Below are 1,040,837 nucleotides of genomic sequence, written 5' to 3'. Positions count from 1 at the left end.
AAAGGCGCCTAAGAAGGAATATAATTGTGAGGATACTACCTTTTCTAGTATCTTGGACAGAAAAGGGAGATATTTTTAATAAATAACTGCCACATACAACGAACTTTGGTTGTAGGTCATATCCGGTTACAGCATTAATTTCTTGTAGCTGCTAATAACCTCTGACAAAACCCTCCATCACAAGAACCTGAAACCCAATACCATAAACCGCACAGTGGCCCCCAAATTAGTGACTGTTGCTGACATTAAACGAATGTCATTGGTTTTACTAAGTATCGAACTTCTTTTTCTGAGTCACCTAGCAAAGTGCCTGTATGCACCTCGTGCACACTAACTAGAAATTTACTGTTGTTGTCTTTAAAGCAGAAATTATTCTTAATAGTAAGTATCTTTTATTTGATTATAATTATTTTTTCCTATTTTTTATAGTGAGTGGCTTAAGTCTGTGTGGGATTGCTGGTAAATCTTACTTCCAAGGCAGATAAGGTCTATTATTTAGTTGGTCCAGCAGTTAAAACGCCATGAGTAATTGGTCACAACCAAGGTCAGCTGGAGCTTCATAAATGGCCCCAATCATGTGTGACAAATGCCTTATTATTTATTTCAAACTCTTGGTATTCTGGGGGGGTCGGTTAAACGTGCAATCTAAATATCCAGCTTGGCCGTGTTAAAGCTGGTGTACCTGGTATCCTTTTAGTACCTGTCGCCTACTTTTGAGCAGTCTCCTTTATTTGACATCGAAAACCCCAATGTGATTACCTCTCTAAAAAAATAACCACACTGCTCCTTTTTTAATGATGCGGTATCAATTATGAACATTTTCCATATGTGGAATAGCAATTAGAAAGAAGGGTTTATTAGCAATGGAGATTGTTGGATCCATTTACTTTACTGCACATGAAATCATCAACCCTGGGGTAAAAGCCTGACATATGAAATAATACTCATAGGGGGGGGGACAACTCTAAATGTTTATATATTAATAGAGATATGAATATATATTATATATATATATATAGTCTCTGAATATTTTAAAGAAAACCTAAAACAAAAGGTTTGCATATGTGTTATGTTTTGTGAGGTTTTTCCATCTTTTGTATCATATTTGATACCTCAGGCTTTAAATGAACTCATTAGTGTGAGAATATGAGGCTCAGTGACTTGAAAGGAAAAGCATTTAAATCTTATTCTTTCCTCCAAACTGAGCCAAAATATGCAAATTGGTTGCAGGTCCTGTATAAAAAATGAAATTCGGACATCATTTTGTATTTTGGGCGATATTATTATAACTTTGTAGCAAACTACTTACATAAATGTCATTGGATGTTCTGCCTCTTCTTACCCCAATGATATGGGCATTAGTTAAGGAAGTGATATGTTAAATGCTTATTTTAATGGTCAAAGCTCTGTAAGTTTTAATTTGTGGACCATTTTAGAAATTGGTACTAGAAAAGGTTGTTTTTCTTTACTAAACAAGTATAGGAAAAAGAGTTAGAAGGTCGAAGTCCCTCATTAATTTCTCACCATGTGATTAAAACACACGAGAACCAATTGGGCATTTTTACATTGTTAACGTTGTGGAATCTTGAAAAATATTAAATATAGATGTCCACTTTTGCTGCTGAAACGGACCTGGCCACTCCATTCACTTACAAATAGGCTTATTAATAAGTGTACAACTTTACCCCATGAATTACTCCTTGGATAATCAAATTCATAGCATATAGATGTAGTCATATGTTATTAAAACAGAATGGGATATGGACGCTTTTTTTTAACTTTTCCAAACCTGATTCCATAGACAATTCAAGTGAGTGATTATTAAACCTACTCTAGGTATCTCCATAAAGGTCTCTCATCACATTATCAACTATCGCAAAATCAAACACACTTATAATTAAAGTAATCAGTCGATATGTTGTAAACAGTAATGTTCTCTTCGGCGCAGCCTTCTTTCCGACTGACGCACAGATACTCTGCTGATATGCAGGGAAGTCGCCACTGATGGACAACTTGTCCCTGGTAAGTTTACGCCACGTCGCAGACCTTTTAGCCCAACAACACTTTGGAGCGGAACTTCTAAAAAGTAGTTTTTCATCAGCCATTGGTCAAGAACACAGATAATGGTGCTATCGTGTCGGTATTGCATCTTTTAGGCTGATTTTATGCTAAGCGGAGATGTTTCAAAAATCGTTCATTAGAAGTTCATACTGAGTATCTAATGAAGCTGTGTGTGATTATTTCAATGTCGAGCCGTGCCATGTATCTACAACAAAGAGCTGCCTGTGACTATCGCCCATCCCGCATTAAGGTTTTTTCCGCCACCTGCCCTTTACATTATCGGCTGCAACCCAACCATTCCCTCCAAGTGTGATTTCCCCTACACCTCTGCAGGATTTCTCTCTATCGTACATTTTGTTGACAGAAGGTGGTAAACCGTCTTCCGTACAAAGTTTAGTTTGCTGGTAGGAAGCTCCACCCTTTGATACCTCTGAGAGGGATGATTAGGATATGATGATCTGTTGCCCGGATCATTGTTTGACATAGTGTTCAGAACGACAACTGAAATTGCCTAATGTTCAGTTCAATGTCAGTGTTTTATCAGACACCTAGCGTTCGGCAGGTATTGAGTCCTGGTATTGATTTTGGATGGCAGAAAAATTGCTTTTACAATACATGGACAGGGCCTATCTTTCAGTGCAGAAAAATCCTATTGGCCCTCTCTATTCTTATTTCAGAAAGGTAGCCTACTGTTCAGTTTTGTGTCAGTAAAATAGATTCATTTATCTTTTAAAAGAAATTAAGCATGTTTATTCCAGCACAATGCCTCAGATGTGATCAAAACTAAGAGTAAAACATTTACGTGTGTGACGATTATTTATATGTCACATGAATGCTGTTCTTTTACACTTTCCATTTATCAAAGAAGCCTAAAATAAAAATTAATCATATAGAAAGCTATCACTTTCCACAGAAATATTCCGCATCACATCTATTTTTCAAGTGGTGATTAATAATAAGAATCATTTAATACTGTTTTGTTTCTTGATCAACCAAGATCAGAATATTAGATTGCTTTAATTGATCAACGGGGGTCATTTGACGCTGCGGACAATGCTTACAATTCAAGTTCTTCACAAACTTAATCATATAAAACAATTTTAAGATGTAATATAAATTTTTCACATCTATTACTGGTTTTTTAAAACTGTATGTTTTGGTCTAATAAATGCAGTCTATGTTTTTTCAAAATAAATAAAAAATCCCATATGTTTGAACAGTTGTATATCCTTTTGCACTTCTTTTAAGAAAATGATTTGAGGTTTAATAATTTTTCTGAAAGCCATGTCCGTTTTAATATTTCATGTTACCATGCTGAACTGTTTTGTTATTTCGTTGGTGCTGTACTTCATGTTGACTGTAAACCTTGGCTTGTTAAACAAGCAGTTGGACGTTCCTCTGTCGTTTTTTTGCTTATAGTGCAAACTCCAAACTCATAACCTCAAAAATTGTGGTCCACAAATCAGATACCCACAAGTGGAAAAGGTTTTTATTTTATTTTTATTTTTTTACTTGCCACCGCTGCATGAACCACTTCACATTTTTGTGTAAAAGCTGATGTTCATGAAACGTTCATCAGCATGATTTGAGAATATTTCCTTTCGTAGTAATACTTGCTGTAGTGAGTCCCTCCTGTTAACTTTTCCCCACATCTTCCTCAGAAGAGAGTCTTGTCTATGGGAACACAGCACATTTGTTACCCATATATTGCAACGCATTCATTCTCATTCTCTCTCTCGCTCTCTCCACAGCACGAACTTTTATATCAGGGCCTACCACATGCTGAGCGACTTCCCGGCTGTAAGTGCAAGTTGACCAACCTGTACACTATTAATTCATACACAGCCTGACTGTTGACCACTTTCAGATTTCTGTAACCTGAGAGGGCCTGTGAGTTAAGTGTACTGATTCAGGCCGCTGTAGAAAATAGTGGAGAGTATCACCTCTCACCAGTGAAACTTAAGTCTTTGTTGACTGACTGACTGTGTAAAACGCTAGCTCATGAATAGGTCAGATGTGAGTACAAATAAAAAATCCCCGTGTTGCACAATATCTGCTAACTGGAAGTATGAGGCAACTGATGGGATTTGCTTTAGTTATTGTTGTGGCTTGTACATTATGAGTCAAAAATTTTTGGCCCACACATTCTCATTCTGTTTACATTTGCCTTTTTCCCACCAATTTAGAGTAAAAGTAAACTATGAAAGAACACAGATAAAGTACACTAAAAAAAAGTGGGTCTGTAAGATTTTTGTAAAAATGTTTTTGAAAGGTGTCTCCTATGCTCACCAGGAGACTTAAAGTAACCGTAGTTCGATTCATTTAGGTGTTTTAAAATGTAACTTAATTCCTACGATGGCAGTGCTGCATTTTTGAGTGCTTTGTAAATGGTATTTGAATGAGCTCCATCTCTCAACTGTCTGCAAACGTGTTTTGTCCTGGCCATCCACTTCAAGTATTTAAATAGCACCATTTAGATTAAAAGATTGCAAAGATCACAAGAAAAGTGTATCCAAACCATTTTATATAAATAACATAATACATGGATTACCCCACCAGGCCCTTTATTTTTATGATTTCAACTATGACTGTAATTGTCTGTTACATAAAAATATACATTTACATTTAATTTAGTATATTTAATTTTTTGCTAACATTTCCATCATTGTTTTTTATCTTCAGATTACAGACCAGGAGACTGAGGCTCGCTATAGCAAACTCTGTGAAACAGCTTCTTGATGATCCCAAAGATGTCGTCACCATGTTAGCTGAAGGATTCAGGGAATGTCGTAAACCACATAATGGTCAAAATTTCAAAAAACCCTAGTGTTTTGTTCCACCATCAGCGAAGAATCATATTACTGTAGCCTCTTTCTGGATGGTCCAATGTTTATACTGTTCATTTTGGTCGTAATCGGTGGATCGGGTCCTTGTTGTTTTTTTTGTTTTACATTCTGTTTTGTTCAGGATGAGACTCTGGTTCGTAATTTCTTGGACACAACATTTGACGTCTCGTCTGGGCATTCCGCATGCTGGCCACACCACCACATTGCCCTGCATGAGGAGATGTACGTCTCTTGCTTAATATCTTACCACCACCCGCCGTTTCTTACGGATCTTAAAAATGTTTGCATGTAAACAAATTCATATGTGCTATGAACAATATAGGAATCCATATTAGGAAACTCTCCAGTTTTCCTCTTTAAAATACCCATAAGCACGTGGACATTACAGCAGTAAAATCAAAAATTAAAGTTTATAAGTTATTAAGTAAGTAATAAATATCTCTACCAGTTAGTACGTTTCTTCTCTGATGTAGCATGACTCCTTACAGTCGTATTACCCAGCACTAGTATGGATGCGTTTATTTTTTTTTTCTCTGTACTATTTCAGCCCTGACTTTGTAGGCATATCTGTCGCCGGCTGTCCCCCTAAAAAGATCATCGAGAAGTGGGTTGATTTTTGCTCGGTGAGTATCCTGGTCCTTTTAACTTCCTTCTTTTGCCATCTGCCTTGCATCCTGTCATCTGTTTGCATATGTGGATTGCTTAAACTCGGGGACTATTTTAAGAGGTTATTGAAAAGCCTTTTATTCGGTTATCAGCTCCAGTAAAAGCTCCCTTTCCCCAGGGACAGCAGCTTGTGTGTGTGTATATGTGTGCGCTGTTTGTCCCAAAAAGAGGGTCCAAGCCCATTTTCTCATTTGTGATTTACCAAGATGAGTGTTTAAAGGTCACTGTTGAAACTACTGTCTACTAACTTTACTGGTGTGGGAGCAAAACAAGTATTAACTTCTTCTACGGAGTTTTAATATGTGTCCACATTCCACGAGCCCTTGATTTGCAGTGAATGATGGACATGTAAACATTTTTCTTAAACTGTTTTGCTACTGTTATGAATTTATAGTGTGCCATCATTTCAAGCTACTATTCTAAAGTAGAAAATTTAGGAAAAATATCGTTAGAAGTAGTTTTATTGTAAAGAAACACTTAAGATTTAATAAATTAGTTATATATTTTCTGCATGATACCCATGATGCAGCAACTGGGCCAGAAGGGGAGAAAAAAAATTATATATGCACACATGTATTATATTTTTGACATTCAGTCTTGATAATCATCAGAGATTTTTTTTTTTTATAACATTCGCTAATATGATCAGTGTTATGTCGCCCATGCATGTTGTAAATTCCTGCCTAGAAAACACGATGAACAACGGAGAAGTCAGCAAACAGCTCTCTTTTGTTTTATTTTGTTTAAGAGAAATCATTGCCTGAACTGAGGTTCATAGCAACTGCATTATTTAGTCAGAAGAGCACAGTAGTTAAAAGTTTTTTTTTTATTCTTTCATGTTTTCTTCTTTAGTCCCTTAGTGATTTACTTTCAGTTTGTCTCTGTTTTCAGCTGGTTGAGAGGCTTTTGGTGAATGGCCGAGATATTCCTCCTGTTTTTATTTTTGTGTTGAAAAGAATCAGGTCACAATGTGAACAGTATTCCGTCACAGTCTTCATGCCTGGACCCTTGAGGAACATGCAGTTTGCTAAAGCTTCTACTACCCCTGCGCCATCACTCTTATCTTACTTCACTTTTTTTCCAAATCATCACTCATTTCGTCCATCCTGCAGATGGACAGAGTATCTCTGTATTCTCATTCTGATCTAACATTAGTACTTCTCCTCATCTATACTAAGCTGACTTTCAAGCTAAAAGTCTGGTCCAGTGTTGAAGCATATTCTGCCCAATAATAGTTTGTTTTGGTTTTAAGTGGCTTTAATGTTAAAATAATTATCTGTATTCCGTTATGGATTAGTTGCTACAGTCCTAAAAATGTTCTGTGTGGTCTTATGTAAGAATAGAGGCCCGGCTTGCTCTGCTCCTGCTCATCTCATGACAATTAATATGCTGCATCAGCAGAGCTGCCCTGTTCCTCTTCACAGATCAAAAGCGTTCCCCTCAAAAACCAGACAGAGGCCACATTTTTTGCTGGCTCTGATGAGATGTTTCTCATTAATTAGTGTCAAATTAGATTAAAACTGCTTTAAACTTAATGAAATGCCTCAAGACAGCAATCCATTTACCAGTACTTTGCATACCCTGGTGAGGCAGAACCATTAGCACGTGACTTCTTTTTCTCTGTATGCAAATTTTGCAATTTGTTATTTTTATGTATAAAGAAATTGTTTGAATACAATTCATTTTATTTTCTCTTGATCCTAAAAACATTTTAATCTTAATGAGGCTTATGGTTAAATATGTGAAATTTGGAAATAAATTGTGCCAGATTTATTTACAAGACTGACATTTTAATTAAGACATTTTTATTTCTTATTTCTTTGAATGATAGTAAAGCATAATAAGTCTGTCCAGACTTTGAATGGTAAATGTGAATGTCTTTCTTGATCCCCCTTGTTCCCTGCAGACGACTCTCCTGTTGAGCATCAGTATGGGAATTCTCCACGGGTTCGCATAAATGGCCATGTGGCGGCCCGCTTTCCCTTCATTCCACTGCCTCTGGACTACATCCTGCCTGAGCTGCTGAAGAACGCCATGAGGTAACGTTCCTGTCACATATATGTCAATGAGATACACACTCGGCACACCTCCGGTTCTACTATGCTATCTTAACTATCTAATCCTGGTGTGACAGTCAGATTTTGCTGTCAAAACAACAGTTGCTTTTTATTTTGGACTGTCGCGAACCATTACCACTATAATACAGCGATATCTGTTGCTGCATGAACTATGTCCAAAATATGTGTAAGCAATGTTGTCTGTCTGTCAGTGTATGAAGGGGTTACTGTAGTGTGACCTTGTGTTAACACTATATCCTTTGGTGAAACGCCCAGGAAATTAAGTCGTTTAAATTTCAGACACTTATGCAAGAAGCCTGGAATGTTTATGGCAAGCGTGGGTCATTGTGACCCCACCGAGGTCATGAAACGCCAAAAGTGTTTCAGCTGCAAAGAGGCACAATATAGTGCAGGACATTATAGTGAGATAAACAGCAATAAGGAATGCAAAAAAGCTGGTTATTTTTTCTGTTTACTGGTGTTAAGTAAGTTTACCTCCTGAACTTAGTTTCATTTAGCTTTGTTTAGCTCACTGTTTGTTGATATTTTTTTTTTTACCTGTTGGATGATAAAATCAATGCAGGTATCGCATACACTTGATTTTGACCGATAGCAACTACATAAGTGCCCAAACAAGCACCAAGAATGTGTTAGCAACCATATATCAATGCATTCACCCATTTAACAACATTATACCTCTGTAGCATTGAGCTTTACTGTACACATGTGCAGACACCACTCTTTTTAAAAACCTAAAATCTAGTTCTAGAAATGTACTATAATGAGGACACACCTATGACGTCTTGTAAAACTGTGTCCATAAGAAAGCTGAAATTCCTGTTATGGGACCTGTCCTACTGTAGTGCCCCCTCTCTCTGATATTTGCAGTCTTAGCAATGTTCGAACAAGGTTGCCCCACACTGACTGGCCTGCCAAGTTCAGACCAAGTTCAGTGGTAAAATACCGGTTTTTTCTATGATGGTGGCAAACTATCCAAACAATCTACAGATGATGACCTCTCAAAAGAATGCAGTGCACTGAAAACCAACCTGAAACCAACATTTTTACCATATGTATCTTCATACCTGTATGGTATAATGGATGAGTCCTAGAGATCTATAGTTATTCTGAGGTAGAAACCTAAAGTTACAATCAGCCACCATTGGTTTGTTCTTTTTTTTTCTTTCTTTATTTTTAAGAACAGGAATGTTCTGGATTCAGTGCAAGTTTAGCTCTATCAACAGCATCTGAGGATTGACGCCTTTGGCAAAAAAATAATTCTGTAAAAATATTGTTTACATTTAACACTCTTACAATAACAGTGTTTAGGGGAAAATATTGCATTGGGAATAAAAATTTCAATACATGTAGTTTGAAAGTATAGCCAGAAGATTTAAACTTCATGAGTGGTAACATGAGACTTGAAATTGTTTACTAACCCTGTCTGGTGCAAGATATCATGACCACATAAGACCGCTTAACTCTTACACCTTCACGCAATACGCACAACGGTGAAACAGAAATGTTTACATGGAATGATTACAGTTAGACGCTCTTCAGCTATTGTAGAATGACCTCCATGAACATTGGATTTTTTTTTTTTTTTTTGTATGGAAGAGTATTATTCTTTTACAATAAATGTGAGTAGCGCTGCTTTTAAAGGGTTACTCCACCCCAAAATGAAAATTTTGTCATTAATCACTTACCCCCATGTCATTCCAAACCCGTAAAAGCTTTTGTCCGTCTTTGGAACACAATTTAAGATATTTTGGATGCAAAACCGAGAGGGCCTCTGACTGTCCCATAGACTGCCAAGTAAATACAGTGTCAGGTCCAGAAAAGGTATGAAAGTCGTCGTCAGAATACTCCATCTGCCATCAGACATGCAATCTGGGTTATATGAAGCGACGGGAACTTTCATACCTTGACACTGTTATTTACTTGGCAGTCTATTGGACAGTCACAGGCCTCCTGGTTTTCATCCAAAATAACTTAAATTGTTGTGTTCCGAAGACGAACGAAGCTTTTACAGGTTTGGAACGACACGGGGGGTAAGTGATTATGACAAAATTTTCATTTTGGGGTGGAGTTATCCCTTTAAAAAGCCTTGGCTCAAATGCCTCCAAAAGACCTGTACTGTGCTTTACAAATTGAGAGACATGTTTCTTATCTTGTTCTCATTGCTTTCTTTACATTTGGATCAGATTCCTGTTCGCCAGTCCCCAGTCACTTGAGAACGGTAATGTTCTCAGTTGGTTTACAACAGTACAGTTCCTGCTACTGAGAGTCACCCAAGACACAGACTGTGAACTTTTTGATTTATGGGTTGATTTTACGAGGTCCTTATATTTTTTCGAATCTGTTGCCTGTTACGGGTATACATTACTGGGTAACACATTTGCATAATCCCCACCTGCCCGCAAAATATGAACAGAGTCTGGACCTGCCCACATACCACACTTCCGCTAGTGTGTTTACATCAGGTTTAAGAAGATGCTGTGGTCAAGGATACCACAGCGAAATACAATTCGAACCTTTTGTTGTGTGCTATCGGAGTCATTTTACCAAGGACTGGCTGCTTCTCTCAAATCTTGGCTTTTTATCTTCGTTGTGCTTCTAATCTTCTTATGTTGGACTAACAAGCTCTCTGAACCACGAGGCCTGTAAGTAGTACGATTGATACATTTTCATTGAGTGCTGCTCAAAAAAACGTTTTTTGTGATAAATGTGATGTAATTAGCCTGTATACCTAGTGCAGCTTTATTTTCCAGGTGAAGCACAATATTATTGTTTTATAATATTTCGTTACTTATTCTATATTTACTAGTTTCCTAAGAATGTGTAGATTATGGCTTCCGTAGACTGATGTTGTTCTAATGACTTCGTTTCATAATAATGTAGAGTAGCACACAGACTTTATAATCATAGTGAAATTGCTGTTTATTGTGCTGCACCGGCAGTTATAGGGTTAATGCGGGAGAGACGAGCGTTCATAATACTGGTGCTGGTTGTCGCCTGATACACAGCTGTTCTGCGATTCTGATTAAAAGTTTTATAGACAGAGCGTCTTTTGTCTGTCGTTCGTTCTTCAAACATTACAGTAGACATATTTTGTTTACAAACTGTATTGTTTCATCAGTTAGTCACAGTTAGGCACTCGGCTACTTTACGTTAGCTGTTGGGCACAATTTTGCTTGTATAGAGTGTTTTTTGTATTTTATGTCTTAATAAGAAACGAATTGGAGTACTATATTGTTTTTATGTAAGGTGCTTTGTCAATGGTAGCGCTGGCTAACTGGCTCTGTGACTCCTCTCTGTGTCAATCACAGCAGGCTTGGCCAGCTGACCAATCAGAGCAGAGTAGGTTTGAGGAAGGGAGGGGTTTGCTCCGAACTTGCTTGGAACGAATCATTTCCTAATCATTGGCAAATGACTCTAATATTAAATGTATATTCTTAGACAAATTACAATGATTTCTGACCCTTAGATGCATTTAAACCTTTGTAGGGCACTCCAACACAATATATAGTACACTTTAAAATACCATATGACCTGCTCTTTAATATGATCTACATATTACTCTTTGAATAAATAGACTGAGATGTACTGGGATCTATACAGTAGAAGAGTATTTGTTGCAGATGATGAATTAAGCAACAAATTCAGGATCACATTTTTTAACATAAATCCAAGCGCTCGATGAGAAATCATCAAGTTTTAGGCCAGATTTGCCAAACGGGCAAATTAGTGTGAGATCACAATCCCATAAAAGCACAGATGGAAGTGGAAAGCTGGTATTTTAGTGACCTTGCACAAATTAATTTCAAATTCATTTAAATACTCTCCTCCCATGAATTTTGTGTCTGAAAGAGAAACTCCTACAAGTGCGAATGCAAAGGGGTAAATAAAGAAGTACTTTTTTAATGGCAAAAGAGGGTTTCACTGTTAGTAAATCTGGCCCTAAGTGTTCAAATAAGAGTTTTTTGCCTTTTTTGTCTGTGTCATTAGGTGCATATTAGCAGAAGACATGTGTCCTATAACCATAAAGGAAATGAAATTTTCTGCACAGGAACTGGAGATGTTTCCTGTGTATTGAATAAATCCCTGTCACATGCATTTTCCTGCTCAAAAAACTTTTGATCATATTTTATGTTTCTCAGTCAAAGGAGAAAGGAAGCTTTCACAGTTATTTCAGGCCTTTAATGAGTTTTTCTTTATCGTGCTTATGTTTATGATCAGCTTTTGTTCATATGAATTTTCTTTTTGTGCAGGGCCACCATGGAGAGTCACTTGGACACTCCTTACAATGTGCCTGATGTTGTGGTCACAATCGCCAACAATGACACAGACTTTGTCATAAGGTGAGTCTAAAAGCCAATGCTAATGCCATAATGCTATTGAACCACATCACGCATGCATGATAATACAGTTAATGTATGAAAAATGCATACACATGAGTTCTAAATAACATTTGAGTTGCCAACTGACCAGTCACATTGAAACATATTCAAAATCAGATTTGAATTGGATTTCGACTACATACAAATGCATGCAAATGCAATACAGATTTTTAAAAAACCGATTCATGTGGGAGTAGGTTATGTTGTTTGGAGGACAAAAATTAAAGAGCGCTGAGACAGCTCTCTTGTCCGAAAGTGTTTGATTACTTCCTGTCTGAATGAATACATGGACACTTAGGGGTTTTAGGTGCGTTTGGTCCACTGTAACTCAGCAGAATGGAATTGATGCTTTTTCCTGGAAACAGTGAAGATATTTGAGCTCTTCTTTGCACAGAGACCTCATCATGCAGAGTGCAGTCTTTAAAAACAGGTCCATTATCTCACTGTGCTCACTCAGCAGTCGGGTTAAAACCTCTTTCCACACTGAGCATATTTACTCATGGGCAATGTTTATTTAACCATAAACACATGGAAAGCATGAACCTCCGTGTCTGTTTTTAGTTTGGTGGATGTCTGAAATGAGGATGCAAGTCCTCTCTGTTTCTGGGTTTTTTGGTCCAGTTGTAATTCATGCTCCACTTGATGTTTACACAGTTTTTTAGGAGGTTAAAGGCTTATGAACATGATCATTGACCTTACAATTTCAACAGGAAACAATGTTATGTTGTTGTATTTATATGTCTATGCAAAAACATTGTGTAAGTACAGTACCGTTCAAGTTGCAAGTAAAATTTTATTTTTTAAAGATATTTTTATTAGTGCTGTGACTGTCTAGGGCTGTGCAATATTGAAAGAAATGTGATCCCGCGATAACTGGTTAAAAATGCGATATTCGATATGCGATAAAGATATTGTTTAAACTGTGAAAAATCTACGGGTTTAAATTATATGTTTAAAATATTTAAAAAAGGAAAATTATATATCTAGTTTGTTTCACATTCTTTCTTGGAAAGAAAGAATCACTACAACTTCTGAAAGTGACCAGCAGTGTTATATCAGTACATAAAAAGTAATTTATTTATTTTTTTTTTATTTTTTTGTAATATATGTTGAAATTGTATTTTAAAATATTTAAGAATGAAAATGACCAGCAGTGTTTTTTTGTTTTATATAGTATTTAAGTACTTCTTCATGTACCGCATGAAAAACTAAAGTCTGAGAAAGTTCAAACATGATTAAAGGGAAGTGAACAGTCAGTAAAAAAAGAAAGAAAAAGGGGGAAAAAAGAACAAATACACAATTTACAAGCATAGATAAAATAAACAGTAGTATTCAGGTCCAGAAATTTAATTAAGTGTAAAATAACACTGCATTGTGTTCCCTGTATGAATTTAATCTTTGTTATAGCTGTTTTGTTGTTTGATTAACATTAGTGACACATTCAGTAGCACGTATTTATAGGCTGCTGTCCCTTTAAGATTGACTGCATGGATCCAGCATAATACACATCCGATTTCTTTCTCAGCTGTTTACATTAATTTTAAACATAACTGACTGTGTTTACTAGACTGATCGTCAAGATGGGTACTATTGACATAATTCTATGTGTCTGTTCAAATATTAGGAGATGCGAAAGACAAATCAACATGGTGTTTGCGCACCATCTGAAATGTGTCTCTTTGTGTGTGTGTGTGTGTGTGTGTGTGTGTGTGTGTGTGCGTGTATGTGCTTTGCACGTGTGGCATGCAGTGTCATAGTTATGTTGTCAGTTAAGTCATGAAGTTACCAAAATGGCGATTAAAGCTGCCTTAAATCTGCGCATGCATGTAAGTATTTATTATATATGAGTCACATTTAAGAACAATTCTCTGGTTTTCAAAACTGTCTTGGAGCAGCCCAGCATGGTCTCACTCATCAAACACACCCAATTTATCTTGTGAGTTCATTAGCAGAGACTTTAAGAGCTGAAGTGAGTCAGAAAAGATAAAGGGTTGTGGAGAAAAATACGATGCGTGTCAGATCTGCGTCATGTTCAGCTCTTAAAGCAGCCAATATAACCTAATAACCCAGCTGCTGTGATGTCTGTTCATTCCAAGAACATAAGAGAAATCAATAACTCTTGTAGCTTTAGGGATACATCTTTATTTAATTTAGAATTTAGTGTTTGATAAGTAAGACATTTGTTATCATGATTTATGTGAATTAGAAGTAAATTAGAAGTTGTTATATTTTTTTATGTCTAATAAATGTTCAAATTAATAGCTCTCAATTACACTGTAATGTTGAATGGCTACACGGGCTCGCAAAATTGTAAAATCCCCGGTAGCCCTTCGGACAGGCATTCTTCAAGTTTTGGTAGCCCAAAATGAATTTAACTAGCCCAAATAAAAAAGACATCGGCTGAACTTTACTGTGGTTGAATCAGCATGATCGCCAGAAACTAGTAGCATATCGGGATGTAACGATTCAATAAACTTACGATGCGATAAAATTCACAATACAGATTACACCATCACAATGTGTTCTTTACACAAATTTATTTATTTATATATATATCTATATATATATATCCATATATATATATAGGATATATATACTATATATATATATATATATATATATATATATATTTATTTTATTTTTTTTACAAAATGAGATTTAAGACAAATTACAAACGCAAAAGCTGTCCTTTTTATTATTTCTCAGACAACAATGCTGCATATTTCTTTGTGAAATTGAAATGTTAAATAATAAAACTAACTTGAAATTTTAAAACAAATCCCAAATCAATAAATTATACAACTAAAGAAATCTCTTCATATCAACAAAGGCTTTGTCCTGTGCTCTATTTAAAATCAGAGGCATTTTGAATTACTATTCAAAAAAGATCCTAAATACATGTTATTTGGATTGTATAATTTAAAACTTGAAGCAAAAACAGAATGGTCTGATTTTTTGCTTTGTAAATGAGACGTGGTGGCAGTTGGGTGGCACTAATGGAACAGCAGGTATTTAAAGGCTGCTGCCGCTTTAAGACTGAATGCACAGATCCAATATAATAATGCACAGGAGATTTCTTTCTCCACTGTATATGTTCACTTAAGACATAACCGATTGTGTTTATGAGAATACTTGCAGAGACACATATTTTAAGATAATTTTTGTGTGTATTTGTACATCCATTCAGAAGCAAGGATACGTGAAAGAGGAATCAACTTCTGTGTACGCGTGTTGTCTGAAGTGCTGCTCCCTGTGCGCGCAAGTGCAAGCTCCGAATACGCGTGAATGGTTTAAAAACGCTTGAATGTTTAAATCGGCAAGACCTTTAAACAAGTGCAAATGATCAACTACGATCCGTTTCACACCCTTACAAGTGAGTGAACAACGAGAATCAATTTAGGAATTTTACATCACTATTCAAGATAGAGCAGGGCGGTGATATATTTTGGAGCCCAACTGGAAAACACAGGGGGGGAAGCGGGGGGTCGTGATGGTTGTTTTGCGAGCCCTGCTACAGACACATGGTAAAATATTTAGGAAAAATCTATTTTCATAGAGACTTCATAGAGACTTCAGTAATATTGGTGTCAGTGATACTCTCCTTCAGTCATAAAAATATATAAAAATATACTTTCTTTATGTTGTTTCTACATTAATTTAATGATTGAATGTGAAAATATTGCAATATAAAAGTGTATTTAAAAACTTTAATGTTAGATGGCATTAATTCACAATTTCAGAAAAAAGTGTGATTTAATTAATTTTTTTAATTGATTGACAGCACTAACTTTTATTCACACATACTCATTAAATTGATCAGCTTACCCGTAATCCGTAATCTTGTAATCGTAAACATTAAAAGTGTCTTTACTACTACTTCAAAAAATTTTGCTGTTCGTTCCTTTCGCCATTTCTATTCATCAAAGAATCCTGCAAAAAAAGTATCATGGTTTCCACAAAAATATAAGACTGTTTGTAACATTCATAAAATTAGAAGAAAAAAAATTGAGCAACAAATCCTAATATTACAATGATTTCTGAAGTATCATGTTGACACTGAAGACTGGAGTAATGCAGCTGAAAATTCTCTGAATTATTATCACAGGAATGATTTTTAAAATTAAAATACTAAACACTTAAATTATAACAGTATTCATTATATTGCTGTTTTTACTATTTTATTTTTGTTAACAAATAAATGCAGGCTTGTCAAAAAGGTACACTTAAAAAAAAAACATTAAATCTTTGACGTCAAACTTTTGAATAGTAGTGTACAGTGGGTATAGAAAAATCACCCCCTTTAAAATAATCACATTTTGTTGCTTTGCTGCGAATAAATTGTTTTATCCAGCTCTATTTACTCAGTGCACTTATAACATCTAAGTGAATGAAAGATATTTATTAAAAAAAAAACAAAAAAAAACAGTATAACCGAGTCAGAAAAAGGTTCACCCCCCCTTCAAAAGCAGCGGTCACACTAGACTTTGAGCATGCAAAATTTCTTCATATGCTGCAGTTGTCGTAATATATACGTCACACTCTACAGCGACTTTTTAAAAACTTAATTTAACACATAACAAATAATAATACATAAAATGTATAAACATACAATCTACTACATTTTCCTGCGGTTTTAAATTAATGTTCTTTTAATTCAGCTATGAGGTCATGCTGTGACGTGTCAGAGCCATCTGGTGTTGGTCACACGGTGTCACATGATGCGAATTCAAAGGTCCATAGTTTCACCGAGCTTGAACGTTGGAATGCAGTGAAATGCGAAACTTTTCGCACAAGTGTTTTCAGTCTGATGCATTCTCATGCGTATGAATGGAAGTCAATGGAATGAAAAGTGCAGTGTGACCTCCCCTTAAAAATGACTTGTAAACGCCATCAGGTGTTGCTAATCACCTTTGCAATGGCACACAAAGCCTTTTGACTCTCAACTGTGATCACTGTGGTCTTTTGATGAGCTCAGGCATGAAAAAGAGCTTTTCTGGAGCATTTTCAGTCCTTGGTAGTGCAACTGAAGCAAACAATAATCTATGGGTGGCACTGTCAAAAGATCTCAGAAATAAAGTTGTGGACAGGCACAAGTCAGGAGATGGATACAAAAAAAAAGTAAAGGTTTTATTGTGTACTAGCAGCACAATGAAGCCTGTAATTAAAAAGTGGAAGGTATTTGGTACAACACAGACCTTAACCACACTGAATGGGCCCTGAAATGCTCAATCACAGATTATTTCAAGCTGATTTTAATACACATTTTGGAGGGGGGTGAGTTTAACTCCCTAATGAAATTCACCTCCACTTGGCCACGTGACTTCAGGCAGATTTTCAAACTGGTTGAGAATCAGATGATAGTTTTCATAGAAATAGTTTTGAGGGAGCCAAAGCATACAAATGATTTTTGCAAATAATGTATATGCATTGCACAAATAAATGAAAATGATTTTGCCTAAAACAGCAGGGTGGTGTTCGTATCATTTTGCAGGATCTCAGAACCGTGGCGGAGGCATTCCTCACACCATTCTGGACCGGGTGATGGATTACCAACTTCATCAGACAGCTGAACAGAGCACACAGTATCCCCGCATGAGCAACCTTTTCGACAACATTACCAACAGCCGGCCCCCAGTCCGGACCCATGCACGGGTAAGAAGAGCTGGAGCTGCAGAAAAAAAGAGCACAAGCTCAAATTAAAAGCTGCTTCAAACGATTGGTGCAAAGGTTGTGTTTTTATGTAAATTATTGATGCCACTTGTTTTCTCCTCCAGCTTTGGCTTTGGTCTGCCTACGTCCCGAGCGTACGCTGAATACTTGGGAGGTTCCTTGGCCATCCAGTCGATGCAAGGCATCGGCACAGACGTCTACCTGCGTGTTCGGCACATTGATGGCAAAGGAGAGAGCTTCAGAGTTTGATGTCGTGGTCTATTCATAGAGCTTGTGGTTAGTCCCCCATGTTGAAGATTTTAAGGCTCGAAGAGGAATCAAAGCCAGAATGTTAAACATTTGTCCTTTCACTCATATTACCTGTCACTGCATCAGTATCGCTGCGTTTTCTGCAGATTATGGGGGTCATGCTTGGATTCGCATTGCGTTGTGTTTGTGTAGTGCACTGTGATTTCTGTCAGTGTCAGAAATCTGACAGTGTGTTACTGTCCATCGTCACCTGTGGGACGAGTCCTTACACTCCAGACGCTTTCATCAGAAGATGCTCTCCAGACAGCCATATCCTGCTTTTCTTCAGAAATGGTGAGTGAATTGTTTGAACTCTTTGGAGATGCAGTGTTCACTCCAACGGTGAATGCAGAAATTTTATGTGATCTGTGAAGAGGTTTTGTTGCGAAAAAGACTCGATCAGAAGATGTTGCCAGTCTTGCTTCACACCTGTACTGATTTTTTCACATTAACTATATGAGCTTAAGAGTTTGTTGTAGATTTTCCTGCTTGAAATGGGTTGCTAAAAAAAGGCTCTTGGGGTTATAGCACAGTGTAAAATATTAATGCTAGTTTTGTTTTTCTCTCCAGCAAAAACAGTGTTTATAGAGGTGTTCATATTTAAATGGATGTTTTTACACTCTGCCCACCTACACATTTGGTCTCTTGATCGATTTTGTTCAGTTCATTTTCTAAAAGGATGTCAACATGGTTTGAGACCAAGAGAGACCATGAGATTTGTTTACCTGAATTTGAAATTTTTCCCCAAATGACAAAAAGTTCTATGGAAATACTAATTCAACTGCCGGAGGTGGAGGTCACAATACATAGTACATGTAATCTGTAACGTTTTTGTCTTGTAAGGTTGTGACTGTGGTTTCTTTTCTCTCCTTTTGAAATGACTTCCAAGAAAAGGAGCCTCCTTGTGTTTTCTGCTCATTATCTGTTTCTCGAGAGCTGCAGATTTGTTGCCCCCTACTGGTGGAAGCGTGAGTATTGACTTTAAACAATACGGACACACTGATGAGTTAGTGTTATGAATGGTGTACAGTAGGGTTTGGATCATTTAGAATGACTAACACGCACAATTTAACATTTTCCTTTGTTTATATAAAAGGCCAAATTGTGGCATGACGCACCCAAGTTTTTTTTTTTTTTTTTTATTGAGTTTGCATTGCATAGATGTCAAATACGCATAGCTTTCTGGACATTATTAAATTTTTGATGAGAACATTTGTGTTTTTTTTTTCTTGATTTCCTTCCTTTCTATGTTTGTTGGATTTATTTAATATGCGGTTCATATTGGGACATTTTGACTTTTTTTTTTTTAGCAGTAGTAGCTATAATAGCAGTTAGGTGGCAGATATTTATACTTAAGTACTGTAGTACATTATAAAAACAGTATGCAATGACAATTTGAGTGTAAATTGTCATATTTTATTAATATGATTAAATGGATTGCCGCCTTATAGGGACAATGTAGCCCTCCCTGCCACCAATCGCTAACCATACCCAATAACACTGAATTATTAATGAGCCGTCTTATTTCCACTTTTAAAATATTTCCTTTATTTTCATTGAAAATAAATGCCTTTACGATGTGATGGGGAAACGAGATTCGAACTTGAATTTTGTTTGCATGAATGAAATATAATTTATGTTTTGTTATTTTTATATGATCTTACAGCAACATTATTATTATTATTATTATTATTATTATTATTATTATTATTATTATTTAATATCTTTGAAACAATCTGTAGTACATAATAGAATCAAGTCCGATCAAGTCAAATGACGTCACCTTTATCTCTATAGCACTTTATACAGTACAGATTAATTGCATACTGCAATAAAATAGGAGCTGTGTGGTAGCATGCCATTCCAAGCACAGCTTCTGTACTGATTTCAGTGTATATTTAGCAGATTCTGGCAAATATAGTAGGTCATCCAGGTATTCCATGCATACAGAAAGTTTGCATACTATGCAACAGTATACATGAGGGATCTCCAGCCCTGCTCCTGGAGAGCTTCCGTGCTGCAGTCTGTAGGTCTGCACTTTCTGTATGCATGGAATACCAGGATGACCACTGGATACTGCAGAAATAGTAAGAGTATGGCATTTCCAAAATGACATCTGCGAACAGCAAAAGGAGGTGTAAGGGGGCCGGCCCACTATTAAACTGGCCAATCAGAGGACGCTTTCTGCCTGTCAATCATTTTGCGTTCTGGGGTGATTGACATTTCCTTTGAGGAAAAAACCCGACTTAGTTTGAAGAGAGGGCATAAAATGGGAGGAAAAATGCTTTCACTAAAATGAGGTTCATTTAAAAACATAAATTGCGACGTAAACAACACTTTTAGCTGGACTAGAACAGGCACGCCCAGATCACGTGATGCAAACAGAGCCCACGTGACAGCTACAGAAGCCCGATTAAAAGCTGCGAGCCGGTTCTTTCGAATGATTTTGTTCAAAGAACCGGTTCAAACAACTGATTCAGTGATTATTTTATCTCAGCACGTAATTGCGTCCTCACATGGTCAACGACATACTTGCGTGGCATATTAAATTGCTCTAAACGTTGAAATAAAGTAATGTACGTGAACACATTGCCGTTTATTCAGCTTCAGCTCATAACGTAAATACAAATTATATTGAGGCTCTTAGAGGACTTTAAGTAAAATTCATTTACATCGATATTTCTTAAAACCGTTTTATATGGGTTGGTAAAACTCCGTTCTATCATCGGCATATTTCCAGTAGATTTTATTTGTAACATTTCTGGTGAACCTGGTTTGTTCAACCGATACATTGTGAAGATCCGACTCAAAAGAACGATTCGCTGAGGCATCGGACATCACCAGAGCGGAAAAGACTAGAGCTGTCAACGTCCATTTCTCCCCCAGATCCACTTTCTGTCGGCTGTCATGTGGATGTGAATACAGAAAGTGACCGGCAGCAAAGGTGAGTGGGATGCGCGCGCAAAGAGGACTTCAGGACAGTTCATGTGTGATCGGCGATGCTTTCTTATTGTGTGCTACAGTAGCTGCTGGTGGTTAGGAAGGGAAATTGTGTGTGTGCTGAAAAACACATCTGTGGCCTGGCGTTCATTGTGCTCCGAAGTGCAAGTTACTAAGCCGACATTGTTTAGACGCGTATGTTTAGACAGTACTCCGTTCACTAACAACCCTTTTTCCCCCACGCAGTTTTATTTTGGTCCCAGGCGGATGATGTTTTGCGTCTGACGTGGCGCTCATTTAAAGAACCGACACGCCGCAGCTACTTTCATCTTTAAAACTAACCACACGCTGTATTGTATGTTGTAGAAATATGGAAAGCATATGAAATGTGTTGTGGCGCCGCTATATGATCTGACTTGAGAAGCAAATATTATGGAAATATGATTGGTAGAGTTAAATATATACATATAGACCGTGTATTGTGAATGCGTACAGCACCATAGAGCCCAAGACAAGTAGAACACTATTTTCTATTATCTGTAACATACCATGTATCTTCGTTAATTCTCAGCATTTATTAATTCTAATTGTTAGTTGTAATTTCTAATTACTTAACATATTAATTTTCTATTCAACCAGAGATGTGTGATGAACACCAGTCCTAAAGCAGGGCAAGGCCAATCAGGTACGTTTCAGATTTATTAAGTAATTTCTACCATTTTATATCTCACACAGATCTTCTGTAGCAGATAGTAATACCACACCATGCTATGTACCAGGTTCTTCAAAGAATACCATGGAATTATCATGATATACATATCCAAAAAAAAACATCAAAACATGACTCTATCTGGTCTCTTTTTGGTAATTATTGTGAAATGTAAGATTACTTATTTTTACATCCCAATTTTATATTTCAATGCAGACATAAACTATTTTCTGTGAATGTGTGACACTTACAATTCATTATCCGCTCTATATACAAAGTGCACTCCGATGCTGTATGTTTATCATTAGGATAATAAATGAACATAAAATGATAACAAATACCATTTTGCAATGTCAAGCAGCATAACACCGTTTTCATACAGCTAAAATAACTAGAAGTGACTGACACTGAAAGGCTGCACCGCACTTATGTTAAAGAACAAAGTTAATATTTTATGCATTGTTAACAAACACAGTTACTATGAGCAGTGAGCTCAATGTGCCGATGGGGTCCCCCACGCCCGGGGGCTCAGACCGGCTGCAGGATGGTGGCGGGATGGACTACAGGGACTGGGTTCGCCGCAGCTATCTGGAGCTGGTCACTTCTAACCACCACTCGGTCCAGGCTCTCTCATGGAGGAAACTCTACCTCAGCAGGGCCAAGCTCAAAGCCTCCAGCCGGACCTCAGCCCTGCTGTCTGGCTTTGCCATGGTGAGTGTATTACATTCTGTGATAAGAGTGAGCTGTTAAATGTATGTGACTCTTGGCCACACGTTTTTGTGGATTATATTTCAGTGAATGAATCGGGAAACTATATGTCAAACAAAGGTTGTGGGTTGATGAAATTCATAGAAGCATCAGATGGTTTGGAGATAAGATTACCTTCAATCATTGTCCGGTGCAGCTTTGTATTACTAACCACTTTTGGCCGAGATAACAGCGAACGCCAACTTGACCGGATGTATTTTTCACATTCATGTTCTCCGTAGGGATTTCAAACATTCTTCAGTAAAGGGTTATGAAAGCAACCCACTCTGAGATGAATTGTGACATAAACTTTGATTTGCAGAAAACAAAAGACTGTGGCTAGTTGAATTATAATAATCCTATCTCTTTTATTACAGGACTTAAAAGAATCAGTATAAGTGATTTATGGTTATATACTGAAGTATAAAACAATTTATTTTTAGTTTATCCCATAACGGGAGTGTAGGCCGACTGCATTGTTTGCAGTGATTCGTGGGAGTGGGCTGTTGACCTCAGTTGACCTCAGTTTCCATTGTAACAACAACTCTTATTGGTGGATTTTTATTCAGGGTTAGGGGTAGTGTAGTAGTTTTTATTGGGAATTGTGCATATAAACACTTAATTTTTTTAAAATGACACTGACTTTTTAAAAATGTTTTTGAAGTCTCTCAAGTTCATTAAAGGTGCTGTATGTAAGTTTTTTTACTCTACTAAAGCATAAAAATACCATAATATGTTTGTAGATATTTAAGAAACATGCTAAGTTAACACACTTGTTTATCTGAAAAACAATGCTACAGTCAGTTATTCTCCTTTGAAAATGTGTGTTCCTGGCCGAATGTCAATCTTTGGTTTGTTTTGGTTTGTGAAACCCGCCCACTGCCAGTTTAACTAATTGTATTTCTGCACCCCTGGTTGCCAGATGGTGGAAAACACAGCGCATTTCATTCATCTCAATTGCCCTCCTTCCTGTTTGTGTCATCAATCTGGCAACCTGCATGTGTCAAGTCTGAGGAGGAGGGGCCGGGTAAAAAAAACCCTCTCCAATATTTTGAATTTGGACTGCAATACCTAGTTTAACCACTACGTACTGCACCTTTAAGTCTGCATTTATTTAATTAGTTATAGTGAAAGTAATATTGTGAAATAAAATGTACATTATTCAAAGCTGAATTTTCAGCATCATTACTCCAGTCTTCAGTGTCACATGATCCTTCAGAAATCATTATAATATGCTGATTGACTCAAAAAGCATTTCTTATTATTATCAACATTGAAAACTGTTGTGCTGCTTTATATATATAGTTTAAAAGAACATCTTTTTTTATTATTTATTTATTTGAAAATAGAAACCTTTTGTAACAGTATAATTTTTTTACTTTCACTTTTGATCAGTTTAATCCATCCTTGCTGAATAATTTTTTTTAAAAATGTTAGTATTTAACATTTTGAACAACTTCAGAGCTCAAGGTAGATCTACCTTTTCACTTTGTCATATATATATATATATATATATATATATATGGACATATATATATATTATATATATATCTTTGTTATATATATATATTTCTCTGTGGACAATATGAATGGGAGTTTTACTTCAGGAACCCCACTGTTAGCCCATTTGGTTGACATGAAATATTACCAGACCATTTTATTTTTTTTTATAATGTGGCTGTGAGCAGGTGGCCATGGTGGAGGTGCAGCTGGAGATGCAGTATAACTACCCACGGGTCCTGCTCATTGCCTTCAGCGTATGTACTACAGTGCTGGTGGCCGTCCACCTGTTCGCCCTCCTCATCAGCACCTGCATCCTGCCCAATGTGGAAGCCGTAAGCAACATCCACAATCTCAACTCCGTCTCCGAGTCTCCCCACGAGAGGATGCACGTCTATATTGAGCTGGCCTGGGGCTTTTCCACCGCTCTGGGGATCCTTTTGTTCCTGGCAGAAGTGGTGCTCCTCTGCTGGATTAAGTTCTTGCCGGTTGATTCTGGGGCACAATCCTCGTCAGCCCTGGCACCCCTCAAGCAGAACTGCAGCTCGTCTACGGTTCAGCCAGGCCACAGCGGCTGGGAGGCAGCCTTGGCCTCCACCATCATCATGGTGCCGGTCGGATTGATCTTTGTGGTGTTCACCATTCACTTCTACCGCTCGCTAGTGCGACACAAAACAGAGCGGCACCATCAGGAGATCGAGGAACTGCACAAAATCAAGGTGCAGCTGGACGGCCATGAGCGAGGCCTGCAGGCGGTGTGAGATCCAGGGATGCTCTTCGTTGTCTCTTTAAGCTTTCAAGCACATTAAAACTCCTTCTTGAGTCTTTTGGACTTATATTCTGTTTTATTCTGAGAGGAAATGCCTTGTAACCTGGTGGAAGGATTACTAGTGTAAAAATTGAGGAGGCTTTACAGCCAAAAAGGCGCACGTTTACAAAATTTCAAACGCAAGGGCTATTTATTTTGTATTTTGGATCTTTAATATCATTTGCCTGTTTCTCTTCCTTTTGCGGTGCCATCCTGGATGGATAAGTGTGCCACAGATAATGAGAACCAAATGAGTTGGTCTTGAATCCATCATGAATCAGAGTCACTGCCAGAGTATCCTTAACTGCAATTTCCAGCTCTTATAATATACATGTCTGTTTGAGCTTCAGTTTATAGTGATAGTTCACCCAAAAATTGAATATCATATCATTTACTCACCTTCATGTTGTTCCAGACCTGCAAGACTTTGCTTCTTCAGCACAAAAGAAGATATTTTGAATTGCTTTTGACCATACAAAACAGCAATGGACTTTGTTGATTTTCACTGTATGGGCAAAATAACACTTAGTCACTGTTTAGCAAAAGTGAGAAAGTGATAAATGCGATGCACCCCATTTAGTTTGTCTGTGCTTAATAGTGAATCTATAATACTGTAATCTCTCAGCCTGCAGAACTGTCGTCCCAAAAAAGCATTCATTTTAAAGCTGTTCCAGTCGTATCGCTCATACTAGGCCTATATGTAGTGCAGTATTTTCAGCTTGGGTGTGAAATCTAGACGCTTTAGCCAGACTCACTGCGCTTGTATTTCATTGAAGGTTTTGCATGTGTAATTTAATGCACTGTCACTTGTCAAGCACAAATGTGGAGTTTTTATCCATTTTTCAGACAAGGCCTATTGAATGTTATACCTGTGGGCTACTATAAGTTTACATTGTCCTGTCAACAAAGTCAATGATGATTTGCTCCAACAAGTTGATTTTAATGGGCACAGTTTGTTATAAAAATACTTGAGAAAGACGAAATGCTTTGCTGATCTGAAATTGTTTAATGTGAACTGAGTTCATGTCGTCATGCTCATAATACCGTCTGGTATTTATGTAACAAGTCAATTTGAGGAAAACATTCCAGGGGGAAAAGAAGTCAGACCAATTTCTGCCTTCCTTAAAAAAACTAAACTGACAAAAGTGCACTTGTAGAATAGGTCAAGGAAATGATCTGTCCGGTTTGTTTTTAGAATATGCAGAAAGATTTCATCTGCTGTAGGTCTTTCAAAATGTAGAGTAATAGTTTGATGCTTCATTTCATGCCTTAAGCATTAATTTAATTCAATAGTAAGTTCATGAGTCAACTCTGTAATAAAGCATAGTGAAGCACCAGTGTGAACGCACGAACACAAACACACTTGACCAAAATTGTGTACTCTGCTTATTTTTTTCAATTGTGTGTGGGAAATTATTTTAGTATCATTTTTGATACTTCTGTTGCATTGTGCCACATTGTAAATACATAGACGCATATCTAGTGTGAAACGTTTGTCCAGAACATGTAGCCGACTATTATCAAAACATTCTGTTGAGCATGTCCTTTCACACTCTGTACTTGTATGTTAATTTATGTCAAATAAACACAACCTATTTTGTTTACTTCAAAACTTTACCATTTCTGTGTCCAATGAAAATTTGACATGCCTCGTGAACTGTTGCTTTCCTTGTGACTTTCATATTGTCTTTTTACAGTGAAGGAAGTTCTCAATCAGCAGATGACCTAAGAGGGTGAAAATGCCTTTCGAGTTATATAACTCAAATATAATTTCCATTACGATATCTTATTAAAATTGCTAAGTATTTATACATCGATGTAGTATTTTGTTGTACTGTCCTTAATGTTTAACTAAAAAAAATCTTAGAACTTTAGTTCAGTAAAAAAAATACTGTATTACAGTACTAAAAATGTAAATTATAATAACCATTTGATAAATGTGCTTAATTCCATTAATGTTACAGTTGTACAGAAATGGGATTCATTTTCTTTTCATGCAAAATATAATGCCTTTTATTTTAGTCTTGGGGTGAAATGTGACTGGACAAGTTTCTGTGAGATTCACATATTAGTGCATAAGACTGATCCTGGTCAGTATCTTGTTCCCGGGAAGCATGTGAATGGTCAGGTTTCACAGCTGTGACTGGCAGGCACACATGAACTGAGGCTGCAGTTGATGAGAACATGCTGACATGCTGGCTGAGAACGGCATTGTAAATTAGATTAAAGCAATATGTGTCTAGTTATAATAATGCATAAAACACTAAATGCCTAATATACCTTTAAAAAAAAGGTTTAAAAAAAAACATGCATCACAACTTTTAATAGTGAAAGGTGTTATTCTATAAATATATGTATTTGGAATAGCATATTTCTGCATTACATAGCATGTATATTGTGCATTGTTTACAAATTTTCTACATGCAACACCCAGATAACCTATACTTTTTGCAAAATTTTTCCCACAGAGACGTTCTTTTAGCTTCTCCAAAGTGACGAATGCGCTGGTATATCTACCACACAATCTTTTTTTTTTGACTCATTTAATTAATTCAGGTGAGCTGTTGCGCCACAGGCTAATGATGATGAAGTGTGAACAGGTGTGCAGAAGAGGGCTCTAGACAAACTATAAGGCTGAAATGCAAAAGCAGTTTCTTTGTTACCTAATCAGTAAAGACTTGACAAACAGTGGTTTTGCATGTAGATACTACTAAAAACCAGTTTCAGGCAGGTTTTCAGGATGCCTGGAGTGTTAGAACAAATTCAGATGCACATTATACATAATTGAGCAAGTATATATGGATTTGTGGCTATTTTTTGGTTAAGAAACCAGCATGTGTTTGAGGGAAGGATTTATAAAGTTAGGATTTGTAAATAAATCAAGCAAAGGCTACTTCAGTCTTTGGAAACTAACCAGATGATGACATCTTTGTCAACTGGATGTAGTGAAAAGATTGATTTGAGATCCTGCTACCACATTCAGGTTTTGGTTAAAGTGTTTTTCAGTTATTCAAACTTTAGTAAAGGTTTAATGGTAAGTGATTCTGCTTAATTGTTGAAAATAACCATGCAAAGATTCCTGCAGTGATAATGAGTGAAAGAACATGACTGACTTGGTATTGCTGCCCTTTGGCATCATTGACCAAGTTCTGATTGAACAAGTTTAATCTTCTCTCTGAGCTGCAAGCATCTTATGTTTGATAGTTTGAGCAGAGACCCAGTTTGCATTACAGCTAGTACACAGGAACCACAGATCGTTTACAACTCTGAACTTGAATGTCCTGAATTTGTCTTCAAGGGGTCATATGATACCTATTCAAGTTTTCCTTTCTCTTTGGAGTGTTACAAGCTGTTTGTGAATCGTTAAGATCCATAAAGTTGTAAAGACTTAAGTCTCAAACCCAAAGAAATATTCTTTATAAAAGTTAAGACTCGTCCACACCCTCCTAAAACGCCCCCACATGTCTACGTCACGATGTGGGAAGATCTGCATAATACCGCCTAAATGTTCACGCAAAGAAAGACGACGTATTTTCGATTCTCGCTGTTGCTGTTGGCGCCATGTTGTGGCGACGCTGTTTTGTTGTGAAAGAGAAGCTACTTTGTTTGGCCTTCCAAAAGAGGACACAACTAGAAATCAGTGGTTAAGTTGAATTTACAACAATGTTCCAGAACAGTTCAACCCAAATATTCAGATGTGTGCAGCACATTTTATGGAGGACTGTTTTCTGATCCTGGGAGAGAAGACTACAATGCCAGCTGTTCTGACTCACAGTCTGTAAGTACGTTTACATATTTACAGGATTTGCCAATGATGATTCATAGGAGAGTTTTGAGTTGTGATCGGAGAAACGACAAACAACAAGCTCTACTCTACACTAATGCAGGCATGGTTTTGTTAATGCAATGCGTAAAAACACAGTATAAGTCATTAAAATCAGTAATTATGTCCCCACTGGATGCAACAAATAGCTCGTTTGTAATGGGTTTTATTGTTTTTCTTTTATCGCGCTGGTGTCTTGACACGCATCACAGTATGTTAAGGGGCGTAACAATTCCGTCACACGCTTGAGGTATTCGGCCAATCACAAAGCACTGGATAGCTGGCCAATCAGAGCACACCTCGCTTTTCAGAGCGATGAGCTTTGTAAAAATTGACACGTTTCATAGAGGAGAAACAATAATGTACAGTATGTGGAAAATAGTTTTTTGAACCTTAAACCGCATAAACACTTTATTGCACCAAATACACAAAATAATGTACTTTTTAGCAACATCATATGACCCCTTTAACTGGTGGCACATTCTATAATAAATGTATTTCAGTAAGTTTTTCAGGGAGTAGTAACATGGTCTCATGGGTCTGGGGAAATTCCTTGACCCTATTTTTAGACTGAGAATATCAATCTACCACTCTTGTAGACTCAACACCGAGTGCTTAATGTCTGCACATTTTTTGTAGCACAAGAGCCCAAAAATTCCAGAGGTCTTTAAAAAAAAAAAAAAAAAAAAAAATTTCTCATAGAGAAAACAAGACTGACCAACCATGAGTTCTGAAGTTACACAGGCTTGATTTGTGCTTCAGAACAACATGTGATTGATCTTGGAGCTCACTTTAATTTGGTTCAGCTCACTGATCACTGTTGTGCTCTACTGAATGTGCTTGACCTCATACCTGCATGGGATCTTCAAATCCAATTTTCTACTTAATTCAAATATACCTGAACCAGCTATTTGAGCTTTTGGGGTTCCCTTGAATGCACTTATGAGAGAGCACTACGGTGATGATGTATTTTTGTAGGCCAACCCAGAAGTTAGCATTATTCTGGTTCCCTTGACAAAAACTCAATAGGGTTTTTTCCATTGTCTTATGGTTTATTGCAGAAAAGCAGCTCTCTGGCCAATATAAGTTTATGATGCTTATATTCGCAACTGAACACTTTAATTTTGAAGCCTAAATAGTCACTAGAGGTAAAAAGCTTAATGTCATCATCACAATAACTAATGTTGCATTCACGCCATGTTTTAATTACTGTCATTTCGAGATGACAACGTGATGCTCTACTTGGAGCTGTTCACACCCTTGGACCCAGAACTATTACACTATTAATGCCTAAACATAGTGCCTAATGAATCTGAAGTGGTCCGGTGGTACAAGTTCTAGCTCTCAGCTTCCCAGTTCACAAGTTGCAATTTTGAGTTCTACGAGGACATGAACACTTTACAATTTGCTATCTCGTAATCATGGAAATTATAAGGCGTGAACGCACCATAAGCTTCAAACAACTCTTTCAGTCTTTATTTGATGTAGATTTTCCTTGGGAGTTTGAGTTAGACAAGTGTGCGATTATAACCACAATGGGACTGTGAAAGCAGACTATTGAGTAGATGTTTATCTATTTGGTGTGATGATATTCATTTAGGTGCTTGTTAGCAACAGTATTTTTCCAAGACAAGTAAAATGACTTGATATGATATTACTAATGTTTATGTCGTAGAAGAAAAAGTGAAAATATCCTGAGTTTGTGTTAACCACAGACCTTATTTTAGACAGTTAAACCTATTAAAAGATGAGCTGGTCAGAGGCCCCTTGGCATTCGTGTTGGTCAGTCTGTGTTTTAGTCAGCTGTAAATAACTGTAAGCTGCAACAGATGGCAGACACTGTAAATTTGAGGATAAGCTCTGACTTTTGCTATATATGAAATGTTCTGCTAAGATTAATGGCTCTATTTGAATGGAACTGCGTGAAATTATTTGGATCAGCTGTCATCAGTACTATGCTCTTCTATAACTGTCTCAGTTTAATAAACAAATGGTTTGAATTATGGTAATATAATCTTATGATTAAAAGGATATTAAAAAAATAGCAAAATACACTTGAATTAAAGTCAGCATGACATGAAAATCCACTACTTTGTGAATGCATGTTAGATTTAAAAAAAAAAAATCTTTGACTTGTTTAATCAGAATATCATAAGTAGACCTTCTGACAGGATAAATTATATTTCTGAAGATAAATGACTTTATGACCATTAAAGAAAATGTAAGGAATGAACTGAAGGGAATATATCAATTTTTTTCTAAATGTAAGGGAGCACACAACGTGTTGTATTAGCAACACTTTAAAGTTTAAAAGTACAAGTTTCAACAGATCTCTATTACTTTTTAATTCACTTTACAAAAAAATGAACTGAAACTGAACAAACTGAGTTTGATTAAAATATAAAATGGGATCAGAAAAATCATATTTCATACCCTGCTGACATATTTGTTCTTGCTTTAAGCACAAAACTCACTTGTGATCAATTTCTGAGAAATCCATTCTTCATCTGAAGTGAATGTATCTTGATTTAACATGTACTGGAGAACAAGAAAAATATGTATTTTATTTTTGCAGCACATGCACCATTTAATGCCACGACTTTATGGATTTAAGTCTTTCTGCATCAACTTGTTCTCACTGTTCTGGTGAGAATGACAGATTTCTCTAGTGACTCTTAAATAATAGTCGGCAATGATGATATCTGTACAAATTTAATATTTACACATTTCATAAATTAATAGTCCATTATAACCATATCACAAAAATTTATTTTATTAACTTATAAAAGCCTTTTAGCCTTCCTTAGAATAACAATTAACACTAAACCGTTGTTCACCTGAACAATGTGCAATAATTATGTGAAACCAGACAGAATTAATAATGCATCTTGGAAACCAAATTAAACAGATTTGACCTGTCTATCCATCAGGTGTGTATATTTTAATGAGGTGCTGCAGTCCTGAAGGGTAGCCAGTGAGGGGACACCTGTGATTGGCTTTAACGTACACATATATACACTTATAACAAAACACAAAGCCTGAAGTGGCGAGCGCAGTGTCATTCGTGCGCACTTTCCTGCAGAGCGGGCAGACTTTGATGTGTGTGTGTGAAGTCTCCGGGCTGTGCAGGTGGAGAGGGGGTGGAGGGGTTGGAAGGGAGGTCAAGGATTTAATGGTGCTCTGGTTCTCGGATGAATACCACCACTCCAGGAACTGCAGGAAAAACACTCCAATCGAGAGGCTGGTTGAAAGAGACACAGCCACACCACCAACTGCCGTAGAGACCAGACGCTGAAATTTCTCTCCAAAGCTGAAAACACAGAGATTTTTGCTTTACTTGAACATCTTTATATTTTGGTAAACCTCAAGAAAATAATTTAGTATAGACTCTAAATAACCCACCTTTGACTGGGGCTCAGTGCCGGGCCTGATGGCTTGAGATCTAGGCTGTGTATGTCATTATCCGTGAGATATGAGAGTTTAACCCCTGCCAGCCACAGAAGTGGAGAATGTGTCCGTGTTTTGCCGAAAACATACAAAAGCTGTTGGCAAAAGACCCAGCCGTCCCAGGCCATGCACACAAAGGGGTACGCAGCCAAAAAAGCCCTGTACAACTTCTGCATGATGGACTACGACAAGCGGATGGAGAAATCGTCCTCGTCTCTCAGTCGAGCCAGGACTTTTTCCAGTTTGGTGTGTAGGTAAGGAAGGAGGGCCAGTAGAAACAAAGAGCGCCAGTGCTGTCTCCGCCGGAGTCCCAGATGAGCTGCACGTGTGCTGTCTTCTCCTACACGCTTCAGACCGTAGAAATTCTCAGAAAATGAGACGCTGGTGCGAGAAAGGAAATAATGATGCAATAACACGTCCAGGATAGCATAAATCTCATCAAACCTCTGCCAAAGAAATCCATAGCGAGCGGGGTTAGACGTAGCAAGGATCTGTGGACAAAGGCAGGAGTATTCAATGCCAGTAAATACGGTAAAGTGTATTTATTTATTTTTTTTATAACTTTTTAAAATATAAAACAATAGAATTATGTTTTGCATGCTAGGGGGTCCATGAAAAGTTTAGAGAAAAATTACAAATTATTAAAAACAAAAAAATAAGATTAAGATAAGTAAATTATATAAAATATAAATATAAACTAAATATTGTCCTAATTATTTTTTTAGACATATCTATAATATTAATTTTTCCCTAAATAAAATGTCTTTATACAAGAAACGCTACAGAGGTCTTTTACGCTTTATCATGTAGATCTGTCACATGATGTTGATCATATTTGTGATCTGTGGCATAAAAAGTTTGAAAATCCAAGGTCTATGCTTACAAATTTGTGTTTTTTAATACAGTTTTGAGTAAACAGCCTTCAGGCAGTCCAATTCAGCCTGGTTTATTCTTCACACTGGTGATGAAAGGTCAAGTTGAACTCACTATATTGTGAAAATGTGCAGCAAATACAGTGGGTCCTAAGTTATTCCATGCAAATGAGCGGAATTCGGCCACAGAGCACCTGCTCACAGATAGTGCACAGTAGTATATACACTGCTAGCATTGTATTTCGCACACAGCGCTCCACTTCATTACAGCACGACAAAGATAGATGTTTAGAGGCAAGATTAATCTTTTACCATAATGTCATTTAGTGTGCATTGGTAGCAAATGCAGTAAATGTGTAAGCATACCTTCACAGCATGCAGTAATGTTGGTTTAACAGCACTCATCAAAGAGTCCTGAGCTAAAACCTCGAATATAAACGGTCTGTCTTCAGCTGGAGCCGCGGATGTTAAATGAGCTCCTCGCTCTGCCATTACACTGGGATCGATACAGATGTGAGCAAGCAAGGCGAGCTTGACAGTTCAGACATCAACAAAGCGTTCTATAAAAAATGATGAGAGTTTTTGTTATGAGTTTTTTTTATTATTATTTTTTTATTTTTTTTTTAAAAGGGGATTTTTTTGGAGAATTTCACTGCGCAAAAAAAAAAAAAAAAAAAAAACTAAGCAAGATTTAAGGGTATCAATTTAGTTTACTCAGACATTCTCTGCTGATACCCTTAAATTTACTGGCGTTATTCTTCTGTGTGCTCATTGGCAACAAAATACTGCCATCTACTGTTATGTGCATTTCATGCATTTTTATTTTCAAAGATAAAAGTATAGTACAGTTAATAATGTTACTGGGAAATACTAAATGCACAAGAAAATATACATTTATATATGACTAAAGCTATGATGTATATACACACACACACACACACACACACACACACACACACATATATATATATATATATATATATATATATATATATATATATATATATATATATATACTGTATATCTGACTTGTGTTCACATTTTTTTTTTTTTATATTTCAGTCCATAAACTGTTACTGTGGTTATTAATGTGATTATGTGGTTCATCTTTTTATTTTATATTAGATGAGATAATAAATCCAATTAAAAAGGTTTTGATTTTTGAGCATTTTAATTAAATGTTTATGATTTAAAAAAAAATTATATCTTGTTTTAACAGCACATGCCTGCATATGTAATTGTGTAAATTGTATTCACTTGCATACAGTATATTTCCTCTCAAAATTTGAAATAGTGAATGGAATTATCTTGAATTCATACAAAATGTTCTTTGAAATGCTTACATCCATATATAATGTTTTAGTAATGTAAAAATATTTGTGCATGATTCAAAGAATGGTTTAGTCTCATGTTCACATGGTTGAATTTGACAAAAATGACATCATTGCTTGATTGCAATGGTACAAATGCACACTGACTAAATGCCATTTCATGAGGAGGCATGACAGAAAGTTGTGGAAATAAGTTATCATACACGCATGTATTTATACACTCCTAAAAGACGTAATAAACTATGGACATATTTACACATTTTGAGTTTAGATTTGGTGTTTCTGCCATAGAAGTGAGATTGATAGACCTATACAGTGCACTAATGTGAAACTTAAGTATAAAACTTCTTTGGGGACTTTTCCATCTTTGAGGGTATATGAAGCTCACACTTGAAACTGGTGTGCATGAAGATGAACATGGTTCACTGTGACACTGTGAATGATGTTGATCCTCATCCTTACACAAACTGTGGCTGGTTAGGACAGTTTTATACAGAAGAGAGCTTAAATCTATTGCATAGTTTTGTGTTGTGTAGAGAAGCGAATTTATTAAAACTCTTCTCACTTGTTGGGCAGTGTTTACAGCTTCTCTTCAGTATGAAAGTGACGTGACATACAGCCAAGCATGGTGACCCATACTCAGAATTCGCTCTGCATTTAACCCATGCATTTGCACACACACCAGTGAAACACAAAGTGCACCGTGAACACACACCGGAGCATTTATGCTGCGGCGCCGCCTGGGGAGCAGTTGGAGGTTCGGTGCCTTGCTCAAGGGCACCTCAGTTGTGGTATTGCCGGCCCAAGACTCAAACCCACAACCTTAGGGTCAAACTCTCTAACCACTAGGCCACGACTTCCCCTGTATGGATCCTCTCATGTGTTTTCATGTTTCCTAACAGAGAGAATCTCTTGTCACAGTGCGAACACTTGTAAGGTTTCTCCCCAGTGTGAACTATCTGGTGCTGTTTCAGTTCAGAATTTGTAAAAAAGGACTTCAAAGCACACAGAAGACTTTACAGAGCACTCAAAAAAAGGACACTCAAAGCACACAGAATACTTTACAGAGCTGTCTTTTCTGGTGCAGTTTAAAAACACTCAGCAGACTAAATCTCTTTTCTTCAAACTCTTTTGACGTCAAAACTCTTCCCACCTTGACCACATGTGTATGACATCTCTCCAGTGTGGATTATCATGTGTCTCAGAGCGCTGTCTTTTCGTGGGAAACTCTTCACACACTTATCACATGTGTATAGTGTCTTTTGTGTGCAAAACTCTTGTCACACTGATCACGTGTGCAGTTTATCATCAGCGTGGATCGCCGCCTGCAGCCTAATGGCTTTTTTGTTTTTCTGCTTGTCTCTAGTATGAATTCTTGTGTGAAGAGAGCCGGTGACAGACTTTTTTTGAAATGTCTCTAATTCCTTTCTACATTACTTTTAGTATAAGAATGTGGAAATGTTAAACCGAACAATGTTTTGAAGGCACAAAAAAAAAAAAAGAAAAATGTGAGGTTGCAGACAGATAAAAAAAACTTGACTTCTCCACTTTGTGATTTATAGAATACAGATTTTTATATACAGATATATATATTTTTTTTAACAATTTTATTGATTTTTTAACTGAGAAATGTGGCAATTTATCCACATTTTTTATTGAATGAGAGTTTAAAAAAGGAAGAAGAAAGAAAAACAAAATTTGATGTTTTTATTTTTTGTTATTTCCTCATTCAAACAGATACAAGTTGGTCTTGCATGACTGAAATAGCTTTATGCAAACAACTCGCACTGATGTACCTCAACACATTCATGAAATGCAAATGTTTTATTTAAAGTAATTTTTGGATTTCTGTTCATATGTGTGGAGTACAAAGGCAACAGCAACTTCAAGTCTTTAATGCTGAATTCATTGCTCTACCACCACCAGAAACGGCAGCAGTGCTGGACAAATGACACAAAAATTATAACTTACTGGAGTGGACACACTATCTGAATAAAAACAGGGTCGCTTCAACAAAATACTTGTGCCTGGTCTGAATGACTTTATAGGAATACACTGGTTCATTTCGTGTTTGTGTGAAAGGAGCTTTTTTTTTTTTTTACATCATCTTAAGGCCAATTTGGAAGTTTCCTGAGGCTTCCATTTGAGAACCACTGCCCTATAGTGATTCTCCATGGTTAGAGAATACACACACACACAAAGAGTACTAGCAGAGAGACGAGACTCTAATCTTCAGTGTCTTTACTATCAAATAATTATCTTGCATCGAAGTATCAAAGACTGCATTTATCAAGATAGTTCACTGAGGATGACGCTGCACCCACACCATTACATGTAGCTGGCCAGGATGAAGCTGCAACAGCAGATGACGGTCCACAGATGAAAGACGCAGGGCCAAATGACAACACTGCACAACAGCTGGAATGCCACCTTTGTAGCTGTAGGGTTGCTGAAACTGACCGCTTGTTAGAGGAGAACCGGAGACTTGCTGAAAAGAACATGGAAGTGGATTGTTTTTTATTTTATGGTTTGTGGTGTGGGTGCTGGTATTGACTTCTGTGTTTTGTGCTTCTGATGGGCGTGCTGACACCGCTTCTTCCCTGCCTGCAACAGACTGGCCGAAAACTCTCCCCTTTTCAACACTGATGCACCTCAGACTGAATTTGCCAATTCAGCACATTGCACACCTCTTTTCTGTGGATCGAGAAACCTCTGGTGCACTGGCCAGACAGACACTGCTTGCAGTTATTGTGGATTGCTTTGAAATTCGCATTGAAAGAGCATCAAATCTCAAAACTAGAGCACAGACATTTTTGCTGCTACAAACACCATCACACCCTGAAGTATCTCACTGGCATTACGCCACCAGGATCTGCATCTTTCATTTCCAAAGGGTGGGGAGGTTGTGTCAGTGACAAGCATGTGACCGAGAATAGCGGCTTTCTTTATCAACTATTGCCTGGGGACCTAGTGCTGGCAGACCGTGGGTTTGACATCAGAGGCAGTGTTGGACTCATGTGTGCAAAAGTGAAAATACCTGCTTTCACAAGAGGATGCAGTCAGCTGGATGCAAAAGATGTGGAGGAAACACGCCGGATAGCTCACCTCAGGGTTCATGTGGAGAGGGTGATTGGATGTGTACGCACAAAGTACACCATACTGAATGGAATAGTTCCACTCAGCATGGCACTCCCATGTAGAGGTGAAGACATGACGGTCCTGGACAAGATTGTGACTGTATGCTGTGCCTTACTGACTAATATGTGCCCCAGCATTGTTATAAAACCATAAACTAAGAAATGAATGTTGTCAAATCGATTGCTCTCAAGGAATGTAATCCAACATAAAAGTTTCTGTGTAGATATGTTCATGTATTGTGTGTATTTATATGTATATAAAATACTCACACATACATGTATGTATGTGTGTGTGTGTATATCTATCTATTTATCTATATATATAAATATACACACACACACACACACACTATATATATATATATATATATATATATATATATATATATATATATATATATATATACACACACACACACACACACATATATATATATATATGATGTCTTTCATACTTTTCTGGACCTTGACAGTGTAACGTTAATTTACTTGCCAGTCAATGGGACAGTCACAAGCCTCCCGGTTTTCATCCAAAATATATTGCATTGTGTTCCGAAGAAGAACAAAGCTTTTACAGGTTTGGAACGACATGGGGGTAAGTGATTAATGACAAAATTTTCATTTTGGGGTGGAGTATCCCTTTAACAGACAAAAACTATAAAACTATATAAAACCCGCTTACTAAAAAATGGTGCATGCATGACTGCAGCCACATACACAGTCCGGTGTATTGTACTGAACAATAACAAAGATTATTTTCTGGTCAATAGCATCCTTTGGGAAAATTTTATATTCACAAATCTAGGTTCTTGAAAGTTAAACCAGCCTTTTATGCATTTCATAATGAGTTTGTTTTGTATTCCAGAGCCCTTAAAATTATGAAAAAGAAAAATGCAATATTTTTGTTTTCTATTATTATGGATTATAATCTTTGGTTCCATCTCTCTGTTCTTTCTCTTTTTGTTGTATTTAATGCACCTATTCTGTAAATTGTAATGTGAAGATGTTTTGATATGGCCAAGTTGTTTGTACATCAATGGTTGTTCAATAAAAAAAGTAAAAAAAAAAAACAGTCCGGTGTAACCTCGGTGTGGCTCCGATCTCACGCGTTCTCCTCGTTTATTGGTTCCGCGCTACATTTTGTTTTTCCGGGTTCGCTCCATCTTCACGCGCCGACCGAAAGCAGAGGCAGCAACCGCATCTTCCTTCTGCTCCATCTACTCTCTCAAGTCCTCCAGTACCGAAAACTTTGGTATATCGCGTCGATTCTCACATCCCTTGTGCGTATCTGGTTTATTAGTGTGTATGTGTTTTCATCAATAGTTTGCATTATGATTCAGACAGGACAGGATGTGTGTATTTCAGTCGATAACTAAAGAATTAAGAATTAAGGTTTTCACTAGCCTAGCATAGCTGGATCATTTTTGGGTCACGCCCAATTAATATATATTATCAGTCATTAAATTTGTGAAGTACACCTTCAAATATTAAATGTGACGCATGTTTTTAGTTTTATGTAACGCAAGGCTGTGTTACTGTGTTGTCGTTTGTTCGTGAAGCAAATGGTCTTCATAACTGTCCCTCATGATTTCCTCTGCAAACTGGGAATTACAGACATATTGTGATTTCTTTAAAATTGCCAGTTGGCGATCAATGATATTTTGAGATTATTTTGCTGATTTTATGCATTGTTAAAATGTTGATATGTAAATATGCTTTATGTTTACTTTAAATCATGTTCTCCTCTTCAGATCTGAGAAACTGTCAGAATGACTGACTCCAAGTATTTTACCACCAACAAAAAAGGCAAGTTAAGAACTTAAATTAGTTAATTTAGTCTACGGGATGGTAATATGATTTAAGGAGAAATTATCTAAAATCCCTGAACAATGTACTCACATTTCCTGCATGCTATTTTAGACCACATATGTTCAGTTCTGGTATTTCATTCTAAGATTATGAATCATGCCAGTTAATGTGGCCTAAATTTGGGTCTGATTCTGATATAATAAAACACTTTCATAACGAATCAAGAAAATTACAACTGAACTCAGCTGCCAGTGATCATCATGCATTTTGATGTATTTGAAAACCGCTTTACTTTTTTGATAACTTCACGGGAAAAACCCAAGAGCAAATAAAAATAATTTATAATAAAACTTTACTTGAAGTTTCACTTTAATAAGAAATAATTATGGAGTTAGCAGTGTCTTCAGATCTATTTATATACTTTCGCATTAAAATGAAGCGAGAACACACATTATTAATAAGGTATTGTCTCTATTCCGGAATATTGTGAGTCTTGCATCGATTCAGTCGTCCTCTTATTTTGTAGTTTGAGTTTAAACCATCAGCATCAGACAACAGAGGCTTTATGTTTGGTGACACAATTTGTGAATCAGGCTGGTTTTTGTAGTCCTTTTGAGAAGAGCGCCGCACATGAGAAACAGATTCTCTAATGACATTTAATGGATTTATAGACTTAATACATTTCTCATGATATGATCAAACATATCTGTTTGCTTGTGTTAAAAAAATAAATTAGTAAAATTTTGGACAGATTCACCTAACCACCCACATGTAAAAGCTCATTGGATCTGCACAAATCACAAGAGCTAAAATGCATGCTTTGGCTTTAAAATGTGAAATTCTGCAAAAGACACTGACTTTGAAGCTCTATCAATTGTGTTCCAGCAATAATCGTGGAATGGAACTATAAAATGTAAAAATATTTAATTTCATACCAGTCGCCCTGAAACAACTCAAATGATACCAGACATGATCACTTGCATTCATGTAGAACATTATATTATGCTATTGACCATCCTGAGTAAAATAATTGTGAATAGAACTCGTATCAGCATCAGCCTCTGAAAACCTCAGATCAGATGAGCACTAACCATATTGCCCTGTGTTTCAGGTGAAATCTTTGAGCTGAAGGCCGAGCTGAACAATGAGAAGAAGGAGAAGAAAAAAGAGGCAGTGAAGAAAGTCATTGCAGCCATGACAGTGGGCAAGGATGTCAGGTTCTTTGACTCGCTTATCACCATTACACGATCAAATATGCACTCTCACTTCCCATACTGTATAAAAGATGATTTGACTCTGAGGGTTATGCTAATACCTTTTTACCTGCTGCTTTAGTTCCTTGTTTCCAGATGTGGTAAACTGCATGCAGACTGACAACCTGGAGCTGAAGAAACTGGTTTACCTGTACCTCATGAACTATGCCAAGAGTCAACCTGACATGGCCATCATGGCCGTTAACAGCTTTGTCAAGGTAGGAATTGCTGTTAAAGTTTGGTTCAAATTTGGACTCCAGTGTACTCTACTTCTATCAGGAGGTCTGAAGTTGCTCTTTTTTTTTTTTTTTTTTTTTTTAGGACTGTGAGGATCCAAACCCTCTGATCCGAGCTCTGGCTGTGCGTACAATGGGCTGTATCCGTGTGGACAAGATCACTGAGTACCTGTGCGAGCCTCTGCGAAAGTGTCTGAAGGATGAAGACCCCTATGTGAGGAAGACCGCAGCAGTGTGTGTGGCCAAACTACATGACATCAACGCCCAGATGGTGGAGGACCAGGGCTTCCTGGATTCTCTCAGGGACCTGATTGCTGACTCCAACCCCATGGTTGGATACTTTTGATCTAATTGTCCTGAATGCATACTTCCCCATTCGTAATACTTTACTAACATCTGATTTTCTCGTAGGTTGTGGCTAATGCAGTTGCTGCTCTGTCTGAGATCAGTGAGTCTCATCCCAACAGCAACCTTCTGGACCTGAATCCTCAGAACATCAATAAGCTCCTGACGGCCCTCAACGAATGCACTGAGTGGGGCCAGATCTTCATCCTGGACTGTCTCTCCAACTACAACCCCAAAGACGAGCGTGAGGCCCAGAGGTGAGGGGGGATAATAATCCTCGTAGTCACTGTGTTTCTTTGTCTCCACAGGTGTATGGAGATTATGGGAAGCGAATTAATTTTAATTAAAAATTTTTGTATCTTATGTTGTATCAGCAAGATTTCTCCACCAGTTTTACACCCTTTAGCCAAGGGTAAATTTATTTATATAGCACATTTTTCATACCTAGTTAAAATTAAAAATAGGCACAATTTGGAGAAGAAAAAAAATCTAATTGTGATTTTTCTAATAAAATTTGCATTATATATTTCATATTTAGTTACAATTTAAAATAGAAAAAAGGTATAATGACTATGAAGTAATAATATTTATTATTATTATTATTATTGTTATTTAAAAAATATAAAAATGACTAAATAAAAACAAAAATAATAAATCACTAAAATTTTACCGCAAAATGAAAAAAGTGTTCAAATATTATAATAATAATAATAACAATTTATTTTACTGTACAGGTGTAAACTTACAATACTAATATTTATGCCTGTCTTAATTTCATTTTCAAACATTAAACCATTAAAGTTTTGTTTTAATTGAAAACTAGGTTCAAACTACTTTTTTTTTTTTTTTTATCCAATACACAAGCTTAGTTAAAGACTGCATAGACAAACAGATATTTTTAGACCTTTTTTAGTTTAGATGTGAATGTGGCAACCAACATCTAAAATTTTTGGAAAACTGTGGTCTCTTTAACGGTCTGGAGCAGTTTTGTAGATTACAGGCTTTCTTTTTCTCCTGCTACTATGAATTTGCATTACAAAAAACCTGAAGTGGATTAGAGGCTTTAAAAAGCCTGTGTTGTCAGCGTTGACAGGCATGTCAGAACAATTTTCTAGACAGTAAATGTCAAGAAGCTGATTCCTGTACTTGTGATTGTCAAAGAAGATTAGTTACATAGACCAGGCATATGATAACATTACTGTTTTGTTTAGTTTTTTTTTAATTAGTGCTACTTCAGAGTGAGTGTATGTTACCATTAATTCCTCAAAGGCTTATTTTAAGATGATATTTCATTAGAGCTGAGATTTTATTCACATCTTGATTAAGAGATAAACAGATTTGTTGGGGGATAAGCCTGATTCTATTCATAGAATTAATATGTAATTTATATAGCAGCATGAATAATAGTTCAATACAGACCATACAAAGTGCTTATGAGTTGCTGCATAGATTATAACAGGAAATTCATGGAAAGATCAAACAATAGAAATTGTTTTTTGATGCAAGGTTTGATTTAATCAGACCAAGGTTTTTGAATAAAACACATTGTTTCTTTCTCTGAATGTTTCCCCTTAGAGAAAATGATATTTTTGTGATACTCACGTCAATATTGTTAGTATGGCTGAAATCACGTGGTTAAATTTGCTATAAGAACTAGCTATAAGAATTAAGTATATAGTTTTTTTCTCAAAATCAAAAATTTTCTCAAATGAAAGTAACATTATGAAAAAAATAAAATAGGATCCAGGACAGAGCCTTGAGGTACTTCACGCTTTATATTCCATTCCATTCCCTCTTTCTGTCTCTTTTAGTATCTGTGAGCGTGTTACCCCACGTCTCTCTCATGCTAACTCGGCTGTGGTGCTGTCAGCGGTGAAGGTACTGATGAAGTTTCTGGAGCTCCTGCCCAAAGACTCTGATTACTACAACACTCTTCTGAAGAAGCTCTCTCCTCCCCTCGTCACGCTGTTGTCTGGGGAACCTGAGGTTCAATATGTGGCCTTGAGGAACATCAACCTTATTGTGCAGAAACGGTTAGACTGCTGTCCTTATTTTTCAATCCTTTTAGTTGTTTTCTGTGGCACTAATTTAAGAGTTGTGCTAATCTCTCAGTGTCTTTACACATGAGCACATTCTGTATTGTCACTAGATGGCAATATTGTCCAGCTGCCTGTTTGCTTAGCAATTCTAAATGTTTTGATCAAATGCTGATCTCTTTCTCTACCTGCAGGCCTGAGATTTTGAAGCAAGAGATCAAAGTGTTCTTTGTCAAGTACAATGATCCCATCTACGTTAAACTGGAGAAACTGGACATCATGATCCGCTTGGCCTCTCATGCCAACATTGCCCAGGTATTTCAAACGATGTTTGACTCTTAGCTTTAAAGTAGTGTTGTCAAACGATTAATAGCATCCAAAATAAAAGTTTTTGTTTATATAATATATGTGTGTACTATATTTATTATGTATATATAAATACTCATAAACATACATGTATATATATTATGTGTGTAATATATTTATTATTTGTATATAAATACTCATAAATATATATATATATATAATATATATATATAATATATATATAAAAATTCTTAAATATATACACGCATGTGTGTGTATTTATATATCCATAATTAATATAGTACACACACATATTATGTAAACAAAGACTTTTATTTGGGATGTAAACAGAAACTTTTATATTGACAGCACTACTTTAAAAATGATGTGAGCAGGATATTCAACAAGAAAGCAGTGTATCACATGATTATTATCATGCTTTTGTTTTGAAGTAAACAAAGCAAGTTTGGGGATTTAAGTTCTGTAGGTGCAGAAGAAATCACACATCATTTATCTTGTCATTAGTAGGCAGAAGCAGCCAGCTAATCCAGGAGTTAAAACGTTAAAAAAAAAATAGAGCTATTTATCTAACTCTAATTAAAGCTGCTATAATAACATTATCTTCAATGATTTTCACTGTCTTCATGTAAATATAGCGATCACAGTCTCTCTATGATAGATCGTTTCTGTCCTAAATTTCCTGTGATCCTAGCAAAAAAATGTAGCTAGGACATTGGCAGCAGTAATCTGAGATTTAGATTTCATTAACAGGAAAATGTAGCAACTCTTTATTTCAAATGAAAAATTAAATGTTCAGCTGAATGTTACATAACAATGCAACATTAATTATTGTACAAATGAGCTGCTATTTTGGTATTGGTACTGGTATTTTTTGTATGAGTATGCTTTTTTATATTGCACATTGCATTGCAAAGATAACAAATTAAGCTTCGGTAAAGCTGCACTGTCAGTTTCTCCTTCTAATTACATATTGCTCAGAACTGTGCTTAAAAGGAATATGGTCCCTTACACTTTCCCTTCAGTAATGGTTTGTCATTGTGTTTAGCAAAAAACACATGCTTAAGCCCACACAAACATGTCCATTTGTTAGATGTTATCATCAGACTCTTCCTGAACTTTTCCCCCAAGCTAATAACGCTGTGAGAGACAGTTATCCATTCCCTGTCCTTTCTCTTGTGAAGGTCATTCAGCCTTTCTTTTCTGAAGTATGGTTCATGTCTATAGAAATCCACCTAAAATGAATTGATTTCTGTAGGTACTGGCCGAACTGAAAGAGTATGCTACTGAAGTGGATGTAGACTTTGTTCGGAAAGCCGTTCGAGCCATCGGCCGTTGTGCCATCAAAGTGGAGGTGTGTTATTCAGCCCTATATATCTGTTTGTATGTCACGTCATTCCATAGAGGAATGTCTGAAAATATCTTCTATAAGCAACCTTATTGCTTTTTTCATTGTGTACCATGGTTCAAGTGCTGTCATTGTAATGTATAGCTGTGACTGAGTTTTCTCTTATATCTGTGTGTACAGCAATCAGCTGAGCGCTGTGTTAGCACCCTGCTGGACCTCATTCAGACTAAAGTCAATTACGTCGTGCAGGAGGCCATTGTGGTCATCAGGGACATCTTCCGCAAATACCCCAACAAGTCAGTCCATAGCTCTCATCTGAAATTTGTTTTCACTGAGCTTGTCACAATGTTTTCTGGGATTGCATTTTCTGTAAAGTATACATGCTGTGCTGCCTAAAATGTGGTATCTTAGCATTATTAAGTAACCCACTTTTTGGAGCAGCCTTCATGTGAGGAGCCCACCTGTGTTCACAGCACACTAGGTTTTGGAACTGAGTATTTATTAATTTGTAAAGAAAAATGTTAAAAAAGTCCATGTGGAATGAAAGAACGGCTAAAACACCTCTCTGTTGTCTGTGCAGGTATGAGAGCATAATTGCTACTCTGTGTGAAAACCTGGACTCTCTGGATGAGCCAGACGCTCGAGCTGCCATGATCTGGATCGTCGGCGAATATGCCGAGCGTATCGACAATGCTGATGAGCTCCTGGAGAGTTTCCTTGAGGGCTTCCACGATGAAAGCACTCAGGTTTGATATTGTTGTTTGGTTTGGTGTCCACGATGAAAGCACTCAGGTTTGATATTGTTGTTTGGTTTGGTGGTTTTTTATTGTTGTTTGGTTTGGTGGTTTTTTTGGGGGGCATGTGGTTGGGTTTTGGATTGATTGTTCCTTTCAGGTCCAGTTGACTCTGCTGACAGCCATAGTGAAGCTGTTCCTGAAGAAGCCCTCAGAGACTCAGGAGCTGGTTCAGCAAGTGCTCAGTCTGGCCACTCAGGTGAGATGGAGAGGCCTTTGTTTGTTTGTTTGGCCTTTAGTCACCCTGCTCATCAAAAATACAGTTAACAAGTGCATATGCACTGCATATCAGTCAGATAAAGATTTTTTTTTTTATATATATTTGAAATGAAAGACAATTGCAAACTTATGCTCATTGCATACAATGTTGTTTTTCTATCAGCATGATGGATAATAGTGTCAAATCTCAAAAGGAGCTCAGCGTCTGACTGTCAGTGTTACATTTCCTCTCTATTCACACTGTTGTTGTTTTTTTCTTCATCTCCTCAGGACTCTGATAACCCCGACCTGCGTGATCGTGGCTACATATACTGGCGCCTGCTGTCCACCGACCCTGTGACCGCTAAAGAGGTTGTACTGTCTGAGAAGCCTTTGATTTCAGAGGAAACCGATCTGATCGAGCCCACCCTGTTGGACGAGCTCATCTGCCACATCGGCTCACTGGCTTCCGTCTACCACAAACCCCCCAGTGCCTTTGTGGAAGGAAGCCACGGCATTCACCGCAAACATCTGCCCATCCAGCATGGCAGGTACTGAGACGGCTAAACCTTTCGAACATTTCATTGGCTAAAAATGGCTCATGTTTCATCTCGATGCGAGATTCTGTGTTTTTCAAAAAAGGATGTCTGAATCAGTCTCAGTCCCGTAATACAATGGGGGACTCATTGAAAGTAGTGCCTAACAGAACCAACGTTGTCCTCTCTCCACTAGAGCAATGAAAAATCCTTTGTTCACTTAGTGTTGCCCATCTCAGTGTGTATTATCATTCTTTTGTAGTATCGACACCGGGGAGAGTCCAGTCAGTGCCGGCCCGGCTGCTTCTATCGATCAACCCCAAGTCATTCCATCTCAGGGTGACCTTCTGGGAGACCTTCTTAATCTGGACCTCGGTCCCCCCGTCAATGTGCCACAGGGGTCTTCCATGCAGATAGGCGCTGTGGATCTCCTCGGAGGTGGTCTGGACAGTTTGGTGCGTGTTCTTGTCTTATAATTGTCTATAATTGACCAGTGTTGTTTTTTTAAGCTCACTAGTTTCTCTGCAGCTTGAGTTCAGCCTGGATAGTGTGTTCACTGGTGCAGGTGTGGTTTAGGGGCTTTAGGGTACTCCACTAAGCGTGAGATGATTGCAGCAGTGTATTTCACATTTGGGCGATAACCACACTCGTTACCATGGCCACCACGTCTCACAAGCTTCTGCCTGATGACAGTGAACAGCGAAGTGAAGAATCGCACGGTGAAACATCAGCAAGGTCAGCGCTTCTTAACTGGAAGGGAATATGATTGCATAAGCGCTATGACTTTCAATCAAACGCTTATCATTTATCGACACTGTGCTGAATGCTGCTCAGTACTACAGATCCAAACTTGAAATATAAGGCAGTTTTAGGTGTGCTTATAATAGAAAACAGGATTTTTTTTTGCCCTTTTGGTAAGAGTTTGATTATACTATGTAGATATACAGTGAGCCCAAAAGTGTCATTCTGACATGCCTGTCCTTTTCAATGCAAATATCTATCAGTATAATAATTATCAGTATATAATAATTTGAACAAAAAAATCAACATGAATTTCAGAACATTTTAGCATTTGGTTTGTCCCTCTTTTGTTTTATGATTCAAAACGCATCTTGAGTTTCAATGAAAGCGAGAACAATCTGACCATCTGTACATTTAATTATTTGCCTAGTGACACAAAATTGCAGAATCAGAAGAATTTCTTAATTTTATAATGTTTATTATCAAGTGTTAGGCCCTGATCAGACAGAACGCCGGTTGACTTTCTTTAATTTAAGCAGTCTGCTGCATTTTTTATGTTGCTAGGCAACCACCGAATCAAGGATTATAGCAGGGGTTGTTTTAAATTTTTTGTTTTGTTTTTAGTTAAATTTTATTTTAGCAGAAACTTTAGATGAAGCTTTAGGTTAAGCTGTGGGGTTATCCGCGACAGTCTTCTATATTTTTAGTCTCCAGACGTTCCAAGCAACTGTAAACTTCCGTCACCACAACAGACGGCCCGCCTCGCCATTCATTCGATTGGACAGTGGAAAAAAAACTTGAATGACTTTGGGTGCTTTTCTGCTCAGAGTTGATTTTTTTTTTTTTTTTTTCAACTTCAGGCACTCAGAGCGCTCCTACAAAAATGAGAGGCGCAGCAGGTGGCTAAAACACGACCAGGGTGCATAAACAGTGTGCAAAACACTCACTGTCAATAAGAAAACAATTAAAAAGGCGCCTCTCACTGCAGAATAAAAAATAATTATAATATTTACAATAACTTTTCATTTTAAGGTGTAGTTAGATGTACTATAGTACTTCAAGTTAATAATAAATTATGTATCATTACAAGGATCCAAACATAACCCCATAGTAAGTATGTAGTATATGTACTTATTTGTGTAATTACAATGTAACATCACAACCTTAAAGGGATAGTTCACCCAAAAATTCTGTCATCATTTACTCACCCTCATGTTGTTCCATACCGGTATTATTTGCTTTCTTATGTTGAACATTAAAGAAGATATTTTGAAGATTGCTGGTAATCAAACAGTTGGTGGTTCCCATTAGAAATACTATGGAAGTCAATGGGAACCACCAACTGTTTGATTAAGTAAATGTAAATTAATTTTAATTTTTGGGTGAACTATCCCTTTAAGATAAAGTGTTAACATACTGTATTCACACATTATTTACAAGGAATAGCTGAACCCAGTGTCATAATTTACTCACCCTTTTGTCACCTTCTTCAGTGGAACTCAAGTGAAGATATTTTACTGAATGTCCAAGCTGCTCTTTTCCATATACTGAAAAATTTGGTATAACCTGTGATTACCCTAACACATTGAATTAAATGTGTAATTCTAAAGTAGAAAGGCTAAAATGGTAGTTTCTAGTTACACATACTCCAATAATCTTTATTTACAACTTTGAAAAATTATTTTTACAGTACCATGACAGTTAATGATGGCTGTTGAGCTTAAAAAAATTATATGCAAAAAGACAGACGCGCTGTTATTTTTGCTCCCAAAGAATTTTAATTTAATGAATTGCAACATTTCAACCCCAATCAGTCTTTGTCAGGCTTTGAATTGAGAGCTTTAAAAATGAACTGTCTTACCTTTGTAGAGCTAAATACCTTCTTTTGTGCTCCACAAAAGAAAATTTAACTGTCTGGAATGACATGAGGGTGAATCAATGATGATAGAACTTTAATTTTTGGTGATCTGCCCCTTTAATGAATATTAAATATTACTATATAAATATTGCGTGTACATGCCAGGATCTTCACATCCAGAAGCAATTTGTTAATTTTTTTCCTGGAGCCACAAAAGGGCTATTTTCTCCTCCTTGTGAATAATTGGATTTGTCAAGCAGGCATCTTGCAGGCATCTCCAGCATGGCACATGTAAAGCATTTATATCTCCTCAGTGCAATCTTCTCCCAAATTGGAGGAGTTACTGTGTCAGAGCTTTGCACAGGTGCCCAATACAAACCCAGGATAGAGACACAATGCCACTTGCTGTGAGAAGATGCTGTTCTAGCTCAAGACGTTTTGAACAGGACTGTGAGGTTTTAAAATCCCGTCTCTAGGCTAGTGATATTCTCATAATATAATAATAATAATATAATAATAATTGCTCAGTGATACTCCTCCTCCACCAAATGACAAAACACGGGTTGAGAGACTTGAGATGTGCTACAACCAGCAGTTAAATCGGTATTCAGAGTTGAAGTGCTGGTTTTTTTGTTCTTGTGATGATGTGATGTTATGTAATGAGATTTTAAGATTTTTGTATTTTTTTAATTTTTGTTATATTGTTAGTTTATTTTTTATTGTTCTTTTTATATTTTAAAATGTAATTTATTCCTTTTCATGCAAGGCTGAATTTTCAGCATCATTACTCCAGTCGTCAGTGTCACATGATTCTTCAGAAATCATTCTGATGTGTTGATTTGGTGCTCAAGAAACATTTCTTTATATTATTAATGTTAAAAACAGTTGTGCTGTTGGATATTCCTGCGGAAACGGTGATGCATTTTTTAAAGGTTTCTATTATGAATAGAAAATTCAAATGAACAGCAATTATTAGAAATAGTAATCATTTATAACTTTTGATCAGTTTGTATTTTATTTTTTTTTGTTGTAATGTCAATGTAAATGTAACTCAAACTTTTAAATGGTTGTGTATTATTATTATTATTATTTTATAGAACTTGTTTCTGTTTTTCCTGTGCTTTAATTGGCATGCTTTAGCTCTTTGACAGTTTGCTAAAGAGTGAATCTGCACTGTACAGGAGATGTTGTGTTTTTAAATTCATTCCCCATAAAGCATCAGCACTACAGCCATTCAGACAGACGTCCTTGGCTATTGTGTCATATTTATGAGTTTTTTTTCTACTGCAAATTGAAGTTAGTGTTGACAAAGCTTGTAAAACCTGTCAAGAGATGCGTTCTGCTCCTGTGTTCTGTTCCTTCTAGTTCTTCACAAGAACTGGTTTTATGCAAACTGCTCTTAAAATATTAGATGAACCGGAGAGCTAATTATTCAGAGCTACTTTGAGGCCGATCATTCAGGTAGTCACTCAGGCAACTCATGACAAAATTGAGGCCGATCATTCAGGTAGTCACTCAGGCAACTCATGACAAAAAAAAATAATTAAAATGTAGTTTTGAATGTGGTTTTGTGAGTGTCTTGTTTATATCCATTTTTTTATTTATAATTTTTGTGTTGACAGTATTCAGAGCTGAGGAATGTTAAACATTGAACAGTGAGTCGTGAGTGTTTCGAAGAGATGAACGCTGCAGACTCAGCACCTGAAGGGATGCATTTTTAAACTTGTAGCAGGTCTATGTATATAAGTCTGTGTCTAATCTGAATAACATTATGACTTCTTCTTCTCCACTGAGATTTGGTTAAGAATATTTGCATTTGACACAACCATCCATTTCTCCCAAACCCTAAACGTTGCTTGTTGCACTTTACAGCTCCGTTTGAGATTTGTGTGCTGCTGAGTGTGAAGCTGTAGGGCTGTTTAATCTTGATCATTTCCTCACTGAGAAAATCAAGGTGACTGTGCGGCTAAAGGTCAAGAGGAATGTGGACTGAGAGAAAGAATTTACGTGGCTTAAGTCATCATAAATTCAGAGAACCTATTTATTTTCTAAATGCACATTAATAGTATTACTATGCATGATGCATCGGTCAACTTTATTCCAAACAAAAAGAAATATTTGTCTTTCATCAGACATTTTTCCTTCATTGCTGATATCACCAAAACTCTTCTCCTGTTATATAAAATATTTACACAGTCCAGTTAATATCAATAGATAAAAAAATCTTGTCCTGCTTTTGTAATATTTGTGACCCTGGACCACAAAACCAGTCTTAAGTCAATGGGGAATATTTTTAGCAATAGACAAAAAAAAAAAAAATTGTTTGGGTCAAAATTATCGATTTTTATTTTATGCCAAAAAAAAAAAAAAAAAAATGCATGGGATCATGTTCCATGAAGATATTTTGTAAAATTTCCTACCTTAAATACATGAAAACCTAATTTTTGATTTGTAATATGCTTGGCTAAGAGCTTCATTTAGACAACTTTAAAGGCAATTTTCGCAATATTTCCTTAAATACATTGCTAACTCAAATTCCAGATTTTCAAATCGTTGTATCTCAGCCAAAATATGTCCTATCATAACAAAACATACATCATGGACATCATGCTGGACTCTCAGCTTGCGGGTGATGTATAAATCTCAATTTAAAAAAAACTGACACTTAAGACTGGTTTTGTGGTCCAGGGTCACATTTTTCTTATTCTTTTTTTTATTTTTATTTTACAGTAAAATAGCTCTTATAGCAATATTTCTCTCAGGTTATGGACGTAATGACATTTTTCTGTCGTATTGTTCAGAAAGTCTTTAACGAATTATTTAAATTTTTCTTTTCTTTTCAGTATTTTTGTTTTTTTCTTCAGTAGTTTTTGTATTTTAGATATTGTTTTTATTTAACAGATCTGGTTTTCATTAAATTCCACAACTTTTGCTAACACGCACAAGCTGAATTGTTGCTTTCAGCCTATGAAATCACTGCTCGGTTTCAGTCCTAACCGTCATGGGGAGTCAGCAACAATAACTGCCTGTAATGCAGGAGCACTGCAAATCTCTTCCTTCCTGCAGGGACGCCTCTGTCATCAGCTTCACTCATCTCAATCTTAGTCCACAGCTGAATAAATGGCAGCAGGTGTCTCATAGATTGCATTTGCAGGTTGATTTTAGCAATGGCAAAACAAAAAAGTACAGAATAGCAGGTTTTAAAAGTTGTTTGTGACATCATTCCCTTTGTAAACAGGAAAAATCTGTTAATAATGGATCCTTGACGTGTCTCTCTGTCTCTCTCATGTTGTTTGTTGGCCTGGATATGGGTCTTCTGTTCTCTGTTGTAGCTCGGGGGAGATCTGGGAGGAGGTGTCGGGGGCAGTCCTGCAGTAAGTGAGCTCCTCTCTCTCTCCGCTCGTATCCTTCTGTCTGCACTAAGCATGTCGTGTGCTATTAATGATTCTTAATACCCTGTATAGTGTAGACACTTTTTTGTTTTTTTGTTTTGCTGCATTCTGCTTTGAGGTGATATGATGTTCCTGATATGATGAACTTCTCTGAAGACTTCTGTTTAACAACCTACTTTGTCATTTGTCTTTAAAGTGCTGGTGATTTTGTTTTTGGTGCCTAAATTCCTTGTTTTCCCTTTGTCTCTTTTGCTCATCAAGGCTGCATTTATTTGATCAAAAACAAAATATTAATATAATTTAATATATTTAAAAATTTAAAAATTATTCCTTTGATCTGGCAGAGCTGACTTTTTACCAGCCATCACTCCAGTCTTTACAAATTACATTTTAAAATATATTAAAATAGAAAACAGTTCCATCAGATTAAAATATTCATTTATTAATTATTTTACAATATAATATTTTGACTATTTTTGATCAAATAAATGCAGCCTTGTTGAACATAAACACTGCAAAATCTTAATTATTCCTAACTTTTGATTAATGGTCGACCGATATATCGCCAAGCCTGAGATATCGGCCGATATTTGCCATTTTTTTTTTGTATCTTTTTTTGAAGTTTAAGCTTTTTCTGTTTGTTTTTGTGTTTGACTTTGATGTGTTCGACTTGTGGCCTTTATTTCGACATCAATGTATACAGAAAATATTATAACGATTGCTTTATATTATTAGTAATAGAAAGGCAACCATAATACTTTCTCGTTTGCTGTCAGCATTAAGCAAATACGCATTTATATAATTTAAAACAAATCTTTGAATGACTAATGAACGTTTTTGTGATGAACCTTTATTTTCACAAACCTTGCAAACTTGGTCGAATCCAGCTGTGAGATCTTGTGAAGTGTGCATTTTTATCCAGCATGATCCTGTGTGATGGTCGGTCCGTGTTAATTGAATGCTTTAAACTTTTAAGTTGTGATTTCAAATTATGATGCGCTTTATGCATTTACAGCACACTGCCATATTCATGTCATTTTCACTGTGTTGTGTTTTCATATTATGATTGGTTTTATGGATTTATTTGAAGATTATATATTCTTTGATTTATGTATAATTTATCTTGAATTTTGAGATAAAGTTTGGTTAATGTTGTTTATTTCGTTTTTTTTCAGTGTTTACTTCCTTTTTAATTATATTTTTATTAAATATTTTTTTATTTGTGGTATAATTATGTTTATTTTGCACATTTATTTTTTTTTAATTTGTTGTAATGTTTTTTAAATTTTTTTATATTTATTTATTAAAAAAAATTATTATATGGTATATGTGTCACTGCTTTCCAAGATATCGGCATCGGCTGTCAAAAAACAAATATCGGTCGACCACTACTTTTGATCGGTTGTGGGGTTTGTCCCAGATATTAAAATTCAATTTATTCTCCTCATTTCCTGCCTACATGAAGAATGCCTGTTGCTTAAAAGGATACACAAATGCTTCCTAGAGTAGTTTCAGCTCTTTTGATGCTTTGAAGTCTTAAGGTCTCTATGTCTTTGTTTGTTTCTGTTTTTGTTTAACTTAGTTGGGTCATAGGTTCATAACGTCTTTGGTGCGTATCATATTTGTGCTGTTTTCTGCAGCTGCTTCTATGAGCTGTTTGATTTATGACCTGTTTTGTCCATTGCTACAGGAGGATATGTGGCACCTAAAACTGTGAGTAGTGTACTTACCACTTAACTTTAAACCATAACCCCTCACCCATTTCTGATCTACTATAGCATAATGAAGAGCCTTTCAAGAAAGGACGTTCAGTCTGTTCTCATTGTCCAGCATAAGCATTAACTTCATGTGCTACATAAATACAGGCCTGCAGAACGGCTGCTGAGAAAAGTGTCTGGGGTATTTTTTTTTATGAGATCTATTTTAGAGAGAGTGTAGTGTGGGAGATATCAATTTTTGTTTTTTGTTATATATTTTGTGGTTTTATAATTCCCCTGGTGCTCTGGGTGCCTCATGCTACTTATATATGTGTTCATTTGTCTCTTTTTATCTGATTTTGTTTCTTTTTGGAAGCCAGCTCAGTTCTTGTAAGCAGTGTCTGGGTGAGTGAGTGTAAGCCAATGTCAGACTCCTCCATTAAAGTGCCCTTCAATTTAGAATGACTGTAGTTATCCTCTTAGAGAAGATCATAGCCTTAATTTATGAAGTAGACAAAGTGTAAAACAGAGGTGGTACAGTGGGGACTAATTTCTTTGGTTTGTGAAGGTATGGCTGCCAGCCGTCAAGGCAAAAGGACTGGAGATATCTGGAACCTTCTCTCGGCGTCAAGGGCACATGTACATGGACATGACCTTCACCAATAAAGCCCTGCAGCACATGACTGACTTTGCCATCCAGTTCAACAAGAACAGGTCTGTGTTTGCATTTCTGATATTCATTCTGATAATAGTTGATGATAATTATTGTTATTGTTATTGTTGTTGTTTTATATTAAATAATACCAGTATATTTGGTTATGTAACTGAATTTAATATTATACTTTGTTTAATAAATTCTTTAAAAAGGTTTATTTCTTAATAGATGTTTAAATGAATGAATTATTGAATATATTTTGATGACATTTAAAATACACTACCATTAAAAAAAATTCGAGGTCAGTAGGTTTTAAAAGAAATTAAAAATGTTATTCAGCAAAGATGCATCAAATGATGAGCAAAAGTGACATTAATAATGTTACGAAAGATTTACATTTTTAGATAAATTCCTAAAAAAAATCCTGAAAAAATATATATAAATATTAAGCAGCACAACTGTTTTCGACGTTGATCATAATAAGAAATGTTTCTTGAGCTCCAAGTTAGCACAATCAAATGTTTTCTAAAAGAGATCATGTTTGCCGTAACAGGAATAAATAGTTTTAATAAGAATTCAAATAGAAAACAGTTTTGTGATGTTTCACAATATTACAGAATTTTTTTATATTTTTTAATGTATTTTGCATAATTTGTGTATTTAAGGGTTTTTATATATTTATATCTATATATATAAACTTCTGAAGGTAATTTTCCACAAAGATTTAATTTTTTTTTATGTTATTAAATAATCTAGGTATCTAATTAGGGTTAGATTATTATTTTTACAAAGTTATTTAATCCTTGAATTACAGGTTACAGTAATAGCCAGAAACTGAAATTTTTGCTCTCGCTCACTAAGTGTTAATCTGCCTTGCCTGTAACGGATACATAAAGTAGAGCACTGAGAGACTGTGTATATATGCTGTGTTGTTGTCTCTAGTTTTGGAGTGATCCCCACCACACCTCTCCCCGTTCACACTCCACTGATGCCCAGCCAGAGCATCGACATCTCCCTCCCTCTCAACACCATCGGCCCTGTGATGAAAATGGACCCACTCAACAACCTACAGGTGCAATGCATTATTGCCTTTCACTGTGTGTTTGCATTCCCCCATACACACCCACACACGCCCGTGGTCCTCCTGAGCTTTGCATTAATCATCCCACAGGAAATAGCACATCACAAATATGCCGTTAATGTTTAAATTACATCTCGGTGTATCCAAACCTCCGAGCTCTACGTTAGTCTCTGATTGAGTCAGTTGTCCCCACGTGCTTCGTTAGATACTGAGATCATTTAGGTAAACAGCAGCTGCAAAACATTCAATAAAACACTCCAGATAATGAGTACTTGTCCACGGCATCTAGTCTACTAATGCAGATCATCAATCAGATACAAGTGTCATTATGAATCATCATCGTGTTATATGATTTATATCAATATGTTTCTGCCTCATTAGTTTTAAACCAGTGTGTCGGTTCATCTTTGGATGGATGTCCAACAGTGTTTGCTCCGAATGTTCCTTCCTTTAGTATTCATTTACACCACGATGTCCCAACATATTTCCTCCTCCACCTCTATTTTCTACCCGTGACATCCTGCTGGGTTGCTGTCTTTGCTTCGTGCGCACCCTGTTTAAGGATCCTTTTCTGTGACTCTTCTCCTCTCCTCTTCACTGTTGTCAGTGTAAGCATCTGGGTATTCACTATTAAACAGAGCTGCCCGCTGAGTCTTTATGACTTGTGTTAATGAGTCCAGGCTTCTCATGAGCAGAAGAGTCATCACAGTAAACAGCAGCTGAATGGCCAGGAGACACTGTGATCTGTCCATGTCCAAGTTAATTAAACAGCTGTATTAAATATTGTCCTGTCATCTCAAACTCATATGAGTTTCTTTCTTCTGTGGAACACAAAAGACACATTTTGAAGAGTGTACCAGCCGTGCATAAAATTTAATGTCAACATGAAATAAAAAGTTAAACCTGTTTTGTAAATGCATGTTATAGACCATTCTGAATGATTCATCCAAGTATGTGTTAATTTATTTTACCTTGTATTATTTAAAGGAATAGTTCACCCAAAAATTAAGATTTACTGAAAATGTACTCACCCTTGAGGTGAGTTTTGTCATCGGAACAGATTTGGAGAAATTTAGCATTACATTAATTGCTGAGCAGTGAATGGGTGCCGTCAGAATGAGAGAGTGAATAGATGGTTGATAAAATCATAATGATGATCAAGTGGTTTATTCCTGTGAGTGAAAAAGTCCATCCCCTGTTGTCTTCTCACATTTAAATCCACCAACATATTTGTTTAGGTCTGTGTTATTATGGATTATGGACTCGTTTTTGAAGAAATGGTTTAAAGTTAGAACGGTTTAATGATGGATTTGTTTCCTGCAAAAACATTTCGATTTTCACTTCACAAGACATTAATCGATGGACTGGAGTCCATTACTTGTGGATTATTGTGATGTTTTATGATTTTTCTGACGCCACCCATTCACTGCAGAGGATCCATTGGTGAGCAAGTGATGTAAATATCTCCAAATCAGTTTTGATGGATGAACAAACTTATCTACATCTTCAATGGCCTCAGAGTGAGGTCATTTTTGGGTGATCTATTTTTAAAACCATTCCACATTTTCTCCTAAATTAGTCAGAAAATACAAAAAATTCTGCCGATTGTGCTTCTATGAATAATAAAAAATAAAATGATCTTCCTTTCCTACAAAGAAGACACTGGGTGTCTAAAAATAGAGGTCAGTTATGCCATAATTTATTCATTGGATTTCTATGGCTCGCTTTGCAGTCTAATAATATTTACATGGTGTAAAATATGAAAGAACTCATCAGCGGGTTGCAACCATTGATTTCTACTACCCATCTTTTCTGCTCTTGTGCATTTTCTTCTTCTCCTTTTCTGTCCCTTTCTGTGTAACTGAAAACTCTTATTCCATTTGGTGAATAAGGACAGCAGCAAAATGCAGTCAGGCTGCAGAGGTGTTTTATACCCTTATACAGTCAAGTGTATTTTAAAGTCTGACCACTCAACCTTTCTCACCCCAGGTGGCTGTGAAAAACAATATCGATGTCTTCTACTTCAGCACGCTGATCCCTCTCAACGTCTTCTTCGTGGAGGACGGCAAAATGGGTACAAGCACTCTGCGCACACATTTGCAATCTAAAAACAGCACACTGTTTCACACTGAGGTTTTGATTGAGCTTAGGTTTTATAAAAGAGTGGATTGTTGGGATGTAGCTAGGACTGAGCACACTTTAGACACTGATTGGCCAGTCCCACTTGATCACCTTTAAACCTTTCTTCAACAGAGCGTCAGGTGTTCTTGGCCACATGGAAGGACATTCCAAATGAGAATGAGCTGCAATACCAGATCAAAGAATGCCACTTAAACGCAGGTGAGTTCATCTAGTCCTCAACATGCATTGACTCATTAGAGTAGAGGGGTTTTGAGATGTATGAATCAAAGGCTGATAGCATAAAGTTTTCAAATAGCAGGGTAACTGGAAAGGCCTTTTGAGCTGTTTGGCAGTGTGCTCATACCTCTTTGTAGCTTGGGCTCTGTCCATATCCAGACTGGCACCTGATGCAGCGTGTTACAACCTTCTACAATGCATCTGGGTGAAAGACACTCCGTTTTTTTTCTTTTCATTGCCCGTATACTAAAGCCAGTTTATTTTCCCTGTCTTTCGGAAATAAAATGATTCTATTTAAATGTACAAATGTACAATGTTAAAATTGATTGCTATACATTTTATTAGTTTAATATTTAATTAACTTTGTGATATCAAATGCAGCATTAACATGTTTACTGGTGTATAAATCCTGTTTATTTTTTTATTTGTATTTTTTTGGTACTTTTCTCATTAAACAATTATTCTATACTAAATTATACAGTGCATCGTAAAATATCAAAAAAGATCAGTTTTGGATATATGTTTTTTAAAGAAGTAGATGCTTTAATTTGAGAAAGCTGTGTTACTTTTTTTTGTTTTTTTAACATTAATAATGCTACAAAATATTTATATTTGTATTCCAGTGCTGTTCCTTTAGACTTTCTATTCATCAAGGAATCCTGAAAGAATGCAACACAGTTTCCCAAGATACATTAAGCAGCACAACTGTTTTAGCAATGATAATAATAAGAAATGTTTCTTGGGGTGCAAACAAGCATATTAGGATGATTTGTGAAGGATGATGTGTCACTGAAGACTGAGGTACTGACTGCTAAATGTGCAGCTTAGCCATCACAGGAATAACAATACATTTTAAATAAAATATATACATAAAAAATATTTCTTAAGTTGTTATAATATATTACAGTACTACAGTTTTTACCGTAACAAATAAATGCAGCCTTGGTGAGCTGGGAATGGGTCAGAAATTCTATTCAGTATAACACATGGCGGTGTAATACATGCTAATCTTTCTATTAAGGTTTTTTTTTTTTTTTTTACACTCCTTGTATTAAAACTCATAGCACAGCCTCACCGTAGTCCCAGACAGTGTTGAACAAGCATATATTCTTGATTTATGACTGCGACTTCATGATGCTTTGATATTAAGCCAACAGTTGAATTATTTGCTTCTAGCTTTATTACACAACATCCACTGCACAGTTTGAGATTTAAAGAAACAGAAAAGGTCTGTTGACTACAAAGGAAGGAAGAAAGAGTTCCCACCATTCTGTTATTATTCATGCTTAATTATTTAGTCTGGTGGCAATGTAAAAAGTTGTGGAACGTGGTGAGCTGTGCACAGACTCTGACAGAGCTGGTTTATTTCAAGGCTTATCAACTCGCTATTTGTATTCATCAACCTGAAGCCAATTTGAGCATACAGCAGCAGACACGGGGGAAGGAGGAGCGCCAAACCCAGGGACCAGCACAGAGAGCCTGTTTCACTCTCTGGAATTACCATTCAGACACCCAGAGGTGCCTCAATCACCAGACGTCAGACGATCTCACTTCCCCTGCTTTCATCTGCTCTCATTTTATTTAGCAAGGCACACAGATACACGATATTATCCAGCCGAATAAAGCAGTTGTGGTCTGTTCGCCACATGTAGTACACACAAAAACAGCAGTAGTTTGGCAAATCCAGGCTTTGATTTTTTTATTTTTTTTTTAATGCCTTGTTTTGGGAGGAGAAGCCATGCAGTTCTGTTTATTAGCATGTAGAGAATAATCGTCTGCCATTGTGAGATGCAGATTGGCTCTAGCTTGCCATGACTTGAATAACAATGTGAACCTAATGGAGTGTACAAATAAGGGCAAGCTATAACCGAAAGTGTTTTCCCACACCGTGTCCATTGCTGGTTTTTGTAAATGACTGAATGTTTTCTCATAGAATTGAATTAGTGGGAAGTTGGTTCGCATTGTGTTGTTGTTGAGACTGGTCGATTTGTTCTTTATCAGGATGCAGCTGCAGTTCTCGAGTCCAGGAGGAAGGGATGCGCTCGTGTCCGTGGATCAACAGATTGCTAATTATGAATAATTTCAGCACTTAATTTAGCAGAAAATAAACATCACTAATTAGTTTTCAGCGTTAATGTTTTACAACTATTTACAAACCTAATTGATATGCTGCAGAATTGCTGCCTGTACATGAACATTACAGAGATCAAGAATATTTGAAATACAGGTTCTCATCTTTGGTCTGGACAGGACATTCTGAGGCTTTAGAATTATGGATGCATTTATTTTGAAGTTTTAGCTTATACTGATATTACTGTGTGTGTGTGTGTGTACTGGTATATATGGTTTATGAGGACACAAATGATCTGTTACGCATACAATACGCTCAGTGTTTAGTTGTGCTTACTGAGACTAAGTTTCAGTATATCTGTTTTTCATATTTCGGTTGAGGGTTTGTTGAAATCCATAATAAACATTAGCGTGTAACTCGCTATGGACGTGAATGATACCTGTTAGACGTGCAGTTGTCACCTGGAAGTTGATAAAACAGGTGAGAATGTCTTATAATTGACCGAGATATCATAGAGATGCAGGAGGACTCTTCAACAGCCACCTAGCAACTGCATAACAATGTGCTAACAGTCATACTTCAGCAATCGCATAGCAATGCCTTGGCAGCCACCCACAAAACCCTAGCATGTTTTGTATTTTCTTTGGAAGATACTGATTTTAATATTGCATTGTTGTGACTTTTTTTGCTTTTTTTTTTGAAGTTTTGTTTTGCTCTGTGTGTGTGCTCTGTATTGTGAGGACAGACTGAAAGGATTGACAGCAGTAGTGTGAACTGGCGTGAGTCACAGCACGATCCACATGTTGCTAACACCAGCTGTCATCACCTGATTCTGTGGCTTATATAACTTCCTTCCTCGGACCTTTCTCTCTCTATGTATAAATGTTTTCCATCTTCTTTGTCCATTAACCTTATGGCTTTTTATTTCCCCAATCTGTCTTTCTGTCTTCTTCAAATACTTCATTAAGTTTTATTGTGCCACTTTACTTTGCTCTTGTTCGCGCCTGTCCTTGTCCTTCAACGCATGACTATCTCTGTTGCCAGGGGTTTCATCATTACCCTCGCTCTCCTTCCATGGTGTCCAATGCTCTCAAGATGCAATGATATGACTCAGGGGTGATTTATTCCAGAACAGCATCACTCAGGAGTTTCATAGTATGATGTGTAAAGTAGTTTTAAGACATACAGTCATACTTATAAGAAATGCTCATTAGACCATTTCATGTTGTTGTTTTTTTAATGGATGAATTGTAGCTTTTCTTCTGATAACTGTAGTCTAGTGAGAGACTTCTGTGAATATCTTGTTGGGTAACCATGTGTCTGTGGTATTGGCAGATACAGTGTCAGGCAAACTGCAGAACAACAACATCTACACCATCGCCAAGAGGAACGTAGAAGGCCAGGACATGCTGTATCAGTCGCTCAAACTTACCAATGGGATCTGGATCCTCGCCGAACTCCGCATACAACCTGGCAATCCCAATTACACGGTAATCTCTCACAGCGCAAAGATTCACCAATTGTGTATTCAAACAAAGTCCGACTCGAGGAATGCATGCCAATTTGACACAAAAGAGCTAAATAAATAGTGTCCCTTGACAAACTAAATGCTTTTGACATGGTCCAGAACATATTCAAGGACATCCTTCATCCCTTAGTTTGAGAGAATAATATATTAACATAAAACCTGGTTTATTTTTATCGCTTTTTTTGTACACCAATCCACTCCAAGGTTTCAGCACATTATTATATAATTCAGTGCGCTGAAGATCAGGCTTTTAAAACATGATAAATGTATGACCTTGAAAGCAGTGCTTTCTGCTTGCCTAATGCATTAAATGAAGAGGAAGGTCAAGAGCAGTGTGTAGCATTCAGAAAAGTACTGATCCAAATTATTAAAGCTCATGGAGCCCCAATGCCCTTTGATTCGTGTATCAAAAAATTATTCATTTGTGTTAGTGCTATTTAACATTCCTGAACTATCTTCACAAACAGTGACATCCATGACATCCTTTGGCAGCACTCTCCTTTGTGGTTTTGTGTGGAGTCAACAAGTTTAATGAACTACATTTATTCTACACTTTTGTTTATTTTAGAGTGTGACAGCCTCTGAGAAAACATACAGTCCATAAGTGAATCAGCTGATTATTCACTTACTGCTGTGACAGATTCAGGGATTAATTTGTTCAACTGATTCAAAGACCTTTGAGTGATTCTTTAAAATTCCCTCTTGTTGTTTCAAACCTGTAAAACCTTAGTTTATCTTCAGAACACAAATTAAGATATTTTTGATGAAATCCGAGAGCTTTCTGACACGGCATAGACAGCAACAGAACTACCACAATCAAGGCCCAGAAAGGTAGTGAAGATATTGTTAAAACAGTCAATGTGACATCAGTGATTCAACCGTAATGTTATATCAGTCTTCAATGCGCGTCATTCACGAGATCTGTCTGTCTGTCTGTAAATGAACACTTAGACATTTCAGGTTTTTATACATTTTTGAACATCATTTATTTACTTTGTTGTAGTTTCAAACAAACTTGTGTTAAACACACACACAAAAAAAGATATTTAATAGAATGTCCAAGCTGCACTTTTCTTATTTAATGAATATGAATGACAATGACTGCTGTCCCTGCCCTCCATCCACTTTCATTGTGTGAGGAAAAAAAGCTTGTGAAATAAACTTTCACACAAAAAAAGAAAGAAAAACTTAAACAGGTTTTATATTACATTGTTGAATTTTTTTAGGTGCAACTCTTGTATAAACGTCATATTATTATAAATTATTAAATTTTTAAATTATTATATTCATATCAGCCTTTGAGAAGCAGTGACTTTCAGTGTCAGTGGTGCTTCACAGACCTCTCATCGGGTATCAAATCTGGTTGCATTTGAAATTGAGATGCAGAGTATGGAAATGAGTGCTCATCATCTGTTCGAGGTCTGTACTTACATGTTTTATAATTCATGTGGAGCCAAACATCAGTGCTCTGCTCAAGGCTCTGCCTGGTGGATTGAAATCTCTTTTGCTCAGTGAGGCACAGAACACAGGTTGAACACCTGCAGTGAACCTTTCCTTGGCAACAGCATGACACTGGAGATTGATAAGCTGCAGCTGTACATTTGACAGTGGTTTGTTATAATCATATGAGTGAGGGTGAGACAAATTACAGCATCATATTCAACAGTTTTAATGCTCGTTCATCTAACACAGAGCTCTTGGATAAAACTGGCTTTATGACAAGCTAGACAGAAAATCCTTCTTCAGATCTTCTCAACTCGCTGCTAAGAATGCAGTGATGTGTAAATGTGTGTTTGTGTAGAGAGTGTGTACACAGCAGATGTCCAGTTTCTGAAACCTAAAAAAAGTGCTGCCTGTGCAGGTAGTGAAGGGATGGAAGGTTCTGGATTTTATTCTGGTCCTTAACGGTTCCATTACTATTTCTAGTACTTTTAGTACAGACGTCCCATGTTGGTGTCCACGTCTAATTAAATTTACAAGTGTGATTTTATTTACATAGAAAGCATATTAAATGCAAGTAAAGTTTCAAACAACTATTGTGAAAATAAAATGTCAACATATGGGTGAAATAATGTTCTATTGTCATTCCGCATTACAGATATATTTATATAAAAATGAAACTGCATACTTTATTCTGACCGTTACTTTTTAAAATATATAAAAGAAGTGATCATACAAAATGTTATTATATTTCAAATGATTAAAAGCTTCTTGTTGGTTTGAAGAATAGTGTCAAAGATTGGTAAAGATTAGAAATTGCAATTAATTCATTTTTGGGGCTAAGTAGTCATTCTTAAATAGTCTTGTCATAGTAAATGTCATCTAATAATTTTTTTTTTTTAAATATGGCTGACAAGATGTTTTCGTATATAAGCTATTGTTACACTGAATGACATTTAACATTTTGTCTGGTAGTCATAGTAAAAATTGATGATTTTTGCAGTATGGAAAAAGAATATAAATTTGAAAGCTTTATAAAACTTGTATTATGATGCTTCAAACCCCTTCTTTATAAAGCTTTAAAATTTATATTCTTAAGAGTCAAATAAATGACTCTTAAGAGCCGGTTCTTTTTAGTGAATCAAAAACAATCAGTGTAACTAACTACTGCAGTCTGATTCTCAAATGAATGACTCGTGAATCGAAATCAAAATTAAAAGTATATAGTATATATAATGGTTATATATAACCAAGTACAAAAGCTATATAGATTTGATTCACTAATTAGAATCGAATCATTAGTTATTCAAAGTCGATCTTTGTTTTTTTATTCACTTTTAATTTTGATTTTGATTCACCGTCTCACGAGTCATTCATTTGAGAATCAGACTGCAGTAGTTAGTTACACTGATTGTTTTTGATTCACTAAAAAGAACCGGCCCTTAAGAGTCATTTATTTGGGAATCATATATACAGCGATTACGTTGATTCACTAAAAAGAACCAACTCTTTTGTTTCATGCTACAGACTCATGAGCAGTGTTGCGTTTTAGAATTAGTGCAGGAATACAGGCGTCATGCAGGACACATCCAGATTCAGTGTTTCTATAGTATTGTTTTTCTGAAGGCAGTATAGATGCATGGTTCACTGCTTCGGATTTCCCACAATCCTGTGTGTGTGGTTGACAGTTGGTAGAAAAAATAAGAATGGTACTGATAGAAGAGTTGGAAAAAAATCATGAATATAAATTTTTCAACTTATGATTCCATTTCCAGTGAGAATTAAACATTGTAGTCCTTAGGACAAGAACATACAAAAAGCAATCTCAACTGACTGGCCAGCAAGGCATCTGCCTTCAGTTTCAGCAGCTATGGACTGTACAAATTTCTGTTGGGAAGTTGGTGGCCAAATTAAGAGACTGCTAAATAGATTAATCTGTTGATTAGCAATAGACCCCTCTTGATTATTCAGAAGGCATCTGCTCTGCCACCTCTGCTGAGCTTGATTGCCTGTGGCCCCCTGAGGCCAGATCGGCTCAGTGCGATCAGAAACCCTACCTGATCCCAGACAATTGATTTTTAATGAGACTACGGCTCTCAGTATTCTGGCAGCAGCTGGCTCTGATCTGAACAGATGATAACTGGGCTTCATCGAGCCAGCGCGGTTTAACCTAACAGCTGGTGATGGACTGCTGTTGTCTGCCAAGAGCCGAGACCTCTGAAAACACATTCCTCAAGTAGAGGTAACCAATACAAGCCCTGCTGTACGTGGGATTATGTTCCTGGTGGTCCGAGAATTACTCAGTGCAATCAGTTGGAGAAAACATCACTTGGATTTATCCTCTGTAATTGTGAATATAGTGACATTTAAAGGAAAGCATTCATTGATGGCAAGAGCTGAGCTGACCTATATGTATAAAGGTAGACCTCCTCTTGGAGGATGTTTTTTTTTTTCGTTAACTAAAAACAGAGAAAGAAAGAAATACAGCGGAGTCCAAAAGTTATGACTCACTTTCAGAATCTAATTTAAACCTGGAAAACATTTTAGGGTTTTGAAAAATATAAACCATAAAATGTTGGAAAACAAAAGAAAAAAAAAATATTCTACGCTGTTTCTAGATCGGTAATCAGATAAGTGAATTCCTGACATTGATCAAGTGGCTCTTTGTACAGACAGGCAGAAGTTTTTGTTTCCACTGAAGCTCAATGTGTTCTTTGGATCCTCTTAAATGATTATCAGCTTTGACACAACCTTGTGGAGTGCAAATTCTGTAATTCAGATTTCTCAGGTCAAATTTTTACTCAAATTATTTGGAAGTAAAATTAGTTCCACTACTAATAATCACCATAATTAGTAGTGAAATAATTTATTAATAATAATAACAATAACAGTAATATATACCACTTGTTAGTGTTGTAGTATTCGAGACTGGTCTTAAGACCTTTTTTTTTTTTTTTTAAGCCTACTGGCAGTTTTAGTGTCATTTAAAAGTATCAGTATATTTTTCCAACATAATTCTATATGCAAAAATGTACATTTAAAACATTGATCTCAACAATATTTATGCAGTTGTAATTGTACCAATTCAGATGCAACTTCTGTGCTGCCTCTGCAGTGCAAAGATGAGTTTTGTTGTTTGTGATTTCATTTGATTTGTAAAGGCTCTCTACAGTGTCTTATTATTGTAATTGTATTTATTAATTAAATACAATGCATTTTTCAGGCAGTAAATGTGGATGTTTTAGATTAATTGGAGGTGTTGTGGTTTGGTCTCATCTTGGTTTAGGTGGTCTTGACTACAACATTACCACTAGTGGTACAGTATATATTGTGGGCTTACACATGTTTGGAAGCTACTATTTTTGCTATTATGGATTATGAACAATCTCAATATTTTTTTCAGCCCTTGCAGTTCCATACTGAAAATCAGTGAATTTTCAGATTAACCATATAATCACATATAGTTATGGCTGCAAAAAAGAAGAGATAACTCTTCCAATATCTTTTGTTGTTGGCCTCACAGGCTGTGTATTCAATCAAACTCAAAATATTATGGTGCAATTTTATGTCATTTGGTAGAAACCTGGTCAACTCTAATAAAACTGTGCAGGGTAAAAGAAAATATGATCCAGACAACATTAAAAATAGAGAATGAACATTTGTGACTATTTAATTGTTTCTGCATTTTATTTGTGATATTAATTAATGTCAGTGTTTACAAGGACAGTTTTTATTTATTTATTTATTTTTTATAAAATGAAACTTTTTTTTTTTTTTTTTTTTTTTTTTTTTTTTGTCTTTGCACATTTTTGTTACACTACTCCACATTTAGTTAAGTTACTCATTGCTTTTTCTTTCTCTTTCAGCTCTCTCTGAAATGCAGGGCTCCCGAGGTGTCTCAGTATGTGTACCAGATGTACGATGCCATTCTTAAGAGTTGAACGTCTCTATCGTCCCTTTCCCCCTCCACATATATGTCTCCAGGATCCAGCTCTCCATGTTTTCTGCCATTGTTTTAAATCCATCTATAGGTACCAGTTTACTCAGTGTGCCCATTACGTAAGAATCATACAAGTTCTGTTCTAGCCAAATGTCTTGATGTTGTTGATAAAGTGTCGAAGGGAATTTTGGAACACAGCTCCAGTGTGATTATATATATTTTTTAATTGTTTAAATGCTTTGTCGGTTCTTCACCATCACATGCCCTGTATTGGTCATAGGCAAAGAAGGAAAAAAAGTTGAATCTAAAAATAGCATCGAGAGAATATAACACAGCAGGTGTCTGGCATATAGATACTTGATGTGGATGTACTTTTAAAAGTTATCCTGTTTTAGTGGTAACCACTTAAAAACAAATAGTTACCTAAAATAGTTACCATTTTTGATTTTCATCATGCATTCTGGCATTATTGCTTTTGTTTCATTCTCCGGTATGCTGCAACGTTGCTTCATGCAACTGTACAACGTCCCAGCTATCTGCTATTAGACTTATTAGACTTGCATGCTTTGACCAACACAAATGCCACATTCCTTGTAATGTTTTGTATACCTTGTTTATCTTAACCACTGTATGAACATGCCAACACTCCATCGTTGACTTATATTGTTTGAACTGCTATGAATCAACTTAATGTGATACAAAGAAAACGTATTTTCTATCAGTTATGTATAAGTGGGCCATCTGATATTCATTCCCAGTCCGAATCCATCCATATGTGTGATATTGTGCTTGTGAAAGTGAGTAGGTTTTGTGAGGTCGTTTTTTGGTCTCCTTGGAGTGTTAGAAATATCTGTTCAGCATTAGTTTACAACCTCACTCAGCTTTGGTTTAAAACTAATACACTAACATAGAAATGCAATAAAACATTCATCAACATAGACTCAGCGATACAAGGTTGGATCACTTTTGGACTGTTGAGTAGTTTGTTTTTTCCCTGAAACTTAACTAGTCTTCATGGTGGTGCTGGTGACTAAATGTGAACTTTTTTGTTGCCATAGTTGCTAATGTGCCTGTGAACCTGCATGTAAGCAGCATCCAATAAACATCTGCCAGTAGAACACTTGTTTAAGAAAGTGAAATATTAATACAATAACCCCTGTGTGTGCAAATATGAGTTTTAATTATTACCATTTATATTGCCAATGTGATCACAGTGCATCTCAATACTGAAATGTGACGTCTCACATCTGACATAAATTCAACAAAATGTCTGATCAGATTTCTTCAGATTTATTTTATGGATAGTAATGTAAAATAAAGTCAGCAGTGTTGACATCCCAAATATTCACCCTCACTATGTTTGTCTTTATGTAATTCATGTGGATTTCTCAGTTCACTTTTTTTTTCTTGAATTATGCTGATAATATAATAATATTACATTTACATTTAGTAATTTTGCTGATGCTTTTATCCAAAGCGACTTACAGTTTGGGGATACATAAAGCGATTCTTCTTAAAGAGGATAACAGACACATGAAGTGGGTGTAATACCATGTTTTAGGCATTATTCAAATAAGTACAAGCTAGAAAGAGAAGGAATAAATAAAGAGGCTTTTTTTTAACGATGAAGACAAGTAGCTTGAAAATTGTCAGGGATTCAGCGTTCCGGGTAGGGGTGGGAAGATCATTCCACCAGCCAGGAATGGTGAACGAGAATGTTCTGGAAAGTGATTTTGAGCCTCTCTGTGATGGTACCCACGAGGCGTCGCTCACTAGCAGATCTCAGACTTCTGGAGGGGATGTAGATTCATAGTAGTGAGTGGAAGTAGGTGGGTGCTGAGCCTGTGGCTGTTCTATATGCAAGCATCAATGGATTGAACTTGATGCGAGGCACAACCGGTAGCCAGTGCAAGGAGATAAAGAGAGGTGTGATGTGGGCCCTTTTGGGCTCGTTGAAGACCAGTCTTGCCACTGTATTCTGAATCATTTGTAGAGGTTTGATTGTGATTGATGGAAGTCCAGCCAGAAGACCATTCCAGTAGTCCAGCTTAGAAATGACAAGGGTCTGGACAAGAAGTTGTGCAGCATGCTCTGTTGGAAAGGGCCTAATCTTTCTGATGTTGTGCAATGCAAACCTGTTAGATCGAGCAGTCTTGCAGTGTAGTCTTTGAAGGTCAGCTGGTCATCAAAGATTACACACTTCTGACCGATGTTGATGGGGTAGAAGAACCTAGCTGGATAGTGAAATTATGCTGTAGAGTTGGATTGGCAGGGAAGACAAGAAGCTCAGTCTTTGCCAGGTTGAGCTGTAGGTGATGTTCTTTCATACATGCCGAGATGTCCACCAGGCAGCCTGAGATCTGTGCAGCTACCGTTGGATCATCTGATTGAAATGAAAGATCCCCTCCCCAAGCCCCCCTGAAAGACCTACCAGTGAGATAGGATTCAAACCAGCGAAGTGGAATCCCTGTGATGCCAGTGATGAGAGAGCAGACAGGAGGATCTGATGATTGACAGTGTCAAAAGCAGCAGATAGATCCAGCAGAATAAGACCTGATGATTTGGAATCAGCTTTTGCAATCTGTAGAGCTTCCGTGACTGACAGTAGTACAGTCTCAGTTGAATGGCCACTCCTGAAACCTGACTGGTTAGCATCCAGTTTGTTCTTCTGTGAAAGAAACAATGATAACTGGTTGAAAACAACTCTTTTGATGGTTTTCGCTATGAATGGAAGGAGAGAGATAGGTCTGTAGCTAGTTATATTAATATTAATAATTATTATAATAATAATATAATAACATTAATAATGTTGTATATAATCATATAATTACTACGATATAAACAACAGTAGTAGTGTGTAGTATGTATGTATATATATATATATATATATATATATATATATAATATATATATACAGGTGCTGGTCATATAATTAGAATATCATCTAAAAGTTGATTTATTTTACTAATTCCATTCAAAAAGTGAAACTTGTATTTTATATTCATTCATTACACACAGACTGATATATTTCAAATGTTTATTTCTTTTGATTTTGATGATTATAACTGACAACTAAGGAAAATCCCAAATTCAGTATCTCAGAAAATTTGAATATTACTTAAGTCCAATACAAAGAAATGATTGATTTTTAGAAATCCTGGCTAACTGAAAAGTATGAACATGAGTATTATGATGTTGTGCAGTAATTAATTATTTGTTGGTGCTTTTTCCTGAATTACTGCAGCAATGCGGCGTGGCATGGAGTCGATCAGTCTGTGGCACTGCTCAGGTGTTATGAGAGCCCAGGATGCTCTGATAGTGGCCTTCAGCTCTTCTGCAGTCATGGGTCTGGCATATCGCATCTTCCTCTTCACAATACCCCATAGATTTTCTATGGGGTTAAGGTCGGGCGAGTTTGCTGGATTAAGATTAAGAACAGGGATACCATGGTCCTTCAACCAGGTACTGGTAGCTTTGGCACTGTGTGCAGGTGCCAAGTCCTGTTGGAAAATGAAATCTGCATCTCCATAAAGTTGGTCAGCAGCAGGAAGCATGAGTGCTCTAAAACTTCCTGGTATATGGCTGCGTTGACCTTGGACCTCAGAAAACACAGTGGACCAACACCAGCAGATGACATGGTACCCAAAACCATCACTGACTGTGGAAACTTTACACTGGACCTCAAGCAACGTGGATTGTGTGCCTCTCCTCTCTTCCTCCAGACTCTGGGGACCCCGGGACCTCAAAGGAAACGCAAAATTTACTTTCATCAGAGAACATAACTTTGGACCACTCAGCAGCAGTCCAGTCCTTTTTGTCTTTAGCCCATTCTGACACTGTCTGTTGTTCAAGAGTGGCTTGACACAAGGAATGTGACAGCTGAAACCCATGTCTTGCATACGTCCGTGCCATAGACAGTAAAAGAAATGGACACAGCGACCCCTTTGGATTCAACGGAGACAAGTGAAGTCAATTAGAAGCACGCACTTCCTGGGGGTCGAGCGTACTGCGCAGACTCAAACTGAGCTTGATGACGTAAATGTCACGTGAGCAACCTGTCTGACAATTGTAAGTCTTCTAATCACTGTGCCAAGAGAAATCTGAATCACCCACCGAATCTTGCAGAAGTTGTTGAATAATTTTGTCCCGTTGCTTTTATGGACTCTCTATGGGCTTCTCCCTTGACTTCATGCCTCCACGTCCCCCCGATAGCCTCATAGACAGTAAAAGATTGCCTGCGAGCTTCTCCTCCTATCCATACGGTAATTTCTCTACTGTGCGACAGAGAGTCGCAGGTTATGACGCAATCGTTAGCCTATTTTTACAAAAACTGCTTCTATGGGGCCATACCGTAAGATACAAGGTAATGGGGCCTTTTATACATTTTCGTGTTTCTTTAGAAATAATGAATGGACAAATGAAGTCTTTAAATGCCTCAGATGTAAAGTTATTCACTGTCAAAGTGACGCCAAAATGAATGGGAGTCAATGGAATGCTAACAGCAGGTGGGGGTCCGCTAGCCAATGGCGGCCCCCAGGGATACTTCAATAATATGATACCCTGCCCCCCTGGTCCATGCGTAGTGGTTCTTGAAGCACTGACTCCAGCTGCAGTCCACTCTTTGTGAATCTCCCCCACATTTTTGAATGGGTTTTGTTTCACAATCCTTCTGCAGGGTGCGGTTATCCCTATTGCTTGTACACTTTTTTTCTACCCACATCTTTTCCTTCCCTTTGCTTCTCTATTAATGTGCTTGGACACAGAGCTCTGTGAACAGCCAGCCTCTCTTTTGCAATGACCTTTTGTGTCTTGCCCTCCTTGTGCAAGGTGTCAATGGTCGTCTTTTGGACAACTGTCGAGTCAGCAGTCTTCCCCATGATTGTGTAGCCTACAGAACTAGACTGAGAGACCATTTAAAGGCCTTTGCAGGTGTTTTGAGTTAATTAGCTGATTAGAGTGTGGCACCAGGTGTCTTCAATATTAAACCTTTTCAAAATATTCTAATATTCTGAGATACTGAATTTGGGATTTTCCTTAGTTGTCAGTTATAATCATCAAAATTAAAAGAAATAAACATTTGAAATATATCAGTCTGTGTGTAATGAATGAATAGAATATACAAGTTTCACTTTTTGAATGGAATTAGTGAAATAAATCAACTTTTTGATGATATTCTAATTATATGACCAGCACCTGTATATACATACACATACATATACAGTACACACATAGTTGAATGAGTCTACATGATGTCATGTTCAGTGAGATCAATCAGCTCTGTGCTGGAGATGAGTCAGGCATGTCATATTCACTCAGGTCTGTAAGAGAGCCTGAACTGAATACTGAACAGCTCTTATGCCACATGCACAGTGATGAAACTTAGGGGGGCACACATCATACTAGTGTCTATGGATATTGCACATCAAGTCTCACTGTTTTTTTTTTCCTCCCCAGTTACTCAAAAGGATGAAGTGACTCATTTACAAGTCTACTCTCGTGGCCTCCTGGGATAGTTCAGTGTGTTTCAGAGTTACAGCTGAAGTAGTAGCTTATCTTGATATTTTTCACCTACTGAGTACTGTGAACTTCTCATTTTATACCACTTTTTGCATATACAGTAGAGAAATTGGCATATTTGGAGACTGGGACTGTCCCTATGAGTAAGTCACTGAAAATCTCTCAACCAATTCATTCAGAGACACTCATTCGTTCAGAAATAAAACACCTGTGTCTATATAACTTGCTCAGTATTAAGGTATTGTTTCTTGTGGATTCAGTCAAATTGGAGTTCTGTTCTCGTTTAAACCTAACTAAATGTAATTGCAACCTGTATTTATTGTTTTTTTTTTTCATGGCTTGTACAAATGCAAGACAAGTTCTTTCTTTTGAGGTATTTTGGAGGTATTTATTGTAAAAAGTGAAATGACATCAGATAATGGAAGTCATTAACTGAATAAATGGGATTAATTATTACCCATAACCCTGCTCACTTTGAACAGCACTGAGCCGAAGTCCTGTCGCACCTCGATACATACAGCCACTGATTGTATGAGTGACGTGAAGTGAACAGGTAACAGCCACGTGGTTACTTAGCAACAGAAGAAAAGATTAGGTTGCTAAGAGACAGCCCCGGTACTCGGAAACTGTTGATACAGAGTGTATTCATTTTTTAGATAGTAATGGTGACAGTGTGCAATCACGACAGAGTCACTCGCATGAACATAAGCCATTGAGATTTGGGATGATCATTTCTGTGAAACGGGTATCCATCGATTTTAAGATAATAAGTGTATCTCCACGTGCTGGTATTTACTCCCCGGTATTTACCGCTCCTGACGCGCAGCGTGTTCACGCAGGGAGACAGATACTGCTGCTGACAACTATGGCAAGCCGTTTGAACATTTATTCCTAACTAGAAGTTTAACACCGGTAGGAAACAAGTACAACACACACACACACATATTAATTTCTGGCTTGATATATGTCACTAAAAGTCATCTTAACATATGCAGGCTCTTGTTAATGTGATTAATCTAGACTTTTTATCTGAACATCAACAATTCCTTCTGAAAAGTTTTATGTATAATAATTAAATAGCCTTAATTATTACAACTGTGATTGTTCCACCCTTTTTTCAATAAAGATGTATTCGGATTTTATTTGGATTTTACAAGATTATTTTTAAAATACAGTATCCTGAAAAAGGGACATATATTTTTTGCTGAGTTAATAAATTGTATTAAACTTTTTTTATGGTTCATGTAATGGTGGATTTAGCCGCATTTCGATTTGTGAAGTAAAGTAAAATATTGTTTTTACATTGAGTTAAAAGTTAAATTAAGACCATAAGGATAAGATGACCACCACAGAATTGGCCCCTCAGAAGGCCTCCGGTGAAATGTTGATGCTCAAATTTAAGAATGTAGCGTATGAGGCCTGAACCAGACAAATTAAAGATTCGATCGGGAGCCTGGTTGAAACATGAGTTGAATTCCACAGAAAGGCAGGATGTTGTAAATCAACTCCTAGCACCACAGTCTGAAGCAAGATAACTAACCAACTCTTTCAGAGAACAGCTTTCAACATTAACACCATTAGAACAATTATTGACAATTTCAATTCGAATAAGAGATTGTCTAATTTGGGGCAAGTAATCGAAGGAGATGGACAGTCTGAACCTCACATGTAAAGCCATGAGAGTAAACAAGATCGTTGGATTGACTTCCCCCACCTAGCAGAAACCAGACTGAAATTCCTAAGGAGACCTGTTAACCCCTCTGGTCTTCACAGGACATATCCTTACTCCCCAGAATGGCACAGAGAATGCCTTCCAATGCATATATGCACCAAAATGAACTCAAAAAAGACTTCCTAAATGGATATCAGTCCATTGCTTAACTCCATATCATACATGAACCCACACATTTGATTATAATGTTTCTAATCACTTATTGTGTATGTCTTTTTAAATAACTCTTGAATAGCTTAAGGGATCATATTCATGTTTAGTATGTGTGTGTTCGAATCGTTTCTGACCATCAGTTATTTGTCAAATGTATCATATTCTTGTTATAGGAATCATGTCCAAATTATACCCTGCAAGAGCGGGAAAATTCGGACCACGTGCTTGATAAGATAACATATGATTTATGAATGGGTGGGACAAACAATACAACACCCCAAAAAAAGACAATATCTAATTGGTCAAGACAACATTTGAGGTGTGGCCAAAATGCCAGTTTAAATACTCAGGACACCATCAAATTTTGCTTTTAGCTTTTAGCTTTCGTTTAGCTTTTTCTCATCAGTCATGCCAGCTTTTAGCCTGCTTTTTAGCTGCTGCTTTTAGTCATGCTTTGTCATCACTTTTAGCGTTCTTTGAGCGCCGTTCCAGCGTGCTTCGGCCTGCACGCCTGCTGCTACTTAGCCACGATGAGAAGAAACACCACCTAGTCTCGTCAAACTTAACTTCTATTCTTTTACTTTAGTTTCTTTTCCGTTTGAGAGTTCGTGTTCTGAGTTAAGTTTTGTAATGCCGTGCCTCCGAGTCTGACCTCGCGTGCCCGTCTGAAACTACAACCAGCCCACAACTCCGCATCTTCAGCCAACACCCAACCACGGGCTTCCCAAGACGTCACTTCAACGACTACTGAACTTCCAGCCAATCAGCAACCTCGGGAAACCCCCTTTTCAGCGACAACAAAGGGAACCCCATTACACAGGCATCACAAGTATCGTACCTCCAGACTCTGATCTGTACTGGTGTTATCTAATATAATTTTAACCTAATTGATGAACTCAATGTGAGGGTTAATTAAGTGATTGATGGTTGTTCATGTCTATGCAATTTCACATATTGCTGTAAACTTGGGATTTCACATTTTCATTCTTTTAAACTCATCCTTTCCTAACTTTCTATCCTCCTGCAACTTGTGTGAATGTGAGTATGTGTGCTTATGTGTTAGATTAGTTTATATGTCTTAGATTTATCTAATAAAGCCTTATTCATATTGAAAAGAGAAGTATCTTGTGTTTTGTGCTTACAAGTTAATGTCTTAAACTGCCGATCTTTTTACTGTGCTAATTAATAGTGTTTTCACTATACTTTGGATATTAATATCCAGCGCAGATTTGATGTTAAACGGCTCGTTCAGTGAATCGCTGGCCGTTTCAGTGATCAGCCGTGAAACAGTGATTCTGTTCAAATTCCCTTTAAAATTTTAAATGATTCCCTTTGAGCTAAATTGACCTGTTTCCCTTACAATAATTATTGTAATTCATGGATTGATGATGTTCATCATAATTACATTTATTAAAAAGCAGGTCATATGGTATTTTAAAGTGTCCTAATATTGTGTTGGAGTGCCCTACAACAGGTTTAAATGCATCTAAGGTCAGAAAACATTGAAATTCATTGTAAAATACATTTAATATTAGAGTCATTTGCCAATGATTTTGAAACGATTCCTTCAAAGCAAGTTCGGAGCAAACCCCTCCCTTCCATAAACCTACTCTGCTCTGATTGGTCAGCTGGCCAAGCCTGCTGTGATTGGCACAGAGAGGAGTCCTTGAGCCAGTTAGCCAGCAATACCATTAACAAAGCACCTTTACATAAAACAATATAGTGCTCCAAACAATATAGTGCTCCAATCCATTCTTATAATAATGACATAAAATACAAAAACACTTATGCAAGTGAATCGTGCCCACAGCTAAGGTTTAGCTGCTAAACTGTGAACACTTCGTGGATACGTTAGCCGAGTGGTAAACCAAAATATGTCTACTGTAATGTTTGAATAATGACAGACAAAAGATGCTCTGTCTTAACCTTTAATCACAGAGTCTTCTCAACATTATGTAAACACACTAACTAGCGGAAGTGTTTGTGGGCAGGTCAGAATCTGTTCATATTTCGCAGGCAGGGGGGGATTATGCAAATGTGTTAACCAGTGATGTATACCTGTAACAAGCAAAATATTCGAAAATATAAGGATTCGTTAAGGTGATTCAGAACCGAATCTCTCTTTTGAGAGACAATATATTTATTGATCATGCACTTTTTTGATTAACAACTTTGCAGATTGTTCTCACTCAGGGGCGCCCCCGTGGCCACCCCTAGGATGATTTGCAGTGGCTACTATTAATTTAAATCTATTTTAAATCTATTAATTTTAGATCTATATAATTTATATATAATTTAATATAGTTACTATCACACGAAGAGTGACGTTTTTCTCCAGAAGTTTGCATAATTGCAAATGTGACATTGATTTCATACAACAGTTCAATAAACAAGAAGTTAATATCAAGAGTTTTTACGTTTTAGACAACATATTCACTTTTTGCGCTTTATTTCTAAAAACAAAAATCATTCCAAACACAGCCACTGTTTTGCGTCTCTGAGCAACATGATAGTGTTTCGTTCCTGAATGAATCAAACCGTTTAAATGATTCGGTTCAATCGCAATGACTCACTTATTAACAGTGACTCGCTGCCACCTACTGGCTGTTTTAATTTCACATTTAAAGGTACCATTTCATTTTTTAAACAATTTCAAACATCAGTTTTCAATGTTTTATGTTTAAAATATCAAAACATTATTTATTAATTTGTAACTCCAGGTTGAAGTATTCCATGTCCCTCAGAGCTCCATTAAACAGTGTGTTAAAACATCTAAATGGCACTTCAGATGCAGTTTCTGTTTTCTCTGCATTGCAAAGATCAATTTTGTGTTGATATGATTGCATTTGCTTGTTAACAGCCCAAATGCAAGTATCTGACTTAAAAGATGGTGCACACTTTTAGAAAAAAATGGCGTAAAGGTTTGTATGATGTGAATCAGCTGTCAGCACACTTAGAAATAAGATATCAGCACAATAACACACACAGCAAAATATTGTCTAATTTTCGTTATCGATAAAATCCCAGAAATCACCAGAGATATCATTTTTTTGTCAATATTGCAAACCCTTTATTTATTTATTTATTTTTTGATGTGCCACCCCAAGATTTACTGTGGCCTCATCTGGCCACCCCTATTAAAATTTTCTGGGGGCGCCACTGTTCTCACTTAAGTATAACTACATTATAAACTGCAAAAGAGATATTTTTCAAAAACCCATATGACCTGCTCTTTAATAATAACATTAATTAGATGTTGCAAACATAATATTTAATCATCATAACCAATTGGCTTTAACTTGTCCTCATTATTCATAACTTATAGGGCAGTTAAATGGAATTTACCAGTCATTTTATAGTCTATCGCTATTATATCCTGTTAAAATCGTGTCCTGTAGAATCACATAGTATAATATGAAAGACACTACACTGCTGACAATTATAGCAAGCAGCAGTTAGGAGACAAAATGACCTTTAATCACCCAGACTGGCACAGTTAAACCAGCAGTGGTTTACTTCAGCCATCAGGCAGTGTGTGAGGAAATATATAATTTTGGATGTCAGTGAGTGATTATGTTTCCATGGATTAATCTATTGATTTTTTCTAATTTGTTCCAATTGAAGACAAATACATAACTGTAACTTATGCCATTAAGCTTTGCGTTTGTAGTTTAATCACATTTTTTCTCATACTTAATTTACATATAAAAGATAACCAAGGTAATATATTTAGTAACACAGACATCTATTTTAAGGAATAAATGTTAACGAGGCTTGCCATAGACAAAGCGGAGCTCTTAGATTTTTTTTCAAATTCAATTAACCTGTGGCTGTAACGCTGACCCGCCTCGGCGCGAGGGTTTGGCGCGGTCCACCACTCTGTTTTTACGCGCAAGCGTTGATTTATCTGTCTGTAATGCGCGCGCAGTGCTGTGCGCGAGGTCTGCATGACGTGAAAGAGCAGGATATTCCTCCAGGACAGTCTGAGGATTACTTCTGCACCTGAATGCGACCAGAGAGTGAGAACTCGACAAGAAAGATCGCGCAGGTGTTCAGCAGCCCGAACCTCGCGAAGAATGCAACTTCTCACCTGCGCATAAGGTAAAGTCACCGAAGTCGTTGCTGCTGTACGAGCGATACGCATGCATCGACAGTCGCGCGCTTCAAATCTAAAAAGATTGATGTGAATGATAAACTGTGATGCATTTTGGATATATATATATATATATATATATATATATATATATATATATATATATATATATATATATATATATATATATATATATATATATATTACGGGTGGGGCATTTGGAAAGGCATTTAGCTCATATATTTGTAAGTAAATGAACATGTTCATGGCAAGTGCGTCTTTATATAGGATGCAGAGAATGCGTTACTTTAGAATTGTGTCTATTATTATTGGTCTAATCACGCTACAGATTGAAACAGAGAAGGTTCATAGTAAACTATTGAATTGGCATCATTCATCCGGCCCCCTGCAGTAGCTCTGTAAGAATAGCTCACACACTCATAGGTGCTGCTGCCTGTGTCCTTTACCTATGTGCGGCGATTTCTATTAATATCTTTGCTCCATTTAAATTATCCTAACCTACTTTAAGTTCTTTATATCATGGGAACATTGTGATATACCATGAAATTAGAACACTATGATATATAAACAATAGAAATGAACACATTTTGTCAAATATTTGTGCACAGTTGGAATTAAATTGTTTGCCAGTACTTTATTTTAGTTTTATTTTAACATAGTTGATTTATTATAACTTTTCACAGTTATTGAACTGAGCTGACTTGAGTTGAATAATGACACTATTGTAGAGCTGCTTTACAGCAGAACTAGGATTTGTCTTGTATTTGATGAATTTCGTATAACTGCTTCTGTTATTTACCAGTTTGTTACTTTAAATCTGCTTTGAAACAATCTCTATTGTATAAAGCGCTATATAAATGAGGTGACTTGACTTGATATAAAGTGAATCATTTCTTTATCCTCTTTTTAGCTCTTGATTGGCATTTTCATCTCTCTTCTATTCCACTTTTCTCTTTCTTAGAGGCTGCTGGCCTATGAATGGGACTGTGCTGTGGCCAACACTGCTTTCTGTGCTTCAGTCAGGACTATGTGCTGCCCATGTGCCACTCTGAATGCACTGGCCAGCTGTTTGCGAGAGCAGGGAGGGTGGGGCGGCCCACCGGGGGCGAGGCGGAAACAGGACAATGCCCCCTCCGTTCCGGATCGCGGTGTTGGGAGCTCAGGGGGTGGGCAAGACGGCCATCGTGCAGCGCTTTCTTCATGATGACTACAGTGAGGTGGTGGTGTCCAGTAAGACACGGCGGGTGCATATTTCTGCCGCAGTGCTCAATGGTCATGTGCATGACCTTCAGATCACAGATTATCCAGCCATCAGCAGCTTTCCTGTCAGCTCTCTGCAGGTACAGTAGCATATCACAACACTGGACAGAGTGTCAAGACAAAGTTGATCAAATTTTAGGTACCCAAACTAACCCACCCATAGGGAAAGGCAATCACTAATGAGATCTACACAGTTGAAGTCTGAGAGAAAAAACCCTGAGAAAATGATCCTGTGTGTCTCTAGAGTTGCGGAAATCTGTAAAAAAAAAATAGAGATTCATGATCCTGGTTCACGTGCTTCAATCCATGCAGGGCTTTTCAGAATGTCAGTGCTCGCAATTAATGTGTTTCAGAGTGACAGCATGAGATTAATACAATGTTTTTGCTCAAAACTAATACAAAACAACTTAATACAGATATTGTATATAATAAACTGCTGCATAAATGTATTATGAGACAGAATGCAGAAGTTTACCATCACTGTAAGGTGGGAATTATGATCACACAATATTGATTGATGGATCTGCAAGGTCTTTCTTTGAGTCATTAAGAAATTACGTTTCTATTCTATCTGAAGAAATATGAGGTTGGAGTAAGCACAATTGAATATATATGTATTATTAAAAACACCCCCCCCCCTTTTTGCACAAATGTGTGTGTGTGTATGTGTGTGTTTGTTTGTCAACAGTTGCATAATTTGTGTCTATTTTTAATGAACTTTAGGTGAAGAGACAAATTTGATAGTTATGTTTAGTTTTGTAGTAGTTTTGTTTTATTTTTGACCCTTAAGATTGCCTTGTTGTTTGTAACCTGTCCTGCCTTGGTAACTGTTGCTGACGTATTTATTCAACAAGCTTTGTAATGTGAGTGTGTGAAAGTCACATGTGTTCATATTCATTTACAGTATGTATTGTTTTAGATAACAATAGTGGCAATAAAATTCACTCTACAAAAAGTACAGGTCCTTCTCAAAAAATTAGCATATTGTGAAAAAGTTCATTATTTTCCATAATGTAATGATAAAAATGAAACTTTCATATATTTTAGATTCATTGCACACCAACTGAAATATTTCAGGTCTTTTATTGTTTTAATACTGATGATTTTGGCATACAGCTCATGAAAACCCAAAATTCCTATCTCAAAAAATTAGCATATTTCATCCGACCAATAAAAGAAAAAGTGTTTTTAATACAAAAAAAGTCAACCTTCAAATAATTATGTTCACTTATGCACTCAATACTTGGTCGGGAATCCTTTTGCAGAAATGACTGCTTCAATGCGGCGTGGCATGGAGGCAATCAGCCTGTGGCACTGCTGAGGTGTTATGGAGGCCCAGGATGCTTCGATAGCGGCCTTAAGCTCATCCAGAGTGTTGGGTCTTGCGTCTCTCAACCTTTCTCTTCACAATATCCCACAGATTCTCTATGGGGTTCAGGTCAGGAGAGTTGGCAGGCCAAAGGAGCACAGTAATACCATGGTCAGTAAACCATTTACCAGTGGTTTTGGCACTGTGAGCAGGTGCCAGGTCGTGCTGAAAAACGAAATCTTCATCTCCATAAAGCTTTTCAGCAGATGGATGCATGAAGTGCTCCAAAATCTCCTGATAGCTAGCTGCATTGACCCTGCCCTTGATAAAACACAGTGGACCAACACCAGCAGCTGACATGGCACCCCAGACCATCACTGACTGTGGGTACTTGACACTGGACTTCAGGCATTTTGGCATTTCCTTCTCCCCAGTCTTCCTCCAGACTCTGGCACCTTGATTTCCGAATGACATGCAAAATTTGCTTTCATCCGAAAAAAGTACTTTGGACCACTGAGCAACAGTCCAGTGCTGCTTCTCTGTAGCCCAGGTCAGGCGCCTCTGCCGCTGTTTCTGGTTCAAAAGCACACGCCTGTGCACGGTGGCTCTGGATGTTTCTACTCCAGACTCAGTCCACTGCTTCCGCAGGTCCCCCAAGGTCTGGAATCGGTCCTTCTCCACAATCTTCCTCAGGGTCCGGTCACCTCTTCTCGTTGTGCAGCGTTTTTTGCCACACTTTTTCCTTCCCACAGACTTCCCACTGAGGTGCCTTGATACAGCACTCTGGGAACAGCCTATTCGTTCAGAAATTTCTTTCTGTGTCTTACCCTCTCGCTTGAGGGTGTCAATGATGGCCTTCTGGACAGCAGTCAGGTCGGCAGTCTTACCCATGATTGCGGTTTTGAGTAATGAACCAGGCTGGGAGTTTTTAAAAGCCTCAGGAATCTTTTGCAGGTGTTTAGAGTTAATTAGTTGATTCAGATGATTAGGTTAATAGCTAGTTTAGAGAAACCTTTTCATGATATGCTAATTTTTTGATATAGGAATTTTGGGTTTTCATGAGCTGTATGCCAAAATCAAGCAGTATTAAAACAATAAAAGACCTGAAATATTTCAGTTGGTGTGCAATGAATCTAAAATATATGAAAGTTTAATTTTTATCATTACATTATGGAAAATAATGAACTTTTTCACAATATGCTAATTTTTTGAGAAGGACCTGTATATTGTAGAAACAGTTTTGCTCACACATTTTTTTTTTTATGAACTGTAATCTCTATCAAATGAGACTTCGAAACTTTTAGTTGACTATAAGATGCGTATACCTTAATTTTGTTATGCAGTCTTGGATATTTTTACCATGTAAATGTTAAAATTTTTTAAGGCAGATAAACATGCATTGCAATGAAACACTACATTTAATGATATGTAATAGCCATGCAATTTTCCAAAATGTTCGTTTTACAAAAAAATAAAAAAAGTGGTTCATGCTAAATCTTCCAAGTCATATGAGATATTCAGACCTAGCAACCACGTCAGAGGTTGGAAGAGGTTTTTGAAGGGCCAATTAAGCAGAATGTTTTCAGTGTTTTTATATAGGCTCTCTGAGTTTATGCTCACTGAGAGCTTTAGTATTGAAGAATGGTTTATAATGAACCAGTAGCTCGAGAGCACATGATTCTGTGATTTCAGACAGCTTGAAAGGATAAAAGAGCTACTTGAGCAACGAGTCCTTTTGTCTCGGTTCATTTTTCTTTCTCAGTGATGTCATAATGAATAAGTGCTTTAATTAGTGACAATGGGAAGAGAGGATTCTTCCATAACTTAACATTTATAATTTTATTCTCAACTGGAGTTTCCTGTCAGAGATCTAGCAGTTAGCTTGGGCTATCATTAACCAAGTGATTTAGACAACTGTTTCTCTTGCTTCATTTGCAAAAGCTAGCATTTCTCCTCCAATCATGTCCATTTTAACCACAGTAACAGATATGATCTGAAAAAGCACCTTCTACTAAAACATATCATTTGTTTGTAAATTGCTGAATTGCCACCAGCATCTGTCTTCACATACACAAAGAAGAACAGGGTGCTCATTCTCTTTCCTGTTTTTGAATGTATTACCTGTTTTACACTCCTATCTGCTCGAGTTATAGCTTATTCCCCGAAACCAAATCAGGTGTAAACTTGCAGATATGTATCAGATCAGGTTCAGAGGTTCTGACTGGTAATATGAATCTCATAATGTTATGAATGTTTAGTGTTATTAGCTGAACGCAAGTATTAACCCTGTAAAGCGCATTCTATATATATATATATATATATATATATATTTTTTTTTTTTTTTTTTTTTTTTTTTATGGAACCATTTATCTGAGCTGTAAACAGCATATTTTTAAAAGAAAATTTATTTGAATATGTTGTTGGGTATCATATATGATATATCAGGCTTTTATATCTCATATAGCATGATATCAGAGCGTATGGAGCTCATACTTGAGGAAACAAAGAGGCACAAACTGAGCAGAAATATGCAATTTGGTGCAGTTGCTGATATTTATATGTAATTCTGATAGCTTGTTATGTGAAACAATGAGAAATTTAGTACATTTAGTAAACAGAACATTGTAACAAACTGCTTACATAAAATGCATATAAATATCAGTTGTCAATATGTCTTAAAAGGGTGATGTTTTTACGATTATACTAAAAGGTCTTTAAAAAAATATAAACTATCAATCAGACGACAGAAGTCATGTAGTATATTGTGTACAATAGGTTTTTTCTTTTTCAGCAAAGCTTTGATCATGTTGATAGAGGACTTGAAATATGATACAGTAGACTAAGGTTAACTGAACTTTGGATTTGTTTCTCTTGATCAGGATCTTGTGTTGCTCTGTGTCTGTGCAGGAATGGTCTGATGTTTGCTGTCGAGGCATTCGGAGCGCTCATGTCTACATTCTGGTTTATGACATCTGCTGTTTTGACAGCTTTGAGTATGTCAAGACCATGCGGCAGCAGATCTTAGAGACCAGGTACCTGATGGGAATATAAGTCTCTTTTTATTCCTTCACACCTTTACATCTTTGCATCCTTCTGTCTTACTTTTGTGCTTTTTCTGCTTACACCTTATCTCTGTTTTGTCTATTGCCTGTTTTTTTTCTGTGCTGCTTTATATCCATCATGTTCCCCAAACCTTCTTTTCCTTTTCTTCAATGTTTGATGGCTGCTGTAATTACACTCAAAAGGCGAGACCCCTCTGTAATCATGGGCTGCCAGCACACTGGGTCATTTCTTCATCATTTGGATCCAAATCAACAGAAATGCCTTCCATTCTCCTCTGCTGATTGCAAAGGGCATGTAGTGTCATCATCAAAAGCCAATTCAAAAGCCTCAAAGACTTTTTGCTTTGTATCTGAGCAGGTTTGATGATGATAATGCCTAGTTGTGACTGTTTTGGCTGCGTACTAATGCATATTTGATATCTCTTTGATATCATTCACTGATTGACTTGATATCCATATGTCAACACTTTTGGCAATGCGCTGCTTGAATTCATTGTCACATTATTGTGTGAACAAACATCTTTTTCTTGCTCTGATTAAATAATTTGGTGTTTTATAGTTAATATCATACATATCTGAGCATTTCTTGCACTTGACATGTGAGACTAATTTGTTAGTGTCTTGTACCATCCAAGACCAAATAGTGTGTCTGTAGAAGTTAAATTAACTAATAAATGATCTACAATGCAAGAAACCATCTTCATAATCAGGCATATTTTATGCAGTTAAAATTTTAAAACATCATTAAAACAAGATAAATGTAGTTTGTATAATAATACAATGTTTATATCATCATAAAATTGGAACTGGATCATTGCATAGCTTTATATATAAAGTGAGATATGTATTACATTAAACTTTACCCGCATTCAGCACATTCACATAAAGTGATATAGCAAATGTTAACTGCCTGATTTTTTTTTATTTCATCACAAAATGCCGCCCAACTCTTTAAAGTTGGATATATAAATACATCTAACTTTATCAACAGATAAATAGATCAAATAAGACAATATATAGGTATAGATAAGACAATATATACTATTCAGCATATCTCAACTGCTTGATTGCTTGTATTATTGTGAAATGTAAAATAAATTATCGCCAAGCTCTAATCTGCTAGATGTGGCTGTAAGCCATGAAGATATTAAGATATTATGTGTATTGTGAAAAGCACTATACAAATAAATTTGACTTAATATAATATAATATAGTAATGTATTAACAAATTTTTTTTTGAGGTGTATAAATTTGAGTTGCTAAAGAGAGAGCAAATTAGTTTGCAGCAGGAGGATAGGATCCAAGATGCCCTATGTATCAGAGTAATACACACAGAGACAGTGATGCTCAGACGCCGATTGGTTTAAACGGTCAGTGTGGGGGCGTTCGCGGTGAGCCTGTCACTCAGAGGCAGATTTATCGTAATCAATGGCGTCAGCTGTCATGCTTTGCTTGCGTCAAGGCCTGAGCGGTGAGGCAGGCGGTTCCGCTGACAAACATTCATGTTTTATTGATCCAGGCAGAGCACAATTAAGTCACCTTGGCCCGACACTGCCTCACAGACTCTACCACACAATAGGAAGAGGATGAGCTGGTTCGATTCATTGATCTGATCTGCTAATACGCAACAGAAGTGAGGGCGCTGGCTGTCAGTCGTTCCTGTGATAAGACAGACCCTGTTAGAGTGAGGAATTAAAAGAAAGACAGATAATTCATCTTTGATGAAACAATAGCCATTGTCCTTATCTCAGATGAAGTTTTGTATTGAGCTCTGTTAACATCTTTAGGGTCCATGTACAGTAGCTCTCCAAAATGTACGTGTTATACTGACCCTGATTTAAAAGCTGGGCAGCAACTTTATGCTGTCTTCTTAAATTACCATATTTTCTGTATATATATATATATATATATATATATATATATATATATATATATATATATATATATATTTAATATTTGTTGTGTCTGTTTTGTTGCTTCTCTCTAAAAATTACATATATAGCCATTAAATTCTGTGCCAACCAACCCCACAACCTGCACAGCATATGTTTATCAACAGCTTTGTAATTGCACAGCATAGCTTAATGGATAGGAATATTTAGGAAATATTTTATGACATTTAAGTGAGGTTTTTTTTTTTTTTAATTGCATTTGCACCTACTGAAAAATGTGTTTGTTCCAAATGTTTTTTCCACCTTTACATATCCAATGAAGAATGAAAATTGTGCCAAAGTCTCTCATGTACTTTCATCTTTTTTTGTCCAATACCACGTTTTGTCTAGTACTGTAAAGTATAGGTAATAGTAATTAAAAATGGCCTGTTTTACCTGTGTTTTAGCTACAGTACCTGTATAGCACATATATATTGTGCTATGCACTCACCAGCCACTTTATTAGATCCACCTTGCTAGTACCAGGTTGGACGGCGTATTGTCTTCAGAACCTCAGAACATTCATCAGATATTTTGGCCCATAATGACATGATAGCATCATGCAGTTGCTGCAGGTTTGTCAGCTGCACATCCATGATGCGAATCTCCTGTTCCACCGCATCCCAAAAGTGCTCTACTGGATTGAGATCTGGTGAGATCTAGGCTGTTTCTCAATTCCAAGAATATGCAAAGAAACTTGTGTTCTCATGGAGACCGTTCTTGCCAGGCTACCTTGAAAGATTGAACTCGTAAGGAAACAAGAACATGGAACGCATCTTTGTGAGAATTGAGATATGCTGTGATCTTGTTGCTCAACTGACCGTCCCAGAATGTTATAAGGAGCGATACACAATAAATAAAATAACATCACAAACTAATGTAATTTTAAAACATTTATTTCAGATTATTATAGACAATACTTTCATATTATTTATATTATTCTTTTTATTTTACCACATGAATTTGTAAGAATGATTAGGCTTAGGCATATTGAATGTTAGCTATATTTTGTCAATGTTAAAATGATCAATGTTAAAAAGTATGACAGGCTTTTTTCCAGGTCTTTATCACTTTATTAAAAAAATTAAAATAAAATGACTTTATTAAAATAAAATGACAATGTTTACCTTCACGAGCCGTCGCATATTCGTTTACTCCAAATTCTGACCATACCATCTGAATGTTGCAGCAAAAATTTAGACTTATTAGACCAGGCAACCTTTTTCCAATCATCTATTTGTAGTCTCAGTTTCCTGTTCTTGGCTGAAAGACGTGGCACCCAGTTTGGTCTTCTGCTGCTGTAGCCCATCTGCTTCAGGGTTCAACTTGTTGTGTGATCTCGGTTGTAAGTGGTTATTTGAATAACTGTTGACTTTCTATCAGCTTGAACCAGTCTGGCCATTCTTCTCTGACCTCTGGCATCAACAAGGCATTTTCGCCCACAGAACTGCCGCTCACTGGACATTTTCTCTTTTTCTGACCATTCTCTATAAACCCTTGAGATGGTTGTGTGTAAAAATTCAAGACGTTCAGCAGTTCTAAAATACTCACACCAGCCAACCTGGCAACAACCAATGTAAAGTTCAATGTAACTTAAATCACCTCCCTTCCCCATTAAGATGCTCTTGTTGAACTTCAGCAGATTGTCTTGATCATGTCTAAATACACTGAGCTGCTGCCATGTGGTTGGCAGATTAGACACATGTGTTAATGAGCAGTTGAACAGGGGTACATAATAAAGTGGCCAGTGAACAAGAGAGAGAGATGGTAAGAAGTTAACAGCACCTTCTCTCATTGGTGTTTTTTCTTTAGGAGTGTAGTTATTCACCAGGAATTTGTCAATTATTTATTTCCTTTTTTTATAAAGCTGAGAAGAATTGGACTTTTAGAGAAGCAAATCTGATTACTTACTAATCACAATAAATCTCGAAAGCTTTATTACTTCTAATTTATTGCTATTATGAATGTGATTTTTATTTGGGGAATTATTGTGGTGCTGCTGTGATTAATCAGTTGTGACTAGAGCTTCACTGGAGAAGTGTTATTTGGCGCTTGGTGTTTTGTTAAGGTTTGGATGTAGACAGGCAGTTTTGGAACAAACTCTCAGAGTTTGTAAGTCCCAAATGGCAGTTAATGTTACAGTCCTTGCCTTTCAGTCAGATCATGTCAAAGAAGCACATCACATGTCGGATTTAGAGGATGAATTGATCTACGATGGACAGCAATCCAAACTGTCAGTCAAACCAGCGAGATATTAAGGACCAGTGAATCAGAGGATAGATTGAGTTAGTGAATGAATGCGGTAATAAATGAATTCTGTTGCAGAGGGACTCTGCTGTGTTTGAGGATGAAATGAATGTGTCAGAGATCTGAGAGAAGAGCTGTCTGCCACAGACAATGACTGACTGATGGACAATGCCAGGTGTTCCTGTCAATTCAAGACCCAGAGACACCAGGTGACTGACAACGCAGTGTCTAGAGAGGTTTGGGGCTAATTGTGTTTACGATCCCATCTTCTTATCAGTACATGGACACGCATCAGACATGTTTTCGGATGTCAGTTTTGAATGACTAAGTTTTGTTATGAATCCACATCTTTGGACACCAAGAACTGTTTTTGTTCATTTGCAGTATCTTCCACAGAAGAGGTTTATTTTTAGCTTTCCTGCCCAGTTTATATCAGTCTGGTGCAGCTCTGTGGGAAGCCTCTGTGAAGTGAAACAATTGGAAACCTATTTGTCTTTTTTCAGAGCTGTCAGAGGCACAGGTCATCTCAAACAGAGATAAGCGAGGAGACATAAGCTGCTCTCCGGGATCTCTGCTCTCTGTTGGAGACAGGACAAGAGGCTGATAGAGCAGCCCGGCTCCCTGTACATATGACAGCTTCACTTGCTGACAGCTTGTCACTGAAGCAGTCTGTACATGCAATACATGCGTGAGGCTGTTTAGTCATCGATGGGCTAAAGATCCTCTGCACCAGCTGCACTTAAGTTGGCATGCCATAAAAGAAATTCCATATCACTGGCATTTTTCTAAATTTTTGGTTTTATTTAAACACTGAAACAAGTGTTCAAATCATTTTGATATAAATATAAAATTTACGATTTTTAATTTTAAAATTTTTTTTTTTTAGCAATATCGCACAAGCAAGAGTGCTTATATTCAGTTTATATAAAAACAAAATTCAGCCAGTTAATTAACCCAGTAAAGCCTGCTGTATTATGTTTGATAATCAATAAAAAAAAAATGTATTTTTTACATTTTGTCTAAAGGTTCAATAAACTATTAGATTTTTCAGACTATTATTTCTTATGTCAGACTGTACAGGGTTATGTATAGTTTTTCTCCATCAATGAAAATAATTCCATAAGAATCCAAATACATATATACATAAAGGAAAAACTAAATATTACTGAAAACCTAAATATTTATTTATAATAAATATTTTAATGTTCACTTTAAAGGCCACAGAGAATCGGAGTCAGGAAATATATGCCACAAAAAATAATCAGGGGTAAGAATTTGTGTGTGTAGTGTGCAGCAGTAATTATATACCAAATAACATAATTAACAGCTGTCATGCCCATGGACTGTCTGTGTGTGTGTTTTCTTACTCATGTGCCCATATTTGGTCATTCCTGTCCCTGTCATCATTATCCCATTATTAGTTGATCCCCCTCACCTGTCTATCCCTCATTAAGTTTAGTATTTTAAGTGTAGTCTGCCCCATGTTTCCTTGTTGGGTCTTAAATGTCGTTGAGTTGTATGTGCTCTTGCCTGCCCTGTGTCACCTCTTCTAAGGATTATTAAAGACTGTTATTTGTGTTTACTCCATGTCTCCTCGTTCCTCCCAGTAGGCAATCGTGACAAGACCTGACCAAATACAAAATATAGTTTATCGGCATGTTTTTCCCCGTTTTGTTTCTGTGTTTCACTCAGTGTTTTTTGTTTCCGTTGTTTCCCCTATGGATCCCCTCACCCACCCTGAATACCTCCTCCTGCTGGAGCAGGGGGAGAGATCACTCAAGGGCCATACCAGACTGTTCCTGGTCCACGTGAGTCTCACCAGCTACCAGGACGACGCACTCTGTGTGTTCTACGATGCCAGTTTGAACACCGCATGCAGAGCGCTGCCGTCAGAGGATGGTCCTTGAGCAAATTTCACCGCCTTTGTGGAGTGGACACTGGCGAGAAATTAATCTCCGTTCCCCATAAGTTCTACTCCCGACCTATAGCCCAGCCCACCATCACCATGGAGCCTAAGCCCACCGCGACCGACGAGCCATCGCTGCAAGGAGCGACAGAGTGGAGGATTGCCACAGAACCGGAGCTGGTGCGAGAGCCGGCTACAATGCCCGCCATGAGGGAAAATGCCTTGGACAACGAGAGTGCAGAGAGGAGCTCCGCCCCCTGAACCATGGCTGAGGGTGAGCTGAGAATGGATTTGGGTGAATGGAAAGGAGGAAGACTTTATTGACTTGTATACCCAGCTGCCCCCTTTCCTCCCTCCTCCGTCGGTGACCTCTGTCCCTCTTGTTCCTGAGTTTTGCCCAGAGAGGGATCCTGTTCCCAAGTTAAGCCTGGAGGCTCAAAAATAAAACACCCACCCACCCACTCCTGCCTCCTCCACCGCTGTCGTCTGGCAGCCCCTCTGCTCGCCCTCAGCCCACCATCTGTATGGTGTGAGCTCTGCGGGTCTGCCATCCTTCATCATCACCTTGGTTGGAGAATCCCTGGCCTCCAGCATCTAAGCCCCGGACTCCGTCTCGGCCCGTCAACCCAGTGGCTCCACCATGGCTCCTAGCTCCCTACTCTCCGCCATGGCCCATCAGTCCACTGGCTCCACTAGGCACCCTCATCCCTCCACCTCCCACTTAGTCTGTTGTCGACCATCCATTGCCTCAGGACCCCACTCCTCCAGCTGCGCCCCATCCCTCTGGCTCTGTCAGGCTCCTCCATCCCTTCGGGTCCTCTGTCGCTCTGGCTCCACCACGGCCTTCTGGATCCCCGCCTCGGTCGCCTGAGCCATCTGCTCCGTCTTGGCCCTCCGGATCCTCCTCGTTGCCCTGGCTCATTGGCTTTCCATCTTCACCTTGGGCTCATCCATCACCTGCTCCGCTGCAGTCGGTTGGCCCCCTAGAGTCGTCAGCCCTTCCTCCTCCATGGCTCCTCCCTCTGTCGGCTCCACCATGGGTCCTCATCATGGCTGTGGCCTGGGTCCTGCTTGGTTTTTCCTGCTCCAAACCCTCCAGTTTCCGTCTTAGCTCCTCCCTCCATTGTCACCTCCCTGGACTGTCTACCGGCCCCCTCCCGGTTTTCTGTCCTCCTCCTGAGCCTCCTCCCAAGTTCCCATCCATCCTTCCCTATTTTGTGCCCATATTTGGTCATTCCTGTTCCTGTCCTCATTATCCCATTATTAGTTGATCACCCTCACCTGTCTATCTCTCGTTAAGTTTAGTATTTTAAGTGTAGTCTGCCCCATGTTTCCTTGTCAGGTCTTAAACGTCGTTGGGTTGTGCTACATGTGTGCTCTTTTCTGCCCTGTGTCACCGCTTCTGAGGATTATTAAAGACTAAAAGAAGATTATTAAAGTTATTTGTGTTTACTCCACATCTCCTCGTTCCTCCCATTAGGCAATCGTGACAACAGCATTCATTAATCTTTTTGAAAACTTAAACATGTACTACCTTTTATTACATATCCAAATGATGCCTTTACATTTAGAAAATTATGGAGATTTGTTTGGACACATTTTATTACGACATACAGGCACTCTGAAAATTTTAATGTAATAAATTAAACTTTTATTTTTTAAAACTTTGTTCACACAAAAATGAAAATTCTGACATAGTTCACTCCCTCTCATGTCATTCCAAACCTGCATAAACCTGAACCACCTTCTGTCCATACAATGAATGTTAATGGGGTCCATTGTTGTTTGTAGAGTAGTGTTACACATACACATAAAGGTTTGGAATGACATGTGTATGAGTAAATGATTACAGAATTTTCTGTGCATTTTCTTTTTCATTAACCCCAATCCCAAGATGCTGTTCCCATCAAATTAAACTAAGAAGCACTATGATACATGCATGGGATGCCTGTATTTCAGTTTCATCTATGTTTATTGTATCTGTCCCCATATAAATAAAACATTAAATAAATAAATACACAGAAAAATGCATAGATATCTGAAATTTAGCACAAAGGGCTAGGGGTGTGATGAAATGATTTTTGCACCTTCAGTCAGCTGAAGATTAATGTAAACTTCCATGAGAAGTCATGATTAGATGAATGCAAAGAGAGCTTCAGACAACACTAAACCTTTCAGAAAGACCATTTATAGAGGTTGTTGGATTTGGCGCAGACCACATTAATTGTATCAGTCTGATGAAATTGCAGCCCAAATTGATCCTCTTGATGAAGAAATTTCACTTCATCATATGCTTTATAGACACAAAGACATACGATCACAGCAGGAGCTTTCTTAAAGGGGTCTTATGATGTTGCTAAAAAAGAACAGTATTTTGTGTATTTGGTGTGGTGAAATGTGTTTATGCTGTTTAAGGTTCAAAAATCACATTATTTTCCACATACTGTACATTTGCCACGTGTATGTTCTGTGTTTCTGTTCTCCCTGCCTTGACCTGGTTTTCCTTTGTTACTTGATTAGTTCATTAGTTTCCACCTGTGTTCATTAATTATCTTATTAGTCCATCGTTTGGTTTAGTATTTATTGCCCTACCTTTCCTCAGTTTGCTGGTCCTGTCTCCGTCGTGTAAAGAGGTTGTTTTCTCCATTTCTCCCTTGTGGATTTATTAAAGACTCAGTTTGTTTGATATCTGCCTCCTTCAAACTCCTTCAAACTCCTTTCCCCTGGCAACCTGTGACAGAAGACAGGACCCTAAACAAGAAGATGGACTGGGCTGAGGACTTCTTTCTGAACATCCATCAGGATGGACCGCCTTTGGAGTGATATGTGGAGGAGTTCCTGAGTGTTTTACATCTGATGAGCTGGAGTGATCATATGCTTAATGCGTGCTTCCAGGTGGGACTCGACGACGATAATTTGTTCCGATTCCTGACCATTGTTATAGACCCCCGTCGCAGACTTTTAATTTTGTCCTCGATTTAAATTGCTCTGATTCCTTTGTTGAAGTAAATAATAACTGTTCAGTCCCTATCCAGAGGCATGTTGCCACTCCAGCTCACCATAAACCAGCACCTTCCACATAGCGCTCCAATGAACTCGCTCCCTCCTTTCCTCCCGCACTTCCCCGAGTCCTCCAAAGCTCCTCCCTAGTCCTCAGCCCAGGATCGCCGGCCACCGCTGACTCAATCCCACTGGCCGCTGCTGACTCAGCGCTCTTGGATGTGGAGCTACCTTCAGAGTTCTTGGCTCCTATCCTCACCCCAGAATCCGCTCCAGAAAGCTCCACTTCATCTCCGCTGGTCCCGTCCAGCTCTCCATCGTCTCCTGAGTCTCCTTGCCTCTGCTGGTCCCGTCCAGCCCTCCTTCGTCTCCTGAGTCCCCCGAGTTAGCCAGCCCCGGTCCTCCAGAGAGCCCTCCAGAGCCCGCTCCTTCAAGGCGCCCCCTAGAATTCCTAATCTTCTTCTATAAATTTCTTTTGGGGGGACCATATGCCCGTGCCGAGCCAGCTAAGGTCACGGAGGATCCGCCATGGCCTTCTGAGTCCCCTGATCCACCATGGCAACCTGAACTGCCAGCTCTGCCAAGGCAACCTGAACTGCCTGCTCCACCATGGCTCCCGGAGCTCCCTGATCCATCCTGGAGGCCCTCTTTGTCTCCACCTAGTTCCTGCCCTGCACCAGCCTCCAGGGTGCCAGCTCCCCCTCCCTGGTGTAACTGTTACAGAGTAGGGGGTGTAAAGTCACGTGTATGTTCTGTTTCTGTTCTCCCTGCCTTGACCTAGTTTTCCTTTGTTGCTTGATTAGTTAATTAGTTTCCACCTGTGTTCATTAGTTGAATCAAAGTTACGCCGCCTTTCTTTGGGTGAACATTTGGGCGGCGTTATGCAAATCTTCCCACACAGGGACGTAGAAATGGGGAGTGTGTTTAAACAAGGCATTTTACGAGGGCGTGGATGAGTCTTAACTTTTATAAAGAATATCTCTTTGGGTTTGAGATTTTAGTCTTTGCAACTTTAGGGATCTTATCTATTCATGAACAGCTTGTAACACTCCAAAGAGAAAGGAAAACTTGATGAAAATATGCTATGTTAAATACCCATTTACGGTTATTAGAGACACATTTTATAAGCTGGAAAAAATTATATTGTGGTAAAATCAAACTTAATTTCTGTTGTTTTTTTATGTCTGTTAATGACTGCTGCAAGAGTCATGAGGCACCAAGTCTGACATGTTTTCCATGTATGTTTTAATGTGGGTGTAGTATTAAATTAAAAAAGAATTTAGATTTTCAGTTTGTTATTAATGGCCGATTCATAGCTGAAATTAAAATGTAATACCATTTTGAATAAAAATAAAATTTTAACTAATAATTCAGTCATTTTAAAAATCACATAAAGTACCATCTGAAAATTAATATTAATTTTGATATTTGCTAAGGATTAAGCAGTGCAATAAAATTACTAGTGTTTTTAAAGATGAACTTTAGTTAAGTTTTAGATAACTGCAATGATAAACTTAAGATGAATGTAAAAAGACGGAATGAGCTAAGGTTATTTTTTCAATCTACCAGAATCACAGAAATAAGTAAAGATGACCTGACATATGAATGTTGAATTCACTTTTAAGTGGATACTTCTACAAAAAATGAAAATTATGTCTTCATTTACTCTCCCTCATGTCGTTCTAAACCTGTATGAATTTCTTTATTATGTAGAATATAAAAGATGATATTTTAAGAAATATTTTAGTGTTTTTTTTTTTCATAAAATAGTAGTCAGTGGTCACCAAAACTGTTTGGTTACCATCATTTTTCAAAATATCTTGTTTTATGTTCCACAGGAGAAAGAAAATCATACAGGTTTGAAACAACATGACAGTGAGTAAATGATTACTTTTATTTTTTTGTGAACTATAAAGTTTTTTAATTGGCCTTTTGGTTCCATTAAGAACCTGTAACATCCATGGATCTCACTGAATGGTTTTTCTGTGGTGTCTGTGGAATGTAATTAGATTTGAGCCATCTATTATGTAGAATTGTTTTTGCTTTCTGTATTTACAGTGTGTGTATCTTTCCACAGGGTCATGGGCTCTGGAGAGACGCCCATTCTGATTGTCGGCAACAAACGTGATCTGCAGCGAGGTCGCGTCATACCCCGACACAGTGTATCTGACTTAGTCCGAAAGAGCTGGAAGTGTGGATATGTAGAGTGCTCTGCCAAGTTCAACTGGCACATTTTACTCTTGTTTGGAGAGTCTCTCCGCAGCATGGGTTGTGCCCGCTGCAAGCACGTCCATGCCACCATCCGTTTCCAGCGGGCACTCAGGAGAGAGCGATGCGTCCTAATGTGAGGTTGCCGTTTCTCTTCTGCAGAGCCCATTCAAAAGCGGTTTATGACTATGGACACTCTGTTATTGTGTGGGCAGCTGGAAGAGCTGTGATAACCCTCATGCCAAGGAACTTAACATTTGGGATTCTAAATATGGACAGACAGATGTGGTCTTAAACAGGAAGTCCCTGTTGCTTCATTACTTAAGCCTTCAAACTGATGTTTTTGCTTTCGGCCTGGAAGAACACAGCCAACATTTCTGACTCTTATCTTAGAAATCCAAACTGCCAGAAAGGCTGGTGGAAGGCAACAAAAATCAGCTTTAATATTACATTAATACACTTGCTTACGTTCAGGCCAGGACAGCACATAGATGCTCCTCTTTGCTTATGAGCTTAAAGGGATACTCCAACCCAGAATGAAAATTTTGTCATTAATCACTTACCCCCATGTCGTTCCAAACGCGTAAAAGCTTTGTTCGTCTTCGGAACACAATTTAAGATATTTTGGATGTAAACTGGGAGGCTTGTGACTGTCCCATGCCAAGTAACTTACACTGTCAAGGTCCAGAAAAGTATGAAAGACATCGTCAGAATACTCCATCTGTCATCAGTGGTTCAACCGTAATGTTATGAAGCGGCGAGAATACTTTTTGTATGCGAAGAAAAAAAAAAGACTTTATTCATCAATTCGTCTCCTCTGTGTCACTCCACATTACCGTAGTGCCATTTTGGAGAATATGAACTGAGTGCAAGCAGCCTTGTGTCGCGGCTGACACAGAAGATTCTCCAAAATGGCGCTACAGTGATGCAGAGAGAATAAAGTCGCTATTTTTGTTTTCTTCACGTACAAAAAGTATTGTCGTCGCTTCATAATATTACGGTTGAACCACTGATGGCAGATGGACTATTCTGACGATGTCTTTCATACTTTTCTGGACCTTCAGTGTAAATTACTTGGCAGTCAATGGGAAAGTCACAAGCCTCCAGGTTTTCATCCAAAATATCTTAAATTGTTCGAAGGCGAACAAAGTTTTTACGGGTTTGAAATGACACGGGGGTAAGTGATTAATGACAAAAAATTTTATTTTGGGGTGGAGTAACCCTTTAAGGATCTTCCAGTACCTGAAGTGTTTCCCAGCTCAGGTGCCATATGCAGGCACTGATTCTGCAATATGCCACATAAAACAAATTATACAAAGAACTTATGTTCTATGGATACTTCTGTTTTTAAAGGGATGGTTCACTGAAAATGGCTTAATTTACTTGCTTATGTGTTGTTCCAAATCTGTCTTGACTGTCTGTCAATTTTAACAATGTGCTTGTAGTGACACAATGGGGTGCTTTCAAGCTTCAGAAGGGATGCAAAAACAATATAAAAGTATTATAAAAATTATCCATACTGCTCCAACACTATACACTAGCTTTTGAAAGGAATATATGGGAATTCACCAATAATCTTCCCCTCCAGTGAGCTGGAGGAGCTGTGATAATCCTCTGCTGCAACCGGGAGATGAGCTGAGTTGAACTCGAACCAGGGGCCTCATTTATAAAATGTTGCATAGAAACTGTCCTACATTTGATATTATATGTGATTCAGAGAACGAATGTACGCACAAAAAAAATTTCATACGCCTCTCCTTCATATGAGAAATTTAAAAATTGCAAATGATCTTAAAATTGTGCACAGCTAAATGGTTTCAGATCTCCACTTGTAAACGCCACCTAATTAATATCATTAACATATAATAGAGCAGCAATCAACAGACAAATCATTCACTTGAGAATGGTGAGTGGAAAGAATTGCTTAAATTTCCAAATACCTACAGTACTCTTAACCGAAAAGTCTACTTAGACACTAACGTGGTGCTAAGCACTTTTCCACAGCAAAGACCATTTTTATAGATCTGAACGTTGGTGTGGATATTTGAGTAAACATATACTAAGACCAGATTTAGACCAGTTTTTTAATCAGATCAATCTATTAATTGAAAAGAAGGTTCATTCATAATTTGGACCATGCCACTTCTAATAGCTTGGGTGGATGTAAAGTTTTTCAGTGAATAACAACTTGAATTTCTGTCTGTTTGTGATACAAAGCTCTCAAATGACTTCATATTATTTTAGCATTATGCAATTTTTATACTATTATAGTATTCCTTAATATTTTGAATTAGCTTTTATTTTTATTTTTTCAGTTTTTTATTTTATTAGCCATTTTTATTAGTCATTATATATTTTTAGATTTATTTACACACACACACACACACACACACACACACACACACACACACACACACACATATATATATATATATATATATATATATATATATAGCTTCTTTATAGATTTATTTCATTTATAATTATTTCTTTCTATTTAATTTTAATTCATTTTTATTCCAGTTTTGAGTTTTCAGCTAAACTTGTTTCAGTTGCTGCATAGGCAACATTCTACATTTTTGTTTTTCATCTAATATTTATATATTATTTTTTATAATATACACACACATATATATATATATATATATATATATATATATATATATATATATATATAAAACTTATAGTTATAATTTTAGTTAACACTGGTGCATAAGTCAAAAGCATCCCTTTTGATGCATGAAAGCTTCAGTCTTCACTCACTGCAATTGCATGGAATAGTGACTAGAAAATAATTAAATATTTTTCTTTTAAAAGCCATGAGGATGAGTAAATAATGACAGATGTTGAACTATCCCTGATAATAATGTGTCTTATTCCAGTGTAATTTATGCCAAGGTATAAGAATTTGTCCCACATTGAAATGGTGGAGACACATTAAATCATAAAGGAAAGAAGAAAATTTGAATGTAAATGTGTTATAAAAGTATGCTCTTACATTGTGGCAGAGGCTTTGACGATGTTTGTGTGTGGCAAGGAACAAACTAAAAATATATCCTTCTTTAATAATTTAACCCACCACATCTCTGATGCATATAAAGACCAGCTTCTGCTACACACCCTAGTCTGACAAATACATGTTCAGTACAAATGTCTACATGTAAAGCACATTACATAAGAGCACATTAGTCTAATAAATGGAGACTGGACAGAAAATGCATCCTCGTCTGTGTGATGTATGAGTACTAAACCAATACCTACATCAGTATCTGTTCTTCAAAGGTAATGCGTCTGCCCTGCTGTATATACAATGCACTACACGTACACAGTAATAACAAAGTATGATTCACAGCATGTACTATTTAAGTCAGCGAGGCAGTGTGTAATATTGTGGCTCAATGAGGAACGACTGCTGGTGAAGCTTACTAATGTTCATTAATCCTTAAATAATGAATGATTTCAGGTATGACAAATGTAAGCATGTTTTCATATTTTTATTTTACATTCTAAATAACTGGATGAGATTCTGCTAATTCCAAAATGCCAAATTTAATATTTTTATCCAGAGTCCACAAAATTGAGGTCCTCACAGTATCATGCTCTCACAGTCCTCCGAGGATATCTTCAAAGTGCTCCTCTCCACTGACAAGAGTCTGTGGATGTTAAGGAAGGGGGAGCGGGGGATCAAAGGGGACTGGGGTTGGAGGGAGGGAACAAGTAGAAGAAAGTTGCAAAGGAGCACAGCTGCTGCAGTGTGACAGACTGCAGTTCTGATGAAGCTATTATTGGCTCCAGACTTATGCCAAGAGTTATTTATAAAACCAGCAGCCAAAACACTGAAGCATAAGGTAACTGGAAACGCCAGATTGCTTGGTGGAGCTTACATGAATAAACAACACACAGGGCCAAATCCTTGTCCAGTCATGACATATTTACATCATGTTACAAAATGTAAAAACATAAAAATTCTGTTCATGGACAAAGCTCATATGATCAGTGTATCAGTTTTCATTAAATGGGGGTTTCATCGCCCTCAACTGTGAAAAACCTGATTATATGGAAGAATAACATCTGATCCATTTCATCTAAAGCACCCCCCCTTCCCCCCACTGTCTGAGTGTGACAGAGGAGAAATGCTCATGAAATGCAGCAATGAAAAAGGATATCAATTCAGAGAAATCTTTTTGCAAACCATAATCTAAAGTCTAAGTCAAAACCAAATTATATTTTAAACAGCGCTAGGTATAGCATAGACTAACCAAAAATAAAAAAAATCTATCATCATTTATTCATCCTCGTGTCATTCCAAGCCTGTATTACTTTCTTTGTTCTGTAGAACACAAAAGAGATTTTTACAAATGTTATTTTGTCCATACAATCAAAGCCAGTGTGCTGTAGTGTTGTTTGGGACCTCACTGACTTTCAGGACAAAAACAGTTGAAACAGTTTGTACAGAGTGGAACTTGTGAAGTAAACATCTTAACACATAGAGTTAACATTTACACATTAATTAATTAGACACCAAAGAGTAAAGGAAAACAACAAAAATACCTGGCTACTTTGCTATGGCATTAAAATGTTGTCTAGGAGGGTCTTATAAATTCATGTACTGCACTTGTTCATGTACAGTATGTATATATGTATAAACAATCAACAAACCACCAACATATCTATTTTAACGACTTTAATCTCTAAAGAAAGTGCTATGATTTTTGTAACTGATTTTGAAGGCTTTTGGAAAAGTGCATTTTTAGCAAGTAAAACAGTCCTTGACCAACATACGGCTTGGCAGTCAAATTTTCAGTAAACTCTAAAATAACAAAATTTGGTTAAACCCAGGATTCCAGATCTTGATCTGCATGTGGCTCCTTGTTTGCTCTTTGGCACTTTTTTGTACTTGGTATTGGGACCTGAGATTTTGGTTTAGTCCAAGTGTTTCCTCGAGAGTTGTCTGTGCCAAAAAGCCCATGTTGGGAATCGTTTCCTCTCTGATTGTGAGAGCTTCCCTCTTTACAGCTTGTTCTTTTGTAGAAAACTGGTGTTGGGATCTTTGAAGGCTTTCGGTCAGACCTGTGGTCACGTCTCGGTCGCACACAGGGTCTTAGTTTTAGCTTAAAGATGGATGGGACTCTCTCTGGCTTCCTTAAGGATCTCCTTTGTTTGAATGAAGAACTCCTCTGCTTTTTTACACATTCAGTTCCTAAACCTGATCCTTTTCCATGAGGAATTTTGGTCTCAGCATTGGAGCTGTCAAATGGCACCGTCACAAGTTCAGCAGTCTCCTTTGAATCCATACTGGATCCCAACGAGGACCAAGAAGTGGTCATATAAGGTTTAGGGGCCTTAAGGTGATGTGCGGTAATGTGGTCTTCCTCCACTTTGCCTCTGAGACCCTGAAGAGTGTTCACCCACTTCTCAACTGACACCTTCTCCAGCTTTCTTTGACAACCAGAGAGTTCAGCAATGACTGCATCAAAAGCCCTGTTTCCACTGTTGGGTGTTGCCCGATCAAGACTTGCTGATCTGTTAGAGCTTTTACAGTGGTCAGATGGGATCTCTCTGGGATTGTTCGGATTCTCGTGGTTCTTCTCATCAGAGCTAGTGCTAGTTTCTGAGTCAACACTTAGCTGCTGTAGATTGGACAAGATTTCCTCTTCTAGGCTCTTGTAGAGGATGGATTCCTGAGCAGGGCTAAGAGGAGGAGGAGTAAAGAGATAACTTCTCTCAATTCCTCCCTCTTCACCTCCTAAATATCTTTGAGACTTCTGAGAATCAAGGAAGCTTTCGTAAGATTTCCTTGAGCTTTTAATGTGAGGAGACTGCCCAATGTTCAGCTCTGGTAGGGCCAAGTGCTGTACCTTCTTGCTGACTGAACTATCTGCTCTGTGTTCAAGCTGGTCTTTCTCATTAACAACCAGAATATGTTTAATTTTATCTGGGAACTCTTCTTGAGAGATCTTAGGAGGTGTTCTAGGTCTGGTCTGTTGTGCTTCTGAAATGACCCCCATTAGGCCTTTAAAAGGAGAAAAGGTACGGATGAAAAATTGACTATTTTTGGGACCCCCATTGTCCTCTGGCTCATGAATGGTGATGTTTGGAGGTTTGGAACATGAATGTGTATTTCTAGGAGGACTCTGAAAGGTCCCTCCTGGATTTTCTTGCGTGTCCGAGACAAGGTGCGCTCTGTCCTGGTTCTCTCGTCCTTTTAATCCAAGTGTGGAATATTGTCTCAGTTTGGAAACAAACTGTGATTTGGTCCATGTTTGTCCCAGATTCTTCTCAGGCACTTGCTGGGTTTGTATTTGATTGGCGTTCCTCTGAAGGACTAGAGGAGTTTGAGGACGCTGTATCTCAGGTTGTGGTGTTGTAAGATGATGGGTGGCCCGTGGAAGACTACTGGTGAGACGAGGTGCTGGTGATGTCCTTGTTGCTTCTCTGCCTCTGGAGGAGTTTGTTTTCAAGCTGTCTTTACTGTCAGCACAAGTGTACACACAAGATGGTGTACTCGGTCTCTCTCTTAATCTGGGAAAACACCCACACAGAACCTCGTCAGTGTCAGTGAGTCTGTGCTTCCTCAACAGCTGTTAATAGTATCATGTATTTAGAGACACAAATATTCATAATTAAACATATGGTAGTTTCCAAACTCCATTTTATCTAATCAGAAGAGATTAGATGAAATGGACATTTTATGGACATACTTTAAAACAAACTATTTGCAGGCCCACTTCTAATAGTATTTTCTGACCCCATTTACACCTGGTATTAGCACAAGTTTTTCAGATTATAATTTCAGTGATGCAGTCATTTATGATGATGGTTGCAAACTACTGATTAAAATAGCAGTCTAACCCCTCATGTTACTATAAATTTCCTCACAAATCAATGTACAACATTAACATGGTCCATTTCTTCATTGAAGCATGAATGTAAATTTCTTCCTTTTGTTATTCTACTAATTTTAATACAATAATTCAATAACCAACATTAAATGTGGTGATTATTAAATGTGTGTATGATAGAGACTGGTAATAAAAAAATATGAAATAATTACATGCTTAAATAGGTATTTGCTAAAAAAGTGTGACATTGCTAATGAGATGTCATAATGAACTGAAACAAGTTTGTTTCCTGGTGACTGTTTAATTGCTGAAGGGGCATGGGCATGCTCAGATGTAAGTTAAATGTAAAAAAAAAATCTCAGTCCCTGTCTCTGTCTTTGTCTTGCACACAAACTCTGTCTTGCTATTTAATTCCTAAGACTCTGGGTATTGTTATTGTTGGGGTTTTCAAACCTCAGACGACAAGTAATGTCTGTGAGACAATCCAAGGGATTCAAGTGGATTTCTTTCATCCTGTTAGCCAGCTCTGTGCCTGGGGGAGATTTTTTTAATAAGCCAGTCATATTTCAAAAAGTTTTTACTGTATATATGCAAAAATTAGAAAGGAGACTTGGTTCTATGAATCAGTTGTTGATTGGATGGCAGATCTGAATGCGTGTTTACGAGATTTAATTGGACTAAATAATTGGAGAAGTCCAGCACATGTCAAAAGAGAGAAGTCTGACATTTCACTGGAAGATCCAGTTATTTTGATTAAAACTTTTTGTCAAAAAAAGGTCAAAATTTGCATTTGCACAAAAGAATCATCCACAGTATCGTCAATAAGATTGGTGATTTTTCAAATACTAAAAGTTAAACAGCTGTTTTGGTACTGTTTAGCAAACTGGAATTCGGGTATGAGTGTGCTGTGTTCTGAAACACCAACATTTCATGATCCAATCAATAAAGCACAGTCTCAAACTGTGTTTCACATCAGTGTTAGCTGACAACCTTTGACCTTAGCCTAATCGGAAACGTACTTGTTAGGAGAGGGGCTGTTTCTCCGGCTGGAGGGCTGATGTTCAGGGTCAGGGGAACAGGAGGAGTGTGGGGGAGAGGGCCTTCCTCTCTGGGCTCTGTAGGCAGCTGAAGGGGTCCAGACAACTGGCTGAAGTGGGGACTGAGTTCGGCTTAGCATAAGAGTTGTCTGAGAATTACACTGGCCATCAGGTTGTGTTGTGGTTAACCGCTCTTTGATCTCATGTACCGGAGTACCTGGACGTGTGGTCAACTTGTGTACTGATGTACATTTGTATATGTCAAAGAGACAAAGAGAGGAAATACTGATTCAGTTGCTTAAAGAAGCTCTTTTAATATGCTCTATGTGTATGAAATATTAAAGGGGTCATATGATGCGATTTCAAGCTTTCCTTTCTCTTTGGAGTGTTACAAGCTGCCGTGAATAGATAAGATCCAAAAAGTTGCAAAGACTTAAGTCTGAAACCCAAAGAGATATTCTTTATAAAAGTTAAGACTTATCCACACCCTCCTAAAACACCTCGTTTAAACACACCCCCACATGTCTACGCCACGATGTGGGAAGATTTACATAACACCGCCCAAATATTCACGCAAAGAAAGGTGTAACATTGATTCTGGCTGTAGTATTGTTGCTGCTGCCATGTCATGGAGACGCTGCGTGTTTCGTTGTGAAAGCAAAGCTACTTTGTTTTGCCTTCTAAAAGAGGACACAATTAGAAATCAGTGGTAAAGTTATTTACAACACTGTTCCAGAACAGTTCAGCACACATATTCAGATGTGTGCAGCGCATTTTACAGATGACTGTTTCTTGAGAGAGTAGCCTACAATGTGTCTGTGCACAAAGGTTGTTTCTAAAAAGTGAGGCAATTCGAACTTTGCAAGGACAGTCTGGCGCTTCTGACTCACAGCCTGTAAGTAAATTTTTTATATTTAAAGAATTTGCCACTGATGATTCAAACACGAGTTTTAAGCAGTGTAGAGTAGCACTTGTTTGTAGTTTCTCCAGTCACAAATGCAGACATGGTTTTATGTTTACGCAGCACGATATGCAACCCAATGTGTAAGAAGTCATTATAATCCGTAATTATGTCCCCACTGGATGCAACTACTGCCTCGTTTGTAATGGGTTTTATTTGTTTTGTCTCATCGTGCTGGGAGATGGCATCACAGTATGTTAAGGGGCATAACATCGGCCAATCCCAATGCACTGGATAGCTGGCCAATCAGAGCACACCTCGCTTTTCAGAACGATGAGCTTTGTAAAAATCGATGTGTTTTAGAAAGGCGGGGCATAGAGGAACAACAACAATGTACATTATGAGGAAAATAACGTGTTTTTTGAACCTTAAAACACATAAACACATTGCATTACACCAAATACACAAAATAATGTTCTTTTTAGCAACATCATATCATATGACCCCTTTAATGAATTTTACACAAACAATATGCCATAGGCATGATCCCATTACAATGTTTTATAATGTACTTCATAATGCCAAACCGATCTTAATGGGATAGTTCACCCAAAATTTTTTGGGCTGAGATACATGATAAACAACCACAAAACTTTCACTGTTTATATCATTTCTGAAGCTAATTTTTGTAGGTGGTTGTAGGTGTGTGTTTGTGTGCATATCCACATACTGAGAGAAGTGCACTGGCAGGGATCATGTTTGTCGAGATAGTGCTCCAGGGTGTCCCATCCTCCGCCCACTCGCACCATAACATGATTCCTCAAAATCTACACACACACACCTTTATGAGCAAATGTCATCTGCAGTTGGTTTGAGCCATTTATCTCTTGTTATCATTTCCACAAAACAAATACTTTTCAACAAAAATTCTGACACAGTAAAAAAAAAAATATTGACTATGATGGATCAACACATATTTTTGCTTGTCTATGCTGGAACAATAGTAGCGCTTAAAACGATCATTTGACAGAAAGAAGTTTTTATATACAGTACCCGCACAAATATGAGCATGTTGGAGCCTCCAACCCTGTATTTGCCCTCTGATAACTTCACCATGGGGAACTGAGATGGGCAAGTGCATCGGCTTATCAGAAGCTGCACCTGCACACACACACAAACTCAGAAACGTTATTGGCATGACCCACACACCCCTGACAGACTATTCTAAGCAGATGTAACCTGCCACTTTGAGAGCCTCCATAAATCAGTGAGGAGAGCCACAAATCAAAATGGCAGTCTAATTCAAAGTTCCCCTCCTTTTTCCTATCCCTCCAAATCATTTGAAAAAGAGGCATGAATCTTATAGGTATAGATGGATGTTCAGCTTTGACCCTTTAGGTGTCCTTGTTTCCAAGGTGTCCTCTTGCATGCCATATCCGATGAATAACAGTGGCTTTTGTGTTAAAGGGGGTGTAGTGGTTCAGTCGCTGGAAGGAGCAAGCCTTGAGCTGCCGACATTGTGCCCTTGAGCAAAGCACTTAATTACAGATGGCTTGTGCCTCGCTTTTTGATTAAAGTAACTGCTAAATGACTAATTACTAACAACATACAGCGACTGTGACTGAGAAACTGTTCGTTAGAGTTCTGGAGTGAAAAAAATTAATTCGATTTTGAATACCAACATTATTTTTTCTTTACTTGACTTAAATGCATATTACTGTACTGCAAAAAAAAAAAAAAAAAAAAAAAATCTTATTCTCATCCTCATGACTGTATTACTGTAAATACAGTCATGGAATTCATCCTGTCTGGACACAATGTTTTTAAATAAAAATAAATAAATAAATAAAATGATATATATAACAACCATGATAGATTAATAGTTTATCATTTAAATATTTATATATTATTATATTATATTAATTATATTATATTATATACATTATAAATTATATTACTGAAAATAGGAGGAGGATGTTCTCAATTGTTGTCAAACATGTTACAATGCAAAATCTTTATGATGCAAAATTAGGTTATATTTTTGTTATGCAGTTTTTGTTCCTGTCAAATTTAGGATGGGATGTAAAATATGTTCTTGACAGGTTTTTTTTGTTTAAAGGTTTTATGAGATTCACCTATTTGTGATTATAATGGTTTTTAATATTATTTTTTAGGTATTCTTTTTTAATATGTTTGAAGAGACTAATTTGAATCTGAAAAGTTTACCAAAGTTGATCGATTACTCCTTGGCTAACTGCTAGCTGGCTCCTGCATTAAACCAAATTTTAATCTATAATTTTGATCGAATCAAATTATTTTATGAAAAAATTGCTTAATTTTGATTCAATTCTAAATTGAAATGCAATGCCCTCAACACATCAGTAAACATCATGTGACTTTAATCTTAGACGCAGCACCATCTCATCCAGATTCTGGATGTTTATCAAGCTCCTCTGTGGTTTGGGCTGAGCAGGGAAGTCCTCCATCTCTTCACGAATCTCCTCCTCTATCTCCTGCTCCAGCTGAATGAGGACCGGCGAAGCCATGCCGAAACGAGAGGCCCGTCTGGCCACCTCAAGAAGGCACAGCACAAAATTCTTCTCATTCTTACGCAGGACAAGGTCATCCGTCTCGAACATCAGTACATCTGCAATTGGGGCAGAGTTTAAGATGGTCTCAGAAAACAGAATCAGAAACTAATAAAAATTTGAAATTACAATTACTTGTACAGAAACTTGCTATCCGATGTACATTTATTTCACTAGCAAAATGTGTGTTAAGCTCAAAGTCCCTTTAAGGCTTATTTTATTTTATTATTGGTTAGCATATCAGAAGAATAATATTCGAGTGTTCATGTGATTTCAATTTGGTGGTCCCCATTAAGCTGATGTGAAGTTTTTATTAGTCAGCTGCTAAGACTGGCGTCTTAATCTCACGTGAGTGCGCATGGCATATTTATCAAATGCACTATTCTCTTTTTAATGTGTGCAACATTAAATCAGGAAAAACTCCTTTAACTGTGACCAAACCAGCTTCGCTAGTATTGTGAGCTCACAGCACTATCTAGTGGTAAGTGTCAGAATTGCGAATAAGTGATGTTCTATCAAACTAATTGTGTGTTCTTTTGACTAATAATTCTATAGTAAACAAATAACCGTCAACCAACCTGGAATGCTCATCTCTTTTCGACACCAGCTGATGAAATTGGTGACATTATCCCGAGCCAGGAATGTTGCCGGATGGGCAGAGCTGACGAAAGTGACTCCAGAAGCGGGCAGCTGGATGTCCGCGGGTCCGCTCCTCTTCAGAAAGTCGTCCGCCACGCGTGTCACGTTATTTGCGTGAGCACACAGCAGCGCACCTGTCTCTAACACCTCCAAAATATTATTTACGTCAATGTCAATGTGGTATAAATCCCCCAGCCATTCTGCCAGGTCTTCTTTCATGGCGTAGAGATATTCCTCGCTCGATTTAAAAGGCCTGATGCTTTGATTGGATGCATGCTGAATTCCAGACATGGCTTGGATTGCATCAAATTAATTTAATCGACTCAAAAACACATCTAGGATGATCCAATATTGTGGGGGGGGAAGACACTTCTAAAAATTACGTTTGCAGCCTACTGACAACAAACCAGTCTAACATTAAGTTTAAAGTGTACCTTGACTCCGAAGAAAAAAAAATGCCGTCCTAAAATTTTGTGTTGAAGATTTCATGAAATGCATCGGTTCTGCAGAGTTGTGTTGCAAAGTTTCATCGCTTTTTAATATGTTGTCAGGGTGTGTGAGCTCGGAATCGTCCTTGGATACCAAGATAGCGTCTTAATCCAAACACTCCAGTTAACCATTCACTGCCCACGAGTTCAACTCTTCAACAATAAACGACAAAGTATTTAGCAGAAAACTAGTAATGTAACTAATTACTAATAATATTACAGTAATCATCCATAAAACAGCTAGCTACATAGTTACTTTTGATGCCTCAACCCCTACTGATTTGAAATCCAATAATTCCTAGATTTATTGTCATAATTTTCATGATTTGCACAGCCATATGAAGTCACCAGTGCATCAGGAAAGCATGGGATATGGAAAAGCTTACATTCAGGGGATGGAAATATTGCTATTACAATATTACTGATTTGTCAAGGGGAAAAGGTGTGTAAATTATGGCATTACTTTACTCTGGCATTACATGGCTTGCCCGCCCACATCCCTTAGATTATACTATAATTAAAAATCGTATTTCTTTTGATAAAATACTTAATGAAATATAATCATATTTGGGTAACAGAGATTATAGCTACAATTAGCTTCAAGCTACACATGACAATTAATACAACACTTTTACTTAAAAGTCACTATCATAAATTTATATTTATAAGGCCATAAACCCTGTATTTTAATTAATACAAAGGTCTAGAAGAATGTTGAAATAGTTTTTTTTAAATGAAATACAGCATGCCACACTGAAGGACATTGCTTTCACTGCCTGAAATATAACATGCCAACAACTACTTAAAAATGCACATGTAAAAATAAATAAATAACATAAAACGGGAAATGTAATAAGGAGAAGAGAGTTAAAAGAGAAAATTCAATTTCAAAGGAAACATAATTGACTTTAATAATTTCATCAAGTAAATACAGCTTGTAGCCATTCGTATTTATACATTTCACTGAAATGATTTTATCACATTTTTGTTCATCAAATGAAATGCATTAAGCGCATTAAGTAATTTGCAACATTAAATAGGATTTTTTTGTTTTTTAAACGTCCATGATCATTTATGTCAAATATTTCAATGGGAAATATTGTCTTCTTTTAACATAAAGCTCTTTTGTTGTGTTGTGTCAGTTACAAAACTAGCCCTAAAAACCCTTCTAATTCTGATTCTGTTTGTCTTTATTCTTCTTTCCTGAAAATTCTCGTTTTTTTCTTTCATAACGATGACCACCTCCTCCCCCGCTGCGACTGGTGAAGCTGGGCATCGGTGGCTCGATCTCTCCTGGACGTCCCCCTCTGTCTGGCACACTGCCCATCAGCACCTGCAGAATGTGTATATATCCTTATTAAATCTTATGCAAATCGCCACACTGAATTTATTATTAGGAGCAAAACTTTGAAGAATGGCACCTTGTGAACTGCTGTTGAAGGCCCTGCTTTAACTGGCCTGATGCGAGACTCGTCCTCCCTGGTCGCCAACAGCTTAGCGATGGAGACAGAGGACTCAAGAGAAGGTGTACAGGGTGATATAGAAGAAAGCAAAGCACTGCGTTCCTTGAAAGAAAATAGAGCTCCGTGAAACCTATTACAAATACATGCTTGAAGGTTTGCAAAAGAGACAATCTTAGTACCTCTCCCCTCTCTCCCCAAGTAAAGGATTGTAGTGTGACATGGAAACGCTTGATCATCATTTGGCACCGACATTCAGAATCCTTACAGAGAGCTCTGTTGATGTCATTAATCTTTTTCTAAGAGTGAAAAAAATAACTGTGAAAATATTTGTTGTCCTGGAGTGTTGTTGTGTTTTTTATAGGTTGTTGTTGTTATTTTATAATTGATGAAAAAAAAATATTATATGTGCGATTTTTATCATGCATTTGTCATGCGTGTCTCATCAGTAAAGCTGGTTCCGTGATTAGCGGTAAATATCCGTCACCTGTTTTCAAATGCACCGGGAGTTCATACACAGAGCCGTAGTTCACTGACAAGCTACGCAATATCGTGTTCATAATCGAATGCGATTAATCTCAATTTATGAACAGAATATTGCGTAGCTTGTCAGTGAACTAAGGCTCTGTGTATTAACTGCCGCTCCCGTTTAAAAACAGGTGACAGACATTTACCGCTAATCACGGAACCGGCTTTACTGATGAGACACGCATGACAAATGCATGCGATTAATCGTGCAGCCCTACATTGCATCACTTGCTCATGCAATGGATCCTCTGCAGTGAATGGGTGCCGCGAGAAAGAGAGTCCAAACAGCTGATAAAAACATCACAATAATCCACAAGTAATCCACAATACTCCAGTCCATCAATTGATGTTGTGTGAACCGAAAAGCTGTGTTTTTGTAATAAACAAACCATCATCATGATGTTTTTAACGTCAATCCATTGCTTATGACTAAAGTCGAGTAAAAAAAGCCATGAATCAGAAGAGATAGCACCATTTACAAGTGAAAACAGTTCTAAAGATATATATATATGTATATATATATAATATATTTCTATGGATTTAGATGGGAGAGAACATGGGGATAGACTTTTCATTGGAGGAAGTATTATGGATTATGGACTGGAAGCAAAGGTTCAAAGTTAAAACTCCTTAATGAGGGACTTTTTCCTTGCAATCATGCAGCTTTTCACTTCACAAGACATTAATTGATGGATTGGAGTCATGTGGTTTACTTGTGGATCATTGTGATGTTTTTATCAGCTCTCTGGACTCTCATTCTGACGGCACCCATTCACTGCAGAGGATCCACTGGTGAGCAAGTGATGCAATGCTAAATTTCTCCAAATCTGTTCTGATGTAGAAACAAACTCATCTACATCTTGAATGGCCTGAGTGTGAGTACATTTTTAGCAATTTTTCACTTTTGGGTGAACAATTCCTTTACATACACACACCTGAGTAGGCATAAACAACAAACAATACAGCAATTATAAATAAAAAATAATGAATCAGTATAAATCAACAATTTTTGGTCATGCTCCTGCTCTAAAGTTTTTTGTTTGTTTTTTTCAGATGTGCACATGCCATTTCACTTTAATACATACCCATTGCTCGGAGTTCAGACTGGACTTCAATAATGCTTCTGGCACTTCACCTTCTGGAAGCGATGTCAGCCGTGACTGCACCTGAATAAAGGATGCATATGTTAGACGCCACCAAAACATAAAAACAAAAATGTCTAATAATTACTAGCCCTTCACTGGTGATGTTTCTTACCTCTGCACAGGCATCACTTATCTGAGAGGATGTTTCTAAGCCAAGAGTCTGAAAGAGTTCTGCTAGATCTTTATTTACTTCCTTCAAATTAATTTTATCCTCTTGTGCTGGACTGATTTCCTGTTGCTCATCTTTATTGCCCATATTAAGACTTTCCCATTTTCTTTGCTCTTTTCCCTTTGACTCACAACTCTGTTCTGTATCTTCCGGATGACTCTCTCTGTACATCAGCACGCGTGTCGCCGCCAACTCTGACACCAAATACTCTGTAAATTGCATGAACATACGTACAGTAACTCTTCACAGAAAATCCGTAAAATGCACTTACTGAGATTATCTATCACCTCTCTACCTTACCGGTCACTCTGAACAACAGAAGTGGGCTAAGGTGCTCTGATGTAAGTGCGTCCTGAGGACAGGACATCTCCTTCAGCACTTCCCTCAGCTCTCCGACCAGAACTGCACCACCAACATGCCGTGCTGAAGCACAGTTACATTTTATCCATAATCAATACATTTAAAAAGCATGGGTAACTAAAGTTGTGCAACTTATAGTCAGTACTTTTTGTACCCCAGGCCTAGAATTAAAGCTAAATATAAATACTTAGTATTAGATTTAAAAGTATTTTAATTCAAAGACTATTATTAATCACTTAAATATGATACCCTTATTCACTCATCACAAACGACTAAAAAGAGATGGAAATTCGTTAGTGAATATAGAAGTGTGTAATCCGTGCAGGTCTTGGTTGGGTTACCTGGAACATCAGGACAATTTGCTCTTAGTTCTGCGACCAACCAGGTGAGCAGCGGACAAGGCAATTCATCACATTTACATTCCTTCAAGCACTCTCTGCTTTTATACCTATGAAATATTAAAACAGCTCTGAGTGTAATTATCTTGAAAACAAAACAAAGTTTTTAAATTGCTGTTTATTTCAGCGTTACTCACCCAAGAGCTTTAATTAAAGTGATTGCAGCAGTATCTCTCTCCATTGCAAAAAATTACAGGCGCGCGTTCTGTAAGTTACTTCCGTATCCACCATCAGTGGCTGTTGTAAACAAGGCAAGAAGAAGTCGATAACCGAAAGCGAGACCAGATTAATCGAATGGAATTATTAAGTAATATACATTAAATACAAGTAGTTAAGTATTTTTTCGTAATAATTAATAATATATATTCGGGGTTCGATTCCCCGGAAATATATATATATATATATATATATATATATATTAATATATATATATATATGCTATATATGCATATATATATATATATATATATATGTGTTTGACAAAAATTTAGAAAAATTCTTGTTCATTAATATTAGCACTTATCCCAGTTTATAATGGACTACCGTGTTATCAAGAAATTGAATAATACTAATTATTAATAGTGTTGCTTATTTTGGCGGAAAGTGTTGCATGGTTATTTTAACTGGGACAACACACAATGTATTTAATTCAGCTTTTTATTTAGCTATTTTATCTGTGTATTTTAAACTATATTTAAGTGCTTAGAATAACAAAGCTACGATTTCTTGTATTTGACCTTTACGTTGTTTTTATATGAACGTTAAAAAGGCTGCGTATGAGGAATATCATTGGCTCCAGCGGCGTAGACAGACAGCAGCTTCAGCCAATCAGCTGCAGGGACCGAGAGCGCGCAGACCGTCGCCGCGCGCAGGAAGTGGGCAACCACGGTCACCCTCCATCTTCGAAACCATCGTAAAGACAATTCGCTTGAGGGGGAAACTGACAGATAAAGGTAAATACTTTGTTTTCCGAGCACACGAGGTAGTATGTATGTTCAGTTATTGATTTAAACTGATATAAGTATTTTTTTTTAGAGTATACCTGTGAGGCGGGTGGATTTTGCGCGTAAATTAGCGTTACTTGACTCCATAGTTTGCTAGAATGCTAAGTGTGCAGACTGTGGATAAAATGAAACACGCCAATAGATTGTTTTGACCCGTAAACGAATGGGTTTTGCTCTATGCATGTTGTTGTAGTTTATGTACTAAACCCTAAATCGCCTTCCAAAGGAAGTTAAAGTGTCTTTTAGCTGCAAAGACCTTTGCCTCAGTCAGCCAGTTAGCTTACATGCTAATACTTTAACGAGTGTGGAGATGATCCGCTGAGCGCGTGCAATAACCAATCAGTGACTCCCGTGTGTTTACTCTGACTGTACAGGCGCACAGTTTGGAATAAACTGCTGTAGGGGTGCATGAATCATGAGCGGGCTTAATGTCAAAAAGCTCAAAGTTAATGAGCTGAAGGAAGAGCTCCAGCGGCGAGGCCTGGACACCCGCGGGCTGAAGGCGGATCTGGCGGACAGATTGCAGGCGGCACTGGAGGCCGAGGCGGCCGGCTCTGCGCCATCGGACGAGCAGGAACAAGACTGTGAGGCTGGCGGGGAGCCGGGAGAGGGCAATGAGGATCAGGAGGAAGGTAAAGTGTGCTTTGACTTGGTTATATTCTGAAGATGTAATGCAGGCTGTGTTGTTGCGAATGGGGATGTGCTTCACAGAGATTAGGAGAGATTATTTATTAGGGTCGCCTGGTAACGTGTCAGACCACCACAGGGGGACCCCTTTTGATGTTGGACAATCATCTGGGAAATACAAGACAAGAAGTGCTTCCATTGTCGTGGAAAACTCAAGATTTTGTCATTTTACAACTGGAAAAATCAATAAGAAATTAATAGAATCTTATAAGTCATGGATATATTGTGGCGTATTTTTATACATGTACTGACTATAGTAATAACAGTAAATTATGCATAATTTCAAGCATTTAACACTAATCCTAAATCTTACATTATATAAAAAGAACATATTGTCGGTTAATATTTGTCAGTAATTAATTTTGTAATTACACTGTAATAAGTTATACCCTAAAATAAAGTGTGACCATTGCAACATTGACATTAATGCAAAAAAGTGGGGGATTTGTGATTTCCTGGCATTGAAAAATCTTTTACTAAAAAAAAGAAAGTGACAAAAAGAAAATAAACTGCTTGTGAATTAGACATTTTATAAAATCTTGAATAAGCCATGGATATATTGTTTTAGTTATACTCAAAAAATGTGTTGTTGTTATTTTGGAATTGCTCTTTGTGACTACATTATCTTAAAAAATGTGTTAGAACAATATATTTGATTTGAAAAGTGTATTTGAGTAATGACAGATGACTTGAAGAGTCATGGAAATTGGTTCTAGACGTTAATGCAACAAAATATGTTTATTCTGCTCATTTCTACACAGAATTTGCAGCCAAGGAGAAAGATTATGGAGAGGAGGCCAAGGCACAGTCTGATGATGGAAACAGCACAGACCTCTACCAGGGTGGATTTGATGATCAGGGAACCGAGAGTAATGAAGGCAATGAGGACAGCACGGAGACACCCATACCTGGTTTTGGAACAAGTGATTATTCATCAGACGCAATGTCAGGACAGATGACGGAGCAGTACTCGTATGACCAGGATGAAAACCAGGAGCCTGGGGCCAAGCAGCCGTTCCCTGAGGAACCAGCCAAGCAGCACTATAAGCAGGATGAGGTGAAGCAGGAGTATGAGGAGACTCCTTCACATGCAGAGCCACAGGGGGAGCAGAAGCTTGACGAGCCAGCATCACGGCAGATCCCAGAGGGAGACTCAAGTCAGAGCAGCCAGCAGGAAGAGTCTGGTAAGTCTGGGCAAGTGTTTAAACAACAAAGGGTGACAACCTTCTACAAGCGACTAAATCTTCACTCTGGGCAACTAAATGATGTCTAACATAATAAATTCTTAGATTTTACTCACCAATGTGTGATTTAAAGGCCAAGTATAAATTTGGCACAGATATATTTTCATTCGCCGAACACTCTGACAGTTTCACTCTCCATCAAGCGATCTGTGCTTTTTTTTTCTTTTCCAATTCAGCTGAATGGATTTGCAGTGTACCTGTATTTGCCGTACCGCAAACTCTGCCTATCTCGCCGTCATTATGCTGAGAGTGCAGTTTCTCACACACGCAAAGAAAGAGAGAGCAAAAGATTCTTGCATACCATGCAGAATTGACAGGTTCTCTGGTAGTGGGCAGAACTAATGCACAAACGGCAATCTCAGTGTTTGGCGCTCACCTAATATCTTCCCTGATTTTATTTTAGCAAATTAGTTTGGGCGAACGTGGTTAATATTCATGAATCCAGCAGTTCATTAATCCTTAGTGCGTTTTATAATGTTATTAGTAGTAGAAATTGTATTATTATTATTATTATTATTTTTTTTTTTTTAAAGAATCACTGAATGAACAACAATATCTTAAGCACCACCACCAGTCCTCCTTAGTTCAGTTATAAAGACAAATATGCATTCATACATGGTTAACAAATTTTTTGTTCTTATATATATATATATATATATATATATATATATATATATATATATATATATGTATATATATATATATACTATTTTATTACCAAGGTGTGCATAGAGCAGCGGTTCTCAATTCCAGTCCTCGTGCCCCCCAGCTCTGCATATTTCGCACGTCTCTCTTTGTTAACACACCTGATTCAGATAATCAGCTCGTTAGAAGTGAGCTCTGTGCATGAACTGTGTTCTCATTGACATGGTCCCTACACAGTGTTCATTGCTCCCTACTCCCTGAGCAGGGGAAATCTGGTGTGACATCATATACCTCTGTAAATAAATACAATTTAAATTCAGGTCTCACACACTTCAATGTACTTTGAATGGAACATATACGTTCGCTTTGAGCTGGAATCATGGTGGAATATCCTGTGATGTCCACTTCGCAGGGCACTTATGTTCAAATAGAACAAACGTCTGAAGCCATTAGAGAAACATACAAAATGTGCAGAGCAGGGGAGCTATAGAGCTTGTTTGGTGTGCTTTGCTTGCTGCGACTCTGATTGTTGGAATTTTCTGTACAGTGTCATGGGTAATGTAGTTTTTCCACTTAGAATTCTGTTATTAAACCATATTTGTTGAATTAATGGGAACAGATGCCTTCAACAAAAGAATATACAATCATTAACGACCTTATAGTTCACAACAGTAATTGTTAAAAATCAATTGCTTTGTAGGGAAAATGAATGTTTTTACTTCCAGAACTTCTGACTGTTGCAGTCTATTATCACATAAATATATCTGATGTAGCTTAATATATATTTATCCAAATGTTTTCAGAGAGTTGTGAGGTGAAGACTGAGAGTAAGGCCAATGAGGATGTTCCACAGCAAGCTGAGCAGGTCAGTGACTGGGACGCACAGGCCAAATCAGAGGATGATAGATACTCATCAAACAGTCGCAAGAGGTCATATGATGATAGTCGAGGATATGGTTACTATGAACATCGTGAGGAAAGGAGGTAAGTTAGGTCTCCTTGGGTTTACTTTGTTTTTTGTATTGCCCAATCTCATAGTTCTCTTTGGTTGTTTTAGGGGAAGGTCACCACAGCCCCCGGCTGAAGAAGAAGAGGAAGACATTGATGATAAACTTGTGGTCATTGACACCTGTAAGTATAATTTAGGAGAAATGAGTATAGTGAGAGTGACTCCTGGTTAACTTGTAGTATTAAAGGGCACCTACTATGCAAAAATCCACTTTTACTAGGTGTTTGGACAGAATGTGTGTTAGAACTGTGTGTAAACTGCCAGCTTAGAATGATAAAAATCCATCCAGTCTTTTTTTTTTCAAATCTTCATAAAACCAAACCAGGCTCAAAAAACACTCTCGCTCATGTTGCTTCTCCTCTCTGTTTATTGCCATATGCAAAGCAGAGATGTCTAGGCTCCACCCCCTTCTGGAGTCGATTTGGAGTGCTGTTTTTATGAGGGATTTCACCAATACTGATACTGTGCTCATGTACTTATTCTCTTTAAATGCTCTGATACCACACAGTATGTTCACAGTGTTTGTGTCCACACCAAGAAGCACTGAACAGAACAGAGAGCAGAACGAAGATATTTTAGATTAAGGATTTCTATGATGTAAATGTATCTAATTATACACTGTTTTATTCACATTACAGAATGGCTTCTTGTTTGTTTGTCTATAGATAACTGTGACCTGCACTTCAAGGTGGCCCGTGACAGATACAGCGGTTACCCTCTGACCATTGAGGGTTTTGCCTACCTGTGGGCAGGTGCTCGAGCCACTTACGGTGTTACCAAAGGACGTGTGTGCTTTGAAATGAAGGTAACAAAGATGCTATTTAATGTTTGAAGCCATGTTTGATTGCACAAGATAGGTCACAAAGCTCTTTATTGTCCTGTTCCTTGTTTAGATAAATGAGGAAATTTCAGTAAAGCACCTTCCTACCACTGAGCCTGACCCTCATGTGGTGAGAATCGGATGGTCCCTGGACTCTTGCAACACTCAACTTGGTAAATGACCAGACTTACAGTAACCCTGCTTCAAAGTATTTCTGACACCTGATGCATTTTTTTTTATTAAGATTAATCCAAAAACTTTTTGCTGGAAAGTGTGAGGTTTGTCTTCTGTGGTGCATTAACATTGTAGTTTACGAGCTCTTTCTTTTGTATTACAGGTGAAGAGCCCTTCTCTTTCGGCTATGGAGGAACTGGCAAGAAATCCTCCAACTGTAAATTTGAGGACTATGGGGAAAAGTTCAGTGAAAATGATATCATTGGCTGCTATATTGTAATTATATTTTTCTCTTATACTTCTAGATTAGATTACACATAATGCATCTTAATGTGGTCTCAGAGACTGTATTATTAACCATTTTCCACTCTGTTTTCCATAGGACTTTGAAAGCAGTGAGGAAGTAGAAATGGCGTTCTCTAAGAATGGCAAGTTGCTGGGCCCGTGTTTCCATGTCACTCGAGAGGAACTGGCCGGCCGTGCTCTTTTCCCACACGTGTTGGTGAAGAACTGTGCTGTGGAATTCAACTTTGGACAGAGAGAGGAGGCCTTTTTCCCTCAGCCGGAGGGCTACACCTTCATTCAGGATATTCACCTAGAGGACAGAGTCAGAGGGTCACTGGGACCGGCCACTAAAACTGAATGCGAGGTTTGATGTGGAAATTAACTTTTAAGAATAATAATCATTATGTATTCCAGTCTCATCAACAAGGGTTTTATAATGAAGAAGAATTGTGTTTTAAAATTTTCAGCTGTGGCTGAATTTTATGCATCTATAATGTAATTCCATGGAGAGTAATAATTGGTTAACATTTGTTGGAAAGTGATGCCATTATGTGACAGCACCAGTAATACCGGTATCACCGGGGGGGTGGGGTTCGTTGGCGGTTTCCTCGTTTTCCATCACTTTTAAATAGCTTATAAATGTCAGTGCGCATTTTACTTTCACTTTCAAATTAGCACAGATTTTTGGTGGGGGTTTTTCTGGTTCATGTAGAAAACCGGTGTATATTTTCGTTACGATATTAATTTTTAATATACCGCCATACCGATGTATTTAATTACTCAACGTTCGGAACGTTATGCTGCACCGCGGCCGCGGCACACTGTTTCAGACGGACCCTTTACAATGTTGCAAAAACCCGACGTCGACCAAACAACCATTTTATGCAAGTGCTGTCGGGCTAAAAGCACATCTTGGAATATCAACCAGCAGAAAATGCATTGTACACCTGATTATGCATGAAAAAAAAAAAAAGTCATAAACCGGCATAATTTAGAAAAAAAACGTGATATAAATTTTTGTTCAAACCGCCCAGCACTAGCACAGCATACACCTTGATGTAAAATAGAATAAAAAAAAATACACAAAGTTTAAATACAGTAAAAATCTGCAAACACTGGAACCAAAAAAATAAGAAACGAATGTTTAAAAAAGAAGAAAAAAGCTTACAAAATCACCTTAATTTCAAAATCCAAAATATTGCCCAAAAGGCACTTTTGCATTTTGTTCCGAAACTAAATCGTAATCATTAATTGTAGTATCTGTTCTCTAACTGAATTAAATGATTTTTATTACTATAAAAAATCAAAACGATGGTGGGGGGGGTGCTGCAGCGGTGGGCAAGTGACCGCCAATACAGACTATCGCATTAAGCCTACTAGTATGTAAAATGTTGACTCCATGTTTTCTTCTCAGATCCTGATGATGGTTGGTCTACCTGGTAGTGGAAAAACCACCTGGGCCATAAAACATGCTGAAGAGAACCCTGACAAAAAGTACAACATCCTGGGCACAAATGCTATCATGGAAAAAATGAAGGTATGGCTCCTGGATTTAATCCCTGTTGTTATGGCAGCTGTGCATGTGTTAAGTTTGGTTGTCTTTAAAGAACCACCACTACAGCCATACACATTCAGACAGACATTTTTGGCAAGGCTTGGGTAACTCTGGCCCTTGATGTCCACTATCCTTCAAAAGTTTAACTTCAACCTAATAAAACACACCTGTCTGTATCAGGTCATGGGACTTCGTCGTCAGCGCAACTATGCCGGACGCTGGGACATCCTTATTCAGCAGGCCACGCAGTGTCTCAACAGGCTCATCCAGATTGCTGCCCGCAAGAAACGCAACTACATCCTGGATCAGGTACTGCTATACTTGCCTTCCTCTGTGCTGTACTCACAGCTAAAGCCCTTCCCCTTCCTTCTCAACCCTCCCCCCAAAAAAACCACATCCACTACTGCCCACTGATGCACATGTTCATTAATGTACTTCTGCTCTCTCTGTAGCCTAGTCCAAAACATCTATTAGCCTTTTGTGCTCCTGAAGACTTGTTTTTCCAGTCCTTATTTCTTTGTCCTGTTGCTGAATTATGATTTGTTTTGTTTTGCTTAAATGTTAAAAAAAAAATGAGCAAGGAAAGAATGCAGTGTAGTATGTTGTCGCAATGAATATTTTTGACTTTATGTATTGCCTTGTTGTAAAGAGATCTTTGCCACACTGTACAAGTAGTCCATGACATTAGTAAGATGTTGAAAAACAAGTAATCACTGCCTGGTGAGTAAGAAAACACCTTCTGTTGCTATGGTAACTGTAAAAAAAAGAGAACTTTTCATTAGATAAACTTGGAACTTTACTTGAATGTTGTGTTTAGAAATGAATGGCAGGTAAGTGGGAAAACTAACCTGCTTGAAGTTTACAGGTGGACAGTTCCAGAGGTTGTAAGGTAGGTAAGGTCAAAGGACATGCTAATGGGTCCCTAAGGAGTCTGTGAGTATAAACGGGTAGGTAATAAATGTTTGTCCATGTCGGGCACGCTGGTCTATTGAACAACGTATAAGTGAAGGTAAGGAAGGGGACCCAGGCAGTGCATGACATTGAAATACAGAAGTGAGGGTTATTTACATTCTTCAGAATTTTGAAATTAGTTTCTTTTAGTCCGGGCAATATGTACCAGCAGATAATGTGTTCAAATCTCAGTCATTGATGTTTGGAAGTGATTGATGTAGTTACATTTTAAGCATGACCAAAAGTTTGGTTAGTTTAAAGGCCGGGACACACCAAGCCGACTTCAAAGAACTAGTGGCGACGAAAGCCAACGGTCGCCTCGCATTCGCAGCGTCGGACCAAAAAGCTGCGCTGGAACACACCGCACAGACTACAACCGACGGCAAACTAACACGTGCGTTCTGCGCATGCGTGAGAGGAATGAGCTGTTCATATCAGCAGCTATTAAAGGGGTCATACAATGCGATTAAATTTTTTTCTTTCTCTTTGGAGTGTTACACGCTCTTCGTGCATAAACATCTGTAAAGTTGCAAAGACTGAAGTCTCAAATCCAAAGAGATATTCTTTATTAAAGTTAAGTCTTGTCCACGCCCCCCTGAAACGGCTTGTTTAAACACGCCCCCACATCTCTACGTCACTATGTGGGAAGATTTGCAAAACGCCACCCAAATGTTCACGCAAAGAAAGAAGGCGTACCTTTTATTCTCACTGTTGCCGCTCACCATTTGATGGAGAAGCTGTGTGTTTCATTGTGAAAGTGAAACTACTGTGTTTTGCCTTCCAAAAGAGCATGATATCCGCTTCGTCATGCCTAGAGCTGATCCGTGCTGGTCGCTGAGGAAATACATCAACTTCGCGCTCACCGTGGACAAAGCGGAGTCCTGCCCGGGGTTGTGACGCGGTTGCCGCAACCCCCGGCCGCTCCTTCGTCAAATCCGCCGCCCATTCCTTGTTATAGCCACTGGCTGCCGCTCACTCAAGCCGCTGGCCATTCCTCACTCTTTGCAACGTCAGTCTGGTCGCTTCTTACTCACAGTATGCGAGTAGGTTTACATATGTAAAGGATTTGCCACTGATGATTCAAACCCGAATTTTGAGCAGTGAAGAGTAGCACTTGTTGTTTGTCATTTCTTCAATCACAAATGCAGACATGGTTTTATGTTTACACAGCACGATATGTAACGCAACCCGTAAAAAGACAGTACAAGTCATTATAATCAGTAATTATGTCCCCACTGGATGCAACAACTGCCTCGTTTGTAATGGGTTTTATTGTTTTTGTCCTGTCATGCTGGTGTTCTGACCAGGACGCGACATAACAGTATATATTGAGGGGCCGTAACATTTCCGTCAGATGCTTGAGGCATTCGGGCAATCACAATGCACTGGACAGCTGGCCAATCAGCGCACACCTCGCCTTGTAAAAAAAACTGTGTTTCAGAAGGTGAGGCATAGAGGAGAAACAATAATGTACAATATGTGGAAAATAATGTGTTTTTTTAACCTTAAACCGCATAAACACATTTCATTACACCAAATACACAAAATAATGCAACATCGTATGACCCCTTTAATAGTATTTATTCGTCATTCAAAAGGAGAAACCAAAACAAAGATATACCTGTTAAATGCAGATATATAAAATGTAAACAATGCAGCGCTTGCTTACCATTTTGAATATCAGTAATGTTGATTACTTTAATAATTTTAAGCGGTTCATGTTGTTATGAAAACATTTGCGTATTAAAAATGATTGGGAAAAATCATGTAACATTTAAACAGCCTTCTGTCTGCACCGCCTTCATTCACATGCTTGTTTTTATCACTTTTGCTTTATTTCTCGCCACTGACTCGTTCGCTGCACTGAACATCCAATCAGAGCTCTCACTCTCGCTGACGTCCCCGACCCGATTCAACATGTTGAATTGGGCAAACTGCCGCCAATGTGAGCCCGACAAGTGGAACCCACCAAACAAACTAGCTCGATCGTTGCTCGCCGTCAGCCCAACGATGTCAAACAGCCGATTGTCGGCTTGGTGTGTCTCGGGCTTAAGAGAAAATGCTTTCAGTATTAAGCAGTCAAGTTAGAATTTAATTGCATGTAATTTCTTCTAACTTGGATCTTTTATAGTATAGTGAGAAACTATAACACAGAAGTACTCTGTAACGTTTGTCTCATAAGAGAATGGCTTCTGTTAAAACTAGTAGTTTGAGCGAAGCAGAAAGGGTCCCCTGTACAGTGTCAGTCATTCACAAACTCCCTTGTGTTGGCCTCTTCGCAATCCACGGTAAGTCAGTTGCAATTGTGAGAGACAACCGCTAGTCATTCCAGATCAGTAAATATAGACATGAAAAAAAAAACTCTCTCACTTTCATCGTTGCAGGAATCCAATTCCCCTCCTACGGAACGCAAAGCCGTAACAAAAGCAAATAATGAACAGCTTCTACTTCTTTCTTGTCACCATTGCTAGACAAATGTATATGGATCAGCCCAGAGGAAAAATGCGTCCTTTTGAAGGTTTTCAACGCAAGGCTATTGTAATTTGTCCCACGGATGAGGATTTAAAAGAGCGAACATTAAAGCGAACTGATGAGGAAGGGAAGGATGTTCCCGATCATGCTGTGTTAGAAATGAAAGGTAGGAATGCCATGGATAACCAAAACAAATGTTCAAAACTACACACCAGATCTGCTTTTGCTGTTGTTGTGTTTTTTTTGTTTTTTTTTTCTTTTTCTTTATTTTAAGACTTGGAAGAACCCACCCGTCCCTCCTTCTGTTAAACCTTTTTGCCAGATAAAAGAGCTCCTTTCACCTTTTTTCATCTCTCCCAGCCCTGTTAACCACATTTTCTTGCATTGTCTCTCATGCCATTCCTCACCACTGCAAACCTGCTCAGATAATCAGGAGTGAGGATAAGGATTGCTGTCAATTGGCTCTGGCTCTCTAATTCTCTTCAGCAACCGAGCAGTTTGTATTGGCTTTATTATTAAAAGTTGAATACATTTTTGGACAACTGTCCTCATCTAGGTACTACTTAATTTACAGGGACATCTTTTATCATATCACTCTTTTTCTGGCAATTGTTTTTAGTTTAATTTTAGTTCCCTATGACCCCCCTACATTGTCCTCATATTCCTACTCTGGGACAAGTGTTTACTTACACAGCTAAGGCAACGTTTGTCCTAGAGCATGTTAACTTTATCAACACATACTCTAGTTCTCTCTCTTTTACTCTCTCTCTGTCCCCTTGTTCTGTCCCCTCCTCTGTATGTTTGCTGTCACCATTGTATGGTGCTGATAATGATTCTCTTTGTCTTTTGCCGGCTCGGCTGTTCTGTCCCTCATTGCGTGCCTCTGCTCCCGCAGCAAACTTTGTGCTGCCCGAAGTCGGCGAGTTCCTGGACGATGTGACATTCGTAGAGCTTCAGCGGGAAGAAGCCGACGTTCTCATCAAGCAGTACAACGAAGAAGGCCGTAAAGCTGGCCCTCCCCCGGAGAAGCGTTTTGATAGCCGCCAGGGTGGTTTCCGTGGCCGTAGTAACTTCCAGCGCTATGACAATCGTGGTGGACCTCAGGGTGGAAGAGGTGGATACCAGAACCGGGGCGGCTCTGGAGGTGGAGGCTACCGGGGAGGTACGATTCCTAAATTTGCTAGTTTTGTGCTTTTCAAGTTTGGGGACAGTAAATTAGTAGTAGTAGTAATATATTTAGCTATTTATTTATTTAGCTAAGACACATTAAAAAGTGACAGTAAAGTAAAAAAAAAAAAAAAGACTTCATTTCAAATAAATGCTGTTCTCTTTCTATTCATGTAGGAATAGAAAAAATGGTGGACTTGCTTTCTCATTTCATACAAACACAACTTTCGTCATTTTGCATGTCAGTTAATAGATTGTACAGAAAATGATCTCAGGACATTGGTGTTAATATTACTGCAGTATTGTTGCAGTTTTTGTATAGGCCGATTTATTTAAACATTATAATGGGATATTCTTTTTTCTTTTCTTTTTTTTTTGTGGAAGCTTTAAGACAATATACAGGTAAAATTATAAAGTAATTCCAACTCAAATCTATATTTCATGTCCACATATTAGTATATGGTGAGTAGCCGTGTAATAATCTGGATAATTTACAGCCAGCCAGCATCATCGCAAAGAAAATAAGTTATATTGATGACCCTGTCTGGGTTTATTTTGCAGTTAATGATCAGATTACTATACAGTTATTCCATATTTATTGTTCTACGTTGGTGGTTAGATTCTGCCTACAAGTTGTTGATAATCACTCAACTAATTCATTAGGATACAACCGTGGAGGCTACAACCAGAATCGCTGGGGAAATAACTACAGGGACGGAGGCTCAGGAGGTCGTGGTGGATACAACCGCAGCCAGCAGTCTGGAGGCAGTTACAACCACAACCGCCAAGGCTCCTACAACAAGAGTGGCTCTGGATCCAGCTACAGCCAATCACAGGTACTAAGACTGGGCTAAGATTATCCAGCGATCAGCTTGTGAAACCAACAGGACTTGAAGTCATTGCTTACATTTTATTTTATTCTTTTTTTCTAGCCTCAGTCTTACAATCAAGGCTATAACCAAGGCTACAACCAGAGCAACTACAACCAAGGGTACAACTATGGCAACTACAGTCAATACCCAGGATACAACCAGAGCTACAGTCAAACTCCAGCGCCCACGGGACAGACCTACAGCCAGCCGCAGCCGCAGCAGCAACAGCAACAGCAACAGCAACAGCAGCAGCAGAGCTACAATCAACAGTACCAGCAGGTGAGATAGTCTCTGAAGGGAAACTGCATATAGTCACCATGATCAGAAATCAACTTCTCCATTAAGGGGCAATATTAGCCCATTATCTTTATTAAGTTGTTTTGTCTTTATGTCTATGATTGGCCACTACATTTATAAACTACAGAAACATGTGTGATTAAGTTATAATACTCAATGGTGCAAAAAACACCTAAGACGAAACCTAATGCTATGTAAGCAGATTTAGATATAATGCCACGGTTAAGTTTAATCATGACAGCTGTGATAGATTTAGTTTAGAAATTGTACAGTGGCATTTTTGTCCCCTTATCTTGAATGCATGTATTTTTATACATTGTACCTTACTTCCCCCAGTATGCTCAGCAGTGGCAACAGTACTACCAGAACCAGAGCCAGTGGAACCAGTACTATAACCAATACGGCAATTACGGCAACTACACCCAGCAGGGCACCCAAGGCAGCCAGGGCGCCCAGGGGAACACAGTAGTAGCATCGCAGGTGTTTCAGACAGCCCATTCCCTAAACAGCATTCCTCATGCCTTTTTTGTGTTATCCAGTCTTACCCTTTTTTTGCCTGCTCTCTGTAAAAACGTTTATTTTATTCACTCCCTATTTATACCAACCTTAAAGCTAATCAAATTTGTGTGGCCCTCCATTGCTCTGTTTGAGTTTTGGTGACAAGTATCCCTTTTTTTTTGCTCTTCTACTAAATATTTGTTTACATACAGCTTGATCCTTTTGTCCTCTGTGTACTTGTAGATGAGAGGTTCGACATTTGAATTTAGTAATGTGTGTTTTAGTCTGCGGCAAACAGCTCACACACTATGATGTGGAGTAAAAGGAGAAAATTTATTGAGAAAGCTTTGCACGCTTAGATTTACATCTGATGTATAGAGCGAGAGAGAGGCAAGGTGTTTCTGTGTTCCATTAGTTTTACCACTGATTTTATTTTATTTTTTATCTTGTAAGATTAAAGAACCACATTTTGCGGTAGATGTTTATGGGTATTGTTCTGTATATGATCATATGCCTGTATGTACAAATCGATGTAAGACCATGTAACACTTTTGTCTAGGTACATCACATTGGAAATTTTAATAACCTAAATCTTGAAATCTCTAAATCATTTTCCTTTTTTATATAGCATTTTTAAAATGACTCTGATTGGTCTGATGCACATCTATTCCCATGTTGCAGATTAGTAATGATCCAAACTAGTTCCTTGTGTGGATATGTTTTTACCTTGTGTCTTGTCTGTAAAGCAGTATCTGCATATGGTTTTGTGTCAAATCAAAACACATTATTTTGTATTTGAGAATATAATCAGAAGAAACATCCTGTGTTCTTGTCTAAATTAACGTGAAACCTGCAACAACATGGGAGCACAGTAAGTAACTGTGCAAATATTGCAACTTAAACTTGTCACTAGGGCAATATGACAATAACCTTTAAGATCGTTATTGTATATCTCAGTTATAAAATATGCATGTGAAAATATAAATTAATTGTGCATAGTTACAATATGTAAAATGCTAGATAAAAAGTCAACCATTTTATTCCAGAAATGTTTAAATCTATTTACACCACATAATGTTAACAAGACATTATACTTTTCAAATCACAGTATTCTGCTTTGATGCATGTATTTCAACATATGGACAGGGTTAGTATACGAATTTAAAAGGAAGAGTGTAAAAGTGTTTTTTCATTTTCACACTTTTAACAGGTTTTTTTTAAGTCGAGAGCTAAAACACTCATAGGTCGAGTCAGATTATTATGGGACAATCATCCAGCCATACTTCATTAATTCAGGTCTCCTTTATCATTTAATATGCAAAAAAATGTGTCAATACAAAATGTTTTACTACCCCAACATTTGAATGGATAGTTAGTACAAAACTAAAAATTGTCATCTATTACTCACCTTCATGTTGTTCCAAACCCACAAAGTCTTTCGTTCATCTTTGAAGCATAAATAAAGGTATTAAAGATTTTTGTGTTCCTCCTCTGAAAGTTCATGCCACCAACAATACATGACACATGAGAAGGAACATCATTGGTTTTCAAAAGTCAAGCACGTTTGAGCTTCTGTTTACCATATTTTATAGGTTTTATTTATGTGCGATTATCCATATTTACGTGAATAAAAGCCTAAATTGAATCTGTTCATCACATTAAGTGATCATGTCTCTTCAAAAGACTTGGACTTAGTCCCTAAATTAATAGATTTCTTTTAAAATGTCTTCATTAACTTTTTGAAGTGTCAAAGTTGTGCCTGAAATGGACTTTCAGTGGAGGCAAAGAAATCTTAAAATTAAAAATATCTTGATTTGTGTTTTGAAGATGATTAAATGTCTAATAGGTTTGGAACAGCATGAGGGTGGTTGTGTGAACTAGTCCTTTAATATGTCAGAAGTCCACCTATAGACCTTAGCCAGGGTATGCCATATTTATTTTTTGACAGGAATGAAAAATCAGAGTAGAAAATGGCATTTTATTCCTAAATTATGACAAGTGCATAAGACAGCCATTGCTAATGAATTAATCTCAATTTACAATTTATTTTGGTTAATTTAAAAACATGGCAAGTGTGGGTGTGTATAGGTTTGGATATACTGGCTTGTGAAAGCCAAATTATCCGTACTCTTGTAGTGAAACCTGCCAAACACAGACTAGTGGATGGACCTCACTAGTAAAATAAAAATAAGGCTCATAAATTCACTCATCATTTATTCGCCCTCATGCCATTCTAGTTTTATATGACTTTCTTTATGCAGTTGAACACAAACAGATTTTTAGAAAAACAATCCATCTTTGTGAGTCCATGTAATAAAAGTGTGTAATTAGAATGATTTCTAAAGGATCATGTGACACTGAAGACTGGAGTAATGTCTGCTGAAAATTCAGCTTTGCCATCACACGAATAAATGACATTTTAAAATATATAAAAATAGAAAACAGTTCTTTTAAAATGTAAAAATACTTCACAGTATTACTGTTTTTACTGAATTTTTATTAAATAAATATAGCCTCTGTGAGCATAAAACATAAAAAAAGCAGTAAAAACAACTTTTATCATATCACACAGTTAAAACAGTTTGCTTGTACATTGAATTTCATGACAACTAAAAAATAAAATTCCATCTGAAAGTTCTTTTTCAACTTTTGATTTCATATCTAGAGAAATTAGTATTATAGTAATGTAATATTTCCTTTTATATTTTTTTGATCTTCATATAATCCTGCTTCAGAAGCCTGTCTGAAATCAGTTTCAGGTGGTACCTTTGAGCACAAAAGCTACCTACAACGTTACTGGCAGATAGGGCAGCAAGGCAACAAGTCAACTGCATAATCTCCTGTCACTTCTGAAATAACACACTCTGAGATGCACACTTATTTTGATTGAGTAATTACTTGTTACCATTAGAAAGTAGTTCACATACTACTTTGGCCATGTTTTTTATTTATCCTTTATTTTACCAGGACAGTACCATTGAGATGATCTCTTCTTCCAGGGAGGGAGTCCTGGCCAAAATGGCAGCACAAAAGTTTCACAATAAAACAATTACAAACACATAAAACAAACAACATTTTGCCCTTCATTCAGATGATTACAAATATGTGACAAAAAAACAAAACAAAAAAAACAACAGAATTTACTCATAGCAAGTACATGTTTGCTGCAGAGTAGACCATAAAGGTTTTTTTATTTTTTATTTTTTTATTTAAAGGGGGGAGTGTTTCCAGCATAACACTGTTGCCATTGTCATGTGACCTGTGTCGCTTCACTGTCATTCACAAATTATTGACTGGGTGCACACTTTAAAATCTCAAGCGTTGTAGTAGTTCATACGGGAACTTTTCCACGTACTGTTTATGAATGTGAATTCAGATATACTTTTCTTTTCACATACTGTTATTTACCTACTATATTGTAGGGAAGTGTGTAGTTTGCGGCCTATTTGACAATGGATCAAACCATTTAGAATTGTTTGGAGGGGAATTACTGACTGATTGACACTCATTGATAAAATATAGCCTACTTAAACCTTTTATGTCATTGACGATGATCAATGCGCTGCTGCTGCTCGTGTCTGACAGCTAAATCATACGTGTAACAGCTGTTCTAAATAAGCTACATCTGATTGGTTAATAATAATCCTATGTCTGTATCTTGCCGCACTATTGGCTCAATTAATATAGTAGGCAACCGCGTTTGCCTGCATATTTACGGGTCGTGCATTATGATTTAGGGGAAAATGTGCAATAAATAGGAGTGGCAACACTTTTCATATCGTTGAGAGTAAAACAACCGTCCAAACTTTACAAATCCAGGTTCTCCCTCCATGGGGATCATCCATTTCGAAAAGTAAAGCAGATACGGACCCTCGGCCCACCGTTTATTTTTTTTCTTTCTTTTTTCATTTTAAGTGATGGCCCATTTTATCTGGCATTATCATTTTGGGAAAGGGGGCACTTGTTAAGAAGGTTGCTAAACTCTGCTGTTCTCAACCCCACCCTAGCGGTGTAGGCTAGGACAGGTCACTAAACTAGTCACTCAACTCTATATTTGTAGTGTTTACAGGTGTAATCTCACCTGTCCTGAGCTGAAGAAGCTTCAAACGCAGGTGATAACGTCCTGCTCCGTTGTTATTTTCATGATTTTATGTTTACTGAAGATCGACACAAAATGAGGTGGGTTTGTTTGTTGTTAATGTTGAATTAAATATTTTAGGAATGCTATGCAACATGGAAACAAGCACAGACACAGCACCTGTGGTAAAAAAATAAATAAAAAATGTGTTAAAACTGTTTTTCGGACAATTCATTTAAAATGGAATAGCGAAGTAATGTGCCCTATCATATACTACCTCGCGCAATACAAGTGTTTTTTTTTTTTGCTAGTTTAAGCCCGACGCGGGTGTCATTTTCACGTCCAGTGCCACGTTGTTTAAACAGCAAAAACATTTGCGCCCATGGGTGTGGTGGTGTGTATGGCAAGCCGTTTTAGCATTTAAAACTTGGTTTTGACTATCCATAAATATAATTTCAGATAGTCACAATTGTAATTCCAGATATCTATATTGCAATTATGACAGGCGCATTGCTGGCGCGTTGCTATTTTGAGGCAACTGAAAACGATTGCGCCATTGACCAACTGAAACCATGGTCTCAAGTCAGTAGTGCAGTATTTTTTTTTTCAAGGACATGTTAGTAATATGCGCAAGTAAGCAACAATTTACAAAGTTTAGAAAAACATTTTTATTAAGACTATATAAAATTAAATCTACATCTATTTTTAGGTTTTAAAGTGATTTGGACACACCCTAAGTGCACCTGCGAAATGCGCTTCAGACCATGGGCTTAGATTGTTAAAATAGGGCCCTGTGTCAGTAAAGCATATATATCATGATATACATGTTGATTTTTGGGGTAAAATAATATTACCTCGGTAAAAACAACATTGTAATAAATTTTCACTTGTGTGTGTGTGTGTGTTTAAATGCCTGTGGTATCTGTATGCTCGCATGTGAGTGAAACTGAAATGAATCAGCTACTCTAGGAAACAGAAAAACTTGAAAAACTGCTCTTCAAGTTTATAGCACTGGAAATTTCTTTTGTGCTTTAATACATGGTATCCGTGTGTACACTGTGACATACTGCAACAACAGTATGTGACTCATACAGATAGAATGTGTTTAAATCATTATTTCATCAGCTTCTACTTCTGTTTTCAGTCTTGAAGGTACCTTAAAAACCAAACTGCTTCTGCAGGAGTGCCATTTTACTTGGTCTCTAAGAGAAGAAGAAGACTTTGTTGTCTTTGATTTACTGAATCGTCTTGAGGAACAGATTCAGTTGGAATCTGATGAGGCAAGAGTAACACGAGCTTACAGCAGCCTCGGATTTGTTCAGTACCTCTATGGCAACCAGCAGGAAGCACTCGCAAATCTGCAGAAATCAGTGCAGCTTGCAAAAGAACACTACAAAGACAGTGATGAAGTTCTCATTGTTACTTATGGAGACCTTGCCTGGTTGCATTATCATATGAATGAATTCTCTATATGTGAAGATTACTTGAGAGAGTTAGAGTGGATCCGCAGAAAATTTTCTAAAGGTTTCACTTATACTGTTGAGGTGCTCAGAGAAAAGGGTTGGACTTTTCTTAAATTCTCTTACAAATACTACAATGCTGCAAAGGAATGCTTTAGACAGGCCCTTGAAATGAACCCAGATGACAGTGATTTAAATGCAGGCTATGCTATTGCAATGTACCGCACAACAAAAGACACCTCTGACTCTTCAAACTCGCAAACAATAAAACAGCTTGAAAGAGCTATAGAGCTTAATCCAGATGATGCTGTTCTGTTAGTATTGCTAGCCTTGAGAATGCAGCATAACAAAGATGATAGGAAGATATCTGAAATGGCACTGAAGAAGGTGATTGTGGCACTGGTGATGTCCCCTGAAAACCCACATGTAATAAGATACGCAGCAAAATTTTGCCGCCAATTAGGAAACATGGACGCTGCCATTACTCTACTGGAAGAAGCCCTGCAGGCTACCCCAAACTCAGCCTTTATACACCATCAACTGGCTCTTTGTTATAAAAGCACAAAAATATTCCTGGAAAAAAAATATAGGACACAAGGTAAAGCAGGGTTTGAGTTTGAAGAATCAAATGAAAAACAGCAATATCTGGATCAGTGCATTGAGCATCTGGAAAAGGCAGTTTCCCTTAAGCCTTCTTTCGTTATTGCAGTGGCAGATTTAGCACTGCACTACGGACAACGTGGTAGTTTTGAGGAAGCTGAGATATTTTTTGAGAAAGCATTTAAAATGGCGAATAATGAAAAGCAATACTTGCCAAACGTTCATTGTTTATATGGCAAATACCAGCTCTATACCAGAAGATCTGAAGAACTGGCCATCCATCATTTCATGCAAGGCCTAAGGCTGCAGCCGAAATCAGAGCAAGGCAAGGTGTGTGAGGAGAAACTGAAAACGGTGATTGAACATCGTCTTAATAGGCTGAAAAACCCAGATGCCATTGTGTGTGGCATACAGGGATTCATTCATGAAGTGAAGGGTGAAAAACTCAAGGCTGAAGAGTTTTATGAGAGAGCCCTAACAAATGGACTCAATTTCGGTAAGTGCAATTTAAAAAAAAAAAAAATTATATTTAGTTTTGAGTCATTCTTTAATTTTTTTTTTTTTTCTGTATAGGAATGTAATTTAATTTTTGTTTTTTATGTTTTTGTTTTGTTTGAATTGAAATGGTCTGGTAAATTAAATTAAATGTTAAATTTAATGTAGGTTAGGTTTTTAGTTCAATTAAAGGGGTCATATGATGCGATTTCAAGTTTTCCTTTCTCTTTGGAGTGTTACAAGCTGTTTGTGAATAGACAAGATCCCTAAACTCGCAAAGACTAAAGTCTCAAACTCAAAGAGATATTCTTTATAAAAGTTAAGACTCTGCCACGCCCCCTAAAACGCCTCGTTTAAACACGCCCCCACATGTCTACATCACTGTGTGGTAAGATTTGCATAACGCCGCCCAAATGTTCACGCAAAAAAGAAGGTGTAACTTTGAGTCTCGCCGTAGTACTGTTGCTGCCATGTCGTGGAGATGCTGTGTTTAGTTGTGAAAGGAAAAATACTTCATTTGGCCTTCCAAAAGAGGACACGACTAGAAATCAGTGGTTAAGTTGTATTTACAACACTATTCCAGAACAGTTCAACCCAAATATTCAGATGTGTGCAGTGCATTTTTACAGAGGACTGTTTCCTGATCCTGGGAGAGTAGACTACAATGCCCCGGCTGTGCACAAAGGTTGTTTCTATAAAGTGAGGCAATTCCAACTTTGCAAGGACAGTCTGGCGCTTCTGACTCACAGACTGTAAGTACGTTTACATATTTAAAGAATTTGCCACTGATGATTCAAACACGAGTTTTAAGCAGTGTAGAGTAATGCTTTTTGTTTGTCATTTCTTTGATCACAAATGCAGACATGGTTTTATGTGTACGCAACCTGATAGGCAATGCATAAAAAGGCAGTATAAGTCATTGTAATCATTAATTATGTCCCCACTGGATGCAACAAATGCCTCGTTTGTAATGGGTTTTATTGGTTTTGTCTCGTCGCACCGGGACACGGCATTACAGTATGTTAAGGGGCGTAATATTTCTGTCACACGCTTCAGGCATTCAGCCAATCACAACGCACTGGATAGCTGGCCAATCAGCGTATACTTTGCTTTTCAGAACGATGAGCTTTGTAAAACTTGACATGTTTTAGAAAAGCGGGGCAAAGAGGAGCAACAATAATGTACATTATGTGGAAAATAATGTTATTTTAACCTTAAACCGCATAAACACATTGCATTACACCAAATACACAAAATAATGTACTTTTTAGCAACGTCACGTGACCCCTTTAAATAAAACACTGCATATATTTACAAAATAGTATTTACAAACTATTTTCTTATTCCTCAATTAAACATTGTCCAGGTCAAACCCAAACAAATGACCCTTGTTTAAAGAGGCCATTGTCCTGAACCATTTTGTTTAGTATTTATGATTGCTAAATCCATTTATCCAGTCTATTTATTAGAATACCATTGCAATGTAAAATATCTTGTTTAATAAGAGTGACCATTTATTAATGATATATTAATTAATTTTAAGATTACATTTTAGGAGTCATTCATGCGAAAAAATTTAAATTAAGAAAACTTGCATGCATCTGTGTATGCAAAGTAAATGTAATTTAGAAATGGCAAATAACATTGTCATGTTTTATGACATCATTTGTATGCAAATGTCATATCTCCAAGAAGAGTAATGTGTACTTAAGAGATATTTAATTTACCTATAAAAAAATTCAGGTTAAACCTCAGTAACATGTCATCTGTCTCTTTATACTGCTGCTTGTTTTCTTAAATAGGTGAAAGCCCTCTTTTCACAGAGATGAGAATTTGGCTCATGAGTTTCAGTGAAACAGACAAATCTGTTGTAAACCTGATTTTTGATGAAGGAAATTATGATGAAGCCGTCAGTGGGAGGCTTAAGACTTTCAAAGGTGCAATGAACAAGAAAACTGTGCACTTGGTTGATATTGATATCTGCAATGCCAAGAGGATTCTTAGATGGGAAAAAACGACTCTTGGGCCCCATGTCATTCTACTTGCATTTTCTCTGCATAATGACAGATTCACAGACCAGACCAAAGAGATTGTTAAAAATTTGGAGTTTCTTGGAGAGAAATTCTGGACTCATGTCATTGTAGTATTTATTGAGGGAGACTGTAGTATAAATGCGTATTCTGGAGCTCAGAGAAGTGTATTGGAGTGGCTTCTTGAAAAATGTGGACACAAATCCTACATCTGTGGCTATGCTCCAGAAATTACAGAGAGGAGAGAGCTTTCAGAAAGGATACAGATGATGATAAGGAGAAATAATTCAATGCATCTGGTCTTACCAGACATATCAGAAGGAGATTCTCAATCCCCTTTAGACATGTTAAGGGTAAGTCATGATGAATTTCGTTTACAATGATCTTTTGCAAATGTAAATTAGTCTAAATTGATAATACAATTTCAATTCACTTAGGCACTTTTAATTTTTCATAGAAGTTAGACGTGAAAGATTACTTGTTCACTCCCAAGGTCACCGTTCAAGAGGGGCAAAGGAAATACAGGTATTGTGTCAACAGATGTAAGATAATTGAGTGTATCAGTTTGTATTCATATTCTGTATTTCTTTGAAATCAAATAGATTACAGTGCGACCATGCAGGCTGGTTCCATTGTAAGTTTACACAGATTGGTTTTAACATGGAGGGGGAAGGAGAGGTGCTGTACAGCACTGTTCTTCAGGACAGTGATTGTCCAGTTCCTGCTAACTATTACCAAGCAGGACCCGTGTATGATATCAAGTGTGTTCAGGGTGAGCTGTCTCAACTCAGACTACCTCACTGTGAGATATCCATTGGTGAGTTGCCAATCTTATGACTTATATGAGATACTGAACATAATCTGTGAATAATACAAAGTGGAAACTTTTAAGAAATATGTTGTATAATATAAAAATATAACACTTATTATATATTTTAAATGTACTAATTGTAGAGGTCATGGCAAATAATTTTTTATTATTATTATTATTATATATTTTTTAAATTTATTATTATTATTATTATTATTGTTATTATTATTATTATTATTATTATTATTATTATTATATATTTTTTATTTTATTTTAATTTTTTTTTTTTTTTTCATAGAGGATGCCCACCACTTTATGTCAGTTATACATTACTCTAATGAGATGGTTGATATTCTGAAATCTCAGAATATCACAAGCACACACATTACAGTGAGCATCCCAGGAACATCAAAATTTTTTATTTCCAAAATGGTAAACTGGTTTACGGATCATTGGTCTAAGACACTTGGCCAGGTGATGCTATTCTATCTACAGCGAACACATAGGCTGCATGTGTTTCTAAAACCACGCAATGTGGATCCCAGAGAGGTACACTTTAATTTTTTTTTTTTTAAAATGCAGTTTCACCTTATTTTGGCTGACCTTTATAAACGACTTTACTCTTTCTCTCTTCTTAGGTGGAAAAATGTAATAAAGATTACAAATTAATCCAAACAGCTTGTGAATGCATGCTAAAATTTGAAAGTGTGTACAGCATGTCCTGTGATCCTATTGAGGAACATGGACCTTCAGTGAGGCCAAGGATACAACCGATGGTTAGTGTATGGACTGGAACAAGAATATGACATTTGCTCAAAGCTGGAGTTATTTTTTAATTTTTTTTAATTTTTAAGATTTTCTAATTGATAAATCATGGGGAAATTAGGCATTAAATGGTTTACATATTTAGTTTATCTATAATGTTGCTTATGTTCTATGAACGATCCCTGAAAAATACTTTGGGATGGTTGCTTTGCTGGAAAGTTCAATAATATTCAGTTTCAATCAACACACCGAAGTCATTACAATTCTTGCCAAAAGACTGTGATCTTGAGAAACATTCTGAGAAATGTTCTGACCGATAGTGTATCTCTTAGACTTGATCATCTGCTATTTTAAAACCTCATTCTCAATCTGACTAATGTGTTTAAATGTTAAAACCGTCAATGTATTGTATATCATCTAAAAAAAATTCAAAGAATCCAGTATTAAACTTAGCAAAGTTTTTCCGAAATTTAGTTTTAGAGATTATGTCTTTGAATCAAACTTATTATCCATCTCTTTCCTTTGTTAGGACACAAAATTTTATTGCACTAAGCAGTGGAAACATTACTATCCAACATTTGATATAAAGTTGCCAGATGGTGTGATGAATGTGGATTTACACCTCAAAAAGAAAAACCCCAAGAAAGGAAAGGTTAAAGTTGTATGGAGCTGTGACATAACACTGACAGGTAAGAGGCTTTACTGTTTGTGTAGAGTTGTAAATAGGATTAGGAAGTAATTAACTGACATATAAACAATCCACCCAAAGTGATTATCATCACAGACATTGGATTCTTGTTATAGCACTATAAGCTAGACAGCAGCAACTGGGGGCCTTGTGCTGATCTACCTGAGCGTATGAGCACTGCACAATGAATTTCTTTAAAGCAGTTACTGATCAGTTTAATCAAGTGATTCATATGGTTAATCTCAAAAGTTGAAAATGAAGAAGACATTAAGCAAGTTTTTATCTTACAGACTGTACAGCAGAAAACAGCAGACCCAGCCTATCAACTAAAGAACAATGTAAGCACATAACCTCAACATAATCTTAGCCTATCTGCATTTGAAACCGCTAGTAGGCTATTTTAGAATTGTAGCGGAACTAATAATTAGTTTTCCCTATCTCACAAACATTTGAATATACTATATAAAATAAATGTGTTGACCTCATTTTACAGGTGCATCATTTCTGAAAAACAACAAAGCTAAACTTATTCAAAGAGTGAGAAATGTGGATGTCATTTTAGATCACCTTGGTGACGTTATTGCAAATGAGCAGATAGACGAAATCAGAGAAATGGCAACATCTCAGAGGAAAATGAGGAGGATCTTTGATATCATAGAATCACAGGGGTTTTTGTCAGAACAGAAATTTTTGGAAGTGCTTTACAAGGAGGAACCAGCTCTTATGGAAGATATAACAGCAGACAGCAACTAATGCATGTGATGTGAAACATGTCAAAGCATGTGATATTCTGATTGACCGCTGTATGTGACAGTCTTTAACATTTTTGGGCTGTACTGCTGCTGCTTTACGGTGAAATGTGACCATGTGTAGATTGTGATGATTATGAGTCACTGGGTTTTACATATAAGTTACCAGTAAATAATAAATGTTTACAAGTAAAAGTCAAATTTAGAACGTCTTCCATTTTCTATTCCTCTTCAGTATAAAGATGTGCTGTTGAATATCTTCAAAAATGACGGATATTGTTTCAAATATATGTCAAGTTTTGAGTAATGATGTGTAAACTGCGGATAGTGTGTGTATGTCCTCTTCAGTATAATATATATATATATATATAATATATATGTATGTATATATGTGTGTGTGTGTGTGTATCTATCTATCTCTCTATCTATCTATATAATATATATATATATATATATATATATATATATATATATATATATATATATATATATATATATATATATATAGAGCAATAGCAGTTTGGTTCACTTCTGTTTTATTAATATTTGTAATTGAAGCAAACATATATATATATATTATATATATATATATATATATATATATATATATACATACACACATACTATATATATATATACTGTATATTTATATGAAATAAACATTTTCTTTTTAAGGCAAGCATGGTTTATCGCTTGTATGTATGTACCTTTTGTATGCCATTGTGCATGTTGTTTGAATTTGTTCTCATTCTGTAGTATTGTTTCAATGTTTGATTAAAAGAACAATAAAAAAACGACTAATTTCCAGTAAATTATTACAGGTACTGTGTGTTCCATAGACGGGTATGTTCGAGGAAAAACACTAAACACAACTCAATTTCCCATGTGCCTCACGTTCACGCTCGACCCCGGAAGCAGATTCTTCTTCTCTTAGCATGGCGCAAATAGCAGCAAACTAGCAGACACTATCCTAAAGTAACTGCTAGTACTGGTGAATTTGTACCAAAATTATTTATATGGATATTACGTAATTCCCACTAGAGAAGTGATCCCAAGAAAGGCCAAGTAAGGTAAAATACGCTTTGTGCTTTCTAACCGTTTTCATGCTTAAAAGATCGCTTATTAATGTCAGTGCTAGCCGACAGGTTTTATTAATATTAATTTTAATTCCCCACATTTTAAAGAATTTAAAATAATTTATTTTAAATCAGTTGAGTGTAATACTCCTCATTTGTTAAAGTTGCTATTTCAGGACAGCCAGAAAGCCTGTTTTATAAGATTAAGTAATCTAGCTACAATTAGCCCAATTATGTAAGAGAAGTTAACGAGCTATTTCAGTGTACAACATTAGTCCTAAAAACTATTCCAGCATATTTATCTGCATCATGCACAAGTGTTTCTCGCTTTTAGAGTATTTACTGGACTCCGGTCTAATCACAATTACAACAAAGCTCATTCATTCATTCATTCATTCAAGTCTGATATTGTGTTTTCATTCGGGATGACTTTTTATTTAACGTTAGTCATTTTAACCAGCAAGTTATGCATGAGAAACGTCCCAAATTGCCTTTGGAGATGCTGGATATAGCTGTGTAAGTGTACTGTATGTCACATTGCATTACTTCATCAGATCTGCCTAAAATACGCAATGCTCTCATATAAAGCCAGGTTTCTAAACTCATTTTGTTGACATATTAAAGTTAAAGTTTTTTTTAAAGAGGAGTTTTAGATATCTCTTTTCGTCATACTGTAATAAAATCTTAAATGAATCAGGCAAAGGATGCTGTATATGAACACACCCCTTTGTTAAAACCTCCAGAATAAAACTGTAAAGTTTGACCTGAGTGCTACTGAAATGGAGATGCCTGGATCATTTTGAGAGAACAGGCTTTAAAAATATGTATTGTATCTTAAGTCTACAGACACAAATATATAAGCTGCGATAAAATTAACACTTAAAATGTATTTTGAATGTTTTTGCTTCCATGTCAGTGCTGGGAAAAATGGTTGCCTGTAATGTATTGCCTTAGGAGAGGTTTAATAAAAAAAGTAATAAAACTAATGAGAAGGTAAGTACATGAAAAGTGCATTGAATTGTTAAAAGTATTACATTATTTGACAGTGAATTCTGTAAGGTGATCATTATTGAGTATATTCCTCAATGTTGAGTGTGTAATATGGAAAAACCCACATTTCACATGTTAATAGGCTGACCTTGAAATTGTGCTCACCTTTTTTCATCTTTGTGACCTGTGATGCTCTCTTCTTTAGATTTTTAATGATGGCGTCAGGTGTGGGAGAACAAGCACATGGTAGCGTGGCCTCCCAGTTCTACAGCAATGAGGAAGAAACAGCCTTTGACATGACCACTAGCGAGAAGGTAACACACTGGGCCATCATTACTAACAAGTCACTGCACTAGTTATTGCTGTTTTGTGTTTTTGCAAATGTGACATTTGGCAATGCATTTCTCCATCAGGTGGTGGAACTGCTAAACCAGGCGGCCCTCATCTCTACAGAGGAAAAGCTCATTGTTCTCAAACAGGTTTTGAAATCCTTTTCGTAATGTCGTTAACGTAAAAATCAGATGCTTGGTGTTCGTGATTATGTAGTTCTGTGCTCTGTCTTTTTATTATTAGGTGCAGGAGTTGATTATCAACAAGGACCCTTCATTGCTTGATAATTTTCTGGATGTAAGTGCAGTCTGTACAGTCTTCACCAGCTCGTGTAAGTCGATAGATGAGCCGACACTGAAGTGAAATTCACACTTTCTGCTTTTATCTATTCTCAACAGGAAATCATCGCATTTCAGACTGATAAATCAATTGAGGTGCGAAAGTTTGTCATCGGATTCATTGAGGAGGCTTGGTGAGTACTGGCTTATGTGATCTTAGATACGAATCAGTCCACTTCAAGCAGACTAAAAAATTTTTAAAGTTAGTTTGAATCTCAAACTCAAAACTGATACAGCAGAATGCTATCATAGTGGACTTGTATCTGTGAAAATTTCAGTTTGCTGTCTGGTACTCCATCAGAGATAATCAATCTGAAATTTAAAAAATGCACTTTCTTGCACTCATTAAAAATAAATAAGGTAAGTCTCAGTCTAGGAATGTTCTGCTTGTGCACTCAAACTCTACCCATTATAAAAGTGGGTTATTTTGCTTCAAAGGGGTCATATGATGCTTTTTAAAAGATCATTATTTTGTGTATTTGGTGTAACAGAATATGTTGACATGCTTTAATGTTCAAAAAACACATTATTTTTCAAATACTGTATATTATGGTAGGTCCTCTATGCCCCTCCTCTCTCAAACACGACGTTTTCTACAAAATTTCATCATTCTGACAAGCGCAGTCTGCTCTGATTGGCCAGCTGACCCAGTGCATTGTGATTGGCCGATCACCACAAGCACTCGTTGGAAATGTAATGCCCCTTTCCATAATCGCGAGCTTCATCTCTCAAAATAAATATAGAGACAGTTAATAATGTCCTTAGTTTTACCATCAGTTCAAGCCCGAAAGCGGAACAGAGTGGTGTGACAGACACAGTGATGAAGCTCATATGTGTTTGCAGTACACAAGCTACAGACCGTTAAGACAGACTTCACTGTGTGACCATCTCTCTCTCTCACACACACACACATGCATGCACACACACACACGATGTGCAAAACTCAGAATTTGGACAGTCAATAGCAAATATCTAAACTAATAACAAAACATACTTGCAGTAGCTGATTCAGAAGCGCCAGATTGTCATGGCAAAGTCAGAATTACCTCTTCTCATAGGTTCACAAAACGGTCGTCCACGGTGCATGGCTGTTCTGTTGTAAATAATCTTAAAGATTCCTAAATGCATCTACTTTCAGAAGGCCAAATAAAGTGCTTTTGCTTTCTTCTAGATACACACAGCATCTCCCAGACATGACTGGTTCAACACTAACTGCATTTACTGAAACCACATCTTCTTTCTTTGTGTGAACATTTGGGCGGCACTGCGCAAATATTTCCACATAGTGACGTAGAGATGTGGGGGCGTGTTTGAATGAGCCGTTTTAGGGCGGCGTGGCAGACTCTTAACTTTGATAAAAAATATCTCTTTAGATTTGAGACTTTAGTCTTTGCAACTTTACAGATCTTCTTCATGCACCAAGAGCTTGTAACACTCCAAAGAGAAAGGGAAAATTAAAATCGCATCATATGACCCCTTTAAGCCAAGACACAAAGACTGCTGCTGTTTGAACCAAGTAAAACAAAAATAATAAAGGTGGATTTGCAATACAAAACACAGAGAAATCACTCAAAACTAAACTAGAAAAAATTAAAAATGGTCAAGTAACCTCCATCCAACCATCTGAGAGGGATTGACTCGTACTGCACAATATAAAATTCAATACTTCATATACCTATCATGACCAGACCCTAAAGAGTCGCTTCTTGTTCATTCAGTAAAAGAGACAATGAGCTGCTTCTGAGGCTGATTGCCAACCTGAACATGCTGATGAGAGATGAGAGTGTGAATGTGGTGAAGAAGGCCATTCTGACACTCACTCAGCTATACAAAGTGGCTTTACAGGTATCATTAGTTTTCACTTACATACACAGTATTCAGTGTTTGCCTGTGCTGATGCTTTTAAGTGTCTGACATGTTCTGCATTTGTTTCTGTTAGTGGCTGGTGCGCATTAAGAGTGTCTCGGACATGCAGGAGGCATGCTGGGATATGATGACCCAGATAAAAGAGGATGTTCTGGCCTTGCTGGATTCCGATAACGATGGGGTTCGCACTCATGCCATCAAATTCACAGAGTCCCTCATCATCACTCTGTCACCACGTACACCTGACTCTGACACGCCCAAGAAACAGGAGGGAGACATCAGCCTGGACAAAATCCCCAAAGACCACACATATATTCGATATGGTAAGAGCAGAGTCACATTTTCAAACACAGTTTTGGCTTTCAATATGGTTATCGATTTAAAAAAAATATATATATATGCACTGTATGTTTGAGTGAAGGGTGGCATGCATGCAGCTCATGAATTCGTGTTGTCAGTGCTTGAGATTGGAGCTGATTTGCACGTCCTCATCTCTGCATTTGAGCTTGGGTCACTTGTAACGTGCATTTGGGAATGCAGCGTGCCAGCCATCTTCACAAACTTGTGATGAGATGTGCTTATAAACTGGCTGTTGCCAACAAAGCTGAAGCTTTAAGGGCTCCCTGTGGTTTTAAAAGCTTGATGGTTTAAAGGGGTCATATGATGCGATTTCTATTGTTCTATTCCTTTTCTTTAGTTTGTTATGTAGCTATTTATGCATGTATAAGATCTGCAGAGTTACACAGCTCAAAGTCTCCCATAAAAAAGTTTTATTCTCTCTAAAAGAGAAGGCTGATCCAGACCGGGCTAAGACGCCTCATTCAAACACGTCTACGTCACTATGTGGAAATATTTGCGTAATGCCATCCAAATGTTCATGCAAAGAAAGAAGGCGGGTTTCAGGAACCGCAGTAGTGTTGAAGCAGCCATGTCAGGGAGACGATGAGTGTTTCTGTGCGAAAGCAAAGCTTTTTTATTTGGCCTTCCGAAAGTAGATGCAATGAGGATTCATTGGTTAAGATCCATTTACAACAGAACAGCACAACCCAGATGTTCGAAGTTGTGCAATGTATTTTATGTAAGGTTTTGTGAGCCTAGGAGAGTAGCCTACAAGGTTGGCTGTGCAAAGACTATTTCTAAAAAAATGTGTCAGTTTCGACTTTGCTATGTTAATCTGGCACTTATTCTGAATCAGCTACTGTAAGAATGTTTTCTTAATAGCTTAAGTATTTGCTATTGACTGTTCAAATGCGGAGTTTTGCGCCATGTAGAGTATCGCGTCGTGTGTGTGTGTGAGAGAGAGGGAGACAGGGTCACATCATAGTGGAGTCAGCTGTCATAACCGTCTATGGCTTGTGTACTGCAAACACATATGAGCTTCTTCACGAGCACGTCACGAGACTCTGTTCCGCTTTGGGGCTTGAACTGATGGTAAAACTAAGGACATTATTAACTGTCTTTACATTTATTATGAAAGATGAAGCTCGCGATTATGGAAAGGGGCATTACATTTCCGACGAGTGCTTGCGATGATCGGCCAATCACAATGCACTGGGTCAGCTGGCCAATCAGAGCAGACTGCGCTTCTCAGAAGGAGGGACTTTGTAGAAAACGACGCGTTTGAGAGAGGAGGGGCATAGAGGACCTACCATAATATACAGTATTTGAAAAATAATGTGTTTTTTGAACATTAAAGCATGTAAACATATTCTGTTACACCAAATACACAAAATTAGGATCTTTAAAAAAGCATCATATGACCCCTTTAACATTTGAAAATGAAGAAATTAAGACAACCATAAATATTAGCACTGTAATTTTGCAGTTGTACTGTAACAAAGTTATTATATTGTTAAGTACTTGATTTTTGTTTATTTTTTAAAGTAAAATTGCAATAGTAATATTTCCTATTTTTTATTTTTTTAATTCAAATAATTTGTATGAATAATTATAATTAAATAATAATAATTGTTATTATTATTTAATTGTCACATTGATATAAAATCACACATTTGTCCAAATTTTGCAGCCTGGATGAAATCCACAAAGACCACACACAAATCTTAAATACCATCAATTGTTTTTTTTTTGACACTGAAATATTTCAATAATAATTTTTCATATTTTGTTTAATATTTCTTTAGTAGTAATAATAATAAGTACTACTAGTATTGTTATTTAATAGTCTTATTGATTTATAATAAAATAAAAATATTTGCCAAATTGTGTAGCCAAGCACAGCAAACCTGGAACTTTTTTTTCTCGCAATTATAATTTTCATTTGAAAAATCAAAAGATTTTTTTACCCCAAGGTGTACTGGTCTAATGTCAAAACTTGTAAAAGTTTCACAGAAACATTTTCATTCTTTATTTTTGCTTCCCTTTCTTCTCTCCCTGTCTTCCTCACTTCTTCCTGTCCTGCTCAGACACCTTATGTGAGGAGGGCAAGTCGGCTCTGGAGCAGTTGTTGAAGTTTATGGTGCACCCTGCCATCTCCAGCATTAATCTCACCACTGCGCTGGGATCACTGGCCACGCTGGCCAGACAGCGGCCCATGTTCATGTCTGAGGTGGTGCAGGCCTATGAGACGCTACATGGTGAGTTCCGTCCACTTACATTATTCACAGTTCAAATCTATTAATTTCTTTTGTTCTTAATCTGTTTTGTTGTGCTCCCCAGCTAACCTGCCCCCGACTCTGGCTAAGTCTCAAGTGAGCAGTGTGCGCAAGAACCTGAAGCTGCACTTGGTCTCGGTGCTGAAGCACCCCAGCAGCGTGGACTTCCAGGGCCAGATTTCCACTCTGCTGCTGGACCTCGGCATGTCTCAGAGTGAGATCACCCGCTGCACGCCAGCCACCGTACAGCCCCGTAAGAGACTCCACCATGAGCCCTACGTCGAGGGCAAGAGGATCAAGATGGGTGAGTTGCTGTTTTAATGGGCTGGATGAGTCATTGTTTTGGGTCAGTTGTTGGCATGGATCAGTTGAAACGGAGAGAAGTAATGCCTTGTTTGTGCTTGCAGATGCCCCTCTAGCGGAGGATGATGAGGATAAAGAAGAACCAGCTCCAGTCGTCACCCCAAAACCGTCCTCCTCTGTTGGCACCCAGTCAGCCATCGATCTCACTGCTGAGTTCCTGTTGCCTCTACTGACCCCAGACAATGTGGCCAACCTGGTGCGTACTATGGTTAAACTTTTTTTTTGTTTGTTTTTTTAAATGTTGTAGTAATAATAAAAAAAAATAGTAATCATCATTATTTTAAAACATAATACATTTTTACTATCATATTTAAAAAAAAAAATCAAATAATTTAAAATAAATTATAAAATATGAAGAGAAAAATATTAATGCAAATTAAAAGTACTTTAAAATTCAACAATGAATACTTAATTATTATAGTATTGTATTTTACACTACAACTTACGGTGCTAATTTGTCTCAAATTCTTCACTTACAGTCATTAAAATGCCTCAAGCTTTATTTTGGTGGAAAACTGCAGGGAGATCTTTAAGTCTGTTTATTTGATGCTTCTTGCTATTAATATTGTAAAATGCTGAAAACTTCTGCACAAAAATTATGGAAATTAGACAAAAGTGAAAATACAGTGATCCTGGTGCATGTTTCTAAATGCAGTTAATAAGTAACATGCAGAGATGTCGTTTGTGTGGAGCAGTATTTTCTGCAATAAAATTATAATTTTATAACCGCAAGTTAAAGTTTGTTTTAGTTTCACATTTTTTAAAATTTCATTTGTTATATTTTCATCAACTCATGAACCCAGTTCCCTTGTGAATGTTTGGTAAAGAGTAAAACCCGTTCACAAGCATGCATAATAACGTCAGTTTGTCCTATGTGGGTATTTGAAAACATATAAAACGAACAATCATTTAAATCTAAATCAAAAGACTAAATATAAAACGTGTAGATGTAAAAATTTGTCAAAAAATCTGGGAACCCTGTTGTTGAGTAGCACACAGTGTTGCGCTTATCACTATAAATTAAATGTGATACCTTGCACTTTTTTATGATTTGTGTTAATGCAGGTGCTCATCAGTATGGTTTACCTGCCTGAAGTGATGCCGGCCTCTTTCCAAGCCACCTACACACCTGTAGAATCAGCCGGCACTGATGCCCAGATCAAACATTTAGCCAGGCTGATGGCCACACAGATGACTGGGGCTGGCCTGGGACCAGGTGAAGTGATTGTTATTTAAAAGCAAGGAGAGATAAACTCCTTTAGTTCCTGTCAGCACAGCTGGAAATCCTCTCTCTCCTGCTGCACAGGGCTGGAGCTGTGTAAGGCTCGAGATGAAGAGGTGAAGGAGGAAGATGGTGGAGCGGGTGAGTCCAGCTCCAAAGACCCTCTCATCATCCGCAAGCTGTCTGCTGTGTCCCTGGGTCAAGCCATCTCAGTGGTGGGGGCGCCAGCGGCCTACAAGAGCCCTATCACTGAAGAGGCACCTCAGATCAAGAAGCTTCCAGAGCCCATACTGCCCACCTCACAGCCCAAGTAAGAGTGTCCCTATAGCACACCAATTTTGAGCTGCCTTCTAAGGCGGCATCCTAACTAATACACAATCTCATAAGAATCTGATTTGTGCTAGTCAAGTGAAGTGTGCCAAAGATGTGACTAGCAGCGTTTGTAGTTTGATATTGCATGGCACTAAGCTTATAGTGTGATATTCTAACAAACAAATCTTAGCACACCCAAATATTAGGTAAATAATTTTTTTAAATAGTGACTTAAATGAGATTTTCCACTCAATTGAGTTTTCTTAGTTCACTTTCACACTGGTTTTGACCCTTTCTGCATGACTATAAAATAATAATGATTTTTAATCATGATTATTATTATTAAACAAAGAAATTAAACAAAATAAGAAATATATTGTAATAATTGCACTGTAAAATATTTTTTTTGTTCACTTATATTACAATACTAAATTTAAATCATAATACAAATTTTTACAGCATAATTTCTTCATTTTCAAACATTAAACGCCCAAACTTTTTATTTTTGTTCATTGGTCAAATATATGTTCACCATTTCTGAGCAAAGCACAGCACTGTGTTCATTTACACACATGCAGCTCGTGATATTGTGTTTCTTAGCATTTCATAGCAGCCTAATTCACAGTAAATGAACCAAGCTGCCCTGAAACGCTGACAAATATATGATATGACTGATATCACACTAAGTGATGTTGCGATATCAGTTTTATTTGTGTTTATGTTTTATTTAAAATGGCAAATCCAGTGTGTGGGTAATTCTGCTGTGGCGACCTCTAGCGGGAGCAGCCGAAAGGAGATGAGCTAAGATATTGCTTTGTGTTTGTGTGTCGGAGCTTGTTTTAATTATCTGTTTTGATTTTTTGTTTCTTTTTATTTTCCTCCCCATCAACCCTGATTCAGAGCTCCTGGGGCCAGTGGCAGAAAAAAAGTGTTTAAATTGGCCGACGTGGTGCAGCCATTTTCAGAGGCTCAGATTGAGAAACTCAGCAACATGGCCATCAAGCGCATCCTCCTATCAGAAAAGGTCATTGCACAGAGTGGGATGTCTCATGTGAGTTTGCTTTTGGGGTTTTTTTCTGTGCATACCACCTCAGCCACTATATTCCATTCTACTAGGTCCACATTCCTGTTTTATCTTCTCCCAGGTCCGTGTGAAGCTGCTTGCACGGTTGGTGACCCAGTTTGAGGGTGGGAAGAAAAATGACTTGTTGCAGTTTATCTTGGAGGATATGCGGGGCAGGAGTGAGCTGGCCTTTTCTCTGCTGTACCACGAGTACAATGAATACCTGAGTCAGCAGCCCTCCGGCTCCCTGGACAGCTATGAGCACTGTCTGTACACACTGCTGTCCGGCCTGCAGGAGAAACCTGAGCAGAGGGATGGGTGAGAATCACCTCATAACATCACTAATTATTTATCAACATAATACAATCAGTGAATGAAAACAATTCATCAGAAAGTTAAAGGTGCAATTTTTGGTTTATTTTGGCTTGCTGATATGACAGTGTTCTTATGCATTAGGGATTTTCAGTCTCAATCTCTCTTGAAGTCCACCCTCAGATTTTAAGATAATATTTCAGTAATTTAACACATTTGCATGTTCATGGTTTCAGGGCAGGTTCATGGTTCTCTGATGTTGGTTTAAATTAGGTAACATGACATTGCAAGCAAACATGTAAAATATTCATAGTATTCTTTTTTTTAGTTGGTGTTTTGATTTTGTATGCCATTCAGCCAAGTATGGGGACCCATTTTTAATTTTATGCATTTTACCTATCCGAACGGCACACAATTAATGAACAAACTCCATTTTTTTATTTATTTAAATTTTACATTTTAATTATTTAATTAATAAACTCCAGTTTTGCAAACCCTGTCATGAATTATTCTTGTTTTAATCTTTGGTTCATTTTGTAGTAATCTACTAAGGAAAGTGCATATGTGACCCTGGACCACAAAACATCTCTTAAGTGTCAGTTTTTCGAAACTGAGATTTATACATCATCTGAAAGTTGAATAAGCTTTCCATTGATGTATGGTTTGTTAGGATAGGACAATACAACTATTTGAATATCTGGAATCTGAGGGTGCAAAAAAATCCAAAGTTCTAAAATCTAAAGTTGTCCAAATGAATTCTTAACAATGCATATTACTAATAAAAAATTAAGTTTTGATATATTTACGGTCAGAAGTTTACAAAAATATCTTTATGGAACATGATCTTAATTCCTAATGATTTTTGCTATTAAAGAAAAATCAATAATTTTGACCCATACAGTGTTTTTTTTTTTTTTTTTGGCTACTGCTACAAATATACCCCAGCGACTTTAGACTGGTTTTGTGCTCCACGGTTTATATTTTAACTTTTTCACCATTTTAAAATGCCTTCGTTAGTTTATTTTATTTGTCCTACAGTGAAACAAATGAATATTTAAAAGTACATATATTCCAGATGTAGTTTTTCAATTATTGAGATCGTAAATCTGCATCCATAAGAAGTAACTGCCTAAATGGTTTTGGATGGATTTCAACATGTCACCCCACAAGATATTTGACTTTCTCGAATACATGTAATATGAATTTGTCAGCAGCACAAATTCAGTGCTTGTTTCATATGTACTAATTTAAATGTTTATTTTGATATTTTGTAACTTTTCCCGAATTTCACTCATGACAGGCTTTTCACCAAGCTTGTGTTGGAGGCTCCAGTCATTACGGACTCAGCACTGGAGGTGATTCAGCGCTACTGTGAGGATGAGGTCAGCCACACTACTACACTTAACCCCCATTAAAAGTGTCTGATGCCATCACTTATACAGTTTTTTCTTCTTCTTCTTCTGTCATTATCATATACATTTACACGTTAAATCTTCATGTTAGAAACTGTAACTTTCCTTCTTTGTCTTTCAGTCTCGTGTTTACCTAGGCATGTCCACATTAAAGGAGCTCATCCTCAAACGCCCATCCAGACAGTACCAGTACCTCAACGTCCTTCTGAACCTCAGCTCTCATGAAAAAGAAAAGGTTAACCTCTAATCATCTGTCAGTCATTGTTTCATTAATTAATTACATAATAGTATAATAACAATCCCCACTGATGTTCAGGTGCGCTCCACTGCCCTCAGCTTCATCAAGCGCATGTATGAGAAGGAACATCTGAAGGACTGCATTGAGAAGTTCGCTCTCACCTACATGCAGTTTCTGGTCCACCCAAACCCACCTTCTCTTCTGTTTGGAGCAGGAGAGGATACAGGTTCAGAGATTTTAGATCTATCCCAATTTTCGATCCAGTTGATTAGGTTCATGGTCTATGTGCTCATATTTGTGAATTAAATTACCTTCTTATAGAAAGAAAATTAATTGTTACTATGATAAAGTAGTGTAAAATGAACTCACTGGTGAACTGTGCTATTGTTTGTTGATTTAATTACCTTCTTATAGAAAGAAAATTAATTGTTACTATGTCGGTCACTGGTGAACTGTGTTCTCAGAGGTGGCGTCTCTTTACCTCTATCTCTCCCTCCTTCCACTCAACCATCGTCTGGTGCATGAGCTGGCTGCTGTCTACACCGAGGCCATCGCCGACATCAAACGCAGTGTGCTCAGGGTCATTGAACAGCCTGTAAGACCCTCTCATCCAAAACTGGATCTCTCAAATGTTTATTCATGTCTTTTGCGTTCAGTCTCATTATCCTGCTCAGTTAGGGTTTGTCTGTTTTATTTGTTCACGTACACTTCCTGTGTACTAAAATAGCAGGGAACTGAACTAAACTACAGATTCATTTAGATTCATTCAATGGGGACATGCTTATTCTTGACAGGATTTTGTTAGCTAATTTTTTTTTTTTTTTTTTGAATGCATATAATTATTTTGAATGCACATGTTAAAAGTTTATTCTGTCAACATTTACAATGTAATTTTAGAAATATTTATATACTATTATAGTAGTTATTAATATTTTTAGTTTGCTTTTTTAATAAAAGCTATATTTAAAATTTTCATTTTTTAGTAAATTTATGCGCTTTTGTCCTTTTTAATATTTCTATTAAGCTTTCATTTATTTTTTATTTCAGTTTTAGTTTGACTTATTTCAGTTTGTTCTTACCTATTCTTCACGGCTAACAGAGATGGACCAAAAGAACAAATAATTTTAATTGCATGGTTGATTAAAACAGTTCATTTATGATAACTATAATAGTTTCATCAATATTTTTTTTTTTATAGATAAGAGGAATGGGAATGAGCTCTCCTGACCTGCTGCTCCTGGTGGAGAACTGCCCTAAAGGAGCAGAGACGCTGGTCACTCGCTGTCTGCATATACTCACTGATAAAGGTGTGTGTGTGTGTGTGTGTGTGTGTGAAAGAGAACAAGAGTGATTGTGTCTGTATATGCATCTAAAAGTTGACCTTGCATGGATTGTTTCATGTTCACAGTGCCGCCATCTCCTGAGCTGGTGGAGAGGGTGAGGGATCTTTATCATAAGCGAGTGCCAGATGTTCGCTTCCTCATTCCAGTCATCAATGGCCTGGAGAAGGTTTGTGTCGTCTTGTGTGTCCTCCTTAGGTGTCTTGTGTTGTTTCATCCGCATAAGAGCTAATCACAAAGTCACAGCAGTGGTGAAACAAGTAAATTACAAATTTCCATATTTTTATTTCCACAATTTTATTTGTGTATTCATTTTTCACAATAAGTAATAAATTTACTAGTTAAAACATTTGGTACAAGTATTTTTTTATGTGCGCATCGATCTTCTCGATACAACGCATTTAATACACCTGTGTGTTCCTTAATCACTGAGACAAGTGGGTTTCTGACAGGATCAAAACCAAGTAGCAACCGAGTCCTGCCTTTGGGGAAAAGATATTAGCATAGTGTTAATCGTTAATCATTTAAACTGCATTCATAATGCTGCCTTGATTGTGTTGAACAGAACGAGGTGATCCAAGCTCTACCCAAACTCATCAAACTCAATCCTATTGTGGTGAAGGAGGTGTTCAACAGACTGCTGGGCACTCAACATAGTAATACCTGCTTATTTTCTTGTGCATGTAATGATGACGTTGACAAAATTAAGTGGCTTTCATTTTATATTATTGGTTTGTTTGAAGTTCTTTTCAGAATGGTGTAATTTCAATCTCATGTTGTGCTCTAGATCAGTAGATTTCTAGTGAACTTAAGGGTTTGTCTGTTCTGTAGGTGAGGGCAGTTCCTCCATGTCTCCGCTCACTCCTGGAGAGCTCCTCATCGCCTTACACAACATTGACTCTTCCAAGTGTGACATGAAGTCAATCATCAAAGGTATCATGTCACATAAATCCACCATCCATGCACGTAAATCCAACATATTTTTGTTTAAGCAAAATTAGTTAAATGCTTGTTTATCACCATTTTCAACTCAGCTTTCAGAAAAATTCAGCTTTTGAATGGCATATGTTTTTAATATTCGGTAATTGTTAAGAAATGATAAAAATGAAATGAAAACAATCTGAAAATATATCAACGATCTACAAATTACATACAACTATACAAATTTTAGTGTACAGACATCTGATTTATTCCGTCAGAGCTCTAGCTGAATTTAGTGTAGTTTATGTGAAATTGAATATATTAATAATTAAAATTCAAAAAGATAATACCCCTTAAATGGCTCCAATGTAGTGAGAATTCTTTCATTCACCCTTTTGCTTTTCTTCTCATCCTCTTTAATGTTTTTTTTTTTTCTCACTTTCCACTTTGTTCATTTTCCCTCTGTAGCCACTAACCTGTGTTTTGGGGAGAAGAATGTGTACACGTCCGAGGTGCTGGCCGTGGTGATGCAGCAGTTGATGGAGCAGACCCCTCTCCCCATACTGCTGATGCGTACGGTCATCCAGTCCCTCACTATGTACCCTCGCCTGGCTGGTTTCGTCATGAATATTCTAGCCCGACTCATCCTCAAACAGGTCAATCGACTGATGCTCATCATCAGCACGGTTCTCATGCATCATCTCATCATACTCATCTCTCATGATAATCTTTTGCTGATTGACTGTCGATTGATCGTGCAGGTGTGGAAATATCCTAAAGTGTGGGAGGGCTTTGTAAAGTGCTGCCAGCGCACCAAACCCCAGTCCTACAACGTTCTCCTCCAGCTGCCTCCACCACAACTGGCCAGTGTGTTTGAGCGCTGCCCGGAGATGAGGGAGCCCCTCCTACAGCACGTTCACTCCTTCACCCCTCACCAAGTGCGTATCACAAAGGTTGCAGGTTTTATCCTGAATATGTGTTATCTGGGAAATGAACGGTCAGTGAGACCTGTCATCAGTATTTGTGACCCTGGATCACAAAACCAGTCTTAAGTCGCTGGGGTATATTTATAGCAATAGCCAAAAAAATATATATATATTGTATGGGTGAAAATTATAGATTTTTCTTTTATGCCAAAAATTGTTAGGATATTAAGTAAAGATGTTCCATGAAGATTTTTTTAAAATTTCCTACTGTAAATATATCAAAACTTAATTTTTGATTAGTAATATGCATTGCTAAGAACTTCATTTAGACAACTTCAAAGGTGATTTTCTCAGTATTTTGATTTTTTTTGCACCCTCAGATTCCAGATTTTCAAATAGTTGTATCTCAGCCAAATATCCTATCCTAACAAACCATACAACAATGGAAAGCGTATTTATTCAGCTTTCAGGTAATGTATAAATCTCAATTTCGAGAAATTGACACTTAAGACTGGTTTTGTGGTCCAGGGTCATATATACTGTGTGCAGCAGTGTTATCATTAACTAAGGAGAAATGCTAATAAAATAAGTTGGAAATATTAATATTACAAACAATTCAAAGTCAAATAGAAAATTACAAAAGCACATAATGACTAAAACATGAAAAAATTAATTTGAAAACTGAAAATAAAAGCTGATTTAAAATATTAATATGTATTAATATTATAGTATTCATGAATGTTAATGTTAACAAAACATAAAATTATAAGCTTCAACTAAAATTAAATTGAAAACAACAAAAAATAAGTTGCAAAATGTATTAAATAATATTAATATATTTCTAAATCTTATGTATTAATATTTATGTATATTATTATTATTTTAGATGATACTTGAAACGCATGCACAATATGCAAAATAATTTTTTAATTGTATCATAATGATATTCCAAAAAACAGATATGAATAGTAGGAAGTGGAAATAGTTTGTGTGTGAAGTGTTTTAGAGAAAACTTATTAAACCTGTTATACATTTTCACTTCTGAATCATTTTGATTTAAACATGTCGTTATTTTTGTTTCTGTAGCAAGCCCACATTCCAGCATCTATAATGGCTGTTCTGGAGGCCAACAGCAGGAAGCCGGAACCAGAACCACAACCTGAACTTCATCATCCAGAAATAATAGAAGAGAGAGAGGTATTTTGAAATGAAACGGAAGCAGTGACGGATCTCTTCTTCTGTTTTGTGATGTATATCCGAGTGTAACAGATTACCGAAAGAAGACAAAAATGTTGGTTTGTCTCATGGTTTGACTCATGGGTTGTTGATTTTTATTTGGAGATGTGCATGGAGAGATTTCACTCAAAAGTTGAATGCAAGCTTGCCGTCGATTGTGAAGGGGTAGGTTTAGGCAGACTAAATGATTGGAGAAGTCACCAGAGAGAAGTCTTTCATTTACACTGGAGTTATCACATTCTAATTAAATATCAATTTTCAAAAGTATTAGTTATTAGCCACATAAACCGGTTATTATATTGGTCTACAAAATACTATGAACATTACAGAAATGAGTTTAATGTTTGTGACTTTGGATAATCCTCCAATAAAATAGTCTGTCTTGTCCACTTTTGTTCATTAAGGTGCCAGTACCAAAGATTATTTCATTGACTGGTATAGTATGAAGAGAAGATCCTGCAGCGACACCGGTCGAGTTTACCGAACCACCACCAGCACAACAACAGCAGATCCCCAGGAGGGAAGAAGTAGAAGAACCCATGGAGCAGGAAGAGGCGGACCATGCTGCTCTGGAGGTCATGTCTGAAGACGCATCACAGGTAAAACATCTCAATCATCATCATCATTCATGGCACCCATGCAGACCAGTACAAGAGCTGACCAATGACTTTAACCTCCAGCAGGTGGAGGTGACTGAGGAGGCATCACAGTCCAACTCCATTTCAGAGAAGACAGATGAACCCATGGAAGAGTCGGCTGCGAGGCCTGTGGACGTGGCTGACCAGCCCAAAGAGGAGTCTGAGGATGTGCTTCCAGAAGCAGGAGAAAGCAGCGTGGACTGACGCCATTTGAAATAAGACTGAATGGAAGCGCTGACACTGAAAAGATCTCTCTTTCTATACTGCTTTGTTCAGTGTACTATGTATCTGTAAGTTAGAAGGAAAAATGAAACTGAATATTTTGGTTAATTTCTTTAGCGGTTACGAATTGTTCAAATTAGTTTGAAAATAAATAGATTTTGAATGTGCCACAATGTTTCAATTTCTAGAATAAAATGCCATCTCCAATCAGTAAATATGGGAAATGAATCATTGGTGTCTCTGCTTCAGTCTCATGATTATGTTAATTTTGATAGCATTCGGCCAATCAGAATAAAGACGCTGCCAGGCAACAAGTTTGTTGTGGTTACACTGCAGAGTCCATAGCAACGTAAGTGAGCTGTGGGAAGTGCGCTGATGTCTTTGCGAAGCCGGTCTGATGTTAATCGAGATTTGCCATAAGAAAAAGCTGAAAAAATATACAGTTTTAATTAGTCGTCGACAATTTGTAAGTTTTACCAAAATGGAGATCACCGAGGAAGCGTTGAACAGTGAGAGACTGCAGGCCGCGGCGCGTTTTAAAGCTTTCATGATGAAGAACAGCACTAAAACAAACCTCAATCTGTAAGTACATCACAGCATTAGCTTCGTACAGTATTCCAGTCCTAGTATTATTTTTTTTAAGGTATTCTTATTATTAATTATTTTAGTACCATTATGAACCAGAGGACGTTTATTTGAAGTTCGAAACACTGTATCATAAAAAGTTATGATACAGGCATGTTGAGACACCTTGTGACAACACGCCCCGAACTCCCCTAACTGTATTAAACCGAGCTTCGGTCATTTTACGCTTGCCTTAATTACCTTAAAGGAATCCAATAGCGGCAGTGTAAACATTGCTGATGCTCTTGAACCTCTTCGTCCAGCTATGACCACCTCGTGCGACTGTTAACTAAAGTTATGGATGAGCGTCCGGAGAACGCAGTGGATGTGATCGAAGACATGAGTCGCGAGCTGAAAGGAAGCATCCTTCAGGAGAAGCAGGACACCCTGCGTGACAGTCCGTCCTCCTCCGCGGCTCTGTTACTGGCCGAGCAACAGAAGGCGCTCTTTACGCGCGCGGCAGGTGATGAAGGGGATCATGAGGAAGATCTGGTAAGAGAGCGGGTTGCTCTTGCTCCGGGGGTTTTTTTTTTTTTTTTTTTTTTTTTTTTTTGCATTGCATTATTTGTTTTAGTTAACAAACTTTTCTTTATTGTGTACTTGAATGGGTGCTTGTGCTATCTTTCTTTAAAGCAAATGCAACTTGATTTGATGTTCCTTCAACTTACACTATCACATTCAGACATGACTTAAAAGGGATGGTTCATCCAACACTGAAAATTCAGTCATCATTCACTCACCCTCATGTGTTCCAAACCCATAAGACTTTGGCCACTCTTTGAAACACAAATTAAGATGTTATAATTAAGTCTGAGAGGTTTAGAAAGTCCAGGTAATCAAAACTTAGAAAATCCAAAAAGGTCATAAATTGATCCATATGAACTGAGTGGTTTACTCCAAGTTTTGTGAACAGATTTTGGGTTTTTATTCAAATATAAACGTGCATATAGAGTGCATCATATGGTATGATCAATATGGAAACCTTGAGCTTTTGTGTTTACGATATGTGCTCCATGTATGTGTCAATCATTGTATTGATGTAAATAAAAGCTTAAATTAAATGTTAATCATATAGAGTAATCATATCTCTTCTCAAGACTTGGATTAAGTCGCTCGCTTCATATGGATTCCATTTACAACACCATACGTTGGATCTTATAAGTATTGGACTTTTAATGGAGGGACTGAGACCGCTCAAGTTTCATTAAAAATATATTAATTCATGTTTTAAAGATTGACAAAAAGATCTTTGGGTGGACTATCCCTTTAAGGTTCAAATACTTTTACTTTAGGACCACTGTAGACGGCCAGTATTGTGGTGGGTCCTATGGGCAGTTCAATACAATACAACGGTTTCTGTAATGCATTGTGTATCATTTCCAGGTGGAGTCTACTTTAGCTAATGTTGCAGAACTTGCGTTCTTCTTTGAGCAAGCTGGTGTGGGTCTGGGGAGAGAGGAGATGCATAGAGTCTTTCTGGCTTTGAAACAGCTGGTGGACTCACAGTGTCTCCTGCGCTGTCGATTCTGGGGCAAGATCTTCGGCACGCACAGCAACTATCTGGTGGCTGAGGGGGAATTCAGAGAGGGTGAAGGAGAGGAGGAGGAGGGGACAGAACAAACACATGAGGATGAGGAGAGGGAGGAAGAGCCAGAGGAGGACAAGGATGAAACAGAACTTGTGGAAGCTGTAAGTCACAAAATGGCAGCTGAAGTATACAAATCTGCTTTAAATATCATACTTTTTGGAGTAAAGGTGCAGTCACATTTACCGTTGCTCTAAATTCTGCTGCTGTTCTGATTTCGATAAGAATCAGTTCAGTCTGGAGTTTTACATTAGGGTGAAAGATTGCCCTATGCAGATTTTGCTGATTTTCAAGTTCACAGGAGTTTGCAGAGTTGAGCAACAGAAAGATGCTTGGTTTGAAAGTGAAGTGTTTTTGCCTGCAAACTTTTGCATTGAATTCACATGACAAACTTGAACATGAGCGAAATCTGCGTGGGTAACATTTTCACCCTCAATCCACGGATCCTATTGAAATGACTGTATTTTGCCCACAAAAATTTTTGGTGAACAACAGTAAAAATATTAATATAAATTTGCATTTAAAAAATTATTTAACTTTACTTGTAGGCTGATCCTCCCCCCAAATCGACATACAAGCCACCTCCACCAGTGCCAAAGGAAGAAAATCACACTGGTGTCAACAAATACACATATTTTGTGTGTCAAGAGCCTGGCATGCCGTGGGTCAGACTGCCGATGGTCACCCCCGCTCAGATCACAGTAGCACGGCAGATCCGCAGGTTCTTCACAGGCAGGCTTGATGCTCCTGTTGTAAGTTATCCTCCCTTTCCTGGCAATGAGACCAACTACCTGCGTGCCCAGATCGCACGGATCTCAGCGGGAACGCACGTCAGTCCTCTGGGATTCTACCAGTTTGGGGAGGATGAAGGGGAGGATGATGGCCTGCGAGACAGTTATGAGGAGAATCCTAACTTTGAGGGCATCAATGTAAATGAGATGGCTGAGTCTCTGAATCTATGGGTCCATCATGTACAGCATATACTTACACAGGTAAGAAACAGACAGCCTGCTGGAAATTCATCTGCCCTAAAATGTTCATTGAAGTGGATCTCAAGTAAGTTTTGGTAACTGTGTCTCATTTCGAAGGCTGCGTATGTCATTGTCATTGGTTATTTATATCTTTTGATGTAGTGTGCCAGTAGGAAATCAGGATCATACTGCCTGTCTGACCCCCTTAGTTACAGTTGCTCACTTGGACAAACGGAGTTGCTCAGTCTTACAATGACAGACCTCAGTGAAAACCTTCTTCCGAGGTGTTTCTGGTAATTTTGGGAAACAGATGGACCTTCAAGTGGGACTTAAATATTCCATGGAGGGATATATAAAAGATATTAAAATAAGTATGTAAAAATACTGATCACAATGCAAATGGTCATCATGACAACAACCCGGATCAGCACCCTTCATATACTGAAGAGTAAGATTAAATTGATTTACATTTAACCAGATTAATATGGAGAGGCACTCTCATATAGACCTTTGTTTATGTGTTTGAGTTTCAGTGCACAGTACATGATGTGAGAACAGTTCGCTATTTAGGTTTGTACGTTAGCATGGACTCACTAACTTTTACGCAAACGTTAGCTTGTTATAGCCAGAGATACCTTGCTGAAGCACAAGATGACATTAACGTTCTGCTTGAACAGATGAAAAATATCATTTAATGTAAGTATGACAACCAGAAAATTTACATTTTTGTCTTCATTGTGATTGGAGTTGAGTGCTTAGGGACATTTTGCTCTGTTTTGGTTGGATTTAGGAAATGTAATAAAATAAATTACATTGCCCATCCTCTCAGGATAACTGGAATCAGTGTTACAAGTACCCTAGGCACATCGTTTTTCCATTTTTGTAGCATAAACAACACAATTAAACCGATGTGAGCTTCGGCTCTTTCAATGCCTCTCTATGGCGCTGAAACCTAAAGATGTCCGAGTTTCACTCCCTGTGCAACTGATACTCGACTGCTATTGGCTCATCTGCATTCGAGGGGAGGGGCTTATCGATAGGTCAATTAAGTGGACTATTACTTAATTTCCAAAAGGAATTTTGGAAATGAAAACCTACTTTCCTCCTGGCACACTAAAGCAAAAAATATGAATAACTGATTCTTTTTGGTGAGAAATTTAACATGCTCAGCCTTGTGGGGAGTGTACCGACATGCAGTGCCATTGCACTACAGGTGTCCCGAGTTTGAATCCTGGCTCAAGGACCTTTCCCGATCCTGCTTCCCCTCCCACTCTCTCCCACTTCACTTCCTGCCAGCTCTACTCTGTCCTATCATAATAAAGGCAAAAAATGTAACATGCTTAAGACATTTACACAGCACTATACATGTATGAATGTTAGGGCCGCTGTGTGTGGGTAAATGTAACTAAGAAGTCTGCTGATGACGTGGATGAAGATGCCGAGGATGAAGAGAGGGAGGAGGAATCTGATGAGCCTGAGCCTGAAGTCGGGCCTCCTCTTCTGACACCTCTGTCTGAAGATTCAAGTCAGTCACACTGCATAACATTTACATTAAATACCTCTAGGACAGTTTAAATGTTGAGCTGTAATGCAGAATATGCTCGGTCCACAGAGATTAATGACACCCTACCTTGGAGCACCATGATTTCCTCTAACCTCATTCCTCAGTTTTCCATCGCTGTGCTGCGCTCCAACCTCTGGCCTGGAGCTTATGCTTATGCTAGTGGCAGGTAAGAACCTTGCTTTTCAAAATGTACACTCCATCCAACCATCTCTACAAACTGATACTTTTTCGGCTGAGTAAAACCATTCCTCTGCTCCTTCTCAGGAAGTTTGGAAACATATACATTGGTTGGGGGATGAAATATATCGGAGAGGCCTACACCCCAACCATTCTTCCACCACCCCAAAATGAGTACCCCAGCGGGCCTGAAATTACAGAGGCCCTGGACCCCAGTGTGGAGGAAGAGCAGGCTTTGAAAGCTGCTCTGGAGGAGCAGACGGAAGCCCTGGATGAGACAGAGGATCTGGAAGAAGATGAGGAGGAGGATGATTAAAATGGACAAAAATAAACCTGCTTCAGAAGGTGTGTTGATGGTCAGATGCTTACATTTTTTATAAGTGCAGTTCCTTAAAGAAACCATTTCGATCTAAAGACTGTCTTTGTATGCATGTCTACATCGATGAAATATTAATAACAAAAACTGAGGGAATCAAATCATTTATTAGCTTTTTAAATCAGTTTAACAGTTTTGATGAATTAATGCATGCTTCCACTGCTTGCTCCAAACGTTATACCATGTGTTACACTTCATTTTTTGTTACATAAAGCTTCTTCTGCCATGCTTTTTTCCATGCTGAAGTTCCTGTATTGGTTCATGACTAGTCATAATCTGAATCATCTGCACATATGTATGTAGATAAAATTTTCAACACATAAAGCACTACATTGCAAAAGGTAATTACTTAAATAATAGGAAGCCTATTAATTAAAGTTTCTTTTAGATAACAAACCGTTTGACTTTTAATTATGTTTTCTGAGTATTGGAATATATCAATAAATTAAACTCAAACTAAAGTACAGGTCCTGCAAAATACATAACCATCATGCAGATTCACTCTGTTATGTGTTGGTACAAAAATCTAAATAATTTAGGCTAAATTTATTATCAGTTTTTAAATAGGCTTATTTCATAAAAGATCTAACTGAAGAAATTCAGTTCTTGATTATTTCCTCCATTAAGGAAAACAAGATAACAATTAGTACTGTATCAGCTGATTCTAGCTGATCATCACAGTTATAGAATTCTGCATAAATCTAAAATTATCATTACTAATGGTAGTAAGTGATGGTTGAGGAGATTGCCCCCTTGTATGTAAAGCGCTTTGAGTGCCCAGAAAAGCGCTATATAAATGTAAAGAATTATTATTAATTAATTATTAATAAATACTACTAATAAATATTGACACATACGAGCCTTGTGACTTGCTCATTAACAAATGAAAATCATAAGATCATCTACAACCATTAATAAAAGAATAATAAATAAAACAACTACTGAAGCTGCACAAGCATGAACGCAAATGGTGACACATAATCTGATTTACGAGGAGTTACATTTACATCAAAGGAATGTTGTGGTCAAAACTTGTCAAATAAATTCTACTGAGTGTCATTCTAGAAGACTTCAGTGTTCTTTGGGATAAAGGTTACATTTCTTTGAAGACAGTAGGACTTGAAGACAATAATGTGTATAGTGTGCATATGACCTTCATTTTCACGTATATGAATAAATAATAAACACGGTAAGAAAGGAATCACTGTGAAGTGAGAGGAAGAACATGAGAATGGGGAATGAGCTCGGATTCATGACTTCACTCTAGCGAAGGTCATTCTCCTCGTCCTGAATGGTCTTCTTGATTCTTAGTAACATGGTGGTCTGCCACTGATCAAGCCTGGTGATGGAGTCAAATTCCCTTACCTAATGAAATAAAATAAATCCAGAACTTTGCATGGAGTATTTCATGAAGGAACTACCACAGTTAAAATGTGTGCAATGAATTATGTAAAACCTGAAACAATGTACTAAGAGAACTTACTGCATCAGCGTACGCATCAATATTCTGCTCTTCATGGGCATCAATAAGTTTCTGTTTAGTGTGAAATGCAGAAACTTAAATTTGGTTTGATCACTTCATATAAAGTCTCATAAAACATTCAAGGACTCTATGTACACTACTGTTCAAAAATCTGGGGTTGGTAAGATTTTTATGTAAAGTAATTAATACTTTTATTCAGCAAGGAACCATTAAACTGAATTAAAGTAACAGAAAAGACTCACACTGTGACAAAAAAAATCTATTCCAACTTAATTGTTCTTTCCAACCTTATATTCATTAAAGAATACTGAAAAAACTATAATGGCTTCCACAAAAATATTAAGTAGCACACGTTTTCAACATTGATAATAATGAGAAATGTTTTTGGAGCAGCAAATCAGCAGTATAATGACTTCTGAAGGATCATGAAACATTGACAATTGAAGTAATGGCTGCTGAAAATTCAGCTTATATACATAGAAAACTGGTATTTTACATAATAATAATAATATTTCACAATATTACTGTTTTTAATTGCATTTCTGATTTAAAAAAATCTTACCAACTCCAAACTGAGACCCAGAATCTGAGATGACAATGCTGTTCCATAGAAGAAACTTTAAGTAACTAAATGTATTGGAAAGAAAGACTCCAACCTTAAGAAGCTTGCACTCTCTAGCATCTGAGAAGGCTGGAAACATTTCTTCATACTTTTGTACAGCCAGCTATTGAAGAGAACAAGGGTTAAATAATGAGAAAGCAGAAAGTTACATTTTAGTCTTTGTAAATATCTTCAGATGGTGAAGAGTGTAAATCAGTCACCTTGCAGTTGAGCATGTCCACACAGAAGTGACACAGTGCTGCTTTGAAGAAATGGTCCTTAGCACCATACTTCAGCAAGGTAGTGTCCATGGAGTAAGTCCCAATCTGAGCAGAGACAACATGCTAGTCAACATGAAGGATGAATAAGACAAACAAACACAGGTTTTCAAAAGAAGATCAAGCCACACAGACCTGCTCAAATATTTCAGTGGCTTTCTGGTACTGCTCCATCTGAGCCGCATATGTTGCCACTTTGAGAAGACACTTGTTTGCGGCACTAGAGAGAGAGAGAGAGAGACTTCATTTATTTTAATAATACTAAATGAAATCATTTAATTACAACACAGCTTCTGTGCTCAAACCTAAACTGTTCTACAACACTTCTAATATAAAGACTACTGTAGAGTACCTGGTGGACTCCTCTCCTTTGTAATAATCTGCAGCATGTTCATAATGAGCAACGGCCTGTAAACAAATAAACATAAGTATTCTGGGCACAAATAATAGCAAATTAACAATTATTTTTCTTTCAGAAGGGGTTCTTTTATCGTTCATTATGGTATCAAGTGGACACATTAAAAAAACTCACTACTTTTCAAAAGTTTGGGGTCTGTAATATTAAAACGTTTTACTATTTAATGTATTTTAAAATGTAATTTGCAAAGCTGAATTTTCAGCAGTCATTACTCCAGTCTTTTGCATCACATGATCCTTCAGAAATCAATCTAATATGCAAATCTGCTGCTCAAGAAACATTTCTTCTTATTTCCCACAAGGTTTTACTTTATCAATTTAATGCATCTTTTCTGAATAAAAATATTCATTTCATATCTTACTGACCCCAAAAATTTGAACGGTCCAAAAATTTGAACGAGTATTTTTATACTTCTTCTGTCGATATTCATCTGAGCAATTTATTGATAAATATGCACCTTTACATAAATAGATCACTTCCCACTTACTTTATCTATGTCCAGTAACTCAGACTCATAGATTTCAGCAATAGATATGTGGTGTTTCGCTGCAATGTTGAAACGTCCCTGTAGAAACAGATTTGTAAGAGAATCCCAAATCAGAAAAGTGTATTACCACAAAACAGAAAAAACTTACTTAGTTGCATATTTATGTTGAATTGTATTTGAATGCTTAATAAAGACTTTTTCTCACCATGCCTGTGTAGATGTCAATGGCCTGACAGAAACAGTTTATAGCCTCTGTATAGAAAAATTGCTTAGTAATAGAATAATAGAATTCCTTCTTTTGAATTACAGACACTACATACCGAGAGACTTTTATTGCTCATAATGTAAAAGTAACAATAAGAGCTATACCTTCAGGATCAGCTTTTTTGAACGCATTGCCAGCATCAAGAAAGTTTACGGCTGCGTCGTGCTTGCTTTGCACCTGTAAATGCAGCTGTGCAGCTTTGCAGAAGGCATCTCCTGCAGCTTAAAGGGGAACAAAGCAGCAATACAAGTGACACATGCTTATTGAACACCCTCATACTGTGGTGCAAAAGTCGCTAGGTGTCGTACCACTCCAGTTCTTGGCCATCTTGAACATGTTGGCAGCTCTCACGTACAAGTCACAGGCCTCCTCGACTTTGGAGGAGCTCCTGCAATGAACAAAAGCGAAGGGGGAGGTTCGTTCAGTTCACTGGAACCGATAGGAGGCGCTATTAGCAGCGTTCGCCTGCGTTCACAACGTGTTCCCAGACCTGATATGGCCAACATGAAGCAAGAGCCAGAAATCAGTGAGAAAACACAGGCCCGATGTTGCTCTATAGCCTGGAAGTACTACATAAAAAATGAGAGCAATGCCACGGTTTACTGCAGGTTGTGTAAGAAGACCTTTAAGTTCTCTTCAAATACAGCAAACATGATAAAACACCTCAGAGTGAAACATCGACTCAACATCCCCACTGTAGCCAACGGCGGAGAAAGACAATGCACTGAAGAGCCCACCGAAGGCAGCATGGGTGAGTTTCAAAAGTGTTAGAAGTGCTAAACGCCTCAGTGTACACTGGCTTTGAGTTGCATATGAATGAAAGCGAGAGGGAAACGCTACATTTAGCGCGCACAACTCTTTATCATGACGCTTTATACTGCACTGCGATGCTACTTAGTGTGCAAAGTCTGCGGACTGGAAAAATAAACTCTGGTAGGTTTACGACAGCTAAATGCGAACGACGTTGTATTACTAATAACACAATTTCAAAAATATTGCTCATCGATTATATTTGATCATTCCAGTTATATCAACATTGCTTGTTGCACACGAATTGTATTTGACACCTATTGGTTTAGTTAGATTTTAATGCGCACGATTTGCACATTCAATATTGCAGAGGTGCAAAAAACATCATTAATGGATTTACCCCAAAAACGACCCGAATAACGAATGCGACGTTTTCATTTTCTTGTCTGCCTCAGCCATGATGGCCATAGCTTCCTTTTCTTTTCCAGAATAATCCATTTTGGCAGATTAAATGTGAGCCAGACTGCACTGAACGATATCCAAGCAATATCCAATGCACATCGCCTGAAATGAAGTTATTTGTTTTGTTGACGCATCATGCGGAAATCGGAAGTAAATTCGCTAAGACGTTAGGGGTTGTCACAAAATAGTTGTTTTCAAAATGACAGTGAACCGAACTGCGGTGTTTATATGATTACTTATGAGTTGCTGTCAGTTAATAATTACATATGTACAATTATGTAACAATTTATATATCATATATACACCAGCAGGGTCAAGCAGTTATGATATATACATATGTAAACGCGCCTGATGTACATTATTCGCTTCTCTTGACTGTAGAACTTACCCTCGTACCCTAGTGGCCCCCGAGCCATGCACATCCAGTGTGTAGGTCACGAATGCGCGGAGGATGTGCAGGAATTCTGAGACGTTTTTTATATTTTATTAGTAAGGTATTATTTATTTTCAGACGCGAAGTTATAGAAGTCAGGACTGCGGAAGCGTGTAGTATTTATTGGTGGTGACACACGATCTGGAAGTGTGACCTTAAACCTTAATGTCCCTTATGCTCGCCCGGAAGAACATCCAGTGACGTTTGATGTAAATAATCGCGTAATTGTTTCATTGTTATCATCTTGCGTGGTTTTCGTATTCTGGCTAAACGCTCTTGTAACGAGCAAGAGACAGTCATACCTGACATGGATCAGTCTCATAAAACAAATCTTATAATTTGTTCTAATTTTCCCGCGAAAAACAAAAAATGTTTTGAGTCTCGTGCTGTGTGACATGCTATACTTTATTTTGTTCAACATTTACAACAGTGTTCTGGTTTAATTATTATATAAAGAGTTTTATTAACGTAATGCTATTAACAATAACATAAGATACTACATGCATGGTTTATTTGTAGTTTAAAAAAATAATTTCACACGCTGCAGGAGCTTTTAATATAAATGACAAACGATCCAAAAGGTGATGAACTTGTGAAATAGTGTCCTGTCACAGAAGAATAATAATAATAAAAAATGTAAATTCAAATTAATTTCCTTATCTTACAACTACACTTTTATAGCATTTCAGAGTATTGCATTTTGGTTGTATTTAGGTTATGTGACAATGTTCTACAACCAACCATATCTGAGATAAAACAAATAATGGAACCAAGGTTTGAGTAGAAGTTTAACTGTTTGGATTAAAAACAAAAGAACTGCAACTTAAAAGCTATATTTTAGTTCCAAAAAACATCTTAATTTTATATAACCAAATACATGTAATAAGAAACATTGTACACATGGTTTTGAGCAGCCACAAAAACATTTTACAGTGAACACAAAATCAGGCTAAACTGCAATGCTTGTATAGTATTTCAGCTAACTAGAAGTTCTCTTTAATGGCTGCACAAGACAGTTTGTCTATATTTCTCTCTCTAACACACACACACACACACCCAGCCAAATGGTTACGAGAACTAATTTGTGCAGTGACTTGGACAGGTGAGGTGAGAGACTTAGTGACAATATATTTTATAAAGCTGTATTGTGAGTATGTCACAGTGGTAAGAAAAGGTTAAGTTCAGTTAAGTCGGAATATAAACAAAAAGGCAGTCCTGATAATGTTATTTCTCTAGATTTACACAAATTGCATACGGCACTGGGATTTCTGTACATTTGACATTTTGTTGACCCCCAGGAAACAAAAGGTTGCAAGGACCACATTCTAACAATGAAATAGCATTTTTATGAAAATGTTTTTTACAAAAACAACAACAACAACAAAAAACTCTTGACATTCATTACATAAAGGATTAGGATTAAAGATTTTATCATAGCTTTTTCATTACAAAATAAATGTAACTGTAATTATGCTAGTTGCATAATTGCATAAGTTCCTGTTTAATCCTCTTGTTCTTAAATAACGCATTAAAAAAATGTATGCCCTGATTTTTGTTTGATTTTTTTTTTTTTTTTCACCACAGACATGGATCTTCCGCCTCAAAGGCATCCCGGAAGTCACAGCGGTCCAACTCTTCGTCGGAGAATGCAGCGTTTTTTGCCATTTTCTGTCCGCCGCACATCGAAAGTGTGGAACCACTACACTCAGTTAAGTCTGCATCGTGTCGAGTGTAACCATTGTAAGAGACAGCTTTCCTTTCACAACAGCACTACTTCCATGAGAGAACACTTGGGACGCAAACACAGCATTCGGGAAGGAGCAGTACCCCCTCACAACACAACAGGCATCCCCACTCCTGCAGCATTGCATTCTCACATTCAGACCTCTTTACATGGAAATAGATGTAACACCACAGGCAATGCTCCATTGCAACCAGCACTACCTATTACTGTCAAAGAGGAGCAAGAAGAAGTACTGCCAGCTGAGATGGCAGAGACCAAACCAACTCGGACCACATACGCCCCTGACTGTGCAGCAGGAAGCGGTACTTCTAGTTCAAATGCCATTGTGCACCAAGATACAGATATGGGTTGCCTAATGTATAATTTTCCTGCAGGGGAGATGAGCAGTACTGCTGGAGGCAGCAGCAACCGCAGCTGCTCAAGAGCCTGCAGCAACAAGCGAGCAGAGGTGTTGACCGATCTTATCTTGGAAATGGTCTTCAGGGACCTTCGGCCGTTGTCTGTGGTGGAAGAGAGGGGGTTCAAACTCTTACTGAGTTGCCTAGAGCCTAACTACCCCGTGCCTTCTCCGTCTCTGCTTGGCAGTTTACTTTGGCATCGCTACCACGTCCTCAAGCAATGCCTTCAGCAGCATCTACAGACAAGTCTAGCTTCTCACTGTCTGACCCTCTGCACTGAATATTGGCGATCCGTAGATGGATGTGGGGTTGATGGGGACGGTCAGTACTACCTTACAGTCAGCACGCATTTTGTAGACTCTCATTGGCGCCTGGCACGTTGCGTGCTTGAGACCCGTCCAATAGCAGAATTCAAAGGAAGCTCATCTGAGAGAGGGCGAGCGAGCTTTGCAGACACTTTGAGAGCAGTCCTCTCTGAGTTCCAGCTCCCAGAGAACTTCATTTTCTGTGTCGTGCATGACACCCCCAGTGGACCTGAGTCCAGGGGGCAGGAGAATATGGCCATTAATCAGGGATATCCGCAAGAATTTGCTGGACCCAGCCATCCTCCTCCCAGTAATCTTCCCGAGGGATGGGCACCTTTGCTTTGTGCAGGGCGGGCCCTGAAACTTTGTGTCCAGGAGGGACTTTGTGTGGAGACTGTCAGACAAGCTCTGGCAGATGCCCGTGCTATTGTCCTACATTTCCAGCACAATGTGAACGCTTCTACGGCACTGAGCCAGAAAGCAGAGGCTGTTAATAAAGAGTCCGCATGCCTTGTCTTGAATGACCCAGGACGCTGGACCACTGCCATTGAGATGTGTGAGAGTCTCCTGGAGCTCAAGTGGGTAATAAGTTCTGTCCTAGAGGAGCAAAAAGTAGCAACAAATCTGGCAGATCACCAGTGGCGTCTTATACATGAACTAGTTCCTGTGCTCAAAACGGTACGCATTGCGGCATCGTTTTTAAGTGAGGACATCAACGGACCCATTTCAGCATTGATGCCGTGCCTACAAGGAGTGTCTCGGCTCCTGGGACAGAAAATTGCAGAGTGTACCTGTCCAGTGGTGAAGGGAGTTATGGAGAGAATTCGTGCTGGTATGGACAAACGGTGGAGTCTGAGTGATGAAGATGCTCTTCTGGATTCTTCAGCCGTTTTGTCCTCGTTTCTGGACCCGCGTTTTAAAGAGTTGCGGTTTCTCAGCCCACATGCTCGCAGCAAGTTGCACGACAAGGTGAAAGAGCTGCTATCTGTGCAGCCTTTCACGAGCGACGAACAAATGAATGCAGAAAGGAGACAAAGCATGGAAATGGAAGAGACTGTGGATGAGCGTGGAGAACCTGCAGATTTTGAATTGGATGATTCCTTGCCAATTCCTGCAATGGCTTCTTTGGATTCTCCTGAATCCTGCGGATCAGTGGAGGAAGGTGACAGCGTTGAGCTGCAGACAAGCGAGCCATGTGTTGCCATATCATCTCCAGAACAAGTCAATGAAAACACGCTTGGTTCGCCTTTCAAGAATGCCAACGACCGTAAAAGACGTAATAGTGGGACCAGTATGACATCACCGCTGAGAGGAGATTTACAACTCATGCCTCGTATACGGATGAGTCCTCTCCCGCAGAGCATGTATGATATTATTCTGGGCGAGGATCCTACTGAGCGAATGCCCGAGATTCACCAGCAGCTGGAGAATTACATAGCAGAGCCACTTTGCAGACGCAGCCTCTCGCCCCTGCAATGGTGGCGCAACAAGGAGCACCGCTTTCCTGCTGTGGCCAGACTGGCACGAAAATACCTGTCCATACCTGCAACTGCTGTTTCTGCTGATCGGACATTTGCCCCTAGGGAGTCCCCAGTGACCCAAAGAAGGGCTACATTGGGGTCTAAACACCTTGACCACATTTTGTTTCTCCATCAGAACACTGACTATGTGGATCAGCTGAAAGGTGACTCCTCCACACGTGAAATTGAACAGTGGAACAGTGTCAGTGGAAACCAAAGCAGAGAAAGTCTTTACCAGACTCTAGTATCCTATGAAAGTAAGGTTTGTGTGTCCGAAGAAGAGTCATGATCACTGTTTATGTACATATGCACAAACTCATGTTAAAGGGATAGTTCAACCAAAAATGTAAATTCTGTCATCGTTTACCCTGAATTTACTCACACTATGGAAAAATACTATGGAAGTCAATGGGGACATCAACTATTTGGTTAACCACGTTCTTCAAAATATTAAATTTTCAGCAGAATTAAGAAATTCATACAGGTTTGGAACAACTTGAGGATGAGTAAATGGAAACAGAATTTTCATTTTTGGGAGGACTATCCCTTTAAGACTTTTTAAAAATACACATGTAAATATTAAGGGTTGCCTTTGAACAGTTGTCACATCCCACAATAAGCTAGTTATCTGATGACTATCATAATCAACAGGTTTTAAACACACATTACGAGAAAAGATAAATACAGTTATACTGCTATGTAAATAAGTTTTGAAATAACACATTCCTTTTACAAGGAATTTGTGACACTATTGTTTAATATAGTCTTTGGTCTCTAAGAGGTCTGAGGATTTGTTTAGTCATTGTCTTGTGACTAATGTAGATACTGTTTTACAAAATTTTGCCTAAATCTGTTTTACTACATTCTTAACGTCTCTGAAGCATTACATATTTACGCAATATGAGCACATGAGCAATCATGCTGCTGTTCTGAATATCAGCACGGCTGTGATTTGGTCATAGGTAATCACTGCTGTGCAGACATCAAGCCAACTTCATCTCCGCACAGTTAGCATACTCTGTTCTGGAACACTGAAAAATCTAGTTTGGTCAATCAAATTCCAGGCCATGAAGTATTATTGTTTAAATCTGCATAGACTGTTAAAATAGTATTGTCACTTTAAAGTGTTGTAGGCATTACATGGAATGCATTGTCAAACTCCTGCATGCATTTCAATGGTATCACTTCCTCCTTTATATTTATGGGGGATATGTACATTCAAATGAGGTGTTAGTTATCTTTTTCATACTTGCAACAGTAGAATTTACAATGTATTCTATTAATAGCATGTTCAGATTAAAGTGCTCTATGAAACACTCTGGAGTCTGGGAATTAACAATGGAAAATTGTGTTGTTCAGTTCTCATTTATTTTGTAAACAAGTTTAACATCTATTAGAACAGCAAAGGAATGTTTAGACAGCCAAACACCTTATGACAATGTAATAAACAGCAAACATGTTATGCATTGACATTGTTATACATGGACATCAACTGCTGTTTTAATGGCATAAGACAGAAAAACTGCAATTTAATAACTTTATTATAGATCACATGGATTGTAGATAATATAAAATGGAAAAGAGAAAAATCAGTAGAATTGTAAAATTGGTAATGACAAATCTTGAGAGAAAATTTTGAACCCAAACTTAATGTCTCAAACAGTTGAACAAACATCGAAAATAAAAACCAATAAACCTTTATGAAACCCTGTCATATTAAATTAACCAGTCTGGTACATTCTAAAACTTCAAACTGTTAACTTTAGTGCCTTGTGCACTTCTCAAAATTTGAACAAGAAATAAACAGTTGGAAAAAGAAAACACAAAGTTGGCTATTCCTTTGATGAGAACTTTATTTTGGATTACAATTAGGGCTAATTTCAAGGTCCATATTAATCACTGGACAATGAGTTGAATATTTACTGTAGTCTAAAACACACTTGAGCTCTTTACAAAGGATCTTTTATGAAATACTGATTGGAATTCAGTTCACTTTAGTCTTCTTGCTTGTCCACTGCCGTCTTGAGATAGTTTCTATCTTGACAGAGGGGGAACTGTGGCTCTTCACATCTCTGTTGGATTTAAAGGTAAAATGAATTTTAATGTGTCATTTTGCTAATATTTATTCGTAGAATTAAAGTGTTTTGTTGATTGTTTCAGGTCACAGCTGGTTAGAACAAAAATGTCCTAAAAATATCTATTATTACTGATCTAGTAATAATAGGGATTTTGGTGCAATCGGTTAGTGCATTTGGCTGTTAACCGAAAGGTAGGTGGTTTGAGCCCACCCAGGGACGAAGGAGCTTTCAGAGTATTGGGGCAGTCATGGCCTAACGAGAGTCCGACTTGTAACCCGAAGGTTGCGGGTTTGAGTTTCAGGTCCGGCAGGAATTGTCGGTGGGGGGAGTGAATGTACAGCACTCTCTTCCACCCTCAATACCACGACTGAGGTGAGACCCTTGAACAAGGCACCGAACCCCCAACTGCTCCCCGGGTGCCACAGCAATATGGCTGCCCACTGCTCCAGGAGTGTGTTCACTACTGTGAGTGTTCACTTGGATGAATTAAATGCAGAGCACAAATTCAGAGTATTGGTTACCATACTTGGCCACACGTCACTTCACTTCAAGAAAAAAACTAAGAGTGACAGGATAGAGTCATAGAATCTATTATTTTAGCTTAATTTCACAAAATGAAATATTTTCTCATTGTTACTCCATGTATTTGAAGGCATGTAAATCAGGACCTGGCACACACCTCACTGTGAGCAGCTGTTGTCTTCTGTCCTGTGTTCCCGTTTATCTGCTCAGGCTGGTGCTCTTGTGTGCATCTGAATGCCTTTAGGAATATAGCAGTAATGTTTTTAGATGACGTATATGCAGATGTAATAACGATCTTGTGTCCATTTACTGAAATGAAACTTACAGAGTTCCCTCCACCTTCATCCTTTTTATTTGTGGCTCGGACACATTGCTTGAACTTTTTCAGCTTCTTCATGTTATAGTAATACTCCACACACTGGGCTATTGATTTTGTCTGCAACTATAAAATAAACATCATCTTAGTATATTTAGTAGGGATGTAACGATTCATTCAACTCACGATTCGATTCAACGATACTGATTTCACGATTCGATTTTCTCAAAAAAAAATTCTAAACAAAATTAGATTTAAGATCAATTATAAATGAAAAGGTGTCCTTTTATTATTGCTTGGACAAAATACTGCACATTTCTTTGTGAAACAGAAACGTCAAATAACAAAACCAAATTGAAATTTTAAAACAAACTTTAAATCTTATCAAATAAGACAAAAAAAAAAAAACTCTCTTCCTATAAACAAAGGCTCCCTGTACTCTTTCCATTCAAACTTGGAGGCAACCACTGCATTTGAATCACAATCCAAACAAAGATGCTGAATACATTCAGCATGAGCTGTTTTTTTAAATCTAAATTAGATTGCATAATTTGACATTTATAAACAAAAACAGAATGCTCATAAAACATCTGCACAAAACAAACTGCAGAAGCTCTGAGTGAGAAGCAGATTCATTCTCTGACAGCAGGTGGCGCTTATGGAACAGCAGATACAGCATTTCCTTGGTTACCGCTGTAAACAAAGCAGCAGCGCTTATGAACACTGCTTTAATATGAATTATACAGAGACGAGATGAAAATATCAAAATTTTTCTAAAGATAGTTCCACTCAGAGATACATTCTTATAAACTTCCCACCGACAAATGTATCGTTATTTAACATCTCAATTTGAATTGTGACGTATTTGTATCGATTTTCAAACGGTTCGCGGTGAATCGTTACATCCCTACTATTTAGAGACTCAGTATTGTAGGTTTGTATTAACCACATAACTTTTTTTCAAGTATTAAAAGAAAAAAACGTATAAAAAAAATCTAAATTTAGAATTTTTTTATTTTTTTAAATTTCTTACAACATTATGAATCTGTTGGAAGTCCTTGTCGTGGTCAACCAGAGCTTTCTTGAACACTTTAATCTCTTGCACTGTCCAGTGGTCTGACCCTGCCAAATACAATGAGCGACATCAAGTTTATGAAGGACTTATGAATGCTTTATATATTTTGATATAAAGAGTTTGTACCTGTGTAGTGGTAATCATTCAGAGGGTGCCAGGAGGTCCGAAAATCTCCTCTCATTAAAAGTAAATCCAGTGCTGCCTGACAGTTGAATATCTGAGCTGTATTAACAAACATCTACAAATAACACACTCAGTATGATGAATAAGCTCACCATTATGCTTCCTTGAACTTCATGAAGGCAGTGGAGAGCGAACTCGATGTTGGTGCCTCCTCCTGGTAGCACACTGGAACAGCACATGTCTAACAGCTCTGTGACTGAAGCACAAAAAGGACTAAATATAATAATTTTTTACTCTTTATACATGCTTAAATGAACTTTTGATTCAACGTATATTTCAATTTAGCAAATCCTGAGTACATCCAGTGGTCTAAACCAGTGGTTCTCGACCTTTTTGAGCTGCACAGTTGACAAAAGTCATAATTGTCGATTATTCCCTTGAAATTATAATTGCGATTTATTAATTATGATTATCACAATTAACACTGAATGACGTTTATACCATTATTTGATGCAACTGCATGCCGTATTTTTATATGAGAATAAATACAGGTGCTGGTCATATAATTAGAATTATCAAAAAGTTGATTTATTTCACTAATTCAATTCAAAAAGTGAAACTTGTATATTTATTCATTACACACAGACTGATATATTTCAAATGTTTATTTCGTTTAATTTTTATGTTTATAACTGACAACTAAGGAAAATCCCAAATTTCAGAAAATTTGAATATTGTGAAAAGGTTCAATTTTGAAGACACATGGTGCCACACTCTAATCAGCTAATTAACTCAAAACACCTGCAAAGCCTTTAAATGGTCTCTCAGTCTAGTTCTGTAGGCTACACAATCATGGGGAAGACTGCTGAATTGACAGTTATCCAAAAGACGACCATTGACACCTTGCACAAGGAGGGCAAGACACAAAAGGTCATTGCAAAAGAGGCTGGCTGTTCACAGAGTTCTGTGTCCAAGCACATTAATAGGGAGGTGAAGGGAAGGAAAAGATGTGGTAGAAAAAAGTGTACAAGCAATAGGGATAACCGCACCCTGGAGAGGATTGTGAAACAAATCCCATTAAAAAATGTGGGGGAGATTCACAAAGAGTAGACTGCAGCCAGAGTCAGTGCTTCAAGAACCACTACGCACAGACGTATGCAAGACATGGGTTTCAGCTGTCGCATTCCTTGTCAAGCCACTCTTGAACAACAGAGAACGTCAGAAGCGTCTCGCTTCAAAAAGGACTGGACTGCTGCTGAGTGGTCCAAAGTTATGTACTCTGATGAAAGTAAATTTTGGATTTCCTTTGGATATCAGGGTCCCAGAGTCTGCAGGAAGAGAGGAGAGGCACACAATCCACGTTGCTTGAGGTCCAGTGTAAAGTTTCCACAGTCAGTGATGGGTTTGGGGTACCATGTCATCTGGTGGTGTTTGTCCACTGTGTTTTCTGAGGTCCAAGGTCAACACAGCCATATACCAGGAAGTTTTAGAGCACTTCATGCTTCCTGCTGCTGACCAACTTTATGGAGATGCAGATTTAATTTTCCAACAGGACTTGGCACACAGTGCCAAAGCTTCCAGTACCTGGTTTAAGGACCATGGTATCCCTGTTCTTAAATGGCCAGCAAACTCGCCCTGACCTTAACCCCATAGAAAATCTGTGGGGTATTGTGAAGAGGAAGATGTGATATGCCAGACACAACAATGCAGAAGAGCTGAAGGCCACTATCAGAGCAACCTGGGCTCTCATAACACCTGAGCAGTGCCACAGACTGATCGACTCCATGCCACGCCGCATTGCTGCAGTAATTCAGGCAAAAGGAGCCCCAACTAAGTATTGAGTGCTGTACATGCTCATACTTTTCATTTTTATACTTTTTAGTTGGCCAAGATTTCTAAAAATCCTTTCTTTGTATTGGTCTTAAGTTGTATTCTAATTTTCTGAGATACTGAATTTGGGATTTTCCTTTGTTGTCAGTTATAATCATCAAAATTAAAAGAAATAAACATTTGAAATATATCAGTCTGTGTGTAACGAATGAATATAATATACAAGTTTCACTTTTTGAATGGAATTAGTGAAATAAATCAACTTTTTGATGATATTCTAATTATATGACCAGGACCTGTAAGCTGAAAACACTAACTGAAAAACCTTTAGTGCTTTTCTATAATATTAAGCCTCAAATGTCAACTATAAATCGGATTGGTTTCTTCTTTAAACGGTAAAAAAGTACAAATATGAATGGCATTATAATGTTATACTAAAATAATGGGAAAAACCCTTAAGATAACATGTAGAAAGAAAAAAACGCATCTTAAGCACACAGAATTACATAAGTGGACTTTGAACGATTAATTCCATAATTGTAATCGCAATTAGAAATTCGATGAATTGTGCAGCCCTAGCAAGACCCCATGACTTTTTCAGTTGTTCATGATTTACTGAATGAGGATCTTAAGGATTTTGTTCTCAAAATTTCTAACCCATATAAAATTTAAAAACGTAGTTTAACTAGAAAAATAATAATCACTACAGAAAATGCTTATGGAGATTTCAATAATTTACATGGCTTCCAAGTCTGGAAATCACTTTTAACATTAGGCTTTCTTAAATATCTAGACAGTTGAGGTGGTGATTAAAATAAGAAATGGTCTGGAATGAGATGAGTTGTTTTTTTGTTCTGTGTTTGTTTTTTTTTTATTTTTTTTTTTTAATTGGTGGTTGTTGATATTATGAGACTTCTTTTGTTATGTTGTGGTGAGAGTCTGTGTTGGTGTGTTTACCCCTCTGTTGTGTTTCTGTGTTGGTAGAGAGATCTTTCCAAGGAGTCCAGACGAGTTGAGCAGGGTGCTCTTCATACAGCATGTACAGTGTGTCCCGCACTGGGGGGATCTCTGCTTGAAACCGTGAACCTACGTTAATCCTCCTAAATGACACGAGAAATTGCTATTAACAGAAGGAAATGGACAGTCTTGTAAATAACAGCAATGTAAAGAAAAGCATGATCATTTGTATCTAGGTAATTAATTCTAATTTCCCTTTTCAAAAGACCTTATAAGAGGAAGAAGACTTCTTAAATATATTTTCAATTAAATGCAAAATATTCTTTATCCTTCCCTTTTTTAAGTAAGTTTTTTTTTCCTTTTCCTGCTTAGATCAATCAACTGTAAGAATTCTGTATATAGGACATAACTATAATAATATAAAAAACAATATATTTTAGTTTTCATAAATATTAAGAGGCAATGGAACCTCCTTGCACTGTGCTCTGCAATGTGATTTATATTTACTTGGATTGTCCTTGTTTTTTTAATCCCTAAACACTTACTTAAGCTCCAGAAGGGAAAACGATGCATTAAGAGCCACTTGAACAGAATGAAGATGTGAATTTTTCTTATTTTGCCTAAATATCATTTTTTTTTTTCATTATGAACTGCCCTTCATAAACTACAGAAGATGCTTACATGTTTCCCAGAAGACAAAATAAGTTCAATTTAACCTGATCTTCAAATTCAATTTTTTTTTACCTCCAGACTCTTAATACATCATTTTTACTTCTGGAGCATCAGTGACTGTTTGAACTGTTTGTAATAGCTGCATGTGAGTCCCTCAGTTGTCCTCAGTGTAAAAAGATGGATCTCAAAATCATTCAGTCATTGTTGGAAAGGGTTCAAATAGGCAAAAGATGCTGGAAAACCAAAGAATGTGTGGAACCTGAAGGATTTTTCTGAACAGCGGGCAGTTTAACTGTTCAGGACAAAGAGGGGACTCATGAACAACTATCACAAAACAACAACTACAAAAAAAAAAAAAAAGCTGTATTAAGTATTAAGCGTATGTAAACTTTTGAAAAGGGTAATTTTATAAATTCAACTATTATTTCCTCTTGTGGACTATATATAAGCATTTTATTTGAAATATATTATTCAGGTCAGTACTACATAAAAAAAGATCCCTCTTATTTTGGTAAAATAATTAACTTAATATGACTGAATTTATCACAGACTCACGGCTGTATGCTGATGACTGTGTTGTCAGTTGGGTAGGAGACACCATCTGTGGGGTTCAAAGTTAAAAAGATTTGGCAAGAAGTTGAATGAAAAGGCATTTACATTATTTTTCTCTATGCTGTACAAAAGTTAACTGTGCATCAATCAGAAATCCAGTCAAAGCTGAAATCATGGGTTTAGTGCTCACCGAGGGTGCTGGGTAGAGATGGGCATGGCTGATGCTGCGGTAGGCTTTTAGAGTAGAGGCCTGTCCCAGGACGGAGAGGGCTCAGCATGGGCTGAGGGGTGTAGGGTGGGGGATGAAAACTAGGGCTCAGTGAGTGGTCTGTCAGATAGTTTGGCGAGCGCAGCTGGCTGGGGTAACCGCCCGTGCCACAGCTTCTCTGCAAGTCCTGGGTTTCCTTATTATTGGTGCATTGTAGAGGAGATAGTCGAGGCACAGTTGGACTAGGGATGATGAGGCAGTTTAAAGGGTCAAGATGATGAGACCTCTTAGCTGCACCTTTACGAGTCTGTGACCTCTCGGCCTAGGAAACACAGAAACTTGAACATCGATAAGTCATCTTGGCATATCCACTGTATATTGGTATTATATTGTTATCTGCTACAACATTACATGATGTGTAGAGGCTTGAGGGACTAAAACGTTTGTCACAGCGACTGGGACAGACACAGGCATGATCAGTGGGGACAGGTTTGTCCCTTTGGACTTTTGTCCTGAAACCCCCTTCTGTCTTTCATTCTGTGACAAAAAATAGATAACATAAAGTGTCAGTGCAAGTATTGTGTTTATTTTCATATTTTTTTTATTTTGTCACAATAATACTTAAGAAAATATCAGCACCTGTGTTGAGGTGGATGGTTGTGAATTATTCTCTTCCTTTGCTCCCCCAGAGGCGAGAGCTTCTTGAGAACATGAGGGCTGCGATTGAGCTCCACGTACAGATGAAGTTCTTTTATATGTTCTACAGGGAAACAAACCAGATTCAATTCAACTTTTATTTTATCATAGACCTGATGATTCAGAATATCTATATATTCAGAAGATCTTATGTTAGGTCTGCTAGCAAACATACAGTGAACAAAATTATAAACGCAACCCTTTTGTTTTTGCCCCCATAGAAAACCAGTCAGTATCTGGTGTGACCACCATTTGCCTCACGCAGTGCAACACATCTCCTTCGCATAGAGCTGATCAGGCTGTTGATTGTGGCCTGTGGAATGTTGGTACACTCCTCTTCAATGGCTGTGCGAAGTTGCTGGATATTGGCAGGAACTGGAACACGCTGTCGTATACGCCGATCCAGAGCATCCCAAACATGCTCAATGGGTGACATGTCCAGGTTGGCCATGTTTTCAGCTTCCAGGAATTGTGTACAGATCCTTGCAACGTGGGGCCGTGCATTATCATGCTGCAACATGAGGTGATGGTCATGGATGAATGGTGCAATAATGGGCCTCAGGATCTCGTCACGGTATCTCTGTGCATTCAAAATGCCATCAATAAAATGCACCTGTGTTCGTTGTCCATAACATACACATCCACAACGTTGACATCAGCAAACCGCTCACCCACACGACGCCATATACGCTGTCTGCCATCTGCCCTGTACAGTGAAAACCAGGATTCATCCGTGAAGAGAACACCTCTTCAAAGTGCCAGACGCTATCGAATGTGAGCATTTGCCCACTAAAGTCGGTTATGACGATGAACTGCAGTCAGGTTGAGACCCCGATGAGGACAACAAGCATGCAGATGAGCTTCCCTGAGATGGTTTCTGACAGTTTGTGCAGAAATACTTTGGTTATGCAAACCGATTGTTGTAGCAGCTGTCCGGGTGGCTGGTCTCAGATGATCTTGGAGGTGAAGATGCTGGATGCGGGGGTCCTGGGCTGGTGTGGTTACACATGGTCTGCGGTTGTGAGGCCGGTTGGATGTACTGCCATATTCTCTGAAACAACTTCAGAGACGGCTTATGGTAGAGAAATGAATATTCAGTTCACGGGTAACAGCTCTGGTGGACATTCCTGCAGTCAGCATACCAATTGCAAGCTCCCTCAAAGCTTGTGACATCTGTGGCATTGTGCTGTGTGATAAAACTGAAAATTTTAGAGTCTTTCATTGTGGCCAGCCTAAGGCACACCTGTGCAATAATCATGCTGTCTAATCAGCATCTTGATATGCCACACCTGTTAGGTGGATGGATTATCTCAGCAAAGGAGAAGTGCTCACTAACACAGATTTAGACAGATTTTTGAACAATATTTGAGAGAAATAGGCCTTTTGTGTACATAGAAAAAGTCTTAGATTTTGGAGTTCAGCTCATGAAAAATGGGGGCAAAAACAAAAGTGTTGCGTTTATAATTCTGTCCAGTGTACAATACCATAGTGGAAGCAGCTCTATAAAGGAATAGTTTCCCAAAAATTTACATTTTGTCATGAATTACTCACTTTCATGCTGCTCTTTTCTAGTGACTAGCAGCTGTCAATTTTCAAAACTGACAAAAAAGCTCTTAAAAGTACTATAAAAGTGGCTCAAATGACTGAATTTCAATAGTCAGGGTTCCCACAGTTGTGGAAACAGCAAAATAACAGCAAATTTGTACAATTGTGATTTCAAGGTTGAAAAGTCTTAAAAAAAAATAAAACGTTTGATACATATTTTTCTACTTTTTCAGTTTTCTGAAATATTACATATAACTATTACCTAGATTTAAAATTGCCCTCAAGTCAGTGTGATAACTTTCTAACCTGCAACCAGAGTTTGGTTCTTCTCCTGTTGATATCATAACTGGCTCCTGGGTGATGAAATGCAAAATTGATTATCTCCTCAAAAAATGGTTACATATGAAAAAGTGCAGTGTTGTGTACCTTTTGTAAAAGTTGGTTGCCGAGGTAAGTGCTGAAAGATGCAAGTGCCACCTGACTAGGTGAGACGAGGGAGGAAGAGCGTGCTCGTGAACGTTTATGACAAGTGAGCTGAGGAACAGGCAGAGGAGGAGCTGGAACATTAGACAGGACGTCCTTAGAGCAGGACTTCCTCTTCTTACTGTTGGGCAGTGTTGCAGGAGGAGAAGCAAGTACAGGATCGGAAAGGTTACAGTCAAAATCACTCTTTGGTTCAGGGTATAATACAGTGGAATGATTAAAACTGGAAAAGGTACGCTGTCGCTTTAACTTGTTGGGAGGTCTGGGCTCCTTTAGACTGTGTTTCAGCAGTTTGGGACGATGCTGCTTGGGGCAAACTGAAGCTTGTGGCCCCATAGGGCAACCCACGCTAGTGATAGGTGCATCTCTGTTAGGCTGAAATGACATCATCTCTTTCAATTCTTCAGGGTAAGATTCGTGAAAATCAAGACCATGGACATCAAATGGGTTCCGTGAAACCACTGGATTTTCTTCAACAGCGTCAATACCCAGGGTCCACTGGGTGGAGTTTAGCATCTTATTGCTGTCTTCAACCTTATACGATTCACTGGCAGATGCTAACGTCCAGCTTTCTTGACATGTTGAATGTTTCAGCTGAAAGGGATGGGCATCTTCTGCATACCGCCTCATCCCAAGCTCTCCCCTGCCATAAGAACTGAAGAGTTTTCCAGAGTAACTGGGATCCTTAAGCACAGGAGCTGCAACTGGCTTCGGCTGAGATGTAAAGAGGTAGTCGGACACAGCCGTTGGCTCCCAAACTGAGGCCGGCAGGTCATAGCTGGAGGGGGCGAGGCTGGAGGAGGAAGGAGACGTAAGGTAGACTCCGTGTCGAGAGACACAGTGATGTTTTAAGGAGTTTTTATCATTGTAGGGTTTGTGGCAACCAGACTGAGTGCAGTAATAGGTTTTCTTCTTGTGGTGAGTCATCATGTGGGAAGTGCTAAGGAGAAAAAAAAAGGAAGAAACAATGACAGACACTGTGATACAATCTTATAAAAAACAGGATTTATCCATGCTGTAATTCCAAGTTGTTAATCTAAATTTTTGGACTGATCTCCCACACTCTCAGTTTTCTAAGTTATGAAATTTTTTTTCAGTGTTTTTTTTTTTTTTTTTTTTTAAAGGTGCCATAGAATGCAAAAATCACTTTCATAAGGTGTTTGAACACAGTTGTGTGGCCGCAGCGTATGAAAACAACCAGCCTATAATGGTAAAAATCCACCCACTCATTGTTTTATAATACCTTTAACTCATAAACTGTCTCTCTACACAAGCAGTTCCAGATTTCTCACTTCTGTGACGTCATACTCGGGGAAAGTCCCGCCCATTTGTGACGCTTTCTGCCCTGTTAGCATATACACATCCCTGGGTGAGAAGCAGCAGTCCGCCATTACTGTTTTCTTACTGTAGATGCTGGAGATACAATTTCAGCACCAAAGCGCCAATAAAAGTGTCGTGTGATGGGATGCATCAACAAACATAGGAGTCTCCATAGACCGCTGAGGACACGTGGCTAAATTTCATTTTCGAAGTAAATGTCCTGGAAAAAAAGGGAAAAGTCCTATACGTTTGTACTAACATTTTAAGCCGGATTGCCTCACTAACAAGGGTCAGTTCAGCGCTGGAGTTGTGCAAAGATTGCTTCTGAAAGGGCAATGATACTTACATTTTGTGCGCAAATGTCCAGACTCCAGACAAAGTAAGCATCACGCGTCATATTTTGTTTTCCAAAAGAGCTTCTTGGCTCTCTGTAAGGCTAATGTTGCTAAAGCTATCATTGTTTCTGCCTGTTTTCACTAATGCTGCCTTCATGTGCTACCAGAATGATCGTGAATAGGAATGTGGTAGTTAAAAATTGCATTTGGAAGCAATGTGAGGATCAGTAACACAATCACCACCAGTTAAACCGTAACACCAGCGGTATGCCCGTGAACATGAGCTCTTGAAGCTCCGCACTCTTCTGAAAAGGGAGGCGGGAGCACCAGCTCATTTTCATTTAAAGGGGACAAACACAAAAAACAGCACATTTTGGCTCATACCCTAAAATTGCCAAATTTCAATAAGCTATAAAAAATTATCTGTGGGGTATTTTGAGATAAAACTTAACATACACACTCTGGGGACATCAGAGAACAATTTAAAATATTGCATCAATGCATTCTATGGCACCTTTAAAGACATTTAGATTTACACAGTAAGCAGGGCTTGAAACTAAAGATGGCGAGAGAGCATTTTGGCTCAGTGTTGTGTTGCTCCACTGAAAATCGAATATCTTTTCAAAATTGATTTATGTGATGTATTGTACATTGTTTTGTACATTCTAATGATTTGTCACCAAGATAATGTTATTTGACTAACACACAAAGCGTTTAGTTTAAAATTAGTTTAAAATTCAATAATGTTTTGCATCTCATACCATCATTTTCTAGTAATCATGATTTTTATATTATAGAACATACAGCTTGTTGCAAACTTTGTGAAAAATAAAAATGTTATTATTTGAAGCAAATATAAAAATACATTATTTAATTAAAAAATTCAGATGGCAGCATGTGTGATACTTACAGCTGATGATGGTGTTTGAATGCTTTCTGACAGACACCGCAGATTTGAGGCCCGTCCTGTCTGTGGCTTAAGAAGTGTGTTTTAAGGGCACTGGTGGTTTTAAACTCTTTCTTACAGACATGGCACTTATTCACAGAGACTTTGGTTCTCTTCCCTGAGCCCACGGGTGTCAGGCGCTCAACATCCCCTGCTTTAAGACAGACAGAGGTTGATGGGCAGGATGTGGAGGTCTTTCTGCTTTCTGTATCAAACGAGAAGTACATAAATTCTGGTTTGGACATTCAGAAGAACACAAAACAGGAAGAGCACAGAGTCTGAACTTGATATATTTCTTACTTGAATCAGACTTGGTGTCCGGCCACAGTTCTGACTCTGTGCTTGGCCGGCGGTCAGATGGTGAGGGTATGGTGTAGGTCACATCACTGGAGTCTTCCATCTCCATTTACAGCTCAGTTGGGTTCCTGTTGCTCAGGGGAGAATGTAATTCAGAAAATTTTAAAAAACTAATCATACATAAAAAAAAGAGAAATGTAATTCGGTTATTCCGAACCACTGTTTAATATATAACTATCAATTTCGGTCTAAAAACCTTTCACTAATAATCTCGCACAACACAACACGTTACCTCGAAAAGCACAAGTGACAGATATTTTAAACAAAAATGTTTAATGAAACCAGCGGAAATGGAAGTAAAACTATATCATTTTAACAGGTAACGCTGAGGAGTTTTTTTTAACGTAAAGGTTTTTCCCTGAATATGAACCGCTCTTAATTTCTGGTTGGGAAGGTAAGTTACGTTAGTTAAGTCTCAAGTCACATTAAAAATGTACGCAAACCAAACACCCTGCTCTAGCGAACATGTAAAATGAATAAGACTATTTATTGGTTTAGAAATCAACACATACCTGTATGTCTTTACCAAACTAGTTGCGTGTCCCATCAAAAGTTTGCTAATTACTCAAATGCTAACAGTGCAGCGCGCCGACCGTTATTTAGCGGCTCCTGACGCGTCTGTACGATTCAATTAATAGATTCGAAGAATCGATTCATTCCATTGAGCAAACCGTTCAAACAAACTGGTGCAAGAGTGCAGTAATCTTCCCTTTTTTCTGCTTCGTTTTGGGCTTGGGCTGATGATTATTTCAGCTGTCATTTGGGTTGTTTAATTCATAGGTAAATCAAAACACGAAAAACAAGAAAAGCCTACAGCTAAAACTGTACACTGAAAAAAAAAAAAAGAAAGGAAAGGAAAGGGAAAAAAAACTTTTTGTGTACAAACATATTTACACTTTTTTTTGTTTTTGTATTTTAATGTGCTTCTCTTTTTGACAGTCAAATAGAAATTATGGATATTTCCTGCTTGATTTTGTGACAAATAAATAAAACATATGAACGAACAAACAATTAAGCAAGCAAGGTGCCTGGATACAGGGGATAGGTGACAAAAAATGAACTAGAAATCATCCTATGGGATTTGTAATTGAGCCCATTTTATTAACAGTTCTCGTATTTATTTGCATGGTACTGGTATACAAAAATGCATACATAAATTTTATGGTAATGTGGCTGAATATTTAAGATATTTAAGATTTGAATACTTTTTCCCCCCACCATTTTCATTGAAATACCTAAAATGAAATAGAACTGGCAGAAGGGAATTATGAAAGTTGTTATAAAAAATATTAGTACTTATAATAATAAGTACTTTTGATTAAAAAAAATGCATGTACAAAATTCTAACTGATTTCCAAGTTTTCTATTAATGCATCAAACCATACTGTTACAATTCAGTCCTAGAGGAAGTTATAAGAAAAGCACTCTTTGTAATTGATATTTTTTATTTATTTCTACAGTTTAAAGATAACTATAGATTGAATAATTATACATTTTACCTTAATTTGTAGCAGATCAATGTTGGGAAATTATATCAGAGTCTGTTGAACTGTTGTGAGAACAGTTTGATAATAAAGTATGTGAGAATTGACTCCCCGACATTGCTTGTGTGTAATTAGTTGCAATCAGTGATCCATTTCCCAGATAAAAAGGATGATAATAGTTGGTAATCTCAGTATAGGCCTAATAATTTAAAGGCTTACTCAGACCTCTCAGTAAATTATACACGTAATATAAGAAGACAGAACTAGGGGGACACACTGTGCTGAACAGGCGTGGAATATGGTTGATGATGCTGACAACTTTACAGTTTCTGACTGGGGAGGTGGAGATTTGTCTTTATCCAGCATCGGATCTCTGCACACAATAGACCTCTACACACCACCACCTTCTAAAACCTACAAATACTCAAAATGAATGCCTCAACTTTTAAAACGTGCAATTTGACCAAGATGGAAGAAGAGATGTGATGAAGTAATCTACAACTGCTGTTGCATCCATGAATAAAATCTCAACTGGTTGTAAACAGGTAAGAGCTCCAGATGTGGCTTTAGCAGTCAGTTTAGGATTTGTTTAGGCATTTTTTAATATGACTAATTTAAGTGTGATCACCTTTGTTGAGCAGCAACCATTACTGCGAAACTAAATTGACTAATTGTACCTTTAAACCAATAGATTACATTCGTAATTTAAGATTTAAACAAGATCTGCTTCCCATTATTGTCTAAGCACTGTAATTATTTATATTTATAAAGCTTACATTACAGTGCTTTTGCAATTATTTGCATTACAAAATCTAACATAAAACAATATACATGTTCATGTCTCTGTTATGAAGTAATATGAAATAATCCCCACAGTCTGGTTTCCACCCTGTGGTTTTGTCATTTTAATATATTCATGGGCTCTGGGTCCACATCCAGCGTGTTTATGAGCTCGGTGGCTGAGCTCCAGATGCCAGATACCATGACACTATCATTCCCGAATGCTTCAATGTCTCACTCCAAACACTTGGATGTCCACTTTCTTCCCATCAGGCAAATCTGAGAGAGTCCCAAGAAAGAGTAGGTTACTCCCCTCTGTTATATAGTGTGCAACCAATAAGAACACATCTGTTAGCTCTGCAACACTGCTGAAGTGAGTCCAGCTACATTCTGATTGTTCAGTGTGATCTTTAAAAGACTGCAGTTATTCTTACACTATTATGTACTCCACGACTTTAGCTGTTTTAAATCCAGCTGTTCTCTGTGTCTTTTGTTGGTCAACCACAATGTTTATAATCTTGGGGGTTCTTCCTTCTAACATGCCAAGACACCTAAACAAACTAAATGTGAAAAGCTTACATGTCACAGTAGTGAGATAAACTGGTGTATTAAAATATGTATTATGCATCTCTATGTAGGAAGGAAAATCTTCTACTGAAGCTCTCAGAGCGCAGTAGCCCAATGGCTGGCAAAGAAATGAAGAACAGGGGTGGTAAATGTCTGAAGAAAGTTCATACAGCTACTGAAGCTCTGAAGACCCTCTACTGGCAAAAATGGCTCCCACTGGAGAAGTATTATGGCTTCTCTGATTTCCAGTCATCAAGCCTTGAAGATGCAGACTTTGACAACAAGCCCATGATACTAGTGGTGGGTCAGTGCTCTACAGGCAAAACCACTTTTATCAGGCGAGTACTGCAATAATTGTATCTAGCTTCTGAAGCTTCTTACATACATATAAAAATAAAAGCATAATAGCATGATCAAGATTAATTTCACATCTTTATCCAGGCAATCTGATAGCTTTTGAAGAAATTACGATTCATATTGTATTATATTATAAGTGCATTATGACACCAGAGATTTTCACACATCTTGTATTTTAAGCAATTTGTGTCATATATGTGGCAGATATCTTCTTGAACAAGAGTATCCAGGAAACAGTATAGGCCCAGAACCCACAACTGACAGTTTCACTGCTATAATGCATGGAGAGATTGAGGGAATTATTTATGGGAATGTATGAATAACTGTAGATCCCAACAAGCCTTTCCGCAAACTCAGCCTGTTTGGAACAACCTTCCTCAATCGGTGAGTGAGACAGTAGCAATAACGCAATAAGAAGTTGAACTTGGACTGAAAGAGTCAAAATCACTCCACCAGCAGAAATCACTCTTGTGAAAGGGTGGACTGGACATAGCCAAGAGAGGAAAACATTAGCTAATGCATCATGATTTATCTCAGCTGACTGCATCCCTTTAAGGGAGCATCTGTGGATGGGGTTTTCCCATGTTCTGTCAATTTGAAAGATATTGAATTGACATGGTGGACTCCCGGGAGCTAATGCGAGTCTACGGCGCCCTCATGTGGTCACTCGGGAAGGTGTTCTGCACGCCAGAGGTTCTGAGGGTCTACATTGGCTCCTTCTGGTCTTCCCAAATGTGTATGACAGACAATCAGAAACTGTTAAAAAAGAATCACAAGTAATTATGACAAGGACAGCACTTTTAGAGTTCATCCCACTATTTGATGTGAGCATATATATTGGAACAGTTGAATTTAAGGCAGATGTAAAAGAGTAAAAGCTAATATTTAGTTGCAGATCCCTTGCATGCAATCAGAGCAGTTAGTCTGCAACCCATAGACATCACCAGACTCTTAGTCTTATCCTTTGAAATGCTTTTCCCCAGCCTTTAATGCAGCCAATTCCAACTGTTGCTTGTTTTGGGGAGTTTCTGTCTTTAGTCTCCTCTTCAGCTGGTGAAATTAATGTTCAGTGGGATTTAAATCTGGAGATTGATTTGGGCAATCTAAGACTTTACATTTCTTTGCCCTGATAAAGTCCTTGACTGAACTGGCAGGGTGTTTTGGGTCATTGTCCTGATCCAATATGTGCTTTCTAATTTGTTTGGTGGCATTTTCTTGAATATTGGTAGCCAAGATGATTTTATACCCTGCCAAATTCATTCTGCTACTGCCATCATACATTATGTCATCATTAAGATGAAGAGGTGCCTGTTCATGACACCACATGCATGCCCATGCCATGACACCACCTCCACCATAAAGTTGTATGCTTAGGGTCATTTGCAGTTCCCTTTTTTCTCCGCACTTTTGCTTTCCAATCACTTAGATAAAGGTTAATCTTTATCTCATCAGTCCATCAACTCAGTTCCAAAACTCTACTCACTCACATTTGTGAAGAATCTTGCCTTTCTATTTTTGGTGCTGATCAGAGGTTTGCATCTTGCTGTATAGCTTCTATAATTCTGTGTCAAATTCTCCTGCAAACTGTAGATTGACAGAGCATCACCCCATTTTTCTGGAGGTTGTTGGTGATTTTACAGACATGTATTTTAGGGTTCATTTTCACAGCTTTTTTGATTTGTCTGTCATCAGCTACTGTTGTTTTTCTCAGCCAATCAGGTAGTCGTTGGTTGCTGATGTCGCCGGTAGTTTCCAAACTCTTGATTTCTCCATGCCCTTTGTTTTTCCTATAGTTCTAAATAACTTCCTCTTTTCTTTTAGCATCCAAAGTGCTTGCTTTTCTTTCAGAGTCGGCTTCCTCGTCTTCATCCTGGTTGATCATCAAATGCAAGACTTAGAATGCAGAAGCAATGGATATAACTGATAAGACACAATTCCTGCTTATAATATCTGAAGAATTAATGCAACAGGACACAGCTGGACACTTAGAAAGAACTGTGAGGCAACTGTTCCAATACTTATGCTCACATCAGATAGGGAGATGAAACTCTAAAAGTGCTGATCTTCTTAGCTGGTAAAACATCTTTGTGTTGAAACACCCAATGATAAAATGTGACATTCTGTAGTTTTGTCTAATATTCATCTTTTAATCATATTTACAGTTTTCTTGACTCCACAGCAAACAGAACAATTTTGTCTTTACTGTTCCAATACTTATGGAGGGCACTGTATGTGAAAAAAGACTAAATTAAATCTATTTATCATATACAAAAATGTATGTCTTTACATAACTTACATGTCTTTAAATATCTTCATTTGTTGTTTTGAAGATAAACCAAAGTCTTGTGTTTTGAATGACATGAGGGTGAGTAAATGGCAGAATTTCATAATTCTTCTCCATCTCTGTAATTATTTATTATGCCAAATCCCTTCTACACAATCTGGGATGGGACATACACAGATGGTTTTACTTGAGAATGCAAATGTGCTTCTTTTGAAGGTCAGAACATATGAAATGTGTGACATACTTTGTGATTAATGTAGTTGCTATGATTGAAACTGATCTGCATCTTCCTGCTCCTTCTGTTTAGGTCAGTTGATATAGTCCTGCTAAAACATTAATCTGACTTCTCTTATTTATTTTTCACCCACAGGCCCATGCTTATATCATTAGCTCTCTAAAAGAAGAAATGCCTTTAGTTTTCTGCAGAGAAAAAGAAGAGGGATCTAATCTATGACCTTTCCATCATCTATTCAAGAATCCAGCAGAGATATCAGATTTCACCTGGAGATTTTCCAGATTGCACCAAGATGCAGGTGTTCAAATACTTTACAATCAAGCAGGTCCATTATGAAATTTTCTGCCACTACTATAAGCATAAGAGTTAAAATTAAGTAAACGTATATGATATCTGTCTGATAAGTATTTTAGTTCTCACATCACACACAGGAGCGACTCACGAGTCATGACTTCAAGTTTAAAGGCCTCAAACCTAAGCTCTAAGCTGGGTTGCATGAGCTCCTAAACATGGACATAGCCATGCTTTTGTTCAAGGAGGACCTTTTCTGGGGTCACACAGCGGACTTTTTACTGAGGGGCATCTATTTAATCACTATGGATCCAATGGAGAACGTGATCATGTCTCAGATAAAGAATGGGTGGTATCAAAAGATAAACCAAAGTATGATGAGATCTTTTACAACCTCTCGCCTCATGAGGAAAAGCTGAGTGGGACTAAAGTGAAGGGCTGGGTGATGAGCACTCATCTACCCGGCTCAGTTCTGGGACGAATCTGGACGCTTGCAGATGTGGACCGTGATGGCATGTTAAATGATGAAGAGTTTGCTTTGGCCGGCCATCTCATTGAGGTAAAGTTGGAGGGCTTCGGGCTCCCTCATGAGCTACCTGCACAACTGGTGCCACCATCCAAAAGACAGCGCAAGAACTCTGGCACAGAGAAGAGAGACAATGATTAGTCTGCAGGTCCTAATGTTAATGATGACAGTGATTATTAAACATTTAAGTCGTGAATAATATTAAACTTATGCATTCATTTGTATAATACCTAAAATCACTAACAGCTTGCAAAGGTTGGATGTATAAATCCTCCATTAATCAGAAACAATCTCAAAACACAAGTTGTTTTCATGGTTCAGATTGCCCAAGGGTTGAGAAACAGCGTATCCTCTAAAACATCCTTGGCTAATTGCAGAAACGCCCTCGAGACGGTTTCTATGAGGCACACGAATGTCAACACATCAAAGTGCCTTGTTGCATTTCAAATACTATTTGTCAAGTGAAATTGTTTCTTTAAAAAAACAAAAAAACTGTTGGTCAATAAGTAATTGTTCATGAGCTTTAGCAAAATATTTTCTTTATGGTTTTGGGCATATTGTGAGATGTTACTTTGTAGATATGACGACTCAGGCTGTATATTATTATATGTAATAATGACTGACCACTATCACATACAACAGACCTATTCAGGAAACCTATGAACTAGTGAATATCAACATATCAACATTTCAAGTCAAGTCCATTTCCTGCAGAATAAAATGTCAAGTCCTAAACTGCTTGTTTATTTTGAGAAAATGTCCGGCTGACTGCAAATGTTTTGTGAAGTGATAAAATTGTGTAACTAACGTTATATTGAAAATTCCCTTGTTTGGTAAACACCCTTAGCTAAAGGGTAGTGCACCGGAAGTAGATAAGGTCACGCGAGGGGTGTGTGTTTTTTGGCTGTGCAGAATGCTCCAATGATGCGCCACTTGCTCCGCCTCAGAGCTTTCATAACAATCCAGGAAACAGCATTAAAATATTTACCAGAACCGAAAGCATTTCGTTCAGTAAGCGTCTAACGTTACACACGCCGCTGGATCCAGTCAAGACCCACAGCAGCTGTCAGGATGACCGTCAAAGTTCACATCACTTACTGGTATTTCACTGTTTATTTCACTACGTTACACTGAAGAGGCTCAATCCGCCTTTGATTTTTTTTTAAAGAATCCAAATTACTTACTTAAACTACACAAAACAAAAGCAAATGTATTTAACCGCTTGAAACGTATTTTTTTGTTATGTTATGTCACGTGAATATCGTTAACCACTACAAGAACAGGCAGCATTGCAGTTGTTGCTTCGCTCGTTTTGTTTTGCTTGCTCAGGAACACCTGTGCGTTTCTCTGTTCAGCTGAATACCAGCATAGATTAAATCGTTTTTCTTTATATGCTCGTGAGACATGTCTTGTTGCTCACAAAACTCAGGAAGGTTACTGTAAATAAATGTATTCGCTCAATCACTGCATCTCAGTTTTCACGAAACACACCCTAGAATAAAAAAAACCTAGTTACCATGCAAATTACTGTTTGACCAATGAGGTGAATGTCACTTAAATGATTCCGTGTGTGTGTGTGTGTGTGTTTGTCATCTCCTAGTGGTGGATGAGGGTACAGGCCCAAGGTAAGATTTATTTCCTTAAAGTATCGATATACAATACAACACAATATAATGTGTCTATATGACGTCTGTCTCTTCTGTTTTGCAAACAGTTCACCAAACTCAAGGCGTTGCTTGAGGATGAATTCCCAGGCGAACTTGAGATCGTATGTGATTTATATGATTGTCCTTTGTTTATGATGTTGTCGTTTTGAAAATAACATGTGTTGTTAAATGTGCATGTACAAAAGCTCAGCATACTCAGATTTTACTGTCATCTCCCATACTCAGACTGGTGAGGGCACACCCTCAACCACAGGCTGGTTTGAGGTGGAGGTAGACAAGAAGTTGGTGCACTCAAAGAAGGTAAGAATTGATCTTCTTTTACCTCTTTACCCTCAGAGGTCACGGTTATATATGTTGCATTTACCATAATGTGACATAATAGCCTTCATACTTTTTCTCACTTAAATTGCACTTTAGAGTTGTAGAGTATGAGTATGTCTTAACCATTGCACAGTACAGTATTTTTGATTGACTGGTGTGCTACTAAAATCTAATATGGCAAAGTACGTGTATAGTATTTTACATTTGGCCAATATTTTCTTTGACAGAATGGCGATGGATTTGTTGACTCTGAGTCAAAATTCAAAGCAGTTGTGACTGCCATTGAGCAGGCCATAGGGAAATAAGCATGAACCGATCATAGAGGTGAGAATACTCTGACATAGAGCCTTTTTGTTCTAATACCAGCAAAATACACGTATTAAAGGGATAGTTCACCTAAAAATTTAAATTCTGCTGTTATTTACTAACTCTCATGTCATTCCAAACGTATTCATTTCTGTCTCCTATGGAACATAAAAGAAGTTATTTTGAAGAATGCACAGTAATCGGTTCCCATTGACTTCTATGTATGGACAAAATTACAACGGAAATCTCTGAGAACTGTTTGGTTACCAGCATTCTTTAAAATACCTTCTTTTGTGTTCCGAAGGAGAAATTAAGCAGTACAGGCTTGAAACAAAACACGGGTGAGTAAACGATGACAGAATTGTCAATTTTGGGTGGAGTATCCCTTTAACACCTCCTCTTCTTGTATTTCTGTCTTTCGTCTAATTTTAATTTGTCTTATATTTTCTCAGCAGTTTTTCTTCTCTGTATGTTGGACTCCTGGGCAGTGCAACAATGATGGTGACGTCTAAAGTGTTTTCAGCACGGATGTTGCTTGATGCTCTCCGCTCTTCCCGGGAGAAGACACTCGGAGCGGGAAACTCCCTATGTATACTGCTTCAGATAAACGCTTTAACGGTTTAAAATAATAAAGGAAAATAAAAGGGAAATTGTAAAATTAGACAGAATTTGGACAGAAAATGTCAAGTCGAAGTACTTTTGACATGTCTTTTCTTGTTTTTCTCTGTTTGCTTCTGTACAACGCACAATTTGACGAACTATTTTGGCATTGTTTTAAGATTTTTATGCAATAAAAGCTTCATGGTGAAGTGTTTAGTCTTTTATTCATTGGTGATTTATAAGTGCTATATCTAAAAGGTAGCAGCACAGACTTTGTCCCTGTACATTTAGAAATGCCACAAGATGTTTTATAGCAATAAATAAATCTAAATGACCCAGAACATAGGGATATGATTTGATAAGTTTACCAATTAAAATTTTTATTCCATTTATGTGTTTCGGTTTTGTGTAATTTTCTATTATATAGCCTTGATGACAAATATTCCACTCAGTGTTAATAAGGTCATGAAAATCAGCAGCTAAATCAGTTTATTTAAATACACCATACATACATGCACACCATCACCACACATACTGCTTTAAAGCAAGAAAAAGATGAATACTGCAAGGACACCAGATGATTATGTAAAAAATCCTTGAGACAAACCAGACTCATCTGTCAGAGCACACACAAGGCAATATAAAAGTACAAATTCCAAACATTTAATTAAAGAATAAATTATTTGACAATGCTTTTACGCAATTATTACGTTGTAAAAGGCTGATTCATTTGTGATATCCATCCTACAGTGACTGGAATGATGCAGGTACAGATGTCCCCCCACAGGACCCCACTGCCACTGCTTGAGATGTCATGTAATTTAACTACACGGTATATTCTTCAAGAGATATTATAAGTGAGACATCTTATGTGGCATGTATAGGAATGAAGTCTTTTCATTTGTCAGGCCTTTTCCCATAATTCCAGCAGAAGCGCTGTAACGTTACCACACACACTCCGGAAGTGAGTCGTTTATTGACAACATGGCGACCGGGCCATCTGAGAGGGGACTGGACATTTTTCCGTTTTGTCCGTGACCGCAGATGTGGATGATCCAAACGAAAGCTGTGCGCGACAGAGTGTTATGAATGAAGGGACTCGGGAGCTGTCGGGATGTTGTCTGTGAGCTGAGCGAGCCTTCACAGCTTCAGATTCATCATGTCGTTCTTCAGGCGGAAAGGTAAGGAAGTGCTCCGCTCGAGGATGATCGGGTGCTCGCCGGGTACTGTGGGCTTCTCTGGACCGATGCTGAGCTCATGTTCACCATATGAACGTGACATTAGAACTCTTTTATTCTTTGTAATGGCCGTGAAATTCATTTTATGCATTGCTATCTTTTGCACACCGTATATTGTACATCAACTCTAGATAGATGGGATGTTCTCGTTTCAAGTGCACGTTTTTGTTATTTTAGGTTACCAAATGTGTCAACTTTGAGATTTTTTTTCTTAATTATAGTTACATGTTATCGTTAAAATTCATGTTGCTAACTGAAAAAGTAAAAAACCCCGTTGTGTCTTCGATGTTCGCTTAAACTGTCAAGTAACGTGCATGATGTAGTGTCTGACAGAAAGGGTTAGGTGACAAAAAATGCTCATGTTGGAATTCCATAATGGAATGAAACAAAAATGATTTTGAGAATCAAAGAATTCTACTGAATGAACGCAAGGTTTATTCTGGTTTGAACAATTAGAATTGCTTTTATTAGAATTTTATCTGTTGTGGTTGTTGTTTTTTTGGAAATACTGTATCTGTTAAATTGCAATGAATTTTGACCCCAAGTGCCCTTTTCTCCAAGACAATATTTAAATGCAACCCTATTTTAAGCTTGAATGTACGTCTGGTACTTCTGTTGCAATGCAAAAAGTAAAAAAAAAAAATTAAGTTAAGATTAAGTTAATATAATTGAATTTAATGATTATAAGACTGCCATTGGAAGTTTGCTGAGGCCCCCCAAGTTGGAAACCACTAATTTAAGCTAAATCTATCCAGCCGTCCATCCCTTTTTAACCTCCCTTCTACAGAATTCCCATAATCATAGAAAACCTGAAAATGTCAGGGAATTTTAAGATAGCTAGACAAATAATGAGAATTCATTAGTCAAAATGGTTAGGAACACTGCTTTCATTAGTTGTTCATACTTAATAAACCATAATAAGTAATCCGTAGTTTTGTATCTTTACTAAATAAAGAGACTGATCATTCCCAAATTCCCAGAATCCCAGCCCACATGACAGAGACCATACAGATGTATCCTGTGACTTCAGCCAGTGTGCATTAATCAATGTGGCTGCCCTGAGGGAAGTAAGGATGCTCTCTTAGCCCGTGTCCTATTTAACAGGAGCATCACTTCTCTTTGTTGTAGTCTTTTTAATATACTCCCTGTTTTCTTCATCCATCAGAGATATGTGGGTTAATGTATCTTATGAGCACAGCAGAGGATTATGAAATATTTGAAATGTAATACATTCTGCTCATTGTATAAACAAATATCATCCCCAATTTTTGTTTTGCACTCCTCCCAGTAATGATTGGGATTATGGAAAATCTTGTCATTTTGTGCTCCATGATGTGAGTCTGTCTGTTTGCCAGTGGTGTTTTCTTTCTTTTTTTTTTTTTTTGTACAGACTCATGCACGGCCTCACCCCATGCAAATAAACCAGAAAACGTAATGTGGAAAGAGTCGGGAATGTAGTGTATATTGGCTTGACCCTTAAGTTGCCTTTTTGTTTTATTGTTGGGTGTCAAAGGAGACGGTGACTGTTCTTAAGCAACATTTGTGCTGAATAGTCAGGTGCATTAGGACAAGAGATGCTCTAAATTATAAATTATATTTCCTTTATCTCGTAGCTAAAGGAAAGGAACCTGAGAGACCAGCAGATGCCAAAGCCAGTAAAGGTGAGAGCATTGTGCCACTTTACTCTGCTTATGTTGCATTGTTTATATACTGTATCATGTACTCCGTATACTGAATATTGAATGCACAACATTTATCAGTGTGTTTTGCATTTCCAGCCTCAATCATTTTCATCTTAGTCACTTTTTGAGACGTCGTAGTGAGCTGTCATATAACATGCTTGAGTGTAGAACAATAGAGCATGTTAATGTGTATCAAGATATAATTTTAGTTCCTTGTGACCCTACATGGGAAAATGTTATCTCTCTAAAGGTGTGAGACTAATAGGCCATTATTTTTCCATGTCAACATGTGCTAGACGTTTGTGTTTGATCAGTGCACTCTTTTACAGCATCTCCCACATGACACAGTAAAAATGAGTTCAGCCTTTAAAAAATGTATCTAGATGGATGGCCATTAAGACTAGCATGTTTTTTTTATCCTTTGCCTTTTTGATTTGAGATTCTTTGAAGTCTCTGCCTGCAAATGAATGATTTTGAATTCTATTGTCCAAACTCATAAGACTTTGATTGATCTTCAAAACCCAAATGAAGATTTTTTTTAATGAAACCTGAGCAGTTTCTGTCCCTCCTTTGAAGCAGAAGATACAAAAAGGTCATAAAGGTGGATTACATGGATTTTCAATAGAGGGACAGAAACCTCAGTTTTCATTAAAAGTACCTTGTTTAGAAGATTAATCAAGTCTAATGGGTTTGGGACGACTTGTGATGATGGCAAAATTAAAATTTTTCAGTGAACTGAACTACATTTTCAAATGAATAACTAGCGAGCTGAGGACATGCTTAGGTTTATCAGCATATGGTGAGCATTTCTTACCAAGTTTAGCAGTACAGGTTTATAGATTGGAACCGGAGGAAAATGTAGAATTCTGTTGTGTGTTAATTGTTCTGCTCTGTGTGCTCCTCTCCAGCCCCAGTGTCGCCTCACTCCCCCTCTCTTAGCGGCCGTAATCATCATGCTATCCTGGATGCAGCAGGACCCAGCCATGTGGCCATCAATGCTATCTCAGCCAACATGGACTCCTTTGCCCGCGGCCGCACTGCTATTCTCAAAAAACAGCCTAGCCACATGGAGGCAGCACACTTTGGAGACTTAGGTACACCAGCTATGAATTCTACACACTGATACACACTGATGCAGCGTTAACATGTCCAAAAGCTCTTATGACTTATGGCTTTTTCCCCATCAACTGTTTAAGACTTAATGAGAGACTGAGCCTGTACTTTCATTATAAACTCTTAGATCTCAGATTGCTCTACTTCTTTATTAAGGTGGGCTTGTTAGCAACATTTGATCTGTAACTTACTGTTATGTGCTGAGCATTTTAAACTAAATGTGGTGTGTGTGTCGGCGGCCGAGGGAGAAGGAATTATCACATTAGAGGAGGGATTTTGTGAAGCTGTTACTGAAATGGCTTTTGCAGCGCACTGGCCTGCTGGATTTGTGTGAGAAGTGATTGTTAGAAACCTGCACAAGCTCCTCCGCTTTAACCTGCTTTTAAATAAGACGGAATATGTCCATGCCTATTTGTCTGTTTCTTCTCCAAGTGCTTCTTTTTCACAAATAGGTCTGTCACATTACATAACCACCTGGTTGTCATTATTATTTTTGTCATCATTATTTTTGGTCTGTTATCCTGGAAAAGAAAGACTAAATATGTAAATTTTAAATGCATATATTTTCTAAAAGTTGATTTTGTAGACCTTCGTCAAGGTCAAGATTTAATTTATCATAAATTAAAGTCAGGCTGTGAAAGATGGACAAGGAAGTTTTACTTTGTTTATTATACAGCTAACAAAATGCGTCATTTCAAAAAAAAATAAATAAATCCAGAGAAATTTTGTTTCCTACAGCCTCGGTGGTCTTAAAACATGGACTAAAAACAACAACTTTGATTTCAGTGGGGCTTGAAATCTCAGTGATTACCCTCACTGTTAAAATCTGTGAAGTTTACAGTTAAAATAAATAAAAAAAATGTCAGCTGTGTTTGCCAGATTCTTGACAACCATACTGAAAACACAGATGGTAAACGGAAAGCCACATGATGAATCATAGTACATTCAAGTTGCTTTTCTACAAGATGAGGTAAATACTCATATTTAGTATTTAATAGGTAAACAGTGTCATGCACAAAAAAAACATTCATTTAATAACACAAGATGTAACAAATCCATAATGTACTTAATTCTACATAAGTAACATTAAGAAGAAAATTTGTTATTTCATTGAAAAACAGTCATATGTGAAGTCTCAGAGGTTTCTGGGAATGTCAGTTTACAGTTTTTCCACTGTAAATTATAAGATATTCTTTTTCACTTTCAAAAACTGTACATTTAACAGTATTTTACTGTAAAATTGCATGAAATGTCCCATTACATCTATTGCAGTTTTTCATTCAATCATTTTAAAAACTTTAACTATTAAAATTGTAGTGATGATGTAATGAACTTTAGTTATTTATTTTTATTAATTAATTAATTAATTAATTTTTAAACTTGGCCATGCTTAGAAGTTTTGGTTGTCAAACTTGGTGTAAAAGTCATATTCTCGTTATCATCTGCCCTAGGATAGAATGTTTTGTCTTTGTTGTAAGGTCCTAACCCTGCCTTTTCATTTAAAGATACGTAACATTGAAACGTATGTGTTGACAAACCAGTGTTACAAGGTAACTTTGAAAAAAAGATAATGCTTCTAACGTCATATCTAAACGTGTTGCCTCCTACACAAAGGAGGTTTGTATTTTTCCGTGTGAAGTATCCTCCTTTGCGTTTTATGATACTGGACTCATAATGTGTTCAGTTCACATCCCAGTAAACGTTTTAATCAGACCTTCTTCTGGTGTCCAGTGGTGTTGAAAGAGGAAGGTGTGGCCTTTCAAAGAATTCAATGGAGGTCATAGCTCTATTATAAAATTAGTTTTGTGTGTGTGTTTATATATGGAACAAAGTCTGTGCCACTGCTGTATATTAGAAATAGATGGCGGGGTGTGATCTGGAGATGGCATGGGTTTGAATTAGAGGCGTTAAAGGTGCTCTGAGTTCAGTGTTGTAATGCAGTTACTAAGAGGCATCAGTTGTTCATACTTCAGGGGATTTGAAGAAACATCTAATCTGAACTATTAAACATTGAACATGATGATTGGGAATACCAGAATATGGAGACTTGGGGTGGGCTCTTTTTAGACCAGTAAGCATCCATCTATAGCAACCATCTAGAACACCCTAGCAACCATAAAACAATGCCCTGGTATTATAGTGGTACATTTCAGACAGGCAAGCATCACTTAATTTTTTTGTTAAGTCAAGTTTTGCAATGATTGCTTTGTTTTGTTGTGTTTTGTGTTGTTTTTGGTTAATGTTTATTATGTTTTGTTTTGTGTTTTTTTTTTTTTTTTTTGGATTTTGTGTTTGTTTTGTTGCTTTTGATTGTTAGTTATTTTTATATTTATATTCATTTTGTTTTGTATTTGGTTTTATATTTTGTATTTATATTTAAGGAAGTTAGTAAGTAAGTTTATTTTAATTATTGGTTGTTATTTTTTATTGGGTTTTGTCTTTCTTGTTTTGTGTTGTTTTTGGTTATTGGTTATTTATTATGGGGTTTTTTTTTTTTTTTGTTTTGTGGTATTTTTTTGTTTTATTGCCTATTATTTTTATTGGGTTTTGTTTTGGTTTTTCCCCTTCTGTTTATATAAAAAGGGTGACATTTAATCACTGTCAAATACACAAACCAGACAACTGGTTGTTACCAGTCCAAATCTGAGATAGTTTGCTTTTAAGTATGTTGTCTCTGCATTAAGGAAATCTGGACTTTAACACTGGGGTTTAAAAAGTGTGTTTGCTTTTCAGGTCGCTCCAGTGTCAACTACCAGGCTCAAGAGACTCGCTCTCGGCTTTCTAAAACTGTAGACCAGATCTTGCGGGATAATGTGGCCTTGCCCTACTTCATACAGTTTATGGAGACCCGCTCAGCTGAGCACCTGGTCCGCTTCTGGCTTGAGGCTGAGAGCTTTCGATCCACCAGCTGGTCTAGGGTCAGAGCGCACAGCCTCAACTCAGTCAAGCACAGCACCTTGGCTGAGCCTGCGGCTGCCCTGGAATCCCCCGACTCTCCAGACTCTCCAAACGACCCCAGCAGACCCTCAACTCTCAATGCGGGTGATGAAGAGGACACTTTCTCCTCGCGGACTTCCTCCAGACCTCACACTCCCAGCCCCCAAGACACTAACTCTCATACCGGGGCTCCGATTGGCCACCGGAACTCTGTTAGCTCAGAGGGGGCGGCCCAGCCTGGGACTCCCCACCTGCAGCCCACCCTAAGGTCAGAAACGCCCACCAGACAGCCCTCCTCCAGAACAGGCACTCCAGTTAAAGGCCAGTCTACTAGTGGCCTCTCTGAGAAACTTATGAAAAGTGAGTACCAGTTATGGTAACCTCATTATTAAAAGTATTTTACTTGTTTGATTTGACTGTATTCCTGCAATCAGTCCTCCCAACCGGTATTTTTGTACAAGTGCTTGCTGAGGTCTTTTCTGTGTTGTATTCATGTATTGCCTTCCACATATATTTGGTCCACCTTGTTAAAGGAGGACTTCTCAGTTAAAGGATACTTTTGTAGCATGTTCTGTGGTGTGTTGTTGGTTACCACAGTAAACCACATTAAAAAGGAAACCAAGTTTACTGTATTGCATTTACAATGTAAAACAGTAATTTAAAGCTTGCATTTTTGTTAAGGCACTTTTAAATATTTATTACTGGATATGCAAATTTGTCTAAAAGGCCTTAAAGTGGCAAAGCTTATTAAGTTGATGAATCTCTGGTTATGTGTTAACGTCATAATTCCTTTGCTTTCCAGGTAGTTATGTCACATCCCTTCCTGGTATCCTGACATGGATGCTAAGCAAAGCTTAGAGTGAAACTAGTTAAAAGATAAAGCTTTGTCCAGGCAAGGTTAGGTGATTTTATCACACTAGTTTCCCGTTAACATGTGTGATGTTTAGCCTTGATTTGACCTTTAGAAACAGTACAGGCATGTCTGATACATCATGCCCTCTATTTTTACACTTGAACTTGAATTGTAGTGTTTTGCATCCTTGTTGGGATGTCTTGAATATTTATTTTGATGGTGCACACTTGCCTGCTAAGCTTTCTCTTCAATCGCGTAATGATAAATGTATTTATGTTGAATTGTTTATGTTTGGTGATATTTGAGTTTGGTGTTTTATTAGTAGTGGCTCTAAATGAACTTTTGGCTGAATTAAAAAAAAACAACTAATTTAATACTGCAGGGTATGCAGTATTCCTTAGTAATTTAACTAAAACTGTACCTTAAACTTGAGTTTTTAACAAGCATTCCTTAATATCCATAGGGAATATTCTGTACTTAAGTTTTTCATGGTTAGTTGCCTTTTACCATTACAACATATTCCTTTTGTATCAGACGATGACTTTTAATATGCATGCGGCATTGGTTTTATAGAGTAGGTTTGGTAAATGATCCCATTTAGCATCTTGGCAGTGGGCTTCAATGAACAGAAGTCAGGAGCTGAGTATTCATTAATGGCTAATACAAAGAAGATCCAGGCTGTAAAAGCAGTGAATAGAAAAAGTCAGTTAAGCCGAAAGACATCAAATCAGCTTAGAAGGGGAGTCAGATCCTATCAGCCCCGTGGCTTCTGCCATGACAGCCTTCAGTGTCTTAAAAGGAAACAGGTCTTTGTCCACTTCATTGCATTTTATAAGGCTGTCTCTGGATTTTCTGAACATCTCAAATGGATTTTATGGAAAGCGCTTTAACATTTAAATATGCTCTAATGAGATTCCTCATCTCACAGATACCCATTAAATGCAAACACTTTCAACATGGCCTTTAAACACAGAGGCTTACTACTCATGAATGATCGTCAACCATGATCCAAATAAATCATTGGCCTTATAATTATATATATATATATGTATAAATATACACACACACTTTTGTAAAAGATTTAGTTTTTCTGGTGTCTCAACTCTCAAGCATACTGACATGCTCTTCAGTATGAAAAATGTGTCCATCCTGTATTTGAGTTTGATATTAATGTTTAGCAAGGTATAGATGTAAGATTTGTCCCTGGGCCTGTTCTAGTCATTTGTTTGATTAATAGTGACACGTGAGGCTTTGATGAATAGCCATGGCTGAAATGTGAATTACACTTCTATAAGTCTGTGAAGTGGGATGTTGAAAATGATCAAGGTGTTTGCTGTGGATCGAGTGCGATTTGTCCTTCATCTTTATCCTCTGTATTTTCAATTTCCATGTATACTGATTTTTGTCATTTTCTAGGTATAGAGAGGGATGCCATTAACATTTTCACTAAGTACATATCTCCAGATGCTGCTAGGCCAATTCCCATCACTGAACCGATACGCAACGACATTGTGGGTAAGATAATTCCTTATCACAATGACCTCTCTGTTTAGACTGCTGTAGAAGTACTCTGATTTTTTTTTTCTCTGTGTTTGAAGAAGATGATTATATTTATAGGAGATATTGGGTGATTAGAAAATGAGGGCCTGGTTTTATGGATTTATCTTCATGGAGCTTGTTGTCATTACATACCTTATTTTCCTTTACTAAATACATTTTTATGTTGAATATCCTCAAAATAACTCTTTTTGATTGGATGGATTAGCTTCGGTCTTTAGGATGTGAGAGCATTTTTTGTTTGGATAGAGTAAACAAAACAGTTTTTTTTCATTTGGCAGCGAAAATCTGTGGTGAAGACGGACAGGTGGACCCAAACTGCTTTGTCATTGCACAATCTGTTGTGTTCTCCATCACTGAACAACAGTAAGTAGTTTCACTTTCAGTGTTTGTCCTTCACAGTTCACACATATTGCTCTCATATCTATAAAAGTGTACAATTATCAGATTTTATTCTTTACATCCAGTGCACTCAAGAAACAGACTGCATAAACATGAAGACAGACGTCTTTGACTGTTCATGAGCATTAAGTATTTTTAAAACATTGTGTGTACAAGTGTTATTTTAGATTAAAAAAAAATCCTCATATACAAGTATAATTCATTTATGAAACTCTAGATGGCACAAGCTGACAGGTCCTTTATATGCAGTATTCTGGCATTCATATCATTTGAGTAAAATGAGTCACAAAGAGCAATTTTTCTTATATTTTCAATTTCACATTCTCCCTTAAAATCCTTCAAAATGATGTATTATTTGTTGGAATCGGACGAAAAATTACTGAGCTACAATGTTGAGAAAAATCAAGTTAAAGTTTCCTGAAGGTTCCGAAGCAAAATCACTTGCAACGTTGCATCTTTTCCTCCACTTCTTTCCAAATATTAATTTCTATATTAATAGCTATTTTTTTATTTTATCTTTGTTATTATAAATAAGAACAGATGCAAAAAAAAAAAGAAACAGTATAACAAATATAAGAAGGAAAAACAACAGTGCATTACCTTTCTCATTTTGCATCTAAACATCTACATCTAAAGTCAGAAGCGCCTTTATGCGCACGCTTCAGATGACAGTGTGAGAAATGAACGGAGAAAAGGTACTCCTTTCTGAAAACGTACAAATAAAGGTAATTAAACATCTAAAATTATTATTTGGAGCATTGGGATCACAAGACGAGGACTTTATGAACTCATTTTTGCGAATACCTCAAAATCAACTAAAATCTACATTTTTCACTTTTTTTTTTGCCTGTAGCTCAAAATTAGCCTGTGTGCATTCAGACTCATTTTACCAGCACGGGTCACATTTACTACATGGTGCAAGCTGATTGGCCTCTGCTGATTCTGCAGGCAGTTAGATTGCTTGTTTAAAGTTGAAATAATCTGGTTCATTGTTCACTGTAAACTGGTCCTGCAGGGTGAGTTCCTCCACCTGTCTAGATCTGTTACAGGATTTATATATACGCCTATTCAGGCAGCAGCAGTGTATCTTACATGCTTACAGCAGCGTGGCTGTGCATACATTCAAATCAAAGATCAAATACATTAACAGTCATATACAATAACATGCTATTCAGAGAGTTGCCATGATTGAAATATATTTTGTTCCATTTTATTTGTTCTCCTAGTTGTTTTTGAACACAGAAATTGAATTTCTCATAGCAGAGCGATGAGGCTTTAAAAGCTTTAATTGCTTCTTGTGTAATCTATTTACAGGTCAGGGACATGCATTGTTATTTTGCATAATTTTTATGTTTCTTATCCGGTTTCTTATCTTGGTGTTGTGTTGTTTTTTTTATTAGTCATACAAAATTGAAATAAATTGACTGGTCTAATCTTTGCTCTCTATTTATTCAAAATATATTTGTTTATATAGCCTATTTTCTTCCTGGAATTACATGGAAATGTCCGGCATCTGTTTTACAGGCACTTTAGTGAGTTCTTGCGCAGCCATTATTTTTGTAAGTACCAGATCGAGGTGCTGACCAGTGGTTCTGTGTTCCTAGCGGACATTCTGTTTTGCGAGTCGGCCCTCTTCTACTTCTCTGAGGTGAGGATACTCTATGATGGACTTAGCTGTTGAATTATATATAATGTTATTTACTTAATAAATGTGCTTTAAAATTGGATTTAAGTGTTTTATGAGTCCAGATATTATGTATCCCGTTAGAACACACTTTTAAGTTGAATTTATGTTGAATTTATGCATAGAGCTGTATAAGCCTATGAAATATGCTGAGCTCAACAGTCTCCCCAAAACCTGTTTCTAAATGGCAGAATGCACCAAAAGTGCAAGTGTGCATATAAATTGATGGATTTCTGATCCAAGTACATTTGAAGTGCCAAGGGATTATAAAGTAGGATTGAAACCTAATTCAAAGTGTGTGTTTGTGTGTGTGTGTGTGTGTGTGTCAATATAGTACATGGAGAAGGAGGATGCAATGAATGTACTGCAATTCTGGCTGGCTGCAGAAAACTTTCAAGATCAGTTGGCTGCCAAGAAAGGCCAGTACGATGGACAGGAAGCCCAGAATGATGCCATGATTCTCTATGACAAGTATGTCCTATTTGAAGTTCAGTTTAAAATCTGTTTTGGCACATTATTTTAGTCTACTATTAGGGATGGATCAGGATGGGCAACTAAATGACCAGTCATCCTGTTATACCCCCCCCCCCCCCCCCGATTAAGTTATTTTTTAATTCAACAAAATGAAGTACACTACCATTCATATGGGGTTGGTCTCTTATGCTCCCTAAGGATGCATTTATGTGATCAAAAACAGTAATATTGTGAAAAATTATTATGATATGAAACAACTGTTTTCTATATTTCTATAGTTTGATATATGTTTAATATATTTTAAAATGTAATTTACTCCTGTTATGGCAAAGCTGAGTTTTCAGCAGCCATTACTGTTTTAATATAGAGAAAGTTTAAAAGGACAGCATTTATTTAAAATAGAAATATTTTGTACCATTTATAAATCATTTTTTTTGTTTTTGTTTTATAAATTTAATGCATCTTTGTTGAAAATCTTACAGACCCCAGACTTGTGAATGGTAGTGTATGTTGGCACCCTTTAGTAAACATGTCTGATTGGTTTATGGTGGACATGACCCTAAATCAGCATTTTTATACAGAGCTTTCATATGACTGACTAGTCACTCAGACAACTCACAGGCTTGTCGATTTTGACACTATGCCATTATGCACATGCCTCTTTAGTGTTTAAGATGTGGCAACAGCATAACCATTACTTTTGGCAGACAGAAGACGTGACAGTTCATGTGATCTGCTTAGGTATTTTTCACTCCAAGCCACAAATCCGTTGGGTTTTGGTGACTCTGTACGGATGGAGATTGAATCCAATATCTGTAGAGAAGGCGGACCTCTCCCAGACTGCTTCAACACTCCCCTAAGACAGGCCTGGACCACCATGGAGAAGGTGGGTTATGTCGCTGCAACACTTTTATATAAAAATGTGCAAAAAATTAAGAAGGTGGAAGCTTGGTATTAGGAAGGAAAATCGTGTTGACGTTTACTTGTTTTCTCAACCTCAGGTATACATGCCAGGCTTTCTGTCAAGCAACCTTTACTATAAGTATTTGAGTGACCTTATCAACTCCGTACGGGTGGACGAGTTTACTGGAGGAAATGCCAACACTCCGAGCCAGGGCTGGACCCCAGAAGGCGACCGCAACTCTAGCGTCATGGAAGGGTCACAAGCCCAGGTGACCGATCATTGGTTTGATGGTCTCCCAAAAAGCCACATTGCTCTTGTTTTTCATAATAGTTCAAGGATTCTTCAAGAATTTGGTTGAAAGTATGGGTAACTTTGTCCTGATGTTCTCAAAATGTTTTCACTTTCAGTTGCAGCAAGGAACTAAAAAAGCGGCAGTCAGGATCCTGAAGAACTTTGATGAGGCGATAACGGTGGACATCGCCAGTCTGGACCCTGAGTCTCTCTATCAGAGACCATATGCTGGGTGAGTCAGGGTTTGAACCATTCATACTACACTTCCTTCCCATCATGGGAGCTCAGATTGATATGATATAAACATCTTTAAGGTTAGACAAAAGGGATGGTCCAAGCCCATCATTACATCAAACATTCGTTGATCATGGATGTTTTTATGCCTTGCGATGTTCAAGATTTTATACATCAAGGTAATATTTTCTCACTGGCTGACAGAGTTGAAAAAGCACTTATTAAAAAAGACCAACTTTTTTTTTCTTGCACATAAAAAGGCAGCTAGATGTATAATGTACCATTTTTTTGTGGTCTGCCTGGGCCAGCAGAAAAAGATTCTCGTTGTTTAAAACCTGCTACTATGCACAAAACACTGGATTCAGATCCAAATTCAGCTTTTCTTGCTTTCATCTCAGAAGATGACCTTTGGGAAGGTGAATGAGCTGGGCCAGTTCATCAGAGAAGCAGAGCCAGAACCAGATGTGAAGAAATCCAAGGGTAAGACACACACACACACACACACACACACACACACACACACACACACACACACACACACACACATTTGCTTTGAAGACTTTTTTCTCCTCTCTCTCCCACTGACACGCACTTGCACATGTTTTGTATTGTGTGAGTTGGCTCTTAGTTATGACTTCTGCTGAAGTGCTCTTGATTCTTCAGTTTGAGAGCAGAGAGTGTTGCCATGGCGATACGTAGCCGGTGATGTGGGGTGATTGTGGTGAAGAGTATTGAAAAGCAGGATTCACTGCTCTGTCCAGCTCACTCACTGTCTTTCTTTATTTCCTTTCTATCAGGTTCCATGTTTTCTCAAGCAATGAAGAAATGGGTGCAAGGAAACTCAGATGAGGTGTGCACCTGCTTATTTCATTCAAATTACGTGTGCCATCTTCTCTAATGTCTTTTTATTGAAAGGAAATGGATTGAAGCTTGTTATAGTCCGTGATATGTACTATCTTTGTTTTTGGTGTGTTAGGCACAAGAAGAGATGGCATGGAAGATCGCAAAGATGATCGTCAATGATGTCATGCAGCAGGGACACTAGGGAAGCCCTGAAGTGAAGTCAACAAAAGTACATATTATTTAATTATATTAATAAGTACAAACTTCAAGTTTAAAAATTAAAATTCTGTAATTTATTCAAGTCGTTCCAAACCCAGACTTACATTCTTCTATGGAAATCAAAGGCAATTCCTCAGAATTCATATGCTTCTATTTTTTTTTTTTATAGTGATGCACCAAAATTAAAGTTTCAATTTGGCCAAAAAACAAAATACATGTTCAGTTATTAATTTTTTTTGAGTGCATAATTCATCTTGGTGTGCTGTTCAGTTTAAATATGCCGAAATGGACATTTTCCTTGTATGAAGAAGTGCAGCCTGTTCATTCTGCTGAACATCTCCATTTAGGTTCCTTAGAAGAAAGTTATGCAGGTTTGGAACAAGATGGAGTGAGACAATTTCAGCAGAATTTTCATAACTGGGTGAACTAACCCTGTGGTTATTGTCTAGCTGTACTGGGATTAGTAGCCAATTTAAGCTTATTTTAGAATGACAGGTCTGCTTCTGTAAGTGCAGTGGCTGGTTTATTAAATATTTTATTTTTTTTAGTTATAGATTTCTGTATGAAAGGTAACTTGGTCTGTTTTCATCAGCTATGACCCTCTCGTCCCTCCTGTCGCCCCTCTGCATAATGTCTGGAGAAGCAAACGACCAGAAGACGAACACAGAGCTGAACTGCATTAACATATCAGTGAGGACCTGAAAGAGGCATTCCATGACTTCCTGCATGTGTTTGTGTGTGAGAGCGTGAGTGTTAAGATATGCACACTAATAGCCAAAAGTTTTCTGTATGATCCACCCCATCATCTCTAGCACTCAAAAGGGAATGGTTTATTATTTGAAGAGGAGTGTAATGAGTTTAACTACAGACATAAACCTGTAAACAAACAAGCGGGAGCTGTCGCACAGCAGACGAACAGAACAAAATCTCAGAACGAGACCTGTCGCTGTTGCGTTGAGCTGTTACCGTGTCGTCCAACAGGAAGTGCACAAGAATCTGAACAGGAACTACAATGTGGCTATGACTTAAATATGTCCTTCCTTATCTTAGTTCTTATCTCACACTTCTCTTTTATCTTTCTTTTTTTGTTCAGTTTTTAAAAGAACGGCTATGAAGTGCTTAGGGATTTTTTAGTAAAAATAAACAGAAAAACAAAAATGCACAAATATCCAAGGTGGCTACGTACAGATTTACGGTATGCCATAGTGGACATAAGTCAGTCAGTGTCTGAGACCGTTCAGTCCCTCTCTCATGGACCTGAAGTGACTGATTAGACAGTTGAAACTGGAATGGGATCTAAATAATTTGGGCCTGGAAAATGTTCCCTGACTGCAGAACTCCTTCTAGAACCCTGTCCAGATCTGATTCTAGACTTAGAGACATACAAACTGAACTGCTAGGGCAATGTTTATCCCCGTTCTGTGTTAATGTGGATTCCTGGTTTACCGCCATATATTAATGTTAGTTCTTTTTATGGTGATTGTCTTTTTTTTCTTTTCTTTTTTGTATGATATGTCAAACTCTGTCTAAGGAAATCTCAATGATGACTGTTCCCTTTGAAACGTGTACTTGGACATGAAGTTATTGCTTTGGACCTCATTGAGATGTGGACCCTGCTGAAAAAAACAGCATATGCTGGTTAGGTATGTTTTGATGCTGGGATGCTGGTCCTTTGCTGGTCCTTTGCTGGTCCTTTGCTGGTCCTTTGCTGGTCCTTTGCTGGTTTATGCTGGGCATGTGCTGGTCCTTTTGCTGGTATATGCTGGTCCTTTGCTGGTCATGTGCTGGTCCTTTGCTGGTATATGCTGGTCCTTTGCTGGTCATGTGCTGGTCCTTTGCTGGTTTATGCAGGTCATGTGCTGGTTTATGCTGGTCCTTTGCCAGCAAATGACCAGCATAAACCAGCAAAGGACCAGCATAAACCAGCATACCAGCGTCAAAACATACCTAACCAGCATATGCTGTTTTTTTCAGCAGGGGACGAGAAACAGGAAAAAGACTTTTGGTACTATGTACCATTAATATGTTTTCTGACATATGTGTGCTTAATCTATAATATATTTAAATGTGTTTGATTTAAATACATATATTGTTGAAACGCCTCTTGATGCAGTGTTTGTCTTTTGTTTTTGTTTATGGGTTCGATTGAACAATAAGGGTTTTACAGATACCTGTGTAGGCAGGACATATCGTTTTGCATTTTGAAATCGGATTTGTGCTAACCTATAAATATGAAGACAAAAAATGTGCACATCAACCTCAAATGGGTGCTCGACTAAAAAACAAGTTTAAAAAAAAATAAATATAAAGTCGGCAACACCAAAGCTCTAAAAGGATCAAACATTTATTTAAAAAAAATTATTTAAAAATACTTTCGCATAGCAAAACAAGCTATGTGAATGTTTTTTAAGTGAATTTTTGATACTTGATACTACTAGTTATGATTTCCCATTAAGTCTCAGTCAGATTCTTTTCAGTAGTTCACTTTTAAGCATTTTAAAAGCATTTCTCAGGATTTTAAAGCATTTTAAAGGAATTACATTCTTGCAAAAGTATTGCGTTCCCCCGCAAAAGCATAATATTACTTTGCTATACAAGTAAAACATCACGACCATAACTATGTCCCTTTAGGGGCTCCATACGACATGTAGTTTCTAACCAGTGAAATAAGTTGAGCTGAGCATGATAGAAAGAAAAAAAAAAAATATATATATATATATCTATATATATATATATATATTATATATATATATATATATATATATAGTACAGGTCAAAAGTTTGGAAACATTACTATTTTTTATATTTTTGAAAGAAGTCTCTTCTGCTCATCAAGCCTGCATTTATTTGATCAACAATACAGAAAAAACAGTAATATTGTGAAATATTATTACAACTTAAATTATTGTTTTCTATTTGAATATACTTTAAAAAAATAATTTATTCCTGTGATGCAAAGCTGAATTTTCAGCATCATTACTCCAGCCTTCAGTGTCACATGTAACATCCAGTCTGTCCACATGATCATTTAGAAATCATTCTAATATTCTGATTTATTATGAGTGTTTGAAAACAGTTCTGCTGTCTAATATATTTGATGAATAAAAGGTTAAAAAGAACTGCATTTATTCAAAATAAAAAAAAAATCTAATAACACATTCTAATAATATATTTTCTTTACTATCACTTTTTATCAATTTAACACATCCTTGCTGAATAAAAGTATTGATTTTATTTAAAAAAAAAGAAAAGAAAAAAAGTTACTGACCCCAAATTACTGACCAGTAGTGTATATTGTTATTTACAAAATATTTATATTTTAAAAACATAGCTTCTTTTTTTTTTTTTTTTTTTTTTTTTTTTACTTTTTTATTCATCAAAGTATCCTAAAAAAAAGTATCACATGTTCTGAAAAAATATTAAGCAGCAGAACTGTTTCCAACTTTGATAATGAATCATCATATTAGAATGATTTCTAAAGGATCATGTGATAATGATCCTAAAAATTCAGCTTTGCATCACAGAAATAAATGATAATTTAAAGTATAATAAATGTAAAAACATTTAACTACAAATTTAAAAACAATTATTTTAAATTGTAATAATATATCACAATATAATTTTTTTTTCTTTTTGATGAGCAGAAGAAACTTCTTTCAAAAACATTAAAAATAGTAATGTTTCCAAACTTTTGACCTGTACTATATATATATAGTAAAGGTTTCCGTGATGCTTGTGCTTTATTTGATGCTCAATATTTGTTACATTTTGTTTCCATTCTCATAATGCACACTACAGTACATATAACAAGTGAAAAGTTCACGGCGCGATAAATCACCACCAGAGGGCAGCGTGAGACGCTACACGCTTACACTGTTTGAAAATAGACCTACTTCAGAATCCTAATCCTAATTCAGATAAAACTGAAATATAAATAATACTTGATTTATGGTTGTTTACGTTTATATATATATATATATATATATATATATATATATATATATATGTGTATATATATATATTTGGGTTGCTGAATTATACTTGTTCATCTCATGTTTAATAATGTGCTTTTATCGGTGCGAGTATGTTGAGGTCAGGCAAGGGAACGAATCTCAGGGCGTGAAATTATAATGATGGCATAAGTTTATTACACGTTTGAGGGTTTGAAAAAAAAAGTGTGTGATTCAGATTTTCATGAATCAAAAACAAGTTTGAACACCTTCGCGGTGGCGGTGACGCCCACATCCATGTGACTGTGGCATTGGCAAGCGTGTAAGTTTGTGCTCTCACTCCTGCAGCGCGCGAGCCGAGGAAGATGATGATGATGATGATGATGATGGTGGTGGTATGTGGGCTGTGAGTAACACAAACTGAACGGATTCAGATCTTGCTACACAGTGAGCACCTGCGGGTGGCAGTTCTGAGTGCTTGAGCTCTGGGTGTGACGGCTGTCTTTTGTCCTGCACCTGCTTCCTCTCAGATGAACGGGAATATCTTCGCTATTGAACTGGATCGTGCTGGAATTACATTTAATTGAAAAGTTACGCGTGCTTATGCTCACTAGTTCACTGGTGCATCTGTCTTAACGCATCTTTAACTCATGTGTTTATGTGATTATTGGTGCTCATCTAATGTCACACAGTGAGCGAGCGCGCTCCAGATGCACGCGCTGTTCGGTCGGAATTGGAAAGGGCTGGGAATCGATCTGTCTCCGGTCTCGTTGCCCCACGCTGCCGTGAGGATGTTCAGCTGTGTCGGGTGTTTTTGGGTGCTCCTGTCCTCCGCCCTGGTCGCGATTTGCAGTTTTAGTTTCATCTCTCCCGCGTGGATAGTGAAGGAGCACCTGAAAAACAAGGACTCTGTGAGTTTCGGGCTCCTGTGGCACTGCTCCGAGTCTCTGGATCATATGTACAGATGTTACACCTTTGGCGGGCTGGGCAGATTTCAAGAGATTCCATCAAGCTCTTGGCAGGTAGGCTGGATATGGATATATGCATATAAACATGCACTAACTCATAACAGTATGAAATGTATTAGCTATAAAAATTGAGGATACCGCAACTTTTGAATAAAATGTAGCTTGACCTAAGAATTACAGCATCAGTCTTAAGCTCACATAGCAGAACTTTTCTGTCCTAGGCTTTGATTTTAAAGAAAAATATTTCATTTAAACATTTTCTAGTTTTAAAGAATAAATTCAAACGGATGAAAAGTTTTTTTTAATTATTATTATAAAACCATTTGTTTATCTTTGAAGAGTTGAAATGTAAGATTTTGATCTTGTTCTTCATCCAGACATTTTTAATTTCCTCATTATAAATTCATAAAAAGTGTTAACATCAAGGAAATGCAATTTGATCTTGTTCTTCATCCAGACATTAAAAAAATAAAAATTAGATTTTTTATTTTAATTTTAAACATAATTAGAGTAGATTTTACTTGTCCATATTTGAAAATCTAAATCAGAATGAATGGATATATTTTAATTTTCATACACTGGAAGTTATTCAACACATTTGTTAGCAACTGCAAGGCTTATCCAACTTATCCTCTTGAAGGCAAAATCAAAAAAAGTGAAACAATGGTGAATACTATCACACACTCAAGAAGCCATATGCAATATACCAAATTAGATTATACCTCTTGGTTGATTGTTTAAATCCATATTCAGATCTTTATTCAGACATGCAATGAATGTTTTAACAAAGTCAAAACCATATAGTGTGAAGAAGTTTCCTTTTACAAGATTTTACTTTTGTTGTAATTGAATAATCACCCTTATATTGCTTTATACACTCATGGCATATATGTCTCTTGGCACATTCCTGGTTTTTGATAGGAAAAGAAGAGCAACCATTGCTTATCTCAGTGCAGGATATAAGAGTTTTGCTCATTTGACATACACAGGTCTATTCTTAGCAGCAAAGTGCATCAGTTTTTTCAATAATTAAAAGCCCATAAAACAAGAGTCTACTCTAAATGGGACCATCCCAGTAAATGCTGATCAGTCCTACTGGTAAAAGTAAAAACATAGCCTGTTGAAATTTCCTTTTGACGTTCACAACTTTGTAAAGTTTAAAATGTATCTGGTGTGTCTTAAAACTGGGTCACTTGAAAATGGTCAACACCTAAGCAAAGGGGACTGTGTCAAATAAGGCTCAAGATTTCTGGAATGGTTAGTCAGACAGTGAGTATGTGTTTATCAGGCTTTATCTGACTGTCCTCACCAATGTTTGTCAATTCAGAGCTGATTTTCCTTGGGGAACACCTGCCTGTAGCAGCTTCATCATAGAGTCTTTTCACTGCACCCAGTGCTTCTGTGAATCTTTTTTTCACCTAAAATATTTAGCATTGTAAGAATTAGCCTCTCACGTGTATTGTATATGATAGGGATGGTAAAGCTAAAGGTCACCTGGAGTAAAAGGCCCCTAGGATGTAATTTTCTCCTTTAACACTACCTGGCAACAAAAACACTACAACTCTTTCCAGAACACCTGTAGTACTGAAACAGAAATGTGGAGTTATTGTGATGGATGTGCAAAGTGGGCTCATATTGACAGCTTCTGACATAATGGAGATTTATGTGTGAAATACACAGGAACTAAAATTGTAGCTCTGTACAGTATTCAGTTGGTTAATTGAACAGTATGTTGTAATGAAAAATGTCTGAAAGAAGAGGACACCGATTCGCTAAAGGTTTTTCTTTTTCTTTCTTTTTTCTCCAGCTGTCTTGCCCCATCAATATTCAATTAATTTTTTTTTGTCATGGAAGGTCTTTAGACCTGTTGTATTCTAGTCACGATTTTCAATGATGTTCAAATTTCTAAGGACATTATCTTAAAAATAAGTAAATGTTCCAAAATTATTATTTTGTTGCATGGCATAGAGGAACCATTTAAACAAGTGAACAAACCTTTTCTTTTCTTTTTTTTTTTTTTTTAGTGTGAAGAAAATTATAATAATCTAAAGAAGCTACTTCCACTATAAAGAACCTTTTATAAAATGGGAAGATTGCATTGGATGTTAAACGTTCTTTAAGGAATCATAGATGCCTTTATTTTAAAGAGTGTAATATAAAATTTGCATTGTCGGTAAACAACCCATGTGAAGGAAAATTCACAAATGAGTTCTCTCTAATGTCTTAGTTGATGTTCCTAAACAGTTAAAACATAAATGCATTGTAGTAAATGGAGATGTTTAACAGATCTCAACAAGGTCACTAACTACTCAGATCTGAGTAAAAAGAGATTTAACTAAATAATATTTAAACTATATAATATTTTGAATGCTTTGTGGAGGCTTTCCATTGACTTAAACTGCATCCCTACCCTGCCTCTAAAAATACATCTTACACAAACCTCTTCATGGTATTAAATTTTAATTTATACATTATTTTATTTCAGTTGTCCCAGAAGGACATAAAGTCCATTGTAATGTAGTTTAGCATCTGTGCTGGCCTGTTCTCAACAGACCTTTTACATTTCGGATAATACAGAACACAGTAGTCTTCCTCTTGTTCCCTTAATATTGTACCCATAAGCTCACTCGCTCTGTTTTCTCTTGTGTCTTATGATTTATGTATGGCTGAAAAATTAGCATTTGAAAGGAGATATTAATAAGTTGCATTTCTTGGATTTGTGGTAGAATTTGAAAGGCATATTATAAAGATGTTTTGTCCATACTCAAGGCATTCAAGAAGGAAAGAAAGGAATGGGAGTAATGTTTGGCAGTGATGTGTGTGCAGCTTCTGCTAAATGCTTCAGTACGTAACTGAGTGTACACAGCTCTGACTGCTGAATCATTTTTTTATGAGCATTGTTAGCACTGCCGTCTTTGTTGTTTTAGAGGTGAAGGGTTTGATAATGTTTCTGAGTAAGCTATAAAATGTACATCTTTAAAGTTGATGCGCGTAATTATATTTTCAGTGTTAAAATACTTTCTCCTCTGTTTAATGTGCTGCTGTCAACATTGAGTTTGAGTGTTTGGTCGACTTCTGAATTAACCAGTTGTGTGAGTTTGGGGTCTGGCAGATTTCCATAGTTATTTTTTCCACATACTATGGAAGTCAAAGCTGACAGGCACCTGTTTGGTTACGCACATTCCCTTTACAGAAACTTATTAAAAGTTTGTATTAAAAGAGAAATTGCTTGATTGATAGGTCAGTTAAGTTTGTGATCAGTAACACCTGTTATGTGGCTTTTCTTTGGACTTCACTTCTTTTTAAAAAACTCTTGTGGGAAATGTCACTATTTGATTCACTGAAGAAGGCTTGCTTTTTGTTTGCTCTGTTGCAAAATAAAAATAAATTGAAAGTGATTAAGAAGATTAAGTGAGTGCGGATCCCTATGATGCGTTAAAAGAGACAAATAATATTGACTCTTAATTTTAATTGGGCAGCAGTATATTCAGTCATGTCTGGAAACAAATGTTTTCAATATCATTAGGTTATAAGCAATATGGTATCATTTAATAATCTATAATCATTATGGAGATCAGATTTCCTTGCAAATGGTTATATTAAACTCTGGAGATATTGTAACATCCAAACCATAGTTTGGTTGGTTGATTTATTTGTATTTTTTTTTAATTGTTGTGATGCTGAACCATTCACACTGATTCTATGAGCCCTAAGAAGATTTTTTACCCTCAGGTGGAAAACATTAGTTGGCATATTTCTTCAGATGAGCTTTAGGATTTTTTTTTGTCCTTGTGTGGTAAGTTTTGGTATTCATATATTTATTGGCCAATAGATACAGAATGATTTAATTTGTTAAATGATTTGATAACTTTTTCAATGTGGAACCATTCAATCAAGTTTGAGATCTCTACTTAAGGTTTCTCATGCTCAGACACTTGTGTTTGAAAAAAAAATTGTTGGCAAAATACTACTACTTAAATAGGGTTTGAGCATGTTCTGAACTTGAACCCCTAAAAAAAATAAGCAATCTAGCTTGCAAGTTTGCTGGTACATTGATATGAAATGTCATTCTGACATGCTTTACTGGTTCAGTCACGTAAGATATCATGCAATTAGCACTGGCTTATCACTCAAAGGGGAGATCTGTCTCTCTTTTTTTCACTTCTCCTCTCAGATTTGCTGACGGAGGCTGTTGTCATGCATGGGTGGCTGCCTCTCTCAGGTTTGGGTGGTCTCACAGCCATCAAGCAATAAATACTGTACTTTTTCATCATGCCGTCATGGTCCTGCCTCGACTCATTGATGTGCAGATTATTCCATTTATTTCAAGACCCCCCCATCACATATTTCCCATATATCGACACACGCTCATGTTTCTCAGCATGTCCAGTGCCCCTTTCTCTGTAGATGGCAAAGGCTCAAGGGGCTTGTGTTTAGGTCCACAGCATGAAAATGTTATGGAGTTTCATAACTAATAGTACTGCAGTTTTTCCAAGAGGTGAGGTGAAAGTTTTGTGGTTAAAAATTTATTAGTTTTCTATCACTGGATATTACGGACGGTTGTTTAAAGTAAAATAGTTGTCAAATATTAAATCTTTTGCTACTTTAACCTTACCTTGCTCTCTTTCAACATTAAAATTCATTAAAGTGGTGTTCATTTTTGAACATTGTCTTGATGAACAAAATGTGTAGGAGTCATAAACAAACATTTGTTGGTCACAGCTGCAAATGCATAAAAAAGTCTGTTTCCTGTCTTAGCTCTTTCAGTACATTCCTCACTATTGAATCAGCAAAACCTGATCTTCTTGCTTGCTGCCCACATAGTTCATATTGTGAAAATACCCTCTCATGTTTTTGTGCTGCATTATTGAGACATGTTCTAAATTCCCAGTCAGGTTCTCTGTGTTTGTATCCCTTCTTCAGACCCTGTTGTTTTGTGGTGGATCTTTTGTGATTCTCTTTGCCTCCATCATCTCTATGTTTCAAAGCCCCCGTGGGCCAAAGAGCACATGCAAACCTCAGGCTGTCTGGATGCTGTCAGGCAACATTTGGGACTGTGCTTTTACTGCCAGCTTACTCCTGATAGAGAAAATATTAAATGAAGCCAAAAGAAATAGTTTCTGTCCCTTTTAGAAGTACATATTTATATGATGATGATTTTTGTATCTGTAAAAGCAGAAGATTGAGTTAAGAGTTTTGATCTCAAAACCTCTCAGTATGAGTTTGATATGTTAAAAGGAGTTATTTAAAGGGGTAATATGATGCTATTTCGATGCCGGCTCAACATCATGATGTCAGTCAGACATTGGTGATGGACGATGGCATCATCTATTGGCCCAACCCTACAGTGTACACTTTACCATGGGAGGCCATGGGAGTGGAGGTGTGAATGGCAGTAAAGTGATGTAACTGATGCTGGTTGTTCACTTGACAATGACAATATGGAATATGCAATAACACGCATTTTCGTTGAGCTTAGAAATGCAATGGCCAATCAGAGATGCTCGTCAGCACTGAAAACTCTGGAGTTATTGTTGAGTGTGCGTGCTCACTGATTGAGTTCTTTGCGCTTGTGAATTCCCTCATCATAAACAAAACAGTGCAGATATGATGTAAATAAAAGATTCATTTCGTAGCTTCAGTGATTAACGTCATGGACCAAATGTTTGTCTGTGTAGCCAGAGCCATAATACATGACGATACATGCCATTTCCCCAAAATACAGACACAAAACACCAAAAAGTCTTTATATGTATTCTATTAATCAACATTAATAATCTTCATTATAACAATATTAGGAGCAATAATCGACAATAACGATTTATGTCATAATATTGCAACCCTAATTAGCTCCTGTTTTTAAAAGTATAATTTAGCTAAAATTTTAAATAGTGAATTGATATTTGCAACAGTTTAAAGTATTTTGATTGATTGGAGTAATTAGTTAAACTTAAGTATTTGACATTAAAGACAACACCGATACAATTATTAAGGTGGTGATAAAAATTGCCCTCACAAATGTAAATAATGCTCCTGGAAATCAATCCTTTTTTTTTATTGGTCACAAAGTAATTACTTATTCAAATGAAGTTCAAGAAAAGTTTTTTTTTTCTATTTTGCAAGTTGTCTGAGCAGTACATGCAAACTAACTTCCCTATTTAAAAAAACAAAGCTTTACAAGGTAACAGAATATAAAAAAAAATGAATGGCAGATATTTAGGCCAAAGTAGACAAAGATAAAAATCTTTGTCATTAAAAAATAAGAACAAAGATACACATTACAAATACATATAATATATGAATAAATCAAACACTAATAAATCTTTGAATAGTTTTAGCAAGTTAATGAATATGACAGTCTTAATGTATTTGGTCTTGGAGCTCACGCTGCTGTGAGTATGTAAGATATGCTGCTGCTGCATGATTAGGCATATACTGTAGAAATCCTGTAGCAGATCTAGACAGGTGGAGCTGGGGGAGGTGGAAGATTTGTCAAATTCAGCAGAGGCCAATCAGCTTGTGCCAAGTTGTAAATTGTGTGTTTGCTAGCAGATTCCATTTAGTTTTGTACATTTTTCACAGACCTCCAAGCCCTGGACCCCAGTTTGAAACTATCTGGTCTAGGATTCTATATAAATGAGCTATGTAATGCACTAGTGGATGGGCTCACAGTTCAAAGAGCAGTTCCTCACCTCTCTCACACTGTCCATTCGCTCTCTCTCAAGCACACATGCTCTCTTTTTTTCTGGAGGTCCTTGTAGTCTGTATCTTGAGAAGTCAGCTGTAATTTCCTGCATCTGAACCTGTTAAGGGTTCTCAGCCCACGGAACCAAACCACTGAAGCTGCGAGTTTTATCATGGCCGCCACATTGCTGTCTAATGAAATGATGGATGATGCCTAGTTTCTCACTCTCCCTCTTTCACTCTGCCTCTCTTTTCCTCTCAGTGCTGGAATGAGAGAGTTCACACAGAGCAGAGCAGAAGCATGGCGGTCCCAGCAGAGAGAACCCACATATTAAACTGGCACAAGGGCCAGCGGATCAGCTGTCAGGCTGAGAGATATACAACACCACGGCTCCATGCATTTATACAGAGAGCAGAGCAGCATAAGGGGAGGAAGCCTTCAGGTCGAAGTCAGTCACTCAGTTCATGACCCAAGGTTTTTCTCAATGCAGATTTACAGGATCATAGTTAGAGATCTCCTTCTTTCTCTGTAAAGTTCTGCACATAAGTTTACATAGTCCTTGCATTCTCTATTAAAATAAAACTGAGAAAGGTTTTTTTTTCCATTTTTTTATGAATTTAATTATAAAGATATTGCAGTTTCCTTAAGGGATATGTAAATGTATGAGCAGAACTTTATGGCTCTCTTGTTCCTGTTGGACATTCAGTGAATCAACAAAGCCTTTGGCTAATGGAAATATCCTTCTTTTGTGTGTGATGGTAACTTGCAGTGATAAGGTAAGAGATATATAAGAGTTGTGTTTGTGGAACAGGACTCTGGGGAGAAGCTACCACCAATCAGATCAAGTCCAGAGAGGATGGGAAAGCAAATGAGTGTCATTCCCATTTATTCACTTTTTTCCTTCAGCCCTGTTAACAACTTGTATTAACATCCATCTCGGGTGATCCAATCACAAGAGGTCAGGAAAGACAGATCACTCTTCTCAATTGTTGCCTCAACTGTATCTCCTATGTATACCATTTTTGTAGTCTCTTATGCTCACCAAGGCTGCATGTATTTGATCAAAATACAGTAAAAACAGTAATATTATGAAATATTATTACACTTTGAAATAATTATGTATATTAATATATTAGAAAATGTAATTTATTCCTGTGATTCAAAGCTGATTTTTTTTAAGCATTATTACTAATATCTCATGTTATTTTTGAGATATTTTTATTATGTTGTTTTTTTGTTCTAGTGTAAATTTTTTTTTTTTTATATGTTTTGAAGAGTTGTTTTTTAATATTTTTGTGAAAACCATGATACATTTTTCATGTTTTTTTGTTTTTTTTTAAATAAAAACTTCAAATGAACAGCATTTATTTGAAATAGAAAACTTTTGTAGTATTCTAAATGTCTTTACTATCACTTTTGATGAATTTATTGTGAAATAAGTGTTACTTTCTTTGCGAAAAACTTACTAACCACAATATTATCATTATTAAATAGAATATTATTAAAACTTGTAAAATATTTTATATATATTATTTTGTGCCATCCTGAACTTCTCAGTGAAAAGATCACAATGAATTTCTAAGAAGAATTTGGACTATACACTTACTTTTAACCCTGTCCATCAAGATATTAATACAAGGTGTAAACACTGCATTTTCAGTTGTCTTGCAAGGATGAAAAGTGACACACAAAAAAAAGTGAAAGTGACGTGACATACAGCCAAGTATGGTGACCCATACTCAGAATTCGTGCTCTGCATTTAACCCATCCAAAGCACACACACAGCACACAGCACGTAGTGAACACACACCCGGAGCAGTGGGCAGCCTTTTCATGCTGCGGCGCCCGGGGAGCAGTTGGGGGTTCGGTGCCTTGCTCAACGGCACCTCAGTCGTGGTATTGCCGGCCCGAGACTCAAACCCACAACCTTTAGGGTTAGGAGTCAAACTCTCTAACCATTAGGCCACGACGTCCCCGAATATGAATATCGTACTGTTACCTGGAGGGAAAAGTAGAACAGTACTGGGATTTCGCCAGTTTATTTCACAAACATGACAGCCTTAAATAAATGTCAGTAGTTAGAATCAAGGCCTTTGACAGCTTATCATGTCAGAGCAGTTCTCTCCACAAGTGCCCTCCACACTGACCTCATCATCTCAAGGCTTTGTTCCCTCAGGAACTCAAAACAAGAAGCTCTAATTGCAGCAAAGGCATTTGAATACGATAAAGGGCAACAGAAGAGTGACATTGTACTGTAAGTTCAGCGTTTGATGGGATTTATTCTGGCTGTGGTTTATTGATAATACACGGCACATATTAAAATGGTTTTGGACTCTTTTGGGAAACAGCAGTGAGAGGATTGTGGATGAGAGAGCTCAGCGTCGGCATCTGTGGCAGAGATATGGCGACAGTTTGGATTGGATGGCATGCTGGCATGACAGATAACAGTTAATAATAGAGACTGTGTTCTCACAATAGAGTTGAGAAACCGAGTCCTGGTTGCCACATAAAAACATCATAAACAGGAATAAACTCTTTTTGAGCACAAAAGTTTAGGTAGTTTAATCACACTGCAGAATAGAGTTGAGAAACCGAGTATCTATCTATCCCTGTCCGTCCGTCCTGTCTAATTGTGAATCAGTCCATCCAATGCAGAATTCCATATACATCCATCTATCCATCCATCCACCACAGAATTTTGAGTCCATCCATCCATCCATCCATCCATCCATCCAAACTTAAAGGCTTTTACCACATTTATTATTATAAACTTTATCAAGTTAACATCAAGCTAAAATCTTGACTTTTATTGTCTAGTTAAAAGTACAGTAACATGTATTTATTTTTATTTAATTGAATGTTCAATTAATTAAAATTTAGCTTTTTACATTCACATTGCAATTCTAAATCATGTTTTCTGCCTCAATTCAAATTCAGTGTAAATTCAGGAAAAGGCATTTTGAGTTCAGTTCTGAATAGTGCACAACCCTGTAACCTGTTAGGAATCATTCATGGCCAGGCCTAACCTCAAACATTATGGGAAAAACCACAAAACTGTTATAAACTGGTTAAAATTCAGACATCGATCAGAGCTCATCTGTCTGGGTTCTTCACGGCTCAAGGCTAATCACAGTCCTGCCTGTCTGATTTGGTTCATTGTAGCAGGCAGACCAGCCTGAAAGCAATTTGGATTTTTGAGAAATACAGGAGCTTCATTATGTGTCACTGTGTTTGAATTCATTGGGCTTGGGATTTTAGATTTGTTTTTTCTGGCTTTAGGCAAATGTTTTAGAATGATGTTTGTAGCCAAGGCTCAGATGCGTTTGAACAAACAGCTGCTTGGACAGTAGAGTGAGCTGTGATGGATTGAGTTGCCAGTCTGGGATTGGATTAGGGAGATTAACAACGTTAGCAGTGCATGGACTAAGAGGGAATTGTGGGTGATGTGATGCAGTCATAGTGAAACAACATTCACAATCCATTGTACTTCTGTGGAAAATGGATATTAAATGAAAAACAAAAGTTGAGCAGATTTCTTTCTATGCACAGCATTTCATAGTGGCCAGAGCTTCAAATATACCTAAAAAGTATCATAAAAGTAGTTGTTAGGACATGCTATATTTGAAGTGTTTGTCCCGTGGTGACTATGAATTGTTATGGTATAGAAAAATTGTGTGAGGATATAAGAAATGTCCTAGATAAATGTTATTTTAAAATATAAATTTATGCAAAATGTGATATATTTGGAAAGACATTAGGTCTGTGCTGGAACTATTTTTACATGTAACTCTATTCCATAAGTGGAATCCGTGATTGAGAACAATATTAAAATCCCGCCCTGAAAGTTGACGGGATTGGTTACATGTTTGTTTCTCTATACGTTAACTGTTAAAGTTGCGTGTTTTTGTTTGATGGTATTGGTTGTATGTAATTCACGGTTTTAAATCGGACTTTTAAAACAGCACTTTTAGTTGAGGTGTTTGGTTACATGTAAAAATAAACTTCTAAATATCTGTTTAGTAGTTCCAAAACAGATGACAGTTCAATAACTTCTAATTGAGTGATACGAAGCAGCTGTACAAATACACATACTCATCTTTGCACCAATAAAAATTGCACTTACCTGTTACTCCCAAATTATATGTTATACATAATTATTTTTAATATTTGTACACTGGGTTTCCACAGGACCTGTCCAAAAACACACACTTGCATTCTTTGTACTTGACCACTGGTGACATCTTACTAGGGCAGCATCCGAAAAGTTTTGTGGGGTAGAGTAATGGTTTAATGATCTACAGTAAAATATAGAGAGCTTTGGTGATAAATAAGTGAATATTTCATTACTGCAATATTAATTTCTCGCTAGAAATGACATCAAAAGTGGAAAACGTTGATCAAAAACATACATTTACACACAAACTGACCACCGACCACAACTTTCATGGACCTTATTTATTTTTTAGATTTGCTTTCTTTATTTTTTGCTCAAAGGTTTGTGGGTTGTATGAGGAGGATTGTGATATATCTATGCTGCCTTCAAAAATCAGCCAGATGAAGGCAAAAAGTCTGCAAAAAGTCTCAATTTATTTACAGAACATGATGGGATACGCTTAGCCTTGAATACCACTCCAAAGCAGTATTCGAGATTCAGTGTGCATTAAGGGCACTACGCTTTGGCATTTTAAGACTCTTGCTTCCTTACTTCCTGTTGCGTGCACATGCTCTCAAATGGCCAAGACCGCAAATGTCTTTGGTACACTGTAGTTTTAGGGAATGCTGTTGACTGATTCATTTGCACAATGTTTGTCTTTAAAGGTGACATCGGATGCAAAATCCACTTTTACACAGTGTTTGAACTTAAATGTGTCTAGGCAGCATGTGTACACAACCACTTGTTTTTAAATCTCCACAAATCATAAGCACTTTCTCCAAACAAGCCGTTCACAGATTCTTCGCAAAATGATGTCACTTCACAACCCACTGTTTGTGATCCAGCTGCACCTCCAGAAGAAGTAAGTCCCACACTTTAGATTTCTTATGGTTATTTGCAAATCGCCTCTTCCATGGAACAGAGGGGCGGGGTGAGCAGAGCTCATTAGCATTTAAAGAGACATGCATCCGAAACGGATCGCTGTGAACAAAGCTGTTTTTGACAAGGTAAAAAGGGTGTTGTTTTACACGACCACTGTGGAATTTTGACCAAAGTATGTTGCAGACATTTCATGAAGACCCTAAAGAATCATACCAACTTGTGTAAAATGGGCATCCGATGTCCCCTTTAAGCATATTAAAAACTCCAGACAGACATGTAATCAATGATAAAAACTTGATTTTCACCACAGGGGGTCTTTAAGATACTATAATGGTATATTAGAACTTTATTTGCACTGCTTGGGAATAGTAGATTGGATTTATATCTGTTCTCCAGAGCCTCATTTATTTGGCCAAGTGTAAATGGAATGTGCAAATCCAATTGGATAGCAAACTGATCAATCAAGATATAAAATGAAACAGCCACATTCTAGGCCCGTCTAGTTATGGGTTTAGTCTTTGTTGCTGTGTTAGATTACATGTGTGTTCTAGCAGAGCATTTATTGCTCAGACTGACCATTTAATCTTTACATTCGAGTTAATTGGTTTAACTGAAGTAATAACAAATGGACTAAGTGCTGCATTTAGAGATGGTTGAAAAAAATGCCTGACATAAGGTAAAAAGTGCTCCTGAATATCAATTCCAGTGGAGCAAATAAAAAAATTAAAGAATGTTAATTTGTGACACCGTGAGAGACGTGCATTTATTGTGTCATGGTTCACTCACAGTGTTGAGCAGTATTTTTCCCTGCCATTGTGACATTCAGGATCCTGTTCGCAGAACAGTTGGCCTGTTTGCAGGCAAGATGAGTTCTGACTTATTAAAAATAGATTGTGAGGCATTGAAAAAAAGGGAAGGAGGGGCGAGAGAGAAAATTAATACAGATGGACAGGACTGAGAGGAATAGTTTGAGTAAAAGTGAAGGCTAAAAATGGAACAAAATAACGATGAATCAAAGGTAAATATGTAGGAGATGAAATTATGAGAGACCAGGCATAAAAAGAGCAGGCACCTTCTTCCTCTAGGTGGAGGAGAGAATGCTGAGTCAGAGCTTTCACCTCACATGATGTCCATTACTTAAACAGCCTGTCCGCTTCAGCAGCTCCACAGGAGACCCTCTGGGTAGTTTATGTATTGATTTAACCGTGAGCCCAGGACTATTTTTTAGCGTAAATGATTGTTCGCTTGGCTTGATGCGTAGGGTTCATGCTCTGCTGTGGGCTTGTTTCCATCAGCGGCCCTCTCGCGCAAGCCATTTGTAACATGCATGAGCAGATGGATCACTGACCGCACAACAGCCTGCAGAGCAGATGTGTTAAATCTTTTCAAATAAAGAGCTGAGCTGTTGATGTCGGGTCAAAAACCTTTATGAAGCCAGCTTCTCATAAATGTTTGTTCTTTCACACAAACAGTACAAGAAGTTCTCATTTTTCCCTTCCCTGGGGACACTTTAAAAAAGCCATATCACCGAAAACTGGATTTTCGTGGTCATATGAAGTAAGAGTTTGTGCTCTGTAGACACAATCTAGCTCTCAGAATACAAAGGTTGTGTAAATTGATCATTAGCATATGACAGTCCACATTTACAAAGCAACAGGTATTGGCCCGCCCAGTCATGGTGAAGCAGGAAGTAGTCCCTTAAATCACCTGCCCTTCACCAGATTACTAACAGGATTGGGTGTGTGAGAGAGGAGGGGCGCACGCTGGTGTCCTAGTGGGTCCAGGAAGGGAGCGTGGAGGGAATCCCATGCCGCCAGACACATGAGCTGCCGGACCCGTTGTCCGATTTTGAAATGCACCCGTGACTCCAATATATGCAACATATGCTCAGTGAGCCTGGTGTGGATGTATGCATTCCTATAAGATATTACTGTAAACTATGAATATGGGTTAACAGTTTTGGCTCCTCATTTATTCAAATTAGGCAATAATTAGTTAATTAGCAAAATCTATAATCTGTTTTTATATTGGGTGGGTGTACAGCACTTTTGTATGGGCATGGCCCAGCTGTCATTAAGCCCCTGTAAAAAAAAGTGTAAGATATCGCTTTTTTAAGAGCTGTAAGTTTAGTTTTAGGGGTGGACAAACTATTGGAATGTTTATATCAGCACACATCATTTGACTGTAATGCAGAGCAAAAAAATTAAAAATAAAGAAAGGGTCTTATACACAACTTTCATCATGCTCATCTAGTGATCTTTTAACAAGCTCAGCCTATTTTTTTGCGCTGTCCGAGTGAATTTCCACCCACATGTCTCTAGAGTGGAACTAAGCCTTTTTAATTAACGGTTGCACACATTTTGACAAATGCTTTGGATAAAATCGAGATAGCGAATTTGATATTTGTGTACTGTTGCATCACTTTTAACAGACCGCAGACTGCAGAGAGCTTATGGACAGGATGCAGGAGACGCACTTTTAAGTGAGTAAGTGAGTCCTTTTGAGGGAGTGAATTATTTTGCAATCAGGCTGATGCAACTTCTGCTTCTGGGTTTGTAATTCACTCCATCGCATCATTTAAAAACGGCAGCCAACAAACTTGGATTTTTTTAGTCTTCACAAGCCCTCAAAACCAATTTTCTTTTATTTTAGGCATGGTTTGAAGTAAATGTTATGAAGTAAAGTAAGTTTAATTGTGGAAATAAGGTAACAATGTAACAAGGAAATAATTATGTTCTTTTCATAATATGAAAAAGACATAAAATACCATGTTTGTGATTGAGGCTGAAGACAATTAGCCTATTCTGTGATGGTGGTTGTTTAGAGTTGTGTTGAATCTTCAGATGGCAACATGACGAAATCCTCTCCGTCAGTCTCTATCCTGGCCTGTATAGTGAGCACTGCAGTTACAGTAGTATTTCAGGCAGCACAGGAGAGCACTGACAGACTGAAGCACTCATGCATAAATGCAGGAGAAAGTGGACAGAGTGGCTTTTTGGAGAGTGGGTGAGGTGTACTCAAGGACAACTTCCACACTCTCTTTCCTCATCTTTTCAACTCCTAGACGAATTCTAAATGCCCTTGCTCTTTTATTCCATTCATTTGTGTGTGAACATCTACATATATGTAAGGTCTGTCTTGTAAGTTCATGTTTGATGTCATTCATGTTATCAGGTTTCATGTTCTAGTTCATGTCTTTATTTCATCATTCTTTTATTTTGAAGCTCATTGTTATTGACGGTCATAGTCTTGTTAACTCTTTCCTGTTTTGATTTTTTTCAGATGTTTCTTGTTAAATAATTATTCATTTGTATTTATAGCCTTCATGTTCCTTATGTTTCTTGTTGAGTTTTGTTCAGTGTATCCCGCTGTTGACATGTCTATTGTCATGGTTTTTGTTCAAGTTCAAGAACCCGCCCGTCCGTCCGTCCATCCATCCATCCATCGGCTTTGGTTATTAAGCAGAACTAGAAAAAGGTGTTGTTTACCATTTTCAGCTAAAAAGGAAAACTTATTTTCCCTTTGGGAGCCTGAAAATGCAAACTTTTGAAGAAAAGTTTCAAAGTGCAAGTTTTTTGAAAAAGATACTGTTATCGTCTCTTTTGTATGAAAACGCAAATTTGTGAAAACTGTGATGTCATGTGCACTCATATTACAATTTCAGTCTATAGAAATGTTTATGTGTATAGAGCATAGTGTTTCTTTACAAAGTGACATTGCCAACTACTGGCCTGGCATGCATAATACTGTGTTTTTTTTTTTTTTCATTTCTGTGAAACCATGTGCACGGGGATCATTTTGACAACATTTTTATCTGTACGCAAAACTTTTTAAAAACGCAAAGGAAAGGTTTTTCTGTTTTTATGACATTCATTGTTGTGTAAATATACCCAAAGTAAATCGTACCTCCTTTAGGCCACCACTACATCGTCATGCAAAGGAAAAACTCAGGGAATAGGAAGAGTCCAGAGAATCAACGCTGTAGAAATAAGCTGTCAGTGACAGTAGTTACATTAAACAATGAATGAATTGCTAACAGTAGCACACAGCTTAATGCATACAGTACTAAGAAGAATATACTTCAAACTCCCTGCTCTATCTAGAATGTGAAATAAACAGAAGTATGAAGTACATATTTCTAACTGTGACCAACAAGTTATCAAGTTATAATCTCAGAAATGCATTTTCTGTATTTTTTTTTTTCTCTTGCCTGAAATCATTAGAGGTAGAAATCCCTAACTCCAGCCCTATGCCTACTCCTAAGCCTAAATCTATTCCTAAAATCTACTTGGGTTAATGACATTAAACCACAGACTGTCTCTACACAGTCGAGGATAAGTAGCATATCCTTCTTTCTCTACCAGACCTTAATGTGCAGGAAGAGGCATTAATATCCCTGCATCATTATACAGCACTTGTAAACAGGTCTGCTAATGTGTGCAAGTGCTACTTTTCTCACAGTGATGTGTTGTTTGTTTACTCTCACAGACGGATCTCATGATCATTAAGTGAATGCTTTCTCCCCATTTATTATATTTATTTGTATTTTTGTTCATTCATGTTATCTCTAGTAATATGTTTGGTACAAAACAGTGGACGTGTTTATGCATGTATCTGCATGTTTAATTTTAGCTAAGGCTTTTGTCAGTGAGAAATGTCTGGCCCATATTCTTTGTCTTTAACAAGATGAAAAGATGAAAAACTCTTTCTCAGCTCTGAAGCTGCCATACCATCATTAGTACACCTAGAAAATGCCTCCACATTCACAAACCCTCTCATTTGTGCTTAGACCATCGACCATTTTGATGTATTATTTACGGCCCTGCGGAGGGGGAGGAAGGCTGCAAAAGGGGAGGACTGACTGAAAAGAAAGAGTCTGAAAGTGGTGAGAGTGTAATAGGGAGGGGGTAATGTTTTATCTTTTCTCCCTTGTTTTTGCCCCACACTCTTTGCAAAACCCCATGAGACATTAGGGTCCATCAGTGGTGTAGTGCAGGGAATATGCAGATAAGACCTACTTTATTAGTCGGCATTGCATATACCCACTTGTAAATCCCCTCTGATGCACTTCATTCACTAGTGTCTTACATTAGCCAAATCATGACAGTCCAACACATGAGTAGCTAATCCAATCGCATAGGAACATGTACAAATATTCCCTAAAAACTCATTATTAGGAAAATATAGGAACAGTATTATAGAATACAAATTATTGGTTATTGTCCAAAGTGGCGGAGGCAGAAAGTTGTTGGTGGGTGGGTCTCTAAAAGAGTGGGTGGGCCTGAATAATTTGCATCACCCTGCTCAATAATAATAATTAAAGAAAGAAAGAAAGAAAGATGGTCAATAGTAATAATTAAAGTGGGATGGTATGAAAAAAATTGGATGGTGTTTGAAGTATTATATGGTGATTGATTTCAGGTGTTGTTATGAGTTTCATTAGGTGTTCTGATGGGCATTCCAGATTGCATCTGGTTGTTGAACAACATTTTTTTTAATTTTACAGTACCAACACATAGCTAATCTCCACAGATATGACTCGGCGTAGATTAAAGTGTTTGACCAGAAAACAAATGCGCAAACTGCCGCAAATAAGCTGAAAGTTCGGCGTCGCATCCAGGGGCTCAAAACACATTCATCTTCAGTATAAGTAGTGAGACTAATTTCTCTCAGTGATGACGCACTCTCTCCCCTATAAACGCAGGATTTGAAATAGAAAGGAATTGGTTTGGCTACATCTTCTTTAAATAGTACATTAAAAAAAAATAGAAGAACATTAAAAATGTTATCTACAAATTATTACATTTATTGCAAAAATAAATATAATATTCAAGTGCTTTTATGACAGATAAGTAACCATTGATGAAATAGTCATGATAGTCATGGCAACCACATGAAGGAATGCAAGCTGATTCCATTTACTGGATGAGCAGCTAGAAGCAGCAAATATGCTGTATGTATACAGTAAATTAACTTCAGTTTCAGTTCTCACTTATTTTACGGTCATTGCGTTCAAGACTGTATGCGTAATGTACAGTACAGTAGCCACACACCATCAGCACATGTGCGGGAGAACGGGTCCAGCAGTGTATGTATGTTTCTAAGCCATCTTCTGAGTCAAGTGCACCTTACTGATCATTTTTAAGATCTGGTCTGGATTCACAGACTCTGATTTCTGCAGTATAACACAATTTAAGGCATAATTTTCACAGCAAATCAGTCCTCCCCGCAGACCTGGTTTTACGGAGGTGATGGAGGTAAGCATCCTCAGCTGAAGCTGTAATATTGGCCAAACAGATTTGGCAAACGAGCAGTTTCAATTTCCAATGTAATTTGTGTTCTTAACTTTATTTATGACTTCAAAAATAATAATTATTATTATCCTTTCTCTTTTAATTGGCTGAGAAATCAAATACACTGCTGGACCAGGGGCGGAGCTACGAGTGGGCCTGATTGACAGCTTGCCCACCCAGTCAGATCCATGGAAATACATAATGTTTTTATAATACAATTTTAATGTTTAAATTATTTTCATTAATTACTTTTAATTTGTTTTGTTTTTTTTTGTGTTTTGTTTTTACTATATAATAATAATAACAATAGTAATTTGCTAATTAGTATCTTCAGTAATGTTGCGCCTCACTCCATTAAGTCAAGCATCAGACTTTTTTTTCATGTCACTGTTTATATCACAGGGCATTTATACTTAAAAAAATTGGGGGCATAAATTAAGAGTATACCCACTTCTCGAGGCACCACTACATGACTGGCGTCCATTGAGCAGACATGGCTTTTGTGTTCAGTGAGCTGACATTGTGGACTGATGGGGTAGCCTTCATTACAAAACACCAGATTCAGGCCCTGCCCTGCATTCCTCAGCTGGGTCCCATTGATCAGTAGTCAGCTTGTTACTTGTTGGAGCATCTGTTTTACAATATTCTCTGAATTATGGATAATTATATTCCAGCACAATGCTGGATAGTATACCCAGTTGTGTTTGATTGATTCAGGACGGTGTTTTCTTATTTTATAGGAAACAAAAGAGAATTCTACTTAGACTTACGTACAATACAAACAATGCCTATTGCATAAATACATGAAGGCTACGTTAAAAAACTTTAATTAAATACCCATGACTATTTAGTTAAAAAGGAAACACAGCATTTATTAAAATATAGAGCAAAACACAGTTTATATTTTCATGTTAACGTTACTTAAAATAAAAGTGCTAAGATTTAATAATTATGCCTAGCCCCCTTCAAGTCAAGTCAAGTCAAGTCACCTTCATTTATATAGCGCTTTATACTATACAGATTGTGTCAAAGCAGCTTTACAGTGTCAAACAGGAAAATAGTTTGTCAATAATGCAAGAGGAAAATAACAAAATAAATTTTTTCAGTTAAGGTCAGTTCATTGATTCAGTGATGTCATCATCCAGTTCAGCTCTCTTCCAATAGTGTCTGTGCAGTCAATCCGACAATATTGCCAGAAATTAAGCGTCCCCAATTAAGCAAGCCAAAGGTGACAGTAGGGCTGGGTATCGTTCAAAAACGTTAAATATTGATACCGAAACCTTGACTTAGATACCGGTACTTTTTCCGATACCAATTTGATTAAATCCATTTTAACAAGATTACATTACACATTACCTCATAAAACTATATTTTTATCAGTTTGTTGTGGTTTTAACAGACTCAGAGACTCATCTCCTGTACAACTGCACAAAGGAACAAAATGTAACCAACACAATAAATGAGTGCAAATAGTTTTAATAAAGTTCAAATAGTTTTCAGTGTAAAATGAACAGTTTTAAATCAGTATGTGAGGATCACTGCTGCATACTTAAGATCTTTTCAAATCACTCAGCAGTTCTTTTATAAATGACCATGTCCGCTTTTTCAGGAGACAGACAAACCCTCTCTTCACTGATGATGTCCTCAGGACTAATGTCCCTAGGCTGCATTTACAATAGTGTGTTTTTGTTCTAAAATGCATAGCTTAGACAGAATCATCATTTCTATTTATTTTCCACTGATTTACGCAAACTGATGAGCATTAGCTGCTTCCAGCGTTGTCTGCCTATGTTTTCTCTTACGCGATTGCTGTTCTGACTCTGTCGCTACTCATATGTCAATCATATTAAGTCTTCATAACCTGCCTTGTCTCCGACAACGAACGTGCATTACACTTCCAAAAAAGCATTTACAGGGATGAAACATGAAGTTAAGAAACACGCGATTATGACAGTATATGATTTGTATGTGATTTTCATGAGATTCTGCCTATTTTTATAATACTGTGTGTTTATATGAGAAATGCTAAGCAGGTGTAGTGATTAGCTTGATATAAAAGGCTACAAATAACATATTTCTGGTGTATTGTTTGGATTGGTATATAATTAGATCGCAATCGGAGGTTATTACAAACACTCAGTGGTGGTTTAAAGTGAGTTTTGAGTAAAAGCATAGTTTAAATTTTATAAATTGTCTTATGTAGCATGATGCTACAGTGTGAATGAATGGTCATGTAACACGCGTTTTCCTTGACTCCTCACCAGAGCCAATCACCAGCACATGATTTAGGCCCACCAAGCATGCTGGATGCTTACTGGCTCACTGACATTGACAAAATTAACCCCTTAGGTATCGATATTCGGTACCGTACAACAAGACATGTTTCGATACCCCATAGTATTGAGGCAATTTGGTCGGTGCCAAGTATCGAACATGATACCCAGCCTTAGGCGACAGCGGCAAGGAACCAAAACTCCATCGGTGACAGAAATGGAGAAAAAAGCCTTGGGAGAACAAAGCTCAGTCGGGGGGGCCAGTTCTCCTCTGGCCAGACGAAACCAGCATAGTGTGGTTTAATTCCAGGCTGCAACACATGCCAGATTGAGCAGAGGACTTGTCTAGTTCCCGTGGTCTTGTCATGATGACCGTCTAGGTGACGACAGGGGATCTACGCAGGGGATCTGTCTCTAGGGCTCATCTAGTTGACATGCTCTCCGCTGACATTCAGGGCTGTAGAGGTCATCTCTTGGTGCTGATCCAGCATGTGGTCTGGATTAGTACTGTATCTGGGTGGCTACAGTGACCTCAGAATAAGAATGTAACAGACTAATATTAGCATAGATGCCATTCTTCTTACGACATCTCGGGTTATGGGAAGTGTTTCCAGTTCCAGTTAACCATTAGACCTAATTAAGGCAGCCTAACAATTCTTTAATGGATTAGAATTATAGAAATGTGTTAGTGTGTTATGTGTTTGCCAGGTTAAAGAGATGGGTCTTTAATAGGGGTGTAACGATACACTCGTTTTATCAAAGAATCGATTACAAACCCTGATGATGCATTTGCATTGATTGAACATATGCTAAGAATCAAATGAATCCTGATTTCTATAGCGATTCAATGCTTTCAAAATATTTACACATTAATTTACTACAAGCACAAATGGAGACCTTGAACAGTGTTCGTGCCTCGCATCTCTCCTTCACGTGCTCCACGGTTTACCGCCTGTGACTGCCACAGGATTGAGCTCGCGGTCCGTTCGTCTCACTGACACATTTTTTGAGCAGCTGATGTGTGATCTCTCCTTAGGACTCATGGCCAGTAATACTAAAATGAAGTAGTTTTACTTTTCTGTAGTTTTTCAATGGCTCTCGGCATCTTAACGAAGAAATGTAAGTGTCTAAAGCATACGCACAGTTCCATTGAATGATAAATGTATTTTAACAATGCTGATGAACCGAATGTACGAAGGAAACTGTTAAAATAACCACAGCATTAACAACAACCTTGAAATAAGAGTGCAAGGTTTATCTGATAACCAGATGCATGAAAGTAGCGTTCGTTGCTTTAGCAAACAGACATCGGGCGCGTTTTCTTTCAGAATCATCATTCGCTGATGCAGAGGATAAGTTAAATACTTTAGCATTGTATTTTATGAAAATTAGATAAAGAAGTTTTCGCACTGAAAGATCAGTGATCTCGCCCTCATAGACGTGCCATATCTGCAGCTAAGTTGAATTATAAAGCAGAATGAACTGATGAAACATTAAGAAAAAAACAATAAATAAAATTTATGAATGATGCAGTGCTAATTGACATCATTTATTAAAGTACAGAAACTATAAAGTATATTTTCTACCTTATTCGGTGAAGAAAATTTAAGTAATTGTTTGTAGTATATAAAACAATCATAAAATTGCCATTAGGAAAAAATTTTAGATTACAAATGATTGATTATTGTCCAGCAGTATTTGATTCCTTATAGAAAATTCAAAGTAATAAATAAGAAGAGAATTGTAAAAAATGAATTGAATAAGTATGTTGCATTATTTATGGTATTAGTTTGTTGCATGTATTTTTTGTATTTTTAAATTTAAGTAATTTTTTATATGATGGCTACGACCCTGGTGTGACAAAATGTTAGCTTATGCATAATTCTTTTAAAGCTCTTTTTTTAAAATCTTGGCTTACATAAATTTTTACATATGCCATGTCATGCCATAGCATCATTAAACTAACATCTAACAATGGACAAAAGTGTTTTTTTCTATCTATGGTTCTGTAACCTTAAAGGCTGCTGTGTAATTTGCCCCCTGATTAAGATCTAAAGAATTTAGGGGAAGCATTTAAATAATCCTGTGAATGCACTTAAAGAATGCAGAATCGAATCGTTATAATCGAATCGAATTTAATTGTGAATCAAATCAAATTGAATCGTTCTAAATTTGCAAAAATCGTTCTTGAATCAAATCGAAAACCTATGAATCGTGAATCGAATCAAATCGCTGTCTACCCAAAGATTCACAGCCTTAGTCTTTAATCTAGATTTAAACTGACAGAATGTGCCTGCCTCCTGAACAATGCTAGGTAGATTGTACCAGAGTTATGTTCATTCATACTGGAAGCCAGAGGGCACCCTCATGCAGAAACTCCACATTTACATCACAGAAATAATCGAACTGCTGATGCTTCAGGAAATCCGTAATATGGACAAAGGCATCCAGCAGTGGCTGTTACTGTATACAAAGAAGAGAGCAACATTTTGAATGATCAAACATAAAGACAATAAACATTTGACAGTGACGATATGTAGTTTATCTGTTCTTAAAGCCATCTCAGGTATTTTCATAAAAATTATGTATATTTAGAATCCAAGGTATTTTCATAAAAATTATGTATATTTAGAATCCATTGCTAATCGACATAGCCTTTATTGGAGTATAGAATATATTTTCTGCTTCATTCTGTGATAAGAAGCCACATCAGATCACAAAAGGAAGCATTTGACTAATGTTGTGGAGTAAAAACGTTAGGTTTTTATATTTTTTTGGTTGCAAGTCATTACAAGGTAAGTTTAGCTTTATGTATTTATTTTAAGCAAGTTTAATGTAGCTAACTAATGGTAGGCTACCTGCTGTCTTCAGATCAAGTGTAAAGCTGCATTCACATGCTCCTTGGATGGTCTATTTCCCGAGTTGTGCTTTTAAATCGGTATGTGAAAACTACATAGACACTATAACGTTACTACAAAGATGTTTTGGATTTGTATTATCAGAGCTTTCTGACTTGCGTTCACGTTTTTTTTTCTCAGTCAGAAAATAATTTTTCGGATTATTCTGACACCGCATGAATGCAGTATAATTTAACTAGCGATCACGTGTGGTGATGTTGCTTCTATCATCCATTTCATGGCACCAGAGGGCAAATATTTCAATCAACACGAAATGAAGGACCAAAATCTGCATTCTGATTCGGTTCTGTACATACCGGTCATAAAGGTACCGATGTCATATTGGCACCAGGTTTCGGTTCAAAACCCTAGAGCGGAGTATCATCAGTGTAACATTGAAAGCTACAGTAACACCATGTTTCGTGATGATATCTCCCAAAGGTAACATGTAAAGCATAAAAAGCAGCGGTCCTAGTACTGAGCCTTGTGGTACTCCATACTGTACTTGTGATCGTAATGATACCTAGTCATTCACTGCTACGAACTGATGACGGTCATATAAGTAAGATTTGAACCATGCCCATGCAATTCCACTAATGCCAACAAAATTTAGTTGTCAACTCAAAAGAATGTTGTGGTCGATAGTGTCAAACGCAGCACTAAGATCCAGTAGCACAAATAGAGAAATACAACCATGATCGGATGATAAGAGCAGGTCATTTGTCTCAGTACAATGATATGGAATGCTATTTTTGACAGAAAAGGAAGATTTGAGATTGGTCTGTAATTAACTAATTCTCTAGGATTAAGTTGTATTTTTTTAATGAGAGGCTTAATAACAACCAGTTTGAAGGATTTTAGGACATATCCTAATGATATTGACAAATTAATAATATTCTGGAAGCACCTCTTTTAGTAGCTTAGATGGAATATGGTCTAACATACATGTTGTTGGTTTAGATGATTTAACAAGTTTATACAATGCCCCCCTTGAATTTGTTAAGACCAATTTGAAACCATGATGAGTCATTTTGTGACCTAGTTACTGCAATATATTTTATTAAACTGTACGTTTTTAGTTAATAAATAAACTTTCAAATAAAAGATCCACACTCACTGTATCTTCTTTAGAAATTATAGTTTAATAAATTAAAGTGATGTTACTCATTGATCTATGCACCCAAAATTAAGGTTGAGCGCAGTGATTTGTTATTTTTTGTGAGTAGTTAATAAATAAAAACAAACATTTCTGGCTCATGTATTTTTCGCCCAGGTGTTGTTGCTGTGTTTGGCAATATTATTCTTGCTGGATTACATGCTGGTCACTTACTGAAAACATGTTTATTTTTTCACAAATGCTCAGATGCCAGAAATGGCTCTTCAGAACATCCATCCTGCTGCTTCTGCAGGCTGTGCTGACTTTCCTCTCTTAAGAGACTTACATAACAGCTTCCTTGAGTCCACCTCCATTGGTAGAGTGGGCATACTGTAAATCCGACACCCACCCACAGCAGCTCTTTGAATACCCAGCATACATTGAGGTTAGAGTGCTCTACAACCCTATTCTGGTTGAAGCCCTCACAGGTAAAAGTTTTTCATGCTGAAACGCAATACAAAGACAAGAGTGCTTCTTATAAATAGCAGCAGCCTTTCATTTTGAGTAGCAAGAAAGACAGTGATGTGTTTGCTCAATGTAGCATTGTGTTTCTCCATGTAACACTTTCTGTGAGCAAACTGATGGACAGAATTAATTGGAGAACAGAAGTGTTTTGATCAGTTTTGAAACTTTATGTGCTAAGTGATGAATTGTTTTTAAACTTTATGTGATGATTGATTTTGTTTGTTTTATTTGGAGTTAATGGTTTAGTTATCAAAAAAATTGAAATGTTTTGTTTTCTTTTAATGTCCCTCAAAACTGTATGACTTGCTTTCACACACACAAATAACTTAAAGGGATAGTTCACCCAAAAATGAAAATTACCCCATGATTTACTCACCCTCAAGCTATCCTAGGTGTATTTGACTTTCTTATTTTAGACGAATACAATCGGAGTTATATTAAAACATGTCCTGGCTCTTCCATGCTTTATAATGGCAGTGAATGGTGGTCCAGATTTGAAGCAAAATAAAGTTCATCCATCCATCATAAAAAGCACTCCATATGGCTCTGGGGGTTAAATAAAGGCCTCCTGAAGTGAAGCGATGTGGTTGTGTAAGAAATATATCCATATTTAAAATATCATAAACCGTAATCTCTAGTTTCAGCTAACTGTTGTACGTGCGTTCACAAGAGAGTTGCTTTCCAGTGGATGACGTAGGACATAGGCGTAGTGTAAGGTGATTTAATCATTGGGTAATTAAAGTTTTTAGGTGAATTATCCCTTTAATGAATATTTGGTTGGGTGAATACTTGAGCAATTTTAATACTAAAATTACAGCGAACGCCATTGCTCTCCTGTGTGACATTCAGTGCTTCACACTCCCATCTAGTAGGTGGCAGAAATGTTTACCTACTTCTTTTTCTACACCAAAAAAATCTAAATAAATAAATAAATCCCATGTCTATTTGGGAAAACACATTTGAAAAATGGTGGATGGTCAGACAGCGAGAACCTGTGGGAAAGGTGAATGACCCAAGTTTTCAAAAACAGGAGTGAACTTAAATAGAACACCAAACACTTCCATGTTTTCCCTATTTAAAGACGGTTACATGAGTAGTTACACGAGTAAGTAAACTCCCACTCTCAGGAGTGATGATATTACTGTGCGGTGGTCAAAGTGCTGTGTAATGCTCTTCCGACATATCATTATCGTTATCATTTTTTTATCCACTTAGAAAATCGCCACGTTTTATTTTGTGTCATCATACTTACTCGTGTAACTACTCATGTAACCATCTTTAAATAGGGGAAACATGGAAGTGTTTAGTTGCTTCTAAATTCATCCCTGTTTGGATCCTAAGGAATGAATGGTGCTAAGCTAAATGCTAGCATTTTGGTGAGAGAGATTGATTGCACGCACGCAAGACGGGAGAGGTACGTATCAACTCGTCTAAGCTGAGGGAAGAACATAGTGGAATATTGAAAAACGGTGGCGTTTTCCTTTAATTAAAATCCTACACATAACGCAAGTAATGCTATCTGTATGACAACAGTGACTGTAATGGGATTATAACATGATATAAATATAAGAAGCTCATACATTTATAGACCTTAGTCAGGGTAGCACCACATTTAATTCTTGAGTGGAACAGGGCTGTGAGGGATAGAACTACAGTGCTTTCAGTGGTTTGTAATGTTGTTTAACAACTTGCCAATTGTTCATTAGACAAATCTGTGTGCAAGTTGTGAAAATGATCTAGGACCTTTATACAGTGTGTGCTATTGTAAAGACTGTACGTCTATTCTTCACAGGTTTTCAACCATGTAAAATCTTACTGTGCACATAATGTATAGCATAGCTTACATTCATGCATTTTGTTTTCATAACCTTTAATTTATGCACAATTTGGAGGAGAACATTGGGCAGGATGTGAAATAAACAGAAACAGAATTTTTGGGTTTTAGTTTAAGTTAATGTATTTTTTTTGAATTAAAATTGAGTTATGAATGCCATTTCATGTTGACTAAAGCTCAGGGCTAGTAAGAAGAAGGTAACTGGTTCGAACCCTACTTGCAGTAAGCAGTGAACCATCACCATCGTGTCCTTCACGTAACCTCTGATTTCCCCAGGCAGATTGTTTCTGTAATAAGTGTTCTGTAAATCACTTTGGATAAAAGCAGCTGCTAAATTAAGGAGGGACTAATTACTAATTAAGGAGCGAGAGCTAAGGGGGTGGTGGTGGTGGAAAGAGGGGGAGATACAAGCCGAGTGGAAGGGCGAAAGGTTAAATGAGATGCCTCAAAAAAGATTTAGCTCTGCGTGACACATCTACATGGCCAAAAATGTTCTTTTAGTCAGTTTAAAAGAAACATGGTAGGCTTCATGCTGCTGGAGGCAGGTGGGCTGATATGCTGGGGAGGAGCCCAGAAAGCCATGCATTTGGGCTGGAGTTTATACGAGGGATGGGTGCACCAGAGCTTGGCTGTTGGCTTTCAGCTGGAGCTGACTCAAATCCATTTAACACCATCTCCACGGGACGCCCAGGGTTGCCTGTGGCAATCAGATGGCTGTTTATACCTGTATAAGAAGACAGGATGGGGAAAGTCACAGTGAAGTTATGCTTTGCACTGCTCTTGATTTTTATCTTTACTTGCAAATGTACTCACAAGGATGTTCATCCATGCTAACAATGTGTGAACACAATACTAACCTCTTGTACATCACATTCTGACCCTGACAACCATAAAACAAATCAGCCGAGGCTTCCTCTTGCAGCAATTCTGTTAAGTGGAGCTATTTCATGCTGAGAGGTACAACAATAGCCTCTCTAGTGCTGCCATCTCTTGTCTTCATAACATTTCCTTCATGCTGGAGTGTTTTGAACTTGCTCTTTGACCCTTCTTCCTTAGTGTCCAACCTCCCAATTCCCAAACCATCTGTACACAGTTGTGCTGGGTGAGATGCTGGGTGAGATGCAGGGTCAAATAGGGGTGAAAACAAACTGAACAAATAGAGGGAGAATACGAAATCCAGACAGACCCTTAACATTCTCTGTCCCTTGCACATTTGTTTATTGAATATTTTGGCTAATGTCCTTATCTTTTCAGCCATAGGTGACACTAGAGTTGGGCTGAATTAATTATTATTTGTTATTATTAATTATTGTAATGAAGTAATTATTATAATTAAATGATGATGATGATTTATTATTATTATTATTATTATTATTATTATACAAATTATATTTTGTAATGACTTGTCTCACAAGCCAAACTTTTGACTGTTGTCATGTTGTCTTATTTTAATATTGGCATATTTTGTGTACACACAAACACACACACACACACACACACACACACACACACACACACACACACACACACACACACACACTGAACAACAGTGATGTCTGAGGTCTGAAGTTATTTTTAGTTTTAGCTCCAGTAATGTTGCAAGTTAATGTTAATAAATAAATGACTCTTCACAGATGTTTTAATATTTATTTAATCAATTTAAACACTACTTTTCAAAAGTTTTGGGTCGGTAACCTTTTTTTTTTAATTAAAGAGGATAAAACTTTTATTCAGCATGGATGCATTTTGAAGAAAACAGTAAAGACATTTACATTGTTACAGATAATTCTATTTCACATAAATGCTGTCCTTTTGAACTTTTTATTCATCAAAGAATCCTGACAAAATTGTATCACGGTATGCACAAAAATATTAAGCAGCTGTTTTCAACACTGATGATAATAATAAGAAATGTTTCTTGAGCAGCAAGACATTATATTAGAATGATTTTTGAAGGATCTGAAGACTGGAGAAATGGCTGGTGAAAATTCAGATTTACCATCACAAGAATAAATGACATTTTAAAATATATTTAAATAGAAAACAGTTCTTTTAAATTGTTATATTTCTCAGTATTACTGTTTTCTGTTATTTTTCATCAAATACATGCAGCCTTGATGAGCATAAGAGACCTCTTACAAAAACATTAGAAAAATATTACTGACCTCATACTAATCCCAAAGTACCCACTAACCCCAGAACTGCCTCTGTGGAAAAAAATCTTCTTTTTTTTTTACTACATTTAAATCCATTGAATCTAGAATTCTGCAGATTTTCCTTTAAAATCAGCTCAAAAAATACAAAATTCTTCCTATCTGGGCCTGGCAGTGAGTATGGAGAATGAGCCTCTCTTTTTGTTGTTTGGATCAAACATGTCACCTTATATTTTCACTCACATTATAAGTGGAGGGAGTTTTCTAGCACATCCCCTTAGCATGACAAAAACTGGGATTTTTTTCCCAACAAAAGGTCAGTGTAATGTTACCTTTTGGCTTTCACTGAATGGGACGAGTCTCCCTAATCTGGAATGCTATGGGAAATTTCAGGCTACTGCGCCGCCTAACAAAAACATTGAAACCCAATTCGTTGATTTGCATTCCAATATGAAACAGGCATCTCCATGAGAAAAAAAATAAACAAAAAACGAAACAGTTTTTTAGTCACACTATCAGTTATGGGAGAAAGAGATTAGTTAATTATGGATCATATTTCTTCTCCACTCCCTTCCCTCACTTTTAATTGCAAAAGCATTTGGACTTTGCTGCTAATTATGTGGTAATTATCATGGATAGATTGCAAACACTTGGTGCTGGATCCAATCAGACTAATTTGAATTGATTCCTCCTTTTGCTTTTAAAATTGTAAAAATTATTTTAATGCTTAATGTCAACACTTTGTCATATGCTAACTACTTTATTGCTTACAGGCCGGGTCTGCAATCCTCCCAGCATCTCTAACTTGTTTATGTCATACTGTTGCTGATTTTCCATGACTAGGATATTTTTGTGAGGATTCATTAGAGAAATGAGAGATGGTTGTGCTAACATGCTTAAATATAATGGGACATCCAGGGTGTATCTAGAAAGACCAGAACATTATTAGTGTTATATTAAAATGATGTCCTCATTCACCAGAGAGAATAATATATAAATTATCATATACATTTTTTATTTCTATAAGTAAAACAATGTGGCTCACTGCATTTTATTTTAAGGTATAGTATGTCATTGCAAACGGAATTGAAAATTTATACTGTTTTCAAACAGGTTTCCTTAACACTTCCCCTTTTGCTTAGTCAGGATTATTACACTTTCATATTTGATTCTGCATATTATTAGATAGAAAAATCCTTTTGTTAATCCAAAAAAGTGACTCATTACATTTAAAGGAGACATATCATGCCCCTTTTTACAATATGTAATATAAGTCTCTGTTGTGCCCAGAATGTGTCTTTGAAGTTTCAGCTCAAAATACTCCACAGATCATTTATTATTTTGAGCGGAAGCAGAAACATGCTGTTTTTTTTTCGTGTTTGTTTCTTTTGATGATGATGTGCTGCTGCTCGTCGTCTTTTTTAGAATAGTGCTGTGTCATTACAGCTTGGACCTGCTAAAAACATCTGTTTTGGTTTTGATTATCATGTTTATTATGCTGAAATTATTTTAAACCATATTAGTTTCAACTTCTGATATATGGTTTTCTAAGTGCACACATCTGAAGTACATGGACAGAAAGCGGCTGTCACAGCTAGAGCCCGACCGAAATTATCGGCTGATATGAGCCTGTCCCCGATATATCAGTATCGGCGAATATGCCGCCGATATGAATTTTTTTTTACAGAACATATAACAAAGATAAAATGCTTGAAGCGTGCTCCATTGTTTGGTACTGGCGACCTGGACGAAACTCTAGTCACAGCATGTGAGTACTAAACGAAGTTATCATTCACACACGTTTACGTTAAAAACACACATGAGTTACAAAAACAAGGTAAGGTAAACAGCTGGGAAATAAATTGCTTGTTTATTTTAGATCCGTGTGGCAGCAATATACAGTAAATAAATCAATAAATCTTGTCTGCTCTGAGGCTGGGACTCTAAATAGTGTTCTGTGCTCGTCTGTGCAGCCAAAGGCAGAACAGTTGGCATGTTTTGCTTGGAGCCACAGCACGGCATTAGAGCTGGTACACCGTTGTCGCTTGCAAAACAAAATGACGGCACCGTGGGTGGACACTTACAGATTAAAGCCCAGTTCACACCAAGAACGATAACTATAAAGATAACAATATTAGCGTCCACACCAGTGAACAATATCATCTGTTTATTTTTTTCGTTCTAGGGTTTGACGATTTTGATTCTTGAGCTCGTTACTGCAGGATGGATTTTGATTGGCTGTCAATTTATTCTCGTTCATCAGCTGGTGAAAAATCGTTTTGAAAGTGATTCCAACAATATCGTTTCTCTTTGTCTTTATCGTTATAGTTGTGGTGTGGACTCTGCTATTCTTTAATATTGAGAACGATTTTTAGAACTATATCTTTATCATTATCTTTATAATTATCGTCCTTGGTGTTAAGGGGCGGTAATATTATAATGAGATCCCTTTGCCACGTCACCAAGGAAGTGGAATCTGACGCGCTTATTTTCTCAGACACTTGCAGAAAAGTTACTTGGTTAATCTTTTTCATGTTTCCTTAGTTGGTAGATACACCGGGGACCTGATTATGGAATTAAAACCTGGAAGAGTCAGATTTTAATGATATGTAATAATGACAGCTAGTGGTTGAAATGGGTACTGCGGTCTAAATTCAAAGTATTGTTTCACCTGCCCCTCTTCCTCAGACTCAGTGCCCACAGGGGTTGTTAGATTGGGGATATTCAACACATCAGTGAGCGCAACTGACAATAGAAGGTGACAAGCCTAACACTGTAAACTGATGAGTTGATTTATCCACGTTTTAATATGCCCTGTGGTCATAAAGCTTTTTAGATTGATGCTTTTTGGGTCGGGTAGAATCTTCAATCTTTGACCCAGTTTGTTCACTTGCTACCATGGCTGCAGTATGCTGTGTTTTCTATAAACTAGCAATCCAGGCTGTTGAAATATTTTTAGGTAAACTGTAAGTGGGCGAAATCACACAGACCAAAACAAAAACAGACATTCCAACACTGAATACAAATTTTCAAAGTAGAATAACTGGCTTTAGCATTGTTTTTCAGAGAAACAATTATGTGGACTTTGCATATTCCCTGAAAAAATTACATACAGCACCTTTTAAAGACATTTATTGTGGGATCAATACTAAATGGATGGTTCACCAACAATGAAAATTAATGAATGAAGAAAAACATTGTACTGAACAAAGAACATTCCTTTAAGTAAATCAGACTGAAGGCATGGAAAAGAAAAATAATATTGTGTAGAAGAAAAAGACGAGAGATGTTTTGAGAGATCAAATGAATGAAAAAGAGAGAAGACTGAACGTTTTGGAGCTGGGCCATAGTCTCATGTGTGAAGTGATGTTTATGAAGGTCTGTTATGACACTAATGGGCTGTCTTTGATGAGACTCTACAGGGGGAGAAACTGGGAGAGATGACATGCCAGGGACAGACACTTAGAGTGATTGGTGTGGCTATTACCCGTCCGAACAGGAGATGAGCAAGAGGTAAAACACAGTGGAGGGCTGCTAAGAACAGACGCTCATACATGTTACTCTGCATGCATGAAGTAATAGCAAAGACTTACCCATGCTGGTCAGGACACTTCAGTACTGCGTGAAGTACTTTGCTAATGTGATGTCTATCAGTGGCCTACTTGAGATACCTCCTGTTACAGTTAATTTCTGTCATTCACCATGTGTTAAGCCACAAATGAAATTGAATGAAATCTTCTTTGATCTGAGGAGAGGAGTTGTGTGAATTTTTTATTTTATTTTCCTGAAGCCACAGAGCATGTGTTTTCTCTATGGCACAATACCGATTCTGCGTGATACTGTTGTCAATCTCTGGAGTTATAAGACACTACAGGTGAACAGGATAAACATTTTAACTAACAGGTATCACCATAATTTCTCAGTTGATTAATCACGGAACATTTAAGACAATTGTTTTGTATTACAAGTTCTCTGAAATGTTTAAATATGCAAATGAGGCATTATCTGATTAAATGTGCACAAATTTGCATACATTTCCAGAACAGAAGACTAAACATTGGATAAGGACAGGTTTCTAAATTCTTGTTTCATTTTGTTGACATGTTAGAGGTTTTACAAAGGAGATTTTGATCTTTTTTCATCACTCTCTAAATAAAAAAAAACTGTCAACAACCATGTTTTTGAAAATAAAATTGGTGAATGATACATGAACCAACCCCTCTTTGATGTACTGTATGAAAATGCTACAGAAATTGAAATTTCTGTCTCAGTGCATGAAAAAAATATGATTTTGAGAAAACAGCTTTTAACAATATGTATTGTATCTTAATCTACAGACATAAATAGATTAAGTGTAATAATAAAAAAAAAAAAAAAATGCTTCCGATAAATTTTTTCATGTGTGAAAGAAGAAATGTTATAAAAAGCAAAATAGCCCAATCTCAAAATTGACCAGTGCCATAAAAAAAGGTTTTGCCTCTAGTGTATTGCCTTAAATGAACTTTTTTAAGTTCCCCTGCCTTTTTGAAAGGGTTCCTAGATGTTCTCCAGAGGCTTCCACTAGTGTGATCATCTGAACCCTAAATGGTGCCCTGTCTTTGTACACTGGGACCTGAACTATAACAAAAAACCTCAGACACTTGTTTTGTTTGCTTTCTGTGAAGGTTGCTCTGTGCCTCAAGGAAGAGGCTTGTGCAACGTAAGTGCATGCAGGAGTTGTCTGAATTCTTACAGCAAGGACAATAGGGAAAACAGATACATTTATAGAGTTCCAACAGAGGGCAGAATGACTAAATGCTGTATTGAGTTTTCTGCTATGCCAAGAGAAGACTTGGTCTCTCATGCTTTGACCGTTTATAAAAAAAAAAAAAAAAAAAAAAAAAAAATTCTATAGTTTTAGCTTAATAGATAATACAGATAATCATATGGGGTGGGGGGGGGGGGTATTGTGTGAAAATAAATGTGTATTGAAGCTTAATGTTCTTTGGGGATGAAGGACTTTATTTCATTAAGTGAGAGTGTGAGCTCTAACACACCTCTCCCTTAATTGGCACTGCCCACTCTGCCTCTTAACTACAGCTTAGCCAGTTTTGGACCTGATCCACACACACACTCACACACACACACACACACACTCACACACTCTTCAGATATATGAGAAAATACTTCACCATGGTAACAAGACAGCTTCGACCTTGATTTCCAGTCCTATGTCTAGTAAATCAAGTGCAAATTCCACTGAATATAAAACCCTTACAGAATAATAAGCCAGATCTTTTTGTTACTGCAGCAGTCCTCGTTCACTGACAAGTGAAGATGATGTTGGTGAGATTTGGGTCTTTGAAATGAATTTGACTGTTGGATGAACCATTCCAGTTATTTCATATAATTTCCTGCTTTTAAAGGAGTAGCTCACCTGAAGATTCTGTCATTATTTACTGTCATCATGCCATTTAAAAATGACAAAGTAAGGAGAAGTTTTCCAGGTTGAAGTTTTTCAATCTGTTCTTCTCATAATATGAAAAAGTTCAGTCCATAAAACTTGTGGACTAAAATGTGGATACATTTCATGATTTGATTTCGATTCACAAGCTTTTGATTTTATTTGATTCAATATATATTCATTTGAATATTAAAGTGTGCCTATTATGCCATTTTTAAGGTTCCTAATATTGTTTTGGGAGTCTCCTACAATAGGATTACATGGATGCAAGGTCGAAAAACGCTTTTGTTTTCTCCAAATATGCATTTAATATCACATAATTTTCCAGCGATTCTCAAACGATTCATTTGAAGCAGTTCAAAGATTCAGTCTCTTTAAACTCCTCCTTTCCATGAGCATGCTCTGCCCTGATTGGTCAGATTTATTGATTTGTTTGTATTTAGTGATAAAATTGACAGAATTCTTTAGTGAAGTTTTGTTCACGCAGCCACAGATAACAGCATTGACTTGAAGATCACTTCTTGGGATTCAAAATTTGATATTGGTTCATTTAAATTGAGACTCGATTAAAAATAATACTTACTGATTTATTTCTAAAAAGCATCAGTTATTTGATGGTTATGACATGCAAAAAAACAATAATTTATAAGACATCGAACACAGAAGGGCGGGGTTTTCAGCAAATAATTACATTTTTTTAATTAATTTGTTGGATATAAATTTCAGTTGTTTATGCGTTTTTTTTTCAATAATTTTTTTTTTTTTTAGTGTTTTTAAAACACTTACTGATGAGTTTCTATAATGTGATAGTTATTGAATATGAAAGAGTTCAGAAGTTACCAACCATTCCCATAAAGCATTGCTAGTTAAGTAAGCGGAAGTTTTCCTGAATTCTCAAACGCCTTCATGTATATTTGAACATGTTACATAGACTTACAGTGGAGATCAAAATTACAGAACAATCTATAAATACTTGATTAAAAAAAAATACTGTCAATCTTCATCGCTCAAAATTTGAAGGAATATTAGCTGTAGGTATACCACTGTTATATTAACATGTTTGACAAAATAACCAGGGCATTTCCAATAAAAACTTTTATTTTGTGGAAAATACAGTGATCAAAATTAGAGAACATTGTGCGGAAGAAAAATAATGACAAATATCTTTGAAACAAAAAAGCATGTCTAGTTGCACTAACTGAAAAAACAATGCATTGCATTAACAGTGCTTGCATTTTCATGCCTTACATTTTTAGGGGCTGAAATTTAACATAGTTGTTTATTTAAACTGTGAATATTTCAATTCAAAACATTTCACACACACATTTTAATAATTAAAAATTACGATTCACTTCTGAAATATTCAATCCGTTTAAAAATATGATGTATAATATTCGACGGGCAATTTTCAGTCCATTTTATTTCACTTTACAAATTCGCTTCCACAAATTCAGTGGTTCAAGTACCGTAGAAAATTAAGTTTTGGTATTGCAGGTAAATGAAGTGATGGAATTGGAGTAGAGTTGCGTTGTATGATGCTGCTGGTGGTGGTTTTCGATTACGGTGGGGTGGCGCAAGCGGGTGTTGATGAAGACCACAGCTACAGGCAGATCAAGTCATTCATTCACAAAAACTGATCTGCAGAAATGGAGCAAGCTGTAAATAGAATTTTATAGAGCTGATTTAGACCCAAAAGCTGTGTTTACATTTAATTCAGCATCTTCAGCTTGCTCTCATCACTAAAGTTACAGATTCGGAACGACAAACGTGCAGTGGCTGAAAGGGTCATCTGGACAACCTCCTGTCAGAGGGCTTCAGTCACCTTAGAGCGGCCCGCCATCTTGCAGTCTCAGTGAACATTAGAAGAATGCTTCCAATTAAATAGGGTTTGTCATATTAAGGAAATTTACCAGATTAACACCAATAACTTAAAGGTATTTGTAGGTATTCTCTAATTTTGATCAGTTATTTTTAAAATATCTCATTTAAGTTTTTTTATACTCTGCTTCAGAATACAAGTAATTTTGGAAATATGCTTAAAAAGTGGCCCTTCTATTCATGTTAGGCTAACTTCAAATAGGGCTGAGCAGTGACCTTGTAATTTTGGAAATTGTAGATTGATCTCTAATTTTGATCTCCACTGTGTATATGTATGTATATGTGTGTATATATATATATATATATATATATATATATATATATATATATATATATATATATATATATATATATATTTTAGGGGTGTATTTGTATATGTATTCCAGTTCGGTACGCATGTGTACAAAGTCTCATCTTTAAAAATAAGTCCTTTTTTCCAGGAAATTCAAACGATGAATGCCGTTTTGGCGCTCTTTGACGTGGCGCGACTGATCGCATAAATGCCTTCAAATAGCAGCGCTGAGCGCCGGTGATCGTGATCATCCCTTCCTCTTTACTACTAGTTTTAACGCAAAATAAACATGAATGAACATCTCCCGTGTAATCACTCAGTCAGCGTTTCAACCATGGAAAGACGGCAATAAACCAGCTTGTAAACAAAATGTCACATAGCATTTCATTCCCCTCAGGAAGTCATCAGTGTCCACAGCTCGTTATTTGCTATAAATGAAGTCTAGAGAAGAGCATTTCATGAACTATTAGACTATATTCTAATTATATTTTACTTTACCTGTTAGTGATGTCTTAATTATTCAATGTTTAAATAAATCTGTTATGAAACGAGTTATTAGAGGCACTGTGTAAATGAATATATTTCAGTAAAAATAGATTTTTTTTTATAATTTAGAAGTTAATTTAAAAACTAGATTATGTGCAATTTACATCTTTGCATATATTTTTTGAAAGCTGAGTGTTGCTTGTTGTATGTAAAAGTTAATAGTAATTAAATGTAAGTTTGGGCTCTGTTGTTAACTGTACCTTAGGACTAATGTAAAAGGGCTCACTAGAGCATAAGCTGAGGTAGATTTTTATCCCTAGGAAAATTTTAATTATAACTGAGTTTATTTAAAGAAAGAGCAATTTCTTACTGTTTAAGAAATGTAAAAAAAAAAATTGTTTAGTTTTTCCCCCTGCTGTACCGAAACTATACCGAACTGTGACATCAAAACCAAGATGCGAACCATCATGTTTGTGTACCATTACACCCCTTATAATATATATATATATATATATATATATATATATATATATATATATATATATATCTATATATATATATATATATATATATATATATAAAATACTGTTGCACCCTTATTTTTTAATTTTTTGCTGTGTGCTGAATTTCTTTCTAGTATTGAAGCACATATCTACTGCAGTTATAGACATACAGAGTCTTGTCACGTTATTTTTCTCTCTGTGTCCTACAGAATTTACAGAGAGCAACATTCATTTTTTCCTTGACTTGAATCAAATTAGCATGCAACTCTGAATGTTTCGTGAGGTACATCATGTGATGGATTTGACAGTATGTCTGATGTGTAGTTCCTTATAATAATTTTCTCTATTTTGTTTTCTTTTCATCTAGTTACAGAAATTGGTTTCCATCTTGGCGTGACCTCTCTCCTTCACAGTGCACTTCCTCTGTGGTGCTGTTGCAGTGTGTATAGAGGCAAATAATTAGCATCTATTTAGGAACCTGCTCTCTGAAAGAGGCAGCGCTGTTAGGAGCCATTTTTCTTGTAAATGAACAGCAGCTGGAGTTTGGAAAGTATTGCAATATATTGTGTGAATATTGTGTACATATATATGATGTAGTTTCAGAAGTACAACAGGGGACACATTGTAATCATGGATTTTATATTCTAGTGTCAAACAGAAGCATAATCCTTAATTATTGCTCATAGGAGTTGTGGCAAAAGCCAGGCCTGAAATGTCAAACTAATTAAGCACAATTGAATTCTGGGCAGTGTGTTGATAGAGTAAGGTATTTGAGGAATGAATAAAATTAGTCTATGCAACACAGGGCCAGATTTGCCAAAGCTGATTGTTCATGCGTGCACGTAAAAATGTTTGCAATAAATATTGTACAAATAACATTGGCTTGATTGGTGCATAACAAATGCAAAGCTGTTCCGCTAAAACATAATGAGTAAGAAGCTGTGTGTTAGCATTTCAATAGGTTAGGGTTTCTGTTTGCATCATCAGCTCTTTTCTCTTTTTATTCTTTTTGTCTAATTTTATCTTGGGTGCTTTGCACTTTATTTTTATACAGAAAATGAAAATATTATAAGAAATTACGGGGAGAAACAAAGCCAGAACTGAACTTGCCTCTCCTACATGAGAATGGGCTCATTGTGTTGGATTCTATATTTACTTAAATGACTAGTTAACCTGACCTGTGGAAAGCTTACTGTCACAATACTAGGATGCTATCAAAACAATCTCATGAGAAAACATAACTATGATAAGGCTGAAATGATTAGTCGACATTATTGACCATGTCGACAATAAAAAATTGTCGACAAATATAGTAGTTGTTTGATCTCATATGACCTAATGTAAGAGCCTGCAATAATGCGGTTTGATCAGTGTTGCGCTGTAGAGCAAGACTGTAACTCAGCTCTCCTGATGCAATTCAAGAGAAGAAGACAGTTCTTCAGTTCAGCACAAACGGGGACGAACCTAAAGCTGCTGAGCGGCGTTTTAATGAATATGTTAATATATATATGTCAATAAGAAATAAAGACAACAAAAACTGACCGCAGTGCGAAAACTGCACTTAAGAACACATTTGATTTCAGCAATGTGGAAGTTTCCACGAACTCTGAAGTTCGGCACTCCAGTAAAGTCCAGTCACGTCATGTTTATTTATATAACAGTACTTTATGCAATAGATAGCCTTAAATTATAATTATAGCAGCTTTGCAGTATTTAACATGAAAAAGCAGAGTCAGTTTTGCTTTCAGTTAGAATTATAACTTGATTTTCTGTTATAAGGCAGTTTTCCAGTGTGGAGCTAGCTAATGATAAAATCCTTTTATTAGTGGGGGAAAAAAATATTTCATTAAAGTTTTAGTTTGCTTTGATCTAGCTCAGGACTGTTTTGATTATCATAACCCTATAAGGTATTTAAGAGAGATTACGTTGTGAATAAAATAGTTTATCCAAAAATAAAACATCTTATCACTTACCTTTATTTTTTTCTTATAAATATGACTTACAAAAAGAGATGTTAGGCAGAATTGTGTCATTCAGTTACTTTTTAATATAGCTAATTAAATCTCATTTTGCGTGCATTATTTGTATAATTGTAATTGCTTAATGTGACTTTCAAAAGCTGAAGTAATTATATTAATTTATTTGTTAGAATATGAATAAATATTTTAACTAATTGCGAAAGCTGAATAATCAATATATGTCTAATGATTAATCAGTTAAATAATCGATGATTAGTCGAATAACCGGTCTAATAATAGTTAGATTAATCGATTATCAAAATAATCATTTGTTGCAGACTATGATATGTTTTAGCAAATGTAAAATTGGCTGTGAATTTGTATGATTTAATTTGTACAAAAATGTATGATTTTCATGATTTCATTTTCAAATTTGCCACAGATTTGCTAAAAATTTACCACAAATTTGTTAAAAATTGCCTTAAAAGTCTTTTGGATATTGTGGCCAGGTATCAGGGTGTACCATGCAGTTTCTGTGGTGTTCTGGCTGGTTGCCCAATTCAAAAGAGACCACCCCAATTCTCTATAGACATATTCTGGTCTCTAGAAATGACTCAGGCCCTTCTTTAAGTGTCAGTGTATAGAATAATTTGGCCAGTTTATCATCCACTAGATGAAAAATCATAAGTCTGATCACTTTGAAAAGTAACAGCACACTTGGCAAGCACCACTAATTAGTATTGACCTCGGGAAGTACATTTCCGTTTCCGAGCCATACGTAGACTATATACATTAGGGATGAAATATGCAAACTGCTTGTTTAACTTATGAGCGTCATCAATATTCCTGTCATAGACAGCCTATTTATGATTTTCCAGGATACCATTTAGTTCTGGATCTGATCTGTTGCAGCCCCAATATATCTCTATTAGTTGTAATGAAACACAGTAATGTTTTAGAGCACAGTGGGCAAATTTCATCTAAAGTCTTCAAAGATGGCAAGATCAAGACGTTTCTATGAATATATGAATACTATTTAAAGGGGAATGAGTTCTGTTTGAAGGAAATATGTTTCTGCCGAGTGTCTGCGACATTCTGCCTCTTCGTTTTCTGCGTTATTAGATTTTTTCCTATTTTCAGTGCATTTCATGTCATTATTGTAAAGGATGTTGTAATGTTGTCATCAGCACAAACAGTCATAATTTCTACAAATATTATCATTATCATCGGAAAAACTGCAGTTTCAGATGTCACCTATGAATCTGCCATCTCGTCTTCATTAGCCTTCCACTCTTGCTAATAATGTATTCGCCATTAAGACCACAAGGTAATGAAGTCACTTTGGTTGTGCCAATTGTATTATTATTGTAATTCCTTTCTGATATGCACTGCTAATGTGACAATGGCCCCTAAGAACTAAACTCTGTTCTTTATGTGTATTGTTTGTGCAAGAGATGTGCTGATAGCTTTTTAGCAGATGTTTTGTTTACTTTGTTGTTGATTTGGTCTAGTAAGTTTGATACTGCAGTTTTGTGTGCGAAAACAGCATTTGAAAGCGCCAGCTGATCTAATGAAGATGCAGTGAGATCAAACTGTCATTTGGACCAATACTATTGTAAACAAGGCTTAAATTGCCATAATGATCCAAAACAGTATGTTTTTGTATATATATCCATATGTGTGTATTATTTTGTGTATATTTATATGTACATTTCATATCTGCATATTATTTGATTGATCATGCAGCCTATTTTTTGTATGTTTGTTGTTTTGCATCAGATTTTAGGGTTCCCCCGCCTCCAAAATTACAATTTAACTATTGTGTATACTGACACTTTGTAGAATTATATTGTCATTATAATTGTTTTGATTTTCTAATGTAAAGTTTATGGTAAAAGATTGGCTCAACAGCAACATCTAAGTGTTAAGTCACAGTTTCTATTCAAATCTGTGTGCACACATCAATAATTCATGATGTCAGTGTGTGTATATGGATTACATCAGAGTTAGATCAATTGCCTGTCAGTTTTTATTCAAATTTTTTTTTAAAATTTGTTTGTTCATGTTGTCTGTGTGTGTATTACATCAGAGTTAGATCAATTGCCTGTTCTCTGCTCTAAGCAAACATCTCATTTAAAAAAGCCCAGATGAGAGACATCCATACTTTAGGCATCTCTTTTCTGGAATGGCTTTCATTTTTGTTTTTGGACCAGGCATGTGGTCGTGGTGTAGTGCTGGAGGGAGTCTTTTGACTGATGAAGCGTTTGATTTGATGAAGGTGGTAGATTAAAGGATCAGTACTTGCTGTTTCACTAAATTGATCCCACAGAGTAAGCACTTAGGAAAAATGGATTGATTTCGCACCTTATATATCTATACTGTTTGAATGTTTTTTTCTATGACTCTGTGCTTGGCATTTAATAGTAAGTGTACATAGTTCACCCCAAAAATAAAATGTTGTTATAATTTTCTCTTTTGTTCCAAACACACATGATTTTAGTTCAAAAGAAATTTTTTTTTACTAGAATGACCAAGCTGTTTTTTGTCCATACGTTGATAGTGGATGAAGAGCAGGGACAGTTAATACTAATATTAATTCTGTTTTTTTTTTTTTTTTTGATAGTGGATGAAGAGCAGGGACAGTTAATACTAATATTAATAAAAAATTACTTGCCAAATGATATATAGAATTTTTTTTTATTTATAAAATATTTGTATTTGTATTTGTATTTATTTATTTTTGCAGTCAGCTATTTGTAACACATAGTCATGTAATAAGCAATGTAAACCATGTTTTAATAATTAGATTGTTTTTTTATGTGGATGGTTTATTTTTTTGGAAATTTACGAAGTGAATTAAGTGACTGAGTAAAGAATGGAATAGGAAGTATACATACACACATGGTAAATGAGGGAACTAAACAGGAACGGCTGGACAAGGAATAACTAATCAGTAACCATAGAAACTAATGAGAACTCATAAAAGACATGACAGGAACTGAACTAAACTGGACATAACTGTGACACTATTGTTATTAAAATGGTATAAACACTCACTGAGTTTTTTGCTGTAGCAGTATTATTGTAACACAATATGTTTTTTGTTATTATCCATACTAATGTAATTGATGTGTTAATATATTATACATTTTATATAAATTCGTCCATTCATAATATAGTTAAATTGTTTATTAATAACTTGTTTTCAGCTTTTGTTTTGACTACACCAAAGTAAAATAAAGCATCTTGTACGAAGAAAAAAAAATCAATAGGAATGCTTTAAAGATTGTTAATGCAATGAGAAATGTATTATTTTGTGATTGTTAAATTACTGTAACAGCCTAATAGTACCATAAAGTACCATAGTACAAATAGCTACATAAAAACTGGCTATTAGTATTGTTATTATTAAATAATGTAAATCAATTATTATTATATTATATTAATATTTATTATATGCGAGGCTTTACATGTTTAGTCATGTGCTGTTTAGTGCAGTTTTGATTAAAAATATGTGGTTTTACCTTGACCTATTAAAACCAATCTTGGCTAGATTAACTCATTTTATGGAAAAATAATTATATTTGGAGTAGTCAATCAAGCCCCAGAAAGAGCTCATATTCCCCAGAAAGAATTCTTCTAAAAGCAGCAGTATCTGTAAATGTTGTGTATTGTGTGTGTGTGTGTTGCAGACGAGTGCGGTGCTGTGTTCAGGTGGATGTGCTCTGCTGGCAGTCAGCTCCCTGCTGGCCATCATCACCATCTTCCTGCCCAGTGGAGCCTGTGAGAGGAGGATCTGCACATTGGCAGGATACATGCAGATGGCTGCAGGTAAGTGTCCGGCTTACTATCTGACCTCTTAAACAACAGCCCTTAGAGGAGCCATGCTGAGTAGCATTACACGACTGATCCTAGTCAAGTAAAACCCTAATATGAGCTTTAGATGGGACCCCCCCGCCCCCCACCAGACCATCAGAGGCATATTGCACACAGAAATGGCATGAGCTTTCCAAAATCTATGCAAGACTAGTAAAACCTCAACATATCTCTTTTTCACACTTCACTTTGAAGAATGGCTTGACTTTTTTCTTGGATCTTCTCTGCGTGATTTTGAGCACACCTAACAGCAGGGATCTTCAGAATAGAGCAGAAACCTCCTCTCACCTCCCCGTCTGATATCATGTGACACACGCTGGAGCACTGCTAACTGCTTTGGGCGTCCCATCTGAATTCTGTTGTGTAGTTAAACAACATGTTTGAAGTGTATTGTTCATTTTTGGCAGAGCAGGGGAGAAATTATACAATTTGATATGACCTGGTATAAAGCACTTGAGGCTGAATTTAAGTAGCGCTTCATATTAAAAATGTGAAGTCTCATGTTACACCTTCATTAAATTACATGAAAGAGTTTGCAGTCCATGCACAATATTTAGTTCGAGCAGATCTGGTGGTCTACCGGTTCTGACAACAGAAAACACTGGAATATCACTTTTTGCTGCTTGTTCAATTTACTTAATGAGCTAAAACAACACAACTTAATTTCATTGTGTTCAGTAAACCTACATATGTAAGATTGAAGTTTACTTAATCCATTGGGACTGCATGAATATTTTTTTGTTGTTGTTGTTTTAAGCTGGGAAATGTTTTGTTCCCAACATGCTTTGCATAGGGCTGAATCAGGAGAGGAAATATTGTAATAAAAGGAATAATTCAGCCCAAATTTTTTTCTGAACATTTTCTGATCCTCATGCCATCCAAGATAAGATGAGTTTAGTTTTTCATCCGAACAGATTTGGAGAAATTTGCATAACAACATTTATAATCTGCATCAATTTGTAACTTGCTCACCGATGGATCCTCTGCAGTGAATGGGTGCCGATTTTTTCGAACTTATATGTTGGTATCCGATGGATCCTCTGCAGTGAATGGGTGCCGTCAGAATGAGAGTGTGTGACTCCAGTCCATCAATTCACTAGAGAAAACATCACAATAATCCACATGACTCCAGTCCATCAATTCACTAGAGAAAGCACAATTATGGATAGAGGACATATTTTAGCTGGAATCAACGGTTTGAAGTTAAAAATGTCTTAAATGATTTATTTGTTTATTACAAACATGCATCTTTTCACTCCACATGATGTTAACTTATGGACTGGAGTCGTGTGGATTATTGTTTTTTTATCAGCTGTTTGAACTCTCATTCAGACGGCACCCATTCACTGCAGAAGATCCATTGGTCAGATGACCTGGGAGTGAGTTAATTTAAGCAATTTTTTTTTTATTTTGGGGTGAACTATGCTTTTGTGTTATTTTGTATTTTTGAGTAAAGGGAAAGACATGTTTATTATTCTGTTATATTTGACATTTAAAAGAGTTTCTGTTATGTATTTTGATGTTTTGTGGTTACAAAGGTGCTGAAGACTAGAGCTTTTAGTTACAGTAGGTCGTAGGTGGCTGCATGTGCATTATTAAGACTGTAATATTTGTTGTTTTTGCTCGTTGAGCCATAGCTATGCTGATGTCAGTGCAGTGGGCAGTAACGGCTTGCTTGTTCTGTGCTAGCTGCAGAAAATCTTTTAGATGCACAACATAAATTTGAGTCTTTTTCTCAAAAACACAGACTTGTATGTACTGTAATTGAACCAATACAACTATAAAACATTGAGTAAATTCAACCAAAAATCTATATTTAAATTTAACACAAAATTAAATTATGTAACCACTTGCCTTAAAAAACTGTAAAATCAAAAAGCCATTGTGCTGGTGAATGCACATGCTTGTCCTCGACTCTTCCAGCTGGTAGTCCAGCCAGTAATCTATGTAGACCATCTTAGGCCAGGCGCAAAATCATCAGAATCTGGAATTTCTTTAGGAATGGCTTGTTATTCCACATGGCAGGGGAATGCAGTTCACAATTTTGGTTGCTATTTCCCATTCATTTCCTTTATACACGCACTCTCTTCCATGGTTATGCAGATATTTTCTGAACATGGCGAATTTTGAGACTAAACAGCCCATCCATCTGAAGCACTCTGTTGCAGAGCGCATCAATCACAAAAGCTAAATTAATAAATAAAGAAAGAAGTGTTTGCTCTCGACGCCGGTTGCTTGGCGACGACCATCGGCAGAATGTTGTGATAGCACGATGAGGGCACTCAGAGATTTAGTTGCCACAGTAAAAAGACAATTACAGCCCTTAAACACAGGTCAGCGGTTCAGGGATGGCCACATGCCTCGTGTAGCACTGGCCTTCATTCAACAGGCGAATACTTCTATAAACAACACCATCCTACATATCTACTTGCCAAAAGCAATCACAAGCACTCATGTGAAATAAATATTTGTTTATATGGCAGGGACATGTATATTTGGAGCACTGATTTCCAGTGTGTCCTTGATATTCTTGAGGCCTTGGAAGGTTTATTGGTTGTGGGAATACGGTACATTTAAATGCTTGTTTTAATTGAGCCTTTGGGCTCTACATAGATCATTACAGAGAAACCTTAAATAATTTTAACAGCAGAGAACAAGTGCCTCACACTGATATATTTCCCTGTTCTAATTAGAAAGTAATGATATTTCCATAAAACTACTGTAATAATGGAGAATGTAAAAGGGCACAGACTATAAAGGACTGCATTTGTATTCTCGGAGCATTGATAGAAGCATCTTTTCAAGGGTAAGACACTAGTAATCAACTTCAGTTCTGATAGATGCCCTCTTCCAAACAAACAGCCCTGTAAACAAAACAAAACTTTCAGCAAGTTTTCACACTAAAATATTTGCCGAATAACTGTTTTGAAGAAAGTTTTCTCTCTTTTTTTTTTTTGCTGTATTTGGAGAAAGTTTTGAAATTAATAAGTGACTAAAGTTTCGGTGTGTTTGTTTGGAGGCAAAAGACATGTAGCTGATTGTTTTAATATATTTTATGCAGTTTTGCTTACTGAAAATCTTGATAGACTTGAAACTTGACTTGAACTCTGTGTCAAAAACTTGTAAACACGTGTTGATCAAGATACTGTAAGTTGTTTGTCAGCTGCTGATGTATCAGATTTTCTCCAGGTCTTTTATCTGTGCCTGTGTGTCCTGTATCCAGATTAATTATTATATAAATCACACTGAATCTGCCTCATATTATATTATTCTTGTACTCATGCAATATAAACCATCTCATAAGCATTGGAGTCTGCTGATTTGTCTACATTATGTCCCGAACATGGCTAAGAAAAACAACTCAGTCTGGTTTGCAAACCCAGTGTAATTTTAGTACAGCGCACATAATAAGAAATTGTACTCTCTGGCGTGTTCACTTTGTTCTTTGTATCTTCATAAACGGGTTATTTTATAGCCAAAATATGGATGTGAGGATCACAAGAGAGAGTGTTTGTTTGCTGATGTGAAATGAGGGAACTGAAGTATAATGGCCCTGAGAAGACAAAGAAGGTATTGTGCAGAAGAAAATGATAGCAGAGCTGCATTTAATGTGATGATGGCAACTTCACAGTTATTCACAACAAACAAGAGCCTCTAATGGCACTCAATGATTCCTCTGTGTGTGTGTGTGATTGTTAGTGTGATGATATATACATGGAGTTTGCAGAGGAAATTTTCTTTGAAGCAGACTGGAGTAAACCGAATGTAAAAGTGAGTGGAGAGAACATTGAATCAATCAGTGACTTTTTTTCAATTCTCAATTTTTTGGCGAGTCCCTGATAAATTTATGCCCTTCTTCAATGCCAGACTCGTAAAAGATCTGAGAGAATCTGCCTTGACTGGAAATTGAAAGGGAAAAAAGAAACTAAGAGAAAAATGATAAATGATGTAAGATGTTTACAGGAAAGTCTTGATGGAAATATTGAGTTGCGTGATCTGCTTTCCTCAGGTTGTTATTTATGGTTGAGCCGTCTTCTAGATGTCAGTATGCCCTCTTATGAGAAATGAAATGGAAGGTCACAGAATGCAGGGTCCAGTGTGTGTGTGAACCTGGCTGGGAACGTCTGTGTGTGTGTGTGTGTGTGTGTGTGTGCTCTTCTGAATGAGGTTGTGTGAACTGGACACACTGCAGCTTTGACCCATTTGCAGTTTTTACAAAGATATAGAGACCGAGTTAAAGAGAGTGAGAGAGGTCATGCTAATAAATTATGATTCCTTTGAAAGAGTCAATAATGGAAAAGTATGTCTCTCTCTCTCTCTCTCTCTCTCTCTGTCTATTATACAGTGTTGGGTTTTTCTTTCTGTATTTAGCTGTAGCGCGAATAGTAGAGTCTTGTACTTTATTTCTGCCCTTCATTACAAACAGCAATGTTTTTACCTTCATCTCAAGAATTATATGAACATGTGAACTTGTAAATTTAACAAAATATTCCAAAATTAGCTTAACCCAACCTAAATCATTTTTTTTGGTACGTTATTCCCATACTGTTTAACAAATTAACTAGTCAACTCTTTTGTTTGTTTGTTTTTAACAACTAAAATAAATTGTTTAAGAGATTGGGAATGCACCAATCTTAAAAGTTTGGCCAATACTGATAAATTGCTGATTAAGATAATTATTTTCATGTTATGGTCAATAACTAAAGGATATATGATATTGTATACTGCACAAATGTCTGAATAAAGTAAAACACTAAAATAAGTTTGTTTTGCAGTTTAGGCAGCACATTTTAATTTAACTTTTAAAATATTTTAATTGAACCTTTATAATAAAACGTATGTTCATTATGGGATTTTCTAAATATGTAACTGTGTTATTAAATTATTAGTTTTTAAACAAATTAACTGAGCTATAAATGACATGGGTAATCTAAATGCAAAATTAGCGCAGTTGATTGTGATATCAACCAATAACAATATCCAGTATGGTACCGATATATTGTGCATTCCTATAAAATAGTAATAATAATAAATGAGTAGGTGCATACAAAGTTTTTATGCTATTATAATGGTTTATTCATCTTTAATAGACATTCTCAGACAACAGAGAAATAAAACAGAAAATATTTAATGGCTGTAATGTTAGCGCTGTAAATGATGTATATCTATGATACTATCAGGGTACATCCTCTCCATCAGGTACAGAAGAGTGTGCAGGCACTCTGTGATCCTGCTTCTGTCTGAAGAGTCTCCTGGGATGTATTTAGCTGGAGATGGAAGTGCATTGATGTCAGACAAAATGTTCACAATCTCTTTTCAGATTGAGCTGGTTGCCCTGACAATCTGATGCTGGTGGTACCAAAAAAATTCCATCCTTTCTCTCTTTCACTGCAGTAAAGCTAATGTGTTTTTGTCAATGATAAAATTCTTTCTCCTGTTCCAAAGAAATACTTCACTCAAACTATTCACTATTCTCACTATTGCACTATTCTCAACTTTTATTGTGGAACACAACATGAAGATGTAACGAAGGATGTTTACCATAGTGAACAGTGACCAGTAGTGACCAATGGCATCTGTTTGTCCAAACAATGAAGGACAGGAACCCTTGTGAAAAAGAACTACACTTTAACTTACCTTTACATGGTGTACTTATTACGGAAATAATAATCTTTTAGGATATATTTAAGTGTAAACTTGGATGTAATATTTTCAGACACTTAATTGCATGGTAATTGCAATCGAATGGAATGCATGCAAGTAGAGCTTCAGTACATATTTATGTGTAATATTATTATTAAGTCTATTGTCTTTGAAATATGCTCATACTGCCAAATGATTTATGGTAAACTAAAATATACTTCAGTGTAACTTCCATTAAAACTTTTATGTAAAGTGCACATTCAATACAATTAAGCGCACATCTTTTTCACATGGGAAGTGTTTGGGAAAACTGTTAGAGTAATTATTTATGCAGTTCAGTTTAGTAATGCTAAAATCACATTTGACCATAACAATCACAATGAATGCACAGCTACATGACCATACGACCAGTTCAGACTTCCATCAACATCACTGCGGGACTGAGGTCGGTGCTTGAGGACTGATTTGATCTTATTCAATGTTCAGAACAAGTTGTTTTCCCACAAACATGTCAGTTAAATACCAGTAACAGTATATACTGTACCAGTAAAACCTTTCTACTGTAAGTGTCATCAAATCAGAAATCGGTGACATCACAATCAGACATTAAAGAGGCTCTGGCAGCCACATTGATTGGCAGAAATGCAGCTTTTTTGAATATCTCAGACAAAGGTAATGAGGGCCATGGGATATTCATAATGAGACAGGGGAGTTATTCATTGAGTTTACTCCCACTGTGCATGATGGAGCTCACACATAGAGGAGAAAAGAAATAGTGTGTGTGTGTGTGTTTGTAAGAGAGAATGTGACAAGGTCTGCATTAAATGGAGAGATCTATCTGTTAGCATTCCCATTCATCTCAATGGCAAGTATTTGCGTGCAGGTTTATTAAGGCAGTAACCTGAGCCATTAATTGGTTTCTTAAACTTCAGGCACTTTTATGAGACATCTGATGTGTTAACAAAAGACATCTAGGTAAATATCATTCAGCAAAGTAGTATTTTGATTTACTATCAAGCTGTGATTTTGTAGAATAATATAAAAAAATGTAAAATATTAGGGGGTTATGATGGTTCCTGAGGAGGCCCAGTGCAAACAACCCCCCCCGCCATCCATAATACTATGTTGTTACTTTTGTTAACACTATTTATTAGGTTTAGGCTGGGTAGTGTAGGGGGTATGGTTAGAGCACCAATTTCGAGTATGGGTTACCATACTTGACAAATGTCACGACTTTCATTATAAAGCATTAACTTTTCAGCACCACTCACCAATAATTAATTTCCAAATTGTGGTGATTTTGTGTTGAATGGTTGTTGTGACTTTTGGCACCACTCATTGGAAATGTCACTTTGAAACTGCCACGAAACGTGCAAAAAGCAACATACTACCATTTTTGCAAAAATGTTGCCACAGGCACATATTTTTCATGTTCCTGGGCTGGAAAATTATCATACTGTGCACAGTAACATACTACATAGGCCTACTGATGTGTATTTAAGAGGGACAGAGAGAGTGAGTGAGTGTGTGTGTGTGTGTGTGTGTATGTGTGTGATAGCTGGCTTTCTCACTTCTCTCTTATCTCACTTTTCTCACTTTGAATGTCTTGAGTTATGGTTGTCATTAAATTCTTGTTTGCAGTTCAGGTTGTTGCAGGTTTGTTTCATCATGCGTGCAACTGGAGCCACAGTCCAAACTCTTCAGCATAACACACAAACACAATCAGAGAAATATGATAAGTGACTGTCCTGTGGTGACACGGTTGCTAAAGCGTGTGTGAATTAAAGCTGTTTACATCCATTTGTTTGGCTAGCTTAGCTCGTGTTTCATACTATGGATGACTAATTGGCTTGTGTGAATGTGTGCAGAGAAAGACTGAGAGGCAGATGAGAGTGCCAGTTGAGTTATAATATGCATTCCTCTTGTTTGACTGTAATTTATTCAGTCACATCTCACTTCTGGTGCCTGGAGCTCACTGCACTGGAAGCTTCGAGACCATCCCTATCTCTCCCTGTCTATCCTTTGCTTCACCCTGTCAGTGAACATAATTCTTCTCGCATTAAAATGATAAATTTCAGAATCTGTCCAACACCATTTCCTTTGTTTGGAATTATTCTTACATTTTATTTTCTCTTCGTCTCAAATCATTAGTTGTTTTTGTCTTGTGTTGTCAGTCTTTGTGCATCGTACCTCACTTCTTCTGCCTTTCTGCTCATTTTTATGTCTGTATGCATGACTTCCCTTTCAGTTTGAGATGTGTCCTTCTCTCTTGTCCTAAAAATCACAGTCTTCCCTCTCACTCGTCTTCAGCAAAGACAGCTGATGCTTTATAAATAAGCATCAGTGTCTCACCTGTGGCTTAGCAGGGCTGTTTGTACTGTTTGTTTATTGTGTTTGTGTACATGTTTGTGGATGAGAATATGGCAGTGGTAATAGGATTGCTGATGTACGTGATGTGTAAGTAGTGTTAATAAACACTCCAACCAGTTAAAACAATAAAGGTATGAAATATTGTTCATGTTTATATCAGTTCTCAGAGATCTCTCTCCAGTCCTTCAATTTTCTTATTAGATTCACCACATTTTCTAATGTTTTTGTAAGATTGGCATTTTATTGACATGATCACGCAGTTAGTCCAGATTTGTTGGCTGCACTTCAATGATGCCGGTCTCACTCTCCTCTGACCTCTGACCTCTGGCATCAACAAGGCATTTTCATCCACAGACCTGCTGCTTACTGGATTTTTGGATCATACTAAAGATGGTTATACATGAAAATCCCAGTAGATCAGCTGTTTCTGAAATACTCAGACTAGCCCGTCTGGCACCAACAACCAAAGTCACTTAAATCGCCTTCCTTTCTGATGCTCAAGCTGAACTTCAGCAGATCGTCTTGATCAGATCTACATGCCTAAATGCATTGATTTTGCTGCCATGTGATTGGCTGATTAGATATTTGCATTAACAAGCAGTTGAACAGGTGAACCTAATAAAGTGACTGGTGAGTGTGTGTATGTAACCCCTCTCTCCTGGGTCCTCACCGCCACACCTTGTCCTCGTTCCGAGTGGGCCTCGAACCTGGGTCTCCGGCATGGGAGGCGGACGTGCTAACAAGGAGGCTAAATGACTGTAGCCACTAGCGCGTCTCTTGAGATCAGGGGAGTGAGGTTTACCTGCACTGCACCTACTCGCTGGCCTCCGTTACACTCACCCCCCTAAACCACACTCCCATCCGGGTCACGGCACCAATGTAATCCCTCTCTCCCGGGTCCTCACCACCACACCTATCCTTGTCTCTGTGCGGGTCTCTGCCCCATTTCTCCGGCTCTCTCCGCGGTCCCCCCTACTAGTTCTCTTAATGACTACAGCCACTAGCATCAGTCGCTAGTGTGTCTCTTGAGATCAGGGGAGTGAGGTTTACCTGCACAGCACCTAATCGCTGGCCTACGTTACATGTACATATATGCTTAATGACCAATCAAGCACAGTTCACTGATGCTAATAATTTCAAAAGACAACGCTGGCCTACGTTTGGTTTAATTGTTTGTTTATTGTGTTATCTAGGTCATTTCAGTGATGCTATTTGAAGAAATGTTTTGTTTGTCTAAGAGGACCAAATGTCTGTGTATACAGTTTCAGGATTGAAAAACGAGAGTGTAAAAATTACACAAGTGAATCCACTAAATTGTTTGTGAATTGACTAATATTGCCCACAGACCTTTGCATAAGAGTGAAAGAGTTTGGGACTGTTCTCATTTGAGTGTTTTAGTTAATTACAGCTATAAACAAATGGAAGAAAAGAACGGGGGAAAAAAGCAGCCCCATCAGTTTTTAAATGTATGACCCCTAAAACCTAAATAGTGAACTTTGATTCTAACACTTGCAAACAGAGCAGAGGTCTGTAGTAATATGCAGAGTCTTGGCTGCTTGAGAAGCTGCCTTCATTACCTCTTTCCTGGTTAGAAATGTTGTAGGTTTGCAGTATGTTGTGGTCTTAGACCCAGCACTGTGTTTCTTTACCTCCACACTGAATCTGTTGAGCTGGCGCAGCAGCTGTGTTAGCAGTGTTAACTCTTGATGGCAGTGCTGGGAGTGATATGATGGTGCAGGGGCTGACCGTGTTGTATCAGTGCACAGCTCTATAAATAACAGACTGTCAGTCCTCCACCATTGCGTTCCTCTAAATCTTTCATGCTCTGAGAGACTCAGCAGAAATGTCCTCACCTCGGATGCTGCACCTTGTCTTTTTTTCTCATTTCTGCACCGGTTATTTTATGGCTTCCACATGATGGGGAAGCATTTTGTGAAGAAGCCATTTCATTAGTCCTGCTGTTCTACTGCTCTCTTTGCAGTTTTAAAGAGAGGGAGCACCCCAAAAGTTCACCCCAATATTAATTTAGTTATATACTCACTATTCATTGGGTTCAAATATTAAACTTTTTGTACAAGTTGCTGTCTGTGTTCATATTTTGATTTTTGTTTATATTTGAATGCTCTGGTCATCATGACAGCAGAATAACATCTGGTCTCTAGTGTGCAGATGAGATGAGATGTGATGACAGCACTAGTACCAAACATGATGACTGACAGCATGAGTTCACAGCTGTGGGTACACTAGAGAGGAGGTCTGAGCAACTCATCCTTGAGTTCTGAGTGACAGTGAGGTTTTCCAGTGCCACAGTTTGCAGGACTGCCGTATGGGACACTCCAGAGCCTTATGTAGAGACCCTTCACAATATATGAACCAATAGTAACCTACTCTTCTATACTAGCATATACTATTACTTAATATACTTTTAACAAAATACCATGCTGGTTTTGGAAAATTTCAACTAGTTAAAATGTTGTGTTGGTCTGATTCTTATTTAGGCGGTTGAAGAGTACAGCTATGATCTATTACCAGATTGCACATTTTAAATATATTTTTTTAAATGTTGTTGAAGTCCCTATTGTGATATATGTTTGAGTTAAATGGCTTCTTGAACAAGAGAAATGTAGGGAGGGAGATTTTGTTCATCAGGAATTGAATGTGTAGTTGGATCATTGTCATTTGCTATAGGAATTAATGCCATCTCATGTGCTCATAAACACTGCAATATTCCATAAAAAATAAAAATGGTCAATTTTGATTTCATGGTAACTTTTTAGAATGGTAATTGAAAGATATGTAGGCAGAGATCAAAGAAATATATAAACATTTTTGTCATCAGCCACTGTAATCTTCCTAGCCAAACTGGCAAAAACTTTCAGTACCTGTAAGTTATTAAGTTCTCTGAATAAAGCAAAGTCATTCTGCCAGAAGTACCTTGTACTCTCAGACAGCTACATAAGCATTCTCCAGACACATACGAGATTCAGACCAAAAATCCCAGCTGAGAAAACAGATTAGAGTAGCCTAAAGTGGTTATCTAGCCTTTAAAATACCTTAGGCTAGATCAAGCTGTTCTTTTTCAATTTAAAGTGTTCATTTAATAAATTGTGCTAAATTAGCAGGTATACAGTATATGGAAGTAAAACAAACACTATATCAGCATATAAAGCAACTTTTTATAATGCCTATTTAATGCTTTACTCATGTGTCATAATCATTTAAAAGATTTGTTTTATTTGATTTCTCAGCAAATAACAACATGCACAATTAATTGTGTATTAATTAATCAGGATATCATGTAATTCAGTTGATTGCCCTTAAAGGAATAGTTTGTTTTTCATCAGAACAGATTTGGAGAAATTTAGTATTACGTCACTTGCTCACCAGTGGATCCTCTGCAGTGAATGGGTGCCGTCAGAATGAGAGTCTAAACAGCTGATAAAAACAGCACAATAATTCACAAGTAATCCACACGACTCCTGTCCATCCGTTAACATCTTATGAAGCAAAAAGCTGCATTTTTAGAATAAACTAATTCATCAAGACGATTTAACGTCTAACTGTTGTTCCCAGCTACAAAATGAGACCTCTATCCATAATACTCCTTTCTCCAGTAAAAAGTCATCTTGTCTAAATCAGGAGAAATATGCACAGATCAAGCACCATTTAAAAACGGTCCAAAACAGTTCTAAACAAATATGTTGATGGATTTTGAAGTGAAAGGACAACAGGGGATGAATATTTTCACTAGAGGAAGCATTATTCTGGATTATGGTGTTTTGGCCAGAGGCAACAGTTTAAAGTTAAAACACATAACTGATGGATTTGTTGAGTTAAGTGTAGATTTCATATGAAAAGATATTAGCCAGTTGCGGCAGTGGTCATTTACACTGAAGTCTAATGGCAGACAAGTCCCTTCTATCTCAATTATGACCATTTTTTATGGAAAAAACCCCAGAGATTATAAGCACACCTCAGGAAACATTATAAAATAATTTAGAAAATGCATGTTATAAACTTTAATTTGGTTGAATTTTGTAGTATTTTTATTAGTGGTTTTTTTGAGCAGTTTTATTTTGGAATTTGCAATAATTTTAATGTGTTATGACAGTGAACTTCTGAACTCAGTGCTCTTCTGCTGAACTTACTTGTTGCCTTTGATCAAACCGTCTGAGATGTGCATTGTGATAGTTGATAGATTTAGACCGTTTGGAACAGGAATAGATTTTAAAAAAGCATCTACTCTAGTAAGGAGAAACAACATTAATTTTGTTTGTGTCTGAACAGGAAAGACGGACTCTCTGGAGACTGTATTACGCTTCAGCGGGAAGTCTGAGAGGTGGCTAATGGAGCTTACTTAGATGATAAGAGCATTTGTGTTGGTGTGTGTCTATATTTTGATATTATTGGTGTTAAAAGCTCTGGAACTGCTCCTCATTTGTATTTTCAGCTCTGAGTGCACTAACACAGTGTGGAGCCACAGAGGAAGTGTGCATCTCTGTAAAATCTGATATTTAAAAGCCTGTACACAACACACACAGGTGAAGCGGGTGAGTGTGTGTGTGTCTGGAGCTGGCTGTGTGTGATTTGTAAACAGAGGAGATGATTTTATTAGAGCATGCAACAAGGTGTAAAGTGATTCTCTCTCGCTCGTTCAAAAACGCCTAGTTAAAAGAAAAAAAACACACAGGAAGGAAATGGCATGAATAGAGAAGTCTTAATTGACTGATACATCCTCTATTTGTTTTAGGACACTGGATGGATGGATTTGATGGCACTTCACTCGTGGTGAGGTTGAAAATTGTGTATGGCTGGATCTTCTAGATTTCTTGCCATTTAATCATGTTTGGCCTTGGGATAAAGGGATTGTTTAGTCTGAACGATTGTGGAAATAGAGATTGCTATTTTTTTTAGGTTATTTTTTGGCACAGCTTGATGGAAAGTGCCAGAAACTAATTTGAGTGCTGAATGTACAAATTTAGTTCAGCAAAAAATGTCTGTCATTTGGGCTAGTGACCTGACACTTATTTCTTTGTCCTGTCTAGACTCATAGAAAAGTCTGTAAAAATATGGCCCAATATACCATGTTAATACTGTATGTTAATTATCTCTTTTTATTGTGCAGTGCTTGAATTACATATTGCATCGTGTTGTGTTTTAGGTTCAAAGGAAGGTTTAAATGTCTGTAAAATTAATGAAATAGGTACTGGTAATTTCCTTCTGTAAAATAAATAAAACAGGTTGGTAATTTCCCTCTGTAAAATTACAAGGTATTACAAGTATTGGTAATTTCCTGCCAGGATAATAATTTATTCAAAAATACATAAAAATGCAATTCACACATAGAAAGCATACATGCTTGAAAAGTCTTCTTTTTGATGAACATGTTTTTAATTTAAAATATATATATATATTTTAAGGGCAAAGTCAGTTCTATTTTTTAAGGTTTGAAAAACGTCCACTAAAACAACATCATAAATGGCAGAAACATATAAATGTGCAGGACAACATAAAAAGCTAATTATATTATATTACTATATTATATTAAAAATAAATAGATTTTTTATTAAAAGTACATACTTTTGAAAATAATATCTCAAGATTGCATGTTTTATTTTAACTTGGTTACATTTTTAGAATTTTCAGTTTTTAAACTGACACTTTTCTTGAAAGTATTTGAAAACTATTTGAAATCAACATGCATATAAAGAGAACATTTCTAAGAGCTTGCCACTTTTTCTTTTCTTATATAGTACTGACCCATTATGTAATTTCAAATGCATTGGAATTTTTTTTTTCTACCAGTTGACGGCAAAATACATCATAATAAATGATATAATTGTCAATGTGAAGTACTCCGCTTTAGTAGTCTGTGCTCTGGTTAAATGAACAGAGTCTTTAGCAGTTTGAGTTCAGTAGACATACTGTATGTTTGGCCCACATACTGTTTGATTGATCTGATCACTCCTCATCCGAGAGGGACACTGCTATGCATTTTTAACCGTTTTGTTGGATATGTTTGAAGGACACATCCCATAATCCAAATGCCAGCTTTTATCAACTTCACCGCTGATGGACCCAAAAGCACAGCGAGGCAGAGTGAGATCTATTTAATGAAAGTGATTCAAATAAAAGGTACTTCCTACGCACCATCCTTCCCTTTGGCCTGATTCCCTCTTCTCTCTTACATTCTGTCAGTTTCAAGAGAAAGGATCAGCAAGGGTCAATGTGCAGCTAACACTAGGACTGCTGTGATTGACAGTGATGCCATGGCAACAGCATCCTAGCATCATTTCCCTCTTTCCCTAAAATGTGCACATATTTTGAGGGTTCATAGAGTTCAGGCAAGGAGACACTCTGTATTCACATATTCAGAAATACAGATCACAAACTGAGCCAGGTCAGCAAGAGGGAGAAAAGGTTTTTAAGAGTGCGAGGAGAGGTTTACTGTCGATATACAACAAAACTAAAATGAAAAATTTTTTACATTGCTACAAACATTTCTATTTTAAATAAATGATGTTCTGTTGAACTTTCTATTCATTAAAGAATCCTGCAAAAAAATGTGTGACATTATCCACAAAAATATTAGCCAGCATAACTGTTTTCAAAATTGATAATAATAATAAGAAATTATTCTTGAGCATCAAATCATCTGTAACAGTTTACAATAAGGTTCCGTTATTTAATGTTAATGTATTAACTAACATGAACAAACAATGAACAATACATTTATTACTGTATTTATTAATCTTTGTTAATGTTAATGACAATACCGTCGTTCATTGTTTGTTCATGTTATGAAATTAACGTTAGCTAAGATTAATGAATGCTGTACAAGTATTGTGCATGCTTAGTTCATGTTAGCTAAAGTAGTTAACTAATGAACCTTATTGTAAAGTGTTACCAAATCATATTAGAATAATTTCTGAAGGATCATGTGACACTGAATATGAATAAATTACATTTAAAATATAATAAAATAGAATACAATTATTTTAAACTGTAATATATGCACTACTGGTCAAACTTTGGAATAATTAATATCTTTAGATTTTTTTGAAAGATGTATCTTATATTCACCAAGTCAGCATTTTTAAAATCAGAAATGCAATGAAAAGAGTAATATTGTGAAATATATTTATTTCTGTGAAGGTAAAGCCTTCAGAAATCTATATGATCCAACATACTGTAAATCTAGAAATAGACTCTCTCTCTCGCACACACACACACACATATATATATATATATATATATATATATATATATATATATATATATATATATATATATATATATATATAATATATACTGTATACACACACACACACACACATATGTATATTTATATATATATATATATATATATATATATATATATATATATATATATATATATATATAATATATATAGAGAGAGAGATAGAGAGAGAGAGAGAGAGAGAGACTTTACGGTCTTCAAGCTGTAGTGTAGGTCACAGTACACTGCATGTTTAAAGCTTATGTTCAAATTACAAACATTACTCATATACATGTACCTCACCTACGTATATATTGAGTTGATCCTCTGTCATCAGCCATCATAGCTCAGTGGTTAAGCACCACCATCCAAATGTCACCTGGCCCCACTTCAGAGAGGGCTTTCATTAAACACTTCCCACACACACACTAGCCACTCACATCAGCTCTTAACACATACATGTTCATTGACAACACATTCTCATCCTGCACTCACTTCAGTTATCCAGCACGCTCAAATCACATGTTTGTGCATCTGTAGACATAATGAACTGTTTTCACAACCATTTTAAAGCTCTTTCATCATGTCTGGAAATCCCTTGATCAGCACTAACTCGCATGCACACACAAACATGTGCTGTCAGGGAGGAGCTACGGTGAGATTGAGACTGAGTGTGTGTGTGTGTGTGTGTGTGCGTGTGCGTGCATTTGAGGTTCTTGAGGATTTGAGCCTGTGGGCTTAAAGAATTGTTTTCCATGTAGAAACGTGGAAGTTTCAAGAATCCAGAGATTTTCCAGTGAAAAAACACACTGCTTGTTATTTACTTAATTAAAATGAGCTAAAGCAACACAATTTTCATTTCAAACATTTTGTCTCAAATTTATTTAAATGTTTTCAAATATTTTGTCTCAACTTTACATTTCACCAAGTGTTATTTTATTCATATCTGAGTAAAGGCAAAGACTGTTTAATGTTCAATAAAATGTTGTCAATAAAAAAATATTATTATGTGTTTCTTTATTCAATATTAAATACTGGCTAAAGCCAGTTCTGAGACCATTCTTGCTCATCACCATTTATTATATATAATGAAAATTCAAATAATTCCAAAATTAGTTAGTATACACATTAAAAAAAAAATTCACTCAGAAAATGCTAGTAAATTTAATGATAAGTAAATTTAATGGAAAGTAAAGATATGTAAAGTGATAGTTAATGATATTATGGTTTAATATTTTATTTTTTTATTTTAGATTTGGTTCTTTGAGAATAGGTATGTAAACATTACATAGAAGAACGATATCATTGGAATCAATTTCAGAATTAATAATAATAAAAACATTGACAGCCACTCAGAATCCACAAGTTTAACGAATTTGCACATTTCAAGTGATAGATAACTTCAAGAGTGCTTATAATCAGCAGAATGTTATTGTCTGTTGATGTGCACATACTTATATAGTTATCATTATAGTAATCGTTCTTGGTGTGAATGGGTCTTAAAGGGATACTCCACCCCAAAATGAATATTTTTTCGTGAGAATACTCCATCTGCCATCAGATGTGCAATCCAGATGTGCATATGCTCTTCTGTATCATCCGCACCACAAGGATGATACAGAAGAGCATACACAGCATCAGTGATATGGAGAGAGACAGAGGAGACTGTTGACATAGTAATTTTTGAATAAAGTCTTTATTTTTGTTTTCTTTGCTTAAAAAAAGTGTTCCCGTCGCTTCATATAACCCAGATTGCATGTTTGATGGCAGATGGAGTATTCTGACGACGACTTTCATACTTTTTATGGATCATGACACTGTTATTTACTTGGCAGTCTATGGGACAGTCACAGGCCTCCCAGTTTTCATCCAAAATATCTTAAATTGTGTTCTGAAGATAAACAAAGCTTTTACGGGTTTGGAACGACATGGGGGTAAGTGATTAATGACAAAATTTTCATTTTGGGGTGGAGTATCCCTTTAAGAAATAATACATTAGTGGCTTATTAAATTCTTTGAGAATAACAATATGATTCTGAAACCATCATTTGTAGCTTAATTCAGCTCACTGAGTGAAAACCTTTTTTTTTTCCAATGCTGTTTGGCAGTGATATGAAAGCATGACGGTATGTCTATTGTGCATGCATGATATTTTTAAACTCTCTTGTCTAATCTATCTGGTAGCCTGCGGCTGTTCTCGGTGGTTCACTTTGATGATGAAATCAGTCCTCCCACTCAGCCAGTGGACGCAAGAAGTTCAGAAGCGTCCCAACATCCCTTGAATATGTCACAACAGCCTTATTTGAGGAAACACATCTCTAGGCGCTCTTTAAACACACACACACACACACACACACACACACACGCATACACTGTGTCAAAATCCATATGTCACAATATAGAAAATGTTATTAGTTTTATTAGATACATTTGTACGAAGAAGATACGCTTGATACACTGTGTCAAAATCCATATGTCACAATATTACTCCTGCAAAACCCAGTCCTTATTGTGGCCATCCTGATTGGCATAAGATACGCTTGACTAAATCCATTAATTGGCCATCCAACTTAGGTAATGTTTTAATATATAGTTAAGAGTTATAATGAGAATTATTGGGAATTATATGTATCTGACTGCTAAGAGATAACATCTGGATGACTGATTCACTGCTAACTACATTTTTAAAAGGGTAGTTTAACTACTGACTTGACAAACTACTGTTTAAGAAATATCTTCTTTAACACAGTAGTTGAATATTGCACAGTATCACATGTGTTCAGTACAGGTACAGTAACACCACACTCCTCATATGCCAGCCTTCAGTAACCAATGATGGGATTAATTCCTCTGGCTCAGTCAGAACAATTGAAATCTGCTGCTTTAATCTTGACAAATCCTTGTTTGTATAATCTGTGTTTGGAGCGGCAGGATGCTGGGTAATCCTCTGCTGTGATAGTCGGCTCTACTGAGACTGTAATTTAGGTTGTGCCACTCACCACCACTTAAATATGTCAGCCAATTAGTGGAAGGTTAAAAGTCCTTTAGGTTAGAAGTGACATTGTCAGCTCTAAACGAGGAATTATACTGTACATATAACTTTTTCTCTGATATCAGCTATGTTTACATCCAAACAATTTTTTACATGTAAATTTTAGGATATCACCGGATGGAAACACCAGATGCGCATAAATTATAAAATGTGCATAAATGTAAAAATGAGTCTGATAATTATCTGATAAGAAGACATGCAAATAAATAATGATGGAAACACATTAACTGAATAAATTCCTCATTGTGCATTAAAAGTCATGTGACTTTGCCTCAACAGATTATGTCATTGAAAAACTAAATAAATGGTTGCAGCAACTTTCATTTTTCATCAGCTTGAGCCTTTTGACAATATTCCATTTATATACTGTATCTCAGTATTTATGATATTGCTCTGAAACGGCTTATGTTGTGTTCTTTAATATCCGAGGAATCAGCCATTGTAGTCAAGCTGATTAAAATAAAGATTTAAATAAAGTAAAACACAGTAAATAAATAGACATATAACATATAGTAAATAAAAACAACTTGTTAAAATTAAGTAATGTTTTACTAAATTGAGTGCTCAGAATGGTATTCAATCACTGTCGTTTATATATGCACTTGTATAACAGTAAGTAGTATTAACATAAAAATATAATACATTTATTATGACCATTTCATAACGTATATAATGTATATATGGTAACTGTGAATCCCTGAACTAAAAAAGTGCCCTTTAAAGGATAGTTCACCCCAAAATGTTTTATGTTAATTTTATATGACTATTTTGTGTTAATTTTTTTCTTTAGTGGGTGTATTTTTTTTTTTTTGTATGAAATAAAGTTTTTTTGTTGCTTTGAGAGTCAAAAAAAAAAAAACATATCAGGAAACACAAATTTAATGTCATTGCCCCCTGACGATATTTTGAGGTCTTATAAAGCGAAACAATCAGTCTGCGCAAGCAACTAAACATTATTTACAACAATATTACCTATAATCCGTAGAACGTGTTGTCTTTTTTGACTCGTGTTTTGTGAATCACCAAGGACCATGGTTTCAGCTAAAAGATCTTTTTTATTGTTCTGCTGAAGAAAAAATGTCACCTATATCTTGGATGACCTGAGGGTAAGTAAAATAACAGCAAATGTTAATTTTTTTGGTGAACTGTCTTTAATTGAGGACCGTTATCAGGGCTCCAGACTGTGACCAAATGGTCGCATTTTGCAACCATTTTTTGTGCCGGTGAGACTAATTTTTGTGAGCAGTCGCACTAGCGTGACCACCGCGTTGCCCAACACGTGAGTATTTTTTTTGTGAGGTGTCGCTAGCAGTTTATCACGGCAAACGAAATGAAAACGCTAAACCGCTATGTTTCAGCTCCCACAGCGTGGACTTGCTCCAAGCTCAGCAAACAAACAAGCTCAGAACAGCTTTACTTGGGAGACAAAGTTGATTTCACAACACTGTTACTGCACAGATGCAACACTGCTGCGAGATCCAGTGAGAAGTGTTTGAATTCGCCGCACAATGATATGGTTGCTGCAAAATTTACTGAGAATCATTCAAATTCTGCACAGAAATCTGTGTCATAAACAGCGCTGACATACGTCAGGAAACCAGAAGCGGTAACCATGGTGTTGTGGTAGAAATATTAGAATGCATTACTTAAAATATACTTTGTGGTAAACAAACACAAACACAAAAATCATCAAATCACAATTATAATCAGAATACAGCAGCAGAGGAGCACTTATTGGCTTATTAATCATTAATTTCTACTTTTTCTCTATAGTTTGAAATGATAAAATCACTATTATAAAATATCAAATCACCAAGAAATCAGATTTTGTCAGAATTTTACACTTTTTTTTGTGTATGAAGTAAGAAAAGTCACACACTTTTCTTTAATTTTCTACTAAATCACACATAATCACTGAAGTTGGTCAGTTCCATAAGCTAGAAGAATAATGGTACATTTAATAAGAGTGGAATATATAAATATTCTGTATTTAAAAACTAGATTTTGCACCTGTTACTGTTGTTAATAAAATCTAATTTTGTATGCATCTTAACTCAAGCTTAGTGCTTTACTGTCAAATCTGTATAAATAATAAACAAGAAATGAACATGGAATATTTTTAGTAACTGAACTTATTAATGCAAAACAATAGTAATTTTATGATTAAATGATCTTTATTTTGAATACCCCCACACACCACCCCCAGCGCTACCAAATCTGCTCCTGGTGCCACCATCTGTAGAACTTAGTGGTGCTGGTGCCACTGCTCTCAAATGTTGGTCTGGAGCCCTGGATTATATTTGCTATATATTGAATAATCAATATTTTGAGTTAAATTGGGATTGAATCTGCAAAGGCTATAGCAGATGTTTTTTAGTAACCAGAATATGTCAAAGGTTTCAAGTTAGACTGTAAACAGCATCCTAGTTGTAGAAGTTGAGGTTTTATTTTCAAGGGTTGTCTGAGCAACAGAAACTAAAGTCTCAGTGAAGATTGTTCTGTTGGCAGGATGTGTTGACAACATGTCACTTCCCATTTACTTGACTTAGCCAGTGCTGAATGAACTCAAATCCTTTACATACTTGCCTGACCAGGGACACTGCAATAGATTGTATTGAAAAAAAAAATTACATTATTTGAAGGGAAACTTATGAATCATAATGCAAGGAAACATCTACTGTAGCACATATCTAACCTCAGATCATTTTCTGGGTTGCATGCTGACCATTCATCTTTTCTAGACCTCTGCTGGATATAACTGTAAAATCATGTGTTTCACAACAGTAAATCGATGTGAACCAACCGGGCGAGTCTTTTTCCTGTAGTGTTTCACCTGTTTGGGTTTTGCCACACGCGCAGCAGTTTTTGAGTTGTCAGCACTGTGGGAGATTCTCTCACAATGGCGGTACAGCTTTCAAGAGCTGGAGCTGTCACACTGGCCATCTGTGTGAAAGTGGGAGGCCAGAAGGAGACGTTCTGTCTAAAAGCTCTGTAGCAGCAGGCCATCGTCTTACTTCACTGTCATGTCTGAGGAGAGACGTGCTGCCGGCACTGCAATTACCACCACAATCATACTGTATGTGTACGGCTGCTGAGGAGAGAGGTCAGAGGGGAAATTGCCACCAAGCATTTCATTTTTGTCCGTCAGAATACACTAATTCTCCTTTTATTTTCTGTGTCTACGGTTGTTTCTCGCCAAAGCCACCATGTTTTAGTGGCAGTGTTCAGAGGACTTCTTGGAGTAAAATACATATGCAGTGTGATATAAAATGTGACAGCTTTCCCCAACCAAACAAGAAAACCTCTTAAATTGTCCTAACTTCAAGCTTTCAGTTAAAATTGACTCTCTTTATATCGTTACATATTCTTGCTGCATGCATAGTCATGTGCATGATTTTGATGTTTGAAATGACTTTGGTATAATTGACTTACAGCCTATGTGGCAACTAGTTCTGTTTAGAGTAAGTGTCATTTATGCTACGTGGAAAAAATAAACATGGTTGAAAAGCTCAAATTTGATTGGCTAAAGTGTATGATGGATCCATATTTGAATTGAGTCTCAAAATACGCACACAAATCCAATGCTTTACTGGTCCATTTGAAAATTTAATACATTCATGTACATATTTGTGAATGGTGTTTTTCATTTGTAAAACATTTTGTGAATGTTTTTTTATGCATGTGAATTTGGTTAAGCATGTGTGCGTTATTCATATAGTATTTAGTAATATTTTGATTTAGCTTTCAATTTTAGATTTAAAGATATAATTTTAATTTTAGTTCAAGTTTTAGTAATTGTGTTATTTTTGTTATTTTTATTCGTTTTCTTATAAGTAGAAATTTTATTGCATTTTTTACATTTATTTTTTTCATCTAGTACTTTATTTCAGCTCTAATAGTTTTATTTTATTTTATTTTATTTTATTTTATTTTATTTTATTTTATTTTATTTTATTTTGTTTTATTTTATTTTATTTTATTTTATTTTATTTTATTTTATTTTATTTTATTTTATTTTATTTTATTTTATTTTATTTTATTTTATTTTTAGTTAACAATAACAGCACTGTCCATAAAGATATAACATGAGGGTGAGTAGAAGATAAACACGTTTAGATTTTTCCTGACGGTTCTGAGGTGTGAAGTGTAGCTTATTAACGAGTAAATCCCATGATAGAGAATCCTCAAGTTCTTTGCACTGTTTACATACCATCTAATTGTGCCAATTCATATCCCACTCTGTCATTAATCTCTTTGATACAGTGCTGTTTTACAATAATTAGCTTTGTAAAACCTTACAGGCGTGTGAAAGTGTCTTTAATTAGTGCCTCCACAGCACCAGAGCATCAGGGACCGAGAGCGTCTGTGAAAAAATAACCATTTAGACCTTAATTGCTTAACAAGTGGCTATATCCTAGTTAATGCCAAAGCTCTGCTTCTAATGAGGACATAATAAAAAATGTTAAGTGTGTCCAGAAGAAAGTAAAGCCAATCCAGTTAGTGAAACGATCATTTTAATGAAACATCTGATATTAGCAGATTTTATAGTATGTGGATGGGACTCCTTATAACATAACTGATGTTAATACAACTGAAGTTAATTATTATCATAAAGTCATTGGACATTGACATTATTGTCAATCCTCATTCTATGTCGTTCTCTCTGTGATAAATTGGATTTTGTATCAGATATAATGGTGTTGGGCGGTGTACTGGACGCCCCATGGAGGCTAATATTGGTCTCTCAAGGTCTCTGTGTGTGTGTGTGTCTCCACAAAAGCACATATCATTACCTCTCTGTTGTCATCTCCTACAGTAAGCCCACTGATCTCATCCTATTTCTGAATCAGATCATGCCAGTGTGCTGGAAACTTAGACAGAGCCCGGGAGGCACAGAGACCGGCACTGCCCCCCCCACCACCCCGAGAGTCCTCCGGAGAGATGAAATGGGAAGGGACATTATGTATTTTATTTATTTACACTACCGTTTAGAAGTTTGGGGTCTTATCAAGGCTGCATTTATTTGATAAAAAATACGGTAAAACAGTAATATTGTGAAACATTATTACAATTTAAAATAGCTGTTTTATTAATATTTTGAAATGTTATTTAGTCCAGTGATGCAAAGCTGAATTTTCAGCATCATTACGCCAGTCTTTAGTGTCACTTGATCCTTCAGAGATTATTCTAATATGCTCAAGTAACATTTCTAATTATAATCAATGATAAAAAATGTTTCTCCTCTCTCTCCTCTCTCTCTCTCTCTGAGTTGGCTGCTTATAAGAGGAAATACACGTTGCATTTCTCAATCTTCTGTGCAGCAATATTCTAACAATTCTAACAACAAAATAAAAAATTTTGTGGAAACAATGCTACATTTCACAAAAAATGTTTAAAGAATAGAAAGGTGTGTGTGTATATATGTGTATATATATATATATATATATATATATATAAAGTGTGTGTATATTATATATATATATATATATATATATATATATATATATATATGAATATTCCTTGATAATATTCCTTGATGAAACCCGAGGTGAAACTACAGCTTAAAATTGACATTCATATTTAAACATTCAAACATTCAGTGTATACATTTTTAAAATTTTTAGAAGTGAATCTGTAAAGTGTTTTATTTTCTTGCATATCATTATATTCAGCATAGCAAATCTTGATTTTTGTAGTGAATTTAAGATAAATATAAATTTTATTAAAAAAATATTAAATTGAAAAGAATTGCATAATAATTGATGTAGCAAAACACAGATTTTTCTATTGTGGGACAGCTGTTTATGTCTCATGTCAGTATTTATTTCCTATTTTCTGAACAGTTCCATTTTTCCTGTATATGTGATTTTAACATTGTCAGACAAGACCTGGAAGTTTAGACGGTCTCAGTGGACCTCCTGTGTCTTTCTGTCTTTGTCTTTCTGCTGTTGTTTACAGTCGCTGTAAAGTCCTCCACATCTCTCTTCTCTATGGTTCTCCATTAGGACTGTATGTGAGGCTCTCATTGATCTCCACACATCCTCTGAGCTTACAGTGATGGGAGACAGAGCCTGATGGCAAGTGTAGTGTATAAAACGCTCTTGGGAGGTCCTTCAGTCTGGCAGTCAAGTGTGTATCAGTCTGCATTCGAGTAAACAAACATGTGGAGGTCTAGACTATCTCATCCCCCCTCACCACACAGAAAAAGAGACAGATTTTTATTCTTTTGTGGATATACTACTCCTCTCCATCACTATCTTTCTAATGACAATTGTTCTATTTTTATCACTCTCTGCATGGCATGTCCTGACTTCAGGGTTCATTCTGCAGTGACAAAGATGAGAAAGATTCACGTGTGATATCGGATAGAAAAGAGCCGGAGGCAAATGAATAAGTATGAAAAAGTAAACCTAACAATGCATTGAGTGCTGATGTGCAATAAATCAATTCAAATGCACACTGGTGCACATTGCATCCTTTTCCCCCACACATGCACAACTAACCCTGCAGTAAATCACACCATCCACTGCAGCTTCACCAATTATAATGTGTGTTGCTTTGTGGGGTCGGTTTTGTGATATCAATAATTCATCAAGGAGAAGCATTTCAAAATGATTTAAATGGAAAAGCATGTGCCCTCGACATGCGCGTACTTGTGTGAGAGCTACACTCCAAACACACAGGCTAACATAAACACACAGGCACTGTCAAATACTCATTTATGCAGGTGCATTTCTGTTTCACACTAAAAATTGTGTGTAATCTTGCGCCTTTTGTCTGTAATTGTGCATGTGACAGATTACAGAGGGACAGCGGAGGACAACAGAATACAAACACATACAGCATGAAACACACAAGACCTTTACTTAGACGAGATGTTGTCAGTGGATTTCCTCTGAGACGTGGGACCAACTGGCATTTGCACTCTTTTTGTTCCATTGAATGATTTTTTTGTTTTGTTTGAATAGAGATTTAAGTGCAGATTCATAACTCTCTCACAAGGAAACATCACTCTCCCAACACTGATCTGTGTAAAACCATAACTATAGTTGTGTAACATTTTTAAACTCGGTGGATTTCATTTCTTTGTTAGTTGTGATTTGTCAGGTAATTGACAAATGACTTTAATGGTAGTGTGTCTGCTCAGGAATGGTTTTAATACCACAGTGTGTACAAGATATTTGAACACAGGTTACAGTAAGTAATGGGTTGATGTGGTATACTGGGAGGCGCTGGTGTCCCATTCTTACTGATCTTATAATTCACACTGGCTAACTACTGTGCTGCAGGCTTTATGGGATACTAAATAATTGGTGGGTTTGTTTTGTATTTTTTGATGCGCTGGTGTACCATAAAATAGACACATATGATTAGAGTATTATGAACCATGTACTCGTACTCTCTCTCATTTTCTCTTTGCTAGTATTGTTTGCAATTGCTTGGGAAAATATAGAAATATAGAAGGAAAAAGTAATATTATAAAAGGTCAAAATTTTAGAATGATCTGAATATAAAGGAAAAGGAGCAGAAAGGCAGAGACTTATGGGCAGTAGTTCTTGTTGTATGCTGGAAAGGTTGTGCTTTATGGGATACTAAAATTTTGCGATCCCTGTCTGACTGGTCTAGTGTGTGACTTCAGACCTGCTTAGTAAACTCACTAAAGTCTCAGTGATGTACAGATCAAATATATGTTTAGAATGGAATACTAATGTACTGCTTACTGTAGCATACAGTGTATTTTGTGTATGGCTTAGATTTTACTTTTTTTTTTAAATGGTATGCAAAGCAGTATGCAAACTGTAAGTGCACTTTACTATTGGCATTTTTTCTATATTAGTGTTTTTATTAGTTAAAGCCTGTCCTCAAATCTTTAATCATAAAAAATTAAGATGCCTAGTCAAATTTTGATCATAAATATATTATTTATTATTAAAAATGCCTGTGAAAAATGTAACATTTTTACACAAGCTGTACTGTACTGTAAAACTAAATATTTATACAAGTAGGTATATTAACATTTTATCACTTCATGAAATATGTGGTTATGAGTTATAAGGTTAAAAATATACAGGCGACAATATGCCACCCCGAAACACTAAAACTGTCACCATATTTTCTTACAATAATTTTACTAGCAACCACAGCTTCCAGTTTTTTTTTTTTTTTTTTACCATAAATTTGATAGGATATTTTTTACACTGTTAAAATGAAAATCTCTTACAAAAAAAGAAAACAAAAAGTAAAATAATTAAAAATGTTTTAAATTAGTTGTAAGATAGTGTTGAAAAGAAAATCAGTTAAACGAAAGTATTGATCTTTTATTGTGTCCTTTATGTGTGTGTATGTAATGTTTATGAATGATTTGTTATGGTAAAACAAATTTATCATGCCAGTAAAGCTCCTTTGGACACTGAAAAATAAAAATAAAGAGATGTAATTGATTTCAGTGCAACCAAACACCTGGCCGATGTCTTACCTACAGTTTTTCATTGTGTGTGTGTGTGTCTGTGTGTCTGTGTGTTTCCTCTGATGTTCACCTCACAACTCTGATGTTATCTTTGTGTCTTGGATTGGTATGTCCGTTTTCTTTATATCACAGTGATAGCCTCATGGAGCAGAGTGCAAGAAAAAGATAAAGGAATGAAAAAACAGCACCCTTTAATTTTTAATAACGGTATCATTCAGTGAATTGATGGAAGCAGGTGTTGTTATATAGTGTTTGTGTGCGGGCGCTGGGCTAAACAAAGGGTCTGTGCAACATCTGGACTGTGGTGATAGCCTCACTCAAGCGTGTTTCAACCTGAATTAATTAAGCACAGGTTGTCCGTGTGTGCCTGTGAGATAGAGGGACAGAGACTGTTAGAATATTGCTGCACAGAAGATTGAGAAATGCAACATGTATTTCCTCTTATAAGCAGCCAACTCAGAGAGAGAGAGAGAGAGAGAGGAGAGAAATGAGAGGGAGGAGAGAAGAGAGGAGAGAAGATTAGCAGGTACATCAGTGTCTCATATGTCAGTATTAACACTCGTGTGACCAGAAAAGAGATAAAAATGAAGCTATCAATCATAAAGACCAGCTTCACAAGAGCCCATTTCCCCAAAACAGTTAAACTTAAGTTCAAAACCTAACGATACATTACTGAGTAAGACAGCAATTCCCTTTCATTTCCACAGTAATACCAAGTTGAAATGTGTACCAAATCTAGAAAATGAAATATACTGTCAAAACAATTAGATGTAGCTGAACATGTACACAGTTGTTAGTCTTTTAGTTTCATTACCATCTATACAAAAGGGGAAACTTAGGAATAATAATGTACTGTAATGCAAACATTGACCATGTAACATGCAGTACTGTAGTGATTTCTAAACAGTAGAGAGCTGTCAATCTTGTGAAGAAATTATATAATGCTATCTGTTGTTATTGTTTTTAGGACATTGTTTTATGAGTGATAAAGTGTGTTTGTTTGGTAGCAATCTTTCCTAGTGTTATGGAAGAATGATTTGAAACATGCATTAAGTGATTTTGTAGTTTTTGTGCATTTTGAATGAGAAATTAACTGCTGTGCCAAGCTGAAAATTTGTTAGGATAACTGTGTTAAGAGTTTTGAAAAAGTGACCTAAGTATTGAGAATTGGGTCCTAGCAGAACCAACTGCAAAGTATATAGCAGTTGTTGCAGCTGATACTGCTTTCGTGTCATTCATCAAACTGAAACAGTTGAACGTTTTGAATTGTGGTATACAGTGTTGTCAAAAGACCCGTTACTTCGGTACTAAAAAAACAAAAATGTTACGTTTTATGTTACCAGTTTTTCTTAAGTACAGGTGGTACCCAGTACCCGGTCAACCAAATTTTTGTTTGTTAATCAGCATGTTTTTGTGTTTTGCTTTGGTTCCGAGAACCGTGGATTTTCACTGGTATTGGTACTGAATACTGAAATTTTGGTACTGTGACAACACTAGTATACAGTATCTCTATTTGTACTCTGCACATTTGCAGTAGGTGCACCTGCATATTTCATGCATATAAAAAGTTAGCATACTTTAGACGGCATGCCATTCTAGTTTCTTTGGCACAAGACTGAAGGAGAGCTTTGTGTGCTATGGAATGATGAATGAGTCCAAATAAAACTGACATTATTAAATCAAATCTACCTCCGCCAGCACATTGTCACACACATGCACGTTCATTCGTGTTATATCTGGGTATTGAGTATTGATTTCACACATCCTGTGAGACAGAGAGATGATTTAAAACATTATGTAAAGTGTAGAGGCAAAACTACTCATCGATTCCTGAAGAGGTCAAGGCAGAGGTTGCAGGCATCATCTAGAATAGAGGCCTGCTCATATCCATCTCTCCACAGTGCTGACATTAATGAATCATTTCATTTGATCAGTTTAGAGGCTGAACGCTTTAATGCAGATATTCTGTCCTCTATGATGACAGGTATTATCAAGAAGAGCAGCCACAGCCACACACACAGTATTGATAGAAGGTGTGAAAAGAATGTGAAGGCAGCCAGCACAGCAGAACTTCATTATTCAGTATACAGAGGAACATTTTATTTCTCAAAAGCTGTTCTTTCATAACTAGAGGAGACATAAAATGATAGGTTCATCCAACACAAAATATTGTATTTTGAACTTTTGATTGTTTCGTTTTTTTGAGCATTGTGGTTTTGTTTTGTTTTTTTGTTTTTTGTTTTTTGTTTTGTGTTTTGTGTTTTGTTTTGTTTTGTTTTGTTTTGTTTTTGTTTTGTGTTTTGTTTTGTTGTGTTTTTTGTTTTTTGTTTTGTTGTTTTTTGTTTTGTGTTTTGTATTATTTTGTTTTGTCTTGTCTGCTTAGTTTAGTTTAGTTTAGTTTAGTTTAGTTTAGTTTTGTTTTGTTTTGTTTTGTTTTGTCCATACACTGAGTACATGGGCTCCAATGTTGTTTGAACCTCACTGATATTCAAAATATAATCTTTTGATTTCCAAAGAAGAAAGTTTCATTAAATATCAACAAGTTCTTTTTTTTTAGGATAAATAATAGTAAAAAAAAAGACACAAACAAGACAACTGTTGAGATATAATAGAAGAATAGAGCTAGAAAATTATCATCACAGCTCAAATAATTTGATCTTGGAAGAGTTTCATTCATTGGCAAACCTAATCACAGTTTAATACCTTGTTGAGATCTATTTTGTCAAAACTAATTTTTTTTAAAGCAAAATCAGTTGATTTGAACACCCATTTAAGATCACCAGAGTTTCTTTCTCTGGATAGGATTCAGAAAAAAGTCTCATTAGAGAGACAATTTTCTAAGAGCAGCATTTTTACATTTTTGTTTTCTATTTCTGATTTTTGTGTTTTTTTTCTGTATGTGAATAGAGTGCTTGTTTCAGATTCATTGTTTGTGTATGCTTGTTTTTCCCCAAAGATGATAAATGATGGTACATCCATATAGTAATGAGACAGAATTACCTCCCCTCCCATGGACATAAACCTGGCAGCCATCCAGATGGAGAGAGTGCGTAGTTAAGAAGAATAAACGGATGGATAGAGCTTCATTCATCTACTGGAGCAAAGGAGTGATAGCTTGAGAAGATGAAGGAGAGAGAGGTTTATCTCCTTCATAAACAATCATTCACTCTCTTTGTCTAAACAAAGCATCCAAGAAAAAAAATCCCAATGTAATATAATTGACTCTCAGAATGGTGGACATTATGAAGTCCTGCCCTTGAGATGTGAAGATTGATTGCCATTAGCTTGTTGTGAACCCCCCAAGCAAATGGAGACCCTCATCAGTGCGCTTACGGATGTGTTCAAATGTTCTTCAGAGCTTCTGCAGAGGTTCCATCAGTCAGGGAAGCTGCAGCAATCAGACGTAATTGGGACGACTGGCCACATTGCTCAGAGTGTCATTATGTTAATGAAGACCTTGTTAGAGCTGACAAGGGCTATGATGGATGGGCAGCTATGAGGAACTGTGATCACTGAACATCTTGTTTTCCAACACAGACCTTTCTGAGACACTCTATATAAAAAAGTAATTATCTCATTGGCAAATCAATATTTTTATCAGGAATGATTTTCTCACAGAGCTAAAATATGTGTAAATTGGTGCTGAAGTCAATGTGAATTGTCGTTTGCATCACATTTTGCTTCCCTAATGTGACTTATTTTCAAGTGAAACAGGATATTCAATATTATTGACTACCGTTAAGGTACATCAGTATAAAAGTTTCAGTGGAAGTCATTTCAGTGGAAGAACAAGTTAGTTTATGAATAAATATTAGAGTTTTTTTTGGAAAACATTCACAAATTAATCCAGGAACATGCAATCAACAAAGTACAACTTTTACAATTTTACATCAAGTAAATAAAAGTTATTTTAATTTCATGTTTGCTTTAACATTCACTCAAAAATTAAACATTTTGTCATAATTCCTGCATGAAAGAGTCGTTTGATTTCAGACAACTTTATCATATGATTAAGTGTCATATGATTTCAGAAAAATTTATTTTACGTCACATGGGATGCTTTTCAGGTGCTTGGATTATACCTTTTTATTTTAAATCCCCATTTACTTTTGGTGTATGGAAAAGTGCAGTTTTTACATTCTGCAAAATACCTCATCATTTTGACAGAAGAAAGAAATTCATACTGGTTTGGAACTGGTCAGGAATGATGATTTTTTTTTTTTTTTAAGTGGATTACAGTATTTCTATAAATGTACAAAATCCCACACAACAGTTTTATTCCATGAAACTTGATGAATCATAAAGAGCAGTAACACCAGCTGCCCTCTCCAAAACAATCTGCCCCCCAGCAAGTCCTGATATGCTATCAACTAAGCCAATTAAACAGCTGCTTTCTCCATAGCTGTGCCCCTCTCCATCAGGCTTCTCAGTCTGGGTTCGTGTCCCGATCTCAGACACAGCTCATAACTCATCCGCAAAGGAATTTCTAAAGTGCTTTCTGTCAGATTGTGTGACATTTTCAAATTGCTGCTTCAATCACTGCAGCACAAATCATGTAAAGTTAAGTTTTCCATACTCAGTGCTGTACATGAACTGATGAAGTTTAGTAGTTAATGACCTTATCCTGTAAAGACATGCTATGTACAGTAATTAGTGGTGCTTGCTAATGCACTATTGCTCAGAATTAGAGTTAATGATTTAAACAGTCCTGTAGTCTGCAAACCAAATTTACTATCAAATCATTGAAAGATATTTAGTTTGTTGAAAACACTTAGTAGCAATTAATCTGTATGTGTTTAAGCAGAATATTCTGCTTGACTGTTTTTTAAGTAATGTCAGTGTAATAATCAGCACTTTCACACTGAACCAAAATTCTGATCATAAAGTCTATATACACTGCAGGTATTATTATTATTTTTTTTTTCAGAAATTGTAAAAAATGTAGAATATAGTATTCTCTCTCTCTGCAGTTGGCCTGTTCTCTTTATGAAGGCTTCTTGAGTGCTGTTGCTGTGTTTATTGTTAGCATCTGTCAACATGAGAGTCCAGCAGCTGAAGAAATGAAGCCCCATGATATATCTGCGGGGGAGCAACACATTAAGAGTTCACAGTTCATCCTCTTTAAAGAGAGAGAAAACTGCTTCCTGCATTAATCTTTAATTGAGGAAGGGGGATGAGGAAGAAAACTGGAGTTTGATATTTTCTGTTCTCTTTCTTTCTGGGGCGAATTAATGAAAGGATGTTTGTGGACAGGATTTCAGTTCTTTCACCTGCAGTCCATGTAAAACCAGAAGGGGATGTCCTTGTTCTAGAAAGCATTTGATTTGTCAGTTAATCTGATGTCATGATTTTGGGTCTTTTTAGCCAGAAGAATGAGAATTTTTGACAGCACTACTGTCCTAGTAAAGTACGTCAGATTGTGATAGTCTGCTGCATCCGTCACAGAAATGACCTGCACGATGCATGCACTGCACAATGCGTTCAACTCAAAGTTTATGGTCATGCATGGCACCATTATCTGATTTGCATAATTCTTTGACTGAAACAGAAAAGGAAACATGCAAATAAATGACACTATCAGCGGCTACATGCAGGCTTATTGAATTATCTTTCCTTATGTATTCTCTCTCTTTCTCTCTCTCAATCTCTCTGGTGTCCCCTTCTTTGTCCTTTCAGATATGCAACATTAATTCCACAGCTGCTCCCCAATTTATGTTCACCGTCACAGTGTGTACACACTTTCACTGACAGCGACGGGTGCGTGTTCATGTGCATATGGAGATGCGTTTGCCTTCTAGACCTCTTGCTCATTGTAGGTGTAACATACAAACACATGTTCTTGTTGTTTAAGCATCTGTCTGTCTGGGTGTGTCTCTGCACACACTGACAGTCCAGATGTTCTTCCAGTGCTAAAGGTGATGAGCTGTCAGGAATCTCTCATACCTGATCTTGTCATCAGTATTGTTTCATAGGATCTTTTCCCCCCTTTTTCATTCCTCTGTTAACTTGTCACACAACATAAGCATATTTATACCTGATCTTGTCATCAGTATTGTTTCATAGGATCTTTTCCATATTTTTTTGTGTGTGTGTGTGTGTGTGTGTGTGTGTATATATATATATATATATATATATATATATATATATATATATATATATATATATATGTATAATATGCAATAGGCTATACATTTTACACATTGTAGTGTGCAGTACATTAGAAAACAGTTGTACAACACTAACAGTGTGTCAGGGTAGTAATTTCTGTCTATTTTTTAGTTGTTATTCCAGTGTGAAGTGAAGTGTGAAGAATGATGTTTTTTTTAATCAGCAGTGGCAGTTTTGACATGTTTATTTTTATGTTGATTTTTTAATGGATATTAGCATTGTTTTATTTTGATATTTTTTTTGTAATGGCTATTTGAGGTGTATTGTTTTATTAAACATGATTGCATGGGAAACTATGTATCAAATAAATATTCATAAATACGCTTCATTATTTTTCACTTTAGTTTCCCTGCTTGTATTGATACAGCTCCATATAGGTGATCATGTAAATGATATTTATGCGCTTTTCATTAACCAGCTGTTGAATATTTATATCCACTTTCCATAATACCATTTGTAATTTGGGTGGGAGCGGTATATCATTGTGAAAGCTCCCTCTCTCTTTTTCTCTCTTTGGATTTCTCTGATGAAGTGTATGTTGAGGTCGTACTTCTGTGTGCAATGCTTAATTTAATGAAAACTGAGAAACAATCTGGCACAGGAGGTAAACAGCATCACATGTGACTGTGTGTGTGTGTGTGTGTGTGTGTGTGTGTGTGTGTGTGTCTTTGTGTGTGTGTGTGTGTGTGTGTGTGTGATAACTGAATTACCGCTGGCACTGCTTTCTGGGATGTTGTAGAGGCCTGCTGCTGTATTAAGATGAATGAGCCAGAAGCACCACATGGTAGCTCATATCAATGACATACATGTTTCAGCAATTAATCTAATTGATATGGAATAGAGAAATTAATCTAAAATATTAAAAAAATATTATAAGGATTAAATAAGGATTAAAAGACATGAGGGAAGCTTTAGGGAGCCATTTTTTGTGTCATTTTCATAAATGCTTCTCCTCAAAGAAAAGAAAAAGACATGCTGTCATAATGATGGAGACTGTGTGTGGGAGAAACGGACCGGAATTCATTAGAAAATCTATATTCAAAGCTCACATTCCAGGTAGTAAATACAAATAGACTTGCAATTTTAAAACATTTATTAAAGTTAAGTTATTTTAAAATAATTTTCTTTAAAATTCATATACTGATTCATATACTGATTCAAATTCTAAATAAATTCTAAATAAATTCTAAATAAATTAATGGACAAACACAAATAAAAAAAATATTAATTTTACACTTTAATTTAATTAAACTTTTTTTATACCATAACAGAAAGTAATTTCCTTTAACAATACATCCTGCAAACACACTTAAAGATATTCAATGCAGCAAGAACAAGCAAGTTCAAGGAAAGAATTAATGCTAAACTTCCAAGGAATACAGATATCGTGGGGGGAAATAAGAGTAAATGAACCTGGCTTATTAATTCTGGAAAATATTGCCAGATAGGGCAGTTGTGCTAATATATATATTTTTTTACATTATTGTTTTGTATTTTATGTATTTGTTTGTTTATAACAGGTTATTAATTATGAAGTAATTTTACCAGGGTGTATATAAAAAGAGGAAATGTTATAACAGCTGTTATAATAATGTTATAACAAGTCAAGGAAAAATGTCAAGTAATAAGCCATCCATGTGTTTATATAAGGTTTAATTGTTGTTACAGTCGTTATAAACACGATTCACACATGCGTAAACAATTTCACATACATGAAACCTAATTCACATACACAAAAAAAAAAAATCACGTGCGTGAAAAAAAAATATATTCACAAAAAGCAATTCACATGCGCAAAATAAAATTATATATTCATAAAATACATTTCACAAATGCAAAACACAATTCGTAGATATACAACTGTGCACAAAAACCTTTGAATGTTTAAAATGTACGAGTGTCTGAATGTACAAATCGTCATTTACTACGAATCCACTCGGATTTGTGTGTGTGTGTTTTTGAGACTTTCCTGGCAGAGCTCTCTTCCCACGTGGGTCTTTAGCCAATCAGATGCGAGCTTACCATTCAACCAATCATATCATAAGCCACCGAGAGTGTGTTCAGAAGCTCGCAGGCAATCGGGGAGACGTCAAGAGAGAAGCCCATAGAAGCCCTGGCGTTACATTTTAAAATACTATACAAAATAATTAATCAGAATACTTACTCCTGCTCACTCACGCCAAAGAACTCCCCGCTCAAGCTCGCCGTCTCTGCAAGATTAACGATGGCAGTTTGCACGCACAGCTACTAGAAGATTTTACATCTGTCAGACAGGTTGCTGACGTCATCAAGCTTAGTTTGAGTCTGCGCGTCAGAAACGGAAGTTCTAAAAATCGCTAAAAATGGGCTTCACTTGTCTCAATTGAGTTCCAATTGGGTCGCTGTGTCCATTTCTTATACTGTCTATGGGATTACTGATGTAAAGGCTTAATTTCCGTTCTAATTAATCCATATTGCGCAAAAGGTGCGCAGAATCGTGCTCCTTGATCGCAATCTCAGTGGCTTATGATATGATTGGTTGAATGGTAAGCTCGCATCTGATTGGCTAAAGACCCACGTGGGAAGAGAGCTCTGCCAGGAAAGTCTCAAAAAACACATGATATGATTGGTTGAATGGTAAGCTCGCATCTGATTGGACGATTTGTACATTCAGACACTCGTACATTTTTGTGCACAGTTGTATATCTACGAATTGTGTTTTGCATTTGTGAAATTGTATTTTATGAATATATAATTATATTTTGCGCGTGTGAATTGCTTTTTGTGAATATATTTTTTTTTTCACGCACGTGATTTTTTTTTGTGTGTACGTGAATTAGGTTTCATGCATGTGAAATTGTCTACGCATGTGTGAATCGTGTTTTTTGCGTGAATTATATTTGAGACTAATCTGTCTCCATAGATAACAAGTCAAGGAAAAATGTCAAGTAATAAGCCTGGAGGTTGAAATTATGTATTGACATACAGATATGAGTCACGGCAGCAACCGTCAGCAATGCTTCAATTATACACCTCATATAGGGATTCCTTGCGTGTTGTGTGTGGTCGTGCTTCTTGTTTAATACCTCACTTCTCTTTGTGTCCTGGTTTTACCTCCATCAGCCACCCACGATGACCTTTTGCATGTTCACGCCCTCATGACCTCTGACACGTTGGTGTTTACCAGCCAGAGTTAAGAGTATTTGCACATTCCCTCAAGAGCCTGAGAATCCCACACTGAACACGACTTGACAAATATTACCTTCTGTTCACTGTAATAGTTGCAAATGAACATTAATGTCCCCTCAACAACAGCAAAACAACAACAGTCAGCGAAGACTCTTTTCTTTGGTGCTCTTTTAAACACTTGTTTCATTGTTCCCAGAGACATATTTGTCCGCTCTTTTTGAGTCTCCTTGCGTAGATTGCCAAAACATGTAAATTTGCCCCGATGTCCTGTTTACTTCTTTCTTCCTCCACCCACATCTGTTGAACTCTCATTGTCTGCTCAATTCTTTCTCCACCCTTTGTTCTAATCCTGCATTTGACTGCCTTTGGAGAGCTTCTGTCACTGTCTCTCTTTCTCTCCCTCCCATTATTGTTGTCTGTTCTTCTATTTTATAATAGTACTAAACATTTATTTATTCACCAGTTCTACATCAGATGAGTCTGCAAGGAGCATTGTAATTGGTGCTGAAGTAAACACACACCCACACTTGCATGCACATACATCGGCAAGGCAAGTTTCTGTTTTACTGCGTCTCATTTACCAATGCAACCTCCCAAGGGAGCCCTCAGTGCTTTGTTATAGTGAGGTGTAGACGCTTCGGCTCCAGTCAATGTTAATCATATAACTGTCAGCTCCTTTCTGTGTCCCACTGTATTTTATATATCTGTCTGTGTCTTGTTATTGATCTGTGCCCTTCTGAACTATTTTGAGACCAGGTTTGTGTCTTATGGGTATTTGACTTGTAATAAATTTGGAAGGTTGACATGTACTAGTTTAATTTTAAAAGTATTTTAATAAGCATTTTTAATAATTATTAATGTATGCATGTTGTTTCCTAACGTCTTTTTCTAATTAAAGGGCTTTTTTGTATGAATGTTGTTTTTTTTTTTCTTTTTTTAATTAAATTGATTTTTGTTACAAACCTGTATGACTTTCTTTAAGGCCTTCCAATTAAGACTTCAACACTTTTATTTATATAGCACTTTATAAATTAGATTGCTTTGAAGCAAGTAGCTTTACTGTATAACTATAAAAGAAACATTGTCAGTGTTACTTTTAAATTAGAAAAAAAAAAAAAAAAAAAACACAAAATAAACTTTATTTTGAGCTGATTTTATTAGATTTCACTTGAAGTATATTGAGTACTATACATAAAAGAAAATATTTAGAATTTTTGAAAATTGAATTTAAAGAAATATCTTTGTGTTCTAGAGAATAAAAAAGTCATACAGGTTTGGAACAACATGAAGGTGAGTAAATTAAAAATTTTGTGTGAGCTAACCCTTTAATTGAGAGTCTACAAGGAACATTTGTGCTTTGATGGCCTTTTCCCGAATGATGCACTAAGCACTCATCACTCAGGCTGTGGACATAATACGCGTCAACTACCCTTCAGTGTGATTTACTTCACAATAGCGCTGATGGGAACTGAAGGACCCGTGTCTTCTTTAAGATCTGTTACTTCCGTTTGCACATTAGATGGGATGGCCATCATAAAATGCCTCTCTGAATTATGTTTATCAGGTAATTAAATTGATATAAAACACAAGTTTGTGTTTGCATGCTACAGTTGCCCAACAGCATCTGTGGCATGTTGTAAATTACCACAGAGAAGACTCAGTTTGTGAAAGCAAGCACATATTGCATGACATTAATGGAAGTCAATGGGGCAAGACATTCTGGAGAGTTTAAAAGCACAAATGTGCTGCTCGTATTTTTGTTCAAACTTTTGTTGAATTGATCACTTAAACTTTTATTGAACCCAGGACATTCCTTTGGGATTTGTATATCCCTTTATATAATACTTTCTTGTATCCCTGTAAGCCAATTGTAGGTTAATTTTCAAAAAAGCGGTGCTCTACAAGAATACAATCCATAGAAAAGAGTAATGGGTGATGGTAATGGTAATTTTACCATTTTAGCCAGAGCATTATCCTTTAAAGTGCCCCTATTATGCCATTTCAAATACTGCCTTTCATGTATTGTGTAATGTGAATATAAATGATCTGCAAAGTTGCAAAGCTGAAACTGCACGATAGAAAAAGTTATTGTCTCCCAAAAGAAAGAATCAACTCTGAACAGCCTAAACAAGTCATTCGGATCCCACTTCCATGAGGCTACACGACACAGGGTAACACATTTGCATAACACCCACCTATAATCTATGTTGTCCAGCCGTGAAGAAACTGACCCACCCTCAAACACTGTAGCTTGTTCATGTGGGTAACATCATGTCGAAAAGAGGCTGTGTACTACGCTGTGAAAGTAAATTTTTTTATTTTCACCTCCAAAAGATGAGACTGCAAAGAATCAGTGGTTATAATTAATTTTTCCACTGTACCTCAGCAGTACAGTTTCGGAGAGTTCAATGCAGGATTCACAGAACACTTGCTCTTGAAAGATGGCTCAGTACCCTGTCGAAAGATGAGGCTGCAAAGAATCAGTGGTTAAAATTCACAGCAGTACAACCCTATTTGTTTATATTTTCTGTTGAGTGTTCAAAATATAAACCTATTGAAATAGGCGTATCGTTTCTGACACACATTGTACGCGGTAGACCAATCACAGCAGACTAGGCCATCTGACCAATCAGAGCAGAGTAGGCTCATGGAAAGAAGCGGTTTAGAGATTGAATCTTAGAACTGCTTTGAACAAATTGTTTGAGAATCACTGGAAAATGAGGTGATATTAAATGCATATTTTGAGAAAATTAAAGCATTTTTGACCTTGCATGCATGTAAACCTACTGTAGGAGACTCCCAAAGCAATATTTGGAACATCAAAAATGGCATAATATGAGCACTTTAAGTTTACAGACATTTTGTTTTTCCCAAATCCACAGTTCCAATGAACATTTACAAACTGCTTTGCAAAGTAGTGTGGTTGGAGCTACAGCTCTTGACCTGTGGTAAAAGCATAGTTTCTAGTTAGAATGACATATGGACTTAATAGATCACGCTCTTGGGCATAATAAGCAAGCTAACATGCAGTACTTTCTATTTCATTCATTACATTTTGTTAGTATGACATGTGGACTTAATAAATCTTGAATATTGGGTGTATTTGGATAGATTAATGGAACCCTGGAGTATGATGTAAGAGAGAAACAAACACCAAAATCAAAATGACGAAACAAAAAATAGTAAAGTAGTCATAAGGTGCCATGTTCGTTACAGCAGCATCTCGGAGATCTCTAAATGATTAATTACTAGGAGTTATTAAATGCATGTGACATCATTAATGATTGTTGAAGCAATATGGTCAAATGACGAGATGCGCCATGTTACTACGGTTATGGGAAACAGTCATGACTAGTTGGCTATTTTCTTAATGCATCATACTATATTAGTTAATCAGTGAGTTAAATAGTTGTACGGCAAATGCACCCCTGTTTGTCTTGAGCATCTTGACTAGCCTGTCACATTGAATCAGTCAACGGCATCTGTTGTTCTCTTTTTGTTTGACCAATGGAAAACAGTGTCCAGAAGCACTTGTTAGTTTTGAAATTTGTTTTAGTGATGCTAGAAAAACAGAAATTATTGGTCACACTTGATGTTTAATGAAAGTTTTTTGCTGTTCGAAGTTTTGGTCTGTTCACATGTCGGCTTGTTGATTTTTGGTGCTCAGATCTCTTTGAGGCAGATCTCTTTATTTCTCTCTTTTATTCTTTATTTTTTTATGCCTCTTCTGCTTCTTTTGAAGATTCCACCAGCTTTCCCACCATCATTTGGCCCATTCAGAAATCCCATCACGAGGCAAATTCCCAAAGAATCGTATTTACTCCAAATCTGGTCTGCACAAATTATCCGCATTATTGGCCATCACACAATGATGGTCTGCGCTAGACAGTTTCTTCCCCCTTCCTTCGGCTTTGGCAGGGAGGCAGTTTGCGAGAGGCATCTTCTGTTTTGCATTGCAATAGCTACTAGCGGTGTATAGGGTGTGTGTGGTGATGAGTCTGGCGACCCATCAAACACAGCCTAAATGTATGAGGACAGACAAGCCCTCCATAGCTAATTGTGTTTGAAGGAGAATGCAGAAGCTATTCTCTGCTATTCAAATCCAAAGACTGAACTCACAAGCCATTCACTGCAGGGTAGAGCGCTGGCTGAATGGAGGATTCAAAGACCAGGAGTGAGACGATGAAAGAAAGAAAGGAGGAGGGCCTTTTTTCCCCTCTTTTCCTTCTTAGAAGGGGGCTTTGCATTGCCAAACATTCGCCAAGAATACTTCCATTGAGTCTTTTGTTCTGTGACCCTGTACAAATTAGGGTTCCCACAACGGTTCTTTGTGCAACATCAGCCTCACCAACAGGGGATGTTTGTAAACGTGGCAGTGTTGTTGTAAAAGTGTTAATAGACAATTATTTAGTTAATTAATAGTCTCAGAATCACTTCCTCTCTTATTCACATATAGCACACTCTACTTTTGAAAAGTTTAGGGATGGTAAGATTTTGAAATAGCTGCATTATATGATCAAAAATACACTAAAGACAGTAGTACTGTGAAATATTATTACAATTTAAAATAACTGTGTTGTATTTTAATATATTGTAAAATGTCATTTATTCCTGTGTTGGCAAAGCTGTCACATTATCCTTCAAACACATTTTTTATTATTATCAATGTTGAAAGCAGGAAAAGTATTGACGTTGACATAATATTGCATCAACTTGAAATGAAGCGACTAGAAGTATCAAGAATTAGTAAATAATGAAATAAATGATGTATCAAGAATTAGGATGGCACTATATTGGATGTTTTAGAAGACTGTTGCAGAATGAATGATAGAATAGTTTGGTTCTTGATATGTTTAATTCTCATCATCTCGGTGATCATTCTGTAGGTTAGATTGATTTCATATTAGGATATGATACAGGATATTTATGCTGAGATTATGTACCAGAATGGTTTGACTCTTCTACAAGTCCCTTCATGCATCTCTCACTCTCTCATCTCTGACTTCTTGACCTTTGGTGTCAGGATATAACAGCGTGGCGGTGTTCTTTATGTTCTGACTTTGCTTTTAAACATGTTTTTCCTCGACTAGAGTCTACTACTGCCATCCATCTCTGCCACTCCCAGAATGCAGCAATAAAGGAATAATTGTATTTCAGAGGTATTAAACAGCCAAAAGCCCCCATCATTGGCGGAGCTGTGAGTAACAAGGTGAAGAATGCAGCCACACATTTATCAGCTGCCAGGCAGGACACTGGATATGTAGCTGGGGAGGCAGTGGATCTCGCGCTTCCGTATATCAGAGAGGTGGACAGAATAATGTAGGTGATTTAGTTCTTCATGGATTCCTTTGATTTTTTTTTTTTTTCAGGTGAAATTTGCTGATACAGGTCAGAATCACAAGAGAAGTGATACTCTAGCAGAGTTTATCTGTGCACCAGCAAAACGGCACTCGGGGAACATTTTAACCTTGTTTTAGAGAATCTCTAAAGCCTTGATTATATTTAGCTGTTATCATGTGTTTGACAGACACAGAGTAAAATCAACATGACAATATGTCAATTATAGGATAAAGCAGTTTGTATGATTGTTTTGTAGACCCCATTGAATAATGCAATCAAACATCAATTATGTGTACATTGTTTGTACACTTTTACAGTATAAGGTAAATGCAATTACAATTTTCATGCTGAATTTAATTACATTTGTCAAAAAAAATCTGTGTGATACTGTATGGTGGTGGGCAGATAAACATCGAGTGACATTTCCTTGTAAGAGTGTGTTAGCTTAGCAGGTCTTAGCTGGTTTGGTTTCTTCGAATTTTACATAGAAGTGGTATGTAAATTTTTTTTATTGTCCATTTTGGTGGCTATATGATTTGTCTAGTTTCAGATGAATTTGCCCATATAATACTGGAGAGTTTGAATGGACACATGAGCTTTGATGCATTTTCTCCTCTTGTTTAAAAGTTGATTCACCTGTTTATTATGCTTTTCTAACTATACACGGTGAAATGGTTAGTTGCATTTTATTATTTGTATTTATTGCAGCTGACCACTGTGTAAAGCTGATAAACTCAGTGATGAGATCTCTTCTCCTGTTTCAGGTCTAAATTGCTGCTTCATGCTACCACCATCACAGCAGTGCTTAAAATAGCCTAGAACCCTAACGAGAACAATTGCAACAATTAAATAATGCTAATATTTCTTTATTTTTTCACTTTATTTATTTTTGTGATGACAATGCCTGCTTTGTAGTTAAACTCATCAAAGTTAAATTATGTTTTTGGTGTCTGTTTAGATATTTTTTAATGCAAGTTGTTAGTACTAATGCTTTGGTTGTTAGCTATAAGGTGAGCTAGTTCATGGATGCAAGACTCCGGGTTAGTTGTAACATCATTGAAACATTTTGTAACCTACTCCAAGCAAATTTCTTAAAATTTCTGACTATGAGGTGAATTGTAACATTTCACTCCTCATGTTTGAAAATAAACCATACATTTTCTGTTTGTGCTGCAAATATGAAAGCTGTGTCATGTAATAGCAGACACTTACATTATTTTACATTTAAATTTAGCAGATGCTTTTATCCAAAGCGACTTACAGTGCATTCAGGCTTACATTTTTTTTACCTGACGTGTTCCCTGGGAATTGAACCCACAACCTTTTGCGCTGCTAACGCAATGCTCTACCACTGAGCCACAGGAACTTGTAACTAGTTTTGAATGCACTGCTTAAAAGAACTCCAAGATCCCCTACAATGTTTATTTTGTCAACGAAATTACTGACAAAATTTTCCTTAACAAAAGGTTCAGTTTAGCAAGATGATGTGCATCAAAAGGCAAATGCTGTGGTAAAACTGAAAAAAAAATAATTTTCATCATCATTACTCCAGTCTTCAGTGTCACATGATTCTTCAGAAATCATTCTAATATGTTGATTTGCTGCTCAAGAAAAATTCTTATTGTTATCATTGTTAAAAACAGTTGTGCTGCATAATATGATAGTATGGCTTTTTCTCTAGTAGTAAACTTGCTTGGTAGCTCACCTGGAACAACACTGAACTTGCAATGCGAAGCAATCGATTAAGTCTCTGAAACATAAAAGAGCTCAAAGACTTGTAGAAGCAAGCTTAAATGGCATGTTTTTTTTATCTCAAATTTGCTTTTGTTAACACTGTCAGTCAGGTTTAGGGTAGGGTTTAGTATAGGAGTTACTTTGTTTTCAAACAGCATGTATATATGTACTGTATATATTTATATGCACCATGCTTGGGTCACTAAGAGTTCATAATAGTCCATTGCAAAACATCTCACCCTTCAGATCAAGTTTTGGCCCTTTCTCACTGACTGTTGTTCAACATCTACACAACACACAAACACAACCTCATATTAATTTCAGATGGCATGCTTTTTCTTGTCCTCAGAACTGGGAGTCAAGACAAATGTATCAAATGGCGGATGTGAGTGCATTTGTCAATGTCATTAGCAGACAGAAGCTCCTCTCAGCTGAAGACAGATAAATCAGCTCCTACCATTGTCCTGCTCTGATTGTACCATCAGATGTGTGTATGCTGAACGCATGTCTCGTTCATCCCCCAGATAAAAGCTCAGCTCTGTAAATGAGCGCCCTCCACTTGAGACACAAGTATCTGATGCTGAAGTAATGACAATTTTTCAAAATGTAACCCCCCTCCTTTCCATGCTAGTGGTTTTGACAGCAAATTTGGCCAGGCAAATTGGAGACCCAGAGAGTTGGAGAGGTGCTAGCCTCTGATTGTGATCGGTAATCATTGCATACAGGAAAATGAGTCGCCTCATCAATCAAACATTGTTCGCCAAAGGTTACATCTCCCCCGAACACCAGGCGTGCATTTTTGTCTAAGCGAGAGAATAAAAAAAGTAATTATCCTATATCATCAGGCAAAGGAGATGTGCCATAATTACTTTTCTATTTCAAGATGATTGTCAGCTTCCTGTCCCAAAGGATTAAAAGTACTGAAGAATCATTAAAGATGTCAGCGAAAAAATACCCCCATTTCATTTATAAACATCTTAGGACAAAGACAAAAGGGCAGAGCAAGATAAATAGAGCGAGAGAGACCACTGTAAGCCTCCGTACATTTATCGATGTGTTAACACATTTGCACAAGCTGTGTTAAAAGGCTTTGTTTTGATAGCAGACAGCCCATGAATTGAAATGGTGTCCCTGTATTTCATCAGTATTCACCAGTGCACCAAATACTGCAAACCTCCGTTAGACTGCTAAACACATCAAGCCTCACTCTATTTAACTCCAAACACAATAAACCTCTGTCATACTACCCAACACATCAAGCGTAATTCACTCAGATGACTGAACACGTCAGCCTTGCTCTATCAGGCTCCTAAACCCACTAAACTCTTTCTCTGTTAAACTACCAAAATAAGCATCATTTAATCAGTGTTAATAAGGATCAGTAAGCATTACTGGACAACACTAAGAAAATTCTCATAAAAGGTTGATATTTAAGCGTCAGGTTGCTGAATTTTTAAGATACTGTATATGCTAGTGTTTAAACTGCGACACTTGTTCATTGGAAACAAAACATGCATTTACTTAAATTTTTGCACAACTTGCATGCAATTTACTGCAGTTTCCAGCTGAAGTGAACACTAGTGACAGTAAAACATCAACAATTTTAATTTGTTTTCACAATAAATAACAGATTAAAGGGAAATGATTTGTAAAATATTGCATTTTGACATTTGCATCGCATTACAGACTCAATATGTATGGCTTTTCTCTAGTAGTAAACTTGCTCGGTAGCTCACCTGGTTAATATATGGTAAATATACCATAAAATAGCTGTAGGCTTTTGTTACACGTCAAAGTGGTGTTTGTGTGTATGACTGTAAAATTCTTCTATAATTCTTACCCTTTTCTCCTTCAGACATGTTACAAAGTGTGCATTTCTATGTGTGTATGCATAAAAGAGTGCAAAATCTTATACATGATCTATATTAGCATCTATATGGACAGCTAGTCTTATTTATGAGGACTGTGACTATAAAGAGCCCAGTGCTGGGCTTAATTTGTTAGCTCGCTGGATGATGAACAACAATTGTGTTTTTGTGTGTGCTGGAAGAGTCAGTGCATTCAAATTCCTCAAATGAAGTACAAGCCCATGTCTCTATCATCACAGCATTTGGTTCAGACATAGTTGTGTTTTTTTTTTTTTTTTTTTTTTTTGGTGTGCGCGTGTGTGAGTGTGCGTGTGTCTGTATCTTGTGTAGAGTATAAAAGGACATATCAAGCAGAATGTCCAAGTTGCTCTTTTCCACACAACGAATATCTCCTCTGTGTCATCCACCCATGTTCACCTCTTATCACACCATGTATTGTTTCTACATGCACATTTTGTGAAAAAATTGTTAGATATTATAGCAAAAAAAACAAAGGCTGCTTTTGCTTAGTGACATTTTCAGAGTAATCCAAGTGGACTAATCTGTGGAGAAATGAAAAAAGCACATTTGATTGAGGCCTCTGGGGTGAACTCACGTGGGAGAAAAAGGTCAAACGGTGAACAGGTCACAGAAGCCCTGGAGTGCATGGAACTGAAAATGTATGTCAGATTAAAGCACATCGCTTAAGTCTGACTTTAACCTTCAGGAGTTTAAGCTTAATCTGAGAGACTTCTGAAAGTGTTGGTGGATTTCTGGCGTCATTTAACCTGGAGTATGTTATCTCTACTTCTCTGTAATTACTTTCAGACTGTTATAGTATGACTTAAAAGTGCTTTCTCTCTCTCACTGTCTGTCTCTTATTCTCTCAGTATAATTGAGTCTATTCTAGTATCTCTCGCTCTTTTTCTCCAATACTCTTTCTTGGGTTTAGAATGTCTGTTTTCTTTATCTCTAAGTTTTGCTTTGCTGGTTTCTTTCTTGTTTTCAGTTGAGTTTTTCTTCTAAGCTCTGAAGCCAGAGGATGAATCTCATGAAAACCTGTCAAGAATATGTCCCCGGTAATATTTCACCACAAAATTAAAAGAAATAAATAATTTTTTGATTAAAGAAAGTGAAGCCTATTTTAAGAGTGTTAAGATATGTTGCATTAATGCGTTATTTTTAATGACATTTATTAATTAGGTAATGCTAAATACTGATATACTGTTGTGTGAAAATAATAATTATTATATATTGTTACAGTTATACTTATAATATACAGTATATGCTGGTGCCTCAGCTTTATGGGCTGCACTTCAGCGAGTACAAGTCCTGGCAAACTACCCAATAAATGCTAGAAAAGGTCATTAAAAAATAAACAAACAAATAAATAAAATTAATTAATTAAATAAAAAATATGTACATGTCAGTATTTAGTAGTTGTACTGTCATTAAAGGGATACTGCACCCCAAAATGAAAATTTTGTCATTAATCACTTACCCCCATGTCGTTCCAAACCTGTAAAAGCTCTGTTCATCTTCGGAACACAATTTAAGATATTTTGGATGAAAACCGGGAGGCTTGAGACTGTCTCATAGACTGCCAAGTAAATAACAGTGTCAAGGTCCAGGAAAGGTATGAAAGTCGTCGTCAGAATACTCCATCTGCCATCAGACGTTCAATCTGGATTAAATGAAGTGACAGGAACACTTTTTGTAAGCGAATAAAACAAAAATAACAACTTTATTCAATAATTCCTTTGTCAACGGTCTCCTCTGTGTCTCTCCATATCACTGTATGCTGTGTATGCTCTTCTGTATCATCCGCGCCACAAGGATGCGCTGTTTTATTTCAAATCAAAGCTAAATACACATAAAAACAGTGCATCCTTGTGGCCCGGATGATACAAAAGCGCATGACAGCAAAAGTAGCAGAGGAGGGACATTGTCACATGCGCTCCCGGTCCTTTTCATCCAAATCTATCAGATGGAGTATTTGACGAATATTGTGTTCCTGTTATATTTATTTGGCAGACGACACACAAGCTTTTACGGGTTTGGAACGACACAAAGCTTTTACGGGTTTGGAATGACATGGGGGTTTAATGACAAAATGTTCATTTTGGGGTGGAGTATCCCTTTAATTTTTTAATAAAAAACTGTATTATACAATCAATAGGGTAAACTGTGTTATTGCAATTCTAGAAAATAAGAAAATAATTTGAATTACCAAAAAAATGCATTATTCAACATCTGAATGCATTATGTAATTAAAATCTGGGGGTGAAATTGTCATTAAAATACACAAATAACAATGAATAAAATGATCACCTCTCTTAAAATTACTTGATTAAGCAGAATAATCAGTTATTGTAAACTGTAATACTATTTCACAATATTAATATTTATTTTTTAATAAATAGATAAATGCAGCCTTGGTGAACAAAGTTTTACAAAATCAGTATATGAATCTGACCAACCCCAAACTTTATTGTATTATTGTGATATTCACCCCAGACTGAATTCCATATAAAAGTGTGAGTGTGTGTGTGTGTGTATGTGTATGTGTGTGTGTGTGTGTGTGTGTGTGTGTGTGTGTTTGTTCATCACAGAGGCCACAAAGTGAACTGAGATGCAATCAACTGTCAAATCTCTCAGAGTAAAGTGGGGACAGCAGAGGTTGAGATCAGCCCAGAGAGTAGATGAGAGCCAAATAATCAGCAGCTAATGTTCTACTGCACGCACAAAAACAACCTCCGCTCATTCCTCTGTGCTAAACACAGCCAAATGATGTCTGTCACCTCAGCTGTGTCTCAGTGAGATGTTAACCAGTTTGATTAGTATCTCTGACCTTTAGGAGGATAGATGACGACGAGCCGATGGGGCTTTTATGTCTGATTTATGGATGTCAGACCTCATATGACACAAAATTCTGATTAAATCTACTGCATGATTCATTACAATGTACAATAAAAAAGAAAGGATCTATGCTCATTACACGGCTCTTTGGTATACTTGATTCTTTGGGCAAATATTTTTGTATAAAGACTGCTATCTTGACCAGTGTCTCTCTATTCAGTATTTCAGATGGTGTGTCAAGTTAAAAATAGAACTTTTAAAGACATTCAGTCCGTAATCCCTTTTTTCAGTTTCATTCTCTTGCACTGTTTCTGAATGCAAGAGCATGTCTTTTGTGAATGGCTCCTTATTCTCATTAACATCAAGAGCTCTCGGTTTCCTCATGTACGCTGTGGTCCTGCTCCGTTACTGTTGTTAGACTTGTCTGCCCTGTCGAATGTTCATTTCTTCAGCTCAGCGTCTTCAACCTCCAGGGCTCTGTGGCTCCACCAGCCTTAATGGATTCATTACATGCACAAAGTACACCAAGATATTGTGCTGGCTTTGCCAATTACTTCTTAATTGTGCAGATCTAGCAAGTTGCTGGCCTTTTTGCAGCAGGATCCCATGCAACGTTCATGCACCTTCATTCAAGTGTGTGTGTCTCTGTCTGACTGCCAAATGCTGTTTGAGGCTATTATTGGTTTCAAGTGCAATAAGTTATTTTCTGAATTAGGCTGTTCGTGTTAACCTGTCACACACTGAAGTAAAAATAAAAATAAAAATAAAGAATGGAAAACCTGGTGAGTTCTTGTAGCAGCACTGAATAAAATACAGCTAAATATACCTTCATTATTTTATTTATGTAGGGAGTGAATTCAGTTAAATTGGGACATTTGTTTGCTATTGAAATCACTGGGAAAATGTCCCAATCAACCTGAATTCACCCCTATGTGTAGTATATAACATATAATTAATCAGTTGCGATTTATATATGCAATGAACTTTAGTACACATTCTCTATGAATTTTTTAATAAAAATGTATTTTCATTTTTTTGAGGGGTGCAGAATGGCAGGGTGATATAACTGTCTGGTTATATTAATAAAGAAGAACTCCTCAATATTTTGACATTCACTGGAAGAAAATCTTATTAATTAGTTTGCCATAATTTATAAATATATATAAAAAATATATATTTGAACAAATTTTATTGCTTATTAATATTTATTTATTAACTGTTTTCAGGTTTTAGTACATCAACATAATTATTTTTGGAGAGTAGCACCATATATGGCATATATATATATATATATATATATATATACAGTATATATGATGTGTGTATGTCATGCCATAACTTTTTAATTAAATGTAATAATGTGTATTTATCATTGATATTTAGAATGAATGAATCATATTATCTCACATGATTACAAAGAGCACATTTCTAAGAACTTGGTACGTTTGTTTAAGATTTCTCTTATTTGTCATTGACTCAAATATACATTTGTTATTCATGTGCATGTAATTCAAAATAGCAATATTTAACTCCACTTGAAGGCAGCTGATTTACGAATCATAAGCGAATCCGTCATATGAAGCAGCTAACTCAAGTCCTGACTGATTTAGAGGCATATTGCACTCTGTGTGTAACTGCGTTTATGCAGGAATATTCAGGTGACACATTTTTGCATTGCATTGCCATGTTTTGTGTAAAGTATTAATCATGTCAGTTTTATGCTAACCTTGCTTTAAAACAATAGGCCTATATGTTTGTGTTGAGACTCCTAAATAATCCAATATTGTCACAATGTGTTTAGTCCAATCTGATCTGCATCTCAAACAGACTGTAATATTGGTGTGCACACCGAGGACCACATCAGAAAGGATAACAGAAAAAAAAAAAAACCTGTTTAGACTAAGGCCATTAGGCAAATTGAGCTGTGTGTGTGTGTTTGTGTGTGTGTGTGTGTGTGTGTGTGTGTTCACAAGGGGATGTGGACAGATGTGAAGGCTGAAATAATTCATGGCTTGTTAATGGGACTTGTGCTGAGGTTTTTGAGCTGTTGAGAAGCTGGTTACTGAATTATTAAAAAGCCTTCACCTAACACCCTTAGTGACATTAAGGGGTACAACACAGACAAAAGAGAGAGAATCACAAGCACACTTTATCCTTGAGATAAGAGAGAAGAAAGAAAAAAACTTTCAACTCTCATTGCACATCATTTCAATGTAGCAGCAGAACATCAAATGTAAATGTAAAGTTATGCAGTTATGTATCTGTTAGAGCAAATTTAATTTTTGAGCTGCACATCGTTATCACCAACCACTGCCTGTGTATCTCCATATTCATGTACAACAGAACATTATGTATTGATTGTTCTGTTTATCTACAGTAATTTCAGTATTTTCTATATTTATTGTGTATTGTGCCTTTATATTATTTTTATTATGTGTGCTGCCATCTTTTTAACACAAAAAGTTCATTTAGCTTCACTGGCAAAGTGCTACGAATGTCAGTGTCATGGGTTCGGTCCCTAGAGAATGCATGAGCTGATAAAATGTAGCTGCCTATAGCTTTAAGTATTATTATTTATTTTATTTTTTTCTGTCACTGCTTTTGTGCATTGATTCTTTGGCAATACTTTATGTAGAATAAAAATAACGCCAGTAAAATACTTATACTTATTTGCATTTGACAAATTTCATTGAATCCTGAGACAGTGTGCAGAATAGAGATGTAGAAATGCTGTTAAAACAATAAAAGTTAAATGATAAGTTTAGACAAAGATTGAGAGAAAAGAATAGAATGATCAACAATGGAAATTAGACAAAGATTGAGAGAAAAGATTATTTTTATTTTTTTTGGAAAAGATTTTTGAACTAAAGATTGTTTTTTATTGTTTTTTTAATGTGATTAAGTTTTTTTGATTTGATTTTTAGTGTCATTTGATACAATCATAATACATTAGATTACAAGTATAAAAACAAATAATAATAATAATAATATAATTATTATATTTTTATACTTTTACTGTATTTAATGCTATGCATTTTATGTCAGAAAATAATACAATTAGCATTAATTAAGTAGTTTATGCAAGCAAAATACATTAAAGAAGTAACTTGATTTTCCCATTTAATGCCAGAATTTAATGCCATTAGAGACCTAAAAAAGGTTCTATGAATTGTAACTCTGATATTAAAGAACCTTAACCAACTAGAAAATATTGAATATGTGGGATACTGATTATTGGTCCATCGCCACCCCCAACCCATCGCTCTCTCCCATCTCTACCTGTTTGCTGAAATCTCAGCTGGTTTTCATTTAATCTCCTGCTGTTACAAGATTAGAGGAAAATCCATTTGCATGTTTAGTCTTATAACTTTACAAGCTATTATTCATAGACCACTCTGGGACAGGACAGTGTCTAGAAGAAGAGAGGAAGACAAATGGAGAGCTCAAGCAAGAAGACGTATGGAGAAAGAAAATCAATTCGGTGTATTTTTCCGACAGCTGTATTGTCAGTTTATGTGTGCACACTGTTATGTCTGGGATCATGTAGGGCGAGTACATGTGCTGGCAGTGTGTGTGTGTGTTTGAAGTGTGGTGTTCGTGGCACACTGTCAGCTCTCTCCTCGATCTCTGTGATTGGCTGTACTGGAAAAATCAATGGGTCCTGCCCTTGGAAGTGGAATCTGTTAAATCTATTAGGAAAGCTACACTACGGCAATCAATCAAATACAAATAGTCGCCATCCATCAGGTCAGTCCATGCTGCATTTTACATGAGTAATATACTGCCACAGTAGAGGAATAGAGACATTAAAACAGTTCATTAACTCAACATCACAGCTAAACCCAGATCTTGACAGGTTGGTGAGAAGACAGACGCTTGAACTATTGTTGATGTACCATGAAAGAACAGCAGATTGACTCCATAGTACCAGCCACATGCAGAAAGACCAAAGAACTTGAACTTGAGCTGATAGTTTGCAGTTTCTGGAAGCTGAGCTGAGCTCAGGCCGACTTAAAGTTCACCCAAAAATAAAAATTCTGTCATTATTTACTCACCCTCCAAACCCACTTGTCATTCCAAAAGATATTTTTAATATTTAGATATTTTTAATCTTCTTTTTTTTGAGATTAACAATTTTATTGATTCTCATGCAAATGACAGGATAGAATACAGAATACAATTCAGAATCTGATTTTTTTTTTTTTTCCTTTAACAAACCACCCGAACTATTCCCTAAAGATGGCTTTAAGGTCATTCCTTGGCTAACGATAGACGAACCACACAATCAACATTGTGTAAAGAAAAAGGAGTGGAAATAACAATTTAAAAAAAAAAATTTAAATAAAATGTAGTCTTTACAGTGTCACAATCAAAACATGCTATTCACATGCTCCACTTCCAAATAGATTAAGTACTTGGACCATTTTTTAAAATACAATTTTAAGTTGTCCCTCTGCTTATATGACATTTTTTCATATGCAGCCACTCTTGAGAGTTCAGCTACCCATTCTTGAAAAGAGGGGGCGTCTTCTGATTTCCAGCTCCGGAGAATAATTTGTCTGCCAATCAATAGACTGGTTTGAATCCAGGATTTTGTGCCAGCGTTTATTAAATCATTAGTTTATCCACCCACCTAATATAAAAGCTTAGGGACAATAGTAAGACCTGGAGGTCTAAGATTAAACATATGTGTTCCTGAACTCTTTTCCAAAAATCTTGAACTTTTATGCAGGACCAAAGGGCATGAGCTAAATCACCAGTCTCAGCCTTACATCTCCAACAACAAAAGTGTATCTTTTTAACCCAAGTTTTAAACAATCTGGAAGGGGTCCAGTAAAAACCGATGTACAATCTTAAACTTGTATAAGACGTATTTTGGCATCCCTCGAAGCCATTTTAGCATTCTTTAAAATTCCCTGCCACTCTTTATCATCTAATATAATGTTCAGATCCCTTTCCCATATTATCTTAAGCGCTTGAGAATTTGCTTCACCAATGTTTTGAATCAACCACGAGTAGTACATAGATGCTTCATGACCATTCCCGTATAATGAAAAAATCCTACAATGGGCATCTGCTAACTCAGGAAGCTGGGTAGTGGAACCAAAAGTTTCACATAGTAGATGTCGGATATTTTTAATCTTCTAATAATGTTTGTCCATCTACTGGAAGTCCAAAATTTGCACTCATTTTATAAGATTATAAAAAGAAATCCATACTATATTGAGCTGTTCATGTCTTCTACTGAAGAAACAAATTTAATTGTGGCCTTTATACACGTTGATAAAATCTCACCTCATAAACGTAATTTCTAAATCTATACCTTTAACCTCATGAATGGGATGTTCTTGCAACCTGCTTATTGAAGACATGATTGTTGGAGGTCAGTGACAGGAAATGTTTCTGTGTTTAAGGTGAAGACCTAATGGTTCAGTGGGATGTTTACTGACCGTCTCTGTGTTAAACGCAAAGACGAGTGTGAAAACACGTGCACACATCTGTCAGGAAAGCAGCAGTGACCTTACATACACCTCACACATGTACATTGAGAGTTCTGCATTCAAGACGTTCACTAAATGTCCTCCGTTCAGAGGGGAATTTGAGCCATGAGCTCGGAGCGCTGGAGGTAATCTATAGCACAGATGTGCTTTGTCACACACACTTGTGCACGGCTGCTACGTTTTAATTACTAATGCATTAGAGATGAGAGAGGCAGCGTGAGGGGGTGACCGTGTAGAACAAGACGTGTCTTTTTCTCCTCCAGGTCATTTAATGAGGGTGTTTTGTGATGCCCAGGATGGGTGTCGGGGTGTGTGTGTGTATGAAGGCTTATCAATATGCTTAATGGGTTGATTTCATTTTAATGATGCCGAATGACAGTTCATACAGTGTAATCTAATCCCTTTACTGCAGACATAGATTATCATTATAGTCCACAGTGCTGTGGAAGTCTCTTTAGGGGGACTGTGGGACTCAGTAACCCTCTAAGCACACACACACACACACACACACACACACACACACACACACACACACACAAACCAGAGATCTGACCTCATGTCTTTGTTCATCATTGCATTGTTCTGTTAGCCGCATTTCTACCCACAAAAAAGTCATTAAAAGCTATTTTAAAAACCCACCACATTACAGGTCCATTAAAGGAATAATTTGTATAAAAATGAAAATTCTTGTTGACAAAATAATCTGTTATTTTTGTACTAATATTTTTTTAATACATTAAAAAGCAGTTAATACATTCAGTGACTTGAAAACCCTATTTCTATGAAGAACATGTTTTCATTTCTGAATTAATATTAATTTTGGTTTTATGGGGTATAAAATTAAAAAATTAAGTTATGCAACCAGGATCATTATCGTAAACTAAAACTAAAACCATTAAAAACCAGTTCATTGCTTAAAATAAAATAAACTTTAACTGAAATAAATATATATATATATATAAAATTTAAACTCATTTAAGTTCAGCTAGTTGCCACTTATTTATTCTATCACTTAATTTAAAAAAAAACTAAAACTGACAAAAACTAAAACTAACCAAAACTGAAATGAAATCAGCAAAAATATAAAAGTAAAAAATAATTCAAAATATTAATAAGTATAATAATGATACTCATCAATGATACAGAATTGCACTGAACACAGCTGTCCTAATATCGTAGTGAAAAAGAGTGAAATTCATGAAAACATTAATTTGTTATTTATTAAAAATTATTTTAACAAAACTGCTTCACTGCATATGAATATTTTCAAATTAACTCAAAGTCATGTGGTGCAACCAACAAAGCCAAGCAAAAACATGCAGATAAAAATAAAAAATGTTAAACAGAAAATTTGATCACAGAGAGTACCCATGATGACCCTCATGAGGTCAGTAAGTCTCATACTGTAATATATCAGATCATTTGACTATTTTTGACCAGGCATGAATTGTTAAGGTTGTAAAATGTCATGTGGTGTGACTCCCTCTAAAAAATGTATCATATTAGTGAATGAATGAATAATTAATTTATTGTATTTGTAAAAAATACTAATTTGCTTGAAAGTAAGTCATACAGGTTTTAAATGTCACAAGGGTGAATAAATGACAGATTTTCTGAAGTTTGAAGTGTAGCAGACTTCTAGTTGAATGCAAACAAACAAAGTTCAGAAAGCTCTTGCAGTGTGAATTTATCAGGAACATATTGTGAATGCATCAAGTGAACTTGGGCTGAACTATATATTTTATGAATGTGTTTTTGTGAAAGAGAAGGTTGCAGTGTGTGAAGATCATCCCTTGATAGCTCAGGCCCTGGAGATACTGTAGTAAGAACTAGTTGAAATAACATTTTGCTTTTATCTCAGACTGACTGAACATAGACAGCTGCTCTCAGGCCAGCATAACAGATCTGAAGTGAACAGTGAGTTGAGCTGTGGTTGTGTGTAAAGTGTGCTGAAGTGTTGTGTATTCTTCCACAGTGTGTTGGTAATGAGTGTTTGTGATGTTCACCTCTGCTTTGCTGTCTGACAGGGTCACACTCTTTAGTTTGACTGCACACTTCATAAATGTGTTCAGAAGGACTGTGGTGAAATCCACAAGACCTGTGGATGTGTGTAGCATTAGGTTGATGAAATCTTGAAAACTGATTGTGCATACAGTATATACAGTATCAGGTTATATAAGTGTTTTTTTTTTTCTGTCATGCCCCCTTTAAAAATTTTAACCCAAACCATCAATATTGTTGCCAGTGGCAACATTGTCATTATGTGTACACTGATGTTCAAATGTTTGGATCAATACGGTTTTTAATGTTTTTGAAAGAAGTCTCTTATGCTCATCAAGGCTACATTTATTTAACAAAAAATACAGCTATAACAGTAATATTGTGAAAAATTACTACAGTTTTAAATGTTATAGTTTAATATATTTTAAAATGAAATGTATTCCTGCGATGGCAAAGCTGAATTGTCAGCATCCATTACTGCAGTCATTTGCAAATCATTCTAATCTGCTGATTTGATGATCAAGAAACATTTGTGATTATTATTTATCATCAGCACTTACTATTTTTTTGAAAACCGTTATTACATCTTTTAGGATTCTTTGATATATAGATTTGAGAACTAGGGCAGTCTGCCATGCCTCCTTACCTCCATACATTGAGAAGCACTGATGTAAAGCATTCTGTATGTGTTTTGTAATATTCATCAATGAGCGCTATAATTTCTCCACCAGTGTCTCTCCCAAGAGCCCACTTTCCACACGTACACCTGGCTGACAGATAACAGCTCCATTAGGTTTGCCCTGCCGCTCTGTGCTGATAGCTTCTAATGGCATCAGGCCGCAGAGAACGTGACTTCAATACAGGCCAGCAGGCACACAGCTGGCGCTTACACACACACATACATACTAAATAAAGTCCTAATGAAAGATCATGTTAATGTAATCCTGCTCATTTGAATGCTATTGCTTGCTTGAGAGTTTTCACAGAATCAGGGGAACACTCTCTATGAAAAAGAATACACTCTTTAAAAGAATATATAATGCACTACAGTTAAAATTTTAAACAATACTATATTATCCACATTTTTTTCAGGAAGGTAAAAGGGGGATACAATTTGAACACCAGCTTCCCAACCTATTGAAGGTTTTTTTTTTTTTTTTTTTCTGGATCAGAAACTGAGGCATATGGCCGAACCACAGTGTCTCAGTGATTAAAGAGTGTGGTGTACATGTGTTAGACCATGTCGTCACCTCTCGTCTGCCTCTGAAAAACACCTCCATGACTCCTGTCTGCACACACATCATTTCATGTCTTGTGTTTTTTCATGAGTGAAAATACCTCAACATCATATCAGTGGAATGACAGGAAATTACACCCTGTCGCCCTCTGATACACACACAGACTATCAGACACAATGGTTTTGAAAAGCTATTGAGTAAACAGCCTGCATTTCGAAAGTTATATACCAAAGAATTTTATTATTTGATCATATTTGTTACCTTAAACCAGGGGCATAGCCAGCAGATGGGCTTGATGGGCATAAGCCCACCCACTATGATGAATAGTCACCAACCCCCCCCCCCCAAAAAAAAGGTTTATTATACAAATATAATAGGCCTATTTGTTAAATTATTGTTATTTAATCTATTTCATCACAGTTACAAAAGTATTATAATTATCTCAAGTACTAAAATACGTAAAATGTGTTTTTGCATAATTCTTAATGAGTTTGATTGACAGCTGTGTTAGCCAATGAGGTGTTCTCCAGGCTGTCTCAGGCATGCCTGTGAATTTGTGTGTGTGTTCACCCATCCAGTTAGCCTGTAATTTGCAGTTGTGTGTTATAAAATGTTAGACAAACAGCAGCAAAGCATAATTCTGTAAAAAGGACTCGCAGTGATGCGGGAGCCCGACCATCACCCCACAAGTTTTTAGTTCCAAGCACAGGCTGATCCGGTTGATTCTGTAAAGCTGGGAACACACTACTGTCAGGCCTATTATGAATGTAATTTGGGCTCAGTCAGTGTTTTCAGTCGGTGTTTAATGTCGTATAGTGTGTGGTGTCTAAAGAATTTAAGACCAGCTGTTGCCAGCCTTCCTCACAAAGATTATTTTTATAATATTTGCAACTGACGCCAGCAACAAGCATGACATTTCTGAATACAATTATTTTATACACCTTAATTATATTTAATACATTTGAGGAAATATGATACAGTGCATTGTACATTTACTGCAGAATGATGAAATAATCCATAATAATGCTTCCACCAGTGTAAAGGTTCATCCCATGTTGTCCTCTTACATCAAAATCCTCCAACATATTTGTTTAGAACTGTTTTGGACTGTTTTTGCTTGTAAATGCAGTCTGATCTTTGCATATTTCTCTCCCGATTAAGACGAGATGGCTTGGAGAATGCAATATTATGTATAGAGGAGAGGAAGCAATGTTTTGAAGTTAAAAACCTCATAATGATGGATTAGTTTATTCATTCACTGTAGAGGATCCGTTGGTGAGAAAGTGATGTTATGCTAAATTTCTCCAGACTTGTTCAGATGAAGAAATAAATTCATCTAGATCTTGGATGGCCTGAGGGTGAGTAAATTTTCAGGAAATTGTTGGGTTACAATTCTTGTAATAGAAAAGAAGCGAGGAAAAATAAAGAAATGAGGAAAATCAGTTATCATAGAAGTTGTTTTTGTTTCAGTTTGTCTTTGTGCTATAATTTAGTTGTAAAAGAAAGAAAGAGAGATCTTTTTCAAGACAAAGGATGATGACAGATTTTTTTGAGACCCTAATTGACCTACACCTAATTGATTGACAGACTCTGAAGTTCATTAGCAGCAGAGGTACTGTAAACTGGAGAACAGATCGCAGACAGGAGCAGCCCAGGGATTTGTGGGTGTTGGTAGACAGGTGGGGAACAACAGGTGGTATTACAGTGAACAATGAACTGTTAGACCAAGACAACTAGATAACGCTAATAACATTAGTTGAATAATCCAGATTTGCAGGTGTGCATCGTATGATGTATATCAGCAGTCTGGATGTATTTGTTTGCATTTTGTGTATGGATTTCACTAGCATGGATAGAGAGATGTGTGTGCACTGGAGAAAACATACTGCTGCTGTGGCTTTATGCAGCTGATAGCCACGTCAGCCACTCAGACATGAAAAAACAATTGCGCAAGGTGCATTCTTGTATTACTGGATTCATAAATGGAAAAATGCTGTAATACCACTGATGATGTTTTGGTAGTTTTAATAGATTTTTACCTTTACCTGAGGAAAAACCTTTGGAGTTGAAGAATGTCCAACTGTTGAATGTTACAGGTTATGGCCTATTGCTGATCTTTTCAGAAGTTTCGAAATCAGAGCATATAAATAAGCTTTGTTTCTTTGCTCAGCTTGTCAGAGGTGGTCACTACAGCTTGTGTGTGTGTGTGATGTGATCAGTGAGTTGTGTTGATTAGATAGCACAGTGTCTGAACAGTTAGACTGCCCAAGCAGAGGATCTGCACTGAACTCAATCTCTTGTGTGTTCTGGTTGGGTTTATAGCATGTGTTTGGTCTGCTTTGATGGCTGACTGAGCTTTGTGAACATGTTTTCTTCCAACACACAGATTCTGTGTGGACTAAACACCCGAGACTACTTCCTTTCAGCATTTTTTAATTAAATGAGTTTTTTTTTTTATTATTATTATTATTACAAATGGTATTATTAAATAATATATAATTCATTAAATTGTTAATTGTATATTCTTTAGTATATTTTATGAACCTAAAAATATACAAATGAATTATAAACTGACATTATAAATAATTAAATAATTTATATTTTAAATAATATAAAAACATTGTAAAATATAATTTTAAAATAACAAAAAAACATCCCATGTCATTCTGGTTTTTGGGTTTTGTTTTCTGTTAAGGTTTTTCCTTTATTTTGTATTTTCTTGTCTTGGTTCCTGCCTTGTCATGTGTTCCCTTGACCCTGTCATGTGATCTGCCATGTGGTCCTTTTGTTCATGTTTCTTTTTTTTACATTGGTTGCTTTGTTGTGTATGTCACATTCTCATTGGTTGGATTGTATCCTGTAACCCCTCTATTTGATATATATAGCCCTTTCTATTTCTTTTTTGTTTTTTTTCCTGAGTCATCAGCTAAGATGAAAGCCTCTTCACATCATGAGCTCTCAGCCTGTCTGGTTACGGCCAAAGAGACTGTCTCTGAACTCTCTGCCTGTCTAGTCACGGCCAAGGAGGTCATTCTTGAACCCCTCTGCCTGTAATGCTATGGTCTTTGAGGCAGTTCGAGGATATTGTCCCTGTCATGTCGCGGCCATTGAGGCAGCTCACAAACTCTCTGCCTGTTCTGTCACGGTCAGGTGGTTTGTCCATGTCTGCTCCACCGTGGCCTCCTGGCCTCCGGTGGTGACCTGCTCCATTCTGGTGACTAGCTCCACTGGCTCCACCCTGGGGATCCTCAGTCCCACCTGCTCTGTCCTGGCTTCCTGCTCTGCCGTCTCCACCCTAGTCCCTGGCTCCACCCTGGTTCCCTGATTCTTCATAGTTGCTCCACGGTCCATGGTCTCCGCCACTGCTCCACAGTCCAGGTCCTTCACTGCTCCATAGACCAGGCTTGTTACTGCTCCATAGTCCAGGTCCACCACAATTCCATGATGCAGGTCCACCACTGCTCTACAGTCCAGGCCTATCTCTACTCCACAGTATAAACCTGCCCTTGCTTCACAGTCCAGGCCCCCCACTGCTCCACAGTCCATGCCATGATCCAGGTCCTGTTCCCCTTCACGGGCCTGGCCCTCCATCCCTCCCCCTGTTCCGCCTCCGCTCCACCACCCTTCTGGACTTTTTGAGTTTTGTTTGGTGTGGGTGTTACGTTAGGGCATCTGGAGCTGCCCTTAGATGGCTGGGTTTTGTTTCTTGTTTGTTTGGGTTTTGCTTTAGGGCATTTGTGGATTTTCTTAGATGGCTGGGTTTTGTTTCTTGTGATCCTGCCATGTGGTCCTTTTGTTCATGTGTCTTGTTCTCATTGGTTACTTTGTTGTATGTGTTGGATAATTTGACCTTTTTATGACATGGCATGGTTAATTAAGTATGATGGTTTTTGTGGTTTGATCCAAAATTGAATGATATTTATTAACTAATTATTCCTATGCAATATTTCAAATCCATGCTATTGAATAAATACCAGTAAAACATGTAACATTTTGAAAAAAAAAAAAGGTTAAAGGGGTCATATGATGTTGCTAAAAAGAACACTATTTTGTGTATTTGGTGTAATGAAATATGTATATGTGGTTTAAGGTAAAAAAAAAAAAAAACATTATTTTCCACATAATGTACATTATTGTTTCTCCTTTGTGCCCCGCCTTTCTGAAACACATTGATTTTTACAAAGCTCATCGGTCTGAAAAGCCAAGTTTGCTCTGATTGGCCAGCTATCCAGTGCATTGTGATTGGCCGAATACCTCAAGCGTGTGACGGAAATGTTACGCCCCTTACCATACTGTGATGCATTTGTTGCATCCAGTGGGGACATAATTACTGATTATAATGACTTATACTGTCTTTTTACTGCATATGTAAATATCTAAACGTACTTACAGACTGTGAGTCAGAACAGCCGGCATTGTAGTCTACTCTCCCAGGATCAGGAAACAATCCTCCATAAAATGCGCTGCACACATCTGAATAATTGGGTCGAACTGTTCTGGAACAGTGTTGTAAATACAACCTAACCACTGATTTCTAGTTGTGTCCTCTTTTGGAAGACCAAACAAAGAAGTTTTGCTTTCACAACGACACACAGCATCTTCACAGCATGGCAGCAGCAGCGGCAACAGCAAGAATAAAAGTTACGCCTTCTTTCTTTGCGTGAACATTTGGGCGGCGTTATGCAAATCTTCCCACATAGTGATGTACATATGGGGGGGGGGGGGGGGGTGTTAGAACGAGCCATTTTTGGGGGGTGTGGTTGACTCTTAATTTTTATAAAGAATATCTCTTTGGATTTGAGACTTAAGTCTTTGCAACAAATCTTCTTTATGCACCAAGAGCTTGTAACACTCCAAAGAGAAAGGAAAAATTTAAATCGCATCATATGACCCCTTTAAGATGTATACACTCATTTGTATTCAAGTTGTAAGAAAATATGTTATTGTTATTATTATCTTTTTTTTTACTAATGATATTTTTGAGTCAGTTAAATGTAAGGTGTTATTTTTTGGTTTTATATTAGATTATTTTATGATATTTCCTTGTTTTTATCATAGACACTTTTATTTATCATTGACCCACATGCAAAATTCAGATGTTGACTTCACATGAATCCTGCAACATCAAACACACACACACAATCTTTTAGCTCACACACCTGTGTTCAAATCTCTCAGATATAACGTCTCATCCTCCTGTCTGGCTCTTCTTTACCTCCCGCATGTCTCTCTCATTTGGGCAGCTGTCAACCCTGTTGGCCCCCTGCTGGTCCTAAAGCAGGAGATGGGAATGGTTTTTATCTCATCTTAATTCCAGCGGGGCCACAGACACGACAGACCCCAGCTTTATCACCGTGGCTCTGCACAAACTCTGTCTACTCCTGAAGGAATTCATTACCATTCAAAGCATCACACACACACACACACACACACCGCTGTTTATGTGTGTATAAGTATATATATGTATATGTATAACAGACATGGCCATGAGATTGAGTCTGGACTGAGATTGAGAAATATCTATGCAGGCACACCTCTGCAAAAATCAGGACAGCCTGACATATATTCAAAGATATGCATTAAAAAAAATAAGGATGTATATCAACACACACACACACACACACACACACACATATGCACACATACACACACACACACACATATGCACACATACACACTCTCAGACAGATTAATGGTAGCTCAGTGCTCAGGTGTGTGTCCTTTGTCTTTCTGACAGACTGTATTCTCTTGAGACGAACCAGCTACACCCAAACACACACACACACACGCACTGAACGGCGTTCGGATACTAGGTCAAGCAGGGCTTCACTGAGAGACTTGCTTGAGTTGAGTGAGTTAGTCATCTTAAAGCATGTGTTTATTCTCAAACAGTCATGTCAGGCTGTAGCTCTAATTCAATCATCACACCTCAGTGAATCCTCTTGTATTTACTGTAGTGTGTCCACCTGCATGAGCAACCGAGCATGGCGCACGCACACACACACACACAGACAGTCTGCCTCATTGTTTGGAAATCGATGTTCTGTTCACAGGTGATGAGGTCGCGGGAGTGTCTTTTCAAAAGCTTTTAGAATTTAGTTGAGACTTTAGACTTTTTAGACTTTAGTTTAAGTGTAAGAACTTTATGAAAACATGTTAATGTTCAATTAAAATAAATCATATTTTGTTTAAATAATATTTTATTTTATTTTGTGTTCTTGTGACATGTCCTTGGCATTTTACATTAAAATGTATCCATAATCTTGTGTATGTTTATTTATTTATTGCATTTGTTCATTGTGATTTTTATTTTATTTAATTTTATTACTTATTGAATACGTTCTTAACATTTTTATTTAATATTTAATTAATTAATTAATTTTCTATTACTTTTTTTAATAAGACCCAGACATGTTCTTGGCATTTTTCACGAAATTCTTCCTTTGTCCATGGCTTTAAACCAACTTTCAACCCTAAGAGGTTCGGCTTCTATGGACTATTTAGATTTAAAGATGAGCACCTCGTTTCACATGTAAATTGGCTGTATGTGTTACGATGTGAATGGATACCTGGAAGTGAAAGCAATTAAGAAGATAGATGGCCTGTGACTTAGAGACAAATGCCTAGTGCCAGAATAGATCTTAAACTGAATTATCAATGCATAGAGTCCTCAGTCTTATTCAGATGACTGGTTAACCATTTACATTGATGCATATGACCAGTTTATACAGGCTTCATAAATCACACATGAAACATGCATGAAGAGATACAGTACTTCATGAATGCACTTGATCCATTTTTAATGGCAGTGTACACATACTAGGATTGGGTGTTTAATCATATATATATATGTGTGTGTGTGTGTGTGTGTGTGTGTGTGTGTGTGTGTGTGTGTGTGTGCGTGTGTATATACAGTATATGTATATATACAGAGTATTTATAAATATATATACATACATATACACACAAGTTTCACTCAAATGTGCACTTGTTCAGACTACTGATGAGCTGTTTTCACATTATATTCAGCTTGTATTTTATTCAGCATTTTAAAGGAACATTCTCTTGAAGATAGCTTTGTCAAGTGTTTGGCTTCATTCCCTTATTATTTCTGTTATCATTTGTCCTTATCACCCAGGTGCTGTTTTTCAGAGTATTTCACTTCCACTCTCTTTTTCTCCCTCCCTCTGTTCTTTCATTGAGCATTTACAGCTTTTCATGTGTTGTCTAGTTGTTCCCTGTCGCTGTCTCTCTGAGATGACCCTCATAACGAATGACTCTGACTGACAGCAAACACTTCAGATGTAATTATTAATGGAGTGAGCATAGAAAATTAGACTCCACTCTGTGAAATTTGACGACTGCAGTCTCTCACATTCCCCAGACCTCCAGCTCTCTGCTTTATACAGAATAAAGCATGTGCCATGATTAGATTTGCTGTACTTCAGTGTCTGTTTTAGATAGAAACGTCCAATATTTTATTTCCTCAGCTTTTTATATTGGAAAAGTGTGCTGTTTTTAATCATATTCAACCATAATAATGTAATGTAATACTGGACATTTGAAGGTGCTTCTCCTTTCGACTCTTTCTCAGACTGATTGAGCAACAGGCGGAGTGAGAGAGAGAGAGAGAGAGAGAGAGAGAGAGAGTAGGGGAGCGGAGGGTCAGCTGGCCGCCTGAACAGGGAAATGAAAATAGTTCCTGGTCCACCTCCAATGAATAGCAATTTCCAAGAGATGTGTGCTTTCCCTCCGCCACATCTCCTCCTCTCATTATTGAGACTTACACTTGGAAATGACTTACAGTATGATGAAAGTGTTTGTGTGAGTACACTGCGGTCCAGAAGTCTGAGACCACTAGTAAAATTTTGCATTTTATTTTTTCAAAATTTTGCAATTTGATTCTCCTGAAAATGTAAACACTGTGGCTTTATGGTGCTACCAAAACATTGCTATGTTTATTAGCATTCCGACCCGCCCGCAATTGCACGAGTTTAAGACTGTCTGTTTTTTTTTTTGTTGTTGTTGTTGTTGTTTTTTTGACTAGTGGTAGACTGGGGGAGTGTTCGGGAAGAAAAAAAATCAATACTTCTAATTCTGTTTAGTGATGCTTTTGGCACAGAAAAAGTGTATTATCTTAACATTTATCTTAAATGAATACTTTGTAATAATGAAAATTTGCTGACAGTTTACTCGCCCTCAGGCCATCCAAGATGTAGAGGAATTTGTTTCTGCATCAGCACAGATTTGGAGATATCTAGCATTACATCACTTGCTCACCAATGGATTCTTTGCATTATGGATTATGGATTAAGGCTATTTTAGCTATAGAAGTGACGGTTTAAAAGTTAAAATGCCTTGATGGATTTGTTTCTTACAAACATGCAGCTGGTCAGATCATTAGGAGTCGTGTGGATTGCTTATGATGTTTTTGTAATGTTTGAACATGATTTTGAGGGCAGCCATTCACTGCAGTGGATCCATTGGTGAGCAAGTGATGTAATGCTAAACTAAATTTCTCCAAATCTGTTCAGATGAAGAAACTAATCTACAGTACAGCTTGAATATAGGTCACATCATTGTGGGTGTTTATATGAAGCATACTTTCATATGTTTGTGTTTACATATTCTACTTATTTAAAAGTACTTATTTATCTGCTCTGAGTTTCTGCAGAAGCTTCTGATCAACAATAAGAGAAAAAGAAGCATTGAAAATGATTTGGTAGAGGTTGAGCAGCTGTGCATTTTGCATCAATAAAAAAGAGAGCGAAAGAGAGATACAACAAAGAGTTTAAACAAAAAGGCAAAAACAAAAGTGAGAACAGCATTTGAAAAAGCTGTTTTGATATATTGCAGCGTCATGGAGGCGTAATTAAACGATATTTCTGGGCTTTGGTGGAGCCCCTCAGCATATGCCGTGTGTCCCCTCGCTTCATCATTGACAAGCACACCAGCCTCAGCAAATAAACCAGAGCAGGGCCAGAAAATAATGATTTAATAGACTTTTATATATTTATACATTTCTCTTGCTTTTATTTCACCCCTTTAAATATATTTACATGGAAAACAAAAATATATATATCTTTTTTGATATTTTTCAGTTGTTAAACTTGTTAGTATATTGGCTATAACAGCAGTTTTGAGCTAGCCTGGAATATTTGCTAAATCTGCAGGACAGATACTGTAGGTTCACACACCACCAAGAGAACAACAGACAGCTGATGACTATGAGGGCAATGACTCTTAAAGACACACACACACACGCACATAGGGGGATAAATGTGTGTGTGGGTTCCTGTTGTCTTGAAAGAGGGTTCATAGTGTAGAAAAGATAAGCACATCATCATTTGTCCTTGTATTTAGATTGTCTTTTCCGCTTTTTTCCCTCTGTCCTACTCCAGTGTATTGTCTCTATCTGTTGTGTGTGTGTATGTGGCTTAGATGTAGTTTGCAAAGACAGAATTCACACTAAATGTGAATTAAAGCTGACAAAAATCTTCCTTTGGGTGTTCAGAGAGGTCTCAATTGGAAAATCAATTAATTAAATAGAATGAAAAAAAATTAAATATGGTATCATATATCATATCATGTATCATCATATTTCATATAACATATCATATATCATATCATATCTCATATATCATATCTTATCATTTATCATATCATGTCATATATATCATATCTCATATATCATATATTATCATTTATCATATCATGTCATATATTTCATTTTAATTTTTATATATTATATCATATATCATATATGTATGTTTTTTTTATTTGTTTTTTGTTTTTTATGAATGAATTATGTTTATCAAGAGAGACAATATTTATGTTTTTAAAAAAATGCTGTTCTTTTAAATGTTGTATTCATCAGACAATTTCGACAAAGATGTCTCATGAATTTCCTAAAATATTAAGCAACACAACTGTTTTCAACATTGATAATAATAAGAAATATTCTTTGAGCACCAAAATTCAGCTTTGCCACCACAGGAATAAATTACATTTTAAATGTATTTGTTTATTTTAAAATGTTATTAATTTGTTTATAAATGAACAAATAAATAAAATTATTTAACAATATATTCTAATACTGTAATAATATTTCACAGTTTTTACTGTATTATTTTGTTATATGCAGCCATCTTTTAAAAAAAAAACTTTAAAAAATCTTACAGACCCCCAAACTATTTATTATATTATATTATATTATATTATATTATATTATATTATTTATATGCTGTCGATTATATAGATTTCATATATTATGCTGTCGATATATTTGATATTACTCTATTACTATATTATTATTCTCTATGCTGTCGATTAATAGATTTCATATATTATTATTATATTATTATTCTCTGTATAATTAAAAGTGTGTGTTTATATAATAGTGATTAGTGGTAGCAGTAATCATGCAGAGATAGTGATCTCTAGCTGATTAAGCCTGTTACGACAAGCTTGACAGACATTGTGAGCAGCTTTCTGTCTCTTTCTTCAAATGTAACTCAATCCAGTCCTGTGCTCCTCCCAGCACTAACCAAATCACAACATCCCACTCCTACTGTTAATTCATTTTGACCAGAGACAGAAGTTGGAAGTGTGGATTGAAGGAGCAGAGATGAGCAGAGATGCAGAGCATCATGCAGGGACTGAGAGGACTCCTGGATGGCCTGACTCAATCTGGGTGGCGTTCACTGCTGTCTAATTTACTCTAAATACATTAGGGAGCAGTTAGACTGCCTGCCAACAGCTCAGGGACAGGCCTCTAAATCAGCCCGTTGTTAGATATAGTGCAGAGTCACCAAGAGAATTATGTGTAATAAAGTTTTGCTAACCATTGAGTTGTAGCAGTTCATGAATACATAAGATGACAGTGGAGATTCATTTGGAAAGGCCTGATACTAATCCACACACCTGTGTGAAGAATATTAACAATGCTTTAAGGATTGACAACTAGTCAACTAGTGGTTGAACTAGGTATTGAAGTCCAAATTCAAAATATTGGAGAGGGTTTTTTTCACCCGGCCCCTCCTTACACTGGCTTCCAATTACATTTAGGATTGATTTTAAAGTATTATTACCCATATATAAATCACTCAATGGCCTAGGTATGGAGTCAAAATAATGCCGTATATATAGTATAAAAATTATTATAAAATTATTTTCCTCAATACTTTAATTTTCGTTCGCAAAACTTTATTTTCTTTTGCAAAACTTTATTTTTTTGCGTATATATACGGCATTATTTTGACTCCATACCTAGGACCTCAATATATTGCAGATATGCTCACGGAATATAAGTCTAACAGAACACTCATATCATTAGCATCAAGTCAGTTAGAAATATCAAGTATTCACTTAAAACAAAGGGAGTCCCCTTTTAGCTATTATGCAACCTGTAGTTGGAACCAGCTTCCAGAAGAGATCAGATGTGCTCAATCAGTAGCTACATTTAAATCTAGACTCAAAACACATCTGTTTAGTTGTGCTTTTACTGAATGAGCACTGTGCTACATCCGAACGGATGGCACTGTATTTTATGTAGCATCATTTTCTATTCTTAACTGTTATTCTATTGTTAATTTCATTTTAAATCAGTTTTTTAAAAGCATTTTAAAATTGAATTCCTTGCTTTTATTATTGTTTTTTTTTTTTTTACTTTTTATGTAAAGCACTTCGAAATAACTTTTAAATAAAATGTGCTATATAAATAAACTTGCCTTGCATTGCCTGAGTGCTAAAAAAAGGAAAACTTACAAAAGCAGTTTATTTAAAATAAAAAAAAAAATTTTTTTTTAATGAAACAGCTAATTTGCAAATATGAATTAGCACAGTTTACTGGGAAATAATTTTTAGCTAAAATGTAAATATGGTTAATATCTAAATTAATTGGTTTTATTCAAGTCAAAAATATACAATACAAAAGTTCAAATACATAAATGAATATATACAAAAAAAAAAAATTCTAAAAATGCCCATGGACTTAAAAAAGTTTATTAACTTTATTGTAACTTTACTACCTTGGTTGTTTCATTTTATTCTAATGCTTTTGTCTCGTTCTAAATAGTTTTAAGATATCTTGAGGACCCCTCTAGATTTTTATCTATATTTTTTGTAACAATACCTGTGATGCATTGTAATTAATTATGTACTACGTTTTCTCTCTCTCTCTCTCTCTCTCTCTCTCTCTCCTAAAGCCTCAGATGAATTGTGATGTAATATACAGTGAGAGAAGAGACACAAAACGAGTAAGAAGGGGAATGGGATCAGGAAATGGCATGAGCCAGATTCATACTTGCATCTCCCGCATCTCAACAAGTCAGAGTGCTGCACTATCCTTCAGGCCTAGTCTCTGATGTACACTGCATAGCTTAACTGAATTTGCTTTTCATCTGAAGGCTTAACAGTTTGTGCTGTAATTTGCGAAGGATTCGGAGGCTCAAAGAGAAACAGCGCTGGCCGAGTGTTGCTTGATAATTAAGTATCATTAGAGTCTTAGTCACTACTCTAGAGCTGTATTTACAGAGACAGGGCTTTGGGAGTGAAGAAGACAGCCTGTTTCTGCTTGTCTGTTTACTCTATATGAGTGTGTGTGTGTGTGTGTGTGTGTGTGTGTGTGTGTGTGTGTGTGTGTGTGTGTGAGAGAGAGTGAGCTTCAGAAGGAGTTTGTAATGTTTGTACAGCCTCATTACTCATGAGGCCCTCAGATCATATGCGGTGAGAGAGTAAAGAGAGAGAAAGAGAAAAGTCTGTATAGTAACTATAGTCTCAAGTGTAACTGTAAACTTAGCAAGTTTGAGTTGTTGTTTAATGTTCACCGCAGGGGTTTGACATCTGTTTTATCAGCCAAACTCCTGTGACTAGGCTCACACAAAATCTGTGCCCACAGAACTCATTTGCCCATATGCCCCGTCTCTTTTGTGTTTATTCAATATTTAGGTTAATTTGATAATGTTTTCAGAAACCAAAAGGAGTTTAGTTTTTAACGAAATTTTAAATATTTAACACAAATCTTTCCCACAGAATTCCACAGATTTTCCCCTCAATATAAATAAAAATATAAAATATAAATACAGCAGATTCCTTCTAGGCCTATGACCTAAATTATTATCTTAAACGTTTAAAAGAGAGAAAATAATGAACTGTACAAAAATATTACTAAACATTATAAATAATGTATCAATATTACTGCTATTGATCAATTTAAAAAGTAATTAATTAATTGCACACATTTATGTAATTATAGATTAAAGGTGCTGTATGTCATTTTTTTGACTGTACCAAAGTATAAAAACACCATAATACATCTGCAGATATTTAGGAAACATGCTAAGTTCACATACTTGTTTCTCCGAAAAACAATGCTAAAGCCAGTTATTCTACATGTGCATTCCATGTCAGAATGTCTGTTTTTGTTTTGGTCTGTGTGATTCCGCCCACTTACAGTTTAACAAATAGTATTTCGACACCCCAGGATGCCAAAGAGCAGAAAACAGTGTATTGCAGCCATGGTAGCGAGTGAACCAATTGTAGGTCACAGATTGTAGATTCTACCTCACCTAAAAAACCTCGGCATCCATCTAAAAGGCTCTAAGACCAGAGACATATTAAAACACGGATAAATCAACTCATCAACTTGCAGTGTAAGGCTTGTAGCCTTCCATTGTCAATTGCACTCATTCCCGTCGCATGTCCTCAATCTGACAACCCGCGTCTGAGGAGGAGGGGGCGTTAGAAACAATATTTTGAATTTGGACTGCAGTACCCATTTCAACCACTATCTGTCAGTATTACATATTGCACCTTTAAAGGTGCTGTATGTAGGATTGACACAGAGTGGTTGAAGTAGGTATTGCAGTCCAATTTCAAAAAATTTTGTGAGGGTTTTTTTTCACCTGGCCCCCCTCCTCAGACTTGACACACACACAGAGGTTGCCAGATTAACAACACAAACAGGAACGAGTGCACTTGACGATGAATGAAATGAAATATGCTATGTTTTCCGGCACCTGGCAACCCATGTTTTAATTGCGTTCTTCAACATGTTTATCAGCCAACACCAAATATTAATCGCAGAAACCTTTTTTCCAGCTCTATTAAATATTTGTATGGAATAATACTTTCCAACAGTGACACTGGCTCAGTCACACTGTCAGCTAGATAATATCCACCAACGGTTCCACACACTTTTAGTGCAGTTCACCTTCGGTTATCACATGTCTCCCACCATCCCCAAAGAGATCCATATGCACTATCATTCAAAGTGATGGTGAGGCTGAACTCATCACGTCCAATGAACATGTCATAATGAATGGCTGCTCTGGAAACTCTCTGCTGTGGTCTGGGTGAGCAGATTCAGAATCAAGCCCTGTAAGACGTGTGCCATGAGAGGGGCAGGTTAGAATGTTATTACACTATTCACTGAATCTCATCATCAAATCATTTGTCACCAAAGCACATACTGCCAGTGGATTACAGCAGCGGCCGCAGGTTGCATGCTTGTGTGGTTAGTCAACCTTGCCAAGCAAGAAATCAGATTCTGTGTTCTCAGTATTGCTTTAAGATTGAGGATGGGAATAGGACAGATAAAATATGCCATATAACCTCTAACTTCTCCACACAAAACACAGCACGCATATAGGAAACTACGAAAAGGTTTAAATTAGAGAGAAAATAGAATTTAGTTGCATGTTATATCCAGCTTTGATGGTTGGAGGTGGACAGATGTTGACCACATAGTCGATGTCATGTGTCTCGCAGTGGCTACAACTCTTGCATTTGCTAAAATCAATCACTGGACAAAGTTTAGAGGGATAGATCATCCAAAAATGAAAATTCTGCTGCTCCAACCCTCCAACCTGTTTGCTGATTTTTGGCCACATTCACACAGCATAAGTCAAAAGTGATTTGTTGATGAATGTTTTATGGACTTCGCCATCTTTGATATTACTTTAGTCACTGTCTCTATGGTTACATCAGGTGATGACTTTGGTTACTCGTGCTTTCGGGCCACTTTTGTAAGCTGCTGTGTGAACAGAAAATTTGGATACTCACACCTACAGCTAAATAAAATTGTCAGTTCCAAAAACTGACAGTGTGAATGTAGCCAAAAGGGCCTTTTTTTTACATTCCCTTCCATTCTGCACATTCCACATTCAATTGCAACACATTCAAGAACCAATGGCATTCGTTATGCATTGCTGTGGACACAATGTGGACATAAATGAGATTCCGAGATGATGTCAGAGCTTTGGTGGAGAGGAAACATTATTAGTGAATTATGACTAAATTTCAGTCTATTCCTCACACAAAGTTAACACAAATCTGCAGGTTGATTGGATGATTTACAAAAAAAAAATTATATATACATATATATATATATATATATATATATATCTATATTATATATATATATCTATATATATATATATATATATAGAGGTCCTTCTCAAAAAAATTAGCATATTGTGAAAAAGTTCATTATTTTCCATAATGTAATGATAAAAATTAAACTTTCATATATTTTAGATTCATTGCACACCAACTGAAATATTTCAGGTCTTTTATTGTTTTAATACTGATGATTTTGGCATACAGCTCATGTAAACCCAAAATTCCTATCTCAAAAAATTAGCATATTTCATCCGACCAATAAAAGAAAAGTGTTTTTAATACAAACAAAGTCAACCTTCAAATAATTATGTTCAGTTATGCTCAATACTTGGTCGGGAATCCTTTTGCAGAAATGACTGCTTCAATGCGGCGTGGCATGGAGGCAATCAGCCTGTGGCACTGCTGAGGTGTTATGGAGGCCCAGGGTGCTTCGATAGCGGCCTTAAGCTCATCCAGAGTGTTGGGTCTTGCGTCTCTCAACTTTCTCTTCACAATATCCCACAGATTCTCTATGGGGTTCAGGTCAGGAGAGTTGGCAGGCCAATTGAGCACAGTAATACCATGGTCAGTAAACCATTTACCAGTGGTTTTGGCACTGTGAGCAGGTGCCAGGTCGTGTGCTGAAAAAACAAAATCTTCATCTCCATAAAGCTTTTCAGCAGATGGAAGCATGAAGTGCTCCAAAATCTCCTGATAGCTAGCTGCATTGACCCTGCCCTTGATAAAACACAGTGGACCAACACCAGCAGCTGAACACCCCAGACCATCACTGACTGTGGGTACTTGACACTGGACTTCAGGCATTTTGGCATTTCCTTCTCCCCAGTCTTCCTCCAGACTCTCGCACCTTGATTTCCGAATGACATGCAAAATTTGCTTTCATCCGAAAAAAGTGCTTTGGACACACTGAGCAACAGTCCAGTGCTGCTTCTCTGTAGCCCAGGTCAGGCGCTTCTGCCGCTGTTTCTGGTTCAAAAGCACACGCCTGTGCACGGTGGACTCTGGATGTTTTCTACTCCAGACTCAGTCCACTGCTTCCGCAGGTCCCCCAAGGTCTGGAATCGGTCCTTCTCCACAATCTTCCTCAGGGTCCGGTCACCTCTTCTCGTTGTGCAGCGTTTTTTGCCACACTTTTTCCTTCCCACAGACTTCCCACTGATGTGCCTTGATACAGCACTCTGGGAACAGCCTATTCGTTCAGAAATTTCTTTCTGTGTCTTACCCTCTCGCTTGAGGGTGTCAATGATGGCCTTCTGGACAGCAGTCAGGTCGGCAGTCTTACCCATGATTGCGGTTTTGAGTAATGAAACCAGGCTGGGAGTTTTTAAAAGCCTCAGGAATGTTTTGCAGGTGTTTACAGTTATTTAGTTGATTCAGATGATTAGGTTAATAGCTCGTTTAGAGAACCTTTTCATGATATGCGAAAAGGGAAAAAAAAAAGGGAATGTGTGTGTATGCATGTATGTATGCATCTGTATCCAGGCGCGTAGCAACCGGTGAAATATTTCAGTTGGATGTGCAATGAATCTAAAATATATGAAAGTTTAATTTTTATCATTACATTATGGAAAATAATGAATTTTTTCACAATATGCTAATTTTTTTGAGAAGGACCTGTATATACACACACACACACACCACACACGTCACGATACAGAAAAAGAAAAATCGCAACTTCCCTTTCATGCTGAATTATTTACTGTGGTTACTGACAATATGCCCTAGATGTTGTCAATAGAGCTTAACTTATATTTAACCTGTAATATGTCTTTAAAGCAGGTCTTTGGTGTTGAAGCATGTTCTTTTTAAAGCAAACTGACTCTCTTAGCTTTATGTACTTGTTGACCCTGAATCTAAATTTAGCCACTTTTAAGAGTATGTTATTCATCATTTGTGAATCAAAGCCACATGTGAAAACAAATGACCAAAATACCATCAAGTCTGCTTTGTAACACTGTGCAATTTGAGAATCAAGTTGATGTGGACTTTGAAGTGTCACACAGCAGTGTGCCGTTCCTTACTCTCTCTCTCTCTCTCTCTCTCTCTCTCTCTCTCTCTCTCTCACACACACACACACAGGCTCAAGCCTTTATCTGATCCAGACTGCATTTGGCCCTGAGCTTTGCGAGCCTCTGCAGCGAAGCCCTTGTTGATTTGACCCGCTTTAATTACACTCCATACAGTAGTGCTATCTGTATGTGTGTCTTTCATTGAAGATTGCCTTCGAAATGAAATTTTATTGAATAGCTTGTTGAGTCTCATTGAATGCCCTGTCATCTAAGTGTAAACATCCACTGATAGCAGTTACTTCCCTCGGCTGGAGAAGCCACGTTTGACTGCGTCTTTTCTGCGGATACAGGCAAAGATAGAGAAGGACATTATGATGTCATTAGCAGAGCAGCTTTGAGATGTCAGGCCTCCGCTGATAAACACAGGCCAATGTAGAGCGCAGCTGGATCTGAGGCCATTAAACTGAAGCAAAAGCACTGTTCTTAGCATGGTAGCGGGGATGAGAGGGGCTTCTGGGTCTTTTTGTGTGGAGAAGCTGAAGAAGGATAATAGATAGAAGAATTAAGATGTTCTGTGCCCCTGGGCAAAAATAGCCATTAATACGTTACGTGGTAACAATGGGGGCCTCTTTCACTGCATTTATTTGAGCAAAAATACAGTAAAACAATAATATTGTGGAATATTATTACAATGTAAAATATAGTTTTTCTATATTAATATATTTAAGCATGTAATTTATTAATGTGATCACAAATCATGCTAATATGCTGATTTGGTGCTCAAAAACATTTTTATTAGTGTTGAAAACAGCTTAATATTTTAATGGAAACTGTCATGCATTTTTTTTTTTTTTTTTTTGCAGGATTAAGAATCACATAGTTGAATGAACATAGTTTATTTTCGAAACAGAAACCTTTGGTAACATTGTGAATGCCTTTACTTTCATTTTTGGTCATTTTTTGGTCAACCTTTGGTAACATTGTGAATGCCTTTACTTTCATTTTTGGGCTGTGTCCTGAGTCCCCTGCTCTACTCTCTCTACACACATGACTGCATGTCTTCCCACAGCTCCACATCTATTATTAAATTTGCTGATGATACTGTGGTTCTGGGCCTCATTTCCAACAATAATGAGACCGCATACTTGGATGAGGTAGAGAAATTAACATCATGGTGCCAGGACAATTGTCTCTCTCTGAATGTGAGCAAAAATAAAGAGCTGATTGTTGAATTCAGGAAGAGACAGCAGCAGCCCTATACTCCTCTAATGATCAGCGGGACCCCTGTGGAGAGGGTGAGCAGCTTCAAGTACCTCGGTGTGAAACATCTCCGAGGACCTGACTTGGACTACACACATTCAAAACAGGTTAATAAAGCCAGGCAAAAGACTGTACCATCTGAGACAGCTGAGAAAATCAGGGTTTCACCTGCAATCCTGAAAACTTTCTATTCAGGGGCCATAGAAAGCGTATGACTCAGTGTATATCAGTGTGGTATGGGAACAGCTCCAGTCATGACTGCACAAGCCCTGCAGAGAGTTGTGCGCTTAGCTGAGCGCATCTCAGGGGTCTGCTCTCCCCTCTCTGCAGGACATCTACCCTCAAAATGCAAAAGCAGAGCTTGTTTAAAATAATCAAGGACTCCATTCACCACCCAGTAACCATCTTTTTCACTTTGCTGCCATCTGGTAAGCGTTTCCGTAGCCTGATGTCAAAAAACTGAGAGGGACTTAGGAGGAGTTTCTTCCCCCAGGCCATCAGGCTCCTAAACTCAAAACCAGCCTCTTAAACATCTTCATGTCTCCACTTAATATTCACTTTATCAGTAAGACATTCATCATTCACTACCTCACATTGACATACTGTAAGTGTCAACCTGTTTGCACATTCGCCTCTTGTACATTCCTGTGTATCTTAATATTTAAGACTACAGTTTACTTTCATGCACATTTTTTCCCACTATATATTTAATTCTACAGTATACATATTTTTATATATTTTATATTTTATTCTTATATTTTTATTGTTTACTTTTATTTCATTCTTTCATAGCTATATTTATGTATATTTCATCTGTGTTGTATTCTTTAATAATTGCACTGTCCATGGAGCGGACCTGACTCACATTTCACTGCTGGTTATATATGCTCTATAGAATTGTGTATGTGACAAATAAAAATCTTGAATCTTGAATCTTGAATCTTAAATGCATCCTTGCTGAATAAACCCCCCCAAACTTTTGAATGGTAGTGTATTATATTACTGTATATCATAATATTTTACCCAATGTGTCTCCTCTCAATATATATTATATAGTAGCCTATGTAAATAGTCTTAACTTAAATAGTCTCATTTAAATAGTCTTCAATTTTTAACATTTTAAAAGGCATTGTTTTTACTGTGACCATAATTCAGTCAAACTGAAGATGCATGTACTCTGCCAGCATAGCAATGGATCCTGATTCAATAGATATTTGACAGCAAATGATTTTAACACAGCTGTTCAGCCATGGGTAGTGAGCACTGATTCTGACTGAGAAAATGGATCGGCCAGAAACTCTATTAATGGCTTTCCTCAGTCACCATACACCCCCTACATTCAGGTACTTTTAGTTATCATTCAATGAATTTTAAATTCATACATACATGGGCTGATGTTTTTGTATATATTTTATATTTCTATGGCAAAATTGGAAACAGTATTGTGGGCCTTTCTTCCATTAATGCTCAGTTCAGCAGAAACACAGCTCTCTACTGCCACCCTGAGCATTTTTGTTGCTACTACAAGTATTGGTGACTGATCAGAATTTTTTTAGGGGTATGGACCCTTTTCACGTTTAAAACCACTATTAAAACCTCTTAGTTGATAATATGGGGTCTACAGTACATCATTTTGATGTAGTTAATAATTTTTTTATATTTAATATGCCTTATTCCCATAAGTTCATAATTTAAATGTGTTAAGATACCATAAAAATTTATGTATTTTATGTGTTCTTCAAAATGAGTTTTTACTGAAACTTTAATTTTAAAATCAAAGTACAATTCATGTCATCGTACTTGCACCAATGCACCAATAATTAATTTGCTTCCTCTCTGTTTCTCTGCTCTAGTGGTCATTATGGCATCTGGTTTACTGGTTTACCCCTTCGGTCTCAGCTCCAGCCTGGTCAAATCTTTCTGCGGAGACTCTGACATCTACTACGCCGGGGAGTGTCAGATAGGATGGGGCTACATGCTGGCTATCGTAGGTGTCATGCTCACCCTCTTCCTGCCCTTTTTCGCTAAGTACGCCCCCAAGGAGCAGCTGTCACCCACCCCATTGCCCACTCTTTTATAGAGCACCACCAACAATATTCAACCTGCTCAGCCATCGTAACTATAAAGTGATCAATTTGAGGTCGGACAGACTGTGAAGTCTCAGCATCATTTGCCATGGTTGGTAATGTCATGAAGATAATGTTGCTCTGGAGCAGAACTCAAAACCATTCATCCCCTCTATTCTCACTGGTTTTTGTGCTAGTGTCTTCCTTAATTCGATAAGGTCTTTTTTCGTCACAGTCAACCTGCCAGGTGAAAAATTCATTCGAAAAGGATTATATGGATTTTGGTCTTTCCCTTCTTTCTAATTTATTTTCAAGCTTTGTTCTTGATTGAAGACCTCTAAGGACTAACTACTGAAAATAACGGATAATGGACCATGGTGCAAATTAGTATTTTAAAAAAAAAAATGTTTGCAAGGATCAAAACCAAAAATAGCTAATTAAATGAAAATTGAGTAACAATTTCCAATAATATTTTACTGCGACTTATCAGCATGCAATGAAAGGATAACAAAATAAATGGACTTCCTTTAATGGATCCAACAGGTTTAAAGGAACAGTTTCATCAAGAGAAACTGAACTCAAACTCAATAAATCTGACAGTCGGAAAGTTTCACTTCAGACAGTTTTATCACCTGATATAGTACCTATTCAAGGACCAACACTGTGGCTTAGGTAAACTGAAACCTTTTTATCCTCCATACAAGTTTTAAATTCACAGGCATCTGTCTGAATTCTCTTCATTTTGTTTCTCATAACCTCGTGAGGACCATCAAGGAACTGTATTTACAGTGCGGACCAGGCCGTTGCTTCAAACTGCCATGGATGTACCACAAGCAGACTTTCCTCAACTGTATGTGAAAGTGAAATGATCCCACAAGTAAATCATTTATTTTCCCAAACTGAGTGAACAGGATATGTTGTGAAGTCTCCTTTCACGTTCTTTACCTTAACACCTACTAGTACTAAATTGTTCAGGATTCCTCAAATCAGGAGCGAGGCTGTTCTTATTTAAAGTTGGGCTTAGTTAACAGTGAGACACTATGTTCTGGAAAATACCAACTTCTAACCAACTTGTGCCTTTTGACCATTACTAAGACTGAAGTACCTTTCATCAAGTAAACTACTTCTAAAACATTTTGTAAATGCTTTCTTGTTGGTTTAACATTGTGTGATTATTTCTCTGTCTCCATCTTTAATGGTGATTAGTTTTAACTCATAAGTTTTTAATGTTGGCACTTCTTGAAAGCTGTTTTGTTTTGAAGGGGTTGCAAAAATGAACAAAATGATGAAAGCTAAATTAGCAAGTCATTGAACAAGACAGGACAACAATTCAGTCCTGATTTGTCATGACAGATTTATGTATTTCTTTTGGAAATTTGCTGTAACGATTAACTTAATGTGCTAATTCATTTATTCTTGGAACAGCAATACGGTGAAGCTAAAGCTTCTACTTGGATCGTTCCATATTGCACTTGGCTCACTTTTGCTGTTGTGTTGATTCATTTGAGTATTATGTGTTCAGGCTGGCTAAAAACATTGGCACTCAACTGCCCTCTTTGTAGATTTAACACCAAATTCTATGATGATATAGACAGGCTTAAAGCGAAACAAACACCCCCTCCCCCACTGCCTTAACTGTGTACTTAACTGTTAGGGTAAGTGAAGCTCAGAGGACAGAGCACAACTTTAGAATGGGCATGAGATGTCAAAGATAAGAGGCCCTTTAAACGTGTTTATGCAGGAGTACACTGGCATCCTCCGATTGCCTTGACAGTGATGGCAACTTGAATTCTTGAGTTCTGTTTATGATCATGTATGTGAAGTCTGACCACTGGTAGATCTTAGATTTTGTAGATTAGTGCTGTGGGTTTCCCACTGTGATGTTTTGGTTGTAAATAATTCTGTAACATGGCATCCTGATGTTCGGTTCCCTTTTGGAAGATATATTTTGCGATGTTACCTCATAATTGTGTTTAACCTTTAACAAATTGCTGTTGTGTTTCTTCTTTGTAATAAAGCATTTCATAAGCTTAGCAAATTGATGGCTTTTGAATGAAGACACCAACAAATCTTTAAAAAATATATATTTCCCAGGTTTGGGAATGGAATATATATATTTTTTAATTCACCAATTAACAATATAATAACATAGAATTTAGAACTCAAAAATGATGCATACAAATTTGAACGAAATAAATATATTGTCACATTTAAATTATGTATGCATAGTTGCATAGGAAATAAAATTACATGCATCTAAATTATAACTCAAGATTATATATGCACATAAATTAGAACTAAAATATTTTAAATGCATATTAATTAAAATAAATCAAATATTACAAATGCATCTAATCTGCAAAGTGAATCAAAATCTACAGATACAAATCACAGATTATACACTGTTTTACATTCACTGACTATTATGTGTCATTCCTTAACTACTTCACAACTAAACCAAAACTAACCCTAACTTCAGTATAAGTCTGTGCTACTGTAGTTTAATCTTTCTCCTGTTACTCACTCGATCCACATCACATTTCACTGAGAGCCAGCACCACATCCCTCATCTCTGCATCTGACGCTCTCACAGCCTCCAGGGCATTCCTTTGCTCTGACAGTGAAGCAGCTCGGACTGACACACAAGTCATCGTATCCTTTTCTCTGTGGTAGTTTCCAACGCAGCGATGCACCTGACCTCTGATCAGTCTGGGCAGTGTCTGATCCTGAAGAACAAATACACAAAGACTTAAACGTCAAGGTTTATGTTGTCTAAACCACTGCCAACATCACATAACAGTGTGCAGTCATTATGGTTTATTTTATTTGAAAAATAGAAAATGCGCAATTGAGAATAAGTAGGTGTAATTCATAACCCAGTGACAGCATCTTGTTTCTTTAATTGTTTCTTAAGATCTGTATCTGTAATGTCATCTCTGACATAAACCAACTACTGTACTTACATATTTAAAAAATATATATATATATTGGGAAATGACTGCCACCTACAGTAATACTGTAGGTATGAGTACAAGTGGTACAGACCACTTTTATTTTACTTATTTATTTATTTTTCAGTTTGTATTCATTTTTGGAGCTTGACAGCAATGGTAACTATTAATTTTCATTTTATGGAAGAGAACAATGTGAACATTCTCCAAAACATCTGTGTTCTGTGAGAAAGAAAGTCATACGGATTTGGAACAACATGCCAGTGAGTAAATAACATCTTCATGTTAACTTCATGGAACTTGGAAATATAAAATATAGTTAATGCAAAATATAAAAAAAAAATATATACACTACCATTCAAACTCTTAGGATTAAGATTGTTTTTAAATGTCTGTGAAAGAAGTCTTTTATGGTCAACAAGGCTGCATTTATTTATATATACTGCATTTATAAAACAGTAATATTATATTGAAATATTTATTGCAACTTAAAATAACCATTTTCTATTTTATTATATTTTAAAATGTAACTGAATTTTCAGCAGTCATTACTCCAGTCTTCAGTGTCACATGATCCTTCAGAAATCATTCTAATATGCTGATTTGGCACTCAAGTGACATTTCTTATTATTATCAATGTTGAAAACAGGTGTGCTGCTTATTATTTTTGTGGAAACTGTAATAATTTTTTTTCAGGATTCTTTGATGACTAGAAAGACATCTGATGATTAAAAAACAGCATTTATTTGAAAAAAGAATTTTTGGCTTTAACATTATAAACACCTTTACAGTTGCTTTTATTCAATTTAATGTCTCCTTACTGACCCCAAACTTTTGAATGGTAGTGTATTTAAAAAAATAAATGACATAAAATAAAATGATACATTTGTAAAAATGCATTCGTTACATGGAAGAAGAAAAGATGCACCTCTGGAAGAGAACCAGTATTCTCAGACTCACATTTTCATAGTAAAGGCACTGGACCACCTCTTTACCATGCCTCATGAGAAATTTCTTTGCTCCGTATTCTCCAACTGTAACTGCAGAGTCCAGTGTAGCTGTGCAGTGACAGAGCTGTTAGACACAGACTCAAATCAAGGGGACCGCATGTGTGTGCGAGTCTCCTCACCAAACATCTCAAATAGCATTGGTACTCTGCTCTTGTACTGACTCCAGTGCTTCATGCCTTCAATAACAGCAGTAATAACACGCAGTGATGTCTCTCGAGGGGGTCTATCCAGGAGTAAATCAGAAATGTTAGTTCAGGTTTGCAGCATTCCAGGAAAGTGGAACAGACTGTGCATTTTTACATGTAGGATTTTTTAATATGTTGAATGTGACCGACACTTTAGACTTGTAAATGAAGTGACACACACCTGCTGCTGAGGGGTGGTCCGGACACTTAAGGTGCCCGTCTTTTCTTTTGCCCACATTCCACTGGCTGATTGTCCTACAGGTCTGAAGTTCCACTTTCTGCTGTGACTCTGAGATCCAGGGCCCTGAGTTCTTCCTGCTGTGGGGGTACATTGCTGGGAAGTGTACGAAAGTCTGGGGGAATTTGTTGGGCAGTTAAATGACTGTTGATTCTGGATGCTGCTGGACCATCTGGGCTGGCTGAGCGAAACTGAGCTGCACCTTGGAGAGCCACCATGAAGCTGGGATCCAACTGCTGGCATCGAATCCTGTCTCACTGGAGACCTCTGTTGCCCTGTCTGTGACCTGGAGGTAAAATGGTGACAAATACAAAATATTATGTAACAAATGCTTTTCAGAATAACTAAAAATGTGCATAATTCAGTAAAACGTCTAAACATGCTGTTTTATTCAATTTTATAATATTATTTAGTGTAAGTTAATCAACTTGACTATGTTCTATACGGTTTGGTTACACTTCACAATAAGGTCCAATTAGTTAACATGGAATACCTAATTTTAACTAACAGTGAGCTATACTTTTGTTATATATTAATCTTTGTTAATATCACTTAATAATAATACAGTTGTTCATTGTAAGTTCATGTTAGCATGTCCATGAGCTAAGATTAATAAATGATTTACAAGTTTTTTTTTTTCTTTTCATTGTTAGTTCATGTTAACTAATGTAGTTAAAGGAATAGTTCACCCAAAAAAAAAAAAAAACTACAATTCTGAAATTGTACTCACCCTCAGGCCATCTAAGATGAGTTTGTTTCTTCATCGGAACAGATTTGGAGAAATTTAGCATTACATCACTTGCTCACCAATGTATACTATGCAGTGAATGGGTGCCGTCAAAATGAGAGTCCAAATAACTAATGATGGATTTATTTCTTAGAAAACACAGCTTCTTGCTACACATGATGTTAATTGATGGACTTGAGTCTATGGATTATTTATGGATTACTGTGATGTTTTTATCAGCTGTTTTGTCTCTCATTTTGACGGCACCCATTCATTTGCAGAGGATCCATTGGTGAGCAAGTGACGTAATGCGAAATTTCTCCAAATTTTGGATGGCACAAGGATGAGTAAATTTTTTACCAAATTTAATTTTTTTTTGATAAACTATTCCTTTAAAGCGTTACCTAAGATTACTTAAATACTATAATAAGTGATTCTTAAGGCTAAGGTCAGGAAGAAATAGCTCCTTTTTTTTTTTTTTTTTTTTTTTTACAAGATACCAATATTAATATGATATTTTTGGATGTATGCTTGCTTTACTGTTTTAAATCTTTGCTCTAAAATACAATCCTGCATTTATGAAGAAATAGATCACAGATTTAGAGACACAGCAGCTTCAAGACCTTTCTGGGTATATAGTCATTATTTTTTAGCATCAGTTGAGTACCAGACATAGGCAGGTTTTTTCGGGTGAGGTAAAGGTGCATATCCTCGTCCCACCACACCAGGTGAAGGAGCAGATCTAATGCTGGCTTGCTGTGATGAAAGATAGGTTCTCTGGTTCCACTGACCACTCTGACCTAAAGCTAAAGAGAATCCTAAGGTTATATTTGAAAATAAAACATAATGGGTGAAAGACAGAAAATGACATTATCAGCTTTGCCTGCATACAGACTGTAATTAGCTTTAGAGTCCATACCTTTCAAACCTTACAGATTCCCACACCACAGGACAATGAATTATTCCAACTCACAAAATATATCCAGCTTTATCCACATACATACAGTACGCTGATCAGCATATATATATAAAGTTACCTGAAAAATCATTTCAGTGTATTACAGTGTATCCACAGCTTTAGATACGAGACTGGTGCAGTGGAAATACATACTGGGAAGAGCAGAAGAGGAGGTTTTCGTCTCATTGTAGTGGCTGGTAGTGAAGAGCTCACTCTCTGAAGGATTAGACATCAAAGGCAGCCTGCTCCTCTTCCTTTGATTAAATAGAGGCACGGAGAGACAGCCTGCAGGAAGACAAAACTCTTCTTTGATTTCAGGCTCCAGCAACCTGAATAACACTTTTAACTGCAGCAAAGTGTTATATTAGCACATAAGCAGTTCAGTTATTTTTAACTGATTAGGCAAATTTCTGTACAGGGACCCCTCTGAAAATAATAAATATATTAAATTGCAAAATTAACTAGATTTTTAAGATAGTAAATGGCAGACTTGTAAGTAATCCAGCTCTTATTTTCTGTTGTGTATTTCCAACCAAGTAACATAAGAATTCATGTTATAGACAGACAAATCCTACCTGCGGATGGTCTCTGGTCTTCATTCCTCCGCATCCTGACAAATCACTGGCTGAGAGAGGTTTAGCAATATTATTGTGAAACAAGAATTCATTGTCAAATTATTCATTTCCAATAATTCATAAACTTTATACGTATTTCAGTTATCAGTGGCATTACGGGGGTCTGGTTTCTCATCGAGATTTAGTTTTCAGTGTTTGTGTCGACTGCATGAGAATTTATGACCTTTTCTGTCTTGTTCTCACTCTCTCAACTCAGCTCAAAACCATAAGTATTGTTGAAATATTCTGTTAAAAACTTCTATAATGATTTCATATGTAATACTCAAGCTGGGTTTTTTACTATTTGTTAAATTGATCCTGCTAATAGTAAAAGGTAATTCGTGTTCGAATAAAACTGTGCTTACCAGTACGAAATGACGTCAATGAAGTGAAAAGACGTGAATGGGAAGCTCTTATTTAGTAATTTAAGGCGTGTCTGTGGTTTAACTTTATATTAAGTCTTCAGTGTCACAACATTTTTGTTTATTATTGCGACGAATTCGTTTTGGCGCGAGGCGCGTGCGCTAGTTAACCACGAGTCATACCTCGAATCGGTTCTTTCGAACAGTTCGATTCAAAGAGCCCGAATTGAAAACATTCAGCGATTCATGTCTCATTGCAAGCATGCTCTATACATAATATACATATTTTAGGGTTGCAAGACTGTTTGGTTAGGGTAAATATGGCAACTTTATTTAAAAAAAAAAAGTTTTAATAAAAATCAACCTGAGACATAAATTGCTCTATCAAAACATTATTAATGTCTTATTAATGTTCAGTTGTTCTGAGATTTAGAGGTGAAAGATGTATTTGAAACTGTTCTATTCTTATTACATCTATTTACATTTCTGTATCATGCATCTTAGTTTTATGGTTAGTTTTAAATTCCTTCTTTTATCTGATTGGAAACAGCCAAGTATGTTACTCTCATAAATTAGATTTCTCACAATAGTTTGTCACCTCAGAGAATTCATATACGCAAAATATGTCTGTCAGCATTGGCTCTGATCCACTGAATTACTGATGTTCATTGCTAAGATCTGTGTGTGTGGTTTGTGTGTTTTAATCCTCTGTTTTACATGGATGATTATGTAAATGACAAAGAAATGAACAGTTTGTGCTCCTGGAGCTCTTTTAGTTACCAGAGTGACATAAGAGCAAATGAGCAAAGGTGTTTTGAGAAAGTTTTGAGTGGGTAATAAATTAACAGTGCTGATGGAATTGTGTTAAGTTCATATGATATTTAGCATATTTTGGTTGTAGAAAAAAGTGATTAGATTTATTTTATTTTTATTGTATTAATTTCAGTGTATGAGAAAGTATGATCTCTTCCGGTGTTGATAGTACAAAGAATAATTTTAAATCAGGTTTCAAATTCAGTTCCTGGAGGGCCACTGGGCTGAGTTTGTCCACAATTCATCCCAGCCTTCTGCGTATAGGCCTGAGTAGCCAACAACCCAGCCGGGTCCCCATGCTAACTGCATACCATCACCAACAAAGCATGAAATGGTCCCAAGCTCATCAAAATTGGACCGTGGATGACTGGACTGACTGTCTAATGAATCAAGATTCCTGGTGCATTACAGAGACACAAAAGCAAGGATATGGTGATTAACAACGGAGGCTATGGCACCTGGATGCACTTTTGGGCGATAACAGACCGGCAGTGGTTGTTTTTTTTTTTGTGTGGTGGTTTTTTTGTGACACTTTAGGCCCCATTATCCCAATAGCACAATCCCTGACAGCTGTCAAGTATCTGAGCATTTGTTTGGGTGATAGCTGTCAAGTATCTGAGCACTGTGTTCCTTGGCCATTACACATGATGATGATGCGCCATGCTGCACTACCAGAATCATCAAGCAGTGGTTCGAGGAACATGATTGTGAATTTCTGTTAATGTCTTGGCCTCAAAATTCAAATTCACATTGCCACTGTTTTGTGGGCTAAAAGAGGTCCTACAGGTTATTAGATAGGTGGTCATAATGTAATGGAACTGAATATGCAGTGGGATTCAGCCATGCTATTGCAGTATATTTATTAATATACAGGTCCTTCTCAAAAAATAAAAATAAAAGAAAAATAAAGAAATAAAAGTTCATTATTTTCCATAATGTAATGATAAAATGAAACTTTCATATATTTTAGATTCATTGCACACCAACTGAAATATTTCAGGTCTTTTATTGTTTTAATACTGATGATTTGGCATACAGTTCATGAAAACCCAAAATTCCTATCTCAAAAAATTAGCATATTCATGAAAGGGTTCTCTAAACGAGCTATTAACCTAATCATCTGAATCAACTAATTAACTCTAAACACCTGCAAAAGATTCCTGAGGCTTTTAAAAACTCCCAGCCTGGTTCATTACTCAAAACCGCAATCATGGGTAAGACTGCCGACCTGACTGCTGTCCAGAAGGCCATCATTGACACCCTCAAGCGAGAGGGTAAGACACAGAAAGAAATTTCTGAACGAATAGGCTGTTCCCAGAGTGCTGTATCAAGGCACCTCAGTGGGAAGTCTGTGGGAAGGAAAAAAGTGGCAAAAAAACGCTGCACAACGAGAAGAGGTGACCGGACCCTGAGGAAGATTGTGGAGAAGGACCGATTTCCAGACCTTGGGGGACCTGCGGAAGCAGTGGACTGAGTCTGGAGTAGAAACATCCAGAGCCACCGTGCACAGGCGTGTGCTTTTGAACCAGAAACAGCGGCAGAAGCGCCTGACCTGGGCTACAGAGAAGCAGCACTGGACTGTTGCTCAGTGGTCCAAAGTACTTTTTCGGATGAAAGCAAATTTTGCATGTCATTCGGAAAATCAAGGTGCCGGAGTCTGGAGGAAGACGGGGGAGAAGGAAATGCCAAAATGCCTGAAGTCCAGTGTCAAGTACCCACAGTCAGTGATGGTCCGGGGTGCCATGTCAGCTGCTGGTGTTGGTCCACTGTGTTTTATCAAGGGCAGGGTCAATGCAGCTAGCTATCAGGAGATTTTGGAGCACTTCATGCTTCCATCTGCTGAAAAGCTTTATGGAGATGAAGATTTCGTTTTTCAGCACGACCTGGCACCTGCTCACAGTGCCAAAACCACTGGTAAATGGTTTACTGACCATGGTATTACTGTGCTCAATTGGCCTGCCAACTCTCCTGACCTGAACCCCATAGAGAATCTGTGGGATATTGTGAAGAGAAAGTTGAGAGACGCAAGACCCAACACTCTGGATGAGCTTAAGGCCGCTATCGAAGCATCCTGGGCCTCCATACCCACCTCAGCAGTGCCACAGGCTGATTGCCTCCATGCCACGCCGCATTGAAGCAGTCATTTCTGCAAAAGGATTCCTGACCAAGTATTGAGTGCATAACTGAACATAATTATTTGAAAGTTGACTTTTTTTGTATTAAAAACACTTTTCTTTTATTGGTCGGATGAAATATGCTAATTTTTTGAGATAGGAATTTTGGGTTTTCATGAGCTGTATGCCAAAATCATCAGTATTAAAACAATAAAAGACCTGAAATATTTCAGTTGGTGTGCAATGAATCTAAAATATATGAAAGTTTAATTTTTATCATTACATTATGGAAAATAATGAACTTTTATCACAATATGCTAATTTTTTGAGAAGGACCTGTATAACATTTATGGAAAATAATGAACTTTTATCACAATATGCTAATTTTTTGTGAGGATGAAGACTAACCTGCTCTCCTCTCCTAAATTAGAGGACCATTTTGAACAGTTTTCGGAACTAGAGAGATTGAAGGAGATGGTTCTGGAGAGAAACGACTTTGTGGTGAGTTAACAGTCCTTATACTTTCAGTAGCGATTTTGCAGTGAAAAGTAATCATTTAGTCAAATTATACTTCACTGTCATTGCTTTATTTATAGGCCTGGTGATGTGGCCAAGGCCTCCCTTATTCTTGTGACAGATTAAAGCAACAACGGAGAAATTTTGAAGATTTATGCTGATGGTATGGAGTTCATATCCCTTCCTGAACCATCAGCCATGCAAAAGTAGCCAATCAGCTTCTTTCTCTGCCACAGCCATAACCATCAGAGCTGCTCCCTAATGCCCGATTAGAAATAAAATGTTAAAGGCTTTGGCAGAGCTCCTACAAATGTGCCTGGTTGAGAATGTACTAATATTCATCAGTTCTAGTTGGCAGTAGACAATATCAAAACTTGAGGCAGGCCTAATATACTGTAAGGTCTTCACTAAATAAAAGATCAGGTGAAAGGTATCTTATGTTATTCTTAGTCTTTGCATGTGAGTGTTACAATGAATACTGAACACTAATTTAAAAAAAAATTTAATACACTACCAGTCAAAGGTTTGGAATGATTGAGATTTTTTAATGATTTTGAAAGAAGGCGCATGAAGGCTACATTTATTTAATCAACAATACAAGTAAATATATATAAAAAAAGCAATACTGTTAAATAGCGTTACAGTTTGATTTCTGAGAAGTTGAACTGTTTTCTTTTTAATCGATTTTAAAATTTAATGTATTCCTGTGAATCCAAAGCTGAATTTTCAGCAGCCATTACTCCAGTCTTCAGTGTAACATGATCCTTCAGAAATCATATAATATGCTGATTTGGTGCCATATTTGTTGCTGTGCCAAATCAGTCGCAAAAATGTAGTGCAGTTGTGAAAAATTCAGTTCACTGATGTTTCAATTAATAGGCTAATCTCCCTGTGAAATTAATGAAAAAAAATTAACTCTTTGAAATGGCTTGAATATCTAGTACAAAATGTAATGTGAAATGTATTGGATTGTGAAAAGTGCTCAAATCACTCAATACGTGTTATATTTATTTACTTTTCATAAACATAAATTTGCAAAATGTGTTATAGTGCCTATAATCCTTTTATAGCATAAAAAATAAGAACTGTCAATAGTTTAATCTCGACCAATATTGTGTGTCTCAGTGGGTCGGTCGATACGGTAGATGAACTCCGCGGGCAGGAAGTATCCCAGGTACTCCACTGTGTTTGGAGTGGTGTCTATGTAGTAATGGCCCCCCTCACCATGATGACTGAAGCCATGTGTATGCTCCACTCTCAGGTCAAGACCCTGTGAATTGGGAGCAACAGAAATTAGTTGATATGAAATATTTAGCAAAGATGCAGAATAATATTGTCAGTAAATATGGAGGTATAACATGGTGGGTTGGTACTCACTGGGTCTCTGGACACCATGACAGTTTGAAAGATCAGTGGAGCACTGATTTCAAAATGCCTTAGCCAGTTATTGACATCCTCATTGGTGTTTAAAGGGCAGGCGGAGAATTCAGGTGGTAAAGACAGAGCAGTGAAAAGATTACGTTAACATCACATCACTTCTGCTCTACCATTTTTTACGTTTAATAATAGTTCAAGATGCTACTTTATTCTATAGTTTATCAGTAACTGCTTTCACACACACACACACACACACATTTTCCCATCATTATAGGGACATTCCATAGAAATAATGGTTTTTATACTGTACAAACTGTATTTTCTATCCCCTTACCCTAACACTAAACCTACCACTCACAGGAAGCTTTCTGCATTTACACTTCATTCTGTATGATTTATAAGCTTGTTTCATCATAAGGGCCAAAAAAATTTCCCCACAAGGTTAAAATTTACTGGTATTAATATACTTTGTGGGGACATTTGGTCCCCATAACGTAGCGAATACTATTATACGAACACACACACAAAAACGAATCACAGTATTACAAGTAAAACTGAAAAGCATAAAAAGACTGTACACTTCCATTCAAAAATAACATTTCTGAGAGAAGTCTCTTATGTTCACCAAGACTGCACTTATTTGATAAAAAAAAAATATAGTAAAAAGAGTAACATTGTGAAATATTGTTTTACTTTTATCTATAGAATCCACAATGCTATAAATATATATTTTTTGATTCATACAAATTGCTTAATCTAATATTTATACAAAGATTTCTTATTTAGAAACTAAATACATTTTTTTTTTTTTAGAACATCCAAAGTTTATTTTTTTTTTAAAATGTTTTTTTTTTTTTTTTTTTTTACCATAATATGGATCTTCGCCTTCCCCTTTTGTATGACGAAAGTTCCCCCCAGGGCCACACTCTTCTCCCCATAATGTTCTTCCATGGTCTTTCTCATGCAGCTCACAAGACTGTCCTCTCCAGTTCTTCTGCAGGCTCTCACCTCAATGACCTGCAATGGTAGTTTAAAACCTTGTTACTGTTTGATAATAATGTTGTTGTTACAACTTGATTGCATAAGAGCACATGCACAAAGACACAAACTGAAAAGGCATTAACTTGAATAGGGACAGTGATAAGGCAAACACAGCTGAACGTAATACAATCAAATCAATAACCATGATAACCATATAACTTAGGTTGGAAAAAAGGTTGCAAACATAAAGTCCACATGGAGAATCTGTCTGTGTGTGACAGAACACCCCCTTCCAGAAGGCACGACCTTGCACCGAAGGATGGAAAACGGAGGGGACTCTTGAGGAGGAAGGACATCCAACAAAAAAGCCCAGGGTGGTCGTGATAGTGGTCCAAGGGGTAGCCTAGAGCAGAGGAAGATGGTCACTGATCCAGGCCACAGCTGAGACTGTGCCCCACGGCGGTGTCACAGGAGGGAGGATCCATGGGGAGGTAGTCACGGACGTCACCATGGGGACAACCGGAGGTGACGATGACATGGAGGGAAGAGCCCACCACGCACCTGGAGATTTGACATTGAGGGTGGAAGGAGCATAGGCGCAGGAGCCAGGGTGATGGGTTGAGGTGGAGCAGAGCACACAGAGATAGTAGACAGCTACGGGCTCATTAAGCCTGGGAAGAGCTGGCTACCGGCAGGCCTGAGGTGGTGACTCGACACTGAGAGGAGGCTCTGAGGGACTGATGGGCGGCCTTAGCAGTCTCAATAGTATTCTGGAGAGGTGGTGGGAGAGGGAGGCTGGGCGGGACCAGCAGGTTCTGACGGTGGCGAAGGGGGCAGAATATCAACCTCTCTGAAATCAAAACAGTTCTCTAGCATGGTAACCAAACGCTCACTCTCAGTGGCTCACTTCCATGCCCTCGTACTCCACTAGCACTCCCTCAGCAATGGACGAAGCAGCCGGCTCACACAACTGGTCAGACATGCGCTGCTCTGGCTCTGTGACGATGTTATGCTTAGTTGATCTCCAAGGTGCTGGCTCTAATGTCGCGGCGGAGACACTCTCTTCGCAGTCTTGCAGATCCTCGCAGTCTGGTGGTGCTTGGGTGGGCACTAGATCTGTAGTGGGGAGATTTTTAGTGTTGGGCAAATCTATATATTGGGCATTGTTGTGGCAGTGTTGAGTCCGGCATGCAGGAACCTGCAGAGGCAATCATCCGGGAAAGATGTTGGTGGTGCGGGACTGAGGAATTCCTCCAAATGTTCTCGAAAGAGCTGTCCTTCTGGTCAAGGCACAGTAACGGTACTGCTGACAGAACCATGGTGGTCAAAAAAAAAAGAAAGAAAGAAAAACAAACACAAACTTTCAAAAGGAAAAAACAAAAGCTTCAAAACATGTACTTTTGAACTTTCAATTCATCAAAGAATTCTATTCATTCCACAAAAATATCAAGCAGCATAACTGTTTTTAACATTGATGAAACCAGATGACCAGATGAAACTTCTAAATTACCGAAGATAACAGAGTGTGTTAAAAATGTAAAAAGATTGGATGACTAATCATTTTCTCCTATTAAATTCGGATAAGACAGAGATATAACTTATTGGACCAAAAAAACAGTACACATAATCTTTTGGATTACAATTTATAACTAGACGGATGAACTGTTACTTCCTCCATACAGTAAAAAATCTGGGTGTTATATTAGACAGCAACTCGTCTTTTGAAAATCATATTTCCCATGTTACAAAAATAGCATTATTCCGTCTTAGAAACATTGCCAAGCTATGAAACATGTTACCCGTTTCTGATGCAGAAAAGCTAGTTCATGCATTCATGACCTCTAGACTGGACTATTGTACTGCACAGCTAGGTGGTTGTCCTGCATCCTCAATAAATAAGCTACAGGTAGTCCAAAATGCAGCGGCTAGAGTCCTTACCAGGTCAAGAAAATATGATCATATTACCGCAATTTTACAGTCTCTGCACTGGCTACCTATTAAGTTCCGTATGAGTTACAAAATATTATTACTTACCTACAAGGCCCTTAATGGTTTAGCTCCTGGGTACCTAACTAGTCTTCTACCACACTACAATCCATCGTGCTAGCTAAGGTCACAAAACACTGGACTTTGGATAGTACCTAGGCAGTGTTGGGTATGTTATGTTCAAAAAGTAATTAATTAATATTACTAATTACATCATCAATATTGTATTTAAATTACTTTACTAATTACTCTGTCTGAATAGTAACTTAGTTACTCAATAAGTAACTTAATTATTCAAATCGCTAATTAGGCTACATCTTAAAATTCCTATAAACCTTAACAGAAATTAAACTCTTTATTCTTTAAATTTGAGTCAAACTTAGAATAGTTTAGCCTTTTAGCGTTAAAACAACTGTAATAAACATTTTTATAAAAAAAATATTTTTAACCTTCTTTGGTTAACAAATAGAAATATTCTAAATAATAACATATCTGAATAACAAAAAAGCTTAAGAAAAGTTAAACAATACATTTCAGTTTGGTAAGATGTTCAGGAAAAGCCCAACTATTAAAATCCGTACGTTTATGTAAAAATAACACGTTAACTAATGTAGGTAAGTATAAATTACATAAATTATCTTCTCTGATGAATAAAGCCGTGTCAGATCGCGTTGTTCTTCTGAAGTAAATTCCTCATAGCAGGACTTCTTTCAAAAACGATGAAAATTAGACGAATCTTGATAATTTTTTTTAATCTATTTTTTGTATCTAGATGAGGGTGTTTGCGTGCAGGTGACTGCATATAATGAGCTCAGATACGGGAAAGACTGTACATCGTTTTAGTTTCATACGGATTACATAATCAGATAATATTTGTTTTCGATTTGAATTTGTTCAGTTTAAAAGTAGACACTTCAACCTTTCAGATACAGGAAAGACTGTGCCTCGCTTTAGTTTCATATGGATTACATAAACTAATTCAAATTGAAAACGAATATTCTCTGATTATATAGTCCGTATGAAACTAAAGCGAGATACAGGCTTTTTCCGTATCTGAGCTACTTTTAAATAAACTAATTCAAATCGAAAATGAATATTATCTGATTATTTAAAAGTAGCTCAGATACAGGAAAGACTGTGCCTCGCTTTAGTTTCATACGGAGTCCGGACTATATAATCATAGAATATTCGTTTTCGATTTGAATTCGTTCATTTAAAAGTAGACACAAGCTTTCTATAGACATATTTCTCATGTCTCTGTGCCAAATATTCGCTGAGTTTGTGACATGTAGAAAGTTGCTCACTGAGACAGATGGCAGAAATTGCACCCTGTTTGTTTTGTTTATTTTGCAAAAGCACAATGTTTTGTTGTTATTGTCAGTGTACACAAATAAAAGTAGGCCCTTTTTAGATTTGATTGATTTTAGTCTTATCTGTATATGAGTATTTAAGGTTTCTCTGTGAATCAGGAAAAACTGAAAGTGAACCCGCCGGTGTGCAGAGGGTTAAAGACGCTGGAATTCAATTTTATTTTCAGATGGTAAATTTAGATTTCAAATTCAATATTGATTTTAGAACTGTTGAAATGATTTACTGTATGTAACGCAAATACTTTATAAGTAACTGTAAATTAAATTAAATTACCTAAAAATGAGCAGTAATCCCTTACTTTACTTTTTTAGTGGATAAGTAATTTAATTACAGTAACGCGTTACACCCAACACTGTACCTAGGATAGCAAACTCCATCAAAGAAGGTAGAGCTTTTTTGCATTTGGTTCCCATACTCTGGAATAGACAATGTTCAGGGTTCAGACACACTCTCTCTGTTTAAATCTAGATTAAAAACATCTTTCTTTGGCCAAGCATTCAAATAATGCATCTCATAATCTTGTACTGCAGTTATATCTGATCAAATGTGCATTATTATTCTTTAGCTTGGGTTAAACAAATTAATTTTACTTGGTTGGAACAGCATCTACGCTAATTACGTCTATTTGTTTCTCTGTTTCTGCCACATAAATAGGATTTACACAAGTTTCAGTCTGGATCCAGAACACCTAAGTAGAGATGATGCCAACCCCTCAGATGATGCCAACCCTGAAACAACATACAGAACTACCACATTTTGCTATAAGTTTGATTGCATCATATAATAATTGCTGTTAAAAGTGTTCATCGTCTGTTTGATTATGTCTTTAATCAGTCACCACTGATAATTTTGCTATAAGTTTGATTGCATCTGTAAACTTTGCAAAACAATTGATTATGTCTTTAATCAGTCACCACTGATAAGCTACTGTATCGTAAAAAGCACTATACAAATAAACTTTAATTAAACTGAATTGATAATACTATGAAATGTATCTTGAGCACCGAATTAGTATATAAGAATAATCACTGAAGGATCATGTGACACTAAATACTGGACAAATGGCTGCTGAAAATTCACAGCTTTGCCATCACAGGAATAAATTATATTTAAAATATATTAAAATTAAGTTATTTTAGATTGTAATAATACTTCACTAAATTATTGTTTTTACTGTATTTTTCATCAAATAAATGCGGTCTTGGCGAGCAAGAGACTTTTTTTAAAAACATTTGAAAAATCCACATGAACAGCAGAGCGCAAATATTCAATAAATGCATTTCAAGTGTACTGTAATAATTATCAATAGCTCACTCCTGATAACCGTTTCATCATTTTTGGCCATTACCAAAGGAAATACATCACAGTATTAGGATTATAGTCCCGCAATTCTGTCAGTGTGATATGAATAGCAAAGTCCCCATGGTTTTTACCTTTCCAGGTTTGCCCTCACATGCATAAAGGTTTGCAAGAAGGCCGACATCACAGTCATGGAACCTGTTGCTGTATTTCTCCAGCAGACATTTTCCATCCACTGGGTTGATGGATGAAAAATAACTGGCATTCACTGCAGGTCTTCCTTCAGCTTCTGTCAGCACCAGAGGCATTAACTATGAGAAATCGGGACAGAAACAATGTTATAAACGCCACTGAATTCCACATTAAACCAAAAAGCGGTGTATTTAAAACGAAAAAATATGTTTTGTAGTGACATTACTTTTTTGGTTAATATGGTTGATATGATAGTGTTTTGGACTTTATACAGAAACTTATCACCATATGTAGCATTACAAATAAAAATGTTTGTTTACTGATGCCACTGCAAATTCACATCAGTTTCTTTTCTTGCATTCATTAATTTTTTACAATTTCATTCCATTTCATTAGGTCTAAACATTTAAATCTGTAAAAACTTCATGCTGCTTCTTTTAGTACAGCTATACAGACCTCTCCATTCATGCCAACTGTCTTGGAGGAAACAGCACCAGCACCAAGAAAAAATCCACCAGGCAGCTCCACCTCCTTGGACACAGTGTTTATGTTGTACACCTTACAGGCAGAGGAGGACAAAGTACACAACTCCATTACTTGAGTGAAAGAACAGATACTGCTGGTCAAATATTACTCCATTACAAGTGAAAGTTGAAAAGACAGATTTTTACTTAAGTAAAAGTACAGAAGTACTAGCTTTTAAAAGTACTTAAGTACCAAAAGTAAATTTCCTTTTTTATGTCAACACACTGTTTTATGATTGCTGTATGTAATACTTGCAAAACCTTGACAATTTTTTTTTATTTAACACCCCTACCCCCCACAAAAGCAGCATGGTAGTGATCTCACACAGCTCTGGCAGTGTGTGCACACATCTACGTGTAGCCCTTCATCCACATTTGAACCGAGTCAACGGTGAAATTGCTGTAAATACAGACTGATAATAAAAAAGAAATCAAACCTGCTTTAAAACTCTTTTGTGCATTACATATGGTTGGTTTTTGTTTAGGTATGGGATTTGGTTTTTTGTATATGATAGTTTTTTTGCTGAGATAATGTTTAATGTGTTGTTTTGTCATTATTTATTCATATTCGTGTAGCTGCATGAACCAATGGGGCTTCAATATGCCAAAAGGGGGGAGCCGACCTCTAAATAAGTTGGCTCTAAGCGCCATTTCGTCAGAATCTTTAGACTGAAATGACAGTCATTGATTCGTGTGCAGCCTTATAGCACAGCAGCCTACGCAATGCTCGTTCCCTTATCTCAGGCAACCAAGGTTACGTTAGTCACCGGGATGTCCAAGTTATAAAACCTGGTGAAGGTAAATGGTGACGACCAGCCAGTGGCCGCACAAATGTCACCAATAGAAATTCCGCTGGACCAAGCCCAAAAGGAGATCATTCCTCTGGTGGAGTGGGCCCTCACACCTTTAAGGTACCACAAGCCTGCTGAGGTGTAAGCCAAGGCTATACTATCAACTATCCAGAAAAGATTTCTGCTTCGTAACCGGCAGACCTTTAGAGTGGCCTCCGAAGCACACAAAGAGCTGCTTTGAATGCCTAAACAGGCCAGGGAGCTCAACATAAACTCTAAGAACCCGAACTGGACAGAGTGGATTGGGACCCTGCTCACCATCTGAATTGGGGAGTGCCAGAAGGGTGATGACTTGTGCTCTAAATGCAGTGGTGAACACTTTTGGCAAATAGCCATGTCTTGGTTTGAGGACAACTCTACAGTCATTACTCAAGGCCCAAACTCAAGACAGAAAGTACTGACTGACAATGCTTGCAGTTCACCCACTCGCTTGACCTATGATAGAAAGGAGGCCGGTCTTAAGTGACAGGGCCAACCGACTGAAGTGGCTCAAAGGGAGGACCCCATTAGGCCCTGGGGCCTATAGATAAGTCCCAAGTAGGCACAGTATGAGGACAAGGTGGATTCAATCTCCGAGCTCCCCTCAGAAACTTAACGACCAAGTCAATTCTGCCAACTGATTGGACAGCCACGAGAGAATGATTCGCCACAATGGCTACCACATACACTTTGAGTGTGGAAGGGGTGCGCCCCCTTAGCCAACAGCTCTTGCAGAAAGGTTAGCATGCTTTCCAAGCCTGAAGCCAGATGGCAAGTGATTCTAGTTTTTCTAATGGGGGCGGGGAACTGACATTAGTAGTAATGAGGAGAGGAGAAATGCTCTTTTGAATATGTGGGTCTGCTATCACAGCGACAGTTTGCTTGGGCGCATACTGAATGAGAAGGATGGGACCAACTTGAGGACTTCCATCACTCAGTGTTAAGCAGAGGGATGGAGAGCGAGCACAAGCTTTTTTTGAGGGAGTTGTGGCCTCGGTGAGAATTGACCCTCTCCTCTTCCTTTCAGTGTTTGGATCAGGACAGCTTCTGAGGCTTAGAGTCCAACGTCAAGCTGGGGTGGGGACCTTGGCACTTCAGAAATGGGTAGCATTTTCCATCCAGGGGCCATGCTGAAGCACAGGCTCAGGTTTAGGCTGGGGCTGAAGCAGCACCGGCTTTGCAGGCTGCGGAGCAGATGGACCCTTCTGGTGACTTGAACCAGCCATTACATTGGTGTGCTTCTGCAGAAAGTGACACATTGCCTGCGATGACTTCTGTGCCTCTGTAAATCACTCTGCAAACCCATCCACAACAGGGCCAAACAGTCTCTTATGAGAGACTGGCGAGTCTAGGAAGGAGTCTTTGTCATCATCCCTGATATACGTTAAATTCAGCCAAAGGTGGTGCTCCAGCAATACCTAATTTGCCATGGCCTTGCCGATCGCCTGCGTGGTGGCCTTAGTGGCGTGCAGAGCCAGGTCAGCCACTATGTGCAGCTCTCTAAAGGCATCAGAACCCTAGCTGGAGTCGACCATGGTGCGGAGAAGTTTGGGCTGGAACACTTGAAGCACCGCCATCGTGTGAAGCGCTGAGCCAGCTTGGCAAGCCGCTGAGTAAGCCCTGTTTGCTAGGGCTGACGTAGTCCTGCAGGTTTTTGATGGATTTGCTGCATGGGCTTTCAATCCCAGGGCTGATGGTGGGCACAGATGTGCGACCGCCTCTTCCAGAGGGGGGAGCTTGCTATAACCACTTTCTTAAGCGTCATCAGTGTAGAGGGATGGATGTAGAAGGATTTAATGAAGGATTAATTCCTCATTAAAGAAGGCGATAGTAGAGAAGGATGAGACCCATGCTCTCACAGTGAGTGCATGCCGTCCTAGTGAGCACAGCCTCTATTTGGGCATTGCCCAGACAGGCGACGCACACATCGCAGGAAATTGTTCAGAAATTTGCTCTTAGAATGCCAGATAGCCACTTGGGAAGGCTTCTGGCTTCTTCCGCTGCAGGGGGCTCCTTCTACAGTGGCAGGCAGCAGGCTGAGCTTCTTCCTTCTTCGACTTCTTGCTTGCAGAGACAGCGAGAAGATTATCTTCATCACTGAAGTAGAAAAATTCTGAGGAAATGGCGCTTAGAGCCAACTTATTTAGAGGTTGGCTCCTCCCCTTTTGGCGGGTTGAAGTGCCATTGGTTCATGGAGCTACACGGACGTGAACAAATCAGGCTTCATTATCAGAGTAAACAGGAGTTTCCCCAAAAGCATCAGTGACGCAACGGGAGAGTTCGAAAGGGAACCCAGCAATACAACTGTAGCTATATAACTTTACAACAGCAACACTGCTTTAACAAAAAAGCAAAACAGCAAGATTTATTTGACATCAAATAAAAATTTTCAAAAATGCTCTCTAATTGCATACTCAAGTATGCATAAAGTAAACACTCAAGTAAATGTACTTTGTTACGGTCCACCTCTGCTTACAGGGGAAAGTTTGCATCGGTTAGGGTACAATTGTGTTTTTTATGACAGTCATATTTACAGTTGATTAACGCACCTTGTTCGGTTGGGCCAAAGGAATCAGATATGGTACACCTCCCACATCAGTGATACGAGGTTTGCCACACAGACCTAATAAAAGAGTAACAAGGGCTGTTCAAAGAGCCTGTAATACTTTGACACATGGAAAAACATTTGTACTCACCCTTGACAGGAAACCCAAAAGGCTCTTGTGTAAGATCTGGACAGTCAGTTACAGACACTTTTACATCAGAAAAATTCTTATTCAGTCCTGATTGCAGCACTGTAACACAAATACACATACACAAATAGTTACAATTATGAAGAAATGTGTGCCCAGCTGCAACCAATTCCTTAGTAAAATATTTGTAAGGACATTATTATTGCAAGGATAACTTAAAAGTGCACACAGTAAATTTTTGTTCATGTTTAGCTCGCTGCAGTACAAATGGACTAACAGTTATACATCTAGGACTGAACGCATTAATGCATTAATTTTCTGTTGTAGGTAAAAAGTTTACATAATTTTAATTATTTCATTTTAATAATTTTAACCATTTGCATTTTATTCATTTCTTTGTGTAAAACATTTAATTAGCAAGAAAAAAAACTTTAATGTTGCAATGGTTGGTGTTTGCAGTCTGCATCAGCCTAAATACAAACAAACAAATAAGGGTAAAGAATCGTTCGAAAAAAATCAAAACTGTTTAAAACAGCCAGTTTGAAGTTCGGACTTATATCATACGTCACTTGGATTTCTCAAGTAACGCTACAATGAAAGAAAATAGTCATGCTACATGCTATACCCTTTGTTTTCAAAACAAAATGCACCATTACCCTGACATAATTCCGCGAGTTCTGGAACGTGCAGCTGGAATTTTTCGGTCTTGCCGGTGTCTGCCATCCTTTTCAGCGTGTGTATTGATCTGTCAGGCTCACGCATTTAGACGAATCACATGACGACGGGCTTGTCCTTCCGCTCGTATCATTTCACAGCTCTGAGCAGAGCGAAAGGAGCATGCAAACTCGTGAAAACGCTTTGATTGGCCATCCAGAAAACGTAAACACGCCCTATGGAATGACATTTAGGACAATATTCAAAAGGAATTGTATATTGTATTTGGAATTGCATACATTGTGACATAATCCACACGCAATTGCAGATCGTGCATTTGTGTCTCCATTTTCTTTTCCGTGTATATAACATGTCTGCCAAATAGCAAACGGAAACACAAAGTCCATTTGCAATTGCATTTCCAATGTCTTACGAGTTATGACCCTGTCATTTGTAATAGCAATAGAAAATCAAACATTTGCTATATCTGCTCCAACCTTCACAAAATTCAAATAGAATCTCAGTCCCCTTAGCACTTGCATTTCCTATGCCTAACAAAGCCAACTCTCAGTCAGTCTTGAGGGTGGGGTTTATTGTATACATTAAATATATTAAATATATAAATTAATATATATTATTATTCATTTCTATGAGGAAAATGGGAAAAATAGGGAATGTCTATTTTTGCAATAAAACATGCCCATTTATTTATTTATTTATTTACTTCAAACAAATTAAGAAGCCAGAACTGGTTTTATGTTCACCTGTCAACCATAAAAAAAATTTTTTTTAAAAAACATCAACTTAAACCCACAAACTTTGGGTTACTAGTCCAACACTAACCATAAGGCCACGACTGCCCCAATCAGAGAATCTGTGGAAACTTGGCATGATGTGAGAAGTGTGTCGTCCGTGTGACTCTGTGCTCAATTGCAGCTCATGTTCAGTTTGTAAGTGAATGCTCTGAATTCTGCTTTATTTCAGCATTTTATTCAACAATATATTTTTTACATTTATTAATGAACTATATTTGTATCTTTTTGACCTATTGACCTTTTTTGGCTTATCGCACACCGGAAGCGTAACATTCAGTTCAAGAGTGCAGTTCAAAACTGCTAATCTAATCATCAAACAGGCCAAAGTTCACTTCAAGAATGAACAAAGTGATGTCGTTTGGTGTATGGCAAAACAGAACAAAGAGAAAGACCCATATTATAGCTCTTAATACAAAGTATTCAGTCTTTACTCAACACACAGGTTTTGCTGAAAAATGCACAATACACAATCTTCTGGCCTAGGATGAAGTCATTATGTACATTAACAATAATTTTGTACAAAAACAATAATGCCACTTCCTAGTGAAAAGATAAATTGTTAATGCTGATTTAATTTGACTGGTAACTTATTCTTCCTGATTGTATGTTATTATTTTAATTCAATTTATTGTTTAATCAAAATTTTTGATAAAAGTTTATTTATTTTTATTTATTTTTTGACACAAAAGATGACACATTTATTAAAGTTTTTTAAAAAATGGCATTACAAAGGTAAACTTCACACTTTAAAGAGTCAAATATCACCGCATAATGGGAAGGTTAATTTCTGTCATTGATCATGTGAAGTAGGAGCACAAGTGGTCCTAAAAAAAAATTAAGTGTAGAGTCCTGAAGAATCTAATGTTACCTTTTAAAAATTAATTGCAAATATTTATGCAAAGTGTAAACTATTACAGAGCAAACGGAAAGATCCATATTATAGCTCTTAATATGAATAATTCTGACTTTATTCAAGCCACAGATTTTGTGTGTGTGTGTGTGTGTGTGTATATATATATATATATATATATATATATATATATATATATATATATATATATATTCTTTCTGGTCCTCAAATCGGATTGGCTGAGAGCAGGGGTGGCCCTGTCACTGTGAAACAAAAAATACCAGGTTCTGTCATGAAACTCTAGATGGTGCAGGTTGATGGGTCCTTAGCGTAACTGATGATATTCTTAGCATTAAACGATTTGTCACAAGCTGATTGGTTCATGTTGCATATGCAGCCAATGAGCTTGCTGCTTTACATTTAAATGGATGATTACTGTAGCATTCCCTTGAGCATTGCAGCGTTTTCAGTGTTCCCCAGCTCCACCTGTATAGATCTGCTATGGGTTATTTTATATGCTATTTGTGCAGCAGCAGTATGTCTTAAATACTCACAGCACCATATTGGCTTATGTATTGGCAGTAGCAAGTTCCTGTACTTGCTTGAAGCAGCAGCAATAATCTACAAATACAGCAATAGCCAATAGCAGCAGCAATTAAGTAGCAGCGTAGTAGATCTATTCCGCCAAGACCACAAACATTAACATTGTCATATCCTTGCTAAAATCTTCAGAGTTCTCATGATAGAAATATACTTACCGTAATCAGACTTGTATGCCATCTTCCTAGGACACACACACATTTACAGTGATTATATGAACGGTTTGGTTAGCATGACTTTTCTTTGTGTCAGGGCCACAATTCAATAAACACGAAGTTAAAGTGGCTTAAATTGTAGACAATATTGTCTTTTTTCCTCTATTTCGCTAAAGACAATGGTTTCAAACAAAGCCATGTTGTGCGTCTCTGCAGCAACACACAGTGGTGCTTCCTTATGGAATTTATTTGCATTTATATATATATATATATATATATATATATATATGTGTGTGTGTGTGAGTGAAACTGGGCTGTGGTGGGAAAAAATCGATTTTGATGGAAGAGCACTTGCATTCAGATCAGTTCACTGATGGTTTTACCATAATAGGCAGTTTATGTGGCTAGATTGACCGTGCTTTTTTGACATGGCGGCTGGTCTGACTGCAGTCCTAAAACTGACGTTTTCGAATTAGTAATGGAGGCTTGAGCTCAGCTGTTAAACAGAAACTTGTGATTTAACAGTTTAAGCTGTTGTATAAACACAATATCACACTCGTAGCAGTGCGATATGGATGTATATCGTCATGCTTGATTACCAATGGCAGGAGGCTGCCATACCGCTATACAGCCATATCACACTGCTACTCGTGTGATATTGCTATATGTATTATATATATATATATATATATATATATTTGTGAAATGGTAAAATCAATATTCATTTGAAACATTTAATGCACAGTATAAATCAGGGGTTTCAAAGACAAAAACAGCAGGCATACCTGTTGTATCAAAGGGATGCCTACTGTTTTTGACTTTGAAAACACCTGATTTAGGCTATACTGTGCATAAATGTTTTGAATTAATATTGATTTCACCCCAGTCCTAATTCTTGTCAATTTTAAACAGTAAAAGACACACACACATAAAAAAAAAAAAAAAAGTATATATTTTTTTTTTCATAATTCACAATGTATATAGTGCTACAACAAAAACGGTGAAATGAAGAAAAAAAAAAAAAAAAAAAAAAAACATTTGTTTAGAGCATTTTTAATACAAAAATATAAAAATCAAACTGTGATACCAAACAGGACCACAAGGAGATGACAAAAGAAAACTAAAGCAGCTGCCTTGCCTTGATTGCATATAGGCTACTATGGATCCTTAAGAAACACTAAACGACAACCCTCACATGCTCCAAAACATTAAGGGTTGTTAAAAGCGACGCCTTAATGGCAATATATGTATACAATACATCATATAATTATGATAATATATATCTATCACTCCTCTCAGGACACAGACGAGAGACAGAGGTACGTGAATCCAAGTACAGTGCTTTATTTACAAGAGTGCATGCAGAGTAAGCAGACAGTGATTTCAGGTGCCGATCACTCAGTGAATCCGTCCTTTTGGGGTTGAAGGCAGGCGAGTACGGTCTTTTGCAGATATTCACCTTTTTTCACCTTCAGACACAGAAGCTATCAAGCAACCTCAGAGAAAATACAGAAGACTCGGAAGAGCGCTGATATTTCAGACCATGGGGTAATGATCAGGAATCCTGGGGGCAGTAGCACAATGACACAGAGGTTAGTGTTACAAAGGTTAGTATACGTTACGTCTCAAAATCTGCTGCGCTTTGGTCGATCAGGAGACAACACTTTATGATCCATTCCTGTTGGAGACTTGACGCTGAACTGGGGCTGTGGTGAGTGTTTTATCCTGTTCTGTGATGATGTTGCTGATGGTGAACAGGTGCGGGTGATTAGTATTCAGGTGAACGTGATCGTTGTGAGATGGATGGGACCGCTTGACTTGTCCCTGACATGTCAGTCTCCACTGCTAAAAGGACATACTATCACAACAAAATTAACAAATCGCCTAACTCTCACATGCTCTTTAAAACATTTTCCTCCCTCCTTTGTCCTCCTCCTCCCCTTCCTTCATCAACTCTAACAGCTGACGACTTTGTCACATTAATAAAATTACAAACCTCAGTGCACAATTTGCCACACCACAAACTGTCAAACACATCTTACCAGCAAACATACACTCGTTTTCATACTTCTCTCCAGTCTCTGAGGCAGAAGTCTCTAAACTCATCCTTTCCAATGCTCCTACTACTTGTACGCTTGATCCTATTCCATCTCATCTCCTTTAAGCCATTTCTCCTGCCATTGTACCTGCACTTACTCACATCATTAACACGTCCCTTCACACTGGTGTTTTCCCCTCAACATTTAAACAGGCTCATATAACCCCACTTCTTAAGAAACCCAACTCTTTTAGAGAACTACAGACCGGTTTCCCTTCTAACTTTCATTGCAAAAACACTTGAACGAGTTGTGATTAACCAAGTCTCTGCCTATTTTCACACAAAACAACCTCCTGGAGAGCAACCAATCTGGCTTCAGAAGTGGACATTCGACCGAGACTGCCTTGCTTTCAGTTGTTGAAGCCTTAAGACTGGCAAGAGTGGCTTCCAAATCTTCTATACTTATCTTGCTGTATCTATCCACTGCTTTTGATATGGTGAACCACCAGATTCTCCTGTCAACCCTATTGGAAAATGGCATCCAGGAACCGCACACCAGTGGTTTGAATCTTACCTCTCAGATAGGTCCTTCAAGGTATCTTGGAGAGGTGGGGTGTCCAAGTTGCAACATCTAGCTACTGGGGTGCCACAGGGCTCAGTTCTTGGACCACTTCTCTTCTCTGTCTACACGGCATCACTAGGTTCTGTCATTCAGAAACATGGGTTTTTATATCACTGCTATGCTGATGACACTCAACTCTACCTCTCATTCCATCCTGATGATCTGACAATAGCTGCTCGTATCTCAGCATGTCTAACAGACAATTTTTGTTGGATGATGGACCATCACCTTCAACTCAACCTGGCTAAGACAGAACTGCTTGTGGTTTTAACAAACCCACTTTATCAAAATTTCACCAACCAGTCAGGCTCATCAACCATAACTCCTTCAAAAACAGCTAGAAACCTTGGAGTTGTGATTGATGATGAACTGAATTTCTCAGACCACATTGCTAAAACTGCCCGGTCCTGCATATTTGCTTTATACAACATTAGGAAGATCAGGCCCTTCTTTTCAGAACATACAACACAACTCCTCGTTCAAGCTCTTGTTCTATCCAGGCTGGACTATTGCGATGCTCTCTTGGCAGGTCTTCCAGCCAATTCTATCAAACCTCTACAATTAATCCAAAATGCCGCTGCAAGATTAATCTTTAATGAGCTGAAAAGAACGCATGTCACACCTCTGTCCATCATTTGCACTGGCTACCAGTAGCTGCTCAAATTAAATTCAAGGCATTAAAGGGATAGTTCACCCAAAAATGAAAATTATGTCATTAATGACTCACCCTCATGTCGTTCCAAACCCGTAAGACCTCCGTTCATCTTCGGAACACAGTATAAGATATTTTAGATTTAGTCCGAGAGCTTTCTGTCCCTCCATTGAGAATGTATGTACAGTATACTGTCCACGTCCAGAAAGGTAATAAAAACATCTTCAAAGTAGTCCATATGACATCAGAGGGTCCGTTAGAATTTTTTGAAGCATCGAAAATACATTTTGGTCCAAAAATATAAAAAACTATGACTTTATTCAGCATTGACTTCTCTCCCGGGTCTGTTAGTAGCACGTTCACAACACTGCAGTTTAGTGATATAGGGTTTGATTCAGGCACATGCGATGTAACCGGATCTTCTTGACTGACTGAACTGCTGTGAAGACAGAACTGAAGATGAACCACCGAGCCGAGCCAGATAACGAACGAAACATTGACTCGTTCTCGAGTCAAGAACCGTTTCTGTCGGACGCGTCCGGTTCGAGAACCGAGGAGCTGATGATACTGTGCATGCGTGATTCAGACTGACACACAGTGGCGCATCTGAACCGAACTGGTTCTTTTGGTGATTGATTCTGGTAACCGAAGGCTTGAATCAAGGGCAGTCATCGCCATGAAGTCATTACGTCGAGCGCAAAAGAACTGGTGAAAAACGTTTTCGGCAACCGGTTTATTGAATCAAATTGTCCGAAAGAACCGGTTCGCGGAAAAGAACAGAACTTCCCATCACTACCGGTGATCCGAAAACCGACAGAAACGGTTCTTGACTCGAGAACGAGTCAATGTTTCGTTCGTTATCTGGCTCGGCTCGGTGTTCATCTTCAGTTCTCTCTTCACAGCAGTTCAGTCAGTGTACTGTTTGAGTAAATTAATTACTCCGGGATATTGGTTTATTTATTTATATGGTTTATTTATTTAACTCAGAGGGGAGTGTCAGCCATGTTAAAAAAAGTTAACGCCTTAAGTCATTTGTGGATTAATGCTTATTGTTGACGCGAACCATTTCAAACGATTCAGTTCGATTTTGGTGAACTGGTTCAAGAAGATCCGGCTACATCGAGTGATTCGTTCGCGAACCGGATGTGCTGTGAACGCGCTCATAACAGACCCAGGAGAGAAGAAAATGATGAATAAAGTCGTAGTTTTTGATATTTTTGGACCAAAATGTATTTTCGATGCTTCAAAAAATTCTAACAGACCCTCTGATGTCACATGGACTACTTTGAAGATGTTTTTATTAACTTTCTGGACGTGGACAGTATACCGTACATACATTCTCATGGAGGGACAGAAAGCTCTCGGACTAAATCTAAAATATCTTATACTGTGTTCCGAAGATGAAGGAGGTCTCACGGGTTTGGAACGACATGAGGGTGAGTCATTATTTATATATTTTTGTTTTTTGGGTGAACTATCCCTTTAATGTTTGCCAACAATACCACCACTAGCTCTGCAACCCTTTACCTAAATTCATAACTTCAGAGTTATATGCCCTCTAGAAGCTTGTGTTGTGCAGGCGAACGATGCATTATTGTGCCATCTCTAAGAAGCACAAAATCACTTTCACAGACTTTTTCATTAACTGTTCCCTCCTGGTGGAATGACCTGCCCAACTCTGAGCAGCTGCATCCTTAGCCAGTTCTTGGAAATATTAAAGAAACGTCTGTTACATATTTTTTTGACCCTCTAACTCTAGCACTTTCTATTCTATTTTAATTTATCTTTTTTATTTAAAAAAACTAAAATAGCTTTCTATTTTTTCTATTCTATCTACTTGTTTTTTGGTGTGTGTGTGTGTGTGTGTGTGTGTGTGTGTGAGAATATGTTTCTTTATTTAATATTTTAATATTTTTTGTTTTTTTGTATTTTTTATTTGTTGGATTGATTTTAATATTTTTATGATAAAGGTGACCCAAATAAAACTTAAAGATTTACTTTGTTTTTTTAATGTATGTTTGTAGAGCAATAACTCTTCGAGAATTAAATCAAGCACCTCACTGATTTCTTTCAGAGACTTTCGAGTTATGTGTGTAATGTTTTGATGGTATATATTATATTATATTATATTATATTATATTATATTATATTATATTATATTATTTTTTTTTTATTTTTTTTTATTTTATTTTATTATAATATATTTTTATTTTATTTTTTTTTTTTTTTTTTTTTTATTTTTTTTTTTTTTTTTTTCTAAGCATCGTGTCAACACTGACACCAAATGTTTGATTAGGGGTATGCCATAAAGGTGTGTAGCTACTTGAATTGTATTTTAAAAAGAGAAAGAAAGAAAAACGAAAGAAAGACAAAGTCTAGAAGTGGAAATGTTGGATGCGTTTTTGCAGTCTCATTCAACATCAACATTAACATCTTGGTCTGCTTTTAGATGGATGAGGTGCGCATGCCCGCTACCAAACACTTTAGCTGCTATACAATTAAATGTGAATTGAATCAAACTTGATGCATCATTTTTTTTCCTCCTCTCCATATCAGTAGGGAAACCATACATTCATACTAATTTCTGTAAGTGACTGGAGCATTAAATTTGTAAAAACAATGTTGTAAATTTAAATATATTTATTTATTAATAATTGAGTGCACAAGACTCAAAACATTAAACAAGATTCATTTTCACTTAATTTAATCTTAAACTTTGCTTATTTGGAATGAATTTTTAAAGACAACACACTAAACAGTGTGTCATTAAGATTAATTAGGCCCTCAGTTTCCATGAGATTAGTGACACCACAGTGAAAGGGTCATATGTTGCGATTTCAAGTTTTCCTTTCTCTTTGGAGTGTTACAAGCTGTTCGTGAATAGACAAGATTCCTAAAGTTAAGGTTTTTATTTTTCTTTTTCTAGTTTTGCTCTTTTTTTGGATTGACATGATTTCTTCATTATGTGGGAATATTTGGTTACAAAGACAGAAGGCATAACTTTATTGTTGCTGCCCCCGCCATGTTGTGAAGAGGCTGTGTGATTCGTTGTGAAAGCGAAAATACTTTGTTTGGTCTTCCAAAAGAGGATATGACTAGAAATCAGTGGTTAGGTTGAATTTACAACACTGTTCCAGAACAGTTCAACCCAAATATACAGATGTGTGCAGCGCATTTTATGGAGGATTGTTTCCTGATACTGGAAGAGTAAACTACAATGCCGGCTGTTCTTTTTATGGGTGATTGTTTACTTTTACTTGTTTAGTAAATTTGAATGTGGGGTTTTAATGACTAACAGAGAGTAGTGCTTGTTGTTTGTCATTTCTCCGATCACAAATGCAGACATGATTTTATGTTTATGCTGCACGATGCAAAGCGTAAAAAGACACTATAAGTCATTATAATCTGTAATTATGTCCCCACTGGATGCAACAAATGCCTCGTTTATAATGGGTTTTAATGTTTTTGTCTTGTCATGCCAGTGTTCTGACCGGGACGCGCATCACAGTATGGCAAGGGGCATGACATTTCCGTCACACACTTGAGGCATTCGGCCAATCACAATGCACTGGATAGCTGGCCAATCAAAGCACACCTCTCTTTTCAGTATTCAACGTTTCATGTTTAAAATAACAAAATATTATTTATGAATTTGTAACTGCAGGTTAAATGCATTCATGTCCCTCTGAGCTGAATTAAATAGTGTGTAAATAGGCCTATATCTAAATGCCTCTTCAGATGCAGCTTCTGTGTTTCCTCTGCATTACAAAGATGAATTTTGTTGATACTGATATCATTTGTTTGGTAACAGCCCGAATGTCTTATTTTTCTAATTGACTGATTAAATGTAAGAATTTGACTCAAAAGATAATGCACACTTTTAGAAAAAAAAAAAGGCTTTATTAAGGTAAAAATGCCCATAAAATGTAAAAATCAATTTAAACTTATTGGAACAGATTAATTCCTATCACTGCTTTGACCAGTACACAGAATATGAAGGATATCAAAAACAAGTTATACACACACACACCAGTAGGTAGAGATATTTAAGAGAGTTTATTCTCCAAATAACTCTAATTTCATGTTGCAGAAAAATGTGTTTAGAAATTGTGTATGGACTCTTGTTCTTGTTCCAAGTTACCTTGTTGTCCACTGATTTTTGCCTCTTACAAAAGCCACAAAGCCTTCCAAGAAGACTTGTGTCATGCTTGAGATTTAGTTAGGCTGAAACTTGAAAGTTAAGTTGCACGACAAAGGCTAAATGCAATGTTTAGGTATTATTTTTGGCTGAAACTTGAAAGTTAAGTTTTGAGAATTTTCCAAGTATACATTTGTATGACACTTTAAATTGCTTTATTGTTTCTTATAGGTTTTTGTCATCAGTTGCCTTGAATGTAGTTGGTGCTTTGTTTTTATATTTTACTTTATATATATTTAAGGAGCAGGAAAAACAACATGAGACGCATGAGGTTTTAGCAGCATGTTCAGATGCTGAACATTCAGATTCTTCCCATCGCAGACAACTACCTACTAAGCAGATTGTCCAGTGTCCTGAAAACTTGCATGGACATCATTTAGCGGTAATTGAAGAGAGACAGAAAAACTCTGTAGAGGTAGTTACAGAGCCAGCACTGGAGCATGAGGATGATGACTTCAGATCTGACAATTACCTGCCCAACATTAGCAGTTCCTTGCTGCCACCCCACGGTGGAGACATTTCTATACAGAATGATATTCAACAGACTGATCGTGACTTTGGGTCAGAGGATTTATTTAGCCCAATAAACAGTTGGAAACATAAGAACCATCAAATTCATCAAGCTGCATCTATTACACTGAACATGGAGGAGAGCGATCAAGACAGGGATGTAATTCAAACAGAGACAGAAGGACAGTTTGTGTCCATATTTGGACCATGGAACAACAAGATGGTGTGATGGTGTAACCCCCGCACATGAGGACAACATAACTCAAACAGAGACTGAGGGACAATCTTTGCTTGGGCCAGGAACACCAAACAAGCAGAAACAAGTTGATGCACAAATGCAGGAAACTGTTGCACCTGACAGGAAGAGAAAGAAAAAAAAAGATGTTCCGAACACATCACAGATCCAGGAGGTGAATTGACTTTGGAAAGTTCTGATCAGGCAGTGCCTCAATCTCACAGCCCGATGCTGAAATCACCTGAGGCAATTACAAAGAAATCTACAGATCCAGGATGTGAATTGACTTTGTTAAATTCTGATAAGGATGCAGACAGACAGGCCAACATTATGATCTCACTGGGAGATTCTGCAGATATTGGTTAATATTACAGAAATCTCCATATCTCAGAACACTGACTCACCTGCTGCAGTAAATGGAGATGACACACCCAAAAGACCTGAAAAACAGAGGCAAATGTGTCGTGACAGAGCAGGTGCTGTTCAAACTGAGTGTAATGCAAATATCTTTGTTCAGTCACACAGAAAACATGATACAGAGAATAACCTAAAGGAGGGATCTGGGGCAAGAGAACCATCTGTGTCTCAAACTGATGACGCTATACTGCGCAAAAGCAAGAAAAAGAGGAAAAGAAGGGAGGAAAGTGAATCTGTACGTGATAGCTAAAACTCTTCGGTGCACAATGGAAATGTTTGGGCAGTGTTGAGTGTCATTTATAATGATGGTATAGTAGTTACACAGAAGAAAGTGGGGAGGAGGAAAATAATAAAAAGTAATTACGCACTGATATGTCAAGATTTTAGAGCTCAGTTAAACCGTTTCAAAATAATCTCAACCCCTCAGGCAAGCTATTAGCAGAAAGAGATTTTCTGTCCTTGATTAAATGGCCACAAAAAATATGAAAGCAATGAGAGAAGTTTACAGATAAATACAAATGGAAATGTTATCTAAACCTGTGATTAAATCATTTTTTTTAATTAATTTATTTATAAATAATTGTTTGTGAGACTCTGCATGATTTGAAGCAAGATGAAACACACAAACACCTGTGCATTATTATTGTTAATGGTTTTTTAGATGTTTAGATCAACGTTCTAGTGACAATGGATTTATTTTTAATAATAAAAACATTTTCATTCAGTTTTTTCAATCATTAGGCTATATAGCTAAATTATACACTCCAATCTAGAGCACTGTATCCTTTTTATTATTTTTTTTTACAGAAGCAATGTGTTTGGTCTGTATAATTGTGTCAAATTTTGTACTTTTCCATTATACACACTTTATGCTTACTCTGCTTCAGAGAAATAAAATGTAACGGGTTTCCCGTGTGATAAACACATCTTTACTGATCTAATCCATTTTGTTTCTTTTTCTTTCTCTTTATCAAGAGCTAAATCTTAACAATTTGAGTGATTATATATTTTTTGTGTGAATAGTTTCATGATTTTGAATTCATTTTGCTGAATATTGACAGATGTTGCTAGTTGCCCCAAAATACAAGTTCTGTCATTTATTCACCCTCAAGTCAATCCAAACCTGTACAACTTTATAACTTCTGTGGAATTGAAGAGATAATTTGAGAAATGTCTCGGTATTTTATTGTATTGTCTCCATAAAATGGAAATCTTTTGGAACAACATGAGATTGAGTAGCTAAATGATGACAGCTTTAATGTTGGGGTAACTGTCACTTTAATCCTTATATTAATAGTATTCAATAAAAGCAGCACTTCCAGTCTTCATATTAGAAATAATCCACGTCTATGCATTAGTGATGGGAATTGTTCAGTGATTCTTTCTGCAGGTTTCCTCATTATGCCAGTCAATGAATCATTCACTAAACCAATTCCTGAAGAGTTCTTGAAGGAATGTGTGTCGCTCATGGTGTGCAAAGGTTGAAGTTCTGTTTGTTTTGTATTGTTTCATTTGTTGAACAGATGTGTAAAAGCTAGCCCACACTCACAATCGTGCTGTTAGGAATTTCAACACCACAGATACTTGCGGCCTACCACAGCAGTACTCGTCTTTCAAGTCATTTTTAATCGAAATGTCTTTATACTGAATTAGGCTACTATCCCATTAACCTACTTTGATTTTGCAACAGGGTAGATTGAGAAATAATCAAAAGTGAAATACACTATAATATAGGCTAGACTTGTTTTAAACCTGTTTTTTTTTCTTTTCTTCAGTTGACGCACTGTTTAGTTTGAATAGGTGCAGAGGCCACCTGCTCGCGTTTAATATTTATTTTCCGCGTGTAATCTCCTGTGACATTTTGACCGACGATAAGCCACAGCGCGAATGTGAAACCCGACCCATGCGCGTTTAACGCAGATGACACACACAAACGCGGTAATGCCCTGGGCTTAGCCTTCAAATAACCATTATATAACAGCAGTCACATCGCACCGGCGACTGGAGGAAACGACGGCTGTGTGGAAACTTTGCGCTCTCGTCTTTCGTAAACCGCGCGTCCGTGTCGCTCTCGCTATGAGTTCGCGAACTAACGTTTCTTGTTTACACGAAGCCAAACGAGTGGCTATTTTTGGAGGCACACATGGAAATGAGATGTCTGGCATAACGCTGGTAAATATGTGGATCCAGAATTCAGCCGAAATAGAGAGAAACGGACTGCTGATCAAGCCTTTCATAAGCAACCCTAGAGCAGTGGAGAAATGTAGCAGGTACATCGACACGGATCTGAACAGAGCCTTTACGCCCGAGAACCTCAGGTAAATAAACGTCTTTGTTTTCTGGACGAGTCCGGCTCGGTTGTTTATACTCGCCTTCATGAAACAGAGCACAGTCAAACAATGGACTCGAAACTGTGGCGAAACTTTTTCGCTCTCGTGTGTTGGAGGTTTATTGTCGCGTTCCGTGTGTGTTGTGTGTTGTTTATTGTTGTCATGCATACAGTACGTCAGATCGACGTCTCTGTGTTTTGCGTCCCGCGCTGTGTTTGAACGCTGCGTTCTGTTATTGCGTTGGGCTCAGTCTAGCTGAGTTTGAAGGCAAGAACGCATCGTTTGTAAACAGCTCCCTTACATGACACAACATCACTGGAGCGAGCGGTCAGCTGATCCGAGCCGCTCATGTCACGACTGTCGAGAAACGTGAGTGAAACGTGATTTGGGTCATGAAGAGCCTGCAATATTGCATCCTAGACAACACGAAACCATTGTTCATTTCCTGGATTACGGTTGTAAAACTGACTTTTTAAAGACCTTTACTTAAAAAAAGTGTTTTTTTTTTATTATTATTTTATTTTAGTTTTAGAAATGTGACAAATTACAATGAAATTAAATTATAGCAAGACTGGATTTTTTTTATTACTCCAGTTAGTGGTTATTACTACAGTAGTTTTGAAAGTCTTGGGTCTGCAGAAGTCTACAAACAATGGGTTATTCCAACAGGAGTTGTTTTGAAAGTCTTGGGTCTGCAGAAGTCTACAAACAATGGGTTACTGCAGAAGTCTACAAACAATGGGTTATTCCAACAGTTTTTACCTTTTGCAATAACATGCCCAACCTACAAAAATATGAAGACTGGAATTTTAGTATGGTAGACATAATTTACAGCAAGTATTTGAAGTTAAAACACATATGAACTAGACATTTGAAACCAATGTGCAAACCCAATCCTAGAGAAAATGCATTTTCTTAACTTTTAAGTAGAATCATGAAGTTGAAAGCGTATGGGGGAAATATGTACAGTGTACCAAATGTACCATGAGCAGAGCATACCTACATTTTACACACTGAGATCAAAATTAACAGAATTTGCTCTGTGCTTAAATGCGGGGGCGTTGATGCTTTGTATTAGAATGACATAAAACACAGCAAAACAATGCAATCAGAAAACCTATTTAATTTATTTATTTTCATTTATTAGACAATTTAAATACAGTATGAGGATTGCTAATTGAGACTGGCATGTCTTGGTGGTATTAGAAATACAACTGACCATGGTCATTGATGTACAGTCAACCAGGAAACACTGCGTACATAATAATGTACTGGGAGGGGTTGCAAAATGTACACATCACAACAGATGCTCAAGGTTAACTGGTCATTGTTTTTATGCATTTTTTTTTTTTTTTGAACCAGCTGAAAATCTGGATGAAATTCTCTGAGCATTATTTTTCAGTTCCCCCTGCTTTGTGTGCTTGTTATATGCATCTCTGTCTGAAACTTATTTCATTCCTAATGGTGACAAAAGAGCATAATTTTGGCAATGTTGTGAAATATGAATATTGCTGGAACATTTCCTCTAACTCAGCAATTACAGCAGTAAATAAAACTTAAAGAATACTTAAGGTTTCTATTATATATATATATATATATATATATATATATATATATATATATATATATCTATATATATTAGTAAATAAGTTTATTATTTATGTAATAGCTGATCTTTTTGTTGTTCACTGCTCTGTTAAAAAAAGTTAATGGTACACTTGAACCTAACTGCTATTCAAAAGTTTTTTTTACACACTAGCATGCATGCTGTTTTCCATTAGAGCAAAGTTTTCTATAGAATTAAATTTCTAGGTTTCTTATATTTTACTATTAAAGTCACCATTTGTCGGATTAAATCTACTTAAATATACTTCAAAAAGTATTTTTCCGTTTGCATTATGTATTGAAAAAAATGTTTTATTGATTGATCTTTTAGTTTTGTCTTGTTTTTAATTATTGCATTGGTAATATTGAGAAGGATTTTTCTATCCACAGTGCTCCAGATGTTGAAGGGCTGCTATATGAAGTCCAGAGGGCTAAGGAAATAAATCGGATGTTCGGACCCAAAGGAAGCTCGGATGCATATGATGTCATCTTTGACCTTCACAACACCACCTCAAACATGGGCTCCACCCTCATCCTGGAAAGCTCAACAGACCTCTTCAACCTTCAGATGGTGCATTATATTAAAGTAAGCAGTTAGTACCAATTATACTGTATAATAATATTAAAATCATCTTGTATTTTTTTATTTACCCTCTTCATCTACACTACTATTCAAAACTTTGGGGTAAGATACTTACTTACTTATTTGCTTATGTATTTATTTATTTATGAAAGAAAGTAATACTTTTATTCAGCAAGGACCCATTAAATTGATCAAATGTGACTGTTAAGACATTTATAATATTACAAATGATTTATATTTTAAATAAATGCTATTGCTTTGAACTGTCTATGCAAAGAATCAAAGAAGAATAATAACTAAGCATATTAATCAACATATTAGAATCATTTATTTCAAATAAATGCTGTTCTTTTTTCTTTCATTCATCAAAAAAATCTTGGAAAATGTCATTGTTTCTGTATAACTGTGTTCAACATAATAAGAATTGTTAGTAATGAGAAATCTTTTTTAAACACCAAATCAGCAGGCTAGAATGATTTCTGAAGCATCATGTGTCACTGAAAACTGGTGTAATGGCTACAGAATATTCAGCTTTGCCATCACAGAAAAATAAATAAAAAAGAAACAGTTATTTTAAAACGTAATATGTCACAATGTTACTGTATTTACTGTATTTTTTTAATCAAACAAAAACAGCTTTGGTGAGCATAAGAGACCTCTTTCAAAAACATACAAAATAAAAAATCTTACTGACCTTAAATATTTGAATGGTAGTGCACAAATAATTTGTTTGCAGGTGTATAGTGAACATTAAATTCTTTACCAAAACATTCCAATACCAAGATTTTGCTTAATGTCTTAAAATAAACAAATCAAACATCTTTACACAGACACCTGTGCTCTTCCCACTTACAGAAAGCTATGGCTCCCCACACCTGTTCAGTACTCTTAAACGAACACCCACAGCTGAAGTATTCAACCACACGCTCTGTGGCCAAACACCCTGTTGGTGAGTACAAAGTCCTGGGATACTCAGCAGGTCAAACCTGATTCTAAATCAAGTTTAATATTACCCCTGAAAGTCAACCAGCAGCTAAGAAGTGGAATAAGCAAGGATAATATGAAAAGTCTAGTTATAATGAAAGCATCCAGGGCCTCTGCAAATAATTCTGTAGACATCTAGAGCTCATTCTCTACCATTTGATGAGACTCCTTTTTCCATGAGTTAATGTTATAGTGGAAACCCAACACAGTACCAGCTGCACCTCATTTAACATGTTTTTTCACTGCTGTCTGTGATCAGATTAGACCTGTGATACTTTGTTGGGTTATGACCCACCAGTCAAGTACTAGTGACTTATATAGATGTGTTTGTGTTGCAGGTCTTGAGGTGGGCCCTCAGCCACAGGGTGTTTTGAGGAGCAATGTATTCGAGTCCATGAGGACCATACTGAAGCATGCGCTGGACTTCATCGAGCTCTTCAATAGTGGTGAGGTCAATGAAGGTTAAGGAGAGATCAGCATGCTTACTGCACTGAACCTGGAATGTGTTGTTATAAAGGGATTTCAAGGGCAACCTGAGTAGCCACAATAGGATTAGTTTCTATATTTACTATACAATAGGATTCTTTTCTAATATAAACCAATAGTTATCATGATAGTATGGACAGTGACAGTATGGGACTATAATGTTGTGTTTTTCAGCTGTGTCACACAATTAGATGAGTTTTTATATATTATATATAATGTTGTGTTTTATAGCTGTGTATATACATATATATAGATATATATATATATACATATATATATTATATATATAATATATATATATATATATATATCTATATATATATATATATATATATATATATATATATATATATATATATATATATATATATATATATATATAACTATAACTATAACTGCAAGATACGTTCTAGTATTTATCCCACAATTCTGACTTTTTAAATCTCACAAGATAATACCTCACAATTCAGCCTTCAGTTTATATGTCACTATTTTGACATTTACCTTTTAGAAATAACTTAAATTTCATAAATGTAAAAAAAATATATATAATTTATTCCTGTGAATATTATTCCTGTAAAGATGGATTTTCAGCAGCCACTACTCCAGTCTTCAGCATCAGATTACTTCCTATACAATAGGATTCTTTTCTTATACAAACCAGTGTTAAACGTGCAGTAACAATGGATCTATAATGTTCTTCTTATGTCACACAATTCACATTTTGTATTATTTTCAATAACGCATTTGAACAATGTGATTCTAATATCGTTTATAGATGCTTCATGTTTACATAATTTTCTTCTCCCCCGTGGCCATCTGTTCTGTGCTTGGAAAGTGTGTGGCATTTCAAGACAAACGGTTCTGCTCTCAGGTCATTGAGTCAGCGAGCACTGATTTAAATATGAACTGTCCAACCTTGGCATTTCAGCCAGTTTGAAGTATAGACTTCTTCTTCAAGTTTATCTTCCTCTTTTTTTTCCCCTCGACTGTGGAGACATTTGAACAAGGTAGTCACGTGTACTTTCAGCCTGACATGAATACACATTTCTCCATGCCTCACATTAAGCAGGAACATGTTGAGCTGGGCAAGGGTGGCTGGTTTCTCTTCTGGTTTTGCCGTTTTGTGACTTGAATGCTTGTTTGCTAGTTGGTAGGTTTCCATGTCATTAGTAGCTTGCTGGGTTTTGTAGTGTCATGCTGTGTAGAGGGGCCACATTGTTGTGGATGAATGTCTCATTGTGAGCACTCAAACGTGCTTTCTGTTTGCCAGTGTGGAGCCATGTTTGGACCACATCAACATAACAAGCAAAACATAAAGAAAAGTGTTTATAGTGAAGCATGAGGAGCACCCTTACAACATGTGTCTTCATTGTAAGAGTGTTATTTGGCTGTAAAACAAATATTGTGATTTTATAACATTTTTAGGCCAGCTTGATCCCACTCCCAGCTAAGGGAACCAAAGCTGAAAAAATATAGCATGACCTAAGCATAACAAACATGTTTCTAGATTGAACTAGAGTACGTGTACTGCCACTGATTAATACTTAAAGGAATAATTTATCCAAAAATGAAAATTTGCTGAAAATGTATTCAGGCCATCCAAGATGTAGATGAGTTTGTTTCACTTGCTCGTGATGTTTTTATCAGCTGTTTGGACTCTCATTCTGACGGCACCCATTCACCACAGAGGATCCAATGGTCAGCAAGTGATGTAATGCTACATTTCTCCAAATCTGTTATGGTAAAGAAACAAACTAATCTACAGTGCATCTTGGATGGCCTGAGGGTGTGTACATTTAAGGAAGTTTTTATTTCTGGCTGACAACAGACAAGGTCAAATGTTTATTTTTTCCTTTTCTTTCCTTTTTTTCACCTAGTTTTCCATGTGCTTTTTTTTTTTTTTTTTTTTTTTTTTTTGGTCATAGGTGTAGAGTTTCCTCCATGTACAGTAGATGTATTCAGAGTCCAGGAGAGAATGGACTACCCTAGAGACACCAACGGCAACATCACAGCTATGGTGCATCCTCATCTACAGGTATTCTAAATGGACCATCTAGTAAATGCATAGAGAAGTGGGTTTCTTTTGCAAGGAAAGCACATACCCTCAAGCGACGTATAAAAGCATTGCACTTTATGACAGGGATGCAGGGAGGGGGAAACACATGTAAGAAAATGTGTCCTCTATGACTCAGATGTTTGCTGTGCTTGTTTTCACTCCCAGGCTTCACTTGTTTTCCACAGTATGGTCCTGTTCATTCCCTCTCTTTCTCTTTCTGTGTAGGACTGTGACTGGGAGCCTTTGAACCGGGGTGACCCTGTGTTCCTAACGTTCGATGGGAGAACAATCCTTTATGAAGGTGCCAACACAGTGTACCCCACGTTTATTAATGAGGCTGCATATTATGAAAAACAGCAGGCTTTCACGACCACTTGTAGAGAAATACTAGCAGCTAATGCAATCAGAAAAGCATTCAAGTAATGTTTTCTCTTAAAAGTCACTATGACACTCAGATATATGTTTGTAATGTACTGTACTTTAACTTAAAGTCAACTTCAACATTTTTCTAATTCTGGAATAAATATAATGGAGTTTTATGACCTTTATTTAAAAAAAATAAAATGGTAACACCACAGGACTATTTAACTGAAAAGTAAAAAAAGCCAAACGTTTACTAAAAATGTTTTAAAAGAGAAGGTAACAAGTCACAATATCAAAAATATACATTATATATAACATATATATATCTATATATGCCATATTTAACACTGCCATTCAAACGATTGTGTTCAGTAAGATATGCTTTCACAAAAATATTAAGAAATGTTTCTTGAGCACCAAATCAGCATATTAGAATGATTTCTGAAGGATCATGTGACACTGAAGACTGGAGTAAAATTTACATTTGACATTACAGGAATAAATGACTGTATAAGTCATTATAAAAAATATTTTAAATATATTACAATATAAAACAGTTATTTTAAATCCACAATATTTATTTCAGTTTTTTTCTAACACTGAATCAATTCAGATGTTTTGTACTAAAATGTACTGAAGAATTTATACTCTTAGATTTTTTTTAAATATTATATACAGTAGGTCTACCTCTAGTGTATGTCTGCACAGTTCAGATCCTGATGTAGTGTATGTGAAATGCACAAGCTCAGGAACAGTCTTCACTGCCCTCTAGCCTCTGTTTTTTACACACTGTTGACTCAAATACTGACCTGAAACAGCCTTAAAACAACCACAAAATAACCTCTCAGCACTGTGCTTATACGTCATGCATCATGGGAAATTAATCATCTGTCAAAAGTTTCTGTATTTTGCTGTTTGTGATGCAAAAGTGTCGTAGTCTAAGTCCTGGAGTTTCTGACTTCATCCTCATTTCAGTGGTGCAACCCAAGTATTGCCTTAATTAAACAAATAAATAAAATAATTGTTGTCTGATAGAAAGAGTTAAGAGCTCTTACAGAAGGAAGATAAAGTAATATTCAATAGGATTTGGTATACTATATGATGGACTTTATAGATTGATGGATAAGCTCAGCAGGCACTGAAAGTATTATATATTTTAGAGAAATATGTGTGATTTTTCCACTGTGATTTTGTTTTGTGATGTATATGGCTTGTGTAAATTGTTGAAAAGGCCCATTATTGTGAGTTATTTGTTTGAAATAGTGTTGTGTTTTAAAATATCATATCTATCTATGCAAGGAATAATATTTTCACTTTATGTGAACAGATGTTCTTAATTTATTCCAAATTGACAAATAATATTGATTGTTTTTAATACATTTAGCAATTATTCCATACAGTTGATTACATACTGTGTTGTATGATGTCGTTAAGGTCCAGGTGGTATTTAGTATTGATTGATAAAAGTTCAGTGTTGTCGAAATGTGTAATATGATGTATTTTAACATAATAGGCTTTGTCACAATGTATTTGTATTACATGAAGTCTTGTCAGTCTTAATGAGATGAATTAATGTGGAGTAAATAATTTCATAATGTAAATGTATAATGTAAACCATTTACATAAAGCCACAAGAGATTTCTATTTTGTCTCACACAGATCTTTTCAAAACGAATAATAAAAGTTTATCTTTATTAAATCTGATTTGCACTTTTTAATTCAACAGATCCTCTATTATAAAAACGCTTCACCTAAAAATGAAAATTGTATTTATTTACTCACCCACATTGAAAAAAAGAAAAATTATTCCATCGACATTCTTCAAGATATTCTATTTTTTATTCCACTGAAAAATAATAGTTTATTGAAGGTGATGACGATAGCAGAACTTTGAAAACTTGCTTAAAATTGACTTACCATCAGGCCATTCAAGATGTAGATGAGTTTGTTTCTTCATCAGAACAGATTTGGAGAAATTTAGCATTACATCACTTTCTCCCCAGTGGATCCTCTGTAGTGAATGGGTGCCGTCAGAATGAGAGTCTAAACAGCTGATAAAAACATCACCATAGTCCACAAATACTTGACTCCAGTCCATCAGTTAATGTCTTGTGGAGCAAGAAGTGTTGTAAATGTAAGAAATAATTTAATTGAGGCATTATAAATTTAAGCGGTCATTTCTGTCCAAAATATCAGTCCATAATCCATAATCATGCTTCCACCAGTGTAGAAGTCCATCTCCTGTTGTCCTCTCACATCAAAATCCACCAAAATATTTGTTTAGGACTATTTTTGGCCGGTGCTTGATCTGTGCATATTTCTCTCCTGACTCAGATGAGACGACTTCTTCACTGGAGAAAGTATTATTTTTTATGGATGGTGGATTTTTTGTTGTTTGTTGGTGTGGTGTGGTGTTGTTTAATTATTTTTTTTTTTTTTATATGATTTTTTTGTATTATTCTGATGGCACCAGTGGTCTAAAGTATTTGAGTAAATGTAATTAGTTACTGTACTTGAGTATCTTTTTGACTACTTTGTAGTTTTAAAGCATCAACAGTACAGTATTAGCAACATTTACTCTTTACTTAACTACATTTTTGAATACGTATATGTACACTTTATTACTCAATAATTAGTCATTACATTTTGCATGGCACCTAACTTTTTCTGCAGCAGTTTATTTTTGCTACAAAAGAAGCAATATTCCCATCTACAGGGCACTAAAGGTGCAATATCTTGGCTTCTTTATGTGAATGAGAGTGCATTAGCAGGTAGTTGTGAGTCACTGGTGTTTTATATAAGAGAGGAGGACATTACTACAGTCAGCGATGAGGCGGAAACCAGCACATCTAGTGCATTAAGACTTTGACTTTATAATTTTACTTAACATTATTTTATTTATCCGTCATACTGAAGAGAACTTTTTGAATGATATCGGTTTACTTATTCCCTTTTTGAGCACTTGTGCTTCACTGAGACTTTAGTGTCTATAGACATTTAAGAGGTGGTTGTGTTGACTTTGATTTATTGGAATTTTTAGGTGTTCAGTTTTATTTTGATTATAGGAAATAAACGCGATTGCTCTCCTGACACAAATCAACTTTTTCTTGTTTTTCGCAATGTTGAGGAATAATGCATCTTTTAGCCTACATTCAGTATGAGTAAAATACTAAACTGGATAGCTCACCTTCAGTTACCGGTCCCCATTGACTTGCATAGTGTTTTTTTTTCTTCTTTTTTTCATATTATGGAAGTCAATGGGGACCAGCAACTGAAGGTGAACTATCCCTTTAAGTACTGTTCAAATCAGATACTCTTAGACTTTTACTCAAGTCGTTTGTGACTGGTAATGGATTTGTAATGGAGTCATTTTCGCATCTGTACTGTACATTTACTCAAGTATGGTTTCCAGGTAGGCTACTCTTTCTTTAAACCTCTGGACGGCACCCATTCACTGAAGAGGATCCATTGGTAAGTAAGTTTATTTTGTGATGATTTTTTTCTAATATTTTGTTTATGAAATTCTTTGTGAGGGTAAGTTTTTTTTCAGATGTTGTTTTTTTTGGGGAAATGTTCCCTTAAGATCCTACATGTTTCGTATTTTTTTGTACAGATTGACCTCTAGAGGGCAGCGCTTCATCATTAAACCAGAGAAAATAACTTCCTTTTTCTGTCCTTGAGTCCAAGATATTAGCAGTTGCAACATTGTAGAATTCCCAAATACAGAGTTTGTTGGGGATTTTTTGCCACATTTACTTTAATAAGAAAACCCCCCCCCAGCAAAATATATGTTTTCATTAGTGAACAAATGTCACATAGTGACTTTTCCCTTCATACTAACTGTAAATGATCTGTGGGATGGGACAATATGCAAACTATCATGAAATGGGCTTCTAAGTCTTTGATAAATCACCATCATCTTGTTTAAATACCAAGCGATTCATTGTTATATGTGTGTCTTACTCACAGTTGGCTAATGTGGTGCATCATGTGTGTCACTGTGTCCCTCCTTTTTCACAAATTCATTTCATCAGTTTTCTAGAAAGTGTGGAGTGATTTTATTGTGTGAATCACCATGGTAACTGAACCAAGTTATGTATCATGCATTTACAAGTGACTGTTTATCGATAAAAGCTGAATAGGCTTTTAGTAAAAATGACCTTGCAGTTCTGGGACAGAGTCCAAAATGGAACTGGAATAAAGAAACAAAGTCTTCTAAAGGTTTCTCTCTTTGCCAAATGAAACATATTGCACTGACCTTCCATTGAATAATGGTATGAGCAACTAAAACAATCCTGAATTTACAGGAAGACATTCTCTCTTTGGCTGCTGTTCAAGTAGAAGTTAAATGCATTGATGCGTATCAAATAAAGGATGATCTAATCGGGTCTTCGGTTTCTGACACTGTTCTTTGTGCTGCCTGTTTTATAATGGTTCTAAGCCCGGTGGCTTTGGCATAATATCAATAATTGGTGAATAATTTTTAAGTATGCTAAGAATTATACTATATCATGTTAGATGTTTAGATCCCTCTGATGGTTCACGCAGACTGAATGTTGTTCATCAGCTGAAGATGTGATGAGACGAGCCTTCTGCCTTTCAGAGGTATGACTGCATTAGCTTCAGGGAATGCACTCGTCTCCTGTTTCTAATGTAACAGCCCATTCTTCCTCTTTCCTCCCTTCAGTTGCCTCATAATTATTATCTTACTCATAGTTTTTTCCTAGATATAGCTTTTTTTATAATGCATTTTCTTTTCTTTTTTTATGAAAATGTCATGGCACCCTCACAAAACTATATATTAAATGAAAATTTTGACAGTATTTACTTTAGTGTTAGTTTAGTATCATTAAGATATTATTGTAGTTTTAGTAAATATATATTTCATAGATAATATTTTGAATGACTTTTTATTTTGTTAATTTTTTTTAATTATTTAGTTATTTTTGTTTTTACATTTTATAATTGTTAATTTACGTTTTAGTAATTTTTGTGTTTTGCCATATTTATTAGTAACTGTTTTTACGTCTATATGTATTCATTTTTATTTAAGTTTTAGTTTGTTATTTTAATAAAATTAGAAATGTTGGTTAGACAACTAGCTAAATTAAAATATTTTTCATAATTATTTTATTTCAGTTAATGTTTATTTTATTTCAAGCAAAAAAAAAAAAAAGGTTTCCCCTCCATAATTTTAGTTTTAGTTTAATTATAATAATCCTGATTTACTCACCCTCATTTCTCATATCTTTCCAAACCTGTATGACATTTTTTCTTATGTCGAACACAAAAGAGATGCATGCATGCATTCATTCATTCTTTGTTCATTCATTCATTCCATACAACGAAAGTCAAAAGATTTCCAGTCTTGTTTTGGACCCCACTGACTTTCACTGCAAGAACAAAACAAAATATCTTCTTCTCACAGAATAAAGAAAGTCATACATGTTTGGAATACAATAAGGGTGAGTAAACGATATCAGAGCGTTTTTATTTTTATTTCTTTATTTTTTTTGGTTAACTATCCCTTTAAACCCCCTGTATGGTTGTTAACCTGTTCAAATAAATAATTATATAGTGCTAAACCATTGAATGTCCCATACAAATACATTTTACAAGAGCTCAAGAAAGTCAGCACAGAATTGCATCAAAGGATGCAAAATGTCATGAATTATTAATATGGATTTTTGCTAAAACTGCATTAGAATGTCCAGTGCTAATGCATAAGCATACTAAAACCCTCATGTGAGGGCTTTGTTTCATTGTGCACTGCTAAGTTGCAGAGGTTAAAATGATAGTAATTTTTACAAAAAGAAAAAAAATTTAGCATTTGTAGCATCTCAAGCTCCTAAACACTTTCTAAAGTGGATTGATCCATGCAGCAGATGCTTCTGCCCCTCTCATCTCTGATATGCAGCTATCAGTACACACATCTCTCATCTTCAGTTTCTCATAGAACTGCTGGGACCCGGCCATTCCCTTTCTCCAGTGACACAATGATACCCATATCGAATTTGTCCTGCATGTCTCTGCTAATGGTATTGACATCGGGGTGAGAAAGGGTATCTGAATTAAGAATATGCCCTGGCAGCTCTGAACAGAAAATGGACCATGAATTAGACTCAACTGGGACATAAAAATCTGACCTCAAATTCTGACCCCCCTCAATTCACATTACAATATGTAAATAATCATCCAAATTCCAAAATCTTACAGATAATGCACAGAGAGCAGAATTAGAATTAAATCCATTAATTATCAAGACACAACAGCATCATAACAGCCTTTTGCAATACCACAATGGACAGACACAGGAGACGCAAGAAAAAAAGTATCCACACTGAAGTCAAGAGGTTTTTTTTTTTTTTTTTTTTTTTTTTTTTTTGCAGAATGCATGAAAAAGATGCAAAAATAAATTAATAAATAAATAAAAAATTGAATGTAAAACAATGAATCCCATCTTCTGATTCAGTAAATACAAAGATTTGAGTGTCTTTATCACTAAACGTTTGCTTGTCATTTCTATTTCTCCAACTTGATTCATTTATACTTATATTTAATATTTTATTTTTTATATATTATCATTAAATATTAATGATTAATTATCGTTACTTTTAGTTTTTATACATTTTTGCTACTTTTACTTTCCTTAATTGTTACTTAATATTATTATGCTAACTATTATTATATTAACTATATTGTTATTTTCATTTTAAAAATGTTTTCTAATATTTACTCGTCATTTATTTATTTATTTGTTTGTTTGTATCTGTTTATTTGTAACTATTACTTGTTTGTTCAATTTGCACTATTGGTATTTTACTTTATATTGCTTATTTCATAAGAACTTTGCAAGCTACATACTTTTGAAGAACATGTATTTATGTATTTATTTATCTATCATTTGGAAGTATTCGTTTTGTTGTATTTTTTAGTTTATTTACATTTGGAAGCACGTTTATTTGTAAACCTGAACTGAAATTTATATCAATAGGCAAACGCATGTTTACTCAACAGGTGGGGCTTCAATGGTGTGTGGAAAACAACCACAGGGATAAATGTCTAAATGTAAACGGCCAGTGGATCTGATTGGCTCCACGTCCAGCTGACGTCACGACTTTTCAATGTAGCGGAAGCTGAAAGTTTTTTTCAGTTGTAAAGTGATCTGTGAGTGAGAGTGAGTGGATATGAGCACAAGAGAAAATGAACAGTCGCTACTTCACAACAGGCGTTTGAGACCGTAAACCCAAGCTGTTTTAGCTGGAACGAGACATTTTTAAGGAGTTTTCCCCCACACCCTGCTTTGACGATGTGGGAACAGGCGGAATTTGAGAAGCACTGGAGGAACGAGTTTCCCGACGGCGAGGTGCCCGTGATGAACCTCAACTCGGTGGAGGACATCGAGGCAGAGCTGGAGAAATGCAAAGGCAATCTGAAGGTGTTACAGCAGGCTCTGTCGGAAGAGAAGTTCAAGGTGATTTACCTGCAGACCACCATCGCGCAGAAGAAGAAAACTTTTGACATCGAGAGATGGTGCAACAAGACCGATTCAAAGCAGGACAGTCCTTGCGACTCCGAGAGCAAAGGCGGGGACGAGCCTTTCGCCCAGGACTTACACCGGGGCAGCAAGACCGGTAAGCCCATCCTCGTCCCTCCTCGGAAAAAGCCCGATATTCCGCAAGAACACCCCACGGCTCGTGACGTCTCTCGGTGCGTTGCCGAGCAACGGAACAGCGAGCAGGACAGTGACCGCGAGTTCGAGGACGTGGAGCTCAACGAAAACTTTCTGCGAAAAAACATCCTCAACCCAAAGGGTAACGTTCGGGACAGTCACCGGCTGAATCCTCGCATCCGCTTCAGCCGGGACCTGGACTCGGATGATGGCAGACTGTCTCCTTCCCTCGCGCTCCGCGGCTCTCACGGGTCTGGACGCAGCACACCTGACGGATACCTGAGCTCCGACCATGACGACTCCTCTGTAGGTAGGTCAAAGTAAAAACTCCTACCATACCAGTTTCTTATCACCTTCAAAGCGACAGTTAAGTTCCTTTCAGGAGGAATGTGGGCTGCCGCTGTTGTTGATCACTTATAAATTACGCAATTATGCTTGCTATGTCACATGTTAGTCTGTTGAAGTGCATTTCGGGAATGTGTGTCACAGGACGTTGCTTAAAGGAATAGGCTAGTTCGGCCAAAAATGAACATTTACTGAAAATATACTCATTATCAGGCCATCCAAGATGTTTATAAGTTTGTTTCTTCATAGAATCAGATTTGGAGAAATGAAGTGAAGTGAGGTTGAGTTGTATTTAGCTGTGTTTGGTGAAAATTAATATGTATTTGTGTTTTGTTTTTATGCAATATTTTCTGAACAAGTTAAGCATTTAATTTAGTGTTGGAGCTGTGGTGAAGTGATTATGCTGCAGCGCCCAGGGAGCAGTTGGGGGTTTCGGTGCCTTGCTCAAGACTCAATTTTTTTTGCCGGCCCGAGACTTGAACCCACAGCCTTAGGGTTGGGAGTCAAACTCTCTCACCACTAGGCCACGACTACTACTAAATGTAGCATTACATCACTTGCTCACCAATGGATCCTTTGCAGTGGATGGGTGCCGTCAGACTGAATGTCCAAACAGGTGATCAAAACACAATGATCTAAATGACTCTAGTCCATCAGTTAACGTCAAAGCGAAAAGCTGCGTGTTTGTGATAAAAATATTAATTATTAAGACATGTTGCTTCTGGCTAAAAACCAGTTGCTGTAAAGGATCATTTGGTGTGCAAGTAATGGAATGCAAAATTTCTCCAAATCTACATCTTGGATGGCTTGAGGGGGGGTTGTTAAATTTTAGCAATTATTGAACAGTCATTGGATCTTTCTTAAACCAGTGAGGAAATGGGACGAACCCGCAGTGGAGTGGAGATATGATTACACAAATCTTTGAGTAAAGAGGGGGAGGAATCTTTCACTGCATTGGAAAGCTAATACTATCCCTACTATATAGTAAGCGAAAAATCTTATTCATAGAACATGCTTTTTAAATGGTCGCTAATTGAGTTCAGATTCAAATGTAGTACCTACTCAGACAGTGCGTGAATTCTGATGCCCTGTCTGCTTCTCCGTTCCTCCCATCTATGATCCAGTCCAGCTTTTACTCAGTGCGTGGCTTGCCGAAAAAAAGTATGATGCTCACACATATCACACACGCTATCATACGGTTTATTTTAGTTGTATAAATATACATAAACAGTTAAAAATGAACCCAAAAAACAAAAAGTATTTGGAGACTTCTGGCTGTCAGAGAGTGTCCATATACTGTCAACTGCAGTGCACAAGTTTAATCAGTTAAATGCTGAATTTATCAAAACATCATCGCTTATGTAATTTTCTCACAACATGATCAGCTGAGTGTCCATAATTTGCTCTCGCAACTCCACTGTGACACAGATAGGAGCTTTATCCGATTTGACACTCTTTTAAAAAAAAAACCTGCAATGACTCTAAAACAGGAAAGAGGAAGAGGCACCAAATCTGATGGAACTGCAGACGTTGCTCTATGAGACATACTCACATGTTGCCACTGTCTTTGAACCATCTTAATAAAAGTTCATCCCAACCCCAAACTTTATATTTCCTTAAAAATTGTGCATTTGTTAGTTTAGGGAAGTATATTTGGGCAGTGGTGTAACTCAGTTATACAATAAATTTGATATTGTGCCTGGTGACATTGTGCAAACATTAACAAAAACATTCTTAAATATAATTAAATCTATAAATTTCTTGCCAAAATGCAGTCTGATTGGATGCATAGCCTTAGATGTCAACAACAAAAAATCTTTGTATTTATTTAGCCATTATAATTGTTAGTTAGTTTGTTTTATTATTTGCATTGGCATTATTTTTCCTCAGCTCTCCATAACCAGAACTGCAACCCTTTACTGCATTTTAAACCACTGCCTTTGAGTGTTCATTCTTAAGTGGATTGATAAGAAACATCCAGGCAAACAGTTTAGTTTCCACAGTATTGTTGAGATTGTGGTACAATGGAAACATAACCGCTCCATATCTGTTTAGTGTCAGTACTTGTCTGTACTGTCTGTGAAGTTAGCATGCCCATTACTTGCTCTGTGAGACTTTGTCTGTGACAGTTTGATGGACTGATCCGGTTCATTTAATATGGGATAATCAGGGATTGGGGTTGATTGCGTTGCAGTGGGTTGGAAGGCAAAGAACATCTGGGCCTCTGGAAACGATGTGTTGGTGTGGGAGAGAGAGAGAGAGAGAGATGAATATAAACTCCTAGGAAGTATTAGAGGACCACTGACCACATCCATGTTCATCTCCTTCAAGGGCATAAGTTTGGTTTTACAGTGCAACAATAATGCATGTTTGTCCTGCATATTTACATGGCCTTTTACAGCTGGTTGTTCGTGTTTAGAAACAGTATTTATATATTTATGTTTCACATCAGTTTGTACACTGAATGTCATATGTCATAAATTCAATATCTTAAAGTTTTAAAATATTTTTCAAGATTTTTTTTTGGCAAAGATCATTATTTTATAAATGCCAATAAGTTTTCAAGGAGAACACACAACACACTCTCAGGAAAAAAGGTACAAAAGTTGTCACTGGGGCAGTACCTTTTCAAAAGGCACACCTTTGTATAGGGCTGGGCGATATATCGCATGTGATTGTCACGCGCATTTCATCAGTAAAGCCGGTTCCCTGATTACTGCTAAATCGCCATCACCTGCTTTCAAATGCAGCGGCATTTAATATACAGTGCCATAGATCACTGACAAGCTACGCATTTCATTATAGAGAATCGCCTCGATAATGAACGCGATCATAGCTTGTCAGTGAACTACGGCTCAATTATCTACTCCATTTGAAAGCACCTGATGGCAATTTATAATGAACGCGGATATTGCACGTGACAATTGCATGCAATATATCGCCCAGCCCTACCTTTGTACCTAAAGTATACATATTAGTACCTAAAAGGTACAAAAGTGTACCTTTTGAAAAGGTACCGCCCCAGTGACAGCTTTTGTACCTTTTTTTTATGAGAGCGCATGACATTCTACGACCTGAACTTGCCTTGCCTTAAAAAGAGTCAAATGATCTGATATTTCAAGAAAACGTATTGATCTTGATGCACAGGATTGGTTGATGTGTTGGTTGGACCACATGAGATTATTGGTCGCACCACTTGACAGTTTTAATGAGCAGTGAAGCAGTTTTGTATATTTTTTCCAGGTGTGTAAATATACTAAATGTTCTCTGACATCCTGTCAGTTTTACATTAACCATGTAGTTAACAATGTGGGTGTATATGGCTGTTTAAAGGAAAATACAGTTTTATAGAGTCCATTGTTGGCCATGTGAAAATCATGGCGTCAGCCACTAAAATTTAGTGAAGCAGTTTCACCTTCTCTAACTCAACAATTTGAAACAGTTTGAGTTTATAATTAGCCTCAGCCTCACTACAGCAGTTGGTTTAAATGCATCTTCTGACCTAATTATCAGTCAATTTTATAAAGCCTTTAAGGCTTTGAAAAGGCTCTATGTAGTTACAATTTTGAATGGGATCAGGTTAATTTGTGTAGTTTTTTTTAGGTCTCAAGTATGCACTGGTTTTTCTTTCTTTCTCTTTTATGTAATGACTCAATTATAAAGTAGTCAAGACTCTTACAACAAAATCTAGTTGTCATAAACTCCAACAACTTTTTCAAAAGTTTGTTTGCACTGCTGCCTGGGCAGGATGCAGCTGGATCAAATATGAAAATGACCAAAAATATATGTGGTTTGGATGAAGCATCTTCACCGTTAGATTTAGATTTCCTCTGTGATGTTTCACTTTCAAGGTCTCTCTAGCTCCTCATCTGCAGCAAGACAGCTGCCTGCCTTATAAGTTTACAGACATAGCCTATATTTTTGACATGAAGCTCAGCATATCGCTCTTTTGTTGTACATTTGCATATGGGGTGGGCGATATGACCAAAATCTTATATCACGATATAGTTATTTTTTTCTTTTAAGAAGGTTTTCATAATATTAAAATCTTTGATACCATAGAATTTTCATAATCCTTAATTTTCATAATGTCAATATCAAACTAATACAAGCCTAAAAAGAGACAAAAAAAGAAAAGAAAAACAAGCTTACTGAAGATTAGGGCTGGGTGATATGGCTGAAAACTGTATCACGATATCAGTGTTTCATATCGGTCAATATCGATAATTATTGATATTTTATGACCCATTTAAAATAAGGACCAGGAGAAAAAAATATATTACATTTAAACATTTTTATTTTAAACTTAAAGGGATAGTTCACCCAAAAATGAAAATTATGTCATTAATGACTCACCCTCATGTCGTTCCAAACCCGTGAGAACTCCGTTCATCTTCGGAACACAGTATAAGATATTTTAGATTTAGTCCGAGAGCTTTCTGTCCCTCCATTGAGAATGTATTACGGTATACACGTCCAGAAAGGTAATAAAAACATCTTCAAAGTAGTCATGTGACATCAGAGGGTCCGTTAGAATTTTTGAAGCATCGAAAAATAATTTTGGTCCAAAAATATCAAAAACTACGACTTTATTCAGCAACTTCTCTCCCGGGTCTGTTAGGCGCGCGTTCCGTTCACAGCACATCCGGTTCGCGAACGAATCAAACCGGATCTTCTTGAACCAGTTCACCAAATCGAACTGAATCGTTTGAAACGGTTCGCGTCAACAATAAGCATTAATCCACAAATGACTTAAGCTGTTAACTTTTTTAACATGGCTGACACTCCCTCTGAGTTCAAATAAACCAATATCCCGGAGTAATTCATTTACTCAAACAGTACACTGACTGAACCGAGCCAGATAACGAACGAAACATTGACTCGTTCTCGAGGACCAAAATGTATTTTCGATGCTTCAAAAAATTCTAACGGACCCTCTGATGTCACATGGACTACTTTGAAGATGTTTTTATTACCTTTCTGGACGTGGGGACAGTGACCCATACATTCTCAATGGAGGGACAGAAACCTCGGACTAAATCTAAAAATCTTATATTAGGTCTCAACGGAGGTCTCACGGGTTTGGAACGACATGAGGGTGAGTCATTAATGACATAATTTTCATTTTTGGGTGAACTATCCCTTTAACCTTCCTCTGTTATTAATACAGTAATTTATTAAGCCATGGAAAACTCAAATAATTAAAATGTAAACATAAGTCTAAAGTCACAATGAACACTTAACAATTATCTCTTAACATTTAAGGTGCAAAATGAAAGAAAATGTAAGAAATGCTTAATAAAGTGTAATAAAATAGTGCAAAGTGTTAAATATAAACATAGAGAAACCTGAGAATTTAGTGCAAGTTTAGTGCTATGAAGTTCACTAGCTGTTCACCTTCTTGTGTTAATAAATATATGCAGTGCTTTGTAAATAAAAAACTGAAAAGATACATCTGTTTAAAAAACTAACCTGATACAGTACAGTAACATTGTTTGAAATATAAAACCGTCAGAAATATGAAAAAGTAACTCTTCAAGTTATTCTTACTCTAATCATACTTGAAGTTGAACTATTCAAGTATATTTTCAGTCCAGGTTTTGTGCTAGGAACACCAGCTGGTTGACCTTCTCTGGGTCTAAAGCTGCCCTGGTGCATGTAACAATATTACCCCCAGTACTAAAAATTCTTTCTGAGGGGGTGCTGGTGGCTGGGATGCACAAGTACTTTTTCGCCAGCTGAGACAATCTGGGGAAGTTGTGTTCATGTAGCCTCCACCAGTCCAGAGGGTTAGACTCACTGTCTGCATCAGGGCACATCAGGTACCTTTCCAGCTCACTCTCCACTTTTTGTTTTTCAGTGAGAGGCAAAGCATCATCTTCTTGGCACTGTTTTTTGAAAAAGCTCCCCAATGACTTGCGTTGCTTCTTCACACCCAGTGGCATAGGTGGTCCACTGACAGCTCCTCCTTCTGCACCTTGGTCTGCTACTCCCTCAGAAGGCCCTGCCTGTGATTGGCCCTGGTCTTCATCCATGATCTCAGACACAGCTCTCATTTGAATGGCCCCTACCTTCTCTGGTCTGATGTATTGGCCTTTAAACCTAGGGTCCACGAAGGTAGCCATGTCAAGGAGATCATCTGTGTCGTCATTATTTTTGTCTTCAGCTCTTTTGTGAGCTGAGTGTCCCCCTCATTAACTTTCAGCAAACTGGAGCGGAAAAGGTGGAGCACAGGCTTCACGTACGAGACCGTAACATATGACTCTCCAGAAAGGGAGTCTGTGAACTCCAGGAGAGGAGTTAAGGCCGCATGCATTGACTCAAGGACGTCAATATCCTGCCACGTTGGGATCAGGTGCCTGTTGTTTTTGTCAGAAGACAGAACTTCAGTGATGGCCTTTTGTTGCTCTAGGACCCTTGCCACCATCTTTTGTCTTGAGCCCCACCTGGTTAGTGACTCTGTGACCAGCTGGTGTGTGGGAAGATGGAGACGTTCCTGTGCTTTAGAGAGCGCACTCTTTTTCTTCCACGAGTAAGAAAAGGTAGATACCACTTTCTTGCACACACCTACAGCCCTCTCCACTCTTTTATCATTTCCTGCAGCACCTCCAGAAAAACAACGCCAGCGTTAATAACTGATAATAGATCACACACAGAAACACGCACCCCCCCCCACACACACACAGAAACACACACACACACACAGACATACACACACACACACACACACACACACGTACACAGACATATACACACACACTCGCACATACACACACACACACACACACACACACACACACACACACGGAGTCATGTCAGTGTGTAAAGCTGCTTCCATAGATCATAGTATAATTATAATATATAATCTCAATTACTGGCTAATAAAATAACCATAGGAACCAACATTGATGATGAGCATTAAAATGACAAAGCTACTCACCAATAGCAGAGTGCAAACGATGGCCAAAACACTGCAGCCGTGTCCAGTTGTTCAGTGAAGTGGCCTTCACTACATTTGCCCCGCTGTCTGTGGTGATGCACACCATTTTGTCTTCAATCAGACTCCAGGACAACAGTGCCTCCTTCAAGCCTTCTGCTATCACTTGTCCTGTGTGATCTTCGGGGAAATATGCAGTCTCAAGGCATCTGGTTTTCAAACCCCATTCATTGTCGATGAAGTGAATGGTAAAGCTAATGTATGGCTCAGAAGTATGGCTTGACCACAGGTCAGAGGTTGTTGCAAAGTACTTGGCTGACAATATTTCTTGCTGCACAGATTCTTTGCACATTACATACAGCTTAGGAATGGCAGTCTTAGAAAAGTACTTTCGGCCAGGAAGAACATAGCGTGGGTCAAGCACGTGTATATGCTTTTTATAACCTGGCTTCTCGACAGTTCTAAGCGGAAGCATGTCTTTGGCTATATAATATGCCACTGCCTCCGTTATATCTTTGTACCGTTTAGATTCTTTGTTATAAGGTACCCAATTATGGGTTTTCACTGTGCTAAATATATCTGTCTGTCTATAGATAGATAGATAGATAGATAGATAGGTAGATAGATAGAATTAACATGTATTACGTATAGATGTATATAAATATATCATTTTTATAATTTTTTTTATTTCTTCTTATTAAAGTTGCAAAAGTGATTTAGTCAAGAGCAGTGAGAAATTTTCTCTCACTGTTGTTTGATTAATATGAATGGCAGACAGGACGATCTTTGGACGGCTTCCCCTTTAAGATCAAAGTCTAGATCCAATATGCTGTTATGACATGTGGAATGAGCAGTTCTTCCTTTTGAATAAAGTGTTGTATAAATGCATGTCCTGTCATTATAAAACTCTCCTTTCACTCGGCAACTGTGAAGTGGATCAGGACAACCTCCCACCAGTCCTTGTTTTGGATACTCATCCATGGGCAACCCGTTTTGGGTGTGGGGAGGGGCATTTTTACTGCGTGATAAATAAGAGCAGCACGGCACAACGGTTTATATGTATATTTATCCATAAATGGATACATATTAATTCTGCTGTTAAAAAAAGTAAAGAAACTGTGTAGGAGAGTTGTTATTAGGTGCAAACAGTGAGAAACTCTATATTTGTGCAGTGTGCGCATGTCAAAAAAATCTATTCTGATTTGAAACTTGTGACATGTAAATGCGCACATCAACCCGATCACTTTTTTTAGCATTCATATAAACACTACACTCAGATTCAGAATTCAGTCTGATTGAACCCAAAATTGTGCATGTAAACTTAGCCACTGAGAGAACAAATTATAATCCTTTCGTCATTTTATGTGAGAAAACCACTGTCAAATACACTCTGATTGTGACAGAAATTGACAGAAATTATATATATTACTATAATGTAGCCTACTTCTACAATAATAATAATTTATAGAAACATTTTTTAAGGAATGTAATTTTCCCCTCATTTTTATTTGGTAAATCTCTGTTGTGCAGCCCTTTGCGAAAACGTAAAAAGATAAAAGTTATTTTCATTTGATTACATTTTAAAAAATTAATTAAATTGTTAAAGCTTTATGCATTAATTTCATTACCACCATTTTTGATAGTATATTTGTATTATATCATAAAAGTACAGAATCCATAAAAATTAAGTCAAACCAGAATTTATGAATTGTTGTGAATTATTAATGATAAATATGTTGTTAAACTAATGTATAATCAATGATGAAATTTACTTGATTGTCTTTGTCTTTGTTGCTTTACAACCCCACCGCCCCCCCCCCCCCCCAAAAAAAATGTGATTAATATCATATACTGTGATACCATGAAACTGATATGTGATATTTTCTGAGATGATTATCATACCATGAAAATCTCATACTGATACAACCCTCTTATTTCCACATCTTGGATTCTTTTTTTTTCCCATCAGGTTTCTTTCAATTACAACAGGTTTGGTATTTCTTTTGGGAACTGATTGATCATAGGTTTCATTAATCTGAGCCTGTACTCCACAGTTTTAGTGGGGGGAGGGGGGAACTTTTTTGTGGATAATTTTGGCAATGCTCACTCATAAATTGAGGTCAATGGGACCTACTATCAATCAGTTCTAAAAAGAAATACAAAATCTCTGTCTGTTTAAAATAAGTTAAAAAATTGAATCCAATATTTGGTTATTATATAGCATAATTAGAAATTTACAAGCAATTTTTTGTTGGTCAGTAATTTTTGACAGAAACACCACAAGAGTAAGGTAGGGGGAAAAAATCCCCAAAAGTACAATCATTATCACAGTTTTTTGAGAAGTTATTACATACCTTATTTGAGCAGAGTCAGTAGGTTTTAGTCCAATGTGATAACATTAACATTTTTGAGAAAAAGAAAATCCTCTCCTCGTCAAAATGACTGGAACACAACATGAGGGTTAAGGGAGTTGTGTAACAGAAGAGTGTAAACTAGTAAAACCTGTTTTAGTTTGTATTGCAAAAATGCCTGAGTGAAATACATGATTTTTCCTTGATTTTCTCTGTCATGCTTTCCTTATGAGAAATGTTTTGCCTGTTGAGGCGTGTTTCTACAGCGCTGGTTAGGGAAGAGAATACTCCGCACTGCCTGCCAAGCTTGTGCATGAACTGTGTGTGTGAGAGAGAGAGAGAGGGAAAGACTGTAGGGGATAAGACAACAACTAGAATCAGTGTCTCAGATTTTACACAGGCATAAGTCTCTGTCACAACTATCTCTTCTAATCATAAAGGTGTCTGAGATAATTATTTTACATTTTAATTTATTTCTAATAATCAAACATAATCATGTCCAGATATAGTGGAAGGCAACAGAGATTTTACAAGGAAAATTAAAGAAATCCAAATTTCTTTAGATGCGGATTTAAAAGAAACGAAATGGTGTTTATACAGTAGAGGTCGACCGATAGTGTATTTTGCCGATACCGATAGCTAGGTTGGACCACACTGGCTGATACCGATTAATTTACAGATAGTTTTTAAAATGGATACTGAACAAAAACCAAAATAGTGCTTTATTTAAAAAAAAAAAACACACAGTATTGAATCATACTAGTAGTAGTAATAATAATAAAAACAATAATAATAGTAATAGTAAATGTTGAAATTACCACAAAATCCCTTTTATTTTTACCTAAATTCTGTTTTATTTTATTCCATTATTTCCGTTTGAATTTTTCTGGATTCTGTTTTTTTCTGTTTTAATTTTTCTCCACTCTGTTTTAATAGTTAAAGTTTATTAATCAAAAAGCAAGTCTAATTAATTAAAACCATGAAACTTATAAAATTTTCACATCAATTTAATGAAAGTTTAACAAAAATTACATGTTTAGGGCCCTATGAAATGTTTTATTTTTTCTCACCATATTTTTCATTGTTACCAAATTCTGTGTTTTAGCATGTCTAATTATTTGAATCCATAAAACAACTTAATTTATTCATTTTTTTCTTAAAGAAGCCTTATCATTTTTTTTTTCCCCTCAAAAATTCTGTGTTGTGTATTAAAATTTTTCTGGTTATCAAATGAAGGCATGAAACACTTTTTTTTTTGGCAAACAAAGGGGATTTTTTTCTGCAAACTCAAAATTATAAACATGAAAAGAAGATTATTCCTTAAAAAATAATGTTTGTTTCATTTTGGTATAGTAGTAGGTCCGTACATTCTACTGAAAAATAGACTTTTGTTTTGATGGGTTGCTGTGAATACATTTACAGTTCTGTGTATGTGATATGAGGTTAGTTTTACTCAATTTCAAATGGTCAGAAGCTCATGAAAGCTATCTCAGAGCATTCTGGGGATGTTGTTCATGTGTTTACATCCTCATTTAGAGAGATGACAGAAGCAGAAATGCGAGCGTCACTGTTTCAGTATAAATGAAACCTCGCACTGGCCATTCATTGATTCCAGAAATGCAGGATTCATATTTAAATCGACTTTTTGCGGCTTAATAGAAACAGATACTAGTCCATATCACTATTTGATTTTAGTGTAATGACCTACTTTTGATAAATTCATTCAAAATTTGACCAATTCCGTGAAATTCCACGTTAAACTGTGAATTCTGTTTTTATGACTGGATTCCGTGATTCCGTCTGCGTTTTCCGCATCACTGAAATCACAGGGCTCTACAATTAAACCAGCACAATGTATACTCTCACACTTTAACTGCTTCTATTCTTGAACACTTAATGACTATCTAATCAAAATAAAAGAGCAGCGCTGAGTCTAGGAGAACTCACCGGTATCACACACACTCCGCACGCGCCGCGTTCAACTCGAGCAGCTGTCTAAAACAGTTTATTTATTCACCAAACGGACACAAGTTTACTTCAAGAATGAACAATGAGGCATAGATAAGTTTGAAGTTCAGTGTTTAAAAAAACGGAGCAAATGGAAAGAGCGATCTATATTATAACTCTATAAATGAAGCATACAGACTTTATTAGACCCACAGAAAGAAAATTTCTTCGATGAAAATGCTCAGTATACAATTCATTATGTTCATTAACAATGATTCGGGGCGAATATAAAATAATTTAATGGAAAACTACGTGAATGGCACTCTGTGGCACGGCAGGATTTTCTGTCAGCTGCATTTAAATCCGGGTCTGACTCTGAAGTATCTTGCTCTGTTCAGCATGCAGCATCATGTGTCTAAACAAATAGCATGTGCTGTCAGTGATTTCAACCACTAGAGGCTGCTCTTGCACTGTATAATGAAAACAGACCCTTCTCAGCCGCTCCAGCAACGGACGCAACCCGGAAAACTATCGGCATTGTTCCAAACTACCGATTGTTCCAGCAAACAACTATCGGTGCCGATTAATTGGCAAAACCGATACATCGGTCGACCTCAAGTATACAGTATATAGTGCAGTACATGTGTTCGTAAATTATAAAGTAATTAATTTGTTGACTAGATGCTGCATTAGTAGTGAAAGTACAGAATTATGTTTGCCATCAAGACTGAGAGGACGCAAACATTAGTAGCACCTCAAGCGATTAAAACATTGTGAGGGAAACACACTCAAGTCTGACCCAAATGTTTAATGTGACGATTGTTACTAGTGGTTGACCAATATATTGCCGTGGCCAATATATCACCCAATATTTTGAATTTTTTACATATCAGCATCAGCCGATAAGACTTTCAGTGTGGCCAATGTTTTTCAAAACGGATTATGACACCATATCTTGCATTTATGCTTCCTCTTTAAAACAAGCCACTCAGATGCGAAGCCAGCACCAGACAGACAGTAAAATGCCCAATCGTCATTGACTTTCTAACGGGACGCTACGTTGTGTTAAATACAATAACACTCCGGCATGCAGCAAAATCACAAAAAAGAAAGAATATACATCTAATTTGTTAAAATTAACAACATAAAATTAAATAATTTTAAAATAACATAAAAAGAAATAAAACACTTCCTAAAAAAATAATTATTTTATTTGTTTACCTGCATGTCATGTGACCATTAACCAATGTCAGACAACCGTGAACATGCAAATGTGATACTTAATAATTAAATATTTATTTTAAAATTTTCAGGGGCACTTTAAGTAAATATATTAGATAAAAGATGTTCAGATGGCAAAAATAGTTTGGCAATGCCTGCATTACATGTAAATAAGAAATAATGTGAATGTGTGCAGTTTAATGTGTTTGAAAGACAAATACCTTCCAAAGACATTGAAATAGATGGTTAAATAACCTATTGAGTGAAAATTCAGATAAATATAAATGTGTTCATTAGGGATGCACAGAATGTTCCGCAACCAAAATTATTAGGCCGAAAATAGCAAAAAAATCTCTTTCGGTGTTTGGCCGAATAAGCGAAAAGTCTGAATAATATGTACCGTTCAATGACTAACGTGATCAAATAGAGGCACACACTAATGCAGCAAACATGTCGGAAGTGTGAAAGTATTTAAAACTATCAGAGAAAGACGCAGGAATCATTACAAGCACGAAGCACAGACAGCGAGAGACTGTTTAGTGCTGCATCACGTCTTCCGATTAGAAGAAGAGGTGGCTGATGCTGGTGGTTAGGCTACTGTATGATGATTGAAATCGCAAAATGGCCTCAAACGATTTGTTCGCGGCACCAGGGTTCAAAGACCAAAGCTGGAAAATCTGCGCTGAAACGGTATTACTCATCAGTTGCTCAATAACATTTTTGTGAAATTTTTTAAAGGCATGTAACAATGTGATACGTGCTACAAACATCTTCCCAAATTCGTAATTAGAATCATTTATAAATCTGCTGTTGTCAACAAAAAGAAGCACTGAGATCTTCCTGCGGGTTTCTGCCAAAATAAAAGCAGAGAAAAAGCAACAGCTCCATCAACACTCATAAATGATAGTATTGTAGTTTTACTTTTGCTCTGTAAAATAAAATAAAAAAGACAATAATAATAATATTAATAATTACCCTACAACAGCTCTATTAATACATTTATTATAACTTTCACATATAGTGTTCAAATTGGGATCTGTAATATATTCTAATGTTTTAAAAGTATTCTCTTCTGATCAGCAAGGCTTCGTTTATTTGTACAGTAAAAAATACATGCCTGATTCAAGTCTCAAAAATGGCCAAAAAATATTATTTTACTAACTTATTAATTTTAAGTTTATTTGTGCTTTGTTGGTGTAACGTCTGCTACAATGTTAAATTTTTTTTAAAAAAAATTCAGTGTTAAGTAAATATTTTTAAATTGTTGTTTTGTAGTTGATATTTTATTTTTTTTTTGAAAATCAGGACAAACTAGTAAAAAGCACATTTTGGCTGTTTAATTAATGCCATGGTGAAAAAAATGCAAAATAGGCCTGCATGAGGGAAAAAATTGAAAAACCGTGTTCGCTATTCGGCCTTCGGCCCAGTGTTTCATTTTGTTCGACTTCGGCCAAGAATTTTCATTTTGGTGCATCCCTAGTGTTCATCAGTAGTTGATGCAACATTGAAACACTTGAAATGATTTTTGCAAATCCAGTTTTCAAATGCTGTGTAGCCACCTGACTAAGGACTGGTCTTTCTGTGAATGTCCACAAAACTGGAAGACTTTCTGAGTGTATATATAATAAATTATGAATAATTTATTGCGATTATATGAATAATATGTAATCATGTAATCAGTTGATTTCTCAATATTGGCATCGGCCATCAAAAATCCCATATCGGTCGACCACTAATTGTTACCTACTGTTTGCATTAGTTTATATACGTGTAGCATTTGGATCAATCAGACACAGATCTATTTGTTATATTTAACAAATAATATCTTACGCCCCCTCTCCTAACCAAAGGGCCAACTATGAGGGTCTATGGACCCTTTCCCCGAAATGCAACTAACACCTCAAAAGGTGTTACAGGCCTCTGGTTCCATGGCAACCAAAGACCAACCATCTGATAACACTAGTTTTATTGCTCAGAGGAATGCGGGCAGAGCAACTCTTCCTCAAGTCTCTCTTAAACGCTAATTAATTCATAGGAAAATCTTTGAATGAACACACACATACTTCAGGTCATTGTGTATGTTGTTACTGTCCTTGTATATTGTATTTTGTATTTTATACTGTTTTATGCATTCTTATGATAGAACGACTCGTTCATGTAATCTTACCCATATGTAATCTTACCATGTTTAGTATCTATGAATTCGTCTTCTGATGATCTAAACGAGAGTGTATATTATATGTTGGTACATAGGCAATATATTAGCGTTCTAAGAATCTTTAGTAATTTTGCATCAACACCAAATCAAATTACATATGCAAAATACCATGCTCTAAGACAAAGAGTCATACATTTTCCCTCTAAAGGTGTGAGCTCAATAGGAGATAAAGCTCTCACATCAGTGACCCGCCTCAGTCGGTCTGCTGTTCTGTTAGATTCTGAGAAGATGAGGATGTGAGCTAAAAAGCTTCTGCAACCCTGAAGTCTGCACCAGGCTTCGGCCTTGTCTTTACATTCACCAACGAGCCTTGGATCTCAGCTGATGTCTCTCAGCTCTTCATCATCTTCATCAGGGAGAAAACTCTCCTGGCTACCACAGTGTCAGAATAACATCTTTATGGAGTTCATCACTTTTCAACCCGGAAGAAGGTTATCAAGACTCCTACACCACTGAACCTCCAAACCATAAAAATTTTCATCCGAGACTGTATCCCGATGCTTGTTCCAGGCTAAGGCAATGCAAGTATCGTACATTTAACTGAACGAAACAGAGGTTTAGTATAAGCTGTAGACCCCGTTATAAATGGCGCTGATGGTTTTGCTCAGGTGGTTAAAGGGTTAGTTCACCCAAAAATGAAAATTTGTCCATGTTTTACTCACCCTCAAAGCATCCTAGGTGTATGGGACTTTCTTCTTTCAGATGAATCCAAAACGGAGTTATATTAAAAATTGTCCTTGCTCTTCCAAGCCTTTCAATGGGGGTAAGCGGGTGTTTGTTGTCAACAGTTCAGAAGACGTGAAATAAAGTGCACGCATCTGTAATAAAACGTCCCTCACATAGCTCCAGAGGGTGAATAAAGGCCTCCTGTAGCGAATCCATGCATTTTTGTAAGATAAATATCCAGATTTCAAACGTAATAAACACTTTTTTCTCACATCTGCTGACTGTGGGACGTCTTCTGAACTGTTGACATCAAACACCCGCTTACCCCATTGTCTTTCTGTGGCTTCTTTCTAAAGTCTGTATGCTTCTTATAGAGAGCTACAGTACAGATCGCACCTGTTCTTTCCATTTTGCTCCTAACTTCAAACACATCAACGCTAATTTGTTCATTCCTTAGTAAACCTTTGCCTGTTTGGTGATTAAATAAACTGTTTAGACCACTCGTTTGAACTAAACAAATCAATTTATCATTAATATTTCATATTAATATTTTTATTCTATTTAAAAAGCATGGTTAAGTACTTTTTTGAAATAAAGCTAAGCACTATTTAGTTTTCATTCAGTATCCATTTAATAAAACTATCGGTTATCGGCCAGTGTGGTCCAGCCTAGCTATCGATATCGGTAAAATCTACTATTGGTCGACCTATAATTAGATTGTATTTGATATTTAAAGTGCCCCTATTATGCTGTTTTTAAGTTTCCTTATATTTTTTTGGGAGGCTCCTACAACAGGTTAACATGCAAGCAAGGTCAAAAAACACTTTCTTTTTCTCATAATATACAGTACATTTAATTTAATTTTAGTTTCATTTCTCAATGTATGTAGAGAATATATAGAGAGAAAAGATGGTATCGACTTTACCTTATAAATTCGAGTCTGATAATGAAACGTCTATTTGATCGACCAGACACTTATTTGCAAGCACAACTGGAGCAGGATGTTTATCAGTGGTAAGTGTCAACTTAGTTTGTGGTAAGACGTGATAGCAGCGTCATTGTTATAATTTATTTAGGTGCATGTAGGGAAATTGTATCAGAATGCCAAGCAAAGTTGAAAACCTCTGCTGCCACAAAGTGCAACAGGTAGTATTATACGTTACTGTATTAGATGCCTCTTTTATAAAGAATTAAGTGTATTTTGAACGATCGGTTGAAAATATAATCATTTATTATTTATCATACTTACATGTAGTAATTCAGTGGAGCCAGTTGGTCCAAATAAACTGGATACTGAGCCATCTTTCAAGAGCAAGTGTTCTGTGAATCCTGCATTGAACTTTCTGATATTAGAGAAGCAGTCGTCAGTAAAATGATGGGAACACAAAAAAGACTGGGATTATACTGCTTTGGTATTGTTGAAAAAATTAATGTCAATCACTGATTCTTTGCAGCCTCATTAGTCAGAAGTGAAAATAAAATGAATTTACTTTCACAGCATAGGATACAGCGTCTTCTTGACATGATGTTAACCACGCGAACAAGCTACAGTGTTTGAGGGCAGGTCAGGTTGTTTGCAGCCTGTTAACGTAGAACATAGGCAGGCATTATACAAATGTGTTACCCTAGTATGACATGTAGCTGTCATGGAAATGGAAATGGAACCCGAATTTGCAGATTTTATTTTCACAGACAGCTACATTACACACTGCATGAAAGGCAGCATAATAGGGGCACTTTAAAAACACATTTATGTAGAATAGGGTTTTAGACCAATGAGATTTTACTGTAGGCATGGCTACCTAGTGCAAAAGGACAGCAATAAAGCCATGTGACCAACAATATTTTCTTTCGCTTACTGCGGTTAATGGCTATTTATGACAGAAACTCAAAATCTCAAAACAAAGATGCTTTTGTGTCTCACATAGTTAGGACACAATGTAGTTGCATCACAAGTTGCATCTATAAATTTGCTGCAGCTTAAAATATTACATGTAAAACAATCTAGATTTAGACCATTCTGATCTTTGAACCTTTACTGAACCCTAAACTGATAACCCAAACCTTCTTGTAGTTTTTTTTTATGGTGACACAGATAGTATTGACTCTAGCTTTCTAATTTTCTGGTGTGTTGGTATGGAGATACCATGGATATCAGTCAAACCCTTTCCTAATTCCATGGATAAAGTGAGTAGTGGGCGGCCACGGGATGTAAACTGTGTGTGTGTGGACCACTTATGTGCCGTATAGTGAATGTTAACTGGTTAGGATCATCTGCAATGTTTCTGCACATGCATCAGCATTACTTTGCAACTCTGCAACTGCAATCAAAGAAAATCAAAGCAAGTTCAAGATGCGTCTCATTTCCTGCTGTGTCATGCCATAGATTCACACCATAATTCAATCAACATTATCAGCACCTCAATGCCGTTACCGTGGTCTTAACAGCTCTTCAGTGTTTTCCTCAGAGGCTTGTCCTCCTTAACCGCAGAGGGAACATTGTTGTCTGTTGTTCAAGGCCAACACAAAACCGGTTCATAGTCATTTTATACATGTCTGATTGTGATAAGTATTTAGGAAACCAATTCTGCAGAAATCGGATGCTGATTCTTTGATTTAGTGTTCTATGAATCCTGTTCTATTCACTTGCACAATAAAGGTTGTTTTATTTGCTCTTGCTGTGGTTTTAGTACAGTTTGACGCTGCAGTACAGTTAGTATAGTTGCTTATACAATATTACAGTTATTGTTACTGCTGTAAAACCATAGCAAATGTGATGTCATTCAAATAGTCAGATAATCTTTCCAAAAACCTAGTGAGCATTTAAAGTCATTATTGGCAGACTCCTAACAAGAAGGCTATTTCAAACAGTAGTCAGCAACGTGTTGCTTTTTTATAGTTCTAAAGCAGCATTGGATATACTCCGGGAAGGCATTCTCAGAATCTGTTCTATTATTGTTCTAATAAAATAGAAATGATAAAATCTAATAAAAAATTAAAATATTTGTGTGTGTGCCATGTATGTTTGTGGTTATTGAACTTTCACGTCATTAGCTTAGGAGATTTTGTCATTTTGGTATCAGGTTTTTTTGGTGACTAATTAGTTTTTTAAATAGAGGCATTTTGGCAGAAACTTTATGTTAATCGTTAGTGATAGACAAAAAAAAATAAAAATTAGCTAGGGCACTTAATTGGCTAATTAAAGATTTGTATTTGTAAGTTTTTATTTACCAATTTTGTGTACATCTCATTTGCATTTCATGAACTGTATTATGCATATGTTAGTGTTATTGCCAGCTATCGTCCACCCTGCTTGATAAATATTACCAGAATCAGCCACTGAATAACCCATATAGGTCAGGCACTTTTTATCATGGTGTATTTTTATAAGCTCAAGCTTGTCTGTTGACAACAATCAGAATCTGACCATCTTGAAAGAAATGATAGAAGTTTTGTGCATCTTCAAACAGATCTTCAGCGGTTTTATCTCTCTGACCTTTATAGCAGGTTTGAAGTACACAGTCTGTGCACATATAGCTTGTCATATGAAACGATCAATGCAGGTTTACCAGAGGCACACATCTGCTGACGGCTCACTAGTCTGTCCATGTTTGCTTGATGATTTCCAGTCAAAATGAGGGTGAGACTTTTCATATTCATGCTAGGTAATGAACAAAGTGATTTCTACTGCTGTGCTATGACCAAGCGACTTTAAAGCCTGATTAGTGTGTGTTAGCAGCTGATAATTTCTTTTGGAAACATTCCTGAGGACTTTTAGACTGACATCACAGCTGTATGTCATCAGGCCAGGCTGTCAGGAACATGACATCTTTGGTAGTCAAACAGGACTTTAATCCTGCCATATTTGTATAGTAATGAACAGTCTTTAAAAAACCACAAACTTAACCTCAGTTATAGGCCTTTAGTTAGGGTAGAAGCCTTATTAATTACGCAGATGAAAATGAGTCTGTGAAGTATAGACTTAGTCTTTACAGTGGCATGCACTGTTCTGGTCTTAGATCACATGTAATTTTCACAACTAACAGCATTCAAAACTTTAAAAGTGTTGTCAGTTGAACAGTCGGTATGTTGTTAAGCAACAGTACAATTTCTCAGCCTTGTTTTCATTCCTGTTAAAAATTAAAATCTGCATGAAAAAATTTTACCCTATTTACTTTGTTAGCACAGATTGCTAGTCTTGAAGTGAACAATTAATGCAAGTTATTCCCATTATATTGTTTGTTTTAGTAATCTTTAATCAAAATCTGAACATTTCTGGAATGGCATTTCTCTGATGACGTTAGTTTAATGGCTTGGACAGGATATCCTTAACCACTCCCTTCCAGTCGTTAATTTGCTGTGCGTGAGTAATGGAGAGGAGGAGTGCTAAAATAAAACTCTTTAAATATGGCGTTATGGTGCCACCCTGACTAAGGTCTGTTTGTCATAATGTAATTGTAAGAGCAGACATTTTTTTTTATGCACATTTCCTGTTGGAAATTTTCTTTTACATTTTAATCTTTTCTTTTAAAAGTCTTATAAGCAAGTGTACCGAGCTCATGATATAAGCATTGGTTCTAAAAGAACATTTTCCCATAATTCAAAGTCAAGAAAGAAGTTAAAATTGTACAGTATGGTGTTAGTTCTCAGGGCTTCATACAAAAACATACATGCAGCACAAGCAGTGGATAGAAACAAGTCCCTTACCTATTCTTTTTCCTCTTTAAATAATTCTTGTGTAATTCTGATGTGGTGATCAAACCACAATTAACAATTTAACAATAAACTTTATTATTCAAAATGTGTCTGACATTAGTGCACTTAACAGTAAACTACACTTATTATAAATAACTTGAATAACACAAATAGAACAAAATATATATAGCTTGAATTGAGAAATTAAACCAGGTAACTGTGTAGGGCAAGCAAGCTACTGCCAAACCAACAGGGGCAGGTTTATGCGGGAAGCACAGCTTTTCCTAATGTAAACATATAATAATTAATAATATTTTTTCACAAACTCTATATTTTCTGGTAATCAAATGAACATGCAGAACATTCGTATTTAAATCGTCTTTTTGGAGTTTAATATTCACAGATACAGTCTCTCTCTCTCTCTCTCTCTCTATATATATATATATATATATATATTTTTTTTTTTTTTTTTTTTTTTTATGTGTGTATGTATATATATATATGTGTGTGTGTACTTACCTGTTTTTTATTTATTAATCAAAAATAAGACAAATTCCATGAAATTCCGCATTATATTAACAAACACTATTTTGTGTCTAGTTTTAGCGTTTTTTTCATTTATTTTTTGAATATGGGTGATAATTTGTGCTTACTAATGTAGCAAACGAATATGATAAGCTCATTGTGTGAGTAAAAGATGTGGACATTGTTGTTTATTTACTTAGCATTGAGTCTCTCCAACTAGGTGACAACGTAGCGTTAAATCACCATTCAACAGACTCAAACCACCACCGCACTGCCATCTATTGGACTGCAGAAAGATAGGCTACTAACTTTTCAGTCTGCTACGTTACTGACTGTACTGACAAACTATGCTGACACCGTGTCTGCACTGCAACAGCACACGACAAAGCATCAGCACGTCATAAATAGAACGAGGCATCAGTTTACTGCATCCAGTATAGACAACAGCACTGATTATAATGGGTTATATTCTTCACTGGACACGAGCGGCGTGGCGAGACAGAATGCAATAGAATTCTATTGTATTTTGTCACACCGTGCGATGTAATGTGACCGATGTGATAAGCATGAGTTCTGGGCCGCGATCAGCTCCGGTGGCCGTAACACAGGCTTTAATGCACCGCAGACGCGTGCCGTGATGCGCAGATCAGCTCTAGTCTCTAACGTCACTGAATCTGCTGTTAAAATTCCTCATATCATCATGCAAAACTAAGAATTATAAACATTGTTATGTGACGATTAAATATAAGTGCGGGTGGGTGGCGGGATAGATAATTTGAAGCGCAGACTCGGGAGAAATTTGAGCTTATCTGTGCATCTCTACACTAAACTGACCTGGGTCGCCCGTAGCAAACAATAGAGCAATAAACTAAGTAATTACACCATTTAGAAGCATTTAGGGTGCTTTCAAACTAGCACTTTTGGTGCGCACCCGGGTTCGATTGACGTCAGAGTTCGGTTCGTTTGGATGATGTGAATGTTGTCTTCCGAACTCGGATGCGCACCCGCGAACCGTACCCAAGACCGCTTAAAAAGGGTGGTCTGGGGTATGGTTCATGTGAACTCCGGTACGGTTCGTTGCTGATGTGAATGCAATCGTACCAAATCACGGAAGTAGACCGCTATTAATAACGTATTATTTGATAAAAATGTGTGTTTGTGTGTGTGTTTCACCCACTTTCCTGACGAGCGTGACTGACGTGCTACAAACAGAGCTGTATATCTCATTTCTGTTTGCCTTCAGTGTTTTTTAGAGCATTTGCAGTACATTCGTAAAATGCAAGTGCATTTATGTACCGAAGCTTTGTGAACAAAACAAAACGGTTCAAAAATGTAAATATATAAAAGTGCAGAGAGCAATATTATGCATTTGCCGCCTTCTCCTGCGCCGTCGTTACTAAGCAACGGGGCGAACATCTGCTGGCTTGATGACGCAAACGAACCACGGTTCGCAACCCAAATGAAATAATATGAACGCAGTCCAGCGGGAGCAGGGGGATGGGGAGCAATCAAACTCAGGTTCAGACCAGGCAAGCAAACTGACTTTGAAAGCAACCTTAATCTGCGTTATATGTTCAGTAAAAAAAACTTTAATATCGGCAGCATATCAGCTCTTCGCAGATACCGATATATCGACAACAGGCTCATATCGGCCGATAATATCAGCTAAACGATATATCGGTCAGGCTCTACTTTAATTAATTACTGACTGGTTGTTTGTGACAACATTTGCAACATTTTTTTTTTTTTTTTAGTAATGCATTTTAAAATGCATTAATGCTGGAAGGGGCTCCCCGCTGCAGAATTCTATAGGAAACAGTGGGAGGCATAAACCTCCTGCAATGGGAACATTCTCACTTATTCATTATAAAACCCCATTATATACCATGGAAGACCCCTCATTACAAACAGACAGGACACAGAATGAGGTTTAGCTGAAACACCCTGCTTTTACAAAAACCCCAGAGAGGAGAAGAGAATGTGGATTTGTTCAGTGGTTTGTGGGAAGCAGGTTCGTTTTATATATTTTTTCCCTCCTACTCTGTCTGTCTGTCTGTCTGTCTGTCTGTCTGTCTGTCTGTCTCTTTCTGGGTCTCAGTGTACTCATCTCGCACGTCTGCCACAGTAACATTTTGTGTTTTAAAACCTAACATCTAAAATGCTGAACCATGTGGCTCAGCAAGTGTGGTATCCCACAAATACATCCACCCTGCATGTAAATGCTTACTGTACTAATTTTTTGTATCTTGCTGGGTCAGTTTTTCACTCTTCACTTTTTTTTCCACTTCAGTTGTGTGTGTGTTTGTGTGTGTGTTTATACAAGTGCATCGTTTTTATTTTTGGATTGTTGTCTTTTTAGGCTGTTTCACTTTTGTGTAGTCTCACTTCTGTCTCAGACCAGGTGAAATGGAGAAGTGCTGGACATTTCTGCAAGACTTGCATCCTGTGTGTTTTTAAGTTAACAGATGAGTATTATCAAAGGGATAGTTCCTCCTAAAATGAAAATTCTGTCATCATTTACTTACCCTTATGTGCTTCCAAACCTGTATAACAACTTGAAAGAAGATATTTTGAAAAATGGCTCAGTCTTTTGTTGTTCATACACTGAAAGTCAAACATTCTTCAAAATATATTTTTTTGTGTTCTACAGAAGAAAGTAAGTCATACAGGTTTGGGAGGACATGAGAGTGAGATGCAAACTACATCCTTTTCAGTTTAAATGATTTATCAGAAGAGCAGACAAGCAGAATTCAACAAGCAGAATCATTGAATTTGGTAGGATTCCTTTTACTTTTGATTCTGAATGATTCTTTCATAGCTCTCTTTTTCTCTTCAGTGGAATTAAACTGTCAGTGTGGTGTGCTGGGTTAGTAAGATCAGGAGATGATGTGCTTACAGTTGCAGTGCATTGTGGGTGTAGCTCACTTTGATTACTCACCCTGGGTTTTCTTAGCTTTTTGCTCATTCATGGATGATTCCCTCTTTTTCTTGCTCGTTGTCACGTACACGTACAAACACAGAAACACAAATATATCGGGTGTGAAGTGTGGTTAGCATTTCCCTTTGAGAGGGTTCTGTGCGTCAGTTAGTCAGGCTATTCAGTTTTTTTAAAGCAAAAGTTTAGCTGGTAGACATGCACCTTAAAGTGGTTGTGAATGAAGATTTTACATTTTGTAATGTTTCCTGATTTATATTGTTAGTAGGATTTTAAAAACTCAAAACTGTCATAGTTTGGATAAAAAAATCCTGATTTTAGCCCTCTAATTTAAACAGTTTAAAACTGTTTAAATTTTCTTTAAGACATTAATGTAAAGGCCACTGCTGTGATTGGCTGTCGTGTTTGCATATTAAATAGGCCTCAGTGTTACATGTGGAACCTTTTTGAAAACAGCCTACTATTACGTTTTTGTACTAATACAGCTGCCATGATTAATCACGACTTACATTTTTATGAACATCTTGCATCATTAGTGTCACATTTTTAAGTGTCAGATCTTTGTCAGATCAGTTCAAATCTTGGCAGCTACTGTACAACCAGAGGCTGCACAGTGTTGTGGCATCTTGGAAATCTCATGGATTTTTACAATGAATGATGACATGGTGACGTTCCAAGATGGCTAATGTGTCGATGTGTGTGGAACAGAGATTCTAAAGGACCTTTATATCCACATAGGTGATTTTATATAAGATGCATGATTTCATTCAAAAACTTTTAGCAGAAAGAACACATTTTATTTTAAAGGTGAACTTTTTAGTCATTCGGTTAGTTGTTCACCACAGTGCTAATAATGTTGCACTGTGCTCCTGCAGAGAGTTAACTCTCTGAACAGGAAGAGGGAGGTGTGTGTGTGTGTTTGGAGAGCACTGTTTACAGTGTCTGCAGGCAGAGCCCACCATCATTTCCGCTAGGTTTACAAAACCACCAAAACGATTCAAATAACAGAAATAGAAAACCCTGCCTTGATTCTTTGAACTCTTTAATGAGATTAGAAGTATCATCTTTTCTCAAACACAGGAGGTAATATAAGTGTGTGAGGGAGTGGAATCCTGTTAATGTACAGTAGTATAACCTAGTTTTGTACTCATGAAGCTCATTCAGAGTGACGCATAAAGTTGAATAACAGCAACTCATGTGTCCACCCACCTACAGACACACACAGTTTTCTTATGTTCGCAATGACACCAGAAATCCTACATCATTTCTTAGATTCAGCATGTGTCAAAACCCATGTTAAGAGGGGAAAAAAGGGAGGACTAAGGGGCTGTTCACACAGAATGCATTTTTGTGTTGGTTTTCCATTGTTTTTTTTTTATGCAAATATGCCGCTTTAAATGCTCAAGCAGTTTTGCTTACAGCTGGATAGGAGAAAGTATTTTAACCAGGAGAAATTAAACTTTTTTACTAGTGCTGATATAGCAGAATCACTAGATGGCGGCAGAGTGTTTGTGTGGTCAGTGTGCGGTCAGCAGGCTTTTGAGTGCATGTGTATAAACAAATGGATTTTAGTTTCTCAGAGAGCAGTGTATTCCCCAGGCATGACATGATGGTTATTGTGGAAAAAATATTATATGAAGAGCTCTGTTAGCTTCCTCGCTCTCTTTATTTCTCTCTTAATCGCTCGCTGTTTCTTTATTCCTAACAAAAATATACCTTATATAGTGTAATTTACAGCCACAGACTGAGTATGGTCATTTACAGACACAGCTTAATGGTCATCTACTGCCCCTGATTAAACATCTCACTCACACACTGTAAAAGAATACAAATAAAAATGCCAGATATATTATTCACACCACTTCATATTTGATCAGTATGCTGTGAGATGCACTGTGCATGAACGCAAGCAGATATCCGACCACCGTACCTACTAGCCAATCAGAGCACAGTGCTGTGACCTCAATAGATCAAAGTGATTTTGGTCGGTACAGAATGTGTGGTTGCACATCCAACTCAGAGGGGCATGAGTCTTTGTCTCATTCTTCTGAATGAGAAGCCCTCCCAAGCTGATCTAGGAACAGCTCTCCTGTCCCACCTGCAGACTGAAGCCTGTAAACACAGCAAGTGCACTGTCAAATAAAAGAAGCCTAGTATTTATTGTCCAAGCATGTCCAATGAACTAGTCCACAATGTGTCATCAGAATATTATTTATTTGTTTGTTTATTTATTTACTTATTGATGTGGAAAATCCTGAAGTCATAGCTTGTGCTTGAAGAAATGAGACGCAATTCTTCTTAGGGCTGTATGATATGATGATATATATCGGAGGGACCATGGATAGAAATAAAAAGTCTAGTTTCATATTATGCTCTATTGTTATTTTGTGGTGTCGCAAAATACATTGTTTATGGTAATACTTTTTCATCATTTGGCCAGCCAGGACAAAAAAAGGAGCTCCTTCCTAAACGAGGGACTACATCTGTAGCATGGACAGTGTTTTTAAAGCACTGCAGTTTTAAAACAACCGATTTTAACCCGTTGAAACACACAAACATTAGAGCTATATGCGTGCGCCGTCTCTGTTTTTGTGTGAGAGGAGCATTTTTTTTTGCTGCTTTATTGGCTTTGAAGGATTACATAAGCACACTTATATGCGTCAGAATCCCAGTCTTTGCAAGTATCCTCATAAACACAGTGATTTAGGTCTTAAGAGAGTAAACCGCTGAAAAAGAAAACGGATATGTAACAGTATATTGGATCTGGACTTTAGTCTTAAAGGGGAAGCTGTCCAATATTCATCCATTCATATTAATCTAACAACAGTGAGAGAAAATCTCTCACTGCTCTTGACTAAATCACTTTTGTAACTTTAATAAGAAGAAATAAAAAAAAATTATAATATATTTATATATATGTATAGAATCTATACTTAATACACGTTAATTCTATTGATCTATCTGTCGATCTATCTTGATCGATATATTTAACACGGTGAAGACTAATTTACACAATGTATGTAGTGCTTCTTATTGTAGGTTTTTTTTTCTATTGCTTGCAATTAGTTTCTTATCCTTATATCATCACGGTTTATTTATCTTCAGTGATCTTGTTTTCTCATTTTAGGCTTGTATTAGTTTGATATTGACATTGGTTACAAGGATTATGAAAATTCTATGGTATCAAAGATTTTAATATCATTAAAAAAAAAATTAAAAGAAAAAAATAACTATATCATGATATATATCGTTATCATGATATAAAATTAGTCATATTGTGATATAAGATTTCGGCCATATCGCCCACCTCCAATTCCTCTGATTCTGTAAGATATCACTTCTTATATTGCTGTATTTCATGGGCTATTTTTTTTTTTGTGTGTGTGATTTATATGTGTGTTTGTCTTATGTTTTTCGATTTTGTTTTTCATTTTATTTTTGTGATATTTTGTGAGTTTTGTTTGTTTTGTTTTTGTTTAGTTTTTTTTTATTTTATGTTCAGTTTTTTTTTGTTGATTTGTTTTTTAGTATTTTTTTTTTTTTTTTTTTTTTTAGTATTTTTTTATTTGTGGCAGTGTAGAACAGTGCTAGTAAAGCTATTTGAAATAGCAGAGAGAGAGAGAGAGTTGATTGCTTTACAGGGCTTTTTGTGTTTGTGCTATGTTTTTTGTTTTTATGTTCTTTGCTTTGTTTTTGTCTGTTTTTTTATTTGTTTAGAATTCTAGCAGTATAGTCCATTAAACAGTCATGCCAGTAAAGCTGTTTGAAATTGCACAGAGAAAGAAACGGGTGAGAGGGTTAATTGCTTAACAGGGTTGGTGATTTGAGGAAGATAGTGGTGAAGAGAACAAACAGAAGGACAGAAGCAAAGTGCATGATGGGAGAGAAAAGCTCAACTTGCATGTGGCTTGGGGCTGATTTTGGTTTGCAAGTGCATTACTTGACCTGTCAGTTTTAATTAATGTGATACTGCATCCCCCATGATTCAGTAGCCACCCTCTGTCTGCACGCCTTCTCTAGCTTTCTCTCTCTGCTTTTATTCTCTCCTCCCAGCAGTCATATGCCCATGCGGCTGGTGCCACTGGTATGTTAAAGTGGAGGGTATGTAGCATCGTTCCAACCCTCAGTGGTGGGGCTTGTCTTTAGCTCATCTCAGAGAGGAGAGATTAAATTATGTACATACACAAGACAGAATAGCCAATAATAAGAAGGGGTAGCATGTTGTTAAATAAATATATAGTATAAATATAAATTGTACGTTTAGGAGAAAAAAGGGCGGTTTGACCAGAAAAAACAAACAAAACAAGACCTTTACCTTCTGTCCTTCTGAAATAAAATTATTTTATTTCAAAATATATGTTAAAGCATCTGATTGCTATGAATTTTATTATGTATTTAAATAACTTCTGTCAGTTAGGCTACATTAAAACCGCATCTTTATGACATTTTAGGTTCTCAAAACTATTAGTAACACTCATGAACAAAGACCACAATGCACTGTGTTTGTTTATGGGCAAGTAATGATATTTTGTAGCTTAGAAGCCAAAGGAAACATGGTTTAAGAAGTGCACAGACACCCTGTTCCTGCACAGCACCATTTTGGTGGAAAAGCTGTATTGGTTTCCCATCAGTCAGTGGGGCAGAGGGTAACACTCTGTGTGTATTCTTGAGCGATGACATCCAGCTCCATTCAGTGCTAATGAGAGCGGTCTGGAGGTCTCACCACAGAACATGTTAATGGCTTCTGACCACTCAGCAGGATCAAGCATCACATTTTTACCGGCCATTTGTGATTCAGCAGGAAGAGGACAAATGTGGTGTGTGTCCTGTGGTGTGTTTGTCATGGTCTGCTATCTGCATGCTGTCTATACATTTTTTGAAGTGGGTTTTTTGTTTTGGTTCTCTACAGGGCTGCTACCACCACAGAGTTACCACCCTTCAATATTTAGGTTAGACGGTGATCAGTTAGTAGGCTTTTATCAGTGACTCTTCCACGGCCCCTGATGTTGGACAATATTAAGGTTTTGGTATAAGCCAGTATTGGATATTTATTTGTGCACATTGCCATTTATCTAGTGTTTTACCTTTACTGTCATCTAAATTAAAGTTAATCTTTATAAACACCAATAACCTAATAACACTACTGAAAGTTTATTTTTAACAAGACACAGATACCAAAACTGAAAATAATGTTTATTTTTATAATCAATTAACAACTACTGAATTTTTTTTTTTAAAACAAAGTTACTCAAACTGAAAATAATGTTTATTTAATAATCCATTAATTAATCAAATTTATTGAATAATCACCATTCAAATAACAAAATGAGTTGTATACAAACATTTAAATTGCACATAAGGCAGGTTTTATACCAACTTTTTAATGATATATGATTGTTTCTGCTCCAGTTTGTTTTGAAATAAACTTTTTAATGGTAGCTGTAATAAAATCTCGTTTTCATGACAAATTTATTTAAATATACATTAAACAATGACATCAGGTTAAGTAAAACTAAAACAAATAGGTAATATAGTGCATATATTTAGGAAAGTGCTCCTAGAGTTACTTTTTTTAGTTGACAACGGAGTTATGGACACTGAATGGCTTTCCTGAGGATGTAACATTACGTGACACAGGGGCACCTGCATGATCGCTCTGACTGACCTGAGAAACATTTTCCCTGCAAATATTTCAAAAATTATTATTGGTGTCCTTTATTTCTATTGAATGAACCAGGTGGCCACAGTGTCAGTAACCAGACATAACATTAAAATACTTTGTGGTTTTTGGAGCCAGTGCACTTAATTGTTCATTTTGTTTAGATTTTTGTTTTCTTGAGTGTGTCTGCATGTGCAATGTTATTCTTCTTTGTGCCCAGTTTGTGTAGCACATCACTCACACGGTCCCCCATTGTGTTGGAGTCCTGTTGGCCTTCATCCAGAAACAAAGGGTGGTGTGCGTGTGTGTGTGTGTGTGTGTGTGTTATGCCAGATCCATATTTAATGAACTGCTACTCATCTCTGCCACGAGTAGCTACACACACACACACACACACACACACACACACACACACACACACACACACACGTATATGTAAGAACTTGTTTCTGTCTGTGTCTTATGTGTGTGTGTTTGACCTATATTATTCTGCTCTTCGTTACTTTCTGTCACATTGAATAGTCTCATGCATAGACACAACTGGATTGTGCAGAGATTGCACACGTTTACAAGCCCACGTGCTCACACACACACACACACACTTGGCAAGAGACAGTGCTTTAATTTGGGGTCTTTAGGGGCCTTTCTAAAGGTCTTATTTCAGAAGACCTCTGGCGAGACATTAAAGTTTATGAGTTTGTGCACATATATATTAAGTGTTTAAGTGGATACTCTGAAATGCAGTTTATGTATGAATCTGTAATGAGTAAGTATACTGTATGTGTGTGTGTGTGTGTGTGGATGGTGTTCTTTGTGTTGGTCTTAGTGCCGGCAGCTTGCTGTGAGAGGTTGGGAGGGAATCCTCCCAGAGCCTTTGTGTCCTAATTGAAGTTGTTCAGTCTGGCTTATCACAACCCATGCCCTGTGTGTGTATGTGGGGGTGGGGTTTGGGGGAAGAGGGCTGTCTTTTTAGGGGTTTGTAAAGGGGGTTCCTTGTTGCCTAAGGCATGATGCATGAAGTTCATTCTCTCTCTCTCTCAGTTAATTGGCATCTTTATCAGTGGAATGAAGGGAGGGCTTGTAAACATTGGTTTCATTGTTATATACATGATTGGGTGAGATGTGTCTTGTGAAGTAAGCAGTCCTTGGTAGTTCAGAGAGATTAATTAAGGCGTCCTAATAAAAGATCATGATACCGTGTATTGAGCTGTGTTTGTTGAAGTGGATCATATTTATTTAGAGCTATTCAGATACTAGTATTATTATTATTTTTTAGTTAATTCTTATGCATGTTCTATAAGCATTAAATATTAGGGATGCACAAATGTCCAAATTCTGGCCAATAAGGAAGAGCCAATAATTGTGATGTCATGGCCAACAATCAAAAAAAAAAAAAAAAGCCTGATAATAATATACTACCATTCTAAATATTGCAATCAGTAAAAAAAATATTTGGAGAGGAAAAAAAAAAAAGCAGATTCACCATTGATAATACGAAATGTTTCTTGAGCAGCAAATCATCATATTAGAATGATTTCTGAAGGATCATGTGACACTGAAGACTGGAGTAATGATGCTGAAAATTCAGCTTTACCATCTCAGGAATACATTAAAAAAAATTAAAAATAGAAAACTGCTATTTTAAATGGAATAATATTTCACAATATTCCTTTTTATGTGTTTTTGATCAAATAAATGCAGCCTAAACACAAGAACCTTCTTTCAAAAACATTAAAAAATATTAAAAACATTAAAAAATAAAAACTTTTGAATGGTATTTATTTAAAATATATGTTTTTAATAGTGCAGAGAAAATGTCTCATGACCAATTCATTCTTCGTTACTTAACTGAGGTTATTTAAACAAATTTAAAAAAAAACATAACTTATAACTTAGTTTCATTTGAAGTTATTGCTAAAGTACACTAGTTCATAATTTGTGTAATATGTGTTGTTTGTTTTGTTGTGTTTGTGATGTGTGACATGGAAGTAATGCATAATGACATGACTGAATGTCACAACACATTATTTTTCATGCTGTTTTGATATTAAGCTTGAAATGCATAAAAAAAATTCAGATTTGAAACTGAAATACTTCTACAAATGCATTATTCAACCAATTATAATAGACAGTTTCTCCTTTTGACCCATGTGCTGTATGACACCCTGGGAAGCACATTACATCCACCACACTTCTGTATCCTGTATTTGTATGGATGTATCTGGTATGTAGAGAGTGCCAGTGTGAGATGGGTATCCTTATGCATATCTCACACAGCATGAGCTCAGCATGAGCATCATCAGCCTCTCCAGGACCAGTGAGAATGAGATGATGAGCTGCCACAGGAAGCGACAGAGAAAGATTTGACATGGCCCATCTGCTTCAGACCTTACACACTCCTCAGTGGATTCTTCCCTCTCTCCTTCCATCTATCTGCATCCCTCATTCTTTCATGTCTTTGAACCAGCCTCCTGCTGTGTGTGTTTCTCCATCTCCTCTCCTCCAGAGTTCAGTGTTTGCGTTCCTCTCCTGAGGTTAGCAGTTTTGGTTTTGAGTTCCTGCCCTCTCCTCAAAACATGTAAACACACACACACTGAGCAATATATTCAATATTCAGAATATATTTGCAGTGATAAGTAAGCGACATTATAAATATTTCAATAATCAATGTGCATTGGCCATTAGATTTTCCCATAGAGTAAAACATTAGACCAGTTTCCAGGTCCTTTTTTTATAGCATTTATAGTTTTTTTTTCAACCCTTTTCAACTTTACTTTTTTAATCTGAGAAACATATATAGCTAAATAAATGCATTTATGTCTAAATATGGGTATATATATATATATATATATATGTGTGTGTGTGTGTGTGTGTGTGTGTGTGTATATAATTTATTTTTTTTTTTTTTGCCTGGCACTGGCACTGTGTTTTTTGGAGGGAAGGGGGTTGTTGACACATTGCCCCAAATCCCTGTGGAGGATTCTTAATGTCAGAGCTGCTCAGAGAGAGAGAAAAAAAGAGAAGTGTAGAGCCTGAGAAGAAGAGGCATTTGAATGAATTATATCATCTGTGGTTGCTAGGGTGTTCTGGGAGGTTGCTAGGTTTTTGCATACTGGCCCAAGTCAAAACAGCCCACTCTTAAAGGAATAGTTCACTCATAAATCAAAAAGTCATCATTATTTATTCACCCTCATGCTGTTCCAAACCTGCATTACTTACTTTCTTATGTGGAACATAAAAAAATATATTCTGAGAATTGTCTCAGTGTTTTTTTTTGTCCTTGCAATGGAACTCAGTGGTCACCAAATTTTTTTTTTTTTATTATTTTTTTTAAACATCTTTCAGGTTTTGCAGATGAAAGAAATACAGGTTTGGAATGGCATGAGGGAATGTAAATTATTAGGGCTGCAACTAACGATTATTTTGATAATCGATTAATCGGTCGATTATTTTTACGATTAATCGATGAATCGGTTTATGTACTTATATTTTAGTTTTGCCCATTTTTTTTCCCCCCAAGTAAATTATTAACAAAGGGTCTTTATCATTCAACATAGACTTTTTTAGAGATTTTTAACCATTTTGCATTGTCATATCCTCATCAAAAACATACCTGGAGTTGTGTTTTATTATGTTAGTTATCCTTTGTCGAACTCTTCTGCAATCAAAAACACTGACCCATAACATATCTCTAGCAAATTTTTCACAGGGAGATTTCAAATAATGTTTTTCACCATGCTAGTCCTTAGGGCTCCTAAGTACTTTAACATCCCGAACAAAAAGCTTATTAAGGAATCTTTCAGAACATATTTTCACGAAGAATAAGAATAAAACAGAAAATAAATTGCAGTAAATTGCATTTTATTATATTTTTTTCCTGTAAACACACAGCTTATACCTGGGAAACAGCTTTATAGCTTATGCTGTGAAATTGTAAACAATCCTTCGAATAAAGTGCCAATGGCATGAAACTTGAATGGAACTCACATTTTAAAGTAAAATTTAAAGTAAAAACCATCAGAAGGTTGTCCAGAAAAAAATTGGACACACACAAAAAACCTGCTGTGTGAAAAAGTGCAGTGAATACTTAGAAAAAAAGTGCATTTCAAATACATTTAAAGATTAACCTCTCTCAGTCAGTCATAATATATGCTGCAAGACTGAATTATGAACTGGTATATAACGTACAAAGCTTTAAATGTGTTAATTGTTTAAAAAGCAATGTTATCAGCTTTTACGTGCTAAACATTTGCTAAACAACATTGTAGGCTGCAGAATCTGCACAAATAAAAGTCTGCACACTTTGATTTTCATCGGATTTGGCAAATATGTATGGTCCTTTTAACAGTGCAAAATTCAAAAATTATGTAATGAAAGCGATCAAAAATGTTAAACAAAACAGCTTATGCCTGAACTGACAGGAATTCGACTTCCCTGTGGGAAATGAGGGCAGAACACTATTCACCGGTACGGTGCATTATTTGAGAAAAAACGTTTGCATTGCAGTGCCAAAAAGGTCAACATGTCCAAATGTTCAGGCTTTCACCAGTGGGAAGGCTTGCTCTCTTTTTAGAGGATATGTTTTCCTGCCGCAGACGAAAACAGCCGCAGTTTACAGGTTGCCTTCTTTTTTGAAGGCTCAAAGTAAAGTGCTCCTACTCCCACATGTTTTGTTCATGACCGACTTCGTCCGATTAGTTAATTTAATCTTAAAAACTTTTCTTTTTTCTTTTGAGAAACTTTCTCGAGCTTACTCCACTGCCGCCTGCCTCACCCATCACGCTGAATGCTGCAGAGACGCTGTGCGGGAAGCACGTGACATAAAACGAGGCCAGCTATTGGCTATTCGCTACTTCTCCTGCTGTACTGGCTGAGTAAAAACCTCTCGGTGGCTCATTACTGCCACACTTGGTCCACCACAGATTCTAAAATATGCACGACAATGAGCCGCTTACGTGCAATAAAAATTATTTAGCAACGAATCGATTACTAAATTAGTTGACAACTATTTTAATAATCGATTTTAATCGATTAAATCGATTAGTTGTTTCAGCTCTATAAATTATTGCAGAATTTTTTCTTTTTGAGTTAATTATCCCTTTAAGTCTCTATGATATTCTGGTCTCCAGATATGACTTGGTGACTTCATTGTGAAGGTTTGGACTTATGTACAGTTTTTCAGTGAATTTTCACAGGCAAAATTATGTCATTTTAAGAATTAATGTAATCAGCAATATTACATAAGGGCAAAAGATTACCCCACACAGATTTTGCAACAAGTTAAAGTTGACTGCATTAACCAACAGAATTCTTGGTTGGACAATGGACCATTGAATTTCAACGAGAATTCACTTATGTAGCCACACCTTAAGTCTAGGGATTTTTCCACATGTTTTTTTTTAATCATTCACTAAGTGAAAATCGAAATCACCAAAAGTCAGGCACTGAGTTACAAACTTCATTATTGTTAAGTGTTTGTATAAACAACAGTAATAGTGTACTTGCCTAAGCAAGCACTACTAATTAGAGATAAGAGTGAATGCAAAAGAAAGAGAGGATGAAAGATTACAGGAAAGAGGCAATGGATTGAAGAAAAGAGGATTGAGTGAGTGAGTGAGCGAGAGAGAGAGAGTGGAGGAGGAGTGCCTCCCCTTCCCATAGCAACCATTGGCAGCGATCGGCTCCAGCCTGTTGTCTTGCATGCGAGGTGCCGTAGTACAAACGGACACACACACTGACGTGCGGATCTCTCCTCAGCAACACACAGCGGCTTCTTGTATATCAAACTCAGAAATGTTTGGCTGCCTTCATATTCACTAAGGAGAGTTCAGGCGAGTGGTGGCAGGCGAGTGAAGGGGAGTGACAGCGAAAGCGAAGAGAGCAGGGGAGCGTTCGGAGGAGGTGCAGCACTGGAGGAGACGGCAGGCAGGGGGATGGAGCACCTGAGCACTCGTGAGCTGCCCAGGCTCTCCTGGATAGACACGCTCTACAGCAGTATGTACTAACTGCCTCTTTCATCCTTGTTCCAGCATCTCTGTGTGTGTGTGTGTGCGTGTGTGTGTGTGAGTTGTGCTGAATTTGTCTGTTCTAATATTGTTATCTTCAGCTATATCAGACATCTTTTGAGGTTTAGTAAATGTTTGATGTGTGATGACTGTCAGGCTTAGTAAACAGGTACAGTGGTACATAAATATGGTAGTAAAGAGTACTATGGTATGTATCAACGTACCCTGTTAACTAGTAATATGTCACTGTACTATAGTATCACTTCAGTGCTTTTGTTGTAAGTTAAAAGTCCAGCTGACTATAAAAAGTCATTCCTCCTTATTCCTCCCTCTTCGAATTTCTTTTTCCTTTCTCTTCCTTCTTTTTTCTTTTACCCCTCTTTGTTCCCTCTTTTTTCCTTCTCCTTTCTTTCTTTCTTTCTTTCTTTCTTTCTTTCTTTCTTTCTTTCTTTCTTTTTTTTCTTTCTTTCTTTCTTTCTTTCTTTTTCTTTTTCTTTTTCTTTTTCTTTTTCTTTTTCTTTTTCTTTCTTTCTTTCTTTCTTTCTTTCTTTCTTTCTTTCTTTCTTTCTTTCTTTCTTTCCTGTCGTCATTCCGGTGTTGTCATTGTTAACTAAAACTATTAATATATATAAATATACATAGTAGAAACATAAAAAAAAACAAAAAAAAATGAAATAGGAAAAGAATAAATATAAATAATAATTAATTATATTTATTGATATTTTTTGTAAGATAAATAATGCTAAAATAACAGCTTCCTTTTTATCCCTGTTTCTCATCCTTCTCTCTACTTCCTTTTCCTTGTTTGTTTCGGTTTTCCCTCTCATTCCTTTCTTTCTTTCTTCTCTTTTATTTTTCTACTTTCTCTGTTCATTCTTTCTCACCTTTTTTCACTTTCATCTTCCTTCTTTCATCCCTGTTTGCTCTTGACGTTCTTTCCATTTTTTTCTTGCATTCTAGTCTTATGTTGTATCTTTCTGTATACCTTATTGTTTCCTTCTCTTTTCCCTTTCTTCCCACTATCATCCCTGTCTTCCCTCTCTCTTCCTTCTCTCTACTTCCCTTTTCCATCTTTCTGCCCCTCATCCACCTCTCTTATCTCTGTCCCTTTTTCAACCTTCTATTTTCCTTCTCTTACTTCTTTCCCTTTCTTCTCATCCGTTTTCTCTTATCATTTGTCACCTTTTGTTTTCCTTTTCTCATGCCTGTCTTCTCCTCACTCTTTTTCTTCTCTCTTCGCTCTCATCCTTCCATTTCCTATCACTTTTCTAGTCACATAAAAATATACATAATTTCCATGGTTGGCTTTGATATACAAAATTTGTTTGTATGAGACCCAAAGTACACGCTGTTCTCATGAATAATTAAATGATGTGTTGACTGTTTGCAGTCAGATGGGCTCTTTTTCTCTGGGCGGAAGTCATGTGGGCAGAAGCAGTCAGCAGGGGTTTGTGGGTAATGCTGGACTGAGGAGATGCACTTGTTGTGGTTGTTTAGTCTGCTGTTCATTTGCTCTGGCTGTAAGGTTGAGTTGCATAAAGGGCTTTCAGAGAATGTTAAATGGAGAAAAGCCTGGCAGAAATGCAGGGATGGAGGGGTAATGAAGCGCTGAGAGAGAGGGAGGGAGGGAGGGAGAGCTTATTTCATTCACTACAGAGAATCCATTGAGGAGTTACCCAGGAAAGCACTAATCTACAACCCCCCCCCCAATAATTTCACACTGAATTATATGAGATTTTGGTTTGTGCATGAGTGACAGTGTGTGTGTGTGTGTGTGTGTGTTTTGGTTTTTTGTTTGTTTGTGTCTGTATGATAATTTATTTGTTTTTTAGTTAAGGGGAATGTAATATCACAAGCTGTTATTAGTTTCACCCCTCATACTCTCATATTTACACCATCACGTTGTGTGTGTGAGGTTAATGCATTCTAGTATTACCATGTCAGTGCTCCTGTGCTTGAGGACTGAGGGAGAAGGAAGCAGATTAATGTTGTTTTATTAATAAATGTTGTAAATGTTTTTTGTTGTGTGTTTTTATGTGTGTTTTTTGAGCAATATTGTAGAGAAAGAACACCAATTATTTCAGTTTTTTTTTAATAGAGAGAAAAAAGGAGATTTTAAGGGAACAAAAGAGCAAGAGAACAGTGAGAGACTTCAGTGCCTGATATGTAGATATTTTCGGAGCAAATGACCTCACAGGGCTAAACCATCTCTTCAGCAGGATGCATTCAGCTTTTGTCTGGTTTTGATGATCTTACCAATGAAGAGACCATTAAAAACACAAACCCAAATCAAAGCCCTCCTCAGTCTCTGTCAGTCATGAGCTCTTTAGCAAATTACCCCACCACTCATTAACATACACTAACAAGCCTCATTAACTGCTTTGTAACAATAACAGTGTTTTGGGGTTCACCTTGACTCTGTTTGAACCGTTTTTGTTCAGCACAGAAGGTACAGCCTTGTTAAAAAAAGAAAAAAGTACAGCCATTTAATAATTTATAGGCATTATTAAATATTAAAAGGCTTAATAAACGATGTACATTTCAAATGACGTGATGTTTCCGTAGAGGCTAATATCAATAGTAGTGAGAGTATATTAACAGCAGCAAATATAATCATATTTGATGTTTTCATAACATGCCAATGGGGAATTCACGTTGCCAGATTTTTTTCTCATGAAAGCATAAAGATAAAGATAAAATTAGTCATCGTTGTATTTATGTATCTCTTCATCTGTTTATTAATCTGTTAATTTCAGGTCTCTCTCTAGAATTTAAATTGATTAAAGCCATATATTCAGTTGATCTCGGTGGATCTGTCTTCCACCTCCTCACAGCATTTTCTCCATTTGCCTCGCTGATATCATCTCCTGCCTCCTACACTCGTTCTCTGCTCCGTTGTCATGGTTTCCTCTGTTCAGAGTGGTTGAGAGGCAGAAAACTTAGTCAGACATTGATGTGTGTGTGTGTTCAGGTTCAGTAGCTGTGGTCAAACTCTCTTTGTTAGACTGAATCAGGCTGGTAGAACATGAGTCTTGTGGGATTATTCTCTCGCACTGAGATATTCCATCCTCCTGTCACTTCCTGTATATATGCATCTATTTTTGAATTCCTGTTGTCTGTCCGATTCAACAACACACACACACACACACACACACACACACACACACACACACACACACACACACACACACACACACACACACAAATCTCTCTGGGGGTGTTTTTCCTTTCTTGTCAGTAACAAATCAATGTAATTTGTTGTAAACAAACCCTTTTATAAACTAAAAACCACTTTTTGAAAAGCACTCAGTAGATTTTGAGGAAAATGTGTCATAATGCACTGTAAATGTGTGGTCACGTTTATAGTTGTTCAGTGAAATTTTGCAATGAAATCCAGTCATTTCAATAGGAATCCACACAGTCTGGAAGCTTGCACTGAAAAATTCCCAAAACAGATTTCACATTGGGTTCAGTTGATCATGAATTTGCCACATTGACCAACAGACATCTGCTTGGTTTGAAAGTGACTTCTGTGTGAGAGAGCGGGGCTTCATACATTGCTACACTTGACAGTAGACAATTGACCTTTTTTGCATGCAAAATTGATCTGAAATTTCTCTAACGTGACCATACCTTAACTGTTCTAGGTTGTTGTCGGTGGTTGCTTACGGGCAGAAAAAAGCCCACACTTAAAGGGATAGTCCAGCCAAAAATGAAACTTCTGTCATCATTTACACACCTCTTAACAGTTTAGGTTCCTACTGACTTCCAATGTATGGAATTCGACAAAAAATACAAGTCTAAAATACAAATCTAAGACAATGGCAACCAAAACTGTCTGGCCACTACATTCTTCAAAATATCTTCTTTTGTGTTCAGCAGTCTGTTTTTGGGTGGACTATCGCTTTAAGTCTCTAGGATGTTCTAGATTTGGCTCAATTCTCTCCTTATATTTTTCTGCAGTTTTAGCATGTGGAAGGTTGCAAATTTGTTTACTTAGAAAAGCACCAGCACACCTCTTATTAATAAGCCACATGATTTTAGGTGTCATTCAGTCCCATAGAATAATCTTAGCAAGCCATACAAATGACTCTGCCATGTAAACGGTTTCATACAACCATCTTTGTCATCCTGTAGTCCACAATAACCATCATAATCCCCTTTGTGTCAATTAGTTTCAGAGGCACACAGCAATATTGAGCACAGTTGTTCTCTTGTGACTCTACATGAGCATCAGAAGAGCTCTGTTACATAAGAGAGAGAAAGAGAGGGTGAGAGAGACATACCTACTACTACAGGAAGGACAGTGACATTTACGGAGGTTTTCTTAGCAAACCAGTTTACAAGAAACTGCACGTACTGTGCTAGTGGCATTTACCAAAGCAGCTTGTCAGGAGCACAAGTGCAGTACTAAAGCTGGATGTCAAGTGTGTGAACGAGCAGCAGTAGAGTCTGTGTATTTCTGCTGACTGGAGAGGCTCTTAACAGTGATTTGAGAGGTGTGCAGGGGTCAGGGGTCTGAAAGAAGGTGTATTTAAGTTGAGTTTTCAGGCTTGATGTGAAGCAGAAAATAAAATATTAATTTACAGAATCTTTTTACAGTATTTATTTTTATTACACATATAGTTTTAAAGAAAAGGATGACAATTTCAATAATAATAATAATAATAATAATTTATCTGTTGATAATCTTTGTTTATAAAATTGCCACATTAAAATTGAATTCAGCAGCATGCGCTTTCACAGAGGAACATTTTAATAATTCATTAAAACCATCCAGTAAAATGATGGTTCAGTAAAATAATTGAGAGTAAATGTTTCAAGCGTTGATTGTTTTGTTATTTTGGTGAAATATTCTGGATTAATTATACACTACTGTGCAAAAGTTTTGGGTTGTTATGATTTAATTTTTTTTTATTATGTTTTTGAAAGAAGTTTTAAAAAAAATTGTGATTATATTATTATACACTCTCAGAAAAAAAGGTACAAAAGCTGTCACTGGGGTGGTACCTTTTAGGTACTAATATGTACACTTTAGGTACTAATATGTACATTTATGGTACCAGTATGGACTCTTTAGGTACAAAGGTGTGCCTTTTGAAAAGGTACCGCCCCAGTGACTGCTTTTGTATTTTTTTTTTTTGAGAGTGTAATTTAAAACAACTGTTTTCTTTTTTTTTTATATATATATTTTAAGGTGTAATTTTGTTTCGTGTGATGCAAATCTTAATTTTCAGCAGGCATTACTGCAGGCTTTAGTGTCACATGATCTTTCAGAAATCATTCTAATATGCTGCTCAAGAAACATTTCAAATGATACAGTGGCACTCCTATATCTCTGCGTCAAGCAGATAAGTCCTGTATTTGTTTTTAATGCAGTTATTTTCCTTTCTTTTATTGAGAGGCTGTCTCAGTGTTTAGTTTGTGTACTGTGGCCATGTCAGCCTTCATTTTGTTTGAGCTCTGTTTTCGTGGATGCCTGTGGGCAGTTAAGTCTTTATGAGAGATGGCTTTCCTAGGTTTTATGTAGAGCTGTAAAGGGGATTGTTGAAGCGGGGAGTGAGCTGCTGTTCTGGAGCACACTCAGTCTGCTCATGAACAAGTCACACCATTTCCAGCCACATGGTATAAGAACAGTTTTTAAGAGAGAGGCACTCATGAACTGTATGATGTCTGAGCTCAATGGCTCTGATGTGACACTCTTGCTGCCCTGATGAGGTCTTCAGTTAGGCTCTTCATTTAAATATATCAGTCTGAAGTGAGTAAAGACGCATAAGTTGCATGACAAAGACTTAATGCTTAAGTTCAGCTTGAGGTTTTATAATGAGGTTAGGTTACATTTCTCTGAATAGTGACTAAACAACTTCTTGCTTCACAAGACTTGGAATATAGCACACAAATTGTATAGCCCACTTTTATGATACTTTATGGTACTTTTTTGCTTCTTGGGTCTTGGAATATAGCACACATATGGTGTTTAATTAATTATTTATGAACAATGAATGAAGTCTAATGATGTCTAAGGCAGAGAAGGAGAGGAAAGAGTCCCATAACAGCACTCTCAGAACTGTTCTGAAGCTAGTAGTGATAGTCGTTCTTTTGTTCTTACATAATGCTGCACGGATTTGATGTTGGTGCACCTGTAGTTCCTCCTTAGTTTCATATTGAGGTCACGTCCTGCTGTAGTGAGTGAAGACTAGATGTTTAGCTTGATATCAAGCAATGTCACTCCAGTTAAGAACGTCTGGGTATATAAAATATTTGCAAGAAAGTGCATGCTTTCTCTTTGTGATGTAGCCTATTGTAATACCATTAGAATGCTCTTGAAATTCAAGATGTACTGGGCTATTTTTCCCCCATGGGTTTTTTTCTTATATTTATATCAAATGTAGTTAAGCAATATCACTCAAGCAAGTGTGCTGTTTTTTCCAAAAATCAGCACAATTTTGAATATCAACAGTGCAATAAAAAATAAGTTTACAATTTGAGTTGCATTTTAGATACCATATTTGTATGGTCTGTTCTTGTTTTATTTTGGCAAAAATGTCGAAATTTGCTTTTTGAAATGTATTCATATTGAAAGTATAATTTCTTTTTTTTTTAATCATTTCATAATTAAGCCACCTCTGAGATTAATTTTATAGTCTGAGTATAGTAAATACATCTAAGTGCCATTTTCGATGCAGCTTCTGTGCCACTTCTTCAGTGCTAAAATGGATTTTGTTAATATTGATTTTATTTGATTGGTAACACTGTCTTTTTATTCTAATTTAATTTAAATATAAGAATTTCGCTTAATAACGTCCCACACTTTATTTTATCATCATTCATGGATATTTCTTAGTTTAATGTGATGATAAGTAGCACCGTGCTTTGTGGATATAAATTATTTACAGATCGCAGTATACATGATAGCAAAATCTCTAATGATTGACACTTTATGTCATCTTCACGATTAGGGCTGCATAATATTGAAGAAAAATGCAGTTTATAGTAAGTTATATTAGGGTTGCATGATTATGACAAAAATCATAATTGTCGATTATTCCCTTGAAATTGTAATTACTATTATTAATTACATTTATCACAATTTACATTGAATGATGTTTATACCGTTGTTTGATGCAACTGCATGCGGTATTTTAATATGAAAATAAACAAGCTGTAAACTATAACTGAAATTATTTTAGTGCTTTTCTATAGTATTAAGCCTCAAATGTCAACTGTACATCGGATTGGTTTCTTTAAATTATAAAAAAGTAAAAATATGTATGGTATTATAATGTTATACTAAAACTAAAATTAAAATAATGGGAAAAACCCTTAAGATGAAAAAATGCATTTTAAGCACGCAGAATAACATAAGTTGGACTTTGAACGATTAATTGCCGCTTTGAGCGATTACATAATTGTGGCATCCATAATTGTAATCGCGATTAGATATTTGATTAATTGTGTAGCCCTAAGTTGTAGTAACCTGAAAAATTACCACCAAGAACTTAGTTGTAGTAACATGAAAAATTACCAAAGTAGAATTAAGTGTTTGTATTCTTTTTTTATTGTGTAGCCCTAGAGCTTGACGTTTGAGCTTGAGCCAGTCGATTTGGTCAGTCACACTTTTTAAATACACTCTAGCTTTTCTATAGTAAACTTACAAATTCACACTTCATGTTTTTACTGTGATTATATTGAGCAACAACAAGCGCGTGAGGATGTCATGGTAACCAGATACATTGCATGTGAATTACTTGGATCTCTGAGCCCTGACTCATATGCCTTTTGGTTCTTTGTCCACCAAGGAGCATGTCTGTGTGTGTGTGTGTGTGTGTGTGTACTGTGTGTGTTGTGTTGTTTTTGGAGATGTGCTGTGCTGTGCTTTTCGGGTGGTAACTGGGGACCTCTTAACTCTGCCCTCAGATTGTTAACCAATCAGAGTGCAGCATCACAGACCACACACCAGACGGCTCAGCCAATGGGACCTCTGGCCACTTTTTACTCCACCGGGGAGTCGAGGAGAGATTAAGCATTCAGGCCAGTCAAGAGGAAGAGAGGAGAAAGGGGTGGGGAGGAGGAGGATGAAAGGAGAGTTGGCCATCCTTTAGTAAGAGAGCAGCCATGAGGAGCACTCTCACCGCAAGGGTTCTCCTCTCTCCTCTTTTACCTTCAATCATTTCCACCCTTTCAGGTGTTTCCAGCCTTGCACATTTTAGTTATTTTTTTAAACTTTTCATTAACTGTATTAGACTAAAAGTTCTTGATGGCATAATATCCATTGACCACTGATATGTATTTGCCAATGTTTTCAGGGGTTGAAAGCGGGTTTCTTGGTGGTTGCTAGGGTGTTCTGGGTGATTGCATTCTAGTAGTTAAAAAGAATAGACCTCTAAGTCTCGATGATTGTTTGTGTCCCTCCTTCAGTGTTTTGTTCAAAGTGTTCTTGTCCACCAGGTCAAAATCATAAATCTGATCAAGTAACAGTGATGCTTATCTAATGATCTGTAGCTATGAGTTTTTGCTCAGCTTTGAGGCTCTTGCTAATAGAAGCTTTGATGGGGATATCACAGTCTTTGTCTTCACTCTGTTAAGTTAATATCAGAGCCACAGGCTCATGTCATCATTCCAGACCACAGTAATCTGCTTTGAAGACAACTGATCAATGTCAGAGATCCCCTATGGCACCATTACAGCCATACACCCTCCATATTTATTCACGCCTTTCTTTGTGTTTGTCTTTTTCTTCTTATCCTTTTTATTCTTCATTTAGGATCTTTTCCTCCTCATCATCTTCTCCTTCTTTTCTTCTCCTCTTTCTCATCCACCGTCTCCTCCTCCTCCTTATTCTTTCTCATCTTCTTATTATTCTTAACCTTCTTCTGTTCCTTATTCTTTTTCTCCATTGCCTCATTCATCTCATCCACCTTCTTCTCCTCCTCCTCCTCCTTCTCCACCTACACCTTTTTGTTCACCTTCTTTCCATTCTCTTTCTTTTAATTCTCATTCGTCTTCATCATTAGTGGTAAAGCAGTTCTAATGTGTTATTTTGTTTATGCAGAACTCAAGCCTCAAAACAAAAAGTTATTAACATTTATTCTCTCGCTGCCTTGGAAGATGTGGTATTTCCTTCTGGAAATGAAAATCTAGGTTTCTTCCATCTCCCTTCAATATTTTAAGAATATCTTCCTCCTCTTCTCTTTTCCTTGCTGTTGTCAAATTTTAGGCATGTTTTAATCATGAGACATACATGTGAATACTGTAAATTCAGGCTTGTGTTCGCGTATATGTCAACATTTCTTTCAGTAGGTTTTGCTTTGTTTTTTGAGAGTGGTTGAACATTGAACATTGTCGGTTACACAGCTTCAGGAAACACAATCAACAGGGAGTTTGAAGTTTACAGTTTGACTGACTCTACTTAAGGACTTCTGCTCTCCATTCATCCATGCATTGCTCCCTCGTCACTCATACTGCCAGAGATTGATTGACGTGTCTGTGTTTGGTACCAGACTGATTTAAACAAGATTTCATGGCTGAGCAAAATTGATTCACGGCAGTAATCTGCAGAGATGGACACTGATTTAATGTATGTCCTTTCCTGTATACAGTGAACGAGAGATGATACAAACAAAATCACTTTGCCTCCAGATAATTTGTCATTTCATTCACACAGCCAGTGTGTGTACAGCTGCTGTCAGAAAAACACTCACAGCCTTCATAACACACACTAAAACAACTTTGACTTTCCCCTGAGAACCGTGTGGAGATGTATTCACCCTTATTAGAATTGCAAACTATCGTTTTTCACTGGGTTTACTAGTTGATGTTCAGATCATTTGAATGAAATTCATGGCCATATTAAATGCTGCCTGTGGAAGACTGTCAGCCAGTGACCCCTTCATCATGACTGCATGTCAAGCCAGCGCTGTTCACTGACTTGAACTGTATCCTTCTAAATCAATACGGTTACACTTTGCAAATTAAATGGCAGCCAGTTTTCTCGTTTTTTTTTTCTCCTTTTTTTTGTGTGTGTGTGTTTTCCTGACCTAACACCGCTTGAAATGTCTACTTTTGAACCTGGTGCTATTTGAGCATGCTTAAAAAGACATACAGTATCTGGGTCGTGAACAGTGAATCTTACATCAGAGTTCTCTGAAGTCTGTCTGTAATGAGCGACCTGCATCGACAGACAACAGCACTGCGTCCTATGAGAGGAACATTGCTGACGAGCCTTTTATGCAATTGTTATGCAACATGCCCTCTTCCTTTACCCCTCTATTTTTTCTTTTCCATTTTTTTAAGGAAGTAAAAAAGTGAATAGTCAAGCACTACAGGTTCATCCAGTACTCCCATAAACACTCACTGAGGCTGCCCAGGGTCTGAAGATAAGTTTTAACCTGTGCTGAAACTATTTCTTAGAGAAAGGATCAGCTGACCAAGTCACCCAGTCACTCACCTTTTTTTTTTTTTTTTTTTTGCTTGATTTTTGTTTTGTGTGTGTTTTTTTTTTTTTATGCTCCAGTTTGGTTGGTTAATGTGTGCTATACTTGTTAGCTTTGTTTTGTTTTTTTTTACATTTTTTGTTTGGCTTTCGCCATTTTATATTCATGTGAAAATAGTGAGAGGACAAGAAGTAAGATGTGACATGACGTGCTGAATTCAAACCTAGTTTTTCCACACTTTTTTTTACTTTTCTGCTGAATGATTTATCAACCATTCTGATGGGTTGAGTTTATGGCAATTAAGGCGCTGCTACTGCTGAACACTGTCTGCTCTTTATTGTAACTTCTGTTAGGTTTTGTTCGGGTGTGAACTAATTCAAGTTTGCAGAATTCTTTAAGAGTTTTTCACCTCTGGCTGAAGTCACAATGTGTTAACTGACATTTTCCCCTTGATTGCCTGGCATGTTTTGTATTCCTGTAATCAGGATAATTAAATCTTTCTAATTAAAAGCCCTCCAAACTTCAAGTTTCCCATGACATTGCATCCCTCAGTGTAATTATGATGCTCGGAGCGCTGCTGGTGCTGCAACAATGTTAACGTGAAGGTTTTAGATCTTTTACTTTACGACTGTGACCTTTTGTCTCTTGTCTGTTTAAATCTGCTGTGCTTTCTAGTAACACCCTCTGTGTTAAGACAGTGTTGTAAGTAGGGCTGCCCCCGACTAAAGATATTCCTAGTCGACTAACACTCCTGCATTTTAGCGATTAGTCGAATAATCGTTCATTTATGATATTAATATAAAAACTTGTGTATATACAAGGAAAGGTATAGTCCAAGTTGAAGTTTAACACTTCCATATGACAGAAAATGCTAAATCATGATATTAGCACGTTCAAAATGAAAATGAAGCGCTTAAAACTGAATAGTAAAGCATTTAAAGTATACAGCTCTTATGGACACAAAAATCAGTGGCCGGAACGTTATAGGCTAATTATAACATAAAAACAGCAATCAGACTGCCTGTGCATTTTAATAATTTATTATCAAAAAATACACAAACTGTAACAGTTACAGGTCAAAAAAAAAAAAAAAAAAAAAACAGTTTTGAATAAAATAAACTAAAATTCGTTCTTTAAAATAAATTAAATAAACTTATTACTAACTTAGGCCTAGTACAAAGCAAAAAAACGAAACAATTAAATACTGTAGCAAAAACGCTGTTTGGTATAAAAATAGTAAAATACAGTGGAAAATTAATATAATTTTTATATTGTTCAAAAGGAAAATTAACAAAAAATGAACAATTTAATAAATGCACATGGCACATCGCACAACGCCAAAACATAGAATAAAAAAGAAGGCGGCAAACAAATCAACAGCCTAAGTATTTGATTAAATTGTTTAGAACAACTATATTTAAGACAACGCAAACTGCCATTAAGACGATGGATGAGTCTTGACCTGAAACAACAAATTGCAAACATCAGACTAATTTTTCTTACAGAAGAAAAAACAACTTCTGCATTATATAAAAACGAAAAAATAAAAATAATATGTATTTATTTGTATAGCCTACCCATTATAAAAATACCCGTTTTTTTAAATATAGCCTAACAGATAGCAAACAGAAACACTACAAAAAGGAAATTAAGCATTCTTACCTAAGCTTTCAATTCTATTTTTTTTTTTTTTTCATATTATGTGAGAGGAACACCAGCTTGTCCACATTGTTGGGAAGAAGGGAGCTTCTCGACTTGTTCAAAAATAAAGCCGGCCTTTGAAAAGATGCGCTCTGAAGTGATCTCTCGTTGCTTTGATGTCATGTCATACACTGACTGCGCAGCCCCTGATTGCGTAATTTTTTCACGTGATTTTTTTTTGCGACTAACCACCTAATGAAAATGTATTCGACCAAGCCCTCTTCATATCGACTAACGTTTAGTCGACTATTTGGGGGCAGCCCTAGTTGTAAGAACTAGTCTGACCAACTAGCAGTTAGCCAAGCGATAATCAGTCTTAATTTTTGGATTCAACATAGACTAATCTACATCTTTATTTGACTGAATTTAAAACTTACCAGTCTTAAAGAAAAAAATTAATTACTAACTACTAAGATGAGTCTAAACCTTTTATGCAACCAGCCCCTGGTCAGGTACTATGGACTTTAGCTATACATTCACTACATACTATCTAAATTGAAATCAAGGGAGACACAGTGAACAACACTGTAAAATAAGATAATATAGTTTCTAAGTTTTTCATTTTATTACAGTGTGTAGTTAAAGATACAAATGCACAACATTTTAATACTTAACATATAGGCCTATTTACAGTATGTGTGGCATGCTTTGGGAGCATGCTGACCTACAAAGTAAAACCTTCTGACTGAATCTGAGCAGATGAAGAATGTGTTCATATTGTGATTTAAACAGACTTCTCTCTCACTCTCTTCCTCACTGCGCTTTGTCATCCGGCTCATGCTCAGTGGTGGAATCTCTGGGAATCTTATATGAGTAATTACTGAAGAGTCATGTCATCTCCATCCGGGCGAATCGGAATAATTAGGACATATGGGGGGATGCGGGTGACTGTTGCCATGGCGACAGTGTGAGGTGCTTGCATATGGTATTTAAAACGCATCACTTATTTTCTAGAGTGCAGGCCTTTTTCACATAATCTCAGGAGTGTCTCTGTCATTTTTTATGTATTTCTCTCTCTCTCTCTCTCTCTCTCTCTCTCTCTTGCTCTGTCTGCTTTGATTTAATCATTGCATTCTTATATTGAGAAGAAGCCCTTGATGCCATTGTTGAGTTGTCAGGACCTTTGAAAGGTTAGGACATCTCCAGCAAGCCTTTAGTGTTACTGTATAGTTTTTATTGCTGAATATAGATTTGTTGAATAAACTGCAGAGAATTGTAAATGTCAAAGTTCTTCTGTGAAGCGGACGAAGACACATATTCTGGAATTAGTGAGCAGACTGTAGTAGTACATAAGTTCTACTTGATCTTTGCAGTCTTTCAAATGAGTCACATATGTATTATGTATTTGCCTTTTCTTCTCCGCAGAGAACTAAAAGGCTCCAGTAAACAATATTGATACATTTCATTCAACTTTAGCTTTATAAAAAAAAAACACTAAATTGTTTTTAAGTGATTGTTTATTGTTGAGATACAGTATTTTTTTACTTTTACTTTTTATGTGCATTCAAGAAAGATGCAATTGTTTGTTAGTGATGCACTGAAATTATAATTATAATAAAATTATATAATTTTTAATCAAAATACAGAAACTGAATTTCAAGTTTTTGTTTAGCTGAAAAGTGCAACTGAAAATAAAGCTTATGTAATAATCAATGAATTCATGTTTACATAAATTTAGTTATATCAAATTGAGTTGTGTATTGCTTTGTATTGAAATCTAAACTGTAATGAAAACTTGTTTTCATGACAGATTTATGCAAACATATATTAAATAATGAAGACAACGGCTTAGTAAAAATATAATGAATATGTAATATTATTACATGAGACATTATACTTTTCAGTAAGTTGTACTGTTTCTTTCAACATTCCTTATGTTAATTTATGTTTATTTCATGCTACAACTAGTAGTAAAGAGCAAGAGATCATCACTTAGAGTGCTGCTCAAACTGTGAAGGCTACTGCGATCTGTCATGCCATATTAAAAAAAGAAGGTTCAAATCAACATTTATTGTTTGAATTTTGTGATAAAATTGACAGAATTTGAAAGCTCAGACTTTTGTTTCTAAAAAATAATTACAAAGGACAAAGCTTATTACGATTATTGGGCAGAAGGCACTATGTTCAGTGAAGGCGGCTAGCGACCACAAAGATGATATGTTTCTGTAATCTGTGGTACTGTAGCTTATCCACATTCACAACTATCAGTGAGTTGTGGTACTGTAGCTTATCCTCAAAAAAAAAACCATCAGTGAGTTCGGCCCTCCAAAAGAATCAGTGAGTTCGGCCCTCCAAAAGAACGTTTGGTGCATCACTAGTTTGTTTTAGTAAGAGTGCAATTAACATCTTTGGTAGCATACAGTATGTTTCTTTTGTTGGGTAAATAACGTGTTCTATTTTTTTATTTTAATGTGTGTTTTAATATTTTTTTTATTTTTTGAAGTTTTTTGTGTAAATACTGTCTAACAACCCTGCACTTTAATAAGCAAAAAGAAAACTGACATAAAATCAAGGTAAGCTTTTGTTTTCATCTCAGTTCATTTGAATAACACTCCATTGGCCTTGACTCTCTCTCTTTCTCTTGCTCTCACTCTCTCTCTTCTCCTCTTGTGTTCAGGTGTTTAATAATGCAGTCTGAAGTGCAGTAGAGACTCAAGTACCTTGACCTTTCAGATCTTCTTAAATCTCTCTGCATGAGGTTCAGCCTTCTCTGCTTGTTATGTGCAAGCTTGCAAGGCCCAGCCAAGTACTTTAATATTGCTAAAACATCCCTTTTTGGTATAAATGGCCTTATTATTGTGGTATTAGAGATCAGCAGATAACCTGTGCACAGCCTCTTCTATTGTTTTTGTCCAGTTTAGCCTTAGATTGTGTGGTTGTTATTAAAGAATATTGATGATCTTAGAGGTGTTATTAGAACAATTAGTTGAAGAAACAACTAGATTTTCTGAGTAAAATATGAATGGTTCTGCTTTCCATCATATCGTTCTGGGTGGTCGCCATGGCATTGCTATGTGGTTGCTAAGGGGTTCTGAGTGAATGATAACAATTAGAGTCTGAGCTGGAAGTTTTACAGCTGTTATGTAACGCTGAACACTATTCACAAACTTCATGAACAGTATTGCTGAAAAACAATGGCATGTGGTGTAAAATATTACTCATTTGTTTATCATGCTCAGTTCTTTCTAATGCTTCCAAGACTATCTCAAGTCACTCTCACACTTTCAAACAGAACCTTGTTAATGTCAGCCAGTTAGATAACGTTTCCTTGATGACATGTTTTCATCAGCACTATTCAAAACATAACAGACAACCACGCTTCAGGCATGAAAATATTTACATGATCTATATTAGAAATACACGGTTGCTGGAACATACACTTCGGTTTAAAGGTTTGGGGTCGGTAGGATTTTTTACATATTTTTAAAAAAGAAGCCTGTTATACTCACCAAGGCTGCTTATATTTGATCAAAAATACAGTAGAAACAGTAATGTTGTGAAATATTAATATAATTGTTCTTCTTCTTAAGGATTAAATTAGTTGTTGCTTAATATTTTTATGGAAACCATAATATTTTTTCAATAGCACAGCATTTATTTGAAAAAATGAATCTTTTGTAAAGTTATTAATGTCTTTACTGTCATTTTTGACCAATTTAATGCATCTGTGTTGAAGAAAAGAAAAAAATAATCTTTTGAATAGTTGTGTAAGCTCAATTCTGTCTACCAGCAGACTCTTATACTCTTATACCATCCTTATTACTGAGCCCTGGAAAGAAAAAAATGACTAAGAATGAAGGGAGAAATAAAGAGAAAGTGAATGAAATGATGATGTGTGAGAGAGAAAGTGATTGCCACTGAATACACTCTGGAAAATAGATGTGTCTGTTCTACTAAACAGCTTCTGGCTCCTCAAATGAGGTGCTTCCATGGAGAAGAATTCCAATTTAACGCTGTGATGGTGACACTGATTGGAATTTTCTCTGCCACTACAGCTCATGTGTTAAGGAGTGTGTGTGTGTGTGTGTGTGTGTGTTTTGGCTGTTGGCATTGAGTTCCCTGAATACAGTGTTTATATCGATTACTAAAGTCGTAAGTGAATTGATATTTGTGCTCTGCTTGGCGAGGTAAGTGTGTGTGTGTGTGTGTGTGTGTGTGTTATGGTGTCATCTTTACAGAAAAGAACAGATGGCAAAACTGTCTGTCACCACCACACTTTTTTCTCTCTACCCCTCCTCTCATTTTGTTGCTCTTCTCGTAGGCAAGCATCACTATTGCTGTTTTTCATGCTGAAGGGCTTTGAACAAACTTCTTCCTGCAGTGCTTGTGCTATGGGCAGACAGTTTTACCATCTTTTATTTTCTGTAAAGAGAAAATCATAACACACATTTAAATCACCTTGCAGAGTTTTGTTTAGCTGGGAAGAGATGTGCTATTACCCATCAAGTGAATGGATTTGAGATTGTGGAAAATGTAAAGATCTAGTTTTGTATCTAATACTGTGATCGCTTCTCTTGTTCACATCATCCCTGTTTTCTCTTCATCTCTTCCTCATTCTTTTCCTAATGATGTCCCTGAAGAGACACTGTGATCCCTCTTGTGCCCTCAATAACCGTCACCAGATGAGACTCTCTGACATACACGCACACACTGATATTAGTCTTGCCTCTTATTTCCACAGGGTTAAAAATCTAGAAATGCAGAAAGAGTGAGCCAGAGAGGTTTGCAAAACATTACGTAATTCTACTGAACAGTTGCACAAAAGTGCTGAGGAAGGACATTACTCTAATTTGTCAGCTTTCTCTTTTTTTCTCCTTCTGACTATATATTTCAAATTTAATATCCAAGTACTTTATTGGCATGTTTGTTTTGCGTACGATGTAATGTGGATAGAAGCATCAGCTGTCAGAAACAAAACCAAATAAATGCTGTTTCCCAATTCACATAACATCTGTCCTAAATATTCAAAATTAGAGTTAGTGTGCTGCAAATTGTAGCATACTGAAATTATTATCCCAAGGTCATCTGGATGGAGTTACTGTTATTTTCAGTGGATATTTGAAGTGTAGATTCATACACACTTTAATGGCTAATATTGCACACAACCTACTGTGCTTTGGAGGATTCGGTTCAGAACTACAAACATGTGAAAACTACAAACATTTTAACTCTTTAGACATTGTTGCCAGTCCAGTTTATAGTGACAGGATGCACGTAACTATGCAACAGAACTGTCCTTTAAAGATGCAATTATGTCGTAAAACTTGCATAATCTTTTGCTACACACTCATTTTTCAGAAGAGTACATACTGTACTTTTTTATAGGCATAGTATAAGTATGTGAATTGGGATGAAAAAATTGAAACAAAACAAAACTCAAATAAAACAAACAAAAAAATGCTAAATAAAAAATTATACTATTTAAAAATTAATTTTTAAACATAAAATATTTTATGTGAGACAAATGTGAAATATAAATCTGAGGATCTGTGAGATCTTTTGAAGGGAGTGCTGCATAAGGAGCTTGTGAATTAATTTTTTTTCTCTTGCCTCATGCTGGGATCAGTGTGGAGAGGGAAAAGTGTGATCTCAGTTCCCCTCTGAATTGTGTTGTGGGCTTTACAGCAGTGGGACTAATCACCACTCTGCACTCAGCAAATTAGATTACAGCCGTTCTTCAAACACAGCAGAGTCCCGCTGCTGAGATCTATTTATTTGGAGCTCTGTGTTAACACATGAACATGTAATACCAACAGCAGTAGCCCAACACTGTGTTGGAGGCCGTCTATGACCTTACATTTCATTGCATTGCTAAAATGAATTTCCTATGAAATGACATTTAAGTCGGCCACTTTAACATGGGTGATGTGCGTATGTGTATCTGCTGCTCATCAATCATCTTGTCAGAGTGGAGTCGACCGGGTGGGATGTACGTGTGAATCAGACATGCATCCTCCCAGCCTCTCCATTAAAGCGGAGAAATGAGCCACCGCTCAACATCAGCCCTCAGAGCAAACAGGAAACACTTACTTACTTATATTGAAAATCTGATGTGTGCCAGTTATTGTTAAAATGCATTTTTATCTGCAGAGTTCTTTCACTCTCTTCACTGAAGTATCTGTCAAACTCTTCATCCTCAAACATACAATTATGTTCTACATTTTTGATGATTTTTTTGCTCGTCCAGATATTTGTTTGTCTTGTGCTCTCTTTCCCTTTCTCCAGAAGACATTTAGCAATTAGTCCTTCTGATTACATTAGCCAATCATCTTCCTGCCGTAATGTCTGTCTTCACCATGTCGGTGTAGAGTACGTGTGTGAGCGGGAGAGTGGTCAAAAGCATTGAATCCATTAAACTAGACTCTAAGATGCATAGTCTTTGGGTATATTTGGTGTCTAATGAGAGTGTGTTTGTATTGTGTAATTGCTCGAAAGTAAGGATCTTGGGAAAAGGGATGTTGGTGGCTCTCAGGAGGACACTATTTTGATTAGAACAGACATGTACTAAAAAGGTGCACAATTCTATGATTTCATGGGGTCTTAAACATTAGCAATGCTCATTAAACAACTGTAGAAGTAGTTTACCATGTGAGATTTTATGGAAAATTCTTCATCTGTGCTATCATTTCTGCTCATCTTCCATTATTATACAACGTTTACACTGCTTTTATTCTGAAGCTGTTCAGATTCGGTCAAAGTGAACTTGTCTTGGGCTACTAAATATGCAGTGTTCAAATGAGATCAACAGCATGTTCAATCAGGCTTAATTTCCTCTTAGCAGCTGTTTATATATCTAGATACCTGTTGATGAATGATTCCTGCTGGGATCTATTCTATTTTAGGTTCACGGTTGCTAATTCAGCCCAGGTTTGGCTGGAGACAGACTTTTGATTGTTGGCATAGAGTCTGGTGCACACTGTGGCCTATTCTGTCCAAGGACTGTCTGGAAGTGAATCTGAAATCGATGCTACCACAATTATAGACTGTGGTGCAACAAAATGGTGTCTGATTTAAATGACAACAAGGCAGCCTCTGTGAATGTTGTGTAGACAACGATAAACAAATTAGGACAATGTGTGTAGACATTTTAGTGTGCAGTATGCTGTGTGAATGATCTGTGGGCAGGCTGTATGTGTGCCATCTCACGCTAAATCTAATTTTGTCCCCGTTTGTTTACAGTAATTTCAGAAAATCATGCCTTTATCTTAGTCAAATATTTGATGGGGAAGATTATGCTTTTCATGAAATAGTACCTGAAATGTTGTGTCTTTGTAATAGTAATGGTTAACTTAGATGGAAACGAGCAAAAAGCACATACATGGAAAATATGTTTAGTGTAAGGGGAACGCAGTCGTTTAACAGTTCTGGGAGGCAATTATACAGAGATACTTTGATGACAGACAGTGCTCAGGAATTTCCGAATGACCATATAACAACATTTCAGATGCTGTGGAACAAGATCGGTCCGCTGGTTAGTCAGGATTTACCGTCCCATAGTGCAAAGTCACATGACTTTTTTTGATGTGCTTGGAGGAATTTATTTGCAAAATGCATTTTTTTAATCTCACATTATTCGCATTAACCCTTTGTCACACAAGTCAAAAACCACCTCAAGCGAGCGCAAAGACTTTTTTGCGAATGAAGCCATTTTTATTCAAAATTAAGCATTTCCATCACTCGATTCTGAGGCGATACTTCAAACTGCACATAAAAGCAGAGTAATGGAAACCCAGCTAGTGTGACGTGATTTTATAGAATGTTTCTGGTGTTTCCACTGTATGTCCATTATAGTTGGCACCTTTAAATTCACTTGCATGCCTATAAATAGTGTGTTGTTTCATATTCAGGAGCCTCTCATTCTCATTCAGCCAGTGACTGCATTGAAGAATCTCAAGTTGTCATGGCAGCCTGGGGACTCGCCATGGAAACAAGTTGTTGATTGACAGTGCGGGGCTAAAGGGTAGCTTGCTGTCCATCAGGAGAGATCCGTGCGCCTTTGTGTGTCGTTGGAAGCTGATGTGTGACTATCATAGTGTGACATCAATAGAACTTCTACCCTTGTCATCCTGAAGCACTGATGCAGCATGACTCATTACCATTACATGGTGTGGAAAAGTTGTGCCAACTTTGTCCTTAATTCTTTACAAAGTTCAACTCATTAGTTTACACATTAGGAATCATTAATGATTCATAATGATTTGTGGACCTGACCCGTTTAAAAGAGCTAACTTGAAAAAGTCACTCTGACTTGAAGGCAGTATGAAACATTTTAGATCTATATTCCCCTGAAAAAAAATGTAAAAAATCCCTGATCTTTCTAGATGTTCTTGATTATGGTAACCATGCATGTATACTGCATGGCTTTTTTCACTTTATTGCTTAAATAGCAGATTATTTAGTAAGGTCTCTGAAAGGGAGCATGATGTGACAGTAGGCAGATGTGTGCGTTTCATTTTATTCATATCATGAAAGGCTCTGGCAGTAATCAGTGTTGATGTGGTGTGTTTTAACAGGCTGTGTGGTGGTAAGACAGCTCTTTCATGCAGCACAGCACAGCACAAAGACTGAACTGTTGACCTTTCCGACTGGGCCGGCTACTATTATGGAAAACAGGACAGTAAACAACTATTACAGGCCTTTTACTGTTAACGCCTAGCTGAACACTTCTCTTAAAATCAAATTTTACAGATGCTGCTTATGTCTTGAGTGAAGGTAACCAGTTCAGAGAAAATCTGATATGTTTCAGTATATTAGATCCGTGCATTCGGTCTTAAAGTGACAGCTGCCTAATTTACCTGCTGCTGTTAATGTTAATCAAACAAAAGGAAAAGAGAAAATCACTCACTACTCTTGCCTGAGTAGCTTTTTTGTAGCTTTAAAAAGGATTATATTCTATATTTTTATTTTAGAAATAATCTGTATTTCATTTATACAGTGTAGACTATGCAGTTTTTTTACATGTTGATTACTTCATTCAATTTGTGTAGTAGCCTATTTCTTTCCTAAATACTGATTAACCTTCGTGAAAAATTAAAGCATCATTTACCTAATTTATATCTTCATTTTATTATAGTTATTTGTGCGGTTGCTGTTGTTATTTGTATATTTGTTCTCATTTTATTTACTTGTTTTTGATCATGTTTGAACTTTTTATTAGTTAGCTAGTAGTTTTTGCTGTACTATCAAAATTGGAATAGAGAATTGTGAAATTTTCCTGGTTACAAAAATTCTGGTTCTATCAAATTACAAGGATACATGGGTTTAAAGCAACAAAAACAATGTCGTTTTTTTGGTATCACTTTATTTTAGGGTCTCTTAACTAGTTGCTTATTAGCATGTATATTACTAGAATATTAGCCATTTATTAGTGCTAATTAAGCACATATTAATGCCTTATTCTACATGATCTTATTCTACATCCCTAATCCTACCCAATACCTAAACTTAACAACTACCTTACTAACTATTAATAAGTAATAATATATATATATACAGTATATGTATGTATGTATATAAGATGTATGTATGTGTGTATATATAAATATATATATATGTATGTGTGTGTGTGTGTGTGTGTGTGTGTGTGTGTGTGTGTGTGTGTGTGTGTGTGTATATAATAAAATAAGCAGCAAATTAGGAAATTTATTGAGGGAAAAGTCGTAGTCAATAGTGAATAAGTGTTCCCTATTCTAAAGTGTTACCGTCTCAAACCAATGTGTTCCTGTCCATTTTGTCTGTTGAACTATGAAGCATTTTTCATATACAGCTCAGCCTCTTGATTACCTTGAACTGTATTTCCATATATTTGAATAAAACCTTTTCAAAGGTTCCTGTTTATTACATCCCCCCAGGTGTGTGTATTGTTCCTCTGATAAGATGAGCTCCAGTTGGTACTGTGTGCTGTAAACCTTGTAAAGTTTAGGATAGCGTTCACATGGCTTTCTTCTTTGAGGCCGTATGCAACCTGCGATCCATCATTTCACCCGACAGTAAGACTGATAAAGTGTGTGTTTAAGTGAAAGTGTGTGTATGTACTGTACTTGTGCTGTGCTTTTTTGTCTTAACATGTCTAAATAGCAGTTGCATCCATCTGACTCCATCTAATCAGAGTATTTAATTGGGATGCAACAATACCATTTTTATGCTGATACCGATCCAATCCGATATCAGCGCTGTATTTTTTTAAATCAGTGTAGAATTTCTATGCTAATTTTTGTTGAACTGATCATCACTCTTTTGTGTGTTAAACACAATCTACTACTTATAGTCAACTTCATTTAAATGAAAAATTAAAACATTTTTCAGATTGTGCGAATTATTCTGTGTTACTTCTGAAGCCATATGGTAGCTTGATGTGAGCTACATATGAATATTTAAGCCTTCTCCTTTAAACCCTGGTCATGTTCGGTTACGACAGTCAGCTCAGCAAAGCTCTCTCCAAAACACAGAACAAAACACGGGCGTAGAAAAGACTATACATTTTTTTTAACGTGCACAGTAACTGAAATTTTAAACTGTTAAAAGAAAGGCTCAATAACTGTTCCACAGTTATAATACACTACGCATCAGTTTCTCTTTCCTTTGTGCTTTGCTTTGTGCTTTGAAAAGCGCTGCATGCTGTGAGTCACAAATACAGTGCAGCACGAAGCGCTTACAATATGCGCATCCAGTGTGCAGAATGATGCACTTGAAGCAACACAGAGTCACAGCCTTACGCCGTGTTGCTTCAAGCGCATCATTCTGCACACCGGATGTGCACATTGTGAGCGCTTCATGCTGCACTTTATTTGTTTTGTCCTATCGTATCTATCATATGTTGTTGCCTTATTAAAAAATATGCTATACATTTAAAAGAAATGTATTTTAATTTTATAGTATATACTTATATATAAATACATTCATAAATGTTTTTAATGAATGGATTTTATAATAATACAAATAGCAATGTGTAACATTTTACCATATTTAGTGCAAAACTTTTATTTGTTCCCCACAAAATATATTTTTTCACTAAATGTTTGGATTTCTAAAATGATTGTGCACTGATTTTTCTAGAATAACTTTTGCTGCCGAATTATCCACTAACCTAGTTTATGATAGATTTTTGTCATACATTATGTATATACATAGGCCTATATTTTTTCATATTTTTTTCTTTATAATGAAGAAGTCTGTATTGTTTTTGTAATACAAATTATCAGTTCCACACACAGAGATATATAAATTCTACATTTATTTAAATGGGGGAAAAAAACTTCACTGGTATCGGTTCGATATCGGTATCGGCTAATACTGAACATTAGGTATCGGAATCGGTATCGGAGGTGAAAAAGGTGGATCTGAGCATCCCTAGCTATGGGTTCAATTCCCAGTATCTTTGAAATGTTATATAGGTATATATGGGATTACCTAATGTGGACCATAACTATATAAAACATGAAAGCAAGCATGATGGCAGTAACATTGGAGTTGTGAGTTAACATCAGCACAAGATGAATGTGACCTGCAGTAGCAGCAGTGAATGATGGAGTGGTCGGCTCTGGTCAGCGCAGGTCATTTTGACTCGTGTGAATGTGCTGTAGACAAAGCGGATGTGATGGCCTGTTAAACCACATTCAACCCATTTTTCTGTTCAGCAGTTAAATGGCACAGTTATTTCCTTTGCTGTCTTATGACCAGCCCCTTTATTGAGCACTATTAATGTGTAAACAGGCTCACATGCATAGACATAAACCAGTAAGATGATCTAAATAAATCTTTGTTTTGTAGTAAAAAGATTAAAGATGAAAATATGAGCTGAAATAAATAAAACAAACATTCATTTTATGATGCCTTATTGTATTTGCTTTGCTTTGCTGCTTTGAGTTTTGAGTGATAGACAGTGTCAGTTTGATGTGACTCACAATGTGTGTGTTTTCAAGGGGAAAGGAACACGGCATTGTTACCAAGTTGAGTTACAATTGGTCTGTTCCTCTGCTGGTTATCATTGGTCGTCACGGTAACAACCATGGTGACAGACAGGCTGGTCCCACCCCTCGGGGTTGTGTTGTCAAGCAGGTCTTTTGTTTATGTGCCAGTCTCTGGCCATGTGGGAGTGTTTGTCTTGACACAAACACACTGCATTTCCCATTTTAATGAAGACACGTCTCCTGTGAATACTGCCAAACTCATAAACACTTTAACAGGAGATTTTTGCTCCTCTTTGTGCTCTTTAAGTTTAGTTTAAGTGAGAATATTCTGGTGTAATTTCTGTAAAATGCTGTCATGTATCACAAAAAAAAAAAAAAAAAGTTGAACAAATTTGGCTTGTACAAAAGTCTGGTCAGAAAGTTAGAAAAGCTTAAAGGTTTGCAATCTTGATACATAATTGGATACATCATGAATGGATAGAAAGATCTTTTAGCAGGTTTCTAGCATGTTTTATCATGTTGCTAACATGTTTAGCATGTTTCTAGAAGGTTTTATCACATTGCTAATGCTAACATGTTTCTAGCATGATTTAGCATGAAGCTAATGTTGTATCATATTGTTGTATCATGTTGCTAATGTTGTAGCATGTTGTGTCATGTTGCTATCATGTTTAGCATGTTTCTGGAAAATTTTAGCATTTTTCTATGTGTTGTTAGCATTTTTACCACAGATCTAGCATATTTTAATACAATGCTAACATGTTTCTAGCATGTTTTAGCATACAGTATTAAGCAGGCATTATTAGCATGTTTCGTAACACTTTAGTATAGGGACCAAATCTCACTATTAACTAGTTGCTTATTAGCATGCCTATTATTGGCTGTTTATTAGTACTTATACATTTACATTTAGTCATTTAGCAGATGCTTTTATACAAAGTGACATACAAATGAGGAAGGTACTTATAAAGCACATATTCTGCATGACCATATTCTACATCCCTAATCCTACCCAATACTAACAACTACCTTACTAACTATTAATAAGCAGGCAAATTAGGAGTTTATTGAGGCAAAAACCATAGTTAATGATTTGTTAATAGCAAGGATTGGATAAGGTGTGACCACATGTTTTTTCTTGTAAGTAGTTGGCATCTTGGTAGCATGTCAGCAAGTTTTGTTGCTTCAGAATGCATTAGCTTGAATGCTGCATAACAATAGAAGGCTAGCAGAGTGTACAATACGATATTGTAACAGTGTGATAATAGCATATTTTAAATATAATTTAAATACATTTCCCATTCAAGTTGGAATACATTAACTTGTGAAGCTGCAATTTTAGTCTAGTCATTTAGTGAAGCAATTATTTCTCTAATGAAGCAATTATTTACTAAGTAATGAATGGGTGTACAATAGCTAGTTCATATGTTCTGCTTCTCTACTGGTTTCTGCTTTGGATCTTTAATATTGGCAGAACTTTGATAAATTACTTTCTCACCCACTGCATGGTCAGCCACAGCAGCTGGTGTAATACTGCATTACCATATCTTAAAGTTGCCCACTCGTTTCCCACTTCCTCTTCCCACCATGTCCTACAGAGCCTGTCAATCATACCCTGAGTTTCCGCCCTCTTTCTACTCGCAGATCTATGAAACACACTCCATGTTTGGCACAGACAATTTTTGGATTAATTTTCCTCAAGAATGCAAACATTGTGGCACTTTCAACATTGCAAATGATTTGCGGCCCAACATGGCGGCATTAAGCTGTGGAGTTTGAGGCGGGACTGCATGTTTTCTCACAGTGGAACATGGGGAAGTGTTTGGGAAACCCTTATCTTACACTCTTCTGTTTTTTTCCCCAGACTTCAACTACAACACTGATGGCTATGAGGGAGATACTGCAGAGGACAGGAAGTCTCAGGATGGCTCAGAGACCATGCCATTCATCGACGAGTCGCCCACCATGTCCCCTCACCTCTGCGCACGGGGACAGGATGGAGAGGCCATCTCACCCACGCCAGCAGAAGGGCTACTCTCTGGGGTAGGACAGCATGTTTGAGTGTTTGTGTGTCTGCTTTGAATTAGAAGAAACAGTCATTAAACGGTCAGTTAACAAGCTGCAGGTAAACATCTCTTTGGCGTCTTAAGGAGATATACTGTATATCCTCCTTGTGTGGTTTTGGTTTTTTATAATTAGTGAAATCTACTTTGGCGTCTTAAGGAGATATACTGTATATCCTCCTTGTGTGGTTGTAAAAGTATTTAATAATTAGTGAAATCTATGCTACTTAATGAATTTTTCCTATGCTCACCAAGGCTGTATTTATTTAGTCACAAAAATATAGTAAAATGGTAAAATTGTGAAACATAAGTACTAGTATTATAGCAACCAAAGCGTCTCAGCTGAAAAAACACTGCGCCACAGAAGTGTTCCCAAGCGCTCACAGCCAGGCGTTTTCAACTGGACACACGGCCTAAGAGTGTTGAAGTGTCTGTAGTGTTTTGAGATGATATAATACACAAGGATTAGTTATTAGTTAGGATTTTTAGGATTAGTTTTGTCCATGTTAACATGATTAGCATGTCACAGCAGTGGTGTGTAAATGTTTGGGATCTGTTGTCGTGTCTACAAAATATTATTTTAGGCAGTCGTGGCCTAATGGTTAGAGGGTCTCAGGTCCGGCAGGTATTGTTGGTGGATGGAGTGAATAACCAGTACTCTCTTCCACCCTCAATACCACGACTGAGGTGAGACCCTTGAGCAAGGCACCGAACCCCCAACTGCTCCCTGGGCACCGCAGCAATATGGCTGCCCGACTCAGGTGTGTGTTCACAGTGTGTGTGTGCACTTGGATGGGTTAAATGCAGAGCACAAATTCAGAGTATGGGTCACCATACTTGGCCACATGTCACTTCACCTTTTTTTTATTTTAATGGCTGTTACAGAGAACATTGTGACACAATTCACCTTTAATCTAAGAGTACTGATTCTTCACAAACCATGAGATTGCAGCGGGCCGAGAAGGTCTAAGGAACTTCAGTGTGTCTTATTAACAGCTTTTTGTTGTAAATGTCAGCATCACTCTCTTCATCGCTTTCACTTTCACTTGGGTGTGCTTTATTGACATGACAAATAACAGTGTGGATGTTTTGCCAAATAACTTTCACAGCTGTAGGCAATGAAATAAATGCTTTGCTCAGTCCATTCTTACCTGGTGTGTCTCAGAATACTGAGTATAATGCAGTGCCCTAATGCCAAAACAGTATGAAGCCCTGGTGCTTTCCTGTGTAAAAGCAACATCTGCATATAATAACTAAATTAGTGCTCAAATTATTTGGACTCTGAGATCTGTATGAATGTCATTGCATTAGATCAGGGTTTCTCAAACTTGGTTTCATGAGGGAGCATTAGGGTTTTCATGAGTTGATGAAAAGTTGATAAATTCTATCATAAAAATGTAAAATTAAAATAAATCATTTTAAAATAAAAGACATACTAAAAAAAAGAATGAAATGAAATATTTTATTTGATTTTACCTGCATGTCATGTGATCATTAAGCAATGTCAGAGAACCATGAATGTGTTTTTGAACGACTGAAATATTAACTTAAATTCTCAGGGGGTAAAACGGGTTTGGCTTACAAAAATATTTACATAACGACAACAAGAATAAAATACCAAGCCAACTGTCATTTATTTTACAGAATGAAACCACAAGCACAATTGTAAGTATTCAAATAGATTTCAATCAAATGGAAATGTAATAATTATTTCTATAAATTAAAGTGTCATGACGTATCTCATCATCCTGTGATGACGAGTATATTTGGCCATTTATGTTGTGCAGTTCAGAGATTAAATTGACATTGAGGTGTACGTGTTTGTCACATGTTTACGCCCATTATGAACATGCACGACTGTTTCCATTGTGTGACACAGATAATTAGTGTTAAAATGTTGACATTGATAGTGATGTGTGTGGCCAGGGTCAAGCTTCTAAAACAGCATCCCCATCTAGTGGCAGAGAAGATGAAGTACTTCCTCAGTGTTTGTGCCATTGTAGTTCTGCTCCATTACCGAAGGCTGTGTCAGAAAATTGAATAATATATATTGTATAGGATGACATTAAGGCATGAATTAGATAACTGCATTAACAATGAAGAGATCTCCTAGAAGATCTTCAAAAGCAGCATAGTGTATGTGTATGTATTTTTATACTGTGCTATGATATCCCACAATCCTGTGCCTAAAAATGGGCTTTGATGTAGCAGCTACATTCCTTAAGAAATCATTCTAATATGCAGATTTATTTTTGTAATTATTAATGTTGGCAACAGTTGTGCTGGCAAATATTTTTTTGGAAACTGAGATACAGTTTTCAGGATTCTTTGATGAATAAAAAGTTAAAAAGAACAGTATTTATTCAAAATATAAATCTTTTCTAACAATGTAAATCTTTGCTATCACTTCCTAACAATTTAACACATTCTTGCTGAATAAAAGTTTTAATTTCTTTCAAGAAAAGAAAGAAGAAAAAATTACTGACCCCAAACTTTTGAACTGTTGTGTATTGTTAGAAAATATTTCTATTTTAAATAAATGCTCTTATTTTTAACTTTTTATTCATCAAAGGATCCTGAAAAATAAATCGCAGTTTCCAAAAAACAATACTGTATTAAGCAGCACAACAGTTTCCAGCACTGATAATAAATCAGTATATTAGAATGATTTCTGATTTCTGAAGACTGGAGTAATGATGCTGACAATTCAGCTTTGCATCACAGGAATAAATTAGATTTTAATGTATATTAAAATAGAAAAACATTATTTAACATCATATAATAATATTTCACAATATTAAATGTTTTCCTGTATTTTTGATCAAATAAATGCAGCCCTGATGAGCATAAGAAATTCCTTTAAAAACATAAAAAATCGTTCTGATCCCAAACTTTTGACCGGTTGTGTATGTGTATATGTATATGTGTGTATATGTATATGTGTGTATATTCTATGTGTTGAACTGGACAGTTTTTCAACTCAGCTAGTATACTAGCTAGTGTTTGCTACGGCGGCACATATACTAAAATTGGATCGATACAGAGAAGATTAGCATGGCCCCTGCGAAAGGATGACACGCAAATCCGTGAAGCGCTCCATCTTTTTTGTGGGGCAGCTGTGGCCTAACGGTGAGAGATTTGGACTTGTAACCAGAAGGTCGCAGGTTCGAGTCTCGGTGCTGGCAGGAGTTGTAGGTGGGAGGGAGTGAATGAACAGCGCTCTCTTCCACCCTCAATACCCATGGCTGAAGTGCCCTTGAGCAAGGCACTGAACCCCCAGTTGCTCCCCGGGCGCTGGATCTATAGCTGCCCACTGCTCCGGGTGTGTGTGTTCACGGTGTGTTCACTTCTCACTGCTGTGTGTGTACACTTGGATGGGTTAAATGCAGAGCACCAATTTCGAGTATGGGTCACCATACTTGACAAATGTCACGACTTTCATATTTTTTTATTTATATGTGTGTTTTTTTTATTTTTTGATGTCTCAGTGACTGTTTGTAACTATACATGATACCTGCCCCTATTTATACTAGTGATCGACTGATATTGATTTTTTTAACCGATAACCGATACCGATACCAATTATTTGCATGTTTATGTGCCCAATAATCGATATGCAGAACCGATATTTATTAACTGTTATAAAGTAAATAAATGACTGTGTAAAGAAAGAACATACTTCACTTTGGTTTTTCCTCTTTTCAGTCATCTTTTTTTTAAGTGTTGAAAATTAGTCTTTCATGTTAAATTTAATCTTTATATTACAACAATAAAAAACATATTATTCATAAAAAGCATCAACAGCAACAACACTAATATTAACGATGAGCAAAATAAATGTAGAATGTCTAATGTTTTCAAATGGAGAAAATAAATAAAGGACAGGATTCATATCAACTTCATTTTAAACTACCGTTTTAGTAGGTTTAAGCTGTTTAATAGCTACAGAGTCAGGAATGATTCACTGGATAATGTTAATTCACTGAATAATATTCTCTGGAATATTGGAATATAACAAACAAAACATCGTATTTTATTGCATTTCTCAACTGGAATGTTATATCAAAATTATTAATGTTTTGTCCTTATAGATTATGAAATACCTCCTGACAGTGTGGTTTATCTATGCATATACACAGAATTATATATTCAAACTGTGATCGATCACGGCAATAATAAATAATTAATTTCCATAGAGTTGTATTGATTTAGATGTTTATAAGCAAAATAATGGTTATATAGTAAATGTTAATTCAATTTATGGTGTTTTAAACAAGTGAATCTTGTTAAAAGTTACATGCGATGGCCATGCTGGAGCATTTCCTGAGCATCAGCCACATCAATCCGGTGAGTGAACAGCAGTATGAAAGCAGCTTCACGAGACTAATGATGGAGCAAATTTACAACAGAGACAGAATTAAATTCAGCGCTTTTTTCCCCAACATGCGCTCATTCATGGCTGTATTATTTAACTCATGCAAAGTTATGTCTTTATTGGTAGAGGATATTGACGGATTATCTGAGTGACAAGAGATTTAAATTCAGCGCTTTTATTTCCAACATGCGCTCATTCATGGCTGCATATTAATTCAGGCAAAGTTACGTCTTTGTTGGGACAGGACTTGATGGATTATTTGACATGACTCCATGAGTTGGTCTCTATTTCTTAAAGACAAGTTGCATAAACTACATATCAGACATTCATGTAATGCATCTAATTTGTGCATAACTGGCTGTTATGTTAAATAAAGTTTACTAACTACAGCAAATCAAGTACCTGCACGCCATTGTTGTTGTCTCGTCTACCTTCAGAAGCACTGCAATGGCGATCCTGCACGCAATTCTCAAAACACCCACAAGATGGCAGCGTTTATCGGTGAATCCGCTATTACAAAACCGATATCCGATTATGATAAAATGCTTAAATATCGGGGAAAAATCGGTAAATCGATATATCGGTCAATCTCTAATTTATACCCCTCTTTGAGCTTGACTGCAGATAAACTCAAACATGGAGAAGCACACAGACAATTCACCTATGAGAAATGCGGTGTGTGATTTTTCTGCCTCTTCTGGCTTATATGGAGTTTCTCAGATGATCTGATTGTGTGGGCAGTGCTGTAAGGAGCTCTGGGAGCCTTATATAACCACTACACAGAGACCATATACTGTATCACCTCCTCTGACATCAGTGCTGTTCTTACAGAGCAGAGGCCTTTCCGCTCTTCACTCACCTCACTACATCAAATGAATGAGAGATCAACTGGCATGTCATTCATTTATATCAGTTCCCATTGTTGATTAATGTTGTGTCATCCAGTGTATTGAAGTCCTGTAAGAAAAAGAGAAGCCCAGAACACTAAAGTATTATGCCATGTCATTTGCAGTGTCGCTCGATTTTAGTTCCTCTTTTGAGCACTAGATGAGCATCATCAGGGATTCCTCACTGACTTCTATGTACAATCTAAAAAATGATTCAGGGGACCTATTACCACACCGGGGAAGTCGTGGCCTAGTGGTAGGGCTGGGCGATATATGGCATGTGATTGTCACGCGCATTTCGTCAGTAAAGCCGGTTCCCTGATTAGCGCTAAATCGCCATCACCTGCTTTCAAATGGAGTGGCATTTAATATACAGAGCCATAGATCACTGACAAGCTACGCAATATTGCGTTCATTATCGAAGGTGATTCATCTGATATTGCGTAGCTTGTCAGTGATCTACAGCTCTGTCTAATAAATGCCGCTCCATTTGAAAGCAGGTGATGGCGATTTAGCGGTAATCAGGGAACCGGCTTTACTGACGAAATGCGTGTGACAATCACATGCGATATATCGCCCAGCCCTATCTAGTGGTTAGAGAGTTTGACTCCTAACCCTAAGGTTGTGGGTTCGAGTCTCAGGTCAGCAATACCACGACTGAGGTGCCCTTGAGCAAGGCACCGAACCCCCAACTGCTCCCCGGGCGCCGCAGGATTAAAATGGCTGCCCACTGCTCCGGGTGTGTGTTCATGGTGTGTGTGTGTTCACTGCTGTGTGTGTGCTGTTTGGGTTGGTTGAATGGCAGAGGAATTATTATTATTGTTGGTCATAATTGTTTGTATTTGACGTCATCTTAAATAAGTTAAATAATTCTAATTTAATAATTTAATTAAACCTTTTAAGTTGCAAACACAACCCTCTACAATGCATGTAAATCACTTGCATATGTGACTAAATCTTCACTCTGACTAAATGATGTCTAATATTAGCCATTGGCTAATAAATTCTTAGAATTTACTCACCAATGTGTGAGTTGGAGGCCAAGTATTAGTTGGACACAAATATTATCACTCGCTGAACACTCTGACTGAGCCCTTGAGAGTTTCACACTTCATCAAGAGATCTGTGCTATTTTTCGATTCATCTCAATGGATGTGCAGCGCACCTGTATTTGACTTACCGTAAACTCTAGTGTGAAGGCACACGACTCGCTGTCGCTTTGCTGAGAGCACAGTTTCTCACACGCACAAAGAAAGAGAGAGCGAGAGAGTCTTACATACCATGCAGAATTGACACGCTACATCTAAATGATATGCTTTGTTGTAAATATTCTGTCAAAATAATGAAATTTATTTGGAATTCTTTTATGAACAACCATAAGATACTGTCAGTTTCTCTGGTTGTGGGCGGAACAAATGTGCAAATGCCAATCTCATTGGCTGGCACTCACCTATTATCTTCCCTGTTTTGATTTCAGCAAATCAGTTCGAGCGAATGCAGACATGATTAATATTCATGAACCCAGCAGCTCATTAATCCTTAGTGCGTTTTATATTGTTATTAGTAGTAGAATAAGTATTATAAAAGTTAAAAGTATTTTTGTTAGTTTACACCCCCCCCCCCCCCCATTTTTTCTGAATCTTAAGCACCTCCACGGATCCTTAAGTTCAGTTAAAATGACAAATATGCATTCATATATGGTTACCAAGGTTTAATTCTAATTACTAAAGTTCTATCATTAAATAACACTTGATTATCATAATATCATATCATAATGCTTGACTGACAGATGCTAAGAGTGTAGTTTCAGATATTTATAAAGCTGTGCCATTTTCCAAACATAAGCTTTTTATGTGTCTAAAAAAAAATTATATCAGTCTGACATTTTAAAGAGTTTCTGTTATGTTGAGGTTTTTGCACTTGAAGAGTAGAACACAGGAAGGTAAACGTTACATTAACTCTATTAGCAATGACTGCGCTAATCCCAGTGACAAGTAACACCTCACTTGTGCATTAAATACATGCTAAATAAGTTACATTTAGCATGTGCTATGAGAGCTGTGGATTTGAATTGAAAAAAGATTATATAAATTGGTTCCATGCCCACAAATCCATTACGAATTGTAATTGTTACGAATTATTAAGTTATTCTAACTCAATGAAATTTGTTGGTTTAACATAATTTCAATCAAAGTTTTCGTAACAAAAAAATGGATGCAAACTGTTGCGTTAATATTTTTTGTTGAGCTAACACATGGTTTTTTAGTACTATGAATATCTCATGATGATGATTCTAATTTTGTCAGGAAGGTTAATGAAGAGCTTGACATCATAAGTGTGCTTGGGTGTGATCAGTCAGAAGTATAGGTGGAGTTTTTTGGTGAACACATTTTGGTTAACCAGACTTTGATCTCAGTCTCACACACTCACTTACAAAATGTGTGTGTATACTGCAGGCACTCCTAATAGAGGATCATTTTATAAGAGTTTTAGCTTTATTAAATGATTGAATCTATAATACCAGTTTACCTTAAAGTGTTGATGACTTAGTGTGGTTTGAGAGTGTATTTCAATGATGTGTTGAGTTTTATTACTGTATTTTATTACTTTAAAAAAATACTTTATTACCATACACTACCAACCTGCACAGAAAGAAAGAAAGAAAGAAAGGAAGAAAGAAATGAACACATTCTGTTAATCAAAATTCTGAAAAATGTATAAGATTTTCTTGAAAAATATTAAACAGCACAACTGTTTTCAACCTTGATACTACTACTACTACTACTAATAATAATAATACATGTGTCTTGAGTAGCAGTTCTAAAGGATCATGTGACACTGAAGACTGGAGTAATGACTGCTGAAAATTCACAGGAATAAATTACATTTTAAAATGTTAAAATTGAAAACAGTTATTTTAAATTGTAATAATATTTCACAATATTATGCAGCCTGACTGAGCAAAAGAGACTTCATTCTTTTCCAAATGACAGAATAACTGAACTGAACACAACTGATCATGTTTAAAAGTGGACATACCCTTGATTCTTAATACTGGTGGTCCATGAACGATTCATGGTGGTCTGTGAGTTAATTGACTGATAAAACAAAGATAGACCTGTAAATACATGAAACAGTTATAATTGATACAATTTAATTGACCATTTAACATTCAGTGAATCAACCAATTAATTACCTCATAATAAATTAAGTCATTGTATTACATAAATTGGTGCTTCTTTTGTCTTTGGTCAAATAATTGACTATTATAAGTGTTTAGCTAGCAAACAGTCGGCTCATTTAGACTCACAGTCGTGTACCAAATCATACACATACACTTAATTTATACTATGCACTCAAACTATGCACTATGTACTCTTCGGTCTAATGAATTTTAAGGGTCATTTTGTTATATTCGGCATCAAATTCTGATAAGGAAATAGGGAATACATAAGGAAACTTTTTTTTAGTTAAATAAGTGTATCATCTGGGAATTTGAAGTGCACATTGTGTTTGAATTTTCAGTGTAAACACAGTTTATTCTTCAAAATGGCATAGAATAGTGCATAAGTATGTAAAGTGCATGTACATTTTATTAGCTAAAATTAGCAGTCTAGTTAATTTCAGCAAATTTGTGATTGTTGGTCGCTGTGCCCAGATTTGGGGTGTTATTCTTTTTTTGTTTTACTTTGTGAATGATTACTGTCTCAATGATTAAATCTGCTTTTAAATTCATTCAGTTTTAAATCACTTTTATAATACTTATTAATACTTGAATTATTTTATAAAAAATTCAACAGGAACAACCAAACAAAGAGAGCAAGAAACTAAGAAAGAGACCTGTTAAGGCCAGAAAGGAAAATGGTGGACAGTCTTTTAACCCAGGGCTCCCGGAATTGACACACACCAGGAAGACAGAACCGCACTCAGGGGGAGGGACGCCAGCAGCTCAAGCCTCTATGTGTGTGTGTGTGTGTGTGTAGAGGCGGGCCATTCGAGGTTGAAGTGTGTGTATACGAGAGAGAGGAAGCAAGTGGCTGTTGCTGTGTTTGTGTGAGAAGGAGGACACGTTACCATTCCAGAAAGAAAGAAAGAAAGAAAGAAACCCTCCTTAGACAGAAGAGGTAGATTTCCAGCAGAGGCACCAATGTGTCACAGGCAGCTTGTCAAAACTTGAAAGGAAGGAAAGCAGCGAGTGAAATGGAGGGAGAGGAGAGCGAGGCATCGGCCGTCAGCATGGAGGAGGATGAAGAGGAGGTGTTGGGTTTTCTGGATAAAGTTCTAGAGGATGAAGATGTGTTTGACAATGAGATGGACTTGGACTGTCCTTTTACACCAGTGGGCTTCAGGACGTTCAAGGTGAGAGAGAGTCAGACCGAGATGCACTTCTCTCTTCTTCTGCTGGCTTGCTGACAGAGGTTTCAGTGGCTAAAAATAGTGAGGTGGAAAGTATTAAACTTTTTTGCGATGTGGCATTAGTGTTTGTTCAGTTTGCTGAGTGAGTGTGACTTTTGTGCTTTGTACCAGTCATATGTAGCAATTATGAGTATGTAAAAGGGCTCTTAATGATCTTTATCCTGCTCTAAAACACTCGATGAGACAGAAATCACTCAGATAAGGACAGAAACCAGGCCAGTTTTTACACAATACAGGCAGTAATTCACCAACTGTTGCTGTGATTTTGACTATTTGGCGTTGCATTTGACATATGTTTGATTTGGGATGTTTAGCGTCTCTATAAGAGTATGAAGAAGTCACAATGCCCATGTTGACTTGGACTCCACCAGCAATGACTTCACATGGTAGCTGTATTATTCTCTTAAAGGGGCAGTTACACTGAAGTGAAGATTCTTCATTATTTATTATTATTTATTATCAGTATTTATTCACCCTCATGTTGTTCCAAACCTGTATGACTTACTTTCTTCTTTGGGAGTTTTATGGAAAAAAGCATTGGTGAACATGCTTTATTTGCTTCAAAACATCTCCATTTGTTTTCCATGTAAAGAAGAACTTCATGTGTGTTTTAAAATGACACGAGTGTCAGTAAATTATGATAGAATTGTCATTTCATTCATTGGGTAGACTAATGCTTTATAATTGGGTAGATTAATGCTTTATAGCATTTTCTTGCACGATGCATTGGGTGCACGGTCACAGATTTTGTGTAACGCTGTGCTTCTAAACAGACTTTAAAACTCATCCTAAAGACTGACCTGAACCATCTGAGCTTGAGTTACTATCGTCCATGTACACAAAAGATGGAAAAAGAAGGGTGCTGAAAAGAAAAAAGACTGTTGAGCAGACTGTTTTCTATTTAGACTTTGACAAGAAACTGTGACTGGTCAGAAGATCTAAAAGAGTCCACCCCTTGATAAACAAATGTTTAAAATTTGGAGTTAAGTGTTTTTTGTTGTTGTTGTTGTTTTGGTCTAAAAGCCAAAAAGACTGAATTTATTTATTAAAAATAAAATTAAAACAGTAATATTGAAAAATAGAATTACAACTTTTAAAAAAATTACATTTCATTTTAACACATTGGACATACAATGCAATTTATTCCTGTAATGACAAAGCTGAATTTTCAGCAGCCATTACTCCAGTTTTCAGTGTCACATGATCCTTCAGAAATCATTCTAATGTAATGATTAGCTGCTCAAGAAACATTTCTCATTAACAGTTGAAAACAGTTCTGCTGCTTAATATTTTTGTGGAAACCATGATACATTTTTTTTCAGCATGATAAATCAAAATTAGTTGGAATATAAATCTTTTGTAATATTAGAAATGTCTTTGCTTTGCACCCTTGCTTAAAGGGATACTCCACCCCAAAATGAAAATTTTGTCATTAATCACTTACCCCCATGTCGTTCTAAACCCGTAAAAGCTTTATTCGTCTTCGGAACATAATTTACATTTACCGGGAGGCTTGTGACTGTCCCATTGACTGCCAAGTAAAATACACTGTCAAGGTCCAGAAAAGTATGAAAAGCATCGTCAGAATAGTCCATCTGCCATCAGTGGTTCAACCGTAACATTATGAAGTGACGACAATACTTTTTGTATGCGAATAAAACAAAAATGACTTTATTCAACAATTTGTCTCCTCTGTGTCACTCCACATCAGTGTATCACCCTTTTGGAGAATCTGAGCAGTACGCAGGCAGCGTATGCTCTTCTGTGTCAGCCGCGACACAAGGATGCGCTGTTTTCTTTCAAATCAAAGCGTAAATATACGCAGAAAACGTATCCTTGTGTCGCAGCTGACACAGAAGAGTGTACGCTGCCTGCGTTCAGCTCATATTCTCTACAATGGTGCTATGGTGATGTGGAGAGACAGAGAGGAGAAAAATCGTTGAATAAAGTCGTTATTATTGTTTTCTTCGCTTACAAAAAGTATTCTCGTTGCTTCGTTACGGTTGAATCACTGATGGCAGATTGAGTATTCTGACAATGCTTTTCTTACTTTTCTGGACCTTGATGCTGTTATTTACTTGGCAGTCAATGGGACAGTCACAAGCCTCCTGGTTTTCATCCAAAATATCTTAAATTGTGTTCCGAGGACGAACAAAGCTTTTACGGGTTTGGAATGACATGGGGGTAAGTGATTAAAGACAAAATTTTCATTTTGGGGTGGTGTATCCCTATAATGAATGTATTATTTAAAAAATTAATTCTAGTTTCAGGATATCTTGCAAACTCAAACCTGTAAAAACTATGTGAGTGCCGCAGTTCTGACCACTTAGATATTTTGATGTGTTTAGTCGAAAACATGATTTTGGCTCAGATGAAAATGAGGCTTGCAGATACTTTTACAACCATTTTCTGTTTTCAAATGGAAAATAAGTGGCTCTTTAAATGATGTTTTCTGAACTGAAACTTTTCCAGACTCACTTCAGTCCAACATGGATATTCATTAATAGTGCCTTACATAGAACAAATAAAAGCTATTTTAGGTACAGAAATTTTTTTTTTTTTTTTTTTTTTTTTTTTTTTTCAGTACATTGTCCTTTTAGACAGTCTAGAAAACTTCTCAGTCTCAGTAACTTCCTCTTCTGTCCTGTTTGCCCTTTCTCTATCCCTCACAAATAACACTAACTGTGTTTTTAAATAATTTTCTTCCTGTGTCGTTATTCCTTATCAATATCTTATCACTATCAGCACTGGGCGTTGAACTAGAAGTCACAGCTATTCATTAAATAAAAGCCTGTGACACTCAGAGTCTGCAACTCAACACGTATTACTTCAAATAGCTCTCATTTGAAATGAATGTAATTGCATTAGGTTCAAATCATTTCAAAAAACAAAAAGTTAACTGTTTATGATATATTGTATCTATGCAATGCCATTAAGGGGCCAAAAAATTTATTTAAGGGCTACCCAATAATGGATATTCTGTCATCATTTACTCACCCTCATGTGGTATGACATTCTTCTGTGAAAAAAAAAAAAAACACTGTCCCTATATTTAATGGTGACCAAAACTGTTTGGTGTTTGGTAACCAACATCATTCAAAATGTAAAGTATCTATCTATATTTTGTTTTCCACAGAAGAAAATAAGTCATACAGGTTTGGATTGACATGAGAGTGAATAATTGATTAATGAAATGAATGGGGAAGTCGTGGCCTAATGGCTAGAGAGTTTGACTCCTAACCCTAAGGTTGTGGGTTCGAGGTTCGGGCCGGCAATAACACGAATAACAACTGCTCCCCGGGTGCCGCAGCATAAATGGCTGCCCACTGCTCCGGGTGTGTGTTCACGGTGTGTGTGTGCACTTTGGATGGGTTAAATGTAGAGCTCGAATTCTTAGTATGGGTCACCATACTTGGCTGTATGTCACGTCACTTCACTTCTCACTTCACTTCAGAATTATTTTTGGGTAAACTAGGCCTTTAAGGTTTTTTCCACAACATGTTTCAAAAGTAATTCCTTTTTTTATTCTTACCATAAGGTCTTAACGCATCTATCAGTGTTTGACTTTAGTCACTGTAATCTGAACTTTTTGCATTTTTTTTCCCTTGCAGAGTGTCACAGAATAAATCCACTAATGCTCTGGACAAAGGAGTGTTTGTTAGTGAATTATAAGGGCAATGGCGGGTATATCTGGCTGCTCTCTTCAGATGTAGTTAGTCATAAGGGTGGTACTTCCTGTCTTTTCATAGAACTGCTGTTTATTCCTTTATGTAATCACAACTTTCATGGGTTTCTGAACAAACACTCTTGTTTTGATTTATCCTCATATATTTGTGGTGGTTTTCATGGACAGACATGGTGGGAGAATTTACACTTACAGTAATTGTTCTAAAATAGTTTTGATGAAGTCATGTAATAAAGCAAGAGCTGCTGCAAATGGAAAATTCAAAGGGAGGGACTTGATTAAATTCTTATTTGGAGCTTAAAAACATTGAAGCAGACATTTGAAAGACGGATTACACTTAAAGGCTCCTTAACTTCTTCTGTTTCACTCAGATTTAATCATGTATTTGTTCAAATGGCTGGGTTTAGAGAAAGCATGTCTGTGCCTTTGTTTGAACACACACACAAACACACACACACAGTTTGAACTCTGTACCTGGATGGGTGAATTCACAGGGTGTGCCTGTACTGGAGCAATTTCACACCAGACAGAGAAAGAAAGATCAGAACAGACTAGTACTGTAGATTGTACAGTGAAACTGAACACAGGATTTTATTACCTACAGGTGGTGCTCATTAGCTGAAGCATATTTCTCACCTGAATATCTCCTGTCTTGTTATTAAGAGAGAGTTGTCTTCTCAACTTCATGTCACTAAAAACTTGTCGTGTAAGGCTGAGCACAAATGGTGAATTTTGGAAAAATATCCTGGCCACTCTCGTTGCTTCTGCAAAATGGCAAAAGCACCATAAAAGTATCAAATGTGACCCTGGACCACAAAACCAGTCATAAGGTTCAGTTTATCAAAAAAAATATATATATATATTTTTAATATTTGGCTGAGATACTACTATTTGAAAATCTGGAATCTGAGGGTGCAAAAAAGTCAAAATACTGAGAAAATCGCCTTTGAAGTTGACCAAATGAATCTCTTAGCAATGCATTTTATTAATCAAAAATTAGGTTTTGATATATTAACGGTAGGAAATTTACAAAATATCTTCATGGAACATGATCTTTACGTAATATCCCAATGATTTTTTCCGATAATTTTGACCCATGCTATGTTTTTTTGTCTATTGCTAAAAATATACCCCAGAGACTTAAGACTGGTTTTGTGGTCCAGGGTCACAAATAAGTAGTCCAAATTACTTACTGCACTATTTTATAGATCTTCTGCATGATAATAGCTGCCATTTAAGTCATTTACTGAAAATCTTGACATCTCCGGTCTATTGGAGTGGTCAGGAAAAGTCCATTGTAAATAGTGTAGTGATGTATGAAGCACAGCTCATACAAAAGTCACTTTGAATATGAGTGTAATCTATATAGGGAACTTTTTCACCCTTGCCCAAAGCTATTTCGCTTTGTGTGTACAGAAATAAACAGTAAAGCGCTATATAAATGCTTCATTCATTCATTCATTCATTCATTCATTCATTCATTCATTCATTCATTATTTAACTCTTTTCCCACCAGCATTTTTAAAAAAGGTTGCAAGTCACCTCCAGCTTTTTTTGAGCATTTTCACAAAACTTTTATGGCTCTGAGAATATTTAGTTGTATTAATGTCTGAACATGCAACATTTTAAAATAAAGAACAGAGCCTATGCTTTAAAATAATGTTTTTTTTTAATTCTAATTTATTCTTCATGCATTTATTTTATCAACATTTGAATGTGGGTTAGTTTCATGAAAATTAGCATTTTGAATAAAAAAAAAAAACGGAGAAAATTGTGTTTTTGTCAAAGACCACATTTGAATCAGATTCAGAACGATGATCAAAACATACTGTAGATGTATTTCATCGAGTCCATCAACACATCCAAAGCTTGCACAGTCCTAAACAACTTCCTGTGTCAACATTTCATCCAGTAAAGTTAGGCAGTTTTGATTTATATGCTGTTAAAATGAGGTTAAAGACTCATAGCTTCAAAGAGTAATTTAATGTTTTCAGATTCACTGATTCTTCTGTATTGTATGTGATTATGTGTTTCAGGGAGACACAGAAAAAGGTCTGGAGATGAGGAAACTGGTTCTGTCTGGTTTTCTGGCCAGTGAGGAGATCTATATTAACCAGCTGGAGGCGTTGCTGCTGGTGAGTACTACTGCCACAAATGTCGTCACTCACACCTCATGAGAAACCTGATGTGGGAACTTCACAGTCCTGCTCTATGTGACACTATGTGGAGTGTGTGTGGAGTGTTTTAAAGCTGATTATCAATGTTCTAGGTAAAGAGGGCTTATGTTTAATTTTATTTTATACTTCCAAAACAATGTCCCTAGCTGTATGTACTACTTTAAGACTTTTTTATTGAAATAACCCCAGTTATGATTAACTATCAGTGCTCGTTTAAATTAAGTTTACTTAAGTTGAGGAAAAGTGTGATTTCCACAATATGGCTGCTTAGAGTGCAGCGTAAAGAACATGCGTACACTGAGCCAATCAGGAAGCAGCATTTCCTATTTGCAGAGAATACTGAAATATAATGTCTACTATTACTTTGTTCCTCTACTGTTTGAACGTGTCATCATTTCCTGTCAGTCTTTTCTCTCTTTTTTTGATCTGCTGTTCAGAGCATTCATTCTGTGCTATAACATATCACAGCAGTCAAAGGTTTACTTAGCTGTGCCAGTATTATCTTGCTTTCTCATTATTTCTAATCACAGTCTAATGGAAGCTGAACCAACATGGGATTTCTAGACCATTCATTGAGATTTAAAAATAACCCCCTGAGATGAATAAAGGCTTCCTCTCTCCAGGCAGTAAACAGAACAAACTAGCAACCAGTACACAAACCTTGAAATCCACTGTGATTGTTTTTTTAGTGTGTTAATTATGCCGGACACACACTGTGCCACCTGCTGTTACAGTCTTTAAGGAACACGTGGATATCTTCTGTCTCGGTTTAAGTAAACCTGCTGATGAGATAGGTTAAAGCAGACCCGGGTGTTTAAGTGTTTATGTACTTCTGCTCTCTGCTGCACACTTCCTGTCCAAACATTACTCAGCACTTTGGACTTGCAAGGAAAATGGCTACAAATACTGTGGCAGAGCAGATACATAAACGAGCAAGCACACATATATTCAGCTTCTCCAATCAGTTCTTGAAATGACAGCGCAGAACATGATTCCTGTCGTGCTGACGTCAGATATCTGGCGCTGCTGATAAGATTGTGAATATTCAGAAATGTGTTTTTAGATAGAGAGCACTGCATACGGCACTGCTAAATGCACTTCCACCACTTAAGATTTATTTTTACACTGCTGTTCAAATGTTTGCATGTGCCTGTTCCTTGTTATTGCTGTTTTCTGTTTGGAATAATTCATCAAAACTATGAAATAACACATGGATGTATGGACATAATCTGGGTCTTAGAAAGGTCTTAAAAAGTCTTAAAGTGGTCATATGATGCGATTTCAAGTTTTCCTTTCTCTTTGGAGTGTTACAAGCTCTCCCTAAAGTTGCAAAGACTAAAGTTTCAAACCTAAAGAGATATTCTTTATTAAAGTTAGACTTGTCCACGCCCTCCTAAAATGCCTCGTTTAAACACTCCCCCACGTCTACATCACTGTGTGGGAAGATTTGCATAATACCTCCCAAATGTTCACGCAAAGAAAGCAGGCGTAACTTTGATTCTCGCTGTAGTACTGTTGCTGCTGCCGCAATGTTGTGGAGTCACTGTGTGTTTAATTGTGAAAACGAAAATACTTTGTTTGGCCTTCCAAAAGAGGTTACAACTAGAAATCAGTTAAGTTGTATTTACAACACTGTTCCAGAACAGTTCATACTGAATATTTGTGTGTGTGCAATAGGGCTGTCAAAATGACTGAAAAACTAAATTCAAATTTTTTACTTAAATATTATCAAAATTCAAATTATATTTGAATTAATAAGGTATAATTTCAGTTAGGGGGAAAGCTTTTGGCTTCTCTCATGAGGCCACAAGAAGCCGCATTGTGCAAAATATTATGCACGTTTCTTCAAAGCGTAATAAAATAACTTGACTATCTTTGGGAAAAAAGTGCATAATGTTTAAAATTATGTTTATAAACCATATATAATTAATAAAGTTGCTTAAACAATTAGAAAAAAGCACCATGCATGTATGTATAGTTTAGTCCAAAGGACTGAAAAACCAATCACAAAGAGTAGGCTACTTTCTTCTTTTAAAAACATGAGATACAGTGGAATGGGGAAAATCTGCCATTAAGTCTTGAGACATGTTTTTTAAAAGTTGAACTTACATTAATTGTACATTGCTTTCTAAACATGCCGCTCTCTTGTGCTAGACGCAAGTGCAACGCTGATAAATGTCCCCCTAGAAAATGTGATAAATATGCGTTCTGTGTGAATGGCTTGGTTTCAGTTTTGACGTAAACCACATCTTCTCCACACTGATGCTCTCGTTTTCTGCAATATATAGAATGAACAACGTAGCAGCGCCGCATCTAGTGGGTTCACCTGGATAGGCTAACAAAGACACTTACATCGTTGTCGCATTTTGTGCACCACTGAGAAGACTGCCTGACGACTGACGCAGACCTAAAATATAAAAGAATCGAATTACGAATATTAGTTGAATTAAAAAAAAAATCCACATTCGAATGCAAAAAAAATATGGTAAGGGGCGTAACATTTCCGTCACACGCTTGAGGCATTCGGCCAATCACAACACACTGGATAGCTGGCCAATCAGAGCACACCTCGCTTTTCAGAACGATGAGCTTTGTAAAAATCGACACGTTTCAGAAGGCGGGGCATAGAGGACCAACAATGTACAGTATGTGGAAAATAATGTGTTTTTTTTTAAACCTTAAACACCATAAACACATATTACACCAAATACACAAAATAATGTTCTTTTTTTTTAGCAACATCATATGACCCCTTTAATTCGCCCTTCCGAAAGGTTCTTAAATTGGAGCAGAAAATCTTAAATTCATGAAATCTCTGAAAGTTATTCAAATGGTCCAAGAGATGCTGCTTCTGCAGTAGTGGACGATTTTAGTCTTCCTTGTGGTGTTTTACTTAAACATTACTCATTTGTCCTAAAGCTCTTCAGCGATAGACATGTGAAAGTCTTTTGTAGCTTTTAGTGGTATCAGTTCTGGTCCATGTATATGATAGCGTACTCCTAAAAATTACTATATTGACTTTTTGACAGATGATACACTTTGGATTTTTTGGGGGGCTTATTGTGCATTTTTTTGTTTATTTGTTTTTGAAAGAAAGTAAAACTTTTGTTTATTAAATTGATCCAAAGTAAAGATATTTATAATGTTACAAAGGTTTGTGACTGAGGTTCTTTGACATGTCCCACCCAAACTTCCTGCTTTAATCGGAAATACATCAGTACATGAAAGAAAAACTGCACTCATCAAGCAGCATCATGATGCAGAGGAGAGCAACTTACAATGAGTCATGCTGATCTGAAAACAACCATCCTGCACTTTAACACAGTGTTATCAGCCCTGTAGAGAGAAATGAAGGCCAACACACATGAACACACGTGCTGTGAAATGTTTCTTCTGCTTGTTCATGTACTTTCTTTTTTCAAATTTACAAAAACACACAGTGCCCATCTGCCCTGAACAGCATTGCAAATGCAAAGGAAATAAACATTAATCGTTACATCAATTCACAGGAAATAGAGATGGAAATGTGTACTACTTGAGTATTGCATGGATTTTGGCTGAACTTAATGCATTGAAAAGGACTTAATCATTTTCAAATCAATTCAGTTTAAATCACCTCAGAAGTGGTTGCTATATCCAGATGTTTGTGGGTATAAATTGCATGAGATGCAACAGTTACAGTGCCATTATCATCATCAGGAGTCAAATAACCATACAACATGTATTTTCATGTAAAACCTCACAGCCATATATCACTAAATTTACAGCCTTTGAGTATGGTAATTTATTACTTAAAATACAAATGTATTACTTAATATATAAATACATGTGAACATGTTCACTAATTCACCTCTCTTTCGCTCTTTCAGCCCATGAAGCCTCTTAAAGCCACAGCTACTACATCAAAGCCAGTGCTGACAGTGGAGCAGATTGAAACTATTTTCTTCATGATCCAAGATATCTTTGTGATCCATAAGGAGTTTTATGATGCTCTTTCTCCCAACATTCAGCAGTGGGATGAGAAGATCACTGTCGGACATCTCTTCCAGAAACTGGTGAGTCCTCCTGCCACATAGTGTCCTGCCAAACACGCTGTTCAAAGGCCCTAGATGGTAATTCTAAAAACAGTGACCCTCTATGTAGTGTACACTATGGAACAAATGTTTAAGGTCACTAAAACATTTATTCAGCATTAAATTGATCAAGTTTGACAGTAAAGTCATTTATAATGTTACAAAAGGTTTCTGTTTCAAATAAATTGCTGTCCTTTAAAATTTTTTATTCTGAATTGAAATGAAGAATAAAGTTACAGTAGCTATAAAGCTAGACTCTAGACTCTTTTTTTTTCTTTGTTTAGGAAAATAAAGTTCATAAAAACAGCATTTATTTGAAAGGGAAATCTTTTATAAAATTACAAACGTTTTATTGTTGCTTTTCATCAGTTTAATGTATCTTTGCTGAATAAAATTATTTATTTGAAATTTCTTTAAAAAACATTTTTAAATCGTCTCCAAGCTATTGAACAGTAGTGTAAGTTAAACAGAACCATGAATATGCTGAATATATTATACTCCAACTCAGAGCTTAAGGCGTATTGCAAAATATTAACAAAAAAATCATTTATTAAGGCTCGTGGGATATGTGAATGACTGGTGATTTCCGAACAGTTAAAAGTTAAGTGGGCCTCATCATTCTGGTGTTTTGGTGGTATGTAATCAAGCTGAGTGATATAAAATATTTATCTCAATATTTTTTAGCTTTTTGATAATGTTTGATGTGTATCTCAATGATTATGCATTTTCTGCATGACTTGTAAATGTAATTTCCCTCTTCCAGTTAGGGGAACTATATTAGGCCTAAACATCTATTGTTGCTTAGTAGATTTCAAATGTTTCATGCAAGATAAAAAATACAGTAAAAAAAATTATCACTAATCATTAGTCCTCTGGTCATCACAAAATAAATGCAAGAATTAATTTTATTTATCAGTACCAATATTAAAAATAACTACTAGTACAGTCATTAGAAAACTTATAAAAAGCACATATAACTACAATATTCATTATGCTTTCATGATTATCAATCAATAAAAAAAAACAATAAAGAATGCATCTTATATGTATGTAGTTATCTTATGCTGTTAAGTTTATTATTCCACTCTGAATGGATTTTGTTGGGCCATACCCAGCATGCATTACTGCTCATTATTACAGGATTTTACTTCATTTATCTCCTGAACCAAACACCAGATGGCAGGAGGTTATGAAATATGACTTTTCTGAAGCGTTTTCTCCACACACACACCCTCACACACACACGATTAGTAAAACATTGTGACAGTGGTTGAGTTAGCAGATGGAGTAATTACAGGCTCCCTATTGCTCTGGAAACTCAGCGAAGAGGAAAAGAAGAATGAAAGACTAAGACTAATAGAGTCAAGAAGAAAAAAGTCCTGTGTTTGAACAGAAGAAAAGGTTTAGGATGAGCAAATCCAGACGGAGTGGATTAGAGGCAGTTTCTCTCTATAAGTCACCCTTCACTCTTTCTTTCATTCTTTCTTTTTCTTTCTTTCTTTCTCTCACTCATTAGCTCTGACTTCTCTTCCCACAAATGTTTCTCTCTTCACCTCGTCTTTGTGACGTGCGTATTAGCGCTCGTCTGTGGATACGCTTGGTGAAAAGTCAGAGCGCTTGATGCGGGGTTGCTAGGCGACGACGGCATGTCCGTGTGATGTGTTGTGTTCCAGACTTCTCTCGAGCAGCGGGAGAAAGGAGCATGCTGGGATGGAGATTGAGAATACAGGGTCTCATCATGCAGTTCTCACCTCAGGGCACAAATATACAGCAGTCCATAACCTTACAGAAGTCAGGGATAACAACAGAGAAGATAGGTTATAAAAGACAACAGGACAACAGGAAGAGAGAGCTAGAGGTCATGTCAGAGTTTGAATGACAGGGCCTTAGATCTTTTTGCTTTAAGTCTGAAAAAGTGGTCTCAAATATTTAATTCCACATTAAACATTTATTGTCTGGTCTTTATTTAACAATATATGATTGTGATTTAACAGGTCGCAGACTTACCAGACCAGTATTTACTTTTTATTCATGTTTTTAACAATTTCATTTATTTTTAGAAAATGCCATGAAAGGATTACAGATTACAGAATCAAGAAGGATCTGAAGTATAAAACTATTTATTTGCAGATTCATATACATTTATTGATTGAAATAAATAGATTTATTTATAATAATAAAAATTATTTGCAGTTATTTTTGTAAATATTGCATCAAATAATAAAATTAAATGTAGTAATTGTTACGTTTGTGTTATTTACTATCTTTAAATTAAACCTGCTCTCTAAAATATCGACATCGGCCATAAAAAAAAACCTGGATCGGTTGACCACCAATCTGAAAAAATGAAAACTGCAGCTTTAAAAAAAAAAAATAATAATAGAAAATATTTGGACTGTGAAGAGTTTTAAAGTATTTAAATCAATTGTGTTGTTTATTCCTCATATTCATATGATCAATTAACCACTTCACAAATGAATTTACTTTTTGGGTGATAGAAAATATTACTTTAGTTTGAAAGGAAACTAGTCTTTGTTATATTTTCCACATTGTCAGGGCAGAAGAAAAAACAAAAACAAAGCCAGGAACCCGGCACACAATCCTTGGTAAGAGAGCTCCTGAAACAGTATTAAACAGGACAAGTCTCATAATTCTGTTATGAGTTCACAGACATCTGGTTTTGAAATGCAGTTCAATTTTGGCTGGTTAACATTAAAACATTTCTCTGTTTGAGCATCCCAATCTGCCTGACATGGCAACATTGGCTGAACCAATGGTGTGAGTTTGGGTCAAGACTACCTCTTTGCTGAACCAATGCAGATGGGGGAGTGTTTGGGAAAACAATGTGAAAATTGTTTATTTTTTGTGCGATTCCTTTTGATGATGCTAGTGCTGAAGATATGACACACTTTGAGCTTTAATAGCAGGCTCCAGGATGGTTGTGCTTCACTCTGTATGTGCATCATAACAGTTATTCATGTTCCTCTGACTGTTATTACAGCAAGAGATCTGAACTGGTGTGATAAAGCCTGCTTTAAACTTCACTTCTCAGTCTTTGGGTCTCCAGAGCTCTCAGCAGAAGCTCTGATGTCTGTATCTTGTGTCTTATCCTGAGGATGAACACATACTTTGATGAATGTTCCAAGAGGTCTACAGATGAAATGAATATTTCAGCATTGCCATTTTTTCAGTCTCTTTCATCCCTCTGTGTCTCCAGCTTCTAGTTCTTCCATTCTTTTCCTCCTCTTCTCTGTGGTTTTCCTGTACCATCCTTTCTCTCTCTGTCTGTGTTTATACTGAATTTAACATGTTTCCTCTGCTTGTTTCTTAGGCCAGTCAGCTCGGTGTGTACAAAGCCTTTGTGGACAACTATAAAGTCGCAGTGGGGACAGTAGAGAAATGCAGCCAGGCCAACAGCCAGTTTCAGAAGATCTCTGAGGTGAGCTCATCTACCTCTTACCACCCGACACTATAGGCCCTGATCATTACTGTCTACAGTTCATACTTCACTAATGAGTAGGAGCTAATGTTTGAAATGGTCAGGAATTGGCCATTGTCCAGTCATTGATCAGTATTGAATGTTCCCCAATGGAGATTAAAAACTATATCTGATATTTTTAATATAGAAATATAAAATGATGGGAAAATAAATAGGTGATAGATTACTTTTAAATATGAAACTAAAACTGCCGATAAGAGGCAGCAGTTTACTGTATTAGTGAGTCTTTAAATCAACTAATTTGTTCAAAATGTCTGATTCATTCAGGAACTAAGCATGTGACATTTTATGAATGTGTTATTTACTCAACCGATTTGTTCAAAAATGCAGATTAATTTAGTAATAAAACCACTGTGTATTCCTTGGAGATAAACAATGGTTCTACTGTGAATTAGTTGGTAACTATTTATAAGGTGAAATAGATCAAAACAGACAATATTTGCAATGGGTGTAAAATGTAACTTAATATTATTATTCAGTTAAAAAAACACCACAGGGCTTTTTTTTTTTTTTTTGCCCCATATCTTGAATTTTGGTGGCATCCCCATTAATGTACGACTTTTGGCATTAAGAAAACAAAAATGCTAGTAATTGCTTTCTGTCACACTTGCATATAAACGTTTGTTAAACATTACATAATAAGCGTTGATTAAACACTGCAAGGTGTGATATTTTTTAACAGCATATTTAACAACAACGTTGATTAAACAATGCAAGGTGTGATATTTTTTAACAGTTTATTTTAAGTTTTTGAGTTTATTGTTTATTTGTTTTATGTTTTTTAATTTATTAGTGGAGTTTTTTTTTTCTATTATTTTGATGCCTCAGACCTTGTTTGGCAGATGATAAAATGGGAAGAAATCCCATAGACTTACATTGGAACCACCCAGACATATCTAAACCCCCCAATATGTTGTGGGGGTGGAGTCTTTTGACCTTCCAACACTATAGCAACGAGATAAAACTACTAAGGACATCTTAGAAACCGCATATCAACACTATTGAAAGGCATTTACATGACTTACTGTACATCTAGTTAGAATCATCAGCTTGGTGCATTTACTCATACACACACATACACAAGAAGCCTTCCGCATCACATTACTCTTCATTATTCCATACAGGAAGTATTCGTCACATTCTGCTGCCTCAGCCAGACATGAGCTCTGTATGTGTGCTTGTATCAGTGTATATTTATAGTGTGCATCTTCTCTGTTGACAGAATCTGAAAGTTAAAGGTCCTAAAGAATCCAAGGACTGCACCACAACATCCACCATGGAGGGTAAGAGTGTATCTGTTGATCAGTGACGTGTGTGTGTGTGTGTGTGTGACATGCATGAGTGATCTGCATTTACAGAGCCTGAATCCAGTAGAATGTGAGCTGATCTGTCGATTGGTGGTTCACTGAGAGAGTGGATGGTTATGAATGAATAAGTAGGAATGAACTGTGAGCAGTGTCTCTTTAAGAATGAGTTCAGCTCTGCATCTTCCTACTTGTGTATGCAGCATCCACAACTCAAATGTGTGTGAGTGTGAGGAAGAGTGTGTGTGCGCTTGTTCATTCTGAGTGGGAGAGCGGGAGTGTATGAGTCTCTCTCTCTCTCTCGGTGGTGTTTGTGACGGATGGATAAAAGGGGGTGCAGAATGAGAAGGAAGTAGTGAGAGAGCAGTTAGAGAAGACTGCAGGATCGGTGGAAGTTTGTCATGGAGGTTCTGCTGGTTCTCCGGCTGTGTTGTAACTGCACCTATGGTAACTATATTGCATTTTAATGCTTTGCTAGTCTGGATGAGTTTCAATTTTTGATTGTTGTGCGGTTTGGTTTGGTTTGTGTCCATGGTTTCTGATCAGAAGATCGAACCATTCTAGAGCTTCTAGAGTTCTGCTGGTAAACAGGTCTGATCTCATTTCAGTGCAGTAGGAGCTCTTGTAATTCTGCATGTGCTCTGATATTTCATTGCAGTTGTAAGACCTCAAGCATAATGGCACCTACAAAACAGATATTGGTTGGTCAATATAGCATTCTAGCTGTGATAAAATATGCAATATAGTAACAACAACAAATTTTCCCATAGCTGCTGTGTACCATATATGACTGCATAGTGCACATGGGGATCAATTAGTAATGGTAGTTCACATGTCAGGGACCATACTGTCAGTTGGATGATGATGACAAAATATATAAGCATAAAATAATGTCTTATCAAAACTGATGTCTTCAATTTTTCATGTGTTGTTCCTGATAATGCCTTTAGCTATGACTGTATTCATAATATAGCACAACCTCTCAATACTTATTACTTTCATATGCATTAGACAAAGCTCTGACAGAGTGTTTGACAGATTCCAAGTTCCACGTGGAAAGATTTGAAAGGGTTTGAAACCAAGCAGGAATACAGTAAAATGTATTTCCAAATGAACGACTGGACCTGCCTATCCAATTCTCATATACATTTTCATATCTATTTATAATAGGGTAATGCAGAGAAAAACAGTGTTAAATGCAAATGATACACTGCAACTATCTGTATACAGTACTGTGAGCATGAATAGTACAGAAATATTACTTTTTAAAAGGTAAGAGAAAATGCTTTATTTTGAACTTTTTATACCATATATTTTGGTGTTGACAGACAAACATTATTGAAGACTGAATGTCCAAACTCTAAAAAACAACATAAGATGAAAATAAATTTTTTTAACAGGCATAAGGTACTGTTGACGTTAAAGTGCACAAGTGGTGTAGACAGAGGAATAACAATAAAGAAAGATTGGAACAAATATCAAAGAATTGATCAAAATTCTCCTGTGCACTTTCTCTCTCATGCAATCAGTTTTTTAGCTGCCAAATTATAGACACACAGATATAATCAGCCCCTTTAAGAGTTGATCCAAATCTGTGTCAGAGTGTAAATAAGCGATGAAATGGAGCAAAAGAGAAAATGTGAGAAGTGTGACACTAAACGGGCATGTGGTATCAGCCCATAGCAGTTTTTTGCAATATTTGTTTTCCTCTTCTAGAGCTAGTTATAACAGTGACATTTAGATTAAATCATCTCCCAGTGACACTCAACTTGCAGTGCTTTGTAATCATATACGTGTGGGTGGTTTGAGAAAATATGGAAAATAGGAAGACGTTTTACTGAGTTAAAAGTTGGAAGTCTGACTCAGAAGCTAATCTAATTTCCCTCATTCATGAAAGCTGCATACATTTTGGTTTAGGGTGGTTTTTGATTAAAGAGATTGATTGCTTTATGCTTTATGATTTGTATATGTTTTTAATAGTATATTTTAATGTTTATACTAAGTGAGAATTATTGTGTGTTGCCATGATGGAAGGTTCTTGCAATATGTATAAAAGTGTGTAATCTGTCATCTGTTATAAACAGAGATTGAAACTGATCCAATTCGTTGATTAATCTCACAATGCTGTCCTGTTTGCCCTTGACAACTAGCCCACAGAGACAAAAATATACACACACTGCCTATGGGTGTCTACGGTACCTCTTGTAATCACTCCATCACCTGCTGCTCTATTTCTCTTATATTTTTTGTTTCTGACAAATATTAAACTCTGGTCCTCTTTTTCTCTGTCCAGCGGGATGAATTTATGTGAAATCAGTAGCTCCTTTGATCTAGAGGGATTTATTCTGTGACTGTGTGTGAAGGGCATCTTGAACTCAAATTAGTATGCATGTCTGTGCTGAAATGCGCTACAAGGTTGTGATTGGATGTCACAACCTAAAGCGACTGTCCTGGGCTGCATTTCTCAAAAGCATTGTTAGTCTAAGCAGTTCATAGAGAGCACTGGTGCCAATGCTACTTAGGCTAACAATGCTTTTGGGAAATGCACTCCTGATTGGTTCCCTTTCAGATCCAGTCAGCTGTGATTTGTCAGTATTTGTGAGGTGGAATGAGCTAGAATCCACTGGCTACATCCACAAAAAACACCTTAGTAATGCCCTAGAAACCACATAGAAATGCTGTAACAACCACATGTAGAAATCACAAAGAACACAATAGCAACTGCCTACCTAACACCCAGGACACTAGAAGCCATAACAAAGCACTAGCAACCACCCAGAACACCACGAGTTACAACAACCATTGCAGCACTGTAGCATCCACAAAGAACACCCTATCAATGTCCAGAAGCAATCTAGCAACAACATAGTAACCGCAAACTCCACTGAAATCACAAAGAACACTGCCTAGCTAACCCCCACAACATGATAACCCATAGTAACCACCTAGCAATGCCTTAGCAACCTCAGAGCATACCATAACTCATAGCAACCACCTAACAATGCCCTGGCACACTGGCATCTTTCTAGCAACCACCCACCTAACCAAACACCTAAACAACTCAGCAAAACGCTAACAGAACATCCGAAAATCACAACACCCTTCCAACCTCCCAAACTTTCTGGCGAGTTTTGCATGGACATGCAAAATTCCACAGATTTTTAATGACATGAATGAATGAATGAATGAATGAATTTTGATGAATGACACTGTAGTTTTCCCTTATAAATCTTCTTGTTCACCTCACTTCTTTGTTCTCCCTCTCAAACCTTTCTCTTTCTCTACTGTAATACATGAGCCTTGCAGAGGCTGATGGGAAATATTCCCTGTCAGAGAGCTCTATTCTGTTGTGATGTGATTCTTAATTAGATGAATTGAGCATGAGTGAGAAGGGACTGCTGGGAATCGTCATCCATTAGAGTGAAAGACAGCAGGACCACCACAGGACCTGCTGTAACCGTGTCAGATGACAAAGGCGTGCATGTGCAGAATTCTCCCACTAGTTCTCTCAAAGAAATAAGAGACAAAGACCCTTATCTGACTGTGTGTGTCAGTATAGTATTTTCAAAACTGTGTGTAGCAGTGCTCCTTGTGTGTACATGGTACTTCTTAGAAAACAATAGTCTGACCTTGATAAGCGGCAAAGGGAAGCAGAACAATATTGTTGGAATCACTTTGAATTTCTCCGCTGATAAACAATAAAAACATTGACAGCCATTCAGAATCCACCTGACTTGAAAGAGCTTGTACATTTAAAGCAGCAACAGACATATCCGCAGCTCGCACTGAATTGTATCTGTACTGTATGTCTGTTGGTGTGGATGCTTGTATCTTTTTTATTACAGTTATCATTCTTAGTGTGAACAGTCATTTTTAATTGTACTTTTAGTGCAGTATTGAATTTAAATTTAATGTATTTAATGAACAGTGATCTCATCATCATAATGTTGCATTATCATCTTAAGACAATGTTGCATTATCTGTTTATTACATACTCCACAGACAGACAACCATAAAGATAAACCTTTGACACTACTCTTTTGCTGTCTTAAAACCTCTGGTATATCTGTTTTTTTTATTCGTGAAAATAGTTTGGTTTTTTTAGATAGTGGTCAGCTTACTAACTACAATAAAAACAACTGAAATGATTAAAGACTATTAAATTCTACCCTATTGTATCCAGTTTATTTTTAAGGTAAGAGCATCAGAGCCATTTGTAACTTGAGTGTGCAAAGCTGCTGTAGTCATCCGCTTCCAGTTATTTTAGCTTTGCAAAAACAGTCTGTTATGCTGCTTGATATTGCAAACTAGTCTTTGTTATCATTTTGTTTTAATGTATTATACTAATCACGGACACTCTGGTTTGTAGCACAAATTGTTTTTCCATTTATGACACTTTATTATTTTAGTTAGTTTACCTATAGAAGCTAATGAATTAAAAGTCCTGCACATTAGGAAACATTTAGGAAAGGTTTATTTTTTTTTTTTTTTGCTTTTTGGGTTTGTTTGGCATTTGGAGCTTTTGTATGGTTGGAAGTATGAGTGTTTTGTGATTTTGATATTTTATACAACTTACTGCATAAAAGGATATTTCATAACTTATGATCACTCTATATTTTATTCTTTAATGTTTGTCTTTGCAGCTCTCCTCTACAAACCCATTGACCGTGTCACTCGAAGCACTCTGGTCTTGCATGTGAGTCTCACTCTCTAAAATATACATATTGATTACATGTAGTCAAGTTTAAAACAGCAAGGTCACCTTTACTAAGGCAAATGCACAGGCTATTATTTTTCTCACATCACAAATTCACACTCTATTGCTGTTGCGCTATTTGTACTGTATGAGTGTTACAGTTCAGTTAGGTTAATCAAACTCAGTAGATATTTGGTTGCCGTCAATTAAAAAAAAAAAAAAAGAGTGTTCTATGCCATAAGGAGGCATTCATACCAAATTCTGCTGTGTAAAGATCGTTCTATCCTTTAAAATACCAGTATCAACATGTCAAATTTGCTTTTCTTCATGGATCTTAAGGTCATTTTTAACCCAGATGGCAGTAGTAGGTGGTTTCTACCAAAAAAAAAAAAAAATCATCAAAACCTGTAAAACCTGCATGAGAGAAACCTTTGAAAATGGATAAGAATACTGCCAATGCTTCCACATATGTAGTACACTATCATTAATTTTTTTGTGAACATTAATTTGATGACAAGTGACAAATGATTTTTTATTTCAGATTAATACTCTTCTTGTTGATTCTTTAAAGAATCTTGAAAAAAAAAAAAAAAATAAAAAAAAAAATATATATATATATATATATATATATATATATATATATATATATATATATATATATATATTTATATATATACATACACACATATATCAAAGTTTCCACCATAAATTAACCAACACAACTGTTATCAACATTGATAATAATAAATATTTCTTGAGCACCAAATTAGCAAATTAGAATGATCTTTTTTGGTCATGTGACAGTGAAGGCTGTGATGGCTTTGCTTTCATATGATTAAATTTCATTTTAAATACATTAAAATAGGAAACAGTTACTTGAAATTTTACAATAAGCTGCTTTACTGCATTTCAATATACACTATATTTGAAATAAATTCAGTCTTAGTGAGCATAAGAGATTTCTTTCAAAAACATTTAAAAAATCTTACCAACCTCAAACTTTTAACAGTAGTGTTGTTTTATCTTTTTTAATATAATAGTTGGATTATCACTTAAAGAATAAGCATAAAGCTCAGGTATGCTGCCTGTTTTTTTTTTCAGGACTTGTTGAAACACACTCCTAAGGATCATCCAGACTTCCCACTACTGCAGGATGCCCTGAGAATATCCCAGAACTTCCTGTCCATCATCAATGAAGAGATTGACCCGCGCAGGACTGCCGTGACCACACCGAAGGGAGAGGTATGTGACCGACAGAGGAGGAGGAGTATACAGTATACTGTATTTTACATAAACAGTCCTTTACTGTATACAGTATGCAAAATTACAGAAAGAGGCCTTTTTAAGGCAGTTGGTGTATCAGTGCCTTTATAAGAGTGTTTTTTCCCCATGTTTACAAGTACATGTAAACATACAGTACATACATACAATGCTGCTGTAAATATTAACATAACATCTAGGGACTACTTTTTTATGCTTAAAATTATTTAAAATATGTAGAATACATTGTGTATATATATGGAATAAAAGAAATAGATTGAACTGCATGATAGCTTTTTGCTCTTTCCCATGAGAATGATCTTTTTAAGTCCACATCATACTTTCAGGAACTTATTCATATAACCACAGGTTATGCTGTAGTAAGCTGCGTTTCTAACCACACAGCTTTGTAATGCTATTAGTTAGTGTTCGTTGGAACTGTGGTTTCAGGACACATTGTGGCCATCGACCAACAATGCTTGTAGGAAACGCACCTCTAAAAATTAAGACATGACTTTAATTAACACATTTTGGTCCATTTTGGAATGTTATGGAATGTTATCAAATGAAGAAGGGCTGGCACAATATCAGAATTTTTTTTTTTTTATCAGATTGTGGCCTAAAGTATTCACAGTTATGATATTATTGATTATATCTATAGAAATAATTTGTAATCTATATATATATTATATTATTTATTTTTTTTTTTTTGGCCAATGAATCACACTCAGAATGCAAGTGTAGCGAGGCTGAGTTTGTAAACATTACTGTACAAAAGTGTGTACAATGGGCTTCATACATGCATATAACTATGATTGCAGACACACAGTCAACTTATTCTTGAGTGTTAATTGACCTGCTTTGTCCGTTCCAATATGGCGGACTGCTTACATATAGCAGCCCATAAAACAGCCGCTAATGAGGCATCTGTTCATATATATCTGTGGTAGTAGCTACATACGGCTTCTTTTGTCTCTTTGTGACTGGTGGCAAACAGGTGCAATACCGCCACCTAGGGCTGTGCGAGTTATTTTGTCGTGGCCACGACAAAACTGTACCGTATTAACCTCATTACTTTTGCTGCATTATTTTCAAAATTGTACTGTTGGTGGATTATTAACATTATCGCCAATACCAATACTGTTCATTTTCAAACATAAGTTCTTCAAATTCTCTTTTGTTTGACATTTCTATCTGTTTTCATAAATGCTCTCCCCAACCTCTAACTATGTCTGTTTGATGAGCTTAGCTTGCTGTAAGCACATGAGAGTATAAGTGCATCAGCTGTATTTATGTTAACTTAATCTCACCCTTACTTTTCTTCATCATACTTATTTAAAATAAATATTTGACGTTTGAGTGTCAGCACTTTTTATGATCAAGCTGTACAGTGTCAGTGATGAATTGAATAACTTCAGGCAGGCCCATGACCTTTGTCGCCCCTTGGTTTTCCGAAAGTGCACATGTTCTGTGTGTTTCTGGTCTGATGAATCCACAGGAAGTAACGGTGGGTGTTTATGTCTCTGTTAGGCTCGTCAGCTGGTGAAGGATGGCTTCCTGGTGGAGGTGTCGGAGGGGACGCGTAAACTCCGTCATGTCTTCCTCTTCACAGACCTTCTGCTCTGTGCCAAGATGAAAAAGACAGCAGTTGGGTATGAACATGGACACACGCAATCTCACTTTCTCTCTTATTTTGTGTTTTACCCACTCATGCATACATCACTCTACATGCCGCTGTGTGTTTGGCGTCAGTAGAAGAAGTGTTTTCATGGTTACGATGCCAAAGACACCGTAATATTGATTGATAGCTGCTGTTATCCTGATGCAGCTCTGTGTTTCTGTTACTACAGCCTTCTCAGGAGAATAACGCACATGTAATGTTTATACTGAATGCCAATCTTTTTTAAAATCTTAATTTACTGTGTTATCTACTCTGCCTCATATGCTTGGCATTGTGAGACATTCAGTTCTGGGAATTCAGTTCTCACCACTGGCAGAGACTGTAAAGTTTTCAGCATCTTAGTCTTAATCTTGAATTAGGCAGGGGATGATTTTAATTGGTTGTTATGCATGATGATGAGCAGAATATATTTCGCTTCAAAGCCATGCAGGGCATCATAATCATCTCATAATAAGAGTGCATTATCACGCATTTTGACAGTGGAAACACATTTTGAATCCCTGAAGCGTGTGTGTATACTCTACATACTAGAAAGTGCTTAGATTAATTGGTTACATCAGTCTCCACAGAGGCATTTCCTGTCAGGACAGGAAGAGAAAGGCATCATGAGGCATGTGTTTGTGTGTATGTGAGCAGAAACAAATACAACTAAATATATACACTATAAACACTTTAAAAGAAGTGTGAAAGATGTTTTTGGTTTTGGAGGGATGATCATTTTAAAATCATACCATATTTATTGCATCAAAATTTGTTAAAAATTTACTATAGTTAGGTTTGGATAATTTTATCAGCTGTTTATTATTCCTGCAACAATACATATTACTGTTACAGTTTTTATCAATAACCAATGCTCTAGTGCTCTTATGAATGTTTTTAGCATGACTTGTGAAAAATTAATGAATTTAACTAATTTATTTTAATTTGATATCTAATTTTAACATCTAATTTAACTACTGAATGACATAGCGTAGACTTATAGTGTTTGTGTATTTAATTTCATTCTGGAACCTACTTGTTCTACAGATCTGTGTACAGGTGTCACATGCTACTGTTTTGATAGCGTTGATAACGTTTCTGACTGAATGTGCTATCCTGTCCGCAATAACCTGTCCACGGGCTTTTTTGATTACTGTCAGTTTAAGTGTTGCCAGATATTGCTATTAAAACAAACAAAAAATGAAAAGTAAATAAAAATAAACCAAAATTATTTCAAATATTTTGCAAATAAGATAATATAAAGATATCACTGAATGTAAAGTTAATGTTTACTATTTTATTAAGTTTCTTAATTTTTTGATTATGTTGTAAAGATAATTTTGAAAACGCTTATAGTAGCTGGATCTGGCAACGCGGAGATCATTTTCATACCATGGAAGCTAAACATTCTGAATTATACGTCATGCAGACATTCATATGAAGAGTTTAACAGCAAATTAGTCATTAAGGAGACAAATTTTATTTTTGAACATGATAAATTTACCGAGGACCTCCGGGCCTCGTGACCTCATAGCTGGCTACAGGCCTGCACCTAATGCACTCAAATGATGTGCTTAATATATAAATATACCAAAGTTGTCAATTTCAATTCAAGTATATTTGTATAGTGCTTTTTACGATACAAATCATTGCAAAGCAGTTTCTACAAAATTTAGTAGTAGCTTATCAGTAGTGACTGTCAGTTTATGTGCATATGGCAGAAATGTACAGAAAAATCAATTAAAGACATAATCAAACAGACAATGAACACTATTAACAACAATTATATGATGCAATCAAACTTATAGCAAAATTTGGTTTAGTTCTGTATGTTGTTTCAAGGTTAGCATCATCTGAGGTCCTCTGAGGGGTTGGCATCATCTCTTTTCAGGTGTTCTGGATCCAGACTGGAGCTTGTGTAAATCCTAGTTACACCCCATGGCAAAACAGAGAAACAAATAGATACATAATTAATAGATACATAATTAACCTAAGCTAAAGAATAATAATGCGCGGTTTGATTTAGTGTGATTATAAGCATTAAAGCAATAAAAAAGCACAATAAATTATACTCCTATTTGACATTTAAATATGTTTTTCTGTGTTTTTTCTCTGTCAGGAGGCATCAGCAGTATGAGTGTAAATGGTACATCCCTCTGGCTGATCTGAGCTTTCAGACTCTGGATGACTCGGATTCTCTCCCTCACATCCAGACACTCCCTGAGCACGAGATTGAGGAGATGAAGATCAAGATCTCCACCATCAAAAGTGAGATCCAGAAAGAGAAGGTAATGTTGTGTATAAAACTATACAAGTAATGGGTTTTGTTTTCTGTTTTTGTCTGCACTCTGAAAAAATAAAGGTTTCAAAAAGTTTTTTTTTTTTCTTGCCGTTTATGGTATCCTAAAGAACCTTTTAGAGCTCAGAGCTCATTTTTAAATGTTCTCTCAGAGAACATTTAAAAAATCTAAAGAGCCATTTTCTACTACAAAGAACTATGAAGTTTTTCACTTCATTTTCAGTCTTTTTCAATCTCAAATCATGTCAGACGGTGCATTGCTTTGTAGGCCCTGTTTGGAATTTAGGGATAAAGTGGGTTTTATGGTTTGTTTACTGATGTTTGGCATTGCTGAAGCAGGTCACTGTGATAGTACAGCTTACATTCAGACAGACAGACGAATCTTAGACCGCCCACTTCCATTGTTCAGCCGAGGTCAGCACAGGACAACGAGGCAGTGTCTTACATGCAGAGGAAAGGTGACACCCTGCCTCGCAGCCTCAGTAACTTGGGTTACTCCACTGTGTGAGCGAGTTTATGTTAGCTGTCACTGAGAGAATCGAACGTGTTCCCCTCTGAGAGCACTCGCTCCTGGTGTCTCTTCTGCTCAGTGCGATTAATGCAGCGCAGTCATGTAGCCCATTACATTGTGTCAAGATATAACGTAATGTTGACACGCACACTCTAACAGACTGAGCAGTGGGGCTCTGAAGTCTTTAATTAGCCGTCGAGGCCTGATAACATCATTTCCAGTAAAACTCATACACACACAATGAAAGGCTGATAGTATCGGCCTTAATGGAAACTTACAGACACCACAAACACAGTGTTACAAACAAAAAGACAAAAACAAACAAATATATATATATACACGCACACGCACACACACACACACACACACACTGGCAGCCAAACATTTAGAATGTTCAAGATACATTTAAGATATTTTGCAATATTACCAATATTACATAAGAGACGTTTTAAAAAACATTTTAATATTGTAATTATTTCATACTTTTGACTGCCTGTGTGTGTGAGATAGATAGATAGATAGATAGATAGATAGATAGATAGATAGATAGATAGATAGATAGATAGATAGATAGATAGATAGATCAGGAAGTTTCTTTAATTGAAATGCGTGCCTAATGCTGGCTGTGAGAAACACAGACTGACAAATGTCTCAGGCTTGTAAGCACATTTAATGCACAAAGTTTTGTTGTTATTATGTCTGTATACAAAAAAAAGTAGACCCTTTACAGATTCGATTGATGTATTGCTCTTATCTGTACGATCAAAACTGAAAGTGTCATTTAAGTTCTCAAGACACGTATACGCGTTAATCGACTCCAGAGGGTTAATGCACTAATATCAGATTGATTTGTGTGTGAACAGAAAGCACAGAAAAGTCAGAGTCGTAATGTGGATCGTCTCAGGAAGAAGATGAACGAGCAGGAGTCGTGTCTGCTGCTATATTCCCCCACCATACCATTCCGCATCCACAACAAACACGGCAAGGTACCACATCGCACAGCCATCTGATGTACTACAGTATTCTGTGTGGGAGGCTAGTGGGATGCTTATTTGACATGATCTCTCAGATATAACTTTTTTTTTTAGCGTTGGACCTTTCACTAAATCTTTTCCATTTAAATGATGTGTTTCTGCTGTTTATAGCGTTCCAGTAGAGGGAGCCATTGTTATTCTTTAACTGTTTCTCTTTCTACAGAGCTGCCTGTTTCTGCTGTCCTCAGATTATGAGAGGTCAGAATGGAGGGAGAGCATTCAGAAACTGCAGAAGAAAGGTCAGACAACTTTTTCTATTAAAACATCAGATTATTCTACCCTATCATATCATCATTACAAAATGGCACAAACCATCATTCCTGAATCAGCCACACACTACCACAACCAGTAATGCTCTATAAGGGCCACTAGCTATGGGGTCCACTAGGGGGCCTCAGCAAACTTAGCAAAAAAGGCAGCAAGATTCCTTATTTATAATTATTTAAAATTTGTGTGCATAGAAGTTTCAGTTTAGTATTGTTTGTTGTGTGCATAGAAGTTTCAGTTTAGTTTTGTTTGATATTGGAAATTGGAAAAGTTTCTGCTTAAGTTTTTATAATAGCAATTTGCATATACTCCAGAATGTTATGAAGAGTGATCAGATGAATTGCATAGTCCTTCTTTGCCATGAAAATTAACTTAATCCCAAAAAAAACCTTTCCACTGCATTTCATTGCTGTCATTAAAGGACCTGCTGAGATCATTCAGTAATCATCTTGTTAACTCAGGTGAGAATGTTGACGAGCACAAGGCTGGAGATCATTATGTCAGGCTGACTGGGTTAGAATGGCAGACTTGACATGTTAAAATGAGGGTGATGCTTGAAATCATTGTTCTTCCATTGTTAACCATGGTGACCTTCAAAGAAACACGTGAAGCCATCATTGCATTGCATATAAAATGGCTTCACAGGCAAGGATATTGTGGCTACTAAGATTGCACCTAAATCAACAATTTATAGGTTCATCAAGAACTTCAAGGAAAGAGGTTCAATTCTTGTAAAGAAGGCTTCAGGGCGTCTAAGAAAGTCCAGCAAGCGCCAGGATCGTCTCCTAAAGAGGATTCAGCTGCGGGATCGGAGTGCCACCAGTGCAGAGCTTGCTCAGGAATGGCAGCAGGCAGGTGTGAGCGCATCTGCACGCACAGTGAGGCGAAGACTTTTTGGAAGATGGCTTGGTGTCAAGAAGGGCAGCAAAGAAGCCACTTCTGTCCAAAAAACCATCAGGGACAGATTGATCGTTCTGCAGAAAGTATAGTGAATGGACTGCTGAGGACTGGGGCAAAGTCATATTCTCCGATGAAGCCCCTTTCCGATTGTTTGGGGCATCTGGAAAAAGGCTTGTGCTAGAAGAAAAGGTGAGCGCTACCATCATCAAGTCTGTGTCATGCCAACAGTAAAGCATCCTGACACCATTCATGTGTGGGGTTGCTTCTCATCCAAGGGAGTGGGCTCACTCACAATTCTGCCCAAAAACACAGCCATGAATAAAGAATGGTACCAAAACACCCCTCCAACAGCAACTTCTTTCAAACAACCCAACAACAGTTTGGTGAAGAACAATGCATTTTCCAGCACGATGGAGCACCGTGCCCATAAGGCAAAAGTGATAACTAAGTGGCTCGGGGACCAGAATGTTGAAATTTTGGGTCCATGGCCTGGAAAAACTCCCCAGATCTTAATCCCATTGAGAACTTGTGGTCAATCCTCAAGAGGCGGGTGGACAAACAAAAACCCACTAATTCTGACAAACTCCAAGAAGGTTATTATGAAAGAATGGGTTGCTATCAGTCAGGATTTGGCCCAGAAGTTGATTGAGAGCATGCCCAGCTTCGAACTGCAGAGGTCCTGAAAAAGAAGGGCCAACACTGCAAATACTGACTCTTTGCATAAATGTCATGTAATTGTCTAATTAAAAGCCTTTGAAAACGTATGAAGTGCTTGTAATTATATTTCAGTACATCACAGAAACAACTGAAAACAAGATCTAAAAGCAGTTAGCAGCAAACTTTTTGAAAACGAATATATTATGTAATTCTCAAAACTTTTGGCCACGTTTGTAGTATTTCTATTAATATATATAAAAAATATTTTCACTTTTCATTGCTAGTAATTCTATTACGTGATTGTCTTTTTAATTCATTTAATTTGTTTATTTCAATTTTAATTTTATTTCATTTTTAGTTTTAATTCCATTTTAGTTCATTTCCAGTAGTTAGTAATTTTAGTGCTTCAGCTTAAATTTACTTCAGTTAGTTGCCATGGCAACAGTTCTAATTGTTTCCGCTTTATTTTAATGAACAGAAATGTTTTTAATAGTTTTAATTAGCGATAATAACCTTGATGTGTAGAGCTCACTGTGTGTTTGTGTGTTTTCAGACCTGCAGGCCTGTGTGTTGAGTTCAGTAGAGTTGCAAGTGTTGACCGGCTCCTGCTTCAAACTCCGAACTGTCCACAACATCCCCGTCACCAGCAACAAAGATGGTAAGAGACACATATTTTCACACAAACAGCTCGCTGCTGTCTGATTCAGTGCTTAGTTGCTTCAGTTGTATATGGAGGGGACAAATGCAAATGCTGTCTGAATCTGAACTTACAGTAGAGGAGACTAAGGTATAATGTGTCAGTGATATCATTTTCAGCTGATATCAGATATTTCAGAAACACATTTAGTTGTATTAGTTTGACTTATGTTTCATTTTTGTGTTCAAGGAGAACATTAGTAAAAAAGGGTACAGCTTATCCTCCTCTCCCTTGTTTCCTTCTCTTCTTTTTATCTAAATTCCTTCAGCTCCTCATCACAGTAGTTTTTATTTGTACTCACTACCCCAGTTCCTTTGTTCCTCAGTTTCTCTTTCCGTCACAGTGAAGTCCAAATAGGTTTTTCATAAATCTAGGTTACCATCTGGTTTTACTCTACTGACAACCTGTGCCATGTTGAGGCTGCTTTTATTCACTTCTGAGCAGGCTTTGGCTGTTTGTTTTTGTGTGGACCCTGACATGTTTTGATTTGGATGACATTAAAGCCATCTGTCCATCACCTCCCACATGCAACCCCAGTCAGCAGAGCTGGAGTCAGTCACTATCAGAAGGGCAACAGTCCCTTAGTGCTGCTGCTGTATACATACTCCACCCCTCTCTGGGTGAATTATGGGTGATTGGTGGTAGGTTCAGAAATATTGTTGCATTTAGCCATAGCAGAATGCATTAAACCTCTCCTAAAACCTCATTACAGTTGTTTTCCTGTTATAAAATCACCGTAACACTCAACTTCAAGTCAATTTTATTTATTTAGCACTATTCACAATACAGAAGCAGCTTTATAAAAAAATCATGATGTTAATATTTATAATCAACCAAAAATTAAAATGTACTAAAAATGTACTCACACTCATGTCATTCGAGATGTAGATGAGTTTGTTTGTTCCATATTTGGGGAAAAAAAAATGAGCATTCCATCACTTGCTCACCAGTGGATCCTCTGCAGTGAATGGGTGCTTAAACAGCTGATAAAAGCATCACAATAATCCACAAGTAATCTACAGTCCATCAATCAACATCTTGTGAAGATGAGCATTCCATCACTTGCTCACCCATCAAGACTTTTTTTTTTTTTTTTTTTTTTACGTGGAGCGATTCCTCTATCCATAATATTGTTTTTCTCCAGTGAAAAAGTCCTGTCGTCTGAATCAGGAGAGAAATATGCACAGATCAAGCAGCTATTTACAAGCGAAATGCTCCAAACAGTCCACAGTTGGATTTTTTAAGTAAGAGGACAACAGGGGATGGACTTTTTTACTTGAGGAAATGTTTTTATGGATTGTGGATTCATATTTTGGCCAGAAGTAGCAGTTTAATGTTAAAAATTAATGATGGATTTGTTTCTTACACACTGTCACTTCATATAACCCAGATTACACGTCTGATGGCAGATGGAGTATTCTGACGCAGTAGCGGCGCCAGGATTTTTTATTTTAGGTGGGCCTCCAGAAAACTGGATGGGCCAGTTAAAATAAGACCCCCCCCCCCCCCCCCCAAAAAAAAAACGGGTTTCCCTTCATCTCCGTTCCAGCGCTTTTCTGCGGCACTGAGGAGGACAGCAACTTGTATCGCTGTCCTCCGCTCAGTGCTGAAGGCAAGCGGACAAAGAAATACACCTTAATTGTTGGCAGTAAGCTAAATTCATTTATCTCCTATGAACGTTCAATACACAAAAAGACTGAAACGGAATTATATCTTTGGAGGTTCAGGTTCTGTTTCTCTCCATTTATTTACAACACGGCGTCATTCTTGAATGAATGACGTCCGCCAACGTCATTCATTTCATTGGATCACTTGCTGGTGGGGTAGAAGCCGCTGATTGGCTGAGAAGATTTCGCTCAAAGCTTTCCTCAGGCTGGTTATTGATGAACCGCTAGAATGAAAATCACTCACTACTCATAGGCCTGGGCCAAAATGGGTGGGCCCGGACATTAAATGGGTGGGACCCAGGCCCACCCGGGCCCAATGGTAGCGCCGCGGCTGTTCTGACGACGACTTTCATACCTTTTCTGGACCTTGACACTGTTATTTACTTGGCAGTCTATGGGACAGTCACAGGCCTGTTTTCATCCAAAATATCTTAAATTGTGTTCTGAATATGAACAGAGCTTTCACGGGTTTGGAATGACATGGGGGTAAGTGATTAATGACAAAATTTTCATTTTGGGGTGGAGTATCCCTTTAAATTAATAAATTCACAAGTAAATAACTGGACATGAAATATTGATTTGAGAGGAGAATCTGAGGTTGAATAATAAGAATCAAGTATTCTAGAGAGTAAACGTACTGGTGCCAGTAACGTTAATTTAATTTGAAGAACATCTACAGAAGCACAACCCACAGTGGATCTGAAGCAAATTTTGAGTTTAAATAAAAGGCTGGCAGGTCATGTCTGGCCAAGGGGTCTTGAGTTTGACTTGTTCCGTCTCTCGTAAGTGACACACATAGAAAGACCCCCTCTGATCATCCCCTGAACCCCACAACGTCCCTCCTGCTACGAAATTTAAGATGCAGGGAATGAGGTGAAATGAGGAACAGCTGGTGAAGGAATGTAACCCCTGCCACATACCTTCAAATACGTCCCCCATGAACCCCATATACACACACACTCACAAATACCCTCTTTCCTCTGGACACCAGCAGTTTGAGCTGACAAATAAGGGATGTAAGGAGTGTTTGTCTTCATTATGAGAGAGACAGTGTGACACTGAGAGCTCTCAGATGGTGGAGAGCAGTAATTAAATGATGGTCGGCTTCTGTTTTGTGAGAGTTAAGGCCTCTTCACTTGACTCGAATCAGGATTTAGAAAAGCATTGTGCACCTCTTTGACCTCCACATGAAAAGCCTTGCAAATAGTGGAAGGGTGGTGCTGCAAAAAGAAGTGGAAATATTTAAACATGTTTGAGGAGAGAAAAAAGTCCTAGCAACTGCTTTGATGCATCAGAAAAAGCCTGGTTGAACGTGGGTTCACGAAATCTTACTCTTTCAGGGTGCTTGTGGTGAATTTACATTTAGTTTGGGAACAACAGTAAAATGAGGCTTTCAAGTTCTCTTCATGTTTTAAACATCTCTTGTTGCTTTGTACTCCACGTTTGGACAGAATTTAAGAATTAATTCGTTTAATTCATGAGTGAAATGGCTGCAACACATAGGAAGCTAACTTGGAATTTGAATAGGAATTTAAGGGATAGTTCAGATTATAATGAAAACTCTGTCATCATTTATTCACCCTCATGTTGTTCCAAACCTGTATAAATTTCAAAAGAATATATTTTGAAGAATGTTGATAACCAAACAGTTGCTGATAGCCATTGACTCCCATTGTAGGAAAAAATACTATGGAAGTCAGTGGCGAGAAACTGTTAGGTTTTGCATTCTCTCGAATAACTTCTTTTGTGTTCAGCAGAAGAAAGAAATTCATACAGATTTGGAACAACACGAGGGTAAGTAAATGATGATAGAATTTTCAGTTTTGGGTTAGGGTTGGAATTTATTGCATTAAAGTTGAGTGGCTAATGACATTATTGGCTAAAACCTATAAAACTTTCAAACTTCAAGCAAAGCTTTGTCAAGCTGCCCAAGTTTGTCTTGACATACTTTATTTTATTGTCTTGCAAGCTACATTTCTTCAAATTAAAATTCAATTTGATTAAATAATTTGATAAAAATATTTACAATATGAATGGCAATTCCATAACCAGTTTTCGACCTCAGTTAAAAATTAGACTCAAATTTAAGAATTGACCTGGAATTTAAAATGAAATTCAAATTTAGGAATTTAAATTTAAATTCAAGAACTGAGATTCAAATTCAAGAATTGAACCCTAAATGGCTCACAACCTTCTTATACTCTAAAAGACTTCATCAAAAGGCCAAAATGTGTAAGAATCACAAATTTGCGTGATGTGTCGCTTTATTGACTTTATGCATTGAGAAACATTGAATCTTATGAAAGGGCCTTAAAGCGGTAGTTTAAATTAAATTTTTATTGAGTTTAATCAAACAGTTTCTGGACTGAATGGTGAGATGAGATGCCATTTGATTAATTCTTTTGGACTGGATTATGATCACATGTCCACTAACATGCACAGGTCTGTGATTGTTTACTCTCTCACGTGTTCAAAGAGATTCTCGGCTAGTTTACTTCCTGCTAAATAAACGCAGAGAAAGGGAGACTGCAACTTGAGCACTGCCACCCACTGCTTCCAATATTGATACAATAAGCCACTCTGTGTGTGTGTGTGTGTGTGTGTGTGTGTATTGGTCGGTCAAGGCCACCCTGAAGTTATGACTGGTTCTGTGGGCCCAGAGACCCAGGTTCTCTCGGGATGAGAGCCTTCAAGTCCAGAAGAATCCTCTTGTTCTCTTGGGCTTACCATAAATATTGTTTTCATGAACCATGCTTTTTTAACCCACTTCACATGATGTTAAACTTTTTCGGTGTGGTTATTCAAGCTCATGGTTTTAGTTAAGGCAGCTGTAGACTTTTAGTTATGTGACACTGTTTTCATTTGCTCTGACATCTGCATTCTTTCCACCAGCACTAATTTACAAAGTTCTTCATCAGAGCAGACCAGTCAAAGTTAGGGGGTTGTGACACTTGGTTTTATCTGATCTGTATGTAATAGACCTTCCAACTTTAGCAAAACTTAGTCAACCTGACTTTACTATTGCTACTTTACATTACTAACCAGCTGATGTGCCCTTTTCAGTACTGATATCAAAGCTGCTATCAAGACACTGACAAAACATTTTTGACATATATAAATAAAATGCTTGGAATTGATTTTGTTTACAAACATAAATTATGCTTATGTATACTGATACTTTGTATACAAGCATAATACATTTATACATTTCTTTACAAAACTAAAAACATCAAATAAAAATTAATAATAATTATGATAATAATATTATTATATAATAATATAATACTAATACATTAATAATAATGCATAATAAAACTCACTTTATAAAATACTTTCTTCTTTTTTTTATTTATTTATTCATTATCAGGACTCCAATTTTTATATTTTACAGTCTCCACTTAAAATATTATTTTGTATCATGGAAAATGTAACACATCAAAATTGGAGTCCTGATAATGAATAATAAAAAAAAGAAAGAAAGAGTTTTTTTCTTGTTTTTCTTTTGTTTATTTTTTTTTACTTCAATTTAATTGAGTTAAACAAGAGAACTAAGAAGTGTCCAGCATACATATAAACTACTACATATAAAAATAAAGTCTTAATAAACTTCCTGACCCCACTAATTGGCTGTTTGCTTGTTGGATGATTGGTAGACTGCTTTAACCATTGCTAATTTCAGCATGTAAGTCAGGCTCTGTTGTCTGTTTATAACCACATTCTCTATAATCTCAGTGTCTTGTTTCATGTTGTAGAGGGTAATTTGATGAGCATCAAATTCTGTAATGGTTCGAAGCAATCCAAACACCAACAATAATAGTCAGATAGCCTTGTATCACCAGTCCAGCACAGAAGTGGACCACACAAACAGGAGACATGCTGTAAAGAATTGCACTGTTCACATTACAGCAGACATGCACTCACCAGCTGCTCACATACTTACTGATGAGCTCAGAGAATCAGTGGTGACTGGATACTAGTGCAGATGTCTTATTTCCCTGTTATATCTTCAAGGAGCTTTGGACCTACTCTTGGGTGGTCTGGGCCATTTCTGATTTTAATTGTAGTAGTATATATGTGTTTTAGCAGCATATGGGTGACTTGACCTTTGCATATGTGTCCTTTATCTGTTATCTGCCACTAATAGGCAGGAAAGTGGAGGATTGTGGGTAGATTAAAGAGGGAGATGCTGAAAGATGACTAAAGGAAGGTGTTGGACACATCATAAATTCATCTCCCTCTTGTACACACACACACACACACACACACACACTTACTGAGTGTTTCTTGTCTCTTCCAGATGAGGAATCTCCTGGTCTGTACGGCTTCCTGCATGTGATCGTCCATAAAGCCACAGGCTTCAAAGAATCTGCCAGTAAGTCTTGTCTCTTTCACTTTTTTTTTTTTTTAATGAATATAGAAAACATATTTATCCTGCATAATATAGGATAATGGAAACAATTCATTTGTATAAATCAGCATTTCCCAAAGTGTGGTCTGTGGCCTACTAAGTATTGTAGGGGAGCTGCAGCCCACAATGTGGGAAATGCTGATCCATACAGATGTATTGTTTTATTATGCAGAGCACAAGTAATTGGCCTCATATGTTGGGGAGAAAGGAAGAAAGAGGAATATAGTTACTGGGAAACTACTTTTTTTTTTTTCAACTGTTCACCTTAGATGAACTCTCCATCAGTTAGCTGTAGACACTATTGTTTATCACTGAAGCACGTGTGCTTACAGTAAGTTACTGTGATTGTGTAGGTGAGTGATTAGATGAACAAACCAATATGAACGAAGCCACAAACCTCCCTACAGACTTCTTTAGTGTATAATATGTATGCCATTCACTGTACAGTATGCAGATTTCTGAATGACTTATGGGTACCACATTCCCCAAAATGAGCAGTATACTACAGAACATACAAGGGGAAGTACCATCCCACATTTCAATAGATTGCAATTCAGTCCCGGAAGTAAAATTCTTGTTCATTTTCTCTATAGGGAATTGATTTTTAACTGTATCTAATACACCTTTAAGGACAGAGCTATTGTGAGCTGTAAGGTTGTTAATCAGTGACCTATATGCTTTTGTTAAAGCCATCAGCCCATATTATTTAATTTTTTTTTTAAATAATCATGTTTAACATTGAAATTCCTGTTAAAAAATGACATTACCCGTGATTCTGCAAAGACATCTATAAAGTCAAGTGAATTGCGCCAAAAGAGCTCATTTGTGTGTGTGTGTGTGTGCGTGTGTGTGTTGTGTGTGTGTGTGTGTGTGTGTGTGTATAATTTATATATTTTAGTGCTGTGAATCAATTAAAAAAATTAATCACACATTTTTCTGAAATGAATCCCACCTAACATTAAAATTTTTAAAATATACTTTTATATTGCAGTAATTTAACATTCAGTCTTCAAATTAATGTATAAACAACATAAAGACAAAATATTTTTAATATTTGTTTAATGGCATCTTTTTATTATTTTTGATGTTTGTTTGATGTAGATTTTTTTATTTATTATTTAGTCTTTGTGTATTGTTTTTTTTAACATTACAGTGTAATTGAGAGCTATTAATTATAACATTTATTAGACTTAAAAAAAAAAAAAACTTCTAATTTGAATTTGAATTAAAATTAACTTAAAACAGTCTTCACATAAACTTATTATAATAAATGTCATATATAGCTTCCTGCACCCTTCAGCAAGTAGGAAATATACAGAAATTGAATGAAGTTATCAAACACTAAATTCTAAATTTAATAAAAATGAATTCTTAAAGCTACAAGAGTTATTGATTTCCTCTTATGTTCTTGGATGAACAGACATCACAGCAGGTTATTAGGTTATATTGGCTGCTTTAAGAGCTGAACATGACGCAGATCTGACACGCATCGTATTTTCTCACAACTCTATACCTTTTCTGACTCACTTCAGCTCTTAAAGTCTCTGCTAATGAGCTGACGAGTTGAATCGGGTGTGTTAGATGAGGGAGACAGTGCTGGGTTTTGAAAACCATTTCAGAGACATGTTCTTAAATCTGACTCATAAATACTTCCATGCACGCACAGATTTAAGGCAGCTTTAATCGCCTTTTTGGTAACTTCATGACTTAACTGACATAGCTTCTTTTGTTCTTAAATATAAAATGATCTAGGCTTCAGCCATAGGCTTAATTTACGGGTGGGACATGTCCCCACTAATGTCACTACCATTTGATGCTGGATGTGGTGAATAAGCTGCCAGTGATCAAAATATTGAATATGAAGTCATTGAAAACGATAGTTTTGAGAATATGGTTGAGATCATGAATGTGAGGCAGATGCTGACTGTACTGTGGAGGTACAGCGATGGTAAAATCATCTGCTCAAATTGAGTTCTTTTAAGTTTCAAAAGGAATGGAAATATGCCTTTATTTTATTCTTCTGTAATTGTTCTTCACATATTGGTTAATTTTTTGAATCTTGCAGCTTTAGTTGTTCTTAACATATCAAGATAATTTTTTGCTGTTGCAGCAGTTAGTGTTCTTAACATATCAAGATAATTTTTTGCTGTTGGGAAAATTAATGTAAACTCATGCATGGTCATGTAATAATGATTGGTGAAACACTCATGCATTTAAGGGTAAAGTGCTGCTTGTGTCTGAGAGACTCATGGAGAAATCAAATCAAATGACATACTGAGGTAATCATTTTAAATGTTTAGTTTATGTATAACATGTAGTTAAGTAACATACCATGACAAGGGGGCTATTTTGCTGAATATTTTCACGATTGCAAATGTTACATTGTAAGTATTTTAGACACAACATCGACTGTTTTGTTCTGTTTCACCAACGAAAATAGTTCTAACCAAAGTTTAGAGCAGAAATATAAAATCGTTTACACCACCAAATAAATAGCATTTTTAACAGTGATAATATTTTGTTTATTTTTTACATTAAACACATTAAATATTACATATACAGTATGTACAGTGGGTATAGAAAAGAATCCCGCACATTAAATATTTTTTATATAGTCACGTTTTCTTTTTACATTAAACACATTAGACGGACACAGTTTTTGTTTTATTCCAGAGCTGTTTACTGTGCAGCAGCAGCTTATAACATCCAGTTTAAAGGTATAAAACATGTATGTAAGAAAAATAATAAAAAAATGAATAAATGAGTTGGAGTTGGGATGAGGTTTATCAATGTTTATAAGCACAGTGAAGTCTATTATTTATAACACCAACATGTCACAACACAGAATCCCTGGATCAGATGCTGACTTCAAACTGGATGAAAGAGCCACGAGGAAACTGCTCAGAGAGACGACCAAGAGGTCTGAGCAACTCTGAAGCAGTTCACAGGCTTTATGATAAGGAGTAATCATTGTGTGCATGTGAGAACAATATCACACATTCTCCACAAATTTGGCTTGTATGGGAGGGATGCAAGAAAAAAGCCACTCCTCAAGAAAGGCCACATGCAGTCACAATTGAGATTTGCAAAAATGCACTTTAAAGATTCTGAGGCAGATGAGACTAAAATGTAACAATTTGGCCTCAACACCAAATGATATGTGTGGTGGAAATCCATACAGAAAATAACAGCATTCCTACAGTAAAGCATTGAAGTGATAATATCCTGTCATGGGGCTGTTTCTCTGCAGTAGGGACTGCAGCACATGTCAGGATAGAAGGAAAATGGATGGAAAATCTGCTGCCCTCTGCCAGAAAGTTGTCAATCGGAAGAAGGTTTATCTTCCATCATGACAATGACTCAAAGCACACAGCAAAACTGAGCACACAGTGGTTGAGGGAGAAAAGGGTGTCCTTGCACAGTCAGAGCTCAGACTTAAAGGTGCCATGTGTCATGTCTGGCAAAAAAATCAAGTCATAGTCCACATTCCATACCAGATGGGGGCAGTATGCCTCAATAAAGTGAAATGGTCTACATCTACAGTACGTACAACGAGAAATGGCATAGTCTCCATGCCCCCCCCTACCTTCACAACAACCCTAGAGCCATAGCCGAAGCCTAAAGGACGTTTTTGCCTCCAGAGGAAGCTTGGGTGATGTCAAGTGATTTTGAAACATGACATCTGAAAGTATAACTCCCCTTCACCTTTAAAAATACAAATATGTTCATATTCGTTTTGTTCATATTACCTTTTTGAGTTGTATATACACATTATTTGAATTAGAATGGAAGGTATTTGTACAGACAGCATTCTGTCAACATCATTGATCAACATCAGACAGCTGATGTTGACCAAGCTAGCGGAAAACCAGACGTAACCAGAGTCTGCCAACTCTCAAGCATTCACCGGAGACACAAGCAATTGACTCATTTTCACAACGCTATTCATGCCACACATCAATTGTATCTCAGGCACAAAAAACCACTCCTCAAGAGAGGACTCTCTGCTCTCACGGGTTCATTTGCAATCGAAGACATTTTAAAGATTCTTAGGTAGATGTTACATTTTAGCATCAGCTTGGTAGAGACGGGCTTTGGAAATCCATAACAGTTCAAAACCAAATCGGATCTGTGGGTAAGTTATAGCTAGCTAATATCCTATCAAACGCAGCTACGGTTAGCCATGCAGTAACATTAGCACGTTTATCGTCAACAGCCTTCGAAAAAATTTTCTATGTTCTAAATTCCCCGAAAAAAATACGCAAACATATAAAACAAACTTCTAGCGAAATACTAACAGCATCTTACTTACCAATCCAAAAGTGCTGGTCATTTTTTGGATATTTTTACCTCAATTTTTACACATGGCACCTTTAAACCCCACTGAAAATCTGTGGAATGACTTGAGTACTGCAGTCCACACATGGTCATCATCAAATTGAACTGAACTTGAGCAGTTCTGCAAAGAAGAGTGGGCAAATATTGCAAAGTCTAGATGTGCAAAGTTAGTAGAGACAGAGACAGATTCCAACAGACTAAAGGCTGTAATTAAAGCAAAAGGTGGTTGAACAAAATACTGACACAAGGGGGTGATCCTTTTTCCAACTCAGTGATTCTGTTTTTTTATTTATTTTTCTGACATGTTGGTGTTATATCTTTCACTTGGATGTTATAAGTTGCACTGAGTAAATTCAGCTGGATAAAACAAAACATGTGTCTGTCTTCATTTCAGGCTGCAAAGCAACAAAATTTGATTATTTTAAAGGGTGGTGATTCTTTTCTATACCCACTGCACTCCCACTGAGGAGACGATGGTCTTTATTCATTCAAATAAAGAAGGACATGGAACAGGCAGGAGCACACACGTAGCAGGAGGGTTAGACATACATTCAATACCAGACAAAGAAACTAGGAACGGGAAACACTTTAAATACACAGGACTTGACGAGGGGAAGACGAAAAACACCTGAGATCAATAAACATAATTAAAGATGAGGGAAAACTGGGTCATGGAACACGTGGGGAGCAAAACACAGGACTGACACATGTAATATAATGTGTAGTTCCATCACAGGTTAAGTCTTAAATTTCACATAAGGTGGTATTAAAAAGGCCAGTGGTGATGGTGATTAATGGTGATATCATAGCTCATATCATATCAAACCGTGCAAGTTATTATTATTGTTAAACTTTGTTCTCAAATTCTTCATGTTAACAACATCAGCATTGCGTGACTATGTGTATAGTGTGTATCAGTGTGTGATTTCAGTTTCTGTACAGTCTAATCTCTAATCGTCATACCATTCCAATTTCATATTAACAAATTCTTTTAACCCAAAAATCGAATTATGCTCCCTTCGAACTGGTTATCTTTAAAATACAGATTTTATGTAATCCCAGGTTATCTGAATTCAGATGCACATTTGAAATGGGAATATAATTTAATTTCATTCATAAACACATAATCCTTTCTGGATTACAATTCACCATCAAAATGATAAAATGAATTATTCTAGCTGCTGTGAGAAATGACTATAAATGATCCACCACCTGCAGGGTCCTCACATGTGATAGCCTAGTAGCCGGGACAACTCCTTTATGTTTACAGACGTGACGTAATGACGCAGTGCCATGCTCAAATCATACACAGTCATGCACAGAAATGATTGAAGACATTGACTAACAGTACTTGCAGCAAAGAAAGAGGTTTGAATACTTGAGCTAATGAAAGAGGTTTGTACTAGAAATGCAAACAGTAAAATTGTGTGTGTGTTTGTGATCAGGAAGACTTATATTTGGCTCATTCAGTACTCAAATGTTATACCCATCTAATTTATGCAATACACTGGAATGCTGCAATAGGTTTAGTATACCACTCTAACCTATTAGTCAGACATTATTTTATTTATTTATTTTTTATTATTATACCCTCACTGGAGGCTGAGCTCCTCTAAAATGAAAATCCTAGAATCGCTCCTGGTTCAAAGTATTTTATTCAGAGCACAGCATTTCTACATATTTTCTGTTTTACAGAGAAATACATTTCATTATCTTAACAGTTTCATGTTGACTTTAAATCAAGCCAACAAAAGGATGAAATAAGTGCAGTGTGGGAGTTGCACAACATTCATGCACATAGAAACTCCTTTGTTACGTAAGTTCCTTTTAAGTATAGATGAAAGTGGCAGAGATGAATCTGCATCTGAAAATTGTCTCCCAATCTCAAATCCACTTGGCTCCTTAACACAGAACAAAATACTCCAAGTATTTTGTAACCGGAGTACATCAGCAGCACTGTGGTCACCATGCCTGCTGGGTCATAACTGTATCAGAGCTTGTCCTGTGGGGCTTCACTCATGAATATTTGCATATATATTTGCACATTATTTCTTTTTGGTTTTTGAGGTCAGAGCTCAAATGAAATACCCAAATCACGTCTATGTACATTATACTGTTGTGAATTTGCATAACAGACACATGTGGCCAGCAGACCAGATCATCTCAGCTCTGAAAACAATCAGACCTCTATTTTAAAGCTTAATAAACTGCACAATATACTTCCTCAAGGCTGAATCAAAAGAGCCATTGTATAAGACTGTTTTGAGTGCTTGTTTTCTTGGTTCATTTTTTGTGTTTGGCTCATCTGAAGTCATTTGTCATGGAGTTTGTGGTTTTGTGGTTGCCTTGAATGTGACAGTGAGAGCAAACATGTGTTCTGCATATGGATATGCAGGTGTTTGAATATCTTTTTATATTGGAAAGTACTTACTCCTTCTCAGAAGCTGATTTTTTTCTTTTTTTTTTATTAAATCCTCCTCTTCAAGTCTTATTAAAGGCCTTGAACCACTTTGACAGGAAATGCATCCAAATCCTCGCTCTGGGCCATTAATGAAAACTGGGTCGTTGACATTGGCTTCCTGATAAAAAGAGTCTGAGGAAGAAATACTGACCCAGAATACAACTTTTGACACTTACATTAAATGATTTATCTTTACCTTTCTGCTGGTTTCCAACCTCTAATCCTTTAGTTTTCATGGAGTCTCCATTAGTTGCTTATAAGTTGCATATGGCTAGTTCATACAGCAGCAGATTTATCAGTCTTCTAAATAACAATTCCACAATATTTTTGCATATTTTTTGTGAACATTGAGTAAATATTGTGTAAAATAGGTGTTCTCAGCTTCTTAATTGCTATAATTAAATAAACTATATAAATATATATTATATATATTAATGTTTTAGAACCTACACACAATATTTGTGCAGCAAATCAGCATATTAGAATGATTTCTGAATGATTTCTGACCATGTGACAATGATCAGTTTTTATAGCACATGACATCAATTTGATTTTGAAGTAGGTATTTATTTTTTTGATTATTTTCAGTTATTATGTTGTTTTTTTTTTTTGTAATAAAATTGTACAATATTGCTGTTTTTACTTTGTTTTTGATCAAATAAATGCAGCCTTGGTGAGCATATGTAAGAGGCTTTTCTTAAAACATCTTTTAAAAATCATACCCCAAACTTGCACATAATTACTATAAACATAAATGTAAATGTAAACAGCTATTCCTGCATATTCTTGTATGACTGTTCTCCATCTGTAAAAGAAACAAAGGGGTCAAACTCATCTGCACATCTACAGTATGTGTGTGTGAATGGACTAGTTGCCATATGGCTCTCATCACCATTTGGAAACATCAGCCTGAGGATGGGGTTCCTGCCCCAGATGATGAAACTTCCAATCCACCATTGTGTGGGGCAACCATAAATATTTGGGTCAAATTTAAAACCTCAAACAATTACACTCTTTGTATAATAAAGAACCAGCATTATTTCTAAATATGCACCAAAGTCCCAAACCTCTAACTTATATATAATGGCACCTCTTATCAATAACCACTTCTCATTGAGCTACACAAGCCTCTCACGTTGAGTCAAAAGCATGACAGAAGTAATGACAGTGCACTATATCAGTCTTTAAGAGCCCACTTAAGGTCCTCTCTTAAATCTGAACCCTTTTAAAAACATGTTTCCACAGAAGCACTACTCTCGTCGACGGTCGATTTACACTCAGTGGTCACATCTGTAAACCTGAGCACCTTCCCTCACCGTCGTAGTCCACTCTCTGTTCTCATTCATGCAGGATGTTTTTATAAATACATTTCCTGTTCTCTGAAGAACTAGGTTTCTGTGCCTGGTGCTGCTAAAATCTAAAGCCTCCTCTGACCATGAGGAGAGATATAGCTGGCCTTATTTCATGTCTTTAGTATTGAGAGCAAGGCCAGTATGGCTGCAGGAAATGGGCCATTCGTGGAGAAATCCTGACTGAGATGTTTAAAAGTACAGCTCTGCTGAATGGGACAGGATGGGTTTGGGTAAAGGTCTTTTTCTTTTAAATTTAATCATTTATTACTTCATCACAAGAAAGGATTTTTTCCCCCTTTTTTTTGATTTGCCAGATGCAAAATAGGTAATTTTTTGGTTTACATTTGTGCCCCCAAATTGAAAAGCCAGCCTCAAAGAAAATCCAGAAATTCCCACTGGTGACATCGTGGTGACATGTCATTAATATGATCATTTTTGCATGGGCTGAAGGTGTGTATGTGTGCAAATACAGCTTCATTATAAAGCAACACACCCACCCCACATTTATTAACATACATATTACACACCTGACTATCAATTACCAGTTGCCTGATTGAGTGCACACTCGTGTTGAAGCCACGCTTACAAACCCACGGTGTGTTTTGAAGCCGAGCGCTCTTGTGTGACACCACCTCCATGCTAATTGAACATCATCTCATTTCTCTCCTGTTTCCACAATATACCCCACACATTGCAGAGGTCAGAGGTCAGAGCACGCTGTAATCCATCAAGCTGTCAGTGGACTACACACACTATAGCAACGTGATAAAGATCATTTGCTGTAAGAGGAGTGTGTGATCATGTGAGGCGTGTTGCTGTAAGACACAGACAGATAGACAAGACAAATGCTCTGTTCATTCATGGGTGTTCCACCAACCTTGTGCACTTGTTCCTTGGTGTGTGTATGTGTGTATAAGAATCCTGACCGTCACTGTATTGTGTGTCGGTATTGACACATATGGATGTATTTGGTAATAGATGGTAGACCAGCAGGGGAGAAAAATCATTTAAAGTTTTACAATATCTACACAGTGAACCATGAAGAGTTAGAGCTACACACCTTACATGCCTTGATTAATAAATACAAAGAAATGATTCATACTGAGGCTACAATTTCTTTAATTGCACTTTGCTAGAGTGTAACATTTTTATAAACACCTTTGTTTGTTGGATAATCCCTGAGAGGCTTTACATTACAATGATTGGTAACGAGTGTTTTTCATACTTTTAATTCCTAAACTCCCTCAACTGTGCCAAAATCTGTAGCGCTTGGCTAACTGTATTGGGCAACAGCAATTTACTGTAATAAAAGTTACAGTAAATAAAAGGTAAAGATTTTTACCTTATGCTCACCATGGCTACATTTATTTTATTTGTCAAAAAGACAATATAAAAATGATATTTTAAAAATATTATTACAATGTAAAATAACTTTTTTATTATTTTAAATAATATATTTTTTTTATTGTTGTTTATTCCTGTGATGGCAAAGCTGAATTTTTTTGAGGAGATTTTTCTATTGTTTTTTGTGTCATGATCCTTAAAAAATCACTCTAATATACTGATTTGCTGCTCAAAAAACTTTTATTTTGTTATAAATGTTGATTATTATTATTATTTTATTATTTTTGCGGAAACTTAGACTTTTTTTCTGGATTAATTGATAACTAGAAAGTTTAAAAGAACAGCATTTATTTGAAATAGAAATCTTTTGTAACTATAAATATCTTTACTGTTTCTTTTAATCATTTTAATATATTTTTGCGGAATAAAAGTATTAATTTATGAAAAAAAATTCTGACCCCAAATTATGAAACAATGTGTACATTCATTATTTACATTTTTGTAATATTAATATAAAGTGATATTAATATAAAATATAAATAAAATTAAATATATAACATTATGTATTATCATCTAACAATATATAGTCAATTTCAAATTTTTACATTTAAAAAAATAATAAAATGGAATAGAATAAATCTGCTGCCAAGTAATCTTGATTATCTTACTGAAGGCTGTTTATTGGCTGTCAAACAACAAAGCAACTTAAATATGATTTTTGCAAGTGTGTGTTTATGTAACAACAGCTTCTGAATGAAATGTATTTTTTGTTCCCACGAGTTCATTATCATGTGTTTTCTGCAGATCTGTACTGTACGCTGGAGGTGGACTCTTTTGGTTACTTCGTCAGTAAGGCCATAACACGTGTGTTCAGAGACACAACAGAACCACAGTGGAATGAGGTGAGCTCTTTAAAAGTGTATCATTATAATAAATAAGAGTAACCATCATGTATCTGTCATTAATTCATCTGTCCTCCTATAGGAGTTTGAAATAGAGCTGGAGGGCTCTCAGTGTCTGCGGATCCTGTGCTACGAGAAGTGTTACGACAAATCAAAGCTCAATAAGGACGATAATGAGATTGTGGACAAGATCATGGGAAAGGGACAAGTACAGGTAGGACAAAGAGAGAAACACATTGCTAAACCACAGTATGTGCGCAAACAATGAGTAGACCCCACCAGACTGGTTTAGACCACAAAAGTTCAGACTTAAATTATAGTGGTTTCCTGATGCCAGTCATTTTATTGTTGTCTGGTTTGAGCTTGTGCTCTGCAGATGGGGTGTTGTGGTGCTGGATTTTTGGACATGGGTAACTTTACTGCCTGAGAAGCCATGATTTACATTTCTTTCACTTCACATACAGTACTTGGGAAATGTGAGTGTGTGTGTGTTGAGATCAGTGTGTTCACATGTGTTTGTAGCTGATGTTAATTGTTCAGGACTGGCATTAACTCAAGCCCAAAAATTCCCTCTCTAGAATAATTTTTCAACAGGCCCACCCCCCCCCCAAAAAAAAATTTGTAAGTTTGTTTTTTTTGTCTGGCTTTTATTAGTTTATTGTTAATGTTCATCTATCATTAATCTTCCGCTGATGCTACTCTTTTACTGTCATTATCAAGCCATTTTGTCTTTACAAATTTATTCTAAAAGTATTGCATTCGTTTTTCTTCTTTTAAATGTAGGGCAGCTTATGGGGGCTGAAAATGAGGTGGATTTAATTGCACTGGAGGTTTATTTCTGTTTTTATGTTCATGTTATTCTCTTGGGATCATAGCCAGAGGTGAATTAACCGCACAAGAGATGATTCTCTGTTTTCACGGAGAATGTGGTGTGTGTATCGCAGATATTACCATTAAAGACGCACACACAGCCCCACTTCTACAGTCAAAGAGGTACTCATAGGGATGATCTTTTGGGAATAGAGACGTCTCGGAGATGCTTTATGCCCATGAGGGTGCCTATGATGGATTTATGTTTGTATTTTCTGTTACAATGTTGCGTTATTCAGTATAAAAGTATTTAATTATGTTACATCATTACTTTTTGTGTAAAGTAATGTCTTACTAAAGTAACTCTTCCACTTCTTTCCGTGCATGTGAGCAACCTTGTTCATGTTAATTGAGTTTAAAGAGTGTGTTTAAATTGGTGATGAGAAGAGACTTTGTCTCTGAAGCTGATTTAGAGTCTTTACACAGGTTATTACTGAGACAATTTTATCACGGTTAAAAACAGTTGCACTGCCTAATGTCTGTGTGGAAACCTTGGTATTTTATTATTTTTATAAATACAGTTTTATTCTAAGGTTAGGTACGTACAGTATGCATCTAAGACAACTACTTTATTATTTGTGTAAGATATTATAGATTATGGAAGATATTAAAAGCTGGCCAAATGGAATGACAGTAAAGGTGAGAGAGTTTAAATCATCGTCATTCATGTATTCGGGATAATATTAGATTCGTACCAGGCACTTTGTTACGTTATACTGTCTTACTTGCCCGTGATCAGTGCTATTGAGGGCTAGGTCAACATCTGGACCATCTTAAGCTCTAAAAACCCAATCCTCCAAACTAATCAGTCTCTTTCATTAAGATTATGTAATGCTGTGATTGTGTTGCCATCATGAGTATCTGAGCCTGATCTTCTGTTTAAATCTTTCCCTCTGAGCGTCTGTTTTCTTAACTGCTCTGGTTGAGGTGGATGGAGCCAAAATGTTTCCCTTCCCTCCCTGGAGAGATCCTGATTTATTTAACAACTTTCTGGCTCCTACATGTAAAAATCCTTAAATGGTCACATTGTAGCTACTCCCTTCTGTTTTCAATGGACCCCGTTACAACAGTAATGTTTTATAGGGAGATGGGAAAACTTAGATTCATCTATTCACGTCCTGTTGCTGTTAAGATGATGATCGTAGTTACTACATCTTCATGTACATTCCTCGCCAAAATTCTAGCGTTAAGTCATTTTTCTGCCCACAATAAAACCACAATACTGTGCTAATCAACAAAATAACAGCCAATCAGAAGAAGCTTTACATAACAGCTCAATGAATGGCTTTGTTGCTGACACAGTGGACTCTCCTTGATGCTTGTCCTGTCTGGTTAAGACATGGTGCTACTCAAAGGCCCAGGATCATCCATCCATTAATATCACTCAGGCCTTTCATTTCAGCATATCTGCTTGGCTTGGGACCACTGGGAGTTGATCTTTGACCTCTGGGGGTTTCGTCTGTTATTGTCCATTAAAGGGCTTTTAAGTGCTGTTCCCCTTTTGTAGAGAGGGAACCAACTGGCTCTTCTTATGGAAAACTAATCAATATCTGTCACTGTATGACCAAACAAATACAAACACTCACATATCCTGTCAAAATAAGCTTCAGGAGCTTGATTGAAAAGACATGTTGCTTAAAGTGATTAACATTTAAGGTCATGCTGATGCTTTCCATGAATAAGGTGCTCTTCAGATCTCGGATTGATAATAGTTTATCTAACATATTTAATAGTTCTCTGGAACTATAAAAACCCTGTATTTGTGCTTTTAATCTCTGGAACTATAAAAACCCTGTATTTGTGCTTTTAATGCTTTTTAAAAAGTTATTGGACACCAATTTGCTAAAAGCACCATAGTTGTTGTACTAGTGTGTGCTTTTAATGCTTTTTAAAAAGTTATTGGACACCAATTTGTACACTGTTTCTAAAGCAAAAGTAATTCGTGTTGTAAATTTGTGAAAACTTGTTTGCGTTCCCTTTTTATTTTCTGCGAGTGTTACATCGATGTAGATAGCGATATGATGTTTTGCTTTTCTCTGTAGTGGCTGGTTATATAATGCCACAGACGACAACCGCAAAAGTGTGTAAGATTGTTTTTATGCTTTACTCCTCTCTTCACCAGCCTCCTTCTCTCTCCCTCAGGGAGTCCTCTTTCTCGTCATGCCTTCCTTTCGCTTTATCTCTTCCCCTTTAGTCAGTATCTTGTGGTCTTTTCATGTGTTTTCAGCTCTTCGGCTGTGAAGTGTTGTGTTGAGTGTCCTTGCGGAAACTCTTTCAGTTATAATGATCTCTCTGGGTGGGGTTGTATCCCCTCTGTTCCCTGTAAGGTGACTAATGCTATGCTTTGTCAACACAGTGCACTCTTTCATACATATGTGACCCTGGATAACAAAACGAGTCTTAAGTCGCTGGGGTATATTTTTAGCAATAGCCAAAAATACATTGTATGGGTCAAAATGATTGATTTTTATTTTATGCCAAAAATCATTAGGATATTAAGTAAAGATCATGTTCCATGAAGATATTTTGTAAATTTCCTACTGTAAATATATGAAAACGTAATGTTTGATTAGTAATATGCATTGCTAAGAACTTCATTTGGACAACTTTAATGGTGATTTTCTCAATATTTTGATCTTTTTGAACTCTCAGATTCCAGATTTTCAAATAGTTGTATCTCAGCCAAATATTGTCTGATCCTAACAAACCATACATCAATTGAAATCTTATTTATTCAGCTTTCAGATGATGTATAAATCTCAATTTTGAAAAATTGACGCTTATGACTGGTTTTGTGGTCCAGGATCACATATATGGTTTGAAGGGAGTCATATCTTACGCTAAAGTAGCATTTTATTATTCCCTGACATCATGTATTAATGTTAGTGCAGGTTTTGTTGTGTCTTCATGTAGTTTTTAGGACATTAGAAACATTTCTAATCAATGTTTAAAATGGTTATGTTGCTTAATATTTTTTGTGGAAACTGGTCGTTTTTTTTTTTTTTAATGGGTCTGGGATGAATAGAAAGTTCAAGAAATATAAATCTTTTGCAGCATTATACTTGTCTTTACTGCCACATTTGATAAATTTAATGCTAAATATCTAAAAAAAAAAGAGAACAATAATCTGACAGAACTAATAGAATTAGTATCATCTTCCTCTATTGTTTAGGAGTAATGCAACAATGGTAATAATTATTATTAATAATAATATTGTTATCACAATTACAGTAACAGTATAGTTAAAATATTTATTGACCAAGTTATTGAATACCGAATAGACATTGATTTGTAAACCTGGGTGGAGATTTGAATCGTTTCTTTTGAACAAATTATTTTCATGCACTTTTACGTTGAGATTGTATGTCTGCACAGTGATTAAATTGAACTGGAACAGTTTGGAACAATGTTAGACCACAACTATTAAAAAGTCTTAAAAACAGTGTGAAAGAGTTCATGCCTCAAAATCCTCTGATCTGATTGTCCATGCGCTGGTAGAGCAGGACATCATGTCCTCTTTGAGGCATTCTTCTCATTCCCTGTAACTCTAACTGCAACAAACCCATTCAGAACAGAACCTCATTTCACCCTGAGCCCCTTCTAGAGAGCTCCCTACGGAGACGAGCAACAGCCAACAACTCTGTCCTGGTCCCGTACCTCCCACCGACAATCTTTGCGCTTTGAGGTGTCTCCACAAACCCACACCTTCTCGAAACATAATTGTGTGAGAAAACAGTACAGAGTTCCTGGCAGGCTGGTTCCAGATGACATGTATTAGAATAGATTAAGCCCTGAGCTTGTTCATAACACCCAAGGTTCATCAGCCGTGGAGAGCATTTACACTTTATTTGTCTTCCTAGAAAGATTTGCGGTTAGCCATGGAGGTCTGGCATCATTTTTACATCCAGATCTGGTTTATGTTACAACATAAATAAGAAACTAGTCTGCCAGGCCTGATTTCTTGGTTTTGGCATCTTCGGGTTGTCTTTGTGTGAATTTGGTTGAGCATGGATTCATGCAGCGTTATTGTTTTCTGGTGTCTGTGCGTGCATGCATGGAACGTATTGTAATCTGAGTACTATAGACAGTCATTAATCATAACCACTCTGTCCGTCATGTTTTTTTGTGTAATATGTCATGTCACCTCTGTTTATCTCGCTTTTTCTCAAACATCTTACAATCCCCAGAGGCCCCAGAATCCATCACCCTTGACAGGTGGATGTTTTATGGTGCCTGCAGATACATTTGCTCACACACACAAACTCACTGTTGGGTGAACATACTAACAAATTGGTGGGACAGATTTGTTAAATATAAATGGTGTCAGTTTGCAGAGTCCAGCTGATGCTAGTGGCTGGCTACATGTGGCAATGTTTGTTTGAGTCCATCGAAAAGTGGGCATCACTACTCAGGATTTTCTCCATCGTCAATTATACTTGTTTTTTTTTTTTTGTCTTCTGGCTTCAGGCTTTAACTTTTTTTTATTTATTTATTTTTTTATTTATTTTTTCTTTTTTTGCTTATTTTGGCTGTATGGACATTTTGCATCAGTGAAATAGATTGGAGTTGACCCGCGCCATATATAATTAAAATACTTTCACTGTCTTCCTCTCATTTGTACACCATTTACTGTACGTGACTTGTCACAAAACCCATTTATTTCTTAATGTATTAAACTTTTCAAAAAGTTGTAAATAAAACAAAGTCTTGAAGTCATTCTACTTTAAAACTTGTAAACATGTTTTTTTTTTTAAAAACAATGTTACTTATTGTTTCTTGTTAATTATTTGTTACACTTACTAGCAATTAATGAGTGAAAGTTATCAAAGTAAATCCTAAACCATTTTTTGGTTTAGCACCAAACTGCTGAATGTGCCGTTAAGAAATCATTCCTTCTCTTGCTGTTATTTCTGTTAATTCTATTAAAATCACTGTTTGATCTGTTCTCAGGTTAATTCATGGTGTTTATAGACTGTTTTCAGTAACATGGCCTATTTTAGTTAACTAATTCCATGTTTACCGATTGCTGAAATTAAGGCTTTTCCTTTTAGATTCAAGTCTGCAGTGATGTGGCTGTAAAAGCAGAATTTCGCAGTGAGGATCGGATATAATTAGGTCATGTTTAGACAGGAAGTGGAACACAAAGCCCCAGTGAAATCATTTTAATTTAGCTGAAATTCACCAAATTTCACAAGCCTGCCAGCTTCCGTTGATCCGAGTCTTTCTTAGGAAAGTTTAATCAGATTTAGCATTTATTGGCTTCTTTTATTCACTTAGTTCTTGAGAAACAACAACAGGTCACTACATGTTGATTCCTCTTTGTGTTTTAGAAATAAATGTCCTCTCTCTCTCTCTCTCTCTCTCTCTCTCTCTCTCTCTCTCTCTCTCTTTTTTTTTTTTCTTTAATTTCCTTCCCAAATCAAATATTATCAGGGCTCAGAGAGCTCAAAACAGTGACACTCAAGGGCATCATGGGGCTAAGGAGGAGAACAACACTGAGTTCATTAAGTTCCCATCTCTTATATGTAGTCTACATCACTAACAAGGTTCTGGGCTTTTTGTTTAGGAACACTAAGTTAAAGGGATAGTTCACCCAAAAATGTGCAAACACTTTTGAACTTCAACTTACCATATTTGATGTGCTCAGTGTATGTGTGTTAATCAGTGTTTTAGTATGAATAAAAGCCTACATTTGTCATCATAGTGATCATGCAGTAATTGATGACATTCAGTTTTGGGTGAACTATCCTTTTAACATTTTTATGTGGCACAGTTTGAGGCATATTTTGGCTGTTGTTTGCTGATTGTAACAAATATATTACAATAGAAAATGCAACATAATAAATTACAAGTATTATATAATGTAATGTTTTTGATGTTGACAGTGGCTTTGGTCATGAATAATACATTGGCTGTACACTCACAAAAGTATACCAAACAATGTCTTCATAAACCAAATATTATTCACACATTATGCCTTAATTCTGTTTTGTTTTAAAGAATTGCAAAGTGCTACACACATTTTTTGTTAATATTGTTGAATGTCAAGGGAAGAAAATCAGCGAATCACAGTGTGAAATTTATCTTTACACTGAATTTATTAAAGCATAAAGCACCAGCATCTCCTCAGCAGAGCAGAGCAGAGCTCCCTCACATTCAGAGAGATGTTAACACAGCTTCCCCTGTGGACTTACATCATCCTCATCACAATCATCTATATGAAGCATTACATAACCATAAGTCTAGCTGTGCAACCCTTTTTGAGAGAGAACATGGACATAATGACATACATTGATTGAACTTAATGTTGTTTTCTGTTTGAACATTAAAGACCCTGCAGAATCATTCGTTTTGAACTTTATGCTAGTATACTCCCAAAAGTTTACTAAACTTCACTTTTAGCAGATATACACAGCTAAAAATTGGATCTAACTTAAAAGAAAAAGTGTGGAAAATGCCGTCTGTAAGCTTATTTTGTGCACCATTTGGCCAGCATGTGGTCTTTTTGCTGTGGGGCAAAAACTATGTTCCTGAACAAATGTATTCCTGAAGTCTATGACAGAAACAACAGTCAGAAAGAAAGAACAACAGCATTGTTTGAGCAGAGAGTATTTTATCAATATTACAGCTGGTAGTTTTTTTCCTTTTTCAATAGAAAGCATAAGAACATAAAAACAAAGATGGCAGATAGTCCAATAAAACAATATGTCAGCATGTCAAAAACATAAATCAGAGAGGGGGCAGTGTACCCTCCACCTGCAGCCCTGCCCTCACACGCTGCTCTGGAGAGCCCGTGGAGCGCACCTCATCTCATACACATCCTCCGTCCACACCAAACCTTCTCTCACCTTTCCATTAACACTCTATTTGTACATTCGGCCTCAAAATTCCATTTTTTTTTCTCCATGCACATGCCAATGGTGAATAAATTGAGAAAATGCAACTAATATATAGGTTGTATCCTGGCCATGAAAGCCATGCATTATTGCATTATTTCTAAAATATATTGTCCCTTTCATAAGTGAATTATTTAGATGCTTTCCTCTTGTGAACCTGTGACATATATATTTTTTAAAACCATATTATTTTATTGTAATATATTGTATTGCATGTACAGTATATGTACTGTACTATTATGGCAACTTTTGGCATTTAGCTAGTGAATGTTGGACTTTTCTCGGTGTAAATGAACATGGGTTCTCTTTACCTGATTTCTGCTGTCCCTTTCAGCTTCACACAGTTTATTCATGGGATTCCTTTGTTTCAAAGTGTCGCTGCATTTTGGTTGCGTAGGTTGTGTTATGCTGCTTTTTACTGAGATGGTGGTTTGCAGTCCCAGCTCCTCCTTTACTCTCTGATTTGTTCTGCTTTTGTTTCACATGATATTTTTGGATCAAATCAGTTACAAGATATTTGATATTCCAGCCTGAAATAGTTGACCCACGGGGTGTTTTATCATGTATGGTTTGTGTTTATGTACAAAAGGGCTAAGAAAAGAGTGGGAAGTCCGAACCCCTTTGTATGACTTTCTACAGGAAACACAGAGCCCATAAGAGCACATTTGGACCAAGTGCCTTTCTGAATACCACAAAAATGGTTGTGACACAATGAAGCCAGAGAGCATTCCTGTCCTTCTCTCTTTTCATGAATAGCAGATGATATTGGTATGAAGGCTCAGTGGATAAAAGCAGTTGTTCTCTCATGTTTGTGTAGAGCAGAAACAATCAACACACCAAGTGCACTTTTTTTGGTCACCTGTACACCTGTGTTTTATGTATATATTTTAAACTGTTTACTTGTAAATAATTATAACTTCCAATATATTCTAATAGGTCCTATATTTGTATTATCAGTTTCATTTTTGGATGTTGTGTGTAGATCACTCTTAATTTTATTTTTATATAAATGTATTTTGAATCAATGCACCTTATAATTACCCTTTTTTTGTGCCTTATTTTTATATTAAAATTTTAGTATTCTGATTAGTTACATTTATATATTTACTATATATTTAAATTCTGTTTATAAATTATATATTTATATTTATATTAGGGCTGTCACAATATCAACTTACATTGTTTTGGCCAAATATTTAATAATAAAATAAAAAAATGCTTTTAGTCAAATTTATTGAATCACACTCAGAATATAAGTGTAGGGAGATCGATAGAAATTTTGTTATTATAATGGTATAAAAAAAGCGTACAAAATTAACTTACTGTTGATCGGCACTTCCTTATGATATCAATATTTCATTTTTTGAAATATCACTGTTATCGTCAATACTGCTATATTGTGAGACTCATAGTTCATTTATTTAGTTCCAACTGTACTTTTTGAATTTTTCAAGTATGTGTGTGACTGATATAAAAAGACTTTGTGTGCTATGTGTGAGGATGAATTTGTCTTGTTACTGTGGCATTCTTCTTTTCTCTTTTCTCCTGAAGATATAGTGAATTCACACACACGGCCCTGGGCTGCCATTTCTATTTGCCAGCCGGCTAATCAGATTTCCCATTGCCAGATTTTTGCCCTCGATGTAATCCGTCTTTTCTCTTTTTGTCCCTCGAGGAATCAGGACAGAACATTTTGTATCCCCTGCTTTTCCCACTCTTGGTTTCTGATCTCTATTTTTTTTTCTTCCCAGCTATTCTTGTCATTTTCCAATACTTCAGGCCCTCTGAGCATTTCCTACTCCTAATTTCCTGCTGGTCCTCTTTCCTATCTCAATATCTCTGAGTTTCTCGTGGCATTGGTCAGGACTAGTGTTCTGTGTAGTGATCAGCTGAGAGACCTGTCACACATGATGTGTTGTGTGCTGCACAAGATTGTGACCAGACACCCACAACCCTTAAATTATGCTTTGGTGGGTGGTGTGGCATAGTGACTAAAGCTCAGGACGTTCTCAGGACATGCTGTAGATGTAACAATCCTCACTACCCAAAAGAGAATTATAGAGTTTCCTTTCCATTAAACAGGACATGTCATTATTACACTTGCCTGCTGTAAACATGTCAACGTCAAGTAACTTCTTCAAGCTGATGTTTCACTGTGATATGTCCCATGTAATGGTGCTAAAAGACATTTATACCGTGCCTTATTAACCACAGCCAACACAGTAGAGTGGCAGGCAATATAGTATACTTAACCAGCCATGATATCAACAAATGACAGGATTTTGCTGATTACATAATTTCTGTTTTTATGGAATTTAGCTGCCTTTTCTGTATCTCTGACCAACCACAGACTGGAATTTTCAGATCCAATTAAAGCACTTGTCTTGTAATGAAGGAGGGTGTGTGTGTGGGTTGGTTAGTGAGTGAGTTTGTTTGTTCAGCACAATGACATTTAAAGACCCAATCTCTGTAGTCACACACTCTAAAAAAATTCTTGGTTAAAACCAACCATTTCTATTTGGAACCCAAGCTGGTTGCGTTAAATGTTTGACCCAATATGCTGGGTTGTTTTATTTTACTCAGCTATTCTTTAAAAATTACTATATTGATCTCTTAAAATGGTTTGGAAATTACTAGAGGCAACAGTAATAATTAAAAAGGTGAACATTTATTAATAAGCAAGATCAACCATAGAGAAAAATATTAGACAAATTTAATTTATTTGGAAGAATACAGCATAGTTTACAATATTACATTCTTTTAAACTCATTTAACAAGTATTTTAGAAATAAAAAATGTAACATTTAAAAGTAACATTTTAAGTCAAATGTATTCAGCTGATCTCTTTTCACTGAAATAGTGCTGATTCTTAGCATAGATCATTGAATCTGATTAGACTGTTAGCATCTCTCTCAAAAATGACCAAAGAGTTTCCATATTTTCGAATATTGAAAACGGTAAAACTCGACTGTTTAACTCTAGGGGAGTTGGAGTTTCAAAAATATTGGAGTGTTCCTTTAATACCTGCAGAACGCCTGCACATGGCTGTGATGTGTGTTTTGTTCTCATAGTTATGGACAGTGGCTATATTGTCCTCATGTGGTCAGGTCAGATCGGTGCTCTCTGCTCCTCAGGGAACCATCACACAATCAGATCACACTTCTGCTACAGTACCTCAGCAACAATAGCTGACGTGGAGTTTAGTGACAGCAGACACACCGTGTGATTTCAGATGTCAATATTTCTGTGGGATCGAAGGGATAAACATTATTTTGTGTAGATAATAAGATGCATGTGCATGTGTGTACTTTGCTTTAACTGAATATAATTCTCCTGGTCCTATGCTGAAATATTCTAGTACATGGTGCGTTCAAGTGACGACATCAAAAGGTAGTCAAGTCAGCGTTTTCTTACAGGTTATAAATGTACTTCCTCATTCAAGCATTTCCTGATGCTTATTCACTCAAGCCTGTTAAGGTGCAGTGAATAGCACAGCCGCTGGGCTGCTTTAGATGGGCTTTAACTGCCTCTTATCTGTAGCTACAGCCCTAGTGGATGAGGATTAACTATTTAGCCATGAGGCTATTGCTTTAAATCACTTACACAATGTTGATACAGACATAGTGGATGAGGATTAATTATTTAGTAATGAGGCTATTGCTTTAAATCACTTACACAAACCCTTTTGTAAAATACAATTGCCTTATACATTGTAAACAATCTTGAATTCTGCATGAACCCCTAGTTCACCTCCATAAAACACACACACACACGCAGCAATGTTTATAGACCTGTCATTTTCCTTCAAGTATCCTTGTAAGATCAGCTCTTATTTGAGTCTGTTACACACTTAAATTTCCAGCTGACTGAAAGTGACATTTTGGCACAGCACAATTCAGCCTTCTGAATCTCACAAATAAATGTCTGGGTGATATTTTACCCCCTAAAAAAAAAAAAATACACACTAAAAAAAATATATATATATATATATATATATATATATATATATATATATATATATATATATATATATATATATATATATATAAATAAATTAAATATATATATATATATATAAATAAATTAAATAATAAAAATAATAATTTCTGAAAAATATAAACTTTTCCCAATATTAGATTTTTTTTATATTTTATTTTATTTATTTTACTAATTTATTTTTTCAAAGCTTTTCATTACTGAAGATGAATTAGACTAATAATATAGATTTTTTTTTTTTATATATATATATACTTTTAAGGGTGTGTGTGTGTGTGTGTGTCAGAATCACCAATTCAGCTGATTGTCAGTTAAAGATGATCAAAACATGATGAGAGCGAAACAGATACCAACAGTGAGCGAGAGAGATACTGAAAGGTTACATCCCTCATTCGTGACCCAGACATCATTATCAAGTCCCCCGATGGAAATAGCTGACACCCGAAATATTTCCTTCTTCAGCGCACAAATCAGTGTAACTCTGAAAGGGAGTTTGACTGAAATGTCAGAGAAACATTTTCCCTCACCTTTAAATGTCACTTCCTGCTCATTCCTGCAGACGTACTCGCACAGACATTCAGCTGTAGATTTTAGTTTTTAGAAAGAAAGCTTTTGAACTTACTTGATTGTTGTTGTTTTAACTTGGTTCTGTTAAGGTAGGCGGTGTTAAGATATTGAATGCTTCTGTGTGATAAGGGTTTGATATTGCGAAGGCTGTTCTTTTCCGATATGTAGACACTCTCTGTAATGAATGCAGGATTTCAGTCTAGGTGTCGCCTGCACATCGCGTCAGATGTCACAACAGTGTACGTCATCCTGCGATATCCAGGGCTTGTTTTCTGTACAGGCGCCTAGGCTCACTCACATACAATTTCTTTGATACCCTGGGATTTATGTGTCTCTGTCTGAATGTTGGTTGAGAGGTCATCTCAAACTTCTTATATGGTCTCTTTACGTTTACGCACAAACTTACTGGAGTTTTCCAGTGAAAAAGATATTTAGTTTGTCACATTTTAAATGTTCTTGGATACAATGGTTGTTACACCTGTTAATGCCATATCAGAACAAATATAGACATATTTCATTTGTATATATTGCATTTATTTAAAAAAATATATATAAATATAAACATATAAATATAAATAAAAGCTTAAAATGCATAAAATTTAAAAATATGTAAACATAATTTATTCCTTTAATGGCAATACCAGTCTCTTTTTCCTCCCAGAAACTCTGATCCAAATGGGTCAAGACCCAAATAAACACTCCGGAGGCGCCACAAGACAATCTGTTTAATCAGCTGACTGTAAGCTCTCAGACCTGCTACTGGACCACAGAGAACCTAAAGCTGAATCAATACACCTTATTATTCCAGCAAATCACCTAGAACTGCTTATCAAAGACCTATGTATGCAGGAAGTTAAAGTGCTGATGAGCGGTGATTGGCAGTCCTCAGTTTTTGAGTTCAGGATGCTTGTTTGGTACCACTACTGAAACCCAACGGTGGGACCCTGCTGGAAAATATTTCATATGTGTGTTGAAATTTCTGAGGCAGAGCGAAGAACAGAAAGGGCAACATATAGTAGCAGGCTTTTGTAAAGGTCTGTTTATGAATAATGAATCATAAAACAGCTTACATTAACTTTTGTGTTTTTTTTACACAGCTTTAAGGCCATGTTGTGAGCTATGTAAATATGTTTCAGTGATGGGTTTATCTGCGTTTTTAGTGTTAATATTTGTAGCAGTGGTGCTATAACAGTGATTATTTTAGTGATGGTTTTTTTAGTCTGACTAGAATCAGCCTCTTTTAAAGCATAAATACAGAGGCTTCTTTTAACTATCAGAACAGCCTTTCAAAATCTACAGATATCAAAGCACTTTTATTAACAGAACTTTTATTAACCAATCCACCAATCCACTGACATCAACAGCAAATATCTGTTAATATTCTTTTTGAGCAATGTATCAGCCATTCTATTGTAGGGCTGTGATTGCTGAAATGCTTCTAATATGTGTCTGATGGACCCATAAGCAGTCAACTATACATGGATAGTTTTGAGTAAATGCTGCTGCTAAGATTCTCAAATTTGCACATCAACATCATTTCTGATCTTCTGAGAATAGATTTCCAGATCATTCCTTCATTCTATCGGTGTGAGCTCATTGTTATGGACTTCTGTCATTCCTGTGGAGCTCCAGGATACAGTCCAGGTCATCACGGGCACACATTCCATTAACACAACCACTTATCTGTTGGATTTATTTTGAATGTTGATGTACTCCACTTGAAAATGAAGCTGAAACTTTATCATCCCTACAGATGTTTTTATTGTAAAGTGAGAAGTAATAGTTCATCATTTATAGCTGTAAGAACAAATTCAGGGTTTCCTGTATTTTACTGCAAAAGCCCTGCTTCTTACTTTATAACGTAATAAAACATAATTGTTTTGAAGTACTCTATAACAGTGGTTCTTGACCTGGGGGCTGGAGCAAACTTTGAAGGATGCATGGAATGACTTTTAAATATTGAAATTACTAAATGATTGTTGTTATATTAAAATAATCTAACTCTAATTTAAATTAAAGTTCTAAAAATGTACGTTATTAATTATACTTCTATCGCTCAATAAATAGTTTTTATTGAATAATGTATATCAATATTCTCAATATTGTTTTTATTAATAAAAAAATGTCATATTACAGTAGAAATTCTGAAAATATGGCCTATGAATATTGTGTTGGACATTGAGGGTCAAAAAGGTACACACACTGTCATTCACTGTTAACCCTTCAACTTCCCATTGCTAATCCAACAAAGATTGGAGTCATTTCCGATCCTGTGCCTCATTTTCTGGTCAGAGGTCATCTGTGCTGGACCTCATGGATCGTGAAGTGACCTCTTTCATGGGTTAACTGCTTTAGTAAGCCTGATCTTGACCGGATTAGACTGACCTTTTATACCTCTGTTCTTTCCTTCTAAATTAATTAACAACATGTTAAACAAAGGCTCCGAAAACCTTAGCAACCACATACTAATGCCCTGCCAACTAAACAGAACATACAATAGCATCATGGTTGTTTCTACATATATATATATTTTTTTTTTGTTTTCAGCAGAAGAAAGAAACTCGCACACAATTTGTATTTTAATCCATTCGCTAAAATTAGAGGTCAAAAAATAATTGTTGCACTCCCTGTTGAAGACCCTTACTATAATGCAAAGTTTTCTGCTGTAATTGTACTAAGCAATTATAATTGTCTTAGCTGTATTTAAGGCTGGATTTTTTTTCCCATGTCTTGGCAGGGTTCTTTCAGTGTCACTTTCTGTGGTTCTGTCTTACATAATTGACATCATACCAGACTCAAGCGCATTAGTAATGCTGCACATCAACTAAAGAATATATCTGTAGGTGTATATGTGTGTCCTGCATGAAGATAAAGAAGTGGAGAGTATGTGCTGAAGTAGTCTTTAAACCAAGTGTTGCATAACAGAGATTTAAAGTAAGTTGCTGATAATCACACATATTTACAGTTAGTGTCGCCCACTGTGTGGATACAGGCATAGTATATTTTTCCTTCTTTAGTCCTCTCTTTTTCTGTCTCTTCTTTCTTTATCTCTTTCTCTGCATATCAGTCTGTATCAGTTGAAGCATCTGTCAGCCTGCATACAAACCCCAACCCGCAGCTTCATATATTCACGTCCCCCGCAGACTGGTTCTGCACTCATGTCTGTTATTATTGGGGAAGTGCGGGACGGATCGGGCACAGGGGGTCGTTCTCATAAAGTCTTTCTAAATCACTGCTGTCTCTGTCTTGTCATGAGGGGGGAATCACTCTGCCTAAATCTTATGGATCTTATGATGTATGAGTGTGTGAGAGAGATAACGTGGCTCCTGTGTGAAAGTGTTTCCTATTGCAACAGGAATTTTAGACTCAAATGGCCAGTAATAAATAACTATTGTGTGAAACTGTAGATTCTGTGTTCAGATTTTGCATTTACTAACATTAGATTATGTTTGTGCACCATCCAGCTTTCTAGATATTGTTATCTGCATCTGGCATTAAAAAAAGAAAGAAAGAAACATCATTTGATAGCAGCCGTGTCTGAAAACTCTCCTCAGTGCATTCATTCAACACCCTGACTAAAGTGTGTTTATATGAGAGAGACAGATAAACACGCAGGATATAACCATGTTATATGTGCGCTGTACGCCTGAGGATGCTTCTCTCTCCTCTGCACTGCTGTAATGATGTTAGCGCCGTGTGCGGCTCTGTGGAGAAGCTCATTATGTGAATGTATGGCTTGTGTTTTCAGGCTTGATATTGATTTATATGAGCTTTCACATGCTAATGGCTGTGTTTGCTCATGATCACAGATACTCACTCTCTGTCTGTATCACTCTGTCTGCAGCTCTGTTCCAAATCCTAGACAGCATTTAGGCACGCTCCTGGTGTGAAGGCATTTCCAAAAGTTAGCAACAGTATTATGCTGCCTTCTAAGATAACTCATTATGACCTAATTTTAAGGCATTGGGGTAAAGCAATCCCAGAATGCTTTGCTACAGGCTAGGGGGAAAACTTTTTATATTTTATTCCAGTATCAATAAAAATGACTGTTTCTCCCAAATTTTGTGTGCTATGTATTATTGTGTGGGGTGCAAATTATTTTTCAGCTGCAAAAAAGATCGATTTCAGGTTAGTTGGAGTATGCTAAATTTATATAATCATGAACAGAAATCACTATTGTGAGGCTGTAACTATAGCAACACCTGCACATTCATGCAAAAGAAGATTTTTGCAAATAATCAACGTTTTGTTCGCAATTAGCTTGTTACCAAGCTCTGCAAATATCATGTTGCTAAGCTAACAACTTAATCTTTAAATATTTTAACATGTTGCTAAGCTAACAACTGTAAGTTTAACTTTAAAATCAGCTTTCTTTAAGAATAATCCTAATAATCCTTTAACATGTTGGTAAGTTAACAATTTCATCTTTTAGAATGTTGCGAAGAGAACAACTAAATTTAAGATGAAGTTATTAGCTTAGCAGCATGCTAATTTGTTGAATGAGAAATTTGAAATAACATGAGTGAAACTGAGCATAGACTCTCAACGTGACAAAAACTATAGGATACACAGAAAGTGAAGCTCACATTATCTGCTGCTTGATACAGTTTGCTTGAGTTTTTTTTCTGGTTAAGCACAAACTAGTTAAGCGCAAACGCTGCACAATAGCTGATTGTAAAAATTTCATTTGTCATGTCAAAGTCCAAGAAATCTAAACTATTTCAACAGGTAGCTGCTTTATTTAGTTGACCAAATGAAATTAGCTGCACAGTGGGGTTTACGCTAAACTGGTTTAGGAAAAAAAATCACGTGATACAGTTATTATAATAATAATGCATTTTATTTAATGGCGCCTTTCAAAACACCCAAGGTCACCTCACAAGCAAGCAAAGATAAAAAATACAAAATACAACAAACACACTTCACATGCAGATAAAAGTACACACAAAAAAATACTTAAGATGCATTTTAAAAGTATTGGGGTGCAAGATTATGAAGTGCCTGTAATAGCAAGATATGTCTTAAGATGCATTTTAAAAGTATTGGGGTGCAAGATTATGAAGATGCCTGCTCAGTAAGTAAGTTGCAAGACACTTGAATTCTGTTCTAGAAAGAATATGAGCTGCAGAATTCTGAACTAACTGGAGCTTATGTTCTATATGTGAAGTGACTAGTGCGTGAATAAGAACTGCTGTATTACTGGTGGAGAGAAAAGGACAGAGACAGTTAATATTACGCAAGTGGAAGTATGCAGTCTGCGTGATATTATTCATTTCAGGTTCAAAGGATAGTGTGCTATCCATGATAACACCCAAACTTATAACCTGAGAGGAAGGACAGATTGCATTATTGTCAATGTAAAACAATTAGATTTAGATTCCAAGTGCCAGATCCAGTTGTGTACTTTAGTTGACTAAACTGAAGTTACTGGGTTGCCCTCCAGTGATTTAACCATTGTCAGCATGAACACATCTTTTCAAGGACTTCGCTAGGTTTTGGAAAAGAGCCATTATTTCTGTGTCTCTCAGTCCCCCAGTGGCAGGCTGTTCTTGTGCTTGTTCTTTGGTGTGAGACTGAATTATTAACTTCTGAAAAATCTCTGAACTCTGCTTCCTGTCTCCATCATCTGGAAGTAGGTCACAGCACACACACCTGTCACATCAGTGTCCACTCTTACACACGCTTGAGTCACCCCACAGTCAAGTTCCACTCACACTCGTGCACACATATGAAAACGTGTCATGTCAGAACCAGCACACACCCCCTGAGATCATCTGATAGATGCCTGACATGACATGAACCCCTGCTGTGTGCGGTGACCTATAGGCTACTGTAGAGTTCAGCTGATCCAAGATCAGCGTTAAGCATATGTGCTCCTTGTATACGTACTGTAGCAGTAAACGTACACACACTCATCTGCTCTGTCTTTCCATTCATAACTTCATCCCTCCGGCAGGATGTTTACCTCTGCCTGCCTCTATGGTATTCAGAAAGGGGAAACTGCTTCATCTCAAGGGTTATTGGATTTCCTCTGAGAGAAAGAGAATGTGAGAGAGTTTTCTCCTTTCATTTCTCCAGCCGTATGCATCAAAGAGCTGCAGTTAGACACGTGAGAGTTAGTCGGTGGGCTTCTTCTAAATGGAGGTTGGTGCAGTAACCTAAACTATTAAAAATTGTTGTAAAAAAAAAAAAAAAAGCTAAAATAAAATAGTAATATTAAATGAAAAAATGTTATCTTGCCTGGCTAGAAGTTGAAGTACTAAAATTACTAGAACTGAAATAAAATAGTAGTAGAAGTAAAACTCAAAAATAAAAAAGCTACATAAAATAAGCTAAACAAATATATATAAAACAAAAATAGCTAAAAAATTTAACTAAAATGAAAACCTCATGAAAATCTCCCATGACACACAACTTCAACACGTCACTTTGGAATTCTAAGGTTTTATATGCCATTTTTGTCAGAATTGAGTTATTCTCATATTCTTATTCTGTGACAACTTATTTACATTGTGATTTTTTTAAAACGTTTTGGGACTAATGTATGAAAAAGACTTGTTCCCTATATCCCATATCACTATACTGTATGGCATGCACAAATTTTGAAGCTCAATATTTCGAGGGTGATCTGATGTATGAAAGAGACTTGTTATTCTTATGTGATGTAATTTTATATATATGGTTTTTTTGTTTTATTTATATTTTTTTTAATGAACATTACCTAAAGCTATTTTATATGCTTTATTATTATATGTGCATTGATTTTGACTCTGAATTTATACATTGTGCTACAGTTTAACTCTGAACATATCTGAAATATCTTCTTAAATATACTTAATTTTCTTAATGAAAGATAAATTTTTCTTATTTTATTCTATTTTAATATTTATAATTTATTTTCATCTTAATTATTCTTTTTATTTTATTATTTCTTGTGATTTTGTGCTGAAATAACGCCCAGATATTTCTTCGTGAGATTCTTAATCGTTGTTGTGGAATATCAGATGATACAATATCATCCACGTGACGCTCAGATTAAATAAAACTGGGACAATCTGCCGAGTTCAGCAAAAACACACTGACACACACAGATGCTAGAGTGACATTTCATAGAGAGCTTGTGAAGACTGCTTTTGTGTGAAGTCACTAGATGAGGAGAGTGTGTATTTTGTGTTGGTTTTGTTATTAAGGTTATTGTTAGTCTGTAAAACGATTGCTGCATATCTGGTGATGCTTGCATCAGAGCAGTTATTAAATTTCAGTTTTCCTCTTGTAGTACATCAGAGTATGGCGGCTGTGAATATTGATTCAGTTAAAGTGGTAATAGACACAGTCACCGTGGCAACCCGGTATAATCTACAGATCTGTATAGGTGCTCTTATATGTTTCCTACCACTCAGGTGCTGCACACACACAGATTCAGAAAGAAGTAGTTTTTGATAACTGTGGAACTGCTTTTGTTCTTGAAACCATCATTAGGGTGGGTTTGATGTGGGATGGGATCTGCTCTCCGCACATGAAAGCGGGGTCTCTTCTAATGCACTCAAAGCCCCCTCGTTCCCTCAGGACACACCCACACCCACCCAGCCCTCAGCCCCTCACATGAAAGGCCGGAGCCCCAATCCTGTTTTCTGTCCTTAATTCCTCCTCCCCCTCTCCATCCATTCAGCATCTTTGTGATTCACAGACACAGTGTTTTAACGTCTGTGCTTTAGCAGATCCATGACTTAGATCTTAAAATGAAACATTCTGCCATGGTGCAGTGATGGTAATACCATAGTATTTAGATGAATAACCACTGTGTTCATTCATGGTATTCACTCTGTATTCTAGGCTACTTCAAAGAATACTGTGGCATTATCTCTATTGTAGTGTCCAAAAATATCCAAAATGGTAATACTGTGGTATATTATTTATTTTTTTGTGATTGTTGGCTGATACAGCATCCAGTATGTCCACACACACACACACACCTCTCACATCTTTTCCAGCCCCACCAACCCTCCCATCCCCATCTTTCCACATCACCACCATTACACACATCTGTGCGGTTCTGCTTGTCATGTTTTCAGCTCTCTTTGTTCATTTGTATTCCAGTGGCATAAGGGTAGCACCCATCCAAAATATTCACATCATCCCACAATAATTATAGCATAAGGACCTGCTTAATAATAATAATAAAAATAAAAAAATAAAACATGGATAAACACCTACAATTTTAGGTTAACATTTATGTGAAAGAATAGTTACAGTGTTTAAATATTGTACCCTTTAAACACTGGTTAAATGTCATCAACCCATCAACTGCTGATGTCTTGTAGTTGCTACTGTGTGTTTCCACACTGATTTGGTCTGTGGTAAACCATGACGTGTCTGCATATACCCAGACATACAGTATCCTCTAATGTGTAATGTCCATGAGATCACTCAAAACAGATGATGTCTTCACAGAGTAAAATCCATATAATTTCTAGGCCCCACTTTCACCAAAACTGAAACTCTTATTGTAAACAGACTTTATTATCTCATAAAGTTCTGTGATTATGAAGTCAGTACAAGCAGAATGTTTGAAGTGGTTTAGACATAAGTGTATGGTTACCGGGCCGCCCTTTTTGTATGTTTATATATGTGTGTGGCTCTGGTCAAAATGCTTCATGCAGATGTAGTCATTACATCCTTGGATAACTAGTGAGACAAGGTTATAGACTGAGGTTATGATTGTGCCTTGAGTGTAAGTTAATTCGTTGTGACTTCTTTAATAGTAGTTTAGGTCATGAGACACCAACATTGTGAGCTTTGCTTCATCCACTGCTAAACTTCACCTGTAGATATCTCAAGGCCCTCAGGGAGAAACCCTCTTCTGTCCATCCATTCATAAACTCTCCAAACCACTTGTCCTGTATAGGGCTGTGGGAAGCCTATCAACTTCAACCAGTGTAACGGAAAACCACATAAAGCAGGACGTAGCCTCAAACATGAGAAGAAAAGAAAAACGGCTGTGAGATGAAAACCGTTCCCCTCCCTCGTGCATTGTTGTTGTAAGCCGCCAGTGTCTGTCTGACAGAGAAGAAAGAGAAAAGCAAGAGAATAGAGTGTCTGCCCTCATCTAAACTCCCTCTTTCAGCCTTTAGCTTCACCTGTTTAATGAGCATCACTGTCACTCATTTCTGAAGAGATGAAAGAGGGAGTCCTTCTAAAGCACTTACCATATGCTAAAGTCGACTCGATTTATTTATATATTTATTTTGCTCTACTTTCCTAGAGAAGAACAAGGGCATCATGCACCTATTTTACTTTTTTGTAGGGCACACCAGTAGCAGTCCTGACTCACTGATGCCATAGGCGAGATAAGAAAATAAGACATGATGAAGAAAAAAATAGTTTGTGGTTCTATGTATACCTTACATGTGTTTTTGTTTAGTGAGCAGGGGCATCTGGGTTATGTGTATATGTATGTATGTGTTGCAGCTAACCAATCAGAGCGCATTTCGTATTTCGGAAAGAGGGGTTTCATTGAAACAGGAACTAAACAGGGTGTTTGAGACAGACTGGGAAGAGAGATGCTGCAATAATGTAAAATGTGCAAAAAATGCGTTTTTAGAACAATCAAGCATGAAAACCTATTCTAGTACACCAAGAAAACCAAATCAAGACTTTGTAAAAGGGCATAATAGGACCCCTTTAAGATAAAAATAATGCTTTTGTAAGTTGTATTCACAATCCACTTGGCTCTAAACAGGCATGATGCTTCTGGAGAAAATATGTACTATGGTGTAAACAAGGGTTTTACTGTTAAAACATCACATAACACATGTTTAAAGCACGTTGAAGCCTGGCTGCCTCATTCTAAAGGGCCTCGCCCTTTTTTTCCCAAACATTCTTTCCTCAAAAGATGACGCATAGCCTGAATGAGTCTGCTGCGTTTTATCTCTTTTTTAAAAATAACCAGTCGCAGTGTTCTTACATGCCCTCTTACCAAAACCCTCTGGAGGCAGAGAGAAAGAGAGGTAGAGCGCTCAGAGTGCCGAGAACACCCAACACTTCTTAATCAGTAATTATATCGCTGACGCCGCAGCCGTTTCAATCCTTATGTCTCCTTTTGGCCCATTAAGTCTTCTTTGAAGCAATCCTGGGGCCAAAGCCGTGCCCTCAGATTGGAGGCTATTTAATATGCTGTGCACTGGTCTTTATCTAAAGACTACATTTTCTAAGAGTTACTTTATTAACAGAACCTTGGCCTAATAGTGCATACTGTACATTGAGCTTATTTGAGAAGTTCAAGTTTAAATCTGGCATTTAAATCCCCGTAGTTTTTTGTTGCTAACTGCTCTCTATAAGAATCTAAAAGTATGGGTTGCTATCTTCCCTATCCAAGGATGCGCCGCAGTGTGTCAGACGTTCACTGCTGACTATCTGCCTTTAATTCACTCTTTGAGATAGAACTACAATCTGAAGCTTTTAGCATTAAAACATTTTTGTATGCACACGTCAGTAATGTTATCATATTTTCAGGTCATAACTCATTATTCTTCCATATGGTTTAGTACACGTAAACCCGCACCACCGTATGCGCGCACACACACACACACACACACACACACACACACACACACACACACACATGGTAGCAGCTTTTACACACACACAGTTGGTCAAAAAGAAAACACACACTGGTGAGTTTATCTAAATCATTTTCAAGACTTTTCACTACAGAGAGCAAGAGTCCTGCTAATGGTAGCAGCTTTTACATGGTTTCTAGTTGGTCAAAGAAAACACTTAATGGTCTTTATCTGTTGCAATTTTATATATTTTTCAGGTTAGTGACCACCAAATTTGATGATTTTGTCCTTTTATGATATAATTTTATATTATTTTTGTATATTGTGTATTTTGTACTGTTTGTGATGTGTGTGTTAAATTATGTGAAATTAATGGGTGTTAAATGTGTAAATGCTTGTTGTTTTTTAAGCTTTTTGAAGCTGTAATTAAAGTATCTGGGGTGACACTTAAGGGGTTAAATGGACAAACTGTTCCTTAATATTATTGAAGCTGTAATTATTTGTTTTAAATTTTATTTCAACTTCTTTCACATTACAAGAAACTTCCAATGCCCAAAAAATACAACTGTACATTAATTTGAATATCAGCTTACCCCATCTTAAGGGGGTTAAATGGACAAACGCAGGTAATTAAAGTATATCTGACCACTATTAAATAAAATATATTCAATCCCTTTTAGATAATAATAATATTAAAATATACCTTTCGTATTATTTTATATTTTTGGTCGATACACAGGATTACCAGCTGAGTTTGAATTGATAGACAATCTTAGCAAAGCTAGTTAGAGCTGATAGACAGCCTTGAACCAGCAACAAACCAACAACATCTTCACTTTGTTAAACAGGAGCTTTTTCCTGCAGGTGATTGGAAAGACCAAACGCTGTGTTGTGATGTTTCCAAGGCAGTTGGAATCTGTACACTACCTGCGCTGATTTTAATCTATGGAAGTCTGTCTAATGAATTTAAATAAGTGTTGCACAGAGCTGAGAGTACTGTACTATTTTTGGTAGCTGAAAGCATAATCAATTTAGCCTAAATATTTATTAAACTAGCACACAGAAGGCAGTGAATACATGAAACTTTGTGAAGTGCTGCAGGGGTTTGTGGATGCTGATTCCGTGGAGGCCTGGAAACATAGCGTGTTCAGATGAATCCTGGGTAACTGGATGTGCTTAGCTGCATTATTTTTAGTACACCTGTTTGATGTTCACATATACCAGACACAGCTCCTGCAGCACCTGTGAAGTTTTCACAAAGAACTAGTAATACAGTGATTTTTCCGGTCTTATGCAATATAAATGAGATTTGGATAGAGGAAAGGTGGTGAAAGGACAAATGGAAAGAGAGAAGGAAGCAGAGCAAATTACCTGGTAGGAACCACAGCTCTAGACACTAGCATCAGGACAGAAGATGTAGAAGTCCTACTCCTGCTTACATAACCAACATATATAAACACCAAAACCCACAAGACCCGGCCGCCTCAGGTTCCCAGTGACACACACTGCAGAGATTACAGAAGCAGAGAATGTGCTCTGTAACAATAGTGTCAGATGATGAAATGTGTTTGTGTTCACTGATGCACAAACTTTAAGGGTATTTTTGTCTCTAACTTTGCATTTGTGGTGTTTTTGAAGTGAAGCAGAGAGCATGGTGGTTCAGGTCAGGGCCCAGATGACAGTCACTTACTGAGGCTTGTGGTTTAATGTGAAGAAAATCTGTCCTGGTCAAATTTAAAAAAGTTAAATAAGTTAATTAAGCTTTTTTGGACCAGTAAGATTTTTTATAATTAACATTCATTTTATGACAATTAAGTATGTTTTACATTTTTTTTATGTTATTAAAACAGCCATTACTCAGGTCTTCTTCAGTGTCACATGATCCTTCAGAAACCATTCTAATATGTGACTCTGGATCACAAAACCAGTCTTAAGTTGCTGTATATTTGTAGCAATAGCCAAAAAAAAAATTGGTCAAAACGATTGTATATGGTCAAAAAAATTATCGATTTAGTAAAGAGATTTCCTACAGTAAATATTTCAAAAACTCATGCATTGCTAAAGACTTTTTTTTGAACACAGTCAGGTGATTTCCTATTTAGATTTTTTTGCACAAATATTCCAGATTTTCAAATAGTTTTATATCTGCCAAATATTGTCCGATCCTAACAAACCATACATCAATGGAAAGCGTATTTATTCACCTTTCAGTTTATGTATAAATCTCAATTTCGAAAAATTGACACTTAAGACCAGGGTCACATATGCTGATTTGCTGCTCAAGAAACATTTCTTGTTATTAACAATGTTGAAAACAGTTGTGCTGATTAATATTTCAGTATTAATTAATCAGCATTTATTTTACATAGAAATCTTTTGTGTCTTTACTTTCACTTTTTGAATAATTTAGTGTATCCTTGATAAAAATATTAATTTTAGTGTAAAAAAAAATACATACCAAAATTCTATTGTATATTATATGTACGGTTTTACACTTTGCACACTTTACATATAATGTGCATTACACATCATGTTTGTTTGTTTATTTATTTATTGCATAATACTGATCTGACTGTGAGTTGTAATTTGTCATAAAATGTCGCAATGAAAACCTTATTTTCTTTATGCAAAACATAATTTCTTTCAATAATATTCATTTGGAGGTGAAATGTTCTTGACACGTTTTGTGAGATACTGAGGTAACTCGACACACAAAGAATGTCTCTCCTTCCGTCTCGGATCTTTAAAACTGCTTGGTGATAGAATCAACTCACCCACTCCCTCTCTCCCTCCCTCCCTCTCTCCTTTTCTCCTCCCACTCTTTCTTGCTCTCGGTCTCTGTGTTTTCTGGAGATCAGATGTTGAGAAGAGCACAGCAGAGAGCAGCAGGAGAGAGATGCAAGCAGGGGAGAGAGTTACTTTAAGGATCTATAGTTCAATTATTAAGCCTGAGAAAAGACAAAACCATGGCAACATTTGCTTTTCATAAATGAGCCTTTTATATTCGTTTATCTGCTGATTTTTAGTAATTTTTTATTTCTCAGAGAGCACTTAACACAAGAAGTGGAGAATTTGGTCTTGTTAAAAATTATTCGCTTTCTGGGAAGAGTTTGGTTTTTCCGTTGGGAATCGTACTTCTGGCATTCTGGGGGTCAGTGCCCCCCTCTCTTTCCCAGTGTGCGGCTGCTAGAGGAACACAGTCAGGATGACAGAGATCGTGGTGACGGACTGTAATCTGAACTCGGTGTGTGAACGCGTGGAGCAGCACTGCTGCGTGGACGATCCTTCAGCCATCAAAAGACACACCAACACTGGTGCCAAACTGTGGGGCCGTGTGCGCAGTAAACTGCTCCGACAAAAGGTCACTCACTCTTTCATTCTCTCTCCATCTGTTACATCCTCCGTGCTCTCATTTTCTCAGTCCATTTTTTGCCTGTTTCACAGTCTTTAACTGACTGAGTCACTGAATGAATCTGCTCTTTATCATGCTGCCTGTTTATGGAAACGAAAAACAGAATGTTGGATTTTATGGAATTTTTGGAAAAAAGGTGTTTGCTTTTTTGTAGCAGATCAATTCCCTCTCTCTTGTACCTGCTTGCTTCTTCACCTGTATATGATTTATTCTTTAGAAGATTATATGACAAAGTTGTTGAACATTGAGACGTTTAAATATATGTTGGGGATTAAAAATAGTAATAGAAGTATGCCTTTCCTCCTTCCTTTGCTTTTATACATTGGTGGTTTGTTTGTGAATGAGTGTGTTCAGTGTTGTTGGACTTTAGGTGTTAGTTGGGCTGTAGTGATTGTGTTGGTTTTGTGTGTGTGTGGTGGTTGGGGGGGGGTCTGGCTGCAGTTAGAGGTTAATTATCACTTTAACCTGCTGTCCTCAGAGCCCCTGGCAAGTATCACCCACCCGCTGATGGAGGTCAATTAATCACACCTTTACTCTCATACACACCACTGAATAATCTTTTATTCATAATTACAAAACAGCTGTTCTCATGCATTTGCAGAGGCTCTTATAGGACCGAAGTAGATCCAGAGCACAGTTTCTAAATGAACATATGAATCTTTATTCATTAAGGCAGAATCAAAATCCAATGTTTTTCAGACAGATAGATGTTTTGATGGTGGAACTGCAGGGGATTTATGTGATAGACATCCCAATTGAAAATAACATAATTCAAGGATGTTTTTTTTTTTTTTTTTTTTTTTATCTCAGTGGGTACTTCATTAACTATATCATACCAATCAAAAGTTTGAAGCCAGTAAGTTTTTTGTTGTTGTTTTTCAGGATTATTTGATGAATAGATAATTCAAAAGAAAATTGTCTTTACTCTCACTTTTGATTAATACATCTTTGCTGAATAAAAGTATTGATTGCTTTAAAAAAATCATACTGACCTTAAATTTTTGAAATGGCAAGAAAGGTTGGGGACCCCTGTTTTTAGAGAGAAGGATTGCACGTCAGTGTCATTTCTAGTATGACTAGTATAGCGTTGATGGAATCGCACTAGTGTATGTCACATGATCTAATTCATTCTGGCTCAGTGTTCACTGTTGCTGAATGATTGTTCTGCTGTGATGAGATCAGTGCCTTCACACTCTGCATGTAACTGTGGGAGTAGGTATGCAGCTGTGTGTGTTTGTTTGTGTTCGTGTGACGATGCGAGTCTGCAAAATTTAGGTCTCTCCACGTGGGGTATGTACCCTGCCAGCACTTTGAGCAGTAATTTATGTGCATAGTCTTTCTGGCTATAAGAACAAAGCATTGTAGCCTCTGCTGTATTTCTGTATGTGACCTCTGCTCAGTCAGGTCAGTGCTTTTCCTGATCCACTGACCCAGGACTGACCGTAGAGACAGATTACAGACAAAGATCCCTCGGATGTGCTGTAGCTGCATCAAACATCACTGTGACTCTAGGTTAATAGCTTTTGTTATTAATACACAACAAAGGAAGACCCATATCTTTCCATGTGCTGAGCACATGCTCTTTTGAAGTTCTCTGTCTCTTGCTTTGTCTTTCTCAGACTTCCTCTCCCTCTGTTGTTTCTCAAACATCATTCCGATGATATCAGATATATAGTAGCATATTCCTTTATAGGAGGAATTCTGCCTGTAAATCGTGTACATTTACTGTACAGACACACCCTGTCTTTGTCTTCGCACAGGTATTGACACATAAAGACTGTTGTAGGTAGACAGACAGTTACTCATATATGCTCATATTCAGACACAGGTGTAATAGATACACACAGAATTGCCACTTACCGCCAATTACATTTATAAACAAACCTCATTTTGCAGTCATTTGCACTTTAAAATGCTTTGAAACACGCTTGTGAACTCTCTCACAGATGGCCAGTCTCATTGACTGAATATTGAATGAGTCTTTGTGGCCAAGAGAGTGTGTGGTTATCTGTATGAGTGTGTTCCTTTGATATGGTCATGAATGATCCCAGTGTTGTCTCATGACCTGCTTATGTCTGACCTCCACAAACGCGCTTTCATTTTATAAACGTAAATCTCAACAGAACACACCGCCACTTCATCCCCTCTGGACAGAAACATAGGCTGTGTCAAAAATCACCCCCTCCTCCCATACCACATTATATAGTGCATTATTTGAGGGGACAGCCATTCGAAGTGGTGTTCAAACCAATAGTGCATTTTATCAAGTGTACACATTCAATCCTACAATGCACTGCAATAACGAGTTTGCAATCAAAGCACGCTAAATGGCTAGTCACTGTGAGCATTGCATCATATGAATTACTGCATCTCGCTGGAAGATGCCAACCACAGTCACTAGCCAATTTAGAAAAATTGAGATGAATGATAGATTGACTGAGAATTAATTTTTGTAGAATTGTACACAATTTTGATGCTGTGTTGGATTGCCACTTGATGTAAAATCTAAGTAAAACTAGATGTAAAACTAGTTGAGAATCACTGCTCATTATGCAAGCACAGATGTGAATCCATTGGCAACCCATTGTAAGTGTAATTCTTCTGTACATACACAGTATTTTATGAGCACGTTTTCCTTACTGTGGTGTTAAAGGTATAGTCCACCCAAAATTGAACATTCTGTCACTATTTACTCTCCCTCATGTAATTTGAAACCTGTATGGCTTTCTTTGTTCTGTGAAACATAATAGATTAATATTAAACTCAGCTGACTTTCATTAAATTCTTTTGTGTTCCACAGAAGTGAGGATGAATGATGGGTAAATGATGACAGACCTTTATTTTTTGGGTGAACTACCGCTTTAACAAAACTTAATACTCAAGGAGCATGTGCCAGTATACTGTATTCAGTAAAATGTTGCTGTGTTTGACAGTAGTTGACCTGAAAGAGAAAACTGACTTTAAGAAGACAGTCCACACTAATGCTGAAATTGTTACTCCTTTCAAAGGAATGAAAGAACAGGAGGAGGGAGGGTCTGTGTGAAAGAGATGGATTATGCAAGAGAATAGGAATATGTCCCCAGAGATGAACCCATCCTCTGCTGTAACTATCTTCTCTTCAGCCTTTGCTGCTTCACAAATGGTGCTCCAGGTTATAACATGCTAATGAGTGAACCACTGATGAACCCTGCTCCTCTTTAAAGGCCTTTAAATGCCAGCTATATGGTAATGGATGCTTTTATCACCTATGTAAATCTTCTGCTGCCAGTGTGAGGGCACTAGACCTCTATGAGGGGCTGCTGAACCCCCACAAGGCCTTGCGTATTCAGCTAATGAAGTGAAGGAGGGTGATGGCGAGGTCCGTTACTGGACACAACAGCTGTTGACCTGCTTGAGTTTCTTCTTTATACAAATAAGTGCTGAGGTAGTACCATGGTACCTTGATGTGAACAATATTGTACTTTGATAGTTATCATGGCACTGGATGTTTTGGTAACACTTTATTTTTACGATGTCCAGTGTACACCATTGTGTCATGTTAAAAATGCATGTTTGTGCTATTGGAATATTTGTGTCTGATTCAGTAGTTCTTTCACGTTTTGTTCCGTGATGATTCATGCAATTGTACCAAATGGGTCCATGAGGAATTGTGTTATTCATGGTTCTCTTTTAGCAGATGTTTAGCTTGATATATGACATTGTTCTCTTTTAGGTTAACTGGCTTGCATTTATTAGCAACAGAGACATTAGCTTCTAACAGTCACTGCTTTAATGACAGTCTGTTAAAAATATATTTTATGCTCCATAACTTTCAGGGTATTTACGATAACTGGATTTCGTGTCTCCTGGGGTTGTTGTTTTTAGTTTATGTAGTTACTTTTAGTTCTAATTTTAGCAGTCACACACACACACACACACACACACACACACACACACACACACACACAAACACACACACAAAATTTGCTCATGTTTTTGGACACAATAGCAATACTTTGCTGTATAATGATGCTGTTGTATTCTTTGAAGAAACTTCCCTTATGAAAACATACAGTACTGTAGTAATACCTGAGACTTTGATATTACAGTAAATGATACTCCATGAACTGTATACAGTATGATAATATTTAGAATCATGGTACAGTATATATCAGTTCTATGGTATTACCATCTGATACTGTCACTGTATCATGAGACCACCAATACTTTGGTCACACAAGTGTTGTGTTTAAAAACCTTATATTGAGGGGCTTCAATTATGTTGTACAAAAATATGTATGATTATTGTAAAAGAGATGTGAGCATGACATTGATGACCATGTTTATGAGTCAGCAGATTATTGGCATTTGCTGTGTGATTAAGTTACTTTTACTGGAACAGGCTCAGTCCAGGCCGAGCCTGTGACATCAGCACAATGCATCAGAACACTAAAGCAAACATCAGTCTGACCTCCACACCAACCTCTGAATACCAAAGTAATTACGGCTTTTCCCCACACCACACACTGAGCAAACACACATTCTCCTCCAAATGCCAAGACGTCTCCAGTCTGAGAGCTGTAACTACTGGCCTCGTGCTACGGAGAAATGTGTGAAGGGTAATGCTGGGTGTCTGGCTGTAGCGTGCCAAATAGTCTAGATAAATAGGTTGGTCACTGAGAGCTCGTTTAACAAAACTGTTCGTCGTGTTTATTTTAGTGCTTTAGCCTGCATTGCTCCCTGTGTGTTCTTACAGTATAAACAAAGCAGCATAAATACAAACTGTAATTTTTGCTGTATTTGTGCATGTTTGCTCACAACATGAGTCACATTACATCTTCAGCGATGCATTAGGCTTTATTATGTAATACTGAGGTTCTTTATGTAAGGAGGACGAGTACAGAGCTACACCAATCACATAAATCGCCTTCATTCATTCACACATCTGACAGTACACTGGAGCTGAATGTTATATTGAATGAAAGATGTTTTGGACCTCTGAAAGATAGAATTGAATAGAAATTGTGTAGCGATTGGATTGCGAGCTGGTCCCAACTGATTCCATTTTCTGTTTTATCATGACTTTTTAATGACATTTGGTTCTTCAATGTCTGAATTCTCCTACCAATGCTGACAGATATTAAAATACTCTTGGCATAGTTTTCTGCACTTTTGCTGAAACTACAGTGCATGTTGTTACAAGCTTGCAGTCTCATCATTATATTTCCCTGTTCTTGCTGTTTAAAAGAACTAAAGTTCGGGGTTGGTAAGATTTTTTTATAAAAGAAGATTTTTATAGTCAACTTTTTATTGGGCCGAAATACAGTAACAGCCATATTGTTAAATATTATTGCAACTGAAAATAACTGTTTTCTATTTTAGTATATTTTAAAATAGAATTTATTCTTGTGAAAGCAAAGCTGAATTTTCATCAGCCATTACTCCAGTCTTTAGTGTCACATGATCCTTCAGAATTCAGTCTAATATGCTAATTTGCTGCTCTGAAAACATTTTACATTATTATTAGTGTTGAAAACACTAATTGCTCAATATTTTTGATGAATTGAATGCATCCTTTAAAAAAAAACGTGTTAATTTCTTTCAACATCATTATTACTTCTATGTTTTAAGCAGTAGTTTATATTTCAGTGTTAAACCATGGGAATATAATATAATATGACAATGCATCAGTCATTACAGGTCATCTTAGTTTGCTTAACCATGTGTAATCGGTCAGTCAGTGGCTCTTCTCAAAGCTATTTGTTAGGCTTTACACTGCACTATATATACATACATGCACACACACATAATCAGAGGAGTAGTGGGGTTTTATAGTCATCTTAACAGTGACTTATGTGCTGCATGCGCCTGCTGTATTTGTAACAAATGCACTGATATCATGTTCTTCCTCCCTTTGTTTTCTGTAATGATCCTCTGTGCAGAGTCTCTTTGACTCTAGAGAGAGTAGAGAGAGGCCGGCCAGAGAACACTGTGTTCCTGCTCCGTACAGCAGCAGGCTGGCAGAACAGAGGGAGATGAAGGAGACGGGGTGGGAGGTGGGGGACGCGCCGAATAAGAGAGAATGAGATGACAGGAAAGAAGACAACAGAATGGAGATCTATATCTCCAAAGTTCAGTGCAGGATGTGCTCTATACTAACTATGACATCCGTTTGAAAATAAATATTTCTTTTTACCGTGATAATACAAGGTTTTTTTCAGTATGTATCATGGGGACACTATAATTTTTTTGAGCGTGTGTTTTAATAATACCACTTTTTTTCATGATAACACATGGTTTCTAGGCATCTAGTGTGTTAATACCTTGTTTTTTTAGAACTGTAATACCATGCAACAATAATGATAATACAATGGTTTTTCTGCATGTGACATGGTAATAACATATTTGCTGTAGTAAGTGTTACCCTTCTCAAAGTATATTTCTGTGATTCCGTTTTCTGTATTATTTTTCATGTGGCTGTTATTATAGGGATTGTTTGAGGTTGTCGTGGACCAGAGCTCCTCAGAACTCATTTTCTCCTTTTCAAAGCTTTTGGGTCAGAAAACATTAACCTCATTCTCAGGTCTGCACAGATGCTCTTAATTAAAAACATTTCAGAGCTGAGGAGCTCCCATCTTTGTTTTGGTTGTACTGTCCCTGAGCGGTTAAATTAGGACATTGAAGATACAGTACTATTGACTGGTGTATAGTCTTGAAGATGGTTGGTCCATGCTGAGAGTGATGAGAACAACCTCTAAAATGATCGTAAAATAATCCCATAGACATTCATTTTGGGCTCTTTCATCCCAAGCTCTGAGATTTCCCGGAGGAAAGGGAAAAGTGGTGTTTGTGGGGTGATGTGAGGTGAAATCCACTAGGACCTTTACTAGGAGTTGGGAGGAAAGCACTTGGGCAGATGAGGTGACTACAAGGCGAGTCTCTGTGAGGGTAAGCCGTGAAGCTGTATTAAAGGATTTTCTTGACATATCATGGATCTGTTTGATTCAATAAGCACCAGAAGGTTAGAGAAAGGCTCAAGTAAGGGCATGTGTAGCATGTGTAGCATGTGTATTTGGGATCTGTACCGCTACATTCATATTGAAGAAAAATACAGCTGTCAGAGTTTGGAGTGATTACTACTGTTATTTTCATTAATAGTTCATAAAGAGAATGACAACTGCAGGTGATTTGACATGCATATGACTTCAGAGTTTATCAGTTAGTCAAGGAGTTGTCCAGATCTTTTAGGTTATTCAAAAATAGATTTATGATGATTTGAATAAATATCTTTTATAATAAAAAAAAAAACCATATTAAATAGTTTGACATAATTGTGATTTATGATGATGTATTATTTCTTAGAAAATTCTTAGCACAAATTCTAAAACAAATTTTAATGTCTGCTAAATCAAAGTACACAGTAAAGAAGAATAAATTAAATACAATAGAGAGCCATGCAGACCCTCATGACTCTGTCAAGGTCAATACATCTCTTAAAATATCAGATCATTTGATCTGGATTAACCTCAGAACTGCAGTGAACACCAGATTCACTGCTTCCTCACTGCTGAGCTCAAAATATCCATTTATTACCCTTTTAATTTGATTGGTGTAAACATGTCATATTGGTTTAGCAGTGGGATAATAACAAGGCTTCAGCATTCCATAAATATCTGATAAGAATCTCATTATGGCCCTAGTATGTGTATAAACAGCATCAGTAATGATGATTGCCCACTAATTGTATTGAGAGAATAGATTTTTGTGATACAAGCGAATGCAGTTTTATGTTCTTGACAGACCTTGTCAGACATTCTCATAAAAAGCTATTCAATCTACTCATGTTTTCCTGTAAATGTTAATTTTATGGCAGTTTTGTCAGCATGTGTGCTGTTCGTGTTCCCTCATGTGTCTGCCAACTTCATGTTGATTGTTAGTGAAGTTTAATTAAATGCACATGCAGAGGAATTGGTTTAGATTGAGTCTTAGTTTAGTCCAGAACAGCATATTTAGTGGATTTCTAACAGTGATCAGTAACTGGTTCAGACTGTCAGGTTGTTTATTATTGTGTACCTTACCTTTGGGTTTGATCGACAGATTAGTTTAAGAGTGTGTGTGTGGGGGGAGCTTGTAGTGTGGCTTGTAGCATGGGAAACTGGTGTGTATGTGTGAGAGAGAGAGTGTAACTAAGTCTGTTCTCCTCAGAGAGTTGTGTGTTAATGGAAACAGCACAGATAGTGTGAGCTCTTATGAATTATGGATGCTGCTACCAATCAGAAATGGCCTGATCTCTGAATATAACAGTTTTGTCACTGTCACACATCCCGTTTAGTGAAGTAGTGATTCTTGCTTTATTGATTCATGTTGTGTTTATAGTGCTGTGTTTGAGTGAAGACAGTGTTCATTATAGAGCTTCATTCAGGTTTGATTCATCCATGCTGGACTCTTACAGTTAACTTTCACATTTACAGTCTAGATTTGCAATAACAAGGGAAGAAATCTACTGTGACTTTCTCATGGTTTTTTATAGAAAGGACAGCCTGGGAATTTTTAGACTGAATAGCAAAATAGCTCTATTAGATCCTGCAGCAAAGGAAAACTGCATGATGCATCTGTTGCAGTCACAAATAAAAGTGGGGGGGTGGGTAGATAAAAATATGCCGCTGCTGTCGGTTTAAAATGTTTACATAAAGAGTTTGCGTGTAGAAACAGACATACTATATAGCAAATCTCAACTGCTTGATTGCTTGTATCATTGCAAAATGTAAACTATATTATTGCCCAGCTCTAATCTGATTAATGCAACTATAAGGCATTAAGAAATGATAAACTTTTAGTATGATATTTTCTTTAAAGCTGCTTTGAAACAATGTGAATTGTGAAAAGAGCTATTCAAATAAATACATTTGAAATTTAACATACAATGCAGGCATTTACTGTTTAAAAACTGCATCATAAACCTGAAATACCCTAGCTTTTCTCCTGAAATACTCAAAACCATGACTGTTTTCTGAGCCTCAGGGCGTTTTCCTTCTGGAGGCAATTTATTGGTATTCATTGTTGAAATATTTTTCTGATTTCTTTCACCGGCCTTAATTTAATAATCCTCCAGCACGCTAGGTCTGTTGTGGTCTCTCACAGCTAACCTTTGACCTATGACAATATTCTGTGAGGCCATTGTGTTTGCATTGCATTGCATCAACAATGAAGTAATTCTCACACTTATTTCTCTCTGTCTCTTTACAGCTGGACCCACAGGCTGTGCAGTCCAAAAACTGGCATATGGACGTTATAGAAATGAATGGGGTACTAATCTCCCATCAAACATTTTGATAGTTTTTGCATTATTGCCCTACACTTAGTTTCTTGTGACTTATCTTATTTATGGTTTCTTCTCAGATTAAAGTGGAGTTTTCCATGAAGTTTACGACCCGGGACTTAAGTTTGAAGCGGACGCCATCTAAGAAACAGAGCGGGGTGTTTGGGGTCAAAATCAGCGTGGTAACAAAGTGAGTGAAATGTCATGTCTTAAAGTTGGCATATTTTCTAAATGCATGTTACTAAACTTATTATGAATGGTTCATCCATGCATTTGTTTGTTTCTTTTTTTTTATTTTTATTATTATTATTATTTCATAACTGGACCTTCTGGTGACATACTGGTGGCATTCTATGCAGGACTTCTCCCATCATTTAAACCACATCTCTGCAAGCTTGTTTTTAGATCTGGCTCCATCTCAAAAAACAGTCAACAACCGATGGATAGAACCAATTCCCCCACGCTACTTTTATTTTCTTTTTTGATAATCCATTACTTTTGGATGGATTCCGAACATAATACGGATGAAGAAAATTGTCATTATTTTAGACTTAAAATATTCAAAATCTACTGCATCAATACACTTCATCATTATGGTGGCTTTAGCCTTACTGAACAACATTTGTCAAAGCTTGCATAGTTTCTCCCTGTACTGTATGTTTACATAATGTGCATTGAGTTTGCCTGTTGTTGTTCCTCAGGCGTGAGCGCTCCAAGGTGCCTTACATTGTGCGGCAGTGCATTGAGGAGGTGGAGAAGAGAGGGATTGATGAAGTGGGCATTTACAGGATCTCTGGAGTGGCCACAGACATCCAGGCCCTCAAAGCTGCGTTTGACGCCAGTAAGAGACTCCTAACCAATCACACTTCACATACTCATACAGCTACTAAATATGTATAAAATGAGCCTTTGTTTTTTATTTTGTGGTTTGGATATGGTGGCGTTTTTGGTGGTACCTTGCAGTCTGATTGGCTGGGAACAGAGATGACAATTTGCATCAGCATTTTTAGTCAGATCCATTTTAATCAGATTTTTCTCCATTCCTTTATTCCTAATACATCTTATATTTTCCTTTGATTTCCCGTCAGTTTCCTTTCACTATTTTCTCTCTCTCTGGTTATGTGAGGTCAGTGGAGGCCTGTGTCTTGAGTATAAAAGCAGCAGCAGTGTTGTGGGAAAGGCCATGCAGAGGTCTGACCCCTTCCAGCTGTCGGCTGGCTAGATAAACAAACACACACATAGTCTGCAGGGACTATCCAGAGCTGTACCTTCAGCCAGCATACATGTGTTACTCACTATTATGTCATATGTCATACCGGGAGCTTTATTACTCGGCCTGCATGAGTGTTTCCTGCAGCGTGTGTTGTGATGGCAAATCATTCACTCTTTCTCTCTGTCTCTCTCTCTCTTTCAGATACCAAAGATATCCTGATGATGTTGAGTGATATGGACATTAATGCCATAGCAGGGACACTGAAATTGTATTTCAGGGAGCTGCCAGAACCTCTTCTCACAGACCGACTGTACCCGGCCTTCATGGAGGGCACTGGTATGACCTCTTTCACACTTAAATCTGCACCACTGCGTGATTAGCAGGAAATAGGAGTCATTCAGAATGTTTAGATGTGTAATAACACTCCACTTTATCAAACTCCTCTTCATCATAGCTCTATCAGATCCTGCAGCAAAAGAAAACTGCATGATGCATCTGTTGCGGTCACTACCAGACCCAAATCTCATCACATTCCTCTCTCTACTGGAACACCTGAAGAGGTAAGAGCACGCACTCATGTTGGGTCTCCATGGTTAATAGACATAATGATTTTTTCAAACTGAATAATCTTCTAACCTAACCTATACACAACCTTTACACAAAACTTTCTGCATTTTTATATTTTCAAAAAACATAATTTAATATGATTTATCATTAGAATGTTTTCTTCATGGGAACCAACAAATTCGTCATTATTCTTAGTTTTAAGTGTCACATGATCTTTCACAAATCAGTCTAGTATGCTGATTTATTGTCAATTATATGGCACTCAATTATTATTTATTTTATTAAGTTTTTGATGCTTTTTTTATTGTACCAGATCCTTTTGAAAACATCATGGTTTCCACAGAAATATTAACCAGTGAAAACAACTTCTCGAAAAAAGCTGTTTTCTACATTGAAATGCGAGAACGATTTCTGAATGAAATTATAATGGCTGCTGATTAATTCCACATTTTTTCCAAGAATAAATTACATTTTAAAATAAACTATAATGAGGGAAGACAATACCTGAAGCTGAGTAATGTTGTTGACAATGACTCTTTAAAGCCAGCAGCTTCATACAAACATCAGTTCAGTTCAGTCGTAAATAATCTCTCTGGAGGCCATATTGCCAAATCTAGCCACTGCCCTTAAACACATCACAGACACACACAGCACATGCTGGATTCAGTTAACAACACTGCATACTGTGGACACCTGCTGCACAACTCTATACATCACACTTGAGCTACAGTACATGTGCCGAGTCATTAGAAACTCTGTTCAGCTTAATGATTGTTTAAGAAGATGTTATTCAGTTTTGTATTGGTGTTTGTTTCCTCTCATTTTAGGGTGGCAGAGAAGGAGCCGGTTAATAAGATGTCTCTGCATAATTTGGCCACGGTGTTTGGCCCCACTCTGCTGAGACCGTCAGAGTCAGAGATCAATAAGGCCAACGTCACAATGGCCTCTGACATCTGGTCACATGATGTCATGGCACAGGTCAGTCCTGGCTTACATACTCAGTGCTTTACACTGTCTGGAAAGGACTTCTGGAGTCTTTCCCAGCATGGATATATATCATATATCAGTTAATGTGTTGTGGTTTGGTGTGTTTGACAGTTTGAAGATGCACATCAGCACTCCTCATTATTACAGTGATACTGATGTGGTCTGTTGATTAATCCATCATCTTGATTTCCATTCTGTCATAACACACTGTCCTTATGCTGAGAGCAGAATCCTGGGCTTCTTCAGCTCACTCGTGTATTTCTGCACTCATGTGTTGCTCATCTAAAGCAGCATGTTTACAGTGCGAGTGGATCTGAAGAGACACTTGAGCCGCAAGTCATAACCAGCTTTGACATGAGAATTTTCCATCGTTAACCAGTTTCCACCGAAATGCTCCAAGACACAACATAAGACAGTCAAAGTCATACACCCACCCTAGTCCCCCTGCACCACCCCCAAACAGTAACAAAAGATACACACACACAGCTTTTTTTAACAAAACTCCCAAGTGTGTTTAGAGCTCATATTTTCTCTTTTTTTAATAATAATAAAAATAATAATATATATTAATAATTTGAAGTTTATACACTCTTAACAACAACAGCAATAATACTACTCCTACTATTATTAGTTTGTTGCTTTCTTGATCTCAATAATGATGATGATGACGATTATGTAAGGGATAATGTACATCCAGCCGGTTGTTATCTGCTTCGCGTCGGGGTCCTGATCAACCTGCCGGGGTTTATTCCGAGATAACAACCGGCTGGATGTACATTATCCCGCTTATTACACGGCTACTTGCCACATAAGTAAATAATTAGAAGCGAAATATTGATTTGAGTTGAAATATTTGAATGCAAAGCTTCCGTGGAGACAGCAGTTGCGAGCAAGCGGCAAATTCAAACTAGACGGACATTTAAGGGAAACGGTGCAGTCAAACCACGCATTACACAACATTTCACCACAAAAATAATTAAAGCAATAAAAGAATTAAGACGAAAATATTTTAAAACCTTACAGGTTGTTAGTTCTCTTATAATCCATTACAGCGTACAAAACAATCGTAGCAAAATGGCAGCAGCTGTGTTTGTATGAAACGAGAGTGAGTCGGCGATACCAGGATGACATAATCAAATAATTGTACACCATTTTGAATCAAGTTTTAATATTTTATTAGCTAAACAAACGCAAAGCTTCCACCAAGAAAAAAAATAGTACAGCGCCTACTGCGGTTTTTATCGAGGGATAACATACGACTGACCAATCAGAATCAAGTATTCCACAGAGCCGTGTAATAATATTATTTATAGTTTGAAGCTCATCTACTCTGAAGGCCCGTTCACACCAAGGACGATAACTATACAGAGAACGATAAAGATATAGTTCTAAAAATCATTCTCTATTAAAGAATAGCAGAGTCCACACCACAACTATAACGATAAAGGCACAGAGAAACGATATCGTTGGAATCACTTTCAGATTGATTTATTCCAGCTGATGAACGATAAAAATATTGACAATCCATCCTGCTTTAACAGGCCTGAGAATTTAAAGCAGAGGACGAGCGTGCGCTTAGAATAAACAGACAATATCGTTCACTGGTGTGGACACTAATATCGTTATCTTTATAGTTATCGTTCTTGGTGTGAACGGGGCTTTAGTCTTAATACTACTAATAATAAGAATAACTGTATTAATACTACAACTACCATTATTATTATTAATATAAATAATCTGGCCTCTGGTTAGGGCACAATGTTTGGCTCGTTCCCATGTCTTCAGTCAGTACCAATTCTGAACATATTCTGATATGGCTTGTTCCATGCTAAAAAGTAGTAGTTTCCGGATTCTTCATCAAACCAAACTCACAGTGGCATTCATGCAGAAGTTGCAGCACCATCTAGTGGTGTGGGTGAATAATGCTGATAGTTTGCCATGATTGAGAATGAATGTGAGTGTCATGAATCCTCCTCTCTCTTCACAGGTTCAGGTATTGCTGTACTACCTGCAGCATCCACCCATATCCTTCGCTGAGCTGAAGAAGAACACACTCTATTTCTCAACTGACGTCTAACTCCAACAACAGACTCCCTTCCTCTTAAACATTGTCTTTTTTTGTGTACAAAGCCAACGGTCCAACGGGGGGACAGAGAGAGCCTGTGGCCACTCTCCCCTGCGTTTGTTGTCTCCAGTCATGTTCATGTGTAAAGGGAGCTTGAGCTTGGCTCCAGTGCGGAGAAGAACTGCAGCGAGAGGAGGACCATCTCGAGCGAGCCCGGGATTCAGCATCACCTTATACAAATGTTGCACTTATCACACAGGTGTCCTGCCAAACACAAACACACGTCCTACCACGTTAAACACATCATGTACCGTCCCACCTGAAGGTTGTGTCTCGGGATGTTGGTTCGTCTGAGTTGCAGATGCATGCTGGGGTGTCTGCATCCATTGTGGCATCTCCTCTGAAGCCCAGTTCAGTGATCCCGCAGCTGGAAGTGAACTCGGCATTTACATGTTTATAAATATTATTTGTTTTGTTTCATAAGCTTTTGTGCATGTGATATGGGGACACTGAGCTGTGTGTGTGTGTTTATGTGAGAGAGAAAGAGCAAATGCATTTGTTCAAAATAAAATCTCATGCTGCGAGCGTTTCCTTCTGGGCAAAACATCGAAATCCCAGACCTTCCTTGTCCAAGTACATGCAGGCCAAAAATTGCCCTATTTATTATGAATATATACTGTTAATTGTGCCTGTACAGTTCAGTATGTTTTGAGACTCTATAGAGTCCTTCATTTGCAATTTTTGGTCTATTTGTTTTTGATTCATTTTAACTTCCTGTCAGTATATACTTGATTATACAGTAGAAGAGAGAAACTAACAGTTAAATCAGCCAGCTTTTGGGACCAGTCGCGGTATGCAATGTAGTGAGATTATACATGGAAAATGAAAATTATGTCTTGATTTGGAGAAAAATCATCTCCTGACACCTTTGCAAGTTGAAGTGTCTGGTGATACTTTTCTGTAGAAAGATCTGTTGTTGCCTCTTTTTTTTTTGCATGTTTAGCTTGTCAGATGAAAAGTGGGCAGGATAACACAAAGGTTCATGTATTTTGATTTTATTTAATTATTATTATTATTATTATTTTTACTCCACTGCTGAAGACCACTGGCAGAGCGGAGGGAAAAATGAAACTTTTCTGCTATAAAGCCAGTGACATTTACTTCATAAGCACTGTTAGACTGCAGACTATTTGATATTTTAATATAAAAGGAAATTAAAAACTGGTGTATTTTACTTCTGTTGGAAAGATATTGAGTATACTGTATTAACAAGGGTAAATGTTGATGTGATCTTTTTTTCCCCTTTTTTAGTTAAATAAATAAAAGTGTACATTGAGCACAGCAAGTTTTTGTTTTATTAAAAGGTCTACTCGAAGTCAGATATGCTTATGTGGGGTGACTTTACTGTGGTGTGAATTGTTGGATAGTAAATTACAGAAAAAACCATGCATAGCTGTAAAAACTGATAAATATTGGACAGCATGACATATAAATATAAAAAGCATATACAAAGCCAGTAACACTGAATTAAAGTGCAGGTATTGAATGGCCACATGCTACATTACTTACACAACTTTATCTAAAATGTTTCAAAGTTTTTCAGCATGATTATGCCTTTGTGTGAGCTCCGTATAGAAAGGATTTACTGACTCCGGCGTAGAACAACAGGACTGGCCTGCACAAAGCTTGGACCTGAACCCCACTCAACACTAAATGTTTGCTGTAAACACAGGGCTAGTTGCCACATGGGGAAGTTGTCACAAAAACTGCATCTAGAGTAAATAAGGTTTTAAATCAAAAGTTCAGTTACACAAATGCATGATTCCTCTAGCAGTGGTTTTGAATGTTGGTTTCAAACAGCCAGATCTAAACCCCCTTAAATTAGAATCATGTTTGTCAACAATTTAGTCTGTTAAACTAAAATTACAATATTATCATATTTTATAAGTGCTATGGAGTAACAACTGAACACAATACAATCACACTCACATAGTCCACTATACAATGAAGATAAGGATATACAATATATATTTAGCTATGCAAATATCAGTTTGGGGAGAGGTGTCCCGTGTTTATTGTGATATAATCTGTGTATATGTATGATTTTGCGGTTTCACTACTTCCTTTACAAAAAGAAGTATTCTTGAAGTTTATTTTTATGAAGTAAACATTGTTCAAGTATATTTTCCGAGTATATACTGTACTAATTTCAATGTACAGGTAAACATTGTTCAAGTATAACTATTTCAATACTTGTCCGAGTATATACTGTACTAATTTCAATGTATACTTTGTTATAAATACTGAACTTAATGGGTAGCCAGTGTAGAGATGATAAAACTGGGGTGATATATTCACATTATTTTGATCTACCTGTAGTAAGTCTAGCAGCTGCCTTTTGAACTGTAGCTTGTTTATTGAGGATGCAGGACAAGCAACTAGTGCATTACAATAAACCAATCTAGAGGAATGCATGAACTTGCTTTTCAGCACCATAAAAAGTTATCATGTTCCGCGTCTTGGCAATGTTACTAAAGGTGGATTCAGCAGCAGCAGACACATTTGACATGAGTGCATTATCCCTGTGTAATTCTGTGTCTGTTGGCGTTGGTTGGTGCTTGTTTTCACTGATTGAACATGTTGGATCAGCATTTGTCGGTCTTGGAACGTCTGAGAAGTGACATACTGTACTCTGTTGACTGTCAGTGTTGGTCTGCGTCTGTCAGTGCAGTGTGACTTGGCCTTAAAATGGAGGAAGGCTGTTTTTATGACGTGAAGTACAATTTTCAAAAGATAAAGTGAGCCAACTTGAGACTTCATTGATTCTACTCAAATTCATTAAATAAACTAACATTCACTGATTATTGCATTAGTGTAATCAACATTTTTGATAACAGATATGAGTGAAGTCAGGAGTGAAAAAGGAATAATGCAGCCAAAACCTGATTATTGCATTAGTGTAATCAACATTTTTGATAACAGATATGAGTGAAGTCAGGAGTGAAAGAAAGTTGCACAATACTACATTGAAAAGTTAATCTTATTGAAAGTTATAGTTGTTGCATATGTTGCAAATCACATTTTTAATGTAGTAGACTTCATTTTCATTCAATATTCGTTTTAATATCAGCACAAAATATTGTACGAGTTGTTTTGAATTTTACACATTAAGTTTAAATTTAACTCCTAGTCTAGGCTTTTATGTTTTATATGTTGTTGAATATGTTTGTTTAATAATATGTGTTAAAACACACACACACAAAAAGTTTTTATAATTTCTAATTAAGATACAGGATCATCTTTTTGATAAATGAAAGATGGCCCAGCCTGGAGTGTATGATCTCAAAAATGTTTATTGGTATATATATATTCCAAATAACACATTACATGAAATCAAATAAATAAATAAAAAACTTGAACCTTAAAGTTAAAAGCAGAAGGGGGGGGGGTAAGCAATAAAAACACATTTGGTAATCTAAATTTAAGCTTAGTTTTTTATTTCTGAATAAACAGCTTTTGTAAGGGTTTTATAATCGTTTGCTTATATTTTGTCAGGCTGTTTTCTGGTAGGTTCTGGCAACTTATTTTTAATGGCACAGGTTTGCACGTAGGCCTAGTTGAAAATGTTACAATGTTAACAAGAGACAGACAGACAGACAGACTCACGTGAACTCAGTCTGGCACGTGTTGCTAATTGACACGATCAAAACAAACAGGAGCGCGTGCCTGACCCTAGTGACCTTGTGGCGACCTCGGTCATGCACGGGCCAGGTGTTCAGAGCCCCAGACAGAACGCATTCCTGTCTGGAATCTTTAGACGATTCTGCTATAAATAGATCGGGGTGATGATGGGTGACACACACCTGCCTCAAACCGGACAAGATGCAGTCCTCCTCTTTAACCGAGCGCGAGAATAGCATCCCCGCAGCTGACGGCTGCTTCCTCATGTGGCGCGACTACATGGATCTCCGCAGGACTCTGTCGCAGCTGCTGGAGCATCGCGACGAAGGACGCGCCTCAGCTGAGGGTGGGACACCCGCGGAGGGCTCCATGAGAGCCGGCTCCACCAGCAGCGCCTCCAGCACCTCTGCCTCCTCCAGCCGCGACCTGGGCACCCCGCGAGACACCTGCGGATTCTGCCGACAAAACGGAGAGACGGCTGTGGTTTACACGAGTCACAGACTGAAAGCCCGAGACGGACGGGTCCTCTGCCCGATCCTGAGGAGCTACGTGTGCCCGTTCTGCTCCGCCACCGGAGACTGGGCGCACACGCGCCACTACTGTCCGCGCAGGAACACACCGAGGACCGGCGACGCGTGAATCAACGGACTCGCATACTTTCGTTCTCCTGAAAACTGTAAGCCTGTGTTCGAAGCATGTTATGAAGATATGTTCAAAAAAGTTGTTTGCTTGTTAAAGTTTGAAACGTGTTTTTATGGTTCCTTTGAAAATAAAAATATATATTTTTCTAGTGCATCAAAACCAGCCTTTTATTTTTGTCATTTTAATTGCATTTAAATTCATTCCTCGTTGTTATGGGTTGGCATTTAGTTGACAGTCATCTAATAATAATTTGTCCAAATCAGTATTTGGATAATCAGTCTACATTTAATGTGTGAATAAAACAAACAAACAAACAACAACAACTTAAAAAAAAAAAAATACAAAAAAAAAATACAAAATCAACACCTGCTGATTGTAAATTTGTACAATTTTAGGTTTACAAATGTTACAGATTGAACAGGCTTTAGTTTAACATGATGATGTAAATAAGCAGGTTGCGTTATAATTTGTGCATCAGTTTAAGAAAATAATTGTCTCTTGATTTCATCTCTCAATTTAACAAGAAAAACTTTTTTCAAATATTTGACATTTTAAAAACATGCTAAATATTTTGAGATTTATTTCATATTAAAGAAGGAACTTCTACTCTCTGAAGTAACTCTGGAACAGTTATTAGGAGATGGTTTGCTGAATATTATAATTTTTAAAATGAGTTTAAAAGTTTAAAAGAATCAATGCCGATTGCACTGAGCACCGTAGGTGGCGCTATAAACCAACAGTATGTTATACACCATTCAAACTACCGAAGAAGAAGAAGAGTGCACGGAGGTGCGGGAAACATAAACACGGTAACGTAAATGTTTGCACTTGTGTGTGTCGCTGCACGTTTAATATTTACATATTCGGCGATATTCGGTCAGTTGGTGCTTTTGGAAGCTGCTCTCGAATCGTGTCGAAGTTACGAATAAACGAGGTAACGTTATTGGTTGGTTTTCAGGTAACGTTAGTTTACAAATCCTTGTATTAGACGAATGTCAAATATGAGCACTTTCTCAACATTACAGAGCCAGTGTTTGGCTAATTAGCTCGTTTTCTAGTAACGTTAGTTGTCTTTAAATCAAATTAAAAACATCGTAATGTTATCATAAAACTCCACATTTACAGATGTGTAAAAGAAAGATACTAAAGACAAATCATTACGTAATGTAACTAACACATGATGTAACTACAAATCCCCTTGACATGCTTTCAAAGTTTAAAATCACGTTAATTATTATGCAAAGACCTATTAAACTCATGCTTGTGGTTATTTTAGTTCTCAGGTGCATTATGGGCTCACCTCTGCTTTCTGTAGCTGAGCAGCTTTTGAGAGACCTTCAGAGAACTTACTCGGAGACAAAGCAGAGTAAGTCTGAAACTAGTGAAATGTGTATTTATTGTGTATTTTTGTAATGCATTTTTTCCTTCACAACTTATATTATTAGTGAATGATTTTTTTGTTTGTTTGTTTTAACATTAGATTTTTTTTATTTGAATATCATCAAACATGAAACGATTTGTTATGTATTTTTTGTGTTTGGTTTGTTATTGGTATGTTATTGTTAAATGATTCTTGTGCTTCAGTGGAACTAAGAACATTTGGGCTTAAACATCATATCATAACCTTTTATTGTTTTAATATTTGACATTTATTTCTTGGTTAAAGATGTTCAGTGTGTTCTCAGATATTTGGACCCCACTGTGTCTCATACAGACGTTTGAACAACACACATTTTGATCAACAGTTTGAAAAAAAGAAAAGAAAGAAAAGTGTTGAGGTCTGATAATAAAAATGAGTGTGTGCAGGTGAACATTAAAGTCAGTGAACATTTTCAATCTTTAGACAAGACTGTACAAATAGCTGCAATTTCTATTACTGACACCGGATGGCGCACTAATACCAGCTGCGTCTATTTGTCTCAAAAAGTGGCCAAACTCGTTCCTGGAAGCCGGTGTCCTGAAGAGTTTATCTCCAACCCAAATTAAACACACCTGAACCAGCTAATTTAGCTCTTACTAGGTATACTAGAAACTTAAAGGTAGGTCCGAAGAGTTTATCTCCAACCCAAATTAAACACACCTGAACCAGCTAATTTAGCTCTTACGCCATGTTGTAGTGGTGTTAAACTTTTTTTTTGTTAAAATGATTGGAACTGTTTGCCTTCAGTATGGTTCAAAGTATTGTGAATTTATCAGATTTTTCATGCAGCCTCATGGATGATTGAGTGAAATGTTAATTTGTTATTCTGCTGAAAGGTAGGTCCGAACTAGCCTTGTATTAAATAAGTGTGTGTTAAAATGTCACTGTCTTCATTGAGTTTTTGTGAAATCCTTAACATCTGGATGAGAGTAATTTTTTTGTTATGCTGGTGTTTTAAGAAACATCAAGGGAGTAATGATTAGGGTGGTTGAGGTTTTTTTGGGTTTTTTGTGTTTTTTATGTTTTTTCTTTTTCTATTTTTTTTTTGGGTCTTTTCCATGGTGACCAAAATAAACAACCAAAATAGGCTGTTTTGCATGACTGATAGTTGGTTATATTATGTTTAACATGTACTTAACTATTAAGCAGTTATTTTTTCCAGACCTTATGTTTAATGTACTTGTATATGTTGCTTTTCTGCATTAAAACATGCTTTGTGCTTTTCAATTTTATAAAACAGTAATAACTAATATTATCATCTTTTTTTATTTTTTATCTTTCATATAGTACCAGATGACCTACTAATAGCGTAAGTATCCCCCCCCCCCCCCCCATATTCTACTTCTCAAGTTACATTTACCATACTGTGATATGTGGCCTTGATCTACAGACTGGTAAATATTATGGATGCTCTTGACCTGAAGCTGAGGAGTGTTTTTGCTGATGTGTGTTATTTCCACTGAACACTGTACAGAAGACAGACTTTATCTCTTAGTTGCCGGATATGCTCAGGTAAATCTTTATTATGGATGCTTTTGTGTTTTTGCCCAGTGCTCCCTTTCTAGACATCATTGTCTGAATAAATCATGACTTTAAAAGCGTCCTCAAACCCACAATGACAGTCATCAGGCTGCCACCGAGGGAAGCACTAAGCCACAGTAATTACTCTTCTGTGGGAATCACATTCCTCCATAAATGGCTGTTCACATCACAGGCCAGGACTTTTTGCTTTATTGGGCAGTTGATTGTGTTTTCGGTGTCATCATGTGTTCGCTTAGGTCTGCGTCTCTCGAGACATTATTTGAACACGGCTGGATGACCTTCAGATGATGCAGTGTCATACTGCCACTGTACAGTGAATTACTATAGGCTTGATTTCAAGACAAAACATTTATTGACATTGTTTTTGAGATTTATATATCGAAACAGGAAACTGCACTTGCTTTGGGTTGAAAGTAAGAGCTGAGGTTTGTTGCCTCCCATCTTCCTGTGTACATGTCACTTTTCTCACCTAGCAAGGCTTCCTGTACAGTTAAAGGAAATAGTACACACAAATTGAAAGTTTACTGAAAGTGTACTCACTCTCAGACCATCGAAGATGCATGCAGATGAGTTTGTTTCTTCATCTGAAAGGATTTAGAGAAATTTAGCTTTACATTACTTACTCATCAATGGATCCTCTGCAATGAATGGGTGCCATCAAAATCAGAAATCAAACTGCTGATAAAATAAACCAAGTAATCCACACCATATTCACAATAATCCACAAATAATCCACACGACTCCAGTCCATTTAACATCTTGTGATGTGAAAAGCAGCATGTTTGTAATAAATCCATCATTAAGATGTTTTTAACTTCAGACGAGTCCTATGTGTATAATATTGCTTTCGAAAGTGATAAAGTTGTCTTGTCTGAATTAGGAGAGAAATATGCAGAGAGCAATCACTGTTTACAAGAAAAAAGGGTTCTAAACAAATATGTTGGTAGATATTGGTGTAAGGGGACAGCAGGGGATGGACTTTTACACTGGTGGAAGTGATATTATGGATTATGGACTAATATTTTGTCCAAAAGTGATATTTTATAGTTGAAACCCCTTAATGATGGATTTGTTTCTTATTCACAAGATGTTTATTGATTGACTGAAGACGTATAGATTACTTGGATTATTGTGATTGTGTTTTTATCAGTTGTTTGGACTCTCATTCTGACGGCACCCATTCACTGCTGAGGATCCATTGGTGAGCAAATGATGTAATGCTAAATTACTCCAAATCTTGGATGACCTGAGGGTTAGTGCATTTTTAGCAAGTTTTCATTTTTGGGTGAAACATTCCTTATTTGCTCTTACAGATTGCGATTTGTGTTCGGCCCATGTGCTCTTCAGGCATTGGACCTGGTGGACCAGCGCTCTGTCACATGTGTGTCATCACCTAGCGGTCGAGATGCATTTCAGGTAGGAGTGAATTAATGTCTCAAGTCAGTTTGTTTCCACACAGCTGCTGAACAAAACTTCTTTTAATCATGTTTGGCTGCTATTAATGATGCACATAAATTTCTGCAGCCAAAAATATTCAGGCAAAACAGCGACATTTTCAAATTCTTGGTTTTGGCCGGAATAGTTTGAGAAGGCTGAAATCATTGACCAAAACACATTTTGACTGTCAGCATCTCACACAACACACAACAAAGATAAGCTACAAGGTGAACGTGTCAGCAGAGAGGACCAAACAAAGATGCTTGTATAACAATGTATAGAATTGGTTTGGCTCATTGCCAAAGAACTTTACTACAACCGCTTTATGGCCTGTGAACACCTGTGAAAAAATAGCTTAGTGATTTCATTATCTTCACCATTTCACACATTAAAGTTCATCGGTGATGCAACATGGTCATATAAATATTCACCAGACTCCATGTGCTTATCCTGTTAGATGCTTCTCCTAATTATTCACAACTGCACATTTTGCTTTCCTATGACAGACGCTGCAAACTGTGAGAAATGTACAGTAGTGGAGAGATTCATAGATTGCAAATGAGTGTTTGAGTATTTTTGCATAGCATAAATCCTCTTCTATATATCTAGTGAGTCTCCAACACAAACGCTGTCTTTAGAGTTCCTTGATATGAACTCTGCAAAGTAATCTCAAACGGTACTACAAATGCGACGGGCATCTGTGCTCTCTTTGTACATTAAATAATAACTATCACAGGATATGTATGTATTTGTACAACCCCAATTCCAGAAAAGTCAGGACATTAAAACCTGCACAAATAAAATTGACTGTAAAAAGCATGATTAACAGTTCAGATACAGGTTTTCACAAAAACAAAAAGTTTTATAAAACGATAAACACATTTTAGAAGAAGGAGTCAAAAGTATCAGTTACTATATTAATTTAAACAATTGTCATCAATCAATTGTTATATTAAGTAACATATCAATATAGTTTTATATAGCTGTTTCCCCGGTAATGTCAGTACACAAAGCAACACAGCACCTGACTTTAAGTGCAGCTCTTATATTTATTTAATGAAATCACAGCCTTTTGAAGTTCAGTCATCACATTAAGCCGTATTGCAATTCTTCTCCCCAAATTTAAGACCTCTTGAAATCATAATTAAGAATTTTTTGTACCATTTAAGACTTTATATGGCCTTAATTTTGATACATCTAGATTAAAGACTTTTTAAGGGTCTGTCAACTTCACTAATTTTTGAGAATGTCATTGTTTTTCAATCACTGAAAGTTTCATCTGTCTGCGTGCTGCTTCCTGCTCTCTTCACTGTATGCACAACTGCATGTCTGAACGTAGCAACAGTTAACCGTACTAGCAGCCCGTGACGCCGTAGAACCCAAGCGGCTCTACTGAGCTTGATATAAATTAGATTTGTTTGACATTTATTTATTTCATAATGTCAAAAGGTGACCCCTTATTATTTAATTATGGCGACCCCTGCTCTAGGAGAAAACTATGTGTCAATTCTATGCAGTGGGGTTCTCTGGGCCAGTGCTCATCGAGTCAAAAAGAGCGTGGAAATGTGTGCTGTGGTCAGATGAGTCCATATTTCAACTTGTTTCTGGGAAAAATGGATGTTGAGTTCTCAGTCCCATAGACCAAAGGGACCATCCAGACTTTTACCAGCGACAGATGCGAACGCAAACATCTGTCATGGTATGGCAAACGGCCTGGGTGGCTGGAATATGTGCGAAGGTACCATTGACATGGAGGCATATATTGAAATTGTACAGAGATATATATACTGCCATCAAGATGATGTTTTTCATGGGAAGTCCATGGTTATTAGATCAAGACAATGCCAGGTCACATTCTGCATGTGCTTTAATTAGTATCCTCAATTCCCAAACAATTTAACATTGTAATTAACAATAGCTCATTGTATGACTAAAACCGTCAGCGGGTAATATTTACCCATGACTACTGTTTTGATAGGGCTAAAAAACACATTATGTCACTGTATTATGCCACTGTCTTCACAAAGTCATGTCTAGAGTCATGAAATTATTATTTTTAGTCATCAATTGTTTTTCTCCTGTTGTTTTATGTTCACAGCTATTTTAAGCAGGCTACACTAATTCTCTTAATGGTGAATATCGGCTTAACCAAGCTGCAATGACAAGGGGAATTAGAAGGAAATACATTGTGTAATATTATAATGAAATGTCATGACTCTAATAAATAGTTCAGAGAACAATAAACAATAAAAATTGCAAAACAAAAAAATAATAATGAATCCAACGTTTATTATAGCCTTCTCATAAATATTCAAACTTTGGATCAGATATTGATTTTTGTTAATTTATTTTTTGCTACTGTTGCTCTTCATTCTAGTCTGACCATTTCCTGAATAAATAAATAAATAAATAAATAAAAATCTATGATGTAATGAATAAAACACTTTTTGATTACCCCAAGATTATTGGTGGTGTTCTCTTATTTAAATATAAATGATATAACTAAACAAATTAATAATCAATTAGGTGAAACTGTATGCTTGAATTTGTCAATGGATCATACATCATATGCAGTGCAGTGAATTATTGCTCCTATTTTGTCTATTGAACAGAAAACAACAAAAACATAGTTGATGACTAAAATAATCATTTCATGACTCTAGACATTACTTTGTGAAGACCGCGGCATAATACAGTGACATGATATGTTTTTTAACCATTCAAAACAGTAGTCATGTGCATGGGTAAATTTACCCGCTGACGGTTTTAGGTATACAAAAACTTTTGTAAATAGCACAATTTTAGTAAAAGTCAATGACTGAGAGACTTGGATATTTTATTGAAAATCTGTTACGTACATTTAAAAAACAGCCATGGGTAAGTTTTACCCTGTGGTGGTTTTAGTGTTAAAAGGAGAGTTGATGTGACACAGAGGTAAACTTGCCTCTGTCCCAACTTTTTTAGAGTGTGTTGCAGCCATCAAAATTTGTTTATTTACAAAATAAAATTAAGTTGGCCAATGAAAACAATGGATTTTTTTTCTTTGTACTGTAGTGAATAAAATAAAGGTTAAAGTGAATGAGCAAATAAAATATTCTTGATTTTATGACATTCCACAAAACGTCCCAGCTTTTCAGGAATTGGGGTTGTATAATGAATGGTGAGCTTACAACCATACATTGTTTGATCATTTTGTTGCATGTAATGGTGGTTTGCTGTGTGAATTTGTGGGAAACTCGGATACCGTTAACTCTGTAAGACTGAAATAAAACCAACTGGATCAGAAGCTGATGTTGTGGTGTCTGTCTGGCCTCTTCCCTCGCCACCCCTTCAGTTTACCACGGCCACTTTTAGAGCTTTTTTTCCAATACTGTGGTGAGAACAAACTAGTGCTGAAATAGAGTTTTATGACCCTTTAAAGAGTTCAAATATGATGCGTTAGTCAGAGTGACCTAAATGCCCTCAGTTTATGACCAGTCAGTCTCTCAAAATGTCCACACCACGGTCAACAGTCAGACATCACAACACCTCCCACAATGAACTCATCATGTACTCTCAGTCCCAGAGTGTCTAGGATGGTCAGCCAATGTCCAGGAGGCCGTAGGTGGGCGGAATTGCCTTGGTTTTCCCAAAATTCCTCACGTGACTGACCGTAGATCTCAGCATGTCTCTTACACTGGGTTAAGTTTCTGTAAAACGCCTACTACGAGACAGCGCAGAAGAAAAGTAAAAAAAAAAAAAAGAGCAAACATTACCAGAAAACAAAGTATAGTAATAAAAGTAAACAGCCCTTTTTATGACCTGCTGTGGTTCCTGCTTTAGATAGTCATTGATGTCTGTGTGCAGTTATCATTTCTATTTGTCATCTGTAATTACTCAATTTACTTATTTTACAAAGTGATTTAATTCCTGTAATTGCATTTTTAGGTATTTTCCAGGAATCTTTTCTGTTTTTGTTCAATAATATGATGGCATTAACCATGACTTAAAAAGAGTTTTTTCAGTTCATATTCTCATTGAGTCTGAGATCTGCAGAGCTTATGGTGTATCCCACACATGCAGTTCTTCCTTTTACTGCTAGACCTTAACATAAATTAGTCCTCCTTTATTCTAGTTTCCAGAAGGAAAGTCATTCTTTAAAAGTCTTTTATGTTTTGTACTTTCCATATTTGCAATGCACCGAATAGAATGGTTACCTGAACACCATAAACAAAGTTTAAGTTTTTATTTAGCTGAAAATTTAGAAAAGTTAATTAATAAATTTAATTGCTTGCACGTTTACCTGTTGATGTTTATTAACGTTGTTTGTATGAAATAGATGCTAATTAAACGTCACTGATTTGGATGATGATTTTTCCTTCCAAAATTTTGGTCGAAACCTCTTTTTTTAGTTGCCCAATTTTCAGTGCTTCTCCACTCTAGATGTCAAATTCTGAATTCTAAGCAAAATGTATTATTATATAATAATCAGAATAAAATATTACAACATTATGATTTTTTAAGACATATGTTTCAAGATCCTCTTTAAAAAATGCTGTGGTCTCATGTGGCATGAGAAAACTTAGTTTAAAAGATTGCTGAGTGACTATGTGAAAAAAGAAAGGTGAGCGTGTTGTCTGCATTAAGTTCCTTAATATGCAATCTAACATTATTTTTTTTAGCATTATTGTGAAAATGTGGCACAGTTGTTTTTAGGGTTCATTAGAATATTTCCTACATATTGGAATGATCTGGGTGATTTTATGTAGAGCAGTTTGTACACTAAGAAAACAAAGCAAGTGAAATTATGTTGTGGATAAATGTATCTGCTGAAATGCTATGCTGTGCAGAGATCAGTGCTTCTGCGGTTTGCTAACCCTAAGGTGCTAAATTGTTCCGATCACGTTCCCAACTCTAAATTGGATTTTTTAAAATAGCGTCTTTAGTTCTGGAGCTCATTCATATTGAATGCAAAGGTGAATGTGAATTTTTGTTGCGCAGTTTAGATGTAGATTTAATATTTGATGAAAACACTTCACAGTGTTTGGTCTCCTAGTCAAGAGGAACAGTTCAAACGCAGGGATATTCAGGCCCAGAGAAACTCTGTAGAAGGTGCCACAGGTTCTATTCATCCTCCATAAACATTTAGTCTAACCTGTTTGTTTTCAGCATGCTTCAGAGTGTGATACAACCAGATCTGTTTTCCATGGTTAAAGTTTCCTCTGAAATCAGTACAGAAAATGTGGAAAAGTCCTGGGGTTGTGTGTTGGCGAGTAAGTTTGTGTACGTGTCTGCAGACCACATGAAGAAATCCGGCGGCATTGCTGTAAGAGACGTTCTCTGGTGGATCACTCTGCAGTAGGAAACGTTTCCGGTCGAACCAGTAGCCAATATCCTGTCAGTCAGCCCCTCTCTGGGGAAAGAAGCTTCATTAATATGTAATTGTGATTGTCATACTGTATTAAGATCAGCTGTGGTTAATATCGTCCTGCCCTGGGGCTACTGTCCAGCTGCCATCGTGTTCTCACTGACCTTCACTTACCATCTTTATTGAGTCCTGACCTACAGTAGCGTGGGTGGAGTCAAGAAATAACATGCTGATAGATGTTTGCCTGACAGCATGAGGTAGTTTCATAGTTGATATAAATCTCAAACAATTTCTCTGGTTGAAATGTGCTTTGAAAATAGAGCTCTTTGAGTGACCTGTGGAAGAAAGGGGCATGTTTGGGAAAACATTCTTTACTATATGCTATTTTTGTAGTTCTGCTTGGTGACTCTAGTACAGTAGGACAGAAATGACACCGCTTTAAAAACCACACCAAAGTAACTGACAACATTACTATTGTATTAACTAAAATATCCTTTTATTCCTTTTGCCGATCTGCTTTTGAAGAAATATCATAGTGTCATGCTACAGTGCACATTCTATAAGCTGCAGTTCTGGCATCTCGATCTCAATATACTGTACAGGATTCATATAAAATGTTACCTCAGTGCTAAAGTTACTTTCACGGAATACTGCACTTCACAATCACAAAGGTACATTTGCATGTACGCACACTAAAAAGCCTGTCAAACAGCACCTGATTACTGGACTAAGTAATCCTTTGCATCAAAAATGGGTGTGTGCCTGTATATTAGATGCGTGCAGGTCTTAAAGTGATAGCAGACTAATAGTCCTAAACATGCTGCCGCTTGTCATTAAAGGGATAGTTCACCCAAAAATTAAAATTGTCATTTTTTACTCACTCTTATGTTGTCCGAAACCTGTATTCATTTGTGTTGAACACAGAAGAAATTTTTAAGAATGTGTGTTAGTGTTGGGCGATATGGTCATTTTTCACATCGTCAGCCCGTGAGATCAACGATACACGATATTAATGTGCATGGGTGGAGCAAGAAAGAGACTCTTTGTTCTTGTCATAGCATAACTATTTGGTGTTTTAAACCGCACAGGTGCGCGAGAGAGAGCCTGTGGAATCACTAATATTTGTAAAAATATACTTTATATCTGCAGATGATGTATGTCTGTTTGTGGATGGAGACTTCTTCACCGCTACATGCTCTAATCCTCATTTGGGAGACTTCTTCACCGCTACATTCACGATACAGGACTGCACTGAATTTCACCTCAGCAGAATTTAGTAAAATTCAATTCAATTCAATTCAAGTTTATTTGTATAGCGCATATTTACGATACAGATCATTGCAAAGCAACTTTAAAGAAAATTAAGTTTCTACAATATTTAGTAGTAGCTTATCAGTGGTGACTGTCAGTTCATGTGTATACGGCAGAAATGTTTTATAAAGACGTAAACAAACAGACGATTAACACTAATAACAGCAATTATGCAATCAAACTTATAGCAAAATGTGGTAGTTCTGTATGTTGTCTCTGGGTTAGCATCATCTGAGGTCCTCTGAGGGGTTGGCATCATCTCTTCTCAGTGTTCTGGATCCAGACTGGAGCTTGTGTAAATCCTAGTTACTATCAAAAGTCCAGCAGTGTAACATTAAGCATAAGTATTTCAAATGATTTAAACCTGTATCCTGTTTTCTGGGTAACATTGAGAATATCACTATATATTGTTGCAAAACCTCCCCCACGACCAGTCTGACGGGGTTCATGTTTATAACAGTAGTTTGATGGAGTAGACTCATTTAGACCAATATAATCATTTGGTTTGAGCCAGGTTTCAGTCAAGCAGAGTACATCAAAACTATTATCTGTGATCATTTCATTTACAATAACTGCTTTGGGTGTGAGTGATTTAATGTTTATGAGCCCAAACTTTAAAAATTGTTTTTGTTCATTTATTTTATGTTTTTCTGGTTTAATCACGATTAGATTTTTTCTAGATCCTACATTAAATTTATATTTTGACCTCACTATTCGGGGAATAGACACAGTCTTAATAGATTGGACAGCGCAAGTACTTCTAACATTTAAGCGGGTAGAACAAAAGCCATCATAGCAGTTATTTAAAAAATTGGCTTACTAGTCAAATTGAGCGTAGAGTCCTGGAGATGTTGTCCGAGAGGAGTTCCGCTCCGACTCTGCTGGGGTGCAGGCCATCAGCGCGAAAAAGCCTAGGTCGCTCCCAGAAAAGATTCCAATTATTAACAAAGAGCAGTTTCTGTTCTTTACACCATGACAATAACCATTCATTTAGAGCAAAAAGTCTACTGAACCTTTCGTGTCCTTGTCTATACGTGGGCAGTGGTCCTGACACGATGATCGTCGCCGCGTCTCGATCAGGCTCCTGAAGTCCCTCTTCAGTGTCTCCGTCTGCCGCTGCGTGGTGTCGGTTAACCCCGGCGTGAAGCACGACCACTCTGGGGCTCTCGTCGGCCTTCAGGATCGCGGGTATCTGCGCAGAAACATCGAGAACACGAGCACCAGGGAGACAGTGAGTGTGCACTTTACCTTCGGCTAACGTAGCACGGACGTGTCGGACGATGGAGTCTCCGACGATCACAGCGTCGCGTTCCGTCTCGCAGAGGGGAGAGAAGCGGTTCCGTGTGGAGATCTCGAAGACCGGAGGGGGGGGAAAGTCGTCGCCCGGGGCCTGGCTCGCATCCTCCGCTGCGGATGCACCCAGGGTCCATGGTGTTCCGGCGGCGGAGTGAAGGACATCTGGGCAGATCGCGTCCTGGGTGCACCGGGCCTGTGCAGAGAAACACATGGGGTGGAGGTGGTGGGACTGTTAGCAGCGCGCTGTATACTTACCCTGGACTTGTGAGCGTCAGCCCGGGAGGTTTCCAGCGCGGCTCTCCGCTCTCTCAGCTGGGCCTGCCTCTGCTCCAGGACCCGAATCTGCTGCTTCTCCACGGCCTCCAGCTCGAGCTGCACCGAATGCATCTCGAATGTGTCGTCACCTGCACTCAAAGGTAGACAAACATCCGCCATTTAAGCAAGTTACAGTGAGTAAAGCAATTGTAATGTGTGTGAATAGAGTATTAGCGATGCACGCGGGTTTAGCGACAACCACGCTGGTGATGCTAATGGGCTATAAGCTACTAGCGGACTCGGGAATTCAAAATAAAACTAGTGATAACAAGGCGCTCTGATTGTTTTTGTTGTAGAATACGATAGAGGATATATTCACACGTTATAGAAACGAAAATGATGGTGTATAAAATAGATTTCAACAATAAAAAATAGACGATAGAGAAATAACGTGACGGAGCTCAAACTAGAGGCATACGACAGCACAAAAAAAACAGTAAAACAGCATTTACACTGCATACTGTGGTGCAATTTCTAACTATTGGCAGAGTAGGCGGTTTAATAATGCAGACTCTGCATTATGAAGGGCCTCCATAACTGTACCACAGTACAATATAGGTAATGGCATATGTTTCATGTTTACATTGGGCATTTCACAATATTTATGGGCTTATTGTTTTTAAGCCCATAAATATTAATTGACTTGTTCTAATAAATTTGTATTGTAATGTAAAATATAAAAAAAATATATAAATAATATTTACATTGCTGGTAGGTTAGCATTGCACAAATTAACACACTCTTCATTTAAAAATAAATAAATAAAAATTATAAGAGTTCTAAACTAACGCGCTGTCTTCACTATATCTAACGCACACACGATCAGTCACACACACAGATCACGCTGCGGCCCCACTCAGACATTCAGGAACAAATTTTTAGCACTGTCCCGCAATTTTATCAACTAAATAGCTTAATCACTCGAGCTACATTATCTTTCTCAACAAGGAGCTGGTAACATCATTGTTTCTAAAGGAATTAAAGCCACAGCTTCACTGTTAATAGAGAGAAATTTTTAGCACAAAAAACGGTGGTAATTCATACATACACAGCCACTTTCTCTCTCTCTCTCTTTCATAAATGAACAATTGATGAATTACACTTTTCTGAGAATAGAATATCGAAGTGGAGATCGTTAAACTGCAAGTTTACCAGTGTTTTCAGAAAGCAGATGTTTATCCACAGTGAAGAGAGAGCGTCTGCACGTGGTTGCCAGGTTGACAAAGATAAGGTGGACATGTAGCAGATATTTTCGTATTGCACAAGTGGGAAGCTGTTTTGAGGATTAAGTTTCTTTATATCAGGCAACCCAGTTGTGTTCCTCTGTGGCCAGATTAAACCTTGTTGTAGCCTATGTATTATGCTCTTTCATTATTTTTTAGAAACCTCGCACTTTTCAACTCAATTTTAAACGTTATTCTTGTTAAAATTAAGCGCGGTCCACTGCTGCACACATGCTACAATATCGATACAGGGCCTGCTGTATTGATACTCATATCGTCAAATCTCTGATGATACATGGTCGTATCGAACACAGTGATATAGTGTATAGTGTTTTATTTTTATGTTTGTTCATTCAGTTTTTTGAACTGCTAAATACATCTTCAGTACCTGAAAGATAAAGCACTGCTGTTGCTTTTTATCTGTGTATTATGTGCTTTTGTAATGTGTTGCTTGTTCTTACTTTTTTTAATAACAAATATAAAATGATAAAGATTTTTTTTATCTTTGCCCACTTTTCCCTAAATGTCATTCTTTTTTATTTTATATTTTGTTACCTTTGCAAGGTTTTGTTTGTAAAATAGGGAAGTTAGTTTGGCTGTACTGCTCAGACAGCTTGCACAATATTAAAACCAACATGACAAAAAATCGTGATAAAATCGTGGTTTTCCTGAAAAAAAAAAAATTGTGCTATGATAATTTTGCCATATCGCCCACCCCAAGGTCAGTAAGATGTGTAAAAATGTTTTTAAAAGAAAGTCTCTTATGCTCAGCAAGGCTGCATTTATTTGATCAAAATTACAGTAAAAAATGCAGTGTTGTAAAATATTGCAGTTTTAAATAACTGTTCTATTTTAACGTACAGCAGCCACCATGTACAGCAAATCATCCAAGCTTGAGAAATATGTCTCGTCATTATCACAGTTGTAAACTGCTTTGTAAAAATTTTTTTTTTTGCAAATTTTTTTTTTTTCTCAGTGTGTATAGGAAGTTCAGGATAAATGGGGAGTTCAAATGAACAGCATTTAATTGAAAAATATAAATGTTATTACAATGTAAATGTCTTAACTCTTGTTTGAGCAATTTAATGCATCCTTGCTGAATAAAAGTATTTCTTTAAAAAATTAAACTTTTGGTGTACTTTTTTATATGTATGTCTATATTAATTTCTATTAATTTAAATGATTTTGACTTTCTGCTAATGCACAAGGACAAGTAAACAGGAAATGGGCAGCTTCTCTCTTGGTCTATTGGTGAACGTCTCTTCCTCTATAATGTTGACTCACATTGGCAGCAGCAGATCAGTGCAGGCTGTTGTGAGCATGCTCCACTGACACTAATGAGTCCTCTGGCCTTTGGGTCACTGGGAAATAATAACCAGTGTTTGTCACACCAGCTGCTTTATTAGCCTGTGCCAAATATCCTCGTTGTGCCTTAACAAGGTGGGCTGTTTCACTGTAGGACATATTGATATTTTTAAAATGTTAGTTTTTATTGGTAAAAGCAAAGTTGTTAGTTGATATTGTATGTATTATAGACAAGTCTATGTTTTAGTCTTAAGAATTTCTCATGAAATTGCACAACAGAGGATTTTAAAGTTTTGTGTAAAGACGTTACATAGTGAGGTCTGTAAAGGTCACGTTTGTGCAAGACTGTGCATGCCTGCACTGTCATAACAATTTTTGGTGTTACAAAAACATCTAAGGGGCTCGGACTAGGCTGATAGTGATTTCAAATGAATAGATACACTTGTGAAATCAATATAATCAAAATAACCATATTTGCTTTCTTAATGCAAGTTCTTATTCTTACTGTGATTTATCACCCAGCACTAAACTGCAGGATGTCAGTCATAAAGCATTTATTTTGATATAAAAAGGGATGAGAAACAGCCATGGAATGTCAGCATGAAATGAAAAGCTTGGCATATTGTGAACGATTTATTGATGCATATTATTCCAAAGGGGAAAAATGTGTTTATAATAATTAATCAAAATGTAATTATCTGCTCTGCCTCTGAAACAATCTTTTGGCTGACTTCACGCATCCCTTTTACTGCCACTCTTCCCCTCCCATCCACCGACTTCATTCTTTCAACAACCTCTTTTCACAATACAGTCTATACCACATTTTTTTCATGCCGAAGTTCATCTTTTGCATGTCACTTGAATTAGATGGGCTGCAGATAACTTTTTTTTTTGTTTGCTGATATCTTCCTGTAACATGTACTCACATTATCATTTGTTGATCTTCAGAAAAGTGCAAAAGAAGATTAAAATCAGTGTGCTTGAGATTACTTTTGTGGTGAGTAGTGTGGTAACATACCAGGAAGAGTTTTAAGAAAGGCTACAAAAAAAAACTCAGTGCATTTACAGTGCATTTCTTTTAGCAGTTACTAGAAATCTCTTGTTTTTCTCTACTCCCACTTCACTCTGTATATGATCTTCATCATCAGGGATTTCTGACCTCCACTTCTCATTTCATACAATCTTTTCCTTCATGTTTTATGCATATCCATAAAGGTAGCATCTACAGTAATCTCTTCTCCCATCTCTTTATATGCCGCAGGCAGTTTGAAGTGTGGGGGATGTTCAGATCTGTTTCTCAGTTTATGACTGTTGTTGAAATGTGTAAAAGGGCCAAACTCACTTGATAGTCACTTTCTCAAGCTGTGTTTAAGAGCATTTGACTACAGTTTTGTGAAACTATACATAAAAAATATCTGCATGAAACGGAAACCGCAGACGAGCCGAATGAGATTCATTCTCTGCCAGCAGGTGGCGCTTTAAGCGTTTCCTTGGTTTCTGCTGTAAACAAAGCAGCGCTGCGCTTATGAACTTTAATATGTATTATGCAGAGGCAAGATGGAAAGAAAAAATACCCTCAGACATGCATTCATTTAAAGTCCTACCCGTAATTGTATTGCGATTTGTTAAGCATCTCAACCTATTTGAATCGTCACACATTTGAATCGATTTTCAACCGGCTCGCGGTTAATCGTTACATCCCTACTTCCTCTTATTCGCTGACCACCTGCAGTCCAGTGCAGACTAAAGTCTCAAATCCAAAGATATATCCTTTATAAAAGTTAAGAGTCAACCACCCCCTCCTAAAATGGCTCATTCTAACACGCCCCATGTCACGATGTGGGAAGATTTGCATAATGCCGCCCAAATGTTCACCCAAAGAAAGGCAGCGTAACTTTTATTCTCACTGTTGCCGCCGCTGCCATGTTGTGGAGATGCTGTGTTTCATTGTGAAAGCGAAACTACTTTGTTTGACCTTCCAAAAGAGTACACGGCTAGAAATCAGTGGTTAAGTTGTATTTACGACACTGTTCCAGAACAGTTCAAGCCAAATATTCAGATGTTTGCTGCACATTTTATGGAGGATAAGGACTGTTTCCTGAACCAGTAGCCTGGAATGCGTTTGTGGCACAAAGGTTGTTTCTATAAAGTGGGGCAGTTCCAACTTTGCAAGGACAGTCTGGCGCTTCTGACTCACAGCCTGAAAGTACATTTTTTATATTGAAAGAATTTGCCACTGATGATTCAAACACGAGTTTTGAGCAGTAGAGTAACTGTCAGAGCTTGTTGTTTGTGTTTCTCCGATCACAAATGCAGACATTGTTTTATTTTTTACGCAGCGTGATACGCAATGCGTAAAAAGACCGTATAAGTCATTATAATCAGTAATTATGTCCACACTGGATGCAACAAATGCCTCGTTTGTAATGGGTTTTATTTGTTTTGTCTCATCGTGCTGGAAGATTCTGGCTTCCCAGTACATTACAAAAACAGCGATGAGGAAAAAAAAAAAAACCTAGACAAACCATTCACTCTTGTTCAATGCCAATGATGTATGCTGGAGCAGTCATTTACTTTCTTTATCACCCGGGCGCACAGGAGAGCAGCATACGTAGATTTCTGTGTTGAAACTAAACTCATTTCAGTTTTGCCAGTTTAAACATTTAATATCCAGAGGACGCGAGCAGTGAGAAGATTTGTGCATGCGCACATCCGATGCACGCAAACTCGCAACTCAGAACACGCGCAAATATAAAGATCTCTCTGAAGTATTTATTTGTACTGTTGCTTGTAGTAAGATAGAATATTCTTATTTTCTTTATTTTTATTTGGTAGCATAGTTTTTCCATAAACACAGCACATACCGAACCACACCGAAACCGTGACTCTAAAACCGTGATACAAATCGAACCATGAAAAAGTTGAACCATTCCACCCCTAGCTCATGGTATTAATTTTATTTGTGCAGGTCTTAAAAAAAGGTCTTAAAAAGTCTTGCATTTGATCTTAAAAATCCTGCAGAAACCCTGTATTAACAAACCATTAACTACGACTTTTGCTTCAATAAACTCCTAATTTGCTGCATTTTAATAGAGTTAGTAAGGTAGTTGTTAAGTTTAGGTATTGGGTAGGAACAGGATTAGGGATGTAGAATATGGTCATGCAGAATATGTTCTTTATAAGTATTAATAAACAGACAATATGTTAATAATAGGCTTGCTAATAAGCAACTATTTAATAGTGAGATTTGGTCTCTGTACCAAAGTGTTACAGATTCAAAGATTAATTAAAATATTTACATTTTAAATACTTAAAAACGTGTACCATGACCTTTTACTCGCTAAAAGTATAAACTATCATTCAGACAACAGAAGGCATGTAATAGATTGTGCAACAGGTTTTGTTTTCTTTTTCTTTTTTTGATAATTGAGTTTATTTAGAGACCTTAGACGTTTATGATAGAGTAGGTTATGGGGTAAAAGAGATGTTGGTGTTCATTCACACCAGAACCTATCACCCAGAACCAACCCGCAAGATGGAGCATTGCAGTGTGCAAAGATTTATTTTTAATGTATCCTCTAGAGACTCTTATTATTTTGAAACACTGGCTGCTCATGGTGTAGCCATGATGACATGATGGGATATAAAACAGTTAAAGGAAATGTGATGGAACAGTGATATTTTTAAGAATATTTTTTGTTGTCAAATCATGATTGTATAATATTAGTAGATTTTGTTCCATAAAAATGGAAAGTAATAAAAAAAAAATATATAGCCTATACATATGTACTGTATCTAGTTTAAATAAGACATATTGACGTTGAGTAGTGAGTAGTTGACATTTCCAAGTAACATAAGTTGTATTTGCAGGATGGCAGCTGGTGTCTAGTTGGGCCAAGATGCTTGAGGTGTTTTAGCAGTAGGTTGGGAACAAGATTGAGCTGATAGACCTTAGATCTTAGACTTAAGGTGATCTTGGACCAGCCACAAACAAGCTACAATGTTCTAAGAAACCATAAGTGTAGTTACATTTATTTTAGAACTCCCCAAATGTATTATCCAAACTCAATCAAGAAGCCTAAAAATCTTAATGTTTAGTGGTGGAATGATGATTTATGAACCTATGAATCCTTCACAAATTTTTAGTACATTCCATCTTGTCCAAAGTGTTCAGCCAGACTGTCACCAGCTGGTCGTCTGACCGATCAACTCATCCAGCTTTTGTTTTCAAGGTAAGAAGTATACATAAATATTAAAATAACTATTATAGTGCATGATGATGAATAGTTTTTCCTGTCCTGTGCTTTCCTGTTCTGCTTCCTTGTCATGAATATCATGAAAAACGCTCTCTATTTTTTTTCTTTTTTCAAAAGAAAACCAGATTGGACTGGGCTTTCTTCCAATGAATGTCCTCTCCATTTGTCCCATCCCAATAATAATATTTACATTAGGGCTTTTAGGCCACACTTTTTTATCATGTCACATTTTTTTATTTTTGTGACATGTCCAGCTAAAACTAACCTTTACTGCATATTAGATTTAAGCCTGTAAATTAAACATTTAATTCCACAAGTCTAACTAACTTAGCACAAGTCCAAAGTCAACCACTCCCTGGAGGACCGTCGCTGACATCTCTTTGGTCTGACAGATTAGATACTGGCGTTTCCAAACCACCCCAAACATAACCGCCGCACAGTATCTATTTTTGAAGAGGTCCCGTGAGGGAGAAGAGAGTATCACAGTGGGAATCACAGTGCTCCCTCCAAGAACGTACGTATCATTTTTATGTTGTGTTGGAAACATATGATTGATTTGTGTGTCAGTGGTTAAATGTTCTCCCAGTGGCTGGGGGTCCAGAGGTCTGAAAACACACTGGAAATCTGGGCTTCAAACTCAAATTTAAATATGGAAGCAAACAAAGATTTTAAAATATTTTTTAAAAAAATTTACTGTAAAAAAATATATACAATTATTAAAAGATAGTGACTAACATTTTCAAATAAACAAATTTGCTACATTATTTGGACCTGTACTAATTAAATTCTAAAAGTGCTGATCATACATAACAATTTTAAAATTAAATATGATACAGTAGGCTTCATAGGGACAAAAGGGATGCGGGTGTTCATGCTGTATTGATTGTGGGAGCATCTGTCACCATTTACTTTTTTTTTTTTTTAAACTTGTAAACAGTGATCAATGCACATACACAGAGTACATCACATATGTTAAACAGGGAAGCTTAAATGTGCATATGTGATGCATGAGAAACAACTAGGTTTATTGTAGGTTCTGATGCTTGCACAAGTTTTTATTCTTTCCCATACTGTACTCACATTTCACTGCTGGTAATATATTCTCTATATTATCGTGTATGTGACAAATAAAAATCTTGAATCTCTCTTGAATCTCCATATAATGGTATATATTGGTGTATATTGTTTACCATATTTGATGCACTTTATGCATGTGTTTGTATGTAAATAAAATGCTAAATTAAATATTAATCATATAAAGCATTTGTATCTCTTCACAAGACTTTGATTAAACTGCTTGATTAGTATTGATTCATTTTGCAATGCCTTCTGAGTTTTGGTTACCTGGTTTGGTTTGGATACCTTTTTGAAGACAGAGAAAGATTCTATTAAATTCAGTGATTCTATACAGAGTCACTGGGTCAGGACATTTCAAATGCACACATCATGAAGATGCTGATCCTGTAAGGCTCGAAGCCCTTTTCCAATTAGCTAACTCTGTACAAAGACAGAATATGACAACTTGCATTTGGTAACAACCAGTGAATGCTCGTACAGCTTGCTTTCACAACTGCACTTCCCAGTCTATTATATAACGCTGTAAACACTGTTGACTGCAGAAGCTCTAGTTTGCTTTGTGCTGATGCCGTTGTAATGTCATCTTGTGTCTAAAAGAATCTCTAATCTGACCTGGCTGAATTCCCAGCATCACTTCACATAAAACAGATGTTACCAGACATTTTGATATTTTGCTGGAGTAATGTGTGTTGTGCAGGCTGGATTATGAATATGTGAGCATGTGAAATGAAGCGGTGCGCTGTATCAGTCTTTGAGTATTGAGTTTTGTCAGGATCATTCCTGCTGCGACGGCTCTGGCCTTTGCACTGCTTTCACTCCTTTGGCTCCATGTTTCTAATTATCCTCTGTGTGTCTCACCCACAATGAGGTGTCAGTCTTTGACAAAGCGAGGCCTTTTCTCTTCACAGGGCAGAGGAGCAGCTTCACTGCAGGGGATTTATCAGTGTTTGCCTGATAATGGAGTGTGTGCTCTGATGAGTTTTCCGCAACGCTAAGATTTATTCATCACGATAATACCTTCATGAGTAACTTTCAGTACCGAGACTTCAGCTGACACACATGGAGAGAAAGAAAGAAGCTTATGGAAAGTTTAAGCTATATTATAGAACCACGTAAGATTACCATTCCATTGCCTCGACTCTCGCCAGCCCGACTGTCTAACCATTAGGCTACGACTGCCCTCAACGACTGTAATAGCCGAATACCAATAAAATAGTAATTATAATTATAGTATATTATATTATTGTATATATTATTAACTTATAATAGTAATTATAAGGGGCCAAGCCCTGAAGGGGCTGTTGCACCTATTGCGTTTGTATATTTCCTCTTCTTCTTCTTCCACCCACTTGAGAGTCAGTGGCAGCCCTATGAAGGCAACATAGGAAAATTATGAAATTTGGTACACTTGTAGTGATCTGACCAACTTTGGGGTTCGATTATATAGCGCCACTACCAGTTCAAAAATGTACTTTTCAAATGGTTATAACTTTTGAACCCTTTATTCTGGAAAATTTTAATTTAGTTCATCCGATTACTCCCTTCATGGTGAACCCATTCAATAGCTTACATTAAGGATCCACCCATTACAGTAGTGGACATTTTGAAAAGTGCAGTTTTCAGTTTTTTCGCTACTCCTTCAAAATTTGTCAAAATTGGCAGAGATGAACTGAACAGAATTTTGATATTCATCTTTGTTCAGAAATTATGATGTTAACTTTATATTGACCCAAAATTGGTTCAGAGGCTGTATCTCGGCCAAAATTTGATCAATCAGAACGAAACTCTGTGTGCTTCATCAAAACCATGATCTCAGGTTCCATGCCAAATTTGGCAACAGCACAACCTATGGATCATGGGATATGAAAAAATGCTATTTTTGCTAATAGCTTTTGAACAGGTAATCAGAAAATCAGGATCTTGGTCTCTATGGATTCCTTGGGTCATTCCGAATCTGGGGATTTTTCCAGGATCAGACAAACCACCTGTCTGCCTTTTTGAAAAATGACATGAATTGCAATATCTTTTGAACCATTTGACATATCGGCACAAAAATTAAGGATCATCGACGGCATGTCCAGGAGGTACCTGAGAAGGTTGAACACAGCACCACCTATTGTTCCAGAGATATAAGATTTTTGCAAAAATGCTTATAACTTTTAAAACATTGTCCAATTTTTTGTTATTTCTGTATCCTTTCATTTCCTGGGTTATTCTGACAATATCTTAAGTACATTATAAAGGTTTTTTTTTTCTGCTACTCCACCTACAATATTTGTCCAGTTTTGTCCAAAATCTGATCGGATGATCTTTGAACCGAGACGCATAGGAATGACTAAATGGATATTTAGTCTATACTAAACATGTTTGATATAAGCTTCCGTTTCCAAGAAATACCTCTCTGTATTCGATCATGCCTGTGTTTGTTGTCATATGTTAGTTAGCTATCAAGTGAACCACAAGCTACGTAAGTGTTAAGTTAGCTTTGCATGCTAATCAGGTTATTTTTGTTGAGCTCATTCTCACACTGAAACTTCTTGTCAGCAGCCTGCTGAACGTGCATGAGCAACTAGCTCAGTGTGTTACACCACAGATCCCGAGTGCTTTATGTTGTGGTTTCAAAACTCAGTGTAATACATGCCCAGAACGTAAAAAGTACTGTGGCAAGAAATGATGCAGAAGTTGCTTCTGTTGCAGGCATTGTGCCTTTGCACAGATGATATCATCTGAATCTATTAAATACGACCTGCAGTGCATTTATGTACAAATTCATTACTTTGAATTGATTCTCAGTTGAACTTCTGAACTTCTTCACCTGTGAACACCCGTATTCTCAGTGGTGCAAAAAGATGGGTGACATGTGCTTAACCTGGAGATTGTGGTTTTGATTCTTGTGTGGTGCAGCTTTTTAAAATTGTGTAATGTTGTCCTTTTGTTTACTTTATTATCCAGATCAGCACTGAATTATATAAAATTCTGAACCGGCTGTATTTCATGTTTGTTCAAATTCTGCTGATTTTGCTCTTCCTGCTCTGCACTGCACTAAAGCCCCACCAGGTGCTTGGCCCTGTATCAATGCTTGCAGCTATATTTGTTATTATTTATTACTAAATAAAAATATAAAAAATACGAAATAAATACAAGAAGTGTTACTACTGTTGTATTTCAATGTACAATAAAAAATGTAGTTTTAAGAAAAATAATATATAACTTGAATATATAATATTTCATATATGTGTGTGTGTGTGTGTCTGTGTGTGTGTAATTTTAATAACATAAAATACTTTATAATTTATTTTACATTATAATTGTAAAATTACAATACTGTATATAAATGTATATACTTTACTGCTTCATTTTCAAACTTTTATTTGAGGTAAAATAGAATGGAGCCCTTAAAGCTTCTTTAGTTGAAAGTGCTTCAGGTATGGGAAGACGGATGGCGTTTACTGTATTATGAAATGAGATTAAAGGAACCCAAACTCAGAGCAGATGCAAAGTTAGAGTTTGTTGGGAACAGAGCTGCTCTAAGATGCTGTAAACACTGGCTGATAATGAGCTGCTCATGTGTAAGAACACAGTGCCATGCTTCACTCTGAAACACACAGCACATATGTATTTAATTATTACAGCATTTGCCATTCAATAATTGCACTGAGCCATGTTTTTGGTTTTATTTTGATTCATTGTGTAATCATAGGATGGGCTGCTGTCATGTGGGTGTTTTTTGGACTTAATTATTGAGCTGTATATAATTCTGTAGCAACCCAGAAATATGAAGCTATTTTACAGAAACACATTTCCACATGATATTCCCATATTCCAGAATGGCAATGCTCCCATATACACTGCTAAACAAATCTAACACATTCCATGACCTTGCCAGTCATCAGATCTACACACCGTTGGATCTCTCTGGGACGTTCCACCTCCTTCATACCTCAAACAGCTGGAGGATTTTCCTCTTGAAAAATGAAGAAGACGTATCATAATGCATACAATGACGGCATTTCAAAATAAGAATTGAAGCTGCTTTGCAAAGTGTCTCTAATTCTTATTAGCTTTTGTTAGTTCTTATTACCCTTTTTTATGAGATTTTTTTTCCTTCAATGGCAAACACCTGAAGGGAATCAGCAGTGCAGTCCTTTTGAGTCAGTGCAGAATCCTTTTGAGTGTGGTTGTGCATGAGGTTACATGGTTTATTGAAATGCCAAGCATGACTTTAAATAAATTCTATAATAATTTTTGATCTCTAATTCAGAGACTACAAGAAATGTGTACTTTAAGAATTTGTCACACTGCAGCACTATCTAAAGGGATAGTTCACCCCAAAATGAAAAGGCATTTCTCAAAAAAAAAAAAAAAAATCTTGTGCTCCAGAGATAAAAAGGGAAAGCCATTCAGGTTGAAAAAGACATGAGGGTGAGTAAATGATGACAGATTTTTGGGTGAACTCCGAAGTGAACTGATGACCAATTACATGACGTAAACATACACTTTTCCTTATATTACACTTGCCTATATAATTTAGATCTAAACCTAAAATCTGGGCACATGTATGTATAATTGACAAATAACATATTTACTCTGCCAAGCGAAGAACACTGTTTGATTTGATGTCTGTTTTGTAAGTGATTGCTATAGAGTGATCTACCTGTTATTAAGCCTGCACTGTCTGACACTGTGAAATCAAAGTATGTATTTTTGGAAGCTGAAATCCTCTAGAGATGCAGCTGTGATGGTGAACTTGAGCACAACATGCGTCTCATATTTCAGTGTCACTCCTCTCAATCTCTTTCTCTCTCTCTCCATCAGGTATTAGGTGGATCAGGGCGTCTGTACACGTGCTTCACGTCCTGCCACTACTGCCCGTGCCCCGCATTCTCTTTCACTGCGCTCAGGAGAAACGAGAGTCTGATGGTGAGGTCACTTCCTCTTTCTGCTCACACACACTCGCACAGCTGCACTCACAGACCCTGAGACCCTCATCCTGTTTAGTTGTTTTCATCATCATTTCTGTATTTCTGTCAATATAAGTATACACCCTGGCTGTTGAAAGTTTGGAATAATGAAGATGTTTAATGTTTTTGAAAGAGGACTCTTAAGCTCACTAAGTCTGCATTTATTTGATAAAAAAATATGGTAAAAACAGTAATATTAGTACAGTTATATAACTATACCATTTATTATTATTATCAATGTTGAAAACATAGTTTTGTGGAAACTGACACACACTACAGAATGTTCAAATGTGTGGTGTATGTTTTTTTTTCAAATAAAGACATGAATACCTTTATTAAGCAGGTATGCATTAAATTGAACAAATTAGATTTTTTAAACATTTATAATATTACAAAAATCCTGAAATGTATCACTGTTTGCACAAAAATATGAATCAGTTTTCAACTGCTGAACAGGATGCTTCAAATGTTTTCAACACTGATCAAAATTAGAATTGTTTCTTAAGCAGCATGTCGTCACATTAGAATGATTTCTGAAGGATCATGTGACACTGAAGACTGGAGTAATGATGCTGAAAATTTAGCTTTGCATCACAGGAATAAATTACGTTTTAAAATATATAACAACATTAAAACAGTCATTTTAAATTGCAATATTTCACAATGTTACCGTTTTTACTATATTTTTGATCAAATAAATGCAGCATTTCTGAACATCTTGCAAAAACAAAAAAACAAAAAAATCATAAATATTCCAAACTTTTGACACGCTGTATGTGTGTGTGTTTGTGTATCTATATCTCCATTTCTGTCTTATTTTCTGCATTTCTCGTTTGCTTGCTTGTATGGCTGATATCAAACCATAATTAAAACCATTGACAGAAATTAATGATAAATAGTCGACAATTAATATTCCCTACTAGCTGACCACATTATTGGATATGCAAAATGATTGACTAATTGATTACTAAAAACCATTATAGTTGCAACACTGCTTACTTTATTTGCCTGCTTTTGTTTTAAATATCTTCCTTTGCTCCCTTCTTCATCTGCTTTTTGCTGTTATTTCCATCAACTGTCTGTCCTTTGATGCTGTGGCCCCTTTTCAACAGTATCTGTTGCTGCATAGTTTCATGTGTATCAGCCTGGTTTTGAGCCCAGGGGAGAGAATAAGACTAAAATTAGTCCTCAAGTCTGAGAAAGAAAATCCAGAGACAATACCAAAATGCACTGCTTCACTCTGAAAGCATGACCTCACTTTATTATCGAACTGCAATGAAATATAAATGCGTTTTATGCCCATGTGATCTGAGAGGAATGATTTCCTTGTTTATTTATAGCCATCTCTGTAATGCATTAGCATTTGCTTGATGCGCTTGAAAATGTCTCAAATGTGATTAACCTGCCTGCTCTCAGCGGCTTGACGTCTGCCCCAAAGATAAAACACAAGAACATGACGTGAGATTCTCATCAGACACGAGGTTGGTGGCTTGATGGTCTCGGTATCTGAGGTCTGGTGTGCAGTCAGGCCTGCAGACCAACAGTGAAGTGTGAATGTCAATAATAAAGCAAATACAGTCTGTTCTTCATAGTATAAAGCCTACACATTAATATCTCCTGTTAAGTGCGTCTTTTCTCCCCTTTTCAGCTGTTTCATTGTCAGTAATCTTGTTTTGGGCGACACTAATATTCTCCTTTATTGTAATCCTGTTTATATTTACGTAATGTGATGAACGTCTAGTCATGGTGATTGTGCATCCCGCTGATGCATTTATCATGTGTGCAGTCTCAATAAATAGAAAACTGATGGCTGCTTTGTGCAGTTTTTATCATTACGCTCGATAAATATTCATGAGAAACATATCTGATCTTGAACCGATATGGTTTCTATGCTCTATATATAACCAGACTGGTGTGAGAATAGCTTATTTATGTAATATTATTTTCAGGCAACTCGAAGCTCTGTTTTTAACATGATTAAGTGTCACATTATTGAACTGTTTTGCGTATCTGTGTTCTCTAGTGTAAGCACCTCCTGGCTGCCTGCCTGAGTCAGGCCATGGGTTTGTGCCAGCAGGAACAGGTCTCAGATCAGCAGATGACCCACATTCTCTCAGGGCAAACTGAGGCCAGCACATAAATAACTGATCCTGGAGTAGAGAGAGACTCTGATTTGAACACCCATGCAGGAATTTAGAATGGACTAGTCTTTTGGAAAATGCTGTGTTATTTTGTTTTTTTAAATTTATTTTTTTTTTTTTTTTTTGTTTTGATATGTTTTATATTTTTAAGAATGTTGTGAAGGGTGTGTAAATAAGCAAAGCTATGTCCCTAAATACCAGATGTTTGTGAATGCAAAATATTTTATCAGTTGCCAGAGAATGTACATCTGTTGATTGAGCACGACGATGGCGTTTATTTTTGGAGTTTCCGTTTGTTTGAAGGTTCAGCACCCTTGACTGACTTTCAATAACACACAATGAGACTGCAAGGCTTAGATACTGTACTTTTCGACTTGTTTTCCTCAGCCAAGTTTTGTTTTGCTTTCGTAAAATTGTTTTGAACTATTAAACATTCAAGTAGCTATATTTTATCATACTTTCTAAAAAGAATAAATGAATGTCATAAGTTGTTTTTTTAATGTATATATTTTGTATTTACTGTATATTTAGCATTTAATATATAGTATACATTTACTATACTATATATATTGTAATTCTAATTCTATTGTAATGTAAACATCCTGTAGTCAAAACATGACACTTTATAAAGATTTTTTGTTAAGGTATTGTTTTAATCGAAAAGTTTTGCTAATTGAAATACTAAAAATGAAACGAAAGAACACAGAAAGCAGAACATACTGAGATAGATGTATGGATAATGTGTCTTGCCGTGCCACTCCACCTATGCTGATATAATGCGTGTCCATTTCAGTTTCCACGTTTTGTGATTGCATATCCAAACCTCATCTGTTGTCCTGTAAGATATTACTTCCACCATATTCAGCTTGGAAGAAACGTACACTGAACTAAACTAAGTATCAGTTTTTGTGTTTATGCAGTGGTAAGTGTTTGAGAATGTGGTATTTAATAATGAGATGTTTATAATTTAGGGAACTGGAATATGGTAACCGCCAAATGTATGAAAACAGTCTATCAGCTAGGCTAGATTCTTGGACTTTGTGGCTTTGGCTTTGGTGGAAGTTTGTTTATTTGAACAAAGGCTGCATGTGCAGTTTCTCACAACACACACACACAGATACACTATCCTTCTGAATAAACGGCCGCTGATATTCAGCAGCACAGTTGAGCTGAGCTAAAACCGTCCAACTTTCATATAAAGAGGGCACAAAAGATATATAAACATCTTTTATTAATAAAATAATTCACCGTACATAGAGATTTATTCATGTTAAATAACAAGACTCCATTTTGATGCTAAAGTTTTTTGTCATGAAGCTATTATCTTTCAGCACATACAAGAGAACATCACCGTGTATGTAGATTAGTGACAAATACACACATCAAAAACATACACTATTTAAAGCACAGACTCTTTTCTGTTCGCTCCAAAGACAAGAATAAAATTCAGTTACACTTGACTGGTTAAGAAAAGGCCGTTTGTTTTTCTGCTTTCAACAGAAAGTACTTCGGTAAAGGAATAAAACATCAGCTAACACAGTTGCAGTGCAGTACAGATTCGTCTCCATGGGAATGTCCAAGATGTCTGGCACACTCCTGTAGTTTAGCCCTTGCAAACAGTAACAAATATCTGTACATTTACATCGTTTATAGATTACAAAACACACAAATACTGCTCAAGAACAGCTTTCTTCCCTACAATAAATAAACCGTTGGCACAGCTGCGGTCGGGGAAGGCGTGTCACTGTCAGGGACAAACACATCAGTGCATATGTCAGTTTGTGTCAGGTACCAAAGGAATAGTTCACTCAAAAAGTATAGTATGTGGAGTGGGATTTTGGACCAATGAACATTCACTCTAGACAGGGTACAGAATGTTAGACCATAAGTTGTGTCCTTATTTGTAAAATGCTTCAGATAGCCAATAAGCCAATAGCTACATTTACATGCACCCAAATAATCCGTTTATAATGGCTAAATCATACTGAAAAGCTTTCATGGTAACACCTCAACTGATCTCAATGAGTTGGATTGAAAGAAGTGTAGACTCAAAATCCATTCAAATGGGAACTCTTAAATCGGCTATTTGAATTAGATTCAAAAACACCATGTGAGTGGGTTTCATTACTTCTTATTTCTTATAAACTACTAAAAAAGGTCTTTTGGCCTTTTTGGTAATGTTATCAAGGTAAAAAAGCACAAGGATGCTCACTGTAGATCCAGTGACTTTTCGCGGTGTCTTCAGTTCTGAACGGAGCTCACTGAAGTTTTGTGTGGAATGCATGCAAACTCACAAATATGTGAATCAGATTGGATCTTTTAGAGTTTATATAAACAGCTTCTCTTAAATCGGATTGCATTCATTCTGATCTGATTTACAAAAATTGGTGCATGTAAATATACCTAGTGATTTGTGAGACTAAAATCAGCTTATAAAAAACCTAACAATGCAAAGAAATTGATGCCAAAAAAAATCAAACATACACAAAAAGACATTGAATATTGAATAAACCATCCAGACATCAATAAAGTTTTTTTTTTTTTTTTTTTTTTTTTAAACAGAGCCAAACTGGAAAAAGTGCAAAAATCTTTGATGAGGCTTTAACTTTTTATGACCAATGATCAATAAAAGAAGAGTTTAAGGCATTTTCATGACCTACACTTGGTCAGGTTATATTATAACCTGACACAGAAAATGAGTGTAATATGTAAATACACTGTACAATGTATTTTAACAGGATCTCTTCAGATGACACACTAAATATAGCTATATTTTGCCTGTTTAACTGGACAGACATATAGGGGAGGGAGAAATAATTGGTGAGAGATGGAGATTGGGATGAAGAAACCTACATCTAGAATGGGATGACTAAAACTTACATCTCCAAAGCTCAATGTCTGAGGAGGATGTGCTCAAATCACTGTGCCAAGAGCTCTGAGCTTTTAATCATTTTATAATCATAATTTCGATTCATCAAAATCTAGTCTAGATGAGCCAGTTAAAGCACTGATGAATGAAGAGCAGACCTTTCTCTAGATCTGTAGATATACTGTGAAGGTGGTTGGTGATTAATAGAAGAGAGTGTCAGTATTGACACTACAGATTGTTATAAACTGTCCAGCTCTGGTGGTGACACTGTAAATCTCTCTCCAGAGGAGACAGTCTTTGCTCCAGGTCAGCTGCTGTTGGTTTTCGGTCTGGGTAGTCTGTCACAGTCAGAGATTCAATAAACTGATTCCTAAGGGCTGTGACACATTAGCAGACAGACATCAGAAATCTGAGGACACTGATATTAAAGTGACGTTTGAGTCCACAGTGAAAACCTGGGATTCAAATCTAATTTAACTTGCAAAAACGAATAAACCGGTTCTAAATTGAACCGTTTTTTTCTACTCTTTGAAAAAGTTTAAACAAAGAAGCATGAATATTTAAGGTTATATCAGCGCTATTTTTTGGTCATTAAGTATATGAGTGACATTGATCATGTGACTCTGCATTGATGTTCTTTCAGTGAAGCTCAAGATGTTCCTTGGATCATTTCAAATCATACTGAAGAACATGATCATCAAGTTAGACAAACTTATGAAGTTCATGCAGCTCAACTCAGTCTTGTCTCAGGTTATGCCAGAAAGAAAGAGAGTGTCATGGTCATTTAGTAACACGCTGACCCCAAAAGTATTTGTACACTTCAGCAACATCAAAAAATGTAATTGCATTAGATAACACAACATCAAAGTGGCATTTATTTTAAAGAAACATAGCTATCTTTATTTGTTAGAAGCTATAAAACAATATGAAATAAAAACTCAGAGTATTATGGCACTTTAATGCAACACATTTTGAGGTGAGCCTGTCCAAATACAGTTGGGGTCACTGGACACTGTACAGTGTACCCAATGTATCTGTCATTTTGGTTTCACATATGAACTTGTTGGGTTAACTGAGCTGTGAATGGACCAGTAGTGCCTTTGAAGTGATGAAAAAACTGAAAAGTGGGGTAATTTTTCATAATTGGCTGTGCAGAAAATCATTTTATGATTCTTTCTATTATGGGTTCTTAAATTTGCTTTTACCTTGTGTTCGTGAGGCATCTAAACTAGCCGTCTCAACTGTAAAAAAACAACAAAAGGAACGAATACATTCAAGCAATTCAATCGGTTTCTTTGTTCCCTGTTCCATGGCGGTGTATTCAGCTGATGTGCCTTATGAATTCAGATTGTTCCTCTGGGCTGTTCTACAGACAAGAGATCATTCAAGATTTAACTAAAGCTGCCCAAAATTATTAAAAAAAAAAAAAGTTTTCTATAGGATATTGATGTAGGTTTCTCATACGTGGATCAGTTCATCGTTCAGCACTTCCAGAGGCCCACCGGCCTCTCTTAGCTTTCATTCCTGCACTAAGGCTTGACCTAAAGCTGCTTCCAAAGTCTCTAAGTGCTTGGAAATGCAATCTGAAATGCAATATTTCCACATTTGTAGTGGTAGAGTTTTTTTTTTTTTTTTTTTCACAGTTCAATGTTAAATCCTCAAAATGTTCGATCGTGTCCACATTGGCTTCATGAATAGTGGACCCTGCTAGACATCATCTTAATACAAGATCATGCTGTTTGCAGTTCTTTGGTCTGTAAACATTTCTCTCATGTATTTTGACAAAGACCTCTAAAGTAGAGGGTCGATGGTCATTGTAATCTGGTCTCTGTGACAGCTGCTTCTATTGGAGCTGTGATACAACTCGTCCCGGTGACAAAAGAAATGCCGGTTCAGAATCTTCCTAAAAGTGACTCTGAACTCCTGGATGCGGTAGGCGTAGATGATGGGATTGACGGCAGAGTTGGTGTGCGAGAGGATGATGGCGATGTTCATGATAAAGTTGGGCTTTTTCAGCTCGTAGAACAGAGTGAGGCAGTTCAAGATGTGCACGGGCAGCCAGCAGACAGCGAACAGGCCCACGATGATGGAGAGCGATTTGGCGGCACGAATCTCCCGCTGCAGCAGGCCGTGGTGGTGATTCTCACCGTTACTCACGCTGCATTTCAGCTCGATCTGACGTAGCTGTTTACGTGCCACTGTGAAGATCTTGGCGTAAATGCCCAGCATGATGAGCAGAGGTGGAAGTACGCAACCGAAGAAGTTGAAGTACACCATGTAGCTCATGTTCACCACGTTCTCGAAGAAGCACTTGAGGTGGCAGCTTTGCAAGAAGCCCGTCTCTATCTGAGCGGCATCACTGCTATTGCTGGTTTTGTTTCTGGAACAGGCCAAGTCTTTAAGGTTCCAGCCAACGAATGGAATGAGTCCAATGATGAAGGATAAGATCCATAAAATGGCAATGATCTCTCTTGCCCTTTTCCCTGTGACAAGCTCCTTATACCTGTACAGATGAGAGGATGTAGAACAAAGATGATTAACTTGGCAAATTTTAACTTTGTCTTGTGATGGTTAAGTTCACTATACACTGGGGTCCAAAAGTCTAAAAGCACTAGCAAAAATTCTTGTATTTTGCATTTACTTGCATTAGTCTGTACAAAGAGCCACATGATCAATTAATTGTTTTTAATGTAATTAAAAAAAAATTAGTTTGTTTGGTGTGTTGGAGATTTTTTTTTTATTTTTTTTATTAAAATTTATATGTTTGCTTGTTCCTGCAGTGGGATAAAAAATATAAAAGGTAATTGCACCTTTTTAAATCCCATTTCTGACTTTTTCCCCCTCATAATTCAGAATTGTGAGATAAAAAGTAACTATTTTTAATTCAGTGGTTGAAATATAATTGGAAGATGTAAACTCAGAATTCAGAGACAAAAATCAAAATCGCAGTTTCTGTTTTTTTTTCAGTGGTGAGTTGAGTTTGAGCTTATATCTCACATATCTTAGTTTATGTCTCTCAATTTTGACAATTTTGTGAGATAAAGTTGGAATTACCTTTTTTTATTTATTTTTTCATTTTTTGTCCCATTGCAGAAACAAACTTTCATACATTTTTGTTTTAAATTGATCAAAATTCTAAAACTTTTATTTCCAGGTTTAAATTGCATTTTGAATCGTAAATTTCAGTTTGCTACTAGAATTTAGGATCCCACTGTTTATATATTAATTTTATTAAATAGCAAAAGCTTAAGTTAAAACTTTAGGCCCCAGAGTGGAAAAAATATATTTTCATTGTCTACTCTGAGGCAAGGCTTCCATATAAAACAACAGATGCACTGTTCAAAATAAATTAATATACTGACAAAAAGAAAAGGCCGGTTTGTGGTTGTCATCAGTACATAAGCAGATCATGTTTAGAGTGATGTTCATGTGATGAGCTACACCTTTGGTTACTCTGATAGGACACCTGTGTGAACTTGAGGAGAACTGACTTTATACATCCACTAACAATCACTGCAACAGCAGCTAGTTAAAAGTCATTGCAAAAAGTAAGTTCTGATGAAAGCTTGTGCATCATTTCTTTGCACTAGCCATTAGCTTTGTTTTGTATATAATGTAATAAATCCTCATGAACATTTGTGTTCAACTACTTCTTGAGGTCACTGTATTTGTATATATAATAGAGAGAAGAGGAAGAGAGCTTCACATAAACACTGAAGTGACTGATGGCTCAAGCTTTCACTTAGAGGCTCTTCATCAGGCATCTTCAGACAGCTCTGGTTCTGCTTCTACTGATGGACTGAAGTGAGTAATACGTGAGGTGCATTATTCATCACACCAACCACAACCTTTCTCAGAAAGACCTGGGCAGCCACAGCCATCAGTGGTGCTTACCCAGTGACAGATAGAGGAGGGTGGGAAAGCACTGAGAAATAACATCATGTTGGTTCGTAGGTAATGAACTACATTATCTTACGCAAGCATCACTGTTACTTTTCCATACACTTAGGGAAGTGTTGTTAACTAAAACTATAACAAAAATATTTTTTGTTAATTGAAATCAAATAAAACATAAATATTAGATGAGTAAATTTGAAATTTTAATTTGGCAACTACATTTAGATTGAAATACCAAAATTATTATAACTGAATTAATTATTAAAAAACATGAAAAAATGACAAAAATTAAAGTAAAAACTTAAAAAATAAAAGCAACTTTATAATATTAATGAAAATCTATAATACTGTATAAATAATACTAAAATAACACTGGATTATGCTTATTGATTTGAACAAATCTCTAACTCTTAATAATTAAACTTTGGTGCTTAACTTGTCCTCCAGCATTTGTGCCATATTTTTCTGTTGTTTAGAAGTTAATTCTCCAAAAAGTGCAGCTTTTCTAAGCAACTGGACTACTGGTTTAAAACTGAGATAAAACAGGTGAAAAAGTTCCATAGATGTACACCGTTGTTTAAAGACAAGAATATCAGCACAGACATTTGGGGGTGGGGTATTTATTTTGACTCGGGCCAAAAAGCAACCAACCTGAATACCTTAGAACAGTGGTTCACAATTCCAGTCCTCTGCACATTTTGTATGTATCTCTCACCACTTCAGACGTTTGTTCTATTTGACCGTAAGTGCCCTGCGAAGTGGACATCACAGGACATTCCTCCATGATTCCAGTTCGAAGAGAGCGTAAATGTTCAAATTCAAAGTGCATTAAAGTGTGCGAGATGTAATTTTAAATTGTATTTATTTACAGAGGTGCATTATGTCTTACTTCATGGTTCCCGAGTAAGTTTTGTCTGTGTGTGAAGACACTGCAGGCAGTGGCGTAGCACAGATTCATGAATAAATGTTCCAAAGTGAAGTAAACTCCAACGGCTTTCCCGTGCTCAGGGAGTAGGGAGCAATGAACACTGTGTGTAGGGACCATGTGAGTCAGAACACTGTTCATGCATGAAGCTGTCTTCTAACGAGCTGGTTATCTGAATTAGGTGTGTTAAATAAGAGAGGCCTGCAAAATATGGAGAGCTGTGGTACACAAGGACTGGAATTGAAAACCATACAGAAACACCTGGACCTCCTTAGCAGCTGCATAGGCACTACACTCCAGTGTTAAATTCGTTAACGAAGACGACGACGAAAAATATTAATTAACAAACATTTTTTCTGTGACTAAGATGAGACGTTGACGAGCTAAAAATAATATCTGATGACGAAATTATGACGAAATTTATGTCTTCCGTTAACTAGACGAGACTGGACTATAATGTTATTTGAGGACTACCGGACATTCAAAATGCATCCTATAGGATATTGTCCTTCAAAATGTGCGTCCCTGTCATTGGATTGCGATCGGATAAGGGACGTTTGCATATCTAGTCAGTATAGCAGATGCAGTGGATGGATAGGCTAAAAAAACGTGAACGAGCGATCTGAAACAATGGCCTCAGCACCCGAAGGGATAGGGATAAGGTAACCAAACATCCCGTTTTTCCTGGGAGTCACAATTCGATGTCGATTAACTTAAAGTTAGTGAAGACGGGATAGGTGGAATCGTGCTGATAGAAGTGCTCTCTCTCTCGCGCGCACGCTCCACTTCTTCAGTTCTCATATACAGCGCGCGATCAGTTCTCAGCGCTCAAATACACACACAGCAGTCCAAATGTTTATCGTGTAGAGTATCTCACGTAAATACAGTAGGTTCTGGATTAAGTGAACGTGGACAGGTGGGTGAAAACTGAACGTGTGTCAGTATTTCATGCATGCCTTCCGTCTTAAAAGGACAGCATTCCAAATTAAATACCTATCTGTCATTAATGTTAACCAACAAAAGATGTTAATTAAATGTATACATGTTAAGTAAAACCTACTGTATTTGAAAAATGAGTTTAATTTGTATCTCTATTGTATTTGTCTTATTGTGCTTCTTTTTTTTTAAATATATATATATATATATATATATATATATATATATATATATATATATATATATATATATATATATATATAAAAATAAATTTAATATGATTTTTATAAGTTGCTCCTTTTTCACTTAAAGGGATAGTTCACCCAAAAATTAATATTGTCATAATTTATTCAAGTTTTTCCAAATTCAGTCCTTGTTTCAAATTTCTCATAAGCTTAATTGATTTGGTCTAAAGAGAGAAGAATTAATGATTATTTTAGTTTAAAGACTACATATAAAAATAGCTACCAAAATAAATTTTGGTAACTACAGTTTGGCTAAAACTATTGACTAAAAGTAATGACTAAAAGTTGACAAAAATGCAATGACTTTTCGTTGACTAAATCTATGAAAGACTCAAATGACTAAAATGTGGAGACTATTAAGCATTTTCGTCTCAAGATAAAGACTAAGACCAAATCAAAAATGCCTGCCAAAATTAACACTGCTACACTCTAGCATTATATCAGAAATAAAATCTAGAAAATGTAAAAATCTATTTCTATTTACTTTTTTATAATTATTTGTGTATTTTTGGGAAAGGGTGCAGGAATTGAGAGCATCATGGCTCAACATGTAGAGCACGTGCACTTACTGCTAGTGCTAGGCCATTACTTTAACTTCTCTTTGTGCAGATAATTTTCTCCAATTTTCTCGCATTTTTGTAGCACATTAGTGATTATAATCACTCTCTATTTTTATTTCTCCAGATGCAAGGACACATGATGTCATTGCATTTAGCTCCAAGAGCACAGTCTCCTTCTGTTGGACACTTCTTTCAGCTTTAGCACGTTTTTCTCTCTCTCAGCGCCAGCTCTCCTCTACACTCAGGGCACATGAATGGAGGGAAGAGTGGATTAGTTGTGGCATGACAACAACCTGCTGGCATCCCCATCTCCCTCTCGCTCTCTTTCACCCCTTCATTCTATTCAACACACAAATCCCTTCCCTAACCCTTCCGTTCTTCAGCTGCCTCGCTACCGCTTTAGACCACAGAGCTCTGCCAACAGGCTCCAGTTAAAGTAAAAACAGTTGACACAATGGCTCTAAAGGGAGAAGGTCTCAACAGCTTTGCTCTTAACACATGTGAACAGGTGCATCAAAACAATAGTTTACAACAAAAATATCAGGTTGCAAAAACAAAAACAAACAAACAAAAAAAAAAAAACACCATTTAGATATTATGACAGTGTAAATTCATTAAACTTATAAAATTGTTGTTCTAAACATGTATGACTTTCTTCTGGGACATGGGTTATTATCGTTGATTAAAACAAAACTATTTTTGTTCATTGAAAGGAAATAAATACTGAAACTCCACACTGACTTTCATTATAAAGGCAAACATATTCTATAACAGTTAAAATTATATAAATTGTCTTCTTTTGTGTTACACAGAAGAAAGAAAGTCATTAATTACAGCATTCCACTTTCTTTGGAATGCTGAAGAAATTTGATTAGTAGTATTCAATTCTCAGTGTGAAAAGAAAAATCACTAATGGACCCCCCCATCCCCCCACTATTTAAAAAATCGATTTGTTTACCTTTAATGCATCAGTAGCGTTCATCAATCCACTTTGTTCTCAATTATTTATGACAAATCAAAAAGGGTCGTTGAATGCTCAATAAAAATAAAAAAACATTAAATGAATAGTTCATATGAACATGAAAATTCTGTCAGTATTTACAAACCTTCATGTCATTCCAAACCTGTATGACTTTCTTTTTTTCTGCAGAAAACAAATTGAAGAAAACATTTTGAAGAATGTTGGAATTTTTTACTTTTGTGAATCATAGAAGAAAATAAGTCATACAGGTTTGGAAAGACATGACGGAGAGTAAATAAAAAAAGCATCTGATTGTATATTAAAAGCTCACTGTATGGTTTGTGAACACGTTGCACCACTAAAAGGGAAAATCCTTCCATTAACCAACGCTTACTATTATTTAACAGTACAACCAGTGACTCAGAGGAAAAAGATGCTCTAGGCCTCTTTTGCTCAACAGTGGAAAGACCTTCTGATTCAAACCCACGCTTACATTTATATAATAGCGGCCTACTGTTTTAGGAAACTTGAACCCTATTTAGATCCTTCAGTCAGTGGACATGTAGCTAAACACAGCCAGTCCTGAGAATTCATGTTTTTACACGAGAAGAGAAACAGACAGATGAGCGCAGAATGTTTGCATGAGAGAGAGATGAGGTTGTCTAGTCTAGTAAATGAAAACCAAACAGGGAATACTTTCTGGCAGCACAGTGAGGAAACTTGGTTCAACTTGGATCATCTACTGACAGCCGTGCCAAAACCCTGTATTTCCAGTAACTACAGCATAACTAGAAACATACGTTCATCTTGGCCATGAAACGGCGAGAGTAACATGACCACCCAGGATCTGAGATGATTTGGAGTATACTGAACAGCTTTATCATTAAAGTCACCTACTGTAAGCATTTCCTTATTCAACACTGTCATTAAAAACACTGCGAGATGAGGAAAAACTGCATTCCCACAGGACTTAAAGGCATCATATGATGTTGATAAGAACATTATTTTGTGTATTTGGTGTAATGAAATGTGTTTATTCGGTTTAAGGTTCAAAAAACACATTATTTTCCACATACAGTACATTATTGTTTCTCCTCTAAGCCCCGCCTTCCTGAAACGCGTCATTTTTACAAAGCTCATCATGCTGAAAAGTGAGGTGTGCTCTGATTAGTCAGCTATCCAGTGTGTTGTGATTGGCTGAATGCCTCAACCATGTGACGGAAATGTTACGCCCCTTAACATACCGTGATTCTGTGTCCCAGAGCGCTGAGACAAAAACATTAAAACCCATTATAAACGAGGCATTTGTTGCATCCAGTGGGGACATAATTACTGATTTTAATGACTTATACTGTCTTTTTATGCGTTGTGTTGCATCGCGCTGCGTAAACATAAAACCATGTCTGCATTTGTGATCGGAGAAAGCGCTACTCTACACTGCTTAAAACTCGCGTTTGAATCATCAGTGACAAATCCTTTAAATATCTAAACGTACTTTCAGACTGTGAGTCAGAACAGCTGGCATTGTAGTCTACTCTCCCAGGATCAGGAAACAGTCCTCTATAAAATGCATTGCACACATCTGAATACTTTGGTTGAACTGTTCTGGAACAGTGTTGTAAATACAACCTAACCACTGATTTCTAATCGTATCCTCTTTTGAAAGGCCAAACAAAGTATTTTCGCTTTCACAATGAAACACACAGTGTCTCCACGACATGGCGGCGGCGGTGGCAGCAACAATAAAGTTACGCCTTCTTTCTTCGAGTGAACAATGAGAGGCGTTATGCAAATCTTCCCACATCGTGAAGTAGATGTGGGGGCGTGTTAGAACGAGCCGTTTTAGGAGGGTGTGGACGAGTCTTAACTTTTATAAAGAATATCTCTTTTAGTTTGAGACTTAAATCTTTCCAACTTTAGGGATCTTGTCTATTCACAAACAGCTTGTAACACTCCAAAGAGAAAGGAAAACTTGAAATTGCGTCATATGAACCCTTTAACACAGTATCAGCTGTGGAAGTGAAACCAAGTCCTAACTATTTAGTCTCATAAGTGTGCTTCAGTAATTACATGACATGAAGCAGAAAGAGAATGCATGAAATACCCCATGCATGCTTTGATGTGTATCAGTCAGTCAATATGTAATACCTTTTGTTTCTCCTTTCTTTATTCTTTCCAGTGGTTTCCATTCATTTTGAAGAATGATGGCACATGTAAAAAGATGTCTCTCTTCAAAATGTGAACTTGAGGCTTGACAACATTAAATGTTAAGTAGTTTAACATCCAGATTTGACGAGATTAGGCCGTTCATATAGTTCAAATGAACCTAATGCTTCTTTGTCATTCCTTTTTTCTTTTACTATCTAAGTCAGGCATTAAAATAAAGCAAAGACAAGAGGGAAATATATATATATATATATATATATATAGATATATATAGATATATATATATATATATATATATATATATATATATATAGTAGGCTATATATTTCTAGTTTAAGCCTAAAGATTTTTATCATTGCTCTTATCAGGGTTTTTTGACAACTACCTTCTTTTTTTAACTGCCCTCTTGAGATTCACGTATTAACACAGATTAAGAAAATTAGGCCGATATCCATTTCAGGGAGCCGAGTTTATCTTGTGACTGCGTGGGGCATGGTCGTGCTGTCCTGAAAAAGTCTTTCAGTGTTCCAACTTCGATAAACTAGATGAACTTCGAACGAATTGCAACAGAGGCACGAGCATCATATTGATCGGAGAAACTCGGCTGCTGCTCGCGCTCTCTCTCAAATGTGGTTACACAACATACTGTAGCAGCCTTTCAGGAAAGATGAGGGTCGTTTTGGTTTGTGTTTATGAGATGAACAAATTATATCATATTAATGAGAAAGTGCACTACCTGATAATTCAGGAGAGAAAATGCAGAAGACAGCGAAGGACAGGTTGATGGTGTCACGCGCGTGTAAATGTCAATGCTGTTGTGAAACTGTATATATAGAGTTAATGGTTTATTTAAGAACCAAGACTCATAAATAATAGGTAGTAACGAATCGTTCAGTGATAATGGACAAGAAATGCTAATAAACGGGAAAAACTCACCTCAGGGGGATTTTTACAGCCAGATATCTGTCGATGGCAACCGCCAGAAGACTAAATATTGAACTTTGAGTCAGTACCAGAACGAAACACGCCAGGAAAAGGCATCCATAGAAGTCTGAGCGCAGACCAATGCTTATAGTGATGGCAAAAGGGATTGCAAGACAGCCAACCAGAATATCTGCCACGGCTAGTGACACCAGAAAGTAATTGGTGGCGTTCTTGAGAGTGGAGTTGATGGCCACAGCCCAGCACACCAGCACATTACCGGAGATTGACAGGACGGCGATCACCAGCTCAATAGCGATGTACAGCGAATCCATTGCTGCACACTTCACCGAGAAACACCTCCAGACAGCAGTTAGGATGTCATGAGTCTGTCTGTCACTCTGTGCTGCTTGTCCAGTTGTAAAAGAACCAATTTGCAATAATCCACGGATCTCCAAAGTTTGTGGTTCGCCAAAACGGCCATCTGTTGATTTAAAAATAATAATAATAATTAAAAAAACAGCGTTATTTGTACTCACTCTGAAGAGAATTATTCAGAAGCATTAGAGGCAGATAAAGACGCAGTGTTTCCTTCCTCACAGATACCTAGAAGTTCCCCCTGACGAGCAGAAACTTATTCCAGAAAGTCACAATAGTCTGTGCTTTTGGATTTGGTGGAGTTACTTACCCTCATTTCAGAGGTGTTTTTTATTGTTTGACGTCTTGTGGTGCATGTTGCAGAAGCGCAAGAGCGGTAGTCTGACGCACCGCGAGCGCAACACATGGCTTTTCAAGCAGCTCGCGGAACACAGCCTGAGAAAAAGCCTGTCCATCACAGCTCGAGCCACGCCCCGCCGCGCGCGACCCGTGCTAAGATGATCTGAAATCAGCAATTACCACACACATTTAGGATTGTCCGCTGACATATATGATAAAGAAGAATACAAGCTAAAGAAAACAAATCTAGTCAAACTGGATTCGCCTTTCCTTAAAGAAATTATAATAACTGGACACCAGATAAAGAATAGCTACACACAAATATAGATAGGCTAAACAAATGGAGAGGGGGATATAGATTTGATATTTAATGGAATGCAACAGATAGGCAGCTTCTGTGGTCTTTTGCGTTCTGAATTCGCTTTTATCAATTCTTACAAAGAAAGAACGATTACAATTATGCAAATACACAAAAGACCAATCAGAAATTTTACGGTTACATCATAGTTTACGCGCTTTGGATTTGAATGGCAAATATTCTATCAGTGGCTTCAATATGATTTTAAAAAAAGGTTGCATGATGAATATAATGAAACTTTAAAAATGTGGTGTAATAGAATAAATAATTAGCCTACATGAGGGGAGGAAAGTGTGAATGGGGGCGCTTCAGTGCGTTTGGGCAAAATTAATTGCAGATGTTCACTTGGTTTGGCGCAAACTCTTACTGGAAAAAGTGAGAAACGCTTGCCATGTTTACTAGTCTGTTTATCTGCCCTTTAAGATAGATTCTATTTTTGTCCTTATTGACATTTTACATTGATTGAACTTATCTGCATGCTTAGCCTATAGATGTTTTGTACAAAAGAGTCAGATCTTCTGAAAATTGAGCATGTAGTATTTCTGAGAAGATCTTGGTATGTGAGAGTAGTGAGTAAGAGACAATATTGTGTAATTGCCAAAGATTTACAATGTGGACTCTGTTTATCTCTAAGCCTGTCTGTAGCCACACACACATTTCAGCACATCATTTTTAGGGTTTGTAGACCTATAAAACCCAGTGCCATTATGACTCCTAAACTGCACAGTTCCCTTCTGCGTAACTCACATGGCAGGAGAGATAATCTGAAAATATATTTGCATTTTGTGAATGAATGTATTGTAGGACATTTGTCTCTGAGATTTTCTGTTCTGCTCTAATAAAGGTAACAATTTTATTCAAACAAGCAAACAATATATATATATATATATGTGATGGCAAAAACCTTTATTACCATTATCATCAATTAACAGTCTTCTATCATGAAGCAAAACTGAAGTTTCAAATAGAAAAAAACACACAGAGTCCTTTGCAATCTAAATATTTAAGAGGAAAGATTCAATAAATAGCATTTCCAATAAGAAAACATTTGAAAACACAGATGCTGTCTGCTTTTTGTATGTACTGATTTTACTTCTGATGAGAGAGAATTTATTATCAGTTGTCTGTGTTTGAATTAACAAAGCGTATTTGGCACAAATGACATTGCTGACCCACCTAAATGCGTTCTTGTGAGAGTATTTATCCAATATTGATACTTTTTTAAACATTGCTTAAAACCTTTTATGTAAACACATCCCATGTAATTTAAGCAGGCACAAAAAGCATTAAAGAATCAATAATGGTTGTTTGAAACAGTCTCATGATATTCAATCAGACATTGACTTTCTGGCATTTTTCAGGGAATAAATAACTAGAGTAATGTAGAAATAATCTTAGTGTTTGTTAATATACGGAATACGTAAATGCACAAAAGTGTTAAATAAATGGGACATTTTTAAGATTTCGTTGGTTGTGGTCTTTGAGGGACAAACTACAACTTTTCAACAAAACATATGAAACTTATTTTCATACTTCAGGTTTGACATCTTACCAACATGTATTACGAGTCTTTAAAATTATTTGTGGGAAAACCATACATTTTATAAAATACTTTATAAGTGTCAATATATAGATTTGGGTAATAATACTCTCTATAAAGATTAGCAGCTACACTTGTACTCTTAGCAAAAATTTAGCATACTAAAAAACTATACCAGTTTCAGTGCAAGATTGCAAACTTACACTCTGTAAGCAACTTCAAACTTCAAAAAACTGAGTTAGGTCTATATGACACACGAATTGTAAGGAAAAGAGACATTGTTTGAGACTTGAAGGATTGTGTGTTTGTGTATGACTATAAAACTGATTATGATATGCTGCTTGTATTTAGAGAGAACCTGACTGTGTGAACACTACAGAACTGTGTGTGTTTGTATATTTAGAAACACTGTGAAGGGAGAACTGGACCAGGAAAATAAAAGTGCATCTGTGCCCTCATCTTCATCTTCCTCTTCCTTTCTTCCAGTGAAAAATTAAGTCTCAAAGTACTTATAGATCTGAGATACATATTGCATGACACTTTGCCAGTCCGGTCGGTCTGTGTGCATCAATTCATCAATGTCCTAAAGAGAGAGCAGATGTAGAAGTTTAGATGCAGGAAATACTTTTACACATTTTCATGCAACATTGTTTTTTTTAACCCGTGCCTTAGACTTGAATTCTACTATAAAAATCCATCTTAAAAATATTATATTTTTATGAAATATGATGATCTGAAAGTATTCACACAATATGTACTGTTTGAAAATGTTTTATAACAGTTTTTCTGACAGTTGTGGTGTTATTTCCACCACAACAAACCATTCTGGCCACCATCAATCTATCCAAGACATGATGAGTTTATCTTTTCTTTGGAACAGATTTGGAGGAAATCAGAATTACATTATTTGCACACTAATGGATCCAACGGATGCAGTGGATGGGTGCCGTCAGAATGAGAGTCCAAACGTCACAATAATCCACAAGTAAAACACACGACTCCAGTGAAGCAAAAAAAAAAAAACCCCTGCATGTTTGTAATTAACAAATCCATCATAAAGATGTTTTTAACATTAAATCTTTGCTTCTGACTAAAATATGAATCCTCTATCCATAATATTGTCTTCTCCAGTGAAACAGACATCTCATCTGAATCAGTTGAGAAGTATGCACAGATCAAACAACGTTTGTAAACAAAAACCGTCCAAAATATTTCTAAACACACAGGTCGGTGGATTTTGATGTAAGAGGACAACAGGGGATGGACTTTTACACTGAGGAAAGCATTGTTATGGATTATTTTGACCAGAAGCAACAGTTTCAAGTTAAGACGCTTTAATGTTGGATTTGTTTCTTGAAAACATGCATCTTTTCACTTCACAAGATGTTAATTGATTGACTGAGTCTTCTGGATTACTTGAGGATTATTGTGATGTTTTTATCAGCTGTCTGGACTCTCATTCTGACGGCACCCATTCACTGCAGATGATCCTTTGGTGAGAAAGTGATGTAATGCTGAATTTCTCCAAATGTGTTCCAGTGAAGAAAAACCCTAATCTATACCCTGGATGGACTAAGGTTGATTAAATTTTAAAGTTTTTTTAATATTTAATTTTTGGTTGAGTTTAATTTTGATAAGGAATGGTTGTGATTGAGGTTAATGTTAATTTTGATTGTTTTTGTTTTTGATGTTTTTCATTTGAGCTGTTAGATTGTAAACATCATACAAAAACAGTGAAAATATTAACTGTAAAAATTAGCCTCAGCGAGGACTCAGCAACAACAGATTTAGAATGTTTGAAATGGCATTTCCATCACAAAATGATATTAAACACACATCGTTTCAGATGTGGTAGAAATGACACTGGTGAAAATGACAAAAATAACACATTACAGAAAAAAGACTTCTCCTGGGATGCATGTATACGCACACAATATTGTACATTGTTAAACGCATTAGACTGAGAATGTGAATAGTAAGTTTTATTTTCTAAAAGTCCACAGGTCCAAAAGTCCCTATATTTGAAGAAACATTCTCATAGATAATGTTCAGATGATACTGTATATGCAGTTAATTGCACTAAATTAACAAGATCACACTTTACACATTATATATTGCGTCAGATAATTAAAAACCCAAAAGGACAAGGGAAGACAAGTTTCATCCATGAACAGCCAGAGGTTGTGTCATTCATAAAACTATATTCAATCCTCTAAGAAAGAGCAGATCAACTGGATGTGGGATTTTCCAGTCATTCATTTGTTTTGTTGTGGGGAGTTTTGGGGATGACTGTTCTAAGACAACAGGGCAAAGACCTTCACTTTAACATCATAACCAGTAAGAGGTCACGATTATCACATCTAGGACCCAGTTGCATCCCATCCGCACACACATATTTTGGTAAGGGAGTTAATAACAAAGATCTCAGCTGGAGTTCTCAAATTCTCAGCCTATCCACCAGAGACATCCACACAGTATATATGTAGAGTGTGAAAATGATTTGAGGTTGTTATATTATAGGCTTGACAAACATCAAATACACAGAATTAAAGGAACAGTTCACCCAAAAGAACCTTGTGTGTATACCATCTCTATGAAAACAACCGCTTGGTAATGTTGACTGTCTTTATATTCACATCACAGTTCCCTCCTTATGTCTACAGTGTGTTGGGTGAAGTGAACTCCTGACTGTGGCATTTTCCTGTCATAGTATCTATGGGTGTGTAGAAACCCAGAGAATCATTAAACATTTACAGGTCATTTTAAAAGCCCAGAGGGTGGCGAGGCATTTGGACACATTCTTCTGTTTTTCCAAACCCCTCTTTCTCATCACACTCGATCTTTACCATATAACACTTACTGTGTGATATTTGATAAGCAAATTCTAAGGTCTCTAAATTAGCCATTGTAAAAACTTGAGAAATCTATTGTAGTCAATCTATTACATGCCTTCTCGTGTCTGATTGATAGTTTACACATTTTTAGCAAGTAACAGGCCTTTTAGTATAATTGTAAAAATGCTCACCTTCAGGTCATGGCTCACATGCCTTTTTGCTGTGAAATCTTTACTGATTTATATGAAGTACATGTAAGTATATCTTTTATATTTTAAATTATATTTCAAGATAACCACTTGTTGGACTGAAGCAACTTGCGTTTACTTGATTATCCATACTTTTTTTATAAAAATCATTTTAAAATGTATGAAATATGATCCATCAGTCTTTTGAGGAACGTTTATTTGTTCTCTCTCAGTCATCATATATTGCATTGAATTATGTTTTGCCCTCCACAATAAAAACAACAGAGCTTTGATCATAAAACTAAGCATTTAAATATAGACTGACAAGTGATATACTGTTATAAAGATCTTATTGATTTACATAAGTTATCAAATTTTTTTTTTCTCCAACTTTTGTCTAAAGGCTCAATAAACGAATTAAAATTATATGTGTGTGTGTGTGTGTGTGTGTGTGTACATATAATTAAATCCATATAGACATTCAGATACAGAGCTAATGCTGTAATCCTCTTTGCACATGTTTATTGTGTGTCTGTGGTTAAGTCATGCTGAAAGGGATAAACATAACCTGCTGAGTGATGTCAAGTCAAAATATTGTTAACACTTCTGTAATGAAGTCATAAAAACACCCTCACAAATGAAGGAAACAGAAGTGCACACAATTACCCAGGATGCAGGTATCATTCCTACTTCACGAGCAACAAGGTATACAGTCATGTAAAAAAGAAAGTAAACCCTCTTTAAATTCTATAGTTTTGTGTATCAGGACATAAAAAAAAAAAACAGGTCTTAAAACTACGTAAATACAACAGAAGATGGAGATCACATATTACACCGTGTTATTATTTAACAAAACTAAAGCCAAAATGGAGAAGCCACATGATTCTTTTCTTTTTTGTATTTTTTCATTCTGTTGTAGATTTGCAGGTGTGCTTGGAAATATTGTCCTGTTGCATGACCTGGTTTCGGCATAGCTTTAGCTAGGACAGATGGCCCCACATTTGACTCCAGAATACTTTGGCATAGAGGAGTTCATGGTCAACTCAGTGACTGCAGAGTGCCCAGGCCATGACCCCTCCACCACCACATGCTGGACAGTTGGTATGAGGTGTTCGTGCTGAATTGTATGAACTTTAACATTTAACATGCTAACAAAAGCCTGTAGAGTTTTAGATGTAGGTCTTGTGTTTTTTGCAATTTCTCTGAGCATTACAAGCTCCTTCCTTGGGGTGAATTTGCTGGGATGTCCAGTCCTGGGAAGATTGGCAACTGCCTAGAATATTTTCCTTGTGAATAAACTTCTTCACTGTAGAATGATGGACTTCAAATGGTTTGGAAATGGCCTTATAAACCTTCTCAGATTGATGGGCAGCAACAGTTGCCTCTTTGTAATTATTGCTGACATCTTTCCTCCTTGGCATTGTGTTAACACGCACCTGAACTCACCTGACCAGCAAACTGCCAAAACTTCTGCTTTTACAGAGGTGCTCATTTTTGCTGATGATCAGTTAATCAAGGGCATTTGATCAGCAGCACCTGGCTCTTACTTACCCTCTTAATTCCTATCCACCTTATTTGTCAACGCTGAAGTGTGTGGGACTTCCAGGGTGTATTCTAGAAAGCAAGGGTAACTTACAGTCACATATACCCTGAACTCTCGGATGATTGACCCAAACCTTGCTTACTTGGTTCCAAAAACACATCTGGAAGTAAGTTCAGTCAACCCAGAGTATGTTCACGGTTAACATGCAAGACATTCTCAACAGAGCGACAAATCGAAAACATGTGCCATGCTGCTTCTTTCTTCTTCTTTTGTTCAGTGGTCATTTACATTCTTAGTGCATATGACCACCTAACTGATGGTTGTGCAATCATTTTTCAAATTAGTTTTTTTGTTTTTAATCACTGAGAATAAGAATTATTTTGTTTGTTTGATGCTAATTATGTAATAATAAATATCATTGTAATGTATTTTTATTATAGAAATAATTATAGAAAATGCAGATGGACCCACAATGTGTGAGATGACAATAAAATACTATATTACCTTGTTATAATAGTGTTTTATAATTAATATATATCTATAACTATTATATATGACAATAAATATAATAACATATTAGAATAATATAATATTACCTTATATATTACTTATAATAGTGCTTTATAATTAACTATCATGATAGTTTAATACTGTATCAATATATATGTATATATATATATATATATATATATATATATAGTATACAGTATTTGATAACTATATTGTAATCATATATATTATTAAGGTCACGCAGGTTATGTATTGGGAATCAGTTTCTATGGTTACTTACATACCATGAGAGTTACTTCAATTTTTGGAACCGAAAGCTGAGTTTATACTCTTACTTGCCCTTAAGCTTACCTGGGTATGTCACATAACCTGCTTTCTGGAATACCTCCCTGGATCATTAGCCGCTGTAGGGAAATAACGAGAAGAATAACAAAGTGCAGTAAACAGTAAAACTGTTTGCACTACAAACCAGTGTGTTCATAATTAAGACAATACATTAAAATAATATGAAAAGACACACCAATTTGCAGTATCAAGCAGCAAAACAAGTTTTGTACAGCTAAAAATAACTGTAAGCGGATGACACCGGGGGTGTGTTCCAGAAAGCAAGGGTAACTTACCGTCACATATACCCTGAACTCTCGGATGATTGACCCAGACCTTGCTTACTTGAGTTTGTTGGTTCCAAAAATGCATCCAGGAGTAAGTTCAGTCAACTCTGAGTATGTTCACGGTTAACACGCAAGACATTCTCAACAGAGGGACGAATCGATGAGTCACCATGGAAACCGACGCTAAGAAAAAGTGTGCCATGCTGCTTCTTTCTTCTTCTTTTGTTCAGTGGTCATTACATACTTGGTGCATATCGCACGGTTGTGCAATCATGAGAAAAAAAAAAAAATATATATATATATATATATATATATTTTAATCACTGAGAATAAGAATTGTATTGTTTGTTTGATGCTAATTATATGATAAGAAATATCACATGTATTTTTATTCTAGAAAATACCTTATATAAAATGCAGATCCACGATGTGTGAGATGACAAATAAAAATAATAAATATATTAGAATAAAATAAACATAACCTTGTTATAATAGTGTTTTATAAAATTAATTTATTATAATATTGTTATAATAGTGTTTTTTTAGTAGTGTATTTTTAATAATTTAATTTAATATAATAAATATAATAAATATTAATAAGTATATTTTTATATTATGTATTACTTATAAAATTAACATATCACATAACTATCTCTCTCTCTCTCTATATATATAAACCTGCTTTCTGGAATACCCCCCGAAGCTAGACCCATAAAAATCACAAATGGCCGCGCCCACTCTCACTGGGAGAATAAGGTGGATATGGAAGCAGTATAGGTGTATTTATTTTTTCACACATGGCTTCTCCTTTTTAGCCTAGTTTTTACAAAATAATGATAGAGTGTATTATGAAAACCATAGTATTCTATATGTAAAACCATAGAATTCAAAGACAGTATACTTCCTTTTTTCACATGACTGTATATCAGAAAATTGTATTATGTATTGTTTTCAATAAAGGCAGCTGATATAAACACAAGCACACTGTAAGACACAGTTACACCAGCTGGTGACTCAGGTGACTATGTGTCAGCTGTCTAGTGACTTGAGAGCGTTTTTGGGGAGTGATAACCAATACGAGAGAAGACAGTTGATCTCGCATGTTCCATCGCTACTGCAGTGATGGAAAGATGCAGGATTTTCTTTTTTTTTATTATTATACTCTGACCATATACAAGTACAATAAAGACGCACAGAAAAACATGATGCAAATCTAATTGCAGAAAAACATGCAGTGTAAATGGTCAGTTCAGTAAGACTTCAATTTGTGACCTCCTGTACTTTATTTTTTTTTTTTTAATAATAAGATAAAATTCCATGGGCCAGATTTTCAAATGAATTTCTTTAAGATTTTGTATGGTATTTACATATGATTTAGGATAGTTGATCACAGCTGCCTGGTGAATGTACTTATATTTTACTTGTGGAGACTTACTAACTAAAATAATCAGCATTCTGAAGTTCCTTTGATTTAACTGGGTGATCTAGATTGCTTGTTTTTCTTAACAATGGACAGTTCACACAGCCTAAACTCACAAAGGCAAGAGCCAAAGGCAGTTGATTTGGATTATGTGTAAATATAGCTCTATACATCCCACACTGCTGAATTTACAGTCTGTTCAACAGTCCATCTTTGGCTCACAGTTACAGTGCAGATGCAAATGACCTGTATTTAAATGTGCTCGGCTGTGTCAGTCACACAAAGCTGTAATTAAAGATGTGCAAATTACTCACAGTGAAAGCCAAAGCCAAAGTGTTTCTTTTTCTGTTTGCTGTAATCATACTTATTTGATTATTCAGTATTCATTTATCTTTAGACTTATGAGTTGTTTATTTAAAATAATACAATCCAATAAAATAATCCACACAGGAGCCAACATATTGAAATCATATCAGTGTTATTTTAGTATAATTGAGATACTATTTCGTTTTTATTAATATTTTGATTAATATTCATATTTTATTAATATTCAGCCACAATCTCTAAATTAATTAGACAATTGCTACACAAAAAAGTTGTCACCCCATATTGTTCAATTATTTAAATAGTAAACAAATGAAGTTTGAACCACAAATAAAGAAAAGAAAACAATTTTTTTTATTTATTTATTTATTTATTTTTTTATCGTAATGGTTTTAGTCAATTTATTATTTTTTTAAATATATCTATATTATTTCAGCTTCAGTTTTATTTATTTTAAGTTAAGTTTAAGTTAAACTAAATTAAATGAGAAATGCTGCCTTGGCATCTAGCTAAATTAAATTAAAAGTTTTATTTTATTTCAAGTAACAAAATGTTTTTATGGTTTTATTTTTTAGTTAACTGTACTAACCCTGGATCATATGGATGAATATTACTCACTTTATAATAATACAAAAAAATATATAAATTATTATTTATTTAATAAAAATGAATGATGTGTGTGTGTCTGTGAACATAGACTCACCAGAGAGGGCTTGATACCAATGCTTTCGGCTGCTTGGAAAGCCAGGGTGAGATTTCGCCCCTATAGGGAGAAAACAGCACTCTGTGAATATTATTTACAGTAGTGTCTAAAACCGGTTGAATTCTCTAGCAATGCTCTAGAGTGTGATGAAGCTTCCACACGAGGCCTTTCAGTAGCCAAAGAGGCTTTGTGAATAATTCAAAAGCATAATGTACCATCTCTTCCTGTAATCACTATTATACTTATAGCTGCAATTTGTCATACAGCTCCGAAGACTGTGGCTCTTTGCATGTTTGTGAGTGTGTGTCTCAGGCACGTGCACGAATAGAAATCAAAGGGGGCTTGAGCACCTGACCATTTTCTTCTTCGAGAGAAAGTGCCCATTTTTCTGGGGAGTGTTTTTTTTATTTTATTTTTTTTATAAATGAATATATGTATATATGTGTGCGTGTGTGCTTCTGTTTGTGCACAGCTTTCCCTGTCAAACAAATACAAAATCAAAATATCAGGTCGGGTCAGGAAATGTTGAGAAATGCTCCGCGTCTCTGCAGCACAGCACTGTAGCACACATTGATCGGCACATGCAGATCACAGTCACAGACAGGCTCCCTTTCCTGTTGTGTTTGTCTTGCTGTGGAGGTGAGTGATGATGAATAACAGACTAAGCTAACATCCATGACTCATGAGCGCTACCATGTACTCTACCAAGGCCAAAGGAAGTCAGTTTCTTAAAATGCATTTAGAATGATCACAAAATTCAAGATATGGGGGCAGAAATGTATATATTTATATAATTTCATATAGTTAATAAGTATCACGCACGTGACTGACGTTTTTTTTCCACCAAAAATCAGCATGATTACAAATGTGGTATTGATTTTATACAGCAGTTCAATATACAAGAATTTAATATTAAGACATTTAACATTTTAGACACAATATTGATTGTTTTTGCTTTATTTTGCCAACAAATATAATTCCAATTTGTGTCTCTGAGCAACATGATGCTGTTTTGTTCCTGAACGAATCAATCGTTTAAATTATTCGGTTCAGTCGCAATGATTCAATTATTAACAGTAACTTGCTGCCACCAACTGGTGGTTTAAATTTCACATTTAACGAATGTAAAAAAAAAAAAAAAAAAAAAAAAAAAAATTCAAATATCAGTATTCAATGTTTTGTTTAAATAATCAAAACTGTATTAATGCATTTGTAACTGCAGGTTGAATGCATTCATGTCCTGCCTTAAACAGTGAGTAAATGCATCTAAATGGCACTTCAGATGCAGCTTCTGTGTTTTCTCTGCATTGCAAAGATTAATTTTGTCAATACTGATTTCATTTCATTGGTGATTCCTACACAGTGTTCATTGCTCCCTACTCCCTAAGCAGGGGAAATCCGTTGAAGTTTACTTCACTTCGGAACATGGGCTAGAATTGGGAACCGCTGATGTAGCCTATTATAGTAATGTTGTTTCTGGTATTCTGGTCTGTGAGTATATATGCATTCAGGGGGCTTGGCTTTGGACGGCTATTGCAGGGAGGGTGGGGCGTTCGCTTTTAGTGCTATCAGGCTAAAGTTAGCATTTTCCAAGATCTCCTACTGCACCTTTAAGATATTAGCACAATAACACACTCAGCAAGAGATCGTCTAATTATCGTTAGGGATGTAAGGATTAACCGCAAGCCGGTTGAAAATCGATTCAAATATCGATTCAAATCAGTTGAGATGCTAAACTAATCGCGATTCATTTAGGAATAGGAGTTTATATGAATGCATGTCTGAGGGGAACTTACTGTTTTTAGAAAAGTTTAGATGGTATTTTATTTTCATCTTGCCTCTGTATAATGCATATTAAAGTTCATAAGTGCAGCGCTGTGTCGTTTAAAGCAGAAACCAAGGAAATGCTTTAAGCGCCACCTGCTGGCAGAGAGTGAATCTGTGTCTCATTCAGCTCATCCGCTGTTTCATGCAGATATTTTTATGTATAATTTTAACAAAACTGAAGTCAAACCATTCTGTTTTTTTTTCTTTGTTTGGGTCAAAATGCAGTGGTTTCCTCTAATTTTAAATGGAAAGAGCACAGACAAAGATTTATTTTATTTGTGTTATTTGATTTGATTTGGGGCTTGTTTTAAAATTTCAGTTTTGTTTTGTTATTTACATATACATTCTATTTAAATTTTGTCATTTAGCAGACGCTTTTATCCAAAGTGACTTACAAATAAGGACAATAGAAGCAATCAAAACCAACAAAAGAGCAATAATATGCAAGTGCTATATTAGTATATTATTATAGTTTTATTAAAATTTTAAAAGGAAATGTAAAGCATTTTGACCAAGCAATAATAAAAGGACACATTTAAATCATAATTTGTCTTAAATATCATTTTGTTTAAAAAAAAAAAAAAATCGTGAGTTGAGTGAATCGTTACATCCCTAATTATCGTTACTGATAAAATCCCAGAAAATATTGAGATAAATTTTTTCAGTATTGTACACCCCTAATACATTTAACGTTTTGTTTAGAAAATTTTTTAATAAATATGCGAAGTGCCCATTTTTCACTTGAGCCCCTGCCGCTCAAAATGTCTGTGCACGTCCCTGGTGTGTATGATCGAATAAACACACAGGGAGAGCAGAGCAGCCGTTTATTGTTATGCATGTTGTTTCTACACCTCTCCGTGTGCCGTCTGTTGATGTATTCTGTCAACACTAATCCATGAAAGCACGTAATTCATTACATCTAGCAGGAAGCCTTAACTCTTAACACCCTATGCTTGATTGCTAAATGTGTCAGGGACTAAGATAGTCTGATGATCTACTAAGACACTTCACTAACCAATGTAACAAATACATGTGTGTGTTTATGAGTACCTTGTCTTGGCTGATGAGCTCTTGGTAAGGGATGTGTGCAGGCAGATAGGTGTATAACAGAGCACAGAATGCCAGGCCATCACTCCAACTGCTGCTGAAGTTTGTCACATCTATATTCTACAAGAAGAAAGAGAAAAGTTTAAAAACACCATGAAATCGAAATAGGTGAATAGGTGTTTTGTGCCCTTTAGTGTATTTCTGTTTGCTTCCACCTGTATGCCTTATTCTATCCTTTTTTCCCCCCTTTTTTTCTAAAAGAGGGATGGTAGAGATGCACAATCAACCAGCTGCCGATTGTTTTCAGAGGATATTCATCTGAAACCTGTAATAGGATACTGGGCAATCATGCTTTAATTACTACACGCAAGAGTTCACTTGTAAGTGGCACTGGTAATAACTGAGAGAAAGCTCTGTATGCACATAGTGGCCACTAATATTATATTTTTTAATAGATCAAAATACATTAAAAACAGTAATATTGTGAAATATTATAACAATTTAAAATAAATGTTTTCTATTTAAATTATGTTAGATTTGTAATTTATTTCTGTGATGGCAAAGCTGAATTTTCAGCATCCATTACTCCAGGCTTCAGCGTCACATGATAATTCAGAAATCAATCTAATATGTTGATTGATTGTCAAGAAACATTTCTTATTAGTAATGTTGAAAGCAGTTGTGCTGCATAATATTTTCGTTTTCAAAAGTAAATCTCTGCTGCTGTAGTTTGAATTAATTTACATAAATGTAAAAGATGCAATTGCAAAAGTACCTGATGAGTAGTGGCACACTGCAGATACATTTGTGAGCACTCAGTCTCATGACAGCGCTGGTATCTGACAAACCAGTTTTCAGAGCTCATCAAAGATGCTGTATGTCATGCAATACCAGCACAGTGAAGTCTTCTCTCAAATACTTAGTTATCACTGATTTGAATTAACCAAAGTGGAATCAGTAATTCAAGTGAAATCAGTTGATTCGGGCAAACGTTCACTGGAGCAGTTTTGAAGCTAGTGCTGAATAAAGCACTGGATAAACTGTATTTCCCTTGGTTTTGAATACGTTTCTGGGCACTGTGATGCTGAACTCTCATGCAGCATATTAGTTTTAAGTGTGTCATAATGATCTTTGACAGGAATTATTCATGTCTGTTCTCTCTGAAATGTTGATATTTCAGACAGAAATCTGCAAAATTGCAGCATTTGGAACAGAAATGGAACACCTGTCATTCATAAAGCTCTACACATCCCCTGCTTATTATGTATTTGTTATTAAATATTTTAGTTAAAGGGTCACCCCAAACTGACCATTCATTCATCATTTATTCACCCTCATAACATTTTAAACCTTGATGGTTTTTTTTTTTTCATCCATTGAAAGTCCAGTGCAACCAAAATTTGGCTTTGTAAGGTGAACAGATTTAATTTAGTGTTTATCAAATATAAAAATTGATAAATGCATATACTGTTCATAGAAATTGGTCATCAATTGTGACCCTGGACCACAAAACCAGTCTTAAGTCGCTGGAGTATATTTGTAGCAATAGCCAAAAATACATTGTATGGGTCAAAAATATAGATTTTTCTTTTATGCCAAAAATCATTAGGATATTAAGTAAAGATCGTGTTCCATGAAGATATTTAGCAAATTTCCTACTGTAAAAATATTAAAACTTAATTTTTGATTAGTAATATTCATTGCTAAGAATTTAATTTTGGACAACTTTAAAGGTGATTTTCTCAATATTTAGATTTTTTTTGCACCCCCAGATTCCAGATTTTTAAATAGTTTTATCTCGACCAAATATTGTCCTATCCTAACAAACCATACATCAATGGAAAGCTTATTTATTCATTCGTAAATTGAACCTTATGACTGGTTTTGTGGTCCATGGTCACAAATATGATAAGTGTGTTTTTTTGGTTGATTGTGTGAAGTGTTAGTGAAATTTAGGTTTTGCTCTCACGTGTCACGGAAACATGTCTGAGCTTCCGAAACAAATATTTGGTTGTGTGGACTTTCAGTGGATTGGCAAAAATTGAGAGACTATCAACAATATCTTCATTTGTGTTGCGAAGATTAATGGTCATATTACGGGTTTAGAATGAACTATGCCTTAATTTAGTGTAGTACTCTCAGCTTAATTTAACACGTTTTACCATGTTTAAATTCAAACCACCAAATTTCCTACAAAACTGAAAATGTGAGAAAAGTCTGCAGATTCCATCTGGGTCTATCAAACATCCTGACTGTTGCAGCCCTACTCAATTCTGTCTTTGAGACAGACGCCATCACATATATTTCAAGTGAAATAGCCTGTGACAGATATCAAAAGACACAGAAGGAAGAGTACTGTTATTACAGCAATGAAAACATTGAGATGGACCTCACACACTCTAGACTGTTATCTCGTTGTGTTTCACCGGACTTCCTGCCACTTCCTGTGTGTCCCAGTGCAGTCATTCTTCTTTGTATGAGTGCATGTAGTTTGGGAACAGGGCAAAGGGCCAGTTGTGACCCTCTTGGGCTCAGCCTCCTGGGCTCTCAGAGTCCCAACACTTCACAAACATCTTTTGATTTAGAATCAGATGTTAGATTTGAAAGGAGACCCCGATAGAAGCTCTGTCCTCAGCTGGGCCATAAGGGCTGAGTTGAAGAGATGACGAAAAGTTCATTAGCCGTTTCTCTAGCAGGTCAGAAGTTCTTCAGTAAGGACGTCACCACAGAGGGACAGTGAGAAAGGAACCATGTGAAGAATCCCACCATCTGTGCTACACACTGACTGAGCGGTGTGTTGGGGGTGTCCAGCCTAACATATCTTTTGTGTTATGTGAAATATATAGAGATTAAAGAAAAATGAAAAATAATAACCATTAAACCTACTAAATCAACTGACAGGTGGCTGTTAAGCTCAAAAAGCACAATGAAAATGACCTGTGTGCTATTTTTAAATTCTTTTGGAGCCATAAAATAGATTTTTGTGAGAGGTTATTCACTGCAGATCTTCCATTGTGTGATAGCACTTGTGCACAAAACACTGAAAAGTGCATTAGCCACGAGACATACAGGAGCCAATGATGTTTGGCATCACTGACCTGTTGAACCTTGTGTGTCATGTTTCAAAGTGTACAAGCACAAATGGCATTTGAGAGCAGTGGAGGGATAAATTATAAGCAAATAATGATGGTCTGTTTCTCACAAAGTTATCATGTCATCAGAGACGCTATGTAGCAACATATGGATGACTTTTATGGTGCTTTAATATATATTATTTAGAATCCTGACTGCCATCTACCTTTGTTGTACTGTATTATAATGAAAAAAAAAACATCTCCTTTTGTGTTCAGAAGAAAGAAAGTATGAAATGACATGATGGTAAATAGATGATGAAAGAATTTGGATTTTAGGATGAATTATACCTTGTAAAAAAGAAGTGCTCTTAACTGTATTAAACATACTTAAAATTTTAAAAGTATATTTTACTTTGCAGATATTATTTTAATGATATAAAAGGCCATTAAAGAGAGTACACTTTCATGACTGTTTCTTAACTAATACACTTTTAAAAAGTAAACTTACTAATAATGCCAAATTAAAAGTTTTACTTTTAAGTGCAAATCATTGTTTTAATAATCTTTTGCCATTCTTTAAATAAATGTGCTGACTAACATACTAAACCACACATAAAGTACTTGATTGTAATTTGAACTGTAGTGTGTTTTCAATATAGTATTGATCAATATTAAGTATCAATATTGAGTTCATATATTTAAGATTTATTAAACCCTAACATACAGGTTTTAATAGAAATGGATTTAAAGGATATGCTTGTCAGTACATTCGGCAGTACACTTTAACCATATTTCAAAGAAAATAGAAGTGATTATGAAATTAAAAGTCCAACTTAAGTGGGTCAAAAAAGATCTTTAAAATTCAGCTTATTGAAATTATTACAAATGTAAATGATAATACATTTTTATTAAGTGTTCAAAAACATTTAATTCAGTTCATACTTAAGAATATTTTTTACATAGCAAATGCTCTTTTTATATGCTAGTATGTTAAAAGCATGTTTTACATATTTGGAGATTTTCATTTCTTATTATTTTAGAAGTTAATTATTTGTTTTTTGTTTTGTTTTTTTTCAGTGACAATGTAGCATCCAACTACAGCAATCAACTTAATCATACAGAGCTGAAGTCCTTCTTTTAGCTTTCTGCTCTTCCATTGATTTTCTATAATCTTCCTCTGACAAAAGACCTACACAATACATTCCTCACATGCCTGTCCTGTCTCTAATAGCACAGGTGGCCCAGAGTGGGTGGTTATACACTAATAAACGGTCAAATGAACACTCACTAGTTTATGCAATTCTACACGGGCTTCAGGAGGTGACTGCGGGTGTGCGTGTGTGTGTGTGTGGTGCAGGAATGCAGGGAGTGATGCAGAGAAGCACGGAGTCACATCCTGGATGGTCTGAGTGTGCAGAGATGATGGTGGGGGTGGGGGTGGGGGGTGGATAATGTCATCAGAGCAGAAAGAAAGCACGAGAGGAGGGGTATAAATGTTATAAAAACAGTAGTCTCCATCAGTACACTGTGACCCAGCTTCAAAAAGCAAACACAGCATTCAGTGACAGGAAATCACCCTTGCTCTCTTCAAAAGACAGAGGCAGAGAGTGGATGCGAGACACAAGCTGGTATTTTTCCATCACTTTAAACAATATTGGCCCACCAATGTAGCTTATTTTTCAGCTTGGAACAAAGCCAAATGTATTTTCAGCTTCTGCAGTAGAAATAGAAAGCAAGTTTACTCATGTCAGCGTGTAGTGGTGAGCCTAAACTGTCTGGGAAAAAAGAAAATGTCACTTCCTCTATAAAGTCTTAGACAGTGTAATTGTATGTTTATGGTTTTGAGTCACTGGTTTTAAAGAGTATTAACACATCTCAGCTGCTTATACGCTGAAACACAGGATTGTTACAGATAGATTCTCTATGTACGGTATATAGACTTTCATAAGCGCTTGACACTTTAATAGAGAACACATTTAATTGCATGGTGGGAGACAGCAAACGCACACACATTTTGTACATTGCAGCTGGATTGTCAACACACACGGAAAGGGCTTTCAATGATGGGTCCACATCCTCTCCAACACTGTCAGCTGTTATCTAACAAAGCCATGACAAGCAGTGACTTCATAGCCAAATGACAGACAGGCTTTCAAAGAATAGTAGCGTACAATCTCCATGGCCATCTCCAGTACACAAAAGCACACTAAATGGTGACTTAAATGACAGACATACCATATTATAGTAGTTCATCATTTTCTGTCTGAATTTAATAATTTTACATACCCTCATGTCATTCTAAACCCATATGATTCCATTCTTCTGTGGAACACAAAAAGATGTTATATATATATGACCGGCCCCACATATGACACTGTGGCTGTGAATTAAAAATTCCATCCCATAATTATTAATACCCTCATTTCATTTAAATCGTGGCTGTGCTGTACTAATTTGTTCTCTCTTTTTAACTTGAAAAAAATAGTCCATGTGACTCGTACAATATTAAACAATATTGCAGAGTCCCGCACATGATGTGAAGAAAAAAAAAAAATATTGTGGCTACAAATGAAAAATTAGTACAACATGGCCACAATTGAACTAAAACAAGGTTTAAACATATACATATACGAGTATGAACTTTGAGTTGCGTCAGAGTTAAAGTGATTTTACAACTTTAGAAATTAGCGCATGTCAAACAGACTACACTGTTATTGTTGTAAATAAAAAATAATAATAATAAAAAAATGATTATTGGAGTATGTTTGACAAAAAAAAACTGTTAGTGAAATTTACTTGGAATTTCCAAGTGAAAAGTTGTTTCTACACCAATTTTTTATAGTCCTTATTGACTTTGTGTAACAGTGCAAAGATTCTGCCTAACATCTCCTTTTTTGTAGCACAGAAAATCATACATGTTTGTGTTCCTTGAGCTTAGCTGCATCTGTGTTCTCTTTGCCTTTATTTACATGGGACTAGGCTGGTAAAGGACAATAAATACAGGTGGTGAACAACGCTGAGGTAAAAAGGGGCTGTAGAATAAATCAGAGCTGAGAGGAGACACAAATAAACTAGGGCTGACAGGGTCAGAGCTCCTTAAATAGTCCACCGCTGTCTGTCTGACCTCTTTAGACACAGCAGAGCTCCACCTCAGCAGTAACCACCCTCAGACCACCACTGGACCATGAGGAGTACAGTAAAAGTCGGTTAAACTATAAATGACTCTTGGGTGATGGTAGACACGTAGGAATAAGTATTATTAGAAAACTCCACTTTTGGCACTGTTTGTTGTATGTTGACAATGTTAGAGCTCTGCACTGAGAAAGCAGCAGGAGAGGAAGTACAGTGTTTTCAGGCATTGTTTGGTCTGATATTTCTGGATCAAAGTGAATGATCTGATCATGCACCATAGGAAAGAAACACACAAATGAGGTCACTTTAACATCTAGACAGCTAAGAGGCTAAATAGAGGGCAAATGGACATTTTTTGTGTCTTTATGCCTTTAGATTGTTCTTCTCCTCAGTAATTTTATAATATATCTCAACAACATCTCAAACAATTCTCAGATTTGCCAAGATAGCCAAAGTCTTCAATAAAAAGTTTTCAGTATGAGCTCAAATATTTGAAAAAACTGAGATATAAATGATACCCAGGACATTTTGGCTCCTGAGCTACACTCTTATAATACGCTCGATCATACGCTCCTATATTGTTAGGTTATTTATTTTTATCTTTGGTTGAAACATTCTATTGCAAAGGTTTTTTATAAAAATTCTTCAGATTGTTAAAATGTTCTTTACACTTTGAAAAATAAAAGTTCTTTTGAGAAATGTCCATTGACAGGCTCTTTGGAGAACCCACAATAGATCTTCTTTGGCATCACTGAGAAAACCCTCTTTTGGAACCTTTATTTTTAAGTGTGTGTGCGCGATAACTTCTGAGAAATATAGTTGTCCTGAGAAACAGCACTCTTAGGACATCTGGGTGCTTGTTTCCAAGAATATCTATCCTACAAGGACCAAGGCAGGTGTAAGTGTTGGTGTGAGACAGAGAGAGAGGGACAGACAGAGCGAACTTCCCCTGTTCTCTTCCCCAATTCCTGGAGGATTACGCCACACATTTCTCCATATTCTCAAGTCATTCTTCATCTCTGAACCAACCTATCCTGGATAGAACGAGGCCCCAGCAGTGCTGTTTTTGTTTGTCTGAGAGGATGAGAACGTTGCAGAGAGGCGGATGAAGGGTGCCGGAGTGCAGACCCAGCTGATTCCTCTCTTTAAAAGGACTGGCTGACCCCCTGTTTTCATTCTTTATTGTCTTCATCCTGAACAAACAGCTCTAGGGCTGTCTTTTTGTTAGCATTTTTTTAAATAAAATGCAGCTGACCTAAATACAGATACTTCAAAGAAAGTCTGAAAAACAGTCTACAGTGGGAAAAAAGATTTTGAGGGAGTTAATGTTGGGAAAAGGAGAATTTTTAATTACATTTGATCTTTTCCAGTGAAAGGATTGTCCACATTCAACAGGTCAAGTTTTAACTAACTTACTAACTTGTACAATAATACACTTACAGTGTGGAAAGGCATTGCACTGGAGTAAACATTAATATTGAACCATTCCAAAAACATACAGTGCCTTGCGAAAGTATTCATACCCCTTCATTTTTTTTTACATTTTATGTTGCTGCCTTATGTTAAACTGCTTTAAATTACTTTTTTCCAGATCAATCTACACTCCATACACCACACTGACAAAGCAAAAACAGAATTGTCACAACTTTGTAAATTTAATAAACAAAAAATAATAATAAAAAACTGAAATAAGTACATTGCATAGGTATTCATACCCTTAACTAAATATTTAGCTGAAGCACCTTTACAGGCTCAAGTCTTTTTTGTTTGATGCGACAAGCTTTGCTCATCAGCATTTGGCTTTAGCTTTAGCATTTTTTTTTTTTTTTACATTGGTTCCAAGCCTGGAAATCACCATTTTATAATTGCCTAAAAACATGAAATGGAAATCTTGGTCACTTTTGCATGATGTTATTATTACAAAGAATAAACATGTCTATAACTATTGATATGTTTGAAAATTTCTATTAATAAAATAAAATTTGGGTTGATAATTTATAGCTAAATGATCTTGGGACCCCATATCTTTTGTTAAACATAAAATAGAATTATATGTTTATTCTTATAAGATTTTTAAAATCCATTTTGTTTCAGTATTTTTCATTATATTTGTTAAAGTTATATTTTCAATTGAACTTTTTTAAAAGAAAGGTGCCTATTTTATTTGTTCCAAAGTTTAAAGCTTTCCTACATTTTTGCAGTTTTCTCCAGTTGTACCTGTTTTATGTTTATGTATGTATGTATGTATTTTATATCAGTACATGATGTTTGGCGCCATTTGAAGCCTGTATAGATCTGGACTTTTGAAGCGAGAAGGATAGTCAGTAAAAAAAGTAAATTGATATGTAATCAATATCTAGAAGAATATCTAATTTCTAGTTATCAGTATTGGCCAAAATTTACATATAGATTCATCCACCTACAGCAGTAGGTCCACTAAAATCATAATTTAGTCAGTCCAGAAATCAAATGACACTAATCTCTGGACAAAATAACTAATATAAGTGCTTTAATAAAAATACAAACAGCAAATAGCCTCTAGAATGCTTTTCCCCATAGGACAATGACAGCCATCAATAGGCTGTCATTAGAGCTCCAGAAGCCAACAACTGAAAACATGATAACTCCATCAGGCACATCTTTTCATAATCAAGGACTAGCGTACACTTTCAAGTGCATAGTCAATCCTCAATGCACAATAGACTGGACAGAATAGGATGCTAAAAATAGCACAAACTGAACCTTTAATTCAAAACAACACGTGGAGGTGAAACTAGTCAACAATTGTGCCTTTATAAACAGTGATTTGGGTGGATGATTCATTGGTGCTGCACACAAACATGTGCTGAGTGTGAGTCTGTATGCTCATTAAGTTTCCATCATTCACACTAACTGTGTCCAGCACTACATTATTAAGAGTCCTCCATGATCAATTCGTTTCTCGGTGGCTGACAATTTAAGGTGGCCTACGTGCAGCATAGCCTTCACATGCGCTGACAAGTCCTCAGGGCCCTGAAGTGTCAGTAAAAACCTCTAGAGGGACATAACATTAGGGTTGTTCGAAAAACGTGTTTAGGAGAGAGAGGTTCTCTGGTTATTTAAATTAGAATTAGTATCACCGTAACCTTGGTGACAGCACGGGCCATAAGCATACAAATATGTGCCTGCGTATGCTCAGTAGTGATTCTTTTCCATGGGATATTTCTTGTTGCATGTTCCTGACACATTTCTGCTCTGCAGGAACCACATGCAGATAACTATGAGTTATGAAAACTCTAAATGTGATATTTTGAGAGGTTTAACATGAAGCGATACACATGCATGCTTTTAAGCTCATGTTAAGTGGACTGGAGAAGCATAAATCCACTACCTGCAGCTATGGGGGACTTTAGGGAGTAACTCATCAAGAGGACATCCCATGTTAATTAGCATGCTATTTGACCGCAGTCCACTGACATCGGGGCAGATGACTAATTACTATAGCATGACCCAAGTCTGACATTCTTCCTCCACTTCATTCCCTATTATACCCTGGTCAGCTTTCTTTTTCCTTAATTTTTCTATCTATCTGCACTGTAAAAAATATAAAACAGAGATTATTGGAGTGCATATTACAATAAAATACTATGTAATTTTTTTTCTGTTTTCTGTTTGTTACTTACCATCTATTTACCTATGAAATAGGAAATATATTTTGCATTGAAAAAAATAAACGCTATTTTAAGAACTTATTTTAAGCACATTCTCCCCCAAAATTCACATTAGATTAAAAATAATGTGAAATTTAATATATAATATAATATTTATATATAATAAACCCCTTTTTAGTTAGTAAACATTGTGACCTTTTTTTATGGGCGGAGCTTCGGTGGAGGCAGAAAGATTCCCCTGACTGCTTCACTAACGCTAGCTAGCAGATTTTGTTTGCTTGTTTTTAACAATTACTGGAGAAAATTCTATTTTATCTGAATATGTAATGTCACTCATTGTCTGGGATCATGATTGTTATTTGAAAATGTTAACTTTAACGCTATGAACCAGATTGGCCAACTCGTACACACTCACTTAATGGATAGACGATCTGACAGGAATGGCCTGACACACCTACCAAACCAAGCGTGTATAGTAAATAGAAACTGAGGGCATATAAATCTTTAGATGCCTATAACTATGTACTAACAGTGGCAATTGTAAGCCAATGCAACTACTTGAATACACACCTGACACATAACATGGGCCTGCACTGTTCCCTCTGTCTACAATTGCACTTATAGCAATTGTAGAAAGTGAGACAACAGAAACGGTTTCCTTTATGTTTAGCCCCTGGTTGTTAGTTAACTTGTTCCCCACATTCTGATTAGGTGGGCATGCATGAGAAATCTTTAGACTTGTAACCAAACCATAATGTATACCAGCAAAAGACAAGGTTTATTTAACCTTAACTGATATTAAGTGTGCGCCGCAAATGCAAATTGTATTGCCTTTAACCACAGCTGTCGTTGTTTTTTTGTCTGGCAGTGGCAGCAGGTATGCAGGTATTTCATATTGGAGCCTGTACTCCAGGGTTCCTCAATTAGTTTTCACCGGGGGCCGAATTCTGCCAACGATACCAAGCCAAGGGCCACTGACCTTGTCTGTGGGTTTTTAATATTTTTGCATTTAGTTAAGGGTTAACTTTGCCTGTTGAATATTAAAAACATATGAACAAACAAAAAATCTGGATCTCCATGTCTGCCATGCAAATCAACTTCCTGCTCATCTCCAGACTGGATCTCTTTTCTCCACTTTCCCTAATTGCAGATTCAATTATTAGATCTGTCAGCATTAATATTTTTATGCTTAGATTTTTTTGGGGGGATCAAACTGTAACACTGTGTTTCCCAACCGTAGACTGTATGATAAAAATATACATACCACACAAATATTATATAATCTTACTACTACTCTTACTACTACTAGTAATAATAATAATAACAACAACATACACTGTAAAAAAATTACTGGTTATTTTCTGCCTGTACATTATCCATTAATTTTACAGACATTTGCGTTAACTCTAATACACAACGCAATGCAGTGCAAGATTCATAATACGGGTAAAAACCTGTAAAAAAATCGATATGGAAAATGCCTTTATATTAATACAGCACAATGCACTCTATTTTTAAAGCATATATTATAATATAAAATTACAATATTTAATATATATATTACAATAAATAATATTTTTTAAATGACAGTAATGAGAAAAGAATATGTGCCTAATTTTCATGGAAATAATACAGAATGTAAAAATTATATCTATGGTCTGTCCTTTCATATGAGAGTTGGGGTCAGACATTGGCCATTCAGACTCCAAACAAGACAAATGAGAACAATAAAGCAGCCAGTTTCCTGACACCTCATTTGACCTGTGCAGGACAAGAGGGCTGTACGTGTTTGAATGTGTGTGACATTCGATACTCTTAGCTCTGAACTGATAATGCCTCTTTTAATGAGGCTTATGTCCAAGCAAATGGGAGCCAAACTAAATGAATGTTTTCTCAACCTTCACACACTATCAGTGAGTTTTGCAGTTGCTTTCTTCATTACATTAACATGATCTTTCCAGATGCCAAATAGCCAACACAGTGATTTGACTGAGGTCAATACATTATTATTAACATTCATTTGTGGTAAATAGCTTGTGGAGGGAGGCTATGAATGATTGTAATGTGAATGGATGGCTGGGGAGTGAAATTTAAAAAGCTTTGAGGAAGGGCAGGATGGAGCAGTATGCATGAGTGTGTGTGAGTGTGTGTGTGTGTGTGTGTGACTGTTCGCAGGTGACAACGCTGTCCATCTTAGTGTGTTAGTGGGTAATTAGTTGCTCTCTCGCTCTCACAGCTGATGTCTCTTATGACATAGTGGACCAGTAGCCCTCCTTGACCTTTTCCTCAGCCAATATTAAGCTCAATTTGGAGCATGTGTTCTTGAACTAACCTTTTCCAAGGTCTGCAATGTGAGAAGAGGCCTGTGGCCATTGCTGTTCTCATCAACACAATCTCCTACCCTCTTCTCTGCACTGGACAATATGAAAATGGATAAATGCATGGTTGTCCAGTGACCAGTGAATGAGAAAACTCTTGAACTCAGATGGCATTACTCAGAAATAAGGAATAATTTGTATATATTTTGTAAAAATGATGTTAGTATTTCCCTCCAAATGCACCATAATGCATCCATATATTTCACATTTCTTTCGTAAAATTCTCATCACTTTTCCAAATAACTACTGTACAAACACACACGTGTGTATGTGTGTGTGTGTGTGTGTGTGTATATATATTATATATATATATTTACATTTACATTTACATTTAGTCATTTAGCAGACGCTTTTATCCAAAGCGACTTACAAATGAGGACAATGGAAGCAATCAAAAACAATATATATATACACATATACATGACCCGGGAGCATGACGTATGAGGTCAGCGCTGCGCATGCGCCGGTGAGTCTCGTGAAAACCAACGTTTGTTAACAGGAGCAAAGGAAGCAGTTTCCTTACTTTAGCAAAGGAAAACCAGTCTCCTCTTGGCTCATATCGAAATCCTCCGACATTCTGCTTTACAAATCCGTGTTTTGTACTTCTAATTAGTGACTGTTGTTTTGTTTTGATCTCTCCGCTGCGCTTCCACGTTCGTCACTTCTGAGCGGCGCAATGCGCAAAGCTGACCTCATACGTCATCAGCCCGGAGCTGCGTCCATGTACAACAGTGAGTGCAAGCTAGATTAAATTGATTATTATGTTTTAAATATGGATATTTTTCTTACAAAAACACATCGATTCGCTACAGGAGGATTTTGTTTTTTAAATATGGATATTTTTGTCACTTTTTATTAAGGATGGGCGCTTTTTATTTCACTTCTTTTGGACTGATGCACTGCAACACCCGCTGAGTGTTATTAAAAGAAGAAATACATACACACCTAGGATGACATGAAGGTGAGTAATTTATGGGCTAATTTTAATTTTTGGGTGAGCTAACCCTTTAAATTAATGTGCCAGTCACAAAACCACACAACACTTTACAGTCATGTTAAATTTAACTGCTTAACACACCCAATGTCTTGGCTTGGCACAAACAAATAATCTGACTCATGTCAGGATTTAGGCATCCCCATTGAGCACACAGGAAAAAAAGACATCATATAATAGCCAGAAGCCTAATTATTTTCAATACAGAAATCCACAACTATTAGTTTAAGCTTCTGATTGCATTCTGGCATCAGAGGGCTGACTATTTTACCCTCCAGACAGATGAAAGGTTAGAATATAATTGAAACTGCTGAATAAAATTTCTGCAAGCCAGTGGGCAAAAGATGAATAAGCACTGTATTTAGAATTTACTGTATCCAGTATTTAACAAAAGATGAGGAAAGCGGGAGGTAGAAAGAAAACATGAACGCCCCTTTCTTTATTTTGTTTACCAGCTGAGGCTAATATGGATGGTAAGCGTGTTAGTGCTAATCTTCCTTTCACACATGACAATGGTGGAGCCCTGGGTCTGGTCCCCTGAGGGTTTCATGGGCCTCATACGGCTATTAGAGCAGTGAGTGAACCAGTAGAAATATTATTTGCTCACATACAACCACACATGCCCAATTACACGTTATTTGCTTCTGGGAACATAAACACTGGCTGATACAGCCCATGTGGCACAAATACCAATTTGACTTCTAGGTCATTCAGTGTTAGGTAGTGTACAAATGAAATAAAATGTGGTACTTAGAAATGGCATGAGTAAATCTTTTTTCATTCAACTCTTATTTATTTGACGCAAGACTAATCTCATATTATCTGGGCAAAAAAATAAAGAAAGGCTTAAAATGTTTCTTGTTAAAATACTGAAACCACAAGATGCCCTCTACTGATAGATGGTCTTTAACAAGCTCAGCTTATATAATAACATTCCCGTTTGAGAGGACAATTTGTGAACCAAGATTTTCCAATGTAGTGTTCCCACAATGTTTGTTGTACTTGGTCTTGGCAAAGCAATGCAATTATCGGTTGTACGCAGAAGTTATTTCTGTGGATAGCACAGCTAGAAGCCCCAAGAAATTGTTTCCTCTTTTTAAAATTAGTTCTTTGATAAATATACTTTGTTTTGTAACTATATTAAAGCTTTATAGGGATGGGCAGTATGACGGTATATTTGGTTACCACAGTATAAAGTTACAGAATTTGGTATATTGTTTATTTCGCAATCTGGAAATATATCTACGTAGTACTACTAAAAATTTGACCCTGCAATTTGATAAAGAAACATGCATGAATGAGAATATAAAGATTGGGACATGATTAACATAAAATTGAGTTATTAACTGCAATATGCACTGAAGAACTTGTGCTTAGTCTGACTGACACACAGCTGAAGCACATACAACATACACTGTAAAAAAATTACTGGTTATTTTCTGCCTGTACATTATCCATTAATTTTACAGACATTTGTGTTAACTCTAATACACAACGCAATGCAGTGCAAAATTCATAATACGGGTAAAAACCTGTAAAAAAATCAATATGGAAAATGCCTTTATATTAATACAGCACAATTCACTCTATTTTTAAAGCATATATTATAATATGAAATTACAATATTTAAGTGTCTCAGACAGCATGCAATCAAGATTTTCATGATGTTTAAAAAAGTTATTAACTGCAATAAGCAGTGGAAAAGCACTCACTTATGCGCTGACTTTCACCTGAAGTGCGCACACAGACAGCGTCTCTCTCAGACAGCATTTGATCACGAATTTCTATTCTTATTTCGCTTGGGCAAATGCACACACAATTATGTCAAAATGCCTGTCTTGTGGAGTATTCATGTAAACAGCTGGTTATGTGTTAAATAAACATAAAAAGTTGGGTGAAAACCAGATGTCTTTCAGCACATTGGATTCATGCAGTAAGTCTTAAAGTGACAGCAGCCTAATTAACATGCTACTGTCTGTGGCATTAATGTTAATCAAACAACAAAATAAATAATTATTCACAGTTTTTGACTGAATCACTTTTGCGTCTTTAATAAGAATTAATTCATATTTGATTTATACAGTGTTTTAGTTATACACTTAATTTTCTGTAATATTTCGTACATGTTAAAAAACATACTGTAGCTGAAAAACTTTATATTGTGTTTGAAATTTGCTTATTTGTTCCTATTTTTAATTTAAAAAAAAAGTAGCTATATCGAGATATGTATCGTTATCGTGAAATAAAATTTATCATACCTTGAAACAAGATTTTGGTCATATTGCCCACCCCTAAAGCTTATTTTTGTAATATTTTTATCTAAAATTTGTCAGGACATAATGTTTATATACACCATAGTTATCATTGATCAAAAATACAGTAAAATCACTAATATTGTCAATTCTTATTTCAATTTTAAATTTTACATTATAATGTAATTAAAATGTAATTTATTCCTGTGATGACAAAGCTAAATTTTCAGCGTCATTACTCCAGTCTTCAGTCTCATATGATCCTTCAGAAATCATTCTAATATGAAGATCTTGGTGCTCAATATTTCTTCTTATTACCTATGTTGAAAACAGTTGTGCTGCTTAATATTTAAACTGTGATACATTCTTGTCTTTGATGAATAGAAAGTTCAAAAGAACAGCATTTATTGGAAACAGATGTTTTTTTGTAACAATGCAAAAGGCTGTACTGTCACTTTTGAAAAAGTTTATAAAATGAGCTTTTAATTTTTAATGATGGCTGTTGACAAAGAATTCAAATTGGCAAAAATAAATATTTGACTCTTTACATAAGGAAAGATATTTATGATCACACAGCACAGCACCAGCTATTTCTCATTAAAATAAGTATATGTATTTTATGAAACACACACCTTAAAAGTCCTTCAACTGTCTAACACAAAATGATGGTTTGACATACTGGAATAATCCACTAACCATGTTGAGATGTACCACTCACTAATCACTCTCTACTGTATAACTGTTTCCTTATCCCAATCAACTTTAGCATTAAATATAAAAAAAAATCCCCTCAAATCTCCACAGTGATACATTCCTAAAACATACGTACAATAAAGCTCAAAAAAGTGAATCAGACCATGAAAAGAGCACTAACTTCACATTTAAATTAGCACTCACTTTTTTATTTATTAAATAACAAAGAAATCCTAATTTAAAAAGATGCTGTGACCGCAGTCTAGTTAAGAGAGAACATGTGCGTATACTTTGAGGTAAAAGAAAAAGTAGACGAATACGTTTTCTTTTCTGCTAAATTAGTAATGTAGAAACTTAGGGGGGCTTTTGTCTTTTTTACTGAGAGGAAATTGGGGGTGGGATTGGGAAATGGCATGTGCTGGATTCTAACTTGGGCCGCCCACACAGGGGACTTATTTTATGACGTACGGGATAAGCATGTTAAAACAGTATACAGACTTACACACTTTCCATTTCCAGTTCTGTTTGGTGACCCTAGTGGTGCAGAAATTACACATTTCACTTTTTAAGACGTCAATTCCTTTCACTCTACATTCCTTTGGCAATGTTGTTTTTAAACAGTCAAGCCAATAAAACTTGCCTGAAAGTCGAGAGAGAGGGACAGGGTGAGATAGCAGGTCAGGGCCTGTGCTCCTTACCGGATAGCCCTCTGTTTTCTTCTGGCACCACTTCAGTAGAGCGTTCCTCTTAGATCCACCGTACTCCTGCGCCAGGGCAGACAGAGGGTCTGTTCTTTCCACACTAGCATCAGGGGACACACACATACACACACACGGTCACTAACACTGCATCTGGACATGTGTGTGAGATCTCAAGGGGTTTGTTACTAGATCTGAGATTCATTTAGAGTGTGTGACATGCACTTGTAACATTTAGTTCGTTCCTAAATGCGATAGTGCTGAAAGAGACAAATGTATTTGCGTACAACTGTGTGCCGAGGCAAACTCTGAAAATCTGCACAAAATAAATACTGTATTTTGGATAAATAACGTAAAGATAGATTGTGTGTGACTTTGACGGGTTAAGTGTTTAGCCACTGCTAAAATCCTCACACACATGGGAGAGTGCATCAGTACATCAGGGACGTCGCTCTGAGAGAGACACAGCATGAATGCTAATCAGAGTGCCTTGTTGTGTGTTCATGGGAAGATTAGATGTCTCTGTGGTCATTGCACTGGAAGTCAGAACACTGTATGCATCATTGTTTTATCACCTTTCACATTGATATAGAAAACAGTTCTTTTAAATTGTAATAATATTACACAATATTACAGTTTTTTTACTGTATGTTTGATCAATGAATGCAGAATTGGTGAGCAAAAGCTATTCATAAAATGTATTAAAAAAAATTCAAATAAGATTTAAAAAAATGAAACTTTTGAATGGTAGTGTAGATAAAGGCAATTCTGTAATTCTTAATAATAATGAAAAAGACAGCAAATAGTGTCTGTGTTCTTTCTGTATGAAATGTAAAAATTGTTTAAAAAATTTTACATTTAAAAATTGTGAAAAGTTTAAATGATATGTTACAGGACCATGACAACTTTATATATTCATATACTTTTTAAACTAAAATATTAGAAAATCTTTAAAAAAAAAATCCATCAACACATTACTTCTCAACAGTGTTTTTAAAGCAGGGCAAAGAAAGGGAATGACTAACGTACTCTACTAAATCCTTTTTTCTTTCTATCAGTTTGTGCCAAGTATGATTCTGTTCAAAGAGTGAATCACCAAAGACACTTGCGTAACTCGAGGCATTGTTTCTAAGCAGGACAGTCATCTGATTAGCCCTATGTCTCAACTTCATTCACATATTGTTAGCAGAGAAAGGTAGCTGTGTGTCTTTCTGTTATTTTAGTGCCCCTAGTGAGGAAGACGTTCACTGCATCTGTGGTTTTGAAGCTTACTTGAGCTTGCTGTGGGCTCTGTTGTAAGTAAAAGAGGATGGGTGGCCATTGAAGTGAAGTGGAGTTTTAATCACAGACTCGAGGGATGGACTCTTCCTCATAAGAGACGAGGGTTTCAGTTCGACACATGACCCTGAGAAAGACAGAACCACACACACACAGGGAAAATTTAATATTGTGTCCCATTATTGCCACATTTCTGGGGAATATCCTCTCTAAGCACATAATAAAATCCACTAAGAGAAGTCTAATGACACACTATTTATTTAAATTAAGATAATTGATACTACACATTACAAAGCAAACCACCTTCTGAAGAAATAGTACACCAAAATAATACATGACTTATGACCAAAATAATAAGGTTTGGGGTCAGTACTATTTTTTTTTCTTTTATTCTGCAAGGATGCATTAAATATATGGAAAAGGGACAGTTTTACAAAATAAAATTCAAATAAATGTTGTTCTTTTCAACTTTCTATTCATCAAATAATCCTTAAAAAAAAAAAAAAAAAAAACACGGTTTCCAAAGAAATCCTAAGCAGCCCAACCACTTTCAGCTGTGATATTAATAAGAAATGTTTCATGAGCAGTAAATCAGCATATTAGAATGATTTCTGAAGGATCATGTGATGTGACACTAAAGACTGGAGTAGTGACTGCTTTAATTGTAATAATATTTCATACTATTACTGTTTTTACAGTGTTCAGATCAAATAAATGCAGCCTTTGTAAGACTTAAAAGAGACTTAAAAAATAAAAAAAGATTTTACTGACCCTAAACGTTTGAATGGTAAATATTACTATTACTATTATTATAATTATTATTGGAAAAGAGTAAGTAGAAGTCAATTGCGTATTCCGAAGAGTTTAAAAACAAGTGTGAAGATCATATTTTAAAGCATGAATATTCATACAGAAGTGTAAAGTTGTTGAAATTATTCAACTATTAACAGAATTTCAAAATTTGTGTGTTAAGAAACAACATGTCAAAGATGCTTTGAACAGTTTAACTTGTCCTTTAAATGTAAATGTTTCTCTGCAGTATGGATGTTTAAGGATAACTGAAGTGTCGTTTGAAGGATGCTCCTCAATTTCATGTCACTATGAAGTACCATTGTGGGGGAAATCTCCAAAGGCGATTTTTCTCTCAAGGGTCTTTGACAGCGGCTTGATTCCAGAGTGTCTCTAGAAACATAAAACCCATGTCAGTGAGAGCATGGTCCATGCTCTAGTATAAATGTGTGGTGATTTGTGAGATTTGTTGTACTTGAATGGGTGAGACAGCAGCAGCAGGGGCCGTTCGGACTGGGATGCCACTCAGAGGGCTTCTGGGAGATGTATGCATCTGTACTGAGCTGCTGGGTCCATCTAGCAAAATACAGTGAAACACTTAAAAATCGCCATAGAAAATCCTATTTCCTGCCACACAGATAACATAAAAAAAAAAAAAAAATCTGAATGGATAGTTCACCCAAAAATAAAAAAAAACATTATTTACCCTCCCTCATGTCGCTCCAAACCTGTACGACTTTTGCAACACAAAAGAAGGTATTTCGAAGAATGCTGGTATCTAAAGTAATAAGGTTTGTTGATAGATACAATGTGTGGAAAGACTAAAACCTGATTATCTGTTCAAAATTCACTGTAAACCATGGCTTTACAGGGCTTACTGCTTTTATAAAATGTGCTTATGCCACCCAGTCAAAATTGTCAACAAAATCTGACATTTTGAAAACAGTGGTGTAGTAATACTGATGTATTAAGGTGTACAGTATGTTTCTGGAGTAATTTACACCAGCTTTGAATGTGGCTAAACCAATCATAATCAAGGACTGGAACTATCCATTTATAACAGTTATAGCAGTTTTGGTGACCACTGACTTTCATTGTATGGACAAAAAAATAAAAAATCTTTTGTTTTCCAAAGAAGAAAGTTAGTCATATGCTTATAAAAATTACATTAGGGTAAATTAGGGAGTAAATGAAGACAGAATTTCAATATTTTGGGTGAATTATGACTTGAAGGTCATTTACACTGGAAGTAGGATATAATACGCAAGTCAAGAGGATAAGGCATAATATCATAATATCCATTCAATATAGTTTTTTACTTTCCCATCCTTGAAAAACAGCATGCAAAGGTTCACAAATCAATCTGTAACCAAAATTTGTCATTCAAACTCTTAAGGTCATATAAAATGTAAACGTGGGTGGACATATGTTAACATTCATCTGGCTTCTGAAATTTTGTCAGTAAGCTCAAAATGAGCCGTTTTTGCAGTTTAGCTGGTCTTTGGAGCTGGGGAGGAAGTTTGGAGTTTGATTTTATAGTACAATAAACTCTTTTATTTCTTTAGTTCAGAAAAAAATGAGATTTGTTGTAATACAACCCATTTGAGGTAAAGAAATGGTTCATGAGGACCCTTATGAGGACAGTTATATTTTGATGAAGCTGGAATGACTGTCTGACGACGCCACATTAGAGTTTTTGTATTCTGCAGTACATCTGATCAAAATCACAAGCTTTACTAAAGGTTATTAATAATGGGACTCTTTGTCTTATTCTCAGAACATTAAACTACCTCTCCGATCTAACATGACATGTTTTGTGATTAATGAGCAGAAGTCCTGCTGTCTCACCACCCGTAACTTACAGAAGTATCTGTCCAACATAAAGACAGGCGGGAATGATTTGAGAGGTCTGGCTGCTGTAATGAAAGCCAGACTTTCCTGCAGCCGTGTTACTGATAGATTGTGATGGCAGACAGGAGATGTTTAGAGGGAATTACATCATCAGCTCAGATTAAAGAATGGGTTCTGTTAGCATCTGTTTCACCATGATAGCACCATGATCTAAAGATTTAATCACTGCCTAAATATTTTGTCAGCAGTCATTTTACGATCCAAGACATTTTACTCATTAATGTCTCAGATTTTAAAATGAATGTTACATGGAAGAGAAAAGATGTGAAAAAGGGAGAGGACAAGAGTAAGAATGAAGGGAGACTGAGCAGAAAAGCTGCAAGAAAGGTCGTGTCCTCACTCGGCACAGCTGTGTCAAAAGACTTGATGAGAGATTTGACCGTGGCTCCTGGTTCTGAGGACGTGCTGCTTCCACTCCCATTGCCATTGGTTAGGTAACCACCAGTTGCATTCTGGGAAACAGTCATTCGGCACCAGTGAGGACTGACATCTGAGTCAGAGAGACTAACGTCTTCGGTCCATGACCTATCAATCACAGAACACATATACAGATATAGAGAGGCTACGGGGTGTGAGTCTGTTTTACATGAGCACTACATGTGTATGTGATGAATAAACTATTTTACAGGCTTTACGGTAAAAAAACATACAAAAAAAAAACATTAATAAATATACATAAAATATAGACATAATTATACGATTTTTGTTGTATTTTTGTGACTTTACATAAAAAAGTGATATAATACATTTATTAATTAAATCATATTTAATAATAATAATTAATAGTAATTTCAAATCACACCAAAATGACATTCAATACTAATGAATTAGCTAAACCTCACAAAATCATGTTTGGTTCACATCTCACCCCAATAATCAAAAGAGAAAAAAGAGAGATTAAATTTGTTAAAATAAAGCTATAAGTAAATATAAATACAAATATTTTAGGACTACAATTTTTGCATTGTTACTTTTTTTTTCTTCACAATTGAGCACATTTTCTCTTTAAAAGTTCTTATTATCATAATGTGTCATTGTGGCATGTGTAATTGGTATTATTCTCGATTCTCATAAAGAGAAAAAAATTACTGTTATTTTTTATTTTATGAAAATGCTGCAATATAGTGTATTTATTAAAATTTAATATTTTATCAAAATATTGCAATAGAACACAATGCAATAAACTAAAAGCAGGACAAATAATTTGTAAATACAGTTTTTCCATATCGTAGTAATGAGAATGGATTTTTTTTTTTTTTTTTTTTTGCATTATGGTACTGCAAAATGGGCGTAAACATGTTCAGTTAATTTCTTATTTCTATCTTTTGATTTTGGGATAAAACATGATAAGGCACGTCTTTTGACAGGTTTTGTGGGATTCTATAAGTATAATCAATGAATGAATGACAAAATGATGGTTAATTGTTAAATAATCACAATTATTGTCCACAAAAGTTTTTAAAAGAACTACATTAATGGATTAATTAAATCATTTTTAGTACAAGACCATAAAGAGAACATTTCTCATGTTTAAAAAAAAACTCAGTAGACAACATACAACTGGTATATTAGAGCTAAATGTTCACACATCACACAGTGTGCAGTGTTTGAACACATTTAATTGAAGTTTTAATACCTTTAACACAGTTTTAATGCAGACATTTCCTTTTGTACAAAAAAGGTTCAATATGCATAAAATATGCATGATTTAAAATTGCTAAATATTAGCAAGAACTTTTAAAATACAGTTCTAGTGATGCCTCTGTTCAGGATAAAACCCCAAACTATCTGTATCATCTCTTTACTGTAGATGGATGTCTACAAACATGCCAAAGTGAAAAATTAGAAGCAGCCTTAAAAACACAAGAGACGTAACATGCTGGAATAATATGATTTATTGACAACCGTCATTGCAGTCACATGAAAACAGTATATATGTTACATTTGCACATTCACTGAATCGTAACAGAAACTGCATCATTTAAAGGCAGAGAAGGTGGGAAACTACTGAACATGCAATCATATTTTTGCACAGTCATGTCCAGAACTGTTAATACAGCATGTAATATAATTTCTGATAAACTGCATCTAGATGAATATGTTCCTGTGAGATATACAACCTGAGATTTGACAAAACGGCAGTAGAGAACCTGACCTCCAAGTCTTTAAAAGGCTCGAAGATGATTTTGAACACTTCATACTTCAGAGTCATGTCTCATTCGCATTCATAATATCATGTGATATTCACATTCATTGAGAAATTTCAAAGTGAAATTGGCCACAGATGATTAAACAATGCAAATAGGGATGTGGGGTGGAGTGGAAAGCTTCACACACGAGGAACACAAACAGCAGTGCTTAGCTAAGTTGTTTACTTTGATTGTGAGGTAAAGCACGTTTCTCAAAAGCTCGACTGATTTCTTATCACTGCTTCTAGTAATGCAACAGAAACGACACAGGGACGATACAACCACCTTTACCCTACACCAAATGTAATCCAATATAAGTTCATTGGTTAGTGCTTGAGTAGATCAAATGAAAACATTGAAAAGTCAGTGGTTTGTGACTATAAGAATCTCTCTGTGTTTAAAGACTATAACAAGCTTGATATGTTGGAGTGTTGATAGAAATTGTTTGTCCGCCATCTAGTGTTTGACTTGCACACAGCACTCAGAAACCAAAATTTCATCATTCGAAAAGTGGCACATGAAAATTCCCAATGTTTTCATGTAACTCAAATAGATGTATCTGCTACGCCTAATGTCTAAACACAGAAAATATGAAAGAAATGACCTGGAATAGAGGCAATTAAATGGTTTACCCTGGTTAATTACATTTGCCTCAATCTAGTTCAAGTTAGGATTATTTTAGGCAGAAACAGCTCTTTGGCTGCTGTCGAAATACAAACCATTAAAACAAAATTAAAAAGTGCTGGTAAAGTATTAAAGGTCCATAAATGTTGGCTTCATTCCTAAGGCAGCACAATACAAAGCTATTTTTGTACTTTAAAAAGACAGTGCCCAGTCAGGGATACAATAAATTAATGTTACAGATACATCCTTACACAATTTGGTCACTTTTTCTTCCAACTATCCCCAACATTTAAGTTGGCCCTGCTTAAAGTTGTAACAACACAAGCCTAAAGCAGGATCACAGGATCAAACACACTTCAAATAGTGCAGGTACTGTTTGCTTTAGAACAAATACAAATTTCTCCTCTGAGCAGCTGTGGAAACAGCATACGTATAGCATACAGCATATGTTTTGTGATTTTTTTTTTTTCTTTCCATCAAAAATTCAGAATTTGTTTCCACTTTCTCTTCAGGATTAATACTGACACACAGATAACTCTGTATTAGAATACTGCAGACCAGTCATCAGTTTTAACCCATCTATCGCCCCTCAACTGCAGTCTTGGAGGCCTCAAATGCAGGTCCAGTGGTGATCCTGAAAGAAACAGAGAAAACAAAGGTATATTTAAGGTTCAAAATGAAGGTTCGGAATGAAGATCTATTAAAAATACTTGCTAAATTGAGTTTATTAGGATGAAAGCTTCAGAATGACTCATTGAGATGAGCAGCATCACCAGTAAATCGAGCGGCATTTATAAAACAAATGTTTTCATCATGGCAGCAAATGCTCATTCGTCATCATCAACCTTCATGCATCGCTCTGGAAATCAATAAAACATCTGATATTTTTCATTGGCAGATTTTTAAGCAGGTCTGATGACTGAAGGAAGAAAACCTTCAAATGGTTCCAGCAACCTGAGATGTTTGTTTCACAACCTGTGCGCAAAAATCATAGCAGACAGCAGATGTCGCCACATACAACATTTTCAAGGGCAAGAATGTAAGGAAGAAAAGACAATTTGCAAGCAGAGCAGCCCCAGCCCCATTTGGATAATTAGCACAGCCAATCAGATAGTAGTATTGCTCAAAGCAGTGGGTGGGTAGCTAAGGCAAGGAAAACAGGCTCTTGAGGACACAAGCTCTTGAACATCCTCAGTGATTAAATCACTGACCATCAATAAGCATTCATACTAGCATTCTGTATGAGTGCTGGGCTGGTGCTAGCAGTGCACTCACCTGGGTCAGAGGGAAATCCTTTAGAGAGCAATCTCAGGGAGCATCTGAGGGAGGGGGAGATCGACGCACACTGGCTGTCCGTTTGAACGGAGGGGAAGAGTTTTTAAAGATCTACAGTAGCAACTCCAACGCACTATTTATAAAAGCGCTGTTTTATTAAGCCGGTCTCAAAATAAATAATCGGGTATTCAATACATGCACTTGGGCTCATAATCTTATTGGACTCCTATAATGAAGCGCACATGATAATGGGAGAAAATGTTGCTAGTGCTCTGCAGACAGATGCCAAATATTCTACGAAGCTAGCACAAAAAACAGACATGAACACCAACGCATTAATGCCAGCCCAACACCAAAGAGTAAACACTATTTGACACAGGTAAAGATGTTGCTGGGGACATTCATTTTCCTCAAACTGTTTGTACAGTGTGTCAGATGTTGTTCTTGGTGGATGAATTGTCTCAATTTCCACATAAAATAGTTAATTATTTCGTTATCAGTTCAAGCTCAGTTCATCTGAATATATGAGTGTTTAAAATTGTAAAGATATGACAGGTATATTTGTGTTAAAAGTAAAGCAGTGGGAATCAGTTGCTGTATAAGAAACATGAAAAAAAAATTTATTCAGTGTTCATGACTTCCCACACTTTGTGTGTACGTGCTTTGGTGGCTGGTTGACAAAATAAAAATGCGGTTTAATTGAGCAGTTGAACAAACTAACTACCATTTACAGTGTTGTTATTGTTAACTAAACTATTAAAATTGTTTTCATTGAATGAAATAAAGCTTAAATAAAATAAAATAAAAATTAGGAATTTCCTAAGGTTTTTTTTTTAACTGAAATAAAAAAAAGTTGAAGTACTAAAATTACTCAAACTAAAACTCAAATAAAAGCAGTGCTATATATTTAATATTTCATATAGTATACATTTAATATGTATAATATTTTTTTAAAACGACAAAAGCACATTCAAAATTGAAATGAAAACATATGAATGAATAAATGAAAACACAAGCAAATTCAAAATATGAATAAATACTACAACAGAATACAAATAATATTAATATAACCCTGATCATTTATAAATGTCCAACTTTTTAACTTATGATTCAATTTCTTATAAGAAATAATCAAGCAAATATTTGATGAAGTCTAAAGTTCACTTGAGCTTGTCTTTTATCTTTTTTTGTCTTTTAAGGTACTTTTTCCTCAGGAGTTAAAAGGAATATCTACCGACTAAGCAGCAAAGCAGCTGCCTTTGGTTTTGAACACAGTAGGTGAGTTTTTTTGGGGCCATATCACAGTTTGCAGCTACTATACCCAAAAAAACAAAAACAAATGCAAGAGAGTGTGTAAAAGCAGTGGAGTGAGAGTAATTTTGCATGACTAATGATTTGACTGTTCATTGGTAAAGTTTACTGCATCGTTTAAAATGTCAGACATGAATTTCAGACACTTGAAATGTCAAAATCCCACTTTTAACTTATCATAATATTGTAAAATAGTGTAACTTTGGGATGTAGTGAACTATACCAGTGAACTCAGACAGCGGCTGTCAGAGATTGTGATTTGAATAGAGATGTGGGTTGTTAGAGTTGAGAGCCCAAATGGATAGCAGAGGAGAGGCCAGTGTTGAGTTTATAAGTGACTGTGTACCTGGCGCCCTGGATCTGCTCCAACTCTGAAGCCAGTCTTGCGCTGTGCTCCTGCTCCTCCTGCAGACGTCTGTGCAGCGTGCGCAGCTCCTGCTGAGCTTCCACCTTTATATCATTGGCGACCACAACTGCTGTCTGGAGGTCAGCCTGGAAACGGCGCCACTCCTCTGTCTCATCCTGAAAGTCCGCACACAAACACACACACACACATTCAGTTTTAGTCACGTGGAGCGGAAGTGTTTTGGCCTTCTTGTGAGCTCATGGGGCTGGTTATGGAAATGTCATTTTCAGTCTCTGTGACTGATGGCCACTGACATGGTAGACTGCAATCCTGCTTGCATCTGCAGCTCAAAGCGTGCTCTAATGAAGACCGTTGTGGTCTCATACACATGGCACTGTTCTGCACAGATGGAAGATATTCTTCCTGAATTATACAAACTGACATCCACTGTCAAACATGCATGGTTATGCTGTAGTTCATTACAAAATGAAGAAAGTACAAGAAAAACAGAGAAACAATTCCACCTTCATCTGTTTATTCATGGCCTTAATCTGCTTCTCCAGCTCAGCCTTGTTTTCTTCCAGCCTCTTGATCTGATCTGAAAAATAAGGACAAAATTACACAAAAATTATATATACACTACCAATTCAAAAGTGGGGCGTCAATGAGATTATTAATTTAACAATATTGTTTTTATCAAATAAATGCAGTCTTGATGAGCATATAAGACTTCTTTTAAAAACGTCAGAAAATGTTAACAACTTGTATTCAAGCTGTACTGTAACACATAAAGTAAATGTATATAAATACGTGAAAATTAAGCCTACAATGACAATTAAAGACATTTCCCCCCCAAAATCCTCATAACAGTGATATATCCAGACATTTTATTTTTATGTTTTACTTTTTAATTATTTTTACAATTTTACTTTCTTTTGAATTTGGGGTAAACTATGACCTGGACAAGTTCTTGAAAATGAGGACTAAAAGCCATGAAGAGTTCTGAAATATAAATTCTGTTTAGTTTATATAAATAAAGGTCATTAAAAGGGGCTATTTCACTGCAGCTGGACAGACACAGGCTGAGCTGCAATAAAACTATAATCTGCACCATGAAATTTCCTCCTCCTGCTTAAAGAGCAAAAAAGAGAGGAACACAGACAAGCTCACAGTGCATATGAATCCTGCATGATGCAGTTTGGCAAAGATTTAAGCTGGAGAGATCTAAGTACTAAACAGCTCAGTATCTCAATCCATCCAGGCTGCCAGAACCAATCAATGTGTTTCATTAATTACACCAGACTCCAGCCAGTGTGTGTGCATGATTCTGCCAGATGATGCAGTATATTTAGCATTGGCTGAGTGTGAGCAGTTAAACATTCACAGCATGGGGCATGACTGTTTGGCAAAGTGGTGTACTGAGAACCAGAGACAGATAATAGTCATACTCTCCAGGTCCAGGATGGTCTGGTTGGTGTGCAATCTAACTGCCCGTTGCTGCTCCACCTGGTCCTCCAACTCAAAGATGGTCTCTTTCAGGTCCTTGATCTGGTTCTCAGCATCGCTGTTCTTCTCCTCTAAAGCAAGCATGTTGGCTTTATGATCTTGTTCCTGCTTCTCCACCCTCTCCAGCAGCTGCTGCCTGTCTGCCTCCACCTGTACATACAGACACACACATTTAAAACACAGTAGTGCAGCTATTCAGGGAGCATCTCTCTTATTTAATAAGGCCCTTCAACTACAGCGTTAACTGGCAAGTCCTGCACACTGACTGCAATCCACAGCCTTAGACTAACAAATTATTAGGTTATTGGCAAAACCTAATAACCAACCAAATCATTTTTTACAACACTTGATACTGATTTGAGGAAATAAAAACAAGATCATCAGAGCTAAGGGTTTACTTGATCATTACTGCCCATCCCAGACCAACACAATTCACATTTTCTATTGTATTTGACCAAATACCCACTTGATTTGTAGGCATTTTCATGCCATAGTAAGATCCATACGAACACATAAATTAAATGAAAAAACAGGACGTCTGGTTGGTTTATCTAGGTTAGAAGTCATTAAGATTTAATTTTTTTTTTAAATAAATTAATATAAAACAAAAGATGTAGCAGTAGTAGTAAACTAAACTTAACATCGGAAATCACTCTTGTTGCGGTATAGGCCAGGTCATAATTCACTTGACAGCCGGAGAAGCCTATACAGAACAGTACAGCGGCTGAGTCACACACACTTCTTTCTTCAGAGCCTTGTGAACAGAGACATGCTCACTGAGTGTGCGCTAATACGAGTATGGCATCTTAAAGCTCTGTCCAATGGCAACTCCCTGGATGACATCTGGACTGAGGGTGTATGCTGAAGCCAAAAGGCTTGGCTCACACAAAGCAGTTAAGTCAGAGAGAGAATTAAAGTTAATTTTGCATTTGGAGGTGCACTGGGTTCATGTGACAACCATGAGGTGCCAGTGATGTTCATGTTCTTGTGGGTTTATAATGGTCCTTTCTGTGTATAATTGTATTTTAAAGGATGAGGTATGCCTCTAAACATTTACAAGTGTGAACTAGGCAGCTACAAAAGTTTGTCTTTAGTTTCATTGTTTATGTAGGTTCCTCTCTAATTTTCTGGTGATCTAATGAAACTTCAGTATATGTGACTGCATTGCATGTATATGTGATTGCATAGGTTACATGCAGTCATTTTTTGACATTAAGAGAGAAATAGTGAGCGGACAGAGCTTTGTAGAACCCAGAGAGCGTATTAGGCAACAAAGTTGTTTACCCAAGTTGTCCTTTTAAAATTGTACCTCATAAATGTTCCCAAAGGGTACATAATACAATGTCTTGAAGGACTAAGGTCTATAAAGATTTCTGCATATCCCAAGACAGAACTCCAAAAATCTATCATCGCAAAAATAGGACACTCTCAAGAACCTAACAAAGTATGACAAATATGAGTCACGTCTGAATTGGCACTAAAAACCTCTGAGGTGATCATAATACAAGCCAGATGGACCAGAGAATTAATCCATTTCCAACACCAAGACTATTTTCACTACATTATTAACCTAAGGTTTATAAAGCACCTTAAAATGATATAAAACTGTTTGCATTTCTAGTTTAAGAAAAAAAAAGATTGTGTGACTCTATACCTATAAAGGCCCTGTCCCAAATGGCACCACAAACCCTCACAGTCTTTCGTCACGTAATGCAACTTTGACTGCTTGGTAAAAGTCTGGTAGAAGTTGCAGAGCTCGCCTAGTATTCTTGAAGTTATCCTGAAGTATACCCTTAAACAGTGTACTATTTCAAAGGACAAACCATTAATAGTGGAGTTCAAAACCAGAGTGGACATGATCAAGTACACTCATTGAATGCCATAATGCAACTCAATAACAAGCTTACAACTGACGTACACTTAACGGCTAGCCGCTAGAGAATACCCCATGCACTGTGAGGGTCTTGCCAAATGGCATCCAGATGGCACTTCTGGTGCATCAGTTCTCAGTGGTGTCAGAATTTGCTGACCCCTTTTCATTCACTCATTCAGCAGACTATATTATCGAGTAATGTAGGTAATAGTGAATGAGGTTTTAGGGGCTGATTTCGGAAGAAGCCAAAGTCTTCAGGATCACTAAAAGCTTCCAGGCAGGAAGGTGCACTTATAGGAGAAGAACTGACCTCCCTTGCATTTGTGGACTTATACAATATCCTAACAGCATACAACCATTACCAAATTAAAAGCTAGTGATAAACAAATAATTGGCCAGTATTTAGGCCACTTTAAGATTATTGGAATTGGGTGATAGCTGCATCTTTATATTAAAAACTACCAGTGTGGTTCTATAGCTGGAGCACACTCCGTTTTACTGCGTACCTGCTGTAGCTCTTGTCGTAGCTCCATGCAACTCAGCTCCAGTTTGTCTCTATCTTCATGCGCTGCTTTGAGCAGACTTTGCAACTCTGTGTTGTCACTGGCGCTCTGCACTGCCTTCAGCTCAGCTATCTTCTGCCGCTCCACCTCCACTTGTGCTTTAAGACTAGCACTCTCCGCTCTCAGAGCCTCTGTGGCTAGCCGCTGTTCCTCAGCTTTCCTCACCGCCTCGTCTTTAGCAACCTTCTCACCCTCCAGATGCCCTTGAAGAAGCTCTACTTCTTCTTTTAAGCTCTTCACAGCAATGTCTGTCTCCTGATTCTCCATTTCCAAAGCTCTAAGACTCCCTGTCAGCTGCTGCTGGATGTCTACTAGCTTCTCTCTTTCAAAGTGAGAGCTCTCCACTTGCTCAGCCAAACGCTGTTCAAGCTCTGCAATCCGAGAGGCACGTGAAGCCTCAGCTTCATTACACTGAGCTTGTTCTCTGAGCCTCTGGAGAAGGGACTCATTCTGTTGCGCCAAAAGTTCTACACGCTCCCTTTGCTGCTGTAAGGAAGTTTGTAAGAGGCCCTTCTCCTCCACCAAACGCTCATTTTCAGCTGTTAGCTCCTGGACAACCTGTTGCTGGTCGGCCAGCTCCTGTAGAGTGGCCTGAAGTTCTTCGGCTGTACTGTGGTGACTCTCTTCCATCTTCTGGATGCGGTCTGTCAGGGACTCCACTGAGAGCTCTTTCACTGTACCACTGGGCACAACACTCTTAATGCTGCTACTGACTGAGTCGGAGAGTGAGGGAATCTTCTCAAACTCTGAGGATTCTGAGGAGTGTAAAGGAGAGCCTTTGGTGTCACCAGTAGTTTTAAGGTGACTTCCATTAACGGCATCTGAAGTGGTGTTATCTGGAAAAACCCCATTAACTGAATGCTTTCTAGAGCTGGTAACCAGTGTTGTGGAGCTCTCCAGTGTAATAAGTTTCTGCTTCAAAGCCTGATTTTCTTCCCGCAAGGTGGCCAACTCACGCTGGAAACGTCCGTTCTTCTCCCTCAGTTCCCCTACAAGCACCTGGATGTCTCCAGACTGTGCTGGTGTCCCTTCGATCTCTGAATTCCCCTCTGGTGTCCCAGGCTCTGATGATGAATCCTTCCCTTTATGCCGCTGGAGCTCCATCCGTAACTTACTTATCTCAAACTCTTTGGTTTTGGCCTCAGCCAGAAGCTCCCTCACCTGACTCTCCAGCAGGGTTTTGTCAAAAGCAACAGTTTCTGCTTTGGTCTTGACAGAGCCACGTGAATGCTTGGACAGCGTGGACAGACTGGAGGTGCTGGCACTGGTGACCATCTTTTTGGCTGTAGAGCTTTTCTGTTGGTCACGCAATGAGACACGCTCTCTGGAGATGCTTTGTGGGATCTCACGAGGAGCTGGGATCCCTGACTTTTTGGTTGACTGGACACCTGGGTAGAGAGGAAATAATGATGTTCTGTTAGTGCTGGAAGTCTTAGTCTAAGTATATGCTGTACAGAATTGTTTGCTTGAGAAATACGACCAACCAAAAGCATTCCTTTGGGCAACTATATATATATATTTTTAGCCCAATAAATGATGTAATAGAAATTAATGATGTTTTCTTATGACTAAGGGCATAAGAATTAAATGGCAATATGCAGAAACCGCTAAAGCAACAATATTGTTTTAGTTAACCTAGTAATTTATGATGTTTTGGAGATGTGTGACAATGTCACCATTTTTCTCATTCCATTGTACAAGTCCTGGCATATCTGTGTAAGAGTTCATTCATTTAGAGTGATAACAGGACAAAATATGTTTTGTCTTGTCACTTTTAAATGACCACCCGGCACTGCCTTACTGCACTGTAGTCATAGCAGCACAGCAGAAACAAGAACATCAGAATGGGTGATTTATATCGCCTCTTTATGCTGTTTGCAAAATGGAGGTTAATTATTCTTTGGGAGGGGAGGCTGGTGAAATAATTTAGTGGGTTGTGGAATAATCAGCAAATACCAACACAAAAATATGCTTGACTGGGGCTTGTTAAAGCTGATGCATCGCCCTAATACAGAGATTATTTCAGATGGACAGTGTTTTCAAAGAGACCACTGTTTCCCAGCCCAAAGCAAAGTCAACACAGTGGGTGCTGAGAGAGTAGAGAGAGATAAAACTACAAATAAAAATTGCAAAATAAATAGAGGCATTAAATACAATGTCTTTAATGTACAACAGAGATGTATAGAAAGCAAATGCACTATTGCAAATACACTTTACTCAATACAACACAGTTCGATAATGTTTTTTATTTAATATTTTGTATTTTTAGGGGATTTTATGGCACTTAATTTTATTTATGGAATACTTATGGAATATGTATTGGAATATCCATTTATTACCTGTTAACCACTTTTGAGCAAAGATGAAATTGAAATTTTAGCTTTTACTCTAAAACTGCATGAAAAAAAGTCATAAATCTAAACAAGTTGTGTTCCAAATGTAAGGTTCATAGCTCAAGAAATGAGCTTTCAGTAAGTTTGGATGCAGTACCAGTACCAAAAGTTTACACTATATTCCCATTCATTTCCAATGTGGTTATTTTTAACCGCAAACAGTTTTCAGGACCATTTACCCTTTGGAGTCATGTACATGAAGCGTGTGTGTGTGAAACTTTACCATTTTTTGTTTCATTCCGATGAAGTAAAAAATTCTAAAAAAAAACACAAAATGAAGTTTTTTGGTAAAAAATGACCGAACACCATCAGAGGATTAAAAGTATTTTGTTTATGATTATTTGTGCTACTTTTCTAATTATGATCGTCACTACTGTTCCCTCTAAGCTTTATGCAGAAATTACTGAAAAAGAAAGCAAGGCAAAATGAGTGGGGGAAAGCCATTTCATTTTACCACTGTATAGTTAGTCTCTTTATAGATCTAGAACTGGTCAATGCATTTTACAGATTTCAAAGAAAAAACATGAACCAACCAAATCAGTCAATTCATAATGACGAGTGAACTTCTATTATTTGAAGTATTTAGATTGTTGTTCATAAAATAATTTGTTCACATTTCTTGAAAATATGCAATAGATCTCAGTTTAAATGCTTCATCTTGTTTTCAAATATTTTATTATATTATATTATATTATATTATATTATTATAAGCCTAATAAAGAATTGAACTGTTCTGCATTTTTGTTTTAGAATTTCTTGGAAAAGAACAGCACCACAATGTTTTCTCAGGTAACCTAAAAATGTGCTTCATTTAATACTTTCTGAACTAGCTACCTGTTTCAAAAAATATAATTTAATATCAAGTTACTTCATCAAGTAAAATCAAATTAATGTAGCACTTTATAGTTACCAGTTACAACAGCATGATTTTACCTGTACCAGTCTGGTATACTGGATGTTTTTGCTTAGTTGGCAGGAAACGTCCGATAGAGAAAGGTTTAGCCCAGCAAGAACAAAGATCATTGTTTATCAATATACATTTTGTGTGCAACATGACCCTTAATACACTGTTTGTGCTCTGGATATTACTGATACCTCAACAGTGAGAGCCCCATGTCTAGGGACTGAAATATTATAGAGAACTGGTGCTTTTTTACTTGTTTAGTCATCACCTAACAACCGCTCAATGTAATGCCCTGGCAACTAAGAGTACCCCAGCAATGTGGAGGCAAGTTCTGTTTGTGCAAGCAGCACTCACATTTTCTTCAGAAAATTAAATATTCTAATTTACAGACCCTGACTTCATCTCCACTTGTTGTTTAGCAGCAGTCTTGTGTTTTATGAATTCAAATATAACAAATTATACTAAAATAACAATCTATGAAAATATTTAGTGCTGTGGTAAAGTGAAACATAGCATGAATACAATGGTACAGTTTAGAATGACTTTAAGCAAAGACTGATTTTAAATAATGCATGATTAATTTGATTAAGCTCTCTCTCTGAGACTACTCTGACTGGCCAGAGTTATTCAGATTCAGATTAATGTATTTGAGTAGTTTTCCTTCTTTATCTGAGAGCTGAAACTAAATGAAACACTCCACTGGGTGAGGCTGTGCTAGGACCAGAGATGCTATAAATCTGTACTCTAACAATCTCTCTCTCTCTCACACACACGCACTCACCCACCCACACACACACACACACACAGACATCCATTAAAGACAAAACCAGGACGCTCACTCCTGCATTATATATTACTATTTTTATCTGAGGCAACATCATAACTTCTAAGAATAGCTTATAAATTCATCTCTCTCATGTAAATTGGTCTTAAAAATTCATAATGTTTTGCTTATTTATTCATACCAAATAGTTGGTTTAAGCAGCACATGATCATCATGCAACCACTTACCAGAATTGCTTCTTACAGAGTTATAACATTTCAGATGTATGATTCACACACATACATGTGAACAAATTCAGGTCATTGCCAATAAAAAGCACTTTTAATTTGCTTCTAAGCCATTCACTGGGCAATATGATATATGTTTGCTGTGTAACAAGTATAGGATGAGATTAAAGATTTTCTTTTCCATTAGTGTGACTAATGCCTGGGCAGTGCCATTTCTCCACAATCTAGCCTTAATACACTGCATGAATCACCCTTTACTGAATTCAACTATTCCGTCACTGCTGACCTCCCCCCATGCCAGGGAACATGCAAAGAATCACACAAGCATGCACACAATACACGTTTCAGTTACGAATGGATAGTACGAGTTGGTCGATTGTTGCTTATTAGTGAAACTGATTAGATTTGATATGATTTTGAACAACTACAAAGAGACAAGAAAGAAAACTAATTTGACATATTGAATACTTATTGTTTCCTTTTGTCCAGTATGCATGCATATATGCAATTTGGAAACTAAATGCAACTTCATGAGTTGAAGACTCGTCCTAGTTGGCAAAGAGGTTGCAAATCTGCTGCTGGTTCATTCAAGCAGTTAAAGGGAACAAAAAAAGTAGGATTATGCCAGCAATTGATTAATGACCCCACAAAAGAACCTTAATTCTTGTACAAGACAAGCTCTTCCTGACTCTAAATTTATCTGTGCTTGGCTGCCCTCATGCTTGAATGACTATGAAAACTTTCTATTTTTAGCCTTTGGAAAGGGAGAAGGAAAGAGAAAAAAACAAAGAAAAGGAGAGAAAGCAAAAGAGAGATGGTATGGGGCTGAGAATGTAAACATTTGAGCTAATTATGCATTTGCAAAAACAGGTTAATTGTTCAAGGACAGAGGCAAAAATAAAGGGTTGAGAAAAAACGGGATCCAGGGTCTTTGTTGAAAAGCAGTACTTCAGCTATGTGTAGGAGATCAGACTGTGGGAGATATACAGGTCTGAGTCATCTGTCCATTATTAAACCAAAAAACAAGGCTTATATTGTCCAACTCCCACTTAGCAGAGGCTAATATCGGTACATGGTGTAAAAAATGGGACACTTTATTCAAAGAAAATATATTCAACATCACAATGAAAGGGGTGTTGGTTTCTATAGTGCCAGTAATGAATTCACTCTAATGTGAGTTGGTTTAGTGCACAAACATCACTCAAATAAAGAGCTCACTGTTGGCTGAGCTGCAGTGTGAGGGAAGCTAATATAGTCATCAAAGAATTATGTTGTTTTGTGAAACATTACAGCATGGGTTGAGTTAAAATAAAGAAGCCATTGAAAGCCAAAACCAACAGTTCAGAGTGCAATAACGTAGCCGTTAACAGCAATTGTGTTTACTCTTAGCATAAAGCAGCATTACCATTTTAAAAGTATTTTACTTAAAAAAAAAAAAAAAAAAAAAAAAAAAAACTTTTTAAAACCAAAATAAGACTTATGATTTTTTTAATATTTACTTGGTCCATTGAAAAACACAGCCTCTTCAGTCAGAGATGTCCTGCACTGCTGATTATTTAACACCAAAGTAAAACCACTGCATGTTTCACTGCATCATGTGGACAACACATTCAATCATCTGTTGGTATTTGTGGATCAAGTTTAGAATTATAGAAGTAATCACAAGACTGGACAGCCTCCAGTGTGACCTGCCAAGAAATGATGGAGTGCAGTGCATCATGAAATGAACCTGGAGTAATTAACAAGGGTTGACAGATAGGCAAAAATAGTCAAAATACTGGGCAGTCAGCTGTCATTGCATTAGCTATTAGAAGTGACGTGACCAAGTCACATGTATTTGTAAGATGAGCAAAAATCTCATTTTAAATGGCAAAAAAAGTTTTTTGACAGCCAAACTCATTTGATCTAAAATATTTACTTGAAGTATCCCATGAGTATTAAATAGTCCCATAATCTAATCTAAAACAACTTCAACTTTTAAATTTTTTCATCATCTTCCACCACCCCCTTAAAGAGACCTTACCCCTCCACCCATACGAGAGGAGGTTTTAGTAAGGCCTGACTCACGTTTTCCAGTCAAGGGTACTGTATGTATGAGCAACAGCTTAAACAGAATTCCTGGTTCTCTGCCACATCTTCCTGTTGTCCAGCTAGTGAACTCGATGGGCACATTGTAGCTGGTTGTAAACATGTAGATGTAGCCAGACAGCCCTGCTGACATTCTGTTCCACTCCACATCCTGCATGCGAGGGAAAACGGAATCAATGACTTTCCATGTGCGTCAGAATGGTGACACACTTTGCCCGTCCTGAATGGTAAGAGTGACCGTGGTAAGGGAAGCTAAAGTTTTTTATGATCCTCGTGTCACTATGCCAGTCAGAGTGACACAAAAATCTAAGTTGTCTGAGAAAGTGTACAAAGGACTGTAAAATCAGAGCAACCACTTGAAAGTATGGCTATAAAGCATTGCGTGATTAATGGAAAGATACATGTAAATATTTCAAGATGTCAAACAATGTGTTGAAGGGGAAGTGTGTCATGTTTTGATCCACAGAAATCTACTTGCCTTGTCAAAGCAGGAAATTACAGCATGGAAGTGTCTGCAATGTTACACGGTTAGGCCTAGAGCCGCAGTATGTACAGTAAGTACTGTCCTGTTTTTTTAAATGGAACAGTTTATCTTTTTCACAAAATCTAAATTTGCCTGTGTTTTGCCTGTGTTTTAATGACTCACAGGAGAATATGGAGTTTATACTCGAGGAGGAAACAAACTCCTCAGAGTTTTATTCAGAGGACCAAACTGAACAAAATATGAAATTTTTGTACAGTTGTTCATATTCATATGACTATAAAGTAAGATTACATTCTAAAAACGCTTATGTACATCAATTAGAGCTTAACAGCATAGAGGATTGTTTAAATAAAATATTACATATTAGTTGTCACTCTATATCTCCGAATAATATGTCTTAGTAAGATGATATTTAAATTCTTGGTTTTATGATCAAAGTTGTTTTATTATGGGGGGCAAAACTTATAATGCATTACAACACAATAATGATTGAGCGATAAATAAAGATTCCCTTAAAAGTCTGGCATTTTAACATGAATGTATAGTCTAGTAAACCTTAGTTTCAGCCCAGTAAGTGTGCATTTTGAAATATTATTAGCAATACAAGAGTTATTCTTACATTTCCTTTTTCAATAAAGATTTCACGGCAAAAACACTCATGTACTATGACATAAAAGGGGACATTTCTACAATGATGTCAGACAACAGAAAGCATGCAGTAGATTATGTAAAACAGACTTTTAAGCAAGGTTTTGATCATATTGGTAATTCAGAGCCCTTAGAATTTACAACTCAAATATGATACAATAGGGTTTATAGATAAAGTATAGATAAATGTGTATAAGTTTGATTGTATAGCTTTAGAGCAGGGTCTGTAATTTGGCTCTAGAGTATAATGAAGTGTATGTACTGCATGTAGAAATGAGGATTGCTGTGGTTGTATAATATGCATTCATCAACACACTATGTGGTTTTTGGTTACTTTTCATGATTAAAATGTAATTATGCAAATATTTTAACTGCACTGGTTGACAATAACAAAAACAATTTAGCAAAAGTATTTGAAATCCTCAAAATAGCCTTACTATATATTGCACCAGCATAGACTTAATGTTCTTTCTTCTGTCCTTGTTGGAAAAACTTCCTACTTTCTGGTCTGCTGTACTGCATACCAATCTTCTGTGCAATCTACTGATGGACTTTTAGTGCTTTCTCATTCATGAACCAACTGCATTTCAAGCCGTCAACTCGAATACTGAGTCAGCCGTTTGATTCTACTTGGATTAGTGCCTCAGTTTTGCCATTTGACAGTATGTTGCCTCTGTTTACTGCACTGGATGACCTCCTGCTCTGGTCAGCTTAGCTGTATGATAAAAATTAGCCTTAATTCTTAAAACTGAATCAGATTAACTGATGTTGGACTGAGGAAGGACAGCCAACAGCTAAAACCTGAAGAGGCTGTATTAAATCTGGCCAATTTATAGCTACAGAGAAATGTTCATCATGTAGCTCAGAATGCCACTAATGACCAGAAGTCCACTGACCTACCACTCACCTTTCTTCCTAGGATTTGAGGTGATATAAAATGATTTATGGACACTGAGCAGAGCTGCCTTGATAAGGATATTTTAGCACTTGGTTCATACAAACTTGTTCTTGATTCAAACCCAATAAAAACTCACCAACTTATTCTGGGAGAGAGAAAAAAACAAGCATGATATAGCTCTGGAATAAGGTTTCTTCGGTGACAAATAGACCAAATAATCAGAGAGCATTTATGTTCACTATTTTCTTTTCATTTCTGTTTTCAAATATCACTGCAGCAAACCGATGGAAGTCCTTGGAGCCTTGCCCTGAGAATAAGAGGAAAATACCAACTAAGCAGCTTCAATGGGTGCGTCAAGCTGTCCTTTGTCTGTTTACTGTGAAAGCTTTTTAACACCACAACTTCAGTATTTCATGACAGGAGAAAAATTATTTTTGTAATGGATATATAATTGCAAAGCAACCCTCTACACTGCGAGTTAATCACTTGCATATGCAACTAAATCCTACTCTGGGTAACTAAATAATTTATTTTGTTATGCGTTTGATTATTAATTTTTGATTTTTACTATGTATTTTGTTTGTTATTGGTTAATTAATTGTTTAGTTTTGATATATTTTCACTCACTGAACACTCTGAGTGCTTCCGAGTTTCACTCTTCGTGAAGCGATCTGTGCTATTTTTCAATTCATCTCAATGGATGTGCAGCGCACCTGTATTTGACGAACTGTAAACTCTAGTGTGAAGGTGCACGACTCGCTGTCGCTTTGCTGATAGCGCTGTTTCTCATACTTGCAAAAAGAGAGAGCGAGAGCCTTACATACCACGCTGAATCGACACGCTACATGTAAACAATATTCATTTAGAATTATTCAGCTTTTAAGAACAAGCCGAAGATATGTCGATTTCTCCGGTAATAGGCGGAGCTAATGTACAAATGGCAATCTCATTAGCTGGCGCTCATCTATTACCGTCCCTGTTTTGATTTCAGCAAATCAGTTCGAGGGAACGCTGACAATGTGATTAATATTCATGAACCCAGCAGTTAATAGTAGTAGTAGTAGTAGTATTATGTTTTAATAATAATTACTATTATCTGTGTTTGACATTATTTTATGTGTGACCAATTGTATTTTGTTGATTTAAAATTGTAATAAGTTGATTTTAATTGACAAAAATGAATTAATTGTTTAGTTAGTTAGTTTAAATTAAATAATGCTTAATTATCGTGATATCACAATATAATTCTTGATTGACTGATGTTAAGAGTGTGCATTCAGATATTTAAGAAGCTGTACCATCTTTACACACACACACAAACACACATATGTGTGTGTGTGCGTGCATGTGTGTGTAAAATAGTATATCAGTCTGCTGACTAAACTAAAAAATGTACTAGCCAATGGCGATTATATTGCCGAGGTGTGTGTAGAGGGTTGCAAAGGTATGTTTATCTATCTACAGGTCTGCAAGCAAATTCCTGTATGATTATTTGCTTATAACATGTGGATCTTATCCTCTTTTTGCAAACATATTAATTGATACTGCATCTCTTTATGATCCAGCAGGACAAATATGTGCTGGGATACAACACCCATAGGCTAACAGGATAGAGAAGTAATTCAAACATGACACACCTGAGCTGACAAACATACAGTGTGTACAAGACAGCATGTTTACTACAGTGAATGTTTTTTTTTTTTTCATTTCAGCAACAGAAAAAAGAACACTACAAAGAAAGAGACAATGCTTTGTTAAGGTCTCTCAGTGTGTCCATGCTGAACAGGCAGATGTTTTGTCTGTGTGATACTGGTTCAGCTCAGATTGTTTCACAGCTATCAAAATGATGCTGCTCATTTAACACCAGTATAATATATGAAAGAAAGAACAAAACCTTCCTTCACTTGTCTTAATCTCTGTTCTCCTTTTGGCATTGAACCCCAGCAGACAGTGTTTTTGATGAAACACATGCACATCTCATAAAGGCAAGTCAGATGTCTCTTCCAATTGAGCTCACTTGTGTGCAAGAGATTGTTCTCGCAACAATTATTTTGCTGAGGTTTTCCTTTCATACTAATCTGAAACCAGCTCTGCCATTCTTTCAATGTTCATTTACTCATTACTGATTTTATGTGATTATAAGTAAAATTCTAAAAAATTCTAAAATGCAATTTGCTGCTCAAGAAGCATTAATTTTTTATCAATGTTTAATGTTCAATTTTGCAACAATTTTTGCTGTCACTTTTGAGCAATCTAATGCATCCATGCTTAACAGTATTAATTTATTTTACAAATATGTTATTAACCCCAAACTTTTAAACTGTAAGCTCCATTATACTGATTTTTTCTACAAAATGTAAAAGCTTGTTTTACAACTTTCATTGTGCAATGTAAATTAAATGATTTTTTCCGCCACAATAATGCAATATTTTATTTAGTCTTTTAATTATCTTTTCTCATCACACTGATGTATGAGCAACATACTGATATGAAGTTCATTATTCAGAACATAAATGATTAGAATCTGTAATTGATTGACAGCTCCTTTAGGCTGCAGCAAGGAAAGTGTCAATTTTAACCGTGAGAACCTGCTGATGAGAGCGAGGGCAGAGCTGTGCCCTTGAGCACAACAGCAGGTCACCACCCTTTCACAGGTGAAGCACTTTGCATAATCTCCTCATTAATTATACCTCTCTGCACACAGGACACAGCAACTCATGCAGTGAATACCTATCAGACCGCAGAACAGAACATTGAAGAACATTATGAGTTCTGAATGACAATATCCTCTGTTAAATTAACCTGTCCATAGACAGAGAGAGATTTTGAATTATCTTGAAATAACTGTTTAAGCATGCTCATGCAAAACTTCCTGCCTGTGGTTGCTAGGGTGTTGAGGGTGGTTGCTAAGTTGTTACTTACCAGACAAGACAAAATGCCCACCCCCAAGTTTCTATAACAGTGGTTTTCAACCTGTGAGCACACAGTATTGCAAGGGGGGCACCAATTATTATTAATAAAAGCAATCATTTTAATATATGTCATCAAGAGGGTCACTGAAAAGAACAAATACAGATGTTTCTTCATTTACAAGTACAGATGAATCTTCAGCAATGCCTGACATCGAAAGGACAACAAATAAAGTTAAACAAAGAAAATACTATAATGACTTTTTTGCATTACTTTTACATTTTTTTCACTTTACACCTCATTTAACCAGAATAAGCTTCACATCACGCCTGATCTCCATTTGCAACTTTCTTCCCTTCAGCCCGACATAGAGAGCTTAAATGCTACACAACACTAACCTTCGCATTAGGTGAATCACAAAGACTTTAAGTTTTGACATCTTATTATGTGAACAAGTCAAGAAGAGTATTTTTCATGTTTATTAATTTGTTTCATGGTTGTTGCCGATTTCTGCTCATCCCAACCCTGTCCTGGCTGATGCCTCTGATTGATGACCACTGACAGTATATCTGCTGCTGACCGCTGCATGTTTTTTTCCTGAGCACTGCCAGCCAGAGACTCTCGAGGCTCGGTCAGGCCCGGTTCAAACGAAAACAAGAGCACAGATTTAGCAAAGTAAGAGTGCATATTTGTGTTTGCACTCCAGAGAGCGCCAAAGGTTTCTTTTTACAATGTGTTACTGCAATGTTGAGCAATGTAGCCAATTAATGAATGCAATGGCCCATCAAAGGTATTCAAGTCAGAATCCACTCACCGCTCAAAATGCTGGTGTTTTTGTCCAGTAATGAGTTCTGCACACTTGTGAATTAAAATAACAAGATGTCTTTGTATCTACAAGTACCATGTTTACTCCCAGATGAACCATCAATAATATACTGTACATAGCTGTTCTCTTTGTATCGGATAGAGACTATAATTCCTTTTCCTTTGTTGGAACTATAATTCCTTTTCCTACTGCTGACAAGTAGATACTGCACACTTAATGACTGATGAGCTGGACAAAGAAAACAAACAGAGCTGTTGTTCTAATGACCAGCACTGTTGTTACTATTGCTATCACCAAATGCTCAGACAATACAATCAAACCCTCTCTCTATCATTTCCCTTCAACAAAACACTTGGCATCTAAGTTCAGTATTACACAGAACCTAAAACATGTGGACAATGTGAACCTAGTCACCGATGATGTGCTGGAACTTTCTTCAAACCTTTTTTGAACATGCAACTGCTTTCTTTTCCTCTAGTTTCTCACTATTTTTCTAACCCACCCTGATGGACAAACAGAGTACAGGCTGGTGCTTTTCTTTTCAGAACTGATCTGAAAATAGCCTCACTGTCGAGCCATATTTGAATGAGAGGGTCATCTGAATGGCTGCCTAGCACAGGCCCCAGTTCATTCTCCACTTAGCTGACTGCAAATAACACCCTGTTGCTTCCAACATTGCTGCCATTTAACATCTGATTCGTCGACTTGGATAAACACAAATGGAATAAAGTTTAAAAGTCATGTCTGATTTCTGTTAAAAAAATATTTTAATGGATTTTTGGGATAGTTTTTACTTCCTTCCTTGGTATATCTAAGCTGTAGAAGAAGGGAATGTGTGGAAAGATAAAATGAGCTTCCCCTTCCTATGAACCTCCTCATTCTCACAACATGAAGCCAAACACCAGCTCTGACTCAGAGACTGTAACCTAAGCTGACATTAAACGAGTATTTCTGTTGTGATTACAAGGTTTGGAGTCTCTTCTGTATCACTGGATCCAGGAGTTGAGGGTCTTTCAAAAAAAATCTGATGTCTTTGAAAAGTCAAAGAAAAATAATATACTTTTGGCTATAATGCATTGATTCAAACATTTTGGTCCAATTTAGATGTAGTCATTACACAGAACTGACACATTTTTTTGTTTTATTCAGCTGTATTTACTCAGTCCAAGTGAAAGATATAACACCGAGATGTCAGAAAAAAAATAAAACAACAGAATCACTGAGTTGGAAAAAGGATCCACCCGTTGTGTCTGTATTTTGTTGAACCACCTTTTGCTTTAATTACAGCCTTTAGTCTTTAGTCTTGGGATATGTCTCTACTAACTTTGCAATATTTGCCCACTCTTCTTTGCAGAGCTGCTCAATTTCAGTTCAATTTGATGGTGACTGTGGACTGCAGCCTTCAAGTCATTCCACAGATTTTCAATGGGGTTTAAGTCTGGACTCTGAGTGGGCCATGCAAGGACATTCACCTTTTTCTCCTTCAACCACTGTGTGCTCAGTTTTACTGTGTTCTTTGAGTCATTGTCATGTTGGAAGGTAAACCTTCTTCCTATTGACAACTCTCTGGCAGAGATCTCAGGAATTTGATGGTATTTTGCCCCATCCATATTTCCTTCTATCCTGACAAGTGCTCCAGTCCCTACTGCAGAGAAACAGCCCAGAATATTATCACCTCCATGCTTTACTGTAGGAATGCTGTTATTTGGATGGTGAACTGTATTGGATTTCCACCAGCCACATCGTTTTGTGTTAAGGCCAAATAATTAAATTTTAGTCTCATCTGCCTCAGAATCTTCAAGGTGTGTTTTGGCAAAGCTCATTCATGACTGCATGTGGCCTTTCTTGAGGAGTGGCTTTTTTCTTGCATCCCTCCCATACAAGCCAAATTTGTGTAGAATTTATGATATTTTTGTATACACACAATGCACATGCACACAATGACCACTCCTTGTCATAAATTCCTGCAACTGCTTCAGAGTTGCTGTAGACCTCTTGGTCGTCTCTCTGAGCAGTTTCCTCGTGGCTCTTTCATCCAGTTTGCAGCGAAATCCTGATCCAGGGAGGGTCTGTGTTGTACCAAATACATTTCACTTCTTAATTCACTTCACTGTGCTTCTAGGCATTGATAAAGCCTTTGATTTTTTTTGTATCCATCTCCTGACTTGTGCCAATCCACAACTTTCTCCCGGAGATCTTCTGACAATGCCTTGCCACCCATAGTTCATTGTTTGTTTCAGTTGCACTACCAAGGACTGAAATGCTCCAGGAAAGCTCTTTTCATGCTGAGCTAATCAAAATGAGAACAGCTAATCACAGTTGAAAGTCAAATGGCTTTGTGTGCCACTGAGAAGGTTTACAAGTCATTTTTAGGGGTGAGGGGGTGATCCTTTTTCCAACTCAGTCATTCTGTTTTCTTTTCTTTTTGTCTTATGTATTTATTTTCCTGACATGTTGGTGTTATATTTTCACTTGGATGTTATAAGTTGCACTGAATAAATACAGCTGGATAAAACAAAAACTATTGTAATTTGGGGTTGCTATTTAATATAATGTTATTTTTGAATAGCAAGGAAATGCCAATTCAAAGATGGATTCACATAATCATGTACCACTGCATTGTGGGTAGGTTGTCATATAAGCAAGAACTGTCTATCAGTTAATTTTTTTATGCTGCACAAGTTATCTAGATATTGTGGTGTGAACAAAAATAATCTGTACTTTAACTAAACGGAATGTAACAAATCTAAGTTCTTTAAGGATTTCCATGAGGATCTCTATAGTCCTCTAAAGTTCAGCAAACAGAACAGAATAAAATCTATTCTACACTGTAATTAAACTTTATACATGGTAAATGCATTAACAGTTTATCAGAGGCCATCTAACTCTAGCCAACCACAAACATATTTTATTTTACTGGGCAAGTGGTCAAAACACTGAGCTCTGAATTAATGATTTCATACAGATCTAAAGTTCAGCCAAAATATGAGAGCTGGTAGCCATATATTTAGCCAGACATGTTCTAACATACTGTATCCCTTAACTTACGTAGTACTGAATATTGCATTTATTATTCACTAACTCATTAAAAATTAATATATTTGTTACTAAACTGCATGTTTACAGCCATAACACACTCACAACTGTAGGTCTAATCATTTTAAAATGTTGAAATATTCCAGATGTGAGGCATCCAAGTGTTATCTTTATAGCAAAATTTCTATTAGGGTGGTCTTCATGAGGGGGAGGCATCCACCAAAATGATGTTCAAATCACATTCTTTTTTCTCTTCTGGTAAATTTATTCAATATTGATTCTTTTACAGCCAGAATCATTTATCAGTCCAAGCCTTCTACATCATAAATGAATCATTAATTTTTTTTCCTTCTTTCAATGTGCCGGCTGCTTTACTAAAAATTGTATTTGATAAAAGCATAGATCTGGATAGTGGAAGTAAAATGTCACCAGAATGAAACTCTTGATGAACATTCACAGCATTGCAACTGATAGTTGTTAAAACCATCTTTACTTTCGCCAAAGGATGTCGAGGTAAAGCTGTTGAGGTAGATACAGCCTAACCTCAGCTGAGGAGTGTTTTTGTGTGTTCAGCATAAGAACCTACTTTTTCATCTCAAACACACATACATAAACATACAAAAACACAGTATTTGGCAGCATTTTCCATCATAGATAAGGCTTCTGCAGTGGTAAACTGGCAGTCAGCCACAATCTCTGTGCCAAACAACACACATCCTCATTTACCAGTCACACACACACATCAAGACCTGACCTTACGAAAGTCTTACAAAGAAAACTACTTGTGGCTTAACAAAGACAAACCTCAGGGAACTGTTTTAAGAAAACTCATGATTTTCACACATGTATCAAGCCCACAATTCAATCACCAACACAGTAGAAGATTACAATAACGCAGCAATTGAATTGAATGTCGACATTCATGAGCCACCGTAAATAAGTCAAGAACAGAGACAGCATAATATATGAAGTGATATGGAGAAAGACAGACCCGGAAGACTGAGGATGTGCTGGAGGACAGCGAGATAAAGCAGACTGTTGCTTTCCGTCTCTGCAGTTAAAGCTGGCTGAAATGAAGAAAACTTTGAAATGGAAATGCAATAGAAAGTTTATATCCTGGGGTGGATTGTGGACATGTAACACACACACACAGATAATCTCCTTTTCTACCGCACTGAGACTTTTCAACACTTTTTATTCAGTGTTGCTCAGCATATTTCTAGCACACACACTGATATACACATAACTGGATTTTAAATATTTAGAAAAAAATTGAGTGGTGGTTACAAGTCCCTCCTCTGCTTTACGGTGGTTGTCAAGGTATAGCTATGAGGTTGCGAAGGTGTTGCTAGGTGACTGCTTAAAAGCCCAAAGAGCCTATTCTTAAAGTTGCCAAGAAATAGGATTTTCTTTCCTTTTGCACCTTATATTTTACTTGAAGATGAAAGATGAAGATGAAAATCTTCTGAACAAGCCACACGACTGATTTGAGGTATCATTCGTGTTCGTAGCAAAAAACGTGTGGTGGGACAAGTCTACATATATACAAGTATTAACAACACTAAAATGATGCTAGCTATTTCTGAGACGCTCTGAGTTAGTTTGCCTTGACAAGATATACACACACAGCAGTGATGAAGAGTAATGAGATCCAGACAAGTGTGGATAAAAGCTCCATTTATCATCCAACTTCCATTTACCCCCTACAGCTGCACGCTGATACTGGCCACAACTGTGAGTGAAACAGCAAAACAGAGCCAAAGAGAGGAACGAAAAGATGCAGAACAGACAGAACAAACTAAATATCTAGAATAAAAAGAGATAAAGTAGGAAATAATAAAAAGACAGAGAGTAACTGTATTAGATGGTTAAACAGTCCATACAAACAACCCCAACCAGGATGAATGACAATACAACAGATCCACAGCACAGTGATATGTTAGTCAGACCTGTGTCCGGATCTTCCACCCGGGTTTCTTGGTTCCCCATGACTGCTACACACTGCTCCACAGAAGACACTAATCCATCAGAGCAGAGCTCCGACAAACCTGACAGATTACGCTTGCTTCACTGCTGCCTGGGCGTACGAGACAAAGACAATGGCACAGAGGTGTTTGTCCTTTCCTCTCGTCCTGCCGGCTGTGAATCAGCAGCCAGACAACATTCCTGCCGACTGTCAGTCTGTCCCAGTGCCACTCTCTCAGCCTTCTTCTAATTCACTTGTTCTGTCTCTCCCTCTCAGCCTAATGCAGCAGGAGTGTATTCAGTGTGTTATTAGTTGTGTCTCTGTTTTGGGGGTGTGGCCTGCCTTTGTCAAATATCTGCTCCACCTCCAGCTGAAGCATGAAAATTAAAGCAAGCAACTCCCTCTTTTATCTTGCACTGTATCTGCTTCGCTTTGACTCTGTCTTCAGAAATGAAGAGTGTGTCGTACTGATGGAGAGGAACAGACCGAAAGAAATGGAGGAGAGGAGGTACAATTTGTCTCCTTCTATGTGTGAACTTTTCTGACCTCATTCATCTGCTCTGTAGCAGAGGACACTGGGTAATACACTGGGACACACATGCGCTGAGCCACACCGTGTTTTTGTCATGGATTGCTGCATTATCACAGTATAGAAGATTAGAGCCCTGCAGTTAGATTGATCCATTTTTTTTCTGTTCTCAGTAGGAGGCATGAAAAATTAAATGTGTTATTTTCTTTAGCTCCTTTCCTCCCCCTCATTCTCTATTCATGCAAAATGCATACGAGTTAAATATTTATGTTAGGAAAAAACATGTCATCTTTGCCTGAATCAATGGAACAAAACAGACAGAATGCACATCTCTGTTGCACATTTCATCTCATTTTCATCTTTTTTTTCTCAATAGCAAATGATATTATCAGCATGAACATCTGAGTTAAAGCTGATTTAAAAATCATACATTTCAGTTTTTTGGTTTGTCTCTCTTTTATGTTAATGACAGCAGTACTTGAGCTGAATGAACTCAACAAGTTTTTATCAAACCTGTTGATCATGTTCTCCAGCAGGATTTGAGATGATGAAGTTCTTTGTTTCAAGAAAAACTGTCTGTCTGCCCAGAAAGTCACATGATCAACGTCATTTATTTAATTAGTGACCAGAAATATTACATGCACAGTATATTAAATAATTATAATTATTTTTAAATCATATTTACATCATTAAATTATTTGGTGTAAATTCTTTAAAATACTAAAGAAAATCTGTTTATTTTTTAAATTAGATTTTAAATCCCATATTTCTTTTGTGGTTTAATGTGGCAAAATAAACCCAGATGACTGGCTTTCTGGTTATCCTGCTGCTTATAAAGTTACTTACCAAATCAATAAATAAACGGGCATGAAATATAGAATTATTTTATTATGTGAGAAGCAAGATAAGAGATATGAGACACACTGAAGTGTGAATTATTAAAGTTATTAAAGGCAGTGTGAATTATTATAATTTTACTATTTCTTATTGTTCTTTTTGTTGTTCTTTCAAATTTACTGAGGTTATATAAAGCTTCTCCACCCTTGGTAAATAGCCCCAGTTCTAATCTGCACTCCTGTAGCTCACTCACATTCACAAACAGAGGCAGAACAAAGCCTCTGTAAACTACAGCTGAGCTGATCTGTGCCCACCCAGACCTCTCACGGCCTCACCTCACTGACCGTACATGAGCAGAGACTAAGTACCGTTAGACATGAAAGGAATGTTCCAGGTTAAACACAAGCTGAGCTCCACATTTTCTATTACTTCTATAAAATACATTTTTGATTTCCCCCCAGTTTGTAAAAACTAATAAATAACATTTCACTGTACACTGTATACACTTTTAATGAAATTCAATGAGGCAAGGCTTTCTAAGGGGTTTACAAACAGAAATGTGCTTCTATTTTTTTTTTTTTTATCAAATATATTAATATTCAGTGCATAAATGTGTATTATTTGAGCATTCTTTTACAGGTAGGACCCCATTCTGGTGTCACTGCATGTACAAAGTATTCTTTAGTTTTAATGCAAATGCTAAACATATAGCCTTTCAAAGTATACTCCATTTGATAGCAAGTGCGAACACTGGTCACTGACACATGTGAATTAGAAAGTTTAATCATTGTCCAGTGTCTGCTGTATTTCTCCCCAGAAGTTATGAGCACTAAAAATGTCTTCGTACATGTTTAAAATAAAGCTGAGGACATCTTGTGAAACAATGGTCAGGGTCACCACCATGTAGACCAACTTATAGCTGAAAAATATATCTAAAACAGAGGGAGTTATTATGCATGTCTCAAATCCCTGCTGAGGTAATGGTCCTTCCTACCAACGTAAGTGAAGAGATTTCAGCAACAACAATCAATAGAGTTTCGAATTGGTAAGAGGTAACGCTGTTTAAGCAGCATTAAGATCGACCTACTCCTCTAATAATAGTTCAAGTTATGTACTGTAACTTTCTATTAGCTGATGAGATGTGTATATCATGGCACAATGTGCATCAAGGTCAAGTCATTCCTGTGAAAGGTAGCTTTACTTAGTCACTGTGAAAACAACTGTCAGAACATGTCGAAAAAACACTATTTCAGTTAAATCAGCACAGGAGAATCGTTTCTTCACCCTGCAATGTTTTATGAAGGTCAAACCAGCATTAATATTTAAAGGCAATCCGTATGGTTAGCAATATGGCAGCAATCAGGGAGCTCCTTGAAGGCAAAAGCTCTGATTAAGTCTGGACTAAATAGGCAACACAAGATAAAGATGACAAAAAGGACAAAAATATTAGCTTTTGCATAGAGTTGCTATGATTTTACAGGCATTGCAAGGATCTCTGAAGTGTTCATGCTGTACATTTTAAATGACAATTTGCTACCTAAATTTATTGAAAGAAATTAAAAAGAACTGCATTTATTATACATATAAATGTCTTTACTGTCCATTTTAAACAATTTAATGCATCCTTGTTAAATAAAAGTAGCAATTTCTTTCAAACAAAAAAAATATACATATATTTTTTTTGAACAGTAGTATTTTTTACAGAATTTATTTTGTAAAACAGCAAATGCTCTACCCACACTCAAGAGAGATTAACATGGCAGCTCTGCCTAATTAACCATCAACATCAGCTGAGCCAGAATGTGTGTCTGAACTCCTGTAAGCTGACAACGTGGAACAGGGTGACAATGCACTATTCACACATACTCTAAATCCACAACACTGAGTCATACTCTTAATACGTCTCACAGTGTCATAGGTGCTATAACATCCAGACTAACTGCCCATATAAGCATCCAGTCTCTATATGGTAACTGATACAGCAGAGCTTTGTGAAGTGTTGTGCACTGGAAACAGAATAAATGGGAGTGTTAATGAAAACAAACGACATGTGACCTTAAGCACATTGTTGTCCACTAACACACGCATGTTATTTATAGGACAGAGACCATGTGCTTTTCACTTCATTTCACTTCGGAGACCTAACAGCAAAAGAAAGCTTTATTTAAATATTGATGAGGCCCTGCTATGGCTGGTTAAGGTGATGTGAGTTGTCACATACTGTAGCAGTAGCTGATAAGGATTCTTACTGCTTGAGGCTGGTTAAGGTGATGTGAGTTGTCACATACTGTAGCAGTACTATTTTATATTTTGACAAATTGGTGGCTAATTCATGTGAATCTTATTTTCGTACGATCTTATGTAGCAGTAGCTGATAAGTGTTATTATTGATTGACTTTTTTTTTTCTTCTTCTAAAAATGACACCTTCCATAAGCATTTATATAAAATTGCCAACTCCAAAAGTAGTTACCTTTTCTCATTATGGCACTTGTTTAAATGCAAAATCTCAGATTTATATTGTGTCGAATTTAGATTCTTAAGGGCAGATGATGTGCATTATGTTATTTAATAATGAAAGAAATGCTTATAAGAACCGCACACCAAATAGTCATGGTATTCCTTGGTTACCAGCTAAGAGGTACAATATCATAAACCATAAGAGAAAATATGAAAAAACGACATGCTGACACCATGCCAAATGTTTGGCAAACAGTTCTGATATTTTGCTAAAATAAATGCAGCTTTGATGAAAATAAGAGACTTTTAAATATACATATATATATATATATATATATATATATATATATATATATATTCAAAACCAATCTCAAACTTTTAAACCATAGTGTATTTCAGGTAAAGAATTTGGGAATATTTTTAAAATGGTGGGACACAGAAGATTCTTTTTATTCCACATAAATGTCATGAGGGTGATGTGAATAATGGCACAATGTCTTTACAAAATTCTGTTCTATTTTTCACATCCTTATTCACCTCACTAATTGAGCACATTAGCACCTCCTTTGCCTACAGATAAAACAACTAGCCGAGCATCACATGAAGTACAGAGAATTCTGCTACACCCTGACGCTGTATTGTACCACAGAGCCAATCCCACAGAAGTGATGCAGCCAGGCAGCATTCCTGTTCAACACAGTGTGATGCACTAAAAACAAACTCAGAGTCAGAACTAATGCATCGCAGAACAGGAAATGAATCAAAGGGATCTTCTTTATAATAGAACGGTGTCCTGGTGCCCTCTAGAGGTGATCAGCTGCATTCTCAAGAGCTGTGCAGTGATTTTATTCCAAGACATTAAAGAGATAGTTCCCTTAATAGTTAATAGTTCCTACACAAAAATGAAATGTCTTTCATTATTTACTCGTAGAAGTTACAGTTTGGTTACAAACATTCTTAAAAAAAAATAACAGATTCAGAACATGAGGGTTGAGTAAATGATGAAAGAACTTTGATTTTTGGGTGAACTATCCCTTTAACATTTTATGAAAACGATGTTGTCATATTGATGTCTATCATGTATCGTCATGTTTGTCATTTTTGTCAAACCCCAGAACTACTCACACAATGTGTTTTTTTTTTTTTTACTGTTTTTTCATCATATTTCCAATACTGGGAGAGTGCATCTACTGTGTGTAAATATCATTATTGTGAAAAATGGACATTTGAAATATTAAGTATTCCATCTAAACAATACTTACCAATTGAGCTTAATTAAGAGGTTAAATATTATTAAATATTTAATAGAAAAATTGTTAATAATAATTATACATTTTTATTAAATGACTTCAAAATGAACAAAGTAATTGCTGAGTAGTTTTATGACTGCAAATGAGTATGACTGCATGAGTTTTATGAGACTGTGTGTAAGATGTAAAATCCTACTTGTAGTGCTGCGTGGTCTGTTGTCTGAAAGTTCAGAGATGGCTCCTGTGGTGACGGTCTTCTTTATTCGGGACACTGAAGCCCCTGAACCCTGAACAGGTTTAGCCAGAGTATCATCGCTGCTCGCTCTTTTTATCTAAACACAAAAACATTAGCATCGTCAGTGAAACTGATAATCTAATTTCTGACTAAATATGATGCTTAATACTTAGTGTAATAAAATTACAATGAGACTTTTGTTACTTTTAGTCCATGTCTATGCTTGTGAAAATTTGATGAAATTATCTTTTCAGCATCAATCATGCATTTAAAATGAACAGGGTTTTTTTTTTTTGTCTGGGAAAATTAAATAATATAGTACCTACTTATGACCAGCAATAGCAGTGGCAAACCCTTTTTGGACCAGACTGAATAACATTTATGACATTATACTGGACTCAAAATTTAGCCAAAAGGTGACAAGTTTGCAGCTCGGCTAAATATTGATAAATATGTCAAATATTGACATAATTTGAAGCACTGACATATTTTTTTGTGCCCCCAATCTGATCCGAGTCATTGAATTTTGAGCATCTGTCTATACTGAGTCCCAGTCCAATACTTGCATTTTTCTAGTGATTGGTGCACATGTCAAGTACATTAAAGTTATTCAAATCAATCCAATTTATACAGGGATGTGCAGAGAGTTTCTCAGGGAAAGGGGCTCAAATATAAAAAAAACAATTACTACAGTATTTCTACAGTAATTCATTATTGGGTAGATTGTTAGATAGATAGAATCCAATTTATACAGATAGATAGACTAGATAGAAAAATACTGTAGTAATTGTTATTTTATATATATAAATATATAATATATATATATATATATATATATATATATATATATATATATATATATATATATATATATATATATATATATATATATATATATAGTCTGTGTGTCACAGTCGCTGGTGTGCTGAGTAAAGCGCTCGGAGAAGAAGGTATAACAGGGTATTTTTAATAATCCAGGTAAATCAAACACTCAATAATAAACATCAGAACAACATCAATCACGGACGAGGAAGAACTAAACAGACAGGGGTCTTTAAGCACACAGGAGAGTAATCAGGGAAATGGAGACAGGTGTGGGATTAATCAATTAACAAAACAAGAACAGGAAAGACCAAATAAGGAAACTGAAAGTCACTGAATGTAACAGTTCGCCCCCTCCCGGAACGGTGCGTCCCTCGCACCGCAAGAGGAATACCAGCGGAGGGAGGGTGGGGGTTCTGGAGGCGGGCGTGGGGCAGGCAAGGGGCAGGTGAAGAGGGAGTAAGGAGCTAGGAACCAGGGCAGAGTGGATGGAGGGAGGAGCCAGGGAGGAGCCCAGAGCAGGAGGAGCCAGATGGTGCTCCAGAGACCAGCCAGGATGGAGATCCACAGTGGAGTCGACGGCGGGAGGAACCATGGTGGAGGAGGAGCCGACGACACCAGGGGGCCGACAGACGGAGACAGCTCTGGTGGGTGAGGAGCCCAAGATGGAGCAGAGCAGCCACAGAGCCAGGGTGAAGCCGAGGATCCGGAGGGCCAAGGTGGAGCAGAAGGCTCAGGTGACCAAGGCGGAGGTGGGGCACTGGAAGACCGCTGCGGAGCCGGAGTGACTGAGGATGGAGGCGGAGCCGGAGGAGCCTGACAGAGCCGAAGGGATGGAGTAACGAGGCGAAGCCAGAGGAATGGAGTCCCGAGGCGGCGGATGGTCGACGACTGACCAAGGTGGAGCCGGAGGGATGAGGGAGCCCGGTGGAGCAGGTGGGATGCTGGGCCACGGCGGAGACGAGGGAGCTAAGAGCCAAGGTGGAGCCGCCGGGGTCGAAGGACCGAGGGAGGAGTCCAGGGCTCGGAGGCTGGAGGCGGAGACAGGGAATCCACATGCCAAGGCGGAGCTGGAGACTGGAAGTCCTGCGGCGAACCATCGCGCCCAGATGGCGCGGACTGAGGGTGAGCTGCGGGACTGACTGGCACCAGCGGAGATGAGGTTGAGGAACTGGCTGGTCTAGGAGGAGATGAGAGAGGGAGGATGGGAGGAAACACAGGAGGATCTGAGCTGGGCGGAACCAGCAGAGAAACAGGAGGATCAGGGCTGGATGGAACCAGCGGAGAAACAGGAGGGTCAGGGCTGGGTGGAACCGGCGGAGAAACAGGAGGGTCAGGGCTGGACGGAACCAGCGGAAGAGGAGCAGAGGAACTGACATGTCTAGGAGGAGGCGGGAGAGGGAGGTTGGGAGGGAACACAGGATTGTCAGGGCTGGGGCGGAACCAGCGGAGAAACAGGAGGGATCAGGGCTGGACGGAACCAGCGGAGAAACAGGAGGATCAGGGCTGGACGGAACCAGCGGAGAAACAGGAGGATCAGGGCTGGACGGAACCAGCGGAAGAGGAGCAGAGGAACTGACAGGTCTAAGAGGAGGCGGGAGAGGAGGTTTGGAGGGAACCCAGGAGGTCAGGGACTGGGGTCAGGGCTGGACGGAACCAGCGGAGAAACAGGAGGATCAGGAATTGCCTCCCCAAACCAGTCTATAAAGGTCCATTAATTCCTCTGTATACTTCCCAGAAACCAAATGCAGTCCCACGACGCACGGTGTTGCCCGGCTCACACACCTGGTCAGTCGCGCACTCGAGTTCCTGCTCCCTGTCTGTCATAGGCTCGGGCTCTGCGGCTGCGGTGGGCTCTAGCTCCGTGCGGCGGGATGGCGGCTGGCTGGTCTCCGGTTCGGAAGTGGGGCTGGAGATATCCTCTTCGGCGATGCAGACGGTAAATGGGGATCCATTTTTCTCCAGCACCCACTCCACGGAAAGCGGCGAAATCCTCTCTGGGACCGTTCGCTGGGAGACATGCCTTTACCACCGCTCGCTCAGGCCAGCATAGTAGAATGCACAGAGCGAGCGGTCAGGGAAGTCCGTAAGACATGCCAGATCGAAAAAGTCCCTGGTATGGTCCTCCAGCGAACGATCCAGTTGCTCCAGGCACAGGAGTTGGACTGCTGGGATTGCCATTCCGGAGGGGGGGGAAAACAAAACAAAAAAAAAAAAAAAAAGAAAAAAGCCGCTAAACTGTTTTGGTCCGCTATTCTGTTACAGTCGCTGGTGTGCTGAGTAAAGCGCTCGGAGAAGAAGGTATAACAGGGTATTTTTAATAATCCAGGTAAATCAAAACACTCAATAATAAACATCAGAACAACATCAATCACGGACGAGGAAGAACTAAACAGACAGGGTCTTTAAGCACACAGGAGGTAATCAGGGAAATGGAGACAGGTGGGGATTAATCAGTTAACAAAACAAGAACAGGAAAGACCAAATAAGGAAACTGAAAGTCACTGAATGTAACACTGTGTGGTCACAATTATGAAAATGGGACTACTGACATAAACTTCTTGTATTTTATATGTACAATAATTGCAACATAAAGGGGGAAAAAAGTGGAGATTAGGTTTGTTAGAAAGCATGAAGCTCACGGTGTCAGAACCCCAGTCTGTCAGTCAAGTCTGCGAAGCAAGACGCATTATGACAACGACGTCTCAGATAGTCTGATGGCAGATAGAAGTAAACTGTAAATAAATTACTTACGAGTGATTTATTACACAATTGTGCATCAAATACGCTAAACATAGCTTAAATGTGTGTGTCACAAGCTAAAACAAACCTCATTGATTGTGGCGCATCACGCACACACATTTACCCTCTTTTCCTACTTTTAATGGTGGTTGGCAAACATACTGAAAGGTGCATACCGCCACCTGCTGCACAGCACCGGGCTTAGGATATTTTAATTGGTCCTATGTACTGTACACATGTACATCTTTAGAACATCATATTTTGCAGTTCATTTAGGCCATGTTTACACAGCAGCAGAATACGGTTGTCAGTCCTGTATTTGAGTCCTTAATACAGTTACGTTTACACACAATATGGTTATTTTCAGGCATGACAACCGCATTCTGTAACTGAACTCACACCCGTATATTTTCAGGACTCACAACTGCATTCTCGGAAAACCCGCGCTGTGTGAACGGAACTGGACTGGACAGCTAGCTGTCTATCACATCATACAGTGCAATAGAGAGCCTCTCCACTGCACAAAAGCGTGTCAACAAGGTGTTGCGTGTTGTTATGTGTGGTTTCAGTAACCTACAGTGACGGAGAAATGAGCTGTGTGTCATATGAAAGTTTTAGATCCAGGCTCCACCACTTGCAGCTCAGTTGGACTCTTGTCGTGTCGGACAGTGATAAGACTTTCATTTTTATGGAGGTCACCATCTTTAATATTACTTTGGTCACTGTCGCTGTGGTTACTGGTAAGGAATACAGGCTTGATTTCCGTTGCACTTTCATACAGACAGCATGTGAAACGCTACTGTAAGCTCCTGTGTGAACAGGACATTTCAAACTCACACCTGTAAGTAAATGTGGTTCTCAATCCACAAAACTGACAGTGTAAACTTAGCCTTAGTGTTTTCCACCACCTTTGTTCTGCAATCTGTTTTTTTTTTTTTTTTACACAGAACGTGTGCTGTGTCAGTGTCACTCCCACTTCTCATTCAGTGTTACAGCTCACCTTGCTGAGTCGTAGATCAGAGGCAATGGTGCTGGATGATCTAGAGGTCCTCATCCCAATGTTGCTGGAGTATGTGCTTTGGGAGCTGTTGGTAGACAGCTTTGCACGCTCCGGGGCTCCCATCCTGGGCAGTGCCGCCTTGGCAGTGCCCCCTTTCAACATGGTCTTCTCAGTTCACAACTCTCACTACTTGTTCTGTGGACAAAGCAACAAGAGGAAGCAGAGGGTCAGAGTTAGATGGTTGAGTTCAGATTATAACACAGGAAATAGTTGAAACCTAATGGGATTGCTGAATACAAACATTTAAAACAATTTAACTTCAGCAGAATCAGAACACCCAACAATAGAACACACAAATTCTGTATTCTTGCTTAAAAAAATATTTTGATTTACTTAATAAAGCATTCATCTGTCAATAAGAGTGTATGCCAAGATAGATGTCTGCTACCCAACCCAAGCCAAAAAAAAACAAAAACTGTTTTTTGGTTATACTTTAGGGTTTGCATTGATTTGGATTTGAAATTAACTTATTAAGTTATTATAAATTACCATGTCTGTGGGAAATGTGTATCTGGGACTACTTGCTCAGAGGAAAGTTCGGTATTAAAATTTCATTGTACTGTTTGGATCAGATCGTGGTTTATTTATTTCCAAGATTCAATGTAGTGCTCTTTAAATCATTCAGAATTCATAAGTTTTCAATCTAGAAAAAGTGAAAAAGAGTAGCAAAGAAATCTGCAAGGAATAAACTTCCAGGAGGATGCCGGATCATTCAACTGATATCATCTTAAAGCAAGTAAAAGTGAGGCAATTTAGAAGAAGAGAGATAAGGAAGAGAGAGATAAAGTGAAAGAGACACAACCCAAAGATAAATCTGAAGAAGGTTCCTGTGACTAAACATGTATTGTTAATTAATCTAGTAATCAAATGCCCCTATCAGAGACCCAAGCTCTTCAGTTCAGAGTGCAGGTCTCACCCTTTAAGATCTCTAAAACTATTAATGCACACAGACTGAGTGATTTAAAGTGTATGCAGAAATCTATTAGTGAACAAAGCAGAGGTAATGTGAGAGGAGTAGACAGGTGGCCATTGACTGAAAGAGACATGAGTGCTCTTCAAAACAGAGAAGCGAAGAGGGTGAGGAAGCTAATGTGTTCTGCAGAGAGCTGATCATATCCCCTTGTGGGCTGCTCTCATTGATTTAAATGATGATGGGGTGCAAATGTACACAGGCCCAGCCATTAACAACGTCCCAAGAGATATGTAATGAGAAATATACGAATAGCAGAACCTTACCAGGGAGAAAGACTCTTCCTACACTTTGCTCCATCTTTCAATCTCTATATTCTTGTCTTTCCATTCACAATAAACAGCAATAAATTGCCTAATATTCAAGTATAACTTGAACTCTTCAGCTCATTTTAGGGTGTTATGAGTGTTACTATAGTGACCTATAACTAATCAAATTGGTGTCTGATCTCTGACTCCTCACATCTTAAGGCTGGAATACACTACAAGACTTTATTAACTCTAAACAGATTTTCAACCACTAGACATCAGGAAAACTGGGCATTATACATTAAGCCACCGAGGATCATACACTACCATACTTTCAAGTCGTTACAAACACAACAAACTCGCACAGAACAGACTCCTTGGTACTAGGAGATGAAAACAACATATCATCTAAAATTGGTTCAAACTATCAAACATGTCTGATATCTTCCAGTTAGACAGAATTGGATGTAAATCTACGTCTACATCCACATCTCATTGTCACAGGTCAGGGTGTGTCGCCGGTTTTTCTCTGTTGTTTATTTTGGTCCTGTCATTTTCTGCAGCACGTGTGTTGAGCAATCGCACAATCATGAGCTGGTCACCCACACCCTTTACCTTATTTATTCCCAGCTGTGACTACTCCTTGGTGTCAGTTGATCACTCTTCATGTTGCGTGGATTTTTCATGTTCTGAGCTCTCATTCATGTGTTGTTGCTTTTGTATTTTTACCTGCTTGTCACCCTGTGCTCAGGACCCCAGGATGAGGAGTACTCTGAGGAGTTCACTCATCTACGAATATCAATTCATAGATAAGTGAATGGAGAATGGAGGACTCAATTACGAATATCAATTTGCAACTGAGTCCTCCATTTGTCTGAAGCCTGACACTTATAGGTTCCAGGGCGACAAAAACCCTACATAACAAGCCACCTGAAAAGAGAGCATCATTGCAAGTCTCACTGCCATTATTTTCAGGTCAAAATGTTATTGTTGCATTAGTTGTGTCTTGTGTATTTGCATATTTGTATTGCAGCCAAAATTTCAGCCTGAATGACTCAAGGGAATTTAACGTTTATCCTCGTCAATAGGCTACAAAAACTACATCAGCAGTTTGCAGCACAGGAGAGGTTAGCACGCTTCGCTCTAATAGCTTTCAAGCAGACCGTGACACTGGCACAGAACATGTACAGTTATCTAAAGATAATCTTCAGTTTGCCTATGAAAAACAGGTCGCTCGCTCATGATGCTGTCCCATATAAAGTGACCCAATTTAAAATCCACCATCCCAAAAGCAAGGAGGAAATAGCAACCTAAACCTCTAAGAGCAGACTTTAAAAATGAACCTAGCAGTTATGTCATACATTTGATACCCTTCAGCACTATTTTACAGATAAATCACTATGGAAGAATAAATGTCCTTTCCATATATTACACATACCAAAATATGCTTTTGGTAATCAAATCAATATATGAAATTTGTGACAATATCCAGTGCTACTGAATCATTCAATTCATTACTGAATTCAATGATGAACTGCCCTTTTGCATTGTTGACACACTACTTTCCTATTTAATGTTGTACAGTTGCTTTGACACAATCTGTATTGTTAAAAGCGCTATATAAATAAAGGTGACTTGACTACTGGGCAGTATTACAAAAGAAAAAAGCAAACTGCAGCCTCTATGGTTTGCAGCACAGCTATAATGGGATATGGAATATCGGTCAGCTAGGCATCCTAGTCTAGAAAAACATGTTGGGAATTTTTCTAAACGAATGGCCTAAAAAAGCATTTCACCACACTATAAAGCCTGAGCTTTTCATTTACAGTTTTTCTCAGTCGCTTTGGTGCAACTTACTCAAAATCTTTAGTTCATCTCTCAAAAGTATTTATGTCAATCAAAAATCCTTGTGTCATTGTTCACAAACAAAATTGTCAAAATGCTTAGTCATGTTGTCAATATAACAGTGCACTCTGATAGAATTACCTGATGTAACTATGGCAACCGTTGTATTTTAATTAAGTAATGGCATACTGTATATGTATGCCATAAATCCATTTCAAAAGTACAAATCTACACATTACTGTATGTGGGATATTGATTGAAAGAGACTGGATAGGATTCACAGTTACACTTTACTAGTGGTCTGACAAAAAAAAAATTGTCATTGTGATATAGAAAAGAAATATGGGCACAAAGGTTAAAATACAAAATTAGAAAGGCAAACACAGAAAACACTCTTTAGGCAGAACTTTGCTTTTCCATGCAGCACTGTATGAGGAACTGCAGTGCAGTCTGTAGGCCCACAGATTCTCATCTACATGTATGAATATCTTTGCAACGTGGAATTGGAGTCAAGCGAACAATCTCACAACTTCATAAATGTGAATAAGGCTGGCTTCAACCTGACTAAAAGCAGAAGGAGTGATCGAAATGTCATCGGCCACAGAGCTACTGTTGATTTGCCAGGCCAACAGGGAGGAAATATCCATTGTCAGAATTTGTAACTCTTGCGTTGTCCTTTGTCTATAAAGTAAATGCTTTCCAATTTTAGGTTCATGAGATGCATTTCTTTTGATTTGCTACTTTGAGATTTTGTCCATTGCATCTACATTCTCTTCATTAGTGGAAGTCAAGATTCACCTGTCCTTTGTCTATAAAGTAAATGCTTTCCAATTTTAGGTTCATGAGAAAATGTGCTTGATAAGTACATGCAAAATAACTGCAATGCTCAGGCAAACCGCTATAGAGTTGGTGTCACTATAGAGTTAGTTGGGGTGAATGTTTTTTTGAGTTTTAGTTGAGTGCAAAATATTTGCACCAAATAAGTTGCTGTAGAAATCGAGCACTTTAATGGCTTGATTAAGTGTTGGACATAGCGACACAGATTGGTAACAAAACTCTGAGACATTTACAGTCACACACAGGTGTAGTAGTGTGCAAATTCTACTACTCTAAACTCTACTTAGATAACTATATAAGAATTTAAATGTTCACGTTTTTAAAAAATGTTTAGCTTACAGATCTCAGTTTAAATGCTTGTTTGTTTTTATTTTATATTATATTGTATTATATTATAAACCTTATAAATAATTGACCTCAAAAAGGGCAAAAGGGGAATTCATGAGGAATATCTGCTTTGTTTATTATATTATATTATATTAAAATGTAATATAATATAATATTATTACAATGAATTTAACTGTTCTGTTTTTGTTTAAATATAATTTTTAATAGAATTTCTTGCTAACACCGCACTGTAAAAAAATAAAAAAATATACAAATAAAATTCTCAGGTAACCTAAAATGTTCACTATTTAGTTACATCAAGGGGCAATTCATATAAAAGCAGCACATTAAAGTTAAAAGTTACAAAAAATTTTGTGTGTGTACTGTACAGGTCTGGTATAAAGAATGTTTTTGCTCAAGTGGCCGAAATGTCCGCCAGGGAACACTGGTTGGCAGCCTACTACTGGTACTGGTACTGGTACAAAACTGCATATTTCACTGAAAGGTGACAAGTTTGCACCCCTGAAAATTTAACTCAATATTAACTACTTGTTTATTGAACTGTTCTATAAAATGAATAGCAAATTTGTAATTGTGCAAATATTTAGAAAAATTACAGCCCTCTTGTTCCTGTAATATTACTTAACTATATCATATGATATAAATATAAATGACTATTGATGATAAAGTTTATACTGAATGATAAACTCAATTCAACAACTCTAACAATTCTAATTTCATTTTAATCATTCCTTTTACATAACGCAGTGAAAGCATGGGCTCTCAAGGTGTGTGTTTTTGTTTGGTTTTTGCAAAGTCAGTCACATACTCAGTGTCAATTTTCACATCGTTAAAATAGCAATTACAATATTATTGTAGAAGCGCAATCACAAACCCCTACTGCATTCAAAAGTAGTTGTGTACTTTCTGCTGAGCATTTGCCATTGAGATGAATGGTAATGCTAATTAATAACTCATAATTAGGAAAAATGTATATTATAAATGTATAATATCAGCATGCCACATGCTAAATTTAGGGTTGAGAGTTAAAGAGTTAAAGGGTAGAGTCAAACTGTTTTTCTTATCGCAGATGTACTCCGCCTACTTGAGGAGGAATGTGAGGATGATGATGCAGTATAACCAACTTCCTGTTAGTGAACTAATAAGGAAGAGAGAGAGGAAGCTCATAATGACTCAAGAGTTCTCAGTTTCAGCTGTTAATGACGCATGGTCTCAAGCCACAATACAAAAAGGCTAACCATTTTGTTCTGGCCACTGCTAATTTCAGAAAGGATTACATGGTCCTTCCTTTTCAAAAAACCTGCATAAATATTTTCTTTTCAGATGAGGGTGAGGCAGACCCAAATCCTTCTGGTTTGAGGTAGAGTGGAGTGTGCTTTATGTTATCACTGTGAAACCGGTTCTTGTTCAGGCATCAAGTCGTTGAGAGGATGTAGAGGCTAAATATCAGGCAGCTTCATCACATCCTCTCAACATTTTTCTGACCTCAGCTAGAGTCTTAAAATAAATCAACAGCATTTCAACAAAACAGAACAAGTGGCACAACAGCCCAAATTATTTCCCTAAATGCAACATTTGAAGACACGAAACTAAGAACAGGGAACTTAAATGAAAGCTGTTTGTGCAAGCAATTGCCCTCTGCTCTCTTGAACATAACCGCATACACACACCCACCCACAAATATGTAAGTGCTCCTATTATAGCACAAGCACCAGTAGCTACTTCTAGTATGTTGTCTGGAAAACACAGACATTCACAGGGAGAAGGTGAATGAGAGGGGAAAAACAGAGAAGAGGAAGAGATTAAAGAGATGTCAATAAGATTAAAGAGATTTTTATCGAAAAAGAGATAAGCCATTAGCAGTGTTTTTAAACAGTAGAGCATTAGCCCCACTGGTGCAGCATTTACTTACAGACTGAAGTCTATTAACAGTGTGATCACAAGGGTATCACACCATTCCCAGAATCCCAGCTAAATCTCAGTAAGCAGCTTTCAGCATCTATGACGCTATTGTTGTTGCCCATGTGTAAATGACTACTGACTGTACCCACAATCATGTTGTGTTGTAACCTGCTAAAAAAAATGTGATGTAACTTGCTGAAAAAGTCCTTTTACAGGAGTTGAAAGATCGATTGCCTGTAAATTGCAACTGGACAAATTCTGTTTTAACTACAGTAGGCCTATATTATCTGTTGTCAGACAATAAAATAAATTTTAAACTAACTGCTAGAAATTATGATGACACAATGCAGTGTATAGTTTAGGCCTTTAGTCAGTGGTTTTCATCCTGGGGTCTGGAGTCCACCTGGGGGTCTCAGAGAACTTACAAGGTGTCCACAGGATGACTTTCAATTATTGAAGTTAATATATTATTATTAATAATATTACTATTAATTTATTATTAAAGAAACTGTAAAATCTACAGAACTACTGGATGAAATATCTTACCTTATATATTTGACCTTCGAGTCAAAAATGTTGAGCACTGGCAATATACAGCATAAAAATATGTTTGTCTGAGCAGCCCAATATTACAACATTGGCTTTAAAAACTTTACCTGTTTTATCTAAACAGTGCAAGATAAGGTGTTAAAAAAACATACAATCATTACTCACAGTCTGTGATTATGTTTGGAGCTGTTAGAGGTACAGAAATTACACACTACACCTCTAAAGGCACATCAGAAAAAATGCGTTGTTGTAAATATTGGTTGACTGATTTATCACTGCGGATGATATTTTGATTTTTTTTTATATCGGCATCAACCGATAAGTCCTTCCGCATGGCCGATGTTTTTCAAAATGAACAAGCAAAACAAAACAGATCAGAGACATTCATGTTTATTATTAACCAACTATCCCACACTATAATTACAACAATCTGTTGCTCTGTAAACTATATATGTATTGTACATAAAATACATGGAATTACACATAAATTTTTTTACATGAAATTACGAATATTACTTTGTTAATTAATTATGAATGTTAGAAAGTCTGCACTAAACCTTGTTCATTTAAGTGTCACCTCTGTTGTTAACATTTTAATTGTTTAGGTTTTATATATATATATATATATATATATATATATATATATATATATATATATATATATATATATATACACACAGTATACAGGTGCTGGTCATATAATTAGAATATCATCAAAAAGTTGATTTATTTCACTAATTCAATTCAAAAAGTGAAACTTGTATATTATATTCATTCATTACACACAGACTGATATATTTCAACTGTTTATTTCTTTTAATTTCAATGATTATAACTGACAACTAAGGAAAATCCCAAATTCAGTATCTCAGAAAATTAGTATATTATTACTTAAGACCAATACAAAGAAAGGATTTTTAGAAATCTTGGCCAACTGAAAAGTATGAGCATGTACAGAACTCAGTACTTAGTTGGGGCTCCTTTTGCCTGAATTACTTCAGCAATGCTGCGACGTGGCATGGAGTCGATCAGTCTGTGGTACTGCTCAGGTGTTATGAGAGCCCAGGTTGCTCTGATAGTGGCCTTCAGCTCTTCTGCATTGTTGGGTCTGGCATATCACATCTTCCTCTTCCCAATACCCCATAGATTTTCTATGGGGTTAAGGTCAGGCGAGTCTGCTGGCCAATTAAGAACAGGGATACCATGGTCCTTAAACCAGGTACTGGAAGCTTTGGCATTGTGTGCAGGTGCCAAGTCCTGTTGGAAAATGAAATCTGCATCTCCATAAAGTTGGTCAGCAGCAGAAAGCATGAAGTGCTCTAAAACTTCCTGGTATACGGCTGCGTTGACCTTGGACCTCAGAAAACACAGTGGACCAACACCAGCAGATGACATGGCACCCCAAACCATCACTGACTGTGGAAACTTTACACTGGACCTCAAGCAACGTGGATTGTGTGCCTCTCCTCTCTTCCTCCAGACTCTGGGACCCTGATTTCCAAAGGAAATGCAAAATTTACTTTCATCAGAGAACATAACTTTGGACCACTCAGCAGCAGTCCAGTCCCTTTTTGAAGCGAGATGCTTCTGACGCTGTCTGTTGTTCAAGAGTGGCTTGACAAGGAATGCGACAGCTGAAACCCATGTCTTGCATACGTCTGTGCGTAGTGGTTCTTGAAGCACTGACTCCAGCTGCAGTCTACTGCAGTTTGTGAATCTCCCCCACATTTTTGAATGGGTTTTGTTTCACAATCCTCTCCAGGGTGCGGTTATCCCTATTGCTTGTACACTTTTTTTCTACCACATCTTTTCCTTCCCTTCGCCTCTCTATTAATGTGCTTAGACACAGAGCTCTGTGAACAGCCAGCCTCTTTTGTAATGACATTTTGTGTCTTGCCCTCCTTGTGCAAGGTGTCAATTGTCGTCTTTTGGACAACTGTCAATTCAGCAGTCTTCCCCGTGATTGTGTAGCCTACAGAACTAGACTGAGAGACCATTTAAAGGCCTTTGCAGGTGTTTTGAGTTAATTGGCTGATTAGAGTGTGGCACCAGGTGTCTTCAATATTGAACCTTTAGACAATATTCTAATTTTCTGAGATACTGAATTTGGGATTTTTCTTAGTTGTCAGTTATAATCATCAAAATTAAAAGAAATAAACATCTGAAATATATCAGTCTGTGTGTCATTTTTTTTTTAGATGTTTCAGATGTTTCAGCAAAAGAAAAGGAAAGGCTGCACTAAATGCTACATTTAAATTTTTTCTTTAATTAGGTTTTTAATAAATATTCATGCATAATAAATGTTGATTTTGTTTCACCAATTTTCTGAATGTGTTTGGGTGGATTTAATTAAATTTTTTATGTAAGGCTGATATAGGAGATTCGTCAGTTTTTATTTATATATTTTTGTTTATGATTGGTAATTGTTTATAACATATCGGTCGACCACTAGTTGTAAATGTAGCAGAATTATCAGAGACTGATAAAGCTACACATACATTAGCACAACTGTCAGTTTTATTAACCAACCATAGCTTATACTATATTTTGCAGCACTGCAAATAAAAGTCTTACATGCTTTATGTTGTTATCTTCAGCATGACTAAAAGAGCGGAAGAACTAAAATGTGAGCACAGTTGTTCTGGGAATATCCTGGCCTAAAGTCTGGACAACCTAACGGAGCTCCTCTGTGTGACAGTTCAGAATCTGTGAGTGTCAGAAGAATAGTGCAGTGCTTCATTTATATACATTTTGCTTTTTTGTGGTTGGCCACTCATAAGCCATGACTGATGCCAAGACTATTGAGCAAAAGGGCAGAGACAGCAATAAGGGTGGAAGAAAAGAAAGAGAGCTAGAGAAGCAGGGAATTTCAAACTGCATTAAAGACTGTCTTTGTGTCTTTGTTTTAGTTTCAAAGTAAAAAGGCAGCAGTTTGCGGTCATCAGTAAAATGGAAGCCTTGAGTAGCCACGTCTCAGCGTCTATCTTTTGAGATTTTACTAATGAGCGAGACATTTAAAGAGAGCTTTATGAGCCGCCAAATCCTGTTTTACACCCAAGAAAGAGATTTCAAACATGATTAAGGCCAGATCCTGCATACTTGCATCCCAGAATCACGCAAGGAAAATGACCCCGGCTTTTAAATGATGTCAGACAGACCACAGAATGATATTGCTGCAATGTATTCTAAACAGCCTCAAAGAGGTGGATATTAAAGTAAGGAAAGTGGGGTAAAAATGCTCCAATCAGTCAAACTCGAGCCACGGTCAAGTATAACCATCTTTTAACATTCTAGTAGAGACTATACCAACAAAGTTAAAAGTTATAGTTAAACTTAATAGGGATGTTCATTTCGGTTATTTTTTCTAACCGACAACCGACGCTCGTTAACCCATTATTAACAGTTAACTGACGAGATTATTTTAAATTAGAATTGGACTAAATTAGAAAGGACAGTGTCTGTGACCCATTAAAAATACTAACATTTGTTTCCCGGGGATTCATTTTACATGAGCAAAAAGCAGCAAACAACAGAACATGAGGATTCACATGGTCTTCATATCAAATGTATCATATGTATATATATAAATATATATGTGTGTTGTGTGTGTATATAATATATATATATATATATATATATATATATATATATATGTGTATGTATGTATGTATGTATATATATATATATATATATATATATATATATATATATATATATATATATATATATACACATAAAACGAATAAACAGGCCTATACAAGAAATATATTTTTACTTAATAAATTAAGAAAATGAACTAAAACTGTGCACCAAGTAGCCTACTATGCAGAGTTTCGGTTCATTTTTGTGCTGCGTGAAAGGAAACCAGACGGCAGAAAGCGGCATCCTATTTTTCTTTAGGCTAATATTACAAAACCACAAAGATTTGTTTTTATTGTGAATGTATACAAATAAAGGCAAACCTTTTACAGTCAGTCAAACATATGAAAAAAAAAAAAAAAAAAAACCACACTGCTCAGTTTAAATAGGCCTATATAGTAAAATCTGTGCCATTAAGTGTTATCACTGTACCTCTGATGTTATGCAAAACATTTTGTTTTACGTGGATATTGGAACGCCAGTGAAGTAGGCTACATAATAAATAATAATTTGGCATTCAAAAACATAGAGAATATGGAAACTTTTGATTTTGTGTCAAATGAAAGACATGAGAGCCATGCAGCAAACCTTTTTAAATATTTTGATAAGTTACTGACAATAAATAAATGGAGAACTTTTTAAAACGTTTAACTGATTGTATTAATCGGTCAAAAATTTTAACGGTCGGTTAATGGTTAACCAGTTAAAATGAACATCCCTAGTTAGTAAAATAATATTTTATGGCCATCAGACCTCCTTCTTGAATCAAGCAGGTATTTTTTACTGTACAAATAAAAGCAGCCTAGCTGAGCAGAAGAGACTTCTTTTAAAACATTATAAAATATTACAGATCCCAATTTGAACACTATTATTGAACAACCATTATTGTTGTCTTTTTATTTTTTCAGAACAGTAAAATTCTCTAACATTTATGAATGCTGATGTAGTTCTTGCTTTTTCTCAACTTTTATTTTGGCGGAAACCCACATAAAGACCTCAGTGCTTTTTTTGTTGACAATAGCAGATTTATAAATGAGTCTCATTACAAATACCTCACACGTATCGCATTGTCACATGCCTTGTAAAAATTCATAAAAATGTGACTGAGCAACTGACGAGTAACAGTTTCAGCGCAGATTTTCCTTGCACTTTGGACATAGGACACTGGTTAACAAGCAGATCCACCGCAAGTTCATGCAGCGCTGTCAGAATACAGCAATGCGTGCGTGTATTAGAAAACAATGTTCTGCAGTTTATTTACTAACTGTTTAAGGCCATTTCAAAATTTCATTCATCATACAGTAACCAGCAACAATCACCCCTTCCTCTCCTCATCGAAGACATGCGATGCAGTACTAAACAGTCTCTCGCTGTCTGTGCTTGTAATGATTTTTGCGTCTTCCTAGGACAGTTTTAAATGCTTCCACACTGCTGATATGTGTGCTGCATTATTAAGAGTGCATGCCTCTCACTGTACTCTGGTTGCCATTTGATAGCATCACATCATTGTTCGGTCTTTTTTTTTCACACATTCTGTGTGAAGATCTCCTTAAGACTAGCGATGTGTTCAATGTTACAGTTAGGGATGCACAAATGTTCGGCAACCGAAACATTCGGTGCATCCCTAACTGTAACTATTTATCATTTTCTGTCTGAATATGTAATGCATCTTTTTTGCAAAGAAATTTAACAAGTGAATTTGTTTGACATTTACACCATGTTGAGCACTTAATGTGTGGTGCACTTGGAATAGAGCCTTCTTTAACCAGATGGTTCTGCATGATTTTAATAAAGAGAACGTTACTTGAATCATGTTGTACTTACACTTTTAAGTTGACTAGAAATTATGTAGGAATTATTCAGATAGTTAAACGTTAAAAAAAAATCATAATCTTGAATTGTTCAAACCTATATTTTCAATTCCATATTGCCCAGCCCTATAGATCAAATAGATGAGAACATCATAAACGCTGAATCCTTCAGTTACATTGCACAGTGTGTGTTTCTACACTTGCATACTCTTACACTGAAATTAAACATTAGTCCTTTTATTGTCTTGTAGGTTTTTAATGGCATAAAATGCAAGACCAGGCTCATTATAGCAGTCAGTTCCTTCCTTTACCACATATAAACCACTGTAAATAAATGCAGTGAGCAGTCACATGCTAAAGCAACAGAACAGTGTAACAGTGTTAATAATGCAGAGGAGTGGGTTAGGCCTACAGCCAATACAGACAGTCACTCTGATATGGCCACCTGTTCTGCGATGAGAAGAGAAATTGAGACAGAAAGTAGGGCTGCAGCTGACTGAATCGCTCTTTTCTAAATTTGACCACTAATAGAGATGTAGGAATTAACCAGATATGGCCAACAGACCAGAAAATCTTATAACTGATGGTGACTTGAATTAAATAATCATGAAAAGTGCAGATTATAACATACGATTTATGTTTTTTTTGCTACGGTTAAACACTGTAAACATGCAGAAACATGTCAGTTGTGTACATCAGAGCAATGGTAATTCAGAGCTGTATGTATTAGTCTATATCAGTAATAAATAATGATTTTTTTTTTCATTACTACACACTAATGGTGAGTGTTTTGTTTGTAAAAGGGGCTGGACTGGCAGGAAAAGGACCTAAACCTTTTTTTCTTCTTGTTTTTAAAGTGCTCTATTGTTTTGACTTGCTCTTGAAAACACACTGTACCACTAATTTTATATCCTTCCCTAACAATGTCTAAATGTCAGAAATGCTCAATGCACAAACTGTCATCAATGTGAAGCCATGAATAATGACACTCAACATGGTTTTATTTACTAATCCATTTTTGAAACCACTGCTTGAATTCCTTCATCAAAGCAATTGTGATCCTTTTCATACAGATGCTGCAAGTATACAGCATCAAAGGCAAATAAATCAAATCAAGGGTAGACGAACCAAGCCCAGAGTAAATATCAACCGTCCACATTCAATGTCTATTAGTCAATGAACAGCAAGGCCCACACCTACATACTGGTATACAATAGCTTCCTTTGCAATAATAACATGCTACAATGCATCAACAGAAGATGGAGGCATGTGTAGTAGGGACATTTATTCATGTCTTTCAAATGAACGAAGACTACAAGACACCTACACAACAGACAGACAAGGGTCTCTATTTATGTACTACTCTATGGCACGTGGCTATTCCTCTATTAAACACATGGAGATTATGGTTGTGTCTCAGTCCACATACTTTCTGACCTCAATCAGGAGCAATATTTAGGGCCCTATGAAATCCGTTTTATTTTTTCCTAAATTCCTTTTTTTTTTTTTTTTTTTTTTTTTTTTTACAAATTCAATTTTCTTGACTCCTTTTTAATAGTTAAATTACATTTTATTAATCAAAAAGCATGTCTAATTAATAAAAATCATGAAACTTATACATTATATATACACAAACATATACACTTATACATTTAATTTTTTCTCACCATATTTTTTTTGTTACCAAATTCTGTTTTAGCATGTCTAATTATTTGAATGCATAAAACAACTTAATTTATAAAAAAAATTCTTAAAGTAGCCTTATGATTTTTTTTCCCTCAGAGATTCTGTGTTGTGTATTAAAAAATGTCTGGTTATCAAATAAAGGCATAAAACATTCATTTTATTTAACTTTTAATTATTGAAAATTAAGCAAACTTTATTTTTTTTGGCAAACACAGGGGATTTACTATTAAAATTAAAACATGGAGGAAATGTTGTGTGATTATTCCTTAAAAAATTGTTTGTTTCATTTTAGTAGTAGTAGTAGGAAAAATAGACTTCAAATCAAAGACTTTTATTTTGACGGGTTACCGTGAATACCTTGTGATATGTATGTGATATGATGCTAGTTTTACTCTAATCAAATGGTCTAATGCTCATGAAGTGACTCTCAGAGCAGTTCTGGAGATGTTCTTCATGTGTTTACGTCCTCATGTAGAGAGACAGTAGACGCTGAAATCACCGCAAGCGTCACGCCCTTCTAGTGTTTCCCATTCATTAACTAGACTGTGGCAGCCCGCCACAGTTTCATAATAAACTGAAGATATATTTATACTTCTCATATAACATAAAAGTTCTTTAACATTGTGTTTCACGCCATTGCTTTGGCAAGTATCCTTCAAATGAATTAAAACCGAACGCTTATTATGACTTATCAAGACTGTTTGCGCTGTTTGTTTCAAAGTGAAGCGCGCACATTGCACAAGCGATCAGATCGTGATCCGGTGTTTTCTGCAGTTTAGAGTGGCTCCTTTCACAGTGACTGCAGTGAACTCCATTATTGAATGTGCTGTGAGTTTAGCACGTTTGGGAACGCAACAGCCACCAGATACGCATAATTTGCACATTAGCATAATTTTCAACATTTTAATGGGCATTTCATTAAATTAGTAATGTTTGTAACCCTGTTTTCACAGAAGCTGGAGATTTACACCAAAATAAAAGCTGAAGGGTTTATCTCTTGCAAGCATGGCCTAAAATTAACAGGCGCACAGAGAAAATACTGTACAGGCACAGCAAGCTCACTGTTCGGAAGAAAAATACACATATTGGGGTGGGGGTTTATATGAATATATTTCTTAAGGGAACTGACTTAAAAGTTTTGATGGCATTTTTTCCTTTCTTATCACTGCTGATCCGTAAGCGCCACCTGCCGTCAGAGAGAGAATTTGCATTCTCATTCAGCCTGTCTGTTTTTGTTTCATGCAGGTTTTATCTTTGTATCTTTGTTTGTATCCTGATTAAAATGCAGTAGTTGGTTCTAATTTCAAATGGCTTTTTTTTAATTAAATATGTTTAGTTGTTGTAGTAGTACCAACTGCCCATTTTTTTCAAAAACCTGGCAAGGAAAAATAGATAAAAATATAGAAAATACATTTTCTCAAGACACCAGCCACTGGCAGATGTGAGTTATTTTTAGGCCCTGGTTGCAAGTGTAGAAATTAGGACAAAAGTATTGCAATTTCCCTACAGTAGAGTAAGGTAAAATAATATAGCTGAAAAAAATATATACATATTTATTTCACAGTGCAATTGTTTTACAATATATGGCTATTACTCTCATACTAATACTAATATAAAATTATTATTATTTTATTCTAATTTGTTTGGCTTCCAAATTGACCAATGAGACTGAGACTATATCACAACTAAAAAGCGGGTTGAGTCACCTTTAAATTTCAAGAACCAGTACATTCCCCAGCTTTTTTCTCTTACTTTGCACACTGAACCTGTGTTGAAGCTCTTAATTTTGAACTCTCAAAGTGCACCAGATTTATGAATTTAACTTTAAAATGTACAAAATTTTCTTACTCCCCCGGACCCCCCTAGAGGGATCGAGGACCACCCACCACAGTCTTACAAAATCCTGTGGGAAACACTGCCTTTAGTATGTGTGTAATAAATGAAACCATGCGCCTGCGCCATTCATTAACAGAGACATGCAGAACATGCAGGATTCATATTTAAATACACTTCTGTGTCTTAATATTTACAGATACTAGTCCATATCACGAATTGATTTAAGTGTAATGACCTACTTTTGATTAATTCATTCAAAATTTGACCAATTCCATGACATTCCGCACAAAACTGTGAATTCTGTTTTTATGACCTGATTCTGCGATTCCGTCCGCGTTTTCCGCATCATAGGTCCCTAAATATTAGAATTAAATTATATACTATTTCGGGAAGCTTTACAAGCTTTTCGGTGTGTATCTGTGCTTGTCTTTTCAGCAAATGCCAACAACAAGCCCTTGTGCTAGTAGACACAAAGAAGAAGAGCATGTCTATATATTGTCTGCCACTTTAAAAGTTTAAGCTTTTTAAAGTCTGGTGGATTCTGATTGGTCAATGTTTTTATTGTTTTTTCAGTTGTGTCATTATCATTCCTGTTGACATAAGTACATATTTACTGTATAGTGCACTGTAAACGTATGTGAATTGGGATGTAGCCTAATACCTTGCTGAGTCCTGTACCCATAAGGTGGGTCACGTTTGGTTAATGTTTGTTTCAATAACTGTATTAAAAAGTCACAATAATCGTAGTAAGTATGTGGTAAGTATGTGATATTTTAATCATATTTTCAACATAGTTTCAATTGAGTTTCAATTGATTGTAAACTGCTACCGTTTTTCATTTTTACTGCTGATTTGACATAACCAGTTAACCACAAGACCTGCTCTGCAAGTCTGGACAACATCTGTATCTCATTTGAACAACTGTGGTTTCACTCCCCTTTATTTAGACTCACCTTTAACTGAAAGCTTGCATTCAACTTCAAAACTCTGCAAACTGTGTCTGAGAAAGGAAAACTTTTTAGTGGTAAGGTAAGATTTGACAAACAACAGATGTGCCTTTATTTTCTGAGCCAATGGCTGTATTCCAGCCTCACAGCTGATTAGACAGCAGACACGTGCCAAGTAGGAGGGGTAACAGTGCTTTTTACTTTCAGACAAGCATAAACTAGTTGGCGGGTGGCCTTATACTTAATTTAAATTTAACTCACAGAGAAGTGTAGCACTAAGCTGAGACAGCAAAAATTGATCATAAAACCATATTTGTATGACTTGATTTCACAGTATTCAAAGCTCTACTCAAAATGTGCCAAAATGGGCCCACATTTTTTAATCAGAGTATGATCATGTATTCAAACATTAATTGATTTAGTATTTAGTGATTTAAAGTATTCAAGCAATCAAAAAGACCAAAATGCACAACTCTAGTCAGTGTTTCCCATACCTAAACTTTAAAATTGTGACCCACCCAGGAAGATAAAATGTGAATTCCACTTTACGAATTTCCATATTTTTGACCTCGTTTGGATGACCCATGTAAATTGTGTAAATCTGTTATTTTTGTTTGTTTGTTTTTGAGAGAGAGGTGCGGGGGGTAACCGTGTACTGATGTGCAAGTCATCCAAGGTGACAAATTGGATCAACCAGTGTTTCCCATACATTGATTTATTTGTGGCCAGGGGCATAAATTTTGTCTAACAATTGGTGGGGACAATAAGCGTAAAATTTCTCAAAAGCAATTTTGAAGGGGACACAAATAATACAGTTAAAATTGTACTTGAAAGGATATGTATACACAGAGTAAAGCCTTTCTTCTATTAGTGCAGCAGGGAGACCATGCCAAATAGACAGTGCTCATGTCCGTTGTAGACATTACTATCCGTCACAGTGTTGCCAAATCTGTGGTTTTCCCGTGGAATTGGGCTACTTTAACACTGTTGCTGCGGGTTGTTTTTCTTGTCCGCGGGTTGAAGCGACCCCAATAACGTATATTTTAGCCTCCAGAATGCGATTTTTACTGGGGGAACCCCTCGGAACGCTTAGTTTGGGCTAGTTTTGAGAAGCAATTGGGCAGGTTTTGTTGTGAAAACTTTCATGATACCTCTGATGGTCTGTATCATCTCAGTGATTAACCTCTGCTCTAGATGCACAATGCACACACACAGAGGATTAGTTGTGCATGTCCACGTCAGTGAAATAACATCTGTAGAGCACATGGGAGCAATACATGTGTGTGTTGGCACTTAAAGTGCCAAGTCATAAGCTTTGAATTACAAAGCAGGACAGGAAGTTATCATTTCTAACCAAATTCTTCTCTTGTGCTGTGGGATAGCTATCCCACAATGCCCTCTGATCTAGCATGGGCTTAGACACAATCCCCAAAGAATTATCAGGGATAAAATCTCATTGATAAATAATATATAAATAACATATAAAAATAACAATAATATCATATAAAAATATAATAAATCCTTCTCTCAAGGCAAAATCAAGCCTATATATCCAGTCAGATGGAGATGAGAAATGTGTGCTATAAAGATGATGCACTTCTCCCTGAAGCAGAGCAGCTCTGATAATAGCCACAGCACTTTTATCACTACTTGTCAGAAGTGCTTATTTCTGATTCTGATCTTGATTTGATTAAATATAGATTAATTTGAATAAATGTCAGGTACAACATGTAACGAAAAAATCTCTCTCAAATAAGCTTTAAACTATACAGTAAACCTTGTCAGTTGGTACATTACTATGATATTAATTGTTCAAATGAAGTCCAAAAAGTAGAGTAAAAAAATAAGTAGAGTAAATAAAAATATAATTAATATAAAACATAGTTAATATATTTAGCAAAATAAGAAAAAGAGTTTTTTTTTTAGTTATTGAGCAATAGCTTTCCTGAAGTAAGTAAATGCAGTATTACGTGACATTGTTTATAAGCTGTTTTACGGAGGTCTTTCTAGATGTCTGATACCCGACCCAGGCCCGATGGGTCCTGAAATAGTCTCGGGTTCCGGGTCGGGTTCAGGTTAATGTTTAAAGAAATAGCTTCAGGTTCGGGTCGGGCATGGGTTTGTAGCTAAAGTAAAACTAAATGCAGTAGGCTAAGCTATCTTTGATGCACAATGATGGGGGTGGGTTGGGATGAGGGGGGAGTTGGGGGTGTGCCAGAAGCATGAACTTGTATTCAGAAAGGCACGGAAAACAAATAATGTTTGCTAACGGTTGTCTGTTAAATTACAGTACTTAAAATTTTACTTACCACATAAACACAGTTAGGAGAGATGACTGAGGTTGATGGTGATTGATTTGCAGATTCTGAGCACACCATCTAATCTTGTAAAATGTGTGGTAAGTACTGCTGCTCCATAGTATAAACAGAGTACGTGTGATCGTGAATCTCGAAAGTGAAAGTGAAACTAAAAAGCGATCCTGCATTGAAAAGAAGTTTCAATGCCAGCCATAATAGCGGCTCCCTGATGCCTGCAATTTATATACAGTATATCTTCCTCCCATCTCGTATTTATTCCCTTTAGGGGTTCCATAGTACTAGGGCTGTGCGATATGGACAAAAAAAACCTATCACGATTTTTTGATAAATTTTGCGATTTCGATTTTAATCACGATTTTGACACACACAGACATGCTTTACAGTCATAAATGCATTCAGTATAAATTTGAAACATATTTCCAAAAGAAAACCAATGAGAGCTTTATCAAAAAGTTGTAACATGCTCTAGAACAGACTAGTCAAAATAGACATAAGTCATGTCAAACAAAAAAACATGCCAAACAAAATGTCTAGCCATATGGAATAAAACCCATGTCCAGGGCTTTTTTTTGCCATGCATTGGTCATTGAGCTCATTGTAGCGGTGCCTCAGGTGCTGAAATATATTTTTTGCCCAAGGTTCAGACGTACTCCGTCTGCAGTGCGTATACAGTATGTGTATGCGGTGCAGAAGCAGCAGCGAGAGCGCGTTATTGTAACGCGAAAGCATATTAATATCAAAACGAGACAAGCGTGCTCAGATACACGCTGCTCTTGTCCAGAGAGAGTGCGCGCAATTAAAACATGTCTTCTCTCACTCACTCACTCACAACTCTCTCTATGCTCATGCGCTAGATATTCATTCTTTTCGCAACTTTCGATTTCTAACCTTTTCTGTTCACATCTTTTACCGTGTGCAGTGTGAACGTTCTGATCCATTAACATGGGCTCTGAAAAAATACGCATCACAGACAGAGTATGTGAACTTGGAGTTAGGCATATGCCCAGTCTGTTCTGTTCTCGCGCTCCACTTAATGCGCTGCATTCTGATTGGATCGGATAGCATACTGTGGGAGGTCGGGACCGTGGAAAATCGTGCATGCTCAAATTGTGATTTTTATTACGATTTCGATTAATCGCACAGCCCTACATAGTACACGTCATTTTCTTTCTGAACACGGTATTGGGATCTGGGGGCTATGGGAGGAGGGAAGAATCACGATGTCGGCTCAACATCATGATATCTATCAGCCATCGGCAATGGACAATGGCATCTTCTATCGGCCCAACCCTAGCCATAACTGACAAAAAATACTGTAATTTTTACCCTGTGCCTCCAAGTCATACATTAAAATCCTTTAAGATACATGCTAGCTGTGGATTAGCCCTCATATATAATGTGTGCATGCAGTTTGTTGTATAGGATATATTTAAAGTGAAACTTATTTTGCTCTTGTGCCTGAGCAGTCTCTCTGTCACAACACAGCAAACAGCATGTGCAAAATAGCTAGTGTAGTATTACAAATTTATAAAATGTTTAATCTAGGTTCCAATGTAATAGTATATAAACTGAAAAAGTTATGTACATTGTGTTTTACATTTTGAGATAAAAAAAGGATGACATTTCTAAGATCAAATCAGGAAGCCCAGGTGTCTGAGATAATGACCTTTTGTCTTTATGCTCTCCCTGACCATTTGGCTTTTTAAGCTCAAGGCACAGCTGTACCTTTGTCTCTGTGATAATGTGAAAGTATGGCGATACTGTCAGACTGATTGGATTAGCACCTATGCATTTGAATGACACTGTTATGCTGATGAGATCAAGGCTGGGAAAATGCCGGTGTCGGGCTGATTCCTGTTAGATTGTCTCCACCTCTACTCATGATACCCCCCCCCCCCCCCCCCCCCCCCCCCGCGCATGAATATAAACAACAAAGTATTACTGTTTTAGTTAGACTTGGATGAGTGTTACTGTTTTAGTTGGGCTTGGTTAATGGGTAGATTCTGAATGAGTGATATATAAAGATTTACTTGTGTATGATTTGTATAGGAAAATGTTTTGGTCTCTAGCAAGTTGTGAGCAGTGATTGCGATACTGCAGTTAGGAAAACTTGCAGTTTACTTGGATGCCTTGTGTGCTGAACTGGCCGTGAGCCTTGACGACTCTGTTTCTTTTTATTTATTTGTTTTTGTTAGTGTACTTTGAGTTGTGTATTTGTTTATTTAAATATTCAAAAGTTTCACTATTCGTTGTGAAAAAAACGATTTCGGGTGTCGGCTCTAAATTTAACTGTGCCACTCGGGTTGGGTCGGGTCAGACCTTTAGGTCTTTCTGCACTTGAAACACTGACTGAGTGATTACACGAGACACTATATTGGATATAGACTACACGTACTATATCCAGGGCTCGACAGTGCGAGCATTTCACTTGTATTTGTGACTAGAAATAAATGTGTGCAAACTGGAAAATGTATTTAGGAGCATGAGTGCGAATACAATACAAAATACAAAACAGCCTTACTTATACAGTAGCCTATAACAAACATATTTCAACAATTTCTTCAGTTTACTTATGGAAAAATACCAATACAGCCTCATATGATTACTGAACTTTAAAAAGACAATGGTTTTATTTAAATTAGCATAGATGATAAGAAAGGCAGAGTGAGTGAAGGAGACGCGCTGAATGAAACGCACATTCGCTACTAGAGGGCGCTGACGGAGGCAGAAATGCTGCCGTTACCCCAGTTTTTTTTTTTTTATAAAGTCTTTCTTTAGTAAAGGATCTTTAATAAAGTTATTTAACCTGTTAGGAGGACAACACTTTTTGTCGCTTAGAAATTATATATTGTGATTTAAAAAAACATATACCGTGACAAATGCTTCAATGACTATTGTGAAAATTTTATACTGTCACATACCTCATGTACATACAGTTTAATAGGACTATAACTAATCAAATAATTAGCCTATTAAATAGAGTCTGAAGCAAAATTCTTTAAAAACCTTGTGTACTTTCTGTATTCTGATAAATTAAATAATTGTGCTTGTATTTGTCTCTTTATATCCCCTTGCGCTCCTAAATTTTTCAGCTTAGAAGTGCATGTGCTCCTTGGGAAAAAGGTAAGTGTCAAGGCCTGACTGTATCTATTGCTTATTCATGTTTACTTTGTTATAAGTAAAGCAGAGCAGCTGATCAGTTCATCCCTGATCACCACAGCACAGAATAAAAGACTGATTTTTGTGACTTAATATTTGATATTGGTTCATCAAAATGAGAATAGATTAAAATCGAGAAATTGATACTGACAGTTGTGCAGGAATTATTAAAAATTTTATGCAATACATATGCTGAATTTCAGGCCCGGGAAGCTCACAATAATGAAGGGACAAAGGTTTATTAATAAAACATTCAGCTGAATATCACAAACAAGGCACAGGACAAGGGTGCTCAAGGGTAATACTACCGAGATTTCCTTATTATAGTGTCATATAAAACAATACTTATTAACAGAAACATTTACTATTAGTATTCAATGAAATATCCGTGAGAGATTATTGATGAGACAATATATTCAAAAAGAATGAGTACATAGATAAAAGAGAAGGGATGAAAAGAGATGAACTGTATGTCAAACTGCTCATACAGTATTCACAGCAGAGTTCATTTTTCTCAGAGATCTGCAGTCCCTATGGAGCACAACTTCCTGGATGTGTGGTGTCAAAGCACTGGATGAGTAAACACTCCACAGCTCACACTAGGGTTTCTTACTTCTGAAACATGAACCTCATCTGACCGAGATGCTGAAGTCAGGAGGATTCACATGCATAACTCATTAATAACATTTCCATGAATGCTGCGTTGTGTTTACAAAGTATACGGACACTTAAATCACACTTAAAATGTATGCAAATACCAAATTAAGAAATATCCTCAGAAATTTAGAAAATGGGAAAATATAATATTTTTGACTATGTTCTGATATGTTATAATGCTTTATTGGAGTTTACTGTTTGAAGCCAAACAAATTAATTTGCTGTTGTGACTGTTCATTGACTGTTAGTAGTACACATCCAACAACAACCATTTAAATGTTTTAACCTCAATTTATTGTGCCTTTCGAATTTTTAATTTTTTCATTTAGGATAAAATATATTTGGATTCTTCCTGCTTGTCAACTTTATGCATGCACTAAATATCATCTTGACACCAGCTGACTAAAAGTTAACAAAGGGATGCGCAATCCTGAGGCTCCACGTCCTGCAGAGTTTAGTTCCAACTAGCCCCGACTTGCAAGGAGGGTTCTACCCTGTGTCCCAATGTTCATACTATCCATCCTAAATAGTGTGTGAGATCAGAACAAGTGAGTCCCAAAGCATAGCATGTTGAAAATGTTATGCCAAATGTCCCCGGATGGTCTACTATTTCAAGTAGATTTTTGAAGTGTGGATCCGTGCACACTCTAATGGTTGATACTGCCCACAATCCATTGCGCTTTGGCAAAGGATTTGGTTCAGAACTTACAAGCACAAATTAATTTATAACATTTATAAACATCCATTTGGCTATTAACTTTTAGAAGCATCATTATGAAAAAAATAAGACCAAAGTTCTCCGCATAAAGACCCACGGCTGGCAAATTCAACATGCTATTTCTTTTCTCTCCGATACGGTAGGCAGTTAAACGAAATTTAATATAGAGGATGTTAACTGTGACAAGATGATTGACAGGCAAGTTTACAGTGACAGGATGCATGTTGTCTCGCGTAGCCAGACCTTCAGACTAATAGCAGAAAGTCTCGGAACCTAGACCACTTTGAATGGCCAAGGATCGCCCAAGAGACCATAGCAACCAATCATGTTTTGTTTTATGTCGCATCATGTTTAGGGGCATGGAAATGTCTCCACAATAACAGACCGGTGTGCAAAACTCTTGGACTTATTTTAAATAGTCTATGCTGCAAACTTTACATATTTCACATACTTTTAAAAATCCAGCGTTTAGCTGATCCTAATAAGCGCTCAATGTCACAGTTGTAAACATGATGGCTTTGTTCATCCATGAGGGGGTTTGGTGTCACTGCATATTTGTTTCCAGGCAGAATGTTAACCCTCTGGGGTCTAAGGGTGTTTTGGGGCCCTGGCGAAGTTTTGGCATGCCCTGACATTTGTGTTTTTTTCAGTATCTTAAAAAAAATATTAATGGCTAAAGTCTGATAACACTGTATTCAGCACAAACTGGGCTACAATAATATGTGAGCAGCATGAAAGTACATGCTTGTGTTTTTGAGAAAACAATGTTTATGCGTGGTTAGTGAAAAACTAAAAAAGGCCATAAAACACAAACAGAATATTTGTTCACAAGACTTTTGAGAACTGGATGTGGTAGACTAGAGTTTTTGCTACAAAGGCCCAGTCCTAATTCTATTTTATACCCCTTCCCCTTCCCCTACCCCTCCGCCTGCCCCTTTCCCTTGTCCCTTGAAACAGAATGTCAAGGGGCAGGGGTGAAAATATTCCCCTAAGAATTGGGACACCACTACTATACCATCACAGGTCATCATACGATGTCAAGCTCCTACAATACACACCATACTGGTGTGCTGGTGTGCATTAGAACCTTTAATTACCTTTCTATATTAATGCACTGCTTACTGACACACACACATATTAACAGTTTAAATACTGAATCGCTACATTATATTTTCCAGCAAGGAAAGGATAAAATTGCTGTTTTTAAAGTAGACTCACTCTAAAAAGAGAAACGCACAGATTCACATACACACAACTCTCATCTCTCTCTCTCTGTCTCTCTCTCTCTTGAATTGGCAATATTTGAGAAAAGGGTTAAGCAATTTATAATTATTGGGGGTACTAGCCCTCCTCAATGTCTATGGTGGTTATCACCCTGATCAGACATGAACATATGGTGTGGCACTATCGTACAGTATGTAATGATATGACGTTAGCAAACTTTACTGATTTTTTGCAACCATTTCTTTGAGTAACATGACCGTAAATATTAACTCAAGATTGAATGTAACATAAAACAAATGATTACTTTTTGTTAAAATCTTTATTAATGCCAAAAATGCTTACATTTATAGGGATGGGTATTGTTTACATTTTATCGATATCGATACCGATACCACTTATCGATACCGATACTTATCAATACTGTTATCAATACTATTTGGTGCAAAAAATATGAAGTGAAAAGTTGTTGAAAATTTGAAAAAGTTATTTTATTACTGCTGAACTTTAGCAACTGTATTAAAGTTCTTCAGTCAAGAGCAGTGAGTTATTTTTTATTAACATTAAAGGAATAGTTCACCCAAAAATGAAAATTGTATCATCATTTACTTGCTCTCAAGTTGTTTTAAACATGAATGAGTTTCTTTCTTCAGTTGAACATAAAAAGTTATTTTGAAGAATATGGGAAACTAAACAGTTGCTGTTTTTTTTCCCCCTACTATTAAAGTCAGTGGGGACCAGCAACTGTTTGGTTACCCTCATTCTTCAAAATAACTTATTTCGTGTTCAGCACAAGAATAAATGAAAGTTAATACATGTTTGATACAACCTGACTGAGGAAATAATGACAGAATTAAAATTTTTGGGTGAACTGTCCCTTTGGATGACAAGCGGCAGAAGGTTTAGTATGGTCCCTTTAAGAGCTGCACGCATATGTTTTTCTCTCAACTGTTTACTTTCACTTTAGACATTAACTGTGTTTATATGTAAATCTTGTGTGTTTTTGACAGTATTAGCGCAATCAGATGATAACTAAGTAATAAGGTGCTGCTTGACCAACCTTTTAGTGTACGGTCGCTTCAGGTGTATGCGCTCTGAGTCTGATTAAGCACATGTTAGAACAGCACGCAAATGAAACGGTTAACCGGTAAGGCTTTAAAGCACACAGAAAAAAAATACTTTTGTGATTACAAATAAGTCTCGTGAGTGTAACTCTACTGAATCAACATTTGATTCGAATGTGTCTCAGTTTCAGTTGGAGCTGGAGCCGTGAGACATAATACAGCGCATTGCTTGAAGTAGATGTTGTGTTTTGTTAGTAAATTTTTCATTATATTACTAGTGTTTCCTTCTTTGTTCACAATTACTCAACTGCATACATTTCATCTGACACTGTTGTCACTTAGTTTTGTAATGCAAGTCCAAAAAAATACCGGTTCTTGGTACCCATCCCTATACATTTATGTGTCTTTTTCTTCGCTCAGGCAGCCATGTTGCTGGTGAAGCCGGTTTATGCTGAGATAATTCATAGCCCTCCAACCAAAAGAAAATCTAGACACCCCTACTCCCTTCATGTGAACACGCGAACTGAGGAGTTACGGGAAGGGCTAAGTGGTAGAATTGGGATTGGCCCAAATTGATGTGAAAATTATCATGTTCACTCATTCACAGAAAACAAGATATTGTTTTAACATTTGTAAAACATGTTTTGTGATACAATGCCCTTATGCGAGGGAGTGACAATGGCCATGAATATTTAGTGATTCACACCTGAGAGACAAAGGGCGTCCCATAATGGGCTATTAATAGGAATGTGACTTAGGCAGGTAAGAAAGAGTGTGAGGAGAGTAAAATAATGTGTGTTTTTGATTATTATTTGTATTTTATTTACAACACAGTATAATAAAAATATACAGAGTGAAGGTCAAGGGCACAGGATTGAACATACTGATCTGAACACAGAGACTTGGACAGTAACACGCCTTTGTGCCAAACATTCATAGACTCTAATATCATAGTAATATCAACTTTTATATCTTCTGGTTTTATATGTTATAAAACATTAAACACATCCTGGCATTCTGAGACATTTAGACAATGAAATGACTCATATTTCAAAATATTTCACTTGATTTCATAAATGTAGTCAGGAATTATAGTTTGGGAAAAGTCTAACTAGTAAAATGTGAACAAGTTATGTCACAATAACACAATAACAACAGATGCAAGTAATCTTAGGCTACTCATCAGAATGATATTCTCCACTGGATCTAGCTCTGCGACGCATCGCGTTGTGTTCTTTTTCTGAGGTTAATTCTGGGTTATTCCTCTCAGCGCGTCTTCTTCCAGTAACAAAAATTAGCAGGGATGAACTTGTTTGTTTACGTGGAGGTTACGTGGGCATTTATATGCGCGCACGTCTCACGTGGATGTTTAGAATTCGAAAAGCACAATCGGCTTGTTGCCGTGACCGCATTAGAGATGGGAGTGGAGATGGGAAAACTGGACATCACGTTGGTTTCATATGGATTACTTTAACAGAGAATATTTGTTTTGGACGTGACTTACTTCATTTAAAAGTACAAATTTCAAGCTTTCTATACATATATTTCTCATGTCTTTGAGGCAAGTATTCGCTGAGATTCATGTTTAAAAGTACAAATTTCAAGCTTTCTATACAGATAATTTCCATGATCGATCGTCGTTTAAATTAACGATCAATTAATCGATTAATCGTTAACCGTAATGCTGCAAAATGTGTCTGTTGCAGGCACGCAGTCACCGGCATGACATGATGTGCAAAAGCCACACACACACAAAATGCTTTCTCACTTGAATTAAAGGGGTTTTAGTCTGAATAAAATGCTTGTAGCAGGATTCTAAAATGAATAGATGTGGTTATGATGTTTTCATAAAATGAAGGGAGCGCGCCATACTTGAGGTCATTTTACTTTGTTGACCGTTTCCAATCCCGCACGGAGACCGCTGAACGCGCCTCTTTAAATGGTTTTGTGGTGCTCGTTGTATTTTTTAAAACACAAATGCAATGTTTTCAACTGACATTATGGTATTTAAAATAAAATTATCCCAAACATATCACAATATAGTTCCCGGGTGCGTTGCACATTAAGTGAACTGCTTCCATCGGCGCTGCTGCAGCAAAACACTGTTGCTCACTTTAATTTGATCCTGCTGTATTCTGTTCTAGAAAATGTCAGATTTTTAATTTTTGCATTCCTGTAGGCCTATTTGTTTTTAAAAATCCGACATACAGTGCAGATAGTGACAGTGCATGCGTGCGTGAAGGACCGTGCGTGCATGCGTGGCTCTGGCTAGATTTATTTGGAGGTTATTGCTCATGTCTCATTCGGCACAAATCCAAATGTTTCCATATTCGCAATGCATTTGAATGGCAATTATTATTTATAGCCTAATGTAAACTAGTTTTGTAGGCTACTTAACACGCGATCGAAACAGCTGAGACATAAAAGAAATAAAATTAAAAAAAAAAAAAACCTTTCCACAAAAGTGTTTACTTTCATTTGTGCGCACACACAATAAAAACAGAAGATTTGTGCCTCTTGTAAAATAAAGCAAACAAACAGAATGCGTTGTCATCACTGATCTATATGTTTCACTTTCATGACGTCATGAGCAATCCAGTTCTATTATAGATCAGTGGTTGTCATCCTTTTTTTTTCTTTCCGTGAACTTGTGGAGCGCAGCCACACTTCTGTTTTAAATCCGTTATCTTAATTATTGAAGTCAGATATATTTCGCATATTTATAAAAAAAAAAAAAAAAAAAAAAAAACACAATCATGAAAACAAATTGTTATTTTTTATTTTGGGCCTATTACTTATATAGGCTATACATTTTCCTTAAAGCATCCCATTTTGTTCCAGGGCTTGAGAACCTGTGCCCTAATGAGGTCCAGTGACATCACTGAATGCTCCGGGAAAACGTATTGTGTCGTTCACACTCACAGCGCCTATTAATTGCTGTTTTGAATCCAGCAACTATTTATTTACAAATTATAAGCTCTGATTATGAGAATTGTGGTATAAAAGCTTTGTTTATTAGAGGAATAATAGGAAAATGTTAGATCGCGAGCATGCCTCTGGATGCTGTTCGAGGCTATAGCCTTCATTTACGCGATTTGTTCTGGTTTGCCGGTTAGACACAAATTTCCACAAATTCAATAACATATAGGCATTGTTTCTTTTCCTAAATCTTCACAGTCTAACACTAATTTCGCAGGTTCATTTTATTATCTTTTACTTTTAATCACTGTTTTGCATCTCTTACTTTGGTAAACATGAAGGGAAATTAAATATTTCATGAATCAAGAATTCGTTCGATTTATTTTGTTTCCTTATTTCACTTAAATCATGAGCTACTTAGGGAACAAAATTAATGAAACATGGACAGTTGCCACAAATTAATAAGTCACAGGAACGAATTAACAAGTTGTAGGAATGAATAGACCTGTCCTTTCACTGTGTCCCGCAGCCCTGCAAAGCACACGATATGAAACAGTTATCTGATGAAATGACTTAGTTACTACATTTCTATTGCTTTTTATGTTGAAGAACTTTTGTTGTCTCTATTTTAATGTACTTTAAAGTTTAAATCACATTAAAAGCTTAATTTGTACATTGTGAATGAATGATGATGGTTTTTTTTGTTGAGTAACTTTTGTTGTCTGCCACTCGCAGGTGTTTTCCGCATGAGCCGCAGCAGCCCAACATTAAATCGACCATCGACAGCCTTAATCAATCGCATCTCTTATCGACAATTAATCGATCATCGATTATCGTTGACATCCCTAATCTACATGTCTGTGAAGAGAGGTTACAGAGACCGAGACGGCACAGAGCGCACCCTGTTTATTTTCTTTATTTTACAAAAGCACATTGTTTTGTTGTTATTATGAATATACACAAATAAAAGTAGACCCTTTGCAGTTTCAAATGATACATTATTCTTATCTGTACAATCAAAAATGAAGGAGTATTTTTAGTTCTTTTCACGGTCATCAAGAAAATACCCCCAGGGGGTAAAAGAATGCGACACACACGTCTCCTGGAAATCCTGTATAGTTCAAGCAATCCAATGACAACTTTGAAACTCCTGAAGTGTTTCCAATTTTGTGTGCCACATGCATCAGATGTTTAGCCTACGTCTGTTTAGCCAACCATGGGTGTGACATCTGACGCTGAGACTAGGACACATGTAACTACGTCACAGAGCAGTCTGTTAAAGACACAACTGTATGACGTTGTACTATGTCCCAAAGCTTGTCTACTCTTCTACTACACACTCAGAAGTGCATACTTTTTCTTCTCCAAAAGAGTACATACTTTAAGGGCGTAGTAGGCAAACTGGGATGCAGCACTAGTAATACTGCAGATCTTGATTAGCTGGTTCAGGTGTGTTTAATTATGATTGGAGTTACACCCTGCAGGATAGTTGCCCTCCAGGAGCAGGATTTGACACCCATGGTCTATCATCATTTGCTTGCAGATGCCACATGGTTTGATATTTTGTATCTACTGCAGTAAAACCTATACAATATGTGTGATTTAAGTGTCCAAATAGCTCTTTGGGCCACTGTATTACATGCCCCATTTGTTGATTCACTACATGCTTCAAAGTGTTTTAAATTATATCTAGAAGACTACAGCAATATAATACAAATCTTCATGAATCATAATCATCACTGAACATAAAAAGAAGACTTACAGATAAAAAAATATATCTGTAGAAGACATTTTTGGGGGTGTTATTCAATACAGCAATCAATTAGTTCACTCTGGGCACACAAACGACACAAATAATAAAAAAGTCTATTCTAACTCAATGTATGAAATGTATGGCTGTATGAAATTAGAAATGAGCAGTTCACTATCCGATGTGGCAAAGACATTCCATGCAGTTACCTAGGCTAACTGAGATTTACACAGCAAGTATGCAGTCCATTTCCTCCACACATTCCTGTCGTCTGAATGTAGACCCGCCAAATGCATTTCAACTGCACTTCCAGACATTCGACTTTGGGAAAAATTAGTCTGTTCTTAAAAAAGCTACACTCAAGTTGCCTTAAGTCAAAATGCATTGAACTACAATACAGTCTGTCATTTTCCTAATCATCATCATCGAACATGTTTACAAAACAAATTCACTAATATGGTCAGTTACCTTTTATCCCAAATTCCTCTGTAGTATGGATGGATTATTATTTCCTGAAAGCAGAACAGCCAGCAGAATGAATGAACAGTGTCAGAGACGCTGAAAACACACCTCCATCTGCCAACTCAGAACACAGAAGAGGCTGGTGCTACAATCATTGTCGGTGACAGGCAAAGGGTGTGTACTTGTGTGCTTGAAAAAATGCAATCCGTCCACAGCAGAGTATCAGTGAAAGCATCAGCGGTGTTAATCACCACGTGTTTGAAAGTAAGAAAGCATAATTGGAATACCTTTGGATGAACATCTACGGTTTCACACATCCACAGACAAAGGTAAACTGGAGCATGTCCTTTTGCCCTGCTGTCTTAATGTCTGCAGTTAGAGTCACAGTCCTCATTCCTCCTGGGTACTGCTAAACTAATCCACCCACAAACCAAACATCAGCCACAGAACAAGAGAGAGGGGAAAAATACGATCAGAGGAGGCGGCCTGAATGACTGTCTGTAAACAGGTCATGAAGTAAGTGAGTTTCTTGCTCCAAATTAAAAACAGGCTTCCCTGGTTTTCACAGAAGTCTACTACTATGTTCTAACCAGGTGTGACGCTGATAAAAATTCCAGTGACAAGCAATTTGTGTGTGACAAAGAATATGACAATGGAGTGTGACGTGACAAGCAAAACATGTATATTGTGCAAGTATGCTCTTCAGATCTGACGGCTAATCTATAGATTTGTTTGAATTCAGGCATACTGTTTAGTCATATCTCTCAAGGGAAGCCCAGGTGTCATCAACAGGTATCAGCGACACGTGTCGCATGCAGTTTCCCTGACAACTAAACATGTCTGATGATGCCAGGCACCTAGTGTTGCTTTCGTCAACAAAAATTATGACTAAATATCGTCGTCAACGAACCTTTATCATGTGACGAATACGAGACGAGATGCAACGTAAATGCTGGTCATGTGACGATGACTATAATAAAATGTATAATGCAGTATTGTTGACGAATAAAAACAAGACTAATTGTGGTTTACAAAATAAAAACTATGCTAAAATGTCTCTTCATTTTCGTTGACCAAAACAAGACGAAACGAAATGTTATGACGTTATTTCGTCTCGTTTAGTCGTGTTATTATTATTTTGCAGTATTTCTGTTTCCAGTGTCTCATTTCAGGGGCTACATCAGGTCGCTCTGCGCAGATGCAGGCGATGTCACTTCCTCAAGCCCCACTCGTGGCATTATTTAGAAGACGACAAAAAACAAAGTTAAGTCTGACACAGAGATAGGGACCAATTGCCGGCCAGCTGGGGTTCGTCTTTGGGAAAAAAAGAAGAAACAACATTTGGAAAAACCTTCATTACATAGAAGTGGAAAACAAAACGGAATGTGTTGTGGAAAAAGATGGGGACAAATGCGGCCACAAAATCAAAGGAAAAAAACACCAAAAACCTATTGTTCTTTTCTGTCAACGTTCATTCCACTGTATGTAGCCAGTGCTTCCCATCCCATTATATCTCTCTAAGGTCCAAACCATTTGTAGTGTTATATCTTTTAATAGTTTTTATGATGCAAAATCTGACTTCAGTTTACAAGCAATACAAGTAACACACACACACATTTTATTTGCACTTTTTAGTATGTTATTGTAGCTCAAGCATTCAAGCACCTTGTTTCTCTGTTAAACTTGAATGTATTCATTTTTTTCTGGCATTGTCATGTGATGCTATTTTATTTAATTTTTTTAATTTTTTTATTTAAATTTATGTGTGTGTACTTCTAACATGTTTGGTTGGTAAAATAAATGTTGTAAATTCAAATCAGAGTGTCGTCCGTGTCAGGAATGGATGTATTCTTGAGTCTACAAGCTAACAATAATATAATAAGATAACCTTGTTTGAAATGGGTTTGGCTAAAAGAACATTTTGGTTTATCTATACTACTAGGTACTTGTACTATATTGACTGGGTTAAATAGAATTGCATTACTAAAAAGAGACTAAAATACCATTTTCATAAAATGCTCAGACTTTTAGTTGACTGAAACTTGACTAGACTAAAAAGAGTATGAACGTGACTACAACTAATAAAAACTAAAATGACAGCTTCACACAAAGACTAGACTAAAACTAAAATTAAAACAGGCCCCCTAAAACAAGACTACAGGCACCAGTGGTAGTGACTGATAATGTGTTGTGTGTGTAGATGCAAATGACCAGTATATTACACATCAAGTCCTTACACCACACTGTCTGTGTTCCAAAACCTGGTGAGCTCCTTGTGGAGACAGAATTTTAAGGCATCATCTCACACAAAGGCTGTTCCAAAAGATCAGCACCTCAATTACACTGCCTACTAAGGTACCTTGTTTTGGCATCATCATATACTTCATAAAGAAGGTAATCCTTGACCTTGAATATACTGCAATGACCTCAGTGAAAAGAATACATGTACTGGAGGATTTAGGGCTGCACAATTATGAAAAAAATAGTTAATTGTGCTTATTCATTTTAATATTAATTTTGATAAATATTATTTACATACTTTTTTGTGGGCATGCACATGTAATATTCCTTATGTATATAACACATCCAAATTAGTAAACTGTAGGGGTGTAATTTCACACAATTAGGGCTAGGTGGTATATAGTTATATATACTGATATATGTCGAAACACACAGCATCTCCACGATATGGCGGCGGCAACAATACACCTTCTTTCTTTGCGTATACAGGGACCAACACTAAGGATTTTTTCTACTGGCCCGAAAATTTTTACTTGCACTGCCAACATTTTCACTGGCCCTGCCACAAAAAATAAAATAATTGCTATTATCATTGTTTTTGATCTGCTATCTTGTATTCTAATAAGCTTATATATTTCAATTTTGATACCACAACAAAAATCACTAACCAAAAATAAACATAAAGTTTAAATATTTTTTAAAGACAAGTGACAGCCGGCAAATAAAAACAAATGAACAAATTACAAGTAAACAGAAACAGCAGTTGGGCTGAATGAGACGCAGATTCACTCTCTGACAGCAGGCGGTGCTTATGGAACAGTAATACAGCGCTAGGGCTGTGTATTGGCAAGAATCTGGCGATACAATACATATCACGATATGATATGTTGCGATACTTTAAGCAAGGCAATAAATAGGGATTTTATTATTTTAGGAATAGGATATATTTTTAGGAAAGCTGTCATGAAGAACACACCACCATATGCAAACCTTAGCAATAAATAAAATGTATTAATTAATTATTTAACCAGAACACAGTGGGATCTGCATTTGCAATAATCAGTCCCTGTTACATTTAACGTAACTGAACCACTTTCTGTGCAGTACGAGTCAAGGGGGGGAAATTTAAGTGCTTGCAGGATCCTTTAGTTAAATGTATAATATGTATGTTTTTTTTTTAAAAAGACCATATATATTTTTAGACCCTGCTTTAAAGGTTCACATTTTAAGTTTACAGTTGTAACATACAATGTCATAACATTTTGATCTGAACAAAAGAATTACATCTGCTTAAAAATAACTTTAAAAATAAAGTGCTTGCAGGATTTCTAAAGAAAACAAAACAATTTTAAAACAATAAAACAAATACAGATGTTAAACATTCTCAGAACCTTTCCACTTGGATTTCACAGGTTTTTCAGTTTCTACTTATGTTCTGCATGGTATCGCCCCAACTGCACAAAACACCCCCACTAAGAGAGAAAGCTGAAGACCCTACCACCCGCCGCGCCCCGCGCGAAGGTTCTTTCTTTTTTGAGAAAATACACGTTTTTTGGTGAGGTTCCCATGCTAAAATTTGCATTCCAGGGGATAAATATCATGTTATTGTACTTGACAACAGTGTTGCCAAACAAAATATCGCAATACTCACGTGTATCGATATTTTCTTACACCCTTAGTTTCCTTGGTTACCGCTGAAAAACACAGCAGCCCCGTGCATATTAACACTAATTTAAATGCATCATACAGAGACAAAATGAAAAGAAAATGCCATTTCTGAAAACAGTCAGTTCCGTTCCCCTCAGAAACACATTCATAAAAAATTCAATGTTTTGGATTTTCTTCCTATATTTCGTGCATTGTGAACAGTGATCTTGTAGCAGTATAATATGATAATCAAGTATTATTTAATAGTAGAAGTTTAGTAATTAGAATTAAAACTTGGTAACCATGTATAAATGCAAATTAGTCATTTTAGGACTGGTGATCATGCTTTTTTTGGTCATTCAGTGTTCCTGTAAAAAATTAAAAAAAAAAAAAAAACTAACAATAATACTGATAAGATAATTATTATTATTATTATTATTATTATTATTATTATTATTATTATTATACGAATTATGCTAATAAGAACAATATAAAATGCACAAAGGATTAAGGAGCTGCTGGATTCATGAATATTAATCAGGTTGTGTGCGTTCGCTTGACAGATTTCCTGAAATCAAGACAGGGATGATAATAGGTGATAATAGCACCAGCCAATGAGACTGTCGTTTGCGCATTAGTTCCGTCCACTACTGGAGAACCCGGCAGTTCTTAAAAGCTGAAGAATTCCAAAGGAACTCCGTTATTTTGACAGGAAAATTCAACGAAGAATATTGTCTACATGTAGCACATCAATTCTGCATGTTATATAAGACTTCCTCGCTCGCTCGAGTAAGTGATGGCCAGTCATGCGTCTTCACACCAGGATTAACGGTATGCCAAATTAGTGCTGGGCGATATAGTTAAAAAATGTATCAACGCTATAATGTTTCAAATCGTTCGGTAATGATAATTAATACAAATATTTTTGGTTTTAACAATCAAACACAAAATAAAAATTAAACAAATATCTAATTTCTAATGTTTTATATGCAGATTAAATAGGTCTTAAGGAAATTTTTAGGAAGTTCTCTTTTAATAGGAAGCGCGTCACCGTTAAAAATTACTCTTTTAATAATACGGTGTTGTGGTGGGATGTGTGATGCTGAGCTGCTATGTAAGCAACATCCCTTCTGCGTGTAATTAGGCTTTACTTTACACTCACTCACAAAACCATGCTGGCTACATAAGAACTCTAAACCTTTTAGAGCAGAACCAAATCATATATTCAGATCTTCTCATTATTATTTCCCCTTCAAGTGCCTAAATGTTTTGGAATAAAGAAGATTTAAAACGGATAGTTACCAACATTTCAATCTTTTTTGTGTGTGTTAGGTTTTCAACGACATGAGGCTATCTCTGTTAATGAGAATATGTACCAAATGATGACAGTTTTCAAGTCAAGCCATTAATCCCATCTTCTCATCTACTGTATGTCTATCACAGACACAGTCACACACTGCTAAAGTCATTCAGAATCATCCACTCCTAAATGTGTCATACAGCTGGAACTGACCTTCCTTTTCCAGAGGCCAAATACTATTTATAGGGACTTCATTTGCTCTCAATGTGTGTGCTTTTGTTAGAGCAAAGAGGATGATGAGACTACGAAGCTGGGCTGTATAATGTGAGTGTTTCCTTTATTTGTGAGCATTAGAGGTATATATATATATATATATATATAATTATTATATTACACACACACACACACACACACACACACACACATATATATATATATATATATATATATATATATATATATATATATATATAAATATATATATATATAAACTTACTTTATCTGAAGTACCAGTCAAGGTTCTTGTATTCAAAACACTTCAGTTACCATGGTTTAAAGGTTTAAAGCAGTCTTAACTGCTTGTATGAGCTCACAGATTCCAGCATCTCACACAAACACTCCACATAATAATAATAATAAAACAAAAGACATTTAACCCTTATCTTTTGAGACAGCAGGGGTTTTATTCTGATCAGACTGCTGCAGTATGGACTCGTGCTGAGAACTCTGTCTAGGACAGTGTGTTCTGCAGAGCTTAGCTGTCAGTCCCAGAGACACACTTGCTATTTCCTTTGATGGTCTACCCAGAAAGAAAACTTCAGGGTATAATTACCTACAAATAGCTAGACACTGGGTGATTTAGGAAAGTTTTACTTTGGCTGTTTTTAGCTTTATTTTGGTTGGTGAAAGAAGAAGTATGAAAGTTTCTGAATAAAAAATGACTTGTTTTCTGCTGGGGGGGGGGGGGGGGGGGGGTCTCTATCACTGTGTAATCACACTGGAGTACATCCAAGACTGATTGACTTACTATGAAGATGCAATAGAGTCTAATCATTTTCTCTGTGAAAAAAAAAAAAATAAAACATAAATAAATATCTCGCAATTCTGGGTTTATATGAGAAAAAAAAGGTCAAAATTGTGAGAAATCATGTCCAAATTGTAAGAAAAAAAAAATCACAATGTACTATTTATTTCCCCATGGTGAAAATGCACTTCCATAGTTTCAACCATAAGGAACCACCCTAAACTAGTCAATATAGCTCTAAAATAACCAACAGTATTCAGTTACACCGTTAAGATGCGCACATGACAGTACCATGAACCAGGTACCCAAAATAATGCCATTCAGTCTGTTTTAATGTTTTTGACTGCTCTTTTAATGAGAATATGTACCAGATGTAAAATGCAGCTTTGTGGTCACATCATAATGTTTGTGAGCACTTAATAAGCCTTTAGGGATCTATTAAAACTCAGAAAGTAACTTCTCACAGACGCCCATAGTAAAAAAACAAGGACTTCTGCTACCGCTGCACAATACTGAAAAGAACAAAGGCTGAGAAAACTGGAGTTGCTCCAAAACACATAAATCATATTAGATTTTTTTTTAACATATAAACATGTACAGGTTTCAGATGTGTTCAAAAAACGTTTCATTAACCACATAAGACAGCCAAGGCGTAAACGCGACACAAACGCACGCGAACGTCCGTCTGTTCGCCTGCTGCCATAGCAACACTTCGCCGCTCCAACGATTTCTGGTCATTTGAACGGGCCCGAAGTATTATTTGTCCGTAGCATTATCCTTATCGGACAACTTCGAGAAAACACACGCGAGTCATTATTTAACATTACCGCTTTGAAACACGTTTACATAACACAGGTAAACAACAAAGAGTGTTTTGTTTAAAAGTTTTTTGATGACAGTTCGGTTGCGCGCGACCTGTTTTCGAAATCCCGAAAATAACTGCAAAGTTCACAATCCTGAAAATAAAACGATTCTTATATTATACCGACAGACAGACATACATGAAGACATACAGATAGATAGATAGATAGATAGACATTAAGTGAATTGTGTGCATTGGCAATAAATTCTGAACACGTTGTGGCTCTAAATCATTAATGAACCACTGTAACACTTAAACACTTCACTATTCAGTTCCCTTCAAAACACGCAGAATCGTTTTCAGATAAAAAGACGACATGTGAAATCGTGCAGATGCCTCTCCGCGGTGCGCGGTGTCTGTGAGCTCTCGTTACTGCAGTGACTGTTATCTCTCCTCGGACTGTGCCTGTGCCGCTTTCCGAAGAAGACATCGCGCGAAATAATGAAAATAACATAAACCGTGAGAGCTTTGAGTCGCTATCCTCATCACAGTAAAGGGTCGGCGAGGAAGCGCGTCACCGTTAAAAACAGTAGCTCAGACTCTCGCGCGCAACACGACAACATCCGTTGATAAAAGTGCTGTTGAGTGCAGTGTTTGTCCCAGCGACGACTAGGAATGATTCCTTCAAGTGATAAAATGTTTTAAACGAAATCACTATCGTGACGACAGGGTCTTCGAGACGAGAAAAACAATGATAAATTGTGCTTGACACTCACCTGTTCCCTGACGCCGAGGCGCGCCGCTGCCGGTCACCGACTGACGCTCGAGCGCCAAACCCAACTCCTCCGCTAGGCGGAGCGCGCGGCATTTTGGCGCAGTGAACGAGGGGCACGCTGGGTAATGTAGTTGGCGTTGTTATAATATTTAACTGCGCAAATCTAAAAAAAAGAACATTTTCATACCCCCGTTTTATATTAGCTTTATATAAGATTTGTATTTAAGCTTCCTTAGAGAGTCAGGAACAATTTACGTATCTTTGTTTATTCAAGAAAATAACATTGTATTAATATAATATTGTATATTGTAATATAATATTGGGATTCAAAAAACACACACACACACACACAAAAACTCGTATTATCCATATATAAATCATTCTTCACAGGACAGTCGTGATTTAGGTGGACTGCAGTGCTAAAGCAAAGGTCACCTCCCTTTTTGTCGAATCTGCAGAACCAATCAGTATTGTTAGAAATGTGTACTACATATTTGTGGCGTAAATACTTATAATTTTATCACATATAAGTATTTAAGGGACGTCATAACTTAACAATGTAATTTCTGTTATTTGATTGTTTTTGTATTGAATATTGACGAATGTGCGCTTGTTTAACGCCCGCGTGACTGATACAACACGCTTTCAACATGGCTGCGCCCGCGAAGAGCACGGATGCCTCAGTCTCAGTCACTTCGGGTCAATCGGCGACTGTTTTAGTAGCGGAAAATGTTCCACTACAGTATAGTCTTATTCTGGATCACCTTATCGGTGACAAAAGGCCGATTAAAGACTTGAATCCGACTGTCATGGGTGCTTTACCGAGTCCTCAGAAGACAGAGGAGCAGAAGATGATCGAGAGGGGAATGGAGAGCTGCGCGTTTAAATCACTCATAGCATGTGTCGGAGGTATTGTAACGAGGAGATATTTCCACGATCAGTGTATATTTCATTCATAATCATCATTTATGCAGCAGCTCTAATGCAGTGTTTCTGTCTCTCCTTCTTCAGGGTTTGTGTTGGGAGGTGCTTTTGGTGTCTTCACAGCCGGTATTGACTCCAACGTTGGGCTTGATCCCAAAGACCCCCTAAGGACCCCCACAGCAAGAGAGGTGCTGAGAGACATGGGACAGAGAGGAATGTCATATGCAAAAAACTTTGCTATTGTGGGTGCTATGTTTTCATGCACGGAGTGTCTCATAGAATCAGTAAGTGCCTTTCATTGTGTCCACTATTTTGTCTCTAGTCAAACAAACACAAATGTATGTATTTATGTATGCAAAGGAAAGCTGGTAGCAAAAACAATTAGATTTTATTTAGTGACGTTTTATTTCCCACAATGCAATGCACATTTAAATGCACACTGATTATTGTTTTACAGGCTGCTTCTCATTTCTTATTTGAACATCCTGGTTTTCTTTCCTTGCGTCTTAGCTCTGCCCGCTTAGGATATGAGGACAGAAATGAGGATGGAGGAATTGAAGGAAAACTCATTTGTTTATTAGAATATTCTTGATCGCTCAAGCGTCACTTCAAAGCGTCATCAGCTGCACTTAAGGGAAATTCATAATAAATATGAATAAAGCAGGATGCCCTGTAGAAATATATTAAACGTCTTTTTCAACAAGAAACACTACCACATAGTATCCTCACTTATAACTCCTCTGGAAGCTTCCTCACTCCTCGTTCCTCGCAGTGTATTTAGAGAATTCAGATGTCCTTCAAAAAGGCCAACTCTGGGTCATGGGCTGGAGTATTGAGTATTGAGAGGCACCCAGTGTTTATATTCTAACCATCCATAAACTTAAATGATTGAGTCATCATAATTTTACACTGATGTAGACTAATTTACTGAAATTATGAAAATTAAACTTACTACTCACATATGCATTTTTTATATGGGTTAATAGCTCCACCTAGTGGTTGTGTGTTTGAACAGTCTTCCTACTCATCCATTCCTTGAAGGATGTTCTGCAAAGATTTATGAAATGGCCTATTTTTCAGTACTGATTTTCAGTTTTCTCTTTTCGCATCGTGGGAAATCTGACTGGAAAAATGCAGTGTATAGTGGCTGTATTACAGGAGGAGCCATTGGATTCAGAGGCAAGTCATTTTTCAGTTTGGGGTTAAAGAATAGAAAGGATTTAAATGTGTGGTCATTTTATTATTGTTATCTGGACTATATGAATGAGCTGTTCCTCTCTTCACTAGCTGGTCTTAAAGCTGGAGTTCTGGGCTGTGGAGGTTTTGCTGCTTTCTCTGCTGCCATTGAATACTATCTCCGATGAACAGCAGCTTCAGGACTGTTACTGTGTACTGTTGTGAGTCCCTCATAGTATAATGGAAGACGTTATCACGGGGGACACTGTGCAGTCTTCTTCTGTCCCAGAAATCAAGAGGCGTCCATCCTTCCAGAAGAAGAGATTCGGTTGCCTGAGTGGACCAATAAGACATCAAACTCAAGTAGAAGTTTTGTTTATTCTGAGGGGTGTCTTGATCATTCTGTCTCAGACCACCTGATGATGCACATCACCTAAAAACCTCCTAGGACAATATTTGCACATAATTGTGCCTAAAATGTCATGCTTTGTGCTGGTTGATGCACTGAGCGAAATGAAATGAAATGTATAGTAATACACCTTGTCTGTGGAAAAAATAATAAAGAGTATTTACTGAAGATCGGGGTGTAATGGGGCATAAAATCTTCAGATTTGTTCACACTTGTTGCCTTTATTATGGTATGTACCTTAGTAGTGTTCCAGTGAAATATGAACACGCACACACACTGCTCAGTTTAAAAGAATTCACCAAATCAGATTTATTTTCTTCCAAAGTAGTGTTTGGATTTACAAGTTTCCAGAAATTAAGCTCAATCAAGTGTTTATATTAGTTTCACTCTGTAGCCCCTTTCAAAAAAGGAGACTTCTTGAAATGTCATTCTACAAACAAACAAACATAAATATATGAAATCTGATACAATATATGTGTGAAAATCAAAATGTTATCAAAAATAAGAGGCAGGGAGTGCTAAAGGTTGTGCATTAGGAAATCTGAATGAATTCATGCTTCGAGGTCAAGCTGACATGGCAAGGAAATGCATTTTCCTCACCAGGAAACAGATAATGCAAACATGCTTTCTGGCTACTTCCCAGTTCCCTGGAAAGCTTCCTTTCCCACTGGCCTCTAAACAAGAGTTAATAATGCTGAGTTTGGAGATGCAACCAAGGAATGTGTTGGAGGATAGGTATACATTTTGTTATAGCTTTTTTTTGGACCATGCAAAAATCTAAACACGGTAGATGTGTAACACGGATTTAAACTGACCTAAGATTAAGCCCACATTGTCCAGTCGTGTCTGTTTCATGAGGAAAGGATGCCATACAGAAAACTGGGTAACATTACAGACCTTTAAGACTGTTTCCTTTAAATTAGTTTCAAGATTGCAAATATAAAGACAACACGGCAACCATACAGAAAACAATTTTAAGACTTAAACAGAAGCATGTTTAAAGGACAACGTTAGCTGTAACAATTTATTCAAATTATACATTGAAATCAAACCTACTAGCATAAAGAATTAAAGTGTGCATTACACTGATACAAAGGTTTTTCTTAGCTCTGTGTAATGTATTTGAACAAAAAAAAAGTGAGTGAAGATGGCCACAACCTAAAACACCACCTGCCCAGGGCGGCTGTGCACTGAGCTTGTATCAATATCACTCACAACTTTAATACAAGGCACTGTATTTACGATATTCCAGACAACACATGATTTGGGGGTAAAACAAAACTTTTATAGATATAATCATATTTATTATAGCTTGATTTTCTATCCTCTTACTTTTCTGCATATACCTTCATCCATTCCTGTTTCAACCATTTACAGTTAACTATAAAGCTCCAAACAAAGCACCCAGCAAACCAGCCTAGTCTAGTTTTGATATGTATTCAAAATCAGAGCAGCTGAAAACAATCCTGAACATCTACACCTCTCATTTCTCCACTTCAGTCCTTCTCACAAAACATGTCCAAATCATTTAATATTTAAGAAAATCCATTTTATGAGCACTAAGCTTTTTTTTTTTTTTTTTTTTTTTTTTTTTTTTTTAGTTTTTAAGACTATTTTTATGACAATTAAACATTAATTTCTCATTACCACTGAAAAAAAAAACTCTTTAGAAAGAAAATTGGCTTAATGCGATTCATTTTTTATTTATTTTGTTACAGATTTTGGGGTGCAATAAGATCTGGACATGTTTTAATCAGATTCACCCAGTTTGTAATTGTCAGTTAAATAACATAAACTAAGCAAAATATTGTGAGAATTCAGTGAGAAATGTTCCAGTCTTGTTGCTGCTAGAGACTGACTGACGCCTGAGCCATAAGCACAGCCAGTCCTGTATAGATCTGAGCCTCTGTGGATGGCAAGTGAGTGAAAGGCAATGAAAGTTTCACTACATGTTACTTTAAAAAGTGCCTAAGATTCTTTGGTCTACCAAACCCAAAACTGTTATAGGCATTTTCAATTAGAAATGTTGTGTCTTTTTGTAAATCACAGTCTCATCTTTCATCTCTTAATAATATTTGATAAATGATAACATCTTTATCAAACCCTGAGCTGAGAGAGGAGGCCTTGAAGACATTAAGACTTGTATTATTTTTTTTCAAAAAAAAAAAAGATTATCAGCATCGTACACAGCACTGCAAGTTCAAGCATGGCATAAATAAGCCTAAATGTAATGATTTATGGTAATGTTCAATGCATTTGAAACTTCTGAATATAAACCTGTTCATATATCATGGACTTACACTACACGGCCAAAAGATTGTGAACATAGTTAATGCTAGGCCCCTTAATTTAAGTGACATTTAACATAATTGTGTGCTTCCAACTTGTGCAACAGCTTGGGAAGAATGAAAGATGTTAAAGCAGCAAAGTAATGACAAACCCCGTATTAATACCCATATATATTATATTTGAAATGCTTTTGGCTTTCAGTCATATAGTGTATTTGTTATATTATTGATATGTCTTATGAAGACCAGCCTAACCTATAAATGAGAGAAAAGAATGTTGGTTATAGTAGCAGACCTCAGTAAACAATGAAGAAAAGCATCAACATAATATACAAAAAAATATCAGAAACGTAAAATGCATTATGATTAATATGGCCAACTCATCTGCCAAATTTATCCCACTTCAACAAATCTAAGGAAATCATACTGTTGCCATAGACAATAAACAGCAGCTTGAAAGACTGCATAGTTAGCTTTGAAAAGTACTAAAGCTTTTGAAAGGGAGAGCAAAACACACATTCTTTCTCTTTCAGTCCAGCAAAGACCCCGTTCAACCTCCTAGAGAGTGAGCTGGGAGCTTATACACACTGTTATATAAGTCTTCTCTCTGTCTGTCTCTCACACACACACACTTGCTAAAGGCAACCTTTAGGTCCAGTTTGTCTCAGAAACACTAAATAAGAGTGCATGGGTACACACTACGCAACATTTTAATCTGACAGTTCTGCACTTCTGAAAGTGCTTAATGGAATCTGGAAGTAGCTGTTAACCAAAAGCCAAACTGCATTTATACGGCATCCAGCATTCACTAAATGTATTATGAAAGATGCTGCAGGTTGTGTTAAAAGCCCTGAAACAAAGGCTTCTGAGTTCCTTGCTAAGCCTACATTTACACAAGCTCTTATAAGCCACAGATTATCCCTAAAAATGACCCTAGGCAACAGCAAATCACCCTTTTATATGGCAATATTTATCAATGTAGAATTAAATAGAATTTATTTACAACTCAAACTGTAGGCTCAGTTAACAGAAAGATAAAAATTCATGCCCGCGTCAAGAGCATTTCACACTTCAAACTCACAATCACCATTACCGGGGTTCCCAAATCTTTTTTGACCTTTGAATTTCAGTGACTTTTCTGGATAAAATGTTTTAGAAATTATTAAGTAGACATAGTAATCATAAAAAGTGACATCTAGCCAAAAAATATATTTAGGCGAAGAGCTACAGAAATTGTACTGACTAGAGACATTATGAATTTTAAAGACTTCTTATGACTTTTTCCACACATCTCAATCTCAAATGTATAATTCCCTGACTTGTTCCTTCTTCTCAAGACTGTAGGAACCCAGTATTACATACTTTAGATATACAAAGATCAGTTTTCGGAGTAGGCTGTCATGCAACTTTTCTATCTTTACCCATGTGTTCACATGGGCTATCCACCTACCCATAATCCGTTGCTCTGAAGCCCCGTGTTATTGCTTTGACTACTGCCTGGAAATGCCCTCGGGCATCATGTGGCCTAAAAGAGATGCCAAGCATTATGTGCTCGCTCTTTGTACCTTGCAAAGACCTCATCCCCCTATAGACTTAAGTCTTGTCTATACCATATAAACATAAGGACCGACTCTCTACTGCCCTCATGTGGATGGGAGGACTTTGGATGCTCAAAAGGTCCACAAAGCGAAGCAGAATTCATTAGCAGCCTTCAGAGCGAAAAGGGCGGTGTGTGGTAGAGAAGTGTAAACAGTCACAGCAGGGCAGTGTGTGTGCAAACACACAGAACTCTAATGAGCTGTAAACAAGAACAGCAGCACTGCAGCCATGGAAATGCTTACCATGTGATCGGAGCTTTGTGCTGAGTGGGATGTGATCTGAAATGCTGCTTGGATGTGATCTAAAATACTGGGGTTTAATCCAATGAATTTATCATGATGACTGTGCCACACACATAATAAATTCCCTAGTTCAAACCGGTGTATTTTTGTACTTCAAGTATACAGGGACAGCATTTCACATGGGACAAAACCAAAACTAACAAAAGTAACAGATAATTCCAATGACATTCAAAGACACCAGTCCAAACTGTAACAGATGCTCCGATCAGAGAAAGAAAAGAGGGTTACTGCCCTCGATAACTGACCTAAAAGATGCTCCTTAGAAGTCACTGTAGTAAATCCAGTGTGGTGGCATTGTTACAGCCCCGTGTGTAAATGTAAGTGTGCGCATGGAATGAAGTAAAGTGAAGAGGAGTAATAAGGATGTTTCTAACATGAAGTCTTGGTTGTACTTTAACAGTAGTAGATGCAGTGCCGTAGCCTTCAGCTGTGATGTCGGTTGATTGTTTGTTCTAGATAAAGAGGGACCTTCACTAATCAGCCTTGGAGATATCTGTGACCGGCTCGGGCGAGGACAGCGGAGAGGCCTGGTTTTGTGCATCCCGCTGCCGCTTGTAGAGTCGGTAGCCTTTACGGCAGAGGAGGACGAACCAGTAGACCTGCGGTGCCAGGATGCAGAGGCTGCCCAGTTTGGTGGAGAGCGGCAGATGGAAGAGAACGCTGTAGAGCGGGATGCCGTAGTGGGAGCCGTAGGCCCAGTACATGTAGGGGAACAGTGCAATGCGGCACATGAAGAAACTCAGCAACACCATGCCACCATTAGCCTTGTGCAGCCAGCAGTCCTGCATCCCCAGCTACAGGAAGAGACAGTCAACACAGAAGAATGAGAGGAAGAGAAAGGTAAAACATTAAAGAGACAGCTCACCCAAAAATTTGTATTCTGTCATCATTAACCCGTTTAATCCACAGGTTTATGGTTATTCTTTCAAATCCAAATTAGGATTTTTTTATTCTTTGACACAAATTAAGATGTTTTTATCTGTCCCTCCATTGAAAGTCCAGGTAACTAAATGGATGAAGATCCAGAAAGGTTGAATAGAGCAGTTTAGACCAAGTCTTGAAGACATACAATCGCTTTATATTATGAACAGTTTAAGCATATGCATGTTTGAGCATCTATGGTTTCCATATGTGATGCACTCTATGTATGTGTGTGCATTTATCAATTTTTAAATTTGAATAAAAGACCAATTTAAATCTGTTCATCATATATAAGACTTGGATTAAACTACTCAATTCATGTGGATTTGTTTTACAATGCCTTTATGACCTTTTTGATCTTTATGTCAAAGTATCAGCAACTACAGATGCTGGGGCAGCTTTAAAAATGCAATACCCACGACTACCAAAAGGGGGCTTGTGGAGGCATATAATAGAAACATGTCTGAAAGCACACTCAGTACAAAAATAGTTATTTGGAAAAGTACAGAGAACGGAAAATAAGTGAGCACAGAGAATGCTACATATTTTTATGTCCCCATCACATACTGCCATACAGAAGTTTGGGGTATTTTTTTAAGTGAGTAACAGTAAATAAATTACAATATTAAAAAGGATTTCTTTTTTAAAAAATTGAGAGGATTGGCATTTGGCAAAAATGTCAAATTAATCATTATCATTATTATTATTATTACTTTGTCCAATCAAAATGTTCCAAGATTGTCATCCAAGATGGGACCATTTTTAGTGGGAAAACAGTAGAAAAAAATAAGCAAGTATTTTACACTTTAAAGCAGGGACACTGAGGGAATGCTTGGATTGTCTAGTACTCTGACAGCCCTCCATCTCTGTATTTAACTAACACAGTTATCATGACTAAAGGAAACATGAAAAGTGTTGACTGGCAGCTCCTCTCCCAAGCTGGCAGGAACAGCACTATGAAGAACTGCTGAATAAAACACACAATCATGTGTTACCTGAATGAGGATTTTACCCAGTGAAACAAAAGGAGTGCTGAGCTCTGTGAGGAAGAGGCAGCCAATGAAGTAATCGCCCTGGTCCTTCCTGAAGAGCTGATGTACACAGAGACCAAAAGACACAGTCAGCACAAACATACACACACACATTCTTCCAGTGTGAACAATAAGGCTGTAAATATGCAATCCGTCAGTCTATGGAATTAATAGATTATGGAATTTAATAACGAATAATTACTACAGTAAAACCCAATGTACACTACCGTTCAAACTGAGGTCGATGAGATGTTTTAATGTTTTTGAAAGAAGTCCTTCCTGCTCTTTAAAGCTGTATTTATACGATTAAAAATAGAGTAAAATTGTAAAATATTATATAATATATTATTACAATTCAAAATAACTGTTTTCCAATTTAACATATTTTAAAATTAGATTTATTTTTGTGATGGCAAAGCTGTAATTTTCAGCAGTTGTTACTCCAGTCTTTAGTTTCACATGCTGATTTGATGCTCAAGAAATGCTTTATTATCATTATTATTATAAATAACATTATACAATTTGAAAACTGTGTGTGCTTAGTATTATTGTGGACAATTTTTTGAAGATTAATAAAAAAATTAAAAAAAATTCACTGACCCCAAACTTTTGAACGGTAGTATACTGCCTTTTTTCCAAAATAAAATTCATATTTTTCCAGTAAAATTCCCCCCAAATACAGATACCCAATCTACTTCCTAAAAAATCCAAATAAACCAATAAAAATATCTAATTATTATTATATTTTAGATTCCATCATAAATCATTACAATTAATAATAAACAATGGTAATCTATGAATCATTGTCAAAGAAAATATTTACAGCTCTAGTGACAAATCTAGTACTTTACATCACAACTCACACCTCGTCAGTGTCCTAATCAAACAGTTCAATTAAAGCTACAATAAAGTTGTAGATTACAAGACAAACAAGTGAAACAGACCTTCATGAGCAAAAAAAAAAAGAAATAAAAAATACACTAGACAAGATGTACAGAATGGTGTTTCTAAAGACCCACATGATGTGTAGGAACTACTCTATGACTAGTTTTGTGAATGGTCCACATATATGTGATATGATACACAGCAGTGGATATGGTGGATCAAAGGTGTGTAATGTGTGTATAAATGTAACACGATAAGAACGACCAGTCAGAACAGCCATCTGAACCCTCCCAGCTAACCTGCAGCGTAATCTAAACCACACTGTGGCTATGGTTTCTATAATATTTATCAATACTTTAATTGTCTATATATCCTCTTCTCCCATGCAAAATTCCCTACTAAATTTTACTGTAGGGTAATGTATTAAATAATGTACATTTCATAAATTTGTGAAATGTTATATATCTTGTATAACCCACTGGACAGCCAGATGTTTTGCTGTGGTGGTCTTGGGCTTCGTCTCTCTTCCATGCATGTCAAAATCTCTTTGTCTGCATTTGTGACTATGTTTCGTGGGTCATTTTAAGGAACAGGAGCACAAAGCAGCATGTGTGAGGTTGAAACTGAATAGCAGCTGTGTGTGAATAATGGAAGCGTGGGTAAAGTGATCTCATATCACCACTGACAGCCCAGAGACACCAAACAAAAGACCAGGTTTCCACCGGTGTGTGTGTGTGTCTGTCCCTCTACATGTTCAGTGTTACCGTTGCTATTAAGGTAGTTAACGGACAAAAAAGAACTGCATCCCCCTTTTTACATTCCCTCCCATTTGGTCCTGGCTATAGGTGGAGGTGGTTATTTAAGAAGGCCCATTATTCTCTTCCCATCATATCACTCATCCTATACATCGGTCCTCTCTCTTTCTCTCTCACCAGAGTCACAGGCAGTAGGATGGTGAGGAGTGCAATGTGATGGAGCACCAGCAGGAACTCTTTCCTCACAAATGAGTTGACGGTTCGTAGAGAGTGGCTTTTATAGTCCTTGTGACCTTTGACCCGGAAGCGATAGTAATGGTTGAGGTACATGGCGAAGATGTCATATGACATGTAGGGAACGCCATACCAAATGACAAAATAGGTGGCCAGCCAGTGTCTGGAACAGAAGATGAACAGAACAGGTGAACAAATCATGTGTGGAGTGATTTTTAGACAGTTTACAAAAATGCTCATTCCTATCTTGTAAAAAATACCTTTTTCTAAACATTTTTTATCTTATTTTTTATCATTATTTTATTGTTTGAAAGAAAGAAAAAAAAAAAAAAAATTCCACAAAAATATTAAGCAGCACAACTGTTTTCAACACTTACGATAATGAGAAATGTTTCAGTTCGTAAACATGTTCTGATTTGTTGTACCTGTAAGAGTGTTTCTATATGGTTTATAATGGTCCTTAGATATGAATCTAAAAGTCTAGTAGCTTAGCAAAGCAAACCAGTGAGAAACAAGACATCTAAAGCACTCATGTGGGGCTGGACATTACATTAAAAGTCCTTTATTAAAATATAACTGCAATGTAAAATAATTCTAATAGATTTTACAGCTAAAAGAGTCTTTAGCCGGGTATGGATTGCATTAGACAAACAAACAACTTTAACAGATGTGTATTTTATAGGGTTTAGCTAAAATGTGTCATGTTCGTTTATCACGTCATTATGCACTAGTAGCAATTTTTAATGTCTAGGCTACAGAAGTAGTCCATATTAAATTTTGTATCATACATTTACTATATGGTATGATGAATTATATTCATCTCTTTGAATAAATGGATAAAATAATACTTTGTGCATTAGGACATAAAAGACGAGACAGAAACAGCGCATTTGTCTCCAGAAAATGTATCTTTGGGGAGATCCTCCATTGTAAAAGTTTAGACATTAAATATGCATCATTCTTTTTGGGGTCTTTTGTCATTATTTGTTATTAACTTTATGTAAGAACAAAAGAAGTCCACGGTATACACTCATTTTTGTTAGCCAAGTAAACATATGTGTGCGTGTGTATGTATTACATAACCTACAGCAAAATCACACTGATCCACAGACTTTGCATGTATGATTAGTGCTGACCTGGAACATCTCAATACTCTTCATACACACCACACACAATATATACATCGATTATATGGTAAATATATGATTCACATGATTTTTTTTTTCTCAAGAACTGTAATTTATCTTTCAGATGCACAAACTAAAATAAAAAATAAAAAAGAGGTACACGAAGGCCTGGGAAATATGCAATTACTATCAGGCATTCCACATTACATGTAATGTAATGAACAGTATGCATACAGGATTCAGAAAACTTGGAATATAATGCACAATTTGTTAATTATATTTTTATGGTGATTTTTTTATTCTTTCTGGAGTTTGGCAGAATAAATCAACATTCCTTTTTGCCTATTTTTTAAAGAAATTAATCCTTTCATTAAACTGTGCAACTATTTTCAGCATTGCTAATAATAATACAAGTTTCTTGAACACCAAATCAGCATATTAGAATGATTTCTGAAGACTGGAGTAATGGCTGCTGAAAATTCAGCTCAAAAAGGAATACATTATATCTTAAAATATATTAAAATAGAAAACAATTATTTTTAACTGAAATAATATTTCACTATATTCCCTTTTTACTGTATTTTTGATCAGCTTTGGTGAGCATAAGACACTTCTATTACAAAAAAAATTAAAAATCTTACTGACCCTAAGCTTTTAAACAATGTGTAAATCAAGTTTGTTGTTATTGCTGTTTTTGTTGGAAAACAAAAAGAGTTATTTATCAAAATGTCTAAGCTGCCCTTTTCTATATAATTAAAGTGAACATTAACCATAGAAAAAACCTGCATAGCAGGTATTTAAGCTAACATCCCCTGATCCCCATTCACTTCCATTGTGTGGAAAACAGCAGCTAGGACAGCCTGTGAAATACCGGGGTGACAGAATTGTAATTTTTGAGTGAACTATGCCTTTAACACTCACAGTGTCATTGGATGCTCCTTGTCACTAAGGATCATGGCTGTGCATGTGCTCAAGCCAAGTATTAAGCCTTTGGGGGATTAGTAGAGATGTTGTGAGGTTTCTCTAGGCCTGACTGGCAAGTGCCTTCTGTGGATTACCCTGTTATGCCACAAACATTTCACCCGCCCCACATAAACAGGTGGCAGAGGCTGAAATTGCAGGTGTCAGTCTAGTGCCAGGGAAGAGCATAAAGGATAGTAACAGCTGTTGCCCTGAAACTCTGTGTACCTAATCTCCTCCTCCGTGTGTCCTTGGGGTGGGGGCGGAGCCAAAGGGGTCAGCAGATGTGGCGTAGGAACGGAGTACCCCGAGGCTGTTGTGACTGGCCATGGACATGAAGAAAGGTGTGGGCAGGTAGGGTCTAATGGACCTCCTTCTTAAAGTGGAATTGCACCACTTTTGAAGATCGAATTGTTGTTGTAGTGTAGTGACGCTTTACAGCAATTGGTTTCAAGCTGATTTCCTATTTTGTAATGTAATGATTTATTTGCATAATTTATGTGAATAGAATGTACTCTTAAGTTTGAAACATCTATTTGATAAAAAATACAGCAAAAAACTAATATTGTGAGATATTACAATTTAAAAGAAGTGTTTTCTATTTGAACATACATTTTAAAATGTCATTTATTCCTGTTTATTTTCAGCATCATTTCTCCAGTCTTCAGTGTCACACGATCCTTCAGAAATCATTCTAATATGCTGATTTGCTGCTCAAGAAACATTTCGTATTATTATCAATGTTAAAAACACGTGTGCTGCATAATATTTTTGTGGAAACCGTGACACATTTTTCCAGGATTCTTTGATGAATAGAAAATTCAAGAGAACAGCATTTATATGAAATATACTACTTTGCGACTTTTACTGTCATCAATTTAATGCCTCTTTGTTAAATAAAACTACTAACCCTAAACTTCTGAACAATAGTGTAGAATTTAATCGTAATTGGTTGCTGAAAGAAAATAATGATTGACAGGCACTTTATTTCTATTATAGATACAATAATATACACCATAGGTGTGCGGGTGTTTTCTAGCATGACTGGAACACTATATTGACCAATCATTATCAGGCTTGGATGGATCTGGATCCATTTTATCATTACCTTTATACCTAGGCTACTTGGAATGACGCAGGACAATATGATCCTTTGCTGCAGAAAAGTTCTCATGCACTGTGAAAGGTGTGGCAAGGGATGGCCAACTTACCGGTCCATAATCACATTGCCTTTGCACGAGGACACCACGATGATGCCAGCTGTGGTGGCCATAACAGCGTGAATGGATGACACCAGTTCAAGAGAAAGAGAAGACAAACACACGCAGGTTACTTTAATTATATTGATGTGTGGACAGAATATTCTTACACAAGTCTTCATTTCAAAAGTCTATGTGGATTGTTGTTGGTCTGAGCTCCTCTGTTCATCAGGGAAGGGTGACAATCGTGACCTGACATCCATGCCTGAGTTACGCGACAGTGCTCTGTGTAGCTACCGTGTTAATGAGGTTAAATGTTAGAGTCAGCCAGGCCTGAAAGACATCCACCACAGATAATGTCAAACTATTTGTGTGTGGGAAAGATAAACTGTTTCTGCTGTACCTTGACATGTTTTCTTTGTTAGTATTTTTCACACACTGATCCACAGCAGATGACACAAAACAAAAATGACCCAGGATCTACAGAGGGGTTACGATTACAGGACACTATCACGACAGGACACTCATTTACCATTACTCATTCACACAGTGATGACAGTCTATGTGAGCAGATAAAGCACATTCAGATAGACAGTAACCCAGGCAAATATTTGAGCTTGCACACGCAACCGGCCATCCATGTGATGTAAAAGAAAATGCGATTCATCAGACCAAGCCACCTTCTTCCATTGCTTTGTGGTCCAGTTCTGATGCTCACGTGCCCACTGTTGGTGCTTCCGGCGGTGGACAGGGGTCAGCACGGGCACCCTGACTGGTCTGGGCCTCACAACAGTGAACTGCGGTCAGATGAGATGTTGTCAGGCTATTTGTCGGTAAAAATAAATGTTCTTGTCCTGTCAGCCGTTATACTGTGCTCGTAGCATGTGCTCTTCAACTGCATGAGCAAATGCGGTGGTGCACGTTGTAGTCTGTATCATTTAATGTTAAAGCGTGAAAGAAACTACAAGCATGCAATGTCATAGTTATGTCACCAGTTAAGTCATAAAGTTACCAAAAAGGTGATTAAATCTGCACATGCATCTAAGTATTTGTTATATATGAGTCAGATTTAAGAAATTGTCTATGAAATGGTTTTCTAAACTGTCCTGGAGCAGCCCAGCACTGTCTCCCTCATCTAACACACCTGATTCAACTCGTCAGCTCATTAGCAGAGACTTGAAGTGATCTGAAGTGGGTCAGAAAAGGAAAAGAGTTATGAGAAACTATGATGTGTGTCAGATTCACGTCTTAACCTAATAACCCAGCTGCTGTTATGTCTGTTTGTCCAAGAACAAAAAGGATTCATCTATATTTAAAGAGCAGGTCAGATGGGTTTTTTGAAAATCTCTCTTTTGCAGTTTATAACGTAGCTATCCTTAAATGAAAACAATCTGCAAAGTTGTTAATCAAAAAAGTGCATGATAAATAAAGATATTGTCTCTCAAAAGACAGAGTCGGTTCTGAATCGCTGTAACGAGTCGTTATATTTTCGACTCTTTTGTCTGTTACCGGTGTGAACCGGTTCTGAATCGCCGTAACGAGTCGTCGCCTGCCCGCGAAATACGAACAGAGTCTGACCTTCCCACAAACACTTTTGCTATTAGTGCGTTTACATCATGTTGAGAAGACGCGGTGTTCAAGGATACCACAGAAATACAGTTTGAGCCTTTTGTTGTGTGCTTGTCATTTTATCAAGAACTGCTTCTCTAATCTTGGCTTTTATCTTCGTTGGCTTCTAATCTTATTAATTTGGACTAACAAGCTCTCTGAACAACGACCTGTAAGTAGTACGATTGATACGTTAGGTGTACATTTTCAATTGAGTGCTCAAAATATATATTTTTTTGTGCCAATATGTGATGTATACCTAGTGCAGCTTTAGGTTTCCAGGTAAAGCACGATATTACTGTCTTACTGAAGTAGTTCTAAAAATTCGCAGTGAACCTAAGAATATGTTGATTATTGTAGACTGACCTTGTCTCTAATTACTTTGTTTAATAATAAAGAATGTAGTGTAGCAGACAGACTTTATAATAATTGTGAAACTGCTGTTTATTGTGCTGCACTGGCAGTTACAGGGTTAATGCGGGAGCGATGAGTGATTTCGGCTGGTGCATGGGGTTGATGTTGGAGTGCGTTCTGATTAAAAGTTAAGACCAAGCGTCTTTTGTCTGTCGTTCTTCAAACATTACAGTAGACATATTTTGGTTTACAAACTGTATTGTTTAATCAGTTAGTCACATTAGCACTCGGCTAACATATCCACCTAGTGTTCACAGTTTAGCAGCTAAACTTTAGCTGTGGGCACGATTCGCTTGCATAAGTGTTTTTGTATTTTATGTCATTATAAGAACGGATTGACTATATTATTGTTTTATGTAAAGGTGCTTTGTCAATGGTAGCGCTCGCTAACTGGCTCAAGGACTCATCTCTGTGCCAATCACAGCAGGTTTGGCCAGCTGACCAATCAGAGCAGAGTAGGCTTGAGGAAGGGAGGGGCTTGCTCCGAACTTGCTTGAAACGAATCATTTCCTAATCATTTGGCAAATGACTCTAATATTAAATGTATATTCTGAGAAAATTACAATGTTTTCTGACCTTAGATGCATTTAAACCTGATGTAGGGGACTCCAATACAATATTGGGACACTTTAAAATACCATCTGACCTGCTCTTTAATTTTGAATTTAGTGTTTGATCACTTCATAAATTTCTGTATATTTAACTTGCTGCAGGGCACAGGTAGCTAAATATGACATTTATTATAATTTATGTAAAGTAGTGTTAATTTTTCCTGCTATTTTTATTTTAGTCTTAGTTTTAGTCCTGTGTTAAAATGTCCTTGTTAGTTTTTATCATATTTAGTCAACCTTATCCTATTTAGTTTTAGTCAAGTTTTAGTCGACTAAAAGTCTCAACATCTTATAGTCTAGTTTTAGTCCAAGAAATGTATTCAATGAAATGTATGAGCATTTCAGTCAGGTTTTAGTCAATGAAATATTAGTCCCATTTTCGTCATTCTGTATAATGTTTAAACTGATAAAAAAAAAAAAAATAATCGAAATGATTGTTGTCATTTGAGAAACTTACTTTTGCATTTCAGACATTGCACTTTCACCAGTAAGCACAAATCAATAGAATGTGGACTCATACACATGGTTTATTTTTCCTCATCTAGTGTACTGATTTATTATAGGCTTTTTATTATATAAATGAATTCCAAAGACATATGAAATCTCTCTGTCTACATTATGAAAACAGCTTAAACAAACGAGACATATTATAACAGTGAAATTCCTAGCAATTCCACTAATTCCAATTTGCAATAGCCTATTTCTCTATTAAAACAACAGCGGTTGAGTAAGTGCATTTATTCAGCGATCACAATCGCAAATAATACAGTCAAGATCTCATGACAGAACAAAGACTGGCTGAATGATGCTTTCAATTAGATCGCTAAACTCCAGCTTGTTTGTCAGTGTTTTCATATCGTCGGCGCTGGCATTGCCAGATTGTTTAAAATAAGCAAAACAGAAGATGTATCCATGTAACAGCAAAGCTCTGATTGGTCGATTTGAACTCTTGGTATCTGGCAACCGCACCTATGAAAGCTCTCGTAGTAGAGGCATGTAGAGCAGTCTGCAATAACATTTTGTCTCCTTTTTTGCCAAAAGTAAAAAGAGGTTTCTGGTAAAGTTTAAAAATTTTTTTAAAAACATTTTAATCTCGTCTTATTTTGTCAATGAAATTGCATATTGATATAGTCATAGTAATCGTATATTGACCTTATTATTGTCTCATCTTAGTCATGGGAAAAAAGCTCGTCAACAAACATTTTCCGTCATCGTCTTCGTTAACGGAATTAACACTAATGTAAAGATTGTTTAAAGTTCACTTAAATTAAAGTTATTTTTTAAAGTCTAATAAATGTTATAATTGCTAGCTCTCAATTATACTGTAATGTTAAATGGCTAGAGTCAATAGTTAAATATTAGGGAAAGAAAAAACAATTTCCTAGAGACATCAATGGTACCAGTGACACTCACCTTCAGTCATAAAAAAAGATGTCACTAAACAAATATTAAAAATATACTGTCCTTATGTTGTTTCTACATTAATTTGAAGAATAAATGTGAAATTATTGCAACATAAAAGTATATTTACAAACTTTAATGTCAGGTGGGATTAATCGCGATTCATCACGATTGTGCGCTGTAGCCTGTATCATTTCATATTAAACCACGAAAGAAACTATGAGCATGGAATGTCATAGTTATGTCATCAGTTAAGTCATGAAGTTACTAAAAAGCTGCTTTAAATCTGCACATTTCCTAGAAGACATCAGTGGTATCAGTGATACTCACCTTCAGGCATAAAAAAAGATGTCATTAAACAAATATTAGGTGGGATTAATGATTGATTTCAGAAAAATATGCGATTATTATTATTTTTTTTATCGATTGACAGCATTAATGTACACACAAACACACACACACACACACACATATATATATATATATATATATATATATATATATATATATATAATATGTGTATATATATATGTGTGTGTGTGTGTGTGTGTGTGTGTGTGTGTTTGTTTTTTCATTGTACTGCATTCATTATGAAGCCCAATATATTAGTCACATTATGCTGAGAAAGCAGAATGAAATGAAGTGTAAGTTTAGTGTAGAGCTCTGTCTAAGCCTCTGACTGTCTGGTGAACTGCACGGCTGAGCATTGTACATGGGATGACGCTTGCTCGTCATGACAACAGCGGTCACATGACCGGGGCCTGACAGCTTACGCCTGAGTTGGCCAGTAGATAACACTCCCCTCCACATACACACACAGTGAGAGCTCTGCTCCCCACATCCCTCCATCCTTGGAGCCGTGCTGCCTGAATACTGTCACAAGACCCATTTCACACAATCCACTCTTTGTGTCCCCTTCTTTCTCTCTCCATTTTTTTACAACAAGCTCAGAAAGAAAGCAAAAAGGGAGAAGAAGAAAATGCTTCTTTTGTGTAGCTTTGGGGGTGGCTCTTATGACATACTTTCTTATGTGTCCAAATATCATACACCAATAAAAAGTAGTAAACGAGTGCTCAATCCTGCTCCTTGTGATCAAGGTCTAACTTAGCACAACTTAGAAACAACACAAGCACTTTTGAAGCAAAATGATTAACTCTGTGGTTTTCTGCATAAAGCCCATGAGCATGTATTTTCTAGCGGCTCCAGTCTACTTGAATGACTAAAATCTTTAAAACTGTTTGCCCAGCCTACATTTCAAAAGCATACAGCATGTCAAACACCAACAAAATCTCACAACCATATTCTAAATGATTCTGTTTTTAACACACCAGGCTAAATATGTGTATTTTGGTCATACTAAAGCACATGCTCCATTAATGCAGCGTTTTAGTGCACTTAAAAAAAATAGTGGTGAAACAATTTTCATTTAGAAAGTGTTAGTAAATTTCACAAACTGAATTAAACTGAATTAGAACACTGAATCACACATTAAATTTTTAGGTAGAAATACTAAAATAGTGTTTTCTTTTAAATATATACTCCAGTAAGCTTTATTAACTTTACTTAACTATTTTAATAGTTTTTGTTTAGTTAGTATGTTGCTTTAAGCTTTAGTTTTACTTTATTTAGTCTTGGTTATTTTTAGTATTAAACTAAATAAAAATGAGAAATGTTGCTTTTGCAACTATAGCTGAAATAATATTTGTTTATATCATATTTTATTTCAGTTAATGTTTATTTCAAGTTATATTCAATAAGTGTTTTTTAATGGTTTTCAGTTAACAACAATAACCCTGTGTTAAAGGCAAAAAGGTCAGGCAATGCCATTCACAATCATTGAAAGCAGGACTTCCTTTCATATATCCACCACGTGAGCTGTGTGTAAAACCATAAAATGCTGCCTTATCAGTCAGTATCCAGAGGAAGGAAGAAGGAGATCTATAATACTTAAATAGATCTCCTATATATAGCTATCCATTAGCATTAAAATTCATTTCAAAGGCACTTGTTTCACTACAGGACCCCCAATGGGTATCCCATTTGAAATCTGCCATATATGCTTACCGACAGCAGTTCAGGTTTTTTGATCGAATCATCTGTCATGTGACTAATCACTTTGAAGCCACAGTAAAATGTCACCAATTAGCTTGTGGCATTACAAAAATTCTACCTCTTTGTTACTAACAGGAAAAAACTAAACCCCACTGTGGGGATATATATATGGAATATAAAGGCCATGCCAACAAGTCAAACCTGGTTTATCTTCATACAAAAACAATGTCTGTTAAGACACTGACTGATTAGGCAGCAATGCAGTGGCCTTTGAGCATTGCAATTCCTTTCACTTAATGGTCTGTATTTGGTTTCAAGCCTGCTACAACATGTTTGTCTGCACTCAAAAAAATGCTGGGTTGTTTCTACCCAACTTTGGGTCAAAGATGGACTAAACCAACTGTTGGGTTACATTTTTTTAATGACATTTTTAACCCAAATTTGGGTTGGTCCATATTTGACCAAAAGCTGGGTTGAAACAACCAGCATTTTTTAGATTGTGACATTTTAAAGTGAACCCCAAAACCAGCTGTGGTTCAGATGTGTTTGATTAGAATTGGAACAAAAATATCCAAAAGCCGGGGGTTGCCACCTTGAAGTGAAGTTTCTTCACATACACTCTTAAAAATAAAGGTGCTTCAAAAGGTTCTTCAAGCAATGCCATAAAAGAACCATTTTTGAACCATCCAGTCAAAGGTTCTTTAAAGAACCATCTCTTTCTTACCTTTTTATAATCTGAAGAACCTTCTTTAACCAAAAAGAACCTTTTGTTGAACAGAAAGTTTCTTTAGATGTTAAAGGTTCTTTATGGAACAATTCAGACAAAAAGGTTCTTCTATGGCATTGCGATATTTTTAAGAGTGTAGGCTGCATTTATGTGATCAAAAATTAAATAAAACAGTAATATTGTGAAATATTATTACAATTTAAAATAACTGTTTTCTATTTTAATATATTTTAAAATGTCGTTTATTCCTTTGATGGCAAAGGTGAATTTTCAGCAGTCATTATTTTAGTGTCTTTAGTGTCACATGATCCTTCAGAAATCATTCTAATATGCTGATTTGCAGCTCTACAAATATTATCAATGTTGAAAAATATTTTGCGGATTCATATTTTTGTGGAAACAAGTAATACATTTTTTCTGAATTCTAGTAGAATAAAAGTTTTATATCATTTAAAAAAAACACTTCTTATTAAAAAAGTCTTCTTATTTGTTTTTCAGAGGTACATTAAATGTTATCATGTGGCAGTGTTGTAATTGTTGTATGTAATATAAGCTACCATCAAGATATTGGTTACATTATGAGATAATGGACATTTTAGGCCTGCTTTTACAAGGTTCTTTTAAAAGTTACATGCTCATAAACTGTGCTCTTTTTTCTTTCTTACTCTTACCCAATGCGGTCACAGAAAATCTGTTTCTGACACTTAAAAGGGTCATGAACTGACTTTTTTTTATTATTTTGTACTGTTCCTTGAGTTCCACTTATATTGTTATGAAGATTTTATATCAAAAACATCATAATTTAGAAGTAACTGGCTATTTTCTGTCCTGTTTTGACCCCCCTCATCAGAACGCTCTGTTTGAATAGGTGTGGCAGATTGTAGACTTGGAAGTAAATGCCTACTGCAATGATTGGTTGTGTATGTTTGACAGCCTACAGCTTCAGAGATGGATGCTGCTGTGATTTAGGTTAAAAACGCATAAATACTCAGTACATATCAAACGATCTGTAACAACAGACAAAGCAATAGTGAGTAACCACATAATAAACAGTTATAGTAAACAGTTACTCACACCGTTGCGGTGCGACATTTCCGTCGGATCCAACATAGTCGGCACAGCATTATCTTTTAGTAATTTTTAATCTTTCTGAAAATCCTGCGTTGAATTGTGCCTTGTTTGTAAATGAATCCGCGGTAAAATGAAGAAAACAAAGGACCAAGTTCTTCCTGACACGGTCTGGATCTTCATTAAAAATAATGTTCATCCACTCTTTCATAATGTTATGCTCAGAAGGAAGGTCTGTTTTTCCTAAACTTGGCACTGTACAGCATCTTGTTGTCTTCTGAGTATCTTTATTGTTTGGTTTCTACGTAAACCTTTATTTGCTCCTCTTGTTATTTTCACTACATGCATGAATCGATGGGCGGGGCTAAACAGGCAGTTATCAAGAAGTAGGTGTTGATGATCTTCTGAGGAGGCGGGGTTTAGCCACACTATTACATCATAAAGTGGCACATTCCACAACCTGTTGTTTTGGCAGACTGGCTTCAATTTAAGCTGTTTTTAGACTAACAAGAAAATTTGGAGTTCTGAAACTTACAGGATGTTTTTATAGAACAATGACCTTTTATATGGCTAAAGATCAAGGGAATTTTAATTTCTCAGTTCATGACCCCTTTAAAACGATAGAAATGTAAACCAACAAGCTGGCTTCATTACAGTCTGGATTCCCAGAGAGAGTGATAAATAACCATTAGTGATTCAGTGATTCAGACTGGTTGTCTCATTCTAACATGTACAAACACACAGAATAGTGACTGAATCAACACTTCTGTGTTAAAGTCCAGATTCTTCATTATCACTTCTCTACTCTAACAGCCTTCATCCTCTTCACTGCAGTCCAGAGGCCTTCAGCACATCCTCTAACTGCCATCAACAACAGTCTGGGCCTCAAGATCAAAGATCAACCACCCATCCATCAATCCACGTCCATGTATCTATCTTATATTAACCGAGCAGTACACCTTGTTGCTCACCAACTTTTCAGCATCCACTGGATCATGTTGGTCAATCAATAACTCTTATTGAGAACAACATCTCAAGAAACATGACACTCCAGGCCAACACTCAGTTTTATGCAATCTTTTCTGACACACGAGGGCAGAGAACAAACTCCCGTCGGTGATGCAGCTGTTCTTTTTGTCATGGATTGGGAATTGATTGATCCAAGCTTTGATTGATTGATCACTGATCCAATTTGTCTGCAAAAATATACTTAATCTAAAAATAGCCTCTTTCTGGAACCTTTGTGCGGAGTCCATATGTTGGTTTTCTTGGAAGGGAAGGAACGTGAAGAACCAATTCTGAATCAGGAGGCCAGGACTCTGCTGTAACTTAATCTCATGCTGATACAGCACCTTTTTTGATGTTTGACTTTCAATGATTGACACGGTTGCATTGGTTTGGGAGAATCTAGCACAACAGGAACTCAGTGGAAAGGTTGAAGCAAAATTGAAACAAAATATTACAATATCAAATGACCTCCAACCCAATCAGAAAACACAAACACTGATAGAATTTGATCTCATAAAACCAAAAACACTGCAAAATGAAGGTTGGCACATAAAAATCAAAAGCATTAGCTGGGATTAAGGCCATTGCTAAATAAACATCGCCAACAATTGCCCTTACCAAAGCAGAAACACACTGAAAACTGAGGGATTAGGTTCGACAACATTTTTCAGTGTCAACAATCATTCAGACAATACAACTGAACAAGAAGTTATACGGTAAATTAAATTACCCTAGCATGGATTTAACCATGGATGTAAAATGTGTTCCATATTGGTTACAAATCACACCAATAACGGCTTCACAGAGAGATAAAATACATGTAATAAATTCTGCACCAAAATTATGAAGCCCAAATTTCTCAAACTTGAATGCACGTATTGTTTTATTGTATAACATCTGATAGATACATTCTTGGCTGCGTAAGCTAGAAAGAGCACAAAACTCCTGTCAATGACAATTCATGCTGAACTCACTCAGAACTGATCTGAAGCTGCTTATCTGCAAAAACATGCATTTATGGATTACGACAGATAAAGGTTCCCCTCAAGGTTAAAATAATGGCTTGTAGTTTCAAAAATGCAGATGCTGACTGAGTTGGAGAACATCTCCCACTATTGGTTAAGGGTTGACTCTGTGCACTGGGTTTATTGCCCAAATTTGTTTGGATTTCAGGTCAATAAACACCTATTTCACCCAGGCATGCTAGCACATTAATCTGTGAAAATATAGAAGAGGTCTGTATAAAGTTGTTCAACTCATGGTCATTCTCCATGGACTGAATTAATGAGGGAGTGATTAAGGTCATGAGATCAGCTGAATATGTCATAGGAAAACATGAACAGAACAGATTATAAACATAACTGAGCCACAAGCCTCAACATTTCACTAAATCAATCTGTCTAGGCTACTAAGTGTTACAAGGCCAAAGTACACGCAGACCCATGGGGTCCTAGAAGGTCCTGGAGAGATAGGTCTCAAAAAAATGTGCATGGCCTGATAAAAATTGTACAAGGTAACGATAATAATAATGTTTGTAAATATCGTTTAAAAAGTTACTGTGCTGTGAAAATATAGCTTTTTCTATATTGGGGCCCCTGACTGTTTGGGGTCCCTGAGACAGCGATGCCCCAAGATGCAAACACTGCAGTGGGATTTTAATAACAGCTGGTATGATTGTCTCTATCATGCTGTTAAAATTTACCACAAAAACAAAACAGTTTGTCTCGTGTGAATAATATGGAACGTGTACACTATATGTTCATCTTTCAAACGGGCAGAATGAGACTCGTTTTGCTAGTAAACAAGCACACGATACCACAAGAGCTGTCCGGCCTTGCAGAACTGCTCAACTGTCACCAAACTCACCTCTCGCTGACCAGCACGACGTCTGCATCTGTCCACTGCTTGAAAATGGACGGGAGCACTTTTCTGAAAGTGAAGAAGAGACCGGGGAAGACCACAACGCCGCAAAGCAGTACTTGCAACATCTTGTTCCGCTATAAAACCTGATCTGTTGTTTGGTCGAAAATAGCAACGCTGAATCGCTGTGATCAGGAAAGCATTAGAGCAACGGTTCTCCTGCCTCAGCAGCGCTCACTGTACTGTACACACACCGAATAACGGTGGAGGTGTCCGGTGATTGATTGCTCTTCACTCTTGCCTCACAAGCCCAAACCAGCGAGTCTTCTGTTACATGTTAGGGTTCGTGAACTGAGGAGCTCCTTTAGCACGCGTTCTCAGCTTGTCAGAAATGCGAAGCTGCGTGCACAGCGTCCGCGGAAACGATTAAAACAGTTGTTGAGACCGGGAGCATATCCGCTGCTCGGCAAGCGTTGCTCAGTCCTGAGCGGGTTTAGAGTTGGAGGACAGTAATGTCCGAATCGTGAACGAATCGTTCTTTTGAGTCGGATCTTTTTAGTGAGTCATTTGAACCGGTTCACACAACTGATTCGTTCACAAACCGGACTGAGCGGGTTTGTTTTTATTCAACGTGATAGACAAAAATACATTTATCAAAGCTTTCATATGTACAAATAAATTAATGGATTAATAAATCCGGGCACGGCGTGTACAAATGTCCAAAGATGGTTCTTTCATCTTCCGATAAATTAAAGCCATTTATCTTCCCAGCAAAACTGCAGGCCTGTTACTGTTTACGTACACGTCATACGCTTCAATAATTTTAAATAGTTAGCCTACAAACAAAATATTTTAAATAGAGTTAGCCTTCATACACTGACATTTATACATAAAGAATTTACCAAGAATCAACATATGTTGCATCAATAAAAAAATGTAAAAAAAAAAAAAAAAAACAGAAAGAAAAGGAAAATAAAGTCTGTTTTATCTGAGTGGTTCAACGAGTAATTTTGCAGAATAATATAAATGCTACTAATTAAACGATTGAGACAGATTTTGTTTTTATGAATAGCTTTTTTTATTTTTACTTTAGCCGAGAAAAGCGAAATAATAGGCTTGTAATTAAAATTTACAAGGTTAAGGACAAACATCCTAAATATGCCTACAAATGGCCTTACTGGAACGTTTTAAGAGTTTTTAAGAGCATTTAAAATGCCATGCTGACATGTTTTGGACCACGTGATGACGTAAAGCCTGAATGAATCTTTTTGAAACGAACTGTTCGGAAAAAAAGAAAACAGTTCGCGGAAACGAGTCGAGAGCGCGCTGCTGCACTGAGCGACTCCTCTCGCCGCACAACAGCGCCCTCTAGGCGCTTCGCCAGTAATAACCCCAAGTCGATTCTGTTTCTAAATAATTAACTCTTAAAATGACAGAGAGAGTCTTTGCTCATGAGTCTTTTAGCTTGTTTTTATATAATGTCTTGAATATAAAATGTCTTGTCGAAAGCTTGGATTAATGAGCTTTTTAAATCTTGTGGATATGTATGTTAATGCTGTCTATGTTTTTGTGTACACAGGAAAGACACAAAAAGCAGGCATATTGGATTTGGGATTATGAACTTTAGGAACTGTGGTAGCTACAAGTGATCACACCGTGCTGAGTGCAAATACAGGAGAGCCTTTGTTTCCAAACAGTGTACACAATCCTAATCCATCTGTCCCACCAACCCCCACTCCTTAGCTGCCCATTCATGCTGATCTAGGAGAGACGGGAGTGTGACTTCAACCCTTCAGTCCCCAGAACATAGTTTCCCGCAGGAACCAATTACAAATGCTCCTTGTTGTACCTTTCCACACCACTGCTCCACAGTTTTCCCAATCCACGATCCAGGAACTAAGATGAACCAGTCTTTGGAAACCACAATGTCATATAATAACTTAATCATGTGAACACAACAAAATTTCTTCAGGCTTGAAGCCGCTTTAAGTAAAAAATTGTAAACCCAAAACAGAACTACGCTGGAACATCTCCAGAGCTCAAGTTACATCTGCTTTAATGATTTTTGTTTTAATGTTCATAAAGTTTTGTATAAATCCCTGACATGGGATTATGTGACACAATTTCAACCTGCATTTTTGGCATATTTTCAAATCTATGTATGTATGTATTTATTTTCTTGACACAATAGAAGTTATTTTGCCAATTAAAATATGAGAATAAAATATAACTCCACACTAACTGTAAAGAAATAGCTTGGGATTTTTAGATCATTTTAAGCAAACAAAGTATTTTAAATATGCTATTATTTTAATACCAACATCAGAAGAACAAGTTAGTCTCAATTCATTCATTTTTTAAAGGAAATACTTCATTTGTCAATATTTAAAAATAAATATTACACCTTTTTATCTAATAGTGTCAACTACTGAGTCAACTGAGAGATTTTGTGAGAACATTAAAGGAGGAATCTGCACCACGAATCTCAATATGCTCAACAGATTAATCCAAAATAATTATTTGTTACATAAACCTTTATTTTTGCATTGGCTTTCCCCAATACTCAGTTTTTGTTTATATTATCTTTTGTCATTTATGGGCTCATATTATGATAAATTTAATGTAGAGAGTTCACTTTCAGTATTCTGTCTGCAGAAACTGAGCGTAGTGTTTTTCTCAGCAACTGATTTCAACATTACAGAAAATACCATGACATAAACGGTGACATATTCAGACCTGTGATAATGACCTATTATATCCACACAGGTAATCTGTGAGCAATAAATCCATGGAGACGGAGGCTTTTTTTGTTTGTTTGTTTTTTATCACATCACCCTCATAAAGTGGTGCATCAGTGTAATCTCAGCATACAGATCAGGTGGGTTGTTATAGTGATCCTGTTTGTAATATTTAGTATATCCGACATGAAGAATGGTATAAAACAAACAGATGAGCGGAGAGTGGCTCGTCAAAGTGCCAAGATGTCCAGCCATTCTGAACAGGTCAGGAATGTAATTTAGTCTCAAACAATATACGTTTATATTTGCAATTTACATGAATACATACATTTTGTTTTGTAAATTTAGTTCCATGTTCAGTAACGAGAAATTTTAGTAACCTTTTCATTTATTTTTCCTATTTTTTGATTGGTAATAATATTATTAATGCACTGTGTTTTATTTTCATGTTTTATTAAAGTTTTTAAAGATGTCTCTTCCACTGTTTTGTTTTTTATTTTCATGTTTTATGTGATGATGTTTTTTTAAAACTGCATTTTGAATAACAATGTATATGTGTGTGTGTTACATAGTATATACGTGTTTATATTTTTTCAGATTATCCCAATCTCTCTCTGAGTTGATGTTTGTTGATCGATAGCTGAATAATGTATAGAAACACCCTTTTTCTTCCTGATCCTGCTGCATTCAGGTATGGTTTGTCTTTCTTTTTTTTTTCTTACAGATTATGTAAACTTTGTGAATCTTGTTATATATTTAAGTTTTTAAAGATGTCTCTTCCACTGTTTAGGTTTTTAAAGATGTCTCTTCCTGTTTTTATGTGATATTTTAAGATTTGTATTCTATATTTTTTTTTTTAGAGTGTCACTGAAACAACTGCAATGACGTCTGTGAGCACCGAGTCTGACTCCACACACACAAGCCTGTCTTCTTCATCCACATTCATGGATCGGTCCACTACAAATCAGCTCAACGGCTCTGTCAGTGAACCTTCTGAAGAACCACAAGGTTTAACATCAGGGCAGATCGCAGGTGTAGCTGTAGGATCCATCGCTGGGGTGGCAGCTCTGGTTACGTGGTTAATGAATGTTTGCATTTGCACACAAAACTTTGTAATTTACTTGTGCACTATGTAAGATTTTGAACCCAGATCCATTCTCCTAAATGCAACAATACAGATTTGGGATTTAAAATGAGACGGTGTCTTTTTAAAACCCATTAGAGGATGTGATTCTCTGTTTAAGCTCATACCGCATATGAATCTTACCTATTGAGAGGGATTATATTCATATTCTGTATGCATGTTTGATGGGTTCTTGTCTAAAATTGAAAAAATACCTCCAGAAATCCTAGGAAGCAGTGCATTACCTTTTTCAAATACTGAGTAAGATTTGAAAGTGAGTGAGGCGATTTTTATATTTGCAAAAATATACTATATATAAGTAGAGCTGCATTTACTTCAAAATGTCTGTTATCTATTAATATAATAAGAGCACACTTACAGCTTTATAAAAAAAAAACTGTTGTTGTTTAGTGGGTAAGATGAGCCATCATTAGGTAAAATGACCAACTTTAGCTCCAAACTTTTTATTCCAAACTTTTTTAATCAGAGTAAAGTCCTTTTTATTAATAGGAAATCTGATGTTTACAGGGAAGTATGTGAACCAGTAACTTTACCCTCCTCAGACTGTTTGGTTTATTTTGCCTCATGGTCACTATTTGGGAGGGGAAAAAACACCTAGCTTAATACTTCAGGGCTAACTGCATGCCAATAAAATCATGTGTATTCAGAGTACACACTGGATGTACACAAACATGACATATCATTTTGTACTTTCAATTATGTAATAATATTATGCAATACCAAATATACAGCAGTTGGCAAGCTAATATGCCAAATCTATTAACAACTACAAACAAGAAAAAAAATACCCGTAATCAAACTTATTTCAGTGTCAACAATTTAATTAAATTTAAATGGTAAATGTAATCATCTGCTTCTTGCTCTGTCTAGGTGGAGGGATATACGCTGGATTGAAGTACACTGGCAAACTGGCTGGCTAATTTGACTTTATTTGATTAACCCACTTTATTTCATAATACCATTATCATACAGTTATTTGTACACTGGCCAACTGGCTGGCTAATTTGACTTTGTTTGTTTCACCTGACAAAATGGTATGGAGGTGTCCCTACACTCTCAGAAAAAAAGGTACAAAAGACACACCTTTGTACCTAAACAGTCCATATTTGTACCTTAAAGGTACATATTAGCATCTAAAGTGTACATATTAGTACCTAAAAGGTACAAAACTGTACCTTTTGAAAAGGTACTGCCCCAGTAACAGCTTTTGTGCCTTGGTAAAGAGTGTAGAGTAAAGTGTCCACAAAGTGTCACAACTCTTTTTTTGAACAATTTTATCTTTACAAAACCAAGAAATGTTGTGATTTTGTTTTATATTTGTGTTAAATGTAAATCAATACTACTAAAAACTATACTGTATTTCTCTTGTTTTAATAATTAAACGGTAATCTACACTTTGTCTCAATATTTGCAGAGTTGATATAACTTTATGACATGGCCATGAGCAGCCATGTGTTGGCCTGAGGATCCTGTGGTGTACTGTACATGTATGATATGCCTGTATTTTCTTTGTGTCAACATAAGCAATACTGAGTCTGTATTCTTGAAAAACACAAAGCACTGGATGGTATCTGTGTGTTTGTGTATGTTACCACAGAGTTTGTGAGTTATGTTAAAATGAACTAATAGGAACAGCACATAGAAGGCAGAAATATACATCAGAGTGTTCAGTCACACAGCAGGTAAAAGTGCTCTCTGTTTCTCTGGCCATCCAAACAGAACAACACATCAAATATTAATCCCTCCCTCCAGCAACAGCTTTATAAACACCACCAGTTTAATCCCACATGCTGTGCATCTCTGAATGCACAGGAAGATACAGACAAGAGACAGCGCTCAATTGGCTCTGAACTGCAACTCCAAGTGTAATATAAGTGTATCAATGTGGGGAAAAGTAGAACAATTATCAAAAAAAATTAGAGAAGTTTTTATACCTGGTTTAAGCAAAGTCAGTAAGTTTCAGTCCAATGTGATAACATTAACTTAAATCCTCTACATTAAGCAAAGTCAGTAAGTTTCAGTCCAATGCAATAACATTAACTTAGAGCCCTGTAGAGTTTAGTTCCTACTCTGCCCCAACACACATACCATGTAGTTTTCAAATAAGCCTGAAGATCATGATTAGTTGGATCAGGTGTGTTTAATTAGGGTTGCATCTAAACTCTGCAGTGCTCCGGCCCTCCAGGAATTGAGTTTGACACCCCTGCTCTACAGAGGAATTGAGTTTGACACCCCTGCTCTACAGAGAAAATTAATTAGATTTTTACTTTTGGAACCCAATCATGGCCGCCACATTGAAGGGTCATTCCAAACCGAAGTGCTCAAAACTGGCCACTTCAAAGGGCCCTTCGAAATGAAGGATTTCGAAGGGTACAACTGATGTCACTTCAAAAGTCCCATGATCCTTTGCGCAGATTGTTTGCATGATGACGGCACCTCCGTGTGGGCACGGGATGATGACGCAGAAGGGCACTTCAAGAAACAGTTGTTTGGTCACCTACACCCTTCAACCCTTAGATGCTCTCATTCCGGAGGGTAAACCCTTTGAAGGGATTAGGGCATAGGGATGAGCCCTTCCGAATGGAACGCAGGGAATATGAGGGTTAACCAAGTTACCAACTATATGTAAGTCAGCTCTCCTCGAGTAACAACAGGTGTTGATCATCACATTAAGTGTGAACATGATTCAATAACATTTGACAACAAGAAAGCGTCCACTTACTAAAAATAATTGTACATTTACTATTTTTTCATTTAAAATTTTAATATTTTTTTTTTTTGTGATTTGTTTAATTTTTTTATGTTGTTGTATTTTTAGCTTGTAATTTAGTTGTTATATTGTTTTATAATAAATAATAACTGGTTTAATAAATGTTTTTGTTTTGTGTGGCCACTGTACTGTATATGACACTATGGAGGGCATAATAATTAACCAAGATATTAACTCTAGCTAGCCGATGTTAAAAAAAACCCTCTGATTGATGTATAAGCTTTAGTCTGGACTGACGGTGTAAGGATCAGAGATGAGGAGTGTATTTTAAGTGTACGGGTTAAGGAAAGGCCAGTTGGGTAAGAGCGGTTTGTTACTACTGCTGAAAGGAGGCTTGAGTTACTAGTGGCACAGTCAGCCAGTGGAAGTGAGATAATTCTCTCCTCCTTCTCACAAATTGAGTTCATCTCAAACAGATCATCTGTCTCAGCCTGGAAACCTAATCTACAAAGGCACTAAGAGCACACACACACACACACACACACACACACACACACACACACATGCATGCACAAAGGTACTAGCTGTCTAAGGATATTAAAATAAGTCTGATTGAAAACATACTTGCATGTACAGTATAGGAATTTGAGTCCTCATTTGTGTGTATATATTCCAATAAACGTATTAATTGCTGGTGCATAATGAGAGCTTCTCTGTCTGCTTCAAGGCTCACACACACACACGCACAATAATGACCTGTGGCAGTAATAAGCTGAGTGCCACAATAAATAAGATGTGAGTTTCTCCAGTTACAGGTCATTGTATGTGTGTAAGTGAAAGAGAGGGGACTAATGTCACCCTCTAGTGACCGTACTCTGGCATAGTGCATGGAAATAAGCTATGTGCCAAATTTGACTTTGTTTGACCATTTAATATAAATGTAATACAAAATAATAATAATTGTAATAATAATAATTCTTATTATTATTTAACCACATTTAAAGTAATTTAATATTTGACACTACACTCTAAAAAAAAGAGGGTTCTGTAAAGGTTCTTTACATGTAGTAACAGTTCTATTTAGAACCATAGCATCCTGAAGAACCCTTTCATGCTGAAATGGTTCTTTGTGTTAGAGTTTAGGGTTCTTTATTTCCGTTTTTTTATTTTTTTTTTTCAAACCTGTAACTGTCAGAGCACAGCTGTCCAACTACACAGACTGTCAACACACTCTCAACAGCTAAATGATTTCTTTCTTAAATTTAAATACAAATTTAACTTTAAAATTGTATCTGGTTTCCAAACAAACATGAAGTGAGCAGCTCTGTTAAACTGTGGGAATGTCTCTCCTCTTCTCCACTAAAGTAGGTAAGAGAGATATTTAATTTACAATACATATTGATAGAATTTTGTAAATTATAACTTTTTTTACCCAGTCTTGAAGATATTTCACTAGAACTTGGTCCTCATTACACTATTTTATATTTTGTGCTAATAACTGTTGTTAGAGTACTGTCATTTTTTCCTACAATGTAATGTCATTAAAAATAAATAAATAAATAAATAAATAAATAAAAGTATCTAATTGAAACTACATGTTGTTGTTTTATGTAAACCCCTAATAGAGGCTAAAAGATATTATAAGACCAGGCAGATAGAGGGGTAAGAAAAACAATATTAATATATACAAATAATATTAATAATACTAATATTAATGATACAGATATACTAATATATTAATATGAATGAAAATAAACTATCATTAAAAAGGTTATTTATGACACCATTAGGGTCCAATATAGCATTTTGAAAGCATGGTTCTTTTCTTAAGAGTGTCTCTTTAAAAAGTTTGGGATTGATTAAAAATATTATTAATATTTTACATGATATATAATTTTGTTAATAATTTCAATACTTGGAAAAAATCAGTATCACATGGTCCTTTATAAATTATTCTAATATGCTGATTTGGTGCTCAAGAAACATTACTTTTTATTTTTATCAATGTTGAAAACAGTTGTGCTGGTTAATATTGTTGTGGAAACTGTGAGACCTTTTTTTTGTTTAGAATTCTTTGATGAATAGAAAGAACAGCATCTATTTGAAAGAAAAAAATAATTTGTAACATAATAACTTTATACTGTCACCTTTGATTTAATTCTTCCCTGCTGAATATAAAAATTTATTTCTTCCTAAAATTTCATATTGACCCCAAACTTTTAAACAGTAAATAAATAAAAGTGCATAATCTATAATCTATCTAGCTAAAGATTGTCAGTAGCTAATAGCACAGTAAGTCAAATATATATATATATATATATATATATATATATATATATATATATATATATATATATATATATATATATATATATATATATATATATATGTATATACACACATACACACACACACACACACACACAGTATGAACAAATTTAGTTTTAGTCGTTCATGCAGAAAATGTATTATGCATTATTTAAGTCTTGTTGTATACTAATCATAGTTTCTTAAGATTTCCATAAACTGTTAATGTTTCTTACATTAAGGGGGCTACACAACTTACATGGTAAATGTTTTTATACATTTTTTTTAACGCTCCATTTCTGAAGCACTATAATTCATAATCACTACATACACACATATTCTAATGTACTAACGCAGACAACTCACAACTACTTCTGTAGACATTTGCTTTTATTCATATTCACTTCTTTTAAAAAGCCAAGAGCTCTTGATTTGCGGTACTCTACAGTCACATTTCTGACACAAAATTACAACTTATTGAAAATCTCTCTGTAGAAAAAAACATTGTCTGGTTCAAGCACAATGACAAGCTACATTCACAACATTCACATCATAAATAGAGAAATAATACATAAAAGCGCACGCATCCACCTACACACACACACACACACACACACACACACACATGCACACACACAGACACACAGACACACACACAGACATACAGACAAACATACACCCTCCTGGTGGCTTCTTATTTGATGAAGACTCATCCCCAAATTAAACTGAATATTGTAGTCGCTGACAGAATGAGAAAACAAAACAAAACAAAAACATATTAATGCCTCTTTCATATCTTGTACTGCCCCTGGAGGAAAACACTGAGTCCACAAATGCCTAAAGATAGAATAATTTATATTCTCCTGGAGCGGGACCTTTTTTTAATGTGTTAATCACTTTTTCTACTGTTGCTTTAGGATAGAATTATTTATATTCTCCTGGAGCGGGACCTTTATATATGACATTTAAGATACTTATACTTACAAAAGTCTAAATATACTTGAACTATACTTAAGTATACTTAATAAAATAAACTTGAAGTATACTACTTTTTGGTAAGGGTTGGTATACTTCCATAGCGGTGAATGGAAAAATACAACAAATATATATTTTTTGCGTGTTCCCATTTGCTCCAACAGCAAAGGAAATAATCTATGATAGAATTTCTATGACTTTCCAAAACAGGAAAAATATGACAGATTAATTATGTTGGTCAGAAGAGAGGAAGGTCACTTCCTCAGCTATTATATTAGAAACATCCGCACAGCAGTGTTAACTAGTCTACCAAGGTAATATAACACAAAATAAAAGAAACTATAAAAAACTTTGCACATTCATGATGTTAAAAACTGTGGAAATGCACCAAAGGGTCCATTGTTTTTCTTTTGGGTTTTACAACTCCCGGCCACCAGGGGACAGTCACACAATCTTCTCTGTAATGGTGAGGGATTTTGGAAGGGGCACAGTGATTCATTAGCTTAAAACTAAGCCCTTCCCATGTGCATATTCTGTTGAAATTCAGCAAATCAAGCAAAGCAGAGCCATATCTTGAAGGAATGTATCCGTTTCGAAAGTAAACAATCCATTGAACAATCCAAGCATCATTTACACAGTTGACCTACATGGTCCCTCAGAAAGATGACCTCTTGTTTAAATTAGTAGTAATTAGTTTGAAATTAAGTAAAACATTGATCTCATGTTAATAAATTAAATAAGGGATGGGGATTGTTTGAGTCGTGGTGACTGTCTGTAGAGCCGGAGGGTTCCAGTTACACAGTGCATAGAGTCCTACAGTATCAGTCTGGAGACTGACTCGTACACACAAACACACACACACACACACACACACACACACACACACACACACACACACACACACACACACACACACACACACACACAGTCCTGCTCATTCTAGAGAGGTAGTAGTTTCTCTGTCTGTCTCTGTCCATTTCAGTTTGTTAAATCCATCCCCAGAGCAGCAGCCTCTCTCAAGGGGAGTGATGGATGGAGAAGCCCTTACTGTGAAGCTCAACCCAGGCTTGGATTAAACATTCATCCCAGGCTTCTTTCCAGTTCGTAGGCCACAACCATAATTCATTTCCGGTATGTGTTCGGCCTGGGATAAAGTCCCATGGTCCTCCAAGCATGCAGACCCTGACCAAGATTTAGTTCAACAGCAGCAAAGGGTTGATTTATTCCAAGGCTTGTCCATTTCATTCTTAATCACATGCGTGAAGAGGCCGCAGATTCATAGAACAGCACATATGCGTCGCTGCTGCGCACCTGGCTGGATGACATGGGGCTCACCCTGAAATACAGACAGAAATGAGATGCAAGCTAAACAATGGCTCAGCATCAGCATCTACAAACACGTACAGTAACACATAAGGAAAAATAGCACAGAATACTAAACAATGTATCCTAAAATATTGTAACTATAACATATAGAAAGATTTTTTGTTGAAGAAATTAACACATATATTATATATATATATATATCATATGTAATATTTATATATGAATACTAAACAAAAGTCACAAATTTATATATTATATATTATATGTTTTTTTGTATGTAATTTTTATATTTGAAGACACTGTACATACTAACTACATTATAGCCATTAATGTTATAAACTAAGAGGTAGTGCAAACACTTATTAGTGATTTAATATTCCTCCAATATTAATGTTTAATAACTTTTTTTTTTATATTAATTGGCTGTCTATTTACCTGGAGTCGTTGTACGTGTACCATTCTCCTATGCAGGGATTGCGGCAATATGCTGTGTAATGGCCACCCAAAGATGTACCAGTGTGATTGGACACAGCATACAGATTATAGACTGCATTTACTGTGAGGAGAGAAAAGAAAAGAGGGAAGAGAAACAACAGCAATTAAACACAATTATCCTGGAGCTATTGCTCAAACGGTTACCGGACAGAATACAGATGTAATGAATGACGCAGCAGAACATACCACTGTTATCAGAGGCAAATTCCCTGAGGTCCAGCTCTTTGAGGGGGAAGTTTACAAAGGTGGAGAGTTTGCTGGTTCTGACTCGACACTCAGAGAAACGCTTCAGATCTGAGATAGTTGGAGAGTCAAGGGCAATCAAATACAAACAGCAGTTTTTCCCCCCAAATGCATAACTTAATTATGTTACATATTTAACTGATCGATACACAATGGTAAATAAGATGTAATTTTAATAAACATGCAATTCATTGGATGACGGATTTGTTTAAAAAGGATACGAAGCACCAAGATTTTAGGAAATTTCTGAATGATGAATTTTTTTGTGCATTTCCGTCTGGTTTTACATCTGTGGCATAAGTTTTTGGGGAATTTATGTTTTATGAATTTTTTTGAGGATGATTGTTTGTTTGTATTTCTGTTGGATAGATAGATAGATAGATAGATAGATAGATAGATAGATAGATAGATAGATAGATAGATAGATAGATAGATAGATAGATAGATAGATAGATAGATAGAATGCTAGAAAAATTATACTTTAAACTTACTGGTCTCTCGTTCCCATCTAGTACATCTTCCTTAGTGAAAAGTCGAAGGCAATCCATCAAACTTACTTCTCCTGAAGTCTGAGGGGGGAAAAATGAAACATGCACATTAACACAAACATGCTGTTATGTCAGTAAGCGTGTATTTGAGCATGTCATTCTTCATATTAACCTTAGCGATAGGCAGGGACAGATCCCAGAATGGATCAAACACTGTTGAGCAGAAGCCACACTCACTGCAAGTCAGAGAACTTTTCAGCTGACCAACAAAGAGATCTGTGAACAAAACAAACAAAAAAAAAACATTAGCACTTTATAACCTGTACAGGGAACACACACACACACACACACACACACACACACAGAGCTAGACAGTAGTGTTAATATTGCAGGTCAACTCACCGACTATTTTGCTGTCCTCACTCTCCAGGTACTTGTTCCACATTCTCTTGCCTTTTTCGTCGTCCCTGTCAATAAAACACACTTAATTTAAGACCCCACACAGACTGCTTACTATTGCTGTCAGATTGCAACAGTTCAACCACACACTACAGGTGATTCATCTGTTACATCAATCACCAGATCATATTTTCAGTACTGAATGAAATATGCAAGGCTTTTCAAAAGTTTGGGGTTGGTATGATTTTGGAATATTTTTGAAGTTGCTTGCATTTTTTATTTAAAACATAGTAAAAACAGTAACATTGTGAAATGTTATTACAATTCAAAATAGGAGTTTTCCATTTTAATATATTTTAAAATGTAATTTATTCCTGTGATGGGAAAGAAATCATTCTAATATGCTGATTTGGTGCTCAAAAAACATTTCTTATTACTACTGAAAACAACTGATCTGCTTAATATTTTTGTAAAACCATGATACTTTTTTTCAGGATTCTTTGAAAGTTCAAAAGAACAGCATTATTTTGAAAAAGAACCTTATAAATGTCTTTACAGTCACTTTTAATTAGCTTAATCCACCCTTGCCTGAATTAAAGTAATAATTTCTTTTTAAAAAAATTACTGACTCCAAACTTTTGAACAGCTTTAGAGGTTTTTAGAACAAACCGGCGCATTTACTTACGAGAGGTGATCAAAGTCCTCCATGGGCGACCTGGGTTTCACTGTCACTCTGTTTACTTCATTATGAAGCCCATCCAGCAGAAAGCGCAAGAACTCCTGAGCATCCTGCTGACTACAGGACAGAACAGAGAAGTCGATTTTTAAGAGGGAGTTTCAGCAGGTTCAAAACTACATATTAAAGAACGCAAGTAAAATATGATTCTGCATGATTCAAAAGTTTTTACTGTAGCTATAACTTACTTGTAACCAACAAATCGAGGGGCATATTTCTGAATCTGCATTTTGAAGTCAGAAGGGCTGATGGCCTCACTGCTAGCTGATGTCCAAAGACTCTGAGTGAGCTTGGCAAACTCTGAAAGCAGAAAAACACACACAATTGGAGGCATAAGACACAGGACCCAAAGGCTGTTTGATATGTCTGATAAAACGAATGCTCTACTAACTGAACTGATAAACGTGTCTCTTACCTTCCATCAGCGCAGCTTTGGCCCTGCAGTTGTTGTTGAGGTCAGTGCGGTGTGTGTTACGCAGACAGTAGTCCCTCAGGTCATGAGTGTTGCTCAGACACTGCAGAATGGAGTTCATGAAACACTGCAGAGACACATTCGAAAAAGGGAGAATGAGATGATTACTCAGCATACATAGTCTGCAGTCCTCATATTTTCTTCTGTATTGAAACGTACATCTAAGTGTAAGTCTATTTGTTTTGTGAAACATTTAAATTTTAACAGGAAGGAAAATAATTTCCCCCTTCATGCCGACTCTCTTTTCTTCAAAACAGACTGACAGAATGAAGTACTTTTTGAAAGAAGCTTGTGTCAACTTAAGGGTTAGTAAATACTGACAGAATTTTCATTTTTGTGTGAACTATAAATAGATCCATAGATTCTTTGCTTAGAAATACTTACAGTATTTCCTAGATTCCTGAGGCCCACCAGACCCTGAGCATTCTTTGAGTTCTGTGAGAGAAAAACAAGAAGGAAGGGAAGAAATGGAGTGAGAGCTTTCTAATGTAACCTTTGAATCCAATGACACTTGAGGGTTATACCAAAAATGTTTTAATAAATTCGAATATGACTAAAGCACATGACTCACTTAGGCCACGTAATTTGTTTGGCACCGATACTGACAGTGAAGTGAAAATGCATGTTTAAGAAGGGACTTAGTAGAGACTTTTTAATTGCATGCATGACACGAAAAAGTTTCTAATTATATAAAATTACATAAACGCATACTGTACATGTCTGTATTGTATAAGTGAGCGTGTGCAGTATTATGTTTAGAGGACAATATGTGTGAGCTGACCAAAGCATTCTCTCCGGGCTATTAAATGGCATGTTAGCAGATTTAGACAGAGCTCCTGCTGCTGAAAACTTGACACAAACAAATGATGCCCATCTGCTACACCACAACAAAAACAACTATAAGTCATTTTTTCAACTAGAGATGAACCATTAGTGTTAGGTCAGTTTTTACTCATATAGAGATATATATATATATAAATCTCTCATTTTCATCTAAAATTCAGACAGCTGGGAATGATGATGATTTCACATGTTTGATATTCTCGACATAAGTGCTCAGTCTGTTGACCATGACATAACACAGATCGCTCCAGAGAACATAGACCATGCGTTTCTCAGTATGAATCTCCCGAATGAAACTGACACACTCAGAATCAGTGGAAGAGCAGCGCTCATTTTCATCTGCGTCATTCACTGATTGCAGTGTTCACTATGTGATTTTACAATGGTGTCAAGTGATGCTTGACAGAACTCAACGAAGTTGCAAACATCCCCTTGGACAGGTGATTTTAATGTCTGAGTGTTTGAGAAAGCATGTGTGAAACTTAAAACAAGATGTTGCTGGTGGGTGTGAGATCAGTGTTGGTATTGTTAACTAAAACTATTCAAAATATTTTTCATTCATTAAAATAGAGCTGAAATACAATAATAATATAATGAAATAGTGTAAGTTTTAGATGAAAAACCTAAACTTAAAAACATAAATGAAAATTCGAAATGTTGCCTTGGCAACTAACTGAATTAATAATTAAAGTTAAATAGAAATAAAAATGACAAAAGCACATAACAAAATTACTAGAGAGTAAACTAATTATAAAACCTCATTCACCTAATATCATTAATAAATTATATAACAGTATATGAAATAACTAAAATACTAAGATCTCTGCTTGAAATAAGTCAAAAGCTAAGATTTTGGTGTTGGTATTCTCTCTATAGATGAGTCACAGGACAGCATGTGATATTAGTGATACAGCATGTTGAGTGTGTCACAGTTTGTACTCTAATGACACTATTTATGGCTGTTTCATATTTAAAAGGTCAATAACAATCCATACACACATTCACACACTACACATGCAGGGGTGTGTCATACATCTGCCAAACAGATTTTATATTTTTATTTATTTATTTTTATATAGAATAAGTCATCTTTTTCAGACACCAGTCACACCAACAGTGTTTTCATGTTTTTTAATGGTTATACCATGGTATTCTTTGAAGCATCCTGAAGTAAGATGTAAATGCTATGTATAAAGTATTCATTCCGTGCCATGGTATATATCAAAGTACTATGGTATACCATCACTGTCAGAGTATGTTTTTGTAAGGGACCAATCAGAATACACTTCAATTAAGCATAATGAAGTGCACTAATCAAACACCTTCTAGCATCTCTGAGACTAGATGCATCAGGTTCAAACATGTTCAGCTGCAAGTTATCCCGGGAGTTTTTCTGTTATTCATATATTCATCCAAACATCTGATGAGATTTTTCTTCCCCAAAGAAGATGAGAGAGAGGGAACAGATGGTCCAAGGCCTCTCTCCGTTGCTGATGCAGTCTCTGGCTTTCACACCGAGCTCTTAAACCAAACAGACTGGTATGGCAACAGCCAGCACCCAGCGGCAGCAGCCATGGGTACGGCAAGCGAAAGGAGTTCTGCCTCAAAAGCGACTGGGTATCAAGAGGACATCAGGATCTCACTCTGGCTGGCTCTTCAAAGATCTTCAGAGAGCTGTGAGCTAATTGGCTGGCGCGAGTTGAAAGCGAGCGAGTAGGAACACTGTGTCCTGACCTTCGTATCTGGAAGCCATGGCTGTCACCAATATAAGAACTCTATGTGCTCTGCTGCCAATAGGCTGGTCACATGCATATACCGAGACACAAGCATTTTATTCAGGAAGACTCCTGAGACTTCTGAAACTCTTTTATTCCTTAATGTGCTTCTATGTATCTATTCACCATCCCTCTTGATTATTTTAAACACATTTGTATACAGTTTATAGCAGCTGGAATTCGTCCTATATTTCAGTACATCTACTGTTCTAAAATAAAGGACACATTTGGGACACCTGAAATGGGACATCTGGTTGGCGTAACTCTAACTCAACCATCGATGTTGATGATAAGCCAAGACAGTTCATTACACTGTAATCTTGACAATGATTGACAATCTAGATGGGCGGGATACAGACAGTTTGTGCAAGGTCATAAGCATGTGAAGAACAGGACCTTTAGTGATTCTTGAAATGTAATCGGCGAGATACACTGACACGATACATTCCTTCAGAAACGCACTGCTTACTTACCATTTGTTCCTGTATATTACACAATGTGACACTCTGATTGTTTCTTTGTTGCATAACAAACACTGGTTACACTGGAAAATGTGGTTAGCAAACACTCCAATAATTGATGTTATGCCTCTTGAGCTGCGTTGCTGTAAACTACTACAAATAGGGGCAGCGTTCCCATCAAGATGGATTCTTACTCTTATGGATTATTCATATTGTGTAAATCTAGCTGCCACTAACTGTTTCTTTTCCTTATTCTGTATTTTTGTATATAGTCATTCTTTCCAAGACTGGTCAAAAACTGTGAGATCCCTCATTATTATATTTACAGCCATAGTTTTAACATTAAGAAATAAAAACAAATCATATATAAATACATTTTATATAGTTTCCTTCCAAAATGTTTTAAAGGTTGCTTTGGAAAAGTATTCCTTTTGAAAAACCACAAATAACAAATTTATAGTACTATTTTACACGCTATCATTGGCTAAAATCTTATTAAAATGTAAATATATGAGACGTAATAAAATTCTTTTTTACTCATAAAATAGGCTAGGCTATATGGCCTAGTTGTCATTCTAATTAAAAAAAGGGAATCAGCATATTTGGGGGTCCTAGGCATTAAAAGATTAACAAGAAAAGATTTTCAACATTTTTACAACATCTGTTTAGGCTTATGCATGAAATCCAAAGGTCATTTGAGTCTGAATATGTACTCTAGCACAAATCTGACAGAAAAAACAGACATCATCCTAACAATTTGCCTTTCTAAGCTAAATATGGTCCAAAGGTGTGATTTAGAAAGATCAGCCAGCGAACACTACACAAAGAGATGGTGACATGCCTCTAATTATCATTACGTAGCATGAACTACATCATAGACGATTCAGTATCATTCTAGATAAGACTGCTTAATGGTACCCTGGCTTCTCAATGAGTAATGCACAGCCTACTCAGCGTGACGCAACAGCCAGCGGCTTTAAATGATGTCCAGCGTCACGTCACTACCCTCGCTATGAACTTTTACATTTTTTTATATATTGCAGGCTGTAATACTGACGCGACGAACATAAAGCCCCCATTATGAAGCATCAATTTGAGTCTGAAAACGCAGAAGTAAAAGCTGACGCGAGAAAGATGGTCACTTGGCACGGTCAGAGACAGCAGATGCTGTACATGTGCTTCTGTTTGGAGATCTGGACACATATATTGAGAACAGGTTTACATGATTGCCACTTTAAATGCTACTGCACTTCTCTAAAGTGAGTGAGACTTTGTCCCTGAAAGGTAAACCTTAAAAACACACAGATGTTGATATACCAATAAAGTAGAAATTCCATATAGTGTATAAAACCATCCAAAGGACTGAATTCACGGCACGCACATAACTTTTATTTCAGAAGAAAATAGCCTACTCTTCCTTTATTCTAGATGCAACTGTTGCTTATTGCTCAGGTCTACATCTTACATTTATCTCACATCCCCATTAGTGGGACTGAAACATCCTTCTCACCCCAGCACTGCACATCTGGCATGTTTTTCTTTCTTGACTCACCCAAATCAAATCATAATCAGGGTTTCTAAATTGCGAAACAGCTATTTGTATCCCTTTCCTAACCATTTCCTAACATAAACAATATGAAAAACAAATCAATATTGTTCAAAAACACTGTGGGGTATTGTTTTTCATGGGACAGAAAAGAAGCAATTATAAATAGAAAACAGTTGACGGGTTAAGCAAGTGTGCACGCGTGACTAAAGCAATGAAGCGTGTGCTGTTGTGTGTTATAGCCTACTATACTGAGAGTTCATATTTCCAAATATTTCCTCTGGTGGCAACGAGTTTCACCTCTATTTTAAACGCAGTATACACATAAATCTGAGATGACTTATAGCTGAGTTAGGCTTACCTTAGCCTGGTTAATAAGAAGCCCCACAAATGTGGACACCAGCATAGAGCGAGACATCGTGGGACTTTTTCTGCGCATATCCTGCTTGATGAAAGGGAAAGCTGACGCCGGCGGCTCCTCTGGGACAGTGACCGTGTACGACTGTCGTATGCTCGGCATTATGGCTGGAGACAACTAGCGGAATAAATGGCTCAATGTGACTTGATAACAATAAAGCCACGGTATTCCTGCGTATCAGTGAAGATCGTCTTCAAATGCAGCCCCTTATAGTATTCCTCAGGTGATATTCCTGTCATACACTATGTCCTTGGGCTCACGAGAGCTTAACATTCACGAATAATGCGGACGAATCGCGCAGGTTGCATACAATAAATAACTAAATAAATAAAGAAAGACACAATTGGACTAAAGCGACTCGCGTTTAAATGCTCCGTTCAGCGGTGCGTTCGGTATTCAGTCGGCTGGAGCCCGGATCCGCGAGCGCGGAGCGTCAGATATCAGCAGAGGAATAATGGATAAGTCCGTGTGCCATTTGCTTTTTCACTCGCGCGAGCGCACGCCCCCTCGGCACGAGAGAGACAAACGCCCCATGCTCTCCTGACGTCATCCAGCAGAGGACAAGACCTTCTCATTCATCTGTGAGAGCTACACTAGACACACAACCATAGCATGTCCATGCAAAGACGTTATTATGACATTTATATTTATGTAACATTTTTTTTTAAACTTGTATTGCCTATATATTATTGATGTATTATGTAGACGTATATTCATACACGGTTAAATACAGGATGTTGGACAAAATAATGTGAAGACCCATTATTATTGGGGTTAGTATCATTTGTGTAGGCTATAGTGTAAAAATAAACATTGCAATGATCTTTTATCAATTATCTTTTCATTGTCTTTATTCCTTAGGATATAAAACAGTGTAATACATTTTGTGTTCAGTAGCTGTGGGTGAAATTGGTGACTTGTCAGGCTTCCAAAGAGGGCTAATCATGGGAGCCCATTTACCAGGAGCATCTGGAATCTTAACAGCCTAATTGATTGGTATTTTAAGATCAACAGTCATACAGTTATGTCTGTGTACATGGCAAGACGTCATCAGCAATGAAGAACAGTGGTTGAAAACCGAAAGTGAATGATAGGGTACGCCAAGAAGTATTGTCCAAACATCACAGAACTACTGCAGCAAAGTGACAGTATTCACTTCCAAAGCCCTGTTTCCACAAAAACCGACCATAGAGAACTTCACCAACATGCATAGAAGGTGCTGCAACTAAAACTTTCATCACTGACACAGTGCTATAACATGCAAAAAAGATTATGATTATCATAAAACCTGGACAGAGCACCAAGATGAACTTCAACATCTGCCCTGGCCAGACAAATCACCTGACTTATTAATTAATTGCTGCACAAACAGTTCAGAGCACAAGTGAACTGTCCAAATGAATCAAACTAAATCGTGAAGAATTTTGAAGCTTTTTGCAAACGCTTTTGAATGATTCTGTAAAAATAGTGATTAATTCATGAAATCTGGTATTCTGATTTAAAACAGCTGATAGAAAACACATGCCTTGACAGCTGAAAATGATTCTCAAGCTGGTATACAGTAATCTCCACTCAGTAATATTTTACTAGGGTACAGCAGTATTAAACAATTTATCAATGCCCATAAACACAACTATATTAAAATCCTGATTTGAATATATACATATTGGCTTTTTTTCTGAAATACATGTTCTAGTTTTGTGTCATTTCTCACATATTTTTCTACCAGTTTGTCAGATACTTGCTTCAGTGTATACATCTGAATTAAATGTACATTTCCTTGCACAAAAATCTCTCAAAATATTTCTTCTTTTCAAGGTATTTATTCTTGTTTTATTTTTGTTTGTTTTAGCATTATTTGCTTTTGTGGAAATATATATTATATTATATTATATTATATTATATTATATTATATTATATTATATTATATTATATTACATATTTAGTCTAAGCAGTATTTAAATATTTTGTTATATACAAATAAGCAACAACCATGAAATGTACTTTTAAATAATTAAAAGGGCATTTTCTATTTAAAATGTTATATTAAAATTATTTGTGTTTTTTCATAATTTGCTTTTGCAGAAATATATCAGTCAGTTATATTTATTATATTATATTATATTATATTATATATATTATTTTGTTATTTTATTTTATTTTATTTTATTTTATATTATATTATATTATATTATATGTTGTATTTATCAGTCTTAGCATTTCAATATTTTCTCATACAGGAAAAAAACAAAACATAAAATGCATTTTTAAGGGAATTTTTTACTTAATATGATGTAATAGAACATTTTGTGTGATGTGGCTGGTAGCATCATGACTCAATACTAATGTTACTAACATTACTCTAAATCTATCCTCCAGTGACCCTATTACCTCACCCTAAATTTCTCCACTCTAAAGGCCCAGCAGACCAGTGACCCAGAAGCAGCTGCAGGGCAGTTTGTGTGGGAACAACGGCAAAAGTCCTAGTGGTGTTTATCTAAAGCTCTCCTGTGTCTTTTCACCAGCCTATTATGTAAGCACCATCTAAAGCATGGCAGAGCTGGCCTATTCTGTGCAAATAATGGCATTCATCTTATGAAACACACTCTGAATCAAGCTTATATAAGAGCTGTTTGAAGCTGTGTGCTGAGCCTTATATTCATGCCAGCCACAATCCACATCATCAGTGATGGACATGCCAAAGCATCGCCATCTCTCTGCCACAACTAACAGATGTGCTTATGTGAGAGAGACACACTCAAAACAAATTAGAGGGGCTGTCTATTTGGAAGGGATCTGAATAACAGGCCTCTGTTATAAACAAACCAGAGTGGCACCATGAGCACAAAAGAAGAGTGTGCCTTCAGAGAGCACACAAAATCACATAATCTACAAATACAGTAACTCCCTCTAACTATTACAGATTCAGATTTATTCTGTTATGTCCCATTTCACCCCAAAATCAAAAGCAAAAAGAAGTTATGCTTAAAAAAATACAATGGATAAAAATGTTTGTGCATTGGTTTGCAGTTATAAGCATATTTAATTTTTGCCCTTAAAGTTTCATTACCACAAAAACAGTATTGCTATACACACACACACACACACACACACACACACACACACACACACACACACACACACACACATTTTTTGTTTCCTCAGTAATGTTTCCTATTTTCTTCTTCTCATTTTTAAGAAAATGAAAGTAAGTAAAAAAATCATATTCCTAGATTAATGCAGACAGATTGACAACATGATTGCAAAATGTTGGTTAATGCACTGGATTCTAAGCCAGTGATAGGCTTATCTTTAATGACATGGAAACAAAACAAACTATATTATGACTTTATATAATATTATGACTACATACTTTATTATATACTTATTTTGTAATGCGTATTTATTTACCCATACATTTAATAAAATCTGACACAATAATATAGGAAACGTCTTTTCAAATGAATTTAAGTCCTAAGATTGTTTAATTTTAATAAATTTTACAACACATTCTGGTCCACATAACCTAAAAAGTAATGCTTCCTGTGATTCTTTATTAAAAACATTAATAGGGCAACAGAAGAGCAAAAAGCACTTATCTGGGGTGGAATTAAATGTCTTGCACAAGTTTTTACCCCACAAAAGCAGTACACATGCCATGAATGACTGGTGTTTACATAACTGAGCTAATCAGTATGCAGGGCTATTGCACAAAAGGGCTCCAGTTAGACTGGCACAGAGGTCATTGCTCATTGGGAACCAACCATTGGTGCCTGGCATGCTGGAGGATTTAAGCCCAAAAAGAGTGAGAATAATTGGGTGTGAGCCTTTGTTCTACAGTGGTTTATTCTTAGTAAATGGCCTCTAATTTAATTATTAACAGTCAGAAGTCCTGAAGACAGTTTAAGCAAGTTAGCAGACAAAGTGTCAAGTCAGCACAGAGGAGTGCTAATGTTGGTGGAAAGATACCAGACACTGAAAAAAGAAAGAAAGATAGAAGCATATCCTCTCAATTCTGCCACTGTTCACAAAACATCTATGCACACAGGTGGATGACAGAAGAGGAGAAAAATAGAAAGGCTGCATGTGTTCAGGTCTATAATAAGCAGCAGTCCTCAACTCAGACAGAGTGATGTCACCCGAACCACTGCAGTGACTCATTCTGAACCCACTACTCAAAAATAGACCGAAATATCACACTGACCTCTAAACGCTTCCAATACACACCCACAACACACACAGACACATGACAACATGAAAAAGCATCACAGTGACCTCTGAATTATTCAAACAGTGCACTCCACGACACACAACAGGCAGAGCAACAGAACTCATCAAGTAACAGGAAAATACAATTTAATGAAGTAAAAAGTAATAGCAGGAATCCATACCTTGAATACAAGAGTGTACACATATTAATCATTATTTTTAATAACTCATCAAGTAACAGGAAAATACAATTTAATGAAGTAAAAATATATATATATATATATATATATATTATAGTAAACTTAAATATCAAAATGTAATCTTAATTTAATTATATATATATATATATATATATATATATATATATTTTATATATATAATAGTAAACTAAAATATCAAAAATGTAATCTTAATTTAATTATTCTAAATAAATTAAAAGATCAGTGTCACATCATTGACCTGACTAACTTTAACAGACCTTTAAGGGTGGACTTTTTTAACTAAGTTAGTTCTCAACCACGAGCAATGTCCTGGTTACCACTCAAAACTCCCTAGCACTGCAGCTGTGGTTTCTGCACCTGCATACGCCACCTACATTATCTCGAAAAAATGTACAATCTGATTCGCAATTACAGTCTTCAGTATTACTATTTGCTGTTGGACGTCATGACCTACAAAACTGTACTTTAATGATTTCCTGATATTTAAGAATATTGCACATTTTATGAGGTTTTAATTACCTTCTTGTATATACTATATAGTGAACAGTTAAATAGTGCTCTGAACTTCTTGTTTTAAAAAAACCTTAAAGCTACAGTATGAAATCATTTTCACCAAAAAACACCTCACAGTGTCATTTAGGTCAGAAACATTTCTGTGACCTCTGTACACCAAGGCACCCACACAGCTGTGTTCCCTGAGCATGTTGTGTGTCATGGATTTTGAAATGTGCAGTATGCAAAATATGCATGCTTGTGTGTGTTAGATGCCAATGACTACAGATAGGCTGAGCGCCGATGGGCCCTTGGTATGCGTGCCGCTATTATGACAGCAGGTCATATTAGATATCACTATCATAAGTCTCTCAATTTTTTTCAATTTCAATCTAGGTGAGCTTTAGGGTGCTTTCACACTAGCACTTTTGGTGTGCACCCGGGTTCGACTGATGTCAGAGTTCGGTTCGTTTGGATGATGTGAACGCTGTCTTCCGAACTCGGGTGTGCACCCGCGAACCGTACCCGAGACCGCTTAAAAACGGTGGTCTGGAGTACGGTTCGTGTGAACTCCGGTACGGTTCGCTGCTGATGTGAATGCAATCGTACCAAATCGCGGATGACGTATTATTTGATAAAAATGTGTGTTTGTGTGTGTGTTTCACTCACTTTCCTGATGAGCATGACTGACGCGCTGCAAACAGAGCTGTATATCTAATTTCTGTTCGGCTTCAGCGTTCTTTAGAGCATTTGCACTACATTTGCAAGATGGAGGTAGGTGCCATTATGTACCGAAGCTTTGTAAACAAATGAACGGTTCAAAAACGTAAATACATAAAAGTGCAGAGAGCAATGATATGCATTTGCTGCTTTCTCCTGCGACGTCGTTACTAAGCAACGGGGTAAACAGCTGCTGGCTCTATGACGCAAACGAGCCGTGGTTTGGACCCAAATAAAATAATATGAACACAGTCCAGCGGGGGCAGGGGGAGCAATCGAACTCGGGTTTGGACCAGGCAAGCGAACCAATTGTGAAAGCAACCTTATTGTCATGACAAAAACTGTACATTTGTATTGCCAAAGCAGTTGCAGCTGGGCTGCTTACAAATAGTGCACATATGTATTAACAGAAAGAAAAAAAATATAGTATCAATAAAAATATATTTTTTATACTCTCTATATATTTTTATAGACTCTCTTTGGCAATGCACAAACTCACATTTAGACACACACACACACACACACACACACACACATTCTAAGCTTCTTCTTCATTAGAAATGGATCCAATTTATAATGGAAATCTGACTTCTCAGAACTTCTACATACATAACCACACAGTTAAACTACAATCACTGCGGCTTCTGTGTAATGAGCAACATGCACATTGGTGCTGCTGGTTAATGAATTCATAGTGCCATGTAACACATTTGTGGCATCTAGGAAAGCTGAGCCAGAACTCACCCTTCTCCCATTCTCAGAATGCATGTAACCCTTAAAAGCTTTTTCATTTCAAATCTGCATATTTTGCAAATGGCTTCTGGCCAAGAGTATAAGATCATGGCCAGCATGTTTCTACTGAAATCCTTACTTGATTACCTACTCATGCATGAATAGTGCGCTGTAAACACGATTGGTTATTAACTCAAACAGCTGATGGAAAACTATTGCATTAACACTTTATATCATATTTTCTACTCCATGTGCATGGTTTTGTATACACATAGTGCTTTATATCCAAATATACTCATCTAGGACAAATAAAACAGTCATGGTGGTTATTTTGAATTAATTTACAGTATATAAGCAAAACTATAATTATATCAATAGAAGATTAACAGCTATAAAAAGATCAGCAGAGATCGGTTGAGGTAAAGCAAGGTGTGCTGTATTCCAAACATTTTTCTGTCAGTTCTGAGTGTCTGTGACCTGACTGCCTCTATGGCTTTATTTACAATACTCAGAGCGTTTCAGAGACACTGAACATCAACAGCACAGAGAAGGAAGAGCAGACAGACAGGAAACTGCTAGATATTTTTGTACTTTGTGTTGACTGTGTCTCTGCGACTGTAGTTACACACAATTATGAGTATCTATACAAAAGTCGCAGCTAGTGTGAATGGGGCTTAAGCCACCTAGCAGAGCAACATTCTTTCAGTGGCATGAAAACAACAGTGGGTAAGGCCACTGCTATGCTACAAGCCAGCCAAAATAGCTTTTAGATTGACAACAACATGTTACATTCTAAGAAACCATTCACAGACAGAACATATTTTTCAAAGTTGAACTTCAACTTGAGACGGCACCTTTAAAATGATGGAAAGATGCTGTAAAAACGGCGAGATATGACCAAAAAGGCCAAAAATGCCCATCTGACTCATATGTGCATGCAACAGTAATTAAAAAATAGAACAGAAATTCTGTGTATAAAACCACTGCACACAGAAAATTATGACATTCACAGCTGTTAGGCAGTGAAGAATTATACAGTCGGCTGTGCTCCAAACAGCTTCTCAAATGCAGCTGGGTTTACAAAGGAAATCCCAGGCTGTTTCAGCCTCAATTACATAATATTAAAATCATTTACTGTCAGCCTAAGGCGAGCAATTTCAGGGACATGTGCTGGGCAAATGAGTAACTGCTAAAGTTGAATTGAGCAAACCAATGAATAAATGCATGAAAAGAGAGTGGGTTTGACAGAGAGTGTTTACTTAGTGCTAATGAAATGTTCACAGTCATGAGTGGAAAAACCGAGGGGGGGCTTGATCCAAGTAGACCGCGTGGAAGTCCAAGAACAGCAATCAAAGCTTTAATTACTGCTGACTTTAAGGCACAATCTTATATATATATATATATATATATATATATATATATATATATATATATATATATATATATATATATATATATATACACACACACACACACACACACACACACACACACACACACACATATAAAAGCACAGATTTCTATATTTTCAATATTCCAAATAAACTAAGTTAGGCAATTACCTAATGCAAACAGTGCTCAGCATGGGAGTTTTGACTCAAAATACATTTCAAGTTTGCCGCTAGCATGCTGCTAAGCCATCTGTGTGATACTCTAAGTATAAATATACATGGGACACAAATATTAGGTAAAATGATCACATTTTAATTACTTTTCAGTGTTGAATAAAATATGTTTGATTATTTATTTATATTAATTTCACTTTCACTTGCAGTCTTAAATGTGTTTTTCACAAGCTAGTTTCAATGCATTCTGGCACAGCTTCTTTTGAGATTGGGTTTTTTTTAGTGTTTTTGATTGGATTAATTTTGATTAATTCAGAAAATCAACAATAAATTCTCATTAATATATATTATTTGCATTTAAACAGGTTCAGCATGTTTTGAAAACAAGGCTCTACTGCCTTGTTAAACAGTATCATGTGAATATCCTGAATCTGATCAAGAGGTGTGTAATAGTCAGTCAAAGAATTTGCTGGAATAGTTTTGAGTTTTAAACAGAAACTTTATTGTTATGCCTTCTTTGTTATATTTAGCCACAAAGCCGAGTTTTTACTTATGTAAAGAGGGTGTGACACATGCCTGAGCAGAATCTGTGGACTATTCTGTGAGGCATTTTCTCTGTTGATTTTCAGGAATGATCGGTAGAATTTTCCAGAATAGATTGAAATATGAAAAGTGGAACTGGAGTGAGCTAAATGGCGTGCTGCAGACTATTTGTAATTATTAAAAAGTTGATTCAAACTGATTTTGTTTTTTTTTTTGTTTTTGGTTATTTTATTTTTTTTTGTGTGTTTTTTAAAGTATGTGTAAATTGATTGTTAATGTTTTGTTGATATTTTTATGTTTTTTTTAAAGACATACTTCCCCTTTAACTGAGATATGACTGTGCAAATGACTTTTCACATTGTGTGCAAACACTGTTTTCATGAGGATCAAAGGTTTTTCAGTGACAGCTGGAGTTATAAGAGGGATTACAGAGAACGGTGAGTATGTGGGACAGTGGACACTGAGGCAGGCAGAGACATTTTGTACCCTTGTTTTTTCTATAAGAAAGCAAATAGACTTGAAGCCCAAAAGCTTAAAAAGACTCAAAGGTTCAAACGCAAAAGAAGCACATGCGTGCACAACTGTTCTTAGGTAACTCTGGCAACGGCTCTTGTTGCTGCTTTTCTGTCCCATGTCTCTGATGTTTCCTCTTGTTCCCTCTGGATATTATATCATCACCATGCTAACCACAGTGTGTGCTGACAGTGTGTTACACCATCATGTAAAAACACAGTTTGTCCGTATCCCACCCATGTAATAAGTTAAATCATGATTTCTAATTAGTGACTTTTCCCTGAATCTGCCCTACAGCCATGAGCAAGTTACCAGTGATGACTGAAAACAGGGGCAAATTACTCACAACCTTAATCCGAAATGACAACAGAGACACAGCTGCCTGGGACAGAGACATCAGGTAAGTAACAGGTCAAATGTTGATGTTATCACACCAATCAGAGATGGCTTAGTTGGCAGGTTTATTGCATAACCAAGTCTAAGGTTCCTAGAAAAACTAGGTTTGTATTCATTACAAATCAAAGAGGCGATCAGAATTGTTCCAATTAAAAAAGCCATCATGTGGTAAGGCAATCATTACAATGAAATTTGAATACTTTGGATACATATCAACTGGTTTTTCATAGAAAAATACATACTGACATACAAAATACTCCGTCAATCCTTAAGCCACTTGTGTGCTGACTCAACGGAAGTGTGTACTCAAGGGGGCTAATTAATCCTGTGCCATTAGGTGTTTGTTACCCCTGGGGAGGTAGAGCCCAATGCAGTGGCAAACTAAAGCGCCTCACACTAAGTGTGGCCTGGAGGTGGATATTTGCATACATATCTTTCACGATATCATCAGCTCAGAGAGTCATATGTCAAGGGCATTTCTGCCATGAAATGATATGATAGTCAAAAGATAAAAGGTGACTTAAGAGCAGATAGTGTTTGTAGAGAATCACCAAACTTCACACAGAATCTACACCCCTTTCCATTTCTGTATACTAACATATTTGATTTTATATATATGTATATATATATATATATATATATATATATATATATAGATATAGATAGATAAATATATAGATAGATAGATAGATAGATATCTTTATTCCTTTTCACACATTTCACCTTTTCATTACAGGTGCATATTATAAATTAATAAATAGACTTATTTTCATATGGTTTTGTGCACAATACTGTTATGACCTCAAACACTTTTATTATAGTGGATGATTTGTGAATCATATACAGTTTTGACAGTTGCATCACATAACCAGCTTCATATGTAGGGCTTTTCTGACGTAGTAAACTTGCTCGATAGCTCACCCGGTAGAATGCTATAATGGCCCTGTCCCAAATGGTACCCTAAACCTTTGCAGTCTTCCTCTGAGTCCGGACTTTCGTGACATAATGGTGCTTTGACTGTTGGGTAGATGTCTGCTGTGGAGCTCGCCCCAGTGCGGGCTCAGCAGAAGTGCAGATCGAGTGCGCATAACGGGAGCACCCTTCTGAACGCTAAAATTACAAATGGGACACCCTACGGTCTCGTGGACTAAACTGACATGCGCATGCGGCAGCCATTGTAAGTCCGTAAGACCACAACTGCACGTGAAGTGTTCCATTTGGGACAGGGCCAATGAGATTGGGTTGGAAGAGTTTATATTTTCTTGAAATATGCTTACTCATGTAAAGCTCATCGTCAAGATGCTGGAGTGTTCTCGGTGGTTGCTAGGTGGTTACTTAATCACCTGAAGTCTGGAATACAGTACATGATGTCCTGGATCACATTGGAGGATTATGTTTGTTCTGAACATTTCACTGCAATTTTATAATAATTTGCAAAGAAACTATACTGGATCTAATAGCAGCCATATCGCAAAACATAAAAAAGCAATTCCACAATGCTTGGACTACCATTTGATATTTACAGATTATTATTTCAAAACACTAACTCTTGTGCAATAGAGGGGGACACTTGTGCTTTTGGCAGTGATGTTAACCAATCATAACATAACACTCCCGTTTGCAGACAAGTCATGAAGCAGATGCCACACTAAAATGTTTCTGAAAGAGGATCAAAATGTCAGTTGAAAATCATAATTTTTAAATATTCATAAATTCATACTCTTCTTTAATATCTAATATCATCTGATCTACAGTATATCCAGTATCAAAAAAGTTCTAATATTTGCCGATAACTTATGTATAGTACCAATATTTGGTGTATCCCTAAATGTGGTCCAGTGATTTTTAAAGATTCTATAGAAACGACAATGATTATCCTAACACTGTACTTTGAATCATATGAAGGTGCAATTCTAATCAGGCCTTTATATTTTCAAGTATGACTGGCCAACAAATGGAGATTTATCAAATTAGAGGTTATTGCTCAACACACGCAACCAGATGATCAAATCAACAAAAATGCAGCACCGTATGCACACATGCTCTAAACTAACGTCATCCATGGCATGTCAGGAATCTGGCCTGTATGTTCTATAGTACGAGCCAGAGAGTATAGAGAGCTACTGGATTGTATGGAATGTGGGTGAGTATGAACTCCTCATCACAGGATCTCAGCATAGCCAGATTGTCTCTTCACATCCCTTCAGCTATGCCAATCAAAGTTTAGACAGGAAACATTTTTGCATGCATTTGTGTCTTTATTTATGATCGGATAATGACATGAATCTGACAGCATTATAGCAGTAATCAGTTTACATTTTACACTGAATTTGAAGCCTAATTATATACCCATAAAGTCATGTGGCAAAGAATTGTCAAGCATGGAGACGCACATGATCTTCAAATCTAATTATAGGCACTTACTGTTGCATTTTGTAGAACTGTATATGGGGGTTCATCTGTAGGAAGCCTACGTGCCTGAAGCCATGGCTTCCCTCAGCTTGTGTAGCTTATATGAAGTCATATTGTCTCTGGAATTTATCAGGGGAAGTCTCATACTGTCACTTCAAATGGCTCATACCCAGCCAAGTACACAGCTGGCCCCAGACCTGCTCTCACTGTGGGCCAAAATAAGCCAAATGGCCTTGACACTAATTTAGATGAAAGTACAAAGTTGATCTGTCTGACAATAAAGCATCTTATCTGGGCCATGAGTAATAAGCATGATTGTTACTGCTTTACAGTCCTTCAAATTGTAAATGTGCAAAGTTTCAGTCATTTATTACTAAAATCCTTCTCAAAAAGCCTTTACTTATATTATGACCCCTCTTCTACTAATAATGGAGCCAACTAAATTATTTCTAAGCCACAGCATTTTACACATATCAATCAAATTATGTTGTAATAAGCTTCCAGTTGTCAACATTTTGGAAAATAAGACTGGTAAGTATAGTACATTTCTGTAGGTTAAAAAAATGTAGAGGAAGTAATGGGTTGACTTTTGTTGAACATGAGTTCTTTGCAACAAGCTTTCTGCGAAATTCAAGAAATTTCCATTAAACATCAAAGGCAGTAAAACAGTCTAGTCTAGAGCCCTTCATTAATAGTAGAAAAATACCCAAAGGAAAATTTAATAGCTTTCCCCAGAGCACGGGAGACATACAGTAATGGAACTCTTTGTAATATTTTAAGTATTAAGTCTTTCTTAAATGTTCCTCCTAAAATGGAAAAATAAAAATAGACACAAATGGAAAAAAATAAATATTAGAACTGGTATTTAATGAAAATGTTTGAGTTCATATTGATAAGATTTTTTAAAATGTCTATGAATGAAGTCTCTTATGCTTACCAAGGTTGGATTTATAAAAAACTAGTAATTTTGTTAAATATTATTACAATTTAAAATTTAACTGTTTTCTATTTTAATATTTTAAAATGTAATTGAATCCTGTGATGGTGAAGCTGAGTTTTCAGCAGTCATTACTTCATTCTTCAGTGTCACATGGTCTTTCAGAAATCATTCTCTATCCTTCAGAAATCATTCTATATTTGCTGCTCAAGAAACATTTCTTTTTATACATTTTAAAAACAGTTCTGCTGCTTAATATTTTTGTGGAAACCATGATACTTTTTTCAGTATTTTTGATAAATTATTGCTATTTATAAATAACAAAAAATACTGAAAAAAAATATTTTGTCACTATATATTGTCACTTTTGATCAATTTAATGTATTCTTGCTGAATTAAAAAAAAAAAAAATCACTGACTTTTGAACAGTAGTGTGTGTATATAAGCCAAACCCATTTTGGACAATTAGTATTGTTTACATTGTGACATCATTCTTGCGACAATTAAACACTTAATTGTCCTATTTCTTTCTTTTGATTTTGCACTGAAACATTGTCACAGTCCAGACAGGCTCTCCACCCAGACAATCACAGTGCTCACTCTTACCAGAATACTAACACACACCTCCAATCAGTTCACTGTGGACTTCTTACCTGAATCCTGCAATATTCTCCAGCTGTATACTCCAGCGTTTATCTCCAACATTATTCCTTACGCAAGTTTCTCCATCATCTGTCTCCCTCATGTCTCCAAATCCTTCATGTGTGTGTGTTCCTTACTTACCATCCAGCGAGGTGTGTGCTTGCACCATCTGTCTGCTTCAGTCCTCCACAATCTCCAACAACTGTAAGGAAAATACATTTCATTATCATGCATGTATAACCTCATCCTGATATGCCAGGGGGACGAATGGAAGGCCGCGTTTGTGACCCCTACTGGCCACTACGAGTACCTCGTTATGCCATACGCCCTGGTCAACACCCCTTCCGTATTTCAGGGCTTCATAAGGTGCTCCGGGAGTTCATCCATCGATTTGTGCTGGTCTACAAAGATGACATCTTTTTTTACTCCTGGAGCATGGCCAAACATTGCCACACGTTGCAGAGGTCCTGAAATGCCTGAGAAAGTTTGAACTCTTCCTTAAAGCCGAAGAGTGCTTTTTCTATCATCTCTTAGTGCAGTTCCTTGGTTATCACATCAATAAGCAAGGCATCCAGAACTGGCCCATACCTACCACTGTTAAAGAGCTCCAGCATTTCCTTGGCTTTGCGAACCTCTACCGATGATTCATACAGTTCCATTACCACTCCATTAACCAACCTGTTGAAAGGAAGCCCAGGTCTCTGTCCTGGACTCCAGGGGCCACTGAAGCATTCCAGATACTCAAGGAGGCATTCCCTAGTGCACCGCTCCTTGTACATTCAGAGCCCAGACAATCTTTCATGGTGGAGGTGGACGCTTAAACCATCAGGGTAGGAGTGGTGCTGTCTCAGCAGCAGGGGAACCCAGCCAGACTCCATCCATGTGCCTTCTTCTCCAAGAAGCTCACCCAGGGGTAGAAAAACTACGACATCAGCAACAGAGAATATAAAATACCTTTGCAGTCCTGACTGACCACAAGAACTTAGAATAACTAAGAGAAACTAAAAGTTGAACCCTCGCCAAGCCAGATGGGCTCTGTTCTTCACCAGATTCAGTTTCTCCATTTCCTATCATCCGGGTACTAAGAATGTAAAGGCTGATGCACTGTTTTGTCTCCATGCTCCAGAGGAAACTCACAAAGAACCTGAGCCCATTCTTCCCTCAAGTCTAGTGGTGAGTCCCATCCAATGGCCCCAGATCAGCCAACCTCCTACAACGCCTCTGAAGCTACTCTGCTGGGGTGTCCACCTAAGCTTCAATACGTACCCAAAACTCAGCGCACTCCACTAATCCACTCCGTGCACACTTCTCGGGCACTGATCACACAGGAGCCAATGGCACCCTCTCGCTGCTAAAAGATCACTTCTGGTGGCCCAACATGGCCAGAAATGTGAGAAGGCTTGTCCAAGTTTGCTCTGATTGCAACATCTGCAAGAGCCCATGCCTTTTACCAACTGGCAAGCTCTTTCCCCTGCCCATTCCTTACTGTCTGTGGTCACACCTAGAAGTGGAATTCATCACTGACCTGCCCACTTCAGATGGTAATACCAGTATTCTGGTGATCATTGATCATTTCTCAAAATCATGCCATCTGCATCCTCTCAAGGGTCTCCCCACAGCCATTGAAACCGTTGAACTCATCTTCAGTCATGTATTCAGATATTTCAGAATCCCAGAAGACATTGTATCAGACCGAGGGCCTCAATTCAAATCTAGAGTGTGGAAGGTTTTCTTCACCCTCTTAGGTGTGACTGTTAGTCTCTCATCAGTATATCATCCCCAGTCGAATGGGCTGGTGGAGAGAAAATCCAGGACATAGGACACTACCTACGAACCTTCTGCCATGGCCACCAGAACTCTTGAAACCAGTTGGTTCAGAGAGAGCATTGGTTCAGAGAGAACAAGAGGGTCTGGGACCAACCAGGACAGAAGGAACATCAGGATGCACCTGCCTTGCAAGTAGCTCAGTTCCAGATTCATTAGACCCTTCACCATCACCCATCAGATCAACCCGGTTACCTATCAGCTCAAACTCCCCTCACACTACAGAGTTCATCCTTCATTTCACATTTCCCTACTTAAACCTTACCACCTTCCTGTTTCTGTCTCCACAAAGTTTGGACCAGCAGAGGAATCCCCCTTCCGTTAATCCTAAAGGATTGTACCGCCTACAGGGGAAAAGATGTCTTGGACTCCTGGCGCCGTGGTGGCATTCTGGAATATCTTGTCCACTGGGAAGGCTTTGGTCCAGAGGAAGCCTCATGGCTTTCCAGAAACATCATTCTCAACCCCACACTGCTAACCAACTTCCACGAGTCTCACCCAGTCCGCACTGCACCCCATGTAAGAGGTTGGCCACCACGATGTTGGGGTCCTCTGCCCTCAAGAGCGGGCCCTGGAGGGGGGGGGAGGGGGGGGGGGTACTGTCAAAGACCAGCCAGGCTCTCCACCCAGACAATCACAGCACTCACTCTCACCAGAATACTAATCACACACACCTACACGCCATCTCCCTCATTTCCAGAACTGCTACTTAAGCACACACCTCCCATCAGTTCAGTGTCCGGTCTCGTTTACATACATTGTGGGCTTTCTTACCTGAATCCTGCAATATTCTTCAGCAATATACTCCATTGTCTATATCCAATGTTATTCCTCCCGCAAGTATCTCTAACATCTGTCTCGCTCCAAATCCAAATCCTTTGTGAGTGTGTGTTCCTTACTTACCATCCAGCGAGGTGTGTGCTTCCAGCATCTGTCTGCTTCAGTCATCCACAATCTCCAACAACTGTAAGGAAAAGGCATGTCACTCACCTGTTTCCTGCCATAGCGCTCTGTGCTGCAAAATAAAGAACTGTTATTTCATTTCACTGTTTCTGCATTCTATAACAAAAATGGCCCAGGTATGAAATGTTTTTGGCATGTTTCCAACTAGAGATCAGCTAGATGATATTACACAGGACAAAGGTCAATATTCCTGTCACGCAAGAAGCTGCAAACTTTATTCACATAGCAACTCCCCTGCAACTTAATATTCCCTGGTATACTACTAACAGCCCTTTCATTAAGCTCACAAGAAGGGTTGAGTCATTCTGGTGACTTGTGCAGACATGTTTGGTTGTCATGGTGAGAAACCGGCACAGATCCCAGGAGGTGATTCGTATGTGACAGAGTGATTTGGAATGCAGGGCAATGATATGTTCTCATGCAATTTCAATCACAAACCACAAGTGTGATGTTGAGTGTTTCTTAGTTTGTATAGGAGTGTATCTTCTGTCTGTGTATGTGTGTACAAATACGCATATCCTGAACCTACCACATGCTTACACTTGACGTGAAAGAGTGAAAGGAGTGGCATTACTATGAGACCCTCCCAATAGTTGAACCATGATGTTCTACTTAAGCACTCATTCCCTTTATCTCTTGCACTCCACCTTTGTTTCACTAACACACACACACTGAACCTAATGTCATAACAAAAGTTTGCAGTCTGACTACATTTTCTTCAGAAACTAGGCTATGCGTCAAAAACTGAATTAGAAATAGATCACCTCAGCAACTCAGTGACATGACTTTAAAGCCATACAGTACAAATAGCTAAACACATATTCCATCTCCCTAACATAAGTATTTTTCTTTAATAATCTTTGTGCAAAAAGAGATAGTTCATCAAAATGTTTCAACTGAACAACACAGGACTTTCATTGTATCAATCAATCAATCAGTCAATTTTTTTTTTTTTTTACAAAATATCTTGTGTGTGTTTCACAAAAGAAAGTAAATTATAGAGGTTTGGAACAACATGAGGGTGAGTAAACGATGATAGAAATGTCATTTTTGGGTGAACTGTCCCTTTAGAAATGTGCTTTATGTGGTAACATCTACACTGTACTGTACCTTTTACATAAAAAAAATCAGAAAAGGCTACAGTAAAATCTATTGAAATGGTTAACTGTGAGTCATATATATTATACATGGTTAATTTTGTTTTTAATTGTTTTATATCACATAAAATTTTACTATAAAATACTGTCAGATTTATGGTTTTAGAAAGTAAAAATTGTGAATTAACAAATAGCTTATCATAAAAACAGTAACACTTGACAAATCATTATAATAACTATAGAAACAGTTTGGTTCTTATTTCTTATTTTTGTTACCAGTAATCTTCTTTGTTTGTATGATCATGTGCACCACCTGCATACAAGTACTAACCATGTTTTATGGACAGGTCACTTATGATGAACTTTTTTTTATTGTACTACCTGTATTATCATGGTGGTTATCAGTACATTTTTAAGGTTAAACATGTAATTTTGAGATCTTGATTTCAAGCTGAGTATGTTAACATATCACTTAATGAAAGTTATAAGTTGCAAAATTTATAGGCACCACTATAGTTTTTTAACTTTCACTCAAGTAAATTAATTTAATGTGACTAAATCTGACAAGCGACTACTATAACCCGAGTAATGTTACATCAATGAAAGTTATATGGATCAGGTCAGTCAGAAATAGGTAACTAACCACTTAAGATAACAACACTTTTACACTGTGCTTCCATATTCCCAGTGAAATCTGCAATAAACTGAGTAAGAAAGAGAGCATGCAGAACTACATCTGTGAATAATTCATGAAGTAATTTACAGTCAAATGGTGCAGACACTTGAAAAAATTATGAAATAAAGATTTAAAATATAATGCAAAATAATCCAGATTAATAACAGATTTGCACGATAAGAAAACACTGAACCTTATCTCTCTGTACAAGCACTCCAGCACTCTGCTTATCCTCACAACAATAACTTTAAACCTGATTGTATAGACTTATATAACTTAAACACACACACCAGGCAACAAACCTTTAATGTCAACATATGAGGATTTAAGCCACCACATAATCTCTTTCACGGCCTCTCCCAACACCACAAGACCATGGGAGTGGAATGAAAGAAGAGAAAGTAAAAGAAAAAGAAAAACATACATTCTGGCACAGTGATCTCTAGTGATGTTTTAATAATGCGTAAAAAATGGTGAGATTAAATTTCAAAGCATCTAGTTATGTCACACTGTTAGGACAGGAGGAGAACGGGAACACAAATGAGCTTAAGTCAGAGTTCTAAGCAATACTGCACCTGGTACTGCACATTTTTATAACTCCTTGATTTGGCTGACCATACACTACAGGCCTGACAATGACAAAGTCCAACCTAACAACATAAAATTGTGCTGATATACAGGGTTGCTCCCATGAACACGTAATTATATTCAGCACTGTACAGACCTCTTGCCCACGATGAGAGCAATTGACTAGCAATCACAATGTCAGCTGATAAATGAATGATCTCAGCCAAAACCAGTTGTAATCTGAAGATGTTTATGGCAGGCCAGACTTTATGAGACCCAATCAAGGATCAGTTATTGCATGGGCTTGTTGTATGGCCCGGACAAGTCCAGGCTAATACTTCAACAGTGACCTATATATACACACACACACTCACACACACACACACACACACACTTATATATATATATACATATATATATATTCATTTCAATATGTCTGAGGTATTTAAAGTAATTCACACCTAAAGAAATAGTGATTTTGGCAGATATGCTTAAAGTGATGCACAATCACAAGAAATAAAGACTTCAATCAAATCAGAAGCCTATAGAAAAAGTTATATGATAGAATCTATAACAATTATATTTACAAGAGCTTCATAAACGGAATAAAAACATAAAGCAAAAACAATGAGTGCAAATACTCAAGTTTATAACATTAAAGGTTTCTGTCTTATCCTGATAAAAAATTTAACCAATCATTCAAATATATACTTTCCACTGGTCCAGCTGTGCCCCACTAAATACAGCCTTAAATTCAGCAGGTATAATTAAAAGAGGACAGCAGCGCACTCTAGTGAGTAAATCTGAGTATTACAGGGCTAATAGAGGTTTCAGTAATTAGAGCTATGCCTCACTTTGTCAGACCAAACGCCTTTATTCTAGTGCATTTACATTACTGTGAATAATAATAAAATAATAATATGAATATGAATATTAAAGACAGTAATATGCTCATAATGTAGTATTAATTAATTAATTTTTTGAATATGAATGTGAATATTGTGGACATTTGTATGGTTAAAATATTGTAAACATTAAGAAAAAGGAAAGGTTGGCACACCACAGCTCATTTCATATGTAGGCTACAGTAATGCAGTTTTAACATGTGGGTTTTGAACAGAAAATGTAATTTCTATTTGTGTGTTCTTAAGTAATTGAAGACATTATACTGAGCGATTAAATACTTGAACACATGACACACACACACATAAAAAAACAACTAAATACTTGGGCTACAAATTACATAGCTGAAATAAAAGTGAAAACATACAATACCAAGAACAAATCACAACAATCTTACATACACACCTGATCAAAAACATACAAATGTAATCAGAATCATCATGGTGGTGAGAACATGAAATAAACATTTTTGCATTTTTGGAGCTGTGGTGTGCCAATCTTTCTTTTTTTCTTAAAGTAAGGCAGGTAAAATGGGATTGATTGGGTCCGATCCATAAATGTTAAAACACTCACTATTTTCAATAGTATGGCCATAATAACCATTGCTTAATAACCTAATCAAGTTCTATATAATTTCACAATTTTGTCACCAAGACAATGCAACTCCATAAACTAGAGTTTAGCTCCATAACTAAACAAAAATGTTTGAAAACTCAATCTAACCACAGTCTTCAGGATTATGTAAAAATACATGTAGATGTGTTTGATTTGAGATGGAGTTCAACTCTACAGGACAGCGGCCCTCCAGGACTGTCATAAACCTCAAAATGACTGTAAAATTTAAACAGCTCTACAGTTCAGATAACACACACTTGTTTTACTGAAAGAGTTAATGTAAGTGCTTTTGAAATAATAAGCTTAACATTTCTCCTTTTAAATCATCCAAAAATTGGCTCCATTTACGTCCAATTTTGAGCACCTCTCTGTAACCTTGATTTTTTTAAATTTGTTATAATTTTGACAATACTTCCAAATAATCTCATGGCCACAGATGCAGAAAAACATTTGGTTCATCTGATAGATAGATAGATAGATAGATAGATAGACAGACATGGACAGACAGACAGATAGATAGATAGATAGATAGATAGATAGATAGATAGATAGATAGATAGATAGATAGGGCTTTTTTGGATTTTTAAAAATTCTTTGTTAATTGTCAGTAAACAAAACAACCAAACTCACCTCTGAGCTCCTGTAGAGAGGCCCTGAGTAATCTGTCCGTCCCCTGGTCATGCTCTCTTTGACTGTGTACACTCCTCTCTCCACTGCTCCTTGGTCACAGATCTCCAGTGTGGCCAGCTCCCGCATCAGGTCTGACTGACTGACCGACCGGTGCTGCCTCGATAGGGGAGACGTGCAGGTATATCCAGTCCTTGAAGGCGAACGACCCCTTGGCCCATTAATTCGGGGAAACTGACCTTTAACCTGTATCCTACTGTAGCTCTCACTCCGGCGGCCGATGTAAGGCTCTGAATGGGGTGCAGCTCGCCCACGTTCAGGCTCCTGGGGAAAGAACATGACGCCTCGGGCGAGGCAAGGGCTGGGGTTCAGGTGGCGGGAGGTGGAAGGAGCATACCTGGAAAGCTGAGGTTGACCTCTGACAATATATCCCAGTGTGGGATCGCAGGGGTCATAGGAACTGTATGGACTTAAGAGGATGGAGCCAGTGGTGTATTTGGGGGGTGAGTAGACTGGAGACATGATCGAGATGTGAAGAGAAATCAGCTCCAAGGTGGAGAGAGCCAAACTGTCACAAAGACAAATACAGTCTGCTAGAAACAAAGCTGAAGAAGAGTAACCCTAATGAGACTAATGCTTTTTATATCAGAGATTGTGTGCAAAATGTTCAGCCTCAGCAAATAATCTATGTTAGGTTATAACATGTGGAACTTCTTTTTATGTCTTGCTGATGCAAACACAAAGACAACATTATAAACGTGACTTGTCTCATCTTACAGTATCAGTCGTGTGCAAGTAGGACAACAGTCAACTAGAGTTACTAGCAGATAATGTAAACTGACACTCAGAAGGCTGATGATGAGTGTTATATTTGAGAAGTATTATAATTTTGGATTTTTGTTGGACAAAAAGAGAAATGCAGAAGAAGAAGCTCTTTCAAAGACCACCACAACCTTCAAGAAATGGCTGAAGTTATGACTTCTCTGTGAGAACTTAACTAGCCATGAACAAAGACACTTCCTGTATATAAACTAAAAAAAAAAAAAAAAACATTTTTCACAAGCACAAATTTGAGAAGGGTCTACATCACACAGTTGTCTGGTTACTCCCACTACTATATTACATCTCCTGCAAAGAAAACATGGCTGGGTGGAAAATCTTTTGGAATACATTTATTTTATGTTTTATGTATGAAAAGTTTGTAAATCAAAATTATAATGCTTATGAAGTATGAAATATAAGCCTCAACATACAACAAATCATACAATCAAAAGCAGACCTATTGTATAGCTATCAGTTATAGCTACCCTCAACCCTAATCTTAGCCCTTCCATAACATTGAAAATTACTGTAGAGTTTCATAAATATAATAAGCTACTATAAAACTAGGAAAAATAAACAGAATGAGTTCCATAGTCTATGATTTATGGATAAAAAAAGGATAGTATCAGATGGTAATGATGATATAAGATTGAACTTTGGTACTGGATAAATACCATATTCAATTAAAATATTAGTATGGCTTTTTTCGTTTTGTTTTTACTTGGAGGTGAAATGGAAAGGAAGTGGAAAATTAAAATAATCATGAAGGAGAAATTATCAAAAAAAGTTGATGCTGATGAAAGAAGATGATGATAATGACACTGAAGATGAGGGTAAAGATTAAGTAGAATGTGATGATGATGATGATGATGATGATGACGAAGAGAAAGTGTTCGTAGTGATGTAGATTTCACGAGAGAACTGACTGAACCATGACGAATGGAGGAATGCGCATTGGCTGAAATCTGAGTAATTAAGTAATGCACTGCTGCCTATTAATGCTGTGGACGCAAGCTGACCATAAGTCAAACAGAGACTGTTACTGTAGGATACAGCAGTTACTATAAACACTGCATTTACTGCCCACTCATTACCGCTGACTGTGGAAAACTGCCACTGAAAACGGCTGCTGGTCTCTTTATGTGGGAAACTGCTGGGCTGGGGGTCTCATTAAATTGCATGGACGCTAAAATCGTAGACAGTGTTTGTATAGCATTATTAGTTTGCAAGAGACTTAAGATGCTTAACTTACCAGCGGAATTCCAGTTCATCCTCCCGAGCGACCAGCTCAATATTCCTGTATTTCCCTAAATACCACGCGCTACTTCAGGATTCAGCAGCAAATCGTACGACACTGGCTCAGCATTACGCACTCGATCGTTTGGCTGGAGTGACAGCATACCAGCACAGAGTCCTGCTCGGATATCTGCGCTTCTCTCAACTCAAGTCGAGATTTAAGGAACCGCCTCCCAAGCGGTCGCCATAGGAACGCGGATCGTTCTCTCTCTCTCGCGCGCGCGCGCTCTCTCTCTCTTTATCTTTGGCTTGCTGCAGAAGCCATGACTAATGCACTATGAATAGAAACAGAATCCATGTGAATTGCTCACTTTATTCTCAAATAAATCATATCGGATTAAAAACAAAACAAACAAACAAACTCCTAGAATAAGAAAACATTGTTACAGTAAGCATGGACATCAAGGGTTTGGTCACCACTCAGCTGACTGCATACATTACCACGGTGTTATGGCAGTCCCAAACCTACAGCTGTGTGGTGTCATGAGCAAAGTGATTAGAAACAGTCCTTGATCTTCCATTAATAACATCATCATCATCATCATCATCAAGTATGAGTGATATTGCCAAACTAAATTCCAAATGGAGTTGATGACTCTAAAATTCACTTAATGTCAGTGATTCATACAGTACATTGAGTATTTATAGTACAGGGCAAAAGAGTTCACATCCATCAAACATGGCCTATTATATACAGCTTAAATAAGTGATGCTTGAAAAGTTGGCTACTCAAGAACATTTGTGTGTTGGTACCGAACACTATTCACTCATTTGCATCCACAGGAGTACAAAGCAATGCAAATTGGCATTTTGATCTCAGCAATACTTTAGTATGGCAAAAAATGGGTTTAAATAAGAAACACAATGGCATATTGGGAAATAGATCAGGATAAGGTATGCATTTCATCAAATCAACTAAATAAAAAGCAAAAATATAACTGGTGTCGAGAATTATCATCCATTCTTGCAACACATGCTCTCACGTTTCAGTGATTTATTTATTATTTTTTTATTTTTTTAGGGAAATTCATCATCTAATTTTTTAAATCTTGCTACTCTGTCATTAGAGGCTGTAAAATATTTAGTAGTTGTCTTTCTATCACTACGTTTCAAAGTGACAGTTTGCTTTTTCTTTTTTGGTTTCTGGTGTTTAGATGTTGTGCCAAAGAAAAGATTTGGGATTTTTTTAGGGTCTTAAGGGTGTCAGGTTATTATATTGGATTGAGCCATGTTGTTTTATGTTTGAGATGTCCAGCTGGTGAAGGATCACTTGGTTGCATTTGATCACAGTTTTCACTTCGATGAAGGGAACTGCTCAGAGGTGGTCCTCACTGCAGGACTGCTGATGCATCACATGCATATCCCCTCACTGGCTCCGTTTTGCTTTTCTTTTCCCCTCCCTTTCGTCTGTATACGCCTCTCTTTCCCTTGAACTTGCTTGGTGGGTGTTAAGAGAAGAAAACTGAGGTGTGTGTTTGCAGTAAGATGTTGACGCTTACAGCAACAGCTGCCAGAAGAAGCAGGGGTTGAAGGTCAGTACTCATACTGGTGACTGTTAAGAAATAGAAAAAGAGGAGAGATTCATAAGAACGTTGGGTCAAGGAGTTTATAAACTGTGTTGTGAGTAACGGGACGTCATAGTGGAGTCATGAAGGATGCATATGACTCACTTTTGGTTTAGAGTTACGGACCAGGTCATCAACAGATGATGCTGCTGACACTTCATATGCAGAGGATATATTTGTGTGAGTGTAGTGTATGAGAGTGTGTGATGACGACACTGGCATTTATAATAAATGGAAACGTAAAAATTGTATAAATGGACATACAGCAAAATAATGACAAACCTCTGGTAAAGAAAAATGAATAAACATACAAAAGTCAGTTCTGATCTACAAGTTGCATCTACAACTTCAATTTACATATTATCAAGCACATTTAATTAATTTTTTTAGTTAGTTTTTTTATGTATGAAATGTTTTTAAGGCAAAATTATATTGCTTTCAAATATTATATTATATGGAATAAAAGCAAGGAAAGTAAAATTGAAGAAGAGCAGCACTATTAACAAAATTAGTGGCTGTGTCTCAAATCACCCACTATATTCTTACTGTATATAGTGCACTATTTGAGGGAACAGCCATTTGTAGTGGTTTTATCGAATGCATTCACTAAATCCCACAATGTACTTCAATAATAAGCATACAGCTAATGTACAATGAATGGCTAGCCGCTAGAGAAAAAAACATGTACTGTGAGCATCAAGTCAAATGAATTACTGTGTCTCACCAGAAGATGGCATCTGCAGAACTTCTGGTGCATTCAGTGTCCAAATTTGCTCACTCGTTTTCATTCACCTTTAAGTGGACTTAATATTAGTGGAGTAAAGTAGGTAACAGGGTATTTTGGATATAGCCAGTGATTCCTGGGGGAGGGACTCTGATGACATTCCATAGTTGGCTGTTTTTTTGTAGTAGGCATAACTCGTACTACTGTGGGCCACAGTCGGATATATTTGGTTAACAGTATTGCAGGGAAGATGTATTTTTGAAGGCCAAAACCTGGAGATGAGTTAGCATTTTAGCACTTCTGGTTTTAACTTCCCAAATTCAAAGGGTTTTTAAATTTTTCAAGAGTGCTGATAATTAGTATTACAGCGCTGGGATATTTTACTCTTTGTAGCATGCCACTTTAGGCAATGTTCACCTATTAAAATCTGAAAACAGCACATGTGTGTGTGTATTCGCAGTTTACCTCGGCAGCTCTTCCCATCTCTTTGCAGCATTCCTGTCACACAGCTGCACACAGCGCCTGTTACTTGACTAGTGCAGATCTGCTCACAGCCACCATTAGCCTCTTCACACCAGTCTGAATCTAAAACACACATACAGTACACACACACTGTTATAGCTGTAATCACCTTGCTAATACATACATACACAAAACACCCAATTATATACACCCACATCCTATTGCCTCCACTATTAAACAACACACACACAGGTCATGCATTCATGCACAAATCTAAAATATACTCCATACCTCTTCTTCTGATTGGTCCCACTGATAGGATCTGTTCTTTATGCTGACTGTAATCTGTATAACTTCGTTTGTTATGAGGGCAGTTCTGAAAAAGCAAAAAGACATTCTGAATCCAAAAGAAGCACTTCTCCAAGATGACTGATGGTGACATGAGCAAGATGTAAAAACATCACCAAATTCACACTAAATCATGTTTGTATTTGTCAGTCCAAGCCATGTTTTAGTGGCACTTAATGTACCAAGCCCCTTTACCATAGTCTCTGTTGCTGTAAATGGCAAAACGGCTAAAAATAAAATAAAACAAGCTCTCACCACTTTGCAGGTGTTGGTCTCTGAGTCACAAAGAGAGACGTCACAATGCAAATGCACCTCATCATAATCACCAATGAACTTGAAGACAGTGACGTGGAAGCGGCAGGTGAGGGACACACCATTTTCAGCCATGCCTATAGTGTTATCCTTGATGTTAGGACACCTACGAATTACAGTTATGTTAGAGCTGTAAACTCACTGGTATGTATTTGAGTGTGCATTCCTCTTCTAAACATTTGTTTTACGTATATGAATACGTTAAATATGTATTGAAATATGTGTATGGCTCTTTTACTAAGCTATTTGCTTACCCTCTCTCTATGATAATGTAACGAAGGCGGTCGCTGCTGTAACGAGATGGTGTAGCCCAGCACATGTTCACAATGAGAATAAGCTGTTTATGATCTGCTCCTTCCACAAACACCCCAACAAACAGAATGTCCCTGGTGCTCAGCACCACTTCTCCCTCGCGGTATGGATGTCGGTATGAGGCGTTCTTATAAAGGGCCATTTTTGTGATGAAGTTGCCCTCTTGGGTCGGTAGTGTGAGGTTTATTACACTGTGGACAATAGAAAAAGGGAGTTTTTATCTTTATCATTTTATTCTTATTATAATATGTTATCTATATTGTGTTTGTCTTTTATGACAATACATGTGGTTGTTCCATGATACACAGATGAACATACCATGGTAATACAGTGGTATTTTTTATTTTTTTTGTGAGGGGTGAATGTCTGACCTGAGCATTGGCTTCAGTACTGTCTCCAGGGAGATCTTGATGTCCAGTTCATAAGCACAAGAAAACTCCACATTGATGGTCTTATCACGTGTCACTACATTCCCCGTGTTGTTCACACTCTCGATCCACACCGTGTTCTTGTACATAATGTGTGTTCCATTCGACTAGACTCACAAATACACACACATGAACACACACATAAAGTTACTGTGAATTTAATTACCTTTCCACAGAAAATAACATATTCAGCCAAGAAGACAGCACGTTAAGTATGTATGTACACAACGAAAGTATGTACACAACGAAAATTTAATTATGAAAAGCAAAAACATAATGAGAATAGTATCTTTTTCTGTAAATCTTAAAGTCATGAATAGTTGCAAAATATCTCTTGAAAACACATTTGGAAAGCAGTTTCAAAATTATTGTGTACCAACCTGAGTAATTTAGAACTAAATCAGCAAACATTTAATAATCTTATACACTTTTCCAGCCCGAGACTCGAACCTACAACCTTAGGGTTAGGAGTCAAACTCTCTAACCATTAGGCCACGACTTATCATTTATGCCACTGAATCTGAAAAGAGGTTTCTTGTAAGGTAAATCATTCCCTGTGCATTAAGAATGTGTATATGATGCCAAAAAAACTTTTAGGATGGCAGCTGACTAGGTTTTGAGAAAATACTGAAACAAATACATATTAAACCTGCTTAAAGGGACAGTTCACCAAAAAATGAAAATTCTGTTATTAATTACTCGCCTTCATGTCATTCCAAACCTGTAAGACCTTCGTTCATCTTCGGAACACAAATGAAGATATTTTTTATTAAATCCGAGAGCTTTCTGACCCTGCATAGACAGCAATGCCACTACCACATTCAAGGCCCAGAAAGGTAGTGAGGACATCGTTAAAATAGTCTACTTACATCGTTAAAATGTGACATCAGTGGTTCATCTGTAATTTTATGAAGCTACAAGATTACTTTTTGTGTGCACAGAAAACAAATATTACATTCATGAGAGTACCACAATGCATGCGTATGCATTCCTCCGCTTGTAAACAAGGTGCACGGCATGAGTCTTCTACATCAGAACGTCTGCTCCTGTGTCAGCAGCACAACAGATGTCACATGGACTATTTTAAAGATGTCCTCAATACCTTTGAATGGTGTAGTGGCATTGCTGTCTATGGAGGGTGAGAAAGCTCTCGGATTTCATCAAAAATATTTATTTGTGTTCTGAAGATGAACAAAGGTCTTACAGGTTTGGAATGACATGAGGGCAAGTAATTAATGACAGAATTTAGATTTTTGGGTGAACTATCCCTTTAAGCTGGTTTGTCGTCCAAGCTGGTCCAAGCTATTGCTCAGGTGTCTTTTCACTATACAAATGTGCACCAAACCTGAGCTTCTTTGCTTTTATTCCCATATATGTAAATGGATGTGAATGGAACAGTACATTTTCTTTACCAGGACAAGTACTTTCCACTCTCTCAAGAGGCAGAGCTCTTAGTGTCTAAACTGAATCAGTCTGATCCTGACCGATTGTTAATGAGGGAAAAGCGGGATTTGTTCACCTGTACAATAGAGCCACAATGTCCCTTGGTATTGTTTATACGGAACGAGATGAAATCCTCTCCCTCGATACCAGCACAGTGCTGGTCATTAATTCGTACGTCCTCCCTCTCAAAGCCCAACTGGAACAATCGGCACTTTGAGATAGAAACCTCCATCTGAGCGTTTTTACAGGTCACCTCTGCCTGGATGATGTCATCCTCACCTACACCACAAGAACAAGATGTTCCGTATTGTCTTTTTTTTCAATATTTCATACCAATTCATAATGTGACCTTTTAATTTAGCAGTTAGTCTGCTACTATAACATAAAAAAAGTAACTAGTGCAGGATAATGTGATTGGGTTTACTACTTAGGGTAAGGGTTGTAAGTATGAGCAATAATGATAAAAACAACTTCAAAGAAACCCTACAAAGGATTTATATTTATTTTGATTTATATATTTGTTTTACTCACTAAAGTCAGTGCTGGGTAGCTCAGGGCAGCCACACAAATCTCCTCCATTCTCCTGCTCACACGTGTTGTTAGAGCAGATCTCTCCTGCACAGGGGTCATAGATCCATTCTGCTAAAGACAGGTCCAGTTACAAAGTTAGCACAGAAAGTTTCGAATAAAATATTTCAGTTTTGTCAAAATTGTGAAAGTGACTTAAGCGATAATCTTGGAGGCATGGATAAATAATGATAAATAATAATAAAAGAAATAATACATATAAAATATACTTCTAAAAATGACAATTAAGCTGTGCTGCCTTTCACTTTCTACACTTCTCCATCTTATCCTGTAGGTGGCAGTGTCCTCTTACAGCAGTTCTCCTGGGCGATCCACTTGGTGGTGAGTGTCCCGAAAGAGCGGCAGGCCTCAGCATAGGCTGCCATGGAGCCGCACACCTGGGCCTTACGGTGGTTGTAACAGCCGTCCATATAGCAGGACTGGTAGAAAGGGTGAGGGTCCAGTAGGCCGTGGCAGGGCTGGAAGAAACCTTTCAAATCTGTGAGCTTCAGACAGTTTTCTTCTCCCTGGAGCTCTGATACTGCTGTATTATCACAGGATTGAGCCAGGGCCACATACTGCGTCTCATCACAACTACAGACAAGGATCAGGCAATGGAGGGTAAAAAATGAGTGGCAACGAAATAAGGACAGGGTGAAACGAATGAGATGAGTGATAAAAATAAAGGCACACTTTTTCTTGCTAACCTGTTCTGCATGCCATTGGTTTTCCAACTCTGAGCGAGCTCCAGTGCACTGACGGCAGGTTTTCCACGAGAGGTGATATAATCATCAGTGGGGTCCCCATTGAAGTTCCCACACAGTCCACACACCTTGTTCTGCAGCCGTGGGCCCATTGTAATGCTGAGGATGTTGAATCTGTTATAACGCACCTGGATGTCCTGGGGAGTGTCGATCACCAGGAATCCCTCTGATGTGGACACTCGTGTCATTAGACCGGTGACAAAAGGTACGGACACGGGCGTACCATTTACCTGAGGTAAAAGAGGAAAACACTTAGCATTTAGCTAGGAGACATTTAAAGTCTTAATCATTATAAAGTAATTTCCTAGTCAACATAAAAAGCAATCGCAACTCTGGATCCAGTTTCCATTTTCCTATAAAGTGTGGCTCCAACCCTGATCAAACTCAACTGCTTATTACATTTAGTAATCTTGAAGACCTTTTTTTAGCTTTTTCAGGTATGTTTGATTAGGGTTGGAGCTCAACTCTGGAGGACAGTGGACCTCGAGGGCTTGAGAAGTTGAGACACTCTGCTTTAAATGTTCATTTTGAAATACCAGTTTCTCCTTTAAATTCTCCTAGGAAATTCAAGACCATTTCACCTGAGTGATGTCCTGTCCCATACATAATTTGCAGTACAAATTCGTTGTTCCTACCTTGACTGTGTTTCCGGAGATGAGAATGTTCTCCTCATTGATGTAGAGGTAAGCATGGGAGATGGTGGTTAGGTTGGGTGTACTCCACTTGTCAAAATTGGCAATGAGTTGAAAAGATAACTCAGGCAGCTTGTGACAGATCGTTGAAAGAACAAAGGAGCATGAGGCAGGTAAACGAAGAGAGGCACCATCAAAAGTACGGAAGACACCGCCACCCGATGCTACACAGTGCTGATTACGTCGGGCAAAGCATCCTCGCACACCATTACGTAGAACACATTCCTCTTCTGCTTTGCATCGCCTTGGGTCACACTGAACCAGATTCCGTCCAATACACTGACAACGTTTAGTGCAGTCACTGTTCCAGAACAGCTGCTTAGGCTGAGAGACAGAAAATAGAGTGAAAACAACAACACATTTGCATTTCAAGAAAAGGCAGAAGAGGAATGCTAGCTCTCTACATTTTCTGGAAAGCATGAGTGGGGGCTGTCCATACATAAGTGTGTTGCTATGTGGCTTCTAGGGGGTTGGTAATTGTTCATACTTAATTCAGTGTCTTTTACTTTTGTCACTCTTAATTTTTTAAGGAGTAAAAACTATTAAATTTAATAATATCCTATTTATTATTTCATAATACAAAATAATACATTTTGTGACATTTTTGCTTAAACACATGAAAAAAAAGCCAATGTAACAAGAAAAAATATATTAAGAAGAACAGGTCTTTTAAAATGTTAAACAGACTGGATACAGAGACTCATTAAGAAAAGTGTGGCAATTAAATTTTTTTTTTATTACCAATAATAGGTATTGTATTGTATACTGCATGGTTTTAATAGATGTTTATTGTATTTGATGTATTGTCTAGTTTTGTGTCTTACCTCATAGTATTTACCATCCGTGTAGCATCCACAGTTCTGACTGAGTATACAACTCTTGCCGTTGAGCACAAAGCCTTGGTCACACTGGCACCCCTCAACACAGTACTGGTTACAGTCTCTCTGTCCACGTGCAGGGGCACATTGCGGCTGGCACACCATCATACAGCTGGAATAGTGGCTGTTCACAGGGCACGACAGGACTGGGCACACATAGAGTTCATTGGATGGGTGAGTTTCTCCAGAAGTAAAGAGGAGGATGTATTGCATTTCACTTTAAAGGGCTTATATAAATGTGTGGCATTCATGGGGCTTTGATTGTGATAAAGTGTCTTGTAGTTTTTATGTTGGCAAAACAGAACATTTGTAAACTAAGACATGGTTTGTGGTTAACCAGCATAACACCAAACAGTTAGCCCAAGAAATGCAAGCAATATTTGCATTTAAATGCATAAAAAGTTAGCCCACGAAATGCAAGCAATATTTGCATTTAAATAATTTACTGGAGAAAATTGTTAAGTGGGTTCCAAGTGCATTTAAATGCATAAAACTGGAGAAAATTGTTAAGTGGCTGTTTACTGGTCTGGGTCCAGCTCCTCCTTCTTTGTAAGTATACCAGGTGAAAATCTGACCCCTTAGAAAATAAACAGCACATCTCTCCTTAATAAGCCACACGATTTACTGTAGAACAAACCCCTAACCTCAAGTATGAAGAATTAAAATTGCTATGTTTGCTTTTTGAAAGCACCATTTATTTTTATGCATAACAAGATTGTGACACGAGTAAATTAACATAAATGAAAATATTTCTCACCACAGGGTGTGGAACTTCTCCAGCCATTGACAGACACTCCTTGTGTCTGACAGGTATTGGCATAAATCTGTAGCCAGTTACAGATGGTCTCTCTAGCACCTTGATCCATACATGTATCCTGCAGGCAGTTCTGGTAGAAGTATGCTGGGGCCACTTTGCTGTGACAGCGCGCAAACACACCTCCACGGTCTATTATAAGTCCACATAATCTCACCGCCTCAGGTTCGACATACACATACAACCCTTCAGCAAGGTGGAAACGGTTTCCTGGGTTACCCTCATCCATGTCAGTGTTACCAACAGCATCTGTTACTTGGGCGGGGACCTCAGCAGCTAGGCCCCTCTCAGCCAATCCACAGCGAGGGCAAGAGTCCCCGCAACCAACTTGGCAGAAGGTGTCACGTTCTGCCCATGCCATGCCCCATTCTGTGACACTTAGAGTGGGACCAGTGATAGGGATTCCTTGGCAGAGCCCACAGGTAGAGTTAAAGAGACTGCGAGGAAGAGTCAGAAGCAGTAGAGTATTCCAGTCAAAAGCCACCTGTAGAGATATTAACTGTGTATTAGCTTACACAGTGGATAATGTTGTAATCTGAGGAGTTTTGCTTTTTTGCCCTGTGTACAGTATGTTTTACAAGCAAAGGGTAATTTGCAATATGTATTTTGATCTGTTCTCCACCTTCAGACCAAAGTCTGTCTCCACAAATAACTGCAGACCAAGAGTGTAGATGTTAACTTTCCCTGGACCAAGTTTTATAGGCAGATACAGGCGCTCTGTATTCACCTAAAAGAGATTAAAAAACATATTGGCATTTGTTTCAATAATAGCAATGAAATCTGTTTGGTACATAATATGTCTCATCTCCTGGCTTTGCTTCTTATATCATCTCATTTTATCAATCTGTTGTTCATTGTCTATCTATACTTGCTGTACTTCTATCTATACAAAAGGCAGTTTTATTATGATTCACTCGGTCTCTCAATTTCTAACTTGGTTTTCTTCTCCTCTCAATCTTTATTTGATCTAAAGTTCCTCAGATCTTCCAGTGGTGTTGTGAACTCATTCCAGACGTCACTCAGTTGTAAGTTTCCCTCTGTATCTGCTCCAGTATGCTAACAGATGCTGGCTGAAATATTATACACCTCACCTGAAAAAAATGTACTGCTTTGTTTAGCTCTTCTGTCTGGGCTGATTAAAATAACTTTGTGTCATAAAAATGAGGAGTTTGACCTTCAAAAGGTGGTGTTCTAGAATTACAGAGGAATTCTTGTGATTATAAAATGTCTGCCACTGCCATGTCTGTCTGTTTCAAGTGCAGGTGAAGAAATTTGTACTGAACCAAATCAGCTTTGGCTGCTGGATCACATCTGTACATGCAAATATGAACAAGCTATTTGTGGGACTCTAATTGATGTAAGTTGTATGTTAATTACAGTTCTTGAACATGGCCCTGTTTAAAACAAGCATAAGATTCACATTAGTCATAATCAACACATACAACACATAGCTAAGGACAATCTTACCGTGACTGTGTGTTTGAAACTTCGTGACACCTCAATTTCATATCCATAGACCTCCAGAACAAATCCCCGCACCCATATAGCCTGGCCTGTGTCTCGCTCTTCATTCTGAGCTGAAAACTGGAACCTGGGCAGTCCTCCCAGAACGGTCTCTGCACTGTCTAGTTCCCCAAAGCCATCCTCGCCCCCCTCTCCACACTCAGTAGTGGCCAGGCGTAGAGTACAGCTGCTCTGCAGGTCAAATGGTACACCTCCAAATGGCAAAAAGTGTCCATAACCAGCAACAACACACATGGCCTCTGTCCTTGGCTGACAGAAAAACAGGCCTTCATTCTCCTGGCAGTACTCCTCTGGGTGACAGGGTGAGAAGGTGCAGTAGACACTGTTGTCTGTGCCGTTGCAGTAGCAGCGCTCCTGGCACTCCCAGTCTGTCCAGAATGTCTCATTGGTGGCTAGCTGCTGGCCCAGGTAGAAGCAGCCACAATCGCTACGTGCCACACAGATGCCATCACGGAGGGCAAATCCCTCTTCACACTGGCAGCCCTCGGAGCAGGGTAGAGGGCATGGCTCCTCGGGATCATCCAGGTTAGAGCAAGTGAGAGGGCATGCAGATGTACACTCATCGAAATGACTGTTTTCTGGACAGGGTAGAGCTAAAGAAACAAAGCAAAAGAAAAATGATGTTAAAGGGATAGAAGGTGCTGAAAATGGGAAAAGAGAGAAACAACCAACACACTTACGGCAGTTGGTAGCACTCCTCCAGGCTCCCAAGTTGATCTGAGCATCCTGGCAAGCTGAAGCATATGCCTGGAGGGAGTTACACAGGGCAGAACGGTTTCCTTCCCGCACACACATGTTGTAGAGGCAGTTCCTGAAGAAAGGAGAGGGATTAACAGCTGTGTGGCAAGCCAGGAATGAGCTGTTTCCTAGGTCATTGATGTTTCCACACAACCATGGGCTCTGGTACAGCCTTAAATCTGTACACATACGATACAAGTCCTCACAGTCGCCATTGCATGTCAGATCATCCGCAATGGCTTTCCAGCCTTCAATAAACTGTTCGGGTGTATCGGCCTGCCTTCCGCTGGGTAGACGGAGGTCATCAATTGGATCTCCATTGAAGAAACCACAAAGACCACAGGTGGTGTTGTAAAAGAGAGTGGAGAGAGTGATGTTTAGCAGGCCCTGACGTGAGTATCGAGTGCGGACTAAACCACTCCACTCAATCACCGTGGTATTACCAGAGGACCGGTATATTATTAAAGGCTCCACTGGATGGACATAAGGAAGAATCGCCGGTTCACCGTTGACCTGAGTGGGGAGGAGAATTACGACATCATCAGCATGTCATATAATCAGATAACTTGGTCTGAACAATATGTGAGAATATATTAAGGAACAATCAAAGCTACTGTACAAGTGATGATATTGCTATAGTGAGGTGTCCCAAGTAGGTATCTTTTTAAAAGCATCTTTTAGTTTCACAGACTTTTTTTGCAGATTAGAAGATATGAAAGTCACCACAAACCTTTATCAAGTCAAAATCTGAGCCACCTATCTGTGCTTCCAAATGTGCCACCCTTACGACCACTGGCCGGAGCCATGTAGGGCCCTTATTCACCAGCTTCCTGCCAATCTTCACCTCGACTGATGTAACATTTGCAGGCAAGCGTCCCAAAGTCTTCACCAAGTAGAATGAGCTTTCATCAGGGAACGGCATTGTGGACCCATCAAACGTAGCCAGTATTTGAGTCTGAGACAGCAAACAGACTGCTTCGCGACGAGGGTAACATCCCAACAATCCAACTTCTGCTACACACACCTCGCCTTCACCACAAGAGTCATTGAAGCATGTTACTTCACCTGCTGGGCCACACACACAGCGCTGGGAGCATTCTTCACCCACCTCACCCCCTTCCCCTGCCCAGAAGGTTTCATTTAGGGCATAGTAGAGGCCATCACGCTCACATCCACACTCAGAGTGACGGACGCAGCGGCTACCACTCAGCACATAGCCCTGGTCACACTGGCAGCCCTCAGTGCATGGATGGGTACAGTAGAGGTGAGATGTCAGGTCGGAACAGGAGGCAGGACATGCACTCGTGCAGACTTGGTAGTGGCTGTTCTCAGGGCATGTCAATGCTAAGAGCCAATGGCAAATGGAAAAAGTCAGTGGAAAAGAAAACATACTGATGATAGAAAGTGAGAAAAGTATTTAATAATGTATACTTGATTTAACGTCTAAATGAACTCTCTACGATGTCTGGACTTTATTGACACAGAATTAACCTTAATGTCACACCTGATATCACTCACCACAGAACGAGCGTGATCTCCAGGGTCGTATAGTGACTCCCAGGGCCTGGCATGCAAGTGCATATGCCTGTATAGCCTGGCACAGGGTGGTGATGTTATCACGATTGCTGCACATATCATAAACACAGCTGTACACAAATGCTGTGGGGTCTACCACAGCTCTGCAGTCTCTGAAAGGCCCATCAGTCTTATTGATCATCCCGCAGTAGTCTGAGCGAAAGTAGAACACTTCAGCTGCCGGTTCACACAAGCTACAGTTCTGGGCACAGCCATCTGTACAACGAAAATCTGTGTCCTCAGCTCGCCAGCTACCACCCAGCTCCACTACGCTCTCTGCCAAAGAGCCATCTGGCAACACGGGATCATCAGCTGGGTCATCGTTGTAGTTACCACATAGACCACAAGTGTTGTTGAAATAAGAGCTGGGGAGGGAGATGGAGGCGTAGTGCAATCCGTCATAGGTCACCAAAAGACCAAAGTCTGTTTCCAAAGAGACAGCAACGCCAGATTGGTATACCTTGACTGCGCCTAGTTGAAGTTGAACAGGGAGAGTCTTTATCAGGCCATCCACCTGCAACAGCAGAAACACAAAGTGAAAGACATTGAGAAAGGTTATATTGCCTGTGTCCTACAAGAACAATTTAATCTACTAGGCTGCTATTCATACTGATTGCACAGTTGGCCAATTTAGTAACAGCTTCAAATTTAAAGGACTGAAACATGAAGAAAGCTGACCTGCACAGTTCCCAGAGTCCCTTTGGGTAGTGTGACACGGTGGTTGTACACCTCTACTGTGACATCCCGTAGCCAGGACACAGTGGTCACACCACGGTTCTCATTCTTGGCCTCTACGCTGAAGAAAGGCAAACCAGGCATTTCCCAGCATGGACGAGCCAACAGGTATGAGCAAGTACCCTGGATGGGAGATCAAGGAAATCACATAGTTTTAGCTTACAGTTCTATACAAAGCAAAAAATCCCACAAGTGATTAGCATGATACTCAGCTTTGTAATAGGATAAATTTATACAAGCTTTTGCTTCTAGCGTAATATCTGATAATGGATATCTTTTAAACTGAATGTGTGAAATATGATGATCCTTATATTTAAATTTTTCTTGGTTTGGAAATTTCATACTTTACTATTTCCAGAAGCATCATACATATACAGTGAGCCAAGTGCACTTTGAGTGCAATTTTCAGGGAGATAAAGTCACCCGTTCACCCATTATTATTGGAGTTTTTTATTTTTTATTTCCTAGGGCATAGAGTGAGCCAGGGCTGCCAAAAGTGCTCCCCTAAAAACGTTTCCTAACTATTACTGACCAGTTTTATGGAAATGGGATTTTAACCTTATACTGCACCTGGAAATGATATAGAAATCCATCGAAAGTGTGGTAGTGTGGGTCTCCAAACACAACACAGGTGCTGGTACGGGTAGGCTGGCAGTAGTAAGCCCCCTCCACCTGTTCACAGGTCTCTAACTGACCACATGGAGTTTCTTGGCAGATGACCTCATTATTCAGATCAAGACACCTACATCGCTGAGTGCATTGGTCTGATAACCAAAAAACCTCCCCACGACGGTAAAACCGCCCTGAAAAAAAAAAAAAAGATTGCAGAGAAAAACAGAAAAAAACAGAGAGTAAGATAAGGCATGAGGGAAACAGGTTGAGTAAAAAGTGTACATGGCAAAAAAACAAGGAATGCACATTTAAGATATGGGTAAAATATTAATTTAATGTATTAAAATAATTATATAGTTTTTTTTTGTACCATTGTAGCTGCAGCCATTTGCTGGGTCTATCTGTTCAGAATCAATGCGGAAGAACCACCGTCCAGGCACGTTAACATTAGTGGTCTGTTCAATGTTGACCACTTCGTTCGAGCGTGATCCGGGAAGGTTGAAGAAATGGCTGACATCTCCACCATTGAAACCTGCCTAGAGAGGGCAACCATAGCAGAGAGTGATAAAGAGATCAAAGAGATTATGTTGTGAGTTTTCAGAGGATGAAAACTTTTCCCAGGTAACTATCTGATGCAAAGAACCAGAAGAATATGATGTAGTCCATAATATACAGCAACCTCTGTAACAACAGTTATGTCACAGATGAGATTTCCGAGATTACCTGTGCTGTGGTTCCTCCCAGGCCCGTAAGAGGGTCTCCTCCACTAGCCGTGCCTGTGGTCCAGTTGATCTCTCCATAGTTAAACATAGCAAAACAAGCTTGGCCATCGGAGATCAAAAGTGCCTGAAATGTATTTACCTGAAAATAAGAAAAAAAAAATAAGATTGATAACTCTCTTTTGTGATGGTGGTGGTGAATATTGTGGTGATCCCACAGTACATGCTGCATTAAACTCTTGTTGTCTCACCGGCGTTGTCTGGCTGCCTCCATAAAAGGTGACCTGATTCCAGGTAGTAATGAAGACCCAGGAGGCAGTGAAGGACACCATATTCTTGAAATACTTTCTGACATCCTGAGTGGCCCTCTCCAGGATCTCTGGGTCTGTTGTCTCACGGTAGTACACATCCCCACGGATACCATTATGCACGTCAGCCCATAAAGGGGCAATGAAGGAACGGCTGTCACTGAGGGGAAAAGGCTCTGGAGTGAACTGACTCACCTGTACGTTGAAGGAGATCACTCCATTATTGTTGACCTATTGGGAAATATAGGAAGATGTGCTGTTACACAATTCATTGCTGAATTGAACACTTAAGAAGTTGCATGGAGAATTTGGGTGATTTTTCTCACAGTTCTCGTCCATATTTTGGATACTTACGTAAAGGGATCTATAGGGCATATTGAAGAATATGAATGGAATTAGTAGTGGAATCTCTGGAGAACTGCCATCATCCATCTTAGGGGTTTCTAAATCCCTGTGGGCGGGTCCAAAGGGGTAGAGGGTATCCTGAGAAAAAGCTAAGCAGAGGAAAAGGACATGTTGACAAAGAAATAGTTTCCAAAGCAAAAACGCATTGATCAATTGGCCCTGTGAGGGTGTGTTGGACAGATCAGGGACGTAGACCAAACCAGCAAAGCTGATGGTAAAATGTGTGATCTATTTAAATTCTATTGAGAAATTGCCACTTTAAAATTCTATGGAGAAAGTCACACATTATCTAAAAAAGGCACTTAAACTAAAAAGACTGAAGAAAAGAGGAGAAAACAATCTTGCTCCAGCACTAACATTTATTAAAATCTTTTAAAATTACTCATGACCACCTTTACGAGAATTTATCACGTTTTATTGTAGGCTTATTTACTGTGGTAAATTTGGTCTAACTTGTAGAATTTATAATAGATAATCTATTAAGGGAATAGATTTTTTCCCTATAGATTTATGTTGTAGGTATTGTTTCTAAATGTGCATGCTGTTGCTTCTCATAACAAATGCTACAGTATATAGATTAATAAAAAATGCATTATTTATTTGGTTCACAATATATGTATATATTTATATTGTTATGGTAATTGTTAATGTTCTGGTCTTTTTTGGCTTTTTCATATGATAAAGTTAAGGTCTGTGTTGAGTTTGGCGTGTAAAATGGGTTCTTATGTTGAGTGATGGAAAAACCTGGCCTTCACATATTCCAAGAGATTGCATACTGTAGATTAAACCATTAACAGCCTGTTGAACTGTTAAGGAGTAAGAAATAAACAATATCAACATAAGAAAATGTTAAGTTAAATGCTGAATTTTAACATTCTGTCAAACAATAGCTATAAGTGCCTAAATAATATAAAATTGTATATCCTGTGTAAACAAGTAATTGTTAACTAGGCTATTACTATTACAAGGCTATTTTATGTTATCAATCAACTTTGTCACATTATGACATCATTACTTATTGACTGACTCTTTATGCCTTGGCTCTTTTTGTCCATCAGTCACTGTTACATCTAATGCTCAAGAGGGGCTGTGGAAGCAGGAGAGGGTTTATAGGCAGTGCTAAGAGGACATCACTCACCTCCTCTGGGAGCAAGGGTGCTGAAGAGCTGGAGAAGAGAGACTAAAGTGCCTGTTCTGACCATCCTAAACACCTGAGAAACATTGAAATATTCATCACAAAAAAATAAGCAATGTTGTGGTGCCACCAGCCTTCCAAATATCAGTTATTTTAATATATATGTATATATAAAAAAATAACCTTTTTGATAATAAACCTATTTAAAGAAATAAACAACTAGGCCAAGACACATTTGTCTCTAATCTTCCCTGGTTTAAAGAGCAGTCTCCCAAGTCTCCCATGGGGGCATTCTGCCCCTTTCTCCCTCTCGATGGTGGGCCTGTTCACCCTGAGCTGAAAAGGTTCTATTATGTGATGGAGAACAATGTGTTGGGATCACATTCTCTAGCACTACCGTGTGAGTGGGCTATGGTGATGCAGTTCCAGGCCTCCACAGTGCCAATGACCCCGCGGCTGGGAGAACATGCCTTGCTCCTCTCCATAGTCTGAAGGGTCCATTACCAAGTGTTTATGTGCTATGACTTGTTGGCATCAGAGAAAGGGCTGTGAACAGTGAGGCTAATGGGTTTAATTTAGCAGGCTTGAGTTGCTGGGGTCTTTACGGCAACCCTGAGGGGCTGAAGTTTGTGTTTCACTCCCTTTAGATTCACCCAGCCTTAGTGTGCCAAAATAAATGGACAACCTCAAATATCAGGTGATGGAAATGATAAAGGTATAAAACTATTTTGATGGTAAAACTGTCAATTGGGAATATTTTAGGCAGACCTATTTTTTGATGAAGCGGACTCAATGGCTTTTAGAAAGTGCAGTGTCAAAACAGACAGTAAGCAAAAGTAAGCAACACTGGTTTAAACTGAAACATTCAGTCTAATTCAGTCTTAAGCGTGATTCCACAGAAAACTTATAAAATAAACAACCTAATACTCAAATGCATATCCAAAAGGAAAATACTGCCAGAGGTCTAGTATGTTATTAAATAATTAGTATTTGACTCATATGTCATGTGTCGCATGCAAATATGTAATGTTATATAATTTAGTGGTATTGGGAAAAAACACAATCACGTTGTGTTGCCTCTTGTGAATTATGTAAGCTCTTCATAGTATCACAAATCCAGAATTATGCTGTCAGAGTTCACTCAGAAAACCAAACCAAAGCTCACAATGTCTTTATAGCTCAATTAATCAAGACATGGTTTCAAATGTAAGTCTAAATTTCTCATATTTCACACAATGTTGGGATCTTAGAAAAGGAATTGGATGATCTGTGCCTTTGCCTTAGTAAGATAATCATCCACTGGTAGCAAATTAGGCATTGAGCTGCCGCATAAAATTATAATACAGTAAAGAAAGTGTAATAACTTATATAAAACCAGTCTTAAAATGAAGTGTATCTAAAAATGCAAGAAATTAACAAGAAGAAAAAGTTTTTCTTTAGAAATCATAGGAAATGTGTAATTAAAAAAATAAATAAATAACATTTCAGTGCAAACTGTATCAGGATGTCACTAATTAAAACATTCCAAAATTAGTATGGAAACAAAAGGAAAAATTTTAATTCAAGCTGCTTGAATAATGAATGGATTCTTCAGTCATAGTTTTAAGTGAATCATTTCTTCCTATTGCCAAATGAGAAAGAACATCCACCTTCCAACACTGATGAAATCCGGTCTCCTGAAGAGAGCCTGTGTTTGGACAATGTCCTGTATAACATCTTCCGTCATGAAACCACAGCACAGACGAAACTGACATTTGATGGGATTCCCAAGTGAACCATGAGATACTGCATGAGATGCCAACAGGCAAATCCATTGCTCTCCACTTCACATTACATAGACTGGCAGAGTTCATTTGGCTAACCTCTCAGAAACCGATCTCTGACGACTGGCATTTATAGCAATGATAGATGTTATCAAAATTACTTAGTTACCGATTGGAAGTTAAAACCTATCATTTACATTTTCACGCACAAAGTCTGTTTCCAAAACAAAGAGAGAGAAGGAAGGTGTAAAAGAGGTAGAGAGCACCTGAACATCACTTGTGAGAAACTGACAAGGAGTGAAAGACAGCGAATTTGTCATAAGAAAACAAAACCAAAACAAGAACAACACAAGAGCTCTGGTTCTTAGACCACAAGTAAGAATTCAGCACTCACCTGCCTTCATAGGACAGAAGTTCAGCACGTCACCTGTGCATGAGCCTCTAAGTCACATCCAAGTGGGTACCATCAATGCAGTCTCAAAAGCGGAGGGGCTCTGCTCCTGGATGCAGAAAAGGGAGGGGGAGACTGCCCAGAAAAACCCTTCCAAATCCTCCAGTCACACAGAGCGAAGTGCTGGTCCAATTCCACCGGACAACCGCCAAGGACAAGAATGGCAAACACGGCCCAAACCGTGCCTAGGGGTACGCTTGATTTCAAAGAGCAAAAGTCTGGAGAAAGTGCTCCCAGAATGAGAGGACAGAGGAGGAGTGAGTGTGTGGGTTCCCTGTGCGGCTCTACTGGAGGGAGACGCATCAGAGGCAGGTGCTACCTTTTGCACCAGGGATAGTGTTAAAGTTAATCTGAGATCAGTTTTTGGGGAAGGGGGAGGATAGGAGAGGGAAAGAGAGAGGGGTGGCGATGGAGAGAGGGGTTGAGACTTTCGAAAGAGGGAAAGATGAAGAACAAGAGCAGAATGGTAAAGAGAGAGTGGATGAGAGAAGGGGGGTAGACCTGTGGACCAGTGAAGGGTGGCGTTTGGTAAGTAACTGAAGGGAAATATTGAAACTAGAGCTGTAAGCACAAAGAGGATTTCTGAAGAAAATGTCAGGCCTTTGGACTGAACCCCGATTCCCTAGATAGCAGCCCTCTCCATAGCACAGTCCACTGCATCTCTTTAAGGGGCTCTTCGGCCCACCCTAGGGGCATTTATTTACAAAAGGAAACACAGCAGAAAAACATTGCTTTATTTGACTGATAAAGGGAGAAGAGCTTGGGTTACTGCATTAACATGAATCATCATGGACACTCTATGTGTGTGCGTATGTGAGTGAATCAGTGCTCCCCCTCCTGTTTACTGGGCTCCCTGCACCAATTAATGACAGCCTCATTTGCAACAGCTCACTCAACCCTGGGTTGATCTCCAAATGGGACTCATTTCCATAGATGCGGTGGTAAGATAATGACAGAATGAGGGGAAATCATTGGTGCATCCACGGTGATAGGGTCTGGGAAGGAGATGGGAGTGAGATCTGAGTCAGACTCTGCATTGTTTCTAGGAGGACAGTGGATGTAACTAAATACTGGTGGGGGCAGGATGTGTGAAAGCCGACTGGATGGACGCAGACCCCAGATTCCCTGTGACCAATGTGGGGGTCCCAGTGGAGGGTTCCTTTACACCTTGTTGCTTTGTTGTGCAAATGCAGCCCATACTCTTAACTAAACTAGTGCAAAATAACAGAGAATTTGACAAAGAGTGCAATGTGGTCCCAGGCTGACTGTTGGACAGTTGAATCATCTTGTGCTGGAATGACCAGATATAGAAAAAAGAAATAGTGAGTTAGGACAAGGAAGGAGACATCAATCCCTATCTTCTCACCATCGTCTCTCTCTGCCGTTGTAATGAGCTTACTAATAGGGTTTATCATTCTATGTCTTGTCTTTATATTTGTCCCTCATTCTTTTTCATGTTGACCCACAAAACACAAATGTTGTGGTTGTGGAATAGGTCAACTAAGCTGAGCTAATCCTGCATCTTTACAACCAGTTTCAGTCCCACCAAGAACAAGAGATGTCTATGAGCTTGACGATAAGCATTAACTCCACTGTCTGGGCACTGGAGTCAAGTGTCTGATAAAATGTAATCGCAAACTGTCAGCCCCATCAACCACCTGCCAACCAAACCTGGCAGATCTGAATCAGGCTGACCGAATTACCATAATGTCAGCGGGTACAACAAAGACTTTGGAGTCATCGAACCATTTCCGTGGGAAAGGACTGAAGCATAGTTGAATGCACTAACGCTGTAGTTGCTCGCTGGTAGGTCCACCAGGCCTGACCCTGGAATTGGGAAAAGGTCCTGGACAAGAACCTGGCTGGGTCATCCAGTATCTTAATTTTCATCCAAACCTCTTTGATGCATCCAACGCCAAATAGTTGCTTTGCCCTCATTTTCTTTCCTTTCCTCAACAATGTCAAGCCCCCTTAAGGTAACTCAAACCTTTCCAGAAAACATCTCCCCCTCTTGGCCACACAATGAGCCTCCTTCAGCCTTCCTTGCTCCATGATGCACAGGGTAGATCAGGCTACCACCTGCCCAGCCAGTTCTTTTTGCTCTAGCTACAGAGTGAGGCGATGTAAAAAAAAAAAAAAAACTTTCTTAAATCCCCCACCCATCCAAAATGCATCAAATCCCTCAGCAGCTCCTGGTGTGACCTTGTCTTTGTTGCTTACCCCTGCTTTCATGACTTGGTAACCCCTGGTCCTTCTTCCCTCAGATTGGCACAACTCTCTGTGTTGCCGATCCACCAGTGAACTCTGGATCCTGCTGCACTCTGGGAGGTTATGCTGCCCAACAGTAAGGCCACTAAGGAGATGGAAGTTTTAAGCCTTGGTTGGAAAGAGCTGTGCGTAAGTCTGTGAGTGTGACAGCAATGCCAGATTTGGCACATGTAGCTTTCACCTGTAGGCGTGACAGGGTTAGGCTAGCACTTCTAAACGTGGTGAAACCAATTAGGCATGATACTTTTTATCAGCCAAATTGTTGGGGTGATCCAGGTGGCAGTCTTGCATGTGGCTGTCTGGCTGGATAGATTCCAGTTGGATGCTAGCATTTGCCTAGGCTCTTGGTGAGGTCTCCGCAGTGGCTAGTCCCTAGTGTGAGTTGGGTAAAATACACAACTACGGCAAGAAATAGAAGAATAGCACAGCAAAAAACAGAAAAGGCAACAGGCGAAGGTGAAATAAACAGGTTACAAGGTTAGCTTTATAAGACAGGCCATACTGGTTGTTATGCTGTACCACTCAGATTTTGCAGGTTCAACAGCTGGGACAAAATAATGCAGGTGTATGATGGACTTTGGATTAAAACTAAATGAGGACATAACATGGGGGAACTCTGCTGTTAACATTATTAACATTAACATACCTCTGCTCATCTCAGATGAACCATGTGATGTTGCATACACTAACAATAAAACAAATGTCATTAAAAAGAGAAACTTCATTACCTTGGCAGCTCTGGGTACATCAAGACTCAGTGAATTTAATGCAAAGCTTTGGCTGCTATTTATTTATTTATTTTTATTTTTTTTTTTTTTTACATTTTTTCAGTATGGCATTCAACAGAATTTCACATAATGGTAAAATACAATTACTCGTAACACAAATCACACTTTTACAACAATATTCTATTTCCGTGTTCATATAACCATTAACACTGAATTAGTATCCATGGTACAAGCCAACGGCCCTCTTTACACTCTGAAAACACCATTATACAGACCCAGCAATAGGTAAATATGTCAGCACCTGCTCTGTTAACAACATTTTGCCGTTAGAGGCCAGATGTCCTTTGGGAGCAGAACAGAGAGGATCAAGTGTCATCACCACAACCAGAACACAATAAGAACAAATATGAGCAATGAGAAACTTGTAGGGACACAGGCACTGTTGAAAGATGAGAGAAAGCTGGAAGCGAACACACTATGGTTCGCAGATGAGAATGAAAGCAAACATTGTAGGACATTAGCAAGCATTATTAAGTAAATTTACACGGTGAGTGATTACATGAACGTGGCAACAATATGGTATAATCAAAGGATTTGGACAAAAATATGACAGTCAAGCTCAATTTCCAGTTATAGGACACAACTAAAACAGTGATGGGACTTTTAAGCATAACAGCATCAGATAAGAGAGCAAACAGAAGCTGGACTCTGTGATAAGACAACAACAGATCATCAGTGTGACATATGTGGATACACTGAAACAAAGCTGTCTAAATATCCAACAACATCCATGCAGTAATGCTAATATATATAACAACTTTAGCTTATCTGAACCTCCAATGGATTCTGAGCTCCCTGTTTACACCCTCCACTGGGATAGGGTTGCATAGGGACAGCTTGGTAACTAGAGAGGGAGTCTATACTATATTTGTCACTCCAACATTAGAGCCATTCTGCTGGGAAATGGTACATTTACATTTATGCATTTAGCAGATGCTTTTAAATGCATAAATAACAAAGTGACTTACAGTGCATTCAGGCTATACATTTTTTTTTTTTTTACCAGTATGTGTGTTCCCTGGGAATCAAACCCACAACCTTTTGCCACTGAGCCACTGCGCCACAGGAACACGGAAATGGTATGGGAATGAACAGGACAAGCCCTAGTAATCCAATTCCTGAAATGTATAGACTAGTATGTGCTGACTGTGGTTAAAAAAACAAGTCCAAAAGACTGAATGTTAAAATTAGTCCACATCTGTGCAACACATTATAGTTGTCATTTAGTTTGATATTAACAAAGGGCATGGTCTAAGTTCATCAAACAATTCTCTTTGGTAAGGGAACAGGTACTTACTGAATGCACTGACAGTCATTTGAAAGCTATAAAATAGGCACAATGAGGTTACTTGTGTATGGCTTCCCTTAATATTTCATGCTCAACAAATGACAACAGAAATATCTTCAACTTACTTTAAACTTGTAATGTCAAGATTTAAAAGAAAAAACAAAAAAGTTCAAAATAAAAGTCAAAGTCAAAATTAATCAGTGTGCCATTTCCATTTTTTAAATAATAAGCCCACAAAAAGCATATATACTCAATAAAAAATGAAATTAAATATGGCTTAATTCTCATTATTATTGGTCCCCTTGGGTTTCCTTTTCTGTAACATGGGTGTGATAATAATCAAATGCAATTTCATAACCTAACAGCACATGATCTGTCTTAAACATCAATGAGAGTATGGCACCTACATATTCCAAGGACTCTTTCCACTATGGAAAGAGGAGACTAGGGGATTGCAGTCGGTCTGTGGCCACAATAGGGGGAGCTGCGTTTTTGAATTTAAAGTGTGTAAACCTTAGAGGGCTTCAGGGTTGTAGGTGACCCTGTTGTAATTCAAGAACCAAAGAAGTGGCAGAGAAAAGACCTAAAATGTCTGTCTCCCCTTCTCTTAGCATTCGCAATCTGCATCTACATTTTTATTGGATTTTATATATATATATATATATATATCTTAAAGCTGCAGTACATAAGATTTTGGTGAAAAATTTCCTTACCCTGATTTAAGTTTATAACAATTTATCATTTGAACTTTTCGATTTTGCAGGAAATGCCACCCTCTTATAATTCCTCTTTGTGTGGCTACGTGATGTCAGTAAATAAGGAGAAAAATGTTTGGCTATTACAGTGCATATATGATGTGTGCTTCTGATAGCTTGTAGCCATAACTACTGAGGAACATTATAAATACAATTAATTCAAAAATTAAACCATATAAGCAATCACTTTCCACTAAAGTGGAAGACTATTACCTTCTCAAAAGACATTATTAATGGATATTTGTCTTCTAACTTCTTCTTTTTAGGAGGGGGCGAGTTTTGACATTGCTAATGACGTTTGCTCTTACAAAAGCATGGTTACACCGGTATGCCTCAAACTATCATATTCATCCATGCTGAAGAGCTAAGCCAAAGCCCAAATCACATAATTACCAGAATAATTTTCCTTTGCAAGTAACTTGGAATTTTACACCTCAGCTGCTAGGTGGCCAAATATTCCATTCTGAACCTTTGATAAATGGTCAAATATTCTTTAGAGTAGAGGCATGTATGCAGTTGGGGGTAATTCTCATAAACACACACAATAAAAAGTTCATACATTTTTTCTTGTATACATACGTCCACAGAGCAGTGAAAGTTTAAAGCGTTTTTTTAAAATTCTGATCCAACATCTGTTTTTAGGGACCATTTTTAAATAGGACTTAAGATTTTGTAAAACCAGATTGGCAGTTTTTCTCTGTTCTCTTCATAAAGCATGCTGATCTTTGCACTGTTGACAGCATTCACATTGGCTGTATTGGAAGATTGTTAAGGTAAGGTATTCCAGTAATTCTGGAAACAACTCAACCAGTCATTTTTCCAAAGAGTGCTCAGTTGTTGCTCTCTTTTCTGTCACTGTGTCTTGGGCACCACCAAGATTTCATCTCCGTCTCGTATACTGTAGGAATGAAGTGCTCGTGCTCCATATTTCATTTCCTGAGGCTCTAGTGAGTAGCCAAGCTGCCGGTCGATATAGTACACACGTATCATTTTGGGGGGTAGCTGGACCATGGCTCTCAAGTGCTTCTTTAGGTCTGCCACTGTCTGATCCAATCTGAGCTCTAGGGGCTCTGTCTGGTCCCCAAAACGCACCTCTACCTGGACATGACAGAGAGGGCGCAAATCCACCTCTGCAAGTGGGGGTGGTAGGGGGATATAGTGTTATAAAAGTGTGTTATATGTGAAAAGTGAACAGCAGTCAGAAAAGAACCATGTGAATTTAGCCAATGTATATGCTTGTTCACTACTACACCCAGTGACCAATTCATGTTAAAACAAAAACACAGAAAGACTGTGAAGAAACCAAGAATAGAGAGAATATACAAAAGCTCTGATCCAAAATCTGCCTACCTAGAAAATATTTTCAATTAACAAAATTTCAATTTAAAATTTTTATACGCTAGATTTTTTGCTTGTTAGAGTATTTAATAGTGTGCTCCATTGATGACGTAATTTTGTAGGCCAACCAAGAAGTTAGCATCACCCTGGTTCTCTCGACAAAAAGCTCGGCCAGGAGTTCAAAAATGCTAACTTATTCCTGGGTTTTAGGAGTTCTTTCTACAGCACCCTACAATTAGCTTAACAATATGCTAATCCTATTGGAATCAATTCTGGGTCATACTTTTACATCCCGCACTTTTTGTGCAGAGTTGCTACTTATGTGGACTGCTGCAGTTGTCAAAATTGAGGTTTCATGTCTTAGAAGTCAACTGCTTATTTAGGCGCTGGACTAACAAGTCAACTACGATTTAGAACATAGCTCATGATCTACAAAAGCATACAAAAGCACAGGTTATTCTAGATTCATTATTGGATAAATGATTTTGTGTTGTGTTGTGTTGACATGTAGATTTTTCTGTTATGGTGGGGGGGTCTCTTGATGTCCATGAATTATATCCAACATCCCGGAAATGTAGAGAGTGGGAGAGAAAGCCTATTTCTACCTGGTATTAAGATGTGTTTTTTGGTCAGGGGGTACTGTCTCCCAGAAATGATTTTTTGCATGGTGGGATGTCTGCATATGTCTATTTTCCTCAAACATCACTCTGAAACATTTTAAAAAAGACAACTCCTCTAAACAATATTAATATCAGTGCACCATGGAAGTGAACAGAGTTGTGTGTGTTTGTGAGAAAACGTGGTTGTGTATTTGTGTACCTGGTTGTGAAGCACACTGAGTTTTTAAACCGTGAGAAAGTTCTCACCACCACCCCGTTTACCCTCCCTTCTTTCCCATCTTGCTGAAGGATTGTGGGAAAGATAAGAGATCGGCAGGAACAATTAAATAAAATCTCCACAAAAAAGTCTTTTAGCTTTAGAGGGCTACAGTAACCGACACAGCCAATCAAAGTAATTTCCCCAGCCTGTCCAGAAAAGTCTCCCCACAAAGCAGAGCCTGAGCCTGGGTAGGTGCCTGTGGCTCCCTGCCTTCGCCATGGGAATACTGCCCCCTCTATACAAAGTGCCACTCTGTCTGAGAGAAAGAACAGTCTCACTCAAGGGTCTCATTTAGTGTGGCTAAGCTCCTTAATTGAAGGCGAATGGGTGTTCGCTGTGATAACATAGCTGCCTTGGATTCCTTGAACAGTGCTTAGATCAGTCTCAGAGATGGGACCGGACAGTCGCCACCATGCAGTGCACCAGGTTCATAGTAGAGCCATACAGTGAGTCTACTGTAGATACTGCAGTTGTTGATGGCCTCAAAAACAACATGATCTGTTTTCAGGTAGATAACATGCACACAATCACCAATAGCTCAACATTTAGATATCTACAACATAACATGAGAAATATCCCCTTGAGACCCAAGTAAATTCACCTGTTAGCATTTTGGCTTTTTATGCAAAGCAAGTTTAGTACACATATTACAGTGGCAGTCACCCTGGATGAACTTGGGGGTGGGGAACCTGTCTAGTTGAAAGTACAGTGGAGATACAGTTAGGCTTAGGCTTTGTTCACACTCCTCACAGCTGCCGTTTGTGCTTTCCAAACTTTAGGACTGACAGTCATTTTGCATCAGTTGAAATCAGATCTGTTACTTGACACAGTGTAGGTAACTAGTATATCTACATGGGTTGCTATAGTAATGATGTAGGTGGTTGCATGAGACCAAGAGCATTGTTTTCTTTTCCAACAACAGAGTCACACAAGACAAAATAACAGACAACAGAAGCGATATTTCTGTATTTTACGCATATGTTAGTGTCCAAAATATTCACTATATATTTTATGGATGGGACCCAATGAGTTAACTTTATTACTGAGGACATTAGTGGATCCAAGACAATGTTGTCGTTGGTCCCCTCTGAGAACAGCTCTAATTTACTATCAAAAACAAATCATTAAAATGAATTCAGACATAGCTGTAGACACTACCCCACATCCTGTATGATGTTATGTGTCCTGATAGACAAGAAAAAGTACTTGGAATTTGATCTGATTTCATTCATGTTTCAGTCCTGGTCAGGCTACAAAAAAAGAAATGTTTGAGTTAGATACATTTGCTGCATGTTTGGAGAAAACGTTATTAACCCAGGTACTGCACCTCAAGCTATCATCACAACCTCATTGTAGTCGCCACTATACCCTTAAATTAGTTAAAACTGCAGTAAATGCTTTAAAGCAACCCTTTGTAAATTTTGGCACACTAGCAGTTAATAAACAGAAATGCACACATCCCGCGGAAGAACATTTCTAACCGGAGCTACTTCTCCAAGTTTATGTCTATGGTGATTCACGCAGGTATGTGTTACTCCGCAGCGGTGACGACCCGAACAGGCTACAATAGTCCAAAAATAATCACTTATTATAAATGTACCGTAGTGATTTGGGATAAGACAAAAAAGCGGTTTGGTAGATAATTTATGATGTACTCGCTCATTTATATACATTTTGCAAATTTTGAACACAGGAAAAAGTTACATAGTGTCGCTTTAATGGGGACTTGTCTACATGTTGTCTGTGAATGCTTCTATCTTGACATCTTCAGCACTGACATCCCCCATTGATGGATGCTAAAGAGCCTGGTTATGCAATCCACTTATCTTCTTAGATTTCTCATTTTCCGTAAAGAGTGATGCACTTAGATTTTCCCTATACATTTACCTTCTTACATCATTGTTCTCCTCTAGACCCCTATGTTGTCTTTCACTGTCAAAATGTCAACAAGGTCCCAGGCTATAGTTACTCAAAGACAGTAAGACCAATAGCCCCTTTCATTTTCTTCATACTCTCCTCCGTTCATCCCTGTCTTTGCAGCCCTCCCCTCTTGTCTCATTCCTGTGTTACCCATTCCTCACAGGGAGGATCAACGTGCCCATGGCCACGACTCAGGTTTTAGTTACTCAAAGGCTGATGAATGTATAGGGCTCCTTCAACTTTTTAACTGTCTCCCTCCTACCCACATAAGCTATGAAACAAATGTACCTCACATCTGACCAGTGGATGGTGACTTTTAATAGGACAGTACCATGGAAGGATATTCCGGACTATTTTCAATGCTATTTTAGTGCACAAGTTAGTTTTAGAAGGATTTTCATATATATATGCTAAACAACGTAAATCTTTCTAAAACTACTTTGTGCACTAAAATAGCATTGAAAATAGTCCTGAATATCCTTCCATAGTACTGATCTGGGAAATCCTTGTGAGCAATCATGCAGTGAAAGGTTTGAATTACACTAGCCAGCACTCAAATCTCTACATCTTCTCAGCTTTATAAAGATAACAGTCCCATGCCTACTTATACCTAAAGTTTATGTCCAAGCAACCGTAAATGAGACTAAGGTTACTGTGGAATCACTTTGAAAGTTTCTCCAATGGTTCTATCCTTTACTTTATGCCACTACAGTTTGAGTGTCATAAATTAGGCTGAATGGGTCTCTATACTAGTTACGTCTCATGCATTCAAAGATGGCCCGGTCCAAAGGTGTGTTTGAGGTCAGGGAAGCATAATTTCTTTCTGTCCATCTCTTTCTCCGTTTCTCAGATCTTTGCCCTCTTTCAGAGTTATTACAGAGTCTGTAACAAAGCTGCGCCCAAAGGGTGGGGGAAAGAGCAGGCTGGGTTCAAAAAGGGGGCAACCTTAACCCATATCTAGAGTTTACCATCTACTTCTACACCTGCCCTTTCACCCTCCAGTGCCAGCTCTCATCTCAAACTCTTCCCTCTGGGAAATGGCTTTTCCTCCAGAAAGAGACAGAAAAGGACAGAGAAAAAAAAGAAAATGAGGTTGTGGATGGAGTGAGGAGGTCAGAAATGAGGTGCAGTGTACCCTGGCTTTAGTTTACATAGGTGTTGAAAAGAAAGACTCTAAAAAAGTGTTTCCGGTGGGCTCAAGAAGAAATAAATGAAAAAGTGAGTTGTTAAGAAATGGTTCACCCAGTCACGAAAACTTTCTAATGTCTTTGAAAACCATTCGAATTTCTTTTTTCTTTAAAACAAAGAAAGTGAATGGTGACCACAGCTGTCAGCTAGTCAGATTTCCAATAAATAACTGCATAGATTTTAGTGTTCCTCACTTTTATGATGTTTGTACAGTGTTTGACAACCCCTGGTCCTTATCCACTTTCATATTATGGAAGAAAGGAGCTCATTCTACTAAACTTCTCCCTGATGTTCCAGAGAAGAAAGTCGTACAGGTTTGGAAAAAAAGAAGGCAAGTAAATAATGACAAGAATTTTAATTTTTAGGTACATTATTCCATTTGTATGCAGCCCTGCACATAACATAAAAAAAGCTGGAAAAAAATAAAATCCCACGGTTTATGAATGTGCTCCCATGACTTATTAATTTGTGGCTGCATTGTACTAATTTGTTCCCTTCTTTTAACTGAGTTCAAATTAAATCAAGTTAAATTCATTTCTACAATTTAACAATTTAACTAAATCGGGGGAACAAATGAATGTCATGGGATCAATTCTTAATTTGTGGTTTTTATGTATTTATGCTATGGTATTTAGTTTTCTCTATGTGTCATGTGTGGGGTGCCATATTTTAGTTTAGTAATTTCAAGTGAGATAAATGTCAATGTTATCATGTTATCAAGGTTGTAAAAAACCCTCACTTTAGTTTCTGATACTTTAGACAGATGATAAAAGGCCACTATTTCCGAGAAAGGCCTATTTCCACCTCATCTCTAGTTTCCCGACCTTCTATAGCTAGAGCGGGAACTGTGTCATAACTGTTTAGACAACTTAATGAATTCACTAGGACTGAGAGCCATTCAAGAATAAAAGCAACAACATCTCCATCACTCAACGGAAAAAAACAGGAGAGACTGAGTCAAGGACATCATTCCATCCCCTTTTGAAAAAATTCTCCAGCTAACTTAACCCCCCCCCCCCCCCCCCATCCAAATGAAAAGGGGCAGGAGAGAAGAACAGGGAGAGAGGGGGATATAAGGAGGGGAAGAACGAATAAAGCTGCCACCTTGTGTATCGATTTTCTGATTGGAGTATTCCAGTACAAAGGCGTCTTTGAGGAGGCAGAGAGTGGACACATTGTCTCCCAAAGGTTAGAATCCCCTGCTGGAAGCTGGGGCTTGCCACAGTCACTGAAACAGTCCTCCGAACACTCTCCCAGGTTAAGTGGAATGGGGTGTGCTAAGAACGTGGGTGATCCATTTTCTGTGTCTTTGACCTGCAAAGACTTCCGAAAACATCACCCTGAAAGTCCCCCAAAAAAAGGTATAAGGGGAGGCCGGAAAACATGAGGGATGGGAGAGTTAAACGTCACCTGGATAACTGGAGATGCCAAACTTAAAAAAAAGAAGTGAAAGGAAAATTAAAGGTTGGAATGTAGTGGATGGCCACCATGATACTTAAAACATGGCCAATGAGAGAGAGAGCGAGAGAGAGAGAGAGAGAGAGAGAGAGAGAGAGAGAGAGAGAGAGAGAGAGAGACAGAAAGGCTATTTGTGCTAAACCCAAAAGAGGTGGCTGGGTTCTCCCAAGATTTTATTACATAGCAGCAAAATTTTGTTCCAACGAGCATAACAACATTCTATAGAAAGCTACTGAGAAACAAACAATACTGACAAAAAAAAAAAAAAAAAAAAAAAAAAAAAAACCCTGCAAGGGCTAAATTAACCTTTAATGTCAGTGGAATGACTGTAAAAAGATGTAACCTAAATTACAGCAAAACACTTTTCAGTGCATTATTCAGAATTTAATAGACAATGCTTAATTGTATACAAACAAGAAACCAGTGTTCATTAAAGTTCATTAAAGTCAGCATGAATTGAAAATTCAGCTCTATTTTTTTCTGAATGCATATTATTGATCTTATTCTGAACTCATTTGTGTATGCATTTTTGTCCTCATAATTCTTAATCCAAATCTCATAACTTGATTGTGATGAGTGGGGCGGGGCCGAGAGCCGTGGGAACGGAGCGAGGCCGTTGTAGTAAATGATAATGAGTCCCTTTGTATCTTTCTATATAGATTTATTTTAAAGTTTAAAGTAAACTCTGTTTAAAGTAAAACTTAAAACTCACCTTTTAGAAAATGCTTATAATATCTGAGTCGTCCTAAGCATGTTTTTTCCTCTGTATGTACTACCTCCTGTACCATATTACTTTTTATGTTGTTTTATATTGTTTTGATTGGTGTTTTATTAATTTGATTTTATAATTTCTTGTACAGCACAATGGTCAACAACTGTTGTTGTATTGTGCTATATAAATAAATAAGCTAAAACTAATATTCAAGCTTTGGGAAAATGGGTAACATTAGTTATGAGTAACAGATAAGACCTGAGTTATAAAAATAAAAAGAAGCATATTATTTAAATTATAATATAGATATTTTAGGCTGATTAAATTTAATATTTTCATAACATAGACACCCATCATTTTCTGTTCTGTATATAGTTATCTAAAGAGAGAAAAGCTTGAGAGAGTTGTGTATATGGAGTGTGGTGACGTGTGGGGTGCAGGTGGGTCACCTCTGGGGCAGCTCATCCTCAGGGCAGTCCAGGTGGTAGCGGATGAAGAAGCGTTCTGCATCCTCTCTTTCTCCATTAGTGACAACACTGCCGTTCAATACAGTCACACGAGGCAACTTACAAAACAGAAGAAGGACAGTTGTGTGTGAGCGAGGGAAACAGAAAGAGACATGGAATGCATGGACTTGTACAATTCCATATCGGTGGCCACACTGATTTGTGTAATCATTTCTAACAATTCTTTAAAATTGCAAATTCCAAAAGTGGCTCCTTTTGTGCATGATTACTCACTGTGCTACCATAAGATAACGTCTCTCCTGATCGCTGTAGGGCTGCAGTAAAGGAATACCCATCAATCTGACCTCTTGAAGCTTTGGAAAGGAATTCAATTTCTCAATGTCCTCCCAGCAGCATAGACCTAAAATAACACAACACGTACATATTAGCTAATAATCCATTAAAGGCGTAGTTCACCCAGAAAGGAATTCTGTCAATTTTCTATTACTTACCCACATGTTGTTCCAAACACATTAGACTTTGCTTCATCTTCGAAACACAAATAAAGTCATTTGAATGAATTTTTTGGTGAAAACACATCAAGCAAGCACATTTGGGCTTCCCTTATTACATATCCCTTCCCATATTAGATGTGTGCGTTGATCAGTGTTTAAATGTGAATAAAAGTCCAAATTAAATCTGTTCATCACTTAAAGCAATTGTGTCTCTTCAGAAGACTTGGATTAAACCATTCAATTGGATTCATATGGATTAAGTTTTCTCTTATCTAGGAAGTTTTTGAAGCATCATAGTATTAGTGGAATGGCCTTCAATGGAGGGACAGATTTCTTTCAAGTATCATTAAAAATATAATTTGTGTTTCCAAGATGACCAAATATCTGATGGTTTGGAACAACATGAGCGTGAGAAATGTATTTTTTTGGTAAACTAATCCATGACTGTTAAACCACAGAAAGGAGATGACCTACTGAATAATAGAAAGAGAATATTTGAAAGCTGCAGTGGAAGCGAAGATGTTCAGTGAAGAACTGCTACAGTTTTGGTCTGTTCTTCATACAAAACTACTCAATTTTGTTTAAATTATAAATGAACAGATTATGAAGGGTAATGCTGCGACTTCCTTGACAAGTGTGTGTGTGCTGATATTCTGTCTACAGAGATGATGTTCATGCACCTGAGTTGTGTAGGTTGATGCTGCGCAGGTTGGGGAAGAGTCTCTGTAGAGAGTCCTCAGGCTCGTGGATAGACGAGAGGGAGTTGTTTGCCAGAATGAGAGACGCCAGGCCTGGATATATAAGGCCCAACTTACGAACCTCCGCCCAATCCTGCAGGTGGTTATCTGTGATATGCAGCAGGCGCAGGGACGGGCACGGTATAGATGGTACACTCACACTCTCATACTCGTTTAGACACAAAAACAATTGCTCCAGCCTACATATATAGAACCACATGAAAACACCATGTTTTAGTGCATGACAAAACTTCCGTTTTCACAACTATAGGGCCATGGGACAGGCTACTTAAATGCTATAAAACACACACACTTACTCTAGGATCTCTCGTGTAAGTGTGTGCACCACGTCCCAGGTGACATGCGTGTTATTGAGCACAAGGCGGCGGAGGCCTGAGAATGCTTCAGCAGCTCCAGGCTCTAGGCTCAACCCTCTCAGTGGATTCATACTCAGATTGAGAAAGTCTAGGTTAGGGATGTTAGACACGATCTTACTTATCTACAAAGAGAAGAGGAAAGGAGAGAAAAGAATGAAAAACTGACCAAACCCAACCAGTTTGTTTAGTCAAGCTTGTATAGCTGAACTCGATTTCATTGTACTTTTGAATGTTACTGACAGAGAAACTGGCAAAAAAATGTCCACAGACAGAAGTCAGTTTTAAATTAAACAGCATTCTGTTTGTCAACCGAATATGCGTGGAAAAACTGTGCAAAATCTGCGTGGGCAAATGATTTGCCCTTATTCAAAAGAAATGAGTGGATTTCATTAAGCCCATTAAATTTTGCCAAAAATGAACCCAAAATTGAAATTTTTTTTTTTTTTTTTTTTATTATCACACCAGATTTTGAGACATTTATTGATGGACAATTGATTTACTGGAGTCATGTGGATTACTGTGATATTTTTAAACAGCTGTTTAAACTCTCATTTTGACGGCACCCATTTACTGCATTGGTGAGCAAGTAATGTAATGCTATATTTGTAATCCAAATCTGTTCTGATGAAAAAACAATTTAATCTACCTCTTGGATAGCCTAAAGGTAGCCAAATTTTCATTTTTGGGGGAACTATTCCTTTAAAACTTATTTACTACCAACATCAAAGTATGAAATTTGATAAGACTTAATACAGTTCTATATGTTAACCATGTTTTAACACAATAATAGTTTTATTAACCTTACTAAATTAATTTGATTTTTTACAAATACTAACACTTTTTTTTAATTGCATAAATTAACATTAAATTTGTTGTTCACAGTTAGCTTATGATACCTAATGCATTAATCACTGTTAATGAACTGAATATTATTGAATCGTTCAGTAAGTGTTACCTATATGTGACCCTGGTCTTAAGTGTCAAATTGAGATTTATACATCATACTTATACATTATACTGAATAAATAAGCTTTCCATTGATGTATGGTTTATTAGGATCGGACAATATTTGGCCGAGATACAACTATTTGAAAACCTTGAATCTGAGGGTACAAAAAAATCAGAATACTGAGGAAATCGCCTTTAAAATTGTCCAAATGAATTCTTAGCTATGCATATTACTAATCAAAAATTAAGTTTTGATAGGTTTACAGTAGGAAATTTACAAAATATCTTCATGGAACATGATCTTTACTTAATATCATAATGATTTTTGGCATAAAAGAAAAATCGATAATTTTGACCCATACAATGTTTTTTTTGGATATTGCTACAAATATACCCCAGCGACTTAAGACTGGTTTTGTGGTCCAGGGTCACATATATCTTATTGTGAACTTACTTTTTTGTGTTAAATACACAACTGTAAATACACTGAGACAAAACCTGTGACTCATTTTTCTCACCTCTCCCCAGTCTTTTAACTGGTTGTAAGAGAGGTCTAACTCAACCACGTGAGCACAGAAAGTGGCCACCTCCTCGTCATCTCCGGCCTCTGTGATTCCACAACTATCCAGAACCAGGATGCTGGGCAGATTTAGACGATCTAATACACAAATACACAGAGACACCTTTAAATAACCAGTTAATGTAATAAATTGATGAAAGTTTATTTAACTTAATATCTTTGGAATATCCTTTAGTTTTTGGCCCTAGAATACATTTCTATAATGATAACAACATGTGTTCTTCAACAGACACAGCAAAACATTGTTAAATGATAATAACCAGTGTATCAGGATCCAGATCGTATCTAACACCCTCTTTAACTAGCAGGCTCAGAATTTCACCTAATGCCAAAAATAAAACTGACCTTTGACAGGAGAACCCTGGGGACTCGACCGGATCACCACTCCAACTCCTGGCCCACGGCAGTATGGGAAGTTTTCCGGGCTGTACTTCTCACTGATCACCTGCACTAAAGTGCGTCCTTCTGTCTCCTCTGACTCCATCTCACCTCTCCTCACACTCTCACACCTTCAGCTGAGCAAACACAAACAGTATTGAGTGCGTTAAGGTGAATGTAGCAGTTATGTGGACAGGCATGCACTTGAAAAAAATGATTTGCTAACATTAGAAGAGAGTTGTCTGGAATTTTTGGCCGGGGCAAAGGTTAGTACAACAAGTTTCAAAGAGCTGACGTTTGGGACAATGACATTTATGACTCTCCAGGATTTTAAAAAAGGGACCAATCCTTTAAAAATCTGGTTTAAAACATGTCCAGAGTTAGAAATGTGTTATTTAGGTAAAAAAAAAAAACACTATTCACAAGAACAGTTTAAATTTAATGACTCTAAAAATGTCATCGGGTAAAAAAAAAAAAAGTAAATTAAAAGAAAAACATACTCCTTACACCTTCAAATACAGCCTCTAGGATCATCAAAAAGGTTTTTAATATATGTTTCAAAGTAAGTTTTTTTTTTTTATTAATTCATAAATATTATTATGTTTTTGGGCAGTCATGAGGATCTGTGGCAGTATTCTCTATGATATAATTTCCTGTTTTTTTTTCTGCTTGTTAACATTAGATGACTTTAATTTTGTGAACTAAAGTGGTTATTTTTAATGCAACTAAGCAGTGAAACCATTTTGTTTATATATTTTTTTCTAAAACAATAATAATAAAGGATTATGCAAAACTACTTAAATTCATTGATAGGACAAAAACTGAGTGTCATGTCACTGACCCTTTTATCACATTAACCAGTTTTCAAATAATCAAAACAATAATACTCAGTAATACACAATAAATATAATAATACACGCTAAAAAGCAACTGATTTCTATAATAAGAAACAATGCTACAATGTTAAAGCCAAAAGAGTGAAATCTGTTGACTTACTTTTGATCTGGAGGTCCAATAGGAGCACAATGATGGTGGGCCTCCTGTCAGGTTTTGATCCTAGTCCCCCGATGGCTATGGATGTACAGCATCCAGGAATTGATCTCTTAACCTGCGGCCTCGTGGGTCAGGGCTGGGGTTGTCCCACAGCCCTGACTCCAAAATACTAACAGAGTGGAAGAATAGACAGAAATGGATAAATGAGATGATGCATATGCGTCACATGGAAAGCTTGTGATGAACAATCATATCCCTTTATGATGCCAGTAATGCCTAGACAAATGAAGTAACACCACTTGAAATCAGATCCAATAACGCTTTGTCCGACTCCCATATGCTGCTGTTTTACACTGAAGCACAATGGGAAAACTCCAGTGGTGTGAACGGATGGGGCGCTCTGAGTATATGTATGAGCCTCTTTTGTCTTGACATGAATCTGTAAGTTTAAAGAGATCTTCATTGCTAAAAGATTGGCCTGCTGATTTATTCTGTCTGTGGGTGCTTTTCCATGAGCAGAAGAGTGATCTACATCTAATCTAATCCTCAGAATGAAACTGGCACAGACAGATATCTGTCACAACCTTCTGTGAAGTCCACTCAAAGTACATCTCACAAACTGCACTTCAAAGCAAGATTGATCTTGCTCCAAAACCTTGTCTTTCCAGACATGACGAGGTTATTTTCTTTCTTTTTAGAGTGTGTGTGAGAGAGAAAGAGACTATAAAACACCCAACTTTTTGGTTTTGGGGATGGGAATGCATTACTATTTGAGACTAAACATTTTTGTTTATGTAACTAACCAGTTTGTATTAATTACCAGTTTGTTTAACTTTTTTTTTTAAAATACTTTATAAGCTCCCATTAGATATGAAATAAAATGCATTAAATAACATTAATACTGAGAAATGCATTTGTATTGATTAATCTTTGTTTGGTTTATTGTTGATTAATTAAATATTAGGTCCATTTATAAACATTACCAGACACAACTTTTGATTTGAAGAAATGTAAAACATTTTATATAAATAAAATGAATAATTGGTTTAGAAGTATTTTTCATTGTCAGTTCATGGTAACTAATTTAGTAAACTAATGGAACATTACTGTAAAGTGTTACAAAAAAGTTGGACACTTCTGGACTTGGATACTGCATTTTAATCACGCTAAAATCCAGTTGGCATGAAATAAAAATTGCGATGGCTTTACTTTTCTATTGTGATGAATACGCAAGTGAAACCGCTTCTTAAATAACAAAAAATTAAGATAAATCAATCAAAAGAAAACACTTTGTTACCTATTTGTTAACCTGCATGTCATCTGACCATTAACCAATGTCAGAGAACCACAAACATGCAAATGTGACACTTAATTGTTCAAATTAACTATTATTAATTAAAATGATTTATTATTAATCATCAGGGGGACTTCAAGTAAGTATATTAGGTGAAAGAGGTTCAGATGACCAGAAAAGTTTGGGAATGCCAGCATTACATGTAGATAAGAAATAACATAAATTTGTGCATTTTAATGTGTTTGAAAGACAAAAAGCCTTGCAAAGACATAGTAATACATGGGTAAATAACCTACTGAATGATCATTTAAAATAAAATTAATATGTTTATTAATAGTTGATGGAATGTTGAAGCACTTCTTAAAGGGGTCATATGATGTCGCTAAAAAGAACATTATTTTGTGTATTTGGTGTAATGAAATGTGTTTATGCAGTTTAAGGTTAAAAAAAACATTATCTTCCACATACTGTACATTATTGTTTCTCCTCTATGCCCCGTCTTTTGAAACTCGTCGATTTTTACAAAGCTCATCACTCTGAAAAGAGTGGTGTGCTGTGATTGGCCAGCTATCCAGCACGTTGTGATTGGCCGAATGCCTCAAGCGTGTGACGGAAATGTTACGCCTCTTTACATATTGTGATGCCTTGTCCGGCCGGAGTGACGAAACAAAAACATAAAACCCATTATAAACGTGATATAAACACGATTTCTAGTCGTGTTTTCTTTTGGAAGGCAAAAACAAAGTAGTTTCGCTTTTTCAACGAAACAGTGTCACACACTGCGGCCTTGAGTGAGCAGAGGCTGGAGGTCTAGAGTGAGCACAATAAGTGAGCCATGGCAGGCTTGAGTGAGCAGAGGCGGGCGGCTTCAGAACTGTGCGGCAGGCGGATTCTACGAAGGAGCGTACCTTGGGCTTGCAGCAAGAAAAAAAAACAAGTGAAAGTAATGTGACATACAGCCAAGTATGGTGACCCATACTCAGAATTCGTGCTCTGCATTTAACCCATCCAAATTGCACACACACAGCAGTGAACACACACACACCATGAACACACACCCGGAGCAGTGGGTAGCCATTTATGCTGTGGCGCCCGGGGAGCAGTTGGGGGTTCGGTGCCTTGCTCAAGGGCACCTCAGTCGTGGTATTGAGGGTGGAGAGAGCACTGTACGTTCACTCCCCCCAACCTTTGGATTACGAGTCCGACTCTCTAACCATTAGGCCACGACTTCCCCTAGCAACCACATGTGATGACCCCGGTCTGGACTCTGCTTCATCCACAGTGAAAGCCGATTCAGCGATCCACAGTGCAAAGTTGATGTATTTCCTCAGCGACCAGCACGGATCAGCTCCAGGCATGATATCGGCCTCTTTTGGAAGGCCAAACAAAGTAGTTTCGCTTTCACAATGAAACACACAGCGTCTATAAGACATGGTGGCGGCGGAGGCGGCAACAACAATACTACAACGAGAATAAAAGGTACGCCTTCTTTCTTTGCGTGAACATCTGGGCGGTGTTATGCAGATCTTCCCACACAGTGACGTAGAGATGTGGGGGCGTGTTAGAACGAGCCTTTTCAGGGGGCGTGGACAAGTGTTAATTTTTATAAAGAATATCTCTTTGGATTTGAGACTTTAGTCTTTGCAACTTCACAGATCTTCCTTATTCACCAAGAGCTTGTAACACTCCAAAGAAAAGGAAAATTTGAAATCGCATCATATGACCCCTTTAAACCTGAAATGATTTTTGTTAATCCAGTGGTCAAATGCTGTGAAGCCACCTGATTTATGACTGTGAATGTCCACAAAACAACTGTAAGACGTTTTAAATGAATATAAGCGATGTAAAGTAGGCTATTTAAAAGACGAAAAAGAGGAATTAGGGAGAATCAATAAATTATGAATCATTTATTGCTATTGGGTGAATAAAATATAATCATGTAATCAATAAAAAAAGTAACTGTAGTATGATTACGAGTAGGTTATTTTAAAATTTTATTTAATTCTAATCCAGTAATCCAGAATACATATAACGTTAATCAGTAAACGTTACTAACGTTACCCAGCTCTGTTTGTTACTTCTGCATCATCTCTAGACCTAATATTGAAGAACCAATCACTGACAGAAAAGTCTTGAATATCAAAAACCCTAATAAAGCCGATTATAAAGGTTACATCTCCCCAAACAACAGCTGTTTCACATAAAATGTTTCAAGATTAAATTGTCGATTTGCTGTCCTGCCGTGAAAGCAGTTAACGTGACTCGACTAGTCCTAAAATAAGCCTCGGGTCAGGAGTCGGACGTTCATTTGAAGTCAACAGCTGCGCGCCTGCGCACAGACGAGTTGTTGAATTTCAAATGCACGGCTGCCATGACAACGCGTTTGTTTTGGATTAGCGCTGTTCGACCAGATTCTGCAGCTCTGCGTTTCCAGTGTTTACCTTTATACAGTCTATCTATGGTACTTACACGCACAGCGTTTCTGTTTTACAGTTTCATGAGTTTTTGTGTTTTAAAACAATAACGGATAATACCGTACGTGTTCTTTTAAACTCACTGTATGACTTCATGTTCACCTAAATATAGTTAAACAGGTGTAACGTAACTACACTTAAGTAACGTACAGGCAAACACAAAGATGTCGACAGCAGCCAATAAGCGGATGGATTTTATTTATTTATTTATTTATCACAAAAACAACATAAGTCTGCGCCGAAACGTAGTTCAACGTTTTAAACGAGATAAAGCATGTTTATAAATGCGACCTGCAGATAAAAGGCAAATGTCACACGATGACAAAAGGAAAGAATATTTACGATGCTGGGTGTTTTGAAAAAAAAAAAACATAAAAACGTATAGAATCAAATGACTATTTATAACGCATCGCACGGCTCTTCATCTACAGGCACAATAAGTAAAAGGTGCAATGCATGTGTGGCATGTTACTCGAGTAGTTTGATACGCTTACCAATGACAAGGGTGAGCAGATCGCGCTGCTTGTTTTTGTTGTTGATCCGTTGACAGTATTTTGAACTCGAAGCTCTACCGTAGTTACTTCCGAAGCAGGTTTGTTTTGCTGCTTGCTGCTCCGGTACAGAGGGCGGCAGCATCGCCTCACAGACGCCAATCACGTCTTGTAAAATGACAATTTATTATTCACGTCACGAAGTTAGGGTTGACAGTGTTCATTACACTGGTATAAGATTGTTTACAAAAGCATGTTTTACTCTGTTACGAGGAACAACGTTATTATTCTAAATAAATATTAGGCTACTTAAATATCACATTAACAAATTTTGGTGGTCAAAAGGGAAACCTTCATATATCGATATATACTGAGATGAGAGAAAAACATTGGAGTGCGTAAAGAGCAAGAAACTTGCCCTGAATATTTATTCAGTCCATTTTAATTTTGTTTTCTTTATTTGTTTTCATTTTTGTACACGTAGCTTTTGCTTCAGTTTCTTTTGCATTTTAGTTTTCAGTACACAAACAACAAAACACCTCGATAAAAGTAACTGCTGTTTAAAAAAAGTCAAATCAACGTGTTGCAATCAAAGTTAATTGCACTTTTTGAGTTAGTTTAAAATGAATTAGCTCCAAAAACATTGTGTTGCAACTCTGACAACGAATAAAATCTAGAAGAACCAATCATGACAAGTTAAATAGTCTTATTGGTATAATATGTTCTACTATAATTATAAAACATAGTTTGCCTTTACATTATAATAATGTCATAGTTATTCTATCGTCTAGTGAATGGGGGGAATATGTTGAGAGCGAATCGTTTATAACAACTGTTGTTTTATTAGCACCGAGTGCTTGTTTTTAATTTTGTGTTATGTGTTATAAATTATTAATGGCAGGTTTATAGTGAGTTTGTGTCTAAACCGACAAAATAGTACACACAGCAGCAACTTTGAGCTAGAAACATATAGTCAGTTTATTAGTTATTATTCACTGGCTGAATTTGGAATAACATATTATCATACTCTCTTCTGTTGTAATGACAGATATAGTAAAAAAACAAAAAAAAACCAAAAAAAATTATATATATATATATATATATATATATATATATATATATATATATATATATATATAATATATATATATATATATATATAGTACGATACTAGATAGTATATAGATATATAGTAAGAACATTTAATTGTGCTTATGTGCGTTAATGTATTTGTAATATGTTTGTAATGATTCTCCTGTCTGACAGGTGGCACTGTGATTGTTGTGTAACTGAGAGTTGAGCTTGTTATCGGAGATGAAGAAGTGGAATAGCAAGAACCCGCGTGGAAAACAACTCGGCAGAAGTATCCTAGCTATAGAAACCATAGCTGTATACATATATACTGCTAAACATAATTTTAATTTCGTCCCGTCTTAATTCTTTTGCTGTTCTTCAGAAATCACAATATGCGATGATGACGTGATATACTAACGACACGCGTGCAAGGCTAACGTGACCAGACTCGAGTTGGATTTCGTGTTTGTTGGTGAAAGGCACGTTGTGCTGTCTTTTTCTGATTTTTGATTTTCGATTTTCAAAGAATGTTAGATGAAATGCAGTCAGATTCGCGTGATGACATAATGGGCCGCGTTAATGGAGAAAAGGTGAAGAAGAAGAGAAAGAAAAGTGAAACTCCAGAGCAGCACGAACTCACTCAGAGTCCAAAGGTGCAGACTGAGAAGCAACGTGAAAAGGTGCAGAAGAAGAAGAAGAAGGAATTGGAGAATATAAGTCTGCAGACACCTACAGACAAAAAGAAAAAAAGAAAACTGAATGAAGGTGTGGAGGTTGTCACAAGCCTGCATAAAGTAAAAGACAAGACAGCAGAGTCACAAGAGCCGCAGGGTCCAGGGGAACAGAAGCCTGCTAAGAAAAAGAAAAAGAAAAAGAGAGCAAATGTGACACAGGCAGACTGTGATGAGATGACACAAGGGGAACAGCCTGTCCTGATGACAGAACACGAGGAAGTCCATCACAAGAAGAAAGATCAGGAGATGGACTTGCCTGATGTATTAATTGGTACTAGAAAGCGCAAAAGAAAGCGAGCGCTGTTGGATGAACCAGAAGTTGACCCCAATCTCTTGAATGAACTGAAAGAATTTTGTCCTAAAATAGAGTCCAGAAGCTCACATGAAATCAATAAAATGATCATGTATGATCTGCCGAGGTTCAAGGAATTCAGAAAGCAAGGTAGGCTGTTTATATCTACTATATAAAATATTTGACTAATATAAATAGATTTTTTCCTCTCTTATACTTTTATTATTATTATTATTATTCAGATCAGCATATACAATTTATTCATACACAAAGATTAATGTTATAAATGTGTAGCGTCCCTACAAAATTATATTTTTTGCCTTTCACTCTTCACACTGATGTCCACAGGTATCATATTGAGGCATGGAAGATACTCTGACGCAGAAAATGAGAGGTTAAGACAGAACGTTAGAGATTTTCTTGCTCTCACAGGAGTGAAAGATGCTATCAAGCTCTTTCATCCAAAGCGTTTCCCAGAAGAGACACAGGAATTGACAAAGCTGAAAAAGGTCTACAAGTTTTTTGAAAGGATCGGTGAGTCGCAACAATCACATTGGTTTTACTTCATTTGTTGATTTTGTTATTGAAAGGTTTAAGGTCATTATCTTTCTGCACTATTTAAACGTTTTTTTACGAGACATGCTAGTCCTACCTCCCAGATATGCCTTTTCATAAATGTAAATTGTAGGAATAGTCCACCCATAAATTAAAATTCTCTCATTACTCACTCTCACAGTCTTTTTTTCTTATATAAATCTGGGATGGCATGAGGGTGAGTAAATCATGAGAGTATTTTCATTTTCGGCTGAAGTTTTTCTAGGAGTATAAAGACTTGTCATATTGGAATACATCTTGAACATTGTGAAAAGCTATACTGTAAATGTAAAATTTTTGTTGCTTAATCTGTTGTCATCTTTTTTTTGTTTGTTTTTAAATCAAATTTGAACAGCGGAAGGAATTCCCAGGCCTTGCCATGATGTTTTTAGCCGTGGAAGGAAAGTTTTTGATGGTGAAAACTATAAGGGAAGGTGAATGACACTTTTACAAGGTCTTAGGAAATTGATCTGCTTTGCTTTTTATTTTTGTGCTTAAATAAACCTCAGTGCTTCCTTTCCTCAAAAGTTTACAGAAGAAGAAGTCAAATCATTACTTAAGTATCATTCACTACATGGCAATAACTGGCAAAAGATTTCTGAGCTGACTGGTCGAAGTGCTTACTCTCTTGAGAAACGTTTTACCCAGCTCAATACTGGCAAGTCTAATTCAGCAAGCTTCTTTTCAAAATTTCCAACATTGTAAATTCCAGGTTTAGTGATGGTTGGTCATTTTGTATCTCATTAATTTGCATCACACAGCTAGAAAAAGTGGGCCGTGGTCAGCAAAAGAGGTGCAGAGACTTTTGAGGGCTGTGCAAGACCATATTGTAACGGTGCTGAAATCTGAGTCCCCTAATAAAACAACACCGAAAAGAGTCAGTAGAGAAATACTGTACCGAAAATTGCCCTGGTTCAATATTTCTCTGAAGGTGAAAACTCGATGTTGGACCAAATGCAGAGAGAAATGGTGAGAGTGTCATTGAAAATTCTTTTATATTAAATGGTGATACATTTTAAGTGATTCTCTTTTTTTATTATTCAACATTGTCCCTTTGTTATCTCCTTCACCCCTAAGGATGTCCATCCTCGCTGTGCGGATGTCTTCAGGGACTTGTACAGGAAGGAAAGCTCAGGAGTCCAAAATCAGACTCATTAAAGTGTAAGAGATCTTGTTTTTGCATGCTTGCTTAGCTTTTGTTGTCCTGACATGTTTTTCTCTATATGGCTTCTATGTCTTATATTCACACAGAATGTATCAAATGCAAGTGGAGGATGTTACGGATGTCAACTGGGATGATCTCACAGCTGTTTTCGGGTGAGGATTATTTGCAGTTTGGGGTGGGCGATGTGGCAAATAATATTATATATTTATTATAAGATTTATAATCTTATCATGATTCTTTTTCATTTTGTTTTTTAAGACCATTTTTCATGTTATTAAGGAGTACAACCAAACTTCTCTATTTAAAAATATAAGCCTACAAGGAAATAAAACATAAAAGAAAATGGTTTAGAGATCATTTAGGTGGGTGACATGACCAAAATCTTATTTGACTTTATTTTTATTAAAATATTTTGTCTTTGTTATTAAAAATATGAGCAAAGAATCAAATTACAAATAATAGAACAAACATAAGGAAGATCGAAATTAATTTTCAGGTATAGTAAGTGAATTTTTACAGCAGCAATCAAATAAGAATTTGAATAATTTAAAAAATAAAAGACTGCATAGTCATCACTATATAAATTATGTATACATTATTAAAGCTATATAAATATTCTTTAGCCAAGAGTGGTGAGCAATTTTCTTTTTCTGTTGTTCGACATTAAATGACATGGACAGCAGCTGGTTAGCCTAATGCACAGATCCAATATACTGACACACATCTGATTTTCTCCCAACTGTTTACCCAAGACATAACCAACTGTGTTTGTGAACCTTGTGTGTCCTTGACGTAACCCTGTTTGTATTTGGCAGTTGAAGTGCAATAAGATGCGAAAAAGAACTTGGTTCAGTACCCATGCACTGTGACAGCTGGGCACGCTTCAGAAAAATATGTCTAATTAGTGTGCGAGTAAAATCAAATGTAATGTCTTTTGTGACGATGAAGAACTGCAATAAGAATGCTACTCAAAAAGAATAATAATCAAAAAGATACAATTTGAACTGTAGCACGATACTAACAATCTCTCTGTAAAGGCAGATCATGGAGACATTTTAACTCTTCACAGCCCAATGTGACTAAATTAATGACTTGCACAACAAACATTATATACATTTCCGCTTCGCACAAACTTACAGAAACATTGAATGTGTACAGTTGCCCAAAAAGTATTTTGATTTAAAGGTTTTTATCTTTGATGGATTTTCTAAAATATGTCTGTAGTGTGTTGGTATATAATGTCTTGGCTACATTCAGCTATACGTAGCTATAATATGACTAATTCAGTGAAACCCCAGATTAATTGGGTAACCTCTGTGTTGTTGAAAGTGTATTTGTTGAACATTGTAACCTTTTCCAATGATCTGAGAAATCCATAATCTCTAGAGATTACCATGGTGATGTTGCTAGATCAAGAATAAAGAATATCCTCTAAGGAGTTAATTAAGCAGTGTAAATGGCATCTGAGCACAATTACACAGGTTGCATTATTCAGGTTCCCAGCAAGTAACTAGAATAATGCACCTGCTTGTTCAGTCATGATGATGCTGCTGGTGGTGTAAACAAGATTGGTGTCACGTCTTTGTTCCATAGGGATGTTCCTCCAGCCTATGTGCAAGCAAAGTGGCACCAGCTTAAAGTTTGCTATGTGCCCAATTGGAAGACCAAGTGTTTTGGAGGTTAGTGTGTTAATTTATTTCACATTATTGCTGAATTTGGCTTTGTACCTTATAGATTTCAGTTGTAGATCCAACATTGATGTCTTATATTTTCCAAAGTGTACTGCAGAGATGTAAACTGAAGTTGCAAAAAATGGTTTCTTGAGCCTTGTAAACAATTCTAGTCTAAAAGGACTTCAGACTTGAGAACATGTTTGGTGTACATTAATGTTTGTTGCATGTCTGTGGTGTTGTTTCTTTCAGACATTGTTGACTTCCTCTATGAGAAAGTCTTGCCAGGGATGGTGAAAGACTGTGAAGACCTTGATGACAATGAGCTGAAGGTTGACCAGAAGCAGAGCTTCCTTCTATCTGACATTTTTAAAGACATTGAGGATCATTCCGATGACAGTGATGAGGAGAGTGGCCAGAAAGAAGATGACAACTCCTCTTGAACTATTATCACTTGTCAATCAGACCTTAATGATTTCTGTAAAAATCACATTAAATCATACCCCAACTAAAGAAAAATACATTGTCGAGATGTATATGTAAAAGATGCATGATAATTTTGTTTTATTCTTGTTATTCCATTTATTTTTTTATCAAGAATTTAATAAACAAGATTTGTATTGTGCCTTTTGAAGGTCTTGTAAACAAGAAAATTTTTCTCTTTCCCATATGAAGATAAAACCTGAATGAGTGAGGTAAACAAAAGTTGGTCAATCAGATGATAAATGTTGGGTAATATCACAAGTGTTTATTGTCAATTTGAAACATTCAATCAAACAAATACAAACAACCCTGTTTCCTCAGCTTTACGAGTCGTCAGATTACATTTTCAAACCAGCCATGGCCCGTTCCAGCGGATTAGAACTCCAGAAGTCATGGTCCCAACCCAGGAACCACCCTGTGAAGGTGGGGGGTTCAAAGCCCTGCTTCACTGTCACAATGGGAGTTCTCTTGTCCCTGCTGGCAGGATCCGATTCAATATATTTGGCAGCTAAATTAGGAAAGATATAGATAAATTGTAAGCTAATGAAAACTGGCAAAAAAAACTGCAGTTGAAAATGGAAAACTTCTCACCTGAAATCACAGCTTCACTTTTTTCATCTTCATTTGCTTCATTTCCGATCCAAACAAAGACCTTGGAGACAATGATTTGAAGCATGTACAGTGTTAGATTTTATTTCTTAAATGCATTTTATTGCAGGTGTCCCATATACATACAAACACACAAGTTTACCTGATCCCAAGTGTCCAGGATCATGACATCATCTGAAGCCAAGTCCTCTTGGGTCATCTCTCCTGGCACCTCTTCAATCTAGATAGGCACAGAACAAACATAAATTGTGAAATATGAAAGATTATTTTCTGATTTCAGTGTTTATTTTCAGTTGAGTATAATTAAGTTAAACCATTCAACATGGACACTCACAAGGAATTGTCCTGTCTTGTTAGAGCAAGCAAAGAGCCTAGGAGGATGGGTGTCAATTTTGTTCTTGAGCCTTTCAGAGGTGCGATACTCTGCTTTTCCTCCAAGAGCACTCCAGAAGTCATCTACATAGAAATTCGAGAAAGAACAAGAGTTGTTCAGTATGGGTTCATTTATATTCTGAATGCAACTTTTAAATAAATACAGTAAAACACTCCTCTACCAATGACAGAAATACACCCACCTCCCTCTGCTCCTTCTGATATCTCTGAAAGGTCCACTCCTAAAATGCTGGCAAGCTTTTTGGCTCCAGTCTTTTCTGCATTACTTGTACCATGACCCAGCCACAGCATAGAGCCTGAAGCAGTCACCAAAACAAAGGCATCATTGGAGTTGAGGCTGGAGGCCACAGCATCAACCTATTTTAGGCAAAGTGAACAACAACCGTCAAAGGAGAACCAATTTTGTATACATTTTCATATGAAGAACATTCGACAAAAAAGAAACTGCATCATACAATGATGCATTACAAAGAACACTTGATTCATTTTGACTCACCTCAACAGCTCGTGTGTGCCCAGCAGGATTGGCACGCACTTGGAAAAGGCGGACTGCAGAAGCCTGTGATTGGCCACCCTTTCGTGAAGTCCCACCCTTGTGCACCACCATTGGTTGCCCACCAAAGATACTCATGAGGTGAGGGGGTTCCTTGCCTTGAATTACTCGTACTCATAAACATCCACATTCAAGCTGTTGTTACTGATTTGTTTTGATGGTATACAGTGGTTATAGAAAAGAATCACCACCTTTTAAAATGATTACATTTTGTTGTTTTGCAGCCTGAAATGAAAACAGACACCAATTTTGTTTTATCCAGCTGTATTTACTCAGTGCAACTTATAACATCCAAGTGAAAGATATAACATCAACATGTCAGTGATCAGTTGTGGTCATTTTGATGAGCTCAGAATGAAAAGAGCTTCCTGGAGCATTTCAGTCCTTGGTAGTGCAACTGAAGCAAACAATCAACTATGGGTGGCAAGGCACTAAGTTGTGGACTGGCACAAGTTTCAAAGGCTTTATCAGTGCACAATGAAGCCTATTATTAAAAAGTGAAAGGTATTTGGGACAACACAGACCCTCCCTGGATCAGGATGTTGCTCCAAACTGGATGAAAGAGACAGGAGGAAACTGCTCAGAGAGGCGACCAAGAGGTCTACAGCAACTCTGAAGCAGTCGCAGGAATTTATGACAAGGAGTGGTCATTGTATGCATGTGACAACAATATCACAAATTCTCCACAAATGTGGCTTGTATGGGAGGATTGCAAGAAAAAAGCCACTCCTCAAGAAAGGACACATGCAGTCACGATTGAGCTTTGCCAAAACACACCTTGAAGATTCTGAGGCCACATGAAAAAAGGTGTAATGGTCAGATGAGAGTACAATTTAATTAATTTTAATTTTATTTTTTCTGACATCTTTCATTTGGATGTTATAACCTACACTGAGTAAATACAGCTGGATAAACCAAAAACAGTCTCTCTCTTCATTTCAGGCTACAAAGCAACAAAATGTGATTATTGTATGGGGGGTGATACTTTTCTATACCCACTGTATATCAAGGATCTCTAGACTGGTGTACTGCAGAGCTCCAATCCTAATCATAAACACATCCAAACCTGCTAATCAAGGTCTTCAGGATTACTAGAAACCTTCAGGCAAATGTGTTAGGGCAGGTCGGAGCTAAACTATGCAGGACATTTGCGCTCCAGGAGCAGGATTGGACACTCCTGTTATATATTTTAGTAGTAGGTGAATAATGTGCACTAAATGTCACCTGCACAGGACTCCCACTGAGCTCTGTGTCCAGCTGGGCAGCCAGAATGGCAGAAGCTCCTTTCTCATCTTGACTGGACTCTTCCCCCTGCCTGCGGACATAACAAACAACTCCATTTAATAAACCTCTGCAATGATGACTCATCCTTTTGACAAACAGAACCCTAGCCTGGTGGGGCTAAGAGATACTAAAAGACCGTGTTCGGTTACCTGTGTGTTTTTGTGTAACATGAGCAGACAAAGACCTTGGCTTAGAACCAGGTTCAGCCATTCATAAAAGATTGAACGGATTCCAGTAGGTCTGTAGCTCTTACCATATATATATAATCTGCCCCTGACGTCCCCCATGCTTGTAGGTGTACAGGATGATGTAACTGTCTCCTCCAAAGAACTGCCCATAAATGGATGGGTCAACTGGAACCTTGTCTGAACCCTCAATGAGCCAGATCTTTCCAAAGCAACAGAACAAGACAAATTTTCCATTATTTTGTCTACTTAAAAAAAAAAAAACATGATAGCTGCAGTGTGTTGCACAACAGTACACAGCACATTTACCTTTTTCTCCCCCTTCCCATCATCTACCATACCATGCTGAGCAGCCATTGCCTCTGATTTGTGCAAAGATGTTGCATCAAAGGGCACTTTCTTGATCTTGGCAATTTTGTTGGGCACATAGGCTTGTCCCATGCCCTTTGTCTGGTCTGTGTCTTGCCAGAACTTGAAGAACTGTTTGAAAAGAGGAGTCTCTCCATTCTCAGGGATAATCTGGACCTCAGTGTGTTTAGGATAGGCCATCTTACTTATGAAGTCCTCTGCACCTTTCATACCTGCACTTCGCTCTTCTTTATTAGCGTCTTTACCTGTTATATTAAAGAAACAAAAGAGCAAGATTTTCATTCAGGCATGTCCCAAATGCACATTTGGAATTCGCTTGAATGATGTGCTCAGCTGACCTTTCCAGACAAATATCTTGCCATTGGAACCATGGTCCAAGATGAAGCAGTCAGTGGACTGCAGTGCACTCTGGGAAAAGGGGTTTTCTTCTGCCACCAAAGTGACAGACATACCCCCACTGGCATTTGAGACCTACGTAATAATGACCACCAGAATAAACCATTTTGTTAAGTTTTCAATATTTCTCTGGGAAAACCTAGAGAGTATGGCTTACTGTACCTTGTACAATTTTGCAGACTTCCTGTTGTATGCATCAGTCTTGGTGTCTTCAGTCTGTGCATCAGGAAGTTCAGGCTTTGGTCCAAGCATCTGACAAAAATATAATAAAGCATTCGCATTCAGAAAATAATATTGAATACTTAAGCTAGAATACACTACACAACATTTGCCCTGATTTTTGATTGATTTGCAGTCTGGAAGAGTCATTTCTAGTTGAGTTAGTCAAAGTATAGTTTAGTTCAGTCAAATATTAAGCATGTTTGATATTTTACAAAAGTTTACTTCTAGCAATGAGGCGCATGTCTCTGTGTGAGTTTATTGTGTCTGGAATGACATGATGGTCTGGTAGTGTGTGATCTTCAGTGGTCCGCAAGTATATGATGCTTAATTTTTCAAAAATTATGTGGTGTATTCTAGCCTTAAGGCACTAACCTATATAAAATAATGAATGAATGAAAATGAATGAATGAAACATCTTTCTTTTATTATACTAACCGCTAGGATCTTCTCATTCTCTGATCCTTCTTCACATACAAGAAGTTTTGCTCTCCCACAACGTTCATTATCACGAATATCTTTGGAAACATTGGTGGCCTTCAGTCTCTCAAATTGGTTACACTTGGATCCACACCACTGGTATATCTCCTGATGTAAGTATAAGAGAAACAGCATGAATACATGGGATACCTTATGATAAAATGCAAAAGAGATAAAAGGTGGTACAATTAATTCATATAATCTTTCACCTGTCCAAAGTCTAGGATGAAGCAATCACCCTTGTTGAAGCTGTCCCAACTCACGGGTACCTCAATGGCCCGGACCACACGTCTGCCACTCACATGGAGAACTCGCTTCACATTCACTTCACCGGAAGCTACGTGTTTGAATCCAGAGGCAACTCCACCTTGCTGAAGAAATGAAAAGCAGTTTAAGGAAAAATTATTTACTGTTTTGCTATTATGAACTGACCAAGTATCCAAATACATTTTATATGCATCAAAGCATGGTACATGTATTAACTCTGCCCACCATGTATTTAAGGCCTGATTTGAAGTAGCCTACAAAGGTTTTTGACTCATATCCCTGGACTTCTCTGTACTGGATTGGTTTTCCTCCAAGGAAATCGTCCATTTGGACGGTGAAGATAGCAGCTGCCCCACTCTCATCCATTGAGCATGCATCACCTGGAGATGCAATTTAACAATGTTCATAAACAAATTTTCCGTGAACATGCACACCATTAACTGAGTGAGAGAACCTTACATTTACACTAACCACATTCTCACCTATCCAGAAGTGAAGGTCATATTGTAGATTACCAGAGTTTTGCTTTATGGTATTGAGAATGAGGTAGGTATCGCCGGCATAGAAGCCACCATGAAGATTCTTAGGGACAGGAACCAAATCCATGTTTTCAATCCTCCATACCTGCAGGCCTGGCTGCTTTCCTGCCTTCTCAAATTCAGGGTGGTTCACCATGGTGCTGTTTAAAAACAATATCTATTGTAACAGCCATACACAATAGCCATTTCCTATTACATGCATCAAAAGAAAACAAAGGCAGTTCCTGTCTCTCAGTCTAGAACACTTTGTCTGCATCTTTAAAATTGTTCTAATGCTTCCGCAATCAAACTGCTCTCCTCTCGCCATGTCTCGCCATGCCCTCAGGCAGAGATCTCCACCCACAAAGGAAAAAGGAAGAGGCGCAACGGCACAACAATTGGCTTACTTCAACACTTACCTGTTCTCAACCACTATATTTCATTCAGGAGTAGACAACAAAAAAGGTTAAAGGTAAAAGTTAACCTGTTTATATAATCTGACATGAACTGCAGTTTATTGGTTACTTATATATATATATATATATATATATATATATATATATATATATATATATATATATATATATATATATATATATATATACTTCTAGTATATCAGGGGCCGGTTGCATGAACTCCTTAGACTAGTCAAATAAATGTTACACCATACTACTGCTGCTGCTGTTGTTCTTTCAATAAGCGAATTTAAAGGGTATACAATAAATGAAATGCCAAACGAACATACAATAATAAACATTTGTTTTTATCAAAAGTAATTCATGATATACATAAAATTTAAAAAGGTGTAACAATTTATCCAGTTTAATAAAATAAATGAACACTAATAAAATAAAATAACAAACTGACTCCAATATTTTTTTCCACATCATGCTAAAGTTTACACTTCCCATAAAGGACTGATTATGGTTCTTTTGTATTGCAAACATGATACTTGACTCTGAACTGCTGCTAATCATTATTCTGTTGTCTATAATATTCTGACCATTGGTGCCCGTCTCACACCTACCTACAAGTCTTCATTTCATTCATTTCCTCTCTCTCTCTCTCTCTCTCTCTCTCTCTCTCTATATATATATATTGCCGTTAGCGCATCAGCAAATAGTTTGCTTCATAAATTCAGTTCAGCCGCATTAAGTTGACGAGGCATTTTAGGTGTTCTTGCTCCGTCCAAGCAGTAAATGCACGTCTTTGAAAGAGCGCTGTAGCGTATTCTTCAACCGCTCAGGGACTGAAAATAAGAACCATTCCAGGAGCTGCCAAAATTATATTTTAAAATTAGTTAGGGCAAATCCATACGAATATTTACAAGTAAATCTCCATATTATGCGTAGGCTAGCCTTCTATCTATCTGACATCTAGTTTTGACGTCCATCAGGGGGGTTAAAGCCTTCTTTAGGGGACCCGTAACCGCCCTGTAATTCGCACCCTGTACTAAAGCCCCATCAAATAGAATGCTTTCGAAATATGCCTACCTGTTAGGCAAAGCTTTCTTTTAAGGTAATATCAACAGATGAGTCCGGGACGACAGCTGTAGGTTTGAGCACTGAGCTTCCGCAAGTATTGAGTAACATTTTCAACAGGTGTGTTTTATTTGCATATGAAAACCCTCCTCTCCTTTGTCAACTACTAACATGCATTTTCTTCCGGGAAAATAGTAATAATAATAATAATAATAATAATAATAATAATAATATATATATATATATATATATATATATATATATATATATATATATATATATATATATATATATATATATATATATATATATACGGTTGCTTATTATTATTATTATTATTATTATTATTATATAGTGCAGAGTTCGCGGTTTAATGTTATACTATGTAAGACATTATTTAGTTTCAAATGCACAGTAAATGTTTACACTGATTCAGTTGTTGGTGATTTCCGTGCAGAATACAATGTGTGTATATTCTGGCCATTCATATAATAGCAAAGGGGAGACCGGGCAAAACATTTAACGTAAGAGCTAAACTGGTAAGTGTAAGTGTAAGTGTAAGTGTAGTGTTATGTAGTGTGATGTCGCTCCAGTAGAGGTGAGTGTAGTGTAGTGTGATGTCGCTCCAGTAGAGGTGAGTGTAGTGTAGTGTAGTGTGCTGTTGCTCCAGTAGAGGTGAGTGTAGTGAGTGTAGTGTTGTGTGCTGTCGCTCCAGTAGAGGTGAGTGGAGTGTAGTATTGTGTGCTGTTGCTCCAGTAGAGGTGAGTGTAGTGTAGTGTAGTGTGCTGTTGCTCTAGTGGAGGTGAGTATTGTGTGCTGTTTCTCCAGTAGAGGTGAGTGTAGTGTAGTGTGCTGTTGCTCCAGTAGAGGTGAGTGTAGTGAGTGTAGTGTAGTGTGCTGTTGCTCCAGTAGAGGTAAGTGTAGTGTAGTGTTGTGTAGTGTGATGTCGCTCCAGTTTTTGTGATTTTATTTTTGTGTATTTATATATGTGTGTGTTAGAGGTGAGTGGAGTGTGCTGTTGCTCCAGTAGAGGTGAGTGTAGTGAGTGTAGTGTAGTGTGCTGTTGCTCCAGTAGAGGTAAGTGTAGTGTAGTGTAGTGTAGTGTATTGTGATGTTGCTCCAGTAGAGGTAAGTGTAGTGTAGTGTAGTGTGCTGTTCCTCCAGTAGAGGTGAGTGTAGTGTAGTGTAGTGTGATGTCGCTCCAGCAGAGGTGAGTGTAGTGTAGTGTGATGTTGCTCCAGTAGAGGTGAGTGTATTGTAGTGTAGTGTGCTGTTGCTCCAGTAGAGGTGAGTGGAGTGTGCTGTTGCTCCAGTAGAGGTGAGTGTAGTGAGTGTAGTGTAGTGTGCTGTTGCTCCAGTAGAGGTAAGTGTATTGTAGTGTGTTGTGTAATAGTAATGTTTCCAAACTTTTGACCTGTACTGTATATATATATATATATGTGTGTGTGTGTGATGTCGCTCCAGTAGAGGTGAGTGTAGTGTAGTGTAGTGTGCTGTTGCTCCAGTAGAGGTGAGTGTAGTGTAGTTTAGTGTAGTGTAGTGTAGTGTGATGTTGCTCCAGTAGAGGTGAGTGTAGTGTAGTGTAGTGTGCTGTTCCTCCAGTAGAGGTGAGTGTAGTGTAGTGTAGTGTGATGTCGCTCCAGTAGAGGTGAGTGTTGTGTAGTGTGATGTCGCTCCAGTAGAGGTGAGTGTAGTGTAGTGTAGTGTGCTGTTGCTCCAGTAGAGGTGAGTGGAGTGTGCTGTTGCTCCAGTAGAGGTGAGTGTAGTGAGTGTAGTGTAGTGTGCTGTTGCTCCAGTAGAGGTAAGTGTAGTGTAGTGTAGTGTAGTGTGATTTCGCTCCAGTAGAGGTGAGTGTAGTGTAGTGTAGTGTGATGTCGCTCCAGTAGAGGTGAGTGGAGTGTGCTGTTGCTCCAGTAGAGGTGAGTGTGGTGAGTGTAGTGTAGTGTGCTGTTGCTCCAGTAGAGGTAAGTGTATTGTAGTGTAGTGTGCTGTTGCTCCAGTAGAGGTAAGTGTAGTGTAGTTTAGTGTAGTGTGCTGTTGCTCCAGTAGAGGTGAGTGGAGTGTGCTGTTGCTCCAGTAGAGGTGAGTGTAGTGAGTGTAGTGTAGTGTGCTGTTGCTCCAGTAGAGGTAAGTGTAGTGTAGTTTAGTGTAGTGTGATGTTGCTCCAGTAGAGGTGAGTGTAGTGTAGTGTAGTGTGATGTCGCTCCAGTAGAGGTGAGTGGAGTGTGCTGTTGCTCCAGTAGAGGTGAGTGTAGTGAGTGTAGTGTAGTGTGCTGTTGCTCCAGTAGAGGTAAGTGTAGTGTAGTTTAGTGTAGTGTGATGTTGCTCCAGTAGAGGTGAGTGTAGTGTAGTGTAGTGTGATGTCGCTCCAGTAGAGGTGAGTGGAGTGTGCTGTTGCTCCAGTAGAGGTGAGTGTAGTGAGTGTAGTGTGTGTTGTAGTGTATGCTCCAGTAGAGGTAAGTGTAGTGTAGTTTAGTGTAGTGTGCTGTTGCTCCAGTAGAGGTGAGTGTAGTGTAGTGTTGTGTGCTGTTGCTCCAGTAGAGGTGAGTGGAGTGTAGTATTGTGTGCTGTTGCTCCAGTAGAGGTGAGTGTAGTGTAGTGTAGTGTGCTGTTGCTCTAGTGGAGGTGAGTATTGTGTGCTGTTGCTCCAGTAGAGGTGAGTGTAGTGTAGTGTAGTGTGCTGTTGCTCTAGTGGAGGTGAGTATTGTGTGCTGTTGCTCCAGTAGAGGTGAGTGTAGTGTTGTGTAGTGTGATGTCGCTCCAGTAGAGGTAAGTGTAGTGTAGTATTGTGTGCTGCTGGTGCTCCAGTAGAGGTGAGTGTAGTGTAGTGTAGTGTAGTGTAGTGTAGTGTTGTGTGCTGTTGCTCCAGTAGAGGTGAGTGTAGTGTGCTGTTTCTCCAGGAGAGGTGAGTGTAGTGTTGTGTGCTGTTGCTCCAGTAGAGGTCGCTGCTCTCACTGTTTTCATCCTAGCAGCACTTCTAGAGGAAGAAAGCGGCCGGACGGCTTACACTCGCTGAGACCAACCCAAACCCACTTGAATTTATATTTTAGGTAAAGGATAAACACATGACAAGATACATTTCACAATAATACGTTTCTAAATCGTTGGATACTAACGACTGGGACTGTTTTTAACGCTTTACTGGTCTGATTTTAGGAGAAGCTGTTAGCTTTAGCATCTCTGGGTTTGGTTCAGCGCGAGGTCAGCTAACGCTAACTAGTCCTTTGATGCTCAACATTAGCATATTTATCGTCTGAAATGCGGCACGGAAAGACAAGTGGTGCTAGCTTACGCGTTAAACAGACTTTGGAGTGATTTTTATTAGGTGTGGTTTAGCATATAGCTGCGAGACATTTGACAGGAGTGTGTGATTAGCTGATTAGTCAGACATGGCGCTGGCTGATTGTAGTGCTGCAGTCAGTGTTTATGCTACTTTTGCCCAGTGTCACGTTACTTTGTACCTGTATACATTTCCAGCTACATAACTAACGTGTTTGCTTGTCATTTCCGCATCGTTATTATCCTGAATTTGTCCTGAACGCTCACTAGCGAGGTTAGGTGAACTTATGGAAGAAAAGGGAAACGTCTTAATAGACAATAGCAGGACAGTCGGTCAGCTGAGCGCTGCTGGATTGCTGTCAGTCTGGCGTCATTTTATTGCTATGAATTCTCAATATTGATTTGTTTCGACTGTTTATGGGTTAATGTGTAATTTTACGCTTTGAATAATTTTTCTTTCTTCCTTCCAGAGCAAAAATGACGACTGCACCATATAACTATTCCTATATTTTCAAATATATCATTATTGGTAAGTGATAGTCTGTTTTCTACTACGTGTGCACTGCCTTATAGAACATACAATATGTTATATAAACGTCTCATAATATTTAATGATTTTGTTGGACGTTTTGTTGCGTTTTTGTGATATTGTGTCATGTGTGTGAACTTTTGGTGTCTTTATAGGTGACATGGGGGTTGGAAAGTCATGTTTACTCCATCAGTTCACAGAAAAGAAATGTAAGTGCTAAGAGTGGTATGAATTATGCTAAAACAAGGCAAAAGCGCACTTTGAGATACAAGCTAAGTCCACATACTAGTTTTATCACAATGCTGGAATTAATCATTTTGATACAATACCTTGCACAACATCAATATTCGATCCAATACCATTTTTGACACCACAGGGAAAATTACAACAACATTAAGGGCATAAAATCTATTTTGACCGTAATCATAAGTATTTTTCTTATGAACTTTTGTCTTGAGAGTTATTATTTCAGCTATTATTGAGCTATTATTTCATAGTAATGATAATATATTATTAGGGGTGTAACGGTACACAAACATGACAGTTTGGTACGTATCTCAGTTTTGACAACACGGTTCAGTATAGTCTTGGTACAGTTTTTTTTTTTTCTTTTTTAATTAGTGGTTTACTGAAAACATGGCTCACTCTTTAAATAAATTCAGTTATAATACAATTTTTCTTGGGGATAAAAATCTACTTCAGCTTATGCTTAAAACTATATTGAGCCCTTTTACCAGATGCCAACTATAAGGTTACAGTTAACAACAGAGTCCAAATTTAAATTTAATTACTATTTATTTTTAAATATAACAAGCAACACTCAACTTAAAAAAAGTATGCAAACATGTAAACTGCACATAATGCGGTTTTTAAATTAACTTAATGTTAATGATAAAAATTCACTATTTCACAATTATAATTATTTGACTTTGCAGTAGTAAAATTATAATACTTTGTGTCTTGCAAGAGTTAAAGCTTTAAGCTTTTATTTTTGTGGGAAACCGCAGAGAAACACAAACTTGTCACATAAACACAAATCTTAATTGCATATCTACAAATAATTGCAAATCTTGTAATAAAGCTGTAATGATCCGTCCAGAAGAGTGGAGATTATGGAATGTGAAAACAAAGCGTAACTGCTGTATGTCACATTTTCAGATGCATGTTAAACTTGCTTGCAGAGATGAAGTTCACGGCATTTATTGTGAATCGAGCCACTATAAAATGCTAAAATTACCAGATCATGAGCCATTGTGGAAAAAGAGCACTGAAACAGTTTGAAGTATAGAAGTATGTGTATAAAAAAAAAAAAAAAAAAATCTGTGTTATATGTCATCCTTTTTATTTATTTAAACATGAATAACTTTGTCTCTTTTTAGTTATGGCCGACTGTCCTCATACAATTGGCGTTGAGTTTGGCACACGGATAATTGAAGTGAGTGGGCAAAAGGTGAAGCTTCAGATTTGGGACACTGCAGGGCAGGAGAGATTCCGCGCCGTCACACGCAGCTACTACAGAGGAGCCGCGGGGGCCCTCATGGTGTATGACATCACCAGGTAGACCAGTATTCTGCTCTGATTGCATTGACATTACCAGTTTTATGCTACCTTTGGATTTGTGCTTATTATCTTATTCATTTTAAAAGTCACAAGGAACATATGCGATTCGTGTTGTTTGCAGGCGAAGCACATACAACCACCTCAGCAGCTGGTTGACTGATGCCAGGAATCTCACCAACCCCAATACTGTAAGTTCATTTATTATTAGCTTCAGCAACAGTCCAAACTTGGCAAATGATGCCTTTATATTTCCATTAAAGTAAATGGTGTTGGAGCTTCATACGTATTTTAACTGCAGTTGTGGTTTGCACAAAGACCAAACTTGAGCCTGTGTAAGACAATCTGAATCTTTCCTCAGGTTATCATTCTAATTGGTAACAAAGCAGACCTAGAAGCCCAGCGTGATGTCACATATGAAGAGGCCAAGCAGTTTGCTGAAGAAAACGGTAAGGTGGTTGGTTAAGAATAGAATATTCAGTCTTTTATTTAGGCAGGTGGTTTTCATTATATCCAAGATGTAGGTTAGTTTGTTTCTTCATTAAAACAGATTTGGGGAAAATAAGCATTACATCATTTGCTCACCAATGGATCCTCTGCAGTTAATGGGTGCCGTCAAAATGAGTTCAAACAGCTGATAAAAACATCACAATAAGTACTCCACACGACTCCATTTAATCAGTTAACATCTTGTGAAGCGGAAATCTGCATGTTTGTAAGAAACAAATCCATCGTTAAGGCTTTTTAAAATGCCAGTTCTGACCGAAATATCAGTCCATAACCATCCCCTGTTGTTCTCACAGTAAAATCCACAAACATATTTGTTTAGAATTGTTTTGGACTGTTTTCGCTTGTAAACAGTGATTGATCTGTGCATATTTCTCTCCTGATTAAGACGAGATGACTTCTATTGGAGAAAGCAATATTATGAATAGAAGACTTGTAGCAGGAAGCAGTGGTTTAAAGTTAAGATGCCTTGATGGGTTATGTTTATTATAAACACAGCGCTCTGCTTCACAACACATTCACTGATAAACTGGAGTTCATTACATGTGGATTATGGTGATGTTTTTTATCAGCTGTTTAAACTCATTCTGGCGGCACCCATTCACTGCAGAGCAAGTGAAATAATACTAAATTTCTTCAAATTTGTTCAGATGAAAAAACAAACTCTTGGACAGACAGAGGGCGAGTATTTTTAAACAAATTTTAATTTATGAGTGAACACTTCCTTTAAACTGAACTGCTTTTAGATCAAAATGGTAAAGAGGTTCACTGTACATTGTAGGACACTCCACGCTCACTTTCACATCTCCAATTTTTTGAAACAGGTTTGTTATTCCTCGAGGCAAGTGCAAAAACGTAAGTGGCCTTTAGACCATCTGCCGGCACGGCATACACTCTTCGTCTGTAAAATATATTTCGTATTTCAGTCCTCTTTAGCATCTTTGCAAATGTCCATTCAACAGAGGCGAGAATGTGGAGGATGCATTCCTTGAAGCTGCAAAGAAGATCTACCAGAACATTCAGGACGGCAGCCTGGACCTGAACGCGGCCGAGTCAGGGGTCCAGCATAAGCCCACCGCTCCCCAGGGTGGCCGGCTCAGCAGTGACGCACAGCCCCAGAAGGAGGGCTGCAGCTGTTAATGACCATGAAGACTTCACTCTCTCTATTTCTCTATTCCTTCTTCTCCCACATCCCACCTTTGCCTCCCTCTGTCTCTAAAAGCCTCTCCCCTTCCGGTATGATTGCTCATGGAGTCAGGGGCCAGATGGCTCTGCGTGATGGAGGTGTAACATAATTAATTCCCTCCTTACTGCTCTCTTCTTCCCTTCCTCCTCTTCTCCTCTGTCTTCACTGAAAAGTTGTTTTGCTTATTTCTCATACGCACACATCCCAGTGCTCCCAGAAAGCACTCGAGGGAGGACGGCTCCTCCGCTGAACACTAAACCTGAAGAGAGAAGATTATTGTTGATAAACTGAAGAAATTCGGGGTTTATCCTTTACAGATGTGATGTGCATAACTATTAACTAAACATCTCATGTACAGGAGCTGTCTATGAGTAATGTAAATGAAACGGAAATATAAGCAAACGAATATGCGTGTTGACATGATGAAGTGATCAGGAGGATATGCATCAACATTGTATGTAACATTTTGTTAAACATTCTAAAAGTGAAATATTGTATTCTGTTTTAAATTAGAGTTTTCGCAGTTTCACATCCAATCACCAAATATTTATCCCAGTTTGTACCTATTCAGGAAATAATATACATGTACTATACAGGATTAGTATTGTTTTGAGAAGAATCTCAATGGAAGGTCCATTGTAAAAAAAAAAAAAAATTCAGTCGATTCAGTTATTTTAACTTAGTAACTGTTATAGTAATATATTGAGAAGGAAGGGACACATTTTAGGTCCTGAAGAATGTTTTCCGCACTTTGCAGATTTGATTTGGTTTTCCGAGGGCCAGGAGCTTGTTTTGAGTTACTGAGGTCTAAAGTCTTTCATACTATGAGGTTTCAGATCCCCTTCGGTCTGTTCTTGAGCATGTGTTAAAATTTCAGCATCACAGTAGCTTAAGAAAAACAGACCGACAGGAGAATCATGTACCGAATGTTCAGGCCCAGCAAACCCTCATCATATCAAGATATTCATATTGTTTTTACATTGATAATGTCAGTTGCCTTATGATATGCTTTTGTTCCCTCTGATGTGCTGCCCGTTTTATTCAAAACCCTCATATAGCTTTTATCGACAGAGTTCCAGCAGTTTACTTGTAAGAGATTTTGCCTTTTCAAAAGCATTCCATTAAATTGATTTCCAAACACTGATCATGTTTTTGCGCGGAGCTGAGTTTCTTAAAGTTTTCTTAAGCATGATGCATGATACAACTGCTTTTTACAGACATCATGGTTTCCCCTAATTCAAATGGCATTAGTATCTTAAAATCTATGAATGTGTAACAAATAGGCATGAGAAACATCATTGTGGGGAAACTCGGACCAGATCTGATTAGTATAGAAATTTGAAAAAATAACTTAAAATGGGCTGATGTGATAACCAGCATCATTTGCAATGATCAGGATAAAAAGGCAAAAACAAGCACTCCAAATATGATTTTCTATTAAGTTTGTGTATTATGGTAGATTTTAGATGTGTTGTTTTGTAAACTGAAAATCCATTTTTAATTCGTTCCTACTGTCTTGCTTTTTTCACATCTTAATGACATCTGCAAAAATTAATCTTCTGCTCAGTTATGTCTTCTGTAAGTGATTTTTGTTTGTAATTATGTTAATAAAGACAATACTGTAGACTGTGTTTTTGTCCACATACACAATTGGTCGCACTGTACATAAGCAATAATGAGACATTTGAGACAAGAAACTGGAAAAGAAAATGAAAGAAAGACAAATAATTGTATTGCACACTTTAAGTTGTATTTGATTTGAGACAAACTGTATATAAAGAGAAGTGCTGTAATAAATACTGTGCATATCTTGGCTTTGAATACAAGGTCATTTTTGACAACAGTCGTAAAAATGAACATTCACTCCAAAGCACAGCCTGGTTTTTTTTTTTTTTAACAACAACATGAGTGCATCAATGACATCACATGATGAAACATGAAACCTTCCTGCATCTGTTTCACCTGTAAACACTCACAAAACATTCACAAGACATTGTCTATTTTAACATGAGCAAACATTGAGAAGGCACATATCAAGTTTCTGTTAAAAATAATTTCCTAAAGCAAATCAGAGGTAGAGAATAAACTTTCACCATATTATTTTTAACTCAAGTTTCAGTTCCTTATTTGTGTATGGAAAGTGCTGATGCCAGCCTATTTTTCTGGCATAAAAAAGGTTGAAACACATCCAGCCTCTGCTCTAACTGAAGCAGGAAGTCACTACGATGGTCTTGTGGATCTGGCTCAATGGTCTCTCTGTGCTTTTCTGGTAGATGTGGGTTTAATCAAACTGCTCCTCTGATAAGATCTGTACTCCTCTGTAACCACCTGCTTCCAAAATCTGACAAATAATGGAAATTAGTTCCTTCTTTATATATTCTGCTTGGATACTTTTCTGCACATGCAAATATTTCCTCATGTCAATGAGGCTCAGTGGAGTATTGTTTCTGATGTTTTGGCAGAGCTTCATAGTCACTCAAATAATATGAGTCTTTGGAAGAGTTGCTGAGGAGCTGGTCCAGTTTGTCAACGTGTCTGCGCAGACCCTGAATGCTGCCTTCAGTCTGCAGTCTGCGCTGACTCAGAGCTTCCTGCTGGGAGAACATGCGTCTGCGCAGTTGAACCTGGATACCATGGACAGACACTTAGATGTCAAATCTTCTTAGGCAAAATAGAATTCATTGTCTCAATGTTTGTTAGCTTCTCAAATTATCAAGATTTGGCTGTACCTTCAAGTGGTCCTCCTGCTGCCTCAGTCTCTCCCTCAGTGCTTCGCCTCGCCACTGTTCATCCTGTTTGTAGCAAAAGATTAACATTAGCACTGTTGATTGCATCTAAACTCCTGATGCATTAACAATACATGATTTGCAAAAGTGCCACATTTGAAAATGTTACTTTAGAGCAGTGATTGCCAACTTTTTTTTGACTCCAGGGCCACTGCAGTCCACAACAATGTTCAAAAGCCTCCTAATTTTGTTTTCAAAACTTACTTTAATCTACAGGCAGGCCTAGTTTCTGTAAATTAAAAATAATTAATTTCAATTATAATTATTTCAGATAAAATATTTTAAAGCTTACCATAACTAGTAAAATGTGTATTCATTATATAAAAAAAAAGCCAATTGCATGTTAAGATTTTATTAATTTACCTGACTTTTCCAGGTTTAGAACAGTGGAAACCCTGGTTCAGCGAAGAAAAATTAAATGAAAGCTGATTGTTCACCCAAAAATGAAAGTATGTTGGTAACCAGTTTCAGTTCCATCTGGTTTCCTTTCCACTGTATTTTTTGTCCATACAACTGAAGTCAGTGACAACCGAAATGGTTTGGTTACCATCATTCTTCAAAATATCCCAAAAGTTTGGGTGAGTAAATTATGACAGAATTTTGGACTCTATCCCTTTAAGAAAGGTGAATTCAAATAAGAAATACTTAGATTTAGTTGTTTAGTTTAGTAGTTTTAACCTATTTTAGTGCTCGATTTGATTTATTTGAAATAATTTTCATAAATGTCATCAAGACGGCCCTGGTCCCCTACATGAGAACCACTTATCTGTGCATTTCTACACATATATCTGCCATACTAAAACACTTGTTTAGGAGGTGCATGTGGAAAGGCTCACCTTAGTGTTGTATGCTGGGTTCCCCACGGATAATGTAACACTGGAATGGTTCTCTTTCATGCTGTCTGTGTCTGAGGAGGCACTGGAGGGCGACTCTAGCTCCTTCAGCCCACTGTCATGCTCCACTTTGACCTGTGACCTCACAGAGCGCACACTGTCCTTGATCTCACACAGCCGAGTGTTGCCCTCCTCTTGGCTCTGGAGCTGAGAGAGGCACATGACAGCCATTCATCTTCCTCATATTTACTGATTAGCATATGCGCTTCAGAAATGAGCCCAAACTAGTAGAACAAACATGTTTATCTGCAACAGATCTATAACAGCAAACAGATGTGGTGTGTTACAGTGCTATTTCCTGTTTGTACCTTGTCTTTGAGGCAGAGCAGCTCTTGGGAAATGGTTCTGAGCTGTTCCTGCAGCGTTCTGGCTTGTTTATGGGTTTCTTGAGCAGCTTTTTCCACAGTCAGCAGGTCCCTTTGGAGACGTACACGCTCCTGAAACAAACTCAAGTTAGTCTGACGGCTATAATACATAGCAAAGCACACAGCCGGAGGCAACCACAGAATTCGTAAAATAAGGAATGTTGAAATAATAAAGTCAGCACAATATCCTGCTTTAAAAAAATACTGCTTTATAAAGTACGGCAGTGTCATTTCTCCTAGTCTTTCAAATATTTTACAACCACTTGTTTTAGTTGGCCAAGCATGCCAATGCTGATACTCATATAATCATGCTGATAGTGTTGATATTATTAAGTAAATTTAGATATCTAATTTAAAGATGAAATAACATATTAACTTTAGATGAAAAGAATAAACTTAAAACACTTGAAAAAATTAGAAATGTTGCATTGTCAACTAACTGAAACAAAATAAGCTTATGCTGAAGTACTAAAATCAAATTAAAATTTAAATAAAACAATTCAAATAAGTTAAATTAAAAGTTAAAAAGTTATTCAATATCATTAAATATGGATTTTATTATAAAAACTAATTCAAATGACAAAAGAACAAAAATTACTAAAATATTTACACTGAAGTACTAAAATTACATTAAAATTCAAATGAAAAAACATTAAATTTGAATTAAATAAAAGCTAAATAGAAATATAAATCATAAAAAAGAACATAACATTATCAAATAACAAAATTACTAAAACTTAAACTTTAAATTGAAAAGAAAACAAAAAAAGAAAATAAACTAATTCAAAATATTAATAAATACTATAATAGTATACAAATAATACTAAAGTAACACTGAAATAAACAGCATGAAGATATACCAGAAGGTATTTTGAAGAATGATTCTGTGCATATAATGAGAGCACATGGGTTCTTAAACTACTGAACCTGAGAAATTCTTTAAAATACCTTCCTTTATGTAGCACAGAAGAAATACATCATACAGGTTTGGAACGTCATTTAATTTTGGGTGAACTATCACTTTAATACTGTTAATGCCCTTAATGCTATAGCACCTATGCAACAGCTCTATGGTCCATTAAATTGGCAGTGTAGTGCTTATGGATCAGTATGCCAATCACCTTTTCCACTCCCTGCAGTTTTTGCCTGTTTGTGTGGGTGTGGTTGCTTTGGGCCTCCTGACGTCCCTCAGCGCTGGTCCTGTCAGAGACCGGAGCCTCTTGCAGGTGACTGGTCTCCCCAACAGCATGCTGGAGTCTGGAGTCCCACTCACACACATCCTGCTCTAAACACACACTCACACTTCAGAACAACAGAGGCAAGCCGATTTGCCTTTATCAGGCTAAATGTAAGGGAACGCATGGTAATGTTGCTCATGCAGCTCACCTAGTTTATCCACCTGCTCTTGTAATGCAGTGCACTGTTTGCGCTCCCTCTGCAGGTCCATTTCTGCAGCTGTGGCCTGGTCCATCTGCTCCAGCCTAAGGGCCAGAGCGCTCTCTACTGCCTGCAGCTGGGACTGCAACTTCTTCTGCCTCAGCCTGTGCTGCAGCTCCAGATCAGTGCTCTCCTGCTGCTGCACCCTCACCAGCTACACACACATATGATGACCTCATTACCCTAAGACCCCCAGAAAATGACTCGAATTCGGGTTGCCCACATCATGCCTCGGACATAATGCTTTGACAAACTCAAAGTCTGCCACAGTTTCCCACTTCTTCAAGAATAGATCAAATGGAGATGTTACTGAGAGGGAAGATAGCTACCTAAAAATGCAGCAAAATTTATTTTTTAGCTGCACTCCCTCAAAAGACCAACTAGTGCTTTGGTTAATATAATCATAGACTATCACTGTACATATATTACAGTATTTTTCTTCATAATGGTAAAAAGTAGCAAAAAAGGCCTGCACACTATGAGTATTAAAAAAAGCAACCAACCGTGAGATAAAAGCCACAGATTTACTATATGTAAATTATTGACTTTTAATGAAGGGTGAATAAATTATGACTTTTGGGTGAACTATGCCTTTATGATCATTCATTATCCAGTTTCAAAGGATAAAGGATATGAAAAAAAATGTCTGTCAGATGACAGTGTGTCACTTCACCTTTTCTTGTTCTTCAAGCCTTGTCTGTTTCATAACCACTTCTGCCTTGAGCTCCTGCAGCTGTTGGCCCAGTCTGTCCAGCTTCTGTTGTCTCCTCCTGATCTTCTCCTCTTTCTCCTGCAGTTCGGCCTTTTGCTCCTTCTGTTGCTTCACAAGCTCTTCCCGCTGTCTTCTTGCAGCCTTCACCTCCTGAACACAAACAACAGAAACACTTTTCATGCTATAGGACAGTAACCTCCAGTAGATCAGCAGCGTCTTGCTGTAAACTCACCTCTCTGATCTCATCTAACTGAGTTTGGGATTCCACCAGCTGTTTCTTCAATCTGCTCGACTCCTCTGTGGGTAAAAACAAGCATCTCAGTGTGTTGTTTTGAAATAAACACATAAGAGCAGATGTTAAAGTGAGACTGTTGAGTGGATACCCTCATGCTGCTGCTGCAAGGCTGCTGTGTCTCTGCTGATCTCCTGATGCAGGTCGTGTGCGCGTTTCTGGTCCTGTTGTAGTTTGTCCAGCTCAGTCTGTAGTCTAAGCAGCTCTGTTTCTGCCGCCCTCGCCCTCGTCTCCGTTGCTTCCAAACACCTGAAACCATAGCAATACATTCCATTAAAGCTACACCATAAACAGGAATCCTATCAAGTCTAAATCATTTTTCTCTATCTATTTAGTGTACATTGGTCATACACTCAATGGCTACTTTGGTTCCTCAAAAAGTGCACTATATAAGAGTATTTCAACATGATGTCCAGATTAACCTGTAAACACAATCTGTATTTTTATGCATATCTATGAAAAAGAAATCAATTGACAAGTGTCAGTTTTGTTCTCTTGATGCTTAATTGTAAATTTTTTGCTAACCCAGGATGTTTCTCTCCCCTAGGCCGAGACAAAATAATAATAATATGTGGGAATGCATAGATGGATGATTTTTTGGTAAATTAAAATTTCATTTATTTTTTTAACTTGAACTATGAAAACAAAGCTATTGTTGATTATTCTGGCTAAGAACTGATCACTTAGATAATTTTTTTCGAGTCATATAGGAGCAGATGAATCTGAAATCATAATTGTCATAATAATAATAACAGAACCACTTACAACAAAGTAGCAGCTCTATCAAATATCGATGTGGCAGTCTCAAAAGTCTCAAATGATTGTTCAGACAATGGCAAAAAAATCGTGAGAAAATCTTTGAAATTTTCCATGTTACCTCTGAGCGTGTGTCCGTCTGGCCTCCAGGTTTCTACACTGTTCCTGCAGGCTGCTCCTCTCTTGGACTGCTGTGTCTGTTTGCTGCTGCAGATCGAGGCTCTTCTGTTGGAGGGAGTGCAGCTCGGCTCTCTCTTTCTCCAGCAGGTTCATCTGACTCTCAGCCTCCCCACGCTGCTCCTGTAGCTCCTGCTGCACACGCTGCAGTTCCCCACGCACCTGAGCAGCAGATAATACAATGTTAATTTCTCACATTAAACATAAGCACAGACAATACAGGTAAAAGTTAAATGTTTAGGACTGACCTGCAGCAGAGTTTCCTGGCTCTTCTCTAGCTGGTCCAGTTTCTGGTTATGCTGAAGCTTCACACCCTCTAATTCCCCACTCTCCAACTGGACCATTTCCAACACATGCTTCAGCTCTTAATACAAATTCCACACATCTGAACATTAATTAGGTGAACCACAATACTTCCCAAACTGATACTATTTGCAGATTTCTCCACTCTCTGAGCTTTCAATTTTAAGTTTGAATAGTTTGTTCAAAAAAGTAATTTCTGCACCACAAGCAGCATCTGTTTTGCAATCTTTTCTGCAGTAATCGTTTTACTTTTGCTTTTTAACACATCTTACTGGTACTTTCAAAACTGCAACATTATTATTATTATTATTTTTTTTTTCAGTTTTGACAAACTCTTTTCCTATTATCCAGCTAGATAACTAGGTTTCTTTATTTTAGTAAATCTGCTTACATTGTCACTAATGTAGAATATTCCACAGAAAACCAGACCAAAAAGAGTGACAACAAAGGATTGGCCCTCAGGGTATTATGACAGAAACCATCTCACACCGGTCATTGCTAATTGTTTAGCACTGTAATGGAAGTGAAACAGTAAAAAGGTTTCCAAAATACCCCTTCTCTCTTTACACCTTTCATCTGCCACTCACACAATTGTTTGAGCCAGATGTTGACATGCCACTCTACTGTAACAGACCTGCTTTATGTTTTTTGATGGCTGAATGGATGTTCTGCAGGCTTTCCTCCTCCTTCTGCTGCTCTTTCTTATACTGTGCCAGTCTGGTTTTCCTCTCGGACAGCTGAGAGTCCAGCTCTCCCTTCTGCACAGCCAGAGACTGCACATCCACATGAAGCTCCTACAGATATCGAGACCGTTCATAAGTATCCATCAAAAGTTCTTCCTTGATATTTAATCACTGCACTAATATTTTGTGAATGTGAAAAACCTGAATGCGCTGGTGTAATAGTTGGGCATCCTCCTCTCCCTGTCTGAGCACATCCAACAGGCCCTGCCTGTGTTTCTCCACACTAACTCTCATCACTTCCTCTTCCTTTCTCCACTGCTCCATCTTCCTGTCCAGCAAAGACAGCTCCTCCTGCTGCAACACCACCTGTACCCCCACACAAGAAACCCATAAAGTCTTTTTAGATACACAATACCGTTTAAACATTTGGGGTCTCTTTTTTTGTAATGCTTACAATGGCTGCATTTATTTGATGATCACACATAAAACAGCAATATTGTGAAATATTACTGGTCTTTAATATAAATAAATAACTATACTTTCTATTTAAGTATATTTTAAAATGTAATTTATTCCTGTGATCAAAGCCGAATTATCAGCATCATTACTCCAGTCTTCAGTGTCACATGATCCTTCAGAAATCATTCTAATATGCTCATTTGGAGCTCAATAAACATTTATTATTAATGTTGTAAACAGTTAATATTTTTGTGGAAAATGTGATTGACTAAAAAATCTATTTAATCTTAACTGTTACCTGAGCGTTGACTTCGTCCAGTTCTGTTTTGCGTTGTGTCAGACAGTCTTCTGTCTCTCTGCAGCTCTGCAAGAGCTTCACCTCCAGGCTCTGGGTCTTTCTGAGCTCTTTCTCAGCAGTTTCCAGTCTATGTATAAGAGACAGACAGTTCAGTGGAGAGACATTTCCTGCATTCAGTGATTTACTGTAATGACAGTTATCACACCTGAGAGTTGCTCTCTCCATCTTTCTGTTGAGTTCTTGAAACTTTGCATCTTGACATGCGAGGACCTCCTCTACTTCATGTAGAGTGTGTTCTTGGTCCTGTTTTCTTTTCTGCAGCTCCTCAACCTCCTCTTGAAGATTCCTGCAGCAGTACATTTACAAATCTCGATTTTCGCTAATAGCTCCAGCTCAAACAAAACTTGATACACTCTCACAGAACAGCCTAAAGTGCTGCTGTCATGCTTCATTTAAAAGTAGACCATTTGTAAGCTGATTTCACCAAAAAGTGTAAACACTGTGGTGCCTTCAACACTGCTCTACCTTTTATCCTGAACAACGGCGAATGGATAAATTGTTTGGTAAACTTTGGAAACTGTCATTATTTTTGCAGTTCTGTTGGATGCTGTATAAATTACACACAGCAGCTTTAAGGATTCAGATTGAGAAATGTGTTGCAGTTTTGTTTACCTGAGCTGTTGTTTGGTTTGCACCAGCTGTGTGGCACTGTCTTGAGCTCTCTGTTCCATCTCCACCAGCTCTCGTTCTGTCTCTTCCAATCGCCTCCTGGCCTCATTGTAGCGCTTCACGCTCTCTTTAGTCTGCAAACACACATGCATCACATCATTAGCATCTTCTTATAAGAAGTTGATGTATATATTTAAGAAGACCAGTTTTGGGAAAGCTAACAGTAGTCATTAAGCCAAACTAATATAAATATACACAAAAGAATGAAATGAGGACAAAACAAATAAAAGCCTTGTGAGACCTTGGCTCCAGTGTCTTTGAGCTCTGTCTTAGCCTCTAGTAGCAGTCTGTCGGCCTCTCTGAGCTCTGCTCTGCGCTTCAGCAGGGTTTTCTCCACACACTCCACCTCTCCCAGGATACAGTGCTCCTCCTCTGCATGTGATAAGGAGCTTTCCAGTCCACTCCTGATGAGCCAAAAACAGAAAGGCACATGATACTTTATACACATGTAGTGTACATTTCAAAGGTGTAATGTGTTATTAAGTCTATATTGAGTAAGTTATATTGGTGTTGACATGCTGACTGACGCGTGGCGCTGCAGTGTGTGGACAGTCCTGCGCAGATGTTTGATTTCCTGCTTTAAGTCTGTTGTTTTGTCCTGAAGTGCTTGCTGTTCTTTCTCACTGTGAGTTCTATCAGCACACTCCTCTCTCAGCCTATGCTCTGCATTCTTCAGATCTCGCTCCTGAAACACAAACCAAGACTACTTATCTTGAAAATAATGAGATTTACATGTACACTACCATTCAGCAGTTTGGGGTGGGTGAGATTTTTTTATGTTTCTGAAAGAAGTCTTTTATGCTCACCAAGGCTGCATTTATTTGATCAAAACCCAGTAAAATCAGCAATATTGTGAAATAATATTACAATTAAAAAATATATATATATATTTTAAATAAAGTGTTACACGATTTGGTGCTCAAGTAACATTTCTTCTTATTATCAATTCTTTGAATTTTTGATGAATAAAAGTTCAACAGCATTAATTTGAAATAGAAATATTTTGCAACAATTATGTCTTTAATGTAACTTTTCATCAATCTAATGTGAATAAAATAATTGATTTCTAAAAACAAAAAACTTACTGATCCCAAACTTTTGAAGTATAGCACACATAACTGGAATATGAGCAAATTCTGATTAAGAGCAGATTATCTTTTGTAACATTTATACAGTACATTAAAATCAATGTAACATTGCAGTGTAGCTCAACGGGAAATAATGTGCTTAATTAAGTTGAAATCGACATATCTCATACCAAGTCCTGATGTCCAGGCACGTTACAGTGCAGCGTCCCACTGGGCACCAGAGGAATAGTAAGATTGCTGGGAGGAGGTCCATACACCACCCTGGCTCCATCATGTGGCGGCCCATAGAGGACTGTACTTGAGCCAATGGGAAGGCCAGGCACAGAGTGACTGTAGATAAATGATCCAGGAGGAAAAGCAGTACCATCAGGTAGAGTAAATCCAGCAGAGACTGATGGAGGCATGAAGCGTGTTCCAGACACGCCCTCTATATCGCTCTCTCTTCCACTGTCTCTGAACATCTGTGCATCTGAGGAGACATGAGGACAGATGTTACAGTGCTGACATGATATTGACCATGATGACTCTGAATTGGGGTTCCATGGCACTTGCCTCTCTTTCCATGAGGGTGCGGATGGGGTGAATAGACCCAGTATCCTCGATTAACAGGAGGTCTTCTCTCCCTGTTTGCTCTGTGGCCGGACCGCTGGCCTCTCTCAGGGGACTGTGGGTGCACAGAGCCCAGTCCTGAGTCTTGTGTGCCCTGAGATCCAAAACTAGGGGCCTGAGGACAAATAACATGCCGATTACAATAAAAAACTGGCATTTACATTTACAAGTGCATTCCTTTTCTCATGCTAAAATAATGTTTCAGAACATGATTTCTTACATTTTGATTTGATGGTACATAGTGCCAACATCCTGTGTTTGGCAGGGGATCTCCTAAACTGGACAGGAAGTTATTCTGCTGTAGGAGAGTCTCCCTCAGTGCTCCAATCTCTTCCAGAAGCTCTTCTAGATTTCCGTTGTTAGCTAAATAAACCACAATAAAGAACAAGTCCCATTTTTGCCTTGAAGGAAATGTGCATGGTTCTTGCCCACAAAACATGCCACCATGATGCTAAGGTGTTTTGAGGGGCTGACATGTAAAGATGGCAAACAAACCTGCTTTGGCTTGTGCTAGTTGATCTCTGAGACGTTTGGTTTGGGCCTGTTGTCTTTTCAAGGTTTGGTTTAATCTGTCCAATTCTTGCTGTTGAATACTAGAGATTGGGACACTGTGGAGATTCCCTTCTGTCTCACGAACCTACAGAAACCAGATAATGAGTTAACATATAGAGGTGGGGACAGTACATTAGTAAACTAAAGGTACCTTTTCACTATACCCAACACTTTCTCCTATCTACTGTACAGTGGTCAACATTTGAAGTGGATCAAAAAAGTTCATCAGAGTTGTCCTAAGACAAGAACGAGAATTGTTTTGGTTTTAAGACAACTTTTATGAAAGATTTTAATCCACTTCAAATGTTGACTCCTGTACTTCACAACCAATCTGAAAGTTAGTCAGATAAAACTGAAGACTGAATTCTGAAGATTCTGAGCAGACACATTACCCTATCTCTCAAATGCTTCTGGAGAACCTCAATTTCTGCTTCAGCATTAGCCAAGTCCTGAATGGCCTGGGCAGCCTGAATCTTGGTGCTCTGTAACTCCACTGCATTCTAAATACATATAAATAGAACATAAATAGAATACATATAAATCATCAGTGAACTTCTCTCACAGAGATTTTTGTCCCGAAAGATCCCAAGTAGTCTGCCCTGTGTCTTACCGCTGCTCTCTCCTGATGTATTTTCTCTATAGTGCTATGAAGAGAGTGAAGTTTGTCCTTCGCTACTGTCAGTTGTTGGGCAGCCATTCTGTCAGTAGAGGAAAATGATCTCCTGAGCGCCTGCAACTCCAGACTGAGAGATTCTAGCTGCTCCTGAGTCTGACTCTCCTCAGCTTTCACCTAGAAAGACAACAAACTATTAAATACATAGCTGCTGAAAGCAATATCCAAAGTAAAAATACAAGTTAAGCTCTATTGTGCAATAAATTAATCATGGCATTTCTTTAATGGCATTGGTAACTATAAACTCTAATGCAGTGTCCACAGGGTCCAAAAGTTTTTTTTTCCTTGCTAAGGTTACCTAAACCTAACATTACATTACATTTCAACCTCATAGCAAATCTAGACAGGTGGAGCTGGGGAGGAGGAAGGCTGAAGAAAATTCAGCCTGGAAGAACCAATCAGCCACTCAAAAAACAGAAGAAAATCAAAAAGGTAGCAAAAAAAAATGTATAATACATAATAAATAAAAATAACAATCACTCTCATTCTGGCACCTGTGTATCTTGTTCTTCTAATTCAGCAAGAAGACGGTCCCTGTCCATTTCTGTCTCCTCTAAACGCTGCAGCATCAAATACTGCTGCTCTTGAGAATCTTCCAGCTCCTTCCTCAATCTATGGAGCTCCGCCTCCTCACCCCTTCTCTCTGCTGCCTGCTGGAATAAAATAAAGGGAGTAGGGCTGGGAGATATATCGAACGATATGATCATGCGTATCTAGTCAGTAAAGCCGGTTCCCTGATTAGCGCTAAATCGGCATCACCTGCTTTCAAGTGGAGCGCCATTTAATAGACAGAGCCGTAGTTCACTGACAAGGTACGCAATATCGCGTTCATTATCGAAGATGAATCGCCTTCGATAATGAACGCGATATTGCGTACCTTGTCAGTGAACTACGGCTCTGTCTATTAAATGCCGCTCCATTTGAAAGCAGGTGTTGGTGATTTAGCGCTAATCAGGGAACCGGCTTTACTGACGAGATACGCATGATCATATCGTTCGATATATCTCCCAGCCCTAAAAGGGAGATCAGCATCTCTTCATACTAAGTCATTATACTGCAATATGTGAGCATCTGAACTTTAGATATGGCTATGTAACTGAAAAGTCTATTTTAAATAATGATTTTTTGAATTCCACAACATCAGCTCACCTGAGACTGGTATCTTTCTTGGCACTTCCTGAGTCTCTCTTTGAGTGAACTCATCTCTCCAGCAAGTCTGTCCTGACAACTCTGGGCCTCGTCTCTATCTCTCTGAGCAGCAGATACCACACGATGCACCTCCTGTTGTAGCTCTATGAATTTCTTGTTCATTGGTTCCCCAAGGTCTTCAAAGCTGCAACAGGAAAGGATAACAAAGACATATCACCATCTGATGGACACATCTGTAGCCACAGTCCACTTATTATAATTATAATATCCAATAAGAATCTATAATACCTTAGTTCCTCTTGTCCTGTAGCTATGCCTCTTCTCAGCTTTTCTAAATGTTTATTCACACTTTCTGGGCAAAGAAGCTCCTCCCTAACCTGCTCCAAATCATCCTGAAGAGCATCCACCTTCTCCTTAAGACTGTCTCTTTCCTCCTATGAAAGACATTTTTCTTTTAGCTAGGGATTCAAAGATTTGAGACTTACTGGAGTTTGAATGATTCTCATACATCAACAACATCAGAATGTACAGCACACATTTTTACAGGCTCTGAGAAGGGGTTGAATGAGGTGAGAGTAGTGCATCCTCTGGTCTTTCCAAGAATCCTCTTTTCTAAGAGGAAAAAGTCTGACTGAGCTTTATTATTCTGGTATGTTGTGGTCTAACACACCTGAAGAGCGTTGACTTGTTGCAGAAGCTCTGTGTTCTCAAGCTCTCTGTCGGCAGCCATCTGCAGCTGTGCCAAAGCATTCTCTTTTGCCTGTCTTTCTTTCTGCAGCTCCGCCTGCAGTGCAGAGTGCTCCATCTGTAAATGTAAAATTTTTCCAAAATGAATGCAAACACTTGTTTTCTCATAATACACATGAAAGAATGTGCAAATGTAAGATCTGAATGGGCGGAAGACAAGATTTTCAGTGAATAGTCTCTTAAATTTCAGCTTGTTGTTGAAGCATATTTTAAGAAAAGATGGATGAGGACATATAAAGAATATTTAAAATATATTGCACGAGTTGTTCCGAGAGTCATTCCTTTATGGAGCTTGACAGGCACTAGTCAGTCTTATCTATTTTTATGGAAATGGCCAATGTGAATATACAGCCTAACATTTTGTGAAATGTAAAAAAGTTTGGAGAAACAGGAGCAGATTTTTTATTTTCAGGTGAACTATGCCTTTACAAAAATGGCATTATCTTATGCACATACTGTATATGAAAAAAAACTATGAATACATTTCTTACTTGACTGAGTCGACGCAGTCTGCCCAGCTCCTCCTTTAGTTGTGTGGCCTCAGAATCTCTCTCCTGCAGTTGCGTCTCCAGCTCTGCCTCATATTCACTGACCTGCCCCTGAGCCTGCTTCAGCTCTTCATTCTCCTTCCTCAGATCCTCCAACACCTGCTGTTGACACTGAAGCTCTTATAACACAACAAACAATATGATAATGCTGATTTGACTTATTACAGAGTAGTGTATTAAAACTGCTGCTTTGATATGTCAAAAACAGACTCCAACCTCCTGTGCACTTTTAGCACTCAGTGCTTCTTTCTCCAGCTGTGTGCACTGCAGCTCCTTCTCACACAGGAAGCGCTGCAGAGCGTCTTTCTCTCTCTGCAGACGTCTGCAATCTAACTGGGCTCTTCGTGCTTGGTCCTTCACGCCCTGCAGATACTCCTGGAGACCTGAGATGATGCCCTCCAGGTCACGCTTGAGTGCTTCATTAGCAGCGATCTGACCTGAAAGATTAGAGATTGGTTCTTTTAGCTTATTTGATGATTTTTAAAATATTGTAATCATCAGATCAAATGCTATCTAATGAAGGGTAAAAAACAACAACATTTTAAAAAAGTTCCTCACCATCAGTAAGTTGTTGCTCTAATTCTTTGATCTCCTGTGTCTCCTTGTGGATGCGTGTGATCATCTCATCCAGCCTGCTCTCCAGTTCCTGGTGCTTTCTGCTCATGATGGCCAGCAGCTGCGTCTTCTTGGACAACTGAGCCTTCACATGGGCCTGCAGGAGTGATGGCAGAGAGAGTGCTATTACATGATCAATTCCGCTGTTTTTTTTGTCTCCAAGGCACCCCTTTGTCCAATACAATATTCTCCAAACTAAGCTGATATGTATCTCCGTTACTTCTGTTGTAAGAAAAGTAAATTAATTAAAAAAATATATCAGTTTAATATTGTATTTTATTATTTTATTATCGTTTAATATTATAATCTTTATTTTTAGTGGGTTTTATTTTTATTAAGATTTATTGCAGCCCAACTTTAAGGTTTCTGAGGTAATTGTCACTGAGAAATTGCTAGTAAATCTCACAATTAATTACAAAGAAACTGTAAGTAACATTGAATTTAAAGTGAAATTTTAAGTGGAAAAACATTTGGATAGCATTTTCTTCTACAACAATCGCTTTGTTTTATTTACACTATTGCCTTTTTTGCTGTTGTAATTTTACTTACAACTTTGAAAAATTATTTTTTATAATGTTCTATCCACTCAAAATAGTTAACAAAACAGTATGCATATTGGATGTGAATTCTCAACCACTGACTTCCTCTTCCCTCCTAATATATATATTATCTCAAAGTGAAAATGTAACACTTTCATTAAACATTATTTTAAACAATGCCTTGTTCACAGGCAAGTTTGCTTTAAAATCTTAAACTAACAATATCTATAAGTAAAGAGTGCAAATGTACTTAGATTTATCTAGAGGTGTACTGATTTAATACTGTGCCTTGTTTTTGTCCATGGCTGTCATAAAATATGCAAGCCAGAAAACTAGGATGACATAATGCCTTTGCAATTTCCTGTTATAAACACAGAAAATATACAACATTCGTGAAACATCAAAATGTAATGATCAACTTTAAAAAACGAAATAATGTTCAATGATGTTAGATAGCAATAATCACTTCTACAAACAACATTACAAGCCCCAGATTGCAACAGTATGACTGCAGCCTCCCATGAGCCCCTCCTAAACCCCAGTGGGGTACTTACTGAAGCAGTGTGGCTGCCATCTCTTCGCTTTCTGTCTCTATATATCCATTTTTCTCCTGTTGCTGCCCCACGAGGGGTAACAGGGGCTCCTTGTGCAGAAAGAGAACATTTCCTGTCTCTTTTAGCACTGTTACTCTAAACTTCAGAGCTTTTTTTCCCATGGACTCCAACTATTACTAAAAGCAGCCCCCTCCTCTAGACTTCATTCTCCCCCTCCTCCTCTATCCCTGCACTCTTCCCACCCTCCTCTCAAATCTCTTTGAATCAACACAGGAAACTTTCGGCAGCCTCAGCCAATCAGTGTCTGTGTCTGTGGCCGGGTGGGACTAGGCTCCACCCACAGCATCAACAGATTTCCCAGGACAGAAGTGCTCTCTTCTTTCTTAAAGAGACAAGAGCCTCATTTATATGCCTGCAACTCGTTGCTGAGCATCATGGGTTAGTGATGATTAATTCCGTAGAGAACCTAATCTTATTATACACCTATGTTGTTAGGGAGGTTCCACAACACATCAGTTATTTTGCATTCATTTTGTCCTACACTGTTTGCATCTCAAACATTTTCTTTAACAGAAAACTGGAAGTTGTTATAAAACATAAATATGCTAAGGATCTAACATCTGAATAAAAATCTGAATAGTTCAGAGGCTTATGGCAAAAACACAACATACACAGACAACAAACCATTTTATACTCATGGAAATTATTCTGTGGCATTTGCAGATGTTGCCGAAGACATAGCGCAAACCTTTAAGAGTGATCACGCATGGGTGTAAACAGTAACATGTTGCAGAAATATGGAACTGTTCTGTTTCTGTAGGAAATTTATATTTATTAATATTTCAATGTGAATGTATTTCAAAGCATTAACTGTACAATGCAATATTTGTTCTAAGCATATTTATCAATTTTACTTTTAACAGGATGTTCACTTAAGGCTAATCAATTGCTTTACTAAGATTTTTTTTTATCAATTATTAATATCAAACATTTATTTATTGAACAATCTGTGTCTTTTTGCCACTGTGTTATGCAAAATAATAAACCTCAAGAGGATTATTTTCATGAGGTTGTGCAGACATAAGTGTTACTGACATGTCTGGGGTCACTGGGATCCAGGCTGTGCAGTAGATTTTGTAGCTGGTCCATTTCATCCTGAGCTTGAATCCTCTCAGCATTCAGCCTGTCCAGCTGCTTCTCCATAGCCTCCATCTCCCCTCTCATCTCTCCCAGCCTCTGGATCCTCCTCTGAAGCTCCTGCCTGAGCTGCTCCTTCTCAGCCTCACAGATCTATGTGCAAATCAACAAACTAAACAATTCAAAAATGAATCTGAACATAGTCTCTGCCATCAAATTTGATTTAGAACAGAGGAAATTGCACAGACTCTCTCAAGAAGAACTACTAGTGCCGTTTTCAAAAACAGAGCCATTCACAGAAGAGGTTTAAAGGGGAACATCTCACCCGTCTCTGAGAAACTGTCTCCTCTAGCTGCCGGAGCTCTTCACTGGCTTTAAGGATCTGCTGTTCTTTTGCCTCAATTTCTTTATGTAACTGCTGTAATCGTTCCTCAGCTAAAAACAAAACACAAACAGTGGCCCTATAAAAAGGGAAAATGTCCTCCATCGCTCATTTGCAGATGCCGTATGGATGGATTTATGTATTTATTTGTGGGGCTACTGTACAGAATCACAAAATTACGTCATTACAAGTCATTTCAGTTTTATTTGAAGGTGTTATTGTATATACAGCATGCACAAGCAAGGTGATTCTATGCAACGTAGACCCAAACCTGAGCAGCAGTGCAGATAATAAGACAAAAAACAACAAATTGTTACGAGTAAAAATGGAATAGCATGTGTGTAACATTCAAATGTTATTTTACTTAACAATTTAGACCTTTTAATATAATGTGAGAACACAGTGTCCTTTAACATTTGTACCTCTAAGCTGAGCATGTCTGGACATGTCATGTTCTCCTGGGCCGTCTGTCTCAGTCGGGTCTACTGAGGAGGCCTTCTTCTGGTCTTGTGTACCCATGCTATTCGTCTCCAAGGGGAATGTGATGTTCCTTTTCTGACGAGACTTTCCTATGTATGGACTCTCGCTAGAAAATTTCTCTACCTCCACCTCCTGAACAACAATGAGAATAATCTTCATAAAAAACAATATAATCTTACCATACACAAATCAGCACTGTATGATATAGTTCTTTAATGATCAGATAAATGTCTATAAATCCACTAATATATAAAACATATTGTTGTTATTGGGACTGAAGTCATTTTGAGCCTACGTATTGCAGAATTCTTCAAAATCATAATCATAATCATCAAAGATCAAATATGAAATGTCACCTATGAATGAATCAGAATGTAGCACCCTGTTTAAACCTTACAATGACCAATAATCCTATTATTATAAAAAAATGTTTTGTTTGTTTTCTTTGCGTAGAAGTTTAACTAAATTAATTAAAGCTTCATACACTACATTTTGAATGAAGAAAGCATAAGAGACTTCAACCCTAAACTTATAATAAATTTAGAGATTAAAAAAAAAAAAAAAAAAAAATATATATATATATATATATATATATATATATATATATATATATATATATATATATATATATATACACACACACACACACACACACACACACACACACACACACACACACACACACACACACACACACACAAAAAAAAAATGAATACACACAATGAATGTCCAAAGCTCTAGATATTAATAAACCAAAACAAATACGTACAGGATCTGGATAAAATGGAAGAGGTTCAAACTTGGCATCAATTTTGTGAAAAGCCAACTCCTGCTCAAGCTCATAGTGTTTCTGACAGGCCCGGGTCAACTCCACTGTTTTTTGCTTCAGCTGTGTAGTGAGGAAGAGCTCATTTAAACACAACACTTTACATACCACCAGAAAACACATCAGCCACACTTTACTACAAACTTTAAGGATACATGTTCTACAAAACTTTTACACTCATGGAAATACACAGAGCAATGAATGAGATTTCCATTAATATAGAATGCATGCATGCAGAAACATGCTAAAGAACATAGCAATACCATACCGTCAACATCGCTCTCTAAAGCGAACACCTGAGAGGATAGGAGAACATAATGTTGACATCATACAGTGATTAGTGGAGCACATGTGAATACCTGACAGAGAGAATCCAGCAAAGGAGCTTGATGTGGAGGCTGAGATTGAAGCAGGAATGAAGAGAAGAGGCATGCAAAGAGTTTACGTAAAAGCACAGTAGTGAAAGATACATCAAATCAAAAGGGAAAAGAAAAGTTTAAAGGATAGAAAATTTAGCTTTGCCATAAAAGGAATTAATTACATTTTACAGCATATTCAGATAGAATGTAGCTATTTTAAATTGTAATTATATTTCACTATAGTACTGTTTTACTGTTTTTTTTGGATCAAATAAACGATGCCATGATAAGCACAAGAGACTTTTTTTTAAAAAACATTTTTAAAAAAATCTTAATTATTCCAAACTTTCAGTAGATTATATGTCATCTAATTTTAAAATTGTTTTAAATTAAAAACAAACAAACAAACAAACATACTGTGCAGTGTAGTGAAGCAATTAGCATACAATTGCTGTTCTGATTGTTTAAACAGTTTCTGTTCTCTTTTTCCAAATGCAAACTCTCATAGATGTTCTGTTCAATTAAACAGATGGCAACACACAAAAACATTTTTTCAGCACTGTTCACAAAGTACCTTTAGAGCAGGTGACAAAAGCATGGAGTAAGAAGAGAGAGCTGAACAGGAAATTGTCTAGAAAAGACAGGAAAGGGAAATTTTGGAACATGAATCTACTATGCTTCTACTATGCTCACTACGAGTGCATTTTGAGTTTGCAATAAGGAAATTAAAGATTAAAGTCAACATGTCATTATTTGCATTAACATTATTTCCGTCATAAGTCAGGATGTTTCAGATATGGAGCAAGTTATTAAATTCCGATTAAGGATTAAGAGAATATTAATTTTTTTGTCTTTGGATCAAAATGCAGTGATGAACTGTGCATAACAGCATCAGGACAACGTAAGGCAAGACACCGCAAGTGGACAGGGCAACTATTTAAACTAATAGATATCACCATAATACTTCCTCAGTTGATTAATCACAGTATATTAAAACAAATTGTTTTAGTGGTTCCTGTGGCTCAGTGGTAGAGCATTGCGTTAGCAGCACAAAAGGTCATGGGTTCATTTCCCGGGGAACACATACTGGTAAAAAGAAAAAGAAAAAATGTATAGCCTGAATGCACTGTAAGTTGCTTTTGATAGAGTCTTCTGATTGGTTAATTATTTTATTATAAATTTTTTTGTGTGTTATGTGAATATACAACTGAGGCATTATCTAATTAAATAAGCACATTATCTAACATATTAATTTGCATACATTTCCAGAACAGAAATCTAAACATTTGATAAAGTTTAATATTGTTGACATATTACAGTTGAAGGTTTCACAGAGGTTTTGGACACCTCTTCTCGCTTTTTCATAAATCAAAATACAGCCAGAAATAAAAATCCAGTTTTTTTATGAATAAAATGTTATATAGGTAAGCGGGATTTACATATGAATAAAGCTCTCTGTAAAAAAAGGGGGAAAGTCTGGTACATGTAAGTGCTCTGAAGTGGGACTCTTCGGCTCAGTGTAGGAGAAAAAAAACAATAATTTTAGAAAACAGCCTTTAAAGAAATGTATTATAATTGTAATTTTTCTTTCCACTAGTCAGAAAGAACTAGTGTATGTAAAAAGCAATGGTTCCCCTGTAGTATCTTGCCTTCGGAAAATATATAATTAAAAAATAAAAGTACAATATTTCATTTTGAGGTTTTGTTAGTGGTGCTTCTTAAGGAGATGCTCTGAAATGAAACTATTGTTTACATGTGATATTACAGTTGTGTGTGAGGACAAAATGATGACAGTGAAGGCTCATCACCCACCAGTTCAGAATTGGTGTCCAGTTCTCTCCGGAGTTCCTCACGACTCCGCTGTTGCTCCTGATGCTGTTGCCTCAGGTTCTGATTGAGCGTTTCCTGCCGCTCTAGCTCTTCCAGTGCTGTGGTCCGCTCTCTCTGAAGCTGTGCAATGTCTTCAGCTCTCAACTCCAGCTCTTGCTCCAAACGCTCCACTTCCTCTATAAGGACAGCACATTGTAAAATACCTATGAAGATAAAATAAATGTAGAAGATAAGATGGCGTACCCATGTGAAAGCGCTGATGCGCTCGCTCTCTCTCCTGCGGACTGATTGGTTGTCCATCCAATATTTCCAGTGACCTCAGATGGAAGATTAGGAAGAGGTGATAATGGGGCAGGCTGGAGATGGGGTTTTCTGCTAATGTCAGACATGTCAGGTTCTTCAGGGGCTTCAGTTTAGTTATCTCATGAAGCTAGGTCACAAAGGTAGAGAATGTAGCAAGAAACATAAATGTGTATGAACAAAAATTGAACATCAGTGAATTACTTTTAATGTGAAATATATGACATTAAAGGAACAGTTCATCCAAAACTGAAAATTCTGTCATTATTTACTCACCTCCAAACCTGTATGACTTTCTTTCTTCTGCCGAACACAAAATAAGCTATTTTGAAGAATGTTGGTAACCAACCAGTTTTGGTGCCTCTTGACATCCACTGAATTATTATTATTATTTTTTTTCAAAATATCTTTTTTTATGTTCCACAAAAGGAAGAAGGTTATACAGGTTTGCAGCAATATGAGGCTGAGAAAAACAAATTTTTCTTTTTTTGATTTTTGGGTGAACAACCCATTTGAGGTCTTTTTTGTTGATTGGCTGTTTTAAACACATGATTAACAAATATAAGCAAATGCTGAGACAGAAAAGCTCAGATAAATTGTACTCACTGAGAATATCTTGTTGCTCTGTAGATTTATAGTATGAAGAGATCTGAGCTTCTTTGCCATCCAAACTGGAAGATGTTCAATTTGGTTGAAGGCCAAATTCACAACCTGAAGATTTGTCATGTGTTCCAAACCTTCAATTTTTCTGCAGATAAATGAGAAATAAATTATATTTAAAAACTTGTATTGGCCTTTAGAACATTATACCATTCTATCTTTTATTCTACTATGGAATTTTAATTTTTAATGTAGCATACTACCACATTTTTTTTTTGTAAGGGAATGTTTCTTGTTAAGCAGACAAATGTAACATTCTTACTGTATCCTGTTCCTTGAAAGGTGGAGTTCCCGTAATTGACACAGTTTCTCTAGTTTTTCAATTCTCTCAATCCTGTTGTTACTGAGGTTGAGAACCTGCAAGCGCTCACACTTATCCAAATTTTCAATGTACTAAAACACACACACACACACACACACACACACACACACACACACACACACATGAATGCAAAAAAGTCCAATTAATGCAAAAGTGAATGCAATTATATAAATTTGACCACTCACACTGATCATTAATCAAATAATATCGAAATCTTACCCTAAATTGTTTGTCACTTGCCATAGATGTAGACAAATTCAGGGTCCGCACAAGGACTAAATTTTCACATTTAGTCAACCTCCTGATCAGGTCTTCTGTGATGTATCTCGTCCCCTTATATTGTCTTTTGTCTATGAGTAGATGTTTGTGAAAATGAATGGCACACAAATGCTGGTGGCAGCCAAGTAATTAATGATCTGAAAAAGCTGAAATATTTTAATTTGTCCACTAACAATGTTCAACTGGGGACATACATAATACTTCAGGATTATTCTGTCAATTTATAAATAATATGCATATTTTCACTGCATCCTAGTGTTTAATATCATCCTTGACTGTCTCCTTTGTTTTGCCAAGGCAAATTTCATAGCCGAATCCTAAAAATACATATCAATAAACACTTCAGCTTCATTAGAAAATACTCTGAATAAAAATATTTTGTTAACTAATGGTATTTAAGTAAATTTTTTCTTTGTTTCACACATTACATGCCTCGTGTTTGATCTCTGTTGTCTCTTTGGCAAATAAGCAGACTAACTATGAATAAAACTTCAATAGGGCCAAAACTGTTGGTTATGACAAAAAAAAATCATAATAATTGAACAAAAATTCACACAATATTAAAATGACTTATTTCATTTTTCTTTTAAACAAAAACATTTTAATGATGGAGTTCCATAGTTTGAGATTTAAAAAAGTATGGGTCTGAGACAAGAGTAAAACAAGAAAATTGATACAGAAAAGTAACTTGAAAAGTACCAGAGATAATGAAGGCATGGTGAAATCGCTAAGTTTTCATAAAGATCAACCCCTGGGATATAAAAGTACCCAAAGGTGAAGAAACCTCCACTTCTTGAATGAATCTGGAGAAATGACTTTAATACTTCAAAACGACCTGAAAGTGCAGATCAGATAAGAGTGGCTCCTGTACTGTACCTTACATCTAGTGACATTACAAAAGACTGATTTACCCTCATCACTGGGATCATCTCGACCTCCATCCTCAGTCTCCGACCATGAGATGGTGTTTGGGGACACCGTTTTGCTCTGGAGGTTCTTGGAACATTTGGATCCCGCTGTTGGTGACCGTTTGGGCATATTACCACCTCTTTTCATTTTGTTCTCGTGGGATATTAGGATTATCTGATACCAGCGAATACGACGCTAATCCTAAACCATCACGACTGTTTAAACGTAACGTAACTGCCAGTAGTGTATTTTACTTGTATTGTTAAAATTACAATGCAGACCAAATCTGACAAAACACAAAGAACTAAAGTCACCTAATACCTAAAATGTTTAATATATGCTAAAAAGCAGTTTTACATTAACAGCATGTTCATTCGAAGTTCCACAAAGACTGGAAAGGTTTTGTTAGCCCAGTTTCCATAGCGACCGATTAGGATCCCTGGGATCATCCAGCGACCGTCAGATTATTATGCATTTGTTTTGTTTTTGTTTTTTTGTGTGGAGAAACTGTCAAAGCGGATACAGGCCTGTTTTGTTTATCTCGTGTCCCATGTCTCATTATTTATAAAGGTTTAAACTGAGCTTTCATTCTCTTGTTGTCTGATTCTCCAGCACGAACTCAAAGGATTCGCGGTGATGTTTGGATCATGTGACGCAGCTGCAGTTATTTCAAAATAAGAGTCCCGTGAACTCATAGCAGACTTCACATGCAAACAACCATGATATGTTTTCACAGTGTTTAGAAAAATAATATAATAACTGCATGCACATACATAAATAACAACAAACATTTTCCTAAACGTCTGTTTGTCAGTAAGCACCGCAAAATGTTTGTTTCATATGACAATAATTCAGCTTTAAGGCAAATCGCATGTAATGCTTTTTCATTCAGTGTTGCATATGTGTGTGGTTGATAAGAATGGCAAAAATAATCACATATTTTGAAGTACTTTTAAAAAATGTTTTTATTTAAAAGTTTCTGCTTATTCTTGAAATCTCAAATCTTGTTCATTTTTTTCTTTTTTTCAGATTTTGTTGCTATATAATAGAAGAATAGGCATACAAATTAGTTCTTCTATTGACATTTTATCACTTAATCTTCACAGCCAAATAATACAAAATCAGATTCAAATTCCCCCAAAACATTGGCGTATTGTATGCAGGCATCATCTCTGCAGTCAGTGTCAAGTGGCCACCAGTCCACCCAAGCACGTGAGTCCAAAGGAAATTTATACCTAAAACATTTTATAAAGAAAATCAGTTTTGAGGCTTCTGTACCTAATACTAAATTAGAAACACTCTCACTTATAACTTACCCTGCAATGCAACCAATTAAGGAATTTTTGATTAATTAAAATAAATAAATAAATAAATAACAATTGCATAAAAATATGACGACTCTTTGTTGTCAAACGAACAGATAGTCTCGACCCAAAACTTGAGCATTAGGTACTACATGATGGGGCTTTTAAAAAATGATAAAAAGGACTTACTTATAACCACGATTCATTCGTATCTTAATACTCTCAGCAGTCATGATCAGATACTGCTTGCCAACTTCGAAATTTGTTGAACTGCAAGTCGCCTTCTTCACTAAATCTATCTCTGAATCTGTTTTTAGGTCGTCTGTTTGTCCTGTAGAAGAGAAATTAAGAAGGTGGATTGAAGCTGTCATAAAACTTGTTTCTTTAAATTGTTTATTCAAGCCTTTTTGCTTTAAACCATTCAAATAATTTACCATTTAACTTGCTAACAAATCATATTTAATATACTCTTGCCTTTCATGAGCACTGCTTTAACTTTCGCTTTGTAGGTCACGAAATCTCCTCCTGCCTCAGATGATTCAATTAACACTTTAAATGCTAGGAAAAAAATACATTGTAAATGATATGTTCCGATGTGCACAAGTACTGTATACACATGACAATGATGTTTTATGGCTTAAAGCTTCATAAAGATTAGTATTTACCATAATTCATGCTTTCTTTGCACATGTCATTTTTACGCTGTACAGCCGTGATTTTGGGATCAATGGTGGATTTAAAGTTGCAGCATTCAGCTAATTTTGAAAAGGACATGAAAATACCAATGAGCAAACTGTTATTATACTAACACAGACACATTAAACTCACATATGTTAATGATAACTATATGAGCAGCAGTGGTAAAAATGCAGTGTTAGACTATTAATGGTCAAGATAGACAGAAATGCCCTGGGGCCCCAGACTCTCAGGAGCCCCCAGAAGTAAGACACAACAAAATGGTTCATTTATTTACTTATTTGGTCAATTGTTTTGTTTCTGTCTTTTATGTGGCTTACCTGCCATGCACTGACATTGGTCTCCCTCACAGAGTCGTAACAGTTTGCGGCTTTGTTTGTGGTAGAACTTCATACACTTATGTTCTATTAAAAATAAGATGAGAACGCTTGTTTTATATATCTAAAATAAGTTCAGCCAGACAGAAAACAAAGATTTGCAAAAACGCTATACCTGGATTACTAAATTGATAAACTTGGAATACAGAGGCTCTGGTCATGCCAGTTTCAAATTCCTCTTGAATACGGAAACCCACACAGTATAACTCCTCTGATGGTATCTGCATAATAAGTATTGTTTAGTAGAAATATTCTACAAAATCAAATACACACCATATTTTAACACAAAAAGTCAAAAGGCAAAAGATTGTTTTGCCCAGCGATGCTCACCGAATCTATCTGAAGGATGACTTGGTCACCATTGATTTCATAGTTGGAAATCCGAGACTCAAGTCCATTCAGGTACTGCAAAATATAGAAACATAATGTCACAAAAATTTTCTGAAACAATGGATGGCTTCTATAACAATGTATTTGCATTTAGACTCTCACCCTATCTAGATCTTCCTGGACTGCGGTCACACCGGTCGGCAAATGAATTTCCATCACAGTGATTCCTGACTCCGTTTCAAATTCATTTTCAGGTGGCTTGTATCTTTACATATAATGGTGTTTTCATGTTATTTAAAATGTATGAATTTTAATACAAATCAGAATTTTACTGAGACACTTAAAACCTGAAGCTTCTTATCAGGAGTTTCTACAGACTTACTTTGCACAGGCTACAATCCGCTGTGACCTAAGCATAGGATCTGCTCATAAAGAAATCAAATTAGCTGAACCAAGTTCATTTGAGAAGAACACAAAGAGTAGAAAAGTAGACAAAAGTACCAAACTTACCATCTGAATTTGGGACACCTTCATGAATGTCAATTGACATATCAAAATAGCAATTTTCATTGTTTTCTGTCATCTCATAGAACACTGTTCTCAGCTGTAAAAAAAAAAAACAAACAAACAAAAAATAACCTTAGGTTAATCATTTAATGAATTTGATTCAATGCATATAATTTTTGAAAACAAGAAAAATCTGGATTGTTGTAGTGTTTATTATATACACTGAAAATGACCATCGTATAAAATGATTTGTCAAAAGGGTGGTATGATTAAAAAATTATCCACAAAAATAAAAAATCTAAATATTAAAAATAGAATCAATACTTTAAAATGATATGAGCAAATTTGGGTATCATAACATTATAAATTTAAGTATGAAAGACAGATTTTCCCATTTAGATCCAAAATTAAGTGAGGACTAGAAGGTGGGAAAGTTTATCTAAATGTAAAAATGGGTTTTAATGAGCATGCATAAATATATATACAGTATCGGTCTATATATATTAGTAATATCAACCAGCATCATATCAATATAATAATAATAATAATACATTTTATTTAATGGCACCTTTCAAAACACCCAAGGTCACCTCAACAAGCAGGCAAAGATAAAAGATAAAAATCACTACACAAGACAAAAGCACACAACAACCACTCAGCATATATAAAAAGCAGTGCAGTAAAGGCTCAAAACATATTACAAAAACGCCTGAATAAAAAGATATGTCTTAAGACGCATTTTAAAAGTCAGCAGGCAATCGCTGTTTGCGAATATCAAGGGGATGAGAGATCCATAGGCAGGGAGCAGCATAGCTAAAAAATCTGGCACCCATGTTAGATAGCCAAATCCGAGGTACCACAAGGGAAATTGAAGATGAAGATCTAAGAGCTCATGAAGGGATGTAAACATGAATAAGTTGAGTAAGGTAATGAGGTACAAGATTATGAAGTGCCTTGTAAGTTAGTAACAGAATCTTGAATTAAACTCAATACTTTACTGGAAGCCAATGCAATTGCTGAAGAACAGGAGAAATGTGCTCAGTAGAGGTTGTTCTAGAAAGAACACAAGCTGCAGAATTCTGAACCAACTGGAGCTTATATAGCAATTTATAGGGAACACCAGTGAGAAGGGCATTACAATATTCTATACGTGAAGTGACTAATGCATGAACTAGTACTACTGTATTATCGGTTGAGAGAAAGGAACAGAGACGGTTAATATTACGCGGCAGACGGAAATATGCAGTCTGTGTAATATTGTTAGTTTGAGTTTCAATGGATAGTGTACTATCTGAGATAACGCCCAAACTTTTAATCTGTGAGGAAGGGATAGTGTACTATCTGGGATAGAGAATTAGATTTTGATCTGTCAGATCAAGTGCCAACAAGTAGGGCCTCAGTTTTGTTGCCATTTAGCTTCAAGAAGTAAAAGCCAATCTTTAATTTCAGCTAAACAACTGGACAGAGATGGTGGAGAAAAAAAATCAGTGGGTTTAGCAGACAAGTAAAGTTGGGTGTCATCCGGATAACAGTGAAAATGAACACCATACTTCCTCAAAATGTAACCAAGAGGGAGTATATAAATAATGAACTAAAGTGGGCTCAAAACAGAACCCTGGGGAACACCAGTGGTGACCATAAATATTCTTGATCTAAAACTTTTTAAATTGAATACACTGAGTGCGACCAGAAAGATACGACCTAAACAAAGACAAGGGAATTCCAGTAATCCCTATAGAAGCTAACCTGTCTAGGTTAGTCGATTAACTTATGTGAGACAGTATCAAAGGCCGCGCTCAAGTCAAGAAAGACAAGTATGGTCTTTCCCAGAGTCAGCTGCCAGCAACAAATCAGTGGTTATTCTAACAAGAGCAGTCTCAGTGCTGTGGTGGGGACGAAAACCAGATTGAAATTGTTCAAACAAATTATTATTGGAGGGATGTTCCTAAATTTGAATCGCAATACACTTTTCCACGATCTTAGAGATAAACTGTAAATTTGAAATTGGACAAAAATGATCAAAGTTAAATGTATCAGCCCCTAGTTTCTAAAGTATGGGAGTAATAATATCAGATTTAAGAGATGTGAAGCATGAACAAATTTAGTAATCAATGGTGACAGTGCTGGTAAACAAGCTTTCACTAAAGGAGTTGGTAGAGGGTCTAGCTGGCAAGTCGAAGATTTAGATTTACTTATCAGACACACTATCTCTGATGTAAAGGTAGAGAAAACAAATGTAAAAGGTAGAGAATACATATCAGATGGCAAAAAATCAGGAGGTTGCAAAATATTGTTTACCACCGAGAAAGAAAGAAACCTAGAGTTCCCATTGCTGACTTCAATTATGTTGGAATAATATTCAGATTTAGTTTTGGATAATTCTTTTTTGTATTATTGAATATGTTCAGCATACATTTCTTTATGAACAGTAAGGCCAGACCTGGCATACAAATGCTCCAATCTACGGTCTTTAGTTTTAAGTTCACGCAGTTCAGGTATAAACCAAGGAGCTGAATGTACAAATGTACATCACAGGTGCAGAATCATCTAAAATCATGTTTAGACCATCACTGTAATATGAAACCATTTCATAGGAATTTATATTCTTATGTTAAATAAAATGCTCACTTACACTGGCAAATGACACACCAGAGCTCATTGCAGTTTTGATGATTATATCATCATTTTTGGTCACCTTTTAAAAAGAAAACAGAATACTGGAATTCAATTCTTAAACAATTTATAAATAATCCTCTCTTAATAATTCAGTAAAAATCACAAAAATTGGACATCTTACCTCAATTGGTTTATGCACAGGATTCTGCTGAGTTAGTGTGATTCTTCTGATGTCACCTTTAGTCTTGTATTCAATGTCAACCACCATGTTTAAGGTGGCTTGACTGGCTAAGATACTGTACTTGGTAAGTGCCTCCAAAGTAAGAATGCTGTCCTGAAAATTTAAGGAAAAACAGATCACAACTGCTTACACAAAAAACAGATCACAGGCTTAAAAAAACATAACATACATGACAACTTGCACTGGAGTACCTGTGTTGAATGGACTCCCCCTCCGTATCTCTGGTCTTGTGTTAACCAGTTCAGAATGGGTTTTGCATAGGTGGTATCACCTCTGACTAAAGTGTTAAGAAGGACATAAACGGTTGTTTCCACGGTCTTTGCTGTCGCATCACTGGGTTTTAATGAATCCTTGCCGAGTTTGTACTCCTGCCAGAAACGAACTGTGGCTGGGTTCCCTGAAAATGTACAGACAAATGGGTCATATTGTGTTAAAAATATGAGAGGGTCTAAACTGTGCTGATGTTTTGTTCAAAAGTGTGTGGAATATCCCAAATGTGATTTTACCATCAACCTGAGCCTGTTTTTTGAGTATTTCATAAACTTCGACTGCAGACATACTATGGATGTCTGCCAGTGTCAGAGCATAAGATGCAATGGCTCTAGCATATAAACTTTTAATCTTCTTTGAGTTAGAGGTGATATACTGCACGGCACGATCTATAGCAATTTTAAAGACCTGGAGAGACAAGACAAACACATCTGAATGAATTGCCTGAAGAATCCGAAACTGAGGTTTCTGATTGGTTCGATTTTCTTGGCAGCTGTACCTCCAAGTTAACATTTGGGACCTTCATGGCATTTTTAATTCCAATCATGACAAAAGATGTGAGGAAAACGGTCTTTTCAGTGACATCTGCTCCGGCACCTAAAGAAACCAGACAATCTTGATCAAAAAACTGCAAAATACAGTATTATTTCATAAACACTACTTTTTCACGTACCATGAGTTTAAGTGGATTAGTTTGTGATTTCTCAGAGAAGGAGCCATCATCATTCTGACAATTTTTAATCAGCCAGTTGATGGTGTTGGTCAGCACTTCAGACTCCAAAGAGATGTATTCATGCATGTCAGCAAGAGTCTTGACTATGAGAGCTGTTACCCTAAAAAGGTTTTGTGCACATGTGTAATGTAGCATGTGAATGGTACTCAATCTCTGTGTGCACTGTTATTTCTGTAGTATGTTAAAAAAGTCACACTTCATTCCAGCAACCAGTGAGGAAAACTAAGAAACTGAGCAGTTGATTACCAGGTGCTGGCTGATTTGTCCTTCTTCGACCACATGCTAAAGGCAGGTTCATGCTTCAGCTTAAATGACATGATGCTGGTGATGCCTACAAAGAAACAGTGAAAGAACATAAGAAGCAAAAACTGCTTAAGGATTCAACAAGGATTTTTTTTTAACCCCGCTGGCAGATATTTTTCAAGCAAAAACTTAATTTTGATGCATTTCTCAGAAAAGAAAGACTTAATATCTTAAGCCATTTTGCTCCTTAAGTAAATGTATCTGGATTTAAGAATGTTTAGGTATTTGTATGGGAAAACAAGAACATATTTTTTTTGCAGTGTGGAAAATGAATTTTTAATTATACTGATAATAAATAGTAAATATAGCCGCAAGCAGCAATTATGGGGCCAAACACTCCAGCCACAAATTGAGGAGCTAAGCATGGCATGGCATATCAGACCAAATGCAACAATGAGCAATAAAAGCAATTTTAGGATGATTGTAATTGAAATGGCTGAAAAATCATAAATACAACCTCTAGTAGCATGATTTATTGACCTACCAACTTAGAGGAATAAGTGGCACTGTCATCAAATCGATGTGGTGTGTTTTGTGTGAGTTGACAATGCAAACACAAAGTTTGGTGTCAATATGCCAAAGCATTGCAGAGATACAGCCTCAAGTGTCATTTTGGCATCATGCCTTAAATTCGTTGCTGTGGTATGCGAAAACGGTTTTGTCTATCAACACAAAATCCATAATATTTTATCAGCATGGTCTGAAGATGATATGATTCGATTTTGGAGAAAATCGGACCAACGGTCTAGGAGGAATTTGAAAAAGTATGTTTTTAAAGAAAATCAAAATGGCGGACAGGAAGTATGGCTGACTATGGCATCATTGGTATCATTGTTCTCAGCATGACCCAAGGAATGAACTCCAATTAATACTATTAATACCAGTCTCATTACAATAGGCAAAATTCACAGAAAGCTATTAGCATTTATTTAAAATTTCATTATAACTTTTGACCACAAGGTGACGCTGTCTCAAAACGTTTTGAGTACTTTCAGGTCATAGTTTCGATGTTACATACAAAGTTTCGTAATGGTACACCAATGCATTCGTAAAATATAGCATTTTATATCATTATTTTCTATTGTAGTCAATGGCAATTTCAAGTTTTGCTCAATTATAGAGCCATCTAGAGGCACAATCTTGCCAATTTTTTTGTGTGTCCTCAGAGTGTGCCCATACATATGTGTGTCAAATTTGGTGAAAATATCTCATTTTGTTTTGGCGTTATAGACATTAATATATATATATATGAGAACTGAAAAATTGACCGACTGGTGACTTTGTTTCAATTTTTCTACCATTTACTATCAAAATTTTGGCAATTAGGCATTAATGTATAGCCGGCACGCTATGTTTTCAAATTTCCTACGGTGGTTTCGTGTCGATCGGAGTACGGTTTCTATGATATTGTCAAATGTTTTTTAAGCACTAAAATGCAACATTGCACACACCATAAGGCAAAACCTGGCATGTTTGGTATCGCTGGACTCGGCAAGGATTCAGGAGTCTACAAAGGTGACTACAATGAAAATAAGTCGACCACACCAAAAATTATAAGCATGTCAATATTCGATTTTACCACTAGGTGGCACTGGCTCGAAACTTCTCAGACTCCTTCAGGGCATCGTGCTGATGACTCACACCAAGTTTCATGACGATATGTCAATGCATTCGTAAAATATAATTAAAAATGGCTGACACCCAAAATGGCTGACATGGGATAATTTGATATCATTCGACTTGGCATGATGCACCCGATCTGTGACCAGACCAGTTTTGAGATTTTTGGCCAAAGCATTTAGAAGTTATAAGCAAAAATATTATTTTTTTCGTATCTTCTGACCAATAGGTGGCACTGCGCCGAACCACTGCAGGTAGTCTCAGGTCATGCTTGTTATAACACACACCAAGTTTGATCTCAATACGCCAAATTGTTGCGGAGATATAGCCTCACATCCATGTTCGTGTGCTTTTTGTCAAATTCATTTGCGTGTTATTCAAGAATGGTTTGACTAATCAACTTGAATTCCATAACTTTTTGCCAGCATGGTCTGAAAATGATCTAAGCCAATTTTGGTGAAACGTCTAGGACGAGTTCAAAAAAGTATTTTTTTTGAACAAATAAAAAGAGCAAAAAAACTAAACCTTACGATTTTGAATTTTGAGGTTCATTCCACTCAGCGTGAGCCAAGGATTCAGAGAAAAAATAATTTTTCTTCTGTGCCTTACGGTTCAAAAGTTATTAGCATAAAGAAACTGAAACTTTGGACAAATGGTGGTTCTATGGGCTGCCATAGACTTGCGGCGAAAGAAGAAGAACAACAAAATCACGCTAACGGATACAAGGTGCCTAAGCACCTTCGGTGCTTGGCCCCTAAAAAAGAATGCCAACGGATACAATAGATGCCATTGCACCTTGGGTGCTTGGCCCCTAATTACTATTGGATCAAAATTATCATTAAATTATTTTACTGTTATAAAGAAATTGAGTGTATAGGAAAAGCTTACATTAAATAATAATGAAATAAATAATAATAAAAAAAACCCCTGATAGACATTAAATTTAAGAAAAAAGTAGAATTCTTATTCTACACTAATAAAACAAACATCTCACCAGCTTGCATCTTCCTCTTTAATTCCTTTTCACTCGCCGCAGCCTCTTTCCCCAGAATGCCCCATTTCTCTGTTTTTTCTAGGTAGTTGTAGACATAGTAGATTGGCAGGAGACCCATGAGCTCCATCTCTGCATTTCCCCGTGGCAGGTTAGTCAACTGTTTTAAACCTTCTGGGTTATTTATTATTGATAGAAGCGCTCCCAGTACTTCACCTGAACATTAAAAAGGGGTTACTGGGCTTTTGGAACTTACAGAACAGTCATTTTTAATCTACACAGTTTATAAAAGTAACATTATTGCGCAATATCTGATGTACAAGTGTATATCATATAAAAGTGTCATTTAGGATTTGCACAAATGTGCTCAAGCTTAACAGACATCATACCATTAACCGTTAGAATACGATCCACAGTTGATTTGGGAACAATGTTTGGAGGAATTACATTTTTAAACTCAAGCTTCCGCATGGATGTGCCTAAGAAAAAGAAAAACAAAATGGTGTGAGACTCCATCAGGACATGAACAGAGAGCATGCTGTTACTTTTCAGACGTCCTTACCAAAGACTCCATTTGGATCTATTCTTCCACCAATTTGTATTTCCTTTCTAATTCCTTCTGGCTGTGAATACCAGAACATTAGGCATAATCTCAGGCATACTAAACTGATTTAAGAGTGGTTTAGTTCACAATAAACATCATTTTAAAGCAGAAATGTCATGAGAAATCATATTCAAAATGTTTGTCCTGTATGTTTATCATAAAACTGTTAAAAAGTCTTCTAGCACTGACTGTGTATTGCATCTTACCACCACTTTCAATTTCTTGACCACACTCTCAGTGCCCCATTTAGTTGTTAAAGTGAAAGTGAGTGTATGAGTGCCCGCTTCCAAGGCCATGATGTAGAATGTGACCAAGGCCACGGAACGACCTCCTATTTTCCCCTTGTTTTCATGTGGCTTTCCATCTTTTCCCTGTTGAGCTCCACGAAACACACACACTCCGTCTGTTGCTGTCAGGGTCACCCTGAACTATGCGTGGATGTGTGAGATATAGAAAGATAGAGAGAGAATGAGAACTGTAATTAACTGATCATAAATAAACAGATACATATATTGCTAGGTTTTGAGGTCAGTACAATTTTTTACATGTTTTTGAAGGAAGTTACTCTCTTATGCTCACCAAGACTGCATTTATTTGATCAAAAATACAATAAAACAGTAATATTGTTAAATACTATTGCAGTTAAAAAATAAGTTTTCTATTTGATTTTTTTTTTTTAAATGTCATTTATTCCTGTGATGGCAATGCTAAATTTTCAGCATGATAACTCCAGTCTTCAGTGTCACATGATCCTTCAGAAATCATTCTAATATACTGATTTTGCTGCTCAAGAAACATTTGAAAACAGTTGAGCTGCTAAATATCCTTGTGGAAACTGAGATACATTTTTCATACATTGATTGATCAATTTAATGCATTCTTGATAAATAAAATTATTAATTTCTTTAAAAGAATGCACAAGCTTCTGAATGTTAATGTAGATAATGTAGAATTTCTATTTAAAGTCATCCTCCTGATTAAGAACTGAACCTTATACCTCAGTTTTTGACAAATGCTGATTGTAGACTGAACCCCTGAGCTCAATCTGCTCTCCACGAACCATGGAATAAGGCAAGGGTACATCCACACTAATGTCCTGGGACACCTGAATCTTTTCCTCTGACACACAGATCCCTGGCCAAAGGAACAGGAGAGTCTGAGATTCTAACCCAAAACACCTTAAACAAATGTCTGCATGCACAATACATGGCAATGATTTCCAGAATACATTGTTGGTTATGAACACTGTCTTAGTGAAGTTTATGCATATGGTTGGAAATGCTACTTTATAAACAGTATTTTGTTGTCACATGACCTACTTATGTGGCATGTGGGTTGCATTCTGTTATAATCTTGGAAACAGATTCAATCAATTTGCATGTTAATTCAATTTTGTTTAAAGGATCTTAACTTTTGTCAGTCCAGTTGAATAATGAGTAAAAGTAGAAAAGAAGAAGAAAAAAAGTGGCTGTAATTACTTTCGGTTCTTCAATCACAGCAGAAATGTAAGGTCCAGTTGAGCACATACTGGGATACAGTATTCTGTTCTGTCAGATTGTACTTACTATAAACCTACTAGATACTCACTATATAGCCTTAAAGGTCCATGCAAAAATGAAAATTGTATCATAATTTCAAGTTCAAGTTCAAGTTCAGTTTATTTATAAAGCACAAATAAAAACAGCCACAGGCTGAGGATGGTGCTGTGTGATGTTAGAGTTAGTAAAAGTTTAAGATTAATATTATTATTTTAAGGTAACAGAGAGAAGATAAGTTTTGAGACATGATTTGAACTCAGACAAAGTGGAGGCAGATCTAATATGGAGTGGGAGCTTGTTCCACAGTGTTGGGCCGGCCACTTCAAAGGCTCGGTTACCCCTCGATTTTAGCCGGGTTGTGGGAATCTGAAGGAGGAACTTATCTTTGGATCTAAGGCCTCTAGTGGGAAGGTAGGGATGAAGTAGATCGGACAAATAAGAAGATGCTAAATCATTTAATGATTCAAAAACCAGTAATAAAATTTTAAAATCAATTCTAAAATTAATCGGAAGCCAGTGAAGGGATCTTAGGAGGGGGGTAGCATGATCAAATTTCCTCTTTCCCTTCAGGAATCTCGCCGCTGCGTTTTGCGGTTTGAACGACCTGTAGGCGTGCAGTTTGGGACTTAGATATACCAAAGTATAGGGAATTGCAACAGTCCAGGCGAGAGGTAATAAGAGCATGGATAGCAGTCTCCATGGAGCGCTTAGGGAGAAAATATTTGATTTTTGTTAAAGAGTGAAGAGAGAAGAAGCTGGACCCAATGACTGCGCTTATCTGCTTGTGAAATTTGAGGCACCTATCCATCACACCTAGATTCCGTACTTGGGGAGAGATGAACTGATTTAGAGATTCAAGGTCAAGGTGATTACTTGGCCTGGATTCTGAGGAGTTAAAAACAATGACACTGAGTCAGAAAAAGAAAATTATTGGCAAGCCAAGCTTTCACATCCTCAAGACATGCTGTTAAGTTGCCTAGAGAACTGTTATTTTTCCTAGACACAGGCTATGACATGACTTTCTTTCTTCAGTGGAGCATATATATATAGAGTAGAATGTTGATAACCAAAATGATGGGAACTAAATAGTTTTGGTTCTGTTTGACTCTTGTGTGTGTGTGTGTGTGTGTGTGTGTGTGTGTGTGTGTGTGTGTGTGTGTGTGTGTGTGTGTGTGTGTGTGTGTGCGTGTGTGTGTGTGTTTCACTGAAGAAAGAAAGTCATACAGGGTTGTGCTGCTGTAGTTAATTAGTAGATAATTCACATAATAAGTAGATTAGACACAATATTTAATGTTATTTCAGCCTATCTGATAGCAATTTAGATGCATATAATTCCCTTTTCAGCCACCAGGTGACGCTAAAACAAATAATTTAAATACAGCTTGTTATCTCACCCTCACTGAATACTCCAACTGCTTTCAGCTCCCATATAGTCAGTGAGTCTGGAATAATTTTGGTAATGCTTACTGAGCCAGATTAAACATATTAAATTAGTTTTCAGAGAGTCATTTTATGTCGTTGTTGTTTTTTTTAATCTGTGTAATAAAGCAATAATATAATTATATATATTTTGTAAAGAATATTTTTCATAATTTTTATATAAAGACTAGGATTATCGATTAGACAGAAGGAATTAGGTTTCAGAAAGTTTTCTTACTTGCTGGTGTGTTCCTCCCATAACCAGCTCTCAGGGAAGTAGCTCCTAATCTGAGGTTGCATCGCATCCAGCAGAAAGTCGATCGCTGCATTGTGTAACAGAGAACTTTAGATCCTGCCTTTATATGTGTTAGTCATCTAAAGTTACTATAGAAGTTCATTATGATAATGATGTATGTAAGAAACACCCAAACCTGTGCGACTTAGTATGATTCTATTGTCATTCTCTTGACGGAGCTTCATAGCTTGGACACAACATTTCAAGAAAGCATACGCACACCGCTTCTTCTGACTAATATCAAAATTTCTAGATTTTTTCAGAAAGATGAAATGAAATGTCATATGAAATGATTCACTGGAACACTTTACACAGTGTAAACAAACATATCTATAAGTATAATATATAGTTTATTACCTTATCTTGTTATGACATGATCTTATCATGAAATTAATTACAGTAGCAATATCTAATTAAAAGCTCCAGAACAAAATTGCATAGTAAGTCGATATTTATAATGATGATTATTAATTAATAACAAAAAATTTATTTATTATGAGTAATATGTATTAGGTGTTTATGCAACAATGGCACTACAAAACAAATAGATTGAAATAAAATGAAAATTTTATTTATAATTTATATAACATTAAATTTAGAAAAGATCTTTAAATTATGATTTTATGTAAGAGTAAAATTAAACAGACTTAATTTAAAAGGACTTGAAAGTTCCTTACGGAGGAAAAGACAATCTCTCTGAACGATGTTTACAGGTTTCAAGCATCGGGCTACTCTCTGTCCCAGAGGTGCAGCAATGCTGGTACAACCCAAAGGATTTGGCTATAGAACAAACAGGAGGGCATGAATGTATTTTGATGATGTCGCTATGATAAAAAGGTTTAGATTATACTGTTTTTCAGACATAAAATGCTTGCAAACAGACCCATTTGTTCAAACTTTTGTGCCAGGTCAACTGAACGCTTCGGCCTAACCAAGTCGGAGCAAACCCCCTCTACAAAAAAATAAAATAAAATAAAAAATAAAAAAGAGAGAAAAAAACAAAGAAAGCATTTGCCAGTGTTTCAGAAAATTATCATGTGCTATAGTAAGATGTTTTAATGTAACAAATCACACATATTAACTTTAAAATGAGCATGTACCTGTGCTAGAGGTTTTGGCATTTGCATTGGTGATGAACATAAGGCCGACACGGTCAAACACATCAGCATTATTTTTGCCTCCTCCTCTTCCACAACCCAAATCACTTCGCTCCACATGTTGTAGCACCTGCGACAATGAGAAACATCTGTATCATGATATTAACTTGTAGTTCTCATCTTTAAAAGCATAATTCACATGATGTTACTGTCATTTCCTCAAAAAACATAATATTTGACTGTATACAACTTGTACAAATCTTCTATTTCACCTTTTTTAGAGGGTCCTTGTCATTAGATTTTAGGTTGTACAGGGCCGTATCAACAGCAGAAAAGGCCACCAGTGACTCTTCTCTGCTTTTAGTTGACACTCTTAATTTGAGTTCATCTTTGGGTTTGTAGACATGCTGTGAGTTGGGAGTTGATATGTCTACCTGAAATATATTTAGATGAGTCGATTTCACAATGTTTCAATATCATGATGAAACACTTCACAATTACCGATGGCAGAGAAAAAGGCATTACGTTTAAATTGTTAACACATTTAGCCTTCACATCAATCCACGTGGAGTCTGCCACCAGCTCTGCTTTTTCCTCCCCATACAGGACGTAGTACACTACTAGCCGAGCAGACGGCACCATGTCAGGGGTGATCTTAATGTTGAGGTTCTGATTCTTTACACCGTCCCACTTAACTGTGTCAAACTGCACAACTTTTCCTCTGGAAATGATCTGAGAAAAAAAATGTTGCATTATAGTAGATGATTCACTGGAACAAATATAGACTGAATTCAGTGAATCCCCAATTAAACTATAACATATGTGTCATTCAGATGGACTGTGTTACAGCACATGTGGATTTAAACGCTTGGATTAGTACAATTATTATACTATTAATATTTTTTAAAGAAATTACTACTTATATTAAAAGTCTCAAGGATACATTAAATTGATAAAAAAAGAGACAGTAAAAACATTTATAATGTTAGAGAAGATTCAAATAAATGCTGTTCTTTTAAACTTTCCACTCATTGAAGATTCCTGAAAAAACATTTTATCACAAAAGCAATCAGCAGCACAACTGTTTTTTACATTGATAACAATAATAAAAATGTTTCTTGTGCAGCAAATCAGCATATTAGAATGATTTCTAAAAGAGCTGTGCGACGCTGAAGACTGGGGTAATGATGCTAAAAATTCAGCCTTGCCAACACAGAAATAAATTACATTTTTAAAAAATATAATAATAGAGGGCAATTATTTTCAATTGTAAAGACATTTCACAATATTACAGTTTTTACTGTATTTTTTCCTCAAATAATTCTAGCCTTGGTGCAACTTCTTTTAAAAACTTTAAAAAATCCTACACCCTGAACTTCTGAACGGTAATAGGTTTACACAACAAACGACTATTAATAATTACAATGACTATGATTTGAAAAATCTGTTTAAAAATCAATTGTTTTAGAGAAATATATGTGAGCCTTAAAATGATACTAAAAATATGTCACATAAAAGAGAAAATTGAAAAGAGCTTAATAAATAAAAGCTTAACTAAATAACTTGAAATCTGTAGTGACTAATTCAGATGGTAACAATACATTTTTATTATTTTGTTCCTCTTTTGTAAGCTGATTTGGATAAAAGTGTCTGCTAAATGCATGAATCTAAACGTATTTTACCTGGTAGCTGAAGGTCTTCAGAGAAAGGAAGTCACGAAAATCAAAGAAAACACTGATGGAAATGTACTGTCCGACTTCAAATACTGAGGATTCAGGCAAACTGATGTACAGGTAACGATGGTTGATAGACACATATGATTCCGCCTTTAGTTTAAGTGGATCCTGACTCCAAGAAGGATCTTCTGTCTCAAACTGAAACGAGTACAATATAAATGAACATTTAGCATATCATATTATTTTGCTTGATAAATAATTACCTGATTAGATTATATATCACTATATATTTAACCTACTCTTGTTTATATAACTCAGCTCTTATTACTGACTGAAATATTCGCTGATTGGGCCCATCAAAAAAAAAAAAAAAAAAAAAACAGGCCACAGTTTTACTCACAGTGAATTCAGCTTGTTTCACATTAGCTGGTATATTACAGGTGAAGTAAGCAATTCCATCCCTCCGACTTGTCACTGTCAATGTATCCTTGTGCCCTAAGAATTGCAGGGTGTCATGTTGATTGTCAGCTGTGGTTATTGTTGCCCTGGTCATGACTGACACACCTTGCACTGGTTGACCCAAAGGATCCTTCACCAAGACCTGGTTTCAAAATGTTACTAAAATGTTAGGATGGATGAAGATTTTTGCATATGTACGTTTGTTCTAATATAATAAAATGACTAGAGAAGACGAAGAAGGTTTCTCACTCTCATAGAGTATGGTAGACCCGGTTTGATAAAAGGAGGGGTTGCGATCAGATTCAGTGTAAATGGAGTTTCCACAAATTTCACATTTGAGAGCACTGCTTCCTGGGAGATACCACCTGACAATGAAGAGGGGTTTCCAACGTTGTTAAATGGTTGTCACATTTATTTGCTTGATGGTTTCAATCTGGATAACACACTCCTGTGTCTGTGGAACTGACTGGACCTACCAGTTGATTCTTGTAAAAAAACTCTCACTCGAAGAAAGCTGTTTTCTTTCATGGCACTTAGACTTTGAGGCCCATCTGGCATGGTTGACAAAGCTGACTTAATGTTTAAGTTGACTTCTTCCATTCCATTTCTCAGCTAAAATGAAAGCCAAAAACAAATGTATTCTCTAAACCTCAAATATTTTAAAATGTTTTGTTGAGCGCACACTGACCAAGTATCTTGAAAAGGTTGCTGGTATCATGACAGTTTCATCTGGAGAACTGTATCCGAACGTCACGAAAATATCTGCTGAACTAACTGGCGTTCCATGAACATACCTGCCAGCACATATAGACAAATTTAAACAATTTTCAACAATGGCAAAATATAAAATATTATTACAAGTTAAATCGTTTTCTAACTTAAAACTTTCTAATTTAAAACTTTTTTCTAACAGTTTAACATATTTTCAAATGTAATTTATTCTTGTGATGCAAAGCTGAGTTTTCAGCAGTCATTACTCCAGTCTTCAGTGTCACATGATCCTTCAGAAATCATTCTAATATGCTGATTTACTGCTCATGAAACATTTCTTATTATCAATGTTGAAAAAAGTTGTGCTGCTTCATATTTTTGTGGAAAAATGATTCGTTTTTACACTATTCTTTGATTATCAGAAAGTTCAAAACGAATAGCATTTATTTTCAACAGTAATTTCTTGTAGCATAAAGCAAATAATACTGACCACAAATGTTTGAATGGTACTGTATTTACTGAAATAAAACAGGAAAAACATACTTGGCTGAAATCTTCAATTGGAAAGATTCAAAGTTTTTCTCACTGACGTAGTTGGCCTCGGGCTGAATGTGGAGTGAAATACTAGGCAGCACTGAAAAACATAGCTTGATTTAAGATATAATGGAAACTGAATGTCTACTAACAGTTTTTTTTTTTTTAAACAACCGTATTCTTACCATATTCTTTGACCTCAAACTCAGTAGTGGCAGTGGTTTCAAAAGTGTCTGCACAGGTGGCCAAAATCTTCCAGATTCCGTAACTAATGAGATTTATATTGTGAATAAAATGATACAGAGAAAAAGTAATGAATAGACCTGCATTCAACATTCTTCTGTAATAGCTTCACCAGCAAGACTTTCATTTCTCACCAAACTTCATCTGGTTAACAAGAACTTACCAGGGGTGCGTTTTCAAAAACAAATATGGTTGCAATTTCGTCGTTACCAATTGATTTCAATGAAACTAACTACCATAGTTAGCTAACGATGCTTTTTGGAAACGCACCACGGTTTGATCCAGCCTGGACTGCCATAGAAATTCAGAAGCAAGCTGGCCTTCAGCAGTGTCACTATTATTCCTAATAAGCAGTATTGGGGTAATAAAAGTAAAGCATTACAATATTGCGTTACTCCCTAAAAAAGTAACTGATTACATTACTTAGTTACTTTTTATGGAAAGTAATGTGTTACGTTACTTTTGCATTACTTACATGTTACTTTTTAAATATGAGCAGGGCTTGATTGTTTTTAATATAAGAAGTTCTATTTATAGCAAATATAAAAGCCCTTTCACCCTTAAAAGTGTAATGAATAAGCCTCAGGCTGAAGGAAAAGTAAATTGCCGTCTGTACAGTAGAACACAGGAGACGAAGGTTCAACACTCTTCAGCAATAAACAAAACAAAACAATCAAGCACAATTGTTAGTTTATCTAAAGTCATTTTTGCTTATTAGTATGGTTGAACTGGATCAAAGGTCAGCAGCAAAGACATTAGTTAATAAAATGGGATTAGGATCATACATTTTGTGTTATTTAACATATTTAATTATTGCAGGTTTGCGTCATATTCTGAGTTCGCATTTCACTGTTTGAATTCATTTTGATGAATACAATTTTTTTTTTTTTTGTGAGTGGGATAAATTAATGCATATTCACATTTAGTCTAGAACTACATTATGCTCACACAGCGCACGCAATGCCTCTTTAATTCCAATTTCTCCCAATATGGGGACAGATGACTGGTCAGTCAATAAATGGGAAAACAAAGTAACTGACGTAACTTAAAAAAAAGTAACTCAGATATTTTTTTGTAAATTAAAAAGTAATGCGTTACTTTACTAGTTACTTGAAAAAAGTAATCTGATTATGTAACTCACATCTTTTGTTATGCCTTACCCCCAACACTGCTAATAAGCATTTAAACATCAGATCAGCTAATAGACTGTGTGTCTTACATTGGCTTTAAAGGTATTTTGAAAGGTGGAAGAAGTGGTTTTGCTCCATTGATGTCTGTCATATTAATCATCTCTACTTTGATACCAGTAGGGGTCCTAAAAGGAAGTTGAAACGTCAACAAGGTTATCACATATAGAAATCATAATTCACGTGAGGTATGAGGTTGTGAAGAGAGACACTCACCACGAATGTAAGGGTGACGGTTCGTCTAGATTTCCTCAGCTCCTCGTTGAGGGAGTAAACACGCACTTGCACTAAAAAAACAAACAGATTGAAAGGATTGTTTTGAGGTGAATCTCTCTTTGCTTACGCACTCCAGCTTTATCTATTGCAAGCCGTTTCTCTTCATACAACTTGTGCTCTTACACAAAATAGTTTTTTATCATACTGACCCTCTTGTTCGGGTGTATATAGCGGCTTGTCAGTCTGGATAAAGAGAAACCCGTTAACAGTAGTGACTGGGATTTTTTCATGTGCAGTGAAAGCAGAGGAAACCGCCTGAAGGTAGACATAATTGTCCTCTTTAGGGAAATCTGTAGCCATTATCTGGGAAACAGAAGAAGAAAAGAACATATTCATGAATAAAATCAAATACGGCAACACTTTTCACATGTTTTGTAACTGTAAATAAAAACAACATTTTAAAGTTAATGAAATGATAAAAAAAAAAAAATCATACATAAATATCTTCTGGGATCTTAAATTTGCAGTCCCACCCGTAAAGTAGCTGAAGCTTGATAGTTATTCGCAGCGTTGAGCTTCAGGGACTGAGATGCATATTGTTTATAACTTGGTGCTAGTGTGTTCTTTAGGTGAAGATCTACTGTCATTTCCTTGTCATAACCAAACAACTGCACCACCACCTTTTCCGAAGCATCGAGTCGCAGCAGTTTAGGTGCAGTGATTAAGTATCTGTAAAACAAAACAGATACTTGTGTCTGTGGGTTGCTTTCAGAGCTTGGCAGATGTGAAAAAACAAACAATTTAAAAAATAAATGCCTATTTCAGACAAACATGAAGGGTTACTCACAGTTGTTTTTCACAAGTGTACAGAAGGTTACGTTTAGTTAACTTTTCTTTTTATGTTTTTTTGTTTTGCTTTTTGATAATACAGACCAGTATTTATGTTTAAAATGATGTAAAATGCAACTTACACACTTTCCTGGACAGTGATGCAGACGAAAAGATGAAGTATACAGAGCAAAAATAAACGTGCCATCATAGACGGTTTGCTCCTTCTAAAAACAGGCTAGGCATTTGTTTTGTCAGCCAAATCAACAGCCTATCTGCTTTGCTTGCTTTAAGTTACTTATTAGCTCAACTGTCTTGAAATAGGTCCCAAAATTTTTTTTGAGGTTTAGTTTTTGTAAGAATAGCTATAGTCTACATGATGACTGCGAAATACATCAGTCATAATGATTAGTTTAACTGTTTGTGTGTAAAAGTTTAACGTTAACACAACTCAGATTATTAAATGCTTCTGTCATCATTGTATAGTTTTACTTAGTCATTTAGCAAGTCACTATGAAAGCAAAGCTCAGATCTATTTACAGCTAAAAGGGGATTTCATGGAGATGTTTTTTTCTTCCATGGGTTGTTTTATTATTGTGCAATTCTAGTAACATTTGGACATCAACCCGACTCTTGACTTTTGTCATTGATTTACTGAATTGAGTAAAATGTACACATTTAAGTAGAAACCCACTATGGCAAGATATTGAAAAGTGCTCATTGCAGGTTCTCAGAGAAGACAACATGGATATTTTGTATCATTAACTGTACAAAATAAGATAAATAAGCGATGGCAACATATATTACAGTACTTAAACTCATCAAATAATTTAACCAATTTCAACTGTGATTTTTAAGTTATTCAAGATTCAACAAGACAGTTTTAAAAAGTGAGCTAAAATGACTTGTACAGCCAATATGATTAAAGTTTCTAAGTTGAATTAGGTGGAATTTTTTTCAGACATTTACATTTTTTAGTCCTGTTCACAGCCCTGCTTAGATGTATTATCATGGCAAAAAAAGTAACAAAAATATGAGATTATTTGTTAATTATTTATTGAGCATGCAAGTGAATACACAAATAATTTTATAGAAGCAAACATAGTATACATAATATAATAGAACCAAGTTTTGTAATAATAAGCTTTACATACATACACAGATAAAGTGACTATTCCATGTTTTTGGAAGCAAATCTTCAAATCATATATACATTCCTTTACATACTTCATATTGTTCATTCACAATAAACATGCTTTGTGACCCACTGCTCTGATTGGGCTGCAGTGACACAAATCAGTCACTAAGTGGTGCTTGATCCCAGTGGATCCTTCATAGTGGCTAAAGTGAATGGGGTGAAGTGGCTTTATCCTTAGTGGAATGGGACAAAACAATACTAATGCATGCACGAATAAAAGATACACTTACTACTGATCAAATTCAATGATAGTGTTTGATCAGATATAATGTGGCAGATATCCGCGAGAACAAAGAGCCAGCAGTGCGTGAACAGTAGTTCTGCCAATGAATTCAACATAAACATACGAAACAGCCCTTCCATTGTCATCGTTTTCACTTCAGTGCTGTCATAACTGAGTTCTGCAGGCGTCGTTCATCATATCTGACCACCTTTTCACCTTTACGGGACTGTAAAGCATCCGCTTAAGGTGAGAGTACTCAGGATGGGCTTGGCAAAAACAGATTTCTACACATGAGCCAGCAGGACTGAAGAACAGCCTGTGAGTCTGCAATCATCTAAGACGCTTCATGCATTCTCATAGCACCATGGTGGGTATGTGATGCACCAGTGAGGCCGGGTGAGAGGAACCTGTGCCAGCTGAGGTGGGTGGAGGAGGGGGAGGAGAGTTCCTGATCTGGAGGTATTGTCTGTTAATGAAAAAAAAAAAAAAAAGAAAAATTATATATACATATATTTATTTATTATATTTATTAGTCAGTTGATACAATTTTTTCATCTTATAAATTACATTATGTGTCGATTAATTGATCTAATTAATCACAAACTACATTTGGTTGTGAAAATACCCCCAAAAGAAAGAAATAATTTATTTCATTTAACATAAAATTTATTACACGTTTAGGCTACAACGGCTTTACATAAACTATTCAACATAAAAGAAGATAATTTGAGAAACATCTCAGTTTTTTCATTCATGCAATGGAAGTCGTTGGTAACCAAATCTTCAAAATACCTTCTTTTATGTTCCACAAAAGAAAGTATGTCATTCAGGTTTGAGTAAATGATGACATAATTTTTTGGGGGTGAACAATACCTTTTAAGTGTTTTTTCCCCCCTTTTTTATTTTTATGAAATAATACTCTAAATAAGAAACTAAAACTGCCATCAGGTTGCGGTAAATGTCCTTATGATCATTTAAGATCATTATCTTAAACAAAACTGAAAATCATGAAGAAGACCTTTGTCTCAAAATATATGCATTAATTTTAGCAATCCTTATTTAAATCTACAACATTTAAAAAAAACATAAAATACTGGATCAAGTAAGCACAGAATCAACCCACGATCATGTCAAGGATCAGACAAATACAGGTACATCTCAATAAATTAGAATTAGAATAAATTAGAATGTCGTGGAAAAGTTAATTTATTTCAGTAATTCAACTCAAATTGTGAAACTCGTGTATTAAATAAATTCAGTGCACAAAGACTGAAGTAGTTTAAGTCTTTGGTTCTTTTAATTGTGATGATTAACAAAAATTTAACAAAATCCCACCAATTCACTCTCTCAACAAATTAGAATATGGTGACATGCCAATCAGCTAATCAACTCAAAACACCTGCAAAGGTTTCCTGAGCCTTCAAAATCAGTTTGGTTTACTAGGCTACAGAATCATGGGGAAGACTGCTGATCTGACAGCTGTCCAGAAGACAATCATTGACACCCTCCACAATGAGGGTAAGCCACAAACATTCATCGCCAAAGAAGCTGGCTGTTCACAGAGTGCTGTATCCAAGCATGTAAACAGAAAGTTGAGTGGAAGGAAAAAGTGTGGAAGAAAAAGATGCACAACCAACCGAGAGAACCCGCAGCCTTATGAGGATTGTCAAGCAAAATCGATTCAAGAATTTTATGAACTTCACAAGGAATGGACTGAGGCTGGGGTCAAGGCATCAAGAGCCACCACCAACAGACGTGTCAAGGAATTTGGCTACAGTTGTCATATTCCTCTTGTTAAGTTACTCCTAAACCACAGAAAACATCAGAGGCGTCTTACCTGGGCTAAGGAGAAGAAGAACTGGACTGTTGCCCAGTGGTCCAAAGTCCTCTTTTCAGATGAGAGCAAGTCTTGTATTTCATTTGGAAACCCAGGTCTTAGAGTCTGGAGGAAGGGTGGAGAAGCTCATAAACCAAGTTGCTTGAAGTCCAGTGTTAAGTTTCCACAGTCTGTGATGATTTGGGCTGCCATGTCATCTGCTGGTGTTGGTCCATTGTGTTTTTTGAAAACCAAAGTCACTGCTCCCGTTTACCAAGAACTTTTGGAGCACTTCTTGCTTCCTCCTGCTGACCAGCTTTTTGAAGATGCTGATTTCATTTTCCAGCAGGATTTGGCACCTGCCCACACTGCCAAAAGCACCAAAAGTTGGTTAAATGACCCCATGCTGTTGGTGTTTTGACTGGCCAGCAAACTCACCAGACCTGAACCCCACAGAGAATGTACAGTATGTACAGTAAATGAACATACTTTCCAGAAGGCCAACAATTCACTAATAATGTTTTTATTTTATTTTTATTATTGGTCTTATGAAGTATTCTAATTTGTTGAGATAGTGAATTGGTGGGTTTTTGTTAAATGTGAGCCAAAATCTTCACAATTAAAAGAACCAAAGACCTAAACTACTTCAGTCTGTGTGCATTGAATTTAATACACAAGTTTCACAATTGTAAAAAAAAACACAGTGTGAAGCATATGCAAACTTTGAACAGTATGTGAGCTATTATTTTGACTATTTGTAAACTGTTAAAGGAGTCATATGATGCGATTTCAATTTTTCCTTTCTCTTTGGAGTGTTACAAGCTCTTGGTGCATAAAGAGGATTGCAAAGACTAAAGTCTCAAATCCAAAGAGATATTCTTTATCAAGGTTAAGACTCTGCCACGCCCCCCTAAAATGGCTAGTTTAAACACACCCCCACATCTCTATGTCACTATGTGGGAAGATTTCCAAAACGCTGCCCAAATGTTCACACAAAGAAAGAAGGCGGACCTTTTATTATCTCTGTTGCTGCCAGCGCCATTTTGTGGAGAAGCTGTGCATTTCATAGTTTAAGTGAAACTACTTTGTTTGGCCTTCCAAAAGAGCATGATATCCACTTCGTCATGCCTAGAGCTGATCCGTGCTGGTCGCTGAGGAAATACATCAACTTGCAAACTTTATATGTTGACGGGCGTAACATTTCCATCAGACACTTGAAACATTTGGCCAATTACAACGCACTGGATAGCTGGCCAAGCAAGAAGGCAGATGTACAAGAACAAAATATTAAATAAAGACAAAAATTATGTCATGATACTATCAGTTGACCGTTTTACTCAGTAAGAAACAAATTCAACTCAAAAGCAATTTCACACTCAATAGGCATATCACAATAATATGGTCAATTATGACAATCTGGACACTTTAGACTTCTGTAGTTTACTTTGATTGTCTCCTCAACACTTCAGACCGACAAATGAAACTCATGATAACAGCTACAATAAGATCATATTAATATCAGGGGCGCCCCCAAGGGGCCACGGCCACCCCTGTATAAACTCTGGCCACCCCTATGGCCACCCCTAGGATGATTTGCAGTGGCTACTATTAATTTAAATCTATTTTAAATCTATTTATTTTAGATCTATATAATTTATATATCATTTAATATAGTTACTATCACACGAGGAGTGACGTTTTTTCTCCAGAAGTCTGCATAATTGAAAATGTGACATTGATTTAATACAACAGTTAAATAAACAAGAAGTTAATATCAAGAGTTTTACGTTTTAGACAACATATTCACTTTTTGCGCTCTATTTCTAAAAAACAAAAATCATTCCAAACACAGCCACTGTTTTGCGTCTCTGAGCAACATGATAGTGTTTCGTTCCTGAATGAATCAAACCGTTTAAATGATTCGGTTCAATCGCAATGACTCACTTATTAACAGTGACTCGCTGCCACCTACTGGCTGTTTTAATTTCACATTTAAGGTACCATTTCATTTTTTTAAACAATTTCAAACATCAGTTTTTTAATGTTTTATGTTTAAAATATCAAAACATTATTTATTAATTTGTAACTCCAGGTTAAAGTATTCCATGTCCCTCAGAGCTCCATTAAACAGTGTGTGTAAAAACATCTAAATGGCACTTCAGATGCAGTTTCTGTTTTCTCTGCATTGCAAAGATCAATTTTGTTGATACTGATTGCATTTGCTTGTTAACAGCCCAAATGCAAGTGTCTGACTTAAAAGATGGTGCACATTTTTAGAGGTTAAATGGCGTAAAGGTTAAAAAAAACAAAAAAACCTCAGCTGTCAGCACACTTAGAAATAAGATATCAGCACAATAACACACACAGCAAAATATTGTCTAATTTTCGTTATCGATAAAATCCCAGAAGTCACAGAGATATCATTTTTTGTCAATATTGCAAACCCTTTATTTATTTATTTTTTGATGTGCCACCCCAAGATTTACTGTGGCCTCATCTGGCCACCCCTATTAAAATTTTCTGGGGGCGCCACTGATTAATATAGAGCTGCTATAATGAAACAAGACATGAACACATCAGAGGTTAAGTGCACAGCATTACCCTTTCACATGAAAGCAATTAAACTGAAGAAAACACTTTAAAAGCATATAAAAACAAGGCAAGGATGAACTCTATTCTCACAAATCCTTTTTTTTCTTCTCAGAGCATGAGAGATTCTGCCTATTTCTCACAAAACCCTTTTATGGAATCAGTTCAATACAGTCCTCGTTTTTAACTTGATAGTTATTTGGCTCACCTTCAGCCCAAAACCTGAATAGAAGGTGTCAGATTTGTATTGATCAACACCTATATTCAAACAAAGTCATGCAATTCATGAATCAAGAATAGTTTCAAGAGTAAACTTAAATAGTGCAGAAGCTGAAGCAGAAGTGAAAATTCAAGAGAGGAGGAGAATATTCTTTAAATAGAAAGACACAAAGTGTCTTTCGTGGTTGTGCTGGTTGTGTTTGTGGAAGAGCTGCTTATTCAGAAAATCTTCTTGTTGATGGTCTTATTTTTAAAATAAGAATAAAAAGCTTAAACAAACAAATCTTCAGTGGTTTTCTGTGAGTGTTTTAGCTCTTACCCTTGATTCATTGGTTAATTATCCACCCATTCCATGACACCTGCTTCTCTTCAGTGTTGATAATGACCAGATCAGCACCACGATCCCTGCAGTACTGTCTGCTGTCAGACCAGCTCTTAACTCAGTGGACATGAACAAGCCATCTAGACCCCACAGATATCCTGACAGAAACAGACTTTTAAAGCTATGGTATGCAGTTTCTGCACTACAAGGTGATTTCATTTGACACTGGCCTTCATTGTAAATATAGACTTCCAGTCTGACACTCTGATCAGACTTGTTTTGAAGCTGCATCAGTAGCTGCGTTTACATGGACCCTACTAATCCGATTGTAATAGGACTAGAAGCACAATCAGAATAAAAAAGTCACATGCAAACAGGTCTATCAGATTGAATTGGCCAGATCCGACTAAAATTTAGATGGGATTCCTTTTGTAATTCAAGCGAGAGAACATGTGAACACTTGATCGGAGTGAAAACTGAAACTGGAAAGTACTGCGCATGCACAGTGACAAAGAAATAGCGTAATGACATATGACGGGCGGAACAAGCTGTTCTTCCTGGTGAATAAAGTGTCATAAATGAGTGTCCCGTCTTTATAAAACTCACCTTTCACTCAGCGTCTGTGAAGTGGAGCAGGACAACGTCCCACCAGTCCTTGTTTAAGACTCTCATCAACAGACGACTGGTTTTGGGTGCGGGAAGGGGCACTTTTACTATATTTTTTAAAGCAGCACTGCACAACAGTTCATGTGCAGGTCATCGCCTAATTAGGACTTGAAGTAGATAAATATCACGTGTGCTTTTTAAATCAGTATGCGACAACAGCTGGAAACTCTGTATATTCATGCAGTGTGCACATGTCAAAATATTAAATCTGATCAGAATTGTGACATATAAACCTGCACATCAACCCGATCACTTTATTTAGCATTCATGTAAACACTACGTTCGGATTTGTCAATCAGAAAGAATTCATTCCGATGGAAGCAAAAAGTGTCCATGTAAATGTACCTACTAGGATGCGCGACAACTAATTTGACTGTCGTTTAAATGGAAGTTTTGTATCCGACTAGTCTAAAAGCAAGAAACCCCCAAAAGATGGTTAAAAAAAAAAAAAAAGCTTGTGCGTGCATGTATAACAGCCTACATTTAAAATACTTAAATCTATGAATCACACTGACAAATCCCTCAATGAATTCTGCTAAAAATAGGTCACAATTATGCCGTACTCTTGCCTTGCGTTATCATCATTTAATTCTAGGTGGTCGGTAAAAAGAAAAGAAAAAATAGAAGAGAACACACTCAATGTCAGCCAATGCTTATTTATTAAAATCAGCTGGGGAAATGCATTGCAATGAAAAATCAATCAATAGCCTGACAGAATTCTTCATCTTCAAATAAGGTAAGCCAACATATTAAAACACAAATCAAAAACAATAGGGAATTTTATCAAGGAATAGCATTAAAACGGCTTCTAAAAACATACTTCGTCATGTATACTATATCATCTAAAAACAAAACGAACAAAAAGAAAGACGATTAGGGTCTCCATCAAAAGTTGCGAATTTAACTTATGCACAAAATTGGAATATCACATAAAACATTTGCGAACAAGCACTGTTTCCATCCAATGCAACAACGAGAACAAAATCGTCACTAAATATCAGTAAGAAAACTAGGAGAACTGAATATAATAATTTTCATATGATCAATTGCCTCAGAGCGAGCAGACAAAACAATGATGTAGCTCCGTGTAGCTTTGTTTTTCTGTAGAATCTTTATCTTACTATCACTCTCTGTTGTTTAAAGTGATAAAATATAACTTAATTCCTACCATATTTCTGATAGTATCTATCAATCTAATCTGATTAATTTGATCGTTCACTTTTATTTTAAATCCGCGAGTGCAGTGTGTGGCAAAGTGGTCTTTTTGCAGCAATATTCAACACTCAAGAGATATACAATAGACTACGCCACCCTGGGACTATACCAGGGAATCACAGTTCACTTAAAATGTTATAAGGAACCCAGGTTCATTCCACTGAATAAAATGAGCAAGAGACGTGGGTAGCAAAATAGAGTTTGTGTTATTAGTACAAAAGTTTAAAATGCAGGAATAATAGTCACCCAGCCAATTACTAAGCTGGAAATCACAATCCACAATAAGGATTCACATGTACTTCGGAGCTGTAGCCTATTGGCATCAAATGGGCTAAGAGAGGGAGCAAAAAGAGGAGAATCACACTAAGTGCACACACACACACACACACACTCACTCCAATACCCGTGATTTTATCAGTGGTGCTCACACAGCATAACACAGCACACGGTGAAGGAAAGCCTCACTGCCGTCGGACACACAGCTCCTGTAATTGTAATACAAAACAGAATAAATCAAATCAATAGTAATTAATCAATAAAAACTTATTAAATGCAGGGGAGCAAAAGAAACCCTTCCAACATAAAGAAAAGAAATAAATTCTAGCTTAAACAGCTAGATAATACCACAAAAGGAAAAGGAAAATAAATTTAAAGACAACAATGTCCAAGAGAAAATCTCAGCATTCTGAACCGGTCCAAAATGAGAAACACCACAAAGGGAAAATGAAGAAATAAATATCTGAATGAGCGCGGCCCTTGAACTCGTTATTTCCCAACGTACGAGGAAAAGATCTTTAAAATACAGTCACAGTAGGAGCAGGTTTTAACCCAACAACTCCAAAATCGGGCCGCGCTAAATCACCCAGGACAAAATGATGAAAACACACAACAAAAAATATACAGAAAAGAAACGAAAGCAAATCCAGCAGGAACAAAACAGCAGCGTGCTTCTATATGTAGTAGGGAAATGCAGCACGCACAGTCTTAGCCCCTAACAGATAAGAAGACGATTAGTAAACTAGTTTATAGTTTTAGAAATATAAACACCATACCAAATAACGCAGCCGTTTGCCACACCAGAAAGCAGAGCTGACGTCAGTATCCACGGGATAGAAATGAAGTAGATGCCAAACAGCATATATTGGATGTCCCCACCGGTAAACCGGGAATGCTGCAAACATAGTGACCCCCCCAACCACATCACTAAAACCTCTGGCAATATGCTACGGGACTAGGCAGTGTAACGAGCCAGACCGCACGTAACGGTTGTTTAAAATAGACTCTCCAGTGTACGCAAAGCCCCACCAAAATGACACAAGCGGTGTTAAAATGCCCAAACGGCTGTGTTTTAACCACAGACCTCTGTTGAATGCCGGGTAAACAGGAAGAGCGCAGGCACAGAACAGATGACGCACATCCGGCCCGCACCCAAACAGCCATTTTATACACACCTCCCTGCGGGAAGATAGGCTACCAATAACATGACGTCACTACAGGGAGGATCTGACTAATCTGCCACAATCTACCCCTACTTTTTGTATCGTCGCCCCGACGATAGAATACGGCAACCCTACTTATCAATTCCAAGGCCTGTAAATGACAGAGATCCCACTAGAGACAGACCCACCTAGGGGCACAGCCTCACCAGGCACCTCCACTGACCGTGGCAGGTGATGGACATTGGAGTGCTGGCCTGCTCTGGGTCTCGTTGATCTCCGCAAAGCCATTACCTCAGTGCCTGGTGGGCCTACAGACACAGTAACAGATCCCGGAGCGAGACCCATTTCTCCAGAACGGTGTTGTCCTTGGGCTACTGGTATCCTCAGGTACCGTCACAGGGGGGCAAGGGTCCAAGATATCCAAGGGAGCTTGGACAGCTGCAGGGACTAAATTACTAACAGCCGGACTCTGAGCCTGGGGGGTTTCAGGGACGAACAGTAGCAAATCGCCCTCGTCTGGCTCATCCTCTAAAGGCAGCGCCCCCCTCCACCAAAGGCCTATCCTGAGGGCTCGAAACTGGACGGTCCCCTAAAATCTTAGCCTTCAACAAAGAGCGATGAACATGCCTTACCTTACCCAACTCATCAACCGGTGCAATTGTATATACTGAACCCCCTTCAACAGGTGCCTTCACTACTTTATACACAACTGAGCTCCACAAGTCTTGGATCTTATGGCGACCTCTCATGCCACACTCACGGAGGTAAACCAACTGGCCCTCCTCAAGTGACACACACCGCACATTCTGATCATGATGTGTTTTACGTCTCTCCGCGGCCACCCTTAGCCGATCACGTGCCCCTTCAAAGGCCACATGGAGCCTAGTTTGATGTTCCACAACCACTCATGAACATTACCTACCCCCACCTCCTGGACTCTGCCCAACAAAAAGTCAACTGGGAGCCGTGGTTCTTGCCCAAACATTAGGAAGTATGGAGACTCACCAGTGGTCTGATGCGGGGTGGTGTTATAACAGAAAAGTACTTGTGGAAGGCAAGACACCCAGTCCCTCTTCCGAGAAACAGGCAATGTACGGAGGAGATTATGCAACGTCCTATTGAAGCGCTCGCATTGGCCATTACCAGCCGGATGGTAAGGAGAAGTGCGAGACTTCTCGACCTTGTACAACTGACAGAGCTGCTGGATGAGAGAGGATTCAAAGTTACGGCCCTGATCGGAATGAATCCGACCAGGGACCCCAAACTTGTAAAACCACTCGGCCACAAGAACCTGGGCCACAGTCTCCGCCCGTTGGTCCCGTGTGGGGATAGCCATGGTGTACTTCGTGAAGACATCAGTCATCACGATGACATTTTCAACTCCTGAACGAGAGGGTTCAAGCACAGTAAAGTCAATGGCTACGATCTCGTTGGGTCTTGATGCCAACAAATGGCCCATAAAACTACGGGCAGTGGGACCCCCATGCTTAGCAACTTGGCACCTTTCACACTCCTGGCACCATCGTGCCACTTCTGAGGACATTCCAGGCCAATAGCACCGCTGCTGTACCAACTCAGTGGTACGCTCATTCCCCTGGTGCCCATGCTCCTGATGAAGCTGCCTCAAAACCTCAGATTTTAAGGTAGTGGGTAAAATCAATTGAAAACACTCCTCACCCCCATCAGAGCGGAACACTCGTCGATACAATACACCCTCTCTCTCAATGAACCGATCCCACTGACGAAGCAGGATCAATCCCAGCCTAGACAACCGTTTGCGTTCTTCCGCTCTAGGGAACACCTTTCGTTTCCAAAAGGGCAAAATTTCATTAATCACAGGGTCTGCCTGTTGCAAAGAGCTCAATTCTGCAGTGGTATAACTGGGCAGGGCTGTGATCACCGCTTGAGTGGCTTGAACAGCTACCTGCGTACCAGCCCCCCTGCTGTACAGCACGAGGAACTGCAGTGCTTGGAAGCAAGTGCCCTAACATGCTAGAGTCGAGTGGGTGCTGCCTCGACAGAGCATCTGCGTTTCTATTACATCTGCCTGATCGATACCTCACCTCAAAATCAAAAGCTGCAAGTTGTGCTGCCCAACGCTGTTCAGTCGCCCCAAGCTTTGCCGATGATAGATGGCTAAGGGGATTGTTGTCGGTGAAAACAACACATTTGTGCCCCAACAAATATTCACGGAACTTTTCAGCCATGGCCCACTTGAGCGCCAAAAACTCTAATTTCATAGAGCTATAGTTGTTCATATTGCGCTCAGTGGGCCTAAGACTGCGGCTGGCATATGCAATTGGCCGCACGGTTCCTCCCTGTTCTTGGGAAAGAACTGCCCCAAGACCACTGAAACTAGCGTCAACCTCCAGAATAAATGGCAAAGTAAAATCTGCGTAGGCAAGCACAGGGGCAGAGGTGAGTTTCCTCTTTAAGGCTTCAAAACTATCCTGACAATTCTCACCCCAGGCACCGTTTAAAACTCACCTCTCTACGTTTCTTTGTCTTGCCACCTGCCAGTTCGGCCACCAATTTATGCAGAGGGGCCGCCAACCTGGCAAACCCCTCCACAAAACGGCGGTAATAACTGGCAAAACCCAGGAACGAACGCAACTCGGACAGACTTGTAGGAGTGCGCCACTGAGCTACCACTTCAATTTTACTTGGGTCTGTGGACACACCTTGAGACGACACCACATGCCCTAAATACTTTACCTCACGTTGAAAGAAGGCACACTTTCCTAACTTGGCTTTTAGTCCTTCAGCCCCTAACCGACCCAAGACCATTTCCAGACGCTCCAGATGTTGAGCCACCGAGGAAGAGAACACCACAATGTCATCTAGATACAAGAGCAAAGATTGGCATTGTTGGTCACCAAACAACCTCTCCATCAGACGTTGGAAGGTACTGGGAGCGTTACAGAGACCAAATGGCATCCTGTTCCACTCGAATAGGCCAAATGGGGTACAGAAAGCAGTCTTAGGCCGGTCAACTTCAGTGACAGGTACCTGATTGTACCCGCTGGCTAAATCCATAGTGGAGAACCAGCGGGCACCAGTCAGGGCATCAAGGGACTCCTCAATACGGGGCAAAGGGAAGGCATCCTTCCTAGTTTTAGAATTAAGTTGACGATAGTCTACGCACATTCGTAGACTACCGTCTTTTTTCTTAACTAAAACAATGGGAGACGCATAGGGGCTGCAGCTTTCCCTGATAACCTGTGCCTCAAGAAGTTGATTAATGTGGGACTTTACTACCTCATATTCCGAAGGTGGTATACGCCTGTACCGTTGCCTGACAGGGGTATCGTCCAGAAGCGGAATATCATGGGACAAGAGGTTAGTGCACCCCAGATCACCCTCATGGGCTGAAAACACAAATTTGTACTTGTGAAGCAAAGCCCGGACCCGGCTTTGCTCTTCCCCAGCCAAAACTGACAAATCTATGGCATCAATCTGGTCCTCCACAGTAGAGGGGACCAAGGAACTATGGGAGCCTACAGTAGCAGTTAAGGACCTTACTTCAGTAATACCTTCTGGCAAACTAATGACAAAGACACCACTCAATGTGCCCAAAGACGTCCTGGGGTAAAGAATCACCTCAGTGGTACCCACATTCACAACCGGGATATACACCGTGCCCCGGGTCACTTGAACCAGTGCGGGGGAGGCCAACAAACCAGCAGGTAAGCCTGAATCTGGAGGCTCAAACAGCACGGGACCGGAAGCATAATGTTCTGAGCATGTTGCCGCTACCAGCTTCATGGTACCACCTGGAATGTGACACACGCCCCGCCCCCGCACCCTAACCCCCCCAACACGATCAACAGAGGTCTGGACACTAACCTTACTACAATGTTGTAATGCCTTTGTGACGGAGCTAGGGGCCTGTGACACCACCGGTAAGTCAAAAAGGGATGTACCATGTTGTCCAAAAAAGTTCCTGGTAGCACCGGCCAAGGACATTCATCCCCAAAACACCCGGGACATGTCCACCGGCGCCACCAGGAGGATCTCGGACAACCAGCACTCCACACTCCGGTACTACTTTACCACAAAGTTCGACATCGAGCTCCATATACCCGATATAAGGAATCGCAAGACCATTCGCAGCGGTAAGTTGCAACCATTGACACGACCTAAGACGCTCCTGCCCCCATGGTTCAAAATACTGGTGAAAGCAACTCTCGGTGATCGTGGACACCATGGAACCGGTATCCACTAAACATGGCACTTGAACACCACCGATGAGCACATTAAGATGAGGACAGGAGGACACCAAACAGAAAACGAGAGACAGAATTTAGACGGTTTACAACATTTGAGTCAAATGACTCCCCATCCGCGCTGTGACTCCGCAGCCCGGTGGGGATTAGTTTTCCGACGGCTGTGAAGATCGAAACTGCCTAGACCCAGTCGAAGATGTACCCACTGCTGGAGCGTGAGGGAGAACACGTTCTCCATCACACTCTCGGGCAAAATGGCCAGACCGTTGGCACCTCCGACATACTATATTACTGTAACGTGGGGACCGGCTATATGAATTAGGGACCTGCAAGCGAGCCAACCCTTGGGTAAGTTGGTTTAACTGTTCTTGTTGTGACTTCAACATTTCCCGTAACTCTGCTAGCTCCGACTTGGGAGGGGAGCTCAACCGAACTACCTGCGACTCCCCCTGTATGGCATACTGGGCCCCATAGGCCACTGGTACAGACTGACTTCGCCCTCTCGCACCCCCAGGCATTCCCTCCCGCTCCCAGCGCATTGCCTCGCTACGAACATCTAAGAGGGAAGAGGTAGGGTCACGGCGGACTAATTGTTTTAGTTCCCGACGAAGACCAATATCGAGCACGTGCTCGACAAACTGGTCACGCAATAAAGCTTCTGCATTTGGTATGGCATGCGGCGACTGCTGTTTTACCCCCTCCAAGAGGCCCATCAATGCAATAGAGAACTCTAAAAGTGTTTTCTCCTTCCTGCTGCCTCCTGGAAAAAAATGCCTGTTGCAATGCTACATATGACAAAGAACACCCATACAATTCCTTTAAGGCCCGAATTATCTTATCTGGATCCCCCCTCTCTGTCTCAGACCGATACCTGATCTCATCCCGAGCTTCTCCCTCTAAATGATCAAAAAGAAAGAATGCTTGATCAGCTCTAGACAAATGGCGAACCCGCATACAGGCTTGGGCCTCCTCTACCCATTCATTTATGGTAATACCGGGTCTCCCGCTAAATTTTGGGCACTTCCTATCTCGGGGAACAAACACAAATCGCTCAGTAGATGGGCACTTGCACACCAGCAGATTGCTGTGCACCAGAGGGTAAGGTGGTAGAAATAGGAGCTGTACTGGGACCTGGAATAACAATTTGAGTCTGTTCTTGTCTAAGTCTCTCATTATCAGCTCTTAATTGGGCCACAAGATCCTGAAGTTCTTGTAATTCTTCTGCCATAGCTAACTTTTAGTAAAACACTTACCACCAAGCAAGGCGGGGCAGAAAGAAAATTTGGACCTGAAACACAATCAGGAGAGGTAGCCAAAGAGACCCTTCAAAGAGTCTACGCTGCTGTCTTGTTCCTGTGAAATAAAAAGAAAAGCAAATAATGGCAATACCAGCTGGCAAAGAAATCTTCACCCACGTCTCTGTTCAATTTAGTGGACCCTGCCGACTACGCCAAAATGTGGCAAAGTGGTCTTTTTGCAGCAATATTCAACACTCAAGAGATATACAATAGACTACGCCACCCTGGGACTATACCAGGGAATCACAGTTCACTTAAAATGTTATAAGGAACCCAGGTTCATTCCACTGAATAAAATGAGCAAGAGACGTGGGTAGCAAAATAGAGTTTGTTTATTAGTACAAAAGTTTAAAATGCAGGAATAATAGTCACCCAGCCAATTACTAAGCTGGAAATCACAATCCACAATAAGGATTCACATTTACTTCGGAGCTGTAGCCTGTTGGCATCAAATGGGCTAAGAGAGGGAGCAAAAGAGGAGAATCACACTAAGTGCACACACACACACACACACTCACTCCAATACCCGTGATTTTATCAGTTGTGCTCACACAGCATAACACAGCACACGGTGAAGGAAAGCCTCACTGCCGTCGGACACACAGCTCCTGTAATTGTAATACAAAACAGAATAAATCAAATCAATAGAAATTAATCAATAAAAACTTATTAAATGCAGGGGAGCAAAAGAAACCCTTCCAACATAAAGAAAAGAAATAAATTCTAGCTTAAACAGCTAGATAATACCACAAAAGGAAAAAGGAAAATAAATTTAAAGACAACAATGTCCAAGAGAAAATCTCAGCATTCTGAACCGGTCCAAAATGAGAAACACCACAAAGGGAAAATGAAGAAATAAATATCTGAATGAGCGCGGCCCTTGAACTCGTTATTTCCCAACGTACGAGGAAAAGATCTTTAAAATACAGTCACAGTAGGAGCAGGTTTTAACCAACAAACTCCAAAATCGGGCCGCGCTAAATCACCCAGGACAAAATGATGAAAAAACACACAACAAAAATATACAGAAAAGAAACGAAAGCAAATCCAGCAGGAACAAAACAGCAGCGTGCTTCTATATGTAGTAGGGAAATGCAGCACGCACAGTCTTAGCCCCAAATAACGCAGTTTATGAACAGCCGTTAGCACACACCACGAAAGCAGAGCTGACGTCAGTATCCACGGGATAGAAATGAAGTAGATGCCAAACAGCATATATTGGATGTCCCCACTCAAACGGTAAAACACACTACGGGAATGCTGGGACTAGGCAGTGTAACGAGCCAGACCGCACGTAACGATTGTTTACAATAGACTCTCCAGTGTACGCAAAGCCCCACAAAATGACACAAGCGGTGTTAAAATGCCCAAACGGCTGTGTTTTAACCACAGACCTCTGTTGAATGCCGGTAAACAGGAAGAGCGCAGGCACAGAACAGATGACGCACATCCGGCCCGCACCAAACAGCCATTTATACACACCTCCCTGCGGGAAGATAGGCTACCAATAACATGACGTCACTACAGGGAGGATCTGACTAATCTGCCACAAGTGCATCTGCATTGCGTTAGCACTCATTAGCTTGTCATTAGCGTTTCCATTCGTGCCTATCGCTGTTTTCTTTTCTCCTCTCCTCTCTCTCGCTACTCTCTCTCTCAGGTTTTTCACAAGTTCATCAAACAACTCGGCGCTAATGATGTTCGTCTTCGCCAGTTGGAGATCACTAAAAATAACATTAAAGAGTTGTGTGAACTTGCAAGCACGATGTCAGACACTGTAATATACTCTGGTCCCCTCCCTGCTTACCGTAGTGATGAGATGCATAGCAGATTGTCCTCACTCAATGGCTGGATGTTTAAGTGGTGCCCGCAGAAAAACATAGGTTTCATAGACAATTGGATGAGCTTTTGGGGCAGACCTGACCTGCTGAAAAGAGATGGTCTTCATCCCTCCTGGGGTGGTGCCGCTCTTCTCTCTATAAATATGGCACATAGTCTTAGAGTTTGTACTTGACTAACTGGGGCCCAGGTCAGGAAGCAGACAGACTGGCTAAACCGACCGTCTGCTAGCCGCCTCACATCACAGAAGTCAGTTAATTCTCAGCACATAGAGAATCTTTCACCTAGATATCACACTATAGAGACTGTGTCTGTTCCCCGAACTAGAAAATACAAAAAATGTCCAAAACAATTTAAGACCAACAATTTAATTGAGGTTCAACAAATAAAAAACAGATGCAATACGGATAAACAAATGATAAAGCTTGGCTTATTGAATATCAGGTCCCTTTCCTTGAAAGCACTTTTTGTAAATAATATGATCAAGTCAAGTCACTTTTATTGTCACATCACCACAGCACATGTGCCTTGGTGAGTGAAATTCTTGGGAGCGTGCACCAGAAATTGCAGAAACAATTAACATATAACCATACAAACTTCAACAGGTGAAAATATGCAATATGCACATACATATAGTCAGTACACACAGTGTACTATTGGACATACTTACAGTTAGCACTACAACGTTTTACACAATATGTACATACATACAGTTAGAACTACAAATTATACACTATACACAGAATGTACACATTCTACATTATGTAGACATATATACGCATGAAAATATGCTAAGGTGCAACAGAGTGTACGTGGGCTGGATACAGAAATGTTATGGATGTGCATTGGATGGAATCCAGTGGTAGCAGGGTAGATTATTGTGTTAAATAGTTCGGTGTTGAACTGTTAAAGTTAAAGTGCAGTGTGTGGCATACCATATTGTGGAGTATGTTGTAGGGTGTATTAGTTCTGACTGTTCATAAGTCTGATAGCCTGAGGGAAAAAGCTATCCCTCAGTCGGCTAGTGCGGGATCGGATGCTGCGGAGACGTCTTCCTGAGGGCAGCAGAGAGAGCAGTCTGTGGGACGGATGGCTGGAGTCACTGATGATCCTCCGGGCTTTCCTTATACACCGCCTGGTGTAGATGTCCTGGAGAGAGGGAAGCTCACCTCCAACAATGTGGCTGGCAGTTCGCACGACCCTTTTCAGAGCTTTGCCGTTGCCAGCGGTGCTGTTTCCAAACCAGGCAGTGATGCAGCCCGTCAGGACGCTCTCTATAGTGCAGGTGTAGAATGATCTGAGGATGCTGGGGCTCATTCCAAACTTCCTCAGCCATCTCAGGAAGAAGAGGCGTTGATGTGCCTTCTTCAGCACTGCATCAGTGTGTGTAGACCAGGTGAGATCTTCACTGATGTTTACACTGAGGAACTTGAAGCTGCTTACCCCCTCCACAGGTGTCTTGTCGTTGGTGATGGGTGTGTGTTCTCTGCTCTGTCTCCTGAAATCCACCACCAGCTCCTTGGTCTTGTCGATGTTGAGTGAGAGGTGGTTCTCCTGACACCATTTAGTCAGGGTGCTCACCTCCTCTCTGTAGGCCGTCTCATCGTTGTCGGTGATCAGGCCTATCACCGTTGTATCATCAGCGAATTTCATGATGACGTTGGAGCTGTGTGTGGCTGTACAGTCATGTGTGTACAGGGAGTACAGGAGCGGGCTGAGGACACAGCCCTGAGGAGCACCAGTGTTGAGGGTCAGCGGGGATGAAGTGTTGTTTGCCCATTCTGACCACCTGGCTTCTGCCTGTTAGGAAGTCCAGGATCCAGCTGCACAGAGATCTGTTTAGTCCCAGAGTCTGGAGCTTCGCAACAAGTGTGGCAGGCACTATGGTGTTAAATGCTGAGCTGTAGTCCACAAACAGCATTCTCACATAGGTGTTCTTATTTTCCAGGTGGGAGAGAGCAGTGTGTAGGGTGAAAGCAATAGCATCGTCTGTAGAACGGTTGCTACGATATGCAAATTGTAGCGGATCCAGTGAGGCAGGCAGCACAGAGCAGATGTAGTCTCTGACGAGTCTCTCAAAACACTTACTGAAGATGGGTGTGAGAGCAACGGGCCTCCAGTCATTCAACTTGTGATTTTATCTTTCTTTGATATGGGCACAATGGTGGATTTTTTGAAGCACGAGGGAACCACAGACAGACAGAGAGAGAGGTTGAAAATGTCTGTAAAAACACCGGCTAGTTGGAATGCGCATGCTCGGAGCACACGGCCTGGGATGCCATCAGGACGGCATCGGCGTCGGAAGGATCAGGTTACATCCATGACAGAGACGGAGAGTGCACTCACATCTTCTGCAGCAGCTGCGGGAGCGCTCTCTGTGTGGACGGTGTTGTGAGCCTCGAAACGGGCATAAAAGTTATTAAGCTCGTCCGGTAGAGAGGCGGCAATGTTCACAATAGCTGGTTTTATTCCCTTTAAAGTCTGTGATGTTATTGATTCCCTGCCACATGCCTCTTGCATCGTTGGTGTTAAATTGTTCTTCAACTTTGTTTTTGTATTGTCTTTTTGTGGCTTTGATTGATTTCCTGACATCGTAACTGGCTTGTTTGCAATCATCAGCGTTTCCGGATTTAAAAGCGGATGTCTGCGCTGACAAGGCTGCTCGAACATCGCTATTAATCCACGGTTTTTGGTTGGGGTAGATGTGGATTGTTTTTTGTCGGCACTACATCTTCTACACACTTCCTGATGAAACACGTTACAGTTTCTGAGTACGCCTCTATGTCGTCATCAGACGCTGCCCGGAACATGTCCCAGTCCACGTGATCAAAACAGTCCTGTAGTATAGCGTCTGATTGGTCCGACCAGCATTGAATTGTCCTGAGGGCGGGTGCTTCCCGTTTCAGTTTCTGCCTATAAGCAGGCAGCAGAAGAATGGAAGAGTGATCCGATTTGCCGAAAGGTGGGCGTGGGCGAGATTTGTAGGCGTCCCGGAAAGGAGAGTAGCAGTGGTCCAGTACACGATCACTACGCGTGTTGATGGTGATGTGTTGAAAATATTTCGGAGCTATTGTTCTGAAGTTGGCTTTGTTAAAGTCCCCCATAACAATAAACGCTGCATCTGGGTACGCGGTTTCCTGCTCACTTATATTCCCATACAGTTCCTTTAGTGCCTGGTCTGTGTTGGCTTGAGGGGGAATGTAAACAGCGGTGATTATGACCCTGTGAATTCCCTCGGTAGCCAGAATGGTCGACACAGAAGCGTATGAAATTCCAGATCAGGGGAGCAGAAGGATTTAATAGAGTGTAGGTTCCTTTCATCACACCAAGAGTTGTTGATAAAGAAACAAACGCCCCCACCTCTGCTTTTCCCTGTGAGCTCTTTTGTTCTGTCCGAGCGGTGCACGGAGAACCCCGTAAGCTCGATGGCTGAGTCTGGAACCACTGCAGACATCCAGGTTTCTGTGAGGCAAATAATGCAGCAGTCCCTTGTTTCTCGTTGGTATGAGATACGTGCCCACAGTTCGCAAAGTTTGTTGTCCAGTGACTGAACATTAGCCAGCAAAATGGATGGGAGAGGAGGTCGGAGGGGACGACGTCTGAGTCTGACGAGGACGCCGGCTCTCTTCCCTCTTTTCCGGCGGCGTTTCCTCGGTCGCGCCCGCGCAGCCCAGACAAAGGGCTCTGATGTGGTGTCTGTAAACAAAGCGCCGATGTTCAAGAACTCAAAGTCCGGTTTGCGTTCCGCGACGAAGGAACCAGTGTTTAGAAGCGTGTGTCTGTCGTAGACAGTTATACAAACAACATCCAACACGTAGAACAACAAAAAAACAAGTAAAACAAACGAAAAACTGCAAAGTTTACTCGGAGCTCGCAACAGTATAATCACTGATCATAATCTAGATGCACTCTGTTTGACAGAAACCTGGCTAAAACCTGATGATTACATTATTTTAAATGAGTCTAAATCCCAAGATTACTGTTATAAACATGAGCCACTTCCAAAAGGTAAAGGGGGAGGTCTTGCTTTAATTTATAACAATGTTTTCAGGATTTCTCAGAGGGCAGGCTTCAAGTATAACTCGTTTGAAGTAATGGTGATTCATATTACATTATCCAGAGAAACAAATGTTAATGATAAATCCCCTGTGATGTTTGTACTGGCTACTGTATACAGGCCACCCAGGGCACCATACAGACATTATTAAAGAGTTTTGCTGATTTTACATCCGAGTTAGAGTTTGCTGATTTTTATCTTTTAATTGTTGGTGATTTTAATATCCATGTTGATAATAAAAAAGATGCACTGGGATCAGCATTTATAGACATTCTGAACTCAATTGGGGTTAGACAACACGTCTCAGGACTTACTCATTGTCGAAATCATACTCTAGATTTAATACTGTCACATGGAATTGATGTTGAATTGGTGTTGAAATTATGCAGCATGTAATTCTGCCACAGAGATACACTAAAAACGGAGAAGAAGACTTGGACTATGGTCATAAACCTTGCACGTGGTACACAAATGAACATGAACAATACATTTATTAATGTGTGTTAATGTTAGTTAATAAAAAGACAATCGTTCAGTGTTTGTTCATGTTTTTGTTGCTGTTACATGACGTAGCAGTGTCTGATTAGGGCGAGACGTGGGCTGATGACTTCATCATTTCAGAAAATATACGGATTCGCCGTCCAGACGATAACGCAAAGGCGGCGTTTTCAAATTGATCAACTCTGGGACCCGGTTTCAAAAAACATCGGTTTCACTCTTCCAAAACGCCGGATTCCGTGCGGACGAAACGCCTATCCGATAAAAAAATTGTGCGACGGAAAAAATGAAAAATCTCAGAAATTTGTTGTTTCCCTCTCAAACGTGATTGGATTGTGCAGGCGCCACTGATTGGGACACAGCCTATCAGCAATCACATTCAGCTATCCGCCAAAGACTTCGTGACATTTGATTGAATTGAAGTACAGTACACACACACACACACACACACACACACACAGAGTTGTCACACATAGATTGTGTGTGTGAGAATGGGTGTTATTCAGCTGAAAGTATTTTCTCCTGCCTTTGCCTGTATGTCTGTGAGAGGAAGGGGCTTAATACTGTCACTCAAATTAGCTGAATTTTATTTTTCCTTCTTTGTAAGCTGACCTAAACACAGCTGATTAGCTGATTTTTTTAATCATTATTATTTTCTCTTCTATGCTGCGTGTATAACGGTCAGGTTCAGAGGTGTGTCAGAACATTGCTATATTGCCTTCTTTGCTGGTTTAGGTTTATTGATTTGATTGATGAAAAAACAGATAAACTCACATGTACACATAATTCTTAGCTGAATTTTCTTTTCTGATATTACACATTAATGTAAGCTGAGCATTTGCTTTGATGTTCTTGAGTATGCGGTGTGTTTAACACAGTCAGGTTCAAATGTGGGTGCAAAAATTCCATTAAAACTCTAGCAGAGGTTTGTCAGAGCGCTGCCATTGTGCGCAAGTGAGAAATGTTAAATAAAGCAACATGGTAAAAAGATGAAAATTACTTGATTTTACTTTCAATTCCTTTTACATTCTTCAAGGTATTAACATTAAAATTTTTCATAACTCCATGTAGGACGTTTCTGTAAATAAATGTAAGCACTGTGGCAGTAGTAATGCAATATTTAGAAAATGTACTCTTGTACTCTTGATACTCAAGTACTTTTAAAAACAAGTACTTCAATACTTTTACTTAAGTAGACATCTGACTGTAGTACTTTTACTTGTACTTGAGTAAAATTTAGCAAGGGGTATCTGTACTTTTATTCAAGTAATGAATCTGTGTACTCTGTCCGCCTCTGCTGATTACATACACTAGTCATATTTCATTAAACCGTGACACACATAAAAGAGAACCCAAGTAACGTTACTCATTCCAAATCCACAGCAAACCATAAATAGTGTGAAATCTCATGCAAAGCACACTCAATTAGAAACTCCAAGCCTAAACCACATGTCCTTTGTGTAATAACCAGCACAGGCAATCAACATATAATTCGGGAGGACAGTAATCACCACTGGCTGAGCACAACAACAACAACACACAACTCTGTAATAATAAAAGAATTTCGGACTTCCCTGTCCACATCCGACGACACCCTGCCGTCACTGTGAGGACTCAACCTTCCCCTCCGCGGGAATGCTGAGAAGGTTTCTTTCAAACTCTTTTCAAATAAGTTTCCCCCCAGTGTCTAACTCCGGGCCAATAAGTGGGACCCCGGTTTTCTTCACGCCACGGGTCCCCTGCTTTTGTGAACCCGGCAGGCTTAACAAACACAGTGTCTCAGTCTCTTTCACAGTTAATTATCAGGCAACAGAGCGTCCTCACCTTTCCTCTCTCCCACATTAAAAAGCATCCCAAAATTGTTCATTGTCCACAGGTGTGCTCGAAGACATCATTCCTTCTGTATTTGTCCGTAGCAGTGACGTCATGCATCATCAGTAGAATCATAATCATTACAGTATTTTTAGTCCAGAGCCTGTATATAAGATAATACTGACCAAGTTCAGAGGCTGTTTTATGTGGATCAACTTACTTTGCTGGGTATTTTCATCAGTTTCAATTTGAAAAATAACTTTCATATTGAGTCAATGGATTTATTGCATTTTGAAAATAAAAAAGTATCATGGATTTATTGCATATTGGGAAAAAAATAATAAAAGTTCATAAATCTTTGAAAATCAAAACCTGGATTTTAATTTTTAATGTTATTATTACCTAAAGACGATATGCGAAAGTTTGAAACATAAAATAGTGGTTTTCATCTTGACACTTTTTTGGTAAACAACCCCCACACTTTTACTCAAATTAATCAAATTGGATTTATTGCATTTTGGAACCAAACTCTTCAAATGCTCTTCTTGCAAAAGCTCGACTTCACGCATTTACGTAACTACGTAGGAAAGGTCACATGTGACATAGGCTGAAGTACCGACCCAGTGTTTACAAAGCGAACATGCAGAGAAAGTCAAACGACCTTTACAAAAAAAATAAAAATAAATAACAAACAAACACAAAAAAAGGCCAAAACAAAGACTTTGGGCAATTTTGAAGTTGGAGGAGAACCAATTTATTTACTACATGAACAACACCCCAAAAAATCACCACTCCAAAATGTTACTGACAATGCACCATTGAAAGAAATACAACTCAAAGGCAGTTACAGAGAGCAGATAGTTCCGTATGCTTTTAAATTTCTTGTGCTGTGCTTTGATGTCATACATTGATTGGTTTGTGCAGCGCCGCTTCAAGTCAAACACACCTAGAATTGCAACTTGTGAGCTGGGAATGTTCTAAGAGCTATGACTTGGACCAACTGACCACCACAGATTCATTTAGGCACTACCTCCCAGTTCAAGGACGAGGATAGTGAGGCAGCTTTACTCCCCACCAAACCAGAGCATGATTTAGGGCAGGGATCTCCAAACTTGCTCCTGGAGAGATCCTGTCCCACAGACTTCAGTTCCAACACACCTGCCTGTATTTATCAAGTAACCATGAACACCTTAATTAGCTGATTCAGGTGTGTTAGACTGCACAGAAGCAGGGTTGGAGATGCATGCTTTTGGTGGTCTGTTAAAACTCAATGGACTCAGGGGAGGCAAAAGAGATGCGGCCTCTCGCTGTAACTTTACTGGCAGGTCTAACTGTTTGACTGTGTAACTTTAGAAACACAAGTTATTTAAACACTTTAATGTCATATTTCATATTTCTGAGGAAGCACTGACTTCTTCCTTGAATTCTCAGAGGAAAAACGTCACTGTCAGTACTGCAAAGATAAATGAATCAGAAGCTAAAGCAGAAGTCAAAGTGAAGAAATGTGAAATAGAGAATACACTTTTCTTTTAGTAAAATATATTTATGGTTGCGGTTTTTAAAAGAGCTGTCTTCAGTAGTTTAAGGGAATAAAGCAAAGTAAAGAAAAATTATTCGAAATTTTTTAAACAGAGGTGGGTAGAGTACCCAACAACTGTACTCAAGTAAAAGTAAAAGTACTTATAGAAAAATTTACTCAAGTAAAAGTAAAAGTAAAAGTACTAGTCTGAATAGTTACTTGAGTAAGAGTAAAAAAGTATCGGATAAAAAAACTACTCAAGTAGTTAGTTACTAGTTACTCTGGATCATATACTGAATATCTATAGTCTATCTTTATTTAGATATATAGATAAAATTTATGTAATGTATGTGTGTGTATGTATATATATATATATATACATATATATATATATATACAGTATATCATCAGCCTTTACTCCAGTCTTCAGTGTCACATAATCCTTCAGAAATCATTCCAATATGTTGATCGACTATCAGTGATGTTCTTTTAAGCTTTCCATTCATCAAATAATCCTAAACAAAATGTCACAGGTTCCAAAATAATATTAAGCAGCAAAACTGTTTCCAAAACTGGTAATAAATCAATATATTAGAATTATTTTTTGAAGGAAAATGACTCTGAAAACTGGAGTAACAGCTGATGAAAATTCAGATTTGCATCACTGAAATAATTTATATTTTAAAGTATGTATTAAATATGTATAAATAACCTCAGACACAAAGAAGAATGAAAACTCCTCACATGACCACTAAGTTACCGAACATCTGAACATAACGAACCAAATGTACATTGATGGATCTTCTTCTGTCTGTTCTGCAAAATGTATATTTCTGCAAGTGTGGAAATATCAATATTAATTGTGTCTAGGCAAAGACATTCCTCCTGGAACAGAGCTAACATGGGTTTGGATGATATTTATTTCATACTCTGTGACAGCTTATTTAATGTAAAAATAATATTTTATTTAATGTATAAGCAGGGGAGTCATGCACTCATTATTTTTGAGGGGATTTTCATCATGCGACACACAGCAGCCACAACAGCATATTGGCAAATTATTATTAAGCATTATTTATTTATTTTTCATTTTTATCATAAACATTCCCAGACGCATGAACTATATCATGAAATATCTTGATTCTCACCTTCATAGATTATGTTAGATAATATTGCTATGTCCCAGGACCTACTTAAGTGGGAGTGTCTCTTTTTGTGTAAGTGCCTTGTCTGTTTGTTCTCTCTCTCCCTCTCAAACGCTGATAAGGACTAACAGGTGGAGGTCAATTAGTGGATGATTTTGCTGATGACTGCACTATCCTGATTGACCCACTAGAGGAAATGTTTGGAGACAAAAGGCAGAGCCAGGATGTCTGGAGTGTGGAGACTTGGGGTGAGATTACCGTCTGCTGAGTTTACTGGTGGTTGTGGTTGATTTGTTGGTGATTAGAAATTTGTTAAAGAACGTTATGGTAAAGTAACTGCGCCGATCAGGATGATCCCTTTAGGGCTCAAAAATCCTGACATAAAGCACATTATGTCTTTCCGACGATTCACGTATCTAATACCAAATGCACAAAATGACCCGCTTGAAGTAGCGATTAAAAATATCAATCGAAGGTAAAGATTACACAATCTTTATCAGCACGGAACAAATTCGGTATTATGTGTGCGGGGAACATGGTCATGTTCGGCAGACGTGCCCTAGATCTGATAACAGTGCAGGAGAGGGCAGCTCTAATGTGTGTGTAGATACAAACTCAGAGCCACAGAACCGAGAGGAAAATACAAACCACGACAAAAAAACAGAACAGAGAGCTGAGATTTCTGATGTAAGTCAGTCAGAAAATGCATGTTCTCAGTCTAAAAGTAAGGAAAATACGTGTTTACCACAAAATAAAAAAAACACAGAAGAGCAAAGTGTTGTGACAAATGAAAATGAAACCGAAGAAAGGAAATGTAGTCAGTGGTCAAATGTAAGTACAGATACTATCCAGTCAGATCACGATTCAGATAATGGAAGTGAAAGTGAAGAGTTTTTTTTGACATGGAAGAAACCGATTCACAAGCAGGATCTTTAGAAACGAGTGATACAAACTCCAGACTATATTCTGTAAAACAAATAAGTGTCTTCCTTGATAAAACTAAAGGTACCAGAAATCCCCAGATTGAAATGTTTTTTCCAGATTTGAAAAGCTTTCCTGCCTCTTCTAGATATATAACGACAAATGCAACTCTTGAAGAATTCAATAGACAGAAACTATATCGTCTGAAGAAGATAATTACTAAAGTGAAAAAGATGATCCAACGTAGCAATAAAAAAGTGTAACGGGTTAAGCTTGCAGAATGGTACTCGGCTGCATTAAAATTTCCCTTTTAATAATTATGGCGTCCTTGAGCATTGGATCTTTAAATGTTAATGGATGCCGTAGTGCAGGAAAAAGGATTGCTTTTTTTTTTTTTTGCAGGAAACTTTAAAGAAGACAGGTGTAATTTTTTTTTTTTTTGCAGGAAACTCACACTGATAACTATAACCAGATAGAATGGCTTAGTGAGTGGAAAGGGCAAGTTTTTCTTAGCCATGGGTCAAATGTTAGTGCTGGTGTAGCTATCTTGATATCTGCTAAACTTCAAGAACAGGCTTCCAATATGATAGATATTATACCTGGTAGAATGCAATGAGTAGATATTATTTTGCAAGGTTTATCTTTTTCATTTATTAATGTTTACGCCCCTAACGTTGGATCTGACAGAATTGAATATTTTAGAAAATTACAAGAAGTGATTAATGGAATTCCTCAAGAAAGAGTAATAGTTGTAGCTGGGGATTTTAATTGTACTATTGATTATACAGTTGATAGGAATCATGATGAGCCTCAGCCCAAATCAGCAGAAGCGCTCAGAAATGTTTTAAAATATCATGCACTTGTTGATGTGTGGAGAGAATCCTTTCCTAAAGAAAAACAATATACACTGGTTTAAAGATGGGTTCAAAAATTATATCTGGAGCCAGGCTAGATAGAATTTATGTTCAAAAATCTAAAAGACAATGTTTTCTTAATAGTAGTATTAGTCCCACACCCCTATCTGATCATCACTTTATATCTGTCACGGTCACAACATTGAATACTTATAATAAATCTTATTGGCACTTTAATAATAGACTCTTAAAATATCACACTTGGAGAGAGAGAATGTCACAGTTTAAATCCTTAAGCCAGTGGTGGGATATTGGAAAAATCCAGATGAAGTCTTTCTGCCAACAGTATACACAAAATAATACGAATGAAACTAAAAAGAAGATAAAACTTTTGGAAGAAGAAATTTTAAAGCTAAGTAGCTCCATAAGTGGGGAAGATGGGAAAAGTGAAGATCTACTTGAACAGAATAAATTTCTTTTAAAAAAATGTGTATGAAGAAAGAGACCAAGGAGCAATAGTTTGAGCAAGAATTGCTCAACTTCACAACATGGACTCTTCCTCAGCATTCTTTTTTGCCCTGGAAAGGAAAGTTCGATAGAGAAAATCAGTTGATCATATTAAACTACCCGATGGTAGAGAGACAACAGATAAAAAGGATATAATCTTACAAGCCTTGTCATTCTATGAAGAACTTGACAGTGCTCAGTCTTGTGATCCTAAAGCTGTGGAATGTATTCTTAAGGATGTTCCTAAATTAAAGGATGAAAGCAAGAAAGAACTAGAATATTCTCTTTCATTTGGAGAATTAAGTACAGCTTGTGAACAGCAATCTGCTGAACGATCCCCAGGGTTAGACGGTCTAACATCTGAATTTTACAAAGTTTTTTTGGGGCACTTATTGGACCGGATTTACATTCTGTATTTACTGAAAGTGAAAAATTTAAAGTTTTACCCCTTAGTTGCAGAAGAGCTGTAATAACTCTATTACCTAAAAAAGGTGACTTGAGGTCCTTAAAAAAACTGGCGTCCCGTCTCAATTTTAAACACAGACTACAAGATTCTTTCAAAGGCATTAACGAATCACCTAAAAGAATGCTTGGCTTCCATAGTCCATGAGGATCAATCATACTGTGTTCCAAAACGCTCCATCTTTGATAACTTGTTTCTAGTGTGTGATCTATTACAGTTAACTGATATATACAAGCTTGATGTTGGACTTCTGTACACTTGACCAGGAAAAGGCATTCGACAGAGTCGACCATCACTACCTCTTTAAAACTCTGACTGCTTTTGGGTTTGGAGAGAAATTCATCTCACAAATTCAGCTACTATATAGTGACGTTTACAGGATGTTGAAGATTCATGGAGTTTTAACAAGAACTTTTCCAGTGGTCTTCTATATACATTGATCATAGAGCCCTTGCTGAGAATTTTGAGAAAAAATTTACATGGCATTTCAGTTCTTAATCCTGATGATAACTAAGCCTTACATCTTACGCGGATGACATAACAGTGATGATAAGATCTCAAGAAGATTTTGATCACTTGAATATAAGTCTGGATCTGTTACAGAAAGCGTCTTCAGCGCAGGTAAACTGGAATATAACTAATGCACTACTTCTGGGCCAGTGGCAAGAAGAAAGTCCTCATCTTCCTAAAATGTGTCAGTGGAAAACAGATGGCTTTAAAATTCTTGGAATCTTCTTTGGTACCGAGCAATATATGACAAAGAACTGGGATGGAGTAGCATCCCAGTTCTTTTCATTCAGAAATGGAAGTGGATTCAACCTCAACTGTCCTATAGAGGAAGGGTATTAGTCATAAATAATTTGGCTGCTTCTATGTTGTGGCATCGTCTGTCCGTTTTAGACCCTCCAACAGACCTTTACAACTACTCCAGAGACACTTTGTGGATTTGTTTTGGGGAGGATTTCAGCCTGTCTGAGTGACATTTCTAGCTGGATGAATGACCATCACCTTCAGCTCAACCTTACTAAGACTGAACTGCTGGTGGTTCCAGCTAACCCATCGTTTCATCACAACTTCTCTATACAGCTGGGTTCGTCAACCATAACTCCTTCCAGGACAGCCAGAAACCTAGGAATTGTGATGGATCATCAGTTAAGCTTCACAGACCATATTGCTACAACGACCCGGTCCTGTAGATTTGCCTTATTCAACATTAGGAAGATTAGACCCTTCCTGTCAGAGCAATCCACCCAACTTCTTGTCCAAGCTCTTGTTCTCTCCAGACTGGACTATTGTAATGCTCTCCTGGCGGGCCTTTCTGCATGTACTATCAAGCCTCTACAACTGATCCAGAATGCAGCAGCGAGGGTTGTCTTCAATGAGCCGAAAACAGCCCATGTTACTCCTCTCCTCATCAGGTTACACTGGCTACCAGTAGCCGCTCGCATCAAATTCAAGGTACTGATGCTTGCCTACAAAACGACCACTGGCACGGCGCCAACTTACCTAAACTCACTAATTCAATCTTATTCACTCTGCAAGTGAACGACGCCTTGTGGTGCCATCCCAAAGAGGTTCAAAATCACTCTCACAGACTTTTTCCTGGACTGCTCCCAGCTGGTGGAATGACCTCCCTTTCTCAATTCGAACAGCTGAGTCTTTATTCATTTTCAAAAAACATCTAAAGACTCATCTTTTTCGCCTGCACTTAACCAACTAATACTAGTACTTACCTTTTTTCTTTTTCTTTTCTATCATATTCCAAAAAAAAAAAAAAAACCCTGGCTACGTGTTCTGTACTAGACTAACTGAGACTTCTCATAGCACTTGTATACCGTTGTTGTTCTCTCGTTGATCTGATTGTTTCTACTGTTCTCATTTGTAAGTCACTTTGGATAAAACCGTCTGCTAAATGATTAAATGTAAATGTAAATGTAAATGGAGGACATCACTGGCTGAATTCAGGAGTTTTGAGTTTGCCAGCATTTAAGGGCGGTCAAAGCCTTATCCATCTAGTCTCAAAAGTTAAGGCAATGAGATTACAAATAGCTCAAAGACTGCTTTATGATCAGAACCCTCAGCCATGGATTATGTTTAGTTTAGCCAATTTATGGAACACTGGTGGAAGAGGACTTGACAGACAATTATTTCTGATGTCAAATGAAATGTTTAAAAATTCATCTTTTACTAGTTTTTATAAGAATGATCTAAGTGTCTGGAATCAATTTAAAACAGACCGAGAAGAGCATTTTGGCCTTGACAAACCACTTTTTTTATAATTCATGGTTTTGCCAAAAAGATATGTCAGATACCGAAATTAAGAATTTTGTTTCAGCAGGTATTTCAAAAGTAGAAGATTTAATTGATTAAGAAGAAAGAAAATGGAATTCAGTGCAAGAAATTTGTAGACAAGTTGGGGGGAAATCTGAGAGAATTGTTGGAAACATCTTCAATAAGCTGAAAGAATCCTTTCCGGTGTTGCTTAGACAGTTTATTGAAAGGTTTTTGTCTACTGGGTTAAAGCAATGCCTCTTTCCTGAGGTGTTTATTACTCCACAGAATTATCAAGATGATAAAAAACAAAGACAGCCCTTTCATTTTGAGAGCTAGAACATGAATCGTTTCTGGAAATAAATAAAAGACAATTGTATTTTGTATGTGTTAAAATTAAATTTTTTAATGTAAAAATGTAGGTTTCTTATCTTATGAACAGTCAATTTCTTGGTGGTTGTTTTATAAAAGTCCTTTACCTAAGCGGTCAGGAGACCTTCAGTGGCGTATTTTGCATTGTGCAATGCCAAAAAAACCTTTCTGTTTAAATGTAATCCTGATATATTACCAGTTTGTAGTTTTTGCAATGTATTAGAAACTGTGTTTCACACTTTTTGTGAATGTCAAAGACTGTATGCTCTCTTTAGTTTTTTAGAGGGTATTTTATCAAGTCTTGGTTGGGTTTTTTCAAAAACACTGTTTATTTTTTTTTGTAAATTTTTGGTTGGCTTGGTTGGTTGGTTGGTTGGGTGTAAATATTCACGTTCTCAAAGAGAACATTGTATTTGGAAGGTATATAAAATTGAAAAAGAAGGAAGAAATGCTAATATATTAGCCTAATAATGGGAAAGTTGTAAAGTTATATTAAGCACCTTTTTTGGTTAATGTTACAATGTCAAATAAAAAAGTGTTTAAAAGTCTCCTCTCTCTCTCTCTCTCTCTCTCTCTCTCTCCCTCCCTCTCTCCCTCCCTCCCTCCTCTGATGACTGCACTATCCTGACTGACTCACCAGAGGAAGTGTTTGGAGACAAAAGGCAGAGCTGAGATGTGTGGAGACTTGGAGCACGAGTACCTTCTGCTGATTTTACTGGTGTTTGTGGTTTATTTGTTGGTGATTAGACATTTGTTAGAATTTCTATTAGTCCTATTGTGGGAGGATTTACTCAACCCAAATGTGAGTTATTTTCTTTAATTGTTAGGTCCAAGATTTATTGTTTTTGTTGTGTGTGTGTGTGTGTTTTTTTTTTTTTTTTTTTTTTTTTTTTTGTTGATTAGTTGGGTTGTTTTTGGGAGTTATTATGTTCTGTTTATGTTGGCCTGGACCCCTCCTGAAGTTCTGTTTGCTTCCTTGCATTTAATAAATTCTATTCTGTTTTACATCAATTATGATGTCTTGTGAGAGTCAGTAGAAGGGGAAAAAAACACTGTTTTCTTTATTACTCCTTCCCATCCCTAGACTGGGGAGGTATGTAATATGCGATGGTCAAAGTATCCTAATAATGTAATCTATAAACTATGAATAAAAACCTTTCAGTTTACTTAAGGAACAGATATGGGTGTCATGCCATAACATTTTTAATACGACTGACTTTATATTAAATGTGAATTTAACGTTGAAAGTTAATGTGATATAAAATTGGCTACTAATCTTTCATTGTACAGAAAGAGAGCAAATAACATTTACATTATCAAAGAACATTTTCATTGACAGTCTAGAGTTCAGTCTCTCAAAAACTCCCATTAAAGTCACTGAAACCGTTAACACTGTGAAATCAATCTTATTTACAGATTCGTACACACATCTGCACTGAAACCGTTAACACTGTGAAATCAATCTTATTTACAGATTCGTACACACATCTGCACTTTGTTTCTGATGAGAGAATTCGTCAGAAAGAGGTATTCAGAGAGTGAAGGAAGCACAGGCATTTTAGCGATGACTCATCAGAACACCTTTGATTGGCCATTGTATTCATAAGCTCAACAGAATCTTGTGTGATTGGTTATAATGCGCAGTGCTGTAAAAACGTGTCTGTCTCTGGCTCAGCGCCAGCCAGCCAAAGCAAATCTGAATTTAGCAGCTGATGATGAGACTCGCTGAACATTCTCACGCCGGTGTAATTGTATCAAATATAGAAATTATTATTCCGCTATTTTTTTTGTCTTTTGGAAGCTGCATTCAACTTGGCCCCCCTCTGTTATAAGTTACATGTACCACAAACTAATGTCATGGTATCGTGTACTGTAATCAAATGTAGCCTAAGATATACCTGTCGAACCGTAGACAGCACACGCGGTGTTCATCTAATAAAGATCTTCTTCGCTAGCAAACTATAGCCTTTGCAGATTTGCTTTTAATTCAGTGCAGATCCAAAGCCACGTCTTCAACACTCTTGATGTTCTTAAACTTTGTTACAACTCTGAGTGAGAACGCCTCCGGTTACTATCGTAACCTCGGTTCCCTGAGAGGCGGGAACGAGACATTACGTCAGCTAAGACGTATATGGGAACTCCTCCCTTCTCCACTTTCGCTGAAATCTTTATGGCTAACGCCAGCTGGGGACAGCTGGCCAATTGACGAGCGAAGCATGCAAATACTGACACGTCACCGGCAGTATAAAATGCATGGGTGCGAAAATTACGTCAGAATCACGACTGAACGCTAGCACAGCTGATCAAACAGCAACCACGGCGGCTAACGTAATGTCTCGTTCCCGCCTCTCAGGAACCGAGGTTACGATAGTAACCGGAGGCGTCCCTATCAAGGCGGTAACTCAACATTACGTCAGCTAAGACGTATATGGGAACCGTATTAAATCCTGCCGTGAGAGCAGTGAAGATAAGCCCTGAACGGGGTCAATCACACCCACACATAAGCGAGACAGTTCCAGCCAATAGCCGCGTCGCTAAGAGTACTCGCATCTGATAGGCGGAACTAGACCAATGAAACACCTGCTCCGACCCTAACAAAATTTGCATATCTTCATGCAATGAACATGAAGGCTGCACTGACTAGGGCAGACACAACACAATGAGCACTCAAGCATGAGAGTTAAACACAGAGTCGACAGCGTTTGTGGTGACAACTGCGTAATCTTATAAACCATAACACAGAGTTAGCAGCTATGGTAACTACTGTATAGCTGGTTATAACAGTTCACAACATATGAATGAAACTTAACTCATCGAAAGTACATGTGACGCTACAGAGGGTACATCCAGCTTGTAAAACTTGGCGAATGTGTTCTGGGAAGACCAGCCAGCAGCAAGACATAAATCCTGGATAGACATACCTCTAGCCCAGGCCCATGAGGAAGCAATTGCCCTCACGGAATGAGCTTTGATGTTGAGGGGGACAATCTTTCCCCTGGCATTCGTAAGCCAACATAATAGTGTCCACAATCCAGTGAGAAAGTCTCTGTTTTGAAACAGCATGTCCCTTATTACATCCACCAAAGCACATGAACAGCTGGTCCGACTGACAAAAGGCGGCCAAGCGATCCACATACATCCGCAAAACCCTAACAGGGCAGACAGTGCTCTGAGCATCAGCGTCACGCGAGGCTGGCGGCTCAGCAGATAAGGCGGGCAGGGAAACAACCTGTGCTCTGAATGGTGTATTGAGTGACTTCGGCACGTAACCTGGTCTCGGCCGGAGAGTGACATTACAGTCGCCAGGTCCGAAAAATATGCAATCGTCGTTCACCGAAAACGCGTGTAAGTCTCCAATGCGCTTCGCCGAGGCGAGAGCAAGAAGCAAGGCCTTCTTCAGGGAAAGCTCCTTAACCGCAATGGAAGCTAAGGGCTCGAACGGTGGTAGAGATAGTGCCCTCAAAACTAGAGCTAGGTCCCACGGCGGTACGGAGGGCGGCCGTGAAGGACACAATCTCCTCGCTCCCCTGAGAAAACTGATAACTAGAGCGTGCTTACCGATCGATTGCCCGTCAACCGGGGAACGAAAAGCAGCAATAGCGGCCACATACACCTTCAGCGTGGATGGCAAACTCCCACAATCCAATCTGTGCTGTAGAAAGCGCAAAACATCCGACACGGAACAGGTCCCCTGGTCAATACCAATGTCCTGACACCATTTTGTGAAAACTCCCCATTTCAGAGCGTACAGGCGCCTGGTAGACGGCGCGCGCGCCTCCGTAAGTGTGCTCAGCACTCGTGAATGCAGAGCGTCCCACTCATTTAGGGTCCCCGCAGCGGCCACACATGAAGGTTCCACAGCCCGGGGCTGGGGTGCCATATCGTGCCGTTCGCCTGAGACAGCAGGTCCTTTCTGAGGGGAATTTGCCATGGGGGAGCCACCCACTAAACTCTCTCAGGTCCGCGAACCAGGGCTGATTCGGCCAGTTCGGGGCCCCACGAGTATAACTGACGCTCTCTCCTTCCTGATTTTGCACAACACCATAGGCAGAATCTTCACCGGAGGGAACGCGTAAAGTCTGGCTTCCGGCCAACGCGATGTCAGAGCATCTCCTGGCATCGGGGAGTGAGATAGCGAGAAGAACGCCTGACAGTGCGTGTTCTCGCTTGTGGCAAACAAATCCACTTCCCTCCCGAATCGATCCCAAATCATTTGAACTGATCCTGGGTGAAGCCTCCACTCTCCTTGAGGAATCCCGTTCCTCGAAGCATGTCTGCTCCACGGTTCAGGATACCGGGGATGTGCGCCGCTCTTAAGGAGAGAAAGTGTCGGTCTGCCCACAACAGGAGACTCGCTGCCTGTTTGAAAAGAGCTCTGGAACGCACGCCGCCCTAGCGATTTATGTACGAGACCACAGACGTGTTGTCAGTTTGAATCAGTACATGTTGCCGCTCCAATTTAGACCGAAAGGCTTGTAGGGCTAAGGACACTGCTTCCAATTCCAAATGGTTTATGTGCCACCTTCTCTGTGACTCCGACCACAGGCCTGAGGCAGGAAACGCCCAGGCATACCGCTCCCCAGCCTGCAGTCGACGCGTCCGTCGAGACCACGGGTTGCGCTGCATCACTATACCCAAAGGAACTCCTGGGCTGAACATATCCTGGCTGCTCCACATTCTCAGAGTGCTGACGCAACTGTGAGTGACCGTAATGCGCTTGTGGCCTGAATACCACGCCCTCGGCAGAACTCGGGTCTTCAGCCAAAACTGTAGCGGGCCGCATATGCAGCAGACCCAGATGGCACACTGAAGAAGCCGCCGCCATCAGTCCCAAAAAGCCTCTGAAATTCCCTCAGTGAAACCAACCTGCCCGGTCTGAAACGACGCAGAGTCGATGAAATTGCCTCTATTCGCTCTTGAGAGAGATGAGCTCGCATCGCCATCGAGTCCAAACATACTCCCAGATATGTTATAGTCCGGCTCGGTAAAAACACGCTCTTCTGCATATTCACACGCAGTCCCCAGCGTATCCAAATGGCGAAGCAGTGTTTCCACGTGACTGATTAGCACATCCCTTGAGTGGACTAAAATCAGCCAATCGTCCAGATAATTCAAGATGCGCATTCCGCTCGATCTGAGGGGAGAAAGCGCTGCGTCCACACACTTCGAAAATGTGCGGGGGGCGAGGGCGAGGCCGAACGGGAGCACTGAATACTGATAAGCCGTGCCTTCTAAAGCAAACCTCAGGAAGCGCATGTGGCGCGTCGCTATTTGAATATGGAAGTATGCGTCTTTTAGATCCACTGAGGCGAACCAGTCCCCGGGCCGTATCTGTGCCAAGATCTGTTTCAGCGTTGTCATTCTGAACGCGCGCTTGTGAAGTGCTCGGTTGATGGGTCTCAGGTCCAGAATCGGACGGAGTCCACCATCTTTCTTTGGCACCACAAAGTAGCGGCTGTAGAAGCCGCTTTCCTGCTCGTTCGGAGGGACGCGCTCTATCGCTCCTTTCTCGAGCAGACTGAGAACTTCCTGTCTCAGAACGGGAAGGTTTTTGGGGATAGTCAGTGACGGGACCACGCCATTGAAGCGGGGGAGGTCTGCGTTTGAACTGAAGAGAATATCCGTGCTGAATTATTCCCAGTATCCACGGTGAAAAGCCCGGGATAGCCCCCCACGCTTCCAGGAAGTGAAACAGCGGACGCGTTAGCTCTACGGCCACCGTAACCACTGATGGTGTGTTTTGACCGGCGCCCCGTCCCTGCGAGGCTAGAACCACTGGCGGGAGGGTGGCTCGCGGTGGGCATTGTGTTGGCACTCTCGCGCCCTCGAGAGGCCATTATAATCATGGGTTGTGGCTCTGCGCTGCTCTGAGACAGGGCGAGTGACACATCAGTGTAGTGTTGGGTGCAAGAGGAAGAAAAAGCTCTTTTTGTGGATGGATACATGTTTTTATTGTGTAATTCACACAAACAGCATTTAAACCCACATAGCATTCGTCGCCCGTAGGAACATGGGGAACATGATGCTCTTGAACATGGCGCTTGGGGGTGGGGCCTCCAGCGCGCTCTCTCTTCCTCCTTAACGGCCCGTCAGGAAGATGGCTTGGTAGCCGGGGATGGCGCGCTGGCTCTCTCGCGGCGCGGGCTTCTCCTCTGATCCTGACGTTTCCTTCCAGGCCCTGACCACTGCTTGCTTCGGCCGAAACGAGAGTCCGGCTCGGGGCGGGGCGCCACGACGGGCTGTCTAGCCGGTCCCTGAGCCTGGCGAGGCGCAGAAGAAGAGAGGGACCTCGCAGATGGTGACTGGAGTGAGCGACGGGGCATCACGTGGCTCATCGCCTTGGCACGGTTCTGCGTCTCGGAGAAACGCTCCGTGACCGACTCCACGGCGTCACCAAAGAGGCCGGAGGGAGTGACTGGAGCGTTTAACAGCATCTTGCGGTCTGCATCCTTCAGGTCAGCTAGGGTAAGCCACAGGTGCCTGTTAAGGATGACCATGAACCCCATGGAACGGCCGATGGCTTGAGCAGAGCGCTTAGTAGCCATCAGCGCGAGATCAGTTGCCGCGCGCAGATCCCTGATGACGTCAGGGCCGACTGCGCCGCCGTCGAGGGATTGAAGCAGTTTCGCCTGGAACACTTGCAGTATAGCCATAGCGTGAAGAGCAGAAACTGCCTCCCCTGCAGCAGCATAGGCTTTGTCCGCCTGGTGGGGCCGTGAATCTTCACGGCTTGGAAGGCAGGCTGCGGTCCGAACCCAACGCAGAGGAAGACGGGCACAGGTGCGCGGCAACAGTCTCCTCGAAGGGGGGCATGCGCACATACCCGTGGGCTTCCGCCCCGTCCACGTGTGCAAACATAGCCTGCGTGGCAGAGTGGGTGCGCGCCGATTGGGGTGCAGCCCACGACTTTACCACGTGCTCGTGCACATCTGGGAAGAACGGGGTTCTTCTCCTCGGTGCGGCCTGGCGGCGGCTCGACTGGAGGAACCACGAGTCCAGCTTACTTTTCACAGGCTCGTCAGGTGCGTTCCAAGCGAGGTCCAGCTCCGTGACGGCCTTGCTTAGGACCCTGACGAGCTCCTCCTGGAGGTCTGCAGGGCCCTCTTGGTCGGGGCGGTCCGACTGAGACCCCCAATCCTTTTCGACGCCTAGAGCGACATGGAGTCGTCTTCCTCGCCAGCTTCTTCGAAGGCGACGAAGTTCGCGACGGCGTTGGGGGGGCGGAAGCTAACTTCCGCGAAGTTGACGTCGTCGAACTCGACCTCGGGCGGGGGTTATCAGGTTATTGTCTGAGCACCAGCGTGACAGATCCTTCTGTTGCTGTCGTATGCCTCTAGTTTGAGCTCCGTCACGTTATTTCTCTATCGTCTATTTTTTTTATTGTTGAAATCTATTTTATACACCATCATTTTCGTTTCTATAACATGTGAATATATCCTCTATCGTATTCTACAACAAAAACAATCAGAGCACCTTGTTAACACTAGTTTTATTTTGATTTCCCGAGTCCGCTAGTAGCTTATAGCCCATTAGCATCACCAGCGTGGTTGTCGCTAAACCCGCGTGCATCGCTAATACTCTATTCACACACATTACAATTGCTTTACTCACTGTTACTTGCTTTAATGGCGGATGTTTGTCTACCTTTGAGTGCAGGTGACGACACGTTCGAGCTGCATTCGGGTGCAGCTCGAGCTGGAGGCTGTGGAGAAGCAGATTCGGGTCCTGGAGCAGAGGCAGGCCCAGCTGAGAGAGCGGAGAGCCGTGCTGGAAACCTCCCAGGCTGACGCTCACAAGTCCAGGGTAAGTATGCAGTGTGCTACTAACAGTCCCACCACCTCCACCCCGTGTGTTTCTCTGCACAGGCCCGGTGCACCCAGGACGCGATCTGCCCAGATGTCCTTCACACCGGTGCCGGGACACCACGGACCCTGGGTGCATCTGCAGCGGAGGACGCGAGCCAGGCCCCGGGCGATGACTTCTCCCCCTCCGGTCTTCGAGATCTCCACATGGAACCGCTTCTCTCCCCTCCGCGAGACAGAACGCGACGCTGTGATCGTCGGAGACTCCATCGTCCGACACGTCCGTGCTACGTTAGCCGAAGGTAAAGTGCACACTCACTGTTTCCCTGGTGCTCGTGTTCTCGATGTTTCTGCGCAGATACCCGCGTTCCTGAAGGCTGACGAGAGCCCCAGAGTGGTCGTGCTTCACGCCGGGGTTAACGACACCATGCAGCGGCAGACGGAGACGCTGAAGAGGGACTTCAGGAGCCTGATTGAGACGGTTCGCAGCACGACGATCATCGTGTCAGGACCGCTGCCCACGTATCTACGAGGACACGAAAGGTTCAGTAGACTTTTTGCTCTAAATGAATGGTTATTGTCATGGTGTAAAGAACAGAAACTGCTCTTTGTTAATAATTGGAATCTTTTCTGGGAGCGCTTTTTCGCGCTGATGGCCTGCACCCCAGCAGAGTCGGAGCAGAACTCCTGTCGGACAACATCTCCAGGACTCTACACTCCATTTGACTAGTAAGCCAATTCTCAAATAACTGCTATGATGGCTTTTGTTCTACCCGCTTAAATGTTAGAAGTACTTGCGCTGTCCAATCTATTAAGACTGTGTCTATTCCCCGAATAGTGAGGTCAAAATATAAATTTAATGTAGGATCTAGAAAAAAATCTTATCGTGATTTAAACCAGAAAAAACGTAAAATAAATGAACAAAAAACAATTTTTAAAGGTTGGGCTCATAAACATTAGATCACTCACACCCAAAGCAGTTATTGTAAATGAAATGATCACAGATAATAGTTTTTGATGTACTCTGCTTGACTGAAACCTGGCTAAAACCAAATGATTATATTGGTCTAAATGAGTCTACTCCATCAAACTACTGTTAAAAACATGAGCCCCGTCAGACTGGTCGTGGGGGAGGTGTTGCAACAATATATAGTGATATTCTCAGTGTTACCCAGAAAACAGGATACAGGTTTAAATCATTTGAAATACTTATGCTTAATGTTACACTGTCAGATATGCAAAAGAAATCTATTGTATCTCTTCTCTGGCTACTGTGTATAGAGCACCAGGGCCATATACAGAATTCCTAAAAGAATTTGGAGATTTCCTCTCAGACCTGTTGGTTACCGCTGATAAAGCGCTAATTTTCGGAGAGATTTAACATTCATATTGATAATACAAATGATGCATTAGGACTTGCGTTTACTAACTTATTAAACTGTTTTGGAGTAAAGCAAAATGTCACCAGGCCCACTCATCGTTTTAATCATACGCTAGATTTAATTATATTGCATGGAATCGATCTTACTGACATAGATATTGTACCTCAAAGTGATGATGTTACTGACCATTTCCTTGTATCGTGCATTTTGCGTATTGATGATAATAAACTATATAGCTTCGTGTTATCGTCCGGGCAGAACTATTGTTCCAGCCACCAAAGACAGATTCGCAAATAACCTGCCTGATTTATCTCAACTGCTCTGTGTACCCATAAATACACATGAACTAGACAAAATGACTGGCAACATGGGCACTATCTTCTCTAATACAAATGTTTGCAAAAATACTACACCGAGAATCAAAGTTACGCCTTCTTTCTTTGCGTGAACATTTGGGCAGCATTATGCAAATCTTCCCACATCGTGACGTAGACATGTGGGGGAGTGTTTCAACAAGGCGTTTTAGGGGGCGTGGTTAACTCTTAACTTTTATAAAGAATATCTCTTTGGATTTGAGACTTTAGTCTTTGCAGCTTTACAGATCTTCTTAATGCACCAAGAGCATGTAACACTCCAAAGAGAAAGTAAAATTGAAATCGCATTATATGACCCCTTTTATACAGACACAGTGAACAGTTTATTAGAGAACCTGTTTGTGTTCTCTCTGCCTCCTGTGTTCCCTATCCTTCCTCCCTTTGTTCCTCCCTCTCCATATCTCTTGTTTTTATCCATATCTCTTCCTTAAAGTTGTTGTGTTCAGTTCCCTAGGAAAACAGGATTCATCTGGAAAGAAGTTTGTCCCAGAACTCTCTTCCTATATTCCCATTTTATATAACACATATTCCTTTCTTATATGACGCACATATATCATGCATATTCCTATTGGATGAAAGGGGTACACCATTACTTTACACTATGTCTATATATATTGCTGCATGAGCCAATAAAGTTGAAGAAAGGTATATTCAGATCTTGTGTCTGTCTTACCTCCTTCCCGGCCATTACACTCTGGAGGACTGAGAATATTCTGATGGCAACAGGACATAACGGGATGCATTTTAACAAGGACATTTCACTTCAAACACTTTGAATCAGAAGACGCTGCATGGTGTTGGAAACAATATCCAATATCTATAACTGCTGACAAATGCTGAGAAACAAGAAGTTTTGACTTTTTAGTGTTTTTTATTTTATTTTATATATATATATATATATATAAAGAATATAGGATATTCTAAACTTCCTTCAAACAGCTAGCTGATGTCGTTCATCTGTGGCATTGTATTAATACACACCTGAAGGCTCCAGACCAGCAAACTGCCAAAACTTCTGCTGTTATAGAGCTGGTCACACTTGCTGATGATCAGTCATTTTAAGGAAGAGGTATTTGCCTGACCGTTACTTACTCTCTTCATTTCTATGTTAACAGTAAGTGTGTCCTTAGATTGTCACACATGGATTTTCCATTTTGGCATAATATTTGTTAAATAAATAATGACACAGTGCTATATGCCATGTGTTGTTGTTAATCTGAGGTTTCATTTTCCAAATTTTAAGACCTGCTGAGGACCAGAAGATTTTTTTCTTTTTTTTCATGTTGTAATACAGAAAACCATAGAATTCAATATGGTGTCATTTCTTTTTCACATGGCTGATATATATATATATATATATATATATATATATATATATGTGTGTGTGTGTGTGTGTGTGTGTGTGTGTGTGTACACTTCATTCTTTAAACACTAACCAAAGCCTCAGGTAAAACCAGGGATGTGAAAGAGTGTGAAAACGAGTCTGAATTTCTATTGTTTTGACAGCCTCTCTTCACAATATGACTGTTTAATCAATCAAGCAGGCATCTTTGAAATAACACTTTAAGAATTATAACTCAAATGTTGGTGCAACCGTTTAACGACATTAACTCGAAAGACAATGTTTATTTTCTACAAAGAAATTATAATAATACTGAAATAGTAATAAAAATAAAAACAAAGATGCAGTTTAATATGTTAATGATGGTTATCGACCATTTTATTTATAGAGAAAGCAATTAATCTCAAAAGCAGTTTCACAGACACTAAAAATTAGAATAATAGGGAGAATCAGTGACACTTATAGATTCTTAATAATGATTCCATGAAACAAGGACAAGCATGACAAGTAGTGATGAACTCTATTTCTCACAAATCCCTTTTTTCTTCTCAGAGCATGAGAGATCATTCCAGTTGTTCAGGACAGGATCTGGAGGCCTCATTTCAATACAGTCTTCGCTTTTACCATGATAGTTATTTGGCTCACCTTCAACCCAAAACCTGTATAAAATGTGTCAGTTTTCACCCATTTAGCAATTAAATGAAGACTGTCACAATCAATTCATTAATTAACATCACATGCAGTAGCAGAATAGTTTCAAGAATAAACTAAAATAATACAGAAGTTAAAAAAATAAAAAATATGTTTAAGAGAGATGATCTTATTTAAAATAAGAATAAAAAGCTTAAACAAATCTTCAGTGAGTGTTTGAGCTCTTACCCTTGTTTCAGTGGTGAATTATCCACCCATTTCATGTTGCCCTCATTCTCTATGTCAGACAAACCAATCCACACTCTCTCTTTGATAAATGATGATATGTGCCTCTGTGTGTGAATAAAAACAGGAATAAGTGTGAAGTCAAGACTTGGAGAAACTTGTTGATGCCTTTATCACCAGCAGGGTAATCATTTTTCAAAGTTTTTAAATTCCTTGTTTTATTTTTATTTTTATTTTTCATGATTATTTTGCTTTCTTTTATGTAAAGCACTTTGAATTACCATTGTGTACGACTTGCCTTGATTGCTCTCATTCATTAACAGACACTCACACAAACTCACCTGCTTCTCTTCAGTGTTGATAATGACCAGATCAGCACCACGATCCCTGCAATACTGTCTGCTGTCAGACCAGCTCTTCAACTCAGTGGACATGAACAAGCCATCTGGACCCCACAGATATCCTGATGAGGACAGAATTTTAAAAACTGTATACATAAAAGAGGAGAAAAAATGGAAAATTAAACTACTTGCACATAAAATGTTTTGCACTAACCTCGCTTAGAAGAGGCCTGAAAATACATCAGTATGATGCCAGCAATTAGAAGTAGACAAATAATCCCGAGACACACAGTGATCGGCACCAAACATCGACTTCCTCCTGTCAGATAGGAAGAAAACACAAAAATATTGATTAATACACTCCATATTATTAGGATGTAAGTTTAAGAATAAAAAGTTTAAGAAACAAGAATAAAGTATTGTTTTAGTAGTAGTAGTAGTATACTTTATTGTCCTCGAGAGGAAAATTGTTATTTTACAAGAACATCTGAAATTACTATATGGTAAAATATGACAACAAAACTATAAAATTAAATAGCATAGAAAACTAGAATGTACATTTCCTGAAGAAAATGTGAGTGGTGCTTGCAGTGGCAAAACTCGGCCCTCGGTTGCTTAGGTCTTTTTATAGAGTTCATAGCCTGATTTATCTCTTAGCTAATCACTATTAGCATGTAGCTATTCACTGCTAGCATTACTAGCATGTTGGAATTCCAGTTTGCTAGCATGAGTCAAAAGAGCCAACCGCCATGTCTTTACGATGTTCTGATTCAGAGATATAGGTTTTGCAAAATGGTTGCTAGGGTACTCTGTTTGGTTGCTAGGGAGTGGTCTAACAGCTCCCAATGACGATACTCCAAAGGCTGCTTGACAGTATAAGCCAAACTCCATGTCTGTACATTGTTCTGATGCAGAGATATAGATCTTGCAAACTGGTTTCTAGGGTACTCTGTTTGGTTGCTAGGGAGTTGCCTTTCAGCTCCCAGTGATGATACTCCAAAGGCTGCTTGACAGTATAAGCTCAAACCCCATGTCTCTACGATGTTTTGATGCAGAGAGATAGGTCTTGCAAAACGGTTGCTAGGGTACTCTGTTTGGTTGCTAGGGAGTGGTTTGGCAGCTGGGAATGATGGCTGCTTTCCAGTATGAATGATATAAACCAACCCCCATGCCTTTATGATATTCAGATTTGAAGATATTCCTCTATGCTTTGGGTTGCTAGGGTGCTCTAAATGGTTGCTAGGGCCTGGCTATGAAGTCTTGAAGGTGATTCGTGATTGGCCGTTTGCTGCCCCGAGTCAAACGAGCCCACCCTCATGTTTCTATGACACTCTTATCCAAAGATATAAATTTGATCTTTTTCAATGGAAGTCTATGGAGCTTGTTACTAAGGGGACCTAAATGGTTGCTAGGGCGTGGCTTGAGTGCTTCACAATGATCCAGACAGACTGATTGGTTGCCTGATTAAAATGAGCCCACCCCCATGTCTCTATGACATTGTGTTCCAGAGTTATGTTCAATGCAAAACTTACCATAGTAGGAAAAACACATTGTTTCATGGGCGATCCCTCACCATAGTATGTCTATGGGGCAACTTTGGGGGGCTCTTGCGCCCCAGGGGTACAACTTATACCCCACTGTGGGGTATGTTCTCGCACAGCCTGATAGCCTCTCCAAATGTGGTGATTCACATGTTTGTGCGAAATTCTCTCTCGGAGCTACGATCCGTCAAAGTTGGTCGCAATGCATTGTCTATGCGATTTTTCGGGCGATATTTCGCCCGGTGTGCGAGAACATCGTACGCACGATCGCTTATAAAAGTCATAGCACACCATTCCCGAATAAGGTACTTGGGATGGTTGCTAAGGTGTTGCTATGCGGTTGCTAGGGTGTTCTGGGTGGTTGCTAGGATGTTGCTATGGTAACCTGGGTGGTTGCTAGGAGGTTGCTAGGCAGTTGCTAAGGTACTTTGGGTGGTTGCTAATGTGTTGCTAGGCAGTTGCTAGGGTGCTCTGGGTTGTTGCTAGGCGGTTGCTATCGTAACCGGGGTAGTAGCTATGATGTTACTAGGTGGTTGGTAGTTGTCACAGATGGTCACTATGTAGTTTTTATAGAGTTCTTAGCATGTTGTGAGTCCATTTGAGCACTTAGCTAATCACTATTAGCATGTAGCTATTCACTGCTAGCATGACTAGCATGTTGGAATTCCAGTCTGCTAGCATGAGTCAAAAAAGCCAACCGCCTTGTTTCTACGATGTTCTGATTCAGAGATATATGTCTTGCAAGACGGTTGCTAGGGTACTGTGTTCGGTTGCTATGGAGTGGCTTGGCAACTGCCAATGATGATACTCAAAGGCTGCTTGCCATTATAAACCAACCCCCATGTCTGTACGATTTTCTGTTGTAAAGATATAATACTTGCTAAATAGTTGCTAGGGTACTCTGTTTGGTTGCTAGGGAGTGGCTTGGCAGCTGCCAATGATGATACTCCAAAGGCTACTTGCCAATGTAAACCAACCCCCATGTCTGTACGATGTTCTGATGCAGAGATATAGATCTTGAAAAACGGTTGCTAGGGTACTGTGTTTGGTTGCTAGGGAGTGGCCTGGCAGCTGATATTCAGATTTGAAGATATCCCTCTATGCTTTGGGTTGCTAGGGTGGTCTAAGTGGTTGCTAGGGCGTGGCTATGAAGTCTTGAAGGTGATTAGTTATTGGTCGTTTGCTGCCCTGAGTCAAACGAGCCCACCCTCATGTTTCTATGACACTTCTATCCAAAGATATTAATTTGATCTTTTTCAATGAAAGTCTATGGAGCTTGTTACTAAGGGGCCCCTAAATGGTTGCTAGGGCGTGGCTTGATAGATTCACAATTATCCTGAGAGTCTGATTGGTTGGCTGAGTAAAATGAACCCACCCCCATGTCTCTATGACACTGTGATGCAGAGTTATGTTCAGTACAAAATCCCTATGTAATTTCCCATAGTAGGAAAAACGCACTGTTTCATGGGCGATCCCTCACCATAATATGTCTATGGGGCAACTTTGGGGGGCTCTTGCGCCCCAGGGGTACAACTTATACCCCACTGCGGGGTATGGTCTCGCACAGCCTGATAGTCTCTCCAAATGTGGTGATTCACATGTTTCTGCGAAATTCTCTCTCGGAGCTACGACCCGTCAAAGTTGGCCACAATGCAAAGTCTATGGGATTTTTTCGGGCGATCGCTTATAAAAGTCATAGCACACCATTCCCGAATAGGCCGCACGATTTGACACCTGTTTCGTTGGTCTGTGACAAACGGTGCGGGACTAGTTACGCGCCGAAGTTTTGTACGGAAGAAGTAAGAAGAAGAATAATAAGTATGTGAGATAATACAAGTGATGCTTTGCCTTCGGCAAGCACCACTAATTGACAATATTGTTCTTAGAAAACAATGACTGAAATTGTATCTAGCAGTTCTCCTTTACTAAATTAAACTCTCTTCTTACGGCAGCTTCGAGGTTGTTCTTCATAATTGCAGTGTCTTTGAGGTCCAGTTGTGTTCTTAACATTTTTGCATTTAGCATTATTATGAAAGTCCTCTAATTCCATGTTTGTTCCTACGTCTTGCAGTGTGTCTTCACAGAGGGGATGTGGTCTAAAATGATGCCTGCTCTTGTTTTAATAGTACTAAATCTACACAGGAAGTGATTTCATTAGACACTGACATTCGTGAATAAAATAGACTTCCAGTATGAAACTCCTCAGACCCAAAATTATATTTATGACGTACAATTGCATGTAAGTAAAAACATAACAAGGATGAACCCTATTTCTCACAAATCCCATTTCCCCATTCCTGTTGTTCAGGTGTGAAGAAAAAATAACCACAACATGTTAAAAAAGTAAATAAAATATTCATATATTTAATGTAGCCTAAAAGCAGAATCTTTGACAAGCTGTTGCTAGAAACCAATTATTGTTTTTCTTTTCTTTTCTTTTTTTTTTTTAAAACCATTTTCAGTTTCTCAAACTAATTTAATCTACAGGCCAACTAATTTAGAAAAAAATCTTTCCAAATTAGAAAAACAGTTTCATTTGATCTGGATTTCATCACAAATGTTTTCTGATTGAGAGAGTTGAAGTTGAAATAACCTCATTTTCATTTATACGCAGGTCTTGCTCAGCTGTGTTGTGTGACACTTTCTACATACTACATTTAATGTTGATCTGATGGGTAAACATATTGATCCTAAAATATTTCAATCGCTACAAGTGTACAAGTTCACTATAACCAGTCCACTGTATCTCAATCCCAGTCAAAAAAACGATCTTTTGCACCCTCTGTGTATGAAATCTCTCTGTCATTGAGCTACACCGGTGTATTCTCTGACACATGAGCTGCTTCTCATTTCATCCTCGTGTCCTTACTTCCTCTTATCGCTGCCTAGCTCATTAGCTTAAGGATATGAGGCCTAATGAAGCATTATTGTACTGGGAAGAGAATCAAAGCCGACAGTGGCTTCTGCTGGCTCGCCAAATTTACAACAGCCATAAAGCCTGGGAATAGCAGATATAGTTTACTTCAACTGAACAATCTCCTAAATGTGAAATATTTTTCTAGCAGATATAATTTTTTTATATAAATATACAAGCTTTTGTAAAATGCTCACTAATCACTAAACGAAGAAGAAGAAAATAATTATTGATAAAATAAAAGGTACACTTCTCATAATTCAAACAGCTTGATTGTGTCAACTTTTAGAGGCAGTTAAAAAGTCAGGTCACATTTATTTACACAGCGCTATGAAAATAAAGGTGACTTGACATTTTTATTTCCTCTAAAAGTTGACAATCAAGCTGTTTGATAAACAGGAAAATAATGATGTAAAGATGACATGCAAAATTAAGCACAAGTGACTGAACTGAATGTGGGGTCGATCATGTGATTCTCTAATACAAATTGGAGTGTTGGTGTTATATCTATGTCACCCTCAGGACCAGAGGCCTGTTTCAGAAAGCAGGTTCAGTGAAAACTTTGAGTATGTTAACCCTGTATTGAGAGAAACTCTGGGATTTTAAGTAAAACAATTAAAATTATCCACCATAGGGTAAGAAAAATTATCTCAATGAAAATGAAAACAAGATTATTTTTTATATATTTTTCTTACCCCATTGGCAGATAATTTACAAAATAATAATAATAATAATAATAATAATAATAATAATAATAATAATAATAATAAAATAATAAATAATAATAATAATAATATGTGTGTGTGTGTGTGTGTGTGTGTGTGTACACTTCATTCTTTAAACACTAACCAAAGCCTCAGGTAAAACCAGGGATGTGAAAGAGTGTGAAAACGAGTCTGATTTTCTATTGTTTTGACAGCCTCTCTTCACAATATGACACTGTTTAATCAATCAAGCAGGCATCTTTGAAATAACACTTTAAGAATTATAACTCAAATGTTGGTGCAACCGTTTAACGACATTAACTCGAAAGACAATGTTTATTTTCTACAAAGAAATTATAATAATACTGAAATAGTAATAAAAATAAAAACAAAGATGCAGTTTTAATATGTTAATGATGGTTTATCGACCATTTTATTCTAGAGAAAGCAATTAATCTCAAAAAGCAGTTTCACAGACACTAAACATCAGAATAATAGGGAGAATCAGTGACACTTATAGATTCTTAATAATGATTCCATGAAACAAGGACAAGCATGACAAGTAGTGATGAACTCTATTTCTCACAAATCCCTTTTTTCTTCTCAGAGCATGAGAGATCATTCCAGTTGTTCAGGACAGGATCTGAAGGTCTCATTTCAATACAGTCTTCGCTTTTACCATGATAGTTATTTGGCTCACCTTCAACCCAAAACCTGTATAAAATGTGTCAGTTTTCACCCATTTAGCAATTAAATGAAGACTGTCACAATCAATTCATTAATTACACATCACATGCAGTAGCAGAATAGTTTTTCAAGAATAAACTAAAATAATACAGAAGTTAAAAAAAATAAAAAATATGTTTAAGAGAGATGATCTTATTTAAAATAAGAATAAAAAGCTTAAACAATCTTCAGTGAGTGTTTGAGCTCTTACCCTTGTTTCAGTGGTGAATTATTCACCCATGTTCATGTTGCCCTCATTCTCTATGTCAGACAAACCAATCCACACTCTCTCTTTGATAAATGATGATATGTGCCTCTGTGTGTGAATAAAAACAGGAATAAGTGTGAAGTCAAGACTTGGAGAAACTTGTTGATGCCTTTATCACCAGCAGGGTAATCATTTTTCAAAGTTTTTAAATTCCTTGTTTTATTTTTTATTTTTATTTTTTATGATTATTTTGCTTTCTTTTATGTAAGCACTTTTGAATTACCATTGTGTACGACTTGCCTTGATTGCTCTCATTCATTAACAGACACTCACACAAACTCACTGCTTCTCTTCAGTGTTGATAATGACCAGATCAGCACCACGATCCCTGCAATACTGTCCTGCTGTCAGAACCAGCCTCTTCAACTCAGTGGACATGAACAAGCCATCTGGACCCCACAGATATCCTGATGAGGACAGAATTTTAAAAACTGTATACATAAAAGAGGAGAAAAAATGGAAAATTAAACTACTTGCACATAAAATGTTTTGCACTAACCTCGCTTAGAAGAGGCCTGAAAATACATCAGTATGATGCCAGCAATTAGAAGTAGACAAATAATCCCGAGACACACAGTGATCGGCACCAAACATCGACTTCCTCCTCATGTCAGATAGGAAGAAAACACAAAAATATTGATTAATACACTCCATATTATTAGGATGTAAAGGTTAAGAAAGAATAAAAAGTTTAAGAAACAAGAATAAAGTATTGTTTTAGTAGTAGTAGTAGTATACTTTATTGTCCTCGAGAGGAAAATTGTTATTTTACAAGAACATCTGAAATTACTATATGGTAAAATATGACAACAAAACTATAAAATTAAATAGCATAGAAAATTGACAATATTGTTCTTAGAAAACAATGACTGAAATTGTATCTAGCAGTTCTCCTTTACTAAAAATTAAACTCTCTTCTTACGGCAGCTTTCGAGGTTGTTCTTCCCATAATTGCAGTGTCTTTGGGGGGGGGGGGGGGGGGGGAGGGTCCAGTTGTGTTTTTCTTAACATTTTTGCATTTAGCATTATTATGAAAGTCCTCTAATTCCATGTTTGTTCCTGCGTCTTGCAGTGTGTCTTCACAGAGGGGATGTGGTCTAAAATGATGCCGGCTCTTGTTTTAATAGTACTAAATCTACACAGGAAGTGATTTCATTTAGACACTGACATTCGTGAATAAAATAGACTTCCAGTATGAAAACCTCAGACCCAAAATTATATTTATGACGTACAATTGCATGTAAGTAAAAACATAACAAGGATGAACCCTATTTCTCACAAATCCCATTTCCCCATTCCTGTTGTTCGGTGTGAAGAAAAAATAACCACAACATGTTGAAACGAAAAAAAAATGTTAATGTTAGTAAATTAAATATATTATATATTTTATTTAGTGTAGAATAAGAGTATTTTCTTTGACAAGCTGTTGCAAGAAACCAATTATTGTTTTCCTTTTTTTTTTTTTAAACCATTTTCAGTTTCTCAAACAATTTAATCTGCAGGCCAACTAATTTAGAAAAAAATCTTTTCCAAATTAGAAAAACAGTTTTCATTTGATCTGGATTTCATCACAAATGTTTTCTGATTGAGAGAGTTGAAGTTGAAATAACCTCATCATTTCCTTTATACGCAGGTCTTTTGCTCAGCTGTGTTGTGTGACACGGCTCTCTACATACTACATTTAATGTTGATCTGATGGGTAAACATATTGATCCTAAAATATTTCAAATCGCTACAAGTGTACAAGTTCACTATAACCATCCACTGTATCTCAATCCCACAAAAAAAACGATCTTTTGCACCCTCTGTGTATAAATCTCTCTGTCATTGAGCTACACCGGTGTATTCTCTGACCCATGAGCTGCTTCTCATTTCATCCGTGTCGTGTCCTTACTTCCTCTTAAAATCGCTGCCTAGCTCATTAGCTTAAGGATATGAGGCCTAATGAAGCATTATTTGTACTGGAAGAAATCAAAGCCGACAGTGGCTTCTGCTGGCTTGTCGCCAAATTTACAAAACAGCCATAAAAGCCTGGGAATAGCAGATATAGTTTACTTCAACCCCTGAACAATCTCCTAAATGTGAAATACTTTTTCTAGCAATATAAATTTTTTTATATAAATATACAAGCTTTTGTAAAATGCTCACTAATCACTAATACGGAGAAGAAGAAAATAAATTATTGATAAATATAGAAAGGTACACTTCTCATAATTCAAACAGCTTGATTGTGTCAACTTTTAGAGGCAGTTAAAAAGTCAGGTCACATTTATTTACACAGACGCTATGAAAATAAAGGTGACTTAAATTTTTTTATTTCCTCTAAAAGTTGACAATCAAGCTGGTTTGATAAACAGGAAAATAATTATGATAAAGATGAACATGCAAAATTAGCACAAGTGACTGTAACTGAATGTGGGGTCCGATCATGTGTTCTTTAATACACATTTGAGTGTTTGGTGAGCATATCTGAATGTGCACCCTCAGGACCAGAGGCCTGTTTCAGAAAGCAGGTTCAGTGAAAACTTTGATGTCATGTTCACCCTGTATTGAGACGAAACTCTGGGATGTTTAAGTAAAGACAAGTTTAAAATTACATCCACCATTAGGGTTAAGAGAAGGAAAATTTACAGCCACTGAACGAGTGACACAAAACAAGCACTTGCATATTCTTATACTATTTTTCTTTAGCACCGCATTGGGCAGGTTCACATAAGTCAGAGTGACACACAAAAGTACAATAAGCCAATAAGAATACAGATAAGACAATGACATATATAATAATAAGATGTATAAGAAGAAATAATTCAATAATAATAAATGTAGTAGATTATGTGTGGATGTGTGTGTGGTGTGCTTTGTGGTACACTGCGTCAACTTTAAACAGCTACCCAAAGCCTCAGGCTGTAAAACCAGAGGGATGTGATGTAGAGATGTGTGAAAACGAGTCTGAGTCTAGATTGTTCGACAAGCCTCTCTTCACAATTATGGACACTGGTTAATCAATCAAGCAAGGCATCTTTGAATAACACTTTAAAGAATTATAACTCAAATGTTGGTGCAACCGTTAACGACATTAACGTCGAAAGACAATGTTTATTTTCTACAAAGAAATTATATTAATACTGAAATAGTAATAAAAATTAAAAACAAAGATGCAGTTTTAATATGTTAATGATGTTATCGACGCATTTTATTCATAGCAGAAAGCAATTAATCTCAAAAGCAGTTCACAGACACTAACCATCAGAATAATAGGAGAATCAGTTGACACTTATAGATTCTTAATAATGATTCCCTGAAACAAGGAACAAGCATGACAATAGTGTAGTGATGAACTCTATTTCTCACGAAAATCCCTTTTTCTTCCTCAGGAGCATGGAGAGATCATTCCAGTTGTTCAGGACAGGATCTGAAGGTCTCATGTTTCAGATACTGTAGTCTCGCTTTTACCATGATGTAGTGTATTTGGCCTCACCTTCAACCCCAAACCTGTATAAAATGGTGTGTCACGTTTTCACCCGAATTTTAGCACACTTAAAAATGAAGACTGTCATCAATCAATTCATTAAAATTAAACATCACATGCCCGAGTAGCAGCGCAGCATAATAGCTTGTTTCAAGAATAAACTACAAATAATACAGAAGTTAAAAAAATAAAAAATATGTTTTTAGAGAGAGATGATCTTATTTAAATAACGAATAAAAAGCTTAAACACATCTTCAGTGAGTGTGTATTTGAGCTCTCTACCCTTGTTTCAGTGGAATGACATTACCAGCCCGTTCATTGTCCCTCATTCTCTATGTCAGACAAACCATCCACACTCTCTCTTTGATAAATGATGATATGTGCCTCATGTGTGTGAATAAAAACAGGAATAAGTGTGTGAAGTCAAGACTTGGAGAAACTTGTTGATTGCCTTTATCACCAGGCAGGGGTAATCATTTTTTTTCAAAGTTTTTAAATTCCTTGTTTTATTTTTTATTTGTATTTTTATGATGTATTTTTGCTTTCTTTTATGTAAAGCACTTTTGAATTACCATTGTGTACGACTTGCCCTTGATGTGCTCTCATTCATTAACAGACACTCAATCAAAAACTCACCTGCTTCTCTTCAGTGTTGATAATGACCAGATCAGCACCACGATCCCTGCAATACTGTCTGCTGTCAGACCAGCTCTTCAACTCAGTGGACATGAACAAGCCATCTGGACCCCACAGATATCCTGATGAGGACAGAATTTTAAAAACTGTATACATAAAAGAGGAGAAAAAATGGGAAAATTAAACTACTTGCACATAAAATGTTTTGCACTAACCTCGCTTAGAAGAGGCCTGAAAATACATCAGTATGATGCCAGCAATTAGAAGTAGACAAATAATCCCGAGACACACAGTGATCAGCACCAAACATCGACTTCCTCCTGTCAGATAGGAGAAAACACAAAAATATTGATTAATACACTCCATATTATTAGGGATGTAAGTTTAAGAATAAAAAGTTTAAGAAACAGAATAAGTATTGTTTCCCTTTTCTCTTAGGTTTAATTTATTGTCTTTTATATTAGGTTTGTTGTTTTATAGTAACATCTGAAATTACTATATGGTAAAATATGACAACAAAACTATAAAATTAAATAGCATAGAAAATTGACAATATTGTTCTTAGAAAACAATGACTGAAATTGTATCTAGCAGTTCTCCTTTACTAAATTAAACTCTCTTCTTACGGCAGCTTCGAGGGTTGTTCTTCATAATTTGCAGTTGTCTTTGAGGTCCAGTTGTGTTTCTTAACATTTTTGCATTTAGCATTATTATGAAAGTCCTCTAATTCCATGTTTGTTCCTCCTTGGCGTCTTGCAGTGTGTCTTTCACAGAGGGGATGTGGTCTAAAACTGATGCCGGCTCTTGTTTTTAATAGTACTAAATCTACACAGGAAGTGATTTCATTTGATGGACACTGACATTCGTGAATAAAATAGACCTTCCAGTATGAAACTCCTCAGACCCCAAATTATATTTATGACGTACAATTGCATGTAAGTAAAAAAATAACAAGGATGAACCCTATTTCTCACCAAATCCCATTTCCCCATTCCGGTTGTTCAGGTGTGAAGAAAAAAAATAACCCACAACATGTTAAAAAAGTAAATAAAAATAATTCATATATTTAATGTAGCCTAAAAGCAGAATCTTTGACAAGCTGTTGCAAGAAACCAATTATTGTTTTCCTTTTCTTTTCTTTTTTTTTTTAAACCATTTTCAGTTTCTCAAACAAATTTAATCTGCAGGCCAACTAATTTAGAAAAAAATCTTTCCAAATTAGAAAAACAGTTTCATTTGATCTGGATTTCATCACAAATGTTTTCTGATTGAGAGAGTTGAAGTTGAAATAACCTCATTTTCATTTATAAGCAGGTCTGCTCGCAGGTCTTGTGTGTGACACTTTCTACATACTACATTTAATGTTGATCTGATGGGTAAACATATTGATCCTAAAATATTTCAATCGCTACAAGTGTACAAGTTCACTATAACCAGTCCACTGTATCTCAATCCCAGTCAAAAAAACGATCTTTTGCACCCTCTGTGTATGAAATCTCTCTGTCATTGAGCTACACCGGTGTATTCTCTCTGACACATGAGCTGCTTCTCATTTCATCCTCGTGTCCTTACTTCCTCTTATCGCTGCCTAGCTCATTAGCTTAAGGATATGAGGCCTCATGAAGCATTATTGTACTGGGAAGAGAATCAAAGCCGACAGTGGCTTCTGCTGGCTCGCCAAATTTACAACAGCCATAAAGCCTGGGAATAGCAGATATAGTTTACTTCAACTGAACATTCTCCTAAATGTGAAATATTTTTCTAGTAGATATAATTTTTTTATATAAATATACAAGCTTTTGTAAAATGCTCACTAATCACTAAACGAAGAAGAAGAAAATAATTATTGATAAAATAAAAGGTACACTTCTCATAATTCAAACAGCTTGATTGTGTCAGCTTTTAGAGGCAGTTAAAAAGTCAGGTCACATTTATTTACACAGCACTATGAAAATAAAGGTGACTTAAATTTTTTATTTCCTCTAAAAGTTGACAATCAAGCTGTTTGATAAACAGGAAAATAATTATGTAAAGATGACATGCAAAATTAAGCACAAGTGACTGAACTGAATGTGGGGTCAAAACAAAAAAACAAAAACAAAAAAAATTGGAGTGTTATATGTATGTCACCCTCAGGACCAGAGGCCTGTTTCAGAAAGCAGGTTCAGTGAAAACTTTGAGAATGTTAACCCTGAAATGAGGGAAACTCTGGGATTTTAAGTAAAACAATTAAAATTATCCACCATAGGGTAAGAAAAATTCTCTCTATGCAAACGAAAACAAGATTATTTGTTTTATATTTTTCTTACCCCATTGGCAGAAAATTCACATAATAATAATACAATAATAATAAAATAATAATAATAATAATAAATAAATAAATAAATAAATAAATAAATAAATAAATAAATAAATAAAAATGAAATAGTAATTAAAATGTTTTTCCCCCACAGGAAAGAATTAACTGCTGAACCCTATACTGTTGACACATATTTACTATAGTCACTAATATGAAATTAATAGCATAGATTAGACTGTAGATAAGAACAGTTGATCATATCACTACACGATATCTCCGGCGGGATGTTGTGAGTCCGTGAAAAGGTACTTGTAATTTCCATTTTCGCTAGAAATCCGATGCCTATCAGTTTTTGACGGTTGTAGATTAACTTGCTTATGCATGGGTTTGTCAGAGAAAGACAAAACATACATAAAAACACAAAAGGGTGCAAAGTAGCTGGGAACCTCGGGCCGCTGTGTCAATGCACGCCGCCATAGGCTACTCTTTTAGGAAACAGACCTCGTCCTCCATAAAATGCGCTGCACACTGAATATTTCAGAATATTTGGGTTGAACTTCTTCTGGAACAGTGTTGTAAATACAACTTAACCACTGATTTCTAGTTGTGTCTTCTTTTGGAAGACCAAACTAAGAAGTTTCGCTTTTACAATGAAACACACAGCGTCTCCACGACATTGCCCCAGCAGCAAAAATACTACACCGAGAATCAAAGTTACGCCTTCTTTCTTTGCGTGAACATTTGGGCAGCATTATGCAAATCTTCCCACATCGTGACGCAGACATGTGGGGGAGTGTTTCAACAAGGCGTTTTAGGGGGCGTGGTTAACTCTTAACTTTTATAAAGAATATCTCTTTGGATTTGAGACTTTAGTCTTTGCAGCTTTACAGATCTTCTTAATGCACCAAGAGCATGTAACACTCCAAAGAGAAAGTAAAATTGAAATCGCATCATATGACCCCTATTATACAGACACAGTGAACAGTTTATTAGAGAACCTGTTTGTGTTCCCTCTCCTTCCTCCCTTTGTTCCTCCCTCTCCATATCTTTTGTTTTTATCCATATCTCTTCCATAAAGTTGTTGTGTTCAGTTCCCTAGGAAAACAGGATTCATCTGGAAAGAAGTTTGTCCCAGAACTCTCTTCCTATATTCCCATTTTATATAACACATATTCCTTTCTCATATGACGCACATATATAATGCATATTCCTATTGGATGAAAGGGGTACACCATTCCTTTACACTATGTCTATATATATTGCTGCATGAGCCAATAAAGTTGAAGAAAGGTATATTCAGATCTTATGTTTATTGTTGGACTGCCTCGCAGACTTTTTTACATTTTAATGAGAGTAAAACTGAAATTGTGATATTTGGCCCAAGTAGTACCCATGTGGCCCCCAACACAGAATTGGGTTCCTTAATTCTGTAAGTTAAATCTTCCGTTAAAAATCTGGGAGTAATCATGGACGGTGATTTTAAACTTGAAAAGCAGATAAATACTGTGGTTAAAGTCAGTTTTTTTTCAGTTAAGGCTCTTTAAATGACAAAAAAGTGAAACTTTTTTGTCATTTAAAGACTTTGAAAGAGTTATACATGTTTTTATCTCCTCTCGATTGGATTATTGTAATGCCATCTATGCTGGTGTCAGCCAGGCATCTCTTTCACGCCAGCAGTTGGTGCAGAATGCTTCAGCTAGACTACTAAAAGGGGTACGTAAGCGTGACCACATTTCTCCCATACTGACTTCCCTTCATTGGCTTCCAAGACGGTTTAGGATTGATTTTAAAATTTTAGTGTTTGCCTTCAAATCCCTAAATGGTCTAGCCCCGACCTACCTTTCTGACCTTATACAACAACATGTTCCATCTAGGTCTCTTACGTTGACAGATTGTATGCTCTTGGCTGTTCCTAGAGTAAGGTTGAAATATAGGGGAGATCGGGCTATCTCAGTTGCGGCCCCTAAACTATGGAATAATTTACCATTGTCTGTGAGGCTGGCCCCAACACTATCTGCTTTTAAATCTAGTCTAAAAAACACATTTATTTTCCTTGGGCTTTTAGTTCAGTTTGAGAGCTGTGTGTTTTTGTCGTTTTGATGTCATTTTATTTTTGTTGTTGTTGATTTATGATGTGGGATGTACAGCACTTTGGTCAACTTCTGTTGTTTTAAATCTGCTCTAGAAATAAACTTGACTTGACTTGACTTGACTTGTGTCTGTCTTACCTCCTTCCCAGCAATTACACTCTGGAGGACTGAGAATATTCTGATGGCAACAGGACATAATTCACTTCAAACACTTTGAATCAGAAGACGCTGGTGTTGGAAACAATATCCAATATCTATAACTGCTGACAAATGCTGAGAAACAAGAAGTTTTGACTTTTTAGTGTTTTTTATTTTATATATATATATATATATATATTATATATATATATATATATATATATATATATATATATATATATATATATATATATAAAGAATATAGTATATGTATGTGTGTGTGTGTGTGTACACACTTCATTCTTTAAACACTAACTCACAATGCACAAAGCCTCAGGTAAAACCAGGGATGTGAAAGAGTGTGAAAACAAGTCTGAATTTCTATTGTTTTGACAGCCTCTCTTCACAATATGACACTGTGTAATCAATCAAGCAGGCATCTTTGAAATAACACTTTAAGAATTATAACTCAAATGTTGTTGCAACCGTTTAACGACATTAACTCGAAAGACAATGTTTATTTTCTACAAAGAAATTATAAAAATACTGAAATAGTAATAAAAATAAAAACAAAGATGCAGTTTAATATGTTAATGATGTTTATCGACCATTTTATTTATAGAGAAAGCAATTCATCTCAAAAGCAGTTTCACAGACACTCAAAATCAAAATAATAGGGAGAATCAGTGACACTTATAGATTCTTAATAATGATTCCATGAAAGAAGGACAAGCATGACAAGTAGTGATGAACTCTATTTCTCACAAATCCCTTTTTTCTTCTCAGAGCATGAGAAATCATTCCAGTTGTTCAGGACAGGATCTGAAGGCCTCATTTCAATACAGTCCTCGCTTTTACCTTGATAGTTATTTGGCTCACCTTCAACCCAAAACCTGTATAAAATGTGTCAGTTCCCTTTCAAGGGAACTTCGAACTGCGTCCTCTAGGGGTCGCTATGGGGAACACCTCGTCGTGACCCGTGTCTGAAGCATACAAATGAAAAAACACCAACGAGTTGGCCGGCGACAGCCTCTGACGTCACTACCCGGTGCGACTATAAAACAGGCATCGGGAAAACACGTCATTCTCTTCTTCGTCTTCACTGACTGTTTTGTTTGAAGCGTGCATCTGAAAGAACCGGTAAGAGCGCTCTTTCTCTGTCTATCATGGCGACTACTAGCAAGCGTTTAGACAATGTATGCATCCGTGTCGGCGTTATTTGACACCTGATGACACACACGATCTTTACGTGATTTGTTTGGGTAAAGAGCACGCACGCGATGTCTTTGAGGAGGCAATCTGCGTGCATTGCGAGCATTTTTTCAAGAAAAAAGCTCCGCTCTCGTTCGTCTCTCTTTCAAAAAAAAAAAAAAAAAAAGGCAGCCATCTGCTTCCCACGGTTCAGGACCCGCCGTTGCTGAGGCACGGAGGAGAATGAGCTCGTGAGAATTTCAGGTGGATCTGTCTGAATGGGTTTAAAGAGGGATTTTCCCTTTCGCGCTCAAAATGGCGGCGGACGAGAGAGAGCCTCTGGAGGATGATGTTATATCTTTAACACTTTCTGATACTGAGGTTAGTGCTCTGCTGGGTTTTTACCCAGGAAAAGCAGGAGATATTTGAGGATGGTGAAGAAGCTGAGGCTGAGCCTTCTCAATTCTCCTGCCCTGCGTATGTAGAGCTGTTGGAGTTTATGGTTCGCGCCTCGATGAGCGTTATCTTTCCGACCATAGCCCTCCAGCTCAGGTGAGCCTTCCATTTCTGCCTGATCTCCGTACAGAGATCGAAAGGAAATGAAAGAGGCCGTTTTCTTCTCGCATCCATCGGTTTCAGCATAAGAGTTTTGCCGACATCGAGGCGATGTGCGAAAAACGGCTATGAGAGGATGCCCCTGCAGAAAGAGCTTTCATTCTGCGGGGGAGACATCCTCTCTTAATCTCCCTCCTTGCCATCTAAGCCCCTTCAAGCAATGCATCTTGCTTAAATGGCAAGGCATACGCAGCAGCAGGTCAGGCTGTGGCTTTATTACAAAATAAATGCTTCAAGCATATCAGACTGATCTGCTGAGAGACCTGGATAGAGGCGAAGGCCTTTTTCCTGATCAGGTAGCTGAGCTGCGCCGCACCACAGGCCTCTCTCCGGGCTACCAAGCAGGCCGCCTTTTATCCTCCCCTTCCTAATTCCCCTGTAACCACCAGCTCTCCACCTGATCGAGGTTAGGTGGAAACCTCTAACGCATAACAGTCTCCTATGCTGGACCTATAATGTTTTTGGCTGGTTCTATGTTCGTAGCAATCACCTTACTGATGGTCCGGACTAAAAGGAGGCGCCCCTTGAGGGGGGCTCCAGCGCAGGAGGGTGGGAGTATAAAAATGACCCTTTCTGTATATACTTATGTGTAAATTGCTGGTGGTTATGTGTCTACTAATAAACTCTGTGAGTTTTCCTGTGCAGTGCTCAGTTACAGTGTTTACTAAACACTCGTCAGCACCAGCCATCCGGCTTCATGTTCCGGTATTAGGCGGCTGAGATCACAGGTTTTCTGCGGGAGCCTCCTTGATCATCAGGCCTGGCACAGCACTGCAGGGAATTTCATGGATGTCCGGCCAGGTCACCCTGAGGGGTCTCCTGGCTGCTTAGGTGCTGTCGCATCCAGCGGGAAGTGAAGGTGGCAGTTACAGAAGTCTTCTTGTATATGCTGCCTCAGGTGATGCTCCCCTCGCTAGAGGTTTATAAAAATTCGAGCTTGCCTCTCCCGTGCGGTTCAGCACCTCTGCGATGCTTAGGAACCTTTAGGTACACACGCTAAGCTCTGTGTACATTCTGAAAGCCACATGGTGGTCAGTGTGCACGTGAACACTTTGCGCACTTCCTAAAAATCCACGTATTGGTAAGTGTGCACGCAAGACTCTGCGCACTTTCTGAAATCCTGTATGGTAAGGGTTACGCGCTCCGCCTCGTTCCCTTTCTTGAGATGATTAGACCTTGGTTCCTTGGGCTCCATTCAGAAAGTGTGTGTTTGTTTATACACCTCAAACATCGCTTCCCTCAACATGAGGGGCTATTCGGGCGATTCTCATGGTAGTTTAGCAGCGCTCCCCTTTTCCAAGAAGGGTCGCCTATGAGCGTGCTTCTCTGTATTCAGGAGTTCTCCTCTCATATGAGACTGAGTTCACTGTTTTTTCCCAGAGCGCTCCAGCATTATTTCCACAGATCGAGTTGATGACTCTCAAACATACTGTTTTGAGATGCACCATTCCATCTATGAGCTGCTCTATCAGAGTGCCACGAGAGCCCTTCCTTAGAACAGTATTTGAAAATCCATGATATGGTAAGTGTGCACGTGAAGTCTTTGCACACTTTCTGAAATCCACACTGTGGTAAGTTCGCACGCTAGTACTCTGCGTTCTTTCTAAAATCCTATATGGTGAGGGCTTCGCGCGGTTGGCTTCGTGCCCTTTCTTGAGCTGGTAAAAGCCCGTTCATCTTGGGCGCCACTCCACCCATGTATCCTCGGATACCTATCTAAACAGGGTGTTGCTACTGGAGATCTGTTGAGACAGCTCCTTCAGCAAGCTTTTGCGGAAGGCAAGCTGTAGCCCCTGTGTGACAGGCAAGACTTAGTATAAAAATGCTAGGTTCCTAGCTGTATCCCTTTAAAGGAATCTTTCCTGATTCCAAGCCTTTAGCTCTACCACCGGGCCGAGGCCATAACAATTAAGTTGGGTATGTAGCTTAGGCCTTTGGCCGTAAGGGGTATTGTCACAGACAGCCGTCTAAACGTCCCGGGGGCAACTCCCATTGAAATGGTAGAGTTGGTACTTAGGGTTGGGCATGTTTCTTTGATGTGGTAGAGTTGGTATGGCGGCGTGGGGGTATACTGTTCCCCATAGCGACCCCTAGAAAGGGAACGTCTCAGGTTACGAATGTAACCATGGTTCCCTGAGTAGGGAATGAGACACTGCGTCCTCTAGCTCCCTGCCATGCTTCGGACGCAAGCTTCAGACGAAGAAGTGAATGACGTGTTTTCCCGATGCTTGTTTTATAGTCGCACCGGTAGTGACGTCAGAGGCTTGTTGCCGGCCAACTCGTTGGTGTTTTTTAATTTGTATGCTTCAGACACGGGTCACGACGAGGTGTTCCCCATAGCGACCCCTAGAGGACGCAGTGTCTCGTTCCCTACTCAGGGAACCATGGTTACATTCGTAACCTGAGACGTTTTCACCCATTTAGCTGTAGCGTATGAGCAGTTCATTCATTCATTGGTTCTGAATTAATGAATCATGGCTCGTTGAATCTAAAACAATGCACATTTCCTTGGCTAAAACCCAAAGCTTTTAGCCCCTGAACTCATGCAGGTAAATCAAACTCTCTGCAAGCTGAATGACCGGCCTGGTGCCAGCATGGCTGGGTTTAAATTCCTGACCAGGTCATTAAAACTTTATGACCCAACTGGGAGAAACAGAAAAAGCCCAGCTCGCTAGGAATTCTTGTAAGGAAAAAGGAAAGTAAATATATTCTAAATGTATTGACTGTATTTCCTTTATCTGTCTTCCATATCAAATAGAATCTGCAATTTTATCATGTGTTAATCAAACTTTAAATGTGTGTAATTCTGCATATGAATGTAACTTTATATTTCTCCTACCTTTACCTGTCATTCTTGGTATCTGTTTAACCGTCTTGCTTTGACCGAACCACTCATACATAGGAAATTACAGTAAAATGTATTATTCTGGAATTACCATCTTGCATGAATATAACTGCTGAATTCTGACAACACCATAACTCACTCGAGTGGGTATCTCCCCAGAGACAAAGGAACTTTTTCCCGCTTCAGATCATGAACCCAGTTGCTCCATAACAATAAACAAATAAATATATAAATATATATCCCCCCTACAGGAAAGAATTAACTGCTGAACCTTATACTGTTGAAACATATTTACTATAGTCACTAATATGAAATTAATAGCATAGATTAGACTGTAGAAAAGAACAGTTGATCATATCACTACACGATAAAATCTTTACTATAAGCAAATTGTAAACATCACCTGATGACATTTTTCTGTCACTGTTTTTGCTGTAACAAACATAGTTACAGCAGGCAAACAAAAGCTAACGTTGAAAAGTTTGATTCATACTACCTAACTACTAATCACCATAATGGTGACATCAAACCAAACTATTATTTTCAATATACCATCAACATCTAAATCTATGTTAATCTCAATAAGAATTTTTATTTTTAAATGTATGACAGAAATAAAGTCAATCTTGTTTAAAAAAAGTGAAGCTGCTAATGCTGTTTTTGGAGTTATTTACGCTGGAGCTTGACATCAAACAAAGGTTGGGGTTTTACTTTCAACCAAAATTTGAATTCTGAACAATGTAAGTCCACATCTAGTGTGATGGGAAGCTTTATTAGAACGTTAGAGGATAATGTTTTAATAATGTTAACAATCTTATCAATACACATTTTAGAGAATGTTATCCTACCTTTAAACAGAACATTCTGGGAACTAAAATAACTTGCCGCTGAAAGCATACCCAGAACAAATAAAACTCCTAGGTGGGTCTACTCCACCATCATTGAATCTGTCCTCTGCACTTCAATAACTGTCTGGTTCAGCTCAGCTACCAAATCTGACTTCAGAAGACTACAGAGGATAGTCCAGACTGCTGAGCAAATCACTGATACAACCCTCCCTTGTCTCTAAAGACTGAACTCATCCAGAGTAAGCAAAAGGGCTAGCAAAATCACTCTGGACCCCTCACATCCAGCACACTCCCTCTTTGAACTGTTGCCATCTGGTTGACGCTATAAAGCACTGAGCACCAGAACGGCCAGACACAGGAACAGTTTCAGAAACACATACTTATTTACAATTAAAATTTGCACATATATAATACCTCTACATACATAATTGTCTATATGATATGTTGTGTTTTTGCAATTTTGTACATTGTCTATTTTGTATATTTGTATTTTATTATTTCTTATTATAAGTCCTGTCTTGTCACTGTCATTCTGTTGCACTGTGGAGCTTCTGTCACTAAAACAAATTCCTTGTATGTGTAAACATACCTGGAAGTAAAGCTAATTCTGATTCTGAATCTGAAATGAAACCCAGGGTAAACAGTAAAAGTCATGGAAGGAGTGCCCTCTGGTGGAGATCATGGGCATTCCAGTGGGAAATCATGACTGACTGAAGGATGTGAAGCAGGGCCGGACTGGGAGGCCGGGAGATCTCACACTCATCCAGGCCATACACGCACATCAAATTTTGAAACCACAGGCAACCCTGTTATTTGTTTGGCAATTACATATAAATGTCTAAATCCTTAGGCTCGGGCCATGCAAAATAATCAAAGGTTCTCTCTAGAACAGCACCTTCACTTCACTTCCCTTTGCCATTTCGACAAACGGCCGTTTTCTGGTTTTTCGTTTGTTAAAAAAAAAAAAAAAAAAAAAAAAACGGATAAATGAGATTTTGGACTCGATTTTCTTTTTCTTTTTCTTTTTTTTTTGATTCACAGGTAACGTTAGAAAAAGGATAAACTACTCAAAATTCATTTCCCCTTGTAGGTGGTCATGACACGCCCTTTCCGCCGATTGGTCAACGAAATATGAGCCTGTGACGCCATCCTGCTATAGCAATATGCTATAGTCTTTCTTCTGTGCAACCTAATGCGTTTCACAGAAATATTTATTTCAGAAATATTAATCAGAACCCATGCTGATTTAATTAGCTGTGCGTTGTTAATAGTGGAACTGTGCTACCCATAGAGGAGCAGATGAGAAGCACATATCTTTTTTTTTTTAAAGGGCCGTACACACCGGGACGAATATCGGCGCGCGTTATTCGCCAGCGTTTTTCAACGCGTTTTTTGTGTTCACACCAAGCGATTTTCGCTGACGATGAGCCAGTGAACATGCAAATTCATTCCTTACATTAGATGGCGCTTAATGTAAAACAGAAATACTAGAAATACTAGTTCTCTTTTATCAAGATTTTTGTAATCGCTGTCGCGCGTTTGTCATATAGTTCTTTGTGTTCCGACACCAACGAGACCAGCAACTCTACATTCATCTTGCCTTGCATCTTCTTCTTCTTATTTCTTCCCGTCAGTGTAGACGCTACTTGGCGTATATCTTCTTCGCCGTTACGTATGTGTGCTCAGCAAGACAGTTTTGTGTTTGAGCGCCCCCAAGTTGTGTTTTACTGTAACTTCAGAAGCTCCAGACACGTGTGCAAAAGCGCCATTCTCATTGGTCGTATAGTTTTTTGACGCGGTGCGTCAAACCAAAAAAACGAACCCGAGGCGTTTTTTAAAAAATGACGCTTTTACGCGTGGCGTTTTTCGCGTCGGTGTGCACCATTACATTGGCGCCCTTTGTTTTTTAGTGAGGAGGTTTTAAGTGTGGGAGTATATCGCGCGAGATTTTTGTCGGTGTGTGAAGGGGTTTTAGGGTATAGTATGTTGAATTTCATTAACTGATTGGTCACTGAAGTCTGTTTTTAAGCGGTCATTGTGTTTTTAAAATGTAAGTACCTCTACATCTGTAGACAGCCAAGCGCATGACATTGTTTTGTAGGCTACTGCTCAGGTGAGGCTAACTTAAGCGAAAAAACGAGACTAATAATACACTCGGCGAGATAAAACATCTTATGCTACTGATTCTATTGACGGGTATAATTTTCTCTTTCTCTGTCTTTCTCGCCTACTATGTAGCCGATCCACTCCATGTCAGACTACTATTACTATTGGGCCCTGTAAATATGAAAGACTCCAAATCTTTTATAGAACCAGGGCTGTAGCCGGGGTATCCGGGGCTCAATGAAGGTTGTTTGTTTGTGTGGGCTTGAATTGAAGTTGCGTAAGGGGGGGAGGTTCCCTTCAAGCCCGGAGCCCCTAGAAATGTCACCACCTTTTGCCCTGCTATCAACAACCATGTGTAGAACCATTGTCTGTCCCATCCTGTTTCAAATTATATTTATTATATTTATTTGAACCATTCTTTGAGCCTCTTTCTTTGTGTAAAGGGTATAGGGAAAAGTAGGGTACAATGGGGCTAAAGGAGCCCCCGGGGTAAAAGTCACCGTTGATATTATTCTCATCTAAACCACTAGATGGCACAAAAATGTGGCGTAGCACTTTCCAAAACATTTGCTTTTCAAGATTCACGTGTATACAGGTGCATTTCAGTAAATTAGAATGTCGTGGAAAAGTTCATTTCAGTAATTCAGCACAAATTGTGAAACTTGTGTATTAAATAAATTCAATGCACACAGACTGAAGTAGTTTAAGTCTTTGGTTCTTTTAATTGTGATGATTTTGGCTCACATTTAACAAAAACCCACCAATTCACTCATCTCAACAAATTAGAATACTTCATAAGACCAATAAAAAAAAAAAATTTTACGTGAATTGTTGGGCTTCTGGAAAATATGTTTATTTACTGTACATGTACTCAATACTTGGTAGGGGCTCCTTTTGCTTTAATTACTGCCTCAATTCGGCGTGGCATGGAGGTGATCAGTTTGTGGCACTGCTGAGGTGGTATGGAAGCCCAGGTTTCTTTGAAACTGGCCTTCAGCTCTGCTGCATTTTTTGGTCTCTTTTTTCTCATTTTCCTCTTGACAATACCCCATAGATTCTCTGTGGGGTTCAGGTCTGGTGAGTTTGCTGGCCATTCAAGCACACCAACACCATGGTCATTAACCAACTTTTGATGCTTTTGGCAGTGTGGGCAGGTGCCAAATCCTGCTGGAAAATGAAATCAGCATCTTCAGTCAGCAGAAGGAAGCATGAAATGCTCCAAAATTTCTTGGTAAACGGGTGCAGTGACTTTGGTTTTAAAAAAACACAATGGACCAACACCAGCAGATGACATTGCACCCCAAATCATCACAGACTGTGGAAACTTAACACTGAACTTCAAGCAACTTGGGCTATGAGCTTCTCCACCCTTCCTCCAGACTCTAAGACCTGGGTTTCCAAATGACATACAAAACTTGCTCTCATCTGAAAAGAGGACTTTGGACCACTGGGCAACAGTCCAGTTCTTCTTCTTTTTAGCCCAGGTAAGACGCCTCTGACGTTGTCTGTGGTTCAGGAGTGGCTTAACAAGAGGAATACGACAATTGTAGCCAAATTCCTTGACACGTCTGTGTGGTGGCTCTTGATGCCTTGACCCCAGCCTCAGTCCATTCCTTGTAAATTTCACTCAAATTCTTGAATAGATTTTGCTTTACAATCCTCATAAGGCTGCTCGGTTCTCTCGGTTGTTCGTGCATCTTTTTCTTCCACACTTTTTCCTTCCACTCAACTTTCTGTTAACATGCTTGGATACAGCACTCTGTGAACAGCCAGCTTCTTTGGCGATGAATGTTTGTGGCTTACCCTCATTGTGAAGGGTGTCAATGATTGTCTTCTTGACAACTGTCAGATCAGCAGTCTTCCCCATGTTTGTGTAGCCTAGTGAACCAAACTAAGAGACCATTTTGAAGGCTCAGGAAAACTTTGCAGGTGTTTTGAGTTGATTAGCTGATTGGCATGTCACCATGTTCTAATTTGTTGAGATTTGGTGGATTTTTGTTAAATGTGAGCCAAAATCATCTCAATTAAAAGAACCAAAGACTTAAACTACTTCAGTCTGTGTGCATTGAATTTATCTAATACACGAGTTTCACAATTTGAGTTGAATTACTGAAATAAATTAACTTTTCCACGACATTCTAATTATTCTAATTTTAATTTATTGAGATGCACTTGTATTTGTCTGATCCTTGACATGATCGTGGGTTGATTCTGTGCTTACTTGATCCAATATTTTATGTTTTTTTAAAATGTTGTAGATTTAAATAAGAATCGCTAAAATTAATGCATATATTTTTCGACAAAGGTCTTCTTTTTTTCTTTATTGTGTTTGACAAAGGTCTTCTTTATGATTTTCAGTTTTGTTTAAGATAATAAATAATAATAAAGCAACAGTTTTTAAATAACAAAAGAATATGTAAAAGTATGGTATTTGGGGTAAAAAGCGCCCCTGCTGTTGGGGCTAAAGTTGCACAGTAATTAACATGATAATTAATAGATGGCTGACTTTTCCATTTGTTGACTTGACATGGTTGGATTCAGATGGTAAATATCATATATTATGTTGGGTGTCCATAGATATAATCACCATGTTTAGAATGAAGCCATATTATTCATATCATATAATAAAATATAATTAGTTTTTACTACTGTAAATATATATTCAATTATAACTGGATATCCTTCAATACTTTCAGAATGTTTACTTATGAAAATGATTTTTGTTTCTGTATTTTAATATATTTTTATATTAACATGTTTTAATGACAGTATATTTATTGAACAAAAATTAATTCTTTTATTTTTCAAAATAAGCAGAACATAGTACAAACTTTGCTAATGTGAAAGTTTTGAACAAGTTTTAAATTAGACATTATTTAAAAAAAACAACAACAACAATAACATTATTTTAGCTGAAGTATTTGTATCAATACCGTGTGTCTTTTACCCCGTGTGGGGTAAAAGGCCTCTCTTGCCACCTCATACATTTAAGATTTTTAAACAAAACCAACTTCAATTATTTATTTCCACACAAAACATTTTGCTCCATTAATGTTTAATACAAGTATATATTTTTATATACATTTTAGGCACAGTGAATAGCACATTTTTTTTCTTAAGGTGGGCCTTTAGACCCATCGTACCCTACTATTTGTCAGAATCAGAAAGAGATTTATTGTTATTGCACATACAAGGAATTTGTTTTGGTGACAGAAGAAGCTTATAGTGCAGACTCTGAGACAACAACAGTACACAGATAGTAAAAGTAAAAATAAAGATAAAAATACTGTATGTGAATAAGGGGCTTAGAAAGAAATATGAAATATGAAAGAGACAACATTTAGACATTTATTTTAAGATTTTTACATTCCACCTTAATACATTTTAATTTTTTTTTAAAGGGAAACACATCGGCTCTTGAACAACTGTCTATACTGTTTCCTATTTTATTTTATTGATTGAATGGCATCTTCTTTACCTGATCACCTGCTCCTCCTCTCCCTCTATTGACTTTTCTACCCTGCTGCTATATTTACCTCGAATCTGTTATAAAAACATGTTAAGAGATTATACACCTCATAACATTATGAAATTTGTGTATAATCATCATTCATAAAATTCTAACATAGTAGAGCTTATCAAAAGAAAGGAATTAAGTATTGAAACCGCCAGAAGCCGGCAGCGTTTCACTGTTTCAAAGAATTAGAAAGGACAGTAGCCTATGTGATACATTCATCACACACTACAAAGAAGCCATCAGTTTTCACCTGACAAATAATCAGCCTCTTATTACTGATCTTGCGATGTTGGAAACTACTGGGCTCATGTTGTCATGTGATGGAGAAAGCAGGTTAGCTATTTTAAATAACTTATTTAATGGTACAGTAGCATCTGTATCAGCAGACAACCTTTCTGCTCACGCTGTGGCAGGACTCACCAGGAGTTTTTTAACTGGAAGAGTTTGTCAATTTTGTCTGGCAACTGCAAATGACATCAAGGCTAAAGTCACAGAGAAGGAGTTCACCCTGAGAAATGCTGTCAATTACAGGTATCATCTTAATGCTGTTGAAGAAGATTCAGCAAACTCATCAGTCTATGGGATCACTGATGCCTGTTGCCTTTCAAAGCTCAAGCATGTGCCCTCTCCAATATTACACCTCTTCCCACCAGACATTATGCATGATTTCAAGGAAGGAATCATACCAATGGTCCTTAGTCGAAGTATTCCCAGTGGCTCAAAGATAAATACTTTGCCCTAAGTGACTTAAATTATGAGATCGAGAACCTTCCTTATGGCAAAAATGATGTGTCATCAAAGCCTGTGTAACTGTCAGATAGAGCACTCATAAGTGGCCGTTTGGGAGGCAGAGCCATGCAGAATCTTACCCTTTTTTGATTACTACCTTTCATGATTGGCCAACAAATTCCAGAAACTGACTGTTTATGGAAGCTTTACCTTCTTTGAGAGAGATCAGTTTAGACAGTGCTGGGAAGAATCAGATACTGATTGCCTAGGTCTCACTGCTGAAATATTCCTGTGCAGGTTCTGCCAACTGATGTCCGTGAAGCCTGTCTGATGTCCGGTTAATGTCTCAAACATACTCTGTGCCTGTTACTGTCATTAAAACCTGTCTGTTTAACAATGTGGCATACCATGTGGGAGACTACATCATTGTCAACATAGCACATGAAGAAGAGGTACCCGTGTTTATGGAAATACAGGGATTATACTGTGTCCATCAGACTTGGCTTTTGTGTGGGAAACTGTTCACACATTCCCACTTCAACAATCATCTCTACTCGTAGGTTGTTGAGGAGAAGTGTCAGTGGACTGTTGTAAAACCTGGTGAGGAGATTGGCTACCACTGCCTTGATGGTTACAGGAAGTCAGATGGGCAGATATCACTACCACTTAGACACTGGATTACAGTCAGTACCTCTTCTTAATAGATTTTTTCATATATTTAGGGGTCCAAGCACGGAGTATCCCTATTGAATTTTCTTGTTATAATTATTATTCTTTTTCTGCTCTAAAACTATCTGTGCATCTATTACTAAGTCATAAAGATACCAGACTCTGGCATGTAGAGACACAACTGTCGCACTATGCCTCTTTAATAAGTGCTGTTATATTTTGGACCATGTCTCTGGAACCTTAAGTGCTAAAATCAAAATTGTTTTTTTATTTTTTTTTCCCTATGACTCCTTAAAGGGATAGTTCACCCCCCAAAAATTAAATTCTGTCATTAATTACCCTCGTGTCATTCCAAACCTGTAAGACCTTTGTTTATCTTCGGAACACAAATTAAGATATAAGTATCACGACGCATTCACATGCTTTGATCTGCACGTAAACAACACGTTCATGGTGCAGTTATTTTTGTTTTCTTTGCACACAAAAATTATTCTCGTAACGTTGTAAAATTACGGTTGAAGCACTGATGTCACATGGAATATTTTAACAATGTCCTTTCTACGTTTCTGGGCTTTGATCATGGTAGGACCCTTGCTATCTATGGAGGGTCAGAGAGCTCTCGGATTTCATCAAAAATATCTTAATTTGTGTTCTGAAGATGGACAAAGGTCTTTGTCCATTGATGCTCTACAAAGAAACTGAGGCTGGACAATGAAGCTGAAACACTGTCCAATATAGTGTTGGAGGTTTTCCATCAATACTGTCATGTGAAAAAGAAAGGACACCCTATTGAATTCCATGGCTCTCTGTATCAGGACATAATAAACAATCATCTGGTCCTTGGCAGGTCTTAAAATTTGGAAAATAAAATCACAGATAAAAGACAACACATGACATATTTCACTGTGTCATTTTTTATTGAGCAAAAATAAAGCCAATACGGAAAAGCTATGTGTGACAAACTATGGACACTGTATGATTCAGTTGCTTATAGATCCACTTTTAGCAGCAAAACAGCAACAGTTACTTCTCTATGATTATTGCTGATGTTTTTCCTTTTTGACATTACTGTGTTAGCACACATCTGAAGGCTCCAGACCAGCAAACTGCCAATCCAATAGGGTGTACTTTCTTTTTCACATGAACGTATATGCACAGCCTAGTGGCCAGTCTTAACTGATTTCACATACCACCATGAAGGATGAACCACATCCATCAGGAGTAAGTTGGCCAGTTAGGCAGTTGTGGCCTAATAGTCAGAGAAATGGACTTGTAACTCGAAGGTCATGGGTTTGAGCCTCAGTACCGGCAGGAAGTATCGATGGGGAGAGTGAATTAATAGACCTCTCTTCCACCTTCAATCCCCATGACCTGAGAAAGGTATCTAATCCCTGATTGCTCCCCTTGCACTGCAATAAAAAATGGCAAAAATCTGCTCTGGGTGTGTGATCAATACTCACTGCTGTGTGTGTGCACTTGGATGGGTGAAATGTAGAGCACAAATTCCAAGTATGGGTTGCAATACTGCACATCACTTTAACTTTTGAGATAAGAGGTAACTATCTGAAAGGGATGGGTACTAACCTGGACTTTATCCAATAAACTTGATCAACTTTTGGACTCTCCTGTTTCCACCAAAACAGTTAGTCTGGAACTCCACAGAGTAAATATTCATGGTTGGGTTGCAACAGACAAACTTATGATCACGTGTGCCAATGTCAAACTTCAGTTTCAATGGTGCATGCACTGCAAATCTTAGACTGAGGACAATGTGAAGTTGAAAGTTATTCTCTGTGTTTCAGTGTCATTGCCCAACCCGGGGGAAGTCGTGGCCTAGTGGTTAGAGAGTTTGACTCCTAACCCTAAGGTTGTGGGTTCGAGTCTCAGGTCGGCAATACCACGACTGAGGTGCCCTTGAGCAAGGCACCGAACCCCCAACTGCTCCAAGGGTGCCGCAGCATAAATGGCTGCCCACTGCTCTGGGTGTGTGTTCACGGTGTGTGTGTTCACTGCTGTGTGTGTGCACTTTGGATGGGTTGAATGCAGAGCACAAATTCTGAGTATGGGTCACCATACTTGGCTGTGTCACGTCACTTTCACTTTTTTGTCACTTTCAATATCTCTATTGTGGGTATGGCCTATAATGACTAAATGGCCTCTATCTTGTAAACGCAGTGTCCAAACTTGTCATCATGATAATGTTTTTTTTTTTGGTCCTGTAGCTCAGTGCTCACTTTATCTGGTGGAAATGGACCATCATCTAATATAGACCCTAAGACAAAATCAGGACAAACGTGGCCAACTATTTTCAAATTGTCCAATTTCCCAGCTCTGTTGAAACAAAAACTGGAAAACAGCAGTGCTGAATTGCACCAGCCAACATCCTGTTCTAAATGGAGGTTGCAGGTTTTGCAGGTGTTGTTTGACTATGTGTGCACCATAACTTGGTAAGTCCTGAAAAGTTTCTGGATTCATGAAAGATGGTTAAATTGAGATATATTAAATGTACACTTAGGCATATGTCATTAATATTTGTAAAAAAGGTAGATATGCCAATTTTGTTTAAATGAAGGGTTGCAAAAATGAGAACATTCTTGATTAAATTCAACAAACCTGTAATATTCAAGTAATTATTACTGTATGTCCCCTCTTTTTGTTAATTGCTCATGTAGACTCGCTGGAACATTATATCTTCAAAGAGATATAATAAGATATTTGAGATAAATTTCCATTTTGAATAAGCATCAATGTTAATATTACTCATACCTGCTACTGAATATGTCCACTATGACACTACAATTACTTAATAACAGCATAATCTTGCCTAATATGTCCTACACAGCAGCAAAATAAAAAAGTTTGTACTGCACTTGTTGAGATGTATCCAAACCTTAAAGACCAAACAGGCATTGGATATGTAAGAATTTTTAACGATACAAAAATTAGAATTTGAACTTCAGTCCATTCACTAATGGAAAAAAGATTTAATATAAGTGAAGGGTAACTGAGGCAAATAATCCTTAACATGGGTTGGAACAAAAGAATAGTGAGTAAATCATTGGTCTCAAACTCAATTCCTGGAGGGCCACAGCTCTGCACAGTTTACCTCCAACCCTAATCAAACACACCTGACCCAGCTAATCAAGGTCTTCAGGATTACTAGAAACTTCCAAGCAGGTGTGATTTGGAGCCGGCTGGAGCTAATCTCTGCAGAGCTGTGGCCCTCCAGGAATTGAGTTTGAGACCACTGGAGTAAATGATGCCAGAATATCAATTTGTGGTTAAATTCTCCCTTTAATATCGGTCCTGGCATGGAATGCTGAGACACAAATTCAAAAAGGCGCGCAAGCTTCTTGTAGACCTGAATATAATTAATGTGCCAGGACAACATATTAGAAAAGGCAAAAAAGAAGCCTGACTGAAAATGAAAATGATGCTTCAATTGTGGATGTAAGTTAAATACACTTGCTTTTAAAATTTTCTGTAGAGCACTGCATTTTGGTTTTGTCTGAGAATGCTGTTTTTTTTCAATCACTTTTGCATAATTATTACAACTACTGCTTTTCCTTTGCTCAGTTGACTACAGAGGATGAATTTAGTATAAGTCAGCACATAATCAAACTGAAGATAGAATGTGAGAAAAGAAACCTAACATCTCCACGCTACAGGATAAGATGAAGAAAACTGGGAGGGGGGGTTGTCTTCATAAAAGAGAGAACAGCTCAAGAAATACTGATTCAGTTCCCTGCTTTGAGCTTACCAGCAATCGTAAGAGACAATTTTTGTTTAAATAAAACATTAATATGCTTAGAAAATGATTTCAAGTGGCATCTAAATACCTAATGTAATTTAATTTCTGATGAGATCTTTGTCAAATCTTTTTTTTTTTTTTTCTGAAATGAGAACAAAATATAATATCGATGTGGACAGAAGAATTCTGACTGGATTTGGGACCACTGCAGAGAAAATACTGACTGAGGATTCTACTGGCCATGTACAACACCTCACTTTAATCACATGCTGAAGAGGCACATAAAGGTGACTACTCTTTTCTTTTTCTTTTTTTGACACACTCCCAGCATAATCTTTGTTGACCAGGAATAGCAAATTATTAACAACAAATTATTCAACTTAATTTGTATGCCGTCAATATGTCACAAAATGTAATATGACTTTTTTTTTTTCATTCTTAATTCAAATAAAAACGTTTCTATGGTTATTTATTCATTAAACTAATAATAAAATACATGAAATTTAGTGCATTCAACAAATAGTACAGTAACAATTTCTGTGTGCAGCAATACAATAAGGCTTGTATTCTATATCTAGTACATATATTAATATATATTTGCATAATTTTTATGTATATTGTTGAAATACATTGTGTTAATACTAATATGTACTGCAAGTCTTATGATAAGTTCTAACCAACTGCTATGAGAGAAATGGCATTTCTTCTATAATGCTCTGTTGCAGAAAAACATCAGAAACTCATAATTAACATTCAGTTATTTATATTTTATTAAATAATCATTTTCTCCAGATTTCTATAGACTAATGGTAATTGCAGGAATCCTTGTCTTGCCATACCTGTTACATGAAGATCCTGCTGGACTTTATGTGATAAATGAGGTAAGACCATGGTCTGTCTGAATAATCAATAAGCTCTCTGACAAATTGCTTGTTTTGCTCATTTAGGTTACTGTGGATAAAAGCATGTGCCAAAGGAATAAATGTAAATGCTCTCCTTTTTCAACCAACAGCCTACTCCAAATCTTACACCAACAATGGTTATTATGGGAGACCCATTTGGTGAAAGCAGAATTGCCATTTTTCTTGATGGAGAGGAGGTATTCTATAATGATCCTGATGATGTATCCATGGCTGTAGGCCTTACAGTGAGTGCCTACTTTTTCAACAAAGTACAGAAAACCCATTAAAAGTACACTAACTTTCTTGCAGTATCAGTTGGGCATTCAGGAGGAGAGCATCAAGCTACCTCTGTCCTGAGACTTATCAGTTTCTTAATGTCATAGGTGAATTTTCCCTTTCTGTGACCCCCATTTAGTACCGGATTTGCACATTTTTACCACTGATTGCATTGGTAAGGTAAATGAAATATTTAAAGTTTATAAGATATTTGCAGTCACATTTATTTGTTTATAGTTTTTAAGATGTAAAAGAGATGTGTTTTTAGAGATATGTTTTAAGATTTTAACGAGATGTTTTTAAAATGTATTTGTCACGTACACAGGCTAGGAGACAGAGGTAGAAGTCAAACAAGTGTTTATTGAGGGAACTGAGACGTGAGCCAGCTGAAGACGAGAGGTAAGTGCTGCGTGAAGTAACTGGGTTCTGAAGGCTTGGCTTGCAATTGCGGTGAATTAGAAAGCAGGTGATTCTGATCTTGAGAACATCGGTGCTGATGATTGTGGTGACTGTGACTCTCTGATATTACCTCCTCCCCCAGGGGTGGCTACTTTCGCCCACACCAAACGTGAATAGAGAGTCTGGCGAGAAGTGTTAGGTCAACGTAAAAACGCGTTTACGCGCGTCTGGAGGTCTCGCGGCGCGAATTCGCGTCTGACGCCCGAGTTGAAAAATTGACTTTGGCGTCAATTCGCGCCGCGTTAACCAATCAGGAGCCTGCTTGCTGCTGTGGCGGCAGGCCCGCCCGGAGTCACTCATTCAACATGGAGGAACGACTATGGAAGGCCCAGAGGGTCAAAAACACGCGAATTTTAACGCGTAAACAACACGTTAAATACGCGTATTTCACGCGTAAACAACACGTATTTAACGCGTTAAAACACGTTAAATCCGCTTATTTCACGCGTAAGCGCGTTAAATACGTGTATTTAACGTGTTAAATACGTGAAGTACACGTGAAGTACGTGTTAAATACGCGTGAAGTACGCGTTAAAAATCAGTTTGAACGGGTCAGTGTCATTGGCTGCTGAGGACTTGGGTCAAACTACTTCTGTGAGCTTAGGGGGTGTACGATTCATAGAATTTAACATGAACCATTTAACATGCTATAGATCAGCTTATCCAGCCTAATTATTTTGCCCTTTTTTGTCTTTTTTGTATAGCCTATAGAAATAATATATTTAAATTGCAGTTTTATGAAAAATTTGATATTATATTAGAAATAAAATTGCCTTGTTTTTCCCACGTACGGTTTTTTTTTTTTTTTTTTTTTTTTTTTTTTTTTTTTGTAAATAAACTTATTAGTGGACATTATAGTTTTAACAGTGATCAAACTTAAGTTAGCATCAAACTTTTACATTTATGTGGGTAAATCAGTTACAGTGAAGGGAAGCAATCAATGCGGGTTTAGGACAGGCCATTGTAATCAATATATGTCTTTGGAAAACAACGTGAGCTTTTCTTGTGCTTACATTTACAGCTATCACCAGCAGGCAGCGTTTATTATGCATTATTTAAGACTTTCAGGTCAGGTATAAGAACTTGATTTGGCTTTCCTGACAGCAGAAGTATTCTAACCACTTCCCCCATTTAAGATCCTCCTATTTACTTTTCTTTCTTTTTTCTTTTCTTTTTTTTCCTTTTGTATGTATATTTTTTTTTTCCTTTTCTTGTGTAGTCCAAAGAAAATATCTAGATTGCAGTTTTATGAAAAAATACTTTTATCAAGATTCAAGATAAGATTGCCCCTTTTTTGCACATTAGTAAACAAATCTGCGTGATCATAGCAACCCAGGATTATCAGAGATTTATTAATTAGTACTTTATTTTGAATTAAGAAATTATTATATTATTTATTATACAAAATATTTTATTATTAAAATATTATATTTACCATAGGCCTTGGCTACTGGACTGTATTACATGCCATTGTCAGCATTGATTCAAATTAAGTTTATCATGAATAAATGTTACATAAAGTGCATAATATAAAATAGGCCTACAAGAAAACATTTTTATCCATCCTACAGTCTTGTAAGTCCATTAATGATCGTCATTTTCCTGTCATATTTGTATATTATTATTATTATTATTATTATTATTATTATTATTATTATTATATTATCCTCTTATTATTGGTTATATATTTATATTCGTTTATATTAATCTTTTCTTTTCATTTCGATCTCTTTACTTAACGTTCTGAATACTTTTGTAAATAATAGCGTACTTTAAATGCTCGACATGCAAATCAAGCTTTGATTATGCTGACTGGAATTTTTGCTGGAATGCAGTTTAAATTTAACATATATTTAATTTTATTTTGGCTAATTAATAGACTATAATTATAGGCTACTATAGTGTTTCATTAAAGAATTAATCATTCATGTAGTTTCATTTGTAAATGAAAACACAACAGCTCATTTATCATCACACATGGGCATAAATACAATCATATAGTCAAAACTTTATTGCTATAATTGTCAGATAAATGATAAATGAGCTGTTGTGTTTTCATTTACAAATGAAACTACGTGAATTATTAATTCCTCAATGAAACAATATAGTATTTATCAAAAATTGTATAGTATTATCCCGTGTTTTTTTTCCCTTCTCCCCAAAACAGCTTATAATAGGCTACTGTTTTAGCTATTAAAATAGTTCAGTTTTGTATGTAATGGCAAAGTGATTATATTTCGTTTTTTTTATTAAGTTAATTTAGAAAAAACGTTTAGAGCATTTATTGTTCGTTAAATATAAGTTTTTGTTTTTTAAAGTCACGACTCAGAAAACACTAGTTTATTGGTAAATAATTAAAATATCTCCTTAATATTTCCCCCTGACGCATTCATTGCTGGGGCTTTGCGGCAAGCTTGAGCCTATTGCGTGCATTTGAGCCGCTCTTGACAGTCGCAGTAGCACAGTCTTGTGTTGTTTCCACCAGCACTGCAATTTTTTTCATCACTAATTGATGGATGTCTAAAATATAAAAATAAGGAAAAGCCTAAAACAGGCCCGAGGCCCGGACCGCGTCTGAACTATGATGTGAAAATATGACCGAAGCACGGCCCTAGAGGTGTAAAAAAGTCAGGCCGGCCTGAAATGCAGGCTTAACTATTACTTACTATTAGAAAAGTAGTTTATATCTTTAACTGACACATATGTAGTAGTGGTAGGCCACTACATATGTGTCATATGTGTACTATATATATTAGTGCAAATGGAATGTCAGGATTTAGGAGTACCAGATAAAATGATCAACATATCTGGAATGAGCATGAGGTATACTGCAGCACTAACACAGTCATAGTGCAATATTATCTGAGGCTGTGGAGTGCATGGAAGGTGCACTGTTAGTTCAATTCAACAATGTTAATATATTAGTTACTGTGGCTACTATCTGCAAGGACATCATCAATTTGTGGTTTATATGCTTTTACTACAAAAATGGTTATACAGTTCAAATAAAAGTTTTGATAATTTTAGAGATTTAGATCAAATTTGTGGGCTTTCCCTGATACTTCCATGAAATACTTGCATTCCCATAGGTGCCTTTACTGTACAGCAAATGGAATGTATAGTGTTGCAGTTTATTTATTTATTTTCAGTACATACTTGTGTTCGGTTCACAGACATACATTCACAGTTTCATACATTTATCTTGTCCATCAAAGAAGACTTTAATAAAATAGCTAAGAAAGATGACAAGTGACACTGCATTGACTCCCCTTTTAAATTGCTAATTTAACACTTTACACTTTTTTATATGAGCAGGTTTCACGTAGAAAACTACTAATCTGGTCAACAATAAGTTTAAGCATTCCCTATAGCACAAGTTCACAGCACATTTCCTGCAGGGCCACTGTCCTGCAGAGTTTCAATCCAACCAGCTCCAACGCACTTGATCCAGCTAATCAAATCTTCAGGACGGTGGCCCTCCAGGAACTGAGTTTGACACCCCTGCCCAATAGAGTCACAAGAACAATAGACTGCACATATTGCAATCATTCACAGCTCTAAAACAACATGAAGCTGGTTTTGTGAATAGAAAGTCTATTGGACTGTACTGTAGGTCTATTGTACATTTGAGCTTTCAATGGCATTAGTTCTGATGTAAAATAGTAATGAATATGTTAACACATTGACCTACACTCTTAAAAATAAAGGTGCTTCACGATGCCATAGAAGAACCTTTTTGTCTAAATGGTTACATAAAGTAGCTTTAACATCTGAAGAACCTCTCTGTTTCACAAAAGGTTCTTTGTGGTGAAAGGAAGGTTCTTCAGATTACAAAAATGTAAGAAAGAGATGGTTCTTTAAAGAACCTTTGACTGAATGGTTCTTTGTGGAACCAAAAATGGTTCTTCTATGGCATCGCTTGAAGAACCTTCTGAAGCACCTTTATTTTTAAGAGTGTACTATACATTTCATCATGCAGATGATTTGTATGAATGTATGATCACAAGATTTGATATCAGCTGGTCTGGCTCAGTCAGAGTCTGTGTTCTGTCAGTGTTTGAGGAAGGTAAAGTAAGTGGGGAACTGAAAAAATGAGCTTTAATAGCACAGTCTCATTTGAGAAAACTGCTGGTTAGGTTGAAACCCGCCACAGGGTGTGTGGTAAGAGACTTGGTGAAAAGATGTTGGAAATTTGGGATTAACCTGTTTATCTGTCACCACAACATCTCAGTTATTAGTTATTAACACAGATTGAATATAGTCCTTAGTTGTGGGTGTATTTAGTGTGTAGTTTTCTATAGAAACCGAAAATGCAGAGTAAATATAAACAAACAATAATAACATGAAATTCTAAACAGATATACACATGATGAATATAAAATATAAAACTGAACAGATAAACAGAAGAAAACAAATTTACTATGTCATATACATTAAGTTAAACAGTAAACAGCTTAATTTATTCTATATGGTAGCCTATCAAGAATGTCTCAACACCAGCACTTAGCCTATGAACTATGCCCTTAGCAGGGTCACTGTATACAGTGTAACAGAGTATGCTGGTGACTTCCCCCCTAATGAATCAAAAAATGCTATGACTTATACTTACAACTTTGAATCATAATGTATCTCGGTCTGCTGCCAATAACACAGAGTTGTTGCACGTGTTTGGTTCATTTTAGCTTTAAAGATCAAAGTTGACAGAGAAAGTTCATGATCTGCTTCACGGCATCAACAAAGCCTAATTTGCATTGGTTTGGTAAGTGTACATTAGGCATCTCATTAACAATCCAGATAACTTTCAGATATAATCTATATGTTTGTGGTTCTAAAAAAAAAAAAAAAATAAATAAAAAAAAAAGCTACTTAGTATTATATTACTTAGTAATATAATTTCATGGATAAATTGCTTTAATACCAATTTTCAGGGTGACCTAGGACTTTAGTATAGTAGAATATTTCTGCTGTCAGGAAAGCAAAATTAAGTTCTTATACCTGACCTGAAAGTCTTAAATACTTATATACATTCTCAATTACCATATTGAAATACTTTACGTCTTTAAATTCATTTAAAATGATAATATCACCTGCATGTTTGTTTGAATGCATAATAAGCGCCGCCTGCTGGTGATAGCTGTAAATGTAAGCACAAGAAAAGCTCACGTTGTTTTCCAAAGACATATATTGATTACAATGGTTTGTCTTAAACCCGCATTGATTGCTTCCCTTCACTGTAACTGATTTACCCACATAAATGCAAAAGTTTTGATGCTAACTTAAGTTTGATCACTGTTAAAACTATAATGTCCACTAATAAGTTTATTTACTAAAAAAAGCATACATGGAGAAAAACAAGGCAATTTTATTTCTAATATAATATCTTACAAAAAGGCATGAGTGGATTTAAATTTTTTATTTTTATTGGCTATAAAATTTTTAATAAAAATGGTATTTATATTTATTATTTATATGGTGTTTTATAGAATGTTAAATGGTGGTATCCTAGTCTATGAATGGTACACCCCCTAAGCTCACAGAAGTAGTTTGACCCAAGTCCTCAGCAGCCAATGACACTGACCCGTTCAAACTGATTTTTAACGCGTACTTCACGCGTATTTAACACGTACTTCACGTGTCCTTCACGCGTATTTAACGCGCTGATTTTTCACGCGTAAACTACACGTATTTAACGCGTTAAATACGTGTTGTTTACGCGTGAAATACACGTATTTAACGTGTTGTTTACGCGTTAAAATTCGCGTGTTTTTGACCCTTTTGGCCTTCCATAAACGACTGGTATTGTCAGTGAGCAGTCACCCGGAGCTATATGATACAAGTTTATATTTCTATAGAGACAGGAATAAAAAGGACCTCGCTTGGAAGAGTGTCGGTGAGGAGATTGGGCAACCTGGTAAGTTGTAAATACACATTTCACTTTTGAGTCACGTACACGTTTATCGACCCGCGGCCTTCCCGCCATTTTTTACAACTATTTTCCCCCAATATACAGCTACTTTTCGCTAACAAGATAATGTGTTTATTCAGAGGACGTGTGCAGGAAAAAGTGGAAAAGCCTCAGGGACACGTACCTGAAGGAGATGGAGAAGAGGAGTGGGTCAGCAGCAGGGTCAGTGAAGAAGTGGAAGTACTCACAGATCCTGGGATTCCTCGACCCCTTCGTCATCCCACGGGAGACCACCAGTAACATGGTGGGGGTCGAGGCCCAGGTCATAGAGTACAACCACCCCAGGGACCAGGGAGAGGGAGAGGCGGAAGTAGGGGATTCGGAAACAGGTGAGTTTTCCAATTAAGCCAATTTACAAGGCATATATGCTGTCATTGTGTACAGATGAAGAGTATAATGTAATCTCTCTATGACTATTGTTACCAACGTGTTGTATTAACATTTAATATTGTCTTGACAGAGCCTACAGATAATGAAGAGGCTGATCCTAGATCCCCTGCCGCTTCTCCTGTCTCCCCAGTCCCTGGTCCTTCACCCCCTGCTGCTGCACCCACAAGTGTGTGAAGGCAATAGTACAAACAATATTTGAACATGCAGAAAACATCAGTACAGTATCCACTCATAGCTTTAAAATTCACATAAAGTCAAAAAAATTTGTGAATTAGTCCCTTTACTAATAATCATTGTATTTGTAAATGCAGACTTAATTCTATTGCAATGTATGCCACCAATCATCTGCATACATACTTTTTAACTACTGTTCATTTGCATGTTTATGTTCCTGATGTTTATATGTCTGAAGTATAACTTTAATTATTTAAAATGTTAAAGCAAGTTCAAAATTTCACACTTGTATTTAAGCACTGGCTATGTCACTCACACAGGCACAGATATTATTCTCCCAATATCTAGACAATTTTGTTATTTCAATTATCATCTTTATGTCTTCTCATTGCGTTGTATTTTTGATTTCACAGGCCAACAGAGGAGGAGAGGCACCCGGCGGCCCCGTGATGGTCCGTCGGAGGTGGAGCAGATGCTGCTCGAGCTCCTGAGGCGTCCTCCAGCCCCACCACCACCGTCTGCTGATGAGCAATTCCTCCTCAGCCTTCTGCCTTTTCTGCAGAGCATGCCGCCTCATACAAAAGAAATGATAAAATTTCAAATGTACAAATTGGCGATGGAAAACAGCACCGTTGTGCTAAATTTGGAACAATTGGACCCCCACAGCCCACATAGGCTTTAAAAAAAAAAAAAAAAAAAAAGAGGCAGTAGGCTCTGCAGGAAACGCAGAATGCCCTCCTTCCTCTTCTCCTACATTTTGGAGGCTCTTCCACCTTCCAAGCGAGGTCCTTTTTATTTCTGTCTCTGTATGTAAATAGTTTGTACATAATGTATTTTTTTTTTTTAAGTTTATATTGTTTATTTTGTTTATATTCAAATTATTTTATGTTTGGCCTAAATAAATTATTTTGAAATATGACTAAATGCCTGGTGTGGTTCTAATGCACAACAAAGCAAGTGTTTTATCACATAAAAACTTGATTTCAATATATGACACATTCATTTTGTATTGAATGCTATTTATTCCATCTAAACCTTGGTTATATGAAACATTATTATAATGTAAAGACAGCCAACATACTTTAGTGTGTCTGGACAATGTTGTGTGAGGAAAACAAAGAAATCACAGGACAGGTTAATTACTTTTGGAGGCTGGCTCCATTTATCATCAAAACAAAAATAAATGACAGGTAGTTTTACAGTAATAACCTGAACAAAGAAATGGCACAGACCTATAGAATTACTATACATCAAAGGAGGAATGACATTGTTCAGCTATGTTAACTATGAATGTGACACTGAACACTTGCAGTCATAAATTTCTGAATTAGATGAAGAAAAACTCCAAATATAGGATTGTTTACCATGTTATATTAATAATCGGACTACTAATAATGTAAGCTTTTATCACTTACATACTTTATATACTATACCTTATATACTAACGTGGAAAACCTATAATTTGAAAAAGTTAATGACTCAGGGTCTAAAATTATTAAATGTGCATGTTGTGGTGGACCTGACAGCCTGGAACTGGGCCAGCAGGAGTAGAGCAGACAGATAGACCAGACACAGTGCAGCCATGACCTGCAAACAGAGAGGAGGCAGAACAAAACAACATACAAACCAATAAACTTACCTAGAACATATTGCATTTAATCTTAAAAAAAAAATAAAAATAATAATAATAATAATATACTAATATATATATACATATGTATGTATGTATGTATATATATACATACATACATACATACATATATATATATATATATATATAATATATATATATATATAGGTGTGTGTGTGTCTCTGTGTGTGTGTGTGTGTGTGTGTGTGTATATACTGTCTCTTTGTGTGTGTGTGTGTGTCGGTGAAAAAGTTCATTATTTCCCTATAATGTAATGATAAAAATTAAACCATCAATATTTTAGATTCATTGCACACCTAGACTGAAATATTTCAGGTCGACCCAGATTGGTTTAAGTGGATGATTTTCAGCATACAGCTCCGAAAACCCAAATTCCTATCTCAAAAAATTAGCACCTCATGAAAAGTTTGGAGAACGAGCTATTAACCTAATCATCTGAATCACTTCTAATTAACCTCTAAACACCTGCAAAAGAATTCCTGAGCCGTGAGAGGCCGGGGCTCCCAGCCTGGTTCATTACTCTGGTCCCGCAATCTGGTACACGAACACCCAGAAGGCCATCATTGAGAAGTCTCAAGGGCGATTGAGGGTACTGACACAGAAAGAAATTTCTGAAGACGAATGAGGCTGCGTTCCCAGAGGATGCTGAATCAAGGCAACTCATGTGGAAGTCTGTGGGAAGGAAAAAGGGTGGCAAAAAAAACGCTGCACAACGGAGAGGAGGTGACCGGACCCCTGAGGAAGAATTGTGGAGAAGGACCGATTCCAGACCTTGGGGGACCTCGGAAGCAGTGGACTGAGTCTGGAGTAGAAACATCCAGAGCCACCGTGCACAGGCGTGTGCTTTTGAACCAGAAACAGTGGCAGAAGCGCCTGACCTGGGCTACAGAGAAGCAGCACTGGACTCATACTAGCATATTTCATCCGACCAATAAAAGAAAAGTGTTTTTAATACAAAAAAAGTCAACCTTCAAATAATTATGTTCAGTATTATGCACTCAATACTTGGTCGTGAATTCCTTTTGCAGAAATGTACTGCTTAATGCCTGTGTGGCATGGAGGCAATCAGCCTGGAAAACTGCTGAGGTAGTTTATGGATGCCCAGGATGCTTCGATAGCGGCATTAATTGTAAATTGTTTGGTGTTGCGTCTTGTACTTTTTTCACAATGTTTCCCACATATTCTCTATGTTTTTCAATATATAAGTATATTAGTTGTATATTAATTATTTGAGCACAGTAATACCATGGTCAGTAAACCATTTACCAGTGGTTTTGGCACTGTGATAAGGTGCCAGGTCGTGCTAAAGTGAATTTACGAAATCATTCATCTCCATAAAGCTTTTCAGCAGATGGAAGCATGAAGTGCTCCAAAATCTCCTGATAGGTATCTATATATTGATTTTGAGCTTGATAAAACACAGCTGACATGGCTTGACCCTGAACCATAAACTAGACTGTGGGTACTTGACACTAAAATTAAATTTGGAAATGGTCTCCCCCTCAAAGCACTCAAAGACTCTGGCACCTGGATTTCCGAATGACATGCATGATTTGCTTTCCATCCAAAAAAGTACTTTGGACCACTGAGCAACAGCCCCTTGCTGAAAGGGTACCTAGAGCCCAGGTCAGAGGGTTCTGCCACGTTTTTTCTGGCACAGTGCACACCCCAAACGGTGCCTCAGGACCTTTCTAGTTTTTACAGTCAGTCCACTGCTTCCGCAGGTCCCCCAAGGTCTGGAAATCGGTCCTTCATCCACAATCTTAAAACTGTTTGTGGTAAACCTCTTCTCGCTTGTGCAGAAATTTTTTGTCCACACTTTTTCCTTCCCACAGACTTCCCAAGTCAGGTGCCTTGATACAGACTCAGGGAACAGCCTTTCCCGATAACGAAATTTCTTCTGTGTCTTAAGACCCTTTTCTTGAGGGTGTCAACGATGGCCTTCTGGGTTACCTCTTACCCGATTGCGGTTTTGAGTAATGAACCAGGCTGGGAGTTAAAGCAAAACCTCAGTAGCTTTTGTGTGTTTAGAGTTAATTAGTTTGATTCAGCTGATTAGTTTAATAGCTCGTTTAGAGATGTCCTTTTCATGATATGCTCTTTTTGTGAGATACGATTTTGGGGTTTCATGAGCTGTAACCAAAATCATCAGTATTAACAACAAAACAACCTGAGATATTTCAGTTATAATACAAACAAATCTAAAATATATTAAAGTTAGTACAATTTTATCATTACATTAGTAAAAATAATATACTTTTTCACAATATGCTAATTTTTTGAGAAGGACCTGAATGCGCTGTAAGTCGCTGGAGGTAAAAGCTCTTTTAAATAAGTTAAGATAAGTTAGGTTTGTGGGTGGCTCTTAAAAGAGCCTTTGTGGAGAAGTCATGAGTAGGGTTTGTCTGTTGTCTGTCGTGTTACTTGTTACTTTTGCCTTGGAGGATGTGTGATGAAGACATCCCTCACCTGCACTGCCTCTCTAGAGGAGTTGTTTGCAGCATCCCGACCCAGACCTGGCAGTGGCTCCTCTCCAGTATGTCCCTCGCCCCTCACAGCAGGTGGCTCTCTCCCCTCCGAACACCTCATGAAGTTGTGGAGAACACACGTCGCCTTCACACACTTCTCACTTCCCTTCCTCTCTGGAGGAATGTCTGCCGCCGTGAGAGGCCAGGGCTCCATGACTTGTGTTACATTCCTGGTCCAGTCTTCTTACACGAACACAGGCTTGGAGACACAGAGGTAGAAGTCAGACAAGGGTTTATTGAGGGAACTGAGAAGTGAGCCAGGTGAAGATGAGAGGTGAGTGCAGCGTGAGGTAACTGGGATCTGAAGGCTTGGCTTGCAGTGATGGGTCTTGGCTTTCTTGTCGGGATCTCGTGGAACGGAGGAGAATCAGAAAGTTGGAGAGACAGGAACGTCTGAGGAATGGAGACAAAAAGGTTATCAAGACAGAGAGTTTGGCTAAGTTCAGAGATGTGAACGGTAGACTGGACAGTGAGTCTGTGAATACTGAGTCCTGATATAGGGAGGCTTAATGGGCTGTGGCTGGTGCGGGGAATTAGAAAGCAGGTGATAGTGATCTTGTGAACGTCGGTGCTGATGATTGTGCTGATTGCGGTGACTGTGACTCATAGACAGTATTTATAACAATAACTACACTATACATGTGTTTCCATTTATATTGTGATGTACAGTATTGCCTATTGTAAGTGATTATTCATGGAAACTTCTATGGATGTAGTTTAAAGATGAACAGTGTTACAGTACATTTGATTTGTAAATTGTTTTGTGTATAAGATATTTGTAATTTTTTGAATGTGTTTTTAGATATTTGATATTGTTTTGTCAATATATAATGTTTATTAATATGTATATTAATTATTATAACACATTATACACGTGTTTCTGTGAAACTTGTATGGTCATGTATAATATTGATTATTTAAAGTGATTATTTATTAAATGGCCATTCTATGGCCATTGCTGTTTAAAACAATAAACAATGTGTGCTATATATCTGTTTTAGTTTTCAGTTTGTCTATTGAAATAATAATTAAACATGTCAACAGCGGGAACAATAAACTAGACAGGGAGGGGGAAAAAACATAAAATTAAATTTGGAAATGGTGCCTCAAAGCACCCAAGGTGGTTCCTGGCCATTCTTAATGAAAAGGTTCCTCCAGGATCCTTTAAATTTCCTCAGAGAACCGCCCCTTTTGAAAGGGTACCTAGAGGCTCTTCAGAGGGTTCTGCCGGTGTGGCAAAGTGAAGAACCCCAAAAGGTGCCTCCAGGAACCTTTAGTTTTTACAGTAGTTTAAATATGATGACTGCGAAATACATCAGTCATAAAGATTAGTTTAACTGTTTGTGTGTAAAAGTTTAACGCTTGATTATGAAATGCTTCTGTCATCACTGTACAGTTTTGCTTAGTCATTTTGCAAGTCACAATGAAAGTAAAGATCAGGGCCGGGTTTCCCGATAACGATTGCTCTTAGCGCTTAAGAACGTTTTCTACGAATAATTTTACGATCGTTCGTTATTGTTTCACGTGCGTTTCCCAACAATGCACGTAAAGCAATCGCACGTAGCTGTGCTTTAAGTGCTGCTTAGAGCAGTCGCTGTCCGTTTGTCAAGTGCTGAAATGTCAACTTATAGAATGGCTCTTAATTGTAGAATACGATCGTTTATTGATGGTAACCTAATGCTGCGTTCCAGACTGACAACTTGAATATAATAACTATAATACAATACAATATTATATTATATTATATTATAGTGTACAATATTATACTTTACATAGTAATATATAATATACTTTATATACTTTATATACTTATATATTATGTTAGGTTAAAAAATGTTAGCCTGAATGCACTGTAAGTCGCTTTGGATAAAAGCATCTGCTAAATGCATACATTTATTTAAATTTATTTATTTATATACAGTATTGAGAGAGCGAGAGATACGTTATTTCCGGGTCTAATACATAGCTGATTTTCGTGCACTTCAGCAAGTCATTGACATATCAATGTCAATTGATATTTGACATATATCAATTGACATTGATATGTCAATGACTCCCCCCCCCCCAGTCTTTGAAGCATTTCCTACATTACTTTTTTATTCTTTTTTTTAATTTTTTTTTTGGCTTGACTTTTTTTCAAGTCCTCCCTTAATTTTTGAATAAAGTATAAAAGGTGTAATCTGCCGATTGTCCTGCAACATACTGTATAATAATCATGTCTTCCTTACTTGCACTTTTTTCTTACGATTACTTGGCTTTGGAGTCTCCAGAGCACCCGTAGCTCTACGATGATTTTCAAGTGCTACTTAAGTTACGATGCTTTTGTGAAACAGACCGCAAAATTAAGATCAGTCGTACGCTCGTTTTTACTATCTTCTTAGGCTTACGAAGCTTTTGGGAAACTCAGCCCTGATCTATTTACATCTAAAAGGGGATTTCATGAAGATGTTTTTTTTTTCTTCCATGGGTTGTTTTATAATTGTGCAATTCTAGTAACTTTTGGACATCAACCCGACTCTTGACTTTTGTCATGATTTTCTGAATTTGAGTAAAATGTGCACATTTAAAAAGAAAACCACTATGGCAAGATGTTGAAAAGTGCTCATTGCAGGTTCTCAGAGAAGACAACATAGATATTTTGTATCATTAACTGTACAAAATAAGATAAGTAAGTGATGGCAACATATATTACTTAAACTCATCAAATAATTTAACCAGTTTCAACTGTGATTTTTTAAGTTATTCAAGATTCAACAAGACAGTTTTAAAAAGTGAGCTAAAATGACTTGTACAGCCAATATGATTAAAGTTTCTAAGTTGAATTAGGTGGAAATTTTTTCAGACATTTACATTTTTTCGTCCTGTTCACAGCCCTGCTTAGATGTATTATCATGGCAAGAAAAGTAACAAAAATATGAGATTATTTGTTAATTATTTATTGAGCATGCAAGTGAATACCCAAATAATTTTATATAAGCAAACATAGTATACATAATATAATAGAACCAAGTTTTGTAATAATACTTTAAGCTTTACATACATACACAGATAAAGTGACTATTCCATGTTTTTGGGAGCAAATCTTCAAATCATATATACATTCCTTTACATACTGTACTTCATATTGTTCATTCACAATAAACATGCTTTGTGACCCACTGCTCTGATTGGGCTGCAGTGACACAAATCAGTCACTAAGTGGTGCTTGATCCCAGTGGATCCTTCATAGTGGCTAAAGTGAATGGGGTGATGTAGCTTTATCCTTAGTGGAATGGGACAAAACAATACTAATGCATGCACGAATAAAAGATACACTTACTACTGATCAAATTCAATGATAGTGTTTGATCAGATATAATGTGGCAGATATCCGCCGGAACAAAGAGCCATCAGTGCGTGAACAGTAGTTCTGCCAATGAATTCAACATGAACATACGAAACAGCCCTTACATTGTCATCGTTTTCACTTCAGTGCTGTCATAACTGAGTTCTGCAGGTGCGTTCATCATATCTGACAACTTTTTCACCTTTACGGAACTGTAAAGCATCCGCTAAAGGCGAGGGTACTCAGGGTGGGCTTGGCATAGACATACTTCTACACATGAGCCAGCAGCACTGAAGAACAGCCTGTGAGTCTGCAATCATCTAAGACACTTCATGCATTCTCATAGCACCATGGTGGGTATGCGATGCACCAGTGAGGCCGGGTGAGGAACCTGTGCCAGCTGAGGTGGTGGAGGAGGGGGCGAGTGGGCCTGAAGCCCTACTAAAGGCCCTGTGCCGGTTGGCCGGTGCCTGGCACTCTTCTGGTGCGCCCGCAGACCTGCCAACTGGGAGTACGCGCTCTGGCAGACATGGCACTTGTAGGGGCGCTCGCCTGTGTGGAGGCGCACATGGTTACGGAGGGTGGAGGACTGGCTGAAGCGGCGGTTGCAGAAACGGCAGACGAAAGGCTTGTCCAGAGTGTGTATGCGCATGTGAGAGCGCAGGTTACTGCGGGAGTTGAAGCCGCGGTGGCAGATGACGCATCGCATGCGGCTGGCGGCGGAGAGCGCTGTAGTGGAGGAGGCATCGCACAGGTGGAATTCATCTGTGGGGAGAGGAGAGAGCTTGGTCAGCATACAGAAGGGTCAGGGACTTCAAACAGATGCTAATGGGAGTTTTAACTAAGGCTATTGTAGCGCAGTGATAAAGATCAGGAAACCCACCCAAAGCCCTGAAGTGACTGAATTACTCACCATTTTTTTTATTCTTCTGCTGTTCATCCTCTATGCCAGGTACTCCTGGGATACCCAAGAAGGTGTTGTGGGAATTTCCATACCACACAAGCAATTCCTGATCCGGAGGTATTGTCTGTTAATGCAAAAATAAAAATAAAATAAATATACATATAAATATAAATGCATAAATAAAATACTTTGATAGTACTTAATACTAAATATGGGAGTAAAATCACAGTTTTACTTAAGTAAATAAGATTATAAATAAATGATAAATATTTAAATAATTTATATTTAATAGAAATAATAGATAAATGTCTATCTAAAAATCTATCTATCTATCTATCTATCTATCTATCTATCTATCTATCTATCTATCTATCTATCTATCTATCTATCTATCTATCTATCTATATTTTATTAATTTATCTTTATTTTTATGTTTCTTTATATTTTTAACCAAAATCAAAGAGTTTAATTACTTGAGAAAATCTAGTAGAATCTCTAAAACCTAATAAAATCAAATAGAAATAATACAAATAAAAATTTAGTTGAATGAATATAAACGATGTTAAATAGCAACGACATGGTAATTCTAAATATTATATATATATATATATATATATATTTAAATTATGAAAGCTTCAAGAGGTAGGCCTATATAAAACGAACCTCTACTGCTTTGTAAAATATGCTGCTTCCGATCTGCACGACCTCCAGGTTCTGTTCTTGCTCGTTGCGCGCGCATTTGATGTAAGTCATCCAGCTGCGATGATCCTCTTGACTGGCATCGACGAAATAGCGCACCGTGCCATCTTCGTTGAAAACCTGAGGACAACAAAAACGCTTAACATGAATCTCTGACTCTTACGAGGATAAACTCCAAAAAATGAGCCCATGCATGTGACACCTGTTGAACGTAGCTTACCTCCCACATGAGATTGTTGTTCTTGAAGAGATCCACATGCTCAGGTGAAATGACCCTCCCTGTGAAGGGACCCATCTCGGTGCCAGCTTTTATCCAGGTCTTGGAGAAGATGCCAAGTCCTTCTCCAGGGATTGAGCTCTGCGCAATGATGACTTCACTTGGCAGCACTAAACTGGAGAGTTTCTGGACCTCTGGAGACAGAAAGCAGCAAATAAAGTAGAAGGTTAAATTTGGATCATTTAGTTTAAATAACTAATAAAAACCAGGAAACAAATACAAAAATAAAAATACAAATAAATTTGCAAGCACATTTACCTGTTTGCAAGCACATTTACATTAAAAGAAAAAAAAAGATAGAAATCAGTAAGTGTAAATTTGGAACAAAATGCATTAAACAATATTTTATACTGTAAAACAATTATATTTTATTCTGGGCCCATATAAAGGAACGCGCAATGTGTCATATATTCAAGTCAGTAAGACTTCAAATGCGGCTTTCAGGCGAGACACAAATAAATGTCAGACGCGTCTTTACGTTTAAGAATTCAGCAATTTTCTACGCTTTAAATGTGACTAGGCTATATATTCATAGGCAAGAAATACCCTATTCCGTATTCATTATCCTTTCATAAACATTGTAGCACTAAATGGGTGCTGAAAGAGAAGAGAACTTTCTTTAAACGGCCCAGGAATTTCTGACAAAACGCAGAAAAGGAGATTAGCTGCTTGACATGGTGTGAATAGCGGTAGAATCAGCTTTCACGGCATATTGACAGCGGGACGGAAAACTTTAAATGCGCCTGAGAGGAGAGAAAAGTGTCGAAGCGGGGGTGTGGAGACTGTCCCGAGCTGATGAATGACGGGCTTTTCTCTGTCTAACGTTCTGGCCTCACTGGCAACTTTCTCCTGTCAAGCACAACTTTACCCTCATGATTTTAATAGCCTTATTTAAATAAGTTTCACTTGGTCAGTAAGTGACTGTAGGCTTTGCAACGCTTAAATCTCGATTTTATGATATAGAATAAATGTTAATTTCGCATATATTCTTGTTGTAATTATTTAATGAATTTTAAAGGGTTTACTTTTTTTTGAAGAAATTTCTGCCACTAATCTTTTTGTTGAAGTTCGTCTCGCGCAACCCGAATTGTCTTTCGGCCCCACTAGCACATTAAGCTAGCCATCAAATGTCCTACAGACGTTTTAAACAAAACAGTAATAACATTATTAGCTTCCAATAAGTAAACAGTTTGTAGGAAAGTAACACAAATTAGACTTTTCAATAAACATCCCAAAACTTGACCAACTGTTGACATCTCCAGGTGAAGGCGCAAGCGGCTATTCACGCACGTCTGGTTTTATGGTTATGACTTTTATCTAACTTTTATCTAACTTTTGTGGTTATTAAAATGTCGTTGAAATTTTTACTGTAAAAGGAACAAATTCTTTTAAGATCCCCAATTCGCATCCTGCATGCTCCAGCGAGAAATCATGAAGGAATTTTTTTTTTTTTTTTTTTTTTTTTTTTTTTTACCTGTACAGTCTCTGAATAAGCGCTGTACTGATCATTATTTAAATTCAGTTTTGTCCCCTTTTTAATTGTCATAAGCCACTAAATTAATAAATTGTCTTTTGCATTATTTTACAATATACTTTTACATATATTTAACTTTTTTTTCTCTATTTCAAGCACTTTTAATTAATTACTAGGCTATTTAATTACAATTAATTTATTTAAAACATGCCATACACAAAACTTGCCTTACCTTCTACAGCAATTTCATATAAGATTAAATTTGCAGTAAAAATAAATTGGGAAAACTGCTTTACACTAAAATACTATAGCAAATATACATATTCAAAACTTTACAAGCAACCCATAATCAACGAAAACCTTGCGGACTCACCTCCGGAGAACGACTGCGCCAGGACCTCGGCGGTGAAGGCAGTTTTGGGACTGACAGTGCTGGTCTTCTCCTCGAATAGGTGTTCGCCCAGGACGTTCCTCCAGCGGCCGTAGAGAAAACTGTGCAGGATGTCTGATGTGATGATGTCGGACATGGCCAGGGTCTGCTGCTTAAATCCAACCTTCAGAACCAGAGCATCTGCAGGCAACACTGAACCCATGATGAGCCAAATGTGAAACCCTTAACTAATGTCCCTGCGATAAAAATCAGAGAGTACCCCCTTGCTGTTAAATTTAGACCGAATATCTATGATGCAAAAAGCGAATGTAATCGATGAATCAGTCTGGGGCCAATGCAGTGTCAATATGCTCACTTCTTGCTAAGTGTCGAGAGAATGTTTCGCCTTTCCAAGGTCCCGGTGGGCTTTATACGCGTCAGGTCTGACCCACGGTAATTAGTTATTAATGACCCTCCCCTTGTGTTCTTAAGACTTGTTCAACCAGAGGAAAAAAACAACCGCCACCCTCTTTATTGAGTGGCTACTCCTGAGGGGGTGGGAAAAGAATGGGGAGCGATGTGTGTGTGATGATGTTCAGGATCCAACAACCGCGTTTTGGCTAAAATAACAAACCCCATCTCAGCACTGTGAGCTCCGCTCCAGCTGTTTGCTTCTGAGAGAGGAACAGCAGCACTTATGGCATGGAAAACGTAAAAGCAAACTTGACCTCTAAGTTTAGTAAAAGACCCAGGTTAAAATATGTTAGCTGATTTATCTCGTTTGTCTAGGAGAAACCGACAATATCGAGTATATCAGTCAGATATAAGAAAATACCAGAAAACAAGAACCAAGACATATAAGTATCGTGATGTAGAAAAAGTGGCCTTTGTGTCTTTAACTTTGACCAATATATTTTCTTCCTGAGTGGAACCGAATTATTTTCTTCATTTTGAGCTACAGCATTCATCATTAGATCAATAATTATATTAATTCATTATTGATTTATTACAAATATCGCACATTAATTATAGGACATTGCGTTATTTCCCATCTAATGGCACATGTGGCTGAACACAAGCACAAACATTACGTTTCTGTTCTTTTCTATTAATGTTAAATGTACAGAACTCAGTATTCATATCGAAATTAAATTCGCATAAACAATCTGAATAGCTTTTAATGATGTGCTTTGGAGTACGAAAATATGCAAAGCCGTCTGGGTCAAGTATATCTTTTATTCAATCTTTTTCAGGCCGAAGTAATTTAATATTCATGGATGTTAATTTAAAGTCTTTTAGTATTGTGTGAGGTGTATATGGGCTTATTTTCCTGAATAGCCCCTTGCCTTTCCCCCTCTTTCTCCAGGGTTGATGGACTGAGACAAAATGGGCAGTTTCCCCCCTTTCCAACAGGGAGGACATCTTTATTCCTTCCCCGGCTTGCGGGTTTCCTATTCAGCTCTCTTCAAAATAATGCCAGCTGAATGAAAAGTGCTGCAAATCAATCTTTCATGGTGTTTTTGAGGGCAATTTGACATCCATGCACTCTTCTTTTCTTTGAGATAAGTACAAGGGGATGGCCCGAAAAAAAATCTGGACAAGGATGGGGTCTGGTGAGTGGGGAACTTCCAAAGGGAGATGCGAGGAGAGCGCTGAAGAGAATATAGGTGACTGATAGGGCAAGAAAAAAGATTAGGACTCAACAGCTGCTACAACACCCCACCCCTCCCCCGCCTTTTCTTTTTCATCAGGAGTTTCACACTCCCTGCTGAATTTGGATTTGCTCAAGTACAGATTTGATTTGTTTTTATTGCACTATTATTGGTTTCATAAATAAGGGCAAACGTAGCCTGCATGGGGTGAGAGATGCAGTAATGTTTTTCTCATTATAGAAATACTTTAGGCTTTTGATCTTAATATCGTGATGGAACTGCCAGATCATATCTCAAGAATTTTTAATTTAAACAAATTATAATCTGAAGAAATGTAAGTTTGGTGTAACGTACAGTGACACTGGCATGCGATTTGAACTTTTGTTGTTGTTGTTGCATGTATTCATTATTGATTTGGAGGATATAACTGTAGTTATCAACGTGCGTTTCTATATGTCGATAAGGACAGTTTCCCCAGTGATTTTAAACTGGTGAAGAAAAAAGAAAGTTTATGTAACTGACTAATGTAAAAGCTGCATAGCCTATCAAGTGGCGACAGAGCTTGTACAGCATGCGTTGATAATTAACAGACGGCAAATCAATATTCTATGAAATAATCAGATGCTAAGAATGGCGTGGAAATAATTGTGAGTTCAATAACAGGGTGATAAAGAAACTTGCTGCTGCGCGTAATGCCTTTTGCATTCATGGCCTTCGTCTGTCCCGCGCGTCTAGGATGCTTTTATCACAACAGAAAGGAGACAAAAATCCCACAATAATGGAGATTTGCAAATGTTTTTCTATTGATTTGACTCAATGAACACTGGATTTTTTAGGGCAAGGAATAAGAGGGGACTTGGGCTGGAAAGCTGAATTGGGAGCGTGGAGGAGAGAAATGTTTTTTATATGGCTGGATAAAATTTAATTAGCGTAGTACAGCCCTTGAAGGACAATAGAGGACTCAATATGTACCCAATCCGAATCTCATTGGGGATCCAGACCGCAGAAAGTCAAAAGAAAAGCAAGCTTTGAGAAAGGGAAGGAGCGAGGCAGACGGCAGGTGACTGGCACGCGTAAAAACAAGAGGGACACTTTTGGTACACGGCTGATTATTTGAAAGAGAGAGAAGACAAAACAAAAATAGAGTTTTCTTCAGGTTTGGCCCACTTAGACCAGCTGAGACTAGAGAGTGAATAGAGCACAGAGACCAGAGGGGGACTGGAAAGCAAACAGAAAACGCGAACAAGCCGAGTCACATCACACAAGTGCTTATGGGAATGTAACCTAATGGTGGAAGAAAACCGTGGCCAAGAGCAGATATCACGCGAGTATTATGTATATTCATCGTCTGTGTTCGTACAGTGCAAATCAAAGCTCTTATGGAGCTATGGATATTGCAGGAGCACGTGCGCAATTTCCATGGAGAGATTTAAGGGACCAAGGCATCTGGCTCGCCGCCGCTAATGTAGATTGACGCTTGGATGAAGAGGAAAATGTTTCTGTTTCATCCAAGACATTATTAAACGCCTGTTTTGAGTCCAGAACTGTGGCGTACTAATTAGGCTTTTTGGTCATCCAAATAGCTCAATGTTTCAAATATCGACAATATAATGATTTTATTTGTTTCGTAAAATAATTCATTTAGAAAGAAAAATAAGCACCACCTGTTACATAGTCCCATAAATAAAGTATTGACAAATGTCTGTGATTGCACAAGCATTGACAAGCAAAGAAAATTTGTTTTAATGCGTGGGTCTTCAAATTGCGTTCAGGAATTGAAAGAGTGCGCTGCCAATATTATTTTCCCTTTCAGTTTGAGCTGAGATCTACAGAACATCCATATGTTATAGACTAGTGTGAAACTTGTGTCAGGTTGTATTATCACTCCGTTAATCGTTTGGTGTTTAAATAATTTGGAATTAACTAGACACACAAGACGTTAGTGACAACTCAGACGTTAATGTAACCATCATCGACACAATTTGTCTGTAATATATATGTTTTACATGAATAGACATTTAAAAACTAAACATTAATACAGTTAGTTAGAATAGTATATATATATATATATATATATATATATATATATATATATATATATATATATATATATATATATATATATATATATATATATATATATATAACAGTATTATTTTTTTGTTTTTATATGTATATTTATTTTTTGTTTATTTATTATAGTTTAATTGTTTAGGTGTTCATAAATATAGATATAAATTATTTTATTTTCCAACATTTCTAACACTTGCTTGATATTGGGAGAGAGGAAGTGAATTCCTGCTGGGTAACAGAGTACCACAGGTGACAAGCAGATGGCAGAAATGCTACTTTATTATTATTATTATTATTATTATTAATAATAATAATAATAATTATTGAAATTACAATATTTCTCTTATTATTCATTAATACTGTGCATTGTCAGGTGAAGCTCTTCCTTGTATCTTAAGATTTCTTGATGAGCACATGCTGTATGTATCTACATAGATGATTAATTTTACTCTTTTACAGAGAATACATTCAGGACAGATCCAGGTGAAAGAAATTCTTACATTTTCACAGAGACAGTACATGCCAACTGAAAACCAATGATTTAATAGCTTTTCACTAATTAATATTGAAAGCCTAGGCACCTTCCAAAAATCCTTGATATTTTTTATTCATGATGCAGTGTACCTGTGTAGCTCCATTGATCAGCCAATCAGCATGCTTGAAATGCTCACAGACAGTGATTTGGTGTTAATGATGGCAGTTTCTTCCCGCTTTAGTAACTGTATTATTTGTTGACTTATCTCTATGTGCTCAATACATATTGATTATTCTATAAAGTGGCTGTGAACTGTGGATTGAAGTGTTGTATGAGGGCATTTGCCCTGGTATTATCTATTCTCTAAAGTAGATTTCAAAATATAAACAATCAATGAAGTGTAGATTCTTCCGAGTAGATTTTAAAAGCTTATCAGTAATGGGAATAAAGACCGGAATGACCTGAAAAGAAGCAGACTTGAAGAAAAAAAAAAAAAAAAAAAAAAAAACAGCTTCTGAAAGAGGCAGTGGGAGATAGAGACAGGTCTCCCGGTGGGTGGAAATCACAATATGCACCAACAGCGGATTTGGCAAAGTTCATAGTGTGAAGGATCCTAGTAGTAACCACCAAAGCCTGTAGCTCTGCTGTTTCTAAAGTCTGAATAAGAAGGTATTTAAAATGGAATTATGAGAGTCAAGAACAATATTCTTACTCATGTTTTTATTTTATTTTCTTTCCCTTTTTTTTACAGCAGTGTATTTGTGATCAGATATGTCAATAAAATAAAAATGACAAATTGTTTCCTTCCTGTTTAATTGGCAATTATTAATTCAGTTCTAATTAATTAAATGCCGTTAATACAGCGAAACATTTTTATGTTTATTTCAACAGTATTAAGGTTTAGTTTACTCAAATAATGGAAATTGTGTTATCATTTACTCACTGTCTTGCTGTTCCAAACCAGTATCACCTTCTTTCTTCTGTGGAACACAAAAGAAGATATTTTAAAGAATGCTGGAACCATTTTGGTGACTTTCATTGTATGAACAAAAAAGTAATTTCTCAGATTACCTTCTTTTATATTCAATAGAAGAAGGAAAATCATACAGGTATATTTTTGGGTGAACTATCCCTTTAATACGGAGCCCCGCACATGGCATGCAGGAAAAAAAGTAGGCTAGATCGTGCGCACGATTTACTATTTCGTTTCCTTGATTTATAAATTGCCGCACGATTTACTAATTCGTTCCCTCGATTTGCTAAATTGTGTACACGATTTATAAATGGAGAGAACAAATTAGTAAATTGTGGACACTATTTAGCAAATCGAGGGAACAAATTAGTAAATCGTGGACACAATTTAGTACATTGAGGGAATGAATTAGTAAATCGTGCGCACGTTTTAGTACATCGAGGGAACAATTTAGTAAATCGTGCGCACGATTTATTTATTTTTTCTTGCATGTCATGTGCGGGGCTCCGTACTTTAAGAAATATCCACATACATATAAATATAGTAGGTAAGAGAGGGGTCCCAAACATTAACAGACATAAAGCCCCCACTTATTGTTTTCAATTCACAGAGACCCATTTGATACACTGTACAGGAACCTGTTACACTTACAAAATTCAAGGTGAGAGTACAAGGATAAGCAGCAGTAAAGACCCAACACATCCGAAATGTGAAGATGTGATGGCAATAAAACACGACCCACATCATTCTTGCAGATAAGTGATGGCACCAGCACACAATTTCCTTTGAGAGAAAAGTGCATTAAAAGAAAAGGTAAATGCTTGTAAAAAGTAAATATGGCTTTAACTGATGTCTGCATTTACATAATTCACCTAAAACACCCATTTTGCAAAAAGGGAGAAAAAGCCATACCACACTTGGGCATTGTAGTCATTAGAGTGATCTTGACATTTTGCTGGGAAAAATGTCACTGCATCAAATGATCTCAAAACAAAAGACCTTTTAGTCCACACAATAGTCCACTTACAGCTTTTCCTAAAGTTTTTTTTTTCTCCCTGCACATGTCAATTTTGTGACTAATGCATTTAAGAATTAAGACTGTAGTGGATAGAGGCCAATTATGGTCAGAAAAAAGCAAAAAGTAAAAGCAAAAACCTCTTCTCCCACTAGAGCCTAAATTTTTAATCAGTGGTTATCTATCTAAAGGTCAGAGAAATAAATGCAGGCTCATCAGTATTTACCCTTCCACTTAAGAAGATACTTCCTGAAATAATCCATCTGCTTTTATTACGGTGTGGCACCACTCTCCCTACTTGCACTATTCAATTAAGGGACACCTTCTGGGTCATTACCCAATAATTACTCGTTTGCTACTGATGCCAAATGTGCTTTTGGCAATGGGCTATCTATGGGTGTCTATTGCCAGCTGCCCTGGCAATTCCCATGCTGACACCCTCATAACACGGCCTTTCTCTCGGCTTCCTGTATCAAACTTTTAAAATGGCCACTTAGTGCTCATGCATAGGACATCAATTTTAAGTTGTTGCCATCTGATGTGTAATTACTGGTAAAGACTTGATGGCTGACATCATCATCAGTCTGACCGCAGATGCCTCGCACATAATGAGCTAGGCATTAAGACAGAAGGATACATGCTTGCTTTTATCTTGGCGGTTATTAAGCCTCTTATTAAGAAACCACAACTAGATCCTAGTGAACTGGCAAATTACAGACCCATTTCAAATCTTCCATTTATGTCTAAAATTTTAGAAAAAGTTGTGTCTGCTCAATTGTGCTCCTACCTGCAAAAAATGATCTCTATGAAGAATTTCAGTCGGGTTTCAGGCCCCATCATAGCACAGAAACTGCACTTGTTAAAATTACAAATGACTTGCTTCTTGCGTCAGATCAAGGCTGCATCTCATTGCTAGTTTTACTTGATCTTAGTGCTGCGCGTTCGACACCATAGATCACAACATACTCATAGATAGATTACAAAACTATACAGGTATCCAAGGGCAGGCTTTAAGATGGTTTAGATCCTACCTGTCTGATCGCTACCACTTTGTTTATCTAAATGGGGAGTCATCTCATTTATCGCCAGTAAAATATGGAGTGCCACAAGGATCTGTCCTAGGTCCTCTGCTATTTTCAATATACATGTTGCCCCTTGGTAATATCATTAGAAAATACGGGATTAGTTTCCACTGTTATGCTGATGATACTCAACTATATATCTCAACAAGACCAGGTGAAACTTCAAAATTATCTAAGCTAACAGAGTGTGTTAAAAATGTAAAAGATTGGATGACCAGTAATTTTCTCCTATTAAATTCAGATAAGACAGAGATATTACTTATTGAACCAGAAAACATTACACAGAATCCCGTAGATTACAATTTGCAATTAGACGGATGTACTGTTACTTCCTCTACTGTCAAAAATCTGGGTATTATATTAGACAGTAACTTGTCTTTTGAAAATCATATTTCCCATGTTACAAAAACAGCATTCTTCCATCCTAGAGTATTATATTAGACAGTAACTTGTCTTTTGAAAATCATATTTCCCATGTTACAAAAACAGCATTCTTCCATCCAAGATACAGGTAGTCCAAAATGCAGTGGCTAGAGTCCTTACCAGGTCAAGAATTTTACAGTCTCTGCACTGGCTACCTATTAAGTTCCGTATCAGTTACAAAATATTATTACTTACTTATAAGGCCCTTAATGGCTTAGCTCCTGCGTACCTAACTAGTTTTCTACCACGCTACAACCCATCACGCTCCCTAAGGTCACAAAACGCTGGACTTTTGATAGTACCTAGGATAGCAAAGTCCACTAAAGGAGGTAGAGCATTTTTTGCATTTGGCTCCCAAACTCTGGAATAGCCTTCCTGATAATGTTCGGGGTTCAGACAGACTTCCTCTGTTTAAATCTAGATTAAAAACACACCTCTTTGGCCAAGCATTCAAATAATTCATCTCATAATTTTGGACTGCAGTTATATCTGATCAAATGTGCATTATTATTCTTTAGCTTGGGTTAAACTAATTAATTTTACTTGGCTGGAACAGCAGCTACGCTAATTATGTCTCTATTTGTTTCTCTGTTTTGCCACGGGATGTAACTAGGATTTACACAAGCTCCAGTCTGGATCCAGAACACCTTAGAAGAGATGATGCCAACCCCTCAGAGGACTTCAGATGAAGCTAACCCAGAGACAACATACAGAACTACCACATTTTGCTATAAGTTTGATTGCATAATTGCTGTTAATAGTGTTAATCGTCTGTTTATGTCTTTTATTGATTTTTCTGAACATTTCTGCCGTATGCACATGAACTGACAGTCACCACTGATAAGCTACTACTAAATATTGTAGAAACTTAATTTTCTGTAAAGTTGCTTTGCAATGATTTGTATCGTAAAAAGCACTATACAAATAAACTTGAATCGAATTGAATTGAATTATCTAAATATTCTTAAAAATAAAGGCAGATATCACAGCGAACCAATTTGGGTTCCCAGAGAACCTTTCAGTCAGCAGTTCTTACAAAAAAACTTTATTTTAAAAAGTCTGATTTACAGTAATAATCCAAAGAATGTTTTTCCACTACACTCTTAAAAATAATGGTCCTTTATTGACATCTATGGTTCCATGAAGGACATTTTTCATCCATATAACCCTTTCCATTCTACAAAAGGTTCTTTATAGTGGAAAAAGGTTCTTTAGATTATTAAAATATTCTTCACACTAAGAAAAACATGGTTATTTTAAGATCTGTTCATCAAAGTGTTTTTTTATTTTTTATTTTTGAGTGTGTACAAAAACTTTTGTCTAATGGAAAGGCTCCATGGATGTTAAAGGTTCTTGGAACCATCAATGCTTTGATTTAAAAACTTTTATGAGTAGTCAATGTTTTCTCAAAACCATATACTTTTTGGTTTTGATTTCACTTTAACAAAATACATTTTAAACAAATGTTTAATATGCAGAGACAACTATAAGCCATTCAAAGTTTAATTTTCCTAAAAAGTGTAAACACTCTAGCACTGTCAAATCCCTGCTCTGTTAATTAGATATCCTGACCAGGGGTGCATTTTCCAAAAGCATTACTACAAACATAGTTTGATGATCTTGTGTTTCCAATAAACATTTGCAAACAGCATCACAAAACTGCGTAGCTATAACTACAGCAAGTTACAGACACCTAGTTACTTGTTAGTTTCCAGTGTCCTGTCCCCTACACAAGCAGAAACATGATGATAAAATAGGAATAGAAATCATAGTAAAAGTTATAACATAATATCAAATTAAATTCTATCACTGAACACAGAAAAACTGATTGTTTTAAAATAACACAGAGTATAATAAAGCACACACAAAAATATTGCTCCAAAAGAAAACCTGGACTTAAAAAAATGTCTATATGGTTTAGAAATGCTTTTTCTTTTAGATTTGAACTTGCGTGTTGTTTTAATGTTTTATGGTAATTTCAGGTATGGTATTGGTATTTTTTTTAAACTAATTTGACATAAATGTGAGTTATATTTAATATATATATATATATATATATATATATATATATATATATATATATTAAATTAATTTGTCAGAAGCACTTTATTTTACAGTCCTGTTCAGACTATGTACTTATTATAGCAATTACAATAACTGGGTAATAACTAGGTACTAACCCTGAACCTACCCCTAAACCTAATTTTAACCCATGTTACCCGATTAACTTAACCCAATTTCCAAATCCAAATTTATTTGGAATATAACTTATCTACCTATGTCCATTTTTAAAAAGAGTCACCAGGGCATCCTCTTGGCATTCATTGGCATGCATTGCTTCATTCTACAAATTGCTGCTGGTTGTTATGCAAAGGTGAATATAAAAAGAGCGTTAAGTGTTTCTGTTCCAACACGGCCTAATAAAAGGCCTGTAACTCCTCTTGGCATTTTCCACTAACATCCATGAAAATCAGAGACAAAAACAGACAGTGGTCCCAGCCTGGAGGAAAAAGACCATTTCAAGAACACCAGCAGCGTATACCACCCCCATCACGACCTATGTGTGGGGGTTGCATTTCAACTACAAGCAAAACAGGGGTTATATAGGGAAAAAATCCAGGAGCGCCCCTTTTTCAGCTTTTTCAGCAGATTGTGCATATTCATGAATTGGATTCCCTCTCCAACGGACGAGGTGCGAAAAGAGTCGGCCAGAGATGTCCGAACATCAATTACATGTTTGTTCACTTTTGGGTGACACACAGTCGACCCAGGGTAACCTTACACTGAAAGGGCTGTAAAAAAAGCCTCCTCCTCCTGTTGGCCTTCTCCCAGTGCCAATAGACTACCCTCAGGCCATTAACCCATTGTCAACCAAATGCAACTTCTGCATTAATGAAGCCATTATGAGGTCTACAGTCTACAGAGAATGAGAGAAATAAAGACACCGACTATTCAATTCATAGAGTGGGCCTTGGCAAGAGGACATAATAAGAGACTCTCAATGAAGCAGGTTAGGGGTGCCACAAAAGAAGGGAGGCTGGGTGGACATCTGCGTGAAGGAATGTCACATGGCTAAGTCACAAAATCAGTCTGTTCACGAGGATTCGGCTATGTGCGAAGGCGATCCGTTTTGAGGATTTGGCAGAGGCTTTGTGCAAAAGCACATTTTAGCAGTTCATGACTTCCCTGGGAATGGAACCCGCGACCATGGTGCTGTCAGAGCAACGTGCTACCAGTTGAGCTACCTCTAGGTTTGCATTATCACGACAACAATGAAGATCATCTACAACACCCCGAATGCTTTGAATGTGTGCTTCAAATCAAATATTCTTGACTCCGATTCAAAGACTTCCATTCCAAACTAGAGCGCCCAACAAGCATGGCAGTCTGACGAGGGTGGGTCCAGCACAGCGCTGGCTGTGTGCAGTATCCTAAAGACATTAATCACCTCAGTGAAAAGAACTGCTGACAGCACCCAGACCGGCTGACTTCCAGCCATATTGGCCTGTTTCTTATGTTAATGCAAGGATGGGGCCCTCTAAAACCAGGTCTATTTGTCCCATTCACTTCCACACAGAAGGTGCTTGACATTTTTTCTTAACTTTCATAGTTGGAGCTTCTGCCCATCCAACCATCCCTGCCTTCCAACACACACATGGCCACCACCACTCACTGCACACTCACTGTGACCACTGGCCCATCCCTAAATGGTCAATGACTTTTAAATAGCAGGCAATAGAGTGTACATGAATGGCAAATCAACTAATTTGACTCTGTCATTCACTCATTCGAGTCCATCGCCTTGAAAACGGCTTTCATTTAAAGCCTGAAGCAATCTTCTAGATGATTGAGGGCTGTTATTATCAACCTCAAACAATTAATGTCACATTACTTTTCATGCATTATCCCCTTCATTAAGCACTTTACGTCGGGAGCAAATGGTACTTTTAAAAGCCATATATACATGAGCTGAGAGAAAGAGAATGAAAGTCTGAGAGAGAGAGAGAGAGAGAGAGTGGGAGAGAGAGAGTAAGAGACAAAGATACACACACACATACTGGCCACCCATGTGTATAGTCCTCATTATAAAACTTAAAATGAATTTCTTGAATTGGGAAAATATTGAAGCTCTACAGGAAGAATTAACATCATAAAACCTTTTCAGTCCTCTCAAGCCTTTTTCTGCTAGAAAGTCAATTTAATAAAATGTTACTTAGAAAAGGAAGTTCCTGACCTCATAGTAAAAAACAGCAATACACAGTTCAGTACATATGAGCCAGTTTAGAGAGTAATTATAATCAATGGTGAAACAGAATCATTTAGGTACGTGTTTAGAAGGTTGAACAATGAGATTCTCCGTATGTGTTTTGATGAGTGATAGGAATTCATAAAATGACTCTACTGAAATCAGCTTATCAATACATTGGGTAAATTAAGTAGGTTTCATTTGTACCGTCTCAAGCTGGTTACCCACTATGAAAGCAGAATGAGAGAAATAGATGATGAGAGACCGATCAAGAGATTATTGGACAATATTGTAAGTTAATCTAACTTTTCATCTCTCTTAATGCAAAAACAAATTCCATAGCTGTCATGCCAAAACACCAAACTGAAAGTGTAATGATCCAGGACAGATCTGATGAAAATGGTATGAAATGGCTACGTCAATATTTTCTATAAAAGAATATCAGTTGGGTGTTCAGTGCAACAGTGGATTCAGAATACAAGACAGACTCTCCCTAATACTCATAGACTGAAGAGCTAGCTGATAATATCTTATCCTTCCTTGTCTTTCATTTTTGGCAGTGGGTAATGAATCTTTGTGAATATTAAAATTAACAACTGAACAATAAACGGATGAATGTGCCAAAGACGCAATGTGCCAAACATTAACAAAATTCTTCATCCTAAAAATTAATTCAAATGCTTCCAGGTGTCAGCAAAACCATCCTAGTTATCCCATAAAGGAATTGGCACAGAATCTCTGAGTAGCGTAAAAAAAAAAAAAAAAAAAATTGTATTATTGAATCTCAACATGGACATGCAGTTTAATAAATTATAAAACATACTAAAAGAATGTGTCAGAAAGAATGTGCAGCTGATTATCTCTAAAATTAATATCAGTTTGTAAAAAATGTTGATAAAAAAAACTTTCAAGAGAGTCTATGATGCCATATTGAGTTTGCTATTGAGAATGAATTGTTCGCTGTTGCATTATTTTCAGTGTCAATCAGCAGATAAAAGAGTAGTATTTAACCTGGAACATCTATCTAAACTGCTCATTTTACCATTTTGACTATGTGAGAGAATACATCTGAAAAAAAAAAGCTTGCAAAAATATGTAAATAAGATTTTAGGAGAGCTTTGAGATGCTTGCTGTTCAGGAATGTCTACAGTAGACTCTCTGAAAGGATTTTGGCTGTGTGTATAATCTCGGCTTTGAAACCCATCGTGATTCCTTCATCACGACTTGAACATTTTTGTCCCCAAACTGAGCTCAGTCTTAATTTAATCCAGTGGATACTTCACTGAACTTTCACAGACATTATGGCATGGTTCCTCATTCATCCCCGCTCCCTCCTCCCATGGAGTCTATTTTACTACAATAGGAAATAATTCAGGGACTGGGGATCATAGATGAAAAGATCAGTGCCATCATATCGCACAATAGTGTATGTCACTCACGGCTAACTTAAAACCTCTTCCCATTTCTCTTTGGATATTTAAGATCTCTTTCTCTCTTTCTGTCAACAGGACAAGTGGTGCAAGAATTGACAAACCCCTGTATTACCCAGACTCTCCCTTCTTCAACTGTTTGCCATTTCGAGGTCCTTTTTGCATTTCTGCTGAAAGGCCTCCAGCATGGCCAGACAAATAAAAATCTCTGCATACCAACTGTCACTTTTTACTGTTTGTCTTTGAGTGCCGAGCACACATTACGTAAAATGATTTTAAGAGGATTTAAATAAATTTAAAACATTGGTAAATATCAGGGATTTATAAGTGCTCATGTTGAGGGCTTTTTTATGATGGCATACTTGCATTTTATACTTCACTCAATATATATATATATATATATATATATATATATATATATATATATATATATATATATATATATTTGTGGAGATCAATTGAGGTAAGGCACAAGATGTAGGGATTTGCAAGAATTTAATAAATGAAATGAATGACTTTAATAAATAAGTGGATAATTTTAAATCATTCAAACTTGTCAAAACCTGCAAATACTTGATAACTCAAATAAAAATGTATGTTTTCATGAATCAGTTGTTGACTGAAATTATTTTTGTAAATCCAGTGGTTGAATTTTAAGTGGCCTCTCATTTGTCCGTGTAATTAAAGCCACTTGACCACTAACAGGTCTTTTGTGACTGTCCACAAAACTGGAAGACTTTCTGAATCTATCTAAGTGGTAGGCTACTTAAGAAAGGAACGTTTAAAAGATAAAAAAGAGGAATTATGGAGAATCAATGAATTATGACTATTTTATTGCTATTGTGTGTAATCATACAATCATGCAATCAATAAAAAAGTAACTGTTGTCTGATTACGAATATTTTAAAATGTAATTTAATCTAATTACGAGTACTTCATTTTTGGAATCTGATTATGTAATCCAGATTACATGTAATCAGTAATCAATTACTACCCAGCATGTATGTATGTCAAAAAGGTTGAGAACACTGCAGAAGCATCTCAAATGATCCATCAGAAATTACAGAATACAAATGGATTACAGTATGAATACTGAAATGTAATACCCAATTAGCAACAAGTAACTCATTACGTTATAATTTCTATTTCTGGAGGAGGGAATTCACTTTCAGCTACACAATGGCCTTCTCAGCATGTCTGACAGGTGATCCTCATTGAGGAAGCCTGACTTGCACCTTGACGGCCCGAAATCCAACCCCAGAACCGAAGTGAATGAGCTCAATGCATCTCCTCCTCTGACCCCTCAGAGTGATAGAGGTGACCCAAGACCTGCTCTGGTCACACACCTGGCCTGTAGGTCCAAATGTCACTGATTGGAACGATAAGACAGATAAGAGATGCATTCTTACTGTAGTGGCATGCGTGTGTGTGTGAATGTGAGGGGATTATCACATTACCTGCTCTTGCATGGTGATGACTTATCAACATAGTGAGAGTGAGATGTAGTAGTTAACAGAATGTGACTGTTAGGGTGCACCAGTGCTTAGAGGCAATGATGGGAAAAAAACAACTGAACAGATTCATTTCTGGTTCCTTAACAGCTCTACAGTATCTTGTACTTTTAAACAACAACAACAACAACAATAATTACACATTCTCTTTAAATGTGGCATCAATTTAATGCAATAATTGGCAACATATTTTACTCATCAGTATTTATAGAACTCTACACTGTAAAAAAGTAAATAAAATGAAGATGATTAGAGTACATTTTATAAAAAAACAAAACAATTGTTTATTTTATTTTATTTTTTGCAGTGTACTGATAAAAAGAAAAATTGGAAAATCGGACTAACGTTCGTTCATAAATCAGTGCACAGTGCTTAAACCATACATTTCTTATTCAATTAAAAATTGTTCATAAAGGTCATTTGTGCATAAGAGCCTTATGTTTAATGATGTAGATTGAGTAGCAGTGTTGCAGCACAAGAATAAGAAATGTAAGAAAATCTTTCAGCATATTTTTTTATGATATTCTGCATGACAATACACATGCGCAAATTTTTAACGTGCTTTGGTTCCAGTATTTAATAAAATGGTTCTCCGTTCAGTTCCCGAACCGAGTCAAAAAATTACTTTTGCTGACTGTTCTTCTTTGAATAAATAGTGGTTTAAAATGAAGCATAATTTAGTAGTATGTTATTTTTAGTTATGCTAGCTCTAATAACATTATTAGCAAGTTTATCTCACTTTCTAGACACACTTTTACAGACCGCAGCTGTAAGAGGTACTTAAAATGCCATTTTTGGGCCCAAAAATGAATTTCCTTACCAAACAGTTGCTAGTAGCCATTGACTTACAGTAATTAATTTTTTTTTTCAAACTATGGAAGTCAATGACTACCAACTGGTCATTACCAACATTGTTCAAAATATATTTTGTGTGTGTGTGTGTGTGTGTTCCACAGAAGAAGGAAACTCATAGAGGTTCGAAACATCTTGAGGGTGAGTACTGTACATGATGACAGAATTTTCATTTTTAGGTAAAATATCTCTTTAATTACAGAGAAAACAAACAAGTGTCCTCATATATACCATCAAGTGATATAGAGTAAAAAAATAAATAAATCAAGCATTCTCTGCCTCCACCCTCTGATGTCACAGCTGCCCATCTACTGACCAAAATGACAGTCTAAATGTTTTTATGGTTGGGCTGCTCTGCTAATTACAACATCAGACAAGTACTTTAGGTAAATCATATCATTATCAGGCTCATGCAAATGAACCCTTTTAACAACAGGATTCTCAGAAAACGTGTATTGCTTTACACTAGAATTAAAAGTGAGTTTGTAAACCTCAAATTCAAAAGACAGTTAAATACATGCAAAACATTAAAATCAAGAAGTCATTCAAAGATGAACCTAGCAATGCTGATTCTGCATGACAGAGTCATTTGGTAGATTATCAAATCTCCCCGAGGAAAGAAACGTCCCAAAAGTGGTATTTCCTTTCAGAACAAAAACCCATATCTCACTTGCATTCACTAAGTGAAATCTGTCTTCAAAAGGCAAGAGGCCATCAGAGACAAATTGCCTTTATTCTTACTAAAGGAAAGCATTACAAAAGGAGCCAAATGAAAACAAAATTACTTGAGGTAGGTATCTGGCTGAAATGACAACACATAAAAGATCTGTGGAAGAAAAGAAAGAAAACAGTTTCCGTTCTTGTAAGAAATCGTCAATTGGATCTCCGGAGGGTACTCTTCGGTCTTATTACCTTCCCCCTTAGCTTTTATTCATCTATGTATCTGTATTTTAAATGACTCAATTACCCAGGAACCTGTGGTGAAAATTACATATGTTTCCCCATGTTTCCTTTTTGGGGCTGGGGCACAGGAGACCCCGGTGTGCCCAAACCCCTCCCCCACACACTCTTTCTGGATCGCCTTTCTTCATCGCTCTATTCTCTTCCTCCATCTGTTGCAAAATGCACAAATATCGTGCAGTCTACTGTCAGAAAAAAAAGATGTTTCACCAGCTTTTAGAATATAAAAAAATTAACCGTCATATATCATGATAACAGCTCTATCACATCAAACCGCTCTTAAACTTTCTGAAAATATGTGTGTAACATGCTTGATATTGGCTTTGTTTGTTTTGATATTTGGCAATTAAACCAAAGTGGATGGGAATCCTTTTAGTTTCTTAAATGCTTTAGATCTTTATCTCTTATTCTGAACACTCAACCAATTCTAGACAATTAGCATCCTTAGTTTTCCCATCTGTCTCTATTCATCCTTGAACTGAGTCAGTCCATTTTCGAGAGAAATGGCTTTTTAGTGGAGACCTATGTTACATCTTTGCATCAGGAGTTTGTTTGCCGTAATTGGCTTACCATTGTCTTCTTTGAAATCTCCAATATTTACACACATGCAGCAATATATTTGACTTTGTCAGACCCCATCAACAGGCCGCAGTAGACAATCCTCTGTTGAGTCCCATCTGGAAATGGCTGAATCCTTAAGAGCCTTTAGCCATTAAGGACACACTTGCATTTCTTATTGGTTATGATTGTTTTATCCCACTGTGAGGAGGGAAAAGAAGTTATGCCGAAGCACTGTTAGTGGGCTGATGTCACATGTGACATGCACGGCGCTCTAAGGCACTCTTAGGGTTGTGTTTTGTCTGCTTTTGTGTGAAGAGCTCTTCAGCATCCATGATTTTCCACTTGGTGAGGCCTCTTTACACAGCACAACACAATCAAGAGCTGAGCGGAGGCTGTGTTGATTGAGTCAATACCCAGTCCTGCACACAAATATGTCACACTGGAGCATTCACACGCTTAGATAAACAACTGAAGTGAACAACAGCATGTGCACATACTGTACACACCGAACGCTTTCACATCTCACAACAAGATAATTGTGCAATGAATTGAATATTTGCTACACTGCAAAACATGAACATGCTTCTACAAACAGCTTGCATGGCTTTTTTTGAGTTAATAATTTGCTTTTTACATTTCGATAAGTAAATATCTCAACTTAACTGTGAAAGCTGCTGTGAAAATCTGGCATCACTGTAACAATTACCTGCCTGGATTAAGCAAATCTAAGAATATTCAAGAATAAGAATATTTTCTAAGTACCAAATTTAAAATAATTCTACTATTTTTGCCTTTATTTGCATCATCTCACAATTTCCATAATAAATGTACGTCACTGAGCAAACTGCTGGTCTTAACTCTCATAACGATTATATATACATTTTGCATTCTGTGTCAGTAAATTTATAAAATAGTCACAACTTAATATTTTCAACAAAAACTGAGTAACTGTTGAAAATTTTGCATGTTATTACCATGTTATTATTACATTTTCCACATCTTTTATTAATTAAAAAACTGAAAAACGTAGAAATTTCAAATTATACATGGAAACTAGTAAAATCCTTTTGATCAACATTAATGAGAAATTTTATTTGAATACATTATGATATGAAATTCCTAAGAGTTCATCAGTTATAAAATGATGAGACGAAAAACACTGTTACTAAACATGACAAAATAAATCAACAGCAACCATTTAAATAAAACCGGCAAATGGTCAATGCAACCATTTGAATTATTCATGCCCCGGTGTATGCTGGGAGGAGGGTGAATGGGACTAACCCACAAAACCTTATTATCGGATTAAACTAAAAAAAAAAAATGCATTAATCCAACTCACCTGCTCTACTTGTTGGTTCAACTTAAAAGATCAAAGTATATCAATGTAGGAAAGCTGCAGTACTTGTATTCCAGGTATCAATTTACAATAATATTGCACATGTTGTTAGTCAACACAATAATTAACATGAATTAACAATGTATAATATCTAACAGAATTCGAAATATAATTTCTACAATTTAAGCATAAAAAGTTAGGTTACCTTTAGTTTTACTACATCACAAACAAATAATGAACAATAGCATATTTACAAAATAACATTATTAAATGCTGTAAAAAAGTAGTTAATCATATATAATTCATTAACACATACAACACACTTATTGGAAACGGTCACAGTCTGGAATAGTAAGCAAACTAAAAACCTAAAATAATAAAATAAAACTTTTTTCAGATTTATTTACTTGTCTATTTTTTTTTTTTTTTTATGTTCTCCACAGAAGTCAAACAGTTCAATACAAAACCATATGAGAACATGGTTTTGATTCACAAATGTTTTCCCAGCAACCCCCAAGGAAAAAGAAAAACATCAAAATCAGATCAAACATGCTCATAATTGTGCTTGCAAACAGATGACTGCACTCTGGGGACTCGGGAGTAAAGCCCCCAAAAGTGAGATGAAGGTATCGATTGGGATAAGCTGCTGTTGCATTATTGCTACCCCGGGGTGTTACAGACACCAAACCAACTGAACAGCCAAGCAGCTGGTGAGAGGTTAGACACCCCTCACGCACTCACCTCCATTCACTGTCTAGTCAATACTTGACACTTGACTTACACTCTGGTGTTCAGAAGAGGACTCTGGGACTGCGTCTAGGCTGAGATTAAGCCTCAGCAGGAGGGAGAGTGAGGACTAAAGCTGTAACATCCCCCACATGATTGATAAGAATATCATTATTGTCAAATCTGAGAGTGGCAGAGAGAGAGAGCTGCAGCTCTGAATGGACAGACTAAGATTTAGTGTGACATTAATCAACTGTTAAAGAAGTTGCTTTGGAGATGGGACACTGGTTCACCATTTTAAGACAACATTTATGCATAACAAAGGAAAAAGAAAAGCACTTTTTATATTTATTTTTCTTGAAGACAAGGTATGCTTCCTTCAGTTAAAAATTCCATCCGCTCTCACATCAGAATCCACCAACATAATTATTTTGAACTGTTTTGTACTGTTCTCACTTGTAAACAGTGCTTGATCTGTGCATATTTCCCTCCAGATTCAGATGACTCATATTTTAGCCAGAAGCAAAGGTCTAAAGTTTAAAAAAAAAAAAAAACATCCTAATGATTGATTTGTTTCTCACAAACCCTTAACTTTTCACTTCACAAAGAGTGATGGGAGAAGGTATTCTAACTTTTAAAAAATTGACACGTCATTAATATTTAAATATTAACAGAAAGGATATTTGAACTTCTAAATCATCACAATATCTCGAGAGGGACAGATTGCCTTTCATCAGCTTCACCAATTCCAGTATTTGCTGCTAAAGAGCAAGAGCAGTGCTGATCTTGGGTCAGTTTCCATTCATAAAGACCTCACAGACCACCAGCGGTGTGTGGTGGCTCTCCAACCAGAGCACTGACACTGATTCCCTTACATAACCAAACACAATTCACTACTCTGTTTAGAAAAAGACATACTAATGTATTTAGCATGACAAGAATACAGAACATTCAGTTTGGGAGCAAGAATTCACAACAAACACTGATGAAACAATCTCTTGCACACCAAAAAAATATATAAAAATATTTATAATTTTTTATTTTTTATAAATGTATAAATAAATAAATAAATAAATGTATACATTAAATTTAAACAACTCAAAATTAAAATAAATAAGACTAAGTTACCTTATAAGACTAAAATATATAATTAGTGTTGTTGTAGTATTTCCCCGGTTTTGTAACCCCAGCTTTGTTTCCACAAGAGCAGAGAGTGTGACTAATATCTGAACTCTGTGTCTCTTTAAAAGGATGAACAACACAGGTCCAGGTCTTAGGTTACACCAGCCAAATATTTTACTGCCCTCATTTAGTAATTGAGCGCATGCACGTATATTGTTCGGCAGGTTTTGTGGAATCTGCTTCACAGCGGGCAGGTCATCAGACCAGGACCTGGATACCCGAGTGTCAGAGATTGAATGACCCTCAGATATGCAGATCTTGAGGATGGAGGCAAATGGAAGGAGAGAGAGAGAGAGCATGAAGTTGAAAAATAATTGAAGAGAATGACATGGATGAGAGTGAAATTTGACAATAATTAATCAATCAGTCATCAGTTTGTTAAAGGACTCACTCAAGCTTAAATTGACCCTACAGTTCAAAAGTTTGGGGTCAGTATATACTCTCTCTCTCTCTCTCTCTCTCTATCTCTCTCTCTCTCTCTCTCTCTCTCTCTCTCTATATATATATATAAAATAGGAAGCAGCCAGCAAAAAGTAAATCATGTCTTGTGGCTTATTGTGTGGTGAGAGCAAGATTTTCTTTATAAATTTGATGGGGTAGGTATACACTTAAACGTACTCCCCCCTGAAACAATAGCTAATATCTTAATGAGTGTCTAAAGGCTCCCGCAGGAGGCCGAGAGGGTCGTGTACTGTTATTAATGGGATATAATGGACGCTAGTCAAGCATCATTAATTTGACCTCCCACCACTGACAGGTACCTCTTACAGCTCCTGGCATTTCAGGAACATGAAACCTGCGAGTGGAAGCAAACTGAAGCTCTTACTGAAACTCAGGGTCAGACCTCTGTGACAGAGTCCATCACTTTAACAGAATTATACATTTATTAATTTTTAGCACCACTAAATGCACTGGATATTTTTAACGCAAACATGCACTTAAACTTTTCATATAACCTAACTGCTATTCTGATTAATACACTGACTTCATTTTCAGAATTATTTTCTTTAATTAGTAATCATGGCAGAGTAATTGAGAGGGCTGTGGCTTAACTGATTTTGATGATAACATACTACTAATGTAACTGAGAGACTGGTTAAATTGAGGGATACACTTTAAAAGTGATTGAAGAAGACAGCTAATTATAGCTTAATTAGCCAGATGGGGGGCCTCAGGGGATGAAGGCTTCGCCTCTGCATTGAGCTGACTTTATCAAATAACTGCCCACTTCAGGAAAAGTTCATAACTGGTAGGACATTAGTTTAAGTACGATAACATTCACTGATATTTTTGATCCCATGGTGTTCAGTTTTATTAATTATCAACAGTTTTTTTTTATGTATGCAATTTTATTATACTTAGATAATCCATTAATAAGAAATTCATTAAAGAATCCTGACAAAATATGCATCATGGTTTGCACAAAAATACTAAGCAGCACAACTGCTTTCATCATTGATAGTAATAATAAATGTCTCTTGAGCAGCAAATCAGCACATTGGAATGATTTCTGAAGGATCGTGTGACACTGAAGACTGGAGTAATGATGCTTGAAATTCTGCTTGATTATCACAGGAATAAATGATATTTTCAAATATACTGAAATAGAAAACGGTTATTTTAAATGTAATCAATGTAATGTCTTACTGTATTTTTAATCAAATAACTGCAGCCTTGATGAGCATATACTGTAAAAAAAATACTTTTCAATGTTATAAATAAATAAATAAATAAATAAATAAATAAATAAATAAATACAATTATATAAATTAAAATAAAACAACTATTATTAGATGTTTTTCAAGAAAATACTATTTCAGTGTTTCTACTTCAAACTTGCCATTTCTTTGTACCAAATTGTGAAATTTACTAGCAATTTCTGATTGAAAATTGTTTTTCAATATAAGAGACTTGCTGACTCCAAACTTTTAAATGGTAGTATATACACAAATCTTAACACTTTATGATGGTGCAGTATGTAATATTTAGCAAGTAGAATAGAACAAACAAACAAACAAACAACTAGGAATAAAGATAAACTAAATATTGCATATGATTCTGAACAGACAATAAAGGATCACACACACACACACACACACACACACACACACACACACACACACACACACACACACACACACACAAAACAAAACAAAAACAATGTCAGTCATGTTACAATACAATTCAACAATAGTTTATGTCATACAAGAGTTTCCAGTCTTAAACACCATGTGAGAGGGTGTCACAATAACTGACATGCCATCCAGGCCCTGTCCTGCCCCTGTAGCCCCTCTCTAAACACTCACGTCCACACAGGTCTCACGACCAGCTGACCAGCACACCTGCTGGGTCCAAACCCATCTGCAACAGATTAGCCTTTCCTTCCACTACAACAGAGCCATTCCAGCCTCAAATAGTCCCATCACTTCCGCTAGAGCTGAGAGATTGCCTATCGACCAGACTTGACCTCACATCTTTATACATATAAATATATGCAACATGATTCTTTTTTCCTGCCTTCGAGAGATGAGAACTGGTTTCTTTGCTGTGAATGACTAAAGTGAGACGGTTATTATTTACAGCTGAAAGCGAAATTTCAATAATTGTGCAAGGAAAAAGTAGCGGGTTTCAAAGCACTTAATTTTTATGTGAGGAGGACCTTAGTCTTGACTCAAGTGGTAATGGATGATATTTTAAACATGACCTGGACCTGTGCGAAATGGAAAGATAAAATACCATCCAGAGATCACGATGCAGTGCAGAATGTTGTGACAAAAGCGCAGCCTCGATGAAATGTCATCGTTTCACCGTTTTGACCCGATATGATGTTGGATTCGCAGGCTTTAACAAAAGCACAACACTAACAAAAGGTGTAAAATTCAGATTGAGGTGGAAAGATTTTATATTTTTTATTCCTGTTAAATGTACTGTACGCTCTGTTAATTATAACCATCTTATATTAAAATGTCAGAACAGCCAGTACTTTACATTTGAAAGAAAAAAGAGGCTATAAAAGCCACAGAAGCAGATGATAAAACTTGTAAATTCAGCAGCGTCCTTCACATTCACTTCAACTTCTCAAGTCTTTAGTGGAAAAAGGGGTTTTTAAAGCTAGTAATGACAACCACCGCCATCCTGACTTGGAATGTTTTTGTGTCCATTTAAAGGAAATCTTTCTTTTGTAGCAGCAATCCACTCAATTTTCTGAATCAATATTGTAAAGACTTTAGTGTGTTTAGACATTTATGCATTCTTCGGTTTAGTAATGTGATGTTGATATACAGAAAGAAGCGGACAGCCAACAACAGACAGTGAATTCATGACTGCTCATCCAGGTTCAGTCATTCAAAGCCGAGAGGTTACATAATCATTTTAGGTCAAAATCATATTAGAAGGTGAAGCAATGATGCTGAAAATTCAGCTTTGCGTCACAGGAATAAATTTCATTTTAAAATAATTTTAAATAGAAAAAAGTTGTTTTAAACTGTATTAATATTAGGGACGGGACAAAATATCAATAGGACAATATATCATTGTCCTTCTCCGTGTGATAAGAGAATCGATAATCTGGTGCCAAATATCAATATTTTAACTAATAAAATATATTCCCAGCATCACTACTTCATGGCTCCTCGAGGTGGCACTCAACACATGAATGGGGGAAACTTGAACATAAGTTAACTAGCCATATTCTTCAAAACAACATTTATGTTCAGAAAAAGAAAGAACATCACTGAGGTTTAAAACTACTTGAGAGTGAAACAGAATTTTCATTTTTGCTGAATTTATAGCAGTTTGGACTTGAATATAGAGAGAAAACTTGCACTTAACCTTTTCAAAGGCATTTTGTTGCCATAGTTAGACAGATATTGTAATGTACACTTACATTTAGCAGATGCTTTTATCCAAAGCGACTTACAGTGCATTCAGGCTATACAATTTATTATTATTTTTTTTTTAACCAGTATGTGTGTTCCCTGGGAATTGAACCCACAACTTTTTGCACTGCAATGCTCTACCACTGAGCCACATGAACACGTGATGTATTGTTTAGCAATTACTGTTTTTACTGTATCTTTTATCAAATAAACACAGCCCTTGGTAAGCGTAAGAGACTTTTTAAAAAATGTTTAAATTAAGGAAACTGGTGGAGCATGAAATAAAAAGTAATGGGATTGACATATGAGCTAATATGTGTCATAGATTCTGAAGTTTTGATTTTTGACGCAAGTGAAGTTTCAAAGTAACTGAAGTCAAATGGGATCTTTGGTCTTCAGAAGTTATAAATGAACCGTATGTTATAAGCAAAGACAGTCTGTGCAGTAAATACTGGAGGTTTTGACTTACAAATCCAAAATATGTCAAAAGACTCAAATGAAATCACAGGTGTAGAACGAAGATTAAAAAAAAAAAAAAAAATACTGTTGACTAATGCTACTAATGTCAGTGCTTTTTTATTAAGGGACCAGAAATACAAGTAAAATATTCAGCTACAAAAAGTAAGGTATTCAAATATGAAGTGAAACGCATTAAGACACGCATACAAGTACACGCATCCTAGACAACACATCCCATACAAAGAGTTGCATGCATCCACCAAAAACAGACAATTCTCGTTCAGTTTAAGCTCTTTCCTCCCATTACAAACCTCTTCTTTCCTTTCTCTCCACTTATTTCCCCCTTTTCTTTTCTTTCAGCATGAAAACACACTTGCTTTTATTTTTGCGCTTTTCTTTTTTAATGTGAGCTGTGTGTTCGGCCTCTTAAACTCCTCCTCGGTGTGTCTGTGCTCTATAATTATGGTAGTTTCTACCTACTGCGCCTAAGCGCACCCACCCCGCTTCCTCCCCTCCCGAAGCGTCCATGTCTCCCCATGCTTAATGTGACACTGTCAGTCAAAGCCTTTGGAGAGCAGCTGAGCAGAAATCAAAAGACAGGGATGAAGTGTGAGGGACAAAGAAGACAGTGGATTTGATAAAAACAGAGAGAACCTGCACGTTACCTGACAAGGGCCCTCTGCGCACAGAACCTGGTTCCTGCTGCTTTTCAAGGTGTAGGGAGTGTTTGCATCTCTGTATTCATCCGAAAGTGATTTCACTAAATGAACTGAAGGAAAGCAATCCGTGTGACTCCTGCCAAAGTCCAACCTGTTATTTTGTGTCATCAAGTAAAAGACTGAAGAGATAGGAAATTAGTTTGAGGAAGAATAAAAAACACACACTTTGATACAGTTAGTAATTTCTATTTACTCATGCATGCCTTAAATGTGAAACTTTTATAACTAAAGTTTAGTTAGTTCAGTGTTCCCTCACCTTTTTTGATGTCTTATGCATCCGCACAGTTGAATCAGTAGGACTCCAGTACCCCTTCATCGACATCACACCAGTTATGTTTAGACTGATACCTGTCATTTACATTAATGATAAGACCATCAGAGCACTTTCTGTGGCATGGATACCTTGGTTACATATGTAATATTGAGACCATAAAGTGTGGAGTAAGTTGTCATATTTACCTAATACTGATTTGCAAGCACAATGGAAAATGCCTGAGCATGTTGTGCCATTTCTGCAAAATGATAGTATAATATATTCAAGTCATGTAATTACGAGTCTTTTTTATATATAACACACACACACACACACACACACACACACACATACACACACACACACACACACACACACGCACACATACACATATATATATATATATATATATATATATATATATATATATATAAACATAGTATTTTATGTAAATAAAAGTACATCTGAATTTCGCTTCAGTGATTTGAAATCACCTGATGTCATAACTAGGACATTCCAACTCTTAAATATGAACTTTCCTGGAGGACTTCAATGTTAAATTAAGATACTTACAAAGTGAAATGTCCAGTGAGTGTTGCTAAATGCATCTTTAGTGGTATTGTATCCAAAACAGATAAATATAAATCTGGCAATGTTTTATTGCAATGTTGTATGTATCACAGCAGTTCGGAAATTAACAGAGTGGTGCTAAAAAGTTAATACTCTATTCCGTGTGAAAATAATTTGCCACCTATGTAAACCCTACCTGAAACCAGCCGGTAGTGGTTAGAAGAAAAAACAAAAAACAAAAACCCTTGCCGAGGCAACCATGACATTTTAGCTTGCTTCTACAAGTCTTTTGAGCTCATGTCTGAGCACTTTGCAACACTGACCGCCTGACTGATGTACCAGGTGAGCTCCCGAGCAAGTTTACTTTTTAAGAAAAGCCACACATATGGAGCTCGTTATGTGATGCATACATCAAACTGTATTCATTTACAAATCATGCATTACGGTAAAAGTGTTTTAAAGGTCATAACATAGCATTGTGCAAGGAACTGCACAAAAACTGGTCTTTTTTTAATTCAATATACTATAATCATAATTTCTGTGAAAAAGGAATATGAGTTATGTGTGTTTCACTGACACTAGTGATCATTTCAGCTGTTGCAACTTTGTCTGTGTGTTTTAATCCAGTTTGACAAATATTGAGACTTTTCAGTTTTAGAAAAAGCAAAATCAAAGGCTTTCAAGTATACATACCCCTGGTTGGGAATCACCTCAACGGATGACCATCAGATAATCCTGTGCTCTTCAAATGGCCACTGATTTCTTTAATCTGCCTATCATTTACACAGGGGCAGATCTGCCAGCTACCAAACACTAAATCACCTCTGTGTAAGATTAGTAATTCTGACACATATGTTACTTGTCTGCCTTTGAAATAGGTGAATCTCAGTGCTCTCTGACAGCTGGGCTGGAGCCTGAGGACAGGCTCTCTCAATAGAGACTTTCACTGGGCCCATCTGTCCCCTTCTGTTCTGCACCTCTTAAACACACTGCCTGAGGATAACAGAGCACAGCTCTTCACCTCCAGAACACACATCATCTGGACAACATGAAAAGTATTAAATCAAGTATATAAGTATTTATCATTAATTTATAAAGTTATATAATCAATAGAATTATTTACAGTTCTATTATTTATATTTTAAAATGATTGAAAAACAGTATTGATAACATTTTTTTTTATAAAAAAAACTACATATCTATAATAGAACAACAGCTATAATAATAATAATAATAATAATAATCAATTATTATTATCATTATTATTGTTTTATATAAAATTATAATTATAAAACAACAACAATAAAATGTATTATTATTCATATTAAAAATAATAATACGATGATAATATACTATTATTAGTAGTACTTATATAATAAAAATAAAGTATATTATATGTATTATAATATATAAAATTATGTTTATTAAATATAAAATAAAAACATCAACAAATAATAATATATTTATTATTGTTCTTGTTGTTTTCATTGCTATTTTATATTTAATAAATGTATCTTTATATAAGTATATTTTTATAATACTTTTTTAAATATGAATTCAAGACTACGTATTGACTTCTCTGGCAGTGATAAGTTAAGCATAATTTGGCTTTAGTGCATGAAAATGAACTGGGTTCATCTTCTTCTGTTACACTGAGAAGCCGCAATGAGACACGAGCAACAAGACACGAATGAACTCTCTCATTGCACTCACAAACTCATAAAGGCATCAAAAAAGAGCAAATCAGGGGAAAAAAGATTAAAACCGTCACATCTTGGTGACAAAAATGATCCCCTTTCACATTGACAGGCAACCCCGCAGTTTGCCCCCCTTCCTTTTCTACTCATGCAGCCGTTAAAAGGCATCTGTCATTATGGCCCCGCTGAGGGGCAGACAAGTCCACTCTACTCTCGGGACCCGCCGTGAAAATCTCCAGCTTCCCCATGGCTGAGCCGAGCTTGACGAGAGTAAATGACAGGGTAGGGCCCTGTTCGGCCGCACGGCATCCAGGGGCACTGCGCTCACGTAACCCTGCAATTAAACCTCTCCTGCAGAAATAGGAGGGGGCAGTGTTAAAGGAGGGGGACAACACAAAGAGAAAGTAAATCAAATGAACATTTAAGTGGAAAAATGAAGCAAGTAGCGAAGACTCCAAAAAGAGGCTGCATATTCCAAGGATGTGAATAAGAGCAAGAGAAAGAATGTCACTTTAAGGTCTTTTTCCTCTTAACACAAACTACATCCACCCTGAATGTTGTCTACAGTTAGCGCTCCAGACGGGGTCAAGATGTGTGTGTGGGCTGTGCTAAGTGATGTGTTTGGTTTTAAAGGAGGTGGGGTCGTGGTGTAAGTGCTGTCTGTGTGCTACTGGGTGTGTTGTGTTTAGTGTAAAAGGTCTGTGTACGATGGCTCAGTGGAGTGGGGAGCAATTCACTGCTCCACACCTCCCCAGAAATGATATTCTCCATTGTGTCATACGAACAACTGAAACCAAGCAGGACACAAACAAGTTCTGCACTAGATCGTTCCAAATGGAGGGTCTGCAAACTGTTCCACTCTCAAGGCCCTGGGGACTATGAACGAGAACAGAGACCATCATTAGATCAGAGAGATAAACAGCTGGCATGGAAAGAGATGCCTAAGGGACCACCTTGAGGTGTGTGTTAAAAAAGTCCAAGACAAGACTGTGTGATCAATGTCATTAGCCAATAAATCAGGGGCCGGAACTGCACATCAGAATTAATTAGCAAGCTCATCAGTCAATCACTTAGTAAGGTCTTGATGGTCATGAGATAAATAAAACCAATGAGGGCCAAGTCAATCATATCAACACCTTGGCCAACCACATTGTGCATGATTGTTCAAGTTCTCCAGGGAAGTACTTACGGAAATCGTAATTACGATTTGATATGGGTTCATTTTTTCTTCCGACCAAGAAGCATTTTAAAGTCAGCATGAAATTCACTCTATTTGTTTTCTAAATGCATCTTAATGATCTTGTTGTAAATGATTCATCCACGCATATGTTTCTTTTTTTTTTTCATATGTTTCATCTTTGAAGCAAAAGTTCATAACTCAGTTTTGCTTCCCTCTGGGATCAGACTTCTCCAATCATTTAGTCAGATTAAACCCCACCTCTTTCTCATAATCGACTGCAAGGTCACATTCAGAATGGCCTCCATCCAATCAACAACTGATGGATAGTATGCACCAAATTATTTCGCTATGTACATCTCATGGCAGAAATTATCTGTTTCTATTTCTAGTTAATTTAACAAAATAAAGAGCAATGATGCACATTGGGTGTGTAATAGATGCTTTAACTGTGCATTTTATCATTCTTGTGATGCCACAGAGAATGATGGGAACCAGGGGTCAGTTGCACAAACATAGCCATTAGACTGTGTCTTAAGAACTAGTTTGACCATCTAGCAGTTAGCCAGTGGGCAATCAGTATACTTTCTAGTATTTCAAATTAGACCAATCTACATTTGTATCTGACTTAAAAAAATTATGACCAGTCAGGAAAAAAATTAGGTGACAAACTTTTTAAGACTAGTCTAAGCGGTTTATGCAACCAGCCCCTGGAGTTTGTCTTCTCACAAATCAGCTAAATAGTAACGTCTTTTGGCAAGCGCTTTTGCTAGCACACCAGTTGTATTATTGTTAATAGCTAAAATTAAAACATATTATTAAGTGAACTAAAAATACAAAAAACAAAGACAAAACTGAAACTAAACAATTGTATTTGGCTGTGGTTGCCAAAATTTTACCATAAAAAATACAGTAGCAACATTTTAGGTTTTATGGTTTTAACTTAAATTTATAGTTAAATACCATAATTTCAGTAACTGATATAATGTTAATATACCAACCTACTGAAGTACTGAAATCTGTTTTGCACCATTGTAATACACTGATAAGAAAAAACTAAGAAGAAACATAGTTATTTCAACAAAAAAACATAAAATTTGAAATGTAACACAGGGAATTCTGGGAATGTCAATTTACGGTTATTCACAGTCTTTTTCACTTCCAAAAATGGTATACTACCGTAAAAAAAAATTGCATGCAATGTCCAATACAGATTTTCACTGTATAAAGTAGGGGAATTTACTGTAAACCATTTAACAGGTTTTTACTGTAGCATTTTTAGTCTTTTACCGGTAAATTCACGGTCATTTTTTTACAGTGTGACTGAATTGAAAGTCAGCCACAAATAATTTTGATTTTAGTTTGATTCTAAAACGTGGAATGTTTACAACCCACCTGCATTAAATCTGCAATAACAATAGACTGTGTGAGAAATGTAATGACACTTACCATATTTTTTTTGTCACCATGAAATCAGAAATAACCATTTTTATTTATATGGAATATATTATCATTAATTCTGTTTATCTTTGCACATCCTTATTTTTTATAAGTTGTCCAAGGGCCAGAAGAGTTTTAATCCCTTTACTCCAGCAACCTGTCAACGATAACAGAAACTAGCAAACAGCAATCCATTTGAGAAGTCATTTCACTCAGATATACATCACAATAGGCAATAGCGACTAGCAAGAAATAGTTTTTTTCATTTAACGCCAACTTTAATAATACCAATTAGTGGATTAACTTTGGCAACCCCAAAATATTAAAACCAAAACTAAAAACTAATTTTAAAATATACACTGAAAATGAAATGGAAGCAGAAACTCAAAACTATAATAACCCTGCAGTTCACAACATGGGGAAGCATATGAATTGTGCAGTCAAAAATCACAATATCAACCCCAATTGGTTTCCGCCTCAGATCTCAAAAACTCAAAGTTGAGTCAGAGGGTCCTATTTGTAATTACATCTTTATGGTGCCGTTCATTTATGCTCAGCTCATAAATACAGTCATTCCACCCCAGCAGCATATGTACCTTGTGGGATTACACAATGCTTTCAATAAACATAGACTGGACACGCACCATATAAAGTTGCACAGGTATTCAGACATTTTCTTTCCCTCCCTGTAACTAAGGAAGAGCAGCATGGGCTTTGAAATGAACGTTTAAAGGCAGTTATAAAGAGAGAGGGGCGAGTAAGGTAAGTGTACCTTATTTAATTGCTCTCTTGGTGGGTTGACTCACTGGGAGAGGGCTCTTTTCAGCCTCTTGTGTGACTGCACAGTAGGGGCTCCGTAATGGAACAGGTAGAAAAGGCGTTTATCAAATTTGCTTTTATTAGGAGGAGAATTTTAATAGACTGAGAAAAGGTAGACCTGCTGGGGAGAAAGCTGCCACTCTCTCAGACTTATCTTGGTAAATTAGAGGCTGCCAATGTCCACCGAGGGCTCTGCGGGCTTAGCAGCTCACAGTCATCCACACAATAGTGAAGAGCCAGAATCGGATGAAGACCTGTCACCACTGGGGTGATTTTCTGTTTGGTGCTTAAACGCTACAGCAAAGCAAATAAACCAACACTTGAGTGACATGATCAATAGAAGGCTGGATTGTCTGTCAGGTCGACATGGACGGCCAGATTTAGAGAGTGACACAGCAGATGACAACAACTGCCATGGCTCTATTCTCTCCAGCCATCATACACATGAAAACAAGATGACAAATATGACACACTCTCCCCCTGAGCCTCTTTCCAGTCTGAGTTTCCACCTTCACACTCAATAGACTACTTGTCACCACGCTCGCTAGTCACGGCTAGTTATGTATTTACCGCATTCATATGAAAAGGAAGGAGCAGAAAATAACCTGATGCTGAGAAAGAGAAGGAGAGCACCAGTAATCTTTTGAGCAATCAGCGGAAAAGTGCGCTTCACATTTTTCAATTTCTACCTGCCACTCGCAACTCAGGCTGCAGCGGATACGCTTGGCAATTTGCCAATCAGTGTGTTGTGTTGCACAGGGGGAGTCTGTCATGCTTCTGTGAGTCTCACACACACACACACACACACACACACACACACACACACACACACACACACACACACACACACACACACACACACACACACACACACACACACATACTCTTTCCTCAAGAGTTACGTAGCACCCGCTATGAAGATAAAACAGATATGTCTAATAAACAGGAATGATTCGTCTTGATTTAAGTTTACACAATGGAATGTTGTACTTTTTTGACATAACGGAGATGTTAATCAGGTGAAGGTGATTTTCTGGAGCTAATTAAAGGGGCGATAGACATGCATCTGCAGGAGTGCAGATATACGCTTGTTTGCGATCATGTTTATTCACAGAAGTGCATGCGTATAAGATCCAGCCTCCTAATTGGCCCTCCTTCTGAGCGTTACAGGATCGTTTAATAAGGAAGAGGGGGGCTTTGCTAAAGAGAACCACAGGATAAAATACTGATGAAGATGTAAAGTCAGACATTTCTAGAAAGTGTAACAGCTCCCATTCTTTGCGTGATAATTCACCCCAAAATTTTAATTGTCATCTTTTACTCACGCTTATGTTTTTTCAATCCTGCATTTGTGTGTGTGTGAGAAAAAGAAGTGCACTTCATATCTTCAGTGTTTTTTATATTACAAACCCGATTCCAAAAAAGTTGGGACATTGTACAAATTGTGAATAAACCAGAATGCAATGATGTGGAAGTTTCAAATTTCAATATTTTATTCAGAATACAACATAGATGACATATCAAATGTTTAAACTGAGAAAATGTATCATTTTAAGGGAAAAATTTGTTGATTTTAAATTTCATGGCATCAACACATCCCAAAAAAGTTGGGACAGGGCCATGTTTACCACTGTGTGGCATCCCCTCTTCTTTTTATAACAGTGTGCAAACGTCTGGGGACTGAGGAGACAAGTTGCTCAAGTTTAGGAATAGGAATGTTGTCCCATTCTTGTCTAATACAGGCTTCTAGTTGCTCAACTGTCTTAGGCCTTCTTTGTCACATCTTCCTCTTTATGATGCACCAAATGTTTTCTATGGGTAAAAGATCTGGACTGCAGGCTGGCCATTTCAGTACCCGGATTCTTCTTCTACGCAGCCATGATGTTGTAATTGATGCAGTATGTGGTCTGGCATTGTCATGTTGGAAAATGCAAGGTCTTTCCTGAAAGAGACGATGTCTGGATGTGAGCATATGTTGTTCTAGAACTTGGATGTACCTTTCAGCATTGATGTTGCCTTTCCAGATGTGTAAGCTTCCCATGCCACACGCACTCATGCAACCCCATAACATCAGAGATGCAGGCTTCTGAACTGAGCGCTGATAACAACTTGGGTTGTCCTTGTAGTCTTTAGTCCGGATGACATGGCGTCCCAGTTTTCCAAAAATAACTTCAAATTTCGTCTGACCACAGAACAGTTTTCCACTTTGCCACAGTCCATTTTAAATGAGCCTTGGCCCAGAGAAAACGCCTGTGCTTCTGGATCATGTTTAGATATGGCTTCTTTTTGGACCTATAGACTTTTAGCCGGCAACGGCGAATGGCGCGGTGGATTGTGTTCACCGACAATGTTTTCTGGAAGTATTCCTGAGCCCGTGTTGTGATTTCCATTAGAGTAGCATTCCTGTATGTGATGCAGTGCCGTCTAAGGGCCTGAAGATCACGGGCAACCAGTATGGTTTTCTGGCCTTGACCCTTACGCACAGAGATTGTTCCAGATTCTCTGAATCTTTGGATGATATTATGCACTGTAGATGATGATAACTTCAAGCTCTTTTTCCTCTGAGAAACTCCTTTCTGATATTGCTCCACTATTTTTGCTGCAGCATTGGGGGAATTGGTGATCCTCTGCCCATCTTGACTTCTGAGAGACACTGCCACTCTGAGAGGCTCTTTTTATACCCAATCATGTCGCCAGTTGACCTAATAAGTTACAAATTGGTCCTCCAGCTGTTCCTTATATGTACATTTAACTTTTTTGGAATGTGTAGCCCTCATGAAATCCAAAATGAGCCAATATTTGGCAAGACATTTCAAAATGTCTCACTTTCAACATTTGATATGTTATCTATATTCTATTGTGAATAAAATATAAGTTTATGAGATTTGTAAATTATTCCATTCCTTTTTTACTCACAATTTGTACAGTGTCCCAAATTTTTTGGAATCGGGTTTGTATATTATTATATTATATTATTTGCAAGTGCAATATCAACGAAATAAAAGACCACTTAAGTGCACTTGAGGACTACACTTTCATTACTATGCTTCTTACCACACTTAAGTACATTTTGAAAAAGTGCACTTTGTAATGTGTCAAATTAAAGGTTTTTCTTTAATGCACAATTTAAATAATTGATACTTTCTGTCATGCTTCAAAGAAGTACACTCATTTAGATGTGTTTCCTAACATACTAAAGCATAAGTACTTGATCATAATTTTAACTGAAGTGTGTTATTTGATATTATGTACATTTAAAGCTACAGTAGTATTTAAAATGTTCTAAACTGCAACTTCATTACAAATGTGTAATTACAAAATATTTAAATACATGAACCAGTTTCAATAGAAATGGTATTAAAGTTTATTTTAGTTCATTATAAATACTCATCAGTACAATAAAATTTTAAAAATGCACTTAAGGCCTACTTAATTAAAAAGACTGAATCAAATTCTAAAGTTATTTGATATAAATTCAAACTATAATATTTTCATTTAATTACAATTCTGAACATTAAATTCAGCTCACACTTCAGTATATTATTTTAAAGTATTTTAATTCTGTAAGAAGTATTCTAAGATGTGAGGGTGTCCAATTGCAGTTTTCACTGCATGAATTAAAAATATTTCATCAGAATATCATCTTTTGCGATTTGAAAAAAGGAAGAAAGTCTTTAAGATGAACTATCCCTTTAAACTTCCACTAATCGACCCCATATTAAGTATTTGACAGACCAGCAGCCAGCATTGATGAAGGTGTGACGATTCGTGTACCAGAGAGACACAGGGAGAGCGAGAGATCCAATTGCAGGTACTTATTCAAAAAGGGTAATCCAAAATCATTATCAAACAAGCTAGGGTCAAAACCAAATAATCAGTCCAAAACAAAACAAACAAAGGAAACAAACGAGGGAACTGGAAAATAAAGGAACGGGAACTCGGAGGACGAGAAGATTAAGGAGAAACTCAGAATACGAGAAGACGAAGGGGAATCTCGGATGACGAGAATGCTGCATACATGAAGGGTAAGGACTCCATACAAACAACAGGAAAAGACAGGAATATATAGGGAGGCTAATGACAATAGATTGCCTGCACCTGGTGCAATTAACAGGAGTGCAATTACTGTGAAGACAGGACCAGACTAGACAAGTCCAAGAAGGACATCACGTGACGCCCACCAGGGCGGCGCAGAAGACCACCATAACCGTGTAGTCAGGGCGGAAGCCCCCCAGGGCAGAACAGAAGACCACCACGTCCGTGTGGTCGAACCAGACGCCCCCCAGGGCGGAGCAGACGACCACCACTCCCTTGTGGTTGAGGCAGAAAGCCCCCAGGGTGGAGCAGAAGACCACCACATCCGTGCGGCCGGACCAACAGGAGGACAAGTCTGGTTGGGCAAGTCTGAAACATAGAACATGAACATGTTAAGGGTAGCCTCCGTGGCCACAGCAGGAACAGTCGGGTGCTCAGAGAGATCTACTGAGACATGACGAGTCTCTGGAAGTTCGGCAGAGGCGAGGAGAGACTCTGGTAGTTCCGCAGAGACATGGAACGGTTCTGGTAGTTCCTCCGAGACGTGGAGAGGCTCTGGTAGTTCCACAGAGGAGTGACGAAACTCTGGTAATCCCATGGTGTTTATACTGGATTCCAGAAGATCGATGCTGACTTGACTCTGCTCATGAAGATCATTGGTGACTTGCATTTGTTCATGAAGATCATTGGTGACTTGGCTTTGTTCATGAAGATCAGTGGTGACTTGGCTTTGTTAATGAAGATCAGTGGTGACTTGCCTTTGTTCATGAAGATCACTGGTGACTTGAATTCTCCCATGAAGAACTCCGGTGACTTGACTCGGTCCTTGAAGATCACCAGTGACTTGACTCGGTCCTTGAAGATCACCAGTGACTTGACTCGGTCCTTGAAGATCACCAGTGACTTGACTCGGTCCTTGAAGATCACCAGTGACTTGACTCGGTCCTTGAAGATCCCCAGTGACTTGACTCGGTCCTTGAAGATCCCCAGTGACTTGACTTGACTCTGAAAGGTCAACGGTGACTAGCCTTGACTCTGGAAAGTCCGTGGTAACTAGCCCTGACTCTGGAAGGTCAATGGTGACTAACCCTGACTCTGGAAGGTCAACGGTGACTAACCCTGACTCTGGAGGGTCCATGAGCACCTGACTCGATTCTGGAGGGTCCACGAGCAGTCCATGAACACCTGACTCAACTTTGGAGGGTCAACAGGAAACTGACTCAACTCTGGAAAGTGAATGGGCTCTTTAATTTAATCGGGAATGTGAATTGGTTTAGGAGGATCAACTGGAACGTGACTCGACTCTGGATGGTCAACAGGAGCCTGACTCGACTCTGGATGGTCAACAGGAGCCTGACTCGACTCTGGATGGTCAACAGGAGCCTGACTCGACTCTGGATGGTCAACAGGAGCCTGACTCGACTCTGGATGGTCAACTGGAGCCTGACTCGACTCTGGAGGGTCAACTGGAGCCTGACTCGACTCTGGAGGGTCAACGGGAACATGAATTGACTCTGGAGGGTCAACGGGAACCTGACTCAACTCTGGAGGGTCAATGGGAACCTGACACGACTCTGAAGGGTCAACTGGCACCTGACTCGACTCTGGAGAGTCAACGGGCACCTGACTCGACTCTGGAAGGTCAACAGGAATCTGACTTGATTCAGGAGGATCAACTGGAACGTGACTCGACTCTGGATGGTCAACAGGAGCCTGACTCGACTCTGGATGGTCAACAGGAGCCTGACTCGACTCTGGATGGTCAACTGGAGCCTGACTCGACTCTGGATGGTCAACTGGAGCCTGACTCGACTCTGGATGGTCAACTGGAGCCTGACTCGACTCTGGATGGTCAACTGGAGCCTAACTCAACTCTGGAGGGTCAACGGGAACATGAATTGACTCTGGAGGGTCAACGGGAACCTGACTCAACTCTGGAGGGTCAATGGGAACCTGACACGACTCTGAAGGGTCAACTGGCACCTGACTCGACTCTGGAGGGTCAACTGGCACCTGACTCGACTCTGGAGGGTCAACGGGAATATGACTCAACTCTGGAGGGTCAACCGGAACCTGACTCAACTCTGGAGGGTCAACGGGAACCTGACTCAACTCTGGAGGGTCAACGGGAATCTGACTCAACTCTTGAAGGTCACCCGGAACCTGACTCAACTCTGGAGAGTCAACGGGAACCTGACTCAACTCCGGAAAGCCCACTGTAGCTGCCATCCTCTGCAGTGGCTCCGGGCTGGCGGCCACGTTGTGCAGTGGCGCTGGGTTGGTGGCCATCTTGTACTGTGGTGCTGCCTCAGCAGACATGACGTGAACACTCCTGGGAATCTCTAGGATCTTAGACAGCATGGAGAAATAATCCAAAAATGCCTCAGCGGCCATCTTGTGCTGTGGTGCTGACCTGGCGTCCATCTTGCCTCGTGGCGCTGAGCTGGCGGCCATCTTGTGCTGTGGTGTTGGGCTGGCTTCCATCTTGCCTCGTGGTGCTGGATTGGTGGCCATCCTGTGCAATGGTGCTGGGTCGGCGGTCATTCTGCGCAGCGGCGCTGGGCTGGCGGCCATCTTGTGCAGCGGCGCTGGCTCGGCAGACTTGCGCCTCCTTTCCCCTCTCCGTCCACAATGAAGAAACGGCGGCTCCCCTCCGAACTCAAGGTCGACGGGGGGCCATATTGGAGAGTGATGCCGGACCTCCTCTCGACCACTCACTCCTGAGCGACCTCCCCTGATCCCACGAAACACGACCAGGCGAGAACCCTCAAACCCATTCCTCACCCGCTCGGTGACTGGGGAGGAAATATGAATGGACATACTGTTGGATCTCTGTTTTGATGGAGTCCTTCTGTGACGATTTGTGTACCAGAGAGACACAGGGAGAGCGAGAGATGCAATTGCAGGTACTTATTCAAAAAGGGTAATCCAAAATCGTTATCAAACAAGCCAGGGTCAAAACCAAATAATCAGTCCAAAACAAAACAAACAAAGGAAACAAAGGAGGGAACTGGAAAAGAAAGGAACGGGAACTCGGAGGACGAGAAGATTAAGGAGAAACTCAGAATACGAGAAGACGAAGGGGAATTTCGGATGATGAGAATGCTGCATACACGAAGGGTAAGGACTCCATACAAACAACAGGAAAAGACAGGAATATATAGGGAGGCTAATGACAATAGATTGCCTGCACCTGGTGCAATTAACAGGAGTGCAATTACTGTGAAGACAGGACCAGACTAGAGGAATTATAGTGCCTATGGTGAAGTGTCTAAGGGGAAGTGAGCCCACTAGTGGACACCCAGGGAAACAGAGACTAAACAGCGTGACAGAAGGTACTTCACCTTACGACATGCCTCCAGTTTGCTTCCACACCCATTGACATTGCTTTCTCTTTTTTGCTTTTTGCTGCATTCTTATTTTAATGTAAATCATTTTGATCCTTACATTTTTTCCTGACAAATTACCCCATAATACACTTGGACCTGGGAATTCTAAGGTACTAATGAGCCATACATAAAGTATTTAAAAAAGTATTTTCTATCAGTCCACCCAAGGTCACCAACTCCACCATTCAGAGCACTCCACCAGATGTGGTATGGTGTCGGTCTGTATAAGGCATATTGTGGTGCTGAATAAAGAATATGAATGTATTTGATATTGTATGGAGTCTAGCAAAAAGAAGCCCACTCACCCTTTCCCACAGAGTTGATGTTTGTGAAGCAAATGCTCCCTTTGCCATCATAATTAATCACTCTCATTAAAATGACAATTCTTTCAAATTGCCGTCACTTCATTTGTTAGGAACACATATGGACTTGAAAGAAGAGACATTTCTAAGGCCAATTCATTGAACGGGCTCCACAAGGAGGAGTTTTGAAAAAAAAATATTGTAATTAATGTTTTTGTTCGAGCGTCGAACAATTCTCTGCTTTCTGTTACCTTGATGGGTTAATGTCTTTGTGCTTATCTAAATTCTGTTTTACTGATGGAACATTGTACCTCTTGTTTTGTTTACACCACATGCAATATGCAAACCACAAATTTGACTTTCTTTTATCAGAGAGATACCGGGATGATTATTTTCTAGATAAACAGAGGGAGACAAAAAATAAAGAGAAAATTCTTTACATTTGTTTCAAGGTGGACAAAACAATGTGCGTATGTATCCGCAGCTGACGGCCAACAAAAAGGTGGCCATATTAAGATGTTAATGTACTGACTGATGAAAGCACGTGCTCTCATTAAAGTGATTGTCATGTGGTTATCAATACCAGAATAATCAGTGAAGAGCCTTATCGTGTTTGTTTATGAATAGAAAAAGAGCGCAAATCTGAATGACAATTTTCATTTGCACCAGGAGCACATGTCTTGGGTCTTTGCATTTTCCGTATTACATTACAAAAAGTGAAATGCAAGAGAGAAGTCAAAGGTGCACACAGTAAATTTTGGTTTATGTTACTCCCGGCACTGCGACAGTCTTGGACTTTGTAGTTTTACCTTTGTAGTTTTATGATTTATAATGAAAAATATTGGATTTTGCTCATGGTTTTATGTTGTCATTATAATATAATTGTGAATGTGCTTTTAGCACTCATGATTTATTCCATAACAGAAAGTTTCCAAAAATCTGTGATTATTGAAGGAAAGAAAAAATACTTTAGTGATGACAACCTGAAAGTTTGCATCACCCTGGTTCCCTTGAAAAAAACCCAGTAGGATTTTTCCATTCATCTTGGGATTATTGCAAAAACAGAAGCTTATGATTCTTAAATGTTTTGTTTATGATATTCTTTACAAATGTTAAAATTTCTATATCAAATAAATGCTTTTGGTTTCACCAAAGATATTAAGCAGCACAACTGATTTCACCATTGCTAATAATAATGTTTATTGAGCAGCAAATCAGAATATTAGAATGATTTCTGAAGGATCATGTGCGACTGAAGAATTCTTTATATATATACATAATTAAATAGAAAACAGTTGCCATACAGTACATGGTAATAATATCTCACAAAATCACTGTTGTTGTTTTATTAAATAAAAGCTTACTTAGTGAGCTTAAGAGACTTCTTTCAAAAACACAAAACATACAACTAATAAGTAAATAGATAAACAAAATCACAATGATCCCACACTTTTGCACATTAGTGTACACCTTCGTAAAAACTGGTTTCAGACCAGCTTCCAAGACAATGTCTTGTAACGTTCTTTAACAAATTCACTTAAGAATTAGAAATATCCTAGGAAATATGATTACAATGATTATTTATCATTAGAAATGTAATCATACATAATTATAAACTGACATTTATGAATTACTGCTCTATCAGAACAGCATGCAAAGGATTGTAGGATTTTGCATGGCAGGTTACATCAATGCTATCTTCAAAACCAAACCAGATGAAGGCATAACAGCAAAAGATTTAATGCAAACATTGCATTTGCATGTACCTCCAGTAAGTGTGTGTAAACTGTGAAGGGAGCATTTTTCAGTTTTCGGACACTGCTAGGGAGTGAGGGAGACAAAGAGGGGAGAGGGAGGGTCCGAAGTCCTCCACAGGTGTGTGGGTCTGAAAAAAGGTGCTCCTAATCAAAGCTGATTATCTGCAAGTTGCATCTCCCCTAATAGCACCTCGTCCATCACATGTTCAGTCATCTGGGGTGGCTCTGACAGAAAGACCCTGTCAGAAGAGGAGGTAGAGAGGAACTTGAGAGGGAAACTTAAACCAGTAATTAGGTTCAGCTCATTTTCTTGGGGGAAAGAGCCCCATTTCTTCACTGTGTTAACCAAAGGGCACCAAAAAACAGGTAATGCTGACACCTTTATTATTTAATGATAATGTACAGTCAGAAAGTCATTATCTACAAGAAGGTGCTTATTTTGAAATAATGACCAGTTGACTGTGCATTATCCCTATTAATATGCAGCTACAGTACTTACACAAAAAAAAAAAAAAAAAATCATTTAAATAATGTAAAGTATGAGTGTGAGTTGAAATTATCTAAGAAAAAAAAAAAGAGACCACAGAGTGATATGACAGACATACGTAAATGTAGGAAATCAGTTGCCTTATCTGGACATTTATATCAATTAAAAGGTTTAAGCAGTCATTATACTGATCTCTTTCAGGTCTGTACTGTTTAGGGGTAAATAAGGTACAACAATGTTCCTTTTAGCTTTGTGTCTTAGAGGGTAACAACCCAGTGACAGCTTTTTTTCTGAGAGTGTTATCATAAAAAGGAGGCTATAGTGTGTGCGATACCTGCAGTAGCATATGCATCACGGCATATAAGAGGGGCAGCATTGTGCTAAGTGTTGCATTTATATCGATTATGACTAATCTAATGTTTAAATCTAAATGATATTGAAAAAACATCATCTAATTGGGTTTAATTGCTATTAACAGGCAAATGTTTAATTGGCAGTCAGACATACCCCTTTTATCTCAGAGTGGTCCTCCAGTTAACAGCCCCCCTCCACACACACACACGTTTGCATCCATCCTAGACACAAACACACTCACGTGCAGTGCAGCACACACAAAGGGATAAAAAAGAATGCATTTGTCTGCTTCAGAGAGAAGATTAATTTTATATTGTCAATTTAATGAATACAATTCTTTGTCATTTAATAATTTAATGTTTAACATTGTTTTCTATAAAGGAACAAAATGTATACCATGAATTGTAAATGCATAGCTGTAAGACTATATTTTTATCTAATTAAGTAAATGCAGAGATTGGATAAAATATTTATCAACATGTGATGGTGGTTAAATGGAGCTAATGAGGGATGCAAAACACACTCTGCCTTCAAGTCATCAGGTAAAAGAGGCTTCTGAGATGAGTTAAGCTTTAAAGGCCTGGTTACTTTTACTTGTACATTTACTTTTGGTGAAGGTGATAGAGTTGGGGTGGGGTAAGTAAGGTGGTATGGTATGGGATGTTAGATTTGTCATGCTTCAATCATTTGCCATACTGCAAAGCATGTGCATAGACCTTTACATGTACTAAAATTATAATTAAGTCTGGCTCTGACTGTCCACCAGAAATGCATTTCTCATTTCAAACATTTATGAGTGGGTGAGATGATAATTGATTTGTTCAGCTATATAATTTTTTTTCAAAAATGCATAAAAATGCAATTAATACCAACCTGAATCACTTCAGTAATGGATTTATTGTCTTAAATATAAGTATTTATTTATCCACTCATTCAAATTAACTGGAGTGTAACCAAGGGTCTCATAAAAAAAGGATAAAATAATAATAATAATTATTATTATTATTACTTATAAAGAATAAGCCATTTTTGTTCTAAAATATTATTAATATTTGACACTTTTGTTTGCTAAATTTGGTATAGGTGACAAAAAAAAAAAAAAAAAAAAAAAATGAAATTATAAAACTCCTGTAAAACTGCATGGACACTGTACAATGACAGAAAATATTGCGTAAGAATGAAATAAAATTTTGTACGAAACATTGATACATTTCTATGAAATTGGCAGATGTGTTCTGTGTTATTCATCATTGAACCCTTATATTGACCCTCTGTTCATTATGTATCTCAAATCTAGTCTTGTTTCTCATCACACATAATTCCAGAAATAGGCAAAAATCAAGTGTAGCCAGGAAAGATTATTAAGCCATATTCCTAATATTTAGGTCTTCACATGGTATGACAGATAGGGACTGCAGCCCCTGCTCACTCGATGTCTGTAACAATTACATGTCACTATTTTTATTTCAGGGCACATGACGGTCCCCATGACGCCCTTCTGGTCTGTCCTGCACTGGCGCAGCTGTGGGGGGTTCAGTCAAACAGATGGGCTCCGACTGCCCTCCGCCCTTTACGGGTCCCTCCCACACACGCATGTATACAAACTCTCTCCCTTTACCGTCCACACACAGCATACACTGATGGCTATACAAAGGACGGCTGCCCATACCTGCCAACATTCAAGCCTGCACTAATTACTTCCCAGTCATCAGTTACCCAATGGGCCCTGGACAACAACAGCAGAGGGGTGGGGGATCATAACTTCACAGAGTTTCATTAGAAAGGATCATTTAACAGGACTAACAAGCTATTAGTCTCTACACCATCATCTTCACAAAAGTTTCATCATCAAGCACCAATCTTATGAGAGCACAATATTACAAATGATTAGACATATACTCTCTATATATGATATAAAAATGTAAATAGCACATAGATGCTGAAGGATATACTTTTTGTGAGTGAAATATACAAATATTCTTCTGTGGTGGATATTTTGACTGGTCGTTATGTGAATGCATACAGGATGAATGTATGCGTAAATGCATAAAGGAAACAAAGACAGATGAATAATTTGTTTAGGAGGGCCCAATTATGAGGTCGACTGAATAAAGAAAATGATTTTAAAATATGGCCAGGGCAGCTAAGGCGAGGTGCATGATGGAAATATAGGACAGATATCGATATATCTAGTTTTAATATATTCAAAGAAAATTAAGTCCAAGACAGACTGGGGCTAGTTGTCACATAAGGAAATTAGCTTAAAAGTGTATCCTAGTAACAATAAGGTTTGAAGTCTAAAGTCAAATCACACAAAATGTATTTTCACCATTTGCGCATGTTGGTTTATTATTAATAATAATTATTTTAAAAATTATTTATTTAAAAATTAATTATTTGTGGATAATTTTGGCAAAAAGATAAAAAATGCTCATTGAAAGAAAACCAGCTTAAAGATTGAATTGGTAATAACATAGCAACAAGAACAAGAAAATTATAAGCAATTTTTCTGTAGAGAGGTAAATTTTGAAAACTGTAAGGCTCATTGGGTGGGAAATTTGTAAAATGTAAGAAGGTGGATTATACAAACAATTTTGGGGAAGTTGTTATACCCTGTGTTAGCAAAGTCAAAGTTGTAGTCCAACTTTTCAGAAGAAAAGTTGAAGGAGTCACTTCCACAGAGTGACAAATGTTGAATTGTGCACTTTATGTCAAATGACTATTAGAGGAATAAAAACAAATCAATAAGACAGAATTAGATTTCTATCGTTACTAAGCCAGATCTCTGAGAGAACGAGAAAGAGAAAAATGGAGAGAGATATAAAGAGAGAAGGAGAAAGAAAGAGAAAGGGAGGGCCAGAGGTGCAGTGTTTACTAATGAGAGCAATGCTGTAAATAGGAGTACCAATATATCAAAAGCTATTCTCTTCAGTGAAGGCTGTGAAATCTTGAGCAGACCCTTTCCTAATTGAATTTCATGCCTGGCTTTTGTCATGTGCTACTGCAGCTTCTGTCCCACCAGCTCTATACAGCAGCAGGGTCCGAAAAGGAGGGAGAGACCTTGCGCAAGGGACAGAGAGATTAACACGGGGTGTGCATGGCATTCGGTTCACCCGAAAAGTGCGCACAGTCTTAAAAAAAAAAAAAAAAAAAAAAAAAAAGATCCAGGATTCAAAGCATGATAACGAGGACAGAAGGAACATGCAGAGAACTTCTGTCAGGATATGGATGCAGGAGCGATTCCCCCACCTGCACACACTCTGGCCCCCGTCTCAGCCCCACCACAAAGGCCCCTCCTCTGGCCAGATCCCATGAATTAATTACTGTCCGCTTCTCTGCCTCCGGGTTATTAATAGTATGAAATGAGCAATAAAAGGGCTTAGGAGTGGGAACAGGGGTGGCAGACTGCAGAGGTGATCCGGTGGGGGTACAAGAGGGGGGATTTGCGGAGACAGAGAGAAACTTTTGTGGACGGGGAGAAAGAGCAGAAAACACTATGGTGCTAATCTTCAACCCATCTGGGGTTCATTAGCATTTAGTGTGTTTGCAGTTGCCAATCAAGCCTTAAAGGCACCTTTCTCATCCTCTTTCAGGCCTCCAATGTAAGCCCTGTTAGAATGGTGCGTAAAAGACTTGACAAAATATTTTTGGACAAGTGCTTTTGTCAGCGGCCTCACTCCCCAAAGGATTGGCCTCTGTACTGGTGCTCTCAACGGCACAAGAGCTCAGGCATACAATTCGCCTATTACAGCCGCAAAGCTTATTATCCCCCAAAATAGCTAATAATTAGATTAAAACTTCAAATAAATGAAGTGGTTTTGTGAATGAGCCAGGAGTAGTCTCCCTACATGAAATCTGTCTCGCAGTCTATCAATATGGATTGCCGGGATCTCTCTCTTTCAGAACGGCAGATGCAGCCATGAAGAAAATATTATAGCCATGTGTCCTTTCTTTGCTGCTATTCACATTGGTTTTATTTACTGATTACAGTTGTGATCGACGTTGAGGTTGAAAGCAAAGATGTGGAGAGAAAATAAAACAGCTTTTCAAAGTATTTAAATACATCTCTTACTGGGTTTCATTTCAGAAGGCTGATATTTACATTCACAACCTACAGAGTATGTTTTTATATTGTGCCGCATTATATTGCCATTTATGCATGCATTGATGAGTTTTCGATTTATTATAAAGTGTTTACTGAGGACAACCTTCAAACTTTAGTTGGAATAAAGTGTCTAAGTGTCAGCTTTAGAAACTGTACTAAATACATGTCAGGCCAAAAAGTCAAAAATACTTTTTTTATTATAATGCAATTATATATATTATAATTACAAATTAAATCATCCACAATTCGAGTGGCAAATCAACACACTCTCATGGCAATTTGTAACTATTTCACATTTCTGCTTATTGACAGTTAGGCATAGAGTTAGACGTTCATGATTTTTCTGGTACTTCAAATTGGGGAACACACATTCTCTATTAACTATGAGTTTCCCCCTCCAAAAAACTTTTTGCTGATTATTAATAAGTAAGGTAGTTGTTTGTAGCAGTTATGTTTAGGTGTTGGATAGGGTTAAGGGATCTAGAATATGATCACACAAAATAAGGCATTATGTGCTGTATAAGTACTAATAAACATCCAGTATATTAGTAATAGGCATGCTAATAGGCAACTAATAAGTGAATAGTATTCCCTAATCTAATGTGCAAGTTTTACAATGCCAAGAAAAATCGTAACATGTAAGAAAATCATATGACATATCAAGTTTATCAGCATGATTTGAGATGATCCAAAAAGCATCTTAAGCTTCAGTAGAAGATAAAATATCTGACTGAGAAAGAAATAGTCACTGAAAATGGAATGGGGGCAGCGAATCCAACGAGAATAGAAAGAAGAGAGCGCAATGATATTTTCTCATCTTGATGGTTTCGATCCACCTGAACAAACATTCACAGCAGGAGGCTTGAGCGAGAAAAGAGAGAGCAAGAGACTCAGGGTGAGAGAGGGTAAATGAGAGCGAAAGAGGGCACGACGTGTAGACAGAGATGGTCTATAGAGGTTAAATACAGCTTAGTTTGTGAGGTCATATATACCTGATCTGATGAGAACATGTAACAGTCAGGGGAAGAAAAGTGCAGTTCTTTCTTGAATTAAAAGTATTGTTGGGAACACCACTGATCAATAAATGAAATTCCAAATGCATTCAGTGGGAAAGTGAGTGTTGAAAAGAAAAGAAAAGAAAAAGTCATTTGTGCTTGAAGATACTCGTCCCTGGAGCTGTTATAGTATGTATTTGAATGTGAAGAGAGACGGTCTTCACAAGCACATGCACCTGTCGCTTATTAAAAAAGACAAAACAAAACACTACTCTTGTCAGTTATTCTTAAAATTCAGAAAAGAAAATAACCAAAAAGCAGAATGTGAAAGACTTTTGTGGAAACTCTGCATCCTGGTTGTCCAGTTGTCGGACATAGCAGTGCAACACTTCTCTCGTTCTCTCGTCTTCTCTCTCTCTCTTTAAATTCTTGGAACAGTTCAAGAGACAAATTGCGTCTTGTGCCCGTATCAATGCATTTCATTTAAACCTCCTCAGCAGGGGGGTCCGGCCGAAAGATGTCATTCTGCGAGAGAGGAAAAGATAAAAAATATGCGGGGGAGAAAGAGGAGAGCATTGGAGGCAAATGGGCCATGAACTGAACCATCATGTAGCCACTAAGAACCTACTTGCAGGCTTTATTCAATCGCTTCTTATTGTGGAGCGGCGGGCAGCTGAATGCTCTCTTTCAGAGAGGTCTGCAGCATGAACTTAAAGCAAGTAAATTTCTATCTTTCTGCACATTAGCTGCCTCATTGCCCTTCAATGGAGTCCCTAAGAGCCCAGAGAAAAGAAACTGGTGGCAGTGGAAAGAGGGAGAGAATGGAGTGAAAAGTTAGCCACATAGGCAGAGAGAATGGGAAAGAGAAAAGCAGGCACAGAAAAGAACCGGAATAAACTGAGCAACCATTTCCGTCTTCAAACTCCTGCACTTTCAAATGATGACTTTTGTACTCTGTCGATACTAAAATCTTCGCTTTTTGATCTATTCCAAAATATGCCTTGATTTAACCCGTGACCTCCAGAGAAATCTGAGGACAGAGCCAATGACCTTCCCTCAGGCTCTTGCCGTGGTGTCAATCAGACAACAGAAGACAATAGAATTCACCGGCAGATCGGTCACACTTCCTGTAGCACTGTGAGGCATCATCTACCCCTCCTTCTCTTTCCTCTCCTCCTCCACAACATCAACAGGTTGCTCTTGCCATGATCAAAGAGGCTCTTGTGTTTATCCAACATTGACAATAAGAGCAAAAGTTAGATTTTGTGTCAGGGATAAAGGGCTGTAGGAAGTGTGTCGAGAGCTGGGAGGGACTGATGTTGACAGATCCCCCGAGACTGGAAGAGCACCTGATCACCTGAGAGCCGCGCAAGGGTCGAGGCAACTGGTGCATCCATGTGATGAGCAAAGCTGGACATTTCAGATGACTGCTATACTGTTAGTAGGTCAGAATTAGGCATGAAGGGGTTGCAAAACCTGTAGCTGTAACTACAGTTGCAATAAAACACATCCCACCTGCTTTTAAAGAATGTTGTACTACAATACATTCTGAGGAATATTAATAAAAATATACTTAGTATAAGATTAGGGTCTGGTTTAGTGTTAGTTACTTGTATTAATGCATGATTTTCTGTAATTACTACAGGAAGGACATGTAATTTTAACTATGCTACCTTAAATTAAATGCATGAAAAATATAATGCACTCAAACTGAATGAATATTTTCATGAAAGTCGAGGCGAGCCATTTCTGTGCCACTAGCATCACCACTTACAAAAATAATGAATACTTCAAACAGGTTTCCTCAAAGACTCACGCAGACCGTCTCTGGTAGTCAAACAGATCCTGTCCCAGACGCACTCCATTGGTTGAGTTAAATAATGGATCTCACGGAACTATTAGGCCCATATTATTTCCAAACCTTTTTCAAAGGCCCCCAATTGCCTAACACAAAATTCAATATTGCCCCCTGGCATTTACTGTATTTTTGCTTCAGTTATGACAAAGCTGCTTGTTTTATTTATTTATTTATTTTAAATTAATATATTGAATCAAACAACATGATTAATTAATGTAATACATATTAAATAAATGAACCACAGTTCTTTTTTTTTTTTTTTTTTTTTTTGATCCCAGAAGTTATGTTCTGTATTCCAGAACATTATTGGAAAAATTATTTCAGTTCACATCTTTTTATACGTTTATTTTTAGCATTAGAATTTAGAGTTTAATTATTCTAACATTTCAATAATAATTTGCTTTGATACATCCATTTAAAGAGTCATTCTGTGGCCACTTCGGACGTTTGCTGAGGCTCCCTGGTTGAGAACCACTAAAGAAACTAGTGCACGCAGCTAATTTAATGTTTTATATATATATATATATATATATATATATATATATATATATATATATATCTTGCACGCTATCACAAAAAACCTGAGCATGCAGATAGTAGGGGGGCACAAGAAGAATCCTCCCCTGAACCCGACTTGCTCCGAGTGGGTGCCCTATACAAATTGTGTACTCTGCTTATAGGGAACAGCAGTACTGCAACCACTGGTTAATTGTATTTAATTATTACAATAAGTTCAAAGTGGTCACATTTATTTAATGCATTTACACTGAAAGTTTTACTCTGTTCTGTGCGATTTCTCCATTGGGGTTCATCAACTGTCTGTTACCCATATTCTTCAAAATATCTTTAATGTCTAGAAGTAAGAATCTCATAGAGGTTTGGAACAACTTGAGGGTGAGTAAATGATGACAGAATTTCAATTTTGGGTGAACTATCCCTTTAAGTTTTAGCATATATACAAATGTATGTTGAATACAAATAGTTACAGAATTCTTATGAGAGCTTCTTATGAAAAGGTGATTTGTAGAGGAACTGACCAATCAGCATCCGGGATGGGAGCCGTTTTGTGTCTTGGTGAGAGAGTAGATAAAAATGTCTTTGAGAGAACAGAAAGAACATTCTACCATCAGACCAGATCGCAATCACAAATCAACTACTGATCAAATTATCTGATTATGTCAACAATATCACAGATTTCACAGTGCCAGCAGTGAGAACAGACAACTGTTTAACCAGAGAATCTATTGGATGATTGGCAGTGCTAACAAGTGTGAGAAAGAAGCCACATTTCCACACACGTCACATCAAAGAGCAGAACAAGCATGACACCATTGAATCTGACTTGCTGAACTTGAGTCACCGATGACCCCTTTTATGGCTTATGAGGAACGTCGCTCATGAATGACTCTGATTTTGCAGCGCATGGTTAATGGTGACATTTGGCTGTGAGGGCCATCCGAGTAAAAGCGTCCCGCACACACAGTGGCCTGCGGCTGGGGTGCTAACAATGGCCCAGCCCACAGTGGACACACACACTTCCAGCTGTGGCTGACCATCCTGGCCTCTTCTCCGGCTCCCATGAAATTGGAAATTATCAGGGCCGCTTCTGGTGACAAATCATTATCTGTGTGTTCCTGCCACTTTCTGAGGAAGAGAACAGGCCCATGGAGGGAAGAACATCTTTTTGATGGGACTTGAAGGCTGACCTTGTCACCCTTATCCTTCAAAATACTGACCCCACAGAGATGGACTCAAAGTGTGGCCTGAGGTTGACTCTTTTTAAGTGCTACATTGATCTTTAACCGTTCCCACATTTCCTGGAAAGTCATCGAGTCCCTTCAATATGCCAACGGCAAAGCTAGCTGGATACTTCCATCTCCCCGTCTATATCTTTAACTAGAGGCTTGTGAATGGGGTTTGTATGGTAAACCTGAGGTATCCCCATTGACCTGCAGCTGAACTTTGCTGTACTCACAGCATCTTTTCAAACTAATGCTACTGTGGCCAAAAAAGGAGGCAGTATTTGTTTATAAATACTGTTTCCTTTTCAGAGCAATTACTGCTTGGCTAAAGGCTGAGGAAGTGAGTTGGGCTCAAGTAGGAGGAACTCAAAAAGATAACGGGAAAACAGCAACTGCCAGAGGCCCGGTCTAAATGTAAAAATTGCAGTATTTGATGGAAAAAAAATAATAATAAATTGTTTGACATTTTTCATAATGGTCTATAATAACTCTTTAAATTTTGCTGAAAAACCTATCCTAAAATTGTTCATTAATAAGCTACAACTTGTCATTAATATGTGCTACTGGTTTTTAGTGACAACTTGTCCCATTTTTACCTGGTTAATAACAGTAAAAATGTTAAGAGTTTTTTTGGTAGTCAAATCTTTAAGCTAGAAACTGATATTAAAAATGTCTGACTAGCATCTTAACATAACCTGACACATAACATAAAACATTAGCCTAACCTAACACTTATTCACTGGAGCAAAGGGTGACAGCGAGTGCAGATACATGGAGGAAAAACATACCAATCATAAAAAATAAATAAACAATAAGTATCAATAGGACTCCACCGAAAGTCTGATTTTATAGATACTACCTAAAATAATCTTATGTGACATATTACTGGATTAAACTTTCCCTTTCAGAATGAATACTGACTAATGCATTTTTAAACAATATGTAATTTACAGAAACAGCGAAGGAAAAAAATACAACAGCATTTACCTTGATAGATTAGCAATAGCTTATTTGAGGACATAAGTGAGTAAGTTCTGAATCTATCATGATATCAACTGTCTCGACTGGTAGCCTTGAAGTCTCATAAACCATTAGAAACGGCTTTAGCGCCCTCTACTGCTCAATCTCACGAATGGACGACCTTGCTTTATGAAGTAACCAAGTTTCTGAAAAGCAAACCGCAGTTAATGTAATCATTGACACAAACGTTGTAGGGATTTCACCTCTCTCGCAAAAAGCAACATTATTGCGTGAACAGGAATAAATCACATTTACCATCTGCGACTGGGACTGAATGTTAGTTCTGTGTGGCGAATCGATCTTGTAAGGTCTTCTTGTATACTTTTTTTTCTCATAAACTTAAATTAAAACGCTGCCTATCAACACGTTTTCTCTAGAAATAACAGCTCATTAGTGCTCTCTTGGTTAACAATCGTTCAAGAAGATAAAAGTCCTATATGCACATATGAGGAGGCTTTCCACACCAATAGGCAATTGTTTTTAGGTGGGGTTTTCAAGGAGGAATTTGCAGACAGATACACAAAACCATTTTAAAATGACTTTCTTGAAAACCATTTTCTCTATTCCAAAGTATATTTATAAGTGTAGTACATTAATGATATGTCAAGCATTCTCATAGCAAGCAATGTTGGCTAATGAGTCTGTAAAGATTAGGCCTAACGTTACACAGAATCTGTGCACTTCTCATTTTATGTGCTTGAATGTTTGGGGAAGTTGTCTTTTGACTTCCTGCTTGCGGTGTAGGTTTGGGAGACATTGACACGATGACCACCGTTTTGAATATGACAGCTCAAAACTTATTTATGTTTATGTTGACAACCGGCATCAATGACAATACATCTGTTTTCATGTCATGTAGACCAAAAGGGTTGTTTTTTGAATATCACTACAGATTTATTGTCGATTACTTACAAAAAAAAACAAAACAAAAAACACAAAATTGTTTTCTTTTCCCTTTATATGTCAAAACAAATATTTTAAACACTTAGAAAACCATTATTTTTCTGTTATTTCATTTTTTTTACAAAGAAGATAAACACTGAGCCTGACAAACCACAGGGTTACAATATTGTCATCTCATTCTCTGCTTGTTTCGAGAAACACTATAACTCACTTTTTGTAAACTTCAAAGTGACCTGACGACAGACAGCGAACACACGTACAAAATAACAGCTTCTTACATGGACATGAGAAGCCAGTGGAGCTTCAGAATGGAATGCAATGGCCATTCAACTTTTTCATCTTTACCTTTTACTACATTTAAATGGTATAATATATTTATGAATAAGAATCTCTCTTTGTGAAATCTTCTTTAACTTGTTTGGCCTGTTGACGGGGAGAGATCAAAACATTTAACATAACCAGTGTGCAGCAGATTAACACGGAAACAATATCAGCTGAAGTCCTGCCCAGAGACAGTACACGTAACACGACTGACATTTTACTTTAAATTAATTTTAACATCAATTAAATGGCTTAAATGAAGATATAAGCAGAATGATGTATATATCTGAAGCTTATGTCTTTGGTTTGCCGACTTGCAATTGGCACCGAAACAAAACAAAAAAAAAGGTATAGAAAAATGGCAAAGGAGATTCATTTGTTATTCGTTCAGCATAGTCGCAGCTTTTATGACACGGATGTTTAAGATTTTCAAGGGGGTTGTCAAATAACAGAATCTGACCCGAACCTTAGAAAATAAATATGATAAACTAACATGTCTAAAAGTGCTGGTAGAAATAATTCAGTAAGCACGCAAGATGAAATTACAGACAGTGCATGAGATTTGGAGAACGGGTCGTTCTGTCGGTCCTGGGGTGTTTGTGAGGCCACGTCTCAATTGGCTCTTTCCTCCCTAAGTAGTGCACCTGCTTTCTGTGAAAGCTGTTGCCAAAGAGCAAGCTACTGAGTGAGCGAGTGAGCCGTTTGAGTTCAGTCCTGTCTCACCACTCTTTCTTCTTCTCATCCATGGAGACCCCACCTGGACCTAGTGCTACTACCAGCAGAAGGCCTCCGATCACCGACGTGGTCTGGAAGAAGTCGTACTTGAGGAAGTCGTGCATGGGCTTATAGGCTGGTATGGTCCAGAAAGCGTTGAAATACACGTTGATAGCCAGCAGCCAGATAACCAGGGTTAGGGCGGCTAGTTTAGTCTTGAAACCGACTGCCACCAGGACAATAAGTGCTGTGCCCACCAGGTTCTGCAAGATCTAAAACCAAACACAGATACTTAAGAACAAGGAAGTCAGTGAGACATGACACTACTGTGAAACTGTGACACAGGAAGCAGGATTTGAAACTACAGAAATGCAACAGAAAATGGTCCTGTCTGCCCTCTAGTGGTGAAAGGGCTGATCATAACGGTGAAGGCACATCTTCAAATGTTTCTGGTAAATGAAGCTGGATTTTGAGCCCAGATTTCACATTAAAAATCATTCATTTAAACACTAAAATTATTATTACCGTTGCGAATTGGATAGGCAAAACAATACAGCAAATGATCAATGTTTGGATTCCAAAAACACTTCCGTTCAAAATTTTTGAATTAGTAATTTTTTTTTAAATAAATGTAATGCTTTGTTTCAGCAAGGATGCATTGAAACGCTCAAAAATGACTGTAAAGACATTCACAATGTTACAACAGTTTTAACATTACAAATAAATGCTGTTCTTTTGAACATTTTATACAATATTGCTGTTTTTACTGTATTTTTTTTAATCAAATAAATACAGCATTGGTAAGCAAAAATTGGAAAAATTGGTCTGAAAGTGATTCCAACGATATCGTTTCTCTGTGCCTTTATCGTTATAGTTGTGGTGTGGACTCTGCTATTCTTTAATATTGAGAACGATTTTTAAAATTAGATCTTTATCGCTATCTTTATAGTTATCATCCTTGGTGTGAACAGGCCTTAATGTACAACTGAATGATCTTAACATTTTGTCCTTGCTGTCCATGACTATCAGAACAGACTGTGACAGTGTTGGACATCAGTGCTGGTAATGGTCTTGCCTTTATAGCCTGCATGTTTACAAACTCTGAGCAGTCGGACTGTCCTTTCTATTATAATACAAAATTTATATAGATAAACAGAACATAAACTGTGCGTTTCAGGCTACATCTTGATGAAGTCGACACAAAAACTCCACCACCAAACCACATCCTGAGCACCACAATCACAACATCATCTGTATGATTGCGAGCCTGAAGCACAGAAACAACTGAACCCTGTGTAATAAACTTTTAAACCTTCTGCCAAGTCATAAGATGTGGTTTATGAGCACATTAATAAAGCCAGAAAAGGCCAACAATAAACGATAATGAGTCTCCACATTCAGTCATATATGTAAACAGGGCTGATTGAAGTCTTAAATTCAGTTCTAAGTTGATGTCAAAATGATGTCACAAAAGAAAAATCTTAATCCTAAAGATTCTGAATCCTAAAACAGGATATTCTCTGAGGATATTTGCTCACCGAGAGGAAGCTTGTGTCAAAGTGCAGCAGTGTCATAAACATAAGCACCAGCAGGACTCTGCCACCCAGCTGCATGTACTGCTTCGGAGAGCTCTCTCTCATAGTAGGAACCCCAGCAAACATACTCCTGCCCTCAGAGCGCGACTCTGCAAGCAGCAGCAGCAGCCCTCCACCCAGAGCCAGATTCCTGAAACACAGGCGAGAGGAGCCAAGAATGACAAGACCAGAGCACAAAACACAGGATGATCTACTCAATCCTGGTTTATCCTGCAAAGAACTTACCTCATCAAAAACTTGGGGTCCCAAAGAATGCTATAGGCAACAGTCTGAAACAGATAAAGATCAGGACTGTAATTACACAGTTTAACTCAATTATAGTCCTATCCAAAGATAAGCTCTAATTACAATCTTGAAGAACACAAACAGAATGCTCACACCTGTAAGGCGATGATCCCGAATAACCCGAAGCAGGCATACTGCACAAAATTCCTGCTCAGGATCAGTATACAACCACCTGTTAAACACATAATAAAACATTCCATATAAAAATCTGAAGATGTTCCAAGTTGCCAGAGACATTTGCGCTGAACAATCTTCTTACCCAGCTGTCCGAGTAAGTTGATTAAAACGAACAGTGTGGCCAGGAAGAAGCCACATCCCCAGGTCGTCTCAATATATTCTTTCTGATCGCTCCACTGGAACCACATGCGAATGCCGTCCTCCAGGAACGTGCTAATCAGACAGAGACGCGCTATGTGGGGCAGGTACTGCTTCGTCACTCGAAGGAACTAGAAATGAATGAAAAGACAAAGATATGAAAATCCCCTAATTTAGGTAATGCTTGCCTCAGTAAACACAAATAATAATAAACATGTAATGTCATTCTGAAAGTATCTATTTTATAGCAGAAAAGGCACAGTGTAAAGGACCTTGTTAAGATACATTACCATTCAAAACACCTTGGGACAACTTGTGAATGTTGCACCAGCTTTGGTGTTTTCAAGGCCGAAACAAGGCCATCAGTGCCATCATCATCTCAGCTTATTTTTTTTATGGCCTAATTTTCAATCTTATTTTAGTAAGTTGATTAACTTAAACCCCAGCCAATGACAGCTATCTTTATAATCAGTGGCATATTAATGTTATCTTTTTTTTTTTTTTTAATCATAGTTAAAAATCACATTTCTGTTCATTCAAATGTCATTCTGCAATCCTCCTTATTCAGCAATGATGCATTAAATTGATTAAAATTGACTGTAAAGACATTCATAATGTTACAAATGATTTATATTTTAGACAATGCTATTTTTGGGTTTTTGGGTAATGTTTATTTTTTTATTTTTATATTCAGCTGGTTCTGTGATTAGTAGTAAATCTCCAGCACGTGCTTTCAGATGGAGCGGCATTTACTACAAAGAGCCGTAGTTCACTGACAAGCTACGCAATATCACGTTCATTATCAGCGATGAATCGCCTGAGATTATGAACGCAATATTGTGTAGCTTGTCGGTGAACTACGGCTCTGTATCTGGATCTTTATCTACAGATCAAGTATATATCAAGAACACTGAATCATATTGGAGAGTTTAATCGTCTTGACTGTCATAACCGAATGCGACGCACAGTTTGAACGCTGAATGGAGGATGACAGACAGCCGCAGCGGAGAGAACAGTTTATGTGAACTTGAATTTAACAAATTAAATATTCATCCGTACTTCACTTTAAACTATGGAATGACTTCGGAACACTTGAAATATAGTGCACGAAAACTTTATGGTGCTTTATAATGTGCTTCTGCCTTTTGTGGGGCTTAACAGTAACAGAACAGTATACATACAATATCGGATTTGGATCGATCTCTTCTGAAAGATACCGCGACCGTGCAGTATCGGAGTCGATACCGATATGAAGTATCGGATTGGCACACCCCTAAATTTCAACACTGATAATATTAAGAAATGTTCCTTGAGCATCAAATCAACATATTAGAATGATTTCTAAAGGATCATGTGACACTGAAGACTGGAGTAATGAAGAAGAAAATTCAGCTTTGCCATCACACGAATAAATTACATTTTAAAATATGTTAAAATAGAAAACAGTTATTTTAAACTGCAATAAAAACTTAACTATTTTACTGTACTTTTGTTCAAATAAATGGGTCCCTGATGAGCATTAGAGACTTATTTCAAATACATATAAAAATATATATATATTTTGAATAGCCTAGTAATTTAAGTCAACATAAAAGTAAGTAAAAAAGTAAGCGCTGAAGCAGCTCTTCAAATGAATGCTGCTTAATTTTTAACCTCTGAGCTCCAATGACCCTTTTCCCTTTCCCCACAATTTCAGTCAATATTAGAGAACAGGTGGCCAAAAGCACATCCATTTGCAACTGATGACTCATGAGCACAAGGGCTACGTCTCCAGCATTTGAATATCACTGTGCTGTGCTAGTTATCAATTTTCCCACTTCCTCCTGCAAAAGGAAATGAACAGAAGATGGAGATGGATAAAGACACTGCAATTTACACTTCCAGGAAGATTACAGGATATTTAATGCTCACTGCTTAACCTGTAACATGAGCTAGCTTGTTGAATAAAGTAAGAAAAGTAAGAATTAATAATATGCTTTTAATAGACAATGGTAAAATTATAGAATTCTGTTATTTGTGATCAAAAATGATCAGATTGTAGGATTACTAAAATGTATATAATCTGCCTATTCATGACAGGATTTTATAACTCAACACTCTGATGCGAGCTGGCCTCTGCTAAGCCTCTGCTAAGCCCCGCCCCTGTACGATCCACATCAGCACTAAGAAGAAAACGGGCCAATAAGCATTCAACAAGTACCAAGCAAGACTAAATGAATGGGAAGAGACCTCAGGGCCACTGTCTGCCTGTCTGTCAACACTTTACTCGTAGTCTGTGTGCCTGGAGGATGTTTGACTTGTCAAAGAGTACAGATTTTGCCTTCTGCTACATGCAAAAAAAAAAAAAATGCAGGATTGCTGAATGAGAGTTGTATGAACAAATATGTGATTTTTGATATTGTTGCCGAGTGACAAAACTAGACTTAAAAAAATTACAATAAAATTAGCTGTCATTGGAAGGGGTTTAAGTTAATCAAAATTATAAATAAATATGCTGAGATGATGACAACACTGGTGGCCTTGAAAACACCAAAACTGGTACATTCTTGTGAACATTCACAACTCCATCATACACCCATACAATCATGACATATTCTTAAAGTTAATTTCTACTATTAAGCCCAAATTAAACAGAAACGACACAGCATGAAAACGAGCCACACACACATCCATCCATCAATCCTGCAAATCATGCATATCCTGCAGCGTAAACAACATAAAAATGCATTAATGTCCTGCTGTCGATTTCCTATTGCATATGGGCAACAAAATCTCATCTTTTCCTAATCAGTCATCTTAAGATGACTATTTTATGAGTAACATACCCTCTTGCTTCATCATATGAACAGATGTTTGAATGCACTGATAAAAATGATTCAAGGATAAAGTTTGCATGCTATTCAAACATTTTGGATTCACAAAAATAGAGTATGTATGAATATTTGTCAAACAGTCATATATCAGTACTCGAAAGCCGCCCTTGAAAGCATAAGGTAGGTTCACTAAACTAGAATATATAAATATGTACACACACACAATCTTATCGCTAGTACTTCGGCCCTTCCATCTTTCTAGTCACTAGACTAGTTACGTTAGTTAATACACAAACATGATTTGCAGCCAAGCAAACATGAGCCGAACTATACACGCAAACATGGACTTTCCTGAACTTAGAAAGCGTTTGTTTAGTAAAGAAGTGTGGTCTCCGTGGCTGGCGGGGCCTACTGTTCTCTCACCTGATCCGCCACGTCCTCCGCGCTGCTCATCAGATCATTCTGAGCCATGACACCGAAATCCGAGAGCCGATTCCCGTCTGCAGGACTCCTTTGCTTGGTTGTGTGCTTTTAATGGATATCTATGTCCACTCGCAGGTGTGTTCCAGGTCTCGTACTAGCCTTGCTTTGCCGTCGTCCGTGTGTGTACTAGAATGCCATCTCCGCCCCATAATGCCCTGCAGGTCGTTCTGTCGCCCCCTGTAGGACACACATGTATCTGCATGCCACGTGTACTAACGACGGGCTATGATGTCTAGTCTACTCTCAGTTTGTAATGACATACATTTTCATAGACTGTCCACTTGCTAACAACTTTGCAAATAAATAAATATATTGAGAGAAAAAAAAATTGTAACCACAATGTATGTCACCAAATATTCCAGATTGGGGTTATGAGGGAGATTATACCCAGATTCAGAATGTCCACAACTTTTTCAAAATCGTATATGGAAGTATTAGTCCTGTATTTATATATTTTTATATCTATTACTACTGGTCTATAATATTAGACAATTTTCTTATGATTAAAGAAAGAAAAGGAAAAATGGACACAAGATCTGTTCATTTTTAACCAAGAAATATGTTCTACTTTTGGACATAAATTGTGGATATTAATGTTTTTCCCAACTGATGTTAAATGGAGGTGACTGAAACATAGCTTAAATTAAGTTAATATGTATTAACAATAATGTATAATGATGAACAAGAATTAACAATTAATTACAGTTCATTTAACAACACCAACCTAGATTTAAAAAATGCTGTAAAAAATTGCTGTTCAACAATTATGATTATTATTATTTATAATTATATATAAAATGCAATTTAATAAAAGGAAACTAGATTTACAATGTTTATGTATTTAAATCAACATTTATTTTCCTTTTTAAGTAGTATTACTTTAATGTTTTCCTTCACAGATTTCACAGAAACACTTGATGAACTCCTATGAACATGAAGATTATTTTTTATTTGATCACTTTAAGCTCAGTCGACTGTGTTCTCCTCTGAGTTTAACTGTGATGCATGACACAAACTGCGTGTGCGTGCTGAGCTCATATTTTCTTGCTCTTCTGAGTAATGCACAGGGTCACAGGATGTCTTTTCTTTTTCACTGGATGCAGATTCTCTGTGCAACACTTGAGTCAGGCCTATTGCTTTCTTGGTAGTGTGACTTTTTTGAGCATGGAGTACATATTAACTTGGATTTGGGAGGTGAGCATTTTATTTGGTGGATTTGTGAGGTCTTTTAGATGGCTTAGGCTTTCTCAAGTGTAAGCACTCTCTTGAGAAATTGACGTGTGGTCTGTTGAGATCTGGTTGGCTGCTGTCACTGGCACAGGAAGCCGTGAGCTCCAGGCCTCGAGGGTCACTCAGTGGGCTGCTACATGACACATCACTCTCACAGTCATCCTGAGGTGCCTTTTTTTGCATCTTCAAGGTATTGTGCTTCGGAAAATCAAATACAAATCTGAGCATTTTGCATTGAATGAACTTTTCTGAACAATTTTATTTTATTTGTTTGTTTAAAAACTTATTTACACAGACATATTTCTCAGTAGTGATATAGTTTCAGTCACATTACACTCAACGGATCATCTGATCTGTCCATCATACAGAGCCTCTTAAATGGCAAACACATTAAGGAATAACTGTAGATACCATATATACCACTAAATTCTAATGCCAAATTCCCTCTTTTTTCCTTACCTGTAAGTTCTGGAAGTGCATAAGAGATCTACAGTGAGTTTCCTTTGCAGAAGACTCAAAGTGGTAGAATTTATGACACAGCTTACAGAGGAAACCAGCGACAGGGATCACAAAACTAGTGCCTGAGGGTCAGAAAGCAGTCGGATCTGTCAGATTAATTTACTATCTAGAGAAGTGGTTGAAGCCCAGCACTCACCATAATGTGTGTCTGGTTGTGATTCAGTAATCTGTATGATCCTTCTGTTTAAGTGCCATTTTAGATATGAGGTTGGTGCTATGAACAAAATTAAAGTAAAAAACTCCAAAAGAAACTCAAATTTAGAAAAGCACAAGATGTCATGCAACTAACCTTCTCAAACACTGCAATCTCTTCTTCATTTCTATCCTCCTCATAATCATCTTCCCCTTCAAAGCAGCCAATAGCATCCACAGTTATGAGGTCCGCCATAACCCCTGGGCCACCCTCATTTCTTAACTGCAACAAATATTGAAAAAAATGAGTTTTACTGATGTCATTTTATACATTTTGCATTTATATATATGAAATACCCACACAGACCTCCTCAGCCCTCTGTTTGTGCTCAGGAGACTTCATATGCTTAACAAACTTGCGAGGAGTCCTAAAGTGGCACTCACACAGGGTACAGAAAGGTCTTGAGGACACTTTTGCCATCTAATGAGGAGACAAGACATAGCATTTTCATATAGTTAGTGGTTCAAATGCTGCTCCTCAAGTACAGTACATGTGGATATTTCTGTAGTGATTAGATTTGGTGGTATTTTTGTTAACGTTGAGATCACCTTGTGTCTCTTAGTTCGTCTGTGCTCGATGAGGTCTCCAAAAAAATGACACTGGCAGGTTGGACACCATCGCTGATGACCCATCCTCCTCTCTCTGTTACAGAGCAGAAAACAGCTGTGTTCTTGTGTTGTCATTTTCTTTTGTCGATGTGCAATGATGGAATACTTCATATTTTATTTTTTTTAATGTGACTTACATACACTACACTAACAAATTACTGTACATTTGGGGTCAGTACGATTTTTAAAAAATAAAGTCTTCAGCAAGAATGCATGAAAATCATCAAAGGTGACTGTAAAGACCTTTACATTGTTACAAAAAACTTTATGATTTTTTTTTTTTTTAACTTTCTATTTCTATTTCAACAACACAAGGGTACATAATATGTAAAATTTTTGTAGATCTAGAGTTTGACAGCAGTATAGTAATTCAAAAGTAAACACACAGTGTGACATTTTCTCAGTCGGTGTGTAGTTCGCCTGAGGCTAAAGAGACAAACACAGAATGCCGTACAGTCACCAAATACCTTCTTGGTCTGAAATGCTTGCTGAGTTTGCTTTTGGTGGCTGCTGCATCTTATCTCCATTTGCAGACTCTTCAACCAGTTTATTCGGTCTGTCCAAATGAGGCAGTGAATTTTTGTGAGTATGTCACATGAAACACAAACACTGCACTGATTCATTTCAGTCTGTCTGCTTTAATATTCCATTTATTGACCTTTGAACTCTGTTTTTTCAAAGGAGGCTCTCCTTGTTCTGGGACTGAAGAATGAATTTGTCCAACAGTACCTAATGTGTGATAATTTAGTGTATGAGAACGAACACACAATTTGTGCATTGAGGATCTTTACATAGAATTTAACAAAACACATTTTTTTAATGAATATACCACTGGTTTATAGTCTAGTTTAAGTATAGAAACATCTCCTCAAAGTGTTTAGTGTGTACTCACCTATTTTTCCCATGTCTCCGTATTTGTTTGTCTCGTTTGTTGATTACAGTACTCATGTTTCGCACTTCTCTTTCTTTCTTCAATAAAAAAGAAAAAAGAAAATAAAGTGAAACTATCTATCCCTGGGTGAGTCTATCCCTCAGAGCCTCATTTTTTGCTTTGCAAAAGGCAAGCATCTAACCTGATAACGGTCTAGAGATAGAATCAAAAAGAGAGAACGTTTTAGTAAAAATTGGACTGCACTAAAATGACGCAAGGTATAATATATTAAATTAATTCCTGAATATATAAATAATTTACCTACCCTCATACGGGTAAAAATCTTTAAAAAGACGACAATAAACATTCAAAGTTGCAAAGTTCATGCAGTGGTCTCTTAATAGACTGCCTGATGCCTCCCTCCAAAAACACTCTTGATGCCCACTTAATGTGACTGAATTATTATCATCTATAATAATTCAGAAAAGAGAATAAAAAAAAGCAAAAACTAAAAGCCAATGATCAGAGGATAAACACAAGGGTTTGTTAAATAACAACTGGATATGGTTATAAATAAGTCATCTAACTCATAAGGTGGATATATAAAACAGTATATAATGCAATATAAATAATAATATTGGACATATTAACATTTTCAACTGGACAATATTAGAAGAAAACAATATTAGTTAGTTGGAAATTGGAAGTTATTTCGAGATGGGATTTTTAGTAATCATGTTAATTTTGCCACTGTGTAAACAGATGAGCAATAATACAGTTTAAAGGTTGAGCTTGGCCAGAGCATATTTCTGACAGCCTTCTATGATTTTAGCAGAAATACTCCGTTAGATTATATTCATTTAAAGTTAAAGACCTCAGAGGTGTTAAGCTACTTTGGACAGCCTGATCTGTGTTTAAAACAACATTACTGAATTTGACCAAAAAAAACAAAAAAAAAAAACAAAAAAAAAAAACACCTTTACATATGAAAAAGTCAGTGCTTATGGTATATGACTCTTCCTCTGGTGCTGTGGTGTGGAGGTTACGGACAATTAACTCGAATGCGACATCTTCAGGCTCGGAAGAAGAATTTATTTATCAAGAGAATTGTCTTTTACTTACTCAAAAATACTAAAATTATTGTATTTGTACTGAAAACCTGCAATAAAAGTCATCAGAGAGTATTACGCTAGAGATGATGCACAGTCAGCAGGTCACTATCACCATACACCCCAAACTGTAAGGCAATAACATTTAGCTAATCCGTAAAACTTGCTAAGTGGAGGGATTTTGTATCCTAAAATGGTTTTGTAACGCAAGCTGCGGACTAAAACAGTTGTTCAGTTCTGTACTAACTTAAGAGATAGCCTACTACTTATTCATTTGTTCTTATTTATTAAACACTAGTATTCATCAGTACATATTGTTATATATAGGACTACCTAGCCAACAAAAATATGTCCTAACGTTACCATTAAGTTATGAAAATGTTTCTGAATTTTGTCCGAACATAAATGTTTAAAAAACGTTTGGTAACACTTTAGTATAGGGACCCATGCTCACTATTAACTAGTTGCTTATTAGCATGCCTATTAGTAGCCTACTTATAAAGCATTCTGACATATTCTACATCCCTAATCCTACCCAATACTTAACAACTACCTTAGCCTCCTAACTATTAATAAGCAGCAAATTAGCAGTTCATGTTGGCAAAAGTCATAGTCAGTGGTTTTTTAATAGCGAGACGTTACAAATGTGACCTTTTTTTTTTTCTTGGTTATGTGAACGTTAAAGACAACATTAAAGGGAACGTTCCATTTTATTATTTTGTTAACATGGGAATATGTTACTTAAGAATGTTCGCGAAACCACCTTAGATGAATGTCCAACTAAAATGTTAAAAATAGGACTAAAGTATTGGGAACTTTAATAAAGAACAGATAACTTTAAATGAACGTTCTGACTAGAGGAATGTTTGTTCAGAACTTTGAGAGCTAACGTCTCAGAACTTCTGAGAATGAGAAAATTCTGAGAAAGTTCTGAGAATGTCCCCTGTTAGCTACAGTAGGTAGAACGGTTGTTTAAAATTCATGTTTGCGGTATGACATCGCACTCTTCAAGTAGGCTTCTAAGTTTACACTTCAGATCCAAAAACGCTTTTGTAAAATCCGCTCTCGATAGAACGCAAAATTCTCATTTTCTTCGGGGTTTTACGAATATGAAATTAACAGATCTATACCTGATGGTGTTGTATTTTAGTGCTGGTCAGGTTTTTTTTTTTTTTTTTTAATACAAGAACATTTAATACAAAAACGTTGGAATGAAGAACGGTCATCCAATTACATAGTGCGCCTCCAGTGGCTGGTGAAGGTAATGCAGCATCCAGCGCTCATCACCGCATCGCTCCAGCAGCAGATCTCATAGCGGTGGTGAGAAGGCAGGGAGCAGCGCGTAGGGAGGAGGGCGTATGTCGATTCGCCAGGGTGCCTGGAAAACTGAAGGAAACGCTGCAAGGGACGGCTTTTAGATATTTCGGGGCCTGCCAATTAGGGCTCCGTTCAGGGTCGATTACATCGGTTTTTCATTCACTGTGAAATAGAGCCTTTTATTTATCCCACAAGATGGGCAATCGGGGAATGGAGGACTTGATTCCTCTGGTAAACCGATTGCAGGACGCCTTCTCTGCCATCGGACAAAATGCCAACCTGGACCTTCCTCAGATCGCAGTGGTCGGCGGTCAGAGTGCTGGGAAGAGCTCGGTATTGGAGAACTTCGTTGGGAAGTAAGTGACTGATGACAGTGACGGTCAGCATCACTCTGTATCGTGACATCCAGTATTTATGTATCATTAATTGCTCTTCAGCACTGGACATAAGCATATTCAGCAGTCACTTATAATGCATGCGTACCAATGTTTATTTATTATGATTATCGAGTTAGTTATTCATGGCATTGATGAGCTCTTAAATCAGGTGAATGTGTAGGCTAATGCATTGTCCCTTAATTGACAAAATAAGCTATTTTACCATGATTTAATTAATGCGGGACATGCAGCCCACAAACCTTGCCTCGGTCTCTCGATGTAGCCTCGTGAAGAAGAGTGACAGAGAGTGATGCTCATGGCTGACTTGTGTGTGTTCTCGCGAGGCCGTCATACCTACACCAACATTTTTGGGCATCATAGGAGCGAGCTTTATGTATTAGGAAGAAAAATGTTCTTTTTGTGAAATATTGTGTGATATGTTTTTAATTTACAGACTAGAATAACAGCTAATCACATATTTCATGCATAAGTTGAAAGCAATGTTATTGGCACGATTTGATCCTTTAAGGGGTAGGTCATCCAAAATGAAAATTTGTCATCATTTAGGCTACTCACCATCACGTTGTTCCAAACTCGTATTTTATTACATCTTTTGTCAATGCAATGAAAGTGAATGTTGACTGAGGCTGTCAGTTTGCCTTTTGTGGTCCATGGAAGCAAGTTATACAGGTTTGGAACAACATTCGGTTCAATAAATGACAGAATATGAATTGCATGTGTTTTATATTTATACTGTATATATATCTATTCATTTACATGATTCTCTAAGACAGATCAACTCTTGCTTAAACTGAAATTTAATTCCATTCCATTTTTCATAACTAAACGTAATGTTGGTGGTACACAAGTGAATTCTGCTGTGGATGTGCACTACTGTCCAAAAGTTTGAGGTAGTTAAGTTTTCTAAATGTTTTTGAAAGAAGTGTATTATGTTCTCAAAGATTGCATTTATCTGATCATGGATGCATAAAAAAACAGCTATACTATGAAATATAATTAAAATGCAAAATAACTCTATTCTTTTAAAATATATATATGGTATATATATTTAAAAAGACTGGAGTAATACTGGAGTAGTGGCTGCTATATTTAATATTTTTTTTTAATTTTTTTTTTTTTTATATACATGTAATTTATTTCTGTTATGGTAAAGCTGTATTTTCAGCAGTCACTACTCCAGTCAACAGTGAGTAAGCTGTTGATAAACTCTACATCACCTTATTTGATTCTTGTTGTTTTATTGCACATATTTTATCCATTATAGGCCTATACCTGCCCCAGGTTTACAAATTACCATCCTTTATCTTTTAACAGCATCATTGTTTTGTGTCTGGCTCATAGCCAGTTGAGCTTTGCTTGTTTTCAGGACCAAGGACAGTTCTTTCAAAATCTGTTCTTTCAAAAGGTTGTCTTTATTTGGCTAAGATAATATGAACCACGTGGCCACACTATTACTTGTAAGAGACACTGATCTTTAAATCAATAAATTATATATAACTTTGAATGGTAGTACACATCCATAGGAGAATTTACTTGTATACCACCAACATTATGCTTAGTTATGAAAAATGGAATGGAATGAAATTTCAGTTTAAGCAAGAGTTGATCTGTCTTAGAGAATTACATAAACGAGCAGATATGAAACACATACAATTCAATTGTTGTCATCATTTATTGAACCGAATGTTGTTCCAAACCTGTATGACTTCCTTCCATGGACCACAAAAGGTAAAATGACAGCCTCAGTCAACATTTACTTTCATTGCATGGACAAAGGATGTAATCAAATAAGAGTTTGGAACAACATGAGGGTGAGTAAATGATGACAGAATTTTCATTTTAGGTGACCTAACCCTTTAAAGGATTAAATTATCCCAATAATATTGGTTTCAACTTATGCACAAAAAATGCATCAGCATTCCTTCAGGATTTTGACTATACGCATATAGTGAGTATATGAGAGAAATTGTACAGTAAGCAATTGATTCAGCTCCATTTAAACTTTATGTAGATAATTCTAAAATTTCCTACTTATTCTTAAAATTCTTAAAATAAATTTAAGATTAAAGTTAGAAAATCTGTCATTTACTTGGCATTGTTAGAATGTTCACATTTCAAAATATGAGTAATTATGTCATTGTGATATATGCATTTATAATAACTGTAATAATGCAGTTTTTTAAAATGCATATTTTATTTGATTTATTCCATGGTGAATTGCACAGTTGATAGAAAATAACATGTATTCTAAGTGTCATGACAACAACAAAACATCAACAACAAAAGATGCTTGAACTACTAACTCTGCCCCTTTGCAAGTGGTGTTATTTGTTTCAGGAAATTAAAATCTAATTATCTTATTAGGTCTCTGATGAGGAAAACAGCTTAAACCAACCTAATGTGTTTTGCTAGTCTTGCAGGCCACCGAACTCTTCAAGCTGGCCTGGTTTGATAGCTCTAGGCACTTGTAAGTATCTCAGGCTGGTAGCCCAGCTGGCCGACCAACTATACCAGCTGCACACTCGTGGAGAGACCAAAAAAGACCAGAAAACCACGTCAGGCTGGTTTAAGCTTGTATCTCCATCAGGGATGTTTGTTTTATGGGTCAAAAGGACCAGTGTTTGTATTTGACTCAAAACATGCATAGATCCTCATCATTGGAAGGTTGCTATTAAGTCTAGCTCGTAACATTGTGACGTACGTCACTGCCACGTAGACCTTCATTGTTATTCAGCAGGGCCTTCTTTCAGTGTTGTTGGTCACGCTACACTGTGAGCTCTGTGAACACTAAAGTGTCTGTCAAGCTTGTCAGCCACAAACAGATCCACTGACTGGCAGTACAATGCTCACAGCTGTTACAAGGACAGACTTCACAATGCTGTACAAGGACCACTGTTTGGCATAAAATGTGGTGTGTTGCCTGGCTAGATTTACAGTTTTCACAACTGTAATACTACATATGGGGCCCTTAAAGGGACAGTTCACCTGAAAATAATTTGATTGATGACAGAATTTTCATTTTTGGGTGAAGTATCCCTTTAAATATCATTTACTTATCCTCAAGTTGTATTAAACCTTTGAAATTTAGATATTTGGAAGATATTTCAAAGGTTTGAGATGACATGAGAGTGAAGAACTGATATTTAAAGCAATACTTCAGAATAAATATTCTGTCATTTACTTAGCCTCAAGTTGTTTCAAACCATTATGAGTTTCTTTCTTCTGTTGAGCACAAAAGAAGATATTTTGAACAATGTGTGTAACCAGAGTCTCCCACATTGAGTCAATAGGTCCCCACTGACTTCTATATGGAAGTCGATGGGGACCAGAAACTATTTGGTTACCAATATACCAATATTACACGTTGACCATTATGGTTTATTAGACAGATGTCATTGTGAATGAGACATGGCCATTAAAACAGAGGCACATGCTGATGTGGCCTATCACCATGATGGCGTGACAATTAATTACATGTTGGTGCAGTCTGGCAGAAAGCAGCAGCATATCACAGCTGCTGTATGAATGTCATTAAACAGCCTGCAAGAGCAGATAAGACACAGTGTGTGTGTCAATAAATGGGAAGTGCAGCATTAAGCTGGTCATGGATACTTGGAAATGTTTGGTTCCAGGCTTTTTTGTTGTTAAATAGAGCGCAACAGTGGCCACTTTTTTTTGCAGCGGTCATGATTCCTGAAATATTATATTTTTTTTATTCACTTTCTCAATAGAGATTTAAATAAATAATTGTATAAATATCCTGTTATAATTCTGTTGCTTGAAAAATACTACCAATCCCCAAACTCTGGAATTTACTTACCTATTCTATATGTTGAAAATTTTATGCACTCTGATTGTATTATGAAAAATATGGATACAAATAAATGTTGTGCCCTATTCCAGTAGTGTAACGATCTACTGCAGATAACTAACTCTTGTATAGAGACAAGCCACAGTTGTTGTGACAAACAGTCAGAACAAGCCTAGATTTTTGCTGCTTTTCTATGAAAAAAAAAATCACTGTCAGAAGTATTTTCCCAGCATTTGTCTAATTCCTAGATTATGAATCTAGACCCTTTACAATGTAAATAAATATGTAAGGTATGACGTGCCGCTATATGTAGGCTTTCCTTATATCTTGCAAAATATGGACTGTGTGGATATCAAATGACAACTACTGAACCCTAATTAATTCACAGCAGTCCTAAAATAAAAAAATAAAAGTCTATAATTTATTAATCAAACAAACTGGAGAACAAAGAGGATGATAAGAGATGCTGATTATTATAAGATACCTTTATATAATCATCATAATTGCTTTATTATGTTAGCACAGACAATATTAATTGCATAACTGCACTATAAAAATAATGTAAATTATATTAGGTACCTAAAAAAAGAGAGATTAGATTGTGTAGAGGCTATTTTAAACCATCCAGTCTTTGAAATCCATAAAGGTGGTCAGTAGTGAAATGCAATTACATGTTTTTTTTTTTTTTCTTTTCATTCTAAACATATCGACTAATGTTGGAACCATTTCTGCTTAATGGCCAGAACTCATACAGCACACTCTCACACTCCTTAGAGTGCCCGTTCTTCAACACTATATCTCTAAATCTCATTACTAAGAAAGGCCTAGTTGCAAATATACTGGCAACAGACATGTATGAAAAAATGAACTAGTGCTACTAAAATCTAGAACAAGCACCAAAATGTGTTATGCAATGATTTGCCGGAGCAGCACTAGTACTGACATGTTTTTAATTAAGTCAGTACATCTGTTTTTCAGGTTGAGCTGTTTTAGTGTGAAAATACACTTAGAGTCATCATTAGATTAAAATAGTTTTTATTCACAGTATTTAAATGTATGACCTTTTTTGACTTGTAAAAGCAGTTTTAAACATAGCAACATGACTTTATAAAATTATTGTAATTTTTTGCATTGCTTATTTATTCTTCAGGTTTAAAAAAATAGAAGAAAGAAAATGTACATGTGTTTATGTAATATTTGTATGCTAGATGAGGATGCACTTTGACATGCTGCCTCGTGTACTTTTTAGGGATTTTCTGCCTCGTGGCTCTGGTATTGTCACTCGGCGCCCCCTAGTGCTGCAGCTCATTAACTGCCCTACTGGTAAATATCTTGCTTGCATTAAAAGGATGCCAAAAATCTTTATAGTTTTTAAATGCATGTTTTTAAGGAATAGGTCACACAAAAATTAAATTTTGCTGAAAATTTACAAGATATAGATTAGTTTGTTTATTCATCAGAAAAGATTTGGATAAATTTATCATCACTTGTTCACCAATGTACTCTCTGGAGTGAATGGGTGCCGTCAGAATGAGAATCAAAACAGCTGATGAAAAACATCACAATAAGACTCCAGTCCATTAATTCACATCTTGTTAAGTGAACAGCTATGTGTTTGTTCTCATTTTCAGCAAATTTTTATTTTGGGGTGAAGTATTCCTTTAAGGCAAAATTAAAAAGCAGTTTTGTAAAACTGTCTTTTCTAATTGCTTATTTCCAGAATATGCTGAGTTTTTGCAATGCAAAGGGAAGAAGTTTACTGATTTTGATGAGGTTCGTCAGGAGATTGAGGCAGAAACAGATCGCCTCACTGGCCAAAACAAAGGCATTTCACCAGTCCCTATCAGTTTGCGTGTCTATTCGCCTCATGGTACCTACATTCACGCACATACAGAGGGAGTTATTTAACCATGATCAGATCTAAATATTCTGTTGTGTATAAGCATGCATTGTGAAATATCACATATAATCGTGCCATCCCTTTTCATCACCAGTTTTGAATCTCACCCTTGTGGACTTGCCTGGTATGACCAAAGTGCCGGTAGGTGACCAGCCACCTGACATTGAGTTTCAGATCAGGGATATGCTAATGCAGTTTGTGACTAAGGAGAACTGTTTGTTGCTGGCTGTGTCTCCGGCCAACTCTGACCTGGCCAACTCAGATGCCCTCAAGATTGCCAAGGAGGTGGACCCTCAGGGTGGGTTATCATCCAGCAATGACTAAAAACATGTTCTAAAATAATTGCCTATTTGCAGACATACCTTGATGTGAGATTTGTAAAGCTCTTTTCGTTTAAAAATTGTATCTGATCATACATCAATGTGTGTGTTTTTCTGAGTAGGTATGAGAACTATAGGTGTGATCACTAAATTAGATCTAATGGATGAAGGAACGGATGCACGTGACATCCTGGAGAACAAGCTTCTTCCTTTACGCAGAGGTAAAGTCAGTGTACAAAGAGAAAGCTTCAAACTCTTTCCACATAAATATGGTGGTCATGAAAAATTTGTAAATAACAGTGAACATTCCCAGGCCCGAAAGAGTGAAGGAATATTATTTACATTTTTTTTTTAATTTATGCTTTAAATAGTCAATTAGTAATTAGATGCAAAATCCCTGTGAATTGGAAAAATAATATTTTTTAATTAAATAATTATATGAATTACTTTGTCAATCCTCGGCAATGTACTGATGTACTGATTTAAACTAAAGGAATTAAATAAATACATGATTTAAAAGGGCTTTAAGGGACAATAAAAAATAAAATAAAAATAAAATAACCAGAATTTATTGTAACTATTGTAACATTTTGCAAATAATATTTTTCTTTTATTTTTCATTTATTTATTTTTATTCATTTACAGAATGCACACAGTCACTCTTATGCCTAATATGCTGAAAATGACCCAGTTAATGTTTCTTGTTTTGTCACACTCAATTACAAACTGAATATATTGAATCACATAAATTATACATTTTACATTTAAAAAATGTTGACAAAATTTGCATTTTGGGGTTACTGTTGGTCGTTGAAAGTTTCTGAAAGTGAAAGTGAAGTGACGTGTGGCCAAGTATGGTGACCCAAACTCGGAATTTGTGTTGTGAATTTAACCCATCCAAGTGCACACATACAGTAGTGAACATACTCCTGGAGCAGTGGGCAGCCATATTGCTGCAGTGCCCGGGGAGCAGTTGGGAGCAGTTGGTTTGGTGCCTTGCTCAAGGGTTTCACCTCGGTAATGGTATTTGGGGGGGAAGAGGGTGCTGGTTATTCACTCCCCTCACTGACAAAAACCTTCGGGTTACAAGTCTGACTCTCTAACCATTAGGCCATGACTGCCCCCTGTTATAAAACAGTTGATACATATTTAATGTGTAACTACTTAGATTTTACCCTGCTCTCTTTCACCATCCTAATAGCATAGAGCAATGTGTAACGGAGTACATTAAAGGGGGTAAGCATTAAAGGGGTCATGAACTGCATTTTTATATTATTTTATAATGTTCTCTGAGGTTTACTTATAATGTTAGTGTAATTTTACATAAAAAAAACAAAAAAAAAACATAATTTAGAAGTAGCAGGCTATTTTCTATCCTGTTTTTGAGCCTCTCTGCAGAACGGTCTGTTTTTATAGGCTAGGCGCATTCAAGACTTGCAAGTAAACACCGACTGCTGTGATTGGCTAACGGTTTTGCTGATTAAAATAGCAGATGGACTCTGCTGTGATGTACAGTACTCTGAAAACAACATGGGTCATTTGCGTTAAAAACGTATAAATACTCAGTATATATCAAACGATCTCGAGTAGACAATTTCAACAATGGTAAAAGCACATTTACTCACACTTCTTGTGTGTTGCAACATTACTGTTGGATCCACTCTAGTCAGACTCAGTCAGACTTTTTGTTTAAAAAAAATTAAAGCAAACAAACAAACAAACAGTGTTTCACTGATGCGATCTGGAGCTCTTTGCTAGTTTTACCCCATGTTTTCACTGGACGCGACTATAGACAACAGAACGGTGTGGTGGTTATGGCCCTGCCTGATTTTAAACTTATCTTAACTATTTACATAACTTTTAGAAACCTAGCATTAGTAGATGATAAAGAAATGTTTGACTGGTCTCTTGAAAACAAAATATAGGTCAGGGAAAAAAAATATATTTTTTTTTATAAATGTATTTGTCTATAAGGGCACTCAGACACAGAAACACTTCAAAGGAATCAGGAGCGCAAAAATGGCTATTAAACCAGCACCCCTCTTGAGACATTTGTGCTTTTGAAGCCTTTGATGCACTATTAAGTCTGAGTCTGCTAATGCATTTTAGCAACATTTTTTCTTTCTGCACTCGAGGATGACCTTTTACCCCTATTATTAACTAACATTATTGATAACTTGTCACATAGCACATTCTTTTTTAACTTTTTAACTAAAAATGTCCACCTTGGTGGACAATAAAGACATACTCTACTACTGCTTCCTTACTAGTTAACACACTTCCCTTGTCGACTTTCAGTTTAGACTAAAAATAGTTTAATCAATTAACTTATTAAAATTAAGGAACACTTTTCCATGTAATTAGTTTAGGTCTATACAACAAGACTAAAACAATTTATTTTAAAAAAATGGCTCACTGGATTTAGGTTATGTTATTTTTTAGTTTAATTAGTTTAGGTCTATACAACAAGATTAAAATTATTTATTTATAGTTAATCTATAGAAAGTTACATTTATTGTAACTATATGCAACATCATATGAGCAAGTAAACAGGAGACTGGTATTAGTAATGAGATTGCCTTTTTTGTTGTTACATTTGATTTAGTTATTGCTCATTGATTGTAGTCATATAGCCACCCAATAATAATCAAACTCCATCATAACTGAACATTAAATCTCTTCACTGAAAAACACATAAAATTTCACCATTTACTCTCCTAATGTAGTTTCTAATAACTAATTCCTCATAAATTCCCATTTAAAAGCTGGATAGTCCACCTTGTGAAAATAATTGAACAGCTATAGTTCTGCAAGAATATTGTGATCTGTTTGTTGATTTTAGTTATGACTGCCTCCAGTGTACTACATTTGGTCATGCTGACTGCCTGTAACAATGTCAAACTGGATGCTCCCTGTAGGCTACATTGGAGTTGTGAACCGCAGTCAGAAGGACATTGATGGCAAGAAGGACATCAATGCTGCAATAGCAGCGGAGAGGAAGTTCTTCCTCACCCACCCAGCCTACAGACACCTGGCTGATCGCATGGGGACTCCCTACCTGCAGAAAGTTCTTAACCAGGTAGAATGACTCTGAGAGCCACTCATGCAAATGTTTTTCTCCAACTGTTCTTGCTGCTGAAATCATTTTTACTATAAGAAAGATGTTGACTACAGTAGTAACCAAAGGTTTCTATTCTTATCTAGCAATTAACCAACCACATCCGAGACACTCTGCCAGGACTGAGGAATAAACTTCAGAGCCAGCTGCTGTCCATTGAGAAAGAGGTTGAAGAGTACAAACACTTCCGCCCCGATGATCCTTCTCGCAAAACCAAGGCTCTGCTACAGTGAGTCTGATATGTATTGCACATTTGCAGCACACGAATACAAACTACCGTTCAAAAGTTTGGGGTCAGATTTTTTTATGATTTTTTGTTGTTGTTTATAGAAATTAATATTTTTATTCAGCAAGGATTTGATCAATCACAGTAAAGACATTTATGATAATGTGCAATAGATTCTATTTTAAAAAATGCTGTTCTCTTGAACTTTCTATTCTTCAAAGAATCCAGAATATAAAATTTAAATTTTTTACATTTTTACAAAAATATTAAGCAGCACAACTGTTTTCACCACTGATTAAAAAAATCTTGAGCAAAAGTTAGCAAAATTCAGAATTGCCATCATAGGAATACTTTACATTTTAAAAGTATATTATAATAAAAAAATAGCTATTTTAATTTGTAATAATATTTCAGATATTTTTGAGCATAAGAGACATGTTTATGTGTGAAGATATGTATCTGTGACTGACTTGCACAAAAATAAAACTCAGTGTTCTCTGGTTTAAAGGATGGTGCAGCAGTTTGCAGTGGATTTTGAGAAGTGCATTGAGGGTTCAGGAGATCAGGTGGACACAGTGGAGCTGTCCGGAGGTGCAAGGATCAATCGCATCTTCCATGAGCGCTTCCCCTTTGAGCTGGTTAAGGTAATTTCATCATACTGTTGTTCTCTAAGAGCAAAACATATAAAGTAAGGGTTTCTCTGTCTATTAATGATGACCAGATGGAGTTTGATGAGAAAGAGCTGCGTAAGGAGATCAGTTACGCCATCAAGAACATCCACGGTATCAGGTGTGCATCAGCCCCTATCTCAAACGCACACAGTCACGCACATTCAACAGCTCTCCTGCTCTGAGATCAAACTCGCTTTGATGGTACTGTGACATTCTGAGCAACTGCTCGCTAGATATGAAGTACTGTACGGTGAGAACCATGCCATGAATATCAATTGCAATGACAAAGTGATCAGTAACTGTAAAGGTCTCTGATTGCTCTGTTCATCCCTTTCACTTGTCAGGACCGGTCTGTTTACTCCAGACATGGCCTTCGAGACTATTGTTAAACGGCAGATTGCAAAGATCAAAGAGCCGTGTCAGAAATGTGTGGACCTTGTCATCACTGAGCTGGTCAATACAGTCAGGCAGTGCACCAAAAAGGTAAAACTCCATGTCTGTGTACAGCATACAGCTTCATATACACTACAATCCAAAAATTTTGCTGCAGTGTTGCATTAAATTGATCAGAAGTGATAGTATAGATGTGTATAATGTTATAAAAGATTTTTTTTTTTTTTTTTTATAAATGCTGTTCTTTAGAACTGTCTGTTTATCAAAAAATTTTTGGAATCACAGTTTCCACAAAAAAATTCAGCAGCACAACTATTTTGATAATAATTTTTTGTGCTACAAATAAGCATATTAGAATGATTTCTGAAGGAACATGTGACACTGAACAGTAGTTCAGGAGTAATGATGCTGACAATTCAGCTTTACCTTCACAGGAATAAATTAAATTTTAATATATATATTCAAATGGGGGGTGGGGGGTTAATGTATTGTATTGTAATGTAATGTAATGTATTGTTTTTTATTTATGTAATTTTTGCATTATATCAGTCAGTGGGTACAGACAAAATTACTCTCATTACTCTCAACTCAAAAATAAAACGTTGATACAAATTATAATAATGAGAATTTGGGTGGGGGATATTGGTTAATTGTCAGCTAAATAATGCAAAATTATTTTCCAGCAATTAAATGATTATTCTAACAATTAATTTTATTTTTTTTTTTTACATTAGGCTTCATTGTCTTTATGCATATTAGAATTTCTTATTTTAATTCCTGTTATTTTGGGTGTGAATATCATCCAGACATGTTTTTCTGCGAGCTCCATTATTACACTGATAGTCACTGAAATCCTTGTGCATTTGTCTGTGGTGATAAGGTTTACTCAGTGGTTGTAGTTGATCCAGTATGTGTTTTTTTTTCTCGGGACAGTTGGCTCAATACCCCATGCTTAGAGAGGAAATGGAGAGGATTGTCACCCAGCACATCCGTGACCGAGAGAGTCGCACTAAGGATCAGGTACAGCCTTTCTACCACACGCCTGCCAACCCTCACATATACAAACTCATGTGGCAAAACTAAAAAACAAGTAGCGACATGTATTCTTTTTCTGCCACCAGGTCATGTTGCTAATTGACATTGAGCTAGCCTACATGAACACCAATCATGAGGATTTCATCGGTTTTGCAAAGTAAGAACATTATTAACCATTTACTAACATTATTGTTTGTCACCTAAAAATGCAAACAGCTAGAAGAGGAGATCATTAGGTTCATAGAAACTAATACTGAAAATGTCATTCCATGAATGCTTTCTAAAGAGCAATCCTATGGTCTTAAGAATCATCATTAAATGAGCTGAGACTAAGAGTTTTGTTCAAAGGCACAGTGATTGTATCCTCTGTCATCCCTAGTTATCCACAGTAGACCTACAGGCTGATTCATAAAGACAGTTTAACAATTTAACAGTTTAAAAGTGTCTGTTCGCCATACATTTTAGTTAATATTCTAACCTTCTATCAGTTCGACTTTTATAAATCCTTTGGCAGAATCAAATCCATGGAATTTATAATCTAATCTGATCAACACTACTGAATGCAGCCGAGCACGGCTGGCTTGTCCTGTTGTGAATTTGGTGATAGTCTACTGTGTGGACCAGCATAAGCCATTCTGGGGTGCGTTTCCCAAAACCATAGTTGCTAACTGTTCTCTAATTTTTGCAATTGAACTGGTTAAGGTAGTCAACTAAAGGTTGGAATACATTACACTTCTTTTGTACAGATCTTTGCCTGGATTTATAGTCTGGATGAATTGATGCTAGTCAGTCAGTAGTCTGAGTTGACCATGTTCAAAGAAACACAGACTCCAGTTTTTTAGCTTTAGACTGATTCCATCCGATCAGATGATATCAAAGAATGTTTGATACTTTGAGCCAACTTTAGAGCACATTTTTGTGTCAAGTTTTTGTGTGAGTTTGTTGTGTTCGGATTCGGTATGACTTTAAAGTCATAGTGTGTGATTCAGCATGTGTCGGAAACGATTCGCCCATTGCAATAGTTCCATATTTTGGACGCTCATTAGAAAATATAAATATCTATTATTTATCATGCTTACAGGTTGTGATTCAGTGGAGCCAGCTGGTCCAAATAAATAAACTGGGTACTGAGCCATCTTTCAGCAAGCATTCTGTGAATCCCACGTTGAGATTAGAGAAGCAGTCGTCAGTAAAATGACGGGAACACAGAAAAAGATTGGGCTTGTACTGCTGTGAATTTTAACCACTGCTACTTTACAGCCTCATCGTTCAGAAGTGAAAATAAAACAAATGTACTTTCACAGCATAGGATACCGCGTCTTGTCATCATGATGTTACCCACATGAACAAGCTACAGTGTTTGAGGGCGGGTCAGTTTCTTCATGGCCGGAGAACGTAGATCATGGGTGGGCATTATACAAATGTGTTACCCTGTGACATGTAACCGTCACGAAAGTGGGATTTGAATTACTGACGACTCATTTAGGCTGTTCAGAGCCAGTTATTTCTTTTGGGACACAATAACTTTGTTTATCGTGCACTTCCGGCTTTACAACTTTGCAGATAGATTACATTCACATAAAGCTACATTACACACTACATGAAAGGCAATATTCGAAATGGCATAATAGGGGCACTTTAAAAAGGTGTGTATTCCAGCCTTTAGGAGGTCTTGCTGGTTAAGATTGAAGAAGTCTGATGGTGATATCAGTATCTGCTTTTTAGCAATGACCCCCAAAATTCAGACTCACTCAAATGGTCTTGTGGCTATTAGATATCTATTAGATATTTCTTTTTCTGTTTATCCCTTCAGTGCCCAGCAGAGAAGCAGTCAGATGAATAAGAAGAAGGCTGCTGGCAACCAGGTAAGCACAAGCCAGAAGGAACAGATGCATGCATCACACAGCCTGGACAGATGTTTGCTGCCTCACTCAAACATTACTTATGTAGGAAAAGGAGACACAAGTCTATAATTGGACACTGCATCACTCAGTGTCAGTCATGTTATGAGATTTTAATGATTGAGAACAGTGGTGGGTGTTGTTTTGTAAAATACTCTTTAAATGTAAGAAATAATTAGGAAGAGGTTGGTGGAAGTGCTTTGTCATCCACTGGCAAACATGGAGAGAGAAGTGACTGAATTAGACAATTACTTGATCAGTTAGTATATAACATATAGATTGACCATACAATCAAATCTAATACCTGTATCCTCCAGTATACTATGGACGGCTACATCCAAAATGTGAAGCTGAAGAAATGTATATGATGGAGAGGTTTCCGTCAAAATCAGAGCATATGTGTATCGTGTTAATGCTGTGAATTAGTTACTGAACTTAGCATCTTTCTGCTACTTTTGTATTCTGTTCATCTTGTCTGTTCTCACTACTGCCTTTTCCAGTTTATAATTACCTATCTTACACCCTGTCTTTGCTTTGCTACTGTTGCTATGGCAACGCACCTCAGGATGAGATAATGGTAAGTGTGCATTGACTGCAGCCTCTTTAGTGTGTGTGTGTGTGTGTGTGTGTGTGATTTAGTGTTTTTGTGTCTGCTAATTCACTTTGGCCTTTTAATATAAAATGGATTTGTAAAATAGCATTACAAGTTGATTATTATGGTCCTAATTATGGTGTATTTGTTTAAAGCAAAAACACAAATAGCTTTTCATGGTCATCAATTAATCCTGACCTTTTCCGATAAAGTTGGGTGATTTCACACAATGCCACTGCACTGGAGAAGCTGCTGGAAACCCATTACACTTCTGAGAGCTGTAGCTCATCTGTAAGAAACATGACGTTCATTTCTCAGAGAAGAAATGTACCGAACAAATATAGTACGCCTTAAGTGCACTGTAGGTTATTTTTGGTAAAAAGAAGTCTTCAAGATGTAATGAAAGTAAAGCCTGAAAGCATGCACTAATCAATTACATTAAGAAATTCAGAGAAATTAATTTATTTACCTTTACACCTGAAAGTAAAAGCATATTTAAAAGCATACCAAATACTAAGAATTTCTGAAATATATATAGATTTTTGATGTGACATATTTTACTTAAATTGTAATACTGACAATATCATTTGTCATTTTTTTTAACAAGTTCTCAAGTTTTATTTGATAATTATATTAATTTGTAATAATACAAAACTTTAT

At 37.1% G+C, this 1,040,837-nt stretch overlaps 37 protein-coding genes, 1 long non-coding RNA gene, 2 other non-coding genes and 5 pseudogenes across 83 annotated transcripts in view; 24 read left to right on the top strand and 21 right to left on the bottom strand.

Annotated features, from left to right (window-relative positions):
- The window catches only part of LOC122145179, a 32,384-nt pseudogene extending 14,402 nt beyond the window's left edge, over positions 1–17,982 (top strand).
- A 2,796-nt stretch (positions 17,983–20,778) lies between these two features.
- Positions 20,779–26,304, top strand: LOC109060234 (protein orai-2-like). Of its 2 annotated transcripts, XM_019077384.2 has the most exons (4): positions 20,784–20,932; positions 21,568–21,613; positions 22,113–22,348; positions 24,073–26,304. In XM_019077384.2, the coding sequence occupies exons 2-4, from the start codon at positions 21,577–21,579 to the stop codon at positions 24,643–24,645; spliced, it is 846 nt and encodes a 281-aa protein (XP_018932929.2). In that variant the 5' UTR covers positions 20,784–20,932; positions 21,568–21,576; the 3' UTR covers positions 24,646–26,304. The 2 variants fall into 2 exon arrangements, with proteins under 2 accessions (XP_018932930.2, XP_018932929.2); XM_019077385.2 differs by lacking the exon at positions 21,568–21,613 and having other exon boundaries at positions 20,779–20,932.
- Positions 26,305–27,775: 1,471 nt separating this feature from the next.
- On the top strand, positions 27,776–27,875 carry LOC122145212. Its single transcript, XR_006160164.1, has one exon. It is a non-coding gene; the product is annotated as a Z30 small nucleolar RNA (small nucleolar RNA).
- Positions 27,876–31,208: 3,333 nt separating this feature from the next.
- LOC109060233 (peroxisome assembly protein 12-like) lies at positions 31,209–33,381 on the bottom strand. The gene is given in 3 exon segments (XM_019077382.2): positions 31,209–31,825; positions 31,918–32,453; positions 33,201–33,381. Coding segments are annotated over 3 exon segments (1,053 nt in total). The 5' UTR covers positions 33,327–33,381; the 3' UTR covers positions 31,209–31,434.
- Positions 33,382–38,426: 5,045 nt separating this feature from the next.
- On the top strand, positions 38,427–68,296 carry LOC109060218 (AP-1 complex subunit beta-1-like). The gene is made up of 22 exons (XM_042757411.1): positions 38,427–38,582; positions 39,054–39,108; positions 40,223–40,328; positions 40,447–40,582; positions 40,686–40,931; positions 41,012–41,202; positions 42,757–42,978; positions 43,176–43,296; positions 44,564–44,659; positions 44,834–44,949; positions 45,234–45,399; positions 45,548–45,646; positions 45,937–46,196; positions 46,444–46,636; positions 52,113–52,154; positions 53,847–53,885; positions 54,438–54,583; positions 55,467–55,596; positions 57,595–57,679; positions 57,859–57,945; positions 61,370–61,524; positions 66,869–68,296. The coding sequence occupies exons 2-22, from the start codon at positions 39,072–39,074 to the stop codon at positions 66,941–66,943; spliced, it is 2,748 nt and encodes a 915-aa protein (XP_042613345.1). The 5' UTR covers positions 38,427–38,582; positions 39,054–39,071; the 3' UTR covers positions 66,944–68,296.
- Positions 68,297–78,160: 9,864 nt separating this feature from the next.
- On the top strand, positions 78,161–95,999 carry LOC109090733 (ras-like protein family member 10B). The gene is made up of 4 exons (XM_019104574.2): positions 78,161–78,445; positions 79,420–79,798; positions 83,935–84,059; positions 95,251–95,999. The coding sequence occupies exons 2-4, from the start codon at positions 79,511–79,513 to the stop codon at positions 95,519–95,521; spliced, it is 684 nt and encodes a 227-aa protein (XP_018960119.2). The 5' UTR covers positions 78,161–78,445; positions 79,420–79,510; the 3' UTR covers positions 95,522–95,999.
- A 2,878-nt stretch (positions 96,000–98,877) lies between these two features.
- On the bottom strand, positions 98,878–108,603 carry LOC109090742 (GAS2-like protein 2A). The gene is made up of 6 exons (XM_042756863.1): positions 107,328–108,603; positions 106,579–106,808; positions 105,215–105,322; positions 104,892–104,988; positions 103,243–103,501; positions 98,878–101,903 (listed from the first exon to the last, which is right to left on the bottom strand). Exons 1-6 carry the CDS (start codon positions 107,677–107,679, stop codon positions 100,211–100,213), a joined length of 2,739 nt encoding a protein of 912 aa, XP_042612797.1. The 5' UTR covers positions 107,680–108,603; the 3' UTR covers positions 98,878–100,210.
- Positions 108,604–108,756: 153 nt separating this feature from the next.
- On the bottom strand, positions 108,757–112,198 carry LOC109090737 (protein FAM98B-like). The gene is made up of 8 exons (XM_042756864.1): positions 112,074–112,198; positions 111,880–111,986; positions 111,479–111,601; positions 111,122–111,387; positions 110,950–111,030; positions 109,519–109,635; positions 109,298–109,441; positions 108,757–109,209 (listed from the first exon to the last, which is right to left on the bottom strand). The coding sequence occupies exons 1-8, from the start codon at positions 112,115–112,117 to the stop codon at positions 109,045–109,047; spliced, it is 1,047 nt and encodes a 348-aa protein (XP_042612798.1). The 5' UTR covers positions 112,118–112,198; the 3' UTR covers positions 108,757–109,044.
- A 533-nt stretch (positions 112,199–112,731) lies between these two features.
- On the top strand, positions 112,732–125,879 carry LOC109090740 (annotated as a pseudogene).
- A 3,386-nt stretch (positions 125,880–129,265) lies between these two features.
- LOC109090718 lies at positions 129,266–137,625 on the top strand. Its single transcript, XM_042756862.1, has 10 exons — positions 129,266–129,795; positions 130,839–132,250; positions 134,052–134,632; positions 134,737–134,804; positions 134,882–135,096; positions 135,389–135,639; positions 135,729–135,866; positions 136,385–136,544; positions 136,834–136,881; positions 137,037–137,625. The coding sequence occupies exons 1-10, from the start codon at positions 129,767–129,769 to the stop codon at positions 137,294–137,296; spliced, it is 3,162 nt and encodes a 1,053-aa protein (XP_042612796.1). The 5' UTR covers positions 129,266–129,766; the 3' UTR covers positions 137,297–137,625.
- A 573-nt stretch (positions 137,626–138,198) lies between these two features.
- LOC109090717 (symplekin) lies at positions 138,199–154,927 on the top strand. The gene is given in 27 exon segments (XM_019104550.2): positions 138,199–138,362; positions 139,564–139,672; positions 139,772–139,837; positions 139,932–139,985; positions 140,087–140,160; positions 141,745–141,871; positions 141,966–142,215; positions 144,319–144,489; positions 144,572–144,811; positions 144,915–145,066; positions 145,936–146,086; positions 146,177–146,402; positions 147,305–147,455; positions 147,550–147,785; positions 149,080–149,161; positions 149,313–149,426; positions 149,508–149,655; positions 149,894–150,024; positions 150,628–150,736; positions 150,838–150,938; positions 151,335–151,425; positions 151,601–151,702; positions 152,159–152,346; positions 152,452–152,628; positions 153,703–153,813; positions 154,257–154,451; positions 154,533–154,927. Coding segments are annotated over 26 exon segments (3,711 nt in total). The 5' UTR covers positions 138,199–138,362; positions 139,564–139,570; the 3' UTR covers positions 154,695–154,927.
- A 145-nt stretch (positions 154,928–155,072) lies between these two features.
- Positions 155,073–160,506, top strand: rsph4a (radial spoke head component 4A). The gene is made up of 7 exons (XM_042756861.1): positions 155,073–155,294; positions 155,600–155,828; positions 156,720–157,025; positions 157,470–157,913; positions 159,273–159,417; positions 159,505–159,622; positions 159,721–160,506. The coding sequence occupies exons 1-7, from the start codon at positions 155,110–155,112 to the stop codon at positions 159,947–159,949; spliced, it is 1,656 nt and encodes a 551-aa protein (XP_042612795.1). The 5' UTR covers positions 155,073–155,109; the 3' UTR covers positions 159,950–160,506.
- On the bottom strand, positions 160,098–164,913 carry LOC109090729 (alpha-soluble NSF attachment protein-like). Its single transcript, XM_019104571.2, has 11 exons — positions 164,692–164,913; positions 163,850–163,929; positions 163,646–163,762; positions 163,482–163,528; positions 163,277–163,354; positions 162,724–162,779; positions 162,507–162,591; positions 162,315–162,419; positions 162,149–162,217; positions 161,493–161,543; positions 160,098–161,374 (listed from the first exon to the last, which is right to left on the bottom strand). Exons 1-11 carry the CDS (start codon positions 164,787–164,789, stop codon positions 161,273–161,275), a joined length of 888 nt encoding a protein of 295 aa, XP_018960116.1. The 5' UTR covers positions 164,790–164,913; the 3' UTR covers positions 160,098–161,272.
- On the top strand, positions 163,897–169,596 carry LOC109074825. Of its 5 annotated transcripts, XM_042756856.1 has the most exons (3): positions 163,897–164,292; positions 166,771–167,232; positions 167,305–169,596. In XM_042756856.1, the coding sequence occupies exons 1-3, from the start codon at positions 163,935–163,937 to the stop codon at positions 169,440–169,442; spliced, it is 2,958 nt and encodes a 985-aa protein (XP_042612790.1). In that variant the 5' UTR covers positions 163,897–163,934; the 3' UTR covers positions 169,443–169,596. The 5 variants fall into 5 exon arrangements, with proteins under 5 accessions (XP_042612790.1, XP_042612789.1, XP_042612791.1 ...); XM_042756855.1 differs by having other exon boundaries at positions 166,771–169,596; XM_042756857.1 differs by having other exon boundaries at positions 163,897–164,474; positions 166,771–169,596.
- A 952-nt stretch (positions 169,597–170,548) lies between these two features.
- LOC109090166 lies at positions 170,549–183,916 on the bottom strand. Of its 2 annotated transcripts, none has more exons than XM_042756854.1 (16): positions 183,681–183,916; positions 183,112–183,242; positions 182,776–183,016; positions 180,154–181,150; positions 180,034–180,080; positions 178,126–178,246; positions 177,898–178,023; positions 177,469–177,808; positions 177,282–177,327; positions 176,055–176,197; positions 173,420–173,523; positions 173,271–173,346; positions 173,103–173,191; positions 172,079–172,195; positions 171,911–171,991; positions 170,549–171,225 (listed from the first exon to the last, which is right to left on the bottom strand). In XM_042756854.1, the coding sequence occupies exons 2-16, from the start codon at positions 183,215–183,217 to the stop codon at positions 171,148–171,150; spliced, it is 2,712 nt and encodes a 903-aa protein (XP_042612788.1). In that variant the 5' UTR covers positions 183,218–183,242; positions 183,681–183,916; the 3' UTR covers positions 170,549–171,147. The 2 variants fall into 2 exon arrangements, with proteins under 2 accessions (XP_042612788.1, XP_042612787.1); XM_042756853.1 differs by having other exon boundaries at positions 183,112–183,236; positions 183,681–183,914.
- Positions 183,917–186,113: 2,197 nt separating this feature from the next.
- On the top strand, positions 186,114–190,184 carry LOC122145178 (annotated as a pseudogene).
- Positions 190,185–190,597: 413 nt separating this feature from the next.
- LOC109090738 lies at positions 190,598–192,795 on the top strand (annotated as a pseudogene). Of its 4 annotated transcripts, none has more exons than XR_006160120.1 (7): positions 190,598–190,792; positions 191,293–191,317; positions 191,407–191,460; positions 191,585–191,659; positions 191,908–192,004; positions 192,291–192,327; positions 192,442–192,795. The product of XR_006160120.1 is annotated as a selenoprotein W-like, transcript variant X3 (transcript). The 4 variants fall into 4 exon arrangements; XR_002017987.2 differs by having other exon boundaries at positions 192,439–192,795; XR_002017986.2 differs by lacking the exon at positions 192,291–192,327 and having other exon boundaries at positions 190,599–190,792.
- Positions 192,796–193,512: 717 nt separating this feature from the next.
- akap10 (A kinase (PRKA) anchor protein 10) lies at positions 193,513–208,710 on the top strand. The gene is made up of 15 exons (XM_042756851.1): positions 193,513–193,767; positions 195,438–195,485; positions 196,415–196,600; positions 199,353–199,916; positions 201,826–201,924; positions 202,248–202,332; positions 203,893–204,016; positions 204,387–204,523; positions 205,268–205,412; positions 205,528–205,698; positions 205,838–205,957; positions 206,357–206,435; positions 206,753–206,805; positions 206,932–207,027; positions 207,610–208,710. Exons 1-11 carry the CDS (start codon positions 193,746–193,748, stop codon positions 205,955–205,957), a joined length of 1,701 nt encoding a protein of 566 aa, XP_042612785.1. The 5' UTR covers positions 193,513–193,745; the 3' UTR covers positions 206,357–206,435; positions 206,753–206,805; positions 206,932–207,027; positions 207,610–208,710.
- A 2,447-nt stretch (positions 208,711–211,157) lies between these two features.
- LOC122145082 (transmembrane protein 211-like) lies at positions 211,158–334,560 on the top strand. The gene is made up of 3 exons (XM_042756850.1): positions 211,158–211,989; positions 254,979–255,117; positions 332,315–334,560. Exons 1-3 carry the CDS (start codon positions 211,678–211,680, stop codon positions 332,539–332,541), a joined length of 678 nt encoding a protein of 225 aa, XP_042612784.1. The 5' UTR covers positions 211,158–211,677; the 3' UTR covers positions 332,542–334,560.
- A 176-nt stretch (positions 334,561–334,736) lies between these two features.
- On the bottom strand, positions 334,737–339,826 carry LOC109106971 (spermatogenesis-associated protein 22-like). Its single transcript, XM_042756849.1, has 8 exons — positions 339,576–339,826; positions 339,172–339,221; positions 338,750–338,881; positions 338,306–338,444; positions 336,853–337,197; positions 336,608–336,711; positions 336,439–336,536; positions 334,737–335,253 (listed from the first exon to the last, which is right to left on the bottom strand). Exons 2-8 carry the CDS (start codon positions 339,203–339,205, stop codon positions 335,062–335,064), a joined length of 1,044 nt encoding a protein of 347 aa, XP_042612783.1. The 5' UTR covers positions 339,206–339,221; positions 339,576–339,826; the 3' UTR covers positions 334,737–335,061.
- A 3,881-nt stretch (positions 339,827–343,707) lies between these two features.
- ca5h11orf54 (chromosome A5 C11orf54 homolog) lies at positions 343,708–355,112 on the bottom strand. The gene is made up of 8 exons (XM_019120241.2): positions 354,925–355,112; positions 354,272–354,370; positions 354,125–354,198; positions 350,678–350,779; positions 350,164–350,340; positions 345,260–345,409; positions 344,393–344,509; positions 343,708–344,285 (listed from the first exon to the last, which is right to left on the bottom strand). Exons 1-8 carry the CDS (start codon positions 355,028–355,030, stop codon positions 344,112–344,114), a joined length of 999 nt encoding a protein of 332 aa, XP_018975786.1. The 5' UTR covers positions 355,031–355,112; the 3' UTR covers positions 343,708–344,111.
- Positions 355,113–367,747: 12,635 nt separating this feature from the next.
- On the top strand, positions 367,748–376,123 carry LOC109107517 (aspartoacylase). Of its 2 annotated transcripts, none has more exons than XM_042756846.1 (6): positions 367,748–368,332; positions 370,340–370,535; positions 371,388–371,481; positions 371,855–371,962; positions 373,931–374,040; positions 374,287–376,123. In XM_042756846.1, exons 1-6 carry the CDS (start codon positions 368,091–368,093, stop codon positions 374,482–374,484), a joined length of 948 nt encoding a protein of 315 aa, XP_042612780.1. In that variant the 5' UTR covers positions 367,748–368,090; the 3' UTR covers positions 374,485–376,123. The 2 variants fall into 2 exon arrangements, with proteins under 2 accessions (XP_042612780.1, XP_042612782.1); XM_042756848.1 differs by lacking the exon at positions 367,748–368,332 and adding an exon at positions 368,387–368,713.
- A 5,443-nt stretch (positions 376,124–381,566) lies between these two features.
- LOC109063898 (active breakpoint cluster region-related protein-like) lies at positions 381,567–540,346 on the top strand. 3 transcript variants are annotated; one of them, XM_042756843.1, is made up of 23 exons: positions 381,567–382,406; positions 443,508–443,686; positions 459,106–459,204; positions 463,116–463,301; positions 466,651–466,758; positions 468,041–468,101; positions 472,766–472,818; positions 473,920–474,060; positions 475,609–475,730; positions 477,858–478,026; positions 479,412–479,534; positions 479,746–479,821; positions 481,960–482,064; positions 488,068–488,142; positions 498,478–498,575; positions 498,658–498,789; positions 534,101–534,160; positions 534,254–534,363; positions 534,875–535,014; positions 535,588–535,722; positions 535,841–535,946; positions 536,781–536,931; positions 538,928–540,346. In XM_042756843.1, exons 1-23 carry the CDS (start codon positions 381,734–381,736, stop codon positions 539,015–539,017), a joined length of 3,192 nt encoding a protein of 1,063 aa, XP_042612777.1. In that variant the 5' UTR covers positions 381,567–381,733; the 3' UTR covers positions 539,018–540,346. The 3 variants fall into 3 exon arrangements, with proteins under 3 accessions (XP_042612777.1, XP_042612778.1, XP_042612779.1); XM_042756844.1 differs by lacking the exon at positions 381,567–382,406 and adding an exon at positions 417,258–417,589; XM_042756845.1 differs by lacking the exons at positions 381,567–382,406; positions 443,508–443,686 and adding an exon at positions 452,812–453,327.
- LOC122145200 lies at positions 446,706–446,812 on the top strand. Its single transcript, XR_006160153.1, has one exon. It is a non-coding gene; the product is annotated as a U6 spliceosomal RNA (small nuclear RNA).
- Positions 540,347–542,495: 2,149 nt separating the features above from the next.
- On the top strand, positions 542,496–543,477 carry nanos2 (nanos homolog 2). Its single transcript, XM_019100931.2, has one exon. The coding sequence runs from the start codon at positions 542,888–542,890 to the stop codon at positions 543,323–543,325; it is 438 nt and encodes a 145-aa protein (XP_018956476.1). The 5' UTR covers positions 542,496–542,887; the 3' UTR covers positions 543,326–543,477.
- Positions 543,478–544,067: 590 nt separating this feature from the next.
- zswim7 (zinc finger, SWIM-type containing 7) lies at positions 544,068–641,999 on the top strand. Of its 10 annotated transcripts, none has more exons than XR_006160119.1 (8): positions 544,068–544,137; positions 544,605–544,694; positions 546,036–546,057; positions 547,604–547,706; positions 568,673–568,777; positions 635,460–635,547; positions 637,301–637,371; positions 638,592–638,640. XR_006160119.1 is itself a non-coding variant. In XM_042756838.1 (8 exons), the coding sequence occupies exons 2-7, from the start codon at positions 544,619–544,621 to the stop codon at positions 638,626–638,628; spliced, it is 414 nt and encodes a 137-aa protein (XP_042612772.1). In that variant the 5' UTR covers positions 544,068–544,137; positions 544,605–544,618; the 3' UTR covers positions 638,629–638,640; positions 638,736–641,999. The 10 variants fall into 10 exon arrangements, 8 of the variants coding, with proteins under 8 accessions (XP_042612772.1, XP_042612771.1, XP_042612773.1 ...); XR_006160118.1 differs by having other exon boundaries at positions 638,589–638,640; XM_042756838.1 differs by lacking the exon at positions 635,460–635,547 and adding an exon at positions 638,736–641,999.
- Positions 572,174–585,267, bottom strand: LOC109070668 (adenosine receptor A2b-like). 2 transcript variants are annotated; one of them, XM_042756830.1, is made up of 3 exons: positions 585,128–585,267; positions 584,455–584,923; positions 572,174–576,331 (listed from the first exon to the last, which is right to left on the bottom strand). In XM_042756830.1, exons 2-3 carry the CDS (start codon positions 584,772–584,774, stop codon positions 575,620–575,622), a joined length of 1,032 nt encoding a protein of 343 aa, XP_042612764.1. In that variant the 5' UTR covers positions 584,775–584,923; positions 585,128–585,267; the 3' UTR covers positions 572,174–575,619. The 2 variants fall into 2 exon arrangements, with proteins under 2 accessions (XP_042612764.1, XP_042612765.1); XM_042756831.1 differs by having other exon boundaries at positions 584,455–585,220.
- Positions 586,510–694,435, bottom strand: LOC109086572 (cytospin-B-like). 4 transcript variants are annotated; one of them, XM_042756827.1, is made up of 17 exons: positions 694,371–694,402; positions 686,868–686,994; positions 686,587–686,630; positions 655,635–655,829; positions 651,032–651,167; positions 628,541–629,985; positions 626,104–626,311; positions 625,180–625,253; positions 624,656–624,831; positions 619,251–619,435; positions 617,475–617,575; positions 617,320–617,392; positions 616,205–616,337; positions 614,933–615,035; positions 598,065–598,181; positions 595,188–595,247; positions 586,510–587,637 (listed from the first exon to the last, which is right to left on the bottom strand). In XM_042756827.1, exons 4-17 carry the CDS (start codon positions 655,794–655,796, stop codon positions 587,548–587,550), a joined length of 3,063 nt encoding a protein of 1,020 aa, XP_042612761.1. In that variant the 5' UTR covers positions 655,797–655,829; positions 686,587–686,630; positions 686,868–686,994; positions 694,371–694,402; the 3' UTR covers positions 586,510–587,547. The 4 variants fall into 4 exon arrangements, with proteins under 4 accessions (XP_042612761.1, XP_042612762.1, XP_042612760.1 ...); XM_042756828.1 differs by lacking the exon at positions 686,587–686,630; XM_042756826.1 differs by lacking the exons at positions 686,587–686,630; positions 686,868–686,994 and having other exon boundaries at positions 694,371–694,435.
- A 499-nt stretch (positions 694,436–694,934) lies between these two features.
- LOC109086563 (mitochondrial import inner membrane translocase subunit Tim22-like) lies at positions 694,935–697,046 on the top strand. Of its 2 annotated transcripts, XM_042756833.1 has the most exons (4): positions 694,944–695,278; positions 695,381–695,574; positions 696,397–696,472; positions 696,581–697,046. In XM_042756833.1, exons 1-4 carry the CDS (start codon positions 695,020–695,022, stop codon positions 696,655–696,657), a joined length of 606 nt encoding a protein of 201 aa, XP_042612767.1. In that variant the 5' UTR covers positions 694,944–695,019; the 3' UTR covers positions 696,658–697,046. The 2 variants fall into 2 exon arrangements, with proteins under 2 accessions (XP_018956436.2, XP_042612767.1); XM_019100891.2 differs by lacking the exons at positions 696,397–696,472; positions 696,581–697,046 and having other exon boundaries at positions 694,935–695,278; positions 695,381–696,065.
- Positions 697,047–697,158: 112 nt separating this feature from the next.
- On the bottom strand, positions 697,159–719,447 carry LOC109086556 (ceramide synthase-like). Its single transcript, XM_042756832.1, has 5 exons — positions 718,934–719,447; positions 708,192–708,277; positions 704,837–705,056; positions 702,984–703,079; positions 697,159–701,861 (listed from the first exon to the last, which is right to left on the bottom strand). Exons 1-5 carry the CDS (start codon positions 719,054–719,056, stop codon positions 701,541–701,543), a joined length of 846 nt encoding a protein of 281 aa, XP_042612766.1. The 5' UTR covers positions 719,057–719,447; the 3' UTR covers positions 697,159–701,540.
- Positions 719,448–728,791: 9,344 nt separating this feature from the next.
- LOC109045905 (ubiquitin carboxyl-terminal hydrolase 2-like) lies at positions 728,792–738,523 on the bottom strand. The gene is made up of 12 exons (XM_042756825.1): positions 737,948–738,523; positions 733,346–733,396; positions 732,905–733,028; positions 732,678–732,789; positions 732,439–732,549; positions 731,757–731,821; positions 731,527–731,630; positions 731,347–731,435; positions 731,088–731,155; positions 730,810–730,917; positions 730,564–730,684; positions 728,792–730,138 (listed from the first exon to the last, which is right to left on the bottom strand). Exons 1-12 carry the CDS (start codon positions 738,104–738,106, stop codon positions 730,054–730,056), a joined length of 1,197 nt encoding a protein of 398 aa, XP_042612759.1. The 5' UTR covers positions 738,107–738,523; the 3' UTR covers positions 728,792–730,053.
- Positions 738,524–761,075: 22,552 nt separating this feature from the next.
- On the bottom strand, positions 761,076–780,890 carry LOC109065886 (alpha-tectorin). Of its 2 annotated transcripts, XM_042756817.1 has the most exons (26): positions 779,994–780,890; positions 777,840–777,912; positions 776,651–776,790; positions 776,240–776,527; positions 775,993–776,130; positions 775,640–775,805; positions 775,228–775,460; positions 774,601–774,780; positions 773,866–774,436; positions 773,078–773,691; positions 772,290–772,860; positions 771,553–772,202; positions 770,708–770,812; positions 770,029–770,569; positions 769,218–769,417; positions 768,337–768,717; positions 767,645–767,931; positions 767,251–767,531; positions 766,902–767,012; positions 766,447–766,649; positions 764,871–765,034; positions 764,442–764,690; positions 764,131–764,293; positions 763,819–763,903; positions 763,531–763,650; positions 761,076–762,328 (listed from the first exon to the last, which is right to left on the bottom strand). In XM_042756817.1, exons 2-26 carry the CDS (start codon positions 777,901–777,903, stop codon positions 762,225–762,227), a joined length of 6,609 nt encoding a protein of 2,202 aa, XP_042612751.1. In that variant the 5' UTR covers positions 777,904–777,912; positions 779,994–780,890; the 3' UTR covers positions 761,076–762,224. The 2 variants fall into 2 exon arrangements, 1 of the variants encoding a protein (XP_042612751.1); XR_006160116.1 differs by lacking the exons at positions 761,076–762,328; positions 763,531–763,650; positions 763,819–763,903; ... (1 more) ...; positions 764,442–764,690; positions 764,871–765,034 and having other exon boundaries at positions 766,619–766,649; positions 766,902–767,009.
- A 2,209-nt stretch (positions 780,891–783,099) lies between these two features.
- Positions 783,100–802,016, bottom strand: LOC109063266 (tubulin-specific chaperone cofactor E-like protein). The gene is made up of 9 exons (XM_042757409.1): positions 801,881–802,016; positions 797,622–797,787; positions 796,593–796,762; positions 796,186–796,325; positions 794,660–794,841; positions 794,286–794,542; positions 793,385–793,511; positions 793,093–793,210; positions 783,100–786,298 (listed from the first exon to the last, which is right to left on the bottom strand). The coding sequence occupies exons 3-9, from the start codon at positions 796,729–796,731 to the stop codon at positions 786,002–786,004; spliced, it is 1,260 nt and encodes a 419-aa protein (XP_042613343.1). The 5' UTR covers positions 796,732–796,762; positions 797,622–797,787; positions 801,881–802,016; the 3' UTR covers positions 783,100–786,001.
- Positions 801,207–808,040, top strand: ttf1.6 (transcription termination factor 1, tandem duplicate 6). Of its 3 annotated transcripts, XM_042756820.1 has the most exons (11): positions 801,207–801,373; positions 803,144–803,240; positions 803,478–804,127; positions 804,326–804,511; positions 804,927–805,005; positions 805,099–805,229; positions 805,333–805,540; positions 805,649–805,732; positions 805,823–805,888; positions 807,330–807,415; positions 807,659–808,040. In XM_042756820.1, the coding sequence occupies exons 3-11, from the start codon at positions 803,479–803,481 to the stop codon at positions 807,847–807,849; spliced, it is 1,680 nt and encodes a 559-aa protein (XP_042612754.1). In that variant the 5' UTR covers positions 801,207–801,373; positions 803,144–803,240; position 803,478; the 3' UTR covers positions 807,850–808,040. The 3 variants fall into 3 exon arrangements, with proteins under 3 accessions (XP_042612754.1, XP_042612755.1, XP_042612753.1); XM_042756821.1 differs by lacking the exon at positions 803,144–803,240; XM_042756819.1 differs by having other exon boundaries at positions 801,208–801,373; positions 803,144–804,127.
- A 99-nt stretch (positions 808,041–808,139) lies between these two features.
- LOC109063265 (gelsolin-like) lies at positions 808,140–814,795 on the bottom strand. The gene is made up of 16 exons (XM_042756818.1): positions 814,656–814,795; positions 813,127–813,323; positions 812,870–813,024; positions 812,587–812,748; positions 812,336–812,485; positions 811,841–811,930; positions 811,621–811,753; positions 811,223–811,527; positions 810,982–811,115; positions 810,669–810,759; positions 809,388–809,558; positions 809,074–809,248; positions 808,833–808,954; positions 808,641–808,718; positions 808,481–808,541; positions 808,140–808,397 (listed from the first exon to the last, which is right to left on the bottom strand). The coding sequence occupies exons 2-16, from the start codon at positions 813,317–813,319 to the stop codon at positions 808,228–808,230; spliced, it is 2,190 nt and encodes a 729-aa protein (XP_042612752.1). The 5' UTR covers positions 813,320–813,323; positions 814,656–814,795; the 3' UTR covers positions 808,140–808,227.
- A 2,812-nt stretch (positions 814,796–817,607) lies between these two features.
- On the top strand, positions 817,608–822,845 carry LOC109063244 (ras-related protein Rab-14-like). Of its 2 annotated transcripts, none has more exons than XM_042756823.1 (8): positions 817,608–817,693; positions 818,393–818,451; positions 818,607–818,660; positions 819,831–820,008; positions 820,133–820,199; positions 820,370–820,457; positions 821,340–821,370; positions 821,478–822,845. In XM_042756823.1, the coding sequence occupies exons 2-8, from the start codon at positions 818,400–818,402 to the stop codon at positions 821,653–821,655; spliced, it is 648 nt and encodes a 215-aa protein (XP_042612757.1). In that variant the 5' UTR covers positions 817,608–817,693; positions 818,393–818,399; the 3' UTR covers positions 821,656–822,845. The 2 variants fall into 2 exon arrangements, with proteins under 2 accessions (XP_042612757.1, XP_042612756.1); XM_042756822.1 differs by lacking the exon at positions 817,608–817,693 and adding an exon at positions 817,846–818,280.
- LOC109063267 (centriolin) lies at positions 822,316–846,961 on the bottom strand. Of its 6 annotated transcripts, none has more exons than XM_042756811.1 (43): positions 846,152–846,961; positions 845,181–845,311; positions 844,902–845,032; positions 844,586–844,727; positions 843,923–844,109; positions 843,662–843,855; positions 842,424–842,480; positions 841,850–841,888; positions 841,434–841,553; positions 840,607–840,796; positions 840,128–840,237; positions 839,761–839,955; positions 837,516–837,669; positions 837,173–837,394; positions 836,901–837,076; positions 836,333–836,467; positions 835,951–836,096; positions 835,663–835,846; positions 835,008–835,166; positions 834,451–834,630; positions 834,233–834,340; positions 833,784–833,925; positions 833,509–833,651; positions 833,232–833,403; positions 832,850–833,148; positions 832,119–832,276; positions 831,833–831,995; positions 831,535–831,665; positions 831,068–831,208; positions 830,863–830,989; positions 830,307–830,471; positions 830,057–830,216; positions 829,368–829,483; positions 829,064–829,281; positions 828,278–828,435; positions 828,127–828,191; positions 827,856–828,044; positions 827,132–827,336; positions 826,867–827,030; positions 825,689–825,817; positions 825,324–825,527; positions 824,431–824,493; positions 822,316–824,325 (listed from the first exon to the last, which is right to left on the bottom strand). In XM_042756811.1, the coding sequence occupies exons 1-43, from the start codon at positions 846,294–846,296 to the stop codon at positions 824,122–824,124; spliced, it is 6,621 nt and encodes a 2,206-aa protein (XP_042612745.1). In that variant the 5' UTR covers positions 846,297–846,961; the 3' UTR covers positions 822,316–824,121. The 6 variants fall into 6 exon arrangements, with proteins under 6 accessions (XP_042612745.1, XP_042612746.1, XP_042612747.1 ...); XM_042756812.1 differs by having other exon boundaries at positions 835,008–835,163; XM_042756813.1 differs by lacking the exons at positions 841,850–841,888; positions 842,424–842,480.
- Positions 846,962–847,096: 135 nt separating this feature from the next.
- On the bottom strand, positions 847,097–867,249 carry LOC109063268 (complement C5-like). The gene is made up of 42 exons (XM_042756824.1): positions 867,088–867,249; positions 866,650–866,845; positions 866,326–866,479; positions 866,118–866,187; positions 865,933–866,028; positions 864,656–864,738; positions 864,480–864,570; positions 863,914–864,019; positions 863,702–863,837; positions 863,475–863,590; positions 863,167–863,367; positions 862,773–862,964; positions 861,616–861,822; positions 861,363–861,524; positions 861,094–861,220; positions 860,877–860,945; positions 860,671–860,773; positions 860,130–860,242; positions 859,936–860,021; positions 859,674–859,755; positions 857,739–857,875; positions 856,948–857,169; positions 856,700–856,760; positions 856,527–856,616; positions 856,141–856,353; positions 853,470–853,554; positions 853,164–853,323; positions 852,990–853,088; positions 852,727–852,898; positions 852,412–852,617; positions 852,161–852,313; positions 851,996–852,058; positions 849,367–849,460; positions 849,239–849,278; positions 849,019–849,121; positions 848,857–848,931; positions 848,642–848,747; positions 848,470–848,553; positions 848,119–848,208; positions 847,928–848,011; positions 847,643–847,784; positions 847,097–847,384 (listed from the first exon to the last, which is right to left on the bottom strand). Exons 1-42 carry the CDS (start codon positions 867,153–867,155, stop codon positions 847,243–847,245), a joined length of 5,079 nt encoding a protein of 1,692 aa, XP_042612758.1. The 5' UTR covers positions 867,156–867,249; the 3' UTR covers positions 847,097–847,242.
- A 42,411-nt stretch (positions 867,250–909,660) lies between these two features.
- Positions 909,661–914,172, bottom strand: LOC109104785 (CD209 antigen-like protein E). Its single transcript, XM_042756810.1, has 5 exons — positions 914,019–914,172; positions 910,745–910,849; positions 910,531–910,652; positions 910,193–910,296; positions 909,661–909,972 (listed from the first exon to the last, which is right to left on the bottom strand). The coding sequence occupies exons 1-5, from the start codon at positions 914,119–914,121 to the stop codon at positions 909,834–909,836; spliced, it is 573 nt and encodes a 190-aa protein (XP_042612744.1). The 5' UTR covers positions 914,122–914,172; the 3' UTR covers positions 909,661–909,833.
- A 2,117-nt stretch (positions 914,173–916,289) lies between these two features.
- On the bottom strand, positions 916,290–921,464 carry LOC122141907 (C-type lectin domain family 2 member L-like). Of its 2 annotated transcripts, XM_042750581.1 has the most exons (5): positions 921,415–921,464; positions 921,004–921,108; positions 920,789–920,910; positions 916,627–916,731; positions 916,290–916,403 (listed from the first exon to the last, which is right to left on the bottom strand). In XM_042750581.1, the coding sequence occupies exons 1-4, from the start codon at positions 921,437–921,439 to the stop codon at positions 916,645–916,647; spliced, it is 339 nt and encodes a 112-aa protein (XP_042606515.1). In that variant the 5' UTR covers positions 921,440–921,464; the 3' UTR covers positions 916,290–916,403; positions 916,627–916,644. The 2 variants fall into 2 exon arrangements, with proteins under 2 accessions (XP_042606515.1, XP_042606520.1); XM_042750586.1 differs by lacking the exons at positions 916,290–916,403; positions 916,627–916,731 and adding an exon at positions 920,464–920,538.
- A 19,518-nt stretch (positions 921,465–940,982) lies between these two features.
- Positions 940,983–943,536, top strand: LOC122141905. 2 transcript variants are annotated; one of them, XR_006158180.1, is made up of 7 exons: positions 940,983–941,285; positions 941,412–941,603; positions 941,739–941,873; positions 942,379–942,467; positions 942,599–942,733; positions 942,904–942,944; positions 943,090–943,536. It is a non-coding gene; the product is annotated as an uncharacterized LOC122141905 (long non-coding RNA). The 2 variants fall into 2 exon arrangements; XR_006158181.1 differs by having other exon boundaries at positions 942,872–942,944.
- A 13,527-nt stretch (positions 943,537–957,063) lies between these two features.
- Positions 957,064–961,427, bottom strand: LOC109096389 (PR domain zinc finger protein 12-like). Its single transcript, XM_042756809.1, has 5 exons — positions 960,984–961,427; positions 959,080–959,270; positions 958,824–958,979; positions 958,170–958,284; positions 957,064–958,021 (listed from the first exon to the last, which is right to left on the bottom strand). Exons 1-5 carry the CDS (start codon positions 961,201–961,203, stop codon positions 957,597–957,599), a joined length of 1,107 nt encoding a protein of 368 aa, XP_042612743.1. The 5' UTR covers positions 961,204–961,427; the 3' UTR covers positions 957,064–957,596.
- A 51,883-nt stretch (positions 961,428–1,013,310) lies between these two features.
- surf4l (surfeit 4, like) lies at positions 1,013,311–1,020,133 on the bottom strand. The gene is made up of 6 exons (XM_019107247.2): positions 1,019,906–1,020,133; positions 1,016,614–1,016,800; positions 1,016,450–1,016,526; positions 1,016,295–1,016,338; positions 1,016,013–1,016,199; positions 1,013,311–1,014,746 (listed from the first exon to the last, which is right to left on the bottom strand). The coding sequence occupies exons 1-6, from the start codon at positions 1,019,951–1,019,953 to the stop codon at positions 1,014,480–1,014,482; spliced, it is 810 nt and encodes a 269-aa protein (XP_018962792.2). The 5' UTR covers positions 1,019,954–1,020,133; the 3' UTR covers positions 1,013,311–1,014,479.
- A 798-nt stretch (positions 1,020,134–1,020,931) lies between these two features.
- On the bottom strand, positions 1,020,932–1,023,717 carry LOC109092879 (annotated as a pseudogene).
- Positions 1,023,718–1,025,756: 2,039 nt separating this feature from the next.
- The window catches only part of LOC109093498 (dynamin-1), a 28,923-nt gene continuing 13,842 nt past the window's right edge, over positions 1,025,757–1,040,837 (top strand). For 4 of the 6 annotated variants that reach the window (XM_042756805.1, XM_042756807.1, XM_042756803.1 and 1 more), the window contains exons 1-14: positions 1,025,758–1,026,168; positions 1,031,271–1,031,344; positions 1,031,742–1,031,891; positions 1,032,016–1,032,219; positions 1,032,364–1,032,462; positions 1,035,160–1,035,320; positions 1,035,446–1,035,588; positions 1,036,094–1,036,229; positions 1,036,307–1,036,374; positions 1,036,601–1,036,739; positions 1,037,583–1,037,669; positions 1,037,771–1,037,841; positions 1,039,498–1,039,549; positions 1,040,151–1,040,162. In XM_042756805.1, coding sequence (XP_042612739.1) covers positions 1,026,008–1,026,168; positions 1,031,271–1,031,344; positions 1,031,742–1,031,891; positions 1,032,016–1,032,219; positions 1,032,364–1,032,462; positions 1,035,160–1,035,320; positions 1,035,446–1,035,588; positions 1,036,094–1,036,229; positions 1,036,307–1,036,374; positions 1,036,601–1,036,739; positions 1,037,583–1,037,669; positions 1,037,771–1,037,841; positions 1,039,498–1,039,549; positions 1,040,151–1,040,162 — 1,557 coding nt within the window. In that variant the 5' untranslated portion in view covers positions 1,025,758–1,026,007. Of the gene's footprint in view, positions 1,026,169–1,031,270; positions 1,031,345–1,031,741; positions 1,031,892–1,032,015; positions 1,032,220–1,032,363; positions 1,032,463–1,035,159; positions 1,035,321–1,035,445; positions 1,035,589–1,036,093; positions 1,036,230–1,036,306; positions 1,036,375–1,036,600; positions 1,036,740–1,037,582; positions 1,037,670–1,037,770; positions 1,037,842–1,039,497; positions 1,039,550–1,040,150; positions 1,040,163–1,040,837 lie in introns of all 6 variants that reach the window. The other 2 variants (XR_006160115.1, XM_042756808.1) reach the window with 1 other exon arrangement.

Source organism: Cyprinus carpio, chromosome A5, assembly GCF_018340385.1.
Source record: "Cyprinus carpio isolate SPL01 chromosome A5, ASM1834038v1, whole genome shotgun sequence".
Taxonomy (NCBI): Eukaryota; Metazoa; Chordata; class Actinopteri; order Cypriniformes; family Cyprinidae; genus Cyprinus; species Cyprinus carpio.
This window is presented reverse-complemented; position numbering and strand designations above follow the sequence as displayed.

What these genes read in the sequence shown, in the direction of transcription:
- LOC109090737 (XM_042756864.1), bottom strand. Translation starts at nt 112,117, where the DNA reads ATGGAGAGAGATACTGCTGCAATCACTTTAATTAAAGCTCTTGG. An exon ending in ACTTTAATTAAAGCTCTTGG is followed by an intron (nt 111,987 to 112,073) that starts GTGAGTAACGCT and finishes AATATTTCATAG; the next exon opens with GTATAAAAGCAGAGAGTGCT. An exon ending in GTCTGAACTCCGAGCAATGG is followed by an intron (nt 109,636 to 110,949) that starts GTATGTATTAAA and finishes TTTCACTCTTAG; the next exon opens with AAAAAGATTAATGACATCAA.
- surf4l (XM_019107247.2), bottom strand. Translation starts at nt 1,019,953, where the DNA reads ATGGCTCAGAATGATCTGATGAGCAGCGCGGAGGACGTGGCGGATCAG. An exon ending in CAACTTACTCGGACAGCTGG is followed by an intron (nt 1,016,527 to 1,016,613) that starts GTAAGAAGATTG and finishes TGTGTTTAACAG; the next exon opens with GTGGTTGTATACTGATCCTG. An exon ending in TCGGGATCATCGCCTTACAG is followed by an intron (nt 1,016,339 to 1,016,449) that starts GTGTGAGCATTC and finishes TATCTGTTTCAG; the next exon opens with ACTGTTGCCTATAGCATTCT.
- LOC109090729 (XM_019104571.2), bottom strand. Translation starts at nt 164,789, where the DNA reads ATGGATTATTCTGGAAAAGAAAAGGAAGCTATGGCCATCATGGCTGAG. An exon ending in TTGACATCTACACAGGCATG is followed by an intron (nt 163,355 to 163,481) that starts GTGAGAAAAAGT and finishes CTGTTTCTACAG; the next exon opens with GGACGTTTCAACATTGCAGC. An exon ending in AAAGGAGAGGAGTCCACCAG is followed by an intron (nt 162,592 to 162,723) that starts GTACTCTACAGT and finishes CTCTCTCTCTAG; the next exon opens with TGCCGCAAACAAGTGTCTTC.
- LOC109090718 (XM_042756862.1), top strand. Translation starts at nt 129,767, where the DNA reads ATGTTTACTGAAGATCGACACAAAATGAG. An exon ending in CTGTGACATAACACTGACAG is followed by an intron (nt 136,545 to 136,833) that starts GTAAGAGGCTTT and finishes TTTATCTTACAG; the next exon opens with ACTGTACAGCAGAAAACAGC. An exon ending in CCTATCAACTAAAGAACAAT is followed by an intron (nt 136,882 to 137,036) that starts GTAAGCACATAA and finishes CTCATTTTACAG; the next exon opens with GTGCATCATTTCTGAAAAAC.
- akap10 (XM_042756851.1), top strand. Translation starts at nt 193,746, where the DNA reads ATGTCGTTCTTCAGGCGGAAAG. An exon ending in GTCGTTCTTCAGGCGGAAAG is followed by an intron (nt 193,768 to 195,437) that starts GTAAGGAAGTGC and finishes TTTATCTCGTAG; the next exon opens with CTAAAGGAAAGGAACCTGAG. An exon ending in AGATGCCAAAGCCAGTAAAG is followed by an intron (nt 195,486 to 196,414) that starts GTGAGAGCATTG and finishes GCTCCTCTCCAG; the next exon opens with CCCCAGTGTCGCCTCACTCC.
- rsph4a (XM_042756861.1), top strand. Translation starts at nt 155,110, where the DNA reads ATGTTAATCGAGATTTGCCATAAGAAAAAGCTGAAAAAATATACAGTT. An exon ending in ACTAAAACAAACCTCAATCT is followed by an intron (nt 155,295 to 155,599) that starts GTAAGTACATCA and finishes CTCTTCGTCCAG; the next exon opens with CTATGACCACCTCGTGCGAC. An exon ending in TATGCTTATGCTAGTGGCAG is followed by an intron (nt 159,623 to 159,720) that starts GTAAGAACCTTG and finishes GCTCCTTCTCAG; the next exon opens with GAAGTTTGGAAACATATACA.
- LOC109063268 (XM_042756824.1), bottom strand. Translation starts at nt 867,155, where the DNA reads ATGATGGCACGTTTATTTTTGCTCTGTATACTTCATCTTTTCGTCTGC. An exon ending in ACCGTCACCCTTACATTCGT is followed by an intron (nt 866,029 to 866,117) that starts GGTGAGTGTCTC and finishes ACTTCCTTTTAG; the next exon opens with GACCCCTACTGGTATCAAAG. An exon ending in GGGAGGAACACACCAGCAAG is followed by an intron (nt 859,756 to 859,935) that starts TAAGAAAACTTT and finishes TAATATGTTTAA; the next exon opens with TCTGGCTCAGTAAGCATTAC.
- LOC109096389 (XM_042756809.1), bottom strand. Translation starts at nt 961,203, where the DNA reads ATGGGTTCAGTGTTGCCTGCAGATGCTCTGGTTCTGAAGGTTGGATTT. An exon ending in ACAACAATCTCATGTGGGAG is followed by an intron (nt 958,980 to 959,079) that starts GTAAGCTACGTT and finishes TGTTGTCCTCAG; the next exon opens with GTTTTCAACGAAGATGGCAC. An exon ending in TATTTTACAAAGCAGTAGAG is followed by an intron (nt 958,285 to 958,823) that starts GTTCGTTTTATA and finishes TTGCATTAACAG; the next exon opens with ACAATACCTCCGGATCAGGA.
- LOC109074825 (XM_042756855.1), top strand. Translation starts at nt 163,935, where the DNA reads ATGAACAAAAGCGAAGGGGGAGGTTCGTTCAGTTCACTGGAACCGATA. An exon ending in GCCCACCGAAGGCAGCATGG is followed by an intron (nt 164,293 to 166,770) that starts GTGAGTTTCAAA and finishes TTTTCACCACAG; the next exon opens with ACATGGATCTTCCGCCTCAA.
- LOC109086572 (XM_042756826.1), bottom strand. Translation starts at nt 655,796, where the DNA reads ATGTTGAAAGGGGGCACTGCCAAGGCGGCACTGCCCAGGATGGGAGCC. An exon ending in CAGACCACGCAGCACTACAA is followed by an intron (nt 629,986 to 651,031) that starts GTAGGATTTTAC and finishes CTCTCTACCCAG; the next exon opens with GTGTCCAGTCAACCAAAAAG. An exon ending in TGGAGATTTCCCCCACAATG is followed by an intron (nt 616,338 to 617,319) that starts GTACTTCATAGT and finishes TGTCTTTCTCAG; the next exon opens with GGTCATGTGTCGAACTGAAA.
- LOC109045905 (XM_042756825.1), bottom strand. Translation starts at nt 738,106, where the DNA reads ATGCCGAGCATACGACAGTCGTACACGGTCACTGTCCCAGAGGAGCCG. An exon ending in CAAAGCTGCGCTGATGGAAG is followed by an intron (nt 732,790 to 732,904) that starts GTAAGAGACACG and finishes TTCTGCTTTCAG; the next exon opens with AGTTTGCCAAGCTCACTCAG. An exon ending in ATTTGCCTCTGATAACAGTG is followed by an intron (nt 730,685 to 730,809) that starts GTATGTTCTGCT and finishes CTCTCCTCACAG; the next exon opens with TAAATGCAGTCTATAATCTG.
- LOC109060218 (XM_042757411.1), top strand. Translation starts at nt 39,072, where the DNA reads ATGACTGACTCCAAGTATTTTACCACCAACAAAAAAG. An exon ending in TCCACGATGAAAGCACTCAG is followed by an intron (nt 45,400 to 45,547) that starts GTTTGATATTGT and finishes TGTTCCTTTCAG; the next exon opens with GTCCAGTTGACTCTGCTGAC. An exon ending in ACCCACTCAACAACCTACAG is followed by an intron (nt 55,597 to 57,594) that starts GTGCAATGCATT and finishes TTCTCACCCCAG; the next exon opens with GTGGCTGTGAAAAACAATAT.
- LOC109063244 (XM_042756822.1), top strand. Translation starts at nt 818,210, where the DNA reads ATGGAAGAAAAGGGAAACGTCTTAATAGACAATAGCAGGACAGTCGGT. An exon ending in TCAGTTCACAGAAAAGAAAT is followed by an intron (nt 818,661 to 819,830) that starts GTAAGTGCTAAG and finishes GTCTCTTTTTAG; the next exon opens with TTATGGCCGACTGTCCTCAT. An exon ending in ATGGTGTATGACATCACCAG is followed by an intron (nt 820,009 to 820,132) that starts GTAGACCAGTAT and finishes TGTTGTTTGCAG; the next exon opens with GCGAAGCACATACAACCACC.
- LOC109086563 (XM_019100891.2), top strand. Translation starts at nt 695,020, where the DNA reads ATGGCTGCGCCCGCGAAGAGCACGGATGCCTCAGTCTCAGTCACTTCG. An exon ending in ACTCATAGCATGTGTCGGAG is followed by an intron (nt 695,279 to 695,380) that starts GTATTGTAACGA and finishes CTCCTTCTTCAG; the next exon opens with GGTTTGTGTTGGGAGGTGCT.
- LOC109060234 (XM_019077384.2), top strand. Translation starts at nt 21,577, where the DNA reads ATGAACACCAGTCCTAAAGCAGGGCAAGGCCAATCAG. An exon ending in AGCAGGGCAAGGCCAATCAG is followed by an intron (nt 21,614 to 22,112) that starts GTACGTTTCAGA and finishes TAACAAACACAG; the next exon opens with TTACTATGAGCAGTGAGCTC. An exon ending in TGCTGTCTGGCTTTGCCATG is followed by an intron (nt 22,349 to 24,072) that starts GTGAGTGTATTA and finishes GGCTGTGAGCAG; the next exon opens with GTGGCCATGGTGGAGGTGCA.
- LOC109063266 (XM_042757409.1), bottom strand. Translation starts at nt 796,731, where the DNA reads ATGGAGTCAGAGGAGACAGAAGGACGCACTTTAGTGCAGGTGATCAGT. An exon ending in CATCAACCTACACAACTCAG is followed by an intron (nt 793,512 to 794,285) that starts GTGCATGAACAT and finishes GTGTTATTTTAG; the next exon opens with GTCTATGCTGCTGGGAGGAC. An exon ending in CGTTATCTTATGGTAGCACA is followed by an intron (nt 793,211 to 793,384) that starts GTGAGTAATCAT and finishes TCTGTTTTGTAA; the next exon opens with GTTGCCTCGTGTGACTGTAT.
- LOC109106971 (XM_042756849.1), bottom strand. Translation starts at nt 339,205, where the DNA reads ATGCGGAGGAATGAAGACCAGAGACCATCCGCAG. An exon ending in AATGCTATTTGAGATGTTTG is followed by an intron (nt 336,537 to 336,607) that starts GTGAGGAGACTC and finishes GTCACTGCACAG; the next exon opens with CTACACTGGACTCTGCAGTT. An exon ending in AGTGCCTTTACTATGAAAAT is followed by an intron (nt 335,254 to 336,438) that starts GTGAGTCTGAGA and finishes TTTGTTCTTCAG; the next exon opens with GATCAGACACTGCCCAGACT.
- LOC109090742 (XM_042756863.1), bottom strand. Translation starts at nt 107,679, where the DNA reads ATGTCTGGAATTCAGCATGCATCCAATCAAAGCATCAGGCCTTTTAAA. An exon ending in ACATGCTCATATTTGTGCGG is followed by an intron (nt 104,989 to 105,214) that starts GTACTGTATATA and finishes GTGTGTGTGTAG; the next exon opens with ATTTTGAGGAATCATGTTAT. An exon ending in CTGCCAGTGCACTTCTCTCA is followed by an intron (nt 103,502 to 104,891) that starts GTATGTGGATAT and finishes AATGTACATCAG; the next exon opens with TACACAAGTTGACCACACGT.
- nanos2 (XM_019100931.2), top strand. Translation starts at nt 542,888, where the DNA reads ATGCAGTCCTCCTCTTTAACCGAGCGCGAGAATAGCATCCCCGCAGCT.
- LOC109090733 (XM_019104574.2), top strand. Translation starts at nt 79,511, where the DNA reads ATGCACTGGCCAGCTGTTTGCGAGAGCAGGGAGGGTGGGGCGGCCCAC. An exon ending in TTCCTGTCAGCTCTCTGCAG is followed by an intron (nt 79,799 to 83,934) that starts GTACAGTAGCAT and finishes GTGTCTGTGCAG; the next exon opens with GAATGGTCTGATGTTTGCTG. An exon ending in CAGCAGATCTTAGAGACCAG is followed by an intron (nt 84,060 to 95,250) that starts GTACCTGATGGG and finishes ATCTTTCCACAG; the next exon opens with GGTCATGGGCTCTGGAGAGA.
- LOC109063898 (XM_042756843.1), top strand. Translation starts at nt 381,734, where the DNA reads ATGTGGGAACAGGCGGAATTTGAGAAGCACTGGAGGAACGAGTTTCCC. An exon ending in TCCACAACAAACACGGCAAG is followed by an intron (nt 479,535 to 479,745) that starts GTACCACATCGC and finishes CTCTTTCTACAG; the next exon opens with AGCTGCCTGTTTCTGCTGTC. An exon ending in CAGAACCACAGTGGAATGAG is followed by an intron (nt 498,576 to 498,657) that starts GTGAGCTCTTTA and finishes GTCCTCCTATAG; the next exon opens with GAGTTTGAAATAGAGCTGGA.
- ttf1.6 (XM_042756821.1), top strand. Translation starts at nt 803,479, where the DNA reads ATGTTAGATGAAATGCAGTCAGATTCGCGTGATGACATAATGGGCCGC. An exon ending in CAAGTTTTTTGAAAGGATCG is followed by an intron (nt 804,512 to 804,926) that starts GTGAGTCGCAAC and finishes AAATTTGAACAG; the next exon opens with CGGAAGGAATTCCCAGGCCT. An exon ending in GAAGACCAAGTGTTTTGGAG is followed by an intron (nt 807,416 to 807,658) that starts GTTAGTGTGTTA and finishes TGTTTCTTTCAG; the next exon opens with ACATTGTTGACTTCCTCTAT.
- LOC109070668 (XM_042756830.1), bottom strand. Translation starts at nt 584,774, where the DNA reads ATGGATTCGCTGTACATCGCTATTGAGCTGGTGATCGCCGTCCTGTCA. An exon ending in GCTGTAAAAATCCCCCTGAG is followed by an intron (nt 576,332 to 584,454) that starts GTGAGTTTTTCC and finishes TCATCTGTACAG; the next exon opens with GTATAAGGAGCTTGTCACAG.
- LOC109104785 (XM_042756810.1), bottom strand. Translation starts at nt 914,121, where the DNA reads ATGGAATTAGAGGACTTTCATAATAATGCTAAATGCAAAAATGTTAAG. An exon ending in AGAACAACCTCGAAGCTGCC is followed by an intron (nt 910,850 to 914,018) that starts GTAAGAAGAGAG and finishes CCTATCTGACAG; the next exon opens with GAGGAAGTCGATGTTTGGTG. An exon ending in AATTCACCACTGAAACAAGG is followed by an intron (nt 909,973 to 910,192) that starts GTAAGAGCTCAA and finishes CATTTTATACAG; the next exon opens with GTTTTGGGTTGAAGGTGAGC.
- zswim7 (XM_042756835.1), top strand. Translation starts at nt 544,619, where the DNA reads ATGGGCTCACCTCTGCTTTCTGTAGCTGAGCAGCTTTTGAGAGACCTT. An exon ending in TTACTCGGAGACAAAGCAGA is followed by an intron (nt 544,695 to 546,035) that starts GTAAGTCTGAAA and finishes TCTTTCATATAG; the next exon opens with TACCAGATGACCTACTAATA. An exon ending in GGAGAAACGAGAGTCTGATG is followed by an intron (nt 568,778 to 570,841) that starts GTGAGGTCACTT and finishes TGTGTTCTCTAG; the next exon opens with TGTAAGCACCTCCTGGCTGC.
- LOC109065886 (XM_042756817.1), bottom strand. Translation starts at nt 777,903, where the DNA reads ATGGTCAGAACAGGCACTTTAGTCTCTCTTCTCCAGCTCTTCAGCACC. An exon ending in GATTTCTATATCATTTCCAG is followed by an intron (nt 774,781 to 775,227) that starts GTGCAGTATAAG and finishes TCTCCCATCCAG; the next exon opens with GGTACTTGCTCATACCTGTT. An exon ending in ACCAATGGCATGCAGAACAG is followed by an intron (nt 767,532 to 767,644) that starts GTTAGCAAGAAA and finishes CCTTGTCTGTAG; the next exon opens with TTGTGATGAGACGCAGTATG.
- LOC109063267 (XM_042756811.1), bottom strand. Translation starts at nt 846,296, where the DNA reads ATGAAAAGAGGTGGTAATATGCCCAAACGGTCACCAACAGCGGGATCC. An exon ending in CTTGCAGCAGCAGCATGAGG is followed by an intron (nt 828,192 to 828,277) that starts GTATCCACTCAA and finishes TTTTACCCACAG; the next exon opens with AGGAGTCGAGCAGATTGAAG. An exon ending in ACCCAGCATACAACACTAAG is followed by an intron (nt 824,494 to 825,323) that starts GTGAGCCTTTCC and finishes TGCTACAAACAG; the next exon opens with GATGAACAGTGGCGAGGCGA.
- LOC122141907 (XM_042750581.1), bottom strand. Translation starts at nt 921,439, where the DNA reads ATGAAGAACAACCCTCGAAGCTGCC. An exon ending in TCAGGCCTCTTCTAAGCGAG is followed by an intron (nt 920,911 to 921,003) that starts GTTAGTGCAAAA and finishes TGTCCTCATCAG; the next exon opens with GATATCTGTGGGGTCCAGAT. An exon ending in TCAACACTGAAGAGAAGCAG is followed by an intron (nt 916,732 to 920,788) that starts GTGAGTTTTTGA and finishes ATTCACACACAG; the next exon opens with AGGCACATATCATCATTTAT.
- LOC109107517 (XM_042756846.1), top strand. Translation starts at nt 368,091, where the DNA reads ATGAGTTCGCGAACTAACGTTTCTTGTTTACACGAAGCCAAACGAGTG. An exon ending in TTTACGCCCGAGAACCTCAG is followed by an intron (nt 368,333 to 370,339) that starts GTAAATAAACGT and finishes TTCTATCCACAG; the next exon opens with TGCTCCAGATGTTGAAGGGC. An exon ending in CATCGAGCTCTTCAATAGTG is followed by an intron (nt 371,963 to 373,930) that starts GTGAGGTCAATG and finishes TTTTGGTCATAG; the next exon opens with GTGTAGAGTTTCCTCCATGT.
- LOC109086556 (XM_042756832.1), bottom strand. Translation starts at nt 719,056, where the DNA reads ATGTTGCAAGTACTGCTTTGCGGCGTTGTGGTCTTCCCCGGTCTCTTC. An exon ending in TCGTGCTGGTCAGCGAGAGG is followed by an intron (nt 708,278 to 718,933) that starts TGAGTTTGGTGA and finishes CTTTCTCTTGAA; the next exon opens with CTGGTGTCATCCATTCACGC. An exon ending in TCCTACTGCCTGTGACTCTG is followed by an intron (nt 703,080 to 704,836) that starts GTGAGAGAGAAA and finishes TGTGTACATCAG; the next exon opens with CTCTTCAGGAAGGACCAGGG.
- LOC109090166 (XM_042756854.1), bottom strand. Translation starts at nt 183,217, where the DNA reads ATGGAGATGGAAGACTCCAGTGATGTGACCTACACCATACCCTCACCA. An exon ending in GAATGATTACCACTACACAG is followed by an intron (nt 173,192 to 173,270) that starts GTACAAACTCTT and finishes TGTATTTGGCAG; the next exon opens with GGTCAGACCACTGGACAGTG. An exon ending in CAACAGCTGCTCACAGTGAG is followed by an intron (nt 171,226 to 171,910) that starts GTGTGTGCCAGG and finishes TAAATCCAACAG; the next exon opens with AGATGTGAAGAGCCACAGTT.
- ca5h11orf54 (XM_019120241.2), bottom strand. Translation starts at nt 355,030, where the DNA reads ATGCGTGAGCCTGACAGATCAATACACACGCTGAAAAGGATGGCAGAC. An exon ending in GTGAGGGCAAACCTGGAAAG is followed by an intron (nt 345,410 to 350,163) that starts GTAAAAACCATG and finishes CTACCATTGCAG; the next exon opens with GTCATTGAGGTGAGAGCCTG. An exon ending in TCATGGTGTCCAGAGACCCA is followed by an intron (nt 344,286 to 344,392) that starts GTGAGTACCAAC and finishes CCCAATTCACAG; the next exon opens with GGTCTTGACCTGAGAGTGGA.
- LOC109063265 (XM_042756818.1), bottom strand. Translation starts at nt 813,319, where the DNA reads ATGGTGAACCACCCTGAATTTGAGAAGGCAGGAAAGCAGCCAGGCCTG. An exon ending in AATCAGGCCTTAAATACATG is followed by an intron (nt 812,749 to 812,869) that starts GTGGGCAGAGTT and finishes TCATTTCTTCAG; the next exon opens with CAAGGTGGAGTTGCCTCTGG. An exon ending in AGTCTGCAAAATTGTACAAG is followed by an intron (nt 811,754 to 811,840) that starts GTACAGTAAGCC and finishes ATTATTACGTAG; the next exon opens with GTCTCAAATGCCAGTGGGGG.
- LOC122145082 (XM_042756850.1), top strand. Translation starts at nt 211,678, where the DNA reads ATGCACGCGCTGTTCGGTCGGAATTGGAAAGGGCTGGGAATCGATCTG. An exon ending in TTCCATCAAGCTCTTGGCAG is followed by an intron (nt 211,990 to 254,978) that starts GTAGGCTGGATA and finishes TGTGTGTTGCAG; the next exon opens with ACGAGTGCGGTGCTGTGTTC. An exon ending in ATACATGCAGATGGCTGCAG is followed by an intron (nt 255,118 to 332,314) that starts GTAAGTGTCCGG and finishes TCTCTGCTCTAG; the next exon opens with TGGTCATTATGGCATCTGGT.